Source organism: Gopherus evgoodei, chromosome 3 (genome assembly GCF_007399415.2).
Source record: "Gopherus evgoodei ecotype Sinaloan lineage chromosome 3, rGopEvg1_v1.p, whole genome shotgun sequence".
Taxonomy (NCBI): Eukaryota; Metazoa; Chordata; order Testudines; family Testudinidae; genus Gopherus; species Gopherus evgoodei.
Genome location: NC_044324.1, coordinates 197,075,890 through 198,229,322, shown reverse-complemented (window position 1 = coordinate 198,229,322; position 1,153,433 = coordinate 197,075,890). Strand labels below are relative to the sequence as shown.

Here is a 1,153,433-nt window from a genome sequence, read left to right as displayed (position 1 = left end):
CTTTTAATTAAAGAAAGAAATGGTAAAAATTATCTCTGTAAAATCAGAATGTAAATGCTTTACAGAATATTCAGATTCATATAGACTAGAGGGACCTCCCCGCCAAGCCTTAGATTCAGTTACAGGAAACAGAGGTAAAAAACCTTCTAGCAAAAGGAATAAACATTAACAAGGTGAAAGAAAATAAACAAGACTATTTCACCTTGCCTGCCTATGCTTACAATTTTGAAACATGAAAGACTGATTTAGAAAGCTTGGGAAAGTCTGGGTGTATGTCTGGTCCCTCTTAGCCCCAAGAGCTACCAAAGGAAAAAAACAAGAATACACAGCTTTCTTTTGACCAAGATTTGAAAGTATTGTTCTCCCATTGGTCCTCTGGGCAGGTTTCAGCCAGACTCACGGAGCTTCTTAACCCTTTACAAGTAAAAGAGACATTTACCCTTAACCATCTGTTTATGACACAGTCACATACCTCCGTCCCCTAGAATTTCTTTGAAAGACACCTTCACATGCCTTGTCCCCAAATGTCCTTTAACGTTCCTAAAGTCTCCCAGGGATTGCACTAATGAAAGCTTCCTCCTAAATGAGATCCATAAAGCATAAATAGTCACATTTTTTGATATAACAACCTTCAAAGATATTTACTTTAATTCAATCAGGTTTTATTTAATTCATTAAAATTTGTGCACGGTGTAACAAAACACTTTCCTATTTGTCACAGTGACAATCTTGAAATATAGTATCTCAACTTTTTACTGCACTTACTGGGCTCAGTTCTTCCTCCAGCCTTATTTCCATCTATATTCGATTGGCTGTTTCTGTCCTTCTACTCCATTCCAGTCTGTCTTGAATGCTATTTCTTGGAATCTCTGTAGCTAATCAAATCCTTTACTATGCCACTCATCCACCTTGTTCTGGATCTACCTACCTTGCGGGTCTAAATTTAACCCTTTCTCATCTGATCTTCTTTTCACGCTCTAAGTCTGGTCTCCCTCACTTGTACTATAACTGGTACTTCACACTTACCGTACTTTATTCATTCCAAACATGATCAATCCTTGTAACTGCAAGCAGGCATCTTAATATTTTTTCCCAATCTATTCAAGATCTCCTCCTGTCTCTTGCTAAGGACCCAGGATTCAGAGCCCTACCACAATGCACGCCTAATTATCGACTTGTAGAGCTCACTCTTCACTTCCGTAGGCTTTGTGATAGCTCAGATATTCATATAAATATTCTCCGCAAGGCTATTTTTATGGCTCTGTGACAAAGACAATGGCATTAAAAGAGAGTAGTGTTCTTGCGACAGAGATCTCAAAATACTTTCTGTGCATTACTTTTTTAAATACATCTGCCCATTTATTTTCCTCAATTTACAGAAGATTATTAATATCAAGTAACTGTTAAACATCAACCAACTTCTAGTCTTTGTGTTTCAGATAAAATTAAAGAAAATCCATGACCCAAAGGACTTAAATGTAACAAATAAATAACGTGGAAATACTGCTTCTTCTCTTAGTATTATTTATTTTATATTACAATTAGGAGAGATTAAGACCTTGTCCCGTTTGGTTCTATATAAATGTTAGAGAACGTCAGAAAAATAAATTTTTTGTCACTTAGTCAATTCGGTATTTCATTTGTTTTAAACCCAAAATAGGACAACGTTCAAATGTCAACATTTTTATGAATGAAAAAATAATAACATATTGGATAGCAGAAATATGTAAACATTTCATTTTGTCCTTTTTAATTGACAGAAGGAAGTCAATTTCATTCTCAATCAATGTTTTGATATAAATTACATTGAGATGAGTAATTTTGTGATTTTAAATTGAAATGTTAATGCAAATTTTTTTTATTTCCGATTGACATTTTGAGAACATTTTGAGAGGTCAAATTGAAATGAAATTTTGTTTATATTTTCCATGTGAAAAATGAAATATTTTACTTCAAAATTCAGATTTTGCAGCCTACACAATGAACACTGCATGCACTCATAGCTCCATCTCACAAAAAGATATATTAGAACTGGGAAAAGTACATTAGAGGGCAACAAAAATGATCCTGTCATGGAACAACTTCTAGATGAGGAGACACTGAAAAGACTGTGAAAGTTTGGCCTGGAAAAGAGATGACTAACGGAAATGTGATAGAGGCCTGTACAATCAAGAATGGTGTGGAAGAAGAGGCTAAGGAGGTGTCTGTTATCCCCTTCACAGAATATACAAATAACGGATCCCGCGACTAAATTAATAGTGAGCAGGTTTAAACGAAACATAAGGAAGCACTTTACACCACACACAACCAACCTGTGGAGCTCATTGCCACAGAGTGCTGTGACAGCCAAAATAATAATTGGTTTTAAAAAATAATTAATTGTGCTAATTAGTGTAATTAGCTATTAGCCAAGGTGTCCAAGGACTAATCTCCACTCTCTGAATGTACCTAAACATCTTACTGCTAGACACTGAGACAGGATAAAATGGAATGGATCATTTGATACATTGGTCTGTTTCATTCACTTCTTCTGAAGCACGTGACACCTGTCAGTGTTGAAAAACAGGATATTGGGCTACATGGACCACTATGGTCATTTTTATGTTCTTAATAAAATTAAGGTCTTCTGCAAATACTACCTTACCCCTCATTCCCTTAAAACAAACACACATTCCTTAAAACAAGCACACACACACACACACATACACACTCAGTCGCCAAAAAAGCAAACTGCAGCTAACATGCACCAAATGTACTCCATTTTCTCAGTGCTCCCTTGAGAAAGAGTAAGGGAGAGATGAATGACTGAAGCAGTAGCTATGCTCTCATCCATGTCCCCTGCGCTGCAACTCAATCTGTGTGAACGTAGAGTGGACTTGTAGCTGTCTTAGTCTCAAGATATTCAAGCGACAAGGTGGGTTAGGCAATCTATTTTATTGGACCAACTTCTGTTTTTAATCCACACAAAACTCTTCTTTCTCATCTACAGAAGCTGGTCCAATAAAAGAGATTGCCTTACCCATCTTTCCTTTGTGTGAGCAGACTCTGATCCGTTGAAATGGAAAACATGAAATAAATTTAAAAAAGAAGAAAAGGATATGAATGAACTCAGCTGATTTTTAAAGGTGGATCATAAATACGATGAGATTATTCTGACCTGTCGTTTTCTCTTTCTGTTTTCTTAGTCTATTTAGACAGACAAATCAGTAAGTAGGTAGATAGTCTATCTATCTCTAAATACACCAGGTCAGGGTATCAACTCTTCTAAACTCTAAACATTTAAATCTAACAAAGTAGGTAGAATTATTCCTGGGAGTGGAGCAAAAAGCCTTTCCTCATCTGACTCCAAGACTTAAAACTGATTTTTGAGAGCTATTTAAATGCTGTCTTATTCCCCCAGGAAAAATCCCTGCAGTTCACCTTTAAAAAACTACCTGTAACATTGAGTTGAATCACTCCTTAAGCAGCAATGTTCCATGCAAAAGAATTAGAGCATTGAGGCTTGGATTATCAAAGGAACCTAATGGATTTAGGTATCCAATCTCAGTGACAGGCTGTCAGGGTTCCCTCCTCACTCTGAACGTTAGGGGACAGATGTGGGGACTTGCATGAAGACCCCGTAAGATTATTTCTACCAGCTTAGGTTAAAAACTTCCCAAGGCACAAAATCCTTTATACCTTGGATTAAGTAATGCTGCCACCACCAAGTAATTTAAACAAACATTTAAGGAGGGTCACTTGGAGCTCTACCTTCCCCTAATATCTCCCCAAGTCCCTACCTCCCTTTCCTGGGAGGCTTGATAATATACTCTCATAACTTGGGGTAGGTACATACAGACACAAAACTTTGGATCTTAAAACAATGAAAAATCAATCAGATTCTTAAAAGAAGAATTTTAATTGAAGAAAAGGTAAAGGAATTTCGTCCATAACGTTGGGATGGTAAATACTCTACAGACTAATAAATGACTCAAGTTCACAGGGGATGGCACCTCTAGGGAAAACAATCTTATAAAAGCAGGGATAAACCTTCTTCCTTTTACAAAGGAAATCACAACCAAAATAAAAGTAAACTAATTCATTCCTTTGGTGGTACTTACTAATACTAATAGAGTTGGATTGCTTGCTTTCTTGATCTGTGTCCGGCAACAACACACAACAGCCAGAAAAAGCCCCTCCCCCTCCAGATTTGAAAGTATCTTTCCCCCTTATTGGCCCTTTTGATAAAGAGTCAGCTAGGTACCTGAGCTTCTTAAGCCTTTACAGGTGAAAGAGGAATTAACCCCTTACAGGGTAAGGAGAGATTTTTATATTAGTTTAAACTGTATTTTTATGACACAGGCTCATATTTTCACAGTGTCCTAGGAGCTAGACACCCAAACAACAAACAATTTCACCTCCTATACACTCCTTTAAAGATGAAAATGGATTAAATAAATTGCATGAGGTGGCAGGAAACAATAGGTGATGAGAGAAAGGAGGAGTTATAGTGGGTAGAACTGGAGAAAAAAATTTCAGAAGTTTTTTTTTGTGAAGCGGCTAACAGTTTTGGTTACCCTCACATTAGTGGCAAATTTGCACCTATTCAACAAATATTTTCATGGAAGGGGGGAAAAACAAAGTCTAGCTTGACAGCCGAGCATATGGACCCCTAGCACTTAACCTAATTGGTGTCTATTGGTTGGGGTATTTGGATGTAGGAGAAACTCATTCAGTTTCCACTTCTGTTTGCTGTGGAGCAGAGATTTGAAGCTAGGTCTCCCATCTCTAAGGAAAGTGCTTTATCTTTCGGCTACAATGCAGTTTAGTCCCGGGCTTTCTCAGGCTCTCCAGATTAACCTGTTCACATTGTATAAATCAACAGCAGGAGATATACATCGCGATAATGCAGCCATGGTGGCATGTAGAATGGATTACCATCCGGAGGCTTTCCATGCGAGACTGCTTGCTTTCAAAAGAGTATAGTAGGATTAGAGTTCCTAAATGTCTCAGAATTACGTCTTCCAGTCTTATTCATGGTCACATGCTACATTGTTAATTTTCAAATGCTAGCTTGATGAACTTGATGAACACCTCTAGCTAATAGTGTAGATGCACCCTTAATTAACATTGTGAGTCAAAGTGTTAAAGGCTGTAGCATGCTGCCTGGGGAACACTGGAAACCGTTTGCACAGGGTGAGTCACAGTGGGGTAACCCACTGAGAGGTATTCGGACACACAGGAGAATCTGGGCAAGTAAAGAGAATGCAAAGCAGACACCTTGTGTTCCTGTAATTTAAGAGCGAAGTCATATTAATTTACCTTTTAGGGAGTATGAGATTAGATGAGATTAAGTACGTGTGCAGGGCTCTGGTAGGAACTGTCCCTCAATCCCGACCCAGGGGTTTTCTTTTGGTTTCAAGGTCATTATATTACAGAGGAAACCAAAATAATCTCCTGACCATCTGTCTTGACTTGTCCAGTATGGCTCTTTTAAGAGACCTTGACTAGGTAATCAGACAAACAATGGGCATCATCTCAAAGTGTAGCTTAAGAATAATGGATTTTGGGTGTGTCCACCCCGAAAAATTTCCTTGAGAGTCCACTTAAGGCATATTATCCCAGAAAGTCCTTTGAAGTCCCCAATATCTCTCACCAATTACATTATTCATGTCTTCCTCTTAAAAAAGCATCGTGTATTCCTACAGAAGTCTATATACACTAGTATTTGTAATGCAATGAATTCCAAGGATTTGAACTTAATTCAATAATATTAGTTCACTGATCTTGTCATATCTGCAATATAGTGTTTTGCAGACATGCACTCTATATTGCACTCCTGTAATATAGGGTCTGAACATCTTGTTACACTTACTGAGTCCTTCCTTCCACTACACCCTCAAAATTTTCCAACCTGTTTTCCAATATCTTTATCTATTGCCTGCCGGCCTGGGCCCGATCCTACTTTTCTCACTGAACCGTCCGTTCCATAGGCACCGGCTTGTTCCACTACCAGTTTAGCTAGGAGGGTGGGCTTCTTAACTAGCCCCCATGCTTCCTTATATCTTTTTCTTTCTTCTCCTCTCTCCCGGTAAACATTCTAGTAGCAATGCTAACTATTTCGTACAAAGTTTTCCCTTGCATACCGTCTGGATGCTCTCTACATTTCTTTTCACTATCCTTTGCACATTGTGAGATGAAACCTTTTTAACAATCTCTTTTCTATGATCAGTTTAAGGATTCAATTCCCGTGCTTTCTAACTTCACAAATCAGTGGAGCAGAAAAGTCAGAAGGGTGCTTGTCTGAACGCTGAACACAAGCAGTCACCTTGCTCCAATTGGGAGTAGCCTCCCCTGCGTCTCTAATACCATTTAAAACAGCTTTCAAAAATCCATCCAACTTTGTCTTTTGAGCTGGATTATTGGGCTTCCAGTTAGGGTCAGTAATTAGCCAAGGTGCGTTCAAATGACCTGCAGATTTTTCTTTTACATTTTGTCTTTAATCTTCTGTCGTGAGAGTATCTAATAACTGATTTACATTTGACCCAGTGGAGACATGCGCGAAAAAAATTGTGCAGAACATTCTTTCCACTGCCTCAGGATTGTCTGATAAGTGAGGCATAGTGTGCTGCCAGTTAAACAAATCTGACGGTGCAAACAGTGTATGGGTAAAAACCATCTCATGTTCCCCAGCAACCAGTAGAACAAGATAAGTTCTCAATGAGGCTTGTCATATCAGGGGTGTCTCAGAAACATTCTCCGTCATGGAATTAAGTAACCTAGTAGGGGTCCACAAGGGCGAGGACAAAGTCTCCTGTAATATTGGGAGTGTCTGAGAACCAGTCCCTGGCCAAGTTTGCGAAAGGCTGGCTGGAGGCTGTACACAGTGGGTGAGGCTGCCTGATTCCTCGGAAGATGAGGGAACATCATTCTGAACGCCCCCTTGATTCTCCTCTGTCCCTAACCGCTTTTGAATCCTTGCACTCCACCAGACGGGGAAAAACAAGAACAAACGTGTCCTCCTACCGGTGCGGCTCTGGAGCAAACGGTTGGGGATTTTTTTTTAGAAGAGTTATCCATACAAACAGCTTCAAAAGCTACCCGTCCTTCCATAGGTTAATAATTATACCATATAAACAAATAATCCATTTGTCTCGACCTAAGATCAACCAAAACATCCCTTAAGGACTTCATCCTATGTGTGGAAAAAGATTCACCCTCCGGTCAGTCATTAGTCGGGGACAAATGAAAGGTAAATGATGGCCATTGGATCCAACACAGATTTCTCATCTTAAATTTAACTAGACCAGTGGTCTCAGAAATATCTTTCCAATCTCCTAAATTGCAGAGACAACGGGGCAACCCCAGGGCACTTACTACCAAAGTCCCATTTTGATGAAAGGACTTTAACCCCTCTTTCCCGGGTCAAGGTAAAGGGCCTCCAACCGCCTCCTCCCCGCGTAAAGCACTCGCTTACCTTTCTAGGGGCTCGATCACCTGGACTGGGACTCTATACCCGACAACCTGGACCCTACTCAACGGGTAGGTAGACGTTGCTGGATTTCGACGAGCTTCAGCTGGTTCACAGAACACACCTTATCGCCAACACAGAGATCAGATCACCAGGCAAGGGCTCTCTAAACCGGAGAGCAAGGTTGCGACCCTGAGTACAGGGGTTCCTGCACTCTCTGCTCTTAGCCCCTCAAGGACTGGACAATGGAGCCTAAGGAAGTGTAAAATAAGTGAGACGAAAAGCCCTATCGCCACTTCCCTGGTGGTCTAGTGGTTTGGATTTAACACTTTCACTGCAATGGCCTAGATTCAATTATCAGTCAAGGAAAAGTTACTTCACGTCAGAAAACCTTCAATTATTTGTCATTTCCAATTTAAATAAATCCGAGTATCGTCCAGGTTCCCCCTTTTTCTACATGATATTGGGAAGGGCTTTGGAGAGCATATAAAAATCAAAGATGCCCACTGGCTAGTAACAGAATATGGGCATGTTTCCCGTGTGCACCTGGAAGTCCAGGCTGCATGCCCTTTTACACAAATAGACGTGCAAATTATCCCTCCCCTTCCTAGCTAGCCTAACCAAAGTTATAATAACAATAATCGACATTCAACTTGACCGAAGATGAATATTTTTTCCAATTTTCATGCTGAAACAAAACCAAAAAGTCATTTTGGGCTAACCAAAATATTTCAGCAAATAAAATTTTTAGCCAAACACTTTCATCCCACTCTTTGGAGGTAACTGTCCAGGAGAAACTGATAATTCGCCTCTTCCATTCCTGAGGCCTAGCTGCTGAAGTGTTCTGAGCATGGACAATGGGCCTTTTACCTGTTGCCCACTGCTCAGGTAGTTAGTGATGAAAGGCACTGTGGCAGAGCTACTTCTATCCCTGTGCCCAACTAGGGATCTTTGTTTCACATTGCATGTAAAAATACAATAACTGCATTTTGTTGGTATCTAAACCTGAGGTCAAGATAAAAACATTGTGATTGTAAGTCAGGCCTAGGCCACACTACACAGATAAATCGATTTAAACGGGGTTAAATCGATATAACGCTGTACCTGTCCACATTACAAGGCACTTTAAATAGATTTTAAGGGCTCTTAAAATCGATTTTTGTACTCCTCCCCAAAGAGATGAGTAACCCTAAAATCGATTTTACTATACCGATTTAGGCTTAGTGTGGATGGAAATCGAAGTTATTCGTCTAATTCTTTTACTGTAGCTACCCAGAGTGCACCGCTCCGGAAATCGATGGTAGCCTAGAATCATGGACGCACATCACCAAATTAATGTGCCCTAGTGTGGATATATAAAATCGATTTTATAAAATTGGTTTAATAAAACCAGTTTTAGTAATTTCGATTTTTTGCTGTAGTGGAGGTCACCTACCCAGAGTTCGAGAGCTGTCCCTGCTCCCACTGGAAATGTGAGAGGAGCCTGAGGTCCAGAGAAGGAAAGGACTTACCCAAGTGCCTACAAAGCAAAGCGGTGGCAGAGCCAGAAAGAAAAGCCACCAGACCAGACTCCTGTTCTAACGGACAAACAAACCCCGTAGAGACAGGGATAGAGCCCGGGACTTCAGATGGTGGGGAAATTTCATTGAAATCATTTCTGTCAGAAAATAACATTCAGGCAAAGCTAGTTTATTTCTGGAAACCATAACAAGTGGGATGAAAGTTCTTCGCAAAAGTATTATGTTACAAAACAAAATCATCTCGTGTCTGTCACAGTTAAATTGTCTCATCGCAGACAAGGAGGAGACACTAGATCTCAAATATTAGATAAGATGCTTCAGTCTGAGCTAAGTAATTGCTGCTCTTAATAATTTCAATATAAAAACATACAAATCAACTAGACTATTTCAGCTATTCTATTATACCATAATCTGCTCTGAGTAAACGTTATAGAACACCTCATATTATGCCCTACTCCAAGTGACTAGCCAATGGATCCCTATCCTCTACCCACCGTGAGGTAGGTAGGAGCGGGTTATTATTATCGCTACTTGAAAGAGGAAGAAGCTAAGGCAGAGAAAGGATAGCCAGCCAGTATCAGAGTTGCGAATAAGACACAAGAGCCCTGATTTTCAAACTAACCATGGGAACTAGAATTTCACACATTGAATAACGTTAATAACGTTCTCTTAAATGAGCTCCAGACAAACAACAGTGCCAGTAATTATTCAGTAAGCATTTGAGGCCTTCAATGCTAGAGAGAATCATGAACTGCTCAGAGACCAATAGTGCAGAGAAGCAGCAAAATCTGTCAAACATAGAACTGGTTCTGATTTATTTCCTTGTTCTTAAAAGAGCACAACAAAGACAAGAATCTCCTCCCTGTCAATAATCCCCTGCTTAGACAATCAGGGTAGAGACTGAGGACGGGAGGGAGGCTGAGGTTTCTCATTAGAGAGCCCAAAGGATGGCCCAGGTCACCAGTGGGGATCACTGCCCGAGGACCAGTTCAGCCCCACATTGTTGGATGGCCAGCCCAGAGTGGGAGCTGCAAAGCACTTCCCCACAACACACACGCGCGCACACACACACGCACAATCACACCTCTGATGTTGAAAGGAGAGCTGGTGAAAGGACAAAAGATGCAAGAGATTAAGAGAAAAGAGGGAGGGAGTGATGGAGGGAAAGGTGAAACAAAAAGGAAAAACCTCAATGTCCCCAGTGAGTCTAAGGGACAAAACCCAGATTCAGAATAATATTCTGCCTCCTCAAGGTCGTGTTTTCCATTCCTAGAATTCAACTCTTATCACATGGTTCACACTGAAGCGGTTTCAGACCTCGAGGAGGCTCTTACCTTCTATACAGGAACGGCTGTTTTCTAGTAAAATCACTATAAGGGAATGAGAAAACTCAAAAGAGGTTCCTCCTGTTGCTCACTTCCGTGAACCCAAATACACAGTCCTCAGAGAGAGAGAGACCTGGAGAAGGAGACTTGCTGAAGCAAAGCCACAGGGGTCTCTGAGCTATCCTGGCCCCCTCGCACCCCTCCTGCCAGGCCGATCTCAGCATCTCTCTGTGAGATCACTACCTCCCCACCAGTAGTCTTTACCCGATAGTCTGAGGTCCTGCAAAAGGCCTTTGTGATGTCACTGCCACACCCTTCCCTTGCTGTGCCAATGTCCTGCTCTTGGCCAGGCACCCTGGAAGTTTGAGCTACTTCCTGTGGTCATCCCACTCAAGGAGCGTTTGTTCTGCGAAGCAAGCCTGCTAGACAGGAAAACATCAGATGCTGCTCCCAGTGCTACAAGGCCATCTAGTCTTCATTGAATGACATAAGGAGATGTAGAATACAGCACTTCTCTTGGTAGCCTGTTCCTACGGTGATTGATCCTCTCTGTTGAATATTTATGTTAGTTGTAATACGAATTTGTCTCTTTTCACCTTCCAGCCATTGGCTCTTGTCATGCCTTTCTCTTGCTGGACTAAAGAGCCATTTAATACCCACTCTTCCTTCTCCACTAAGGTACTTCAAAATTTCCATGAAGTCACCTTTCAATCGTCTTTTGAAAAGCCAAACAAGTTGAGCTCTTTCCATAGCTCACTACAAGGCATTTTTCTCCAGCCCTCAGAACATTTGGTGGCTCTTTGCTGACCCAGCTCCAATTTCACGTTATCGTTTTCAAATGAGAACAGCAAAACTGGAGTCTATTCCAATATCAGTCTCTCTGATACCGTGTAAACTCCTGTGAAATTATTGACATATTCTCTACCTGCACATATCACCGTTGTGTATTTGCAGCCAATATTGTAGGTAGCTTTTCATATACGTAAGTGGTCTAGGGAGCGGTTCTGATTGGATGATTATAATGATGCTATCTGTAGATATGTTTCATTTTTGTAGTTGATATTATGAATATTGGCTCTGTGCTGCCCATATTTCAAACTTGTGCCATACTTGGGCACGGAACAGCCACCTTGCCAGAAGCGGCTTTACCAATAGGTGGAACCTGGCATTTGAACTTCCAATGATCAGACTTTGTTTGGGATCGGTTTGAATTCCCCTCCCAAGTCTTTAACACTTTCATCTCCACCCATAGCGACTGTGATATAGGATTAAAGAAGTCAAAACATCATCTGGCAGCACAGACAATGGAGAATGCTGCATCACATGACACTTTGAGAAGTGGCTGGATAGAATGTGATGAAGATAAACTACCTGTCTCAGACAGAAGCTCACTGTTCTGCAGTGAAGGGGAAGGAGCGAATCTCTGTGTCATTAGTATTCGGTGAAGTCTTCCCAGTGCTCCCGAGCTGGACAGTGAAGATCCCCATCCGTCCCGCCGTGAGACTGAGGAACAGGAGGCCTGTCACCCTCATTCTTTCAAAGGAGAACAAAGAGAGACCGCTGGGACTTACAGACAAGCTAGCATCACTGCCATAGCTGGAGAGATCCTGCAATACATTCTTAAACAACCAATTTGTCAGCAGCACCTACAGGATAATTTGTTTCTTATGACAAGGAAGCATGAATTTGTGAAGAACAAATCATTCCAAACCAAACCTCTTGCATTCTTTTGCAGGGTTTGCAGGGTTCCGGGCCAGGTGGAGGTGGGTAAACAGTAGATGGGATTTAGCTTGCGGTTACTAAGGCTTTTGACACAGTCCTGTACGACATTCTCACAAGTGAACGAGGGAAATGCAGTCCAGTGCAATCAGTGTAGTGTGGGTGCAGAGCCCAGAGTCCAAGAGCCCTTCTTCAGGTTTGGCTGTCCAACGGAGTAGGTGTTCCTAATGTGTCTGGCAGGATCAGTCCAGGTTCCGGTAGTATTCAATATTTTCATGAATGATTTGGAAAATGGAGTGGAGAACATGCTTCTAATATGTGCAACAGACACCAAGCACAGGATTGGAATTCAAAACGCCCTTAACAAACGGAAGAATTGGTCTTCTTGAGCCAAACTCTATGGCTGGACCCTTCTCTCTATACGGGGTTGAAGTAAAACCTCAGAGCTAAACACTCCTCCTGGGCAGCGCACTCCGACCTTGAATGGTCAGATGCTGCTTAGCACTGTCAGAGCAGCTTTTGGTGGGGGAGGTTCTCCCAGAACTTTCCAATAGCGGGAACGGTTGAAATCCCCATTTAACTGCTAGGGACAGAGCCCTAGAGGAGGGGAGCAACTTCCCGAAAGTCTCCCAGGAAAAGGAAGAGATCCAGCAGTGGAACCAATAGGCAATCCAGCAATAGAACTCAGGAATCCTGGGGGATGTGCTAGGGTGAGCAGATGTCCCAATTTTATAGGGACCGTCCGATTTTCAGTTTTTTTTTCTTATGTAGGATCCTATTACCCCCCAACCTCGTCCTGATTTTTCACTCTTGCTGTCTGGTCACCCTAGAATATGCACAGTTGTGGGTCCGAGCTGTTTCTTGCCCCTCTCCTTGAAGCAAATGTGCAGGGTTATTGCCCTGGGGACTGCAGGGCACCAGTGGCTTGGGGTTGACAGGAGGTAGAGTCTGGCTGCAGATAGGACAGGAGGTGTGTCAGGGGCTGGCTGGAGGGCTGGCGGCAGGAAGGGCAGGGTGCAGTGCTGGCTGTAGGCAAGGCATGGGGCAGGGCTGGTGGAAGGATATTTCAGGCCCTAGGCGAAACTTCCACCTTGCGCCCTCCCCCTCACGTCCCCTCCGTGAGGTGCCCCACCCATGGCAGCTCCCCCCAACACGCTGAGGCGTCCCTCTTGTGGCAACTCCACCTCGCCCCAGCTCCGAGCACGAGCGTGCCGTGGCCTCTTCACTTCTCCTGCTTCCCAGGCTTGCAGCCCCTAAACCTGCCATGCAGTCAAGCACCCTCCTCTGACCTCCAGCAGCCCTGACAGTTGACAATAGAGGCACCTTAACCCTTGAATTCGTTCAATGTGTCCCGCTCCAGGGTCCAGCGCCGATCACCAGGTACTCTCAGGATATGTATATACCACCTGCCGAATCGGTGGGCAGCGATCTATCCAGCGGGGGTGGGGGGGGGTGTCGATATATTGCGTCAAGTGTAGATGCAATACATCGAGTGCGCTCCCCTCGACTGCTGTACTCCAGCTCGGTGAGAGACCCAGGCAGCGTCTTCGGGGAGCTGCAGCAGTCTCTGACATTATAAGTATAATCTAATATCTCATTGGAAGTTGACAGGGCCAGAAAGAGTTAATTGACTCACCTCATGGGTGAACCTTAAGAACTGGTAAGCAAGATATGTAAATGAACAGAGCTTTGAAATGCAAGTCTGCAATGTTAGAGGTAGAAGAGGATGTGTTTGCTCAGACCTTGTGATGTAAGCAAACAAGTCTTGTCTATTGCTATAGTTTTAATTCAAAGAGCAAAAAAGGAATATTAACATTTTTGAGGCTACTTGAGTGAAATAGTATTATTGTCTATGTGTTTCTTTGAAGGTTGCGGTAAACTGTATCTGAACTGTTTAATGAATAAATTACCCTGTACTAATTGCCAGGATGTTTGGAAGGAGCGTTAAGCCTATTGTTTTCTCACGCCGAAAGGCTGCTGGAAATGTATCAGAACCCTGGGACACGATCCTTCTTCATCTCAGTTCTGCTGTGGGTTTCAAGAGGGAGAAACCTTATGCCACAACGATTGAGATTCCCAGTCATTACTGGAGCCACCCTGAGTATGGAAATTGGACTATAACCTATGGACTATTTCTAAAAGGACTTCTGGCTACTACAAGTTCAGCTCTACTATGTATCTGGACCTCAAGAATTGCATTCAGGACTATATGTCTATTAATCTTTTAACCAACACTGTCGCTTTTGTTTTCTAATACATTTTAGCTTAGTTAATAAGAATCGGCTATAGCACGTATTTTGGGTAAGAGCTAAGCTATAACTGAACCTGGGTATGTGGCTGATCCTTTGGGATCAGGACAACCTTTTCTTTTACATGTTGAGGTAAGATTTTTCAGGCATTATCATCTCCATATCTGATAGGTGTGTCTAGACAGAGGCCTGAGGCTGGGTACTTTAAGGGAACTGCGTGGTTTAAACTTCTAAGTAACCAGAAGCTGTTTTGTGCTGTCTTGGTAAGTCTAAGTATTGAAATAACCACCAGCGTTTGGGATTTGTCTGCCCTGTTTTGTTTGCAGTTCACCCTGATTGAGTGACCTCAGCTGGCTCCCACGGGCAGCACCGTCACACTTACATTCAGGCTGTAGGGGTCTGGAAGATCTTAAGTGCCTTGGGGTGCCCAGATACCAATCTCCAGGCTCTAGGGGTCCCGGGGGCGGGCTTCGGGGGTTTCTGAGAGGCACATATACCTATGAGCAGATTGGCGTCTATATGGGGTACCTGGGGTTCCTGGGGGGCTTAGGTGTTTGGTGGGGGGCACAGATACCTACGTCCAGGCTGCAAGGGTCCCAGAGGGACTTAGGGTTTGGGGGAGTCCGGTCCTGCACCCCATCTTCCTCGTACTCACAGTAACTCTCAGCCAGCCAGTAAAACAGACAGTTTATTGGACAACAGGAGCGAAGGATACTGTAGAGCTTCGAGGCACAAACAGGACCCCTCAGTCGAGAACTTCTGGGGTTCAGAAAGCTTAATTCCCAGTTTGGGATTCCCTGAATTCCAACCACCCAGACCAAAACCGCAACTGAACTAACCCAAATCGCTCCATCCGCCCCTTCCTGTGTCCAGCTTCCCAGGCAAAGGTGCAGGCAAAGGTGCTGACCCCCTCCCCACTGCTTAGCTCAGGTTACAGGCTGAGCACGTGTCCAATCCTAAAGTCACCCCCTGCTCTCCCATTCCCCCACGCAGACAACCCGCACTCCATCGCAGTAATGCCCAGAGCATTTCCCGCATGGAGCAACAGTGACACCGTGTGGCCACTCAGGGGAATACCAAGAGAATATCTATCATGGAGCAACAGTGACACCGAGTGGCCACGCAGGGTAATGCACAGAGCATCACACCTATTTAGAGGCTGTAGAGAACCCTGGGGGGCTTAGGGGTCGTGGGGGGGCACAGATAGCCACGTCCAGGCTGGAGGCGTTCTGGTGGGGATTAGGGGCTTCATGGGGCAACCCTGGAGCTAGGGCTAGGGGCCCCAGGGATGGGGCCCCTGGTGCTAGGGTTAGGGACCCCAAGGGTAGGGCCCCTGAAGCTAGGTTTAGGGACACCAGGGATAGGGCCCCCGGAGCTAGGGTTAGGGGCCCCACGGGTAGGGCCCCTTGAGCTAGGGTTAGGGGCCCCAGGGATGGGGCCCCTGGAGCTAAGGTTAGAGGCCCCACGGGTAGGGTCTCTGGAGCTAGGGATAGGAGCCATAGGGATGGGGAAGCTGGAGCTAGGGTGAGGGGCCCTACGGGATGCGCCCCTGGAGCTAGGGTTAGGGGCCCCACGGGTAGGGCCCCTGGAGCTAGAGTTAGGAGACCCAGGGATGGGGTCCCTGGAGCTAAGGTTAGGGGCTCCACAGGTATGGCCACTAGGGTTAAGGGCTCCAGGGATTGGACCCCAGGAGCTCGGGTTAGGGGCCCTATGGATGGGGCCCCTAGAGTTAGGGTTAGAGGCACCACGGTTAGAGCCCCTGGAGCTAGGATTACAGGCCCCTAGGGGAGGACCCATGGAGCTATGGTTAGGGGCCCCAGGGATGAGGCACCTGGAGCTAGGGTTAGGGGCCCCATGGGTAGGGTCCCTGGAGCTAGGGTTAGGGGCCCCAGGGATGGGGTCCTGGAGCTAGGTTAAGGGACCCCACGGGTAGGGCCCCAGGAGCTAGGGTTAGGAGCCCAAGGGATGGGGCCTCTGGATCTAGGGTTAGGGGCCCCAACGGTATGGCCGCTAGAACTAGGGTTAGGGGCCCCAGGGGTTGAGCCGCTGGAGCTAGGGTTAGGGCCGCCAGGGGTTGGGCCCCTGGAGCTATGGTTAGGGCCCCTAGGGGTTCGGTCCCTGGAGCTAGGGTTAGTGGACCCAGGGGTTGGGCCCTAGACCTAGGGTTAGGGGACCCAGTTGTTGGGCCCCTGGAGCTAGGGTTAGGGGACCCAGGGGTTTGGCCCCCGGAGCTAGGGTTAGGGTCCCCAGGGATTGGGCCCCCGGAGCTAGGGATAGATGACCCAGGGGTTGGGCCCCCAGAGCTAAGGTTAGGTCCCCCAGGGGTTTGGCCTCTGCAGCTAGGGTTGGCGCCCCCAGGGTTTGGGCCCCTAGAGCTAGGGATAGGGGACCCAGGGGTTGGGCCCCTGAAGCTAGGGTTCGGGCCCTCAGGGGTTGGGCCCTTGGAGCTAGAATTAGGGCCTCCAGGGGTTGGGTCCCTGGAGCTAGGTTTAGGGGACCCAGAGGTTGAGCCGCTGGAGCTAGGGTTAGGGCTCCCAGGTGCTGGGCCCCTGGAGCTCAGGTTAGGGCCCCTAGGGGTTGGGCCTCTGCAGCTAGGGATGGCGCCCCCAGGGGTTGGTCCCCTACTGCTAGGTTTAGGGGACCCTGGGGTTGGGCCCCTGAAGCTAGCGTTAGGGGACCCAGAGGTTGGGCCCCTGGAGCTAGGGCTAGGGGCCCCACTGGTGGGAACTCTGGAGCTAGGGTTAGGGGCCCTAGGGATGGGGCCCCTGGAGCTAGTGTTAGGGGACCCAGGGGTTGAGCCACTGGAGCTAGGGTTAGGGCCCCCAAGGGTTGTGCCCCTGGAGCTAGGGTTAGGGGACCCAGGGGTTGAGCCACTGGAGCTAGTGTTAGGGCCCCCAGGGGTTGCGCCCCTGGAGGTATGGTCAGGGCACCCAGGGGTTGGGTCCCTTGAGCTAGGATTAGGGCCTCCAGGGGTTGGGCCCCTGGACCTAGGGTTAGGGCCCCTGGAGCTAGAGTTAGGTTTCCCACAGATAGGGCTCCTGGAGCTAGGGTTATTGGCCCCAGGTTGGGGCCCCTGGAGCAAGAGTTAGGGGCCCCACGAATAGGGACCCTGGAGCTAGGGTTAGGGGCCCCAGGGATGGGGCCCTGGAGCTAGGTTAAGGGACCCCATGGGTAGGGCCCCAGGAGCTAGGGTTAGGGGCCCAAGGGATGGGGCCTCTGGAGCTAGGGTTAGGGGCCCCACGGGTATGGCCGTTAGAACTAGGGTTAGGGGCCCCTGGAGCTAGGGTTAGGGGAGCTATGGATGGGGCCCCTAGAGTTAGGATTAGGGGCCCACGGGTAGGGCCTCTGGAGTTAGGGCTAGGGCCCCAGGGATTCGGCCCCTGGAGAGAGGGTTAGGGGCCCTATGGATGGGGTCCCTGGAGGTAGGGTAATGGGCCCCACGGGTAGGGCAACTGGAGCTAGGGTTAGGAGCTCCAGGGATCTGGCCCCTGGAGCAAAAATTAGGGGCCCCACAGGTAAGGCCCATGGAGCTCGAGTTAGGGGCCCACGGGACTGGGCCCCTGGAGCTAGGGTTAGGGATCCCGCGGGTAGGGCCCCTGGAGTTAGGGTTAGGGGCTCCAGGGATGGGGCCCCGGGAGCTAAGGTTACGGCTCCACGGATTGGGCCCCTGGAACTAGGGTTATGGGCCCCAGGGATGGCGCCCCTGGAGCTAGGGTTATGGGGCACACGGGTAGGGCCCCTGGAGCTAGGGTTAGGGGCCCCAGGGATGTGGTCCCTGGAGCTAGAGTTAGGGGCGATACGGGTAGGGCCCCTGGAGCTAGGGTTAGGGGCCCAGGAGATTGGGCCCCTAGAGCTAGTGTTAGACCCCCAAGGGGTTGGGGCCCTGGAGCTAGGGTTAGGGGACCCAGGCTTTGGGCTCCTGGAGCTAGTGTTAGGGCCCCCAGGGGTTGGGCCCCTGGAGCTAGAATTAGAGGACCCAGGGGTTGGGCTCCTGGAGCTAGAGTTAGGGCCCCCAGGGGTTGGGCCCCTGGAGCTAGGGTTAGGGCTCCCAGGGATTGGGCCCATGAAGCTAGCATTAGGGGACTCAGGGCTTTGGCCTCTGAAACTAGGGTTAGGGTCCCCAGGGATTGGGCCCCTGGAGCTAGGGTTGGGACCCAGGGGTTTGGCCCCTGGAGTTAGGGTTAGGGGACCCAGAGGTTGGGCCCCTGGAGCTAGGGTTTAGGCCCCCACGGGTTGGGCCGTTGGAGCTAGGGTTAAGGCCCCCAAGGGCTGGGCCCCTGGAGCTAGACTTAGGGCCCCCAGGGGTTGGGCCCCTGGATCTAGGGTTAGGGCCCCTGGAGCTAGGGTTAGAGTCCCCAGGGATGAGGCCCCTGGAGCTAGGGTTAGGGGCCCCACAGGTAGGGACCCTGGAGCTAGGGTTAGGGGCCCTAGGGATGGGGCCCCTGGAACTATGTTAGGGGACCCAGGGGTTGAGCCGCTGGAGCTAGGGTTAGGGCCCCCTAGGGTTGTGCCCTTGGAGCTAGGGTTAGGGGACCCAGGGTTTGAGCCACTGGAGCTAGGGTTAGGGTCCCCAGGGATGAGGCCCCTGGAGCTAGGGTTAGGGGCCCCACGGATAGGGACCCTGGAGTTAGGGTTAGTGGCCCCAGGGATGGGGACCTGGAGCTAGGTTAAGGGACCCCACGGGTAGGGCCCCAGGAGCTAGGGTTAGCAGCCCAAGGGATGGGGCCTCTGGATCTAGGGTTAGGGGCCCCAACGGTATGGCCGCTAGAACTAGGGTTAGGGGCCCCAGGGGTTGAGCCGATAAAACAAGATAAAAACATTGTGATTGTAAGTCAGGCCTAGGCCACACTACACAGATAAATCGATTTAAACGGGGTTAAATCGATATAACGCTGTACCTGTCCACATTACAAGGCACTTTAAATAGATTTTAAGGGCTCTTAAAATCGATTTTTGTACTCCTCCCCAAAGAGATGAGTAACCCTAAAATCGATTTTACTATACCGATTTAGGCTTAGTGTGGATGGAAATCGAAGTTATTCGTCTAATTCTTTTACTGTAGCTACCCAGAGTGCACCGCTCCGGAAATCGATGGTAGCCTAGAATCATGGACGCACATCACCAAATTAATGTGCCCTAGTGTGGATATATAAAATCGATTTTATAAAATTGGTTTAATAAAACCAGTTTTAGTAATTTCGATTTTTTGCTGTAGTGGAGGTCACCTACCCAGAGTTCGAGAGCTGTCCCTGCTCCCACTGGAAATGTGAGAGGAGCCTGAGGTCCAGAGAAGGAAAGGACTTACCCAAGTGCCTACAAAGCAAAGCGGTGGCAGAGCCAGAAAGAAAAGCCACCAGACCAGACTCCTGTTCTAACGGACAAACAAACCCCGTAGAGACAGGGATAGAGCCCGGGACTTCAGATGGTGGGGAAATTTCATTGAAATCATTTCTGTCAGAAAATAACATTCAGGCAAAGCTAGTTTATTTCTGGAAACCATAACAAGTGGGATGAAAGTTCTTCGCAAAAGTATTATGTTACAAAACAAAATCATCTCGTGTCTGTCACAGTTAAATTGTCTCATCGCAGACAAGGAGGAGACACTAGATCTCAAATATTAGATAAGATGCTTCAGTCTGAGCTAAGTAATTGCTGCTCTTAATAATTTCAATATAAAAACATACAAATCAACTAGACTATTTCAGCTATTCTATTATACCATAATCTGCTCTGAGTAAACGTTATAGAACACCTCATATTATGCCCTACTCCAAGTGACTAGCCAATGGATCCCTATCCTCTACCCACCGTGAGGTAGGTAGGAGCGGGTTATTATTATCGCTACTTGAAAGAGGAAGAAGCTAAGGCAGAGAAAGGATAGCCAGCCAGTATCAGAGTTGCGAATAAGACACAAGAGCCCTGATTTTCAAACTAACCATGGGAACTAGAATTTCACACATTGAATAACGTTAATAACGTTCTCTTAAATGAGCTCCAGACAAACAACAGTGCCAGTAATTATTCAGTAAGCATTTGAGGCCTTCAATGCTAGAGAGAATCATGAACTGCTCAGAGACCAATAGTGCAGAGAAGCAGCAAAATCTGTCAAACATAGAACTGGTTCTGATTTATTTCCTTGTTCTTAAAAGAGCACAACAAAGACAAGAATCTCCTCCCTGTCAATAATCCCCTGCTTAGACAATCAGGGTAGAGACTGAGGACGGGAGGGAGGCTGAGGTTTCTCATTAGAGAGCCCAAAGGATGGCCCAGGTCACCAGTGGGGATCACTGCCCGAGGACCAGTTCAGCCCCACATTGTTGGATGGCCAGCCCAGAGTGGGAGCTGCAAAGCACTTCCCCACAACACACACGCGCGCACACACACACGCACAATCACACCTCTGATGTTGAAAGGAGAGCTGGTGAAAGGACAAAAGATGCAAGAGATTAAGAGAAAAGAGGGAGGGAGTGATGGAGGGAAAGGTGAAACAAAAAGGAAAAACCTCAATGTCCCCAGTGAGTCTAAGGGACAAAACCCAGATTCAGAATAATATTCTGCCTCCTCAAGGTCGTGTTTTCCATTCCTAGAATTCAACTCTTATCACATGGTTCACACTGAAGCGGTTTCAGACCTCGAGGAGGCTCTTACCTTCTATACAGGAACGGCTGTTTTCTAGTAAAATCACTATAAGGGAATGAGAAAACTCAAAAGAGGTTCCTCCTGTTGCTCACTTCCGTGAACCCAAATACACAGTCCTCAGAGAGAGAGAGACCTGGAGAAGGAGACTTGCTGAAGCAAAGCCACAGGGGTCTCTGAGCTATCCTGGCCCCCTCGCACCCCTCCTGCCAGGCCGATCTCAGCATCTCTCTGTGAGATCACTACCTCCCCACCAGTAGTCTTTACCCGATAGTCTGAGGTCCTGCAAAAGGCCTTTGTGATGTCACTGCCACACCCTTCCCTTGCTGTGCCAATGTCCTGCTCTTGGCCAGGCACCCTGGAAGTTTGAGCTACTTCCTGTGGTCATCCCACTCAAGGAGCGTTTGTTCTGCGAAGCAAGCCTGCTAGACAGGAAAACATCAGATGCTGCTCCCAGTGCTACAAGGCCATCTAGTCTTCATTGAATGACATAAGGAGATGTAGAATACAGCACTTCTCTTGGTAGCCTGTTCCTACGGTGATTGATCCTCTCTGTTGAATATTTATGTTAGTTGTAATACGAATTTGTCTCTTTTCACCTTCCAGCCATTGGCTCTTGTCATGCCTTTCTCTTGCTGGACTAAAGAGCCATTTAATACCCACTCTTCCTTCTCCACTAAGGTACTTCAAAATTTCCATGAAGTCACCTTTCAATCGTCTTTTGAAAAGCCAAACAAGTTGAGCTCTTTCCATAGCTCACTACAAGGCATTTTTCTCCAGCCCTCAGAACATTTGGTGGCTCTTTGCTGACCCAGCTCCAATTTCACGTTATCGTTTTCAAATGAGAACAGCAAAACTGGAGTCTATTCCAATATCAGTCTCTCTGATACCGTGTAAACTCCTGTGAAATTATTGACATATTCTCTACCTGCACATATCACCGTTGTGTATTTGCAGCCAATATTGTAGGTAGCTTTTCATATACGTAAGTGGTCTAGGGAGCGGTTCTGATTGGATGATTATAATGATGCTATCTGTAGATATGTTTCATTTTTGTAGTTGATATTATGAATATTGGCTCTGTGCTGCCCATATTTCAAACTTGTGCCATACTTGGGCACGGAACAGCCACCTTGCCAGAAGCGGCTTTACCAATAGGTGGAACCTGGCATTTGAACTTCCAATGATCAGACTTTGTTTGGGATCGGTTTGAATTCCCCTCCCAAGTCTTTAACACTTTCATCTCCACCCATAGCGACTGTGATATAGGATTAAAGAAGTCAAAACATCATCTGGCAGCACAGACAATGGAGAATGCTGCATCACATGACACTTTGAGAAGTGGCTGGATAGAATGTGATGAAGATAAACTACCTGTCTCAGACAGAAGCTCACTGTTCTGCAGTGAAGGGGAAGGAGCGAATCTCTGTGTCATTAGTATTCGGTGAAGTCTTCCCAGTGCTCCCGAGCTGGACAGTGAAGATCCCCATCCGTCCCGCCGTGAGACTGAGGAACAGGAGGCCTGTCACCCTCATTCTTTCAAAGGAGAACAAAGAGAGACCGCTGGGACTTACAGACAAGCTAGCATCACTGCCATAGCTGGAGAGATCCTGCAATACATTCTTAAACAACCAATTTGTCAGCAGCACCTACAGGATAATTTGTTTCTTATGACAAGGAAGCATGAATTTGTGAAGAACAAATCATTCCAAACCAAACCTCTTGCATTCTTTTGCAGGGTTTGCAGGGTTCCGGGCCAGGTGGAGGTGGGTAAACAGTAGATGGGATTTAGCTTGCGGTTACTAAGGCTTTTGACACAGTCCTGTACGACATTCTCACAAGTGAACGAGGGAAATGCAGTCCAGTGCAATCAGTGTAGTGTGGGTGCAGAGCCCAGAGTCCAAGAGCCCTTCTTCAGGTTTGGCTGTCCAACGGAGTAGGTGTTCCTAATGTGTCTGGCAGGATCAGTCCAGGTTCCGGTAGTATTCAATATTTTCATGAATGATTTGGAAAATGGAGTGGAGAACATGCTTCTAATATGTGCAACAGACACCAAGCACAGGATTGGAATTCAAAACGCCCTTAACAAACGGAAGAATTGGTCTTCTTGAGCCAAACTCTATGGCTGGACCCTTCTCTCTATACGGGGTTGAAGTAAAACCTCAGAGCTAAACACTCCTCCTGGGCAGCGCACTCCGACCTTGAATGGTCAGATGCTGCTTAGCACTGTCAGAGCAGCTTTTGGTGGGGGAGGTTCTCCCAGAACTTTCCAATAGCGGGAACGGTTGAAATCCCCATTTAACTGCTAGGGACAGAGCCCTAGAGGAGGGGAGCAACTTCCCGAAAGTCTCCCAGGAAAAGGAAGAGATCCAGCAGTGGAACCAATAGGCAATCCAGCAATAGAACTCAGGAATCCTGGGGGATGTGCTAGGGTGAGCAGATGTCCCAATTTTATAGGGACCGTCCGATTTTCAGTTTTTTTTTCTTATGTAGGATCCTATTACCCCCCAACCTCGTCCTGATTTTTCACTCTTGCTGTCTGGTCACCCTAGAATATGCACAGTTGTGGGTCCGAGCTGTTTCTTGCCCCTCTCCTTGAAGCAAATGTGCAGGGTTATTGCCCTGGGGACTGCAGGGCACCAGTGGCTTGGGGTTGACAGGAGGTAGAGTCTGGCTGCAGATAGGACAGGAGGTGTGTCAGGGGCTGGCTGGAGGGCTGGCGGCAGGAAGGGCAGGGTGCAGTGCTGGCTGTAGGCAAGGCATGGGGCAGGGCTGGTGGAAGGATATTTCAGGCCCTAGGCGAAACTTCCACCTTGCGCCCTCCCCCTCACGTCCCCTCCGTGAGGTGCCCCACCCATGGCAGCTCCCCCCAACACGCTGAGGCGTCCCTCTTGTGGCAACTCCACCTCGCCCCAGCTCCGAGCACGAGCGTGCCGTGGCCTCTTCACTTCTCCTGCTTCCCAGGCTTGCAGCCCCTAAACCTGCCATGCAGTCAAGCACCCTCCTCTGACCTCCAGCAGCCCTGACAGTTGACAATAGAGGCACCTTAACCCTTGAATTCGTTCAATGTGTCCCGCTCCAGGGTCCAGCGCCGATCACCAGGTACTCTCAGGATATGTATATACCACCTGCCGAATCGGTGGGCAGCGATCTATCCAGCGGGGGTGGGGGGGGGTGTCGATATATTGCGTCAAGTGTAGATGCAATACATCGAGTGCGCTCCCCTCGACTGCTGTACTCCAGCTCGGTGAGAGACCCAGGCAGCGTCTTCGGGGAGCTGCAGCAGTCTCTGACATTATAAGTATAATCTAATATCTCATTGGAAGTTGACAGGGCCAGAAAGAGTTAATTGACTCACCTCATGGGTGAACCTTAAGAACTGGTAAGCAAGATATGTAAATGAACAGAGCTTTGAAATGCAAGTCTGCAATGTTAGAGGTAGAAGAGGATGTGTTTGCTCAGACCTTGTGATGTAAGCAAACAAGTCTTGTCTATTGCTATAGTTTTAATTCAAAGAGCAAAAAAGGAATATTAACATTTTTGAGGCTACTTGAGTGAAATAGTATTATTGTCTATGTGTTTCTTTGAAGGTTGCGGTAAACTGTATCTGAACTGTTTAATGAATAAATTACCCTGTACTAATTGCCAGGATGTTTGGAAGGAGCGTTAAGCCTATTGTTTTCTCACGCCGAAAGGCTGCTGGAAATGTATCAGAACCCTGGGACACGATCCTTCTTCATCTCAGTTCTGCTGTGGGTTTCAAGAGGGAGAAACCTTATGCCACAACGATTGAGATTCCCAGTCATTACTGGAGCCACCCTGAGTATGGAAATTGGACTATAACCTATGGACTATTTCTAAAAGGACTTCTGGCTACTACAAGTTCAGCTCTACTATGTATCTGGACCTCAAGAATTGCATTCAGGACTATATGTCTATTAATCTTTTAACCAACACTGTCGCTTTTGTTTTCTAATACATTTTAGCTTAGTTAATAAGAATCGGCTATAGCACGTATTTTGGGTAAGAGCTAAGCTATAACTGAACCTGGGTATGTGGCTGATCCTTTGGGATCAGGACAACCTTTTCTTTTACATGTTGAGGTAAGATTTTTCAGGCATTATCATCTCCATATCTGATAGGTGTGTCTAGACAGAGGCCTGAGGCTGGGTACTTTAAGGGAACTGCGTGGTTTAAACTTCTAAGTAACCAGAAGCTGTTTTGTGCTGTCTTGGTAAGTCTAAGTATTGAAATAACCACCAGCGTTTGGGATTTGTCTGCCCTGTTTTGTTTGCAGTTCACCCTGATTGAGTGACCTCAGCTGGCTCCCACGGGCAGCACCGTCACACTTACATTCAGGCTGTAGGGGTCTGGAAGATCTTAAGTGCCTTGGGGTGCCCAGATACCAATCTCCAGGCTCTAGGGGTCCCGGGGGCGGGCTTCGGGGGTTTCTGAGAGGCACATATACCTATGAGCAGATTGGCGTCTATATGGGGTACCTGGGGTTCCTGGGGGGCTTAGGTGTTTGGTGGGGGGCACAGATACCTACGTCCAGGCTGCAAGGGTCCCAGAGGGACTTAGGGTTTGGGGGAGTCCGGTCCTGCACCCCATCTTCCTCGTACTCACAGTAACTCTCAGCCAGCCAGTAAAACAGACAGTTTATTGGACAACAGGAGCGAAGGATACTGTAGAGCTTCGAGGCACAAACAGGACCCCTCAGTCGAGAACTTCTGGGGTTCAGAAAGCTTAATTCCCAGTTTGGGATTCCCTGAATTCCAACCACCCAGACCAAAACCGCAACTGAACTAACCCAAATCGCTCCATCCGCCCCTTCCTGTGTCCAGCTTCCCAGGCAAAGGTGCAGGCAAAGGTGCTGACCCCCTCCCCACTGCTTAGCTCAGGTTACAGGCTGAGCACGTGTCCAATCCTAAAGTCACCCCCTGCTCTCCCATTCCCCCACGCAGACAACCCGCACTCCATCGCAGTAATGCCCAGAGCATTTCCCGCATGGAGCAACAGTGACACCGTGTGGCCACTCAGGGGAATACCAAGAGAATATCTATCATGGAGCAACAGTGACACCGAGTGGCCACGCAGGGTAATGCACAGAGCATCACACCTATTTAGAGGCTGTAGAGAACCCTGGGGGGCTTAGGGGTCGTGGGGGGGCACAGATAGCTACGTCCAGGCTGGAGGCGTTCTGGTGGGGATTAGGGGCTTCATGGGGCAACCCTGGAGCTAGGGCTAGGGGCCCCAGGGATGGGGCCCCTGGTGCTAGGGTTAGGGACCCCAAGGGTAGGGCCCCTGAAGCTAGGTTTAGGGACACCAGGGATAGGGCCCCCGGAGCTAGGGTTAGGGGCCCCACGGGTAGGGCCCCTTGAGCTAGGGTTAGGGGCCCCAGGGATGGGGCCCCTGGAGCTAAGGTTAGAGGCCCCACGGGTAGGGTCTCTGGAGCTAGGGATAGGAGCCATAGGGATGGGGAAGCTGGAGCTAGGGTGAGGGGCCCTACGGGATGCGCCCCTGGAGCTAGGGTTAGGGGCCCCACGGGTAGGGCCCCTGGAGCTAGAGTTAGGAGACCCAGGGATGGGGTCCCTGGAGCTAAGGTTAGGGGCTCCACAGGTATGGCCACTAGGGTTAAGGGCTCCAGGGATTGGACCCCAGGAGCTCGGGTTAGGGGCCCTATGGATGGGGCCCCTAGAGTTAGGGTTAGAGGCACCACGGTTAGAGCCCCTGGAGCTAGGATTACAGGCCCCTAGGGGAGGACCCATGGAGCTATGGTTAGGGGCCCCAGGGATGAGGCACCTGGAGCTAGGGTTAGGGGCCCCATGGGTAGGGTCCCTGGAGCTAGGGTTAGGGGCCCCAGGGATGGGGTCCTGGAGCTAGGTTAAGGGACCCCACGGGTAGGGCCCCAGGAGCTAGGGTTAGGAGCCCAAGGGATGGGGCCTCTGGATCTAGGGTTAGGGGCCCCAACGGTATGGCCGCTAGAACTAGGGTTAGGGGCCCCAGGGGTTGAGCCGCTGGAGCTAGGGTTAGGGCCGCCAGGGGTTGGGCCCCTGGAGCTATGGTTAGGGCCCCTAGGGGTTCGGTCCCTGGAGCTAGGGTTAGTGGACCCAGGGGTTGGGCCCTAGACCTAGGGTTAGGGGACCCAGTTGTTGGGCCCCTGGAGCTAGGGTTAGGGGACCCAGGGGTTTGGCCCCCGGAGCTAGGGTTAGGGTCCCCAGGGATTGGGCCCCCGGAGCTAGGGATAGATGACCCAGGGGTTGGGCCCCCAGAGCTAAGGTTAGGTCCCCCAGGGGTTTGGCCTCTGCAGCTAGGGTTGGCGCCCCCAGGGTTTGGGCCCCTAGAGCTAGGGATAGGGGACCCAGGGGTTGGGCCCCTGAAGCTAGGGTTCGGGCCCTCAGGGGTTGGGCCCTTGGAGCTAGAATTAGGGCCTCCAGGGGTTGGGTCCCTGGAGCTAGGGTTAGGGGACCCAGAGGTTGAGCCGCTGGAGCTAGGGTTAGGGCTCCCAGGTGCTGGGCTCCTGGAGCTCAGGTTAGGGCCCCTAGGGGTTGGGCCTCTGCAGCTAGGGATGGCGCCCCCAGGGGTTGGTCCCCTACTGCTAGGTTTAGGGGACCCTGGGGTTGGGCCCCTGAAGCTAGCGTTAGGGGACCCAGAGGTTGGGCCCCTGGAGCTAGGGCTAGGGGCCCCACTGGTGGGAACTCTGGAGCTAGGGTTAGGGGCCCTAGGGATGGGGCCCCTGGAGCTAGTGTTAGGGGACCCAGGGGTTGAGCCACTGGAGCTAGGGTTAGGGCCCCCAAGGGTTGTGCCCCTGGAGCTAGGGTTAGGGGACCCAGGGGTTGAGCCACTGGAGCTAGTGTTAGGGCCCCCAGGGGTTGCGCCCCTGGAGGTATGGTCAGGGCACCCAGGGGTTGGGTCCCTTGAGCTAGGATTAGGGCCTCCAGGGGTTGGGCCCCTGGACCTAGGGTTAGGGCCCCTGGAGCTAGAGTTAGGTTTCCCACAGATAGGGCTCCTGGAGCTAGGGTTATTGGCCCCAGGTTGGGGCCCCTGGAGCAAGAGTTAGGGGCCCCACGAATAGGGACCCTGGAGCTAGGGTTAGGGGCCCCAGGGATGGGGCCCTGGAGCTAGGTTAAGGGACCCCATGGGTAGGGCCCCAGGAGCTAGGGTTAGGGGCCCAAGGGATGGGGCCTCTGGAGCTAGGGTTAGGGGCCCCACGGGTATGGCCGTTAGAACTAGGGTTAGGGGCCCCTGGAGCTAGGGTTAGGGGAGCTATGGATGGGGCCCCTAGAGTTAGGATTAGGGGCCCACGGGTAGGGCCTCTGGAGTTAGGGCTAGGGCCCCAGGGATTCGGCCCCTGGAGAGAGGGTTAGGGGCCCTATGGATGGGGTCCCTGGAGGTAGGGTAATGGGCCCCACGGGTAGGGCAACTGGAGCTAGGGTTAGGAGCTCCAGGGATCTGGCCCCTGGAGCAAAAATTAGGGGCCCCACAGGTAAGGCCCATGGAGCTCGAGTTAGGGGCCCACGGGACTGGGCCCCTGGAGCTAGGGTTAGGGACCCCGCGGGTAGGGCCCCTGGAGTTAGGGTTAGGGGCTCCAGGGATGGGGCCCCGGGAGCTAAGGTTACGGCTCCACGGATTGGGCCCCTGGAACTAGGGTTATGGGCCCCAGGGATGGCGCCCCTGGAGCTAGGGTTATGGGGCACACGGGTAGGGCCCCTGGAGCTAGGGTTAGGGGCCCCAGGGATGTGGTCCCTGGAGCTAGAGTTAGGGGCGATACGGGTAGGGCCCCTGGAGCTAGGGTTAGGGGCCCAGGAGATTGGGCCCCTAGAGCTAGTGTTAGACCCCCAAGGGGTTGGGGCCCTGGAGCTAGGGTTAGGGGACCCAGGCTTTGGGCTCCTGGAGCTAGTGTTAGGGCCCCCAGGGGTTGGGCCCCTGGAGCTAGAATTAGAGGACCCAGGGGTTGGGCTCCTGGAGCTAGAGTTAGGGCCCCCAGGGGTTGGGCCCCTGGAGCTAGGGTTAGGGCTCCCAGGGATTGGGCCCATGAAGCTAGCATTAGGGGACTCAGGGCTTTGGCCTCTGAAACTAGGGTTAGGGTCCCCAGGGATTGGGCCCCTGGAGCTAGGGTTGGGACCCAGGGGTTTGGCCCCTGGAGTTAGGGTTAGGGGACCCAGAGGTTGGGCCCCTGGAGCTAGGGTTTAGGCCCCCACGGGTTGGGCCGTTGGAGCTAGGGTTAAGGCCCCCAAGGGCTGGGCCCCTGGAGCTAGACTTAGGGCCCCCAGGGGTTGGGCCCCTGGATCTAGGGTTAGGGCCCCTGGAGCTAGGGTTAGAGTCCCCAGGGATGAGGCCCCTGGAGCTAGGGTTAGGGGCCCCACAGGTAGGGACCCTGGAGCTAGGGTTAGGGGCCCTAGGGATGGGGCCCCTGGAACTATGTTAGGGGACCCAGGGGTTGAGCCGCTGGAGCTAGGGTTAGGGCCCCCTAGGGTTGTGCCCTTGGAGCTAGGGTTAGGGGACCCAGGGTTTGAGCCACTGGAGCTAGGGTTAGGGTCCCCAGGGATGAGGCCCCTGGAGCTAGGGTTAGGGGCCCCACGGATAGGGACCCTGGAGTTAGGGTTAGTGGCCCCAGGGATGGGGACCTGGAGCTAGGTTAAGGGACCCCACGGGTAGGGCCCCAGGAGCTAGGGTTAGCAGCCCAAGGGATGGGGCCTCTGGATCTAGGGTTAGGGGCCCCAACGGTATGGCCGCTAGAACTAGGGTTAGGGGCCCCAGGGGTTGAGCCGCTGGAGCTAGGGTTAGGGCCGCCAGGGGTTGGGCCCCTGGAGCTATGGTTAGGGCCCCTAGGGGTTCGGTCCCTGGAGCTAGGGTTAGTGGACCCAGGGGTTGGGCCCTAGACCTAGGGTTAGGGGACCCAGTTGTTGGGCCCCTGGAGCTAGGGTTAGGGGACCCAGGGGTTTGGCCCCCGGAGCTAGGGTTAGGGTCCCCAGGGATTGGGCCCCTAGAGCCAGGGATAGGGGACCCAGGGGTTGGGCCCCTGAAGCTAGGGTTCGGGCCCTCAGGGGTTGGGCCCTTGGAGCTAGAATTAGGGCCTCCAGGGGTTGGGTCCCTGGAGCTAGATTTAGGGGACCCAGAGGTTGAGCCCCTGGAGCTCAGGTTAGGGCCCCTAGGGGTTGGGCCTCTGCAGCTAGGGATGGCGCCCCCAGGGGTTGGTCCCCTACTGCTAGGTTTAGGGGACCCTGGGGTTGGCCCCCTGAAGCTAGCGTTAGGGGACCCAGAGGTTGGGCCCCTGGAGCTAGGGCTAGGGGCCCCACTGGTGGGAACCCTGGAGCTAGGGTTAGGGGCCCTAAGGATGGGGCCCCTGGAGCTAGTGTTAGGGGACCAGGGGTTGAGCCGCTGGAGCTAGGGTTAGGGCCCCCAAGGGTTGTGCCCCTGGAGCTAGGGTTAGGGGACCCAGGGGTTGAGCCACTGGAGCTAGTGTTAGGGCCCCCAGGGTTTGCGCCCCTGGAGGTATGGTCAGGGCACCCAGGGGTTGGGTCCCTTGAGCTAGGATTAGGGCCTCCAGGGGTTGGGCCCCTGGACCTAGGGTTAGGGCCCCTGGAGCTAGGGTTAGGGGCCCCAGGGATGAGGCCCCTGGAGCTAGGGTTAGGGGCCCCTCGGGTAGGGACCCTGGAGCTAGGGCTAGGGGCCCCACGGGTTGGGACCCTGGAGCTATGGTTAGGGGCCAGAAGGATGGGGCCCCTGGAGCTAGAGTTAGGTTTCCCACAGATAGGGCTCCTGGAGCTAGGGTTATTGACCCCAGGTTGGGGCCCCTGGAGCAAGGGTTAGGGGCCCCACGAATAGGGACCCTGGAGCTAGGGTTAGGGGCCCCAGGGATGGGGCCCTGGAGCTAGGTTAAGGGACCCCACGGGTAGGGCCCCAGGAGCTAGGGTTAGGGGCCCAAGGGATGGGGCCTCTGGAGCTAGGGTTAGGGGCCCCACGGGTATGGCCGCTAGAACTAGGGTTAGGGGCCCCTGGAGCTAGGGTTAGGGGAGCTATGGATGGGGCCCCTAGAGTTAGGATTAGGGGCCCACGGGTAGGGCCTCTGGAGTTAGGGCTAGGGCCCCAGGGATTCGGCCCCTGGAGAGAGGGTTAGGGGCCCTATGGATGGGGTCCCTGGAGTTAGGGTAATGGGCCCCACGGGTAGGGCAACTGGAGCTAGGGTTAGGAGCTCCAGGGATCTGGCCCCTGGAGCAAAAATTAGGGGCCCCACAGGTAAGGCCCATGGAGCTCGAGTTAGGGGCCCACGGGACTGGGCCCCTGGAGCTAGGGTTAGGGACCCTGCGGGAAGGGCCCCTGGAGCTTGGGTTAGCAGTCCTAGGGATGGGGCCCCTGGAGCTAGGGTTAGGGGCCCCACGGGTAGGGACCCTGGAGCTCGGGTTCTGGACCCCACTGGTTCGAACCCTGGAGCTCGGTTAGGGATAGATACCAGGGATTGGGCCCCTGGAGCTAGTGTTAAGGACCCCACGGGTAGGGCCCCAGCAGCTAGGGTTTGGGGCCCCAGGGATGAGGCCTGTGGAACTAGGTTTAACAGGCCCCACGGGTAGGGCAGCTGGAGCTAAGGTTATGGGCCCCAGGTATGGGGCTCCTGGAGCTAGGTTTCGTTGCACCACGGGTAGAGCCCCTGGAGCTAGGGTTCCGGTCCCCACGGGTGGGGCCCCTGGAGCTAGGGTTAGGGGCCCCAGGGATGGGGTCCCTGCAGTTGGGTTACAGGCCCCATGGGTAGGGCCCAGGGAGCTAGGGTTAGGGGCGCTAGGGATGAGGCCCCTGGAGCTAGTGTTAGGGGCACCACGGGAAGAGACCTTGGAACCAGGGTTAGGGGTTCCAGGGATGGGGCCCCGGGAGCTAAGGTTACGGCTCCACGGATTGGGCCCCTGGAACTAGGGTTATGGGCCCCAGGGATGGGGCCCCTGGAGCTAGGGTTATGGGGCACACGGGTAGGGCCCCTGGAGCTAGGGTTAGGGGCCCCAGGGATGTGGTCCCTGGAGCTAGAGTTAGGGGCGATACGGGTAGGGCCCCTGGAGCTAGGGTTAGGGGCCCAGGAGATTGGGCCCCTAGAGCTAGTGTTAGACCTCCAAGGGGCTGGGGCCCTGGAGCTAGGGTTAGGGGACCCAGGCTTTAAGCTCCTGGAGCTAGTGTTAGGGCCCCCAGGGGTTGGGCCCCTGGAGCTAGAGTTAGAGGATCCAGGGGTGGGGCTCCTGGAGCTAGAGTTAGGGCCCCCAGGGGTTGGGCCCCTGGAGCTTGGGTTAGGGCCCCCAGATGTTGGGTCCCTGGAACTAGGGTTAGGGGACTTAGGGGTTGGGCCCGTGGAGGTATGGTTGGGACCCAGGGGTTGGGCCCCTGGAGCTAGGGTTAGGGCTCCCAGGGATTGGGCCCATGAAGCTAGCGTTAGGGGACTCAGGGCTTTGGCCTCTGAAACTAGGGTTAGGGTCCCCAGGGACTGGGCCCCTGGAGCTAGGGTTGGGACCCAGGGGTTGGGCCCCTGGAGCTAGGGTTAGGGCTCCCAGGGATTGGGCCCATGAAGCTAGCGTTAGGGGACTCAGGGCTTTGGCCTCTGAAACTAGGGTTAGGGTCCCCAGGGATTGGGCCCCTGGAGCTAGGGTTGGGACCCAGGGGTTTGGCCCCTGGAGCTAGGGTTAGGGCCCCTGGAGCTAGAGTTAGGTTTCCCACAGATAGGGCTCCTGGAGCTAGGGTTATTGGCCCCAGGTTGGGGCCCCTGGAGCAAGAGTTAGGGGCCCCACGAATAGGGACCCTGGAGCTAGGGTTAGGGGCCCCAGGGATGGGGCCCTGGAGCTAGGTTAAGGGACCCCATGGGTAGGGCCCCAGGAGCTAGGGTTAGGGGCCCAAGGGATGGGGCCTCTGGAGCTAGGGTTAGGGGCCCCACGGGTATGGCCGTTAGAACTAGGGTTAGGGGCCCCTGGAGCTAGGGTTAGGGGAGCTATGGATGGGGCCCCTAGAGTTAGGATTAGGGGCCCACGGGTAGGGCCTCTGGAGTTAGGGCTAGGGCCCCAGGGATTCGGCCCCTGGAGAGAGGGTTAGGGGCCCTATGGATGGGGTCCCTGGAGTTAGGGTAATGGGCCCCACGGGTAGGGCAACTGGAGCTAGGGTTAGGAGCTCCAGGGATCTGGCCCCTGGAGCAAAAATTAGGGGCCCCACAGGTAAGGCCCATGGAGCTCGAGTTAGGGGCCCACGGGACTGGGCCCCTGGAGCTAGGGTTAGGGACCCCGCGGGTAGGGCCCCTGGAGTTAGGGTTAGGGGCTCCAGGGATGGGGCCCCGGGAGCTAAGGTTACGGCTCCACGGATTGGGCCCCTGGAACTAGGGTTATGGGCCCCAGGGATGGGGCCCCTGGAGCTAGGGTTATGGGGCACACGGGTAGGGCCCCTGGAGCTAGGGTTAGGGGCCCCAGGGATGTGGTCCCTGGAGCTAGAGTTAGGGGCGATACGGGTAGGGCCCCTGGAGCTAGGGTTAGGGGCCCAGGAGATTGGGCCCCTAGAGCTAGTGTTAGACCCCCAAGGGGTTGGGGCCCTGGAGCTAGAGTTAGGGGACCCAGGCTTTGGGCTCCTGGAGCTAGTGTTAGGGCCCCCAGGGGTTGGGCCCCTGGAGCTAGAATTAGAGGACCCAGGGGTTGGGCTCCTGGAGCTAGAGTTAGGGCCCCCAGGGGTTGGGCCCCTGGAGCTAGGGTTAGGGCTCCCAGGGATTGGGCCCATGAAGCTAGCATTAGGGGACTCAGGGCTTTGGCCTCTGAAACTAGGGTTAGGGTCCCCAGGGATTGGGCCCCTGGAGCTAGGGTTGGGACCCAGGGGTTTGGCCCCTGGAGTTAGGGTTAGGGGACCCAGAGGTTGGGCCCCTGGAGCTAGGGTTTAGGCCCCCACGGGTTGGGCCGTTGGAGCTAGGGTTAAGGCCCCCAAGGGCTGGGCCCCTGGAGCTAGACTTAGGGCCCCCAGGGGTTGGGCCCCTGGATCTAGGGTTAGGGCCCCTGGAGCTAGGGTTAGAGTCCCCAGGGATGAGGCCCCTGGAGCTAGGGTTAGGGGCCCCACAGGTAGGGACCCTGGAGCTAGGGTTAGGGGCCCTAGGGATGGGGCCCCTGGAACTATGTTAGGGGACCCAGGGGTTGAGCCGCTGGAGCTAGGGTTAGGGCCCCCTAGGGTTGTGCCCTTGGAGCTAGGGTTAGGGGACCCAGGGTTTGAGCCACTGGAGCTAGGGTTAGGGTCCCCAGGGATGAGGCCCCTGGAGCTAGGGTTAGGGGCCCCACGGATAGGGACCCTGGAGTTAGGGTTAGTGGCCCCAGGGATGGGGACCTGGAGCTAGGTTAAGGGACCCCACGGGTAGGGCCCCAGGAGCTAGGGTTAGGAGCCCAAGGGATGGGGCCTCTGGATCTAGGGTTAGGGGCCCCAACGGTATGGCCGCTAGAACTAGGGTTAGGGGCCCCAGGGGTTGAGCCGCTGGAGCTAGGGTTAGGGCCGCCAGGGGTTGGGCCCCTGGAGCTATGGTTAGGGCCCCTAGGGGTTCGGTCCCTGGAGCTAGGGTTAGTGGACCCAGGGGTTGGGCCCTAGACCTAGGGTTAGGGGACCCAGTTGTTGGGCCCCTGGAGCTAGGGTTAGGGGACCCAGGGGTTTGGCCCCCGGAGCTAGGGTTAGGGTCCCCAGGGATTGGGCCCCTAGAGCTAGGGATAGGGGACCCAGGGGTTGGGCCCCTGAAGCTAGGGTTCGGGCCCTCAGGGGTTGGGCCCTTGGAGCTAGAATTAGGGCCTCCAGGGGTTGGGTCCCTGGAGCTAGGTTTAGGGGACCCAGAGGTTGAGCCCCTGGAGCTCAGGTTAGGGCCCCTAGGGGTTGGGCCTCTGCAGCTAGGGATGGCGCCCCCAGGGGTTGGTCCCCTACTGCTAGGTTTAGGGGACCCTGGGGTTGGCCCCCTGAAGCTAGCGTTAGGGGACCCAGAGGTTGGGCCCCTGGAGCTAGGGCTAGGGGCCCCACTGGTGGGAACCCTGGAGCTAGGGTTAGGGGCCCTAAGGATGGGGCCCCTGGAGCTAGTGTTAGGGGACCCAGGGGTTGAGCCGCTGGAGCTAGGGTTAGGGCCCCCAAGGGTTGTGCCCCTGGAGCTAGGGTTAGGGGACCCAGGGGTTGAGCCACTGGAGCTAGTGTTAGGGCCCCCAGGGTTTGCGCCCCTGGAGGTATGGTCAGGGCACCCAGGGGTTGGGTCCCTTGAGCTAGGATTAGGGCCTCCAGGGGTTGGGCCCCTGGACCTAGGGTTAGGGCCCCTGGAGCTAGGGTTAGGGGCCCCAGGGATGAGGCCCCTGGAGCTAGGGTTAGGGGCCCCTCGGGTAGGGACCCTGGAGCTAGGGCTAGGGGCCCCACGGGTTGGGACCCTGGAGCTATGGTTAGGGGCCAGAAGGATGGGGCCCCTGGAGCTAGAGTTAGGTTTCCCACAGATAGGGCTCCTGGAGCTAGGGTTATTGACCCCAGGTTGGGGCCCCTGGAGCAAGGGTTAGGGGCCCCACGAATAGGGACCCTGGAGCTAGGGTTAGGGGCCCCAGGGATGGGGCCCTGGAGCTAGGTTAAGGGACCCCACGGGTAGGGCCCCAGGAGCTAGGGTTAGGGGCCCAAGGGATGGGGCCTCTGGAGCTAGGGTTAGGGGCCCCACGGGTATGGCCGCTAGAACTAGGGTTAGGGGCCCCTGGAGCTAGGGTTAGGGGAGCTATGGATGGGGCCCCTAGAGTTAGGATTAGGGGCCCACGGGTAGGGCCTCTGGAGTTAGGGCTAGGGCCCCAGGGATTCGGCCCCTGGAGAGAGGGTTAGGGGCCCTATGGATGGGGTCCCTGGAGTTAGGGTAATGGGCCCCACGGGTAGGGCAACTGGAGCTAGGGTTAGGAGCTCCAGGGATCTGGCCCCTGGAGCAAAAATTAGGGGCCCCACAGGTAAGGCCCATGGAGCTCGAGTTAGGGGCCCACGGGACTGGGCCCCTGGAGCTAGGGTTAGGGACCCTGCGGGAAGGGCCCCTGGAGCTTGGGTTAGCAGTCCTAGGGATGGGGCCCCTGGAGCTAGGGTTAGGGGCCCCACGGGTAGGGACCCTGGAGCTCGGGTTCTGGACCCCACTGGTTCGAACCCTGGAGCTCGGGTTAGGGATAGATACCAGGGATTGGGCCCCTGGAGCTAGAGTTAAGGACCCCACGGGTAGGGCCCCAGCAGCTAGGGTTTGGGGCCCCAGGGATGAGGCCTGTGGAACTAGGTTTAACAGGCCCCACGGGTAGGGCAGCTGGAGCTAAGGTTATGGGCCCCAGGTATGGGGCTCCTGGAGCTAGGTTTCGTTGCACCACGGGTAGAGCCCCTGGAGCTAGGGTTCCGGTCCCCACGGGTGGGGCCCCTGGAGCTAGGGTTAGGGGCCCCAGGGATGGGGTCCCTGCAGTTGGGTTACAGGCCCCATGGGTAGGGCCCAGGGAGCTAGGGTTAGGGGCGCTAGGGATGAGGCCCCTGGAGCTAGTGTTAGGGGCACCACGGGAAGAGACCTTGGAACCAGGGTTAGGGGTTCCAGGGATGGGGCCCCGGGAGCTAAGGTTACGGCTCCACGGATTGGGCCCCTGGAACTAGGGTTATGGGCCCCAGGGATGGGGCCCCTGGAGCTAGGGTTATGGGGCACACGGGTAGGGCCCCTGGAGCTAGGGTTAGGGGCCCCAGGGATGTGGTCCCTGGAGCTAGAGTTAGGGGCGATACGGGTAGGGCCCCTGGAGCTAGGGTTAGGGGCCCAGGAGATTGGGCCCCTAGAGCTAGTGTTAGACCTCCAAGGGGCTGGGGCCCTGGAGCTAGGGTTAGGGGACCCAGGCTTTAAGCTCCTGGAGCTAGTGTTAGGGCCCCCAGGGGTTGGGCCCCTGGAGCTAGAGTTAGAGGATCCAGGGGTTGGGCTCCTGGAGCTAGAGTTAGGGCCCCCAGGGGTTGGGCCCCTGGAGCTTGGGTTAGGGCCCCCAGATGTTGGGTCCCTGGAACTAGGGTTAGGGGACTTAGGGGTTGGGCCCGTGGAGGTATGGTTGGGACCCAGGGGTTGGGCCCCTGGAGCTAGGGTTAGGGCTCCCAGGGATTGGGCCCATGAAGCTAGCGTTAGGGGACTCAGGGCTTTGGCCTCTGAAACTAGGGTTAGGGTCCCCAGGGACTGGGCCCCTGGAGCTAGGGTTGGGACCCAGGGGTTGGGCCCCTGGAGCTAGGGTTAGGGCTCCCAGGGATTGGGCCCATGAAGCTAGCGTTAGGGGACTCAGGGCTTTGGCCTCTGAAACTAGGGTTAGGGTCCCCAGGGATTGGGCCCCTGGAGCTAGGGTTGGGACCCAGGGGTTTGGCCCCTGGAGCTAGGGTTAGGGGACCCAGGAGTTGATCCCCTGGAGCTAGGGTTAGGGGACCTAGGGATTGAGCCGCTGGGGCTAGGGTTAGGGCCGCCAGGGGTTGGGCCCCTGGTGCTATGGTTAGGGCCCCTAGGGGTTCGGTCCCTGGAGCTAGGATTAGTGTACCCCGGGGGTTGGGCCCCTGGAGCTAGGATTAGGGCCCCCAGGGGTTGGGCCCTAGACCTAGGGTTAGGGGACCCAGGGGTTTGGCCCCCGGAGCTAGGGTTAGGGCCCCCAGGGGTTGGGCCCCCGGAGCTAGGGATAGGGGACCCAGGGGTTGGACCCCCGGAGCTAAGGTTACGTCCCCCAGGGGTTTGGCCTCTTTAGGTAGGGTTGGCGCTCCCAGGGTTTGGGCCCCTAGAGCTAGGGTTAGGGGATCCAGGGGTTGAGCCGCTGGAGCTAGTGTTAGGGCCCCCATGGGTTGGGCCCATGGAGCAAGGGTTTGGGGATCTAGGGTTTGAGCCACTGGAGCTAGGATTAGGGCCCCCAGGGGTTGGGCCCATGGAGCTATGGTCAGGTCCCCCAGGGATTGGGTCCCTGGAGCTAGGATTAGGGCCCCCAGGGGTTGGGCCCCTGGACCTAGGGTTAGGTGACCCAGTTGTTGTGCCCCTGGAGCTAGGGTTAGGGCCCCCAGGGGACAGGCCCCCGGAGCTAGGGTTTGGGCCCCCAGGGATTGGGCCTCTGGAGCTAGGACTGGGCCCCCAGGGGTTGGGCCCCCGGAGCTAGGGGTAAGGGACCCAGGGGTTGGGCCCCCGGAGCTAGGGGTAGGGGACCCAGGGATTGGTCCCTTGGAACTGTGGTTGACCTGTTGAGCCCGCCAGGGGTTGGGCCCCTGGAGCTTGGTTTAGGGCCCACAGGGGTAGGGCCTCTAGAGCTCGGGTTAGGGAACCCAGTGGTTGGGCCCCTGGACCTAGGGTTAGGGCCCCTGGAGCTAGGGTTAGGGGCCCCAGGGATGAGGCCCCTGGAGCTAGGGTTAGGGGCCCCTCGGGTAGGGACCCTAGAGCTAGAGCTAGGGGCCCCACGGGTTGGGACCCTGGAGCTATGGTTAGGGGCCACAAGGATGGGGCCCCTGGAGCTAGAGTTAGGTTTCCCACAGATAGGGCTCCTGGAGCTAGGGTTATTGACCCCAGGTTGGGGCCCCTGGAGCAAGGGTTAGGGGCCCCACGAATAGGGACCCTGGAGCTAGGGTTAGGGGCCCCAGGGATGGGGCCCTGGAGCTAGGTTAAGGGACCCCACGGGTAGGGCCCCAGGAGCTAGGGTTAGGGGCCCAAGGGATGGGGCCTCTGGAGCTAGGGTTAGGGGCCCCACGGGTATGGCTGCTAGAACTAGGGTTAGGGGCCCCTGGAGCTAGGGTTAGGGGAGCTATGGATGGGGCCCCTAGAGTTAGGATTAGGGGCCCACGGGTAGGGCCTCTGGAGTTAGGGCTAGGGCCCCAGGGATTCGGCCCCTGGAGAGAGGGTTAGGGGCCCTATGGATGGGGTCCCTGGAGTTAGGGTTATGGGCCCCATGGGTAGGGCAACTGGAGCTAGGGTTAGGAGCTCCAGGGATCTGGCCCCTGGAGCAAAAATTAGGGGCCCCACAGGTAAGGCCCATGGAGCTCGAGTTAGGGGCCCACGGGACTGGGCCCCTGGAGCTAGGGTTAGGGACCCTGCGGGAAGGGCCCCTGGAGCTTGGGTTAGCAGTCCTAGGGATGGGGCCCCTGGAGCTAGGGTTAGGGGCCCCACGGGTAGGGACCCTGGAGCTCGGGTTCTGGACCCCACTGGTTCGAACCCTGGAGCTCGGGTTAGGGATAGATACCAGGGATTGGGCCCCTGGAGCTAGAGTTAAGGACCCCACGGGTAGGGCCCCAGCAGCTAGGGTTTGGGGCCCCAGGGATGAGGCCTGTGGAAGTAGGTTTAACAGGCCCCACGGGTAGGGCAGCTGGAGCTAAGGTTATGGGCCCCAGGTATGGGGCTCCTGGAGCTAGGTTTCGTTGCACCACGGGTAGAGCCCCTGGAGCTAGGGTTCCGGTCCCCACGGGTGGGGCCCCTGGAGCTAGGGTTAGGGGCCCCAGGGATGGGGTCCCTGCAGTTGGGTTACAGGCCCCATGGGTAGGGCCCAGGGAGCTAGGGTTAGGGGCGCTAGGGATGAGGCCCCTGGAGCTAGTGTTAGGGGCACCACGGGAAGAGACCTTGGAACCAGGGTTAGGGGCCCCACGGGTAGGGCCCCTGGAGTTAGGGTTAGGGGCTCCAGGGATGGGGCCCCGGGAGCTAAGGTTACGGCTCCACGGATTGGGCCCCTGGAACTAGGGTTATGGGCCCCAGGGATGGGGCCCCTGGAGCTAGGGTTATGGGGCACACGGGTAGGGCCCCTGGAGCTAGGGTTAGGGGCCCCAGGGATGTGGTCCCTGGAGCTAGAGTTAGGGGCGATACGGGTAGGGCCCCTGGAGCTAGGGTTAGGGGCCCAGGAGATTGGGCCCCTAGAGCTAGTGTTAGACCTCCAAGGGGCTGGGGCCCTGGAGCTAGGGTTAGGGGACCCAGGCTTTAAGCTCCTGGAGCTAGTGTTAGGGCCCCCAGGGGTTGGGCCCCTGGAGCTAGAGTTAGAGGACCCAGGGGTTGGGCTCCTGGAGCTAGTGTTAGGGCCCCCAGGGATTGGGCCCCTGGAGCTTGGGTTAGGGCCCCCAGATGTTGGGTCCCTGGAACTAGGGTTAGGGGACTTAGGGGTTGGGCCCGTGGATGTATGGTTGGGACCCAGGGGTTGGGCCCCTGGAGCTAGGGTTAGGGCTCCCAGGGATTGGGCCCATGAAGCTAGCGTTAGGGGACTCAGGGCTTTGGCCTCTGAAACTAGGGTTAGGGTCCCCAGGGACTGGGCCCCTGGAGCTAGGGTTGGGACCCAGGGGTTGGGCCCCTGGAGCTAGGGTTAGGGCTCCCAGGGATTGGGCCCATGAAGCTAGCGTTAGGGGACTCAGGGCTTTGGCCTCTGAAACTAGGGTTAGGGTCCCCAGGGATTGGGCCCCTGGAGCTAGGGTTGGGACCCAGGGGTTTGGCCCCTGGAGCTAGGGTTAGGGGACCCAGGAGTTGATCCCCTGGAGCTAGGGTTAGGGGACCTAGGGATTGAGCCGCTGGGGCTAGGGTTAGGGCCGCCAGGGGTTGGGCCCCTGGTGCTATGGTTAGGGCCCCTAGGGGTTCGGTCCCTGGAGCTAGGATTAGTGTACCCCGGGGGTTGGGCCCCTGGAGCTAGGATTAGGGCCCCCAGGGGTTGGGCCCTAGACCTAGGGTTAGGGGACCCAGGGGTTTGGCCCCCGGAGCTAGGGTTAGGGCCCCCAGGGGTTGGGCCCCCGGAGCTAGGGATAGGGGACCCAGGGGTTGGACCCCCGGAGCTAAGGTTAGGTCCCCCAGGGGTTTGGCCTCTTTAGGTAGGGTTGGCGCTCCCAGGGTTTGGGCCCCTAGAGCTAGGGTTAGGGGATCCAGGGGTTGAGCCACTGGAGCTAGTGTTAGGGCCCCCATGGGTTGGGCCCATGGAGCAAGGGTTTGGGGACCTAGGGTTTGAGCCACTGGAGCTAGGATTAGGGCCCCCAGGGGTTGGGCCCATGGAGATAGGGTTAGGTGACCCAGTTGTTGTGCCCCTGGAGCTAGGGTTAGGGCCCCCAGGGGACAGGCCCCCGGAGCTAGGGTTTGGGCCCCCAGGGATTGGGCCTCTGGAGCTAGGACTGGGCCCCCAGGGGTTGGGCCCCTGGAGCTAGGGGTAGGGGACCCAGGGGTTGGGCCCCCGGAGCTAGGGGTAGGGGACCCAGGGATTGGTCCCTTGGAACTGTGGTTGACCTGTTCAGCCCGCCAGGGGTTGGGCCCCTGGAGCTTGGGTTAGGGCCCACAGGGGTAGGGCCTCTGGAGCTCGGGTTAGGGAACCCAGTGGTTGGGCCCCTGGAGCTAGGGTTAGGGGACCCAGTTGTTGTGCCCCTGGAGCTGGGGTTAGGGCCCCCAGGGGTTGGGCCTCTGCAGCTAAGGTTGGCGCCCCCAGGGGTTGGGCCCCTACAGCTAGGGTGAGGGGACCCAGGGTTTGGGCCCCTTTAGCTAGGGTTAGGGGACCTAGGGGTTGGGCCCCTGGAGCTAGCGGTAGGGCCCCCAGGGGTTCGGCCTATGGAGCTAGTGTTAGAGGACCCAGGGGTTGGGCCACTCGAACTATGGTTAGGACCCCCAGAGGTTGGGCCCTTGGAGCTAGGGTTAGGATCCCCAGGGTTTGGTCCCCTGGGGTTAGGGTTAGGGAACCCAGAGGTTGGGTCCCTGCAGCTAGGGTTAGACCCCCCAGGGGTTGGGCCCCTGGAGCTAGGGTTAGGAACCCCAGGGGTTGGGGCCCTGGAACTAGGGTTAGGGACCCCAGAGGTTGGGCCCCTGGAGCTAGGGTTATACCTCCCAGGGGTTCGGCCCCTGGAGCTAGGGTTAGGGAATCCAGGGGTTGGGGTCCTGGAGCTAGTGATAGGGCCCCCAGGGGTTGGGCCCCTGTTACTAGGGTTAGGGTCCCTAGGGGTTGGGCCTCTGGAGGTAGGGTTAGGGGACCCAGGGGTTGGGCCCTGGAGCTACGGTTAGGCTGCCCAGGTGTTAGGCCCCTGGAGCTAGGGTTGGGTCCCCCAGGGGTTTGGCTCCTGCATCTAGGGTTAGGGGACCCAGGGGTTGGGCCCCTCCAGCTAGGGTTAGAGCCCTCAGGGGTTAGGCCTCTGGAACTAGGGTAAGGGCCCCCAGGGGTTGGGGCTCTGGAGCTGGGGTTGGGCCCCCAGGGGTTAGGCCCCTGGAGCTAGGGTTAGGGGACTCAGGGCTTTGGCCCCTGAAACTATGGCTGGGCCCCGAGGGATTGGGCCCCTGGAGCTAGGGTTAGGGGACCCATGAGTTGAGCCGCTGGAGCTAGGGTTAGGGCCTCCATTGGTTGGGCCCCTGGAGCTAGGCTTGGGGCCCCCACGAGTTGGGCACCTGGAGCTAGGGTTAGGGGACCAAGGGTTGGGCCCCTGGAGCGAGGGTTAGGGATCCCAGGGGTTTGGCCCCTGGAGCTTGGGATAGGGCACCCAGGGGTTGGGCCACTGCAGCTAGGGTTAGGGGACCCAGGGGTTGGGCCCCTGGAGCTAGGGTTAGGGCCCCCAGGGGTTGGGCCCCTGGAGCTAGCGTTAGGGTCTCCAGGGGTTGGGCCCCTGGATCTAGGGTTAGTGCCCCAGGGGTTGGGCCCCTGGAGCTAGGCTTGGGGCCCCCAGGGGTTGGGCCCCTGGAGCTAGGGTTAGGGCCCCTGGGGTTTGGCTCCTGAAGCTGGGGTTCGGGGCCCCAGGGGTTGGGCCCCTGGAGCTGGGGTTGGGCCTGCCAGGGGTTTGGGCCCCTGGAGCTTAGGTTAGGGCCCGCAGGGAATGGGCCACTGGAGCTAGGGTTAGGGGACCCAGTGGTTGGGCCCCTGGAGCTAGTGTTAGGGCCCCCAGGGGATGAACCCCTGGAGCTAGGTTTAGAGGACCCAGGGTTTGGGCTCCTGGAGCTAGGGTTAGGGCCCCCAGGGGTTTGGCCTCTGGAGCTATTGTTAGTGCCCCCAGGAGTTGGGCCACTGCAGCTAGGGTTAGGGGACCTAGGGGTTGGGCCCCTGGATCTTGGGTTAAGCGCCCCACGGGTAGGGGCTCTGGAGCTAGGGTTAGGGGCTACAGGGATGGGGTCCCTGGATCTAGGGTTAGGGGCCCCACTGGTAAGGTCCCTGGAGCTAGAGTTAGGCACCCCATGGGTAGGGCCCCTGGAGTTAGGGTTAGGGGCTCCAGGGATGCGGTCCCTGTAGTTGGGTTACAGGCCCCATGGGTAGGGCCCAGGGAGCTAGGGTTAGGGGTCCTAGGGATGAGGCCCCTGGAGCTAGTGTTAGGGGCGCCACGGGAAGAGCCCTTGGAACCAGGGTTAGGGGCCCCTCGAATTAGGGTTAGGGTTCCACGGATTGGGCCCCTGGAACTAGGTTTATGGGCCCCAGGGATGGTGCCCCTGGAGCTAGGGTTAGGGGCCCCAGGGATGTGGCCCCTGGATCTAGGGTTAGGGGCGACACGGAGAGGGCCCCTGGAGCTCGGGTTAGTGCCCCCACGGATAGGGCCCCTGGAGCTAGGGTTTGGGGCACCAGGGATGGGGCCCCTGGAGTCAGGGTTAGAGGCCCCACGGGTAGGGTCCCTGGAGCTAAGGATAGGGGCCCCAGTGATGGGGCCCCTGGTGCTAGGGTTAGGGGCCATACGAGTAGGGCTCCTGGAGCTAGGGTTTGGGGGCCACAGGGTTGGGGATGCTTTAGCTAGCGTTAGGAGCCCCACGGGTAGCGCCCCTGGTGCTAGGGTTAGGGGCTCCATGGATGGGGCCCCTGGAGCTAGGTTTAGGGGCCGTACAGGTAGGGCCCCTGCAACTAGGGATAGTGGCCCCAGGGATGGGGACCCTGGAGCTAGGTTTAGGGGCCCCAGGGATGGATCCCCTAGAGCTAGGGTCAGGGGCCCCACGGGTAGGGCCCCTGGAGCTAGGGTTATGGCTCCCAGGGATGGGGCCCCTGGAGATAGGGTTAGGGGCTCCATGGGTAGAGCCCATTGAGCTATGATTAGGGGCCCGAAGGGTAGCACACCTGGAGCTAGGGGTAGGGGCCCCACCTTTAGGGCCCCTGGAGCAACGTTTAAGGGCTGCAGGGATGGGGCCCCTGGAGCCAGGGTTAGTGTCCCGACGGGTAGGGCAACTAGAGCTAGGGTTAGGAGACCCAGGGATGGGGCCCCTGGAGCTAGGGTTTGGGGCTCCACTTGTAGGGCCCCTGGAGCTAGGGTTAGGGGCCCCAGGGATGGGGCACCTGGAACTAGGGTTAGGGGAACCACAGGTAGGGCCACTAGAGCTAGGGTTAGGGGCCCCAGGGATGGGGCCTCTGGAGCTAGGGTTATGGGCCCCACGGGTAGGGCCCCTGGAGCTAGGGTTAGGGGCCCCACTGGTAGGAACCCTGGAGCTAGGGTTAGGGGCCCCAGGGATGGGGTCCCTGGAGCTAGGGTTAGAGGCCCCACTCTTAGGAACCCTGGAGCTAGGATTAGGGGCACTAGGGATGAGGACCCTGGAGCTAGGGTTAGGGGGCCCACGGGTAGGAACCTTGGAGCTAGCGTTAGGGGCCCCAGGGATGAGGCCTCTGGAGCTAGGGTTAGGTGCCTGACGGTTTGGGCCCTTGGAGATAGGGTTAGGGGCCCCAGGGATGGGGCCCCTGGAGCTAGGGTTAGGGGCCCCACGGGTCTGGTCAGTGGAGCTGGAGATAGGGGCCCCAGGGATGGGGAAGCTGGAGCTAGGGTTAGGGGCCCTTCCTGAGACTAGGGCTAGGGGCCCCACGGATAGGGCCACTGGAGCTAGGGTTAGGATCCCAAAGGATGGGGCTTCTGGAGCTAGGATTATGGGCCCCACGGGTAGGGTCCCTGGAGCTAGGGTTAGGGGCACCAGGGATGGGCCCCCCAGAGCTATGGTTAGGGGCCCCGGTAGGGCCCCGGTAGCTAGGGTTTGGGGCCCCCGGGATGGGGCCCCTGGAACTAGGGTTAGAGGCCCCACGGGTAAGGCCCCTGGAGTTAGGGTTAGGGGTACCAGGGATGGGGCCCCTGGAGAGAGGGTTAGGGGCCCTATGGATGGGGTCCCTGGAGTTAGGGTTATGGGCCCCATGGGTAGGGCAACTGGAGCTAGGGTTAGGAGTTCCAGGGATCTGGCCCCTGGAGCAAAAATTAGGGGCCCCACAGGTAAGGCCCATGGAGCTCGAGTTAGGGGCCCACGGGACTGGGCCCCTGGAGCTAGGGTTAGGGACCCTGCGGGAAGGGCCCCTGGAGCTTGGGTTAGCAGTCCTAGGGATGGGGCCCCTGGAGCTAGGGTTAGGGGCCCCACGGGTAGGGACCCTGGAGCTCGGGTTCTGGACCCCACTGGTTCGAACCCTGGAGCTCGGGTTAGGGATAGATACCAGGGATTGGGCCCCTGGAGCTAGAGTTAAGGACCCCACGGGTAGGGTCCCAGCAGCTAGGGTTTGGGGCCCCAGGGATGAGGCCTGTGGAACTAGGTTTAACAGGCCCCACGGGTAGGGCAGCTGGAGCTAAGGTTATGGGCCCCAGGTATGGGGCTCCTGGAGCTAGGTTTCGTTGCACCACGGGTAGAGCCCCTGGAGCTAGGGTTCCGGTCCCCACGGGTGGGGCCCCTGGAGCTAGGGTTAGGGGCCCCAGGGATGGGGTCCCTGCAGTTGGGTTACAGGCCCCATGGGTAGGGCCCAGGGAGCTAGGGTTAGGGGCGCTAGGGATGAGGCCCCTGGAGCTAGTGTTAGGGGCACCACGGGAAGAGACCTTGGAACCAGGGTTAGGGGCCCCACGGGTAGGGCCCCTGGAGTTAGGGTTAGGGGCTCCAGGGATGGGGCCCCGGGAGCTAAGGTTACGGCTCCACGGATTGGGCCCCTGGAACTAGGGTTATGGGCCCCAGGGATGGGGCCCCTGGAGCTAGGGTTATGGGGCACACGGGTAGGGCCCCTGGAGCTAGGGTTAGGGGCCCCAGGGATGTGGTCCCTGGAGCTAGAGTTAGGGGCGATACGGGTAGGGCCCCTGGAGCTAGGGTTAGGGGCCCAGGAGATTGGGCCCCTAGAGCTAGTGTTAGACCTCCAAGGGGCTGGGGCCCTGGAGCTAGGGTTAGGGGACCCAGGCTTTAAGCTCCTGGAGCTAGTGTTAGGGCCCCCAGGGGTTGGGCCCCTGGAGCTAGAGTTAGAGGACCCAGGGGTTGGGCTCCTGGAGCTAGAGTTAGGGCCCCCAGGGATTGGGCCCCTGGAGCTTGGGTTAGGGCCCCCAGATGTTGGGTCCCTGGAACTAGGGTTAGGGGACTTAGGGGTTGGGCCCGTGGATGTATGGTTGGGACCCAGGGGTTGGGCCCCTGGAGCTAGGGTTAGGGCTCCCAGGGATTGGGCCCATGAAGCTAGCGTTAGGGGACTCAGGGCTTTGGCCTCTGAAACTAGGGTTAGGGTCCCCAGGGACTGGGCCCCTGGAGCTAGGGTTGGGACCCAGGGGTTGGGCCCCTGGAGCTAGGGTTAGGGCTCCCAGGGATTGGGCCCATGAAGCTAGCGTTAGGGGACTCAGGGCTTTGGCCTCTGAAACTAGGGTTAGGGTCCCCAGGGATTGGGCCCCTGGAGCTAGGGTTGGGACCCAGGGGTTTGGCCCCTGGAGCTAGGGTTAGGGGACCCAGGAGTTGATCCCCTGGAGCTAGGGTTAGGGGACCTAGGGATTGAGCCGCTGGGGCTAGGGTTAGGGCCGCCAGGGGTTGGGCCCCTGGTGCTATGGTTAGGGCCCCTAGGGGTTCGGTCCCTGGAGCTAGGATTAGTGTACCCCGGGGGTTGGGCCCCTGGAGCTAGGATTAGGGCCCCCAGGGGTTGGGCCCTAGACCTAGGGTTAGGGGACCCAGGGGTTTGGCCCCCGGAGCTAGGGTTAGGGCCCCCAGGGGTTGGGCCCCCGGAGCTAGGGATAGGGGACCCAGGGGTTGGACCCCCGGAGCTAGGGTTAGGTCCCCCAGGGGTTTGGCCTCTTTAGGTAGGGTTGGCGCTCCCAGGGTTTGGGCCCCTAGAGCTAGGGTTAGGGGATCCAGGGGTTGAGCCACTGGAGCTAGTGTTAGGGCCCCCATGGGTTGGGCCCATGGAGCAAGGGTTTGGGGACCTAGGGTTTGAGCCACTGGAGCTAGGATTAGGGCCCCCAGGGGTTGGGCCCATGGAGATAGGGTTAGGTGACCCAGTTGTTGTGCCCCTGGAGCTAGGGTTAGGGCCCCCAGGGGACAGGTCCCCGGAGCTAGGGTTTGGGCCCCCAGGGATTGGGCCTCTGGAGCTAGGACTGGGCCCCCAGGGGTTGGGCCCCTGGAGCTAGGGGTAGGGGACCCAGGGGTTGGGCCCCCGGAGCTAGGGGTAGGGGACCCAGGGATTGGTCCCTTGGAACTGTGGTTGACCTGTTCAGCCCGCCAGGGGTTGGGCCCCTGGAGCTTGGGTTAGGGCCCACAGGGGTAGGGCCTCTGGAGCTCGGGTTAGGGAACCCAGTGGTTGGGCCCCTGGAGCTAGGGTTAGGGGACCCAGTTGTTGTGCCCCTGGAGCTGGGGTTAGGGCCCCCAGGGGTTGGGCCTCTGCAGCTAAGGTTGGCGGCCCCAGGGGTTGGGCCCCTACAGCTAGGGTGAGGGGACCCAGGGTTTGGGCCCCTTTAGCTAGGGTTAGGGGACCTAGGGTTGGGCCCCTGGAGCTAGCGGTAGGGCCCCCAGGGGTTCGGCCTATGGAGCTAGTGTTAGAGGACCCAGGGGTTGGGCCACTCGAACTATGGTTAGGACCCCCAGAGGTTGGGCCCTTGGAGCTAGGGTTAGGATCCCCAGGGTTTGGTCCCCTGGGGTTAGGGTTAGGGAACCCAGAGGTTGGGTCCCTGCAGCTAGGGTTAGACCCCCCAGGGGTTGGGCCCCTGGAGCTAGGGTTAGGAACCCCAGGGGTTGGGGCCCTGGAACTAGGGTTAGGGACCCCAGAGGTTGGGCCCCTGGAGCTAGGGTTATACCTCCCAGGGGTTCGGCCCCTGGAGCTAGGGTTAGGGAATCCAGGGGTTGGGGTCCTGGAGCTAGTGATAGGGCCCCCAGGGGTTGGGCCCCTGTTACTAGGGTTAGGGTCCCTAGGGGTTGGGCCTCTGGAGGTAGGGTTAGGGGACCCAGGGGTTGGGCCCCTGGAGCTACGGTTAGGCTGCCCAGGTGTTAGGCCCCTGGAGCTAGGGTTGGGTCCCCCAGGGGTTTGGCTCCTGCATCTAGGGTTAGGGGACCCAGGGGTTGGGCCCCTCCAGCTAGGGTTAGAGCCCTCAGGGGTTAGGCCTCTGGAACTAGGGTAAGGGCCCCCAGGGGTTGGGGCTCTGGAGCTGGGGTTGGGCCCCCAGGGGTTAGGCCCCTGGAGCTAGGGTTAGGGGACTCAGGGCTTTGGCCCCTGAAACTATGGCTGGGCCCCGAGGGATTGGGCCCCTGGAGCTAGGGTTAGGGGACCCATGAGTTGAGCCGCTGGAGCTAGGGTTAGGGCCTCCATTGGTTGGGCCCCTGGAGCTAGGCTTGGGGCCCCCACGAGTTGGGCACCTGGAGCTAGGGTTAGGGGACCAAGGGTTGGGCCCCTGGAGCTAGGGTTAGGGCCCCCAGGGGTTTGGCCTCTGGAGCTATTGTTAGTGCCCCCAGGAGTTGGGCCACTGCAGCTAGGGTTAGGGGACCTAGGGGTTGGGCCCCTGGATCTTGGGTTAAGCGCCCCACGGGTAGGGGCTCTGGAGTTAGGGTTAGGGGCTACAGGGATGGGGTCCCTGGATCTAGGGTTAGGGGCCCCACTGGTAAGGTCCCTGGAGCTAGAGTTAGGCACCCCATGGGTAGGGCCCCTGGAGTTAGGGTTAGGGGCTCCAGGGATGCGGTCCCTGTAGTTGGGTTACAGGCCCCATGGGTAGGGCCCAGGGAGCTAGGGTTAGGGGTCCTAGGGATGAGGCCCCTGGAGCTAGTGTTAGGGGCGCCACGGGAAGAGCCCTTGGAACCAGGGTTAGGGGCCCCTCGAATTAGGGTTAGGGTTCCACGGATTGGGCCCCTGGAACTAGGTTTATGGGCCCCAGGGATGGTGCCCCTGGAGCTAGGGTTAGGGGCCCCAGGGATGTGGCCCCTGGATCTAGGGTTAGGGGCGACACGGAGAGGGCCCCTGGAGCTCGGGTTAGTGCCCCCACGGATAGGGCCCCTGGAGCTAGGGTTTGGGGCACCAGGGATGGGGCCCCTGGAGTCAGGGTTAGAGGCCCCACGGGTAGGGTCCCTGGAGCTAAGGATAGGGGCCCCAGTGATGGGGCCCCTGGTGCTAGGGTTAGGGGCCATACGAGTAGGGCTCCTGGAGCTAGGGTTTGGGGGCCACAGGGTTGGGGATGCTTTAGCTAGCGTTAGGAGCCCCACGGGTAGCGCCCCTGGTGCTAGGGTTAGGGGCTCCATGGATGGGCCCCCTGGAGCTAGGTTTAGGGGCCCTACAGGTAGGGCCCCTGCAACTAGGGATAGTGGCCCCAGGGATGGGGACCCTGGAGCTAGGTTTAGGGGCCCCAGGGATGGATCCCCTAGAGCTAGGGTCAGGGGCCCCACGGGTAGGGCCCCTGGAGCTAGGGTTATGGCTCCCAGGGATGGGGCCCCTGGAGATAGGGTTAGGGGCTCCATGGGTAGAGCCCATTGAGCTATGATTAGGGGCCCGAAGGGTAGCACACCTGGAGCTAGGGGTAGGGGCCCCACCTTTAGGGCCCCTGGAGCAACGTTTAAGGGCTGCAGGGATGGGGCCCCTGGAGCCAGGGTTAGTGTCCCGACGGGTAGGGCAACTAGAGCTAGGGTTAGGAGACCCAGGGATGGGGCCCCTGGAGCTAGGGTTTGGGGCTCCACTTGTAGGGCCCCTGGAGCTAGGGTTAGGGGCCCCAGGGATGGGGCACCTGGAGCTAGGGTTAGGGGCCCCACAGGTAGGGCCACTAGAGCTACGGGTTAGGGGCCCCAGGGATGGGGCCCCTGGAGCTAGGGTTATGGGCCCCACGGGTAGGGCCCCTGGAGCTAGGGTTAGGGGCCCCACTGGTAGGAACCCTGGAGCTAGGGTTAGGGGCCCCAGGGATGGGGTCCCTGGAGCTAGGGTTAGAGGCCCCACTCTTAGGAACCCTGGAGCTAGGATTAGGGGCACTAGGGATGAGGACCCTGGAGCTAGGGTTAGGGGGCCCACGGGTAGGAACCTTGGAGCTAGCGTTAGGGGCCCCAGGGATGAGGCCTCTGGAGCTAGGGTTAGGTGCCTGACGGTTTGGGCCCTTGGAGATAGGGTTAGGGGCCCCAGGGATGGGGCCCCTGGAGCTAGGGTTAGGGGCCCCACGGGTCTGGTCAGTGGAGCTGGAGATAGGGGCCCCAGGGATGGGGAAGCTGGAGCTAGGGTTAGGGGCCCTTCCTGAGACTAGGGCTAGGGGCCCCACGGATAGGGCCACTGGAGCTAGGGTTAGGATCCCAAAGGATGGGGCTTCTGGAGCTAGGATTATGGGCCCCACGGGTAGGGTCCCTGGAGCTAGGGTTAGGGGCACCAGGGATGGGCCCCCCAGAGCTATGGTTAGGGGCCCCGGTAGGGCCCCGGTAGCTAGGGTTTGGGGCCCCCGGGATGGGGCCCCTGGAACTAGGGTTAGAGGCCCCACGGGTAAGGCCCCTGGAGTTAGGGTTAGGGGTACCAGGGATGGGGCCCCTGGTGCTAGGGGTTGGGACCCCACGGGTAGCACCCCTGGAGGTAGGTTCAGGGACACCACGGATGGGGCCCCTGGACCTAGGTTTAGGGGCCCCACGGGTAGGGTCCCTGGAGCTAGGGATAGGGGCCCCAGTGATGGGGCCCCTGGTGCTAGGGGTAGGGGCCATACGGGTAGGGCTCCTGGAGATAGGGTTAGGGGCCACAGGGATGGGGAAGCTTTAGCTAGCGTTAGGAGCCCGACGGGTAGGGACCCTGGAGCTAGGGTTAGGGGCCCCAGTGATGGGGTCCCTGGAGCTAGGTTTAAGGGCCCCACAGGTAGAGCCCCTGCAACTAGGGTTAGTTGCCCCAGGGATTGGGCCCCTGGAGCTAGGGTTAGGGGCTCCAGGGATGGGTCCCCTAGAGCTAGGGTTATGGGCCCCATGGTTAGAGGCCCTGGAGCTAGGGTTATGGCCCCCAGGGATGAGGCCCCTGGAGCTAGGCTTAGGGGTGGCCACGGGTAGAGCCCATTGAGCTATTGTTAGGAGCCCCAAGGGTAGTGCCCCTGGAGCTAGGGGTAGGGGCGTCACGGGTAGGGCCCCTGGAGCTAAGGTTAGGGGCCCCAGGGATGGGGCCCCTGGAGCTAGGGTTAGAGGCCCCGTGGGTAGGGCAACTGGAACTAGGGTTAGGGGCCCCAGGGATGGGGCCCCTGGAGCTAGGGTTAGAGGCTCCACGGGTAAGGCCCCTGGAGCTAGGGTTAGGGGCTCCAAGGGTAGGGTCCCTGGAGCTAGGGTTAGGGGTCCCAAGGATGGGGCCCCTTGCAGCTAGGGGTAGGGGACCCAAGGGTAGAGCCCCTTGAGCTGGGGTTAGGGTCCCCAGGGATGGGGCCCCTGGAGCTAGGCTTAGGGGTGGCCACGGGTAGAGCCCATTGAGCTATTGTTAAGGGCCCCAAGGGGAGTGCCCCTGGAGCTAGGGGTAGGGGTGTCACGGGTAGGGCCCCTGGAGCTAATGTTAGGGGCCCCAGGGATGGGGTCCCTGGAGCTAGGGTTAGGGGCCCCGCGGGTAGGGCAACTGGAACTAGGGTTAGGGACCCCAGGGATGGGGCCCCTTGAGCTAGGTTTAGGGGCCCCACCGGTAGGGCCCCTGGAGCTAGGATTAGGATCCCCAAGGATGGGGTCTCTGGAGCTAGGGTTAGGGGACCCAGGAATGGGGACCCTGGAGGTAGGGATAGGGGCCCCACGGGTAGAGCCCCTGGAACTATGGTTAGGGGCCCCAGGGATGGGGCCCCTGGAGCTAGGTTTAGGGGTGCCATGGTTAGAGCCCCTGGAGCTATGGATAGGGGCCCCAGGGATGGGGCACCTGGAGCTAGGTTTACGGGTCCCATAGGTAGGGTCCGTGGAGCTAGGGTTAGGGGCCCAGGTTGGGCCCCCGGAGCTGGGGTGTGGTCCCCCACGGGTTCGGCCCCTGGAGCTGGGGTCAGGGCCCGCAGGGCTTGGGCCACTGGTGCTGGGGTGAGGGCCCTCACGGGTTGGGTCTCTGGAGCTGGGGTTAGGGCCCCCACGGGCTGCCCCCCTGGAGCTTGGGTAAGGGCCCGCACGGATTGGGCTCCTGGAGCTGGGGTCAGAGGCTCCACGGGGTGGGCCCCTGTAGCTGGTGTCAGGGGATGCACGGGTTGGGCCCCTGGAGCTGGGGTCAGGGGATGCACAGGGTGGGCCCCTGCAGCTGGGGTCAGAGCCACAAAGGGTTGGGCCCGTGTAGCTGGGGTCAGGGCCCCCACGGGTTCGACCCCTGGAGCTCGGGTCAGAGGACGCACAGTTCGGGCCCCTGGAGCTGGGGTCAGGGCCCCACGGGTTGGGCACCTGGAGCTGGGGTCAGGGGATGCAAGGGTTAGGCCCCTGGGGCTGGGGTCAGGGGATGCACGGGTTGGGCTCCTGGATCTGGGGTCAGGGCCCCCACGGGTTGGGCCCTGGAGCTGGGGTCAGGGCCTCCACTGTCTGGGCTCAAGGAACTGGGGTCAGGGGACGCACGGGTTGGGTCGCCGGAGCTGGGGTCAGGGCCCCCACGGGTTGGGCCCTGGAGCTGGGGTCAGGGCCTCCACTGTCTGGGCTCAAGGAACTGGGGTCAGGGGACGCACGGGTTGGGTCGCCGGAGCTGGGGTCAGGGGACGCACGGGTTGGGTCCCTTGAGCTGGGGTCCGGGCCCCCACGGGTTGGGCGCCTGGACCTGTGGTCAGGGGACGCACGAGTTGGGCTCTGGAGATGGGGTCAGTGGACGAACGGGTTGGCCACTAGGGTTGGGGTCAGGGCCCGTAGGGGTTGGGCCCCTGGAGCTGGGGTCAGGGGATGCACAATTTGGGCCCCTGGAGCTTGGTTCAGGGCCCCCACAGGTTGGGCCCCTGGAGCTGGGGTCAGGGGACGCACGGGTTGGGCCCTTGGAGCTGGGGTTAGGGCCCCCACAGATTGGGTCCCTGGAGCTGGGGTCAAGAGACGGACGGGTTGGGCCCCTGTAGCTGGGATCACGGGACGCATGGGTTGGGCCACGAGCTGGGGTCAGGACCCCCACGGGTTGGGCCCCTGGAGCTGGGGTCAGGGGACGCACGGGTTGGGCCCTTGAAGCTGTTTTCAGGGACCCCACGGGTTGCGCCTCTGGAGCTGGGGTCAGGGGATGCATGGGTTGGGCCCCGGGATTTGAGGTCAGAGCACCTACGAGTCTGGCCCCAGGAGCTGGGGTCAGGACCCCCTCGGGTTGATCTCCTGGACCGGGGTCAAGGCCCCCACGGGTTGGGCCCCTGGAGCTGGTCTAAGGGGACGCATGGGTTGAGCCGCTGGAGCTGGGGTCAGGGCCCCCACGGGTTGGGCCCCTGGAGCTGGTCTAAGGGGACGCATGGGTTGAGCCGCTGGAGCTGGGGTCAGGGCACTCACAGGTTCGTCCCCTGGAGCTTTGATCAGGGGATGCACAGGTTGGGCCACTGGAGCTGAGGTCAGGGCCCAAACGGGTTGGGCCCCTGGAGGTGGGGTTAGGGAACCGATGGGTTCAGCCCCTGGAGCTGTGGAGAGCGGACGCACGGTTTGGGCCCCTGGAGCTGGGGTCAGGGCCCCCACGGGTTGGTCCCCTTGAACTGGAGTCAGGGGACACACGGGTTGGGCCTCTGGACCTGGGGTCAGGGCACCCACGGGTTGAGCCCCTGGAGCTGGGGTCTGGGGACACATGGGTTGGACCGCTGGAGCTGGCGTCAGGGCCTCCACGGGTCGGGCCCCTGGACCTGGGGTTAGGGGACGCACGGGTTGGGCCCCTGTACCTGGGGTCAAGGGATGCACGGGTTGGGCCCCTCGAGCTGGGGTCAGGGCCCCCACGGGTTGGTCCCCTCGACCTGGGGTCAGGGGATGCACGGGTTGGGCCCCTGGAGCTGGGGTCAGGGCCCCCATGGGTTGGGCCCCTGGAGCTGGGGTCAGGGGACGTACGGGTTGGGCCCCTGGAGCTGAGGTCAGGGGACGCAAGGGTTGGGCCCCCGAAGCTGGGGTCAGGGCCCCCATGGGTTGGGCCCCTGGAGCTGGGGTCAGGGCCCCCGCTTGTTGGGCCGCGAGAGTTGGGGTCAGGGGACGCATGGGTTGAGCCCCGGGGAGCTAGGGTCAGGGACTCCACCGGTTGGGCCGCTGGAGCTGGGGTCAGGGCCCCCACGGGTTGGGCCCTTGGAACTGGGGTCAGAGGACGCACGGGTCGGGGACAAAGATCTGGGGTCAGGGCCCCCACGGGTTTGGCACCTGGAGCTGGGGTCAGGGGACACACGGTTTGGGCCCCTGGAGCTGGGGTCATGGCCCTCACAGGTTGGGCCTCTGGAGCTGGGGTCAGGGGATGCACGGGTTGGACCTCTGGAGCTGGGGTCAGGGCTCCCACAGCTTGGGCCCCTGGAACTGGGGTCAGAGCCCCCACTGGTTGGGCCCCTGGAGCTGGGGTCAGGGGACGCATGGGTTGGGTTTCTGAAGCTGGGGTCAGGGCTCCCACGGGTTGGGCCCCTGGAGCTGGGGTCAGGACCCCCACGGGTTTGGCCCCTGGAGCTGGGGTCAGGGCCCCACGGGTTGGGCCCTTGGAGCTGGTCTAAGGGGATGCACGGGTTGGGCCTCTGGATCTGGGGTCAGGGACCTCACGGGTTGAGAACCTGGAGCTGCGGTTAGAGGACGCACGGGTTGGGCCCCTGGCACTGGGATCAGGTCCCTCACGGGTTGGGCCCCTGGAGCTGGGGTCAGGGCCTCCACGATTTGGGCACCTGGAGCTGGGGTGAGGAGACGCACGGGTTGGGCCACTTTAGCTGGGATCAGGGTACGCACGGGATGGGCCCCAAGAGCGGGGGTCAGGGCCCCAACGGGTTGGGCCTCTGGAGCTGGGGTCGGGATGCACAGGTTGGGCCCCTGGAGCTGGGGTCAGAGCCTCCACGGGTTGGGCCTTTGGAGGTGGGGTTAGAGGATGCACAGGTTGGGCCCCTGGAGCTGGGGTCAGGGCCCCAATGGGTTGGGCCCCTGGAGCTGGGGTCAGGGGATGCAAGGTTTCGTCCCCTGGAGCTTTGATCAGAGAACGCACAGGTTGGCTCCCTGGAGCTGGGGTCAGGGCCCACACGGGTTGGGCCCCTGGAGCTGGGGTCAGGGGACGCATGGGTTGGGCCTCTGGAGCTGGGGTCAGGGCCCCCGCAGTTTGGGCCGCGAGAGTTGGGGTCAGGGGACGCATGGGTTAAGCCCCGGGGAGCTAGGGTCAGGGACTCCACCGGTTGGGCCGCTGGAGCTGGGGTCAGGGCCCCCACGGGTTGGGCCCTTGGAACTGGGGTCAGAGGACGCACGGGTCGGGGACAAAGATCTGGGGTCAGGGCCCCCACGGGTTTGGCACCTGGAGCTGGGGTCAGGGGACACACGGTTTGGGCCCCTGGAGCTGGGGTCATGGCCCCCACAGGTTGGGCCTCTGGAGCTGGGGTCAGGGGATGCACGGGTTGGACCTCTGGAGCTGGGGTCAGGGCTCCCACAGCTTGGGCCCCTGGAACTGGGGTCAGAGCCCCCACTGGTTGGGCCCCTGGAGCTGGGGTCAGGGGACGCACGGGTTGGGTTTCTGAAGCTGGGGTCAGGGCTCCCACGGGTTGGGCCCCTGGAGCTGGGGTCAGGACCCCCAGGGGTTGGGCCCTTGGAACTGGGGTCAGAGGATGCACGGGTTGGGCCCCTGGAGCTGGGGTCCAGGCCCCCACGGGTTGGGCCCCTGGAGCTGGGGTCAAGGTACGCACGAGTTGGGCCGCTGGAGCTGGGATCATCGGTCGCACGGGGTGGGCCCCTGGAAGTCGGGTAAGGGAACGCACGGGTCGTGGACAAAGGTCTGGGGTCAGGGCCCCCACGGGTTTGGCACCTGGAGCTGGGGTCAGGGGACGCACGGGTTGGGCCCCTGGAGCTGGGGTCAGGGCCCCCACAGGTTGGGCCTCTGGAGCTGGGGTCAGGGGATGCACGGGTTGGGCCTCTGGAGCTGGGGTCAGGGCCCCCACAGCTTGGGCCCCTGGAACTGGGGTCTTGGCCCCCACTGGTTGGGCCCCTGGAGCTGGGGTCAGGGGACGCACGGGTTGGGTATCTGAAGCTGGCGTTAGGGCCCCCACGGGCTTGGACCCTGGAGCTGGGGTCCAAGCCCCAACAGGTTGGGCCCCTGCAGCTGCATTCAGGGCCCCCAGTGGTTGGGCCCCTGGAGCTGGAGTCACTGGACGCACGGGTTGGGCCCCAGGAGCTGGGGTCAGGGACCCCACCGGTTGGGCCCCTTGAGTTGGGGTCAAGGGTTGTACGGGTTGGGCCCCTGGAGCTGCGGTCAGGGGACGCACGGGTTGGGCCGCTGGAGCTGGGGTCAGGGCCTCCACGGGTTGGGCCCCTGCAGCTGGGGTCAGAGGACGCACGGGTTGGGCCTCTGTTGCTGGGGTTAGGGCCCCCCGCGTGTTGGGCCCCTGGAGCTGGGTTCAGGAGACGCACGTGTTAGGCCCCTGGAGCTGGGGTCAGGGGAAGCACGGTTCGGCCCCTGGAGCTGGGGTCAGGGCCCTCACGGGTTGGGCCCCGGGAGCTGGGGTCAGGGGACGCACGGGTTGTTCCTCTGGAGCTGGGGTCAGAGGATGCACGGGTGGGCCCCTGGAGCTCGGATCAGGGGACGCACGGGTTGGGCCCCTGAAGCTGGGGTCAGGGGAAGCACGGGTGGTCCCCTGGAGCTGGGGTTATGGCCCTCATGGGTTGGGCCCCGGGAGCTGGGGTCAGGGAATGCACGGGTTGGGCCTCTGGAGCTGGGGTAAGGGGACGCACCTGTTGGGCCCCTGGAGCTGGGGTCAGAGGATGCACGGGTGGGCCCCTGGAGCTCGGATCAGGGGACGCACGGGTTGGGCCCCTGGAGCTGATGTGAGGACCCCCACGGGTTGGGCCCCTGGAGCCGGGGTCAGGGGACACACGGGTGGGTTCCTCGAACTCGGGTCAGGGGACGCACGGGTTGGGCCCCTGAAACTGGGGTCTGGACCCTCACGGGTTGGGCCCCTGGAGCTGCAGTCAGGGGACGCACGGGTTGGGCCCCTGAAGCTGGGGTCAGGTCCACCACGGATTGGACCCCTGGAGCTGCGGTCAGTGGACGCACGAGTTGGGCCCCTGGAGCTGGGGTCGGGAGACGCACGGGTTCGGCCCCTGGAGCTGAGATTAGGGCCCCACGGGTTGGGTCCACGGAGCTGAGGTCAGGGGGCGCACGGGTTGGGTCCCTGGATTTGGGGTCAGGGGACGCACGGGTTGGGCCCCTGGAGCTGGGCTCAGGGTCCCCACGGGTTGGGCCCCTGGAGCTGGGGTCAGAGCCCCAACGGGTTGGGCTCCTGGAGCCTTGGTAAGGGTCCCCACGGGTTGGGGCCCTCAAACTGGGGTCAGGGGACGTACAAGCTTGGCCCCTGGAGCTGGGGTCAGGGCCGAACGGGTTGGGCCCCTGTAGCTGAGGTGAGGGACCCCACGGTTTGGGCCCCTAGAGCTGGGGTTGGTTACGCACTGGTTGGGCCCTTGGAGCTGGTGTGAGGGCCCCCACGGATTGGGCCTCTGTAGATGGAGTCAGGGGACGCACGGGTTGGGACCCAGGATCTGGTGTCAGGGCCCCTACGGGTTGGGCCCCTGGAGCGGGGGTCAGGGGACGCACGGTTTAGGCACCTGGAGCTGTGGTAAGGGGACGCATGGGTTGCGCCTCTGGAGCTGGGGTCAGGGCGCCCACGGGTTGGGACTCTGGAGCTGAGGTGAGGACCCCCATGGTTTGGGCCTCTGGAGCCGGGGTCAGGGGACGCACGGGTGGGTCCCTCGAACTCGGGTCAGGGGACGCAGGCGTTGGGCCCCTGAAACTGGGGTCAGGGAACTCACGGGTTGGGTCCCTGGAGCTGGGGTCAGGGGACGCACGGATTGGGCCCCTGGAGCTGGGGCCAGGACCCTCACGGGTTGGGCCCCTGGAGCTGGGGTCAGGGGACGCACGATTTGGGCCCCTGGAGCTGGGGTCAGGGCCCCAACGGGTTGGGCCGCCGAAGGGGGGGTCAGGCGACCTACGGTTTAGGCCCCTGGAATTGGGGTCAGGGCCCCCATGGGTTGGACCCCTGGAGCTGGGGTCAGCCCCTGGACCTTGGGTCAGGGCCCCCCTGGATGGGCTGCTGGAACTCAGGTCAGAGGATGCACAAGTTTGGCCCTGGAGCTGGGGTCAGGGCCCTGACGGGTTGGGCTCCTTTAGCTGAGGTGAGGGACCCCACGGTTTCGGCCCCTAGAGCTGGGGTTAGGGGACGCACTCGTTGGGCCCCTGGAGCTGGGGTGAGGGCCCCTACGGATTGGGCCCCTGGTGATTGAGTCAGGGGACGCTCGGGTTAGGCCCCTGAATCTGGGGTCAGGGGACGCACGAGTTGGGCCCCTGAAGGTGGGGTGAGAGCCCCCACAGGTTGGGCCCCTGCAGCTGGGGTCAGGGGACGCACAATTTGGGCCCCTGGAGCTGGGGTAAGGGGACACACGGGTTGGGCCCTTGGAGCTGGGATCAGAGCCCCCACGGGTTGGGCCCCTGGAGCTAGGGTCAGGGCCCCATGGGTGAACCCCTGGAGCTGGGGTTAGAGGATGCAGGGTTGGGCCCCTGAAGCTGGGGTCAGGGCCCCCACGGGTTGGGTCCCTGGAGTTGGGGTCAGGGCCCCCACAGGTTGGGCCCGTGGAGCTGAGGTCAGGGCCCGCACGGGTTGGGCCCCTGGAGATAGGGTCAGGGGACGCACGGGTTGGGCCCCTGAAGCTGGGGTCAGGGCCCCCACGGGTAGGGCCCCTGGAGCTGGGGTCAGGAAACACATGGGTTGGGCCCTTCAAGCTGGGGTCAGGGAACGCACGGTTTAGGTCCCTTGAGCTGGGGTCAGGGGACGCACGGGTTGGGCCCCTTGAACTGGGGTCAGGACCCCCACGGGTTGGGACCCTGGAGCCGGGGTCACGGTACGCGCGGTTTGGGACCCTGGACTTGGGGTCAGGGCCCCCACGGGTTGGGAGCCTGGAGCTGGGGTCAGGGGACGCACGGGTTGGGCCCCTGGAGCTGGGGTCAGGATATGCACGGGTTGGTCCTCTGGAGCTGGGGTCAGGATATGCACGGGTTGGTCCTCTGGAGCTGGGGTCAGGGCACGTATGGTTTGGGCCCGTGGAGCTGGGGTTAGGGCCCACATGGGTTCTGCCCCTGGATCTGGGGTCAGGTGACGCACTTTTTGGGCCTCTGGTGCGGGAAGGAACCAGACGCAGACAGCTTGTGTGTTCAGGAGAGCGCCCCGCCGTGAGGCGTGGCAACCTTTTTATTCTTTCAGTTACAGCATCATGCATAGCTTACAGCCTCGTTTACTTGTTTCGCATTGGTGGAGGACTCTCTCTTCCCCTTTTCCCCTCACCCATTGCATGTGGGCAGAGCGTGCGGTATTTTCCTAATCTTGTGATAATATGGAGTCAGCATTCTGTGGCAAAGGCAAAAGGGGGTTTTGCAGGGGGCGGTTTCTGGTGGTTTGCCAGCCAGGACCGATCCCTACACTCTGGAGCTGAGGTGAAGGCCCCCACGGGTTGGGGCCCTGGAGCTGGGGTGAGGGTCCCCCCGGGTTGGGGCCCTGGAGCTGGGGTCAGTGGACGCACGGGTTGGGCCCCTGAAGCTGGGGTCAGGACTCCCATGGGTTGAGCCCCTAGAGCTGGGGTCAGGGGACACACGGGTTGTGCCCCTGGAGCTTGGATCAGGGCCCCCACGGGTTGTGCCCCTAGAGCTGGGGTCAGGGGACGCACAGGTTGGGCTCCTGGAGCTGGGGCCAGGACCCCCACGGGTTGGGCCCCTGGACCTGGGGTCAAGGGACGCACTGGTTGGGCCCCTGGAGCTGGGGTCGGGGCCCCCACGGGTTTGGCCCCTGGATCTACCGTCAGGGGAGGCACGGGTTTGGCCCCTGGAGCTGGGGTCAGGGCCCCCACGGGTTGGGCCCCTGGAGCTGGGGTCAGCCCCTGGACCTTGGGTCAGGGCCCCCATGGGATGGGCCGCTGGAACTGGGGTCAGGGGATGCACAGGTTTCGCCCCTGGAGCTGGGGTCAGGGCCCCCACGGGTTTGGCCCCTGGATCTACCGTCAGGGGAGGCACGGGTTTGGCCCCTGGAGCTGGGGTCAGGGCCCCCACGGGTTGGGCCCCTGGAGCTGGGGTCAGCCCCTGGACCTTGGGTCAGGGCCCCCATGGGATGGGCCGCTGGAACTGGGGTCAGGGGATGCACAGGTTTCGCCCCTGGAGCTGGGGTCAGGGCCCTGACGGGTTGGGCCCCTGTAGCTGAGGTGAGGGACCCCACGGTTTCGGCCCCTAGAGCTGGGGTGAGGGGACGCACGGGTTGGGCCCCTGGAGCTGGGGTCAGGGGACGCACGAGTTGGGCCCCTGGAGCTTTGGTGGGGGCACGTACAGGTTGGGCCCCTGGAGCTGGGGTCATGGCCCCCATGGGTTAGGCCCCTGGAGCTGGGGTCAGGGGACGCACGGGTTGGGCCCTGGAGCTGAGGTGAGGACCCCCACTGGTTGGGCCCCTGGAGCCGGGGTCAGGGGACACACGGGTGGGTTCCTCGAACTTGGGTCAGGGGACGCACGGGTTGGGCCCCTGAAACTGGGGTCTGGACCCTCACGGGTTGGGCCCCTGGAGCTGCGGTCAGGGGACACACGGGTTGGGCCCCTGAAGCTGGGGTCAGGGCCACCACCGGTTGGACCCCTGGAGCTGCGGTCAGTGGACGCACGAGTTGGTCCCCTGGAGCTGGGTTCGGGAGAGGCACGGGTTCGGCCCCTGGTGCTGAGGTTAGGGTCCCCACGGGTTGGGTCCACGGAGCTGAGGTCAGGGGGCGCATGGGTTGGGCCCCTGGAGCTGGGATCAGGGCGCCCCCGGGTTGGGCTGCCGGAGGTGGGGTCAGGCGACGCACAGCTTAGGCACCTGGAGCTGCGCTCAGGGCCCCCACAGGTTGGGCCCCTGGAGCTGGGGTCAGAGCCCCCATGGGTTGGGCCCCTGGAGCTTGGGTAAGGGTCCCCACGGGTTGGGGCCCTCGAACTGGGATCAGGGGATGTACGAGTTTGGCCCTGGAGCTGAGGTCAGGGGCCGCCACGGGTTGGGGCCCCTGGAGCTGAGGTGAGGGACCCCACGGTTTGGGCCCCTAGAGCTGGGGTCAGGGGATGCACTGGTTGGGTCCTTGGACCTGGTGTGAGGGCCCCCACGGATTGGCCTCTGTAGATGGAGTCAGGGGACGCACGGGTTGGGCCCTAGGATCTGGTGTCAGGGCCCCTACGGGTTGGGCCCCTGGAGCTGGAGTCAGGGGATGCACGGGTTGGGCCCCTGGAGCTGGGGTAAGGGGACGCACGGGTTCCGCCTCTGGAGCTGGGGTCAGGGCGCCCACGGGTTGGGACCCTGGAGCTGAGGTGAGAACCCCCACGGTTTGGGCCTCTGGAGCCGGGATCAGGGGACGCACGGGTGGGTCCCTCGAACTCGGGTCAAAGGACGCAGGCGTTGGGCCCCTGAAACTGGGGTTAGGGCACTCACGGGTTGGGTCCCTGGAGCTGGGGTCAGGGGACGCACGGATTGGGCCCCTGGAGCTGGGGTCAGGACCCTCACGGGTTGGGTCCCTGGAGCTGGGGTCAGGGGACGCACGGGTTGGGCCCTTGAAGCTGGGGTCAGGGCCCCCAGAGGTTGGGCCCGTGGAGCTGAGGTCAGGGGGCGCACGTATTGGGTCCCTGGATTTGGGGTCAGGGGACGCACGGGTTGGGCCCCTGGAGCTGGGATCAGGGCACCCCCAGGTTGGGCTGCCGGAGATTGAGTCAGGGGACGCACAGCTTAGGCACCTGGAGCTGGGCTCAAGGCCCCCACGGGTTGGGCCCTGGAGCTTGGGTAAGGGTCCCCACGGGATGGGGCCCTTGAACTGGGATCAGGGGACGTGCGAGTTTGGCCCCTGGAGCTGGGGTTAGGGCCGCCATGGGTTGGGCCCCTGTAGCTGAGGTGAGGGACCCCACGGTTTGGGCCCCTAGAGCTGGGGTTAGGGGATGCACTGGTTGGGCCCTTGGAGCTGGTGTGAGGGCCCCCACGGATTGGCCTCTGTAGATGGAGTCAGGGGACGCACGGGTTGGGCCCTAGGATCTGGTGTCAGGGCCCCTACGGGTTGGGCCCCTGGAGCTGGAGTCAGGGGATGCACGGGTTGGGCCCCTGGAGCTGGGGTAAGGGGACGCACGGGTTGCGCCTCTGGAGCTGGGGTCAGGGCGCCCACAGGTTGGGACCCTGGAGCTGAGGTGAGGACCCCCACGGTTTGGGCCTCTGGAGCCGGGGTCAGGGGATGCACGGGTGGGTCCCTCGAACTCGGGTCAGGGGACGCAGGTGTTGGGCCCCTGAAACTGGGGTTAGGGCACTCACGGGTTGGGTCCCTGGAGCTGGGGTCAGGGGACGCACGGATTGGGCACCTGGAGCTGGGGTCAGGACCCTCACGGGTTGGGTCCCTGGAGCTGGGGTCAGGGGACGCACGGGTTGGGCCCTTGAAGCTGGGGTCAGGGCCCCCATGGGTTGGACCCCTGGAGCTGCGGTCAGGGGACGCACTATTTGGGCCCGAACGGGTTTGGCCGCCGGAAGTGGGGTCAGGCAACGTACGGTTTAGGCCCCTGTTGCTATGGTTAGGGCCCGCAGGAGTTGGGCCCCTGCAGATAGGGTTAGGGGACCCAGTGGTTGGGCCCCTGGAGCTAGGGTTACGGCCCCTAGGGGTTGGGCCTCTGGAGTAGGGGTTAGGGCCCCCAGGAGTTTGGCCCCTGGAGCTAGGGTTAGGGGACCCAGAGGTTCGGCCCCTGGAGATAGGGTTAGGGCCCCTAGGGGTTGGGCGCCTGGAGCTAGGATTACGGTCCCCAGGAGTTGGGCCCCTGGAGCTATGGTTAAGGCTCCCAGGGGATGGGCCCCTGGAGCTAGGGTTAGGTGACCCAGGGGTTGGACACCTGGAGCTAGGGTTAAAGTGCCCAGGGTTTGGGCCCCTGGAGCTCGGGTTATGGGACCCAGGGGTTGGGCCCCTGGAGCTAGGGTTAGGGCCCCAGGGGTTGGGCCCCTGGAGCTAGGGTAAAAAGACCCAGGGGTTGGGCCCCTGGAGCTAGGGTTAGGTCCTGCAGGGGTTCGACCAATGGAGCTAGGGCTAGGGTACCTAGGGTTTGGGCCCCTGGAGCTAGGGTTAGGGTTCCAGGGTTTGGGCCCCTGGAGCTAGAATTAGGGCCCCCAGGGGTTGGACCCCTACAGTTTGGGTTAGGGGACCTAGGGTTTCGCCCCAGGAGCTAGGTTTAGACGACCCAGAGGTTGGGGGTCTGGAGCCAGGGTTTGGGCCCCCAGGGATTGGGCCACTGGAGCTGGAGTTGATGCCCCCAGGGTTTGGGCACCTGCAGCTAGGGTTAGGGGACCCAGGGCATGGGCTCCCAGGGGCTGGGCCGCTGGAATTAGGATTAGGGCTCCCAGGGGTTGGGCCCATGGAGCTAGGGTTAGGGGACCCAGGTTTTGGGCCCCTGGAACAATTTTTTGAGCCTCCAGAGGTTGGACCCTGGAGTTAGGGTTAGGGACTCCAGGGGTTGGGCGCTTGGTGCTAGGGTTAGGGCCCCCAGGGGATGGGCCCCTAGAGCTAGGGTTAGAGAACCCAGGGGTTGGGCTCCTGGAATTAGCGTTAGGGCCCCCAGGGCTTGGGCCCCTGGAGCTAAGGTTAGGGGACCCAGATTTTAGGCCCCTGGAGCTAGGGTTAGAGTCCCCAGGGGTTGGGCCCCTGGAGCTACGGTTAGGGCCCCCAGGGGTTAAGAACCTGAAACTAGGGATAGGGGACCCAGGGGTTGGGCCCCTGGAGCTAGGGTTAGGGCCCCCAGGTGTTGAACCCCTGGATCTAGGGTAAGGGCCCCTAGGGCTTGTGCCCCTGGAGCTAGGGTTAGGGCCCCCAGGGCTTGGGCCACTGGAGTTGGGGTTAGGGGACCCAGGGGTTTGGCTCGTGGAGCTGGAATTAGGGCACCCAGGGGCTCAGGCCCTGGAGCTAGGGTTGGGTCCCCCAGAGGTTGGGCCCCTGGAGCTAGGGTTCGGGCCCCCAGGGTTTGGGCCGCTGGCGCTAGGGTTAGGGCCCCCAGGGTTTGGGCCCCTGGAGCTAGGGTTGGGGCTCCCAAGGGTTCGGCTGCTGGAGCTAGGGTTAGGGGACCCAGTGGTTTGGCCCCTGGAGCTAGGGTTAGGGCCCCCAGGGGTTGGGCCCATGGAGCATGGGTTAGGGGACCCAGGGGTTGGGCCCTTGGAACTATGGTTATGGCCAACAGAGGTTGGGCCCCTGCAGTTAGGGTTAGGGACCCCAGGGGTTGGGCCCCTGGAGCTAGGGTAAGGGCCCCCAGGGGTTGGGCCCCTGGAGCTGGGGTTAGGGGACCCCAGGGTGTGGCCTCTGGAGCTGGGGTTAGGGCCCCGAGGGGCTGAGCCCGTGGAGCTAGGTTTGGGTCCCCCAGGGGTTGGGCCCCTGGAGCTAGGGCCAAGGTCCCCAGGGGTTGGGGCTCTGGAGCTAGTGTTAGGGGACCTAGGGGTTGGGCCCCTGGAGCTAGGGTTAAGGCCCCCAGGGGTTGGGCCCCTATAGCTAGGTTTAGGGGACCCAGGGGTTGGGCCCCTGGAATTAGGTTTAGGGCTCCCAGGGATTGGGCCCATGGAGCACGGGTTAGGGGACCCAGGGCTTGGGCCCTTGGAACTATGGTTATGGCAAACAGAGGTTGGACCCCTGTAGTTAGGGTTAGGGACCCCAGGGGTTGGGCCCTTGGTGCTAGGGATAGGGCCCCCAGGGTTTGGGCCCCTGTAGCTAGGGTTAGGGGACCCAGGTGTTGGGCTCCTGGAGCTAGGGTTAGGGCCCCCAGGGGCTGGGCCCATGGAGCTAGGGTTAGAGGACCCAGATTTTCAACCCCTGGAGCTAAGGTTAGGGCCCACAGGGGTTGGGCCTTTGAAGCTAGGTTATAGACCCCAGGAATTGGGCGCTTGGTGCTAGGGTTAGGGCCCCCATGGGTTGGCCCCCTGGAGCTAGGCTTAGGGGACCCAGGGGTTCGGCTCCTGGAACTGGGGTTCGGGCCCCCAGGGGTTGAGCCCCTGGAGCTAGGGTTTGAGGACCCAGGGGTTCGGCCCCTGGAGCTAGGGTTAGTGCCCAAAGAGGTTGGTCCTCTGGAGCTAGGGATAGGGCCCCCAGGGGTTGGGGCTATGGAGCTATGGTTAGGGCCCCCAGGGGTTTATCCCCTGGAGGTAGGGTTAGGGTAGCCAGGGGTTGGGCTAGTTTAGCTAGGGTTAGGGCCCCCAGGGGTTGGGCCCTGGAGATAGGATTAGGGCCCCAAAGGGTTGGGCCTCTGGAGCTAGGTTTAGGGCATTCAGGTGTTCGGCCTCTGGCGCTAGGGTTAGGGCCACCATGAGTTGGGCCCCTAGAGCTAGGGTGAGAGACCCCAGGGGTTGGGTCCCTATAGCTGGGGGGAGGACCCCCAGCAGTTGGGCCCCTGGAGCTGGGGTTAGGGCCCCGAGGGGTTGGGTCCCTGGAGCAAGGGTTAGGGGACCCAGGGGTTGGGCCCCTGGAGCTAAGGTTAGGGTACCCAGAGGTTCGGCCCCTGGAGCTGGGGCTAGAGCCCCCAGGGGTTGGGCCCCTGGAGATAGGGTTAGGGCCTCCAGGGGTTGGGCCCCTGGAGCTAGGGTTCAGGGACCCAGAGTTTCGGCCCCTGGAGCTAGGGTTAGGGCCCCACGAGTTGGGCCCCTGGACCTGGGGTTAGGGCCCCGAGGGGTTGGGTCCCTGGAGCAAGGGTTAGGGGACCCAGGGGTTGGGCCCCTGGAGCTAAGGTTAGGGTACCCAGAGTTTCGGCCCCTGGAGCTGGGGCTAGGGCCCCCAGGGGTTGGGTCCTTGGAGCTAGGGTTCGGGCCCCCAGTGGTTGGGCCCCTGGAGCTAGGGTAAGGGTCCCCAAGGGTTCAGCCCCTGGAGCTAGGTTTAGGGCCCCCAGGGGTTGGGTCGCTAGAGCTAGGGTTTGGGCCCCTGGAGCTAGCGGTAGGGGACCCAGGGGTTGGGCCCCTGGAGCTAGCGTTAGTGGCCCCAGGGGTTCGGCCCCTGTAGCTGGGGTTATGGCCCCGAGGGGTTGAGCCCCTGGAACTAGGTTCAGGGGACCCAGGGGTTGGGCCCCTGAAGCTAGGGTTAGGGCCCCCAGGGGTTGGGCCCCTGGAGTTAGGGTTAGAGGACCCAGGGGTTGGGCCCCTGGAGCTAGGGTTAGGGCCCCCAGGGGTTAGGCCCCTGGAGCTACGGTTAGTGGACCTAATGGTTGGGACCCTGGAGGAAGGTTAGGGGACCCAGGGGTTGGGCCCCTGGAGCAAAGATTATGGACCCCAGGGGTTGGGCTTTTGAAGCTAGGGTTGGGGCTCCCAGGGGTTGGGCCCTTGGAGCCAGGGTTAGGGCCCCCAGGGGGGGGCTCCTGGAGCTAGGATGAGAGCCCCCAAGGTTTGGGGCCCTGGAGCTATGGTTAGGGACCCCAGGGATTGGACCCCTGGAGCTAGGGTTAGGGCCTCTAGGGGTTGGGCCCCTGGAGCTAGGGGAGTTGAGCCCCTCAAGCGAGGGTTAGGGCCCCCAGGGGTTGAGCCCCTGGAGCTAGGGTTGGGTGACCTAGGGGTTGGTCCCTGGAGCTGGGGTTCGGGGACCCAGGGGTTGGGCCCCTGGAGCTACAATTAGAGCCCCCAGGGTTGGGGCCCTGGAGCTAGGGTTAGAGGACCCAGGGGTTGAGCCCCTGGAGCTAGGGTTAGGGATCCCAGGCGTTGGGCCCCTGGAATTAGTGTTAAGGCTCCCAGGGGTTGGGCCCTTGGCGCTAGGGTTAGGGCCCCTATGAGTTGGTCCTCTGGAGATAGGGCTTGGCCTCCAGTGGTTGGACTCCTGGAGCTAGGGTTAGGGGACCCAGGAGTTGGGCCCCTGGAGCTAGAGTTAGGCCCCCAGGGGTTGGGCCCCTGGAGCTCGGGTTAGGGGACCCAGGGGTTCGGCTCCCGGAGCTAGGGTTAGGGCCCCCAAGGGGTTGGGTCCCTGGAGCTAGGGTTAGCGCCCCCAGGAGTTGGGCCTCTGGAGCTAAGACTGGGCCCCCAGGGGTTGGGTTCCTGGAGCTAGGTGTAGGGGACCAAGGGGTTTGGCCCCTTGGGCTGGGTTTAGTGACCCCAGGGGTTGTACCCCTGGAGTTGGGGTTAGGGCCCCGAGGGGTTGGGTTCCTGGAGCTAGGGTTCGGGGACCCAGCGATTGGGCCCCTGGAGCTAGGGTTAGGGCCCTAGGGGTTGAGCCCCTGGAGCTAGGTTTATGGGACGCAGGGGTTGGGACCCTGGAGCTAGGATCAGAGCCCCCAGGGGTTTTGCCCCTGGAGCTAGGGTTTGGGCCCCCTGGGGTTGGGCCCCTTTAGCTAGGGTTAGGGCCCCCAGGGGTTGGGTCTCTGGAGCTTGGGTTAGGGGACCCAGGGATTGGGCTCTTGGAGCTAGGGTTAGGGCTCCCAGGGGTTGGGCACCTGGAGGTAGGGTTAGGGCCTGCAGGAGTTTGGCCTCTGCAGCTAGGGTTAGGGGACCCAGGGCTTAGGCCCCTCGAGCTAGGGTAAGGGCCCCCGGGTTGTACCCCTGGAGCTACGATTAGGGGACCCAGGGGTTGGGCCCCTGGAACTAGGATTAGGGCTCCCAGAGCTTGGGCCCCTGGAGATAGGTTTAGGGTCCCCAGGGGTTGACCCCTGGAGCTAGGGTTGGTTGACCTAGGGGTTGGGTCCCTGGAGCTAGTGTTAAGGGACCCAGGGGTTGCGCCCCTGGAACTAGAATTAGAGCCCCCAGGGGTTGGGGCCCTGGAGCTAGCGTTGGGGCCCCCATGGGTTGGGTCCCTGCAGCTAGGGTTAAGGGACCAGGGGTTGAGCCCCTGGAGCTAGGGTTAGGGATCCCAGGGGTTGGGCCCCTGGAATTAGTGTTAGGGCTCCTAGGGTTTGGGCCCATGGAGCTAGGGTTAGGGGACCCAGGGGTTGGGCCCCTGGAATTATCGTTTGGGCCCTAGAGGTTGGTCCTCTGGAGCTAGGGTTCGGGACTCCAGGGGTTGGGCCTTTGTAGCTAGGGTTAGGGCCCCTATGGGTTGGGCCTCTGGAGCCAGGGTTAATGGACCCAGGGGTTGGGCCCCTGGAGCTAGTGTTAGGGAACCCAGGGGTTGGGCCCCCGGAGCTAGGGTTAGGGCCCCCAGGGGTTGGGTCTCTGGAGCTAGGGTTGAGTCCCCAGGGGTAGGTCCCCTGGATCTAGGGGTAGGGGACTCAGGGGTTGGGCCCCTGCAGCTGGGGTTAGTGACCCCAGGGGTTGGACCCCTGGAATTGGGGTGAAGACCCCCATGGGTTGGGCCCATGGAGCTGGGGTTAGGGCAACGAAGGGTTGGGCCCCTGGAGCTAGGGTTAGGGCACCGAGGGGTTGGGCCCCTGGAGCTAGGTTAAGGGCCCCCAGGGGCTGAGCTCCTGGAGCTAGGCTAATGGGACCCAGGAGTTGGGACCCTGGATCTAGGATGAGAGCCCCCAGGGGTTTGGCCGCTGGAGCTAGGGTTTGGGCCCCCTGGGGTTGGGCCCCTTTAGCTAGGGTTGATTGACCTAGGGGTTGGGTCTCTGGAGCTTGGGTTAGGGGACCCAGGGGTTGGGCTCTTGGAGCTAGGATTAGGGCTCCCAGGGGTTGGGCACCTGGAGGTAGGGTTAGGGTCTGCAGGGGGTTGGCCCCTGCAGCTAGGGATGGGGCCCCCAGGGCGTTGGCCTCTGCAGCTAGGGTCAGGAGACCCAGGGGTTAGGCTCCTTGAGCTAGGATAAGGGCCCTCGGGTTGTACCTCTGGAGCTACGATTAGGGGACCCAGGGGTTGGGCCCCTGGAACTAGGATTAGGGCTCCCAGAGCTTGGGCCCCTGGAGATAGGGTTAGGGCCCCCAGGAGTTGACCCCTGGAGCTAGGGTTGGTTGACCTAGGGGTTGGGTCCCTGGAGCTAGCGTTAAGGGACCCAGGGGTTGGGCACCTGGAACTAGAATTAGAGCCCCCAGGGGTTGGGGCCCTGGAGCTAGGGTTGGGGCCCCCATGGGTTGGGTCCCTGCAGCTAGGGTTAAGGGACCCAGGGGTTGAGCCCCTGGAGCTAGGGTTAGGGATCCCAGGGGTTGGGCAGCTGGAATTAGTGTTAGGGCTCCTAGGGTTTCGGCCCATGGAGCTAGGGTTAGAGACCCAGGGGTTGGGCCCCTGGAGCTAGGGTTAGGGCCCTAGAGGTTGGTCCTCTGGAGCTAGGGTTCGGGACTCCAGGGGTTGGGCTTTTGGAGCTAGGGTTAGGGCCCCTATGGGTTGGGCCTCTGGAGCCAGGGTTAGTGGACCAAGGGGTTGGGCCCCTGGAGCTAGGGTTAGGGAACCCAGGGGTTGGGCCCCCAGAGCTAGGGTTAGGGGACCCATCGGTTCGGCTCCCGGAGCTAGGGTTTGGGCCCCCAGGGGTTGGGTCCCTGGAGCTAGGGTTGAGTCCCCAGGGGTTGGTCCCCTGGAGCTAGGGGTAAGGGACTCAGGGGTTGGGCCCCTGCAGCTGGGGTTAGTGACCCCAGGGGTTGGACCCTGGAATTGGGGTGAAGACCCCCAGGGGTTGGGCCTGTGGAGCTGGGGTTAGGGCCCCGAAGGGTTGGGCCCCTGGAGCTAGGGTTAGGGGACCCAGGTGTTGGGCCCCTGAAGCTAGGGTTAGGGCCCCCATGGGTTGAGCCTCTGCAGCTAGGTTTATGGGACCCAGGGGTTGGCCCCTGGAGCTAGTATGTAAGCCCCCAGGGGTTGGGCCTGTGGAGCTGGGGTTAGGGCCCCGAAGGGTTGGGCCCCTGGAGCTAGGGTTAAGGCCCCCAGGGATGGGGCCCCAGAAGATAGGGTTAGGGGACCCAGGGGTTGGGCCCCTGAAGCTAGGGTTAGGGCCCCCATGGGTTGAGCCTCTGCAGCTAGGTTTATGGGACCCAGGGGTTGGCCCCTGGAGCTAGGATGTAAGCCCCCAGGAGTTGGGCCCCTGGAGCTAGGGATAGGGCCCCCAGGGGTTGGACCCCTGGAGCTAGGGTTAAGGCCCCCAGGGATGGGGCCCCAGAAGATAGGGTTAGGGGACCCAGGTGTTGGGCCCTGAAGCTAGGGTTAGGGCCCCCATGGATTGAGCCTCTGCAGCTAGGTTTATGGGACCCAGGGGTTGGCCCCTGGAGCTAGGATGTAAGCCCCCAGGAGTTGGGCCCCTGGATCTAGGGATAGGGCCCCCAGGGGTTGGACCCCTGGAGCTAGGGTTAAGGCCCCCAGGGATGGGGCCCCAGAAGATAGGGTTAGGGGACCCAGGGGTTGGGCCCCTGGAGGTAGGGTTAGAGGACCCAGAGGTTGAGCCGCTGGAGCTAGGGTGAGAGCCCCCAGAGGTTGGGCCCCTGGAGCTAGGTTTAGAGCCCCCAGGGGTTGGGCCCCTGGAGCTAGACTTATGGGACCCATGGGTTCGGCCCCTGGAACTAGTGTTAGGGCCCCCAGGGGTTGGTCCTTTGAAGCTAGGGTTAGGACCCGAGGGGTTGGGCCCCTTAACTTATGGTTTGGGAACCTAGTGGTTGGGACCTGGAGCTACGGTTTGGGGACACTGGGTTTGGGCCCCTGGAGCAAGGGTTAAGGCCCCCAGGGGTTGGGCCCCTGGAGCTAGGATTGGAGCCCTCAGCGGTTGGGCCCTTGAAGCTAGCGTTAGGGACCCCAGGGGTTGGGCCCTTGGAGCCAGGGTTAGTTGACCCAGGGTTTGGGCCCGTGTATCTAGGGTTAGGGCTCCCCCCGGTGTTGGGTCTTTGGAACTAGGGTTAGGGGACCTAGGGGTTGGGCACCTAGAGGTAGGGTTAGGCGAGCCAGGGATTGGGCTCCTTTACCTAGGGTTAGGGCCCCCAGGGTTCGGACCCCTGCAGCTGGGGTTATGGTCCCCAGGGGTTGGGTCCCTGGAGCTATGGTTAGGGGACCCAGGGGTTTAGGCCCCTGGAGGTAGGGTTAGAGCCACAAGGGGTTGGTCCCCTGGAGCTAGGGTTAGGGGTCCCAGGGGTTCCGCCCCTGGAGCTAGGGTTAGGGCCCCCAGGGGTTGGGCCCCTGGAGCTAGGAGTAAGGGACCCCGGGGTTGGGCCCCTGGAGCTAGCGTTAGTGGCCCCAGGTGTTCAGCCCCGGAGCTGGAGTTATGGCCCCGAGGGGTTGGACCCCTTGAGCTAGAGTTAGTGGACCCAGGGGTTGGGCCTCTGTAGCTAGGGTTAGGGCCCCTAGGGGTTCAGCCCCTGGAACTAGGTTCAGGGGACCCAGGGGTTGGGCCCCTGGAGCTAGGGTTAGGGCCCCCAGGGGTTGGGCCCCTGGAGCTAGGGTTAGTGGACCTAATGGTTGGGCCTCTGGAGCAAGGGTTAGGGACCCCAGGGGTTGGGCCCTTGGAGCTGGGGTTGGGGCCCCCAGGGGTTGGGCCCTTGGAGCTAGGGTTATGGCCCCCAGGGTTTGGGCTCCTGGAGCTAGGATGAGAGCCCCCAGAGGTTGGGCCCCTGGAGCTAGGGTTAGGGCCCCCAGGGGTTGGGCCCCTGGAGCTAGGGTTAAGAGACCCAGGGGCTGGGCCCCCGGAGCTAGGGTTAGGGGACCCTGGGGTTGGGCCCCTGGAGCTAGGGTTAGGGCCCCCATGAGTTGGGCTCTGGAGCTAAGGTAAGAGACCCCAGGGGTTAGGCCCCTGGAGCTAGGGTTTGGGTAGCCAGGGGTTGGGCTGCTTTAGCTAGGGTTATGGCCCCCAATGTTAGGGGTTCTGGAGCTAGTTTTTAGGGCCCCCAGGGGTTGGGCCCCTGGAGCTAGGGTGTGGTCCCCAAATGGTTGGGTCTTCGGAGCTAGAGTTAGGAGACCCAGGGGTTCGGCTCCCGGAGCTAAGATTAGGGCCCCCAGGTGTTGGGTCTCTGGAGCTAGGGTTACGGCCCCCAGGGGTTGGGCCTCTGGAGCTAGGGCTTGTCCCTCCAGGGGTTGGGCCCCTGGTGCTGGTGTTAGGGGCCCCAGGGGTTGGGTCCCTGGAGCTGGGGTGAAGACCCCCAGGGGTTGAGCCCCTGGAGCTGGGATTAGGGCCCCGAGGGGTTTGGTCCCTGGAGCTGGGGTTAGGGCCTCGAGGGGTTGGATCCCTGGAGCTAGGGTTTGGGGACCCAGGGGTTGGGCCGCTGGAGCTAAGGTTAGGGTACCCAGAAGTTCGGCCCATGGAGCTGGGGTTAGGTTGGGCACCTGGAGCTAGGGTTAAGGGACCCAGAGGTTCGGCCACTGGAGCTAGGGTTAGGGCCCCAGGGGTTGGGCCCCTGGAGCTAGGGTTAGGGCCCCCAGGGGTTGTGTCCTTGGAGCTAGGGTTCGGGCCCCAGTTGTTGGGCCCCTGGAGCTAGGGTTAGGGTCCCCAGGGGCTGGGCCCCTGGAGCTATGGTTAGCGCCCCCAGGGCTTGGGCCCCTGGAGCTAGGGTTAGGGGACCCAGGGGTTCTGTCCTTGGAGCTAGGGTTCGGGCCCCAGTTGTTGGGCCCCTGGAGCTAGGGTTAGGGTCCCCAGGGGCTGGGCCCCTGGAGCTATGGTTAGCGCCCCCAGGGCTTGGGCCCCTGGAGCTAGGGTTAGGGGACCCAGGAGTTTGGCCCTGAAGGTAGGGTTAGGGCCCCAAGGGGTTGGGCCTCTGGAGCTATGGTTAGGGCCTCCAGAGGTTGGGCCTCTGGACGTTGGGTTAGGGCCCCTAGGGTTTGGGCCCGTGGAGCTAGGGTTCGGGCCCGCTGGGGTTGGGACCCTGGAGCTAGGGTCAGGGTCCGCAGGGATTGGACCCCTGCAGCTAGGGTTGGGGACCCCAGTTGTTGGGCCCCTGCAGCTAGGGTTAGGGAACACAGGGGCTGGGCTCCTGGAGCTAGGATTAGGGCCCCCAGGGGTTGGGCCCCTGGAGCTAGGAGAAGGGCAACCAGGGGTAGGGGCTCTGGAGCTAGGGTTAGGGCCCCCAGGGCTTGGGCCTGTGGAGGTAGGGTTAGGGCCCCCGAGGGGTTGAGCCTCTGGAGCTAGGGTTAGGCCCACAGGGGTTGGGCCCCTGCAGCTAGGGGGGGAGCCCCAGGGGTTTGGCCTCTGGAGCTAGGGTTAGGGACCTCAGGGGGTTGGTCCCTGGAGCTAGGGTTAGGGCCCCCAGGGATTGGGCCTCCGGAGCTAGGGCTGGGCCCTCAGGGGTTGGGATCCTGGAGCTAGGGGTAGGGGACCATGAGGTTGGACCGCTGGAGCTAGGGTTAGGGCCCCCAGGGGTTGGGCTCCTGGAGCTGGAGTTAGGGCCCCCAGGGTTTGGGCCCCTGGAGCTGGGTTGGAGACTGCCAGGGGTTAGGCCTCTGGAGCTTGGGGTAGGTCCCCCAGGGGTTGGGCCCCTGGAGCTAGGGTTTGGGACCCAGGGGTTGAGCCCCTGGAGCTGTGGTCAGGGTCCGCACGGGTTTAGCTCCTGGAGCTGAGGTCAGGGCCCCCAAGGGTTGGGCCCCTGGAGCTGGGGTTAGGGCCCGCACGGGTTGGGCCCCTGGAGCTGGGGTCAGAGCCCCCACGGATAGGGCCCCTGGAGCTGGGGTCAGGGCCCGCACGGGTTGGGCCCCTGGAGCTGGGGTCAGGGCCCCCACGGGTTTGGCCCATGGAGCTGGGGTCAGGGCCCCCACGGGTTTGGCCCATGGAGCTGTGGTCACGGTCCGCACGGGTTTCGCTCCTGGAACTGGGGTCAGGGCCCCCAAGGGTTGGGCCCCTGTAGCTGGGGTCAGGGCCCAAACGGGTGGGGCCCCTGGAGCTGGGGTCAGGGTCCGCGTGGTTTTTGACCCTGGAGCTGGGATCAGGGCGCCCACGGGTATTGCCCCTGTAGCTGGGGTCAGGGCCCAAACGGGTGGGACCTCTGGAGCTGGGGTCAGAGCCCCCATGGGTTGGAGCCCTGGAGCTTGGGTGTGGGCACCCACGGTTTGGACCCCTGGAGCTGGGGTGTGGGTGCCCACGGGTTGGGCCCCTGGAGCTGGGGTCCGGGCGCCCACGGGTTGGGCCCGTGGAGTGGGGTCAGGCCCCTCACGTGTTGAGCGCCTGGAGCTGGGGTCAGAGCCCCCACGGGTAGGGCCCCTGGAGCTGGGGTCAGAGCCCCCACGGGTTTGGCCCATGGAGCTGGGGTCAGGGCCCCAACGGGTTTCGCCCATGGAGCTGTGGTCAGGTCCGCACGGGTTTCGCTCCTGGAGCTGGGGTCAGGGCCCCCAAGGTTTGGGCCCCTGTAGCTGGGATCAGGGCCCAAACGGGTGAGGCCCTTGGAGCTGGGGTCAGTGCCCGCGCGGTTTTTGACCCTGGAGCTGGGATCAGGGCGCCCACGGGTATTGCCCCTGTAGCTGGGGTCAGGGCCCAAACGGTTGGGGCCTCTGGAGCTGAGGTCAGGGCGCCCATGGGTGTTCCCCTGGAGCTGGGGTCAGGGCCCCCTCAGGTAGGGCCTTTGGAGCTGGGGTCAGAGCCCCCATGGGTTGGAGCCCTGGAGCTTGGGTGTGGGCACCCACGGGTTGGGCCCCTGGAGCTGGGGTCAGGGCGCCCACGGGTTGGGCCCGTGGAGCTGGGGTCAGGCCCCTCACGTGTTGGGTGCCTGGAGCTGGGGTTAAGTCCCGCACCGGTTGGGCCCCTGCAGCTGGGGTCAGGGCCTGCACGGGTTGGGCCCCTGGAGCTGGGGTCAGGGCCCCCACGGGTTTGGCCCATGGAGCTGGGGTCAGGGCCCCCACGGGTTGGGCCCCTGGAGCTGGGGTCAGGGCCCGCATGGGTTGGGCCCCTGGAGCTGGGGTCAGAGCCCCCACGGGTAGGGCCCCTGGAGCTGGGGTCAGGGCCCACACGGGTTGGGCCACTGGAGCTGGGGTCAGGGCCCACACGGGTTGGGCCACTGGAGCTGGGGTCAGGGCCCCAACGGGTTTGGCCCATGGAGCTGTGGTCAGGGTCCGCACGGGTTTCGCTCCTGGAGCTGGGGTCAGGGCCCCCAAGGGTTGTGCCCCTGTAGCTGGGGTCAGGGCCCAAACGGGTGGGGCCCCTGGAGCTGGGGTCAGGGCCTGCGCGGTTTTTGACCCTGGAGCTGGGATCAGGGCGCCCACGGGTATTGCCCCTGTAGCTGGGGTCAGGGCCCAAACGGGTGGGGCCCCTGGAGCTGAGGTCAGGGCGGCCACGGGTGTTCCCCTGGAGCTGGGGTCAGGGCGCCCATGGGTTGGAGCCCTGGAGCTTGGGTGTGGGCACCCATGGGTTGGACCCCTGGAGCTGTGGTGTGGGCACCCACGGGTTGGGCCCCTGGAGCTGGGGTCAGGGCGCCCACGGGTTGGGCGCCTGGAGCTGGGGTTAAGTCCCACACGGGTTGGGCCCCTGCAGCTGGGGTCAGGGCCTGCACCGGTTGGGCCCCTGGAGGTGGGGTCAGGGCCACCACGGGTTTGGCCCATGGATCTGGGGTCAGAGCCCCCACGAGTTTGGCCCATGGAGCTGGGGTCAGGGCCCGCACAGGTTTAGCTGCTGGAGCTGGGGTCATGGCCCCCACGGGGTGGGCCCCTGGAGCTGGGGTCAGGACCCGCACGGGTTGGGCCCTTGCAGCTGGGGTCAGGGCCCCAACGGGTTGGGCCGCTGGAGCTGGGGTAAGGGCCCACACGGGATGGGCCCCTGGAGCTGGGGTCAGGGCCCTCACGGGTTGGGCACTGGAGCTGGGGGTGACGACCCGCATGGTTTGGGCCCCTGGAGCTGTGGTCGAAGCCGCCAAGGGTTGAGCCCCTGGAGCTGGTGTCAGGGCCCTCAGGGGTTGGGCTACTGGGGTGGGATCAGGGCCCCCACGGGTGGGGCCGCTGCAGCTGGGGTCACGTTCCCCTCTGTTTGGGCCTCTGGAGCTGGGGTCAGGGCCCTCACGTGTGTGGCCCCTGGAGCTGAGGTCAGGGCCCGCACGGGTGTGGCCCCTGGAGCTGGGGTCAGGGCGCCCATGCCTGGGGCCCCAGCAGCTCGGGTCAGGGCCCGCATGGGTGGGGCCCCTGGAGCTGGGGTCAGGGCCCCCACAGGTGGGGCCTCTGGAGCTGGGGTGTGGTCACTGTTGACCAAATAGGGCCCGTTTCCCCCTGGAGCTTACCTAATTACACCAAGGAGGCACGGAGAACAAGAAGACGGGTACCACACCTTTATTTTTGTTCAGCTGAGCGGGTGTTTCTTCCCGACTAATGCCAGAGAAGAACACACCTTATATGGGCGACCTGAGCCCCTTTTATAATCAGCAACAAACAACTTAGTTTACGTTACTTTACTGACCTATAGATAACAGGTTACACAGAATACATGGATTATTTTGGGGAGGGGGATACAGGACACATCTGTTGCGGATACATTTATCATTTTGAAGGGAAGATAAGGTACATGTCTTGACTCCTGGCATCAAATATCTTTTGAGGATACATGAGAAAGCAGCTGCATACACTTTTGTGCCAAGCGGGCCAATTAGTAAATAGCTAACATGGTTAAATGTAAGATTAAATACATGCCCCGTCCTTGATTTCCTGGTCCCGTCCATCATTTAAATCCCTAGGCTCATTTTCTAGCTAGGCCCATCCTTTAGCTATAAGCAGAAAGAGCAAGAGCAAGACGCAGGCCTTTTGATTTTTAGCAGGCCTTTTGATTCTTAGGCCTTTTCTATCAGTCACCCACGGGTTGGGTCCTGGGAACTGGTGTCAGGGCCCCCCTCGGGTGGGGCCCTGGAGCTGGGGTCAGAGCCCCCATGAGTTGGACCCCCTGGAGCTTGGGTTGTGGGCACCCACGGGTTGGACCCCTGGAGCTGGGGTATGGGCACCCACGGGTTGGGCCCGTGGAGCTGTGATTAGGCCCCTCACGGGTTGGGCGCCTGGAGCTGGGGTTAAGTCCCGCATGGGTTGGGCCCCTGCAGCTGGGGTCATGGCCCGCACGGGTTGGGCGCCTGGATCTGGGGTTAAGGCCCGCACGGGTTGGTCCCCTGGAGCTGGGGTCAGGCCCCGCACGGGTTGGGTCCCTGGAGCTGGGGTCAGGGCCCGCACGGGGTGTGACGTACTGGGAATGTTCTTAATGTTTTCTCTAAATACTGTGTTGGTGCCTCAGTGTCCCCATGGCAGTTCTAAGTATCTGGCAGAGCAATGGCCAGTGCACCTAAATGCCTGACACTCTGTCTCCTAGCAACTGATGGCCTGGGCCCCTCCTCTGCAAAGGTGCCAGCTGAAGGTGTTGGAGACAAAGGGATCAGGTGACCTCCTGGCCCGGGAAAGGGGCTGAGCAGAGAGGAGGGGCTGAGGGAGGGGTTGTTAGTCTGGAGCTGGCTGGGGTCAAGGGTGGAGGGCAGACCTGGGGGTCTAGTTCACTGCGCCCCAGAATGGACCCAGCCGAGGGGTCTGTTTCGCTGTATCTACAAGCTCTGTTTTAGACCCTGTTCCTGTCATCGAATAAACCTCTGTTTTACTGGCTGACTGAGAGTCACGTCTGACTGCAAAGTGGGGGTGCAGAACCCGGTGGCTTCCCCAGGACTCCACTGGGGTGGACTCGCTGTGGGAAGCGCACGGAGGGGCAGAGGATGGTGATGCTCCAGGAGAGACCCAGGAGGTGAAGCTGTGTGAGCTTCTGCCCTGAAACAAGTCTGCTCCAAGGAAGAGGAGGCTCCCCAAGTCCTGACAGGCTTGGTGGGGAGCAGTTCCAGAGCATCGCCCGGTGACTCCGGTGACATGGGTTGGGCCCCACGGCTGCGGTCAGGGCTCCCACCGGGTTGGCCCCTTAAGCTGGGGTCAGGGCCGGCACCGGTTGGGCCCCTGGAGCTGGGGTCAGGACCCCCACGGGTTGGGCCCCTGGAGCTGGGGTCAGGGCCCCCAGTGGTAGGGCCCTGGAGCTGGGGGTAGGGCCCACACGGGTGGGCCCTGGAGCTGGGGTCAGGGCCCCCCATGGGTTGGGCCCCTGAAGCTGGGTCAGGGGCCCGCACGGATTGGGCCCTGAGGCTGGGGTCAGGAGACCCACTGGTTGGGCCCCTGGAACTGGGGTCGGGCCCCCACCGTGTGCGCCCCTGGAGCTGGGTTCAGGACCCGCACGGGTTGGGCCCCTGGAGCTGGGGTCAAGGCCCCCACGGCTTGGACCCCTGGAGCTGGGGTCAGGACCCCCAGGGTGGGGCACTGAAGCTGGGGTCAGGACCCGCATGACTTGGGCCCCTGGAGCTGGGGGTAAGGGCCCCACGGGTTGGGACCCTGGAGCTGGGGTGAGGGGCCCCCGTGGGTTCGGCCCCTGGAGCTGGGGTCAGGGCCCCGAACAGGCTGGGCCCCTGGAACTGGGGTCAGGGTCTGCACGGGTTTGCCTCTGGAGCTGGGGTCAGCATCACCCACGGGTTAAGCCCCTGGAGGTGGGGTCAGGGCCACCATGGGTTGGGGCCCTGGAGATGGGGGTCAGGGGAACACACAAGTTGGGCCCCTGGAACGGGGGTCAGGGCCCCAACGGCTTTGAGCCCCTGGAGGTGGGGTCAGGGCTCCCATGGGTTGGGCCACGGAGCTGGGGTCAGGGCCCTTATGGGTTGGGCCCCTGGGGATGGAGTCAGGGCCACAGGGTTGGGACCTGGAGCTGGAGTCAGGGGATGCATGGGTTGGGCCCCTGGACTGGGGTCAGGACTCCCCATGGGTTGGGCCCTGGAGTTGGGGTCAGGGCCCCCACGGGTTGGGTCCCTGGAGCTGGGGTCAGGCCCGCACGGGTGGACCCCTGGCGCTGGGGTCAGGGCCTGCACGGGTTGAGCCTCTGGAGGAGGGTCAGGGCTCCCAAGGGTTGGGCCCTGGAGCTGGGGTTCAGGGCCCCACGGGTTGGGCCCCTGGAGCTGGGGTCAGGGGACGCATGGATTGGGCCCTGGAGCTCGGGTGAGGGCCCCCACGGGTTGGGCCCCTGGAGCTGAGGTCAGGCCCGCACAGGATTGGCCCCTGGAGCATGAGGCTAGAGGCCCCCACGGGTTGGGCCCCTGAAGCAGGGTTCAGGGCCCGCACGGGTTTGGCCCCTGGAGCTGGGGTGAGGGCCCCCATGTGTTGGGCTCCTGCAGCTGGGGTCAGTGTCCGCACGGGCTGGGCCCCTGGAGCTGGGGTAAGGGACCCCACGGGTTGTTCCCCTGGAGTTCAGGTCATAGCCTGCACGGGTTGGGCACCTGGAGCTGAGGTCAGGGCCCTCACGGGTTGGGCGCCTGGAGTTGGGGTAAGGCCCGCACGGTTTGGGCCCCTGGAGCTGGGGTCAGGGAACACACGGGTTGGGCCCCTGGAGCTGGGGTCAGGGCCCGCAAGGATTGGGCCTCTGGAGCCGTGATCAGGGCCCCACAGGTTGGGCCCCTGGAGCTGGGGTCAGGGGACGCACGGCTTGGGCCCATGGAGCTCAGGTGAGGGCCCTGAGGGGAAGGGCCCTGGAGCTGTGGTCAGGGGCGTCCACGGGTTGGGCCCCTGAGCTGAGATCAGAGCCCGCACGGGATTGGCCCCCTGGAGCTGGAGTGAGGACCCCCACGGGTTGGGCCCCTGGAGATGGGGTGAGGGCCCGCATGGGTTGGGCCCCTGGAGCTGGGGTCAGGTCCTGCACGGATGTGGCCGCTGGAGCTGAGGTCAGTGCCCGCACGGGTTTGGCCCCTGGAGCTGGGGGTGAGGGCCCCCACGGGTTGGGGCCCCTGGGGCTGGGGTCAGGGCCCGCACGGGCTGGACCTCTGGAGCTGGGGTCAGGGCCCCACGAGTTGGGCGCCTGGAGCTGGGGTTAAGGCCCGCACGGGTTGGGCCCCTGGAGATGGGATCATGCCCCGTTCCGGTTGGGTCCTGGAGCTGGGGTCAGGGCCCGCACAGGTTGGGCCCCTCGAGTGGGGTCAGGGCTCCCACGGGCTGGGCCCCTGGAGCTGGGATCAGGGCCGGCACGGGCTCGGCCCCTGGAGCTGGGGTCAGGGCCCCACATGCATTCCTCCCCTGGAGCTGGGGTCAGGGCCTGCACGGGTTGTTGCGGACGTGGAGCTGGGGTCAGGTCCCATGGGTTCGGTCTGGAGACGGGATCAGGGCCCACACGGGTTTTGGCCCTGGAGCTGGGGTCAGGGTCCCCACGGGTTGGGCCCCTGCAGTGGGGTCAGGGCACCCCAGGGCTAGGCCTCTGGAGCTGGGGTCACGGCCCGAACGGGATGGGCACGTGGAGCTTGGGTCAGGGCCCAACGGGTTGGGTCTGGAGTTAGTGGTCATGGCCTGCACGGGTTGGGCCCTGACGCTGTGGTAAAGGTCCCCACGGGTGGGGGCCCCGGAGGATAGGGTAACGGTCCCTCCGGTTTGGGCCCCTGGAGCTGGGTCAGGCCCCGCATGGGTGTGGCCCCTGGAGCTGAGTTCAGGGCCCGCACGGGTGTGGCCCCCTGGAGCTGGGGTCAGGGCGCCCACGTCTGGGGCCCCTGCAGCTAGGGTCAGGGCCCGCACGGGTGGGGCCCAGGAGCTGGGGTCAGAGCCCCCACGGGTGGGCCCCCTGGAGCTGGGGTGTGGGCACCCAGGGTTGGGCCCTTGGAGATGGGGTCAGGTTCCCCACGGGTTGGACCCCTGGAGCTGGGGGAGGGACCACACGGGCTGAGCCTCTGGAGGAGGGCCAGGGCTCCCACGGGTGGGGCCCCCGGAGTTAGGGTCAGGACCCCCACGGGTTGGGACCCCCGAGCTGGGGTCAGGGCCAGCACGGGTTGGGCCCCTGAAGCTGGGGTCAGGGCCCCCAGGGGTTGGGCCCCTGGAACTGGGGTCAGCGCCACCACGGGGTGGGTCCTGGAGCTGGGGTCAGGGCCTCACGGGTTGGGCCCCTGGAGCTCGGGTCAGGGGACGCACGAATTGGGCCCTGGAGCTCGGGTGAGGGCCCCCACGGGTTGGGCCCTGGAGCTGGGGTCAGGGCCTCCACGAGTTGGGCCCCTGGAGCTGAGGTCAGGCCCGCACGGGATTGGCCCCTGGAGCTGGAGTGAGGACCCCCACGGATTGGGCCCCTGGAGCTGGCGTCAGGGCCCCCATCGGTTGGGCCCCTGAATCTGGGGTCAGGGCTCCCACGGGTCGGGCCCCTGGTGCACGGATCAGGACCCCGACGGGTTTGGCCCTGGAGCTGGGGTCAGGGCCCCCACGGGCTGGCCCCTGTAGCTGGGGTGAGGGCCGCAGGTTTTGTGCCCTTGGAGCTGGGGTCTGGGCCCGCTACGGGTTGGGTCCCTGGAGTTGTGGTCATGGCCTGCACGGGTTGGGACCCTGAAGCTGTGGTAAAGGTCCCCACGGGTGGGGCCCCGGAGATAGGGTCACGGTCCCCTCGGTTTGGGCCCCTGGAGCTGGGTTCAGGCCCCGCATGGGTGTGGCACCTGGAGCTGAGTTCAGGGCCCGCACGGGTGTGGCCCCTGGAGCTGGGGTCAGGGCGCCCACGGTCTGGGGCCCCTGCAGCTCGGGTCAGGGCCCGCACGGGTGGGGCCCCAGGAGCGGGGTCAGAGCCCCCACGGGTGGGGCCCCTGGAGCTGGGGTGTGGGCACCCACGGGTCGGGCCCCTGGTGCACGGATCGGACCCCGACGGGGTTTGGCCCTGGAGCTGGGGTCAGGTCCCCCACGGGCTTGGCCCTGTAGCTGGGGTGAGGGCCCGAAGGTTTGTGCCCTGGAGCTGGGTCTGGGCCCGCACAGGTTGGGCCCAGGAGCTGGGGTCAGGGCCCCCCACGGGTTGCGCCTGTGGAGCTGGGGTCAGGGGACGCATGGATTGGGCCCCTGGAGCTCGGGTGAGGGCCCCCACGGGTTGGGCCCCTGGAGCTGAGGTCAGGCCCGCACAGGATTGGCCCCTGGAGCTGGAGTGAGGACCCCCACGGGTTGGGCCCCTGAAGCAGGGTTCAGGGCCCGCACGGGATGAGCCCCTGGAGCAGAGGTCAGGGCCCGCACGGGTTTGGCCCCTGGAGCTGGGGTGAGGGCCCCCATGTGTTGGGCTCCTGCAGTTGGGGTCAGGGCCCTCACGGGCTGGGCTCCTGCAGCTGGGTCAGTGGTCCGCACGGGCTGGGCCCCTGGAGCTGGGGTACGGGACCCCACGGGTTGTTCCCTGGAGTTCGGGTCATAGCCTGCACGGGTTGGGCCCCTGGAGCTGAGGTCAGGGCCCTCACGGGTTGGGCGCCTGGAGTGGGGGTAAGGCCCGCACGGTTTGGGCCCCTGGAGCTGGGGTCAGGGCCCTACGGGTTGGGCGCCTGGAGTTGGGGTAAGGCCCGCACTGGTTTGGGCCCCTGGAGCTGGGGTCAGGGAAGCACGGGTTGGGGCCCCTGGAGCTGGGGTCAGGGCCCGCAAGGATTGGGCCTCTGGAGCCTGATCAGGACCCCCACAGGTTGGGCCCCTGGAGATGGGGGTCAGGGGACGCACGGCTTGGGCCCATGGAGCTGGGGTCAGGGGCGCAACAGGTTGGGCCCCTGGAGCTGGGGTCAGGGCCTCCACGGGTGGACCCCTGGAGCTGAGGTCAGGTCCCGCACGGGTTGGGCCCCTGGAGCTGGGGTCAGGGCCCCCACAGGTCGGGCCCCTGGAGCTGGGGTCAGGGCACGCACGGGTTGGGACCCTGAAGCTGGGGTAAGGGCCCCCACGGTTTGGGCCCCTGCAGCTGGGGTGAGGGCCGCCATGGGTTGGGCCCCTGGAACTGGGGTAAGCGTCCGCATGGGTTGGGCCCCTGGAGCTCGGGTCAGGGCCCCAAAGGGTTAAGCCCCTGGATCTGGGGTCAGGGCCCCCACAGGTTGGACCACTGGAGCTGGGGTCACGGCCCCCATGGGTTGGGCCCCTGGAGCTGGGGTCAGGGCCCGCACGGGTTGGGCCCCTGGAGCTGGGGTCAGGGCCCCCACGGGTTGGGCCCCTGGGGCTGGGGTCAGGGCCCCAACGGGTTGGGCCCCTGGAGCTGGGTTCAGGGCTGGCATGGGTTTGGCCCCTGGAACTGGATTCAAGATCTGCACGGTTTGGACCCCTTCAGGTGGGGCCAGGGCTACCATGGGTTGGGCCCCTGGAGCTGGGGTTACTGCCCGCACGGTTGGTAACCGTGGAGCTACAGTCAGGCCCGCAACGGGTGGGGACCCTGGAGCTGGGGTCAGGGACCCCTTGGTTTGGGCCCATGGAGCTGGGGTCAGGGCGCCCACGGGTGTTACCCCTGGGGCTGAGGATAGGGCCCCAATGGGTTGGGCCCCTGGAGCTGGGGTCAGGGCCCCCACGGGTGGAACCCTATAGCTGGGGTCAGGGTCCGCACAGGTGAGGTCCCTGGAGCTGGGGTCAGGGCCCTCTGGGTGGGGCCCCTGGAACTGGGGTCAGGGTCGCAAGGGTTGGGCCCCTGGAGCTGGGGTTAGGGCCCCTATGGGGTGGGCCCCTGGAGCTGGGGTCAGGGCCTGCACGGGTTGGGCCCCTGGAACTAGGGTCAAGGCCCCCACGGGTTGGGCCACTGCAGCTGGGGTCAGGGTCCCACGGTTTGGGACCCTGGAGCTGGGGTCAGGGGACGGACAGGTTGGGCCCCTTGAGCTGGGGGTGAGGGCCCCCACGAGTTGGCCCCTTGAAGCTGTGGTCAGGGGACACATGGGTTTGGCCCCTGAAGCTGGGGTCGGGGCCTCTACGGGATGGGCTCCTGGAGCTGTGGTCAGGGCCTCGACGTGTTGTGCCCCTGGAGCTGAGGTCAGGGCCTGCATGTTTTGGGCCCCTGGAGCCTGGGGTCAGGGGACCAACGGGTGGGGCCCTGGAGCTGGGCCCTGGAGCTGGGGTTACTGTCTGCAAGGTTGGGGCCCCTGGAGCTAAGGTCACGGCCGCACGGGTGGGGCCCCTGGAGCTTAGGACAGGGCGCCCCCGGGTGGGGCCCCTGTAGCTGGGGTTAGGGCCCGCATGGATGGGGTCCCCTGGAGCTGGGGTCAGGGCACCTCTGGGTGGGGCCCCTGGAGCTGAGGTCAGGGCCCCCAAGGGTTTGACCCCTGGAGCTGGGGTGTGGGCACACACGGGTTGGGCCCGAAGAGCAGGGGTCAGGGCCCACTCGGATTGGGCCCTGGTGCTGGGGTTAGGCCGGCCATGGGTTGGGCCTCTGGAGCTGGGGTCAGGGCCCCCACGGGTTGAGCACCTTGAGCTGGGGTACGGCCGCACGGGTTGGGCCCCTGGAGCTGAGGACAGGGCCCGCACGGGTTGGGTCCCTGGAAGCTGGGGGCAGGGCCCGAACGGGTTGGGCCCCTGGAGCTGGGGTCAGGGCCCGCAACGGGGTGGTCCCCTGGAGCTGGGGTCAGGACCCCCACGGGTTGGTTCCCTGGAGCTGGGGTCAGGGTCCACACGGGTGGGGCCCCTGCAGCTCGCGTGAGGGCCCCCATGGGTTGGTCCCCTGGAGCTGGGGTCAGGGCCTGCACGGGTTGGCCCCTGGACTGGAGTCAGGGTCCGCATGGGTTGGGCCCCTGGAGCTGGGGTCAGGGCCCCATGGGTTAAGCCCTGGAGGTGGGGTCAGGGCCCACACGGGTTGGGCCCCTGGAGCTGGTGGTCAGGGGATGCACGGGTTGGGGCCCCTGGAACTGGGTCAGGGTCCCCTCGGTTTGGGGCCATGGAGCTGTGGTCGGCCCCCACGGGTTCTGCCCCTGGAGCTGGGGTCAGGGGACGCACGACTTGGGTCCCTGAGCTCTGGTCAGGGACCCACGGGTTAGGTCCATAGAGCTGGGGTCAGGGCCTCCACGTTTCGGGCCCCTGGAGCTGCAGGGTCAGGCCTGCATGGGTTTGGCCCCTGGAGCGTATGGTCAGGGCCCCCACGGGTTGGGCCCCTGGAGCTGGGGTTAAGGCCCGCACGGGTTGGGCCCCTGAGATGGGTCAGGGCCCCCACGGGTTTGGCCCCTGGAGCTGGGGTCAGGGTCTGCCTGAGTTTGGGCCCTGGAGCTGGGTTCAGGGCCACCATGGGGTTCGGCCCCCAGGAGCTGGGGTCAGGGTCCGCCCGGGTTGGGCCCCTGGAACTGGGGTCAGGGTCCGCACGACTGCGGCCCTCTGGAGCTGGGGTCAGGGCCCCCATGGGTTAAGCCCTGGAGGTGGGGTCAGGGCCCGCACGGCTGGGCCCCTGGAGCTGGGGTCAGGGCCCCCACGGGTTGGCCGGAACTGGGCTCAGGTCCCGTATGGGTTGGGAGCCCTGGAGCTGGGGTCAGGGCACGCATGGGATGGGCCCCTGGAGTTAGGGTCAGGGCTCCCACGGGTTGGGCCCCCGGAGCCGGGGTCAGTGCCCCCATGGGTTGGGTCTCTGGAGCTGGGGTCAGGCCCGAATGGGTTGGGCCCCCTGGAAGCCGTGTCAAGGACCCCACCGGGTTGGGCCCCTGGAGCTGAGGTTATGGCCCGCATGGGTTGGGCCCCTGGAGTTGGGGTCAGGGCCCACACGGGCTTTGGGCCCTGGAGCTGGGGTCAGGGCCAGCACGGGTTGAACTCCTGGTGCTGGGGTCAGGGCCCCCAAGGGTTGGGCTATGGAGTTGGGTCAGGGCCCCCACGGGTTGGGCTATGGAGTTGGGGTCAGGGCCCGCATGGGTGGGCCCTGAACTGGGGTCAGGGCCCCCACGCGTTGGGCCCCTGGAGCTGGTGTCAGGGACCCCACGGGTTTGACCCCTGTAGCTGGGGTCAGGGGACGCAGGGTGGGCCCCCTGGAACTGGGGTGAGGGCACCCACAGGTTGGCCCCTGGAGCTGGGGTCAGGGCCCGCACGGGTTGGGCCATTGGAGCTGGGGTCAAGGCCCCCAACGGGTTGGGCCTCTGTAGCTGTGGGTCAGGGCGCCCACGGGTTGGGCCCCGGAGCTAGGGTCAGGGCCCCCACGGTTTGGCCCTGGAGCAGGAGTCAGGGCCCGTATGGGTTGGGCCCCTGGAGTGGGGTCAGGCTCCGCACGGGATGGGCCCATGGAGCTGGGGTAAGGGCCCGCACGGGCTGGGCCCTGGAGCTGGGTACGGACCCGCACGGGTTGGGCCCCTGGCGCTGGGGTCAGGGCCCCCACAGTTAGGCCCTGGACTGGGGTCAGGGCCCGTATGGGTTGGGCCCTGGAGCTGGGGTCAAGGTCCGCACGGGAAGGGCCCCTGGAACTGGGGTCAAGGCCCCCAAGGGTTGGGCCCCTGGAGCTGGGGTCGGGGCCCCCACGGGTTTAGCCCCCGGAGGTGGGGTCAAGGCTTCCACGGGTTGGGCCCCCGGAGCTGGGGTCAGGGCCCCAACGGGTTGGGCCCTGGAGCTGGGTCAGGGTGTTCACAGGTTCGGCCCCTGGAGCTGAGGTCAGGGCCCCCACTGGTTGGGCCCCTGGAGCTGGGGTCAGAGCCCGCACGGGTTGGGCCCTTGGAGCTGGGGACAGGGCCTGCACGGGTTTAGCTCCTGGAGCTGGGGTCTGGGCCCACACCGGGGTGGGCCCCTGGAACTGGGATCAGGGCCTGCATGGGTTGGGCCCTTGGAGCTGGGGTCAGGGCCCCAACGGGTTGGGCCCTACAGCTGTGGTCAGGGCGCCACGGGTTGGGCCCCTGGAGCTAGGGTCAGGGCCCCCATGGGTTGGGCCCTGGATCTGGGGTCAGGATCCGTATGGGATGGGCCCCTGGAGCTGGGGTCAGGCCCCAACGGTTGGGCCCCTACAGGTGTTCTCAGGGCCCCATGGGTTGGGCCCCTGGAGCTGGGGTCACGGTCCCCACGAGTTGGGCCCCTGGAGCTCGGGTCGCGGCTCCCAAGGGTTAGCCCCCGGAGGTGGGGTCAGGGATCCCACGTGTTGGGCCCCCGGAGCTGGGGTCAGGGCCCCTACGGGTTGGGTCCCTGGAGCTGGGGTCAAGGACCCCACGGGTGGGGCCCCTGGAGCTGGGGTCAGGGCCCGCATGGGTTGGGCCCCTGGAGCTGGGGTCAGGGCCCCCCCCGCGTTGGGCCCCTGGAGCTGGAGTGAGGGCCCCCACTTGTTGGGCTCCTGGAGCTGGGGTCAGGGCCCTCACGGGCCTGGGACCCTGGAGCTGGGGTCAGGGTCTGCACGGGCTGGGCCCCTGGAGCTGGAGTCAGGGACCCCACAGGTTGTTCCCCTGGAGTTCGGGTCATTGCCCACACGGGTTTGGGGCCCCTGGAGCTGCGGTTAGGGCCCCCCATGGGTTGGGCCTCTGGAGCTGGAGTCAGGGCCCGCAGGGGTTGGTCTCTGGAGCCTGGGTCAGGGCCCACACGGGTAGGGTCCCTGGACCTCGGGTCAGGGCCGTCACGGGTTGGGCCCCTGGAGCTGGGGTCAGGACCCGCACGTGTTGGGCCTCTGGAGCTGTGGTCATGACCCCCACGGATTGGGCCCCTGGAGCTGGGGTCAGGGCCCACACGGGTTGGGCCCCTGGAGCTGGGTCAAGGCCCCGCACGGGTTAGATCCTGGATCTGGGGTCAGGGCCCCTACAGGGTGGACCCCTCGAACTGGGATCAGGGCCTGCATGGGTTCGGCCCGCTGGAGCTGGGGTCAGGGCCTCAACGGGTTGGGCCCCTGCAGCTGTGGTCAGGGCGCCCACAGGGTTGGGCCCCCGGAGCCGGGGTCAGTGCCCCCATGGGTTCGGTCTCTGGAGCTGGGGTCAGGCCCCGAATGGGTTGGGCCCCTGGAGCCGTGGTCAAGGACCCCACGGGTTGGGCCCCTGGAGCTGAGGTTATGGCCCGCATGGGTTGGGCCCCTGGAGTTGGGGTCAGGGCCCCCACGGGTTGGGCACCTGGAGCCTGGGGTCAGGGCCCGCACGGGTCTTGAACTCCTGGTGCTGGGGTCAGGGCTCCACGGGTTGGGCCCCAGAGCTGGGGTCAGGGCCCCCACGGGTTGGGCTATGGAGTTGGGGTCAGGGCCGCAATGGGTTGGGCCCCTGAACCTGGGGTCAGGGCCACCACGCGTTGGCCCTGGAGCTGGTTTTCAGGGACCCCACGGGTTTGACCCCTGTAGCTGGGGTCAGGGGAACGCACGGGTGGGCCCCTGGAACTGGGGTGAGGGAACCACAGGTTGGGCCCCTGGAGCTGGGGTCAGGGACCCGCACGGGTTGGCATTGGAGCTGGGGTCAAGGCCCCAACGGGTTGGGCCTCTGTAGCTGTGGTCAGGGCGCCCACGGGTTGGGCCCCTGGAGCTAGGGTCAGGGCCCCCACGGGTTTGGCCCTGGAGCAGGAGTCAGGGCCCGTATGGGTTGGGCCCCTGGAGCTGGGGTCAGGGATCCGCACGGGATGGGCCCATGGAGCTGGGGTAAGGGCCCGCACGGGCTGGGCCCCTGGAGCTGGAGTAAGGACCCGCACGGGTTGGGCCCTGGCGCTTGGGGTCAGGGCCCCCACGGTTAGGCCCTGGACCTGGGGTCAGGGCCCGTATGGGTTGGGGCCCCTGGAGCTGGGGTCAAGGTCCGCACGGGAAGGGCCCCTTGGAACTGGGGTCAAGGCCCCAAGGGTTGGGCCACTGGAGCTGGGTCGGGGCCCCCACGGGTTTAGCCCCCGGAGGTGGGGTCAAGGCTTCCCACGGGTTGGGCCCCCGGAGCTGGGGTCAGGGCCCCAACGGGTTGGGCCCCTGGAGCTGGGTTCAGGGTGTTCACGGGTTTCGGCCCCTGGAGCTGAGGTCAGGGCCCCAACTGGTTGGGCCCCTGGAGCTGGGGTCAGAGCCCGCACGGGTTGGGCCCTTGGAGCTGGGGACAGGGCCTGCACGGGTTTAGCTCCTGGAGCTGGGGTCTGGGCCCGCACGGGGTGGGCCCCTGGAACTGGGATCAGGGCCTGCATGGGTTGGGCCCTTGGAGCTGGGGTCAGGGCCCCAACGGGTTGGGCCCCTACAGCTGTGGTCAGGGCGCCCACGGGTTGGGCCCTGGAGCTAGGGTCAGGGCCCCCATGGGTTGGGCCCTGGATCTGGGGTCGGGCCCGTATGCGTTGGGCCCCTGGAGCTGGGGTCAGGATCCGTATGGGATGGCCCCTGGAGCTGGGGTCAAGGCCCCAACGGGTTGGGCCCTACAGGTGTTCTCAGGGCCCCCATGGGTTGGGCCCTGGAGCTGGGGTCACGGTCCCACGAGTTGGGCCCCTGGAGCTGGGGTCGCGGCTCCCAAGGGTTTAGCCCCCGGAGGTGGGGTCAGGGATCCCACGTGTTGGGCCCCGGAGCTGGGGTTAGGGCCCCTACGGGTTGGGTCCCTGGAGCTGGGGTCAAGGACCCCACGGGTGGAGCCTCTGGAGCTGGGGTCAGGGCCCGCACGGGTTGGGCCCCTGGAGCTGGTGTCAGGGCCCGCACGGGTTTGGCCCCTGGAGCTGGAGTGAGGGCCCCCACGGGTTGGGCTCCTGGAGCTGGGGTCAGGGCCCTCACGGGCTGGGACCCTGGAGCTGGGGTCAGGGTCTGCCACGGGCTGTGCCCCTGGAGCTGGAGTCAGGGACCCCACAGGTTGTTCCCCTGGAGTTCGGGTCATTGCCCACACGGGTTTGGGCCCCTGGAGCTGCGGTCAGGGCCCCCATGGGTTGGGCCTCTGGAGCTGGAGTCAGGGCCTGCAGGGGTTGGTCCCTGGAGCCTGGGTCAGGGCCCACAGGGTAGGGTCCCTGGACCTCGGGTCAGGGCCGTCACGGGTTGGGCCCCTGGAGCTCGGTCAGGACCCGCACGTGTGGGCCTCTTGAGCTGTGGTCATGACCCCCACGGATTGGGCCCCTGGAGCTGGGGTCAGGGCCCACATGGGTTGGGCCCCTGGAGCTGGGGTCAAGGCCCGCACGGGTTTAGATCCTGATCTGGGGTCAGGGACCCTACAGGGTGGGCCCCTCGAACTGGGATCAGGGCCTGCATGGGTTCGGCCGCTGGAGCTGGGGTCAGGGCCTCAACGGGTTGGGCCCCTGCAGCTGTGGTCAGGGCGCCCACGGGTTGGGCCCCTGGAGCTAGGGTCAGGGACTCCCACGAGTTGGGCCCTGGAGCTGGGCTCAGGGCCCGTATGGGTTGGGCCCGTGGAGCTGGGTTAGGGCCCGCACTGGATGGGCCCCTGGAGTTGGGGTCAAGACCCCCAGAGGTTGGGCCCCTGGATATGGGTCAGGGTCCCCACGGGTTGGGCCCCTGGAGCTGGGGTCAGGGCCACCACAGTTTTAGCCCCTGGAAGTGGGGTCAGGGCTCCCACGGGTTGGGCCCCCGGAGCTGGGGTCAGGGCCCGCATGGGTTGGGTCCCTGGAGCTGGGGTCAGGGCCCGCATGGGTTGGACCCCTGGAGCTGTGGTCAAGGACACCATGGGTTGGGCCCCTGGAGCTGGGGTCATGGCCCGCATGAGTTGGGCCCCTGGAGCTGGGGTCAAGGCCCCACGGTTTGGGCCCCCGGAGCTGGGGTCAGGGCCCGCACGGGTTGAGCTCCTGGAGCTGGTGTCAGGGCCCCCACGGGGTGGGCCCCTAGAGCTGCGGTGAGCGGTCGCATGGGGTGGTCCCCTGGAGTTGGGGTCAGGGCCCCAATGGTTGGGCCCCTGGAGCTGGGGTCAGGGTGCCCACGGGTTTGGGCCCCTGGAGCTGGGGTTAGGGCCCCCACAGGTTGGGCCATGGAGCTGGGGTCAGGGCCCGCACGAGTTGGGCCCCTGAACCTGCGGTCTGGGCCCCACGGGCTGGGCCCCTAGAGCTGGGGTTAGAGTCACCACGCGTTGGGCCCCTGGAACTGGGTCAGGGACCCTACGGGTTGGACCCCTGGAGCTGGGGTTAGGGGACGCACGAGTTGGGCCCCTGGAGCTCGGGTGAGGGAACCCACAGGTTCGGCCCTGGAGCTGGGGTCAGGGCCCGCACTGGTTGGGCCCCTGGAGCTGTGGTCAAGACACCCAACGGGTTGGGCCCCTGGAGCTGGGGTCAGAGCCCGCACGGGTTGGGCCCCTGGACCTGGGGTCAGGGCCCCCACGGGTTGGGCACCTGGAGCTTGGATCAGGGCCCGCACGGGTTCAGCTCATAGACTCATAGACTCATAGGTCAGAAGGATCAATATGATCATCTAATCCGACTTCTTGCATAAGGCAGGCCACAGAACCCCACCCATCCATTTTATAACAACCCCTAACCCAGGACCGAGTTATTGAAATCCTCAAAATTGGTTGTGAAGACCTCAAGCTGCAGAGAATCACCCAAGCTATGCGACCCGTGCCCCACGCTGCAGGGAAGGCGAAAAACCTCCAGGGCCCCTGCCAATCCGCCCTGGAGGAAAATTCCTTCCAACCCAAATATGGCGATCAGCTAAACCCTGAGCATGTGGGCAAGACTCACCAGCCAGCACCCAAGAAGGAATTCTCTGCAGTAACTCAGTTCCCATCCCATCCAACATCTCTCCGCAGACCATTGAGCAGACCTTATCTGGTGGTAATCCAAGATCAATTGCCCCAAATTAACAATCCTATCATAACATCCCCTCCATATACTTATCAAGCTTTGTCTTAAAGCCAGAAAAGTCTTTTGCCCCCACTACTTCCCTCGGAAGGCTGTTCCAGAACTTCACTCCCTAATGGTTAGAAACCTTCGTCTAATTAAAGTCTAAACTTCCTAATATCCAATTTATACCCATTCGTCCTCGTGCCTACATTAGTACTAAACTTAAATAATTCCTCTCCCTCCCTAACGTTAACCCCCCTGATATATTTATATAGAGCAAGCATATCCCCCCGCAGCTCTTTTTGGCCAGGCTAAACAAGCCAAGCTCTTTGAGTCTCCTTTCATAAGGCAGTTTTTCCATTCCTCGGATCATCCTTGTAGCCCATCTCTGAACCTGTTTGAATTCATCCTTCTTGAACATGGGACACCAGAACTGCACACAGTATTCCAGATGGGGTCTCACCAACGCCTTATATAACGGTATTAACACCGCCTTATCCTTGCAGGAAATACCCCGCCTGATGCATCCCAAAATCGCATTTGCTTTTTTAACAGCCGTATCACATTGGCGACTCATAGTCATCCTGCTATCGACCAGTACCCCAAGGTCCTTCTCCTCCTCCGTCGCTTCCAACTGATGCGCCCCCAACGTATATCCAAAATTCTTATTATTAATTTCTAAGTGCATGACCTTGCACTTTTCACTATTGTATTTCATCCTATTTCTATTACTCCAGTTTACAAGGTGGTTCAGATCTTCCTGAATAGTATCCCTGTCCTTCTCCGTTAGCAATACCCCCCAGCTTTGTGTCATCCGCAAACTTTATTAGCACATTCCCGCTCTTTGTGCCAAGGTCAGTAATAAAAAGGTTAAATAAGATAGGTCCCAAAACCGATCCTTGAGGGACTCCACTAGTGACCTCCTTCCAGCCTGACAGTTCACCTTTCAATACGACCCGCTGGAGTCTCCCCTTTAACCAGTTTCTTATCCACCTTACTTTCATATTCATCCCCAGCTTTTTCCAATTTAACTAACAGTTCCCCATGCGGAACCATGTCGAAACGCCTTACTGAAATCTAGGTAATTATATCTACCCGCATTTCCTTTATCTAAGTAATCCGTCACCTTCTCAAGAAGGAGATCAGATTGGTTTGACAGATCACCTTTAGTAAAATCCATGTGTGCAATTCGTCCCAATTACCATTGACCTCTATGTCCTTAACTACTTTCTCCCTTAAAATTTTTTCCAAGACCTTACATACTACAGACGTCAAGCTAACAGGCCCTATAATTACCCGGATCACTTTATTCCCTTTCTTAAAATGGGACATACATTAGCAATCCTCCCAGTCATACGGCACAACCCCCCGAGTTTATCGATTGCTTAAAAATTCTCGCTAACCGGGCTCGCAATTTCACGCACCAGTTCCTTTAATATCCTCGGATGGAGATTGTCCGGGCCCTCCGACTTCGTCCCATTGAGCCGTTCAAGTACGGCCTCTACCTCAGTTGCAGTAATATCCACTTCCATATCCACATTCCCGTTTATCATCCCTCCATCATCGCTAGATTCCTCACTAGTCTTATTAAAAACTGAGGCAAAGTACTTGTTTAGATGTTGGGCCATGACTAGGTTATCCTTAACCTCCATTCCATCCTCAGTGTATAGCGGCCCCACTTCTTCTTTCTTTGTTTTCTTCTTATTTATGTGGCTGTAGAACCTTTTACTATTGGTTTTGATTCCCTTTGCAAGGTCCAGTTCAATGCGGCTTTTAGCCTTCCTCACTTTATCCCTACATGTTCTGACCTCACCAAGGTAGCTTTCCTTACTGATCCTGTCTTTCTTCCACCCCTGTAAACTTTCTGCTTTTGTCTAATCCCCTCTCTGAGTGCTTGCTCATCCAGTTTGGCCTACAACTCCTGCCCATGGTTTTTTTCCCTTTCTTGGGATGCAGGCTTCCGACAGTCTCCGCAGCTGCGACTTAAAGTAATTCCAGGCCTCCTCCGCATTTAAATCCACTAATTCCTCCGTCCAATCCACTTCCCTAACTAATTTCCTTAACTCTTTAAAATTAGCCCTCGAGAAGTCGAAAACCCTAATCCCAGATCTACATTTGTTTATCCTTCCATCTAGTTTGAACTGAATCAGCTTGATCACTCGAACCAAGGTTGTCCCCTACCACCATTTCTTCTACGAGGTCCTCACTGCTCACCAACACCAAATCTAAAATGGCATCCCCTCTCGTAGGTACTTCAACTACTTGATGAAGAAATCCATCCGCTATCACATCCAGGAAAATCTGACCCCTATTATTCTTGCAAGCACTCGTCCTCCAGTCTATATCCGGGAAGTTGAAGTCCCCCATAATCACACATTTCCCCTTTGTGTTTACTTCATTAAAGACATTAAGAGGTCTCTATCCATATCCCAATCAGATCCCGGCGGTCTATAGCACACCCCAAGCACTATCTCAGGGGAAGCTCTAGTTGCTTTCTTACCCAGTGTGATTTTTGCCCAGACAGACTCTGTCTTATCCATTCCATCGCTTCTTATTTCGCTACAGTTAATTTCATCATTGATGTACAAGGCTACTCCACCACCTTTGCCTTTCTTCCTGTCTTTTCTCAACAGCACATAGCCTTCAATACCCGTGCTCCAGTCATGAGTCCTATTCCACCAGGTTTCGGTTATCCCTATAATATCCGGTTCACTTCCTGCACCAGTAACTCCAGTTCTTCCATCTTGTTACCTAGGCTCCTCGCATTAGTGTACAGACCTTTTAATTTTCGGCGTTTGGCATCAGTGACATTCTTTCCCCCGTCGTGCAGAGACCTTCTACCACCAGCATCACCCGTTACTCTGGTTTCCACTCCACTATTCCTCCTTGGATCAATTCTTGGGACCGCAAGGGTATCCCCTCTCACTTTGTATACTTCCCTCTCCAGGTTATATTCCGGCGTGGAGATCTCCCGAACATCTCCCAACCATCTCCCCCAACTTCCTAATTTAGAGCTCTCTTCATGAGGTCGGCGAGCCTCCATCCTGGAGCTGAGGTCAGGGCCCCCACGGGGTGGGCCCCTGGAGCTGGGGTCAGGGCCAGCATGGGTTGGGCACCTGGAGCTGAGGTAAGGGCCTGTATGGGCTAGGTCCCTGGAGTTGGGGAGAGGGCCCCCACGGGTTGGGCCCCTGGAGCTGGAGTAAGGGCCCGCACAGGTTGGGCCCCTGGAGCTGGGGTAAGGGCCCCCACGGGTTGGACCCCTGGAGCTGGGGTCAGGGCCCCCAAGGGTTTAGCCCTGGAGGTGAGGTCAGGGCTCCCAAGGGTTGTGCCCCCGGAGCTGGGGTCAGGGCCCCCACGGGTTGGGTCCCTGGAGCTGGGGTCAGGACCCGCATGGGTTGGGCTGCTGAGAGTGGTCAAGGACCCCACAGGTTGGGACCCTGAGGCTGGGGTCAGGGCCCGCACGGGTTGGGCCCCTGGAGCTGGGTCAGGGCCCCACGGGTTGGGCCCCTAGAGCTGGGGTCAGAACCCGCACGGGTTCAGCTCCTGGAGCTGGGATTAGGGCCCCCACAGGGTGGGCCCCTGGAGCTGGGGTCAGGGCCAAAATGGGTTGGGCCCCTGGAGCTTGGGTCAGGGCTCCCAGGGTTGGGCCCCTGGAGCTGGGGTCAGGGCCTGCATGGGTTGAGCCTCTGGAGCTGGGGTCAGAGCCCGTACGAGCTGGGCCCCTGGAGCTGGGGTCAGGGCCAAAATGGGTTGGGCCCCTGGAGCTGGGGTCAGGGCCTGCATGGGTTGAGCCTCTGGAGCTGGGGTCAGGGCCCGTACGAGCTGGGCCCTGGAGCTGGGGTCAGGGCCCCCACGGGTTGGGCCCCTGGAGCTGGAGTAAGGGTCCGCACGGGTTGGGCCCCTGGAGCTGGGTCAGGGCCCCCACGGGTTGGGCCCCTGGAGCTGGGGTCAGGGCCCGCATGGGTTGGGCCCCTGGAGGTGAGGTCAGGGCTCCCAAGGGTTGTGCCCCGGAGCGGGGTCAGGGCCCACACGGGTTAGGTCCCTGGAGCTGGGGTCAGGACCGCATGGGTTGGGCCGCTGGAGCTGTGCTCAAGGACCCCACAGGTTGGGCCCTGAGGCTGGGGTCAGGGCCCACACGGGTTGGGACCCTGGAGCTGGGGTCAGGGCCCGCACGGGTTCAGCTCCTGGAGGGTTAGGGCCCCCACAGGGTGGGCCCTGGAGCTGGGGTCAGGGCCAAAATGGGTTGGGCCACTGGAGCTCGGGTCAGGGCTCCCACGGGTTGGGACCCTGGAGCTGGGGTCAGGGCCCGCATGGGTTGAGCCCCTGGAGCTGGGGTCAGGGCCCGTACGAGCTGGGCCCCTGGAGCTGGGGTCAGGGCCCGCAGGGTTGGGCCCGTGGAGCTGGAGTAAGGGCCCGCACGGGTTTAGCTCCTGGAGCTGGGGTCAGGGCTCCCACGGGGTGGGCCCTGGAACTCGGATCAGGGCCCGCACAGGGTGGGCCATTGAAGCTGGGGTCAGGGCCCCAACGGGTTGGGCCTCTGCAGCTGTGGTCAGGGCGCCCAAGGGTTGGGCCCTGGAGCTAGGGTCAGGGCCCGTATGGGTTGGGCCCTTGGAGCTGGGGTCAGGGTCCACACGGGATGGGCCCCTGGAGGGGGAAAGGGCCCGCAGGGCTGGGCCCCTGGAGTTGGGGTGAGGGACCCCACGGGTTGGGTCCCTGGAGCTGGGGTCAGGGCCCGCATGGGTAGGCCCCTGGAGCTCTGGGCAAGAACCCCACGGGTTGGGCCCTGAGGCTGGGGTCAGGGCCCGCAGGGGTTCAGCTCCTGGAGCTGGGGTCAGGGTGCCCACGGGTTGGGCCCCTGTAGCTGGGGTCAGGGCCCCTACGGGTTGCGCCCCTTGAGCTGGGGTCAAGACACCACGGGTTGGGCCCCTGGAGCTGGGGTTAAGATCCGCACGGGTTGGGCCCGTGGAGAGGGGTCAGGGCCCCCACGGGTTTGGCACCTGGAACTGGGGTCAGGACCCGCATGGGCTGTGCCCTGGAGCTGGGGTCAGGCCCCCTCGGCGGGGGCCCCTGGAGCTGGGTTCAGGGCTCGCATGGGTTGGGCCCCTGGAGCTGGGGTCAGGGACCGCACGATTTGGTCCCTTGGAGCTGGGGACAGGGTCCCCAAGGCCTGGGCCCCTGGAGCTGGGGTCAGGGCCCGCACGGGTTGGGCCCCTGGAGCTGGGGTCAGGGCCCCCACGGGTTGGGACCCTGGAGCTGGGGTCAGGGCCCGCACGGGTTGGGCCATTGCAGCTCGGGTCAGGGCCCGCAATGGTTGGGCCCTGGAGCTGGGGTCAGGGCCCTCACAGGTTGGACCCCTTCAGTTGGGGTCAGGGCCCCCACGGGTTGGGCCCCTGGAGATGGGGACAGGGCCCGCACAAGTTGGGTCCCTGGAGCTGCAGTCAGGGCCCGCATGGGTTGCGCCCCTGCAGCTGAGTCAGGGCCCCCACGGGTTGATCCGTAGAGGTGGGGTCAGGGCCCCCAGGGTTGGGCCCCTGGAACTGGGGTCAGGGTCCGAACGGGTTGGGCCCTGGAGCTGGGGTGAAGGCCCCAGGGGTTGAGCCCCTGGAGCTCGGGTCAGGGCCCGCACGGGCTGGGCCCTGGAGCTGGGGCCAGGGGAAGCACGGGTTGGGCCCCTGGAGCTGGGGTCAGGGCCTGCACGGGTTGGGCCCCTGGAGCTTGGGTCAGGGCTGCACGGGTTGGGCCCTGGAGCTTGGGTCAGGGCCTCATGGGTTAGGCCCCATCAGCTGGGGTTAGGGCCCCCACGGGTTGAGCCCCTGGAGCCCAGGTTAGGGCCCGCACGGGTTGGGACCCTGGAGCTGGGGTCAGGGCCCGCACGGGTTGGGCCCCTGGAGCTGGGGTAAGGGCCCCCACGGGTTGGGCCCCTTCATCTGGGGTCAGGGCCCCCACGTTGGTGAGTCCCTTGAGCTGGGGTTAAGGTCCGCATGGGTTGGGCCCCTCGAGCTGGGGTTAGGGCCTCCACAGGTTGGGCCCCTGTAGTGGAGTCACTGCCTGCATGGACTGGGCCCCTAGAGCTGGGGTCACGGCCCCCAAAGGCTGGGCCCCTGGAGCTGGGGTAAAGGGCCACAAGGGCTGGACCCCTAGAGCTGTTGTCAGGGCCCGCACATGTTGGGCCCCTGCAGCTGGGGTCAGGGCCCGCACGGGTTGGGCCCCTGGAGTTGGGTCAGGGCCCACACGGGCTGGGCCCTGGAACTGGGGTCAGGACCCGCACGGGCTGGGCCCCTGGAGTACGGTCAGGCCCGCATGGGCTGGGCCCCTGGAGCTGGGGTCAGAGCCCACAGGGCTGGGCCCACTGAGCTGGGGTCAGGGGCCGCACGGGTTGGGCCCCTGGAGCTGTGGTCAGGGATCGTACGGTTTGGTCCCTTGAAGCTGGGGACAGGGTCCCCAAGGCCTGGGCCCATGGAGCTGGGGTCATGGCCTGCACGGGTTGGGCCCCTGGAGCTCAGGTCAGGGCCCCAATGGTTGGGCCCCTGGAGCTGGGGTCAGGGCTTGCACGGGTTGGGCCCCTGGAGCTGGGGTCAGGGCCTGTATGGTTGGGACCCTGGAGCTGGGGTCAGGGCCCCCACAGGTTGGGCCCCTGCAGCTGGGGTTAAAGTTCAACGGGCTGGCCCCTGGAGCTGGGGTTAGGGCCCCACCGGTTGGGCCCTGTAGCTGGGGTCTGGGCCCGCACGGGCTGGGCCACTGGAGCTGGGATCAGGGCCCCTCCGGGCTGGGCCCCTGGAACTGGGGTCAGGGCCCGCACGGTTTGGGCCCCTGGAGCTTGGGTCAGGGCCCCCAAGGGCTGGGCCCCTGGAGCTGGAGTCAGGGCCCGCACGGGTTGGGGCCCCTGGAGCTGGGGTCAGGGCCCTCACGTGTTGGGCCCCTGGAGCTGGGGTTAAGGTCCGCCCGGGTTGAGACCCTGGAGCTGGGGTTAGGGCCCCCACGGGTAGGGCCCCTGGATCTGGGGTCAAAACCCCCAAGGGCTAGACCCCTGGAGCTGGGGTCAGGGCCCGCACGGGTTGGGCCCCTGCAGCTGGGGTCAGGGTCCACACGGGTTGAGCCCCAGGAACTGGGGTCATCGCACGGGTTGGGTCCCTGGAACTGGGGTCAGGGCCCCCAGGGGTTGGACTCCTGGAGCTGGGGTGAAGGCCCCAAGGGTTTGGCCCCTGGAGCTGGGGTCAGGGCCGCACCGGTTGGTATTCTGGAACTACGGTCAGGGTCCGCACGGGTTAGGCCCCTGCAGCTGGGGTCAGGGCCCCCACGGGTTGAGCCCTGGAGCGGGGTCACGGCCCACGGGTTTGTCCCATGGAGCTCGAGTCACGGTCCCACAGGTTGCGCCCTTGAGCTGGGATTAGGACACCACGGGTTGGGCCCCTGGAGCTGGGGTTAAGGTCCGCACGGGTTAGGCCCGTGGAACTGGGGTCAGGGCCCCCACGGGTTGGGCCCTGGAGCTGGGGTCAGGGTCCGCACGGGCTGGGCCCCTGGAGCTGGGGTCAGGGCCCGCACGGGTTGGGCCATGGAGCTGGGATCAGGGACCGCACGGCTTGGGCCCTTGGAGCGGGGGTCAGGGCCCCAAGGCTAGGCCCCTTGAGCTGGGATTAGGGCCCGCACGGGTTGGGCCCCTGGAGCTGGGGTCATGGCTGGACACGTGGGCCCCTGGAGCTAGGGTCAGGGTCCGCACGGGTTGGGCCCTGGAGCTCAGGTCAGGGCCCCCAATAGTTGGGCCCCTGGAGCTGGGGTCAGGGCTTGCACGGGTTGGGCCCTGGAGCTGGGGTCAGGGCCTGTATGGTTGGGACCCTGGAGCTGGGGTCAGGGCCCCACAAGTTGGGCCCCTGCAGCTGGGGTTAAAGTTCACACGGGCTGGGCCCTGGAGCTGGGGTTAGGGCCTCCACGGTTGGGCCCTGTAGCTGGGGTCTGGGCCCGCACGGGCTGGGCCACTGGAGTGGGATCAGGGCCCCAGGGTTGAGCCCCTGGAGCTGGGGTCACGGCCACACGGGTTTGTCCATGGAGCTCGAGTCACGGTCCCACAGGTTGCGCCCCTTGAGCTGGGATTAGGACACCACGGGTTCGGCCCCTGGAGCTGGGGTTAAGGTCCGCATGGGTTAGGCCCGTGGAACTGGGGTCAGGGCCCCCACGGGTTGGGCCCTGGAGCTGGGGTCAGGGCCCGCACGGGCTGGGCCCTGGAGCTGGGGTCAGAGCCCGCACGGGTTGGGCCATGGAGCTGGGATCAGGGACCGCACGGCTTGGGCCCTTGGAGCGGGGGTCAGGGCCCCCAAGGCTAGGCCCTTGAGCTGGGATTAGGGCCCGCACGGGTTGGGCCCCTGGAGCTGGGGTCATGGCCTGGACACGTTGGGCCCTGGAGCTAGGGTCAGGGTCCGCACGGGTTGGGCCCCTGGAGCTGGGGTCATGGCCGGACACGTTGGGCCTCTGGAGCTGGGGTGAGGACCCCCACGGTTTGGCCCTGGACCTGGAGTCAGGGCCCAAAACGGGTGGGCCCTGGAGCTGGGGTCAGGGTCTGCAGGGTTTGGTCCCTGGAGCTGGGGTCAGGGCCCTCACGGGTTGGGTCCCTGGAGCTGGGTCAGGGCCCTCACGGGTTGGGCCTCTGGAGCTGCGGTGAGGGCCCCTACGGGTATGCCCAGAAGCTGGGGTCAGGGCCCACACCGGTTGGGCCCTGGAACTGCGGTCAGGGTCCGCACAGGTTTGGCCCCTGCAGCTGGGGTCAGGACCCCCATGGATTAAGTCCTGGAGGTGGGGTCAGGGCCCCCACAGGTTGGGCCCTGGAACTGGGGTCAGGGCCCCCACGGGTTGGGCCCTGGAGCTGGGGTCGGGCGCCCACAGATTGGGTCCCTGGAGCTGGGGTGAGGGCCCCACAGGTCGGGCTCCTGCATCTGGGTGTGTGCATCCACGGGTTGGGCCCCTGGAGCTGGGGTCAGGGCCCCCACGGATTGTGCCCCTGGATCTGGAGTCAGGGCCCGCACAAGTTGGGTCCCTGGAGCTGTGGTCAGGGCCCGCACGGGTTGTGCCCTGGAGCTGGGGTCAGGGCCCCCACAGGTTAGGCCCCTTGAGCTTGGGTCAGGGCCCCACGGGTTGGGCCCCTTGAGCTTGGGTCAGGGCCCCACGGGTTGGGCCCTGGAGCTGGGGTTAAGGCCCGCACGGGTTGTGTCTCTTGAACGGGTCAGGCCCCACGGGTTGGGCCCTGGAAATGGGGTCAGGACCCGCACTGGTTTGGCCCCTGGAGCTGGGGTCAGGGTCCTATGTGTGGCGCCCCTTGAGCTGGGTTCAGGAACCACAGTTTGGGCCCCTGGAGCTGGGGTTAAGGTCCGCTCGGTTTGGGCCCATGGAGCTGGGGTCAGGGCCCCACCTGTTGGGCCCCTGGAGCTGTGGTCAGGACTCGAACGGGCTGGGCCCCTGGAACTAGGGTTAGGGCCGCATGGGCTAGGCCCCTGGAGCCGGGGTCAGGGCCCGCACGGTTGGGCCACTGGAGCTGGGATCAGGGACCGCACGGGTTGGGCCCTTGGAGCTGGGGTCAGGGCCCCCAAGGCCTAGGTCCGTGAGGGGGTCAGTGCCTCCATGGGTTGGGCCCTGGAGCTGGCGTCAGGGGACGCACGGGTTCGGCCCCTGAAGTTGGGGTCAGGGCTCCACGGATTGGGCTTTTGGAGCTGGGATCAGGGCCCGCACGGGTTGGGCCCCAGGAGCTGGGATGAGAGCCCCATCGGCTGGGCCCTGGAGTTGGGGTCAGGGCCTGCAAAACTTGGGTCCCTGGAGCTGCGGTCAGGGTTCGCACGGCTTGCGCCCCTACAGCTGGAGTCAGGGCCTCCACGGGTTGGGCTCCTGGAGCTGAGGTCAGGGCCCGCATAAGTTGAGTCCCTGGAACTGCGGTCAGGGTTCGCACGGGTTAGACCCCAGCAGCTGGAGTCAGGGCCCCCACGGGTTGATCCCCTGGAGGTGGGGTCAGGGCCCCCACGGTTTGGGCCCCTAGAACTGGGGTCAGGGGACGCACGGGTTGGGCCCTGGAGCTGGGGTCAGGGCCCCCATGGGGTGGGCCCTGAAGATGGGGTCAGGGTCCGCACGGGTTGCGCCCCTGGAGCTGGGGTGAAGGCCCCACGGGTTGAGCCGCTGGAGCTGGGGTCAGGGCCGCACGGGTTGTTCCCTGGAGCTGGGGTAACGCCCGGGTTGGGATCCTGGAGCTGGGGTCAGGGCCCACACGAGTTGGGCCCTTGGAGTGGGGGTCAGGGCCCGCACGGGTTGGACCGCTGTAGCTGGGCTCAGGGCCCGACAAGTTGCGCCGTGGAGCTGGGGTCAGGGCTCCCATGAGTTTGTTCCCTGGAGCCAGGGTCAGGGCATCCATGGGTTGGCCCTGGAGCTGGGGTTAGGGCCCGCATGGGTTAGGTCCATGGAACTGGGGTCTGGGCCCCATGGGTTGAGACCTGGAGATGGGGTCAGTGCTCCACGGGTTTGGGCCTCTGGAGCTGGGGTCAGGGGACACACGGGTTGGGTCCCTGGAGCTGGGTCAGGGACCCCATGGGTTGGCCCCTGGAGCTGAGGTCAGGGGTGGGGTCGCATGTGTTTGGTCCCTGGAGCTGGGGTCAGTGCCCGCAAGGGTTTTGGCCTGGAGCTGGGTCAAGGCTTCCACGGGTTGGGCCCTGGAGCTGGGGTCAGGGCCCACGAGTTTGTCCCTGGAGCCAGGGTCAGGGCATCCATGGGTTGGGCCCCTTGGGCTGGGGTCAGGGCCCCCATGGGTTGAGCCCTGGAGGTGGGTCAGCGGTCCCAACGGGTTTGGGCCCCTGGAGCTGGGGTCAGGGGACACAGGGTCGGGTCCCTGGAGCTGGGTCAGGGCCCAATGGGTTGGGACCCTGGAGCTGAGGTCAGGGGTCGCACGGGTTAGGCCCTTGAACCGGGATCAGTGTCCCCACCGTATGTCCCCTGTCGCTGGGGTCAGGTTCTGCACGGGTTGGGCCCCTGGAGCTGGGGTCAGGGCCCTCACGGGTTGGGCCCCTGGAGCTGAGGTCAGGGAACGCACGGGTTGGGCCACTGGAGCTGGGGTCAGGGCCCCCGGGTTAGGCCCCTGGTGTTTGGGTCAGGGCACCACAGGTTGGGCCTCTAGAGCTGCGGTCAGGGCACGCACAAGTTGGGTCCCTGGAGCTGCGGTCAGGGCCCGCACGGGTTGTGCCGCTGGAGCTGGGGTCAGGGCCCACTGGGTTAGGCCCCTGGAGATGGGGTCAGGGCCCGCACAGGTTCGGTCCCTGGAGCTGGGGTCAGGGCGCCCACGCGGTGCGCCCCTGGAGCTGGGGTCAGTGCCCGCAAGGGTTTTGGCCCTGGAGCTGGGGTCAGGGCTTCCACAGGTTGGGCCCTGGAACTGGGGTTAGGGCCCGCATGGATTGGGCCCCTGGAGCTGGGTCAGGGCCCGCTCGGGTTTGGCCCGTGGGTTGGGGTCAAGGGCCCCAAGGGTTCGGCCCCTGGATCTGGGGTCAGGGCCCCCACGGGTGGGGCCCCTGGAGCTGGAGTCAGGGGACGCACGGGTTAGGCTCCTTGAACCGGGATCAGTGTCCCTACCGTATGTCCCCCTGTCGCTGGGGTCAGGTTCTGCACGGGTTGGGCCCCTGGAGCTGGGGTCAGGGCCCTCACGGGTTGGGCCCCTGGAGCTGAGGTCAGGGAACGCACGGGTTGGGCCACTGGAGCTGGGGTCAGGGCCCCCACGGGTTAGGCCCCTGGTGTTTGGGTCAGGGCACCCACAGGTTGGGCCTCTAGAGCTGCGGTCAGGGCATGCACAAGTTGGGTCCCTGGAGCTGCGGTCAGGGCCCGCACGGGTTGGGCCCCTGGAGCTTGGGTCAGGGCCCCCACGGGTTGTGCCTCTGGAGCTGGGGTGTGGGCATCGACGGGTTGGGCCCCTGGACCTGGGGTTAGGGCCCGCCGGGTTGGGTCTATTGAACTAGGTTCAGGGCCCCCACGGGTTGGGCCCCTGGAACTGGGGTCAGGGCCCCCATGGGTGGTGCCCCTGGAGCTGGGGTCAGGGCCCGCACAGGCTGGGCCCCTGGAGTTGAGCTAAGGGCCCGCACGGGTTCGGCCCCTGGAGTTGGAGTCACGGCCCTCACGGGTGGGCCCATGGAGCTGGGGTCAGGGCCCGCACGGGCTGGGCCCCTGGAGCTGAGGTGAGGGCCCGCAGGGTTCGGCCCCTGGAGCTGAGGTCAGGGCCCCCACGGGTTCTTCCTTGGAGCTGGGGTAAGGGCCCGCATGGGTTGGGACCCTGGAGCTGAGGTCAGGGCCCGCATGGGTTGGGCCCTTGGAGCTGGGGTCAGGGCCTGCATGGGTTGGGCCGCTGGAGCTGGGGTCAGGGCCCCGACGAGTTGCGCCCGTGGAGCTGGGATCAGGGCCCCCACGAGTTTGTCCCCTGGAGCCGGGGTCAGGGCATCCATGGGTTGGGCCCCTGGAGCTGGGGTCAGCGCCCCCACGGGTTGAGCCCCTGGAGGTGGGGTCAGAGAACACACGGGTTGGGCCCCTGGAGCTGGGTCATGGCCCCCACGGGTTGGGCCCCTGGAGCTGGGGTCAGGGGAGGCACGGGTTCGGCCCTAGAGCTGGGGTCAGGTCCCCATGGGGGGTCCCTGAAAGGGGGTCAGGGCCCCCATGGGTTAGGCCCTTGGAGCTGGGGTCAGGGCCCGCACGGGTTGGGCCCCTGGAGCTGCAGTCAGGGCCCACACACGGTGGGACCCTGGAGCTGGGGTCAGTGCCCCATGGGTTTGGGTCCTGGAGCTGAGGTCAGGGCCCCCACGGGTTGGGCCCCTGGTGCTGGGGTCACGGCTTCCACGGGTTGGGCCCTGTAGCTGGGGTCAGGGCCCGCTCGGGATTGGCCCGTGGGTTCGGGTCAAGGCTCCAAGGGTTGGGCCCCTGGAGCTGGGGTCGGGACCCCACGGGTGGGGCCCCTGGTGCTGTTGTCAAGGGATGCCAGGTTAGGCCCCTGGAACTGGGGTCAGTGCCCCCACCGGATGTCCCCTAGAGCTGGGGTCAGGGCCCCCACGCGGTGGGCCCCTGGAGCTGGGGTCAGGGCCCCCACGGGTTGGTCCCCTGGAGCTGGGGTAAGGGAAACGCACGGGTTGGGCACTGGAACTCGGGTCAGGGGCCCCCCCGGGTGTGGCCCCTGAAGTTCGGGTCAGGGCCCCCACGGGTTGGGCCTTGGAATGGGGTCAGGGCCCGCACAAGTTGGGTCCCTGGAGCTGCAGTCAGGGTCCGCATGGGTTGCACCCCTGGAGCTGGGTTAGGGCCCCCACAGGTTGGGCCCCTTGAGCTTGAGTCAGGGCCCCACAGGTTGGGCCCCTTGAGCTTGGGTCAGGGCCCCCTACGGGTTGGGCCCCTGGAGTTGGGGGTTAAGGCCCGCACGGGTTGGGCGAACTAGGGTCAGGGACCCCACGGGTTGGCCCCCTGGAGCTGGGGTCAGGACCCACACGGGTTTGGCCCTGGAGCTGGGGTCACGGTCCCCACGGGTTGCCCCTGGAGCTGGGGTTAAGGTCCGCACGGGTTGGGCCCCTGGAGCTGGGGTCAGGACCCGCACGGGTTGAGCCCCTGGAGCTGGGATCGGGCGCCCATGGGTTGGGCCCCTGGAGCTGGGGTGAGGACCCCCACGGTTTGGGCCGTTGGAGCTGGGGTCGGGCGCCCACGGGTTTGGGCCCCTGGAGCTGGGTGTGAGGGGCCTTACGGGTTGGGCCCCTGGAGCTGGGGTCCAGCGCCTCCACGGGTTGGGCCCCCGGTGGAGCTGGGGGTCAAGGCCCGCACAAGTGTTTGGCCTCGTGGAGCTCGGTGTCGGGCTGCCCAGCGGGTTGGGTCCCCTCGAGGTTGGGTCAGGTGCCCTACGGGTTGTGCCCCCTCGGAGCTGGGGTGGGGCATCCGACGGATTGGTCCCCTGGCAGCTGGGGTACGGCCCGCACAGGGTTACGCCCTCTTGAACTTAGGGTCAGGGCCCCCCGGGTGGGCCCCTTACTGGGGTCATGGCCCGCACGGGTTTTGGCACCCTAGAACTGGGTTCAGGGTCCCCACGTGTTGCTCCCCTTGAGCGGGGTCAGGACCCACGGGCTGGGCCCCTGGAGCTGGGGTTAAGGTCCGCACGGGTTGGGCCCGTGGAGCTGGGGTCAGGGCCCTCAAGGGCTGGGCCCCTGGAACTGTGGGTCAAAGGCCCCCAAGGGCTGGACCCCTGGAGCTGGGGTCAGGGCCCGCACGGGTTAGGCCTCTGGAGCTGGGGTCAGGGCCCTAATGGGTTGGGCCCCTGCAGCTAGTGTCAGGGTCCGCACGGGTTGGGCCCCATGACTGGGTCATTGCCCGCATGGGCTGGGACACTGGAGCTGGGGTCAGGGCCCGCACCGGTTGGGCCCTTGGAACTGCGGTCAGGGCCCGCACGCGTTTGGCCTCTGCAGCAGGGGTCAGGACCCCCATGGATTGAGCCCCTAGAGGTGGGGTCAGGGCCCCCACTTGTTGGGCCCCTGGAACTGGGGTCAGGGAACGCACGGGTTGGGCACCTGGAGCTGGGGTCAGGGCCCCCACAGGTTGGGCCCCTGGAGCTGGGGTCAGGGCCCCCTCGGGCTGGACCTCTGGAGCTGGGGTCAGGGCCTCCACGGGTTGGGCCCCTGGAGCTGGGGTGAGGGCCTCCACGGGTTGGGCCCCTGGAGCTGGGGTTAGGTCCCGCACGGGTTTTGCCCCTGGAGTTGGTGTCAGGGCCCCCACGGGTTCCGCCCCTTGAGCTGGGGTCAGGACACCACAGGTTGGGCCCCTGGAGCTGGGGTCAGGGCACCCACGGGCCGGGCCCCTGTAGCTGCGGTCAGGGCCCGCACGGGTTGGGCCCCTGGAGCTGCGGTCAGGGCCCGCACGGGCTGGGCCCCTGGAGCTAGAGTCAGGGCCCCCACGGGCTGGGCCCCTGGAGCTGCGGTCAGGGCCCGCACGGGTGGGCACCTGGAGCTGGGGTCTGGGACCGCACGGTTTGGTCCCTTGGAGCTGGGGTCAGGGTCCCCAATGCATGGACCCCTGGAGCTGGGGTCATGGCCCGCACGGGTTGGGCCTCTGGACCTGGGGTCAGGGCGTCATGGGTTCGGCCCTTGGAGCTGGGGTCAGGGCCCGCACGGGTTGGGCCTCTGGAGCTGGGGTCAGGGCTCACACGGTCTGGGCCCCTGGAGCTGGGGTCAGGGCCCTCACAGGTTGGACCCCTTGATCTGGGGTCAGGGCCCCCACGGGTTGGGCCCCTTGATCTGGGATCAGGGCCCCCACGGGTTGGGCCCCTGGAGCTGGGGTTAAGGTTCGCACGGGTGGGGGCCCTGGAGCTGGGGTGTGTGCATCCACGGGTTGGGCCCCTGGAGCTGGGGTCAGTGCCCCCACGGGTTGGGCCCCTGGAGCTGGGGTCAGGGCGCGCACAAGTTGGATCCCTGGAGCTGCCGTCAGGGCCCGCACGGGTTGCGCCCCTGGAGCTGGGGTCAGGGCTCCCACGGGTTGGGCCCCTGGAGCTGGGGTCAGGGCCCCCACGGTCTGGGCCCCTGGAGCTGGGGTCAGGGCCCCCAAAGCCTGGGCCCCTGGAGCTGGGGTCAGGGCCCGCACGGGTTGGGCCCCTGGAGCTGGGGTCAGGGTCCCCACGGGTTGGGCCCCTGGAGCTCGGGTCAGGGCCCGCACGGGTTGGGCCCCTGGAGCTCGGGTCAGGGGCCGCACGTGTTGGGCCCCTGGAGCTTGGGTCAGGGGCCTCATGGGTTGGGCCCCTTCAGCTGGGGTCAGGGCCCCCACGGGTTTAGCCCCTGGAGCTGGGGTTAGGGTCCGCACGGGTTGGGCCCCTGGAGCTGGGGTAAGTCCCCCACAGGTTGGGCCCCTGGAGCTGGGGTTAAGGTCCGCACGGGTTGGGCCCGTGTAGCTGGGGTCAGTGCCCCACGGGCTGGGCCCCTGGAGCTGGGGTCAGGGCCCCCAAGGGCTGGGCCCCTGGAGCTGGGGTCAAGGCCCCCAAGGGTTGGACCCCTAGAGCTGGTGTCAGGGCCCGCATGTGTTGGGCCCCTGCAGCTGGGGTCAGGATCCGCATGGGTTGGGCCCCAGGAACTGGGGTCATGGCCCGCACGGGTTGGGTCCTCCACGGGTTCGGCTTCTGGAGCTGGGGTCAGGGTCCACAGTGTTGGGTCCTAGGAGCTGGGGTCAGGGCCCCCACGAGCTGGGCCCCTGGAGCTGGGGTCAGGGCCCCAACGGGTTGAGCCACTGGAGCTGGGGTCAGGACGCGCACGGGCTGGGCCCCTGGAGCTAGGGTCAGGGCCTGCATGGGCTGGGCCCCTGGAGCTGAAGTCAGGGCCCCAGGCCCTGGGCCCCTGAAGCTGGGGTCAGGGGCCGCACGGTTTTGTCCCTTGGAGCTGGGGTCAGGGTCCCCAAGGCCTGGGCCCCTGTAGCTGGGGTCATGGCCCGCACGGGTTGGGCCCCTGGACCTGGGTTCAGGGCCCCCACGGGTTGTGCCCCTGGAGCTGGGGGTCAGGGCCCGTACGGGTTGGGCCCCTGGAGCTCGGGTCAGGGCCCGCACGGGCTGCGCCCCTGGAGGTGGGGTCAGGGCCCTCACGTGTTGGACCCCTTCAGCTGGGGTCAGGGCCCCCACGAGTTGGGCCCCTTGATCTGGGGTCAGGGCCCCCACGGGTTGGTCCCCTGGAGCTGGGGTTAACGTTCGCACGGGTTGGGGCCCTGGAGCTGGGGTGTGGGCATCCACTGGTTCGGCCCCTGGAGCTGGGGTGAGGGCCCCCTCGGGTTGGGCCCGTGGAACTGGGGTTAGGGCCCGCACAAGTTGGGTCCCTGGAGCTGCGGTCAGGGCCCGCACGGGTTGCGCCCCTGGAGCTCGGGTCAGGGCCCGCATAGGTTGGGCCCCTGGAGCTGGGGTCAGGGCCCTCACGGGTTGGACCCCTTCAGCTGGGGTCAGGGCCCCCACGGGTTGGGCCCCTGGGGCTGGGGTTAAGGTTCGCACGGGTTGGGGCCCTGGAGCTGGGGTGTGGGCATCCACTGATTTGGCCCCTGGAGCTGGGGTCAGGGCCCCCACGGGTTGCGCCCCTCGAGCTGGGGTCTGCGCCTCCACGGGTTGGGCCCCTGGAGCTGGTGTCGGGCGCCCACGGGTTGGGCCCCTGGAGCTGGGGTCAGGGCCCGCACAAGTTGGGTCCCTGGAGCTGGGATCAGGGCCCGCACTGGTTGCGCCCCTGGAGCTGGGGTCAGGGCCTCCACGGGTTGGGCCCCTGGAGCTGAGGTGAGGGCCCCCACGGGTTGGGGCCCTGGAGCTAGGGTGTGGGCATCCACGGGTTGGGCCGCTGGAGCTGGGGTCAGGGCCCCCGGGGATTGGGCCTCTGGAGCTGGGGTCAGGGCCCACATGGGTTGTGCCCCTGGATCTGGGGTCAGGGCCCTCACATGTTGGGTCCCTAGAGCTGCGTTCAGGGCCCGCACTGGTTGCGCCCCTGGAGCTGGGGTCAGGGCCCCCACAGGTTGGGCCCCTTGAGCTTGGGTCAGGGCCCCCACAGGTTGGGCCCCTTGAGCTTGGGTCAGGGCCCCCACGGTTTGGGCCCCTGGAGCTTGGCTTAAGGCCCGCACGGGTTGGGCCTCTTGAACTAGGGTCAGGGCCCCCACGGGTTGGGCCCCTGGAGCTGGGGTCAGGGCCCGCACGGGTTTGGCCCCTGGAGCTGGGGTCAGGGTCCCCACGGGTTGCGCCCCTTGAGCTAGGGTCAGGACAGCACGGGGTGGGCCCCTGGAGCTGAGGTTAAGGTACGCACCTGTTGGGCCCTTGGAGCTGGGGTCAGGCCCCGCACGGGTTGGGTCCCTGGAGCTGGAGTCAGTGTCTCCACGGGTTGGGCCCCTGGAGCTGGCGTCAGGGGACGCACGGGTTCGGCCCCTGAAGTAGGGGTCAGGGCCCCCACGGGTTGGGCCCCAGGGGCTGGGGTCAGGCCCCGCACAGGTTGGGCCCCTGGAGCTGTGGTAAGGCCTCCCACGGATTGCTACCCTGGAGCTGGCGTCAGGGGACGCATGGGTTCGGCCCCTGAAGTTGGGGTCAGGGCCTCCACGGATTGGGCTTCTGGAGCTGGGATCAGGGCCCGCACGGGTTGGGCCCCAGGAGCTGGGGTGAGAGCCCCCATGGGCTGGGCCCCTGGAGCTGGGGTCAGGGCCCCCACGGGGTGGGCCCCTGGAGCTAGAGTCAGAGCCCGCACAAGTTGGACCCCTGGAGCTGGGGTCGGGCGCTCACGGGTTGGGCCCCTGGAGCTGGTTAAGGTGTTGGAGTTGAAATCCAATAGAGTTTCCCTATAAGTTTGAATCCTGCTCACAGTCTCTCACCTGGGCAATACCTCTGTTCTACCCCTGAAATGCTCTCAATTCTCTTCCCCACTCCAAGTAAATCCTGTTCTGCTTCTTTCATAGAGATTCCTGGGACACCACCTCACACTGTGTCCCTGAGGTGCGAAGCCTCTTCCACTCACCTAGTGCCCCATAGATCAGCCATGAAAGGAGCCAAGTCAGTGAATCTATGGGTGCTACAGAACCAATGGGGGGGGAAGGTGCTCAGCACCCACTAGGAGCCAGCTCTGCCCCTGTGACAGGCCTTGTGGACAAGCTCCTGCTCTCCCTCTTCAACACCTGCCAGCGGTCTGCTGTTCAGTGGGGTGCAGGAGAGGGAGAGGAATAGGGCAGGAAGAGAGGGGACAAGAGTGGCACTTGGGGGAAGGGGCGGGGCCTGGGGCAGAAAGGGGGGATTTGTCCTTGGCCCTGCACCCCTGAAGGGAAGCACTGACTAACACAGTGACAATAAAACTGACCACCATTGTGTGGGAAACTGAAGGAGCTCAGTACTCATCAGGTCTCTTCTCTTCACCAAGGTGAGCAAGACACTGCTCTCTCCTGGCTCTCACTCTAGCAGCTGGACACCAAGTAGCCATTTCCCCACAGGAAGTGCATTGAGTGCCCCCTGTGGTGCTGGGGGGGCTGGTGCTGCTGCTGCCTGGGGGGGCTGGTGGGGGGGCTGATGTCTTCACAGACTCTCAGCTGCCAAGCCAAAGAGGGCACTTGGGACCTTACCAGACTGGCTCAGTGAAGACGGGGGGCTGACAGAGCAATACAGATGCTCTCCAGAGCAGGGAGCAGCATCCGCCCATGCAGCCAGGCAACGAGCACTTCCCACAGCCTGGAGCCAAGGGGGAGGCGGCAGCTGTTGTTCCAGCTCCTCAGGGACAGGCCCTTTCAGCCAACAGCCACTTCTTACTTACCACAGCTAAGGGCGTCAGTTTCCTCTGGTGGGGATGTGGAGCGGCCATTCATTTTCCTGTTAGCACTCCTCTGCCATGTGAAAATCAGGGAGGGGAAGCAGAAGCCCCACTTCCCTTCCAAAATGACGCCCAGTGGGGGAAGCCAGGACAACAGGGTGGGGCGGCAAGTGGTGGCCAGACTCTCACCACCAGGGTCTAATCTACCTCATGGTCCAGCTCAATTTCCTTCCCGCACCACTGGCCCCCAGTCCCCTTCCACCACCAGGTCAACCTGCGAACTCAGACAGGAACGAGGTGATGCAGCAAGTCAAGCCGAGCAAGGCAGGCAAAAGCAAGTCTTGTCTTCATGGGCCACTCACAATGACGTCCTTTTTGTGTGCAACTGCTGCAAAAACATCTTGGACAGAGAAGCAGCAGGCCAAAGAGGTGCTATGCAGCTGCCAAAGTAACTCAGTTGGGAGAGCGTTAGACTGAGGTTCTAAAAGGCCTTTTCATTCATCTTTGTCCAGGGGTGGCTTGTTTTCTGGGAGCACAGCGGTGCCTGCACCCCAGGCAAATCCCAGGTCTTGTGCTCTGCAGTAGGAAAAGATACTGTGGGCTTCTGCCCCTAGTTGTCCCACCTGACCTTTAACAATGAGGGACAGGAGCTGTCTCTTCCACACAAGTTATTGGTCTACCCAATATGGTGGGAAGAGAGTGAGGCAGGGCGGTCCTCGGAAATGATTCCAGACGGGGCAGGGACTGGGGAGGAAAAGCTCCTCTGCAAAGCAGAGGAAGGGCAGTACTGGGGAAGGGGATTTGTAAAAGTGGCTGCATGGAATGTTGCAGGGATTCAGGGGCCAGGAGGAGGTGTTGGATGTTCAGTGCCTTGGAGCAGCTGGACTTGGAGATGGTGGGCGTTCAGGAAATGCACATAAATGACTTTAGGGTAGCTCGATGGGCAGAGGGTGACTGGAGGAAGGGCCTGTCTTTCTGGTCCTCTGGGCCAGGGAAGAACGATGGGATTGGATTATTGTTCTTCACATTCGAGGTGCAAGTACAGAAGGTGGTGGAGCTCCAACCAGGGAGTTAATAACTGTTGGACTTTGTACTCCACGGCACTGGTTACCGCTATATTAGTGTTTATGGTTCCCAGTTAAAGTGTGAAAGGAAAGATCTATAGTAGGAACTGGCTCCCTTCCTCTGGGCTACACGGTGTTTGGTGTTGAAGGGGTGGATTTTAATTGTGTCAGCCTGCCTGAGGACTGCTGGTCCCATTTTCCCGACCGTCAGAGGAAACATTTTTACAATGACCATTACCTGGTGCAGACCTGTAGCAAGGTCGGCTTAGAGAACGTATTTCTGCACAATGGAACAAGTGGAGGGCGGGCAGTAACCTCCTATTCCTTTGACCCAAGCTCACACCAGCCACAGAGGGGGTACACCTTTCTGGGGGGTCAGGCCAGGAGTCGCATTGACCGGATTTACGTGAAGGAGAGCATGTCGACAGCCCTGTGCAGGGTGGTTCCAATGGACTGTTCAGATCCCGCAGCTCTCACCGTGTGCTCAATATGGGCAATTCCCTGACCCACGGCAGAGGATATTGGAAGCTGAACATCCAGAGCTTGCAAGATAAAGGAGCAGGATGGCGTGGCCTGGTGGTGTTGGCAGAACGAAAAGCATCAGAGGGCCCTATGGCAACCAGGGGGGTTGATGGGAGTCAGTGAGGGAGGAGTTGGCTGCTTTTTTCCGGTGGCTGGGGAAACACCACAACATTAAAGAAACCAGTGGTGCCAAGTCCTGCAGCGTCACCTGTGGGATTTCCACAAGAGCATCCAGGCAGGGGAGCCAGTCAGGGTGTGACTGTACGACCTGATCAAGTGACAGTTGGCCGAGTTCCAGGAGATGAGGCTGCAGCTGGCTGATTTGAGTGGAAGCACTGAGTGAAGGGAGGAGCGGCCTCCCTTGACATTTTTTTGCAGCCTGCAGGGAATGGAGACCAAGCAAGGATATGCAGGGACTCAGAGCAGGACCGGCGGATCTGATCGTGCAGGACTATAGTCGCTGGAGGAGGAGAGAGAGTCCCGTGAGAGGAAGTCACTGGTGGGAAACAATAAGTGCAGAGTGCAAACGAGCCAAGAGTCACAGGGACCTAGAAAATGAAACAGTAGCAGGTCCCATGGTGTAATGGGCAGCACTCAGGACTCTGAATCCTGGAATCTGAGCTCAAATGTCAGTGAGACCCCCTGGAGATATGTTAGTTTGCTGCAAAGCCCTGGAGCTCAATGTGCTTGGCTGTTCTCTGTCAGGGTGAACTAGTGTGAGTTTTTTCCCTCCTGCTGGGTGACTGATGCCTGCTGGAGATAGGTCTTTGGTCCAGCTGGTTCAATGGATTAGCCGCTATAGGTTGGGGTCCTAGAACTTAACACTCTGGCTAAAGATTCCTGCAGGTTGACCATGTGGTTGTTTCTCACTGCTTCACTTTTGGTCCCTGCAGCTGCCACACTCTTCCTCTTGTCCCTTTAAAGGAAGGAGTGCCAGGGCCAGGCTTCATAGTCAGGGATGGGCAGGAGGAAGGAAGAGTCCCAGGCTGGAGCCCAACTCACCTTTCCTGCTAGAGCAGAGGTGGCTGGTGCTGACTGCTCCAAGGGAAGGCTTAAAAGCCACAGAGAAACCAAGGGCAAGGCAAGAGGAGGGCAGGACCATGCCTTTGCGTGGCCAGCAGACAGCCACAGAGACACCCGGCCAGTCTGCTCCCTGCTCCCTGGCATGCCGAACCCCCAATGAAGGGCACCCACAGACCAGCATTCGATCTGCGGCCAGCATCACAAGGTGGTTGGAAAGCAGGGCCTCTGACCGTTCCCACTCAAAGGGCTCCTTTTGGTGGTGGGACAGGAGATATTTCCCCCAAGAGGCTCTTTCCCAGCTGCTGAGAAGCACAGAAGTAGCCGGTGTTTTCTCTTGCAGTGAAAGGGGTTAAAACATTTAGGCGACCTGGCTAGCTCAGCTGGCGGCACCTCTGGCTCTTACTCTGAAGGTTGAAATTACAAGTCCCTTTTTGGGTGCTTGGGGCTCCTCTTCAACAATACAACACACAATCTGCTTAAGCCCCCACCCAGTAACCTGGGGAAACTAACCCTGGCCACTAGGTGCCTCTAAGAGGCGATACTTTCCCATTAACACAACACTATGAGCAAAATACCTACCCACAATGCGCTGGGCAGTGACCTTTTGCCTCGGGCTCTTAAATCCAGACACCAAAAGCTTTGTGGATGTGTCCCTCCCTTCACTGCACCTCCCCCACAGCTACTATCCTGGGCAGGGCCGCCCAGAGGGGGGGGCAAGAGGGGCAATTTGCCCCAGGCCCCGGGCTCCGCAGGGGCCCCCACGAGAGTTTTTAGGGGCCCCTGGAGCGGGGTCCTTCACTTGCTCGGGGGCCCCAGAAAACTCTTGCGCGGCCAGGCCCCGGAGCTTCTTCCGCTCCAGTCTTCGCTGGCGGGGGAGTCCTTCCGCTGCTCACAATAATGTCCTTTTTGTGTGCAACCGCTGCAAAAACATCCCAGACGGATGATTCTGTTCTCACTAAATTGTCACTTCAAATTGTTTGCTCAGACTAGCATCCCCAGCACACTCACGGCCCAGGCTCGGCGACCCTCACCCCTCATGGGGTCTTGGAGGCTGGACTCAAGCCCAAGTGTCTATACTGTAATTTTATTAACCTGCAGCAGAAGCCCCACAAGCCTGAATCAACTGATCCAGGGTTTGAGAATAGTGACTTGGGTGTGTTTATGACAGTGTAAACATAATGTGACGCTATGTCCAGACTGCAATGAAACACCCAAGGCTGCCCTGTGCCAGCTCAGGTTCCCGAGGCTTTGGGTGTGGGGTGGTAAATTTGCAGTGTAGATGTCTCAGCTCAGGCTCAATACTGGGCTCTGGGACCCCTGAAGGTTGGGAGGGAGTTTATCAAGCAAAAAAGGTAAAATGGCAGTGGAGTATTACCATAGACTCAATGGCATTTCTCCATTGGTCTGTCTGCTTTGAGGCAGGGAAAATAACACGTCCTGCTGCATTAGTTATTTCAAAGGGTGGTTTAGGATTTTCATTCTCACACAAGGTGCACAAAGCAGGACACAACTCTCGGCGTAAACTAAATGAGCTGCCCACAGATTCTGGCAGCCACAATGAGCCATTTGGGTGAGAGCTCAGGTCTCTCCCTGTCCCAGAGGAAGGGAGTCACCTGTGTGGGGACTGGACCACTGACCTACCAGCTCTTAACTCCCAAATTTTCAGTAACTGTGTTATCAGTGCCTGTGAGTGTAATTTAAACCATAAAAAAAACACACTGGGCTAGACCAAAGGACCAGCTAGCTCTGAATCTTGTCTTCTGACAGCAGCCAAGAGCAGGTGCCCCAAAAGCCACTCAGCAAAGCACCACTGGAAGTTATTATCCCTGCCCCAAAAGCAGACAGACCAATGGAGAACTGCCATGAGTCCAGGGTAATGCTCCACTGCCATTTTACCTTTTTTACTTGCTAAACTCCTTCCCAAGCTTCAGGGGTCTCAGAGCCCAGTATTGAGCCTGAGCTGAGACATCTAGACTGCAAATTTACCACCCCACACCATTTCCACTTGCTAAACTTCCTCCCAACCTTCTGGGCTCCTAGAGCAGGGTACTGAGCCTGAGCTGAGACATGTACACTGCAACTTTACAGCCCAAGCCGCATGACGATGATTACTCCAACACAGGCCTGCCCTGGGTGTTTCATTGCACTGTAGACCTACATTTATGTTATGTCTACACTGTGATTAAAACACTCAGGGCACCTGTCTCAAAGCCTGGGTCAGCTGACTCAGGGTTATGGGGCTTGGACTGCAAGACTATAAAATTACAGTGCAGACATATAGACTTGAACCTAACCTCTGAGGCCCCATGAGGGGTCAGGGTTTCTGAACCCAGGCTTCAGGGTGAACACAAATATCTGCACCACAGTTTTTAGCCCCACAGCTTTAGCTCCAAGTCAGATGACCCAGGCCAGCCCTGCTGCCCTCTTTATCGATGTGCTCAAAGCAGCACCTTGGAGACCCCATATTCACCACTGTCAAATAGTGATGATCTGTTTTGAACAAAGTCTGCTTGGTGAGGTATCATTTTAAAAATCTTGAATTGTTCATCTGTTGAACTTTAATGTCTTCTTGAATTCTATGTGCTCGCATTGGTTGGGAAGTTATGAAGTTTTGCTCTGTGTGCATTACAGAAATACGTTATGAGGTTAGGAAATGCCCACCAGCATCCTTTCAGGTGCAAAAATGGAGGAGCCAGACTCGTTGTTGGCCCATTAAAGGGATCTACACTCCCAAGGACTATCCCAGGAACCGTGTACAATGCAGACTTCGCCGAGATAACACAGCAACAATGGACACTGCTTGACTCACATCATAGCAAAGGAGCTTTCTAGAAAGTTGGAAGAAACTATGAAAGAGGGGTAGAGACAGCTGGGAAGGGGAGGGGAGAGAGATGAGACGTTTTCTCTCTGTTTCTTTCCTCTCCATTTTCTGCTCCTTCCTTCAATTTCAGAAGCCTCACTTGTGTTTCAGACTGTGCAGTGACGCCCTCCCCACCCCAGGCCTCTGGAGCAGAAAGATCCCAGGAGCTGAGGATGAATCCAGGAGTGAGTAGCTGGCAGGAAGGAGTCCTAGCAACTCTTCTGGGAGCACAGGGGAGGAATGACTCCCTCTTCTCTAGATTCTCCCTGTGGGGCTCTGGGGAGCAGGGAGGGTTGTATTATAAATTCCATCCAACACCCCCCTTTGATCCAATCTGAGGGACGTTTCAGCTCTGCACGATCCCCTTGGCAGCATCAAACAATGGATGTTTTCCACTGCCCAGGAGACCCCAGCCAGGCACTAAAGGGAGCCCCAGACTTTCCCTTTCTCCCTTCTGGGAAATCAAGTTCAAGTTTTATAAGCAGCCAAAGATGCCTCATCCCCACATCTAAATTAATGTCACATTTCTCACTACCTGACAGAAACAAATGTCATTTTAATTCCACGTGAGTCCACTTCAGTCATGCCTCAGCCCAATTCCTTCACCCTCCTGCCTTAGCTTAGGGCATTTCGCCACCCTGTGGGCATTTCATTTCCTACCTCAGTTTCACACAGAGACACAATTTCCTTTGCACAGATCCATGAACAGGAAAACCTCCCTGTGTCTCTAGTCTGAGCCAGGGTATTCGATTCCAGTGAACCCTTCTGTCCTGCAATGACAGACAGAGCGGACGTGGCCACCTTCACCTCTGACAGTGAGATATTCGCTCTCCTCTTTCTTCAGACTGCTGTTGTTATTCCATAAAACATGAACCATGGAATAAAAAGCTGAATTTACTCCAGAGTGAAGAAAGAAAGGAGTCTGTTGGGGTAGATAATCAACTTCCTCAAGAGGTGGCAGCTATGTCAGTGGGAGAAGCTATATCGGTGGGTGTGCAAACTGTAGTGTTTACCACATTTAAGAAGTTTAATCAAACCCCATTTTTAAAACGACCTATAGTCTGGGAATGGCAAAGGACCTCAATGAAGCAGGATCTGTCCTTCAAAGTCCTGGAAATCACAATTCCAGGCAACTGTTGTTGTGTGGGTAGAGCTCAGGGGTAGCATGCTTGACTGCAGATCAGCTGGTCGTTGGTTCAAACCCAAGTGCCCTCTTATAACCTTCCTTCTTTCTTTTTTAAGAAAAAGGAAAACATTTTCATTTCCATTCTCCATTATGTTCAGGAGCTCCACCATAGGGGGATGCTTGATATGAATGTAAACACTTAACATTTCATGTCCAAATGCATAAAAACCTAGCAAAGCTGTCCATCAGCTGAAATCAGTTCCAATCCTCTAAGTGTCTAGTTTATGTTTTCATCAATTAAACAAAGGGATCATATGAATGTACATTTGCAGATCCCTCTTCTCCAGGGCTGTGCTGTGCAGAAGAACAAGAACCACATCCAGTTGCAGTTCAGGAGTCTGATGAGCAAAGGCAGCTTGGTGCAGGATAAAGTCACAAGCACTTGGCTCCTTCACATTCAGACAGCAGCTGGGCCCTCAGGACAAGGCATGAGAAGAAGACAGTGGCTGTGAGCAGGAAAATAGCCACCAAGAAATTGCTAAACCTGTCAAGATCCCCAGTTCACCATGCCCATGTCTAGAATGTGGTTGTGGAGATTAATGGAAGGAGGGGGCACACATCAGAGCACTGGGGGGCTCCCGTCAGGGCCCTAGTGGGGCTCTGGGTGATCGCTACTTCCCACCACCCAACACAGATGGAAGAAGGTTGAGCAGTGTCTGCAAAAGAGAAACTAACAACTAATTATTCCTCCAGAAAGGTTTTTAATGACTTACGACAGACAAAATAAGAAAAACAGAATTAAAGACCAGCACTGAGTGAGGATTAATACAAATGGCAAGTTAGACTGGAGATAAGCACAAGTCCAAGTAATGTTATGCATTAATTGCTTATTCCTATAAGTGCACATATCAAAGGTAAAAAATATTGAAAATAGTCATAAGAACGTGCAATGTTACTATTACTGATTGCCCAGCAACTTTACATGTACTGTAATCACCCCCAACAAATACAATTCTATATGTAATACTACTACATTGATTCACTGTATTTTACTAACCTGAACCTACCTATAACCTTAAATAAACTACTAGCTTCACCAGTTAAGGACATAAATCCACACCGTTTAGAAGTCAAGCATAGGAGTTTATTACACACATAGCTGGCGGATTGTCACTTCGTTTATTAGGCTCAGAGACACTGTAAATCAATTGATTACAATAGAATATATAGATTTTCCATGGGCAGGCAAAAGTGATGGGGTAGGCAGTGCCACACCCTGGAATAGATTTTGCAGCAAGACAAGATAAGCACATTAGCTAGTGGTTAACAGATTACATAATGTCTCCGCTCATAGTCTTAAGTTAGCAAGTTAACATTTTATGAATACTTTGATAAAATGTTAGTAGTATAAAATATCTATGTTGAATTCTGCTTTGGGGTCCATAGGAATGGATCAATTCTTTTGATTGTCCAACAAGTACATTCCTACGGGTTAAAGCAAAGAAACAGTGAAATCATATGGCAATAGAGTGTTTTCTGTGTGTCTAAAGGCAAAGCATTAGACCCTTGAAAGGAAGATGGAAGGATGCCATATCTTATACTGACATGCGGCAACTTTTCCTAAACTTAAGGCTGGATCAGTGGGAAGAACATCTCCCTACAGAAAAGACTAACACAATAGGAACAGGGATTCTTTGTTCAATCTGCAACTCTGAATAAGATAATTTTTTAGTTCTTAGTTCCAACACCTGGCAATTTGCTGACCAGGTCTATCTTAGCAAACAAGGCTTTCTGTTTACCCCAGCTTTCTCTTAACTGATCACGATTTCCTTGGCCTCTGGTCCCTTGACCATATTCTGGACTTTGCGTCTGGAAAAGAGCTGGCACAATCTATAGACCAGATTGTTATATAAAATGCACATGGATTTGAACCCTTCACATCCAGTAATGGCAAAGTTCTTGGTTTGGCTTGTAGCAGTGATGGAATAAAGTGCAGGTTCAAATCAAGTCTCTGGAGTACATCAACAGCTGGGATGGGTCATTCAGACCTTTGTAGAGGGCTTCAGTTTGTAGCAAAGTTCCTCCAGAGGTATGAAGCAGGATTGAAGACAAGATGGAAACAAGGCATCAGCCTTTTATAGTCTCTTGCCATGTGGTCTTTGCTTTCTTTGTCCCAAGGACATTCTATCCAGCATCTGGCATAGAAAAACCTTAGAGTTCTGTCCATAGGCACGTCCCTGCATACCTTGCTGAGTCACAAGACATATCTGCCTTCTCTCAATGGGTTGATTTCATAGCTGATGGTCCTTAATGGGCATCAAGCAGGATAGGCAGAACTGGCACCAACTTGTCTGGCTGGGGTGTTCCCCAGAAGCATAGCTCAAGTTTGAAATACGGACAGCATAGAGCCAATATTCTTAACATCAACTACAAAAATGATACACATCTAGAGATAGCATCATTATAATAAGCCAATCAGAACCTCTCCATACACTCCTTACACGACAACCTTTCTACAATATTGGCTGCAAATATAGAACAGTGGTGACAACAGTGATCTATACAGTTACAGATTATGTCAATAACGTCACAGGAGGTGACACAGCATCAGTGAGACTGATACTGGAATACTGCCTCCAGTTTTGGTGTCCTCATTTGAAAAATATGTTATGAAATTGGAGCTGGGGCAGCAAAGAGCCACCAAATGTTCTGAGGGCTGGAGAAAAATGCCTTCTAGTGAGCTATTGAACGAGCTCAACCTGTTTAGCTTATCAAAAGAAGATTGAAAGGTGACTTCATTGAAGTGTTGAAGGGCCTTCATGGAAAGAAAAGATTGGGTATGAAAGGGTTCTTTAATTTAGCAAAGAAAGGCATAACAAGTCCCAGTGCCTGGACGGTGAAAAGAGACAAATTCATAATACAACTAAGGCACAAATAGTCAACAGCGAGGATGATTCACCACAGGAACAAGCTACCAAGGAAAGTGGTGGATTCTCCATCTCCTGATGTCAGTTAATGAAGACTAGATGCCTTTCTGGAATGTGTTTGCCCCAAAAGTAGCTATTGTGTCATACAGGAGTCCTGTGATATGCAGGGGGTCAGATGAGATGCTCTAATGGTCTCTTCTGGCCATAAAGTCGACTAATTTCTGAAAAACTGACTGTAGCATTGGGAGCAGCATCTGATGTTTTTCTGTCTAGCTGGCTTGCTTCCTAGAACGAACGCTCCTTGAGTGGGGTGATCCACAGGGAGTAGCTCAAAACTCCAAAGTGCCTGGCCAGGGGCAGGACATTAGCACAGCAAGGGAAGGGTGTGGCAGTGACATCACAAAGGCCTTTTGTAGGACCTCAGACTATTGGTGAAAGGTGGTGGGGAGGTAGTGACCTCACAGAGAAAAACTGACATCAGCCAGGCAGGACAGGGGCAAGGAGCCAGGGAAACCTCATAGTCCCCTGTGGCTTTGCTCAGCAAGTCTCCTGCTCGAGGTCTCTCTTTGAGGACTGAGAGAGTATTTGGGTTCAGGTACGTGAGCGCCAGGAGGAACCTCTTTCGAGTTTTCTCCTTCCTTTTTAGTGATTTTACTAGAAAACAGCCATCCCTGTTTAGAAGGTAAGAGCCTCCTCGAGGTTTGAAAAAATGTTCAGTCCGATCCATCTGGTGACAGTTGAATTCTAGGCATGGAAAACACGAGCTTAAGGAGGCAGAATTTTATTCCACACCTGGGATTTTGTCCCTTAGAATCACTGGGGACATTAGGGTTTGTCCTTTTGATTTAATCTTTTACTCCATCCATCCCTCCTTTCTCGACGTTTCTTGCTTCTTTGTCCTTTCTCCTGTTCCCCTCCCAACGGCAGGAGCGAGAGAGGTAGAGAGAGTGTGTGTGTGTGTGTGTGTGTGTGTGTGTGTTGCAGGGGAGTGCTCTGCAGCTCCCACTGTGGGATGTCCACCCAAAAATGTGGGGTTGAAATAGTGCTCGGACAGTGATCCCCACTGGTGACCTGGCCCATCCTTTGTGCTCTGTGGTGAGAACCCTCAGCCTCCCATCCTCAGTCTCTACCCTGATTGGCTGAGCAGAGGGTTATTGACAGGGAGGAGACTCAGGTCCTTGTTGTTCTCTTTTAAGACCAAGTAAATAAGTCAGAACCACTCATATGTTTGATGAATTTTGCTGCTTCTCTGCATTAGTAGTCTCTGAGCAGTTCATGATTCTCTCTAACATTGCAGTTCTCCTCAAATACTTGCTGAATAATTACTGTGCACTGTTGTTGGTCTGGAGCTCATTTGAGGTAGCTTTACTCAGTCATTCAATGTATGAAATTCAACATCCGATGGTTAGTTTCAAAATCAGGGCTCTTGAGTCCTTTTCCCAACTCTGCCACTGGCTGGCTGTGTGACCTAAGACAAGTCAATTCTCCTTTCTCAACCTTAGCTTCTCCCTCTTTCAAGTAGGGATAATAATGATTTGCTCTTGCTTACCTCACGGTGGGTGGAGGGTGGGGATCCATTGGAGAGTGTCACTAGGAGTAGTGTGTAATATGAGGTGTCCTATCACATTTACTCAGAGCAGATGATGACATAATAGAATAGCTGAAATAGTCTTTTTTATTTGTATTTTTTTATTTTGAAATTAAGAGCAGCAACTACTTAGCTCAGACTGAAGCATGTTATCCAATTTTTGAGATCTAAGTGTCTCCCCTTTGTGTGCGAAGAGACAATTTAACACACTCTAACAAACAGGAGATGCTTTTGTTTTGCAACAAAATATTTTTGCAAAGAACTTTCATCCCACTTGTTTTGATTTTGAGAAACAAACTGGTTTAGCCTGAAGAGGATTTTTTGACAGAAATGGTTTCAATGAAATTTCCCCACTATCTTGATTCCTAGGCTCTATCCCTGCCTTTTAGGGGGCGGGTTGCTATTTGTTAGAACAGGAGTCAAGACTGGTGGCTTCTCTTTCTGGCTCTGCCACCACCTTGCTGTGTAGGCCCTTGGGTAGGTCACTTCCCTTCTCTGTACTTTAGGTTTCTCCCCATCTGTCCAATGAGAACAGGAACAGTTCTCGAACTCTGGGCAGTCATTTTTGGTGGGGCCCCGGCAGTTATGACTAAAAATTTATATACATATATATGTATATATATAAAAAAAGACTTTCATTTCTTAGGAACCGGTTCCCTATAAAAAGTTCTGATTTAAGGGATGTGCCATGGTATGTATTTTTTGTACCAATAGCGTTACCATGCGTCCGTAAATTCCTCCCAGACAGTGATTTAAGAACCAAAAAGCCTGACATGTCCAGGAAAATACGGATGTATGTTAAGCCTACCTAAAGTTCTTTTTTAAGAAGATGGAACTGAAGTAGAAATGAGCTCCGTTTCACATATGTGGGTCCCCACCACTCCCTGGAAGTGTGCTAGGGTGACCAGATGTCCCAATTTTATAGGGACAGTCCCAATTTTCGGGTCTTTTTCTCATATAGGATCCTATTACTCCCCACCCCCATCCCGATTTTTCACACTTGCTGTCTGGTCACCCTAGGGTGTGCACATGTCTGGGTCCCACCTGCTCCCTGCCCCCCTCATTGAAGCAGGTGTGGGAACTGCAGGGCACCAGTGGACATGGGGCTGGCTGGAGGCAGGGCAGGGGCTGACTGGAGGTAGGGTCTGGCTGCAGGCAGGGCAAGGGGTGCAGGGCTGGCTGGAAATGGGTGTGTGGGGCTGGCTGGCTTCAGGCAGAAGGGTGCAGCAGGAGTTGGCTGGAGCTAGGGCAGAGGGTGTGGGGTTGGTTGCAGGCAGGGCAGGAGGTGCAGGGCTAGTGATGTAGGGCTGGTGCGGGCAGGGGTGTGTGGGGAGCTGGTTGGCTTCAGGCAGGGCCGCAGCGGCGTGCAGCAGGGGTTGGCAGGGCTGGAGACAGAGGAGTGTGGGACTGGCTGGCTTCAGGCAGGAGGGTGCAGCAGGAGTTGGCTGGAGCCAGGGCAGGGGGTGTGGAGTTGGTTGCAGGCAGGGCAGGAGGTGCAGAGCTAGTGGTGTAGGGCTGGTGCGGGCAGGGGTGTGTGAGGAGCTGGCTGGCTTCAGGCAGGGCCGCGGAGGGTACGACAGGTTGGCTGGAGACAGGGCAGGGGGTGCAGGGCTGGCTGCAGGGGGTGTGGGGCTGGTGCAAGCAGGGGCTGGCTGCAGGCAGGACATGCAGGGCTAGCTGGAGACAAGGGCTGGCTGTGGGCAGGGCATGGGGGTGTGGGGCTGGCTGGAGATGGGCTGGCTGTGGGCAGGAGGTGTGGGGCTAGCTGGAGATGGGATGGCTGCGGGCAGGGGGTGTGGGGCTGGCTGCAGGCAGGGGCTGGTGCAGGCAGGGCAGGGGGTGAGGGGCTGGATGCAGGGCAGGGGGTGCAGCAGGGTCTGGCTGCGGGCAGGGGGATGTGGGTACAAGGGGTACAGCCCACCCTGTACGGTAAGTGCTCCCTCCTCCTTCCCTCAGCACTAGGGCAGCACCAGCAGCCCGGGGCTTGGGGGCTATTTAAATGGGCTGGGGCTCTCCTGCTTCTACCGCCCTGGCCCTTTAAATAGCTGAGGGAGCCCTGAGTAAGCAACGGGACTCTGGGGGCTATTTAAAGATCCGGGGCGGTAGAAGCAATGGGAACTCTGGACTTTTTAAATAGTCCCCAGAGTCCCACAGCCCTACCCCAGCCCTATCCCAGCCCCTGCTGGGAGCCCCAGACCCTTTAAATTGCCCCCTGGGGAAGCCGGGCCACCCCAGTGTGGCGAACCGGCTCTTGCTGGTACACGGTACCGGGACTTGGGCACAGGGCCCTCTTAGGGGTGGGGCCCAATTCAGGGGAATCTGGAGAGTCAGCCTAAAGCTGGCCCTGTGTGGGAGTGGGGTAGGGCAGGACTTGATCCCATTCTGGGCACCACCAAAAGTTATACAAACCCACTGCCCCTGTCCAGCCCAACCTTCTGCTGATGCACCTCAGCCCACACCCGTGCAGGGTTTGAAGCTTCCATTGCTTAAATTCCAGGACACTGAGGGATTTCAGCTCCACTTTGCCCAGAGGGAACCTTCACCCCACTCCCAACCAGGTTCTTGTCCATGGGATCACTGTTAGGGGGGCTGGGTCCCTCGGTGTCTTTTCTCTCTCTACGACAGGCCAGGGTGCAATAACTGGGGCATCTGAGCACCCAGGACCTTCTGTGGGGCTGCCATTCCCCTTCCCCTTCTGTGGTCTCATCTGTCATTGACTCCAGCCTTTTTTCTATCCATCGTCAGCACCATCCCAAGCAAGCTGCACTCGCCTCAAAAAGACCGTGTCCCCTGGTGGGTGTAAATCATTGATCTCTCTGAGCACTGACTGCCTGTCTGTTTCCTTGCCTCTCAGTCTGAGCAGATGGGACCTTTCCCTCCAGTGCTGGAGGATTCGCCCTTCTCATCTACCCTTGTCCCAAGCAGCACAGCAGGTGGGAATCTTAAATGTACCAAGGTGGCTTAGGAGCAGAACCCCCCCCAGACCTTCCATGCAATTGGCACTTGCCCCTGACTCAGCAGGATTAAAACTCCCACAGGGAGACTGCTGGGCCACATCCCTTCTGGGCACAAGCAAAGCAGCAGGGGACCTGAAGATGCTGGGAACTGAACCCAGGACCTCATACATGCAAAGCATGCACTCTACCACTGAGCTACATCCCCAGATGTGCTGTGCTTATTGTGGGTTATGCCAGGGATAGGCAACCTATGGCACATGTGCTGAAGGCAGCACATGAGCTGATTTTCAGCGGCACTCACACTGCCCAGGTCCTGGCTGCCAGTCTTGGGGGCTCTGCATTTTAATTTAATTTTAAATGAAGCTTCTCAAACATTTTAAAAAACCTTATTCACTTTACATACAACAATAGTTCAGTTATATATTATAGACTTATAGAAAGAGACCTTCTAAAAACATTAGTATGTATTACTGACACGCAAAACCTTAAATTAGAGTGAATAAATGAAGACTTGGCACAGCACTTCTGAAAGGTTGCCGACCCCTGGGTTACACTCAGAGCCCTCTTGTTACCAGAGCATCCAGTGGCCTAAAAGCAGCATGGGGGACACATTCCCTGCTCTGAGGGCCAAATCTGCGGTCCTGGAGGTTGCTGGTTCTTAGGGGTCACTTTGCAGCAAGACTAGATTCTATGTGTGGGGCAGAGAGAGTGTGTGCCCTGGACTCAGGGTGCAGAGATACACTCAGCCCTCTTCCCTGCATTGAGTGGGGGGTGCTGCCACCTCCTGCTGGAAGGTAATGGGGGTGGCACTGTGAGTCACTCAACACTTGACCCTGGTGGCAGAAGTGCTGTGGGGAGCTCCAGGTGTTTCTAGGATCTGCTATTGTCACCTGCCTGTAAATTCCAGCTTTCCCCAGCACATTCACTGCGGTGCAATTGGGTCACTGTTTCCATGGCTGAACAGCAAAGAATTACTCCCAGTTTCCCTTCTATCTGCAGCAGGATTATCCTGTGTCAGTGGTTAATGAGGTGGATCTAGTTGTAGATTGTTATTCATTCCCCACCTTGACAATTCACACAGTCCCTTTCCCATGCAGATTCCCAGCACCTCAGTGATTCTTGTAGCGGGGGTTGGGTCTTGAGATTTTCAGGGTCCTTTTTACCCTCCACCTGCAGTGAACTCAGCTTTTCCCCCATCCCAGACATTCCATGAAATAACAACAGGGGCATAAAGAAAGAGAGGAGGAAACATCTCACGGCCAGGGCTGGATGTGCCCAGGGCCCCAACTCATCCATTGTTTCCATGGAATTTGGCCCCCTGCTTTGCACAAAGGGCAGAGAAAGATCTTGCTGTTACTGTGTCTGTGCAAAGAAAATTGTGCTTCTGTATGAAAGAGAGGTGGGAAATGGCCCCATGGTGGGACAATATCCTCAGGATTAAGAGCAAAGGATTCAGGCTGAGAACTGTTAGAACTCTACCCATCTGGGATTTAACAAATTGTCTTCCATGGAGACACTGGGAACTTGTGACATTGATCCAGACTCTGGGGGTTCGGGCTGCTTGAACTCTTGGTAAAAACATGAATTTGATTCCAAGAAGGGAGAAAGGAGAAGCCTGAAGCTGACTTTAGTCCCAGGCTGGGGTCTCCTGAATGATGGGAAACATCCTTTGCTGCTAACCAGGGACAGCAGGCTACTGGCAACATATCGGGGCTGGGATGAGAGGGGAATGTTGCATGGACTTTATCACACAGGCCCCATCCTGCTTCTCAGAGCCCACAGGTGAGAATCTAGAGAAGGGTGAGTCATTTCTCAGGTGTATTCTCAGGAGAAGCCGGTAGCCGTCCTTGACCAGACACCCAGGAAAGCAACCACAGCAGTTCTGCGGAGAGCTCTGGCTGCCAGGGGATCCAGCTAGGGGAGCGAGTGTTGGGGGCTCTGCAGTTTTTGCAGTGGGGAGGAGGGCCAGACCAGTGGGGCTGTCTCAGGAGTCACAGGTGGCTTTGTTGGTGGGGTGGGGAAGTAGGGACTACAGGATGTGAGGCTGGCTAAAATGAAACTGCACAAAAAACCTCCCCATTTGCTCCAGCTAAAGGCCCTACTTTGGCCTCTCCCCCTTTCATAAATATCTCCATATCTACCCCAGCTCTCAGAAACCCCCTCTCTCCCATAGGTATTTTCACAGTTTCTTCCTTTTTTCATGGAGAGAGAGAGAGAGAAAAAAAAACAAACCTATTAATCTGAGCTACCGACATAGTTCACAGCATGAAATACACAATTTTGTGTTCAATGAGTTGTGTTCATTTACATAAGTGAAAAAATATGTTTTGGGCAATGCATGAAAACCTCACTGCATTGAACAGCCCATTTGATATAGTCAATGTACTACAGAATATTTAAAGAAGTTAAGAAAGATGTGCTTATAAATTAACATGTTGTGCCATTTACACATGCACAAGACACAGAAGAAACTGAATTATTTGAGCTTCTAAAACTTCCATTTTCTCACAGCATTTTAGTTCTCAATATTGTTTTAATTTGCTTATTTTTTTGGAACTAGAAATGAGGAAAGAGTACACTGAAGTCAGTGGAATTACCGCAGTGAGAGATTAGTCTCATTATTTGTCACTAACAAAACCTCTGTTAACAGAGAGTTAACTTTCACTGTTGTGGAAGTAGACAGAACTGACAGGGATTTGTAGGGGATCTTAATGCATGACAGTCTCTGTTAGCAAGAGACAGGCTAACCTTAACCCTAACAACGCAAAATTTGTAGAAGCGAGGATTGTGTGAGGCAAGTGGAAAAGAACTGTGTGAAAAGTTGTTTTGACCTTGTGTAGATAATGTGTAGATAATAAAAAATGTAGACTGGAGTCTCTTAAGTGAGAAAAACAAGATATCAGGATGACCTATGTGTAAACAAAATGCAGCTATTGCTTATTATTGTCTGTAACAAAGGTATAAATATTTGCTGTAATTGTTTACTTGTTGAGAGACCTGTCCAGGACTGGGGTGACCCTGTGTCCTAGTGCACTCACTCCCTGCTGTAGCTGTTAAACTGAATAAAGTATCTGACTCTGCTGCACCCAAACAAAAAGTGAGAACTGAGTTTTTCTCTGACACTGTGAATATCTCTTACCTTTCAGAACATTGAGTTCAGTAAAACTCAAACTCTGGAAAAACGGAATACAGAGTGAGGGTACGTGCCCAGATAACCTTAACTCTGCACTCTAGAAGAGAATCCGTGATAGCATAGGAGAACAAAGAAAGATTTGGGGGAAAATTACATCTACTTCCCAAGAGTTTGTTTATTCTGTAATTAATTGATCCTGGCCCCATCAATTGATCCTGGCCTGGTGTCTGGCTGTGGAATTTACTATTTACTATCTTTATCCCAGCATATTTAAAGGCAAAACTGCTTTACAAAAGCTCTGTTATTTTAGGTTATACAAACAGGTCACTTCCCCAGCTATTTCAAGGAGATGGAATTTTCCTGACCCACAAGGAACTTAAACTAACATGCTCAAGATCACACATTCCTTAGGAGAAAACGAAGGGGAAAAAAACACCACCAAACCATTGCTGTTTCTACTCAAATGATCAATGAGACCAGAAAAATGAGCTGTGCAATTAACTGTCTGGTACTACACTGACTCTGGACCAGGTCATCCGCATAGGCCAAGTTGCTCACCCTCTCGCCGTGCAGGTCGAAGCCGTCAGCGCAGTCCGATATCGCCCGCAGAAGCAGCTCCATGGTGAGGTTAAAGACAATTGGGCTGAGGGGGCAGCCCTGCTTCACGCCGCTGCGGATCGGGATCTCGGCGGTGTCCCCTTCCACCGAGCGGATGGTGGTGCTGCAGTCCTTGTAGAGGTCCCGGATCAGGTGAAGGAAGGTCTCTGGCATCCCAAACTCCCATAACGTGCTGAAGATGTGGTGGTGGGGGTTGGACCCAAAGGCGTTGGACAGGTCGAGCCACGCTATCGCGCACTGCTTCCGCGCCCTCTTGGTCATCTGGAGGACGGTCTGGAGCAGGAAGTTGTGCTCGTAGCACGCTTCCGATGGCATGAAACCTTTCTGGGCCGGGCTGATGGCTCCCCCAGCCGTTGCCCACTCCATGATCCTGGCTGCCAGGCAGCTGGCATACAGTTTGTACATTGTGGAACAGAGGGAGATGGGTCTCCAGTTGCTGGGGTCGTCTCACTCGCCCTTTTTGTGGATCAAGACGGTCATGGCCTTCTTCCAGGAGGTGGGAGACCTGCCAAAGTGCTGGCACAAGTTAAAGATGCTGGAGAGCACAAGGCAGCCGGGGTCTCACTTCTTGAGCAGGCTGTAGGGGATGCTGTTCTTTCTGGGCACTGTGTTCTTTGTTCTGGACAGCCTGGCTGTCACCTCTTCAGGCGCGAAGTCGGCCTCTAGGTTGCCTGTATTGGTAACGTGGGGCAGGGAGTGGAGGCACTCCGGGTGCTGCGCGTCATTCCTGGGCACACCGCCGAACACTCCAAGGAAGTAGCTGTAGAGGTGCTCGGGCAGGATTGTGTAGTAGGACGGGGGACCATCAAGGACCTCTCTTACAGCCTTGAGGCAGTTCGTTCTGTACAGCTTCTGGATCTTGGAGGCTGCTGCTGGGTTGTAGCGATGGTTGGTGTTCCTTGTTCCAGCTCCTCTGGAGGTGGTGTCGTGATTCAGGACGGGCTGTCTGAGGGCAGGCCGGGTGGTCACTTGGTTTGGTGTCCTCTTTGAGGCAGACTCTGTAGATAGCTCGCTGGTGAGCCTGTCGATGAGTGAGTCAAAGTCCTCGAAGGAAGCTGCCGCTTGGAGCTTCTTGGTCCAGGCAGCCTGCCAAGGTGTGGCTGGCCTAGCCTTTGGCTGCTGTTCCTCGGGTGCTTCGATTGGCATGCGCAGTGGATTTGCCGCGTGATCGACGGGTTGTCTCACTTGCGGCTCAGGGGGCCTTTCGGTTGGATCCCAAAGCATAGTCACCGGTGGGGTAGCATCGTTGCTGGTTGTTGGTGGGACTTGGTTCAGGCCAGTTGGTGTGGAGGCGACGCCTGGTCTTTCGTGTGCGCTTTTCCTCTGGTGGGTTCCTGTAGGAGCACATGACCTTCTGGTGGCGGGGATCAGTCTGGTGTCTTTTGGGGCCATATCGGTTTGTCCGACGATGGGGGACTGGTGCTGCGGTCTGGTCGTGGCGGTGGATCCTGAGGCAGTAGCAGTGTGCTGAGCAGTCTGGGGGCTGGTTCCTGTACCCCCAGCGGGTGTAGCTCGTAGTGCGGGTGAGGGAGTTGCGATGGCTCCCCTTGTGGCTGGTGTTCATGGGGTTGTCCGAGGGCCAGTGGTGGTGCCTCCAGAGGCGGCCACGTGTGGCGGAGCACTGACCCTTCTTGATTTGGGGTCATGCTGGTTGGGCCTCGAGGAAGCACTGAGACGCCTCAGCTTGGAAAGCTTCCGAGTGACCTGCGAGGATGTGACAGGACCTCTGCTGGCAGGGGCTTGGTTGATGTTTCCCTCTGTGGCAGGCGTCGTCCTGATGGCGGGGCCCTGGTCCACCAGCTCAGGGACTGGGGTGGGTTTCTGGGCAGCAGCTGGCGGGGTTGTTCTGTTTCCTTGCAGTGCAGGGGCAGCAGGCTGGGGCACAGGATGGCGGGGGATCGGAGCCAGAGCTGCTGGTGTGCAGACTTTCTTGCAGCTGGCCTGGTGCACGTTGCATCTCTTCTGGGACTCAAAGGGCAGGTTGCAGAGGGCGCAGCAGAAGGCGATGGACTTCTTGTGACACCTCCTCAGATGTCTGGTGACCCCTCCGAGGAGAGGGAAGCATCAGGGCGGCCAGCAGATGGGGCAGATGAGTGCATCTGCGGCAAGGGTAGATGGTGTCTGAGGTTGAGTAGTCATCTCGTGGAGTGTCCCGCTGGAGGTCAGGGGAGCTGCCCCTCGGCGGCGGGGGCTGCTAGGGTGCAGGAGGTGTGTGCGGTGACCGCAGGAGACTGGGAGAGCCATCTCATAGCGGCTGGAGCTGTGGGAGCGCAGGGGGTGTGTCCGGTGACCGCAGGAGAATGGGAGAGCCATCTCGTAGCGGCTGGAGTACAGGAGGTGTGTCTGGTGACCGCAGGAGAATGTGAGAGCAATCTGGTAGCAGCTGGAGCGCAAGGGGGGTGACCGGTGACTGCAGGAGAACAGGAGAGCCATCTCATAGCGGCTGGAGCTGTGGGTGCGCAGCAGGTGTGACCGGTGACCGCAGGAGAACGGGAGAGCCATCTCATAGCGGCTGGAGCTTTGGGAGCGCAGAGGGTGTGCCCGGTGACTGCAGGAGAACGGGAGAGCCATCTCATAGCGGCTGGAGCTGTGGGAGCGCAGGGGGTGTTTCTGGTGACCGCAGGAGAACGGGAGAGCCATCTCGTAGCAGCTGGAGCTGCTGGAGCGCAGGGGGTTTGTCCAGTGACTGCAGGAGAACGGGAGAGCCATCTTGCAGCGGCTGGAGAGCAGAAGGTGTGTCCGGTGACCGCAGGAGAACAGGAGAGCCATGTCGTAGTGGCTGGAGTTGCAGGAGCACAGGGTGTGTGTCCGGTGACCACAGGAGAACGGGAGAGCCATCTCGTAGCGGCTGGAGCGCAGGGGGGGTGACCGGTGACTGCAGGAGAACGGGAGAGCCATCTCATAGCGGCTGGAGATGTGGGAGCGCAGGGGTGTGACCAGTGACTGCAGGAGAACGGGAGAGCCATCTCATAGCGGCTGGAGCTGCGGGAGTGCAGGGGGTGTGACCGGTGACCGCAGGAGAACAGGAGAGCCATCTCATAGTGGCTGGAGTGCAGGGGGTGTGCCCGGTAACTGCAGGAGGACAGGGGAGACATCTCTTGGCAGCTGGAGCATCTGGTGATCCGCGTGCAGGTCTCTCCGGAACTGAAGTGGCTTGTCCGTGAGGGAGCAGTCTCTCAGTGGCTGGGGTTGCTGGTGGGAGGGCCCCCCTGTGGCTGAGGTGTAGTAAGGCTCGGCGTCTGGGGCAGCTCCTGCCTGCCAAGGCTGACTCTTGGCCGCTGAGCTGCTGGTGAGCGGTGGGGGAGTCGCTCTGCAGCTGGGGTGTACCAGGGGAATTTCTCTGCCTCTGGAATGGCTGGCATGTGGAGGGGCAGTCTCCCGGTTACTGGAGCCATAGGCAAGTGGCGGTCCGGGGCTTGTCCCCTGGAATACATCAAGGAGCTCCCCAGCGCAGCGAGTGTTGGGGGCCTGGGCACAGGGCCAGCATCTCCCAGCGGCCGGAGCAGCTGGGGCTGGGGTGCCCCGCGGAGCTCCCTGGGCCGCTTGGGCAGTGGTAGCCCAGGCGTGGAGCAGGAGTCCCCCAGCAGCATGGGCAGCGGCGGCCGAGACACGCCACGGGGCTTCACGGGCAGCGGCAGCCCGGGCGCGGGGCAGGAGTCCCCCGGCGGCCCGAGCAGCGGTGGCGGAGACACGCTATGGGGTTCCCCGGGCAGCGGCAGCTTGGGGGAGGGGCAGGAGTCCTCCGGCGGCCCGAGCAGCGGCGGCGGAGACACGCCGCGGGCCCCTCCGGGCCACTCCGGGAGCAGTGGCCAGGGTGCGGGGTGAGGATCCCCCGGCGGCCCGAGCAGCGGCGGCTGGGGCACGCCATGGGGCTCGACGGGCTGCTCAGGCAGCGGCAACCGGGGCGCAGGGCAGGGATACCCCGGCGACGCCGGCAGCAACGGCCAGAGCATGTGGCGGGGCCCCCCAGGCCATGCGAACAGCTGGGCCGTGGGGCAGGAATCACCTGGTGGCTCACGCGGCACCGGCTGGAGCACGTGGCGGGGCTACCCAGGCCAGAGAAGCGTCAGCAGCGGCCAGGGTGCGGAGCAAGGATCCCCGGGGGGCTCGGACAACAGCAGCCGGAGCACGCAGCGGTGCTCTCCAGGTAGCACACGCGGCAGCAGCGCGGGACAGGGATCCCCCGGGGGTGTGATGACATACACAGGTTATTGGACAGTGGCACCATACAGATGAAGGATGTCCTGAGCACCTTCGACCCTCCACTGTTAGAACTAGAAATGCAGGGGCCTATGCCAGTATCCGAGGGGAACTCACAGGAAACCTCCCCTTCCATCACTCAAGAGGATGTCCCCCCTACCACAGCAACAGAGATTCTCAATAGGCAAGACAGGGTAATAAGACCAGTGAAACAATTAACTTACAATGCACCTGGGGCGACTAGTGAGGAGCCAATACATTTAGCACACAGGTTTGTAAAAGCTAAAGTGGGCTATCTGAGGCCCTTTGGAGGGGACCAGTGAGTTGGTATAGTAGGAAATGTGATTTGTCCGGACGACAAATTCTCGGCTGGGGGGAGGATGTAAGCAAAGTCAGGATGAGCTCTCCCCTGACATCTGGTGGTGAATTATGGGAAGTGGGGAAAGAATTTCAGGAAGTGTGAAATCTCAGATATTTGCATGGGCACGCCCAGCATAGCCCAAGGCAGCCTGGGATGGTTATTTTGACAGCTCTGGGATCCTCAATTTCTTTGTTATTGGGGCAGGATAAATAAAGTGTTGCCACCTGATTATGTGAATGAGGAACTACGAGACGGCTTTATGACAGAGATGTCTCAATATAAATTAAGTGACACTTGCTAGACAAGGGATATGGGTTCCAAAACCCAGTGAATTGATAGAGGTGGGGGACTGGTGTGTGTACCTGATGGTATGGGCCCCTTTTGAGTGCCTGGAATGCTAATTGCACATCCTTCTTTTTCCACTGTAAAAGAGTAGAGCTAATTTTGATTCCATTAGGAGTCTACCTAGAGACTGCTGAGCTGAATTCATGTTGGGCCAATGATGTACCAGCACCAGGGCTCCCCTGCTAAGAGCTGAAAGCACTGAAAGAGCTGAGCTGGCATCACTAAGTGCTGTGTTAACTAGTAGGGGAGCCTGAAGACCTATTGTTAAGTGGCTCGCAGAGCAGAGCAGTTTACAGCATGTTGGAGCAACCCATGGAACAGTGAGCAGAGTGAAGTGGTTTGCAGGGATGGCTGGAGGAATGGCACAGCTGGTGAAGTGGAGCTGGTCGTGGTGAAGGCTGCAGCAGAACTCCACGGAGAGGCGGAGCAGTTGGCCCTGGCCCACATAACGTGCCCTTTAACACCTTGTATGGACTCTCCCCCACCCCCCATTTCCACCCAGGCTAGGGGGGTAAAACTCTGCAGACAAACTTTTGAATTCTAGGGTGGTACTGACCAGAGACTTTCAGGTTGTTGGACTTTGGAGTGATTGGGCTTAAGACCCCAAGGGGGAAGGACATTGGCAAAAGTACTTGGAGGTGGGTTTTTGCGTATGGTTTGTGTTATAATCCTGTTTGTGGTGTTTCTCCAATGGGATGCCACATTGTTTCCTTTCTTTATTAAAAGGATTTTGCTACACTCAGACTCTGTGCTTGCGAGAGGGGAAGTATTGCCTCCTAGAGGCGCCAAGGCGGGTGTGGTATGTGAGTGTCCCAGGTCACTGGGTGGGGGCTCAAGCCGGTTATGCATTGTGTTATTGAAATGGAACCCCTGGATACTGAACAGGCCCTTGTTGCTGCCAACTCAGAGGGGCAAAAGGGTTATATGTGTTTATTTTAAGTACAAAATAAATATGTATAATGAACTTAAAAGTATGTAATTAGTAATTTGATATGTTGGGTGGTGCCTCTTTTTATGTGTTTGCTCCCCTGCTGTTAGAATCTGGCTATGCCGCTGCTGTAGGGGGCTCATAACCCAGCAGCTGGGGGCCACATGCTGGCTCGTCAGGGCTGCTGACCACAATGCCAATGGGTGTGGGTGGGATCTCTGGAGTCACGTCTCAGGGATCTGCCCCGCTCCCCAGCACTGCTCCAGGTCTGAGCTGTCTCCATTGCCTGGGACCTGTGGGGCCCCACCTGCCTCCCCGGGGGAAGAGCCACTTGGGACTGGTGCAGAGGCTGGGCCAGTCTCAGACAGTCACAGGGGACAGTGGGGGGGTGGGAGGGAGGCTTAGCTGGGTCCTGAGGGAGCCTGGCCAGGGTAGGCTCTGCTGCTGCTCCAGCCTGGCTGATTTCACCACTTCCAAGGGGCTGGAGTTATCCTGCCCCAGGACCAGCTCTGGCTGCACTGCTGGCTCAGCTTGACAGACAGTGTCATCTCCCATCAGGGCCAGCTATTGTGGTTGGGGGTTAGGGTGTGGGAGAGTAGGTCTCTAGTGGGTCTGGGGGGGTGCTGGGCAGCGGGGGGGTGGGGAGATGTGTGTGTGTTGGGGTGCTGGGAAGTGTGGGGAGTCGGTGGGGGGCACTGGGCAGTGAGGGGATCTGTGGGGGGGCTCTGGGCGGGGAGGTGCAGGGCACTGTGTAGTTGTGGGAGGGCTGTGGGGGGTCTTCAACTAGGAGGGCACTGGGCAGTGAGGGGATCTGTGGGGCATTCTGAGTGGGTGGGGTGAGTGGTCTGGGAGGGCACTGGGCACGGGGGTTTGTGGGGGTCTCTGGGTTGTGTGGCACTGGGTGTAGGGAGTCGGAGGGGGTGCTGGGCAGGGGGTAGCATGGTGCAGCATGGGCCCATCCTCAAGGGGGGGAAGCACGATGGCAGAGCAGGGCTGGGTTGGACAGCATGGGTCTGGCAGCTCCTGGTTTGTAAACAGTGCCCTTGTACTGGTCTGGGTGGAGCGGCATTGTCCCTGCCGTGCCATGACCCATCTCCCATTGCCCCAGGCCAGGCCGTCACTCTGAGGACTGTGCCCCCCTGCCCCACTTCCCCCATGGGGTTGCAGAGATATGTTTAGCAATGGGCCCACAAAAGGTTAATCTGGCCCTTTTTGGGGTGCAGGCTCTGGGATGGAGTTGGGTTGCAGGCTATGAGGCGTTTAAGTGAGGGGTACAGGCTGTGACCTGGGGCAGGGGATTGGGGTATAGGAGGGGGTGCAGACATGTGGGCTCTGGGAGGAAGTTAGCAACTCAGCAAGTTGTATAAGAGAAAGGAGCTGCAGTGATTTCATATAGACATAGAAACTGATAGAAAAGACTTTTACATATTCAAAATGTGAGAGGCAGAGTTTGAGGGAGGGAGGGGGCGTCTGTACAATATTTCACCGCATTCAGTCTCCGGGCTGTAGCCCTGCAACACTTGTATACGCTAGAGAGGAGCTGCGGTGTCTAAGCTGACGGTCTGCGAATTGGGAGGCCTGTGCCTTTAAGACCCAGCCCCGGGAACCCGCCCCCTGCTCCGGGGCTGACATGCACCGTTCTGTGAGCAGAAGGAAAACAGCCTCTGCCCCCACCCCTCCCAACGAGCACAGCAGGTGGCTCCTCCGACGGGGTCACTCCCCCCCCCAAACGGGGGCTTTGTCCCCGCACGGGGTCTGGCAACGTCTCCCCTCCCGGCTTAACCCCGGCTACCACCATCCCCCCGATTTTCCCCTTCAGCCCCTCTCCTGCCACTACCTCCAGCAGCTTGATCCCCGCGCCCGTAAATTTCTGGCCCCCGCTCAGACCCTGGCAACACCCCCGCTGTGATTTGCCGCTTGATCCTTTTAACCCTCCCCGCCCCCCAGGAGGCAGTAAATCGTAAGTAGAAGTGAGGGCAGAGAGAGGGCAGCGGCGACAGCGAACGTTACTCGTCATGCGCAGTGCACCCACAGTAAGGAATCGAGAGCTGGGGTTGTTTGGCTCAGGCCCTGCCCGGTGCCCAGCCTGCCGTTGTATTTCCACTGACAACTCAGCCGCGGGCAGCGAAGCCGCACCAGTCCCCTTTGCGCCCCCACTTCCGGTGCTCCGCACGCGAAGCCGACGGCCTCTAGCCTCGGCCCCGCCCTGCACGAGCCCCGGCGAACTCCGCTCCGCTTTCAATGCCCCCTTCCCGGTTGCGCCCTCTGCCCCGCCTCTCAAGGGATCACAAGTGTCCCGGCGCTTTCCGCGGCGTTTCCGGCGCGCTCGTGGCAGGTAAGGCGGCGCTTACCTGAGGGCGCGCGGTTGTTTGAGGGGCGCGGAGCCGGCCGCAGGGCTGGGCCCCTCGGGGCTGAGCAGTTCCCGTGTCGCACGCGTCCCTCCCAGTCAGCTTCGGCGCTGCTCGTTCTCAGTGACTGTGGCGCTAGGGTGTTGAGAAAGGCTTCGGTGTGCGCTCCCCGGCTGCTTCTCCTCACCCTACCCCCAACATCCTGTGCCTGCTGCCTGGCACCTCTACGAGTGCCTGGGCAAGGCGGGGCTGGGGGCACAGGTGCCCCCCTGCGGAGCCTGGGGTAGGCCGAGGGTGAGGGCCCCTTGAGGAACACGCCCTGCTCGCGGATTGCTCCCTGTTCAGCCGAAAGAGCCTGACTGTGAGCAGCGCCTCCGGCTGAGGGGAGCCGGTATCGCTCAAGGAGACCCCATTTCTCAGCCGGCTTGAGCTCTGGCTGAAAGCGAGGGTGACCAGACAGCAAGTGTGAAAAATCGATGACGGGGGTAATAGGAACCTATATAAGAAAAAGGACCCCAAAATTGGGACTGTCCCTATAAAACTGGGACAGTCTGGTCACCCTACTGAAAGATGTCAGCTTGGAGCATAGGTCTGAGGTGAGGTGGTGCTTCTTACCCTCAGCACAAGTGGGCTGCCACATTCAGTACTAGTCTCTGTTTCCCTGTGTCTGCAATCAGTGATAGGCTTGGGGTAGTGTGCCTTGTGGTGGCCTGGTTTCAGGGTGACATGGATGTGAGAAGAATAACAAGACTGACATTCAGAAAATCAGTTTGTGGTCTGATGATAGGCTCAAGATAAAAAAAAGTACTCCTGGTGGCTACAGCTGTTATCTGGCATCTAGAAGCAGCCTGTGATCTAATAAACTCACAGATTGAGGACCTGTGTTACAAAACACAACTGCACTCAGTCATCAAGGGTGCCAGTGTAACGTTCACATGCTTTCATCCAGAATTCCTAGATACTACAGTGCTATGGGGCATATAAGTACTTATGGTCTGTGTTAGGCAGGATATCAGATTAGATTACTATGGTCCCTGCCAGCCTTAAAATCTATGAACCTAGATATAGATACCACTGTATCTGTCATTGAGGTTTAGTGAGGTTAGCCCCTCTTCCAAACCATAGTGTCATGGATGTGAGCAGCTGCTATAGCAATGAGTATTGTCATCATAACAAAGACACTACGCCCATGTCCCCTCTTACTAACATAATAGGCGGGATGATGATGTAGAACCCCATGTAAGGGCACCTTTGGGGTTGAAAGATAAAAGTGAGCCATTATAAAAGCTTCATGTTTGTCAATAGTTGCAAGTGATAAAGAATTACAAAGGCAGACTATGCAAAATTAGAATGAATGTTTAACCCTTATCTATTGGCAGGGGGAGATGAGTGACCAACGCAGCCAATGCAGTTTCTGTCCAAAACTCAGATGTGAAACTTAATTGCCACGAGTAAAGAAAATCACAGGTTTCTTCATTTCTATGTATCATTAGTTTTCAATAGATGTGCCATATATCAAGGGGGCTGAGGCACATGATTTATGAGGACAGGCTGAGGGAACTGGGCTTATTTAGTCTGCAGAAGAGTGAGGTGGGATTTGCTAGCAGCCTTCAGCTACCTGAAGGGAGGTTCCAAAGAGGATGGAGCCTGGTTGTTCTCAGTGGTGGCAAATGACAAAACAAGGAGCAATGGTCTCAAGTTGCAAGTGGGGGCAGTCTAGGTTGGATATTAGGAAACATGATTTCACTAGGAGGGTGGTTGAAGCACTGGAATGGGTTATCTAGGAAGGTGGTGGAATCTCCTTCCTTAGATGTTTTAAGGTCAGGCTTGACAAAGCCCTGGCTTGGATGATTTAGTTGGTGTTGGTCCTGCTTTGAGCACAGGGGTGGACTAGATGACCTCCTGAGGTCTCTTCCAACACTACTCTATGATTTTATGATTTGTTCAATAGGAAAAAAAAAATTGTTGAACAATCACACACATTAGAATTAAGATTTTTGTTATATTTGGCAGGGTGGATTTGATTTAAATCAATTTGATTTAAATCAGTAGTCAGGAAGCCTTGATTTAATCATGGATTTCTACATGAAAGTGCATTCTTGTTGGTTATAATGACCTTAGTACATATTCTTCACAACTCAGAGAAAGGTGTAGGTTTCATTTTTAGAAGGTACACGCTATACATTTTTAAGTGATTTATTTTGAAAATTTTTCAGATTAGTTTTACAGCTATATCAGAAAATGAATGATTGCTTATTTCATTTACCAAAGGTAATTGAAACAGATATTTATGAAGTCATTGGGAGGTGAACTATTTCCAGTTCAACAGGTTAATCATTAATATTTGGAGGATTTTCTTGCCATGCTGTATTGGAAGGAGAACATCACCAGGCAGATATTTAAATTGTTTTATTTGATTAGAACAGGAACATTATGTATTCTGGATTTTTTTTCCTTCAAGAGCAAACATTTAATATTTTAACAAAACAGGCATATTATTTTTTGAATTTAGTTAGACATACAAGTATTTTAGAACATAAGAGGTCCATCCAGCCCAGTATCCTGTCTATTGACAATGGCCAATGCCAGGTGCCTCAGAGGGAGTGAACCTAACAGATAATGATCAAGTGAACTCTCTCCTGCCACCCATCACCAACCTCTGACAACAGAGGGTAGGGATACCATTCCTTACCCATCCTGGCTAATAGCCATTAATGGACTTCACCTCCATGAATTTATCCAGTTCTCTTTTAAACTCTGTTATAGTCCTAGCCTTCACAACCTCCTCAGGCAAGGAGTTCCACAAGTTGACTGTGTGCTGCGTGAAGAAGAACTTCCTTTTATTTGTTTTAAACCTGCTGCCTATTAATTTCATTTGATGACCTCTAGTTCTTGTATTATGGGAATAAGTAAATAACTTTTCCTTATTCACTTCTCCACATCATTCATGATTTTATATACCTCTATCATATCCCCCCTTAGTCTCCTCTTTTCCAAGCTGAAAAGTCTGGCATCTTTAATCTCTCATCATATGGGACCCGTTCCAAACCCCTAATCATTTTAGTTGCCCTTCTCTGAACCTTTTCTAATGCCAGTATATCTTTTTTGAGATGAGACCACATCTGTATGCAGTATTCTAAAATCAGTTTTGGTTTTTTAAAATTATTTTTAACTAAAATAGTTAAATGAAATTAAAAAAAAATTAAATTGACTGTGTCAGCCAGGTCAACATGAGAAACTTAAAATATTGGCTTCTGCAGCTAACTCATTGGTCTTCACCTTCATTTTCCTGTTTGTTCATAATCTGGAAAAGAAAAACAAGCTTTCCTGCTTTTTCAGGTCCCAAACATTTCTCAATTTGCAATGAATTAGAATATTTTCTTCCTTTGGACTATCTACACTGGCAGAAGAAGCTACTGCTGTTAAAAGTGAGATTATCACTTCAACAGGCTCAGAATCCAATGCTTAAGTGACTTCCACCAGTTCACTGGTGTGACTTTCTTTAAATCATCATCAGCAAACTTATATTTCTTGAATGGTTCACCCTTAGCTTTGAGGTTTATTATAAGAACGGCCTTACCGGGTCAGACCAAAGGTCCATCTAGCCCAGTATCTGTCTACCAACAGTGACCAATGCCAGGTGCCCCAGAGGGAGTGAACCTAACAGACAATGATCAAGTGATCTCTCTCCTGCCATCCATCTCCATCCTCTGACGAACAGAGGTTAGGGACACCATTCTTTATCCTTCCTGGCTAATAGCCATTTATGGACTTAACCACCATGACTTTATCTAGTTCTCTTTTAAACACTGTTATAGTCCTAACCTTCACAACCTCCTCAGGTAAGGAGTTCCACAAGCTGACTGTGCGCTGCGTGAAGAAGAACTTCCTTTTTTTTTGTTTTAAACCTGCTGCCTATTTCATTTGGTGACCCCTAGTTCTTGTATTATGGGAATAAGTAAATAACTTTTCCTTATCCACTTTCTCCACATCACTCATGATTTTATATACCTCTATCATATCCCCCCTTAGTCTCCTCTTTTCCAAGCTGAAGAGTCCTCGCCTCTTTAATCTTTCCTCATATGGAACCCTCTCCAAACCCCTAATCATTTTAGTTGCCCTTTTCTGAACCTTTTCTAGTGTTAGAATATCTTTTTTGAGATGAGGAGACCACATCTGTACACAGTATACAAGATGTGGGCGTACCATGGATTTATACAAGGGCAATAATATATTCTCAGTCTTATTTTCTATCCCCTTTTTAATGATTCCTAACATTCTGTTTGCTTTTTTGACCACCTCTGCACACTGCGTGGACATTTTCAGAGAACTATCCACGATGACTCCAAGATCTTTTTCCTGACTCGCTGTAGCTAAATTAGCCCCCGTCATACTGTATGGGGTTATTTTTTCCAATGTGCATTACTTTACATTTATCCACATTAAATTTCATTTGCCATTTTGTTGCCTAGTCACTTAGTTTTGTGAGATCTTTCTGAAGTTCTTCAAAATCTGCTTTGGTTTTAACTATCTTGAGTAGTTTAGTATCATCTGCAAACTTTGCCACCTCACTGTTTACCTCTTTCTCCAGATCATTTATGAATAAATTGAATAGGATTGGTCCTAGGACTGACCCTTGGGGAACACCACTAGTTCCCCTCTCCATTCAGAGAATTTACTATTAATTCCTACCCTTAGTTCTCTGTCTTTTAACCATTTCTCAGTTCATGAAAGGTCCTTCCCTTTTATCCCATGACAGCTTAATTTACATAAAAGCCTTTGGTGAGGGACCTTGTCAAAGGCTTTCTGGAAATCTAAGTACACTATGTCTACTGGATCCTCCTTGTCCACGTGTTCTTTGACCCCTTCAAAGAACTCTAATAGATTAGTAAGACATGATTTCCCTTTACAGAAACCATGTTGACTATTGCTCAACAGTTTGTTTTTCTATCTATCTGACAATTTTATTCTTAACTATTGTTTCCATTAATTTGCCCGGTACCGATGTTAGACTTACCTGTCTGTAATTGCCAGGATCACCTCTAGAGCCCTTTTTAAATATTGGCGTTACATTAGCTAACTTGCAGTCATTGGGTACCGAAGCCGATTTAAAGGACAGGTTACAAACCTTAGTTAATAGTTCCTCAACTTCACATTTGAGTTCTTTCAGAACTCTAGGGTGAATGCCATCTGGTCCCGGTGACTTGTTAATGTTGAGTTTATCAATCAATTCCAAAACCTCCTCTAGTGACACTTCAGTCTGTGACAGTTCCTCAGATTTGTCACCTATAAAAGCCAGCTCAGGTTTGGGAATCTCCTTAACATCCTCAGCCGTGAAGACTGAAGCAAAGAATCCATTTAGTTTCTCTGCAATGACTTTATCATTTTTAAGCACTCGTTTTGTATCTCGATTGTCAAGGAGCACCGCTAGTTGTTTAGCAAGCTTCCTGCTTCTGATGTACTTAAAAACATTTTGTTATTACCTTTGGAGTTTTTGACTAGCCGTTCTTCAAACTCCTCTTTGACTTTTCTTATTACACTCTTGCACTTAATTTGGCAGTGTTTATGCTCCTTTCTATTTACCTCATTAGGATTTGACTTCCACTTTTTAAAGGAAGTCTATTTATCTCTCACTGCTTCTTTTACATGGTTGTTAAGCCACGGTGGCACTTTTTTAGTTCTTTTACTGTGTTTCTTAATTTGGGGTATATATTGAAGTTGGGCCTCTATTATGGTGTCTTTAAAAAGCATCCATGCAACCTGCAGGTATTTCACTTCAGTCACTGTACCTTTTAACTTTTGTTTAACTAACCCCCTCATTTTTGTATAGTTCCCCCTTTTGAAATGAAATGCCACAGTGTTGGGCTGTTGAGATGTTCTTCCAACCACAGGGATGTTAAATGTTGTTATATTATGGTCACTATTTCTGAGCAGTCCTGCTATAGTTACCTCTTGGACCAGCTCCTGTGCTCCACTCAGGATTAAATCTAGAGTTGCCTCTCCCCTTGTGGGTTCCCGTACCAGCTGCTCCATGAAGCAATCATTTAAAGTATTGATAAATTTTATCTCTGCATTTCATCCTGAAGTGAAATGTTCCCAGTTAATATGGGGATAATTGAAATCCCCCACTATTATTGGGTTCTTAATTTTGATAGCCTCTCTAATTTCCCTTAGCATTTCATCATCTATTACTGTCCTGATCAGGTGATTGATAATAGATCCCTAATGTTATATTTTTATTAAAGCATTACATTTCTATCCATAGAGATTCTATGGAACATGTGGGTTGGTGTAAGATTTTTACTTCATTTTAATCTACATTTTCTTTCACATACAGTGCCACTCTTCCCCCTGCATGACCTGTTCTGTCCTTCCAATATATATTATATCCCGGAATGACTATGTCCCATTGATTGCTCTCAGCCCACCAGGTTTCTGTGATGCCTATTATATCAATATCCTCCTTTATCACAAGGCACTCTAGTTCACCCGTCTATTTAGACTTCTAGCATTTGTTTACAAGCACTTTAAAAACTTGTCCCTATTTATTTGTCTGCCCTTTTCTGATGTGTCAGATTCTTTTTTATGTGACTGTTTATCATCTGATCTGGCCCTTACATTTTCCTCTTCCGTCTTCTGCTCCCGACTGTAACCTGGAGATTCTCTATCATCAGAATCTCCCCTAAGAGAAGTCTGTGTCCGATCCACATGTTCCTCTGCAGCAGTCGGCTTTCCCCCATCTCTTAGTTTAAAAATTGCTCTACAACCTTTTTAATGTTTAGTGCCAGCAGTCTGGTACCACTTTGGTTTAGGTGGAGCCCATCTCTCCTATATAGGCTCCCCCCCCATCCCAAAAGTTTCCTCAGTTCCTAATGAATGTAAACCCCTCCTCTCTACACCATCATCTCATCCCATGCATTGAGACTCTGAAGCTCTGTCTGCCTACCTGGCCCTGCGCGTGGAACTGGGAGCATTTCTGAGAATGCCACCATAGAGATCCTGGATATCAATCTCTTCCCTAGCAGCCTAAATTTGGCTTCCGGGACATCTCTCCTATCCTTCCCTATGTCATTGGTACCTACATATACCACGACCACCGGCTCCTCCCCAGCACTACACATAAGTCTGTCTAGATGCCTCGAGAGATCTGCAACCTTTGCACCAGGCAGGCAAGTCACCATACGGTTCTCCTGGTCATCACAAACCCAGCTATCTGCGTTTTTAATGATCAAATCTCCCATTACTAACACCTGCCTTTTCCAAGTAACTGGAGTTCCCTGCTCCGGAGATGTAACCTAAGTGCGAGAGGCAACCCCAGCACCATCTGGAAGGAGAGTCCCAACTATGGGAAGGTTTCCCTCTGCTCCCATTGACTGCTCTGCTTCCCTGGGCCTTTCTTCCTCCTCAGCAACGCAGGGGCTGTCTGACCAGAGGTGGGACAATTCTACAGTGTCTCAGAAAACCTCATCAACATACCTCTCTGCGTCTTTTAGCTCCTCCAGTTCCTCTGCCCTGGCCTCCAAAGTCTGTACGTGGTCTCTGAGGGCCAGAAGCTCCTTGTACCAATTGCACACATACGCCACCTGCCAACAGAGAAGATAATCATACTTGCTGCACTTAGTGCAATAAACTGGATAGCCCCCACTCTGCTGCTGGGCTTCTGCCTGCATTGTCTCCTAGTTAATGAAAGGGTGGTTTAAAAGAAGAGGTTTTGAATGTAGTTTGGTTTATGGGTTTTAAGGGGACTAAAGGGGCACAGATAGAACTGACAAGGACCCCCACTCCCTTTCCAACTCCCTTGCAAAACTCCCTGTTAGCAGCCCCTGGTCGCAAAGCTCCCTGATTGCTTGTGCACGGTTTTATAAAGCCCTGGCCTGAGTGAATGCCCTGCCCACTGATTAAGGCCCAGCCAATTACCAGAGGCTTCTAGCTTTCAAACCTTCATTTGAAGCTCAGAGCCTCCAACTGCCAGCCACAGCACATGGTCCTTCAAACAACCAAACAGACAGACTGACAAACACAAGCTCAGCACACAGCAAGTAACCCCCAAACACAAACAAACACATGCTATAGACAGTCACTTACCCTACGGATGCTGTTTTTGCTCCTCCTTCACCTGGAGAACTCCCTTGCGAAACTCCCTGTTAGCAGCACCTGGTCGCAAAGCTCCCTGGTTGCTTGTGCGTGGCTTTATAAAGCCCTCTTTGGCATAGTTGGCATTATGGAGGGATGATTGCTGGGTGTCCATGTCATAGCCAACTCCTCTTCTTTAGCAGTTAAGGTCTGACCCTGGTACCTAGTATTGAGAATATTTGCAAGAAAATGAGCTGCAGATAGTGCTTGTCCCATTCTTTTTTTAATGCTTGTAATTTAATTCTGTCATTGCATGTTTCTCCTTTTAAGATCTCACTCAGATCCTTCCAAATGTCAACAGAGTCATCAATAAAACAGCTATTTCCCTGCATGTTGTTCAAGGCTACAGAAATAGGCTTCAGGGCACACAGCATGTGTTCAACATATCTCTTAAGCGCAATGTTGAGAACTTTGGCTGTGACAGTGCCCTCTGTTTTTTTTCATGATTTTGTTCACAAACTGTCATCAGATTAGGCCAATTCTTGATATAGTGCTCAAAACAGTTCATTACTGAGTTCCATCACCCATCTTCTAGGAGAGTTGCCTTGGTTCCTCCCACTTTTTTCAGAGCAGCTGCTGCAAAGTGGTTGTTACGGAAATATTTTGCAATTTCTGGAACGCTGAAGTCTTTGGCTAGGAGGTGCATCAAATGAACACTGCAACCGCTATGTTATTAGCTTAGGACTCTCTTCTAAATAATTTCTTCTCATCTTGGATACATTTACAGCATTGTCTGTGACCAACCTGTGTTCTAGACATTTGAATTTTTTTTTTACAGCTTGTTATAGCTTCTACTGCTGCTTTTTGAAAGTATTCTGCTGTGTGTGCATTTCCTGATGTATCAAATGTTTCTGTAAGGAAGACATTCCCTTCTGTTGTCATGTAAGCACAGACAACAGGATAATTGTGGACATTGCTCCACCCATCAAGCCTCAGGTTAATAATTTTACCCTCTAAATCTTTTGCACACTGCTCAATTTCTCTTTCATATACTTTATCCAGCAATTTGCCTGTGACATTGCCTCTGCTTGGTGGACTGTATCCTGGTCTTAATGACTGAACCACGTTAATGAAGTGTAGGTTCTGAATCATATGGCAAGGAGAGTTTGTTGCATAAACAAACCTGGCAATTTTTTCATCATTTGCCTCTTTTTGTAATCTGCTGGTTTTTATCACAAACTTATTTATGGTTGTTTCTGGATGATGTTTTTTTTTGACTTTTTGCTATAGGTGTTGTACTGTGGCCATGTGACATACATGATGTGACTGAAACACTATCGTTGGCAGATAACTCTGAAACTATAGAAAATGATGGCAATCTTGAAAGTGGATAGTCTTTAGAATCTTATATGTTGAGGATGGATACTCCTAAACAAAATAGGCCAATGCAGTTATTTAATTATTATTACCATACTGCTCATTTAGTATTACTCATTGCATTCACTGACACTCAGTACTGCTTTAAAGGTGAAATTGTAAAAGGATGATCTGCTTATATCAGCTATTTATTTTTTATCACAGCTGCATCTAAAATGATAGTTACTCTCTGATACTAACAGCTATTTTTTTTGCTCAAACCTGAGAATTCAAGAATAGTCCAGAAGGAAGACCGGCAGTCCTTAAGAAAGAAGTATGAAATAAAAAAGTTTACCAACCTGAAGATCCTGCATGTTCAGACATGTTCCTTTTATCATCTTCAATGCAGCTTCCTCCTGAGAAGGAACACCTCTCATGATGTTGTTTCATTCAGGCAACCAGGCCTTGCAATTCTTTGTTGCACTCTTTGCATTTTGCACGCATGCCTGTCTTACCCACAGATAGAGGAACTTCATTAAAATATTCCCAAACTGGGTCTCTTTTACGGCCTGCTGCCATTCTAGGTTTTCCCTTCTAGTGAGAGAATGGTATGATAGATCTCAAATCAATGAAGGCTACACTCGAAAAGACCTCAAGACCTAGAATCATAGAATATTAGCGTTGGAGGAGACCTCAAGAGGTCATATAATCCAATCCACTGCTCAAAGCAGGACCAACACCAACTTCTGGAATATGCTGCTCAAACAATTTCACTTCTGTTTCTACTGTCTGTCCCTCCCTTCTCACATTTATCTCCAGACTTCTTGTCCAGATCTATTCTGCCCCCAACAATCTTCTATTCTTTGAACTTTCTGAAACTTTGCATTTTTAGAGAGAGGTGAGGGATTGACTCTGTGTAAACAAATTTGCAGAGGGACAACAGGGTTGAGGTCTGTTATTTCTCACCTCTGTATATTTATTTATTTTAAAACATTTTTGCTGTTAACAAGTATGTTATCTCTGGAGACACAAATCCACAGTTTGAGAACTGCAAAACTAAGCATCTCTGATGGCATCATCTAGACTGAGCACTGAGTCCCATTGGGTAGATAGAAAGATTAATCTAAATAATCTATACAGAAGCCCCTGGAACTCCATAAAATTGGGTCCCTAATCCGTGAACTATTGGAATTTTCTTAAACATTACATGAATATATTGTCTCATACTATAGAATTAGAATTTGTAATCCCTATTCCATGATGAGATATCTGTGAACTATAATGTATCTTAATTAAAGCTATCTTTAGATATGTTTTTTCCTCAAAAGTATTTTATTAAAAAAAAAAATCCAATTTAAATTTAAAAAATCCACTTTTTTTTTTAATCATTGATTTTTACCCACCCTGTTGTTTGGGGACTTGCTGTAGATTTTTTTTTTAATCTTCAGTCTATATAATTGACATTTTTCAAACTAGTAAGTTCATTGTATAGTTCTCTAGAAGTGTGATTGGATGATAATTGATTCAGTTTGGAGTGACGTAAGACAAGTTTTATGAATTGTCGAAAAGCAGGCTTATTTTCATTTAAATCAGATTTTTTTAAATCAATTTGTTTTAAATCAAATCCACCCTGATTTCATTGTATCTTTTATATTCACAGTAAAGACATGAACCGAGGGATGATGCTGAAATTGGAAAACCTGGTCCAATTACGTTGTGCTTTCAGACAGCTGCATAGTCTTTCTTACAGGAAAATTCACAGAACACAGTGGAAGCCTGTGCAGTCATCCACATACACCATGCGGCCAGTTCAGCTGCACCCACAGCCCTGGCAAACAAATGCATTTTTTGGTGTTGCGCTCTCACAATATAGGCTTTTAGCTACAAAGGAGGTAATGAACATGTTCCAACAACTACTTTATCCCTGTCTGAAAGTACAAAGTGCAAAAAAAAAATCAATTTTTGAGCATTTTCATTATATAATTAGTTAGTTCATTATATAAATCTGTTAGTAATGAATTTACTGTGTATAAGATTGTTACTCCCCTGTATAGAGAATTTACTTTAGATTTACAAAACATATTAATATATTTGTAGATGGAGAGAGCTCCAATACTAGACATTCATTTGAAGTTTTTAAAATCCAAATGTTGCAGCACTAAAAATCTGAAAGAAAAACTGACTATAAACAAGTGGAAATTATTTTCATTGTTCAAAATGAGAGATGCAAAAAACAGTAAAAATGCCACAAAGTGGTTTTTAAAATATTCACTATTTTAACAGTTCTTTCAGTAATTTGTTTGTAATGTAAGCAAAGATATCTGTTTACAACTTACAATTTTTGTTTTCATTGGTCCTTTAAATATTGTTTATTAGTCATTCCTTAATTTATAAAAGCAGCAAAGAGTCCTGTGGCACCTTATAAACTAACAGACGTACTGGACATGAGCTTTCGTGGGTGACTACCCACTTTGTCGGATGTATGTCTTTAATTTATGCCACCCGTGTATCCTTATGCACATGTCTTGCTCCTTTGTAGGGGAAAAGACCAGGGAAACGGAAATTACCGCCAATAAAACTTAAAATAGAAAGGCAGGAGGTAAACATACAGCCAAGGATGACAGTTGAAGATCTTGCAAGAGCTATGGATAAAGACATAGGTGAGCCAATTTATTCTTTGAAAGAAGATCCAGCAGTGTTATATTTAAGACAATAATGGAGTTTTGAAGAATGTTGTAGGAAATGTCATGTTGGAATTATCTATATTATAATTTGATTACCTCATCTTTTCTCATCAGGATCCACAATAAATCCCCTGTTCACTGCCAGACAAACTTCTTATATTAGAGTTCTAACAAAATGAAAAGAAAATGTTAGTACTCATATAATCCTGATTATGAACATTTTGTGGAACATCACCGTTAGATAAGAAATATTTTTGCCTTATTTGAGTGACCTTTTCTTTAAATGCATGTCTCTGTGAACCTGCATCTTCTGTTTCTGACTTTTTTCCTCTATGTTCTTCACTTTTCCAGCCAACAGGTAAAAAATTAGAATAGCACTATCTTCTTATGGTGAAATGCTTTACATACTGTATTAGATAAATTGTGAATGAAATTGACTAGGATTATGCAACTGTTTTTATCAAATTTTCAGCACAGAAGCATAGCACCACTCTAACCCTACATCTTTAGCACAGCTTTCCAGCAGACATCAGTCAGGAAAGGCTTGGTGCGCCGAGGTCCCCAACCTGAAAACTGATGGTAAAAGACCAAACAAATCATGGTGGTGTTGCCATTTTAGTGCACATTTTGAGCCACGTATTTAGTACTTGACTTTCCACTAGCAAACAAGCAATTATAATTCCACTCTTTTAAAATATTTTGTCAGCTAGAACAACGTGGGCCTTGTCTGCATTGGAAGTTAGCTTCAATTTCAACCATTGCTGTAGCTGTACTAGTGCAAAACTCAAACATAGGCAGAGAAAGCTAGGATTTACATCAGTAGACCTTACATCTGTTTGAAACAGGAGTAACCTCCATCCATGCAAATTGCAATTTCCTTTATTTACATTAGAGGTTTGCAGTGGTGCAGCTGCAGTGATGGCTGAAATTGGGCTATTTCCCAGTGCAGACAAAGCTTTACTTACTAATATATACTAATAAAGTTTTAGAGACATAGTGCTACATTTTTACACTTTCAGCAAATATATTATACCATTGATGCCTGAAATCAATTGTTTATCAGAATCATACTAATTTTTAGGTTTTTTATGTAATTCTATGCTCATGTAAATGCCCACCTTAATAGCCTTTCTCAGCACTGTGCTGAGAATAAAGAAAATCTGTCATGTCTCTTTGTGTATGTCTGAAATGTCTGCTGACTCATTAAGTTTTCCAGTATGTCACTGATTAGCAACTCTTAATTGTTGCATTGTTTCCTGCATTTCCAGTACTACAAAAGAGGGGGAATGAACCTATTTGCCTGAGATTTTGTCATCCTCTGTGGCACTTCTCTGCCATCTAATTCAGATGAGTTGAGTTCCTTTGATCTGGTAAATGTTTGGACTGGAATAAGTAAATAAAACAATTGGACCAACCTAGACATTTTAAAAAAATGTCCCACAGGTGATAGGAGAAAGTGTTCTTTTATTTGTTGGTGCTCTAGCACACTCAGTATGAATTTTAATGGGATAGGCTGGGATAATAGAGGAGGTAAGTCTACAGAATAAACCCATTTGCTCACCTTTCTCAGAAACCTGGTAGGGGAAGGGAGTCTTAACCTTGGTTGTGCATGCATTAGAGGGCAGAATTTGGCTGTTAACTTCAGCCGGTTCCTATTTGCAATTGTACGCCCTCCCGCTGCATTCACAATTGCATAATATATCACTGGCAACTGCTGCTATAGAACTAAATGGGAAAGTGATAAAGGAAAGTGTTTTCAGCAATCCCTAATGCAGTTTAATACTTGGAAATAAGAGGAACCAGTGCCATGTGACCAGCCTATTCTCATGGACCACCAGTAAATACTTTTTTTTGCATTACCAGTTGTCCAGGTTTTGCATCACCAGATGTACTTGAAACTTCAGTTCTATTACTAGTCATTTACTCTGTGCATAGGATAAAAATATATCAAAAACCTGAAAGTTGTGTGTATTTATAAAATCATTAAGTCATTTGATTAGATGTTCTTGTTTCAGAATAGCTTATTGAAGATGATTGGTCCATATAAATATACAATATTATAGGAATGTTTTATATTAATCTGGGACAAGTAAAAATACATTCAAAATGGAGTATCTTGGGAAGATGTACATTAACTATTGTGTGTATTAATCATTTATTTGCACTACTAATTCACATCCAACATACCGAGAAAAGAAAGGAGAACTGCTACTTTTCCTTCACTGCCCTGCATTTCCTTGAGTGCAGCTGAAATATTGGATGAAAGCACATACTGCATTAATGGGTACCTCCGTCCCAGGTATCTTCTGGAGGATCAAGTGTTGTTAAGTGTTTTTACTATTTTCTTTAATCAGATCATGTGTATGAAGCCCTACTACTCACAGGTGTTGCCCTAGACTCACTAGAACCAGATTCAGTTTTGGAAGAAGTCTGGATTAAGGAAGTTGTTAAAAAATCAGGGATGAAATACAAATGGGCAAAATTAAAACAAGAAAAAGTCAGAGAAAATAAAGATGCCGTGAAGAGGTAAAATTGTGGTTGTTCTTTTGATTGTTTCCTACTACTATTAAAATAGCATATTTGGGATACACAGCTGATAATATTTAGAAAATAAATTTTAACTTCTGGTTTAATTCCTGTGCCCATGTAATTGCTACATCAGTGTTAAGACTTCTTCTGTTTTAGTTGCTTCATCTGATTGGGGTTGCTGTATTAATTGATACTGACATAAATAAGATTGTTTGCTATAAAGAGATAAAAATACTTTAGTGATTTTTTTGTTACATTTTTTTCTTTGTGAAGACTAGAGGAAGAACTTGACTGTTCTATTAAACGCTGAGCTGTATGTAATACATGGCTACTAATTATACATAGAGATACTAATGTTTTGCTGTTAATTGTAGGCCTCCTGCTGATCCAGCTTTATTAACCCCAAGGCCTCCAGTTGTTACTATATTGGGCCATGTTGACCATGGGAAAACAACTTTACTTGACAGTCTACGAAAAACTCAAGTGGCAGCAATGGAAGCAGGAGGCATCACACAGCATATTGGTGCCTTTCTTGGTATGATTTAACCATATATATATATATATATATATATATATATATATATATATATATATAAAAATGTGTGTGTGTGTGTGTGTATGCAAGGTTTTTTGCTATATAGCAGAAAAAAACATGAATATATTGCTTGGATGGAACTTAAAAGCATTATGCATACCATTTGCAATGTTGAAATAGCTGTATGTTGATGACAGTATTAAGGGTAGCATAAAATCCCTCTTTTACTTGTAAAGGGTTAAGAAGCTCAAATAACTTGGTTAGCACCTGACCAAAAAGACCAGTAAGGGGAGAAGATACTTTTATTTTGTGTTCTCTTTGTGTGTTCTCTCTGGGTCAGTGACGAACCAGGACAGGAAAAATACACCACCTAAAGCCATACCTGAACTAAGCAGCTCAGATTACAAATTGTAAGTAATAGGAAGGAAATGCGTTAGATTATCTTTTGTTTTGGCTTGTGAATTTTCCCTAGGCTAAGAGTGAGGTTTATTCCTATTTTTTTGTAACTTTAAAGTTTTGCCTAGAGGGCAAAATCCTCTGTGTTTTGAATCTGATTACGCTGTAAAATTAACTTCCATCCTGATTTTACAGAGGTGCTCCTTTTACTTTTTTTCTTTATAATAAAGTTCTGTTTTTAAGAATCTGATTGGGTTTTTAGTGTCCTAAAAATCCAAGGGTCTGGTCACGTAGGTTACCTATTTGGTTGGCATGTCTCAAGCCTCCTCAGGAAAGAGGGTGAAAAGGCTTGGGGGAATATTTTGGGGAAACAGGAACTCCAAGTGGTCCTTTTCCCAAATCTTTGTCTAACTCGGTGGTGGCAGCGATACCATCCCAGGGCAAGGAATTTGTGCTTTGGGGAAGTTTTTAACCTAAGCTGGTGGAATATAAGCTATGGGGGTCTTTCATGCAGGTCCCCACATCTGTACTTCAGAGTGGGGAGGGAACCCTGACAAATGCTATAAGGTCTTGATCATTTGGGGACATTAAAGATCCCATGGCACTTTTTGCATGCATCCTTGCAAGTGTAAGGATAGAAAAAAAAAACCCTGCATCCTGACCCAATTTTCATAACTGTAGTGTGCCTATCTGCCATTCCTCTTGTAGTTAGAATTGCATATGTTGTTCTTCCTTCCCGTCCTAGAGAGAGGTAGCATGGTCTAGTGGAGAGTCTGTTGGATTTGGATTCATCATCCTTTTGTTTTGTTCACAGCTCTGCCACTGACCTTACTGTGGGCAAGTCATTTCATATTTGTACTTCAGTTTCCCTGCCTGTAAAATAAGACACGTTTTATAAAAGTCTTAGAAATACATAGATTAAAAGTGTTGCATATAGTTTTTTATATATTAAACAGTTGGATACTGTTGCTTTTTAAAACTGAAGACTTGCTGTGCTTCACCTCAAGACTCGTTCTATATTTCAGTTGTGGGTGAGGTAATGTACGTATGTTAGGATGTTTATGGATAAAAGGCACTATGACAGATTTTCAAAGGGGACTCAGGCAGTCAGACACCCAGCTCCTTTTTAATAGGCATCCAGTTTCTATTGCAGATATGCCTTAGACCCCCTTGGAAATCCCAGTCTTTATAAATTAAACTCGTCATTATCCTTTAACTGCTGAGTTTGTCTCCAGTGTTATGCTCATTTGTAGCACTGCTTTTTTAATGTTTTTGATATCTGCTATGACAGAAACAGTATGTTAACTTTCATAGATGTTATACAAATTGTTCATGGAGGAAGGTGTATTAGTTCAAAGAAAAAATGGGAAAGATCATGCTTAAAGTATGTCGTGTTTTAAATTATGTTTTCACAGTACATTTGCCTTCTGGGGAAAAGATTACTTTTCTTGATACTCCAGGACATGCTGCCTTTTCAGCAATGAGGGCAAGGGGTACGCAGGTCACTGATATTGTCATATTGGTTGTAGCAGCAGAAGATGGAGTAATGAAACAAACTATAGAGTCCATTCAACATGCTAAAAATGCCAAAGGTACTGTATATTTGAGTTTTTAACATTTCATTTTTTAAAATTTGTGGTGTGTTAATACCCAGCACTATATACCAAGACATACCCTAGTAATAATTCCAAGAATAAACACTGGTACAAAACAAATACCAGCCTGTCCTCTCCCACAAAAGATAATCCTCAAACCAAATCCAAGACCATTCAGGTTGGGGATGTTTTTCTCCTTAAAGAATCCTATGGAATAACTGAGTCCATTTCGTAGTAATATAAATGTGTCTAATAGATTCTGAGGCCTGAAGGGACCATTGTGATCATATAATCTGACCTGTATAGCACAACCCATAAAACTTCCCCAAAATAATTTCATAGAAAACATCTTGTAGAAAAACATCCAGTCTTGATTTTTAAAATGTCAGTGATGGAGAATCCATCACGACGCTTGGTAAATTGTTCCAGTGGTTGGTTACTCTCAACTTCCGGCCGTTGGATAAGGTTATACCTTTCTCTGCTAGACCTGAAGATCCCATTATTAAAAACTTGTTCACTATCTAGATTCTTACATACTGTAATCAAGTCACCCTTAACTTTCTCCTTGTTAAACTAAATAGACTGAAAGAGCTCAATCTATCACTATAAGGCATGTTTTCTAATCTTTTAATCATTCCCATGGCTCTTCTTTGAACGCTTTCCAATTTATCAACATCCTTCTTAAATTGTGGGCACCAGAACTGGACACAGTATTACAGCAGCAGTTGTACCAGTGCCAAATACTGAGATAAAATAAACCTCTCTATTCCTACTTGTGATTGCCCTGTTTATGCATCCCGGGATCACATTAGTTTTCTTGGCCACAACATCTCATTAGGAGCTCTTGTTCAACTGATTATTGACCACAACCCCCAAATCATTTTCAAAGTCACTGCTTCCCAAAATAGAGTCCCTGATCCTGTAAGTATGGCCTCCCTTCTTTATTCCTAGATATACACATTTACATCTAACTGTATTTAAAATGCATATTCTTTGGTTGAGCCCAGTTTACCAACCAATCCAAATCTTTCTGAATCAGTGGTCTGTCCTCTTCGTTGTTTACCACTTCCCCAGCTTTTATCCATGATGATTTTATGTTTTTCTTCCAGGTTATTGATAGAAATATTAAGTAGCATATGGCCAAGAACCAACTCCTAAAGGACCACACTGGGACTTGTACCTGTTCACTGCTTTCCAGATCGTGTGTGGTCTTGGAGGAATGTATTACCTACACCTGATCCCACTGATTGCGTTTAACCCCAGTCTACAGAGTGGAGGGATTTTCATTTTACAGAGAAATCAGAATAATTCAGGTCTAGCAGTTTCATAATTCCATTTTAAAAATGTCTTTGCAGAAGTCTTTGTCAGCTTGACGTTCTATGATCTAAACTTGTTTCCAAATCACTTTAAACTTTTCAGAGTCTTATAATCCTTAGTTTTCTCACATAGAAGAGTGACATGGCCTGCACTGGGATTTTTCAGTATCTTCAGTATTTTTTGGTCTTGATTTCTATAGGCTTAATCTTAAAATTTTTATTGTAGCGTAGATAGTAACACATTAATTACAAATATATTAGCGGGTAATTCCTTAAAAAGCTTTCTGTAGTACGACTGACTCAAGGCAACTGATTTTTCTTGACATGTGAGGAAGATTTTTTTTTCTTTATCATTATCACCATAGTTAAGGTGGAACTAGTCAAGTTTTATGCATGGGAAGGTAAATGATGATTTTGCAATGTATTTTAAAAATAGATCTAAGTTGTTTTGTGGGTTAGATCTATACCAGTCAATGACAGTAAAGTCTTTGATATTAAAATATGGGCTCCTTGCTAAAGAGACCATTTTGAAATATGCTGCTGGTTCTTTTGCTATCTCAGGGTTTTCTTCTTGAGCATCTTGTAAAGTTTTAGCTCTTCGTCTTCTACCATCAAAAGAAAAGTGGATCTAAGCAGTGCTATGAAAAGACATTTACCATCTTGGGCCACTCACGTGATCTTAGCAGCCTTAGCTAGATTGCATTGTGATTAACTCTTTTACATCAAATTGACCAGAGCTTAAATTCCAGATTTTTCAAAGTGTATGTGTTAGGCAGGAGTTTGCAGAATCACTTTGAGTGGAGAGAAGGTGAAAAGTTCTAGAGTAGTTTTGGCAAATGCACCACAACAAAACTGTTCTGACTTTTGATGAAATTGAGAGCAATAGGATGATGCACAGAGAAGAGAAAAAGGTTCTTTTTTTCCTCTACAGTTCTCAGAGGGTGGACCCCCCAGCTCCCGAAGGTTCTTCGTTTTAATAGACGTCTTTGACTGAGGGCATGAGAGGGCTAGGTGGCAACCGCTTTGACACCCATTAATGCTGCATGTAGCTTGGCTATATGAATCACTGCGGAGGGGGGCATGAAGAGTTTCCCTTCCTGCTGCTTCTGCACCCACCAGGCGTGAGAATCCTTCCAGATTTCCAATTCACATCCTAAAGCATATGTTTTAAAGCCCAGAATTGGACATCTAAAAACTTATTTGTAGTGGACAGAGAGAAACTAACTTTGCACTTGGAGAATTCTACCATAGTTACACCTACATAACTACACCTCTAGCTTTTGTAAACAGAATTTATTCCTTCTTTAGTTTTGCTAGTGAATACAAATGAACAGTAGTGTTGATTCTCTTTGTAGACTGATGCATATAGTGCTGTTCCTTCATATAGATGTTGGTAACAGGCATCGTAGACATAGCTAGGATAGATAGTACTGAGTATTATAGGTTCATAGATTATAAGTAGGGCCCTACCAAATTCAAAACCATGAAAAACATGTCACGGACTGTGAAATCTGCCCCCTCGCTTACCCACCCCAATGAAATCTGGTCTTTTGTGTGCTTTTACCCTGTAATATGCAGATTTCATGGGGGAGACCGGCGTTTCTCAAATTGAGGGTCCTCATCCAAAAGGGAGTTGTTTCCAGCTGCCCAGCTCTGAAGGCAAAGCCACCACTGGCAGCAGTGCAGAAGTAGTGACAGCATGGTATGGTATTGCCACCCTTATTTCTAGCTGCCTGCTAAGCTGGGCCATCAGTCAGCACCCGCCTCTCTCTGGCTGCCCAGCTCTGGAGGCAGCAGCACAAAAGTAAGGGTGGCAATACTGCAACCTTCCCCCTCCCTAAAATAACTGTGACATCCCCCCCTGCAGCTCCGTTGGGTCAGAACCCCCAAATTGAGAAACATTGGTCTCCCCTATGAAATCTGTATAGTGTAGGGTAAAAGCACATAAAAGACCAGATTTCACGGTCTGTGATGCATTTTTCATTGGTGTGAATTTGGTAGGACCCTAATTGTAATAATCTACTCCTCCTGCATGATACACATTAGTAACATTCTATTGGGTAAGGACGCAGTAAGAAAAATATACTTGGTATGTTACTAGAGATACTTTAGCACTACAATCCATTATTTATTGGCAGGAGTTGTAGACCAAGCATTTCAGAGAGGTGATTAAGGAAAAGCCGAAAGCCTACAAGGAGTGGAAGATGGGAGGGATTAGCAAGGAAAGCTACCTTATTGAGGTCAGAACATGTAGGGATAAAGTGAAAAAGGCCAAAAGCCATGTAGAGTTGAACCTTGCAAAGGGAATTAAAACCACTAGTAAAAGGTTCTATAACCATATAAATAAGAAGAAAACAAAGAGAGACGAAGTGGGACCGCCAAACACTGAGGATGGAATGGAGGTTAAGGATAATCTGGGCATGGCCCAATATCTAAACAAATACTTTGCCTCACTCTTTAATGAGGAGCTTAGGGTTAATAGTAGGATGACAAATAGGAATGAGGATATGGAGGTAGATATTACCACATCCGAGGTAGAAGCCAAACTCGAACAGCTTAATGGGACAAAATCAGAGGGCCCAGATAATCTTCATCCAAGAATATTAAAGGAACTGGCACATGAAATTGCAAGCCATTAGCAAGAATTTTTAATGAATCTGTGAACTCAGGGGTTGTACCGTACGACTGGAGAATTGATAATATAGTTCCTATTTTTAAGAAAGGGAAAAAAAGTGATCCAAGTAACTATAGGCCTGTTAGTTTGACGTCTGTAGTATGTAAGGTCTTGGAAAAAATTTTGAAGGAGAAAGTAGTTAAGGGCATTGAGGTCAATGGTAGTTGGGACAAAATACGACATGGTTTTACAAAAGGTAGATTGTGCCAAACCAACCTGATCTCCTTCTTTGAGAAGGTAACAGATTTTTTGGAGAAAGGAAATGCAATGGATCTAATTTACCTCGATTTCAGTAAGGCTTTTGATATGGTTCCACATGGGAAATTATTAGTTAAATTGGAAAAGATGGGGATCAATATGAAAATTGAAAGGTGGATAAGGAACTGGTTAAAGGGGAGACTACGATGGGTCATACTGAAAGGTGAACTGTCAGGCTGGAAGGAGGTTCCTAGTGGATTTCCTCAGGGATCGGTTTTGGACCAATCTTATTTAATCTTTTTATTACTGCCCTTGGCACAAAAAGTGGGAATGTGCTAATAAAGCTTGAGGATGACACAAAGCTGGGAGGTATTGCTAACACAGAGAAGGACCGGGATATCCTACAGGAAGATCTGGATGACCTTGTAAACTGGAGTAATAGTAATAGGATGAAATTTAATAGTGAAAAGTGCAAGGTCATGCATTTAGGGATTAATAACAATTTTAGTTATAAATTGGGGACACATCAGTTGGAAGTAACAGAGAAGAAGGACCTCGGAGTATTGGTTGATCACAGGATGACTGTGAGCCGCCAATGTGATATAGCCGTTAAAAAAGCTAATGCGGTTTTAGGATGCATCAGGCGAGGTATTTCCAGCAAAGATAAGGAGGTGTTAGTACCGTTATACAAGGCACTTGTGAGACCTCATCTGGAATACTGTGTGCAGTTCTGGTCTCCCATGTTTAAGAAGGATGAATTCAAACTGGAACAGGTTCAGAGACGGGCTACTAGGATGATCCGAGGAATGAAAAATCTGTTTTATGAAAGGAGACTCAAAGAGCTTGGCTTGTTTAGCCTAACCAAAAAAAGGTTGAGGGGAGATACGATTGCTCTTTATAAATATATCAGAGGGATAAATATCAGGGAGGGAGAGGAATTATTTAAGCTTAGTACCAGTGTGGACACGAACAAATGGATATAAACTGGACACTAGGAAGTTTAGCCTTGAAATTAGATGAAGGTTTCTAACCATTAGAGGACTGAAGTTCTGGAACAGCCTTCCAAGGGGAGTAGTGGGGGCAAAAGACATATCTGGCTTCAAGACTAAGCTTGATAAGTTTATGGAGTGGATGGTATGATGGGATAGTCTAATTTGGGCAATTAATTTGGCAATTGATCCTTGATTATCAGCAGGCAAGTATGCCCAGTGGTCTGTGATGGGATGTTAGATGGGGTGGGATCTGAGTTATTGCAGAGAATTTTTTCCTGGGTGCTGGCTGGTGAGTCTTGCCCACATGCTCAGGGTTTAACTGATTGCCATATTTGGGGTCAGGAAGGAATTTTCCTCCAGGGCAGATTGACAGAGGCCCTGGAGGTTTTTCATGTTCCTCTGCAGCATGGGGCACGGGTTGCTGGAGGATTCTCTGCACCTTGAGGTCTTCAAACCACAATTTGAAGACTTCAGTAACTCTCAGACATAAGTTAGGGGGTTGTTACAGCAGTGGATGGGTGAGATTCTGTGGCCTGCACTGTACAGAAGGTCAGACTAGATGATCAAAATGGTCCCTTCTGACCTTAAAGTCTATGAGTCTATTTACAAAATGTCACACTGGAGCTAGTTTTTGTGGCTTTATTGCATTGTTACTAGCACCAATTTTAATAAAAACAAAATAAAAAATACTTCTTGTGTTTTCCCATGATTTTGCAACCCAAAACAGCAGTGATATCATTTTATTAATGTCATTTTCAATGTTTGGACAGTTTATGAGCATAGTTTAAAGCCTAGAGCAAACAAACGTGCTTGTTGAATGTGCAAACAGGATTCACTTGTGTTTCGTGTAGCAAACAGTAATAACTGAAGAAAAGGCTCTTTGCCTTAATTTAGAGCTTAGATAAATGTTGTGATACTGGTGTAAGAGAGAGATGCTTATTTCTTTCTCAGTTCCTATCATCCTTGCCATAAACAAATGTGACAAACCTGAAGCTGATCCTGAAAGAGTGAAGAAAGAATTGCTGGCTCATGATGTCGTTTGTGAAGAGTATGGCGGTGACGTTCAGGCTGTACATATATCTGCACTTAAGGTAAAATTTTGGTGGATGAATGGTCATGTTCGGGGGATTCTGCCTTGTGGAATACAGACCATGCTTTGATTTGGCACTAGGAAAATGAAAGTTTTGAGTTGGGGCCTACTGCTGGAGTATGCTGAGTGCCCTGAGCTCCCAATGGAGTCATTTGGAACCAAGAGCTCTCAGTTTCTTGCAGGTTCAGACCTTTAATGAACAAGAGACTAGCAGTAGAATTATAGACTTCCAGTTGGCTCTGATTTTTGTTAGTGGGTATTTGTTCCAGACTTCTGTCATTTTCTCATATTAGTGCTTTAAGTAAAAAGCATCCAGAGGAGTTAGGCAGAAAGGAATAATTCAAAACCAAGTATAAACCTTCATAATACAAGTTTGGACATTGGGGGAACAGTTGGTAGGAAAGAGCAAGTCTCATCTATTTCCTCTAGACAACTGGTAGTTAACTACTATAATCTGAAATCCTAGCTTTACTACTTGCACTTGATTCTGTGGTGACCAGTGTTATCTTGTCAGGAATTAAATCTGCAGCATGCTAATGACTTTATTGCTGTCTTTCTGAATTGATCCTATTCCCTCCTCTCCCCTCATGAATTGCCAGCAAATTCAAGCACTTCTGAAATTATGCACTCAGTTATCCACAATGTGGATACATAAAAATGGTGTCTTTACTCATTTTTGTGGCAGCCTCATTGTTGCATTATTTTTCACCTGTGGTTACAGATAAACTCTTTGTGGCATGTCCTCTTGTGACGTTCTGTACCTCGTGGGAACACCCTACACCCCCATGTTCATCCTTGTAAAATGACTGTGTGGTATACAATGCAAAGTTTATTATGTCCGATATCTTTGGAAGGCTGATGATGCACTGAGCATTGTTGTTACAGTAATATTATAATTATAGGTTATAATTTCATGTATATAGTTATGAGGTTGAAAATGTCTTCATGGCTTCAAATAAGCCCACACAGAAACTCTCCAAGAGCAGAGAGGCAGTTCGTACCTCATCAGGGCATGTATGGGACAAACCCAGCCCAGCCTCACAGGAGCAAAGGATGCTGTCCTAGGCAAGAAAAAAGGGATCTGTTGGAATCTCGAATTGGACTCCCCTTCCTTTGGTCAGTTTGGGGCAGCAATGAGGTAATGCTCACCTGACTCTGAAGGGTCGGGGTGCAAAGCCAAAGGGGAAGAAAGAACATGATAAAAGGGAGAGACATTTGCCATGCTCTTCCTCTCTCTTCCACTCCATCTACAGACATTACCCTCAAGTGACAGAACTGCTTATCAAAGGGGAGAGCCTGGCTGAAGGGCAACCAGCCAGCCTATGGTGAGAAGTGTCTAAGTTTGTAAGGGCATTGAAAGTGTTAAGAGCAGCTTAGAATGCATTTTACTTTTATTTCATTTGACCAAATCCAACTTGTTGTACTGTGACTTATAATCACTTAAAATCTATCTTTATAGTTAATAAATCTGTTTATTCATTTTACCTGAAGCAGTACGTTTGATTTGAAGCATGTCAGAGACTCGCCTTGGGATAACAAATCTGGTACATATCAATTTCTTTGTTAAATTGACAAACTCATATAAGCTTGCAGCGTCCAGTGGGCATAACTGTACACCGCAGGACAGAGGTTCTTAGGACTGTGTCTGGAACCGGAGATATTGGCTAGTGTTGTTCGATTGCACAATCTGAGGAGCAGCTTACATGCTAGAGGTTGTGTGTGAACAGTCCAGGAGTGGGGGTTCTCGCAACAGTGTAGAGTAAGGCTGGCTCCCAGCGTCAAGGATTGGAGTGACCTAGCGGATCACAGGTCCAGATAATACCAGGGGAACGTCACACCACTCTTTCTTATCCTGAAAAGAAAATTGTAAGTCTCTAGAATGATGAAGAGGAAGAACTGAGATGAACAATTACCACAATGTCTCTTTCCTATCCCTAAACCATTAATTGATCACTTTCAGTTGCTCTCCTTTTATACCCTACTTGTTGACTTGCTTCTCTGAACTTTATTTGGGAATTACGTTGTAAATATCATGTTAATGTTTCATTTTTGCCTGCCTGTGTATGAACGGATTGATACAAGCTCGCTACTGGCATCACAGTCCTAATTCACATTCTGCTTAGACTGCTACGCGACCAGCCCTGAGTGCTGCTAACTGGTTGGTCAGGAACAAAAAAAAGGTCCTCTCCATTGTACCTTTACTTCAGCCCTGACAAAGCAAGAGAGTTAATGGGAGCTGTAAGGAAGCTGGGGGCAGCTGCTCAGAATCAGGAGAGAGAGGGGCAAAATTGATTCTGAAATGGGGAAAGGGTGCACCCTAACTACCACACCAGGTTTCTCCTCCTACCCAATTTGCTCCTTGTCCCCACATCCACCTCTCTCCACTCCTCAAAACAAAACAAAAAAAGAAGAGTCAAGGGTGGAAAATATCTTTAAGAGAATAGTTTTACTAATACAAAGATTAAACTCCCTTCCTATTTCCAGCATTAACCGTGGATGCCAGGCTGCTATTGCTCATGATATGCAAGACCACCCCCTCTCCCCTTCATGCTTTCTGATCTTTGTTACTTGCATTCAGGACTGCTAGCACTGCAGTCTTAGGCCATGATCATGTATTACTTCAGTGACCCTCTGCACAGCTGCAGAGGCCTGGTCAATTGGATCGCATTGTGGAATTGGGAACTATGGATCATGTGTATTGGACTGATGTTGGTACTGAAAATTAATCTTCTGATCCTACTGTAACTGTCTGCCTCTTTAATTCTTAACTGTTGTTTGGTACAGGGTGAGAACCTGATGGCTTTAGCAGAGGCAACTGTTGCTCTAGCAGAGGTTTTGGAACTGAAGGCAGACTCCACAGGCCTAGTAGAGGGAACCATAATAGAATCTCGCACAGATCAAGGAAGAGGGTAAGTCAGCTAATCATCTGTCTTCCTTTCAACTTTAATTAATGTTTCTGTAAAGCTTATTCCAGTAGACTTGCTTAAAGAGGCCCTGTCCAGGTGGTTTCCAAAATGTAGGTTTTAATGGGGCGGGGGGGAAGAAGGGGGAGGTAAATTATAAAACGCTAATATTTTTAAATGGAACAAAAGATTGTTGTTTGGGTTTAACAATTCCTCAGCAATGTTTGCAATCCAGACATTGCAGTATTTATTGCCTTACTGCATGGGAACCAGAAAATGAATAGTTAGAAACTGACTGGGCTGTTTTATTTTTCAGTGGAACAAAGTATTGTATAAGCAGACAGTGTAAATAGTAAAACAAAAACAAAATTTATTTAAATAAAATATTAACAACACAGATTTTTTTTTAAATCCATGAATATCGATCTGACAATTTTTTAACCTATGTAGTTTACTTACTATAAAATAGAAAACTTTTTATGAACCATCCACTAAAAAGTGTCTCTTTATTCTTTAAAATGGTGATATTTAAAGGGTACCTTCAAAAGAAAGAAATCAAATTATATATATAAAGGGAGCCTGGAAGGTTTCTTTTCAACAAATTCTGCTTGATCTTTATTACTGTAGAAATATAAGCAATGTGTCTGTTACATCCTGGATTTTCTGGAGGACTGTTTGGTGTCACATATTCTGTGAGTTTTCTCAGTGCCTAATGGAAGAGGAGGAGATTGCTGAATTTTTAACATCTTTATACATCTAAAGAGACTAAAAAGGATACAACCCATTTTTTTCCTTTGCAAGTCTCCTTTAAAACTTCCTCTGCATGGTGATGAAATGTTTAACAGATGTGTTCTGAGGTCATAGCACATACTGTTCTATATTTGCTTTTTTCGTCTTTACTTAAAGGCATGTAGCTGTAAATATGATAGCAAACTTAATTTTGTCTGTCTTTCCCTTTCTCCTCTTCCTAGTCCAATAACCACGGCCATAATCCAGAGAGGAACTCTGAGAAAAGGATATATTCTGGTTGCAGGTAAAAGCTGGGCCAAAGTGCGCCTGATGTTTGATGAGAATGGCAAAACAGTAGATGAAGCCACTCCCAGCATGCCGGTGGAAATTGTGGGCTGGAAGGAAGTCCCTTCAGCAGGAGCTGAAATCCTTGAAGTAGAATCTGAGGTATAGCAAGAATAACTTAATGCATAGCTAATACGTTTGTATTGCGGTATGTAGCGTAGATAGAATTAAGTACAAAAATGGTAACAGTGCTGTCTCTTCCGCCAAGCAAGAAGACAAAACCTGGATACTAAATGTGGCCCGGAATAAGTTTCCCACAAAAAGATTGAAGAATCCAATGAAACACATAACCCTTATTCCCTCCCCTCCTCCAGCACTTCCACATTGATCTGATCCACATTTAGCCAAAGAAAGTGATCTCTCAGTGGGATGGATCTGTAACCTGTGGTCTCCTATTTCCCTATGCCTCTGCTTGACTGTAGCTGGTGTCTGGGTGGCTTCTCTTTCAGTATTGCCTTGGCTGAGTGTCCAGAAATAATTACTAATTTCTTCTCAAATGCCTCTCCAAGGACTTACGATGTCTCCTCTTCAGTAGTGTATAATAATAGTTACTTTAAAACATGACATAAAATAAACCAAAACTTAATGAGCTCATTATTCTTAATCTTAGAATTAGTGAGACTCAAAATAAAACAGAGAAATTGATGTGCATAACTTATTTTACCTTAAACTCTGCCAAAGCTAATACAGATAGGAACTGTTTGTGTCATTAGAGGGAACAAGCAGCATCATTTAAGACTCCAGCCTCTCCAAAGCTTCCTGTGTTTTTCCCCTGACCCTTTTGTAAGACCAAATGTCAGAAGCCCACCCCAATACCAGGTTTCTCATGTCAGCGTTCTCCTTGTGTCCTTGGAGTCCCTCAGATATACCTTTCCAGTGACTTTGATATCAAATAATCTGCAGAGAGGCTGCAACAATCTCATGAATTGGCATTGTATGTTTCCTAAATCCATTTAGGATTGTTTGTTGCTTTGGTTAAATGGTTCTGGTGTCAGTTTTTTGGTACTATAGAGTGAAGTGAGAGATTCCTAGGAGCAAAATAATGCAGTTTATTCCCCAATAGTTTATGGAATGGTTACCATGCCCCTGTATGTTGGCTTGAGAACTTGTCTATGTTGGGCACTTCTCTTGTTGTCTTCTGTGACATGAGATGGTTTGTTTAGCTAGACTATAAAATAATACTTAAAATTAAAAGCAAAACAAAGTTAAAATCAAGAAAGTGTTTGAATGGTGTTCATCAGATAATCATCTAGAAAAGTATTTTCAGACCAAGCTACCTAGTACTATATATTGATTAAGTAACAGTGATGTCTCTTCCGCCAAGCAAAGGGCACGTGAAGTTGTTGACTGGAGAAACTATGCTGAACAACAGGAGAAAATCAAACAGGATATGGAAGTTATTGAAGCAAAACAAAAGGAACACAAAGATGCATACAAGAAAGAGCGAGAGAGCCTATCCAATCTGACCTGGAGACAGAGAAAAGCAGCATTGTATAAAACCAACAAACATCTAATAGTTATGAGGTCTAAAGAGAGAGTGGAGAGTGACAAAAATGTGCTACCTGTAATTGTTAAAGGTGCTGTCATGTTCAGTTGACTTTGCAATTGTTTTAGTGTATATTTCCAAAGTCTAAATTTAAACCTATTGTAATTATAGGTTTTTCTTTGAGTGAGTATCAACACAGATTCCACTCCTGGTGTGTGAGATCTAATTCTTGTGAATAACACTGTTGGGGTTTGTCCTGTGCCCTTTCTTCTTGTAGCTGAGGGTATAAAGGACGGGGTGGCCACAGTGCACATTTTGTTCCATACTGTGAGATGGCACCCTATAGTGTTCACATCCCTTGCCCTGAACAAGTTAGCTGACATAGTTCTATTAGTTTATTTTTTGCTTCGATAAGTTTTCTTTGCCCTTTGACTTTTAAAAAAAAAAACAACAAAAACCCCTTAGATTTAGAGTAGTGAGAGGTTTTCTCTCCCTTTGTCCAAAAACTTAAAATGACTGACTGCAAGTCACTAGGTTTTAAGGTCTGTCCCTCCTGTGACACAGGGATACCAGTCACAGATGCTTCTGATGCTGCTGTGCCTAGGAGAGGATCTTGCTCCAGAGTGCTGCTTGATTGCCAAGTCCTTCTCCAAAAGTGAGGGAGGCAAAACAGAAACACATCCTCTAGGAAAGGTCCATGCCAGCCTTATCAAATTTTGACAGACTTTTTAAGACACTCCAGATACAGGGCCTATCCCATGCTTTGAGTGCCGCAGTGAGCTGAGATGCCACCGCAAGCTCCAGGGCAATTTGTCACTCATAAGCCCTACTTGCCAACCATATTGGTAATATTTTTGGAAAAGGCTTTTAAGGAGGTCTCCAAGATATTTATTCCCCTTTCCAAATAGGACGGAAAGTCTCCTGTAAGGCTCACTAGTCTAAAAGCCTAAAGGTGGAATCCCGTTTCAGTGCACCTACACCGAAACCCAAGCCAACATCAACAGTCTATTCTATTCCTATGTAGGTTCTTACACCACACTCATCACCATACTATCTGAGCGCCTTCAGTAGTGCATTAAGCAGTGCAACTAAAGTCTGTCCGCTGTTGTTCGTTAGAGCAGTGTTTTTCAAACAAGGGGTCGTGACCCAGTACTGGGTCGTGGCATTTAAGGCACTGGGTCGCCTTGCTCTGGTCAGCACCCCCGACAGGGATGTTAAGTGCTGCCCAGCTAAGGCAAGCTAGTGCATACCTTCCCAAACCCCTCATCTCCATCCCCACCCCAGAGCCTGCACCCCCAGCCCAGAGCCTTGACCCCCTCCTGCACCCCAACCCTCTGTCCAAGCCCTGAGCGCTCCCCCTCCCAAACCCAGAGCCCCTCATACATCCTGAACCCCTCATTCCCAGTTTCATTGAGTCATGGGCATCAACCATTTTCTTCAACTGAGTCCCCAGGAAAAAAGTTTGAAAACTACTGTGTTAGAGATCCTCTTCCCAGGAGAAGGCATATGTCTTATACTGGTAGACTTTTTTTTTTTTTAAAGAAAAAATATATATACAGATATTGCTATGTATTTGTATTTAATGCAGGTTAAGGAAATGCACCTTGCACTTGAAGCAGAAAGTGGTGAGGTTTGTGATGGTCCTTAATTTTGCGGGGGAGTTCATTCCAGTCTGGGACTGACCTCAGAAAAATTTTGTCTCCTGCACAGATGAGTTTTACCCTTATTTTAGAGAGTTCTATTGTGCCAGAGAAGCAAAGTTGTTGACCACACTCTTTATCCTGGAGGTTTAGGCCATGTTTTTGATATCCTGGTTCCAGGCCATGCAGCACCTTGAAGATAAGGACCAAAACCTTGAACTTGATGCTGTGTTCTATGGGAAGGCAATGTAGAGAGCAGAAGACAGATCTGATGTGCTCTCAGTAGCCTGTGTTGCTGAGGAGACGTGCTGCAGCATTCTGTTCTAGTTACCGTTCCTAAGTGCTGAAGGCTTCAGGGATATTAGAATCATAGAATATTAGAGTTGAAAAAGACCTCAGGAGGTCATCTAGTCCAATCCCCTGCTCAAAGCAAGACCAACACCAGCTAAATCATCCTGGGTTTTGTCAAGCTGGGCCTTAAAAACCTCTAAGGATGGAGATTCCACCACCTCCCTAGGTAACCCATTCCAGTGCTTCACCACCCTCCTAGTGAAATATTGTTTCCTAATACAGTAACTCCTTGCTGAACGTTGTAGTTATGTTCCCGAAAAATGCTACTTTAAGTGAAACGATGTTATGTGAATCCAGTTTCCCCATAAGAATTAATGTAAATGGGGGAGAGTTAGGTTCCAGGGAACATTTTTGGCCAGACAAAAGTTCGCTCTGTGTGTGTGTGTGCTGTGTGTGTATATACATACACACACTCTCACATGCACAGTTAAAGTTTTAAACAAATAATAGTGTACACAGCAATGATGATTGTGAAGCTTAGTTGAGATGGTGAAGTAAGAGGGTGAGATATTTCCCAGGGAATGCCTTATGGCTAAATGATGAGCTAGCATTCGGCTTAGCCCTCAAGGGCTAACATGTTGTTGTTAATGTAGCCTCACATTCTACAAGTTAGGGAGGGGAGACAGCATGGCAGAGACAGACAGAGACACACAGCCTGTATGTGAGGGAGAGACACGCCTGTATGTGAGGGAGAGACACGCCCTTTAAGTACGCTGACACCACTCTAAGAACATTGCCTTTTTAAGTAGATCAGCAAGTTAAGCTCCCTCTGTCCTGAGCCCTGTCATGTCTTTCCCCCCCACCACACCCCCGTTCTCTGTGGAGATAAGGTACAGGAGCTGGGGGAGGTGGACACTCTGACATTAGTACCCCTCTCCTCTGCCGTCTGCACAGCAAGCAGGAGGTTCCCAGGAGCAGCTCCAAGGCAGAGGACAGGAGCTGCACATGGCAGTGGGGGAGGGACAGCTGCACTGCCCAGCAATTGCTAGCCTGCTGGTCGGCTGCCACACGGGGAACTTACGGGAACAGGGAGCTGATGGGGGGCTGCCGGTTCACCCTGGTTCTAAGCCCCCACATCTAGCTCCAATGGGCTGCTCTTTCTGCAAGCAGTGGACAAAGCAGGCAGCAGCCAAACAACATTGAGGGAGCATTGCACAACTTTGAACGAGCATGTTCTTTAATTGATCAGCAACATAACAATGAAACAACCCTAAGCAGGACAACTTTAAGTGAGGAGTTACTATATCCAACCTAGACCTCCCCCACTGCAACTTGAGACCATTGCTTCTTGTTCTGTCATCTGCCACCACTGAGAACAGCTTAGCTCCATCCTCTTTGGAACCCCCTTCAGGTAGTTGAAGGCTGCTATCAAATCCCCCTTCGCTCTTCTCTTCTGCAGACTAAATAATCCCAGTTCTCTCAGCCTCTCCTCGTAATTCATGTGCCCCAGCCCTCTAATCATTTTTGTTGCCCTCCGCTGGACTCTAATTTGTCCACATCCCTTCTGATTTGTTCACATCCCTTCTGTAGTCGGGCGGGAGGGTGTGGGGGACCAAAACTGGACACAATACTCCAGGTGTGGCCTCACCAGTGCAAAATGGAGGGGAATAATCACTTCCCTTGATCTGCTGACAGTGCTCCTACAATGCTGTATTAGCCCAATATACCATTGGCCTTCTTGGCAACAAGGGCACACTGCTAACTTGTATCCAGCTTCTCGTTCACTGTAATCCCCAGGTCCTTTTCTGTAGAACTGCTGCTTAGCCAGTTGGTCCTCAGCCTGTAGTGGTGTATGGGATTCTTCCATTCTAAGTGCAGGACTCTCCACTTGTCCTTGTTGAACCTCATTGGATTTCTTTTGGCCCAGTCCTCCAGTTTGTCTAGGTCACCTCTGTGTCCTATCCCTACCCTCCAGCGTATCTATCTCTCCCCACATCTTAGTGTCATCTGCGAACTTGATGAGGGTGCAACTCATCCCATCATCCAGTTGATTAATAAAGATGTTGAACAAAACTGGCCCCAGGGGCACTCCGCTTGATACTGGCTGCCAAATAGACATCGAGCCGTTGATCACTACCTGTTGAGCCTGAGAATCTAGCCGGCTTTCTATCCATCTTATAGTCCATTCATCCAATCCAGACTTCTTTAACTTTCTGGCAAGAATACTGTGGGAGACCATATCAAAAGCTTTGCTAATGTCAAGCTGTATCACATTCACCGCTTTCCCCATATCCACAGAGCCAGTTATCTCATCATAGAAGGCAATCAGGTTGGTCAGGCATGATTTGCTCTTGTGAATCCATGTAGACTGTTCTTGATCACCTTCCTCTCCTCCAAGTGCTTCAAAATGGATTCCTTGAGGACCTGCTCCATGATTTTGCCTTGCGGAGAACTGATGAAGGCATAAATAACTGAGGTCAGGTTGTCATCCGACAGGATGGGACTGGGTCCCCTAGTCAACTAGAGATGATAGAAAGCATTAATCACTTTATTCTCTCTGTGTTCTTCCCTTATCTATTCCGGGTGAAATAACCCTCCATGTGTTTGACGTCATCAGGGCATTGCCTTTTTATCTGGATAGGACCGATCCATTCATATGCACACCTGTCAGCAGGGAATCCAAGAGTACTCCTAAACTACAGACCAAATTGACCAGTTGTGGATGTGTGCCTTTAACCAAAGGAGGCTGCACAGTGGGTGCAAACTCTTCAAAATGCTTTCCTCTGCCCGTTAGCATTACCTCTGTCTTGCTCAGGTTCAGCTTCAGTCAGTCAGCTGTTCTTCATGCATGAGCTGATTTTATCCAAGCAGTGGGCCAAATTAGGCCTCTTCCTTCACCATAGAATCATAGAAGATTAGGGTTGGAAGAGAGGTCATCTAGTCCATCCCCCTGCTCAATGCAGGACCAGTCCCCAACTAAATCATCCCAGCCAGGGCTTTGTCAAGTCTGACCTTAAAAACCTCTAAGGAAGAAGATTCCACCACCTCCCTAGGTAACCCATTCCAGTGCTTCACCACCCTCCTAGTGAAAAAGATTTTCCTAATATCCAACCTAAGCCTCCCTCACTACAACTTGAGACTATTACTCCTTCTGTCATCTGGTACCACTGAGAACAGTCTAGATCCATCCATCCTCTTTGGAACCCCCTTTCAGGTAGTTGAAAGCAGCTATCAAATCACCCCTCATTATACTCTTCTGCAGACTAAACAATCTCAGTTCCCTCAGCCTCTCCTCATAAGTCATGTGCTCCAGCCCCCTAATCATTTTTGTTGCCCTCCACTGGACTCTTCCCAATTTTTCCACATCCTTCTTGTAGTGTGGGGCCCAAAATTGGACACACTACTCCAGATGAGGCCTCATCAATGCCAAATAAAGATGAATGATCATGTCAGTGCTACTTTTACAGCCCCAAATGTCGTTATCCTTCTTGGCAACAAGGGCACACTGGTGACTGATGTCCAGCTTCTCGTCCACTGTAACCTCTAGGTCCTTTTCTGCAGAACTGCTGCTTAGCCACTCAGTCCCTAGTCTGTAGCAGTGCATGGGATTCTTCCGTCCTAAGTACAGGACTCTGCACTTGTCCTTGTTGAATCTCACCAGATTTCTTTTGGCCTAGTCCTCTAATTTGTCTAGGTTCCTCTGTGTCGTATGCCTACCCTCCAGCGCATCTACTATTCTTCCCAGTTTAGTGTCATCTGGAAACTTGCTGAGAGTGCAATCCACGCCATTCTCCAGATCATTAATAAAGATGTTGAACAAAACCGGCCCCAGGACCGACCCTTGGGGCACTCCGCTTGATACCGGCTGCGAACTAGACATGGTACCATTGATCACTACCCGTTGAGCCCAATGATCTAGCCAGCTTTCTGTTCACCTTATAGTCCATTCATCCAGCCCATACTTCTTTAACTTGTTGGCAAGAATACTGCAGTAGACCGTATCAAAAGCTTTGCTAAAGTCAAGGAATAACACGTCCACTACTTTCCCCTCATCCACAGAGCCAGTTATCTCATCATAGAAGGCAACAAATGTACCGCCTCTGGTACCTACAGCAAGACACCAACCACAGCACTGAAGCCCCTGGCACAAAGTACTTTGGTATGGTCTATCTTGGCACAGGGTATGCCCATATTGAGACCCACCAACATGGTATGTACTATCCACCTCCTTGGCACTGACTGAGGTATTGACTATAGTAGATGTAGGACTCTGTATCAGCTCTGATGCATGGCACGGAGACACCTTTCAGTGGGGCAGATGTAAGACTCTCCTAACAGAGAGGCTATGGGATGTCATTGCTAAATCAACCTCAGTGGTTATCTCAAGACAAGGCACAGCTGACAGAACTTCCTCTCTTCTGGAAAAGACATTTATTTTCCTCTCCAAGCTCACCCAAAGTTTCTCTCTAAGGGATTTTCCAACTTTCATATCAATCAGTTGATCCATCTTCCTGTGTTCTTCCCTTGTCTATTCCGGGTGAAATAAACCTCCATATGTTTGAAGTCATCAGAGCATTACCCTTTTATTTGGATAGGACCATTTCATTCCTGTGCACACCTGTCCTGGACTCTCTCTTTTGACATTCACTGAAAGGATTATATCATTGAGTGGGTCTCTGACTATTTCAGGACTTATGATTTGGCTAAGAAAGATCCTCCTGGATGTATTAACACTTAAGTAGTCTCTGCAGCATATTTGATTAACATCTGCATAGGAAGCAACATGGAACTCAATCCATACATCTACCACTTGCTATTCCCTGGCACAAGCGCCTAGATTGGATGCTAGCTTTGGTATGGCAGTACTGCAATCTGCATTAAAATAGAACTCCTGCTGCCTAGCTACCGGTAAATAGGCAACTATTTGTTAGTCACCAAAAGTGGAATCGGTGGACAATCACTTAAACAGTTACTTATCCTACCGTACCTGTGGTTCTTTGAGATGTGTTATCCAAAGATTCCACACACACACACACCCTTTCATCCCTGCTAATTAGAAACCTGCTCCTAGGAGATTCATGGTGAAGGAACTGAGATGTGCACCCCGCTTTTAATATACTTGGCTGCAGGGAGTAAGCGAGTGTTCAAGGCATAGGGGCAGCTGCAACAAACACTGCTCTTCAAAAGAATCCAATCTTGTGCATGTGGGCTGCATGCACCCCTAGAGTGGAATCTGTGTGAAAAATGTCTTGAATAACCACAGTTCTTACCAGAGTAAGAAAACGCTCTGTTCTAGTCCTAAAATTAAGTACTGGCTTGTAATCTTTTGAGGAAGAACTTCCTGAAGAAAATGTTTTTTTTTTTCATTAAGAAAATTAATGTATGCATAACTTAATGACTACAATAAATTTAAAGTATGGTTTTACTCTGAAAAGTTACTGTGTAAGTATGTCATATTCTTACTCCGAAGAACTGCTTCCTAGGTCTATTCAGAGACTTATCTGTTTACTTTGTTAAGAAATGTACATTTACTACTGTCAGCCCTGGCAAACCAGCAACTATGGGCTTCTCTTCTGGTTCATACCTTAGCAACAGAAATGCTAACTCAAGCACTGATCCTGCAAAGACTTAAGCAGGTGAGTAACTTTGAGCAATCCTACTGAAACTCGTGTGTAAACACATAACTCACCTGCTCAAATATTTGCAGGATCAGGCCCTAAATTCCAGTGGCAGGACTATCTGTGTAGACTCAGTCTGCAAGAATGCCATCAGTTATATTAGCTCAACCCCCTTGGCAATAGTGTTCCATTGGTAGAACTGATGCCATGCAGAATCTTTATTGATGATGATGCAAGAGCCAGGAAGAACCCAGCTTGACCTTAATATCCCAGGCTGAATGTGCAGGGCTGACGGTATTTGTAAAACTAAGCAAACTTGATCTGAAAATCATCTGAGACACAACAAACATTGACCTCCCCATCCTTCCAATGATGTTGTGTTCCGTCACTTTTCAGAATAGAACACCACACTTTCAAGTTTGTGCAGTATGTTCAGCAGTCTCTTCTGTATGCAAAAAAAAAATACACCAGATATTAAATTTTTGTTGATGATATCGTACAATCTAGAATTCCCATGTAACAGCATTTGTCTTTTGTTTGTTATAATTTTGATACTTGTTTATTCTGATTTTACAATGCCTAGTAATAGAACATTTGATCTATTTAGGTGATGTGGACGGTTCCACTGAGGCCATTCTAAACATTCTGGACAGCTATAATGCTGACAGTGAATGTGAATTGGATGTGATCCATTTTGGAGTAGGGGATGTCAGTGAAAATGACATAAATCTTGCTGAAACATTTAAGGGTAAAGTATAAATTTAGACAGTGATCTTACAATCAGTATGAAATCCTTCATTTTTTATTAAATGAACAGGGTAGCTGTGCTTTCAGTTTGTTTCCCCTGTATAATAATTTATCAATACAATCAATGTAAATGTGTATGAAACATAAAAATAGTTTTCTGTCACAGAAAATAAATACTAGTATTTGTGCAAAGAGATATCCTGCTAGAAATCTAGTGAAAATGCAAGTAATGTAGAGAAGGGTAAACTCAATACTGTGTTGTCTATAATGTGGCAGACAATACCTGCAAACTTGTGTGTTGGAGACAGTGCTCTAGATTTGAGCCCTTATTCTGGTTGCCTTGTGCTGCTTCAGCAGTGCAAAGCAGCCAGAAAAATGGCTTAACCAGATCCCAGAGGATTTTTTTGTTCAGGGGAGTCCTGGTGGGGGAGGGGGTTGGCCAGCATAGTGGTTCTTGTTATAACCTACCTCCAGCCCAGGGAGCATGGCTGCAGTTCCCCTATGCCTGTTAGATCCCCAGTTGCTGGAACTGCCCTGGGCCATAGCTGGGTGTAAATTAGAACGTCTTTCAGTCTGCTCTGATTTATGCTGGAGACCAAGATAAGGAGCTGGACTTTTCCGGACCCAAGATAAGGAGCTCCCTTTCAATCCTGCTCCTTCATGTAGCATATTGCCCAGCTAGATCACAGGATCTAACTAGCTATCTATCTGCTTTGTTGCATTTAACTCTATCTAGGAATTTAGAGAGACAAAGTGGGTGAGGTAATATCTTTAACTGGACCATCTTCTGTTGGGGAGAGAGACAAGCTTTTGAGCCACATAGAGCTCTTTTTTGAATATGGTCCAATTTAAGATATTACCTCATCCATCTTGTGTCTCTAATATCCTGGGACTGACATGGCTACAACTACACTGATCTAGGGACAGTATTTTGTGGGGGTTTCCATTGAAGCAACTCTTCTTAAAGTAAGAGAGCATTGTTGGAGGTGCTTAGTGTATATGCAGTGACCAAGTATCTGATCTCTGATTTTAAAAATAGATGGAAAAATTAAAATGGGAAAACTATAAAATTTCATTTTGCTATCAGTAATGTTGCTTTTTATTAGGGCTCAGTTTCAGGCTATCTTGACTCCTGATTCCAACAGTTGTTTTTTAAAAAAGGAAGAGAAAAGAGGATTATAATTTAAATTAGTAAATGTGAAAATCTCAACCCAAGTAAAGCAAACAATTTTCAGTTGTTAAGTACAGACTGTGCTAAGAATAAAATATTACATGAATATTCCAGGATAGCCTTTGCAAGCTCATCTCCAAACGTTTTCACTTCCTGCTTGAAAAACAAAGAAATTCCTGTACCTGGAGTGTTTGTATTTAATAATCATCGGTGGTGGTTTTATCTGTCAGGTGTCATATATGGATTCAGTGTGAATGCAAACAAATCTATTCAGCAGCTGGCTGCTAAAAAGGGAATAAAAATTAAACTTCACAATATTATCTACCATCTTATTGAGGACTTGAAAGATGAGTTGAGCAGCAAATTGCCCCCATCTGTAGTAGAACATATAATAGGTAAGTTTTCACTGGATGGTAAATACTGCCTTGAAAAACTAGACCTTTCTTGTGGGGTAGGGAAAATATTTTTCTGCTCTGGGGTGGGCCTTGATTTAAAATGGTATGTTGAGGAACTACACAAATCTCATTCCCCAGGATAGCTTTCCCACTATGCTGGATTGCATAGAATTCCTCTTCAGTTGTTATCCTCAATATACAGCAGCAGAATGTTCAGAAGACTTAAGCTTTGATAGCAATGGAAGAGCACAGCAAAGCATAGCATTCATTACTGGTGGAGTTTGTATTACATTCCCTTGCACTTAGTTCTTCCATTTCTTTCCTTAGGGGAGGCCTCTGTTCTCACTACCTTCTGTGTCACAGTAGGAAAAAGCAAGGTTCCAGTGGCTGGCTGCCGAGTACAGAAGGGGCAGTTAGACAGAAAGTTGAAGTTTAAACTAATTCGGAACAGAGATGTTATTTGGAAAGGTAAAACTGCTATCAAAACATTTATCCACACTCATATTCTACTACACATACATGCTCACCATTGGAGTTAGATTCTTAGGCCCAGACTGTATCCTCTGATCTGTACAGACAGTGGAAATCAATGAAAATGTTTTGGTGTATCTGAAGGTGGAATTTTCTTCTTAAAAAGTTGTTCAATCAACTTAATATACTATTTACAGTAGACTTCACCTAAGAAGGACATCTAGTTCCTGCAAAGCTTGTTTTCTTGCTTAAGCAATACAAGCGGAATTGGTTTTTGACAGACATTTTCTTGACTAATCATCCTGGTATTCATAGGTGCCAACTCTGTGGGTGCTTTGGGGCTGGAGCACCCATGGGGAAAAATTAGTGGGTGTTCTGCATCCATCAGCAGCCAAACTCCCCACCCTCCCTGCCTCTTCCCCTGAGCGCGCCGCATCCCAGCTCCTCTGCTTTCCTCCCAGCGCTTGTCACCGCCAAAGAGCTATAGCACGTTCCGGGGAGGAGGATAGAGGAGCGGGAACATGGCACGCTCAGGGGAGGAGGCAGAGAAGAGGCCGGGGCAGGGATTTGGGGAAGGAGTCGAATAGCAGCAGGAAGGGGGTGGAGTTGGGGCGGGGACTTTGGGGAAGGGCTTGGAATGGGGACGGAGCAGGTGTGGAGTCTGGGCGGGGCGGGGGCAAAAGGGGGGGTCTTGCATTCACCGGCACCATTAGAAGTCGGTGCCTATGCTGGTGTTCCCTCCCCATAAGAAACTTCCACAAGCTTTGAACCCCTGACAACAGTCTGTGTAGGAAGGAGATAGTCAGATCAATTAAACTTTGAAAGGAATAGCACCTGATTTTCAGAACCTGTGTAAATTATGGAGGTTCAGCATCACTAAAAATCAGAATCTTCTTGTGTTGGCCTTGCCATGTAGTTTTTTGCGGGGAGGGAGTTGTTTTTTTGAAGTCCACATTAGTCTTTATATTGGATCTATTTTTTCCATTCTCTCTCTAGGATTTTTAACCTCACTGAAGCACCATAAAGACGATGCCCAGGTAATAAAAACTGGCATGGATTGCGGCCTCAGTTTGGATAAGAACATAGAGTTCAATATTGGAGATGAAATTATCTGCTATGAAGAAAAGGAAGTTGAACGGACAATATCATGGGATCCAGGATTTTAAATAATTTTACTTCACTTGAATGTGATGGAGAAAAGGCCTTGAATTATTCCTGATCATATTTACAGAAAGTTCTTATTATTAAAGACACTTACAAAGTGGCTTATATTGTAATAATTCTTTGAGCTCTTAACAAGAGTTCCAATAGCTGATATTTCAAAAGTAAAAGGATTTGTTTCAGGGGCTATGAATGACAGGGGTGGCTTCCTCAGTTCTGCAGGATTGTGCCAGCTTTGTAGACCCATAAGCTCACAGGACACATGAAAGCATGGGAGCCAGCATGGCAGTGTTAATTCCTTGGGGACAGAAGAGATATATCTAAAACATGCTAGGAGTCATTTCTAGCATGAGTAAAAAGTACCTTTTTAGGAAGGAAAAGAGTATTTCAGGTCACTGTAATACTGTTTGTATTGGTAATATAGTTTGGTTGATAGAAATAATTCAACTGTTAAAATATTATCTGAAAAGAATAAAATGGCTAGACAAACACAGAAGAAACCATTGGTGTACTGTCACTACATCCTTTGAGAAAACAAGTGACTTTATATGAAAGGTTTGGCCTTCATTTCAGGAGGTTTCCAGCACATCATCAAGGATCTACAGCCTATTCTGAAAGACGATCCCTCACTCGCACAGATCTTGGGAGACAGGCCAGTCCTCACTTACAGACGACCCCCCAACCTGAAGCAAATACTCACCAGCAACCACACAACAAAAACACTAACCCAGGAACCGATCCTTGCAACAAATCCCGTTGCCAACTCTGTCCACATATCTATTCAGGGGACACTATCATAGGACCTAATCACATCAGCCACACTGTCAGAGGCTCATTGACCTGCACATCTACCAATGTGATATATGCCATCATGTGCCAGCAATGTCCCTCTGCCATGTACGTTGGCCAAACCGGACACTCTCTACACAAAAGAATAAATGGACACAAATCAGACGTCAAGAATTATAACATTCAAAAACCAGTCAGAGAACACATCAACTTCCCTGGTCACTTGATTACAGACCTCAACGTCGCAATACTCCAACAAAAAACTTCAAAAACAAACTCCAAGGAGAAACTGCACAATTGGAATTAATTTGTAAACTGAACAGTATTAATTTAAGCTTGAATAAAGACTGGGAGTGGATGGGTCATTACACAAAGTAAAACCTATTTCCCCATGCTCATTTTCCCCCTGCTATTACTAACACCTTCTTGTCAACTGTTGGAAATGGGCCATCCTGATTATCACTACAAAAGTTTTTTTTCTCCTGCTGATAATAGGCCACCTTACCTGATTGTTCTCGTTATAGTTAGTATGGCAACACCCATTTTTTCATATCCTCTGTATGTATGTATATATATATTCCTACTGTATTTTCCACTGAATGCATCCAATGCAATGGCTTTTAGCCCACAAAAGCTTATGCTCAAATAAATGTTAGTTTTGTGAGAGGAATGAGGAGTACTTGTGGCACCTTAGAGACTAAGTGACTGGGCAACAAAATGGCAAATGAAATTTGATGTGGATAAATGTAAAGTAGTGCACATTGGGAAAAATAACCCCAACTATACGTACAATATGATAGGGGCTAATTTAGCCACAACTAATCAGGAAAAAGATCTTGGAGTCATCGTGGACAGTTCTCTGAAGACGTCCACGCAGTGTGCAGTGCCAGTCAAAAATGGAAACAGGATGTTATGGAGAATATCTATCCCCTTTTTAATGATTCCTCTTATTCTCTTATTGCCCTCATATAAATCCATGGTACACCCACATCTTGAATACTGTGTGCAGATGTGGTCTCATCTCAAAAAAGAGATACTAGCATTAGAAAAGGTTCGGAAAAGGGCAACTAAAATTATTAGGGGTTTGAAACAGGCCCCCTATGAGGAGAGATTAAAGAGGCTCTGTGATAGATATAGTGCTTGTCCCATTTGTTTTTTTTTAATGCTTGTAATTTAACTCTGTCATTGCATGTTTCTCTTTTTAAGATTTCACTCAGTTCCTTCCAGATTTCAACAGCATCAGCAATAAAATGGCTCTTTCCCTGCATTTTGTTCAAGGCTACAGAAATAGGCTTCAGGGTACACAGCATACGTTCAACATTTCTCTTAAGCCCAATGTTGAGAACTTTGGCTGTGACAGTGCCATCTATTTTTTCACAATTTTGTTCACAAACTATCATCAGATTAGGCCAGTTCTTGATATAGTGCTCAAAATAGTCCACTACTGAGTTCCATCGCATGTCTTCTGGGAGAGTTAGCTTGGTTAGTCCCACTTTTTCAGAGCAGCTGCTGCAAAGTGGTTTGTGCAGAAGTATTTTGCAATTTCAACATTAGCTTTTATTTCTGGAATACTTAAGTCTTTGGCTAGGAGGTGCATCAGATGAGCACTGCAACCATATGTTATTAGCTTGGGACTCTTCTAAATAATTTCTTCTCATCTTGGATACATTTCAAGTGTTGTCTGTGACCAAGCTGCGTACTAGACATTTGAATTTTTTTTCACGGTTATAGCTTTTACTGCTACTTCTTGTAAGCATTCTGCTGTATGCGCATTTCCTGATGTATCAATTGTTTCTGTAAAGAAGACATTCCCTTCTATTAAAACACATACAACAGGATCATTGTGAAATTGTAAAAGGACAATCTGCCTATTTCAGCTATTTATTTTTTATCACAACTGCATCTAAAATGATAGTTACTCTCTGGTACTAACAACTATATTTTTTGCTCAAACCTGAAAATTCAAGAATAGTCCAGAAGGAAGACAGGCAGTCCTTAAGAAAGAAGTATGAAATAAAAAAGTTTACAAACCTGAAGATCCTGCATGTTCAGACACGTTCCTTTTATCATCTTCAATGCAGCTTCCTCCTGAGAAGGAACACCTCACCTCTCATGATGTTGTTTCATTCAGGCAACCAGGCCTTGCATTTCTTTGTTGCACTGTTTTGCACACATGCCTGTCTTACTCACAGGTAGAGGAACTTCATTAAAATATTCCCAAACTGGGTCTCTTTTACAGCCTGCTGCCATTATAGGTTTTCCCTTCTAGTGAGAGAATAGTATGGTAGATCTCAAATCAATGAAGGCTACATTCAGACCTCAAAACTTCTGGAATATGCTGCTCAAACCATTTAACTTTTGTATCAGAGAGGTAGCCATGTTAGTCTGGATCTGTAAAAGCAGCAGAGTCCTGTGGCACCTTATAGACTAATAGACCTATTGGATGCATCCGATGAAGTGGGTATTCACCCACGAAAACTCATGCTCCAATACGTCTGTTAGTCTATAAGGTGCCATAGGACTCTTTGGTAGTTTAACTTTTGTTTCTACTGCATGTCCCTCCCTTCTCATATTTATCCCCAGACGACTTCTTGTTCAGATGTATTCTGCCCCCAATAATCTTCTATTCCTTGAACTTTTTGAAACTTTGCACTTTTAGAGAGAGATAAGGGATTGACTCTGTGTACACAAATTTGCACAGGGATAATAGGGTTGAGGTCTGTTATTTCTCACCTCTATATATTAATTTAAAAACATTTTTGCTGTTAACAAGCATGTTATCTCTGGAGAGACAAATCCAGTTTGAGAACTGCAAAACTAAGCATCTCTGATGATATCTAGACTGATCACTGAGTCTCAGTGGGTAGATAGAAAGATTAACCTAAATAATCTATACAGAAGCCCCTGGAACACCATAAAATTGGGTCCCTAATCCATGAATGATTGGAACTCATTTACAAAACTTTTCTTAAACATTACTGAATATATTGTCTCATACTATAGTATTAGAATTTATTATCCCTATTCCATGATGAGATATTAAAACTTTCTTTAGATAGTTTTTTTCCTCAAAAAGCCTTTTATCAAAAAAAAATTGAATTAAAAAAAATCTGATTTTTTATCCATCCTGGCAATATGTGAGAGACCTAACATCTAAGTCTGTATGCAGCACTGCCTACTGCTTTTTCTACGTGCATGGAAGAAGGAAAAACAACTTTCCCTTTTCTGTATAGAAGGCTGGATAAAATGTTTCATGGGGCAATATTGTAAAAGTAGAGTTGCAGTATTGGTAACTAAGTGTGGGAGGAAATCAATTCTGAACTCTATATGGGAAGCTTCTCATTTCAGAGTAGACCAAAAATTTAGTTTTGTTCTCTAAAAATGGCAGTTTCCTCTGAATCACACTTACTGAATTAACATGTAAAATCCACTTGGGGTCCTTGCGACTGGCTTGTCACCATCAGCAAGAGTCTGCAAGCTGAACTCTCCTCAGTCACAGATGTAACCTCATGCACTGTCCCATGGGGACAAAAATTTAGCTCCAAAATGCAAAGCTGAATCCATCTTACATGTTGACACACACATCTGCCCTCCCCTTGCCATCCTGCAAGGATAGTAGTGATGGTAATGTGCATAATTAGGGAAAACCCAAACCCCTGCCCCGAGCGCTGCTTTACCACGTTATATCCAAATTCATGTTATATCGGGGTAGAGGTGTAGTTCCTTTTCTTAATCTTATCCTCAACTCCCTTAGTGGCCCTCCTTCCCCATGTGTGACTATCTCACAGGGAACGGCGAGGCCATTCAGGGCTTCCTCACTGTTGCTAGCAAAAGAGGAATTCTGGCAACCAAGCCTTTTCCATTAGATAAGTACAATCCCTGCTGAGTATTTTGTAGAAACACTCCCCTTTATATCACTTGTACAGTGCTAGGACTGAACTAAATATTCAATTCAAAAGGACATCGAACTGTAAAATGGCTTTAAAGTTAGGTTTTGGAATAAACCTGTTATGATCAATAGTAATTCTATGAAGTCTTACAGGGTTTATTTTTAGAAGTAACTTCTTCTGCAGCACTGAGAACTGCATTAAGTTAAGCAGCCGCAAAAAAGTAATCATTAAAATAGGATGTTAATTTATACATGGCCTATGAAAAGCTGAAGTCATTTTACACTCACGCAAGATAACTTCCCAGAAATAGGGCTCCAGTAAGAAGGCAACTTATATTCAGTTTACTACTTTCCTTTTTAAACACTATACAAATTAATCCTGTTCCCCAAACTTAGTTCCAGCAAAGTAGGTATTATCTCCATTTTAAAGGTGGGAAATAGAAGGGATTGCCAAAATGACAGCCTCAATACAGCTGAGATTAAAACTGAGTTTCTGGCTCTTCTCTCTACTCCTATTTTACCCCTCCTCCACCTCACCAGAGTCGGAGACCTCCTGGACTATGACCAGCGAGACTGGGTGGATCCCCTGATGCTGGCTTAACACATGGGGCTCTCTGCCCTTCATGGAGGTGAGGGCAGCGTTACTGCCCACTGCTCAGGTTTACCTCAACCAGGTCCTGCAGGAGGGTACTCCTCGCCCACCCTGCACCCCGGGCTCTCTGAACTTTTTCATTGGGCCCCTACCCAGTGAGCACCTGCCAACCACCCCAACCTGGACCATCCCACCTGTACACCGTGAGACGGCTGAACGATTTGCAGCCCGTTTGCTTCCAGACTGTGCCAAGGAAACACCTGTATATGCTCATGCTTCACATCCTCCATTTCCTCACCTTCGTGTCTCGCCCCCATATGAGTATTGCTCAGGCATGCAAGAGTGAAATTAGGAAGGCCAAATCCCACTTGGCATTGCAGCTAGCAAAGGATGTTAAGGGTAACAAGAAGGATTTCTTTAGGTATGTTGGCAACAGGTGGTGGTTAAGGAAAGTGTGGGCCCCTTACTGAATAAGGGCAGCAACCTAGTGAGAGAAGATGTAGAAAAAGCTTGCTTTTTTTTTTTGCGTCTGTTTTCATGAACAAGGTCAGCTCTCAGACTAGTGCACTGGGCAGGACAGTATGGGGAGGGGATGACCAGCCCTCTCTTGAAAAAGAAATGGTTCAGCACTATTTAGAAAAGCTGGACAAGCACAAGTCCATGGGGATGGATGTGCTGCATCCAAGGGTGCTAAAGGAGTTGGCGGCTCTGATTGCAGGGCCATTGGCCATTATCTTTGAAAACTCATGGCGAGCGGGGGAGGTCCCAGATGACTGGAAAAAGGCTAATGTTGTGCCCATCTTCTAAAAAGGGAAGGAGGGGGATCTGGGGAACTACAGGCCAGTCAGCCTCACCTCAGTCACTGGAAAAATCATGGAGCAGGTCCTCAAAGAATCAATTCTGAAGCACTTAGAGGAAAGTGACTCGACTTTAGCAAAGCTTTTGATACTGTCTCTCACAGTATTCTTGCCAGCAAGTTAAAGAAGAATGGACTGGATGAATGGACTATAAGGTGGTGTGATAAAGTTCCTCCTTTACATTGGTGGGTCCTGCGTTTATTGGCAGATTTGCTCACCTCAGTGATCTTCCCCTCTGGTGGAACCCACAGTCTGGGTCAACTCCTCTGTGTCTGATCAGGAGTTGTGAGGTTTGGGGGGAACCCAAGCCAGCCCTCTACTCCGGGTTCCAGCCCAGAGCCCCGTGAATTGCAACTGTCTATAGTGCCTCCTGTAACAGCTGCATGACAGCTACAACTCCGTGCTATTTCCCCATGGCCTCCTCCAAACACCTTCTTTATCCTCAACACAGGACCTTCCTCCTGGTGTCTGATAATGCTTGATTGTCTGATAATTCCTTAATCCTCCAGTAGCACACCCTCTTAGTCTCAGCTCCTTACATCTCTTGCTCCCAGTTCCTCACACACCCTTCCTCTCCTCTGGCTCCTCCCCACCTGACTGGAGTGAGCTCCTTTTTAAAACCAAGTGCCCTGATTAGTGTGCCTTGATTGGCTGCAGGTGCTCTAATCAATGTAGCTATCTCCACTGCCTTCTAGAAAGATCTTAATTGGCCCCAGGTGCCTTGATCAACCTGGAGCAACTGCCATTTGGTTACCATGGTACTAGGAATTTGTTTAGCCTAGGGCTAACATACCTGTTCCTCAGTACTTTACTGTAGCCAGCTGGCCTTGCCCCATCACAGTGGACAGAAAGCTGGCTAGCTCGTCAGACTCAACAGGTAGTGATCAATGGCTCCATGTCTAGTTGGCAGCTGCTATCAAGCGGAGTGCCCCAGGAGTTGGTCCGGGGGCCAGTTTTGTTCAATATCTTCATTAATGATCTGACGGATAGCATGGATTTCACCCTTAGCAAGTTTGCAGACGACACTAATTTGGGAGGAGTGGTAGATACGTTGGAGGGTAGGGAGAGGATGCCGAGGGACCTAACAAATTAGAAGATTGGGCTAAAAGAAATTTGATGAAGTTCAACAAGGATAAGCGCAGAATCCTGCACTTAGCATGGAATACTCCCATGCACTGCTACAAACTAGGGACCAGTGGCTAGGTAGCAGTTCTGCAGAAAAGGACCTAGGAGTTACAGTGGATGAGAAGCTGGATATGAGTCAACAGTGTGCCCTTGTTGCCAAGAAGGCTAACGGCATTTTGGGCTGTATAAGTAGAAGCATTGCCAACAAATTGAGGAACATGATCATTCCCTTCTATTCGACATTGGTGAGGCCTCATCTGGAGTACTGTGTCCAGTTTGGGCCCCACGCTACAAGAAGGAGGTGGAAAAACTGGAGAGAGTCCAACAGAGAGCAACAAAGATGACTGGGGGCTGGAGCACATGACTTATGAGAGGCTGAGGGAACTGGGATTATTTAGTCTGCAGAAGAAAAGAATGAGGGGGGATTTAATAGCTGTTTTCTACTACCTGAAAGGGGGTTCCAAAGAGGATGGATATAGACTGTTCTCAGTGGTACCTGATGACAGAAAAGGGACTAATGGTCTCAAGTTGCAGTGGGGGAGGTTTAGGTTGGATGTTAGGAAAAACTTTTTCACTAGGAGGGTAGTGAAGCACTGGAATGGGTTACCTAGGGAGGTGCTGGAATCTCCTTCCTTGGAGGTTTTTAAGGTCAGGGCTGACAAAACCTTGGCTGAGATGATGTAGTTGAGGTCCCTTCCAACCTCGATATTCTAGAATTCTATATCTATTGCCACCTATTGAGGGTACGTAACCCCCGTGGGCCAGCCTATATGCCACCCTAGTCCTAAGGCCTGCCGGGGATATTTGTGGACAAGCCCCCATCTGAGCCGTGAGTAGGGGCTTGAACTTGGCACAGTTCATCTCTGATGCCTGCCCCTTTTGCGGTGTGAGGGAGACCCTGGCGCATGTATACCTTGAGTGCACCAGGTTGCAGCCCATTCCCACTCCTCCTGAACATCCTTTTAAGTTTTTGGCTGCACTTTTCCCCTCACCTTTTCCTACACTCACACCCTATCCAGGGCCCCACAAAGTCGTGGGACATCCTTGTCAACCTCTTTCCGGTGAGGACCAAAGTGGCCATCTACAATACCAGGGAGAGGATGTTGGCTGGGGGGTTCTTTGCAACTGTGGGGCCTATTATCGGTCCCCCCCTCTGTTCACGCATCTGGGCAGAGTTATTCAGGTTCCCTTTGTTTGACCCACCTGACTATTCATTTTTGGTTGTTCCTCATAATTATTTGAGTTCCTGGACTTTGTGGATCCTCCCCTAAGGTTAGGGGAAGGTCCTTTAGTAAGGGGCAGGCTTGCACCCACCCGCTTCATGAAACCCAATAGGATCTCAGTACACTGATTTGAGGGAATATATTTGCTGAAATCTCCTGAAGCATGAGGTAGGTCATTGGAAGGAAAATAAATGTACAGCACTGCAAAAATCTGAGGGCTGTTTTTTTTTTTTTTAATTAACACAGATACATTTACTTGTCTTCTGGTTTGTTGAAGCAGTATGTCAGGCAGCACTTGCCACAGTAATGTCTGTCAAAGTGACTGGCCATAAAAACTCCAGCCCCACATTCTTCAGAGGGGCACTCTCGGCGCAGGCGACTGATTTTACCGTTCTCATCCACCTGTAAAAGGAAAGGCTCCATAAGTAATGTTATATCTTTCCTGATACACCTTGCCTCATAGTGCCACTAATTCCTCAATTGTAAGCAACAGAAGAACGGCTTATCAGTTAGAAAGATCACAACTCAATCTGCTGCAAACATATGATTTACCACTCCAGGCATCAGTTTTGACCAGTGCAACCAGCTTCCAGGTGAGCCTGCCCTATTAGAAGCATTTGATTACACCAGCCACTTTCTCTTCATATTTACAAAATTTATGTTTGTGAATATGAACAGGTTCACAAAGCAGCCCCAAAAAAGCTTCCAGGAAGTTTACTGCTTTTACAAGTTCTGTGGCTTCTCCTGTTACTCACCTATGCAGATGTAAAGAAAGCCACCTGGAAACTACAGCTTACGGATTCAGTAAACTTACATCAAGGGATGTACTAAATACCTACATGCTTATTACTGGAGATGCTACAGCTCAAACTCCCCCTTCTATCAAGGAGTTACTCTTACCTTGTAATATTTAAGGACAGCAAGCTTAACCTTCTTTCTCTTATGCTTGTTCTTCTTGGGGGTAGTGTAAGACTTCTTCTTTCTCTTCTTAGCGCCACCACGAAGTCTCAGCACAAGGTGAAGAGTCGATTCCTGTTAGTAAAACAAACATAATACAGTAGAATGAGACAACTTGGTTACAAAACACGCAAAATAGTAGCAGCCTTCAAGCAGAGATTTAAAAAAAAAAAAAAAAATACTACACATACAGTTATCTGTATCACCGGAACATCTCAAGTCCAACCACCAAGTACTAGCGCTTAGTACAGAGAAATTCTGAGCAGTGTCAAGTGAGCAAAGAGTTTGCAATTTAACAAGCTGTAGAAGTCTTGTGCATGCTCTCATAAGAGAATAGATGATTGCAGTGTTTTTTCACTTGTTCGGTGACTTAATTCACCCCAAAAAACAATTGTCAATACACTCAGCTGTAAATGCTGTCATAGATCTAGTTAGAATACGCCCATGCTTCTGTTTAGATCAAGTTACTAAGCTTAACTAATGTGTTCCAGCCCCTCTGGGACAGTACTATGCTCATCATTACACTCGTAAGCTTCCCCTTCCTACAGGAGAGCTGGCTCATATGAAAATATGCTTGGAGTGTGAATATAATGTAACTGGAATATGCTTTATGTAAAAGGTCTCTTGTATAAGCTTTGTAATTATACCTTAATTTACGGTTTGTGTTCCTCCTGTTTGTATGTATGTATCATTCTTGTATCTAAAACTAGAAATATAAAGGTAACTCTGAGGTCCTATGGTAATTATACAAAGTGTGGGCCATTAATAGTGGTTTATAATCTTGATGGCTCCCACTGACCCGGACAATTAGTTGTAAATGGCTGTTTACTTGTAAGCCTTCCTGTGAGTCAGGCCAGAAAGAATGGAGGCTTGGGGTCTCACAGGACATGTGCCCATGTCACCTGGTACTGGAATCCATCTTAAACCTGGTGCTTTTCCATTTAGGAGGAGGGGTGGGGACCCAGAGAGACAAAAGATTCCCGTCTTGTGCCAAAGCCATAAAAGGGGGTAGAACAGAACACAAAGGGGGCTGCAGTCATGAGAAATCCCCTAGTTACCACCTGAGCTGGAAATAACAAGAACTGAACCTGAGGAAAGGCTAAGAAGGAATCTAGTCTGTGAAAAATCTTATTGGAACGTCTCTGAGGGTGAGATTTACCTATATTCACTTTCTTAGACTTGCGTGTTTTGTTTTATTTTACTTGGTAAAATATTTTGTCCTGTTATTACGTGAAACCACTTAAATCCTACCTTTTATACTTAATGAAATCACTTTTGTTTATTAGTAAACCCAGAGTAAGTGATTAATACCTGGGGGAAGCAAACAGCTGTGCATCTCTCTCTATCAGTGTATAGAGGGCAGACAATTAAATTAGTTTACCCTATATAAGCTTTATACAGAGTAAAACGATTTATTTGGGATTTGGATCCCACTGAGAGCTGGGTGGCTGGAGACAGAAATATCTGCTGAGTGGTTTTCAGTTAAAGCCTGCAGCTTTGGGGGTGTGCTTCAGACCTGGGTCTATGTTACAGCAGACTAGTGTTGTCTGGCTCAACAAGGCAGGGTTCTGCATTGGGCCTAGAGGTAGTTTCAGCACATCAGGTGACGGTCCCAAGGGGGCCTCTGTGACCGAACCCATCACAATAGGGTTGCACACACTTGGGAGCTTCTGCAATTCTTCATTATACTTAGGGCCCTACCATATTCATGGCTGCGAAAAATGTGTCATGGAACAAGATATCTGGTCTTTTGTGCGCTTTTACACCCATACTATACCGATTTCATGGGGGAAAACTAGCATTTCTCAAATTGAGGGTCCTGACTCAAAAGGGAGGATGAAGAGCACAAGGTTATTGGGGGAGTGGTGTGTGTCGAGAGTGTTTCATGACACTGACACCCTCACTTCTGCTCTGCCTTCGGAGCTGGGCGGCTGGAAAGTGTTGGCCAGGCACCCAGTTTTGAAGGCAGCAAGGAAGAAGTAATAATATACCATGTCACTCCCCCAGCAGCAGGGCAGAAGTAATACTATACCATGCCACCCTTACTTCTGCACTGCTGACTTCAGAGCTGGGCGGTTGGAGAGTGGCGGAGGCTGACTGAGGGCCCAGCTCTGCAGGCAGCAGCTCTGACTTCAGAGCTCAGCTCCTGGCCAGGAGCTGCCGCTTTCCAGCTGCCAGCGGCAGCACAGAAGTAAGGGTGGCAATACAGCAACCTCCCCAACACCACCACATAGCCTTGTGACTCCTCACCCCCACAACTCCTTTTTGGGTCAGGACCCCTACAATTACAACATCTTGGAAATTTCAGATTCAAATAGCTGAAATCATGAAATTTACGATTTAAAAAATTCTATGACTGTGAAATTGACCAAAATGGACCATGAATTTGGTAGGGTTCTAATTACATCGTATCCGATCTCTGGAAGATACACACCTTTTGAATATTGTAGTCAGACAGCGTGCGTCCATCTTCCAACTGCTTGCCAGCAAAAATAAGTCGTTGTTGATCAGGAGGAATTCCTAATGGAAAATTAATCAAGATTAAATAGAAAAATCTACTCACATTTCCTGTAAGAGTAGAGTCAAAATCAATGCTGACTACAGAAATAAAATTTACAGAACACAGATGGCAGGATATGAAAATAAACTTACAAAACTTTTCTGTAAGTGAAATTTAATTTTGATACCAGTGACCATACTATCAGATTTCTGGGGAATGATATTTGAGGTAAGCTACTCTTTATCTAAAGGAGAATGATCAGAGTACGGAACACAGGAGTCCAAAAACCATTTAACTTACCTTCCTTATCCTGGATCTTGGCCTTCACATTTTCTATAGTATCAGAAGGCTCAACCTATTATTAAAAAAGTGGAAAACCACTGTTAAAACTCTGAAGTAGAATTATATCAGCTACATACATCTATGAAATTTTGTCAGTGAAAGCTACAGGCCATATTTTCTAAGGAGCATCAAGCAAATATTATTTCTTTGCAGTGACATGGTCATTTGCACACAATGATGTACAAAAACAGAAGCCATGTCTCAAATTGTGGACCCAAATTTTAAGTCTTTCAAGCAACAGACAAAAACAGCTTCGATATTAAGCTCAAACATAAGAAACTTAATTTGTATATTCTATTTAAAGTGATAGTAAAAGTTTTCTACATGCACTTATCAACCCCATAACTTCATTTACAAGACGCCTTCAAGGCCAAAATTATACTTTCAAGATGCCTCATGAGTCTGAAACTCTCCTTCCTACATTCATGAAACGACCTCGAGAAGAGCTCTGCATGTTGGGGAAGATTACAATGATGCCTTACAAGTTTGTAAATTAATGGGGCCTTATTATATTCTCAGTGCATTTAGTTTATACATTTGACAGCACTGTTCCTAATCAACAGTCTCCTATTTGCGTAGGTCTTTCAGATAGCAACAGGAGGGAAGCATTTGACAGAACATGAAAGTGAGATTACAGAACCACAAAAACAGGTAATCGAGGGCAGGTTTAGTATTTTAACCAGTGAACTCATTTTTATGCATTGGCTGGATCTTGAATGTTTCCATTTCAATCATAACCTTTAGATACCGCCTAGAGAGGAAACGGATTAAAACGCCCCCTCCCCTCCCCTCGAGAGATATTTATGGTCTTCCTGGTGGGCTTTCCCGTTCTATGCCTCCTTATGCAAAAGAAGCTGCCTCACACGAAGTTTCAAAAAAACAAAGCCACCCTTGCCCGAGGGCTGAGCCAAGCCCTGGCTGCAGCGGCGAGAGGCGCCAGGGCCACGCGTCGGAGTGTTCCGTGGGGAACGGCAGCCGCGTCTCCAGGAGAGCTCGGCCCCTTGCCCCCCGCCCAGCGTCCACGTGCCCTACGGACAGACACGGGCCTAGGGGCCACTATTCCCACCCAGGGCGCCTACAGATAGGGGAGTTATGGCGCATGTTCCTTCCGACCCCCGCGCAGGACACCTCTAGGTGCGGGGGAGGGTGCATATCGCCCGCCCCACGCACAGGGGCCCACTGCTAGGGGAGAGGGCACCCCCACTCCCGGGCCGGGCGGCCCCTGGCGCACTCACCTCGAGGGTGATGGTTTTCCCGGTCAGGGTCTTCACGAAGATCTGCATGGCGCGGCTGGCACCTGCGGGCAAGGGGAGCGCGGTCAGATGAGCACGCGGTGATGGGAGACGCGAACACTCCCCACCAACCTGCTCGCGGAATGGCGGATGCCGGAAAGAGAGCCCAGCTCTACCCGCACGGGGTTTCCAGCCTAGGGAGAGGAGGGGCCTCCAGGCCGGCGCACCACTGCGTGCATGCGTCACTACAACTCCCAGCATGCACCGCCAGTACAAGACACACCAGGGGCTCCCAGGGCAGTGTGGTCTCCATGTTGGCATGAAGGGGGCTACCTGAAAGGGCTGATGGGAGTTGTAGTCGGAAGTTGGGCGCGCAAGAGGACAAGAAACTACTTTTTCCACAATGCATCTGACTGAACTCCTCCCTTCCTCCTTCCGTACGCTCCTATAGAGCGTAGTTACAGCAACGGTCGTTACGGCCGAGGGGGATGTGAATGGGCTTTGTGCGGTGCTCCAAAACCCTGGTGGGCCCGACTCCTCTCCCCTCCCCCCAGCGTTGGCTACGGGCTCCCCTTTGGTTTCTACGGCGTCGGTGCGGCTAAGGCAGGAAGTTGCAGTGAGGTCGCGTTGTGGGGTGATGCGGGCAGTGCCCTGCCAGCAGAGTAGAAGCGGGGTTGCTGCTCGGGCAAACCTGGGGTTCTCAACAGGGGTAGCAGGAAAACATGGCTGGGCAAGGGCACATTCAGTTCGGCTAAGGCGGCACTTTTGGGAAACGCCATAGAGGCGTTCAGAAATAGATGCAGGGATTAGGCAGGTTGACCTAGGAGCTTTAGGGCTTGTCTACACTACCTGCTGGATCGGCAGGCAGCAATCAATCCAGCGGGGGTTGATTTATCACGTCTAGTCTAGATGCAATAAATTGACCGCCAAGCGCTTGCTGGTCAACTCCACCAAGCTGAGCGGTGCAGTTGATGGGAGAGTGTCAGTTGTCAACTTAACTGTGGTGTATTCACTGCAGTAAGCAGGTCCAAGTATGTCAACTTCAGCTATGTTATTCACATAATCACACATAGCTGAAGTTGTGTAACTTACCGTAGATCGATTTCTCTCCCCCTTTCCCTGGTGTAGACCGGGCCACAGACTACTTGGATAATGTGTTCTTTTACACTTGATTTGTTTGGTCAAGTAAAGTTAATGTATAAATTCAGAAGAAGCTTATTTTCTCTAGTACTCTCTTTTCTCCCATTGCTCCACATGTAGCCCTCAACCATGCAGACTACTCTAGCTGAGCAGACACATGTTGCCAGGTGCAATCTCGGAAGCCACTGGGGCTCCACGGGTGTGGAAAGCCACCAGTATGGAGCAACTTTCAGGCTCAGGGTCTTTTGTAGCACAACAGAGATGACTTCCACAATGGCCCTCTGATTAGTATCACCTCTGAGTGCCAGATGCAGAGAAAAATGGCTAGATTTGGAAGTGATGGTAGGGAAATGGTTATAAACCACATAGGAAAGAAACAGAGAACAGATGTTCACAAGATGTAATAGTTTATGTGGAAATAATAAGAAAAAACTGTCTCTTTTAATAATGAAATATTTGATGGTAAGCATTAATAAAGAGCCAGCGTAGATGAAGAATAGCACCACTTGACACATGAGTTGGTGTCGCATTTATACTACATTATTTTAACAGTGTCATCTTTTTGTTTAGGTTTTGACTGAAGCATTTACTTCTGTTGAAGAAAAGAGGGAATCAGGCTTAAATTTTCTATAAGAAAGGAAAGTGTTGCTTTTCAACCATGTCCACCCATAATATTGGAGTGAGCAGACATTCCATTCTCCCTCCTATTGTTCCTGACAGTGATAAGAAATTTTTAGACAGTATACAAGGATACATCATTACAGAAATTGAAAAAGTGGGTTGTACAGAACAAGGACCAGCTGAGGAGTATTATATTATATACAGTAATGTTTTTGACAAGGTAACAAGGCACTATAGGAAAATATTTTCTATGTAAACAAGCAGTTGAAAGGGCTGCCAATCTTAGATGCACTGACAAACAGGAAGTGTTGTGTGTAATTTTTTTAAAATGTGACTTTAGATCAGGGCTTGGCAACCTTTGTGCCGAGTCTTCATTTTTTCACTCTAATTTAAGGTTTCGCATGCCAGTAATACTTTTAAAGATTTTTAGAAAGTCTCTTTCTATAAGTCTATAATATATAACTAAACTATTGCTGTATGTAAAGTAAATAAGGTTTTTTAAATGTTTAAAAAGCTTCATTTAAAATTAAATTAAAATGCAGAGCCCCCCCCCCCCCCCCGACTGGTGGTTGGCACCCGGGCAGTGTGAGTGCCACTGAAAATCAGCTTGCGTGCTGCCATTGGCATGCGTGCCATAGGTTGCCTACCCCTGCTTTAGATCAAAAACCTCAAAGGTATTTGGCCTAGTCAATGAAATCAATGGAAGTTAAGATTCTAAATACCTTTGAGAAGCTGGCCTTAGTGCACACAAGAGTTTGACTTGACAACCCTGAAGACTGAATATCTGTTTTCGTCCCCAAGACAGGTTCAGCACTGGAAGCAGCAGTTTAAGCTTCCTCACCAATGTACTTAATCTCTGAGCTGGAAATACCGGGTTTAGGGTGAAAGAGTATGCCTATGGAGACAGTGCTACAAGGCCAGATTCTCCCCCCATATTAGGGCAATTTTGTGCTGCTCTGGTATTTCAGAGCTGCTTCAAAACAAGCATAGACTGCAATTATGCATGGATTACATTGTATGATCTCTCTATGTTATAGAGTTCTTATAATGGCTTCTATGCCACATCCTTCCTTGCCGTTGGCCCAAGGAATATCACTGAGGGAAGAGGATGGGAGCAGGGTGGATAAAAATCAATTATTTAAAAAAAATCAATATTTAAAGGGCCAATGAAAACAAAAATTGTAAGTTGCAAACAAACTTCATTGCCTACATTACGAACAAATTACTGAAAGAACTGTTAAAATAGTGAATATTTAAAAATCACTTAATGGCATTTTTACTGTTTTTGCATCTCTCTCATTTTGAACAATGAAAATTATTTTCACTTTTGTTTATAGTCAGTTTTTCTTTTAGATTTTTAGTGTTGCAACATTTTGATTGAAAAAAACTTCAAATGAATGTTTGAGAGAGAGCTCCAATATATCTACATATATAGTAATATATCTTGTAAATCTAAAGTAAATTCTCTATACAGTGGAGTAACAATCTTATACACTGCAAATTCATCACTAACAAAGTTTCTATTTATATAATGAAAATGCTCAAAAATGGATTTTTTTTGCACTTTGTACTTTCAGACAGGGATAAAATAGTTGTTGGAACTTGTTCATTACCTCCTTTGTAGCTAAAAGCCTATATTGAGAGAGCGCAACACCAATGAATATGTTTGTTTGCCAGAGCTGTGGGTGCAGCTGAACTGGCCACATGGTGTATGTGGATGACTGCATACCTATACCTATGCAGCTGTCTGCAAGCACAATGTAACTTGACCAGGCTTTCCAGTTTCAGCATCATCTCTCGGTTCATTTTTTCATTGTGAATAGAAAAGATACAATGAACTCAGTGGATTTGAGTTAAATCAAATTGATTTAAAAAATCCGATTTAAATAAAAACTGTCTGTTTTTTTAATGTAAAAAAAAATCATTGACATTTATCGAACCTGCTTTTTGACAATTCATAAAACTTGTCTTGTTATTCCCAATTGAATCAATTATCATCCAATCACACCTCTAGAGACCTATACAGTGAATTTACTAGTCTGAAAAATGTCAGTTATATAGACTGAAGATTAAAAAAAAATCTATGGTATGTCCCCAAATATAAGGGTGAATAAAAACCAATGATTTAATTTAAAAAAAAGGTATTTTTCCTCAAAAAGCTTCTGTATAGATTATTTAGTTTAATCTTTTATCTACTCATTTGTGCTTTGCTTTTTTCAGCTGCCAAGGAAGATCTAATGTACAGAAATCAAAACTGGGACTTCTGCATAGCTACTTTTACATGCATGTAAAATCAGTTTTTGCATCCTTTGCATGCATGAGTAAGGGCTGCAGGATCAGCCCCCCCCCCCCAAATTGTGAATTTGAGCTAATGCTTTATGCTATTTAAAAAAACATTGGCCTGGCCTGGTCCCTTCCTCTTTATCTTTCCAGAGCTGTAAGTGCTCTGAAGGCATCAGGCTTAGTACCTATTGAAGAAAGCATCTCATGTTTGCTGAAAAGTGGCTCTTCTAGCTGCATAAAGAATGTCCTGAAAATTATCGCTTAACTTTAATAATATCTGAGATTTAAAATAAAATAGGTATATCTCCATATATTCATCTCATAGAACTGGAAGGGACCCTGAAGGATCATTGAGTCCAGCCCCCTGCCTTCACTAGCAGGACCAAGTACTGATTTTGCCCCAGATCCCTAAGTGGCTGGGTTTAGCAGGCCAATGCTCAAACCACTGAGCTATCCCTCCCCCCGATTATTTAAACTGAAAGAAGTATGGAGTTCATTTGTTACCTTTTATAGTTTGTGCACTTTCATCAGCTTGGGCAATGAAAACAGACTGTCAGTTTTATGTTCTGCTTCTCATGCACTAGCATAGTGCTGCCTTTTGAAGTGTATACAGACGCTCCCTGGGTTACGCAAACTCAACTTACGCAAATCTGCACCTACGGAAAAAGTTCTGTTTATTTATTGTGTGTAATTGTTGGGTATATGTTCCCAACTTACACAAAATTTGATTTACACAAGGCATTCCAGAATGGAACGCTTGTATAAGTCGGGGAGCATCTATATTCTGTTCAATTGTTTCTATTTACTCTGACTGTTGTGCTGTTTGGAGGTTTGCGGGAAGTCTGGAGAGGTGTTCCATTAACCACGTCAGTATATCGCATTTCAGATGGAAAAACATGTCTTCACAGATAATAGAGCATGTTACTGTGTACAAGAACATTCTGACTTCAATCAAACAGGAGTATGATGCATTTATTGAAGCAATAAAAAAGGGCCAAAGGAATGCATTTTATCTTCATGGAAAATTGAAAGTTCTGGCATCAGAGGCAACAACTCTAATATATTATAGAAAAAGAGCAATCCAACTTGAAGACAAGTAAGGCCACTTCTAATATATTGTGTAAAGCAACATGTGTGATACTAACTCTGATGTCAAGTATTCGAGGGGTAGCCATGTTAGTCTGGATCTGTAAAAAGCAACAAAGAGTCTTGTGGCGCCTTATAGACTAAAATCTCAAAAAAGATATACTGGCACTAGAAAAGGTTCAGAGAAGAGCAACTAAAATGATTAGCGGTTTGGAGAGAGTCAACGTGTGGAACTCCTTACCTGAGGAGGTTGTGAAGGCTAGGACTATAACAGCATTTAAAAGGGAGCTGGATACATTCATAGTGGTTAAGTCCATAAATGGCTATTAGCCAGGATGGGTAAGGAATGGTGTCCCTAGCTTCTGTTTGTCAGAAGATGGAGATGGATGGCAGGAGAGAGATCACTTGATCATTGCCTGTTAGGTTCACTCCCTCTGGGGCAGGCATTGGCCACTGTTGGTAGACAGGATACTGGGCTAGATGGACCTTTGGTCTGACCTGATACTGATGTTCTTATGTTCTAACAGATGTATTGGAACATAAGCTTTCCTGGGTGAATACCACATGCGTCTGACAAAGTGGGTATTCACCCACGAAAGCTTATGCTTCAATACATCTGTTTGTCTATAAGGTGCCACGGGACTCTTTGTTGCTTTTAACTCTGATGTGTAAATCATTTTAAATGTAACTGGTTTATCACAGTTGTGATTTTTAAAAACTAGTTTTATTATTTTATTATCCGTTAGGTGCAAGTCCCAAAATGACTGTGTAATTTTTAAAAGAATAATTTAGATTTTTGTATTTCCAGGCTTGATTTTGCAATTCTTGTGTAGTCAAAACTCCCACTGAAGTCAATGGAGATTTGACCTGCATAAGTACTGCAGAATCAGGCACTGTTTCACCACTTGTAAAATAAAGACAGCATAACTTCAAAGTGAAGGTTCATTGTCAAAATGTATTGTATTAGGATACTTTGTTTAATTTGAGAAGTATAAAACAGTGGAAGAATTACTCACTTTCCCTCAGTCTGCTATGTGCTTTCTTTACTGTCCTATACTTTACTGGTGTCATGTAGTTGCATGTATGTGGTAAGATTATCAGAAGGTGCATGCCTCTAGCCCACGGGTTCTCAGGACAAATTTTTTGGTGGCGTTACAGTACGGCCACCAACTCTTGCTAGTGGCCTCTCTCACACTTTCCCCTAAAATACTTAATTAGCTTTAGGAAAAAACAAATACATATGCACATAGACATGTCCAAAACATAGTTATTTATTTATTGCTAGCTAGAAATCACTTTTCACAACAGACTATTAACAAACATGCCAGTATCACTTTTTCACAGCAGACTTACTAAGCACGGCCAAGCCTGGGGACAAATTAAGCCCTGGATGGAGAGCTGGGAGAGGCAGTGAGGGGCTGGAGTCTGGGGTCTACCACCTCATAGTCAGAGCCTAGGGCTGGAGCCGAAAGTCCTGCAGCCAGAACCTGCTGTCCTGCCACCCCAGGGCTGAAGCCCAAAGCCTAAGCCCCACTGCCCCTAGAATTTGGGGAATTCACTGGCTGCCTGATCCTCCAGCGTTGTGCCCCAGGTGTCTCCAGAGCGGGGCAGAGCCCAACCCCTGCTGGCAGCCCCAGCAATCAACACCAAGGTGGGGCATCCAAGAGCAACAGGGAGGGGTAGAGACTGCTATTTTGCCACTCACCCCCACCCAATCACAGCCCAGGAGGGTGTAACCACAAGAAAAGCCCCTGGTGGCCACATTTGAGAAATGCTGCCTAGCCTCAAATAGAATTAATATGGCATGTTAGGGAACACAAGTAACGAGAATGACAGAATAGTGTTGTGACAAGCTTAGTATAGCATCTGCTCGCCCTGATGATTTAGGATTCTAAAATGTAGAAAAGAAAATGGAGACTTTTCTTTGTTGCAGGATAAAAGTTATTGAGAGAAATTCTTCTAGAATTCAGAATCTGATATTGAAGATAAGAAATATAAAAAAAGTGCCATCTACAGAAGCTTTAGCTCCAAGAAAAAAGATAAACCCTGCTAAGCCTATACCAGGTAAAGACTAATATTTTGTTAGGTAATCTGAATATTTCTTTTGGATCAAAGCTTTGCCCTTAGCTAAAGAGAAGCCACATACACAGAGGGCTGTAGTGACCCTGTAAGGCACTAGCCCATGTTTGGATGGTATGGAGCCTTGCTGACCCAGTGGAAGCTCTGGAAGGATGCATGCTTCAAGGAGGCATAATGCCTTCCAGAGTTCTTTGGTAGTCATGGGGAGCATGCTGACTGTTACAGAACTTGTGCCTCCTTGATTCTGGAGTCCAATTGTGCAACCTAGGGCATCCCTGATGTCTGTTCTAACTTGTCACTGCTTCAATAGACCCTATTTGCAATTGCAGGAGTGCAGACTCACTAGAGCACAGGAAAACCTCAACCAGTCCTTCCCCCACTTCTATTCCTGTGTCTGTCTCTAGCCTACATTAGGATGTTTATTGTGGCAAGGCCTTCTGCATGGGGTTGCAGAGCCAACTCTGGGGCTGCTGCACAGACCCTCTTGCACTGGGGGGCTTTCTTTGGATGGGGAGCTTACATCTGTTCTGTGTCCCATTTGGAGTCAGCGCAGCCAGGCCAGCATGAAGGGGTTGTAGAGCAGAGATGAATCCCCCCACTGAGCACAGGGGTTGATTGTGACCAACTCGTGTGTGGCAGTGCCAGGGGAGAAGGCTCCTCCCATCTTTCTCTCACATTGCTTAGAAAATGGTCACAATCTGGCCAGTAATGTTTGGTCAATACTTAACAAATGGAATCTAAGTAGCTAGGAGTACATGTATAGTACATAACACAGCATTTGTACATTTGTTTCTAAGTCCTCACTGCTGGAACGTTACACCAAAAACTAACAGATTCAATTACGGCTCTGGAATATTGTATCACCTTCTATAGATTATTTTTTTCACTTATTAATAGAGATGGGCTCTAAAGTAAAGGGAAATTTGGATTATGTCTGAGCTGCAAAGTTCAGATCTTGTCTCTAAGACTCTGTCATCTTCCTTTTATTCAGTGTTGATTTTCAGACTAGAGAACCCTAGCAAATTACATGTCCCACAGTTTCTATATACACCTTGTGTGTTTATCACAAGAGCTCATTAAAGACATTTCCTTCTTCAACAGGTCTGACTGTAAAAGAATCTCTCAGCTTAGATGCTCTTTCTAGACACCTTGCTCAGCTAGAAGAGAGAGTGCAGGAACTGAAAGCAGACATGATATCAAAATACATTCCTCTGGAGAACAAGGCTGGCCTAGAGCAGGAACTCAAGCACTCATTGGAACTACGAGATAAGGCAGAGGCAATGAATGAGAAACTGAGACTTAGGTACAAGTGTTCCTCCTACAACATATCTTGTTTTTATGTTGGGGATATTCTCTACAATGTTCTGTCTGTCACACAGATTTAGCTTTGGTACGTTATTAATTGTTATAGAGGTATTAACAATATCAGTATTAATTGTGGTCAGTACTTTGCAAAATACATGGGAAGACATTCCTTGCCCCTAAGACCTTATAGTCAACAGACAAAGAATGCAGTGTGGTAATGTAGGGTCAGGTCCTGGCCCCTTGCTCTGTCCATTGCTCCAGCAGCACAAAGGAGATAAAGAGCTGCCTCAAGTGGGCAGCCAGGGATTTCCCTGATGTAGGGGGAATACTTGGATGGCAGGTGACAAGTGCTGAAGATCCTCTGCTGGCAAAGTGGCACTGAGGGGACCGCTCTAACTGGTATAATCTAGAGTAGCCCTTAGACTGCTTTAAATTACACTAGGGGCAGTTTTGTCCCCCACTCCCTCCATCACTTCCTAGATTGTGGGAGATAAAAGATGCCTTAGATAAATTGAGTGCAGCTTGCTGGGATCTGAACATCTGGCTCATAGTATGCGGGTGATTTGAAGATGCATTCAGTACAAATCAGTATAAGGCTTTTAATGACATAAATATGGCAGCCTTCCTATGTTTGGTGGATTAATGATGCTTGGAAGAAGTGCATTTTCAAAGGATTTCAAAGGAGACAGTACCTTTTACAATAGGAGAGACAAGGATTCCTATGTGTAATGGGCAGCAAAGAGGAAAGCACAAAGATGAAAGTAGGAGAAGCATACAAGGGAAGCAGTTGGGGAGGAAGTTTTGGGTGGAAGGGAGGGAGGGAGGTATTAGAATGAGAAGAGATGTGAGCAGAGGTTGAGCTTTATAGAACCTTGAAGTTAAGTGTTAGCTTGAACTTGATCCTTCATAGGGAACTACTGAGGAGTTACTCTGATCCTAACGAAATGTTCGATTCCCTCTTTGACTGTTCATAGTTATAATAGAATTACATTGGTTGCAAATGCTGTGTCTGCCTGGGCAAAATCTGACAAGAGCACTTCCTTACAAGAACTCCTCTCTCAAGTCATGGAAAAGAAGGAAGTTGTAAAAGGTAAAACCAATAAAAATAGAAGGACAATATTGTGAAGCATGGAAAATATGGGACCAGATTCTCAGCTGATGTAAATTAGTTTATTTCCATTGATATCAATGGGGCCATGCAATCTTATACTAGCTGAGAATCTGGCCTATACATTTGTATTTTTCTTTTTTAAATGTGTACTGAGATTTTCAAAGGGGCATGAAAGAATTAAGTGTCCAAATCCCATTTAGAGTCAGTGGAAGTTGGGCCCCTAATTCCTTTAGGTCCCTTTGAAAATCCTATCCCTAACGATCTTGGGTCATCCATTTCCCTCATGCATGGTGCTGCATGTGTCCAGCATTTAGGAAGATAAGATTTTTGCCCAGAAATCTGATAAAGGTGTAGAAAAATATTCACGAGTTATACAGAGATGACTTTGGTCAATCATGTTTTACTATAGTTAAGATGAAGGTGAGGTGTCCTGAGGTGGTTTATACAATATCCACCTCTCATGTGCTACCCAAATCCCTCACTCTTTTTTCCAGAGTCACAGAGGTCTCCTGCTGCTAGTACTTCAAATCATCCAGGTTATTTAGGCAAGTGAAGTAGAGATGGCAAAGGATCTTTAAAATGTTTTCCAGCTGATTGCCTTTGGCTTTCTGACATGTTCAACCTTTTTATGAGCATTAAGCACACTCCAAAAACTGTCAAGATCATCTCAGGTTCTGCATGAGTAGAGTGCAATGGCACGCTTGGCATCAAATTTAATCTTGTTGCTCTCAACTTGTATTAGACAGATCAGGAGAAGATATCTCTTATGTTCCTCCACTCTGCCCCTTCTAATGGGCTTTTAGACTGTGGGTCAAATTCTGCTCCCATTTACAGCCCTGTAAATCTATGCACTGAATTCAGTGGAGTTACATGGGTGTAACTGAAATCAGAATCTGTCTCTATGTCTGTTGTTCACTGCTAGTTGGAGTTTAAAGTGTGATCTCCACCTTTGTCCCAGAGCTAAGAGCCGAATTCTTCCCTGACTGACATTCTGTGCAGCTGCATTGGTTTCAGGTGGAACTGTAGAATGTTTCAGTGAGTAGAATTTGGTCCTTAGGGTGTCATCTCTCATTCCTAAGCTCTGACAGCCTTAGAGTATATGTCTGGGGACATAGACAGGGAAACTTTATCCTAGAATTTACCTGGCCTGATTGAAATTGTTTCCTAATTACATTTCCACTTATGGGAGACTTCTTTGGACTTGTCAACGCATGAAAAATGCATTAGTTTATGTAAGGTCCCTTTCCTGCTTGCTAGTGCAAAAAGAGCCTGGCTAAAACTTTAACCCATCTGTCTTGAACGACACATTTCTATTGATCAAAATCTGTTCTCTTTTTGTGCTCTTGTAATGTTAATGCTGGTTTTGTCTATTGAAATAATAACACATTTACCTCCCATTGATGTGTCTAACTTTCAGCTGCTGCTGCCTTTAGCATCTCTCATATATTTGAATGTGATCCCAGCAAGAGTAAAGAGGCTGAAGATTTGCTTGAATATATTGAAAGGTAAATAGAATGCAACTCTTATATTCTACTCTGTGTAAGAAGTTCACAGCATTACAGAGTTTGGATAACATATCATGTTTAGTGCAGTCCTCCAGGGCAAATTAGGATTGTGTAAAAAGAGCACTCTTTTCTTCTTTTTGTGAATTTCTGGTGTTTGTAAAATGTGCTTGCTAGCCTGACAGCCCTGCTGACCTACATCAGCCGGTTATCCACAGGCCGGATGCAGCAAAAGCAGCTTTTCCATACTGCTCTACTCATGTGCTTCAGCCCTGTCCTGGAAGATCACTTTTGGGGCAGAAAGGGTAGTTTGAACTTTATGGCCTATTCCATCCTTGGCCTCTTTGCTGAAACTGCTAACAAAGGTACTAGCAGCGGATGTGGGGTTTTTTTTGGTGATATGAACACCTCTGAGGAGATTACCTTGGTCTAGAGTTTTTCCTGAAGATGCCGATAGGTACCTAGTACAATTTTCAAAAGCACTAGGTGCCTGTTGAGAGTTAGGTGCTTTTAAAAATCCCACTGAACGCCTGTTTTCATCTTTAGGTGCCTAAATATCTTTAAAACTCTCGCAGTTAAGAAGTGGAATGAGATCATAAACTCATTTCACACAGTCCACTGAACAGCCATTACATGGTAACAGCTTCCAGGTACTACCAACCTAGATTGGATTTGGCCTTAGTTTGATCCGTGAGCTGAAAGGCCATATTCCATTATACAGTCCTTCCCAAATCAGCATCTTAAATATAACATTCATTGAAACCTAACTGCAACAGTTTCTTTCTGGAGATCAATATTTGTTAACCCAACAGCAGTGCAGCAAGTCAGTCTTTCAGGAGAAAATCTAATTGACACAGTCAGGAGGTGAATGGTAACAGAGGCATAGCTAGTTTTAGTAGGGACATTTCATTATTATAGTCTAGACGTGGTTTCCCTTAACGGAGTAATCTGGGACAGGATCACACCCCTACCGCCCTCAGATACACTGGGAGGGAATGCAGAGAGACCATGTGGTTGATGGAGCCCTGAGGAGGAATTCTGGCTGGGAGCACATGCCATAGCAGCAACTTGGCCACCCTTTGAGCAAGTGCAGTGTACTCTGTCCTCTGTGCCCAGCTAGTGATAAAAGCCAGTGTGGAAACCACAGCACCAGCTTTCCCTGTCCTCCCTGCCTACTAGCAGCACTGAGGGGGATCAGGGATGACACTATGCAATAGCCATTCTTAGCACAAAGGGGAAGCTTCTTGCACCTCCCTCCCCTAGGAGCCCATGCAGAGGCTGAGCAGAATATGGGCAGAATCTCACCATTGAATAGTTAATGTGGATGTAGACAACTTTCTGGGGCACCTTCTTGTGCAATTGGTGTTGTGTGCTATGCAACCTGAGGCATTTCCTCATTTAAATGCCTTGTCAAGCCTCCTTTCTTTTGGTCAGCTTTCCATTGATGATCCACTTCCTGAACACCATTGTGGACACTGTGTAAGTTGCTAGGCAGTGGTCAGCATTTTACGATCCAGTGTGTAGTGCCTATACTGATGATAAAAGCAGCAAAGAGTCCTGTGGTACCTTATAGACTTACAGATGTATTGGAGCATGAGCTTTCGTGTTGAATATCCACTTCGTCAGATGCAGTACTGATGATGTGTACCAAAATAATACTAAAAGATGAAGGTGAGGGAAAAAGGTAATTTGGGGAACTGAGAGCCACTCAGGACTGCCACTTGCTGTCACCAGATGTTTTTCATACAGAAGGACTAGATATTTTAAAATATTCTTTGTATTAAAGCTGTGGTATTGCCCATGTCTTTGACATTTGATTCTAGGCTTTCTGGAATTCCTTCCTTGGCTAGTTCACCACATCATCAACCGATCATTTCTTTTTTGTTTTTGTATCAGTGCTATATTACATTGTCTTTTCCTTCATCTGTCCTAGATTCAATGAATTATTTTCATATGGTCAGTATGAGGCTGCAGCAGTTTATGCTGCAAACTGTCCTAGAGGAATTCTCCGCAATGAAGAAACCATGATGAAATTTAAGGGTATGGAATTTAGATGGAAATACTTTTGGTCAGAATCTCAGCTCGTGTAAATTGACATCACTATTGATTCAAATAGTGCGACACTGACTTACGCCTGCTGAGAATCTGCCTCTATATTCATGTTGAAAGAAGTCTTGAGGGGACAAATGTGAATTACTTATGTGTGTTTGGATTTTACATTTAACATTTCAGAGTAAAAATAAAAACAACCTAAGGGTGTGCTGCAATAAAAAAACCATGGCACAAGGTCTCTGAGCCCAGGTCAGCTCATTTGGGTTCACGGGGCTCAGGCTGCATTGCTAATAATAGTAGTGTAGATGTTCATGTCAGGTTGGAGCCCAGGCTCTGAGACCCACTCTCTTCGCAGGTATCAGAGCCTGGGCTCCAGTCTGAGCATGAACTTCTACATTGCAATTTTATAGCCCTGCAGCATGAGCCCAAGTCAGCTGACCTGGGCCAGCCACAGCTGTGCCTCAGGTCTCTTATTGCAGGGTAGACTAAGAGGCCAGACCCTTGGTGCCGTGTCTGGTCACTTTGCACTCACGCAATGCAAAGGGGCCTGACAACTGGATTCTCCTTGCACAAAGGAATTCTTGAGTGGCATAAAGACAGCATAGCTGACTTTACTACTTGCTCTTCCTCCTGTGTGTAAGGGGTGTGGCAGGGGCAGGCTCTGGGTGAGGGGGCAGCTTGGAACACAGAGTTCTATTCAGTTCTTAGCACACTGCCCGCCGCAGATAGCAAAACGTAAATCAGCCATTAGACCTCTCTAAGTTACACTGGCGGCCATTTCAATCATTGGTCAGGCTGAGAATCTGGGGAGGCATAAAGGTTGCTTAAATCCAACTTTGCCTCCCTATGTGGTGCAGCTCAGTATTGACCTTAAGGTTTAGTTTGAAGTTGTCTACACTTGTACTTAAACTGATTATTTCCACTTATAAATTAAGTGTATGCAAATAGGTGTGCACAACCACACTCATATAACTTTGAAAATCTGTCCCTTCATGCCCCACGCATTAACTAGAAAAGTTGCTTGAATCACTTGACAGTGTTCCATTCAGCTTATAATTAAGCTCTGAAATATGAATCATTATCTGTCCAAAAAGGATCAGTAATGCTGTTAACATGCTTGAGAAAAATACAGAAATGTTCTTTGTTTGTTTTTAGTCCCCCATACTCTGTCTTCCTTTGAATTTGAGGACACAACATGCAGTGAGCCTCACTGGTGTCAGTGGTGAAGCAGTTGGAGGGTATTCTGAGAATACCATTGAACTTTTGTTTTATTATTGTTTTTTTTTTCTTCTTCCTCTTTTCACTTTACAGGGCAATTGTTAAAGACCCAAAGTAAAGAAGTACAAAAGAACTATGTTAAACTAATATTCAGAATCTGAATTACAAATTAGACAGTAAGCTTTACATTAGGCAAAAATTTACTAACTTGCTGAACATAATGTTCCATTGACTTCAGTGGCACTGAAGTGTACGCATACATGTTTGCAGGATTGGGGCCGTAGACATAAATCTTTGGGAACACAGACTGAGTCTTACTATGGGTTTTACAGTGCACAGCACAACAGGACACAAGTATGATTGAATCATAGAATATTAGGGTTGGAAGGGATCTCAGGAGGTCATCTAGTCCAAACCCTGCTCAAAGCAGGACCACTCCCCAACTAAATCATCCCAGCCAGGGCTTTGTCAAGCCTGACTTTAAAAACCTCTAAAGAAGGAGATTCCACACCTCCCTAGGTAACCCATTCCAATGCTTCACCACCCTCCTAGTGAAAAAGTTATTCCTAATATCCAACCTAAACCTCCCCCACTGCAACTTGAGACCATTACTCCCTGTTCTGTCATCAGGTACCACTGAGAACAGTCTAGATGCATCCTCTTTGGAACCTCCTTTCAGGTAATTGAAACCAGCTATCAAATCCCCCCTCATTATACTCTTCTGCAGCCTAAACAATCCCAGTTCCCCAGCATCTCCTCATAAATTATGTGCTCCAGCCCCCTAATCATTTTTCTTGCCCTCTGCTGGATTCCTTCCAGTTTTCCACATCATTCTTGTAGTGTGCAGTCCAGGGCTGGACATAGTACTCCAGATGAGGCCTCACCAATGCCGAATAGAGGGGAATGATCACGTCTCTCGATTTGTTGACAGTGCTTCTACTTATACAGCCCAAAATGTCATTAGCCTTCTTGGCAACAAGGGCATACTGGTGACTCATCCAGCTTCTCATCCACTGTAATCCCCCGGTCCTTTTCTGCAGAACTGCTGCTTAGCCAGTCAGTGTCCAGCCTGTAGCAGTGCATGGGATTCTTCCTTCCTAAGTGCAGGACTCTGCACTTGTCCTTGTTGAACCTCATAAGATTTCTTTTGGTCCAGTCCTCTAATTTGTCTAGGTCCCTCTGTATCCTATCCCTACCCTCCAGCGTATCTACCACTCCTTCTAGTTTAGTGTCATCTGCAAACTTGCTGAGTGTGCAATCCATGCCATCCTCCAGCTCATTAATGAAGATATTGAACAAAACCGGCCCCAGGACTGATCCTTGGGGCATGGCGCTTGATACTGGCTGCCAACTAGACATGGAGCCATTGATCACTACCCATTGAGCCCGACGATTTAGCCAGCTTTCTGTCCACATTCATCCAGCCCATATGTCTTTAACTTGCTGGCAAGAATACTATGGGAGACCCATATCAAAAACTTTGCTAAAGTCAAGGAATAACACGTCCACTGCTTTCCTCTCATCCACAGACCCAGTTATCTCATCATAGAAGGCAATTAGGTTAGTCAGGAATTACTTGCCCTTGGGGAATCCATACTGACTATTCCTGATGGCCTTCCTCTCCTCTAAGTGTAGCAGAATTGATTGCTTGAGGACCTGCTCCATGATTTTTCCAATGACTGAGGCGAGGCTGACTGGCCTGTAGTTCCCTGGATCCTCCTCCTCCTCTTTTTTAAAGATGGGCACTACATTAGCCTTTTTCAAGTCATCCGGGACCTCTCCCACTCGCCATGAGTTTTCAAAGATGCTGGCCAATGGCTCTGCAGTCACATCCGCTAACTCCTTTAGCATCCTCGGATGCAGCTCAGTTGGCCCCATGGACTTGTGCTCATCCAGCTTTTCTAAATAGTCCTGAACCAGTTATTTCCCCATAATGGGCTGGTCACCTCCTCCCCATACTGTGCTGCCCAGTGCAGTAGTCTGGGAGCTGACCTTGTTTGTGAAGACAGAGGCAAAAAAAGCATTGAGTACATTAGGTTTTTCTGCATCCTCTGTCACTAGGTTGCTACCCTCATTCAGTAAGGAACCCACAGTTTCCTTTACTTTCTTCTTGTTGCTAACATACCTGAAGAAACCTTTCTTGTTACTCTTAACATCTCTTGCTAGCTGTAACTCCAAGTGTGATTTGGCCTTCCTGATTTCACTTCTGCATGCCTGAGCACTTTTTTTATACTCATCCCTGGTCATTTGTCCAATCTTCCACTTCTTGCAAACTTCTCTTCTGTGTTTAAGTTCAGCAAGGATTTCACTGTTAAGCCAAGCTGGTTGCCTGCCATATTTACTATTCTTCTACACATTGGGATGGTTTTGTTCCTGCAACTTCAATAAGGATTCTCTAAAATACAGCCAGCTCTCCTGGACTCCTTTCCCCTTCAAGTTATTCTCCCAGGAGATCCTGCCCATCAGTTCCCTGAGAGAGTCAAAGTCTGCTTTTCTGAAGTTCAGGGTTCGTATTCTGCTGCTCTCCTTTCTTCATTGTGTCAGAATCCTGAACTCGACCATCTCATGGTCACTGCCTCCCAGGTTGCCATCCAGTTTTGCTGCCCCTACTAATTCTTTCCTGTTTGTGAGCAGCAGGTCAAGAAGATCTCTGTCCCTAGCTGGTTCCTCCAGCTCTTGCACCAGGAAATTGTCTCCTACATTTTCCAAAAACTTCCTGGATTGTTTGTGCACCGTTGTATTGCTTTCCTAGCAGATATTGGGGTGATTGAAGTCCCCCATGAGAACCCAGGCCTGTGATCTAGTAACTTCTGTTAGTTGACGAAAGAAAGCCTCGTCCATCTCATCCCTCTGGTCTGGTGGTCTATAGCAGACTCCCACCACAACATCACCCTTGTTGCTTACACTTCTAAACTTAATCCAGAGACTCTCAGGTTTTTCTGCAGTTTCATACTGGAGCTCTGAGCAGTCATACTGCTCTCTTACATACAATGCAACACCCCCCTCCCCCATCCTTTTTCTGCCCTGCCTGTCCTTCCTGAACAGTTTATATCCATCCATGACAGTAACCTAGTCATGTGAGTTATCCCACCAAGTCTCTGTTATTACAATCACATCATAATTCCTTGACTGTGCCAATACTTGCAGTTCTCCCTGCTTGTTTCCCAGGCTTCTTGTATTTGTGGATAGGCACTTAAGATAACTCGCTGATTGTCCTGCTTTCTCAGTATGAGGCAGGAGTCCTCCCTCTTGCTCTCTCCTGCTCGTGCTTCCTCCTGGTATCCCACTTACCTCAGGACCTTGGTCCCCTTCCCCCGGTGAAGCTAGTTTAAAGCCCTCCTCACTAGTTTAGCCAGCCTGCTTGCGAAGCTGCTCTTCCTTCTCTTCGTTAGGTGGAGCCTGTCTCTGCCTAGCAATCCTTCTTCTTGGAACACCATCTCATGGTCAAAGAATCCAAAGCCTTCTCTCTGACACCACCTGCATAGCCGTTTGTTGACTTCTACGATTTGAAGGTCTCTACCAAGACCTTTTCCTTCCACAGGGAGGATGGACGAGAACACCACTTGCGCCGCAAACTCTTTTATCCTTCTTGCCAGAGCCATGCAGTCTGACGTGATCTGCTCAAGGTCATTCTTGGCAGTATCGTTGGTGCCCACATAGAGAAGCAGGAAGGGGTCTTGATGAGTCTCGGCAGTCTCTCTGTTACATCATGAATCCTAGCTCCTGGCAAACAGCACACTTCTCGGTTTTCCTGGTTGGGACGGCAGATAGATGACTCAGTCCCCAATAGGAGGGAGTCCCCGACCACCAATACCTGCCTCCTTCTCTTGAGAGTGGTGATCTGGTGCAATTGGTGCTATTGCAAACAAACAAAAAACTTTTTGGAAAAATTAAAATGCTATTTTCCAAAATATTTTGCTCAGTGATTTTCCTTTTCCTCCTTCTAGCTCTTGGTGCTGTTAAAGGGAGGATTCTCCCTTTGCTGAGGTATTTTGAGGCCCTCATAAGCTCAAGTGCTGCAGTTAGACACCCTCTGTGTGCAGTTATGACTCTGGAAGCAATCAAATGTGCATTGTTTGAAAAACAGTTAAATCTAGTTATGCACTGGGTCACACAGCAAAGGTAAGCCGGCCTGTAGTGTACTTGGATTCATATGGGTATGTGCCCTTCCCCTGTGAAAGTTGCATTCATGCTTTTCTTAAGTGATCAGGCCTTGCCTGTTAAAAAAAAAAAATCACTCTCCTTTTCTTGTGAATTAGAACCATGCAAACACAATATCACAAAATGGCAATCTCACAGATACATTTCTTTAATGCCATTTATTAAATTCACCGTGTTATAAACCAAGACAAAGGAACAGCATGTAAAGCTATTTTTGCAGAATCCAACATTTCATTTAAGATATCAGCCTTGTTAGATCTCTGCAGACCAAAATTTTGTTTCAGGTCCCTTTTACTGTAGTAAAAAGTTATGTGAAAATCAGATTGTGAGACCGTTTTTTGTTCTGGTACCATTTTTAAAAAATCAGAAACCTGTGGCTATTGGAAAAGCTAGAAGTTTTGGTTTTACTCTTATACGTGACTGTTTCCATAATAACAGCAGTATCTATACAGTATGTAGTACAGTTACTTCAAGAGACATCTGAACTGGAAACTCAAAGCTATCCTCCACCCCCTGTATTTCATTTGTGGGGGTTGAAGTATTCAAATTTGAATCTCCAGAACTAGAAGTGCCTCTGCAATTTTGCTCTTGGATCAAATCCTAAACCGGAAGAAACCTATTTTCCAGATCCAGTTCAGATGCGTCTTAAAATAGTGGAAATCCCACAAGAACAGTTTGGGAAATTTCCACTGTTCAGCATGGCATTAATCTAATTAGAATTCTGACATATGGGGCATTTCTCTTTATGGCTTATCCTACCACATGCAGTAATCTTTCCAAAAGAGCCATTATAGCATATTTTATCACTAGAATTATAGTCATTGCTAAATCAATAGGACACTTGGAAATTATATTGTCATGTTGAAATGTCAAGCCAGGCCTTGTATGTGCAGGAGGACAGGAGATGTACATCCTTTTGCCAAAACAATAAGGTTAGTAAAGATGTCTCAGCCTGATGCACACTCTGAAGTGCTTTATTGTGACTTTAGAATGGGACTATACAAATATTTAAAAAAATCTAAAATTTCTTGAATTATAGGCAGAGCTGGTATCAACACCAAAGTTAAGGGTGCCTAACACTTTCCATCATAAGAGCCCATTTTCAGTGGCTTGTACTTTGCAAAGCTTTACCTGTTCAGGCTGAAATTTTCAATGCCAGATGTCTGCCTCAGTCCGAATTTCTTGCAAAGTTTAAACAAAACCGTTTCTGAGAATGATATTAGGGAAAAGTAGGTTGTTTTGCCAACGTTAAAAAATTTTTTCTCAACTTTTCTTTGAAGAGTTCTGGAGCCTCAATGCATTGGAGTATGAACTTGAAATTTGTCAGAGTAGCTTTGGAGTCAGGGGTGTGTTTTTTCCTGCCCCTGAGGCAGTCCATCCAAATTTGGCTAAGTTATAAGCATCTGAAATATCCAGACATTTTGTCTGCACTGAACTTGCTCTAGCCACACACAGTTCCTCCATGCCAGCTGCACTGAGTATCCTCTGAGGTTCTTATGTGTCTACCTCACAGAATGGTTCCCAACTCAACAGCAGCAGACTCTTTGCCTGACTTGCCAGGTGTCACAAAGTGGGCGTAACACACATTTCCCTTCCCCATACACAGCCCTGCACCCCAACTGGAATCACACAAATACAGGAGAGCTGCAAGGGCTGCAGTTGCCCATTCCAACTACCAATGGCTAACATGGCACCAGGCATTGGTGAAGAGCCAGTCTGTTCTGTGCTCTTAGATCTCTGCCTGCTGTGGCCCAAGCATGTGGAAAGGGAAGGAGGAAACAACCTAATTCAGAAGCAGAGTGGGGCAGAGGGGCACAAGAGCTGAAGGGGAGCAGTCAGTCTGGTATTTTCACACACAATCCAGTTCTACTATACCTGATTCTGAAGTGCTCCAGAGTTATGAAAACACACTAATAATTATCTGGTTTGTTTTATTACCTTGTTTTCTTCAGGCTGACGTTTTGTGAGGCAGTAGGGGATGTGATTTATGACTATGGGGAGGTGGAACCATTCAACAAGTCCAAGTGCTTGGCTTTGGCTCAGATTGCCTACAGTCAGTGTGGCGTGCACAAGAAAGCTGCTCTGTGCTTGTGTAAACAAGGCCAAATTTGTGGAGCAATGGATTATATACAGCAATTCAAACAGCTCACTTTAGGTAAATCACAGAGCATTTATTATATTGTCTTTCATCATTTTTCTACCAAATGTTTATTTCAGGTTTAAAAATTAAATCTTATCATGGTGACATTTTGAACTAAATTATTAAATGATACATTTTAAATTCACACAAAAAATCCAATTCTGTTCTCATTGAGTCTAATGGAAGCAGTATTTGGCTCTTAACATTCCACTGCATATGTAAATAATATAAGCAAGTAGAACTGTTACCACAAAAGCAACTAAAGTGACTAGTTCAGTTGGAAATAGGGAATTTCTTCAGAGAACCATGCTTCAGTAGCTCCCGATTGATCTGCTGTAGAGACTAATGTGAGATTGATAGAGGACTCTGTAGCCTAAAGTTTCAAAATCTAAGAGGCTAGTTTGGTATATCTGTAATTTTAGCATAGATTCATTAATCTGATAACTAGAGGCTGCAGAGAAATTCTTTAAATATGATAATAGAAACTGAGATAACTGCCTAATGTGTTCTTAGGGTCATTTGCACCTGTGAAGACTGGTTATAAAACCCTAGCAAATCATAATGGCACCATTTTACACTCTGTACACAAGCTGCACTGCAGTGTAGAATCAGGCCCTCTGAGAAGATGTCTGTAAAACAGATTCTGACAGTTAAGTATGCCCAGCTTCTGTCTTGGCAAAGCCCTTCTCTCCAAACTTGATACGGAATGTCATGAGTGAGTTCCTCTGTCTAGTTTGACATGAAAATGTCCTGAGATTTTTATCTGATGGGCTAAAATCCTTGAAATATCCATCGTTTGTTGCTTTTGACACCAGTATATTAGATCCTGTTGTCTCCAAAGGAATCATGTTTAAAAGCTGTCTGACTGCATCTGGCATTGTCATTGCATAGCAGACCTGCAACTTCAAGGTCTTTTAAAGCCTAAGGAATATTGGCCAAACTAGGAGTGTTTTAATTCACTAACCCCTTTAATTTATTTTTGGATTTCTCTACTAGTTATTATTCACATTTCTCATTAAGTATTTTATTTCTTGTGTTCTCTTGCCATTCTTCCCAGCTTTTTATGTATGTGTGTATATATGTGTCTATACATTTATACACACACATTATGTAGCATTTCAGTATCTTTTATAAATAGATAACGGTGTATATTTTTATAGCAACATCCCTGATGTCAGAGTCCCTGTGAGTAGGGGTGTCGCAGCTTGTAATTTTGGAGAAGAAAAAATAATTTAGCTGTAATAATTATTCTTTTAAGATTTAGTTAGATGTAATAGAACAACCCATAACCACTACCCATCTCAGGGGAGACTTCTAGAATTTTTTTTTAATGTTTCCAAATTATGCACATTTCCAGTTTGGAAGCTCTGCGCTGGAGCCAATATTGAGCAGTTAAACTATAGAAAACCCCCTCACCACTCTCATGCTAGGAACATGGGTATAAAATTGAAGAACTACTATAGCTCTGTATTTTAAATAACTACATTTTAGAAGTAAGTACTTTTATCTTTTGACAAACCTAATCAGATTAATTCTGCAACCAAATACATTGACTGACATCCTGATTGTGCAAGCATTTAGACATACAGAACAAGTAAAACTAAGCATATGCCTAAGTTTTAGCAGGATTAGGGCCTAAATTTGGAAATGAAGACACTTAATCAGTTATGATGGAAAGCACAGTTGAACACACAACTAGACAATCATATCCTATACAGGGGTGAAATCCTGGCCCCAGTGAAGTCAACAAGGGTTTTGCCAGTGGAGCCAGAATTCCACTCCATATGTTTCTACTCTCATTTAATCACATTTCCTTATAGCTTTGTATTGAAAGCGCATGCAGTTGCATGCCTATTTAGATGTACACTTGCTGTTTTTTACCTTTACAAAAGAGATGCATCTGTGGATTATGCAGCGCTTTATTTAATGCTTTTATTTCTAACTGATAGCTCAAGATATTTAAGTTTATACTCCAGATTCTTAGCAGGTGTAAATCAGTGTGGCTCCACTGAATAGAAATTTAATCTATGTTGATTTATACCAGCTATGGATGTGGCCTAGAGATTTTTTCAAAAATGACTTTGCCATGTGTAATCCAGATAGGGTAACCAGATGTCCCGATTTTATCAGGACTGTGCCAATATTTACTTATTTGTCCCACGTCCTGACTGATGTTCGGTCAGGACACGAATTGTCCCGGTATTTTGTCCTCTGGTGCACAGGCAGAGGGGGCTCGTGCCCTCCCACCCCAACTCCATCCTGGTCCCACCTCGACTGTGCCCCTCCCCCCCCATTGGATCACTCCCCAAATCCCCGCCCCCAGCTCCACCCGCTCACTGCCCTATTGGATCCCTCCCCAAATCCCCACTCTGACCTCGCCTCTTCCCCAAGCACACTGCATTCCTCCTCCTCACGCCACGCTCCCAGGCTTGTGCTAATCAGCTGTATGGCGGCGCAAGTGCTGGCAGGTGGGGGGAGAAGCAGGACGTGGCAACCAGCTCAGGGGAGGTGGAAGCAGAGCGAAGGCGAGCTGATGCGGGGGCGGGGTGTGGAGCTGCTGCTGGTACTCAACCCCCACCAATTTTTCCTGTGCTTCAGTGGCTCTTGGTGTGTGTGGTTTTTTTGCTTTTGTTTTTGTTTTTTCCTCCGCCGCCAGCTCTTGTGGATTTTTTTTGTTTGTTTGTTGTTGTTCCACCCGCACCCCTCCTCCCCGCATCCCGATATTTCACATCTCTCATCTGGTCACCCTAAATTCAGATATTATGTTTTTGAAAAATACATTGGATAGTCCTATAGTGTGACTTTCCAGTGTAGCTTTCACAAAAATTGTTTTTTGTCAACATGGCTATATAGTGGAACATTCATCCTCTGTGTATTGCAAATGGGTGGTGTGACAGGTTGGATCACAGAAACCCCCTTGGACATGCCAATTGATGTGCCAAGGCTACCACTGCCCCTGCTTTCCCTGCCAGCTTCGGACTCCAGCACCCTGTCTTGTTGAGCCAGACATGTCAAGTTGCTCCAACACAGATCCAAGGTCTGAACCACGTGCCCCAAAGCTGCAGACTTAACTGAAAGCAACTTAAGAAGTGTTCCTGTCTTGAACACTCAGATGCCCAACTCACAATAGGGTCTAAACTCCAAATAAATCCATTTTACCCTGTATAAGGCTTATACAGGGTAAGCTCGTAAATTGTTCATCCTCTGTAACACTGATAGAGAGATATGCACAGCTGTTTGCCACCCCAGGTATTAATACATACTCTGGGTTAAATAATAAGTAAAAAGTGATTTTATTAAATACAGAAAGTAGTATTTAAGTGGTTCCAAGTAGTAACGGACAGAACAAAGTGAATTACTAAGCAAAATAAAATAAAACACACACGTCTACGCCTAATACTGTAAGAAAACTGAATACAGATAAAACCTCACCCTCAGAGGTGTTCCAGTAAGCTTCCTTTTACAGACTAGTCTCCTAGTCTGGGTCCAGCAATCACTCACACCCCCTGTAATTACTGTCCTTTGTTCCAGTTTCTTTCAGGTATCCTTGGGGGTGGAGAAGCTATCTCTTGAGCCAGCTGAAGACAGAATGGAGGGGTTTCCCACGGGTTTAAATGTGTAGCCAAACCCCTCAAGTAGACTTCTCATGTGGATTGGAGCCTTCCAAGGTCCATTGTCCATTAAGTGCTTCTTGATTGGGCACTTAATTTGCACATTTCTTTCTCAAGAAGCTGACCAAATGCCTTACTGAGGCTATTTAAAAATCAAGCAAGTATACAGCCAGTATTCATATCCGCTTTCTCTTGTGAGTGGATACCCCTCCCTACCCCTCTGTAGAATTCCAGCTACAAAATGGAGTCTTGATGTCACATGGGGAAGTCACATGTCCATGCATGACTCAGAACTTACAGGTAGCAGCCATGGTTCACATGCTGCCTTGAACGTCCTCGGGCTTGGCTACACTTGAGAGTTACAGCGCTGGTGGTGGCTTTACAGCTCTGTAACTTACTCCCTGTCCACACTGGCAAGGCACATACAGCGCTGTATCTCCCTGGCTACAGCGCTGGCTGTACTCCACCTCGGCCTGGGGAATAACAACTATAGCGCTGCTCTTGCAGTGCTGGGGTGCCAGTGTAAACAGTGATTAATCTTACTATGCTGTAACTGACCTCCGGAACCTTCTCGTAATGCTTTTTAAGTAAAGATAACACTGTTTGTTTTGTTGTGATGCCTCTCTTTGTTTTGTGAACTTGGGGCTCCTGGAGCTGCTTATCTAAAAAACAAACACAGCTACTGTTTGCTTGAGCAGAGGCAAGGAGTGGGGATCCCCTAGTGTTTGCTTGAGGAGAGAAGTAGCCTGGAGTGCAGGAGGGGGGGGGTCCGTTTTGGAGCAGCTGCTTATCTGGTCTGAAGGCTATTTGCATTTAGTGAATGAGAGAGGGATGAGGGAAGGGGTCCAAACTTTTAAAATGATTGAAGGTTGGTGCTGTGTATCTTCAAATCCTTAGAACTTGAAAGGCAGGGAGCTGACACAGTGTCAGCTCCAAAAATCCACTCTCTCTGTCTCCCCTACACTCCCTGTCATACTCCACCCCACCCCACCCCTTTTGAAAAGCACGTTGCAGCCACTTGAATGCTGGGATAGTTGCCCATAATGCACCACTCCCAACACCGCTGCAAATGCTGGAAATGTTGCCACACTGCAGCGCTGGTAGCTGTCAGTATGGCCACACTGCAGCGCTTTCCCTACACAGCTGTACGAAGACAGCTTTAACTCCCAGCGCTGTACAGCTGCAAGTGTAGCCAAACCCCTCAAGTAGACTTCTCATGTGGATTGGAGCCTTCCAAGATCCATTGTCCATTAAGTGCTTCTTGATTGGGCACTTAACTTGCACATTTCTTTCTCAAGAAGCTGACCGAATGCCTTACTGAGGCTATTTAAAAATCAAGCAAGTATACAGCCAGTATTCATAACTTCAAATACAAAAATGATACATGAATACAAATAGGATGAATAGATTCATTAGATCATAACCTTTACAGAGATATGTTACATGACATATGTAACATAAAATATATTCCAGTTATGTCATATATACATCCATAAGCATAGATGATGAAAGAAGTGAAGATATGTTCTGAAAGATCAAAGAATGCTGCTCTGTGAATGCAAACCAATGAAAATATTGATAGATTTTAAAATATTGTTTGCACAAGTTCAAATTGCCAGTTGCCAAAAACTCAAAAAACTTGTCAATAATTTTGCCAGTGTATTACATTAAAATAGGATTTCCTTCAACATTAGGCATGCATGTATATTTGCTCCACCTCTTTTTTGTCTTGAGTAAACCCATTTATTGTGGCTAATACAGATAAAATTCAGTTCACTATTGAGTTGAGTATCATTCATGGATGTTGACAGGCTGCCAAGGTTTCTTCCCCACTCTGGACTTTAGAGTACAGATGAGGACCTGCATGTGAACCCCTAAACTGAATTACCAGCTTAGATCACTCCCAAATACTAACTCCCTTTCCTGGATAGTCTTGAGAGACTTCTTCACCAAGTTCCTGGTGAACACCGATCCAACCTCTTGGATCTTAACACAAGGAGAATTTAACTGTGCTCCCTCCTTTCCCCCACCAATTCCTGGTGAGTCCAGATCCAATCCCCTTGGATCTTAAAACAAGAAAAAATCAATCAGGTTCTAAAAAGAAGGCTTTTAATTAAAGAAAGAAAGGTAAAAATCATGTCTGTAAAATCAGGATGGAAAATAACTTTACAGGGTAATCAGATTCATAGAGCCCAGAGGAACCCCCTCTAGTCTTAGGTTCAAAGTTACAGCAAACAGAGGTAAATCCTCTTAGCAAAAAGGAACATTTACAAGTTGAGAAAACAAAGATAAAAATAACACGCCTTGCCTAGCTGTTACTTACAAGTCTGAAATATGAGAGACTGGTTCAGAAAGATTTGGAGTACATGGATTGATGTCTGGTCCCTCTTAGACCCAAGGGCGAACCATCCCAAAACAAAGAGCACACAAACAAAAGCCTTCCTCCCACCAAGATTTGAAAGTATCTTTTCCCCTTATTGGTCCTTTGGGTCAGGTGTCAGACAGATTACCTGAGCTTCTTAACCCTTTACAGGTAAAAGGATTTTGGTGTCTCTGGTCAGGAGGGATTTTAGAGTATTGTACACAGGAGGGCTGTTCCCTTCCCTTTATAGTTATGACGTGCCCCCCAAATCACAGATAGTATTGGACAGCTGGTTCCACACTGGCTGTGATTTTTTCCGGTAGCTCTAGGAGAAAACAGAGTTAATAAAACACATGCACCTTTAGACATACTACTGATTATATAAAAACTAACAATATGTCCCACATTCCAAGAACAATTTTTAACCAGTTGATTTGGGAAAACTTTTATGGGAGAGTGCATCAGCCACTTTGTTAGAAGCTCCTGAAATGTGTTGTATTTCAAAATCAAAATCTTGGAGAGCTAAACTCCACCGAAGAAGTTTTTTGTTATTTCCCTTGGCTGTGTGAAGCCATTTTAGTGCAGCATGGTCGGTTTGTAGTTGGAAACGCCTTCCTCGAACGTATGGGTGTAGCTTTTCCAGCGCGTACACAATGGCGTAGCATTCCTTTTCGTTGATTGACCAGTGGCTTTCCCTCTCAGTTAGTTTCTTGCTGAGAAACACGACAGGATGGAATTCTTGATCCGGTCCTTCCTGCATTAAAACTGCTCCCATGCCACGCTTGAATGCATTTGTGGTTACTAGGAATGGTTTGTCAAAGTCTGGGGCCCTTAGCACAGGGTCAGACATGAGTGTCGCCTTAAGCTGGGTAAAGGCCTTTTGACACTCATCAGTCCACTGAACTGCATTTGGCTGTGTCTTTCTGGTCAGGTCTGTCAGTGGGGCAGCAATTTGGCTGTAGTGTGGTACAAATTGCCTATAGTATCCGGCCAAGCCTAAGAACAATTGGACCTGTTTCTTTGACTTTGGGATAGGCCACTTTTGAATAGCAGCCACTTTGGCCTGTAGGGGGTTGATAGTTCCTTGGCAATAACATATTGTTCCATATTTATGTCCCTAAGAGAGTGTAATACTGCAAAGCACTGATCCTCAAAATATGTTCTATGGGCACATTCAGAAGAGATAGTGAATGCTGTAGGAAAAGTGAAGGAGTGGGTTATAGAAGGGGATGTGGTTCAGCAGAGGATCTCTCTTTTGTAAGTTGTTCCACAGAATGAAAAAGTTAAGCTACTGGCCTAAAATAAATTGAGGCATCTATTTATTTTCTGTATTAGTGATTACATCATTTGAAAGTTAAAATTGATTTTTCTTTATGTTGGAAGTGTGGATCATTTAGCTTCAGAGTTATTACCTTGCAAACAAGTTGCAGATGCACCCTCAAAATATCTTGTCTTGTTGATTAGTCTGATTATGTTAGTCAAAGAAGTAGGCAGCATAAAGACTACATCACATACTGGATGCATAGATCCTGATTCTCAGCTGCACCCAAGGGGTATACAACACAACTTGTGGGGGGAAAAAAGGTGCAAAGGTGGCTTCATGGCACCTTTGTACTCCCCCATTCCTAAACTGGCTGTATTGGGCTGGTTCCCTGGAGTGAGTTAGAGCAGACTACATGCTGTTCTAATTTATACTAGCTGGCAGTGGTCCCATGCTGCCATCATGGCAGTCAAGGATTGCTGAACTGGTCATGCCCCCTTTCCCCAGCTATGTCCCTTACACTGACAGTCATGAATGTGGATAGTATATGAGCAGTTAGACCAATTCTACAGCAACAAAGCATCCATTGCACTGGAGTGATCCTCTTGCAGGTGGCTATGTGGCTTTAGGATTGCTTTGGACAGTGGAGCAACAAAATAGCAGCTCTAACACAGACAAGAATCTGGGGCACATTCTGTACCTCAGTAAAGAGCAAAATTATCTATTTAAAGTCTCTTGGTTATTCTTTTCAGCTTGACCCAAGTTCTTGAATAGAGAAATGTAAAAATCCCATCTGGTCAACTCTTTTTTCTTACTTCAGAAAACATTATGTATTTGCTCAGATACCATACCATCAGCAGTTAACATTTATAGTACCTGAGACTGGTCAGTGTGAATTCTCCAAAAACAATAGATACGCACCTTAAGCAGAATCATAGATCCATCAAAATTAGGCTATTAGGCCCCACTCTAAATATTTTTTCTTTGTCCTGGAAGTTTTATCATTGACTTTAATGAGGACAGAATTTCACCCTCTGTGTTGACAGGTATCTGAGGTTGTAAACAGTATTCATATCCTGTCCATGTCAATCTGCATCTGCTGCTGTGGTGCTTATAACTGTTGCAGCATTCTCATGTAGGTGCTATCTCACCAGTGCCATATAGAGAGAGGGGTTATCACTTCACTGTTCTGGGATGTGATGCCTCTGTGTAAGCAAACTAAAATCACATAAGTTTCTCTTTGTGGCTGTATGGCAATGCAAGTTCATATCACTTTTGCACTCTACAATTCCCTAGGCCTCTTTTCAACATTGCTGCTTTCCAAGTATCTCTCTCTCATTTAATATCTTTCTTCAGATTATTATTCCTCTGTTCTGTTAGGTTGCATTTTCCAGTCTGATTTTATTTCTTGCCGATATTTCTAACAACTTCAAGGTATCTCTTATTATTTCTGTCTTCTCTGATATTTGCAACACTTCCCTAGTTAGTATCATATGTGAATTTAATTATTGTGCTGTTTATCTTTTCTTCCAGATAAATGAGACCAGGTTCTGATCTCACGTATACTAGTTTTACACGAACTTAATTGAAGTTTCACCTGATTTACAGTGGGCAGTGAGATCAGAATCAGAGTTATCATGCTTGTGTGTTTGTGTGAACACCCACAAATATATAGTGACCTGGATGTTTGTTTTCAGATGATTACTTATTCCTACTGAAAAACTGTCCTAGTATTGAGCTAATTCATTGTCTAACGCAAGAGTGGAATGAGAAACCAGCATTATTATCTATTGGGGCTACGATCCTCTCACTCATTGATACTGATCACAAAGAGCATGGTTTACAACTGTTAGAGGAAATAAACATGGGTGAGGAGAGTAAGTACAGTAAGATGTAATTAACAGACACTTATAGTTAACTTATGTAAATGTCACATTTCTCTATTTTCATTACAGTATCTGGGAAGTTCCAGAGCAATTCAATTGTAAATGACAATAAAATGAATACAAAGTTATTGAGGTCACAATCATTTAATTGTTAGGGCCGGTGCAAGGAAGTTTCGTGCCTTAGCTGAAACTTCCACCTTGCACCAACCCCAGCTAACCCCGCCCCCCACATGGCAGCTAACTCAGCCCCCTACCCAGGGAGTCCCCCCTGCAGTAGCTACCCCCCACCACGACAGCTAACCCTTCTCCCCCCTGTCCCCTCATGGCAGTTAACCCTGCCTGGGGAGACTTTCCCCCTCCCCCGGCAGCTAACCGTACCTGGGGAGACTCCCCCTCCCCGGCAGCTAACCCTGCCTGGAGAGACTTCCCCCCAGCCCCCAGCAGCTAACCCTGCCTGGGGAGACTTCCCCCCTTCCCCCACCCCCACGGCAGCTAACCCTGCCTGGGGAGACTTCCCCCCTTCCCCCACCCCCACGGCAACTAACCCTGCCTGGGGAGACTCCCCCTCCCCGGCAGCTAACCCTGCCTGGAGAGACTTCCCCCCAGCCCCCAGCAGCTAACCCTGCCTGGGGAGACTTCCCCCCTTCCCCCACCCCCACGGCAGCTAACCCTGCCTGGGGAGACTTCCCCCCTTCCCCCACCCCCACGGCAACTAACCCTGCCTGGGGAGACTTTCCCCCACCCCCACGGCAACTAACCCTGCCTGGGGAGACTTCCCCCCTTCTCCCACCCCCACGGCAGCTAACCCTGCCTGGGGAGACTTGCCCCCTTCCCCCACCCCCACGGCAACTAACCCTGCCTGGGGAGACTTCCCCTCTTCCCCCCCCCCACGGCAACTAACCCTGCCTGGGGAGACTTCCCCCCTTCCCCCACGGCAGCTAACCCTGCCTGGGGAGACTTCCCCCACCCTCCCCGGCAGCTAACCCTGCCTGGGGAGACCTCCTGTGGAAACTAACCGTGCCTGAGTAGCCCATCCCAGCTCACCTCGGCTCTGCCTCCTCCACTGAGCACGTCGGTGTTGCTCTAATTCTCCTCCCCGGCTCGTGGTGCTGATTGGAGGAGACTTAAAGCTGGGCTGTGTGCTCAGCGGAGGAGGTAGAGTGGTGGTGAGCTGGGGCAGGGAGCGGTTCTCCTGTGCACCCCCCACTCGTTATTGCGGGCAACCCTCTCTGCGTGCCCCTTCACCCAGCTCACCTCCACCTCCTCGCCTGAGGGGGCTTTTAGGTGCCCCCAACCACTAGGCGCCCTAGGCGGCTGCCTAGTTTGCCTAAATGGTTGCACCGGCCCTGTTAATTGTTTTAACAAATTTAATTCAGCTAATTTAAAAACACATAGTTAATCTTTTCCCTTTGTACCATGTGTCCATTGACACTTTCCAAAAAAACCCAAATCCATAAATTATTGTGTCATTGATGCTCCTATTTTCCCTAATCTATACAGGAGAGTGATTAAAATAACTAAGTACCTTCTGTTTACAATGGGCCCAGTTCTGCAATCTCACTACTCATAGTACTCCCTTTGAGATCAAAAAAGTTACTTTTGCCATCTGCTACAGCCCGCCTTGCTCAGTCCTGTGTTCAGATTAGCACTTTTGGAAGGGTCTGCTGCAAGTTCCTGTACTTTCTTCTAAAGTTAAGGACCTTTCTTGACCACGTAATTTGGCAACTTGACACATTTGGTTTTTCTCCTTGCAGTGATGATTACTCCCAACTGATAGCCTTATCCTACTCCCACTGAAGTCAACAGCAAAACATCTATTAACTTAAAAGAAAAAGTTAAAAAAAAAAAGGGCAGAATTGGGCCACACATTCACCAGTCTTTCTGCTGGTTGTGGGGTTTCAGACATGATTTTCAGTGCTGTGGTAGGATGTGGTTTTTAATCTTTATAAATAAAGTTAACGCTACTTTTCTGATGGATTTTTGATCAGTTATCTCTTTATTTGGTCCTTGGCCTTAGAATTTATCCAACTGGAAAAAGAATTATTGATCTATAGTCATATTATCCCCTAAGATCATGCCTCCTTCTGTTCTTTGTTTAATATAAGCAAAGCAGAAACGGATTGAAGGCAAATACTGTACCACTACATGATATTTTTTTTCTTCATCAGATGCACTGGAACAAGTTATTTTAAATGATACGGTCTGTACCTTGGAAGGTTGGAAGAAGATCGCAGATACATGTGCAGAAAATAAGCATGAAAAATTGTCTCAAGAAATCCTCTCAATCCTTACCTCACAGGAAGGAGTGGTTCAGATTTCTCCATTGGATGATGATGATGATGTAAAGATAATGGAACACATTTTCTTGTAGTTCTTCTGTAAAGCAATTGAGGGAGCTCTAACAACATTCAACCTAAGTATTGTTTTAGTTGCTTGTATGAATTATAGTAAACATTGATCACTCAGAAATAGAGCTGAGACTTCTTTTTGCCATCAAACGTAAATTAGTAGAATCATCATGAGTCCCCTTGTCAATTAAATTAATAAAATTTTGGGACCTCTGGAAGAAAGGAAGACGATAGCTTCCTTGGGGCCACATTCTGCCTTCAGAGATATGTGTACAGTTCCTATTAACTCCAGTGAGTGTTGCACATGCACATCTGACAACTGAATTACACCATCAGAGACAATCATGAGAGTCTTACTTGGTTCATATTTCTGTCTAAGAGACGGGCATTATAACCTTGGGAAAAGGAAGATATTCAAATACAACCTTTGCCAACAAATAAACCGGGTTTGCATTAGCAGAGCTTTTCAAAGGTGTGGGCATGAGAGCTGGAAACATCAAATACCAATATAAATGAGAAGAATGGAGATCTGTTTTTATTTATCCTGCCATTTAGTTTAAACTGAATTAGCTCATGATCACTCAAACAACAGTTGTCCTTTACAACCAATTCTTCTATGAGGTCCTTACTATTCATCAATACCAAATCTAAAATGGCATCACCTCTTGTTGGTTCAGCAGCTATTTGGTGAAGAAATCTGTCAGCTATCACATCCTGGAAAATCTGGGCCCTGCTATTATTAGTAGCACTTGTCCTCCAATCTGTATTTGGGAAGTTAAAGTCTCCCATAATTATACAATTCCCAGTAGAATTTATTTCATTAAAAGTATTAAAGAGGTTTCTATCCATACCCAGATTGGACGCTGGGGGTCTATAGCATACTCCAAGCACTATCCATGGGAACCTTTCTTTTCCAAAGTGATTGTGATCCAAACAGACTGTCTTATCCAGTCCACCCTTTATAATTTTTTTACAGTCTACCTCATCATTAATATACAATGCCACTCCACCATCTTTGCCTTTATTTCTGTCTTTCCTGAACATCACATACCCTTCAATATCTCTATTTCAGTTATGACTATTATTCTACTATATCTGTTATCTCTATTATAACTGGTTTCACTTCCTGCATCAGTACTATTAGTTCATCCTTTTTGTTACCCTTTTTGTTAATTGCCTAATTGCCACAGTCCTTGCCAAATTGAGTACAGTCATTCTGCCAGTATCACCTACCTGATTGTTAGCTTCATTAGTATTGGCATGATTTTTCCCCTTAATGTCCATTTTCCTACCCACTGCTGTTCCTTTCTCCATTGCTGTATCCTTTCTTACTTGATTTACCTCCTTCTCAATGTTAAAATCAGGCATGGATTACATGAGCATTTCCCGTCTCCCTGAGTTTCTAGTTTAAAGCTCTTTTAATGAGTTGTGCTAACCTCCATCCCAGAAGTCGGTTTCTTCTTTGTGTGGGTGCTCCAGTCTAGGTGTCGTTGCGTCCCGGCACCGTTGATCAGAGATTTTCAGTAGCAGTGCCTGGTCAGGACGCAGGCGCTCAGTTGGTATCTCCTGTCTCGTTGGAATCTTCCTGAGCACCCACGTCCTGCCCCCTCCCCCCCCCGTCAGTTCCTTCTCAACTGTCCTTGGCTGAAGACGGGACTCGGGGCAGTACTGTTTCTCTTCCCTGGTCTCTGTAGGAAAAATTAACAAAGAATACAGAAATACTTATTAGTTACATCCCAGTTGTTTCCCTTCCTTTAGTATAGTTACATAGTTAGTTACTTAGTTACTTAGTTTAAAAAAATACTTTTTCTCTTCAGGCTTGTCTCCTGCTGAGACACTCTCCTCTGTCATTTGTAATTCACAATGCCAAGGGCTTCAGGATTCAAAAAGTGTTTCCTCTCAGGACTCCATGCCACAGTGGGATGGGCACTCACATTATGTGAAGTGCCTCAGGGAAACCCACATCCCCGCAAAGTGCCTCCACTATATGAGCCTCAAGTCAAGGGCTCGGTGCGACAGGCACCTGTGGCTTACAATGCTTCTCATGGAAAAATCCCTACAGCCGCTTTCGGAGACAGGGAAAGTTAAACCTGCTCCCACACGCTCCCTGGCCAGATCTGAACTGGTTGGGAACGTTGCTTCACCCTCTCTGGAGCAGAGGCAAGAAGCACAGCAGTCTCATAGGAGAGACTCTGACAAGGGTAAAGGGTCTCCTGCGAGATCCTTAACCTCTGTGCTGACAGAGCCACAGCAGGTGCCTCAGCTCTTTCTACAGCCTCAACTGCGGCTCCCACAGACCGCAGAGGCAGGAACCTGACCTCCCATACAAGGAAGGTTTCTGCAGCACCGACCCCCTCCATAGGAAAAATAGCCATGATGCCAGCTGTGCACTCTGCCCTGTTGCTAGGAAAAACATGGGCACCAAGCCTGTCTCCTACCCCAGCACCAGCAGTGGACCCCATGCAGGGCCCCTCCAACAGACCCACAGCACCGCTGACACTTTCACTTTCACCTGCAGCATGCTAGAGCACAGTCCAGGCCCAGCACAGCCCAGGCAGCAGGAGCAACAGTTCCTCACTCAATGTGACCTTTCAGTGCCACCTGAGCCTAACTCTGCTCCTGGAAACACAGGGCTCACTCTTAGAACAGCCGTTCTCACCACCTGAACTGGCTACCTTCTCTGATAGCAAACCCGATGTACATTAACAGGCGGAGTTCTCCCCACCTGCGTCTCCTCCTCCACTGGAACCTCTTCCACCTCAGGCTGTGGTCCACAGCCACCAGCCTCAGTTTCCCTACTTCACCCCCCCCCGTGGGTGGCATCTGGGTTCTCCTACCCTATGCCTTGGCCTCAGTGGTACCCTTGGCCACATCTTCCTACCACTCATCCTCAGACTTCTGTGCCTTGATCTCCAGCTCCATCCACTTCTAGAGTACCTGAACCCCCTCCTGAGAACGTGAGCTACTATCATACCTTTAGTCCCAGATTTGGACCTTAGCGTCCAAAATATAGGGGTTAGCATGAAAACCTCCAAGCTTAGCTACCAGCTTGGACCTGGTACTTGCTGCCACCACCCAAAAAATTAGAGTGTTTTGGGGCACTCTGGTCCCCCTGGAAAACCTTCCCTGGGGACCCCAAGACCCAAATCCCTTGAGTCTCACAACAAAGGGAAATAATCCTTTTTCCCTTCCCCCCCCCCTCCAGGTGCTCCTGGAGAGATACACAGATACAAGCTCTGGGAATCCAAACAGAGTGACTCCCCCCCTCTCCGTTCCCAGTCCTGGAAACAAAAGCACTTTCCTCTTCACCCAGAGGGAATGTAAAATCAGGCTAGCAAATCCAACACACACAGATCTCCCCCTGATTTCTTCCTCCCACCAATTCCCTGGTGAGTGCAGACTCAATTTCCCTGAAGTAAAGAAAAACTCCACCAGGTCTTAAAAGAAAGCTTTATATAAAAAGAAAGAAATACATATAAATGGTCTCTCTGTATTAAGGTGACAAAATACAGGGTTAATTGCTTAAAAGAAATATGAATAAACAGCCTTATTCAAAAAGAATACAAATCAAAGCACTCCAGCACTTATATTCATGCAAATACCAAGGAAAAGAAACCATATAACTTACTATCTGATCTCTTTGTCCTTACACTTAGAAACAGAAGATTAGAAAGCAGAAACTACTTCTCCAAAGCTCAGAGAAAGCAGGCAGACAGAAAACAAAGACCTCAGACACAAAATTCCCTCCACCCAAAGTTGAAAAAATCCGGTTTCCTGATTAGTCCTCTGGTCAGGTGCTTCAGGTGAAAGAGACATTAACCCTTAGCTATCTGTTTATGACACGCCCCCCAAATTGCAGACAGTGGGGAAGCTCACTGGCGGCGATTTCCTTCTAGAACTTTAAAATAAACAGATTACTACAACACATGCACTTTTACATATACTACTAAGTATATAACTAACAGACTTTTACATTTTAAGAACACTTTTTAACTACTGAATTCTGGGAAACTCTCACAGGAGAGTGCATCAGCAACTTTGTTAGAAGCTCCTGTGATGTGTTGAATTTTTAAAATCAAAATCTTGGAGAGCTAAACTCCAACGAAGAAGTTTCTTGTTGTTCCCCTTGGCAGTATGAAGCCACTTTAGTGCAGCATGGTCAGTTTGTAGTTGGAACCGCCGTCCCCAAACATATGGGCGTAGCTTTTCCAGGGTGTACACAATGGCATAGCATTCCTTTTCACTGACTGACCAGTGACTTTCCCTCTCAGTTTCTTGCTGAGAAACACGACAGGATGGAAGTTGTGATCTGTTGCTTCCTGCATGAGCACTGCTCCTATACCACGCTCAGATGCATCCGTGGTTACTAGGAATGGCTTGTCAAAGTCCGGGGCCCTGAGTACAGGGTCAGACATGAGCGTTGCCTTAAGTTGGGTAAAGGCCTTTTGACACTCATCAGTCCACTTAACTGCATTTGGCTGGGTCTTTTTGGTCAGGTCGGTCAGTGGGGCAGCGATTTGGCTGTAGTGTGGTACAAATCGCCTGTAGTATCCGGCCAAGCCTAAGAAGGATTGGACCTGCTTTTTGGACCGTGGGACAGGCCACTTTTGGATAGCATCCACCTTGGCCTGTAGGGGGTTTATGGTTCCTCGACCCACCTGGTGCCCCAGGTAAGTCACTCTGTTTTGGCCTATTTGACACTTTTTGGCCTTAACAGTTAGTCCGGCCTGCCTGATGCGCTCAAAGACCTTTTCCAGGTGTAGTAGGTGTTCGGGCCAGGAGTCTGAAAAAATGGCCACATCATCGAGGTAAGCAACTGCAGATTCTCCCAGTCCAGCTAGTAGACCATCTACCAGCCTCTGGAAGGTGGCGGGTGCATTTCGAAGGCCAAAGGAAGGACATTGAATTCATACACCCCCACATGGGTGACGAATGCTGACCTCTCCTTGGCAGGTTCATCTAGCGGTACTTGCCAGTACCCCTTGGTTAAGTCTATTGTAGAGATGAACTTGGCACGTCCCAACTTCTCCAATAGCTCATCGGTGCGTGGCATTGGATAGTTGTCCGGACGAGTTACCGCATTTAGCTTACGGTAGTCCACGCAAAAGCGTATTTCCCCATCTGGTTTGGGTACCAGAACCACTGGAGATGCCCATGCACTGGTAGATGAGCGGATTATACCCATCTGTAGCATGTTCTGGATCTCCCCTTCTATAGCAGCTTGGGCATGAGGAGACACCCGGTAGGGTGGGGTTCTGATTGGGTGAGCATTACCTGTATCAATGGAGTGGTATGCCCGTTCAGTCCGTCCTGGGGTGGCTGAGAACAATGGGGCAAAGCTAGTGCACAGCTCCTTGATTTGTTGCCGCTGCAGACGTTCCAGGGTGGTTGAGAGGTTCACCTCTTCCACGCCACTGTCTTTTTTCCCGTCGTAGTAGACACCGTCAGGCCACTCAGCCTCATCTCCCTGGACTGTAAACTGACAAACCTGTAAGTCTCTGGAATAGAAAGGCTTGAGAGAATTAACATGGTACACTTTAGGCTTTAGTGAGGAATTGGGAAATGCTATGAGGTAGTTTACAGTTCCCAGGAGCTCTTGGACCGTGAATGGCCCTTCCCATGATGCTTCCATCTTATGGGCCTGTTGCGCCTTCAAGACCATAACCTGGTCTCCTACCTTGAAGGAATGTTCTCTGGCATGTCTGACATACCAGGCCTTTTGCTCTTCTTGAGCATCCTTTAGGTTCTCTCTAGCAAGGGCTAAAGAGTGTCGGAGGGTGCTTTGTAGGTTGCTTACAAAGTCTAGAATGTTAGTTCCTGGAGAAGGCGTAAACCCCTCCCATTGCTGCTTCACCAACTGTAATGGTCCCTTAACCTCGTGACCATACACAAGTTCAAATGGTGAAAACCCTAAACTGGGATGTGATACAGCCCTGTAGGCAAACAGCAACTGCTGCAACACTAGGTCCCAATTATTGGAGAATTCGTTGATGATTTTTCGTATCATGGCCCCCAAAGTTCCATTGAACCTTTCCACCAGGCCATTGGTTTGATGGTGGTATGGGGTGGCAACCAAGTGATTCACCCCATGAGTTTCCCACAGTTTTTCCATGGTCCCTGCCAGGAAATTAGACCCTGAATCTGTAAGGATGTCGGAGGGCCAACCTACCCTGGCAAAGATGTCTGTTAGGGCCAGGCACACAGTGTTAGCCCTGGTGTTGCCTAGAGCTACTGCTTCCGGCCATCGGGTAGCAAAGTCTACTAAAGTCAGTACGTACTGCTTTCCTCTGGGCGTCCTTTTTGGGAAAGGGCCCAGAATATCCACAGCTACTCGCTGAAATGGGACCTCAATTATGGGGAGTGGCTGGAGAGGGGCCTTGACCTGGTCTTGAGGCTTTCCCACTCTTTGGCATACCTCACAGGACCGGACATACTTGGCAACGTCCTGGCCCATCCCCTCCCAGTGGAAGGACTTCCCCAACCTGTCTTTGGTTCTGTTCATCCCAGCATGGCCACTGGGATGATCATGGGCTAAGCTTAAGAGCTTCCCCCGGTACTTAGTTGGAACCACCAACTGTTTTTGCGGCCGCCATTCTTGCCGGTGTCCACCAGAAAGAATTTCCTTGTATAAAAGTCCTTGGTCTATAATAAACCGGGATCGATTAGAAGAGCTGAGAGGCGGTGGGGTGCTCCGTGCCGCCGCCCAAGCTTTCTGAAGGCTGTCATCTGCTTCCTGCTCAGTCTGGAACTGTTTTCTTGAGGCTGGGGTCACCAGTTCTTCCTCAGACTGTGGACTTGGGCTTGGTCCCTCTGGAAGCAATGTAGGTGATGGGGTTGTTTCCGTTGCTGGTGAACCGCTCTCCGCTGGTGCACCTGAGGTTATTTCAGGCTCTGGCTGAGCCTTTTGGGTATGGCTGTCTGTTGCTTCTGCCAGTTTTGGCTCGCTGGCGCCCTCTGGCTTTGAGTTTGAAGATGTGGTTGCACTTGCTGGTGCTGGTTGCTGTTCCAGTTCCGGGCCTGGGACTGGAGGTGTTGTGGCTGTTTCAGTGGTTGGCATGGAATCCGGGTCCACTACCTCTGTCTGGGTCTCTGGTAACACAGACGGGGCGTCTGTGGACGGTTCAGGAACAGGAATGGGTCTGGAAGCTTGCCTGGTTTGGCTACGTGTAACCATTCCCACTCGCTTGGCCCGCTTCACCTGGTTGGCCAAGTCTTCTCCCAGTAGCATGGGGATAGGATAATTGTCATAGACTGCAAAAGTCCACATTCCTGACCAGCCTTTGTACTAGACAGGCAGTTGAGCTGTAGGCAAGTCTACAGCTTGTGACATGAAGGGGTAAATTGTCACTTTGGCCTTTGGGTTGATAAATTTGGGGTCAACGAAGGATTGGTGGATAGCTGACACTTGTGCCCCCGTGTCTCTCCACGCAGTAACCTTCTTTCCGCCCACTCTCAAATTTTCCCTTCGCTGCAAGGGTATTTGAGAGGCATTCGGGCCTGGGGATCTTTGGTGTGATGGTGGTGTAATGAATTGCACTCGCATGGTGTTCTTTGGACAGTTGGCCTTGATATGTCCCAGTTCATTACACTTAAAGCATCTTCCATCTGATGGGTCACTGGGCCGAGGTGAGTTACTGGAGACTGGTGAGGTGGAAGAGTAGGATGTCTGTGGCTTTACTTGGGTGGTATGTGGGGTCTTTGGCTTTCCTCGGTTGTAGGGTTTATGGTTGGTGTGCCCCCTGGGGTATTCGTTCCCCTTGACCATAGCTTTCTTGCTTTCTGCCACTTCCATCCATCTGGCTCCAATCTCTCCCGCCTCAGCGAGATCTTTGGGTTTTCCATCTTGTATGTACCGTGTGATGTCTTCAGGAACACCATCCAAGAACTGCTCCATTTGTATGAGGAGGTGCAGTTCTTCCAAGGTTTTAACATTGTGTCCTGATATCCAGGCCTCATAATTTTTTGCAACGTAGTAGGCGTGTTTGGGAAATGACACATCTGGTTTCCACTTTTGGGTTCTGAAGCGCCGACGGGCATGATCTGGGGTTATCCCCATTCTGTATCTGGCCTTGGTTTGAAAAAGTTTATAGTCATTCATTTGCTGCTTAGGCATTTCAGCTGCCACCTCTGCTAAAGGTCCACTGAGCTGTGACCTCAATTCTACCATGTACTGGTCTTCGGGGATGCTGTACCCAAGACAGACTCTTTCAAAATTTTCCAAGAAGGCCTCGGTGTCATCACCTGCCTTGTAGGTGGGAAATTTCCTGTGCTGTGGAGCAATAATTGGCGCCGGGTTGTTAGGGTTGGCTGGCACATGCAGCCCAGCTTTTGCCAAGTCCAGTTCCTGTTTTCTCTGTTTTTCCTTCTCCATTTTCTTTTTGTTGTTTTTCCATGTCTCAGCGGTGGGCCAACTCTTCTTCTGCTTGTTTCCTTCGGTGGGCCACTTCTTCTTCTTCTAATTTTCTTTTGTGTGCTGCCTCTTTGGCTGCCTGTTCTCTTTGGTAGGCTGCCAGTTTGATGCTTTCTTCCTTTTCTTTCAGCTCCAGTTGTCGCCTGTGTTCAGCTTCTTTGAATTGCTCTTCGGCCTCAATTTTTGCCTTAGAAGTCATGATTCCTGTTTTCTTGTGTTGGGGTGCCCTCCGGTGTTTCTCTTCTGAACTGCAGGCTCTGTTGCCTCCTGGGGTCTGCCTAGCAACAATGCTTTTAGCTAATCTTCAATGTTAAGTAAACCTGAAAAACCACTTTATTTGCATGTATATAGTGCTGGTAATGACTCTCAATGGGAGAGCTATTGTCACAAAAGATTCTTTGTCATAGCTTAATGGTCTCTTGCTTATTATGCAAGCCACAAACTGCCAGAGAGAGCAGAGAAAAAAAATTCTCTTTTAACCCCAAACTGTTTCTCTCTGCTAAAAAGCCCTTAGCAGAGAAGAGAAAAAAATAATATTCCTACTGGCTTCTGGATTTTGTCTATCCCGTAACCGCTGCCACTCATATCATACCTTTAGTCCCAGATTTGGACCTTAGCGTCCAAAATATGGGGGTTAGCATGAAAACCTCCAAGCTTAGCTACCAGCTTGGACCTGGTACTTGCTGCCACCACCCAAAAAATTAGAGTGTTTTGGGGCACTCTGGTCCCCCTGGAAAACCTTCCCTGGGGACCCCAAGACCCAAATCCCTTGAGTCTCACAACAAAGGGAAATAATCCTTTTTCCCTTCCCCCCCCCTCCAGGTGCTCCTGGAGAGATACACAGATACAAGCTCTGGGAATCCAAACAGAGTGACTCCCCCCCTCTCCGTTCCCAGTCCTGGAAACAAAAGCACTTTCCTCTTCACCCAGAGGGAATGTAAAATCAGGCTAGCAAATCCAACACACACAGATCTCCCCCTGATTTCTTCCTCCCACCAATTCCCTGGTGAGTGCAGACTCAATTTCCCTGAAGTAAAGAAAAACTCCACCAGGTCTTAAAAGAAAGCTTTATATAAAAAGAAAGAAAATACATATAAATGGTCTCTCTGTATTAAGGTGACAAAATACAGGGTTAATTGCTTAAAAGAAATATGAATAAACAGCCTTATTCAAAAAGAATACAAATCAAAGCACTCCAGCACTTATATTCATGCAAATACCAAGGAAAAGAAACCATATAACTTACTATCTGATCTCTTTGTCCTTACACTTAGAAACAGAAGATTAGAAAGCAGAAACTACTTCTCCAAAGCTCAGAGAAAGCAGGCAGACAGAAAACAAAGACCTCAGACACAAAATTCCCTCCACCCAAAGTTGAAAAAATCCGGTTTCCTGATTGGTCCTCTGGTCAGGTGCTTCAGGTGAAAGAGACATTAACCCTTAGCTATCTGTTTATGACAGCTACGAACTATATTCTGACTCACCGAACCCTAATTCTCCATCTGCTCCGGATAGAGCCCTCTCGCTCCCCCCTTCCGCCTCCACAATTTCAAGAGCTTTTCAAAAGGGTGGCACTCAGTCAAGACATCCCCCTAGAAGAGGTTCAGGAGACACAGTACAAACTCCTCAGAATCCTTCAACCCTCTGCACCCACAAAGATCACGCTCCCTATAAACGAAGCACTCCTAGAACCAGCCAATACTCTCTGGCAAACTCCAGCTTCTTTATTACCAACCTGCAAAAAGGCCAAACGTAAATACTATGTTCCTGCTAAGGACGCTGACTTCCTATTTTCTCACCCACAACCGAACTCTCTTGTCATTGATGCAGTCACACATAGGACGAAACAGCCACAATCTCGGCCTACCCTGCAAGACAAGGACCTTAAACACCTTAACGTCTTGGGTCACAAGGTTTACGCATCCTCCACTCTACAATTCAGGATTGCAAACTACTATGCACTCCTTGCCAGCTACAACTTTGATAACTACAATAAACTTTGAATTTGCCTCCTACATTCCAGAGGACAAGAAAGGGGACTTTAAATCAATTCTGAGCTAGGGCCAATTGATTTCCAGAATGGCCCTACAAGCCTCTTTAGACATGGTGGACAAAGCAGCCCGTACTGCTGCAACTGCTGTGGTTATGTACAGATCATCATGGCTTTCTGCATCTGGCATCCCTAAAGGTCTGCAGACCAAAGTGGAGGACCTCCACTTTGATAAAGACAAACTGTTTTCCAAAAAAACCAATGAACTATTTCACACCATGAAAGATTCTAGAGTGACACTGTGCACTCTGGGTAGTCACCCATCTCTTCCCAGGAGACAACAATACCAACCCTACCTACCGCGCACACAACAATATTATTGGCCTCAATCCAAACCATATGACGTAAATAGGAATCGCGCTAGATCCCCTAAGCACAGACAAAATAAATCTTAAGCAACCACCTCCCGCCCATCTGGGAATAAACAACAATTTTGAAACGTTGATCAAGGGTCTGCATGACCACCCCTTGATTCCACAGCCTACTTGCCCATTTGGCCACTGCCTCCAGAGTTTCCAACATGCCTGGCAGCAAATTACATGGGACCACTGGGTCCTTGAAATAGTTCAGTCTGGTTAATCTATCCCATTCATATCCTATCCTCCTACCCTTCCCCCTTCCATTTCCCTCGTCAGGGACCCCTCTCATGAGCACCTCCTTCGTGCAGAAGTGGCGCACCTCCTCCAGCTAGGCACAGTGGAACCTGTGCCAACGCAACATCGAGGGAAAGGATTCTATTCCCATTACTTCCTGACCCAGAAAAAAGATGGGGGATGGAGGCCTATACTAGACTTATGCCAACTGAACAAATTCATGAGGGTACAAAAATTCAAGATGGTCACACTGGGCACAATAATTCCTGCACTGGATCAAGGGGACTGGTTTACAGCCCTCGACCTACAAGATGCTTATTTTCATATATCAATTCATCCAACTCACAGATGCTTCCTACGATTCACAATCGGTCACAACCATTTTCAATACAGAGTTCTTCCTTTCGGCCTCCCCACAGCACCGAGAGTCTTTTCCAAAACTCTAGCCGTGGTCGTGGCATATTTCCACAAACATAGGATCACACTTTTCCCCTGTCTGAGGAAATGCCGATGGTGAAACACTTCAAGCTACCCATTTTGCCATCTCCCTCTTTCACAGCCTAGGCCTCCAAATAAACATCCAAAAATCCATCCTGACACCTACACAACAGATCGAGTTCATCAGAGCTCATCTCAACTCAATCCAGAGCAGGGCCTCGCTCCTATATCACAGATTCCTCACTATCACACAGCTCATACGCATGCTTTCTATTCGTCTCAGGACACAGGCAAGAATCTATCTACAGCTCCTTGGTCACATGGCAACCACCACTTTCATGGTCCAGTACGCCAGGCTACACATGAGATGTCTTGAGGGCTGGCTCAATTCCAATTTCAAACCCAACAGACACACCTTAGGGACGCTGCTAACTCCTCCTCCCAATGTTATAGCTTCCCTACATTGGTGGACAAGACCAGAAAACCTCTGCATATGGGTTTCCTTCCAGTGACAATCCCCAACACTCATGCTCACCATGGACACTTCCCTAATCGGTTGGGGAGTGCATCTAGGGGGACACAGGGCACAAGGCCGGTGGTCCACATCAGAGACGCACCTACACATAAATCTCTTATTGCTCAGAGCAGTGAGGTGAGCATGTCTTCAATTTCTTCTCCCTTAAAGAGCAAATCTATTCGGGTCTTAACAGACAACATAGCATGTATGTACTACATCAACAGACAAGGGGGAGCCCGATCACATTCCCTTTGCATGGAAGCCATCCAACTGTGGAATTGGTGCATACAAAATCAAATATAAATCATCGCTTCCTACCTATCAGGCTGCCACAACACTACTGCCGATGCACTCAGCAGACACTTCTCGACAAAGCACGAATGGGAGCTGAACCCCGCAATACTTCAACAGCTCTTCTTCCTCTGGGGCATCCCATCAATAGACCTCTTTGCCACAGCCCAGAATGAAAAATGTCCCGTTTTGCTCCAGAGCGGGACTCGGGACTGCATCCCTAGGAGACGCGTTCCTCATTCTGTGGAAGAACTCTCTCCTGTACACCTTCCCACCAATCCCTGTACTCCACAGGGTTCTTCAGAAGATTGTAGATGACAAGGCCCGGGTCATCCTTATTGCCCCGGCTTTGCCGAGACAGACGTGATATCCTAACCTCCTCCACATGTCCTCCCATCATCCATGGGCTCTTCCCAACAGGCCAGATCTCCTTTCCCAGAACAACGGACGGGTTCTTCACCCCCAGCTCCAAAAGCTCCACCTCACAACCTGGTTCCTTCATGGTTCCAAACTCATGAACTAGCCCAGGGGTCGGCAACCAATGGCACGCGTGCCAAAGATGGCACGCGAGCCAATTTTTAATGGCACGCTGGGGCCGCCAGCCCGTCTTCCCCCTTCCCCCCCTTCCCCTGGAGCCCTGCTGCCGCACACAGCGCTCTGGGAGTTGGGGCTGTGTGCTCCTACGGGGAAGCGTTTGGCTCCATGGGGAGGAAAAGACACTCCCTGCTCATCCGGAGCCCCGCTGCGACACGCAGCCCTACCCCAGCCCTCAGAGCGCTGCGCGTGTGGTGGCAGGGGTCCGAATCAGCGGGGAGCCTCATGGTAAGGGGTCCAGGGCCGGGGGGGATTGGATAAGGGGTGGTGGCAGTCAGGGGACAGGGAGCAGGGTGGGTTGGATGCGGGGGTGGGATCCAGGGTGGTGGTGGTTAGGGGCGGGGGGGTCTGTGGAGGGGGCAGTCAGGGAGCAGGGTGGGGGTTGGATGGGGCATGGGAGTCCCGGGATCTGTTAGGGAGTGGGGGGTGGATAAGGGTCAGGGAAGTCAGGGGACAGGGAGCAAGGAGGGTCCTGGGGAGACAGGGTGGTGAGGGTCTCTGGAGGGGATGGTCAGGGGACAAGGAGCTGGGGGGCTTGGATGATTCAGGAGTTTGGGGGGGCCATCAGGAGGTAGGGGTGTGGAGAGGGGTTGGTCAAGCAGGGAGCAGAGGGGCGTTGTATGGGTCCAGAGTTCTGGGGGTGCTGTCAGAGGGCGGGGAGCGGTTAGATAGGCGGAGTCCAGAGGGGTTCTGTCTGGGTGCGGGGATGTGGATAAGGGTTGAGGCAGTCAAGGGACAGGTAGGGAGTAGGGTCCTGGCAGTCAGGGGACAAGGGGCAGGAAGGCTTAGATAGGGGGTGGGGTCCCAGGAGGGGGTAGTCGGGACAAGGAGCGAGGGAGGGGTTGGCGGAGCGAGGGGGGCAGTCACCCAGCTCTCTGTCCTGAGCACTGACTCCCCCACACACACACACCCAGCCCTCGGCCCTGAGCCCTGTACCACACAGCCCTTTGACCCCTTTCCCCCCCCCAGCATGACCCCAGCCCTGACTCTGGCACCCCCACACATACCCAACCCTCCTACTCTGACACCTGAACCCCCCTCAAATGTGCCTAGTCCTCTGCCCTGACTTTTGTACCCCCCACATCCCATGCACCCCACACATCCCCATCCCCACCCAAAGCACCAGACGGGAGTTCCTGCACCCCCACTCATATTATTCCCACCTGCACTCCTCACACCAAATGGGAGCTGCCCAGGTAAGTGCCCCCACACCCAAACCTCCTGCCCCAACCGTGAGCCCCTTCCCTCATTCTAGCTCCTGGCCAGACCCTTCTCCCCCAGCCCTGTGCTCAGTGCACCCCCACCCTCAGCTCAGTGCAGAGAGAGGAAGAGAATGGGTCAGAACCAAGGAGAAGGTAGGTACCCACAGTATGTGGGCAGGGTCGGGACCCCAGACCGGCAGTGGCTTGAGCAGGTCCATCAACCGGTATCCCAGCTGGCAGGAGCCGGCGGATGGAACCCCTGAGCGGCAGTAGGCTGAGCCGCTCAGCCCACTGCCTGTCTGGGGTCCCGGCTGCTGGCCCCGCACAGCCTGCTGCCGGTCTGGGGTTCTGGCTGCCAGACCCTTCCCAGCTGGGGTCCCGGCTGCAGGCCCCACTCAGCCCACTTCCGGCCTAGATGAACAGAACCCCAGACCAGCAGCGGGCATTTTAATTTAATTTTAAATGAAGCTTCTTAAACATTTTGAAAACCTTGTTTATTTTACAATACAACACTAGTTTAGTTATGTAATATATAGACTTGTAGAGAGAGACCTTCTAAAAAACATTAAAATGTATTACCGGCACGAGAAACCTTAAATTAGAGTGAATAAATGAAGACTCGGCACACCACTTCTGAAAGGTTGCCGACCCCTGAACTAGCCTGTTCCGAGCAAGTCCGATACGTCCTCATGCACAGTAGAAAAGATTCCACTCATAAAACCTACCTGCAGACAGGGCGGATGCAAGGATGTTTCACATCCTAGGCGAAACTTCCACTTTGCCCTCCCCTCGAGTCCTATGGCAGGTCCCTGCCCCCCCCACCCTAAGGTGCCCCCCCATGGCAGTTCCCACCCTCTGCCCTGAGGTGCCCCCCCATGGCAACTCCCCCCCTCTGCCCTGAGGCACCCCCCTCGTGGCAACACCCCGCCCTAGCTCAACTCTGCTCCACATCCACCCCGAGCACGCCTTTGGTATTCCACCTCTCCCGCCTCCCAGGCTTACAGTGCCAATCAGCTGTTTGATGCCACAAGCCTGGGAGGGAGTGAAGCAGAGCAGGGCAGTGTGCTCAGGGGAGGAGACGGAGCAGAGGTGGGCTGGGGTGGGAAGCGGTTCCCCTGCATGCCGCGCCCCTTACGTCCTGCCAGTGGCCCTCCCCGCACCCCCTCCCCGCCCCAGGTCCCTCCACCTAAATGCCAATGACGACTGGGGCAGCCGAAAATCCGGCAACCACGGTCGCCACCAAATGACCCGAAATGCTGCCCCACAAATGCTAGCACCCTAGGCGACCACCTAGGTCGCTTAATGGGTTGCACCAGCCCTGCCTGCAGAAGTGGAAGCGTTTTGCCCTCTGGCTCACATAATCACTTATCGCCCAATATGGTAACCCTCCCTAAGATTCTAGACTACCTCCTAAAACTAAAACAGGATGGACTTTCACTCAGCTCCGTCAAAGTGCACCTGACGGCGCTTACCACCTTCCATGACCTCTTAGGTTATTAACTCTTTACCCACTCCACCATAAAACAATTTCTCACGGGCCTGCAAAATCTGTGCCTGAAATTTACCCAATGGGGGCTACATGGAACCTTAACTTTGTTCTTCATGCTCTCATGAAACCTCCATTTGAGACCTGGGCTACCTCCTCTCTTCTCCATATGTCCATGAAGGTAGCTTTCTTAGTTGCAATAACATCAGCAAGGAGAGTAGGTAAAATAAGTGCCCCGATGACCCATCCTCCCTACACAATCTTCTCCAAAGATAAAGTCACTCTGGCCACATCCTAAATTTCTCCTTAAGGTGGTATCCACCTTCCACCTTAACCAACCTATATACTTACCTACTTTCTATCCCAAACCTCACAAAACTCCACACGAGGCAACCCTGCATACTCTCAATGTCAGGCAAGCAATCGCTTTTTACGTAGGACTAAGCCATTTCATAAATCTCCATGACTCTTTTGTCTCCATCACCAAAAGATCGAAAGGTACAGCTATCTCTAAACAACGTCTGTCCAAGTGGATCTCTGACTGCATCAGATCCTCTTACCATATTCAAAATATTCAAATGCCTGAAGGCATTAGAACTCATTCCACTCGAGCTCTGTTGACATCCATTGCCTTCCTACATAACGTACCCATTTCTGACTTCTGTAAAGCGGCTACATGGTCCTCTGAACACACGTTTGCCAAACACTATGCTATCACGCAAGATACCAGGGCAGACACCATAGTAGGCCATACAGTACTCTCTACAGTACTCACTGCTGCATCTCCAAAGTCCCACCAACCATAGTGGGAACTGCAATACATTCACCTAGAGTGGAGCACCCACAGGGACAGCACTCAAAGAAGAAAGGAAAGTTACTCACCTTGCAGTCAGTAGCGGATTTACCATGGAGCCACTGGTGCCATGGAGCCAGGCCCACATTCCAGGGGGGCCCCGATCAGGCCCACTCTTCTCCACACACCTCCACTCTCTCCTGCAGGGGGCAGAAGCTTGGTGCTCCTGGCAGTGAGGCTCCTGCTGCAGTAGGGCAGCCAAGCTCCCCCTCCCCTGTCTCTTTTCACAACTTTCTCCCTTCCCGCCCTCCCCTTCCCTGCTGCCAATCAGCTGTTTGCCAGCAGGAGGGTGGGGGAGGAGCACAGCTGCAGCACGCTCACCTGGGGAGAGGAGGCAGAGAAGAGCCAGGGGTAGGGACTTGGGGAGGTGGGTGGAAAGAGCATACTTACTCTGACTGCAGAGCTGCACAGCCAGGATGAAAAAAGAAGGTGCTGCTCAGCTCCTGGGACTTTGCAGCTGGACACCATCTTCTGGGTCCTTGTGCTGGTTGAGCTCCATTTTGTGTGCTAGGAGCCATCCTTCATTTTGTACAACAGTGAGTGCCACTGGTGGGGCAGGCAGGGCAGGGGGACAGAGGCAGTGGGGAAGGAAGGGGGTGGGATGGGGAGGAGATGGAGTGATGGGGACGGGGCATGGGATGGGGAAGAGAAGGGGATACAGCAGGGATCGGCAACCTTTGACATGCAGCCTGCCAGGATAAGCCCCCTGGTGGGCCAGGCCAGTTTGTTTACCTGCCGCGTCTGCAGGTTCAGCCGATCGCGGCTCCAGGCAAATGTGGGGCTTCAGGATGAGGGATGTGCTGGCCGAGGCTTCTCGCAGCCCCCATTGGCTTGGAGCGGCAAACCACAGCCAGTGGGAGCCGCAATTGGCCAAACCTGTGGACGCGGCAAGTAAACAAACCGGCCTGGCCTGCCAGGGGGCTTACCCTGATAGACCACGTGCCGAAGGTTACCAATCCTTGGGATATGGGAAATGGGGGTCCTGCATGTGGATCCCCTTGGCAGCAGCTGGGGCTCCCCTGTTAAGCAGCCCATGAAACCCTCACCCTGACAAGCCCCACCTCCCCTGCATCTGTACCACCCCAGTGAGCCCCCCCAGACACCCTCCCCACTGAGCCCCAACCACCTACACCTAGACTCCCACCCAAATGAACCCTGTCGATAAAGCTCTGTATTAAGCATCTTCACTTCATATGACTTTGTATTATGCCTCTCTATATAACCTTGTATTAAGCCTATTCATATATAACCTCTAACTTTCATATGACTTTGTATTATGCCTCTTCATATAACCCTATATTAAGCTATTTTCATACAACTTTGTGTCAAGTCCTTTGATATAGGAACTTTATATCAGATCCCTATGTAGAAAAACTTATAGAAAAATTTGTGTTAAGCCTTGGTATAATGTTATAGCCCCTAATGATAGTTAAAATAGAAGAAAAATGTCTTTGCTAGGAGTAGAATAAGATTCTACAATCCCCACACTCCCTTAATCAATTGGCATGTTGAATGAATGAGGTGTGAATGAGCAAGGCATGGAAGGCAAGCACCTCCAGACACCTAGTTGGAGAGGGGATGGAAGCCAGACCCAAGGACAATCAAACTTGTCAAGTGGGCTCACTAAAGAAGAGCAGACATACCTATGGCCTTGGGGGAGGGGGGAGGAGAGGGGCGGAGTGTTAGAATCAATCACCTTCTTTGGGACACAACCTCTCTGAGCAGCACCTTCTTTTGCAAACAACCTCTTTGAACAGTATTGGGACAACACCCAGAAGGAAGCAGCACAAAGGACCAATGGACACAGACTTTAAATCTGATATAGGTTTGCATGAGAGGGAAGCTACTACAAATGTGAGGTGTCTTGCAGAGGATCCCGAGTCTCGTCAACATGGGAGCATTGATCCAGACTGGCAGAAGCCCGGCTCCACTCCTCCCCCATCTAACTCACTGGCCAGTGAAATTAAGGGGAGCAACTAGTTGGTAACAACAAGATGGAGTGTGTTTGTCTGTGTGTATGTGCGTGCATGAGTGTAATATAGATCATATGCATATGATACAGCGTTGATTGATGTATGTATTACCAATGAATGTGACATTTGCCTTATTCCCCCTGAAAAGATCCTGTGCAGTATTTTAAGTACAACAACCCCATCTCCCCTGCACCCACCCCCCACCCCCCGCTGAGCTCCAACCACTTTCATTTGGTCCCGCCTGCAGCCTCCCATTGCCCCTGCGCCTGGCACCTCCCTATGCATCCAAATCCCCCACTGAGCTGCCTGCACCCAGACTGCCCCCCACAGAACCCTCTTACCCCCATCTGGATACCCCCACACTAAGTCCCTCTGCGCTTGGATACTGCTGCCAGGCTGAACCTCCCTGCCCACATCTGGTGTGCCTGGCACAAAAGGGGCAAGGCCCCAGGGTGTTTCTGTGGCAGGCATGGCCCTTGTGCTGTGTCAGGGTCAGCTGCAGCCTCACTGCCAAGTCCCTGCCCCAGCGGGGGCAGTGGAGACTTCAGGTTATTCTCCCACCTCTATGCAGCCAGTGGCCTGTGCTCCCCACTGCCATGGTGGAGCTTCCACACATATTTATTATAAAAAAATAAGAATTTTAAAATATTATGCACAGAATTTGATGCAGAATTCCCTCAGGAATATGGGGCACTGTACAGCTGTGATGGTGGGACTGTGAAGGGGGTGCTGGACAGAAGGGGATCTGTGGGTCAGGGAGTTGGGCAAGGGGGTATGGTGTGCATAATAAGAGCATAAGAACATCTGTACCAGGTCAGACCAAAGGTCCATCTAGCCCAGTATCTGTCTACCAACAGTGGACAATGCCAGGTGCCCCAGAGGGAGTGAACCTAACAGACAATGATCAAGTGATCACTCTCCTGCCATCCATCTCTATCCTCTGACAAACAGAGGCTAGGGACACCATTCCTTACCCATCCTGGCTAATAGCCATTTATGGACTTCACCACCATGAATTTATCCAGTTCTCTTTTAAAAACTGTTATAGTCCTAGCCTTCACAACCTCCTCAGGCAAGGAGTTCCACAAGTTGACTGTGCGCTGCGTGAAGAACTTCCTTTTATTTGTTTTAAACCTGCTACCTATTAATTTCATTTAATGACCCCCTAGTTCTTGTATTATGGGAATAAGTAAATAACTTTTCCTTATCCACTTTCTCCACATCACTCATGATTTTATATACCTCTATCATATCCCCCTTAGTCTCCTGTTTTCCAAGCTGAAGAGTCCTAGCATCTTTAATCTTTCCTCATATGGGACCCTCTCCAAACCCCTAATCATTTTAGTTGCCCTTTTCTGAACCTTTTCTAATGCCAGTATATCTTTTTTGAGGTGAGAAGACCACATCTGTACACAGTATTCGAGATGTGGGCATACCATGGATTTATATAAGGGCAATAATATATTCTCAGTCTTTTTCTCTATCCCCTTTTTAATGATTCCTAACATCCTGTTTGCTTTTTTGACTGCCTCTGCACACTGTGTGGACATCTTCAGAGAACTGTCCACGATGACTCCAAGATCTTTTTCCTGTCTCGTTGTAGCTAAATTAGCCCCCATCATATTGTATGTATAGTAGGGGTTATTTTTTCCAATGTGCATTACTTTACATTTATTCACATTAAATTTCGTTTGCCATTTTGTTGCCCAATCACTTAGTTTTGTGAGATCTTTTTGAAGTTCGTCACAGTCTGTTTTGGTCTTAACTGTCTTGAGCAGTTTAGAATCATCTGCAAACTTTGCCACCTCACCGTTTAGGGTGCAGGGTGCTGTGTAGTTGTGGTGGGAGGGATCTGTGGAGGAGGTCTCTGGGTGAGGAGCGCAGGACATAGGGATCTGTGGAGGAAGTCTCTGGGTGAGAGGGTGCTGGCCGTAAGGGCAGGGCACTGGGTGGAGGGGCAGTGTGAAGGGGCACGCTGGCAGCACAGGGCTGGGTGGGCCAGTGTGCATCGAGCACTTTTGGGTTTGTAAACAGTGCCCTTGTGCTGGGCTGAGTGGGGCCACTCTTGCTGCACTGCATCTCATTGCCCCCAACTGGCCCCTCGCTCTGCGGACCACCCCCCATCACATTCCCTATTTCCACATGCCCAATGGGGGCCCACAAATATGTTTGGCGCCAGGCCCACAAAAAGTTAATCTGGCCCTGCTTGCAGTAATTGAAGTTCTTCTAGATGGGTGTCCCTGTTGGTGCTCCACTCCCCGCCCTCCTTCCGTCTACTTTGGAGTACTAGTATAATCGCTCCACAGTAGAGAAGGATCTGAGGTAGGTGTGGGACACAGGCGTTCAGGAAGTTTCCAACAACATATCAGCTGAGCACCTGACCAGGCACTGCTACCGAAAATCTCCGATTAACGGTGCCGGGACGCACTGACATCTAGAGTGGAGCACATCTCGAAGAACTTCCATTTCTGCAAAGTGAATAACTTCCCCTTCTCTCCTCAGGTGGTGTCCATCTCATGATAACAGTCCTCTGTCCATGAATGTCTCCCAGTGGTCAAACATCTCAAATCCCTCCTTAAAGCACCACTGCCTGAGCCATCTGTTTTTGATCATCATCTTGTCTTGCTTTTGTTCTCTTCCTCTAGGCACAAGGAGAATCCTACTGAAGATTACCTGAGCCTTCATTTCCTTAAGTGTCTTCCCCAGCCTGGCATAGTCTCCCTTGATATGTTCCAATGAGCATCCAGCTGTATCATTTGTTCTCACGTGAAGGATAATCAGTGGATTCTTTCCTGCTCCCATTAGGATCTTCTTCAGCCTCAGGTCCACATCCTGTATCTTAGCTCCTGGAAGACAGCACAAACACCCTTCTGTTCTCCGGACCAGCTCTGGTGACAAGCCTGTCTGTTTTTCCTAGTAGGGAGTCACCAATCACGTCGATCTGCATTTCCTGGGGATGGTGTGATTCTCTTTCCTTCCTCCTGTTTTTTCTGGCTGCGAGTCCTCTTGGCTTTTATTCTCCCTTGCAGTCTTCTGCGAGTCATCCTGTATTTTCATCGGGTTCTGAACTCTGGGTATCTCCATTGGCTCTTCTCCTCTTCTTATAAGACTAGCTGCTCTTTTCTTTTTCTTGCCCTCCCACCTTCAGTTACTGGCTGTTGTGTCCCTTCTTCATTTTCCAACTCAGCAACCTGTTCCTGAGCTCTGTTTCTCAGATGGTCTTTTCCTCTGCCTGGTTCTCATAGTCACATGCTTCCACTGGCTACTTTCCTCACCCAGCATTTTCCCCTCAGAGTTCTTCAGTCCAGCTTGCATCTGTAAGTCTTAACTTTTCCCTTCTGCTTCCTTTGGCCTTCACTCTATCATCTTCCTCAATCCTCTTAGAAACTCAGCCATCATTTCCACTTGCATCTCAAAGCCTCAGATCTTCTTATAGACTTAGGGGCCTGATTCTGCTCTCACTCCAATTTTACACTGGTGTAACCCCATTAATTTCAGTGGAGTTACTCCTTCTTTACAGCAGTGTGAGAGAAAAAACAGGCCCTTGTTTTTTTCCTCTCTTATTATATGTCATGCTGACTCTATAGCTTGACTAACATGTAGATATGGATAATACCTTAGTAATAATACCACTAAGTTACTTTCTGAGGAGCCAGCCACACTGTAAGAAGGATAAGATGGGGCTGAATTCTGAGCAATTACATGGGTGTAAATCCTGAGTAATTTAATTTAGCTCTAGAATTACTCTAGATGTACAGTAGTGTAACAGACAGTAGAATCTGGTCCTAAGAATCAAGACAAAGAACACAAATATAGCAGGCATTCCCACAGTATAAAACCTGCAGTATGCTGGAAAACAATACCAAAATAATTTTGATACTTCTCAGTGTGATTTCGTTTACTATCTGCAGCACCTGAAAGATTAAAGAGAATTCAGTTCCTTATATTATAGTGAACAAGACACTGACAGGTTAGCAACACAAGTGTTTTATTGTTTTACTCTTAACAGACCTGCCAGCTCTCAGATATTCATCACACACTACATTGTTGTCTAACCAGAACATGTGCTGAAATGGTAAGACTAGGGTACGTCTACACTACAGGATTATTCTGGTTTTGTAAAACAGATTGTATAAAGTTGAGTGCACACGGTCACATTAAGCAAATTAATTCGGTGGTGTGCATCCATGGTCCGAGGCTAGCGTCGATTTATAGAGCGTTGCACTGTGGGTAGCTATCCCGTAGCTATCCCATAGTTCCCACAGTCTCCCCACCCATTGGAATTCTGGGTTGAGACCCCAATGCATGATGGTGCAAAAACAGTGTCGCGGGTGATTCTGGGTAAATATCGTCACTCATTCCTTCCTCCGTGAAAGCAACTGCAGACAATCATTTTGCCCCCTTTTTCCCTGCATTGCACTGGCAGACGCCATAGTACGGCAACCATGGAGCCTGTTCAGCATTTTTTTACTGTCACCGTATGTCTACTGGATGTTGCTAACAGATGCGGTACTGCAGCGCTACACAGCAGCATTCATTTGCCTTTGCAAGATAGCAGAGATAGTTATCAGTTGTTCTGTACTGTTTGCCGTGCCATTGTAAATTGGTGATGATATGAAGGTTATCAGTCGTTCTGTACGGTCTGCTGCTGTCATGGGTGCTCCTGGCTGAGGTTGGCCGGGGGTGCAAAGACAAAACTGGGAATGACTCCTCGAGTCAATCCCTCCTTTATGGTATCTAAAAATAGAGTCAGTCCTGCCTAGAATATGGTGCAAGTGTACTAGAAAAACAGTGTACCAGAAAGCACAGCCTCTCCGTGTCAGATCCCACAGAAATGATGAGCTACATGTCATTCTAGGGGGTGCCCCTGCAACAACCCCACCCATTGCTTCCCTTCTCCCCCAACCTTCCTGGGCTACCATTGCAGTGTCCCCCCATTTGTGTGATGAAGTATGCAGGAATAAAAAACACTGACTTGTTAGTGAGATAAAATGAGGGGGAGGCAGCCTCCAGCTGCTATGATAGTCCAGGCAGGACATTAAATGGTGTGGGGTAGAGGAGCCCAGCATCCCGCTGCTATGATAGTCCAGGCAGTACAGAATCTTTTCTTTACACATGAAAGGGAAGGGGCTCATGGAGCTCAGCCTCCAGTTGCTATGATGAAGCTGGTTACCAGCCGTTCTGTACCATCTACTGGGAATGACCAGGAGTCATTCCTATTTTTACCCAGGCGCCCCCAGCTGACCTAACCTGAGGCCAGCCAGGAGCACTCACGGGCTGATGATGACGACGGATAGCAGTCATAGTGTGCCATCTGCCACCGGGGAGGGGAGGGGAGAGGATACTGCTGTTCACTGCCACAGCATCGCATCTATCAGCAGCATGCAGTAGACATAGGGTGACACTGAAAAAAATCAAGAAATGATTTTTTTTCCCTTTTCTTTCACGGGGCGGGAGTGGGGTAAGTTAATGAGCTATACCCTGAATCACCCTGGACAATGTGTTTGACGCTACAGGCACTGGGAGCTCAGCCAAGAAAGCAAATACTTTTTGGAGACTGTGGGGACTGTGGGATAACTGGAGTCCTCAGTACCCCGTTCCCTCCCTCCATGAGCGTCCATTTGAGTCTTTGGCTTTCCATTACGCTTGTCACGCAGTACTGTACTGTGGACTCTGTATCATAGCCTGGAGATTTTTTTCAAAATTGGAGCTTTGATAGAACAGATTTGTTTCCCCATACAGCGATCAGATTCAGTATCTCCCGTACGGTCCATGTTGGAGCTCTTTTTGGATTTGGGACTGCATTGCCACCCGTGCTGATCAGAGCTCCATGCTGGGCAAACAGGAAATGAAAATCAAAATTTTGCGGGGCTTTTCCTGTCTACCTGGCCACTGCATCTGAGCTGAGATTGCTGTCCAGCGTGGTTACAGTGGTGCACAGTGGTGCCCGGAGGCCAATACCGTCGATTTGCAGCCACACTAAGCCTAATCCGATATGGTAATACCGATTTTAGCGCTACTCCTCTCGTTGGGGAGGAGTACAGAAACCGATATAAAGAGCCCTTTATATCGATATAAAGGGCCTCGTAGTGTGGACGGGTACAGCGTTAAATCGGTTTAACGCTGCTAAAATCGGTTTAAACATAGTGTAGACCAGGCCTGAGTCTATGATACTTGACACCGTGCAAGTTCATAACAAGGAGCTTATCACACACAGCTTTTTTCAAACTGATTTGAAAAATGAGACAAGTCAGTACTACTCTAAGTGGACAATTATTGCTAATTATTGGAGCTGTTATTGTCAGGAGAAAGCTGTGGTTCTGCAGAACCTCTGACAATTCTGAAGGCTAACAGCGGTAACAGAAAAATATCTAGCTCCAGATGTGGTTTTACTTCAGAAAATGTGACTTGTCTGAAACAATGTATCCTTACAAAGCCCAGCAGAAGCTGATTAATGTCAAGTAAATGATTATAGAATAGGATGTAATGATGTATGTATTTTAGTCATGAACTTTCCTTCTTAGTCACACTTTGTAAATACTTATTTATTCAAATTTTCACCTTTTCATAAATACCAGAAAATGTAATAGAAGAGGAAGAATTACAAGAATGGGGAACAGATACCTCAAAATATTGCTCCCTTTCTCTCTACCCTTGGCATCCATAACACCAAAAGAACCAGGAAAGTAACACTGGACTGGGGGAGGGGTCCTGGCAGAAAGGAATCCAGCCAGTAAGACTGCTGAAGCCTGAGGTGAGAGAGACCTTTTGCTTTGAGAGGTTTCAGACTGGTAGCTGTGTTAGTCTCTATCAGAAAATTTGTTAGTTTCTAAGGTACCACAAGCACTCCTCGTTGCTTTTGCTTTGAATTCATTTAGCTTGCTAAGTCAGTTATTAGTTGTGTTTTACTTCTATTGTCTTGTAGCCAATGCTGACTTTTATGCCTCATTACTTATAATCACTTAACATTTTGTAGTAATAAACTTAGTAAATGTGCAGGTGAATGAGCTCCTGATGGTGTGGCTGATGTGGTTGGGTCCTCTAATGGTGTCGCTAGAGTAGATATGGGGACAGAGTAGGCAATGGGGTTTGTTACAGGGATTGGTTCCTGGGTTAGTGTTTCTGTAGTGTGATGTATAGTTGCTGGTGAGTATTTGCTTCAGGTTCGGGGCCTGTCTATACGCAAGGACTGGCCTCCCTCCCAAGGTCTGTGAGAGTGAGGGATCGTTTTCCAGGTTAGATTGTAGATCGTTGATGATGTGCTGGAGAGATTTTAGCTGTGGGCTGTACGTGATAGCCAATGGTGTTCTGTTATTTTCCTTGTTGGGCCTGTCCTGTAGTAGGGTATTAACACCTCCTCATCCATTATTGGGAGTGGACCACATCCACCCTGATTGAATTGGCCTTGTTAACACTGGTTCTCTCCTTTCTCTTCATGTGTCAGTTTATTATGCCTGCATCTGTACTTTTCACTCCATGTATCTGAAGAGGTGGGTTTTTTTGCCCAAGAATGCTTATGCCCAAATAAATCTGTTAGTCTTTAAGGTGCCACTGGTCTCCTTGTTGTCTTCCTATATGTTTGTATAGCTCCTAGCATATTCTAAGTGCTATTGAAATATAAATGAATAATAACTCTGTGCATATTTTCTGAGTGTTGATGTGGTTCAGAGGATGAGAGAACTGATTAGCCCAGCTGCTATGTATTTTGAATTGCTCTATAGGTATTTTGTACTCATACATATTTGAATTTAAAAATAGTGCAAAAGTCATGATTAATCACATTGTTAAACAATAGAATACCAATTTAAATATATTAAATATTTTTGGATGTTTTTCTACACTTTTCAAATATATTGATTTCTATTACAACACAGCTTACAAAGTTTATATTATTTTTATTACAAATATTTGCACTGTAAAAATGATAAAAGAAATTGCATTTTTCAGTTCACCTCATACAAGTACTGCAGTGCAATCTCTATTGTGAAAGTGTAACTTACAAACGTAGATTTTTTTCTTACATAACTGCATTCAAAAACAAAACAGTGTAAAACTTTAGAGCCTACATGTCCTCTCAGTCTTACTTCTTATTCAGCAAATCACTAACACAAACAAGTTTGTTTATAATTAAGGGAGATACTGCTACCTGCTTCTTATGTACAGTGTTACCTGAAAGTGAGAACAGGCGTTCGCATGGCACTTTTGTATTTACATGCCAGATATGCTAAACATTCATATGCCCCTTCATGCTTCAGCCACCATTATGGAGGACATGCTTCCATGCTGATGATGTTAGTTAAAAAAAAGTGCGTTAATTAAATTTGTGATTTAACTCCTTGGGGAGTTCTGTTTTATCTGCATTCTGCCATATATTTCCTGTTATAGCAGTCTCAGCACATGTTGTTTGATTTATGAATACTTTCACTGCAGATCTGACAAAATAAAAAGAAGGTACCAATGTGAGATTTTTAAAAATAGCTACAGCACTCAACCTAAGGTTTAAGAATCTGAAGTGCCATCCAAAGATAGAGAGAGGGACATGCTTTCAGAAGTCTTAAAAGAGCAACACTCTTATGAAGAAATTACAGAACCCAAATCACACCAAAAAAAAAGAAAAAAAAAGAAAAGAAAATAATCAGCTTTCTGCTAGTGGCATCTGACTCAGATGATGAAAATGAATATGCATCGATCCTCTCTGCTTTGGATTGTTATTGAGCAGAACCCATCGTCAGCATGGTTGCATATCCTCTGAAATGGTGGTTGAAACATGAAGGGACATATGAACCTTTATTGCATCTGGCATGTAAATATCTTGTGATGCCACTTACAACAGTACATTTGAACAACCGTTCTCATTTTCAGGTGACATTGTAAACAAGAAGCAGGCACCGTCTCCTGCAAATGTAACCAAACGTTTGTCTGAGTGATTGCCTGAAGTAGGACTGAGTGGACTTGTAGGCTCTAAAGTTTTACATCATTTTATTTTTGAATGCAGTTTTTTTGTACATAATTTGACATTTATAAGTTCAGCTTTCATGATAGATTGCACTACAGTCCTTGTATTAGATGAATTGAAATACGCTATTTCTTTTGGTTTTTACAGTGAAAATATTTATATTCAAAAATAAAAAGAAAGTGAGCACTGTACACTTTGTATTTTGTGTTTTAACTGAAATCAATATATTTGAAAATGTAGAAAACATCCAAAGATATTTAAATAAACAGTATTATATTATTAACAGTACACCTAATCATGCGATTAATCGCGATTGTTTTTAATTGCATGATTAATCGTGATTAATTTTTTTAATTTCTTGACAGCTCTAGTTTATATAAATTGAACCAAATGCCAGAAGAACCTTGTGAGTATACTATATATATATGACACACACAAAAACTATATTAATAGAACATTATTAAGGTTGCAAACTCAAATACTCAAAATTTAGGAAATGCTAGAATGTTTACTTGCACAGCCTTAATTTGGCCCCCTCGTGTGTATACATTATACTACAGTCTTTAATTACATGATCACATTCTTAGTTTTTTCCCACAGGACCCCCCTGCTTCATTCAGTACACAGGATGGACTTAACGAGCAGCTATTCATTATTTGGCTTTCTCCTTTGTTCAATGTGTAGCCCCATGCCTAGTGATTATATACTGTTCAAACCTTACTCTAAAGACAGAATTAATTTCCTCATGCGCTTTTTCTATGGTGCTCATCACTATAGTATCAGAGTGTTTCACAAACATTAATGATTTTATCTTCACAACAACCCTGAGAGACTAGAGGATATTATTATTCCAATTTCAGAGATGTGGGGCTGAGGAACAGATTACGGTTAAAAGTATCCACTAATTTTGGGTGCCCAATTTAAGACACTTAGGACCTGATCTTTCAGACTACTTAACACTATGTAGCACTTTGTATGTTCAAATTCCAGCTCCCATTGACTGCTGTTGTAGCTGTGAGCGTTCAGCTGTTCTACAAATCAGACCCAGGGTCTCATGTTGGGCACCCAGAAAATGAAGAACACACAATTAGTGACCAACTGTGAGAAGTTTGCTTTAAGTGACTTGCCCAGCAGCACACAGGAACTCTGTGCCAGAGGAAGGGATAGAATTCTCCAGGGCAGCATTCAACTGCCTTAATCAAGACCCTCCGTTCTCTTCCTGCAGTTCCCTGTTTCCTTCACTTCACACCTTCAGCTTTTGCAACAATTGAGACACAGTCTGTCTCACTGCACAATCCTGATTCATCCCCAGAGCAGGTCCATCGTGCAGTCCATTGTGTGTACTGAATGAGGCTGGGGTCCCATCATGTGGAAAAAATAGTGTGAACTCATTTAAAGACTAAATCATAATGAACCTGGGTGAGGGAGGATGGCCGAGGGGATGCAAATTAAGATTCCACAAGCAATCATGATTCTGGCATTTCTTAACTTCTGAGTGCTTGATTTGCAACCTTTTAACATAATTTTTGTGAATAATTTCATAACTTAAAAAAATTACAAACAGAAATTCCATTATGTGGTGCTATATTGACACCTAGTCCCTCCCTCATGCATCCTGTTTTTTTTTCCTTTGGTGCCCAGTCTCTACCCTCCCCTAAAAGGCACCGAGTCCCAGTCTCCCAGCCCAGTCAATCCCAGGCCTCCTCACTGCCTGGCTCCTGGTCTCCAACTCCTTCCATAACCAGTCAGTCTCCACTCCTCTAATTCCCAGTCATAGTTTATTCTGCTCTACCACAGTCCCACCTTCACCAGACTCTTTGTTCTAGTTTACTCTGTACTCTCCCCTTGGTTTGGCTTTTGTCCTCTGCATTTGAATCAGACAGTTTCTTCCTCCACACTGCCTTGGTGTCAGCAGGGGGTCATTGGCAAGGAGGAGCGAGAGGCTCCCTATTCTCATTTCTGGTATCCATCCCCACCCTGGTCTGAAGCAGCAATCACAGGTGCAAACCTGAGCCCCCATGGCCCTGGGCTGGAGCCTGCTCAGTTTCTCTATGCGGATGGTGCATGATATTCTGGTCAGCAGTACGAGTAGGTCTGAGAGACTTGACATGCTCAGTGAGGATGGATTTGTCAGAGATTTTAGTTGCTAAAATCTAAGTCTCTATTGAACATACGCAAACTGTGAGTCTTCAAAGGCTTATAACTTGGACAGATTTTCATGCAAATAGCAAAAGGCACATCCCTGACACAAAGCAAATTTCAAGTCCCTGCCCCAAAGCATGAGGCCACTGGAGCTTTTAAAAGAAAAGGCAGAATTTTTTTAACATGGACAAACAAGATATTTTTTTCTAGCCTCATTCATGAAATGGCTGAATCATTCTGGCTGAAACTAAACAAACAAAAAACCTGGGGGAGACAGTATGAAAAGTTGCAGCCCAAACACTTAAAATTTTGCAATGTTGTAACTGAAGACAGGTCTTATAATGGGTAGTGTTGAAAAACCTTAATAATAGGTGGTGCTGCCAGCCCAGCCCAGCCCAGCCCAGCCTATCTATCTATCTAATCTAAATTCATCCCTAATGTAACACCATTAAGTGAACAGAATTACACTAGGGATCATTTGACCCTATTAAAGTTACACAGAATTGCTTTTAGTACTAATTTTATCATTTCCCACTAATAATAAACACCCCTTTACATGACAAAACAAACATAGCCTGTATACTTGATTTTCATACATGTATTCTATCACTTTAATATAAAAATGAACTAGACAACAGCTCTTTGATTTCAGTGTGAAGTTCATATCTGATTAGTCTTGTCTGAACATATTCTGTTAAAAGCTAAGAACATAAAAGTGTTCAAATGATATGTCACGTTTGCTAAGTATGTTTCCTCACCAAATCTGTTGTGTAAACTGAATTACACTAAGTGCATCTACACATTCCAAATTACTTTTATTTGCATAACAAACAAATCTTACAAACTATGTGCACACTGTGTGCTCACGAATTAGGCTTTCTCTTTTTTGTCTTTTAATCCTCTTGGTTGGTCATTCGTAAAAAAAAAAGTTGTTTTTGTTGGTATTGCAAAGAAAAGCTGCTAATGAAGGAGCAATGAATAGTCTGATTGTATTACTCTTTGTATGGTTGTACCTTCATTTGCATCAGTGCCAGGCAGAGATCCCAAGACTCATTTTGGAGTCTTCAGTGTTCTTCTTCTCCTTCCCCACACTGGAACCAAACAAGCATATTTATCATTGGCTTCAAGAATAAAGAAATTCCTTTCTCTTGTCACATTACTGCAACCTACATGCATTAGAGAGTGAAAATATTCTGCTCCCTCTTCCCCTGCAGATCTCCTGTCTCAAATTTCAGGTTGATTTTGTAATCTGTTACCTCTTGGAGAACATACAACACACATTGTAGGCCACATCCATATCTTTCCTTGGGAATATCCTCTCAGAACGTGCAGCCATTTACTGCTGCAGGAAACTGAACTGGTATTTATAATATTTCTGGTGATAACCTACACTGTGCTGGGTGCTGTAAAAACAGAAGAGAAGCCACAGTCCTTGTCTCAAAGAGCTTACAAGAAGAGTCCTGAAGCCCAGAGGTCCACACTCCAGTACAGGCATTCTTCACTAGGTCAATATTTCTCCCCTTAATGCAGCAAATGAGTTTATATATTTTGTAGTTCAAAAGTGATTCCTCAGATCTGGTGTTGTCTCTGGTTCTTCAATTTTTTTTCTGTCATTTGAATTTTTTAAGATTTAAAAAATAACATTAAAAAAAAGAAAGTAGTGCTTTGTTTTCTGTATGTGGTCACAGAACAAGCCTCACTTCACTGAAGGGCAGGGAGAAGATAATACAGTCTCCCACTAGACTTGTTTGCATCTTTTTCAGGGATGACAGTTTAAGTCTGCTGGCTACAGATGGCCTTTGAAAACTGACAAAACTTGCTGTTATGCCAGTGTATGAGTTAATCTGTGTCACTCTGCATGTGACTGCAGCTTTCTTCCTCTTCTGCTAGCCAAGAATATTTCACAGTTTCCAATTTACTGGCGCAAGAATAATGGAGAATGCCTCTGCATAAAAGAATCACCAGCTTGAGACTGCTCTTTTGCTTGTACTAGGAGACTTCAGAGCCGTCAAAAGCATATTATTAAAATCTGTTTGTTTTGGGTTTTTTTTACCCAATCTGAAGTTTACTTGGATGAACCAGCATTTTATAACTAGAATACTGTCTGAAATAAACAGTTTTCCATTCTGTTGATGTCAATTAGGGTTTTCTATGGTGTCCATCACTCTAGTACCTGAGTGTTTGCCAGGTAAATGAGATCTATATAGAATGATAGGACTGGAAGGAACCTCGAGATGTCTTCTAGTCCAGTACCCTGTACTCAAGGAAGGACTAAGTATTACCTAGACCATCTCTGATAAGTGTTTGTCTAACTTTCTTTTAAAAATATCCAATGATGGAGATTCCACAACCTTCCTAGGCAATTTATTCTAGTGTTTAACCACCTTGACAGTTAGGAAGCTTTTCCTAATGTCCAACCTGTCATAAACAGGTAAGTAAGAGTTAATAGAACAGAAGTACTTCATATCTCTTTTGCCTGTAAAGGGTTAACAAGATCAGTGAGCCTGGCTGTCACCTGACCAGAGGACCAATCAGGGGACAGGATACTTTCAAACCTTGAGGGAGGGAAGGTTTTGTGTGTGTTATTAGATTCTGGTTGTTGTTCTTTCTGGGTTCTGAGAGTGACCAGATATGCAACCACCTTTCTCTCCAATTTCCTTGATACAGGTTCTTTTAGATTCAAAATAGTAAGTACTAGGTGATAAGGCGAGTTAAGCTTATGTTTGTTTTCTTTATTTGCAAATGTGTAGGAGGAGTTCAAATGTGTATTTGGCTGGGAGGAGTTCAAATTTGTATTTTGCTGAAAGGATTTTACTTTGTACTTGTATACTTAGGCTGGGAGGGTGTTCCCAGTGTCTATATCTGAAAGACCCTGTAATATATTCCATCTTAAATTTACAAAGATAATTTTTACTGTTTTTTCTTTCTTTAATTAAAAGCTTTTCTTGTTTAAGAGCCTGATTGTTTTTTTATTTTGGTGAGATCCCAGGGGACTGGGTCTGGATTCACCAGGGAATCGGTGGGGAGAAAGGAGGGAAGGGGGAGAGAAAGATTAATTGTCTCTCTGTGTTAGGATCACTTTCTCTCTCAGGAAGAGTCTGTGAGGGGGAGAGAGAAGGAGTGGGGGAGGTGAATTTTCCTCTCTGTTTTAAGATTCAAGGAAGTTGAATCACAGTTATCTTTCAGGGTAACCCAGGGAGGGAAAGTCTGGGAGAGGCAACGGTGAGGGAAAGGATTTACTTTCCTTGTGTTAAGAGCCAGAGGGACTGGGTCCTGAAGGTCCCTGGGCAAGGTTTTGGGGGGACCAGAGTGTACCAGGCACTGGGATTCCTGGTTGGTGGCAGCGCTACAAGTACTAAGCTGGTAATTGAGCTTAGAGGAATTTATGCTGGTACCCCATCTTTTAGACACTAAGGTTTAGAGTGAGGAATTATACCATGGCACAACCAAAGCAGCTTCTGCTGTAATTTAAGCCCATTGCTTCTTGTCAAAAAACAATTTTTCTCCCTCCTTCTTTTGTGAACAGGGGCTGCTAACAGGAAATTTCGCAAAGGAGTTCTCCAGGTGAAGGAGGAGCAAATACAGCATCTGTGGGAAAAGTGACTGTCTGTAGTGTGTGTTTGTTTGTGTTTGGGGGTTACTTGCTGTGTGCTGAGCTTGTGTTTGTCAATCTGTTTGTTTGGCTGTTTGAAGGACCATGTGCTGTAGCTGCAGTTGGAGGCTGTGAGCGTCAAAGGAAGGTTTGAAAGCTAGAAGCCTCTGATAATTCGCTGAGCTTTAATAAGTGGCCGGGGCATTCATGCAGGCCAGGGCTTTATAAAGCGGCACACAAGCAACCAGGGGCTGCTAAAAGGGAGTTTCGCAAGGGAGTTTGGAAAAGGAGAGAGAAGGGAGTGGGGGTCCTTTGTCGGTACTATCTGTGCCCCTTTAGTCCCCTTAAAACCTATAAACCAAACTACATTCAAAACTTCGTACTATAAACAACGCTTCCATTAACTAGGAGATAATGCAGGCAGAAGCCCAGCTGCAGAGTGGGGCCTATCCAGTTTATTGCACTGTGTAGCATGTATGATTTCCTGCCCTGTGGGAGGGTGGCGTATGTGTGCAGTTGTGCAAAGAGCTCCTGGCCCTCAGAGAGCACATACGGACTTTGGAGGCCAGGGTGACGGAACTGAAGGAACTAGGAGAGGCAGAGAGGTATGTTGATGAGGCTTTCTGGGACACTGTAGAATTGTCCCACCTCTGGTCAGATAGCCCCTGCGCTGTTGAGGAGGATGAAAGGCCCAGGGAAGCAGAGCAGTCAATGGGAGCAGAGGGAAACCTTCCCATAGTTGGGACCCTCCTTCCAGATAGTGCTGGGGTTGCCTCTCGCATTGCGGTTACCTCTCCAGAGGAGGGAACTCCAGTTGCTAGGAAAAGGCAGATGTTGGTAATGGGAGATTCGATCATTAGCAATGTAGATAACTGGGTTTGTGATGACCAGGAGATCCGTATGGTGACTTGCCTGCCTGGTGTGAAGGTTGTGGATATCTCGAGGCATCTAACCAGACTTATGTGTAGTGCTGGGGAGGAGCCGGTGGTCGTGGTACATGTAGGTACCAATGACATAGGGAAGGGTAGGAGAGATGTCCTGGAAGCCAAATTTAGGCTGCTAGGGAAGAGATTGATATCCAGGATCTCTATGGTGGCATTCTCAGAAATGCTCCCAGTTCCACGCGCAGGGCCAGGTAGGCAGACAGAGCTTCAGAGTCTCAATGCATGGGATGAGATGATGGTGTAGAGAGGAGGGGTTTACATTCATTAGGAACTGGGGAAACTTTTGGGATGGGGGGGAGCCTATATAGGAGAGATAGGCTCCACCTAAACCAAAGTGGAACCAGACTGCTGGCACTAAACATTAAAAAGGTTGTAGAGCAATTTTTAAACTAGGAGATGGGGGAAAGCCGACTGCTGCAGAGGAGCATGTGGATCGGACACAGACTTCTCTTAGGGGAGATTCTGATGATAGAGAATCTCCAGGTTATAGTCGGGAGCAGAAGACAGAAGAGGATAATGTAAGGGCCAGATCAGATGATAAAGAGTCACATAAAAAAGAATCTGGCACATCAGAAAAGGGCAGACAAATAAATAGGGACAAGTTTTTAAAGTGCTTGTAAACAAATGCTAGAAGTCTAAATAGACGGGTGAACTAGAGTGCCTTGTGATAAAGGAGGATATTGATATAATAGGCATCACAGAACGTGGTGGACTGAGCGCAATCAATGGGACACAATCATTCCAGAGTACAAAATATATTGGAAGTACAGAGCAGGTCATGCAGGGGGAAGAGTGGCACTATATGTGAAAGAAAATGTAGATTCAAATGACATAAAAACTTTAAGTGAATCCGCATGTTCCATAGAGTCTCTGTGGATAGAAATGTCATGCTCTAATAAAAATATAACATTAGGGATCTATTATTGACCACCTGACCAGGACAGTGACAGTGACAGTGATGATGAAATGCTAAGGGAAATTAGAGAGGCTATCAAAATTATCAATAATAGTGGGGGATTTCAATTATCCCCATATTGACTGGGAACATTTCACTTCAGGATGAAATGCAGAGATAAAATTTCTCGATACTTTAAATGACTGCTTCATGCAGCATCTGGTACGGGAACCCACAAGGGGAGAGGCAACTCTAGATTTAATCCTGAGTGGAATGCAGGAGCTGGTCCAAGAGATAATTATAGCAGGACCGCTTGGAAATAGTGACCATAATAAAATAGCATTCAACGTCCCTGTGGTGGGAAGAACATCTCAACAGCCCAATACTGTGGCATTTCATTTCAAAAGGGGGAACTATGCAAAAACAAGGGTGTTAGTTAAACAGAAGTTAAAGGTACAATGACTAAAGTGAAATCCCTGCAAGCTGCATGGGCGCTTTTTAAAGACACCGTAATAGAGGCCCAACATCAATGTATACCCCAAATTAAGAGACAGAGTAAAAGAACTAAAAAAGAACCACCGTGGCTTAACAACCATGTAAAAGAAGCAGTGAGAGATAAAACGACTTCCTTTAATAAGTGGAAGTCAAATCCTAATGAGGTAAATAGAAAGGAGCATAAACACCGCCAAATTAAGTGCAAGAGTATAATAAGAAAAGTCAAAGAGGAGTTTGAAGAACGGCTAGTCAAAAACTCCAAAGGTAATAACAAAATGTTTTTAAGTACATCAGAAGCAGGAAGCTTGCTAAACAACTAGCGGGGCCCCTTGACGATCGAGATACAAAAGGAGCGCTTAAAAACGATAAAGGCATTGCAAAGAAACTAAATGGATTCTTTGCTTCAGTCTTCACGGCTGAGGATGTTAGGGGGATTCCCAAACCTGAGCTGGCTTTTGTAGGTGACAAATCTGAGGAACTGTCACAGATTGAAGTGTCACTAGAGGAGGTTTTGGAATTGATTGATAAACTCATCATTAACAAGTCACCGGGACCAGATGGCATTCACCCAAGAGTTCTGAAAGAACTCAAATGTGAAGTTGTGGAACTATTAACTAAGGTTTGTAACCTGTCCTTTAAATCAGCTTCGGTACCCAATGACTGGAAGTTAGCTAATGTAGCGCCAATATTTAAAGGGCTCTAGAGGTGATCCTGGCAATTACAGACAGGTAAGTCTAACATCAGTACCGGGCAAATTAATGGAAACAATAGTTAAGAATAAAGTTGTCAGACACAGAGAGAAACATAAACTGTTGAGCAATAGTCAACATGGTTTCTGTAAAGGGAAATCATGTCTTACTAATCTATTAGAGTTCTTTGAAGGGGTCAAAAAACATGTGGACAAGGAGGATCCAGTAGGCATAGTGCACTTAGATTTTCAGAAAGCCTTTGACAAGGTCCCTCACCAAAGGCTCTTACGTAAATTAAGCTGTCATGGGATAAAAGGGAAGGTCCTTTCATGAACTGAGAAATGGTTAAAAGACAGGGAACTAAGGGTAGGAATTAATGGTAAATTCTCAGAAAGGAGAGGGGTAACTAGTGGTGTTCCCCAAGGGTTAGTCCTAGGACCAATCCTATTCAATTTATTCATAAATAATCTGGAGAAAGAGGTAAACAGTGAGGTGGCAAAGTTTGCAGATGATACTAAACTACTCAAGATAGTTAAAACCAAAGCAAATTGTGAAGAACTTCAAAAAGATCTCACAAAACTAAGTGATTGGGCAACAAAATGGCAAATGAAATTTAATGTGGATAAATGTAAAGTAATGCACATTGGAAAAAATAACCCCTACTATACGTACAATATGACGGGGGCTAATTTAGCTATAGCGAGTCGGGAAAAAGATCTTGGAGTCATCGTGGATAGTTCTCTGAAAATGTCCCCGCAGTGTGCAGAGGCGGTCAAAAAAGCAAACAGGATGTTAGGAATCATTAAAAAGGGGATAGATAATAGGACAGAGAATATATTATTGCCCTTGTATAAATCCATGGTACGCGCACATCTTGTATACTGTGTACAGATGTGGTCTCCTCATCTCATAAAAGATATTCTAACACTAGAAAAGGTTCAGAAAAGGGCAACTAAAATGATTAGGGGTTTGGAGAGGGTTCCATATGAGGAAAGATTAAAGAGGTGAGGACTCTTCAGCTTGGAAAAGAGGAGACTAAGGGGGGATATGATAGAGGCTCCATCTCTGGAGATATTTAAGAGTAGGTTAGATAAATGTCTATTAGGGATGGTCTAGACAGTATTTGGTCCTGCCATGGGTGCAGGGGACTGGACTCGATGACCTTTCGAGGTCCCTTCCAGTCCTAGAGTCTATGAGTCTATGGGTCTATGAGTCTATGAGGTATATAAAATCATGAGTGATGTGGAGAAAGTGGATAAGGAAAAGTTATTTATTTATTCCCATAATACAAGAACTAGGGGTCACCAAATAAAATTAATAGGCAGCAGGTTTAAAACAATAAAAGGAAGTTCTTCTTCACGCAGCGCACAGTCAACTTTTGGAACTCCTTACCTGAGGAGGTTGTGAAGGCTAGGACTATAACATTGTTTAAAAGAGAACTGGATAAAGTCATGGTGGTTAAGTCCATAAATGGCTATTAGCCAGGATGGGTAAGAAATGGTGTCCCTAGCCTCTGTTCGTCAGAGGATGGAGATTGATGGCAAGAGAGAGATCACTTGATCATTGTCTGTTAGGTTCACTCCCTCTGGGGCACCTGGCATTGGCCACTGTTGGTAGACAGATACTGGGCTAGATGGACCTTTGGTCTGACCCGGTATGGCCGTTCTTATATTGTAACAACCTTTTATGTACTTGAAAACTGTTCTCATGTCCGCTCTCAGTCTTCTCTTCTCCAAACTAAACAAACCCAATTTTTTTCAGTCTTTCCACATAGGTCATATTTTCTAGACCTTTAATCATATTTGTTGTTGTCCTCTGGACTTTCTCCAATTTGTCCACATCATTCCTGAAATGTGGCATGCAGGACTGGACACAATACTGCAGATAAGAACTAATCAGAGCGGGTAAAGTGGAAGAATTACATCTCATGTCTTGCTTACAACACTCCAGCTAATACATCATTCTAGGACTTGCTTTTTTTGCCACAGTGTTACACTGTTGACTCATAGTTAGCTTTTGATCCCTTTCCACAGGACTCCTTCCTGGGCAGTCATTTCCCGTTTTGTATGTGTGCAAGTGATTGTTCCTTAAGACAAGTACTTTGCATTTGTCCTTATTAAATTTTGTCCAATTAACTTTAGACCATTGCTCCAGTTTGTTCAGATCATTTCAAATTTTAGTCCTATCTTCCAAAGCACTTGTTACCCCTTCCACCTTGGTATCATATGCAAACTTTATAAGTGTACTCTCTATGCCATTATCTAAATCACTGATGAAAATATTGAACAGAACTGGACCCAAAACTGAGTCCTGTCGGACCCCACTCAATATGCCCTTCCAATATGACTGTGAACCACAGATAACTACTCTCTAGAAATGGTTTTCCAACTAGTTATTCACCCACCTTTATAGTAGCTAGGGTTGCCAACCCTCCTGGATTGGCTGGGAATCTCCTGGAATTGGAATCGATCTCCTGGTGGCTACTGAAATCAATCTGGGAGATTTTAATAGGTCACTAAGTGCCCCCCAGATTGGCCTGCTGAGAAGCGTGGGAGAGGGGCTCTGTCTTCCTGCTGCACCTGTCCACCCCACCCCACCATACTCAGCTTTGTCCCTAGCAGCCAGGCTGGGTGGGGAGCGGAAGGGGCCGAACAAGCTGTTTCTGACACCAGCCACTGTGTCAGTGCTCCATGTAGCGTAGCAGCCACCTGAGAGAGTCTGGCTTAGGTGGCAGCGGCCCACCCAGGCCAGGCTTCCAGGGACTGGGGCTAAACGAGCCAGAGCCTCCTTTCCCATGGCATGCTTGCCCTTTGTCACCAGCAGCTGAGGTCGGGCAGGAAGCAGGACACCGCTGCCTCCCCAGACAGGTTCTCTCTCAAGAAGCTGCTGTGCTGCATTGAGCAGTGACCCAGCACAGCCGGCTTCAGCCATGAGAGGTGGCTCTGTCACGCTTCCTGCCTGGGCCCATCTGCCAGGGAAAGTGGCCGAATATGCAGGGGTGGAGCAGTGGGAGAAGGACAGAGACCTTCCCCCTACAGGTAATGTGGGGTGGGGAATGTGCAGCAGCCTCAGGCTAGGTGCAGGGAGGGGGTAGTTGGGCAAAGGAGACACATGGAGTGGTCACATGTGTGACATTATTGATATGACCTGTGACCATAAAGTTCACTGTTGCAACGAGGGTCCTATGGTCGCACCAGGTCTTGTAGAGAGGAGGTCAAGGGGGGTGTCTATGGAAAGGTTGTTGTTTGCTGGTTATGATTATGCTGTCTGTACGTGTGTATCAATTTTGTATTTGAAGTTATGAATATTGGCTATGTACTTGTATCTCAATGTGTTTGATTCTAAGTAGTCTCAGTGAAGCATTTGGTCAGCTTGTTGAGAGAGGACCATTCTCAGTAAGTGCCCAATGAAGAAACACTTAACAGACAATGGACTTTGGGAGATGTCAATCCACATCTGAGCTTTCCTGGGAACGTTCAAACTAACATGTAAACAATGATGTCGGCTAACAAAAAGCTTAATAATTCATGGACATATGACTTGCCCAAGTGGCTACAAATTCCATCTTGGTGCTGCGACTTTGCACAGAAGAAAAAAGGGTTTTCTGCCTACAGGAGAGAGAATATAAAAGGCCCTGGAAGCCTCTCCATTTTGTCTTCAGCTGGCTCAAGAGATGGCCTCTCCCCCCCTCACCCCCAAGAGATGCCTGAAAGAAACTGGAACAAAGGACAGTAATTAAGGGAGTGTGAGTGATTGCTGGACCCAGACTAGGAAGCAGTCTGGTCTGTGAAACAAGCTTATTGGAACATCTCTGGGGTGAGATTTCATCTGTAATTAGTTTCTTAATGTATTAGGCTTAGACTTGCATGTTTTGTTTTATTTTACTTGGTAACTTACTTTGTTCTGTCTGTTATTACTTGGAACCACTTAAATCCTACTTTTTATACTTAATAAAATCACTTTTTGCTTATTAATTAACCAGAGTAAGTAATAAATACCTGGGAAAGCTGTGCATATCTCTCTATCAGTGTTATAGAGGGCAGACAATCTATGAGTTTACCCTGTATAAGCTTTATATACAGTAAAATGGATTTATTTGGGGTTTGGATCCCACTGGGATCTCGGTGTCTGGGTGCTAGAGACATGAGCACTTTACCTGTTTTCAGTTAAGTCTGCAGTTTTGGGGCATGTGGTTCAAACCCTGAGTCTGTGTTGCAGCAGACTGGCATGTGTGGCTCAACAAGGCAGAGTTCTGGAGGCCCAAACTGGCTGAGAAATTGTCTCAGAGGTAGCCTCAGCACATCAGGTGACAGTCCCACAGGGGTCTCCATGACCAAACCCGTCATAAGGTGTCATAATGTGTCCTCCTGGTGTGGGGAGGCACGAGTCATCTATGAAGTCAGCACTATTTCAGTGCATAGACTGCAGTAGCAAGTGCAAAACAGCTGTGTTCCATCCCTACCTAACCACTGCACAAACCTAGTTACCTTTGTACTCTAAAATTGCATGGAATTATTATAACCTATTAAAAATAATTCTATAAGCAAACATGAGGCAAAAACATCTTTATTTGTAATTGAATGGATATCGGGTACAGAACTTTTTGGTTTTAATTGTTTTTGCTTACAATAATGCAGCCTATATAGAACGTATATTTTCTACAGAGCATCATGCTAATTGGCCAGATACTTCATGTAGTCTAAAGACTGATTCTTGAACACAGATGGAGTAAGTTTTATTTAATGCATACACCAAACGTGTTTGCTGGTGTAGAGAGTGGCTCTGTTATAACCTTATTCCCAGATTCTGGACCTTAGCGTCCAAAATATGGGGGTTAGCATGAAAACCTCCAAGCTTAGTTACCAGCTTGGACCTGGTACTGCTGCCACCACCCAAAAAATTAGAGTGTTTTGGGGCACTCTGGTCCCACTGAAAAACCTTCCCTGGGGACCCAAGACCCAAATCCCTTGAGTCTCACAACACCCAAATCCCTTGAGTCTCACAACAAAGGGAAATAATCCTTTTTCCCTTCCCCCCTCCAGATGCTCCTGGAGAGATACCCAGACACAAGCTCTGTGAAACTACGCAGAGTGATTCCCCCTCTCCGTTCCCAATCCTGGAACAAAAGCACTTTCCTCTTCACCCAGAGGAAATGCCAAATCAGGCTAGCAATCCAACACACAGCTCTCCCCTTGATTTCTTCCTCCCACCAATTCCCTGGTGAGTACAGACTCAATTTCCCTGAAGTAAAGAAAAACTCCAACAGGTCTTAAAAGAAAGCTTTATATAAAAAAGAAAGAAAAAATACAAATGTTCTCTCTGTATTAAGATGATACAACACAGGGTCAATTGCTTAAAAGAATATTGAATAAACAGCCTTATTCAAAAAGAATACAAATCAAAGCATTTCCAGCACTTATATTCATGCAAATACCAAAGAAAAGAAACCATAGAACTTACTATCTGATCTCTTTGTCCTTACACTTAGAAACAGAAGACTAGAAAATAGAACTACTTCTCCAAAGCTCAGAGGAAACAGGCAGACAGACAAAAGACTCAGAGACACACTTCCCTCCACCCAAGGTTGAAAAAATCCGGTTTCCTGATTGGTTCTCTGGTCAGGTGTTTCAGGTGAAAGAGACATTAACCCTTAGCTATCTGTTTATGACACGCCCCCCAAATTGCAGACAGTGGGGAAGCTCACTGGCGGCAATTTCCTTCTAGAACTTGAAAATAAACAGATTAATACAACACATGCACCTTTACATATACTACTAAGTATATAACTAACAGACTTTTACATGTTAAGAACACTTTTTAACTACTGGATTCTGGGAAACTCTCACGGGAGAGTGCATAAGCAACTTTGTTAGAAGCTCCTGTGATGTGCTGAATTTTAAAATCAAAATGTTGGAGAGCTAAACTCCACCGAAGAAGTTTCTTGTTGTTCCCCTTGGCAGTATGAAGCCACTTTAGTGCAGCATGGTCAGTTTGTAGTTGGAACCGCCGTCCCCAAACATATGGGCGTAGCTTTTCCAGGGCGTACACAATGGCATAGCATTCCTTTTCACTGACTGACCAGTGACTTTCCCTCTCAGACAGTTTCTTGCTGAGAAACACGACAGGATGGAAGTTGTGATCTGTTGCTTCCTGCATGAGCACTGCTCCTATACCATGCTCAGATGCATCTGTGGTTACTAGGAATGGCTTGTTAAAGTCCGGGGCCCTGAGCACAGGGTCAGACATGAGCATCGCCTTAAGCTGGGTAAAGGCCTCTTGACACTCATTAGTCCACTTAACGGCATTTGGCTGGGTCTTTTTGGTTAGGTCGGTTAATGGGGCAGCGATTTGGCTGTAGTGTGGTACAAATCGCCTGTAGTATCCGGCCAAGCCTAAGAAGGATTGGACCTGTTTCTTTGACCTTGGGACAGGCCACTTTTGGATAGCATCCACCTTGGCCTGTAGGGGGTTTATGGTTCCTCGACCCACCTGGTGCCCCAGGTACGTTACTCTGTTTTGGCCTATTTGACACTTTTTGGCCTTAACAGTTAGTCCTGCCTGCCTGATGCGCTCAAAGACCTTTTCCAGGTGGAGTAGGTGTTCGGGCCAGGAGTCTGAAAAAATGGCCACATCATCGAGGTAGGCAACTGCAAATTCTCCCAGTCCAGCTAGTAGACCATCTACCAGCCTCTGGAAGGTGGCGGGTGCATTTCGAAGGCCAAAGGAAGGACATTGAATTCATACACCCCCGCATGGGTGACGAATGCTGACCTCTCCTTGGCAGGTTCATCTAGCGGTACTTGCCAGTACCCCTTGGTTAAGTCTATTGTAGAGATGAACTGGGCACGTCCCAACTTTTCCAATAACTCATCAGTACGTGGCATCGGATAGTTGTCCGGACGAGTTACAGCATTTAGCTTACGGTAGTCCACGCAAAAGCGTATTTCCCCATCTGGTTTGGGTACCAGAACCACTGGAGATGCCCATGCACTGGTAGATGGGCGGATTATACCCATCTGTAGCATGTTCTGGATCTCCCGTTCTATAGCAGCTTGGGCATGAGGAGACACCCGGTAGGGTGGGGTTCTGATTGGGTGAGCATTACCTGTATCAATGGAGTGGTATGCCCGTTCAGTCCGTCCTGGGGTGGCTGAGAACAATGGGGCGAAGCTAGTGCACAGCTCCTTGATTTGTTGCCGCTGCAGACGTTCCAGGGTGGTGGAGAGGTTTACCTCTTCCACGCCACCGTCTTTTTTTCCGTCGTAGTAGACACCGTCAGGCCACTGAGCATCATCTCCCTGGACTGTAAACTGACAAACCTGTAAGTCTCTGGAATAGAAAGGCTTGAGAGAATTAACATGGTACACTTTAGGCTTTAGTGAGGAATTGGGGAATGCTATGAGGTAGTTTACAGCTCCCAGGCGCTCTTGGACCGTGAATGGCCCTTCCCATGATGCTTCCATCTTATGGGCCTGTTGCGCCTTCAAGACCATAACCTGGTCTCCTACCTTGAAGGAACGTTCTCTGGCATGTCTGTCATACCAGGCCTTTTGCTCTTCTTGAGCATCCTTTAGGTTCTCTCTAGCAAGGGCTAAAGAGTGTCGGAGGGTGCTTTGTAGGTTGCTTACAAAGTCCAGAATGTTAGTTCCTGGAGAAGGCGTAAACCCCTCCCATTGCTGCTTCACCAACTGTAATGGCCCCTTAACCTCGTGACCATACACAAGTTCAAATGGTGAAAACCCTAAACTGGGATGTGGTACAGCCCTGTAGGCAAACAGCAACTGCTGCAGCACTAGGTCCCAATTATTGGAGAATTCGTTGATGAATTTTCTTATCATGGCCCCCAAAGTTCCATTGAACCTTTCCACCAGGCCATTGGTTTGATGGTGGTACGGGGTGGCAACCAAGTGATTCACCCCATGAGTTTCCCACAGTTTTTCCATGGTCCCTGCCAGGAAATTAGACCCTGAATCTGTAAGGATGTCGGAGGGCCAACCTACCCTGGCAAAGATGTCTGTTAGGGCCAGGCATACAGTGTTAGCCCTGGTGTTGCCTAGAGCTACTGCTTCTGGCCATCGGGTAGCAAAGTCCACTAAAGTCAGTACATACTGCTTTCCTCTGGGCGTCTTTTTTGGGAAAGGGCCCAGAATATCCACAGCTACTCGCTGAAATGGGACCTCAATTATGGGGAGTGGCTGGAGAGGGGCCTTGACCTGGTCTTGAGGCTTACCTACTCTTTGGCATACCTCACAAGACCGGACATACTTGGCAACATCCTTGCCCATCCCCTCCCAGTGGAAGGACTTCCCCAACCGGTCCTTGGTTCTGTTCACCCCAGCATGGCCACTGGGATGATCATGAGCTAAGCTTAAGAGCTTCTCCCGGTACTTAGTTGGAACCACCAACTGTTTTTGCGGCTGCCATTCTTCCCGGTGTCCACCAGAAAGAATTTCCTTGTATAAAAGTCCTTGGTCTATAACAAACCGGGATCGATTTGAAGAGCTGAGAGGCGGTGGGGTGCTCCGTGCCGCCGCCCACGCTTTCTGAAGGCTGTCATCTGCTTCCTGCTCAGCCTGGAACTGTTCCCTTGAGGCTGGGGTCACCAGTTTTTCCTCAGACTGTGGACTTGGGCTTGGTCCCTCTGGAAGCGATGTAGGTGATGGGGTTGTTTCCGTTGCTGGTGAACCGCTCTCCGCTGGTGCACCTGAGGGTATTTCAGGCTCTGGCTGAGCCTTTTGGGTATGGCTGTCTTTTGCTTCTGCCAGTTCTGGCTTGCTGGCGCCCTCTGGCGTTGAGTTTGAAGATGTGGTTGCACTTGTTGGTGCTGGTTGCTGTTCCAGTTCCGGGCCTGGGACTGGAGATGCTGTGGCTGTTTCAGTGGTAGGCATGGAATCCGGGTCCACTACCTCTGTCTGGGTCTCTGGTAACACAGACGGGGCCTCTGTGGACGGCTCAGGAACAGGAATGGGTCTGGAAGCTTGCCTGGTTTGGCTACGGGTAACCATTCCCACTCTCTTGGCCCGCCTCACCTGGTTGGCCAAGTCTTCCCCCAGTAGCATGGGGATAGGATAATTGTCATAGACTGCAAAAGTCCACATTCCTGACCAGCCTTTGTACTGGACAGGCAGTTCAGCTGTAGGCAAGTCTACAGCTTGTGACATGAAGGGGTAAATGGTAACTTTGGCCTTTGGGTTGATGAATTTGGGGTCAACGAAGGATTGGTGGATAGCTGACACTTGTGCCCCCGTGTCTCTCCACGCAGTAACCTTCTTTCCGCCCACTCTCAAATTTTCCCTTCGCTCCAAGGGTATTTGAGAGGCATCTGGGCCTGGGGATCTTTGGTGTGATGGTGGTGTAATGAATTGCACTCGCATGGTGTTCTTGGGACAGTTGGCCTTGATATGTCCCGGTTCATTACACTTAAAGCATCTTCCATCTGATGGGTCACTGGGCCGAGGTGAGTTACTGGAGACTGTTGAGGTTGAAGAGTAGGGTATCTGTGGCTTTACTTGGGTGGTATGGAGGGTCTTTGGCTGTCCTCGGTTGTAGGGTTTATGGTCTGTGTGCCCCCTGGGGTAATCGTTCCCCTTGACAGTAGCTTTTTTGCTTTCTGCCAGTTCCATCCATTTGGCTCCAATCTCCCCCGCCTCAGCGATAGTTTTGGGATTTTTATCTTGTATGTACCGTGTGATGTCTTCAGGAACACCATCCAAGAACTGCTCCATTTGTATGAGGAGGTTCACTTCTTCCAAGGTTTGAATGTTGTTTCCTGTTAACCAGGCCTCATAGTTTTTTGCAATGTAGTAGGCGTGTTTGGGAAATGACACCTCTGGTTTCCATTTTTGGGTTCTGAAGCGCCGACGGGCATGATCTGGGGTTATCCCCATCCTGTATCTGGCCTTGGTTTGAAAAAGTTTATAGTCATTCATTTGCGGCTTGGGCATTTCAGCTGCCACCTTTGCTAAAGGTCCACTGAGGTGTGGCCTTAATTCTACCATGTACTGGTCTTCGGGGATGCTGTACCCAAGACAGGCTCTTTCAAAATTTTTCAGGAAGGCCTCGGTGTCATCACCTGCCTTGTAGGTGGGAAATTTCCTGTGCTGTGGAGCAATAATTGGCGCCGGGTTGTTAGGGTTGGCTGGCACATGCAGCCCAGCTTTTGCCAAATCCAGTTCATGTTTTCTCTGTTTTTCCTTCTCTTCATTTTCTTTTTCCATTTGTTTTCGTTGTTTTTCCATGTCTCGGCGGTGGGCCGCCTCTTCTTCTTCTTGCTTCCTTCTGTGGGCCAACTCATCTTCTGCTTGTTTCCTTCGGTAGGCTACCTCTTCTTCTTCTAGTTTTCTTTTGTGTGCTGCCTCTTGGGCTGCCTGTTCTCTTTGGAAGGCTGCCAGTTTGAGGCTTTCTTCCTTTTCTTTCATCTCCATCTGTCGCCTGTGTTCAGCGTCTTTGATTTGTTCTTCGGCGTCAATCTTTGCCTTAGAAGTCATGGTTCCTGTTTTCTTGTGTTGGGGTGCCCTCCGGTGTTTATTTTCTGAACTGCAGGCTCTCTGTTGCCTCCTGAAGTCTGCCTAGCAACAGTGCTTTTTTCCTTTTCTCTCTCTAGCTAATGTTCAATGAAGGGAAACCAGAAAAACCACTTAATTTGCATGCATATAAGTGCTGGTACTTGCCACCTAATGGGAGGGCTATTGCATGACAAAAGACCCTTAACAGTCTTCTCGCTTAATATGCAAACCACAAACTGCTAGAGAGCAGAAAAAAAAAATTCTCTCTGGTTCCCTTTTAAAACCAAACTGTTTCTCTCTGCTAAAAAGCCCTTAGCAGAGAAAAGAAAAATATAATATTCCTACTGGCTTCTGGGTTCTGTCTATATCCCGCCGCTGCCACCATGTTATAACCTTATTCCCAGATTCTGGACCTTAGCGTCCAAAATATGGGGGTTAGCATGAAAACCTCCAAGCTTAGTTACCAGCTTGGACCTGGTACTGCTGCCACCACCCAAAAAATTAGAGTGTTTTGGGGCACTCTGGTCCCACTGAAAAACCTTCCCTGGGGACCCAAGACCCAAATCCCTTGAGTCTCACAACACCCAAATCCCTTGAGTCTCACAACAAAGGGAAATAATCCTTTTTCCCTTCCCCCCTCCAGATGCTCCTGGAGAGATACCCAGACACAAGCTCTGTGAAACTACGCAGAGTGATTCCCCCTCTCCGTTCCCAATCCTGGAACAAAAGCACTTTCCTCTTCACCCAGAGGAAATGCCAAATCAGGCTAGCAATCCAACACACACCTTGATTTCTTCCTCCCACCAATTCCCTGGTGAGTACAGACTCAATTTCCCTGAAGTAAAGAAAAACTCCAACAGGTCTTAAAAGAAAGCTTTATATAAAAAAGAAAGAAAAAATACAAATGTTCTCTCTGTATTAAGATGATACAACACAGGGTCAATTGCTTAAAAGAATATTGAATAAACAGCCTTATTCAAAAAGAATACAAATCAAAGCATTTCCAGCACTTATATTCATGCAAATACCAAAGAAAAGAAACCATAGAACTTACTATCTGATCTCTTTGTCCTTACACTTAGAAACAGAAGACTAGAAAATAGAACTACTTCTCCAAAGCTCAGAGGAAACAGGCAGACAGACAAAAGACTCAGAGACACACTTCCCTCCACCCAAGGTTGAAAAAATCCGGTTTCCTGATTGGTTCTCTGGTCAGGTGTTTCAGGTGAAAGAGACATTAACCCTTAGCTATCTGTTTATGACAGGCTCAGCCACAGCAAGGGTGGTGTTTGAGGAACACAGTCCCTATGGAATCTGTAGGAGGCATCATGACCATAGAGAGCAGCAGCATTCCTTGCAAGGTGGGGTGATAAACCGTGGCCCTAGTCCTCCACTTTTCCACTCCTTTTACAGCAGATATGTAGACAGTAGTGAAGCTATGTGAATCCCAAGCTAAAATGTCCATTGGGCCTAGCCATGGTACACAGAGAAGGAGGAATGTGAGAAACTTCTTGCAGGCCCAAGCAAGAATAAATAGAAGAGCTAACTATTACATTTTATATAGAGAGCCTACTAAACTCATGATTCATTTTGGTCAATTTCATGGTCATAGGATTTGAAAAATAATAAATTTCATGATTTCAGCTAATTAAATCTGAAATTTCACAGTGTTGTAATTGTAGGGGTCCTGACCCATAAAGGAGTTGTGTGGGGGGGTTTCAAGGTTATTGTAGGGGGGTTGCGGTACTGCTAACCTTACTTCTGTGCTGTTGCTGGTGGTGGTGCTGCCTTCGGAGCTGGGCGGCTGGAGAACAGTGGCTGCTGGCTGCAAGCCCAGCTCTGAAGGCAGAGTCACCTCCAGCAGCAGCACAGAAGTAAGGGTGGCTTGATATGGTATTGCCACTCTTACTTCTGTGCTGATGCTGGAGGGGCGCTGCTGCCTTCAGAGCTAGGTGTCCAGCTAACAGCCGCTGCTCTCTAGCCAGTTCAGATCTGAAGGCAGTGCAGAAGTAACGTGGGCAATATCCTTATGACACCCCTGAAACTCCCTTTTGGGTCAGGACCTAAGTTCCCGGTAAGTTGTGTGGCCACACAGCAGGCTATCAAAGGCCGCACAGGCGGGGAGAGGTGCTGCTCCCCCGGCTTGGCCCAGCCCAGCCCAGCCCCATTGGGCAGCCTGGACCCCAAACCCCTCATCCCTGGCCACACTCCAGAGCCCACACCCCCTGCACCCAACCATCTGCCCCAGCCCTGAGATCCCTCCCGCACTCCGAACCCCTTGGCCCCACCCCCACCACACATCGCCTCCATATTGGTGCACATAACAAAATTCATCTGCACATGGATGTAAAAAATTAGAGGGAACAGTGACCAGGGCCTCCTATTTGAGTGTAAGCAGACTCAGGATGAGTGCTACCCTGACATCTGGTGGTGAATTGTAGAGGGTGGAAAGAATTTCAAGAATTTGCATTGGCATCCACCCCCCCTCCTCCACTTAGCATAACCCCACAGCAGCCTGGGATGGTTATTTTAACAGCTCTGGGATCCCCAATTTCTTTGTTATTGGGGCAGGAAGAAAAAAAGTTTGTCACCCTGATTGTGTGAATGGGGAGCTGTGGGATTGCTTTGTGACAGAAGAGACTCAACCTCAGTTGGGTGGTACTTGCTAAACGTGGGATATGGGTTCCAAAACCCCATAAATGGTGAAAGGTTGGGGACTGGTGTCTGTGCCTAATGGTATGAGTCTCTTTTGATGGCCTGGAACACCAATTGTATATTCTTCTCTCTCCAATGTTAAAGAGTAGAGCTAATTTTTGATTCTATTAGGAATCCATCTAGAGACTGCTGAGCTGAGTTCATGTTGGGCTGATAGTGCACCAGCACCAGAGCTTTCCTACTGGTAGCTGAAATCACTGAAAGAGCTGAATTGAGATCACAGAGTGCTGTGTTAACTAGTAGGGGCATCTGAAGACCTATTGCTAAGCGGCTGGCAGAGCAGAGCAGTTTGCAGCGTGTTGGAACAGTGAGTGGAGTGAAGTGGTTTGCAGGGACTCCTGGAGGAGCAGCACAGCTGGTGTGGTGGAGCTGGTTGTGGTGAAGGCTGCAGCAGAACTCCACAGAGAGGTGGAGCAGTTGGCCCTGGCCCACATAAGGTGCCCCTTAACACTCCGTGTGGACTCGCACCCCCCCACTTTCCACTCAGGCTGGGAGGGGGGGAACTTTGCAGATAAACTCTTGAATTCTGGGGTGGCACTGACCAGAGACTTTGGATTGTTGGACTTTGAGGTGATTGGACTTAAGACCCTAAGGGGAAAAGGACATTGCCAATAATACCTGGGGTGGGTTTGTTTTCTTTTTGTTTATGGTTTGTGTTATAATCCTGTTTGTGGTGTTTCTCCAGTGCGATGCCGCATTGTTTCCTTCCTTTATTAAAAAGATTTTGCTACACTCAGACTCTGTGCTTGCGAGAGGGAAGTATTGCCTCCTAGAGGTGCCCGGGGAGGTGGTATGTAGGTGTCCCAGGTCACTGGGTGGGGGCTTGAGCTGGTTATGCATTGTGTTATTGACACGGAACCTCTGGATACCGAACCCGGCCCTTGTTGCTGCCAATTTAGAGGGGCAGAAGGGTTATATGAGAAACACTGGCCTCTCCTATGAAATCTGTATAGTATAGGGTAAAAGCATACAAAAGACCAGATTTCATAGTACGTGATGTGTGGTTGGAATAAAACACGGCCTTGGAATATTCATTCTGTTCCTATTCAGTACCACCAGGTTGGAAACCTTCAAGAAGTGTCATACTTCATACCCACTAGAGTAGACTTCCCCATGGCTACTATCTCCAGTCAGATGAGGATTTTTCATTTGAAATTGGGAGCTTTCTCTACAGAGATCCACTTTTGTACTTTTAATTCAAACAGGTAGTCCTCACAACAGTCATAACATTCATTCTCCAAGTACATTTAAGAAATATTCTTTCTTTGAGGCTTAACCAAAGTCTAGTCCTTAGGAGCACTGACAGTCTCAGAGCAGAGTAATCATGGCTTCTGTACGGAGAGCTCTTAGATGACCACAGAGCCATCAATACATAAATTCACCAAATTCTGCGTATTGATCATCCAGTCGCAGAAAATGAACTTTTTTTTTTTGGACATGCCTCAGTTCCCAGGCAAATATCCTCATTTAGTTGTCCCTTTTTAAAGGATGATCCTGCTTCCCACCCTGCAGGCATGCTGCTGTGATGATCCCAATTGTAACACATCTGTAGACCTTTAGCATGATGAAGAATAGGAAAACTTATCTGCTTACCTAAAAATTCCCTTCTTTGAGTAGTAAGGTCCACAGATTGTGCTTTTTCCTCAAAGTACAGTTAACACAATCTGTAAATCGGGAAAGTAGAAGTGAATTATCCTGGCTGTGGAAATTATCTCAGTTGGAGGGAACTCCAGGGAGAAAGGCAATACCCTGCTGTCAATGACTGGTTCTGCCCCACAGCTGCAATCTGGCTGAAGCATTCGTTGTAATGGATCTATGGGCTGGTCTACACTACGGGGGGAAATCGATCTTAGATACGCAACTTCAGCTACATGAATAACGTAGCTGAAGTAGAATATCTAAGATCAGATTACTCGCCTGTCCTCACCACGCGGGATCGATGTCCGCAGCTCCCCCTGTCGATTCCGCAACTCCATTGGGGTTGGTGGAGTTCCGGAATCGATATAAGCGCGCTCAGGGATCGATATATCGCGTCTAGATGAGACGCGGTATATCGATCCCCGAGCAATCGATTTTAACCCACCGATACGGTGGGTAGTCTAGACGTAGCCTATGGAGCTTATAAATAGAAGAAAGAACACTTTCAGGTAAGTATAGATACATTTTTTCTATTTCTCTCTCTTCATTGCAAAAGAACAGGTCAGATATCACAATTTCTGAAGGTGGTGCACCCAGCCCACCTGGCCAAATGACAACTTAGCAGACACCAAATTAAAAGAATGATATAGACATAAAAATTCCTATCGCAATTTCTATAGTCACATGGTTGAGATGCAGCTGAAAATTAGGATGGGTTGTGCCGTAACATAACAGTTCAGAAATGTTTCACAGTCTGTTTGAAGCTGACCACCTGATCTATCAGGCAGAATCCTTGTTGTCTGGCCAGCTTGATGTCATCTTTCTCTCTCTGGTCATGATACTAAAATTTCCTTCATCATAGACTGAGTTCAATGCTGCAAATATTATTATTCCTATGGAGTCCCCGATAAAATTTCTCTTATAGTTCTTGGATCCAAAGGGCTGGCAGCTTCCCTGGTGCAGTTGAGGCAAATTCATATTGGCAGCTTCCTGTGCCCTTGGAACTTGTAACTGCGAATGAACTTGGCTCCCTTCAGTTGGCTGGTAAATGCTGCCCTATGGAGGAAAACAGAAAGATAAAAATTTCCCTTGCATTTCTTGATCTATCTCTATTTCAGTCCGCTGATGATTGTGTAGTTGAGCCTTTGGAAAGGACAAAACACAGCAGCATTTGGTTGGCTCTGCAGAAAATTCTCTCTGCCTGCCAGTTAATGAAAGAACACAGTGTGTTGACTGGTAATTGTATAAACAATCAGGGCTGGATTGACAATATGCAGGTACCCAAGCTTACAGGAAGTAGGAAATCAATCTATGAATTACTTCCTTTTACAGAATTCCCTCTTCAAGGGGGAAAGGGATGTCTAGCATTAAATTCCTTCCCTACTCCAGGCCAACTACGAGAGGGAAAATCAGGCCTAGGAGCCAGCTGTTTCCCTCCGTACCACACTGTAGCTGTACTACTGGAGGTGGAGATAGAGTTGATCAGTAAGTTCCAGCAACCATGTACATTATGGGGGCCAGAAAATTATGAGTCTCAAGCTTTCACTTGCTTTGCCTGTGGTTAAGGCTGGCCCCGTAAACAGCGCACGATGGATAGATACTTTATCACTGTTTTGGGGCTGCTATGGATTATTGTGATGGGATCTCTGGGGTACAGCCTGGGACTGTGGGACTGCTATTCCCTCCTAACTTTCCAGCCTGGGCTGTCTCTCACAATGCTTTGCTAGCGACAAGCAGGGAACCCCTTCAGGCACTGTTATCACTCAACACAACTGCATGCGGAGCTCCACACACAGCTAGATTGCATGAATGCTCCCAGAGCCAGCCATGAAGCACACAGAGAAGAACATGAGCCAAATCCCCCCAGTTTCCAGCCTTGTACATCAGGAATATACTGTCTTCCACTGCTCAAAAGAAGCAGTGCAAATATATTAATTGGTTCACCACTTCATCAATGGAAAGTGGATCTGCACTAGCCTTTGTAAACCTGCACAGATTTACCAAACACTTCAGGCAAACTTACTGGTAAAGTGAAACAGTAAAACATGTTTATTGATTACAAAAGACAGATTTGACGTAATTACAAGTGATAGGCAGAAAGTCAGAATAGTTACAAAAAGAAAAAAATATAAAAGCACACAGTCTAAACTCTCAACTCTCTTAGACTGAGCAACAACTAGATTAAGCAGTTTTTCTTACCCCACTGGATTTGCAGTTCATAGTACACAGGTTTCACACTTGAAACCTGAGTAGTCCTCTCTTTTGGAGTCTGTGGTCTTTGTTTCCTTGCACTGTGGGAGGAGGAGAAAAGCCGAAGCATAGGGCCACTGTGTTCTATTTTATACCCTTATTCCCATGTGCTTGGAGAACACAAGTCCAGGCATGTCTGGTGGGCATTGCTGAGTCCTCAGGCAAGGTTGAGTAATTCCCCTGGTGTGGCCTGGTGCAAGTGAGTAATTGCATTGTAGCTCCCTTGCTGGACAATGGTTGTTGATCTTTGTTCGACATCCACCCAGGTGTTGGTTACTTTCCTTGCAATTGTCTCTGGAGACCTAATATATGGCCAATTCCCCAATTTACAGCATGTTGTAGTGACAACCACACAACACAATCCAATAATTTGATATGCACTAATGACATACAAATTTAGATAGAACAATGACTTTCTGCAGATCATAACCTTTCCCCTGATACCTTACATGGCATGCATTATATGCAAGATCACAATTTTATATATATTTGAGGAATAAGGGGGTTACAGGGGGCTCCTCTGAGGTATAGAGTATCACAGTAATTTATTAGGATCTCATCTGAGGATCCTTGGTCTGGGACTCGGTGTTAGGACATAATTGATCTCCAGGATGGGCAAGAAGACCTCCTGCACCATTGCTGAGCCTCCTTCCAAAGCTAAACAATACAGTGACATCATTGTTGGAGGAATTTTCAGCAGAAGCCATGTGAGTGCCTTGTCCTCTTTGCTGTGTATGGATGGGGACAACACTCCAGAATGGGCCTAATTGTTGATTATTTTAACTTGAACCAAAACCCTGGAACTGAACATTCTATCTTAGGGGAAGTTTGGCTTTAGTGTGAATTTTGCAGCTAACTCCTTTCTCTAGGTTGAGTCCAACCAAAACACAGATCGAAATGCCCTTGAATTCTGGAGAATTCTATCACATACACACTGCTTATGTTACAGTGAATCAGTGCTAACTACTCTTTGAGTTTGGTCATTCAACCAATTGAGAACCCACTTTATAGTAATTTAATCTAGAGCACATTCCCGAGTATGCTGAGTTCTTGCACAGGGACCACTCAGCAAAGTACTCCTAAAGCCTCTTTCACCCCACCTATACCTCAACAACCCTCCACCACCCCTCACTTAGCCTGACAGAACCCAGATCCATCCCAGCAGCCCTGGCATACAGCCCACTCACCTCAGCCCCACCAGCCACAACCCCCAACATCACCCAGTTGACCCCAAGCCCACTGCCCACCAACAGTTTGCCCTCAGCCCTCATTCACTGCCCCCAGGACCTTCCTGTACACTTATCACAGCCCTCCCCACTCAGTGCTTTGCTACCTTACCATCCTGGGCTATGGTGGCTCCTCCCGATCCCAGTCACCCAGCTCAGCTTGCTCCCGTCACCCGTCCTACACTTACACAGATCTGCACTGCTCAGGCTTTGCCCGGCCACTGAGCGGGGCCTCATCATGACCAGAAGGGCAGCTGTGTCAAATTTGAGTGAGTGGCACTGCAACAAGGTACATGGTGTCACAGCACTGCTTTCATCCCCCCAGTGATCAGGGGCCCCACTGAGATGGGGATCCTGTGGAAGTTCCCCAAGTGAACATTGGTTAATCTGGGCTTGGCAAAATCTGTAGAGTTCTGCCCACTAACGCTAGAACATTTCCTGACATTTTGGAAATGATCAGGTGTGCAGCACAATAATCTTTCAGGATAAAGTTTATGAGATTGTTGAGGACTAGCAGAATTGTCTGTTGCAGGCAAGTGGCAGGAGGAGACGACATGCAGTGTCCGTCCCTGAATCTGAATACCCTGTTCTCCCTGTACCAACAGGAGACAAAGAGACATGAGTCAGCTGAGGTCTTGATCCCATCCTGCTCCCTCTCTGTCCCTGACCTGCACACTACCCAGTCTTGTAACCTCCCTTTTGCCTTTTAGTCCTCTAGTTCCCATACCCTGACTGACACTGAAATTTCTGTTCTCCACTAGACTGTGCGCCCTGCCTTGGACATCTCTCCCCTTGACTCCTGTAGCTTCTTCTTCTCTGTTTTAGCCTCTCCCCTTGTTCAGCCAGAATGCTTCTGCTAAAATCACCTTTCTCCCCTGATACTCTGCTCATGTCAGATATTTCTTCAGATCTGGGCGCTGCCCTCCCCATGTTCCCCTCATCAACGTCAGACTTTTTACCTGCAAGACCTTACCCTGCTCTTCCTGCCTACATCTCCTCCTGCTCCCGCTCACTCAGACCAGGCCTCCTTCCTCACAGGCCTTTGGTAAACCTCCCCCCACCACTATTGTGCTGCCTTTCCTGCCTCCTCGTTCCGCATGAAACAGTCTCTCCCTCTTCCCATGTGTCCTGGGACTTCCCACTTCTTCTTCACATCTTTCCCCAGAGCTCGCTCCTCTCAACAGTGACTCCTCTTTGACATTCCTGCTCACGGTCTCTGATCTCCATCCCTCTGCAGGAACTGTGTGAGGAAACTCACCTGGTTCCATGGCAGAGCAAAGGTGTCTGCTAATTGTTTACTCTGCTGAGGTGAGAGTATGAACCTGCACTGTCTTGAATAATAAGCTCATACCATGCAGCTGGCAGTTCCCTGTGTTTGCTGTGATAAAACAGTAGTGCTGCAACCCTTGCTGGCATCAGCAGGGGGTCCTTGTTCTTAATGTGTCCCCAAAGACATTAGCTTTGTGGGCTGGAGGGATGGCAGAAATATTCAAGAGAAGTAAAAAATTGTAATTGATTTTGATGAATTTCTCACTGCTGCATTACGTCCCTCCTGGGAGTAGTCCTTCTGGTCTGCAGCTCCTGATATGGTCTGCCTGGGAAAGGAGTGGCTGCGGCAGATGTTTCATTTTAAAAAACAACAATATAACCTTTTATTAGTAACTTAGTTCTGATGATCTCACTTCCCTGTTTGCACTGAGTTACAGCACATGAAGTGTGAAGCTTAATGGTAGGCAGACATCTTCCCTACTACCAAGGTGGTGGAGTTGTCTGCTTGTGCTGTATGTGACCTAGTGGGGATTGTGGCCTTGCTTTTGTGGAGCAAGATTTTATCACAAAGGATGAAAAGGAATTTTCTAAGTTGGAGCAAAAGGGTTGTTACAGCAAGGAACAATGGGATGTAATGAGGAAAAGGAAAGTATAAATGGAATCTTAGGGGGAAATACCATAAAGTATCCAGCTGTGGAATGTTCTCCCAAGGAAGGAGGCCCTAGTCCCATCCATCTCTTGGGTCTTTAGAACTGGACATAAAATGCACCTGCTATACTTAAAGTACTGCACAGGATTTTTTCAGGGGGAATAAGGCAAACACCACATTTATTGGTAATATATGTATGAATCAACACTATGATATATATATTACACTCATGCAGATACACACACACAAGCACACTCCATCTTGTTGTTACCAGTTAGTTGCTCCCCTTAACTTCGCTGGCCAGGTGAGTTAGAGGGGGGAGGGGTAGAGCTGGGTTTCTGCAGATCCAGATCAACGCACTCATATTGACAAGACAAGACCCAGGGTTCTCTGCAAGACACTTCACATTTATAGCAGCTTCCCTCTCATGCAAATTTATATCAGATTCAAAATCTGTAGCCATTGGTCCTTTGTGCTGCTTTTTTTGTGTGTTGTGCCAATGCTATTCAAACAGGGGGTTTTCAAAAGAAGGTGCTCGCTTCTAACCCCCAAGGCTGTCAATATGTCTGCTCTTCTTTAGTGAGCCCACTTGACAAGTTTTATTATCCTTGAGTCTGGCTTCCATCCCCTCTCCAACTGCTGCAGATTGCCTTCCACATTCACACCTCGTTCACTTAACATGGCAATTGATTAAAAATGGGGGGACGGGAGGGCGAGATCTTATTCTACTCCTAGCAAAAAGACATTTTTAACATTGTACCAAGGCTCAATACAAAGTTTTCTGTATAAAGACTTGATACAAAGTCGTATGAAAATAGAGGCATAATACAAAGCCATATGAAAGTTATGTGAAGATGCTTAATGCGGAAATGTATCTACATGCCAAACGTGACAGTCCTTCGTAATCACAGGGCTGGAATTCTTTGCTCACTCCCACATGCAGTAACTGCATATGAGTTTTCTTGACTGACTGGGTTAAATCAGAGCCTCTGCACAGTGACTCTGACATTCCTAGGCACCACCAGTTCCCACTGAATAGTTTCTTCCCTCTTCTGCAAGTAACACTGCTGCTACAATGCTCCTGTTCCCACATCTGAGCGGATAGGGTTACTGCTTATGAGGCTGTACTTCTGGTCTATAGACAGTAGTGGGGTAGTTCCCAAAGGATGTTAAGTCTGCTCCTTGGATCTGATACTTCAGCTCCCACGGTCAACCCAGGACTGACCCAACATGTGAGAATTCATGGACTAGTATTCATTCTGTGTTAAATTCTGGTCCCAAACACAACTGCTTTTCTGTTCTCTCAGGATAGCACTGGGATAGAAGGACCATAGCTGTCTCTGGCAGAACATGTGGATATGGGGTTAGGACTTTTCTAAGAGGCAAGGTCCCAGCAGAAAACCTCACCTTGTTTCTGTTTCATTCACAAACAGTGAAGCTCAATGCAGGTTATGTCAAACAAATAGAACTTTATTCAGATCTGTGGACTGCTCTGTCCATGTGGCTGTGTCAGCCTTACTCCCAGCATTCCTATTCCTGTTTCATCAATAATAGTCCCTCCAGGGAACACAGGCCTCCAACTCCTATCCAACTGATCACGCTACAATTTCTGTTTTCACATGTGGTTCTTGGTTCTGGAGCAGTGAGACAAACAGGTAAAGAGTGGTGGAGAGAAGAGAGAAAAATGAAGAAAATTGAGGGAAAGTTTCCTTGGCTTTCTTCCTAAATTTTAATCTCAGGATAAGACTCTTTGAGGAACGCCACAATGAATCTGTTCTCTAAATCAGTGACTAAACTTGTAATATCAAATTCTTATGTGCACTGGCCTGTTGTGGTTTGCAGATGTGGAAATACCGTGCAAACCTCCTGGTCAGCCCACTGGTGAGGCCTAGTGCATATTGCACTGAAGTGCCACTTCTACGTGACTAAGGAGTGAGATTGATGGAGTGTGATTTGGAGTCCTGTGTTCTAACCCACTCTCAGGGTGAGGATTACGGATGGGACACAGTAAAACAGAAATCCTCAGAGCCCCAGAGAAAACACATAGCACACCACCTGTGGGATAGAAAACTAGGCAATTTATCCCTGAGCCAGTTACAAAAGTCACTTAAATGCCAATGCCCTATGACCTTTTGCCTGGATCTACTCATTGACCCATTGCATCCATTTTGACTCCTCCTCTCATCCAGATCTTCTTGATGGCCACACCTGTACAAACATTTAGATTACTTCATACCCTTTACAGAGAAAGAGAGATTGCAAGAGTTCATTCATGCTTAGTTTTAGCCAACTGTTTGGTTCTGCACACTTCATTCTTACAGACCTGCTGGGCTTTTTGATACACAGGTTCGAAGCATGTATATTATTAATACATTTGTATTACATGTACATAGAAGGATGTGAAAATTTGGTTTTAACTGCACCTCTGACGCTTGGCAAAGTAAGTCAAACTCATAGGAACGTCATACTGGGGTCAGGGCCCTCTGATGTCCTAATCTTTGTGCTGTCTCTCTTTTTTGTGAGGTTGTAAGGTGTTACATGGGGTGTGCCTGAGAAGTGTTCATAGGTGGCTTTTCTTTTTTGGTATCTGGTGTCCCATGTCTCATGCAAACCAACCACTAGTGATGTTGGGAGAGTTCACGGAGTTCATGGACTTCTGCTGTTCAGCCTGCTCTGTGTCTGCTGTGCCCCAGATGCTTATCTCACTGAAGTGAAAAGGCAGGTTGGGAAAACCCTAATAATATAAAGAGCTTTGGCTCCCAGGCCAGTGGTGTTAAGAAACTTGGGTTCTTTGGTTTGCCTGTGTGCATTCCCCACTCTGATACAACCCTCAGATTCTCCCAAGATCCTGCCATTATTAACCCAGTAATCCTTAGTGACTGATCCAAGGTGAGAGAAAGCAGAGTTTCATGTAATCACCATGTCACAATGCCCACAATGCTAATAGCAATTAATGGACTTAACCTCCATGAGTTTATCCAGTTCTCTTTTAAACGCTGTTATAGTCCTAACCTTCACAACTTCCTCAGGTAAGGAATTCCACAAGTTGACTGTGTGCTATGTGAAGAACTACTTCCTTTTATTTGTTTTAAACCTGCTGCCCATTAATTTCATTTGGTTGCCCATAGTTCTTGTATTATGGGAATAAGTAAATAACTTTTCCTTATCTACTTTCTCCACATCACTCATGATTTTATATACCTCAATTTTATTCCTCCTTAGTCTCCTCTTTTCCAAGCTGAAGAGTCCTAGCATCTTTAATCTTTCCTCATATGGGACCCTCTTCAAACCCCTAATCATTTTAGTTGCCCTTTTCTGAACCTTTTTGAGTGCCAGTATATATCTCTTTTGAGATGAGGAGACCACATCTGTACACAGTATTCGAGATGTAGGCATACCATGGATTTATATAAGGGCAATAATATATTCTCCGTCTTATTCTCTATCCCCTTTTTAATGATTCCTAACATCGTGTTTGCTTTTTTGACTGCCACTGCACACTGTGTGGACATCTTCAGAGAACTGTCCATGATGACTCCAAGATCTTTTTCCTGACTCGTTCTAGCTAAATTAGCCTGCATCGTATTGTATATATAGTTGGGGTTATTTTTTCCAATGTGCATTACTTTACATTTATCCACTGTGACAGACCCACACCAGTGGGGTACAGGAGTCTGGTAGAGAGCAAATATACTGGTCCCTGGATGAGTAGTTGTCTGTTCCCTGAGTGACCAGAGCACGGGCTGCACTAGAGTAATGAGGAACCTGCTAGAATCAATTAGGACAAACAGGTTGATTAGATCACCTGCAGCCAATCAAGGCAGGCTAATCAGGGCACCTGGGTTTAAAAAGGAGCTCACTTCAGTCAGGCAAGGAGGAGCCAGAGGAGAGGAAGTGTGTGTGAGGTGCTGGGAGCAAGAGGCACCAAGAGCTGAGAGTGAGAGGGAGTGCTGCTGGAGGACTAAGGAGTACAAGCGTTAACAGACACCAGGAGGAAGATCCTGTGGTGAGGATAAAGAAGGTGTTTGGAGGAGGCCAAGTGAAAGTAGCCCAAGGAGTTGTAGCTGTCATGCAGCTACAAGAGGCACTATAGATAGCTGTAATCCACAGGGCCCTTGGCTGGTACCCGGAGTAGAGAGCAGGCCTGGGTTCTCCCCAAACCTCCCAACTCTTCATCAGACACAGGATGAGTTGATCCAGACTGTGAGGAAGATCACTGAAGTGAGCAAATCTGCCAATAAGCGCAGGTGCCACCAAGGTAGAGGAGGAACTTTGTCACATCACATTAATTTTTTTTTTGCCATTTACAATCAGAAGAACAAACCAAACCCCTTTCAGGCAGAAGTGTCCACCCTTCTTACTAGGATCTCCCTGGAGTTAACCAGCAACTTTTTTTTCTTTGGTAAGAGGCCACTGTTCAGTAGTCTTACCTACTGTATCCTTCAAAGCAAGTACACCTACAATTCCCGTTTACTTGAAAGTAATTACAATCTCTACCCATGACATCATAGTGAACTAGATATGAAGTATAGATTGGATTTTGCTCTCCCCTGATAAGATCTGTTATCTAGCTCAATGACGTAGTTTACAGTCAACATTTTCAAAAATGGCCAGTGATATTGGGTGCCCAACGGGGACACTTTAAACATGATTTCCAGAAGTACTGAGCACCAGCACCTTGATTCATTTGAGGTCATGGAAGCTCAGCAATTCTTAAAATCAAGTGCTAGGTGTTTCAAATTGGGAACTCAAAAACGGAGGTATGCAAAATCACTGCCCACCCTGAAAGTTTTGCCCCAATAATACTAACTGTCCTGAACTGCAGAGTTTGAATCCAATATATATGAATTTTCACAAAGCTCAAAGATGTTTGGATCTGAAGTTTGGTTTGGATCCACTCCGATTAATAAAGCATATCAGAGAATTAATTTCAATTTTAATTTATTCTACAGTCCTCTATTTTTGTAGCTATTTTCAAAAACATATCATATTACAGCGTTTTAAGATAGATTGATGGAACTAAAAGCAGTCGCGCTTATATCCTTTTTATTGTGTAGTCACCAGAAGATCACATACTTAGAACAGATGTTACGTTTAATCCAGGAGAGGACAGGGTTAAATGAATATGCTACGTGAGTGTACTAGTTAAGGTCAGTGTCCATGCAATATAACAAAATATTCAGCTCTGTGTGTAGGTTGTGAGACTTCATCTTCTTTGGAAATATTGGGGTTTTTTTCTTTTGGTTTGTGCTCTGTCAATAAAAGAGTTTTAATTTTTAGCCCCTCAAATGGGACAATCTAGCAAAATCAATTACAAATGAAAATTGTCCCTATCTCCGTTTCCTGCTTAGGCTAATAAGTTTCCTGAAATAATGAGAGACTAAGAGTTTTGCAATGCGATAATATTGGGACTGTTCATGATCACTGCTGAGATCATGGAGCAATCTTAAAACACTGCTTATTCTGTATCTCCACAGTCCCTAAGGCTACTTCACATAAAACAGTTTGAATTCAGTATATCTCTAAGGGTCAAACTTATGATACACACATGCTACTCCACTTGACTACAGTTGTATCTGTATATCTGAGAGCAGAATTTGGCCCTTAATATTTTAATAATAGACCCATATAAAAATGAATACACTTAAACTTCCATTACTCCAATTCTCCGTCCATATTGTCTATGATAATTGTTATGAGAGTGAAACATTATACCAAAACTCATTTTATTCCATGATGGGTCAAGTTTCTCTCATAATTATACCTATGAAACCTCAGTGATTTCATTGGAACTGCACAATGTAAATATTAACAGACTTTTCCCCATACAGTATAAAATTATCACTTTACTTTCTCCATCAGCCAGTTTGCCCAGTGTTTGCTCTGAATTCCCACTTCCTCTTCCTGTGAATTTCCTTTTCATTCTCTTGGTTAAATCCCTCAATCTCTGGCAGTTTCTGGGGATATTTGTCATGCATTTCCATTTCTCTAGGATAGGCCACTCATTATCTTTCTGCTGACAGGACCTGGTTTCTCCTGACGTTCTTGAAACATCATTCTCTATTTTTTCTCCCTTGTGTTAAATCTGTATTCACTAGATATTTCTGGATTATTTTCCCATTTCAGCTGCCCTTCAAACTACGGCTGGAGCACAGAGCATCAGCACATTTCTCAGTGTTTTTTCCATTTTCTGTTCTGACCAGTTTAAACAAAAGCTGTTCATGTTCCTTCCTTTTCTAGGGGCATGGAATTTCAACTACCACACTCAATCCCATCCCTCGGGTTAAAAAATTGCTTTGCTGTAAATCAGCCAGTTCAGTCCAAAGTCAGGTTGAAGTCAACAGGGCTCCATGTAGGTAAGGTGGATCCACCCACCTCCATCCAGTTGCAGAAGTGGGGCCTTATTCTACTATGTTTCTGTTCATTGTGTGTATACAGTTCAATGCATGTTATCTGATAGCTAGCTAGTAAGTGATTGGCTAAACTTACTATAGTTTTCTAATTTATAGCTTTCCTTGGAACTATTTGCTTTGTAGAGACTTCTCTGTTTAAGTGTAAGTTTGTAAAAAAATGTAATGGGAGAAACAGTTTCTTGTTAGTGATCTTTTAGTAATATGTGTTCCTTACTCGGTTACAGTTTGGGGGGTTGCAAATTGTAGAATTATGAGTGACAGTAACATCCATTATGAAATCTGATTAAGAGGTGAGTGCTGTTAGATTGTTTGCTGCTCTGAAAAAATATGGAAATCTTTCAGATTTAAAGCAGCAGGTAAAATCAACAAGCTGACGGGGCCAGATGGATCAGGGAGCTGGAAATGGGCAAGGCCAATGGAAAATTAACTAGCCAATTTGAGAAATTTAAAGAAAATAGTGATGTTTGAGGAAAGTCAGAGCGGGTGGGGTAGGTTTCTTTGGTACGCTTTTGCAACGTATAATAACATCACCTAACTGCTAATTTGTTATTTACATAAATAAGATTGCTGTTTTGTTATTGTTTGAAAATTAAATACATAAAGTAATTTTTTAAATCCTAAATATTAGACCATAAGAAGGGCCATACTGGGTCAGACCAAAGGTCCATTAGCCCACTATCCTGTCTTCCAACAGTGGCCAGTTCTAGGTGTCCCAGAGGGAATGAACAGAACAGGTAATCATCAAGTGGTCCATCCCTGTCACACATTCCCAGCGCATCCTGGCTAACAGACATTGATGGACCTATCCTCCATGAGTTTATCTAGTTCTTTTTTGAACCCTATTATAGACTTGGCCTTCACAACATTCTCTGGCTAGGAGTTCCACGGGTCTAGTATGCACTGTGTGAAAAAATACTTCCTTTTGTTTGTTTTAAACCTGCTGCCTATTAATTTCATTTGGTGACCCCTAGTTCTTGTGTTATGAGAAGTAAATAACACTTCTTTATTTACTTTCTCCACACCAGTCATGATTTTATAGACCTCTATCATATCCCCCCTTCGTCATCATCTCTTTTCCAACCTGAAAAGTTCCAATCTTATTAATCTCTTGTCATAAAGAAGCCATTCCACACCCTTAATAATTTTTCTTGCTCTTTTCTGAATCTTTCCCAATTCCAATATATCTTTTTTGAAATGGGATGACCATATCTGCATGCAGTATTCAAGATGTGGACATACAATGGGTTTATACAGCAGCAATATGATATTTTCTGTCTTACTATCTGTCCTTTTCTTAGTAATTCCCAACATTCTGTTTGCTTTTTCTTGACTGCCACGCCACATTGAGTGGATGTTTTCAGAGAACTAGCCACAATGATTCCAAGATCTCTTTCTTGAGTGGTAACAATTAATTTAGATTCCGTTATTTTATATGTATAGTTGAGATTATGTTTTCCAATGTGCATTACATTGCATTTATCAACATTGAATTTCATCTGCCATTTTGTTGCCCACTCATCCAGTTGTGTGAGATCCTTTTGTACCTCTTCGCAGTCTGCCTGGGTCTTGAGTAGTTTTGTATCATCCTCAAATTTTGCCACCTCACGGCTTACCTCCTTTTCCAGATCATTTATGAATATATTGAATAGGGCTGGTTCCAGTACAGACCCTTGGGGTACACCACTATTTCCCTCTATCCATTCTGAGAGAACTGACCGTTTATTCCTACCCTTTGCTTCCTATCTTTTAACCAGGTTGTAATCCATGAGATGACCTTCCCTCTTATCCTATGACAGCTTACTTTGTTTAAGAGCCTTTGATGAGGGATCTTGACAAAGGTTTCCTGAAAGTCTAAGTACACTATATCCACTGGATACCCCTTGTCAACATGGTTGCTGACCCCCACCCCAAAAGAATTCTAGCAGATTGTTTTGGCATGATTTCCCTTCACAAAAACCATTTTGACTCTTCCTGTAACAAATTATGTTAACCTAACAATTTTGTTCTTTACTATAGTTTCTACCAGTTTGCCTGGTACTGAAGTCAGGCCTGTAATTGCTGGGATCACTTCTGGAGCCCTTTTAAAAAATTTGCATCACATTAGCTATCCTCCAGTCCTATAGGAGCTGATTTAAATGAGAGGTTGCAAACTACAGTTAATAGTTCTGCAATTTCACATTTGAGTTCCTTCAGAACTCTTGGGTGAATACCATCTGCTCGTGGTAAGTATTTACTGTTTAGACTATCAATTTGTTCCAAAACTTCCTCTAATAACACCTGAATCTGGAACAGTTCCTCAGATTTGTCATCAATAAAGAATGACTCCCATTTGGGAATCTCCCTCACATCCTCAGCAGTGAAGACCTATGTAAAGTATTCATTTAGTTTCTCCACAATGCTTCTATCATCCTTGAGTGCTCCTTTAGCATCTCGATCATCCAGTGGCCCCACTGGCAGATTAGCAGACTTCTTGCTTCTGCTGTACGTTAAAAAAAATGCTATTTCTTTTTGAGTCTTTGGCTAGCTGCTCTTCAAATTATTTTTTGGCCTTCCTAATTATATTTTTACAGTTTATTTGCCAGAGTTTATGCTCTTTTCTATATTCCTCACTAGGATTTAACTTCCACTTTTGAAAGGATGCCTTTTTGTCTCTCACTGCTTCTTTTACTTTGTTGTTTAGCCGAGGTGGCACTTTTTTGGTTCTCTTACTATGTTTCTTAATTTGGGGTATACATTTAAGTGGAGCCTTTATTATTTTGTCTTTAAAAGATTTCATGCAGCTTTCAGGAATTTCGCTTTAGGCACTTGTCATGGTATAATTCCCCATTCTGAACCTTAGCGTCCAAAAGATGGGGTACCAGCATGAATTCCTCTGAGCTCAATTACCAGCTTAGAACCTGTAGCGCTGCCACCAACCAGGAATTCCAGTGCCTGGTACACTCTGGTCCCCACAAAACCTTGCCCGGAGACGCCCAAGACCCAGACCCTCTGGATCTTAACACAAGGAAAGTAAACCCTTTCCCTCACTGTTGCCTCTCCCAGGTTTCCCCTCCCTGGGTTACCCTGGAAGATCACTGTGTGATTCAAACTCCTTGAATCACAAAACAGAGAGGACAATTCACCTTCCTCCCTCCTTCTCTTTCCCCCTCCCAGACTCTTCCTGAAAGAAAGTAATCCTGGCACAGAGAGAAATCAGCCTCTCTCTCCCTCTTCCCTCCTTTCTCCCCACCAATTCCCTGGTGAATCCAGACCCAGTCCCCTGGGGTTTCACCAGAATAAAAAAACAATTAGGTTCTTAAACAAGAAAAGCTTTTAATTAAAGAAAGAAAAAACAGTAAAAATTATCTTTGTAAATTTAAAAAAAAATGGAATAGGTACTGGGTCTTTCAGCTATAGACACTGGGAATACTCTCCCAGCCTAAGTATACAAGTACAAATTAAAATCTTTTCAGCAAAATACCAATTTGAACTCCTTCCAACCAAATACACATTTGAACTTCTTCCAACCAAATACACATTTGCAAATAAAGAAAACAACCATAAGCCTAACTCGCTTTATCTACCTAGTACTCACTAGTCTGAACTTATAAGAGCCTGTATTGGAGAGATTGGAGAGAAACCTGGTTGCACATCTGATCCCTCTGAGCCCCCAGAGTGAACAACAACCAAACACTAACAGCACACACAAAAACTTCCCTCCCTCAAGATTTGAAAGTATCCTGTCCTCTGATTGGTCCTCTGGTCAGGTGACAGCCAGGCTTACTGAACTTGTTAACCCTTTACAGTCAAAGAGATATAAAGTACTTCTGTGCTATTAACTTTTCTTATCTGTTTATGACAGCACTGTACTTTTAATTTCTGTTTAACTTCCTCATTTTTGTGTAGTCATCCTTTCTCAAATTAAATGCTACAGTGTTGGGCTGCTGTGGCGTTTTCCCCACCACACAGATGTTAAATTTAATTATATTATGCTCACTATTAACAGGCAGTCCAGCTATATTTTTCTCGGCCCTGTGCTCCTCTAAATCAAGAAATTTCTCTCCTTTTGTGGGCTCCAGGACTAGCTGCTCCAAGAAGCATTTAAGGTGTCAAGAAACTTTATCTGTGCATCCCATCCTGAGGTGACATGCACCCTATCAATATGGAGATAGTTAAAATCCCTCATTATTATTTTTTCATATTTATAGCCTCTCTACTCTTCCTGGTTAAGTGGTCAGTAATATTCTTATTATTGTCTTAATAATAGACTTAAACTGTCTGTGGTACAGTTTAGTTCATTTCAGATGTTTACTTCATTTGGTTCTATGCTTTCTTTCACATACAGGGTCATTCCCCCACTAGTACATCTTATATAAGAACATAAGAACGGCCGTACCGGGTCAGACCAAAGGTCCATCTTGCCCAGTATCGGTCTACCGACAGTGGCCAATGCCAGGTGCCCCAGAGGGAGTGAACCTAACAGGCAATGATCAAGTGATCACTCTCCTGCCATCCATCTCCATCCTGTGATAAACAGAGGCTAGGGACATCATTCCTTACCCATCTTGCCTAATAGCCATTAATGGACTTAGCCTCCATGAATTTATCCAGTTCTCTTTTAATCCCTGTTATAGTCCTAGCCTTCACAACCTCCTCAGGTAAGGAGTTCCACAAGTTGACTGTGCGCTGCGTGAAGAACTTCCTTTTATTTATTTTAAACCTGCTGCCCATTAATTTCATTTGGTGACCCCAGTTCTTGTATTATGGGAATAAGTAAATAACTTTTCCTTATCCATTTTCTCCACATCACTCATGATTTTATATACCTCTATCATATTCCTCCTTAGTCTCCTCTTTTCCAAGCTGAAGAGTCCTAGCCTCTTTAATCTCTCCTCATATGGAACCCTCTCCAAACCCCTTATCATTTTAGTTGCCCTTTTCTGAACCTTTTCGAGTGCCAGTATATCTTTTCTGAGATGAGGAGACCACATCTGTATGCAGTATTCGAGATGTGGGCATACCATGGATTTATATAAGGGCAATAATATATTCTCTGTCTTATTCTCTATCCCCTGTTTAATGATGCCTAACATCCTGTTTGCTTTTTTGACCGCTGATCATTTAGTTTTGTGAGATCTTTTTGAAGTTCGTCACAGTCTGCTTTGGTCTTTACTATCTTGAGCAGTTTAGTACCATCTCCAAGCTGTGCCACCTCATTGTTTACCCCTTTCTCCAGATCATTTATGAATAAGTTGAATAGGATTGGTCCTAGGCCTGACCATTGGAGAACAGCACTAGTTACCCCTCTCCATTTCGAGAATTTACCATTAATTCTTACCCTTTGTTCCCTTTCTTTTAACCAGTTCTCAATTCATGAAAGGACATTTCCTTTTATACCATGACAGCTTAATTTATGTAAGAGCCTTTGGTGATGGACCTTGTCAAAGGCTTTCTGGAAATCTAAGTACACTATGTCCACTGGATCCCCCTTGTTCACGTTTGTTTATACCTTCAAAGAATTCTAATAGAGTAGTAACACATGATTTCCCTTTACAGAAACCATGTTGACTATTACTCAACAGTTTATGCTTTTCTAGGTGTCTGACAATTTTATTCTTAACTATTGTTTCGACTAATTTGCCCGGTACCGACTTTAGACTTACCGGTCTGTAATTGCCGGGATCACCTCTAGAGCCCTTTTTAAATATCGGTGTTACGTTAGTTAACTTTGAGTTATTGAGTACAGAAGCTGATTTAATTTAAAGGCCAGGTCACTAACCTTAGTTATTAGTTCCGCAACTTAACATTTGAACTCTTTCAGAACTCTTGGGTGAATGCCATTGGGTCCCGGTGACTTGTTAATGTTGAATTTATCAATTAATTCCAAAACCTCCTCTAGTAACACGTCAATCTGTAACAATTCCTCAGATTTGTCACCTATAAAAGCCGGCTCAGGTTTGGGAATCTCCTTAAGATCCTCAGCCGTGAAGACTGAAGCAAAGAATTCCTTTAATTTCTCCGCAATGAGTTTATTGTCTTTAAGTGATCCTTTTGTATCTCGATCATCAAGGGGTCCCACTGGTTCTTTAGCAGGCTTCCTGCTTCTGATGTACTTAACGTTTTGTTATTATCTTTGGAGTTTTTGGCTAGCCGTTCTTCAAACTCATTTTTTGCTTTTCTTATTACATTCTTGCACATTCTTTGGCAGTGTTTATGCTCCTTTCTATTTGCCTCACTAGGATTTGACTTCCACTTTTTAAAGGAAGTCTTTTTATTTCTCACTGATTCTTTTACATGGTTGTTAAGCCACGGTGGCTCTTTTTTGTTTTTTTTACTGTGTTTCTTAATTTCGGGTATACATTGAAGTTAGGCCTCTATTATGGTGTCTTTAAAAAGTGCCTATGCAGCTTGCAGGGATTTCACTTTAGTCACTGTACTTTTTAACTTTTGTTTAAATAACCCCCTCATATTTGTATAGTTCCCCCTTTTGAAATTAATTGCCACAGTACTGGGCTGTTGATATGTTCTTCCCAACACAAGGAGGTTGAATGCTAATGTATTATGGTCACTATTTCCAAGCAGTCCTGTTAGTTACCTCTTGGACCAGCTCCTGTGTTCCACTCAGGACTAAATCTAGAGCTGCCTCTCCCCTTGTGGGTTCCTGTACCAGCTGGTCCAAGAAACAGACCTGAAGTGAAATGTTCCCAGTCAATATGGGGATAATTGAAATCCCTCACTATTATTGGGTTCTTAGTTTTGATAGCCTCTCTAATTTCCCTTAGCATTTCATCATCACTATCACTGTCTTAGTCAGGTGGTCAATAAAAGATCCCTAATGTTATATTCTTATTAGAGCATGACATTTCTATCCACAGAGATTCTATGGAACATGTGGATTCACTTAAGATTTTTACTTCATTTGATTCTACATTTTCTTTCACATACAGTGTCACTTCCCCTCACCCACGCACCACCTGTTCTGTCCTTCTGATATATTTTGTACCCTGGAATGATTGTGTCCCATTGATTGCTCTCAGTCCACCAGGTTTCTGTGATGCCTATTATATCAATATCCTCCTTTATTACAAGGCACTCTAGTTCACCCAACTTCTAGCATTTGTGTACAAGCACTTTAAAAACTTGTCACTGTTTATTTGTCTGCCTTTTTCTGATGCGTCAGAATGTTTTTTATGTGACTGTTTAACATCTGATCTGGCCGTTACATTATCCTCTTCCATCCTCTGCGCCTGACTATAACCTGTACATTCTCTATCGTTAGACTCTTCCCTAAGAGAAGTCTTTGTCCGATCCACATGCTCCTCTGCAGCAGTTGGCTTTCCCCCTTCTCCTAGTTTAAAAACTGCTCTACAACTTTTTTAATGTTTAGTGCCTGCAGTCTGGTTCCCCATCCTGTTCTGTCCTTTCAATATATTTTGTACTGTGGTATTACTGTGTCCCATTGATTATCCTCATTCCACCAAGTCTCAATATTCTCATGAAATACTAAGCACTCTAGGTCACCTATCTTATTATATTGACCTCTAGCATTTATATATAGCCACTTCAAAAACTTGTCACTTTTCAGCTGTCTGCCATTACATGATGTAATTGAATGGGAGTCTTTTTCATTCGACTCTTTCTCATCCGATCCTACCCATATTTTATCATCTTCCATCCCCTCCTCCTAATAGATCCTCCTTTAAAGGATGTCTCGGTCTGAACCATGTGCTCCTTCAGCCCCTAGTTTAAAAACAGCTCTATTCTCATTTTAATTTTAAGTGCTAGCAATTTGGTTCCATTTTGGTTTAGGCGGAGCCAATCTTTCTTGTATAGGCTGCCCTTTCCCCAAAAGTTACCCTAGTTCCTTATAAATCTAAACCCTTCCTCCCTACACCATCGTCTCATCCACACATTGAGACCCTGCAGTTTTCCTGTCTAACTGGCCCTGCCACGGAACTGGAAGCATTTCAGAGAATGCTACCATGGAGGTACTGGACTTCAATCTCTTACCTAGCAGCCTAAATTTGGCTTCCATGACCTCTCTCCTATCCTTCCCTATGTCATTGGTACTTACATGTACCACAGCCCCTGAGTTCTGCCCAGCACTACACATAAGTCTATCTAGATGTCTTGAAATCTGCAGCCTTTGCACTAGGCAGGCAAGTAATCATGTGGTTCTTCCAGTCATCACAAACCCTTCCTCAGAGAGGTATCCTGCGAGAGGATACCACACCATCATCTGGAAGGGGAGGTCCAACTATGAGATTGTTTCTTTGTTCTGCAGTTGGATGTTCATCTTCTCTGAGACTTTGATCCTCTTCAAGATACAGAGGCTGTCAGACTGGGGGGTGGGACCGTTCTATTGTGTTCGAGAAAGTCTCATTTATGTACCTCTATCTATGTCTCCTTTAGCTCCTACAGTTAAACCACTCTGGTTTCCAAAGCCTGTACACAATCTCTGAGGACCAGGAGAGCTTTCCACTGAATGCACATATATGCTACCTGCCCATAGGGCAGGTAACCATACATGCTGCATTGGGTACAATAAACAGGGTAGCCTCCACTTTGTTGCTGGACTTCTGCCTGCATTTTCTTTTTACTTCTTCAGCTTGTTCCTTTGTTGATGCTTTGGGTTTTTATTTCTTTTGGTCTTGCTTTGAGCAGGGGGTTGGACTAGATGAGCTCTTGAGGTCTCTTCCAACCCTAATCTTCTATGATTCTATGATCGGGGCATAGGCAGCGAGTTCCGTACCCAAGTGGTGCTCGGGAACCAGCAATATTCAGAGCCAGGGGGCCAGCTCCACGAAAATTTGGGGACGGGGTGCCCCCGCCAGCCCCCCCCGACTGTCCCATGGCCCAGACTTCTTGCTCCCACCCCTCACTCGCCTTTCTTGACCCCTGGAGCAGAGCGTCTCTGTCTTTGTCTCCTCCATGCTGTTTCCCTGCAGCAACTGCTGCCGCAAGGTCCTAGTGCCCCCTTCTCCACTTCCAGGGCAGACTGACTCTGAGCCTGCCCTTCCCCCTCACATCCTTCCTTATTCCGGCAGGACCCTCCAGGAGCACAGCCCCCACCCCCACCCAGAGTCACTGCTCATGCCCCATGCTGGGCAGGGAGGCAGCTCCAGCCCTCACCGCCAGTGAGGCTACAGTCAGGGGCAACAGCAGGGGAGGAGGCACATGCAGCACCCCACGGCACCCACCACAGGGGAGGCGAGGGAGATTCCTGGACGTTGGAGGGGCCCTAGGAACACACAGTGACAGTGTGCTGCTGAGTGGGGGCAGGAAAGGGGGTTCCTACCCCACAGCTTGCTCCTGCCAGCAGGGAAAGGGCTAGAGGGAGTCCTCCTCTCTGGTCCCTGTCCTGGAGCAGCCTGCCTGCACCCCAAAGTCATCCCCAGCCCTGCCCCACCCCAGAGCACACCCCCCACACAGAGCTTTCACCCCCCCATCACACCCTCAACCTTTATCCTAGCTCTGAGCCCCTCCAGCACCCCAAACACCTTATTGCCAGTCCCAGCCAGAGCCCTCACCCCCTACACCCCTACTCTTACCCTGAGGCCCTCCCACACTCCAAAACCCTCATCTGCAGCCACAGCCCACAGCTCTCACCCCACACCCCTCACCCCTGTACCCTATCCCTCTGCATCCCTCCCATCCCCAACCTCCATCCCAGAGCCTGCCCCCTGCCCCCCAATCCTCTGCCCCAGCCTAGGGCCTGCACCTCCCTCACCCAAACTCCATCCCAGAGCCTTGGGCAGGTGAGGGGGCAAAGTTTGGGCAGGGGCAGGTTCCGGGCAACACCAAAATTTCTACAAACATGCCACCTCCATCAGGGGTGCTTTTGGCCTTAAATTTAAAGAAGTTTAAAGAATAAGTGTGTCTAACTCCCCCTTCACAGTCCCTCTCTAAACTCCTTTGCAAAACTCTCATTAGCCACTGCTAGTTGCTAGCTCTTCTGATCGCTTAAGAGTGGTCTTTTTAGAGTCCTGGCCTTCCTTAGTAGCCCCATCCCCTGGTTAAGGGCTGATGTATGCCAAAGGGCTGAGGGATCAAAGCGTGGTTGAGAAGCTCTCAGCCTTGCCTAGCAGGCTGCCAGGCTCAGCACACAGTACCCGAAACAAACAGACCACATGGTATATTTCAATCAAGCAGCAAGCACACCACAAACACAAACATTGGAAAAAAGTATATAGCTTTTATTTAACAACTATAACTAGTTCTATGTTTTAACCAAATTTGAGACCATTACCATCTCCCACTGGACCCAATCCTACAAATATCTGAGCACCTCCTGCAAACAACTCATCTGGGGTCTGATCCAAAATCACTGAAGTCATTGGGAAGGCTTCCATTGGTTCACATGGCTTTGAATCAGCCCCAGACTGCAGGGCTATTTTACAGAGGGGAGAGAGCATAGCATAGCTCTCCTATAGCTCTTTGTTCCTTCTTCCTCACTAAACCTAACAATTGGAGAGTAAGTATATGGATCAATTGAGGAGTCAAAGAGACAGAATTTGAGAAAGAAAGCTTGGCAAAGAAATGGGAAGACAGAATTTAGACAAAGGGAAAAAAGAACTGAGGGAACAAGGGATCTGGGGAGAGAAAATTGATGAAAATGGAAAGTGGAAGGGAACTTGGTGGTAGCACAACTAGTGGCACAGGAGACAGACGAGAAAAGGAAGTTGGGTGAGGTGCTGTGGGCAAAGAACAAAGGGAAGGGAATGGAGGGAAGGGATGAAGACAAAAATGGTGGAAAATGTGGAGGGAAGAAAGGGAAAGGGGGGAAAATGGGGAAGGAAGGAGGGAAAGACTAGGGAAAGGATGAGAAAGAGTGCATTCCCATATTAAAAAAGATGAGAGAAATGCAAACTAAGAACAAAAATTGTCATAAAGAAAAAGAGAAGAGTAGAGATTGGAAAGTTCTTTGTTTTAAAAATACTTGAAAGGATGAACATTTATAGAAAATGTATTCTTCAAGTGCTTGTTCGTGTAGTAGGTGTGTGTGCGCGCCCATGTGCATAGTCATCAGAGATTTTTGCCTTAGCGGCATCCATAAGGTCGGCTGTGGTGTCACCCTTGAATGCTACACTATGCGTTGGTATATTACTTACTGCACATGACAGTTGGGTTGGAGCGCCTTGTCTTGCATTGCAAGAGCATTAGCGGTTCTTCACAGCTATTGTTGGTCTTCTTTGTATATAGCTTGTAGGTACTTAGCCATTAAGTTAAGCATTAGTTTAGTTTGGTAGTTAGAGTCCTGGCTGGGACTTTGCCCCAGAGCAGGGCATGGCCCACTCTCTCGTCTTCAAACCATGCTCATCATGCAACAGGACTATGCCTATTAGTGGCAGCTGTTTTTGCATTTAACATTTAATTTCATCTGCCATTTTGTTGCCAAGTCACCCAGTTTTGTGAGATTCCTTTTGTAATTCTTTGCAGTATGTTTTGGGTTTAACTATCTTGAGTAATTTTGTATCATCTGCAAACTTTGCCATCTCACTGTTTTCTCCTTTTGCAGATCATTTATGAATATTGAACATGTGCTGGCCCCAGACCAGCACAAACCCCTGGGGAACACCATTATTTACTTCTCTCCATTCTGAAAATGGACCATTTATTCCTGCCCTTTTTTTCCTATCTTTTAACTGGAGTACCTGGGAATGATTTCAGGATCATCTAATGCTCCTTAATTTAATTTAATGACAAGCCTTTTGTTATCTTAATCACCTTGCCTCTGGTTATAAACAAACTGTCTGCCCCAAGGGCAGAAGTTGTTAGCAGCACAGACCTCATCAGATTCCACACTCAAGCCCTGATTCCTGGGTTCTGATCACCCAATATTTTTTTTCCTGTGGGTATTTGAGCCCTGGTGCACCAACAGAGTTGGTGCTTATGCACCCCAAACTCCCTCTTCAATTCCACCTACTTCTAAAATGGCGGAAAATAAATATTATATCCCAGCGAAAGAGTTTGAATATCAGTATACAACGCTCCAGTGACCGAGCCCAGGAGTTTAGGAGAGATGTCCTGGAAGCCAAATTTAGGCTGCTAGGGAAGATACTGAAATCCAGGGCCTCTATGGTGGCATTCACAGAAACGCTCCCAGTTCCACACGCAGGGCCAGGTAGGCAGACAGAGCGTCAGAGTGTCAATGTGTGGATGAGACAATGGTGTAGAGAGGAGGGGTTTACGTTCATTACGAAGTGGGGAAACTTTTGGGATGGGGGGAAGCCTCTACAGGAGAGATGGGCTCCACCTAAACCAAAGTGGAACCAGACTGCTGGCATTAAACATTAAAAAAGTTGTAGAGCAGTTTTTAAACTAGGAGATGGGGGAAAGCCGACTGCTGCAGAGGAGCCTATGGATCGGACACAGACTTCTCTTAGGGGAGAATCTGATGACACGGAATCCCCAGGTTATGATGGAAGAGGATAATGTAAGGGCCGGATCACATGATAAAGAATCACATAAAAAAGAATCTGACATCAGAAAAGGGCAGACAAATGAACAGAGACAAGTTTTTAAAGTGTTTGTACACAAATGCTAGAAGTCTAAATAATAAGATGGGTGAACTAGAGTGCCTTGTGATAAATGAGGATATTGAGAAAATAGACATCAAGGAAACCTGGTGGACTGAGAGCAATCATTGAGACACAATCATTCCAGGCTACAAAATATATCGGAAGGACAGAACAGGTCATGCAGGGGGAGGAGTGGCACTATATGTGAAAGAAAATGTAGATTCAAACGAAGTAAAAATCTTAAGCGAATCATGTTCCATAGAATCGCTCTGGATAGAAATTTCATGCTCTAAAAAACCCACAACATTAGGGATCTATCGACCACCTGACCAGGACAGTGATAGTGATGATGAAATGCTAAGGGAAATTAGAGATGCTATCAAAATTAATGACCCAATAATAGTGGGGGATTTCAATTATCCCCATATTGACTGGGAGCATTTCACTTCAGGATGAAATGCAGAGATAAAATTTCTCTATATCTTAAATGACTGCTTCATGGAATAGCTGGTACGGGAACCCACAAGGGGAGAGGCAACTCTAGATTTAGTCCTGAGTGGAGCGCAGGAGCTGGTCCAAGAGGTAACTATAGCAGGACTGCTTGGAAATAGTGACCATAATACAATAGCATTCAACATCCCTGTGGGGGGAAGAACACCTCAACAGCCCAACACTGTGGCATTTAATTTCAAAAGAGGGAACTATACAAAGATGAGGGGGTTAACTGAACAAAATTTAAAAGTGACTAAAGTTACAGTGACTAAAGTTAAATCCCTTCAAGCTGCATGGGTGCTTTTTAAAGACAAATTAAGAAACACAGTAAAAAAACTAAAAAAGAGCCACAGTGGTTTAACAAACATGTAAAAGAAGCAGTGAGAGATAAAAAGACTTTCTTTAAAAAGTGGAAGTCAAATCCTAGTGAGGCAAATAGAAAGGAGCATAAACACTGCCAAATTAAGTGCAAGAATATAATAAGTCAAAGAGGAGTTTGAAGAACGGCCAGCCAAAAACTCCAAAAGTAATAACAAAATGTTTTTTAAGTACATCAGAATCAGGAAGCCTACTAAGCAGCCAGTGGGGCCCCTTGATGATCGAGACACAAAAGGACCGCTTAAAGATTATAAAGTCATTGCGGAGAAACCAAATGAATTCTTTCTTCAGTCCTCACGGCTGAGGATGTTAGGGTGATTCCCAATCCTCAGCCGGCTTTTATAGGTGACAAATCTGAAGAATTGCCACAGATTGAAGTGTCACTAGAGGAGGTTTTGGAATTAATTGATAAACTCAACATTAACAAGTCACTGGAACCCGATGGCATTCACCCAAGTGTTCTGAAAGAACTCAAGTGTGAAATTGCAGAACTATTAACTTTACTCCTGCATAAATGTTTTCAGCACCAGGACCGTAGATCATGAAAATTCTTCAAAGGAGCAACTGTGTCTTCTTATATAATTAATAGAATCATAGAATCTTAGGACTGGAAAGGACCTTGAGAGGTCATCTAGTCCAGTCCCCTGCACTCATGGCAGGGCTAAGTATTGTCGAGACCATCTCTGACAGGTGTTTGTCTAACTTGCTCTTAAAAATCTCCAATTTTGGAAATTCCACAACCTCCCTAGACAATTTATAGTCTAGTGTTTAACCACGCTGACAACTATGAAGTTTTTCCTAATTTCCAACCTAAACCATCCCATTGCTTCTTGTGCTATTCTCAGAGGTTAAGGAGAACAATTTTTCTCCCTCTTTCTTGTAACAACCTTTTAAACTTGAAAACTATTATCATGTCCCCTTTCAGTCTTTTCTTCTCCAGACTAAACAAACCCAGTTTTTTCAATCTTCCATCACATGTCTTCTTTTATAGATCTTTAATCACTTTTGTTGCTTTTCTCTGGACTTTCTCCAATTTGTCGACATCTTTCCTGAAATGTGGCACCAGAACTGGACACAATACTCTAGGAGACGCCATACGAGCGCAGAGCAGATTTACATATTATGTCTTAATTACCATGACTGCTAAACCATTCCAGACTGATATTTGCTTTTTTGTAATAGTGTTACACTATTGACTCATATTTAGCTTGTGATCCACTATGACCTCCAGATCCCTTTCCGTAGTCGTCTTTCCTAGTCAATTCCCATTTTGTATGTGTGCAACTGATTGTACCTTCCTAAGTGGAGTACTTTGTATTTGTCCTTCTTGAATTTCATCCTATTTACTTCACACCATTTCTCCAGTTTCTCCAAATCATTTTGAATTTTAATCGTATCTTCAATAACACTTGCAACCCCTTCCAGCTAGGTATTATCTGCAAATTGTATAAGTGCCATTATCTAAGTCATTGAGGAGGATATTGAACAGAATCAGACCCAGAACTGATCTCTCTGGGACCCCATTTGATATGCCTTTCCAACTTGACTTTGTATAATAGAATCATAGAATATCAGGGTTGGAAGGGACCTCAGGAGGTCATCTAGTCCAACCCCCTGCTCAAAGCACGACCAATTCCCAACTAAATCATCCCAGACAGGGGTTTGTCAACCCTGACCTTAAAAACCTCTAAGGAAGGAGATTCCACCACCTCCCTAGGTAACCCATTCCAGTACTTCACCACTAGTGAAAAAGTTTTTCCTAACATCCAACCTAAACCTCCCCCACTGCAACTTGAGACCATTACTCCTTGTTCTGTCATCCCGTACCACTGAGAACAGTCTAGATCCATCCTCTTTGAAACCCCCTTTCAGGTAGTTGAAAGCAGCTATCAAATCCTCCCTCATTCTTCTCTTCTGCAGACTAAATAATCCCAGTTCCCTCAGCCTCTCCTCATAAGTCATGTGCTCCAGCCCCCTAATCATTATTGTTGCCCTCCGCTGGACTCTTTCCAATTTGTCCACATCTTTCTTGTAGTGTGAGGCCCAAAACTGGACACAGTACTCCAAATGAGACCTCACCAATGTCGAATAGAGGGGAATGATCATGTCCCTCGATCTGCTGTCAATGTCCCTACTTATACAGCCCAAAATGCCATTAGCCTTCTTGGCAACAAGGGCATACTGTTGACTCATATACAGCGTCTCATCCACGGTAACCCCTACGTCCTTTTCTACAGAACTGCTTCCTAGCCATTCGGTCCCTAGTCTGTAACAGTGAATGGGATTCTTCCATCCTAAGTGCTAGACTCTGCACTGTTGAATCTCATCAGGTTTCTTTTGGCCCAGTACTCTTATCTTGTCCCTACCTTCCACCGTATCTACCACTCCTCCTAGTTTAGTGTCATGTGCAAAGTTGCTAAGAGTGCAGCCCACGCCATCCTCCAGATCATTAATGAAGATATTGAAGAAAACTGGTCCCAGGACCAACCCTTGGGGCACTCCACTTGAAACTGGCTGCCAAATAGACATGGAGCCGTTGATTACTATCCGTTGAGCCCGATGATCTAGCCAGCTTTCTATCCACCTTATAGTCCATTCATCCAGCCCATACTTCTTTAACTTGCTGGCAAGAATACTGTGGGTGACTGTATCAAAAGCTTTGCTAAAGTCAGGAATACACATCCACTGCTTTCCCCTCACCACAGACCCAGTGATCTCCTCATAGAAGGCAATTACGTTAGTCAGGCATGACTTGCTCTTGGTGAATCCATGCTGACTGTTCCTGATCACTTTCCTCTCCTCTAAGTGCTTCAGAATTGATTCCTTGAGGACCTGCTCCATGATTTTTCCAGTGACTGATGAGGCTGACTGACCTGTAATTCCCCAGATCCTCCTTCTTCCCTTTTTTAAAGATGGGCACTACAGTAGCCTTTTTCCAGTCATCCAGGACCTCCCCCGATCGCTATGAGTTTTCAAAGATAAAGGCCAATGGCTCTGCAATCACATCCACCAACTCCTTTAGCACCCTCAGATGCAGCGCATCCGGCCCCATGGACTTGTGCTGGTCCAGTTTTTCTAAATAGTCTCGAACCACTTCTTTCTCCACAGACGGCTGGTCACCTTCTCCCCATACTGTGCTGCCCAGTGCAGCAGTCTGGGTGCTGACCTTGTTGTGAAGACAGAGGCAAAAAATCATTGAGTACATTAGCTTTTTCCACATCCTCTGTGACTATGTTGCCTCCCTCATTCAGTAAGGGGCCCACACTGTCCTTGACTTTCTTCTTGTTGCTAACATACTATCGCACTTGGGATTCCCAGGCAGTCATCCATCCAAATACGCCAGGTCTGGAATGGTTTACCTTCCAAGATTGGACGGATCGGGGCTTTCGGTCCAGTATGATAACTAGTCTCTGGGAATTGTTTTCCAACCAGTTATGCACCCGCCTTATAGTAATTGCATCTAGGTTGTAGTTCCCTGGTTTGTTTCTGGGAAGGTCATGCAAGAAGCCTTAGTAAAGTCAAGATACACCACATCTACCTTCCCCACCCCATCCACAAGTCTTGTTAGCTCGTCAAAGAAGCTATTAGGTTGATTTGACACAATTTGTTCTTGACAAATCCATGCTGACTGTTACTTATCACCTTATTTTCTAGGTGCTTGCAAATTGATTGCTAAATTACTTGCTCCATTATCTTGCTGGGTAGTGAACAGGACCGGCTCCAGGTTTTCTGCTGCCCCAAGCTGGAAAAAAAAAGTGCCGCTTCACTCTTCAGCGGCAATTCGGCGGCAGGTCCTTTGCTCCGAGAGGGACTGACGGACCTGCCACTGAATTGCCTCCAAAGACCCCAATAGCAGCAGGAGGGCCGTCCCTTGGTATTGGCCGTCCCAAGCACTTACTTCTTTAGCTGGTGCCTGGAGTTGGCCCTGGTAGTGAAGTAAAGCTGACTGGTCTGTATTTCCCCAGGGTGTCCCTATTTCCCTTTTTATAGATTTGCCCTTTTCCAGGCCTCTGGAAGCTCACGTATGTTTCATGACTTTTCTAAGATAATTGCTAATGGCCCAGATATCTCCTCAGTCAGCTCCTTGATTATTCTAGGATATATTTCATCAGTCCCTGGTGACTTGAAGATGTTTAACTTGTCTAAATTACTTGTTATTTACTTTTGTTAATTACTTTTAACTTGTTCTTTCCCTATTTTAGTCTCTGATCATACCTTACTTTCACTGATATTCATTATGTTGGGCATCCAGTCACTTCCAACTTTCTTGGTCAAAACTGAAACAATGAAGTCATTAAGCACTTCTGGCATTTACACATTTTCTGTTATTGTTTCCCCCCTCCTCACTGAGTAATGGGCCTACCCTGTCCTTGGTCTTCTTCTTGCTTCTAATGTATGTGTAGAATGTTTTCTTGTTACCCTGCATGTCTCTACCTTAATCTCATTTTGTGCCTTGACCTTTCTAATTTTGTCCCTACATAATTGTTACAATGTGCAATGCACATTTTGGGTTCCAGTGTAATAAACATTATTATACATAAAGCATGCCAGTTAAAATATTTAAATAACAAATATTGTTTGAGGAACGCTTTTTGAAATTTAAACTTCTCTGTGATTGTTGTTATCAATGAGCTTTTTCTATTGATGCTGCCATTTATCTGCTAACAAGAAGGAAGAAATTAAAATTAGGGCAGGAAGTAAATCCTTTTGCACTGACATCAGTGGTAAAACCATTGGACCATTTTTACGTAAATTGCATGATATACTTTAAAATTTTCAGTTAAACATAGTTTTGTTTTTCGTTAACTTGTACTTCTTTTGCCAGGAATTTCAAAGAAAATAGATAATCTGCATCTCCTTTAATAAGAAATGCTATGAATACTCTAACTCCCTTTTTCCCACTTCCTCCTACTCTTTTTCTTGCTACTGTTGTCTGTTAGTAATCAAGAATCATTAGTATTTGTGAAGCGATAGATGAGTGGGCATAGAGTTGGGATAGTTTTTCCTTGTCTATTTTTATGCACGGTGTTGGATATAGTTGATACTATTGCTTTGTACATAGATATATAATTAACAATAAAAGCATCAACAAAGCTTACACAGATATAGCACCGCTTTTAGACCTGCAGCAAAACAGTTTGGTGTTCAAACCTCCAGCCAGACTACTTTGCAGTCACAAAACTGCTGCATCACAGAACCTGCTCCTTAATGCGGTGTGCCTTTGTACTATACTGCTTGTACTGTAATGCAGGGCTAGGCAACCTATGGCACACATGCCAAAGGTGGCACGCAAGCTGATTTTCAGTGGCACTCACACTGCCCGGGTCCTGGCCACTGATCTGAGGAGCTCTGCATTTTACTTTACATACAACAATAGTTTAGTTAAATATTAGAGACTTATAGAAAGAGACCTTCTAAAAACGTTAAAAGTATTACTGGCATGCAAAACCTTAAGACTCGGCACACCACTTCTGCAAGGTTGCCGACCCCGTTGTAAAACATTAATAGTCCTGGCTATCTTTCAGAGCCATTACCACCAGCCACCAACTAGATGTCAGTCTGTCTCAGGTTGCTTCGAGTTAGAAAAAAGACATTTTTTTTTACCAATTACATTTGAAAGGAGCTTTGTCTTAGAGACAGAGGCCAAATTCAGACCATGTGTAAGTAGATACAATTTAACTGAGGTTGGTTTAATTGTACCTGCTTACACCAAGTCTAAATTTAGCCCCGTGTATTAAGAGTTGTCTAAACTCTCTACTTAAGTGCCTTTAACACACAAGGTCAAGTTCAACCTTGGTGTTATTAGTGAAATTGCATACACTTCCACCAGGTCTAAATTTAAGCTTAAATTATTAAACCCAGTCTATTGGGCTAATGGGATAATGACAAAAGTGGTTTTAGCCTTTCCTGTGTGAAAACTTAGATATTCAAATATGCCCTAGTACATGGAGCTTATTGAGCCAGCTGTCCCACTGAAGTAGAGCTATGCCACTGTAATCTTGTTGTGGACCTGACCCAGTAGTTACAAATCTTCTTCACTTTTATATTATTTAATAATAATAATCTTATTAAGATACACTTATGCAGAATGTAGTAGCCTGCATTACTGAAGAATTTCCATCAATATATTAGTTCAAATGCACTATGATGACTTGGATTTTCTGCTAAAACTCCCCTCTCCTCCCTAGTGTTTTCTCAATTTGGACCAAAATATGTTACTAAAAATACGAAATATATTGTTTTTCTTGAAGCATTGACTTTGGTAAATAGTGATTAAGGAATAAGGCTTTAGAACAGTCCTTTCTGTCAGGGAGTTGAGTCTGTTGTACATGGCTTACATTAATAAGTGTAAAAAGAATGAGGAGTACTTGTGGCACCTTAGAGACTAACACATTTATTTGGGCATAAACTTTCTTGTTTTTGTTAGTCTCTAAGGTGCCACATGTATTCCTCATTCTTTTTGCTGATACAGACTAACACAGCTACCACACTGTAATTAATAAATGTGACTACCGTACTAGCACTAGAAATGCCTGACTGATAAGCTGATGCATTTTTTTATCTACTTTGAGCCTGACTGACGTCTTTGAACACTTTTGTATCTGAACAGCTTGAATATGTGACCTCATTCTATAAATACCATCATCACTCCAACAACTCCTGTTGCTAAAATAAAAATACCGCTGGGTTCCTTCTGTTTTAAAGAGGTCCTACAGACCCTCTGTCAAGTACATCTTTCTTTACTATGTTAAAAATGAATGCTACATTGCAGTTATATTGTACATAAAATAGCAATTACACTGCAGGTATTGCTTGCACTTATCTGACTTTAGTTTTATATAAATATCATGTATTTATTTATATAAATATCTATGTTCTCTAACCAGATCTAGTTTTTTTCTGAGAACAGATTTGATAAGGGTTTTGCAAGATATATTCTCAGAACAGGGTTTAGCATTTTTTGAGGTGGGGGAGTAGGAAGGAATTTTTCTTTTTAATTATAGCCTCTTCACGACTGGAATGATGTGAAAACAAGTTTACTGCCAAAATCCCCACTTTTTTTTTATATCACTGACCGATGTTAAGCTATCTCGTCAATTAGTTTATTGAGTGAATGCTTAAACTAGCCAAGGCTCGGATCTCAGTATTCTCTAGTGAAGTTGTAATCCCATATGTGCTTACACAATCAATTCTGGGACAAATGACAAAAGGCCAAAGGAACTAGTATGAGAGATGACAATGTTCAATTAGATCCATTCATTTAACACTGTAATTTAATACAGAGGGGTTTGCCAGGCTATAATCTAATTTCCTTGAATTATTAAGTTTTCTATAAAATCTACTCTTAGGCCCAATTCTGCATAACCCATACATGTGTGGTTAACTTTACTACCATGTGTAGTTCCATTGATTTCATGGAGCTCCTCATGGTAGTAAAAGTTAACCACATGCATATGGGTTTGCAAGACTGGGGCTTTATATAGCATGCTATATACAGGCATGTTGAATCATGTATGGTTTATTCATTTGTCTGGAAATCAGAAACATTTCAACAGTATTTAGTTTGAATCACGTACTGCATATACCAATGATTTGTTTTGAAAGTTTATCGAATCTAAATACAAATGGATTGTGTAGACTGCTTTGGATTAAGGAGATCTGACTATAGGTATCCTTTTCATCCAGTAATCAGCAAAAAGAATGTGTCTTTGGTCTTACTAAATGACATGGTATCCAGTTATTTCTATAGCTTCTCTGTGATTTTGGTAATGTTATAACAACTTTAACTTGTACACTATTTTATAAAGAAGACACACCAGGATATTTTACAGAAGAATAAAGTAATTTAATATAACCTCCACTGCCCAGCTAGCACCTGAAAATAAAAGGCAAAGAACTAAGACTACAATCTGAATTTAATCAGTGATAATTACAGCAACATGGACATCTCTCAACAGAGAGTTGTAGGGGAAAGATGCTAGATACAGCCTAAGAACTATTCACCTAGCACACCTTTGTTATAAGCACTGGTGAGGCAAATAGGAGGAAGATAAATTTATTTGGCACATAGGGATGTAAGGGGTCATTGGATCAGACAACAATATTGGATTAAGATTCCATAGGGCTTTTAATAATCTAGAGGCAGCAACCTTGAGCTACTATGAAATCTGACTTAGCAAGCAGGGTAAGTGACCCAGAAGGAGTGATGTAGTCACTCCATCTGGGAGCTAGCAAGAATCCTGCCAGCATCATTTTGTACAGATGAAGTCTGCTAGTTCTGCGTGCATAGATACAAGCAGTAAGAGTCTAGCATTACACTAAAATAAATGGAAGAAAACCTAGGCATGAAGATAGACCCCCCCCAAATCTGCTAGAGGTAAGGATGTGAACTGGCAATGCTCCCAAAGAGAAAGGAAACAGTAAAAATTAGATTAAATTGCAGGAAATTTCTCAACCTACTGCTTGCACACTGGGGGATGGGATTGATCTTAAAAATAAATAAATAAATAAAACACTCCCGAGGCGATGCTGGCAAATACAGGCAGGTAAGTCTAACTTTAGTACCAGGAAAATTGGTTGAAACTATAGTAAAGAACAGAATTATCAGACACATAATTGAACACAATATGTTGGGGAAGAGTCAAGATGCCTCACCAATCTATTAGAATTCTTTGAGGGTGTCAACAAACATGTGGACAAAGGTGATCCAGTGGATATAATGTACTTGGACTTTCAGGAAGACTTTTAAAAGGTCCCTCACCAAAGGCTCTAAAGCAAAGTAAGGAATCATGGGAAAAGAGGGAAGGTCCTCTCATGGGTCAGTAACTGGTTAAAAGATAGGTCTAAATTAGTTCTTACACTCAAGAAAGAGCTATTGGAATCATTGTACCTAGTTTTGTGAAAACATTTGCTCAGTGTGCAGTGGCAGTCAAAAAGGCTGACAATGTTAGGAATCATTAGGAAAGGATAGATAAGACAGAAAATAAAATGCCAAAATATAAATTCATAGTACACCCACACCTTGAATAATGTGTGCAGTTCTGGTTGTCCCACCTCAAAAATATTATATATATGTAAGCAGAGACAAAATGAGCTCTACTCTGACATCTGGTGGTGAATTATGGCAAGTGTGCAAAATAATTTCACAGGCTGATCATGATTGCATAGGCACACCCAGCTCGCCTAGCATAGCCCATGGCAGCCTAAAATGGTTACTTTCACAGCTATGGGATTCCCAATTTCTTTGTTATTGGGGCAGGAGGAATAAAGTGTTGTCACTCTGATTATGTAAATGAGGAACTATGAAACTGTTTTATGACAGAGAGTCTCACCATCAACTAAGTAGCACTCGCTAGACAAGGGACATGGGTTTCAACGTTCTGTGAATGGAATGAGGTTAGATGCAGCTATTTGTAGCTGGTGGTATGGGGTCCTTGTGTGAGTCAGAAGCACCAATTGAACCTTTTTCTTCCTCCACTGTTGAATAGCAGAGCTGTTTTTTGATTCCCTTAAAATCGAGTTACAGATTACTGACCTGAACTCACTTTGGGCTACTGGTGCACCAACACTGGGGCTCCCCTACTATGAGCTGGAATCACTAAAGAGCTAAAATTTCTGAGCTGAGTGCTGTGCTAACTAGTGGGGGAGCCTGAAGCTATATTGTGGAGCAGAGCAGCAAGTGAAGTGGAGCAGTTTGTGCGGACAGTTGGAATACCCATGAAGTGAGTGGAGTTGAGCAATTTGTGGGGATGGCTGGAGTGAATCACAGGACAGCTGGTGGAGCTCTGTGCTTGCAAGAGGGGATGTATTGCCTCTTCGAGGTGCCTGGGGTGTGTGTGTAAGATTTTCCCAGGTCACTGGGTGGGGTCTCGAGCTGGTTTTGCATTACGTAGTAGGGAAGGGATCCTTATGTATTGAACCTGACCCTTGCTGCTATCAATTAGGCCTGGCAGAAGGGTTACATATATGTATATACAAAAATTAGAATTGGGAAAAGTACAGAGAAAGAGAATAAAAATTATTAGGGGTATGGAACTGCTTCCTTATGAGGACAGATTGAAAAGATTGAGACTATTCACTTTGGAAGAGAGATTAATTGGGGGAGGAGATGTGATAGAGATTTATAAAATCATGAATGGTACAGAGAAAATGAATAAGGAAGTGTTATTTACTCCATCACATAACATGAACCAGTAATCACCCAATGCAATTAATAGGTAGCAGGTTTACAATAAACATAAGGAAGTATTCCTTCACAGAATGCATAGTTAAACTATAGAACTTGTTGCCAGGGGATTCTGTGAAAGTCAAACACAAACTGGGTTCAAAAAAGAATTTTGTAAGTTCATGGAGGATAGGTTCATCAATAGCTATCAGCCTATAAGGTTAGGGATGCAACCCATGCTCTAGGTGTCCCTAAACCTGTGACTGCTAGCATTTGAGACTGGACAACAGGGGATGGATCCCTTGATAAATTGCCCTGTCTCTTCACTCCCTCTAAAGCATCTGGCACTGACTGCTGTTAGAAGACAGGATACTTGGTCTAGATACACTGTTGGGCTGATGCAATACGGCTATTCTTATATTCTGGAGGAACATAATCCAAAGGCCTGAGACAACCTTTTGTTTATTTAAATCTAAGCGTTAAATTCCTGAAGAAAATAAAATTCTGCTTGGTGACCCTAGCTTCCATTATTCTTTACCTGAAGCAGGAGGACTGCTACCCTCAACTTGAAAGGAGTTTTTTAGATTAGTGGTAAAATGAATATACTACCAATCTGCAGTGCTTTCCTTTAGCCTGTCAGTAGCTCCTCATAGCTTCACCAAGTGCATGGTGGTGGTAGCAGTGCTCCTTTGGAAGTCAGGTGTCTAGGTATTCCTTTACCTGGATCACTGAGTAGTGAGAGGCCAGGCCAGGTACTGTCCAGTGTAGCCATTATCCCGTCCACGTTTGGCATGTTGGTGCTCCTAGTCAATGGGACAAATCAGTTCTGAAACCAGATCAGAGTAAAGAATTTATTGGCATGGTCCTGGACTTACGAAGGCCAAAGCTTTTCTATTGCAATAGAGGTTTGAAACACTATGGAACATAATTCTGGAACTAAAAGCACATCCATCATGGTATGCAGCTGCCTCAGGTTCCTAGGGCACTTGACAGCATGTACCTATGTAACAGTACACCAGACTGCACTTCAGAAAGCTACAAGGATGGCTAGTTTTGGGGTATTCCCTGAGCCATCATCATCTAGATATGGAGATCTGAGTACCAGTCCTAATCTTGTCCTCTCTGGCTTAGTGGACAGACCGTCTGAAAGTGTGGGGGTCCGTTTTGCCTCCCCGCAGTGCTCACTTTAGTCACAGATGCATTGATCCAGGAGTGCACACAGGATCCGTGCAGTCTTTGGTCTATCCAAGGCTTGAAGGCGCATATAAACATCAGGGAATTGTGAGTGGTCCATTAAACTTGTTTGGCCTTCCTTCCAAATAGGGGGTTTGGGGGGATGGACGGAAATCTGCTGGCATTAACAGATCACATACAATATAGTTGGTGTTAACAGACAAGGAGGATCCAGTAACTGTGCCAGGGGTGATTCTCTTTTGGGAATTCTGCAAGCCAACTCCGTTCATCTGGGAGCTGCTTAACTTCCAGGAGTGCAGAATACACTGGTAGATCATCTGAGAAGATCCTTCACCAATCACCACGAGTGGTCATTGCTTCTGGATGTGGCCTGATCCATCTTCTATCTCTTGGGGAACTCGCAAGTGGACCCATCTGCAACAAGCATCAACAGAAAGAGTTATCAGTTTTGTTCCGTGTGTGTGTGTGGTCACAACCCAGGGTGATTGACAGATGTCTTTCTGTTGCCCTGGAAGAATGGACTACTATATGCCTTCCCTCTTATTCCACTATTGCCCAAAGCTTTATCCAAGACCAAATAGGACCATGATCACCTCATACTTATAGCACCAGTATGGCCTTGGCAACACTGGTTCTCAAACCTACTAGCCTTGTTAGACCTCTGTTGTCTCCTTCTGGACCCAGATATGGTTTCCTGTAGGTCATACCACTTGGCCGCATGGATGCTTCATAGCTAACACTGTTGGGAAAAGCTTTCTTAAAGAACGTACAAGAAGTACTTTTAAAGAATAGAAAGCCTTCAAGCAGGAGTACTTACCTGGCTAAATGGAAGTGTTTTTCCATCTGGTCCCCCAGAAAGGTGTTTCTCTGGAGCAAGCTTCTATCCATCACATATTGGACTATTAGCAGTTAGCTCTATGAGGGTTCATCTGGCACCCATCTCATCTTTCTATCTGTTGGTGAATAACAGATCTCTTTTCCAATTCCATCACTATCAGGTTTTTGAAAGAGCTGGACCGATCATATCCACAAGTGCAAGAACCTGGGATCTGAAACTGGTATTAGCAAAGTTAATGAAGCCATCCTCTGAACCACCTGGAACTTGTTCTCTACTCCAGTTCTCTGTGAAGGTGGCTTTCTCGATCACAATTACCTCGGTGAGGAGAGTGAGCAAGTTGAGCACTCTGGTATCAGAGCCTTCCTATTCAGTCTATCAGGACAAGGTTTACCTTTGGCCTTACTCATACTGTTAGATCTTAAAAGTTGAACAAGATAAAACTGATGCCCTAACCACTAGTCTTTAAAGATCTCCTGGTTCTTTTTGTAAGAGTAAGGTTGGCCTGGCCAAAATCCAACTTGGTTAATTATATCTGTTTACTTAAAATTCCCCTGGAGTTTCAATTTGATACATTCTCTACATCATGTTCTCACTTACTGTGAAGTGTTGTGCACTATTAAATGATTGCTATGCTTCACTTTAGAGGCAGGTACATTTTGATAGTAGATAAAGTGTTCCTTGTTTATGATTTTAATGTCAGTTTATGTTTTCAAGTCATTGGGGTCCTTTCAAATGAAATATGCCATTAAAAGTAAGTTATTTTATAATTATGATACAATGATAAACTTTATAGTGACAGGCAGTAAGAAAAATGACCGGCTGTATTATGAGAGAGAAGATTGGTGAGGCAGTATCTTTTATTGGACCAACTTCTGTGTTCTGAAACTTCTGATATTTGCTGTATTTCTCAGTTATCAAGGACGATTGTATATGATACAGATGTTCAGATTTTTTTTCTTTAGTTTAGGGTAACTACATGCTATAACCCTCTTTCCCACATATTATCTGATGTATATATTGTTTTAACTAGCTATAACAAAGAACAAGCACCCTATCTAATAACGAAAAAAACAACCCTTTCCTTATACTTGTCATCTCCATGTTGTTACTGTGATATATGTGAAGATAATATTTCTAAGTATTTTATTTACTATATTACTTAGCTAAAAAACAGAAACATTCCAATATCCCTTTGAATAAAATGTACATGTATAAACATGTTTTCATTTAGACAAGGTGCTGCTGCTACAATAGTGAGGATATTTTTGGTCCATATTCTCCAGTGTGTTTAGGTAGCTTTGTGCTAAAGCTGATGTCACCAGCTACAAAAATCCCCCCAGTGCATATAGCAGCTCCTATTTCAGCCCCCTGCTGGGGGCTGTGGTAGAAGGAGTGGACAGGAGAAAGGAGTCCCTGTACCCAGCAATTCACAGCTGCCTTAACTTTCCTTGGAACTTGGCAGATGGTGTAATATAGAAGCCCTTAAACTGCTTTCACGTATATTGATGGATTGGCCCAATTCAAGACTGGAGAAGCACAAAATAGGTTAAGCATTTTTATTACCTTTGTGATTGATTTGGAGCTGCTTTGCAATACTGTATTACTCTAGAATACTGTATGTTGACCTGATTATTGGAATGGTTGCTGCATGACTACACTGGTTTAATAGGGGGTATCACAGGTTAACACTGGGCCTTTAAGAGGCAGTAGGGACAGTGCACCTGAGCCTCATCCACTGCTTCCAATTTGAACTTAAAAGAGGGTACCTTGGCCAGGAAGAGAGCCAGTGAGGCAGGGCTACTTGGGAGAAAGAAATGAGGGGCCAGAGATTGCATGTGAATGGTTCCTGGGAGAAAGGCTGAAAGTAGGAGAGCAGCAAGAGGAGTTTGCTGGCTGGCATCCCCAAGCTAGAGTGAGCAGAAGGCTAGAGAGCAAGTGTCATAAAGAGATAGTTAAGGGTTAATGTCTCTTTTACCTGTAAAGGGTTACAAGCAGTGAACCTGGAACACCTGACCAGAGGACCAATCAGAAGACAAGATACTTTAAAATCTCAGTGGAGGGAAGTCTTTGTTTTGTGTTGTTTGTTTGTCCGTTGTTCCCTTTGGGTTCTGAGAGTGACCAGACGTACCTACAGGCTCTCTAATTTTCTGTTCAAGTAGTAAGTACAAGTAGAAAGGCGGTTTAATCTTTTTGATTGTTTTCTTTATTTGCAAGTGTGTATTTTGCTGGAAGAATTTAATTTGTATTTGTGCTGGGGGGAAGGCTTCTCTCTAGTGTCTATAAGCTGAAAGACCTTGTAACATTTACCATCTTGATTACAGAGACAACTTACTTTTTTCTTTCTTTTATTAAAGCTTTTCTTTTTTAAGACCTGATTGATTTTCTTCCCCTTGTTGAGGCTCAAGGGAATTGAGCCTGTACTCACCAGGGAACTGGTGGGAGAAAGGGAGAGAGAAGGGAGGGGGAAGGTGGAATTCCTCTGTTTTAGATTCACGGAGCTTGGGGAGGGGAAAAAGGAGGGGGGAAGGTGCATTCCTCTCTGTTTTAAGATTCAAGGAGTTTGAATCACAGTGATCTTCCAGGGTAACCCAGGGAGGGAAAGCCTGGGAGAGGCAACGGTGGGGGAAAGGGTTTACTTTCCTTGTATTAAGATCCAGGGGTCTGGGTCTTGGGGTCCCCTGGGAAGGTTTTGGGGGACCAGAGTGTACCAGGCACTGCAAGTCCTGGCTGGTGGCAGCACTACAAGATCTAAGCTGGTAATTAAGCTTAGGGGATTCATGCTGGTACCCCATCTTTTGGACGCTAAGGTTCAGAGTGGGGCTTATACCATGACATGCGGCAGTGTGTGGGAAAGATGGAATCCAAAAGCCAGTAGGATTATTATTTTTTTTTTCTCTGCTAGCTGCTTATAAGCAGAGAGAAGGGGGTTTAAAAGCAAGTTGCAGGGTTTTTTTTTCCTTTTCCTTCTGAGTACTCTGAAGGCAAAGGCATTAAGTTCTAACGAGGGACTTTTGCTAAACAAAGCAAGCTTAAGCTGTCAGCAACAGAGACCAGCAAAACACATTTTCAAATCAAAAAGTTTCTTTTTTGTTTAACTCTATCGGGAAAGGCTAGTTAAAAAGTGTTTAAAAAGACTGTTGCTAAGCAACACTAAGAAGGCAGCAGAGAAGCAGCATTTCAGGCAGTAAACACCAGAGGGCACCCCAACACAAGAAAGCAGGAACCATGACTACCAAGGACCTGAAAGAGGAACGGGCAAGATGGGCAGAGGCACAAATCAAGACGCCGACCACAGTGAGACATGGAAAGAAACAGAAAGAAATAGAAATAGAAATAACAGAAAAAGAGGTGGAGCTAACAGAGAGAAGGAAAAATCCAAGAGGCAGCCCACAAAAGAGAACAAGACGACAAAGAGACAGCCCACAAAAGACAGATAGAACTCCAAAGGGAGGCCCACCAGAAGGCCCTGGAATTAGAACAGGCTAAGCAGAAGGACACAACTAATCCTACCAACCCTTTGCCAGTTATTGTTCCATATCCCAAGAAATTTCCCACTTACAAGGCAGGTGATGACACTGAGGCCTTCTTAGAAAAATTTTGAAAGGGCCTGCCTTGGGTACAGCATCCCTGAAGACCAGTACATGATAGAACTGAGGCCAGAGCTCAGTGGACCCTTAGTAGAGGTGGTGGCTGAAATGCCTAAGGAACATGAATGATTATAAACTTTCAAACCAAGGCCAGAATCAGAATGGGGATACACCTAGCATGCCCGTCGGAGGTTTCAGAGCCCTAAGATGGAAACCAGATGTGTCATTCCCCGACACACCTACTACATTGGAAAGATTATGAGGCCTGATATCAGGAACAAAGGTTAACACTATAAACGAGCTGCACCTCCTAATACAATGGAGCAGTTCTTAGAGGTGTCCCTGAGGAAATAGAAAGGTACATCCTAGATGGGAAACCCAAAACTGTAACCAAGGCGGGGGAGATTGGAGCCAAATGGGTGGAAGTGACAGAAAAGGAAAAGCTACTGTCAAGGGGAGCGAATATCACAGGGGTCACACCGACATAAACCCTATACCTGAGGGCAACCCAAGACCCCACCTACAACCCAGGAAGTCCCAGACTCCCTATTCTCCCACCTCACCAGTCTCCAGTAACCCACCTTGGCCCAGTGACCAGTCATTGGGCGATGCTTTAAGTGTAATGAACTGGGACATATAAAGGCCCACTGCCCCAACCGAGTGCAGTTCATTACACCACCATCACACCAACTCCCCAGGCCCAGATGACTCTCAAATACCCTTGGAGTGAAGGGAAATTTTGAGAGTGGGTGGAAAGAAGGTTATCGCGTGGAGAGACACGGGGGCACAAGTGTCAGCTATCCACCAATCCTTGGTGGACTCCAAATTCATCACCCAAAGGTCCAAGTGACAATTTACCCTTTCATGTCACAAGCTGTAGACTTGCCTACATCTGAACTGCCTGTCCAGTACAAAGGCTGGTCAGGAATGTGGACTTTTGCAGTCTATGACAATTTTCCATCCCCATGCTACTGGGGGAAGATTTGGCCAATGAGGTAAAGAGGGCCAAGAGGGTGGGAATGGTTATATGCAGCCAAACCAGGCAAGCTTCCAGACCCATCCTTGTTCCTGAGCCATCCACAGGGGCCCAGTCTGTTAGCAGAGACCCAGACAGAGGTAGTGGACCCGGACCCCTGCCAACAACTGAAACAGCCAGAGTGCCTCCACTCCCAGACCAGGAACTGGAAAAGCAACCAGCACCAGGACCGTTGCCAGCACTGATGCCAGCGCTTGCAAACCCATCTTCAACCCCAACGCCAGAGGGCGCCAGCGAGCCTAAACTGGCAGAAGCAGCAGACAACCATACCCAAGAGGCTCAGCCATAGCCTGAAATACCACCTGGTGTACCAGCGGAGAGCAGCTCACAACAACGAAAACAACCCCATCACCTACATCACTTCCAGAGGGACCAAGCCCAAGTCCACAGTCTAAGGAAGAACTGGTGTTTCCAGCCTCAAGGGAACAGTTCCAGACTGAGCAGGAAGCAGATGACAGCCTTCAAGAAGCTTGGGTGGCAGCACAAAGCACTCCACTACTCAGCTCTTCTAACTGATCCCGGTTTGTTGTAGAACAAGGACTTTGATACAAGGAGACTTTTCTGGTGGACACCAGGAAGACTGGCACCCGCAAAAACAGTTGGTGGTTCCAACTAAGTACCGGGGGAAGCTCTTAAGCTTAGCCCATGATCATCCCAGTGGCCATGCTGGGTGAACAGAACCAAAGACAGGTTGGGAAGTCCTTCCACTGGGAGGGGATGGGCAAGGACATTGCCAAGTATGTCCGGTCTTGTGAGGTGTGCCAAAGAGTGGGCAAGACCAGGTCAAGGCCCCTCTCTAGCCACTCCCCATAATTGAGGTCCCATTTCAGCGAGTAGCTGTGGCTATTCTGGTTCCTTTCCCAAAAAGACTCCCAGGAAAGCAGTACATACTGACTTCCGTGGACTTTGCTACCTGATGGCTGGAAGCAGTAGCTCTAGGCAACACCAGGGCTAAAACTGTGTGACAGGCCCTAACAAACATCTTTGCCGGTAGGTTGGCCCTCCGATATTCTTACAGATTCAGGATCTAATTTCCTGGCAGGGACCATGAAAGAACTGTGGGAACTCATGGGGTGAATCACTTGGTTGCCACCCCTTACCACCATCAAACCAATGGCCTGGTGGAGAGGTTTAATGGAACTTTGGGGGCCATGATACGTAAATTTGTGAATGAACACTCTAATGACTGGGACCTAGTGTTGCAGCAGTTGCTTTTTGCCTACAGGGCTGTACCACATCTTAGTTTAGGGTTTCATTGTTTGAGCTTGTGTATGGCCACGAGGTTAAGGAGCCATTACAGTTGGTGAAGCAGCAATGGGAGCGGTTTACGCCTTCTCCAGGAACTAACATTCTGGACTTTGTAAGCAACCTACAAAGCACCCTCCGACACTCTTTAGCCCTTGCTAAAGAAAACCTAAAGGATGCTCAAAAGAGCAAAAGGCCTGGTATGATAGACATACCAGAGAGCGTTCCTTCAAAGTAGCAGACCAGGTTATGGTCTTGAAGGCGCAACAGGCCATAAGATGGAAGCATCATGGGAAGGGCCATTCACAGTCCAAGAGCGCCTGGGAGCTGTTAACTATCTCATAGCATTTCCCAATCCTCCCTAAAGCCCAGAGTGTACCATGTTAATTCTCTCAAGCCCTTTTATTCCAGAGACTTACAGGTTTGTCAGTTTACAACCCAGGGAGGAGATAACGCTAAGTGGCCTGAAGATGTCTACTACGAAAAAAAAGTGATGGTGGCGTGGAAGAGGTGAACCTCTCCACAATCCTGGAATGTCTGCAGCGGCAACAGATCAAGGAGCTGTGCACTAGCTTCATCCCATTGTTCTCAGCCACGCCAGGATGGATTGACCGGGTATACTACTCCATTGACACAGGTAATGCTCACCCAATTAGAACCCCACCCTACCGGGTGTCTCCTCATGCCTAAGCTGCTATAAACGGGATATCCAAACATGCTACATATGGGTATAATCGCTCATCTACCAGTGCATGGGCATCTCCAGTGGTTCTGATACCCAAACCAGATGGGGAAATACGCTTTTGCGCGGACTACCGTAAGCTAAATGCAGTAACTCGTCCAGACAACTATCCAATGCCACGGACCGATGAGCTATTGGAGAAGTTGGGACGTGCCCAGTCATATCTACAGTAGACTTAACCAAGGGGTACTGGCAAGTACCACTAGATGAACCTGCCAAGGAACGGTCAGCATTCATCACCCATGCAGGGGTGTATAAATTTAAAGTGCTCCCTTTCAGGCTGCGAAATGCACCCGCCACCTTCCAAGGGCTGGTAGATGGTCTACTAGCAGGATTGGGAGAATATGCAGTTGCTTACCTTGATGATGTAGCCATTTTTTTCGGATTCATGGCCCGAACACCTAGAACATCTGGAAAAAGTCTTTGAGCGCATCAGGCAGGCAGGACTCACTGTTAAGGCCAAAAGTGTCAAATAGGCCAAAACACAGTGACCTACCTGGGACACCAGGTGGGTCGAGGAACCATAAACCCCCTACAGGCCAAGGGATGCTATCCAAAAGTGGCCTGTCCCAAAGTCCAAGAAACAGTCCAATCCTTCTTGGGCTTGTCTGGGTATTACAGGCGATTTGTACCACACTACAGCCAAATTGCTTGCCCCACTGACCAACCTGACCAAAATGCCAAATGCAGTTAAGTGGACTGATGAGTGTCAGAAGGCCTTCACCCAGCTTAAGGAGATGCTCATGTCTGACCCTGTGCTAAGGGCCCCGGACTTTGACAAGCCATTCCTAGTAACCACAGATGCATTTGAGTGTGGTGTAGAAGCAGTTCTCATGCAGGAAGGACTGGATCATAACTTCCATCCTGTCGTGTTTCTCAGCAAGAAACTATCTGAGAGGGAAAGCCACTGGTCCATCAGTGAAAAGGAATGCTATGCCATTGTGTACGCCCTGGAGAAGCACGCTCATACGTTTGGGGACAGCAGTTCCAGCTACAAACCGACCATGCTGCGCTAAAGTGGCTTCATACTGCCAAGGGAAACAACAAAAAACTGCTTCAATGGAGTTTAGCTCTCCAAGATTTTGATTTTGAAATTCAACACATTTCAGGTGCTTCTAACAAAGTAGCTGATCACTCTCTCGTGAAAGTTTCCCAGAATCCACTGGTTAAAAATTGTCCCTAAAATGTAGAAAGTCTTGTAGTTATATACTTAGTAGTATATATAAAGGTGCATGTGTTGTATTAATCTGTTTATTCTAAAGTTCTAGAAGAAGAAATCACCGCCACTGAGGTTCCCACTGTCTGCGATTTGGGGGGCATGTCATAAACAGATAGTTAAAGGTTAATGTCTCTTTACCTGTAAAGGGTTACAAGCAGTGAACCTGGAACACCTGACCAGAGACCAATCAGAAGACAAGATACTTTCAAATCTCGTGGAGGGAAGTCTTTGTTTTGTGTTTGTTTGTTCCGTTGTTCTTTGGGTTCTGAGAGTGACCAGACGTACCTACAGGCTCTCTAATTTCTTTTCAAGTAGTAAGTACAAGTAGAAAGGGTTAGTCTTTTTGATTGCTTTCTTTATTTGCAATGTGTATTTTGCTGGAAGAATTTTAATTTGTATTTGTGGGGGGAAGGCTTCTCTTAGTGTCTATAAGCTGAAAGACCTTGTAACATTTACCATCTTGATTACAGAGACAACTTTTACTTTTTTCTTTCTTTATTAAAAGCTTTTCTTTTTTAAGACCTGATTGATTTTTCCCCCTTGTTGAGGCTCAGGGAATTGAGTCTGTACTCACAGGGAATTGGTGGGAGAAAGGGAGAGAGAAGGGAGGGGGGAAGGTGGAATTCCTCTGTTTTAGATTCACGGAGCTTGGGGAGGGGAAAAAAGGAGGGGGGAAGGTGCATTCCTCTCTGTTTTAAGATTCAAGGAGTTTGAATCACAGTGATCTTCCAGGGTAACCCAGGGAGGGAAAGCCTGGGAGAGGCAATGGTGGGGGAAAGGGTTTACTTTCCTTGTATTAAGATCCAGGGGGTCTGGGTCTTGGGGTCCCCTGGGAAGGTTTTGGGGGGACCAGAGTGTACCAGGCACTGCAAGTCCTGGCTGGTGGCAGCACTACAAGATCTAAGCTGGTAATTAAGCTTAGGGGGATTCATGCTGGTACCCATCTTTTGGACGCTAAGGTTCAGAGTGGGGGTTATACCATGACAAGGATGGAGTTAACATCTTGGATGTGCCAGAACCAAGGGCTGCAGAGGGCTAAAGGCAGGAGAGGAGTGGAGGAGCTTACTTGCCGACATAGTCAAAGTTGAAGAGCTAGATACAGAAGAACAGTGAGAGGACCAGTGGGAGTGAGGGATGTTCCCAGCAGAGAATCTCTGGGGGTTTCCACAATGCACAACTGTATGGGCTGGGGTGGCTGTTCTGGGTCAGAGGGACAGAACAGGACTGACAGAGTCTGGGTGTGGTCAAAAGCACCAGTATGTGGCATTGAGGGATGCGATGTCAGGAGTTCTAATGTTGCACTGGGGTGAGACATGGACTGTATGTTTGGGACTTTTGTTATTGACTATTTTGCACGAGGTTTTTTATAACTAACCAGCCCAAGGAGGGTATTACTGAGTCAAGAGAGCCTGAAGTAAGTTATTGGATTACCAGAATGGAGGGATACTGAAGCAGGACACTGCAGAGCCACCTCATGCTGTGAGGGGGCATTCAGATGTCCCCCTTCTTATGGGGGACTATGGGGGTGGGGAAAACAAACAGGAGAGTGAAAGGATAAGTCTTCCCTCAGCAAATGCTTGAAGGTTGTTAAAAGAAAATGCCAGGACAGAAAAAGGCCCAGGAACATAAGAGATCAAAAGAACTATAGCAGGGTTTAAGGACTCTCCTTCAGGAGAGAGAAGTAATTGTTTGAGGGAACCAGAGTGATACCAGACCCGCAGGGTATGTCTGAAGAAGATAGGCCTGTGTCCATTACCATCAAGGGATGGTAAAACTTTGATAGGATAGGCATGAGTAGATTTTTTTTTAATCTTTTTCTCTAAATGCTTTGTTCCTACTGTTAAAATACACAATACTTTGTTTCAAGAAGACTATTTTGTCAGTGTAAACCACTGGTCACAAACTCCTGAAAGGAAGAACTGCAGATGTCTGAACTCAGTCACACTTGCTGGATAAGAATGGTCAATACCCAGAGCCAGGACTAAGATGGAGAGAAATGCAGAATTCCTCCTAACGAGGTAAAGGCATGAGGCTGACATGTGAGGCAGTGTGCTGAGAAAGACCAGAAAGGGACAGAGTTCCATCTAGTCTTGCAGCTGAACAGTTTGTTTTTAAATCACCACACATTTGTGTTTAAGCCATCACAGGCCAAATGCCCATCCTCTGTGATCCAGCTATAAAGTCGTAATGCTGGATTTGTAAAATTACAATTATTTTCCTAGCAGTAAAGTCTGATATTTAGTGTAGGATTGAGCAGATCACACTAGGACGTGAAGAAGAATGTCCTTATAAAACAAACACAAAAAAAAAAAAAATCTTCAAAACTACCAAAGGAAATTGAAAAATGTTAGCCAGCATATTTTTTAAATGATAAAATGCTTTATTTTTCCAAGTTTGCTCCATATGAAACTTTCCTTTCAGTTTTCAAATGATCCAGTTGAATATCTACAGTGGACTCTAACTACTACTGTAATTTTTATAAGACTAAAATGTCTTTCTAAACAATTAATAGAATTGCTGTTCTATAGCATATATTAAGTATTTAGGAGCTGCAGTTTCTACAGCCTATTGACTTGGATTGCTCAATTCATTTGGAACTTCTGCCTTACCTTCCACCAAGATATTAAGTACCTTCCTCTTTAAATAAAAATACTTTCCTTTCTCTTTAGGTGGTGACTGACCACACATACATTCATTCTGTGGTACAGCATATGAAGGACTATTTTTAAAAAATGAACTAATATATATATATTACTTCTAAAAGTCAAAATCACTGATTAGTGAAATTGCAATTCGTGCTGTCATTAGGACTTAAAGTTATTTAAATTGTTACAAATAGGTTTTCTGTAGTCTGAAAATATACATTTTAAGGAACTTCTAATCCACTATTGTGGCCACAAAAGATACAAACCATTTTAGAATTGTAGAAAATACTTGTTCAACTAAATTGCTGTTATTTGCAGTATAGAAAATAAAAAGATGTTTTCTCTTCCAGTATGCACTGAATGAATGTATGTGAATCTTGCTTTTAGTAAAATATTTAGGTCAGATTCTTTGCTGGTGAAATGATTGAAACACCACTAAAGATAACGGAATTGTGCAGAGAATGTGACCCAGTATTTTAGTATGAATAAGAGCTTTGGACCATGGGCCTACTTTTGATTAATTTCTGAAGTAACTCACTAAATTCATTTTAAGCTTCCTAAAGATGTTGTCAAAACCACTCAGCATTGTATTTGCATAACATTCAGTTTTTAATCTATTTCACATATGTTCTAGAGACTTACTACTACATGCTAGGAAAGAATAGAAAAGTATTAAGTCTTTAAGTACTTTGGAGATGCTCATGAATTATAGGTGCTAAAAAAGAAACTGGATGAAAGGATGAAGGCTGGTGAGGGTAGATCATATGTTTAAATACCAATGGCTCAAATTCACCCCTGGTGCAATTCAGTTGACTTCAGTAGACTTACATCAGGAACCTGGCCCACGCTACTCCACCTTACTGTCTCCACAACCCTTACTTGATCAGAGCTATCCTAGTTCAAGTTGAAGTTATGACACTGGACTAAATTCAACCCGGATAAAGCAGTGCAGTCCTCCTGATTTGTATATGTATGACTTGGTCCACTGGGCCCAATTTTGCCTTCACTTAACATATATATATATACACACAATCCATTAACTTCACTGGGGCTAAATAGGCGTAAGGAAGGGTAGAGTTTGACCCATTCATTCCAGAGGGGAAAGCCTGCCTGTGTTCTATTTTAGCACCACCTGTAATTTAGTCAAACTACCTGGCTGCCACTAAATCATTCTTTATTATTACTATACAAAGATTGACTAAAAGTTGCACATAGATGAATTGTTTGTCCCCAGGAAGCAAAAATGTTAGAACAAACATAAAACCCAATCCTTATACATTTTAAGTGCTTATTCACACACAGCGAAACTTTAGTTTTTTTTAATAATGATACTTATGTCACCTTCATTGTACTCTTGAAACTGACTTAAAAGTGTTTTCTTACACACATTCTAGATGGTTGTCAGGAAACAGAACAAGTGTGTGTGATCTAGGTTGAGTTTCACACAAGAGCAGCTTCACGCTTGGGTATAAAATGCAGCTGTTCAAATGAAATCAGACTTACCACACAGGAAGGCATAAAAGGGGATAAATGGGTTATGGAATTAAAAATAGTTGGCTTATGGGCCTTTTACCTCCACATCACTGGTCTGAATCCAGCCCACATCAATACTTAATTTGAAAATCAGTATAATTTCATGGCTATCATGGCCTATGTGAAATGAGGGTGTGGTCTCAGTTCAGTTTGGGTGCACTTGAAGAAAATCTGCACTAATTGTTAGTTTCAGCAGAAAACACAAGAACTGAAAGTAAGCGTGGAAACTGATCTACCTTCTCTGACATCAGGTGATTTATCTAGGTCTAGGATGAGGCACGGAAGTAGGAGCTTATACTGGTGTTGCCTGTGCCAGATCTATTGTATGGTGTGGCAGAGCTCTGACCTTGTCCCTGTGGGTCCCATGCTTCTAGGTAGTTTATGCTAGCCTCAGTGGCTCACTGCAACCCTCCACATAGCCCTTCTCTCTAGGGCTAGGGTTACAGTCTACTGAGCCCTTTTCATCATAAGCCAGCAAGGAGGTTGGAGAGAGAACTCCCACAGTCTCTGTTGTCCCTAGGGCTTATTTCCGAACAGTTTAGCCTCCTGTCCTGACAGGGGCCTGTCTTCCCTTCCCAGGAGATGTTTCTGTAGCAGCAGGTTGGGGGGGAACCCGGGCCTGCTCTCTACTCCGGGTTCTGGCCCAGGGACCCTAATGGTAGCAGCTGTTGCCAGCCAACCTTTCACTGCCAGAGTAGGTACATTTCCCTGGGCCACTTCTCCCCAGCTTCTCCCTTACCAATGGCTTGAGGATGTCTTCATTAACCAGCCACACTGCTGCTCATCTGGCTTTTCCCAGCCTCACTGGAGTGAGCTCTTTTATAGTATCAAAAGGGCCTTAATTAGAGTCAGGTGTGCACATTACCTTAATGGACTCACCTGACTCTTTGCAGGTTAATTGGAGTCCAGTGTTCTCATTAGTCTGGAGCAGCCCCTGCTCTGGTCAGTAAGGAAACAGAAAATTGCTTATTCAGTGGCCAGTATATCTGCCTTCTACTACTTTCTTGCGGACAAAGACCTCCCAAGACCTCCTCTGGACCTGGAAGCTCTTTTCAACGACCAGGTCCATGGTGGCCACCGTGGGGGCTGACCTCCTCGCGGAGCCCCTGCTACACAATCCCCAGCTTCGTATGCAGGTGGCGGAGTCCCCCGCGGTGCGCCAGAGGTTGGTCCTGGCGGGAGCTACCAGGGTCGGAGACCTCCTGGACTATGACTGGGGAGGCTGGCTGGATCCCCTGACGCTCGCTCAATGCATGGGGCTCTCCAGACCTTGCACTCCCCGGCGCGTGCTCCAGGAGGTGAAGGCCGCTTTACTGCTTGCTGCTCGGGCTTACCTTGACCAGGTCCTGAGAGAGAGCACGCCCCGCCCACCCTCCACCCCAGGCCCTGTGGACATTTTTATTGGGCCCCTGCCCCGTGGACCCAATCGGCCCCCTCACCCTTTCACTGCCAGCGGGCTGCATGATCTGCAGCCGGTCCTGTTCCAGACCGCGCCACAGAACCATCTGTATGCGCTCGTGCTCCATACCCTTCACTACCTCACCCTCACGTCCCACCCCGATACCAAATGGCGGGACCTCCTGCCACCTCTCAAGGGTGAGAAGCCTGAGTGGGCCAGCTTGTACTCTGCCCTGGTCCCGAGGCCCACTGGGGGATATCAGTTGGCGGCTCCTTCACGGGGCCATGAGCACGGGGGTGTACTTGGCGCGGTTCACCCCTGTCCCTAGCACCTGCCCTTTCTGTGGTGAGGAGACCTTGGTGCACATTTATTTGGAGTGCGCCAGGTTGCAGTCCCCGTTCCGGCTCCTCCTGAATATTTTCTTGCGTTTTTGGTTGCACTTTTCCCCTCATCTTTTTAGCTACACGCTCCCCATCCGTGGCCCCACAAAGTCGCGGGATCTCCTTCTCAACCTCCTTTTGGCCATGGCCAAACTGGCCATCTACAACACCAGGGAGAGGAGGTTGGCCGATGGGATTTCCTGCGACCGTAGGGCCTATTTCCGTTCCTCCGTCTGTTCACGCATCCGGGCAGAGTTCCTATGGGCGGTGTCCACTGGTTCCCTTGACGCCTTTGAGGAGCAGTGGGCCTTGTCCAGAGTTCTCTGCTCGGTGTCCCCATCAGGTTCCCTTCGTTTAGCCCTATGACCTCACTCCCGATCCTGTTTTTTCATTAGCTGACCTCCGTAATTACTTGGTGTCCCAGACCTGTGGGTCCTCCCCTTAGGCTGGGGGGAGGCCTTTTAGAAGTGGGCGGTTTTGCCCGCCCACCTCCTGGATACCAATAGAATCATAGATTATTAGGGTTGGAAGGGACCTCAAGAGATCATCTAGTCCAACCCCCTGCTCAAAGCAGGACCAATCCCCAAATCCTTAAATGACTCCCTCAAGGATTGAACTCACAACCCTGGGTTTAGCAGGCCAATGCTCAAACCACTGAGCAATAGGACTACTTTCTTGCAGATAAAGACCTCCCAAGACCTCCTCTGGACCTGGAAGCTCTTTTCAACTACCACATCCATGGCAGCCACTGTGGGGGCTGATCTCCTCACGAAGCCCCTGCTACATAACCCCCAGCTTCATGTGCAGGTGGCAGAGTCCCCTGCAGTGTGCCAGAGGCTGGTCTTGGTGAGAGTCACCAGGGTTGGAGACCTCCTGGACTACGACTGGGGAGACTGGCTGGATCCTCTGACGCTCGGGGATGTCAGTTGGCAGCTCCTTCACGGGGCCCCACAAAGTCGCGGGATCTCCTTATCAGCCTGCTCTTAGCCCTGTCCAAACTAGCCAGCTACACAACCAGGGAGAGGAGGTTGGCCAACGGGATTTCCTGTGACTGTGGGGCCTATTTCCGTTCCTCCGTCCGTTCAAGTCGCAGGACTGAGGACTCCCCCTCCCTCCCAGGCTTGCCACACGAAAGTGCTGGGAGGGTGGGAGAAGTGAGTTATCAGTGTGCTTGGGGGATAGCGGAGGTGACCTGGGGCCAGCGGGCGCGGGGAGTAACTTTTCGTGGGGAGCTGGGAACCGCTTCCGTCCCAGCTCACCTCTGCTCCACCGCTGTCATCTCCCGAGCGTGCCACAACTCCCCTTCTCCCCCCTCCCTCCCAGGCTTGCTGCGAGGGACCGGAGGTGAGCTGGTGCGGGGAAGTGGCAATTTTTCGTGGGCCTAGGGGCAGCAAACTTGTTAATGTGCCACTGCTTTGTTGTGGCCCACTTCCTGGCTACCAACAGTACTTTGTTGCACCCAACTGGCCTGGGTCTATCACACAGAATAAATTAAATATGTCATTGTGATATTCCCCTCTGGTGTTATCTGGTCTGGTAATCTGCTAGGTCACTACAATCCTTGACTGAGTTGCTCCTTGGATTGTGCAACCAAATGTCACTAGTCAGTATCTCCAGTCCCAGACACAACCCTAGGAACCCTTTGTTTTGCAGTGTCCAGTTATGCCCGCTGGATGCTGCAAGCTTATCTGAGTTCATCAATTTAACAAAGAAATTGATAGGTACCAGGCTTGTTATCCCCAGGGGAGTCTCTGACTCACTTCAAGTAGAATAAACATAAAGATTTATTAACTGCAAAGATAAATTTTAAGTGATTATAAGTCAAAGCATAACAAGTCAGATTTGGTCAAATGAAATGAAAGCAAAATGCATTCTAAGCTGATCTTAACGTTTTCCATGTCCTTACAAACTTAGAGGCTTCTCACCAGAAGCTGGCTGGTTGCTCTTCAGCCAGGCATTCCCCTTTCATCAGCACTTCAGTCGCTTAGTGTGGTGTCTGTAGTTGTAGTTGTAGGTGGGAGAGAGAGAGAGCATGGTGAACGTCTCTCCCTTTTATCATGTCCTTTCTTCCCTCTTGGCTTTGCCTCCCCACTTCAGAGTCAGGTGAGCATTACCTCATCACAGTCCCATACTGACCAAAGGAAGGGGGGTAACTCACTTGAACGGATGCTTTTGTTGCTGCCTAGGCGAGCATCCTTTGTTCCTGTGAGGGTTTGTCTCATACCTGCCTAGGTGTGAAATTCCTCTCTGCTCTTGGGAGAGTTTTTGCCTGGCTTATTTTAAGCCATGAGGATACATTTTCAGCCTCGTAACTATACACATAGTTATATAACCTATAACATTATTGTAACAGTTACTAGAACATCACTATAACAACAATGCTCATTGCATCACGAGCCTTCCAAAGAAACCCAACATGACACACTTTGCACTGGATAGTACACAATCATTTTACAAGGATGAACATGGGGGTGCTGGGTGTTCCCCTGAAGTACAGAGTGTCAGAGTCATTTATATTAAAAACTATTTTGAACAACAAAGGAAATTGAGAATTTTCACATATGTATTTTTCAGTTAGTAATAAGCTGACAATTGTGAACTATAGATCTACAACCCCATCAATCCCTTCTGAGTCAACTGTTGAAGAAGTAGAGCTATTTGCTTGCTAGGCAGCAGACAGAACCCAAGTGCAGGGACCTAGGCAGTTCACAACTGATGAACTTTTATCTAGGCCTTGTGCTGGCTCTTTGCAAAGGGGTAAACTTCACCATGAAGATACAATTATGCAACCTTTATTTATGTTGAGTAGTACTCACTAATGCAAGTAGTCCCATAACTCATGTAAATATATCCATTGAACTTAATGGGACAGCTCATTTGAGTAAGTAGAATGCAATCTAAGCACATATGGTAGAATTGGGCCCTGAAGTTAGAAAGTATATTTGGTGTTTTTTATTTTGCACTTAAATATGGAGAGAGAAAATTTCCCATTTGCACCCTTCCTTTTTCTGTAACTGTCACATCTGGGTGAATTTGCAGTTTGCATTTCACTTTGAATGTCTCCATAAATTGACCTCTAAACCCTATATATATGAAATCAAAGAATGTGTGTGTCCATGATCCAGAGGTATGCAGTTTGGAGAGTAGAGGATTATGCCATTAGAAAGGCAATGAAATGTGAGACTGTGCTCGCTTGTCCTAGCTGTGATGACTGTGTTGATTTAGTTAAACTGGTGCTAAGGGTTCTGTAGACACACTTATTTCTGTTTAAACCAGTCTTATTTCAGTTTAGTTTAAATTGATTAGGAATTGGTTTAAAACACAGTTTAAATTAAACCAGTACAACTTCCAAGTCTAGACAAGGCTACAGTCAGTGTGATAATAGTACTCATCAATGCTTTAAAAAGCAATTTGGGATGCTTTGCTTAAGAAAGGCAAGACAGTACCATGAAACTTATTGCATATGGGTCTTTTGAATAATAACTTAAAAACAGAAGTCTTGTCTTCTCTGCATGGACATGGAATAGTCAAGGTATTTTTTGTCACATAGGGCATTTTTTTCCTCTGGTACTTTTGGCCAAAATTTAATTCCCCTTTTGCATCCCCTTCACCAATTCTGCTATTGAGTGGCATGCTGACTGGTCACCATCTTCCATTCCAGCAGTGGCTGTATTTCAGTGATGGTGTCTGTATACAGTCTTGTGAGATGCTTGTGGGTATGTACTATATAAACATAACATTTTATATAAAAAGTCTTAAAATGTTGATATGGTATCCCATATTCTTTAATGTTGACTTCCTATTTTATGATTCTGAGAAGTATGACTGACTAAAATGACTGTTCTCTCTGTTCACCTGTTATACCAATTATATTAGACCAGTAAAAACCAGCAGGATCTTATTAAAGGGGACAAGGCAAAGATGCCACATTTATTATGGTTACAATTTATGACTAATAACTAATATCTTAATTCTTATACACACACATTATACCTAATACCTATACACACACACACACACACCCACATTCATCAGGTGTTCTGCAGCTGCTGCATAGTTACCAGTCCTGAAGATAGCTTAAGTTCATGGCTTGATTTTGCAGCTTGGGTTCGTAGCTGTGGCAGCTAACTGGCCAGGAAAGGTGGGCACAAGGCTGAGCTGGATCTCTGTTGGGCAGGCACCGATGTTCTTCCATGTTTGCAGCAGAATGTTACCCAGAGTCTCTCATCTCACCCTTCTTTTTTATAGGCTTTTAGTTTGGATTCAAAGTCTATAGGTCTTGCTGTGTCACGCTGCCTCTGGGTTTAGATTGATCACCCATCAATTGCATGCGTGACTTTCAGCCTTGGACCTGGCTTTGATCTTCCTTCTGTTGTTCTGTTGTAGTTTTCTTTTTATGGTGGATGCTTCTTACTTTGTTTAGGGTTCTTGTCTAGGTCTTCAGCTGTTGGTATTTGAACTTTATCTCATCAGGACAGGCTGGGACTGGAGGTTGATTCCGTCATTCATACATACCTGATTCACACATCTAAACTAAACTATAAGATTACAGGGTTTGCAAAAATGAAGGTTGGAGGAAGCTTTTACAAAATGGAGTGAGTGTTTTAAAATGGGGTTTGAATTACAATATGCAACAGAAGTTACACTATACGCAATTGTAGTCAATGGTGAACAGAAGTTACATTAATAAGTGAACAATTGAAAACAATTTCATTTATCAGTTCTACACACCAAAGGACTGATCCAGAAAGGTGATGATCTCTAGCTAAGATGTACTCAGCACTCTCACTTCATCTTGAAGACAAGGGAAGTTGAGGGTGCATTTGCAATAGGTGCTCAATTCACAGAATCAAGTCCTAAATTAATAAAAGGATTCCCTTCTTTTACTTAAAGTTGGCCAGGCCCCGTTAGAAATTGTTGAATCATTAAACTGAGCCCCCCGCCCCCAAAATGAAGAAATTAGCCTGGCATTATTCAAAATTCCCTTTCAGAGTTTAAGTTTTTAGCTGTGTCACTCATGGGACTGACTCATCTCACCATTTATAAAACAATGCAGGTTGGAGAGCTACTGTATATAGCCACTGTGCAGAGAGAGATGTGATTCCCTCATTACTTCATTTACAGTAGTAAGACACTGCAGTAGCCTGTCTGAATCTGACACAGAGGATTCTTCCAGCCTCTCCTTGTGCCTCCGCCCCTCGCAGAAAAAGTTTGTGTCACAAAATGTCTGGCACGCACTAGACTGTTGTCTCAAGCGCAGACTAGGAGCTACTGCTGACCCTGAAGTGGACTCATCCTTCTCCACTCCTTTTATCTCCGCTATACAGCCTGCCCTCCCCACTGTAACCACACAAAGAACCCCATCTCTCACCGCCCCATTCACAGAGCGCCCCTACCCTCTGCAGCCATACAGACCATCCTCTCCCACTCAGACACAAAGAGCTCCCATTCTTCCCTGCCCCCCTCGGCTATAGAACCCCTGTTCCTTTACAGTAAGAAAGCAACCTTCAGACGTACACGGTCCCCTGCCCGTCCCCCCACCATACACAGCTTCCCTCAGAAACACACGCACCCCCTGCCCCTCCACTGGGTCTCCCTTCCCCCATCACCAGTACAGGCTCTCCACCCTTCAGGGCTCGCCCCACCCACATTCTCTGCACCGAACTTCATCCGACTTTTCTATTCCTGTTCAGCTGCCAGCATCCATCCCCTGTTGAATATTCATAGAGTGGCGCATCAGCTGCCTCTCTCATTGGTTCCCCGCGTGCGTCCCTGCTTCCTCTCCCCCTCCCATTGGCTAGCCGGGCTATCCCTCTCTACTCTCGGGCGGGGGAGTCTGCTCTGCTTCCCCTTCCCAGTGTGACTCAACAGGGCGTGGAGGCTCGGCACCGTGGCAGCTGCGCAGCCCGAGGAGCCGGCGGAGAAGAGCCCCCTCACTCATTGTTCCTGCGGCGCCAGCACTATGGACGAGCAGGACCAGTCACCCCTGGTCTCCTCCTCCGGCCCAGCCCAGCCGCAGCAGCTCCGCTTCCAGTACCAGTTCGTGCGGGACCCGGAGGAGGAGGAGGAAGAGGAAGTGGAGGACGACGACGACGACTTCGACGAGCAGCTGGAGGTGATGGAGAGGAAGCTGCCGGCCATGGCCGCGGCCCCCGTCCCCGCCCCACTGCTGGACCTCGGGGGCTCCGAGCAGCCGCAACCGGACAGGAGGCCCCCCGTCGTGTCCTCATTCTCCAGCCCGCCCCCCTCTCAGGAGCCCGAGTCCACCACCCTCCTGCCTGCCAAACCGGAGCCCCCTGTCAGCAGCCCCTTGCCGGCACACCCCGCCGCCGCTCCCAAGAGAAGGGGATCGTCCTCCGGCTGTGCTGGTAAGTGCCGTTCCCCGCATCCCACGCTGCGGCCCGATTGCTGCTTGGGGGGGAGCAGCCGGGCTAGGGGGCGTGGCTGGCTTTGTGGCGAGGGTGAACTGGGGAGGAAGGAGCATCTCGGCTCCCAGACTCTTCTTCCGCGGCAACGCCGGCGTCCTGTCTGCCGCAGCCGTGCGGAGCAGGGACTTTCCCTTTTGGCCGCAGACTCTGCTGGCCTCCCGAGGCGTCTCGGGTCCCTTCCTCTGGGCTGGGACGTGCCCGGGCTCGGCGTGCGTGCGAGCGGGATGTTGCCAGCAGCGGCTGGGAACAAGAACCATCTCTTCGCGTCCCGCTGCTGCTGCTCATCCTGCTCTAGTTCATCTCCTTTTTCTGTCCGCTGCCTCCCACCCCCGCGCCGCCTTCCTTGCTCCCCAGCTCCCTTATTGGCTGTTCCCTCCTCCTCTGCTCCTGTCCGTCTGCGCCCGGGGACGTAGAGCTGCTGATTCAGGACAGATTCTCATGTTTGTCTTAAAAAAAAATAATTAAACGAAGGACGGGGAAAACGCTGCCTTGCGCTGACTGCTGCTTTCCACTGGGCACTGTGTGGTGCGGTGGTGCACATCTTTTGTCTGCAAGTCTCTTGTCGATGTCTGGAGACATGGGCGGTGCCGAAGCTGCTAGTTCCACCAGTCTGTTATCCCCCAGCGCCCCGCTTCTTTGACCCCGTCGCTCATGCTGGGCGGAGACTGGCTGAGTGGAGCGCCTCCCTCCCCTGGTGCCACGCCTAGGAAAAAAAAAGAGAGAGGCAGCTGCCTGCCGCGTGTTGCCGCCCATTTTCCGTAGTCCCGATGTAGTTGCTGTAATAAGCAGCTGTGGACAACCCAGGCAGATTTTGTGCTGTTGCTGGGTATTGTCGGCAGTGGAAACCCTCCCCCGTATTCCAAGCCAGAGAGGGACAGCGGGGAATCCATTTGAAAAGAATGACTAAAGCTAAGAGCTAATTCGAGTGCATTAGATATTAAAGGAGGAATGATGCTGTTAAATGGGCAACAACTGAACAGCATGGAGCTGGGGATTCTTCAAGCTTTAAGATACCTGAGACCTAATAATTGTTTCCCAGCTTTTTCCCTGTCTGTGTCATTTATTCCTCTTCTGGGATATTTTTTGTTTTGAGTTTAATAACTAAATTATGATCTATGCTGTAAAACTAATTTGTGGCATTTTCGCTAGCACATTGATAGTCCTATATCAGTGGTCCCCAAGCAGCATCATCGAGAGGCATCCCTGCCAAATTTGGGGGCGACGCCTCTCGATGACATCACTTGTTGGCGACAGGTCGTCATCAAGAGGCGTCCCCACCGAATGCCGCTGAAATTCGCTGACATGTCGGTGAGTTCTCTCCTGGGGCCAGGATGCGGGCACATTAAGATGCCCCCGCGGGCGCTGCGTTGGGGACCCCTGTCCTATATCATTAGTATTCTCAGTGACCAGTAAGGTGAACATACTGCAGTGTTAGGATCACTCTGTATCCTGCCCCCAGAATATTCGTGTGTGTGTGTACGTGTGTGTATTTTTAAAGTACTATTTGTACCTTGCCCTGGAATATGTGTGTATATATATAACATTTTTTAAAGTACTATTTGGTACTGGGTGGGGAAGAAAGAGAGGGGAAGGTGAAAAACAACTTTTCTACTGTTTTAAGTCATCTCACAGGGATGTAGTCAGGCAAGATACTCTTTGCAAAGAATGCAATAAAATTTTCTTTGTAAATAGCTTATTTATTGTAATTCTGTTTTGTTTTTGCTAAAACTATTAACACGAAAATGAAATCTTCTCTTCCCCTGCAAGGAAAACTAATGTAATACAAAAGCACATACTGGGTACTAAAGACATATATAGGTATGGAAATAGATCACAACATCCCATCCCTCACTTCCAGCATGGGACCTTTAGAGACCCAAATGGTCTTGGTCTTGGTTTTGTTTCATTGTAGAGACAGCATCTTCAACAATAGAGTGCTCCTTACATCATGGAGAGTATGGTTCAGTGCTGACACAGACTAAGAGTGTACCACTTGTTGAGCAAACACTCAGTACTACAGGTGGATGGCTACACTTGCAGCTGTACAGTGCTGGGAGTTAAACCTGGCTTCGTACAGCTGAGTAGGGAAAGTGCTGCAGTTCTGGCCACACTGACAGCTACCAGCGCACTGTTGTGACCACATTTGCAGGATCTGCAGCGGCATTGGGTGCTGTGCATTATGGGCAGCTATCCAGTGTTCAAGTGGTTTGCAACATGCTTTTCAAAAGGGGGTGGAGTGGGGTGGAGTGTGACAGGGAGTGTGGGGAAGAGAGAGAGTGGATTTTTGGATTCGACACTGTGTCAGCACCCTGCCTTACAAGTTCCGACCCCCTCCCCCACCCTTCTTTCTCTCACTCACTGAAAGCAAACGCCAATTGTTTGTTTTTTTCCTCACAGACAGGAGCTGCTCTGAAATGGACCCTCCCCCCACCCGCCGCGCTGCTTTTCTCCTCAAGCCCCTTCCTTTCCCGCTCTCTTCAAGCAAAACACTAGCTGTGAGCATTCCAAAGGGAGCTCCCTGCCTCTGCTTGTTCACAGCAAACAGGAGCTGTGTTTGTTTTTTTGATAAGCAGGTCCTGGAGCCCAGAGTTCACAACAAAACAAAGAGAGTAATCTTTACTTAAAAGCATTATGGGAAGGTTCCGGAGGTCAGTTACAGCATAGTAAGATTATTGCCTATTTACGTTGGCACCCCAGCGCTGCAGCAGCAGTGCTATACTCTTTATTTCCTCTCGTCAAGATGGAGTACAAAGCAGCGCTGTAGCCAGGGAGATACAGCACTGTATGTGCCTTGCCAATGTGGATGGGGAGTGAGTTACAGGGCTATAAAGCTACCACCCAGCACTGTAACTCTCAAGTGTAGCGAAGGCCTGAGTCTTTCTTCGAAAGTCTCCAATCCCAAGTACTGACCAGCATAGCTCTGTCTAATTTATGATAGTGGCTTGTTGCCATTGTATTTTTAATACCGGTTATGCTTAGTTTGAAACTTGAAAAGATCATAGCCAAAGAAGTGTGACTTCTTTTTAAATAATAAAAGTGAAAGAAATCATAATCATGCTATCCGTAACTCATAATGACCCATGTGCAATAATACATAAGCAAGGTAAAGATACAAAAGTGCAGTAATACCTAGGTATAGTGGTGGGAATAAAGACGCTCAGTGAGATGGACTTCTTAAACAAATGTTTCATCTGGGCTTTAGGTTAATTTGTTGTTCATCTTTTGAAAGAACTTTGTTAAGAGGATACCAATGTAAAAATTGCACTTCTGTCTAAAAATACTGTCACTTACAATTGTTACATTTAGCACCAAAGATTACTGTAGCTGAAGGAAATTTGCAATGTAAACTTTTCCTGATGTTTCAGTTTATTTAATTTATATAGTTGATAGCATTGTGTGTAGACAGATTTGCTGGTTTGTTTTTATGTAGTTAGTTTTTCTGTTTTGTATGGGTCCTTCACAAGCAAGTGGGCTGAGGTGTATGGGGAAGAGATAATAGTTGTTGGCTGAGTAGAAATTTTGCCCAGGAAAAGTGACTTTGAGTAGGAATGGGGATGCGCTTGAGCAGAGTGAGGAGTAAGGAACAGAGCAGTCCACTTGTACTCCTTTTAGCAGGAGGAAGGGAGCAGAGTTCCTGGATCTCTTTTTAGAGAAAGGGAAAGTCGGGGAGCAGAGCAGTTCCTGAGTTATTCTTTATAGAGCAGAGATGATGTATAAAACAGGATTTGGATGCAGGAGGAGGATGATGACCTGGGTGGTATTTTCAGAGAGAGACTAGATGTTAATAAGAGGGGTGCAGAATTTCACTTGGAAGGGGCAGAATTTATTGAAGACAAAATTAGTTTAAAGTAGTGGTGCATAACTGACTGATGTAGGATGGGATCTTTGGGAAAGCATGGCTTTTAGGTAGGGGGCATGGCAGCACTGTAGTTCACTCATGCTAGTAGCCTTAGTCTTTGTCTAGTAGGGAAATGTGTTGAGTACTTGTATCTGAAACTACTTTAACTCTTTGATTGCTCACTCTAGAAATATTGTTTATCAGGGGTTGGCAACCTCTGGCATGTGGCTCGCCATGGTAAGCACCCTGGCGGGCCAGGCCAGTTAGTTTACCTGCTGCTTCAGCAGGTTCGGCTGATCGCGGCTCCCACTGGCCACGGTTGCTGTCCCAGGGCCAGTGGGAGCGGTGGAAAGCGGTGTGGGCAAGGAATGTGCTGGCCGCAGCTTCCTGCCACTCCCATTGGCCTGGGACAGTGAACCACGGCCCGTGGGAGCCATGATCGGCCAAACCTGCCGAAGCAGCAGGTAAACAAAGTGGCCTGCCCTGCCAGGGTGCTTACCCTGGTGAGCCATGTGCCAGAGGTTGCTGACCCCTGGTCTATATATTAGCTTTATTTAAGGAGTAAATGAGTAACTCCAGTTTTCTTAGCTGGAAGAATATATTTCAAGCATATTGTGTGTCTTTTTAAACTTCAACTGTTTTTGGGATGGAGCAGTTAGCTTAATAGCTGATATTGGAACAGTTTATCCCTACATAAGTGTTTAGTTTGGCTCCAGTTTAGGTCACATTTTTAGTCTCTGTATAAAATTGACAGCATTAAATTAGGTGCCTGTATCTTGAGGCAGTATAGCTGACAACTAAGATGGGTGTATAATGTAACAGTTCAGCCTGCTTTTGGGGATTTTAGTTGCGTACACTTTCTGTTCTGTGTAATGTTTCAGGTATACGTTGTAATTTCATGTGTATGACTTAGAATTTAGAAAATCACTCTTTGGCAGAAGTTAGGTATATCTCCATATATTTATATTTATCTCATATAACTGGAGGGGATCTTGAAAGGCCATTGAGACCAGTCCTCTGCCTTCACTAGCAGGACTAAGTACTGTCGCTGAATTTTTTGTTGTTTTTGGGTTTTTTTGCCCCAGATCCCTAAATGACCGCCGCAAGGATTGAGCTCATAACCCTGGGTTTAGCAGGCCAATGCTCAAACCACTGAACTATCCCTCCCTCCCAAGTTGCCTACAATATGTGAGATTTGTTTGTTTTAATTCAGTTGTTTGCATTTTGAATAATTTAGAAGTTCTATTTAAAATAAACAAAGAATGGAGTAGTATTGCCTATAGTAAGAACGTGTATGATGACATTTCGGAGAAAGGAATGTGTACCTTCAGTATCAGAATTGAGTAAATGTATGAGTAAATGAATCTTAATAGGTTGTCCAATACAGAAAAAGCAGCACACCATTGGAATATGTAGAAAAGATAGATGTACAAAGTTAAAGGATAGAACGTGGCATGCAACAACTTTGAACCTATATGCCTTTCCCAAGCAACATTTCCTGTCTGCATCATCAGGTTATCAAGATGATATTTTTCTTGATTATTAATGTTTGTTTATGTTTGAGATACTTTTATTTTCACTCCTAATATAGTGAGTATGTTCTACATTACAATTTTCCTTTACGTGTATCAAACTTAGAATATGGTTTTATTTTGCTATTCAATTTCTCCTTTTTAGAGCAGTGTTCCTATGTGATATGTGTAGGAGAGGTGAGTGAGCAGTGGGTTGACTGGTTCCAGTAGTGCTATCTTCAATTTTTCCTCTTCTCCTCGTTTCCATGATCATGATTATTCAGGGAGGAACTATGCTTCGTTGTTTTGTCTGAAATCTTCTGACACTCATTGCCCATCTATGTGGTTATGAGAGGATGTTATTACTTTTTCCTTTATCATCAATAAAAGCAGCAAAGAATCCTGTGGCACCTTATAGACTAACAGACGTTTTGGAGCATGAGCTTTCGTGGGTGAATACCCACTTCCTCAGATGCATGTAGTGGAAATTTCCAGGGGCAGGTATATATATGCTAGCAAGCAAGCTAGAGATAACGAGGTCAGTTCAATCAGGGAGGATGAGGCCCTGTTCTAGCAGTTGAGGTGTGAAAACCAAGAGAGGAGAAACTGGTTCTGTAGTTGGCAAACCTGTAGGAGAGCACTTCAACCTCCCTGGCCACACTATAGCAGACCTTAAGGTGGCCATCCTGCAGCAAAAAAACTTCAGGACCAGATTTCAAAGAGAAACTGCTGAGCTTCAGTTCATCTGCAAATTTGACACCATCAGCTCAGGACTGAACAAAGACTGTGAAGGATTGTATTGTGGATACCTCCTCTACCACTGTCATTTGTCTAGACCATTTTCCTTCCTCCAGGATCACATAGCACCCATATGGAAACAACAACAATTTCTAACAATTCAGAGTAAATTTAGTTCGTTTATTTTTAATGAACTTTAATGCAGTAAGTTTCATCCTTTTTTTTTAAAAACAAAGTATACATATCCACACTCCTGTTCATTCTGTTCTGCTCTTCCTCTGCTCCCCTGAACATGGATTCTTTGCTGTGTGTCCCCCTTCACCTCTCTCCGGCACCTGCTTCTCTGTTCCCTAGACATATTTCCTAGCCATTTGGTTCTGTTCTTTCTGCTCCCCAGCTGCCCCATTCTGTTCTGCTTAGCTCTACTGGACTTTCCTCTTCTGCTGCTGATGTAACAACTTTTCCCTTTGTAGCCTGTCAACAATAGGGAAAAAACCCTGACCTCTTGTTCTTAAAAGGTGTGAGCTTCTACTGTAAGAACTAAAAGACCTATGCCTGTTAGCCTGACCAATCTCTACATGTAGTCCAGAAAAAGAATCTTGATGGACCCTCTGAATTTGTTACACTTTCAGAAACAAGGCTCAGATTTTGAATGAGAACTCAGTTTATTCTTGGAATTCTAATCTTTCTTCAGAACTTCTTGTAGGCTGAGTCCTCCCAAAGCAAGCTGTCCTCCTCAGACAGCAGCACATACACTGCTGATGGGCCTCTGAAAGAGCTCACTGTAAGGGTATTCACCCTATTCTTAAAGGGACTGCTCCTGTTTCTCTCATTCCATAATTTACAGAGCTAGTAACAACAACAACAATATAAATGCACCAATAAACAAATATTCACACATTCAAAAATTATTATTAAATACTAATGAGGGCTGTCAATCACAGTTAACTCATGCGATTAACTCAGAGGTGAATCAGGATTAAAATAATCGCAATTAATTGCAGTTTTAATCGCGCTGTTAAACAATAGAATACCAATTGAAATTGATTAAATGTTTTGGATTTTTTCTACATTTTCAAATATTTGATTTCAAATTACAACACAGAATACAAAGCGAATAGTGTTTACTTTCTATTTATTGCTAAATTTGCACTATAAAAATAATAAAAGATATAGCATTTTTCAATTCACCTCAGACAAATACTGCAATCTCTATCATGAAAGTGCAACTTACAAATGTAGGAGTTTTTTTTTTTTGATTGTTGCATAACTGCACTCAAAACCAAAATAATGTAAAATTTTAGAGCCTCTACAAGTCCACTCTGTCCTATTTTTTTCTTCAGCCAGTCACTAAGACAAACACGTTTGTTTACATTTACAAGAGATAATGCTGCCTGCTTCTTGTTTACAATGTCGCCTGAAAATGTGAACAATTGTTCGCATGGCACTGTTGTAGTTTGCATTGATAGCCATTTATGTGCCAGGTATGCTAAACATTCGTATGCTTCTTCATGCTTTGGCCACCATTCTAGAGGACGTGCTTGCATGTTGATGATGCTTGAACTCTTTAGGGGAGAATTGTATGTCTCCTGCTCTGTTTTACCTGCATTCTGCCATATATTTTGTTTTATGGCATTCTCAGATGATGACCCAGCACATGTTGTTCGATTTAAGAATACTTTCACTGCAGATTTGACAAAACGCAAAGAAGGTACCAATGTGAGATTTCTAAAGATAGCTATAGCACTCGACCCAAGATTTAAGATTCTGAAGTGCCTTCCAAAATCTGAAAGGGACGAGGTGTGGAGCGTGCTTTCAGATGTCTTAAAAGAGCAACACTTTGATGTGGAACCTACAGAACCCAACCACCAAAAAAGAAAATCAACCTTTTGTTGGTGGCATCTGACTCAGATGATAAAAATGAACTTGCGTCAGTCCGCATTGCTTTGGATTGTTGTTGAGCAGAACCCATCATCAGCATGGAAGCATGTCTTGTGGAATGGTGAGCGATGCATGAAGGGACATATGAATATTTACCACATCTGGCATGTAAATATCTTGCAATGCTGGCTACAACAGTGCCATGCAAATGCCTATTCTCACTTTCAGGTGACATTGTAAACAAGAAGCGGGCAGCATTAGCTCCTGCAAATGTAAACAAATTTGTTTGTCTGAGCAGTTGGCTGAATAAGAAGTAGGACCGAGTGGACTTGTAGGCTCTAAAGTTTTTTACATTTTTTATTTTTGAGTGCAGATATTGTACATAATTCTACATTTGTAAATTCAACTTTTATGATCAAGAGATTGCACTACAGTACTTGCATTAGGTTAATTGAAAAATACATTTTTTCTTTTTTACAGTGCAAATATTTGTAATAAAAAATACTCAGCACTGCGCACTTTGTATTCTGTGTTGTAACTGAAATCAATTCATTTGAAAATCTAGAAAACATCCAAAAATATTTAAATAAATTTATATTGTATTATTGTTTAACAGCGATTAATTTGTTAATTGCTTGACCGCTCTAATACTAACAATATGAACCTATTTCTAAAACTTTATTTTAGCATCCTCGTGCTAGCTTACAGGTCCATTTCCACTAAAATACAAAAATGTGGGCATAGCGTGAAATTGAATGGATGTCAGACCAAGACAGGTGCTATCATACTGACATTATACACCTTCAATAATTTAAAATCTCAGTCTTCTAATTTAAATAAAGAAACTTCAGAATTTTCACCATGCTACATCAAAGTGGCATAATATCTGGGGATTCTGCCACAGAATTTAGGTTTAGTTTGTTTGGAATACATGAGGTAATACTTGTAATCAATCATGATATATTTTTCCCAAACATCTGTCCTTCCTTCCACATTCTTGCATATTTGTTTCACTACACTGTGTGCTCTATTTACTTCTTCTGTTGTATTTTATCTTACCCTTTGCACTCATGCACCCCTCAAGCTGTTGTGGCGGGAAAAGTAGGATATTCAATTTTATGTCAAGAATGCTGTCCCTGGATTCTACTTGGGAATTTCATCTTTTGTAACTGCCAGCTAGCAGGTGTCTGACAAATTTGAAGGATGCTCTCCTTCCCTCCCTTCTTCCTCACCCCTCCAAAAAAACCCCATAAAATAACTAGGGTTGTCAAGTGATTAAAAAAAATTAATCGTGATTAATTGTGTGATGAAAAATATTGATCGCAATTAATTGCGTGATTAATTGCAGTGTTAAACAGTAATAGAATACCACTTGTTTGAATATTTTTGGATGTTTTCTACATTTTCAAATGTATTGATTTGAATTGCAGCACAAGGTCCAGGGTGTGCAGTGCTCGCTTTGTATTTGTTTTTTTTTTGCAGATATTTGCACTGTAAAAAAAACCCAAAAGAAATAGTATTTTTCAATTCCCCCATTGCAAGTGCTGTGGTGCGATATTTTGTCATGAAGGATGAACTTGCAGGTGTAGAATTATGTGCAGAAAAAACTGCATTGAAGGATAGGACAATGTGAAACTTTGGAGCCTACAGGTCTACTCGGTTCTGCTTCTTGTTCAGCCAGTTGCTCGAACAGACAGGTTTGTTTGTACGTGCAGGAGATGCTGCTGCCCGCTTCTTGTTTGCACTGTCACTTGGGAGTGAGAGCAGGCATTCATATGGCACTGTAGCTGGTGTCACGGGATACGTACGTGCCGGATGAGCTAGGGATTCGTGTGTCTCTTCATGCTTTGACCACCATTCGAAGGATGGGTTCTAGCTGATAACAGTCAAAGCAGTGCGGACCAACGGATGTTCATTTTCATCATCTTAGTCAGATGCCACCAGCAGAAAGTTGATTTTCTTTTCTGGTGGTTTAGGTTCTGTAGTTTCCAAATCTGAGGGTATGTCTATACTACGGGATTATTCCAATTTTACATAAACCGGTTTTGTAAAACAGATTGTATAAAGTTGAGTGCACGCGGCCACACTGAGCACATTAATTCGGCGGTGTTCATCCATGTATCGAGGCGAGTGTCGATTTCTGGAGCATTGCACTGTGGGTAGCTGTCCCATAGCTATCCCATAGTTCCCGCAGTCTCCTCCACCCACTGGAATTCTGGGTTGAGATCCCAATGCAAAAACAGCGTCGCGGGTTGTCATAAACAGATAGCTAAGGGTTAATGTCTCTTTCACCTGAAGCACCTGACCAGAGGACCAATCAGGAAACCGGATTTTTAGACCAATCAGGAAACCGGATTTTTTTCAACTTTGGGTGGAGGGAATTGGGTCTCTGAGTCTTTCGTCTGCCTGCCTGCTTTCTCTGAGCTTTGGAGAAGTACTTTCTACTTTCTAGTCTTCTGTTTCTAAGTGTAAGGACAAAGAGATCAGATAGTAAGTTCTATGGTTTCTTTTCTTTGGTATTTGCATGAATATAAGTGCTGGAGTGCTTTGATCTGTATTCTTTTTGAATAAGGCTGTTTATTCAATATTCTTTTAAGCAATTGACCCTGTGTTGTATCATCTTAATACAGAGAGCACATTTGTATGTATTTTTCTTTCTTTTTATATAAAGCTTTCTTTTAAGACCTGTTGAAGTTTTCTTTACTTCAGGGAAATTGAGTCTATACTCACCAGGGAATTGGTGGGAGGAAGAAATCGGGGAGATCTGTGTGTTGGATTGCTAGCCTGACTTTGCATTCCCTCTGGGGGAATAGGAAAGTACTTTTTGTTTTCAGGATTGGGAACAGAGAGGGGGAGCCTCTCTGTGTAGTTTCACAGAGCTTGTGTCTGTGTATCTCTCCAGGAGCACCTGGAGGGGGGAAGGGGAAAAGGATTATTTCCCTTTGTTGTGAGACTCAAGGGATTTGGGTCTTGGGGTCCCCAGGGAAGGTTTTTCAGGGGGACCAGAGTGCCCCAAAACACTCTAATTTTTTGGGTGGTGGCAGCAAGTACCAGGTCCAAGCTGGTAACTAAGCTTGGAGGTTTTCATGCTAACCCCCATATTTTGGACGCTAAGGTCCAAATCTGGGACTAAGGTTATAATACGGGTGATTCTGGGTAAATGTCGTCACTCAGTCCTTCCTCCGTGAAAGCAACGGCAGACAATCATTTCACGCCCTTTTCCCTGGATTGCCCTGGCAGATACCATAGCATGGCAAGCATGGAGCCCATTTTGCCTTTTGTCACTGTCACTGTATGTGTTCTGGATGCTGCTGACAGACGCAGTACTGCAGTGCTACACAGCAGCATTCATTTGCCTTTGCAAGGTAGCAGAGACGGTTACCATCCCTATTTTACTGTCTGCCATTGTAAATTGGCGATGAGATGATGGTTACCAGTCGTTTTGTACCGTCTGCTGCTGTCATGGGTGCTCCTGGCTGGCCTCGCTGAGGTTGGCCGGGGGTGCATTGACAAAAATGGGAATGACTCCCCGGGTCATTCCCTTCTATATGTTTTGTCTAAAAATAGAGTCAGTCCTACCTAGAATATGGGGCAAGTGTACTAGAGAACCAGAGAGTACAGCTGCTCCGTGTCAGAGCCCCAGAGATCCTGCAGAAATGATGAGCTGCATGCCATTCTAGGGGGTGCTCCTGCAACAACCCCACCCATTGCTTCCCTCCTCCCCCAACCCTCCTCGGCTACCGTGGCAGTGTCCCCCCATTTGTGTGATTTGAAGTAATAAAGAATGCAGGAATAAGAAACACTGACTTTTTAGTGAGATAAAATGAGGAGGAGGAAGCCTCCAGCTGCCATGATAGTCCAGGCAGGACAGAATCTTTTCTTTAGACATGAAAGGGGGGGCTGATAGAGCTCAGCCTCCAGTTGCTATGATGAGGACGGTTACCAGCCATTCTATACCATCTGCTGGGAATGACTGGGAGTCATTCCCATTTTTACCCAGGCCCCCCGGCCGACCTCACTGAGGCCAGCCAAGAGTACTCACTGGCTGATGATGATGATGGATAGCAGTCATATTGTGCCATCTGCCACCGGGAAGGGGATGCTGGTGTTCACTGCTGCAGCACCCTGTCTACCAGCAGCATGCAGTAGACATAGGGTGACATTGAAAAAAGGTGAGAAACATTTTTTTTCCCTTTTTCTTTCGGGGGGGGCGGGAAGGGTGTAAATTGACAACATATATCCTGAAACACCCGGGAAAATGTTTTTTGACTCTTAAGGCATTGGGAGCTCAGCCAAGAATGCAAATGCATTTCGTAGACTGTGGAGACTGTGGGATAGCTGGAGTCCTCATACCCCCTGCCTCCATGAGCGTCCATTTGATTCTTTGGCTTTCCGTTACGCTTGTCACACAGCACTGTGCTGTGGACTCTGTATCATAGCCTGGAGATTTTTTCAAATGCTTTGTCATTTTGTCTTCTGTAACAGAGCTCTGATAGAACAGATTTGTCTCCCCATACAGCGATCAGATCCAGTATTTCCCATACAGTCCATGCTGGAGCTCTTTTTGGATTTGGGACTGCATCGCCACCCGTGCTGATCAGAGCTCCACGTTGGGCAAACAGGAAATGAAATACAAAGGTTTGCCGGGCTTTTCCTGTCTACCTGGCCAGTGCACCCAAGTTCAGATCGCTTTCCAGAGCAGTCACAATGGTGCACTGTGGGATACCGCCCGGAGGCCAATACCGTCAATTTGCGGCCACACTAACCCTAATCTGACATGGCAATACCTGATTTCAGCGCTACGCCCCTCGTCGGGGAGGAGTACAGAAATCAGTTTAAAGAGCCCTTTATAGCAATATAAAGGGCTTCATTGTGTGGATGGGTGCAGGGTTAAATCAGTTTAACACTGCTAAATTCGATTTAAATGCGTAGTGTAGACCAGGCCAGAGTGTTGCTCTTTTAAGACTTCTGAAAAAATGCTCCACAACTCCTCCGTCTAAGATTTTGGAGGGCATGTCAGATTCTTAAAAAGTGCTGTAGCTATCTTTAGAAATCTCACATTGGTACCTTCTTTGTGTTTTGTCAAATCTGCAGTGAAAGTGTTCTTAAAACGAACATATACTGGGTCATCATCTGAGACTGCTATAACATGAAATATATGACAGACTGTGAGTAAAACAACAGGAGACATACAATTCTCCCCTAGGGAGTTCAGTCACAAATTTTATTAATGCATTATTTTTTTTTGACGAGTGTCATCAACATTGAAATATGTCCTCTGGAATGGTGACTGAAGCATGAAGGGGCATACAAATATTTTGCATATCTGGTGCATAGGTGCCTTGCGATGCCGGCTACAAGGGTGCCATGTGAATGCCTGTTCTCACTTTCAGGTGACATTGAGATCAAGAAGCAGGCAGCATTATCTCCCATAAATGTAGACAAGCTTATTTCTTTGAGTGATTGCCTGAACAACAAGTAGGACTGTGTGGACCTGTAGGATCTTATAGTTTTGCATTGTGTTATTTTTGAGCTTTGTTATGTAACAAAAAAATCTACATTTGTAAGTTGCACTTTCATGATGGAGAGATTGCACTGCAGTACTTGTAGGAAGTGAGTTGAAAAATACTATTTCTCTTGTTTATCATTTTTATAGTTCAAATATTTGTAATCAAGAATAATAATAATAGGGAGTGAGTGCTGTGCACTTTGTATTCTGTGTTGTTTGAAGTTAATATATTCGAAAATGTGGAAAACAGTCCAAAGTATTTGATAAATTTCAATTGATATTTAATTTTTTAACAGTGTGATTTAAAACTGCAATGAATTATAATTGATGATTTTGATCGCGATTAATTTTTTTGAGTTAATTGCGTGAGTTAACTGTGATTTATCGACAGACTTAAAAGAACCTTTTGGTGTTGAAAGGGCAGAGTACTGGGGTGCCGTGGTGGCTACACTATCAGATTGTATTCCCAAGTTTAATTTTAACAGGAGCTTTAAACTTTTATTTTGTAAAATCTCATGAAATGGGCAAAAACAAAACTTAGAATATAAACTTTGAGCATTATTCAAATTTTTCATGGTAGTATGATGGAAAATGAATTGATACAAAGAGAATAAGTGTTTAAAAATCACCTGTTGGCAGTAGTTTTCATTGGATTTTTTTTTTCTTCATGTCCTTCTGCAAGAAATCTAAAACATGCTGGGACCAGTCCTCTATTGTTGGTGTTGTTCCTCTTGCTGTTTTCTGGAATATCTATTAGACTGTAAGCTCTGTGAGGCTGGGACAGCCTTTTTGTTTTATGTTTATACAGCTCCTAATACAATTGCATACTTGTCCATACCTGAAGTTCCTAGGCACTATCATAATACAAATAAGTCTTTGTCTATAGAGTATTTTATAACATTTCAGCCATAATGAAAATATGTGCACCGTCCCTCACTTTCAGGGACAAAACATATTAGGCAGTCTCATTATGTAGTTCTAAAACCTTGGGGAAAATTGAAATTCCAGTGCAATTCACTACATTTATTATTGCCTGAGGCCATAAACCTCAATCTAGAAAACAAGGAAGAGCTGCTGGACACGCCCTTCACTCTCAGTTGTTTTATAAATTAGCAGAGAACTGATGCAAGTTCATTGGTCCAGAATGCAGTCCATAACATGACAAACCCTGATCTTATCCACTACATGATGTTATATTACAGAGTGATGACACCTGTTTTGGTTATCATATCTCCACCCACTATAAATCACATTCCTCCCACAGGCAGGGATGGTATGCAGGATTCCTCATCACCAGTATTCAATTGTTGACTAGTAAATAGTTGTGTGTCACTGGGAAAGTGTGTCAAGTCCTACTATGGCTGCACTGCTATTTATGTTCACACTAGCTCAATGAGAGCTAGCATGAGTATGCGTACATGATCAGGGAAAACACTTTGTCCTCCCCCACCATTCTAGTATAGACATAGCCTGTGAGAACTTTGATTTTGAAAGCCTTGTTCTTCAACACAAGCTTCAGAGACTCAAACTTTTGATTTGTTTCAGTACCCAGTGTTTGGCTTAGATGACAACTGTGACATTTGCAGGTGTCCAATTGGGACATGCTTGAAAGTTGAGGGATATACTTCATACTGGCAGGGAAGGGGGTGCACAATAGGCAGAGTAGCTCTGCTAAATCCTAACTCAGGCCTTGGCTACACTTGAGAGTTACAGCGCTGGTGGTGGCTTTATAGCGCTGTAACTCACTCCCCGTCCACACTGGCAAGGCACATACAGCACTGTATCTCCTTGGCTACAGCGCTGCTTGTACTCCACCTCAACGAGAAGAATAAAGAGTATAGCGCTGCTGCTGCAGCGCTGGGGTGCCAGTGTAAACAGTAATAATCTTACTATGCTGTAACTGACCTCCGGAACCTTCCCATAATCCTTTTAAGTAAAGATTTACTCTTCATTTTGTTGTGAACTCTGGGCTCCGGGACCTGCTTATCAAAAAAACAACCACAGCTCCTGTTTGCTGCGAACGAGCAGAGGCAGGGAGCTCCCTTTGGAATGCCCACAGCTAGTGTTTGCTTGAAGAGAGCGGGAAGGAAGGGGCTTGAGGAGAGAAGCAGCATGGGAAGGGGGGTCCGTTTTGGAGCAGCTGCTTATCTGGTCTGTGAAGAAAAAACAAACAATTGGTGTTTGCTTTCAGTGAGTGTGAGAGAGGGGGTGGGGGAGGGAGTTGGAACTTGTAAGGCAGGGTGCTGACACAGTGTCGGCTTCAAAAATCCACTCTCTCTCTTCCCCACTCTCCCTGTCACGCTCCACCTCCCGCCCTTTTGAAAAGCACATTGCAGCCACTTGAATGCTGGGATAGCTGCCCTGTAATGCACCGCTCCCAATGCCGATGCAAATGTGGCCACGACAGTGCGCTGGTAGCTGTCAGTGTGGCCAGACTACAGCGCTTTCCCTACTCAGCTATACGAAGACAGGTTTAACTCCCAGCACTGTACAGCTGCAAGTGTAGCCGTACCCTTAGTGCCTTAGCACTATCTTAAATTTCTCTTTATCTTAAACTTAATTTAAGGAGTGTGAAGAGCATTGACATCCTCAGTTGAAAGTGCATAGCTAGATTTAGCATTTTTGAGTGACTTGCAAAACAATTTTTCAGGTTTCCCTGCCCTTGGAAATGTGACCATCTCCTCTGTCTAGTGTGGTGACTCCACTCTACATAGGGCCAACAATAGGATTTAGGGGAAGGTCAGTGAGAACATTTACTGTAATTGCTACAAAGATACAGTACTTAACTGATTAGCTCTTTGTGATCTCCTCTTTTATCACCCTTCCCCTGTCCTTGTGCAGGAGAAATGTAACCCAACTGTGTCTTATGATGGTCCATCCACAGTGTTGCAGTTGAGGGCAACTGTGACTGTGTTGCCCATCATGGACCAGCAAGGGTACCTCCTCTCAGGCTTCCAGCTTCCCAGTCTCATCACCTCTCTTGAGTGGAGACATACATCTCTCTCCTTCCTAACTGGGATATTTCCAGGTGGCACAGTTCCCTGCCTACTTTGTGAATCCCTCAGCAATAAAGTAGGCCTTCAAACCCCCTCAAAGGGTTCTCTGTGGTCACAGGTTCATAACAGCTGTTAGCTCAGAACAAGCATCACCATGAATCTGAGAATCCCTCTTTTATCCATGTTGGGTCTACGATCTGTTCTTAGGTAACTGGTGATCAGCAGATAAAAGGTCCTATCCTCTGGGTGAAATTTCAGAAGGTCAAGTCTGGAAGTGGGAAATATGCATTCCCTTCCACAGGTATCTGCTATGAAATCCATTTAACTTTAAAAGCTTTTTTTTTTTTTTTTTTTTACTGCTAACTCTAAAAGTAAAAATAAATTTTTAACATAAAGGGTACTTTAAAAGACTTTTAAAATGGTTTCTGTGCCCCTTTTCTTTCTTTCTGATGTATAAGGAAGGATTTGAAGCTTTTTTGGGGAGGAGGTGCTGTTTGTTTTCTGTAGTAGTTTAAATATATTCATCTACATTTGGGTTATTTCTAATTATGCACTGTATGTATCTTATGACTTTTAAGATAAACTTTGTATTTGTGAATAATCTAAGCACTATACCCAGATGTACAGATATTCTTTTCTTAGCTTTTTATTATGTAATTTTTTAATATTAGCTTTAATAAAATTTTTAAATCTGTTAAAGTTAGGAATCTTGTCTGTCTTCCCTGGTTTTGTTGAAGAACTTGTTTGGGGTCTCTGATGTGTATTGTAGCTTGGACACATTAATTGATAAAGCCAGGATGTTCACTTTTGAACGCCAAGGGTATGTCTTCACTAGCTATGTTAAAGCGCTGCCGTGCTCTCCCAGTGCTGTACACCCTCCCCCCACCCCCACACATGAGGGGACTATCTGCTAGCGATGGTGCACTGTCTACACTGCCACTTTACAATGCTGGAACTTGCAGTGCTCAGTGAGGTGCTTTTTCACACCCCGAGCGAGAAAAGTGGCAGTGTAGACAAGGCCTAAGGGGAGAATTGGTTAATTAGTAGTTAAATAGACACTAGAATTAAATCGGTGTTAACAAATACAAACAAACAACTTTTAAAAGTCTGACTTAATCTTTACCCCTGTCAACAGATTACACTGGTTTACAATTTTTGAGAAGTCATCTGCTTCAGAGATAAAATGTGATATTTATTATGTATTTTGATATGCTGAGTTCAGATATGACCATTAAAACAACTGATTGGCTACTGTTTCTAAGATATTTAAGTTTTTACATTTTATGTCTATGTATATTGTGTAGATAGTAGAGTTTTAATCATAAATTGTAAACCTAGGTCTTTTCATGTGTTTATGGTTGCTTTACATGATAATAATTCACCTGTCCTGTTTATGTAATACTTTAAAAATCAGCAAAAGGGTTCTATAAATAAAATTTATTATGAAACAAAGGGCAAAAAACTATTACATACATAGTTTAGTTCTATTCAGTGTCTACTCGGTGCTTCTTGGCTTGTCTCTTGTATTCATGAAATGGAGCATCTCTTGTCACTGTCCAGCAATAGTCTGCAAGCATTGATGGGCTCCATTTGACCTGATAGCCTGCCAGGAGATTCCACTGCTGTAGTCTGGAGCCCAACAGCTCTGCCTTACTCTTGGGTAGTTCCAAATCCCTGACAAGGTCATTCAGTTCACCTTGTGTTATGAGGTGTGCTTCAGAGGAGGAGGATGGGAGAAAATGTGGGTCCTGTGACATTAATGGTTCAGGACCAGAAGTTTCATCCTCTTCTTCTTCCTCGTCTGATTCAAGTGAGAATGATTCTGGTACATCAGGAACCGGCAGTCCTTCTCCGTGGGGTACTGGGCGTATAACTGATGGAATGTTTGGAAAATGCACAGTCCACTTTTTCTTCTTTGACACACCTTTCCTAACTTGAGGCACCGTGCAGAAGTAACAATTGCTGGTATGATCTGTTGGCTCTCTCCAAATCATTGGCACTGCAAAAGGCATAGATTTCCTTTTCCTGTTCAACCACTGGCGAAGATCTGTTGCACAAGTGTTGCAGCATATGTGTGGGGCCCACCTCTTGTCCTGATCTCCAATTTGGCAGCCAAAATAAAGGTGAGAGGCTTTCTTAACCATAGTGGTTATACTGCGCTTTTGTGATGCAAAAGTCACTTCACCACAAACATAGCAGAAGTTATCTGCACTGTTCACACAAGTACGAGGCATCTCTGCTCACTTTGGCTAAACAGAAATGTGTCCCTTTGCAAAATCAAACACTGACAAATAACAGAGCAGGACACTGTCTGATTTCTAGAGTTGATATAGGGCAATTTGTTCAGCAGAGTGATGTAAGCTTCGTTATGATTGCACCATCCATGACTTCTAGGAATAACATGATGCAATTCATATCATATACGATGCAATACCAGCTTCAGATTGCATCATTCATTGTTTTGCCTAAAAAGCAAGTACTGTCCAAACCCAGTCATAGATTTATTCATAGATCCAGGCAAAGATGTATTTTAGTCATTTCTGGTTTAAATTGAGATCCCTTCCCTTATCCTCCGCCATTCCCAAGTCAAGGGTCGTATATACTGATGCAATAGCATATCTTGAAAACTAGAGTCAATCAACAATTTTAAGCATCATTTTCGTTCTCAGTGACCCAGAATTAATAAAGTTGGACTACATTTATTTCAGAAGCATTTTGGCTGTAGAGTAGTGTTATTGGTGTAATGTCTGACTAGTTTACCAGTCATTAGAGTCCTTTAGGGAGACAAGATATGAATTTCCAGTGTTCCAAACAAATAATCTCCCCATCCCTAACCAAGAGCTTTAGCCTATACTTTTTTCAGGTCTTCATACATCATAAAGAAGCAGAGGAAGTCTGTTTTTCCATCTACACGGGTCATTTTGAAACAACAGGAAAAAAAACTGTAGTAAATATTTAAGATCTGCACTGTTGATAAAATGTTGTACCTAAATAACACAGCACTTACAAAATGTATAGTAAGCCTTTCTTCTGAAACTTCTTAACATCTGCGATGAAGGAATTAAAATCAGGACAGAGAAGGAACACTTATATAATCAGGTCTATTTGACCTTTCCTCTGAATATTTTCTGTAAAAGAAAAAAAATATACATATATATAGTCCCCATTATTGCCTATAACAAACACTAACAACTTGCATATTTTTGTCTTCTTTTGAGATGAATAAGTCTGTGATGCATCCATTTTTTAAATTATTTTTTATTTTGGTTCTACAGGCTATAATTTCTTAAGTAAGAAGTACACAAGGTAATGTGTTGCAAATAGATGTTAGTATAGATGCTACTGATTTCTTCTAAATCCTGTTAACATAAGAATGGCCATACTGTGTCAGACCAAAAGTCCATCCAGCGCAGTATCCTGTCTACTGACAGTGGCCAATGCCAGGTGCCCCAGAGGGAGTGAACCTAACAGATAATGATCAAGTGAACTCTCTCCTGCCATCCATCTCCATCCTCTGACAGACGCTAGAGACACCATTAATAGCCATTAATGGACTTAACTTCCATGAATTTATCCAGTTCTCTTTTAAAACATGTTATAGTCCTAACCTTTACAACCTCCCCAGTCAAAGTTGACAGTGCGCTGTATGAAGAACTTCCTTTTATTTGTTTTAAACCTGCTGCCCATTAATTTCATTTGGTGGTCCCTAGTTCTTATATTATGGGAACAAGTAAATAATTTTTCCTTATTCACTTTCTCCACACCACTCATGATTTTATATACCACTGTCATATCCTCCCCTTAGTCTCCTCTTTTTCCAGGCTGAAAAGTCCTAGCCTCTTTAATCTGTCCTCATATGGGATTCGTTCCAAACCCCTAATCATTTTAGTTGCCCTTCTCTGAACCTTTTCTAATGCCAGTATATCTTTTTTGAGAACGAGGAGACCACATCTGTAGGCAGTATTCAAGTCTTGGGCATCCCATGGATTTATATAAGGGCAATAAGATATTCTCCATCTTATTCTCTATCCCCTTTTTAATGATCCCTAACATCTTGTTTGCTTTTTTGACTGCTGCTGCACACTGCGTGGGTGTCTTTAGAGAACTGTCCATGATGACTCCAAGAGCTCTTTCCTCATTAGTTGCAGCTAAATTAGTCCCGATCGTATTGTGTGTGTGTGTGTGTATATATATAGTTGGGGTTATTTTTTCCAATGTGCATTACTTTACGTTATCCACATTAAATTTCATTTGATATTTTGTTGCCCAATCACTTTGTTTTGTGAGATCTTTTTGAAGTTTATCACAGTCTGCTTTGGTCTTAACTATCTTGAGCAGTTTAGTATCACCTGCAAACTTTGCCACCTCACTGTTTACCCCTTTCTCCAGATCATTTATGAATAAGTTGAACGGGATTGGTCCTAGGCCTGACCCTAGTTACCCCTCTCCATTCTGAAAATTTACCATTTATTCTTACCCTTTATTCCGTCTTTTATTTAACAAGTTCTCAGTCCATGAAAGGATCTTTCCTCTTATCCCATGACAACTTAATTTACGGAAGAGCCTTCAGTGAGGGACCTTGTCAAAGGCTTTCTGGAAATCCAAGTACACTATGTCCACTGGATTCCCCCTTGTCCACATGTTTGTTTGACCCCTTCAAAGAACTCTAATAGATTAGTAAGACATGATTTCCCTTTACAAAAACCATGTTGACTTTTGCCCAGCAATTTATGTTCTTCTAAGTGTCTGACAATTTTATTATTTACTATTGTTTCAACTAATTTGCCTGGTTCTGATGTTAGACTTACCAGTCTGTAATTGCCAGGATCACCTCTAGAGCCCTTTTTAAATATTGGCATTACATTAGCTATCTTTCAGTCACTTGGTACAAAAGCTGATTTAAAGGACAGGTTACAAACCATAGGTAGTAGTTCCGCAATTTCACATTTGAGTTCTTTCAGAACACTTGGGTGAATACCATCTGGTCCCGGTGACTTGTTACTGTTAAGTTTATCAATTAATTCCAAAACCTCCTCTAGTGACACCTCAATCTGTGACAGTTCCTCAGATTTGTCACCTACAATAGCCGGCTCAGGTTTGAGAATCTCCTTAACATCCTCAGCCATGAAGACTGAAGCAAAGAATTCATTTAGTTTCTCTGCAATGACTTTACTGTCTTTAAGTGATCCTTTTGTATCTCAATCGTCCAGGGGCCGCACTGATCGTATAGCAGGCTTCCTGCTTCTGATGTACTTAATGTTTTGTTATTACCTTTGGAGTTTTTGGCTAGCTGTTCTTCAAACTGCTTTTTGGCTTTTCTTATTACATTTTTACACTTAATTTGGCAGTGTTTATGCTCCTTTCAATTTACCTCACTAGGATTTGACTTCCACTTTTTAAAAGATGCCTTTTTATCTCTCACTGCTTCTTTTATGTGGTTGTTAAGCCACGGTGTCTCTCTCTTAGATTTTTTACTGTGTGTTTTTTTAATTTGGGGTATACATTTAAGTTGGGCCTCTATTATGGTGTCTTTGAATAGTGTCCATGCAGCTTGCAGGGATTTCACTCTAGTCACTATATCTTTTAATTTCTGTTTAACTAACCTCTTATTTTTTGCATATTTCCCATTTCTGAAATTAAATGCCACAGTGTTGGGTTGTAGAGGTGTTCTTCCCGCCACAGGAATGCTAAGTATTATTATATTATGGTCACTATTTCCAAGCGATCCTGTTATAGTTACCTCTTGGACAAGATCCCGTGCTCTACTCAAGACTAAACTGAGAATTGCCTCTCCCTTTGTGGGTTCCTGTACCAGCTGCTCCAAGAAGGAGTCATTTAAAGTATTGGGAAATTTTGTCCCTGCGTTTTGCCCTGAGGTGACTTGTTACCCAGTCGATATGGGGATAATTGAAATCTCCCACTTTTATTGAGTTCTTTATTTTGATAGCCTCTCTAATCTCCCTTAGCATTTCATCGTCACTATCACTGTCCTGGTCAGGTGGTCAATAATAGATCTCTACTGTTGTATTCTTATTAGAGCATGAAATTACTATCTATAGAGATTCTATGGAACATGTGGATTCCTTTAAGATTTTTTACTTCATTTGAGTCTACATTTTTTTCACATATCGTGCCACTCCCCCCCCCGTACAACCTGTTCTGTCCTCCCAGTTGATTTTGTACCCCAGAATGATTGTGTCCCATTGATTGTCCCGCCTCCGCCAAGTTTCTGTGATGCCTATTATATCAATATCCTCCTTTAACACGAGACACTCTAGTTAACCCATCGTATTATTTAGATTGTTGAGCTTGATTTAGCTACCAAGTGTAACTTTTTTCAATCCTAATACAATGCATCTAAATAACATTATTTCATTTACAATCCAGGAAATGGGAGGAAAATCTGTAGCTGTAAAACTAATCAGTCACAGTAGACTTCGTGATTTAGTGGTCTCCATATATTAATAATGGATATTTCCTTTAGGGAATGGTGTAGGGGTAGTGTCAGACCGCAGATCTCTGTTGTTGATCTCTTAATTGTTGTAACATATGGTTTAAGAGTTAAAGATCTTAGAAAATGGGTCTGTTTGTAGTATAGGCCTTATGTTTTTGGTAGAGACTAGGACCAAGCAAGTGAATGCTTGGCTTTCAGATCTCTTATCTCCTGTTCCTAATGTTAATGAGATTCAATACTAGTTTTGGATATCTGTTGTGGATCATCATAAACATTGTTTTATGAACTTAGTTATTATTGTTTCACAGTGAGTGGCAACTTTCTGTCCCCACAGTCTGGCTGATACAATGCTATCTGCTTGTGAGATGACTGAGTTGTGTATATTTTTGAAGATTGTATTCTCTACTTTTTTTAACACTGCTTTTGTGTTGCTCTACTTGGGTATTATAGTCAGTGTCATTTGTAGCATCTAGAAACTATCTTAAGAAGAAATAGCAAAATGATCGAGTGGGTCTTATTCTCCTCTGAATTGTATTAATTTTTTCCTAGACTTTTTAAAAATACAGTCCATAGGTTTGCTTAATGAATTGCATTAGGACACTAGGTTTTCTAATCTCTTCTTAGCTGCTTCATTCATATATCTAATTCCGTTCTCCAGTTTCAACCTGTGTGCCTCAATTTCAGTATCTTTTTAAAATTGTGACAGCATAGTACAGTCCAGATAAATAGCAAAAAGTACATCTGCAGATTACAAATAGTTCAAATTTTTGATAGTACATCTAGCTTTTCATAAATAATGAATATGAACTCCAGTGTCTTCTGTCACACAAATTAGGTACCAAGTCTGTAATCCTATATCTGATTCCCTTACATGGGAGAGATTTATCCGCAATTTAATATTAATTCAGATAATAATTCTCATGTCTTTTAATGAATCTCCCATCTGTTTACTATGTCAAGTGTTGTGCCAAAATTCAAGTAGCCTTTTCACCACAATTTATTTCATTTCATTTATCCATCCAGTTTAGAATTGGTCAGGTTGCTTGGCATGACATATGTATCACAAGCCAATGCTAGCTGTTTTATGGTATTCTCGTTTCACACTGTCATAAACAGATAGTTAAGGGTTAATGCCTCTTTTACCTGTGAAGGGTTAAGAAACTCAGTAAACCTGGCTGACACCTGACTAGAGGACCTGTAAGGGGACAGAATATTTCCAAATCTTGGTGGAGGGAAGTTTTTTGTTTGTGCTCTTTGTTTTTGGTTGTTGTTTATTCTTGGGACTAAGAGGGACCAGACATCAATCCAGGCTCTCCAAATCTTTCTGAATCAGTCTCTCTCTCATGTTTCAAACTTGTAAGTAACAGCCAGGCAAGGCGTGTTAGTCTTATTTTTTGTTTTCTCAACTTGTAAATGTTCCTTTTTGCTGAGAGGATTTTACCTCTGTTTGCTGTAACTTTGAACCTAAGGCTAGAGGGGGTTCCTCTGGGCTCTATGAATCTGATTACCCTGTAAAGTATTTTCCATCCTGATTTTACAGAGATGATTTTTACCTTTCTTTCTTTAATTAAAAGCTTTCTTTTTAAGAACCGGATTGATTTTTCCTTGTTTTAAGATCCAAGGAGATTGGATCTGGACTCACCAGGAATTGGTGGGGGAAAGGAAGGGGAGGATGGTTAAATTCTCCTTGTGTTAAGATCCAAGGGACTTGGTGAAAAAACGTCTCAAGGCTGCCCAGGGAGGGGAAGGTTTTGGGGGGACAGAAAGTGTTTCAGACACTGAAATATCTGGATGGTGGCAGTGTTACCAGATCTAAGCTAGTAATTAAGCTTAGAAGTGTCTATGCAGGGCCCCACATCTGTGCCTTAAAGTTCGGAGTGGATGAGGAACCTTGACACAAACAGATTGCCTTGTTTTCAAAAATTTTACTTAAAATGAGAATTAAGGTATTCGATTTTCTTTGGGGTCGATTAATCTATATTACCCTACATTATCTGCTCTACGAACAAAATTCGGTGGATCAACTTCCATTATTAAGAAAATAGAGGCGTTGCATAGTTTAGGGGATTGGTAATTTAAAAATAGCAAATGGAGCCTTTCTCTGAATTACTGGTTTGGATCTTGCCTGGTGACAAAGTTATATTTGGTCTTTATAAACAAATTAGTGGTCAGAGTCCAGTTCCTAATGTATCTCCTCAGTAATGAGGAGTGACTAGGCAAAAGGACTGAACTAACTTATCTTTAGTCACTGTTCTGATTTATCAGTATGGCAGGATGGTGTAGAGAATCTCGCAGTTGTGCAGTCTGTGTTGCTTTTACTTTGTGGCTAAATAAAATAAAGTGGCGCTACATCCCTAGTGCCGTCAGTTTAGACGGTTGGATCTTTATAAACTACTTTTGAGTAATCCATCTCAGTAGTCTTCCTTTCCAAGGGAAGAATTGTTGCTTCAGAAATAACTACCAGTTTCTCTGGGAGTTGTGCAAGCCTGATGGTGAAGAGCTTGGACTCATTCAGTAGGAAATCGTTATTTAGCCATAAATGATATATTCATTGGTGCTGAGACAGGGACAAAACTGTGAGCAGGTGTGAAGATTTTTTGTAATCATCTTGGAAATGGGGGAAGTAGGTTGCAGAACTTGAAGGAAAATACTTGTTTTGAGTCCATTTTTGTCATTGGTCTGAGATGACAAATTCTGTATGGGAGACTACTAGATTAATGTACCAATCTTCAGATTAAATTGCATGACTCTAGTTTGCACTAATTGCATGAAGATGTGAGAGGACCTAAAGTATTGTAGATGGAGGCTTGCATCTTCTGTCTTTATAGTTCATGGATCCTTTTAACACATCTGATTACGCCTGGCTTTAACTAATATCCTCAATATGTCAAAACTATAGTTCCTTTTTACATATAAAACTTTATTGATCTTCACTGTTATAGCAACTTGCATTTCTTTTCATCCAAGGATCTGAAAGCACTTCACGAGGTGGATCTGAGTTTTATTTTACAGGTGGGAAAACTGGAAACCTTTAGTAACTTGTCCAAAGTTCAGTTATTGAAAGAACCTGAGTTTTTTATTCTGCCAGGTGTTTTTATTAGATGGTTTAAGGGCTTTGAAATACTTCTTTTGTAGCCTTCAACAAATGGAAAGTGAAGATATCTGCTTCTTGAAGAAATGTTACTTAGTTCCCGATAGGTTTGCAGAGATTTTGTTTTTTCCATTAGCTGTCTTACTAGCTTTCTTGACTTATGTGATCAACTTGTATCTGTTGTTTTAAAATTGATAAAGACTCTTCCTAATTACTTATCAGCAAGTAAATTGGTAGCTGGGTGTTTTAAACTATAGCTTGACTAAGGCATTGTCTATATTAGCAATTTTGTCGGTCAGGGGCTGAAAAAAATACCCTCCTGACTGACAGAAGTTTTGCTGACAAAAGCGCGATGTGGACAGTACTTTGGCAGGAAAGCTCTCTCCCATATACATAGCTACCACCGGTCTTTCAGAGTGGTGTAATTATGCCAGCGGGAGAGCTCTTACAGTGTAGTGTTGTGTAGACATGACCTAAATATGGCTTAAGTTAATGGAAAAAATCCAATTACTGATTGCAGAGTTGCAGTCATTCCTAATGTTATGAAATGATACTTCTGGTATCTAATTGTGTTCCTTATTTTGTATTCCTTTTACACTTTTTGGTACAATGTGGCAGTTGTAGTAGTTGTATCACAATGGGAAATCATTTAAATTGAATATAGGCTTTGTCTACCCATGAAAGTAAATCCAGAATAAATTAAGTATTCCTGGTTAACACCTTTGTGTGGATGTGCTTATTACAGAATAAATAAGAATAAGAACATCCACACACGGAATTAATCAGGAATAGCTATTCCAAGAATGACTCCGTTTGCAGACAAGGCTTTGATTTGGGCAGCTTTCAGATTAGGGTCTTGTTTTTTTCCATGAGATTCTTGCATAGTGAAATATTCATTTTAATGTCCATGTATACTAATGAGAAGTTTAATATATGAAGGATACAATTTTCAAAAGTGATTTCTCCCTCCTGGTTAGGGTCCATCAATTTTGCTTTTCAGATCCAAAGCTGAGGATGGGGGATTTTACCCATGTGGGTTCTCTTCTGTTGAAGGGAATGGTAGTATTCTCTTCTTTCCTTTCTCTGCTCGCTAGGAACCTATGGAAAAACTAATGTAATAAGAAAAGCCAAAAAGTAGTTTGAAGAACAGCTAGCTAAAAACTCAAAAGGTAATAACAAAATGCTTTTTAAGTACATCAGAAGCAGGAAGCCTGCTAAACAACTAGTGGGACCCCTGGACAATCGAGATACAAAAAGGAGCACTTAAAGAAAATAGTCATTGTGGAGAAACTAAATGAATTCTTTGCTTCAGACTTCATGGCTGAGGATGTTAGGGAGATTCTCAAACCTGAGCTGTCCTTTGTAGATGATAAATCTGAGGAATTGTCACACATTAAAGTGTCACAAGAAGAGGTTTTGGAATTAATAAAATTAACTGTAACAAGTCACGGGGACCAGATAGCATTCACTCAAGAGTTGCCTGTGGTTTGTAACCTGTCCTTTAAATCAGCTTCAGTAGCCAATGATTGGAAGATAGCTAATGTAACGCCAATATTTAAAAAGGACTCTAGAGGTGATCCTGGTAATTATAGACCAGTAAATCTAACGTCAGTACCGAACAAATTAGTTGAAACAATCATAAAGACTAAAATTGTCAGACATATAGAAGAAAATAAATTGTTGAGCAAAAGTTAACATGGTCCCTCACCAAAGGCTCTTCCGTAAATTAAGTTATCATGGCATACGAGGGAAGATCCTTTCATGGATTGAGAACTGGTTAAAAGACAGGTAACAAGGGGTAGGAATAAAAGGTAAATTTTCAGAATGGAGAGGAGTAACTAGTGGTGTTCCCGAAGGGTCAGTCCTAGGACCAATCCTATTCAACTTATTCATAAGTGATCTGGAGAAAGGGGTAAACAGTGAGGTGGCAAAGTTTGCAGGTGATACTAAACTGCTCAAGATAGTTAAGACCAAAGCAGACTGTAAAGAACTTCAAAAAGATCTCACAAAACTAAGTGACTGGGCAACAAAATGGCAAATGAAATTTAATGTGGATAAATGTAAAGTAATGCACATTGGAAAAAGTAACCCTAACTATACATACAGAATGTTGGGGGCTAATTTAGCTACAACTAATCAGGAAAGAGATCTTTGAGTCACTGTGAATAGTTCTCTGAAGACATCCACTCAGTGTGCAGCAGCAGTCAAAAAAGCAAACAGGATGTTATGAATCATTAAAAAAGGGAGGGAGAATAAGATGGAGAATATCTTATTGCCCTTATTGCCCACATCTTGAATATTGTGTACAGATGTGGTCTCGTCATCTCAAAAAAGATATACTGGCATTAGAAAAGGTTCAGAGAAGGGCAACTAAAATGATTAGGGGTTTGGAACAGGTCCCATAAGAGGAGAGATTGAAGAGGCCAGGACTTTTCAGCTTGGAAAGAGGAGACTAAGGGGGGATATGATAAAGGTATATAAAATCATGAGTGGTGTGGAGAAAGTGAATAAGGAAAAGTTACTTACTTGTTCCCATAATATAAGAACTAGGGTCCATCAAATGAAATTAATGGGCAGCAGGTTTAAAACAAATAAAAGGAAGTTCTTTTTCACACAGCACACAGTCAACTTGTGGAATTCCTTGCCTGAGGAGGTTGTAAAGGCTAGGACTGTAACAGGGTTTAAAAGAGAACTGGACAAATTCATGGAGGTTAAGTCCATTAATGGCTATTAGCCAGTATGAGTAAGGAATGGTGTCCCTAGCCTCTGTTTGTCAGAGAGTGGTGATGGACGGCAGGAGAGAGAACATTTGATCATTACCTGTTAGGTTCACTCCCTCTGGGGCACCTAGCATTGGCCACTGTCGGTAGACAGGATACTGGGCTGGATGGACCTTTGGTCTGACCCAATATGGCTGTTCTCATGTAAAGATTTTGTCAAAATATTTTTTGTTCTATTTTGGTTATTCAAATCCTTTTTCTCTTGAAGATGTCAGTGGGCGGGGCTACTCAGGCAGACCAGGACTTTAAAAAGCGTGCTTCTAAGCGACCAGAGGAACTAGTGACAAGGAGCTGCTAATAGGAGTTTTGCAAGGTAGTTTACCGGGGGAGTGTGAGCAGGGGCTAGAACTCAACATTCTTTAAATTTTAAAAGCCAAAACCCTTCATATAACAACAACAAAGGATACCAACTGCAGGAGTAAAAAGTGAGTGCACGCAGAATTCCAGCAAGAGAATGGGGGCTACCCAGTTTATTGCACCCAATGCAGTGTGTATGATTACCTGCCCTATGGCAGGTGGCATACGTATGCATTCAGTGAAAGGAGCTCCTGGTCCTCAGAGACCGTGTACGGGCTTTGGAGACCAGAGTGGTTGAACTGGAGGAGCTAAGGGAGACCGAGAGGTACACAGATACATAGATGAGGCTTTCTGGGACGAAGTATAACGGTCCCACCCCAGGTCTGACAGCCTCTGTGCTGTTGAGGAGGATGAAAGTCAGAGGGAAGGAGAGCATCTAACTGGAGCAGAGGGAAACAATCTCATAGTTGGGACCTCCTTCCAGATGATGATGTGGTATCCTCTTGCACTGAGGATACCTCTCCAGGGGAGGGAACTCCAGCTATTAGAGACAGGTGTATTAGTAATGTGCGATTTGATCATTAGAAACATAGATAGCTGAGTTTGTGAGTACTGGGAGAACTGCATGGTAACTTGCCTGTGTGGTTGCGGATCTCTTGAGACATCTAGGTAGACTTACATGTAATGCTGGGGAGGAGCCAGTGGCTATGGTACATGTAGGTACCAATGACATAGGGAAGGATAGGAGAGAGGTCCTGAAGGCCAAATTTAGGCTGCTAGATTGAAGTCCAGTACTTCCGTGGTAGCATTTTTGGAGATGCTTCCAGTTCCATGTGCAGGGCCAGTTAGACAGGCAGAACTGGAGAGTCTCAGTGCATGGATGAGATAATGGTGTAGGGAGAAGGGGTTTAGATTTATTAGGAACTGGGGAAACTTTTGGGAAAGGAGGAGTCTATACAGGAAGGATGGGCTCCATATAAACCAAAATGGAACCGAATTTCTGGCACTTAACATTAAGAAGGTCATAGAGCAGTTTAAAAACTGATGGGCTGGGGGAAAGCCAACAGGTGCAGAGGAGCACGTGGTTCGGACATCCCTTAGGGGAGGATCTATTAATAGAGAATCTCTATGTCCTACAAAGGATGAGAGGATGGAAAATGATAACATACAGGCAGAGTCTGATCAGAAACAGTCAAATAAGAGTTCCATTCAGTTACATCGTGTAATGGCAGACAGCCAAAAGGAGACAAGTTTTTAAAGTGCTTATATACCAATGCTAGAAGTCTAAATAATAAAATGGAAGAACTAGTGTACCTCATATTAAATGAGGATATTGGTATAATAGGCACTTGGTGAAATGAGGATAATCAATGGGATACAGTAATACCAGGGCACAAAATATATCTGAAGGACAGAACGTGTCATGCTAGTGGGGGAGTGGCATTATACGTGAAAGAAAGCGTAGAATCAAATGAAGTAAAAATCATAAATGAATCAAAGTGTACCACAGAATCTCTATGGATAGAAATTCCATGGTCTAATAAGAAGAATATAGCAGTAGGGACATATTACCGACCACCTGACCAGGATGGTGATAGTGACTGTGGAATGCACAGGGAGATTAGAGAGGCTATTAAAATAAAAAAACTCAATAATAATAATAATGGGGGATTTCAGTTATCCCCATATTGAGTGGGTACATGTCACCTCAGGACAGGATGCAGAGATAAAGTTTCTTGACATCTTAAATGACTGCTTCTTGGAGCCATTGGTCCTGGAACCCACCAGAGGAGAGGCAATTCTTGATCTAGTCCTAAGTGGAGCAGAGGATCTGGTTCAAGAGGTGAATATAACTGGACTGTTTGGTAATAGTGACCATAATATAATTAAATTTAATATCCCTGTGGCAGGAAAAACACCACAGCAGCCCAACACTGTAGCATTTAATTTCAGAAAGGGGAACTACACAAAAATGAGCAGATTACTTAAACAGAAATTAAAGGGTATAGTGCCAAAATTGAAATGTCTGCAAGCTGCGTGGAAACTTTTTAAAGACACTATAATGGAGGATCAATTTAAAAGTATACTCCAAATTAAAAAACATAGTTAGAGAAGCAAAAAAGATCCACCATAGCTAAACAACAAAGTGAACGAAGCAGTGAGAGGCAAAAAGGCATCCTTTAAAAAGTAGCGGTTAAATCCTAGTGAGGAAAATAGAAAGGAGCATAAACATGGCAAATGAAGTGTAAAAATACAATTAGGAAGGCCAAAAAAGAATTTGAGGAACAGTTAGCCAAAGACTCAAAAAGTAATATCAATAAATGTTTTTAAGTACATCAGAAGCAGGAAGCCTAAACAACCAGTGGGGCCACTGGATGATCAGGGTGCTAAAGGAGCACTCAAGGACGATAAGGCCATTGCAGAGAAACTGAATGAATTCTTTGCATCAGTCTTCATGGCCGACACGTGAGGGAGATTCCCAACCCTGAGCCATTCTTTTTAGGTGACAGATCTGAGGAACTGTCCCACGCTGAGGTATCATTAGAGGAGGTTGTGACGGGTTGGATCACTTGGGAGCTGCCATCCGATGTGCCAGGACTACTACTACCCCTGCCTTCTCTGCCAGCTCGAGGCCCCAGCACCCTGTTTTGCTGAGCCAGAGACTCTCGTCTGCTCCAACAAAGACCCAGGGACTGAATTACTTGCCCCAAAGCTGCAGGTTTACCTGAAAGCAGCTAACAGAAGTGTTCCTGTCTTTAACGTTCAGATGCCCAACTTCCAATGGAGTCTAAACCCAAATAAATCCGTTTTAACCTGTTCGCCCTCTATAACAGTGATAGAGAGAGATGCACAGTTGTTTGCTCCCCCAGGTATTAATTAATAATAAGTAAAAAGTGATTTTATTAGATACAGAAAGTAGAATTTAAGTGGTACCAAGTAGTAACAGACAGAACAAAGTAAGTCACCAAGCAAAATAAAATAAAATACACAAATCTATGTCTAATCAAACTGAATACAGATAATCTCACCCTCAGAGATGCTTCAGTAAATTTCCCCACCCCACCCCCAGACTGGACACCTTCCAGGCCTGGGCACAATTCTTTCCCCTGCTACAGCTCTTGTTCCAGCTCAGGTGGTAGCTAGGAGATTCTTCATGATCGCTCCTCTCCCTCTTTATATATCTCTTGCATAAGGCGGGAATCCTTTGTCCCTCTCTGGGTTCCCACCCCTCCCTCTCAATGGAAAGACACCAGATTAAAGATGGATTCCAGTTCAGGTGGCATGATCACATGTCACTGCAAGACTTCATTGCCCATTTGCCAGCACACAGGTATACAGGAAGAATTACAGGTAAAACACAGCCATCTGCAAACAATGGTCCTGGTTAATGGGAGTCATCAAGATTCCAAACCACCATTAATGGCCCACACTTTACACGATTACAGTAGGCCCTCAGAGTTGTATTTCATATTTCTAGTTTCAGATACAAGAGTTGTACATTTATACAAACAGGATGATCACACTCAGTAGATTACAAGCTTTGTAATGATACCTTACAAGAGACCTCTTGTATGAAGCATATTCCAGTTACATTATATTCACTCATTAGCATATTTTTATAAAACCATATAGACTGCAATGTCACACCCTCCTTCTGAATTTACTGCCAGAGACTTGGACACTGACCATGGAGGAGGCAGTATACCTAAAATTCGTTTTTGGGCTCCCCTCTGGGGCAGACACGCCTGTGTCCCCCAAAAGGGAAAAATACCCTGATCCAGCTGTAGGCTCACAGCCACCAGCTATGACAGCCCTTTCACTGGCCAGCAAACCACTCCCCTCCCCTCCTTCACTCAGGTTGGGTTTGCTTCCAGCTAGAGTCCTTGGTGTTTGTTCCCACTGCAGCAGTCACCAGGACCCCGACTTCCAGCCCCAGGATACATGTCTCCGTGCACCTCTTCCACGCCATTACAGCCAGTTCATGCTTCTGGGTCTTAATTGCTTTGTCTTTTAAGTCCAGGGTTTGCTGGTGGGCAGCCTTTTCCTGCACAAATTGCACATCAATTTCCATTTGTCTTCCCTTGAGACCATCACTCGATGAGCTGGGATATCACAGAGAACCCCCTCCTGCCAGAACAGGCACCCCTCCACTCCTGTCTTGCTAAGTTAACCACTCCAGTCAGCTTCAGCACAGACAGAGGTTGGGCCACACCTGTCTGCAGTTCACTGAAACTGAGATGCACTCAGCTCAGGGGCTTCTTTAGCCTGGTCTACACTGAGGGTGGTGGTGGGTGGGATTGATCTAAGATATGAGAATAGCATAGCTGAAGTTGACGTATCTTAAATCGACTTACCTCCCATCCTCACAGCACAGGATTGACGGCCATGGCTCCCCCGTTGACTCCGCTTCTGCCTCTCGCCCTGGTGGAGTTCCAGAGTCGACGGGAGCACGTTCGGGGATCGATTTATTGCGTCTAGATGAGACCCGATAAATCTATCCCCAGTAGATTGATTGCTACCCACTGATCCGGCAGGTAGTGTGGACATACTGTTAGTTAACAGAGACTTCCCAGTGCCCGGTGTTCAGCCTTTCTGGGCAATTTGCAGCTTGTATAGTTCTAGCGTCTTCTGATCTTCAATCTTAACGTATTTTGCTTCCTTTTCTGTCCCTACTTCCATTACCGAAAATAACAAACCAGTAACCACTTTCTGTTCTCCAGCCACCACACTTAAAACTCACTTAAAATCACTACCAGTACCTCAGAGCAATCAGCTGTGCACAGATCCTGCTCAACTATGCCACTGTGACAGGTTCTGTCATTGAGGTTTTGGAACAAATTGATAAATTAAACAGCAATAAGTCACCAGGACAGGATGGTATTCATGCAAGAGCTCTGAAGAAACTCAAATGTGAAATTGCAGAACTAGTAACTGTAATCTATCATTTAAATCAGCTTCTGTAGCAGATGACTCGAGGATAGCTAATGTGACGCTGTGACATTATTGACATGAACTTTGACCGTATAGGTCATTGTTGCAACCAAGGTCCTATAATTGCACCAAATCTTGTACAAAGGAGGTCCAGTAAGGTGTCTATGGAAAGTTTATGATTTGCTGGTCATGATTATGCTATCTGTATGTGTGTATCATTTTTGTAGTTGAAGTTATGAATATTGGCTATGTACTTAGAATCAAAACACATTGAGATACAAGTAGCCTCAGTGAAGCATTTGGTCAGCTTCTTGAGAGAGAACTATTCTCAGGCCTGGTCCACACTACAGCGTTAAATCGATTTAAACAGTGTTAAATCGATTTAATGCTGTACCCGTCCACACTACAAGGCACTTAAAATCGATTTTAAGGGGTCTTAAAATCGATTTCTATACTCCAGCTGAACGAAAGGAGTAACCCTAAAATCGATATTACTAAATCGATTTAGGGTTAGTGTGGATGGAAATCGAAGTTAATGGCCTCTGGGAGGTATCCAACAGTGCACCAGTGGCCGCTCTGGACAGGTAAAGGAACTCTACTGCACTGGCCAGGTATACAGGAAAAGCCCCGGGAACTTTTGAATTGCATTTCCTGTTTGGCCAGCGTGGAGCTCTCAGCAGCACAGGTAACAATGCAGTCTCCTGAGAATAGGAAAAGAGCTCCAGCGTGGAACACACAGGAGTTATTGGATCTGATCGCAGTATGGGGAGAAGATTCTGTGCTATCAGAACTGTGTTCCAGTAGACGAAATGAAAAAACTTTTGAAAAAATTTCTAATGCCATGAGGCAGAGAGGCCATACCAGGGACTCGGTGCAGTGCAGAGTTAAAGTGAAAGAGCTCAGACAAGCGTACCAGAAAACCAAAGCAGCAAATGGCCGATCTGGATCTGGGCCAAAAACATGCCGCTTCTACGCGGAGCTGCATGCAATTTTAGGTGGCTGCGCCACGACAAGCCGCCCCTTGTCTGTGGATTCCGAGGTGGGGGTAATAATCTCGGCCATTGCTGAGGATTCTGCGGAGGGGGAAGATGAGGAGGAGGAAGAGGGAGGACGAGCTTGCAGAGAGCACACAGCACTCCATTCTCCCCAATAGCCAGGAGCTTTTTCTCACCCAGACAGAATTACCCTCCCAGCCCTCCCAAGCTACTAGCCCAGACAATGAAGCCATGGAAGCGACCTCTGGTGAGTGTACCTTTGTAAATATAAAACATAGTTTAAAAGCAAGCGTTTTTTAATGATTGATTTGCCATGAGGGCTTGCATGCATTAGCTGGCATTAAAGTTACTGGAAAAGTCTGTTAACATGTCTGGGGATGGAGCGGAAATCCTCCAGGGACATCTCTATGAAGCACTCCTGTAGGTACCCCAAAAGCCTTTTCAGAAGGTTTCTGGGCAGGGCAGCCTTATTCCGTCCACCATGGTACGAAACTTTACCACGCCATGCCTGGAGCACGTAATCGGGTATCATTGCATGACAAAGCCTAGCTGCGTATGGTCCCGGGGATTGCTGGCATTCAAGAAGCATAATTTCTTTTTCTCTGTCTGTAATCCTCAGGAGAGTGATATCGTTCATGGTCACCTGGTAAAAATTAATGTATTTTATTAAGGGGACAGAGATGACCATTCCTACGGTGATGCTTTCCTGCGGCTTAAAAGAAATCCTTCCCTTGCAGTTAGCCATGCGGGGGGAAGGGAAAAAGCTGCCCATTCCTACGGGGAGGTGTCTCTAATGGCGCAGACCTTTTTAGCATTTGGGCAGCAGGAATTTTCGCTGCTAATTGTCAAGGGAGGGGGGGAAGGGGGAGGGGGTAAGGTTTCAGTGACCTGCCATTACAGCAGACATGCAGAGTGGGGGGGAAAACAATTCACAATTTCCTCTAGTGCTTAACCTTTCTGATGGCATAAGAAAAAAAGCAAAAGATGTGCTTTTTAGCAGTTTGGCTGCCCAGCATGAATTTTACCTGCTAATAGCCAGAGGTGGGGGGAAAGGTGGAGGTTGTATGGTTAACTGCCATTAGATGTATGCCTTACCATGTCCGCCTGCAAGCTGATTTGTAATCCCCGGACCTGCGTCTGTGTTGATCTGTGACACCACAGCCGCAAGCACTAAATACTAAAAGAATCCAAAGGCGACCTTCTAGTGAAGTGACGTGCTACGTACGGTGAATAGTGTAGTTCACTGTGAAAGAGTATAACCATTGTTCTGTGAAATGTATCTCTTATGATCCTTCTATCACTCTTTTTCCCCCACTCATGAAGCTGCACATTTTTCAAGCCTCCCTAGTCCAGTCCGAAGGATAGCTCAGATAAGGAGGATGAGGAAGAAGAGGACACGGGATGAGATGTTCACAGAAATCATGGCAGTAACCCGCAGTGAAAGAGCTCATCTGGGGGAGTGGAAAGACGTGGTAGCAAAGTACAGGAAAGATGCCAGTGAACGTGAAGACAGGAGGGACGCTTGAGATGAGATGTGGCAGCAGGAAGATCAGAGGTGTAGGCAGGAAGATCAGCGGTGGCGGGAGGCAACACTGGAGCTGCTGCGCGATCAAACTGACATCCTCCGAAGTCTGGTGGAAGAGCTGCGGGGTCACAGAGTGCCACTCCAGCCCATGTTTAACCTCCCTCAGTACTCACCGTGTTCCATATCTTCCACACCCAGATGTGTAAGAACGCGTGGGGGAAGGCTTTCTGCATCTGCCCACTCCACCCCCGTGGACAGTCCAACCAAAAGGTTGTCATTACATTGAAATGTCCTTAATGGCCTTTTTCTTCCCTCCTATACTCCTCCCAAACCACTCCCGGGGTACCTTTTTATTTCTCTTACTCTTCTTATAATTACATGCTATTCAAAGCAAGTGGGAGGGTGGGTTGGTTACAGGGAATGACTTTATTTCCATAAGCAAGCTGTTATGGAAGGGTGGAGGGTAGGTTGCTTGCAGCAGGAGTCAATACAGGGGGGGAGGTTCATGAAGGGGAAAGAAACACAGCTGTCACACCGTACCCTGGCCCATGATGAAACTCGTTTTCAAGGCTTCCTTAATGGCCTTTTTCTTCCCTCCCATCCTCCTCCAAAACCACTACCGGTGTACCTTGTTATTTCTCTGTAATCTATTTTTAATTATATGCTTTTTAAAGCAAGAGGGAGGGTGGGTTGCTTACAGGGACTGACTTTTAATAAAGAGTACAAGGTTTTTAAAAGATAGTAACTTTATTTCCATAAGCAAGCTGTTATGGAAGGGTGGAGGGTAGGTTGCTTGCAGCAGGAGTCAATACAAGGGGGGAGGTTCATGAAGGGGAAAGAAACACAGCAGTCACACCATACCCTGGCCCATGATGAAACTCGTTTTCAAGGCTTCTCTGATGCGCACCGCTTCCTGGTGTGATCTTCTAATCGCCCTGGTGTCTGGCTGCGCGTAATCAGCGGCCAGGTGATTTGCCTCAGCCTCCCACCCCACCATAAAGGTCTCCCCCTTACTCTCACAGAGATTGTGGAGCACACAGCAAGCAGCAATAACAAAGGGGACATTGGTTTGGCTGAGGTCTGAGCGAGTAAGTAAAGTTCTCCAGCGACCTTTTAGACGGCCAAATGCACATTCTACCACCATTCTGCACTTGCTCAGCCTGTAGTTAAAAACTCCTGACCACTGTCCAGGCTGCCTGTGTATGGCTTCATGAGCCATGGCATCAAGGGGTAGGCTGGGTCCCCCAGGATAACTACAGGCATTTCAACATCCCCAACTGTAATTTTCTGGTCTGGGAAGTAAGTCCCTTGCTGCAGCCGTTTAAACAGAGTAGTGCTTCTGAAGACACGAGCGTCATGAACCCTTCCTGGCCATCCCACGTGGATGTTGGTGAAACGTCCCTTGTGATCCACCAGTGCTCGCAGCACCATTGAAAAGTACCCCTTGCGGTTTATGTATTGGATGCCCTGGTGCTCCGGTGCCAAGATAGGGATATGGGTTCCATGTATGGCCCCCCCACAGTTAGGGAATCCCATTGCAGCAAAGCCATCCACTATGACCTGCACGTTTCCCAGAGTCACAACCTTTTGTAGCAGCAGCTTAATGATTGCTTTGGCTACTTGCAACACAGCAGCCCCCACAGTAGATTTTCCCACTCCAAATTGATTCCTGACTGACCGGTAGCTGTCTGGCGTTGCAAGCTTCCAGAGGGCTCTTGCCACTCGCTTCTCCACTGTGAGGGCTGCTCTCATCCTGGTATTATGGCGTTTCAGGACAGGGGAAAGCAAGTCACAAAGTTCAAAAAAAGTGCTCTTACGCATGCGAAAGTTCCGCAGCCACTGCGAATCGTCCCACACCTGCAAAACTATGCGGTCCCACCAGTCTGTGCTTGTTTCCCAGGCCCAAAATCAGCGAGCAATGGGTAGAACCTCCCCCATTACCATCAGGAGCTCTAAAGCGCGGGGGCCCGCGGTTTCGGAGAAATCAGTCTCCAGGTCCTCATCACTCTCGTCGCCGCGCTGCCGTAGCTGCCGCCTCCTCTCCTGCGTTTGCAATTCATGGTTCAGCATAGACAGCACGAGAATGCGTGAACTGTTTACAACGTCCACGATCGCGGTACTGATCAGACCAGGGTCCGTGCTAGCTGTGCTATGGCGTTTGCTCACTTCACCCAGTAAAAAACGCGCAAAATGGCTGTCTGCCGCTTTCAGGAAGGGAGGGGGTGAGGCTGTACCCAGAACCACCCACGACAGTGATTTTTGCCCCATCAGGCACTGGGGTAGTAACCCATAATTCCAAGGGTCAGGGAACCTATGGGATAGGTACCCACAGTGCAACGCTCCGGAAATCGATGGACGCCTGGGACCATGGACGCACACCACCGATGTAATGTGCCCTAGTGTGGATGCGTAAAATCGATTTTATAAACCCTGTTTTATAAAATCTATTTTATTAATTTCGATTTTAGTCTGTAGTGTGGACGTGGCCTCAGTAAGTGCCCAATCAAGAAGCACTTAATTGACAATGAACTTTGGGAGATGCCAATCCACATCTGAGCTTTCCTGGGAACATTCAAACTAACTTACATGTAAACAATGGTGTTGGCCTGTAAAGAACTGAGTCATTCATGGATATGTGACTTGCCCATGTGACTCCAAACTCCATTTTGTTGCTGTGATTTTACACAGGAGAACCAAGGGGTTTCCGCCCACGAGAGAGAATATAAAAGGTCCCGGAAACCCCTCTGTTTTGTCTTCAATCTTGCTTCTGGAGGAACTTGGGTACAAACTGAAGCTCTGAACAAAGGACTGAATGACCCATCCCAGCTATGGATGTACTCCAGAAACTTGATTTGAACCTGCAGTTTATTCCATTACTGCTACAAGCCTGAACCAAGAACTTTGCCATTACTGTATGTAATTGATTCCATTTAACCAATCTTAGCTCTCATCTATATTTCTTTCTTTTTCTAAATAAACCTTTAGATTTTAGATTCTAAAGGATTGGCAACAGTGTGATTTGTGGGTAAGATCTGACCTATGTATTGACCTGGGTCTTGGGCTTTGGGATCAGGAGAACCTTTTTCACTTTTACTGGGGTATTGGTTTTCATAACCATTCGTCCCCATAACGAGTGGCACTGGTGGTGATATTGGGAAACTGGTATGTCTAAGGGAATTTCTTGTATGGACTTATAGTTAGCTAGTAGGGTGAAACAGAAGTCGTCTTTGTTTTGGCTGGTTTGGTGTGCCTTAGATGTGGAGAACCACCAGCCTGGGGCTGTAAGAGCCTTGCTCTAAGCAATTTGTCCTGAATTGATACTCTCAGTTGTGTCCCACCAAAGCCAGCATCATTACAGATACCAGTTTTTAAAAAGGGCTCCAGAGGCAATCCCGGCAATTACTGGCCTTTAAGTCTGACTTCAGTACCGGGCAAACTGGTTGAAACTATAATAAAGAACAATATTTTCAGACATATAGATGAACATAATATACTGAGGAAGAGTCAAGATGGTTTTAGTAAAGGAAAATCATGCCTCACCAATTTACTAGAATTCTTTGAGGGGGTCAATGAGCATGTGGACGAAGGGGATCCAGTGGATATAGTGTACTTAGATTTTCAGAAAGCCTTTTACAAGGTCCCTCACCAAAGGCTCTTATGCAAAGTAAGCTGCCACAGGATAAGAGGGAAGGTGCTTTCATGGATTGGTAACTGGTTAAAAGATAGGAAACAAAAGGTAGGTATAAATGGTCAATTTTCACAATAGAGAGAGGTAAATAGTGGTGTCCCCCCAGGTGTCCTGGGACCAGTCCTGTTCAACATATTCATAAATGATCTGGAAAAAGGAGTAAACAGTGAGGTGGCAAAATTTGCAGATGATACAAAATTACTAAAGATAGTTAAGACTGAGGCAGACTGCAAAAAGATGTAAAATGGTCTCTCAAATACATGTAAACTGATGGGGTCTAAATTAGCTGTTACCATTCAAGAAAGAGATCTTGGAGTCACGGTGTATAGTTCTCTGGAAACATCCACTCAATATGCAGCAGCAGTCAAGAAAAACAAACAGAATGGCGGGAATAATTAAGAAAGGGATAGATAATAGGACAGAAAATATCATTTTGCCTGTGTATAAATCCATGGTACGCCCACATCTTGAATACTGTGTGCAGATGTGGTCGCCCCATCTCAAAAAAATGTATTAGAATTGGAAAAGGTTCAGAAAAGGGCAACAAAAATGATTAGGGGTATGGATGGCTTCCGTATGAGGAGAGATTAATAAGACTGGGACTTTTCAGAGATGGCTGAGGGGAGATATGATTGAGTTCTATAAAATCATGACTGGTGTAGGGAAAGTAGATAAGGAAGTGTTTACTACTTCTCATAACACAAGGACTAGGGGTTACCAAATGAAATTAATAGGCAGCAGGTTTAAAACAAATAAAAGGAAGTATTTCTTCACACAACACATGGTCAACCTGTGGAACTCCTTGCCAGAGCATGTTGTGAAGTCCAAGTCCATAATAAGGTTCAAAAAAGAACTAGATAAATTCATGGAGGATAGGTCGGTCTGTCAATGGCTATTAACCAGGATGGGCAGAAATGGTGCTTGGGAATAAGCAACAAGGGATGGATCACTTGATGATTACCTGTTCATTCCCTCTGGGGCACCTGGCACTGACCATTGTCGGAAGACAGGATATTAGGCTTGATAGACCTTTGGTTTGACCCAGTAGGGCCACTATTTTCTCATGTTCACTTTTCTCTGAAGGCTTTTGTTGCTGCCTTGCTTGTGCTCTCCTGTTTTCAGTTGCCATGGAACCTTTGCTGTTCTCTGATTATTATTTTGTCTGTTTTCTTTGTTACTTAGAGCTTTTATACTAAATGTATACATAGCATGTATGTGAGTACTGATGGTTGTAATCAGAACATGATTACTTTGTTTTCAGACGGTTGCTAACAGGTAACAGTAAAATTTAGCAGTAGAAGTGGGGATTTAAAGCAATATATACATGCCATATTGTCATTTCTGTAAAAACAAAAGGCCTATTTGTGTTCTTGAGACTTAAAAAGTGATCATCAGATTTTAAATGAAATCACAATGTAGTTTAAAGGCATAATTATGAGAATTCACATTATTTAAGTATATTGGGAGAGTCTTCAGGTTTCTTCAGTGGTACCAGTTATCCGAAATAAATCCAGGTAAATCTGAATTGTTGTTAAATTGTCTAATGGGAGAAATACTATTGAAATTAGTCACTTTTTTTTGTATGGGACTGTTCTGACATCTGAAGTATTTTCCTTATACTTTATCTAGGTATAAGTTCAGGTATGTGGTTGAGACAGTTCAAAAGATTACCCCAGTGAACAAAAGGTGAAGAGCTACCAGTAACTTGCAGTTGTGTGACATGGTCTCTTATTTATTGCTACTATATCCATACTTTCCTTGGAGTGGGGAATGGAGGTGTGAAGGGAAACCTTTTAAATATGTTTCTAGTCTGAAACGTTAATTTGAGAGAGAGAGAGAGAGAGAGAGAGAGAGAGAGAGAGAAAATGTGTGTTTGTCTTGAACCCCTTCCACGTCCACTTCTCCTCTCTGGTCCTCATTCCTTTTCCTCACAAAACTTCCTTTTTATTTCTGATAAGAGTCCAGGCTACAGCAAGTTGAGCTGCTGCCTCTGATATGTAGAGTTAGCAGCATAGCACCACAAAGAGATTCCTCTAGGCAGCCTGCATCTGTTTTTCTGTGAACTGGGTTTTTCTGGGGTGTTCTGGTTTGTGCCAAAATCAATAGGCTTGTGATCACTGATGCCTAAAACAACCTGAAAATTTGAAGTTAATGGCATGCAGCTTTCCAAAATTGTTGTTACTGACAGAGAAATGCAGTTGAACTGGGTGTTATACCTTCCTTTGCTTGGCTGGTGATTGTCTTGTTTGACCTCTTGCATAACACACACCATAAAATCTCAGCCAGTAATACGCTTGTTCTTTTGTGACCTGCAGTACTGTATGTTGACTAGTATCCAGTGAGAGTATCTAGTCTGTATAAGAATAGTCACTTTAAAAATTCAATTTGAATATTGCTTTCACATATTCTGAATTAGGGTTGAAATTTTCTAATCATGGCTGCTAAAATGAACTTTAGGATAAAGAGTTTGAGCAAATCCTTACAGCCATTTTAGTTCTAGAAATTAAAAAAAACCCAAACTCTTTTTTTTTTCATTTAAAAAGAATAGACATTTATTTCATAAAACTAAATTGGCTGAACTTTGAAATTTGGCATCTGAACAGTGTTCATCTTAAGCTACTTGCACAACCAGGTTTGGCAAAAATTGTCTGAATGATAGAAGTGATTTTTTTTCAATTGTTTGCTACCCATTGAACATGTTTTGCACCTTTTTACATGCCACATTGTACACTGAATCTGCCTTATGTGTTGTGCTCAGATTCTTAGTTGGACAGCCAGTGTGAGAGAGATTGTCAGTGTTATACAGAAACTCCTAGGAAAGTTCTTCCAAATAAATGCATGCTAATATATTATCAGGAACAGTACAACTCTGTAGTACTTCCTAGTTCACTGAAGATATCTTGTAATGCATTGTTGTGTGACATCAGAGATGCTATACCTTACAACAAGACTTCTGATATTTTGTGATGTTGCCAGGAAGCACCATGAAGATCTCTGGGAATAACCCAGATTAAAAACAAAGCAACAAAAGACAGTATACATTATCTTGCAGCCTGCTTTTTAGGAGCATTTATTATGTGTTTCTGTAAACTTAGCCATGCAGAAAAGTTGTTTTCAAACAAATAATAGCAACCCTTCTACCCTGTTCATCTCAATGAGATGAGAAATTGAGAATCTAACTGAACTTAATTTTAGTATTTAAATTATCCAACTACCATATATACTCGTTCATAAACTGAATTTTTTTTTAGTAAAAAAGGGAAGCACCAGAGAAGGGGGTCAGCTTATGAACGGGTATAGAGAGGGAGAGGTGGAATGCAGCCCCTCCTTCCAACAGAGGGAGCAAGGAGAGGCAGCACAACCAGAAGGGAAGAAGCGGGGCCAGAGGCTGTCTGCTTCTGGTCATGCTGCGCTTCCCCCAGCCTCCAAAGCAGCTGCAGCTCTGAGGCTGGCAGGCTGCAGCCATGCTGCTCAATCCTGTCCCCCAGAGCAGGTTGTGGCTGCGCTGCCTGGCCCGCCGGAGCACACTGTGACTGTGCTGCCTGGCTCAGCCTGCTGGAACATGCTGCGGCCCCGCTGCCTGGTCTGACCCACCGGAGCAGCCTGTGGCTGTGCTGCCCAGACTGCCGGAGCAGCTCCAGCCAGGCCAGGGACATCCTCCCCTGGCCCTCCCCCAGATAAGGTGAGAAGGGATGGGATGGGGAAAGTGTGGGGGTCCCGGGCTAAGAGTGGGGTCATGTGGGGGGTGGTCACAGGGGTTACTCCCCTGACCCCCAGCTTCTCCCCTCTCTCCAAAATAATTTCTCCACCAGTTACTGTCCCAGCCCGTCAGGGTAAGCAGCTGGTGTGCGGTGACACTTTGTTTACTTAGGTTTATCTCCGTGCCTGTGGACACTCGAGGTAAACAAACCATCTCAGCCCACCAGCGGCTTATCATAATGGCCCGGGAGCCAAAGTTTGCTGACCCCTGAAGTATAAGGTCAGCTTATGAATGGGTCATAAAATTTTTCCGTTTTTACTTATTCCTCTTGGGAGGGGGGGTCGACTTATAAAGGAATCAGCTTATGATCGAGTGTATACGGTACATTAAATTTTTTGCATTTCCTAACTTTAATGTCCTAGAACAGCTTTAACTTGAAGGCTTTAACTTCCTGTCTTGTACTTGAATGTTGCAAGATTAGTCATCTTTCTGTGACGTGGCTACGGTGGTTAAACAAAGGACAGCATGGCAGCATCAACTCTGGATAATTTATTTGTTTATATTGTTAGGAGTCTAATACAGTGGTTCTCAAACTTTAGCAAACCAAGGACCCTCAGTTTGATTTAAAAATGTTTGCATACCCCCAAGCTGGCTTCTAATTTTCCCTGGGGGTGCTGAACCCCTGCTCAGCCCCAGACCCCGCCCTCACTCCATCTCTTTCTCTCAAGACCCACCCCCTGCTCCATCTCTTCCCGCCCCTGCTCAAGCCCTGCCCCTCCCCTTCCCTGCCTCTTTCTGGCCCCTTCCCAGAGTGCACCCTGTCCCTGCTCCTTCCCCTCCCTCCCAGCTCCTCCTGCACACTGCGGAACAGCTGTTCCGCAGTGTGCAAAAGGCACTGGGAGGACGGGGGAGGAGTCGTCCAGGGCCACAGGCCCCACTGATCGTGACCCCTGGAGCCAGAAATGACTCACGGATCCCGTGGTGTGCCCTTACAGACCCTCAGGGTCCATGGACCCCAGTTGGAGAACCTCTGCTTTAGTATACTCCTGGGGGACTTCTGCACCAAAAACCAAAACATTCTGCACACACTTATTTTAAAATTCTAAATATTTTATTTGTCAGAGCCCAGCAGGAGGGCCAGATGCCTGCATCCCCTCCCCCCCGCCCCCCAGAGCCCAGCTGTGGGGCAGCTCCCCAGGCCAGACACCCACACTCACTACCCTCCCAGCCCAGAGACTCATACCCTCTTCATCCTCCAGATCCCAGCTGCAGAGCCCCCCGCCCCGACACTTACATGCCCCCTCTACCCCCAGAGTTCAGCTGTGGGCCCCACCAGCCCAGACACCTTCACCCCACACCCCCAGAGCCCAGGGATCCAGAGGAAGAAACAGCCTGATGCTGCATCCTGGCCTTGTTTGGAGTTTCCCGCATGCTGCCTCCTTCTTTCAGGATGTACTGAGAACTGCAGCTGCCAGGAACCCTCCAGCTCATCCTCCTTCCCTCCTCCTCCTCCCCCGGCAGTGTCTTTTATGTGCTGGGTTCAGTGGATCTGTAGCCCATTTCTGTGGAAATTCTGCGTGCACAACATTAATTTCTGTGCAAATTGTGCATGGACACTGGTGCAGAATTCCCCCAGGAATAATAGCATAGAAGCTTGGACAATTAAGAATGAAGACTAATTGCTGTAGTTTACTGCTCTGTCTTAGAAGGAGCTCCTGGCTTGGGATATGGGGAAGCATATGTAGCCTTAGTAACACCCACATGATAAAATGGAGAATTCTGATTTTAGAGACACCATACTTTGTGGTTTGTGTATAGTCCTGTGGTTTCTAATGTGGATGTAAATACTAGTTACACATTGTTACTGATTGTGAATTGAATACTTGCTTGCTTACTCTTCTTTTCAAACTACCTAGCCTTTATTTATTTCTGCTGAGGTTTTATGTGTTTGTTTTTCAGATGAGACCCTTTTTGCTCTTCCTGCTGCATCTGAGCCTCTGATGCACTCCTCTGCAGGCAAGTTCTTTCTGCTAGCCTTTTGTCTTAGAGTACATTCTGCACTTCGACTGTCATCTCATTAACTCCTTCCAACTAGTTTGCATTTACTAAAAGTTAGCATGGGTCCAAGAATAGTATTTATCTGCTCAAGATTCAAATATGCCTTTATTTCTATAGATGGCAAATAGTTCCTATTATAAACAAGCTACTGCTCTGTAGATTCTTGGACTCTTGATACAGGAAATCATGTGATACAATTAACAGATTAAAATTTTAAAGCATAGTTGCTCTTACTGACTAGTGAAAGCTTTAATCAGTAATAACTTTCTGCAATATTTCATGTGTAAATGAACTCCATGGTATAGCATTTACTCAGTGGCTGTTCTTCTAATATGCTATCCATTGAATCACTTTTTTGTAAAAGGGAAAATAAGACCAATTCCCCTTCCACCTCCCCGCCAACACACACACTTGGTTAGAGTTGCCTAACATTCTTATTGGTGCTACTTGGATTGGATACTATTCTCCTCTGATCTTTTGATCTTAACTAATCTTTGCACTGCATAAAGTTGCTACTTCTCTAACCTTTTGCATACTTCCCTGCTTGCTAAAAGGGGTGAAATAGAATAACATTATATTCTAACCCACACTTTTTTTTAATGGCTAGTAATATTTATGATAGTTTTAGAGGAATATTTTAATAACTAATATTATTTTGAACTTGTCATACAATTTGCATTAACTTTAAGAACACTTGCATTCTCTAACTTTCCTTTCTGTCCATGGTCACAGAAAAAGTTATGGACTTGCAGGAGCAGCCAGGTAGCACTATGTCGTCTGGCCAAGAGGATTTCACTGCAGTCCTGCTTGACACTGCTGCTTCTCTTCCTTCTCTCTCTCCTCTCTCAGCCGATCCCTTTAAAGAGCACGCAACCTTTGATATGCTATCAGATGGATTACCTGCAAGAAGCATTTACAACAAAAATGAAAGTGAGGCTGATAAAGAAACTAAAGAAATTGCGAGGAATCCATTTCTTGTAGAGAAAAATGCCAGAGATGTTCCAGAGATGGAATATTCAGAAATGGAATTCCCATTTGCTAAAGCAGACACGGCCATTATATCACAGACGATAGAAGAAAAGCTGCTAGAGAACAGTAAAGAAAGGTTTAATCTAGAAAAAATCCCTGCACATCAGCACCATACATCTCCAGAAGTTTCTGTTGATTTGTTTGGAAAGCATGATGAAGAGGCATCTACCGAGAAAGTGAAATATGATAGCAGTGATCATAGTGAAAAAGTGGCTTTCGAAGAAAACACTCCTATAAGGGAAGAATATGTAGACTTCAAACCATTTCAGCCAATATGGGAGGTAAAAGATACTTGCCATGGACTTAGCAGCTTGAAAATGGTTGTTGGAAGTCAGGTAGATAGCAAATTAGAAAACAGTTTAGATGAAAAATATGATGCAGATAAACTTCAGATACTAACAATACAAAAAGATCTTGAAAACAAAAGTGAAAGCAGTAATGAAGATCTTTCTTTCCCAAGCACCCCAGAAGCTATAAAAGAATTGTCACAAGCTTATATTACTTGTGCTAAATTTGAATCTACTGTAACAGTTGAGGACAATATAGCTAAAACTCTTTCTCCATTAGAGGAGGAGATGTCAGAAAATAAAACGGATGAGAAAAAAATAGCAGAAATGAATGCCCAGATTGGCACGGAACAGAATACCAGCATTGAAGTAGTAGGCAGGCAGAGCCAGGAAGCTGACTATGCTAAAACAGATAGTTTATCAGAGATGTCTGCTGATACTGCAACAAATATGCCTGAAGGTCTTACTCCAGATTTAGTACAAGAAGCATATGAAAGTGAAATGCATGATGCAGCATGTACAAAACTTGCTTATGAAACACAGATAGATTTAGTCCAAACATCTGAGTCATCACAAGAGCCTTTGAAACCTGTGATACAGCTCTGTCTCTCATTTGAAGGAGCTGAAGCTGCCCCATCGCCAGTGTTGCCTGATATTGTTATGGAAGCCCCACTAAACACTGGAGTTGCTGGTGCAGATGCTACTTCTGGGCAGCTTGAAGCCTCCCCACCAGAAGCCTTTACTTCTGTCGTTGATTGTGAGAATGTAAAACAAGAGTCTGGGAAATCTCCACCATATCAAGCGGCAGTGAATGTATCATTAACACAGGCACAAGAAGCAAAGGAGGAAGCTGTATTAAAAGAACCTGATCATAAGAGTAGTGCAGTTGCTGAAGAAATAGAGACTCCTTATATATCTATTGCTTGTGACTTAATTAAAGAAACAAAGGTCTCCAGTGAATCTGCTTCCCCAGTCTTTATAGATTATTCAAAGACACTAATAACAGAATGTGTTTCACAGCATGTGCCTGAACATATCGAGTCCTTTGAAAAAATGTCACCCCAGTCTGGAAAAACTGCCTTGTTTAGTGGTCAGCCAACACCTGAGCTTCCTCAGAAAGAACAAGTAGTTGCATCCCTCACTGTGGAAGATAAATCAGTTGAAAATACTGACAAGATTGATGATGGTAAGGAGGGATTTACAGATTTGTTACATTCTTCTGGCAAACCCTATTTGGAGTCTTTCCAACCTGAATTGGAATCTTCCATAACTACTACTACTTTGCCCTCTGAGTCAGCTTTTATAGAAATAGCCAAGGAAAAAATTCCTCTTCAAATGGAGGAGTTGAGTACTGTGGCCTATTCAGGTGATATGTCTGTTTTTAAGGAATCAAAAATAGTAGACAAAGTTCTTTTACTCACAAAGTCATCTCCAGTCACACTGACAGAAGACTTGATGACATTAGTCAGTCCTAAAACTGCTCCTGAATTGGTAACAAAAAACACTGAGAAAGAAATATCCCACAAAGATGAAAGTAAACAGATTACTAATGTGATCAAAGCTGAGACAAGTCACTTGCCTTGTCCAGAACTATCCCATGATCTGTCTTTAAAGAATGTGCAAGTGAAAGCTGAAGAAAATATTCTTGCCTTGGAAAAGTCCTCAGAGGTTTTGGTCAGAGAAATGCCTGAAGTATCCAAGGTGGTGTTACTGCCTACTGATGTTTCACCTTTTACCACTGAGAAAGAGGTAGTCAGTATAGGAAAACCCGAAGCTCTTGAGAAAGAAGCTGAGAGAGAAGTTGCTTCTGTTAAAGACAAGGAAAAATCTACTGCTATATTTACAGCAAAGATGAGTAAATCCTCAGGTAATCTGCATACACTGTCTTGCACTTCACTAATCAACATATTTCTTTAGCTAAACGTAAGCATTAATGACAATTTTTGTTTTAATGGATCACTATTTGTACATTTTATTGTCTAACATATTTCTGGTGCCCTCAGCTTAACATGTGAGTACTGTATTAACATTTACCCCATCCTGACTACGCCAGTATTTTTTTGTGTTCAGTCTTGCCTACCAGCCACTGAAGGTGGATTTCCCTTCCCCAGTCTTCTCCTCTCCTCTTTTTACTGGTCGTCTATTGGCACAGAGCTTTACTCTGACCAAGAGAACAGCTTACTGCTTACTTCAAAATTTTTTGGTGCTCCTCAATAAACTGGGCATCAAAAGCCCTGGAAACCAGTTTTTATTGCTTGAAGCCACGCATGTTATCTCCATGTGGCTAGCCTCAAGTTTTGAGACCAAATTATCTGTCAAAGGCAGGTTACCATACTAACTGAAGTGGTGAGTCTCTTAATTTACATTGTATGAGTTTATCTCAAATGCTTTGTTTCTTCACCTACAGAATTTAATCATAAATCAGATCTTAAAACTTTCTGGTTAGTTTTTCTGCAGCTGCATGTACAACTTGTAGCCATCAAAGGCACACTGATATAGCCTAAGCAATAACTTATGTCTTGCTTTTCATTGTTGTAATCAGTGGGCCTACATGTACATTAGGGATCTTAATATTCACATTATTGAAAATGCTGAGCAGTAAGAAGTCCAATATTCTCTGAACATTAAAATCACTTTGTACACATACAGTTATATTAGAGATGCCCATTTCTTATTTTTAAAATGAGATCTTAGTGATTTGTACCCTAGCACAGTATTTCGCTACGTTCACATTGATTTAAAGTAGCAGAAAGGTAGAGGGTAGGACTCTCAGCATTTCATGTCTCATTCAAATCCAGATCAACTGTGGGATAAAATAAAATTGCTTGCCTTTTTGGTGCAGAACATGTGCTCCTTCTTGAAAAATTCTTGTAAATTATACATAAGCCTGTGATTTACTGGAAATCTGCTTCTGGCACAAGTAGTGGTCATTCTTTATAGACTTCAGTTTAGTATAAATGTGGATACACTGGAATCAGCAGTCATTTCGGTGCATATATCCCTATTAATCTGAATTCTGTGAACTCTTGTTTTACTACATGCATGATGTGCAGTTTAATTTTTATGCTTTGTATTGGTATTCCATGTTACCTGCACGCAGCAGACTTTAAATTCCATAAGGGTTCTGTTTTGTGTACGTGTGTGTATACCTACTGGTACTATTACCTTATTTATCCAATCCCTACTTAAGAGCTTACAACTTAAAATTACACAACATTCTAGAATTAAATGCAGACTTCTTCCTTCCTAAAAGTTGCTGCTGTTTCTTTTAAATAAACAAAAAGACCTTTTCTTTTCCTTTCTGGATCCTATTGCCACTTAGTGGTATTTATATTATTACAAGGTATTCCTTTGCTGTTTTATGAAGACTTCACATCCAACACCAGTTGACCTCTCTGGCATTTTTCTTGAAACTAGTTTCTCATCATTTGAACTCAGGGACGCTATCCTCTGTTTACAGAAAAGTTATTATTTGGAACAAGAACTTTTTAAGGCACATTGCCAATAGACTCAGACTTTAATGCCAGAAGGGACCATTTATGACCATCTAGTCTGACCTGCACATTGCAGGCCACAGAACCTTACTTACACTCTCCTGTAATAGATCCATAGCTAAGGCTACATTTTAGTCACGAGTATTTTTAGTAAAAGTCTTGGACAGGTCACAGGCAATTAACAAAAATTCACAGCCTGTGACCTGTCCATGACTTACTATATACCCCTGACTGACTTGTGGGGAGGGACGGCCGTAGGTGCTGGGGTCGGAGGGGTACTGTGGGTGCTCAGGGGATGCAGCACAGGGAGGAGCTGCGGGTACTGGGGAGTGGGGGTCGGGGAGGAAGCTGGAGCAGGCTCCCTACCTGGCTCCTGGACAGAGGCGACCCTAGCTCCACATGCTGCCTCTGCTCCGGTCCACGCCCTGGTCCTGCAGCTCCCATTGGCTGGGAACTGTGGTCAATAGGAGCTGCAGGGGGCAGTGCCTGCATGCAGGCAGAGGCAGCACATGGAGTAGGTGCTGAGGGAGGGGAATTGCTGTCGCCCTTTCAATGAGCCCCTTCCCCCCCTCGGTAAGCACTGCACCCCAACCCTGAGCCCCCCGGCACCCAAATACCTGCTGCTGCGGTGTGGGGATGGGGGCCTGAGATTTCCCTAGTAGTGTCCGGTGAGCCTGGCCTGGGGTTGCCCAAGCTGCTCAGGTGCACTGGCTGCTGCAGAAGTTACGGAAAGTCATGGAATCCATGACCTCTGTGACCAACACAGAACCTTACCCATAACCTCTGGCTGAATTACTGAAGTCCTCAAATCATACTTTAAAGACTTCAAGTCACAGAGAATCCACCATTTACACTAGTTTAAACCTGCACGTGACCCTGGCCCCATGCTGCAGAGAAAGGTGAAAAACCCCTTAAGGCCTCCACCAATCTGACTCGGGGGAAATTCCTTCATAACTCCAAATACGGCAGTCAGACCCTGAGCATGTGGGCAAGACCCACCAGTCAGACACCTGGGAAAGAATTCTGTGTAGTAACTCAGAGCCCTTCCAATCTAGTATCTTATCATTGGCCGCTGGAAATGTTTGCTGCTAGCAGTTGCAGATTGGCTGTATGCTATTGTGGGCAGTCTCATCATACTCCATCAACTTATCAAGCTCAGTCCTGAAGCCAGTTGTTTTACTTTTTTGTCTCCACTGTTCCCTTTGGAAGGCTGTTCCAGAACTTCTCTCCTCTGGTGGTGACAAACTTTCATCTAATTTTGAGTCTAAACTTGTTAATAGCTGGTTTTATAGCCATTTGTTCTTGTGGCGCTTAATTTAAATAACTCCTCTTCCTCCCTCTGATATATTTATAGAGAGCAATCATATCTCCCCTTAGCCTTCTTTTGGTTAGGCTAAACAAGCCAAGCTCTTTGAGTCTCCTCTCACAAGGTAGGTTTTCCATTCCTTGGATCATCCTAGTAGCCCTTCTCTGCACCTGTTCAGTTTTCATTCATCTTAAACATGGGAGACCAGAATTGCACACAGTGTTCCAGATGAGGTCCCACCGGTGCCTTGCCTGATGCATCCTAGGATTGTAGTAGCCTTTTTCACGGTCACATCACATTGGCAGCTCATAGTCGTCTTGTGATAAACCAATACACCCAGGTGTTTCTCCTCCACTGTCACTTCCAACTGATATATCCCCTGTTTATAGCAAAAATTCTTGTTTTTAGTTCCTGTCACAGGGTCCACACAGGTCTCCGCCCTCTCGACCCTGTGCCCTGCGTTGGCTGGCTCAATAAAGAGTCCCTGCACCTTCTTGGTGCTTCATCCATGTGTCTTTATTTACAGCGCAACTGTGTAGTCCCCCTTTTCCCCCAACAGCTATCCCCATTCAGACCCTTCCCAGGGTCTAACCACCATGAGGCTCCCTGCCTTTGGTGAGGAGACAGAGATGTAAGCCTCATATCCCCTCTGTGGTGGAAAAATTAACTACATGTTGTGTTTGGATCAGAACAGCCTCAGGCCCACTTTATTACAAGCATGCAGGGAGACACAGCCAGCCCTAGCTGGTCTCTCTAACAGAGGAACACAGAAGCTTATATAGCTTAAAACCACATTTATTCAAACACACTTTTAATTCATAATATCCTTTTAAACAGAAAAACAGCTCCTTATTAAGACTACAAAAGCAACAAGCATTCCTGTTTATTATCAGGTTGTACTTTTATGGTTAAGGCTTCTAGCGATTAGTTACATTTTGCAAGACTGGCATTTTTCATTCTCTGTTTTCTCCTGCCCCTTGTACACAGTTACTTTAATTAAAGTTATCTTGGTCAAAGTTTGGGCCTACTCAGTTTTCCCTTACACCTCCCAGGCTAGCCTCTGGACTGAGCTTTCTGCAGGGCTTTTATGGCCCTCCCCTTCCTCGTCCCAGCTTTCTCTGCTTAACTCAAGTCATTACTGTGAGTTGGCCCTTGTTAGGGCCTGCAGCTGGGCTCTCTGCTGGCTGCCTGGGCCCTTGCATCTGGCTTCCCTACCAGAAAGCAGGGCTTAGCCAGTATTTGCACTATTAAATTTCATCCCACTTCTATTACTTTAGTTTTCAAGGTTGGCCAAATCTTCATCTGATATTCTTGTCCTCCTCTGTATTGGCAATATCTCCCAACTTTGTGTCATCTGCAAATTTTATTAGCACACTTCTACTTTTTGTGCCATTGTCATTAATAAAAATGAACATGCTACATTATTTTAGAGGAGGAAAAACCTCTTTCCTCCAAGATCAGGTACTGAGGTAAAAAGGCTGTAGCAGCAATTTGTATTTGTTTCCACTAGTCTTAAAGCTAATGTTATATTTTCTTGAGACCTGTCAGTTTATAGGGAAGATAGTTATAGATTGTTGGAAACTGGATGCAATTTGTTGACAAAATTACTCTTTTTACTGTTTCATGGTTTCCATGCTGTTCCATCCTCCCATCACTGTCCTGGGGGAGACTTCTCTTTTCTAGTCATTGTCTTGAATGGAGTTACTCCATGCGATTCCATGGACCCCCTGATAGCCATCAGGATGAATGGCAGTCTTTGGTCCCAATCCTTCCCTTGCTTGTTTTATTACTTTTCTGAGAGCTGTTTTTAGATTCGGGTAGTTCGCTCCACTTGTCCTGAACTTTGGGGGTGTTCAGCTATATGTAGCATTTGTTTAATTCCAAACACTTGGCAGATTCCTTTTTGTGATTTTTCCCCAATAAAGTGGGGCCCTTGGTCTGAATCAGTTTCCCTCGGGATGCCCCATCTGGTTGTTACTTGTTCAGTGAGCACCCAAGCTGTAGTTTGAGCTATGTTGTTTTGCATAGGGATAGCCTCAGCCCATTTAGTAAAGGGATCAGCAATCACCACACAATATTGATTACCCCTTGTTGTCCTGGGAAGGGGCCCAATAAAATCAATTTGCATTTGGGCCCATGGTCCCTCTATTCTCTGATGTCTAAGAGGTCCTTTGATTATTTTGGGATCAGCATTATTGGCTTATTGGGTGCACATGATAGACAATTATTTACAAACTGCTCCACATTGCTGCTCATGTGTGGCCACCAGTCGGCAGCCTGCAATCAGGTTAAGATTTTCTCTACTCCTAGGTGCCCCCCATCGTGAGCTAGGGAAATCATTTCTTTTCTTAATGCTGCAGGAACCAACCAGACTGCTTCTGGTTCCCCTTCTTTAGTTGTTAGAATTAATTCTGATTCATTCTGCCACACCTACCACTCCCGTTGCTTTCTCTTTTTTACTAATTCTGTCAGGCTGGGATACTGGCTTTGGAGGGTTATTGAATCTGTTTGAACTGAGTCTCTTTTTCTGGCTGCTGCTATAGGAGCTATACCTTCCCCATTTCTTGGCTGCCACAATTTTCCTTCTTTGGTCCCCCCTCCTTGCTTCCTCATCTGCCTGATTGTTCCATTTTGACTCCTCATTCCCCTTCTTGTGTGCTCTGACTTTTCCCAAGTATACCACAGTGTTCCGGGCCTTCGTCAATGCCCACACATATGTCATTTTGTTGGCATGAGTTAGGGTTTCCAGTCTGCAGATCTCATCCCTCTCTTTTTCCATTCCGGAACTCAATTCACTAGGGACCCAAGGACCCAGTCTGAGTCTGTGAAAATGACTACCGCCTGAGTAGTGGGGGTATTTTCGAGGGCTACTACTATAGCCACAATTTCGGCCTCTTAGACAGAATATGGTGTACACTGTGCCCTCAGCATCTCGCCCGTAGGCACTTTTAGAGCAGCGAAGCCCACATGCAGATGGCTGTTTTTGTAAAAACAAGAGCCATCCACAAATCAAACTATATCTGCTATTTCCAGCATCTAACTCAGCACGGTGGCTCCCGAGGCAGTGGCTCAGGTAATGGGCATTTGTGCTCTTCTCCCTCTACCAGGAGGTTGTAAGGTATTGGGGACAGTACTGTTTTTTTTCCATATCTACATTTTTGTTTAACAAAGCCATGGTCCATTTTGCCAATCGAGGGCTAGATACATGGCCGTTGTTGATTTTGGCAGTGAGTACATGCTTCACTGGGGAGTGGGTTTTTTTTAGTAACACGGGACAAACCCACCAGGTATTCCCAATGCTATAGTGCCCAAACGAGTGCCAAGACCTCCTTTTTACATGGGGTGAATCCGTTCTCTATCTCACTCAGGGTCTTGGAGGCATAAGCTACAGATCTGAGACGGGTTCCATGGTTCTGGCTTAGCACAGCTCCCATTCCCTTGTCTGTAGTTGCCAGTTGTAATACAAAAGGTTCTCCTACCTGGGGACATGATAGGGCTGGGGCTTGGGCCAAGGCTTGTTTTAAGTGGGCCATGATTTCCAGCTGCTGTTGACCCCAGTTCCATTCTGCCCCTTTCTTTAACAAGTCATACAGCGGTGCTGCTTTTTCTGAAAACCCTTCTAGAATATCTTTGGAAAAGTTAACCATGCTCAGGAAGGATCTCAGAGCGGTTATGTCTGTGGGGGATGGGCGACTGAGAAATAATTCAACCCTCTGTTGGTCAGGGGAGTGCCCTTCTTGTCCCAGGGTTACCCCAAGATAGTGCACCTGCTGGGAGCACAACTGGGCCTTCTTTGGGCTTACTTTAAACTCTGTTTCCTGAATCTTTTGCAGCACTCTGTCCAACACCTTTAAATTTTCCTCCTGGGTCTGTGTGCAGACCAGGATATCATCCACATAAGAAATCACACTATCCCTTTCAGGCATTCCCTCCCCCATTTTTGCTGCATGGGCATAGTGTGTGTTATTTCAGCCCGTGGGGACCTGGGCAAAACAATTGTTTTTCCTGAAAAGTGAAAGCAAATTTTGTAGTAGCTGTCCTCGTGTAAGGGGATAGCAAAAAAAAAAAAAGCATTAGCCAAATCTAAAACTGAAAACCACTGGGCGCCTCCTACAATGGAAGCCATTACCTCCTGATATTTAGGCACTATGGGAGCCATAGGTGGAGTCACCTGATGGAGGTGGCAAAAATCCACAAGAAGTCTCCAAGTTTTGCCATCACTCTTAAGGACGGGCCATAGGGCAGCATTGTTGGTGCTGGGCTGTTCCACTAAAACTCCTTGGCTCAAAAGCCCATCAATTGTTCCCTTTAGACTAGCTTCCGCCTCCTTTGGGTATCGATACTGCTTCTGGCGTGGAGGATCAGGGCCCATGACTAGGAATTCTGCATCAATTTTACAACATTCTATTTTATTGTTGTTCCACATCTCCCGGTATTTCTCTGCAATTGCTAAAACTTCAAGCAGCCCATTCCAATTCCTCAGATGCCTTAAGGGCTGTTATGCGATAGGTGACCGAAATCTCCACAGGCTCCCATGGGGTGCAAGGAGGCATTTCCCGCAAAACCCTGTTAGCACAATCAACCAGCACTCTTAATTCCCTCAGACCATCTATTCCTAGAATACCTTCTCCCCCGAAATCCATCAAGCCAAATTGCCCTTGACTCTTCTTCGTTCCCACACTATATGGGATTTTTTTTACAGAAGAAGACAATGCTTTGTGCCTCATTAAATCTCTGTAAGGTTTTGACTCCAGCCAGAGGTCCAAACAGGTGCTTATTTTGGGTACTAATTAGGGAGTAGGTGGCACCTGAGTCTATGGGTAAATTTTGTCCAAATGCCCCTCCTGCAAACTTCACATAAACCGTGAACCTCCCCCACTGCCACCAGTGTTTAATTGTGCCACAATTGGGGGATCCTGGAGCTCCCGTCCTCCCTATAGGGCAGCAGTTGGTGCTGCACTGGCACTTTTTCCTCGATGCTCGGCCAGTTCATGTTCTGCTAATTTTGCTAGGAGTTCAGCAGTAGGCAGCCAGTCTATCATTACCTTTTGCTCATATTTTAAAAGCTACTTCCAGATTTTCCCACACCATGGGTCGGGGGTTCTGCCTCGTCCCTTATGAGGTCTGTCTTCTCTTTCCTTTTACTGCGTGCTACTTGGAGAGGCTATAGCAGCCACCGTATCAGGTTTTCTTTTAGGAGAGCGGATATCCTTTTGGACCTCATAGACCTGCTTTGCTCTATTCTCAATATCTCTTGTTAGAACTGCTGCCAGATCCATACCCAATAAGGCCATACAAATTAAAGGGAGGAATCCTTGGATTAAAGCTTGTTTGAAAGGAAGGGCTGCAAAGTCTGTGTTAATGACATTTGTCAACCCAGAATGTCTCCATACCAGTTTTTTTCTGCCTATATAACTTTCTTCTCTCTCTCCGGACCATTGCTTCTCTTGGTGAAATGTAACCGTGGGGCTTTCTTCCAGGAAGAGGATATGTATTACTTCTCTCTGTGCATTTATGTGCTTCACTGGAGGAGCAGGTTTTTGTAGTGTGTAGTTTGTGGATTGTATTGTGTAGTTTGTTTCCCAGAGGTTTTTTTTTCTTTTACCTTTCTTTTCTTTAATTAAAAGCAGCACAGGATCCAGCAAACAGAGCTGTAAACAAGGGAGTTTCAGTGGGAGTTTCCAGGGGGAGGTTGCAGGGGAGACTAAGACAGAGGAACCGACAAGCAAGTCAAGGGATAGGGTGGTGGTCTGGTGCCTGCTGGGGGCTTGTGTTGTGTTGATTACCAGGCGTCAGGTGGGAAGGCCATGACTGATACAGAGGCAGCAGTGAAAGACACAATGAGGATGACTGGATGTGGAAGCTGTGGCATGTACATGATCCTGGAAGAGGTGCCTGAAAAGAGCTTTGTCTGCATGAAGTGCCGCCTGATAGAGCTGATGGAAGAGAAGATCCGAGGACTGGAGATGCAGGTGCAAACTCTGGTTGAGTTCAGAAGGGGGTTTGAGCAGACGATGGAGCACAGACACGAGGGGGCTGAAGGGATAAGCTCAGATGTGCAGATGGAAGCAGGACCAAAGAATTCAGAGGAGAGACTGCTGGGGGAGGAAAGTGGATGGTGGAAGCATGTGACTAAGAGAATCAGGCAGAGGAAAAGACGGGCCAGTGAAGGAGAAATAGAACTCAGGAACAGGTTTGCAGAGTTGGAAAATGAAGAAGGGGCACAGCAGGTGGTCGCTGAAGGAGAGAGGGCAAGGAAAAAGAGAAGAGCTGATAGTCCTGCAAGAGGAGGGGAGGAGTCAATGGAGGCAACACCAAATATGAGCTCCAGGAGGATTGCAAGGGAGAATAGGAATCGAGAGGACTTGCAGTTGGTGGGTGCGGGAGATAGACCGGAGAAGCGCACTGTCACCAGGAAAAGGCAGGTCTACGTGATTGGAGACTCCTTACTGAGAAGAATAGACAGGCCTGTGACTAGAGCTGATCGGGAGAACAGAAGGGTGTGCTGTATGCCAGGTGCTAAGATACAGGATGTGGACCTGAGGCTGAAAAGGATCCTAGCGGGAGCGGGGAAGAATCCGTTGATTGTCCTTCATGTGGGAATGAATGATACGGCTAGATACTCTCTGGAATGTATCAAGGGAGACTATGCCAGACTGGGGAAGACGCTTAAGGAAATCGAGGCTCAGGTGATCTTTAGTGGGATTCTGCCAGTTCCTAGAGAAGGGCGACAAAGGTGTGACAAGATTATGGCGATCAACAGATGGCTCAGGCAGTGGTGCTATAAGGAGGGCTTTGGGATGTACGGCCATTGGGAAGCATTTACGGACAGAAGACTGTTCTCTTGGGATGGACTTCACCTGAGCAAGGAGGGAAACAGACTTCTAGGATGGAGGCTCGCCGACTTGATTAAGAGAGCTTTAAAATAGAAATTTGGGGGAGATGGTTGGGAGATGTTCGAGAGATCTCCACGCCGGAATTTAACCTTGAGAGGGAAGTAAACAAAGTAAGAGGGGATACAGCTGTGGACAGAAGAATTGGCATAAGGAGGAAGGGTAGTGTAGATAGCAGACTAACAGGTGATGTTGGTGGTAGAATGTCTGTGCCTAACAGGGTACAGAATGTGAGTGAAGCCAAACGGCAAAAATTAAGATGTCTGTACACTAATGCGAGGAGCCTAGGGAACAAAATGGAGGAACTAGAGCTACTGGTGCAGGAAGTGAAACCAGATATTATAGGGATAACGGAAACGTGGTGGAATAGTAGTCATGACTGGAGTACAGGTATTGAAGGCTATGTGCTGTTTAGGAAAGATAGAAATAAAGGCAAAGGTGGTGGAGTAGCATTGTACATCAATGAGGAGATTAACTGTAAAGAAATAAGAAATGATGGAATGGACAAGACAGAGTCTGTCTGGGCAAAAATCACACTGGGAAAGAAAGCTACTAGAGCCTCCCCTGAGATACTGCCTGGGATGTGCTACAGACCGCCGGGATCTGATTTGGATATGGATAGACTCCTCTTTAATGTTTTTAAGGAAGTAAACACTAATGGGAAATGTGTGATCATGGGAGACTTTAACTTCCCAGATATAGACTGGAGAACAAGTGCTAGCAAGAATAGGAGGGCTCAGATTTTTCTGGATGTGATAGCTGATGGATTCCTTCACCAAGTAGTTGAAGAACTGACAAGGGGATGCCATTTTAGATTTGGTTTTGGTGAGCAGTGAGGACCTCATAGAAGAAGTGGTTGTAGGGGACAACCTTGGTTCGAGTGATCATGAGCTAATTCAGTTCAAACTAGACGGAAGGATAAACAAAAATAGATCTGGGACTAGGGTTTTTGATTTCAAAAGGGCTAACTTTAAAGAATTAAGGAAATTAGTTAGGGAAGTGGATTGGACTGAAGAACTTGTGGATCTAAATGCGGAAGAGGCCTGGAATTACTTTAAGTCACAGCTGCAGAAACTATCAGAAGCCTGCATCCCAAGAAAGGGGAAAAAAACCATAGGCAGGAGTTGTAGACCAAGCTGGATGAGCAAGCGTCTCAGAGAGATGATTAAGAAAAAGCAGAAAGCCTAAAAGGAGTGGAAGAAGGGTGGGATTAGCAAGGAAAGCTATCTTAGTGAGGTCAGAACATGTAGGGATAAAGTGAGAGAGGCTAAAAGCTAAGTAAAGTTGAACCTTGCAAAGGGAATTAAAACCAATAGTAAAAGGTTCTATAGCCATATAAATAAGAAGAAAACTAAGAAAGAAGAAGTGGGACCGCTACACACTGAGGATGGAAAGGAGGTTAAGGATAACCTAGGCATGGCCCAATATCTAAATAAGTACTTTGCCTCAGTCTTTAATAAGGCTAATGGGGAGCTTAGGGGTAATGGAAGGATGACAAACAGGAATGAGGATATGGAGGTGGATATTACCACATCTGAGGTAGAAGCCATACTTGAACAGCTTAATGGGACAAAATCAGAGGGCCCGGACAATCTTCATCCGACAATATTAAAGGAACTGGCGCATGAAATTGCAAGCCCGTTAGCGAGAATTTTTAATGAATCGGTAAACTCGGGTTGTACCGTACGACTGGAGAATTGCTAACGTAGTTCATATCTTTAAGAAAGGGAGAAAGAGCCATGCGAGTAACTATAGGCCTGTTAGTTTGACATCTGTAGTATGTAAGGTCTTGGAAAAAATTTTGAAGGAGAAAGTAGTTAAGGACACTGAGGTCAATGGTAATTGGGACAAAGTATAACATGGTTTTACTAAAGGTAGATCGTGCCAAACCAACCTGATCTCCTTCTTTGAGAAGGTGACAGACTATTTAGACAAAGGAAATGCAGTAGACCTAATTTACCTCGATTTCAGTAAGGCATTTGACACGGTTCCACATGCGGAATTATTAGTCAAATTGGAAAAGATGGGGATCAATATGAGAATTGAAAGGTGCATAAGGAACTGGTTAAAGGGGAGACTACAGCGGGTCATACTGAAGGGTGAACTGTCAGGCTGGAAGGAGGTTACTAGTGGAGTTCCTCAAGGATCGGTTCTAGGACCAATCTTATTTAACCTTTTTATTACTGACCTTGGCACAAAAAGCGGAAATGTGCTAATAAAGTTCGCGGATGACACAAAGCTGGGGGGTATTGCTAACACGGAGACGGACCGGGATATCATACAGGAAGATCTGGACGACCTTGTAAACTGGAGTAATAGTAATAGGATGAAATTTAATAGTGAAAAGTGCAAGGTCATGCACTTAGGGATTAATAATAAGAACTTTAGATATAGATTGGGGACAAATCAGTTGGAAGCAACAGAGGAGGAGAAGGACCTTGGGGTATTGGTAGATCGCAGGATGACTGTGAGCCGCCAATGTGATATGGCCGTTAAAAAAGCTAATGCGGTTTTAGGATGCATCAGGCTAGGTATTTCCAGCAAAGATAAGGAGGTGTTAGTACCGTTATATAAGGCGCTGGTGAGACCCCACCTGGAATACTGTGTGCAGTTCTGGTCTCCCATGTTTAAGAAGAATGAATTCAAACTGGAACAGGTTCAGAGACAGGCTACTAGGATGATCCGAAGAATGGAAAATCTGTCATATGAAAGGAGACTCAAAGAGCTTGGCTTGTTTAGTCTAGCCAAAAGAAGGCTGAGGGGGGATATGCTTGCTCTTTATAAATATATTAGAGGGATTAATATTAGGGAGGGAGAGGAATTATTTAAGTTTAGTACCAATGTAGATACAAGAACGAATGGGTATAAACTGGACACTAGGAAATTTAGACTTGAAATTAGACGAAGGTTTCTAACCATTAGAGGAGTGAAGTTCTGGAAGAGCCTTCCAAGGGGAGTAGTGGGGGCAAAAGGCATATCTGGCTTTAAGATTAAGCTTGATAAGTTTATGGAAGGGATGGTATGATGGGAGAGCCTAATTTTGGCAATTGATCTTTGATTATCGCCAGATAGGTATGCCCAGTGGTTGGTGATGGGATGTTGGATGGGACGGGATCTGAGTTACTGCAGAGAATTCTTTTCTGAGTGCTGGCTGGTGAGTCTTGCCCACATGCTCAGGGTTTAACTGATCACCATATTTGGGGTCGGGAGGGAATTTTCCTCCAGGGCAGATTGGCAGAGGCCCTGGAGGTTTTTTGCCTTCCCCTGCAGCGTGGGGCATGGGTCACTTGCTGGTGGATTCTCTGCAGCTTGAGCTCTTCAAACCACAATTTGAAGACTTCAATAACTCAGGCATGGGTTAGGGGTTTGTTATAGAAGTGGATGGGTAGGGTTCTGTGGCCTGCTTTGTGCAGGGGGTCGGACTAGATTATCACATTGGTCCCTTCTGACCCTAGAATCTATGAATCTGCTCCGGGGGGTGGCGCATCTGGATATCATAAGGGGGCCCTGCAAAATCCTTGGGGGACATACACTCCCTGAATGTAGCTGACCACATCAGCTGGAGTGAATACAGCCATGCCAGATACTCTTACCATCCACCCCAAGGCTGTGCTCCTATTCAGTGGGCCAACTGATTTATCTACTGCCCTAACCTGGTGAGGGGTAAAGGGTCTAGTCTCCAGCCACTCCTCCGTTCCTCCCTGACCTCCCAGAGGTCCCCTTTATGTGACAGAGGTATTGACTATGGGGGCCATTGGAGGAGGTCTTTGCAACTCTTCAAGTGATTCCTGTAGGAGACTACATGGAGACTGCCCGATGGGATCTAGGATGAACTCACCAGGATCCTTCAGCTCATAATTGCAGTAAGGGAGTTATGCACTGGGATCCTCCTCTGATTCTGTCTCTTCCTCCCAACTACAGTTCCCTCAGATCCCTGCCATGATCCCCCTCTGCCCTCCCAACTGAGCCTTAACAGCACAAATCAATCTCAGGCATTCCCCGTGGTCTGTCTGGCTTCTGCTTTGTGAAACCTGATAAAATACAGGCAGGGTCTGATCAGAAACAGTCAAATAAAAAAAGAGTCCCATTCAATTACATCATGTAATGGCAGACAACTAAAAGGAGACAAATTCTTAAAGTGCTTATATACCAATGCTAGAAGTCTAAATAATAAAATGGAAGAACTAGTGTGCCTCATATTAAATGAGGATATTGGTATAAGAGGCACTTGGTGAAATGAGGATAATCAATGGGATACAGTAATACCAGGACACAAAATATATCTGAAGGACAGAACGTGTCATGCTGGTGGGGGAGTGGCATTATACGTGAAAGAAAGCGTAGAATCAAATGAAGTAAAAATCAATAAATGAATCAAAGTGTACCATAGAATCTCTATGGATAGAAATTCCATGGTCTAATAAGAAGAATATAGCAGTAGGGACATATTACCGACCACCTGGATGGTGATAGTGACTGTGGAATGCACAGGGAGATTAGAGAGGCTATTAAAATAAAAAACTCAATAATAATAATAATAATAATGGGGGATTTCAGTTATCCCCATATTGAGTGGGCACATGTAACATCAGGACGGGATGCAGAGATAAAGTTTCTTGACATCTTAAATGACTGCTTCTTGGAGCCATTGGTCCTGGAACCCACCAGAGGAGAGGCAATTCTTGATCTAGTCCTAAGTGGAGCAGAGGATCTGGTCCAAGAGGTGAATATAACTGGACTGCTTGGTAATAGTGACCATAATATAATTAAATTTAACATCCCTGTGGCAGGAAAAATACTGCAGCGGCCCAACACTGTAGCATTTAATTTTAGAAAGGGGAACTACACAAAAATGAGGAGGTTAGTTAAACAGAAATTAAAGGGTGTTGTGCGAAAAGTAAAATCTCTGCAAGCTCCATGAAAACTTTTTAAAGACACTGTAACAGAGGCTCCACTTAAGTGTACTCCAAATTAAAAAACATAGTAAGAGAAGCAAAAAAGATCCACCATAGCTAAACAACAAAGTGAAAGAAGCAGTGAGAGGCAAAAGGGCATACTTTAAAAAGTGGAAGTTAAATCCTAGTGAGGAAAATAGAAAGGAGCATAAACACTGGCAAATGAAGTGTAAAAATACAATTCGGAAGGCCAAAAAAGAATTTGAGGAACAGTTAGCCAAAGACTCAAAAAGTAATATCAATTTTATTTTTTTTAACTACATCAAAAGCAGGAAGCCTGCTAAACAACCAGTGGGGGCCACTGAACGATCGAGGTGCTAAAGGAGCACTCTAGGACGATAAGCCACTGCGGAGAAACTAAATTTATTCTTTGCATCGGTCTTCATGGCTGAGGATGTGAGAGAGCTGAGCCATTCTGTTTAGGTGACAGATCTGAGGAACTGTCTCAGATTGAGGTATCATTAGAGGAGGTTTTGGAACAAATTGATAAATTAAGCAGCAATAAGTCACCAGGACCAGCTGTCAGAGGGGTAGCCATGTTAGTCTGGATCTGTAAAAAGTAACACAGAGTCCTGTGGCACCTTATACACTAACAGAAGTATTGGAGCATGAGCTTTCGTAGGTGAATACCCACTTCGTCAGATGCAAGCTTTCATGGGTGAATACCCACTTCTGCGTCTGACGAAGTGGGTATTCACCCACGAAAGCTTATGCTGCAATACGTCTGTTAGTGTATAAGGTGCCACAGGACTCTGTCACTTTTTACAGGACCAGATGTTATTCACCCAAGAGTTCTGAAGGAACTCAAATGTAAAATTACAGAACTACTAACTCTAGTCTGTAACCTATCATTTAAATCAGCTTCTGTATACCAGATGATTGGAGGACTGCTAATGTGACACCAATTTTTAAAAAGGGCTCTAGAGGTGATCCTGGCAATTACAGGCCTATAAGCCTGACTTCAGTACTGGGCAAACTGTTTGAAACTATAATAAAGAACAATATTGTCAGACATTTAGATGAACATAATTTGTTGAGGAAGATGGTTTTAGTAAAGGGAAATCATGCCTCACCAATCTACTAGAATTTTTTGAGGGGATCAACAAGCATCTGGACCAAGGGGATACAGTGTATATAGTGTACTTAGATTTTTCAGATAGCCTTTGACAAGGTCCCTCACCAAAGACTCTTACGCAAAGTAAGCTGCCACCGGATAAGAGAGAAGGTGCTCTCATGGATTGGTAACTGGTTAAAAGGAAACAAAGGGTAGAAATAAATGGTCAGTTTTCAGAAAGAGAGAGAGGTAAATAGTGGTGTCCCCAAGGTGTCCATTCTGGGACCAGTACTCTTCAACATATTCATAAATGATCTGGAAAAAGGGGTAAACAGTGAGGTGGCAGAATTTGCAGATGATACAAAATTACTAAAGATAGTTAAGACCGAGGCAGTCTGCAAAGAGCTATAAAAGGCTCTCTCAAAACTGGGTGACTGGGCAGCAAAATGGCAGATGACATTTCATGTTGATAAATGCAAAGTAATGCACGTTGGAAAGTATAATCCCAACTATACATATAAAATGATGGGGTCTAAATTAGCTGTTACCACTCATGAAAGAGACCTTGGAATCATTGTGTATAGTTCTCTGAAAACATTCACTCGATGTGCAGCGGTAATCAGAAAAGCAAACGGTGGGAATAATTAAGAAAAGGATAGGTAATAAGACAGAAAATACCATGTTGTCTCTATATAAATCCATGGTATGCCCACATCTTGAATACTGTGTGCAGATGTGATTGCCCCATCTCAAGATATATTGGAATTGGAAAAGTTTCAGAAAATGGCAAAAAAAAGGATTAGGGGCATGGAACTGCTTCCCTGTGAGGAGAGATTCCGTGTGGGACTTTTCAGCTTGGAAAAGAAACAGCTAAGGGGAGATATGATTGAGGTCTAAAATCATGACTGTTGTAGAGAAAGTAGATAAGGAAGTGTTGTTTACTGCTTCTCATAACACAAGAACTAGGGGTCACCAAATGAAATTAATAGGCAGAAGGTTTAAAACAAATAAAAGGAAGTATTTCTTCACACAACACACGGTCAACCTGTGGAATTCCTTGCCAGAGGATGTTGTGAAGTCCAGGTCCATAACAAGGTTCAGAAAAGAACTAGATAAATTCCTGGAGGATAGATCCATCAATGGCTGTTAGCCAGGAAGGGTGACCCTAGCCTCTGTTTGCCAGAAGCTGGGAATGAGCGACACCGGATGGATCACTTGATGATTACATGTTCTGCTCATTCCCTCTCGGGCACCTGGCACTGGCCACTATCGGAAGGCAGGATACTGGGCTGGATGGTCCCTTGGTCTGACCTAGTAGGGCCATTCTATGGCCTTTAAAAGGGCTCTGACTGCAACTTTGCTCTCTGTGGTCTGCTGTGTCAACTCAGAAACTTCCTCCTGCAGCTTGCCACTGACCCTCTTACTGTCACACACCCGCTTCTGCATTCCTACAATCTGTGCTGCTTGTATCAGACGTAGCTCTGAGAGCTTCAGATTCTGCCTTCAGATTAATCACTTCGCTTTCCTTTTCAGCTCTGATTCTTTCCAATTTCTGCACCTGGTCTTTTAGCCAATCTATCTCCTGATCCAGTGTTGTCACAACTATCCACAACTCCTGCAAAACAGCCTTTTTCTTTGCTCTAACATTCAGAACTCTCTACCTTCCTGCACTAACCCAGATAACCCATTGCTTGTGGAGCTGCAGGAAGTGTTGGGGGCCAGTGAAGGCATCGGGCTTTCAGAGTCCATTACCCCCATACTCTTGTACAAAATCTGTCAATCTGTTTCCCAACCTCATTTTCAACTGTTCTTCCTTTCCAGTTGTTTCCCTGTCTCTGGACATAACTTCCTCCACTGGAGCAGGCGATCAGCCTGAGTTCAGAGTCCCAGTAGTGGAATGTATCCGTAAATTAATTCATGAACTGCGACATGGAAACTTGTAGGGAGCGACCCCACCCCCGCTGTCTTTTACCTCCTATTGCAATGGGCAAACCACAAACTATTTGTACCATCCGTCTCCTTCCTCTCTACTGTCCTCGCTGGGGCCTTCAAATTCTGTTACCTGGGGTTCTTTCAACCCAAAGCTCTTGGTAACTTTTACTCTTTGCAAGGTGGTGTCAGGAAATAAATCAGGGGAAACAAGGCCATCTGACAGAGAGATGGCTGCCACAAACAGGACAACACAAGAGAGCTTACACTTAAAGCTAAACTTTACTTAGTCTCAAGCACTTATGTCTGCAACAGGTTAGTAAAACACCCCCAGCCCTCAATAATTACCAAAGGTGAGCGTGGCTCTCGAGTGGCACAGTGGCAGCTTTCCGGTGGCCATATCTGCCGGTGGGGACCACAGGAAGCGTCCAGAGGGAGAATTCCTGAAGAAACCCTCCCAAAGAGTCCAGCTAACTCAAACTTTTCCCCCTAATTTATACATTAGTAATACAATGACATGTCACTTAAAGAAAACTTGTTAAGCAGTTTCAAAGGTCAAGCGACAGGTTTCCTTCTGGTCATTGATTAACCAGAAACCAGGTGTGGTGTTTTCCAGAATTTGCACGCCTTGAGGCCCTGTCCGACACATTGCTGAGGGCACATGGACAAACTTCCTGTTCTTCTAAAATTCATGTATCAGCAATTTCAACACAATTCTTATCAGGAAGGGTGCGGAGTCAAGCTGACCTTCCTGTGGCACCCGAAACTCCCACCCCTTCTGTCTTGGTTATGCTAAGGCTGCTGCATGGCCATTTTACAGCCTGCTGACTTGGCTGCTTTTAGCAATAAGCAATAGCGGGTTCAGGTAGTTTATTGGTTTGCCAAAATCTCCCTGTACAGTTCTCACTTTCAGAAACTCAAGTATGTAACACTTACATTGAGAGGAATATCTGTAGATGAGGAGTTTGGTGCCACCTAGTGTTCATAAATGAAAATGGTAATTTAGCATATATTTTTCACCCAAGACAGTACTGCACAAAGGCGTGACAGACTCCTAAACAGAGCAGTTCAATAGGATATTGTCAAATAGCTTTGTTTTTCTTTCTTTATCTGAAATGCTCTTAGAAGTTAGGAAATGAAAAGCCCATTACATTTCTTGATCCTCTTCCATTTCCCAAACTTCATTCACCCTCCGTGTGTTTGAATAATGCCTGCTCTTACTTGCATAGTTTTATGAAAAATACTTGTACGCCAGTAGTGTTTCCCTTAAGTGATGTTATTGTTTTTAATTTTTTTAATCTTTCTGTGCTCCTGTCCCACAAACACACAACGTACAAAGGCATTGAATATCATAAATGTCAGTTGAAAGTCAGTGGGAGATGTGGGTTTTTTGCACTTCTGGAAATCAGACCACTTATTTAGGTTCCTAACTTAAGCACGAGTTTCTGAAAATGTTTGGGTTTAATTTCCAGCTAAGAATTGTAGAGCTTTTGTAGGTTTGTGGGAGTGTCTTGTTTGTGAACTTAAACCTGGCCAGGTGCATGTGGATGTAGTTCAGAGTAAATGCTGCCAGCATACCGGTACTTCAGTCTCCATTATATTGGTCCATACGAAGTAAAACTTAATTTGCAGACCAAATCAAAGTACTAAACAGCAATCCAAAAAGGCTGTTGAACTGTTCCAAATGCACTCTGATACTGTGTTAAAAATCATGAAATATCTGTTTTTACATAATGAGAGCACTAGTATGGTACTTGGCTTCGTACAAGTCTATAACTAAAAACCAGATCATTTTATGTAAAGCTCAAAGCAAGACAAACAACTAAATGTTACCTTGTATCAACATTATCCAGTTACTCATCTCCAGTGATTTCAAATACTCAAGTCTGTAGCACAGTCAAACATAAAGAGCAGACCTGCACCTAAGTGCATCACAGAAAGAAAGCTAACCCTGAAGAGGCTTCAAAATTGCTTTGAGAAATACATTTTTACATTGTCTATCGTGATAAAAAAATTTCTGCTCCAAGTGCTGTTCAGTTTATTATTATCTTGCCTCTACTCTGGCTGAAAGGTGAAAGGACACTTTTCAGTTAAGATGAAGAAGCAGAAGAAGCGTTTTCCATTGAAACTCTTCTGAGTGTACAAATCTTCAGAATTTCCTTATGGATGGAAAACTTTGTGAATTTTAATTATGAAATGAGACCAATAGTAGTGCCTATTACTTAGCATTATACAGTCATTCTGTGGTAGTCCACTTCAATCTGCATCACCTCTGCTATTCTACTCTTTGGTCTCTTCTGAGCAGCAGCTTCCCCTTATGCTGGCTTTTGTGACAAATAGTCTTGTAATTTTAGACAGTTTAATTAAGGACTTAATTTAGATAACCAAACACATTTTCGATCACAGTTGTTCAGAGGCAAGACCACTGCCTGGTCTTGAAGTCTCTTTATTAATAAACATTCTATAGTTGCAGGATTATTGAGAAGCTGTGGAGTTTTTGCTTTTCATAAGCAGAGTGTTGGTCTAACTCTGTTTCCAGAGAAGTCAGTGGGCATTTTACATTTAACTACAGTGGGAGCAGAGTTAGACCAATGCAGAATGCTTTGTAAAAATCCTACCCTAAGTTATGGCAAAAGAAACCCATAAGAACTGTAGAACTGTTCTAGTATAGAATTGTCACTTTAATTCTAGCAGCTGTAGGTGAGCTAGTCAGTAGCTTATGACTCAGAAGCTTCATGGCAGCTTGGGAGCAATTTTCAAAGAATGCAGCTATGTGTAATAGGAGAACCTGTTGTGAATCTCAAAGTTGCATCTGTTTTAGATGTGTAGTACTTGAGGCCATTACTTTATAATTTGCTTGTTGACTGAGTGTCTTTGTTTTATTTAATTCTTGATGCTGAAATATACTTTAACATTAATATTTAATAGCCATCTATCATTCCATAATAAATATTCAAGTGTTAAGATCCATTTTGCTGTATATGGGAAGTATGTGTGTGGAGGAGGGGGGAGACAGTAATTTCTGAAATTAGTAATTACTGTCTGAAATTAGTAATTACTGAGGGGCATAGATTTAACGGTACAGAGTATTTAGACTGACTAACTGCAAAGAGAAGGAGGAATAAATATTGTACATGTCGAGAATAAAGGAAAAGATCTGTGTATACGGGTAAGGAGGTGAGAAGGGTCTATCCAGGATGCTAATGAAGCAATAGTGACTTCTAGTGCACCTAGTATACTCTTTGTATCGTGTGTGTATTAAAACACAAGGAACAAGAGAGAAAAGGGGACAGATTTTAATTGAACACTTACAAGAATTTTACCACTGTCTACAGGAGATACCTACAGCATCAGGATTGTTTATTAATTTTAAATGACTAATAAAGTTTATATCTGTTCTAAATTACTGTAGGTGAGAAGAGTAAGTGTCAGCAGCAGAAAATAAATAATTGTATGGACATTAAAGTGAGTACAGCTTTAGCATGCTTAAAGAGTTAAACCATTTAAATAATAATAATAGTACCTAGCTCTTACATAGCAGTAACAACAAAAAATTATATCTAGCTTCAGAAAGCAAGAATTTAGGAATTACCTTCTTTCAGGCTAAAAAGATAGTTGGTTTAGAGCTCTGATAACAGCAAAATCTGGGTGCTGGTTGATGACAAATGTTCCTGAGTGCTGAAGAGAAGCTGTTGCACAACCATCCGTGTCAGGCTTAGCAAGGGGTCAGTTTTGGGTGGTTTTTAATGGAGTTCATCTTAAGTGAGAGGAAAACAGGAAAAGATGGTGAAGCTTATTTTGGTAGTAACCAGCCTACCTTCAGTTACAGTTTGAGTTACTGTATTTATAGTCAAATTAGTCTTATTTTAGAAAGTTTTAAGTGCCATAAAATCTAGAGATAAGATCTGAGAAAATGTATGTAGCTGTGAATATAAAGATTATGGTAATTTTAAAGTGAATAAAATTTAGATGTCTGTTACGCCTATTAAGTCTAAAACTACAGATGCAAACCTAAAGTTGAGAGGCATTTTATTCGTAGTAACTGAGTGCAAATCAGTGTAAAGTCATGTCTAGGACTACTTTGAGTAGCTTTCTGATAAGCTTGGACTGTGCAAGATAACATTTTACAATATGAGAGATTTACACATTCTGCAGAGGAAGCTGAATATTAAGATGCAAATCACTAATTTAGCACCAGCCGCAAGAGCACACTTTGATACAATTTTATGAACTTCTTTTTCTGGTTTGTTTTTATAATATGACACATCAAGTCTTGGCTGTGTTTCTAGACAGCATTGGGGAACTTTTTGTCATGCTCAGTATTGATACACCAAGTACTCAGAAATCATGACTCAGGTGCAAAAAACCATGAAATTTAAAAAAATATTTGGGATTCTTCTGGATGCTGAGCCTTCAGGTTTTATTTGTCATGTTTTCAAGCTTTTCTAACCCTAATGGATGTGGAGAAACTTACTCATTTTGAAAATTCAGATTTGTGATTCCTGGATTGGGGGCTTTAAGAATAACTTAAAATATGCTAAAATCTTGAGCATCTCTGCATGCTGGTAAAATAACTGGCCGCAAGATTGTTTATATGTGGTCAGAAATAACTTTTTACACGAATACTTCTACATTAAGTATTCCTGGGGAATTCTGCACCACAGAATTCATGTGCCCCGCAGAATTTTTTTTCTCCACAGAAAAGTGCTGCAGTTACATTTTTTTGCCCACCATGGGCTGCTGTGGTGCCATAAGAGAAAGCAGCTGCTTCTGCCCAGCAGCAGCCCCAGCTGTGGATAGGGAAGAGAAGAGGCCAGGTTAGGAGGCACAGGATATGGGGGAACAGACAGTGTGGGGCACATGGGGCTGCTGGAGGGTCACAGGCTAGGTTCAGAAGGGCTGGGGGTGGGACAGACTGGGGAAGGGGCTGAATGAGAGATGGAGTGCAGGAACACATCGGGGGGGGCTGAGTGCGGGTGCAGCACCGTATGGGGACGGGGGAGGGACACATGCTAGAGGGGGTGGCTGAGCAGGGGTGCAGGGACACATGGGGGGAGGGCAGATGTGCCTGACTGAATAAAAGAGGCTAGGTGTCGGCCAGGGTCTGCATGGGGGAGGCTTCCTAACAATCCTAACCTTAGTCACAACCCTAACCCTCTTCCTCCTCCCTCCCCGGCCCCCCAAAAAACTCTGTTCCATATTTCTCCCACCCACACCCAACAATCCTCCTAGTTCACACCCAGGCTCGTTCCCGGCAATTATTTCTCTCCCCCTCAGCTCCTCCATTACCTCTGACTCTCCCAAGCCTTTGCACTGCTTCTGAGAGGGGTGGGAAATATAGTTCTTTATTGTAGTTTAAATGAATTATTAGTCAAAGTTCTGTATTAATATGCCTCGCAAGGAATCTATTTGTCAAAAAATATTTCCTATATCTTTTATGTTATCTGTATTGTTATAGACATACTTGCTGACAGGTATTTTGAAATGAATCACCAAAATAATGGAAACTGGTATTGGTTTTTTTGACAAATAAAATATGCAGAATTTTGCAGAATATTTATTTTGGGGGGAGGGGCAGAATTCCCCCAGGAGTAAATAAGGTGTGAATAAAGAATGAGTTAAGGATTAAGGCTATTGGAAGGTATTTCTGGTATTGAGATTTCCTTCAGTGTAGACAGAATGATAAAACACTTTGTATTTCCCACTTTCCCAAAGAAAATGAAATTTATAGTTGACAAAAATATTAAGGTTATAAATATAACAAGATGACTGCAGTTTTTATACAAGTTGTGTCAGAAATCTGCATAGGTGTGGGAAAGGGAAAGACAGATTTTGTAGAAACTTTCACCTTTCCATTTTTTCATAAAAGCAAACCATTTTGAGTTTGTCTGGTGAAGTCTTGCTCTGAGCATGAATTTTATAACCTCTAGCAATGTGACAGAAAAGCAAGATTGAGGTAATTTAGCTTTGTTGCAGAAGCGTCTGTGTAATGTTGTAGTAAGTTTAGCCTAGCTGCTTTGAGGAAAAATTGATTTCCTTTGTACTGGAGATTCCTTTCCCTACCTCCCCCACTCTCTTTGTTTTGTGTGGTACTAGCAGCAAGAAAATAGTTGCAACACTAAGGAGATTTAACTGAAGAATTAGTGCTGGAGTATTAGTAGCTTAGTTACAGATTGCATTGCGTCAGTCTGCCTCACACCCAGAAGACAGTCATGTGACTTAAGTCCTGCTGCAGTTGTGCAGCAGACAAGACTGCAGACCTCTGTGGAAACTGATGTTTCATATTTCAGACTGTAGATTTCTCCAATTGCAGCTATTCTATTGGTATGCATAATTGATAATCATAGCTGGAGGGTAGATCGTGAGGAGAGATGGACAGTCAGCTGAGCAGCTGGAAAGATAAGGGTATTTGCTGTTTAATATTTTTATTAAGCTAAACATGCTGTGGGGTTTTTTTTTTCCGTAAATGAGACTTGTAGCATACATATTTTTAAAGTTGTAAGACATGGTGAAGTATGTAAAAATGCTAAATATCTAGAGTAAAAAGAATAAATGATGACCAATACAAAGTAACAAAAATTATTTAAAAAAGAAAAATAGCTTCTATAACATAGCTGGTTAGATTTTTGCAGTCCTACATAGCATAGCACAGAATAGCTTGGTTCAGTGTGTACTGCACAAATGTCAATGCAGCCCTGATTTAGCCAATATGTTGCTTTCAGAGTTTTTAAGTCCTGTTAATTGTTAATGCAATCAATTTGTTAATCTAATGAGGTTAAGTGTATCTGTGTGAAGTGTAATCTATGCTGTGTTGGTCTCAGGATATTAGAGAGACAAGATGGGTGAGGTAATACCTTTTATTCACAAGCGTTCAGGCTTACACAGAATTCTTCAGGTCTGGAAAATGTACTCAAAGTGTTGTAACTAAAGGCAGGATAGAACATATTGTTTAGCCTAAGTAATTAACTCACATTTCAATGGACTGTGACAGGTTCGGTCACAGAGACCCCCTTTGGACTGTCACCTGATGTGCTGGAATTACCTCTGAGCCTGTTTTCCACTGCCAGCTTGGGACTCCAGAAGAACCCTGCCTTGTTGAGCCAGACATGCTAGTCTGCTGCAACACAGACCCAGGTCTGGTCCATGCCCCCAAAGCTGCAGACTTTAACCAAAAACTGCTCAGCAAATCACCTATCTCCAGCATACAGATGCCCAGCTCCCAGTGGGATCCAAACCCCAAATAAATCTGTTTTACTCTATATAAAGCTTATTCAGGTTAAACTCATAAATTGTCCACCCCCTATAACTGATATAGAGAGATGCACAGCTGTTTGCTCTCCCAGATATTAATCACTTACTCTGGGTTAATTAAGAAACAAAAGTGATTTTATTAAGTATAAAAAGTAGGATTTAAGTGGTTTCAGGTAATAGACAGAGCAAAGTACAGTAACTCCTCACTTAACGTTGTAGTTATGTTCCTGAACAATGCGACTTTAAGCGAAAGATGTTAGGTGAATCCAATTTCCCCATAAGAATTAATGTAAATGAAGAGGTTAGGTTCCAGGGAAATTTTTTTCAACAGACAAAAGACTCTCTCTCTCTCTCTCTCTCTCTCTCTCCACACACACACATGTATAAGTTTTAAATTGTTTCTTTAATACTGGTACACAGCAATGATGATTGAGAAGCTTGGTTGAGGTGGAGGAGTAAGAGGGTGGGATTTTTCCCTCACTGATAAATGATGAACTAGCAATTGGCTGAACCCTCAGGGGTTAACTCTCTCTCTACACAAGGCAGCAGGAATGGAGGGAGATATGCGCATTTCCCTTAAGTACACTGCTTTGTTAATTAGATCAGCTTGCTGAGAGGCAGCTGCTGCAAGCTCCCTCATTCCTGAATCCTGGTCTGTCCCCCCTGCTCTATGGAAGATGGTGTAAGCGGGATGCAGGAGCAAGGGAGAGGGGGACACCCTGACATTAGCCCTCCTCTTCCTTCCCTCCACCCCACACAGCAAGCAGGAATCTTGGGGAGCAGCTCCAAGGCAGAGGGCAGGAGCAGCACATGGCAGTGGGGGGAGGGACACAACTGAACTGCAGGCAGCTGCTGCACAGGGAACTTAGGGGAATGGGGAGCTGTAATTCTTCATATTTCTAGCTTCAGATACAAGAATGATACATTAATACAAATAGGATGAACACACTCAGTAGATTATAAGCTTTGTAATGATACCTTACAAGAGATTTTTTGCATCAAGCATATTCCAGTTACATTATATTCACATTCATAAGCATATTTCCATGAACATATGGAATGCAATGTCACAGGGACCATTCAAGGTGACATGGCCTATTAACATCTGTCCAGTCATATAGGTAAAAGGGGAAAAAAAACTAGAGAAGGGGGGAGTTAAATGTGTTATAGACCATTGTAATAAGCCATAAATCCAATATCTGTCCAGTCCATGTTTTTAGTGTCTAGCAAAGTTAAGAATTTAAGTTCTCAGGCTTGTCTTTTGAGGATGACGTGCAGGTTTCCTTTGAGGATGAAGACTGAGAGGTTAGATAAAGAGTGATATGGTGTTTTTGTTTTTTATCATTTTTCTGTGTGAGGTCATGCAAGAGCATAGTGATTGTCTAGTTTCACCCACAGAGTTTTTATTTGGGCATTTAGTGCACTGGATGAGGTGCACCACATGCGATAGGCATGTGTAGGACCTGTGGATCTTGAGAATTGTGTTGTGGAGGATGTTGATGATCATAGAAATTTCACAGTGTTGTAATTGTAGGGGTCCTGACCCAAAAAGGAGTTGTGTGTGGGGTCACAAGATTATTGGGGGCGGGGGATGGGGTTGCGTTAGTGCTGCCCGTAGCACCGCTTCTAGCAGCAGCACAGAAGTAAGAATAGCATAGTATGGTATTGCCACCCTTACTTCTGTGCTGCTGTCTGCAGACCTAGGCCCTCAGTCAGCAGTCACCATTCCTCAGCCACCAGTTCTGAAGGCAGCGCAGAAGTGAGGATGGCAATACTTGGACCCCTGCCCTAAAATAACCTTGTGACACCTCCCCCCACCCACAATTTGAGAAACACTGGTCTCCTCTGTGAAATATGTATAGTATAGGGTAAAAGCACGCAAAAGACGAGATTTCACAGGGGAAGACTAGATTTTATGGTCCGTGATGTGTTTTTCATGGCTGTTAATTTGTTAGGGCCCTATGCATAGTTGTCTGTAGGGTTCCATCATTGGAGCAGATCGTAGTGTCCAGGACGTTGGTACTAGTGTGGAAGTATTCTAGAGAGAGTTTAATGGATGGATGTTGATGGTTGTTGAAGTTGTGATGGAAATCTGTTTAGGTCGTCTGTCCAGAGGATGAAAATATCATTGATGTATCTCAGATATATAATTGGTTTCATGGTGCATTTGTCCAGCAATTCTTCTTCAAGATGGCCCATGAAGAGGTTTGACATATTGGGAAGCCATCCTAGCATCCATGTAATTTAGTCATTTAATGAGTACTAGGGGGAAGCACAGTACCGCAGACTTTCTCTTTTTATAGTCTATTTATATTGTATGCTTAAAAACATTGATCATTTACAATCTCTCTTATTGGATCACAAATAATTGTTTTTGTGACTAAATTTCAGAATTTGCCAACATAATCTACAATAGTTTTAGATAAATAAGTAGTGAGGCTTAAAATAGTGTGACCTTTGTCAGTAACCACCAATCTGTGATCACCCTCTGAATCTCTCTGAATCATTTAGAAGAATTTAAGTCCTATTTGTATGTGTGAGCTTCAGATTTTATCCTGTTGATAAGCTTTTTAGATCTACAAACTCAAAGAAATAACTTCTTAAGGTTGATACTGGTAAGTCCAAATTTGACTATTTTTATAACTGGCTTTCCAAGTTCACATGGGTTTTGGATTGTTCCCCCTCCCTCCCAATATATGCCAGCTGCCTCACACCCATGCAATAACCACCTATGCATACATATGTAGATAAGGGAGGAAAAAACCTTCAGTCAGGTCATAGCTTCCTGTTTTTAAGCCTTTTATTAGAGGTTCAAAATGTTTAAAGCATGGAAAATCCTTACTAGTATCATTTGCAATGTTTAGGTTATATAGTAAACAGTATTACCAACCTCTTGGGGTGCATGGAGTGCCACTGACCACGACTTCCCATGCACCATCTGCAGCAAAATGTGCACGTCTAGAATTGGCTGGTATAGTCATCAGAGGGCACACCATGAAACCAACAGTAGATGATCTGCAGAGATTTGTCATCATCGGATTGATGGACTACCAAGTTTGCCAACCTCAAGCATTCAAAACTCCATGTGTCAGGCCAAAAAAAAAAAAGACTTACTTAAAAAATTGTTTTGTTTTTTCATTTGCCTTCAAATTTTTGAGTCTTTAGGGTACTCCCAGGCCATGTTTTCAAGTTTTTCCCCTGGTTGCAGAGAACTTACCTTTTCCCCTCCCCTGATCCCTTTTTCTAAATGAATGCTGAGACTCGCATGTAATCATTCCAGAATAAGGGGCTCTAAGAAAAACACTAAATATCACAAGACTTGCAGTGTGACCTTTTCCCTTCCTCACCCCCTAAATAGTCATACTGGTGCAATCCACTACTACAGTAGTGTGGACACCGTTATAGCAGTATGTCTTATTTCCCTTCCTGTAAGCACAAGCTACATCAGTATAAGCACTCTTATGTAACTGCATCCACACTGGGGAAGTTGTACTGCTTTAATTATACTGGTATAGTAATTTTTGTGTAAAACAAAACAAAAAATCCATACTCACAAATTTGTGTTTTTTCTTTTAGATGTCATTTATTTACATAACATTTCAAACTGTACATTTTCAGCACAGTCTCCTTACATGGGCTTGAGGGGAGGGCTCAGGTCTGAACTTGGGCAGAGGGGCATGGTCCTTTCAGGCCTCCCAGGAACAATTCTTCAACTCCATGCTATGGATGGCACAGCTGACGCAGTAGTTCAGCTTCAGCTTCAGATAGAGCATGGCCAGCATGTCCAAATCAAATTAGGGAGACAAAGTGAGCTGGGAAAAGCAGGTTGAGAAATCACTTCCATTTTACTCTGCTTTTTCAACTATACGTCCTGTGTCATTGCATTTAAGTCTCCACCCAAGGACTGGGTAAGTTCTTGAAACCTCTTAGTGCTGTTCATGATAAGGTTTGTTACAGGAGATGGAGATACCTGTCTTTAAAGGGGACATATGTTTCTATCCTGCTTTTCTCTAGTATTCAGGCTCTGCTAATCTGCAAAATATGCAATGCAGTCCAAAAACTGGTTAGACCAGTAGTCTGGTCCCAAAATAAATATATCTTTTGACATACCCACCTGCGTTTTTTTTTGGGGGGGGGTGTGTTTGAGTGGGGAGTTTTTAAGCTTATTTGATCTTTCAAGGCAGACTTAAAACTAGAGAACATTTAGAGGCTTCATTGTACCATTAAACCAGAACATGCTAGCAAAACTCTTCTGAATTTAGGGCAGGTCTGGACAGTTTGTGTACTGCAATAATCCTGTGGGTTTACAAGGCAACATAGGTATAGCAGTGATTTAGTTACATCTGCATAGTTTATTTAGATAAATTTGCCTACCTGCATCCACACTAGTGGGTTGTACTGTTATAATATCTCACTTTCTAAACAGGTGGGATTATCCTGGTACAAAAACTGAGGGCATACCAGTCCTTAAAGTTGTCTGAGGACTAAGTAATTGTTATTGAAATATTGGGTTTGCTTAGCTGAGAGCCAATAATAGCCTGATAGAGATAAGAAAAAAATGTTTTATTTTGTAGAAGAAAGAAGAGCCTGTATTTTGGTACAAAAGATTGTTTTATACAAATTTTATAAATTTGTTATATATATTTAGATAAAGATTTTTGCTTGTTAACATTTGATTGGTAGTTGTTAAATTTTACACTTTGTTATTTGTTTAGTAAAAACTGATTTGAAGCAAGTTTTTTTTTTGCTTTGAGGCAGAAGAAAAGAGATAGTTTAAAAGTTTAGGCTACTGTGTCCGTGAGGCTTCTGCCCCCACCTACTGGCCGTTTGTAAGCTATTAAGGGGGGCCAGCAGTAGCTTTTACATAATGAATATTCATATGCTGAAAACTTTTTTTAATCATTTCCCATAATCAGTCTTCTCTCTTTTATAAAACTCTCTAAAAGCATTGCTAGGATGAGCAAAAGAGGTGGAAAAACACCTTTCTGCCCTCTGTCTCTATACCACATGAAAATTGATTTTTTGGCTTAACATTTTACTGAAAACCAGAGTCCTTATTATAACAAGCTGCATGATGGAAAATAAAAAGTGAATCTTAAAATGTTAATTTTTGAATGACTTGCTCAGGATGCTTAAGGCTTTGGGATGCTTAAGGCTTTGTTTGTACATAGAATGGTTGGATTGGGAGGAACCTCGAGCGGTCATCTAGTCCAGTCCCCTGCACTCATGGCAAGATTAAGTATTATCTAGAACAGAGATGGTCAAACTTACTGACCTTTTGAACCGCATACGACAATCTTCAGAAGTTTGAGAGCTGGTGTGCCCCTGCCAGGGTTCAGGGCTTCAGCACTTTGGGGAGGGGATTGTTGGGACTTCAGCCCTGCAGGAGGTGCCTGCCGGGGCTCAGAGCCTCATCCCTGCTTCTCCTGAAGCCATGAGCCCTGGCAGATGTGCCCCGCAGGGCTGAAGCCCCAAGACCCCCACCCTGCTGGGCAGATGCCAGAGGCGATGTGTGGAGGGACATGTAGGGTCATGTGCTCCACCAGATTTTTGCCAGGGCTTGCTGTCCCTGCTTGGTCACATGGTACCGCCCTGCATAGTAACTGCAGGAGCTGGCAAGCTGGGAGCTGTGGCCATGGGGCAAGGCAGTAGCAAGCTGCAGGGAGAGCTGCTGCTTTTGCTGCTGCCTCTCCCTGTGGAGTTAACACCTGGGAGCTGGAGGGAAGTGCTGCTGAGGGTAAGAGGGGGAGCATGCCTAGGAGGGCCTGACTTAAGCTGTTGGAGGGGAGCAAAGCTTTAAATTGTGCTTCCCCACTCTCAGCAGGCACCAGTCGTCTCTGGCAGAAGCCCTAAGCCCCACTGCACAGCTCCCTCCCTGCCAGTCTGGCAGTCGGAGAATTGGGTGGCAGGGGGGGACAAGGGGGCTCTACAAGCCTAACTTTAATTATAAAAGAGTTGCATGCAGCTCACGAGGTGCAGTTTGGCTGCCTAGATCTAGACCGTCTCTGACAGGTGTTTGTCTAGCCTGCTCTAAAAAATCTCCAATGATGGAGATTCCACATCCACCATAGGCAATTTATTCAAATGCTTAACCACTCTGACAGGAAGTATTTCCTAATGTCCATCCTAAACCGCCCTTGCTGCAACTTAAGCCCATTGCTTCTTGTCCTATTCTCAGAGCTTAAAGAAAACAGTTTTTCTCCCTCCTCCTTGTAACATGCTTTCATGTATTTGAAAACTATCATCATGTCCTCTCTTGGTTTATCCTTCTCCAGAATAAACAAACCCAATTTTTTCAATCTTCCCTTATAGGTCATGTTTTCTAGACCTTTAATCATTTTTGTTGCTTTTTTCTGGACTTTCTCCAATTTGTCCACATCTTTCCTGAAATGTGCCCAGAACTGGACACAGTACTCCAATAGAGGCCATATCAGTGCAGAGTAGAGCAGAAGAATTATTTCTTGGATCTTGCTTACAACACTCTTGCTAAGACATCCCAGAATGATGTGTGTTTATTTTTTTCCAAGTGTTACACTCTTTCCTCATATTCAGTTTGTGATCCACTATGACTCCCTGATCCATTTTTGCAGTACTCCTTCTAAGGTAGTCATTTCTCAGTTTGTATGTGTGCAGCTGATCTTCCTAAGTGGAGTACTTCGCATTTCACCACATTGAATTTCATCGTGTTTACTTCAGACTGTTTATCCAGATCATTTTTGAATTTTAATCTTATCATCCAAAGCACTTGCAACCCCTCTCAGCTTTGTATTGTTCACAAACTTTAAGTGTACTCTCTATGCCATTATCTAAGCCCACCTCCAGACTAACCCGCGGCATCGGCGGGTTAAAATCGATTGCTCGGGGATCGATATATCACGTCTAGTCTGGACGCGATGTATCGATCCCCGAGCGCGCTTACATCGATTCCGGAACTCCATCAACCCGAACGGAGTTCCGGAATCGACACTGAGAGCCGCGGACATCGATGCCGTGCCGTCCAGACGGGTGAGTACCTCGATTTTAGAAATTCGACTTCAGCTACGTTATTCACGTTATTCGTGAATAACGTAGCTGAAGTTGCGTATCTAAAATCAATTTTAATACCCTAGTCTGGACGTGGCCTAAATAATGGATGAAGATTTTGAACAGAACTGGACCCAGAACTGATCCCTGTGGGACCCCACTCGTTATACTCTTCCAGCTTGATTGTGAATCACTGATAACTACTTCCTGGGAATGGTTTTCCAACCAGTTATGCCCCCATCTTATAGTAGCTCCACCTAGCTTGTTTATGAGAAGGTCATGTGAGACAGTAGCTTGTTTATGAGAAGGTCATGTGAGACAGTATCAAAAGGCTTGGCTACACTTGCAAGTTAGGGTGCCCGGGGCTACTTTAATGTGCTGTTACTCCTGAGGTGTCTACACTGGCAAGGCATGTAGAGCGCCTGGACTCTGCAGCTGGAGCGCTCCTGGTAATCCATGAGAAAGCATAAAGCTTACTGCACCCTGGCTGAAACACCCAGGCGTCAGGGTGGGTGAAGTGTTGCATTACTGTGCTGTGATTGGCCTCTGGAAACGTCCCATAATCCCCTGAAGTCAAGTGGCCACTCTTGTTTTGAATTCAGCTGTAAGCATGTGGATCCCTTTCAAAGCTCCGTTTCTGACAGCTGGTATGCTTTTCTGCTCTGAGACAAAACAACTTTTACTGTGGGATGCTGCTGTTGTGAGTCTGTGTGTGAGAGAGAGGCAGGCGGGAGGGGAGGTCTGCTGCTGTCTGAACTTACAAGACAGCATGCTGACACACTCTCTGCCCCCAAAACACACTGTCTCTCCCTCCACATACACACAACACACTCCCTGTCACACTCCAGCCCTCTCTCGCAGTTGAAAAGCACGTTGCAGCCACTTGCACACAATGCACTGCTCTTTGTGGCATTGCAAGAGCTGCTAATGTGGCCACGCCAGTGTGCTTGCAGCTGACAGTGTAAACACAGGGCAGCGTTTTCCCTGCTGCAGTCTCTGGAGGCTGGTTTAACTCACAGCGCTCTACATCTGCAAGCGTAGCCAAGCCCTTAGTTAAGTCAAGATATACCACATCTACCGCTTCCCCTCTATCTACCAAGCTTAGTTACCCTGTAAAAGAAAGCTATTAGGTTGGTTTGACATGATTAGTTCTTAACAAATCCATGCTGACTGTTAGCAAACGCCTAGAAGATGACAAGGTTATAAGTAATTGATTGCTTAAATGTTTTCTTCATTATCTTTCTGGATACTGAAGTTAAGCTGACTGATCTGTAATTCCCCGGGTTGTCCTTATTTCCCTTTCTAGAGATTGGCACTATATTTGCCCTTTTCTTGTCCTCTGGAATCTCTCCGGTCTTCCATGACTTGTCGAAGATAATCACTAATGGATCAGTTATCTCCTCAGTCAGCTCCTTGAGTATTCTAGGATGTATTTCATCTGTCCCTAGTGACCTGAAGACATCTAACCTGTCTTAAGTAATTTTTAACCTGTTCTTTCCCTGTTTTAGCCTCTGATCCTACCTCGTTTTTACTGGCATTCACTATGTTAGATGTCCAATCACTACTAACCTTTAAATGAGGGAAAGAGGTGATACATTGGCTCATGAATACATGCATTTTTCAGGTAGTATTTACCTTCCAGTTTTGGAATAGTCCAGTAATTATGGTGGGTTTCCAGTGTTCTTTGCGCAATATATTATTACAGAATTGCCCCAGGAGCAAGGTAAGGGAGAGAAGGAGGCATGGCCAGAGTATTCTTATGTCCTGAATATATTATGGCTTGCAGTGGCCCCATGGGCTAGCAGTGTGGTGCATTTTAGGGCATCATATTTGTTCTCTAGTCTCTAGCCCCTGGTTTAAATGAAAACAGCTTTATTTTTTACATCTGTTTCTTTTCCTAAGGGTCTTTTAAGTAGAAAACGTAACGTTTTGGAGACCTGGCAGCCCCTGAGCAGGGCAAATTGCCTCCTTTTGATCCCTGCAGTGAGCTCTGGGAGAAATATGGCTCTTTGACTTTACAGTTCTCTCAGAGCAAATGTGCATGAGTTTAGTGCTGCTTCTTCGGGCTTGTCTACATGGGAACAGGCAGGAAAATTAATCTGAATTAACTAAAGGTGTTTGCTTGAAGATGATTCATTGAACCACATTAAATCCTCACGTGGATGCTGCTGTTCAGAATTAAAGTGGTGTTAATTCACTTGAATTCTGAATGAGGGTATTCACCAGGGATTTGCTGCAGTTTAATGTATCCACTTCAAATTCACACCATTACTTAATTTGGATTAACTTTCCTGGATGTTACTGAATAGTGTGACAGAGTTCCTCCTCTACCTTGGTGGGTCCTGCGCTTATTGGCAGATTTGCACACCTCAGTGATCTTCCCCTCTGGTGGAACCCACAGTCTGGGTCAACTCCTCCTGTGTCTGATCAGGCATTGAGAGGTTTGGGGGGAACCCGGGCCCACCCTCTACTCCAAGTTCCAGCTCAGGGCCCTGTGGATTGCAGCTGTCTGTAGTGCCTCCTGTAACAGCTGCATGACAGCCACAACTCCCTGGGCTGCTTCCCCATGGCCTCCTCCAAACACCTTCTTTATCCTCACCACAGGACCTTCCTCCTGGTGTCTGATAACGCTTGTACTCCTTAGTCCTCCAGCAGCACACCCTCTCACTCTCAGTTCCTTGCACCTCTTGCTCCCAGCTCCTCACATGCCCACCACAAACTGAAGTGAGCTCCTTTTTAAACCCAAGTGCCCTGATTAGCCTGCCTTGATTGGCTGCAGGTGTTGTAATCAGCCTGTCTGCCTTAATTGGTTCTAGCAGGTTCCTGATTACTCTAGTGCAGCCCCTGCTCTGGTCACTCAGGGAACAGAAAACTACTCATCCAGTGAGCAGTATATTTGCTCTCTACCAGACTCCTGTACCCCACTGGTCTGGGTCTGTCACAGTAGATAAGCCCATAATAGAAGGGCCAGTATACACTACAAAATTTTGAGTTCTCCTATGGTGTCATTCCACATACAGCAAGCTTATCAATCAATCACGGGACATGAGACAAGGTCAGAGGTAAACAGGGTGGAGTTTTGTAGCTAATTGGCCAAAGCCATACGTTACCATATTATTGAATCATTGTGGGGCCTGTCTACATTATAATTACATTTGAGCGGGGATCTGGTTACAACACTGTTGCAGCTTGCAGTATAGACAGGACTTGAACTGTATTCTGCAACATTGATTGCTTTATTCCCATTATGGAAGATTAATAAGATCTCATCTGGAGTACAGATGGAATTGTGTTGTAGCTAGATCCTCCGATTTCCTAGTAATTGTAACACAGACAGATCCTTGCAGAACAGTAAAGATCAGAAGTGTCCCGTGATTTTGTTATATGATTGAAAGTTATCTTTGTCCCATTCGGAGCCAGGAGCAAATCAGGTTATAGCATGATTCAGTGTGAGTGCTCTTATAACTTATCAATGCACACATTTTGCTAATGTATGTATCCATCCCTTAATTTAAATATGAACAACACTAGACCGAAAGCTTTCATTTCAGTGGAAGAGGCAATGAGATCAGTTTCTTTTCTGGTACAGTCACAAAACTCACTACCATCTTGCAGTCACTGTTGTCTTGGCTTAATTTTTTGTGAATGTTTTTACTGGTAAATATTGGTAAGCTTTAGTCCTCAGTAACCTGCAAAATCCTGTGAAGTAGCCCATAGAGGAAGTGGCACTGTCCTGCATCTTCATTCTTGTCTGTCTCTCTTTTCCAGCTACTTAGATCTCTCGCTGGTAGCTCTTTCTTGGCTTTGACCGTCTAATGCTTTTCACAGAAGATGCTGCAATTTATGGAGACCTGTGTGGTACTTCTTCAGAAGCAGAATGAGGCAGCCAAGCCCAGAAGGCACGATGGCCAAGCTTCTAGGCCACAAATGGCCTGATCATATTTGTTCTCTAGCCTGTTTGGATACCCCTGTGTAGAGGAGCAGACTCACCCCTGTGGCGCCTCCTGCTGGTGACTCCTGGGAATTAGCTCAATTCCAGCTCGAGAGCACCCTATGCAGGCCAGTGAACCTCCTGTCCTCTGGCCCCTGTGTCGCTCCCTGGACCCGGTGCCCTTTTACCTGGGGTACTGCCCCCTGGCAGTAACTCCTTTCTCTCAGTCTTAGGGTCTCCCCTCCTCGGGGAACCCCCACCCACTATCCCCACCTTGCCTCAGTATATGGCTACTGCTAGTCATCGTCTAGCCCCACACCCTGGGGCAGACTGCAGTATCAGCCTACTCATTACTGGCAAGGTTGAGTCTGGACCTGCTGCCTTGGCCTACCACTGGGCCTACCCTGCAACACCCAGTACCTGTTGGCCTTATGCTAGGCCACAGCCTGGGGCTTTCCAGGCAGGAGCTCCCCAGCTCCTCTGCCTTTCCCCAGCCCTGCTTCACTCAGATACCTTGTGTCTAGCTCCCTGCAGCCAGGCCCTTCTCCCTCTACAGACAGAGGAAGACTCCTGTCTGCTCCTGGCTTCTCTGCCTTTATAGGGCCAGCTGAGTCTGTTTGGGGTGTGGCCCCAGCTGCAGCCACTTTCCCCAATCAACCCAGCCTAAAAGCTGCTTTCTCCAGCCACAGCCCCCTCCTAGGGCTGTTTTTACCCCTTCAGGGCAGGAGCAGGGGACCACCCTACTTACACCATGGTTTAAATAAAAACAGCAGCTTTATTTTTTACATCCGTTTTTTTTCTAATGATCTTTTAAGCAGAAAACATAACAGGTATAGTCAGGTATATATTTGTTTTAATTTGCCTTATTGGAAAATGATGCTATAGTAAGGGGTAAGATAAGACCATCATAAGAATGTGCCCATAAAAGGTACTATTATAATATGTATTGTAGATGGTTGATTTGACAAAAATATTGCATCCTATATCTGTTAAAGCTGCAGATGTTCAACGCTTCTTAATAGATTCCCATGTTAGTACACCAGAAATTGTAAAATCAGGCCAAAAAATGGCAGTTGTCTGCAGCTGTAAATTTTTTTTTTAACTGCTATTTGAATGAAACAGTCATCAAGAATTTCAACTTAACAGTTAGACTATAGAAGGTTATTTGAGAAATGTTTCCTGATTCATGCAGTCTCTTAAATGAGATGTGATTTTTGTCCTTTCTTTGTTCATTCCTTTTTTCTGAAGAGAATCTTTATTTAGCCCTGAAATCTTTTTTATGCTAGATGTAAAATGTTTACTTGTCCGATTCAGCTGCAAATCTTTTTTTTTTTTTTTTAAATACTTTTAACTGCATTCCACGGACTTACTGGAGAAACAGCTCTTGGCTGAATGCTTAAAGCATTCGGTGTTAGTCTGTGAAGCTTCTAACTGTAGTAGTGAGATAGCAGGCAGTTGCGTATATCAGTTGACCTTTGAATACCCTAGCCGGAAGTGAAAAGGTTCTGGCTTGTCAGCTGTACAAGATCTGGGTGCATGCAGGCAATCTCAAGATGGATGCCAAAATTGGTTAGTTCTTTTTTGTTTTAATATATATACATGAATTTAAAACTCTCTTATGAATCCTGAGGCTTTTAATTTGTTCAGAAGACAAAAGTAGTTTCTTGTGGCTCATTTATGTTTTGAGAGAGGATTTTCAGGTCAAATATATAAGCGCTTGTTTTTGTCACAAAAACAACTATTGAAACTGTTCAGCCTTAAAAATAAGAACCTATGGTAGAAAAGACTTCAGAGAATTCAGCAATCAGCCTTTAATCACGGCATTTGCACTAAAGGCAAAATGTAATTGGATGCGTTCTGCATGTGAGGCATGGATGCTAGCAGTACTATTTTTAGATGTGCCAGATGACAATTCATGCTTACCATATGTAGACAGATGCACTTGCTTTAGATTAGGCCTGGAATACTTACATTGAAGGGCTGTAACTGTAGTTTACACAAGTGTAAATTTAAGCAAACACAATTAGCATAAGGAAGGATACTGCTTGGAGTATCCCTGAGTATATTTATCTTTTGTGGGTATTCTGTGTTAAAGCCAGCAGGCTGTTTTCACTAATATACAGTTTGGATTTTCTAAATTACCTTCTTTTGGAGGTGTGGAGGAATTTAAAGCAGCTTTTACCTTTTATCAGTTACATGGACTAAAAGTAACAGTTCAATTTTGTAACTGTTTTTACAAAATTGAATTTTTTTAGAATGTTTACACTATTGCAAAATTAAACCGTATACATGTGAGACTAGCATTGGGGCTTATATGGTACTTCTCATTTTGAATGGGACAGGGCAGAGTGTATGTGGGGGAAATGTAAAATGGAAATACATTTCCAGGTCCAAATGAAGGAAGGGAGTAGATTGAGGTCACCAATCTTCAGTCATTAATGAAAAAAGTATTTAAAGTTAGGGCTCTAGTTTTTTGGAAGCCACTATACAAATGAACCCTCACGGACTATCCCAATTTTAGAATATCTCCCTTTCCAGTGAATGTTACTGGGAATTTTCATGATTGCTGAATTATTGCTATTACACTTGTTATAATTTTTAACAGTGCAGATGTAGTCCTTTATCACTGTTACAAACTGGCCCTATAAAGAGACAATGACACACTATTAATGCAGATCTTAAAATTAAAAAAAATCATGATAATGAAGCTATTGTACATATATATGAAAATTGTCAATATTTTTAGAAGTTTCAAAGCATAGAGTTCTTGTCTTTCCAACACCAGCTGATTAGTTCAAATCTTGTATTGAAATGATTTCATAATGTTGAAAGGAAGGCTTCAGTTCTAAAAAAGCTTATGCATGTGCACTTTTATGAATAATTCTATTGGCTTTAATGGGACTATGTATGGTAGTAAAGTTATGTCTACACAGGTATTAGCGGAATCTGGCCCTAAGGTAGCACATAATTATTTAAAGCTAGTGCATACACATTTCCTTCAGATTATACATACCACCCCATGTTATTTCAACTGCTTATTGTGTTCTGAATTAATATAGGGATTTGTTTTGGATTGTGGTTGTTTTGTAGTTAGAGGAAAATTCTTAAGGTAGACAAGATGCTGTTGTAGTGCTAAGCTCACATAAAGCTTAAAACAACCAAATTCAGACAGATAGATGTCCCAGTGGTTTTAGAACAGATAATAAACATAGTAGTGCTTCACGTTTTGAAAAGACTAGATAACTAACTAACATTATTTATAATGCTAATAAAGCTTTTTTCTTTTACCCTCTTTTATATTGAGCTCTATATCTAATAAATTTTATATAATCACTATTGATGGAGAGGGAAATGAGCTGTGAAGTTAGGCAACTCAAAATTCTCCCATGACCGTTTCCCATTACATAGCATTGAGAAGTGTATGAAACCCAGTTAGATCAAATACTCCCTCATGCTACAATGGAGGTTCTCACTAAATCTGTGATACTTCACTTAAAAATGCAGCAGACTCAAACCCGGAAAGAGGAAACTTGATATTTTAATCCAGTGACCAAAGATTTACCCAAAGAGCAATTAGTCTGAACAGTAATACTAAAAATGGCATCATGTGTTTCCATGGTTATATAGAAAATATATGTTCAGTTTACAAATAAACATTTTGCCCATCATTGGCCTGCAAATTTAGCTTTGATTGGAAATCAAACTGGGTTCTCTCAAGGTCCCTTCCAGCCCTACATTTCCGTGATTGTTCCTAACTTTGCATCAAGATCATCACCAGTAGAAAAGGTTATGCAAGCCCAATTAGGCCTTCAGTTATATTTGTGTAACCAGCCCCATTGTCTTAAAATGCTGCCCTCAGTGATATATGTGCACTTGCCATCATTGGGTTTACACAGGTATAGTGGTTTTGGATTCAGTAAACAATTCTTTTGATTGGCCTCCAGAAAAACAGAATCTCTCTCTTAGCTGTTGGGTGCACAAAGGTACAGGAATAAAAGCAGTAAAAACTTGTCACTGATGTGAGCAAGGATGGCTTGGAATGCTCACGAAGAGCAGATTCATTAGGATTTCATTTTGATGTAGTCTCTCTTCGGGGCAGAACTGCACTTGAATTTTAGCAAATGCATTTTGGGTAATTCCAACAATCCAGAGTTTAGTGTAAAACCAGTTCTAACTCTTCCCAGAATGCTTATTGTTTAACTAGAAACTTCTAATAATGTAGAAATATGAGATAGTGGGTTCAATTTTTTAAGATGTCATATTCAGATAAAACAAATACACACTTGTCATGTGGATGTAAGAGGCCTTGTATTCTAATTTCAGTCCTTTTAACTTTTAGTTGTTGACCTCCTTTACTGGCGAGACATTAAGAAGACAGGAGTGGTGTTTGGTGCCAGCTTGTTCCTGCTCCTTTCGTTAACAGTGTTCAGCATTGTGAGTGTGACAGCTTACATTGCCTTGGCCCTTCTCTCTGTGACGATCAGCTTCAGGATATACAAGGGAGTTATCCAGGCAATCCAAAAGTCTGATGAAGGCCACCCATTTAGGTGAGATTTTTCTTTAATACCAAGTACATGTTTGTTGGAATAGCACTACAGATTCAGCTAACTGCGTTTGAATATATATACGATACCAGTGCATGGCAATGTAAAACAACCTCAGTGCTGTACAATCTATCTCTCTCAACTGTAGCTACTCTCAAACATGATTGGGATTTTCACAAAATAATTTCATAGAATGGACACAATAAATGGTAAGGAAAATGAATTAAAGCTGCCCGGCATAGTGTATTTCTTCAAAAAGGCAAGACAGACTCCAGTATCACTGTAAAACTTTATATACCATACTCGTTCATTAGCCTGTTTGTTTACAAGCTGACCCCCTAAGATGGTTACTTAAAATAGCAAAACCCGTATGACTCTTTCATAAGCCGACCATATATTTCAGGGGTTGGCAAACTTTGGCTCCCGGCCCGTTAGGGTAAGCCTCATTTGGCTGGGAACAGGGAGCTGAGGGATCCATGCCTGGAGACACTCCAGGTAAACAAAACAACATTGTATTAGATATTCAATTCAGTGATTCCATAGAGTTTTTAAAATCATCTAATTTTGGTATAGATCTGTTTATAAGCCGATCCCCGCTCTTTGATGCTTCACTTTTTTACCAAAAATATTCGGCTTATGAACGAGTATATGTGGTATTTATTTCAGTTTGGTTCATTGAACTTACTTACACATTAATACTTGATTCAGCACTTCAAGTATGCCGTGACATCAGGTACTAAACCACTGAAAATGTCATACTTGGATACCTGTAAAGCAATTTGTGGTTTGGTAAAGATTAGTAAATACAGCAGAAGGAATGTTCTGTTGCTAATTATTCACATTTTGTTATATACCTCTTTTTCTAAAATCGTTTCTTAATAGCATGCTTAACTCTTACTATGCTAGCATGAATGTGCAATAGTGCAGCAACATTCTAAGGGTACGTCCAGACTACCTACCGGATCGGAGGGTAGTGATCGATCTATCGGGGATCAATATATCGCGTCTCGTCTAGACGCGATATGTCAATCCCCAAACAAGCTCCCATCGACTCTGGAACTCCACCAGGGCGAGAGGCAGAAGCGGAGTCGACAGGGGAGCGGCGGCCATTGATCCCTCACCATGAGGACGAGAGGTAAGTCGAAATAAGATACGTTGACTTCAGCTATGCTCTTCCCGTAGCTGAAGTTGCATATCTTACATCAACCCCCTGCTAGTGCAGACCAGGCCTTAATGAGTCCATTTGGTTGGATTATAAGCAATTGATTAGATGCAATATCCGGGTTCATTGTGACCTGATCAGTGGATAAATCTGAAAACTTGGATTCTAATGAGGAAAACTGTAAACAATTAGGGTCAGTTTTGAAAACATGGATGACTGAGTTCATCGAAATCCCCAAGAGAACCAGTGATTAGCTTGTTAAATAATAACTGTGCCCACTCCCAAGAATGTGGCGGGGTCATGTGGTGTAGAAAGTCAGGGAGCTTCACTATTACTATTGGGTTCATATAGGCCATAGTAGTGCACCTACTGTAGAATTATGTCTTTAGAGATGTAAATTTCACATTAATGCATTAAAATAATAATTAAGAGTGCATGTTTCTTAATCTCACGACCAGCCACACCATCCAGCAACTGCTTTCCTCCTCTCCATTCCAAAATATGGTTCAGTCTCCTTTTCTCCTCCTTCATTTTCCCAGTTTACTTTTCTTCAGCTGCTTTTTTTGTAGTATTGCCAATTCTCTTTTCCAAATAACATTGATATGTGGTAGTTTTTAAAACCTCTCCTCCATGAGGACAGATGTAGCCTTCCAATGGAAGAGACTTTCAGGGTCAGTTCTCCCTTCCCTCCCTCCTTTCCATTCCTTCAAAACCAAAGCAAGAGAGGTTTGCTGAGGCAGCTGATCTGTCCTCCCCTTTGGAATCTCCTCATCTGCACTCTGTAAACGCTTACAGAGGTCGCCAGTCCACACCACCCCCTAGAAGCCAACAGCTGCCTGCAATAAGCTTGTCCTTTAAATTAAGGTGGGTGAAATGTTATGTAATGTTACAGTGCAGACAGATCAAGAAAAATGCATCTGTTGCTAAAGACATTAAAACCATGGACACAGAGCTGTGATAGCATTCAGCAGTGCAATGCAAAATAGGATGCTGGCCAGCCTTAAAGAAGCTGGTTTAAAAGGGAAAGCCTTTAAATTAAAGGAACAGTCTGCTGGCAGTTGGAGTAGTCTGAATGTAGTTTCTCTGTTACTGGTTTTCAATAAGTACAAACTGGTTTACAAGAAGTACATAGTAAAATCCACAATATTTCTAAGATCTGACCTTTTCTTTCTGCTATACAGTGGATATTCTCATTCAGGCCCTTTCTTATTCACTACAAACTGTTCCTCCCTGGCTTCTCCTCTCCCTGACAGTCCATACAAAATGCAGCTGCTGGGACCATGTTTCTGACCTATTGCTCAAATCATGTCATACACCTCACCATCAAGGCCCTGCATGACTCTGCCCCTCCTTCCTTATCCAAGGTTGTCTCTTGCTAGGCTCAGCTCTGCCAATATTAGCAGCCTTGATGCCCCATTTGTCCAGTTCTCCTGTTTCCCCCATCTCCCAGCACTGCTCGCTTACCTTGGAATACCTTTTTTGAGTTGGTCCTTATGGCCGTTACCATCTCCTCTTTTAAGATCCACTTCTTCTAGAATGCCTACCAGCAATGAATAACATAAACATCTTTGTTGTTCTAACATGCTGTGTGCTAGCTTCATTTACGACATCCCCTTTTTCCATCCTCAATCCATTCAGCCTGGTTGACCCGCTATATTGCAGTTCGCTGAACTTAGATTTCAAACTCCTCAGGGCAGGGAATCTGTCCTCTTTTGGTTGTAGTTTTGTGGGACACCTAGCAGGTTTTTTGAGAATTGTAAAACAATAATTCTTCTTCGAGTGATTGCTCATATCCATTCCAGTTAGGTGTACGCGCCGCGCGTGCACATTCGTCGGAAAACTTTTACCCTAGCAACTCAGTGGGCCGGCAGGTCGCCCCCTAGAGTGGCGCCACCATGGCGCTCCATATATACTCCTGCCGGCCCACCCGCTCCTCAGTTCCTTCTTACCGCCCGTGTCGGTCGTTGGAACAGTGGAGCGCGGCTTAGCTGACCTCCACTTCCCTAGCTACTCGTTTTCTCGTATATAATTATGCAGTTATAACCCTTTTATATATATATTTGTATGGTTATACGTGTTTTCTTTGCTAACATGGTTAGTTTAGTTAGCGGGGTTCAGGAAGTAGCCCCTTCCATGAGCCCAGTGCCGGAGCCATGCATGGCTCACCGGGTTTTAAAAGGGGCCCGGCCTGCCAGAAGCCGCGGCCGAAGAGAGATCTACATGACTCCTGTTTGAAGTGCCTCAGGGAATCACACTTGACAGATAAGTGCCCCATTTGCAAGGCTTTTAAGCCGAGAACAAAAAGGTGCGGGACTTTCACTTACCCCTCCACCTTGGGCGCCGAGCGATGTTCAAGCGGCGGGCAGAAGCGCCTCCTCGGCACCGGACCCCGCCGTTACTACCAAGGCCTTTCGGCACCGACCGTCGCCGGCACCGATGTCGACTCGGCACCGCTCCCTTCTTCTGAGGTCGAGAGAGCCTACGATTCCTGCTGGTGCCTGGCGGCTCCCCGGCACGCGCCGTGGTTGAGCCCCCTGCTCCCGCTGCTTCCGTGCCACCTGCATCGCAGCCAGAGAGCTCGCCTAAGTTGCGTTACCCGGCACCGACACCTGCAGAGGCACCGATGACTTCGGCTCCGTCGATTCCAGTCCCCCAGGACCACGGAATCCGGTGCCTGGCAGCTCCCCGGCTCGCGCCGTGGTAGAGCTTACTGCTCCTGCTGCTTTTGTGCCAACTGCACCACAGCTAGAGAGCTCGTCTAAGATGGCTCGCCCGGCACCGACGACGTCGGCACCGTCGATCCCGGTCCCACGAGGGCCGTAGAATCCGGTGCCTGACGGCTCCCCGGCGCGCGCCGTGGTTGAGCTACTGCTCCTGCTGCTTCCGTGCCAGCGGCACCGCAGCCAGAGAGCTCGTCTAAGTCGGATCGCCCGGCGCCGACACCTGCTACGGCACCGATGACGTCGTCACCGTCGATCCCGGTCCCACAAGGGCCGTAGAATCCGGTGCCTGACGGCTCCCCGGCACGCGCCGTGGTTGAGCGTATTGCTCCTGCTGCTTCCGTGCCAGCGGCACCGCAGCCAGAGGGCTCGTCTAAGTCGGATCGCCCGGCACCGGCACCTGCTGCGGCACCGATGACGTCGGCACTGTCGATCCCGGTCCCACAAGGGCCGTAGAATCCGGTGCCTGACGGCTCCCCGGCACGCGCCGTGGTTGAGCTACTGCTCCTGCTGCTTCCGTGCCAACGGCACCGCAGCCAGAGAGCTCGTCTACGTCGGATCGCCCGGCGCCGACACCTGCTGCGGCACCGATGACGTCGGCACCGTCGATCCCCGGTCCCGCAAGGGCCGTAGAATCCGGTGCCTGACGGCTCCCCGGCACGCGCCGTGGTCGAGCTAATGCTCCAGCTGCTTCCGTGCCAACGGCACCGCAGCCAGAGGGCTAGTCTAAGTCGGATCGCCCGGCACCGACACCTGCTGCGGCACCGATGACGTCGGCACCGTCGATCCCGGTCCCGCAAGGGCCGTAGAATCCGGTGCCTGACGGCTCCCCGGCACGCGCCGTGGTTGAGCTCCTGCTCCGGCTGCTTCCATGCCAACGGCACCGCAGCCAGAGGGCTAGTCTAAGTCGGATTGCCCGGCACCGACGCCTCTGAGGCACCGACAGCATCGGCACCGTCGATTCCAGTCCCACAAGGGCTATCGAATCCGGTGCCCGACGGCTCCCCGGCACGCGCCGTGGTTGAGCGTATTACTCCCGCTGCTTCAGTGCTGACGGCACCGCAGCCAGACAGCTTATCTAACTCAGTTCGCCCGGCACCGACACCTACCGAAGCTCTGATGACCTCGGTACCGTGGATCCCGGTCCCACGAGGGCCGTCGAATCCGGTGCCTGACAGCTCCCCAGTACGCACTGTGGTTGAGCCTGCTGTTCCCTTCACGCCGGAGATGTTACCAACGGCGAGGGCTCTCAGTGCCATGACAGAGTCAGTGCTGCCTGTCCCGGGCACCGCCGGTACGGGTAATACAGTCTCTTCAGGGGACTGTCCCCTGTCAGCACAGCAGAGCGGCACCGTTCATGATCACGGTCCCGCAGACACTCCAAGTCCTGTCGGCACGCCGGACACCACTGGCAGTCCCGGTGCTGTTTTCCTCGGTACTGGTCACACTCGCTGCACCGGTCGGTATCCCGTTCGCCGACCCGCTATTGGCACCGTTCCGACCTCTGGCACCGGGGCAGGTACCTTGACTCCTGTAGCCCTTCTCCGAGCCTCGAGATCTCGGTCGACCTCCCGACACCGTTCTGGTTGCGGGTCTGGATCTCGTTCCAGGTACCGATACGCCTCCCGATGCCGGTCCCCGGTGCCGAGTTGGGCAAGGTCCGAGTGAGTCAGAGACTCTGCCTGTGCCTTCTTTTAGTACCTCCATGGCCGTCCGGACACGCATCCGTGTCATCCCATATGTGCAGATTTTATGCTCAGGACCACGATCCTGATATGATGGCCAGCGGGCGCCAGCCCCGAAGCAGAAAGAGGCTTGGCGAATGAACAGGCTTGGCCGCCAGGTGTACTCTGCAGGGGCCCTGCAGCTCGGGGTAGCAAAGCAACAAGCCTTGCTTAGCTGCGATAATTATAGCACCTGAGTGAAGGAGTTTCTCCCTCAAAACTTCCACCTGGAGTTCGCTGCCGTCTTGGAGGACGGGGGGAAAGAAGGTTCCCAGAGCGTCCCTCCAGGCCTCGTTGGACGCAGCAGACTCTGCGGCCGGCACTCTGGCCTTGAGTGTCGCCGTGAGGTGCATTTCATGGCTTCAGGTTTTAAACCTCCGGCCGGAGCTGCGGTATGCCATTCAGGATTTACCCTTTGTTGGTAAAGGCATCTTCGCGGCAGAGACAGCCCCAGACTGCGAAGTCTGGTGGGCAATAGGGTCCTAATGCGTCTCAGCATGTATACGCCAGCGACAAAACGCAGGCCTTTCTGGCCCCAGCCGCCATACTCTGTGCCTAGCCAGAGGCAGAACTCTGGCAAACGGCAGGGCCAAGGTGGTCGCAGACGAACGTCAGGACCCCTAAAGAGCCAAAGTCAAGGTCCCTCGCAATTACCACTGGGACCAAAGACGGACCTTCCAAGGTTCACCTGAGGGCGGTGTACCAGTCGCAGGACGGGATCCCAATCCCGCTTTCTCCTGGCATGGCCCCAGTTACTTTCAGATCGCTGGGTCCTGCGCACGATGGAGCATAGGTACCACCTTTAATTTTGCTCCAGCCCTGTCCCACTTCAGCGGACGAAAGGGGTAAGGGGTTTTACCCCCGTTATGCCCTAGTCCCCCACTCGAACACAGGTCTCAGACCTTCTTGGTCCTGCACGGACTCAACCGGGTTAGGATAAGGTTGGAGTTCTGCATGGTATCCCTGGGAATCATTATTCCATCCTTGCCTCCTGGGGGCTACTGTGCCGCCCTGGATATGAAGCACGCGTACTTTCGCAATGCCATCTTCCCTCCGCACGGGAGATGCCTCCGCTCTATAGCCGACTGTCAATACTCCCGGTTTACGGGCATAGTCGCCGCCTACCGTCGCTGATGTCGGATATGCGTTTTTCCGTATCTGGACGATTCGCTTATCCACGGAGACTCTGAGACACAAACCACTCAGCGCGTGGGCATCGCCACGGTCTTATTCACAGGTCAAGGCCTGCTGTTTATTATAGAGCAATCCACTCTGGTCCCCACGCAGAGGTTGGGCTCCCTAGGGGCTATCCTGGTCTCCTACCTAGCCGGAGCCTGCTATCGCAACTGAGATTTTAGGCGATGGCAACAATCATCTGAGGTCTGAAGGCTTTCCCAACGACCTCAGCTCGTTCTTGTCTCAGTCTCCTGGGTCCATGGTTGCCCGCAAGTTTGTAACCAAACACGCCAAGCTCCGCCTCCGTCCTCTCCAAATCCGGCTCACTGCCCCTGACGGCGGACGCCTCATCTCTCTGCTCGAGTGTTCATAGTCACCTCTGAGCTTAAGGCCTTTGGTCTTCTAGGGAGCTGGCATTCCTCCTCAATGCCCCAAAAATTGAGAGTAGTCCGCCTGGCATGCCAGGGGTTCCAGCGGCAGCTGCGAGGCCGTTGTATCTCGGTGTTTACAGCCAACACAACGACCAGGTGCTTCATAAGTATTCAGGGGAGACATAGTCCTCCCCCCCCCCCCTTTTTTGTCAGGAGGCCATCCATTTCCGGGTCTTTGGCATGGCCCACTCGATGGAGCTGGCGACGTCCTTTCTCCCAGGCGTTTGGAACGTCCTAACTCTTTGCCTCAGCAGGTCTTTCCTGCCTTACGAGTGATCACTCTGCCCCATGTGAGGCGTCCCGCTTTCCGGAAGTGGAGATGTTTCCTCACACAGACCTGTTCGCTCACCGCGAGAGCAGGAAATGCCAGGTGTTCTGCTCCTTCCAAGATCTCTCCTCGGAATCGATCTTGGACGCATTCCTGATGCCGTGGAAAGGCCAACTGCATTATGCCTTCCCACTGTTCCCACTGGTTCATTAGGTCCTGCTCAAACTCCGCAGGGGCAGAGCGTGCATCATCATGATCACTCCAGAATGGTCCAGGCAGCGCTGACATACCACGTTACTCGGCCTGTCAGCCCAGACCTCATCACTCAGGGCAACGACAGGCTTCGTCACTCGGACCTGCAGCCTCTTCGCCTCACGGTGGCTGCTGCGTACCTGAGTCGGGGTGACAGGCAGCCTTCCACCTGGTCAACGTACCGGGCCAGGTGGAAGCGTTTCTTTTACAGCTGCAATACGCTCGATCTTGCTCCTGCTGAGGTCTCGATCCCCTCTGTTTGGCCTGCCTCTGGCCTTCAGCGGCAGGACCTGGCGGTATCAGCGCTGAGGATACACTCAGCAGCCATCTCTACCTTCCAGCAGGCTGAGATGGACGTTCAGTGTTCTCACGCTCTTGGGTTCGAGGTCCCTCAAGGGCTTGGAGCGCTTGCACCCTCGGGTGCGCCGCCCAGCCCCGACCTGGGACCTCAACCTAGTCTTGGCCAGACGGGTCTCTGAGATCAGAGCTCTTACGGGGGTTCCGCCGTACACTAGGTTTCACAATGACAAGGTGCAGTTATGACCGCACCCGGCTTTCCTCCCTAAGGTGGTTTTGGCTTTTCATGTTACCCACAGTTCAACGCAATGGGCACAACCGTTGCACTCCTTGGACATCTGTGGAGGGCTCGCATTATATTGTGCTGACAGAACCATTTCCTAAGGTGCCCCAGCTCTATCCCGGTAGCGGGCCAAAGGGAGGGCTTGCTTGTTCTCCTCTCAGAGGATCTCATCTGGGGTGATGGCGGACATCCCCACTTGTTATGATTTGGCTCATATTTCCCCAAGCCACATCACCGTGCATTCTACCAGGGCTCAGGCTTCATCTGCCGCCTTGCTGGCTCGTGTTTCTACCCACGAGATCTGTCGCGAAGCTCCATTGGTCCTCGGTCCATACCTTTGCTTCGCAGTATGCCCTGGTTCAGCAGTCAAGAGAGGCTGTAGCCTCTGGCTCAGCAGTTTTATTCTGCCACATTTCACTCCGACCCCACCGCCTTTGTAAGGCTTGGGATTCACCTAACTGGAATGGATATGAGCAATCACTCGAAGAAGAAAAGACGGTTACTCACCTTTGTAACTGTTGTTCTTCGAGATGTGTTGCTCATATCCATTCCGCACCCGCCCTCCTTCCCCACTGTCGGAGTAGCCGGCAAGAAGGAACTGAGGAGCGGGTGGGCCGGCAGGAGTATATATGGAGCGCCATGGTGGCGCCACTCTAGGGGGCGACCTGCCGGCCCACTGAGTTGCTAGGGTAAAAGTTTTCCGACGAATGTGCACGCGCGGCGCGTACACCTAACTGGAATGGATATGAGCAACACATGTCGAAGAACAACAGTTACAAAGGTGAGTAACCGTCTTATACTTTTTACAGGTAAATAATACTTAACACAACTGTATAAATACTGTAAAATGTCTCTCATAATTCTAATTACCTGTTAAATAAAATAGGTGTCTTAATGTGTAGAACAGAGCTAATTTACCAGTCATGGGGCAGGGTAGAATTTGATGCCATATTCCAGATAAGCAACATCTCCCTTCTGAGCCCTTACTGGATATGAAACTAGATTTTTAAAATGATAATTTTCTGTTTAAAGAATCTAATACTGACCTAGCAACTCTGCTTATTAGTAGATGGAAAAGGTGGGATATGGAGTGGGGGATGGGTGTGTGTGAGAATACCTTAACAGGATTACAGGATTTTTATCTTTCTGATTGGAAAATTCCTAGAACTTTCAGCTAAATCTTCAGACATTAAGCAAAGAGAAGGAGATGGTAGGCGGAGTGGAGGAAGTCTGACCTGTCTCAAATTGCAGACCTTAACCTTTCACTTCCAAAAAGTGAGGTACTAAATCCTTTTGGACCAAACTCCTTCTCTAGAACATTAACAATCATTTGCTTAAAGAAATTCCATTTAGAAGACTTAGTAAAATGAAGAGTAACTTTATCCATGTCGTCGTGTTGATTATTGCTTAAAGGTGAGCTGCAAAGAATTTTTTTAATACTGCCTATTCACATTTTTGCTGTATTAAAACAGGTCCTGACCCACAGTTTGAGAACCGCTGCTATAGAGTCTTCCAGAGCAGAGAAGACCTGATTTAGTAACGTAAAAACAAGCAGGTAAAGCTTGTGTGTCATGAATTATTCTTTCATTTTTCAGGGCTTACCTGGAGACTGATGTTGCTGTGTCTGAGGAGCTTGTCCAGAAGTACAGCAATGCTGCACTTGGCCACATTAATGGTACAGTAAAGGAGCTCAGACGTCTTTTCCTAGTCGATGACTTAGTTGATTCTTTGAAGGTAAATGATAAATCATTCAACATACAGCTGTAGATTTGACTTTCCTCAACAGGGCTTAAAAAGAGAGGTTTAAATTGAACCAGTGGTCAGATGTTAAAGGTATTTGGAATATGTCTATTTCTTTAAAAATCTCAATTTGGGGGTAGCTGGGCAGAGTCTTAACTCCTTTCTATTTTTGTTTTTGGCTCACATGTCAGCCCAGTAAGTGGCCAGCATCTGGCCAATTGAATTTCTTGGTACAGTTTCTCATTCTGCTAATCTTAAATACTCAAAAGAACATTTATAGCTGTTCAGCTTGAGATTACCTAAAGCATTGATGAACATTACATTTCAAATGGCATTTGACATGAATTTTCTAATGTTGTACAAGGCTCCAGCAATAATAGACTTGTAAATAGTTCCCTCAACCAACTGTTGTATCCTTTCCCTCTGTGTCTGGGTCTACCTGTTGCAGTGCAGACTCCTGCAGTCCCAGGGAGAGGCTACATAATAACACTGTCATATAATTTAAATCCTTAGCAGCAGGTAGGTTTGACTCATGCCAGTATTTTTATAAAGATCCTGTGGTGGTTCTTCGAGTGCTGTCCCAGGGGGTGCTCCACTCTAGGTGGAGATGCATCCTGGCGCCATTGATTGATGATCTTCGGTAGCGGTGTCTGGTCGGGACGCATGTGCTCAGCTGCTGTCTCGTGGTGTCGTTAGGGTGTGCCGGAGCGCATGTGTCCTGCACCTCCCTCCGTTCCTTCTCAGCCATCCTCTGCTGAAGATGGGACTCGGGGCAATGCTGATCCTCTTCCCTGGCTTCTGAAGGAAACAATTACAAAGAACATAGAAATAGTTAGTAACATCCTAGTTGTTTCCCTTCCTTTACTATAGTTACTTAGTTGAAAAAAAACCAAAACTTTTCTCTTCAAGTTTATCTCCCACTGAGACACTCTCCCCTGGCATTCCTAGCACAATAATGCCAGGGGCTTCAGGATTCAATAAATGTGCACCCTCTCAGGCGAAGAGGCAAGAAGCTCTGCAGCTGCCTATGGAGCAGGGCAGTAAACCCTCTCCCTCAGGGTCCCCTGCCAAGGCAGAACCAACGGGGAGCCCAGTTTCACCCTCTCACACGAAGAGACAGGAAGCCCTAATGTCTCATCTCAGAGTCACTCAAAAGGGTAAAGGATCTCCTGAAGAGTCTTTACCCTTGGTGCTGTCAGTGCCGAGAGCAGGCAACTCTGACTGCCCCTGCACTTCACAAGCAACTCACATGAGGCTCAAAAGCAGGGGCCCGACTTCCTGCAGCGGAAAGCTCTCCTCGGCACCAGTCCCTCCGGCACCAGCAATGGACCTATTGCCGGCAATGCGTTCCACCCCAGAGCAGATTCAGACCCCCTGCAAAGCTCTCACAAACAGCTCTTGGGCTCCTGCAAATGTGAAACTAAAATCACACTTCATGCTCTGCAGCACACCGGCCTAGGGAGCAGCAAAAATTCCTGCATCAGCAGGATATCTCTGTGGTCCCTGAGCCTGACTCTCCTCTCCTAGACATGGAGCACTCTCTATTTGAACAGCAGCTCTCACCACCTGACCTGGATACTTTCACTGATAGTGAGAACGGCACACCGCAGCAGGCAGAGTTCTCCTTGCCTGAGTCTTCCCCTCCACCAGAGCCATACATACCCCAAGACAGGGAGCAGCATAAGAATCAGCCTCAGTTTCCCTACTTTGTCCGCCCAGTGGTTGGGACCCAACTTTTCCTACCCGGTGCCCTGGCCTCAGTGGTACCCGTGTTTGGTTCCTGCCACCGCTCCTCCTTGTGCCCCTTCTTCCGGACCTACGCCTATATCCCCAGCTCCATCAACATCTAGAGCTCCTGAACCTCCTACTGAAGAGGGAGCGTTACCAGCTCCTGCCTCGCCATCAGTCACAGACGATGCCCTCATGCCTCCACCTCCACAAAATGTGGACGACTTTAAGCAATCCCAGGAACTTTTCAAGAGAATGGCACTCAGCCAGGACATCCCTTTGGAGGAAGTCCAGAAGACATAACATAGACTTCTCAAAATCCTCCAACCCTCTGCACCCTCCAAGATAGCACTGCCCATAAACAAAGCTCTCCTAGAACCAGCTGACACTCTCTGGTAGACCCCTGCCTCCATTCCACCAACATGCAAGAAAACGGAACATAAATGCTACATGCCCGCGAGGGACGTCAATTTCTTATTTTCCCACCCACAACCTAATTCTGTTGTGGTGGATGCAGCGACACAGAACAAAGCAGCCACGCTACCAGCCCACTCTGCAGGACACGGACCTCAAACGCCTTGATCTCCTGGACTGCAAGGTTTATATCTCTTCTACTCTACAATTTAGAATTGCAAATTATTCCACCCTTCTTGCAAGCTATGGCCATGACAACTACAACAAGCTCTTTGATTTGCCTCCCATATACCAGAGGACAGGAGAGTGGACTTCAAGTTAGTCCTCGTCAAAGGTCAGTTGTTGTCTAGGATGGCACTACAAGCATCCATGAACATGGCTAATCCAGCAGCCCGCACCACTGCCAGTGCAGTGGTGATGCACCGGTCTTCCTGGCTCTCGGCATCGGGTATCCTCAAAGATTTGCAATCATAGGCTTTTAAGGTCAGAAGGGACCATTATGATCATCTAGTCTCACCTCCTGCCCAATGCAGGCCACAGAATCTCACCTACCCACTCCTGTATCAAACCTGTGTCTGAGCCATTGAAGTCCTCAAATCATGGTTTAAAGACTTCAAGGGATAGAGAATCTTCCAGCAAGTGACCTGTGCCCCATGTTGCAGAGGAAGGCGAAACCCCTCCCCACCCCAGGGCCTCTGCCAATCTGCCCTGGAAGAAAGTTCCTTCCTGACCCCAAATATGGCGATCAGCTAAACCTGAACATGTGGGCAAGACTCACCAGCCAGACATCCAGGAAAGAATTCTCTGTAGTAACTCAGATCCCACCCCATCTAACATCCCATCACAAGCCATTGGGCATATTTACCGCTAGTAGTAAAAGATGAATTAATTGCCAAAATTAGGTTATCCCATTATAGGATCCCCTCCATAAACTTATCATGCTTAGTCTTGAAGACAGATATGTCTTTTGCCCCCACTACTCCCTTGGAAGGCTGCTCCAGAACTTCTCTTCTCCAATGGTTAGAAACCTTCATCTAATTTCAAGTCTGAACTTCCTGATAGCCAGTTTATATCCATTTGTTCTTGTGTCCACAGTGGTACTAAGCTTAAATAATTCCTCTCCCTTCCTGGTATTTATTCCTCTGATATATTTATAGAGAGCAATCATATCTCCCCTCAACCTTCTTTTGGTTAGGCTAAACAGGCCAAGCTCTTTGAGTCTCCTTTCATAAGACAGGTTTTCCATTCCTCGGATCATCCTAGTAGCCTTTCTCTGAACCTGTTCCAGTTTGAATTCATCCTTCTTAAATATGGGAGACCAGAACTGCACACAGTATTCCAGGTGAGGTCTCACCAGTGCCTTGTATAACAGTAATAACACCTCATCTCTACTGGAAATACCTCACCTAATGCATCCCAATACCGCATTAGCTTTTTTCACAGCCATATCACATTGGCGGCAGTCCAGAGTGGAGGATCTCCCCTTTGACAAAGATAAACTCTTTTCCAGAAAAAACGATGAAGTCCTTCACACTATGAAAGACTCTAGAGCCACTGTGCGCACATTGTGGATATACCCATTCATCCCCAGGAGACCACGGTATCAACCTTATCAGAGGCCCAGCGCACAACAATATCATTGATCCCAGTCCAGACCGTATGACACTGGGAGAAACCGCAACAGATCTCCTAGGCGCAGGCAAAACCAGGCACAACCAACTACTTCCCGCCATCCGGTAACAACAATTTTGAAGTGCTGGTTGGGGGTCTGCGCAACCACCCCTTGACTCCGCCACCTATTTGCCCATTTGGCTACTGCCTCCAGGCTTTCATCATGTGTGGCAACAGATCACACAGGACCTCTGGGTCCTGGAAATAGCTCAGTCAGGTTACTCCATCCCTTTCCTATCTTCTCCGCCCACCCTTTTCCCTTCCCCGTCCCTCTTCAGGGACCCCTCTCACAAGCACCATCTCTGCTTAGAGGTCGCTCATCTTCTCCACCTAGGTGCAGTTGAACATGTACCGACGCAACATTGGGAAAAAGGATTCTACTCCCACTACTTTCTAACCTAAAAGAAAGGCAGGGAGGTGGGGTAGAGACCTATATTGGACCTACGCTGACTGAGCAAGTTTGTACATGTACAAAAATTCAAGATGGTCACATTGGGCACAATAATACCCACGCTAGAACAAGGGGACTGGTTCACAGCCATGCCCTACAAGATACCTGTTTCCACATATCCATTCATCCAGCACACAGACGCTTCCTGCGATTCCTCACTATTACACATCTCATAAGCACGATCTCTGTTCGCCCCAGAATACAGGCATGGACCTGCCTTCAGCTTCTTGGTCACAGGGCAGCCACCACTTTCGTGGCCAAATATTCCACATTGCACATTCTTCACCTTTTTGGTCATCCAATGATGTGGGGTAATATTTGGAAAGGATTTACTCAGAACATCAAGTGAGTGGGTCCTTACCCCATAGTGAGTTGCCTCTCCCTGGTAGTGGACCAGCTTCAGCTACCTGGCAAATTGAAATGGGTGCATGCCAATCAGCTCAAAACATATGTTTCTCCCTATGTTTCTGGTCATGGCGTTGTGGGCCTTGGTTGTGGACCAGCCACCTGCCTGGACCATCGGGTTTTCAGCTGGCCATGGGATTATCCAAATAATCATCATTATGAGGAAGAGAGAGACCTCCAAAGGCTCTCCCTGAATCCAGCTGCTGATGGGGCCCGAACCATAGTGTGGCCGAAGGCTGGAGGGGAGGTGCCTTGGAGACAATGCATAGTCCGGATAGACACAGCAGAGCCACAGCAAAATGCTTGGTGGATGGCCCCGAGCCTCCCATTGGGACAAACCCCGTTCCTCCTGTGGGGGCCTGGAGTGGAATGGGAAGTCCTTTGGCAAGCAGTAGCAATTACTAATCTTGCGGCGTAATGTTGTTGTAACCTCCTAAACCAGGCAAACAACATCCATGATGAAAGCCAGGGAGGGCTGTAATGGGACAACTGATAATTTAGGGAGTGTTCATCTGTGCCTCAGTTTCCCCATAGGCGCATGTGTGGTGTTCTTTTTCTTTCCCTCTTGCTTTGTTAAGAGGACAAAGCAGTAATAACGAGAGCCCAGGAACACCCCAAACAGGAATGGTGGGACCGCTCTTGCTGCTTCAGGCCTGCAAAATTTGTCAAGGCAAAACAATGTATATATAATGACACATCTCTATGGGAATCCTTGAGTCTCCACTTTTTTTGGCCTCCTTTGTTAATTTTACCAGTGTCCAAAATTGCCCTGGTAAAAGAAAAGGCCAGTTATCCATTGGGGAGGGGGGCATTTGTGGCGTAGCATCCTAGGAGAGTGGCATCACGTATTATCTGGGATTGGGTGGTCCATCGCGACGTGTGGGAGGTGGCTCTCTTCAATGACATGGCTAAGCGGTGTGTGCTGACTACATCTTCTGTCAGCACATATGGATTGCAGAGGGAAACACTTGGCAGCTGTGACCTATGGAGCCCCCTCAAATGGTGTGTAAAGAGAAGGCAGTGCCTGGCCGCTTTTATGAGGTGAGTCAACACATCTGTTGGTTGGGGAGGTATTGGAATATGCCCTCAATGCAGCACATGTGTTTACCAATACCTCTGCTTGTGCTTGGAGAACCACCAACCCCAGAATGCCTTTCAATTTGCTGTTAAAAAAATTGTGTTTGTGATCTTCAGTGCATTGGCACCGTGCAGTGCATTCTGCAACAGACTGTTAACGTTTCTAACTATGTTGTGTTTAATTTTTCATGGATAACACCCAATGTGTTTCTCCCGTTGGTGCACACCCGATAGCAACTTTCTGTATTCCAGATAGATACCTCCTCCGTCATGGTTTTAAAACACACCTTTAACTTGGAGAAAGCTGCCTTTGCCACAGCCATCTGGATGGGGCATCTGTGTCAACAGGGGAATGTGTTATGCTGTGTTATTAATGAAGCCAGAAGTGTATTGGCTAGTGTATGCAATAGTTGCTATTTTAACAGTCTTGTGTATGCTGTATTGTTGTTTAGGTAGAAGACCAAGAGTAACCTTTGCTACCGTATCGGGGGGAGGGTGGAAACCTAAGTGGTGACCCCTCCCAACAAAATGTTGATTCAGGGTCAAGGGGAGGATTGTCACACCTCAAGCCTCCCTCCCTCAGGGAGTCCCCTGGGAAGGCAGATCAGCATTGTATATTGCTAACGCTGTTGCTAGCATCACAAATAATTTTGGGAAGGGTCAAAGGTGTGTGAGTGGGAAGTGGAAGATTCCTTTGCAGGTCATGAGAGGCCAAGAGAGGGAAAGAGGAAGAGAGCAGAGAACAGGTTAACTCGGCACCTCAGCTTGTTCTGTGTGAGAATAAGAGGCTGGCCCCAACCCAAGGTCATGGGCTCGAGAAATCAGCAGCTGCCCAGCCATGAGAAGAGAAAAACTAAGTTGAGCAGAGCTGCAGAGATAACAGTGAAAACAATGACAGCGAATGAAATAGCAACAGCAAAGGCCAACAGAAAGGAAAACAGTCTCTGGAGCCGGGATGTTTTGGGAAACCAGGGAGGCCACAGCAAGCCTGTTTGGACTGGTACAAAGAGCACCAGGAACAGAGGGCCCTGAACGAAAACACACCCACACCCCACCCAAAGGAGCCCAGGATTTAAAAACCCTCCTGAGAGCTGAAGCAACTCAGAGAGCACAGCAGATCCCTGGACGGCCTGGGCCCAGGACAGCACTCCCATCCACCTTCTCCCCTCCTTCCCCCTTCTTCTGACATTACACCCAGACTTGGCCAGTCTGGGTTGTGCGTGTGTGAGTATGAAAGTGGGTTAGGGCTTGGAGCATTAACGCTTTCTTTCTTCCCCGAGTGAGGTGGGAGCATTTCCAGCACACTCTGCTGTTGTTTCATTATTTTATCAATAAAGACTTAAAATGTAGATTTTTGGTGTGCCTCGTCATCCCCTCCCCAAAAAGATCCTGTGGCCCCAGCCTGATCAACTTTGGCCCTAGGCAATTTGTTAATGAAAATCTGTCACAATATGCCTTCAGGGTTGACTCAACACCAACTACAAACCCAGCAGGCACAGTTTCTGCATAACACTGACTCTGCCACCAAACGTATTGGCCTCCCTACATTGGCAAAACCAGAGAACCTGTGCAGGGGTGTTCCTTTCCATCCACATTCCCCAGTACTCATGCTGAGCACGGATACTTCCCAGATAGATTACGGAGCACACTTAGGTAAACACAAGGCACAGAGCTGCTGGTCCCTATCAGAGATGCCTCTGCACATCAATCTCCTAGAACTCAGAGACGTCAGGCAGGGAGGAGCACGATCTCACTCTCTGTGCACAGAAGCCATTAAACTATAGAATTGGTGCATACAACATCACATAAAAGTCACCACTTCCTTCCTCCCTGCATGTCACAACACTACCATTTACACACTCAGACACTTCTCCGAGGAACACGAATGGGAATTACATCCCACGATATTCTGACAGCTCTCCTCCCACTGGGGCACTCTCAGTAGACCTGCTTGCCATTCCTCAAAACCACAAATGCCATCTATTTTGCTCCAGAGCAGGACTCAGAAATGCATGCCTAGGGGATGCATTCCTTGGAACAACTCCCTCAAGCATTCCTTGGAACAACTCCCTCATGTATGCTTTTCCACCGATTCCACTGATACACAGGGTTCTATGCAACATCACAGAGGACAAGGCCTGGGTCATACTTATTGCCCCAGCTTGGCCCAAGCAGACATGGTATCCTTACCTGCTACGCATGTCCATCTATCCTCCCTAGACTCTTCCCAACAGACCAGATCTCCTCTCCCAGAACTGCGGTCTGCTTCTTCATCCACACCTCCGGAAACTCCATCTGATGGCATGGTTCCTTCATGGTTTCAATCCCACGAATTATCCTGCTCGGAACAGGTCCAACACATCCTGCACAGTAGAAGGGACTCCACTCCTAAGACTTACCTGCAAAAGTGGAAACGCTTCTCCGTCTGCTGCTTCCACAGATGCCTAATACCGCAGACTGCATCCGTCCCTGACATCTTATGCTATCTTTTCAAACTAAAACAGGATGGGCTTTCACTCAGTTCTGTCAGAGTACACCTCGCGGCCCTTACCACCTTCCATGACACTCTAGATGGCTATTCACTTTTCGCCAACCCCACCATGAAACGCTTTCTCACGGGCTTGCAAAATCTCTACCTTGAGATTCATTCACCAGTAGCCTCCTGGAGTCTCAACCTAGTTCTCCGCGCTCTTATGAAACCCCCCTTTGAGCCCCTGGCCACCTCCTCCATGCTCCATATGTCCATGAAAGTGACTTTCTTGGTTGCCGTAACGTCAACAAGAAGAGTTGGTGAAATAAGTGCCCTGATGGTCTACCCTCCCTACACCATTTTCTCTAAGACAAGGTTATTATACCTGCCCCAAATTCCTCCCCAAGGTGGTGTCTACCTTCCACCTTAACTAGTCAATACACTTACCTGTATTCCATCCCAAGCCTCACACGACTGCTGCGTTACATACCCTTGACATCCAATGGGCTCTTGCATTCTTTCTTGACAGAACTAAACCATTTCATGAATCCCCTAGGCTATTTGTTTCTACTACCGAGAGATCAAAGGGTGACGCTTTCTCTAAGCAAAGACTCCCCAAGTGGATCTCAGCCTGCATCAGATCGTGCTATCAGACCAGAATGTTCAACTACGAAAGGGTGTTAGGACTCCTTTTACTAGAGCAATGTCAACATCCATTGCCTTCCTCCAAACGTACCTGTTACAGATATATGCAAGGCAGCCACGTGGACATCTGACCACGCATTTGCCAAACATTATGCTATCACACGGGATACCATGGCAGACACCATAGTCGGCTTTACGGTACTGTCTACCGTTGTCCCTCACACAACTCCAAAATCTCACCAACCATAGTGGGTACTGCTTCACATTCACCTAGAATGGAGCACCCACAGGGACAGTACTCAAAGAAGAAGAGAAAGTTATTCACTTTGCAGTAACTGAGGTTCTTTGAGATATGTGTCCCTGTGGGTGCTCCACTACCCACCCTCCTCCCCTCTACTTCGGAATACTAATAAGACAACTCTATGGTAGAGAAGGAACTGAGGGGGGTGCGGGACACGCGCACTCAGGCAGACCCTAAAGATGCCATGAAATAGCAGCTTAACGTGTGTGTCCTGACCAGGCACTGCTACCGAAGATCACCGATCAATGGTGCTGGGATGCACCATCACCTAGCATGGAGCACCCACAGGGGGACACATCTCGAAGAACCTCAGTTACTGCAAGGTGAGTGACTTTCTCGTTCTCATTTCTTGCACTTCCCATTTCTATTTACCTGGTTTCTGTTACAGTAGTCCTCTGGTGAGGTGGTCTAAACAGATCTGTTTCTCCTTCTGCATGAGTTTCTGCAGTAACTATTTTCTGACTGCTACCCCTCCATCTCAATCCTCACACTTAGTGATCCTCTGGGGGAAAGAGTATACCACTTCCACAATCAATAAGAGGGAACTGAACTATAGACCACAGGTTGAAAACTACCCCTTACACGTAGTCTGCAGACCAAGGGGTCTGCGGACTACAGGTTGAAAACCACTGTTCTAGCCAATTGAACATCTGTGAAATGACCAACGTTACATTTTGATATATAATCAATTACCTTTTAAATTGCCCTTTTAAAAAAAGCAAATTCTCTCCATATATTGTATGCTCTTATAGTTAGCTATTTGTGAGGCATGTTTTAGCCTTAGATTTATGAGGTAGATTTAAAGCCTCTTTTGGCCAGGACTAAAATCTTGTGGATTTGTCTAAGGAATTAAATACATCATGGAAAAACTTAATCACAAAGGGCTTTTGTCTAGCAAAAAGGTTTTAATAATTAAGGTGCTCTTTAAGGTGCAAGCCCTCATTTATGATATGAGAATTTACACACCAGCTGCTTGTGATGTCATAAACAAAGAATTAGGCCATTGGTTAAGGGAAAAGAATGGACAGCCAAACTGTTCTTGAAGATCTGCCTTTCATTCAGTCATTATTATTGAATGCAAGAAAAGAGAAAGTTCCTTCCAAATAAATATTCCAGTTGCTCTTTAAATAGCTTGGTTTGTGAGCTTCAGGAAAGCTGCTGTTTATCCTCCTAAACTATTATTTCTTTTTCTTCAATTTCTTTTGACATCTAAATAATATTGAAAGAGGCTTATTTGTCTTGGAGGAAAGCTTTAATCTACTTAAACATAATGCACTTTTTTATTGTATGCAGGCTTTGTATGAAATCAATAAACTGGAAAGTCAGCTTACAAAATTTCATGGCTCTGAAGTAGTTTCTGTTGTAGGAAAACTTTAAGATATTGAGGTTTTATGTCTAATAAGGGCCCTGGTGAACAAATGATATTGGCATATCTATTTAAATAAACATCTTGGGTGTAGAAAATTACATTTATGCTTTTACATAATATTCCATATTATTGAATTTGAAAGTAGAACAGGAGAATAGTCTAGTTTATCATATGTACTTATGCTAACAGTGAAATTTAGGTGTAATCATTTCGGAGATGTTTTGATTTAAACAGTGATGGTTTAAAATGGCATCTAAAATATTTGTACTGTATATGGTCAAGTTCAAAGGAATTCTTTCAGTTATAACTTCAAAGAATAGCTTTGTACAGTACTTGCCAGGAAAAGCCAAGGAAGGGAACTTTATTGTATTTATTGTATGGTTATATAGTGATTCATCCAAAACTCATGCGATAAAGAACATTTCTGTTAGGACATGAATACTGTGGAGCCATGTTGTTACTTGAGTGATGGAGCCCATTACTTTAATTGAACTAGCTCATAGTAGAACAACTTGGAGAAACTGACCAATTTTTTTTAATTTGCCATTAAATTAGATTACAAATTACTTGTATTGTGTAATCAGTTACTAATAATTGGAATAAAGTGGGTAAAGAATTACTTATGGCGCTTGGCTCACCCATCAGGATTACAGTAGAAGACAAGAATATCACTGAAACTCATGTAGACAGTGAACTTTAGATCTTATGCATTCATTCTTTCCTGTGTGGAACCATGCAGGAAGAACAGTACTATCTTTGTGATAGACTTTGGACTGCTTATGCTTCGCTCTGGCTTGGAGCCATAGAAATAAAGGGCTTTAAAAAATCTTACTAAGAAAAAACAGCAGCAGTTACTCGATCATAAACCAGTTCATTTATAAGCCAACTCCCCAAGATGGATAAGTAAAAATGGACATTTTTTTATAACCCGTTCATAAGCCGATCCTATACTTCAGGGGTCAGCAAACTTAGGCTCCCGGACCATCAGGATAAGCCGCTGGTGGGCTGAGATGGTTTGTTTACCTTGAGTATCCACAGGCATGGAGGTAGCCCTAAGTAAACAAAGTGTCCCGGAACGCCAGCTGCTTACCCTGACGGGCAGGAACAGCAGCTAGTGGGGAAATTTTTGGGGGAGAAGAAGCTGGGAGTCAGGGGAGTAACCCCTGTGACCACCCTCCACACGACCCCACCCCAAGCCCAGGATCCCCACACTCTCCCCATCCCGTCCCTTCCCACCTTATCTGGGGAGGGCCAGGGGAGAATGTCCCTGGTCTGGCTGGAGCTGCTCTGGCAGTCTGGGCAGCGCAGCCGCAGCCTGCTCTGGCTGGCCAGACCAGGTGGCGCAGTCGCAGCGTGTTCCAGCGGGCTGGGCCGTGCGGCACAGCTGCAGTGTGCCGGGTGGTGCAGTCACAGCCTGCTCTGGGGGGCAGGACCGAGCAGCACGGTTGCAGCCTGTCAGCCCCAGAGCTGCAACTGCTTTGGAGGCTGGGGGAGAGCAGCGAGGCCAGAAGCGGAGAGACTCTGGCCTCGCCTCTTCCCTTCTGGCTCTGCTGGCTGTGCTGCCTCTCCTTGCTTCCTCTGTTGGGGGGAGGGGATATGTCCCACCTCTCCCTCTCTGTACCCGTTCATAAGATGACCCTTTTCTCTGGTGCTTCCCTGTTTTACTAAAAAAAATTTGACTTATGAACAAGTAGATACGGTACTTTTTGGGATCAGTAAACTTCCTTATTCTATCTAGTACCTCAGCATAAAGGAGACAAATATATGGATGTGAGGCTAAGCTGGGCTCTTGTGTCTTTGGTATATGCTATTTAATTTTAGAAAGTGCTTGTTCCTGCAATAGCGGGTTTTTCACTTTACATTACTATGATTTTGTGCCACGTCCTTCAGGGTAAGGACTGTCCTTTACTATAAACGTTTGTATCACCCCTAGCACAATAGAGTCCTGAGGTTGCCACTTCTGCAGTATAAATAGTGAAGTTGACAAAAGTTTAAAAAATTGTAGATTCAGAGCTTACATAATTTTGGGCTTGCTCTGTGTAGAGCAGGGAGGCAAACCTTTCTATCAGCAGTACTGCTCCAAGTCCAAACAAAGTCCTGCCTTCCTGATGCACTCTACTGTGCAGAGAGTATGGCTGGGCACAAGCAGAGGATTTGGTCCAGACTCTGTGAGTGAGAGAGAGATTAATTCTGCAGTGTGGTTTATGGATATTATGCCCATAACTCAGAAATTACCGCAATACATGGGTTTCAAGAGTCTTTTTCCTACCAGAATAGACTTATTTTCTAAATTTTTGTTAGTCCAGATTTTTAAAGCTTTTTTGTAACCTTAAAATTCCATCAGTACTTTTAATTCTTAAGGCTTTATGCTTTAAATATTCTGTGCCATAAAATGGAAGATGATCTTTGACCCCTTCCTACTATGAATATTTAATAAGTGAATCCACACTTGTAAAAGTATCTGTACTGTTCATTTAAAATGAAAAAAGAAGGAAAATAAACTTGCCATTTCTTCCACGCTGCATTTCAAACAGGCCTGTGCCCTGACACATTACCAACTCTAACAGTTCAGTCTACAGATCATTCAATTCTTGGCCTCCGTACTGAGTCAAGCCAGCAAAAATGTGGTTGTAATGGTGCTTTTTGTGATGTAGACTCTTTTCAGGGGTAACCAGCTTAATTTCACCAACTCACCTTTTGTTGGACTTTATACATGCCTTCAGAGCAGGGCTAGAGAAGGGTAATTTTGTTAAAGGCACCTCCCATAGCGTTCTAATTAACACATCTTGATTAGCCTGTTTATGGCCTAACAGACCTTTGTTCTTTCAGTTTGCAGTGTTGATGTGGGTATTCACATATGTTGGTGCTTTGTTTAATGGTCTGACATTACTGATACTGGGTAAGTGCTTTAAATTGTGTTAAATACTTTGACTTGCAAAATAATCCTGGAAAAGTATTGAAGCCTCTTAAATGCTGTGTGCATCTACTTGCAGTACAACAAAATGTAGGGTGTTGCATGATCTTTTATTTTATTTTTTTAGATTGTGGAATTATAAAAATAGTATTTTTGAATTTCATTGTTTGTCCTTAGGTTGCCGACTTTCAGGACAAAACAACATCATTTAAAAAGTTATATTCAGTTTTGCTCATTGCTTTCCAGGCTGTCTGTAGTTTTTGCTTTCAAATTGCAGTGCCTTGTATAAATTATATGATGATGCAAAACTGGTTACTGTCATGTTCTGCCGGGATGACAAGGACCTGAATTGTAACTAATACAGTATTGCTACACAGCAGCTTTTTCTTATAAGATCCATTTAAATTACAATAACCTAACCATTTTTGCATTTTGATTTAGTTCTTTCTTTGTCTTTTCTAAAAAATGTCAGACCGTGAATTTAAATTTTAAATTTTGGTTGAGTGGCGTCTGTATCTTGTTTGTATTTAAACTCTCTCTGTTCCTTTCCAGCTCTGATTTCACTCTTCAGTGTTCCTGTTATTTATGAGAGACATCAGGTGAGTGCTTAATGTCTGATTAAAAATTACTCCTGTTGAGTCAGAAACACTTAAGAATGAATAACTAGAAATCTGATTTTAGTCTCCTAAACCTTTAACGTCAACACCTGATATTGTTTCTGAAGATTGCCAGTGCAGGGTCCTGACAGTGTTCCAATGAGTAGTACAATTAAAGCCCATAGTGCATTGTGCATCTCCCCTCTCATTTAGGAAATATGTGAAGGTTTTCCCAGCAAACAGTAATTATAAGAGGGGTTTGCTTAGTATGATTTCACCTTCTCTCCCTCAGATCCTGATTTGTTCAGTACTAAAGTAGCAATATCTGAGTTATGTAAAATCTCAGTAAGTACTTTATATAGTTTTTTGAGAAGCCACCTTGGAGCTGGCATTCCAGATATTTATCCCTGAGCCCATATGATCTGTAGAACTGGGCTAACACATGTAGGGGGAGCTTGGCACAGTCTAATGCTCCTCTGGTAAGTCTGTTGAAGACAGTAATTGCCTGGAAGGACAGGAGATTTTAGCAGTACTAGGCAGGAATTGGATCCATCAGGGCATAGAGTAGTTGACCAGGGTGAGCACTGACACAGGGTTTCCTTCTCTTCTGAAAAACACCTGTACAATAAAGACCAGTGTAAAGGGGCAATGCAGTGAAGAAGGCAGCAGGGACCAAATACATTGAGGCATACAGGGCAGTTTCGGGATGCTCCCTTCATCTGCTCTCAAACCCACCTGCACAGCAAAGATCACTCAGCACTAGAAAAGAAGGAAGTACCCACAAGATGAAGGGAAGTCACATGTCAGTCGTCCTCCTCCAGGGCCAACTTACCGTGGCTGCAGGCTTCCTAGTCCCACTGATTTAAATCACCAGCTGCTTGTTGCTTTCTGAAAGTATAAAAATAATCCCTTTAAAATGCCCAACCTCACTTCAATCTCTGAGGGCAAAGGGACGCAAAGGAACTGAATGAATCCCAGTCCATCCTGGCTACCAGTGAGACATACTGAAGACAAACAAGGCTCTGCTTGTGCACTCTGCATCAGACTGTTCTTCTTCGAGTGATTGCTCATATCCATTCCAGTTAGGTATGTGCGCTGCGCGTGCACGTTCGTCGGAAGATTTTTACCCTAGGAACTCCAGTGGGCTGGCAGGTCGCCCCCTAGAGTGGTGCCAGCATGGCACCTGATATATACCCCTGCCGGCCCGCCCGCTCCTCAGTTCCTTCTTACCGCCGTGTCGGTCGTTGGAACTGTGGAGCGCGGCATAGCTGTCCTCCACGTCCCTAGCTCTCCATTGTCTTGTTGTTCTAATAGTTAGTTTTTAGTATTAGTTGTTAGTTGTAGTACTTGTTGTATATAGTTAGCGGGCTTGGGCTTTAGCCCTCCCCGGCGCCGGGCCCATGCCCGGTTTGCCAGGGTTTAAACAGTGCTCAACCTGCAAGAAGCCGATGCCAACGAGTGATCCCCACGATGCCTGCCTGAAGTGCCTTGGGGAATCGCACATCTCTGAAAAGTGCCGCATTTGTAAGGTATTTAAGCCAAGAACAAAAAAGGAGAGGGATCAGCGCTTAAAGACCCTCCTAATGGAAGCAGCGCTTAACCCTCCAGCCTCGACGCCGAGTGCCGGCTCCGCTCCGGCACCGGCAAAACGCCGCGGCACCAGCCTTCCCCGGCACCGGGCCCCGAAGCAAGGCCTTTGACGTCTGCCACTCCAGCCAAGCATACACGGATGGACTGTCCGGCACCATCTACTGCCGCGGCACCAATGCCAGGGATTCCGTCGACTCCGGGCCCGGGAGGTCCGTCGAGTCCGGTCCCTCACAGCTCCCCCATAAGATCCGGGGTCAAGCTAGTGGTTCCCTCGACGCCGGAGACATTTGCTTCGGCTCGGGACCTGATTGCTTTGACTGAGCCTACGCTACCTCAACCTCCGGTGCGGGTTCTGCAGTCAAAGGGCAAGCCTACGGCCATGCGAGCTCCATCTCTGGGTTCACCGAGCCGGCACCGATCCCCATCAAGATCCCGGCACCGTGGGCGATCTCGGTCGGGATGCCGCTCGCAGTCCCGGCACCGCTCTCCGTGGCGATACCGGTCGTACTCGCGGCGCCGGTCCTCTTCACGGTGGTCCTGATACTCCCGGCACCGCTCTGGCTCGAGCCACTGCTACCAGCACCGAGATTCCAGAAGCCGCTCCCATCGTCGGCGTTCAACATCCCGGTCGACCTCCCGGCACTGCGCTGGTGGTTGGTCCCGGTCTCACTCCCGGCACCGGTATGACTCCCGGCACCGAGGAGGTCGCCGTTGTCTAGACTGAGCGACCCATGTCAGTCCCGTTTGGCTCTACCTTGGCCATCCTGACAGCCGTCTATCTCCTCTCAAACAGACAGCGCGTACGCTATGGACGCTGACAGGCCTGCTGCTCTCTTCCAGGATCCCCCTCCTCAGGAGCATGGACCACAGCAGTGGGGCTTCTGGACCCCCTGGGCATATCATCAAGCCCAAGGGCCACAGCAGGTTCCCCCGCGTCCAACATCAGAGCACAGGGCTCCAGAGGCCACATTGTCTCGTCCTCCCCCGTCCCCTGCAGAGGAGGGATTGTCTCACCAGCGGGATGCTGACCTCCCTCCAGAGACGGAAGCATTGCTCCAGACGGAGCATCCTGCAGATCCACTCCTGCCGGGGGTCTCCTTGTCATCCTCCCCGGATGAGGCAGTGGCTGGAACAACATCCACCAGCCCTGCTCCGCTCGATCTCAGAGCGCATCAAGACCTCCTCCGGCGCATGGCGCAAAACATGAATTTACAGGCCGAGGAGGTCTCAGAAATTGAGGATCCGGTGGTGAGCATATTGTCTGCAGATGCTCCCACTTGTGTCTCCCTTCCCTTTATACGGACCATTCAGGCCAATGCCACTACCATCTGGCAGTCGCCGGCATCAGTTCCGCACACGGAGTGGAACGCAAATACATAGTGCCCTCGAAAGGGTACGAGTATCTCTATGTCCACCCACCCCCATGCTCCCTCGTCATACAATCTGTGAACGAGAGGGAGCATCACGGCCAACAGGCCCTGGCACCGAAGTCTAAAGAAGCGAGGCGCATGGACCTGCTTGGCCGAAAGGTCTATTCTGCGGGCGCTCTCCAACTTCGGGTGTCCAATCAACAAGCTCTCCTTAGCCGCTACACTTACAACACCAGGGCGGCAGTGGACAAATTTAAGGAGTTGCTTCCACAAGATGCACGTCAGGAATTTGCGGCGATCCTTGACTAGGGCAAGAAGGTGGCACGAACTTCCCTGCAAGCATCTCTCGACGCCGCAGATTCAGCCGCCAGGACCCTGGCTTCTGGCGTGACCATGCACCGGATTTCCTGGCTACAGGTCTCTGGTTTTTCTCCGGAGCTACAATATACCATACAGGACCTCCCGTTTGAAGGCCAGGGCCTGTTTTCGGACAAGACTGACCCCAGGCTGCAAAGCCTTAAAGACAGTAGGGTCATTATGCGTTCCTTGGGGATGAATACGCCAGTCACCCAGCGCAGACCCTTCCGGCCTCAACAGCAGCGCCGGCCCTACCCTCAGCCTCGCCAGAGGCAGGACTTCGCCAGACGCCGAAGTAGGAATGGCCAGCGTAGACAATCGGGCAACCAAGGGGGGCAAAACCAGAACTCCTCCAAGGCTCCCTCTGGCCCAAAGCCTTCATTTTGAAGGTGCGTCCGAGGGCGCTGCACCAGTTTCCCTCCCGGATCCGTTCCCACCCTTCTCCAACCATCTTTCGTTTTTTCTCCCGGCATGGTCCCGACTGACATCAGACCGTTGGGTCTTACGCACATTACAAGCTGGATACCATCTGCAGTTTGTTTCGCACCCTCCCTCCTGCCCCCCTCCTTCGTCCCTCTTCAGGGACTCCTCTCACGAGCATCTCCTCCTTCAGGAGGTGCAGACGCTCCTCAACAAAGGAGCCGTAGAGGAGGTTCCAAAAGCCGAGCGGGGCAAGGGGTTTTACTCCCGTTACTTTCCGATCCCCAAAGCCAAGGGAGGCCTCAGGCCTATCCTCAACCTGCGCGAACTCAACAGATACGTCGTGAAGTTGAAGTTCCGTATGGTATCCTTGGGGACCATTATCCCATCCTTGGATCCTGGAGACTGGTACATCGCCCTCGACATGCAAGACGCATACTTTCATATAGCCATCTTCCCGCCGCACAGACGGTTCCTTCAGTTCATGATCAACCGCTGCCACTATCAGTTCGCGGTCCTCCCGTTCGGCCTCTCCACGGCCCCAAGGGTGTTCACCAAATGTATGGCTGTAGTCGTCGCCCACCTCCGTCGCAGCCGCATACATGTATTTCCATACCTCGACGACTGGCTGATTCGGGGGTCATCAGAGGCACAAGTCCTCAGCCATGTCTGCATGGTCAGCAGTCTCTTCGAAAACTTGGGTCTCATCCTCAATATAGAAAAGTCAACGCTAATCCCCACTCAGAGGATAGAGTTTATTGGAGCCCTTCTGGACTCGACTCTGGCCAGAACCGTTCTTCCTCTATCAAGGTTCCAGACCTTGACGGCCATTATACGACGACTGCAGACAGCACCCTTGACCTCTATACGCACGTGCCTAACTCTATTGGGCCACATGGCGGCTTGCACATTTGTCACGTGGTATGCGCGGCTTCGCATGAGGCCTCTCCAGTCCTGGCTCATCAGTCAGTACCGTCCGGCCCGGCACCTTATGGACGCGGTTGTTACCGTTCCCCAGGACATATTAGGTTCCCTGAGGTTGTGGCTGGACCAGTCCGTGGTATGTGCGGGGCTGCCGTTCCATGCGCCCCAGCCTTCGGTGTCCCTGACAACAGACGCCTCAGATCTAGGTTGGGGGGCCCATCTCGGAACCCTACGGACACAAGGTCGGTGGTCACCTCATGAATTAGCCCTCCACATCAACGTACGGGAACTGAGGGCAGTCCGCCTTGCTTGCCAAACATTCCATCTTCAACTTCAAGGTCGCTGTGTCTCGGTATTCACCGACAACATGACAACCATGTATTACATCAACAAGCAGGGCGGCACGAGGTCTTCTGCCCTGTGTCAGGAGACCGTGAGGCTCTGGGACTTCTGCATAGCCCACTCAATTCACCTCATCGCATCCTACCTTCCCAGGGTTCGGAACACGCTGGCGGATCATCTGAGCAGATCCTTCCTTTCCCACGAGTGGTCTCTTCGCCCGGACGTTGCCCTTTCGCTCTTCCAGAGGTGGGGATGTCCCCGGATGGACCTCTTCGCGTCCCGAGGGAACAGGAAATGCCAGATGTTCTGCTCCTTTCAGGGCCGGGAACCAGGTTTGGTAGCAGATGCCTTCCTTATCCCCTGGACGACGCATCTGTTCTACGCATACCCTCCGTTCCCGCTCGTCCACAAGGTCCTTCTGAAAGTGCGCAGGGACAGGGCCCGCTTGATCATGATAGCTCCAGCGTGGCCCAGGCAACATTGGTACTCCATGTTGCTGGACCTGTCTCTAGCCGACCCTGTCCCCCTGCCCCTTCACCTGGACCTGATCACCCAGGAGCACGGCAGGCTACGTCACCCAGACCTACAATCCCTGCACCTCACGGCGTGGCTCCTGAGTGGCTGACCCGGTCCGAGCTCTGTTGCTCTACCTCAGTGCGGCAGGTGCTCCTGGGCGGCAGGTGCTCCTGGGCAGCAGGAAGCCTTCCACCAGAGCGACTTATTCAGCGAAATGGAAGCGCTTCACCTGCTGGTGTGCGGAACACAGTTTCCTTCCCGCTGAGGTCTCTATTGCCATTATCTTAGACTACATCTGGTCCCTTAAGGCGCAGGGCCTGGCGATATCATCTCTTTGGGTTCATATGGCGGCCATCTCCACCTTTCACCCAGGGGAGGATGGCCGCTCGGTGTTCTCTCACCCTATGGTGACGAGATTCCTTAAAGGCTTGGAGCGTCTCTACCCCCAGGTTCGACGCCCTACCCCTACCTGGGACCTGAACCTAGTTCTCACCCGGCTCATGTCCCCTCCGTTTGAGCCATTAGCGACTTGCTCCCTGCTCTATCTCTCCTGGAAGACTGCCTTCCTGGTGGCCATCACCTCAGCCAGACGGGTGTCGGAGCTCCGGGCTCTCACCGTAGATCCCCCCTATATGGTGTTCCACAGGGACAAGGTCCAGCTGAGACCGCACCCAGCCTTTCTCCCCAAAGTGGTCTCAGCCTTTCATGTCAACCAGGACATCTTTCTCCCTGTCTTTTTCCCAAAACCCCACTCGTCTCGCAGGGAGCAGCAGCTTCACTCGCTGGACGTCTGTCGAGCGCTTGCTTTTTATATAGAGAGAACCAAGCCGTTCCGCAAAACCCCTCAACTCTTTGTGGTGGTAGCGGAATGGGCCAAGGGGTTACCTGTTTCCTCTCAAAGAATCTCCTCGCGGGTAACGTCCTGTATCCGAGCCTGTTGTGACTTGGATCGTACTCCTCCGGGTCACGTGACTGCGCACTCTACCTGGGCTCAAGCATCATCGACAGCTTTCCTTGCCCACGTGCCCATCCAGGAGATCTGTAGGGCAGCGACCTGGTCCTCCATTCATACCTTCGCTTCCCATTATGCCCTGGTCCAGCAGTCCAGAGATGACGCGGCCTTCGGCTCCGCAGTGCTACACGCCGCGACCTCTCGCTCCGACCCCACCGCCTAGGTAAGGCTTGGGATACACCTAACTGGAATGGATATGAGCAATCACTCGAAGAAGAAAAGACGGTTACTCACCTTTGTAACTGTTGTTCTTCGAGATGTGTTGCTCATTTCCATTCCACACCCGCCCTCCTTCCCCACTGTCAGAGTAGCCGGCAAGAAGGAACTGAGGAGCGGACGGGCCGGCAGGAGTATATATCAGGTGCCATGCCGGTGCCACTCTAGGGGGCGACCTGCCGGCCCACTGGAGTTGCTAGGGTAAAAATCTTCCGACGAACGTGCACGCGCGGCACGCACACCTAACTGTAATGGATATGAGCAACACATCTCGAAGAACAAGAGTTACAAAGGTGAGTAACCGTCTTATCCTGATAGTCATGATGGTATTCCTTGTGCTAAGCCTACAGGTCAAATGATTGTCAGGTGTTTGAGGTTGTTTTGACGTTGGAGGGAAGTCCAAATGTTTGAGGTAAATTAATCAAAAGCTTGCAGTTCTTGAAAGTTGGCAGCTCATAGGTTCTGCTGTCCAAATAGTCAGAGGGGAATAGACCTTGTTTTCATTACAAAGGAATTATTTCTTATAAAAGACAGAGCTCACGGGGCTCTGCAGTGGAGTGATCAAGTGTACCAAAATAATGAGCTTTCAAGAGAGACTCTGCCTTAGCAGAAGCTGAGAGATTTAGCAGTTTTACTGTCAATTTCCAGGGAAGTTTCTGAACCAATGGTGAGAAACTCCTACTGGTGATAATGTGTAACTAGTAATATACATTTTTATGGTGGGCTCCATCCCATCCTTATGCAATCCTGCTTGGCTGTTCTATTTCAGTGGTAATAAACTACTTTTTGTAACATCCTCATGGCATAGTGACTAGGAGCAAAGCCAGTTGCCATTCAGAGCACATAATTGCATGTGCAGACTGAACTGTTTGGAACCTGTTAAACTCCAATGTGCCAGCCAGCATTCAGCATTCAGTTATCACCCCCTTCAAAGTGCCATGTGAGCTCTAGTAACTGTCCAGGTATATGTGGAGAATAGCAGAAGGGAACTGCGATATCTCACTTGTTCAGAGCATTGTGCTCCTAACAGTATACGTATACAGAGACCCAATACTGCACTGTCAGGAAGAGCCAAAGAACGGTTGTAACTCTTAATGTATAAATTACCACCTGTTTTGGAGCTGTCAGTGTAAGTAGTTCCTCAAAATAAAGCAAACCAGAAGCGTGAACAGTACATTTGTTTTTGTGCATACAAGAGTCTTGGTTGTGCACTCTGTGTGGGAGGAGTCTGAAGAAAAGGGCAGTTTGAGCTGCTAAGAATTAGACTACTTATATGGAAGAAACATATGCAACACTAGGATATACTGATCATGGTATTTGCAGGTGTACATATATATTAATCCCTACTGCATCACATACATTTCAAAAGCAAATAGTGATGGTGACTTACTGCACGAGCTGGTTAGAATCTAGGAACCTATAGTAGCAGGCCTTTCTGTGTTCAGAACAAGGGTTTCACCATCCTGTCACTTTCTGTTGCCTGTGGCTGGGAGGGGCAAAGACAAGTGAGATTTTCCTGCAGGTGGATGTATTGATTCAGCTTCCTTTTCACAGTGAGTCTCAGTATCTGTCCATCTGCTATTATTCTGGGAAAGTCTCTTCCTTCACCACACAGCACTGTTTATACTAGAAGCTGGGCTGTTTCATTTACTGGCTGATAGGGATGCAAGCAGAATAGTTTTATGCCTCTGATTTGCAAAAAATCATATGAACCCCCAGAATAAACCAAAAAAATGGGCTCTTTGCTTGTCTTAGAATATTTCAGGGCAGTTAATGGAGCATAAACAAATTAGACAAGGAACAGTGATGACTTGCAAGTAGTAAAGCAGCCTTTAGCAGCAGTAAAGCTAAACAGCTAACTTTTCTGTTTTCTCTCTTAAATTTCAGGCTCAAATTGACCATTATTTGGGATTTGTGAACAAGACTGCCAGAGATGCAGTGACTAAGTGAGTTTATGTTGGCTGTTTCAAACTAGCTTGTATAGCCTTTTTGATGTACATGCAACACCTTGGGTATGTTAAAGAAGCTATATATAGTCATCAAGAGGAAAAAACTTACTTAAAAACTGTGGGAGATTTACAGAATCAACTGATTCCTTGCAGGTCAGTTAAAAATATTTGATGGAAAATGTTTGAATCGTGCAATTCTAATAGAAGTCCAGATAAGTGGATTTATATGCAGAGGACTTTAGGCGCTCAGCAGAGCAGGACTGAGTGAAGAGGGTTGTAGCAACTTTACTGCCAATTTTCTTATTGTTGCAAATTAATATATCTATGATAATTATCTGTAAACATTGACATTTTCAAGGCTACATTTATGCTATAAATACTGCTTTATTTCCACATTTAAATACCTTTTTAATTTTCTCTCACTCTTTCAGGATCCAAGCTAAAATACCTGGATTGAAACGCAAAACTGAGTAAAAAGCCTGAAGCTCAATAGGAGTTCATCTTTCAGGGGTCAAATATTCATTTGAATTACATGGGGAGGGTCAGGGAATAGCAAAACCTTGACATTGCAGTGCAATTTCACAGATCTTTATATTGTAGCAGCACAGTGTTTGAGGAAAAATACCTGTTTTGACTGCTATGTATTTCATCATCTTAAGTATTGTAAGCTGCTATGTATGGATTTAAAACTAATCATCTTTGTTTTTTCTGTGTGCAGCACCAGCTAATGCAAAAAATTTGAGAAAGCTGTACATTGTGCTTCATCAGAGGTAGTCTTTCTGCATTCAAGGTAGAGCGGAGAATAATATTTCCCATTTTGTGCACTGTGTATGTTCTGGGTAGGTCAAGGCAGATTTTCTAAAATGAGATGTTTAGAAGAATATACCATTAAGCAAGTTTGAAAAACTGTGGCTTTTTGGTATGAGTGTAGCTGTATTGTGATTTTATTGTTTTATCAATTGCGTGTGTGTGTGTGTATATATGGTATATATATACAAACACACACACACACACACATATATATATATATAGTATTTCACAAAGCTTAGATCTTTAAGCTGCTCCACAGTGCTTGATATTTCAGAAAATGGACTGATTTTAGGACTAGCCATAGCGCACAAATTTGAAAAATAAAATATTTCTAGAAACACTACCATCTATTTAAAAAACAAATGAACTTGCACACACATAAAACTTAAAGCATACACCGTGTTGCACAAACATAATCTGTGGAGCAAATATCTAATTCCTCATATGTTTGAAAATGTTGAGCATTGTTATGCAAGTAATTACAAATGAAAATGTATACACTTGTGGTTTAAGCTGTATTGAACTAAGTCTGTGGAATGCATTGTGAAATGTAAAAACAAAAAAACCAAGTATCAATAAAGCTTATAGACTTAAAGAATTTTGGCGTTTTGTCTTGAAAAGACTACCAGATTATAATACATATATTTATTACACAAGTCAGTCGAGCATCTGTCTTATGTAGTTCAGCACTTTGGAAAATTGAGAGAGATACGGAGTTGGTCCAGCAATTTTTCAGAATAATTTGTTGATTCTACTAACTTGACTGTAAAAATAAGATCAATGAAAATAGATAACCAAATTTATTTGACACATGGGTTTTCAAACAATTATTTGACTGTTGAAAAATAAATTCATGCATTAATATTGTCATATACAATATAATAATACAGCATTACTTCTGAGTATATTATATATAAAAACCAAACCACATAAACATATACAAATCATATTTATTTAAATGTTTTCCTGATAGACACTATTGCTCTTAAATATTTTTCACAAATCACCATTTAGCAATTCATTCCCTCACACAATTATTTTTATTCAGGATACAATCGACGTGAAAGGCCAACATTACAACACAGGCAAAGAAAATCCTCACCCAACATGGTTACATTATCTTAATACAGAAAAGATTTTTAAATTTTTTTTTTTTTTAAGACTATATGGGGTCCCTATTATGTGTCTGACAAACTGATCTTTTGCAGAGTATTGTAAGGCAATAGTTCCATTTATTTAAAAAAAAAATCACTAAGCTTCCTCAAGCACTTTTGTGTTAAATATATATTCATTACATTTTCATAATGCTTGCCTTCTCTCTTTTCTATGATATTTTATAGCCAATAGCTACCTTCTTTTTAGAGATGGGCAGGAACCAGAATTTCCATTTTTCAGGAAATTCTGTTTTGCTTTGGAACAAAACCAAGATTTCCTGTTAAAAAAAAAACAAAACAAAAACAAAAACAAAAACAAAAAAAACAAACAAACAAAAAAAAAACCACACACACAGGTTTGGGTCAATCAAACATTTCACTTTTTACATTTGTTTATAGTATGAAATATATACCAAAATGAAAAGTTGTTTTGGAATGAAAACTCAAAATGGAGCATTTTCAAAATGGAGCATTTCCACTCCATGTGGTAGTTTGTCGTAGTTTAGACTTTTTTAAAACTAAATTTCACTGAAATAGACAATTTCTGTCGAAAGATTTGGTTTTGAAAAAATGGCATTTTCTGACAAATGTTCCATTTGAATTTTCATTCAGTTCTATTTATTTCTGTTAATGTCATATACATGTTTCTAAACAGCATATGAATGGTTGCCAGATTAACCTAATCTCTTCTTACTGCTTTATCTGTCATTCATTATGTACAATTAGCACATATCCGAGGAACTCTTCCTGAGTAAAAGATGGGAAATGGTGCTTCTTGGTCTTGGACTCTTGTCCAAAGTAATTTACTAAACTTTTACTGTATACATAGTCAAATATAAAGCACAGACTCAAAGAGAGGGAGGAACACAAGAAGATAGCAGTATTTTTTAATGAATCCACCTTCTCCTTCCCCCCTCCCCTCCCCCCCGAAAAAAGTCCTTTGTACCCATATCATCCCTCAGAGCTGAGCTTAAATCCTGGCCTTGACCTGCTACCTCCATGAGCCAGATACATTCCGCCCGTTAATAGATGGTTCATGTCAGTGACAAACAGGAGGTTCAGATAATTGCTTGTATAACAGTATGTATGTTCTTTCTGAAGGAAACATTTTGGAATATGTGACAGTATTAAGAGTAGTACCAGGAGAAAATGGGTGACCGGTTCAGATCTGGAAAAAGTGTTTGTGTTAAGCCCTCCTCAGGATGGAAGTTTATAGCACCATATGCAGAAAGCTGACAGTGGTGGGAGGCCTATTTGCAAATTCTTTCAAAGGCACTTCATGGATAGAAAACTTTGCAAATTAAATGTGTTCTTTTAAAAAATAGTGAACTTTAAAAATGTGTTACTTGGTTCATTTGGTTATTCAATGTGAATGTGAAACCTCCTGTGGTCATTTAAAAAAAATACAAAGCCTTACTCAGAATGCATAAAATTCCAAACAAGAGTTTTAACAGTTGTGTTAAAATGGGAACATTCCTGAAGGAAGGTGTAAAGAAATGATTTTACAGATTCACAAATTAAATGCTGTTACATTTTAGGATTACTGACTCTCTCAAAAGTTTTTGTTTGTTTGTTTGTTTTTAATAGTTATAGCTGCTTGGAATTATTAAAAAATATTTAGCAAAAGCAGTTTAATGATTGAACTGTTCATTGCTGAGACCTCGGAACAACCTTTAAAACTTCAGCTTCCATCACAAAGGCATCACAAGTCTTTCAAATACGAGATTGTAGTAGCACTCAATATTACTACACTCAGATTCCGAAAGTGTGTAATCCATGCAGCATTTTTGTTATGAAATTAGAGCAGCCAAAGCATTGTGGACTGGTGTGACTCTTCACTCCTCTGCAGCCATATGGTAATTGCAGCACCAGAAGCAAGGGAATTCCTCTTTCAAAGACATCTCCACACAAATACACTAAAAAAAGTTAATTGGTGATAAAGTTGTCTTTAAAAATTAGCACTAGAATAATACTGTACAGATTGAAGGTTGTGTTCGCAGCTTCACCACTTGTGGGGAAAAAAAAACCTATCCTTTTACTCCCAAACTGACCAGATTTAGTATGGATATCAGTAAGAGAAAATGACTAAGGAGCCCTATGATACATTTTTGCTCAGTCACTTTTCAAAGAACAACACCGCTCCCTTATTCATACAACAACTGTAAACATCCAGTATGTGGGTTATTTTTTTTACTTTCAGCATTTGCTCACAAATTATCCAGCTTGCTTCAGAGAAAAGTCAGGCTGGTACAATGACTAAATTTTAATCTTGGCTGTACCCCAACTCATTGTGTGCCTTTGGGCAAAGTCACTGGTGTGTTGACGATCACTTAATAGCACATTGAAACTGCTCAACAGTTACACTTGAACCAGTATTTGGTTTTCTGAGTATTGAAAATATGCATATTTCCATAGACCCAATAGCAATTCCTATGTGGATCAGATCAATTTGTCAGATGCATGCGACGCTCATTCAGAGGAAAATTTCACAGACAGGACAAAGTGGGTATTCACCCACGAAAGCTCATGCTCCAATACGTTTGTTAGTCTACAAGGTGCCACAGAACTCTGTGCCGCTTTTATGGATCCAGACTAACACGGCTGCCCCTCTGAATGAGGTTCATACAGGATATGCAGACTAAGCATTTGTGAATAACTGACAGGAAAGATTTGCCTAATCGCCAATCTGCTAGGGTTGTCGTATCTCTGGGAGTCAGTTTCTGCCAGCACTTTCATTTTTGACATTTCAAACATTGCCTCATCTTTCGTATGTAAAAAATGTAGGTATATCACTATCATGGTCTAGGACAACTGATACTTAGGGTATGGCTACACTCGAAACATCAAAGCGCTGCTGCGGGAGCGCTGCTGCACTTTGAAGTGTGAGTGTAGTCGCAGCACCAGCGCTGGGAGAGAGCTCTCCCAGCGCTGCATGTACTCCACATCCTCATGGGGTTTAGCTTGCAGCGCTGGGAGCCGCGCTCCCAGCGCTGCGGCACTGTTTACACTGGTGCTTTACAGCACTGTATCTTGCAGCGCTCAGGGGTGTGTTTTTTTCACACCCCTGAGCAAGAAAGTTGCAGCGCTGTAAAGCGCCAGTGTAGCCATGACCAAAGCAATACCAGCTGCCTCACAATGGCCTTTTACTTACTCCTTTTGCCTGTGCTAGGTCAATAGCTACTTCCTCTTGCAGCCTTCCTGCTTCTCATCTACACGAACTTCATTGTGTTATGGGTATGGTTAGTTGTTCATCCATCAAAACACTCTAGGTACACCTTACATTTCACTGACATTGCTTACTTTTCTGTTCGAGCTGCACTGCTGTTTTCTGGATCTCTGTATGGCTCAACTAAGCTCTTGCAATTTGCCATTTAGCCATACTTGGAATTTTCTTGCATTTCTGCTTACCTGTTTTTTGAGGATTATTACTAATAACAGCATTATACTTAATAGGAGCCCCACTCATAGACCAGTGCTTTCCTGCCTCTGGGCTATATAACCTCCAATCCATCCTCTGCCTGATTCAGAGCAGAGACTTCAACCCGTCTCCCACCTGAGTGCCCAACATCCTATACATTGATTGGGGTGGATTAGGCAGCTGAGAATGGGCCTAAGCCAACAAGATGAGTGGGAAGACACCAAAGCTAATGAGGAGGGTGTAACCTAAGCCTAAGGGCTTGTCTACATGGTGCATTAATGTACACAAGCCAGGTGTAAATACTACGGCTGACCAGTGGGTCACATACTAACTGGCCCTGTGGAACCTGCTGGCTTGCTCTAAAAGTTCCTGAGTGTATCCTCGCATTGTATTGGGCCGAAGGGAGACCCTTTGGGAGACTCTGCCCAGGATTCACAACTGGGGCCCCTATCCTGGAGTTAGGTACTGAAAGTGTTTATTTTGGAAGAAATGCTGCTGCTGCATTATGCCCCCACCCTCTTTTACACTTTAGTCCAGAGGCTAGGACACTGATGTGGGAGATGTGTGTTCAGTTCCTCTCCTGCTAACGTGGAGAAGGATTTTGGGTCTCCCACCTCTCAGGAGTATGTCTTAGACCCTGAGCTATAGGATATGCTGGGGTGGGTCACTCTCAATTTCTCCTGTTGGAGCTGTTCCACTGTGGATAAATTATTAAATGAATAATCATATAGGCATTGGGCCAGCAGAGTGGCTCTATAGTCTAGAGTAGGGCACTCCCCTCCAGGTGAGAAACCTAAATTCAACTCCCTTCTTACCCTCAGGCAGAGGGGAGAATTGAATCTTGGTCTCCCACACCTAGGTGACCAGATAGCAAGGGTGAAAAATGAGGATGGGGTGGGTGGGGGGTAACAGGTACCTACATAAGACAAAGTCCCAAATCTTGGACCTGTCCCTATAAAAGTGGGACATCTGGTCACCTACCCACACCCCACATGAGTGCTCTAACCATGGACTAAAGATTATAAGGAAGAGTGCCTCCTTGCCAGTTTATGGGGGCTTAGAATGTGCTTTAAGCATGACTCCTGCTGGGATTTAGGTTCCAAGCTGCTGGGTGGTGTCTGGACTTAACTGCTGAATTTTGGGTGGGTGCTTTGGGGTCTTTTCCATCAGAGATGTATGCCTCTAGGGACTTCAGGTGCCTCTAGGGCAGTGGTCCCCAAGATTTTCATGGGTGTAGCTCCCAGGGGCAGAAGGGCAAGGGGGCCAAGGCTAGGGGTGGGGGCGTCGCAGCTGGGTGTGGGTGTGGGGCCGGGAATGGAGCCACAGCTGGGAATGGAGCTGGGAGCGGGCCCGGGAGCAGAAACTATGGCTGGGCCACAGTCGGGGGGCCAAAGCAGGAGTTGGGAGTGGAGCCACGGCCAGGGGCTGAAACTAGGAGCAGGGCTGAGAGTGGAAGCTGTGGCTGGGCCATGCTTAGGGGTCAAGGCTGGGGCCGGGAGTGGTGCTACAGCTGAGAGCCGGGGCCGCAGCCGGGTCTCTGGTAAAGCCGGGGTCAGAGCGGGAATGGGTGGTTCTCCCTCCTGGACCCCCCTGTGGGGGCTGGCCTAGGCCTTGCTGTGTCCCTCCCCAGTGTTCCTCTGCACTCCTCTAGGGTGGGTGTGCCCCACAGTTTGGAGCCCACTGCTCTAGGGTAAGGGGCAGCTGAGCAGGGATTTTGGGAATGACAGTGCCTTTGGGACTCTACCCCGTCATGGTTAGTTTAAAGCCAAAGCATGAGGTTTGCTGTTCCTTATAACTTTTTATCCTGGTTTGTGATCTCTGAGGTTGTCATTCATATTATTTTTCTTTAAAATGTGTTAAATTTTCTGACCTATGTTTGTTGAGCGTGACAGCCTTGATAGCCAAGTACTGAGAGTGTTTTAACCTAGTCTTTGTGTTCCTACATAAATGGATTTTGGATGCTGTGAGAAGATGCTAAACACAGTGTTACAATGGGGGTGGACCATACCTGGTTACAAAATTCTTGATTAGTAAAATAAGGAATTACCTGCAGTCATCTCCTCCTGTACTTATAACATACTTGTCATCATGAGAAAAGCATATGTTGGTAACATGAGCAGAGTGACCAAAATAACGCTTGTGTTTTGCCTATTAGAAAGAAGACAGAATATTGCAGACAATAAACAAACTATTACAGCTGTTAAAACCAAACAAACCCTATGTTCTTTTGCAAGTATATGAAAATACACATTTCATTTAGTGTAATACACTTCTAACTTACTGGCACTTCTTTGCCTTCAGGCTGTTGTAAAACTGGTTAAACACAAAACTTAGCATCTTAGAGTAAAATAAAAGCTAAAATGTACACTTACAAATTTTTCTGTACATGGAAAGTCATAAAGTTTCACTAGACCAAAATCATCTCCTGTCACTATATTTAAAGCAGCATGGGTCACACACGCACAGTTGACATCTGCTTTATCAGCATTTCTTGGCCAAATCCCAATGACTTCATCTCCAAGAATGCTGCTCCAAAACATAAAAAAAGAATATAGTTATGAAGACGCATGGGCCACTGGCTCTTCTGGACCAGTGTTATGGGCATAATGGTTGGCTTTACAGTAGGACAATGGTGGGTGCTTTCTCTAGGGATTCACCTTGTCCTTGTGCATTATTGCACCCAAATGCATCTTCATGGGATAGAGAGAGCACCCCATGTGCTCATTTTCCCTCATGCCCTAGACCATAACACAAGTCCCCTCAAGATGCACAAACTCACCCCTCATGAGGCACCAGCCCCCCTCATGTGAGATATAAATACATCTTGCCTCAGTGAGACACTCTTCCTTTCCCCCACATGTATGCTCCCACTCACACTGAAATTTTATAGCAGTGATGCCTCCTAGTAGTACTCCTTTCCTGGGCCCTAACTACTCAAGTGAGGGGATTATTGTTTGTATCTAGAGTGTTGCTTAAAATAGCTGTTTTTCCCTCACTTAGAATGTTTGCCTACGTATCAGCTGTCAAATGCACCCTCTCCTACATTCTCTGACAGAATAGGCCATAATAATTACATTGCAGTCTTGTGTTTGCTTGATAACAAAGCTGTAAGAGAGCATGTGTTATTCAATCCTACACTTGTTCCCTAAGAGCTAAAGCTTGTGTTTATTGTCATCTCACTGGATACTGGCAGATCTGATTAATGCCTGGACCAATGCATTAGTATAGTTCATTATTCATTACAGTTTTAAACTACACTGTAATTAAAAAGCCATAGAGGGTAAACTGGCCGCGCTGTTCACCAGACATTACAGCTCTGTCTACATTAAGCATACAGCCATGTATTTTTAATCATGTTGTAACTCAGTTATAATAACCACATTTAAGTAGCGGCCATGCAACAGCTTTTTCATAATATGACCATGTCAGCCCTGCTGTCTTTCTAGCCACATCTACCATGCTGCCTAACTGTGTATGTATTGGTGCATTCTGGTAAAATGTGGGAAGTGACTGCAGAGTGCCTCAGCAAGGGAAAGAGTGACTGAAGGGCTACACACAAAGTAGCACCAGCAATGCATAAAGCAATGCATTCTGGCATATCAGGCAGCTCAGCTGGCTGGGAGTAAAGGGACTGGTCAAGAGTGATTACACAGATGTGGGTAGGGGATAATCCTGAGTACCAGCCACATTGGGTGTGTGAGTACAAACCATGTACGGAGGCAACTGTGACACCACCTAGTTATAAATTAATTCTAAAAGTATAGTGCAGACAGGGCCTCAGAAAAGCAAAAGAGCTAGTGTTCTTCATATAATAGTTTTGCAAATCTAAAAGAGGCCAAAACTCTGTGAATCCCAGCACTAGCTGCACTTTCATAACAGTACCTTCACTTATCCTATTTCTGTAGTACAGAGTCATGCACAATCAGTTGCTTGTAAAAACAAGTTCTTTGGTTTTTAGACATTTCATCACCTTGTCCATGTGGCCCATGTGATCTTTTCTATTAGTGTGGCATCTACCACTTGCTTTCCCAGTGGTACCTCATGAACCTGACGTTTATAGGCACCGGTTGATACCTGAATGTAGAAAGAGTATATTAACTTTTCTATAAATGTATTTTGATGTTATTTCAATATTTAAAAATTTATTTCTTAACAGTAATGGTTTCCAGAGGGACAATATAGTTTATTGTTTAGTCTAAGTTTATAGCTTTCCTTGGGCTTTTGTAATTGAGTTATATACAATATAAGCTAATCACAACAAATTTACAATATGAACTAACGATTTGGCTGTTGAATGATCAGCTCATACTAATAATCCATTGCTGATGAATAATCTCTCAATCAGATTATTAGCTGTACTATCTCACATCTTCCTGTCAAAGTTGGCAGCATCAAAGACACCTTGGAAGGAAAACATGAACCATTTGGGTTCATGTACTTTAGTACTGTTGACTTGGACAAAAATATGTGAGATACTGTATATTATCTGCACTAATCTGATTGTGAGATTATTCACCAGCAGTGGATTATCAGTATGATCTGATCATTCAACAGCTCTGAGAACACAAGGGAAACTGCTATGGTACTAAAACTGTGAAACTAACTTTGCTTCTAACTAATAGAGAGCTTTTGCATAGCTACTTGTTGCTAGCAGATCCTCTTGCTATGTAATGATATTGCACTAGGCTCAGTCTTAGAGAGATGGCATTTTTCATACAGTATCTGAGAGTAAAGAGAAGGCTTTATACTCTCAGCTTCCATCACAAAATTTATAGGTCAGAACATTGCTGGCCCCTTGAAGCAGTGCAAGGTAAAACAAAATCCCCATTCCCTGAGTCCCCTTGCAAGAACTAGCCACTCTTGCAGTCCTTGTGCAAGGACTACTACTCCTTTTGTGATTCCAACGGGGCAATGACATTTATGAAAGACAAGGATCTGCCCCCACTCCCCTTACCTTGGATAGCATCACTGCCCAGCTGTGGAGAAGAGCACATGCTGTACCTCCCCCTTAAAAGGAGTAGCAACAGGTATGCTCCCCACACACATTTGGGAGCTTCAAAAGATGTCATGCACACTACCTCATGCAGCTCATTGTTGCACAACATCTTTGATGATGATCAGTGCTCTAAAGGCATATTTGAGCCCTAAGGGTACAGAGTACTTGTGTGTGTGACCAGCCTTTTTCTGTAAACTTTTCAGAACACAATAGTGAAAGAATGTTGTGACAGGTTGGACACACACACCCCGGGATGTCACCTTGTGTGCTGAGATACCCCTGAGTCTACCTGTTCTGCCAGCATGGGACCTCTTTAACCTGACTTGCTGAGCCAGGCTCTTAAAACATCCTCTAACACACACAGAGGCAGGGTCACACCCAGCTGCAGATCAGCTCTGGGAAGACTCAGCTTAAGGGACTTGCTCCAGCACTCAGATGTCCACCTCCCTTCGAGTACAGACCCAAAGATATATTATGAAATTCGCCCCCTCCCTCAATGTGGAAGAGGGGGTACACAACTACAGCCAGGCAGCGCTGATGGCCCAGCAGCAAGAGACAATGGACTGTAAAAGAGCTTTTGTCTTCCTGTGAACGTGTGGGTCAGCCTGTGAAGAATGGCTACAGGGGCTCTACAGAGTCAGGTGGTATTGTTACCTGATATTAAAACATTACATGGGACTTCTTGTAACTTTCCACTGTAAGGGAAGGTGGGGGGGGGCCAAGCTAGGAAACAACAGACGCCCGCCTTATGCTAATCCTATTTAAGGGTGGGGAGTGAGGTAATCCTGGTTGTGAGAGCTGCCCTGCTTCCCCACCCAAGATGACCGCTGGAAACTACTAAGACTGAACCGGGGGAAAGAAATGAACCCAGGCTGTAAGGGTGTCTGGCCTGTGAAGATTATTAGAACCACATTTAGGATGAGAACTTACATGTAACCAGTTTCTTTAGTGTATTAAGCTTAGTTTGCATGCTGTTTTATTTTTTTTAGTAATCTGCTTTGTTCTGTCAGCTATCTCCTTAACTACTTAAAATACACCTGTTATAGTTACATTTATTTCTGGTTTATAATATAACTCAGTTTATGTGATTTCTAACTAAAGGGAAGGAGCAGGAAGTTGTGTACACCCTCCTCCACATTAACGGAAGAGGTGAATTTCATATCATTTTGGGTTTGTACTCCAAGTGGGGGGGGTGAACATCTGGGTGCTGTGGCAAGCCCCTTAAGCTGAGCCTTCCCAGAGCAGATCTCTGTCTCTCTGTGCAGGTAGGTGTGGCCCTGCCTGTGTGCTTGGCTGTAAAAGGCTGGGGATCCTAACCCAGCAAGGCCAGGTAAAGGGGATTCAGACTGGCAGAACAGTCTGACTCTGGCATTCCAGCACACCAGGGTGACATCCCAGGGGGGCCAATCTGTCACAAATGTACCCATGTTTACTGTTCTACCATTACTGTGTGTGCCTGTACTCTAGAGCTAGCTTTTACCTTCATGAGGCCAGGTAATTCTACTATACTGATAAGTCCTAATAGGGTAATATATAACTGTAGTTACAAATTCCTAGATTAATTAATCCTTAACTCCAGCCCAAAAGCTATTTGTTATTGCAGTTTTGAATACAGGCATTTTGATGAAAATTGGGATGCTGGTTATACTCACTTGCATGCCAGTACCCCAAAATGCTCTTTGAACTCACAGATCATTTCATAGCAAGGCTTGTACTTGTTTCTTGGGACAACTGATAAATTTAGGGGATGTTTGTGGATGAACAGAGCTCTTTAGATCACAGAATATCAGGGTTGGAAGGGACCTCGGGAGGTCATATAGTTCAACCCCCTGCTCAAAGCAGGACCAATCCCCAGACAGATTTTTACCCCAGTCCCCTGAATGCTCCCCCCAGATTGAACTCATAAGCATGGGTTTAGCAGGCCAATGCTCAAACCACTGAGCTATCCCTCCCCACTTTAATCCTATGCTTAAGGCCAGACTTTTGGAAGGCTTTTTACATGCTTAATTTTGTTCCTTTAAGTGTTTGATGATCAGTTGATGAGAGGAACTCTAAACAACTGCATGACTACCTAAAACATACCTGAATATATCTGCTGTCTGCTGAAAAATCCATCTGAATGACAAAACTTGGAATGTCTTTGCAGTAGCCTATCCGGTTTAAGGTTGTGCCTTGGGTGAGGTCATAAAAATCGACAGTATGTTCTTGTGAGCCAACAGCTAAAAATCTGTTATCAGGGCTGATTCTAGACAACAAATCATGAAGCAGGGATATAATTTGCTGTATTGATGCATTTGTTAAGATTTTCGTTTGCTTTGAGCCACTGTTCTTATGGTACAAAAGTTCAATCTTTTCTAAGAAAAGACTGACAAACAATAACAAGTTCTGATCCAGACCAAACCTCACCACTTATGTTGAATCAGAAAGAAACACTGATGCTTGAAGCATATGTAGTTAAGAATTGTTAATATTTCATTATTATAAAGTGCCTAACAATATGGGCAAAGTATCATTTATCATTTATCCTTTGAGGCTGAGATACGGGATTTCCCAGTGCTATGTGGTGATATTGTAATGTAACTCATCTTATTAAAAGTCTAATATGCAAAGATTACTAGCTGTATTCAGGTGGAGATTAGACTCCTAGACTTTAAGTCTGAAAGGGCCATCATGATCACCTAGTCTGACCTTCTGTAGAGCACTGGCCACACAACTTCAGCCACCCATTCCTATAGTAGGTCCATAACCTTTATCTGAGTTATGGAAGTCCTCTAATCTTGATTTAAAAAGACTTCATTTAAAGAGAATCCATCCTAGTTCAATCAGGAAATGACCCTAAATAAGGACTGCGGGTTTAGGGCCATATTGTCCTATTTCAACTGAATTTCTGATGTACCTGATATCCTGAATAGCTGATTTCCGGTCTCGTTTTTTGCCCCAAACTTTAAGACTGTTTACAAGTAAGATGACAAATTCTCCATTCTTCATTCCAATAGCTACCATCTCACCATCAGGACTATATGCAGCACATCTTGCAGCATGGCCTAAATTCACTTTATTCAGCAGTTTCTGTATCAACAAAAACAATGATTTCTTACTAGTTTTTTCTCTGCAGAAAACTATAAAAAGTCTCTTTTAAGCAAAGCTATCTATAAGAGAACAAAAAGACACTTACTTAAAAGAAAATTGTATAGTTTCCTCAAAATGACAGTCTGAAATTTCACATAGTAAGTCACTTCTCACCAGAGAGACATTGTAAAATAAATTTGAAAGTAAGGCTTTGATTAAAATGGACATTTCAGTGCTTCCAGTCTTCTTGCACTGAACTCATTACATGGAGGTAGCCCAGCAAAAAAGGCTGTAAAATCAATTTCTATATGGGTTTAAACACTAATTTGAATAATTTATTTAACTATTAAATATGAAGTTCTTTTGATTTGTTAAACCAAGTAATGCCACCAATGTTCCTACTTCTTCACTTACCTTACTGTGTTTATATTAAATGTAGTTGATATTAAAAAATGGTCCATACTATTTTTGAGCCACTGTCAGGTAGTTTGGATGCAAATTATTCCAATAAAGGAGTGCTTTTATTATTTTATTCCACATAGATACCCAAGCAAAACAAGCTATAATGGTAAAAGTGTGAGCTTTGCTGGTATAACTGAATCTACACTAGGAACTTCTGCCAGCACAGCTTTGTTGTTCGGGGATCGCATCTCTTCACATACCTGACAGATGTAACTATGCTAGCAGAAGTCTGCAGTGAAGACATAACGCAGGTCCAACCAGATAATTAATGCAAATTTAAGACTAAGATACAGCTCTGGGGGCTACAGAACTTAAGTGGTGGTGGAAGAAGGTATTATGTTTGCAGACAGGGAGTTTTGGAGCACTTTCAACACAATTTTTGAAGGCACAGTGTATTTTCCCCACTGCTGACTCTGTGCACCCTAGCTGTTTGCATTCAATTAGAACATTGACCCAAGCCATTCTATATCTTCTAAATTTTGTTTTTAAATACATTTTACAGTGCATACATGACAGAAAGCACTTCTTAAGCCTGGGAAGTTTCGAATAGCTGCACATCTCAGCAAAATGCAGATGGATTTCTTTTAGAAACAGCAATGAACCATACCACCAAAGACTCACCTTTTCACACTACAGATTAATATGGGAACAACATGGAAATATAGGGACAAACGTGCTCTGTATATGTGCATGCTTCAAAGAGAGTTGCATACATGAACAGAGGGCAACACATAGCTCACAGTTGGAAAAAATCTTGATTACATAATGATACTGCTACTGATGACATGCTTCTTAGTTTAAATGGTACTCACTTTGTCACAGAGGTCCCAGATTCTTGCTGTTCCATCATTACTTGCAGTGATAAATATGTCTTTTGTGGGGTGAGCTGCTAAACCCCAAATCTCTCCTTCCATGTGATTGTCAATCAGCAGGTTTGAAGCAGCATTTTTTTCTCCTACTTCAAGTATTTCCCCATCTTTGGTTCCCACTAAAATTTTACCCTGTTGTAGTCAAAACATGGTGAGAACCAGATTATCAAAATACTGCACATAGTATCAACACATTAAAATATAAGATATGTAACAGAAAACTTATTATAACTAGTCTTGATTTATGCTTCATTCAGCATCTTGAAACAATATATTAAGTGAACTAGTCTTTCATTTTCAGAGGCCAATTTTCAAATCCTGGTTTAGATCCCTAGGGTTTTTTTTTGCCCAGATTATAGAGTTTACATACAATTTGGCATGACTGGCAGACTCTGCTCATGAGAGACACAGAAGTGGAGTAGCAGTGATGTTGGAAGGATTCGGATGCAGTGGCAGACTTCACGATAAATTGTAGCACCCGCATATGTTATCAGTCCTTGACTGCCATGAACACAACATTCGTCCACAATTAGGAAAAAATGTCACCGTTTCCCACATGCTTTATCTTTCATTATTTTTATCTTATATTCTTTTACCACTGAATCTCTGTATCTCCTCCACAGTCAACTATACTCATCCACTGTCAGATAATGACATTAACTGAAAACAGTTGGTTATAATACTTAGGTCAAATTCAGAAATGATACGTAAGGGGGTGTAATTTAGACCTCTTTGGGCTAATTTAGACTTGCTTGAGCCTGATTCTCATTTATGATCATTTACACTGTCAGAAATGTGCAAAGGAATCAATGTAAATGATCATTAGGGAATCTTATGCTCAGTTAGATTTTCTTAGACCTGCTCTACCTATACTTAATGTACTCTAAATTGTCTAACTTACACTGCAAGGAGTTGGAAGAAAAGTGTAAGAAGAGGTAAATTAAAGTAGAGTGAGACCTACTTATTAATGATTTAGAGCTAAGTAATATTGTTATTATTATTGCCACTGAATTTGAACCTCTGACTGTAGTTCACTAACACAATATGTTTAGAAGATCAAGGATATTCTGAATTCCAAGGGTCCAATAATGCAAAGTTAAATTGAGCCAATGTCATTATGTATCAGCATGTGCCAATAGCTGTTAGACATGTACTGTTTGTGCCTAAAAATGTAGATGTGCAATTGTTTGCTCATTACCATAAAACTCGGACCATAATGTCTACATTTTACTGGTGCACAAAAAAATCAACTATTCAGGCTGAGTTACAAAACTTTTAACTTTTTTTTTATATTAAATATAAAACTATTTATAATTAACATGTTTAGGATTATAGTGTATTCTATTACTGATTTCAGGATTATACAGTTTAAATCAAATGTTGCAATTCACCTTTTAAAATAGTATTCTTTGTCTATCATTTACATCTAAATATTCTGCCATGTAGTACACAAATACAAAAACAAAAATATTTGTTTTTAAGAGCTGATGCACATGAATCAATATTATATTAAATCTCCAAGGTCTAAATTTAGCAAGCTACTTAAAAGCATTGCTTAATTTTAAGCATATGAATGGTTCCACTGACTGCACTTGAGGACCAAATAAGGGTCTAAAGCTAATTCTGCCCTCAGATGCATGTGCGACTCCCATGAAGCCGGAGGGATAACTCAGTGGTTTGAACATTGACCTGCTAAACCCAGAGTTGTGAGTTCACTCCTTGAGGAGGCGATTTGGGGCAAAAATCTGTCTGGGGATTGGTTCTGCTTTAAGCAAGGCATTGGACTAGATGACCTCCTGAGGTCCCTTCCAACCCTAATATTCTAAAAGGAATCTCTCTGAAGTTCCACATGCATTGATCTAAGCACAGAATTTGGCTCAGAGAGGCACAGTTTTAGCCAGACTTCTAAAAACGTTCATATATCCCTTTGGAATTTATACCCCATATTTAGATGTGCAAATAGGCATGTAAAATCAGGTAGATTAGTGCATGCAAACTGAGCTAGGTGCATATGCAAAATTTTTGCACATAAACTTAGAGGGGCTTCAGTGATTATCATCTCTTTGCTCTATTCCTGTTCCTCCATGCAACAAGAACAACATCAAGAATAACATAGGGACTTATGATGATGAGAGTAATAGGCAGTAAATTAAAAAACTTTTCATGTTGACTCACTCACTTTTCCTCTACAAACTGAGCGCACACACTCAATGAGCTGTCCTGTCTCAAGCTGAAATGCTCGGCAGCGCTTCATCTCCTGGTCCCACAATTTTATGGCACCGCCTTCTTTTGTCCTGAAAAAGAGCAAGTTGTCAAATATTATATGGAATTCTCCTTTCCCACTGACTGGAATTTATCAAATATGCAGATTTTAGTGCTAAAGTAGTACTTTTTAGAAATTATTGTTTAAATACCAAAACATATGCATAATCTCCTTGTCTTGTATTTAAAGAAGGTGCATTACAGTATTATGGCAAGGAAATAATAAAAATGAGTATCAAACTATCATTTTGCATATTTTCCAAAGCAGTGCTGCTACTACTGTTACTACTACTACCACCACTACCATGATGTAAATGGAAAATAGGTTTTGTGATAAAATCAGGACAAATGGCTGCAAGGAAAGAAGAAAAAACAGACCCAGAAGGTTAAAAGGCCCTCTTCCCTATCAGCTGGGGAGGGGTGACTACAGGTCAGTCAGGTTCAGCTGAGAAGTGGTTACCAAAGCTCAGTTAGGATCAGCTGAGAGGGAGTTACATGAGATCAGTTAGGATCAGCTGAGTCCAACTAAGGGCTGCCTGAGACCTTTTTAAACTTATCCCTTCCTGTGGGGAGAAGTGGGGTGAGAGAGAGAAGGGAGTCAAGCTACCAGTAGGCAAGTAGCAGCAAGTAAGCAAGCCTCTCCAGGAGGAGAGGCTGCATTCCCTCCCAGGAGGGAGAAAAACAAGCCCAAAACACTGGCTAAGAGAAGCCCCTGTGCAGCCAAGAGGGACTGTTTTACTCCAAGCCCATCTCACCAAGGCTAAAAACAGCTGAGGCTGGTCAGATCAAGAAGGTGCCTTGCCACAATCTCTCTGTTAATTAATCTCAAACCACTATAGCATTGGCTGTAAAAGTGGTCAGTTCTGAAAAAAGTGTATTTGACTTCTGGAAAATAGAATATCTTGGAAATCAAAGATAAAGAAATGGTCAGAAGAGAGAGTCTGGGATTTGAGTAAACCTAACAATTATGACAAAAATGCTGCTGTCAGCCTCTACTATGCAGGAGGTCAGAAACCCCACAAAAAGAGAAGGGAGAGTGCACAGAAGTTATGTCTGCTGCCATACTACAGCTCCTCTTGCTCCCCATTCCACTGTTGTGACCCACATCCTCTCTCCGTATTGTGACATTTAGATTATTAGCTCAGTGGGACAGGTACCTCTGCTTTTTATATATAGACGCTCCCCAAGTTACGTAAACACAATGTACGCAAATCTGAGTTTACGGAAAAAGTTCCATAAGCTAGAAATAGGAGGATTTTTTTGGGGGGGGAGGGGGGGATGCGTAATGGTCAGAGATACATTTCCAACTTACGCAAAATTTGAGTTACGTAAGGCGTTCCGAAATGGAACGCTTGCGTAAATCAGGAAGTGTCTGTATCCATGAAGCACTGTGTACATCTAGGGCTTTGTATAAATAATAATAATCATCTAATAATCTGACACAAACATAAACAATGTATTTCCGGAAGATGTGTATCTTACGGTCTTTCCTTCCCTCCAGTTACAATTAGTCCATCTCGAAGAGTTGTGTACATTGTAAACACTGGACCTGTATGAGCTTTTGCCACCAGTCTAACCAGAAAGTGATCCTTCCACACATAGACATCTCCATTTATGGCACCAGTAAACGTAAGGTTATTCTGTAACAAATAGAAACAATCTTCACTGTAGAAATCATTAGTAACATTTTTATTGTTTCTTTAGGAAACTGAATTAAAACTTTCTTCCTGTCACTGTATTTCTCACAGAAAAGTCAGCTATGATACAACCATAGTATGTTAGTAAAATCACATACTTTGGAAAAGAACAATTGCTTACTCTATAGTATCTGTGGTTCTTCAAGATGTTGTAGTCAATGTGGATTTCTCTGTAGGTGTGCACGTGCCTTGTGTGTACAAGACAGAAATTTTCAGTGTCCACTGGGGCCACATATTCACTCTCTGTCTGGTGTCTTCTTGTGTTCTCACATGAGGGCATAAAGGGTGAAGTGGCCACAACTCTCCTTCAATTGCTTTGCAGTTCAAAGCCCATGTTAGATGAGGACTAAAAAGTGGGGGTGGATGTCAGGTTGTGAGACCCATATCTACAACATCTCAAAAAACATAGTTACTGCCAGGTAAGTAGCCATTCTTTCTTCATCAACTGTGTGTCAGTGTGGGCCCTGCTGTAGATGACTACAGGATGGTGGAAGGGAGGAGTATCAGTTGAATAAGTCAGAGAATAATTGAAGTACTACTGTCTCAAATGTCACATCTGCGCTGTTCACCACATCAAAGGCACAATGTTTCACAAGAGTTAGTGTACTTCATGCTGTAACCTTGCAGAGCTCAGAGACTGGAACATTTCTGAAGCAGGCAATGCATATAGCTTGTGCTCTGGTGGACTGTGCCTGGAAGAAGTGTAAATGCATTGTGTGATCCACTAGGAGATTCTCTGCAATGAGATATCTTGGTCTTTGGATGAGCCAAAGAGCTGGGGGGAGACTGCCAAAATGGCTTGGCCCATTAAGGTACTTACCTTAATACAGCAAGCTCTGGAAACATCTAGGATGTGTAATTTCTCCTCTCCCAGCATTGAGTGCAGCTGGGGATGGAGACTTGCACAGTAATTCATTGGTTTAGGTGAAAGTCTGAGAGTATCTTAAGGATGAACTTAGGGGTGTGGTCTCATCACCACTATGTCTTTACAGAAGGATGTGTAAGGTGGTCTGGTAAGAGAACTTGGAGCTCACTGACTCTCTGAGCTTATGGACACCAGGAAGACCATCTGAATGGTAAGGTAGTACATGCAGCCTTCTGACAGTGGTTCGGAGGATCCACGAGCTTCATGAGAATGATACTGAGGTCCCACCAAAGAACCAGGGGGTCAAACCACAGGGTCTGAAGAATGCCTTTAAAGAACTTTGATACCATTGGATGGGAAAAGATTGTGTGCTTATGTATTAGAGTGTGATAGGCCAGTATTGTTGCTAGGTGGACTTGGAGAGAATTGAATGCCAGTGCCACCTTTTTTCAGGAGCAGCGTAGAGTCCAGGTGTGATGAAGTGGGGGGTTTTCTGGGGGGTTTCTGTGTTTTCTAGTGGTTTGCATGCACAGGGGGTGGGACTTAGTGTCCCTGGGTGTTACTGGTTTAATGAGGTGTCATAAACAGATGGTTAAGGGTTAAAGCCTCTTTTACCTGTAAAGGGTTAAAAAGTTCATCTAGCCTAGTTAACACCTGACCAGAGGAACCAATGGGGGAATAAGACGTTTTCAAAAGAAAGGAGGGAAGTTTTTCCTTTGTTCGAGAGTTTCAGTTTCAGCCGGAGTGAAAAAGATCAAGGAACCAACCTCTGATCAGAGTAGTAAGTTTTAGAAAGGAATAAATGGGTTTATATTTGTTTCTTTGTAGCCTGTCTTATGCAAATTGAGGTAGAATCAAATTGGGTATTTGAGTATTTTTTTTGTGTAACTAAATTTGTGCCCAGGGGAACATCCTCTGTGTTTTGAATCTGTTGTCTGTGAGAGTAGCTGGTATGCTAATCTTTCCCAGAGGGTTTTCTTTTACCTTTCTTTTCTTTAATTAAAAGCCTTTTTTCTTAATACTTGATTGATTATTCCTTGTTTTTTAGATCCAAAGGGATTGGATCTGGACTCACCAGGGATTGGTGGGGGGAAAGAAGGGGGATGGTTAATTTCTCCTTGTTTTAAGATCCAAGGGGTTTGGATCTGTGGTCACCAGGGAATTGGTGAAGTCCCTCAGGACTACGCAGGGAAAAAGGGAGTACTTGGGGGTGGTGGCAGTGATACCAGATCTAAGCTAGTAATTAAGCTTAGAAGTGTCCATGCAGGTCCCCACATCCGTACCCTAAAGTTCAGAGTGGGGAAGGAACCTTGACACAATGTGAAGTGAGAGGGAGTTTGTTGTTACAGAGGACCAGAGAGGGACTTGGGACCCTAGCTGATGGCCTGGAGGATGGAGACCTGAGCGACTGGTGACCTGGTGACCCAGAGACCCAGCTCAGGAGTCACAGCCGGTTCTGGCCAGTGGGACAATGGGCTGCAGAGAGAGGACCCCGGTGACCTGACCAGCTGGTTCCAGCCAGAGGAGGGCTGAGAGGAGAGGAGACCCAGGTCTTCCTGTTTGTCTCCCCTGTTCACCTGGAGAGAAGACAATGGACAAAGGGGGCTTGGGGCCGGGGATATCAGAGGCCCAGCTGGGAAGCAGGGGAGCTCGGGGGCTGGCGAGTGGAAGCAGGCAGAGCCCACCTGGATGCAGGAGGACTGGGATATGCTGTGCTGAGGGAGGCCAGGCCTGAGGCCCTGAGAGTTTCATGTGCTGTGTTCAACTCTCACTAACCCTCCTCTTTTATGCTGGCTGAGAGTCACTCTGGTCTAGAGAACAGGGTTGCATCAACCCCTTTGGGGGTGAGGAGGCCTGGGGGGTCCAGAGAGCGTGGACTCCCTGAGGGGGCCCATGGTGAGAGACAGACGTGCTAAGGCCAGAGGTGCAGCTCCTGGAGGTGGAGGGGCCTGACCCCGAGAGAGAGTGGACCCCCGAGAAGGGCTGTCGCACTGAAAGGGGCACCCCACACGAACTGCATGGGGCCAAGAGTGGGCACGATCTGTGAGTCCATGACATCAGGATCTTTGGTATCAGTGCCTCCACTGGGTTCAAACTGATTGCCCTGTCCCAATTTAGGAAGTCATACTCAGCCAATTAGACATGGCTGTGAGCCAGATGAAGAGAAGCAGAAGAATATGATTTTCTCCCAAATAGGCTGAGTTGTCTTTGGGCACTCTTGCTCCACTTCGACGTCTCCTGTCCACAACTAAGGACCCTGGAATTGGAGTGTGTGTAGAAGTCTTCAAATCACATTGAAGGTACTTGGTACCTCAGTCCTTCATTTATGGGGAAGGCAATCCTGGCTTGACCAGAAGCTAACAGGATGTCAGATAGCTTGTGGGGGTTCTCTGATATGCACAAGTTGCCACTGAAATGATTTAAAGTCATCAGACACTGGTACTTGTGTCACAAGATGAAGATGAGAGGTCTTAGGTGGTGATAGGGGGTGTTGGAGTTACTCTGGCCCTGATTTAGTTCTTCCTGATTCTCTGGCGGCAGCAGTCTGCCCAGCAATGCTGAAGGGTAGAGTGACTTCTTCCTCTTGTCAAGTGTGGTAAAGACTGAGACAGTGGACCCCAGTAACCCAGATAGGGCCACAGTGGCCTGCTATGTTAGTACAGTTGGCTTTCTAGGTAGTGGCCAATCTTATGCCAGTCCTGAAGAGCTGGTGGTGGCTGAATCCTGTAGGGGAATCAGGCAGGTGTCTCCATGGTGTTGACCACTGACCTGAGGGGATAGGGTTCTGTACTTGAGGTTCAGTGCTCCCAGTAAACAATGCCCCTTTACAGGAAGTGGGTCTCAGTTTATAGAAGATATAATTTCTGTTGGAATCTCTCCATGAGAAATACAAATGAAAAGGTTGAACTGAGTTAACAGTACATTATTGCTTCTTTTTGTTGATTATTGTGCTCTACTGAATAAATAGTGATTAATAATTCTCAGTTTTGACTTGTCTGCAGGTGGACCTTCATGTATGAAAATAACTTTGTGATGACAAGTAATGGGGTTACACCTTGGAACTTATGTAATGAGAAATAATTAATAGTATAGTCTACAACAGCTGTGGTTTTGGGCCTTATTCTCCACTGCATTATTCCAATTTTACAACACTGTAATTCCATGAAATCAAAGGGAGCAGCTGGGTGCTAGGCATGTTTGACAATAAGGACGCTTATTGGGCACCTAACTGAGGATTTAGGAGCCTACCTTTATGCATCTGTATTTAAAACCTTGGCCCTGTTGTTTAGCATGGAAGTTTAAGGGTAGGTTTAGTGTTACCATTGGTGTCTTGTATAGATTATGCCTGTCCCTGGCAAGAATAATCTGCATGGGGTTTCTGCAGGAGGCAGAGACTGAATAAGATCTTGATCTCACATTAACACTCCATTTTCAGTGCTAAGGCCAATCTGTGCGTGCCCTTAAAATCAAATTCAGCCATTAAATTGTTCCCTAATGAACACCCAGGAAGGACTATACAGTGTCATCACAAGCTAGATCACTACAGTATGTCACATATAACATCATGGGAAATTTTTTTTTATAAAATCTCATCACAAAATTAAAATATTTAATTTTTCTAAATTAACTGCTCATCTGTTAAATAATTTAGGTATTGGAAATAAAAAACACATCAAAAGATGTCCCAGGTAAGCACTAATATTCCAAAGGACATTTATTATGGGACAAATCGTAGTTCAAGAAAACCCCCGCAATGTTCTGAGCACCATTTAAAAGTCCCAAGTTAAGGGTTTAAGTGTGGAGTAAGGGTTCATAGAGCCTTGCATGGGTCACCCACATTGGAGTGAATTTCATCCAAACTGGCATTGATACTTTTGGGTTTTAATAAAAAAAATATTGAAATTTCATAACAAGCAATTTGAACTCACAGCTCCGAAGGCAACAGAAAGCATGGTTTGCATTTTAGCATCTTCCCTGGAACCAACAACTCCTTTTTTATAAAGTAAAGCACTGCCAGCTAGTGTCCAGAACTTCATGTGTTTTACCCCAACAGACACAAACTGAGTATCTGAATCCGGGCGGAATTCTACAACAAATATTCTCTCCAGATGTCCTCCTCTGCTAGCCACTTTAGCCCCTGTTTTAAATAAAGAAAACATTAAAAATAAAGCTAAAGTTGCTTGCAAAATTACTCTTCCATGTACTTTTATAAAAATAAGTTGACTAGTACTACTGGATGGCTTAGGGCACTACTTCCCAGATACCAAAAGATGAGTCTCTGTTCAGGAAAAGAAATAAACGCGCCCACCTTGGACCATTGCTTAGTTTATTTTAATGTACACATCTTGCAAGCCCCCTGTCCCTGGCTAACCCTTTACAACACCCACACTTAAGAAATGTTGTTGTGCAGACAAATGGATCCTACTTTCAAAAATCTTTGGCTCTGGGCACATGCAGCACATGCATAGGGACCAGTACGCAAAGAAGAACACTAGTTAAAGGGTCACTCTACCTCTGATAGTAAGAGCCATGCTATGAACTGCTAACTGCAGGCATGCCAGGTCAAAACACTAAAAAATAAAATCAGAACCATTTGAGACATGGCCCCTTTAAAGACTGCAGTGCCTATAAGTCAAATGCAATTATACTTTGTGATTTACGGGTTTTAATTTATACCAAATACAAAGAAAAGACTTTTTAATATCAGGCTTGTGGAGAAGAACCTCATAGGGATGGATATGCAGGAGTGGGGAAAATAGTGGCAGATTGAGTGAAGTGCCCTGGCTGTGAGTGATTACAGACAGACTCTCAGCTTGATGGGAATTATCACTGATCTACTTACTGCAGGGTTGAAAACTAAACCTTATGGAGCCATTAAGATCACTGACCATTGTCAGTCTGACAGCTACAGCAATTTCCTGCAATGTCATTGTGAGATCTTATTGAATTAAGTTTAAATAGCTTTGGAGTCTATTGGATTATAAATACAAAGTTTATGTATTATTGTGGGATTGTGTGTAACTTCTCCAGGGAGGAGAACTGGCCAATATAAACCCTAAAAAGTGTTATAAGCTTCAAAGAACTACAGTAGTTTCCACTTAAAAGCAACCAACTATTGACAACTTATTATTTAGTTGACAAGTTGTCAAGATATTGACAACTTCCAGTTCATAGCAACATTTTGCTGGAAACCAATCTTGTCCTATTGACTTTAATGGTAATGGGATTTGGATATTGGCAATGGCATGCCTCTTGTTAACAACATTTTTTGGAAGATAGGTGCAGGCTTCCTTCTGGGGCTGCAGCTCCACAAACCTGCCTATGCACAGAGACTGGACAGGAAATAAAGGGCTGTAGGCTGGGAGAGGAGGCTGTGGGCAGGGCAGTAGCATGGAGGGGACAGCAGCCCAGATGCTGGAGCTGCACAGTATCTCTCCAAGCTGTGTCCTGCCAGGAAGGGAGGGAAGGGGAGGCTGCTCCAAAGAAAAGATGTGCTGAGCCCCAACCCCCAGAGAGTATAGGGAGAAGTATGGAGCCCCCAGCTCCCCTGCTTCCTGTAGAAAACCCCAGCAACTCGATTGCAGGTCCCCCTCACTGCTGCTGCCCTGACTGCAGGCAGGCTTGCAGGGCTACCGCCAGAGAAGGCATATCCCAGAACTTCCTTTCCTGGCTAAAGCCCCACAAATCTTCTGTCTGCTTATTAGCAACTGCTGGATAATTGCAATTTTTTGCTGGCAACTGAGGGGTTGCTGAGGGGAGAAGAATAATTTTTTTAAACAATACGCCAGACAAGGAACTTTTGGGACAATGTTAAATGGGTGTTCTAGGAAATACCTGGAGGGAGGAGCATGCAAATTCCCGCTTTGGGACCCAACCTTGTTTGAAGCTATGCCCTGAGGAGAGAACCATTGTCTGACTGATTCAATCTCTGAAGAGCAAAGACCCAAGCAGTCTAAAGGCCAGCTTATGCATAGGTGTTCTTGTTCTGAGCAAAATGTTGTTATGAACTTGTAAACACAGAAAACCCCTGTGTGGGGTTTGAAGAACTGATCACCTACCAGAGCCCTTGCTGGAGCAGGGGGTGATCTCTGGTAAGCTTATTAGCATGTATGCAGGCTTGTTTATTGTTTTTAGTTTTACAGTTAAAGTTTATCTGTAAAACTTTCATTTTAAGAATAAATGTGCTTGTTTAACTGTGAGGTAACTTACAGCTGTGACAATTATTCTGTTTTTAGCCTCTGGAGAGAAAGCAAAGTGCAGTCACAGGCCTTTTTAGGTAGTCTGGCTTGCTAGGGAACTCATAGCGTAGGCAGGGAACTATGCAACTTAGAAAACCCCTGCTCAGGAGGGAGAGAGACATGGATCTCTGCCCAAGAAAGCTGAGGCCCTGGGAGCCTAAATTGGTTGCCCTTGCTAGACCATGTAAAAAAATACAGGTGCAGTTGCCTTGAACTGTGACATTCTGGAGCACCATTAATCAAGGGTACAGGTGGAAACCAAACAGGAGCCTCCCTCCATAACAAATGAAGGAAGCAATAATTCCTAGTGTGTGGTCTTCTCCTAGAGTTAAGATCAGAGGCCAGTAGTTTCTTGTGCAGTAAGTGTCAAAGAGATCCATTTCCCACATCTCGCACTGGAAGATCTGATGAAAACTTCCCTGATTTAAGGACCGCTAATGAGGTTCTATTAATTACTGACAGAGTCTGCAGTCACATTCTTCTCTGCTAGATAAGCTGAAACCAGGAATTGTATTACAGAACAGAGCCCTCTCCCACATCTATTAGATTTCTTGACATACGATGTATACCCTTGTGTAATCCCTGTATACTAGGCTGAATTTCACCTTGATGATAGTTATATGAATTTATTGAAGATAGAGTGGACCACTTAGTACAGAAGAGTTGTCGTCTGATTTATCTGTGTCACACATGGGGCTAATCACAAAGTCTTGACCGACGAAGTAAATAATTGCAAATAATAAAGAGCTAAGGGCTCTAGATTTACCTTCTTGCCACCTCCACACAATGATAGTATGTTCTGGATCGACTCCTACTGACACCAGAAGTTTGCCAGTAGCACTGAAGTTAATATAGTTGACTCCTTTGGCATGGAAGCATCGCAGCATAGAAAGAGTCTGCTTATTCATAGCATCCCATACATGAATAGATGGAGTTGTACCTTAATGCAAAGATATGCATTAAAATGGAATTAATTCAATTTGTGAAGGCTTCAATGTAAAATAAGAATGTTCAAGAACAGGGCATTAAAACATTTTTTAAAAGATTAAGAACCACACAACTTAAAAAAAAGCTTGTAATAACTTATGAAACATAGGGAAAAATTACTGTAGTTCTTGAAACATGACAAATTCTAAATGATCAACAAAACACTCATGGAAAACCTCATGCAAAATAAACTGTCTGTAAATGTTTTTACTTGTATCCGCAATTCACACAGATACAACCAGTTAACATGAAACTTTTACATAATTGTGTTGACTAGACCTCACAAAACAGCCTTACCTGGAAATTCTGTTATATCACCTGCATTGTGAGAGCAACAGCAAATGAGGAAGAACCAAGGGAAAACGATAGCTGAAATAAGTCATGTTTCTAATGCTGAACTCAGCATCAGCACCAGAAGGAAGCATAAAATTAAAAATTTGAAAATGGATATGGATTAAATAAATAAAATAAAAAAGCAAGAATACTGTTGATGGTCTTTAGGAACACTGTCTTTTATACACAAATATAAAACAACAATATTGATTGCTTTCTCTGTTTTAAATAAGGCATTTAATGCCAGAGTTATGCAGGCCTTTTTACATTAAGTGATTTTTGCACTAAAATGTGTCAATAATTATGTAGATCAAAAGTCAGAAACGCTGATTTTATGGATTCTTTATTAAACAATGACAGAAAAGAAGAAAGGAGCTGTTCTGCAAATTTTTTGTTTTTCACTCCATCCCATCACAGGAATCTAGTTGAGAAAAATGTACATATATTTTATTATAAGGAATGTGTGAGTATAACAGGTCCTAAAAATATTTTTGAAAGGGCTCAGAAAAAAATATGCAATTTGGGTTCTATTTCAAAATTTAGGACATGATAGTAAAAGCTATCTCCAAGATACTATGAGTGAATGTTGAAATATGGTGAATTGTTTTCCAAATATAAGAAATTGAAACTTAGATCCCAATGAAGTCATGGGTAAGTGTTACTCTGATGAGAGTTACATGAAAATGCCCTTGTGACCTCAAATATCAGGAGAGAAATATAGGGTGAGATTCTCCTTTCACTTAAATTGGTGACTTCAGTTGGACTATTCACATGAATAAAATTACACACAAGCGTAAGTCTTTGTAGGACTGAGCTCTTTGTTAGCATTGTTGCATGAACTGCGGAGTCAACTATTCTGTCAGATGAGATCTGAAGTTAAACACATACTGCTTTCTGTGGGCATTAAAGATTCCACAGCACTTTTTGTAAATGTTCTCATATTTCTCTTCTCCTTAGTGTTGTGCAGCAGGTTGTGCTATGGTTCACTCCAGAAGTGAATGCATTTCAGAGAGCTCATATATAGCTAGTGTATAATGCACTTTGGGTCCCTTCAGGATAAAAAGTGTTATACACATGTAAATTATTATTATAGAATATTATTAATGTATTTAACTAGACACTGTGGATTCACCTGAATGAGATAGAGGCAAAGTGAGACCAGTAGGGAAAAGGCATTTTTTCTTTTTAAATGTTATAAAAACTCTGAGAATCAAAAGACAACAGCAAATAGAATGTGTCTGTGTTTTGCTGAACTGTTTTCCCCAATGTATAAAATAAGATTTGCTCCTGGCCTGAAACCTTTTTATTCTGAGTTTTAGCTCAGGATGCATTTACAGGTAAGTTCTAGTCTTCTGTTAACAGAGATTTCTAATGGAAAGGCTGACGGCGGCTGAACATTAGCAGGAATAGCATGTGAATTTTAATAACAAAACAATGAATAAAGAAACTGCAAAATCTTCCTTTGCAATAGCACACTAGGTACTCTTTTGACAGAAGTAAAAGAATACCGTGTAGTAGTTTTTTTGAATATTTTTCCTAATAGTAATAGTTTGAACTTGTATTTCAAATAAGGCTAATAGATAGCTAAATATATTTTCCCTACCTTTGAGGCCACTAAATAACCAAATTTGTATTAATTTCAATGAGAACCAATCATGCTCAGAACCTCACAACTGGCAAGGACTATTTGTCAAGGTGTTGCTATATTGATATTTCCCTGTCTCACTGTTAAGGTTCATTAGTATAAAAGTTATGGGTTTGAGTCTTCTCTCACTTACTGTGGTGTAAAATCAGGAGTAACTATGCAAACTTCAGTGGAGTTACTTACAGCAGTGTTAAATTAGTTTAAGGGAAATCAGACCCTATTTTTCTATCTTGAAGCTTGCATCTGAGGGGGCTTGATCATGCAGCTCTTAGTCCTGTGAGTAACCCACTGAGACCAGGGCCATCCTAAGCCATAGGCAGAACAGGCAGCCGCCTAGGGCACCACTAGGTCTGGGGGCACCGCTCTGCTGGAAGCCTGGACAGACAGGAAGCAGTGGAGCATGTAAGAGCAGGGCTGCTGGGTCCTAGAGAGAAATGAATGCAGCACAGTCTGAGGGAAGGGATTGGCTGCTGGGGTCTCTGGGAAGGGGTGAGGGAAGGAATATACCTGTAGGGTGACCAGATGTCCCGATTTTATAGGGATAGTCCCGATTTTGGGGTCTTTTTTTATATAGGCTCCTATTCCCCCACACTCCCGTCCCGGTTTTTCACACTTGCTGTCTGGTCACCCTAGCTGGTGGCAATTGGTACCTATATAAGTCAAAGCCCCAAATATCGGGACTGGCCCTATAAAATCAGGACATCTGGATCTGGACACCCTAGCTGGAAAGCGCATCTCTCCCCTGGGCTGGCAGTGATCCATCTCATCTGGGGGGAGCTGTGGCTTCATGGGTGCCCTGTCCCTGAGATCAGATGCTGTGCTAATTTCACCATGGTCAGTTGGACTGGCGGTGGTGCACATTGGCATGTAATCGGACCTGAGGGTTTGCTGCTGCTGTTGCCACTCTGCATCCCAAGAGGTGGATTTTGGGGTCCTGCAGTTTTCCACCTATCTCCTCCTCTACTGCAGCTGTTGGACCAGCAGGCTGCGGGCTGAGTCAAGCATGAAAGCAGTACTGTGTTTCCATTTAGATTGTCTTTTAGCAAATTTGGTCCCCAAAAATGCTTGCTAACAATCCTGAATTCAATTTCAATATATATTTTTTAAAAAATCAATATCTTAGCCAAAAACAGAAAATTAAGTTGACAATTATTTGTGACAAGTTTGGTATGGGGAAGGGAGTGGGCCAGTTTTCATCAGAGAAACAAAAAATGTTGACTGACTTTCCTATAGCCCTGTTACTGCTAAATAGAGCTCTCCAATAACTGTAATATGCTCATCTCCTTACTAATGTATAGAGAAGGGATCGGCAACCTACAGCACACGTGCCAAAGGTGGCACACGAGCTGATTTTTGATGGCACACAGCAGCAGGCTGCGAGACTGAGCCTACCACTGCTCTGGGGTTCCGGCGGCTGCCCCATTGCCACCTGGGGTCCTGGTCGCTGGCCCCACTCAGCACCCACTGCTGGCTTGGGGACCCCCAAGAAACCCCAGGCTGGCAGCAGTCTGAGAAGGCCGGTGGCTGAGACCCTGGCTGAGCCACTCAACCCGCTGTCGGCCTGGGGTTCCATTCACTCAGCTGGTAGTGGGCTGAGCAGGACTAAATTCAACAAAATAGGACAACAAGGGCAACTAATGACAAAGTGCAAGAACCTAGAGCAGTGGTCCCCAACCTTTTTCGTCTGGCGCCCGCCAGACAAAGGACCGTGGCAGTGGATGAGCATCCACCAAAATGCCGCCGAAATTCGGCGGCATTTCAGCGGCGATGCCTCTGGATGACGCTGCTTATTGGCAGCAAGAGATGCCTCATCCAGAGGCATTGCTGCCGAATTTCGCTGGCATTTCAGCAGATGCTTGTCTGCTGGCCAGTACACTGAGAGCCCTGCGGGCACCATGGCACCCACGGGCACCGTGCTGGGGACCCCTGACCCAGAAAGCCTCCTGAAGCACGGCTATTGTTTTGATTTAAATGGACTTGATCTGTATGAAGAATTGAGTATAGTGTCATCCGTGTTGCCACATGCAAAATCGATGATGGACATTGTACAGTTTACTCATACCAGCAAACTTGTTGACATATATCCTAATGTGTACATTGCCACTTGTATTCTGCTGACAATTCCTGTAACAGTAGCATCAGGAGAATGGAGTTTCTCAAAACTAAAACTCATTAAAAACTATCTCCACTTTACAAGGAGTCAGGAACACTTGACTGGTCTTGCTACTCTTGCCATCGAAAAAGACATCACTTTGTTTTTGTCATACGATGACATTATTCCTGATTTTGCAGCCAAAAAAGCCAGAAAGATTGCTTTTAATTAAAAACAAATCCTTGTTTCAATACTTCTTCATATAACTTTCCAATAAAATGTTGACAAATTAAAAAAATTATATTATTTGCATCATTCTGTAAAATCAGAATTTTTTCTATAGTGCTACTTCTTTAGTGCTAGTCCATCAGCATTACAGTGTGCTTAACTACGTTAAACTGGTTTTAATAACATGCATGTGGCAAGTTTTCCAATAGTGTAAGCTTATGTTTGTGTTGCTAAGAGCAAGACAGGCACAGGGGCACCAGTTTAATAATCCTGCCTAGGGCACCATAAATCCTAAGGACGGCCCTGACTGAGACCACTCATGTGAGTAAAGATTACTCACATAAATAAGATTTCAGAATTGGGGCTCAAACTGTTTTTTACTGCTAAAGGGAGTTCTTTGCGGTTTTCTCTTATTCTGCGTCACTTTCTGAGGTTTTATGAAGGTGGTTATAATGCTTTCATTGTTCAGGAATGTCTTTGTAATACTGTCAAGTATCAGAGGGGTAGCCGTGTTAGTCTGGATCTGTAAAAAGCAACAAAGAGTCCTGTGGCACCTTATAGACCAAAAGACGTTTTGGAGCATAAGCTTTCGTGGGTGAATACCGACTTCATCAGACACATGTGACACATCTGTTAGTCTATAAGGTGCCACAGGACTCTTTGTTGTTTATTATACTGCTGAACAGTGGCTTGGTGGGACCAAGAAAGTGGGCTCTTTATAAATGAGAGGATTACCAGCAATACTAGCAGTCCTATTAAATTTTTTTGTTTTTCACACTATTATAAGACATGATATCCCATGATCTAAAATTCAGTGCTCACAATTAGAGATGACAGACATTTAAATAATAAGAAAATGCTGAAAGTTGGTGATCTCATTAAGGGTGAAAGGATAATCTGGGGAAAGTAACTCTGATAATTCTCAGATTCCTAAATATGAATGCATCCAGCCCCAATTAATCAGTCCCCCGGACAAATTTTAAGTAATAATTTGTTAATATGAAGAATCACTTACCAATCTGGCTGGTAGCCACAACATTTTTATATTTCGGGTGCTGGTTCACAGTGAGGCAGAGAATATCATCGGTATGCTCCAGATAGAAACTCTGACTTCCTAAGAAAATTCAAATAAGGTTTTATTAAAAATAGTTTTTCAGCAATGGCAGCAGTCCATTGCTATGGGCCACACTAAACAATCAAGGGGAAGGATGGGAGGCAGGGCAATCGTTACTTAAAATACAGCACAAACTTGCTGTAAAAAGAGTTTTAAAACTGTTCACAAAAAGACTGCTCTTTTTCAAATAGTCACAATCAGGGATAACTAGGGAGCAGCCCAAGGGCCAGAGCCTGTAGCCACTATCTCCCTATAACTTCAGGGCAAGAACAAAGATGATCAATGGATAGCTCAGATCTCTTTCTTAAGTGGAGAAACCTGTGAAAGGGGCCCAAGGAACACTAAAGCTTTGTGAAGTTCATTTAGCAAATAATCCCCTCAAGGATGACTTTGGATGGAGAGGGGAAAATAGTGTAGATGGGATAATGCCTCCCAACCCCACAGATACTGGGGATGCACAGGGAAGGACATTCCCAAAGCAATGGAGACACGATGGCTCAGATAGCTCTCCTTTCTTCCTGGCAGGAAGAGCCTTAAGATGTACTGCTGACATTATCTTTGTTCCCTCTGGCTACTCAGTAGCAATTACAGACTGGGGCCTTGTCTTCACTACCGTTTTGTTAACAAAACAGTAGAAGTATATACACTACAATGCTCTTTCCACTGACAAAACTCTCCTGCTTTGCCAACAAAACAAAACCTCAACAAAAGGCGTAGAACTTTTTGTGGCAAAGTTACAATGACAAAGTGTCAGTGTAGACACTGCGCTTGGCTATGTTGCTGTAAATAGCCTTCAGGAGGTGGGGTCCCACAATGCCTACACTGACTGTTCTGGTCAGCAGTTTGAACTCCTCTGCCCGGCATTCAGGTACACAGGCATCTGCCCCTTCCCCTTTAAATTTTTGAAATTCCACTACCTGTTTGGCGTGGACAGCTCACATTGCAACTTCCCCGATGACCATGGTGGCTCCACACACAAAACATTGTCCTGTTTGGAGCATACCTGAGTTGTTGGATCTGCTGGTACTGTGGGGAGAGGAGGCTGTGCAGTCCCAGCTCTGCTCCAGCCATAGAAACTTTGATACCTATGTCAGATTTCTCATGGCTGTTGAGTAAGGGCTACAAATAGGAAACACATCAGTGCTGTGTGAAGATAAAGGAGCTGGGGCAGGCGTACCAGAAGGCAAGGGAGTCAAACTCTTGCTCTGGTACTGTGCTGAAGACCTGCCAATTCTATAAGGAGTTGGACGCTATCTTTGGCAGCAATGTTATACCAATAGAATAAAAACCAGCAGGATCTTAGTAAGAGGGATAAGGCAAAGATGCCACATTTACTGTAAATATAGTAATAAAGCAAAAGATAAAAGCAAACAATGTTGTTTAACTACTTATTCCTATCACTACTTATTCCTTACACACACACACACACACACACACACACACACACACACACACACACACACACACACACACACACACACACACACACACACAGAGATATTCATCCACACAGTCATTCATTCAAGTTATAGTTATAGAGTTATAGTTACCAGCCTAGAAGTTGCTCATGCCAAGTTACTGGCCAGGTACCTTAGTCATGAGGACGGAGCCGAGTCTGTGTCAGATGCACCTGATGCTCCTGGAGGTTGGCAGCAGAACCAGAGACTCAAAGTCCTCAGTCTTTAGAGCTCATTCATATAGGAATTAATTCCTATGTTAGTCTATGGGAGCTGTTTTATCCTGCTGTTGCTGACTCAATCAGCAGATGGCACATTCCTGGTGGCTCAACATTGTCTAAAGTGGCACATTCCTGATAGCTTCACACTGTTCAAAGTTTGTGTTTCTCATCCTTCTAGGTGTTGGGGTGGATCCCAGTTTACCCTCTGGGGGTTGTCTGGTGGTCCACTTGACACATTCTTCAGCCGATGGATACTCCCTTTCTAGGCTGGCACCTCCCTAACCGTTCATGCACATCAAGCATTCATCAACATACATTCCATATCTTAACCATATTTTAATTTACTGTCTCCACCACTCTCAGGATGTGTGTTAATTCATAGAAGACTCCCGGCCCTGTAATTACAAAGGGTGGGGATCTGTTTGTTTACTTTGTATCAATTACAGCTTAAGGCTAGCATAGTGTTTACTTCAAGAACAAAGTCAATTAACTTGTTTGTAAATTTTACATAGTAATAGAGTATCTTTCACAGAACAGATACGATCAATGGTTTCTACAGACATGAGCTTACAAGTTTTAACAGTAGAACTAAAAGATTTTTGTACTTGGTGAAACTGGGAGGTCACTGTTAGTACCTTCTTTAATATCCCTACAGCAACCCCACCTCCACAGCCACTTGGTGAAACTGGGGGAATCACTGTTAGTACCTTCTTTAATATCCCTATAGCAACCCCACCTCCACTGCCAAGAGACCCAGGATACTTTGTGGGGATGGGGCTGGAAACAGTGGACAGTGGGCTCAATCCTGAGGATGAAATGCTGGATGAGAAGGTCAAGTTGGAGGACAAGATGGGACAGGTGACAGGCTTGTCTGGTACTGTGGTGAGCCAGGACCTCTTCTCAGTCCAGGAGGGTTTGAGCCAGTTCCAGCACTCCATCTATGGTGTACATGATGCAGAAGATGGGAGCTGTGGTAACTAGTCTTTTGAGTTAATGCTGCTCCTTGAGGTAGAGCTGTCCTTTGCTTTGCTATATGATAGAAGTGGGTTAAGGGATAGAAATGTACAAGACTAGCTGCGCTGGCATGGGCTTCACATTCCCCTGTGCAGCTATGCAGTAGGATGGAACATGTGTTAATGCACACTGAGATTTCACAGGAATCCTCCAGAGAGATCTCTAGGAAACTTTTCTGGAGGTACTTGCCAATCCTCTGCTGAAGGTTCCTTGGCAGAGCTGCTTTGTTCCTTCCCCCATTGTGGGAAACTTTCGTGCCCCAACTGGCAACCATCTGTGCAGGGACCAAAGTGGCACACAATGAGCAGTGTATGGACCCAGTCTGAAGCCGCATGCATACAGGAGATGCACCCTTGCTTACCCTCATGATATTGGCTTCAATGACCCCTGCCTGTTGAAAATGGTGGCAGAATTTGTAATTTTATCCCTACTCCCTTGCAGTGATCCTTAAAAAAACACCTAGACCCTTTGCCCCATTTTAAGTGCCTCCCGCCTTCTTCCAGGCAAACTCACCATGTTTATGGTGTTCGCCAAGCTGTGTGCTTGCCAAGGCACAGTGAAAAACTGATTCATATTTTAAAAGAGGTGTATTTTATTGTAATGATTCAGTGCTGCAATAACCATCATGCTTCTGTTTCTTGTGCTTATGCAGATGTGGCCTTCAAAGAACCCCCTACACACCGGTGGGAATGCCTCTGCCGGATAAGGAGGACATGTTTTGAGAGGTGCACCAATTCTCAGATGCCAAAAAACAAGAACACAAGGCATAGAGAAAGACTTTAAATGAAAATTAGAAAGCAGGGTGGTAAGGAGAGCCAGGAGAGCGCCCGCACAGATGATAAATGTGATAGAGGAGCAAACAGAAATGTCGAAGTCCGTAATCGTACTGTATGCATGCTCACCCCCACAGCTGATATGGCACTGCTTGCCACATCCTCCCCAAACTGCTCCCACTCATTCCTTTCATCTTCCTGGCCCGTCTCAGTACGCCATTCACCCCGCTTCTTCAGACAGCTTCAAAAATGATAGCTGGAGTTATACACAGCTATTAGAGCCTATATCAGGATACTGCCCTTCACTGTTATCTCTCTTTCCACCAAGCATTTTCTGTGTATTGTTAATTGGCTTTTAATAAAAACATACTCTCTGAAAGATAATCTTTATTTGTATCCTACAAATGGTGGTTGCTGCTGGAATTAATATACAACAGCAACTGGAACATCTGCAGACTACAAATTATGGTCAGGAATCATCAAAATTTTCATGCAAGGCAGCAAGTTAACAAAGCATGTCAGAGTGCTATATAAAAAGACTTACACTACTGGTGCTCATTGTCAAAATGGTGCCTCGAAGTCTCCTTGATTCAAATAGCCTCCCGTTGCGCCCCTCTAATAGCCTTGGTATCCAGCTGCTCAGAATCAGCTGCCAGGTGATCTGCCTCTGTGTTCCATCCATTCCTGCGAGATACTTTTTACTCTTAGTCTCACAATATTATGGAGCACAAAGCAGGCTGCTATGATCATTTAGGTCAAACCTGCCATAAAGGCAGCCCCAGCGTGCTTTTAATCTGTCAAATGCACATTCAATGGTCATTCTGCACCTGCTTAACCTATTGTTGAAGTGCTCCTTGCTTCTGTCCAGGTTTCCAGTGTAAGGCTTCATGAGCCATGGGAGCAAGGAGTATGCTGGGTCTCCCAAGATCACTATGGGCATTTCAACATCCCCCATTGAAATCTTCTGGTCTGGAAATAAAGTCTCTGCTTGCAGCTTTCTGTATAGGCCAGTGTTCCTGAAGATGTACGAGTCATGCATCTTTCCTGACCACCCCGTGTTGATGTCAGTGAAACGACCATGGTGATCCATAAGCATCTGCACTACCATAGAGAAGTACCCCTTTCTATAGATGTACTCTGTCGCAAGATGGTCCAGGGCCAAGATTGGGATATGCTAGTCATCTATCACCCCACCGCAGTTAGGGAATCCCATTGCTGTAAAGCAATCCACTATTTCACACACATTGCCAAGAGTCACAGTTCTTTGTTGCAGGATGTGATTAATGGCCCTGCACACTTGTGTTAACGCAATCCCAACAGTAGACTTCCTAACTCCAGACCGAAACATTACTGACTGGTAGCAGTCTGGAGTTGCCAGTTTCCACACAGTGATTGCCACGCACTTCTCCACCAAGAGGGCTGCTCTCATTTTGTTGTCCTTGTGCTGCAGTGTTGGGGCGAGCTCCACACACAGTTCCAGGAAGGTGGCTTTCTGCATCTGAAAGTTCTGCAGCCACCTCTCATCATCCCAGACCTGCATAATGATGCAATCCCATCACTCTATGCTTATTTCTCAAGCCCAAAAGCGACGGTCCACCGTGTGCAGTTGCTCCATCAATGCCAAAAGTGGTGTTTCTTTCCATGGCAAACAGCAGATGAGGCACCTTGGATGCCTGTTCGGATTGGGTGCTCATGATATACTGAATGAGCAGCCACTATGTATTCATAACAGTGACCACAACAATAGAGAGCAGTGCAAGATCCATCCTTTCAGGCAGAGATGGCGGGTGCACAGTAATCAGGGACCATTAAAAATGGCATGAAATGCAGTCAGAAGACCATGGAATGAAGGGATAGAAAAAATATTGAGCCTACGCCCATGATGCACTGTGATCCACTCCACCTTCCCACAACTCCTTTCTGCAGAAGGTGGTGAGTAGCACAGTGGAATAGCTATCCACAGTGCACTGTTCTCATTGTCAATGCTAGCGCACCAAATGCAGACACGCTCCGCCAACAGAAGGAACAGTGTGTGAACATGCACAAGTGATATAATTATATCGGTTTTTGATTGTTGGAGTAACTTGTGTCGACAAAACTCTAGTGTAGACAAGGCCTGGAACTGAGAGGGAGTAAATACAGTTAAAAGCAGCATTAACTCCCAAGTGTATTTCTCCATGGAAATCTGGGTCATCTGAAAGGGTTGGGGCTAGTGCTTAATTTGTGCCAGCGCTTGCCAAGGCTGAGCCCCGGCACCTCTAGGCTTGGCAGTTCATAGCCCCAGCACCTCTGAGCTTGCTGCGTCAGTTATGAAAGTAAAAAAACTGCTTGAGCCTCAGCAACTCTTTCATTACAAATTAAACACTGGTTAGGGCTGTGGAGCATGGCCAGACTTCTTGCGCCTCCTCCTGTTTGTTATATGAAGGAAGGTTGTTTTCTTATCCTCTCCAAAACACAACATACCCACATTATGCAAATGAGTAAAAACTACTCTTTTCCTGGGATTTGATTATATTAAAAAAGTAACTCAAAATGAAACAGGTTGGGCTCCTCCTGGGGTTCATTCTTGAGGACTGTTCAGCCCTAGGGTTACCATATGTCTTGGTTTTCCCAGACATTGCCTCTTTTTTGAGCTTCCTTTATCTCTCTGGGTGGATTTTTCAAACAACAGGAAATATCCAGGATTTCTGCAGATAGACAAGCTGCAGCTCAGAAAGTGCCCCAGTAGGTCCTCTCCTTTGTTGTTTCCTCCCCTGCATCCACAGCTGATTGGTCCATTCCCCTGAAAGCCATAGCTCCTGTATCCCACCCACCCAGGCCCCATTTCCCATCCCTGGGGTGGGGGGTCTTGCAGGAATGTGGTGATTGATGGCTGGCGCTGTGTCCTGAGCTTGTGCTAGCCGCCTTGCCACCATGACAGGGCATGACATTGAGCCCCATCTCCAGTGAGTACCCATGCCACAGGTACCCCCTCTAGCTCTCCCAACTATACTCCCACAGGCTACCTCTTTTTGAGAACCTGAAATATGGTAACCTTATTCAACTCAACCCTAGGCCCTCTTTCCTAGAGCACCACTACCATCTCTCTTATATTCAGGGTGTATTTTAACAAGGGACAGTCACAAAAGCCTGCAAGGATTTGCATAGCATCTCTCACAGGAGCTACATATGCTCACAGGAACAGGGTGGCTTCACAAAAAACAGTGGAATCCTATTACATTCATACTACAGTACAGTAACCAACAATGATAGGCTAATTTACATGAATTCCCTACCAGGATACAAAAAGAAAAAAGATATGTAGAAAGTGACAAAATTATGATTGTTGAATGAAATGGTTGTCTTGGCCATAGATTTTTTTGTTTGTGTTTTTGGGGGTTTGTTTTTGTTTTTTTAATTTCACAGTACTGTTTCATTGTGAATTACCCGTGGAAATATTTTGAACTATGCCTGCTGCAGCTGTGTGGAAAATAATATCAGCACCATCATTGAGGTAATGAAGGTTGTTGCGACAATCAAATCCTCTGTATCCAAAAACATGGTCTAAAGCCAGCTCCTAGTTAAGTAAAGAAAAAAGATTAGATAGTGGAATAAAAACAAACAAGGGAGTTAAAAACCATGCTTGGATCAGATAAAGTGGGGTGCTAAACCAATTAGACAAGCAAATATTTTGGGAGGCAAAGAAATAATTAAACAATAATTAGTAAAATTTCCCTATTCTACTATTTTGAGGATGATATTTTCATTGACTATCTACAATACTACTGGCTGACTAGACCACTGAATTCATATTCTGATTCTTAAATAAATCAGTCAGCTATAAACTGGTTGTTTCTTTAAGGTCTATTCAAGGTAAATTTAAGGTCAACAAACATCTACATTTATTTTTCACCCAAATTAATACAGGGAAATTACAGTGCAAAAGTTATGTGTAAAAAACAGTTATCTACCTTTCATAACTGTTATTCTTCGAGATGTGTTGCTCATGTCCATTCCACGTTAGGTGTGTGCGCGCTCACGTGCATGGCTGTTGGAAATTTTCCCCCTAGTGGTATCTGTAGGGCTGGCTTTGGATGCTTTCTGGAGTGCCCCACCTATACGCCAAAATATGAGGCGCCACCATATGAAGTTCCTTCTTGCCATCGAATCCGACAGTGGTCATGGACGGGTCATGGAATGGACATCAACAACACATCTCAAAGAACAACAGTTATGAAAGGTAGGCGACTGTTTTTTCTACTTTGAGTGCTTGCTCATGTCGATTCCATGTTAGGTGACTCACAAGCAGTATCCCTGGAGGTGGGCTAAGAGTTCACGGACATGCAGCCTGCAACAGTGCTCTACTGGGACTGGCATTGTCCCAGGCCTGTTGGATGATGGCATAATGGGACACAAAGGTATGGACAGTCAACCAGGTAGTGGCTCTACAGATGTCTTGAATCAGTACCTGGGCCAGGAAAACTGCTGAGGCCTGCGCTCTCGTGGAATGGGTGGTTACAACTGCCGGTGGTGGGTACCTTTATCTATTCATAACAAAACTTGATGCAGGCTGTAATCCATGAAGAGATTCTCTGCAAAGAGATGGGCAGACCTTTCATCCTATCTGCCACTGCGACAAAGAGCTGAGTCGATTTTCAGAAGGGTCAGATCCTCTTGATGTAAAAGGCTAAGGCCCATCTAACATCCAGGGTGTGTAATCTAGTTCTTCACTGAATTTATGAGGTTTTGGAAAGAACACCAGGAGGAAAATGTTCTGATTATTGTGAAATTGTGATACCACATTCAGTAAGAAGGCTGGGTGGGGCTGAAGCTGGACCTTATTCTTGTAGAACACAGTATAGGGTGGTTCCCACATGAGCGCTCTAATTATGGACATTCTTCAGGCCAAAGTGATTACAATATAGAAGGAGACCTTCCATGAGAGGAGCAGCAGTGAGCACGAGGCTAATGGCTCAAAGGGAGGCCCTGTGAGCCTTGACGGTACCAGGTTCAGGTCCCAAGCCGGGATAGGGTCACGAACTTGAGGATAAAGGTGCTCCAAGCCTCTGAGAAATCTAGTTCTCATAGCATGGTAGAAAACAGATTTGCTCTGAACCAGAGGGTGGAAGGCCAATATGGCTGCCAAGTGGACTTTGATAGATGAGAGCACTAGGTCTTGGTGCTTGAGGTGCAGCAGGTAGTCTAGGATGGACTGTAGTGAGGTCAGGTCAGGAGACAGATTCTGATCTGAGGCCCAACATGAAAAGCATTTCCATTTGGCTGGGTACGTTGCCCTTGTGGAGGGCTTTCTGCTACCCATCAGGACTTGCTGGACTTGAGTTGAGCATGCTTGTTCCTTCTCATTCAGCCATGCAGCAGCCATATTGTCAGATGCAGGGATGCTAGGTTTGGGTGCAGCATATGACCATGATTCTGGGACAGTAAGTCCAGCCAGAGCGGGAGCTCTAGCAGCGCTGCTGTTGAGAGCTGAAACAGCATGCCAAACCAGGGTTGGGTGTGGCCACATAGGAGTTATCAGGATAATCTTTGCTCTGTCCCACTTGATCTTTAAGAAGGTCCTGGGCATCAGTGGAATCAGGAGGAAGGCCCCTGACCATGGGAACAAAAAGACATCAGATAGGGAACTGCTGTTGAGCCCTCAGATCAAACAGAATCGATAGCATTTTCTGTTCTTCCTGGAGACAAACAGGTCCACCTGGGGAGTCCCCCACCTGTGGAAGATCAAATTGACCACCTCTGGATGGAGTGACCTCTCATGGTGAGATGAGAAGAACCTGCTGAGGAGATCTGCTACTGCATTCCTGGCCCCTGCGAAGTGCGGTGCTACAAGATGAATGGTATGTTGGATGGAGAAGTCCCACAGCCTGACACAGGGCTGAGGAGCAGGCTCCACCCTGCTTGTTGATATAAAACATAGCAATGGTATTGTCTATTAGAACTTGGACTACCCAGCCTCTCAGATAGAGAAGGAACGCCTGGCAAGCCAGGCAAATCACTCAGAGTTCCCTGATATTTATGTGTAGGGAGTGTTCCTCCTGCAACCAGAGACCTTGAGTGCTGACATCAGTTCTCCACCCTAAGTCTGAAGCGTCAGAAACCAGTGTCACTGATGGGGAGTGGGTTATGAAGGGGACTCCCTCCAATATCACGTGCAGGTCCGTCCACCACACCAGGGATGACAGAATGTGTGGTGGAACTGTGACCATTAGGTCCAGATTCTGTCTGGCAGGGGCATACACTGAGGCCAACCATGCCTGCAGTGGTCTGAGGTGTAGGTGAGCATGTCGGAGCACATAAGTACATGCTGCCATGTGGCTCTGTAGTTTGAAGCACACCTGGGCAGTTATGAGCGGATGAGCTCTCATATGGGTGATGAAGTCTGTCGTAGCCTTGAACTGTGACTCTGGTAGGGAGGCCTTGGCATAGGTAGAATCTAGCACTGCCCCGATAAACTGTATCCACTGAACAGGGATAAGAGTTGATTTTTGCTCATTTATAAGCAGGCTGAGATCCTGACAAATGGCTTGCACCAACACAAGGCTATGTTGGACCTGGACCCACGATCTGCCTCTGATTGGCCAGTCATCTAGGTACAGATAAATCTGTATGCCTTTCCACCTCAGGTAGGCAGCCTCTACCACCATACATTTCATGAAGACCCTTGGAGCGGAGGCCAGACTGAAGGTCAGTGCCGTAAACTGGTAATGACTCTGGCCCACCACAAAACAGAGGAATCTCCTGTGCCAGTGGAAAATAGAAATGTGGAAATATGCATCCTTCAAATCGAGGGCGGCGAACAAGTCTCCTGGATCCAGAGAGGGGATGATGGAAGTCAGAGAGACCATGCAAAATGTCAACTTTTTGAGATATTTGCTGAGGTAGCGCAGGTCTAGAAAGGGTCTGAGGCCCCCTTTAGCCTTCGGGATTAGGAAATACTGTGAACATGTTCTGAGGGATGTCCTCCATGGCCCCTATCTGCAAGAGGGTCTCCACCTCCTGGGTGAGGAGTTACTTGTGAGAACGGTCTCTGAAGAGGGACAGGGAAGGGGGGCCAGAGGGAGGGATGGAGGAAAACTGTAGGATGTAACCAGATTTTATGGTGTTGAGCACCCAATGGTCCAAGGTGATTCTGGACCAAGCAGTAAGGAATGGGAAAAGCTGATTCAGGAATAGAGGAGGGGCTGGATCCAGGTGCAAGTCTGGTGCAACACCCTCAGCTGGGTACATCTTTAAAATGACTGCCCCGAGCCACCTTGGTGGTGAGCAGGGCCCAGTTGGGAGGCTGAGGAAGACAGGGCCAATTGCTGCCTCATATAGCCTCTACCCCTCTTTCTATAGGAGGGCTGGTGAAGTGAACCCGGATATCTGGGTGGCAGTGGAGGTGGCTGGAACTGTCTCCTAGTGGCCTAAGCTTTATACAACTGGAGGAAGTGGAGGCTGGCCTTCAAGTTCTTTAGCCTGTGCAGCCTAGTGTCCATTTGCTGCGAAAAGAGAGCTGGTCCTTGTTTGAAAGCCCAGAAGACTTCAGCCATGGATTATGCCTTATGGTCACAGCTGAAGACATAGATTGTGAGGCACCGTCAGCTGCATCCAGTGCCGCCTGAAGAGAGGCCTTGGCCACCGCCTTAACCTCCTCCAAGATGGCCGAGAACTCCTGTCTTGCCTCTTCAGGCAGGGAGTTTGTGAAAACGTGACCATCTAGCTCCAAGTGTTATTATTGTATCGCCCCAGTAGAGCTTGCTGGTTGGCAATACGTAAGACTACAATTATGTCACGGAGGTCATGGAAGTTACAGAATCCATGACTTCGACAGACCTCCATGACATTTTCTGCCTTGGGGCTGGAGCTCCTAGCCGGCTCCCCTGCAGCTCCCAGCCCTTACTCTTATGGGGGGACATTACACCTCCCAGCCATGGTGGGTTGGGGGGGATCCCCACGCAGCTGCCCAGCCATGGCGGGTGGACCCTGCAGCTGCCCAGCTGTAGTGGGAGGCAGAGGGATCCCATGCAGCTGCCTACCTGTGGCAGGTATTTGGGGGACCCCCTACAGTTGCCCACCCATGGTGGGGGGACCCAGCAGCTCCCAGATGCTGTAGGAGAATCCTGCAGCTGTCCAGCTCCAGCAGGCGAACCCCCTGAAACCCCTAGTCACCATAGGGGGTGAGGGTACCCTGCAGCAGGCCAGTCCCCAAGGGTGGTGGGAGACCCTGGAGCTCCCGCTTGCCACACATGGCCGGGAACCCGCTGAGCAACCTGTTGCCGTGGGCAGTGGGCCCCACCCAGAGCTGATCAGCCATTGCATGGGGGGGACCCCAGAGCTCCCACTCACCGCAGTGGTGGAGGACCCGGGACTCCAGGCAGCAATGGGTGCTGAACCCGCCTCCCCATTTTTTCAGGAACATATTTAGCGAAAGTCAGGTTCAGGTCATACGCTTCCAGGAATTTTTGTTTATTGCCCATGATCTATCCATGACTTTTTCTAAAAATATCCATGACAAAATCTTAGCCTTAGCGATACATAACTGGAAACTGGCTGTCGAATAAACTTCCAAAAAGATCTAGTTTGTTAGCGTTTATCTCTTTCATGGGCTGTTGAGACCACCGTGACCCGTGGGAGGATGGGAATACTTGTACTCAAACTCCTGGGCCAGGACATAGTACTTTTTCTCTGCCCTCTTTGAAGTGGGGCGCAGAGAAGACAGCGTTTGCCACAATGCTTTTACTAGTTTTAGCACCTCTGTCGTGCACCTTAGAAAGAACTACTGTAGCCAAGATGTCAAATAGGTTCTCAGCCAGTTCCTTGAGAACGTTGATTTGCAGTCCCAAGTTGGAGGCCGCTCTTTTGAGCAGCTCTTGACGGGCACGGAAGTCGTCAGGTGCCAAAGGGTTGGCAGGCCCGGTCACTGCCTCATCCAGGGAAGAGGAGGAGGAGGCAGCTATAGATGGTGTGGCTGGTTCCTCCTCTGCCACAGGTGCCAATTGTGTAGGGGCCGCCAGAATCTTGGTGCCAAGGGATAGCTCTGAGTCCGATGCCTGTACATTGCCTGTAGCACTGGTGCCTGTAATGCTGAAGCTAAGCTCTGGCCCTTAGAAACCACAGAGGGGTTTGAATATGAACCCATCATGGGCGGAAACCCCCAGGGGGCCCAATATTGCCATTGGGGTGACTATTGGGTGGACTGCCAGGGGCCCCACGGTGGGCCTGTCACAGTTCCGGCCCATGGGATCAGTGCCGACGATGCCTCAGGGGTCAGGAGGGCTCACACTCGCACCCAGACTTCTCCCTGGGATACCAGGGTGGGGTTGAAGCTGCCAGATGCTAGCTGGTACCTGGCTGATTGGAGACAGACGTCATGATGGGGAGAGATGCCTTGGAGACAACAACTGGCATCTTGGTGCCAGAGATGCACTTTGTGGTGCCAGGGATGGGTGCCAGGCAGGCAGAGATCGGCCGGCTGGAGAGTGACGACGTGGTGATGGGGAGCAATGGGCTAGGGATCGGTGCTGTGAAGGAGATCAGTGCCACGAAGGAGATTGGTGCCATGTTGGAGGCCCAGATGGGAGGGTCTCATCGTGGGCTTCCCTGTAGAGGGAACCCGCATTTGAGGGGTCCGCTGAAGATGGGCACAGATCCCGAGGCATGAGTGGCACCAGGAGAGACATCAAGTCTTTTGCCGCTCGGAACGCCTCCGGTGTTGAAGCCACCAAGAAATGTTGCAGGCCCCGACCACTCGTGGGAGTCAGTGGTGAATCCTGATTTGGGCTCGGTGTCCTGGGTGGAATAGCCACTGCCCAAAGTGGCTCCAGGGAAGATGAGTAGCCCGGCAGGGGTCTCAATTCATGTGGGGATTCCAGTTTCCCGGGTAGTTGTACATGGTGCCGAGGAACAACCTCAGTTAGACTGCGACTTCTTATGCTTCCTCTTAGACATGGAAGAGGGGGAGCAGTGCCAGGAAGATCCCAGTTCTGGGGAGCACTCCACACCAATACCGAGGTGCTCAGTGCTGAGTTGGAGTGGCATGGTTCTGACGCGGAGCACAGGGCAGCCTCCATTAATAGGGCTTTTAATCTGATGTCCCTGTCTTTGAGAGTGAAAGGTCTGAAGTTTTTGCAGATCATGCACTTCTCTTTAATATGTACCTTCCCGAGGCACTGAAGGCAACTAGTGTGTGGATCACTGATGGGCATAGTACAGATTATTTTTAAAACCAATGTGATATTGACAGACCAGGTAACTGCTGCAAATGGTATCCATAGATAGCTATAGCATTTGGCTTGCTCAGTGCGTATAGTGAACATATATTTTTAAAATTAGGGACTACATTTTCAGAAAAATGTGCACTCTATAATACGCAAAAAAAAGTATAATTTGGGGGCACCATTTTGATTTCGTATGCCGTCATGATAACTGCATGTGCAAATAACCAATGTGTAACTAGTTATTTACATGTTTAATATAGCAAATGTCTGTGTAAATTAGGGATGTACAGAGAGTCACAACCAGGCCTATATATGACTTTAGTCTGCACTCAAAGTATGGGTGAAATTCACCCAATAAGCATTAAAACTACAAAAAAAAAAAAAAAAAAAAAAAAAGAAGAAGAAGAAGAAGAAGAAGAAGAAGAAGAAAAAAAGTGCTAAGCCTGACCTCAACCACTTTCTTGTTTTTGTTGATATCATTCTTTTGCAGTTTCTCAGGCTGAGGAGCAGCTCTGCTAACTGGTGGCCTGAAACAAACACAGGGAAAACAAAAAACAAATATAATTAATACATCTGAAATGCCTGCTGTACTTGCATTGTAATCCTTGTATAATTAATCCTTACTTGGCAAAAAAATCACTTCAGATGCAAACAGTAAATGATAACTTATTCCTTTTTATTTAATCTGAGCTACTTTTTCTGTGGTGATATAATCTTTGGGGTATTTCAAGGGCGACATTTCACAAAGCATAGAGCTGGTGTATTTATTGCAACATTATATAGCACAGAAAGTTGGACTCTAGAAGAGCAAAACAAAATCGAAAGTAAACAAATCGAAAGTAAACAAACAAACCCCCCACAACTCAACCAGGCAAATAAAAGCTCAAAATATACATTAACAAAATAAATCAACAGGTGATCTTGTGACAATAAAAGAGGAAAGAGTTACCTTGATCCCCTTGTAAGCGGCAAATAAAACCAAGTAAGAAACTTAGTATAGTTTACACAAATATTTTGGTCATTTTAAACATGCACAAGCATTTTCAGAGTTGATAACTCATTCCTGTGTGGCACAAACCATGCTATTCAAGCATGCCAGCAAGAACTAAAACAGAAATTAAAGAGTGCACCAGTCTACAAATTCAGAAAGGTCATACCCTGGCATCACCGGGCAAACTCTGCACTAAAGCTCCTACAGGACAGGGAGAAAAAAGGAAGCTATATTAATGCTTCCCACACACTTTATACTGACCTGAGAGTATACTTTTGTGTATTTTAGTTATTTCAGAGTGCCTTATAGAAACTGTAGCTGTCAGAAACATAACAGTCTCATGAGTGCTAAGAGTTTCACACAATGGATGTTTGTTTGTATTCTAGTTCATCTCATAATTTAGCCTAATTCCTGTTGACTCGTGGTAGGTCAACTTGTGTACTGAGACAGTTTCTATTTTTTTGCTCTCAGGGAAACAAGGTTCCTTTATTTTCTCTGAAATTGTTCAGTCAAAACACATTATGTAATCATCAATGATAACTGGACCAAACCATGGTATAATCACCACCAGACACTAGATGGGAAGCAAATGATGATAAAATTTCATTCCATATAAAACATTAAGCTAAGCTAGAACATTTTGCAAAGGCCAATTTGAACCCAGAACTAGCATGAGGTCTTTAAACAAGCAATTCAGAAAAGCGTCAATTGTTTTCTTGCATGTTTCCTGCTCTTTTTTCTGTTTTAGTGTAATTTTAAAATGAATTGATTTTATGTTTCTTCACCTAAGAATGTCTGTTAAAGTTTATGACAAAAGCAAGCCAGGATTTGTGATGAAAGTAAGAGGATACTGTCACTATGGCACAATCAGTAAATAATTAAGTGGCCAACACAAAATTTATTTTGAAAATATAAACACATACATCTATATATATATCTATATCTATACACAGTACTTAAACACACAAATATTGTGTGTATTTATATATACATACACATGTATATATATACACATATGCATTCTGTGCTTTATTTTCACTTTGTGATCCATAAAAGAAATGTAAAAGAAAAGCAGCATCAAGTTCATTTTCACTTTTAAAAGTCTATGGTCATCGCTAATTTGTTTGAAACTTAAGATGGCAGTGCTGAGGGTGAGAAATTTGTATTGTAATAAATTAAGCACATTTACCCTTTGTGACCTATGCATTCTGTACTGCACATTCATAGAAACCTGTGCTTTTCCTGTGTGTTAATACTTACTTGACAATTCCCTGCCTCCAAAGGAAAGCAAGTTAAAACATAATACAAGTATTAACGGTTTCTTTCCAGTAATTTAAAGAAAATGTGTGCACATTAAGAGATAGGAGGAATGAATTCTAGAAAAATTTAGACACTCAAATGTTATGGGCTTTAATATTTGCAGGCACTCTGAATCACTACAGACTTCATTTCTGTTAGTAATAATGGGCCTGATTCTGTTTTTACACCAGTTTTACACAGCTGTAATTCATCTTCCATGGAACTAATCCAGATTTATACCTGTGTGAGTCAGAACAGAATTAACCCTGCTGTTTCTATGGATGGTTAGGTGGGAGTGGAAAAAGATATGAGTGACAGTTCTCTTCCTCCCTTCAGCTAACCAGTAAGTCGGTAGTGAAATATTTAGATGTAGCAGCAGAAAGAGGAGGATAAAACATGGATGAGCAGAGGTTGCAGCATTAGGAAGGTATACAAATTAAGTGGCTAGGTGAAAAGTTGGGAGTGGAAGATTTGGAAGAGAGAGGAAAGGGTACAAGTTGCTGAAGGGAGAGAAAAAGAAGCCTGACTGCAGAAAAAAACAGACAGAGCTATTTAGGAAGGAGACTAAAGAAGTAGAAAGGGCAGGTCAGAAAGAATTAGGATAAACTCTCTGGGGCAGGGATTGTCTCTTGGTCTGTGCATGTACAGCACATAGTACAATCTGACTCTGATTAGTATAAGCATAATAAAAATGATAATAATAATGAGAATCCTATTCCTAGTGAAGTCATTGGAAACAGGATTGGGCCATCAGAGAGGATCTTACATGAAAAAGACAAATAAAGCTGCTGTCACCTGAGAGAGGCCAAGGAAAAAGTCCTGGCAACTGAGATTGAGAGTGAACCCAAAAGCAAGGAGATGAGCAGAGAGGAGGACCTGGGTGCCAAGTGGGACATAAAAGTGGGCAAAGTGGCTAGCTGGAGAGTGCATGTTCTAATAACAGAAAAAGAAAACAAGTAAGCCTGAGCGAGAGCATACTCCCAAGAAGAGAAAGGCATGAGAGAGAATAAGGGGATCCAAACCTGGGAAATCTGTTTGGGCAATGAAGTTATAATCTGAGATTTAATAAAATGTTGTTCATATCATAAAAGATGTAAGCGAGACCTTAAAAAGTAATTTCTATTGTGTGCTGAGAAGGAATGCACATGTTTTTCTCATCATTCTATAATATGTTACAAAACATCGAGAACTTTTCAAAAAAGTTGTAAAGACTTTGTGAAACCTAAAACTTCTTCAGGTTCTCCCATCCTCATGTATGTATGGGAGTGTATTATAATAACATCATAATATTCAAGTAATATGAAATCTATGCAATCAATATGCAATCTCTCTTGTCATTACTTTTTCTTAACATTTCATGGACAGGGGAGTAAAAATAATGTTATTTGACACTGGAAATAGCCTGCTTTGGAATATAATGGATCAAAGCAAAATTTAATCAAGGTTAGAAGAAAACATCATTTAAAAACATCATATCAGCACAACAAAGTCACTAACATTTTTACAGTATCCTGCATGATTTTACATGTATGCTGATGCACTCTTTAAAACAAAAGTAAGATATTGCAGAATGCATGGTGGTCATAGCCATTTTCATATATTTTAAGAAAGGAAGCTATTCGTTGCATTCACGTCATTCTAATTCAGTCCCCAAACATGAACAAGCAGAAAAGCAGATCAATAGGAACTATAGTCAGTTCTGAACAGGAACTAGAGACCTTTATTTTTCAATTAGCTGATTGTTGTAAATATCCTGCAAAGCTATTTAGCTGTTTGGCTACTGCAGGATCTTGGTATAGGTCTCCTGCACCTATCTATGATTCCTTCCTATATAATACAAGTAGGGCAACTTGGAAGATATTGTTTGGTGATGCTAGCTGCAGACAGCATATTGCATGAGTTTCTTGCTTCACTGACTTCCAGGAAAAATTTAAGTTGTTAACTCTGAGCTAAAAAGCTTTGTATAACTTGTTTATTGGCTATGTGAGAGATCACTTTCTCCCCACATACTACCAGAGTAGTTATGATCAGCTGAGGCACTCAAGCTAACAGTCCCCAAATTTAAATGGTTACTTGATCTTAGTGGAAATTCCTCAACTCTGGTATTTATTTACCTTAGTAGTCTGACAGAATCCAAGTTTGCTGACATTTAGCATACCCTGAAAATATATCTCTTTTTACATGCTTCTCTCAGGTGCTGGGGCTGGATTTGTATTTGGTGTGTTGGGGGATATCCGCTGGGGACATTTGATAAATAAAAATATTGACTCAATAATATATGGAGAACTTTTGGAATGAAGGAGGTGGTATAGTGGGTGAATACATTAGTCTCTCACCTCTGGATGATTGGATTCAAGCCAGGTCATAAATAACATGCCTTTGAAGATTTCCCTATGGTCCCTAGTGGACTCCAGTCCACATGATAAAAAAACCTCAAAGCAGTTGACAGTTCCTGAACAATGCTGGAGCAGAAAGCAATTTTCAAGTTAGAATGGAGAAATGTTGATGGCACTCTGTGTGGATAGATGCACTGTACTGGAATGACATCATTTTCAAGCACACAAAGCTTCACACAAACAAAAAAACAGTCTGGGGCCAGCCCTCTGATCTGGCAACAGCACAATGGCTGCCTTGTAGAGGATATGGGATTGATCCCAAGTTCATTACGCTACCAGGAGCTGAGAGTACAGCAGTCACAATATGTTCAGGTTCTGGGGGAGAACCACAGTGGAAGCAGTGTCCTGTCAATTACAGCTTGAATAGGTCATTTTGACATCGAGCTGTAGAGAAGGTAAAAAAGTGGGATCCCAGAAGACTTCACTCCACCCCAATGACCACTCTTCTGTTAAAAGACTCATTGTGTTATTTCCTACATCCCAAATATATTTTTCTCCAATACATTCTGAATCATCTCCACAAATGTATATATACAAATAGGAATTCATTTCCAAGCTAGCTTCTGAAATTGCACCCACAAAATTATACACGTAAAATCTATATTTGCATGAGCAAATTGTGTAACTATGCATCTAACTATTCAATTTATAGTGCAAAAATGTGTATGCAATTTTGGAGGCTTGTTTGAAAACTGAGCCCCTGTGTTATAAGAAATAAATCATCAACAAAAGAATAACCAATATTTGAAGATAGGAAAATCCTCTTTTTGCACCCTACTACAGTGTAGGATTACAAATGATACACAGTAGATAATCTGAAAAATAGCCTATGACAGATAATTTATAGTAAATGGAACAAACTAGTGTGATACAAAACAGGACTAGACATGCTAATGCTGCTTTTGGGTTTCCACATATTCAAGCTGCATTGAAGGATTTCCATCACCATAGTTATTAAATTGTTAGTTCATGTAGACATGCAAGTCAAACAAATGAATGCTGCAAACACAGGATATGAATTAGTTTTAGCAGAATACAAAATGAAAAAATTATTATGCCTCCCATATTAGTGGCATGAAACATAATGTTAGGCAATAGGCTCATTGTACTTCTTGTCATTTAAATTCTAGCTTTGGTCAGTTAAAATGATCCCAATTCAATCATTAAACTGTTTCTCATATAAGACATAATTCCTATGTATTTTCCTAAGCAATATATAACGGCTTACAATTGTCCTGGATTGTCTGGGACAGTCTTGCCACTGACCAAGCTGTCCCGTGGTGTGGGAGCACTGCTCTTTGGGCTCCCACACAGTGAGACTATTCCTGAAGCAACTCTGATTGACACCCTGTTCCTAAATTACACAGGCAGAGCAGGGAGCAGAATGCCAATCAGAGGAGCAAGAAAAGAAAAGAGAAATAAGGGGTGAGAGGAAGACAGATAATGGAGGGAGGGGGGAGAAGAAAAACAAGGTGGGGGAGAGGAGAGAGAAACAACAATGAATTAATTATCTTAATTGAATGCACAAACTAATACATCTGCAAAGACATTTTAAAATTGCACCCCCAGCCTCACCTCCCTGGAGCTCCACCTCTGCTAGGGGGAGGGTCCCAGAGCCCAGGCTCTAGCCTGAGCCCAAACATTTATACTGCAATTTTACAGCCCTGCAGCCTGAGCCCCATAAGCCAAGTCAACTGACACAGGCCAATTATGGGTGTTTAATTGCAATGTAGATATATACCCACTGTTACATGCTAAAACTGCAACTGCTGAAGAGGCTTCACTCAGACTCCCTGACCAGTACATTGCCACTGGACTCTGCTAAACCTCAGCAGCTCCCAACCCTGGCCATGACTAATCTCACATTTTGTAAGGCAGATATACTATATGATTTCTATAATCCTCACAGGTACTTACACAATGATTATTTTTTATTAAGCAACTAAAGCAATAAATGAAAAGGCATATGCTACAAGGGGGTTTAACTCCTTTCTGAAGGCATTGACTTAGGTTAGGTTAGACTTGTCCAGATGGGCTTACAAAGTTGTTGTCTTCCCCTGTACAAGGATAAAAATCCTGCTGCTTAGAGGCTTGACATTGTGGAGTGTCCTGTCAGTCTGCCCCTGAGTTGGAAGTCCAATGCAGTACAGGACTTTAATCTGTACTCCACTGGCTTTACCTGTGCTGTCTCTACATAGAGCTTGGATGTGTGGTGAAAGCAGGGCACATTGCAACAGCAGGATGGAGTTCAAAGTCCCTGCTCACTCTGCTAGTGGCAATTCAGCTATCATAATCAACCCTCTTCTTATAGCCTCTTTCCCATGGAGAGACAAGAACAGTTGGGCCCCTCGCCTTCTACATAGGGAAGGAAACAGTGGAATAATCCTGCTTCCCCACAACCCTGCCTGAAAAGAGAGGTGGGATCTGATGGCTCCCTTCGGAGACAGAAACATCCACCTGGCTCCTTTCCTCTTGTCTGTGGGGATGGGGAGGGAGGAACTTTTCTGTCTTGGGGGCCGGGGAGCTGAGGAGAGGCACTCGAAGGCTGGAAACCTTCTGCTCCTCTGACGATACCATGGAAGGTACTCTTGCCTGTCTACCACTAGTGTTAGTGCACGTCCTGGTGTGTGACTAGTTGTGTGGATGTTGGCATATATCTGGTATGCATGGGTGTGGGTGAAGACTGTTTATGCTTGGGTAATAACATGCATACAGGTGCATGGCTTAGAGGGTAGAAAGGAAGTGAAGACTGATGCAAGAGTTTGTGGAAAGACTATCTGAGGAAAGGAAGAAAAACTGTGTGATGGAGAATGAGGAGGTGGTCACTTCACATTTTATTTGAGGACCTATTAAAAAATGGTTAAGCTCATGGTCCATCAAACTGGATCATCATTTCACCGCTGAAATCTCAGCCCTTCTTCCCTTTTGCTTTTCCAAACGCTGAATGCACAGGAGTAAACCAAAGCCACAAAGTCTACCCTCCTTCCTCAGACATGGAGAAAGTCACCTTTTCAACACTTTCAGTTTTCATTGGCAAGCGGTAGGTTGAAACCAGGCCTCCATTGTGATCAAACATTTTGTTGTTAGCCTGCTGAACTGGTTCAGCTCAATGTCTTGTCAGCTTTCTCAAAGAGTAATCTTTTCTAAACTATGGAGCTTCAGAATCTTCATTTGTAGTAGATGTAAAGAATTTTTGTGACTGGCTCCATCAGCGCTCAGTGCTATCCTCATTAATCAATGCCGGGGATGCCAAGCCTGGAAGCTCCTGCTATGTCAAAGAATTGAGGCCTTCCTAGCCATTGGCAAGAGAAAACTTGTAGGTTTTTTATTTTGTATAGTTTGTTCTATCTCCAACTCTTTGTATTCTTGCAGCCCAGCATCTTTAGGAAGCATGCAGAGTATGGTTGGACATGTCCCTCACAGACTGGCATAAATGTTGAATCTTGAACTCGGGAAAAGAGTATGACTGGCATAGCTATGAGACTTGCTTCCAAACGTCTTTGCAAGTTGTTAGCTCCCATCTAGCCTCTCTGGACCTCCTCTGATGTTTCCCAGACATCTAATATAAAGTCAGCCTAGCAGATCTGGAAGTTCTACATCAGTGTTGCATGTATCAGCCAGATCGGTCCCAAAGACAGACCTCAAAACCCCCCTTTCGGCCATCAACAGACAATTCATCAATTTAATCTTAATGTATAAAGGCTCTAGAATTTTTGATGACTTAATGCACTACTCTGGCCATCAATACCAAATCCATGTCAAGTGAAGCTTTGCCTGCTCTGCACTAATGGAACTCCACTTTATACTTGACTCTGCCTTTTATTCCTGACATAAGATGGTCCATGACGCTGCTGAGGCAATTGAAGATGGGGTAGCAACAGATGTATCAGATCTTTGACTGAAGAACACAGCAAGAAATAATGAACAGCCTGATGTGTTCACTTAATTTGTACTGAAAAGTTTTGCACTGATGTACTGAAATCTAGTCTCAGTTCCAACAATACTGTCAGCCCTTAATATCATGGGAGCATAAAATGTAATGGAACTGAGGCTTGCATCCCTGTGTCTCAACTTCAACACACTTTGTATAGTGGTGAGCTCTAATGCCATCAGCAGATCCTGTACCACTGGCCTCAGAGAAGCAAGTGTCTATGAATGCTTCAAATACCTTGACATATTTGGCCATTGATCTTGTAAATTGTGAACTATGTCCTTGAGCTCGGTTAATACATTCCTAAGTTGCATATATGAACATAGTGATGAGTAGTGATTAGTATTTTGGGAGAATTCATAATTATTTTTATTGCAATTGTATTGTTTGATGGGCTTATATAAAACCAAACTACTTAATTCAGACTGAAGAAACTTTTTATCATAAAATGTATGGGTCATATTTATTTGTCACTTGTACATATAACTCAGATGAACTAAATATGTATTAAATATGATTTGCATATGTTTAACACATATTTTTATCCAGTAAGCTACATATGAAATGTGTGTGATTCGCAATAAGGTAGTAAATACAGATCTGCAAACTCCATGTATATAATATGTGATTAAAGTAACCCAAACCATCTTTCATATATAAAAATATGAACATCAGCCTCTGAATCTTCTGTGAAACACATGGAAAAATGCAGCTCTTAATTTGCATGATAAGGGATTTTTGAAAAATTTCAGGTAGCTGTTAAAATGTAATATGCTAGTTGTGATTATTAGACAGAAACAATAGCTGAAGAACACACAGAGCACAACAGGTGGGGGATTTTGTAAGGTAAGATTGCACTGTCTCAATCTCAGGCTGGCTGTGGGGTGGATTGTCCTCTGCAATAGTTTACAGCAGCTTGAGTGGTGTTCAAATTTATACTGATTGCCAAGAAATTATTATAACAGTTGGGGACTACTGGAACAAAGCACCTCCCTTCCCTAGGCCGTGTTCCCTATCACAGCCACAGGCAGGGGGAGCGGTGCAGGAACAGGTCTACTGGCTCTGCTTCACCAGAGAATCCCTCTGCTCTGATCTGATTCTCCCACAGCTAACTGCAGCAGTTGTAATGTTGTTTTGTATGGATGAATAGCACAAAGCAATCCAAATGTGGGGGGAAATCTGGGCCAATATAATAAGGAAACATGTATCTCCTATGCCACCAATCATTAATGTAATGATGAAGCTTTAGTAGTCTTGTAAATACGGTGGGTCAGATTCATGGGTATGCCATGGCTGCTTTTGATGTGTCAACAATGCAAAACAGGTGTAAACCAGACTTTTAGTCAGTTAAACTGAATATACAGCTATTTTGTATCACCCAAGCAGCATAAGCAGCCAGAACATATGAGGGAATGTGGCCCAGTGTATTTTGGCATTGTGTTTTCTGGATCCAGTGTGGTATTCCATGCATACTACTGGCTTAGGTCTATTCTCCCACAATTAAAACTTAACATTTCTAAATGAACCTCAAAATGTTGATGTGCAGTAGGTATCATTATACACATTTTACAGAAAGATAAAATGAAGTACAAGGATTTTGTTACTAAGAAAGAAAGTGGCGAAGATGTACATATAGTGAAAGCGGGGGGGGGGGGGGAGGGGGGAATGATGCCCAAATGTAAATTTTTAAAAACACATGAACTCTGGGACTTCATGTCTTTGTTCCAAAAATTGTGGGTCCCAAAATATATGGGCCAAAATTTTGAAATTCAGGTTCTTTGGATTAGGTACCTATATTTTCATTTAGGCACTTAAATAAATGGCCAGGTTTCTGAGATACTGGGCATCCAGAGCTCCCATTATAATCAATGGGAAATGCAGGGGATTTTAAGTGCTTACATGTAGATATAGGTGTCCAATTTTAAGCATGCTGGGATGAAAATTTGGGCTGTGTATTTTGCAGTGAATTATTGTGTTCATTCTGTGCAGCAAGAGGTCTTGACTCAGGAAAACATCTCTAATCAGGAAGGGCACATAAGCATTTGTTTAAATATGTGCTTAAGTCTCATTGATTTCAACAGAACTCAAGCAAATGCTTAAGTGCTTTCCTGAATAGAGGTGGATTTAAAAACAGGTTTAGAGGCTTTCCAAAATCAGAGACTAATATAAGAATCTAATTTTTTTTAAAGTAGTATTGTCATAAACAGATAGCTAAGGGTTAACGTCTCTTTCACCTGGAAAGAAGTATCTGAAGCACCTGACCAGAGGACCAAACAGGAAACAGGATTTTTTTCAACTCTGGGTGGAGGGAAGTTTGTGTGTGAGTCCTTTGTTCTTGGGTCTTCTGTCTGCCTGTATGCTCTCTCGGCTATGAGGAGTGATTTCTATTTCCTGCTTTCTAATCTTCTGTTTCCAAGTTGTGAGTACAAAGATCAGATAGTGATTTCTATATTTTCTTTTGTATTTACATAGGTATAGTTGCTGGAGTGCTTTGAATTGTATTCTTTTTGAATAAGGCTGTTTATTCAATATTCTTTTAAGCAAATGTGTCACCTTAATACAGAGAGACCATTTTAATGTATTTTTCTTTCTTTTTATATAAAGCTTTCTTTTTAAGACCTGTTGGAGTTTTTCTTTAGTGGGGAATTCCAGGGAATTGAGTCTGTACTCACCAGGGAATTGGTGGGAGGAAGAAGTCAGGGGGAAGTCCGTGTGTGTTAGATTTACTAGCCTGACTTTGCATTCCCTCTGGGTGAAGAGGGAAGTAATTCTGTTTTCCAGGACTGGGAACGGGGAGGGTGGAGTCCCTCTGTTTAGACTCACGGAGTTTGCTTCTGTGTATCTCTCCAGGAACACCTGGAGGGGGGGAAGGGAAAAGGTTTATTTCCCTTTGTTGTGAGACTCAAGGGATTTGGGTCTTGGGGTCCCCAGGGAAGGTTTTTGTGGGCACCAGAGTGCCCCAAAACACTCTAATGTTTTGGGTGGTGGCAGCTTTACCAGGTCCAAGCTGGTAACTAAGCTTGGAGGTTTTCATGCTAACCCCCATATTTTGGACGCTAACGTCCAAATCTGGGACTAGGTTTTGACAAGTATACTAAATAGGTCCACCATATAACTCATCACATCCTTAAAAACAACAATAAAAGCAGCTGAACTACATGCAAGAAAATTAAGCTGAGAACAGAATCCAGAGTTCTGACTGAGTCCTGTGCTCTAACTAGTAAATCACAAAAATACATATCACTAATCCATTTTAATTTCCAGTGTATCCGAGTTTTATTTCCAGGTTTGATGTCCAATTTGAAGTCCCACATAGCACACACTGCATTGCACTGCAAATGCCACATAATGTATAGAATATTTGGGCTCCTTTAAATATGGAGTCACCTGATAATTACCAAGTAGTTATTAACCTACTCTTTTTTCTATTTACTTGCAAGAACTACAGTAAATAACAAAACTATGCCCCCCAGTTTTTTATTGGTAGGTGGTACTAATTACAAAATAAAAATAAATTGTGACACTTCCCTGAGGCCCTATCCCTGCCCTGTCCCTTCTCCAAGGCCCTCACTTCCCTTCATCGCTTGCTCTCCACCATCCTCACTCAGTTTCACTGGGCTGGGGCAGGGGGTTGGGGTAAAGGAGAGAGTGAGTGCTCTGGCTGGGGATGTGGGCTCCAGCATGGGGCCAGAAATTAGAGGTTCAGAGTGTGTGGGGGAGAGGGTTGGAGTACAGGAGGGTGTGAGGGCTCTGGCTGGGGTGGAATTTCTGTTTTTTTAGAGTTTTTTTCTTAATTAGAGAATTACATAAAAAAAAAAAGATGATGAAGGTTGCAAAGTCAAGCACTCAAAAGTTAGCAAGGGCTGAGAGAGTAAAGCCCAGAACTGCTGGGTTCAGTGTCCTTGGACTGGGACCCGGAATACTGGGCAGGCCAGAGTTCCCCTACCAGCCACTGGGGAAGAGGCACCATCAGGACAGTGCTGGAGAAGGCAGCCTGAGATGGTTTGCGTGGAAGGACTTTGGGTAAATCTCTATGTGAGAGACTGTCCTGGGAAGTTCTCATTGCTAGTGGTGCCTCCCCTTGGCTGTCCTGGGGATTAGCTCTGCCAAGCATCACACCCCTATTTGATGATGTCTTCACACATCCTATCTCACTCCACAGCCCCTCTCACTCCAAGAACTGCAGCCTCCTCTTCATGATGATCTTCCAGCCAGGTCACTACATGGTTTCCTCTTCTGAGTCATCAGTAGGGTTTACACCTTTAGATCCACAGCACAGACTTTTACCACTTTAGCTAACATAGTAACTGGTAGCAATACTAGAGTGTTATCCTCCATGTGGATTAGCCACATACTTTGCCAGTGCTTTCACAGCAGAGTAATGCCAGTGATTTGCTCAAAGCAGAATAATATAAAAAGTCAGGACTCCGAGATTCAATACCTGGTTCTGTAGGGAAGCATGCTGTAGTGGTTACAGAACAAACTCTTCTGTCCCTGGCCTGTCTCTGTTTCCCTCTGCTTCACCATGATTCCTTTCCCACATCCCTTTTGCTACTGCTCATCCTCTGGCTTCTGGAACACCCCTCTCTCCTTATCTTCCTCCCAATTTTTCACCGCTCTGCATTCCTATAGGACTACTTCCTCCTTCTTACTGTCTTATTATGGAAATGGTCAGGCAACCTAAACTATAGGTGATGCTACCAGTTCCATCTTTTAAAACAAACACACGCTAATTAAGAGAGCACACAGCAGCCAGGGGAATAGGGGAATTCAAAAATGCTCACAAGGAATTTATAGGATATAAGGCTGGTACTGCAACTAAATGCACAGATGAGTGGGAATATTTTTAAAGAATAAATATTTTTTAAACATGAGCATCTTCACCAAGGAGCACAGTATAGTTCAGATCTGACCAGTAATGCCCTTTTTATTCACATCCTAAACCACTCTTGAAGGCAGACTGCTGAATTCTATGGTTTAATGATAAGGACAAACATCCTCTAGAGATCAAGATGAATCAAGTCAACTCATTTAATTTGAGATTTGATTAGATTTCACCCTGTAATTTTGAATATGTAAGTTCACAAAGACTAGCAGGTATTACTTCCTACTTGGGGGTGCCTTAAAGTTTACTGTTTTACTTCATATCTAAAAGTAAGAATACGTAAGACTGTACAAATGAATTTGGAAAAAAAAAAAAGACTGACACCACTGTGGTTAACAAATAACTCTTCTCCACTGCCTAAGGCACACAAACATATCCCCAATTTAACCCACGATGCACTGGGACATAAGAATTTTAAAATGCTGTCTGGTCAATATTTATAACAGACTTTTTTTAGTTCAATAAAAGGAAAGTCAGAAGAATTTATTAAATATATGGAAATGAATGCCTTTGCATGCCATACCTTTCCTCAACTGAAACCTCCTTCAGCTGCTGGTGTGGCTTTGTGCCTTCCATTTCTCGGATGCTTACTGCATAGATCTTTGTTGTATAATCAATAGCCTTTTCTCTTGCAACATCACTGTCATAACCTTTAATAATGTGAAAAATAAAATGACACCCATGTAGTTTGTTTTCAATTTTGTATTGGAGAAATAAGAAATAGAAAGATCTGCAACAACAGAAGCAGTCTAAGGCTCGGTCTACACTATGGAGGGAGGGGGGGAAGGGCGTGTCGACCTAAGATCCAACTTCAGCTATGAGAAGAGCATAGCTGAAGTTGACGTTTCTTAGGTCGACTTATATCGCGTCTTCATGGCATGGGGTCGACTGCCGCCACTCCCCTGTCGACTCTGCTTCTGCCTCTCACCACGGTTGAGTACAGGAGTCGACGGTAGAGCAATTGGGGATTTATTTATCATGTCTACTGTAGACACGATAAATCGATCCCTGATAGATCGATCACTACCCGCCGATCCGGCGGGTAGTATAGACATACCCTTAGGTCCTGATCCTACAAAGACTTACACATAGTTAACTTTAAGCACTTACTTAACTTTAAGCACATGAGGAGTGCCATTGAACTCAATGGTATTCCTCACATGCTTAAAGTTAAGAACATATGTGAGTCTTTGTGAGATTAGGACTAAATTTAATATGTATTTTGCATATTCTTCTTTTACCTCCATCCTCTTCCGCATCTGTATCTGACTCCTCACTGTCAACCAGTTTACTCTCTTGGATGCCCACAAACTCTCTAGTCCAGATCATCAAAGCAGTATCAGCACCACCTACAGTCAGTAGCACAGAATCATTATGTAACCATCGAACATTGGTTACATGAGCACTATGACCCACATACTTCTTGAACTTTGCATGTTGCCCCTGCAATATAAAGAATACACGTTATCACTTAAACTATTAATTTTTCACATTTTCCTACAGAAATTTTCCCCACTTCCCTTTCCAACGTGATTTCTAATCTGATGAGTAAATACTATTTATTACCTTCACAGGATATGAAAAAAGCTTCACAAAACCAAAGTCATCTCCTGTAGCTAACAGTGAACCATCTTTTGTAAGAGTAGCTGCATTTACAACAGTGACATCACTATGCATGGGCCAGATTCCTTCACAAGTAGGACCAAGAACACATGTCCAGGTATCCCATTCAATCTTCTCTATCTGGAAACAAAAATTCCCAAAACAAAGTAATCTTGACAAATGTCCAATACACTGCTTGAGTTGTTACATTTTTCTCTTGAACTATGATACTAACAAATAAGTTTTGACAGATCAAGTTGCATATGGGCTTAGCCAAAATGATTTTTTGTTTTTGTTACCTTACAGTGTGTTTTATTTCCTGATGATTAAAGCTAAATATCATTTATGTCCTTTATTAAAATTGCTATACTACAAGGTAGAGTTCCTGGAATTTTACTTTTTTGCTATACATTTTTTATTCTCCAGGGAGAGATCACTGGTCATTATCATTTGGATTTAAACTGTTTAGAGATTTTCGGAGGTGATGAATATTGGCAGCGCTCATTAAAGTTATTGAGAGTTGCAGGTGTTCAGCATCCCTTAAAAATGAGACCACATGCTTTTAAAAGTAGCTTCCTAAATTGCACTTAAATTGCCTGCACACAGATTAAATACAAAATACATTCATGCAACGAGATTATGTGGAATTACTTGTCTGGAATGCAGAAATATATATTTGCACATAAATCCTTCTTCTAAAAGAACAAATGGATGTACCTGCAGATATTGCAGGTAATGGAAAATTTGGTGTTGTTGCACTCATGTAATTTCATTCTGAGATTTATTGTCAGAATTTTAGTAAATCTGCACTTTTTAATCTACTTTTCAACTTATTTCAATGGGAGAGAAAAGTTAGTTCAATGCCAAGTCCTTTTGAAAATCTCACCCACAATATTTACAATATTTGATCAGATCTGAATTAAAGCACTTATCTGAAATGGTTCTAATTCTGAAATACTAATGTTTGTTAAGTGCTTAGAGTAACATAGCAGCTATAAAAGGTATGATACTGAGAGATTAAGCAGTTCTAATTATATCCATTATAACGATTAACTTTTGTATATGTAACATCTGTATGTTATAATACTTACAAAGGCCTACTTCACAAGGCTGTTGTGAAAATTCACTAATGTCTGTGAAACACTTTGTAAACTTAAAAGTGCGGTAGCATAGGGGAAGGAATATGAAGAAGACATACCATTTAAATAAGTAATACACTAATTTTCAGCAGTATCATATAACAACATTCACAATATAAAACCTTCAAGTTAGTACTGAGTGAAGTAATCAGAAAATGTAATTAGTATGATCCATACCTCAGCAGCTCTTATAATATGTCTTTTTCCTCTTGGTGCTTCAAAAAACAGTTGTTCTTTGGCACCAGAATTTACTTGCAATAACTTTCCTGTATGTGAAATATAAGTTTATTATTTATTTCATACATGATTGGAATATTATGAAGTGCCCTTTTTATTGAGTGATGAGGTGTTATGAAAAATTTGAATGCATATCCTGCATAGGTATTTGTGACAAAACGATAAGCATGACCTACAGAGCATTAATATAAATACAGTTTATATTAATGCTCTGTAGGTCATGCTTATCATTTTGTCACAAATACGTATGCATTATCATTTATTAATATAAATTCAGTTTCTAAAAATGGTTATTTAGATACTACTCACAAACTGTAGAGTACGGGCCAAGTTATGCCTGGTGCTGACTAGCCTCAGAGGTGCTTAGCACTTTGGTGGATCAAGTCCCAAATGTGAGACTTCATATAATCATATATATGATTATTTTACAAGACGGCTGTACAGTGATTTAAAAAAAGTTATAAATCTCTCTCTCGCTATTCAAGCCCTGCCTTATACAAACATATAACAAACAATCCTTGAATACAAACATTACAAATGGGATCCAGATTGTATGCTAACAATTAGGCAGGCTTATGTGAAACTGAATGTACATTATTTCAGAGTGGTAACTGTGTTAGTCTGCAAACTGTGTTAGTCAGCAAAAACAATGAGGAGTCCTTGTGGCACCTTAGAGACTAACAAATGTATTTGGGCATAAGTTTTCATGGGTTAAAACCCACTTCATCAGGTGCATGGAGTGAAAAATACCATAAGCAGTATATATATTACAGTTCATGAAAAGATGGGAGTTGCCTTACCAAGTAGGGGGTCAGTGCTAACAAGGCCAATTCAATTAAGGCGGAAGTGGCCTATTCCCAACAGTTGACAAGAAGGAGTGAATATCAACAGAGAGAAAACTACTTTTGTAGTGCTAACGAGGCCAATACAATGAAGGTGGACATTGCCCATTTCCAACAGTTGACAAGAAGGTGTGAGTATCAGCAGAGGGAAAATTACTTTTTGTCCACTCCCAGTTTTTATTCAGGCCTAATTTCATGGTGTCCAGTTTGCAAATTAATTCCAGTTCTGCAGTCTCTTGCTGAAGTCTGTTTTTGAAGTTTTTTTGTTGAAGAATTGCCACTTTTAAATCTGTTATTGAGTGTCCAGGGAGACAGAAGTGTTCTCCTACTGGTTTTTGAATGTTACAATTCTTGATGTCTGATTTGTGTCCATTTATTCTTTTGCATAGAGACTGTCTGGTTTGGCCACTGTACATAGCAGAGGGGTATTGCTGCCACATGATGGCATATATCACATTGGTAGATGTGAAGGTGAATGAGCCCCTGATGGTGTGGCTGATGTAGTTAGGTCCTATGATGGTGTCCCTTGAATAGACATGCAGACAGAGTTGGCAACCGGGTTGTTGCAGGCAGGGCCGGCTTTAGGCCGATTCAGACGATTCCCCGGAATCGGCCCCGGGCCTTAAGCGCCTTTTAAATTTTTTTTACTTATCCCGGCTGTGGTCTGCTCCGGGGTCTTCCATGGCCCCGCTCCCCTGACCAAAGCACCGGCGGGATCGCAGCTGCCCCACAGCCCGGCTCTCCCAGTTGGAGCCCCGGCGGGAGCGCGGCAAGCCCCGCAGCCCCGCTCTCCCGGAGGGAGCCTCGGACGGAGCGGGGCAAGCCGTCCCGTGGTCCCTGCTGGAGCCCTGGCCAGAGCACAGCAAGCTGCCCCACGGCCCCGACTGGAGCCCCGACTGGAGCGCGGCAAGTTGCCCCGCAACCCTGCTTTCCCGGCTGGAGCCTCGCCAGAGCGCTGCAAGCTGTCCCGCAACCCCGCTCTCCCAGCTGGAGCCCCGGCCGGAGCGCGGCAAGCTGCTCCGCAACCCCGCTCTCCCGGCTGGAGTCCCGGCCGGAGCGGGGCAAGCCGCCCCGCAACCCCCCTCTCCCGGCTGGAGCCCCGGCTGGAGCGCGGCAAGCGGTCCTGCTCTCCCGGCTGGAGCCCCGGCCGGAGCGCGGCAAGCTGCCCTGCAACCCCGCTCTCCCGGCTGGAGCCGCGGCCGGAGCGCGGCAAGCGGCCCCGCTCTCCCGGCTGGAGCTCTGGGCCCTTTAAATAGCCCCCAAAGCCCTGGAACAGCGGGGGCTCCGGGGGCTATTTAAAGGGCCGGGGCTCCAGCTGCCTCTGCCACCCCGTCCTTTAACCAGCCACCAGAACCCCCCCGCCCCCATGTATTCTCCAGGGCTCCCGCGGCTATTTAAAAGGTCCAGGGAGGTAGAAGCAGGGGAGCCCCAGGCCCTTTAAATAACCCCCAGAGCCCTGGGATAGCAGGAGCTGCACCCCCTGCCCTGCCCGCACCAGCCCTGCCCCTCCGCCTGCAGCCAGCTCTGCACCTGGTGCTCACAGCCAGCCCCTGCCAAACCCCCTGCCCTGTCTCCAGCCAACCCCTGCCACACACCTCTGTGGCCCTGCTCAAAGCCAGCCAGCCCCCCACACAGCCCTGCCCGCACCAGCCCTGCACAACCTGCCCACCCTGCCCACACCCATCCCCGCACCCCCTGCCCTGTCTCCAGCCAATCCCTGCTGCACCCCCCTGCCTGAAGCCAGCCAGTTCCACACTCCTTTGTCTCCAGCCCTCTCAACCCCGCTGCATCCCCCTGCAGCCCTGCCTGAAGCCAGCCCACCCCACATCCCCCTGTCTCCAGCCAGCCCTGCACCCCTTGCCCTGCCTGCAGCTAGACCCTACCTCCAGTCAGCCCCTGCCCTGCCTCCAACCAGCCTCATGACCACTGCTGCCCTGCAGTTCCCAGGGCAGTAACCCTGCACACCTGCTTCACTGAGGGGGGCAGGGAGCAGCTGGGACCCACACATGTGCACACCCACAGGGAGTGGCAGGGACCCACACATGTGAAATGGCAGTCATTAATAAGCAATCAGCAGCATATATGATGCAATGTACATAATATATAATTGTATTATTTATATAGTTATGGAAAGTAAATAATACATGGAAGCAATAAAAGGCTTTTTTTTTACATTTTTTTTTGTAGTCATTCCTGCCAGGGCCCCGCTGAAAATGTTTGAATTGGGCCCTGCACTTCGTAAAGCCGGCCCTGGTTGCAGAGATTGGTTCATTAGTAAGCCATTGGGCAGGAAGGGGAGAAACATAAAAAAATAAACAGGCTGCCTTAAATTTGAGTTTTATGATATAACTGAAGCAGCAAGAAAGACAGATTTCTAAAATAAATCTATTGCTGAAAAGTTACAGGGGTCCTGTAGGCCACTATAAAATGACTCTGGAGCATCCTTTGATTGATAAAGAGCTGGGATGCTCACGGTCTGAAAGGCTTCTTCATCCCTTCACACTGATGGAAGAAAAACAACATAAGATATCTGACCTCTGGCAGCACTAGAAATCTGCCACCCTCTCCTATTTCCTGTGCTAGAGCCTTCAAGCAGGAGCAAAACATTTTCTTACTCCTAGGCAGAGACTGGGAATATATTTATCAGCTGCATGTGTGCTGCTTGGATAGTCTGCCCACATGTCATCAGGAACAACACCCTCCTGTATAAGTTTCAACCAGAAATTGAAGGCAGCACCCACAAATTTAAAATTTGGTCAAAAACTAAGTTATTTTTTAAAAATCTACTTGGGAATTTGTTATAAAAGAGGCTTTCCAGTATCTAAATAGTGTGGTTTGATAAGGGAAGCAGTTATTAACTAAGAAACACTGGATCAGATCCTCGGACACTGTAAACAGTGTAGCTCTAATGGAGTCATAGAATCATAGAAAGTTAGGGGTAGAAGAGACCTCAGGAGGTCATATAGTCCAATCCTCTGCTCAAAGCAGGACCAACACCAACTAAATCATCCCATCCAGGGCTTTGTCAAGCCAGACCTTAAAAACCTCTAAGGATGGAGATTCCACCACCCTCCCTACGTAACCCACTGCCAAACCAGACAGTCTCTATGCAAAAGAATAAATGGGTTACCTAGGGAGGTGGTGGAATGGGTGCTTCACCACCCTTGTAGTGAAATAGTGTTTCCTAATATCCAGTCTTGACCTCCCTCACTGCAGCTGGAGACCATTGCTTCTTGTTCTGTCATCTGCCACCACTTAGAACAGTCAAGCTCCATCCTCTTTGGAACCCCCTTTTGGGTAGTTGAAGGTTGCTATCAGATCCCTCCTCACTCTTCTCTTCTGCAGACTAAATACGCCCAGTTCCCTGAGCCTCTCCTTGTAAGTCATGTGCCCCAGACCCCTAATCATTTTAATTGCCCTCCGCTGGACTCTCTTCAATTTGTCCACATCTCTTCTGTAGTGGGAGAACCAAAACTGGACACAATATTCCAAATGTGGCCTCACCAGCACCAAATAGAGGAGAATAATCACTTCTCTCGATCTGCTGGCAATGCTCCTACTAATACAGCTCAATATGCAGTTGGCCTTCTTGGCAACAAGGGCAAACTGCTGACTCACATCCAGCTTCTCGTCCACTGTAATCCCCAGGTCCTTTTCTGCAGAGTCATGTTGATTTACATCATCTGAGGATGTGGCCCATTATTCCAAGAGCCATGTTCAGTTCTGCAGGAGTCACTGATGATGGCAGGACCCAAACAAGGAAGAACACAGTACAAGGCTATAGATTTTAAGGCCACAGGAGGTCATCTAGTTTGATCTCTTGCATAACTCGGGTCATAGAATTTCACTCATTATTTTTTGCCATGTAGGGATTATTCTATCTACTGGGGCGGAGGGGAGTTATATTGCTGCCCATCACTGTAGTATCTGCGCATCTATTTTATTCTTTTCTACTATGTTGACCAAATCACTTGTGGATGAAGTAGACAACATCTTTTGGGAAGCCATGTTGCTTTCAAGACCATTACAAACACAGAGGGGAAGAGGGTAAATCAGCAGGAGCTTCAGGGAAAAGGCAAAAGATGTAATGGAAAGGAATGCTAGCCTACATCTTCTAAGCAGTAGTAGAAATAATGGGGAGTAAAATCAACAACAAAAAAGGAGCTAGTGGTGTTATTTCATATGTGTTCCTTCAAAATCTCAACAGATAGATCATCTCCAAATAATTGTAAAGATACTTAAAGAGATTTCAGTGTCCCTATTCTTAAGACAGGCATTATCCACTATACATGTTGTGACATGTGGCTCTCTGGTGCCCACTGGCAAAGGGTTCACTGTTCTTTACAAGCAACTCCTGTCTCAAACCTGAGAAACTCACTACACCAAATACACCACTTTCATTGTATTTATCCATAAAGGGTAACATATGAGGTCTCTGTTGAAAGCTCGCAACTTATCAATACTCATAATCATTGTGAGATGGGTGCATGGTAATATTTAAAGAATAATGAAACTATATTGAAAATTATGCCCTTACAGTTTTGGGGTAAAAGTGAGTCACCAGGGAATCATATGTCTCAGTGATGGCCCATTCAAGCAGGAGGGAATTGCCACCCCTCCCTGGCTAACTAATTATGTAATGTATTGTTTGATTGCCCACCTTTGCACCAACCCATAAAAGTCAACGGAAAAACCTCAAAGATAAACTATAAAAACATCAAAACCACTTGGAAGTGAAAAGGAATAATATAAGAGCAGGGGGGTTGTCCTGTCTGTGAATAAAGACAAAAGGCTGATTCAGTAGATAACAAGGTGGAAAAAGACACTCTGGGTCCATTCACTGAGGAGGTACCTTGATGAGCAGGGGTGCTTCATGAAAGACTGAGTTCTAGCTCCTTGGGGCTAGCAAGTGCTGTCAAAGATTGAACCTTTGGAGTAAAAATTTGCTTTATTAGGCCTTGTCTACACTACAGAGTTTTGTCAACAAAAGTCAGCTTTCATCGACAAAAGAGTGGAGCTGTACACACTACAGTACTTCTTCTGCTGACAAAACTCTTCTGCTTCACCGACAAAATAAAACCACCTCGATGAAAGGTGTAGAGCTTTTTGCAGCAAAGTTATATAGACAAAATGTCAGTGTAGACACAGCAGCAACCACTGTATGGAGTAGACAAATAAAGATTGATTATCTTTCAGCGAGTATATTTTTTATTAAAAACCAATTAACAACATACAGAAAACACCTGGTGGAAAGTCAGATAACAGTGAAGGGCAGTGTCCTGAAATAGGCTTCCATAGCTGTGTGTCACTCCAGCTATGCTTTTGGAAGCTGTCTGAAGGGGTGGATAGCCAGAGGAACTGAGACAGCCAGAAAGATGCAAGGAATGGGTGGGAGGAGTTTGGGGAGGGCATGGCAAGCAGTTCTGTATCAGCTGCACGGGGGCTGAGCACAGATGTATTCTGCTTACAGTGTGGTTAGGGACTTCAACATAGAATCATAGAATATCAGGGTTGGAAGGGACCTCAGGAGGTCATCTAGTCCAACCCCCTGCTCAAAGCAGGACCAATCTTCAACTAAATCATCCCAGCCAGGGCTTTGTCAAAAACATCTAAGGAAGGAGATTTCACCACCTCCCTAGGTAACCCATTCCAGTGCTTCACCACCCTCCTAGTGAAAAAGTTTTTTCTAATATCCAACCTAAATCTCCCCCACTGCAACTTGAGACCATTACTCTTTGTTCTGCCATCTGGTACCACTGAGAACAGTATAGATCCATCCTCTTTGGAACCCCCTTTCAGGTAGTTGAAAGCAGCTATCAAATCCCCCCTTGTTCTTTTCTTCTGAAGACTAAATAATCCCAGTTCCCTCAGCATCTCTTCAAAAATCATAGGCTCCAGCCCCTTAATCATTTTTGTTGCCCTCCGCTAGACTCTTTCCAATTTTTCCACATCCTTCTTCTAGCGTGGGGCCCAAAACTGGACACAGCACTAAAGATGAGGCCTCACCAATGCCGAATAGAGGGGAATGATCACATCCCTCGATCTGCTGGCAATGCTCCTACATATACAACCGAAAATGCTGTTAGCCTTCTTGGCAACAAGGGCACACTGTTGTCTTATAAGCATCTCTTCCATCACTTTTATCATCACACCTAGCTAAAATTTGCTCCTGGCTCTTCTTACTGGTCTGCCTTCGGGTTTATAATTTTCATTCACAGTCTCTCTCCATGCCCTGTGTTCTTGGTTTTTGGGACTGAGGATAGGACCACCTCTTGAAACATGTCCTTCTTGCTCCTCCTTGGTCACTTCCTTATCAGGTGGAGGCGCTGCACTTGTGTGTAGGGGGTTCCCCAGAAGCCCACATCTTCAGAAACACAAGAAACAATAAACAAAGCATGATTGTTAATGCACATACAACATCGAATCATAGCAGTAAAATGCACTCCTTTTCAAATTTTAATTAGTTTCTCAGTGTCCCTGGCAAGCACACAGCTCAGTGAATGCCCTAAACATGGTGAGTTCACCCAGGAAAGGGGCACTCAAGATGGGGCAAAAGGTCTAGGTCAGTGGTCCCCAAACTGTTGGGCGCGCTCCCCTAGGGCGGTGCAGGGGGCCTGGGCCAGCAACCCTGGGAGACAGGGAGAGAGTGCCACTTTGCCCTTAGTTCTGCTTCAGCCTCAGTCCCCACTGCCCAGACACTAGAAGTCTGATTACCCGCAGTAACCAACCTTTGCCACTGTGGGGGTGGGAAGAGCAGCAACCGCTGCTGGAGCCTGGAGGAGCACTCAGGGATGGCTTAAGTGTGGCTCCACCTCCCCTGTCCTGCCCCATTCATCCCCTCACCTCCCCACCCCGGCTCCTGGGTGGGATGCGGACCAGGTAAGGGGGGGGTAAGTGTAAAAGTTTGGGGACCGCCGTTCTAGGTGGTTTTTTAAGGGGATCACTGCAGGCGACTAGGGGCAATATTGTAAATTCTTCCACCATTTTCCACAGGTCATTGAAGCCAATATCTTACTCCTGAGGGTAAGCAATGATGCAACGGTGCATCTCCTGTATGCGTGCAGCTTCAGACCAAGTCCCTGTGCTGCTCGCTGTATGCCACTTTGGTCCCTGCACAAATGATTGCCGATTGGTGCCAGAAAGTTTCCTACAGTGGAGGAAAGAACAAAGCAGCTCTGCCAAGGAACTTTCAGCAGAGAGCTTGACAAGTATCTCCAAGAAAGTTTCCTAGAGATCTCTCTGAGGATTCCAGTGAACTATTAACTGTGCATTAACACATTGTTCCGTCTTACTGTGTAGCTGCACAGAGGAATGTCCAGCACACACAAACACAGCTAGTCTTGTACATTTCTATCCCTTAACCCACTTCTAACGTATAACAAAGCAAAGGACAGCTCTACGTCATATAACTGAGCAACATCAACTCAAAAAGATCACTTACCAGAGTTCTCCTCTCCTGCATCATGTGCACCAGAGACAGAGTGCTGGGACTGGCTCATATCCTCCTGGGTCAAGAAGAGGTCCTGGCTTCCCACAGTACTGGATGACCCAGTCATCTCTCCCATCTTGTCCTCCAACTTGACCTCCTCTTCCACCACTTTGTCCTCAGGGTTGAATCCACTGTCTACTGTCTCCAGCTCCCACATCCCCAAAGTATCCCCGGGTCTCCTGGCAATAGAGGTGGGGTTGCCGCCAAGGATGGCATCCAACTCCTTATAGAAGCAACAGGACTTCACCACAGCACCAGAGTGACAGTTTGACTCCCTGGGCTTCTAGTATGCCTGCCTCAGCCCCTTTATCTTCACACGGCATTGATGTGTCTCCCATTTGTAACCCTCATCCAACATATGGATAATCTTCTGGTCTGGAAAGAAAGTCCTTGCTTGCAGCTTTCTGTACAGTCCAGTTTCCTGAAGATGTGTGTGTTATGCACCTTTCCCTGACCACCCTGCGTTGATGTCAATGAAATGACCATAGGGATCCACACACACCTGCAATACCATAGAGCAGTACCCCTTTCTATAGATGTACTCCGTTCCAAGATGGTATCCAAATTTGGGATATGCTAGCCTACCTACTCTACCGCAGTTACGGATTCCCATTGTTGTAAAGCTATCCAGTATTTCACACACACTGCCAAGAGTCACAGTCCTTCATAGCAGAATAAGATTAATGGCCCTGTACACTTACATTAATGCAACCCAAACACTGGACTTCCTGACTCCAAACTGATTTGCAATGGACTGGTAGCAGTCTGGAGTTGCCAGCTTCCACAAAGCAATTGCCACACACTTCTCCATCAAGAGAGCTGCTCTCAATTTGGGGTCATTGCACCACAGTGCTGGGGCAAGCTCCATACACAGTTCCAGGAAGTTCTGCAGTTACTGCTTGTCATCCCAGACCTGTATAATAATGTGATCCCACCACTCAGTGCTTATTTCTCGAGCCCAAAAATGACGGTCCTCCATGTGCAGCTATTCCATGAATGCCCAAAGTAATCTGGTGGTGTTTCTTTCCATGGCACACAGCAGGTCAGATACCTCGGACTCCTGTTCAGATTAGGTGCTCACGATATACTGCATAGCAGCCGTGATATGTTTATAACAGTGACCACAACAGTAGAGAGCAGTGTAGGATCCATCTTTTTAGACAGAGATGGTGGGCACACAGTAAACAGGGACTGATGGAAAATGCCATGAAACGCAGTCGGAAGCCCATGGAATGATGTGGCAGAAAACTGCATCATGGATGTTGAGCCCGCATCCATGATAGACTGCAATCCATTCTACCTTCCCACAACTCCTAGTTGCAGAAGATGGCGAGTAGCACAGTTGGATAGCCACCCACAGTGCACTGCTCTCTCTCTTGATGCTAGAGCACCAACTGTGAATGTGCTCTGCTGACAGAAGGAGCATTATGTGAACATGCACAAATGATGAAATTATACTGGTTTTTGATCATTAGCATAACATGCATCAACAAAACTCTGTAGTGTAGACAAAGCCTTAAATAGGAAAAGTAATTATTGATAAGCATAGGCCCTAATTCACGTTTTATGACTTTGTTTTGTATGTAACCATTTGTTTCCATCATTCACACTTGTTTCTATATCAATCTCTAGTCTTACTTAAATAAATTTCCTTTTGTTTTACTATAATTGAACCCAAGTGCTGTGTGTGATACATGAGCGTGGGCCAAGGTAAAACTGGGGTACACTGTTTGTTTGGAAACAGAGAACCTGGCATTTCTGTGGGCTGGACACCACAGAAGGACACTTGGAAGAGACTTGGAAGCTGGGGTATATCTGTTGTGAACCTGCAGGGCAAAGGCAAGCTGATATAGCCCAGAGGAGAGTGCTTGAGTGGCTGACAGGCTGGATGGGTGGAGCTAACACCAGCTAGCACAGACAAGGTTCTCTTGCGATGGAGGCAGGTGGCAAGAAGAAGGACTCACTGCCCCGGGTGCCCCGAGAAGTGTCATATATGTATCATATCCCACAACTTGATGTACAGGTATTGTAAAACAAGTTGTTGTTGTTGTTTGTATCACCATAGTGCCAAGGAGCCCTAGTCATTGACCAGGACCCCATTTTTCTAGATGCAATACAACTAGAGAAAAAAAAATGGTCCCTGCTCCAAAGAGCTTAACTAGTTAAGAGTGACATTTTCTTGGCCCAGGTTCTAATCAAAATGCACAGAGCCTGACCCGCAGTAGAGTCTGATGAAGAGAAATTAAAATATATATGCTGCATATCACTTCTATTTCTCTGCTGACTACACCCTCCCTTCCACATTGCAAAGTGGGATTTTGGTGTAAGTACAACATTCCACTTCTTCACTAGAATTGTACCTATGAAAAGGATTCACTCACTGTCTTTTTTCACTTCCTCTTATGTCAGTCATAACCCTCAAAGTGGGAAAATGTTCAGTAGTTGTTGTTCCAGAGAATTGATGTGACACAACTGGTATGCTGGATAATTTGCAAACTTGTACATGTTCTTTAATATTAAAGTAAGATCAAAGAGAAGCTGATTTTAATGCTTTTGTTTTATTCTCATCCCTGAGCCTCAAGTACTGAGGTGGGTATCTGGTACTGTACAAAGCACATGTATAAAAGAGTCAGAAAGTGAAATATTTTAAAGTAAATTGATCCAGCTAGTGGAGTGGAGAAGTTAGAAAGAGGAGGAGGTAGCTCAAGAACTAATAACTGTTTGGAATTGGCTTAATTGAAGGGATTCTAGTATTTAAGGATTGAAGAGCTGATTTAAAACTGGAGAGTATATTGGCATCTACCACGCTTATATGATAGGGTCATAATTCAGAACCTGAATGCTTATATGATAAGATCAGAAGTCCCTCGCTTTCAAGCTGCATCAGCCTCATCCAACCAAATCAGAAGTAACAATAGCAGGCTTCTAAAAGAGGTATCCAGCCCTCCTTGATCAGGAGCACAGGTCAGTTTGATGCCAGGTAAGAGAGAGGGAGAAAAGGGCAAAAAAGTCCTAAAAAATTAGAGGACTAAATAAACAATAATCATATTTAAGTCTTTTTAAACTGGTAGGTCAGCACATTGCCCTGGATGTCCACGTGACTGTGATCAAAATTATTTAATGTACTACTCCTTTTGTTGGAAAGTTCCCACAGTCACAAATCCCCATAGACAGGAATGCATACCAGTCTTTGCTTCCTTATTCAAAACTTTAAAAAAAAAAAACCTTTCAGAAAGTTAGAGCTGTACAGTATTATGAAACATGATGCTCAATTACCAGAAGACTGTTCAACAGATAGAGTTGAAAAAGATTATGTTTAACCAGTTTTGGACTGTGCAACTGCATGTAGAAAAACACAGCTAAAATTCATAAAATTTGCCATTGTGAAATATTAAAATATTTCAGTATAATAGGCAAATATATTTGTAATTACTTGTTAAATACAGCAAATCCTCATTATAATTTCACACAGGAAGATGGAACTAAAAGTGGCATATCCATGGAAAGTTATATCTGCGTTTGGAAAAGATTAAGAAAATGAGGCTACTTGTATCACAGTATGGTATGATTTCGGTAATGCTCTCTGACTGGCTTCATCACAATAAATGCCACGTAGTGCTCAGTGAACAGAAGAAGGAGGAAATCAGTCATGAGAGGTGGAATAGATGTTCGGCATGTGTTGCTAGCATGCAACTACAGAGCATCAGGTAAAGAAAAACAGCAACATTACATTCATGTGTGACATTTTAGATGTTCTAAGTGAGTACCACAATCTTCAGCACAGATGTTATGTAAGTATGCATTCCATCAATAAAAATGAATTGCAGTTGGAAAGTGAGATATATAAGAGCATTTTTTCTGGAACAAAGGGATATTATGAGGCAGTTTTTCTATATCATAACTGGAACAGGCACACATTTGACATTTACTTTTACTGTAATTATAGGGATTTCAATTCACATATTTGGTCAACAATATTACCTCTTGAGTCCCAGTCAATGTGCGTGATATAGCTAGATGCACCTTTGCAGATGCCAACTCTTTTGCTGGTAAGCACATTGTAAATGTCTACAAAATTATCATGGGAAGCCACTGCCAGATATTTTCCTGTATCTGTAAAAGAAAGAAATCCAAGTTAACTAAAGTATATGTGAGTATTCTTGATATTAATTATTATTATTATTATTACTTATTTCTAACGCAGTAGTAATTCAGTCAGAATTAGGGGCCCATTGTGATGGACTCTGTACAAACACATCAGAATGAAAAATACCTAACAGCCATAGTTCACAAGTAAAACAAATTTGCTCTCTTAACATTTCATTTTAAGTCTATCATTGAAAACAAAATAAAAAAACAACTTATTTTATCCTTTGACTGCACCTCGTGAAAATTTGATATCAGAGATCATTTCCTTTCTGTGGTGGAAAGAGACCATATCTTCAACAGTATCAACATTCACTACCAGAAAACTCCCATCGTTCAACCCTACAGCCAAGGCTTTCCCATCAGGAGAAAAAGCACAGCATCTTCCACCTGGAAAAGAAATTCAAAAGAAACACCTTATTGTTTATAATGTTGGACTGAGGAAACCAGCAATAATCTGCTGCTAGAAGGTTTCCCCACAGAAAAGGTCTATAAATTAATCATTTCTTAGGGGATGTATACACTGGAATCAGAGGTGTGATTCCAGATCATGTTGGTATAGCGACACTACCTTTAATCTAACCAGTACAGCTAAAAATAGCTGTGAAGATGTGGTGGCATGGACCATGGCACAGGCTGTACACTCATATACACTCATGTTACTAGCCTATGCTGGAATCCATGCTGCTACATCTTCACTACTATTTGTAGTTGTGCTAGGTAGATTAAAGTTACCACGGGTATGTCTAGCTCAGTGGTTCCCAAACTTTAACAACCTGTGCACCCCTTTCACTAAAATGTCAAGTCTCGCGAACCCCCTAGTAAAAATGAATATTTCCAGGGATTTTCTCCTTTACCTAAATATCAATTATAAAAGCAGTGATCCTAGAAATATAAATTTTGTTTTTATGACATGCTTATTACACACTATTATTAATTATTATTTATCATTACAGTATTTATATTACATTATGAAAATGGCAACACTCTTCCAAAATCTCACTTTCATAGCTTGTATCACTTTGAATAAGCCTGTTATAAAACAAGGCTCCTATGTTTCACCAAGGAGCATCAGATGTGAAACAAAATGAAGGTATTTAAGAAGACAGCTCATAGAGTTCTTCCTACACAAGCATTCAGGTCTTGAGTAGACCAGGCCAACAACGCTCGTTACAACAAACCTTAAACTTGTTCTTCATAATAATTTTAAAAACAATAGTAGCTGCCTATTTAATTTTAAAAACAGCAAAAAATATCCACCTCCCTTTCCATTTCTTACAAGGAGTCTTGAAGTTTAACTCTCCTCAATGTAATAGATATGCGTGCTTTGATCTTCTTAATTCTTGGAAGTCCAGCGGCTCTGGGCTCCTGGCCCTGTGCTGCCCACAGTCTCTAGGGACAGCTCCGTCCACCATTAGGGAATCTGTTCCTGAGACCCCCCTGTAACATTTCGTGAACCCCCAGGAGTTCACGAACTCCAGTTTGGGAACCACTGGTCTAGCTAAACTGCAATCACACCTCTGACTGGAGCATAGTCATTCTCTTCTAACCTTAATGAGACTGTCTAACTGCATAATTATTATTTGTTGGAATTTTCAGGAGGCACCATTTCAACAGTTACTCTCTGCTTTATGTAGAGGAGGAAGGATGTATATCTACAATCGACCAGCTGCCCAGAAGTTGAAGTGGGGGAATAAAATATAAAGTTCACATTGCCACTGGATCCTGATCCTGACTACTTTTTATCACATGGAAAATTATCTTGTCTGTAACTTGGTAAGAAAACTTTTTAAAGCAGAACAATAAACAATTTGTGGGCCTCAAAATATTCTTAGGGAGAGAGAATGATTTTGTGGTTAAAACATAGGACTTGTAGAGTCAGGGGAAATGGGTTATTTTCCCTCTTTTGCCACAGAACTGCTTTATGTCAGGGACATCACCCCTTCTGTGTCCCGGATTCTCTATATGCTCCTATTCCCTATCAACCTACTAGGGATATTAAAGACTTAATTCATTTATGTCTGTAAAGTGCATTAAGAGACACAGATGGAAGGCACTATAGAAATGCAGTGCAGTATTATTACTCTTGCAGTATATACAGTCAAAGGAGAAAGTTACCTTTTTTGAGTTTCCTCACTGCTAACATGCGGTGTTGTGAGGAAAGTTCCCAGATTCTCAGTGTTTTATCATCACTCACTGTTGCACAGATAGGCAAGAGAGGGTGAGCTGCCAAGCCCCACACTTCTCCTTCCATATGCCCCTAAGGAAAGTCATAGAAGTTAAGAATGGATAACACCTTTTAATGTCTGTAGGCCATCCCCCTGCTAGTGCATTTTCTAGTGCTCTATCTAATCTTTTAAATGTCTCAGATAATAAGGCTTCCACCACCTCCTTCAGAAGATATTTCTCATTCTAAGGAAGGGTATGTCTGCACTTCCAAGATGGAGATATAAATTCCCAGAACAAGGAGACATACATACACACTAGCTCTGATCAAATTAGTGGGCTAAAAATGCAGCCATGTCAACGTGAGGGACGAGATGCCCCAAATACGTTATTAGTGTCTCTGATGGGCATGCATTCTGGGTAGCTAAACCCTCTTGCTGCTGAAGCTGCTGTGACTACACTATTTTTAGTGCATTAACTCAATCAGAACTAGTTCAAATATGTGCCCTCGAGCAGGGAGTCATCCCCCCTTCCCCAACTCCAGCCCAAGTATAGACAAACCCTAAGAGAACTTACTGTCAGGTCCTGCCCCTGATAATCAGCCTAAATGTACTCTTCCTTCATTTTAGCCCATCACTACTAGGTGTAAACCTTGTACAATCCTAAACAAATTATCTTTCTTCCACCCTTCAATACTTGTACAGGAGACAGTTATGAGATCCTAACATAGGCAACATTCTCAATGACGTTTATGGAAGATAAGCATTCTGCAGGATTCTGATCTGGTATTAGTCATTGTTTAGTTCTTTTAATTTTTTCTTATAAGTCAATCTTTATATTCCTTTAATCATTTTTGTTGCTTTTCTCTGGATTTTCTCCAGTTTGGATACAGCTTTCCAGGACTAGATGCTGCCCAAGTTACAGGCCTGAATGACAGGCAGGATGGTGGAGGTGTCAAATGTCGAAAGAGAAACCAAGATTTTAATTTGGCTAAAAGGAGACAGGTCTGTAGTAAAGAGCACTCCATGCTACCTACCTCTTCCTCATACCTTTTCAGTGGTTTTTCTCACATGCATAAACAGAGGAATCTTGAGTATGAGTTGACAGATTATTTTACCTGTGGTGTGGTGTGACCACTGCTAGTATACTGTGCCCACAATTCAACAAGGATGTTGATAAATTGGAGAGGGTTCAGAGAAGAGCCACAAGAATGATTCAATGATTAGACAACATGTCTTACAGTTATAGACCCAAAGAGCTCAATCTATTTAGCTTAACAAAGAGAAGATTAAGGGGTAACTTGATTATAAGTTGTAAATATAAATATGGAGATCAAATCTTTATTATTTTCTCCTCACTCTAATAGAGAAAGGTATAACATGATCCAGTGGCTGGAAATTGAAGCTAGGCAAATTTAGATTGGAAATAAGGTGTACATTTTTAACAGTGAGGGTAATTAACCATTTGGAACTACTTACCAAGGGTCGTAGTGGATTCTCCATCACTGACCATTTTAAAATCAAGATTGGATGTATTTCTAAAAGATATTCTTTAAGAATTATTTTGGGGAAGTCCTATGGCCTGTGTTATGCAGGAGGTCAAACTAGATGATCACCATGGTCCCTTCAAATCTGTGAGTCTACTGAAGGACAAGGTCAGCTCATTTCCTATTACTGCGAATGATGGACTCCAGTTTAGCAATTTGCATTTTGTAGACATGGAAAAACTCCACTAAAACAACAAATGTTTACTGGTTCATCAGGACATCTTGATCACATCTTACATATTTTCTATTTGTGCTTGAGTTGATATATGTATAACAGTAATTTTGTCTGGATGACTAATTATAACAATTATTTCTGTATAACTCTATTATGCTAGATGCAGTCACCACATATATATTTTTTTATCAGCAGAACACACCACAGAACTCAGGTTATTTTCATATAATTTCAGTATCAGACCTCATTAGCATTTGTTAAAGCAGAAATATATGAGAAGATTATCATTTCAAATGTTCTCGTTAAAACTCAAGTACAAAATACATCTGCTCATACCCCATGTTGTTATGGCTATCACACAAGTAGCAGAAACTGCAAGGTTGCTTTACTTGCCTGGAACTAATCCCATACAACAGTATTACAGATAAGAAATAATGTTTTGTAAAAACACTAGACATTTTAGATATATCTATGATTTAATAAAATAGAATGCAAATAAAACAAAAGAAACATTTTGATTACTTTAACTGAAGTCTTATTTTTAAAAAGTGGCTCAAACTCCCAAAAAGTGGATCAAATTACAATAAACTCCATACTTGAATTAAAAAAAAACCAACCCAAACATACAAAAGGAGAGCTTAAACAATTTTCAGTATAAAAGGAGTGCTATCCTGCAAAGTTGGCACAGTTATTAAAACAAAACAACATCAGAGATCTCAAGGGGCACATATACTAGAAATTTGTTAAATTTTTTGCTAAATCCATAGATGTTATAAATCACACAAATAGTTGCCTCTCCACTTCTCAGGAAAGATGTAATAGTAGATTGCTGTAGTGAGCTGTCAGTTTACTAAAACTTAACATGTATTACAAAATAAAATATAGAATATTTACTAGTATGCTATATGATTTCAGCATAAATAAACCGTCAAAATAATATGAACAAATTACGTTTTGTGTTGCAAAAGCCCTGCTTTTTAGTTTTTATTGTTATATATATATTTCCATAGGTCCTAATCCAGCTTCCACTAAAGGAAATGAAAAGACTCAATAGTACTCAAAGTTAGTGGGGTCTTCAGCTTTTTTGCACCTCAAAATTCAGTAATTCACAACAGGTCTCCAACTTCTCAGTATGAATCATCAAGGTCCTACTGTACATCAGTTTCTGAATGAACAGTAACAGGTACGGATGGCAAATAACTGACCAACAGTATTAAAGAAAACAAAAAGAGAGCAATTGGGGAAATCTTACGAATTCTTGCATTCTTATGACCTATTTGATGAAGAATACTAGTATTGTACCTGAACAAGCAGAGTCATAGGGCCACTTTTATCAATTTCGAGTATCTCTCCATTTCTGGTCCCCACTAGTATATGCCCATGTCCTAAGGTGATGGCACGAATGGAGGGATTATCTTCCAAAAGTAAACCTGAAAGATAAAAAAAATGTGCATTTAAACTTCTTATTTGCAAAATCAAAGAAAACTCTCAGTTAGTATTGTACCTTATGTTATCTATGATCAAAATCTATTTAAGATAGTCACACCATAATATGTAAGATGTACTTTTCTGGTGAAGCAGTTAACTGACCTGTGGATTTATGCAATAGTTGGGACTGGGGGCGGAGCTGTGCTCTCCTACACTGTACAGGGAATCCTCTTGATAATTTAAAGGCAGATACTTTATTATGTGTTTAATTGTATAAGGTGCTCAGGTGCTATAGCAATAAAGGTGTTAGATTTGTAAATATCTGTACATATTATTTTGAAGACTTTGTCCGGTATGATACGATCCAAACTAGCACCTGAAAATAATCCATTACAGAAGAGCATACTGTGCATGATACACCATAATTCACAGGGTTCTTTAAATTTACAGAGAATCTGCTTCTACTCAGAAATCTGGCCATGCAGACGGGGCACTTGAAGAGCTAGTTACTTAACATGGAGCATGCATTTTGAAATGGTTGGAAAAATAAGTTGGTGACACTTTTTTTTTAAACTTATCCAAAACCAATGCAAAATGTCAGAATGAGGGAAGAATTTAATTGGTCAACTGGTTGTTTCAGTAAGATTTTGACACTTTTTCACACCATTTTACCAACTCTCATGCATATATCCTTTATCAGTTGTAACGGACTCAGGCCAGAAGGATATAAGAGGATGGTGGAAGGCAGGTATATCAGCCTCAGAATGAGCAGGTCCCTGTTCCCTGGATAGCCAAACAAGGGCTACTCCAGGCCAATCAAGACACCTGAGGCCAATTTAACCAGTTAAGGTCATTAGGTTAATATTGGCACCTGACCTCAATTAACTGACAAAGGGTCAGTTAAGGCTGTTAGGCTAATGGAGACAGCTGGAACCAATTAAGGTCCCACTTATACTACTTTAAAAGCTCTCCTTGCCAGTTCTCTTGAGAGGAGCCCAGGTGAAAGGAGCTGGAGAAGAGGAAGCATTACTGAGCCCTGAGATAAGGGTGAAGCTTGGGAAAGGGGAGCACTGGGAAGTGGTCCAGGGAATCAAAGCAGCGTTGGAGGAGGGAAGCCGCTTTCATTAGGGTCCCTGGGCTGGAACTCGGAGTAGAGGGTGGGCCCGGGTTCCCCCCTTCCTCCCCGCATGATCTACAGAGATCGCTTTGAGAGAGGAAACAGACTTTGGTTCAGGCAGGAGATCAAACGGTGCCTATGGATCTCTAAGAAGCAACAGAGACTGTGGGTATTTCACCTTCCCACCTTGCATACCGGCCTGTGATGAAAATAGCTCAATAAGCTGTAACCTTTGCCGCCATACTGGAAAAGGGAGGTAATATTGAGGGCCTTAGTGAGCTTCTGAGGCCATTGAATCCGCCAGGAAGCGCGGGTCCCGCCAATACAGACTTGGAGCTTTGTCACACAATGTATTCTGAAAAATAATACCTTTAGAGCTAGGGGATAGTGCTGATCTTTTAATAGCATATGTCTTCAGGCACCTCTCAAACATATCATCCCAGAGTGCCACAACTCCATCTTTTCCACCTGTTACGAAACCCTGCACACAGTTTGAAAAATATATTTAAATTCCAATCTTCTACATTAAAATGTTAATTCATAAAATCAGATATGTCCATATTGATCAAGTTACAGTACAACTTTTTCTTTGTCTGTTTTGCATAGGTGTCTCACCCAAAATTTGTGGTCAGATTATAGATGTCCTGCACACAGGTATTAAAGGCCTGGTCTACACTACGCGTTTAAACCAAATTTAGCAGCATTAAACCGATTTAACCCTGCACCTGTCCACACAACGAGGCCCTTTATATCGATATAAAGGGCTCTTTAAACCGGTTTCTGTACTCCTCCCTGACGAGAGAAGTAGCGCTGAAATCAGTATTGCCATGTCGGATTAGGGTTAGTGTGGCCGCAAATCGACAGTATTAGCCTCCGGAAGGTATCTCATCGTGCACCATTGTGACCGCTCTGGAAAGCAATCTGAACTCGGATGCACTGGCCAGGTAGACAGGAAAAGCCCCGCAAACTTTTGAATTTCATTTCCTGTTTGCCCAGCGTGGAGCTCTGATCAGCATGGGTGGCAATGCAGTCCCAAATCCAAAAAGAGCTCCAGCATGGACCGTACGGGAGATACTGGATCTGATCGCTGAATGGGGAGACAAATCTGTTCTATCAGAGCTCCGTTACAGAAGACAAAATGACAAAGCATTTGAAAAAATCTCCAGGCTATGATAGACAGAGGCCACACCACAGTGCTGTGTGACAAGCGTAACGGAAAGCCAAAGAATCAAATGGATGCTCATGGAGGGAGGGAGGGGGTATTGAGGACTCCAGTTATCCCACAGTCCCCGCAGTCTCCGAAAAGCATTTGCATTCTTGGCTGAGCTCCCAATGCCTGAAGGGTCAAAAACATTTTCCCGGGTGTTTCAGGATAAATGTCAATTTACACCCTTCCCCCCCCCCGAAAGAAAAGGGAAAAAAAAGTTTCTCGCCTTTTTTCAATGTCACCCTATGTCTACTGCATGCTGCTGGTAGATGAGGTGCTGCAGCGCTGAACACCAGCATCCCCTTCCCGATGGCAGACGGTACATTATGACTGCTATCCATCATCATCATCAGCCCGTGAGTGCTCCTGGCTGGCCTCGGTGAGGTTGGCCGGGGGCGCCTGGGTAAAAATGGGAATGACTCCCAGTCATCCCCGGCAGATGGTACAGAACGGCTGGTAACCGTCTTCATTATAGCAACTGGAGGCTGAGCTCTATCAGTCCCCCCCTTTCATGTCTAAAGAAAAGATTCTGTACTGCCTGGACTATCATAGCAGTGGGAGGCTGGGCTCCTCTCCCTCGCCACCCTTTAATGTCCTGCCTGGACTATCATAGCAGCTGGAGGCTTCCTCCCCCTCATTTTATCTCACTAAAAAGTCTGTGTTTCTTATTCCTGCATTCTTTATTACTTCATCACACAAATGGGGGGACACTGCCACGGTAGCCCAGCAAGGTTGAGGGGAAGAGGGAAGCAATGGGTAGGGTTGTTGCAGGGGCATCCCCTAGAATGGCATGCAGCTCATCATTTCTGTGGAATCTCTGGGCCTCTGACACAGACTCTGGAGCGGCTGTGCTCTCTGGTTCTCTAGTACACTTGCCCCATATTCTAGGCAGGACTGACTCTATTTTTAGACAAAACATAAAGAAGGGAATGACCAGGGGATTCATTCCCATTTTTGTCCATGAGCCCCTGGCCAACGTCAGTGAGGCCAGCCAGGAGCACCCATGACAGCAGCAGATGGTACAGAATGACTGATAATGGTCATTTCATCACCAATTTACAATGGTATGGCAGATGGTGCAATAGGGATGGTAACCGTCTCTGCTACCTTGCAAAGGCAAATGAATGCTGCTCTGTAGCACTGCAGTACCACGTCTGTCAGCAGCATCCAGTACACATACGGTGACAGTGACAAAAGGCAAAATGGGCTCCATGGTTGCCATGCTATGGCATCTGCCAGGGCAATCCAGGGAAAAAGGACGCAAAATGATTGTCTGCCATTGCTTTCACAGAGGAAGGATTGAGTGATGACATTTACCCAGAATCACCCGCTACACTGTTTTTGCATTGGGATCTCAACCCAGAATTCCAATGGGCAGGGGAGACTGCGGGAACTATAGGATAGCTACAGGATAGCTATCCACAGTGCAATGCTCCGGAAATCGACGGTAGCCTCAGTACATGGACGCACACCGCCGAATTAATGTGCTTAGTGTGGCCGCGTGCACTCGACCTTATACAATCTGTTTTACAAAACCGATTTATGTAAAATCGGAATAATCCTGTAGTATAGACATACCCAAAGGAGCAGAGAGTTCCTTCCCTAGAGCCCAACCCTACAAACCTTTACAACTATAATTCCTGGGACCAAACTGTTTACTCAGATAAGCATATACAACCCCCACAGACTTCAAGTTGTCAGTTAATATCTGGGGACACAATTTAGCACCTGTCTTGAACTATAATTTTAAAAAATATGTTTATGTGGTAGAAGTTAAAATATAATTTGCTACATTTTTGTGTAAGGATTTACGAATGACACTACAAGAAAAGAAGAAATAGTTTTGCCAGTTATTCAAAGTATCTTGAAAACAATATCTTCCTTGGATGTTGGAAGTTTTTCTTGTCTGTGTGATATTCTAATGAAAAAGGCATTAGTGCTATCCCAATGCATGAACAGCTTCATCATAAAAATAGGTTTTGTGGCAGTGACGGGGTATTAAAAATATTCTTTGTTACGCTGCTGTGATTAATGTGCATAAGCCTTGTCAAATAGTGTTAGTCTAAGTACTGTAAGGCCTCAAACTTCCAGAAGTTGTAAGAAGCGAGTACAGTAAAATCCTGCAAGCATAAGCATAATCTATCTAGGAAGCTTTATAGACTAAGAAGGAAACTCTGTAAAGGTTGATACAGGCTTGTGGTTACTATGCTCTGCAACCAAATACCTCTTTAAGCTGATTCGAGCATTTTTGAGTCTAGCAAATTGACCACTATTAACTGCATAGCGAAGAGATGAGCTGGGCACAGGTGCACAGTTCATAAGTTCAAAACAACCGCAAATGCCACCCTGGAATATTTGGCCACCTTGACTGGTTGACTTGTTTTGAAGCATGGCCAGAAAATACTGTATAAATAAGATGCAGAGGCGTATGTGTGTGTGTGTGTGTGTTTTGACCTAAAAGAAATCGCTCTTTGTTAGGCTCACATACAGCCCCTGAACCAAAAGGACTTGTGCTTCACTGACTATCTGTGCCTGGCCAGCGCAGGAAATAGTCAACTGAAGGTAATGTATCATCTTTGGACGAAGGCAGGGTAAGATTTGAATAAGGTCTGGTTATGCTCAAACTGGTTAATCTTAAATCTGTATTAATACTATAGGTTAAGTTTATTAGTAAATTGTTTAAGTTGTTTAAAAATAGTAGTAGTCAATAGTTAACAATATATGTTATGTGATACAGCATGGCCAGAGGGCAGCAGGAGAGTGTTATCAGGGAGCCTTATTCCCTGCAAGGGGAGGAAGGTTTGTTATAGATTAACTAGAGCACCTGACGCCAATTAGAGCACCTGACGCCAATTAGAGCACCTGAAGCCAATTAGAGCACCAGCAGTCAGTCATGTGATAAAAACCCCTGCTTCAGTCAGACAGTGTGGGAGTTGGAGCAGGAAGGTTTGGCTGGAGCAGAGAGCAGTTTGAAGGAGTTGGAGAAGAGAACAGTATTGAAGAGAGACAAAAGGAAAGTTTGGAGGAGTGCTGCAGTGGGCTGAGAAATCCAAAAGAAACCCTAGATAAGGGGCACCTGGCTTGTGTAAAAGGAGGGCAAGAAGCCCCTTCCCAAGCTGAAGGGCAGGAGAGGGAAGTAGCCCAGGGGAAGGAACCGCTAGTTCAAGTGGTTCACCACAAACCTCAGGGCCCCTGGGTTGGGACCTGGAGAAGAGGGCGGGCCCAGGTCCCTCCCTCTCCACTCCCCTCCTCAAGGACACTAGTGGGGTAATTAAAATACCGGTTCAGAGGCAAGCAATGGTGCCCTGAAACCTTCCCCAAAGAAGAGAAAGCGCGAGACCCAGCATAACAGTACCGGCAATTTGCCACAGTTAATAGTAACAGTATATGTTTTGTGCCTTGCTGGAAGCAGGTACAGTACTGGTGAAGTTAGTAGTTTATAAATGATAGTGGCTTTACAAGTCACTGTCCTTGTCTTCAGTATAAGTTACCATCAAGTTTATCATAAAAATCAGTAAAAGTTTATAAGTTGTTAAATAAGTTAATAGGTAGGTTAAAATTAGTAAACTATAGTTGATTAATGTATCAGTATTCCATATGAACTTGTGTTGGTTGGAGATGGTTATGGTACACATAAAGTCATTAGGCATGTTCTGTCTGTGTTGCCTTTATAGTCATAAGTCATTAAAAACCTTTCTTGAGGAATAATTAGTTGTCTAGTTTCTCTTTTGCGGACACTACTCAACATCTGTGTTGTGTGGTGGGAAGTAGCAATCACCCAGAGTCCCACTAGGCCCCTAATGTGAGCCCCCATAGGGCTCTGACGTGTGCTTCCTCCTTCCATTAATCTCCACAGCTGCATGCCTTCAAAGACACGGAAATGAAAGATACGTGTACACAGTGAATGTACATTTTAGAGTTACAGTATTTTGGCTCATCTTAGAAAGTTATTGACCATAGGTTAATACATTAAGTGTTGGCAAAGGAGCACATCACCACAAAACATTGCAGCTCATTATTGTCAACTACATTTTGTGTTTTTAGCCACATTCCATTTTACTTACTGAAATCTGTTCCGGTGATACAGAAGCCATGTTTTTAAAGCTCATCCATTGTTTTCACTAACAAAACACAATGTACTGATGTACTTCTGTACAAAACCACAAGTGTCTTTTTTTAGTATATATCATCCCAGTCTATGCACTTTCAAAATCCTCAATTGTTATGAAAATAATGAACAGAAAACAGACATATAAGAAGATGAATACCTTATCCAATGCATGCATATCAAATACTGGTCCATCATGGGCTTTCACTGTCTTAAGCAACAAAATATGTTTCCAGATGTAAATGTCTCCAGTAGCAGCTCCAGAGAAAACCAGATCTTCTATTCGCCCATAAGAAATACTCATCATAGTTTCCAGTTTCCCAATATTTCCAAAGGTCCCTCGTTTGGATGTAAAACCTCCTCCTGTAATGTGAACAACATTAAGTCCCACTACATTTTCATTTTGTATCCTCAGTGCTCTGAAGGACAAAAACTTGCTGTGAATGTGGAATACCAAGCTGGTAATAGTAATGTTGGGATTTCAATGCACAGCAAGACAGTAGAATGTGGGTAATTCATGTAGGGCTACTATACACCCCCCCCCCGCCCCACACAATGCTGTGCAGAATTTTCTTCTACCGGTGATTATTTCAAGCTGCTGCTGAATTTTGGGGACAGATCAGGCAGAGAAAGTAGGAGCCTGGTTGATGAATCAATTGCTTCACAAATCCACCTGCCAAATCTCCTTTTCCTCTGTGGAGGTGGGCACGGTAATGCAGAAGCTATGTATAGTATGAAGGTTGTAGAAGTGGGCATGGAGCAGTTCTGCAGACTGAGTAGGAGGATTCTGTCCTCACTTGACTGCCAGAGAACCACATTGTGCCATATTGCACTAAAACCATTTGCTTGGTACAGAGATCACAGCTTGGGCCTAACAGCACAAAGAATGAAAGATCCTAGATAAAAATATAAGTACAAAATAATATAGAATATGATTAATTTGCTTCAGTTTACACATATAGGCTCAGATTCAGATACTCTTACCATGAGGAGTGGTTTATTCCACAATAAGTCTAATTAATTCCAATGAGTCTATCCATGGAAAAAGGTGCTATTCAATGTGAATATATATACCAGACTTTGTCCAGTAATACAGCATGTGCTTTTATTTTATTACAGTAATACAAAACATAATAAAATCTTGTCATCTTTAATCTGTTGGTATCTGAGCCATTTTGGCGTTATAAACCAGCATGGCCTCTTGTAAACTATGTCATTCTGAGTTAGCTTCAGTTCTAGTTTTAGCTATCCCTGTACTGCCTGTCTTTATTGATCTTAACATAGCCAAGGTTTAATCCAAAATTACTTTACACAGTACTTCATGAATATGAGAGTAATAGTCCTGGAGAGCAGGTCAGCCAAAATCCTTACTCAAAAATCAAGTCTATGTGTTTGCTCTCTCTCTTATCTTTGCTAGGACAGTCAAGAAGTTACCATTGTAACTCCCAGTCTGCAAGACTTGCTTAATAGTTTGCAGAGTGTAACAAATGTTCTTAACTGAATATAAGCTGGTAAAAATCCTCTGTGCGTGTCATACGTAGTCATGATACTGTATTACTATGAAACAATATCATGACATGGCGATAGAAATATTTTTGCCCATAGGATAAATGTAAATCATCACAACTTAGGCTAAATAATTGGTCTCCATTTTTTTCCAGGCAGTAGGTGTTTTGAGGCCACTCACAAACCAGCTGTTCAGTCTGACAACTTGAGTCAAGGCTGCTATGTCTTTCTGATGACTAAAGCAAATTCTGTCTGGAACACATGAGGATTACAGAAGTATTACAACGGTAGCTGCAATTCAAACACTACCATTTTTAGCAGTCCAGCTTGAGATCATTAAGTCTCATAACTACCAGCTGGCTTCCCAATGGGAACTGTCACACCTCTTGTCTCTGCATCTGGCCAAATGACTCAGCCAAGTCATAGGAATGCATCTTTTCTGAGAGCCAAAGAGGCATGCTCACTGGACTCTCTTTAGCATTATGATTAGAGTTAATACAGCTATTAGTTGGAAATGGCTTCCAAAGAGAAGGGCAGGAACATGGTGTCATTTGCAGATCCAGAAGTAGATTTTGCAGTTCTACTGTATTTTGATTACTAGAAACTTCAGATAGACTAAGACTCCTGATATACAAATGCATTAAACTATTAACCCAGTACAGTACCTGCTTGTTGCCAAAATTTGATATGTTTCATCCCAACTGTGACTAGTTTGTCTACATGATGTGGGTTACACTTCACTACAAATATTTTATCTTTATGGCCCCTGCAATAAACAAAGAGATTATAAAAAATGACTCAACATATTTAAATAAATAATTTTATACATTTTTGAATGTTTTTTACAATTTTCTACAAACCAACTGCAAACAATTAACATTTTGGATAAAGAGATTACTTACCCATACAGTACCTCATGTTCTTCAGGATGCATAGTTTGTATATATATTCCACAGCTGGTGAATGCACATTTAGTGTGCATGCATCAGAGAATCTTCTAGTCAGAAGTATCCACTGTGATGGCACATGCAACCTTTCTCTCCTCCTGCATTCCAGCAAAGTTGTAATCACTTCACCACACCTAGTTCCTTTGCTACTGGGAGAGCCCATGACATCATACTGGTGAGACATCCATAAGATGCCTTTTAGTAACCTCTTTGTCATAGGTGGGAAAAGACTAAGGATTGGTCAGTTGGTGGGTGGATAATTGAAACAGCTGCCAGATGAACCTGTAGCAAGCTTTGCAAGAACCCAGAGTGCTTCAGATGCAACCGATACTGTTGCAGGGTGGTCTATCCAATCAGCAGGCCTCATAATCAGGCCCTGCTGCTTTAGTGTCTCTTTCAGTTCGGTGTATTAGGGACCCCCTCAACAGGATTCAGCTTGGTCAGTTTTCTTAAGAACATAAGAACAGCCAGACTGGGTCAGACCAATGGTCCATTTAGCCCAGTAACCTGTTTTCTGAGAGTGGCGAATGCCAGGTGCTTCAGAGGGAGTGAACAAAACAGTTAATAATCAAGTGATCCATCTCCTGTTGACCATTCCCAGCATCTGGCTAACAGAGGATAGGGATACTTCAGAGCATGATTTTTCTCCCTGCACATCCTAGCTAATAGCCACTGATGAACCTATCTTCCATGAACTTATCTAGTTCTTTTTTGAACCGTTATAGTCTTGGCCTTCAGAATATCCTCTGGCAAAGAGTTCCACAGGTTGACTGTGTGCTGTGTGAATAAATACTTTCTTTTGCTTGTTTTAAACCTGCTGCCTATTAATTTCATTTGATGACCCCTAGTTCTTGTGTTATGAAAAGGAGTAAATAATACCTCCTTATTTACTTTCTCCATATCAGTCATGATTTTATAGACTTCTATCATATCTCCCCTTAGTTATCTCTTTTGCAAGCTGAAAAGTCTCCTCATATGGAAGCTGTTCCGTAGCCCTAATCATTTTTGTTGCCCTTTTCTGTACCCTTTCCAATTTCAATATATTCTTTTTTGAGATGGGATAACCAGACCTGCACGCAGTATTCAAGATATGGGCATACCATGGATTTATATATATTTTCTCTTTCTTATTGGTAGCTCCCTAGACCTTCCCATCCTAGGGCTAGATGTAGGGGAATCTGAGCTGGATAAGAAATCCTGGGCGCTGGTCCTGGCCCATGGACCTGAACGTGTAACAGTGAGGGCTAGTCTACCCTTCTGTTCACCTTCCCCATGGCCACTTCCTAATCCACCCAATGTCTCAGTTTGTGGTGTAGCTGCTGTTTGATTATAGTCCTTTGTTACAAACTTCCAGAGTCTCAGGACTGATGTATGCAACCCTCTGCTGCCCTGCACATGGTCTTGCTATGTCTGGGTGATGTGGATGAGAGGTAGACCCCCCCACCAATTAGCTTTCTTTTCAAAGACCTCTGCCTGAGTCTCGAGGGCACAGGTTGCCTATACTAGAGAACAGTGGCTGCTGCTGATAAAGTTGGGGCCTGAATTGCTTTCTCTAAGGTAGCCCTAAAATCCTTGAGGGATCTCTGCCAAATGATCTTCTCAAAGAAGACTGAGCAGACCCTGAATAGCAGGTCCTTAGGTGGTGCATCATAGTCATTGTTGCCATTGTTCTGAAAGCCATGTCTGCTGCATCCAAGGCTGCCTGCAGTGTGCTTCTGGTCACCATATGTCCTTCCACAAGCAGCAAAGAATCCTGTGGCACCTTATAGACTAACAGACGTTTTGGAGCATGAGCTTTCGTGGGTGAATACCCACTTCCTCAGATATATGTAGTGGAAATTTCCAGGGGCAGGTAAATATATGCAAGCAAGCAAGCTAGAGATAACGAGGTCAGTTCAATCAGGGAGGATGAGGCCCTGTTCTAGCAGTTGAGGTGTGAAAACCAAGAGAGGAGAAACTGGTTCTGTAGTTGGCAAGCCATTCACAGTCTATAAGGTGCCACAGGATTCTTTGCTGCTTTTACAGATCCAGACTAACACAGCTACCCCTCCGATACCTTCCACAAGGATACTCTGGAAATCATCCCTGTAATCTTGTGGCAGCCTGTCAATAAACCTCTGTAAAATGCACCTGTTGATGTAGTTGTAGTCTGCCAAGATCACCTGGTAGTTTGAGATCCTCATTTGGAGGCTCAAAATAGAGTAGGATTTTCAGCCCAGCAGGTCAAGGTACTTTGTGCTTTGCCTTTAGGATTCTATTTCTGGTGTCCCTGATGGGTTTTCTCATTGGCCGCCATTACCACCAGGGAGCCTGGTTACAGGCAGAAATAGAACTGTTTATATCCGGTTGCTGGGACTTGGTATTATCTATCTGCTCATTTTGATATTGGTGCCAATGAAGCTGGTGTCTGCCAATGGCCCCACACTGATTGGAATTGCTATGCATCCTGGTCCCAACGAGTGTAGGATATCAAGGAGCTTGTGTGGCAAGTCCCATACCTCCTCAGTAGCTATCTCCAAGACTACTACTATCCATCTCATGAGGTCTTGGAACATCTTGTAGTCCTGGGGAATAGCCAGTGCTAGGGCATCATCTAGCGATGATGAGGTCATGGCTAGTATCATCTGCCCTTCACCCTAGATATGTTGTACTGGAGCCACTCATGCCTGGCTCTGGTCCTGGGGAAACACAGGGAATGAAGACAGCCTCTGGTGCATGGGGACAGTTTGAGCCTTGAATGTGCCATAGAGGCTGGGACCAGGTACTACGCTGGTCCCAAAGGGGCCTACATGTGCCACATGTCACAATCACATAGGGTAGGCACAGTGTTTAGTACCAGCGGTCCTGATACTGTGGTAGATTGGTACTGTGAGCCACCCTCTGCCATAAGTATATTCCTCTCAGCACTCTGGGCAACACTGAAACTGTCAACTGGCCAGGATGGCTGTTGGCTCTCCAGCAAGTTAGAAGACAAAAGAGCATAGTCCTCCAGGAAGGGTGGTGCTCACCTGGTGACAGAGAGAGAACCTGACTAGAAGGTGGAAACCTTAAAGTCACTGGGTCCAGAAATCTGGACTGTGGGGCTGTCAGCCCTAACGATGCAGCCTGAAGTGGTGGAGCACTTACAGATCAGTGCAACAGTGATGACACAGGTACTTGTGCCTAAAACAAGAGCATGGTCCTTACTGGAGACAGGCTCTACCACACTAGCCAATGATCATTCCGACTGTCTTGGTACCAAGGAGGCTAGACAGTATTTGGTCCTGCCATGAAGGCAGGGGACTGGACTTGATGACTCTCGAGGTCCCTTCCAGTCCTAGGGTCTATGAATCTATGAATCTATGTATGGCTGTCTGTCATAGCCAATGATAATGTCACAGAATCTCATGTGTTCTCTTGTAACTGTATAGTTTCATCTGCAAGGAGCAAGGTCGTGAACGGATGTCACATAGGAATGTGTAGGCTCCCATTGAAGACTTGACATTATGCTTGGCCCTTTTTTCAATCAGTTTTTCATGGCTGTCTTTCTCAAAGTGTTTAAAATCTGTATTGATAGTTGCTCTTCATTCTGGTCTGTCCTTGCCTGTGTCTTAAAAGGTATCAATATTTATGCTGCATGAGTTGAGCTTCTGCTTAGGGGTGTCTTTGAAGCATTTATGTTGACCACCTTTCATGCATTCTCCAAGTTTCAGCTCACCATAGGGGACTTTTTGGGGAGTCTATCATCAAGCATTCTGGTACCATAACCTATCTATTTAAGCTGTGTTTTGATAATCATTACCTCAATGCTGGTTATTTTTGCTCTTTCAAGTATGGATTTCTTGTCAGCAGACCTTCAAGATAGAGCAAAGATCACGCATATGACATATTTCAAGTTGCCTGATATGTCTGCAGTAAGCTTTCCACATTTCACAACTTTATAAAAGAGATGCTATCACTGCTGCATTGTATATCACCAGTTTTGTTGACAGTTTGATGGTATGCTAGTTGAGTATCCTATAGTGAAGTCTTCTGAAAGCCTGGCTTGCTTTTTGTATTGTGTGTGATATTTCTTGATCCAGGGAACCATCACTTGAGATGGTACTGCCAAGGTATATAAAGTAATTTACTTTCTTCAGATTTGTACGATTAATGGTGGTGTTTGACTCAGTGGTAATGGTTGACGGAGCTAGTTAAAGAGGACTTCAGAGTTTTCCAACGTGATGATGAGTTGAAACTGTTTAGTTGCCTCTGAGAACCTGCAGGTTAATACAGACATGACTGTTGGGTAGGGCCTCTATTGCAGCCAAGTGTATTTGGTGGGTACCTGCTCCAGTGCTCAGGGAACTTTTCCTAAATTGTGAGGCACCCTTAATATTCAACAGCTTGGTAGCCTTATACAGCCTTGAAGACAGATCAGGGGAGGTGACTTTTGCCTCTTCTCATTTGAAAACCTGAACTCCAAGTCTGATCAGTCTCTGTGCTTCCCAGATAAGGAAGTCACAGGCCTGACTGACCCCGCAGCTAGTTTAGAAGTCAATGCTAGGGCACTTTTTGATGACCTCCAGTCCCTCAAAGACACAGATGCCTAGAACCCATGGTCAGAGTCCAGCCTCATCACCTGCTGAATGATGAAAGCCCTTAGATGTGCTTCTCTCAAGCAGTGGGTCAGCTTTGAGAAGAACTTGCAGATTTCACAGTGTTCCAGGGCATGACTCTTAATGAAGCAGAACAGGCACCTTGTGTGTCCATCATTCAGAGGCATAATTGCTTCACAGAATGGAAAGTTCTTAAAGCTTAGGGATTTGCTGTGGTCAGCCATGGTGGCCAGTACCCACAGGGTCCCATAGGCCTCCCTAACTAAACCGACACTCCTCACTAACTACAACGCTGAAGTGGAGGTAAAATCCAAAGAGTTGCTTTGACATGTACCACAGGTGGTAGAAGGAACTTGCATGTGATGAGGCAGCTCTGGAAGAAAGGAGGTGATGCCTGCACTGCCCTATTGGATACTGTTGATTGAAAAGTTCTCTGATGGATACACACTGGACGTGCACTCATCAACTGTGGAATATGTATACAAGCTAGCGCTTGAGGAACTAATAACATTAGCTCTGAGAAACTAAACAGATACTAGTGGTGGATTCATATGTATTTTGGGGACCTGTACCAGCCCAAGGTCTAGAAAAGGCTATGGAACTGTTGTGTGCCCTACTACAGGTTGGGGCTGGTTTCTGTGATCGCTGACCCAAGCATAATTCTCCCACTGTATTTTCTCAGGCTTTGTGTGTGTGCCAATGTTACAGAAAAGAGTGAGGGAAGAGGGGTTGAGAAAGTGAGCACATGCAAAAGGAGGATTAATTTTGCCCTCTATGTGTATATTTTTCAAAATAATTGCTTCCATGCGCTTTTAAAAAAATGCAAATTTATAAAACAGACCATCTCTTACAGGAAGCTGTATAATCACAAACTAGTGTATGCTCTTGATGGAGAAAAACTATCAATAAGGATACGGAATAATTTTTTTTTAAACCACCTAAATCATTTACACATTTTTTAAAATTATTAAAAATACTTGCTAGTTAAAAGAATTGAATTGCAACTGTAGTGCAGTGGACAGAACACTCAACTGGGAGTTAGGAGGCCAAAATTCTATTCCTAGCTCTGACACTGACTAGCTCCATGACTTTGGGCAAATCACTTCACTTCTCTATTCCTCTGTTTTCCCTCCCATGCTTAGTCTGTCTTGTCTAGCTAGAAGAGATCATTATGATAATCTAGTCTGACCTCCTCCATAATACAAGCAAAAGAATGTCACCCAATAATTTCTGCATCAAATCCACAACATGTTTGGACTACATACAGCTTGTCTTTCAGAAAGATATCCAGCCTTGACTTAAAATCTGTAAGTGACTGAGAATCCTCCACATCCCTGAATAAGTTGTGCCAATGGTTAATTAACCTTGCTTTAAAAAGTTGGCACCTCAGTAATCTGAATTTGGCTAGCTTTAACTTCCCATCATTGGATCTCATTATGCATTTTTCTGCCAGAATGAGGATTGGCAGAATGAAGCTGTAACAGGGTGGCTTGCCTTTGGGCTGAGGAGCTGGAGCCAAGCCAACCCTGATTACAGAATGAGCTCCACCTCTAGAGAATGAGACAGTTTCTGATAAAGAAAAGAAGGCGGCTGCAGCAGGGGAGGAAGATTAGGAGACTGTGTGAGACTGAGAAAGGCTCCTACATAGAAGACCCTGAGACCAGAGGAATTGCTCCAACTAGGAAGGGCTGAGTACAGCCTTCTAAGGCAAGAAGGACTCTGACCAGAGTGGGGGAGTTTGGGCTGTATTAGATTGGAGGAAAGACTTTGTTTTTAACTTTGAACTTTAAGTTAATAAATCAGACCATAAGGAGAGCTGTAATGACTGGACTGGGAAAACCCTGCATGGAGTTTATTTGGGGATGCAAAAAGAGAGGTGAGGTGCTGTGTGAAGGGCTGTCCTAGGGCCACGAGGAAGTGCTGTGAGGCAGTAACTCCTCTACAGTATCCTATAATATAGGAAACAGGCTATAGCAAAGTGGTAAATAATTCAGACAGTGTAGGTGGAACAATTGACTTTGAGTCTAGTTAAGGCTTAGAGCAAGGAAATAGGCAACAAAAGTCAATTCAATTAAGCAAAGATGTAAAGGATGTATAAACAGACAGATACGTAGGCATTTTAAAATATTTAAACAAATCCGGCAAGGAGGACTAGGAAATGTGAAATAGGATGACACAAAATAAAAGAATAATTAGAAGGATAAAAACTAAAATTATATTTCAGAGGATAGTTTAACTACCAGCAAATTAAGTCTTCAAGCCCATTCCCAGGTAATTACAGTTACAGTTGTTTGAGTTCTGGGATTTTCTATGTTCAGTTTTGGACCTGTGCAAAAAAAGCAATGCTAGATGGGCACTAATGATAATTTCTAAATTCAATATGTTGTCAATCATCAAGGGTAGAAACTGATACTTTATACCAGGGGTTCTCAAACTAGGGGTTGGGACCCTTCAGGAGGTCGCAAGGTTATGACACGGGGGGTCGTGAGCTGTCAACCTCCACTCCAAATTCTGCTGTGCCTCCAGCATTTATAATGGTGTTAAATATATAAAAAAGTGTTTTTAATTTATAAGAGGGTCACACTCACAGGCTTGCTATGTGAAAGGGGTCACCAGTAAAAAGAGTTTGAGAGCCACTGCTTTATACTATTAGTACTTTAACACAGGGATTCTCAGCTTTCTAGAATGACCAGGTAATTTATTCTAGATAGGTCCAAAATATCAGACCTTAAAAAAATCATATAATTCTGATGACCGTCTTGATTTTAACAACGATTCTATGGTGAACCATTAGAGACAGAAACCAATTCTTTATACCCCAATGAGTAACTTGGCATCCCAGCTTTCATATGGTATGGAACAGTATTTCTCAAACCTTTTCAGGTGGGATGCCCCTTATTCAAAGTTAAAAAATTTCATGAACCCTTAACATTTACTATATAAGGAAGAGTAAAAGATTACCAAAGAAATAATTTGTGTATTATGAGAAGCTGACAGAGAATACTTCCTTGAAGAGTGTGGGGAGAGAGGGAGCAAGATTTTGTCTCTTTCTTTAGTTTGCTATAAATTTTTAAAACTTTTGTCTGAATCTTGCTACGAACAAAACTATTTTAATAAAAAGAAGCAACTGGTATTCAATATTTTAAAATTTAAAAAAATCTATCAGACATGTGACCTGCAGACCAATTCTATTCATACTATCTGTTTCAAGCAGTTACAAAAGTTTCTTAACCACCACTGAGTTAGCAGCTAAGCTTCCTGATAGTGATGCAAAGGGACAAATACTGCAGAAACTGCTGATTCAGCAGGGAGACAGGTGACCTGGCAGTACCAATAGGCCTGGAAAAATCTGTTTATATTACAGGAACCACCTCCCCTCATTTGAAATAAAGCAGCATATGTACATTGAGAGAGAATCTTCAATCCAGAATACCATCCATCATATAAGGGAAAATATAATATTTTTTGACTTAAATGATTTTGACAATTCTGGGTCAAGGGATGAAAGAATGAAAATAAAATAAAATAAAATGTTACATGAGCCCTATAAAAGGTTATTCTTTTTTTAATTAAGATTCCAATGCAGCAATCTTCACAGAAAGGATAGGGAGTTCCCGGTTAGAAACAGTTTACAGAATTTAACAATTTTAAACTATATATCCTAATGTTTTTTACCTAGATATGTTCTTCTGAAACATTACTCTTTTTTCAGTGAGATGTGATTTTTTTTATTGTAAACAGTATCTTAATTTTTTTAGTTAATATTATACAGAGCAATGTAAAATGGTGATCAGAAATAGGCAGTGATCATCACAGTGCATGTTTGCACTTGGAAATATTCTTACCTTGTTGTGGCGATCTTTTCTCCTTTTTTCCAATCCCAAAATACAATGGTGTGATTATCATCTAACCCAATAGATGCCAAAAACTTCCCATCAGCTGTACAAAAATAATATACAATATCAAAGGTGATACTTCATTAACAATTTGTACAACACAACAAATATACTGCAAATTGAATTTCAAAGCAGTGATAACATTACAGACGGAATGTTTTACAGTGGGCAACAAATACATAGTCAAGTACTTTTATAATTCCTGATCCTCTGACATGGCACAAAAAGCCTTGAACGCAGCAGAAGGATACAGTTGTATTGTGCTGGGTTGACGTTAGGATTTGAGAAAATGTGCAAGGATTTATACAGCTATATGGAGAAACCATTCATTCTACCATGGAGAGCAGGTTTAAGAGCACATCAGCTGCAAGTCTTGTGTAACTATTTGATCCATTGGCCGATTAACCACCATGGAAAGGGATATAGGAGGAAAGAATGGTTACTTACCCTATAGTAACTGTGGTCATAGGTGCTAACTTCTCTGCCCAGTGGGTGCTTGACACCCCTCCCCCATCCCCGCCCCTAGCCCAGCCCCTGCCCCACCCTGCCTTTTCTCACCCAGTCCCACCCCTTTCCTGCCCCCATTCCACCCCCTTCCCCCAAGTTCCTGCACCTGCCCCGCTGCATCCCTGCTCCTCCCCTGCCATCCCGGAAAGTCCTAAGCGCTGCCAAGAAGCTGTTAGGTGGCAAGGGGTTGGGAAGCACTGGGAGGGAGGGGAAGGAGCAGGGACATGGTGTGCTCAGAGGGGGGAGAAGGAGGAAAGGATCGCGGAGCTTGGCTGCCAGTTGGTGCGGAGCACCTGCTAATTTTTCCCTGTGGGTGCTCCAGCCCCAGAGCACCCACAGAGTTGGCACTTATGACTGTGGTTCTTCAAGATGTGTTGACCATACAGATTCCATTCTAGGTATGCATGCATCTCATTCATGTGAGATCAGATTATTTTTGAATAGCAATTCCACTGGGGCCATGTGTGCACTTGCATAACCTCACAACCACCATAGCTGAGGGTATAAAGGAGCCTCAACTGCAATTCACTTCTTTACCAGTAAGAATCCCATATGGATAAGACTCTGAATTAGTCCTTAGGGAAGAAAAGTAGGCCATGGAATTTTTATGGGTCAACATATCTCGAAGAACCACAGTTATTGTAACGTAACCATTCTTTCTTTGAGTGATTGCCCATACAGCTTCCACTCTTGGTGACTAGCAAACAGTTATCTCAAGCCTGGAAGTGGAAAGAGACGTCCTACTTAAAGAGTGACTGCAGGACTGCGCTATCAGAGTTGGCTATTCAATCTGGAAGTCTGTACCAGGGAATAATGGGAAGTAAATGTATTAACAGAGTTACAGGTTTCACCTGCATATTTCAGATATTAGTATATTACCCAAGCAAGCAGCAGAGACTGCTTGAGCCTTAGTGGAATGGGTTCTAACGTAACTTGGATAATACTTCTTAGCTATCTGACAGCAATTCTTAATACAATCTGAAACCCATTTAGATAACTTCTGGGTGGAAATAGGTTGCCCTGTAACCTTTTTTGTGAAAGCCACAAACAGTCTGGGAGAGGATCTAAATGACTTCCAAATGAAAGGATAAAGCCTCATCAAGTCTAGGGTATGAAGTTTTGTTTTGCCTGGGGTGGAATGAGGTTTTGGGGAAAAACTAGTAGATAGATAGATATGACTGAGATGAAAATCCAAGCCTACGTTAAGAAGGAACTTGGGGTATGGCCTAAGTTTGACCTTGTCTTTATGAAATATGGTGTAAAGTGGGACTGACATAAGGGCCTGAATTTCTGCCACTCTCCTAACTGAAGTAGTAGCCATCAGAAAGGCCATTTTTATTGACAGGTAGTAAAGAAAGCAGGTTGTCATGAGTACAAAGGGAGTTGGGTCCTATTAACTGAATGACAACTAAGTTGAATTCACAGGAAGAGGAAAGCTAACCAATAGATGGGAAGACATGGGTGAAACCCTTAAAAAAATCTCCCCATCAGGGGATGTGTAAATATAGTGTAACTCTGAACTGGAGGGTTATTTGCTGATATCATTGTTAAATGTACCCTGATTGAACTGACGAAGTCTAGATTGCTTCAGGGTAAGCAAAGAGTTCAAAACAGTCAGGATTGAGGTTGCCAATGGCAAAAGCTGCTGCTGAACCCCCACGATAGAAAATCTCCTGACTGAAGATTTTTCTGCTTTGTAACAAGATGTTTTTGAATTCAGATGAGCAGCTTCTCTCTAATGAAGTCATCCAGCCACCACCTGGGTGGTCCTGCTGGAGCTGGTTGAAGGATCTGGCCTTAGTTGTGGGAAGAGAAGGTGTAAGGCAATTGACAAACAGGCTGATAGATATACCAGGATGGAGAACCAAAACTGCCAGGTCCATGCTGGGGCTACCATGATCACGTGGCCTGCATTCTGTTGTAGTTTTCTAAAAACTCTGGGTAACAGAAAAATCCGTGGGAAGGCACAGAATAGTCCTGGTGCCCACGGGAGAAGAAAAGCTTCTGTTAGCGAACCCAGGCTTGTGCCCCCTCTGGAGAAAAACGTCTGACATTTGTTTTCGAGGTGTATAGCAAATAGAGAAACCCGCCTGAAGATGATGTCATGGAGGACTGAGTCACTGAGGGACCATTTGTGATTCACTGAAAAATCCTTGCTGAGTTGATCCACTAGGTGGTTTTGTTGCCCAAGCAGACAGCGGGCTACTGGTGTAAAATGGTGAAGTATGCACCAGTTCCAAAGTTGTGTTGTCTCTTGACACACTGTGTGTTGGGAGAGAAAGGGAGAAATGTGTCCCCTCCCTGACCACGTTTGTTGCAGTGATGTTATCTGTCGGCATTTGAATGGTGAGGCCTTGGAAAAGGAGTAGAAAGGTTTTGCATGCCAATCATATGGCTTTGAGCTCCAGGACATTTATACGTAGCATGGCTTTCCATGGAGATCATAATAATTGAATCCTGAGCTGGTCAAGACGAGCTTCCCATGCTTCTGTGTAGACATCCATCAACAAAATTCAGGTAGGAAGAGGCACCAAGAAAGGAATTCCATTGCACAGCTGAAGTGGTTCTGTCTTGCAATTTAATGAGAATAGGACTTCTAGAGCAACTGTGACCAACAGGTTTATGCTGTGTCTGTTTGGTAGATATGCTGATCTCAACTACCCTTGCAGAGGCTAAAGGCAAAGTATAGCATGCTGTGTAACAAAGCACATGCTGCCATGTGTCACATGACTTTGAGGCACATCTCATTAATGTTCTGGGAAATGTCCAAAATGCTCTGACCTATCATCATTTGGAATTTAATATGGCCCCAATGAACTCCCTGGTCTCAGTCAAGGCCAAAGTGAATTTTTCCTTGTTGACATTTAGCCCCAGTGAGGTAAACAGATGGAGGATATAATCCATTGGTTGGCAGTGGTATCAAGCGGAGTGCCCGAAGGGTTGGTCCTAGGGCCAGTTTTGTTTAACATCTTCATTAATGATCTGGATAACAGGATGGATTGCACCCTCAGCAAGTTTCCAGATGACACTAAGCTAAGGGGAGAGGTAGATAAGCTGGAGGGTATGAATAGGGTCCAGAGTGACCTAGACAAATTGGAGGATTGGGCCAAAAGAAATCTGATGAGGTTCAACACGGACAAGTGCAAAGTCCTGCACTTAGGATGGAAGAATCCCATGCACTGCTACAGGTTGGGGACTGACTGGCTAAGTGGCAGTTCTGCAGAAAAGGACCTGGGGATTACAGTGGATGAGAAGCTAGATATGAGTCAACAGTATGCCCTTGTTGCCAAGAAGGCTAACGGCATTTTGGGCTGCATTGGTAGTAGCACTGCCAGCAGATCAAGGGAAGTGATTATTCCCCTCTATTCCGCACTAGTGAGGCCACATCTGGAGTACTGCATCCAGTTTTGGGTGCCCCACTACAGAAAGGATATGGACAAATTGGAGAGAGTCCAGCGGAGAGCAACAAAAATGATTATGGGGTGTCGCACATGACTTATGAGGCTGAGGGAACTGGGCTTGTTTAGTCTGAAGAAGAGAAGAGTAGGGGGGATTTGATAGCTGCCGTCAACTGTCTGAAGGCGGGTTCCAAAGAAGATGGAGCTCGGTTGTTCTCAGTGGTAGCAGATGACAGAACACGGAGCAATGGTCTCCAGTTGCAATGGGGGAGGTTTAGGTTGGATACTAGGAAAAACTATTTCACTAGTAGGGTGGAGAAGCACTGGAATGAGTTACCTAGGAAGCAGCAAAGAATCCTGTGGCACCTTATAGACTAACAGACGTTTTGGAGCATGAGCTTTCGTGGGTGAATATCCACTTCGTCAGATGCATTTTCTGGAAGTGGTGATGCCTGCCTTGAAAAGTTTGTTGATGGACAAACAGCAAAGTAAACATACTTCAAAGAAGGGCAACTATAAAATGGATTTTCTATACAAATCAATGAGATTAATTTTGGGTAACAACAGAAATAGGTGTTTAAGACGGATTTATATGTGAACAGGTTGAGGCTTGGAGGATGAGCTCAGGAAGGCTCGACCATGCATAGTGGACCATGTGGAAGAAGGCATATAGGTGATTGTTAGAGCAACTAACTAATAAGTCGATGAATGTGAGAATGGGGGCAGAGTAGAGGGCACTACAGAGCTTGACAATGGGGAACCAATTGTCAAGGATCTCACACCTGTGTGGTTGTCAGCCATAACCTTAAGCCTCTCCCCTGCAAGCTGTATCTAACATGTACAGTCCATGTCTAGACTAGAAAAACAGGTTGTGTTTCAATATGTTAGCTATTATGTTTTCTGTCTAAAGTAGTTATGTGACCTCATTACAATAGCATCTGAGGACTTCACAATCTTTTAAAATGTATTTTTACCTCACAGCATCCCTGTGAGATAGGGCAGTACTATTCTTCCATTTGATAGCTGGGGACCTGAGGGACAGAGCGTGAGATTCACAAAGGCATTTAGGCACTGTGATGCTGTACACAACTATACCTCACTTTTAAGCACCTAGAAATTCACTGGGATTCACAAAACCTGTATTGGTGCTCAGGTTTCTTATTCTGTGAATAAAGAGCTATAGGATATTCTGATGTGGGTCTCCCTCAGTCTCTCCTGTTGAAGTTGCTGCACTTTGGATTAAATAATTCAAGCCACTGGAGTAGGAAGACTGGACTATAAGTCTCCCGCAGCCTAGGGGAGTAATCTAACAACCAGTCATTCTTCTCTTCTGCAGACTAAACAATCCCAGTTCCCTCAGCCTCTCCTCATAAGTCATGTACTCTAGCCCCCTAATCATTTTTGTTGCCCTCTGCTGGACTCTTTCCAATTTTTCCACATCCTTCTTGTAGTGTGGGGCCCAAAACTGGACATAGTACTCCAGATGAGGCCTCACCCATGTCGAATAGAGGGGAATGATCACACCCCTTGATCTGCTAGCAATGCCCCTACTTATATAGCCCAGAATGCCGTTAGCCTTCTGGGCAACAAGGGCACACTGTTGACTCATATCCAGCTTCTCATCCACTGTAACCTCTACGTCCTTTTCTGCAGAACTGCTGCCTAGCCATTTGGTCTCTAGTCTGTAGGAGTGCATAGGATTCTTCTGTCCTAAGTGCAGGACTCTGCACCTGTCCTTGTTGAACCTCATCAGATTTCATTTGGCCCAATCCTCCAATTTTTACACATCGGGATGGTTTTTTTCCTGCAACCTCAATAAGGATTCTTTAAAATACAGCCAGCTCTCCTGGACTCCTTTCCCTCTCATGTTGTTCTCCCAGGGGATCCTGCCCATCAGTTCCCTGAGGGAGTCAAAGTTTGCTTTTCTGAAGTCCAGGGTCCGTATTCTGCTGCTCTCCTTTCTTCCTTGTGTCAGGATCCTGAATTCGACCATCTCATGGTCACTGTTCTCATCCACTTTTGCTTCCCCTACTAATTCTTCCCTGTTTGTGAGCAGCAGGTCAAGAAGAGCTCTGTCCCTAGTTGGTTTCTCCAGCACTTGTACCAGGAAATTGTCCCCTCCACTTTCCAAAAACTTCCTGGATTGTCTGTGTACCGCTGTATTGCTCTCCCAGTAGATATCAGGGTGATTGAAGTCTCCCAAGAGAACCAGGGCCTGCGATCTAGTAACTTCTGCTAGTTGCCAGAAGAAAGCCTCTTCCACCTCACCCCCCTGGTCTGTTGGTTTACAGCAGACCCCTACCATGACATCACCCTTGTTGCTCACACTTCTAAATTTAATCCAGAGATTCTCAGGTTTTTCTGCAGTTTCATACCGGAGCTCTGAGCAGTCATATTGCTCTCTTACATACAATGCAACTCCTCCACGTTTTCTGCCCTGCCTGTCCTTTCTGAACAGTTTATATCCATCCATGACAGTACTTCAGTCATGTGAGTTATCCCACCAAGTCTCTGTTATTCCAATCACATCATAATTCCTTGACTGTGCCAGGACTTCCAGTTCTCCCTGCTTGTGTCCCAGGCTTCTTGCATTTGTGTATTGCCAGACAACTCTGACAGAGAGGAAGGAGGGAGGGATGTGGAATGAACATGAGCAACACATCTCGAAGAACACTAGTTACGGAAAAGCTAACCGTCTTTTCTTCTTTGAGTGATTGCTCATGTGCATTCCACAATAGGTGATTCCAACCTATATCTGTTGGAGGTGGGTAGGAGTTCAGAGACTCTCCGGACGGAGTACAGCCCTGCCGAACCCGGCATCCTCCCTGGTTTGGGAGACGATCGCATAATGCGAACGTGTGAACTGAAGACCATGTGGCAGCCCTACAAATGTCCTGAATGGGAACATGGGATAAAAAGGCAGCCGACGAGGCTTGCACTCTAGTCTAGAGTGCCCTCACAATTGGCCATGGGGAGGACTTCCTCCAGGTCGTAACAGGTACAAATACATGAAGTGATCCAGTTGGAGAGCTGCTGGGTGAAGTGAAAATCGGCCAACCTCTCATGCGCTCAGCCGAGGCAATGAACAGCTGCAAGGACTTGCAAGCCAGAGCCCATCTCACTTCCAGTATGTGGAGGTGGCGCTCCAAACTGGACGCATGGGGCTTGGGACAGAGCACCAGCAGGAAGATGTCCTGACCCATGTGGTAGGTGGAGACCACCTTGGGGAGGAACGAAGGATGCGGTTGGAGCTGGACCTTATCCTTGTGGAACACCATGTATAGGGGCTCAGAGGTCAGGGTCCTAAGCTCCAAGACCCGTCTAGCTAATGTGATCGCCACCAGGAAGGCTACCTTCCACAAGAGGTGCAACCAGGAACATGTGGTTAGCGACTCAAACGGGGGACCCATCAACCAGGCCAGCACCAAGTTCAGGTCCCACTGCGGGACTGGGGGCCTAACATACAGGAAAAGACGATCCAATCCCTGGAGGAATCGGCCAGTCATAGCACGGGAGAATACTGTGTGGCCCTGCACAGCTGGGTGGAAGGCCGATATGGCCGCCAAGTGCACCTTGACACTAGGCCCTGGGCTCTAAGCTGAAGGAGGTAGTCTAAAATGACCTGTATCAGAGAAGCCATAGGTGACACGCCCCGATCAGCTGCCCACTGGGAAAACCGAGACCACTTTGCCAGGTAGGCCTGATGTGTGGAGGGCTGTCTGCTTTCCAGGAGAACCCCTTCCGAGCACGTTCTTTCCTCCCAGCCTAACAATTGAGCAGCCACGCCATGTGGTGGAGTGCCGCTAGGTTGGGGTGGAGGAGGTGGCCCTGGTCCTGGGAGAGCAGATCCAGGCAGGATGGGGCTACAGCCAGGCTCATGAGAGTCCTGTACAAATGTCTGTCTTTATCTTCTCCAAGACTTTGACCATCAGCGGGATTTGGGGGAAGGCATAGAGAAGCTGGCCCAACCAGGACAGGAGGAAGGCATCGGAGATGGTGCCCATGCCCAAACCTCCCAGAGCAGAAGGGGGGACTCCAGCAGTTCTGCCATGTCATGAACAGGTCCACCTGGGGAGTGCCCCACTTTTGGAAAATCCTGTGCACCACCTCTGGGTGTAGTGATCACTTGTACAGAGAGGAGAAGTATCAGCTCAGGTGATCCGCCCGCGAGTTCCAGGTGCCCGGTAAGTGGTGGGCTTGTAGCCAAATATTGTGGGCTATACACAGTCAGAAGGCTTCCTGAAAGAGGGCAGAGGAGCGGGCCATGCCTTGCCTGTTGATGTAAAACATCACGGCCATGTTGTTCATGAAAACCCTGAACACTCTGCCCTCCAGGTGCGAGCGGAAGGCCACGCATGCCAGACGGACCGTCCTGAGCTCCTTGATGTTTATATGCAGGGCAAGGTACTGTGGGGACCACAGGCCTTGGCTCTGAATGTTCCCCACATGGGCTCCCTATCCCAGGTCCGACACATCAGACACCAGCTCCACTGATGGGAGCCTGCCCCTGAACGGGACCCTGTGGAGCACGCTCCCCAGGGAGGATCACCATTGTAGAGAGGTATCACCAGTTCAGGCACAGTGAGGACTTTGTCCATACTGTCTCTGGACTGGGAGAAGACCGAGGCCAACCAGAGCTGGAGGGGCCTCATCCTGAGTCTGGCATGGCGAACCACATATGTGCATGTCAACATGTGACCCAGGAGCTGGAGGCACGCTCTGGCTGTGGTCACAGGGAACCTTGTGACTGTGTCGATGAGCCCTTTTAGGGTCTCGAATCTGTCCAGTGGGAGGGAGGTCCTGTCTGATGTCGCATCCAGGACTGCCCCAATAAACACTATGCACTGCACCAGGACTAATGTGGACTTGGTGTCATTTACCAACAGGCCCAGAGTGGCGCACATGGACAGGAGGAGCACCACGTGATCCCGCACCTGCGACCTGGAGCCGCCCTTGATCAGCCAATCGTCAAGACAGGGGAAGATCTGAACCCCACAACATCTGAGGTAGGCTGCCCACCACAGACATGCACTTTGTGAATACACTGGGAGCAGTGGACAGGCCAAACGGGAGGACCGTAGATTGGTAGTGTTCGTGCCCAATCGTGAAACGGAGGAAACGTCTGTGCCCTTGAATATATGAATGTGGAAGTACACGTCCTGCAGATCGAGGGCAGCGTACCAGTCCCCAGGATCCAGGGAGGGGATGATGGAGGCCAGAGAGACCATACAAAACTTGAGCTTTACCGTTTACTGGTTCAGGCCTCGCAGGTCCAGGATGGGTCAGAACCCCACTTTGGCCTTCGGGATAAGGAAATGTGTCTGAACTCCACTGGCACCACTTCCACTGCTCCTAGGCCAAGGAGCCGCCCCACCTCCTGCTTGAGCAGGGCCTCGAGAGAGGGGTTCCCCAGGAGGGACGGGGGCAGGGTAGAGGTAAACTGGAGGGTGTAGCCCCAGGAGATAGTGTTGAGGACCCATCAGTCTGAGGTCAGCGGTGACCACTCCGGGAGAAAAGCACAGAACCAGTTAGCGAAGGAAAGCTTTATTGCGGGTGGATCTCTGGTATGGACTGGTAAGTTGCCTCCAGGCGTCCCATCAAAACTGATGTTTTCCCGCCTGTTTGCCCTTGGAAGGCCCAGACTGGGGGGAAGATCATGACTGCCTCTGCGGGCCTTTCTTATAGTCCTTTGACTTTTTATAAGGGGACTCATATTTATAGTGGCCTGGGTGGGAGCCTGCTGTGCCTTAAACTTGGTTGTGGCCAGAGCTGGGAGATAGAGGCCAAGGGTCTTAAGCATTGTGCGGGAATCTTTCAGGCCATGCAATTTTACATCCGTTGTTCAGCAAACAGGGCCTTGCCAACGAACAGAAGATCCTATCAGGAGTTCTGTGCCTCATTGGACTGCCCAGACAGCAGGAGCCACAATGCCCTCCTCAAGGACACCACGGAGGCCATAGACCTTGCAGCCGTATTCACGGCATCCGACAGTGCCTGAAGGGTTGCCCTGGCAGCCGCTGTACCCTCCTCCACCAGATCCTTGAACTCCTTCTTGTCACGCTCTTGGAGGGAGTCCTCAAATTTGGGCAGAGAGCCCCACAAATTGAACTTGTACCTCCCCAGGAGGGCTTGGTGGTTTGCCACCCTTAACTGGAAACTTGAGGACAAATAAACCTCTCTCCCAAACAGGTCCAGACCCCTTGAGTCTTTATTTTTTGGAGTAGGGGATGGTTGGCCCTGCCTCTCCCTGTAGTTGACCGACTTGACCACTAAGGAGTTGGGGGCAGGGTGGATGTACAGGTATTCATGCTCTTTGGCGGCCACAAAGTATTTCTGTTCTGCCCTCTTAGAGATGGGGGGCAAGGAAACCAGGGTTTGCCACAAGGCATTCAAAATCTTTGCCACCCCTTCATGGAGTGGGAGGGCCACCCTGCCCGGTGCCGAGGCCAAGAGGATATCGAAGACGGAGTCTGAGGGTTCCTCCACCTGGTCGGCTTGAAGGTTGAGTCTTGATGCCACCCTTTTCAACAGTTCCTGGTGGGCCTTAGAGTCCTCCTGAGGAACAGGTAGAGGAGGGGCCATAGTTGCCTCATCAGGGGAGGATGAGGATGGGGGTGTGGTACTCTGTGTACCCACTGGTGCCGGAGGTTCCACCACTTGGTCGCTCTCCGGGCGCAGAACTGGAGATGAACACCCCACTGACTCCTTCCTGGGACGCTGAGATAGGGAGGCCGATGGTCTCTTTGAGGCTCCGGCCACTGAGCGCTTTACCACCGGGGGCTGCATCAGGGGCCAGGGGGCCAATTGGTACCACAGTGCTGGCCAAGGACCCTGGTGCCACTGCACCTGCTGTGGTGTCGGTGGAGTAGGCTGTTCAGCCTGACTAGCCTGTCCCATCAACTGACAACTACAAAGGAAGGCCAGGCTGGCATATGACCTGCCGTTGTCCCAGGACCATGAGGAGCGGATGCATCAGGAACGGTGCAGACCACGAGACCGTGATCCCAATGTGGAGGAGCAGGAGTACTGCTGGTAGCAGCTGCTCCGCGATGGGCTCTCATGGGCAGATCCATGACAACAAGGTGCCGGCAATCGACACCTGGGACTGCAGAAGTGGTGTCTGGCCCAGTCCTGATGGAGTACGCTCTCGACACGAGGTCTATGGTCCCTTGAGATGGAGTGGTGCCTGGAACCCATGCCAGTCGGTACCCAGCCAGACAACTGGTGGGGTCGATGGGGACCAGCATGGCCTGTGCACGGAGCAGTCGCTGAGCCGTGAACGGCATCGGGAACATTCCCTAGACCGAGAACGGTACTGACCAGGTGGCAACTGCAGAGATCCAAGCAGTGGCTTGCCTCTGGACCAGGAAACCAATAGTGGTGGTGCCCCTGGTACCGGCAGAAACATAACGACCCAGGCCACTTGCAGGGCCTCTGGCATGGAGGGTATCTGGACTTCCGGGGAGGTCAGCACAGAGTGGGTCAGGCAACTCAGCTCAACCTGAGTTGAAGGCCTGGAGGCTGACGGGGATTGAGAACTGCCCAACATGGGTCTAGTCTCTCCCCTGGTCTTGCTCCAGTGTCTCAGCAGAGAATACCTCTTCTTAGCCTTTTTGCAGTGTCCTGCAGATTGGGGAGTGGTGCTGGCTGGTGGAAGGCACTGAAGGGTCGCCACGCACCAACACTGCAGTGCTCGGTGCCAACTTGGAGTGGCGCACTGGAGTCGGGGTCAACGCTGACTCCATCAGAATGGCTCGGAGCCAAATGTCCTTTTCCTTCTTCATCTGAGGCTTGAATGATCTGCAAATCTTGCAGCAATCACTGAGATGGGTTTCCCCCAAACAGTGTAAACAGTTTGCGTGTGGATCACTCACTGGCATCAGCCGCCTGCAAGTTTCGCATGACTTAAAGCCCAGGACATGGGGCATGCCCCAACCCGGGCGCACTAAATGAACACTAAACTAAACTACTTTAACTACAGGTACTAATAACTATGAACGAACAAGAATTCAAGAGGGAAGCTGTGGCCAAGCTGAAGCAGAGCAGTTCCAATGCACCTTCACTGGCGGCAAGAAGGAACTGAGGGTGGGGGGAGCACACAGCGTCCTTTATACCATGCCATAGAGGCACCACTCCAGGGATCGCTGGGGCGCTCCCCTACAGGTTCTGCTAGGGGAAAAACTTCCAGCACCAGTGCACATGGCAAGCACGCACACTTATTGTGGAATGCACATGAACAATCACTTGAAGAAGAATTGGAATTGCTCGTTTATGAGCACAAATTCCATCTAGTGGGTATTACTGAAAACTAGTGAGATTATTCACACCACTGAAATGTTTATTACCTATTTAGACAAGATTGAGTGGGCAGAATGGAAGGTGGAGTGGCACTTTGTCAAAAATCGCATTACCTGTTTCTGAGTCACTGATAACTCAGAAGAAAATGATCTTGAATGCTTGTGGATGAATGTTCTAACAAATAAAGCTGGGGTATTACTTGATGTCTGCTACAGCTCACCAAATCACAGTAGGGAACAGGATGACAGCCTCCTTAAGCACCTATCTATTATGTATAGGTAAAAAAGCTACATGATTATGGAGGTCCTAAGTTTGAGTGACATATGCTGAAGGTCTCATTCTGTCAGTACCAAAACATCCTTGGAATTTCTAAACATTAGAGATGAAAATTTCCCCAATCAAAAAGTATTGCAATCACCATGGGGGAGTTCTTTATTAGACCTTGTCCTAACATATAAAGAGGAACTGATCACAAAACTAAAAATTAATGGTAGCTTTGTCCCCTGTCAAAGTGGGCAAGCACAGTAAAGTCCAGGACAGTAGTATATATATTTGGTGCTTTAATAGGATCAATTTCACAAAGCTGAAATAATTCTAGCCAAATCAGCTGGCAGAAAACATTTAAATCAGAAAAATGTGAATGATAATTGAGAATCATTTAAGAACACCTTACCAGATGCCTGGAAAGCCATAATTCTACAACTAAGGAAGAAGGCTTTGCTGATTTAGTGGGAAAGTGAAGGCAGCTAAACATTTTTTTAAAATTGCCAAATGGAAGAAAGGAGAAGTTGATAGTAATTAATATAAATCAAAAGTTATGAATTGTAGAAAATTGATAAGGGAAGCCAAGGGACACAAGGAGCCCTCTAAGGCCAGCAGAGTTAAGGACAACAAGGAGTTTTTAAAATATATTAAGAACAAAAGGAATCCTGACAATGTTATTGGTCCATTACTAGATAGAAATTGTAGAATTATCAATAATAATGCAGAAAAGGCAGACGTGCTCAATAAATATTTTAGTTCTGCATTTGGGGAAAATACAGATGATATAGTCTCATCATATGGTGATAACACGCTTCCCAGTCCACTTGTATTCTTGGAGGATGTTAAACAGAAGTTACTAGACATTTTTAAATCAACAGGTTCAGATAATTTTCGTGTAAGAATTTTAACAAAGCTGGCTGAGGAGCTTGCTGGCCCATTAATGTTGATTTTCAGTAAGTATTGGAGATATGTGAAAGTTCCTGAAAACAGGAAAAAAGTTAATGTGCCAATTTTTTAAAAGGATAAATGGGGTGACCCAGATAATTATAAGCCTGTCAGTCTGACATTGATCTCAGAAAAGATAAGAACTCAATAAATAAATAGTCAGCGGAGGGTCATGTAATTAATGGAAATCAACATGGGTTTATGGAAAATAGATCCTGTCAAACTAATTTGCTATCTTTTTTTGATGAGATTACAAGTTTGGTTGATAAAGATATCAGTGTTGATATGATGGCTTCTGTGATTGAACTAACCTCATTATCTCCAGACTGATTCTTGCCTACATATTTATACCTGCTTCTGGAAATTTCTATTACATGTGTCTGATGAAGTGGGTATTCACCCATGAAAGCTTATGCTCCAATACATCAGTTAGGCTTTAAGGTGCCACAGGACTCTTTGTTGATCATTAATATAGTGTGTTTCCAGTGGGGTCCTACGGGGATTAGTTCTTGTCCCTACACTATTTAATATCATCACTGATAAAGTTTGCAGATGACTCAAAAATTGGGGAATTAGTAAATAATGATGATGACAAGTCACTGATTCAGAGTGATCTGGATCACTTGGTAAACTGGGTGTGAGCAAACACTATGTGTTTTAATAGTCTAAATGTAAACATCTACAAACAAAGAATATAGGCCATACTTACAGAATGAGGGACTCTATCCTGGGAAGCAGTGACTCTGAAAAAGATTGGACGGTTGTGGTGGATAATCAGCTGAACATGAGCTCTTAACATGTGACTCTGTGGCCAAAAGAACTAACGTGATCCTGGGATGCATAAATGGGAATCTTTAGTAGGAGTAGAAAAGTTATTTTACCTTGTTGATAAATTATATAGTCAATTGCTCGACCATACTTTGGTTTATTATGAAATATACTCAAGAGACCAAACTACCAACATCAGTCAGGTTTTATTAGTATGGTACAAGAAAAGATTCTATACGATACCAGTCTCTGAGGAGCCGTCCAGTGTAGCGATGTTATATTCACTTTACACAGAAGGTGTGCTCCTCAAACTTACATCCCTAAAGCCATCTTTTTATATCTTATTTCTTTACCAGTAAAAGGTACCATATAAGTCATCTGAAACTAGATTTAACCAATCAGCTTTTTACCTTGTTTTTCTGGTACCATTGTGTATCCTTTACCTTTGTTTTGAAAACATACATTCCAGGTACGGATCTGTGAAGGTACGTTCCTAGATTGTACTAAGACTTAGAATGAATGTAGCTTGACTTTGATTTCCTATCTGCTTGTGCCAAATGCTTACACCATAAATGCAAAGAGTTATGAGATATTTAGCATAAGTGAACAGGATTATAGTTTAGGGTCGTTTAGGCTATATCATTGTTATAATATTTGTGTTTAATGTTATTGGTGTTTAATGCACATATATATATATATGGTGTTGCTAATACATATTATTAATATGATTTTATATATGTTAACCTGCATATATTAGTCAAACACCACTATGATTTGACATGGGGGAGACCGCTACTAGAGTACTGTGTCCACTTCTGATGCCAACAATTCAAGAAAAATGTTGCTAAATTGGAGAGGGTTCAGAGAAGAGCCGTGAGCATGATTAAAGGATTAGAAAACATGCTTTATAGAGGGAGATGATAAAGAGAATATTAAGGAGCAGCTTGACTACCACTTACCATTCAAGTATCTACTTGGGGAACAAATATTTAATAATAGGCTCTTTACTCTAGCTGGCAGAGAAAGGTATAACATCGTCCAATGCCTGGAAGTTGAAACTAGAAAAATTCAGACAGGAAATAAGGAATACATTTTTGACAGTGAGGGTAATTAACCTTTTGAACAACTTACCAAGGGCTGTGGTGGATTCTCCCATCACTGACCATTTTTAAATTAAGATTGGATGTTTTTCTAAAAGATATGCTGTAGGAATTATTTGGGGGAAGCTCTACGGCCTGTGTTAGACAGGAGGACAGACTAGATGATTGCAATTATAGTTTCTGGCTTTGGAGTCTATATCTCATAGCTCAATAGCTAAGGCACTCATCTTAGAGGAGGCTGTGACAGTCTGTACCCCCGTATTCACTCCTTACATGCTATTGTGATAATCTTGGTAAAAGTATGCCTTGTGTGGTATCATTTGAAAACTCATAACTGCTGGTCAATATTGTTCTGATAAAATGTGTGGCAATGCTGTATGTGAATTATAAGTTGCACTGTATGGTGTTACTAAGACATAATCCAAGTCTTGGGAGCAACCAAAACAGTTCTTCAGGGACAAAAGAAAAGCTGACACCTCAGCCAGGTATAAACAGACCAAATGTGCTATCACTTGTTTAAGTGACTATTCATTGTCAGAAAAAGGGACATGGGTGAAAAATCTATAAGTTAAAAGAAACAGCTTGGAGTTCCCAGCCACAGAGACTTTGTGTCTCCTGAACCTCAGCTGGAAATGCTTCTCAAAGAAGGGAAAGAATATAAAAAGGGAGGGCAGACGCCCCAAATCATTCCTCCCTTTCTCTCTGCCCATGGAATCCACGACACCAGTCGATTCAAAAATCAACCTACCAACCCCATTACGTTGACCTAAAGAGCCCTTAAAATCAACTTCTGTACTCCTCCCTGGTGAGGGGAGTAGCGCTAAAATCGACTTTGCTGGCTTGAATTTAGGGTGGTGCAGACACAAATTGACGGTTTTGGCCTCCAGGAGCTATCCCAGAGTGCTCCATTGTGACCGTTCTGGACAGCACTTTGAACTCCAATGCACTAGCCAGGTACACAGGAAAAGCCCCAGGAACTTTTGAATTTCATTTCCTATTTGGTCAGCATGGCGAACTCAGCAGCACAGGTGACCATGTAGTCTCCCCAGAATCATAGATGGTTTGTTTGTTTCTTCCCTCCCCCTATCATCTCCATCCCTGAGGTTATCACAGATTAGAAGGCGAAAAAAATGTACTCGCAATGACATGATTTCTGAGCTTATGCAGTCCTCCCACCCTGATAGGGCACAGCTTAATGCATGGAGGCATTCAGTGGCAGAGGCCAGGAAAGAATTAAGTGACCACGAAGAGTGGAGGCAGGATGCAATGCTGAGGCTAATGAGGGAGCAAATGGACATGATGAAGAGTCTGTTGGGGGAGCAAACAGACATGATGAAGCATCTGTTGGAGCTGCAGGAAAGCCAATAAGAGCACAGACCCTCACTGCATCCACTGTATAACTGCCTACTCTCCTCCCCATGTTCCATAGCCTCCTCATCCAGATGCCCAAGAATGTGGGCAGGGAGGCTCCGGGCACCCAGCCACTCCACTCCAGAGGATGGCCCAAGAAACAGAAGGCTGGCATTCAAACAGTTTGATTTTTAGTGTGACTACAATAAGCAATGTGGCCTTGTCCTTCCCTCCTCCCCCACCCCACCTGGGCTACCTTGTCCGTTATCTCATTTTTAAAAAATTAATAAAGAAAGAATGCATGGCTTCAAAACAATAGTTATTTATTTCAAAGGAGGGAGGGTGGTTGGCTTACAGGGAATTAAAATCAACAAAGGGGGTGGGTTTGCATCAAGGAGAAACACACACAACTGTCACACCAAAGCCTGGCCAGTCATGAAACTGGTTTTCAAAGCCTCTCTGATGTGCAAGCACACCTTGCTGTGCTCTTCTAATCGCCCGGGTGTCTGGCTGCTCAAAATCGGACGCCAGGCGATTTGCCTCAACCTCTCACCCTGCTATAAACGTCTCCACCTTACTCTCACAGATATTATGGAACACAGCACACAGCAATAACAATGGGAATGCTGGTTACGCTGAGGTCTGACCAACAGGGCCAGCGAGCTTTTAAATGTCCAAAGGCACATTCTACCACCATTCTGCACATGCTCACCCTATAGTTGAACTGCTCCTTACTACTGTCCAGGCTTCATGAATGGATCCCCCAAGCTCGTCACTGGGAAGCAGGAGAGCGGAGTTGCAGGGGAAGTGATGGAGCCGTACACCATGCCCTGGAGGTTGCTAGGAGCCAGGCAGGAAAGATGTTCCCAGAACCCCCAGCCAAGCTACATGTCTGACGAGGATGGTTACCAGTCCTACTGCACCGTCTGCTGCCAGCAGCACCTAGAAGGACCAGTACAGATCGCCTGAGCTCGTCGCTGGGGAGCAGGAGATCAGGAGAGCAGAGTTGCAGCAGAAGTGGCGGATGATGACAGTTAGCAGTCCTACTGCACCTTCTGCTGCCAGCAGCACCCAGGAGGACCATTACAGATCCCCCAAACTCATTGCTGGGGAGCAGGAGAGCAGAGTTGCAGTGGAAGTGGTGAATGATGACGGTTAGCAGTCCTACTGCACCGTCTGCTGCAAAGGCAATAAGGTGCTGCTGTGTAACAATGCCAGCTGCTGCAGGTGCTTTTGTGTCAAATGCTTGGAGGTCTGGGTAGGACAAGGTACCTCAGCCAAGGCAAAAGAGCAAGAGCCCTGGGGCTGTTACATGTGTCAACCACAGAAGTGCTATGGGGTGTTACAGCGCTGACAGGACTGGAATGTACAGCTGCAAGACTTCTTCACCAGCGACAAAGGACAGGAATACGATGCACCTAAAATCTAAAAAGGCCCGCACATTTCCCGGAGTCACTACCCTTGATAACAGAACGTCAATGATTGCATTGGCTACTTGGATCACAGCAGCCCCCACAGTAGACTTGCCCACAACAGCAGCGGTGACAGTGAGCTGAGCGGGTTCCATGCTTGCCGTGGTATGGCGTCTGCATGGGTAACCCGGGAAAAAAGGCACAAAATGATTGCCATTGCTTTCATGGAGGGAGGGGCAACTGATGACATGCACCCAAAACCCCACACAACAATGTTTTTGCCTCATCAGGCATTGGTAGCTTAACCCAGAATTCCAATGGGAAGCAGAGACTGCAGGAACTGTGGGATAGCGACCTACAGTGCACCACTCCATAAGTCGATGCTAGCCATGGTAGTGAGGATGCACTTCACTGACTTAATGCGAGTAGTGTGGACATACACAATCGACTGTATAAAATAAATTTCTAAAAATCAACTTCTATAAAATCAATCTAATTTCATAGTGTAGACATACTCATGTAGTGAGAGAGACCTTGCTCTGAATTCATTCTAGTTAAGTTAGACATTAGTTACATTTTACTTTTATTTTTCTTTTAACCAATTCTGACTTTGATGCCTCATTACTTAAATTCACTTAAAATCTTTCTTTGTAGTTAATAAACTTGTAGCATTGTTTTATCTAAACCACTGTGTTTGGAAGTGTTTTGGAGACTCCATTTGGGATAACAGGTTTGATGCATATCATTTTCTATTAATAAAAGGACAGACTTTATAAGAGCTTGTATTGTCCAGGAGAGAGCTGTGCAGTACAAGATGTATATTTCTGGGGAAAGTCTGGAACTGGTAGTTTGTTGGTGCTGTTCTGCAGTGTAATTCAAGAGTGACTGGAAGCACTCATACAATATAACTGGGAGTAACTTACGTGCTGGTGGCTGTGTATGAGCAGACCAGGAGTGGTAGCTCTCACAGTGAAGCAATATAGAAGGTAACCCAGGTTAGAAAGTTGAGGTAACACAGCTGTTCATCAGTCCAGATTGTACCCTGAGTATGTCAGAGTGGCAAATCCCTGTTAATATCCCTTCACATATTGTAGAGGGGTTACTTGAACTGGAGGTCTCCCACATTCCAGGTAAGTATCCTAACCATTGGGCTCCCCCTGCAGCTATTTTATGTAGCATGAGGCATACTCAGAGCATGCCTATCAGACTGGACCCCACTGGTAAAAGTCAGATGGAGGAATGCCTTTCTCCCCCGAGTTCATGCATTGCTCTGGGGCTTAGGCGGTTCAAGATGCCTGGAACAAAGCAGCAGTGCACTTGCCCAGAGGCGGAAACATAGATGCCTAGAGAACTTTTACTGAAAAAGCTTAGGTGCTGTGTGACGGAAGGTGCCTACAGGGTTTGGTCGCCGTTGAGGGGGTGTAGGTGTGTGAATACCAGTGGCACCTAAATTCCTTTGTGAATCTAGCCCAGAGAGACTATGTGTCTTGGCCAAGGTCACACAAGAAGTCCGTGGTAGAGCAAGGAAACTAAGCCCAGGCTTTCTAAAACCCAGGATAGTGCACCAACACTGTCTCATCCTTCCTCTTCTTAACTAATATGACTTTACATAGGATTTTGCATCTAACGTTGACCGGGCAAGTTGTATTTAAGATCATGGTAGTTGGTCATGGTAAACTTGAGAGTGACCATATACTTTTAGCACAACTTGCCTTATCCACACTAGGTGAAAACTCTTGTTTAAAATCAAGTCAGCTAATGTGATTTAAAACACTACCTATTTTTCTAGTCTAAACATGTCCAATGGTAGCAAACTGTCAGGATTACGGAGACCATAAATGATACTTAAAATATTAAACTCATGAAAAGGTTTAAATGTAATTTCATAAGCTTACATTTAACTAATTATTATGGTGGGGAAATTAAGAACAAATTACGATCTAAGTAATCTGGAGTAACTACACTGACTTCAGTGAAATTACTCCAGATGTAAACACTGTAATTCAGATTAGAATTTCCATTTTGGATAGATAGCACTTTCATCTTCAAGGCACTTTATAAACAGTCAGTAACTAAACAGCTGACCTTCACAATACTACTCTGAGATACAGAACTCCCATTGTTACCAAAACGGTAGTTCTGAAAACAGATCAAAGAGAGGATACTAGACCAAATGAGTAAGATTTTGTGAAAGGTTATGAACTGTAAAAATGAAAAGCATTTTCAAGGACTTTTTGTGTACAGTTGTTACTTCACTTCATCTCTTTCAGCAGGTACCTGAACTTGTGCTTACCTTTAAGCATTTGAGTAGTCCCATCAACAATGGGGACTATTCACATGCTAAATAACTTGCTGAATCAGCACCTTAATTTCCCCAAAATAATGCCATTAATTTGCATATACATATATTGTATACAACTGCTCAGAACTGTAAGCCACTGTGTTATCCCTCTGCCTCAGAAAGAGTGAGCACCACTGGAGATTAGACTGTGTCAGCTCCTTGCCACACCAGACTGTTCACCTCACTAGTAAACTCAAGGCTCTGCCAGTCTTAACCTTGCCTTGCAGGTTACAATCAGTGAATCCCAGTTCCCGAGCTCCTGCAGTGTCCAATCCTTCTGACAGGACTCACTCACAGAAATTAAGTTCGCTGCCTCCAAAGAAACAATGAGGAATCTGTTGACACCTTAAAGATGAACAGATTTATTTGGGCATAAGCTTTCGTGGGTAAAAAACCCACTTCTTCAGATGCATGGAGTGAAAATTATAGATACAGACATAAATATACATTGGCACATGAAGAGAAGGGATTTACATGTGAAGAACCAATGTTGAAGGCCAATTTAGGCAAGGTGGATGTTGTCCACTCCCAATAATTGATGAGGAGGTGTCAATATCAAGAGAGAGAAAACTGCTTTTGTAGTGAACCAGCCACTCCCAGCCATGCCCAGAACAGGTCAGATTATGAACAGAAGGCTGCCAGACAGCTCTCCAACACCACATTCTACAGGCCACTATCCTCCAATCCCACTGAGGAGTACCAAAAGAAACTACATCATCTGCTCAAGAAACTCCCTGCTACAGCACGGCAACAAATACACACAGACACACCCCTAGAGCCCTGACCAGGGATATTCTATCTGCTACACAAGATTCATAAACCTGGAAATCCTGGACACCCCATCATCTCAAGCATTGGCACTCTTACAGCAGGATTATTTGGCTATCTGGACTCTCTCCTCAGCACTCCTAGCTATCTTGGAGACACCATTGAGAAAACTACAATGCATTGGTGATCTTCCTGAAAATACCATCCTGGCCACTATGGATATAGAAGCTCTTTACACCAATATTCCACACAAGGATAGACTACAAGCTGTCAGGAACAGTATCCCTGATGAAGCCATAGCACACTTGGTGGCTGAGGTTTGTGACTTTGTCTTCACCCACAACCATTTCAGATTTGGGGACAACTTATACCTTCAAGTCAGCGGCACTGCTATGGGTACCCAGATGGCCCCACAGTATGCCAACATTTTTATGGCTGACTTAGAACAACGCTTCCTCAGCTCTCGTCCTAGTGCCCCTCCTCTGCTTACACTACAATGATGACATTGTCATCATATGGACCCAGGGGAAGGAGGCCCTTGAAGAATTCCACCTGGATTTCAACAATTTCTACCCACCATCAACCTCAGCCTGGACCAGTCCACACAAGATTTCCACTTCTGGACACTACAGTGCAAATAAGTGATGGTCACATAAACATCACCCTATACCGGAAACCTACTAACCACTATACTTACCTACATGCCTCCAGCTTCCATCCAGGACACATCACATGATCCATTGTCTACAGCCAAACCCTAAGATACAATTGCATTTGCTACAATCCCTCAACAGAGTCAAGCACCTACAAGATCTCTATCAAGCATTCTTAAAACTACAATACCCACCTGGGGAAGTGAGGAAACAGTCTGACAGAGCGAGACAGGTACCCAGAAGTCACCTACTACAGGACAGGCCCTACAAGGAAAATAACAGAACAGCACTGGCCATCACGTACAGCCCCCCAGCTAAAACATCTCCAGCGCATCAACAATGATCTACAACCTATCCTGGAAAATGATCCCCAACTCTCACAGGCCTTGGTAGGCAGGATAACTAGACTGACTTTTTGCTTCCCCTTATATTTTACAAACCCACTATCTTTGTCTCAAGAGCCAGAAAGACTTCCTAGGGGTGCAGACTCATACCATTAGTGAGCTCACTAGCTCTTTCCTCCGCTGTTTGTTAGCTTGATTGCTTTGTTTACCTTATATGTAAATGTACTTTCATTGTCCTCTGCCTGTAATCAAGCTGGTCACAGGTAAATCCACGTTCCTTTTGTCTAGGGCAGGCCTGGTTTATGTACTGCCTCCCAAACACATTTTAAGACTATACTTCCAGTATACATATATCATGCAATGATTTTCAGGATCAGCATGTCACCAGTTTACATATGATGCCTCACATGACACCTTTTCAATATATACATGACAACAGTGTGTTGGGAGTAGTGAGTGTGTTAGGCCTGATATGAGTTACAGTACAGTGGGTCCTCTGCCAGTTAGCATTGAGGGGTTTTTAGGGTCACACAGCTCTACAGAGTGCTTTCTCCCCACTATTTTCCCACTAATTAAAAGTCAATTCTGTACCTGCAGTCAAGCTAGTTTGAAACCTTCATTGTTATAATTTAAAGTAAAATGCAGATCCATACAAGCCATATTCCTACAGTACTACAGAGTATAAAAATAATCAAAGACGACATTTCACATGAACAAAAAATCCAAGTTAGAAAAAGAATAGTTCACTTAGATGTCAAGCTAGTAGAATTAACTTGAGGACTGATCCCACTCCTAGTGAAATCAACGGGAACTTTGCCACTAATTTCAGTGGGAAAAATATCAGACTTCTAACACATTTACCAAAGTTCATAAGTCCATATGTGAATTCTCAATTTTGCTCATGTGAGCCTTAATAATGTTTTGTTTAAATTTATATGGCAAGGCTGTTTTTTCTAGACATCACATTCCTTACTGTTTTTATGATGATTTTTTGTATGTGAAATATTTATATTTTATTTTATATTCATTAACTGTTGGCAAAAGCACAAAACAGTTTACAGTTTCTGAGGGCAAACTTGACATATTCCTATACTGTAGTTACTATATTCAAGTAAATAAGATAACAGAAATCAATTTCCACAACTCAAAGTAATCCGGAATTAGGATCCATTTTATGTGAAATGTTTTTGATCAGAAACCATTTATTCTTTTCTTTTGCTTTAGAAAAGTGTCAAGAATGAATTATTCCATAATCATATGGACGAATACAATTTAATGAAACCACAGCAGCAATAAAATGATGAAAAACTGATCACCCACCAAAAACTATTGCATTTGATGAATGTAATGGAAACATTTATAATGAAAAAGAAAAAGAAAAAGGATTTAATACAGAATTCAAACATACATATATACAGTATGTGGGAAGAGCATGCACAGAATGCTCTGTTTAAAAAAAAAATTCAGACAAACTACTGCCATGCAAAATTTCAAGAAAAACAGACTTGATCAGTGCACTACATAATAAATTAATTAACTCTTCCAAGATTATAAGCAGGAGCTGACTTGGCCCATCTCTTGCTGTTCTTTCTGGAAAATAGATTCAGGAAGAGGAAGTATAGAGAACCTGGGGAGAAGGCCATAGCAGTCAGCGAAGTCATTGGGAGTTGACAGTGCCCAACCTCATTGGCTGACTACTAGTGTCTTGATTTCGAAAGGTGCAGAGCACTTTGGCCTGATCCAGCAAAGCACTCAAGCATCTGCTTAACTTTATGAATGCAAATAATGACACAGACTCTTTTCGCCCTCAAATTGGAAAGAGTCCAGCGGAGGGCAACAAAAATGATTAGGGGGCTGGAGCACATGACTTATGAGAAGGGGCTGAGGGAACTGGGATTGTTTAGTCTGCAGAAGAGAAGAACGAGGGGGGATTTGATAGCTGCTTTCAACTACCTGAAAGGGGATTCCAAAGAGGATGGATCTAGACTGTTCTCAGTGGTACCTGATGTCAGAACAAGGAGTAATGGTCTTAAGTTGCAGTGGGGGAGGTTTAAGTTGGATATTAGGAAAAACTTTTTCACTAGGAGGGTGTTGAAGCACTGGAATGGGTTACCTAGGGAGGTTTTTAAGGTCAGGCTTGACAAAGCCCTGGCTGGGATGATTTAGTTGGGAATTGGTCCTCCTTTGGGTTGGACTGGATGGACTGGATGACCTACTGAGGTCCCTGGTTGGGGGTTGGACTGGTTCTATGATTCTGCAGGCTGAAAGTGTGATGCTATATGGAAGACCATTATTAATATTAATTATACCAATAGTGTAAAATTACAAGGAATCTGACCAGATATGCCATGTGAGGTATTTGTAAAAATGTTATAATTTGCAAAGTATGATAATATTGTTTATATGTTTGTATCTCCTTTGTATCATGAGTTATAGATATGTAGGGTATATCTGTATTTCTAAACTTGTGCTGTGTTTCTGGGTGACACTCCCAGAGAGAATGGCATCATAGAATCATAAAAGATTAGGGTTGAAAGAGACCTCAGGAGGTCATCTAGTCCAACCCTCTGCTCAAATCAGGACAAACACCAACTAAATCATCCCATCCAGGGCTTTGTCAAGCCGGGCCTTAAAAACCTCAAAGGATGGAGATTCCACCACCTCCCTAGGTAACTCATTCCAGTGCTTCACCACCCTCCTAGTGAAATAATGTTTCCTAATACCTAACCTAGACCTCCCCCACTGCAACTTGAGACCATTGCTCCTTGTTCTGTCATCTGCCACCACTGAGAACAACCGAGCTCCATCCTCTTTGGAACCCTCCTTCAGGTAGTTGAAAGCTGCTATCAAATCCCCCCTCACTCTTCTCTTCTGCAGACTAAACAAGCCCAGTTCCCTCAGCCTCTCCACGTAAGTCATGTGCCCCAACCCCAGCTCCCTGCTTCATGTGCCCTAGCCCCCTACTTGATGCCCATTAAGGGACATCAGCTGTACAACAAATCAATTGAAAGAGTCAGGGACTACACCTTTTCACTCAGCCTGTGGAGTGGGCATGCCTGTGCATGCCTGTGGAGAGAACTCTAAGCCCTTTCAATGCCATGTCCTATGAGTATGTGTTTGGAACAAAGGAAGTACCAGACACATGGCAAAAGGACTATAAAGGGCAGCTGCATCATCTCCATTTTGTCTTCAGTCCTGCTTCTTGTATTCATTCCTGCTTCTTTCCTCTGGAGGAACTTAGCTACAACTGAAGCTCTGAACAAGCCAGAAAACTCACCAATACTGCTAACAACCTGATATATACACATATTCAAAGTCCATGTATGTGACTGCTTTACCATTTAACAGCTTTCTTCTTATTCTTTCTCTTTTCTTTATAATAAACCTTTAGTTTTAGACACTAAAGGATTGGCTGGTGGCATGTTATTTTGGGTAAGATCCAACCTAATATTGACCTGATAAAGTGGCTGGCCCTCTGGGGTCAGAAGAACATTCTGTACAGTGAGAAGAGTTTTAAAATAACTTTTCACTGTACTGGATTTAGGTGCTGACTAGAAGCCAGAGAACTGGAGTGCAATAATAGGGCTGTTTGTTTTCTTTTGCTTCTTGATAACCAGTCTGGGGTTCAGAAGAACAGTTTGGGACTTCAGTGTTACCCACCATTCTTGGGAGTATCTGCTCTCCTTTTTGCAGCCTGCCCTGACCTTGGCATTTCCAGTTTGTGCCACCCCAGGCACCCCAGGTTACAGAATGAACCACTATGGTCACCTAATCTGACTCCTGAATACACAGGCCATAGAACGTAAATGACTTCCATGGGGCTACTCAAATATTTAAAGTTAAATAGGTGCTTAAATGCTTTTCTGGACTGTGGTCAGAGTGCTCAGCATCTAGCAGGATTGAGCCATAGGAGAAGCAAGGTGAAAAAGGAAATGCAATGGAGACTTAAAAGAAGTAGAGAGAGGAACTGTATTGGGAGTGGAATGGAACTAAAAGTGAGGAGGAAGAGTAATTAAGAGTCAGGAAGTAAAGAAGTGGGAAAAGGAAGACAAGAGAACATTAATTGGATTGCAAAGAAAGAAAGGGGAAAGAAACACACAGAAGGAAACAAGAAATAAAAGGAGATAAAAAGAAAAAAGACAGTAAAAATATATTTTGCTTTGGTACTGGTAGTGATAAAGAGAGCTAACAATGGAAGGTCATATAAAGGGTTAATATGTTTTGCTTCTTTAAGAAAAGGATCTGTTTACATATTTCTTAGAAAAATTCAATGTTCTAGGATAAAAAGGGCCAAAAAGCAATAAATTTGACATAGAAAAAAATATGAATACTTTTCATTAAGAAAACAATCTCACCTAGATTTAAACTCTATACATTTGAAATATAAGGGAGCACTTTATTCACTAAATTATATATAATCTGGTTAATATCTATGGGTAAGTACAGGTGTTAAATTTGCCACCCAGGGCACACATAATGTTGCATGAATGCAATAACACCAAGTGTCATACTAATGCAACCTGAAACTAATTTGGGTGTGTGGGGGAACAAAACAAAAGCTACTACTACTGGTACCACCATTCCCCGCCACCTACACAGGTCCACACTAGGGCCCCAACTCTGCAATGAGATGCATGTAGGTACACCTCTGTGTTCATGCAGAACCCCAATGACATCAACTGAAGTCAGTGGGATTAGTCATATGCTTAAATTTAAGCATGTGTGTTTGCAGGATCAGGGCCTAAGGTACTGTCTTGACAATACTAAAGATTGTATTTTTTTGTATTTTTGTACAGACCTATCACTAACAGACAGGTGCCCTGTACAAAAATACAAAAAAATACAATCTTTGCTGTGTGTGTGTGTGTATATATATATATATATATATATTCTTACATAAAAAGTAAACTAAAACTAAAATGCAGGTGAAATATTTAGATTATGTTGAAGAAGTAAAAAACATTTCAATTCTGTTTGTATATTCATTAACATTTGTAATAATGTAGATATTGATATAAGCTAGGTAACACAATCACTGAAAGTTATGGCCTTTATATTAATTTTAAAATGAGTCAATTTTTCCTTTCATCTAGTTCTCATTAGATTTCTGTTGCATTCATGAAATAGTATGATTAGACTCTCTAAAGTTGATAAGAAAGCACCTTCAAATTCTCATTATGGGTAAATTCCCATTCGCATTAACAAAAATTGTTTAGTGGATAGTGAATTTCTATTATATTTCAAGGGTACTGAGAGTACAAATCCTGTATTTTTTTTAAAACCCTTTTATTTTTTTTCTCTTGGGTCATGTATAAACTAGAAAAATAGGTTGTATTTAAGAATATGTTTCTAAACACTAAAATAGATGGGGGATCCTCAGGTTGACCAGGACCAGCTAACACATTTTTAAAGGTGTTCAGCTCTGTCTATAATATGCCTTAAAACACACTGTTTAAGGTGCTAACCAATCCATTTTTAAACTCAACCTATTTTCCTAGTCTAGGTATGACCTTAGTGCCAAACAGATTGATAAAGATCATTAAATGCTAAAAATGTAGCAATCAAAATGTTTAAGCACTTTATGCTGAAGAAGCTAACACATATAAGATTAAGTCTATTTTCAAGAAATTTTGTCTCAGAGAAGGTTGGTAAACTTTTAGGTATAAGGATTCTAGGCATGCTTGTCACATGAAAATTAAGGGCCCAAACTGGCAGTTCATGTAGAATATAAGAATGACCATACTGGGTAGACCAACAGTCCATCTAGCCCAGTATCCTCTCTTCCAACAGTGGCTGGTGCCAGATGCTTCAGTGAGAGTGAACAGAACAGAGCAATTTATTGAGTTATCCATCCCCTGTTGCCCAGTCCCAGATTTTAGCAATCAGAAGTTTAGGGACACACAGAGCATAGGGTTGCATCCCTGACCATCTTGGCTAATTGCCATTGATGGACTTACTTCATGAACTTATCTAATTCTTTGTTGAATTGAGTTATACTTTTGGCCTTTACAGCATCCCCTGGCAATGAGTTCCAGAGGTTGATGGTGCATCGTGTGAAGTAGTACTTCCTTTTGTTTACTGCCTATGAATTTCATTGGATGACCCCTGGTTTGTGTGTTAGGTGAAGGGGTAGATAACACTTCCCTATTCACTTTCTCCAAGTTATTTGTGATTTTATAGACCTCTATCATATTTCTCTTTAGTCATTTCTCTTCTAAAATAAGAAATCTTTTTAATCTCTCCTCACATAGAAGCTGTTTCATATTCCTAATAATTTTTGTTACCCATCTCTGTGTCTTTTCCAATTCTAATGTATGTTTTTGAGATGGGGTGACCAGAACTACATGCACTATTCCTGGTGTGAGCATATCATGGGTTTATATAGTGGCATTATGATATTTTCCATCTTATTATCTATCCCTTTCCTAATGGCTCCTAGCATTGCTAGCTGTTTTGACTGCCACTGCACATTAAGCAGACGTTTTCAGACAACTATCCACGATGACTCTAAGATCTCTTTCCTGACGGATAACAGCTAATTTAGATCCCTTAGTGACAAATTATTCAAGACCCAAAGGGCTGCTCCTGGTCTTTCACTAATGTCACTAGGTTGTGCTATCTAGAACAACAATGGTAGAAAGGAAGAGTCATTTAAAGGGTGAAGTTTAATAAAGATGATCAGGATGCACTTTTCAATTAAGATGTCAACATGTATATTTGGAAAGAGGAGGCTCAAACTGGTCCTTAATTTATTCTTGTTCATCTTGACTATTTAAATAGCAAACCCTTTTCTAACATAGCTAGAATTGTATGTGTCTTCTTGTTTACATACTAGAACATGGAGAACGAATAGCTCAGTGGTTTGAACATGTGCTTACTAAACCCAGGGTTGTGAGTTCAATCCCTAAGGAGGCCACTTAGGGATCTGGGGCAATGTCAGTGCTTATTCCTGCTGGTGAAGACAGGGGGCTGGACTTGGTGACCTTTTCAAGGTCCCTTCCAGTTCTATGAGATAAGTATATCTCCATTATTAACTTTTTTCTTTTTTAAAATAATAGTGAATTCTTTGTGGTCAGATATATTATGATCTTACACTATGTAGACATCAGCCAGAAGTGGAACCTTGATTTTGAAACTCTTCAAATTTTGATGGAGGGAGGAGTAAAATCACTAGATTTTAACCAAACCCTACAATTCTGGTTCCAGATAAAGATCCAAAACTTGAAGAATAGGTGTTTGTACCCCAGTTGGAATCCAGACGCATCCCAAATCACCACCAGAAAAGCCAAAGTTTGCAGAAAATTTGCAAGGACATATGATCAGCTGATCTTGCAAGATTTCCTTAATTTTGGAGTAGTGTACAAGTTTCTAATGCTACTGAATGCAAACCTGAACCCAGAAGAACTTTTACCTAGGACTAGCTCTGAACACCAAAACCTCTATCCATTCCTATTTTTAAGAGTGTTATAATTAGACAACGTTTCATATTAATATTTAATTAGGGCTGAAAATTTGTGAATATTCAGTGCAACATTTTATTTAGTTTTCTTTTTCTGCTTTTTAGTCAGAATGAGGCAAAAAACTGTTGTTTTTCCAGAATTTTGTAATTTTTGAGGCACCGTTCTGCTATTTAGGGATAAGCTTCAAGAGGAGGTTTAGAGTTGCCACATACCATCCAATATACTATACACCATAACTGTTGTTGATTATTGCACACACAAAGACAGGACAAACCCAGTTGCAGACACTGAGTCAGAGAATGCAGCCACACAAAATTACAACAGCACCAATACTGTGTTCACTTAGCTTACTTTGTGAGCGAAATAACTTATTCAAAAACCTGCCTCAATCAACAGTGAAATATCACAACTTTAAGAGAAAGGATTTCATATTAAAAATGAATAAATTTTTAAACACTTTTACTTATGGCTCATATCTTATGGTATTATTATATATTAAACCCTCCATAATTTTAAAAACAGACACGTTATTAACGTTTAAAAATTCCAACCAGTGCATGAACAAGTGTTTACAATTTTCTAATACATTGGTGGTTAACATAAAGTAGCATCACAAAGTCAATCTTATATGTTGACATGATATAGTACAACTAGAGATGGGCCCAAGCTGAAAAATGAGATCCAGTTCTAAATTTTTCCTAACCTTGTTGGGCATTTGAAACCATAATTTTGGTGGAAGGTCTGGCTACTTACCTTGTACAGTAACTGGAGTTCTTTGAGATGTATAGTTCCTATGTATATTCGATTTGAGATGTGCATGCATTCCATGTGCCTCCGAGATCAGAAGATTTTTCATTAGCAGCATCCATTGGTCTGTACCACAGATTTTCTCTTCCTCATGTTCCAAACTGAGGGCATAGGAGGTAACATGGACCTCTCCAGTTCCTTTTCTATTGTGAATAACCTTAGAATAAGGATCAGAAGCAGGGGAGAAGGAGGGTAGGTAATGGAATACACATTAGGGACCATACATATCAAAGAACTCCAGTTACTGTACCAGGGAAGTAGCCAGACTTTGTCAAGTGATGGTCCCTATGTGTATTCCACATGAGGTGACTCACAAGTAGTATTCATTGAGGAGGAGGGTGTGAGGAACCTCGCTGTACCAGATAGTAGGAGTGCTCTGCAAAGGCATACACCTGCCATAGAACCTTGTATCAGGGTGCAATGTCCCACAAATGTATGCACAGAACTTCAAATTGCCACTCTATAGCTCTCCAGAAGAGGGGCACCACTAAATGAAGCTGCCAATCTAGCCTGAGCTCTGGTCAAGTGGGTTCTCACACCCTGTAGGGCAGGGATCAATATCAACACAGAGCAAAGCAGGATGCAGCCTGATATTCATTTGGAAAGCCTCTGTGCAGAGATAGCTGGAAGTATGAGAGGGGAAGCAAAGGAGAAAAGCAATTTAGGATATTTCCTGATGGGTTTCGTCCTGTGCAGGTAGAATGCCAAGATTTGACAGACATTCGGAGAGCAGAGCCTCCTGTCTTCTCTAGTGGCATGGGGCTTTGGATAGAAGATAGGAAAGTAGATGACCTCATTCAGATAGAATTCTGAGATTGCTTTAGCAATACATTTAGGATATAACCACAAGAAAACCTTATTCCTATGGAAGACCATAGAAGGAAGATCCCTGATAAAGGCCCCTAGCTCACTCATGCTTTTTTCTGGCTGAGGTGATCGGAACCAGAAAGGCAACCTTCATAGATAGATGAGCAAAGGGGCACAAGGCCAAAGGGTCGAATGGACAATCCATTAATTCTGAAAGGGCTAGACTGAGGTCCCATATCGGGGTAGTCTTCAGCACTGAAGGAAGAGTTCTGACTAGTTCCTTCAGAAACCATACTGTGGTAGTATAGGTGAAGAGTGAATGTCTGTCAATCAGAGGGTGAAAGGTGCTAATAGCTGCCAAGTGGATTCACAAAGAGCTGATAGTCTAGATGTTTTTAGAAAGAGGAGGTAGTACAGAATAGTAGGGATCTCAACAACCTCTGGGGGTATCTGATAACACTGGCACCAGGTAGAAAAACCTTTTCCATTTTGTTGTATAGCATTTTCTTGTAGAGTCTTTTCTGCTATTGTATTGGTTGTACTTCCACCATGGATTATATTGCTGCCGAACATGATTGTTCTAGGTTCATCACCCATCCAAATACCAAGCTGTTAGACAGAGATATGCTGGGTTGGAGTGGAGGAGCTTGCCCTTGTCCTGGGTCAACAGGCCTGAGAAGAGCTGAATGTGGATGCATGTACACAAGGCCATCTGGAGAATGCTTGTAAACTAGAACTGCCTCAGCTACTGGGAAGCAAACTAGAATCATTGATGCTTTTTCTTGTTTAATTTTCCTCTGAACTTGAGGTAAAAAAGGGATGGGCCAAAATGCAAACATTGTGGTTCTGACCATTGCATTAGAAATGCATCTTCTCTGGAGCAGAAGCCCCAAACTGCTCTGGAGCAGTAGATCAGGTATTTCTTTAATCTTGGGACACTAAGAAATCTCACAATGGGAATCTCCACTGCTGAAAATGCTCTGTACTACCAAATTGCATAGCTCCCACTTGTGGTCTCTGGATAAATGTAGACTAAGGCTGTCCACCAGAGCATTCTGCACTCCCAGAAGGTGTACTGCCGAAAGGATGATTTGGTGGTGAATGCACCAGTTCCAGAGATTGACAGCTTCTATGAAAAGAGGGGTGGAGCTTGCTCCTCTTTGTTCATGGATAAAATAAGCTATCATCTTCCCAGGCATGACTTGTACATGCAAAGTTCAAATAAACAGCAGGAACTGTTTGCAGGCCTCAAGGTCGACAGTCCATGAGGGTCCAAGTACCCTGTTGTTGGGTCCAAGTACCCTGTACTATATGTTTGATGAGATATGCTTCCCTCCTAGGCAGGAGAGCCTCTGATTAATCTTTTTGTGGGTGACAGAGGGGCAAAGGAAATCCTCTCACACACTGCCTCCGTTTTCCCACCAACAAGTGAAGTCAGAACTCTGTGGGGCAACAAGACTGTGATTGCTGGTGCATAGATTGTCCACAACCAAATCTGTAGACTTCTTAGACAAAATCTCACAAAGGATGTCATAAATATGAGGCCATCTGACCTAGGAAGACAAGATAGGATCTTACTGTCATCTGAGGGCTTAGTTGAAGCTAACTCATGAGGTTCTTCATAGATCGGAACCTGTCCTGAAGTTGACATGCTTTGGCTCTGATTAAATACAGGGCTGTTCCAATAAAGTCTATAACCTTTGTGGGAGTTAAAATGGACTTTTCCACTTTTACCATGAGCCTTAATGAATGTACGAGTTGGAGTAAGAATAGGGATTACCATCTGCACTTCTTGGTAGGATTTCCCTGTAAGCAAGTGCTTGTCAAGGTAGGGGATTAGATGTGCCCTGATGATGCAAGTGTGCTGCCACTATGACAACACCTTTGTGAAGCCAAAGAGGAGCACTCCATATTGGTAATGGTGTGGGCCAACAGTGAACTGCAGGAACCTCCTGTAGGCAGAGTGGACGTCTATATGATGTGACCCTATGCAATCCTGTATTCACACCCTACACGGCACTGCAATAATATTTGTCCAAAATATGCCTTCTGAGGTATCATATGAAAGCTAACACTACACTGGTTATTAATATCATTGTAAAATGCACGTGTTAACATTATATGTTATATGCTGTATGATACTAAAATGGGTTTGAACCAGACAGGTCTGGGGAGTGGGTGAACAGGTTTTTTCCCTATACAAAGGAAAGGCCAATGCTTTTGTGAAATCACAAACAAGTGGCCATTCATTGGCATATCGGAGACTGCATGGACAGATCGATTTGCATTTTAGAAAGCACCAGCAAGGAAGAAACCAGCATGGAACCTTCTCAATCGGACTTCATGGCTCTTTCCTCACAGCAGGGGCACTGAACATTGAGAAGGATACATTTCTATAAAAGAGAGGGGCAAAGAAGCTGAAGTTATCCTTCACCTATGACTACAAAGGAACCAAGCACTTTGTATTTTGTGGGAAATCTGACCAAGGGGGTGGACAGCAATCTTGCTGGAAGGAAGTGTGGTAAGAAACACATCTTGAACCAAGGCTGCAGTTTGGTTAAGTTTTGATTACTAGAAAGCATTTTTCACTTTTATTTACCTGTAACCATTTCTGATTTTATCCCTTATACTTCAACTCACTGTAAACCTCTCTCTTTCATTAAATAAACTTTTACTTCTATTGTGAATCAACCCAGGACTGTGTTCCACTTGAAATCATATTAACTGCAGTTAAAGCAACAAGATGCTGTGCTTTTATCTTTTTAAAGGAGCAACAGAACTTATTACTCCTTTGAATGTTCCAGGAGGGGCTGGAAATTTCAGGGCACTTGGTTTTGTGGAAATTCAGGTGTGTGTGTGTTGGGATCACTTGGATAGTAGTAACCAAAGCTGGTGGAGACCAGAGTGTGACTGTGGTGAAAAAAAGGAGGCTGCTAGAGTTGCGGAACTTGGGCTACTCAACACAACTCAGTGCATGGTGGCTGGGAACAACCAGACAGGGAGCTACAGCAGCAGAGCATTTAAGGCAGTTAAGGCTACAGAAAGAGTAGTGACACAACCTCTCACTAGTCTGAATTGCACCCCAGAATGTGACATGTGGAAATAAGCATCTTTACATCAAGAACTGTAAACAGAATGATCACCCTGACCTCTGTAAGTCCCTCAGTAAGCATTTAGTGAGGGAACTATAAAGGTCAGGGTGATCATTCTGAACTTCAGCCAGTCTCAAATCTACTATGTGCCTTCAGCCTCCTTTCTTCTTGGGGACAAGGAAATATCTTGAGTATAATCCTTTTCCCTTGTGCTGAAGTGGTACTGTTTCTATAGCTGTCAGAGGAAGCAGGAGTCTACTTCCTGTCTGAGCATCCTTGCATGAGAGCAGAGCTTGAAGAATCTCAATCCACTCAGGAACACTCTGATGAAAAGCAGCAACCTGACCAGCCAAACCACTCACCCCTGCAGGATTACCTGCCTCAGGCTGTCTCAGTTACAGATCCCAGGGACCCAAATAAGTCCAGAGCCAGGGATCATAGGGGTAACAAGGAAGGGAGGGTACCATTGATCCTGATAGTCCTTCCTGTGAGAGTGGGAAGGTGCTCATGAGTTCTTGGACCATCTGTTGGGGCTGACTTCCCACTTTGAAAAGGGTGGTGATGCTCTCCTGTTGATTCAGGATTTGTTGGGAGGACTTTGTATTAATGGGTACTCCCATCTGTACTGGTGGTCTTATTATACCTCTTTTTAATAATGGAGATACACCCATCTCCTAGAACTGGAAGGGACCTTGAAAGGTCATCAAGTCCAGCCCCCTGCCTTCACTAGCAGGACCAAGTACTGATTCTGCCTCAGATCCCGAAGTGGCCCCCTTAAGGATTGAGCTCACAACCCTGTGTTTAGCAGGCCAATGCTCAAACCACTGAGCTATCCCTCCCACCTCAGCTAGTCATTGGTACTAGTGAGTGTTGAACAGATGGCGTGGGGACCTCCCTGGTTAGGACTGGATTAGATAGTATTGGCAGTTCCAGACCTGCACAGATAGTAAGGTCCTCCAGGATAGCATACATGGCCCCTGTTGCTCAAGAGTGGACAGGGCTTCTGTTCCTTGGTGGCTCAGAATAAGTTCAGTCTCAGACCATGGGTGGTAGAATGGAACTGAAGAGATGGTTGATGTGCATTGCCCCTTATATCCTTGGTTCAGAACATGACGAGAAGGGGGCAGGCATAGACCAATGGACACTGCTAGTGAAAAAAATCTTCCAGTTTCAGGCATGTGGAGCACATGTGTACCTCCAGTGAAATAAATATAGGGACCATCACTCAAACAAGTACCTATTTTAGAAACAGAGCAGCCACAAAATTTAGATTCAGAGCCAAACTCTTTTGAAGTTCAGAGATGTTTAAATCAGATAATCACAATAGTTCACAAGAAGCAATTAAACCGATATCTGAATATCAAACTGCTAGTAGCTCTGCATCATGCATTGACAAAATACTGTTGAGAACGAAGGCTAAAAGGAAAACTGGATCCACTAAAACTTCAGGGCCCTTGGGTAATCTTTTATCAACCTACCACCTCTTCCTCCTAGTCCAATACTCCTGAATGGACCTTTTCTCCCACTCCTGTCACCTTCCTGTTTATGGACACCAGTGTAGCTAAGTCTTGCAATTTCATCACTAGGCTCACAATATTTGATGGTTTTCTTAAAGCCCTATCTCCCAAAGTTATGCAAATACTTGAGGATCTGAGCTTTCATTAAAAAAAGGAAAAGAGTGAAATTTCTAGCCCTCATGGTTGCAGAGAAAAGTTTGAAAATGTGACCCGAGAGCACCTTAAAGGTAAACCAGTAGTCAGGAGTTTTCTTTTAAAATGTTATGATTTTTATGCCTATTTGATGATTTTGGGGGATTTTTAAGCCTCTCTCATGATTTCTGAACATGTAGGGGTTTGCAATACCGAGACACTGTCTTTCTCCCACTCTTGAATCTTGCCTCTCAAAAACTGAGGCAACCCAGACAGTACAAGCCCATCTCAGAAGGATATTATAACAGCAACAGACTGCCATGCTTTGTACTGCCCTCTGCCTCAGATTCATTCCTGTATTTGAGCATCTCTAATCAGAATTAAGGAATTGCACCAGCATGCAAATTACACTTCGATCTTGCTTACATGTTCCAGGAGATTCTTTTGTCTACTTCAGAATAATTGCACCATCCTGTAAACATCCCATAAATGGAGTCTAATAGCTGTACTCTTGATATATGTAGGAACTCACAGAAGCACATGATTTCATTGGGACTATATGCATGAGTAAGGGCATCTAGTCTACCGTCTCCTTGAATAGGCAGGCTTGCTATGGCAAGTGCATTCCAGGAGGCCACTGCTATTTTGGCTGACTAGGATCCAGAGAGATGAGGTTACTTACTGTAACTGAAGGTTCTTTGAGATGTGTGGTTCCTATCTGGATTCCAAATGTGGGTGTGCATGCATACCATGTGCCAGAAAAGGAACTGTTCATAGCAGTATCCGTTGACCCACACATGCATTGACCGCATGGCATGCCTGAGGCTTTAAGAGGCTGTACAAGTCGATGCCACTCTAGTTCCCTCATACCCATAAAGAATGGAGCCTGGAGCAGAGGAGAAGGAGGGAGGGATTAGAATCCAGATAGGGACAACACATCTCAAAGAACTTTCAGTTACAGTAAGTAACCTTCTCTTTTTCTTCGAGTGCTGGTCCCTATGTGGATTCCAAAGGCAGGAGAGTAGCGAACAGTGGTCAGCATGGAAGCTGATGTGAGGGCTCTCGAAAAGACCAAGTCTGTAGGACAGCATGACCAACTGCTGCATCCGCAGTTGTGGAGGAAGCAATGGCATAGTGAGTGGAGAAGGTGTGGATGGAGAACATAAGAATGGCCATCCTGGGTCAGACCAAAGGTCATCCAGCCCAGTATCCTGTCTACTGACAGTGCCCAATGCCAGGTGCCCCAGAGGTAGTGAACTTAACAGGTAATGATCAAGTGATCTCTCTCCTGCCATCCATCTCCATCCTCTGACAAACAGACGCTAGGGACACCATTCTTTACCCACCCTGGCTAATAGCCATTAATGGACTTAATCTCCATGAATTTACCTAGTTCTCTTTTAAACCCTGTTATAGTCCTAGTCTTCACAACCTCCCCAGGCAAGGAGTTCTACAGGTTGACTGTGCACTGTGTGAAAAATTTCCTTTTATTTGTTTTAAACCTGTTGCCCATTAATTTCATTTGGTGGCCCCTAGTTCTTATATTATGGAAACAAGTAAATAACTTTTCCTTACTCACTTTCTCCACACCACTCATGATTTTATATAACTCTATCATATCCCCTCTTAGTCCCCTCTCTTCCAAGCTGAAAAATCCTGGCCTATTTAATCTCTCCTCATATGGGACCTGTTCCAAATCCCTAATCATTTTCGTTGCCCTTCTCTGAACTTTTCTAGTGCCAGTATATCTTTTTTGAGATGAGGAGACCACATCTGTAGGCAGTATTCAAGATGTGGGCGTACCATGGCTTTATATATTCTCCATCTTATTCTCTATCCCCTTTTTAATGATTCTTACCATCCTGTTTGCTTTTTTGACTGCCGCCGCACACTGCATGGATATCTTCAGAGAACTATCCATGATGACTCCAAGATCTCTTTACTGATTAATTATGGCCCCCATCATATTATATGTATAGTTGGGGTTATTTTTTCCAGTGTGCATTACTTTACTTTTATCACATTAAATTTCATTTGCCATTTTGTGGCCCAATCACTTAGTTTTGTGAGATCTTTTTGAAGTTCTTCACAATCTACTTTGGTTTTAACTATCTTGAGCAGTTTAGTATCGTCTGCAAACTTTGCCACCTCACTGTTAACCTCTTTCTCCAGATCATTTATGAATAAGTTGAATAGGATTGGTACTAGGACTGACCCATGGGGAACATCACTAGTTAACCCTCTCCATTCTGAAAATTTACCATTTATTCCTACTCTTTGTTCCCCGTCTTTTAACCAGTTCTCAATTCATGAAAGGATCTTCCCGCCTATCCCATGACAACTTAATTTACATAAGAGCCTTTGGTGAGAGACCTTGTCAAAGGCTTTCTGGAAATCTAAGTACACTATGTTCACTGAATTCCCCTTGTCCACATGTTTGTTGATCCCTTCAAAGGGCTCTAACAGATTAGTAAGGCATGATTTCCCTTTACAGAAACTATGTTGACTTTTGCCCAAAAAGTAATGTTTTTCTATGTGTGTGACAATTTTATTCTTTACTATTGTTTCAACTAACTTGCCTGGTACTGACATTAAACTTACTGGTCTGTAATTGCTGGGATCACCTCTAGAGCACTTTTTAAATATTGGCGTTACATTAGGTATCTTCCAAGGAGGACCAAGTAGCAGCTTGACATATCTCCTGCCAGGTAGGCTGATGTGGCAGTGTATGCCCATGTGGAGTGGACCATGACTCCCAGGAGAAGAGGAGTGCCAGAGAGCTCATAGCAGGTCTCAATGCAGTGGGAGATCCACTTGGAGAGTCATTGTGAGGATGCACGGAAAGCACAAGTGCAGTAGAGGTAAAAGGCTAGGGCCCTGCAGACATCAAGGGAGTGGAAGGCATGTTCCATGGGTAAGGTATGGAGTTTGGGGTAGAAGACTGGAAGGTATATACTTTGGTTGAGGTGGAAAGAGGAGGCCACCTTGGGTACAAACTTGGGGTGTAGACGCAAGGAGACTTTATCCTTGTGGAAGACCGTGACTGGTGGGTCCACCATCATGGCCACTAGTTCACTGACATGGTGTGCAGAGGGGATGGCTACCAAGAAGATTACCTTCATGGAGAGACAGCTGAGGGAGCAGGTAGTAAAAAGTTTGAAAGGTGGCTTGGTGAGAGCAGAGAGGACCAAATTGAGATAACAAGACAGTGCAGCCTTCTGCACAGGATGAAAGGTGTTGAGGAGGTCCCAGAGGAACTGGGAGGTTTTCAGGTGAGTAAAGATGGAGAAGCCATCCACAGGAGGAAGGAAGGCACTGAGCGCTGCTACATGAACATGAATGGAGGAGTGAATGAGGCCTGATTAGTGGAGATGAAGAAGATAGTCTGGAAGGACAAGAATGGAAAGGGAGTCCAGAGAGATGTGATGGTGGCATGTCCATGCAGTTAAGCAGCACCACTTAGCTGCATAACAGGTCTGAGTGGATTGGCGCCTGCTGTTAGTGAGGATGTCATGGATGGGCATGGAGCAGGCTCAATCTATATGTAAGGTCAAACCAAATACCAGGCCATGAGATGGAGAGGGGGCAGGTTGGGGGTGCTGCAGTTGTCTGTGGCCCCACATCAGGAGATCTGGGAGGGTTGGAAAGGGAATGGGGGGCAAGCGAAGGGTTGGAGAAGATCGGGGTACCAGTGTTGGTGAGACCAGGAGGGAGCCACGAGGATAACCATTGTGCAGTCCCTGAACACTTTGCGTAGGACATGGGGGAGAAGGGGAATGGGTTGGAAAGTGTAGAGGAGATCTGAAATCCAGGAAATGAAAAGGACACCACCCTGTGAGCCCGGGCCCAGGCTCTCTCAGGAACAGAAGAAGGGAAGTTTGTGGTTTGTGGACATTGCGAAGAAGGCCCAACACGACGTGCCCCACTGATAAAAGATGGACTGGAGGGAGGGGAGGTTGTGGAGTTCCCACTCGTAGTTGGCATGGAAGGAGTGGATGAGTCTATCTGCCAGAGTGTTTCTGGTGCCCAGGAGGTGCACTGCATGTAGGATGATCTTGTGTTGGAGACACCAAAGATTGACAGCTTCCGGACAGAGAGAAGGGTACCTAGCATCACCCTGTTTTTCGATGTATATGACATTCATCATGTTGTTTGACAGTATTTGGACATTGTGGGAGCGGAGAAAGGACAGAAAAAATTGACAGGCAAGGCGATTGCCCATAGCTTCAGGACGTTGATGTGCTTTTCTGCATCTCTGTCCAAAGGCCCTGTGCCATGCAGTCGTCTAGATGGGTGCCCCAGCCTACCAGCGAAACATCGGTGCTGAGAGTGGTAGTAGGCGTCAGAGATGTAAACAGGATGCCCATAGAACTGCAGATGGGTTGCACCACCAAGAGAGGGAAGTCAAAACAGGAGGAGGGAGGATTAGTGGTCTGTTTAGTCATTCCAACTGTGGGTCATAGACAGTATGGAGCCAGAAATGAAGACAATGTATATGAAGGTGGGCATACAGTGTAACAGCAGTGCAGGTCACCATATGGCTCAGGAGGGAAGCACTGACAGATGTGTGTCTGCAAACGGTGCCGGAGTTGTAATAAGGGAAATAAGGTTGGCAAAGCAATCCTTTGAAAGAAAAGTGAGGGCCGAGTCAGAGTCCAGGCATGCCCCTACGAAAGTGAGCCTGCAAGTAGAGACAAGGATTGACTTATCAGCGTTGATGCAGACACTGAAGCTGCTGAGGAGGGTGTGGAGAGTCCGTACAGTGGCGAGGAGATGGGAGCAAGAGGGTGCCACAAGAAGCCAGTTGTCCAGGTAAGGGAAAACGGAATGGCCCAGTCAGCACATGTGGGCTGCCACGACTGTGAAGACCTTTGTGAAGACATTGGCAGAAGTGATTCCGAAGGAGAGGATGCAGACGGTGGGTGTCTATGTGAAACTATGCATCTTTCATATCGAGAGCCATGAACCAACCTCCCTGGGGAAGATGGTGATAATGAGAAGGAAGGTGACCTTACCAAAATGAAACTTGTGAATAAACTTGTTTAGGTAGCAGAGGTCCAGGATGGGGCGAAGACCACCTCCTTTCTTCGGAATGAGGAAATAGGAAGAATAGAAGCTATGGCTGTGGTACCATCATGGGACAGGTTCTATGGCACCCTTTCGAAGGAGGGTGGTGGCATCTTTGTGGAGACCATCTTTGGAAGGGTCTGGAGGATGGTCACCAGGCAGGTGGCAAGGAGGGAAGGAAAGGAATTCGATAATGAAAGCCCTGGTGGATGATGTCCAGCACCCATCTATTGGCGGTGATCCTGCCCCAGTTGCAGGCAAAGAGAGCAAGATGACCCCTGAAGATGACTTGCAGTGTGGCTGGAAAGACTAAGGAGGGTTCGCAGACCTTGAGGGAAGAGTCAAAAAGATTGCTTAGATGGCCAGTGAGAGGTGGAGGCGGCGGAGGCAGCGGAAAAAAATGTCAAGAACATTGGGAGCGAAGGTGGCGGCAAGGTTGGTCAAGTGGTGTGGCTGGTAAGTGGCCCAGGAGTGAGGACGGAAGGACAAGCATTGTTGTCAACAGGTAGGGGCTGGAGTATAGATGCCCAGGGAATGGAGGGTAGCTTGGGAGTATTTAAGGGAGTGAAGGGACTCATCCATTTTATCACTGAATAATTTGTGATTGTCGAAGAGGAGGTCCTCGAGGGTTGTCTGCACCTCTTTGGGAAAGCTGCTAGATTGGAGCCAAGAGTCATGGTGGAGTACTATGTCAGATACCAAGGAGCGAGATGCAGTGTTCATGGCATTAATAGTGGCCCAAAGAGTAACTGCCACCAGTTTGCTCTTGTCTAGCAGGCATTGGAAATCTTGCTCTTTGTCCAGTGAATGGAAGTCTTGAAAGTCCACCAGTGTGGAGTAGGACAGGGAGTCATATTTAGCAAGAATATCCTGGTAACTGGCAATGTGGAACTGTAACCCCACAGAGGAATACACTTTGCAGCCTCGCAAGTTCAGTTTTATAGCAGTGCAGTCTGGAGGAGTAGACTTGAAGTGTTGCTGACAGCTGCATTCAGAGGCAGTGTGGACAACCAGAGAGTTAGGTGAGTAAAAAGGAAGTCAGTGCCCTTATAGGAGACGAAGTATCAGCATTCCACCTGATTTGGTGTGGGGGTGCAGGACACTGACACGTGCCATAAAGCTTGGACTGGCTGTAAGATGGTGCCATGTATTGGTATGGTGGTACGAGAGTCTGGGAGGTTGAAAGATGTCCAGGAATTGATCCTGGGAGTCTTGAACATCCTCTACTGTGAGACTGAGTGCAGCAGCAATCAATTGTGTATGGTCATCTGGTGGTGAGAGGGAAGGTGGAATAAGGGTATCGTCCAGTGATGACAAAGTGCCTGTAGGGATTGGTGGTTCCGATGGTGCAGCTGAGGCCAGCAGTGCTGACGGAGTGGGAGCACCCAGGAGTTCCTCCTGGAAGGTGGCAGTATGGGCAGAAGACAGGCCGTATGGGCAATGCATACTGAAATGGTGATAGGGGTTCCGTGAGTGCCAGTAAGACCAGGAGTAGGGATCTCCATGCACTGGCAGTGCCCAAAGGTAATGGAACCATAGGTTGACCACAAGATCATATCCCGGAGGGTAGGACTGGTGTCATGGTTCCAGGCTGTAGGATCGGGCCAGGGAAAGGGCCACGTCTGTGTCAGAAGATCGGCTGAATTCTGAATGGTCCAGAAGAGGAGGAGCCATTGGTACCAGCAGAACCAACAGTGTTAGGCATGATCCGGGAGGACGGTCAACGAGGAAGAGCGGAGAAGGGTGGAGCACAAGAGGTTCATTGCCCAAGGGTCCCAGTGGAGTCAACAGTGCTGGGAATGAAGTAGGGGGCCTGGTGCTGAAATGGAAGAATGAGATGGTGGTGTTTGGAGTGGTGCTCCATGAGCACTCTCTTTGGAGCTAGAGCAGGAGCCGAATCTTCCGCAATAATGCACGACTTCTCGCCCGACCTATCATGGCTTGGGGAGGCAATGCTGCTGTCAAGGTTCCTTCCCCACTTTGAACTCTAGGGTACAGATGTGGGGACCTGTATGAGAACCTCTAAGATTAACTACCAGCTTAGATCTGGTTTTGCTGCCACCACCCAAATTATTTATGAGTTATTTGGGAAACTCTGTCTACCTCCCCTCCAGAATATTTTCCTCCCAAGTACTATAACCCTTCCCTGAGTAGCCTTGAGAGACTTCTTCACCAAGTTCCTGGTGAACACCAATCCAAACCCTTGGATCTTAAAACAAGGAGAAATTAACCATTCTTCCTCCTTTCCCCCACACCAATTCCTGGTGAGCCCAGATCCAACCTCCTTGGATCTTAAAACAAAGAAAAATCAATCAGGTCCTTAAAAAGATGGCTAAAGAAAAGTAAAAATCATCTCCGTAAAATCAGAATGGAAAATAACTTTACAGGGTAATCAGATTCAAAGAGCCCAGAGGAACCCCTTCTAGCCTTAGGTTCAAAGTTACAGCAAACAGAGGTAAACCCTTTAGCAAAAGGAACATTTACAAGTTGAGAAAACAAAGATAAAACTAACACACCTTGCCTGGCTGTTACTTATAAGTTTGAAATATGAGAGACTGGTTCAGAAAGATTTGGAGAGCATGGATTGATGTCTGGTCCCTCTTATTCCCAAGAGCGAACAACCCCCAAACAAAAAGCACACAAACAAAAAGTCTTCCCCTAACCAAGATTTGAGAGTATCTTGTCCCCTTATTGGTCCTTTGGGTCAGGTGTCAGCCAGGTTACCTGAGCTTCTTAACCTTTTACAGTTAAAAGGATTTTGGTCTCTCTGGCCAGGAGGGATTTTATAGTATTGTACACAGGAGGGCTGTTACCCTTCCCTTTATGGTTATGACAGCTGCATTTTAAAGGTGGGGAGCTGCCCATGTGTCCATGCTTCTTGTGCACGCAGTAGGGCTTCGGTGGGTGGGGTTTTGGTGAGTGCCGGGGTGGCAAGTTGTATGGGCCCGTCGTGCCCGGGCTCCAGCAAATTCAGGGCCCCGGGGGTCTGGCTCCACCAAAATTCAGGGGTGGGTCTATCCTTCGGCCCTGCTTGCCGCCCCAGCGTACCTCCTCCACCAAGCGTCTCCTCCCCTAAGTGTCCCTGCCTGCCCCAGGCAGTGGGTGGATACCCCCTGCAGCTCCATGCTGTGCTCCCTTGCTGGCCACTGATGACTACAAGGGAGTGGCACCAGGGGGCAGGCTGAGGCAGCTGCCAGGGCCAGCCTTTGACCAGGGCAATAATGGCAGTTTCCCAGGGCGATGTGCTGATGGAAGCACATTTGATATGTCCCATGTGACCTTACCTGCGGCCAGCCAGCTGGGTTTTAGGAAGGGAAGCGCTACTGCCAGCCCAGCCAGGGTCAGGGAGGGAGAGAAAAAAAAACACACATCCAAGTTGCAGCTTGAGGCACTCACTCTCAGGTAACTCCTCTGGTGGGAGCAACAGCAGGGGTGGGTGTCCAGGGCAGGTGGAGGATGGGCTCCCCACTCTTCCAGGACAGAGGTCCTCCTGTAGAAACCATGGGGAGTGGGTGGGGCAGGCTGTGCTGGGTCCCGACATGATACCTGGGATGGACAGCTGTGGTTGATGCAGGTGTTCAAGGAGTGTGTCTGCAGCTTTCTGTGTTCCGGCTGACTGGATGCTTGGAGTAGCCCTGCTATCTGGTTGGGTGTTAGTGTAGAGCAGATCCAGGTCCATCCCTCTTTTCTTCCCCAAGTATGACAAGAGCCATACTTGTCCAGGAAAGGGCTTGCTCTTTCCCTGGGCACTGTCAGCAGGACTGGAGGGCACATTTAGCTCTGCACATTTAGCTAACCATGCAAACCAAGGGCGCTGCTGCAGCCTGCCTGCTCCCATCCTATCTATTCCATCCTATCCGATCTCTGCAGAGAGGTGACACATGGAGGGAAGGAGCATTCACTGGGTCACATTGCCCCTCCTCCCCAGTTTTCTGCCAGGGTTTGCCTGCCAAACTCTCTCCCTTCTTCCCCCACTTGCTGGAGGCAGCCTGGGACCCCAATGGGAGAGATAAACAAACAGCATGTGCACCAAATAGGTGAGAGATTGAGAGCAGTAGAGAGGAAGGTCTGCTGCTCTGCAGGGAGAAGTTAGGTAGGGGAAGAAGGAAGGAACAGTTTCTTTCCCATAGGGGAACTGAGGGCAAGTGGGAGGGCTAGGCTGCCTGGAGAGGGAGGGGTATGACGACACTGGAACTATTGGAGGGGAACCTTTAAATTGTGCCTCCCACCCACCAGCAGCTGACAGTCCTGTCCTCCCTGCTCCCCTGGCTCACTTGGGCTGCTGCCTCCCCAGAGTCAGGCAGGCGAGTGCATCAGAGACAAATGAGTGTGACTGAGGGCTGGTCCAGACTAGGGGGGGAGAAATCGATCTTAGATACGCAACTTCAGCTACGTGAATAATGTAGCTGAAGTCGAATATCTAAGATCGGATTACTCACCCGTCCAGACGGCGCGGGATCGATGTTCGCGGCTCTCCGTGTCGATTCCGGAACTCCGTTGGGGTTGATGGAGTTCCGGAATCGATATAAGCGCACTCGGGGATCGATATATCGCGTCTAGATTAGATGCGATATATCGATCCCCGAGCAATTGATTTTAACCCGCCGATACGGCAGGTAGTCTGGACATGGCCAGAGATCAGCTCCCCCATGTGCCTCCTTCCCTCTCCCCCGATCTGAACAGGAGTGGGAATGGGAGTCACAATGGGTGGTGTCTGCCTGCCTGTTGTACAGGGGCGGCTCTAGCTTTTTTGCTGCTTCAAGCACGGCAGTCAGGTAGCCTTCGGCGGCGCGCCTGCAGGAGGTCCCCGGTCCCGCGGCTTCAGCATACCCGCCACCGAATTGTCGCCGAATCCATGGGACCAGCGGACCTCCTGCAGGCACGCCGCCGAAGGCTGCCTGACTGCCGCTCTCACAGGGACCAGCAGTGCACCCCCCATGACTGGCTGCTCCAGGCATGCGCTTAGAGTGCTGGTGCCTGGAGCCGCCGCCGCTGCTGTGACCTCCTTGAAACCCATTTACCTTTCATTCAATCCCTGACAGCCTGAGGGTGTGGGTAAAAGCATTCTTTTTTTTAAACCTTTTCAGTTTCCACTACAAGTTGTACTTAACAATATACTGAAATTCCTTGGGGCAGGGCCTTGTCTAAGCTGTTGGGCACAATGTTTCTATACCGCATCAAGATTAAGAATAAGGAAACTCCTTTCTTTTCTCTCAACTTAATCTCATATCCTGCAAACCTCATTCATCCTCTGGAAGTCACTGGGGTTCCTGTTCTTAGTGTGAGGATGGAACTGAGGAAAATGTGTGATTGTTGTGACTTACAGTTTCAATCAGGCCCTTAAACTGAGAGATAACTCTCGTGGGGACCTCTCCTCCGCCCACGTCATCTCTGGCTGCTCTTGGTAGTATGCACTTTTTATTTTTTTATAACTTTGATGTGTAATATACATTGTGTGATGGGGCAAGGCCAGATGGCTACAGTGAAGTAGTGAGGAACAGGTATGTTAGCCTCAGGCTAAACAAATCCCTGGTACCATGGTAACCAAATGGCAGTAGCTCCAGGTTAATCAAGACACCTAGAGGCCAATTAAGATCTTTCTAGAAGGCAGTGGAGATAGCTACATTGATTGGGACACCTGAAGTCAATCAATGTAGTTGAAACTAGTTAAAAGCCTCCCAGTTAGTCAGTGAGGTGTGCATGTGAGGAGCTGGGAGCAAAAGGTGCAAGGAGGTGAGAGTGAGAGTGAGCTGCTGGAGGATTGTCAGCATTATCAGACACCAGGAGGAAGGTCCTGTGGTGAGGATAAAGAAGGTGTTTGGAAGAGGCCATGGGGAAGTAGCCCAGGGAATTGTAGCTGTCATGCAGCTGTTACAGGAGGCACTATAGACAGCTGCTATGCACAGGGCCCTGGGCTGGTACCTGGAGTAGAAGGTGGGCCCGGGTTCCCCCCAAACCTCCCAACTCCTGATCAGACACAGGAGGAGTTGACCCAGACTCTGTGTTCCACCAGAGGGGAAGATCACTGAGGTGAGCAAATCCGCCAATAAGCGCAGGACCCACCAAGGTAGAGGAGGAATTTTGTCACAACTGGTGTTAAGCGTGGGATTTTGGTGTGCACAGTGCAGCGGAAGAAGGAGGGTGATTTAAAAAAAAAAAAAAAAAGGAGAGGGTTTATTTTTTTCACCACAATGGAAGATGTAGTGCAGACACTGGTACAAGCCACAGCGGCCCAGCAGGAGGCTACCCATGTCCAGGCAGCTGCCCAACAAGAAGCAGTGCGGCTGCAGCAAGAGATTAATCACCTGCTGATGGATCAGGCTGCTCAAGACCGAGCTATGTTGAGGGAACTGGTAAACTAGGTAAAGACCCTTACAGAGCTGAACCCGCAGCCATGATGGGACGCAGCTCATATGGGCCAGACATTGGCTGCAGAAAATGATGCAGGAGGATGATGTAGAGGCATACCTTCTGGTCTTTGAGAGGACAGCCGTACAGGAGGCCTGGCCTCGAGACCAGTGGTCTGGCATCCTTGCCCCATTATAGAAGGCCTACCATGATCTGCCTGAAGAGGCTGCAGCAGACTACCCCAGCTGAAAGCAGAGATCCTGGCCAGATCTGGGGTAACGACCGCAGTGGGGGCCCAGGGGTATCACGAGTGGAGGTACCAAGACGACAAAATCCCACAGTCCCAATTGTATGACCTCATCCATCTCACATGAAAGTGGTTGCAAACAGAGTCCCGGAGTTCAAAAGAGATACTAGAGGTTCTGTCATTGACCGATACATGAGGGTACTGCCACCAGATCTCCGCAAAGGGGTAGGCCAGAACGATCCGTCCACCTATGATGAGATGATCACGCTGGTAGAAAGACGCATGACAGCCAGGGAAGTGACCCAACTACCCAAGGAAAGCCCATTTCATAGCAAATACCCAATCCCAACCCTGGAAGGTGGGACAGCCAAACCCCTGGGGAATCCTAGGTGGAGGAAGACGGGGGCTAAAAACCAGCGGAGACCCCAGAAGGAAGGGATTGGCCTGAGTGGGGGGAACCCTGGGACTAAACCCCCTAATCCACATGATAGGGGAATGATTAGGAACAATTATAGATGTTATGCATGTGGGCAGTGGGGGGACATAGCAGCACAGTGTCCCAGCACCGAAGAGCCTATGCAATGCAACTTGGGGGATTGGGAGGTCCTGTGCTCCCTTATCCACCTTGCGGGCATCGCATTAGCCCCGCATAACTACACCAGGTCGGTGAAGATAAATGGAGCACAGACTACAGCGCTTGTGGACTCGGGGAGTGCAATCACCCTTATATCGGGTAAGCAGGTAAAAAGTAGTCAGCTGCTACAAGGCAAACGTGTAGCAGTGACATGTGTGCATGGGGTCGTGAGCCATACCCCACCATCCCAGTGGAAACAGAGGTTCAGGAGAACCCCATTGAGGTGACAGTGGGCATACTTCCTAAACTCCTATATCCTGTAGTTATTGGGAGGGACTACCCAGGGTTTGATAATATACTCCCCTCGGAGAGGCTGGAGGGAGGTGGGGACCCTGTTGGCAGCGAATCATCATTGGGGGAATGTCATCCCCCAATGTTTTCAGAGTTTTCTCAGGATCTATTCTCAGCCCCCCAAAAGGCCCGGAAGACAAAAAAAGAAAGGAAGGCCGCGAAGGCCTTGGGAACCCGGATCCTGACCCAGGGCCAGAAGACCGCGCTAGTAGGCAGATGGACACAAGCAGCCATCAGAGAAATTACCAACATGGAAGGTGAGCCGGAGGCTGGCCTCAGCCATGATGGTGATGAGCCGTTGAAAGAAGCAGAAGCCGGCCTCTGGGAGCTCAGGCAGGTTAATCCTGGGAGAGAGACTTTCAGGCGGGACCAGACAGAGGACCCTAGATATGATAATGTCAGGAAAGTGGTGGCTGAGATAGATGGAATACCAGTGGAGGGGAAGGTCCAGGGTCCAGGACCCTACTTATAGTGAAGAAAGATCTACTGTACCATGTGGTGCAAATCCAGGTGTAGCAGATACATCAACTTCTTGTGCCATGAAAACATCAAAAGGCATATTGAGCCTCACCCACAGTCACCTGTTTGGAGGACACCTAGGGGTAGAGAAAACCCAGGCCCGGATCCCGCGGAGGTTCTTCTGGCCAGGAGTACATGAAGATGTCAGGCGAGACTGCACCTCTTGTCCAGAGTGTCAGCTACATAGCCTTTGCTCACACTTGCGGGCCTCTTTGATACCTCTTCCAATAATAGAGGTACCATTTGAACGCATAGCCATGGATCTGATTGGGCCCCTAGAGAAGACAGCTTGGGACCACCAACATGTGCTGGTCGTACTAGACTATGCAACCCGATACCTGGAAGTCGACCCCCTATGCAACACAACTTCCAAGACAATAGCTAAGGAGCTAGTACAGATTTTTTCCTGTGTTGGGCTACCCAAGGAGATACTGACTGACCAAGGGACACCTTTCATGTCCAAGTTGATGAAAGATCTCTGTCCATTGCTCAATGTACAAGCCCTATGGACCTCTGTATACCATCCGCAAACAGATGGCCTTGTGGAAAGGTTCAACAGGACCCTCAAGGCCATGATCAGGAAAGTGGTGAGCCAGGATAGGAAAGACTGAGATACCCTATTGCCATACCTCATGTTCGCCATCCAGGAGGTCCCGCAAGCCTCCACAGGTTTCTCTCCGTTTGAACTACTATATGGGCACCATCCCCAGGGCATATTGGATACAGCCAGAGAAGCCTGGAAAGAGGAGCCAAATCCCAGAAGGAACATAGTCGAGCATGTACTACAGATGAGGGATCAGATAGCCCGAGTTACACCCATTGTACAGGAACACTTGGAGAAAGCACAGGAGACCCAGCGAACCCATTATAACCACCAAGCAAAGCTTTGATGGTTCCAACCAGGGGATCGAGTAATGGTCCTGGTGCCCACAGCAGAAAGCAAGCTGGTGGCCAGTGGCAGGGACCCTATGAAGTGACTGAAGCTGTGGGAGAGGTAAACTATAAGGTGCGGCAGCCAGGCTGCAGGAAACTGGAGCAAATTTACCACATCAATTTTCTAAAACCTTGGCATGATCGAGAGGCATGCTTAGTCACTCAGGAGATCCTTTCCCAGGAGGATAACTTACACGAGCAAGTGAGGATATCACCCAACTTAACGCCAATCCAAAAGATCAAGGCAGCTGACATGATTAATCGCAACCGAGATATGTTCTCTACAAAACCGGGGCAGACGACTGAGACCTATCACCATATCCGCACGATCCCCAGAGCCAAAGTAACACTGAGACCCTAGAAAATCCCAGCAGCCAAAAGAGAAGAAATCAAGGCCGAAGTAAAGAAAATGTTAGAATTAGGTGTTATTGAAGAATCCTACAGTCAGTGGTGCAGTCCAATCGTTCTAGTGCCTAAAGCTGACGGTACCATGAGATTCTGTAATGACTTTTGCCAACTGAATGAAGTATTCCAATTCGATACATACCCCATACCACGCATCGATGAACTGGTTGACTGACTGGGTAGTGCCTGATTCTTGACTACACTGGATCTGACAAAAGGGTATTGGCAGATTCCCCTGACCAAAGAAGCTAAAGAAAAGACAGCATTCTCCACCCTGGACGGGCTATTCCAGTACACCATCCTCTCTTTTGGGTTACATGGGGCCCAGCCACATTCCAGCACCTCATGGATAAGCTGCTGTGCCCCCATACTAGTTAGGCAGCTGCGTACCTAGATGATGTCATCATCCATATGCCAGACTGGGGAACACACTTGGAGAAAGTTGAGGCAGTATGCACCTTAAGGTGGGCTGGCCTCACTGCTAATCCCGCTAAATGCGCCATAGGACTAGCAGAGGCTAGGTACCTGGGATATGTTGTAGGAAGGGAATAGTGAAGCCCCAAACTAATAAGCTAGAGGCGATTCAAAACTGGCCCTGGCCGACCCAAAAGGAGCAGGTCCGTGCATTCCTAGGCATGGTAAGATACTACCGACGTTTTATTCCCCACTTCGCCAGTAGGGCAAGTCCTCTAATGGACCTGGTGAAGGCCCGAGGTCCAGACATGGTGAAGTGGACCGACGCAGCAGAGGGGGCATTCACAGACCTTTGGACGGCCCTCTGTAATGACCCCATACTCATAGCCCCAGACTTTACCAAGGAATTTATTTTACAAACAAATGCTTCCGAGGTGGGGTTGGGGTAGGTTCTGTCACAAATGATTGGAGAAGAACACCCAATTCTCTACCTAAGCAGAAAGCTGCTCCCAAGAGAACAGAAGTATGCAGTAGTTGAGAGAGAATGCCTTGCTGTCAAATGGGCCATGGAGATACTGTCTTATTACCTCTTAGGCCAGCAATTTACTCTTGTGACGGACCATGCACCCCTCTAGTGGATGCAGAGAAATAAGGAAAAGAATGCAAGGGTCACCAGGTGGTTCTTATTCCTCCAACCATTCCAGTTCCGCAATACAGCACAGGGTTGGATGCCACCACGGCAACGTTGATTGTCTATCACGAGCACAGTGCCTGGTGTCCCAAGTTGCCCAACCCTATGGTGCTGAGCAGAGGCCGGGGGGGGGGGGCGATATGTGATAGGGCAAGGCCAGATGGCTACAGTAAAGAAGTGAGGAACAGGTATGTTAGCCTCAGGCTAAACAAATCCCTGGTACCATGGTAACCAAATGGCAGTTGCTCCAGGTTAATCAAGACACCTGGGGCCAGTTAAGATCTTTGCAGAAGGCAGTGGAGATAGCTACATTGATTGGGACACCTGAAGCCAATCAAGGACTGGCTGGAACTAGTTAAAAACCTCCCAGTTAGTCAGTGAGGTGCACATGTGAGGAACTGGGAGCAAGAGGTGCAAGGAGCTGAGAGTGAGAGGGTGCGCTGCTGGAGGATTGAGGAGTACAAGCATTATCAGACACCAGGAAGAAGGTCCTGTGGTGAGAATAAAGAAGGTGTTTGGAGGAGGCCATGGGGAAGTAGCCCAGGGAGTTGTAGCTGTCATGCAGCTGTTACAGGAGGCACTATAGACAGCTGCTATGCACAGGGCCCTGGGCTGGAACCTGGAGTAGAGGGCAGGTCCAGGTTCCCTGCAAACCTCCCAACTCCTGATCAGACACAGGAGGAGTTGACCTAGACTGTGGGTTCCACCAGAGGGGAAGATCACTGAGGTGAGCAAATCCACCATTAAGTGCAGGACCCACCAAGATAGAGGAGGAACTTTGTCACAACTGTTTATTTTAAAAATTGTTTTATTTTTAAGCACCCCAAGCCCCCTCCCTCACCCCTTCCTGAACCCCAACCCCTTGACCCAGCCAGGAGCCAGCAGCCAGCACTCAAATTTACTACCAGCGTCCGCACCCAAACTCTCTCCCAGAACTTGCACCCCAAACCCCCACCTGCAATCCAACCCCCATCCCATCCCGGAGCCTGCACCCAGCATCCAAACTCCATCCCAGAGTCCACACCTCTCCCATACCCAAACTTCCTCCAAGAGCCTGCACCCCAAACCCTCTCCGGCACCCAAACTCCCTTCCAGAGCCTTAGGCATGTGAGTGGGGAGGCAAGACTTGGACCCATTCTGGGCACCACCAAATATTATACAAACCCCCTGCCCCTGGCCGGTGCCACACGTGAGGGACCCAGTGAGGCACTATCCATCGGTGATGGGTACCGGTCTGGTGGTTCCATCAGAGCTGGGTTCAGTCGGTTGCGCACATTGCCTCCTCAATTAGAAAATTATGGAGGTGAAGTTCACAAGCTGCTCAGGTCCAAGATGGAAATGAGCAGCAGATGGAGCAGCGGGAAACTATATCGGTTTCACCCAGGCAGTACAGGCAATGAGTGTGTTAGTCACCCACTGAAAAGGAGTGAGGGCACGAAGCACAGTTCTTGAAACTGGCTTGTTGGGGCATAGTCAGGGACGGCGAGTTGTATGGGCCTGTGGTGCCCAGGCTCCAGAAATATTCAGGGCTGGGGGCCCTGCTCCATCAACGTTTGGAGCTGGATCTCTCCCCCGACCCTGCCTGAAGTGGGCCCTGGCCCCCGCCTGCCCCTCCCGTGCACCTTCCTCCGGCTCCGGAGCGTCCCCCCTGAGTATCCCTGCCTGAATAAAAGCGATGCCTCTCCCTTGCCTGCCTGTGCTGCCAGCTGCTGCTGCTGCACCTCAGGAGGGGGAGGAGGGGAGCAGGCGCACATATGTTTGGCAGCCCCCCACAGTACCCACTGGGAGGAGATGCTGAGGGGGCTTCTGGTGGGAGACCTCACCCATCTCAGCTGCTGGGGCTTTGGTGAGTGTTTGACCCTGTGATCCACCCCCTGCCCCAGCAGCTACCACTCCTGCCCCACGCTGGGCAAGGAGCAGCCCCATCCCCACCCCCAGTTAGGCTATGGTGAGGGGCAGCAGGCTGCAGCAGGGGAGAAAGGAAGCCACATGTGATGGCAATCCTCTCCCACCCAGCAACCTTTCAGAGCTGGCACCCTCACCTCTTTCCCACACACTCCTCCAGCCCGCAAACTCCCTCTCAGAGCCTGCACCCCCAGCCAAGATCCTGCACCTAAACTCCATACCAGAGCCTGTACCCCCACCCCCATCCCACACACCCCCTCCTGCACCCAAAGCCTCCCAGAGCCTGTACCCAAACTCTCTCTTACACCCCCACTCCAGCCCAGAGCCTACACCCAAACTCCATTCCATAGCCAGCATCTCCTCCCACACCCAAACTCCCTCCCAGAGCCTGCAACCCCATCTCCTTCCCACACACTCTCTCCTGCCCCCAAACTCCCTCCCAGAGCCTACACCCCTCAACCCTTGCCCTAGCCCAGAGCCTACACCCAAACTCCATCCCAGAGCCTGCACCCCAGACTCCATCCCAGAGCCCAATCTCTCAATCATCCTACATCCCAATCCCCTGCCCCAGCCCAGGGCCTGCACCCCAGACCTCCTCCAGCCACCCAAATTCCCTCGCAGAACCTTAGGCAGGTGGGGGGTGGAGTTCGGGGCAGAGGAAGGCTCTGGGCATTCTGGGCACCAACAAAATTTCTACAAACCTGCTGCCCCTGGGCATAATCCCGGGGCTGGGAAGGAGGAGAAGTTCCCAATAGGGGGAAAAAGCTCAAGGAAGAACCTAACTAACTCCTACGAACGAATGGACAATTATCTAACTAGAAAGAACTATGTACAACAAAAGGCAAATGCAGTACTCTTAGCTGGCTAAGAGCACAGAGGAACAGAGGGTTCCGACTCTGGAGTGGGGTCAATGCACACAGCCTCTTAAAACCTCAGAGTGTCATGTGATCAATGCACGATGCACATGTGAGTCAACGGAAACTACTATGAACAGTTCTGGCTCCAGTGCATGGTGCGCATAGGCACCCGCATTTGGAATCCACGTAGAGAGCAGCATGTGAAGAATAATAATCCATTTTCAGGGCAAAAAAAAAGTCCGTGTATTTGATTTCCACACACAATCCTGCTCTCTTCAAACAGCCTATGTGAAATTGATCTTAATTATAAAAATGTCATTTCATCTAAAAGAGAAAATTTTTAGACTAAATGACTAATTTTAATAATTTATTCTGATGTGTGTGGGTTGTTGCTTACCTGAAAAATCCAGTGCACATACTCCTCTTTGGTGCTGGCCTTTCAGCAATGATAAACATTTTAGTGTCTGTGTGTCCCACACATGAATAGCAGCATCTCTTCCAACCTAAATTAGAATGCTAATCTTAATAGCTGTTCATAAACTACTCTAACAATATTTAACAATTTTGCATCTTCAAAACACTTTAGAAGCATTAACCTTTGCACTCATTAGATCTTATCTTCACCAAGAACTGTTCTCTCTCCAATTTCTCCATCTCTGACTTCCACATCCCTGGTCACCACTAGATCTCCCTTACTACCACCTACCTGCCCCCTCAGCCTTGCCCAGAAACCCCATCCTTCTGTGATTTCCTACCCATCAACATTCAGAACTTCTCTTTCACTCTCAGTGCCCTCTTCCTCACCTTCTCTTATGGTGGATATCCCACAATCATACAGACTTCTTCCACTAATTCACTTTTCTGTTTTGCCATCCTTTTAGCCACACAACTCTATTTCTCCACCTTCACTCAGTCCCACACCCACAACCCCAGCTGTCTTTTTTTTTTAAACCACCTTTGAATCTTTACTTAACCCTCCCTTTTCTGCCCCTTCCCTGCCACCCCATCTCTGCACAGCCTTCAAAGGAAATGTTGAAAACAATCTGGCACAACCTCTTCCTTCTCATCTCTCCTTTTCCACTGCATACTCCCCTGCTTCCCTCCTCCTCTGGCTCCTTCCAGTCTCCTGACCTCCCTCACCCCCTACTCTATTTTTTCCTTCCCCTTCCTGTACAAGCATGCTTTGGTCTCCACCATCTTAAAAAACAAACAAAAACCACCTCACTCATGGTAGCTTCCTTTCAAAATATTTCCCAATCTCTCTTCTCTTGTTCATTTCCAAATTCCTTGAATGCACCTTCTAGAACCACTGTCTGAAGTTCCTTTCCTCCCATTCCAGCCTAGATCCTCTCCAGTTTGACTTCTAGCTTTACACTCCACAGAAGCAACACTTAACAAAGGGTCTATTGAGCACTTTGCAACCAAACAACATGGCTACATCCTTGTCCTCCTTGACCTACTGGTTAACTTTGATGCTGCTGGCCATGGTCTTTTAAAATTTCACCTTCTCTCAGCTTTTGAGACTATTCTGCCATAGTTCTCTTCCTACCTCTTTAATCATTTCTTCAATGTTTTGTTTGGTGGGTCCTCCTCATATGCCCTGTAACTAACGTTGAGGGTTCAAGAAAGCTCCAGCCTTTACACTCTTCTTCCTCTGCATTCTGTCTCTGGATGATCTTATCCATAAACAAAACTTTGACTTTATATCCACTCCAGACTTGCTTTCATCTGCACAATCTTAAATCTCAGCCTGTCCTTCTGACATCTCTTTGTGGATGTCCAGCCATCAATTTAAATGCAACATTCCCAAATCAGAGGTCTTATAAATTGCCCCAAAGCCTCTCCTCTCTCTCTCTTTTTCCCTCTGGGCATCATCTCTAATTCAGCCCCTCTTTTAAATCCACACGTCTAGGCAGAGTCTAAATTTGTAAAGAATGTTTCTAAAATTTGACCTTCTCTCTCTCTCTCTCTCTCCATCAAATTCTCATCTAGGCCATTATCTTGCACTTTCTCTGCAGCAACTTCCTCCTCCCTGGCCTTAACTGCTGCACCTTTGTTCCCCTCAAGTCCATTCAAAATGCTGCTTCTAGGATTATCTTCCTGGCTCTGAGCACATCGGTCTTTTCTTTGAGTTTCTCCAGTGCTTTCACTTATCTGCACATCCAACATATGCTTCTTGTTTCTATCTTTAAGCCTTTTCATGACTTGGTCCCAGGCTACATAGTTGACCTAGTAATTTATATCATGATGATGATCCCTGCTTTTGGTTCTCCAACATTCTGAGTCTTTACTGCCCACCAGTCAGCTTCTCCCTAAACACCTTTGAGCTTTCCCCCATCACCACTCTTTATGCATAGGTAAAACTCAATTTCATCTTTCTTCAAATCCCCCAACACTCACCCCTGCCATGATGAGTACAAATCCCTGCCTGATGAGAATGGATAGGGAAATAGTAAGGCTACAGGTTTGTCATGGTGGGTGGAAAAAAAAGTCACCTTTAGTGTGATTTTCCCATTTGCCCATGATTTTTTCAGTCAGTCACTCATTTACAGCAGCAGTAGCTCTGACCGTACAGGGCTGGGCCCAGCTCCCTGCTCTGGGCATTATGACCTAGTACACAGGTTGCAGTGCCACTCAGGTTTGGCCCACTCAACCTCTGTCATAGTGTGTGTGGATGGGTTGGGGGGGGTGGTACTAGCCAAACCAGAGCAAACATGCCAAGTCACAATGCCCAGAACAGGGTACCAGGTGCAGGCCCACAGGACCTGCTGCTGCAGGATGAGTGTGGGCAGGCTCTCACTTTTCAGAGAATCCTCCTCCTCCTGAGGGAGCCCTCCCTCCATACCAAGTCAGGATTAGGGTTGCAGTTCTGAGGTTGAAGGTGCTGCTGTTGATGGTCCATGTCTCCTCCGCAGGGTAAGGAGGACAATATTTTTTTTAAATCAAAAGGCAGAGAGAAGTCAAGGTAAATTTGGTAACCCATGACTTTTACTATATCTGCCATAACTGCTTCCTGATTTTTGTTTAAAAAATGCTATGACAAATCTGCAGCCCTAACAATCAGGAATCTAATGTTACTGTTCTTGTTCATTTTATTACACCTTAGCAATATTCACAATCTTTATCTTTACACAAATTAGATTACTATCATTAGCTCATCCTCTCTGGCCGCTGTCTATATGTCTTGCCATCCTGTTGTATTTTAGCATTAAGAACTAAACATCAGAAGACTCATGGGAGGTAGGGAAATGTATTATTTTCTACATTTTACAATGAGGAACAAAGATTCAGAGTGAATAAGCAACTTTCCAAATGCCACAACAGGAGACTCTAATTTCTGTTTTTTAGGAATACTGTAAGAGTGTCACAATCATTGTTTCCACTACTGCTTTCCCTAGCAGTTAGGCAATGACATGGGTGGCAAAACATTTAATCTGTGATTTTCAAAGCAGGAAAATGCCTCTCTTTATGACAAAGGTACACAACTGTTTTGCATTTCTCAAATATAGTTTGTGATAGAGAATCCCTTAATTTGTTTTGTCATGACCAACACTCCTAGATACACACCTGTCCAGTAGCAACATAGTCTTTCATTGGATGGATGGTTAGGCTGAGGATGTCATCATCATGACCAAGATACAGTCTTTGGGTGTGTTGTTGCCTACTGTATACAATGGCAACAGCAGCAATATGGTAAACAACCTCTCCAGTTTGTGTGTAGAACAAATTATTTCGACAGTCATAACCTCGGTAACTGAAATAAATAAAAAGCAAAGGAAGTTTAATATGCCACCAAAAATATCCAGGTACTTTGGGGGAAAATAATCTAACTGCAAATGACTTACCTGAGCTAGACCCAAAATATCATAATATACAGGCTGACTACAACCACTTAAATGTCTTATATTACATTCATAATTGTTAACAATTAGAGCTATGTAAAACACCATGGTTTTCTTTGCACTAGTTAAGTATACATTTTTTCTGCATTCAAAGAGTTACCTCTCAAGTTTCATTTTGATTTTGGGGATTAATTGAACCAAAAACTCATCCAAAAGTGTCAAGGTTCACCTGATTTTTGCATCAAAATCATGAGAAAACCATGACTGGTTCTGCTTTGAGCAGGGGGTTGGACTAGATGACCTTGTGAGGTCCCTTCCAACCCTGATATTCTATGATTCTAAAAAAACAGAGTTCCTATGGTCTAGATGAGACGTCATAAATTAGCTGAAGTTCATACAAAATTATGCCCAGGGAAGTTTTGCATGCTTTTGTGCTGCAAATGTATCACACATTTCTACTAATTACAACAACCATAGCCAATGGACCTAATGACATCTCCAGGAAATACCAGGGAAAATCAACTGTGAGTTGAAAAGGTGATTTAAAAAAAAAAAAAGGTAATGCTTGGTCATTACTTAGGTACATCTTTATATCCTCCTCCCTAACAATCACAATTGAAAGAAATAGAAATGTATAGGTGATATTCCCATTTTTACCACAATACTGGTAAGCACAGTAATTTATCTGTGGGTAAGCAGTGGAAGATGTTACATCAAATACTTTACCTCAAATTAATCAAAATGTGTTTAAGAGTATTTATTTAAGCACTGTGCTATTCAATGGAACCTGTGGCTTACAAAAGAGAAGTCCAAGAACCTTTACTTAGGAGTTACAATACCCATGTACGAACTGCAGTTTTAAGCTGTCCTCAGGAGCTCTCTCTCTTTTAAGGAAGGGCACTGAATGATTTTTCTCTTTACTTTGTTGTTTCAGCTGAGGTAGATCTTCTTTGTAAACCTAAAGAATAAGTCACACTTAATTATACATCTCAAGTGTATTGAATATAAATACACACTGACCAGTTCCTTAAATAATAATAATGAAAAATATTAGTTATACGTCAGTGTGCTCAACAATATACAAGACATAGAAGAAGTCATGATCCCCACCCTAAAGAGAGGAAGAGGATCTCCACTTGTGGTATATGATATTAATGGAAGATCAGAAAAAAGTCATTGCTATTCAGGAAGTTTCATGTATCACATACTACTTTGTGAACAGGATTTTTAATACCGATACTCTAAATTCTTTTTCCAAATTAATACATGTACTCAAACCTGTACATAATAATGAAATAATTCCATCAAGAAATTCTGGCGACATACACAATAAGCACACTACTTAAGTGATTTGCAAATGTCACCAGAATCCTGAGATGGAATTACAGTCTTAATATATATACCAGAGATACAAAATATTATACATATAAATCAGTTAGAGATGCTGAAACATTGTGGAACTGCTAGAGATGTTTGAAGCCACTTAGAGGTTGTGACATCAATTAAATCCATTACGAGGCTGAAATATAGCTTTAAATTTTTTTTTTTGTACATCTCTTCATTTCTTGGTTTTAGCTGGCAGTGGAGGTACCAAAATCTCTTGCAACAAAAGTTATTTCCACACTAATTCTGACCTAATTGCAACCCAGGGGCGCTGAAAACCTTATAAGAATGTCTGATCTGGAAATGTTACCACACAGAGGTTCAGATAAGCATCTGAAATTTCAGATGCCTACACAAACACAACCTCTAGGCATTTTGCCTGTCACTAGCATACACTGTACTGTTCACACACTCTTTTCATCTGGTTTCAAACACCATCTTCAAAAACTTTTGAAGGATGCAACCTGTAAATAAGTCCACTCACTAGGGCCCCCCTCCTAGCCAGGCATGACATAGCAATTCTCTTGCTACTCTAGTACTGCCCTGCCAACGGTTGCTCCGGCACTGTGGTGGCTTCTCTTCCAGTAACTTGCCCCTTCTTAAGTCCATCCCTTTCAGAGTCACGACTGTCCAAACGAAAAGTCCCAAAATGTCTTTAACATAACCAAAATTCTTCCACCTTCTCTGGGGCTAATCATCTGCCTATCTTCAGGGCACAAATTAGCTACTCTGTATCTCCCCATCCTGGGCTCAATAATCCTTGTGAAAGGTTCATAGGTGAACTCAGCTCCACCTCTGGATTTTGACTTAAGGTCATGTACTCATAGACTTTAAGGTCAGAAGGAACCATTATGATCTTCTAGTTTGACCTCCTGCACAACACGGGCCACAGAATCTCACCCACCCACTCCTGTACAAACCCCTGACCTATGTCTGAGCTACTGAAGTCCTCAACTTGTGGTTTAAAGACTTCAAGGTGCACAGAATCTTCCAGCAAGTGACCCGTGCCCCATGTTGCAGAAGAAGGCAAAAAAACCTCAGGGCCTCTGCCAATCTGCCCTGGAGGAAAATCTCTTCCTGACCCCAAATACGGTGATCAGCTAAACCCTGAGCATGTGGGCAAGACTCACCAGCCAGACACCCAGTAAAGAATTATCTGTAGTAACTCAGCTGTACTGAACAACTAGGTCTGCTCCTTTACCTGTGCTGCAGTTCTGTCTGCCCTGCTTCCTATCCAGCCTTTTCAGTTCCCCTCTGGGTCTCTGTCTCCTCCCTGCTTTAGTCAGGGTCTCTCCCAGAGCTCCCTGCCTAGAGAGCTTTCCTTCTTAGTCTGGCTCTTCTGCCATCTCTTTCCCCAGCCAAGCTTTATCACCACTTAAGCCCAACTCTCCTTCTTTACTGCAGCTACTTTCTGCCTGATATGGGGAATTGCCTGATTCCCCTCAGGTGGGGCTCGTTTTGTAATCAGTTTGGTTTAGCCCCAAGCTCTCCAGTGCATGGGGCAAGCCAGCCTGTTACACTAACAATGAAACATAAAATATTATAGGTAGCATTTTCAAAAGTGCCCAAGTAATTTAGGAGCCTAAGTTCCATTTTCAGAAGTGAAAAGTAAGATAAGTCACTTCTGTAAATGGGACTAGGCACTTTTGAAAATTCTAGCCTATCTCTAATCTCAGCCAAAACTGTTCAGTTGTTTCCACTAATGAGGCTTGTGAAAAATGCACTCTTTTACTTATAATAAAGTAATACTGGCAACCTTTTCTTTAAATATCTTTACCATCCATGATTTGGAGCAAGGATTTGAAATCAGGCATTTGTTGCCGGGATGTGCCCTTTACCATCTATCTGAATACCTGCCAATATTTGTCCAAGCCATAACTCTTTGAAAAATCACTGTTCACACATACTCAATAGAGACTTTTTCAGTTTTAGCAGCTAGAGCTAAAGATGGAGCTGGAGGGTGGTGGTGGTGGAACTAGGTCTGGACAGGCATAAAGATTGGGACAAGGAGCCACAGAGTGAGGAGACTGGGGCAAACGGCAGGGTGAGGAGTAAGAGGGGAGGACTAAAATTGAATGAAGATCCTAGGGAGGGAGACAGGGAGCCAGTGTTGGGGGGTGGGCAGGGAGTAATGGGACAGACAGAGTGGACAAGGAGCCAGGAGTGGGGAAGGGGTTTGGTAAGGAGGCTGGGAGTATGAGGAGGCTAGGAGACTAAGCCTGGAAGAGGAAACTGGGTAGGTGAAAAGAATGGGACTGAGATGAAAAGCCTTAAGAGTGGAAAAGAGACAACTGGGACAGAGACATGTTGGAAAGGACAGGACAGAGTGGGTTAAGCTGGAGAGGAATGGGCAGAAGAGTTTGTGCCCACTAGAGCACACTCCCCTCTAAAGCCTTGAATAGAACCCAAGATTACTGAGTCTCATCATTCCTCTGCTGTTAGCAAACACCTGTGAAACTCACAGGCAAGGTGTGTGTTTAATCACCCTCTAGTGATGATTGACATAGAGGACAGTAACCTACTGTTGCTATCAGTTATTCCACTAGTTCAGAGGTCAATGCAGTGGATCTAAAGTTTCCAATCCTCCTGATGACCCATGTGACCCATATGATGCCACATGATGGAATTTCTATTCCTTCAGTTTGCTTTTTAAAAACCTAGACAATTACACACAAAAAACTATATTAAATGACCATTATTAAGGTTGTAAACTCAAGCTCTCAAAAGTTAGGAATTGCCAGAATTGATGTTCATAGATTCATAGCTTAAAGGCCGGAAGGGATCACTGCGCTCATCTAGTCTGACCTCCTGTATTACACAGACCATTGAACTTTCCCAAAATTATTCCTATAATATATTTGTTAGAAAAATGTTCAATCCTGATTAAAAAATTGTCAGTGATGGAGACACCACCATGACTATTGATAAATTGTTCCAATGGTTATTTACTCTCACTGTCAAAAATTTACATCTTATTTCCAGTCTAAATTTGTCTAGCTTTAACTTCCAGCCATTGGATTGTATCAGACCTTTCTCTGCTAGACTAAACAGCCCATTATTAAATATTTGTTCCCTGATGATCAAATCACCTCTTACCGTCTCTTTGTTAAATTAAATAGATTGAGTTCTTTGCATCTATCACTTATAAGGCATGTTTTCTAATCCTTTATTTGTGGCTCTTCTCTGAACCCTCTCCAATTTATCAACATCCTTCTTGAATTGTCAGCACCAGAACTGGACTCAGTATTCCTGCAGCGGTCACACCAGTCCAAATACTGAGGTAAAATAACCTCCCTACTCCTACTTGAGATTTCCCTGTTTATAATCTCATAGACTTTAAGGTCAGAAGGGACTATTATGATCATCTAATCTGACCTTCTGCAAAATGCAGGCCACAGAATCTCAGCTATCCACTTCAATAACAAACCCGTAACCTATGTCTGAGTTATTGAAGTCAGTTAGGGCACAGGATGGACATTACTCACTTAATAAACAGCTATCCAATATTTTGTTTTCTTCAGTGTGTGACTAAGCCTCATTTACTTAGCTCTGAACACAGAATTATTAATTTCCTCATGTGACTTTCTATGTGCTTGTCTCAATAGTATCTGAGTGCTTCACAAACATTCATTAATTTATGTTCACGACACCTCTGTGAGATGAGGAGGTGGCATTATCCCATTTTACTGTAGGAGCTGAGGCACAGAGAGTAAGTTCAAAGTATCCACTAATTTGGATGACCAACATGAGACAGGAACAGGGCTGCCTGGGGGAGAGCAAGTAGGGAAACTTGCCCCAGGCCCCGGGCTCCACAGGGGCCTCCATGAGAATGGCCAAGGCTTGCCCCCGCCATCCCCCCGGCACCTCAGTGCATCCTGGACAGCGCTGCAGCTGCGTCGCTCCGGGGAGGGCTGAGCTCCTCCCCGCTCAGAGCCGCGTGGTAAGGGGGCAGGGCTGCAAGCGGCTCCTCCCCTTACCATGCTGCTCTGAGCGGGAAGGAGCTCAGATCCCCCCCTCAAGCCACGGGGCTGCAGCGCTGTTCAGGACTGCTTCTCGACCCGTGCACTGAGGTACTGGGAGGTGGGGGTAAGCGGCCGGGGGTGGGGGATGGGGTTGGATAAGGGGCAGGGAGTCCCAGGGACAGTCAGGGGACAGGGAGGGGGGGTTGGATGGGGCAGAGGTTCTGGGGGGGCGGTCAGGGGACAAGGAAGGGGGGGTTGGATTGGGAGGGCCTCGGGGGCGTGGTCAGGGGACAAGGAGCAGGATGGGTCAGGGATTCTAAAAAATTCTCATTTCATTTGAAATGTTTAGCAGGGTTTTTATTTGTTTGTTTTTGTTTTTCTGCTTCTTGGTGAAACAAGAACCAAAAAAGCCTCCAAGGTTTTCAGTGTTGTTACCTTCTATCCCACTTCCTTTCTCTCTCTACCTTTTTCTCTCCCTGCCCCGAGAGGGAAAAGGAAGAGAGGAGAAGGAAAGCCCAAGAGAGGAAAAGCTCAATGAAAACCATTTTTAAAGACTAATTTAAGTGGAAAACAAAAGTTGAATGAAGCAACATTTTTCTAGACATTTTTTCTTAAATATTGTTTTGATTGAACAAAAAAATCACACAGCTTTAGTCATAACCGCACAGGTTTCTACATGCTCCTTATGCCTAGCCTGAATGGCTCACTGGCCTGAATTCAGTTTCATAGGGGGCACCTGCTAAATATGGCTTGCTTACCTTAACTCTCAGCTTCTCACCCAGCCTCTGTCTCAGTGCCTAGATATCTGGCTGAAACAGTTACTTTTGCTGGATGGCATGAGCACATTCCTCCTTCTGACCTATAACTGAGTCACTCCTTGGACAAAGAAGAAAAATAGTGTATTTCTGCTCTTCAGTTTAACCTCCAGATATTTCTACATTATTTTAGCCAACTATGTGCTTGGCCTGCCTCCTATGGCTCAGTCATGTGCAGGTAAGTGAAATAGTGGGTGAAAAACTGGTTGAAGGACAGTAATCAAGGAATGGTTATCAATGATACATTTTCAAACTGGGGAAATGTGTCCAGCAGGTCCCGCAGGGGTCCAGTTCTATTCAATATTTTCATAAATCAATTGGATAATGGAGTCGAAAGTTCACTTATGCAATTTGCAGATGACACCAGGCTGGGAGGGGCTGAAAGCACTTTGGAGGACAGGATTAGAATTTGAAATGCCCTTGATAAATTGGAGGATTGATCTGAAATCAGCAGATGAAATTCAATAAAAACAAGTGCAAAGTACTACACTTAGGAATGAAAAATCAAATGCATAACTACAAAATTGGGAATAACTAGCTAGGCAATAGTACTGCTGGAAAGGATCTGGGGATTATAGTGAATCACAAAGTGAATGTGTCAACACTATGATGCAGCTACAAAAGAGACTAATATCATACTAGGTTGTTACAACATACGTTGCAACCTTGTGCTGTATCTCTGGGGATACATATTGTATTAAGCTTATAAATGGTTTATGTATCACTGTGGGCCAGGGACTGTATGCAGCTTGGGGCAGTGGAGGAGAGTGAGGGGGAATGATACCACAGCTCCTCCAGGAACTAAAAGCAGTGGATGATGATTTAAGGTGAATCACTCAGGTTGTAAAGACCTCCAGAGAGGTACCATGCCTGGGAACGCTTGCATAAACTGGTTCAAACTAGGTTTTCCAGAGACCAACTGACTAAGAAAGGATGTTTGGAATAAAAAGTCTACATTTAAACTGACTCAGGGCCTTCTTTTGATTCAGTAAGCAAACAAGTCCTTCTGACCGAAGACACAACCCTTCCAGAAGGGCTGGAAGAACTTTGGCCTACTAGGGCCCCGTCAGATTGAGTAGTGACATCTGATAAGCTTTTAGAGTATGTCATAAACATACAGTTAAGGGTTAATTCCTCTTTTGCCTGTAAATGGTTAAGAAGATCACATAACCTAGCTGACACCTGACCAACAGGACCAATAAGGAGACGAGGGAAGTCTTTGTCTGTCTGTTGTTGTGTGTGCTTTTGCCGGAGAAGATCAAGGAGGCAAGCCACCTAACTCCATTAAAATTCAAAAGTTTTGGATTTTTTTAAGCAGAATTTTTTTATTGTTTCTTTAAACAATCAAACACAGCAAGCAGCAAATACTTGGCCACACACTTCTGAAACTCCAAATCATGTTCAGGTTTTGGCAGACTTATTTCAGCTTTTCAGTTAAAAAAAAGAACAACAAATTTTGAAGGAAAGCAGACATTGTCCGTGATTTTTTCTGCTTTTTAAAAACCCTTAGTTTTCAATCCAAAAAACATTTTGATGAAAAATATTTGTCCAACCTTTTTAATGAGCTTTAGTGCCTTTTAGCACTAACTGGTGCTGAGAACAAGTGATGCTTTGTAAAGGTGACTTGAAAAGAAATTTTCTCAAAACTGGGTTTTGAGAAAATTCTCAAAACTGGGTTTGTGCTGAGATGTGGAAGGTTTTTAAATGTTTATTTTTCCCGGGGGAGGGGGCAAGTGGGTCAATTTTCCCCGGGCCCCACAGGGGCCCATGAGAATATAGTATTCTATAGTATTGCAACTTTTTTTTTTGGAAGGGGCCCCCAACATTGCTTTGCCCCAGGCCCCTTGAATCCTCTGGGTGGTCCTGGACAGGAAGGATGTGATTTTTCAGAATAACTACCATTATTAGTTAGCATTTTTTATGTTCAAAGCGGAGCTCATCATTGACTTCAGTTGCAGCTGTGAGTTCTCAGTACTTCCACAAATCAGACCCCAGGGTATCAAGTCAAACTCCCAGAAAATGAGGAACACACAATTAATGACTACTTCTAAAAACCCTGATTTAAATGACTTGCTCAGCATCACATAGAATTCTGTGGCAAAGTCAGGGATAAAATCCAGTTCTCCAGGACAGCAGCATTTAACTGCCTTGACCATCAGAACTTTCTTTTTCTTCTGCTAATCCCCTACCTCATTCAACACACACCTTCCAATTTTTGCAGCAAATGAGGCAAGGTCCTACATACAACAGCCTCCTTTATTATACCACCCTAATTCATCCCAAGAGCAGGTCCATCCTATAAACTGAATGACGCATTGGCTCTGTAGAAAAAATAGTATGCGAACATGTAATTAAAATCTATCATAATGTACACACACAAGGAGAAAGAATTAAGGTTGCATAGCATCCTTAATTCTGTCATTTCCATACTTCTGAGTTCTTGATTTTGAAATTTTAATAGTGTTCTTTTGAAGTAGTTTTTATGTGTGATATATTATAATACAGGTTAGGTGAAACCTCATTGAAGTTGGTGGGCATGGTAATAGAAGGGCATATCTACCATACTAGTATATGGCTTTTTCTTAAACTTTTTTCAAATACTCATCTGTAGCTAAAGTACACACTACTTTTATTTTGTATATTGGTTGCATAAGCAGCTTAAATATTGCCAAAATATTTTTTCTCGAAGTAGACTGATGAATTTGCTGCAACTTTATTTTAACTGGCTTTACTGAAAAGTTATTGTGAATTATTAGGCAGCTGAGTTTACATCTGTAAATTCATTTTTACTCACTTGGCGATCATAGTTGATTTGAGCTTCCTGCTCAATATCTGAATCTAGCTCTGGCACATCAGATAAATCAGAATCTGTTTCTTCACTGTATGAATCAATACCACCCTCTGCATAAAAATTAATCCACATGTAACAGTTATTATCCAGTCAGAACATAATATTATGTCACATTTTCACAAATTGTTAGACTACCAGGAATTAATGCAAAACCTTCAGAAGCTTAAAAGTGTTTGCAAACATTCTATGGACTTGGCGAACATTTCTGGTTTTGTATCACAAAGGTAAATACAAATAATTCTCACACTTCAATGCCAAGGTCTCTATTGTAAAAACCTGAATAATGATTAGAGCTGTCGATTAATCACAGTTAACTCACATGATTAACTCAAAAAAATTACTCGTGATTTAAAAAAGTAATCATGATTAATCACAGTTTTAATTGCACGGTTCAACAATAGAATACCAATTGAAATATATTAAATATTTTGGATATTTTTCTACATTTTGATATATATTGTATTGTATCTTATAACTGAAATCAAAGTGTACATTATTTTTATTACAAATATTTGCACTGTAAAAATGATAAAAGAAACTGTACTTTTCAATTCACCTTATACAAGTACTGTAGTGCAATTTCTTGGTCGTGAAAGTGCAACTTACAAATGTAGATTTTTTTTGCTTCATAACTGCACTCAAAAACAAAACAATGTAAAGCTTCAGAGCCTACAAGTCCACTCAGTCCAGTCAATCGCTAAGACAAACAAGTATGTTTACAATTACAGAAGTTAATGCTGCCCACTTCTTATTTACAATATCACCTGAAAGTGAGAACAGGCATGGCATTTTTGTAGCCTGCATAATGAGTGATCCCTTTACTTTTTTGAAATAATGTGTTATATCACATGAAAAAAACCAGTTAATTTCTGTAGGGCCTGAGACAATGTGAAAGATTTCCTGCAGGGAAATCCAATATTAGCAGTTGACATTATGTAATGTATATGCTTCTGTTGAATATTACAGGCACAATGCACATTACAGGTGCAATTTTCAAATATGACTATTTAAATTGTACACACAAATCTCACATATTCATATGCATATTTGCACATAGACACATAAAATGGCATTTACACAGCTAAGTGCCTTTTCATGCACAATTAGGATTTGTGTACACAATTCAGATGTCCAATTTTGAAAACTGACTCTGACCTAGTACAACTCTCCCTCTTATAAGTTTCTTATATCTGATCTGTGTTGAAAATATCTCTGCTTTCTTCCCAGATATATTCCCTGAATCCTGCTAAAGGATTATTTAAGTGGACTTTGCCTGGGACATACACTAGTCTATTAACTAATTAATCTACATGAAAGTAAAAGGCCCTGTGCATGCTGGATGTATGACATTCCAGAGATTAATATGAAAAATAATATTTTTCTCTTCATCCAACACAACCTTCTGCATCAGTGCTACATATTTCTTTTATTTTTATGAAATAAAAATAACAAAGTAAATATCATAAACAAACTTTCAGAAATGGTCATTTTTACCTTGGGATGCTGTTTCAATTATTCCATTTGTTACACTTTCTGGAATAAATCTCCACTGAAAAACAGAGTGATCAGCACCTCCTGTACTTAACACCCACTGAAAATCATGTGACCAACATACATTGGTTACATGTGCTGAGTGGCCAGCATATTTTCTAAATTTAGCTCCTAAAATATATAAAAATAAAATTGTTAAAAGTGAAAATAGCCACTGAATGAACAAATTATATAGTTAATTTTTAAAAAGGGTGACAGGACAGTACATATAAATCAGGTTTTTTTAATGGGACAATAAATTAAAAATCTGCCTTGTGGCTTGTACGCTCTTGCAAATTTCCAACATTTCAAATCAAGCTTCCACCATCCTAACTGTTTCATTATATGGCCCAAAAGATAGAAGGTTATTTTTTAAAATTTCATGCTGAAATAAAATACAATAAAAAGCCAAATGGTCAGCAAAGCAACAGCATAGTGTGGTACAATTATTAAAAAGCACGAGGTTCAGCAGTACTATTGAAATTCTTGGTTCCTCAGGACAACTGTATGACAGAGTTGAAATGGTGAAATGATTAGACTGCAAAAGAGAAATATGAGCAAGTAGGCAGCAACATGGCAGTGCTGGAGCTGGTCTTGAGGGATACTATTTACATATCTTCTAAGGGTCTGTCTAGATTAAGAAAGGAAGTTAGGGTTAGGTAACAAAATTTACCTAACCCCAACCTTTACTGTACACACAAGATCAACAACTTTTAGCTTAATATAGCTGATCAAGGTCAGGTGACCTCAGCTGATCGTTTCCTAATCAGGATGAAATTTCAGACAGAGTATAACAACAATAGAAGTCCTTTACCAGAACAAAGTAGTTTTGCAATTATAAGACATTCTCCAGTCCCCTCTGTATAATTCTGAAAGCCTGACCAGAAAATGGAGTAGAAACTATTCTTAAAACTAGAATGAAGAGGGTTCCTAACACCACCAATCTAATAAATAACTACTGATGAGCTACCTAAGAAACATGAGAACAATAGCTCAGTATGTTCAGTATTTCCTAAAATAAAATAATCTTCTGAAGTTGGATTTTGCATGCCATCAGTGCAGATGTGTGACAGAGAGAGACACACGCTGCCCTTTAAAGTAGATTGGCACTCAGCAGTCTGAAGCCTGCTTGTTCACACATAGCAACAGCTGCCAGCAAGCTCCCTCCATCCTGAGCCCTGTCCTGAGCCCTGTTATGTCCTGCCCCTGCTCTGTGGAGATGGGGTACAGGGGAAGGGGGAGGGGGACACCCTGACATCAGTGCCCCCTCCCTTCCCTGCTCTGCACAGCAAGCAGGAGGTTCCCGGCAGCAGCTGGCCAGGGGCTCCAAGGCAGAGGGCTGGAGCAGCACAGCAGTGGGGGGAGGGACACCTGAAGAGCACAGCATCTGATAACCTACTGGGTGGCCACTTGGCTGTGCAGCTTAGAGGGAATTTAGATTCTGACCTATTTATTTATGAGCTTGTGGGGCTAGAATAAAGGTTGGTGCCCTAAGGAAGCATTTAAAGTTGGGATTTGTACAAAACTTCCTTTTCTTGAACATGCTGAGGATATTATACTACAAAGGTTTAACTTCTTTGCCTATTAAGGCCACATTAACACCTCCTGGAGGATGTCAAGGCTATACTTAACATATTAGTTAAACTATGGACTTTGCACCAGTCAGTAGAATAAGTTCTATTAATTGACTTCTTTTGAAAATTATTTCACTTCCATTTTGAACCTGTCTAGACCAGGATAAGGATTGTTTTTTACACTATGGAGGATTGACTTTTGCAATAGCAGACCTCCTCTGTGAGACAGAGACATCCAAAGCTCCAATGCTGAGTTAATCATGCCTGAGAGTCCAAACCTCTTCAGTCAGAAAGGCATGGATCTTTTGTATAGTCCTGGAAAGCAGTGGAAAAGGCAGGGAGGCATATGGAAGAAACATTGCCCAACTTTGTGAGAAGTCATTCCTCACATCACATCTTGACCTTTCCTGAAGAGGCTACAGGTCACTTTATTGTTGTTTCCAGATACAAAGAGGTCAATCACTAGCCTCCTAACTTGATGAGTGAGGATTTTTCTGGTGCTAATTCCACAATTCTGCCATGCAAGTCTTATTCATCTTTCCCTTAATGATCAGTGCACACAGAGATAGGAAATTTTGCTTTGCCAGGACAGGAGAAGTTGATTTTTCTTTCTGGGATAGGGCTGATTGTGTTCTTTGTAGTTTATTTATGAAAACCACATCAGATACATTAACTGTGAACGCTACGTCACTGATGTTTATCTTCAAGAACTAGGGATCACAAAATGAAATTAACAGGCAGCAGGTTGGAGGGCTTAGAATTGCACTTTGTCTTCCTGAAGGAACCTGTCTCTGAATTCCGAAAACTTGCAGTAGTTGATGAAATCATACTTCACAAGTAGTGCCTGATAACTGGCTATTCGAAATTGCAGACTGGAAGATGTAAACACTGTTTTTCCTTAGGCGGTCCAAGCGTTTAGCCTCCTTATCTGAAGGAGTGTCTTGTTGCCTACTCCTTTCTGAAGCAGCTTGAACAACCAGGAAATTCAGGGCAAGATGTGTGAATAAAAATACTGCTCCCTCACTTGGAACAAAGTACCTCTTTTTTGCCCTCTGAGGAATAGCTGCGCATGTTGCTGGAATATGTCACTACTTTGGCCGCTATAGGATATGATGGAGAGCACCACCTTATGACACACTGCATTCTGTAAAATGTCCAGGAGTTTGTGGGATGTCTCTTGGACTTCCATCAAAGGAATCTGGAGTATATCAGCAACCCTCCTTAACAGCTCCAGGATCTGCTTGTGATCATCCAGCAGAGACGGTGAGACGAGGGCAACTGCTTTGTTAGGAGATGAAGATGATATTCTTGGCAGAACCAGCAGAACTGCTGAATCTGGCTCTTCTTCCTCCACAGGCTCCTGGAGCAGGCCAGGTTGGTCTCTTGGAAGAGAAAGGATGGTATGATTCTTGATAGGACTGTACCACTTCTGAATACTGCATGTATGGGTCCCACATCCCCAGTAAGGCCAGTGAGAAGAATCCAACACGGGTTGTGGCAGTCCCCATAGCATAGGTCGTGGGGGAGACCAGGAGATTATCAATCCTCTATCTGGGCTCACCTTCTGTTGTGGAGATGATGTCAGTCCCTCCCCAAAGTTGAACTGTCTTGAAGAGGAGAATGTAGGGTTCAGTTCTAATGGTGGTGCCAGCAGTATGGTAGGTGCTGCAATGCCCCTATTGGTAGACAGACTGGAGACCAGCTTCTCCCTTTATAGTGCTCCTGGACTGATGATGTCAGAACCTCCCTAGACAGGACCAGATCCAATAAGATGAGAGACTGCAGATCTGGGAGGATATTCTGTTGTCATATACCTCTCCTCAGTTAGTTTCTCCCCATATTGACAGAGCCAGTGTATGAAATCTCTTGGAAGCCAAAACTTCATTATGTGAGCATGAAGGTACCATCAGTTCAAGAGACTCTCTGTGCTTTGCTGGTACTGGCAGTCTAGGCTCACAATGTCAGTGCTTGTTCATTACTGATGACAAACTAGCTGTTGCAAACAGCACTGGAGCTGAAGCACCCTTAGTTTTTGGAGCCTGCAAATTGGTGCAGTGACTCTTCAGAGTTTCTGAACTTCCTGGGACAGGATGCAAAGAGTTATGCAATACAGAAAGTGTTGGGGAAGAAACACTCCTTTTAGCAGTGGACATCAAGGGGCACGTCTTTCTAGACTTTTGAGAATGCCTTCCCTGAGAAAAAGGTCCTTGGTTCTATTCTTACTCATCCCTATGTCCAAAGTAATGGTGCTAGGAGGCATGTTTTTTGAAGCTTCTGACGAGCATAAGGGAGGGTGGTCTCCCAACCTGGATATGACTGAGCCCTCATTACACACTGTATCAGATGTCTCTTCAGTTTGAACTCCTGTACCTGGTAAGTTTGGCTGGAGAATGTGCAGCATATACTGCACTTGGCAGAGATGTGCACTTCTCTGAGGCAGTACAGGCACCTCTGACCGTCGTCACTGACCAAGGCAGCTTGAGGGCAGAAGATGCAATTTTTGAAGCACAAAATCCAAGGCATATTCCAAACCCGAAATCAGGAGCAGGGAGGCAAACTCCTAAGTCCTAACTATATTGAGTAAATTAATAACTATCTAACATAACTTCATATATATAATATTTACAGAATCAAGTAGAAGGATCAAATCTATGGACATTGTAGATTCTGTCTCAGACTATGTGGTGGCAGAGAGGAACTGGAGAAACAGTCAGTCCACACTGCCCCTTATACTTTTGATTTGGTGTAAGAGGACAGGAATAGCGCAAACAGAGACCAATGAACACTACTAGCATGAATCTTCCAGTCTCAGGCACATGAAGTACATGTGTACTCCCATAGTGGAACACACATAGGAACGGGCATTTGAACGAAAACTGCTTGTTTCACCTGTTGCAATCTGGTCACTACACCTGAACTAAGCCTGTCAGCAGTGCCATCACAGTATTTTCCATGACAGTTGTTGATCCTCAGGATTAGATGCAATAATATATCTTTAATTACTGATACGATTACCTATACTGGTGAACCAACTGCATTGTACAATCAGAGAATCATAGAATATTAGGGTTGGAAGGAACCTCAGGAGGTCATCTAGTCCAAACCCCTGCTCAAAGCAGGACCAATCCCCAACTAAATCATCCCAGACAGGGCTTTGTCAAGCCTGACCTTAAAAACCTCTAAGGAAGGAGATTCCACCACTTCCCTAGGTAACCCATTCCAGTGCTTCACCACCCTCCTAGCAAAAAAGTTTTTCCTAATATCCAACCTAAACCTCCCTCGCTGCAACTTGAGGCCATTACTCCTTGTTCTGTCATCTGCTACCACTGACAACGGTCTAGATCCATCCTCTTTGGAACCCCCTTTCAGGTAGCTGAAAGCAGCTATCAAATCCCCCCTCATTCTTCTCTTCTGCAGACTAAACAATCCCTGTTCCTTCAGCCTCTCCTCATAAATCATGTGCTCCAGCCCCCTAATCATTTTTGTTGCCCTCTGCTGGACTCTTTCCAATTTGTCCACATCCTTCTTGTAGTGTGGGGCCCAAAACTGGACACAGTACTCCAGATGAGGCCTCACCAATGTTGAATAGAAGAGAATGATCACATCTCTCGATCTGCTGGCAATACTCCTAGCTAACAGCATTTTGGGCTGTATAAATTTCTTGGCCAACACTGGTGACTCATATCCAGCTTCTCATCCACTGCAACCCCTAAGTCCTTTTCTGCAGAACTGCTGCTTAACCATTCGGTCCCTAGTCTGTAGCAGTGCATAGGATTCTTCCATCCTAAGTGCAGGACTCTGCACTTGTCCTTGTTGAACCTCATCAGATTTCTTTTGGCCCAATCCTCTAACTTGTTTAGGTCACTCTGTATCCTATTCTTACCCTCCAGCATATCTACCACTCCTCCCAGTTTAGCGTCATAGCATATCAGGGTTGGAAGGGACCTCAGGAGGTCATCTAATCCAACCCCCAAACAAATTTACACCCCAGATCCCTAAATGGCCCCCTCAGGATTGAACTCACAACCCTGGGTTTAAGCAGGCCAATGCTCAAACCACTAAGCTATCCCTGCCCCTCAAATCTGCAAACTTGTTCAGGGTGCAGTCCACGCCATCCTCTAAATCATTAATGAAGCTATTGAACAAAACCAGCCCCAGGACTGACCCTTGGGGCACTCCACTTGATACTGGCTGCCTGCTAGACATGGAGCCATTGAGAACTACCCGTTAAGCCCAATGATCTAGCCAGCTTTCTATCCACCTTATAGTCCATTTATCCAGCCCATACTTCTTTAACTTCCCGACAAATTAAAGAATCCAATGAACACTTCATAAACATCCATGTCATAATCTACATATCACACAAAACTCCTTGCTCTTTGTTGGAGAAGACTGTTTCATCTATCATTATCATATACCACTTCCCAAAAATGTTCTCAGAAATATTCCTTACAATTTTAAATTGCCATGATTATCTCAGTTTCAATAACTGGACTTCTGAATTTGTCTTGACTCTTTTTCAGCCACTTTGAAACATAAAGTGCATATTTTTCCTGCAAACAAAGAAATTTAATAAAGTTGTAGTTCACCTCTCCACTGAAGGGAGTGTTTCAAATGAAAATCTTTGTCTTGCAAGATAACATATTCTAAGTATTTTCAATATTTCAGAGTTCTCATCTTTTTTCTAAGAGTACATAAAACTTAATATGTCACCAACATTCTCTGTGGTCTTTGAAGAATATCAACTATTTTCTAGTAACACTTGTCTCAATACTTTTTCCAATTAGAGAATCGAGACTGTTTGAAAGCTTGAGTACCAGCTCAAGCCCAAACATCTACCCAGGAATTTTACAGCCCCATAGCCTGAGCCCCTCAAACTTGAGTCAGCTGACCCGGGCCAGCTGCAGCCATGCCATAGGTCTTTTATTCCAGTGTCAACGTACCCACTATCACTAGAGTCAGAATAAGGGAGCCACTGAAAGTCACCAAACCACGGTTAGCTGAAAGAATGGCTTTGTCTTCCAGAAAGTTACACAGGGAAAGATATAAGTCATGATTGCTTAGGTGTCTCAGAAATGTTAACACTATCAGGCAACTGGCATTTGATTCCAGTTGCAGGCGATGGCGGAGATAGCTCAATACTACAACCATCAGACGCTGATTAACTTGTTGAAAGTGTAGCTTCCTTCTTTTTAATGAGCCATGTTTTAAGTGATTTCACTTTATCCCCTTTAAAATAGACTTTTATTTTGTACTTCAACGAACAGAGGATAGGCAAACAGAGGGAGTTTGCCTGGGAGTTCACCTGCGGGGAGTTTGCACAGAGTGTTTTTGCCTTTCAGGCTCCTGTCAGCAGTACATTCAACATCTGCGGGACCTCTTAGAAGGAAGAAATGGATAGTGAGCGATCAGTTGTTGTGACCTGCTCAGAATGTGCCATGTTTTCTTTCTCCCAGAGGACAGAAGTGCCTTCGTCTGTATGAAGTGCAAGCTGGTCTGCATATTGGAAGAGAAGGTTAGAGGACTAGAGAGCCAAGTATCAACCCTGCGTTGCATCAGAAAAAATGAAGATTTTCTGGATAGAAGTCAGGGTTTGGTTCTGGAAGCAAAACATGCCGAAGATTCAGCGAGTGCAGTGCAGAGCAGGGAAGAATATTGGCAGCATGTGGCTGCCAGAGGAAGAAAGAAAGAACCTATGTACCCTCAATGCAGAAGGAGGTGTGAAACCATTTTCAGACTCTCTGCACAGGTATTACTGTGGGGAAGGATTTGGAAGAGCCCTCTGAGGGAAGGTATCAGAAGGAGACCTCATCAGCTGGAAGGCATGGGATGCATTGTCCTAGGGATGGGGGTTCCATGACCACCACTCCCAAGAGGAGGAGATGGGTGGTGGTGATCAGGGACTCCCTCCTAAGGGGGGCGGAGTCATCCATCTGCCAACCAGACTGGGAGACTCGAGAAGTGTGCTGCTTGTCTGGAGCTAGAATTCAGGATGTGACAGAGTGTTTGCCGAGACTGACCAACACCTTGGACTGCTCCCCTTCCTACTTCTCCACGTGGGCACCAATGATACTGCCAAGAATGACCTTGAGTGGATCACTGCTAACTATATGGCTCTGGGAAGAAGGATAAAGGAGTTTGAGGTGCAAGTTGTGTTTTTGTCCATCCTCTCTGTTGAAGGAAAAGGCTCAGGTAGGGACTGTCAAATTGTGGTGGTTACGCAGGTGGTGTCGGAGAGAGGGCTTTGGATTCTTCGACCATGGGATGCTGTTCCGGGAAGAAGGATTGCTAGGAAGAGATGGGATCCACCTAACAAAGAGAGGAAAGAGCATCTTCGCAGGCAGGCTTGCTAACCTAGTGAGGAGGGCTTTAAACGATGTTCACCAGGGGATGGTGACCTAAGCCCAGTGGTAAGTGGTGGAGTGGGATACCGGAAGGAAACACAAGAAGAAGGGTACAAGACGGGGAGCCTCCTGATTCATACTGAGAAAGGAGGGCAATCGGCTAGTTATCTTAAGTGCATGGACACGAATGCAAGAAGCAGGGGAATAAGCAGGAAGAATTGGAAGTCCTGGCACAATCAAGGAACTATGACGTGATTGGAACAACAGAAACTTGGTGGGGCAGTTCACATGACGGGAGCACTGTCATGGATGGGTATAAACTGTTCAGGAAGGACAGGTATGGGAGGAAAGGTGGAAGAGTTGCATTGTATGTAAAAGAGCAGTATGATTGCTCACAGCTCCAGTTTGAAACTGGAGAAAAGCCCATTGAGAGTCTTTGGGTTAAATTTAGAGGCGAGAGCAACAAGGGTGATGTCATGGTGGGCATGTGCTATAGATCACTGGATCAGAAGGATGAGGTAGATGAGGCTTTCTTCGGACAACTAACTGAAGTTTCCAGATGAGAGGCCCTGATTCTAATGGGGGACTTCAATCACCCTGACATTTGCTGGGAGAGCAATACAGCAATGCACAGACAATCCAGGAAGTTTTTGGAGAGTGTTGGGAACAACTTCCTGGTAGAAGTGCTGGAGGAACCAACTAGGGGTCATGCTTCTCTTGACCTGCTGCTTACAAACAGGGAAGAATTGGTAGGAGAAGTAGAAGTGGGTGGCAACCTAGGCAGCAGTGACCATGAGGTGGTTGAGTTCAGGATCCTAACAAAAGGAAGAAAGAAGAGTAGCAAAACATGGACCCTGGACTTCAGAAAAGCAGACTTTGACTCCCTTAGGGAACTGATGGGCAGGATCCCCTGGGAAGCTAATATAAGGAAGCAAGGAGTCCAGGAGGGCTGGTTGTATTTTAAAGAAGCCTTATTAAGGGCACAGGAACAAACCATCCCAAAGTGCAGAAAGAAGAGCAAATACGGCAGTTGAGCAGCTTGGCTTAACAGTGAAATCTTCAGTGAGCATAAATTCAAAAAGGAAGCTTACAAGAAGTGGAAATTTGGACAGATTACTAGGGAAGAGTATAAAAGTATCGCTAGAGCATGCAGGGCTGTAATCAGGAAGGCCAAGGCACAACTGGAGTTGCAGCTAGCAAGGGATGTGAAGAGTAACAAGAAGGGTTTCTACAGGTATGTTAGCAACAAGAAGGTCAGGGAAAGTGTGGGACCCTTACTGAATGAGGGAGGCAACCTAGTCACAGAGGATGTGGAAAAAGCTGAAGTACTTTATGCTTTTTTCACCTTGATCTTCACAAACAAGGTCAGCTCCCAGACTGCTGCACTGGGCAACACAGTATGGGGAGGAAGTGAGAAGCCCTCTGTAGTGAAGGAACTGGTTAAGGACTATTTAGAAAAGCTGGACATGCACAAATTCTTGGGTCCAGATATAATGCATCCAAGGGTGCTGAAGGAACTAGCTCATGTAATTGCAGAGCCATTGGCCATTATCTTTGAAAATTCGTGGCAATTGGGGGAAGTCCCGGACAATTGGAAAGAGGTAAATATAGTGCCCATCTTTTTAAAAGGGAAGAAAGAGAACCCGGGGAACTACAGACCGATCAGCCTCACTTCAGTCCTCGGCAGAATCATGGAGCAGATCCTCAAGGAATCCGTTTTGAAGTACTTGGAGGAGAGGAAGGTGATCAGGAACAGTCAACATGGATTCACCAAGGGCAAGTCATGCCTGACCAACATGATTGCCTTATGATGAGATAACTGGCTCTGTGGATATGGGGAAAGCAGTGGACATGATGTACCTTGGCTTTAGCAAAGCTTTTGATATGGTTTCTCACAGTATTCTTGTCAGCAAGTTCATAGACTCATAGACTTTAAGGTCAGAAGGGACCATTATGATCATCTAGTCTGACCCCCTGCACAATGTAGGCCACAGAATCTCACCCATCCACTTCTATAACAAACCCCTAACCTATGTCTGAGTTATTGAAGTCCTCAAATTGTGGTTTGAAGACCTCAAGCTGCAGAGAATCCTCCAGCAAGTGACCCGTGCCCCATGTTGCAAAGGAAGGCAAAAAACCTCCAGGGCCTCTGCCAATCTGCCCTGGAGGAAAATTCCTTCCCGACCCCAAATATGGCAATCAGTTAAACTCTGAGCATGTGGGCCAGACTCACCAGCCAGCACCCATGAAAGAATTCTCTATAGTAACTCAGATCCCAACCCATCTAACATCCCATCACAGGCCACTGGGCATACTTACCTGCTGATAATCAAAGATCAGTTGCTAAATTAATTGCCAAAATTAGGCTATCCCATCATACCATTCCCTCCATAAACTTATCAAGCTTAGTCTTGAAGCCAGATATGTCTTTTGCCCCCACTACTCCCCTTGGTAGGCTGTTCCAGAACTTCACTCCTCTAATGGTTAGAAACCTTCGTGTAATTTCAAGTCTAAACTTCCTAGTGTCCATTTTATATCCATTTGTTCTTGTGTCCACATTGGTACTAAGCTTAAATAATTCCTCTCCCTCCCTGATATTAATCCTTCTAATATATTTATAAAGAGCAATCATATCCCCCCTCAACCTTCTTTCGGTTAGGCTAAACAAGCCAAGCTCTTTGAGTCTCCTTCCATAAGACATGTTTTCCATTCCTCGGATCATCCTAGTAGCCCATCTCTGAACCTGTTCCAGTTTGAATTCATCCTTCTTAAACATGGGAGACCAGAACTGCACACAGTATTCCAGATGAGGTCTCACCAGTGCCTTGTACAACGGTACTAACACCTCCTTATCTTTGCTGGAAATATCTCGCCTGATGCATCCTAAAACTGCATTAGCTTTTTTAACGGCCATATCACATTGGCGGCTCATAGTCATCCTGTGATCAACCAATACTCCGAGGTCCTTCTCCTCTGTTACTTCCAACTGATGTGTCCCCAATTTATAACTAAAATTCTTGTTATTAATCTCTTAATGCATGACCTTGCACTTTTCACTATTAAATTTCATCCTATTACTGTTACTCCAGTTTACAAGGTCATCCAGATCTTCCTGTTTGATATCCCAGTCCTTCTCTGTGTCAGCAATACCTCCCAGCTTTGTGTCATCCATAAACTTTATTAGCACATTCCTTCTTTTTGTGCCAAGGTCAGTAATAAAAAGGTTAAATAAGATTGATCCCAAAACTGATCCCTGAGGAACTTCATTAGTTACCTCCTTCCAGCCTGACAGTTCACCTTTCAGTACAACCCGTTGTAGTCTCCCCTTTAACCAGTTCCTTATCCACCTTTCAATTTTCATACTGATGCCCATCTTTTCCAATTTAACTATAATTCCCCATGTGGAGCCATGTCAAATGCCTTACTGAAATCGAGGTAAATTAGATCCACTGCGTTTCCTTTGTCTAAAAAATCTGTTACCTTCTCAAAGAAGGAGATCAGGTGGGTTTGGCACGATCCACCTTTTGTAAAACCATGTTGTATTTTGTCCCAATTACCATTGACCTCAATGTCCTTAACTACTTTCTCCTTCAAAATTTTTTCCAAGACCTTACATACTACAGATGTCAAACTAACAGACCTATAGTTACTTGGATCACCTCTTTTCCCTTTCTTAAAAACAGGGACTATGTTAGCAATTCTCCAGTCGTACGGTACAACCCCTGAGTTTACTAATTCATTAAAAATTCTTGCTAATGGGCTTGCAATTTCATGTGCCAGTTCCTTTAATATTCTTGGATGAAGATTATCTGGGCCCTCTGATTTTGTCCCATCAAGCTGTTCGAGTTTGGCTTCTACCTCGGATGTGGTACTATCTACCTCCATATCCTCATTGCCATTTGTCATCCTACCATTATCCCTAAGCTCCTCATTAGCCTCATTAAAGACTGAGGCAAAGTATTTGTTTAGATATTGGGCCATGCCTAGATTATCCTTAACCTCCATTCCATCCTCAGTGTTTAGCAGTCCCACTTCTTCTTTCTTTGTTTTCTTCTTATTTATATGGCTATAGAACCTTTTACTATTGGTTTTAATTCCCTTTGCAAGGTCCAACTCTACATGGCTTTTGGCTTTTCTCACTTTATCCCTACATGATCTGACTTCAATAAGGTAGCTTTCCTTGCTAACCCTTCCCATCTTCCACTCCTTGTAGGCTTTCTGCTTTTTCCTAATCACCTCTCTGAGATGCTTGCTCATCCAGCTTGGCCTACAACTCCTGCCTATGATTTTTTCCCCCTTTCTTGGGATGCAGGCTTCTGATAGTTTCTGCAACTTTGACGTGAAGTAATTCCAGGCCTCCTCCGTCTTTAGATCCACAAGTTCTTCAATCCAATCCACTTCTCTAACTAATTTCCTTAATTCTTTAAAGTTAGCCCTTTTGAAATAAAAAACCCTAGTCTCAGATCTATTTTTGTTTATCCTTCCATCTAGTTTGAACTGAATTAGCTCATGATCACTCGAACCAAGGTTGTCCCCTACAATCATTTCTTCTGTAAGGTCCTCACTACTCACCAAAACCAAATCTAAAATGGCATCCCCTCTTGTTGGTTCTTCAGCTATTGGTGAAGAAATCCATCAGCTATCACATCTAGAAAAATCTGAGCCCTATTATTTCTACTAGCACTTGTCCTCCAAAATATGGATTGGATGAATGGGCTATAAGGTGAATAGAAAGCTGGCTAGATTGTTGGGCTCAATGGAGAGTGATCAACAGCTGGATGTTTAATGGGCAGCTGGTATCAAGCGGAGTGACCCCGGGGTTGGTCCTGGGGCCGGTTTTCTTCAACATCTTTATTAATGATCTGGATGATGGGATTAATTGCACCCTCAGCAAGTTCGCAGATGACATTAAACTGGGGTAGAGGTAGATAGCTGGAGGATACGGATAGGATCCAGAGTGACCTAGACAAATTGGAGAATTAGGCCAAAAGAAAACTGATGAGGTTAAACAAGGACAAGTGCAGAGTCCTGCATTTAGGACGGAAGAATCCCATGCACCACTATAGGCTGGGGATCAACTGGCTAAGCATCAGTTCTGCAAAAAAGGACCTGGAGATTACAGTGGACAAGAAGCTGGATATATGTCAGCACTGTGCCCTCATTGTCAAGAAGGCCAACAGCATATTGGGTTGTATTAGTAGGAGCATTGCCAGCAGATTGAGGGAAGTGATTATTCCCCTCTATTAGACACTGGTGAGGCCACACCTGGAGTACTGTGTCCAGTTTTGGTCCTCAAACTACAGAAAGAATGTGGACAAATTGGAGAGAGTCCAGCGGAGGGCAACAAAAATGATTAGGGGGCTGGGGCACATGACTTACAAGGAGAGGCTGAGGGAACTGGGGTTTAATCTGCAGAAGAGAAGAGTGAGGGGGGATTTGATAGCAGCCTTCAACTACCTGAAGGGGGGTTCCAAAGAGAATGGAGCTCAGCTGATCTCAGTGGTGGCAGATGACAGAACAAGAAGCAATGGTCTCAAATTGCAGTGGAGGAGGTCTAGGTTGGATATTAGGAAACACTATTTCACTAGGAGGGTGGTGAAGCACTGGAATGGGTTACCTAGGGAGGTGGTGGAATCTCCATCCTTAGAGGTTTTTAAGGCCTGGCTTGACAAAGCCTTAGCTGGGATGATTTAGTTGGTGTTGGTCCTGCTTTGAACAGGAGATTGGACTAGATGACCTCATGAGGTCTCTTCCAACCCTAATATTCTATGATTCTATGGTTCAATCACTATTCACTTGGCAAGAATGGCGCAAGATTACAGAATAAAACTAAAACTAAAACAATACCTTCCCTGTAGTACTCTGAAATATTTAGCTGGTCTCTTGGTACTATATAGTCACTGTGCTCTCTGTAGAACAGTCTACAATGTGGCAGAAAGAAGAACGGGAACAGCCTACTCCTGATCTGCTAATTACTATAGAAAACAGTGACTTTTCTGTTTTGCTTATGTAACTACCTTGATTCCTCTCTCATCCAGAAACAATGACAAAGAAAACACTACAAATAAGATGGCAGATTGAGGTCATTTGACCTCCAGGCCTGATGGGACTTGAGTCACAGGCTACAAAAGAACAGCTAAAGAACCACAGTCTCCATAATGTCTAGCCTCTCCACTTTTTTGTGAAAAGAGCCAGGGCCATGTCCAGGCACCAGCCCAGCAAGCAGCTGCTTGTGGTGGCCAACGGTGAGGGGCGGCACGTCCGGGTCTTCGGTGGTGGCGGGTCCCTCACTCCCTCTTGGAGTGAAGGACCAGCCGCCGAATTGCCGCCAAAGACTGAAGCGGCGGTGGTAGAGCTGCAGAACGCAATCACAGCTTTTTTTTTCCTCTCCTTTTTGCTGCTTGGGGCGGCAAAAACCCTGGAGCCAGCCCTGAAAAGAGCATACTGACAGCTGTGGACAAAGACGTGAAAAGCCAAACAGGAGGCTCTAGGAGTCAGCCCCAGAGGAGAGTCAGCTGGCTGGACCTATCTCTGGTTTCCTTGGAGAGAGAATCAGAAGTCCTCAGGCACAGAGACAGAAAGAATATCAGTAATTTTGTGAGACGAGGGAAACAGTCAGCCTAGCTGAAAAAGAGTGGGAGAAGCACAGATGGTGAGCCCCACTCAGATGCACAGATCTCACCTCCCAAGAAGAGGTGACCCTGCTTGCTGAGCTATCTGCCAGCCAGGGAAGAAAGGAGCCAGAGCCTGCTGCAGGAAAGAACTTCAACCCAGGCCCAGCTATGAAGAATCAGCTGGTACCCTGGGGGAAAAGATAGAGACTTCAAGCAGCTGAGGCCATCACAGGCTGTTCCCTGATAGGCTGACAAGAACAAACTCAGTTATCCATGGACTGTCCCTGCTACAACAATTAGGTAATGTGAAAATAATAGTCAACAGCTATTATTTTTAACTGTAGTCCTTCCCAAATAAAAAAAAGTTGCCTATCTCCCTGCCTGATTAAAGGATTTGGGAGAGTGCCTGTTCTCAAGGTACCCAAAACTAAGAATCCCCTTGTTACCCTCTGCCTCCAGTGAGAGGAAGTCTTTCTTGGGCTGGCTGGGTATTAGCTCCCCGACACTGCCACTGCCACTGCCATTTCAGCCACTCAAGGTGGGCTTACGCCAGCCCTTCCTTTGCCTTGCAGGTTAACAACAGGTACACCCCAATCTTTGAATCCCTTTGAGTCATTTCCCTGTGACATCCAGCCAAATACTGGCTACTCTCAGAAATTCCAGATCCTCTATACCCCAAGATGTAGTGTAGCTTACCAGTTTTACCTTAAACCACTGTTCCTGTAAACCACACAGAACTTGTGAGCACTTACAATAAAACAGAAAATAATTTATTTAAGTAAGAATTAAGATTTAACTAGAAACAAAGTAGAGTGGTGGAAACAAGTGGTTACAATACTAAACAAAATCATAAAATGCAAACATGAGTCTACACTTATCAATAGTTACCTTTCCTAGCTAGTAAAGTAGATTTCTCCCCAAAAGTTCAGAGCACATCTACTCTTAAAACACTGCATTGGCACAGCTGCACCACTGTAGCACTTTAACAAAGACACTCCAAGCTGACAGGTGAGAGCATTCCCATTGGCATAGTTAATCCATGTCCCTGAGAGGCGGTAGCTATGTCAGTAGGAGAAACTCCCCATTGACATTGAGCTATTTACATGAGCGGTTATGTCGATATAATTACATTGCTCAGGCATGTGGATTTTTCACACCCCACGCAACATAGTTATACTAGTATAGGTATGTCATTTAGACCAGACATAAGTCTGTTGCAGAGCTGACTGGTTTCTCAATAACCAGGATCCAAACATTTAAGAAAGCCCCCTCCCCAGTCTGTGTCATCAATACATGAACATATTATGCAAGTAAGGAGATGATTTTTATAGGACAGAGTTATAAAGATGCTATGATAATAACAATAGCTCAGTTGCAACAAGTGGATCTTTTCCAGAATGGTGAGATAGGAATATTTTACTAAAAGGCAAGGGTCTAAAATATGCAGGTGAAAAAAATACACTCTTCTGGAAAGTGATTAGAATAGTCTTATTTGACATCTGCTTATATTAAGTGTTACATAAGGCAATACCCACTCCACTGAAACATCGCAAGAGTTGACTGAATGATCATTTTAGAATCAATGGAACATATTCTCTCCTATGTGCACATGATTCTCATTAATATTAATTGCAGTTTTGAATGGGCATCAAGGGGAGAGTAAATGCCCAATAATTATATTAGTATAATATCAGTGTAATATGGCATACATTCCGTGGCAGTTTAATTACTTAATTTCTGAGATGAAAACTGTGTCTTACCTTTCTTTAGGCAAGGAAATTTGAATAATTTTACAAATCCAAAATCATCTCCAGTCACTAGCACTGAGCTGCTGTAATTTCCATCCACGGAGTTGACATCTGTAATATTGGTATATTTTGGCCAAATTCCATTCACTTCAGGCCCTATCACACAGGTCCATGAGGCCCAATGAATTCCTTTGATCTCATCTTTGCTTGTTAAATGCTTCCCAGCTGAAAATAGTCAAATTAATATGCTGTTTAAACAACTTTCTCCATTATAGTTAGTTGTGTGTTCTTTCTGAGCTCAGTGTATTGATGTCAAGAAAGAAAGAAAGATTATTTTATTTTAAATAAATATGATCTATCTCAGTGGTCCCCAACCTTTTTGGCTGGTGGGCGCCAGTTGAAGGACCACTGCAGCGGTGGAGAACCTGCCGAAGTCGATGACGCCGCTTGCCGTCAACAAGAGAAGTCATTGAGAGGCATCCCTGCCGAAATTCAGGAGCAACGCCTCTCGATGATGTCACTTGTCGACGGCAAGCGGCATCAGCGAGAGGCGTCGCCCCCAAATTTTGACATCACTTGGCGACAAGTGGCGCCAGCGAGAGGTGTCCCTGCCGAAATGCCAGCGGGTGCTCTACTGGGGGCGAGGACGCGGGTGCATTAAGATGCCCCCATGGGCGCCATGGCGCCTGCAGGCACAGCGTTGGGGATCACTGATCTATCTAGTTATGATTTTTCCTAGATCATCACTGTAGAATCTGAGCACTTTACATAGATTATCTAGATCCTGATTTTACACCATTTTGACTCAGAAATTCACATCTATAGCAGTTCCATAAAAGAAATGCGTCTAACTGTACAGTTACATATACACATAAATAAAGAGAACACTTTTAGGTGCTATAAAATTAATAAAATAATATATACTAATTCAAATTTTGAAATGGGGACTAAAATTCTAAAATATACTATCCTAAATCTACCTCAATTTATTAACTTCACTTTTACAACTGGTACAGAAGTTTGCTTTATTGGATTATATAATAACAATTAAATGAGAATATTTGGTTAAATTATCACTATATAATAACTCTTTACATTAACAAAGACTTTTCTATAGGTAATAGCTTTCCCCTAAGTTAATTAGGCTTGTTATTACTTCATGATAATCTTTAATGCTCCCTATGTAAATAGCATTTCTGAATATCTTGTATGTACTAGGAGAACAAACATAATTGGGGAAAGAATATTAGCTGACAAATGTATTTATTCATGTTCCATTTGCAATGATTGCACATAATCCTATTGTATTAAGATTGTATCAGCAACACAACATGAGCTGATCAGCAGAGTAATGTTTGAAGTCACATTTCATTGAAGAATAATTTCAAGAATTGTTATGAAGAACTTTGGACTTGTCCCAAGAAGACTATAACAATTCTGTAGGGGAAACACAGTTAAACTTACCATATGTGATAGAATGCATTAGCTACATTTTAAACATACAAGATGTCAGCTGAAAAGAACGCAATCTAATTTGAAAACTTTACTAAATTAGAGATGGGTCTAATTTTTGGGGGTGTCAAATCCAGGGTTTTGGGTTCAAGCTCATATCTACAGTAGACATTAAAAATTATATATAATCAATTAATTGTAACATTTCTTTTTTCTTCAAAATTGTTAAATATGGACTAAATCTTTAGCTTTCATTCTAAAATTATTATAAAGCTATCAGGGATGTACAGTTCACTGGATTTCTTGGCTAGAAGAATATTCCAAACATTTAAATCTAAATGTAAATCTATCAACAATTCTAAAGTGCCTATCACTATATTATCTATGTGCTGGATATGCTTAATTTAGCCTTTAATGTGCCATAATTTATTGAAGTAAACATTTTTTTCCTCTGTGCTACTCATTATATAATATTAACAAAAAAAACCTTCAAATTGTTATTCCCCAGGATATATGTACATTATATGCAGATATGGAAACCTCAAGTGATGCAAACTTTGAGAAACAGAGTGCTGATCATAAACTGATTTTTTTGTTTTTAAGATTTGTTCATTTTAAAGTTAACACAGTGATGACAAGTAAATAAAGTTTAACATGACAGATTTAGGTAATCATTTTTAAACTAGTTTTTACAGTCATTTTGATGAAGACATGTTTTAAACCAAAACAAAATCTTTTCTTGTTATTTGTCATATTTTTCTAAATCTGAAAGGCAGTTTTAATCTAGATACTTAATTATTAAGCTTTAAACAAAATTAATGATTTTTACTATGGTAGCACTCAGAAGGTCCATGCAGGATTGTGATCCTGTTGTGCTAGGTGCTGTACAAACACAGATGATCAAGCCCCAAAAAACTTATTAAGTGCTTGTCCTTTCAAATGTATAAATAATATAAAGAACCTTTACAATTCTAAATTTTGATGCAGGCTAATATATTAGCTTTTCACTTTTGGTGATCTGGATTCAAATCCTGGCCAAGGTCACAAGTGAAAATGAGTTTAGTAGTCTCATCATAATCTTTATGTTGTCAATGTCACAAAACCATTACATAGTTTGTCATGATTAGTAGATCTGGCCAAAACTCGGGATCTGCAGTTTGAGAGAAACAAGCAGCAATGAAAGAGACAAGAATGTCAATTTTAGTCAGCAGCTGCCTGGGCTACCAGGGTATGTGTATCCAGGGCAGCCAGATCATGCAGACTGCCCCAGAGCCAGGTCTCCCAGCTCCACAGCAGAAAGCCCATAAATCCTGAAAGCCCTAGCTTGAGCCAGGATTATCATGGCTTCCAGGGTTCCTGCTGTGGGGTTCTCCCTGGTGGTGTGGAGTTCCATCCAAGAACCTGCAGGTTCCCAACACTACCCCCTGGAGCCGGGATATCTTGAGAGCTCTGTCTCAAGACTGAGTTCTCATGACTTCCAGGCTCTGTGATTCACAGCTAGGATCCTAGACCATGGAAGCCTGGGCATGGAGGGGCTTGGGACTCCATTTTCTAACCAGCTTCTATGATAGGGATAGCTCAGTGGTCTGCACATTGTCCTGCTAAACCCAGGGTTGTGAGCTCAATCCTTGAGGGGGCCACTTAGGAACCTGGGGCAAAAATCTGTCTGGGGATTGGTCCTGCTTTGAGTAGGGGGTTGGACTAGATGACCTCCTGAGGTCCCTTCCAACTTTGATATTCTATGATTCTACATAAGATCAATATTGGAAGAGTGGACATGTTTAGGTTTAAAGTGAATTAGTGACTCTCTTGGGTAGAATGAACTCTCCTCTCAGTCCCTCTTTCTAATACTAAACTTGTTACTACACTTTAGGCTGTACTGCTCTTCAAAAAAAGCAGACTTTGACTCCCTCAGGGAGCTGATGGGCAGGATCCCCTGGGAAAATAACATGAGGGGGAAAGGAGAGCTGGCTGTATTTTAAAAGAATCCTTATTGAAGTTGCAGGAAAAAACCATCCCGATGTATAGGAATAGTAGTAAATACAGCAGGGGACCAGCTTGGCTTAACAGTGAAATCCTTGCTGATCTTAAACGCAAAAAAGAAGTTTACAAGAGGTGGAAGATTGGACAAATGACCAGGGAGGAGTATAAAAATATTGCTCAGGCATTCAGGAGTGAAATCAGAAAGGCCAAATCACACTTGCAGTTGCAGCTAGCAAGAGATGTTAAAAATAACAAGAAGGGTTTCTTCAGGTATGTTAGCAACAAGAAGAAAGTCAAGGAAAGTGTGGGCCCCTTACTGAATGAGGGAGGCAGCCTAGTCACAGAGGATGTGAAAAAAGCTAATGCACTCAATGCTTTTTTTGACTCTGTCTTCACAAACAAGGTCAGCTCCCAGACTGCTGCACTGGCCAGCACAGTATGGGGAGAAGGTGACCAGCCCTCTGTGGAGAAAGAAGTGGTTTGAGACTATTTAGAAAAACTGGATGAGCACAAGTCCATGGGGCCGGATGCGCTGCATCCGAGGGTGCTAAAGGAGTTGGCGGATGTGATTGCAGAGCCATTGGCCTTTATCTTTGAAAACTCATGGCGAATGGGGGAGGTCTCGGATGACTGGAAAAAGGCTACTGTAGTGCCCATCTTTAAAAAAGGGAAGGAGGAGGATCTGGGGAATTACAGGCTAGTTAGTCTCACCTCAGTCCCTGGAAAAATCATGGAGCAGGTCTTCAAGGAATCAATTCTGAAGCACTTAGAGGAGAGGAAAGTGATCAGGAACAGTCAGCATGGATTCACCAAGGGCAAGTCATGCCTGACTAACCTAATTGCCTTCTACGAGGAGATCACTGGGTCTGTGGATGAGGGGAAAGCAGTGGATGTGTTATTCCTTGACTTTATTAAAGCTTTTGATACGGTCTCCCACAGTATTCTTGCCGGCAAGTTAAAGAAGTATGGGCTGGATGATTGGACTATAAAGTGGATAGAAAGCTGGCTAGATCATTGGGCTCAACGGTTAGTGATCAATGGCTCCATGTCCAGTTGGCAGCCGGTTTCAAATGGAGTGCCCCAAGGGTCAGTCCTGGGACCAGTTTTGTTCAATATCTTCATTAATGATCTGGAGGATGGCGTGGACTGCTCTCTCAGCAAGTTTGCAGATGACACTAAACTTGGAGGAGTGGTAGATACGCTGGAGGGTAGGGATAGGATACAGAGGGACCTAGACAAATTAGAGGATGGGGCCAAAAGAAACCTGATGAGGTTCAACAAGGACAAGTGCAGAGTCCTGCACTTAGGACGGAAGAATCCCATTCATTGTTACAGACTAGGGACCGAATGGCTAGGAAGCAGTTCTGCAGAAAAGGACCTAGGGGTTACAGTGGACAAGAAGCTGGATATGAGTCAACAGTGTGCCCTTGTTGCCAAGAAGGCTAACGGCATTTCGGGCTGTATAAGTAGAGGCATTGATGTGATCATTCCCCTCTATTCGACATTGGTGAGGCCTCATCTCGAGTACTGTGTCCAGTTTTGGGCCCCACACTACAAGAAGGATGTGGACAAATTGGAAAGAGTCCAGCGGAGGGCAACAAAAATGATTAGGGGGCTGGAGCACATGACTTATGAGGAGAAGCTGAGGGAACTGGGCTTGTTTAGTCTGCAGAAGAGAAGAATGAGGGGGGATTTGAGGGGAGATTTCAACTACTTGAAAGGGGGTTCCAAAGAGGATGGATTTAGACTGTTCTCAGTGGAACCTGATGACAGAACAAGGAGTAATGGTCTCAAGTTGCAGTGGGAGAGGTTTAGATTGGATATTAAGAAAATCTTTTTTACTCAAAGAGTGGTGAAGCACTGGAATGGGTTACCTAGGGAGGTGGTGGAATCTCCTTCCTTAGAGGTTTTTAAGGTCAGACTTGACAAAGGCCTGGCTGGGATGATTTAGTTGGGAATTGGTCCTGCTTTGAGCAGGGGGTTGGACTAGATGACCTCCTGAGGTTCCCTTCCAAACCTGATATTCTATGATTCTATGATTCTATGAAACTGCTGTTACCCATACATTTCCAGTCTTCTGCTAAGGACTTTCCGGCATGATCTGTGTTCATGATTTCCACTGGCTCTTTCAAAGCTTAATAGGTGTCATTTTGGAGTGCCAATAATTATTGTGGAATTTTGAAAACGTTCATATTTCAAGGATACATTTGGCATTTACCCAAACAAGTTTCTCCCATCTTCTAGTAATTACATTTTTAATAATTAGTTTTACCACCAATTCCAGAAATATGCATTATACGAAAGGAATGAAACCAGTGTATAACAAAGGGTGGCTTTTTCAGACATTAATGATGATCTAGAATTTATTTCTTTAGTGGGTCAGTATAGAATATAACTAATACTACGGGAAATGTGCAATTAGATGAATACAGATGTGGAGAGATATTTCTTCTTACTAAAGATTAATCTGAATGGTAAATATATCTGATTTTATAAGTAAACAATAGATATTTAGGTAAATAATAAACAAGTATTTCTGCTTTGAGATGTAAAATTAGAATACACATATTGTACTGTCCTCTTAGAAACCATAAAACTAGCTTATTTGTTCATAAATCTAACTTCTCTGAACTTACATGGCATTTTGTAGAACAGTCTCTCTCCTGCACCATCATTGGTTTGCAAGAATTTACTATCCATAGACCAGTCAATATGAGTAATAAAACTAGAGGACTTGCTGCATTCTCCTATCTTCTTGTATCGTTGAGCAACTGCATAGATATCCACGAGGCCATCATTAGAACCCACAGCAAGATAAGAGCCATCTGGTGAAAATTTCATTTCATGAATTACTTCCTTTCGGTCTTTAATATGAACTACCTCTGTCATATCTCTGCAAGAACCAAGAGCAAGAATATAAATTATGGACTTGTAAATATGAAACCCAAAAAATTTAAATTAAGACAGACATACTAAACACTTGCCTAAGGCAAAGTCGGACTTCAGAAGTCAGAATCCTCCATTCTGAAAGTCTCTGTTGCTCTTACATTCTATACTCACAAATTTTAAAGCAAAACAAACAGGTTTCTGTCTAGCAAAGTGACTTTACCATTTTGACTTGACATTGATAAACATTTATGATTCTCTTTGTTATACTCCTCATGGCCAATTAACTGCTTTCATCTTGTTTTTTTCTAGTTTAGAAAGAGAAATGATTGTACATCTTTGTAAATGTTTTTCTTTAGAAAGAAAATTATTAACTCAAAATATGAACTGCTACTCTAAGTTATGTAAAGTATATTTGGGGACTCAGTTGCCCACTGTTTGCCATTATAGTAGGATAAGTTAATTTTTTTCTGTACTTAGTATCAAATCCAGTCAGCATTATATTGATTATATTATAGACTGGGGCTCTAAGGAAGATTTTTGGAGATGAAGCTACTTGTGTTATCTCATGGAACTTTTAACATTTTTAAAATAACCTAGTTTTTAGTTTGCTTCATTATTGTTATGTGGCCTCAAAGTTTATAAATTTGCATAAACTTTAATGAGACTTTTCTTGTTGCAGATCTATCACAGAATTCAGAGAGGACAATAAACAACATTAAGAGCTGGAACAGACTGTGGGATTTGTTGGTATTAGTGCTGAAGCTGTTCAAGGAATGATCTTTTTCCTCCACAAGAAAACAATTTCTTTTCATTGAAATGTTTCATCAAAATGTTTTGGGTATTACCTGAAAACGCCAAATCTGAAAAAATGTTGGGTTTTGGTTTTTCAAACAAAAACTCCATAATTGTCAAAGAAAACACATTATTTTTCTGAATATTTCCATTTTGTCATAAAGAAATTGGTTATGAACCTGTCCTGTAACTGTTGTTCTTTGAGATGTGCTGCACCTTTTCATTCCACTTCAGGTGTGTGCATACCCAGTGCAGAGTTGTTGGGGATTTTTCTCTTGGTGATAACCATCAGAGCAGCATGACCGCTTTCTGCTGCCTCATGCCACCATTTGAAGCTACCAAGGCAGAGCTTCCCCCAACCCTCCTCAGTTCCTTCTTTCTAGAAGATTCAGACAGAGAGAGGAAGGAGGATGGGTCATGGAATGGACAAGTGCAACACATCTCAAAGGACATCAGTTACAGGACATGTTAGGAACTGCTTTCTTTTCCAAGTGATTGCACATGTCCATTCCACTTCAGGAGACTCACAAGTAGTTTGATTAGGAGGTAGAATCAGAATCTGTCTGAATAATGATTGAAGGACCACATGTCCAAATCTGGCATCATTTCTAGACTGCTGAGAGATGGCATAAAGTGAAGCAAAGGTATGCACTGATGACCAAGTTGCTGCATTGCAAATGTCCAGAATAGGCAGCTGGCCCAGAAAAGCTGCATGACATCTGGTTGAACATGCTAGCATTCTATTCAGTGGCAGAACATCATCCAAGTCACAGCACAAATGAATACAAGAAGGCCCTTCATTCTGTCTGCAATTGCCAGGAACAATTGAGACAATGGCCTAAATGGTTTAGTCCTCTCCAGGTAAAATATTAACACTCCTCTAATGTCTAATGTGTGGACTCTCTCCTCATCCCTATGATTATGAGGCTTATGGGGAAAAAGTTGGTAAATATATTTCATGACTGATGTGGAAGTGAGGTCCACCTTGGTGAGAAACTTCAAATGAGGGTGTAGGAATACCTTTGTTTTTGTAGAAGATTGTATACGGAGGTCCAGAAACTAGTATTCGTAATTCACTTGCTCTCCTGGCTGAGGTGATTGCATCAAAAGTCTATCTTCATAGAGAGATGGAGCAATGAACAGCTAGCCAATGGTTCAAAAGTAGGACCCATTAGCTTTTCTAATGCCAGGTTTAAGTCTTAAGGGGGAATAGGATTCTGTACTTGAGGATATAAACCCTGTGTGAATCTAACTGTCAAAGGATTGGAGAAAAATGAACAATTATCAATAGGTGACAGGTGCCACAAGGAGTCCTCGTTGTTTTAGCTGCTAGATAGACCTTGATGGAACTAATGGCAAGACCTTGTTGTTTCAAGTGTAACAAATAGTCCAACACATTATGGAGCAGAGCCTAGACAGAATGAATGCCTTTTTGCTGGGAGCAAATGGAGAATCTCTTACACTTTGCCAGGTAAATAAACCAAGGAGAAGGCTTTTTACTATTTACAAGTACATCTTGAATCGCCTTTGAGCAAACCTCCTCCTGTTAGCCATGGAGCAGCTAGACTATCAGATGGATAGCCTGCAGCTTAGGGTGGAGGAGGTGACCATGGTCCTGAAAGATCAGATCTGAGTCTAGTTGGTAGTGGCAATAGAGCTCTGTATGAAAGGGTCAGCTTAGTAGAAAACCAGTGTTGCTGGGATCATACTGGATCTATGAGTATGACCCAAGTATGGTGCTGCCTGATTTTCAACAACATTCTGGATAGAAGAGAAACTGGGGGAAATGCATATGGGAGCTTGTCTGTCTAAGGCAACAGGAAAGCATCCATCAGAGACTGTGGGCTGTGACCTGCTCAAGAACAAAACTGATGACACTTCCTGTTGACTTTTGTTAAAACAGGTCTATATGGGGAGTCTCCCACAGTTGGAAAATGTATTTGGCTGTGTCTGGTAGGAGAGACCATGGTTACTGGTAAAAGATCTGTTTAATCCATCTGTAAGATTGTTTTGAACACCTGAAAGGGCGAGAGGCTTTGAAATGGATTGAGTTAGCAATACAAAAGTACCACAGCCACATTGCATCCTGGCATAGCCAAGTTGACCATGCCCCTCTTTGCTTGTTCTTATGGAATACGGCAGCTGTATTGTCTGCGAGTATGAGAAGATTTCTTTCCTTGATATGGGGAAGGAAGGCTTGACATGCTAGCCAGATAGTCCTTAGTTCACTGACATTTTATATGTAGAGTTAAATCCTGAGCAGACCATAAACTTTGAGTTTCAGGGACCACAAGTGAGCCCCTCAACCTAGGGCAGACGTATCCATAGCTGTGGTCAAAGATGGTTAAGGAGGAACAAATAGAACCCCTCTATACACACACACCTTGAAGGGTCTCTCCACCAGTCTAGAGAGGCCAAGATTTGAGTGAGCTCCTGAACCACCATGTCTAGGGGAAGACAAATTGTAAATTACACTGATGCCAGCTACCTTTGCAGCTTCCAGAGACAGAGACTGGCAAGTTAAACTACATAAGTGTGTGAGGCCAATTGACCCAGAAGTTTGAGGCAAGTGCATACTGTCATTGGCCTTCAGGTCTAACACAATGGCCAGCATAGTCTGGAATCTTACCTGTGAAAGGAAGGCCTTGGGTTCCATAAAGTCCAAGACTGCTCCTATAAATTCTACAGTTTCTACAGGTGATAGGATTCACTTTTGTGTGTTATTGAGCAACCCTAGCAAACTGAAGGTGGACTGGATGACAGGCACACTGGACAGTACCTGAGCCTTGGACCAGTGTCTCACCAACCAGTTGTCCAGGTAGGGAAAAACTTGAACTCCTGACTTCTTCAGGAATACTGCCACCACTTAATGTAGTACTTTGTGAACACCCATGGAGCTGTGGAGAGGCGAACCAGTAATACTGTGAACTGGTAGTGGGATTGATTTACCAAAACCTGAGGAATTTTCTGTGGCTTTGATATATTGCCACGTGAAAATACAAGTGTTTTAAGACAAGGGAAGCATACCAGTCTCCAGGGTCAAGGGAGGAGATAATGGAAGCCAGTGTGACCACATGAAAGTTTATTTTCTTCAGATGTTTGTTGAGCTGCCACAGGACTAGTATGGGTCTGAGTCTTCCCTTTGCTTTTGGGATCAGAAAATAGTGGGAATAAAACTCCTTCCCTCTGCATAACTGAGGAACTTCCTCCACAACTCCCAGCTGGAGGAGAGATTACACCTCCTGAAGGAGGACCGCCTTGTGAGAGTGGTCCTGAAAAGGGATGGAAAAGAAGGGTAGAAGTGGGGATAGAAAGAAATTGAAGGGTGTATTCTAATTCTTCCATGCTTAAGACTTACTGGTCAGTAGTGGTGCAGGATCAAGCACCCACATAGTTGGAGACCTTGCTGGCAAACAGTGCTCTAAGAGAGGCTGGCATTCTGGAAACTGGTAGGGTGTTCTCGACAAACACATGCAAATATTTACTTTGAATTCCCAGGCTGTGCGGGCTAACAAGGAGCTGAGGCAAAAGGAGTGGCTGGTCTTCATTATTACTTCTGCCCTTTTTTCTAGCTAAGTCTTGGTGACATTGTGTGAAAGCAGGATAATGGTGAGGCTGCTCAGGACAGAACAGCTTCCTCTTTGGTGTAGGTGTATAAATGCCCAAAGATTTGAGCATCAGCCTGGAGGCTATGCAGCTTGTCATCTGTCTTTTCAGAGGACAGTGGCGACCCCTCAAAGGACAGGTCCTATATGGTTTGTTGGACCTCTTGAGGAAGACCCAATGACTGGAGCCACCAGTATCTGCACATCATTAATGGCCAATGCCATGGCTCTAGCTGCAGTCAACAGTGTCCAAATCCACCTAAAAGGAGATTTTGGCCACTAATTTATGCTAATCTACCTTAGTGAAAAATTCCTGCCTTGCATCCTCTGGTAATTTGTCTTTACATTATAATATATTGTCCCAGAAGCTACAGTCAAAGCTTGCTGGTTACCAGTCCTGAGCTGCAGATCTGGTGTCAAATAAAGTTTTCTGCCAAAGAATCATAAAATCATAGAATATTAGGGTTGGAAGACACCTCAGGAGGCCATCTAGTCCAACCCCCTGCTCAAAGCAGGCCCAACACCAACTAAATCATCCCAGCCAGGATTCTGTCAAGTCGAGCCTTAAAAATCTCTAAGGATGGAGATTCCACCATCTCCCTAGGTAACCCATTTCAGTGCTTCATCACCCTCCTAGTGAAATAGTGTTTCCTAATATCCAACCTAGACCTCCCTGTAACAGTGCTGACTCATTGGTGCAGTGCCTCCTGCTGGTCAGTCTGGGACTTAGCTCATCCATCTCAGGAGCACCCTCCTCTGGCCAGTTTCTCCCCTGTCCTTACCTGCCCCTCTGCAGTCTCTTTATCTCCACCAGTTCAGGCACCGCGTTCCGCCTGAACCATGGTGCCCCTTACCTTGAGGTGCTGCCTCTCGGCAGTGTCCCCACACCCTGGGTCTCCCTTCTCAGGGGAACCCCAACCCCCCTATACCCAACTGGCTTCAGCGACTACTGCCAGTCATCATCTAGCCCCATCTCTCAGGGGCAAACTGCAGTCTAAAAAGGCCATTCATCAATAGCAAGGTGGTTGGGCATGTTGCCTTTTTTTGCCCTGGCTGCCTCCCTGCAGGCCTAGTACCTCCTCAGGCATTTGCTGCAAGGCCTCAGCCTGGTAGGTTGCCAGGCCAGAGCTCCCCAGCTCAGCCTGTCCTTTCCCAGTATTGCTCTGTCCAAGGTACCCGTGTCTCTACCAGGCAGCTAGGTCCTTCTTGCTCCACTCCTTCTCCCCAGGAGCTCTTCTTATACTGGCCCAGCTGGGCCCTTACTGGCTGCCTCAAGCCCGCTAATGATTGACTCCCCAGGGCAGCCCATTCCCAGGGCTGTTTTTAACCCCTTCCAAACTGGAGCGGGGCCCTGCTACACTCCCCCTCTGCAACTTGAGACCATTGCTACTTGTTCTGTCATCTGTGACCACTGAGAATAGCCAAATTCCATCCTCTTTGGAACCCCCCTTCAGGTAGTTGAAGGCTGCTATCAAATCCCCCCTCATTCTTCTCTTCTGCAGACTAAACAAGCCCAGTTCCCTCAGCCTCTCCTCGTAAGTCATGTGCTCCAGCCCCCTAATCATTTTCGTTGCCCTCCACTGGACTCTCTCCAATTTGTCCACATTCTTTCTGTAGTGGGGGGCCCAAAACTGGATGCAATACTCCACATGTAGCCTCACCAGTGCCGAATAGAGGGGAATAATCATTTCCCTCGATCTGCTGGCAATGCTCCTACTTATGCAGCCCAATAAGCCGTTAGCCTTCTTGGCAACAAGGGCACACTGCTGACTCATATCCAGCTTCTCATCCAGGTCCTTTTCTGAAGAACTGCTACTTAGCCAATCGGTCCCTAGCCTGTAGCAGTGCATGGGATTCTTCTGTCTTAAGTGCAGGATTCTGCACTTGTCCTTGTTGAATCTCAAATTTCTTTTGGCCCAATCCTCCAATTTGTTTAGGTCACTCTGGACCCTAGCCCTATCCTCCAGCATATCTCCCCCCAGCTTAGTGTCACCCACGAACTTGCTGAGGGTGCAATCTATCCCACCATCCAGATCATTAATAAAGATGTTGAACAAAACCAGCACCAGGACCAACTCATGGAGCACTCTGCTTGATATCAGCTGCCAAACAGACATCGAGCCATTGATCACTACCCATTGAGCCCAACTATCTAGCCAGCTTTCTATCCACCTTATAGTCTATTCATTCAATCCATACTTTTTTAACTAACTGGCAAGAATACTGTGGGAGACCATATCAAGTGCTTTACTAAAGTCTTTGCTAAAGAGATCTAACTTTTTTGCATCCTTTCCTTTGGGGGTAGATGCCTGCTGCCACTGGATTCTCTCTCATTGAGAGCTCAGACTACCACCAATCCCAGAGTGGGGTGGTGTACAAATGTTTAAATCCCTCTGAGAGGACAGTATATCTGTGCTTGGCCCTTTCTGCTAGGTGGGAGAAGCGAAGATGGAGTTTGTCACAACACATTGGTGGGCTCAGGATAGCTTACTTAATTGGAAGCACTACTCTCAATGGCTCCACAGAAGCTAAGACCAGGAGTACTTGTGGCACCTTAGAGACTAACAAATTTATTTGAGCATAAGCTTTCATGGGCTACAGCCCACTTGATTGGATGCATAGACTGGAACATACAGCAAGAAGATATTTATACATACAGAGAACACGAAAAGGTGGAAATAGCCATACCAACTGTAAGAGGCCAATCAATTGAGATGAGCTATCATCAGCAGGACAAAAAAAACTAAGAATCTAAGATGTTAACCAGCCTGTGAGACCTTTCTCCAACCTCTTCCACCTGGAAATCCAGAGAGGAAGTCGCCCACTTGAACAAGTCACCCTCTTGAACAAGTCCTGATGAGCCTATAATCCTCAGGAACTTTCTGATACCACTGCCTCATCAGGTGATGAAAAGGAGAAAGCCAAAACTGGCTGTAGTGGAGCCGTCTTCAATTCCTCTAAAGGGAGAATTTCCTCCTACTCGATACTGAGGCTGTTACTGGGATTGGTCTCCCTCTGCACCTGGTGTGGTAAATCTTGGGGCCTACTTGATGAAGCAGAGTAGGGAGGGTGTGGAGACAACCTCAAGGCAGGAAAAAAACACCCAAGGGGTTCAAAATGCCTATTGGTAAGGTCTCAGAGCCCAACTACTTCCCAGTCAATGGTCTCTGGTTGATGGCTAAGATGGAACCTCGAAGGAATACCAAGGATGGTAGGCTGTGGAAGGGGAATGGTTCATGGTCCGGCTGCGACACACAGGAGCCAAACTCAGAGTCTGAAGATGAACCAGCCTTCTCTAACCAAGTAGGGGCTGTTCCAGTCATTGCCCAGGATCAATGTTGAGAGCCTGGAGATGGTGCTATCAGTGAGATCATGGCTGGCTTCCATTTTGAAAGTACCACATGAAGACATACACAAAGGACTAGAGGCACCCACAGTACCGCCATGCTGGGACAAAGTCAAGAACGTTACAGTGGGCACTGGTACTGGGCAAGAAGATTATTGGATTGCTGGCAAAGCCAGCATATTGAGAATCACCAGATCCCATGCTGTCACATAAGCCAGAGTTGTTGGTACCGGAACAGTACTATTAAACTAAATGGAGCCACTTCGAGAACCAATCTCAACAGTGCTGTGCCAGAGCTGACAGTCCCTGCTGAGCAGATGACTGCCTTGGAAAGTGCCTTGGCCTTGAGTGCACTCTGTTGTGCTTGTCCATGTGCTTGCTAGACTTAGGTGCTGGGGACCTCAATCTCCCAGAGACTGGATCCTTAAATGCCTTCTTCTGGTGTCTCTCCCACACTACTAGGGAGGGCAATAGGCCCCAAAGCTCAATCAAAACAGAGGGAACACTTCTGATGGATGCAGATGCACTGAGTACCCACTCCGAAGGCTCTACGGGTTGATGCAGGGCTGCCTCCATCAGAAGAAACTCGAGTCTGGCCTCTCTGTTTTTCTTGGTTATTAGGTTAAAGTCCCTGCAAATTTGACACCAATCCTGACGTAAGTCTCCTCATGACACTTCAGATATCTGAATGCAGGTCACTCACTGACATTGGTTTCTTGCAGGGAGGGCAGGGCTTGAAACCTGTGGACCATGCCATGCCCTACCACTGGAACTCAGCAGTGGAAATTGAAGCTTTAAAAAAACACTTTAAAAAACAATATTTTTATATCTACCAAACAGTCTAAACTACAAAAACTACTAAAACAAGTACCAACTACATACAAATATGAGGGGAAATTTTGCAATAGCAAGACCACACAGTGACATTCCTACAACTATCACGGATGGTAAGAAGGAACTGGTGGGGGGAGGAGGTCAGAGGCGGCTTTGCTGTTTATACATTTGCATGGTACCACCAAGGGAAAAATCTCTGACAAGTGGGCTTGCACACACCTGCAGTGGAATGGATATGTGCAACACATTTCAAAGAAACACTTTTTCTTGAAAAATATTTCTACCAACTCTATGCAATAGTTTAGTAGTGAATACAGCTGATATAACCACTCCACAACAGGAATGTCACCCTCTAGATTTCCTGTTTATGGCCACAGGGTCCAAATCACTGACATTCTGAGAGCTCCATGTCACAGGGTCCATTTGGATCAGAATTTGACCCTAAAAAAAGAACCCATAGTTTCCTGTGTTCAGGGTTTGCAGAATTGCTCATCTTCCGAGAAATCTTGGAACAGGAATAGATGGAGAAACACTTACACTTAGGGTTTCACACACAAACATTGTCATTTTTTCAAGGCTAGAATAATGGATCCAGCATTTGTTATTACCAGTATCTAACATCAGAATAATGAATAATGTTAAATGCCAGCCAAATCATCAAAAACAAGATTACTGTGAGCCAGAGATGAGATTAATTGCCAGAGGAGAATGAAACTGATCTTTTAAAAGGAGTTTTAATGTAATATTACTACATTATTTAAAAATTAAGCTTTGTAAAAGTCTGTGCTAGTACTATTATGTGACAGTACTTTTAATGACTTTAAATAAAAATTGTATGACTATACAGCTGAACAAATTTAGAAGTTTAAAAGTCATTTTTGGGTTAGAGAATAGCTGACAGATCTCCCTGGGTTTTCTTCACTGTTTATGCTTTCCCAGACACAAGATTATTACTTCTCTCTTAGTGCATACCTTTTGCAAATCTTCACTGGGTGAGGAATACCTTTATACTTACTTATTTGGGATGTGTACTTCAAGTATCCAAAGAAGTGTTCCTTTCCTCCTATTAACAAGCCTTGACTGCATAACAATATCATGCATTTTACTTCTATTATGTACTCATTTTTAATTCTTTTATCCACCAACCTCAATAATAAATGATTTATTAGGACCCTATTCAGAATCTTTTACTCATGCAAAACCTTTGTTGAAATAAATAAAAGTCTTCCTGGAGTAAAGAGTGCTCAGTAAAATGCACATGTTATATTGCTTTGGCATTCCATAGAAATGAATGGGTAATTTTTTCTATTTCACATAACGTGAAGCAGAAAAATGCATCTGACGAAGTGGGTATTCACCCACGAAAGCTCATGCTCCAAAATGTCTGTTAGTCTATAAGGTGCCACAGGATTCTTTGCTGCTTTTACAGAAAAATGGAGGTTCTGATTGTGGATTGCTTCTGCACCTTGTATAGTGTGACAAAGTTCCTCCTCTGCCTTGATGGGACCTATGCTTATAGGCGGATTTGCTTGCCTCAGAGATTCACAGCAGCCCTCAGCTTGGCCACGTTTGTCAGTGACTCAAACCTGCTGTCCACTCAGCTAACCTCATCACAGGCCAGCATGGGGGAAATGGAGAACAATTCCCACAGTCTCTGTGTCCCACCTAGTGGGTTGGGGACAGGCCAGACCCCTTTGCAATTTAAACCTTCCCTCCTGGGGTTTCTCACAGACCAGGTCAACTCCTCCTGTGTCCAATCAGGAGTTAGACAGATAAGGGGAACCCAGGCCCGCCCTCTACACTGGGTTCCAGCCCAGGGCCCTGTGGATAGCAGCTGTCTACAAGGTTCCCTGTATCAGCTGCATACTCCCTGGGCTACTTCCCCATGGCCTTCACCAGCACTTTCTTTATTCTCACTGTAGGATCTTCCTCCTGAAGCCTGATCACGCTTAAAGTCTTTGCTCCTCCACCAGCACCACCTTCTCACTCCCTGCACACACCCCTACTAACTGATAGTCATAGAATATCAGGGTTGGAAGGGACCTCAAGAGGTCATCTAGTCCAGCCCCCTGCTCAAAGCAGGACCAATCCCCAGACAGATTGTTACACCAGTTCCGTAAATGGCCCTCTCAAGGATTGAACTCACAACCCTGGGTTTAGCAGGCCAATGCTCAAACCACTGAGCTATCCCTCCCCACTCCTCTAAAAAGGATGGGAGGTCCTTTTTAAACCAGGCATCCTGATTGCTCTAGGGCAGCCCCTGCTCTGGTCACTTAGGGAACATCAAATTGTTCAGCCGGTGGCCAGTATATTTGCCTTCTACCAGACTCCTGTACCCTACTGGGTTGGGTTTGTCACAATAGCCATTTGCATCTCTGCAATTAAGGGTAAAACACTATCAAAAGAGAATAATAGCATTTTACTCTCACTTAGCACAGTGGTTCACAACTTTACACAAGCTGCAAGGCAGTGGAGAATCAAGTCTGGAAACTTTAGATCCCATTTGGGTAATGAGTTATATAAAATATGGGATTATTTTATGGGAAAAAATAATAGGCCAATTTTTCATATACATATGCCTTCATTGAAGCCACAAAATATGTATGCACACCTATGGAACTTACAAAGCAGCATGTGCATGTGCAGTGGTTACATATTTAGTTATCTGTGTTCATGCACACAGTCACTTGAGTTTTGCTCACAAATGAGAACTTTATTTATGTATCTGTTCTGCTGGTGAAATGTGGGTATACATTTTAAAATCTGTCCCAGTATAATAAAAGTGCACTACAGCAACTTCACAGATCTACCACTGCCTATAGGTTTTTCTTCCTACCTGAATATTTCACTTGCTGTTGCACTTCTTCCATTCCATTATTCCAACAAAAAATACCTTGTGCTATGGTTTTTGAAACAGCAAAAAAAAAAATCATTCTAAAGAGTTAAAAGGGGCTGTCCTATTACATGGGACATTTGATTTTCACTTAACACGCAAATGTTTGCAAACTTTCCTAAAGCAATTATTACAGATAGCAGTCTTTCCTATATTAGTGCAGGAAACTGACTTGGTGATTGAAGAGGTTCTTCTCAAACCTAGCATCTATTAGTATGTCATTAACATGGTTTCTGTTCCCCAAAAGATGTCTTTAAATTCAGAGCTACTAAGCCACAAGACAGATGCTTTTCACTTGAAAATGCTAAGTCTGAAAGCTTAACCTTAGACAATATTATTAGTGATGTCATAAGAGACATTTTATGTTAAATTTAAATTTAAATAAAATTACACATTAAAGCTTGGATGTAATATACATTATTTAAAAGTAGTCACCTCTAAAGCCAACTAAGGAAAAATACCTAGAGGCTTTGACAATTTTTTATTCTTTTTTTTTCCAAAAAATATACCCACTGATTTAAAAAATATTAATAAAGGACTTTAGGATTTGGCCTTGAGTTACTCGAAGAGTCTTCAGTGCTGAAATACAATTCACTATCCTACCTTACTCTGAGAACAATGAAGGAGCCATCTTTCATTCCAAGAGCTAGCTGAGATCCATCAGGACTGAAAGATACACTGCGCACAGCTTCTTCCATATTACAGCGAGCAATCAAGGCATGATCAGCAAGGCTCCATAATCTACACAAAAAAATTGAGAACCAAAGCACAATACTTATGATTACAGACTTTCAATAGTATCAACTGCAGAAATGAAATGTCAGCTTCTACAAATTGATCCACGGTAAGTATGCTTACATTCACTGCACACATGAAGTAATTTTTGTGGCTAAAATGTGTAACTGGGCTTTCATAGAATGCTCCCGTATTCCAGTTAGATCTGTACCCCTCCAATGTTATAGTTAATAAATTCATGAAGTAGTCATAGTTTGGTACAAGGTGGTGTTTTTACGATAATGCAACATTACATTAAGTTGAATTTTATGGTTACCACACATGCTCATGTTAAATGAAGGCCTGTTGAGATAGAAATTTTATTTTGATAATTAGGTCATTAAAAATCTCCTCCAATGTGAAACTAGTAGGCTCTTGGCTAGATGCATATTTTTTCCCCAAATACTGATATCTGTTAATGTAAAGAACCAGTACCTACACTGTCACTCAGTAACTGTTTTATGTTCATAGGAACATAGAAACTGCCATACCGGAATAGTAGTCAGTCTACTCCAGTATCCTGTCACTAACAGTGGCCAGTACCAAATGCCACAGAGGAGGTGGAAGAAATCCTGCAGGCTATGGGGGATAACCTGCCTCTGGGAAAATTTCCTCCTAAACTTCAATGAAATTAATTGAGTTAAAACTGACATATGACTGAAATATTGCATTGGTGATTCAGAACTGTTATGGAGATTTGGGACACTCTTAGAATGATGTTGGTTTCCTAGAAAAAATGATGGTAGCTGGTGACAAATTTATTTAGAGAGCCACTGTATCCAGTTTCCTCAGATTCTAAAATTACTAGACAAAACACCTAAGAGGAAAAAAACCAAACCCTGAAATATATATATATATGAATAAATTGGCATATGTTTATGGAAATGGAGAAATGAAGGAGAAATGAAAGTTACTTATTTGTAGATGGACTCTGCATATTCACACTCATGGGATGTGCCAGCCAGTGCAGCTCAGACAGGGGAACCTTCTTATAGCAGTGTCTGTTGGAGCACTCAACCCTTCTCCTCCCCCTAACACCCATTGCTGAACATTCTGAGGATGAGGGCATCAAAGGGCACTTGGCACCCTCGGACAACAAGTTCTATCATGATTTCCTCAGACTCAAGATTCCATTAGGATTCTGAGGAGAAGGGCAAAGTGGGCAGGGAGAGTGAATAGGCAGAATCCATTTAAAAGAACTCTGTTATAGATAAATAACCTTCATTTTGTCTTTTGAAGTCTGTATATTCCCTTGGAAAGTTGAAGAAGATCCACAAACTACTCTTGTTTTTGGTGGTGGGGGGACGACTAGAATTATCCTGTTATTACCTTGCCTTATCTTCTTTATCATTCTCTGAAGGAGAGGAAAGTGGGGGGAAACGTAGAACTGATCCTTCCCCCAGTTTAGGAGAAAGCATCTGATACAGACAGACTCTCTCCTTGCTTTTGAGCAAAAGTGGTGACACTTCAAATTCTTTCTAGTAGCAAAAAGATCTATGTCCTGGAACCCTCGCAGGTTGAAGATGTCATCTATCACCAATTTCTTTAACAATGATCATGCAATCCTGTTACATCTCTGCTCAGTTAGGCTGCTGCTAGATACACAGCTGTGAGATAAACTACTGTGCTGGAAACACCAATTTGACTGCTTCTTGGCTAGGTTAAGAACAATGAGCCCCTCTCTGTTTGTTCATGTAATATACTGCTGGCATATAGTCTGTGACAACTTCCACTACATTTTTCCGGATGTGAGGTAGAAAAGATTTGAGAGCCAAACAGATCACTCAATTCTAGGATGTTTATAGCTAGTCTCTTTTCTTAAGAGCTCCAATGACCTCAAACTGCTAATCTGTTGAGGTGTGCTCTCCATCCTTTGTTGGAGGCATCCAAGATGTTTGTTACCAGTGGAGCTGCTGAGCTGAATAATAGCCCTGTCAGAACATTTGCAAATAGACACTATTGGTGAAACTACAGGAACTGATATGTGGAAAATGGTGAAGGGTGAAAAAACTTTACAGAAGGAGCCCAAAAATGGGGGTAGTAAGGAAGGGTCCATGGAAAACTGAGACAACTCATCTAACTGCTTCCGTTTCTCACATGGAGGGTTCTGAGAAGTGTGACTTGCAGGAATATTCTTTTTATCCCCTTTAGGCAATGTCTTTTCACATCTGGTAAATGACCCAATTGTGGATCTATGTAATGCATTCATAATATCACAACAACAGCGGAAACTGAGAATTGGCAATGGAGACATCACTGCTAGTTCCAGAACTCTCTTTGGATCTGATGCAATCCTTGGAACTGGAGGATGAACTTTAGGGAAGGATTCACCCTGATCCAAACTCCTCATCTTTGGTTTAGAATTCAGTGTTCTTAGATCCAGGTCTGAGGAGTCTTCTGAATGTAACTTGGCTCTGCTAACAGGAAACTATTTGTCTTGTGCAGTCTTTTTAGGAATCAGTTTAGATGGTTCTGATGGTTTTTACTGCAGTTTGGTTGTTATCTCAGAGGCTGGCACTGACAGTGTCTCTGAATGTTTTAAGGTTGAATCCAGTTACTTAGGAACCAACTGTACAACAGTCTTGGAACTTGCATCTTGTGTTCAGATCTCTTTGAGGTATCAGATCTGACAGGCTTCACAGCCAGAGCTTTTTGGAGCATTAGGGCTTTCTGCCTGTTATGGCCCTCCTTAGGTGCTCTCTGGTAAAGGAGCTGCAAATAGAGTACCTCAAAGGAGAATGGCCACCACTGAGACACTCCAAGCATCAAATATGGCCCTGCCTTGACCAGAGAGACCACAGAAAAAAAGGCACACATTTTAAATTCAGGTGTCTTCACCTTTGGATCCATCACGGAACCAGTAGTCAAAGCTGAAGAACTAACTACTGTTAACTATGCTATGAATAAAACTTTTCCTTAACAAACTAACACTATAAATTGCACTAGGCTGGGACACTAATAACTACATGAAAGAAGGATCTGGAAAGGCTCAAGTCCATCTGCTGCTGCAGTTGGAACAAACTGAGAGAGGATGCATCAGAGCATCAGAGACTGCAACACTTCGTCTTATAGCGTCACTCTCAGAATGTCCAGGAAAGCAGAAGAGAAGGGCAGGAGGGGTCTCAGTGCTCCAACTGCAACGAGAAGGTTCCATGGTCTGAGTTGCACGCACTGGCACAAAGGACACTGTAAGAAATAGTCTAGGATAAGCTTAAATGATCTAAAAATAAAAAAAGAGTCCCACAAAAAGTGGAAACTAGCTCCAATTACAAAGAATGAATATAGACAAATGGCACAAGTATGTAGGGACAAATTAGAAAGGCCAAGGCACAAAACAAGATCAAACTAGCTAGAGACATAAAGGGTAACAAGAAAACATTCTACAAATACATTAGAAGCAAGAGGAAGACCAAGGACAGGGTAGGACCATTACTCAATGAGGGGAGAAAAACAATAACAGAAAATGTGTAAATGGCAGAGGTGCCTAATGACTTCTTTGTTTCAGTTTTCACTAAGAAGGTTGATAGTGATTGTATGTCCAACATAGTGAATACCAGTGAAAATGAGGTAGGATCAGAGGCTAAAATAGGGAAAGAACAAGTTAAAAATTACTTAGACAAATTAGATGTCTTCAAGTCACCAGGACCTGATGAAAAGCATCCTAGAATACTCAAGGAGCTGACTGAGGAGATATCTGAGCCATTAGTGATTATCTTTGAAAACTCATGGAAGACGGGAGAGATTCCCAAAGACTGGTAAAGGGCAAATATATTGCCAATCTATAAAAAGGGAAATAAGGACAACCTGAGGAATTACAGTGTATCACCATTGCAAAAAAAGCAAACATCATTCTGGGATGTATTAGCAGGAGTATTGTAAGCAAGACACAAGAAGTAATTCTTCTGTTCTACTCCACGCTGATTAGGCCTCAAGTGGAGTATTGTGTCCAGTTCTAGGCATCATATTTCAGGAAAGGTATGGACAAATTGGAGAAGGTCCAGAGAACAGCAACACAAATGATTAAAGGTCTAGAAAACATGACCTATGAGGGAAGATGGAAAAAAATAGATTTGTTCTGTCTGGAAAAAAGAAGACTGAGAGGGAACGTGATAACAGTTTTCAAGTACATAAAAGGTTGTTACAAGGAGGAGGGAGAAAAAAATTTCTTCTTAATCTCTGATGACAGGACAAGAAGCAATGGGCTTAAATTGCAGCAAGGAAGGTTTAGATTGGACATCAGGAAAAACTTCCTAATTGTCAGAGTGGTTAAGCACTGGAATAAATTGCCCAGGGAGGTTGTGAAATCTCCATCACTGGATATTTTTAAGAGCAGGTTGGACAAACACCTGTCAGGGATGGCCTAGATAATACTTAGTCTTGCCATGTGTGCAAGGGACTGAACTAGATGGCCTCTCAACATCCCTTCCAGTCCTATGATTCTATAAAGATTTACATACACTAAAGAAATTTAAAGTTTGGTTAAATGTGAATGGACCAGCCATTAATCAAATTAAAGTGACTCAAGTAGATGGGAACAGATTCATTTTTCCATACAGGAGAAAGTAAACATTACTCAGTGAGTACAGTGTATGTGAATTTTCTTGTTGTTTTGTGATTTATAATTATACCTGTAATCAGGGCTTAAATTCAGTCAGAGCTCACTGGATTGGAGCTCTGGAAAATGTTTCAAACCTGTGGGAGCCCTGGCACCTCCCCACCCACCCTCCTGCCCGTGGGGCTGAAGCCTCGAGCCTTAGCCAGCACCTCCCCTGCCCCCAGGGTTGAAGATCCGAGTCCCAAATGGGGGTGTGTGAGGAGCTCCAGGAAATAATCTCTGAGAATTTAAACTCTGTCTGTAATAACTTTAAATCTTATGTTGCTTTAATTTAAAAGCTACATCCCTTTTTTGTTCCCAGATTGTGCTTGCAACTTTAAAGTGTACTGCAAAAAATGCAACCTCACCCCTAAACAAATCTGTATGAATACGTACAGAAATTAAGATCAGGGCAAGATGCTCATCCCTGCTCAGCCCCGTTATGCAGAATAAAATGGCTAACACTGAATAAAGAGGCCCTGGTACAGGCAATGTGGAAGAAACTGTAAGGCTGCTTCCCGCAGATCCCCTCACAAGCCATTGTGTAGGAGGTGTGCTGAGAGGTGAGAGAGGCATGTCCACAGTGAGGCCATGGACAGCACTATGACTCATAGAATAGCCCAAGGAGGCTGCTGTACTTTAGACAGATAACTCTGGAAGATGGAGGCTTAAATTACACTGGTGGCCTCTCCAATACAAGAAGCAGATTAGGATTAGGAAGATGTTAAAGCAGTTTAAAGCCACCTTTGGCTCCCTAACCCTGGGCAGCAAGTTATGTGCTGTGTCTTTAAGAGGCACAGTAGAGAATCTCAACCATATTTTCAATAAGGTTACAAAATGTTTGTTTCTAGTTACATATTTTTACTGAAATACAGAACAGAAAATATTTTAATACCTTGAGATCATTCAAGCATTTTATATGCAGGATTCTTGCTCTCATTTGCTTTGCCTAGCCTTATGGTGACTTTCTACAGATAGCAGGACCAATTATAGGGAAAGTCTTTCTCGGCCCTTGTAGCCCCTGTACAAAGCATACTCTATCACTCTGTGGGGAAAGAACCATAAAAGCTGTGAGGAGATGGAGCATGCTTAATACAGATGGATTATTTGGTGACTTCAGCTGCCAAACGCTAACAAGTCTCTACTGAGATTGTGAGAGTTGCAACTTTTCAAATGCATCTAACTTGGCCAAATTTTCACAAATTCTTACAGGCATGGCAACAAATACATTCTTGAGAGTATGGTGACTGCCCTCCTACCAAATTTTAAACATGGAGACACAGGAAATTTTAAATAAATTGATTATAAATTTTTTTTGTTAACAGACAAAACAGTGTATTTTTTCCTCATCTTGTTCTCTGGTATGGCTGCCTTGGATTAACTAACATTTTTGGAAAATTTCAGCCTCAGGCAGACACCTGGCATGAAAAATTTCAGCCTGAATTAAGTTTAGCAAAGTTGGAAATAACTAATATATAATGATCTTATACCTGCACCACCTACACACAATGATTTATGCAGATTTTAGCTTTTTTATTTCATGTCCTCCAATGTCTGGTAATTTTATATGTGGTTATAAACTTGATGTACCTGTACACTGGATATAGGTGGAGGAGTTGCACTGTATGTAAGAGAGCAGTATAGGTGCTCAGAAATCCAGTATGAAACTGCAGTAAAGCCTGTTGAGACTCCTTAGGTTAAGTTTAGAAGCAAGAGCAACAAGGATGATGTTGTGGTGGGCATGTGCTATAGACCACCAGAACAGGAGGATGAGGTAGACAAGGCTTTCTTTGGACAATTAACTGAAGTTTCCAGAACACAGGCCCTGGTTCTAATGGGGAACTTAAATCACCCTGACATTTTCTGGGAGAGCAATACAGCAGTGCACAGACAATCCAGGAAGTTTTTTAGAGTGTTGGGGACAACTTCCTGCTACAACTGCTGGAGGAACCAATCAGGGGCCATTCTCCTCTTGACCTACTGCTTACGAACAGGGAAGAATTGCTAGGGGAAGTACAAGTGGGTGGCAATCTGCGCAGCAGTGACCATGAGATGGTTGAGTTCAGGATCCTGACAAAAGGAAGAAAGGAGAGTAACAAAATACGGACCCTGGACTTCAGAAAAGCAGACTTTGACTCCCTTAGGGAACTGATGGGCAGGATCCCCTGGGACGCTAATATGTGGGGGAAAGGAGTCCAGGAAATCTGGCTGTATTTTAAAGAAGCCTTATTGAGGGCACAGGAACAAACTATCCCAAAGTGCAGAAAGAACAGCAAATATGGCAGGCAACCAGCTTGGCTTAACAGAGAAATTTTCTGTGAGTTTTAAACACAAAAAGGAAGCTTACAAGACGTGGAAACTTGGTCAGATGACATGAGAGTATAAAAATTGCTCAAGCATGCAGAGGTGTAATCAGGAAGGCCAAGGCACAACTGGAGCTGCAGCTAGCAAGGGATGTGAAGGGTAACAAGAAGGGTTTCTATGGGTATGTTAGCAACAAGAAAAAGATCAGGGAAAGTGTGGGACCTTTAATGAATGGGGGAGGCAACCTAGTGACAGATGATGTGGAAAAAGCTGAAGTACTCAATGCTTTTTTTGCCTCAGTCTTCACAGACAGGGTCAGCTCTCAGACTGCTGTCTTGGGCAATACAGTATGGGAGGAGGTGAGCAGCCCTCAGTGGTGAAAGAACAGATTAATGCAGGTGCTGGCAAACCTATTGGCCCGAGGGCCATATCTGGGTATGGAAATTGTATGGTGGGCCATGAATACTCACAAAATTGGGGTTGGGGTGCAGGAGGGGGTGAGGGCTCTTGCTGGGGGTGCGGGCTCTGTGGTGGGGCCAGAAATGAGGAGTTCAGGGTGTGGGAGGGGGCTCTGGGTTGGGGTTGGGGGTTGGGTGTGGGAGAGGGATCAGGGCTGGGGCAGCGGGTTGGGGTATGGAAGGGGGCAGGGATGCAGGCTCCAGGTGTGCTTAACTATAGAAGGACCTGGAAGCAGCGGCATGTCCTGTCTCTGTGCACTGCCCTGTCAGCTTGCACCATCCCTTCAGCTCCCATTTGCTGCAGCTCCTGACCAATGGGAGCTGCGGGGGTGGCCCTTGGGGCAGGGGCAGCTTGCAGAGCCCCCTGGCTGCTCCTAAATGTAGGAGCCAGAGGGGGAACATGCTGCTGCTTCCAGGAGCCTCACCATGTGCACATGGAGCGGCCTCCAACCCTGCTCCCCGGCTGGAGCATGGGAACAGGGCAAGCCACAGACCCCACTCCCCAGCAGGAGCTTGAGAGCCAGATGAAACTGGCTCGAGGGCTGGAGGTGGCCCGTGGGCCATTGTTTGCCCACCCCTGGCAGGGCTGGCTTTAGGCCGATTCGCCCGATTCCCAGGAATTGGGCCCCGCGCCTTAGACACTTTTTTTTTTTTAAACTTACCCCGGGTCCCTGGCTGCGATCTGCTCAGGGGTCTTCCGTGGTCCTGCTCCCTTGAGCGAAGCGCAGGCGGGATCACGGCAAGCCCCATGGCCCCAGCTGGAGCCCCGGCAAGCCCCGTGGCCCCGCTCTCCCGGCTGGAGCCCCGGCCAGAGCACGGCAAGCCCCACGGCCCCGCTCTCCCGGCTGGAGCTCGGGCCGGAGCGCAGCAAGCCCCACGGCCCCGCTCTCCCGGCTGGAGCTCTGAACCTTTAAATAGCCTCCAGAGCCCTGGGGCAGTCACGGGCTCCGGGGACTATTTAAAGGGTCAGGGCTCCAGCTGCCTGCCTCTGCCACCCCGGTCCTTTAAATAGCCGCCAGAGCCCGGCCACCCCCATGCATTCCCCAGGGCTCCGGCGGCTATTTAAAAGGTCCAGGGCGGGGTAGAAGCTGGGGAGCCCCGAGCCCTTTAAATAGCCCCAAAGCCCTGGGATAGCAGGGAGCTTGGGGGCTATTTAAAGGGCTGGGGCTCCAGCTGCCTCTGCCGCACCCCCTACCCTGCCCACACCAGCCCCGCTCCCCCTGCCTGCAGCCAGCTCTGCACCCCGTGCCCACAGCCAGTCCCTGTCAACCCCCCTGCCGTGTCTCCAGTCAACCCCTGCCACACACCCCTGTGACCCTGCCCAAAGCCAGCCAGCCCCACACACACTGCTGCCCGCACCAGCCCTGCACACCCTGCCCTGTCTCCAGCCAACCCCTGCTGCACCCCCCTGCCTGAAGCCAGCCAGTCTCACACTCCTCTGTCTCCAGCCCTGCCAACCCCTGCTGCATCCCCCCGCGGCCCTGCCTGAAGCCAGCTCGCCCCACACACCCCCTATCTCCAACCAGCCCCGCACCCCTTGCCCTGCCTGCAGCCAGACCCTACTTCCAGTCAGCCCCTGCCCTGCCTCCAGCCAGCCCCATGTCCACTTGTGCCCTGCAGTTCCCAGGGCAGTAACCCTGCACACCTGCTTCAATGAGGGGGGCAGGGAGCAGCTGGGACCCACACATGTGAAATGGCAGTCATTAATAACCAATCAACAGCATATATGATGCAATATACATAATATATAATTTTATTATTTATATAGTTATGGAAAGTACATAATACATGAAAGAAATGAAAGGCTTTTTTTTCCACTTTTTTTTTTAAGTCATCCCTGCCAGGGCCCCCTCCGAAAATGTTCAAATTGGGCCCCGCACTTCCTAAAGCCGGCCCTGACCCCTGGGTTAAGGACTATTTAGAAAAGCTGGACATGCCCAAGTCCATGGGTCCAGATCTAATGCATCCAAGGGTGCTGAGGGAACTGGTTGATGTGATTGCAGATCCACTGGCCATTATCTTTGAAAACTTGTGGTGATCGGGGAAGGTCCCACACGATTGGAAAAAGGCAAATATAGTGCCCATCTTTTAAAAAGGGAAGAAGGAGAACCCAGGGAATTACAGACTGGTAAGCCTTACCTCAGTCCCTGGAAAAATCATGGAACAGGTCCTCAAGGAAACCATTTTGAAGCACTTCAAGGAGAGGAAGGTGATCAGGAACAGTCAACATGGATTCACCAAGGGCAAGTCATGCCTGACCAACCTGATTGCCTTCTATGATGAGATAACGGGCTCTGTGGATATGGGGAAAGCTGTGGACATGATATATCTTGACGTTAGCAAAGCTTTTGATACAGTCTGAGCTGCCAATGAGAGAGAATCCAGTGGCAGCAGGCATCTACCCCCAAAGGAAAGGATGCAAAAGAGTTAGATCTCTTTAGCAAAGTGCTTGATATGGTCTCCCACAGTATTCTTGCCAGCAAGTTAAAAAAGTATGGATTGGATGAATGGACTATAAGGTGGACAGAAAGCTGGCTGTATCGTTGGGCTCAACGGGTAGTGATCAATGGCTCGATGTCTAGCTGGCAGCCAGTATCAAGCAGAATGCCCCAGGGGTCAGTCCTGGGGCCAGTTTTGTTCAACATCTTTATTAATGATCTGGATGATGGGATAGACTGCACCCTCAGCAAGTTTGCAGATGACACAAAGCTTGGGGTAGAGGTAGATATGCTGGAGGGTGGGGAAAGGGTCCAGAGTGACCTAGACAAATTAGAGGACTGGGCCAAAAGAAATCTGATGAGGTTCAACAAGGACAAGTGCAGAGTCCTGCTCTTAGGATAGAAGAATCCCATGCACCACTACAGACTGGGGACCGACTGGCTTAGCAGCAGTTCTGCAGAAAAGGACCTAGGGGTTACAGTGGACGAGAAACTGGATATGAGTCAACAGTCTGCCCTTGTTGCCAAGAAGGCTAACGGCATTTTGGACTGTATAAGAAGGGGCATTGCCAGCAGATCGAGGGACTATTCGGCACTGGCGAGGCCACATCTGGAGTATTCTGTCCAGGTTTGGGCTCCCCACTACAGAAAGAATGTGGACGAATTGGAGGGAGTCCAGCGGAGGGCAACGAAAATGATTAGGGGGCTGGGGCACATGATTTACGAGGAGAGGCTGAGGGAATGGCTTGTTTAGCCTGCAGAAGAGAAGAGTGAGGGGGGATTTGAAAGCAGCTTTCAACTACCTGTAGGAGGTTCCAAAGTGGATGGCGCTCAGCTGTTCTTAGTGGTGGCAGATGACAGAACAAGGAGCAATGTCTCAAGCTGCAAGGTGGGAGGTCTAGGTTGGACATTAGGAAAAACTATTTCACTAGGAGGGTGGTGAAGCACTGGAATGGATTACCTAGAGAGGCAATGGAATCTCCATCTTTAGAGGTTTTTAAGGCCCAGCTTGGCAAAGCCCTGGCTGGGATGATTTAGTCAGTGTTGGTCCTACTTTGCGCTTGGACTAGATGATCTCCTGAGGTCTCTTCCGGCCCTAATCTTCTACGATTCTATGATTGAACTCCTTGGGGGGAGGATCATATGTCCCCTGCTCTGTTTTACTCGCATTCTGCCGTATATTTTATGTTATACAGGGCTCGGATGATGACCCAGCAAATGTTGTCCATTTTAAGAACAGATTTCACAAAATGCAAAGAAGGTAGCAATCTGAGATTTCTAAAGGTAGCTCCAGCACTCGACCCAAGTTTAAGAATCTGAAGTGCCTTCCAAAATCTGAAAGGGACAAGGTGTAGAGCATGCTTTCAGAAGTCTTAAAAGAGCAACACTCCAGTGTGGAAACCACAGAACCTGAATCACCGAAAAAGAAAATCAACCTTGTGCTTGTGGCATCAGACTCAGATAATGAAAATGAACATGTTTCAGTCCATACTACTTTGGATTCTTATCGACCAAAACCCGTCATCAGCATGGCTAGATGTCCCCTGGAATGGTGGTTGAAGCATGGAGGGACATATGACTCTTTAGTGAACCTGGCACATAAATATCTTGTGATTCCGGCTACAATAGTGCCATGAGAACACCTGTTCTGACTGTCAGGTGACACTATAAACAAGAACCGGGCAGTATTAGGTCCTGTAAATGTAAACAAACTTGTTTGTCTGAGCAATTGGCTTAACAAGAAGTAGGACTGAGTGGACTTCTAGGCTCTAAAATTTTACATTGTTTTATTTATGAATGCATTTTTTTACATAATTCTGCATTTGTAAGTTCAACTTTCATGATAAAGAGATTGCACTACAGTACTTGTATTAGGTGAATTGAAAAATGCTATTTCTTTTCTTTTTTTACAGTGCAAATACTTGCAATCAAAATTAAATATATAGTGAGCACTGTACACTTTGTATTCTGTGTTGTAATTGAAATCAATATATTTGAAAATGTAGAAAACATCCCCAAAATATTTAAATAACTGGTATTCTGTTATTGTTTAACAGTGCAATTAATTTTTTTAATCATGTGATTAATCGCAATTCAGTTTTTTTTAATCACTTGACAGCCCTAATAATTTCCAGTTGTGGTGTATAACAAAGAGAAATTGGACCTCATCAATTTTTTTGGGGAATAGGAGCCAAGTTGTTTAATACGCTCATAAATACAAGAAGAAAATGTGACAATATCACTGACTAAATATGTTAGGGTAATGTCTTCCATTTTAGCCACAGAAAGAAATGAAATTCAGCATGCTTTAAGCCTAAATTTTTATAGGCAATATCTGATGGGTTTTACATGTTTTACGGAATTTGTGCATGAGGGCTGATTCAAAGGTATGGCTGCAAGGAAATAAATAGAAAAAAAATTATCTTAATTAAGCTGAAGATTTTACAATTTCTTGGGAAATTGTTGCAACTCTTTACTTACCACTAAACCTATTTTTAAAGAAATGACAAAAGTTTCAAAAAGAAATTGGTTAAAAATGTTCTTGTTAAAAGTACATGACTAATTGAATATATAGCAGTAAATGAGCTCCAGCCTTACCGTACGGATCGATCATCACTGCCTGTGACAGCTAAAGGCTTCTTTGGATGGACTGCCAGGGCCCAGAGCTCCCCTTCACAATGACCCTGCATTATCAGCATTGGTTTATCTCTTTCTCTCACTATCACCTCAAATATTTCACTGTCCTGTGTCCCCGCTAAAAGTCTGTCTCCTTTCCAACAAACACTTCGAATGGACAAACCTGACAAGGAACAGAGTAGTTTTAGATAAGCAGTAATAACAAGACAAAGTTATATTCAACATAATAAAGAATAGGAATTTTAAAAATTCCTTTATAACAACCATATTTTGAACTTACATAGTATCTTCAGTCTGAAGACTGAAGGCACTTCATAGCTTATCTAGCTACAAAGCTAAACTGAAAGCTATAATTGCACTTCTATGAGGTAAGGCAAATATGTTATTCCCATTTACAAATAAGGAAGTTGAGGCACTGGGAGATGCAGGGGCAATCCTGGAAGTGCTGAATGCCCAGAACTCCTACTGCCTATAGTGGGAGTTGAGTGTGCTCATCATGTCACAGAATCAGTCTCCTAGACTTTGTCTATAATGAGGAAATTTACCAAAAAAAAAAAATTCAACTTTATTGAACACAGGTTCCCCTGTGTTAAAACTTGTGGAAAATTTAGATTAGGAAGGCTCCTGTGGCTGGAACTGTTTTTACTATCATTTTCATTAGACTTGCTTTTTAAGCAGGCTTAACTAAAACATTGATAAAAATGGTTCCTGTAACCACAGACTTATCGACACCATGACTCTCAGTGGTTCTATTTTTAAATTTCAGTAAATTTCTCCAGAGGAGAACTGGCCTAAGTGACTTACTCTAGTGTGTGCAGGAAATCTGTGGCAAAAGTGGAAGTGACATGCAGATTTTCCATTTATCAGTCCTGTGCTTTAACCATAAGGGTATATTTGCCTCACAAATCCTCCTCCTTCCTGCCCTTTTTATAAGGAAAAGGGTTATTTTTAAACCACATCTGTCCTTCATTAGAAGAAATAACCCTCACTTTAAAACCAAATATACGTCTATATCACAGACAGGCTGAGATTTCACTTTTATTGTAAATTATTTACACTAATAAAAGTGAATCATGAATCAGGCAATAGAATTCATTATAAAAATTAAATAACTGATTCCACATAATTTTAAGTCTCTGTACTTTTGGGTCTGACTTTCCATTCCCCCAGTGTAAATTGGGAATAACTGCAGTCAAAAGAGTTACACTGCTGTAAAACTAGTACAAGGAAAAGGATAATCAGATCATATCTAGATTTTGGGAGGTAGAGAGACATACATACCTTTTTTATAGTTACTTTTTCATTTTCCACAGTTTTAATCTAGTGAATAAGTTTATCTTTTATTTTGATATTTTCAAGTTACATTTACAAGGTATCACTGGTTCTCAGCATCAGCTAGTGCTAAAAGGCCCAAAGCTCATTAAAAGGGTTGGACAAAGAGTTTCCGTCAAAACTTTTTTTGGATCAAAAATTAGGGGTTTTTAAAAAGCAGAAAAAAATCACAGACAATGCTTTCCTTCAAAATCTGTTGTGTTTTTTTTAATTGAAAAGCTGAAATTAGTCTGCCAAAACCTGAACATGGTTTGGGATTTCAGAAGTATGTGGCCAAATATTTGCTGCTTGCTGTGTTTGTTTAAAGAGCAATAAAAAAATTCTGCTTAAAAAAAATCCAAAACTTTTGAACCACCTCAGCTTGTGACCAAACACCTGAGTCCATCCAGTCAGAGATTTTTCCAGGTTTCTGATACTCTGCTGGCTTCCTTGACTCATATCTGTCTCCATAACTTTGGGTTTATTTAGCTTAGAACATAAGAACATAAGAATGGCCATACTGGGTCAGACCAAAGGTCCATCCAGCCTAGTATCCTGTCTACCAACAGTGGCCAATGCCAAGTGTCCCAGAGGGAGTGAACCTAACAGGTAATGATCAAGTGATCTCTCTCCTGCCATCGTCTCCACCCTCTGACAAACAGAGACTAGGGACGCCATTCCTTATCCATCTTGGCTAATAGCTATTAATGGACTTAACCTCCATGAATGTATCTGTTTCCTAGAGACTGGCTCCACGGGGTCCCTCACAAACTGGAGATGGTTACTGTGGGTTTGTCTTTAGTATAGCTTATGTACATACTCCATGAACTGAGCATTTGAGCTTGTTCCAGAATCTGGGATGAGCCTATGTTGTGAAAACTGAAATGCTCAAAATAGCATATGCATGTGAATGGACACCTAGTGATAAAATTAAATTAACCCAGGGTTTCTCAAACTGGGGGGTGGAATCCCTCAGGGGGTCACAAGGTTATTACTGGGGGTCGCAAGCTGTCAGCCTCCACCTCAAACCCCGCTTTGCCTCCAGCATTTATAATAGTGTTAAATATATAAAAAAGTGTTTTTAATTTATAAGGGAGGGTCACACTCAGAGGTTTCCTATATGAAAGGGGTCACCAGTATAAAAGTTTGAGAACCACTGAATTAACGCCTCTGGAGCCTCGGGGAATGCAGGGGAGGGGGGTCTCCCGTAGGGTTGGGAAGGAGGTAGGCGGTGTAGGATATTGCTCTTCTCATGTGATCTCTCCCCCATGGCTCTCTTGGCTCTATCACTGTTAATCTAAAGTAGCTAATTTTAAATGAAGCTACCTCCCCTGACATGACTCTCCCTATGGCACTGAAATTAAATGTAGACTATAATTTGGCATTTGAGAAGTGAAAGGGATGGTAGCCCTAAGGGAAAAGATAACAGCTTGGCTCTTTGTGTTAAATAGCTGTCTGCAAGCCTCAAACTGCTGAATGAGCTTTAGGGTAGGGAAGGCTGTGCCTCCCCAAACAGCCTGACCATGCCCCCTATCTGACCCCCATCCACTTCCTGCCCCCCCGACTGCCCCCCTTCAGAATCCCTGAACCATCCTGCTCCTTGTCCCCTCACTGCCCCCCCAAACCACCCCCCCAACCACCACCCCACCCCACACTGACCGCCCCTTTCCCTGTCCCCAGACTGCCCCAATCCCTATCCACCCCCACCAAATCCTGACAGATCCCCAGAACGCCCATGATCCAACTCCCTCGTTCCCTGTCCCCTGACTGCCCCCCAGAACCTCTGCCCCCTCCCTGTCCCCTGACTATCCGTTATCCAACCCCCTGCCATGCTACTTACCCCCACCTCCTCCCTCTCCCGGAGCCTCAGCATGCCGCATCCAGGAGCGGCCCTGGACAGCACTGCAGCAGCCTGGCTTCAGCGGGGCCTGAGCTCCTGCTGCTCAGCCGTAGCTCTCAGCCCTGTCCCCTCACCATGTGGCTCCAAGCAGGGAGGAACTCAGGCCTCGCTGGAGCCACGCCGCTTTAACTCTGTCCAGGTTACCTCCTGGGTTACCCTCGCCTCTCCCCTCTCTTGGAGCCTCAGCGTGCCATGTCCAGGAGCTGCCCTGGCCCCTGGACAGTGCTGCAGCGGCCTGGCTCTGGTGGGACCAGAGCTCACAGCCCCACCCCCTTACCATGCGGCTTTGAGCAGGGAGGAGCTCAGGCCCTGCTGGAGCCACGCCACTCTAACTCTGTCCAGGGTCGCTCCTGGACGCGGCGTGCTGAGGCACTGGGGGATGGGGGAAGGCAGAGGCGGGGCTAGGGCTGGAGCATTTTCGTGGGGGCCCCTGTGGGGTCCAGGGCCTGGGACAAATTGCCCCACTTGCCCGCCTCCCGGGCAGCCCTGACTATGGGCAAAATTTTCAGACATGCCCAACTGATTTAGGAGTCTAAGTGCCATTTTCAAAAGTGACAGTCACTTGGCAACCCAAGTCCCATTGACTCCTAAGTGTCTAAGTACCTTTTGAAAATGGCATGTAGGCTCCCTAAGACAGGTGGTTTTGAAAAAAATTACATTATAATTCCAGGTTGATAGTGTCGTTACCCAGCAAGTTTTAATCCTGATTATTGATCCAGGCACAGAAGTGAATGAGGATGGATTTGAAGTGGCAGGCCACAACTTTATTAAATTTAAGATCACAGACGAATGCTATCTACCCACATTTTGCCATTGCAAGCATTTAAGTCTATTGGGTCTATTGTAGGGTTTATAGGGCTCCTGCCATATACCCTATAATTCAGGCTAGACGCTCCACTGCCTACTCCTAGGATTCAGCTCATTTGCTGAATTATCTTACTCTCCACAGTGAAGGAGACAAAGGTACCAAAGAAGGAGTTTATTCTGCAAAGACTTTGGATCTCTCCCTTTCCCATAGGCCCAAGATCCATCGGCAAAATCCCATCTTTATTTCTGGATGCTGGCCCTTTTCTATCCAGAGTGGACACCCACCACAAATTGTGACAAACTAAGCATTCATATAATTCTTAATAGTAAATTTCTAAATCATAGAATCATAGAATATCAGGGTTAGAAGGGACGTCAAGAGGTTATCTAGTCCAACTCCCTGCTCACGGCAAAACCAATCCCGAATTAAATTATCCCAGCCAAGGCTTTGTCAAGTCTGACCTTAAAAACCTCTAAGGAAGGAGATTCCACCACCTCCCTAGGTAACCCATTCCAGTGCTTCACCACCCTCCTAGTGAAAAAGTTTTTCCTAACATCCAACCTAAACTTCCCCCGCTGCAACTTGAGACTCCTTGTTCTGTCATCTGGTACCAATGAGAACAATCTAGATGCATCCTCTTTGGAACCCCCTTTCAGGTAGTTGAAAGCAGCTATCAAATCCTCCTTCATTCTTTTCTTCTGCAGACTAAACAATCCCAGTTCCCTCATAAGTCATGTGTCCAGCCTCCTAATCATTTTTGTTGCTCTCTTTCCAATTTTTCCACATCCTTCTTGTAGTGCGGGGCCCAAAACTGGACACAGTACTCCAAATGAGGCCTCACCAATGTTGAATAGAAGGGAATGTTCACGTCCCTTGATCTGCTCACAATGCCCTTACTTATACAGCCCAAAATGCCATTAGCTTTCTTGGCAACAAGGAAACACTGTTGACTTATATCCAGCTTCTCATCCACTGTAACCCCTAGGTCTTTTTCTGCAGAACTGCTGCCTAGCCATTCTGTCCCTAGTCTGTGGCGGTGCATGGGATTCTTCCATCCTAAGTGCAGGACTCTGCACTAGTCCTTGTTGAACCTCATCAGATTTGTTTTAGCCCAATCCTCTAATTTGTCTAAGTCCCTCTGTATCCTATACCTACCCTCCAGCGTATCTACCACTCCTCCCAGTTTAGTGTCCAGTTTAGTGTTCTATTTAACTACTATTTAGCCTCTGTCTCTATGAGACTGTGAGTTTTTCTATTTTTTGACTTCCTATCAGGCTTCAGCAAATATGGCTCCTTTGGGAAAAATTCTTTTCTGACCCCTAAGATCAGATGATTGGTCAGACCCACAGCATCTTAACATCACAGTTCCAATACTATATAATTGCAGGGATGAAGGGTGTTTTCAGCTAAAATGGAGCAAGAGGCTCAAGAAACCCTGGGCAAGGCTTTAAATTAATGAATTATGGGAAGCAAGGAGCCAATCGGCACTTCTCTATCTGGCTGGCTAACTGGCAGAGAAGCATGCAGGGGGAAGAGAGGCCTGTCCCTGCATACATTCTCCCTTTCATTCTATCTAAAGCTATCATGTACCAGGCAGATGCAACCAAGTCTCCCACACATTAAACCAGGTGGGTAGCATTGAATATACTTTAATGTTTACTGAACTTTCAGTCTGGATTTTTCTCATGTTGCCCAGTCCAAAAAGCCCTGAAATCAACCTCTTGACCCTGCCTTACATACAATGTAGAGACTCTAGGCTCAGTTTTGCAAAGTTAAGCTCTTCATTTAGATGACCCAATTCTGCATTTGAACATTCAAATAGCCATTAAGGCATGTCCATTTTTTAACACAGTAAGAACCAATTTTAAGGACCAAATATGGGATTGACTATCAATTTAGGTAGCTAAATGTGAAGATTAGGGCTCTCTATCTCAATATCTCCTACAAGAGAAGAAAGCCTGCTGAGGCTGAACATTTTAAAAGAAGACAGTAACAACTTGATAGCATTTTCTGTTTGGTTGCCTTGTCAAGGTTTTTTCCCCCACTTTGAACTTTAGAGTACAAATGTAGGGGACCTGCATGGACCCTTCTAAGCTTAATTCCTAGCTTAGATCTGGTAACGCTGCCACCAGCCAGAATATAGTGTCTGGCACACTTTCTGTTCCCCCAAAACCTTCCCTGGGGAACCCAAGACCCAAACCCCTTGGGTCTTAAAACAAGGAGAAATTAACCATCCCCCCTCTTTCCACCCCCTCAGATTCTCCCCTCCCTGGGTTGCCTTGAGAGGCTTACACAGATCCAAACTCCTTGGATCTTAAAACAAAGAGGAATTAACCATTCCCCATCCTTCCCCCCCACCAATCCCTGGTGAGTTCAGACTCAATCCCTTGGATTTTAAAACAAGGAAAAATCAATCAAGTTCTTAAAAAGAAAGCTTTTAATTAAAGAAAGAAAAGGTAAAAATTATCTCTGTAAAATCTGAATGGAAAATTCTTTACAGGGTACTCAGATTCATATAGACTAGAGGGACCCACCCCCCTAGCCTTAGATACAAAGTTACAGCAAACAGAGGTAAAAAATCCTTCCAGCAAAAGCACCATTTACAAGTTAAGAAAACAAACATAAGACTAATCCACCTTGCCTGGCTATTACTTACAATTTTGAAACATGAAAGACTGATTCAGAAAGATTGGGAAAGCCTGGGTGTACGCCTGGTCCCTCTTAGCCCCAAGAGCGAACAATGAACAAAACAAAAAGCACAAACAAAGACTTCCCTCCACCAAGATTTGAAAGTATCTAGTCCCCTTATTGGTCCTTTGGTCAGGTGTCAGCCAGGTTACTGAGCTTCTTAACCCTTTACAGGTAAAAGAGACATTAACCCTTAACTATCTGTCTATGACACACAACCCAAATCTCAGATAGTGTGGAACCACACTGGCGGTGATTTCTTCCTAGAACTTTAGAATAAACAGATTAATAAAACACATTCACCTTTACATATACTACTAATTATGTAAACTACAAGACTTTTCACATTTTAAAGACAATTTTTAACCAGCTGATTCTGGGAAACTTTCACAGGAGAGTGCATCAGCTACTTTGTTAGAAGCTCCTGAAATATGTTAAATTTCGAAATCAAAATCTTGGAGTGCTAAACTCCATCGAAGAAGTTTTTTGTTGTTTCCCTTGGCAGTATGAAGCCACTTTAGCACAGCATGGTCGGTTTGTAGCTGAAAACGCCATCTCCAAACATATGGGCGTAGCTTTTCCAGGGCATACACAATGACATTGCATTCTTTTTCACTGATCGACCAGTGGCTTTCCCTCTCAGACAGTTTCTTGCTGAGAAACACGACAGGAAGGAAGTTTTGATCCGGTTCTTCCTGCATTAAAACTGCTCCTACACCACGCTCAGATGCATCTGTGGTTACTAGGAATGGTTTGTCAAAGTCTGGGGCCCTTAGCACAGGGTCAGACATGAGTGTCGCCTTAAGCTGGGTAAAGGCCTTCTGACACTCATCAGTCCATTTAACTGCATTTGACTGGGTCTTTTTGGTCAGGTCTGTGAGTGGGGCAGCGATTTGGCTGTAGTGTGGTACAAATCGCCTGTAATACCCGGCCAAGCCTGAGAAGGATTGGACCTGTTTCTTTGACTTTGGGACAGGCCACTTTTGGATAGCATCCACCTTGGCCTGTAGGGGATTTATTGTTCTTTGACCCACCTGGTGTCCAAGGTAAGTCACTCTGTTTTGGCCTATTTGACACTTTTTAGCCTTAACAGTTAGTCCTGCCTGCCTGATGGCGCTCAAAGACTTTTTCCAGGTGTTCTAGGTGTTCTGCCCATGAATCAGAAAAAATGGCCAAATCATCGAGGTAGGCAACTGCAGATTCTCCCAATACTGCTAGGAGACTATTTACAAGTCTTTCGAAGGTGGTGGGTGCATTTTGCAGCCCGAAAGGAAGCACATTAAATTCATACACACCTGCACGGATGATGAAGGCTGACCTTTCTTTGGCAGGTTCATCTAGAGGTACTTGCCAGTACCCCTTGGTTAAGTCTATTGTAGAGATGAACTGGGCACATCCCAATTTCTCCAATAGCTCATTGGTGCGTGACATTGGATAGTTGTCGGGAGAAGTTACAGCATTTAGCTTACGGTAGTCCACGCAAAAGCATATTTCCCCATCTGGTTTGGGTACTAGAACCACTGGAGATGCCCATGCACTGGTAGAGGGGTGTATTATACCCATCTGCAGCATGTTTTGGATCTCCCGTTCTATAGCAGCTTGGGCATGAGGAGACACCCGGTATGGTGGGGTTCTAATTGGGTGAGCATTACCTGTGTCAATGGAGTGGTATGCCCGTTCAGTCCGCCCTGGAGTGGCTGAGAACAATGGGGTGAAGCTAGGGCACAGCTTCTTGATCTGTTGCCGCTGCAGACGTTCCAAGGTTGTGGAGAGGCTCACCTCTTCCACGCCACCATCACTTTTTCCTTCGTAGTAGACACCTTCAGGCCACTCAGCGTCATCTTCTCCCTGGGCTGTAAACTGACAAACCTTTAAGTCTCTGGAATAAAAGGGCTTGAGAGAATTAACATGGTACACTTTAGGCTTTAGGGTTGAGGTGGGAAATCCTATGAGATAGTTAACAGATCCCAGGTGCTCTTGGACCGTGAATGGCCCTTCCCATGACGCTTCCATCTTATGGGCCTGCTGCGCCTTCAAGACCATAACCTGGTCTCCTACTTTGAAGGAACACTCCCTGGTATGTTTATCATACCAGGCCTTTTGCTCTTCCTGAGCATCCTTTAGGTTTTCTTTAGCAAGGGTTAAAGAGTGTTGTAGGTTGCTTACAAAGTCTAGAATGTTAGTTCCTGGAGAAGGCGTAAACTCCATTGCTGCTTCACCAACTGTAATGGTCCCTTAACCTTGTGGCCATACACAAGTTCGAATGGTGAAAACCCTAAACTGGGATGTGGTACAGCCCAGTAGGCAAAAAGCAACGGCTGCAACACTAGGTCCCAGTCATTGGAGTGTTCATTTATGAATTTACGTATCATAGCCCCCAAAGTTCCATTAAACCTCTCCACCAGCCCATTGGTTTGATGGTGGTAAGGGGTGGCAACCAAGTGATTCACTCTATGAGCTTCCCACAGATTTTTCATGGTCCCTGCCAGGAAATTAGTTCCTGCATCTGTAAGGATGTCGGAGGGCCAACCGACCCTAGCAAAAATGTCTGTTAAGGCCTGGCACATAGTCTTAGCCCTGGTGTTGCTTAGAGCTCCTGCTTCCGGCCATCGGGTAGCAAAGTCCACGAAAGTCAGTATGTACTGCTTTCCTCTGGGGTCTTTTTTGGGAAAGGACCCAGAATATCCACAGCTACTCGCTGAAATGGGACATTTATTATGAGGAGTGGCTGGAGAGGGGCCTTGACCTGGTCTTGAGGCTTTCCCACTCTTTGGCATACCTCACAAGACCGGACATACTTGGCAACATCCTTGCCCATCCCCTCTCAGTGGAAGGACTTCCCCAATCGGTCCTTGGTTCTGTTCACCCCAGCATGGCCACTGGGATGATCATGGGCTAAGCTTAAGAGCTTCCCCGGTACTTAGTTGGAACCACCAACTGTTTTTGTATATGCCAGTCTTCCCGGTGTCCACCAGAAAGAGTCTCCTTATATAAAAGGCCTTGTTCTATAACAAACCGGGATCGGGTAGAAGAGCTGAGAGGCGGTGGAGTGTTCCGTGCCGCCGCCCAAGCTTTCTGAAGGCTGTCATCTGCTTTCTGCTCAGTCTGGAACTGTTTCCTGGAGGCTGGAGACACCAGTTCTCCCTTAGACTGTGGACTTGGGCTTGGTCCCTCAGGAAGCGATGTAGGTGATGGGATTGTTTTCGTGGCTGGTGAACCGCTCTCCGCTGGTGCACCAGGTGGTATTTCAGGCTCTGGCTGAGCCTCTTGGGTATGGTGATCTGCTGTTTCTGCCAGTTCAGGCTCACTGGCGCCCTCTGGCGTTGGTGTTGAAGATGCGTTAGCAAGCACTGGCGTCAGTGCTGGCAACGGTTCTGGTGCTGGTTGCTTTTCCAGTTCCGGTTCTGGGACTGGATGCACTGTGGCTGTTGCAGTCGTTGGCAGGGGATCCGGTTCCACCACCTCTGTCTGGGTCTCTGGTAACACAGAAGGGGCTCTTGTGGATGGCTCAGGAACAGGGATGGGTGTGGAAGCTTGCCTGGCTTGGCTGCGTGTAACCATTCCCACCCTCTTGGCCCGCTTTACCTGGTTGGCCAAGTCTTCCCCCAGTAGCATGGAGATGGGATAATTGTCATAGACTGCAAAAGTCCACATTCCTGACCAGCCTTTGTACTGGACAGGCAGTTCAGCTGTAGGCATGTCTACAGCTTGTGACATGAAGGGGTAAATTGTCACTTGGGCCTCTGGGTTGATGAATTTGGGGTCCACTAAGGACACTTGTGCCCCCATGTCTCTCCATGCAATAACCTTCTTTCTGCCCACTTTCTAAGTTTCCCTTCGCTCCGAGGGTATTTGAGAGGCATCTGGGCCTGGGAATCTTTGGTGTGATGGTGGTGTAATGAACTACACTTGGTTGGGGTTCTTGGGGCAGTTGGCTTTTATACGTCCCAGTTCATTACATTTAAAACATCATCCAGCTGACTGGTCACTGCGCAGAGGTGGGTTGCTGGAGACTGGTGAGGTGGGATAATAGGGTGTCTGGGGCTTTCTTTGGTTTGTAGGTGGGGTCTTGGGTTGCCCTCAGTGATAGGGTTTATTCTGGGTTTGCCCCCTGTGATATTCGCTCCCCTTGCTAGTAGCTTTATTCTTTTCTGGCGCCAATCTCCCCCGCCTTGGTTACAGTTTTGGGTTTCCCATCTAGGATTTACCTTTCTATTTCCTCAGGAACACCCTCTAAGAACTGCTCCATTTGTATTAGGAGGGATAGCTCTGCCAGAGATTTAACATTTGCGCCTGATATCCAGGCATTCCAATTCTTTCCAATGTGGTAGGCGTGTTGGGTAAATGACACATCTGGTTTCCACCGTAGGGCTCTGAACCGCCGACAGGCATGCTCAGGTGTTAGCCCCATTCTGATTCCGGCCTTGGTTTGAAAAAGTTCATAATCATGCATGTGTTCCTTAGGCATTTCAGTTGCCACCTCTGCTAAGGGTCCACTGAGCTGTGGCCTCAGCTCTATCATGTACTGGTCTGTAGAGATGTTGTACCCATGGCAGGTCCTTTCAAAATTTTCCAAGAAGGCCTCAGTATCATCACCTGCCTTGTAGGTGGGGAATTTTCTGGGATGGGAAACAGTACCTGGAGAAGGGTTGTTAGGGTTGGCTGGTACATCCGGTTTAACCTTTGCTAATTCCAGGGCCTGCTGGTGGGCCTCCCTCTGGAGCTCCAAAGCCCTCCAGTGGGCAGCCTCTTTGGCTTGTTCTTCTATTTCTTTCATCTCCAGCTTTCTCCTGTCATCAGCATCTTTGGCTTTTTCTTCTGCATCCAGCCTAGCCATTTCCTGTTTAACTGCTTTCTTGGAACTCATTTTTCTGCTTTCTTGTGCTGGCCACACTACCTCTGCAGCCTACTTACTGGGATGCTTCAACTCAGGCTGCTTGGTTAACAGAGATTTTCTAACTAGCTATACCCGAGAGGTAGAAAGAAAAAAAAACAATTCAGCTTGTAAATGCCTTTTGCTGGCTGCCTGTTGGCTCACAGCTTGAAGCCTCCTCTTACAAAGACCCTTGTTAAAAAAACTTAACACCTCTGCCCTCAGGCTGCTTTCCAAGCAGCTAGAAGGAGAAAAAAAATCCTACTGGCTTTTGGTTTCTAGAAATCCCAACCGCTGCTCACCATGTCAAGGTTTTTCCCTCCACTTTGAACTTTAGAGTACAAATGTGGGGGACCTGCATGGACCCTTCTAAGCTTAATTCCTAGCTTAGATCTGGCAACGCTGCCAGCAGCCAGAATATAGTGTCTGGCACACTTTCTGTTCCCCCAAAACCTTCCCTGGGGAACCCAAGACCCAAACCCCTTGGGTCTTAAAACAAGGAGAAATTAACCATCCCCCTTCTTCCCCCCCCCAGACTCTCCCCTCCCTGGGTTGCCTTGAGAGGCTTACACAGATCCAGACTCCTTGGATCTTAAAACAAAGAGGAATTAACCATCTCCCCTCCTTTCCCCCCACCAATCCCTGGTGAGTTCAGACTCAATCCCTTGGATTTTAAAACAAGGAAAAATCAATCAGGTTCTTAAAAAGAAAGCTTTTAATTAAAGAAAGAAAAGGTAAAAATTATCTCTGTAAAATCTGGATGGAAAATTCTTTACAGGCTACTCAGATTCATATAGACTAGAGGGACCCACCCCCCTAGCCTTAGATACAAAGTTACAGCAAACAGAGGTAAAAAATCCTTCCAGCAAAAACACCATTTACAAGTTAAGAAAACAAACATGAGACTAATCCGCCTTGCCTGGCTATTACTTACAATTTTGAAACATGAAAGACTGATTCAGAAAGATTGGGAAAGCCTGGGTGTACGTCTGGTCCCTCTTAGCCCCAAGAGCAAACAACGAACAAAATAAAAAGCACAAACAAAGACTTCCCAGCACCAAGATTTGAAAGTATCTTGTCCCCTTATTGGTCCTCTGGTCAGGTGTAAGCCAGGTTACTGAGCTTCTTAACCCTTTACAGGTAAAAGAGACATTAACCCTTAACTATCTGTTTATGACATGGCCCAATTCTGCATTTGGACATTCAAATAGCCATTAAGGCATGTCCATTTTTAAACACAGTAAGAACCAATTTTAAGGACCAAATATGAGATTGACTATCAATTTAGGTAGCTAAATGTGAAGATTAGGGCTCTCTATCTGAATATCTCCTACAAGAGAAGAAAGCCTGCTGAGGTTGAACACTTTAAAAGAAGACAGTAACAACTTGATAGCATTTTCTGTTTGGTTGCCTGCTTTAGTAAATTATCAAAAAATCAGTAACTTCTGTAGTGGGATGAAGTTTAGGGGGATAAAATGAATGAATGAAAAATCAAATTGTCATGTTAAAATCCATGACAAAGTCAAGTCCAGCTACAGATTTTATAATAAAAGAATATTTGAATAAAATATTGGTGGAAAATTGCTTGTCAATAAAATTCCCACTATGAATAAAATATATGTATCAGAATTTTGTTGTTCCCTTGCAAGGGATAAAAGAATGTTCACGCCTTCTGTCTTGCCAACAACAACAAAAAAATTAGAAGATGACTTAGTTTGCACCTTTCTGCAAGTTATCTAGGAAATGGTTCAAGCTCAGGTCTTACAACACCCTCCTCCTGCAGGGCAGCAAATTCAGCACAGGGAATGGAGTTCTGATATTCCTTACAAATCCTCAGGAATTGCAGTAAAGCATGGGTGTGTAGACAATCTTATGACATCTACACCAAATCTGTTTTAAATTTCTTGAGAGCAATCATTCCTAGTATATATTTGAAGGAAACTGTATTCTTCATCAGATGTTCTATTACAGGGGAGGGCAAACTTTTTGGGCCCAGGGCCACATCTGGGTGTGCAGGGGGTTGGGGTGCCGGAGGGAATGCAGGGTGTGGGAGGGGACACGGTGTGCAGGGTCGGGCTCAGGGTAAGGGATTAGGGCAGAGGAGGGGTACGGGGTGTTTGAGGGGACTGAGGGAAGGGGGTTGGGGTGCAGGAGGGGTGTGAAGTGCAGGACGGGGCTCAAGGAAGGGGTGCAGGGGGGTGCAGACTGCAGCAGGGGGCTCAAGACAGGAGGTTGGGGTGCAGGATTGGTGCGGGGTGCCACAGGGGGCTCAAGGCAGGAGGTTGGGGTGCAGGAGGGGTGCAAGGTGAAGGAAGGGGGCTTAGGACAGGAAGTTGGGGGGCAGGGTGCAGAAGGGATTCAAGCTCTGGCCCAGCGCCGCTTACCTAAAGCAGCTCAAGGGTGGCAGCAGCACACACCAGGGCCAGAGCAGGCTCCCTGCATGCCTGCCCTGGCCCCACACCACAATGCTCTGGGAAGCAGCTGGAACCATGTCCTTGCACGGCCCCTGGGGGAGGGAGGCACAGGGCTCCATGCGCTACCCTTGCCATGCCTCGAGGTACCTGCCCCGAAACTCCCATTGACCGTGGTTCCCCATTCCCAGCCAATGGGAGCTGCGGGGGGCAGTGCCTGGAGGCAAAGGCAATGCACGCAGCCCTCTGCTGCCCCCTGCCTGGGCTGCAGGAACTTGGTGCCAGCCGCTTCTGAGAGTGGTGCGGGGCCTGCAGCACCACAGGGGGCAATCCTGCGGGCCGGATCCAAAGCCCTGATGGGCTGGATCTGGCCCATGGGCTGTAGTTTGCCCACCCCTGTTCTATTAACACTCTGGTAGATTTAGATTTAAGTGTAAATGCTATGCTAGTGATCAGATTGTGTATAGTGGCTGTGAAAGACTGACAATTTCCTGCAATACGCTGAATGAATTTTATTGAATTAAGTTTAACCTTACTGAATTAAGGTTATTACCTTGGGGGTGCATTGTATTAAAAATGCAATTGTGTAAGTGTTATTGTGGCATTGTATGTACCTTATCTAGTAGGGAGGGGGGAATGTCACTGTACTTCCTCCCTTATCAACCATTTGGAGCCATGGCCCTGGAGAGGTATGCATATACTAGTTCAAACTAGATTCTCCAGGGACCAAAAGACAAACTGGTTTTAAACTGTTTCATGACTTTCTTCCTGATCAAGCAAACAGATAGGACTCCTGGTCCCCAGAGGGCCCGAATCCTTAGGAAGGGCTGGAAGGACTGAGCCTACTGAGGTTTCAGAATACTGGTTGCTTTTTCTAAGCTGAAAAGTGTGATGAACTGGTAACCACAAAGGTATCTCCTTGGAAGAAGCACTGAAGGATAGAAAGCTGGCTAGATTGTCGGGCTCAATGGATAGTGATCAATGGCTCAATGTCTAGTTGGCAGCCGGTATCAAGCGGAGTGCCCCAAGGGTCGGTCCTGGGGCCAGTTTTGTTCAACATCTTTATTAATGATCTGGGTGATGGGATGAATTGCACCCTCAGCAAGTTTGCAGATGACACTAAGCTGGAATAGAGGTAGATACGCTGGAGGGTAGGGATAGGATAGAGAGGGACCTAGACAAATTAGAAGATTGGGCCAAAAGAAATCTGATGAGGTTTAACAAGGAAAAGTGCAGAGTCCTGCACTTCGGAAGGAAGACTCCCATGCACTGCTACAGGCTGGGGACCAACTGGCTAAACAGCAGTTCTGCAGAAAAGGACCTGGGGATTACAGTGGATGAGAATCTGGATATGTCAGCAATGTGCTCTTGTTGCCAAGAAGGCCAACGGCATATTGGGCTGTATTACTAGGAACACTGTCAGCAGATTGAAGGAATCTATTCCCCTCTATTAAGCACAGATGAGGCCACACCTGGAGTATTGTGTCCAGGGCCGGCTCTACTGTTTTTGCCGCCCCAAGCAGCGTGCCGAATTGCCGCTGCGGATGGCAGGGGGCAGTCCATGTACTGTTAGGGTGGCATGTGTGTTTCCGCTGCAGCGGCAATTCGCGGCTTCTGTCTTCCGGCTGAAGACAGAAGCTGCCACCGAATTGCCACCGCCGCGGAAATGCGCGTGCCACCCTAAGGGCACACACTGCCCCCGCCATTCGCAGCAGCAATTCGGCGTGTTGCTTGGGGCAGCAAAAAACACACAGACTGCTGCCCCTTGCAGATTGCCACCCCAACCACCTGCTTGGAATGCTGGTGCCTGGAGCCAGCCCTGATTGTGTCTAGCTTTGGTCCCCCCACTACGAAAGGGATGTGGACAAATTGGAAAGAGTCCAGCGGAGGGCAACGAAAATAATTAGGGGGCTGGGGCACATGACTTACGAGGAGAAGCTGAGGTAACTGGGGTTATTTAATCTGCAGAAGAGAAGAGTGAGGGGGGATTTGAAAGCAGCTTTCAACTACCTGAAGGGGGGTTCCAAAGAGGATGGAGCTCGGCTGTTCTCAGTGGTGGCAGATGACAGAACAAGAAGCAATGATCTCAAGTTGTAGTGGGGGAGGTCTAGGTTGGATATTAGGAAACACTATTTTACTAGGAGGGTGGTGAAGCACTGGAATGGGTAACCTAGGGAGATGGTGGAATCTCCATCCTTAGAGGTTTTTAAGGCCTGGTGTCATAAACAGATAAGTAAGAGTTAATAGAACAGAAGTACTTCATCTCTCTTTTGCCTGTAAAGGGTTAACAAGAGCAGTGAGCCAGGCTGTCACTTGACCAGAGGACCAATCGTGACAGGATACTTTCAAATCTTGAGGGAGGGAAGTTTGTGTGCTGTGCTGTTAGAATTTGGTTGTTGTTCACTCTAGGGGCTCAGAGGGACCAGACGTGCAACCAGGTTTCTCTCCAATCTCTCTGATACAGGCTCTTATAAGTTCAGAATAGTGAGACTAGGTAGATAAAGCGAGTTAGGCTTATGGTTTTTTCTTTATTTGCAAATGTGTATTTGGTTGGAAGGAGTTCAAATTGGTATTTTGCTGAAAAGATTTTAATTTGTACTTGTATACTTAGGCTGGGAGGGTATTCCCAGTGTCTATAGCTGAAAGACCCTGTACCTATTCCATTTTAAATTTACAAAGATAATTTTTACTGTTTTTTCTTTCTTTAATTAAAAGCATTTCTTGTTTAGGAACCTGATTGTTTTTTTTATTCTGGTGAGACCCCAGGGGACTTGGTCTGGAATCCACCAGGGAATTGGTGGGGAGAAAGGAGGGAAGGGGGAGAAGAAGGTTAATTTTCTCTCTGTGTTAGGATTACTTTCTCTCTCAGGGAGAGTCTGGGGGGGGGAAGAGAAGGAGGGGGGAAGGTAAATTTTCCTCTCTGTTTCAAGATTCAAGGAGTTTGAATCACAATGATCTTCCAGGGTAACCCAGGGAGGGGAAGCCTGGGAGAGGCAACGGTGGGGGAAAGGGTTTACTTTCCTTGTGGTAAGATCCAGAGTGTCTGAGTCTTGGGGTTCCCCAGGCAAGATTTTGGGGGGACCAGAGTGTACCAGGCACTTGAATTCCTGGTTGGTGGCAGTGCTACAAGTACTAAGCTGGTAATTGAGCTTAGAGGCATTCATGCTGGTATCCCATCTTTTGGACGCTAAGGTTCAGAGTGGGGAATTATACCATGACGTGGTGTGCAGCGTATGGGATAGATAGATAGATAAGATAGAATCCAAAAGCCAGTGAGGTTTTTATTTCTCTCCCTGCTAGCTATCTGCAGGCAGACTGAGGTTTGGGTTTAGAAGCAAAAGCCAGTAGGATTTTTTCTTTCTCTTTCCCTGCTAGCTGCGTGTAAAGCAGGCTAGAGGAGATTGTTTTTAAAAGCAAAGGTCTGCAAGTTTTTTTGGTCTCTCCCTTCTGAGTACTCTGAAGGCAAAAGCATTAGGGTTTAACAAGGGTCTTTTATTAAACAAAGGGACTCCAGTTGTGAGTCAGCGAACACCAACAAAACACATTTGCAAATGAATGTTTTTTTTTCTTTCTAACTCTGTCGGGAATAGCTAGGTAGAAGGAGTTAAAAAAAACCTCTGTTGCTAAGCAACCCTCAGGAGGCAACAGAGAAGCAGCATTTCAGGCAGTAAACACCAGAGGGCACCCCAACACAAGAAAGCAGAAACTATGACTGCCAAGGACACCCTGAAACAGGAATGAGCAAGACTCGAGGCAGAGGGACAAATCAAAGAGGCAGACCACAGGCGAGACATGGAAAAGAACTAAAACAAAAAGAGAAAGAACTGAGAGAAAAAGAGATGGATCTGAGAGAAAGAGAAAGAGAGGCTGCCCACAGGAGAGAGCTGGAGATAAAAGAAAGAGAGAGAAAGCATGAACTGGAATTAGCGCAGGCTAGGCAGCATGCTCCAGCCAACTCTAACAACCCTTCTCCAGTTATTGTTCCATATCCCAAGAAATTTCCCACCTACAAGGCAGGTGATGATACTGAGGCCTTCTTGGAAAATTTTGAAAGGATCTGCCATGGGTACAGCATCACTGAAGACCAGTACATGATAGAGCTGAGGCCACTGCTCAGTGGACCCCTATCAGAGGTGGCGGCTGAAATGCCTAAGGAGAACATGAACAGTTATGAACTTCTTCAAACCAAGGCCAGAATCAGAATGGGACTAACACCTGAGCATGCCCGTCGGAGGTTCAGAGCCCTAAGGTGGAAACCAGATGTGTCATTCACCCGACACGCCTACCACATTGGAAACAATTATAATGCCTGGATATCAGGAGCCAATGTTAAATCTCTGGATGACATGCACCTCCTAATGCAAATGGAGCAGTTCTTAGAAGGTGTTCCTGAGGAAATAGAAAGGTACATCCTAGATGGGAAGCCCAAAATGGTAACTGAGGCAGGGGAGATTGGAGCCAGATGGGTGGAAGTGGCAGAAAAGAAAAAAGCTACTATCAAGGGGAGTGAATCTCACAGGGGTCACACCGACAATAAACCCTATACCTGAGGGCAACCCAAGGCCCCACCTAAAACCCAAGGAAAGGCGCCGAGGCCCTATTCTCTCACCTCACCAATCTCCAGTAACCCACCTCAGCACAGTGACCAGTCAGCTGGGCAATGCTTTAAGTGTAATGAACTGGGACATATAAAGGCCAACTGTCCCAAGAACCCCAACTCAGTGCAGTTCATTATACCACCATCACACCAAAGATCCCCAGGCCCAGATGCCTCTCAAATACCCTCGGAGCGAAGGGAAATTTTGAGAGCAGGCGGAAAGAAGATTATCGCGTGGAGAGACATGGGGGCACAAGTGTCAGCTATCCAACAATCCTTAGTGGACCCCAAATTCATCAACCCAAAGGTCCATGTGACAATTTACCCCTTCATGTCACAAGCTGTAGACTTGCCTACAGTTGAACTGCCTGTCCAGTACAAAGGCTGGTCAGGAATGTGGACTTTTGCAGTCTATGACAAATATTCCATCCCCAATGCTAGTGGGGGAAGACTTGGCCAACCAGGTAAAGCGGGCCAAGAGGATGGGAATGGTTACACGCAGCCAAGCCAGGCAAGCTTCCAGACCCATCCCTGTTCCTGAACCGTCCACAGAGGCCCCGTCTGTGTTTGCAGAGACCCAGACAGAGGTAGTGGACCAGGATCCCCTGCCTACAACTGCAAAAGCCACAGTACCTCCAGTCCCAGACCCGGGCCTGGAAACGCAACCAGCACCAGAACCATTGCCAGCACTGACGCCAGCGCTTGCTAGCACATCTTCAACACCAACGCCAGAGGGCACCAGCGAGCCTGAACTGGCAGAAACAGCAGACCACCATACCCAAGAGGCTCAGCCAGAGCCTGAAATACCACCTGGTGCACCAGCGAAGAGCGGTTCACCAGCCACGAAAACAATCCCATCACCTACATCGCTTCTCGAGGGACCAAGCCCAAGTCCACAGTCTAAGGGAGAACTGGTGTCTCCAGCCTCCAGGAAACAGTTCCAGACTGAGCAGAAAGCAGATGACAGCCTTCAGAAAGCTTGGGCGGCGGCACGGAGCACCCTACCGCCTCTCAGCTCTTCTACCTGATCCCGGTTTGTTATAGAACAAGGCCTTTTATATAAGGAGACCCTTTCTGGTGGACACCGGGAAGACTGGCATCCACAAAAACAGTTGGTGGTTCCAACTAAGTACCGGGGGAAGCTCTTAAGCTTAGCCCATGATCATCCCAGTGGCCATGCTGGGGTGAACAGAACCAAAAGACAGGTTGGGGAAGTCCCTCCACTGGGAGGGGATGGGCAAGGATCTGGCCAAGTATGTCCGGTCTTGTAAGGTGTGCCAAAGAGTGGGTAAGCCCCAAGACCAGGTCAAGGCCCCTCTCTCAGCCACTCCCCATAACAGAGGTCCCATTTCAGTGAGTAGCTGTGGATATTCTGGGTCCTTTCCCAAAAAAGACCCCCAGAGGAAAGCAGTACATACTGACTTTCGTGGACTTTGCTACCTAATGGCCGGAAGCAGTAGCTTTAGGCAACACCAGGACTAAAACTGTGTGCCAGGCCCTAATAGACATTTTTGCCAGGGTTGGTTGGTCCTCTGACATCCTTACGGATTCAGCGACCAATTTCCTGGCCAGGACCATGAAAGAACTGTGGGAAACTCATGAGGTGAACCACTTGGTTGCCACCCCGTACCACCATCAAACCAATGGCCTGGTGGAAAGGTTTAATGGAACTTTGGGGGCCACAATACCTAAATTCGTAAATGAACACTCCAATGACTGGAACCTAGTGTTGCAGCAGTTGCTCTTTGCCTACAGGGCTGTACCACATCCCAGTTTAGGGTTTTCACCGTTTGAGCTTGTGTATGGTCACGAGGTTAAAGGGCCATTACAGTTGGTGAAGCAGTAATGGGAGGGGTTTACACCCTCTCCAGGAACTAACATTCTGGACTTTGTAAGCAACCTACAAAACACCCTCCGACACTCTTTAGCACTCGCTAAAGAAAACCTAAAGGATGCTCAAAAAGAGCAAAAGGCCTGGTATAACAGACATATCAGGGAGCGTTCCTTCAAGGTAGGAGACTAGGTTATGGTCTTGAAGGCACAACAGGCCCATAAAATGGAAGCATCATGGTAAGGGCCATTCACAGTCCAAGAGAGCCTGGGAGCTGTTAACTACCTCATAGCATTTCCCAATTCCCCCCTAAAGCCCAGAGTGTATCATGTTAATTCTCTCAAGCCCTTTTATTCCAGAGACTTACAGGTTTGTCAGTTTACAGTCCAGGGAGGAGATGATGCTGAGTGGCCTGACGGTGTCTACAATGAAGGGAAAAGTGACGGTGGCGTGGAAGAGGTGAACCTCTCCACAACCCGGGAACGTCTGCAGCGGCAACAGATCAAGAAGTTGATGCACTCTCCCATGACAGTTTCCCAAAATCAACTGGTTAAAAATTGTCCTTACAATGTGAAGAATCTTGTAGTTGTACATAATTAGTAGCATATGTAAAGGTACATGTGTTTATTGATCTGTTTATTCTAGAGTTGTAGGGAGAAATCACTGCCAGTGTGGTTCCACACTGTCAGCGATTTGGGGAGCGTGTCATAAACAGATAAGTAAGAGTTAGTAGAACAGAAGTACTTCATCTCTCTTTTGCCTGTAAAGGGTTAACAAGAGCAGTGAGCCAGGCTGTCACCTGACCAGAGGACCAATCGGGACAGAATACTTTCAAATCTTGAGGGAGGGAGGTTTGTGTGCTGTGCTGTTAGAAAATGGTTGTTGTTCACTCTGGGGGCTCAGAGTGACCAGACGTGCAACCAGGTTTCTCTCCAATCTCTCTGATACAGGCTCTTATAAATTCAGAATAGTGAGACTAGGCAGATAAAGCGAGTTAGGCTTATGGTTGTTTTCTTTATTTGCAAATGTGTATTTGGTTGGAAGGAGTTCAAATTAGTATTTTGCTGAAAAGATTTTAATTTGTACTTGTATACTTAGGCTGGGAGGGTATTCCCAGTGTCTATAGCTGAAAGACCCTGTACCTATTCCATTTTAAATTTACAAAGATAATTTTTACTGTTTTTTCTTTCTTTCATTAAAAGCTTTTCTTGTTTAAGAACCTGATTGTTTTTTTATTCTGGTGAGACCCCAGGGGACTTGGTCTGGAATCCATCAGGGAATTGGTGGGGAGAAAGGAGGGAAGGGGGAGAAGAAGGTTAATTTTCTCTCTGTGTTAGGATTACTTTCTCTCTCAGGGAGAGTCTGGGAGGGGGAAAGAGAAGGAGGGGGGAAGGTAAATTTTCCTCTCTGTTTCAAGATTCAAGGAGTTTGAATCACAGTGATCTTCCAGGGTAACTCAGGGAGGGGAAGCCTGAGAGAGGCAACGGTGGGGGAAAGGGTTTACTTTCCTTGTGGTAAGATCCAGAGGGTCTGAGTCTTGGGGTTCCCCAGGCAAGGTTTTGGAGGGACCAGAGTGTACCAGGCACTTGAATTCCTGGTTGGTGGCAGCGCTACAAGTACTAAGCTGGTAATTGAGCTTAGAGGAATTCATGCTGGTATCCCATCTTTTGGACATTAAGGTTCAGAGTGCAGAATTATAGCATGACACCTGGCTTGACAAAGCCCTGGCTGGGATGATTTAGTTGGGAATTGGCCTTGCTTTGAGCAGGGGATTGGACTAGATGACCTCCTGAGGTCTCTTCCAACCCTAATATTCTATGATTAAGTAGTGCTCCTATCAGAATCCATGTTCGGGTTTGAGTCAACTCTGGTAAGTTTATTAGTATGCATGTAGGTTCTTTTATAGCTATTTATATGCTTTCTCTGTAATGCTTTTTACCTTAAGAATAAAGTAGGTTTGCATAGGAAGTGCTATTTGGTAACATATCTGTAACAATTACACCTGTTAACAGCACGTGTCCTTAGTCAACCTGTCTGTGATTGGAAACACACAGTGACACCAGGGAACTATGTGATCTGAAAATACTATGGTCAGAAGGGAGAGAGACTTGTGTCTCCACCCAAGAGAGACAACAGCTGAAGAGCTGGATGCCTGAGATTGGGTGCCTTGGGAAAACAGGTGCAATTGCCCTGAACTGTGACAGTGGCATTTCTATCACTGAAAAGTTTTGGTATACTGAAGAAAGGGGATAGCTGGTAAATTAGTATGTGCAAGAAAATGTACAAATTCTTGATAGCACTCTAATACTAAAACAACTGTAAATCCAGCAGTGGGCTGCCTCTGCAAACTGCTTAGGAAAGAAACAAAGCGGGGTGGGGAGGGGAAGAAACTGGGACTACTCATATACAGGCAAGTCTTATCATAAGCAGGAGTTCCGTTCTGCGGTTATGGCGTAACACGAAAACTGCGTATATTGAAAATTATATCCCCAAGCCCTTTAAATCCTGCCCGCAGCTCCGGCAGCAGGGCCAGGGCAGGGCCGTGGGGAGCCCAGAGAAGCCCTTTAAATGCTGCCCCGGCCCGGCCGCCAGAGGTGCGGGCGGGATTTAAAGGGCTCCACCGAGCTTCCCGCCGCCATGGGGAGCCCAGAGGAACCCTTTAAATCCCGCCCACAGCTTTGGCAGCCGGGCTGGGGCTGGCATTTAATGGGCCCGGAGCTCCACGGTGGCTAGAGCCTCGGGCCCTTTCGTTTGCCCTAGGGGCTACCAGCTACCTCTGCAGCTGGAGCCCCCTGGATGATTTAAAGGCCCTGGGACTCCAAGCCACAGCTGGTGCCCCAGGACCTTTAAATCTTGAGGCCACACCTCTTCCACTTGAGGCCACACCTCTTCCACTTGAGGCCACACCCCCCGGACTCTAGCCCTTCAGCGTAAAGCTGAAATCGCGCATGTTAAATGCGCGTAAGTTGCGACAGACCTGTACTTAGTGTTAAGCACATACTTAAATGAACCAGAGCCACACAGAAGATAGCTGAAGCCATCACGGAATTTCTAGAGTTCTGAAGAATCCCAAGATCTTGACAGGGATATAGACTATCAGTTGACTTGTATGGGGCTGTTCAACCACTTAAAGTTACGCATGTGTTTTACTGGATCAGAGTCTATGTGCACTATCAACAAAGTGAAACAGACAAGAATCCTGATGTCTAAAGTGCTCTCTGGCAAAGCTCCAGTGATCAGAATTCTAGTCAAATTAAATCTGTAGCTAGCAAACAGAATGGATCAGCAGTGGGTCACAATACAGGAACCAAAGAAAGGGCTAGAGATGGAAGAAGGGGCAAAGGAGGCAGGTGAGAGAAGCATCACATTGAAAGGACACAGTGGAGAGAGAAAACAGAAAAGAGGACATGAGAAGATAGACAACAAAGGGTATGGACAGGGAGAGGTAAGACCACAGGTTGCTTGGATTTTATGATCTGTAACCTTTTTCATGCCCTAAATTGATATTTTAGTAGTCTGTCTATTGTTAGAAAGCAGTTTTCACAGATAAATTTCTTCTTACTTAATCTAAATGATTATGCATGTGGACAGAACTCCTCTAAATTTTCAACACAAAGCACTTTCTTCCAATAGAATAGCTGTAGCATAATTCAGTATTTACTGGTTTGCTTAAGTAAGATTTCCAGTCTTTGTCACTGCCATCTCAGTACAGAGTGACAAAATTTCTTCTGGATTTGGAAAAACAAATTTAAAACATGAGTGGTTCAAATGCTATTTTATCTGAACCCCAAAATCTCAGGAGAGAAAGAGTTAGATAAATGTTTCTAGTTTTAGCTTATTGCTACTTGGAAGTCACTTAATTTGTTATTAATTTGTTATTTACTAATAAAAAGAATTATGTTAACATTCACATTTATCTTTAAGTGGAAACTGGGCTAATTATTTGCTCTGAAAATGGAATTTTGTACTCATTTTATAAGGAGATAGTAAGAATTAGCATTGATAGTTTACATCCCTGTCATTTTGCTGTTGGTATGTAATTTTCTTCTGAACTTGGTTGCTCTCCTCTAAGTGTTCTGTATCCTTTAACATTTAACAGATGGTAGAGGTAATGGCATCAAATAAGTATATTTTAATAGCAACTCTAATACGAGTTTTCTTCCTTTAAGCAAAGGAAGCTAAATAACTTAACTTACTCCAAAATCAAAATGCATTCTTTAGACCACCTGCAGAAGAACAGTAAGATGGTCTTTGCAGATAGCACAGTAGGAATAGATGACCTTTATAAATAAATTATGGCTTCTTAATGTTGTTTATTATTTTGAAACAATAATTTTCTGCAGAAAATTCTCTTAACTCAGTAAATTCAGAAACACAACAGACACCTGCCAGAAAGTTCATGGGCAGCAAGCAGAGCACAGGATAGATATGTATTATTCCTATACTGGACTTTCCAGAATATGAAGTGTGCTTCACAGGGCCACTACAAGGGGAACCAAGGAGGCTGAATGTTTATGTGTGTGCATTGTAATAGCCAGCAATGGCTTCTATGTACAGTTCTACATATAGGTCATTCTTACTTTTATTAGAAACAGACTGCATGAGGGGCTGTTCTCAGGCAGAATATAGCAATGCTTTACCATAGTTTTAGCATTTGGTGGTTATTCTGTTTTGTTTTCTTTTTTCTTCATGTCAGAGTTTGGCCTTATTGAATTCTCAGGACCAGATCTGTCAAAAGGCTCACGACTTGCCCATTCATCTTTTTTTTCCTCCACAGTTTTTTAGAAAGTTTCTTGGAATTTGAGCGCTTCAGAAATTGATCATAAACTGATATAAATACTAATAGTTTCTACAGATTATTTCTGTAGAAATGGACATTAGTCATTAAAATACGGCTGCCAAAAGTGCATGAAACCAGAATTGTGTCAGCAAACATACTTTGCTGTCAGGGTCCATTTGAGAGCTTTGAAGACTAAAAAGTATGCAAACAGAGCTCTGACTAGATGGGAACTTGGAGAACATGCTAAGGGGACTTGCTGGAGCAACGATATAGCAGTGACTGCAGGCATTTTGCTTGTCAGAAGCATGTCTAGATATACATTTTACGTATAGATATACATTTTATAAGTGTCAGGATGAATGACATACCTGGCTGAAGTAAAATAAAGAAAAAACAAACAAACATACTGACCAGTTATTACAAGATAAAATTTCAGAAAATAGAAAGGATATTGACATTGATGACAATTATATGGTTTCTAAGAAAAAAAGTTGTTATCCTTCTTACTGACCTGCTGATGATTCCAATAATAATGTTAATATAGAAGGTGATTCTGAAAATGTAAATTAAGACCTGGAGGGGTATGTGACAGTTGCTTGTCCCAACAAACACCCTTAATCAAAATGGAATTGTATACCTTCCAGAAGACAAAATGGCTTCACTTTCAGAGATATTGTGTAACTATAATGACCATTGGCCTCAACAGAAACTATGGGTGCTCAGCATCTATGCAAATCAAGGCATAAATCTATGGTTTAAAAATTAAAGGAGAGGAGTATGGCATATGGAGCTTTAATAATTGTGGCGACACTCTGTGGTTACAGCACCTTCCAGGTGTGAAACTTTCTGTGGTGTAAAGTTTAAAAGAGTGTCAATTGGTAACAGTTGCAGTTAGAGTTGGTTGAAGACTGAATCTAAGAATGAAGTTGGTCTGAATGCAGTTTGCAAGGATCATTTCACTGTGCTGAATTAGTTTATTCTTTATTTTTTGTTCTGCACCAATTCAATTATTGTAATCAAAGTTTTAAAGGTATAATTGGTTTCCAGAGTGATAAGATATTGGGTGGAGGCGCCTCCATCAGGCAGAATGTCTCCAATAAAATTGTGGGAAACATATTTAGACGCAAGAAATACTATGGTCAAAATTTTCAAAAGCAGCCTCTAATTTGTAGTGGGCCTCAATTTTTGTGTGCGTCCTCATCGTGCTGAGAATCCACAACTCCGTATCAGTCTAATAGGGTTTTCAGGTGCTCAACCCCTGTGAATATCAGACTCCAGTTGTCTCAAATTGAGAACCCGAAATTAAAGTTCACTTTTTAAAATGTAGATCTTAAAAAAATATGTAGTGTGTTCCCTCTATCACCAGCCTTAAACGCTCCCAGATACACTGCAAAGACTGTGCTATAATCCAGCTCCTCATATCTCCTCTCAGAGAAAACAGTTGCTAACCTTTCCAAATCTTGTTCTTCGAGATGTGTTGCTCATATCCATTCCATGTTAGGTGTGCGTGCACGCAGTGTGCACCGTCACTGGAGATTTTTCCCTTAGTGGTATCCATTGGGCCACCCTCTGGAGCCATGTGCTCATGGACACTGCTGGCCATGCATCTTCTCAGTTCCTTCTTGCTATTAATTCTGACAGAGGGGTAAGAGAGTGGATTGTGGAATGGACATGAGCAACACATCTCAAAGAACAGCAGCTATGGAAAGGTTAGTAACTGCTTTTTCTTCATCAAGTGCCTGCTCATCTTCATTCTATGTTAGGTGACTCACAAGCAGTAGGGCCCATGAGGTGGGCTTGGAGTTCATGGACATATTGACAGCAACACCACTCTTCTGAAACTGACATCATCCCAGGCCTGTTGGTTAATGGCGTAGTGAGATGTGAAGGTATGTACAGATGACCAGGTTGTGGGCCCTGTAGATATCCTGGACCTGTGTGAGGAACACTGCTGACGAAGCCGAGGCTCTTGTGGAGTGAGCAGTTAAGATGGCCAGAGGTGGGGCATTTGCCTACTCATAGCAAGCCCGAATACAGGCAGTTATCCAGGACGAGATCCTCTGGGCTGACACATGTAGCCCTCTTATTTTTTGTACTACTGCTACAAAGAGTTGCGTGAATTTGTGGAAGGGTTTAGTCCTCTCAATATAAAAGGCATGGGCATACCTAATGTTCAATGAGTGAAGCTGCCATTCCTCAGAGTTCTTGTGAGGCTTCGGGAAGAATACTGGCAGGAAAATGGCCTGATTGTTATGGAATTGTGACACCACCTTTGGCAGGCAGGCTGGATGGGGGTGTAGTTGTACCTTGTTCTGAAAGAACACCATGTAAGGCAGTTCTGATGTAAGGGCCTTGATTTCAGAGACCCTTCTGGCTGAGATGATCACCACCAAGAAGGCAATCTTCCAAGAGAGAAGCAAGCAGGGGACACGATGCTAGTGACTTGAAAGGGGGACTCTTGTGTCTCAACAGAACCAGGTTTAAGTCCCATGGGAGGACAGGCTTGCAGACCATCACCTGAGGATAGAACCGCTCCAGCCCCTTGAGAAACTGTACCCTCATCTTGTGGGAGAACACTGACCTGCTGTTCACCAGTGGGTGGAAGGCTGAGATAACTGCTAAGTGCACAGTGATAGACACAAGGGCCAGGCTCTACTGCTTTAAGTGGAGCAAGTAGTCCAAGATAGACTGAAGGGAAGACTGAGACAGAAAGGGAGCTCATTAAGATGCCTATGTCAAGAAGCATTTCTACTTGGCTGGGGGGGGGAAGGATAGCTCAGTGGTTTGAGTATTAGCCTGCTAAACTCAGCATTGTGAGTTCAATCCCTAAAGGGGACATCTAGGGCAAAATAAGTACTTGGTCCTGCTAGTGAAGGTAGGGGACTGGACTTGATGACCTTTCACAGTCCCTTCCAGTTCTATGAGATAGGTATATCTCCATATATTTATTTAGGTAGGTAGCCCTGGTGGATAGCTTTCTGCTACCTAGTAAGACCTGCTGGACCTGCTCCAAGCAAGCCTGTTCCTCTGGGTTCAGCTGTGGAGTATCCATTAAATTAGGTGCAACAAGATGAGGTTTGAAGCAACCAACTGTGGTTTTGTGAAATTAGGTCTGGATGTAGTAGGAGCAAGACTTGAGATGCTACTGACAGATCTAGGGGCATATCAGACCAGTGTTGGCATGGCTATGCCAGGGCTATAAGAATAACTTTCACCTTATCCTGTTTAACTTTTAGGAAGAACTTGTGAGTCAGAGGAATTGGGGAAAGGTGTAGAATAGGAGATCTGACTGTAGAATAAGAGATCTGACCATGGGAAAAAGAAAGTTGGAGAAGGAGCCTGGGCTGTGCCCATGCAGTGAGCAAAACTGATGGCATTTCCTGTTCTGTGTAGTAGTGATCAGGTCCACTTGGGGAAGCCCCCACCTTTGTAGTATGAACCTGGCAACCTCTTGGTGAAGGGACCACTCATGGTGAGAGGAAAAGGATCTGCTGAAGTGATCCACCATTACATTTCAGGCTCCCAGGAGATGTGACACCTCTAGATAAATGGAGTGCTTTGTGCAGAAGTTCCACAGATGGATGGCCTCCTGACACAGGGCCAAAGATAGAGCCCCCTCCCTGCTTGTTGATATAGAACATGGCCACAGTATTCTGTCAGGACTTGCACCACCTGACCTGAGAGCTGGAGAAGTAACACTTGGCAAGCTAAGCGTACTGCCCTGAGCTCCCTGACATTTATGTTCAGGGACTTCTTCTTGGGCCCTGAGGCCCCAAGTCCTGAAATTGTTGAGGCTCCCCACCCCAGTTCTAATGCATCCAAGATTAAAGCTACTGATGGTTGAGGGATAACAAAGGGCACCCCCATCATTACCGATCTTGGGTCTTTCCACCATTCCAGGGAGGTGAAGACTAGGGGAGAAACCACAGAATCTAAATGTTGCCTGCTCAAGGAGTATACTGATGTTAACCACATCTGGAGGGGCCAGAAGTGCAGTCTTGCGTGTTGAACCACATTAGTACATGCCACTATGTGCCCCAGTAGCTTGAGGCAAACCCGAGCTGTCATAATTGGGTGGACCATGACATTGGATATCAGATCCAACATGGTTTGGAATCAGACCTCTGGCAGGAAGGCTCTGTCGTGGGTCGAGCTGAGCACTGCCCCAGTAAATTCTATTCCCTGAGCCAGGCTAAGAGTTGATTTCCATTCGTTTATCAGCAGGCCTAGCACTTGGAAGGTGGCTTGGACTGTGCTAATGCTGTTTTGAACTTGAGCCTGTGACCGACCTTTGATCAGCCATCATCAAGGTATGGGTAGATGCCTGACCATCTGAGGAAGCCTGCTAGTATCACCATACACTTCATGATAACCCAGGGGGCCGCTGATAGGCCAAAGGGAAGAGCGGTGAATTAATAGTGGTGCTGACCCACAACAAACTTGAGAAATCTTCTGCGGCCACAGAAGATAGAAATGTGAAAGTATCCATCCTTTAAGTCAAGGGCAGCATACCAGTCTCTGGGATCCAGGGAGGTATCTGCTGAGGCCATGCCAGTCCAGAATGGGCTGAAGGACACCTTTGGCCTTTGGGATTAGGAAATATCGGGTGTAAAACCCCTTTCCTCTCAAGTCTTGTGGAACCTCCTCCACAGCCCCCATTTGTAGGAGGTATTGCACCTCCTGGACAAGGAGTTGCTCATGAGAAGGGTCCCTGAAGAGGCATGGGAAGGGGCTTGTGGGAGGGAGGGGATAAAAACTGAAGGGCATAGCCAATTGTCACTGTACTTAGATCCCTATGGTCCAATGTATGACTATGCTGGGTTGAAGTGGGACAGACAGTCCAAAAATAAAAGGGGAGATGGATCTGAAGTGGTGATGACATAGCGCCCTCTGGTATACCTTTAAAAGGCTTGCTTGAACCCCCCAGAGTACCTCTGAGATCCTGATAGGGAGGTTGAGATAGACAGGAGTGGTTGGTGCTGATTATAACCTCTCCCTTTTCTTCTGTGGGCTTTTGTCTTGGAGACACCTAGAAACAAGGAGGTTGCTGGGGCCCAAAGTGCTTCCTGGAAACTGATGGAGCATAAAGGCCTAAGAATCATAGGGTGGCCCTTCAGTCCTTCAGACTGTGAAGTCTCATGACTGTCTGCTCTGAGAATAGAGAGGAGCCCTTGAAGGAGAGGTCCTGGATGGACTGGTGGACCTCATGAGGAAGCCTCAAGGACTGGAGCCAAGAATGCCTCATGGTGACAATAGAGGCCACTATCCAGCTGCCAAGTCAGCTGCATCCAGAGCGGCCTGGAGAGAGGTCCTGGCCATATTCTTTCCCTCTTCCAAGAGGGCAGTGAACTCCTGCCTTGAATCTTGGGGCAGAGAGTCTTTAAATTTAGCCAGGAAGTCCCACAGATTATAATCTTATCTCGCCAGCAAAGCTTGCTGGTTAGAGATACATAGTTGAAGGCTACCTGTCAAATAAACCTTTCTTCCGAAAAGGTCCAGTTTCTTCACCTCTTTTTGTTTAGGGGTAGCGCTCAATTGGCCCTGCCTGTCCCTCTCGTTTATTGCAGACACAACGGGGGACACTGGTGGAGGAGTGGGGGGGGGCAAGTACAAGTATTCACACCCACTCGCTGGCACATAATACTTCTTCTCTGCCCAATTTTAGGTGAGGAGCAAAGAAGGAGGAGTTTGCCACAGGGCCTTGACCAGCCCCATCACAGTCTCATTGATGGGTAAGGCCACCTTGGATGGAGCTGCTGCAGCTAGGATATTACTAAGGCCATGTGATGTCTCTTTAAGATCCTCAATTTCCAGACCCAGATTTGCAGCAGTCCACTTCAAAAGGTCCCATTGGGCCCTGAAATCATTCTGTGGAAGAGGACACCTGGTCCCACGACAGCCTCATCTGGAGAGGGTAAGCAGGAGGCTTGCACCAGAGGATGGGCTCCCTCTTCTTCCTCAGCCCCAATGACATCCGCTGGAGCCAGCTCCTGAACATCGGTACTGGGGTCAGGTCCAGTGCTGACTAAGAAGGAGTGAATGCCTGTCTCTTGGAAACCACTGAGTAGGAGCAATGGGAGGGAGGACCTGGTGCCGGGGGAAAACCCAAGGGGTTCCAGTAAGACCACTGCATTGGCCAGTGATCCGCTTGGTGCCGGAGGAGCACTTCACACTACACCAAAGTGCTCAGCACCAAATTGTAGTGGCTCTGCTCTGGTCTGAGGGCAGCTTCCATGAGGATAGCCTTCAGCCTAATGTCTGTCCTTTTTAGTGTGGGATTTGAAGTCCCGACAGATCTGGCAGTTGTCCATCAGATGAGTTTCCCCCAAGCACTTCAAGCAGCTGGAGTGTGGGTCACTCACAAGCATAGGTTTGCCACAGGATGCACAAGGTTTGAAGCCTGGGGATTGAGGCATGCCTGGCCCATGGTGTACAGGAGTCTCTCAATGACAGGAGCTAATTATATACATTAATCTAATTTCAAAAACTATATATACTAAACTACGATAACTAAGAATGAAGTGTTAGAGTCCAAAAAACACTGGGAAGAAAATCTTGCTGAAGCAAGAAGGGTCATTCCAGCAACATTCATGAGTGATAAGAAGGAACCGAGAAGGTGCATAGCCAGTAGTGCCCCTTATACCAGCACACAAGCGCACAGCTCCAGCAGGCACTAGAGCTGGCCCAACAGATACCACTAAGGGAAAAATCTCCAGTAACGGTATGCAGGGTGGGCATGGAATGGAAATGAACAAGTACTCACAGAAAAATATTGAATATTAAGAGTCATAATGATTGGTTTCCCCTCTCTTCCCCCCTCTTGTGCTCAGAAAGCATGAGTAACCTCATTCTCACACTTTTATGATGAGTGTACCTTTGTAGATCATGTTCTGAACTTCCACAGCATGGAAAAAAGATGACAAAACATCCTTCTATTTTTACTATGGAATATGAGAACTGCTCAAAGATATTAAAAAACATTGTCAAACAAAATAATTGTTTAAAAATCTGTATATATCCGGTCTGGTAAAATTCATAAGGCATTATGCACAGGCATTAAAACTTTATATTGTATTAAAATGTAACATCCATTATCCAAATATATCAAAATCCACTGACAAATAATCGTATTACCTTTGTATCCTTGTTCCGTCTCCCTGAGATCAATTTTAGTTATTGGCTTGAAATCGGTGTCCCATAACCGAATACAACCGTCTCTCCCACCAGTGGCAAAACCTTCCTCACAAGCATACATACTAAAAATTCCAGCCTGTTAATCAATAGTATAATAGTTTTGAAAGTTGATAACAATTTAAACATAAAAACAAATCCAAGTGTGTTTGAGTATGGTCTTGTTAAAGGCCAAACTGTTAAGAACTGTTAGATAATACTGTTTAAAAGACAAGATGCTCTCCACTCAGAAAACAAACCAAACACACAGGTGACAGTTTATTTCAAGTGCCCTCTTACCAATCCATTGATTGTGAATTATAAAGGAACTTTTGTATAAATGTCATACACATAGCATACATATGTGACTATAAATTAAATTTAATGAATGTTGTTTCTAAAGAGTATTAAGTAAACGATGGGATGCTTACAATAAATTGTCACACAGAATAAACAAAAACAAGCAAACAATTGACACAAATATTCTTACAGGTGAAGAGATGGCTCAGACAATGTTTCATGAATTCAGTTCAGACATCATTTGGAATCTGATATAAACTGAAAGAGTGTGAATTTCATTTTTTGTTGGCACAAAAAGTATCTACTGTAGTTTGAATTGTTTTTTCATTTTTAAAAAAGGCAAAATTTATGGATTACCATGTTGTTCTACAGTGAAATATTTTTACAGTACTTGTTAGAATGCTTACTAATGTATCATCACCATGTCTCTAGTGTAATATCTTTTACTGGACCAACTTCTGTTGGTGAGACAGACAAGCTTTCAAACTTACATAGAGGTCTTCATGAGGTTTGGGAAACTTAAATCAGAGTGTCACAACTAAGTACAAGATGGAACAGGTTGTTTTGCATAAGTAGTTAACACATATTTCAAGGGATCATTCAAGATGAAGTGGCCATTAGTAGATTATAGATTATTGTAATAAGCCATAAATCCAGTGTCTCTATTTAGTCCATGATTTTTAGTGTCTAGCGAAGTTATGAATTTAAGCTTCCAGACTCATCTTTTGAAAGTGTTATGCAGGTTTCCTTTGAGGATGAGGACTGATAGGTCAAATATAAAGCGATTGCTTTATGAAAAGTGTTCACCCACAAGTGAAATGATGTTTTTGTCTTTTATCATTTTTCTGTGCAAGTTCACCCACATAGTTGTTATTGGAGTATTTAGTGCACTAAATGAGGTACACCACATGTTGTAATAGGCATGTGTAGAGCCCATGAATCTTGAAAGGTGTGTTGTGGGATTTTTTTTTTTTAATCATTGTAGTAGTGGAAGATATATCTGCAAGTTTTGCATCTGTTGTTCTGGCAGGGTCTGGTGCCACTCTGAGTTGTTATGTCCTGGTCTGTGGGGAGCTTGTGTATGATGAGAAGGTTGGAAAGGCTGGGAGGTTATTTGAAGGCCAGAAGAGTGGGTTCAGGAAAGATTTATTTCTGGGTGAGGTTCCCATCAAATATGGGTTGTAGGTGTTTGATAATATGAGTTCCAGTGATGGGTGGTAGGTGACAACTAGGGGTGTGTGGTCACGGGGAGGAATATTTCTGTATTGATGCAGGTTCCCCTGGGGTATTTGGATAGCCCATTCCATGATGGAATTCTATTTTTGAATATTACTGTGATTCTTCATACGATGTCAGCAAAGCAGTGTTTTTCTTAGGCTCATAACTACTGAGGCTCAGCAACAACTGTATCACAAAATTGTTGTTTCTACCCAGGTTCTAGAAATATGCCATAAGAGCTACCCAGGGGATTTATAACACTGCACTAAGGAAAGAATCCCTATCCACATGTTACAAAAGGTAACACAAACATATGTAACCTAATTCAGGCACTAAAGCTGAATGTTTAGGAATATGAAATAAACATTTACAGTACTAAAATATGCCTCTGCTATTTTTTAGCTTTAATGTTCATCTACACTGAATAGAATAAGATTTTTGTTTGCGTCAAATTACATTTTTAGTATTTAATGAGAGTTTTTAAAATAATTTCCATGTTATGTGAGCAAGCCAAAGAGGAACTCCACTGTAAAGCAGATTTGCTCATGTTCTTATTGCCTTGGTTAATGTAAGATGCTTGTTATGCTTAAGATCTCATTTTTATGAAAAACCTTGGTACGGAATATTGGGAATCCTATTTTAAATAAGACTAGCACATAAGAATATATGTTTATACAATTAGTCTATTCAGAACTGAAGCCACTTTAAAATCTGTCAAATGATACCTTACATTTAAGTCTGTTCAGTGAAATCAGTGTCAAAACTACACACAAACAAACAAACAAACAACAGCAGCAGTTCTGTCAGTAGAACAAAATACTGTAGCTAATACCTAAATACCTACCTAATCAGAGTATAAAGTGAACAATTCATAAAGTCTTACTGAACACTATACATTCTGTTATGAATTGACACAGGTTATAATCTATTGAAATAGCAAAGAACCATTACAGTTCTTCAATTCAGTGAACAAGGTTAATTTTCATAAATTAGAATTAAAAACACAACTTACACTATGAGCTCCTTGAATTGTGCGGACTAAGTTCAGCCCTTTCCAAACATAGACGTCTCCATTTAAAGCACCAGAGTACGTGACATCTTCTTTTGCACATGCTAAGCAAAGGATAGTTTGGAGATCTCCTGTTTTGCCAAATATTCCTCTTTTTGCTGTCAGTGCATTTCCACACAACGTCCAAAACTATTAAATGTAAATGATACATGAAGAGAAGTTTCTGTAGCATTTTTGGTTTTGAAATCAGTCTGCAAATCGTACAGACATATCTCCGTATTGTTCAGTAACTGAGCTAGACACTCTTGTCTCTTAACTGACTGTTCCATCATGCTACAAATAATGTATAAAGAATGGAAAACTACCACAGTAGATCTGAAGATCACATATACAATGTGATAGTTCAATTTTTTGTGTATGAATGTATGAAACTGAAGAATAACTCATGGTGTTTTATTATTGTTACCCTCATTCTAATAACCTCACCCTCACTTTGTCGCCTTTTCATGCATGATATGTAATAGAATGGAATCTTCTTAAACAAGGGACCTGTCTTATTTGTTTGCAGAGCTCCATACATACCTATGGGCTGTAGAAATAAAAAATAAATAAAACTAAAGACCGAGTCCTGAGATCTTATTACTTATTCATGTAAAATTCTCATCCAGTTTGCCTGATTAAGGATCAAGTAAGACTCTAAGAATTTGGCCCAACAATAGTATGTGCTGATAGGAAATCATGAAATACAAGATGATGAGCCATTTATAACCATTAGATTGTAATCTGAGACAAATTAAGAACATGCTTTGGGCATTTATAACAAAATTCAGATCTTAACATGAACTTCCTTAGAGTTGAAATTGTTTGGATCAAGGATTTTGGTTTGGGGCCCACCTCCAATTTCATATCTTTTTAACATAGGCCTAATTACAGGTGTGGAAGGGGAACATTTTCCACACAGCTTTCAAACTTGGGGACACTATACTCCCCACCGTAATTTTTGGTTTGCTGTAGAGGGAAAAAAGGGAGGCAGAAAATTATACCTAGCTTAAGACTTATTAGAACTCATAACTGCTGCCCCACTAACAACAGTTTAGCAAAATAATTCAGCAGGAGGTGGCATATCCAGTGCAGCCTCCACCCCAGCAGGGGATATTAATGTGGACACAACAGCAAAATGAAGACAAAAACATGCATGGAATAAAGCAGCAGGCTGCAACTTTTATTAAACTTTAACAAAAGGATGGGGCCCTACTTGTCCATCACCAATATTCTCCTATACCAGGCATTTAATTGGCTCCAATGAGGGGGTTATAGCGCTCCTTACCATATAACCCATAACTCAGGGTGACTCTCCTCAGCCTACCCCCGTGACTCAGCTCTCTTTGAGTCCGGCACCCTCCCCCATGAGGGGGATTGAGGATGCAGCAGGCTGGGGACCTCAGCCTAAGAGGGCCACAAGGTCTGCCTCTATCACATGAGCCCAAGGCCCGTCACCAAAATCCCAGTCTTTTACCTCTTGGAGCCATTCATTTTATTCTCTTAACCACACTAGAAACAGCCTGCAAGTTGTGACAAATAAACACCATCACTCCAGTACCTCAGTCAGACAGTAAGAGTATTCCTATTTAATCCACTGTGGCTTGAAGATGCCGCAAGAATGCCAAAAGACTCTCTGGTCTTCTGCCAATTGTCCCATGGAAGAAAAAAATCCTTCCTGACTCCCTAAAAAGGCGATCCGCTAGACCTGCAGCTTCTGTCTGGCCAGGTTCCCGTTCCTAGTTCGGATAGGTAGGGTGGGCTACTGGAATGGAGCTGGAAGAGGCTCCACATTGTCCCTGAAACAGTTAAATCTTGGTAGCTGGGGAATGTTGGCCAATCTGCACCCCTCTCCCCTAGCTGGCCAATGGGTGCCTCCCAGGGGGAGGAGCTGAGTGTCTCGCTTCCTTGCAACTGGGACTGTCCCCCTTTCAGCACTGACCCCAACTTCCCCACCCATTGAAGTGGATGGCCAGTATTTCTGACTAGGCAGGAGGTAGCAGCTGTGATTCCTGCCTTCAGCAAGCTCAGCAACAGACTCAACTCCATTCCAGCCTGGGGCACTCTGGCCAACTATCTATGGGATACAGATTGCCAGGACTGAGTCTCTACAGAAGAGAGAACTCAGACTCTGCTCCTCCTGCTGCACCACTAGGGGATAACTTTACATGTGGCAAGTCACTCTTGCCTAGATTTTTGCTAAACTTAAGCACCTAACTACATATTCAGGAAGCTAAATTAACCTGATCCTGCAAAGTAATTAATAAGAAAAATAAGAATAACACCTACCTCTGAAATATGTTTTCATCTGTAGACCTCAAAGCTCTTCACAATCTTTTAAATATATTTAAAAGTCAGTGGTACTTATTCATCTGAAATTGCACACAGGCTTTGAGAAATGTGGAAGGTTGCAGGTCTGGCTTTGATACCCAGCCTAGCCATTCAGCAAAAAGCTCAGCTGCAGTACACTTTAGAAATAGTTTGGGTTGCTTGAATAGAGAGAAGCTCAGAGAAAAGACTACACTCTCCCCATTTCTCCCTCCCCAAATATTAATCTTGACTTTACAACGCAGAGTAATTACCCTATAGTATAGAGCTGGAGAAGCTATTTATTTTATCTGCCTCTAAGTGCAAGCAGTGATTCCATCCCTCTTACCTTAAGATGCAGAAATAGTATGGACTATTGTTTGTTCATCTTTTGATGGAAATCCAATACCTCAAACATTTTAACACACAGTTTTCTGGCATGCCTTAATCTATATCTGTTTGTTTGAATGGTTAACTGTGACCATTTTAATAGAGCACGGGTGCTAACTAAAAATAGGTTTTGAGAAGCAGCTAGCTGAACACAGCAAATGGCATAACTACTGTCAAAACCACCCCATAGTTTTGAAAACAGTGCAAGTTTAGGGGTTCAAATTTCTCAGTCACCAGAGCTAGAGAGATTAGCAAGTTTTCTAAAACTTCTGTTTAAAGTTTTTCCCACTCCTAATCATGGGAAATAATTGCTATCTGGTAGAGATGCGTCTCAAAGACGTGGGAAAACAGAGAACTTGGTCAAAGTGAGAGACTTCCCTCCAAGCTTTGCATAAGCCCAAGGAGGTTTTATCCAAAACCTGAACCTCTTGGGGGGGGGATTTTCATTTTGCTTTCAATTTTACTTAAATTTTGGTCCTATTTAAATTTTAATACTAGACAACAAAGTAAGGCAGCAGGAAGGCAATTTACAAATATGTACTTAGGTCCACAAGTGCCTCCTGTGCAAAATTGTGTGGAAGGAACAAATACTGGAGCTGTGGAGTACTCAAGTTCTCTTCCCAGTTCCATGAGATCACAGGTACAGAAAAGGCAGGGAGCTGGGCCAAAAAATGGACTGGAAAACCAAGGATCTCTAAGAAATCTGACTCCCAAAGCTTCATAGGATGTCCAGCAGCATGGAGTGACTCCTCTCATACCTCCTTTGTAGTCCCTGTCCAGACTGTGATTGAGCAGTTAGGATCCCTATCTCATTCATAAGAACAGCCATACTGTGTCAGACCAATGGTCCATATAGCTCAGTATCCTGTCTTCCAACAATGGCCAATGTCAGGTACTTCAGAGGGCATGAACAGAACAGGTAATCATCAAGTGATCCATGGGTTCTGCAATTTTCTTAGCTTCAGTAAGTGAAGCAGGGCTCCATCAATCCTTTCAGACCTTTTCAGTGATGCCTTATTGAGACTTAACTAGGAAGAGATAACTGAAGACCTTGATGAGCAGTTTGGTGGAATAGAGAGGGCAGAAGCCAAAAATGGGAATGAGTAATGGTAAATATTAGGACATTAAATGTTTATATTTTGCTTGTTAAGCTGTCCTGCACTGCAGTCACTTCATATTACTGAAAATCTGCCTCATCATCTTGAATTGGCTGCAAACCTAGAAATCTACATAGTGTTCATGGGCTTTGGGAGTGGCAGGAAGCCACCTATGAAAGAAAAGATGGCAAGCAGTTCAAAACATCAGATGACTTTACAAACTTCAATAAATGAAAATACAAATGCAACAAAACCAATTTACCTTTATATGTTTCACTCCACAGCTAACCATTCTGTTTGGCTGATATGGATCCCAGGAAATATCAAAAATCTGTTAAAAATATTTAAAGATGCTACTTTGAATTATAAACTAGTTGAATCTGCCATATATTTAATTTGCTTTTGCACATTTTTAAATGCAGGTCTGTCACTCAGCATTTGATTAAATTAATAGCATAATCTTTAGGTGAATGTAATGCTGTTTGACATGAATGACAAGTATAACTATAGCTAGACTGAGAGATAATGCAGACATGTGCTTGCAGGCTTCCACACACAGCTCAGCCAGCAGACTTTGTTCATAACTTGCAACAACCCAACTATTCTAGTTTCAAGAAACTCTTGAACACAGAACATTTACTGTGCCAAACTGGGGAAAATAAAGTGCAAGTTGTGTGATGTGAGCTAATGTCCCCAAAAGTTAAGAGGAGAGACCATTACTCATCTTCACTCATTACCTATGGGAAAAGGTGTACCCAGGTCAGGTTAGGCAATATTAACCCAATATGCCACCTTTTGTAATGCAGCTAAAGTGGTAATATACACAGAAATAAATTTACATAACAAAATTACATTTGTCATTTTGGCAAGCAATATTTATTTTTGTCTATAATACAAAGTAAGCATATTTCAAAATTAAAGACTAGATCCCACATTTTTTACTCAGAACAAACGCCTGATGAGGTCAATGAGAACTTAGTCTAAGTAATGACTGCACAATCAGGCCTTCAGGGAAATACTGTATAAAGCTTGAAAATGAAGAGTTTATACCATGGTCCAAACTTTCAAGAGTGCTGCAGTTTTTGGGTCTCCATCTTCAGACACTTTACAGGGGCCTGATTTTCAGAAAATACTGAGCAGCCAACCTCTGAAATTTAAGGTGTCTCAATTTGAGTACCCAAAAATTGAGGCACCCAAATCACTAGTTTCTTTTTAAAATGCAGACTAGAGATATTCAGACCTCAGAGGTTCAGGAGCCAAATTAGCAATCAGAGGTTCAGGAGCCAAATTAGCAATCAACATTACCCAAAAGAGCCACAGTACTGTGAATTCATTGTTTCATTTATTTTATATATATATATATACACACACACACACACACACACACACACACACACACACACACACACACACACACACCCCTTGCCTAATTTCTCATTTTGATTTAAAGCACAGTAGCTACTCCAGTCAGCTAACAAGTATTTTATCATCTAAAATATGCAACCAGTCATTTAGTATACTAATCAACACTGTCTTTCAAAATACAAAGTGTAAATCTTCTTTATAGAAAGTTGTGATTTTGAAGTATTTTCTAAGTACTATAGTTCTTAAAATATGTAAATGACAGACTTCAGCAATGCCTTATGACCCCCTCACACCAGAAAAGACAGTTATCTTTTTCATAACTGGTGTTCTTCGGGATGTGTTGCTCATATCCATTCAACTTAGGTGCGTGTGCTCACCACGTGCACTGGTGCCAGAAGTTTTTCCCTCAGCACTATCTGCAGGGGACTCGGTCCGGCACCCCCTGCAGTGGCTCGAACATGCTGTGGTATATAGGGCACTGCCGGTTCCCCCTACCCTCAGTTCCTTCTTGCCAGAAACTCTGACAGTGAGGAAGGAGGGTGCGTTGTGGAATGGACATGAGCAACAAATCTTAAAGAACACTAGTTATGGAAAAGGTAACTGTCTTTTCTTCTTTGAGTGCTTGCTCATGTCCATTCAACTTAGATGACTTCCAAGCAGTACCCCTCAGAGGTGAGTAGGAGTTCATGGACATGTAGATTGCAACACCGCTCTGCCAAACCCAGCATCATCTCTGGCATGCTGAGTGATGGTGTAGTGGGCTGTGAACGTGTGCACCAAGGACCACATTGCTGCTCGAAATGTGCCAGGAAGGCCATTGAAGATGCCTGCGTTCTGGTCAAGTGGGCTCTGACAATCGGCAGCGGAAGGACTCCCACCAACTCATAGCATGTCCGAATGCAAGAGGTGATCCAGTTAGAAATCTTCTGCATGGACACCGGGAGGCCCTTCATCCTATCAGCTGTAGAGATGAAAAGCTGAACCATCTTACGGAAAGCCTTTGTCCAATCTAGGTGGAAAGCCAGGGCCCTTCTTGCATCCAAAGCATCAAGGCACCTCTCTTCACTAGTCTCATGGGGCTTAGGGCAGAAGACCTGGACAGAACCAAGTTGAGATCCCACTGAGGGACTGGGGACTGAACTTGAGAAAAAGTCTTTTGAGACTTCAGAGGAACCTGACCATCAAGTCATGGGAGAACACCGTCTGCCCCAGATGGGCGGATGAAAGGTGAAAATGGCTGCCAGATGCACCCTGACAGAGCAGTGTGCCAGGCCCTGGTTCCTCAAATGAAGCAGGTAGTCTAAGATTGACTGCACTGAAGAATGCAAAAGGGGAGATGCCCCATTTGCCCCTCCTGTGGGAGACCCTCGTTCACTTTGCCAGGTAAGTCTGTCTAGTTGAGAGCTTCCTGCTCTCAAGGAGGATCTTTTGGATCCCTTTCAAACAGGTATGTTCCTCAGGTTTGAGCCACGCAACATCCAAGCCATGAGGTGGAGGGACGAGAGGTTGGGGTGCAAAAGTCGACCATGATCCTGTGACAGCAGGTCTGGTTGGTTCAGCAGGGGGCATGAGGAATCTCCAACAGGCTCGATAGCATCCCAAATCAGTGCTGGCGAGGCCATGCCGGGGCAATCATGATAACCTGTGCATTGTCTCTATTGACTTTCACTAGGACTTTGCTGATGAGCGGAATCAGAGGGAACATGTACATGAGGCTTTCTGCCCACAGCAGGAGGAAGGCATCGTAGAGGGAGTCCTTTCCCAGACCGCTTCTGGAGCAAAACCTGTTGCACCTCCTGTTCTGCCTAGTGGCAAACAAATCCACTTGGGGAGTTCCCCACCTCTGGAAGATTGTGTCGGCTACCTCTGGGTGGAGCACCCACTTGTGGTGAGAGGAGAAGTCCCTGCTTAGATGATCTGCTAGCATGTTCTTGGCACCCGGAAGGTGACACATTTCAAGGTGGATTCCATGGTTGATGCAGATGTCCCAAAGACAGAATGCTTCTTGGCAGAGTGCTGAGGATCACACTTCCCCTGGTCTGTTTATGCAGAACATTGAGGCTGTGTTGTCCATCAGGATCTGACCACTTTACCCAACAGATGAGGTAGGAAGACCATGCATGCACTGTGCACCGCCCTGAGCTGTTTGACGTTTATATGTAGCATTGTTTCCTCTGGGGACCACATACTTTGGGTCTGGAGGGTGCCGAGATGCACCTCCCAGCCAAGGTCTGAGGCGTCCAAAACCAACTCGCTGCCATGTGACCTAGTAGGTGCAGGCAAACCCTGGCTGTGGTTAGGGGAAATGAGGAGACTTCCACGATGAGGTCTGTCAGTGCCCTGAATCTCTCCAGTGGCAGGAATGCCCTGGTGCAGGTCCAGTCGAACACCACTCCAATTAATTCTATACTGTGTACCAGAACTAATATGGATTTTTTTGTCATTTACTAATAGGACGAGGCAATAGCAGATGCCTTTAGACCTGGGACCTGGAGCTGCCCTTGATCAGGCAGTCGTCAAGGTGTAGGTAGATCAGGATACCCCAACGTCTGAGGTAAGCAGCCAACACCAACATGCACTTGGTAAATACCCATAGGCTGTCACTAGGTCAAATGGGAGGACCATAAACTGATAGTTGTTGGAACCTACCATAAACTGGAGGAAGCGTCTGTGTCCCTCGAAGATGGCAATGTGAAAGTATGCATCTTTCAGATCGAGGGTGGTGTACCAGTCTCCTGGATCCAGGGAGAGGATGACGGAAGCCAGGGAGACCATGCAGAACTTCAGCTTCACTAGGAAACGGTTCAAGTCTCACAGGTCCAGGATAGGTCATAGATCACCCTTGGCCTTTGGGATTAAAAAGTAGTGGGAATAGAACCCTTGTTCCTGTACCCTGGAGGAATAACCTCCACTGCTCCTAGCTGCAGTAATCCCTCTATCTCCTGTGTGAGGAGACTCTAGTGAGAAGGGTCCCTGAAGACGGATGGGGAGCGGAGGTGGGAAGCAGAGGTAGAAAGTAACTGAAGGGTGTAACCCCGCGCCACCGTACTGAGGATCCATCAATCTGATGTTATAGATGGTCACGCATGGAGGAAAGGAGAAAGGTGGTTGGAAAAAATAGGGGAGGGAGGATCCTGGGAATAGACAGTAGGTCTCCCTTGGGCGTACCCTCAAAATGAGCACTTGCCAACGTACTTATTGTGGGTCTAGCTCGACTGAGAGGCCTGCAAAGGCTGTTGGCTAGGACGACTCTTGCAGCCTCTTGATTTCTTATGGGGAGACTCCTGGTCAGGGTGGCTCCCCTGGCCCTGAGGTTGCTGCAGCTTAAACCACTTGTGGGCAGGGCTGGGAACATACAGACCCAGCATTTTAAGAGTCATGCCGGAGTCCTTTAGGCCATGGAGCTTATTGTTCATCTGTTCCACAAACAGGGCTTGCCCATCAAAGAGAATGTCTTGCATCAACTGCTGAGCCTCCGTGGACAAGCCAGAGAGGAGTAGCCAGGATGCCTAGTGCACGGCGACGGCCAAGGCCATGGTTTGGGTGACAGTGTCCGCTGCATCTGACGCCGCTTGGAACATTGTCATGGCTGCCGTCATGCCCTCCTCCATAATAGCCTGGAACTCCTTACTAGAAGCCTCAGGAAGAGAGCCCTTGAACTTGGCCATGGTTTGCCACATGTTAAAAGCATAGTGTCCCAGGAGGGCTTGATGGTTGGCCACCCTCAACTGGAGACTAGAGGATGAATAAACTTTATGCCCAAACAAGTCTAGTTTCTTGGAGTCTTTGTTCTTAGGGGTAGCCCTGAGATGACCTTCTTTCTCCCTGTGGTTAACAGCTTCTATCACTAGGAAGTTGGAAGCAGGGTGAGTGTACAGGTACTCGTGGCCTTTGGATGTCACAAAGTACTTGTGCTCAGCCCACTTGGAGATGGGTAGCAGTGAGGAGGGAGTTTGCCACAGGACATTAGTGATCTTAGAGACCCCATCATGAATGGGCAGAGCCACCCTGGCTGGTGCTGTGGAGCAGAGGACATTGAAGAGAGATTCTGAAGGCTCCTCTAGCTCCTCTGCCTGAAGACCCAGGTTGGCAGCGAACCTCTTAAGTAGTTCCTGGTGCATTTTAGCATCATCTGAAGGAACCGGGGGAGGGGGCCCAATTACAGCCTTGTCTGGCAGCGACAAGGAAGGTGCCAGTGCTGTAGGGTCCTCCACAAACATTGGTGGCCCAGTGGCTTCTTCCCCTGCTCCCTCTTGGACCTGCGGGGTCCTCGCACCTGAGGTTTCGTGCACCAGAGGAGGGTGGTAGAGAGAGGCAGCTGGTCTCTTCAAGGCTCTGGACACTGAGCAGGCAGCCTGGGAGGGCTGGGTGAACCCCCACAGGTTCCATGGGTACCACGGTGCCGGCCACTATGCCTGAGGCCCCAGGACTGGTTTCAGTGCTGACAATGTAGCCAGTACTGCTGGTACCAGAGCTTGTTCCACTGTCAGGGAACCTTGCTCTGAACCAGGGCTAGATCCTGAGTGGTTGCTCCCAGATGACCAGTACAGAGTGGAATGGTGGCTCTGTCGCGACCAGTGCCAGTCATTCCGCCTGGAGTCTGATGTGGAGTGGAATCTTAGGGATCGATGGTGCTCGACGGATCCGCAAAGGCTTGGAGTCAGCGATCTACATCCTGCACTTGACGAGCGGTACCGGTATGAGAAGCAGGACCGGGAGTCAGAACAGGCCCGGTGCTGGGAAGCACCCATACATGGTGATGCCCTCCTAGAGGACTGGCGACGGTCCGAGGAATTGTAACATTGATCCCTTGATGGGTCTCTGGAGCAGTACCGCAGTCTCAGAGATACCGATGCCGAGACCGGTACCCCTGCCAGCAGGGCACATGCCTCCAAGGGTCTGCGCCCAGTGGCCAGAAAGCTGTGCCTCGAGCCTCTCTGCCTGTGGCCAAGGTTCGGGGATCGAATGGGGCTGTGCTGTATCTGCCTTTCTCAGCCAGATGCGTGGCAGCTGCAGGAGGGTGAGCACTGGCAGGACATTCCCTATGACGGGGAACGGTGCTGCTGAGGTAGAGACCATAGCAATCTGAACATGGGTTTACTCCATGAATGGGGAACCACAGGAGCCGGTGTGGGTAGCACCGAGAGGGGCATGATCTCCTGCGCTACCTGCAGGGCCTCTGGCGTGGACAGCACCTGGAGCTCACAGAGGCCTCTGCCACTATCCGGGGTAGCTCACAAGGAGCCAGTTGGGCTACATCATTCCACCGGAGCTTGGGCCTGAGATCCCAACATAGGTGAAGAGTTGCCCAGCCTGGGACCTTGTTCACACCCAGTCTTATCCTTTCCCTTGCGGGAGGTTGGAGACCAGCTTCAACCCACTTTCTTGGGCTTCTTGGTTGGAGCCATGGATGGGGACCGGTGCTGGCCAGTGGACCGAGGTCATGGTACTCGGCACCGAGTTGGAGCAATGCTCCGATGCTGGGTTGACTCAATAAGGCCGACTCAATAAGGAGCGCTCTTAAACAAATATTGTGCTCCTTCTTAGTCCTTGGCTTGAAGGACTTGCAAATTTTGCACTTCTCACTAATGTGTCCTTCACCCAAGCAACGCAGACAACTGCTGTGTGGTTCACTAGTGGGCATAGGCCTCTTGCAGCGATCAAAGGGCTTAAAGCCTGGGGACCGGGGCATGCTCCCGGGACCTATGAAGTCTCTACTATAGCTAAGGGATTTACAAACACTAACAGAAAACTATGATACACTATAATACAAGAGATAACTAGTTTGTATGAATGAACAGCAACAGCATTAGCTGAAGCAGCAACAGTTCCAGCACCGTCACTGGCAGTAAGAAGGAACTGAGGTTGCGAGGAACTGGTGGCACCCTATATATCATGGTATGCATGCGACACTCAAGAGGGCGTCAGAGCTGGTCCCCTACAGATACTGCTGAGGGAAAAGCTTCTGGCATCAGTGCATGTGATAAGCACACACACCTAAGCTGAATGAACATGAGCAACACATCTCGAAGAAGAACAAAAACATTCAACCACTAAAATTTAGGATCAGATTAGACAATCCCCTGCTCAACACCCTTTTACTTTCGCTGTGGGGAGGGCTTGAAGGGCTAAGCCTTGAAACACTTCAGTCATGGCTTAGAGCAGGAGTGAGCAAACTACATCCCGCGGGCGACATCCAGCCCGTGGGACTGTCCTGCCTAGCCCCTGAGCTCATGGCCCGGGAGGCTCAGCCCCGGCCCCTCACCCACTGTTCCCCCTCACCTGCAGCCTGAACTCGCTCACTCCACCACCGGCGCAATGCTCTGGGTGGCGGGGCTGTGAACTCCTGGGGCAGTGCAGTTGCAGAGCCTGGCCTGATCTGGTGCTTCGTGCTGCGTGGTAGTGGCGGCAGTATGGCCCGGCTCCAGCCAGGTGGTGCAGCTGTAGCACTGCCAGCCACTGGTGCTCCAGGCAGTGTGATAAGGTGGCAGGGAGCAGGGGGGTTGGATAGAGGGCAGGGGAGTTTGGGGTGGTGGTCAGTTGGAAAGGGTGTGGATGGTGGTCAGGGGGAACAGGGGGTTGAATGGGGCAGGGGTTCTAGGGGGAAATCAGGAAGAAGGGGGGTGTTGGATGGGGCAACAGGGGGCAGTCAGGGGCAGGGGTTCCAGGGGCAGTCAGGGGACAGAGAGAAGGGGTGATTGGATGGGGCAAGGGTCCCGGGGGGGCCTTCAGGAATGAGAGGAGGGGTTGGATGGGTCAGGGGTTCCGGGGGGAGGCATCAGGAATGAGAAGAGGGGTTGGATTGGGCGGTGGGGGCCCAGGGGCACTCAGGGGACAGGGAGTGGGGATGTGTGGATGGGGCAGGGATCCCAGAGGGGCTGTCAGGGAACGGGGGGCGGGGTTGGATGGGGCAGGAGTCCCGAGGGGGGCAGATAGGAGATGGGGGTTGGGCCACAACCCCCTCCCCTAACCAGCCCTCCATACAATTTACAAAACCCGATGCAGCCCTCAGGCCAAAAAGTTTGCCTGCCCCTGGCTTAGAGAAACAGAGCCTAGGGTGACCAGACAGCTGGTGTGAAAAATCAGGACAGTGCATGGGGGTAATAGGAGCCTATATAAGAAAAAGACCCAAAAATCAGGACTCTCCCTATAAAATCGGGACATCTGGTCACCCTAACAAAGCCTGAAACAGCTCCCATTGAAGTCAGTAGCAAAACTTCCACGGACATCAGTGAGAGTTGCATCAGACCCTAAAAGAGTAATTTTGAAAAGCGAATAAAAATATTAATCTTGATGTGTTAGAAATATAATACACAACAGTGAAGCACTGAATTCACCCAACTCACAAATACAGTATTGTTTTGTTCTGCTGCCACTATGTATATTCTATCATGTGAAATATTCACAGATATACCATGCATAGTAAAATATATATGCACAATGAAACGATTGATTTATCTTCATATATGTGTATGTTTATGTGTGTGTTTTTTTGACTGGTGGTGAAATTGCTCTGACATTTCCTAACTTTGGGCAATATTCTCCACTCAGATCCACTTGATGGACCTTTCTGTGCACTAACCTAATGAAAAAATAATACAATATAGAAACAAAAATGTTACATGTTATCGGGAAATGCTCCAGACAAAATTCAGATAATTCCTTCTATATGATTACCCTATCTGAATGGCCAGTAGCTGTTGCTAGTAGTTTTCCTTTCTTCCAGTCCCAAATACATACTGTATTTTTGGCATCCAGTCCCACTGAGGCTAAACACTAAGGAAAAAAAATAATCTAGTTAATTAAAGACCAGCCCAAAATAAGTCTTTCAATTAAGCATAGTATGTGCAGAGAAGGATTTCTCCAAATATCACTCAAATTAAAACTAAATTACTAAAGATATCATCAAGATATCCATGTTAAATATTTGTTTAATATTAGGACATGTCAAAAATTCTAGTCTTTGCTAGAAGCTTGACATTAATTACTTGACTTTTAAGTGTACCAAACATAGGTTAAATTCATCAAAAGAGCTGAAGAACTTGCTTCAGTAACACAACAATCTGGCATTCACATCTTACTGAACTGTTATTAAAAGTAAATGGGGAATTAAAACACTCCTCTCCCACCACCCACACCACCACAGTTCATTACATTTATGGTGCTCATTTTTGTGGACTTTTCTAGTAGCATTTTATAACTGTAATTTATCCTTAAATTTTCAATTTTGTTTTTGAAAGAATGCATAACTAATTATTTTAAAAGCTTAATACAAATAAATGAACTGCACTCTCCTAAGAAACAAGAATCCCTTTTTGTCCAGGCTATGGCTATAAACAAACAGGATGAAGAAATGTTTAAGATATAAATTAGCATCCAAGTCTCTCCAAAGTTTGCCTAATTTCACAGGTCCTTATGAGAATGCAGGAACGTAGAATTTGTCCTGTTGTATAACACCAGTGGTTCATCTGGTTCAGTATTCTGTTTCTGTCTCTATTAGTGGCAAGTACCTTGTCTGCAAAAGGTTATTTTCTTCACATTTGCCACTGTTGATATCACCGGTACTGCTATACCAGGCAAAAGAGCAAAAAAAGGCACCAACTCATGGGGATTTGCAGGAATACAAAGACATATGCCTCCATGCTTGGCTATCCTCTCCACACCTAGACAATCAGGGAACACTGAGCCATGAATTATCCTCTATGCCTCCATCAGAGGGCATTTCATGGCATGGAGGGAAATGAGGCTATATATATATATCTATCTCCTCATATTGCTATAACTTAATGCTAGATTTCTCACAGGCCTTGTGGGAGGTGACCATGTGCATCCCCCTCAAACCCTCCCTGTCCTGTTTTCTCTCCAACTATAGATCCCAGAAAATGAAATTCCTGGATTCAGAAAAGTAAACAAAAATGCACCTAAGTGCTTTATAGTCACCATTCCTTTATTTAACAACACTGAAATACATCTCTACCTTTGGTTTCTTGGGATGTGACACACCACATGCCATCTCTTAGTATCACTGGTACTAGCTGAACTCTATCTAGGGAATAGTGCATGCCCAAAGCAATAGGGAATAGTTCTGGTGAACAACTAAAATTATTTTCCTCTGCTGGCTGCCAAATGCATCTATATTTTTCCTGGTTTGTGCAGAGTAATGAACTTGCAAATAAGTAAATCTGACTTTACTGTAATTTCTGTGTGTGTGTGTGTTGAGAGAGTAACAATGTGTGATGATGCTGAATCACTACTCAATTATAGCAACAGGTGGATTCAATTAAATCCCAGGGGCCAATCCCAGTCAGTACCTAGCCCAAGCTAGGGATACTAATGATGCAACCAGTGGTCAAATTCACTGATGAATCCTAGTCACGTGCAACCTGAGGCACATTGCACATACGCTAAGAAGAATTAAATCCCAACCAAGATAAAAGGAATTGAAGCTTCTCTTCAATGAAGAGGGTATGAAACTCTGGGATAAGGCAGTTCTTCAGGAAAAGCCTAGGAACATGCAATTTGGGGATAAAGAATAGTTTGAGATTTATGTTAGCATTATCTGAATTACCAGAAAGGGGGTAAATTTGGACTATGCATACACTATATGTTTTATTAGCAACAGGGTCAGAACTCCAGCTGCTTATATAAAATTGTGGCACAAAGGCTGAACTCAGTTTTAACATCTTTATACTCTTAGTATAAAAAAAAACTAATTTATTTTGGAATTAAGTGTAAAGAAAGAAAAAAATGTCTAAAATAACATTTAGGCAGCCCTATTATTTGAAACACAAAAATGGTCAATTGTAGTGCACATTTAGGGTTGCCAACTTTCTAATTACTGGGAGTTGAACCTCTGAGTCCTCCCCGCTGGCCCTTCCCCACAGCCATGCCCCCATCCTGCCCCTTCTTCCAGGCTTTGCCCCTACCTTTCCCTCACAGCTTCATCCTCACCCCTTTCCCGCAGGCCCTGCCCCTGCTCAAAAGCCCCGCCCCAGTCACTTTCTCCTTTCCCCCACCCCATCACTTTCTGGATTGTCTCCACCTCCTTTTCAGCTTCCCCCCACTGGGCTCCCTCTGCTCAAGGGCTGGGATGGGAGCTGTTGCAGCCTGACAAGAAGCCTACCTGCAGGTAGGAGGCAACACTGGATAAGCAAGGGCTGGTGTCTGGTTACTACATCTGATCAGACATTGTCAAGTCCCCTTTTCTACCAGACTTTCCAATTGCAAACCAGGCACCTGGCAACCCTAAATGGCACCCAGACACAGAAGCCAAAAACTGGTCTGTCTGGGTAAAACCCAGACAGGTGGCAACCCTATGCATATTTGAACTATGTTTAATATGTAAAAATATCAGCTCTGAACCTGCAGGCTGTTCCATAAGGAGTAGAACCCAGCACTTTTGAGAAGCCTACTGTCTTCAGCGCAGAACAGCTTGCAATATGGGTCATAGTTAGTTCCTGATTCAAGTAAATTGTTTCCTCATTAATTTTATGGTAGCTATGAAAAAATTCTGAAGATGCAAAATATAAAAAATGTAGCTATCAACAAAACATATCTTCAGCTATATGCAAATTATAGGTCTTTTCTTTAAAAATTTGTAAACTACCTAGGCCATAGAATCTGATAAAGAAAGTAACATTTTCTCAATCAAACAGGAAAAAATTCTTAAGTGGCAGCAGCTCAGACTGGTGTGCTGGATATTCAGGCTGTATTGCACTTTAGTATTTAATTATAAAAAATTTGAATAGCAAGTTTATACTAAATACAGGCTGGGAAGGATTTTATTTTTATCTGTAAATGTCTATAAATATTGATTTCACTGTTCACTCCCCAAAAACTGATGAAAAATGTATTTACCAATAATAATTGGAATTTTCAGATATGAAAAATAAGAAAAACAGTACTTGAGAACCTATTAGAGTGTGATCCAAGGATACTTTCTTTGTATATTTTAACATGATGATGACAAGTTGTATTTTAATGGTTATAACACTAACTGTTTGAATCTCAATAATTATTGTAATTAAATAATTATCTGTCTTTCCCCATTATTTCTCACAACTGTGAAAATATATATCCATAAAAATAAAAAAAATTACTTAAAACTCATAATTTTGTGCAACTGTGAAAATAAATAAAAGTATAAAAATACTTAAAACAAACATATTATTCATCAAAATTATAAAAAACCCAAACTCTCCCAAGCCTAACTAAATACATTTGTCTCTGAAACTCAGCATCTTATTAAATAAAAATGTGTACATAAAATATTTCCTGATTTAAACTGCAGATTGATCTTTTGTATGTTTTACTGATGACAAAGTATAGTGATACCAAATTACTGTGAACAAATTGGAGAGAGTCCAGTGGAGGGCAACAAAAATTATTAGGGGGGTGGGACACATGATTTACAAGGAGAGGCTGAGGGAACTGGGCTTATTTAGTCTGTAGAAGAGAAGAGTGAGGGGGAATTTGATAGCAGCATTCAGCTACCTGAAGGGGGATTCCAAAGAGGATGGAGCTAGGCTGTTCTCAGTGGTGGCAGAAGACAGAATAAGAAGCAATGGTCTCAAGTTGCAGTGGGGGAGGTTGTCATAAACAGATAGCTAAGGGTTAATGTCTCTTACACCTGGAAAGAAGTAATCTGAAACACCTGACCAGCGGACCAATCAGGAAACAAGACTTTTTCAAATCTGGGTGGAGGGTTTTTTGTGTGTGAGTCCTTTGTTCTTGGTCTTCTGCCTGTCCCTCTCAGCTATGGGAAGGATTTTTCTATTTCCTGTTTTCTAATCTTCTGTTTCCAAGTTGTGAGTACAAAGATGGTTTGTTGTTTTGTATTTACATGTCTATAGTTGCTGGAGTGCTTTAAATTGTATTCTTTTTGAATAAGGCTGTTTATTCAATATTCTTTTAAACAAATGACCCTGTATTTGTCACCTTAATACAGAGAGACCATTTTTATGTATTTTTCTTTCTTTTTATATTAAGCTTTCTTTTAAGACCTGTTGGAGTTTTTCTTTAGTGGGGAACTCCAGGGAATTGAGTCTGCAGCTCACCAGGGAACTGGTGAGAGGAAGAAGTCAAGGGGAAATCTGTGTGTGTTAGATTTACTAGCCTGACTTTGCATTCCCTCTGGGTGAAGAGGGAAGTGCTTGTGTTTCCAGGACTGGAAATAGAGAGGGTGGACTCCCTCTGTTTAGATTCACGAAGTTTGCTTCTGTGTATCTCTCCAGGAACACCTGGAGGGGGGAAGGGAAAAGGTTTATTTCCCTTTGTTGTGAGACTCAAGGGATTTGTGTCTTGGGGTCCCCAGGGAAGGTTTTTGGGGGGACCAGAGTGCCCCAAAACACTCTAATTTTTTGGGTGGTGGCAGCTTTACCAGGTCCAAGCTGGTAACTAAGCTTGGAGGTTTTCATGCTAACCCCCATATTTTGGACACTAAGGTCCAAATCTGGGACTAGGTTATGATAGAGGTCTAGGTTGGATATTCGGAAACACTATTTCACTGGGGACTGGGGGCTGAAGTACTGTAAAGGGTTACCTAGGGAGGTGTGGAATCTCCATCCTTAGAGGTTTTTAAGGCCTGGCTTGACAAAGTCTTGGCTGGGATGATTTAATTGGTGTTGGTCCTGCTTTGAGCAGGGGATTGGACTAGATGACCTCCTGAGGTCTCTTCCAACCCTAATATTCTATGATTCTACAAACACATAGACAACCTTATTCTCCCTTTTCAGCCCAAGATATTTATTGGTTTTCCAATTTTAAAATGCATTCAGTGTAAAAGGATGAGGGGTTCATTTGAAGGAAGTGAGTAATACATATGTAGGTGGAATCTCTCTAGTCCCAGAACAGGATACAAATTTCCCACAATGATGTTCAGAACCTAAAAGTGTCTTGGCCAAAATGGAACTGTTGACAGCTATAAGCTCCAGGTACCTGGTTTCCATGAGTCCATGTCCCTCCTGGTCTCCTCACCCTCAAATCCATGCCCTCCAATTCTGGCTCAGCCCTGCAGCTAAAGCTGCAAAGCTTATACTCAGCATCTGGTCAGTTTATATCATGTTCATAAAAATAGTTCTTTATATCTTTGGAATTCCCACACTAAAACCCAACCTCAACCCCAACCCCTATTCCCACTCCATCTCTAGAACACTCTTTTGCAAGGTCAACAAATTTGGAACCTGTAGGGTAAGGGGCCAACATTTGAATGGTATTTAGATGCCTAAAGATTCAGATAGGCACATAGTAGGATTTTCAAAAGCACTTAGTGGTCTTAGGCACTTTTGAAATTCCAACTAAATGGCTATCTGCACCTTTAAGCACTAAACTACCTTTAACAATCTGTCTCCCAGTCATTTTGGAGATAGGAGGACACAAGAAAGTTAGGAGATTTTGGGACACAATAACATTAAAACTCCCTTCCCATTTTTCCCAGTCTTCCCAGAAAGACTGCACACTGGGGATGAGATATGGTGTATGAAATTTCAGAGGGACTGGTTTCCTTTTTTAGGAAGTTGGGGGAACAGAGTTGAAAATTGGCCTTGAAATAGAAAGCAAGCTTAAATCAGGAGCAGCAACCTATAATAATGTTAATTAGTTAATGCTGTGCAATGTAAAGCACTATGTGATAATTATTATTATTATTACAATCCTATATATGTACTGAGTGTTATTACCTTTATAGAGAAGGAAGGAAAAAAATTAGCCATTGAATTGGTTTAACATCCATGACCCTTGAAATGTCCTAAAATCCCTCATTCCTCTCATGTCTATTAACCATTTCACAGATCTTTCTATGTTACTAGGTAGCAAAATTAACACTCACATTTATTAATTTGAGACTAAAGTAATGTAAGATATGTTAAAGGGAGGTTGTTTCTAGCACTGTCCTTCCTTTCAGATTAAATTTTAAATTGAGTGAAAGGATGTTAATTTACATTAAAAATTAAAGGTAGTTTTATTCCATATGAGACTATTCTTTTAAAACATCATGGTCCAATTCTGTCCTCAGACACAGACAATCCAACTCTCAGTGACGTCAGTGGGAGCATACCTGTGTATCTGATTGTGCAACCCAAAATCAATATAGCTATTATTTTTTTAAAGATGCAAATTCAATTCTCTTTCTGATGGGATTAAACTTTGAGTTACATGGGGAAGACAGCACAAGGTGAAATGTACCCTAGTGCAGATGGCCTCTAGAAGGATTTAGGCGCCCATAAGGGTCCTTAAAACTAACATAGAGTAGGAATTTTAAGGTGTGACAAAAATTTACACAGTGGAATACTCCAGACATTGATAGTACAATATTACACAGGTAATCTTTCTGTAGGGATGAACTGTTTGGAATAATTTGCTCAGTTCTCTGTGTGAAGCACAAATATGCATTCCTTTGACGCTACTTATGTTAAAGTCCTTGCGGTTTACCATTACTTTTTCTTCTAGAAATTTACTTATTGTGACTAATAATGAAAAATCCAATTCTCCATTTATATTTGACTTCCATCTTTCTTTAAATATCTAGTTAATCATATGGTCAAAACACTGATCCTCAGAGATTTTGGGGAGTGATCTTCTGTTTGTCTGTTTTTTGCGGGATTCCAATGCTAAGCTCCAAAGCTACACAGTTTTTCTATTTCAAACACTTTATTAAATTAAATTTACTATGCATTACAGCTGGTGAGAATCCCTTAACAGTGAGACCAATGCAGTTCTGCTGCCCAAGGAGGGACAGGATTGCGGGGACACAGCGTATATCAATATACTGTAGAAGTTCTCTGAACAGCAGGCGCAGGTGAACATTGCCTGGTTCTGAGGACCAAACAATCTTCTCACTGTGCAGTTCCTCCAGTACTAACTCTTCAGGAGATAAGACTGCATTTGGGCCATGGAGGGCTATGTCTACCATTGGTATCTGCCCAGTGCCCCACACAACTAGCTGGAGTGCTAGGCTGAGGTTTTGGTCCCAAAAGCATTTCTTTTTGAAAAAGAGATATATTTGCAGTATTTTGGATCCTGTATTAGCATTAACATTTTAAATTACAGTATTCAGTTCTGATGTAATGCTATAATTCTATATGAAGGCTACATATATAAAAATTTACTTTTATGTACACTTAAATAGAAGAAAAAGAGAAACTGAAAATATACAAACCTGGCCATCTGAATCAAAAGCCAAGCAGGCAACTCCATGTGTATGCGCATCCTTAAGAACAGAAAGAGTCAGTACACTGTAGGAATCCCAGATGCAAATGTAAGGGTCCTTCCCAACCTGTCCTGTAGCAACTAAGGTTTTATCTGGGTGTACAGCCAGGCTAGAAGAGAATATAGTTCAAATCACACTTCATTCTCTAGTTCAGCACAACATTGTAGAGTAATCAAAGATGAGAACCAATATTGATTTTTTTTCAATTTTCAAAAATCCCAACTCCTTTAACATATCAGAACCTTGATAGCAACATTCTCTAGAGAAAAGTATTTCAAATTGTTTCCATCATAATTTAGCTTGCTAAATGTAAACAGTATGTTCAGCTGAGACAGATTAAGACAATCAATACAGAGTACACATTCAGCACACAGTCAGATTTTAGCTAGTGTATTGTCAACAAAAAAAAACTATTGTATTTTAAATAGTTTCATTTATCTGATAGGACTGTTTCTTTCATGGGCCTCCCTTTGTCTTTCCATGGTTTTAGAAATTAGTACGCAAATTTCAGTTCAAATTGAAAAAAAAAGTAGGCCAGCAGCTGAGTAAAATATACTTTTCACAATTAATTTAAACTATAGGAAGGCCTTCATCATCATCATTATATATTTTTTAAAGAATCAAAACCTCAGAGGAGATGGGGAGTCAAACTATTGCTTCTACTTCTGAGGCAAGGCATTGCATGTGTTTATAGATATATATTTTAGTTACTACATCCTCTGGAAAGCTGAAATTTCCTGTACCTATATATTTTACCTTATTTTCTCTGATATTCAAGAAAAATTAGCAGCAGCCATATCAAACAGTACTTGAACTACCTCTTTTTTGTATATAGATAGAAATGTTTAAAAAATATTATTCTGGGTTTTTAGTTATGTAACTCCCATTGGGGTTACAGAGAAATTGGTTTTGAACATTGCCCTTATGCATCTCTTTAAAAGTAAATATATTATAAAGTATGTCAAGCAACATCCTTACACTCTTTGTTATTTGGATATGCTTGTTACTGCAAAATAGTATAGCCCAGACCCCGCATGATCTACTGCAAGGTAGACCTAAATTCACTGACCAAGCCTCCCCCACCACCCCTAAAAAAACCAACAAAAAAACCCCTTTGTTATTGCAGAGTTAAGGTTGCCTGGTTATATCAGTCTCTTCCAGAATATCAAATTCAAACCAACAAAACTCAAACTTAGTAAAAACCAGGAAATGAAGAGTAAGTTTCATATCAAACTTTTGAAAACTAGGAAATACAGAATTGGGAGGAGGGATGTCAGACCCCCCCACCCCAGAAGGGCAGGCAGTCCTCTCCCCAGTCTCTCCCCACTCTTTTGCCCAGATCTCAGCTGGCTCTCACAGAGAGTCCCTGGAATGGCAAACTGCAAATTCAGAGGCGGCGTCAAATAAATATAAAAACAGAGTTTACGAAATGAGACCCAAAAAATAATACAATCACTACAGTAGCCCCTGTTTTGTTTATATTGTTAAGTTAAATTTTACAATAATCTAGTATTTTAAATTTTTGTATTGGCAATGAATATTTATGTTGGAGTAGTCAGAGGAAACTAGAGATTTGAGAGCTAAGCCTGGCCATGGTTGGGGAGACGGAAGCATTGACCCCCCCACCCTCACCCCAAACTGCCAGCCTCTGGCAGGCACAAATTTCCCACACACACATACACACACGAAGCCCCATTGGCCTGACTGGAGCTGCCCCCCTAAATATAGAAGTCAAACTATGCCTATGGAGCTAAATAGGAAATATCTGGAGCTTTTGGCACCGAGGAAGGGCTGAGGTGGTTTAAGATTGTGGAATAAGCACATTAACTGGATGTCCACTAAAATGATCAGCAGTGAAATAGGAAACTATTTGAACAGTTTCATCATTTGTTTTTAGAAATTACCCATTCAGATGAATGGGACACTTACAGTGTTCTCAGAAGTATCATTTCAGGCTGACTGTAGATTCAGGAGACAACAGTGAATCAGTTTACACTGTGTTCATGTTTATTTTGCACCCATAAAAGTCACACATGGGGAAAAACACTTAGATTCTGTGGTAGGAGGTGAATTAGAAGGCTAATTATCTAGCTGGATCACATGGGCCCAAACTAGAACATCTTTCACTATGATTATTTTGTAACTAAATACATTGTTTGGAAGAGAATTACACAAATTATTTGTTGCTGTCCATTAAAAAAATCAAAAGAATAGAGAACACTTTTGAGGAATAAGAGTATTGGAGAGCGTGCTAGTTAGAGTGTTGCAGTATTCCTTTATGTGTCACCATTTTGTTTCTGTTCCAGGATACAATAAAGAAGTAGCCAGAGCCGTAATCAGGGTGGGGCAAGTGGAGTAGCTGCCCAGGGTGCAAAGCCATAGGGACAGAAAGATGGGGCCAGAGGTACCCCCAACACATACAGGCTGGGTGACCTGTTGAGGTGAGTAAGGGGTGGAGGTGGTGTTCGCTCTCTGAGCCCCGCCTGGCGTCGCCAGACCAAGCCACCTAGCATCGCCACTCTCCCCACAGAATGTTCCTCCACAACCCCTGGGGTATGCGCCTCACAGTTTGAAAACCTCTATGGGGTGGTCACCTACCCCACGCCTTATTATGAATAGTTACATGCTACCTCTGAATGGGGTGGAAAAATAACCCCCCAAAATGGTATGGGGTGCAAATATGCTTGTTCACCTTGGGCACTAAAATAGATCTGGGGGTAGCCACATTAGGACCTAACCCAGCTGAAATGAGCCTCCCCATTGCTGCTTGCTCAAAGGTTTCATAGACTGCTCTGTCTGAGGGGAAAGTAGTCCCTGTCTAGAACATATTGAATGCAACATCATTTTCCCATAGCCAGTCTCTCCCCAGGAATGCAGTGTATGTCTGAATAGTAGTTATGTGAGGCCTGGTCCACACTACGCTGTTAAACCGATTTTAACAGCATTAAATTGATTTAATGCTGCACCTGTCCACACTACACTGCTCTTTACATCGATTTAAAGGGCTCTTTAAATCGATTTCTGTACTCCTACAAAACGAAAGGAGTAACGCTAAAATCGATATTACTATATTGATTTAGGGTTAGTGTGGACGCAAATCAACATTATTGGCCTCATTTTTTTACAGTAGCTACCCACAGTGCACCGCTCCAGAAATCAACGCTAGCCTCGGGCCATGGACGCACGCCACCGAATTAATGTGCCTAGTGTGGACGCACACAATCGACTTTATAATATCTGTTTTATAAAATCAGTTTAAGCTAATTCGAATTTATCCTGTAGTGTAGACGTATCCTGATTGTAAGTAACTTTTAAAGATGTTGGCATTGAATTGCATTTATGTCAGACTGAAAGAAAAGGGAAATCTGGCAGTTAAAGGGTATGTCTACACTTTGAACTGGGGATGCAATTCTCAGTTCAAAGAAACGTACTTGCACTAAAACAGAGTGTAGCTGTGGTGGCACTAGCAGTGGGAGGAGCTAGTCATTTGGAGTATGTGTCTAGGGCAGTGGTTTTCAACCTTTTTTTATTTGCAGACACCTAAAAATTTCAAATGGAGATGTGGACCCTTTTGGAAATCTTAGACATAGTCTATGGATCAGTAGGGGTACACAGACCACAGGTTGAAAACCATTGGTCTAGGGTCTCAGGCAGGATCATATTCAGAGCATCTAGCCGCTCCCACAGCCATGGCTACACTGTTTCTAGTTCACTAGCTCAATCAGCACTAATTCAGGTATGTCTCCTTGAGCTGGAAATTATATTCCCAGCTCAAAGTGTAGACATACCCTAAAGATTCACACATGCTCCTCTAAAATATAGCAACTATAACTTGAATAAACACTCACCCAGATTCCAGGATTCACCTACACACTAACTGGGTAGCTGGGCTAGAAGTTCTCTGCTCATCTGTGTCTACCTTCACTACATCCCCTCCTAGTCATCTTTTTTCCTAAAGCATGTGTGTGTACAGACACTCCGCGACTTACGCTTGCGTTCCATTCTGGAATGCCTTGCGTAAGTTGAATTTTGCATAAGTTGGGGACGTATACCCAACAATTCAGTAAAAAAAAAAAAGCTTACAGAACTTACGGAACTTTTTCTGTAAGTGCAGATTTGTGTAAGTAGGGTTTTCATAGGGTCAGAAGGGACAATGTGATCATCTAGTCTGACCTCCTGCACAAAGCAGGCCACAGAACCCTACCCATCCACTTCTATAACAAACCCCTAACCTATGTCCGAGTTATTGAAGTCTTCAAATTGTGGTTTGAAGACCTCAAGCTGCAGAGAATCCACCAGCAAGTGACCCATGCCCCATGCTGCAGAGGAAGGCGAAAAACCTCCAGGGCCTCTGCCAATCTGCCCCAGAGGAATAGTCCTTCCCAACCCCAAATATGGCAATCAGCTAAACCCTGAGCACGTGGGCAAGACTCACCAGCCAGCACTCAGGAAAGAATTCTCTGCAGTAACTCAGATCCCATCCCATCCAACATCCCATCACCGACCAATGGGCATACTTATCTGCTGGTAATCAAAGATCAATTGCCAAAATTAAGCTATCCCATCATACCATCCCTTCCATAAACTTATCAAGTTTAGCCCTCGTCCAGACTAACCCGCGGCATCGGCGGGTTAAAATCGATTGCTCGGGGATCGATATATCGCGTCTAGTCTGGACGCGATGTATCGATCCCCGAGCGCGCTTACATCGATTCCGGAACTCCATCAACCCGAACGGAGTTCCGGAATCGACACGGAGACCCGCGGACATCGATGCAGCGCCGTCCAGACGGGTGAGTACCTCGATTTTAGAAATTCGACTTCAGCTACGTTATTCCCGTAGCTGAAGTTGCGTATCTAAAATCGATTTTAATATCTAGTCTGGACGTGGCCTTAGTTTTAAAGCCAGATATGTCTTTTGCCCCCACTACTCCCCTTGGAAGGCTGTTCCAAAACTTCACTCCTCTAATGGTTAGAAACCTTCGTCTAATTACAAGTCTAAACTTCCTAGTGTCCAGTTTATACCCATTCGTTCTTGTGTCTACATTGGTACTAAGCTTAAATAATTCCTCTCCCCCCCTAATATTAATCCCTCTGATATATTTATAAAGAATAAGCATATCCCCCCTCAGCCTTCTTTTGGCTAGACTAAACAAGCCAAGCTCTTTGAGTCTCCTTTCATATGACAAGTTTTCCATTCCTCGGATCATCCTAGTAGCCCGTCTCTGAACCTGTTCCAGTTTGAATTCATCCTTCTTAAACATGGGAGACTAGAACTGCACACAGTATTCCAGGTGAGGTCTCACCAGTGCCTTATATAACGGTACTAACACCTCCTTATCTTTGATGGAAATACCTCGCCTGATGCATCCTAAAACCGCATTAGCTTTTTTAACGGTCATATCACTTTGGCGGCTCATAGTCATCTTGTGATCAACCAATGTGTAACCTGGGGAGCGTCTGTATTATATTACAAACAGGTTAAATTCAAATGTTCATGGTTTAAGTATTAACCTTTCTTTCTAGTGATCCAAAGGATTTCTAGTATAAGAACATAAGAACAGCCATACTGGGTCAGACCAAAGCTCCATCTAGCCCCGTATCCTGTCCTCTGACAGTAGCCAATGCCAGGTGCCCCAGAGGGAATGAACAGGGAATCATCAAGTGATCTATTCCCTGTTGTTCATTCCCAGCTTCTGGCAAACAGAGGTTAGGGACACCATCCCTGCCCATCCTGGCTAATAACCATTGATGGACCTATCCTTCATGAATGTATCCAGTTCTTTTTGAACCCTGTTATAGTCCTGGCCTTCACAACATCCTCTGACAAAGAGTTCCAGGTTGACTGTATGTGGTGTGAAGAAATACTTCCTTTTGTTTGTTTTAAACCTACTGCCTATTAATTTCATTTGGTGACCCCTAGTTCTTGTGTTATGAGAAGGAGAAAAAACACTTCCTTATTTACATTCTCCACACCAGTCATGATTTTATAGACCTCAGTTATATCCCTTAGTCCTCTCTTTTCCAAGATGAAAAGTCCCAGTCTTATTAATCTCTCTTCATCCGGAAGCCGTTCCATACCCCTAATTATTTTTTTACCCTTTCTGAACCTTTTCCAGTTCCAATATATCTTTTTTTAGATGAGGCAACCACATCTGCATGCAGTATTCAAGATGTGGGTGTACCATGGATTTATATAGAGGCAATATGACATTTTCTGTCTTATTATCTATCCCTTTTTTAATTATTCCCAACAGTCTGTTCACCTTTTTGACTGCCACTGCACATCGAGTGGATGTTTTCAGAGAACTATCCACAATGACTCCAAGATCTCTTCCTTGAGTGGTAACACCTAATTTAGACCCCATCATTTTATATGTACAGTTGGCATTATGTTTTCCAACGTGCATTACTTTGCATTTATCAACATTGAATTTCATCTGCAATTTTGTTGCCCAGTCACCCAGTTTTGAGAGATGCTTTTTCCAGATCCTATATGTTGAATAGGACTGGTCCCAGTACAGATCCCTGGGGGACACCACTATTTACCTCTCTCCATTCTGAAAACTGACCATTTATTCCTATCCCTGTTTCCTATCTTTTAACCAGTTACTAATCCATGAGAGGACCTTCCCTCTTTTCCCTTGACAGCTTACTTTGTTTAAGAGCCTTTGGTGAGGGATCTTGTCAATGTCTTTCTGAAAATCTAAGTACACTATATCCACTGGTTCCCCTTTGTCCACATGCTTGTTGACCCCCTAAAAGAATTCTAGCAGATTGGTGAGGCATGATTTCCCTTTACAAAAACTATGTTGACTTTTCCCCACAAATTATGTTCATCTATGTGTCTGACAATTTAGTTTTTTACTATAGTTTCAACCAGTTTGCCCGGTACTGAAGTCAGGCTTACTGACCTGTAATTGCCGGGAACACCTCTGAGCCCTTTTTAAAAATTGGCATTACATTAGCTATCCTCCAGTCATTTGGTACAGAAGCTGATTTTAAATGATATGTTACAGACTACAGTTAATAGTTCTGCACTTTTGCATTTGAGTTTCTTCAGAACTCTTGGGTGAATCAATCTAGTCCTGGTGACTTATTACTGTATAGTTTATCAATTTGTTCCAAAACCACCTCTAATGGCATCTCAATCTGGCATAGTTCCTCAGATTTGTCACCTAAAAAGAATGGCTCAGTTTTGGGAATCTCCCTCACATCCTCAGCCATGAAGACCACTGTAAAGAATTCATTTAGTTTCTCTGCAATGGCCTTATCATCCTTGAGTTCTCCTTTAGCATCTCAGCCGTCCAGTGGCCCCACTGGTTGTTTAGCAGACTTCCTGCTTCTGATGTACTTTAAAAAATTGCTATTACTTTTTGAGTCTTTCTCTAGCTATTCTTCAAATTCTTTTTTGCCTTCCTAATTATATTTTTATACTTCATTTGCCAGAGTTCATGCTCCTTTCTATTTTTCTCACTAGAATTTAACTTCCACTTTTTAAAGGATGCCGTTTTGCTTCTTCCTGCTTCTTTTACTTTATTGTTTAGCCACAGTGGCACTTTTTTGAATGTGCACAAGTCCATGGGTCCAGATCTAATGCATCCAACGGTGCTGAGGGAGTTGGCTGATGTGATTGCAGAGCCATTGGTCATTATCTTTGAAAACTGATGACGATCGGGGAAGGTCCCGGATGATTGGAAAAAGGCAAATATAGTGCTCATCTTCAAAAAAGGGAAGAAAGAGAACCTGGGGAACTACAGACTGGTCAGCCTCACTTCAGTCCCTGGCAAAGTCATGGAGCGGGTCCTCAAGGAATCCATTTTGAAGCACTTGGAGGAGAGGAAGGTGATCAGGAACAGTCAACATGGATTCACCAAGGACAAGTCATGCCTGACCAACCTGATGAGATAACTGTCTCTTTGGATATGGGGAAAGCAGTGGATGTGATATATCTTGACTTTAGCAAAGCTTTTGATATGGTCTCCCACAGTATTCTTGCCAGCAAGTTACAAAAGTATGGATTGGATGAATGGACTATAAGGTGGACAGAAAGCTGGCTAGATCGTCAGACTCAACGCGTAGTGATCAATAGCTCCATGTCTAGTTGGCAGCCGGATCAAGCAGAGTGCCCCAAGAGTTGGTCCGGGGGCCAGTTTTGTTCAATATTTTCATTAATGATCTGGATGATGAGACGGATTGCACCCTCAGCAAGTTTGCAGATGACACTAAGCTGGAGGGAGAGGTAGATATGCTGGAGGTTAGGGATAAGGTCCAGAGTGACCTAGACAAATTGGAGGATTGGGCCAAAAGAAATTTGCTGAGGTTCAACAAAGACAAGTGCAGAGTCCTGCACTTAGGATGGAAGAATCCCATGCACTGCGACAGGTTGGGGACCAATTGGCTAAGCAGCAGTTCTCCAGAAAAGGACCTGGGGATTACAATGGATGAGAAGCTGGATATGAGTCAATAGTGTGCCCTTGTTGCCAAGAAGGCCAACAGCATATTGGGCTGCACTAACAGGAGCACTGTCCGCAGATCGAGGGAAGTGATTATTCCCTCTATTCGGCACTGGTGAGGCCACATCTGCAGCACTACATCCAGTTTTGGTCCCCCCACTGCAGAAAGGATGTGGACAAATTGGAGAGAATCCAGCAGAGGACAATGGAAATGATTAGGGGCCTGTGGCCAGGGGCGGCTCCAGGCCCCAGCACGCCAAGCACGTGCTTGGGGCAGCAAGCCACGGGGGGCGCTCTGCCGGCGCCGTGAGGGCGGCAGGCAGGCTGCCCTCAGCGGCTTGCCAGACACACCTGCGGGAGGTCCGCTGAAGCCGTGGGACCAGCAGACCCTCCGCAGGCAAGCCACAGAAGGCAGCCTGCCTGCCGTGCTTGGGGCGGCAAAATTCCTAAAGCCGCCCCTGGCTGCAGCACATAGCTTACGAAGAGAGGCTGAGGGAACTGGGCTTATTTAGTCTGTAGAAGAGAAGAGTGAGGGGGGATTTGATAGCAGCGTTCAACTATCTGAAGGGGGGTTCCAAAGAGGATGGAGTTAGGCTGATCTCAGTGGTGGCAGATGACAGAACAAGAAGCAATGGTCTCAAGTTGCAGTGGGGGAGGTCTAGATTGGATATTAGGAAACACTATTTTACTAGGAGGGTGGTGAAGCACTGGAATGGGTTACCTAGGGAGGTGGTGGAATCTCCATCCGTAGAGGTTTTTAAGGCCCGGCTTGACAAACCCTGGCTGGGATGATTTAGTTGGTGTTGGTCCTGCTTTGAGCAGGGAATTGGACTAGATGACCTCCTGAGGTCTCTTCCAACCTTAATCCTCTATGATTCTATGTCTAAGTTACTGCTCTAGGCTATGGATGTTGAAAGTGCTCCGGTAAAGTTTGTGCAGGCTCCCATTGGGGCTCATAATTGATGTTTTTGATAACAAAAGTGGATTCACTCCAATATCCATTTGGATAGTCTCTGTTTTGAGACTACCCTTTTCATCATTCTGTTATCAAGACCAATGGTTTTGGCGATTTCTAAACGTTTTTTTTCTTTCAGTGTAGAAGGCTAATGCTCTTTGCACGTCCAGGACGTGGAGTCATGCCTCTCTTTTGTCTGCAAACAGCTTTGGAAAAAATGCAGGTAAGTAAATGGGTTGGTTTAAATGAAAAGAGGAGGCCACTTTGGGAAGGAATTTGGGGTGTGGTCTTATGCTAACTTTATTTTTAAAGAAAGTTGTGTAGGGAGAGTGTGCCATTAAGGCACCTACTTCTCCAGCACATCTAGCCACCATACTGGCTATGAGGAAAGCCACCTTCATAGGTAGAGGGAGTAATGAACACATGGCCAGTGGTTCAAATGGAGTTTCCATAAGTCCACATAAGATCAGGTTGAGGTCCCACATAAGAGTTGTGGTCCTTATTTCAGGGTAAGTGTTCTTAATGCCCTTGAGGAAGCGTTTAGTTGTTGGGTGGGTGAATATGATGACCCCATCCACCTTATCATGGAAAGCCATGAGAGCTACAAGGTGTATCTTGATGGAGCTTGTAGAGAGTCTCAATTTTTTCAGTTCTAATATGTAATCTATGGCTGTCAAGCAATTAAAAAATGTATCATGATTAATTGTGCAATTAAGTCACTGTTAAACAATAATAGAATATCATTTATTTAAATACTTTTGCATATTTTCTACATTTTCAAATAGATTAATTTCAATTACAACACAGAATTCAAAGTGTACAGTGCTCACTTTATATTATTATTTTTATTACAAATATTTGTAAAAAACAAAAGAAATAGTATTTTTCAATTCACCTAATACAAGTACTGTAGTGCAATATCAACTTCATGAAAGTTGAACTTACAAATGTAGAATTATGTACAAAAAATAACTGCACTAAAAAATAAAACAATGTAAAACTTTATATTCTACAAGTCCACTCAGTCCTACTTCTTGTTCAGCCAAGTGCTCAGAGAAGTTTGTTTACATTTGCAGGCAATGATGCTGCCCACTTCTTGTTTACAATGTCATGTGAAAATAAGAACATGCGTTCACATGATACTGGTGTAGCTGGCATCACAAGATATCTATGTGCCAGATGCACTAATGATTCATATGTCCCTTCATGCTTCAACCACCATTCCAGAGGATATGTGTCCATGCCAATGATGGGTTCTGCTCAATAACGATCCAAAGTGGTGTGGACTGAAGCATGTTAATTTTCCTCATCTGAGTCAGATGCTACTGCAGAAGGTTGATTTTCTTTTCTGGTGGTTCGGGTTCTGAAGATGAGTGGTATCCTGTTTGGTGGAATGGTCCTGGTTTGGGTAAGGAGTGATGGGGTACATATATCTCCCCTTCATCCTCATCCTCATGATCACTGGAGAGAGGGGGAGCCGATCTAAATGGAGTGGTCAAGCAACTCAGTACTGATCAAGTTGGAGTGCCTTCGGTACCGAGGAGTGGAGATTCTAGTGTTGAAGAGACCAGTAGCTCTGCATGCCTAAAGAACTGGTGCAGTACTGGGAATGACAGTACCAATGTTGGCGTTGCTGCCAGTACCGAAATGTGAGTTGTAGCTGCCGGTGCCGACGGTCTTGTGCTATGTAGCATGGGTGCTGCTTGTGTAACACCGCTGGAAAAAAAGCAAACATAATTCTGGGATGTATTGGTAGGAGTGTTGTAAGCAAGATATGGGAAGTAATTCTTCCGCTCTACTCTGCTCTGATTAGGCCTCAACTGGAGTATCGTGTCCAGTTGTGTGTGCCACATTTCAGAAAGGATATGGACAAATGGGAGAGAGTCCAGAGAAGAGCAACAAAAATAATTAAAGGTCTAGAAAATATGACCTATGAGGGAAGATTGAAAAAATTGGGTTTGCTTAGTCTGGAAAAGAGAAGACTGAGCGGGAACATGATAACAGTTTTCAATATGTAAAGGTTGTTACAAGGAAGAGGAAGAAAATTTGTTTTTCTTAAACTCTGAGGATAGGACAAAAAGCAATGGGCTAAAATTGCAGCAAGGGAGGTTTAGGTTGGACATTAAGAAAAACTTCCTGTCAGGGTGGTTATGCACTGGAATAAATTGCCTAGGGAGGTTGTAGAATCTCCATCACTGGAGATTTTTAAGAGCAAGTTAGGCAAACACCTAACAGGAATGGTCTAGATAATTAGTCCTGCCATGAGTGCAGGAGACTGGACTAGATGACCTCTCAAGGTCCCTTCCAGTTCTATGATTCTATGAGTGCTGAGTGTCCCTTCTGCTTCATGGGTACAGAGGCAGAGGATTTCACATTGCCCTTTGAGCCTTCGGCAGAGCTAGCCTGCTTAGGGTCTTTTGCTCTCTGGATACGTGCAGTACGAGACAGTCCCAGTGTCTCAGAGTACAACGTACCAGGTGCCAATGATACTAGTGTGGTCTTGGCAGCAGGGGAGCGCTTCTTCTTAGCTGCTTCCTGCAGAGGTGAAATCTCAGCCCATTTTTTGTAGCCTTCTTGGGCAAAGGCCCTTTAGTGGGAGCTATTGCGACAGAACCTTTGTGAGGGTATGTCTACACTACAGGATTATTCCGATTTTACATAAACCGGTTTTGTAAAACAGATTGTATAAAGTCGAGTGCACGCGGCCACACAAAGCACAATAATTCGGTGGTGTTCGTCCATGTACCGAGGCTAGCATCGATTTCTGGAGCATTGCACTGTGGGTAGCTATCCTGTAGCTATCCCATAGTTCCTGCAGTCACCCCCGCCCATTGGAATTCTGGGTTGAGATCCCAATGCATGATGGTGCAAAAACAGTGTCGCAGGTGATTCTGGGTAAATGTCGTCACTCATTCCTTCTTCCATGAAAGCAATGGCAGACAATTGTTTTGCGCCCTTTTTCCCTGGATTGCCCTGGCAGACGCCATAGCATGGCAAACATGGAGCCCGTTTTGCCTTTTGTCACTGTCACCGTATGTGTACTGGATGCCGTTGACAGAGGCAGTACTGCAGCGCTACACAGCAGCATTCATTTGCCTTTGCAAGGTAGAAAAGACGGTTACCAGTCATTCTGTACCGTCTGCTGTGCCCTTGTAAATTGGCGATGAGATGACGGTTATCAGTCGTTCTGTACTGTCTGCTGCTGTCATGGGTGCTCCTGGCTGACCTTCACTGAGGTCGGCCAGGGGCACAAGGACAAAAATGGGAATGGCCCCCCAGGTCATTCCCTCCTTTATGTTGTATCTAAAAATAGAGTCAGTCCTGCCTAGAATATGGGGCAAGTGTACTAGAGAACCAGTGTATCAGAGAACCAGAGAGCACAACCGCTCTGTGTCAGATCCCACAGAAATGATGAGCTGCATGCCATTCTAGGGGGTGCCTCTGCAACAACCCCACCTGTTGCTTCCCTCCTCCCCCAATACTTCTGGGCTACCGTTGCAGGGTCCCCCCATTTGTGTGATGAAGTAATAAAGTATGCAGGAATAAGAAACACTGACTTTTTAGTGAGATAAAATGAGGGAGAGGCAGCCTCCAGCTGCTACGATAGTCCAGGCAGGACATTAAATGGTGGGAGTGAGAGGAGCCCAGCATCCCGCTGCTATGATAGTCCAGGTAGTACAGAATCTTTCCTTTAGACATGAAAGGGGGGGGGCTGATGGAGTTCAGCTCCCAGTTGCTATGATGAGGACGGTTATCAGCCGTTCTGTACCATCTGCCGGGAATAACCGGGAGTCATTCCTATTTTTACCCTGAGGCCAGCACTCACGGGATGATGACAAGGACGGCTACCAGTCCTACTGCACTGTACCGTCTGCCACCAGGGAAGGGAGGGGAGAGGATGCTGCTGTTCAGTGCCCCAGCACCATGTCTACCAGCAGCATGCAGTAGACATACGGTGACATTGAAAAAAGTCAAGAAACGATTTTTTTCCTTTTATTTCACGGGGGGGGGAAGGGGGAGTAAATTGATGAGATATACCCTGAACCACTCTGGACAATGTGTTTGACCCTACAGGCACTGGGAGCTCAGCCAAGAATGCAAATGCTTTTCGGAGACTGCGGGGACTGTGGGATAGCTGGAGTCCTCAGTTCCCCCTCCCTTCCTCCATGAGCATCCATTTGACTCTTTGGCTTTCCGTTACACTTGTCACACAGCACTGTGCTGTGGACTCTGTATCATAGCCTGGAGATTTTTTTCAAATGCTTTGGCATTTCGTCTTCTGTAACGGAGCTCTGATAGAACAGATTTGTCTCCCCATACAGCGATCAGATCCAGAATCTCCCATACAGTCCATGCTGGAGCTCTTTTTGGATTTGGGACTGCATCACCACCTGTGCTGATCAGAGCTCCACGCTGGGCAAACAGGAAATGCAATTCAAAAGTTTGCGGGGCTTTTCCTGTCTCCCTGGCCAGTGCATCCGAGTTCAGATTGCTTTCCAGAGCGGTCACAGTGGTGCATTGTGGGATACCGCCCGGAGGCCAATACTGTCGATTTGCGGCCACACTAATCCTAATCCGATATGGTAATACCAATTTCAGCACTACTCCTCTCATCAGGGAGGAGTACAGAAACCAGTTTAAAGAGCCCTTTATATCGATATAAAGGGCCTCATTGTGTGGACGGGTGCAGCCTTAAATCGGTTTAACACTGCAAAAATTGGTATAAACGCGTAGTGTAGACCAGGCCTCAGAGGTGACTGTTGGCCAGGACGGGTCCTTGACTTGGGGTCTGAGGCTGGTCACAGAGATTTTTCCATCATAGAAGCTTAAATTGGAGATCCCTCGCTTTCCTTGTTCTGGCCTTTAGATTATGGCAATGCGAGCACTTCTGTGGGATATCTGTCTCGCCAAGACAGCAGACACAGTGTGTGCATCCATCAGAAACAGGGATTGACAGCCTGCATGTCAGGCACCATTTGAATTCAGAAAGCTGGGCATACCGGATAGTTTTCTGTCCCAAAATGAGAGGTGGGGTGGACAGTAAAACTCTAGACAAACTGAAACTTATTTTTCTAATAAGGGATATAAAGATAGAAAAAAAATTATGTGGTTTTTTTTTTAAACAAAATAAGATAAGATAAGTAGGAAGGGTAAGAATAACTACTCATATAAATACCACCTTATACCGGAAACCTACTGACGGCCATATTTATCTATATGCCTCCAGCTTCCATCCACGACGCACCACACGATCCATTGTCTACAGCCAAGCTCTGCTCCAATCCCTCAGACAGAGACAAGAACCTACAAGATCTCTATCAAGCATTCTTAAAACTACAATACCCACCTGCTGAAGTGAAAAAACAGATTGACAGAGCCAGACAAATACCCACAAGTCACCTCCTACAAGACAGGCCCAACAAAGAAAATAACAGAACACCACTAGCTGTCATCTTCAGCCCCCAACTAAAACCTCTCCAGCGCATCATCAAAGATCTACAACCTATCCTGAAAGATGATCCCTCAACTCTCACAGATCTTGGGAGACAGACCTGTCCTCGCTTACAGACAATCCCCCAACCTGAAGCAAATACTCACCAGCAACCACACACCACTGAACAAAAACACTGACCCAGGAAGCTATCCTTGCAACAAAGCCCGATGCCAACTCTGTCCACATATCTATTCAAATGACATCATCATAGGTCCTAATCACATCAGCCATGCCATCAGGGGCTCATTCACCTGCACATCTACCAATGTGATATATGCCATCATGTGTCAGCAATGCCCCGCTGCCATGTACATTGGCCAAACCAGACAGTCTCTACTTAAAAGAATAAATGGACACAAGTCTGACATCAGGAATCATAACATTCAAAAACCAGTAGAGAACATTTTAACCTGTCTGGTCACTCAATAACAGACCTGAGGGTGGCAATTTTGCAACAGAAAAGCTTCAAAAACAGACTCCAACGAGAAACTGCTGAACTTGAATTGATATGTAAATTAGATACAATCAGCTTAGGCTTGAATAGAGACTGAGAATGGCTCAGCCATTACAAACATTGAATCTATCTCTTCATGTAAGTATTCTCACACTTCTTATCAAACTGTCTGTACTGGGCTATCTTGATTATCACTTCAAAAGTTTTTTCTCTTACTTAATTGGCTTCTTAGAGTTGGTAAGACAACTCCCACCTTTTCATGCTCTCTGTATGTGTGTATATATCTCCTCACTATATGTTCCATTCTATGCATCCGAAGAAGTGGGCTGTAGCCCACGAAAGCTTATGCTCAAATAAATTTGTTAGCCTCTAAGGTGCCACAAATAAGAATCTTATACTAAATGTAGATAAGAGGAGCTGCTAAGTGCTCTGACTCAAACCAAAGGCAGTAGAGAAGGAACTGAGGGATGGTTGGTTGCACAGTGCTATGTAAACCACCTGGAGGCAGCGCGAGACAGCGACAGTGAATGTGTGACCCAACCAGGCACTACTACTAAAAATCTTCAAATACAAGCACAGGGCACATGGACACCTAAAGTGGAGCACCCACAGGGATGCTCCTCGAAGAAGAATTTTTTCTTATGATTTTAGACACAATATCTAGCTACAGCCTATAACTGGAATTTAAATTCTATGTATTTCAAATATTGTTGATCTTATTTTAAAATCTTGAGCAAACATTTTCAAAAATAACCTAAAGTTTTAGACTCTTAAATAAGTAGCCTGATATTTCCAATGTTCTGATAATCCAACATCTCCCATTGGGAACTGGTAGGTGATGTACAACTTGAAAATCTAGACAGAAATATTATTTAAGTACTTTGGGCCCTGGTGCTACATAAAGTTACGAACATGCTTAACTTTAAGCACATAAGCAGTGTTACTGACATCAATGGTATTACTTTCATGATTAAAGTTAACTTGTGTTTAAGACTTTGCAGAATCAGTGTGACAGATTTATGTTACCAATCTGCCTGGGGCGTCAGGCCTTCGCCATCTCATCAGGACCTAAATATGGATTTAGAACCCTAAAGTTAAAGCTCCAATTGAAAAAAAAAGTTATTTTTTCTGAGGACAAAGATCTCTACAAGTTCAGTTCAACTTCCCATATTTGGCTGGGGGCAGGAAACAAGAGTTGTCCATGTTGTCCCTATTTTATCTGAGAAAAATAAAATTAAGTTAGAATATTTGTTCAAGACTAGGAGAGTAAAGAGAGGCCATAGTAAAGATTTACCAAACAAGATAATCAGTCTTGTTGCTAGTGGTAGTGCAATTTGGTCATAACTTTATAAGGGCCTGAAGTGGATCACCAAGTCAAACACCTCCTTAGAGAAGTTTGGGTTCAAAATCTAAACATTTTCACTCAAGCTCTTGCTCGTTCCGGTCTTGACAGTGACATTTTAAAATGTGTACGAATTACTACACAAAACCAGAAAAACTACTTTAGAGACAGGAAATGATTATTTGCCTTCCCTTAAACTGCAAGAATTATTTTAGAAAGAAAAGATATTTTTGGAGATGGATATTGCTGCAAAAGAAATTGTGTTGGGAGAGTACGTGGCAAGGCCACCAGACCAAATGGATTCACTAATGAGTTTTATAAAAATATTTCATTGGGCTCTACTGGAACACATGATTGGCACATATAATTATTCTACTTTAACAGGGATCCTGCTGTGGATGCTAAAATAATGAGCATTGCTATTTTAAAAAAAGAAAAAGGCATAGTCCCAAAAGTCTGTGCTTCATTATATATCATTTTAATTAATAAATTTTTGGTCAAGGCCTTGCCTGTGCATCAGTTACCATATAAATCATATCCCCCACAACCAGACTGTAAAGAACTGTAACTGGGTGGAAAAGGTATACAGCAACAGGTTAATAACTGTACAGAATGCATTTATTCTTATTGTCTGAAACAATTCTATCAGTACCAATGGATGTTTAGTGCAGCACAATATTTATCATTAGCACAACATTTGTAGCATTCCCAGGGCTTCAGATAGGAAATACTGTAAACCCCCCCCATAAATGTAATATCAGTATTAAATATCCAACTTTTAAATGGAGCAACTGTATCTGTTTCTAAGTACAGAACTAGTGAACAACTCTCAGTTTTAGAAACATTAATTAAAAACAACAGAATCTAAATAATTTAATATTTTATATATTTGAGAGAAAGTCAATAAGTTTGCCTTATGAATTCCACAAATAAGGAAGAAACAATAATCCTTAGGCAAAATTATAGTGCATTAAAGTTATCTTTTAATTATCTTTCTCTATCTAGTCCCACTGTAATTTTTTACACTAACAAAAATTGCCACATGCCTACAATTGAATTTTGTTTAAAAAGACATCCAAAGAAAACAGAAAAAGAAATTATCTTACGGAGTTATGAGATATCTCTCACTCTAAATTAGACATAGGTCAGTAACAGACCCTTTTATCCCACTCTCACTCCTAACAAAAACTACTTCCACACCAGCACTCCTTCAATCCATACGCATTTAAATTCACTGATCAATTAAAAAAAAAACTTTGACAGGCAGATTGAAAATTAAATGTGGTCATGTTGCTACAGATTTCTGCAAAGGTGCACTATTCATAACTAATACAATGAAAGAAACTCATCCAACATTGCCAGAAAACAACACAGCCTGGGATTCTTCTGATGTATTATGTTAATAGATATTAAAACCACACAATTCTTTTTATTTGTTATACACAAACAGGATTTTGGCTAAACTAAAGTATGATGTATCTATACAATGTAATCCTCTGAACCTATCAAAATCATGTGCTTTGTTTTGTATTGAACTAGTGTGTGATCAAATGAAGTAATGTGTATAATCTTTTAATTCCATTAATCTAATCCAGAGGTCCAGGGTTGGACTCCTGGACAGGGCCGCCCAGAGGATTCAGGGGGCCTGGGGCAAAGCAATTTCAGGGGCCCCTTCCATAAAAAAAAGTTGCAATACTATAGAATACTATATTCTCGTGGGGGCCTCTGCGGGGCCTGAGGCAAATTGCCCCACTTGCCCCCCCAGGGCAACTCTGGGAAAAATAAACATTTAAAAACCTTCCACATCTCAGCACAAACTCAGTTTTGAGAAAACTTCTTTTCAAGTTACCTTTACAAGGTATCATTGGTTCTCAGCATCAGGTAGTGCTAAAAGGCACTAAAGCTCATTAAAAGAGTTGGACAAATATTTTGTCAAAACTTTTTTTGGATCAAAAACTAGGGGTTTTTAAAAAGCAGAAAAAAGTCATGGACAGTGTCTGCTTTTCTTCAAAATTTGTTGTGGTTTTTTTAATTGAAAAGATGAAATTAGTCTGCCAAAACCTGAACATGGTTTGCCGTTTCAGAAGTGTGTGGCCAAATATTTGCTGCTTGCTGTGTTTGTTTAAAGAAACAATAAAAAAATTCTGCTTAAAAAAAAATCCAAAACTTTTGAACCACCTCAGCTTGTGACCAAACACCTGAGCCCATCTGCTCAGAGATTTTTCCAGGTTTCTGACACTCTGCTTGACTCCTATCTGTCTCCATAACTTTGGGTTCATTTAGCTTAGAACATAAGAACATAAGAATAGCCATACTGGGTCAGACCAAAGTTCCATCCAGCCCAGCATCCTGTCTACCGACAATGGCCAATGCCAAGTGCCCCAGAGGGAGTGAACCTAACAGGTAATGATCAAGTGATCTCTCTCCTGCCATCCATCTCCACCCTCTGACAAACAGAGGCTAGGGACACCATTCCTTACCCATCCTGACTAATAGCCATTAATGGACTTAACTTCCATGAATGTATCTGTTTTCTAGAGACTGGTTCCATGTGGTCCCTCACAAACTGGAGACGGTTACTGTGGGTTTGTCTTTAGTATAGCTTATGTACAATTTGGCAGTGGGTATGCCGAAGGCGCGTTACTGGCGGACCTCCTGCAGGCATGCCGCCAAAAGCCACCTGACTGCTGTGCTTGGGGCGGCAAAATACATAGAGCAGCCCCTGCTCCCCATGATGTGTTGGCCTGCGCAGCAGTCTGGAAGCTGACCTTGTCTGTAAAGACCAAGGCAAAAAAAGCATTGAGTACTTCGGCTTTTTCCACATCATCTGTCACTATGTTGCCTACACTATACTATGTTGCCTACATTACAAACACTGTATGTAAATCAACATACATTTGATCAGTGGCAGAGCCAGGAACAGTGCTGGCTACAAGCAGGGGTGCTGGAACAATTTTTATAGTGGGGGTGATGGAAACCATGCATTTAATATTTGATGTACATGCATACGACGAAGTGGGTATTCACCCACGAAAGCTCATGCTCCGAAATGTCTGTTAGTCTATAAGGTGCCACAGGACTCTTTGCTGCTTTTATTTGATATTTGTTATTACTACTACTAGCCAGGGGGTGCAGAAGCACCCACAGGACCACTGGCTACAAGTCACTCACTCAAATCATTAGTCAAATTTCTCCACAGGATACTGTGCAAGAAATACACACACCCACAACTATTAGAAATTTCCACTCCCCACAAGTATTAGCAATTCCTATAATTATTATTTCAGTGCAACCAGGAAAGAACAGCCAACAGCAGCTACAGCAAACAAAAACACTAACAACTGGAATAGTTACTCATTATAAGCCATTCATTTCTTTTTAATAATTGCAGAAATGGATCAAAAGGAAAGAAATTGAATGGACAATACTGTAGTGCAATTTAGTGGGGTTAATAAATATTTAGTTACATATTATATATTTCTAGACTGCAATGAAAAATGCTCTTTATCTTTTTAGGGCTTACGAACAATATTTCCAAACCTATGCTGCTGCTGCTGCTACTGCTGCTGCTGCTGTTGAAAAATTACAAATTAGATTTCAAAACACACTTCATATGGAAAATATGTTCAACAGAAGCGAAGTAAAGGTCTTTGTATGCCAAAAGCACTATTTATGAATATAATGCTGGAAGGACATTGATTTTCATCTTGTTTTTATATTTCCAACACAATAGCTCCACATCATAGCATACATCTTCATTACAAGAACTGTATTTCATTCATTGACTTCACAGAATAACGGTTACCTCCTAAGAGCAGCACAGATATCTTGGCCTTGTAACATCAGTTACAGAGATGACTATTGAGACCTACCATATATAATTTCTTACTTAAAAATGTCTCCCTTCAGAATCACTACAATCTACTTATATGGGATTAATACCCTGGCCTATAGAGACTGGCTTTTATAATAGACAATCACATTTTAAAGTTATCATCATACACTGCCGAACATCTTACCTAATGGAAAAATTTCATAGTCAAAGAAATAAAAATCGAAATAAGTAATAAGGAAAACAGGAAATCCCTTCCCAACCTGAATTTTGTAATGCACATTGGAAAATACAATTCCAACTATACATATAAAATGATGGGGTCTAAATTAGCTGTTACCCCTCAAGAAAGAGATCTTGGAGTCATGTTGGATAGTTCTCTGAAAACATCCACTCAATATGCAGAGGCAGTCAAAAAAGCTAACAGAATGTTGGGAATCATTACGAAAGGCATAGCTAATAAGACAGAAAATATCATATTGCCTCTATATAAATTCATGGTATGCCCACATCTATAGTCACCAACTCCATGGGTGCTCCAGGGCTGGAGCACCCACGGGGAAAAATTGGTGGGTGCACAGCACTCACTGGCAGCTCCCCGCCCCACCCCCTCACCCCAGCTCACCTCTGCCTCTGCTCCGCCTCCTCCCCTGAGTGGGCCGCCGCTTCCTGCTTCTCCCCTCTCCCTCCCAGTGCTTGCACCACGAAACAGCTGTTTCATGCTTTAAGCCTGGGAGGGAAGGGGGAGGAGGGAGGAGGAAGAATGCAGCGGGCTTGGGGAAGCGGCGGGGCCAGAGCAGGGATTTGGGGAGGGATCCAATAGAGGCAGGGAGGGGGTGGAGTCAGGGCACGGCCAGGGGCAGGGCCGAGGGCAGGGGGGCGCGAGCACCCACTGGCGCCAACAAAAGTTGGAGCCTGTGCCCACATCTTGAATACTGCATGAAGATCTGGTCGCCCCATCTCAAAAAAGATAGATTGGAATTGGAAAAGGTACAGAAAAGAGCAACAAAAATAATTAGGGGTATGGAACAGTTTCCATATGAGGAGAGATTAATAAGAGTGGGACTCTTCAGCTTGGAAAAGAGATGACTAAGGGGGGATATGATAGAGGTCTATAAAATCATGACTGGTATGAAGAAAGTAAATAGGAAAGTATTATATACTTCTTTTCATAACAAAAGAACTAGGGGTCCTCAAATGAAATTAATAGGCAGCAGCTTTAAAACAAATAAAACCAAGTATTTTTTCACACAATGCACAGTCAACCTGTGGAAGTCTTTGTCAGAGGATTTTGTGAAGGCCAAGACTATAAATAGATAAATTCATGGATGATAGGTCCACCAATGGATATTAGCAAGGATGTGCACAAATGGTGTCCCTAGCCTTCATTTGCAAGAGGCTGGGAATCAACAATAAGAGATGGATCACTTGATGATTACCTGTTCTGTTCATTCCCTCTGAAGTACCTAGCATTGGCCACTGTCGGAAGACAGGATAATGGGCTAGATGGACCTTTACTCTGACCAAGTATGGCCATTCTTATGTTCTTATGAGAGTCATAAAGTATTGGATGAGAACAGTGAGCTGGGTGAAAAATTTTCCAATGGAAAAAATTTCCATCGAAAAATACAGATTAGAAAAAATTAAAATATGTCACAAGAACATATCAATTTCATTGAAATTTTTTAAGGTCCAAGTGCTTAATTTCAATGTTATCATTTTTCCTAGTATATATTAATTATACATGATAGTTGAACAAAGCACTTGGACCTTATCAAAACAGAGCAGTTTGATACTTCTAAATGCATTTTTTTCACAAATTTCATTTGATGAGAAATTCCAACACTTTAAAATTTCCAGGTTCCAACCAACTGTAGAACAGAACTTCTGAATCTTTACAGGCAACTGTAACTATTTACCAGACTCAGGGCTTAAGGATTCTTCAAGGAACATTGATTTTCCTCCAGAAGCTCCACTCCCTACTGAGAATTTTCTTTGTCATCAGCAGAGGCATGACCAGTAGAAGAACTAGGGAAGGTTCCTTGGAAGCAGCACCTGCTCCTTTCTGCATCTTGAGCTCCCACCAGTGAGCTCCCCTTCTGTTATTTTCCCTTTATTCTCAACTCCCTTCTGGCAGCAGATCAAACAGTGACCTCTGTATTCCTCCCCTCTCTCCTGGCACTATTTACAGAGAGATACTATACCCCTTTACCACAGGGAAATAGTAAATATAGCAAAGAGGGAGAAGGGTGAAAAGGGCCCATTTTACTCCTACTACCAGCAGATCAAAAAGAAGCCATGAGGAGAGATGCTCATTGGTGGTTCCCAAGGCTTGCTGTCTCATTTCTGAGAGTGCAGGATTTTCCTCCCGCATTACCAGATCACTCGTTTTGCCTTTGTCTTTTATGACCAGTTTCTTCCTCCTCGCCACATATTTTTCCTATTTCTGGGGTAATGGAGGGAATAGGTGCTTCTCCCTATTGCCTCTCCCCTGAAGTTGCTCTTCTGCGTTGTATTTGCTGGCAGGTGTGTCTGCTGAGCCCTTCAGCCCTTGTTGATTATATTAATAGCAAGTTTCCATGAAAGAGCAAATGGAGGGAAAAGGAGGTGGGGCCTCAAAACAAAAATAAAAATGACTTTGTTTTACTTTAAAGATCAAGATTTGTCATTTATTTACTTTGACCATCATTTTTAAAAGTGTGAGGAACAGCCAAAATAACACACTCACTCCTGACAAACTGAGAATGTACTGTGCTCAATTGCTCAACAATCCCTTGCAGAGGACATCCAGTCACGTAACAGTGGCAAAAACTTGACATGTAGAACCCATATTGGTATACTAATCCATTTGATTAGAGAATATGCTATCACAATATAAAAGCTAAATAGAAGATAAGGAAATAGATGGGACTATGAGTTCATACTCATAACTAGAGAGATGGGGAAGGAGAACATGCAAGATATTGTAACAAATCTGTGGCCATCACACACACCATGACCACTGAAATTCACAGTCACAGTGGGGACAGAATTCCAATCCTTTATTCTGCAAAAGCACATACCTCTGTCACAAGAGCTAAAGGAGAATTTTTGTGGTCTGTTACTGTAGCAGTATATGATCTATGACATATAATTTTTTTTATTTAAACATGTCTATTTTGCCTAAAGGCCAATCAAGAGTGCACACAGAGACTAGTAGATGGCCCCTGCCCTGAAGAGCATACAATCTAAATAGACAAGACAGACACAGGGTGGAAAAAGGGGTATAAATACAAGCAGAGTGAACAATGGGATGGTGGCAAACACCATATTAATTTCATGATTTTTTGGGGAGGAGGGAGGAGTAGGTTTAGTTAGGAGTAGATAAACTAAATGGAAAGAAAAGGGAAGGGAAGGGGTAACAGGGACAGGGCAAGGGACACAAGGGTAAGAGGAACAGACATGGAGAGAAACTGAGATGAAAAAAACGAAGGAGAGGGAATATTGGAGAAAACAGCCAACCAGCACAAGGCAGAGTCCAGTCAAAACTGTAGAAAGTTCTCCAAATGTCAGAAGGATCAAAGGTTCTGTATTTGGCTGCTTCTACTGCTGGAGGTGATTCCATCATGCAGTGGTCAATGATACACAGACATTTTGTTAAGTCTTTAGAGATTTTCCAAGTGAGTAGATCACATCCAGGGGCGGCTCTAGCCATTTCGCCGCCCCAAGCATGGCGGCACGCCGCGGGGCGCACTCTGCTGGTTGCCGGTCCTGCGGCTCCAGTGGATCTCCCGCAGGCGTGCCTGCGGATGCTCCACCGCAGCCGCGGGACCAGCGGACCCTCCGTAGGCATGCCTGCGGGAGGTCCACCGGAGCTGCCTGCCACCCTCCCGGCGACCGGCAGAGCACCCCCTGCGGCATGCCACCCCAAGCACGCGCTTGGCGTGCTGGGGCCTGGAGCCGCCCCTGATCATATCTATAAGCCACAGTGCACATTATTTGATCATGGTGACCAACAGCAGAAAGGAAAACACCGGTTTATGAAATAACACATTCATTTACTTGGAGCCAAATCCTTTTTTCCTCACTTACAATAGCCCCACTGACTTCAATAAAAGGTGAAAAAAGAAGGGACTTCAATGGGACTACTTGGTGTGAGTAAGATGAACAAGAATCAGCTCTTGGTAAATAACTGTGTGCTACTATTGTCTGAAGCCCTCTTCAATGCCCTCTTATGAAGGAACAAATCCACTGAAGCTAGAAAATAAACATAAAGATCTATTTTACAATATAAACTAATTCTGAGTTTACTAACATTTTTATACAAAGTGGTGTGTGAAAACCAATACTGAGTTCCTATAGAGATGAAAATACTGTTTGAGGGCAGGAAAATTATTTGTTCTGAGTGTTGCTCATGTCTTTGGAGAATTTGAATGATGTCCCCACTATGGATATGTCTGATGCCAGCTGTTCCAGAAGCTCTACTGGTGAATCATAGAAGCATTCGAGAAGCTATAAGGGATACAAACTGTTGCCTTATTTTCTTATCACAATACACTAAAAATGAAAATCAGTAATAAATAGAACACATTCGTATTTTTAAAATATCTTTACATTAGTGTTAGTATAAATTATTACTATAGAAAACTCACTATTAGCTATTTAAAATGCCTTTTTGCATCTTTCATAACAATAATTACAACTTTATAAAAGAGCTCCAAAAATTCAACATCATAGAAAGGAATATTGAAATATTCCTTTAATTATTTTAGACAATTTTAGGATAACATTTAGCCCAAAATTTTCGGTACAATTCAATCTTTATTAAGAATCTTGACAGAACAGACCCATAGGGATGCATTACAATCTACCAAAGAGGGGAATTGGCAGTAACAGTGCAGGGTTACATGAGAGGAAACAAAAACTAGACCAGAATTGAAGGGCTAAATAGATATTGATCACATAATTCAAATTACTCAACCAAGTAGAACGGGGCAAGTAACAAGAAAAAAGAAAAGAATACTTCAGAATTTAAGTATCGGGGGTAGCAATGTTAGTCTGTATCCACAATAACAACTCCTTGGTTTTTTAGAATTTAATGTTTTGAGAAAAAGGTTCTACAATTTTCATTTCTGCCAGTTGTGAGTTACACTCACGAGTGCTGTATATAGAACGGTTTTGGCACATTTAAACAGTGATACTGAACAATCTGATTCCTGATCGCACATGAATTTCAGTAGCACAAAGATCACAATTCTGATGAGAGAGATTTTTAGCATCTCTTTCTGAAACTCTGAGCTTCAGCATGTGAAATGTAGTCTCAAAAAACTGTAACCCAGCTGCACTTACAAATATTCTATATGACCACATAAAGTCAGGCAAAACAGATTAACCATGTTCTCATGAAAGGTCCTGATGAGTATGAAGTGGTCAGCCGAAGCTATGCAGTACTTCTTTTCCAGCTTGGAGTGCAGCTGCAGATCAAGGAAATCTATTGCACACCAATAGCCGAAGTGTACCATTCTCTACTGCATAATTCTCAGTGTGAAACCAACATACATCAGCTTCTCCTTTCAACTTTCACCTGCAAACATAGACCCCGCGTTTCTATCCTAATATGATTCTTGTTGCGTTAACAGCAAAGCTCCCCAGCCTCCTGTGAACATTCAAAAATAATCACAGGAACCACATTAAGATGAAAATGCTAGTTCTGTATAAATAAGACAGCAGAAGAATGAAGTACGGAGAGGTGAGTAGCAGAGATGGATGGTATGTTAAATGTTAGGAGTCCCTTTCATGAAAGAGACAAAGATGGAATGGAAAGGGGGAAGTCCATGAGCACATCTGAGGGAAGACAGATGAAGAGACATTACTAGCTGGAAGATACATTGGATTATTTTAGAGTTGTGCACAGGTGTGTAGACAGTCTGTAACAATCCAGAGGGAAGTTCCAGAATTTTTTTCAACAGTGAACCATAAAACTTAAATAGCTCCTTATGTAGACAAAGAGTAGCAAGCTGCCAAAATTATAACTTGGAAGAGGGAGGGATGAGGTACTTCTCTGGTGCTTCAAGGCTTCACAGAAGGGAGAAGGGAGCAGAAGGAGACTCCACCGATTGGAAGGCATGAGATGCACTGTCCTAGGGATCCGGGTTCCACGACCACTGCTCCCAAGAGAAGGAGGAGGGTGGTGGTGGTTGGGGACTCCCTCCTCAGGGGGACTGAGTCATCTATCTGCCGCCCTGACTGAGAAAACAGAGAGGTCTGCTGCTTGCCAGGAGCTAGGATTCACGAAGTGACAGAGAGACTGCTGAGACTCATCAAGCTCTCGGATCGCTACTCCTTCCTGCTTCTCCATGTGGGCATCAATGATACTGCGAAGAATGACCTTGAGCGGATCACTGCAGACTATGTGGCTTTGGGAAGAAAGATAAAGGAGTTTGAGGTGCAAGTGGTGTTCTCGTCCATCCTCCCTGTGCAGGGAAAAGGCCTGGGTAGGGATCGTCAAATTGTGGAAGTCAACAAATGGCTACGCAGGTGGTGTCGGAGAGAAGGCTTGGGATTCTTCGACCATGGGATGGTGTTCCAAGAAGGAGTGCTAGGCAGAGACGGGTTCCACCTAACGAAGAGAGGGACGAGCATCTTTGCAAGCAGGTGGCTAACCTAGTGAGGAGGGCTTTAAACTAGGTTCACCGGGGGAAGGAGACCAAAACCCTGAGGTAAGTGGGGAAATGGGATACCGGGAGGAAGCACAAGCAGGAGGGTGCAAGAAGTGAGGACTCTTGTCTCAGACTGAGAAAGCGGGACAATCAGCGAGTTATCTTAAGTGCCTATACACAAATGCAAGGAGCATGAGAAACAAGCAGGGAGAACTGGAAGTCCTGGCACAGTCAAGGAACTCTGATGTGATTGGAATAACAGAGACTTGGTGGGATAACTCACATGACTGGAGTACTGTCATGGATGGATATAATATGTCTAGGAAGGACAGGCAGGGCAGAAAATGTGGGGAGTTGCATTGTATGTAAGAGAGCAGTATGACTGCTCAGAGCTCCGGTATGAAACTGCAGAAAAACCTGAGAGTCTCTGGATTAAATGTAGAAGTGTGAGCAACAAGGGTGATGTCGTGGTGGGAGTCTGCTATAGACCACCAGACCAGGGGGATAAGGTGAACAAGGATTTCTTCTGGCAACTAGCAGAAGTTACTAGATCGCAGGCCCTGGTTCTCATAGGAGACTTTAATCACCCTGATATCTACTGGGAGAGCAATACAGCGGTGCATAGACAATCCAGGAAGTTTTTGGAAAGTGTAGGGGACAATTTCCTGGTGCAAGTGCTGGAGGAACCAACTAGGGGCAGAGCTCTTCTTGACCTGCTGCTCACAAACAGAGAAGAGTTAGTAGTGGAAGCAAAAGTGGATGGGAACCTGGGAGACAGTGACCATGAGATGGTCGAGTTCAGGATCCTGACAGAAGAAAGAAAGAAGAGCAGCAGAATATGGACCCTGGACTTCAGAAAAGCAGACTTTGACTTCCTAAGGGAACTGATGGGCAGAATCCCCTGGGAAAATAACATGAGAGGGAAAGAAGTCCAGGAGAGCTGGCTGCATTATAAAGAATCCTTATTGAGGTTGAAGGTAGAAAACATCCCGATGTGTAAAAAGAATAGTAAATATGGCAGGCGACCAGCTTGGTTTAACAGTGAAATCCTTGCTGATCTTAAATGCAAAAAAGAAGCCTACAAGAACTGGAAATTGGACAAATTGCCAGGGAGGAGTATAAAAATATTGCTCAGGCATGCAGCAGTGAAATCAGGAAGGCCAAATCACACTTGGAGTTGCAGCTAGCAAGAGATGTTAAGAGTAACAAGAAGGGTTTCTTCAGATATGTTAGCAACAAGAAGAAAGTCAAGGAAAGTGTGGGCCCCTTACTGAATGAGGGAGGCAACCTAGTCACAGAGGATGTGGAAAAAGCTAATGTACTCAATGCTTTTTTTGCTCGTCTTCACGAACAAGGTCAGCTCCCAGACTGCTGCACTGGCCAGCACAGTATGGGGAGAAGGTGACCAGCCCTCTGTGGAGAAAGAAGTGGTTCAAGACTATTTAGAAAAACTGGATGAGCACAAGTCCATGGGGCCGGACACGCTGCATCCGAGGGTGCTAAAGGAGTTGGCGGATGTGATTGCAGAGCCATTGGCCATTATCTTTGAAAGCTCATGGCGAACGGGGGAGGTCCCGGATGACTGGAAAAAGGCTACTATAGTGCCCATCTTTAAAAAAGGGAAGGAGGAGGATCTGGGGAACTACAGGCCAGTCAGCCTCACCTAAGTCCCTGGAAAAATCATGAAGCAGGTCTTCAAGGAATCAATTCTGAAGCACTTAGAGGAGAGGAAAGTGATCAGGAACAGTCAGCATGGATTCACCAAGGGCAAGTCATGTCTGACCATATTGCCTTCTATGATGAGATAACTCGCTCTGCGGATATGGGGAAAGCGATGGACATGATATATCTTGACTTTAGCAAAGCTTTTGATACGGTATCCCACAGTATTCTTGCCAGCAAGTTAAAGAAGCATGGGCTGGATGAATGGACTATAAGGTGAACAGAAAGCTGGCTAGATCGTCGGGCTCAACGGGTAGTGATCAATGGCTCCATGTCTAGTTGGCAGTTGGTTTCAAGCGGAGTGCCCCAAGGGTCGGTTTTGTTTAATATCTTCATTAATGATCTGGAAGATGGCATGGACTGCGCTCTCAGCAAGTTTGCAGATGACACTAAACTTGGAGGAGTGGTAGATACGCTGGAGGGTAGGGAGAGGATATACAGGGACCTAGACAAATTAGAGGACCGGGCCAAAAGAAACCTGATGAGGTTCAACAAGGACAAGTGCAGAGTCCTGCACTTAGGACGGAAGAATCTGATTCACTGTTATAGACTAGGGACCGAATGGCTAGGAAGCAGTTCTGCAGAAAAGGACCTAGGGGTTACAGTGGACGAGAAGCTGGATATGAGTCAACAGTGTGCCCTTGTTGCCAAGAAGGCTAACGGCATTTCGGGCTGTATAAGTAGAGGCATTGTGAGCAGATCAAGGGACATGATCATTCCCCTCTATTCGACATGGGTGAGGCCTCATCTGGAGTACTATGTCCAGTTTTGGGCCCCACACTACAAGAAGGATGTGAAGAAATTGGAAAGAGTCCAGCAGAGGGCAAAAAGATTGATTAGGGGGCTGGAGCACATGACTTATGAGGAGAGGCTGAGGGAACTGGGATTGATTAGTCTGCAGGAGAGAAGAATGAGGGGGGATTTGATAGCTGCTTTCAACTACCTGAAAGGGGGTTCCAAAGAGGATGGCTCTAGACTGTTCTCAGTGGTACCTGATGACAGAACAAGGAGTAATGGTCTCAGGTTGCAGTGGGGGAGGTTTAGGTTGGATGTTATTAAAAACTTTTTCACTCAGAGAGTGGTGAAGCACTGGAATGGGTTACCTAGGGAGGTGGTGGAATCTCCTTCCTTAGAGGTTTTTAAGGTCAGGCTTGACAAAGCCCTGTCTGGGATGATTTAGTTGGGAATTGGTCCTGCTTTGAGCAGGGAGTTGGACTAGATGACCTCTTGAGGTCCCTTCCAACCCTGATATTCTATGATTCTATGATTCTCATCTCCTGCTGTGCTATATCCATTCTTTGTTCTGCTATTAGAGTGCTGGATGCATCACTATCTGCAAATTATAGCAGCTAAACAAAAAGGCATGGATAATAAGCAAGCATACACAGTTGATCCCAGCAGCCCCACCTCCATGAGTGTGATTGCTTTGACTATAGAGCAAGGAAAGGGGAGGCAGACATACAGATCTAAGCATTGTTAATGGGCAAAACCAATAAGAAAAGAATGAATCAACTAACTGACACAAGAATAAGAAATAAAAGTTGAACATTAAAAACAAAAGGAAATGAGAGGGACTGGTGCCTTTTCTTTGGCATTACTATTCTTCCAGAGTATATGTATTTAAAAAAAAAACCCTAAAGACAACCATTCACACCCCTCCAGATTTAGGATTTAAAATCTCACACACCTTTATTTCTTTACTTAGAATCTCTTTCTTTGCTTTTCCTCCTCCCCAATAAACTTTGAATCTGCTGCTGTTCCAGTTCCTATCTGCCAAACATTTGCCTCCAAAGCCAAGTGAAAGCTTCAGTAGCCCTCAGCAACACAGAATACAAAGTGCACAGTGCTCACTTTATATTTATTTTTTATTACAAGTATTTTCACTGTAAAAAAAAAAGAAATATTTTTCAATTCACCTAATATAAGTACTGTAGTGCAATCTCTTTATCATGAAAGTTGAACTTACAAATGCAGAATTATGTACCAAAAATTGCATTCAAAATAAAACTGCAAATTTGTAGAGCCTGCAAGTCCACTCAGTCCTACTTCTTGTTAAGTGAATTGCTCAGATAAACAAGTTTGTTTATATTTGCAGGAGATAATACTGCCCGGTTCTTGTTTACAATGTCACCTGATAGTCAGAACAGGCGTTCTCATGGTACTGATGTAGCCAGAATTGCAAGATATTTATGAGCCAGATGCACTAAAGATTCACATGTCCCTTCATGCTTCAACCACCATTCCAGGGACATGCGTCCAAGCTGATGATGGGTTCTGTTCAATAAGAATCCAAATCTCATTATCTGAGTCAGATGCCACCAGCATAAGGTTGATTTTCTTTTTTGGTTATTCGGGTTCTGTAGCTTCCACATTGGAGTATTGTTCTTTTAAGACTTCTGAAAGCATGCTCTGCTCCTCGTCCCTTTCAGGTTTTGGAAGACACTTCAGACTCTTAAACCTTGGGTCAAGTGCTGTAGCTATCTTTAGAAATATCACATTGATACCTTCCTTGCGTTTTGTGAAATCTGCAGTGAAAATGTTCTTAAAATGAACAACATGTGCAACATCATAAATCACATCTGCAAAGCCTGCGCAAGCTGGAGGCAGGACTTTAAAAAGGAGGAGCAGAGCAATTCAGAGGTGGGCAGTGGAAGGGAGTAGAAGGCTGCTCTGAAAGGAAAGTACTGTCCAGGAGCTCATCATTTGGCAACATGACCTGTGCAAACCCATAAAGGACGGGCGGGTGACAGAGCAGGTCACAAATTTGATTGGAGTGATTTACTCTGGGAAGATAAAGGGAACTGGGATAGGAAGTGGCCTGGGGACCAGTGGCTTAGCACCCCAAGGTGTCAGGTGTAGCTGCCCACCATTAGGCCCTGCACTGGAGCCCAGTGGAGAGGGCAGGCCTTTGCTTGTCCACCTACTCCGAGAGGATGTTACCACACCAGAAGTCTTCACCCAGGTCAGAGCCAGCTGGAAAAGACTTTGACTGTTCAAGAGCCCAGCCCCCGATAAAGTCTCTGTGCTAAAGGAGAGGACTGAAAACTCTTGGGGTGGGGATGCTGTAGGACCAGACTGTGTTTTCAATGGGGAGACACCCTGCCTAACCACTAGGCAGCACTGTTAGTCATTCTGCCTCTTATACAATACTGCAGAGTACTTGAGGAGAAAGCAGTCTGCAAGCCTATCCACTTTTCAGAAAGGGTAATCTAGAGCAGTGGCTTTCAAACCTTTTTTCTGGGGACACAGTTGAAAAAAACTGTTGATGCCCATGACCCAACAGAGATGGGGATGAGGGGTGTGGGAGCGGCTCAGAGCTGGGGCAGAGGGTTGTGGTGCAGGGATGAGGACTGCAGGATGGGGCCAAGGATGAGGGATTTGGGGTGCAGGAAGGGTATCCGGGTTTGGGGGGGCTCAGGGCTGGGGCACGGGATTGGGGCATGGGGTAGTGGTACGGACTTATCTCCGGCGTCTCCCGGTCAGCAGCGCAGCCAGGGTGCAGAGGCAGGTTTCCCACCTGTCCTGGCACCGCGGACCACACTTCGCCTGAAGCAGCCAGCAGCAGGTCTGGCTCCTAGGTGGAGGCACACAAGCAGCTTCGCCCAGCTCTCACCTGAAGGTACTGCCCGCCTCCCAGCTCTGACTGGCCAGTTCCCAGTCAATGGGAATGTGGAGCTGGTGCTTGGGGCAGAGGCAATGCGTGGAGCCCCATTGCCCCCCTGCCTAGAAGCTGGACCCACTGCTGGCCGCTTCCGGGGCGGAGTGCAGTGTCAGAACAGGTAGGCATTAGCCTGCCTTAGCTGGGCAGCACCGCTGATGAACTTTTAACATCCCAGTTGGCAGTGCTGATCAGAGCGACCCAGTGCCTTACATGCCACGACCCAGTACTGGGTTGCGACCTGAACTTTGAAAAACACTGATCTAGACTAACCAGAAAGCTTCTGAAACAAAGCATTTTCAGATATTCCTAAAGTAAAACAGCCAAATCACCTCTGTCATACAGCTTCAAAATGCTGAGTAAAGCACTTATCATGACTCCATGTTTTTTCTTCCATCTTCTTCTTTTCTTATCCTACACTTAAATTTGTCTATATTTTGCTGCATAATACCTCCACTCCTCAAAGGGGTTTCTTTCCTCCCACCTTACAGATAAAACATCTTCAAGAACATCAGAAAACCAAAACTGTCTTGCAGAAAGAGAGGGTTTCAGACAAATAATGACAAAGTTTAAAAATTGAGGAAATTATAGTACTTCGAGTGATTATATAGTTCCACTCTTGGTGATTCACATGCCCCTGTGCTGGAGATCAGAACTGTTTTGACCTTCAGTGTCCATTGCCCCGTGCCAATTCCAGTCTTTGGTGCTGGGAGCACATAAACAACTGATAGTGGAATACCTATAATGAATTGAAGAACTATAGGCAAGTTAAGAAATGCCAGAATTAAGATTGTCTTTGCTACTTCCACCTTTTCATGTTCTCTGTATGTACAAATATCTTCTTGCTGTATGTTCCAGTCTATACATCTGATGAAGTGGGCTGTAGCCCACGAAAGCTTATGCTCAAATAAATGTGTTAGTCTCTAAGGTGCCATAGGTATTCCTGTTCTTTTTGATACAATATGTGTCTGATACTGATTATATCAATTGTGCACTATTACTAATAATCGGACTCTCCATTTTCTGAATTCAGCACATTTTGGAGCTGCAACAACTAAAACAGACTTCATTTTAAACCATGTCTTTGCTTCCAAATGAGCAGATCTAATAATAACTCAAACAAACAGTATGCCAATTAGCCTTGAAACTGGTGGTGGCAATGGATAGCAAATATCTCAACTAGATGCACTAATTAAAACACATACAGCATGATGATGTCACTCAAATCACCCTACAATTGTTGAAGATTTGTTCTATGAGTTGACAGCTTAGCTGAGGGGCTTTTCCCCCTTGGGCTGAATCAACAATTATCTGCTTTGGGATTCCTTGGACCTACTGTACTGTTCATACAATTAACAGTGAACATCAAAATCAGTGAGTACAGTCTATATTTCTGGAGCTCACTAAGACAATGCAAGGCACAACATTGTTGTCTATAGTGTTTGTGTTTGTGGTATGCTTGCTGCTTGACTGAAATATACCCTGTGGTCTGTTTGTTTGGGGGACCATGTGCTGATCGTGTGTGTGTTGAGCCTAGCAGCCTGCTAGGCAAGGCTGAGAGCTAGGAGCTTCTTGACGAGGCATCCAATCAACCCTTAACCAGGAGGCGGGGCTACTCAGGCAGAGCAGGGCTTTAAAAAGCCCGCTCCTAAGTGACCAGAGGAGCTAGCGACCAGGAGCAGCTAACAGGGGAGCTTGGCGAGGGAGTTTACAGGGGGAGTGTGAGCAGGGGCTAGATATACCTAACATTCTTTGCACTTAAAGGTCAAAACACCACTTGATAAAAACAAAGCACCAACAAGGGAACAAGCTTTGGGAGTAAAAAGAGAATGCAGGCAGAAGTCCAGCAACAGAGTGGGAGCTACCCAGTTTATTGCACCCAATGCAGCATGTATGATTACCTGCCCTATAGGCTGGTGGCTTATGTATGCATTCGATGCAAGGACCTCCTGGCACTCAGAGACCATATATGGACTTTGGCGACCAGGGTGGCTGAGCTGGAGAAGCTAAGAGAGACAGAGAGGTACATAGATGAGACTTTCTGGGACACAGTAGAAAGGTCCCATCCCCGGTTTTACAGCCTCTGTGCTGTTGAGGAGGATGAAAGCCTCAGGGAAGGAGAACATCCAATTGGAGCAGAGGGAAATGATCCCATAGTTGGGACCCTCATCCCAGATGACACTGTGGTATCCTCTCATACTGAGGATACTTCTCCAGGGGAAGGAACTCCAGTTATTAGGAAGAGACAGGTATTAGTAATGGGCGATTCGATCATTAGAAACATAAATAGCTGGGTTTGCAATGATCGGAAGAACCGCATGGTGACTTGCCTGCCTGGTGCGAAGGCTGTGGATATCTCGAGACATCTAGATAGACTTATGTGTAGTGCTGGGGAGGAGCCAGTGGTCATGGTACATGTAGGTACCAACGACATGGGGAAGGATAGGAGAGAGGTCCTGGAGGCCAAATTTAGTCTGCTAGGTAAGAGATTGAAGTCCAGAACCTCCATGGTAGCATTCTCTGAAATGCTTCCAGTTCCACACGCAGGGCCAGTTAGACAGGCAGAAGTGCAGGGTCTCAATGCATGGATGAGACGATGGTGTAGGGAGGAGGGGTTTAGATTTATTAGGAACTGGAGAAGCTTTTGGGAAAGGGGGAGCCTATACAGGAAGGATGGGCTTCACCTAAACCAAAATGGAACCAGATTGCTGGTGCTTAAAATTTAAAAGGTTGTAGAACAGTTTTCAAACCTAAGGGCTGGGGGAAAGCCAACCGTTGTGGAGTAGCTTGCGGTTCAGACATCCCTTTCGGGAGGATCTATAAATGGAGATTCCCTATGTCCTAATAAGGAGAAGAGGATGGAAAATGATAAAATACAAGGAGGATTTGATGAGAAACAGTCAAATGAAAAAAGTCCCATTCAATTATGTCATGCAATAGGGGACAGCCAAAAAAATCACAAATTTTGTAAATGTTTATATACCAGTGCTAGAAATCTAAATAATAAGATGGGTGAACTAAAGCGCCTAGTATTAAATGAGGATATTGATATAATAGGCATCACAGAAACCTGGTAGAATGAGGATAATCAATGGGACACAGTAACACCAGGGTACAAATTATATTGGAAGGACAGAACAGGTCATGCTGATTGGAGAGTGGCACTACATGCGAAAGAAAGCATAGAATCAAATGAAGTAAAAATCTTAAATAAACTACATTGTACTATAGAATCTCTACGGATAGTAATTCCATGCTTGAAAAATAAGAATATAGCAGTAGGGCTATATTACAGACCATCTGATCAGGATGGTGTTAGTGACTCTAAAATGCTCAGGGAGATTAGAGAGGCTATTAAAATAAAAAACTCAATAATACTAATGGGGGATTGCAACTATCCCCATATTGACTGGGTACATATCACCTCAGGAAGGGATGCTGAGATAAAGTTTCTTGACACCTTAAATGACTGCTTCTTGGAGCAGCTAGTCCTGGAACCCACAAGAGGAGAGGCAATTATTGATTTAGTCCTAAGTGGAGCACAGGATCAGGTCCAAGAGGTGAATATAGCTGCACCTCTTGCTAATAGTGACCATAATATAATTACATTTAACAGCCCTATGGTGGAGAAAACTCCACAGTGACCCAACACTGTAGCATTTAATTTCAGAAAGGGGAACTACACAAAAATGAAGAGGTTAGTGAAACAGAAATTAAAAGGTACAAGTACCAAAAGTAAAATCTCTGCAAGCTGCTTAGAAACTTTTTAAACACACCATAATAGAGGCTCAACTTAAATATATACCCCAATTTAAAAAACATAGTGAGAGAACCAAAAAAAGAGCCACTGTGGTTAAACAACAAAGTAAAAGAAGCAGTGAGAGGCAAAAAGGCATCCTTTAAAAAGTGGTTGATACATCCTAATGAGGAAAATAGAAAAGAGCATTAACTCTGGCAAATGAAGTGTAAAAATATAATCAGAAAAACCAAAAAAGAATTTGAAGAACAGCTGGCCAAAGACTCCAAAAGTAATAGCCAGAAAATTTTAAATGCATCAGAAGCAGAAAGCCTGTACGAGAGAAATGCTAAAGGAGCACTCAAAGACGATAAGGCCATTGTGGAGAAACTACATGAATTCTTTTCATTGGTCTTCACTGTTGAGGATGTGAGGGAGATTCCCAAACCTGAGCCATTCTTTTTGGTGACAGATCTGAGAAACTGTCCCAAATTGAGGTGTCATTAGAGGAGGTTTTGGAACAAATTGATAAATTAAACAGTAATAAGTCTCCAGGACCTGATGGTATTCATCCAAGAGTTCTGGAGGAACTCAAATGTGAAATTGTAGGACTACTAACTGTCATCTGTAACCTACCATTTAAATCAGCTTCCGTACTAGGGTGACCAGATCGCAAGAGTGAAATACCAGGTCACATTGGGAGAGCGGGGGTGAAGGGACACGACGATGACACAGGTGCACAGAGCCGTGAGAGGGGGCCCTAGGAAGCTGCGAGAGGGGTTGTACGGCCCCTGCTGCAGCCTGCACCACAAGCCACAGGGCAAGGACTCATGGCTCCAGCTCCAGCCCCCAGGAGAAGCCACAGGGCCAGGGGCACAGGGCTCTGGCTTCAGCCCCCCGGCTGAAGCTACAGGACAGGGGCGCAGGAATCTGGCTGCAAAGTCAGATCCAGTTGCAGGGCAGGGGAGTGAAGGGTCCCGGTTCTAGCTCTGGCTCCAGCCGCAGTCACAGAGGGGAGGCCCCCAGTCCTGCCTTCAGCCCCAGCTTCAGCCACTGACAGCTGAAGCAAACTACATCACAGAGGTCTGGAATCAGTGAGTCTAAATTATAGACTTAGTCATAATATATATTTAAACATACAGATTTATTTGTACACTAAACAAACAACGGGGTAAAGGGCTGGGTTTTTTATTCAGTCAATAAATCAACTTCCCAATTTGCATATCTCTCAGATATGCCAGAACTCTGTACTTTTTGGCTGACTTTGCCATAGCCATAACTTGCTACTGGGCAATCACAAAACTGTAGAAGTCCTTGAAACTCATCCGGAAATTCATTTTGAGAAGGGTTTCACTCCGCACCAAGTCTATGCTGCTTCTATTCCAGACATCAGTCCATGCACCTTTCATGATTGAAAATACACGTTCTGAGTATGCATTGCTTACGGGAATACTGAGTACATATGACACCAGCTTTGCCATGTTCAGAAATTCAGTGCTACTATCCTTGTTTCTCAGCACTTGAGACCAGAATTCCCCAACTGAATAGTTTCCAGGCTCCAACTTGGAGTTGATGTCTTTGATGATATAGTACTCATCACAGAGCTGATCAAGATCCACTGTTTTCCAAAGGTTTACAGCTGTCACGGCTGCAGACAGATCCTTGAATTCAAATGCCCTATTAACTTTGATGTTCAGGTACTAGATATTGAACAAGTATCCAGCTGTTGAAAAATCAAACCATTTCTCCAAATATAGGATCGACACATCGTAAAATGTCATGAAGTCTTTCTGGAGTCATGCAGCAGTGACAGGCAGCATCTCAGTTAATGCACTTTCAACCTTGGCGCCAAAGAATAGGTCATTTTTTCCATTGCTGAAGTTTAATTCTCAAAGTATTCATTATGGCATACACTTCACATGCTGTCATACTCTCATTTTCCAAACAGAGCACAGTATCATTGAAGATTTTCAGGACATTCTGGAGGAAAAACAGATGAACCTCAACTTTGCTAGGCCTCTCACCTTGTTCACCGTTTTCCCTGTCCGAGAACAGCATCCATAGAAATGTTGGACACTTCTCACTGCCCAGAGAAATAAAGTAGAACTTCACAGCCTGCCACATATTTACAAGCCTGTTTATAGCTGGGAAAAGACTCAACCAGCGTGTCAGAACATGGTGCAGTAAAGTGGCATACTCCATATCCACAAAGTCAAACATATCCTTCAGCGCCTCTACTCTCTTAGCAGAACTGCTGCAATGATTGAACATCATTGAACATCATGAACATTGAACATCTTAATCAGCAGAGTCTCAGTGTCAACATGGGCAGGGAAGTTTGCTGGCAAAATATTTTTATTTTGTTTTTTTAAATTCTGGTACACTGATTGTCCTTTCCATAATTCACATTTGCATTATCAGCTCAGTAGGAAGACACTTTGTTTAGGTTTAGTTTGTGTGTTGCAAGTTTTTCAAGCAATGTGTTGCTTATTGCTGCTGTGGTCTCTTCGCTTTGCTCATAGAAGTTTAACAGTTTATCTTGGACCCCATGTTCAGGTGTCCAGTATCTCAGTGATAAGGGGAAAGTTTTCACATTGCCCTTGTTAGATGCATCTGCGGCAACTGAGAAATAGGGACCATCTGGCCTGCTGAGGTCTTTTAAAAATTCTGTTGAGAGTGGTGACAGCACATTTTTGATCAATGCCTCTGCTTTAGTCTGGCCACAGCTGACGTGCTTTGCAATCATTGAATCTGGATACAAGGTAGGTGCCAGTTTAAGGAGTTTAACTATGCTCCAGCTTTATTCCATTAAGGCATTTGTCTCTTGATGATTCGGTCATTCAATATTTTGAGTTTAAGCACTTTTGAAGAAGGGGGCTGAGATGGGTTATAGCTTGAATCAATAATGTATCTTGTCAACAGATTCCAAACTCTGCATTAAACCCATCAGAAGCAGATGCTGACACTTCTTTTAATGCAGAAAGGAGTCTCAAACAGATGTCTACAGAAATGATAAGTGTGGTAACTTTACATAGGAGTGGGGGGGGGAACATTCTTAGTGTGCAAGAATCTATTCAAAAAGTTTCAGTGCTGCTGGGAATGCATCCATCATGTTGTCTAGAATGGTTCACTATCATGAGTGCCAACCAAAGGGCAGACGGTCAAAAAACAGGGCAGACACCTCCAACTGGCTGTATGCTCTGTAATTTAATTTCATCAATCCAGTAACAAATGTAAACTCTTGAAGCACACTTACCGTGGAGTCACAGACAGTTCCCTAGGGCATTCCTGTCTATCGTACTACCCAGGAAAGCTGGAATTAGTGATACTTGTTTGCTATACATCAAAGATCACATAAGATTCAGGTTGCTTCCAGTCCCAAGAGACCAGTCACTCACCCCAGGTCAATTTATACCTCAGGTCTCAAACCAAAGATGAACACTTGCAGCCAATACTGTAGTAAATTAACTAAGGATGTATTAACTAAGAAAAAAAGAGTTATTACAAGGTTAAAGCATTAAAACTTATTTACACAAATGAGTTACAGTTTATGGTTTTTAAAAGTGACAGTTGTAGTAATGTATCAGAGGGGTAGCCATGTTAGTCTGGATCTGTAAAACGCAACAAAGAGTCTTGTGGCATCTTATAGACTAACAGACGTATTGGAGCATAAGCTTTCGTGGGTGAATACCCACTTCATCAGATGCATGGCATGGGCAGACGTGGGTATTCACCCATTGAAAGCTTATGCTCCAATACATCTGTTAGTCTATAACAGTGGTCCCCAACCTTTTCGTCTGGCGGGCACCAGACAAAGGACCGTGGCAGCGGCAGAGCATCCGCCGAAATGCTGCCAAATTTCTGTGGCATTTCAGCGGCGACACCTCTCAATGATGTCACTTGTCAGCGGCAAGCGGCGTCATTAAGAGGCGTCGCCGCTGAAATGCCACAGAAATTCAGGGGTAACACCTCTTGATGACGCTGCTTGTCAGTGGCAAGCAGCGTCCTGGAGAGGCATCGCCCCCAAAATGCTGCAGAAATTCGGCAGCATTTTGGCGGATGCTCCACTGCTGGCCAGGACACAGGCGCATTTAGATGCCTCCGTGGGCGCCATGGTGCCCGCAGGCACCGCATTGGGGACCCCTGATCTATAAGGTGCCACAGGTCTTTTTGTTGCTAGTTGTAGTAATCTGTTAGATCTGAATGTCTTCTAGGGCTAATCCAGGTTGACCCTGGTGATCTCTACTTCTATTTTATAGCTCTGGCCTTGTCAGAGTCCAAACAGCAAAAGAGATGACAGATTTTCTTGTTCATTATTTTTATTTCCTTCTTCCAGAAATCAAGATGATGGGACGAGCCCTTTTGTATATAGCCCTTTCATGGGTGTGAAGGGGCAATTAAAGTCTTTGTGTTATGATGTCCCACAATAGCCCATTTAGTTTTGATAGTCCTTCCTGATGGGCAAGAGATAATATCTTTCATAGGGATTTAGCATTTTGCATTAGGTAAAGTTCTTTTGCTTGGTGAGTTATATAATTTAGAACAAACATTTTACCGCTATATAGCAAACAATTAAGTATTACCTAATAGCATGGAATAAAGCCTGAACACTGTCTGCACTTCAGTTCCCCATCTGTAAAATGGAGACGATAAAACTATTTCATAGGGGCTTTGCAAAAACATATTCATTAATGTTTGTGAAGCATTCAGATACTATAGTGACAAAAACTATAGAAAAATCCATAAAGAAAACTAATAATTCTGCATTCAGAACAGGATTTTGATGGGGAGTAAATAAGGCATGGGAACACACACTTAGTAACGATGATTAAGGCTAATATTTTGTAACAGATATTTTTAGTAAAAGTCAGGGACAGATCACGGGCAATAAAGAACAATTCACGGAAGCCTGTGACCCGTCCCTGACTTTTACTACAAATATCCATGATAAAAATGAAGGGCCGCTGTGGGGGCCCAGCTGGGAGATCCAGGGGCCCCGACCATACAACCACAGCCTTCTCACCATGGTCAGGATCTGCCACTCCCAACCCATGGCAGCTTGGATCCCGCTCAGGAGCTGCGGGGACCCCCACTGTCTGCAGTGGCTAGGTGCTCTGGCCCTTTCTGCTGTCCACAGCAGTGGGGAGCTCCGGGGTTCACCACCACCCACGGCGGCCGGGAGCTGCACGGGGCCCCCACTACCTGCAGTGGCTGGGAGCTCCAAGGTCTCCCACTGCCCACAGCGGCTGGGAGCTGTGGGGGCCCAACCAGGAGCTGTGGGGTCACCTCCCACCGACTCGGAGCCTCCCGGCACCCCCAGCGACCAGCAGTGACTCGGAACTCCACGGACCCCCATCACTTCAGGTGGTGGGGGTACTCCACAGCTCTCTGCCGTTGTGGGCAGCAGTGGGACCCTGCAGTGGGACCCAGCTGCCTGCGGGCTGAACTCATGGAGGTCTTTGGAAGTCACAGAATCTGTGACTTCCATGACCTCTGTGACAAAATCATAGTCTTAACGATGATTCAATATTTTGTGTTATATCTTCTCATTTAGCTAGCACTATCCCTCATGTTCACCAAATGAGACAGAATCACGTAGTAAAAAATAGTATGTGATCATATAATTAGAGACTAATCAATACATATGTGCAAGGGGGTCAGATTAAGGCTGTACATGCTACTTTAATACTGATGATGCGCTGGAGAGGTTTAAGCTGAGGATAGTAGGTGATGGCAAGTGGAGTTCTGTTGGTTCTCCAATGCATCATCAGTGATCTACAACCCATCCTGGACAATGATCCCTCACTTTCACAGACCTTGGGAGGCAGGCCAGTTCTCACCCACAGACAACCCGCCAGTCTTAAGCATATTCTCACCAGCAACCACACATCGCACCTTAGTAACTCTAACCCAGGAACCAATCCATGCAACCAATCCATGCAACAAACCTCAATGCCCACATATTTACACCAGTGACACCAACACAGGACCTAACCAGGCCAGCTACAACCTAACCAGACCAGCTACAACCTAACCAGACCAGCTACAACATTACCAGTTCATTCACCTGCACGTCCACCAATGTTATATACACCATCATGTGCCAGCAATGCCCCTCTGCTATGTACATCGGCCAAACTGTACAGTCCCTACGTAAAAGGGATATCTTCATTAATGATCTGGAGGATGGCATGGACTGCACTCTCAGTAAGTTTGCAGATGACACTACACTGGGAGGAGTGGTAGATACGCTGGAGAGTAGGGATAGGATACAGAGGGACTTAGACAAATTAGAGGACTGGGCCAAAGGAAACCTGATGAGGTTCAACAAGGACAAGTGCAGAGTCCTGCACTTAGGACGGAAGAATCCCATTCACTGTTACAGACTAGGGACCGAATGGCTAGGCAGCAGTTCTGCAGAAAAGGACCTAGGGGTTACAGTGGACAAGAAGCTGGATATGAGTCAACAGTGTGCCCTTGTTGATAAGAAGGCTAATGACATTTTGGGCTGTATAAGTAGGGGCATTGTGAGCAGATCGAGGGATGTGATCATTCCCCTCTATTCGACATTGGTGAGGCCTCATCTCGAGTACTGTGTCCAGTTTTGGGCCCCACATTACAAGAAGGATGAGGAAAAACTGGAAAGAGTCCAGCGGAGGGCAACAAAAATGATTAGGGGGCTGGAGCACATGACTTATGAGGAGAGGCTGAGGGAACTGGGATTATTTAGTCTGCAGGAGAGAAGAATGAGGGGGGATTTGATAGCTGCTTTCAACTACCTGAAAGGGGGTTCCAAAGAGGATGGCTCTAGACTGTTCTCAGTGGTACCTGATGACAGAACAAGGAGTAATGGTCTCAAGTTGCAGTGGGGGAGGTTTAGGTTGGATATTAGGAAAAACTTTTTCACTCAGAGAGTGGTGAAGCACTGGAATGGGTTACCTAGGGAGGTGGTGGAATCTCCTTCCTTAGAGGTTTTTAAGGTCAGGTTTGACAAAGCCCTGTCTGGGATGATTTAGTGGGGAATTGGTCCTGCTTTGAGCAGGGGGTATGTCAAGGTTTTTCCTCCCACTTTGAACTTTAGAGTACAAATGTGGGGACCTGCATGAACACTTCTAAGCTTAATTACTAGCTTAGATCTGGTAACACTGCCACCACCCAGAAATTTCAGTGTCTGGGGCACTACCTGTACCCCTAAAACTTTCCCCTCCCTGGGCTGCCTTGAGGGACTTCACCAATTCCCTGGGGAACACAGATCCAAACCCCTTGGATCTTAAAACAAGGAGAAATCAATCAGGTTCTTAAAAAAGAAAGCTTTTAATTAAAGAAAGAAAGGTAAAAATTATCTCTTTAAAATCAGGATGGAGAATGCTTTACAGGGTACTCAGATTCATATAGCCCAGAGGAAACCCCCTCTAGCCTTAGGTTCAAAGTTACAGCAAACAGAGGTAAAATCCTTCCAGCAAAAAGAAACATTTACAAGTTGAGAAAACAAACATAAGACTAACACACCTTGCCTGGCTAAATTACTTACAAGTTTGAAACATGAGAGACTGATTCAGAAAGATTTGGAGAGCCTGGATTGATGTCCCGTCCCTCTCAGTCCTGAGAGCGAACAACAACCAAAACAAAAAGCACAAAGAAAGACTTTCCTCCACCAAGATTTGAAATATCTTGTCCCCCTATTGGTCCTCTGGTCAGGTGTCAGCCAGGTTTACTGAGCTTCTCAACCCTTTACAGGTAAAAGAGACATTAACCCTTAACTATTTGTTTATGACAGCGTTGGACTAGATGATGTCCTGAGGTCCCTTCCAGCCTTGATATTCTATGATTCTATGAAAAGGATAAATGGACACACGTCAGATATCAGGAATGGCAATATACAAAAAGGAGAACACTTCAACCTCCCTGGACACACAATAGCAGATTTAAAGGTAGCCATCCTACAGCAAAAAACCTTCAGTACCAGACTTCAAAGAGAAACTGCTGAGCTTCAGTTCATTTGCAAATTTGACACCATCAATTTAGGATTAAACAAAGACTGTGAATGGCTAGCCAACTACAAAAGCAGTTTCTCCTCCCTTGGTGTTCACTCCTCAACTGCTAGAGGAGGGCCTCATCCTCCCTGATTGAACTAACCTCGTTATCTCTAGATTGATTCTTGCCTGCATATTTATACCTGCCTCTGGAAATTTCCATTACATGCATCTGACAAAGTGGGTATTCCCCCACGAAAGCTTATGCTCCAATACATTTGTTAGTCTATAAGGTGCCACAGGACTCTTTTTTGCTTTTTTCATGGTGATCAAGGCATTATAAAAACCTAAACAGGTGAGAACAAAATATAAAGCTATTCCTCACAGTGCCTCTCCAGCTCCTGACAATACAGGGGCTGTCATCTCTCCTGAGGGCAGGCTGACTTTACTACCAATGGGAGGTGGTGGACATATTTTCTCTGAACGACCTAAACTTCCTCCTGCACAGACTGTAGGGAAATGGTGACCATTTCAAGTGGGGGCAACCTGTGGACTCAGTCCTTTTGAGAACAATAATACATGGCAGAAGGGCCGTCCTTAGGCATAGGCAGAATAGGCAACGGCGTAGGGCCTCACACTGCCTGGGGGCACCACTCTGCAGGCAGCCCAGACAGTGTAGAAGCAGGGCTGCTGGGTCCTAGAGAGAGCCGAATGCAGCACAGTCTGAGGGATGGGATTGGCTGCTGGGGTCTCTGGGAAGGGGAGGGGGTGGGGATTGGGAAAGGAGCTCACCTGTGAGTGTGACTCTTCCCCCCCGGCTGAGGTCAGGTGAGGCTGTGGCTCTGGAACCAGTATCCTTTGTTGTCTCCCATAACATCCATTCTTCTCCCCCCTGCCTCACGGAGCACCCCCTCCTTTCTCCCTCCTCCCCAGGAGCACCCCTCTCTCTCTCCTCCCTCCCCTCCGTCAGGGCTGGGTTGGGTGAGGTGCTGGGGGTAGGTGGGGGGAGGAGGCTGGCTGCCTGCCTGCTGAGGAATGAAAGTGAAAGTAACTCACTTCTTGGGCAGGCAGCCAGAATTGGAATGTCACACAGGGTTTGGATGGGGTTAGCCAGATGTGTGACAAATCGGGATTGGGGTAGGGTGAGCAGATATCCCTATTTTATAGGGACAGTCCCAATTTTGGGGTCTTTTTCTTATATAGGCTTCTTTTACCCCCCCCCACCTCCCCCCCCATCCCTGTCCTGATTTTACACACTTTCTGTCTGGTCACTCTAGGTGGGGGTAATTGGTGCCTATATAAGACAAAGCCCCAAATATCGGGACTGGCCCTATAAAATCAGGACATCTGGATCTGGCCACCCTAGCTGGGGAGCGCCTCTCCCCCGGGCTGGCAGCTGCCAGCTATCCATCTCATCCGGGGGAGCTGCATAGGGCAGGATGAGCTGCTGTGGCTCCATGGGTGCCCTGTCCCTGAGATCAGATGCTGTGCTAACTTCACCATGGTCCATAAGGCTGGTGGTGGTGCTCATTGGCGTGTGATTGGACCTGAGGGTTTGCTGCTGCTGTTGCCACTCTGCACCCCAAGAGGTGGATTTTGGGGTCCTGCAGTTTTCCACCTATCTCCTCCTCTACTGCAGCTGTTGGACCAGTGGGCTGGAGGGTGAGCCAAGCATGAAAGCAGTACTGTGTTGCCATTTAGATTGTCATTTAACAACTTTGTTTGCCAAAAATTCTTGCTAACAATCCTGAATCCAATTTCAATATTATTTTTAAAAAAAAATCAATATCTTAGCCAAAAACAGAAAATTAAGTTGTTGACAATTATTAGTGACAGGTTTGGTTTGAGGCAGGGAGTGGGCCAGTTTTCATCAGAGAAACAAAAAATATTGACTGACTTTCCTATAGCCTGTTACTCCTGATAAGAGCCCTCCAACAACTGTAATATGCTCATCTCCTTACTAGTGTATAAAGCAGGGGTCGGCAACCTACGGCACACGTGTCAAAGGAGGCAGGTGAGCTGATTTTTGATGGTATGCAGCAGCAGGCTGAGCGGCTCAGCCCATCACTGCTCTGGGGTTCCGGCTGCTGCCCTATTGCCAGCTGGAATACCAGCCATCGGCCCCACTCAGCACCTGCTGCTGGCCTGGGGACCCCCAAGGAACCCGAGGCTGGCAGTGGGCTGAGCAGGCCAGCTGAACCACTCAACCTGCTGTCAGCCTGGGGTTCCATTCACTCAGCTGGCAGCAGGTTGAGTGGGCTGGTGGCGGGCTGAGCAGGGCCGATGGGGGGTTGAGTGGCTCAGTCTGCTGCCAGTCTGGGGTGCCAGCAGCACTCAGCCTACTGCTACTCCAGGGTTCCGGCTGCCGGCCCCTTGCCAGTCAGGAGCTCAGCCGCCAGCCCCACTCTGCCTCCTGCCAGCCTGGGTGAGCAGAATCCCAGGCTCGTAGCGGGCTGAGGGGGGATTGGCGGCCGGGATGCTGGCTGGCAGGAGTTGCTGGTCAGAACCCAGACCAGCAGCGGGCTGAGCAGGGTCTGGGATCCTTGTCTAGGGTTCCAGCCACCAGCCCGCTGCCGGTTTGGGGTTTCATTTACTCAGCTGGCAGTGGCCTGAGCAGGACCGGTGGCCAAGACCTCAGATAATAACAATAGTTTATTTATATAATATAGACATAGAGAGAAACCTTCTACAAACATTAAAATGTATTACTGGCACGAGAAACCTTAATTTACAGTGAACTTGGCACACCACTTCTGAAAGGTTGCCGACCCGACCCCTGGTATAGAGTGACCATATGTTATACTAAAATTCTCCTGCTTTTTTTTTTCCCGGTTAGTCAGTATAACTTTTGCCAGCCCAGAAGTTGGGCAGCCAATGTTTTACGTTTTCACAATGTTTTCTCCAACTTTCATAAAGTAAATACATAGTTAATATGAGTTAAAAAGGCCAGGGACACTTTTTTGTGAAGAATCTGTACAGCAGATCATGCCCATAGACGATCCAGAAAAGAAATTTGAGGTTGAATTTTTTAATGTTGTGATGGATAAAGCAGTATCTGCTGTTGATGAAAGGTTTAATACCTTGCAAGTACACCATGAACAGTTTGGATTTTTGTATGACATAACTAAATTCAACGAAATAGGAAAACAAGAGCAACTAATGACAAAGTGCAAGAACCTAGAGAGCCTCCTGAAGCATGGTGATAGTTTTGATTTAAATGGACTTGAACTGTACGAAGAATTGAGTACACTGTCATCATTGTTGCCACATGCAAAATCGGTGATGGACATTGTACAGTTTATACCTACCCGCAAACTTGTTGACATATATCCTAATGTGTACATTGCCACTCGTATTCTACTGATAATTCCTTTAACAGTAGCATCAGGAGAACGGAGTTTCTCAAAACTAAAGCTCATTAAAAACTATCTCTGCTCTACAATGAGTCAGGAAAGCTTAACAGGTCTTGCTATTCTTGCAATCGAACAAGACACGACTTTGTCTTTGTCATACGATGACATTATTACTGATTTTGTAGCCAAAAAAGCCAGAAAGATTGCTTTTAATTAAAAACAAATCTTTGTTTCAATACCTCTTCATATAAATTTCCAATAAAATTTTGATAAATTAAAAAAAAATTTGCATCATTCTGTCATCAGAATTTTTTCTACAGTGCTGCTTCTTTAGTGCTAGTCCATCAGCATTACAGTGTGCTTAATTAAGTTAAACTGGTTTTAATAACGTGAATGTGGCAAGTTTTCCAATAGTGTAAGCTTATGTTTGTGTTGCTAAGAGCAGATCAGGCACAGGGGCACCAGTTTAATAATCTCGCCTAGGGCACCATAAAGCCTAAGGCCAGCCCTGCATAGCAGCCATTTTAAAAGTATTTATCCTCTGATAATGGATAAATGTTCAGTTATGAAGAGTAACATAAAAAAATTGTCCTTAACTCCACAGCCGTCTGTGTACCAGAATTAGCAAGAAGCAAATATTTCTTTTTCAATCAACTTCCCATTTTTCCTGACCTATCTGATATTCACTTCTTTGCAAAATTGATACACACTGTTATATTACATGTTGACAATAAAACTTTTATGAAACTTAATAAGAACTACAGAGAAAATTTTGACAGCATAAACACTAAAATTATGTGAAGTTTCATTATGAATGGCCACCTACATACAGAGAAAAAACAGGAATTCATATAGCCTATTTCAGAATGCAAACTTAGCTATGTAGTTTTGATCAAGCACAGAGTTTCTACAAATCTGGGCATTAAAAATTGTTATAATTTGTTTATTTTTATTATTTTGTTTATTAGTTAGTTGATAGTTTTCATCTATTAAAATAATTGTGTGCCATTTAATATCAAATCAATGTTTTTATATGCTCATTTTACAAAATGACGTAATTATTCCAATTTGTAATAAGTTTTTAAGCCTTTAATCTTTCACCTTTGGTAATAATGAGCATTTTCTCCAAATCAATTGCTGTAATATTATATAAGTAGTTTCCATACTTGGCGGAATTAAATGAACAAAGAAAAGAAAACATATTCAATAGCTTTATCAGCTACTCACTACAACAGGCTCATCCTAGTGCACTAGTCCATACAGTGGCAGATTGCCTAGGCAGTTCTCCATTGGAAAGTCAATTATTTTACTATCAACCCATCAGCAGTCTAATCAAACAACAGTAGGAAACAGCTTCAAAGATGTAAATGTTAATGCTGATCATTCAAACTAAAGTGAAATCTGACTTTTGCACTCTTGAAGCCCACACAAAAAAATGTATAAGCCCAGAAATACATTATGCAGAATAGCATAGGCTTCAGCAGTATGTTCAAGCTTGAAGTTTTTAATTAATCTAGTTCAGGAAATCAAATTAGGTGCTAACACTTCTGTGACTTGAAATCTTACTTCTGTGATTGCTATTCCAAAGATCAAGCAGCAAATGGCAACTTATCATTTTAGTTAGACTGCACACTTAAGAATAAGATAAAGGCCCCATTCTAGCCTATGTGAGAACAAGTTATGTATAAGGGTAATACAGATATAACAAACATAAACTCTAATAAGAATATGACCAATTTCCGGTCCTAGAAAATTTCCAAGGCATTCCATGGATGTTCCCAGATGTGTATCCTGAAGGATCTGTAAAAGGGAAGAGGCATCTGCACAGATGCCCCTTACCTCTGCTCTCCTTCCCAGAATCCTCAGCCAGCTCCTCTGCCACAGATGACCGCGGAACACACCCTTCCCAAAAGGTGGTCCCTAGCACACAAGGGGAAACAGCAGAAGTTAATACATTTGTAAGTAAACAGATGGCTGGTGGGTGAAAGGTGAATCCAGGTAAGTCCAAACTGGCTATCACATACAGAGCTAAAATCCTGCAAAGCCTTGGGATTTCCTGGGGTAAGAGGCCAATATTACAGAAATGGAATTACTCCCCTTCCCCAGATACAGAGGGGAGCCTGAAGCATTGAAAAGCAAACTTCTTTCTTTTAAATCCTTTCACTTCCCACTTCCACAGCAATCTGTGTACCAGAATTAGGAAGAAGCAGAATTAAATTGATGATTGTACAACCTTCTGATTGCCAGCCATGCCAAGGGACAAGTGCTGTGTGTAAAAGCAAAGTCAAGGTGGGGTGGGGGTCTTTTAAACAACCAGATGGGGCAAGGAACAAGCTGAATTGATCTATTAATGTACACCTCTACCCCGATATAACTCGACCCAATACAACACGAATTCAGATATAACATGGTAAAGCAGTGTTCCCGGGGGGGGGGAGGGGCTGCGCAGTCCGGCGGATCAAAGAAAGTTCGATATAATGTGATTTCACCTATAACGCAGTAAGATTTTTTGGCTCCTGAGGACAGTGTTATATAGGGATAGACGTGTACTTACAAGTTCATAACACTTCACAAATATTGTTTTGAAGATAAACTCAATAAACAATCCCTATGAGGTAAGGAATTATTTTTACCCTCATTATATAGATGGTGAGCTGAGGCAGAGACAGATGTCCAAGATAACAGAAAATTTGTGGTAGAAGCAAGTACTGAACCCAGACATCAGGAGTTACAGTCCAAGTCCTTACTCATGAGACTATAATTCCTCCCAGGAACCATACAAGTCCATCTCACTTTTAAAGCAGCAATAAAGTAGGACAGAAAATATATTGCCATCTTTGCTGGGATCACAAATGGTGGTTCTAAAATATCAGTTTTAAGTGAATGTTTGCTTTTAAAGTGGATTTAATACTTTATACACAATGAAAGCTACATTTCAATATATACAATATCTTACTGAAGTTTTCAGTAGAATGTACAGTTTCTTTTTGAAGAAAAATACCACACACAGTTAAGAAAATGGACAGTACACATCTCACATAACAATGTTATTTGTCATGCAAAAAGTGTCAGCGCAAGCTAAAACTATGAGGGATGAAAGATTATTCAGAGAATGTCAAGAGAAACCCCCTTTCCCCTCTCCCCCCTGTCATAAACAGATAGTTAAGGGTTAATGTCTCTTTCACCTGAAGCACCTGACCAGAGGACCAATCAGGAAACCGGATTTTTTCAACTTTGGGTGGAGGGAAGTTTGTGTAAGAGGTCTTTTGTTTCTGTCTGCCTGCTGTCTCTGAGCTTTGGAGAAGTAGCTCTGTTTTCTAATCTTCTGTTTCTAAGTGTAAGGACAAAGAGATCAGATAGTAAGTTATATGGTTTCTTTTCTTTGGTATTTGCATGAATATAAGTGCTGGAGTGCTTTGATTTGTATTCTTTTTGAATAAGGCTGTTTATTCATATTTCTTTTAAGCAATTGCCCTGTGTTGTGTCATCTTAATACAGAGAGACCATTTGTATTTTTTCTTTCTTTTTTTATATAAAGCTTTCTTTTAAGACCTGTTGGAGTTTTTCTTTACTTCAGGGAAATTGAGTCTGTACTCACCAGGGAATTGGTGGGAGGAAGAAATCAGGGGGGAGATCTGTGTGTGTGTTGAATTGGCTAGCCTCATTTTGCATTCCCTCTGGGTGAAGAGGAAAGTACTTTTTGTTCCAGGACTGGGAACAGAGAGGGGAAGCCACTCTGTGTAGTTTCACAGAGCTTGTGTCTGGGTATCTCTCCAGGAGTACCTGGAGGGGGGAAGGGAAAAAAGGATTATTTCCCTTTGTTGTGAGACTCAAGGGATTTGGGTCTTGGGGTCCCCAGGGAAGGTTCTTCAGGGGGACCAGAGTGCCCCAAAACACTCTAAATTTTTGGGTGGTGGCAGCAAGTACCAGGTCCAAGCTGGTAACTAAGCTTGGAGGTTTTCATGCTAACCCCCATATTTTGGACGCTAAGGTCCAGATTTGGGAATAAGGTTATAACATGAGTGGCAGCTGGTGGGAGATAGACAGAATCCAGAAGCCAGTAGGAATATTATATTTTTCTTTTCTCTGCTAAGGGCTTTTTAGCAGAGAGAAACAGTTTGGTTTTAAAAGGGAACCAGAGAGAATTTTTTTTTCTGCTCTCTCTGGCAGTTTGTGGCTTGCATGTTAAGGGTCTTTTGTCATGCAATAGCCCTCCCATTAGGAGGCAAGTACCAGCACTTATATGCATGCAAATAAAGTGGTTTTTCTGGTTTCCCTTCATTGAACATTAGCTAGAGAGAGAAAAGGAAAAAAGCACTGCTGCTAGGCAGACTTCAGGAGGCAACAGAGAGCCTGCAGTTCAGAAGATAAACACCGGAGGGCACCCCAACACAAGAAAACAGGAACCATGTCTACCAGGACAAAAATGGAGGCCGAAGACCAATTCAAAGAAGCTGAACACAGGCGAGAGATGGAAAAACACAAACAGGAACTAGAAATAAAACAAAAAGAGATGGAGATAAAAGAAAAGGAAGAAAACATGAAACTGGCAGCCTTCCAAAGAGAACAGGCAGCCCAAGAGGCAGCACACAAAAGAAAACTAGAAGAAGAAGAGGTGGCCTACCGAAGGAAACAAGCAGAAGATGAGTTGGCCCACCGCCGAGAAATGGAAAAACAACAAAAAGAGAATGAAGAGAAGGAAAAACAGAGAAAACATGAACTGGACTTGGCAAAAGCTGGGCTGCATGTGCCAGCCAACCCTAACAACCCGGCGCCAATTATTGCTCCACAGCACAGGAAATTTCCCACCTACAAGGCAGGTGATGACACCGAGGCCTTCTTGGAAAATTTTGAAAGAGCCTGTGTTGGGTACAGCATCCCCGAAGACCAGTACATGGTAGAATTAAGGCCACACCTCAGTGGACCTTTAGCAGAGGTGGCAGCTGAAATGCCTAAGCTGCAAATGAATGACTATAAACTTTTTCAAACCAAGGCCAGATACAGGATGGGGATAACCCCAGATCATGCCCGTCGGCGTTTCAGAACCCAAAAGTGGAAACCAGAGGTGTCATTTCCCAAACACGCCTACTACATTGCAAAAAACTATGAGGCCTGGTTAACAGGAAACAACATTCAAACCTTGGAAGAACTGAACCTCCTCATACAAATGGAGCAGTTCTTGGATGGTGTTCCTGAAGACATCACACGGTACATACAAGATAGAAATCCCAAAGATATCGCTGAGGCGGGGGAGATTGGAGCCAAATGGATGGAACTGGCAGAAAGCAAGAAAACTACTGTCAAGGGGAACGATTACCCCAGGGGGCACACAGACCATAAACCCTACAACCGAGGACAGCCAAAGACCCCACATACCACCCAAGTAAAGCCACAGATACCCTACCCTTCAACCTCACCAGTCTCCAGTAACTCACCTCGGCCCAGTGACCCATCAGATGGAAGATGCTTTAAGTGTAATGAACTGGGACATATCAAGGCCAACTGTCCAAAGAACACCATGCGAGTGCAATTCATTACACCACCATCACACCAAAGATCTCCAGGCCCGGATGCCTCTCAAATACCCGTGGAGCGAAGGGAAAATTTGAGAGTAGGCGGAAAGAAGGTTACAGCGTGGAGAGACACGGGGGCACAAGTGTCAGCTATCCACCAATCCTTCGTTGACCCCAAATTCATCAACCCAAAGGCCAAAGTTACAATTTACCCCTTCATGTCACAAGCTGTAGACTTGCCTACTGCTCAACTGCCTGTCCAGTACAAAGGCTGGTCAGGAATGTGGACTTTTGCCGTATATGACAATTATCCTATCCCCATGCTACTGGGGGAAGACTTGGCCAACCAGGTGAGGCGGGCCAAGAGAGTGGGAATGGTTACCCGTAGCCAAACCAGGCAAGCTTCCAGACCCATTCCTGTTCCTGAGCCGTCCACAGACGCCCCGTCTGTGTTACCAGAGACCCAGACAGAGGTAGTGGACCCGGATTCCATGCCTACCACTGAAACAGCCACAGCATCTCCAGTCCCAGGCCCGGAACTGGAACAGCAACCAGCACCAGCAAGTGCAACCACATCTTCAAACTCAACGCCAGAGGGCGCCAGCGAGCCAGAACTGGCAGAAGCAAAACACAGCCATACCCAAAAGGCTCAGCCAGAGCCTGAAATACCCTCAGGTGCACCAGCGGAGAGCGGTTCACCAGCAACGGAAACAACCCCATCACCTACATCGCTTCCAGAGGAACCAAGCCCAAGTCCACAGTCTGAGGAAGAACTGGTGACCCCAGCCTCAAGGGAACAGTTCCAGGCTGAGCAGGAAGCGGATGACAGCCTTCAGAAAGCTTGGGCGGCGGCACGGAGCACCCCACCGCCTCTCAGCTCTTCTAATCGATCCCGGTTTGTTATAGACCAAGGACTTTTATACAAGGAAATTATTTCTGGTGGACACCGGGAAGAATGGCAGCCGCAAAAACAGTTGGTGGTTCCAACTAAGTACCGGGGGAAGCTCTTAAGCTTAGCCCATGATCATCCCAGTGGGCATGCTGGGGTAAACAGAACCAAGGACCGGTTGGGGAAGTCCTTCCACTGGGAGGGGATGGGCAAGGACGTTGCCAAGTATGTCCGGTCTTGTGAGGTATGCCAAAGAGTGGGAAAGCCTCAAGACCAGGTCAAGGCCCCTCTCCAGCCACTCCCCATAATTGAGGTCCCATTTCAGCGAGTAGCTGTGGATATTCTGGGCCCTTTTCCAAAAAAGACGCCCAGAGGAAAGCAGTACGTACTGACTTTAGTGGACTTTGCTACCCGATGGCCAGAAGCAGTAGCTCTAGGCAACACCAGGGCTAACACTGTGTGCCTGGCCCTAACAGACATCTTTGCCAGGGTAGGTTGGCCCTCCGACATCCTTACAGATTCAGGGTCTAATTTCCTGGCAGGGACCATGGAAAAACTGTGGGAAACTCATGGGGTGAATCACTTGGTTGCCACCCCGTACCACCATCAAACCAATGGCCTGGTGGAAAGGTTCAATGGAACTTTGGGGGCCATGATACGAAAATTCATCAACGAATTCTCCAATAATTGGGACCTAGTGTTGCAGCAGTTGCTGTTTGCCTACAGGGCTGTACCACATCCCAGTTTAGGGTTTTCACCGTTTGAACTTGTGTATGGTCACGAGGTTAAGGGGCCATTATAGTTGGTGAAGCAGCAATGGGAGGGGTTTACGCCTTCTCCAGGAACTAACATTCTGGACTTTGTAAGCAACCTAGAGTAGGTTGCTTACAAAGAGAATCTAAAGGATTCTCAGGAAGAGCAAAAGGATTCTCCCTTGCTAGAGAGAATCTAAAGGATGCTCAGGAAGAGCAAAAGGCCTGGTATGACAGACATGCCAGAGAACGTTCCTTCAAGGTAGGAGACCAGGTTATGGTCTTGAAGGCGCAACAGGCCCATAAGATGGAAGCATCATGGGAAGGGCCATTCACGGTCCAAGAGCGCCTGGGAGCTGTAAACTACCTCATAGCATTTCCCAATTCCTCACTAAAGCCTAAAGTGTACCATGTTAATTCTCTCAAGCCTTTCTATTCCAGAGACTTACAGGTTTGTCAGTTTACAGTCCAGGGAGATGATGCTGAGTGGCCTGACGGTGTCTACTACGACGGAAAAAAAAGACGGTGGCGTGGAAGAGGTGAACCTCTCAACCACCCTGGAACGTCTGCAGCAGCAACAAATCAAGGAGCTGTGCACTAGATTCGCCGCATTGTTCTCAGCCACCCCAGGACGGACTGAACGGGCATACCACTCCATTGATACAGGTAATGCTCACCCAATCAGAACCCCACCCTACCGAGTGTCTCCTCATGCCCAAGCTGCTATAGAACGGGAGATCCAGAACATGCTACAGATGGGTATAATCCGCTCATCTACCAGTGCATGGGCATCTCCAGTGGTTCTGGTACCCAAACCAGATGGGGAAATACGCTTTTGCGTGGACTACCGTAAGCTAAATGCGGTAACTCGTCCGGACAACTATCCAATGCCACGCACTGATGAGCTATTGGAGAAGTTGGGACGTGCCCAGTTCATCTCTACAATAGACTTAACCAAAGGGTACTGGCAAGTACCGCTAGATGAACCTGCCAAGGAGAGGTCAGCATTCGTCACCCATGCGGGGGTGTATGAATTCAATGTCCTTGCTTTCGGCCTTCGAAATGCACCCGCCACCTTCCAGAGGCTGGTAGACGGTCTACTAGCTGGACTGGGAGAATTTGCAGTTGCCTACCTCGATGATGTGGCCATTTTTTCAGACTCCTGGCCCGAACACCTACTCCACCTGGAAAAGGTCTTTGAGCGCATCAGGCAGGCAGGACTAACTGTTAAGGCCAAAAAGTGTCAAATAGGCCAAAACAGAGTGACTTACCTGGGGCACCAGGTGGGTCGAGGAACCATAAACCCCCTACAGGCCAAGGTGGATGCTATCCAAAAGTGGCCTGTCCCAAGGTCAAAGAAACAGGTCCAATCCTTCTTAGGCTTGGCCGGATACTACAGGCGATTTGTACCACACTACAGCCAAATCGCTGCCCCATTGACCGACCTGACCAAAAAGACCCAGCCAAATGCCGTTAAGTGGACTGATGAGTGTCAAAAAGCCTTTACCCAACTTAAGGCAACACTCATGTCTGACCCTGTATTCAGGGCCCCGGATTTTGACAAGCCATTCCTAGTAACCACAGATGCATCTGAGCGTGGTATAGGAGCAGTGCTCATGCAGGAAGCAACAGATCACAACTTCCATCCTGTCGTGTTCCTCAGCAAGAAACTGTCTGAGAGGGAAAGTCACTGGTCAGTCAGTGAAAAGGAATGCTATGCCATTGTGTACGCCCTGGAAAAGCTACGCCCATATGTTTGGGGACGGCGGTTCCAACTACAAACTGACCATGCTGCACTAAAGTGGCTTCATACTGCCAAGGGGAACAACAAAAAACTTCTTCGTTGGAGTTTAGCTCTCCAAGATTTTGATTTTGAAATTCAACACATCACAGGAGCTTCTAACAAAGTTGCTGATGCACTCTCCCGTGAGAGTTTCCCAGAATTCAGTAGTTAAAAAGTGTTCTTAAAATGTAGAAGTCTGTTAGTTATATACTTAGTAGTATATGTAAAGGTGCATGTGTTGTATTAATCTGTTTATTTTCAAGTTCTAGAAGAAAATTGCCGCCAGTGAGCTTCCCCACTGTCTGCAATTTGGGGGGCGTGTCATAAACAGATAGTTAAGGGTTAATGTCTCTTTCACCTGAAGCACCTGACCAGAGGACCAATCAGGAAACCGGATTTTTTCAACTTTGGGTGGAGGGAAGTTTGTGTAAGAGGTCTTTTGTTTCTGTCTGCCTGCTGTCTCTGAGCTTTGGAGAAGTAGCTCTGTTTTCTAATCTTCTGTTTCTAAGTGTAAGGACAAAGAGATCAGATAGTAAGTTATATGGTTTCTTTTCTTTGGTATTTGCATGAATATAAGTGCTGGAGTGCTTTGATTTGTATTCTTTTTGAATAAGGCTGTTTATTCAATTTTCTTTTAAGCAATTGCCCTGTGTTGTGTCGAAGTTTTCAGTAGAATGTACAGTTTCTTTTTGAAGAAAAATACCACACACAGTTAAGAAAATGTACAGTACACATCTCACATAACAATGTTATTTGTCATGCAAAAAGTGTCAGCGCAAGCTAAAACTATGAGGGATGAAAGATTATTCAGAGAATGTCAAGAGAAACCCCCTTTCCCCTCTCCCCCCCCAATGTGGATAAAGAAGAAAATGTATCAAATTGTGTTTATGAAAACCTCAATATGTTAGTGATGTTAAACATACACTTGATTTTGGTACATACTGTGACCCAAGGAACCTAGGGTAGCCCATACTGAAAATGCCAAGGTCAGGGCAGGCTGCAAAAAGGAGAACAGATTCCACCAAAACTGATGGTTAACACAGTAGTTAGATTCACCAACCAGTTACAAACTATGCTCCTGATCCCCTACATTGGTTATCAAGAAGTTGAAAAAAAGAATCACACAGCCCTCTTTATTGCATTCCAGTCACTGGCTCCCAATCAGAAAATAGGTCCAGTAAACTGAGAAATTTTTGTTTTGGCAGCTGACCAGAGGCAGTTGGGGATGTGTGGGAGGCCTTAGGAATTATGAGATAAGCACAATAGCTGAATGTTTTTGCTGAAATAATCAGCAGTCAATAAATTAATTCTGACAGTTAACTTGTCCTACTTAGGTTTCAGATTTAACAATCCTTTGAGATGAACGAGGAAGCTCACACCTCAAAATTATTCCAAGCTGCCTCCAGACCCAGGAAGACAACACTGAATTAGACTACATTTGGTTGATGTTTTCAAGATGTTCTTTGCAATATAAAAGCTACATTTTTTTTAATGTAAGCTTGGTTTCTGGGCGCAATTCTGTAGCAGAAGGCAGATTCTGCAGCAGTGAAACTGCAAATATACAGTGTTTATTACAGGTTTTACTTCAATATCATTTAATAAACTACAATCAAGACATTTTACATGTTAATCATAAAGAAATCTGTATTTAAATTAACAGTTACCTCCTATCCCACTTCTGTCAAAATCACAAAAAGAAATTCTTAGAACGTAGAAACAGTTTTTCAAAGCATTGATTCTGGGAAATATCAAAAGAAATAATACCTCACTCAATGTTTAACAACATTGTTTCTCAGCAACATAAGGTGTGGCTATCCTTGCATTGCTGAGTGTGGCACTGCAGGCATTCCCTGCCTCAGTTTCCCATCACCTGGGTTTTTTATCACTTCTGAGGATTCACATAACTCAGTCCTCCAGCTGGGTCACCCTCAGAGCCCAGTCCTTTTTCTTGGTAACAAATGCCCAAAATAAGTCCATACAAACAAAAGTTAATCCAACTGGCTTGGGCTACTCTTCAGCCTTCCTTCTGGGTTTAGTTCCCAGTGCCTTTTGGGGTATTTTTGAGTCTCTCTGCTCTAGAATAAAGCTGCAGAACCACTCAGCCAAATTGCGCATTGTATCTGGCCTGTTGAATAATGGTATAGTGCATAGAAAAAGTGTGTACCAAGGACCAGATTTCTGCCCTGCAGATAGCTTGAATAGGGACTTGAGCCAGAAAGGCTACCAACAAGGCTTAGGACCTTGTAAAATGAGCAGTAAGATTTGGCAGAGGGGAAACACCCGCAGAGTCATAACATGCTTTGATATAGGACGTTATCCACGATGAGATTCTCTGAGTCAAGAGGGGGAACCTTTCATCCTTTCGGCATCGCTATGAAGAAACGTAGAGATTTATGGAATAGTTCAGTCCTTTCAATATATAAAACACCAGCGTTCATCTAACATCCAAGGAGCGCAGGTGTTGTTACTTCCCATTTCCATACAGTTTAGGGTAAAACATTGGTGGAAAAATAGGTTGGTTGTAGTGAAACTGGGACACCACCCTGGGAAGGAAACTTAGGTATGGGCCTAACTGCACCTTATCCTTAAAAAAGATTGTATAAGGAGGCTCCACTGTGAGAGCTCAGATTGCCGATACTCTCCTGGTCGAGGTGACTGCCACTAGAAAAGCTACCTTCCCAGACATGTGCAGCTGTGAACATGTTGCTAGTGGCTTGAAGGGCAGCCCCACTGATCTTGAAAGGATGAGATTCAGATCCCATGAGGGGGACTGGATTATTTATCTGCAGGAATATCCTCTCTAGACCTTTAAGGAAGCGGATTACCATCTCAGGTGAGAAAACTGACCTACTGTTTATTTTCAGGCAGAATGCCAAGATGGCTGCCAGGTGAACCATGATCGAGGAGTGGGCCAGGCCCTGCTCCTTCAGAGATAGGAGGTAGTCCAAGATGAGCTCTAGTGAAGCCTCCAGAGGTGGCACTCCAGTACGTTGGGAAGATCAAAGGGAGAAACCTCATCTGTTAATGGCTAACGTATTGTCCATGAGAACCAAAACTGTTTTGTTTGTAATATGGGGCCGAAATGCCTGACAAGCTAGGTAGACTGTTCTGAGTTCCCTCATATTGATGTGGAGCAAGAACTCCTCCCGGGACCACAGAACATGTCTCCTGAGATGTCCTAGATGGGGTCCCCAACCTAGTGCCAAGGCATCAGAGACTAGATGTGTGGACGGTTAGGGCCTTGTGAAGGGCGCACCCTCCCCCCACATACCACCTGCGGACCAACCACCACTCCAGCAGTTGAGGACTTGAGGCAGCACCATGAGGACCCTGTCCAGATGATGTCTGGAAGGGGAGTACACCGTGCCCAGCCAGGCCTGGAGAGGTCTGAGCCTCAGCCTCACATGTCATACTACGTATGTACAGGAAGCCATATCAGCAAGTAGACTTAAACACATTCTGATGGTCACGGTTGTTTGTGCTTGAAGGGAGCATATTAACAATGAGATTGACTGGAAATGGTCCTCTGGGAGAAGGACCCTTATCAATATCGAGTCAAGAACTGCCCCTATGAACTCTATCCTTTGAACAGGCATTAGGATTGACTTCTGTACATTTATCAGAAGATCCAGCTTTGGGAAAGTTGACTGTATGAGGGCAATGTCAGACTCCACTTGCTCTGGGGACCAGCCTTTGATGAGCCAGTTGTCCAATATGGAAACACATGGACTCCTCTTTTCATCGGACACACCGCTACCACCGCCATACACTTGGTGAAGACTCATGGAGCGGCTGAAAGACCAAATGACAGGGCCACTAATTACTTGTTTTCTTTTAACCTTTCCCATTTTTTCCTTATTTTTTTAAATTAGTTGCTGCTTAATAAGTTGTATTTGCTTTGAACTATATGTAAGATCAGTGGATCAGGGAAGCATCCAGTGCAGAGAGAGTACCTGGGAGTGGTACTCCCCACCCTAAGTGATCACGACAAGATTGGGGAGTCAAGTGCACCAGGATTCCTGGGCCCAGCCTTGTTGGAGTTACAAGGACTTTGACATACAGGAGAGCGAAAGGGGAGACCTCGAGGTCAGGCAGGCCTCTGGATAAAGGGAATTGGAGCAAGGACTCAGATCCTTCTGCTTGTCAATTCCACCAAAGTAATGTATAAGCCAGGAAAGTTCCCTACAATAGTGGGACCATTCCTCTGCTTACAATTAGAAGGGGACATTTTCCCTACCTATCAACTTTTTCTTTTCAAGACAGTCCAGCCACTTGGGTTAAAGTTCCTTCTAAACAGCAGATGGAGACAATTTTCTAAGTATTTTGATGATATCCTCTCTTAGGCTTCAGTTGAATATTCTGAAAACAATTTGGTAGAAACTAGACTGACACCATTCTTTAGTAAACCTACAGCTTGAATTATAAGCTTTCACTAAATTTTGATGCAGAATTGATTATAAAGAATATACACCAGTCTAAATAGCAGTAGAATCTGGACTGATATATATCTCAAAATGAAAATATTAACAAGTAGGGGACATTTCCCTTTCTCTCTCCCTTCCCTTTCTCTCATTAATCTTCTATACCAGCCTAAATCCTTGAAACTCCCCAATGCAATTCAACCATTTGAGTACGGGAGAGATTAATGCTTGATAACCACCCGCAATACCTTTCTCCCAATGCCTGCTTTCCTAGAATCCTCTACATCAATTCTGTAATGATTTGAAGATACAGAGGTAGCCACCTTACATATCGCTAGCAAAGTTTCCCTTCCCCGATCTCAATCCAAAGTGATCCCATTGATCAATCCTGTCTAGATAGATTTCCTAACATTGCAATTCTCTTTTCTTCTGTAGAAAGGGTCAAGCAGAAGTTGGCAATCTTTTGATTGAGATGGAAAACCAGTGGTGTCTTGCATCTGAACTCTAGAAACATTCTAAGTATAACATTATCTCGAGTGTCCCCCCACCCCCACTTGCTGCCACCTGCACCTCCCCCGGGTCCCAGGGTGACCTGCCTCTCCCCTGCAACTCCACGCTGACTCCACTCTGCTGTCTCCCGGCATCAACCACCAGCACAGGGTTCTAGTGCCCCCCAAGCACTAGTGGCAGGGCAGGCTGCCCTTACCATGCCTTTCCACCTCGGACCCTTCCCTTTTCCGGCAGGATCCTCCACCAGCAGAGCCCCCCCCCCGCACAGTCACTGCTCCTGCCCCACACTGGGCAAGGGGTAGCCCCATCCCTCAACCCAAGTGAGGGTATAGTGAGGGGCAGAAGCAGGAGAGGAGGTGCACATGTGATGGCAGCCCCTGTCCAGTACCCACCACCCTGATGGGGAGGGAGAGAAGAGCCCCTCCCCCAGAGCCCACTGCTGTCAGCAGGGAGAGGGCTGGGGGGATCCCTCCTCTCTGGCCCCAGCCCCAGGGAAGCCTGCCTACCCCCCAAACTCTTCTCCAGCACTGCCCCACCCCAGAGCCTGCACCCCCAGCCAGATCCCTCACCCCCCTGCACCCCTACCCTCTGCACTAGCCCTGAGCCCCTCTCACACCCCAAACCCCTCAGCCCCAGCCAGATCCCTCATCTCCCTGCATCCTAACCCTCTGCCCCAGTTCTGAGCCTCCTCCTGCATTATGAACCCCTCATCCCCAGCCCCAACCCACAGCCCTCACCCCACAACCCCACCCTCTGACCTAGCCCTGAGCCCCCTCCCGCACCCCAAATCCCTCATCCCCAGCCTCACCCCACAGCCCTCACTCCACACCCCAACCCTCTGCCCTAGCCCTAAGCCCCCTCCCACCCCCAAACTCCCTCCCAGAGCCTGCACCCCCTCTTACCCCCAAACTCACTCACTCCCCGCAGTGTGCTAGACAACCCGGACCCAACCTTCTCAGGTCCACTATAATGGTGAGTCTGGAACATTAATTGGAATAGGTGTGGTATGCCCATACACGAGAAGGTGAAGGGCACTGTACTACATAAGGGGCAGTGGAACAAATGGAATATTGACACCTTCCACCTTTATGCCTGGCGCTATCAGGAAATGTGTCGCCGTATGTCCTATGCTTTTCCAGGGATACCTGGGCAGGACAATCCCAAAAGAAAAAAAAAAGGGGGCTGGAGTGTTAGGATATAGATATTCAGGCCTGTCTGCAAAGGCCTATACTTTAAGAATTTAGGTGTATTCTTCTCACTAGAGGTATAAAAGAAAGAATCAAAATCACTGTCTGCTGGTGTAAGGGCCTTCTCTTACTGTGACAGTCTGAGGCCCCGTTCTTAGGCTAACACCTTTGGCTAAGCAGCAGAGGCAGCCATAACCTGGGAAGTGAACAGTCATATCCTCACATTCCAAACTAGTCACATTAAAATAAGGCAATGTGGGGCTGTTAGAAAGGTGATCCAATCTATCACCTCCAGAGAAAGGGAAGAGCATAAAAGATTTAAAGAAAACTTAGTTTGATAGCATCCTGTCTGGCAAGAACTCACTTATCAATAGCTGGGTGTAAAATCCTCATTTCTGTATTGTTCTATCACTGTAGTCTCCACTTCCCTATTGTTTGACTGTATAATCTTGGTCTGGTTCTGTGATTGTTTCTGTCTGCTGTATAATTAATTTTGTTGAATATAAATTAAGATGGTGAGATATAATTGGTTAAATAATCATATAACAATATGTTGGGATTGATTAGTTAAATTTCAGTAAAATGATTGGTTAAGATATAGCTAAGCAGAACTCAAGTTTTACTATATAGTCTGCAATCAATCAGGAAGTAAAGGGGGGGTAAATGGGAACAGGGACACAGGCAAGGCTCTGTGGTGTCAGAGCTGGGAAGGGGGACACTGAGGAAGGAAACTGGAATCATGCTTGCTGGAAGTTCACCCCAATAAACATTGAATTGTTTGCACTTTCAGACTTTGAGTATTGTTGGTCTCTGTTCATGTGAGAAGGACCAGGGAAGTGAGTGGGTGAAGGAATAAGCCCCCTCCTACTCCCAAACTCCCTCCCAGAGCCTGGACTCCCTCCCTCTGCACCCCCTTCTACACCCAAACTCCCTCCCAGAGTCTGCACACCCCCACCCTTCCCACACAACCCCTCCTTCACTCCTGGGCATCAGTCAGCGGAATAAGCCCCCTTCCCCACAGAAGGGGCATGACTTGAAGCCAGGAAATCTAGGCTCGGTCATAGCTTGCAACACTTCTCTTCTCTTCTTTATTTTTTTTTAACTGCCAATATTTTACACTGAAACCAACAATATTAATAACTAGAAACAAAACAACAACCAAAATACAATTACTACTTGAACTGCTACGTAGGAACAACAGTAAGGACACAGTGTTGTTCCGACTCTGCCAAAGCAGGTTGAAAGGAACTGAGTGGCAGGATTGCTGCATCCTTTGTGCCAGCAAGGGGGTTAGAAAACATGGAGGGTGCATACACAATCCCTACTGGACACTAATAGCAAAAACATTCCAAATTCCTGTGCTGCGACACACAGACACTATGAGTAGAGCCCTACCAAATTAATGGCCATGAAAAATGCATCATGGACCATGAAATCTGGTCTTCAGTGTGAAATCTGGTCTGTTGTGTCCTTTTACCCTATACTATACAGATTTCATGGGAGAGACCAACATTTCTCAAACTGGGGGTCCTGACAGAAAAGGGAGTTGCGGGGGGTGGGTCACACATTATTTTCCAGGGACCGTGGTATTGCCACCATTAATTCTGCGTAGCCTTCAGAATTGGGTGGCCAGAAAGTGAAGGCTGGTGGCCGGGTGCTAGGGTCACCAGATGTCTGACCGTTAAAAGTCTAATCAGCAGCGCAGCAGGGCTAAGGCAGATGCCCTGCATGCCCTGGCTCTGCACGGCTCCCAGAAGCAGCAGCATGTCCTCACTCCGGCTTCTAGATGTAGGGGCAGCCAGGGGGCTCTGTGCGCTGCCTCTGCCCCAAGGGCCAGCTCTGCAGCTCCCACTGTCCAGGAACCATGGCCAATGGGAGCTGCAGGGGCAGCACCTGCAGATGGGGCAGCACCCAGAGCCACCTGGCTGCGCCTCCACGTAGGAGCCAGAGAGGGTACATACTGTTGATTCTGGGAGCCACCTGAGGTAAGTGCTGCCCAGAGCCTGTACCTTTCACCCCCTCCCACACCCCAATCCCCTGCACCAGCCCTGATCCCCCTCCTTCTGATCCCCTAGATCCCAGACCAGAGCACCCTCCTGCACCCAAAATACCTCATCCCCCGCCCCACCCCAGAGCCTGCATCCCCAGCCACAGCCCTCACCACACCCCACCACACCCCAACTCCCTGCCCGAGCCCTGATCCCCTACCTTCTGAACCCCTCATTTCTGGCCCCACACCAAAACCTACACTCCCAGCCAAGAGCTCGTAGAACCCCTCCTACATCCAACCCCCTGCCTCAGCATGGAGTTCCCTCCCATACTTGGAACCCTTCGGCTCCCCCCCCAACCCAGAGCCCCCTCCTGCACCCCAAACCTCTCATCCCCATCCGCACCCCAGAGCCAACACTGCCAGTCGGAGCCCTCACCTGCTCCCATACTCCAATCCCTCGGAGCCAGCCCAGTGAAAATGAGGACGTGAGTGAGGGTGGGGAAAGTAAGCAAAGGAGGGGAGGGTGGAGTGAGCAGGAGGCAAGGCCTCAGAGATGAGGCAGGGCCTCAGAAGAGGGCTGGAGTAGAGGTGGGGCAAGTACGTTTGGTTTTGTGCAAGTAGAAAGTTGGCAACCCTACTAGGCACCCAGCTCTGAAGGCAGCACACTGCCAGCAGCAGCACAGGAGTAAGGGTGGCAATACCATAACATGCCACCCTTACTTCTGTACTGATGCCTTCAGAGCTGGGTGGCCAGAGAGCGGCAGATGCTGACTGAGGAGTCAGCTCTGGAGGCAGCAGCGTGGACATAAGGGTGACAGTACCATACCATGCCACTTTACTTCTGCACTACTGCTGATGGCAGCTCTGCCTTCAGAGCTGGGCTCCTGGTCAGCAGTTACCGCTCTCCAACTGCCCAGCTCTGAAGGCAGCACCGCCACCACCAGCAGTGCGGAAGTAGGGATAGCAATACTGCAACCCCCGCTATAAAAACCTTGCACCCCCCACAACTCCTTTTTGTGTCAGAACCCCTACAATTACAACACCGTGAAATTTAAGCTTTAAAGAGCTGAAATCATGACATTTACTATTTATAGAATCCTATGACCATGAAACTGATCAAAATGGACTGTGAATTTGGTAGGGCCATAACCATGAGTGGGCTCCACATGTGAAATACTTGAAAACGAACTCTAAAATAATTAAGAGAAAGATCTTTTGGCCATCAAGCAGAGCAGACTGCTAGAGTTGTACAAGAATTTGATGGATAACTATAAAGTCATTTTACTTACAAGTTAGCCAGAAGGGGCTCATTTGCAACCATTTATTTTTGGCAAAATAAATAAATGCTAGCAATCAAGCCAAGCAGTTTATTTCTTAGTGTGTGAAAAGTTATGTAAATAAGGAAAAATGATTAAATACTTAACTAAATGCTATAAAAACATATGAGCTGCTGCCAATTTATCCAGAAATGGAGTGCTCGAAGATTTCTCTGAGCCCTTACACTGTTCTGTGAAGTAACTGAAAATAAGACATTGGCAAAAATTTTCAAAAGTGATTTAGACCTTTGAAAGTCAATGGGATTTAGGCTTATAAATATGTTTTAAAAGTGGGATTTAGATGCTTCTGAAAAATTTTACCCAGTAGCCTTATGTTCATTTCAGTCTCTGCTTCATTGAAAATAAAGAATTAGATTAAGTAACATTTAAATCTTTATTATAGAGCAGCAGCATGAGCACTATCTGGAAACTGAATTTTAATTTACTGATGTAACTTCAAGACTGATGTAAAAATAAAATCTACATGTTTATTACCGTTTCTGGAGAATAGGGAGATCATGGACAACTTATGGTTGACCTTGCATTTCGCACTATTACTTATCATCCCATTTCTATTACTCCAGTTTACAAGGTCATCCAGATCTTCTTGTATGATATTCTGGTCCTCCTCCATATTGGCAATACCTCCTGACTTTGTGTCATCTGCAAATTTAATTAGCACACTCCCACTTTTTGTGCCAAGTTCAGTAATAAAAATGTTAAATGAGATTGGTCCCAAGACTGATCCCTGGGTAACTCCACTAGTAACCTCCCTCTAGCCTAGTGGTTCTCAACCTATTTACCATTGTGGGCCACATCCACACAATAGGTACACTACCTGTGTTGTGCTGAGGATGTCACATGGACCACTGCTCCAGGCTGACAGTTCACCTTTCAGTACGACCCATATTGACTCCCCTTCAATCAGTTCCTTATCCACCTTTCAGTTCTCATATTAATCCTCATCTTCTCCAAATTTAATAATTTCTCATGTGGAACTGTATCAAATGCCTTACTGAGATCCAGGTAGATTAGATCTACTGCATTTCCTTTCTCTAAAAAAACAGTTATCTTCTCAAAGAAAGATATTAGTAACTTTGTTACTACTGCTTGAATCCAACAACTGAAACAACTGTAGAAAAATCTATCCTTACTTACTTTTTGCAGTTCACCAAGCTTGGAACAGAGCGTAATTTTAGGAAACATCCAGAAAACTTAATAAGTGAGGGCCCTTTCTTATGTTAATCACCTGTTAATCACTCTGTTTATAAACAAAATTCTGACTCCCTTCCTCAGGGGCCTAAGCTGGGAGAAGTCTCCTGTCTCCTAAGCAGAACTCATTACATTGCACATTCAGGCTGCAATGCCCCCCCGCCACCTCCAGCCCTCCCACGAACTCCACGGATGGGCAAAATATCCTATCGTGTTTGGGTTATATAAGAGACTTGCTGGGCATTTAGTAGTAGTCAATGTAGTTTAAAATAACAGCTTTGACACATTTTTGGAGGGAACATCTTGGACATTGGACACAACAGTAACAACTCTTGTAACAATGGCTGCACTTCATTTTCACACTTAATACTCATATCAACATTGGTGAAAATGGAACATAGAGTGAATCAGTAGTAAAGTGGATGAACACAACGTGGGCCAATAAAGTCAGATAAGAGGCAACACATGGGAGTGGGCATGCGGAGGTCACATTCTCTCCCCCTTCCCCAATTTCTGCCAGCATTTGCCAGCCCTGATTGGTCATACGGAGTCAACGAGCTGCACCCTGCAGGAAAAGGCAGGAGCAACAGCTGAGAGCTGCAGGAAGGGAGCCATAGTTCCTTGGCAAGCTCCCTGCCTGGAGAGTCGGCCCTGGAGCAGGAAAGAAACTACATTTCCCAACATTCCCTTGGCCACTATCAACAGGAAAGGGAGGAGGAGGGGGAGGGAGTAGGGAAACTGCCAGGGCTGGTGAGACCCAATGTGCCAGGCTCGCTGTGAATGGGGAGCTGGCTGCTAGAAGAGGGTGGTACTGTGAATGGGGAACATGTATGCACAAGGAGTAGAAGGCTTTGGCCCAGATATCACCCTCAGAAGACTTCCCTAGACTGGATTAGGGATGCTGGTGGCCTCAGCTGGCAGCCCCCAAAGAAGGAATTGGGTGGAATGAATAGACAATGCACCTCTATCTGAAGCCTAGCAAGGCAGGTATGTGGACCCCACCAGGAGAAGTTAAAATGATAAGTAAGGGAGGGAAGGCTCTACTAAAGGACCTGGGCAGCTTTAGGCAGGGCTGGCTTTAGGCCAATTCCCCTGAATCGGGCCCCATGCCTAAGAGGGCCCCATGTCCTAAGGAACAGCGCCTAACTTTTTAATTTTTATTCACCCGGCAGCGGTCCGGGTCTTCGGCGGCATCTCAGCGGCAGGTCCTTCACTCGCTCCAGGTCTTCGGCAGCATTTCGGCGGCGGGTCCTTCAGTGCCATGGAAGATCTCATGGAGTGAGTTGGAGCCACCACCAAAGTGCCGCTGAAGACTCGGACCGCTGCTGAATTGGGCCCCACAGTTCCTAAAGCTGGCCCTGGCTTTAGGTATAGTACTAGGCACACAAGAGGATGTGACTCAATTTCCACTTCTGAGACATGGAAGCAGAAATTAGCTTTTCCTTTCCAGATTTATCTAATATTCAGAAACGGAATCTAGCTCCTCCCTTCCAGATTTGATCACCCTCAAAGTTCGGGAGCACTCAAGTACAATTTGGGCTGCTCTCTGTTACGTCATTTCTCCCAAATCAAATACTGATCCACTGTAATTTGCTGTAGAAAAAGTAGGATAAAATTGAGCAGCAAATACTGGCATCTTCCCAGTGCTAACTAGGACCAGAATTGCTATTTTCAACAACCATTAGCGTTTGTTTTGTGTGTATGTATGTGTGTGTGCGTGTATATGTGCGCATGTGTGTTTGTTTAAAAAGAAGATGACAGTAATATTGCATTGGCAAGTTCCCCACAGAAACTAAGTGTGGAACAAAAGAACAGCAAAGGCACCTCAACTTTTCCTCATTATGTGAGACAATCTTACAATATGGATCCAGATATCCTCTAATCACACAAACTGAAAATTGTTCCACTTTACTGCAGTTCTGTAACCATGCAGGAACCAGTCCTGTGTTCTGTGCACATCCAAATTCCTACTGAATTCAGAAGTGCCTTGCTTTTGTAACCATACCACCTGATATTTTCAGACCTTGTAAGCTAAGCAGGTTTACATTTAGTAATTGGGTGGGAGGCCTCTCAGAAAAAGTTAAGTGCTGCAGGAGATGTTGATTATTCACTGTGTAATGTGAGTCATTCCTGTTTACAATAGTAAACCAGTGCAGCAGAGTTTTAGAATGCATTGTACTCCTAGAGCCTAGAATGAATTCCTTTGCTTCTATACACAGCCCACTAAAGACAATGAAAGCTATTGCTTGGTCAAAGGAGGCAGAGTTAAGGTTGCATGGCAGTATACCTTAACTCTCCATTTCCTGGTTTTCAGACGTTTGAGGTTTGCTGAACTCATTCCAGAAGGACATGAGATACCACCAGGCTATCCTTAACTCTGTGTTAATAGAGCTTTTTGTCAGTGCATTTAATACGTTTCTCACTAAATACCTTACTATTACACAGTCCAGTTTCTTGAGCTACATGCTTTAGGGCCCCTCAGTCATACAGCTAACTGAATCCATGTCTAAAATATTCCTTTTGTTCCGCCTAGCTCTCAGCTTTAGCACGCAGACCACTGATCATGGAACATACCACATATTGTTAAATATGGAAGGCAGTATAAGCAGTATAGCCCTGATTTAGCCAAAGCTCATGCCTAACTTTAAGCACACAATTAGTCCAATTCACATCAACAGGATATGCTTTTCACATGCTTAAAGTTAGGCATGTGCTTAAGTACATTACTGAACTGGAGCATCTGACAAGTGATATGAACCCCAAGACCTGCTCCCTGTTTCACATAAGGGCAAGAAAAGTGGTCCCTCCTCCATTTCCTCCAGAAATAGAAAGGGAAGAAAAGGAGGCAGAGAGAGAGGAAAAATAAATGTGTTCTTCACAGAAACTGGGTAATTAGGGCATGAGAAGAAGCCTGTTATTTCCACTCTCCCATGAGGTAGTAAGGCAGAGAGACTAAACAATCCCCATTCCCAGCCAGGACGGCAGAGAAGAGATATTATCCCAAAGTGAAATAAGATAAACACAACAAAACTCCTTTGGTTTACATTACAGTATTTGTGCCACAATGCAGTGTCAATAAATGAAGCTGTTGCATAGGCATCAGTGTAACGTGTGCAAAGTCATAAAGATGGCAAAGCAATTTCAAAATCTCAAGCTGAGGTTATTTGTCTGCTCTCTGCAATTCCATTAAAAAGTAAAGTGGTCTGTTCTAGACTCAGAATCAATGCCTCAAATCATTAACTAAGAAAATCAAGAAAAGACATAGGGAAATAATAGGCAAGAAAAAGGGAGTCAGTTGGAATTGCTCACATAGAAATCAGTATATTTATAAACAGTCATAATTCTGATGAGTTCTGATATCACTCGGGTACCCACATGAAGGTTGGAGAAACAATGCCCAGGCAATTATCACATTTTTTCAGTACAAAATCTCATTGTAACTGCTTGCTCTTTGACGTTTATGTCTACAACATACTTTCTGGCCTGTCCGATAAAATACATACAAGTAAAATTTATAATTCATCTGAATACTTAGTGATCTTATAATTATGCTTTTTTGTTATATTTATGAGTTATGCTGCTTGTAAAGGGCTTATGCTTTTGCAGAGTAAGGAAGTTCTATAGTCAGGGTGGTGTTTACTGTTGTTAGCTCTAGCAAAGAAAAAATTAACTACAACAATTTGTGAGGAACTGTCCAATAAATATGCTCGTAAATATTCGCCACAAACATGAAAACTAAAGATCATTAAGAATGTCTTACAGAGATTAAAGCACAGGAAGTGAGGTAGGAAAGAAATATGGAGTAGTTGAAACTGGTATTCAAAATGTAAATTACCCATCCTGCTCTATTTTATGGGGAGAGCAGATAATATAACAGTACTTTTCAGATACCTACAAAGGTATCTGAAAGGTACTATACACAGTTATAACGTCTTTTGACTCTTCTTCTCTGCTTTATTTCCATCAACACCTAGGATACAATTTTCAAAAGCACCTAAGTGATTTAGTAGGCTTGAGTTTCATTAACTTTCAATGGGACTTACGCTCCTCAGTGACTTATGACATTAATGAATATTTTATCACAGTAATTTATTTATTTTCCAAAAAAGCTACGTTTATATAATATATGTCATCTTAGAGGGTGCTCGCTGTTGGCCAGGGAAAGAATAGCAATCACAGTTACATCAAACAGGTAATTACTTGGCACTACAAACTCCAACAAAAGGGTATAACACTAATCAAAATGGAGCAATGCTTTTCTAAAAGAAGAAACCTTAAATAAATTCAAAAACAGAAGAATCTGAAAAGACAAAGAGTGGAGTAGAAAGCATGACATGACAACAAAACAAGAATAGGTATATATAGGACAAATCTTACTCCTCTCTTGTGCACAAGCACTAAAGGAGGGGAAAGAGAAGACAGAATAGAAATCCCACCAAATGGTCTACCATACCTGCAGAGGAACATCACAGGATTCCATCATACAGCTTGTTGATGTTGTTTGAGTACAGTATTCCAAGAGCCCAAGAATGTGGTATATCAAATTGGCCTAGGCCCAGTCCCATGCACCTATATTGCCATCTGAAGCAGATTTAGGAAAGAGCACACACTTATCCTTTTTCAAGAAGTAAGATTTGCTTCATGGCATGATTCCTCATGCTTTCCTTGAGCCATGCTGTCCTCCACCAGGAAGACACTCATATCTCCATTCTTTCTCATAGATGGACTAGAAAGAGCAACAAGGCTAATTAACCAATTAGCCCAGGAAGTAGAAAAGATACAGGAAGGAACACTCAGGGGCGAATATAGAGACTGGCAGGCTTTTCAGAGTCAGAGCCAGGAAAGATCTCTCAGAGGGAAGATACCTTTTAGTTTTCCCTCTCCATGGCAGAGCGAGCTAAGGAGCGTATGCTATTGTAAATATACAGCTGCACAAATTTGTAAAGATGGTAGAGAGAACGCTGTAAATAAATTGCACAAGATGTTTGACCAAAAGGAGATCTCTGAGCGGTGTGTGGCTAGAAATGAGACAGGAGCAGGATGACGCCCTGTCACAGTGACCAGTATGTTCAGTTCTCCACTCTCCTAGTGAAGGTGATGGCCACAAAGAAAGCTACCTTTGCCAACTGATGTAGAAGCAAGCACAACGCTAAAGGCTTGAAAGGAGAGTCCATGGTCCCTAGCAGGTGAAAACAACCTATCCAGACCTTTCAGGAATCTGGTTGTATAGAATGAGTGAAAACAGTCTTACCATCTATGTGAGAGTGGATGCTGAAATGGCTGCCAGAACTATCCTAATGGGGCTGATGGCTAGATCTATCTCCTTAAAGTGCAAGAGATACTCCAGAATTGTTTGAATCTTATAGTCTGACAATTTTATGGGAAGCTGTCCAGATGAAGAAACACTTCCACTTACTCAGGTAAGTAGCTTTTGTGGAAGGTATTCTGCTATTAAGAAGAATATTCTGGATTGCCACTGAGCAACGTGCCTCCTCTGCATTCAAGCACTGATGAACCATGCCATGTGGTACAGCACTTGATGAGTCGGGTACAGCACCTGACCATGGTTCTATGAGGTCTATTGTTATGGGTAATGGCAAGAGTTCCTGAGTGGACAGTTTGCAGAGGGTGAATAATAAGTATGTCTTGGCCAAGGTGGAGCTATAAGGACCATTCTGCCATGATCTTGCTTGAGCTTGAGAATCACTCTAGAAATCAGAGGTACTGGCAGGTATGTGTGGACCAGATCTCTGTCCTGTGGAAACAGGGGCTGTGATCCACCCTGGGACACTTCTTGTTCTGCTGATTCGCAAACAGATCCACCAATGGAAAAACCCTCACATGGAACATCTAAGCTAGAATGATCACACTGAGAAACCATTCATGATCTAAACTCAATAATCTGCTCAGATGATTCGCCAGGCCTTTCTGGACCCCTGGAAAGTGAAAAGCCCTGAGTGACAGTGCCCTGGACACATAAATTGTTCCAGATAGAGATTGTCCAACCTGGTGCCCCTCCTTTTGTTCAAACAAAATAACACAGTGTTGTGGTCAGTGAGTACGTGGACAGTTTTGTCCTGAATGTGAGGCAGGAACTGCTGACATGCATGGAATACTGCATGCAACTTGAGTATGTTTATGCATAACCTGACCTCGTGGCAGTCCACAAACCTTGAGCCTGAAGGACACTCAGATGCACTCCCTACCACATGGCTGAGGCATTCATTACCAAAATCATGGAAGGGGAGAGGAGGAGAGAAGGGGACTCCTACGCATACTGTCTTGGCACATCCACCAGCTCAGAGATTACAATACCCTGTCTGGAATGCATACCAGCTCTAACGGCCTCCCTGATGAATTCTATCCTTTGCAAAGCCAATAACATCAAACTTACTCTGTTTAATTTTAGGCCAAAGACATTTAACAGACAGAGTTTGATGGACAGTGACCTGTGTCAGGTGTCTGAAGGGACCCTGAAATAACCAATCATCATGGCAAGAATATACATTGATATTTCTTTCACAAAGTTTGGCTGTCACCAATGGCATGCACTTGCTAAAGGCCCTTGGTATTGATGACAGGCCTAAGGGCAAAATGGTGAATTGGTAACATTCGTCTCCTATGACAAACCTCAGAAACTTCCTGTGGCCAAGATGGATCATCACATGGAAGTAGGGTTTCTGTAAGTCAAGGGCAGAATACCAGTCTCTCAAATCCATGCAGCGGCTAATCAGTCAGGAATACCATACATAACCTTGTCTTCTTAATGCATTTGTTGAGGTTCTGAAGGTCAAGGGTGAGTCTGAAATCTCCCTCGACTTTGGGTATTAGAGAGACTGGACAGAGGAATGGAAGGAGGGGATAGAAAGAAAATGCAGGGGATATCCTGATTCCACTGTGCTTAGTGACATTTATCTGAGGTGACATAGGAATGTAGGAAATGTAGGTGATGCCAGCATCTAGGAAATAGAATCACCTGTAAGGTGGAGAAGGACGAGTGAGATCCAGGTCACATACTATGCAATTCTTGAAATACGGGTCAAACCTGCTGCTTCAAGGCACAGGGATACCGAGATGAAGAAACAGAGGAAATAGAAAGCATCAGTCTCCACCTCTGGGACTTGTGCCTTCTCTTAGATTGGTCTGCCTGACAGAAGGGGTAATACTGCTGCCTAGGCTGGTCTTAGGCAACGCATGACTCTTGCGTTTGGGGAGGCTGGGCGTGAGTGCCAGAAGCTCCCTAGAAGCGGGGGGCCCCACTAGACCTAGACCATGGCCCGGCTCCCTGCTCTACCCCAAAGACTTGCCCTCCTCAGCCTCCTCCCCCTGAGGCCCCACCTATACTCCATCCCCACTTTGCCCCAGTGCCTTGGTCTCGCTTGGCCTCTTCCTCTGAGGCCCTGCCCCCACCCCACCTCTTCCTGCCCCTGCTCCACCTCTTCCCCCAAGGGCACCCCCACCTGCCGCTCGCTCCTCTCCATCCCCTCCTCTGAGGGTCCCCTCACCCTCTGCTTGCTCTGCTCCTTCCCTGAGGCGATTCCGCCTGCTCCTCTCTGCCCACTCCCCAGAGGCCCCCCCATCCACTGCTTGCTTCTCTCTGCCCCCTCCCCCAAGGTGGAGAGGAGTGCGCGGTGGGTGGGCGAGGCCTCAGGGGAAGAGGCAGAGTGGAGGTGGGAAGAGACAAAGCGACGGTGGGGTTTCAGGAGAAAGAGCAGGGGTGGGAAGATGTGCAGTGCAGGCGGGGCCACAGGGGACGAAGCCAAGTGGAACAAGGGCCTCAGGGCAGAGCAGGGATAGAGCACGTGCGAGGCCATGATTCGGGTGCTGGTGACCCCACATTTCTCGGGAGCTTCTGGAGGTGGTGCTCCAAAGATGGCACATCTGGCATTTCTCGCCCTGTTTGAGGAAGCTCAGCCTCTTATACCTGCTGCCCATGAGACTGGTATTCAGGAAGATATTTTGTCCTCTTTACAGCTGGAGAGTAGGAGCCAAAGGATTTCAAAACCACTCACAAGTCCTTTGGCGTGTGCAATGCCTTACCTGTTTTAGATGAAAATAATCCACATCTTTCAAAGAGGAGGTTCTCAATTGTGGGCTGCACCTCCACAGTAATCCCCAAGGACTGCATCCAGAAGGAATAGCACATACTCACTGCTGTCACCATAGCTCTGACTGAGGAATCTGCTGCATCCAAAGAAGCTTACAGAGCTGATTGGCAGACAAAGTCACCTTCTCTGATGAGTGACTGAAATTGGTCTCTGGAACCTTCCAACAGGTTGCTCACATACTGGGATACCGCGTTCCAGTTAGAGAAGTCATACCTTGACAACAGAGTGTAAGGATGGGAAATTGCGAACTTGCTATGCATAATTTTTTCTACCAAAAAGGTCAAGTTTGTTGACATCTTTGTCTTTTGGAGTAACCTCAGCCCAGCTCTACTGACTCTTCTCATTCATCATGGCCTCTAATAAAGAGACAGGTGCTGAATGTAAATAAAGCTGTTCAAACCCCTAGGATGGAACCTGGTATTTATTTTCTGTTTATTTGGTCATAGGTGGAATGGAAGAAGGTGTATGCCAGAGTTTTTTGGCCAGCTGCATAATGGCCTTGTTGAGGCAAGGCTACCTTTTTTGCAGGAGTGAATGTCATAGAATCATAGATTATTAGGGTTGGAAGGGACCTTAGGAGATCATCTAGGTCCAACCCTCTGCTCAAAGCAGGACCAATCCCCAAATGGTCCCCTCAAAGATTGAACTCACAACCCTGAGTTTAGCAAGCCAATAGCTCAAACCACTGAGCTATCCCTTCCCACAATCAGCTCATGGGCATTTTCCTCCACTAGCTCCATTTGAATGACCAGACAAGTTGTCATTCTCCTGAAGAGCTCCTGATATGTCTCAAAGTCATCTGGTGCCAGGGATGATGACTCTGGTACCACAGCCTTTCAGATGATGAGAAGAATGCCTGAAGAAGAAACAAAGGAAACAAACCTGGACCCGACTGAGGTAAATCCTGAGCTTGAGAGTCCAAAGGTTGATTGGTAATGACTGTCATATGTCTCTCAGTATCAAAAGGAGATCTATTGGGGGATCTATTTGTATGAGGTATAGGCAATCTAGATCTGGATGATGGCGGCATCCTCCAGGGCATCCAAGAGGACCATTGAGAGGCCTGGTATGGTGCTTGACTCAAGTGTCCCAATCCCTGACTAAAGTCTTCCCCAAACCACACTGGTGAAAGAGGCAACAGGAGTGGGAGAAAGCTCTGGACACTCAATATTGAGATACCTGAGAGGCTACCTCACAGTCTGATGAAGAATCAGAGTATTCAAAGACCCAGGGTGGCATGGTCTTGGGTGGAGTCTTCCATAACCAAGATCTAGAGCTGCCTTTGAGACATGGTACAGAAGGAAGCATGGACAGCCTCCAAGCCACCAGTAATGTGTGGCGTGTTGGATCTGTTACCAAACCAGAAGAAGTGGAAGGAGGCGGTACCAAGCCCAAAGCTGGTGGCTCCAAAATAGAGCATACTGGTGCCCACTATCTTGTTGTTCTGATGCCAGACGAGGCATTTCACCGTGAAACAATAGTGACAATGTCACCAACAGGTATTACATGTCCCAGGCTCTGGCATGCACCTTTGGCATGGTCTGCGCAGACATGGACTGCTGACCTGCAGTGAGTGGGGATGACCAGGGCTGCCCAGATGGAGGGGGAGGGCAAGTCCGGCAATTTGCCTCAGGCCTGCAGGAGCCCCCATGAGAATGGCCGAGGCTCCCGCCCCGGCCCGACCCCGCCTCCACCCCTCTCCCGGAACCTCAGCGCATCTAGGAGCGTCCCTCAACAGTTGTGCACTGTGGCTCCGGTGGGGCTCCTGAGCTCCTGCCCACTCAGAGCCGCGTGGTAATGGGGTGTGGCTGCGAGCTCCATGCCAAGTGGAGGGAGCTCAGGCCCCGCTGAAGCCATGCTGCACCGCTGTTCAGGGACACTCCTGGATACGGTGCACTGAGGCGCTGGGTGAGGGGGGAACTGAGGGGGTTGGATAAGGGGCAGGGAATCCTGGGAACAGGGAGGGGGCAGAGGTTGCGGAGGGCGGTCAGGGGACAGGGAAAAGGGGGGGTTGGATTGTGGGCATTCTGGGGATCTGTCAGGACTCGGGGGGGTGGATAGGGGACAGGGAGCAGGGGTGGGGTCCCGGGGTGGTGGTTGGGGGGGTCTCTGGGGGACGGTGAGGGGACAAGGAGCAGGATGGGTCAGGGATTCTGAGGGGGGCAGGCAGTCGGGGCAGGAAGTGGGTAGGGGTCGGATAGGGGGCAGGGCCAGGCTGTTTGGGAGGCACAGCCTTCCCCACCCTAAAGCTCATTCAGCAGTTTGAGACTTGCAGAAGAGCCAAGCTGTTAGCTTTTCCATTAGATAAATGCATGGAGGTTAAGTCCATTAATGACTGTTAGCCAGGATGGGTAAGGAATGGTGTCCCTAGCCTCTGTTTGTCAGAGGGTGGAGATGGATGGCAGGAGAGAGATAACTTGATCATTACCTCTTAGGTTCACTCCTTCTGGGGCACTTGGCATTGGCCATTGTCGGTAGACAGGATACTGGGCTGGATGGACCTTTGGTTTGACCCAGTATGGCTATTCTTATGTTCTAAGCTAAATGAACCCAAAGTTATGGAGACAGATATGAGCCAAGGAAGCCAGCAGAGTATCAAAAACCTGGAAAAATTTCTGACTGGATGGGCTCAGGTGTTTGGTCACAAGCTGAGGGGGTTCAAAAGTTTTGGATATTTTTTAGCAAAAATTTTTTATTATTTCTTTAAACAATCAAACACAGCAAGCAGCAAATATTTGGCCACACACTTCTGAAACCCCAAACCATATTTGGCAGACTAATTTCAACTTTTCAATTAAAAAAAACCACAACAAATTTTGAAGGAAAGCAGACACTGTCCGTGATTTTTTTCTGCTTTTTAAAAACCCCTAGTTTTCGATCCAAAAAAATTTTTGATGGAAAATATTTGTCCATCCCTTTTAATGAGCTTTAGTGCCTTTTAGCACTAGCTGATGCTGAGAACCAGAGATGCCTTGTAAAGAAGTTTTCTCAAAACTAGGTTTGTGCCGAGATGCAGAAGGTTTATTTTTCCCAGGGCCACCCATGGTGGGAGAACAATGGGGCAATTTGACCCGGGCCCCACAGTGACCCCCATGAGAACATAGTATTGCAATTTTTTTATGGAAGGGGCCCCCAAAATTGCTTTGCCCCAGGCCTCCTGAATCCTCTGGGCGGCCCTGGGGATGACTACTCCATTGCAGCCAGAGAGATAGCCAATCTTGATGGTCCCTGGAAGGGCACTGGAGTTGACAGCTCAGATCTCTCTGTATGAGCCAGTATTGGGGAGCAGTAAGCCAAAAGAATGCTCTACCATCAGTACTGGAACAACCTTCTGCAGAGGAGTCTCATGCTCAAAGTCCAGTGCTGACTTCTTGTGTTTCAAGTCTGGGACTGCTCTGAAGTGTTGGGTCCTGGAGATGGGAATCTTCTGGGGCACTTGGTTGGGGGCAAAGCTGGGGGAGCACATCGGAAGGAGTCAAAGAACTACCCTTGATGATGCTGGGGGTTCTCGCCCTGATGTAAGAGCAGTCTCCACAAGGATGTAATGGAAATGCTCCTCCCTCAGTGTTTTCATCCTGGCCTTGAAACCACAGATCTCTAATGTGACCCTCACCTAAGAACTTGAGACAGTTTGAATGAGGGTCAGTGCACAGGCTTTCCACAGCCCAAGCAAGGTTTAAAACCTGGGGACCTTGGCATAGGCTCCCCAGAAGCCCAGCTGACTGGGAAAAACAATCAAGAACTAAAAATATTTGAAATAAAATATTTTAAAGGAGTCAAGTGACAAAAAGGAGTACGGCTAGGTATACCAGAGTAGAAGAAAAGTTTTGTTCACAGGAAACATAAAAATTCTGACCACCAACGACAGATGGTATGAAGGAACTGAAAGAGGGGTGGGGAGGTCCACCCTTTATACTCTTGCTTTGGAACATGAGGAGTTTGGCTGTTGGTGAGGCCACCCATATGCTTAATGGTAGGGAAAACTCTCAGGGATTTGCACACACAGTGTTATGGCCACATGCAAGCTGCTAATAATAATAATAAACCTATCTCATAGAACTGGAAGGGACCTTGAAGGTCATTGAGTCCAGTCCCCTGCCTTCACTAGCAGAACCAAGTACTGATTTTGCCCCAGACGCCTAAATGGCCCCCTCAAGGATTGAACTCACAACACTGGGTTTTGTAGGCCAATGCTCAAACCACTGAACTATCCCTCCCTCTTTTGAAGGCAAACTGGTACTTAGGCACCTTAGTACCTTTGTGGTTCTGGGCCAATGTGCTTTCAATGAGTTGCTATATAAAACTAAATGAGAGACTACACAATCCATCTTTCTTTGCATTTATCCCTCAATATCTTTTTCTGCCATAAAATGTATTATAAAGAAAGGTTTTACCTAGATCCAAAGTGACCCATTCCACCTGCACCAAATTATTGCTCCCCCACACAACACACTCCTAAGAATAGTGTCACATAATATTTATTTTTAGAAGCTGCAAATAGGGTTGAACCTGACATTTTCCCCACGTCTAGTGCTAGAAGGGGTCTGTCCGTTCATGTATATTGACTTTTGTTGTGGCTGTTACTTCCATTTCTCAAGTAATTTCTTTACTCCCTTGATGTCACGACTGCACTAAACACAAAACCAAGAAGACAAAAGAAGTAAGCCAACAGTAGGAAAACCAAAGCTACAAATAGCACATCCACACACATATAACATGAACTGCTGAAGAACAGAAAAACAAATGGTTTGCATATAGGTCTTCTCTTTAAAGAAAGTACTTAGGAACAACACAGTTGCCTCTTAGAAAACCAGCAGTAATTCTTTTAGACCATTAATGGTGCCCCTGGAATGTGTTTTGTTATAGGATGGATTAAGCAATTTTTATAGAGGGCAAAACAATAGTTGTTTAACACTGCATAATTCACAAAAATATAAGGTGCCAAAGATAGAGTATTTTTTAGACTGCAACAAAGTCCACAGAGTATTAGAAGCCAGGCTAGGTCTCTCCACTGCAATCTCTTGCTTCTTTTCACTCCATCCCTCAAAATATTTTTTTTAGTATATTCTAGGTAATGATGATCAGGAATATGCAGAATTGAAGCCGTATTTGTTTACTCTAATTTGGTACCTATGGGCCGATTGCTAGTGGCATGCAGGAGAAGGGGCACAAAAGGGACACGCAGTAGTGTCATACTAAAATCAAGAAACTGAGGCAAGCATTCCATAAGGCAAGGGAGGCCAACCGTTGCTCTGGTGTGGCACCGAACATATGCTACTTCTATAAGGAGCTGCACACCATCCTTGGTGGCGACCCCACCTTCACTGCCAAGAGTCCCATGGATACTTTGGGGGGACTGGAGGCAGTTGCCAGCAGACTCAACCCCGATAATGAAGTGGTGGACAAGGAGAAGGAGATGGAGATGGAAGATGAGGTAGACCACACAGTAGGGTTATCCAGTGGTGTGACGAGTCAGGATCTCTTTTCCACTCCGGAGGGGTTTAGCCAGTCCCAGTGCTCTGGCTTTGGCATGCAGGATACAAAAGAGTGAACACTTACTGGAGCTCCCTTTTGGTTTGATACTGCATGGTGAGAGGAGATTGAGCTCTCATGTACTTTGTTATATGGTAGAGGAGGGATAAGGGACAGAAATTAACAACAGATCCTATCCATCTACACAGAAGGGACCACAGCAGAAAAGTGTTACTGTACATGGGTATATCTCTAGAATCCTCCATAGTGATCTCAAGGAAACTTTCCGATAGGTATTCTGCAATCCTCTGCCACCAGTTCTTTGGGATAGCCCCTCACTGTAGGAAACTTTGCCATGCCACTTGGCAATTATTTCTGCAGGAACCAGAGCAGCACATAGATGCGTGGCATATTGAGCCAGACTGAAGCCATGTGCATGCAGGAGATGCTCTCTTGCATCCTGGGTTACCCTTAGGAGTGAGATATCAAGTTTGATTACTTTAGCCTGTGGAAAAGGGTACCAATATTCAGCATAGACTCCCTGGCTGTTTATAGTAACCCCCTTTGAAAATCACCCTTCCTACCCTTTTCCTTTTGCCCACCATCACCTTCCCCACAAACTCACCATAATTGGAAATCATGGCGACCTGTGTTCTAGCCAAGGGCAGGGGGAGAAAGAGTTGTGTGTAACTTTTGTGATTCACAGCTGTGAGCATTCACAGCTGTGAGCATGTCTCTATTGTTTTTTTGTCTTCTGCAGATGTGACCTTGAGAACACACTCCTCCACACCATCAGAGTACCTCCATCAGATAAGACGGTGACCCAGGAGGAGTAAGAAGGATATGTTTTGCGAGGTGTTGCAATCAACAGATGCAGCACATATCAAAACAAGAGCATGGAGGGAGACAATTAATGAAAGACTGAGGCTGGACAGCCAGTAAAGGACACAGGGGAAGGAGCAGATGATAAAGCTCTTCGAGGACAAGACAAATGTTGAAGTCTCATTAGACTGCAATCACAGAAAATCCATCAGCAAAAGGCACATTCAATGGTAATTCAGTACTGGCTGAGCCTGTTGTTGAAGCATTCCTTGCTGATGTCCAGGTTCCCAGTGTAAGGTTTCGTGAGCCACGGGAGCAAGGGGTATGCAGGGTCTCCAAGGATCACTATCGAGATTTGCACGTCCCCCACTGGAATCTTCTGGCCTCAAAAGAAAGTCCCAGCATGCAGCTTTCCAGTGTTCTGAAAGACACATACATCATGTACCTTCTTTGACCACCCTGCATTGATGTCAGTAAAGCAGCCCCAGTGATCTACCAGCTCCTGCAAGACCTTGGAGAAGTAGCCCTTTCAGTTGATGTACTCCGCCGCAATGGTCAGCAGCTCAGGATCCATGCTGTCAGGCAAAGATGGTGGGCAAATAGTTTACAAGGAGTGTTGAAAAACAGCATGAAATGAAGTAGGAAGCCCAGATAGTTTAGCATCTCTTCAACCTTGTATTTAGCAGTGTGATATATGAAAGGGGGGGGAAGCCCCCGTTTATGAATACCCAGCCAGCCAGCTGTAAAATGCCTCTTGGTGTCTGTTCTCTGCTTGCTTTACCTGTAAAGGGTTAACAAGCCCACAGGTAAAAGAAAAGGAGTGGGCACCTGACCAAAAGAGCCAATGGAAAGGCTTGAACTTTTAAATTTGGGAAAGACACTTTACCTTTGTCTGTTGTTCTCTGGGCTGCAGGGATATGGAGAAGCAATGCTATAAGCAGAAATGCTGTGTAAGGCTTGAACCAGGTATGAAAATTCATCTTCCATGCCTAGAAGAAATTATTTGGACAGGGAGTATTTAGTTAGATACCATCAGGTTTATTTTTTTGTTTTGGCTTGTGGATCTCCTCTGTGCTAACCCCAGATGTTTTTGTTTGCTTGTAACCTTTAAGCTGAACCCCCAAGAAAGCTATTTTGCGTGCTTGATTTTTGGAATTGCTCTTTTAAAATCTAGCAAAAGCCTAAATTCCAGATGTATTTTCTTTCTTTTTGTTTTTAATAAAATGCATTAAAAACTGGATTGGATTTTTGGTGTCTTATGAGGTTTGTGCATGTTGTTTAATTAGCTGGTGGCCACAGCTGATTTCCTTTGTTTTCTTTCTCAGCTCTTCCCTGGAGTGGGGGTGAAAGGGCTTGAGGGTATCCCACAGGGAGGAATTCCGAAGTTTGCTCCTTCCTGGGTTCAAAGGGATTTTTTTGCATTTGGGTGACTGCAGCGTTTACCAAGCCAAGGTCAGAGAAAAGTTGTAACCTTGGGAGTTTAATACAAGCCTGGAGTGGCAAGTATTAATTTTTAGAATCCTTGTGGGCTTTTTGTGGGCTTTCTGCTCTCAGAGTGACAGAGTGGGGATTCAGCCTTGATAAGCTGTGATACTCTAAGTACCTTCCTAGAGCTGAGGAAGAGTTCCATGTAGCCCGGAAGCTTGTCTCTCTCACCAACAGAAGTTGGTCCAATAAAAGATATTACCTCATCCATCTTGTCTTTCTAATACCGACACAGCTACATTAACCCTGCATGCAAAAAAGTAGCATGACATTCTCATAAGCTAACCAGGGAAATGTGCTCTAGATGAAATTACTATGGCCTGGTCTACACTATGATTTTAGGTCGAATTTAGCAGCGTTACCTCGATTTAAGCCTGGACCGTCCACATGACGAAGCCCTTTTTTTCTACTTAAAGGGCTCTTTAAATTGAATTATTTATTCCATCTCTAACGAGGGGATTAGTGCTGAAATCGGCCTTGCCAGGTTGAATTTGGGGTAGTATGGATGCAATTCGACGGTATTGGCCTCCGGGAGCTATCCCAGAGTGCTCCATTGTGACCGCTCTGGACAGCGCTCTCAACTCAGATGCACTGGCCAAGTAGACAGGAAAAGGCCCGCAAACTTTTGAATTTCATTTCCTGTTTGGCCAGAATGGTGAGCTGATCAGCACAGGTGACCAGGCAGAGTTCATGCAGAGCTCATCAGCATGATGTGCACATTGCCAGGACACATTGCCCGGCCCGTACTTTGTGAGAAGTCTATGTCCTCATCACTCTCGTCACTGCGCTGCCATCGTCTCCTCGCCTGGTTTTGCTTTTGCAGGTTCTGGTTCTATGCTGAAAAAAGGGGCGAAACAATTGTCTGCCGTTGCTCTGACGGAGGGAGGGAGGGACAACTGACAACATGGCTTACAAAGAATTAAAATCAACAAAAGGGGTGGTTTTGCATCAAGGAGAAACACAAACAACTATCACACAGAATGGCCCCCTCAAAGACTGAACTCAAAACCCTGGGTTTAGCAGGCCATTGATTTTACAAAACAAATTGGGTCAATTTCTTGTTTTGATCCACTCCATCTATCTTTTACATCTTAGGCTGGCAGCAGATGGTGCAGTACAACTGCTAGCCATTGTCGTCTCCTGGGTGCTTGGCAGAAGATGCTGCATTACGATTGCTAGCCATCATCATCTGCTGGCTGTTCACCAGAAGACAATGCAGTATGACTGCTAGCCATCGTCATCTCCTCCGTGCTCGGCAGAAAATGAGAATAACCTGGCTGAGTCACTCTCATGTCTGCCCAGGCACCCCTGACCGACCTCACTGAGGTCGGCTAAAAGAGCACCCAGGAGTATGACAACGATGGCTACCAATTGTAATGCACCGTCTGCTGCCAAAAGGCAATGAGCTGCGGCTGTGTGGCAATGCAGTCCCATGTCTGCAAGCACCCAGGAGACATACAGTGACGGTGAGCTGAGCAGGCTCCATGCTTGCCATGGTGTGGCGTTTGCTCAAGTAACCCAGGAAAAAAGGCGCGAAACCATTGTCTGCCATTGCTTTCATGGAGGGAGGGAGGGAGAGGGGAGCCTGATGACATGTACCCAGAACCACCCACAACACTGTTTTTGTCCCATCAGGCACTGGGATCTCAACCCAGAATTCCAATGGGCAGCGGAGACTGCGGGAACTGTGGAATAGCTACACACAGCTACCCACAGTTCAACGCTCCAGAAGTCGACACTAGCCTAGGTACTGTGGATGCAGTCCGCCGACTTAATGCATTTTGTGTGGGAACACGCACAATCAACTGATAACAATAAAAATGATTTCTAAAAAAAGACTTCTATAAATTCAACTTAATTTTGTAGTGTATAAGACAGGTGCAAAACTGGTTGAAGGACAATATTAAAAGAGTAATTTACTGTCAAACTGGAAGGACATACCCAGTGTGGTCTCACAGAAGTCAGCCGTGGGTCCACTACTATCAATATTTTCATGAATGAACTTAGGTAACAGAGTGGAGAGAATTCTTATAAAATTTGCAGATGACATCAAGCTGGGAGGGGCTGAAAATAATTTGGAGGACAGGATTAAATTCCAAACAACCTTGATAAATTAGAGAATTGATCTGAATTCAACAAGATGAAAAACAATAAAGACAAGTGCAAAGTACTACACTTAGGAAGGAAAAATCAAATGCTCAGCTACAAAATGGGGAAAAGGCTAGGTGGTAATATTGCTGAAAAGGATCTGGGGGTTATAACTGATCACAAACTGAATATGATTTAATGTGATGCAGTTGCAAAAAAGGAGGCTAATATCATTCTGAGGTGCAAAAACGAGTGCCATATGTAAGACACAGGAAGTAAATTGTCCTGTTCTACTCAGCGCTGGTGAGGCCTCAGCTGAAGCAGTGTGTCCAGTTCTGGGTGCCACACTTTAGGAAAGATGTGAACAAATTGGAGAGAATCTAGAGGAAAGCAACAAAAATGATAAAAGTTTAGAAAATCTGACATATGAAAAAATTTAAAAAAACCTGGGCATTGTTAGTCTTGAGAAAAGAAGACTGACGGGGACTTGATAACAGTTTTCCCAACATGTAAGGATCTGATTTTGTCATAGAGGTCACAAATTCTGTGACTTTAATGGACCTCCATGACTTCTTTGGCTTCAGCTCTTGCGAGAGCAGTGGGGCTGGAGCAGCTTCTGGCCCTGCTGCTGGAGCAGCTGCCGGTGGTCAGCCCCCGGGGCTGGAGTAGTGACTGTTGCTGAAGCAGCCACCTGGGCTGGGGTAGAGCAGCGGCCGCCCAGCTGGAGCAGCGGCCAGGGCTGGGTCAGCCACTTGGGCTGGAGCAGTCACCGTTGGCTGGGGTGGAGCAACTGCTGGCGGCTGCTGCGGCTGCTGAGGCTGGGTTAGCTCACAGGGGCTGGAGTAGTGGCCAAGGGCTGGAGCAGTTGCCAGGCTGGAGAAGGGCTTGGGGCTAGGTCAGCCACCCAGATTGGAGCAGTCACCATGGGCTGGGGTGGAGCAACAGCTGGGGGCTGGAGCAGGAGCTGGGGCTAGGCTAGAGCAGCAGCTAGGGCTGGAGCAGCAGTGGTCAGCTCCCACTGCAGGAGCAGTGGCAGCACTGGAGCAGCAGCTTGCACACCCCATTGTTAGTCCCCCCTACACCTCTATATTTTTAGTAAAAGTCAGGATCAAGTTGCAGGCTTCCATGAATTTTTGTTTATTGTCCACGACCTGGTTGTGACTTTTACTAAAAATACCCAAAACAAAATCTTAATCTTACCAATATGTGAAATCCAGTGATCAATTGTTCTCCATGTCTACTGAAGTTATAACAAGAATAATGGGCTTAATCTCCAGCAAGGGAGATTTAGGATAAACATTAGCAAAAGCTTTCTAACAATAAGGGTAGTTAAGTTCTCACACAGGCTTCCAAGGGAGGTTGTGGAATCACCACCATTGGAGCTTTTAAGAATAGGTTGAAAAAATACCTGTCAGGGATGGTCTAGGTTTACTTGTTCCTGCTTCAACACAAGGGGCTGGACTTGATGACTTGTCAAGGTCCCTTTCAGCTTGACATTTCTATGATTCTATATCAGCACAAGAGACAGAACTGTCCACTTGCAAAGTAAACACATTTACATCAGAAAGATCTAGGTCCTGAGACTGGGCAAAATCATGTTCATGAATATATATTTTGTGTCAAGCAATATTAAAACTGATTAGATGAAATATGGTTTTCCTTAAATCACAATGATAGCACAAGAACTATATAAAAATAAAATACTGAAAAAGCAGATTCTGAAATCACAGAGATATTTTAAAATGACAAGGCACTACAGTTGTTTAACTTTAAAAAAAACAAACAGATGTTTTATAAATATACCTGCTGGGCTTTTTTCCTCTCATGATAATTACTATTGTCCCAGCTTTCCCTATAGAAGTGTATTCCTTTTTTTTAATGTTGTCAGTAATATTGTGTCATTCACAGAATCATAGAAGATTAGAGGTGGAAGAGACCTCAGGAGGTCATCTAGTCCAACCCCTTGCTCAAAGCAGGACCGACACCAACTAAATCATCCCAGCCAGGGCTTTGTCAAGCCGGGCCTTAAAAGCCTCTAAGGATGGAGATTCCACCACCTCCCTAGGTAACCCATTCCAGTGCTTCACCACTCTCCTAGTGAAATAGTGTTCCCTAATATCCAACCTAGACCTCCTCCACTGCAACTTGAGACCATTACTCCTTGTTCTGTCATCTGCAACTACTGAGAACAGCCAAGCTCCATCCTCTTTGGAACCCCCCTTACAGGTAGTTGAAGGCTGCTTTCAAATCCCAGCTCCCGCTTCTCTTTTGTGGACTAAACAAGCCCATTTCCCTCAGCCTCTGTAAGTCATATGCCCCAGAGCCATGATTATTTTCGTTGCCCTCCGCTGGACTCTCTCCAATTTGTCCACATCCTTTCTGTAGTGGGGGGCCCAAAACTGGACACAATACTCCAGATGTGGCCTCACCAGTGCTGAATAGAGGGGAATAATCACCTCCCTCAATCTGCTGGCAATGTTACTACTAATATAGTCCAATAACCCCGATAGCGTTCTTGGCAACAAGGGCACACTGCTGTCATATCCAGCTTCTCATCCACTGTAATCCCCAGGTCTTTTTCTGCAGAACTGCTGCTTAGCCAGTCGGTCCCTAGCCTGTAGCAGTGCATGGGATTCTTCTGTGCTAAGTGCAGGACTCTGCACTTGTCCTTGTTGAACCTGATCAGATTTCTTTTGGCCAATCCTCCAGTTTTCTAGGTCACCCTGGATCCTATCCCTACCTTCCAGCATATCTACCTCTTCCCCCCAGTTAAGTGGTATCTGCGAACTTGGTAAGGATGCAATCCATCCCATCATCCAGATCATTAATTAAGATGTTGAACAAAACATTTGAACATGTTGAACATTGTAACTCTTAAGCCTGTAACAACATTCATATGTTTACGGTTGACATTTCAAACATTATCTTTTTAAAATTCTAAAAGAGGTCATACAAAAAAGGTTGCAACTTAGCAAACTTTTATCCAAATTATTCAGCAAATAATTTCCCACATTAATTTCATACCTCAAAGTGATTTAGTATGTTTTAAATAGGGGTCCATTGAAACTATTTGAAATTAGAAAAATTCTGTCATATGGTGATTTTTTAAATGGTTGCAACTAGCCTCCTATTGGGATTATATCCCCCTTCAAAATGCCTTAGAAAATATAAGCAAAGTCACAAACTACAACAAGCCATTGAAATTGATCCTCAATATCAAAACACAGAGGTATGAACACTGGCCTGGCTAGCGAATAGATTAAATGGCAATAAGGTTACCACTTTAAAAGCTGTGCTGGTTAATAACATCATAGTAGTAGTGCAGAATGGGAAACAAGTTCTTCAAGAGCCAGTATGTTCCTCCCCTGCATGGGAGGGCGCAATAAGGGGAGCTTTTACTCTCCAACATGCCTACTGATAGTGCAGCTACAGTGGTGCCTCAGGGAGCATATGCTGCACCAGGTATCAACCTGGTATAGCTTACTTCCTCCTCGGGGCAGCCGGGAGACCTAGAGGAAGATTGTGACTAATTTAACAAAGAAAGATGGTTTAACAAAACCAATTTTAATTTCATTCAGCTACACGATGCTTGACACATTAGAGCACTTTTAATATCAAAAATGGGGTGGGGGAAGCTCTTATCTCCTGCACTGTTCTTGGGGTAACTTAGAAGACATTTCTTTTTATTGGCTACATTCAGTGAAATACTAATGACACTGCTCTGAGCTACTTAGCTGTGAAAACATTTAGTATGTTACAATGAGGGTGATTTTCCTCGAGTATATGACTTTTTCCAACGGAGTTCAAAATTAGTATAGTTAGTGATGAAGGTTATGTAAGTTTACAGATACTGTAAATTTTTCCTTTTGGAACTATGAAGCACATCTGCTTTCCTTAGCATATCTCAGGAGTATGTTAAACAGCAGTTACTAAAGTTAGACCTATTTAAATAAGCAGATCTGGATAACTTGCACCCAAGAGTTTTCAAAGAGCTGGATGAGAAGCTGGCTGAACTGTTAGTGTTGATTTTCAATAAGTCTTGAAACACCAGGGAAGTTCCAAAACACAATATGTTGTGCCAATATTTAAAAAAGGCAAATGGGAACAGCCAGGTAATTATAGACCTGTAAGCCTGACATCGACCCTAGGCAAGATGATGGAGCAGCTGATATAGGACTCATTTAATAAATAATTGAAGGAAGGTAATATAATTAATGCCAATCAATTTGCATTTCCAGAAAATAGATCCTGTCAAAATAATCTGATTTTTTTAATGAGATCACAAGTTTGATAAAAGGATTTGGTACTGCATGACATTTTGATATAAAAAACTAGAAAGATATAAAATTAACATGACATACATAAAATGGATTAAAAGTGGTCTAAATACTAAAATCTCAAAATGTAACAGCAAACAGAGAATCATCATTTAAAAGGTGTGTATCTAGTGTGTTCCCACAGTGATCAGTTCTTGGCCCTATATTACTTAATATTTTTATTAATGACTTGGAAGAAAATGTAAAATTTTGCATAAAGTTTGGAGATGTCACACAAATTGGGCAAGTGGTAAATAATAAAGAAGACAAGTCACTGATACAGGGCAATTTGGATCACTAGGTAAGATGGGCAAAAGCAAACAATATGTGTTTTAATATGGCTAAATGTAAATGCATACATCTAGGAATCAAGAATGTAGGCCATACTTACAGAGTGGGGGACTCTATCCTGGGAACCAGTGACTATGAAAAAGATCTGGGGGTCACAATGGATAATCATCTGAACACAAGCTCCCAGTGTGATGCTCTGGACAAAAGGCTAATGTGATGCTTGGATGCATAAAAGGGGAATCTTGAGAAAGAACAGAGAGGTTATTTTATCTTTGTAGTTGGCACTGGTGCAATCATTGCTGGAATTCTGTGTCAAGGTCTGGTGCTCACAATGCAAGAAGAATGTAGATAAATGGGAGGGGGTTCAGAGAAGAGCCATGATAATGATTAAAGAATTAGAAAACATGCCTATAGTGATAGACTCAAGGAACTAAATCTATTTAGCTTAACAAAAAGAAGGTACAGGGTGATTTGATTACACTCTGTAAGTACGTACATGGGGAATAAATAATAATGGGCTTTTAGACTAGCAAAGAAAGATACAATATGATCCAATGGCTGGAAGACGAAGCTAGACAAACTTAGACTGGAAGTAAGGCATAAAGTTTTAATTGTGAGAGTAATTACCATTGGAACAGTTGTGGTGGATTCTCCATCACTGACTATTTTTAAACCAAGATTCGATGTTCTTCTAAAATATATGCTTTAAGGATTATTTTGGTGAAGTTCTACACCCTACATTATATAGGTGGATAGACTAGATAATCACAATGGTCTCTTCTGGCCTTGGAATCTATTAACCCTTTCCCGGATGTTTCTCTCCTGATCACATCAATGAAAAATCTCCACATGTAGGAGAGCAGAATGCCAGATTGCTCTGAGGGGAGAGTTCTTTATTATGTGTTTAACACTGCCAAACAGTTGCAGGGAGAGGTGAGTGTGTGACAGTAAATATCTTGGTGCAGTGTCAATAATGTCCCCTTTCTGCCATCCAAACAGAGCAGATATGTTCTCAGTGATGTAGCAAAGCCTCATGCAGAATTTCAAAAGAATTTCAAAGAGGCATAATTTTTTTAGTAGTGGTGGTTTTATAACACCAGAGAAGGTAATGTAGTTATTATTTTTCTATTTTTTTATTACTATTCGCTTCTGATCAATTCCCTCAAGACTTAGGAGCAACAACATTATTTAGTTCAGGGCCAGGAAATGTTCCAACTTCTGTCTATAACAAGGTTTATTCTATATATAAAAATTTTAAACAACTTTAAAGTGGATGTTGTTTAAATGCAAGAAGTTCTAATTGAGACTCTGTCGAACAAGGACTTGATCATGCAAAGTACTGATATCACTTTAGCTCCCACTGAAGTAAATGAAGAATCAAGGCCCCATGTTTTCAAAGCAGGATGCCAAAGGTGGATCAACTTTGAAATCTGCACGTAAATAGGGATTAAACCTCCTTTTATGTATGTTTAACACTGTATCCACCTCACACGTAATTGAACAGTTATAAACATTTTAACTGTGCCTTTCAGACATCTTGTGAGTCTGACTTCTGATTTTTTTTTTAATCTTTCGAACAAAAAATTCCTGATTTTTGAGATTTGAAAACATTCATTTCTAGACTGTCTAGAAAATTTCTAGATTTCTAAATCTATTATATTGGTGATGTTTACAGTGTATTAATCATGTTAATTTTGATAATGAACGTTGTTAGATATAATCATTTCTATTTACACTGATGTCTGTTTTATAATTTTGTCAGATTAATATGTTGTTTGTATTATATATTTCACATTATGATGTGTAACTGATTTGCATGACTTTCAAAAAGATGGTTTGTACAACATATTTTGCAAGACAAGTTTATAGAGCTAGCATTCATCAAAAGGACTGTCATATAGTTTGGACAGTTACACAATTCCACACTTCACTGCCTAAGCTTTAAGCAAGCATCTACTCCTAAAGTTTGTCTCCTGAACCTTGAGAAGTCCACAGGAAGGGAGATGCTCTCCTAGGTCTACAGCAAAATAATATCTTCTGGCATTGCCAAAATTGTGTAACATGGGAGCTCTTCTACTGGTCCTCCTGCAGACCTTAACAAACCCCTTTGATCACAGATCCCCTGACTCCTGAATAGTATCCCATCTGTAAAATATAAGCACATAAGTTTTATATGCACACATTTTATACACAAATTTATACACGCAACATTATAGACTACTAAAACTTAAGTCAAAGATATTTTTTAAAATTGATGCTTAAAATAGGGCTCCTAAATCTATAATTAGGCATCCAAGTGGACTGATTTTCAAAAAATGTTAAGCACCCAGCAGCGTCCAATTTAGTCTTGGGGATGGGACAGAAGGTGTTTGCCTAAGACCTAAAAATGGGGACAGAGACGGGCTGAGGGTTTCAAGCGTGGAGCTTGTTACAGAACAGGGAAACTGGGAAGCCCCTGAAGCAATTATGTCTGCTCTGTTTAAAACTTAACACTTCCAGGAGAGTGGAAGTGGCATTCATGCTTTAGCTTTTCAAGATGCCAGGGTCCTACAGTTTCATACTGAAAGCTCTGAGTAGCAGATGGAGCTCTTGCACAATTGAGAATCAGACCTATCTCCTCAATGTCGTGCTATTATCATCACTTGTGAACACTGCTCACTGGCAACTGACCAATCCACAGTGATATCCAACAACTGGCAACATTTATTATTGCAGCAACTAACTTAAGTTGTGAAGGAAGACTTGCTTTCTTTGAATAACACAACCGAGCACAAAAATATTTTTGATTTTTTAGAGTTATTTTGATCACTATCACAGATTCCTCTGAGGAAATTATCCTCTATGACAACTGAAGGAGCCATGTAATTGATGGGGAAAGATACTGGACACTGTATTCTTGCGACAAATGATGAGTTCCAGATGTGCAATTTTTTCATTGAGTCATCCATCAGCAGGCTTTGTGAACAAATAAATTGAAATGTTATGAGGTCATGACTACAGCACTTAAAACTGTCCACTACGTTTAAACAAAAGCACTGAACCATCAGCAGTTTGTGTTTCTTAGAAGACATCAAGAATGAATATACCGATCTTACTTTGAATATGTCTGTTGGCACAATAAAGGATACATTTAGGTCTCTAAAAGCATATGAAACATTAAATGGTCAAAATATACATATTATGGGGAGGAAGAGAAAAACCTTGGAAGCAGTAGTGTCAACAAAGACCAAGTAGATGATAGTGGACAAAAATTTGAAAGGGATTTGCAATGCCATCTGGCTTTCCTAAATAAAATAAAATAAGCCGATGTGATTTGGATACATATATAAAGGCATAATGTCATAATGCAACTAGGATAGTTCAGGCAGTTCTGTATACCACATTACCAGACAGACATTCACCAACTGAAATATCAGGAAAACACAGTAATAAAATTAGGAGGATGGAGGGATTGTTTTATGAGAAAGAGTAAAGAGGCTAATATATTTAACTTAACTAAGCAACAAATAAGGGACAATGTGATAACAGTCTACAAATATTTGAAGGGGGCAAAGATCCAAGAGAAAAAGAAATTATGTACAGTAATACAAGTGATAACTTGATAATGGGATAAAATGAAGAAAGGAAAAACTTAGGCCTAATATTAGAAAATATTTCCTAACTGTGAGATGTATTAGGCTGAGTCTTAGGGTGACAGTGGAAGCTTTATCTGTTGAGGCTTAAAACTAGATGGGACAAATCAACAGAAATATACTTTGGATAATAGTCTTATAGCAGAGTATGGACTGTGTGATGGAGGTAGATAAAAGCCCTACACTGGAACAGAGTAAGGAGCTAAAGCCAGCCTGCCTGCCTTCAGAAAACAGAAAAATGAATAATACAGTTTAGTTTTCTAATATACTAATAATGACAAAAGCACAACTAATTTTCTTCTGACTTTACTACCCTAGAAAGACAACCCTCTTCTTCAGGACTGATATAGCTGAAAGAGAATGCTGAAGAAATAGTCTTTCAACAGCTTAAAAATTTCCTTTCAACCTAACATTTCATTGCAAACTAAATACTTTGTGTAACAACATTAATAATAAAGAAAATGTTACAAGTTTTTAAAAAGTAGTGACAGCCAAAGTGCAAACACCCAAATAAATCACTGAAACTTATATATAAACAGAATTCGGTCCAGTCCGTTTTTTAGTTTAAAGGTCATGTTTTCAAAAAACAAAAACTTCATAACCAAAAACAACACTCAATTGATCCAGCCAAAGATGAAAAATGTAGTTTTGAACACTATCACTTCTTTTGTCTAGTATTGATACTGCCTCATTTGATATGTATTTTACTAAAACATAGGTAGGATCTTTATCCTGGTTCTGTCTGCTTTAAAGGTGGGCAATGGACCAGAGCTGCTTAAAGGGACTCTAAAGTCCAGGTTGTAGCTGGCAGAGTCTCTGGGCACAGACACTGAGGAAGAAAGCCATACATTTGTCTTCTGAGAAGGGCCTCATCGCAAGCTCCAGTGTAAAGGTAAATAGGAGCTGAAAGGGTGTGTGCATGGCACGGGCTGTGGAGATTCAGGCAGAGCCGGTGCAAGGAAGTTTCGCGCCCTAGGCGAAACTTCCACCTTGCACCCCCACAGCTAACCCTGCCTCCCATGGCAGCTAACTCAGCTCCTCATCCAGGGAGCACCTCCCCGCAGCAGCTACCCCCCCCACCGCGACGGCTAACCCCTCTCCCCCCCGTCCCCCCATGGCAACTAACCCTGCCTGGGGAGACTTCCCCCCGCCCCCGGCAGCTAACCTTGCCTGGGGAGACTTCCCCCCGCCCCCGGCAGCTAACCCTGCCTGGGGAGACTTCCCCCCTCCCGCCTCCCTCGCCCAGCAGCTAACCCTACCTGGGGAGACTTCCCCTGCCCCCGGAAGCTAAACCCTGCCTGGGGAGACTTCCCCCCTTCCCCCTTCCCGGCAGCTAACTCTGCCTGGGGAGACTCCCCCGCTTCCTCCAGCAGCTAACCCTGCCTGGGGAGACTTCCCCCCTTCTCCAGCAGCTAACTCTGCCTGGGAAGACCTCCTGTGTGTAAGCAGAGTCAGGATAAGCTCTACCCTGACATCTGATGGAAAGAATTTCAGAGAGTGTATTTGCATAGGCACGCCTACTCTATCCCAGACTGCCGAGCTGTGGGACTGCTTGGTGACAAATGACTCACCCTCAGTTGGGTGGTACTTGCTAGACAAGGGACATGGGTTCCAAAACCCAGTGAATTGAGAGAGGCTGGGGACAGGTATCTGTGCCTGGTGGTGCAGTTGCTTTGTGGAGCCAAAAGCACCAGTTCCACCCTCTCCTCTGTCCAGTGTGGAATGTCAGAGTTGATTTTTTTTATTCCCTCAAGAATCTAAATACAGGTTACTGAGCTGAACTCACTTTGGGCTAATGGTGCACTAGCACTGGGGCTCTCCCACTAAGAGCTGAGATCACTAAGAGTTGAAATCACTAAAGAGCTGAAATTACTGAGCTGAGAGCACTGAGTACTGTGCTAACTAGTGGGGGAGCCAGAAGCTATACTGTGGAACAGAGCAGCTGGTGGAGTGGAGCAGTTGTGGGGACGGTTGGAGCGGATCACGGGACAGCTGGTGGCAGCGGAGTGGTTGGCAGAGCGGAGTAGCTGTGGGATGGGTGGAGCAGCCCACAGAGCGAGCGGAGCCGAGCAGTTTGCAGAGAGGACTGGAGCAGCTCATTGAGCAGAGCAGCTGGTGGAGTGGAGCAGTTTCTGAGGACGGCTGGAGGAGCAGCGTGGAGCGGCTGGTAAAGCGGAGCAGTTCGTGGAGAAGGCAGAAGCAGAACCCACCGAGAGGCAGGGCAGTTGGCCCCAGACCACGTAAGGTGCCCCTTTCTACCCAGGCTGGGGGGAGGGACCTCTACAGATAAACTCTCGAACTCTGGGGTGTCATTGACCAGAGACTTTTGGGTTGTTGGACTTTGGGGTGATTGGACTTAAAACCCTAAGGGGAAAAAGGACAGGGCCAAACGTACTTGGAGGTGGGTTTTTGTTTATGGTTTGTGTTATAACCCTGTTTGTGGTGTTTCTCCAATGGGATGCCGCATTGATTCCTTCCTTTATTAAAAAGATTTTGCTACACTCAGACTCCGTGCTTGTGAGAGGGGAAGTATTGCCTCCTAGAGGCGCCCAGGGGGGTGTGATATGTGAGTGTCCCAGGTCACTGGGTGGGGGCTCGAGCCGGTTATGCATTGTGTTACTGAAACGGAACCCCTGGATACTGAACCCGGCCCTTGTTGCTGCCAACTCAGAGGGGCAGAAGGTTTACATTTTGGGGGGCTCGTCCGGGATATCCCTGGGTCAGTACCCGTCGCAAGCACCTGTTGAGTGTTCCACTGTATTGGGAAATAATTGTGTTTATATTTTGAGGAAACTACTGTTTGTATAATAGCTAATATGTCGGGTTTGTTGGGCTACAGTCCTGCAGCCTCTAGCTCAGGGGCGGCAGACTCAGCCTATGATTGGACAAAAGCACTGGAGCATATATTGGAAAAGATTGTGTTGGCCTATGCTACGTCGAACTCTTGTCGTAAGTTAAGGTTATTTGATGGGGAAGAGGAGTTTGAACTCTGGTCGGAGCATACTACTGAAATGCTGTGGGAGTGGGCCCTACCCGATGCAGAAAAGCGACAATGTCTAATAGAGAGCCTTAGTGGCCCAGCATTAGATGTAATTCGCACCCTGAAGCTCACTGACCCTGAGGTCAGTGTGAAGGACTGCCTAGAGGCCCTTGATAATACCTTTGGGAGCGTAGAGGGCCCTGAGGACAGTTACTGTAAATTCATTAATTCCCAACAGCAAAGGGGTGAGAAAATTTCAGCCTATATACAGAGGCTGGAGAGACTACTTCAGAGAGCTTTTATGAGGGGAGCAGTGACTGCTGAGCAGATGGATCAGACCAGACTGGCTCAAGTTGTAAGAGGGACTCAGTATCAGAACCCAATCCTACTTCATCTCCGACTAAGAGAACGGCAGGAACATCCCCCAAGTTACTCCCAGCTGATAAAGGAGGTCAGGGAAGAAGAAGAAAGGCAGGCAGCCAGCGAGTGTTGGGAAGCCCAAACATTGGAACCAGCCAGCACAACGCCACCGCCAATGGCCAGTGTACTGATGGTGAGCACCACAGAGGAACTTGCCCAACAAATGCAGGTCTTGATAGAATGGATAGCTGAGCTGCAAAGCATCATTGACCGAGCTAAGATTGCCAGGAATAAGGAGCCTCAGACTGTAACGATAGAGAAGTCAGTATCTAGAGTCACCATCCCACCTCGCCGAATGGGGAAAGGACAATTCTTTTCCTACCGGTGTGGTCAGGATGGGCACAGTGCTGCTAACTGCCATAAGGAAGAGAACCCCTCCTTAGTGTATGAAAAGCTGAGGATTAATTGGAAGAGATCCAGTAGCTGCCAGAAGGTCTGGGGACAGAGACCACCTAGGCCTACAGGACTTGAAGATTCCTCCAGAAGAGACCATCCAGCTGGGATCCCTGCAGGACTGATAGGGCCTCGAGCAGAGGTCATGGTGAGGATTGAAGGGGCGGAGTGTAAAGCCGTGCTTGACACTAGATCTCAAGTGACTATTATATTTCAGTCATTCTACCAACAGATGCTTAGGCACCTGCCCATACAGCCACTGACTGGCATTGGTCTGTGTGGCCTCAGCATGGATGAATACCCCTATCAAGGGTATGTCATAGTGCACCTGGAATTCCCAGAGGAGGTCGCTGGGGTAAAGCAAGAGGTAGACACTGCTGCCTTAATATGCCCTGACCCGAAAGGGACCTCTGATGTGTCTGTGCTGATAGGGACCAACTCCAGCCTCTTCAAGGTGCTCGCGGATTACTGCAGACAACGGACTGGGGACCAGTACCTGAGTACCCTGATGATCCATACGCTTTGTGCTGAAGCCTATAGGAAAATTGAGAGAGCTAAAAAGGACACATCTGAGCTACCGACTGGGGCACTGAAGTACATGGGTACAACCTCCTTAGTAGTGCCTGCAAGGACGGAGCAAGAAGTACTAGTCATGAGTACCAGGCTGAAAGGCAGTAAAGGGGCATTAGCAATGATAGAGCAGCCGGCTGAAGGAGAGCTCCCGGAAGGAGTGCTGGTCCCCAGTGGAGTCATAACCCTACCTGCTGAAGCCCAGGAAAAGGTGACTATACTGATTACTAATGAAACAAGTAGAGATGTTGTTGTGAGGCAAGGACAAAAGATAGCAGACCTCTTTGAGCCTGAATCAATTGTAAAACCCCAGTGTCAGACTCAAGTGCCAACAATAGACCCAGCAAAGTTTGACTTTGGAGATTCACCATTGTCCGAGGAGTGGAAAGATCGCCTAAGAAGGAAACTTTGTGAAAGATCCAAGGTGTTCTCATTGCATGAGTGGGATGTGGGATGTGCACAGGAGCCAGCCAACAGAGCTGCTAACAGGGGAGTTTCAGTGGGAGTTCTGTTGGAGGAGCAGGTTTTTGTAGTTTGTGGATTGTATTGTGGAGTTTGTGTGTGAGTGAGTGTGTGTGCAGGCTGCTAGGGGCCGTGTGCTGGGAGCGAGGCTGAGCCCTGAATTGGGGGTGGGGCTTACCTGATATGGGGTCCTATATAAGGAGCCAGGCACTCAGGCAGCGGCACAGACAGTTGCAGCGGCACAGGAGCCAGCCAACAGAGCTGCTAACAGGGGAGTTTCAGGGGGAGGTTACAGGGGAGACCAAGGCAGAGAAACCAGGAAGTCAGACAAGGGAAGGGGAAGGGATCTGCCAGCAGCCCAGTGCTTGTTGGTGGCCTGTGGTGCGGTGTGAGGCGTGGATTGCCAGGCACAGAGTTGGAAGGGTATGACTGAGGCAGAGGCAGCAGGTAGAGACACACTGAGGATGACTGGATGCGGTAGCTGTGGCATGTACATGGTCCTGGAGGGGGCACCTGAAAGGAGTTTCATCTGCATGAAGTGCCGCCTGATAGAGCTGCTGGAAGAAAAGATAAGAGGACTGGAGATGCAGGTGGAAACTCTGGCTGAGTTTAGAAGGGGGTTTGAGCAGATGATGGAACACAGACATGATGAGGCACAGGGGATAAGCTCAGACGAGCGGATAGAAGCAGGACCAAAGAACTCTGAAGAGGGGCTGCTGGGTGAGGAAAGTGGACGGTGGAAGCATGTGACAAGGAGAACCAGGCAGAGGAAAAGATGGGCCAGCGATGGAGAAATAGAACTCAGGAACAGGTTTGCTGAGTTGGAAAATGAAGATGGAGCACAGCAGGCTGCTGAAGGAGAGAGGGCAAGGAAAAAGAGACGAGCAGCTAGTCCTGCAGAAGGAGGGGAGGAGTCAATGGAGGCGACACCAAGTATGAGCCCTAGGAGGATTGTAAGGGCGAATACAAATCGAGAGGACTTGCGGCCAGCTGGTGTGGGGGATAGACCGGAGAATCACACTGTTGCCAGGAAAAGGCTAGTCTACGTGATTGGAGACTCTTTACTGAGGAGAATAGACAGGCCTGTAACTAGACCTGATCGGGAGAACAGAAGGGTGTGCTGTCTGCCAGGGGCTAAGATACAGGATGTGGACCTGAGGCTGAATAGGATCCTAGGGGGAGCTGGAAAGAATCCGTTGATTGTCCTTCATGTGGGAACGAATGATACTGCTAGTTACTCGCTGGACTGTATCAAGGAGGACTATGCCAGACTGGGGAAGACGCTCAAAGAAATCGAGGCTCAGGTGATCTTCAGTGGGATTCTGCCGGTTCCTAGAGCAGGGCGACGAAGGAGTGACAAGATTATGGCGATCAACAGATGGCTCAGGCATTGGTGTTATAAGGAGGGCTTTGGGATGTACGGTCATTGGGAAGCGTTTACGGATAGACAACTGTTCGCTCAGGATGGACTTCATCTAAGTAAGGAGGGAAATAGAATTCTAGGATGGAGGCTCACCGACCTCATCAAGAGAGCTTTAAACTAGGAAGTTGGGGAAGATGGTTGGGAGATGTTCAGGAGATCTCCACGCCGGAATATAACCTGGAGAGGGAAGTAAACAAAGTGAGAGGGGATACCCTTGTGGACCAAAGAATTGATCCAAGGAGGAATAGTGGAGTAGAAACCAGATTAATGGGTGATGCTGGTGGTAGAAGGTCTGTGCACGACGGGGGAAAGAATGTCACTGACGCCAAACGCCAAAAATTAAAATGTCTGTACACTAATGCGAGGAGCCTAGGTAACAAGATGGAGGAACTGGAGCTACTGGTGCAGGAAGTGAAACCGGATATTATAGGGATAACAGAAACCTGGTGGAATAGTAGTCATGACTGGAGTACAGGTATTGAAGGCTATGTGCTGTTTAGGAAAGACAGGAAGAAAGGCAAAGGTGGTGGAGTAGCCTTGTACATCAATGATGAGATTAACTATAATGAAATAAGAAGCGATGGAATGGATAAGACAGAGTCTGTCTGGGCAAAAATCACACTGGGTAAAAAAGCAACTAGAGCTTCCCCTGAGATAGTGCTTGGGGTGTGCTATAAACCACCGGGATCTGATTTGGATATTGATAGAGACCTCTTTAATGTCTTTAATGAAGTAAACACAAAGGGGAAATGTGTGATTATGGGAGACTTCAACTTCCCGGATATAGACTGGAGGACGAGTGCTTGCAAGAATAATAGAGGTCAGATTTTTCTGGATGTGATAGCGGATGGATTTCTTCATCAAGTAGTTGAAGTACCTACGAGAGGGGATGCCATTTTAGATTTGGTTTTGGTGAGCAGTGAGGACCTCGTAGAAGAAATGGTGGTAGGGGACAACCTTGGTTCGAGTGATCATGAGCTGATTCAGTTCAAACTAGATGGAAGGATAAACGAATGTAGATCTGGGATTAGGGTTTTTGACTTCTCGAGGGCTAACTTTAAAGAGTTAAGGAAATTAGTTAGGGAAGTGGATTGGACGGAGGAACTTGTGGATTTAAATGCGGAGGAGGCCTGGAATTACTTTAAGTCGCAGCTGCGGAAATTGTCGGAAGCCTGCATCCCAAGAAAGGGGAAAAAAATCATGGGCAGGAGTTGTAGGCCAAGCTGGATGAGCAAGCAACTCAGAGAGGGGATTAGGAAAAAGCAGAAAGCTTACAGGGAGTGGAAGAAAGGCGGGATTAGCAAGGGAAGCTACCTTGGTGAGGTCAGAACATGTAGGGATAAAGTGAGGAAGGCTAAAAGCCGCATTGAACTGGACCTTGCAAAGGGAATCAAAACCAATAGTAAAAGGTTCTACAGCCACATAAATAAGAAGAAAACAAAGAAAGAAGAAGTGGGGCCGCTATACACTGAGGATGGAATGGAGGTTAAGGATAACCTAGGCATGGCCCAATATCTAAATAAGTACTTTGCCTCAGTTTTTAATAAGACTAGTGAGGAGTTTAGCGATGATGGAGGGATGATAAACGGGAATGTGGATATGGAGGTGGATATTACCGCAACTGAGGTAGAGGCCAAACTTGAACAGCTTAATGGGACAAAATCGGAGGGCCCGGAAAATCTCCATCCGAGGATATTAAAGGAACTGGCACGTGAAATTGCGAGCCCGTTAGCGAGAATTTTTAAGCAATCGATAAACTTAAGGGTTGTGCCGTACGACTGGAGAATTGCTAACGTAGTTCCTATTTTTAAGAAAGGGAATAAAAGTGATCCGGGTAATTATAGGCCTGTTAGCTTGACGTCTGTAGTATGTAAGGTCTTGGAAAAAATTTTAAGGGAGAAAGTAGTTAAGGACATAGAGGTCAATGGTAATTTGGACGAATTGCAACATGGATTTACTAAAGGTAGATCGTGCCAAACCAATCTGATCTCCTTCTTTGAGAAGGTGACGGATTACTTAGATAAAGGAAATGCGGTAGATCTAATTTACATCGATTTCAGTAAGGCGTTTGACACGGTTCCACATGGGGAACTGTTAGTTAAATTGGAAAAGATGGGGATGAATATGAAAGTTGTAAGGTGGATAAGGAACTGGTTAAAGGGGAGACTCCAGTGGGTCGTATTGAAGGGTGAACTGTCAGGCTGGAAGGAGGTTACTAGTGGAGTCCCTCAAGGATCGGTTTTGGGACCGATCTTATTTAACCTTTTTATTACTGACCTTGGCACAAAGAGCGGGAATGTGCTAATAAAGTCTGCGGATGACACAAAGCTGGGGGGTATTGCTAACACGGAGAAGGACAGGGATACTATTCAGGAAGATCTGGACCACCTTGTAAACTGGAGTAATAGTAATAGGATGAAATACAATAGTGAAAAGTGCAAGGTCATGCACTTAGGGATTAATAATAAGAATTTTAGATATACGTTGCGGACGCATCAGTTGGAAGCGACAGAGGAGGAGAAGGACCTTGGGATATTGGTTGATAGCAGGATGACTATGAGCCGCCAATGTGATATGGCTGTTAAAAAAGCAAATGTGATTTTAGGATGCATCAGGCGAGGTATTTCCAGCAAGGATAAGGAGGTGTTAGTACCGTTATATAAGGCGCTGGTGAGACCCCATCTGGAATATTGTGTGCAGTTCTGGTGTCCCATGTTCAAGAAGGATGAATTCAAACTGGAACAGGTCCAGAGACGGGCTACTAGGATGATCCGAGGAATGGAAAACCTGCCTTATGAAAGGAGACTCAAAGAGCTTGGATTGTTTAGCCTGGCCAAAAGAAGGCTGCGGGGGGATATGCTTGCTCTATATAAATATATCAGGGGGGTTAACGTTAGGGAGGGAGAGGAATTATTTAAGTTTAGTACTAATGTAGGCACGAGGACGAATGGGTACAAACTGGATATTAGGAAGTTTAGACTTGAAATTAGACGAAGGTTTCTAACCATTAGGGGAGTGAAGTTCTGGAACAGCCTTCCGAGGGAAGTAGTGGGGGCAAAAGACTTATCTGGCTTTAAGACTAAGCTTGATAAGTATATGGAGGGGATGTTATGATAGGATAGTTTAATTTGGGCAGTTGATCTTGGATTATCACCAGATAAGTCTGCTCAATGGTCTGCGGGGAGATGTTGGATGGGATGGGAACTGAGTTACTGCAGAGAATTCCTTCTTGGGTGCTGGCTGGTGAGTCTTGCCCACATGCTCAGGGTTTAGCTGATCGCCATATTTGGGGTCGGGAAGGAATTTTCCTCCGGGTCGGATTGGCAGGGGCCCTGGAGGTTTTTCGCCTTCCCCTGCAGCGTGGGGTATGGGTCGCTTGCTGGTGGATTCTCTGCAGCTTGAGGTCTTCAAACCAATTTTGAGGATTTCAATAACTCAGTCCTGGGTTAGGGGTTGTTATAAAAGTGGATGGGTAGGGTTCTGTGGCCTGCCTTGTGCAGGAGGTCAGACTAGATGATCATATTGGTCCTTTCTGGTCTATGAATCTATGAGTCTAAAAGGAGTAGAGCATAACATCAGACTACATGACTCTCGACCTTTCAGAGAAAGATCTAGGAGGCTTGCTCTCTCCGAGATGGAAGATGTGCGATAACATCTTCAAGAGCTGGCTGCAAATGGCATCATTACAGAGTCCCGCAGCTCATACGCCTCACCCATTGTGGTGGTCCGTAAAAAGAATGGGAAAATCCGGATGTGTATTGACTACCGCACCCTAAACCGCCGTACTGTGGTTGACCAGTACACAATGCCTCGAGTTCAAGATGCCTTAGACTGTTTGCTGGGAAGCCAGTGGTTCTCTGTGTTGGATCTTCGGAGTGGATACTACCAGATCCCTCTGGGTGAAGAAGATAAGGAGAAGACAGCCTTCATCTGCCCATTAGGGTTTTATCAGTTCGAACGCATGCCCCAAGGGATTTCTGGAGCACCTGCCACATTTCAACGTCTTATGGAGAAAGTTGTGGGAGACATGAATTTACTGCAAGTGTTAGTTTATTTGGATGACCTGATTGTGTTTGGAAGAACTTTGGAGGAGCATGAAGAAAGACTTCTTAAAGTGCTTGATAGGCTGGAGGATTATGGTTTGAAGCTTTCAATTGACAAATGCCAGTTCTGCAGGACCTCGGTGAAGTATGTGGGGCACATCGTGTCCCAAGAGGGTGTGAGTACTGATCCTGATAAAATAGAAGCACTCACTACATGGCCACGTCCAAGTAACTACAGAGAACTCAAGACCTTCCTTGGGTTTAGTGGTTATTACCGCAGATTTGTGAAAAACTATGCTACAATTGTAAAACCCCTCAATGATCTTACCAGGGGATATCAGTCCAGCAAGGACAAATCTAAGACCAAGAATAAAGGGCCTTCCGTGCAGAGACACTATGGCCCCTTCGAACCCTTTGGGCCACGGTAGGATGAGAGATGTGAAAGGGCTTTTCGAGAAAGCATTACTTGCCTAACTCATGCCCCAGTCCTAGTATTTGCTGACCCAAGCAAGCCATTTATCCTGCATACTGATGCCAGTTTGGAGGGTCTGGGGCCAGTACTGTACCAGGAGGTGGAAGGCAAGCATACACCTGTAGCCTTTGCCAGCCGAGGACTGTCTGATAGTGAAACCCGCTATCCCGCCAACAAGCTGGAGTTCTTGGCCTTGAAATGGGCCATCACTGAGAAATTTTGAGACTACTTGTATGGGGCTCAGTTCCAGGTGTGGATAGACAACAACCCACTGACTTATGTGTTAACAAGTGCTAAACTGGATGCTACAGGGCAAAGATGGGTGGCCGCTTTGGCTAGCTATGACTTCAGCATTCAATACCGATCAGGGAGAAGCAATGTAGATGCAGATGCATTGTCCAGGCGTCCACAGGCACCACGACTTGCTGTGATACCCACGGAGAGCTATTTGCAGTGTGAGTCGCCGAGAGCCGGAGGCCCATGAGAGCCTTCATGGATGTGTTGCTGAAACTTTGGGCCTATCCCCTGAATGCGTGCCTTCTGCCTCAGTAAACTATATTGCTTTGGATCAATCTCCCTTGCCCATGCTCAATATGGCTGACTGGCAGGAGGCCCAGCTGCAAGATATTGACATTCGTGATACACTACTTGCCAAAAGAGCAGGGCGAGGCCCAGCTGAGGTTGTCCCACCTACCCCACAGGGCAAACTACTATTGAGAGAATGGACCAAACTAAAACTGATTCAGGGAGTGCTACACCGCATGACCACAGACCCTCTACAAAAGCAACGGAATCAACTAGTGCTGCCAAAAGATTACAGAGCCCTGGCCATGAGGGCCCTGCATGATGACTTTGGACATTTAGGGATGGAGAGGACTCTGGAACTTATCCGCAGTAGATTCTATTGGCCACGGATGGCTGAAGATGTTTGCAGGAAATGTGAGACCTGCGCGCGATGTGTTCAAAGGAAAACTCTGTCCACGAGGGCTGCATATCTGAAGAACATCACCAGCAACAAACCTCTGGAGCTGGTTTGCATTGATTTCTTGTCTTTAGAAGTGGACAAGAGGAATATTGGGAACATCCTAGTACTGACCGGCCATTACACGCAATATGCGCAGGCATATCCCACACGTGATCAGAGGGCCACCACTGTCGCTCGAGTACTGTGGGAAAAATATTTCTCAGTTTATGGATTCCCAGCCCGGATACACTCGGATCAGGGACAAGACTTTGAAAGTCACCTTCTGAAGGAGGTGCTGAGGATAGCAGGAATTAAAAAGTCAAGGACAACGCCTTATCACCCACAAGGTGATCCTCAGCCAGAGAGGTTCAACCGAACCCTGTTAGATATGTTAGGGACTTTGCGGCCAGAGCAAAAGGCAACCTGGAGCCAACATGTCGCATTTCTAGTGCACGCCTACAACGCCACAAAGAACGACGCTACGGGAGTCACTCCATATCTCTTAATGTTTGGGCGAGAACCAAGATTACCCATAGACCTGTGCTTTGGTGTATCCGAGGATGGAGATAGCTATGAAACTCACCAGCAATATCTATCCCGACTACGAGAAAAGCTGCGGGATGCTTATCACTTAGCTACATCTGCAGCTCAGAAGAATGCAGGCCGCAACAAACATCGATATGATGCTAGGGTACATCTGCAAGAGCTCCAGCCAGGGGACAGAGTCCTGCTGCGAAATTTGGGTATTGCTGGCAAACACAAGATAGCTGACAGGTGGAAGGCAATACCTTACCTAGTGATGGAAAAGCTAGGAGACCTGCCGGTTTATAAGATCAAACCTGAAGAGGGTACAGGGCAGACAAAGACCGTGCACAGAAACCTTTTGCTCCCTGTGGGGGAATTGGTAGGCAGCCCTTATGAGATTGGCCACAACCGGGCAACTGGGCAGAACGAAGGTGCTGTGCCAAAGCCGCTTTCCAACGTGGACAGCCGGCTCCCTGCAGCTAACCTACCCCTACTCAGCACATCTGAGAGTGAGTCTGAGGAGGAAGACACAACCATGGTGTATCCTGGGATGAAGACAAGATTTCAGTCTCAATCCGCTGAATCAGAAGAGAGCACGTCTTCCGCCCTAAACCCTATGGCAGAAGTATTTAGGCCCATTCCTGACATCCCTGAGCCACTGGTGGGACCCCCGTGTAATGACTTACACAGGATATTGGACAGTGGTGACATACAGATGGAGGATGTCCAGAGCACCTGCGACCCTCCACTGTTAGAACTAGAAATGCAGGGGCCTATGCCAGTATCTGACGGGAACTCACAGGAAACCTCCCCATCCGTCACTCAAGAGGATGTCCCCCCTACCATAGCAACAGAGATTCTCAATAGGCGAGACAGGGTAATAAGACCAGTGAAACGGTAAACTTACGATGCACCTGGGGTGATTAGTGAGGAGCATATACATTTAGCACACAGGTTTGTGAAAGCTAAAGTGGGCTATCTAATGCCTTTTGGAGGGGACCAATAAGTTGGTATAGTAGGGAACGTGATTTGTCGGGATGACAAATTCTTGGCTGGGGGGAGGATGTAAGCAGAGTCAGGATAAGCTCTACCCTGACATCTGGTGGAAAGAATTTCAGAGAGTGTATTTGCATAGGCACGCCTACCCTATCCCAGACTGCCGAGCTGTGGGACTGCTTGGTGACAAATGACTCACCCTCAGTTGGGTGGTACTTGCTAGACAAGGGACATGAGTTCCAAAACCCAGTGAATTGAGAGAGAGAGAGAAAGAGGGGGGCAGGGGCAGGGGCAGGGGCAGGGGCAGGCAGGCAGGCAGGCAGGCAGGCAGGCAGGCAGGCAGGCAGGCAGGCAGGCAGGCAGGCAGGCAGGCATCTGTGCCTGGTGATGCAGTCTCTTTGTGGAGCAAGAAGCACCAGTTCCACCCCCTCCTCTCTCCAGTGTGAAATGTCAGAGTTGATTTTTTTTATTCCCTCAAGAATCTAAATACAGGATACTGAGCTGAACTCACTTTGGGCTAATGGTGCACTAGCACTGGGGCTCCCCCACTAAGAGCTGAGATCACTAAGAGTTGAAATCACTAAAGAGCTGAAATTACTGAGCTGAGAGCACTGAGTACTGTGCTAACTAGTGGGGGAGCCTGAAGCTATACTGTGGAACAGAGCAGCTGGCGGAGTGGAGCAATTGTGGAGATGGCTGGAGCGGATCACAGGACAGCTGGTGGCAGCGGAGCGGCTGGCAGAGCGGAGTAGCTGTGGGACGGGTGGAGCAGCCCACAGAGTGAGTGGAGCCGAGCAGTTTGCAGAGAGAACTGGAGCAGCTCATGGAGCAGAGCAGCTGGTGGAGCGGAGCAGTTTCTGAAGACGGCTGGAGGAGCAGCGTGGAGAGGCTGGTAAAGCGGAGCAGTTCATGGAGAAGGCAGAAGCAGAACCCACGGAGAGGCAGGGCAGTTGGCCCCGGACTACGTAAGGTGCCCCTTTCTACCCAGGCTGGGGGGAGGGACCTCTACAGATAAACTCTTGAACTCTGGGGTGGCATTGACCAGAGACTTTTGGGTTGTTGGACTTTGGGGTGATTGGACTTAAAACTCTAAGGGGAAAAAGGACAGGGCCAAACGTACTTGGAGGTGGGTTTTTGTTTATGGTTTGTGTTATAACCCTGTTTGTGGTGTTTCTCCAATGGGATGCCGCATTGATTCCTTCCTTTACTAAAAAGATTTTGCTACACTCAGACTCCGTGCTTGTGAGAGGGGAAGTATTGCCTCCTAGAGGCGCCCAGGGGGGTGTGGTATGTGAGTGTCCCAGGTCACTGGGTGGGGGCTCGAGCCGGTTATGCATTGTGTTACTGAAACGGAACCCCTTGATACTGAACCCGGCCCTTGTTGCTGCCAACTCAGAGGGGCAGAAGGGTTACATGTGGAAACTAAGCCTGCCTGAGTAGCGCGCCCCAGCTCACCTCGGCTCCGCCTCCTCCACTGAGCACATCAGCACTGCTCTAATTCTCCTCCCAGCCCAGGCTTGCGGCGCTGATTGGAGGAGACTTAGAGCTGGGCAGTGTGCTCAGCGGAGGAGGCAGAGCGGAGGTAAGCTGGGTCGGGGAGCGGTTCCCGTGCGCCCCCCCGTTATTGTGGGCAACCCTCTCCACGCGCCCCCCTACCCAGCTCACCTCCACCTCCTCACCTGAGGGGGCTTTTAGGTGCCCCCAACCACTAGGCGCCCTAGATGGCCACCTAGTTTGCCTAAATGGCTGCACCAGCCCTGGATTCAGGGCAGCGATGCAGCCTGTATGGCAGCCTGGGGAGGCTGATATACCTTAGACAGGGATTCCTGGTAAAATTATGCTGGGGACCTCTCCAGGCCACAGAGTGGCTCAGGACTGGGATGGAACAAAGGTCACCTGAGCTACTTTGACCCCCTTTCTTCGAGCTGAGAGTTGTGTTGAGAGCTCTTAGCAGAGAATTTCATCCCTAGTCCACAACACAGGTTTATGGAATTGTTTGAAATCATTACACCTCCTGCTGGGGTGGTCAAACATTTTGGCCTGAGGACCACATGGAAAATGTATGGTGGGCCATGAATGCTCATGAAATTGTGAGTGGGGTGTGGGAGGGGATGAGGACTCTATCTGGGGGTGTGGGCTCTGGGGTAGGGCCAGAAATGAGGAGATGAGGGTGTGGGAAGGGGTGTGTGTGAGGGCTCTGGGGGGAGCTGGGGATGAGGGCTTTGGGGTACAAGAAGAGGCTCTGGGCTGAGACTGAGGGGTTCGGAGGGCAGGAGAAGGATCAGGGATGGGGCAGGCTGTTGGGGCCGGGGGTGGAGGGCTCTGGCTGGGGGTGAAGGCTCTGGGGTGAGGCTACAAATGAGGTGCTTGGGGTACAAGAGGGGGCTCTGGGCTGAGATTGAGGGGTTACAAGGGTGGAAAGGGGATCAGGGCTGTGGCAGTGGATTGGGGCACAGGGTGGGCTCAGGGGTGCAGGTTTTGGGTGGTACTTACCACAAGCAGTTCCTGGAAGCATGTCCCCCTCCCTCCCCAGCTCCGAGGCACAGCCAAGTGGCTCTGCATGCTGTCCTGTCCACAGGCGCCGCCCCTGCAGCTCCCGTTGGCCATGGTTCCTGCCCAATAGGAGCTGCAGGGGTGGCGCCTGTGGACGGGGCAGCACGCAGAGCTGCCTGGCCACTCCTCCATGTAGGAGCCGGAGAAGGGTCATGCCAGCTGCTTCCTGGGAGTCATGCTGAAGCCCTGGAGCGGGGTAAACCCCCAACCCCACTCCCCAGCGGGAACTGAGGGCCAGATTAAATGGTCTCACAGGCCGGATGTGGCCTGTGGACCATAGCTTGCCCACCCCTGACCCAGTGTATACAGTAGCCAGGCAAATTGTTTCAGCCTTGCCTGAAGATTGTTTTAAAATAATTCTTTCAGCACAGTGCTCATGTAGACTGCCTTATTAAAGGCCAAACATAATGCCCTTTTACATAATTGAAAGAGATATAATTATATCCCCAATTAAGACCCTACCCATAATGAGATCAGCATAGGGCTAGATTAAGCCAGGGACATTATAGGCCCACATCTAGGATCCCATCTGCTGGACTCATGTGATTACATTAGAAACAAAAAAAAAGGTTTTAAGTTTCTAGCCCTCATGGTAAAAAAAAAACTTGGGGAAAAAATGAATCAAGAATATCCCATTCAGAGCAATCAGCCTGAGTGTGCAGAGAGCTTGAAACAATAGCTTTGAGAAGTATGAATTGCCCTGTTCATTTCAATGGGTTATTAATTGCAACACCAGCTACTCTTGGAGACCCACCAGTACCACTCCTCCTCAACAGAAGATTCTGTGCATGGCAGAGGAAGAATGCAGCAGCGGGACCTGCTGTGCTAATTGGGCCTACAAATGTATCTTACCTGTGAGAAATTTTATGAAGTGTCACAATAACCTATAACAATAAATGTTGATGATAGAAGGTGCAAATAAAAGACAGAAAGACTGAATTAATCTAAATAAAAATGCCTACTGGTATAATCCAAGAACTAGTCATGCCTGGTAAACAAGAGAGGTGTTGCACCAGAAATCTATGGATGAAAATTGGTGCATCAGAAATTAGGCCTAATTGGTGGACAAAATGAGGGAATGGGCTTCACTCTCTTTTGGAATCCTTAAATAAAATGTGAGATTTTGGAGGGAAAATCTGGCTACCGTGACACTGGCTGACTGAAAGAAGGGGAAGGAGCAAGCTTCATCATAATGACTGCCAGCCTCACCATCTTCTGGGACCAGATACCTTCTTCGTCTTAATCATGAGGGACACCCTGACCAGACAAGACCAAAGAAAGGGAGCCGGATGATACTGATACCTCCACCAGCTCTAGCTAAATCCCAAACACCACCTGGAATGTGAGACTTTGTCTCCCTCTTCTACCCCATATGTGTCCTTTTCCTTCCCTGCTTATTTCTTCTGTTTCCTAACTCTCCTTTTTTCTTCTATCTAATAAGAATTTGACTTAGCCATCCAAAAATATCTTTTTTTGCAACACTCCTGTAACCCTGTGACTAGAAAGGCAGCTAAAAGCAATGTTCTAAACAGCCCAATGCTAGTATACATTTGCCAGATCTTGGAGTGTCTGACAAGACAGTATGCTGTACCTGTGTTTTTACAGCAGTCAGTGGTTAGAAGATGCATTCTCTATCTTTGCAGTTCTTTTCTGCCCCCTTATTGTGTGTGTTCATCTTGTTTTGTCTTAAAGGAAGCAGAATTGAACTATAACAACAGCAACAAGACCACCAGCCCATCTCAACTAACTTCTTCTCTTTTCCTCAAAAGGATGGTTATCCTCATATTTAATGCCATCTAAGAGATTGTCAAACAAGGGGATTTTTCCTTCTAAACTCTCTCCAGCTAAAGGGAAAGGGCACAAGGGACATTGTTAAAATTAAAGCTTTATTAATACCATACATTTCAAATGCTTTAACTCGTTTTCCTTTTTCTGTATCTTTAATAAAAGGTTAAAGGGGTTCTTAATGGTGTGTTTGCCATGGTATAACCAGGCTGAAGTCGCTATACACCAAACTCCTAACCATATTTAATATTGGACAGTGACAATATATCTCTAATCCCCAAATAAAACTTTTCATTTGAATAAACAGCTTACTGTTGTAAATATTTATAGGCTAATAGTCCTAAGTCTACATTTAATAATTAGGCCACCCCAGTGCAGCACATACACTCAACTTCATCTTTTTCTCCTGTTTTTGTTTCTGTTTTTAAACTTCTGAATACTTCGTGTTCTGAAACATATTCTGATACAGATTTTCATTTTCTTCCCATTTTAGTATGTTAAATCTTTAAACCATGATCCGCTAACAGCTCAGGGCTGGCCTTACCATGAGGTGAACTGAGACAGCCGCCTCAGGTGCCAGATTGTGGGGGGCACCACTAGGACCCAGAATGTAGAAAATTGTGTCTTCTGCTGGTGCATATGTATTCTCTCTGCTCTAGATGCACAGAGATGGAGGAGTGCTGTGCTGGAAGGAGGAGGGCACAAGAGCCATAACAGGCAAGCAGGAGAAAAGGTGACAGGGAATAACAGAAAGCAGCAGAAGCTGCAGACAGAGAGAGGAGGAGGAGCCTCTTATGTACCTCTCTAGCACCCCCAGGAGCCTGGACTGATTAACACCAGCTTCTCAGGGAACTTCCTGTTTCCTGCCGCTTCCCTGAAACCACTGGAGGAGAACAGGCAGTCAGCTGAAGTAGTAGGAGCCAATTAGGCCCTTAAGACGCTAATATCTTCCCTCACTCAGGTCCTGCTACCAGCCTGCTTATTTGTCTCCTTCAACTGACTGTTGAGAGCCACTATAGCTGGCACAAAATAGCAGTCATGAGTGAAGGAAGAAAATGCCCCTCTAGGGCAGCATTCAGAAAAAGAAAGAAAGCAAAGGAAGCTTTTCTATCTAAGCAGGAAGAATCTCTCCTGAGATACATAGACACAAATGTTCACGGTGAGCCTTCTGGCCCCAGTGAGGATGTGAGTGGTGAGAAGAGCCTGATCTTCCAGTTAGTCAGAATGCAGGTGACCTGGCAGCTACTGCAGCATCCATATCTCCATCTCAAATGGATGTAACCATGCACATTCCTGAAGAAAAGTGTAGATCAGAGAAGAGTGTGGAGGCACAAGAAACAGCTGCTGCTGCATTTAGTTCAGTAAGTCTAGATGATCCAGGACTGTGGACCCATTTGAGCAGTAGCCTGAGGGACTTTCTTGTACTGCATGGGCCATAACAAGTGAAAAACTTCATGTTCCCCAAAGACAATGAAAATAGAAGTTTCCATCCAACACATTACTGGTGTGAAATCCCCAATGGTGACAAAGTGGAGAAGCCATGGCTTATATACTCAAAAACCCAGAATGCTGCGTACTGTTTTTGTTGCAAACTCTTCCAATCTAATATTCCAGCCACATTGGGTTCTACAGGAACAAAGGACTGGAAAAATCTGGCTAGAAATCTGGCATGCCATGAGAAGGCAGCAAGTCACCAGAAAGCATTCCATAAGTGGAAAGAGCTTGAGATGAGTGTAAGGTTAAAGGACAAAATAGATGATCAGCATCAAGAGAAGATTGCATCAGAGTTTCTTTACTTGCAAAATGTTCTGAAAAGGCTCATTGCCATTGTGAGAACACTTGCTACCCAAAACCTAGCACTGCATAGCATTTCAGAGCAGCTGTGTGCGCCAAACAATCGAAACTTCCTTAAAATTGTGGAGCTGATGGCTGAGTTTGATGCTGTACTCCAGGAGCATCTAAGAAGAGTCACCACCCAAGAAATGTACACACACCACTACCTTGGAAAAACAATTCAAAATGAGATCATGCAGTTACTGGCAACAAAAGTCAAACAGAAGATTGCAGCAGATCTGAAGTCAGCAAGATATTACTCTGTTATTCTGGACAGCACACCTGACATACAGAACAAATTACTTTAATGGTGCGTTTTATAACAACAACAGAACCTAGTGAAGATGTCCCCGCAATGGTGACTATCAGAGAGCATTTTCTAGAATTTATTGACATTGATGATACTACAGGAGTTGGTATGACAAATGTGCTTCTTAAAAAGCTGGAAGATACAGGAATTGAGATAGCTCACATTAGATGTCAGGGCTATGATAATGGTGCCAACATGAGAGGAAAAAACCGAAGAGTGCAGACACAGATCCGAGAGTTAAACCCTCGAGCTTTTTTAGTCCCATACAGTTCACATTCATTGAACTTGGTGGTCAGTGATGCAGCATCAGCTTCTAGTGAGGCTGCTGAATTTTTTAATGTAATTCAAAGCATCTATGTATTTTTCTCTGCATCAACTCATTGATGGCAAATTTGAAGCAACATTTGGGAACATCATCTCTGACACTGTCAAGTGGAGGCGATAAAGCCTATCAAACACCAAATTGGGAAGATAGATGATGCCATAGTTGCCATTATGGGGGATAATGCTATGACAGGAACTCTTCATGGGAGAACAGTGGCAGAGGGAAATGAAATCACCAGAAACATACACAACTTCAAATTTCTGTGTGGTTAGTGTTGTGGCATGACATACTGTTTGAAATAAATGTTGTAAGCAAGAGACTCCAAAAAGTGTTGACCTTGATATATCTGGAGCAATAGAACAACTGGACAAAACAAAGTCATAGCTACAGTCTTACTGGTCAGATGAGGGATTTCAAAATATTCTGAAGACTGCACAGAAGTTGGCAGAGGAACTTCACACTGAAGCTATTTTCCCACTCATTCAAGAATACAAGAGTCACTGAAGAAGAAGACATTTTGATTACGAATCACGAGATAATCCCATAAGAGACCCTAAAGAACAATTCAAAGTTGAATTCTTTAACCAGGTGCTAGATTGTGCAATACAATCAGTTAAAGAACGTTTCATGTAACTCAAGAAACACAGCAGTATACTTGGGATATTGTATGATATTCCAAAATTCCTCACTATACCTGAAGAAGACCTACACCAGCAATGCAGGGCACTAGAAACAGTGTTGACACATGATGATATGAACGATACTGATGCAAGTGATTTAGGTGATGAACTGAAAGTCCTTTCAAGATACATTTCAGCAGGATCAACTCCAAAGGTTCTTCTGGAATATATGTGCATAAATAAGATCGCCACCATCTTTCCAAATGCTTTTGTTGCTCTGCATATACTTCTAAAACTTCCTGTAACAGTTGCCAGTGAAGAACGCAGCTTCTCCAAGCTGAAGTTAATAAAGACACATCTATGCTCCACAGGGACACAGGAGAGGCTGATGGGCCTTGCAACTATCTCAGTAGAGCATGAACTGGCCCTGACTGTGGACCTTCAGGAAGCAGTTCAAATCTTTGCAACCAAGAAGGCACGGAAAGCACTACTTTGATTATTCAAACAAATAAAAATGCCAGTGTTTACTATGGAGACAAGAAAAGTTACATTTGCTGTTCAGGCATTTGAAAGTTAAGTGTTACTTAAAATTTTTGAATAAGGCATTTGAAGTTGTTAGTTCGCCTTTATTGGGGTAGGTAGCAGAGCAGTACCATGAGAGGAATAGAACAGGAAGAAGGCAGAATTGAGACCTTACAAAGTTTTGGCCAAAGAGAGGGGGCATGCGCTCCCTGCCTCAGGTAACAGTTTTTCCACATCTTTCTTGTAGTGTGGGGCCCAAAACTGGACACGGTACTCCAGATGAGGCCTCACCAATGTCGAATAGAGGGGAATGATCTGCTGGCAATTCCTCTACTTATACAGCCCAAAATGCTGCTAGCCTTCTTGGCAACAAGGGCACACTGTAGACTTACATCCAGCTTCTTGTCCACTGTAACCCCTAGGTCCTTTTCTGCAGAACTGCTGCCTAGCCATTCGGTCCCTAGTCTGTAGCAGTGCATGGGATTTTTCCATTCTAAGTGCAGGACTCTGCACTTGTCCTTGTTGAACCTCATCAGATTTCTTTTGGCCCCATCCTCTAATTTGTCTAGGTCCCGCTGTATCCTATCCCTACTTTCCAGCGTATCTACCACTCCTCCAAGTTTAGTGTCATCTGCAAACTTGCTGAGGGTGCAGTCAACGCCATCCTCCAGATCATTAATGAAGATACTGAACAAAACTAGCCCCAGGACCGACCCTTGGGGCACTCCACTTGATACCAACTGCCAACTAGACATGGAGCCATTGATCACTACCCATTGAGCTTGACGATATAGCCAGCTTTCTAGTCCATTCATCCAGCCCATACTTCTTTAACTTGCTGGCAAGAATACTGTGGGAGACCATATCAAAAGCATTGATAAAGTCAAGGAATAACATGTCCACTGCTTTCCCCTCATTCACAGAGCCAGTTATCTCCTCATAGAAGGCAATTAGATTAGTCAGGCATGACTTGCCCTTCGTGAATCCATGCTGACTGTTCCTGATCACTTTTCTCTCCTTGAAGTGCTTCAAAACTGATTCCTTGAGGACCTGCTCCATGATTTTTCCAGGGACTGAGGTGAGGCTGACTGGCCTGTAGCTCCCCAGATCCTCCTCCTTCCTTTTTTTTAAAGACGGGCACTACATTAGCCTTTTTCCAGTCATCCGGGACCTCCCCCGATCACCATGAGTTTTCAAAGATAATGGCCAATGGCTCTGCAATCACATCCGCCAACTCCTTTAGCACCCTCGGATGCAGAGCATCTGGCTTCATGGACTTGTGCTCGTCCAGCTTTTCTAAATAGTCCCAAACCACTTCTTTCTCCACAGAGAGCTAGTCACCTCCTCCCCATGCTGTGCTGCCCAATGCAGATGTCTGGGAGCTGACTTTGTTCATGAAGACAGAGGCAAAAAAAGCATTGAGTACATTAGCTTTTTCCACATCCTCTGTCACTAGGTTGTCTCCCTCATTCAATAAGGGGCCCACACTTTCCTTGACCTTCTTCTTGTTGCTAACATACCTGAAGAAACCCTTCTTGTTACTCTTAACATCTCTTCAGAGGGGTAGCCATGTTAGTCTGGATCTGTAAAAGCAGCAAAGAATCCTGTGGCAACTTATAGACTAACAGACGTTTTGGAGCATGAGCTTTCGTGGGTGAATACCCACTTCGTCAGATGCATGTAGTGGAAATTTCCAGGGGCAGGTATATATATGCAGGCAAGCTAGAGATCATGAGGTAGTTCAGTCAGGGAGGATGAGGCCCTGTTCTAGCAGTTGAGGTGTGAAAACCAAGGGAGGAGAAACTGGTTTTGTAATTGGCAAGCCATTCACAGTCTTTGTTTAATCCTGAGCGGATGGTGTCAAATTTGCAGATGAACTGATGCTCAGCAGTTTCTCTTTGAAGTCTGGTCCTGAAGTTTTTTTGCTGCAGGATGGTCACCTTAAGGTCTGCTATAGTGTGGACAGGGAGGTTGAAGTGTTCTCCTACAGGTTTTTGTATATTGCCATTCCTAATATCTGATTTGTGTCCATTTATCCTTTTCTGTAGCGACTGTCCAGTTTGGCCAATGAACATAGCAGAGGGGCATTGCTGGCATATAATGGCGTATATTACATTGGTGGACGTGCAGGTGAATGAACCAGTGATGTTATGGCTGATCTGGTTAGGTCCTGTGATGGTGTCGCTGGTGTAGATATGTGGGCAGAGTTGGCATCGAGGTTTGTTGCATGGATTGGTTCCTGAGCTAGAGTTACTATGGTACAGTGTGCGGTTACTGGTGAGAATATGTTTCAGGTTGGCAGGTTGCCTGTGGGCGAGGACTGGCCTGCCACCCAAGGCCTGTGAAAGTGTGGGATCATTGTCCAGGATGAATTGTAGACCCCGGTTAAGCGTTGGAGAGGTTTTAGCTGAGGACTGTATGTGATGGCCAGTGGAGTCCTGTTGGTTTCTTTCTTGGGTTTGTCTTGCAGTAGGAGGCTTCCGGGTACATGTCTGGCTCTGTTGATCTGTTTCCTTATTTCCTCGTGCGGGTATTGTAGTTTTGAGAATGCTTGGTGGAGATTTTGTAGGTGTTGGTCTCTGTCTGAGGGGTTAGAGCAGATGCGGTTGTACCTCAGTGCTTGACTGTAGACAATGGATCGTGTGATGTGCCCGGGATGGAAGCTGGAGGCATGAAGGTAGGCACAGCGGTCGGTAGGTTTTCGGTATAGGGTGGTGTTAATGTGACCATCACTTATTTGCACCGTGGTGTCTAGGAAGTGGACCCCCCATGTAGACTGGTCCAGGCTGAGGTTGATGGTGGGGTGGAAGCTGTTGAAATCGTGGTGGAATTTTTCCAGAGACTTCTTCCCATGGGTTCAGATGATGAAGATGTCATCAACGTAGCGTAGGTAGAGAAGGGGCGTGAGAGGACAAGAGCTGAGGAAGCGTTGTTCCAGGTCGGCCATAAAATTATTGACATATTGTGGGGCCATGCGGGTGCCCATAGCAGTGCCACTGATCTGGAGATATATAATGTCCTTAAATTTGAAATAGTTGTGTGTGAGGATAAAGGCACGGAGCTCAGCAGCCAGTTGTGCTGTGGCATCATCAGGGATACTGTTCCTGACAGCTTGTATTCCATCTGTGTGGGGGATGTTCATGTAGAGAGCCTCTACATCCATGGTGGCTAGGATGGTGTTTTCTGGAAGGTCACCAATGCATTGTAGTTTCCTCAGGAAATCAGTGGTGTCACGGAGACAGCTGGGAGTGCTGGTGGCATAGGGTTTGAGTAGAGAGTCCACATATCCAGAGAGTCCTTCAGTGAGAGTGCCAATGCCTGAGATGATAGGGCGTCCAGGATTTCCGGGTTTGTGGATCTTGGGTAGTAGATAGAATAACCCTGGTCGGGGCTCTAAGGGCATGTTGATTTGTTCCGTGTAGGGAGTGTCCTGAGTAGATGTTGCAGTTTCTTAGTATATTCCTCAGTGGGATCTGAGGGAAGTGGCCTGTAGAATTTGGTGTTGGAGAGTAATCTGGCAGCCTCCTTTTGGTAGTCAGACCTGTTCATGATGACAACAGCACCTCCTTTATCAGCCTCTTTGATGATAATGTCTGGGTGCTTTCTGAGGCTGTGGATGGCATGGCGTTCTGCACAACTTAGGTTATGAGGCAAGCGATGTTGTTTTTCCACAATTTCTGCCTGTGCACGTCGGCGGAAGCATCCAATGTAGCGGTCCAGACTGTCATTTCGACCCTCAGGAGGAGTCCATGTGGAGTTCTTCTTCTTGTGCTGTTGGTGGGAGGGTACCTGTGTATCAGTGCGCTGTTCAGTGTTGTCCTGAAAGTATTCTTTGAGTCAGAGACATGAGTCATGCATCTGATGAAGTGGGTATTCACCCACGAAAGCTCATGCTCCAAAACGTCTGTTAGTCTATAAAGTGCCACAGGATTCTTTGCTGCTTTAACATCTCTTGCTAGCTGCAACTGCAAGTGTGATTTGGCCTTCCTGCAGGGCCGGCGCTACCATTTAGGCAGTCTAGGCAATCGCCTAGGGCGCCAGAATAAATGTTGGGTGCCGTTTTGCCAGAGGGGGCAGCAGGCGGCTCCGGTGGAGCTGCCGCAGTGGTGCCTGCGGAGGGTCTGGTGCTCCGCGGCTCCGGTGGAACTGCCACAGTCGTGCCTGCGGATGGTCGGCTGCTCGTGCGGCTCCGGTGGACCTCCCGCAGGCGTGACTGTGGCAGCTCCACCGGAGCCACGGAGCACCGGACCGTCCGCAGGCACCACTCCGGCAGCTCCAGTGGAGCCGCGGAACAGCGAAATTACCATCCGCCTAGGGTGCTCAAACCCCTAGAGCCGGTCCTGCCTTCCTGATTTCACTCCTGCATGCCTGAGCAATATTGTTATACTCCTCCCTGTTCATTTGTCCAATCTTTCACTTCTTGTAAGCTTCTTTTTTGTGTTTAAGATCAGCAAGGATTTCACAGTTAAGCCAAGCTGGTCGCCTGTCATATTTACTATTCTTTCTACATATCGGGATGGTTTGTTCCTGCAACCTCAATAAGGATTCTTTAAAATAGAATCATAGAATACCAGGGTTGGAAGGGACCTCAGGAGGTCATCTAGTCCAACCCCCTGCTCAGAGCAGGACCAATCACCAATACAGCCAGCTCTCCTGGACTGCTTTCCCCTTCATATTATTCTCCTAGGGGATCCTGCCCATCATAGAATTACAGATTAGGGTTGGAAGGGACCTCAGAAGGTCATCTAGTTCAACCCCCTGCTCAAAGCAAGACCAATCCCCAGTTCCCTGAGGGAGTCAAAGTCTGCTTTTCTGAAGCCCAGGGTCCATATTCTGCTGCTCTCCTTTCTTCCTTGTGTCAAGATCCTGAACTCGACCATCTCATCGTCACTGCCTCCCAGGTTCTCATCCACTTTTGCTTCCCATACCAATTATTCCAGCAGATCAAGAAGAGCTCTGCCCCTAGTTGGTTCCTCCAGCACATGCACCAGGAAATTGTCCCCTACACTTTCCAAAAACTTCCTGGATTGTCAGGGTGATTGAAGTCTCCCATGAGAACCAGGGCCTGTGATCTAATAACTTCTGATAGTTGCCAGAAGAAAGCCTCATCCACTTCATCCCCCTGGTCTGGTGGTCTATAGCAGACTCCCACCAGGACATCACCCTTGTTGCTCACACTTCTAAACTTAATCCAGAGATTCTCAGGTTTTTCTGCAGTCATACTGCTCTCTTACATACAATACTCCCCCACCTTTTCTGCCCTATTATATTATTATATACTATTATAAATACACTTCTTGTTCAGTAACTCTTTGCAGAAGCTCACATATTAATAATTGTAAGGGTATATACTCACTGCAATCAGTATCTAACAGTGAATGAAACTTGCATTATATATCTGTGCAGGCCCAGGACAGAGAGTTTCTGAAGACTGGGAAGTAAGTGTTGTGAATACATATGCGCGTACTCTTGAAGCAGACATACCAATGATTTGTTTGACTGTACGTATGCTATATTATTGATAATTAATCACTTTACAATAGTTACTGAGGGCTTTCCAACTGCCAAATTTTAAAGGTCTGCTGCAAACAATGGAGACAGAGTTTCTCAAAAAAAGATCACAAGAATTTTTTAAAAGGAAAAATTCTTAGGCTATCTAAATTTAGGAGTTGCTACCAGCTCTCCTTAAAATATTGTCTCACAATTTTAGTAATCTTTTAACCCCAATCTTTAGACTACAATCTATTACTTAATACATTTATTGAAGCAGTTCTATTATTCTCCACTCTCAAATATAGATGATTCACCTGTTTTTTCAGCTGTGTGATCTCTATCAGATATGGAAGAACAGATTTCAAGAGTAGTGTCAAGAGCAATTACATGAAAAAAGACAATTTGCTAAATGATTAATTGCAGAACTACAACAAACTTCCTGTTAAATAATTGTACTGTGTCCAAAACACCTCAAACATACCTATGAAGTTTAAACTTATAAACACATAAGATCCAATGCACTTTTATTATTAGGGCTGTTGATTAATCACAGTTAATTCACATGATTAACTCAAAATAATTAATCGTGATTCAAAATAATAATCATGATTAATCGCTGTTTTAATTGCACAGTTAAACAATAGAATACCAGTTGAAATTTATTAAATATTTTGGATGTTTTTCTACATTTTCATATATATAGTATTCTATGTTGTAACTGAAATCAAAGTGTATGCAATTTTTTTTACAAATATTTGCACTGTAAAAAATGATAAAAGAAATAGATCAATTCACTTCATTCAAAGTACTGTAGTACAATCTGTTTGTCATGAAAGTGCAACTTAAAATGTAGATTTTTTTTGTTACGTAACTGCACTCAAAAACAAAACAGTGTAAAACTTCAGAGCCTACAAGTCCACTCAGTCCTACTTCTTGTTCAGCCAATCACTGACAAGCAAGTTTGTTTACATTTACAGGCGATAATGCTGCCTTCTTCTTATCTACAATGTCACCAGAAAGTGAGAACAGGTATTTGCATGGCACTTTGTAGCTAGCATTACAAGGCTTTTATGTGCTAGATATGCTAAACATTCATATGCCCTTTCATGCTTAAGTCATCATTCCACGGGACATGATTCCATGCTGATGAGACTCATTAAAAAAATAATGCGTTAATTAAATTTGTGACTGAACTCCTTGGGGGAAAATTGTATGCCCCCTCCTCTGTTTTACCCGCATTCTGACATATATTTCATGTTATAGCAGGCTCAGATGATGACTCGGCACATCTTGTTCATTTTAGGAACACTTTCACTGTCGATTTGACAAAACGCAAACAAGGTACCAATGTAAGATTTCTAAAGATAGCTACAGCTCTGGACCCAAACCTGAGAGGGATGAGGTGTGGAGCATGCTTTCAGAAGTCTTAAAAGAGCAACACTCCAATGTGGAAACTACAGAACTTGAACCAATAAAAAAAAAAATCAACCTTGTGCTGGTAGTATCTGACTCAGATAATGAAAATGAACCTGTGTTGATCTGCACTTCTTTGGATTCTTATCGAGCAGAACCCGTCATCAGCATGGATGCTTGTCCCCTGGAATGGTGGTTGACGCATGAAGGGAATATGAATCTTTAGGGCATCTGGCACGTAAATACCTTGCAATTCTGGCTGCAACAGTGCCATGCGAACACCTGTTCTGACTGTCAGGTGACACTGTAAACAAGAACCGGGCAGTATTATCTCCTGCAAATGCAAACAAACTTGTTTATTTGAGTGATTGGCTTAACAAAAAGTAGGACTAAGTGGACTTGCAGGCTCTAAAATTTTACATTGTTTTATTTTTGAATGCAGTTTTTTTGTACATAATTCTACATTTGTAAGGTCAACTTTCATGATAAAGATTGCACTACAGTACTTATATTAGGTGAATTGAAAAATACCATTTCTGTTGTTTTTTTTACAGTGCAAATACTTGTAATAAAAAATAAATACAAAGTGAGCACGGTACACTTTGTATTCTGTGTTGTAATTGAAATCACTATGTTTGACAATGTAGAAAAGGTCCAAAAATATTTAAATAAATGATATTCTATTATTGTTCTTCCTGAGTCTTTTCTTTTGAATGGAAACAGTTTGGGGGTTACCATTAAAACTGTAACAGGGAATTATTTCTATTATTCAATGAGCTGTACTGACTGGTACCACTTGCCTACCCCAAAGCAAGTTGCATTTCAGTGGTGCTCTGTGTGCATTGGTTGCTATTTAAAGTCACCATAAACTATGGGTCACTTTTTCCTAAAGGTAGCATAGGAAATAACCGTAGTAGCTTGGTTATTATTGTGTGATGAACATTCACCAGCAAGGTACCATTATAGAAAACAATAACTGTATGTAAAGTTTGTTAAGTACTTTAGAATCTTTGGGCATAAGAGACACCATGTAAACATAACATATTATTACAATATGCAATTTTTAAAAGACTGTACTTTATCCAATGAAACAAAAATGGTTTAATTCCAGGTGGTTGATGACCATGATTTTGTCTTAATTTTTTTTCTCTAAAATAATATATAATATCCCCAGGAACAAGTGGCATTGCTTCAAGCATCACAATTCTTTTTCACAACCCTATCAACCCAGCAAAAATGTGAAGTCATTCTCTGATATGTTTTCTATCTTCTGAAATGATCACTGTAAGAAATAAACCAAATCTCCATCTACTCACTCAAGCCACTAAATCCCATCACCGATGGCATGTGAATATTTTGTAATCTGTCTTAACCTCCTAGCCTGTCAGCACAGTGGAACACATATACCGGAGTACTTTCAGAGTTGTTCTGACAAATCCCACATTATTATTAAGTTGCAGTCTCTCTCACATAAAGAACATGGTTTGTTACCAAAGGTTAGCAGGTTGGCTTTCTAGTTAATATCCGGAGGCACAGACTACTATAATAAAACTATAGTAAATGTGGTATGATTTGTGGTTCCTTGCCTCACAGCCAATTTATTTTTTCCCCAGATAGAATACAAATGTAGTCTTGTAGATGTATAACATTATATTATTTAGGTATTCAACAGATCAGTCAAGGCAAGCACAGTTACGATTCATACTGTGTTTTAAGAACAGCAGAAACAACAAAAACAATGTGATTTATAAAAATCTCTCATAACTTCAAAGCTGTTAGGAAACTGTTAAATCCTATAGAAATTCTTGGAAATGTCATTTAGATTTAGAAATCCAAAAATTCTGACTATGTTGCTGCCAAAGTTTCAGAAGATTGTATTTTGTTGTGGAACATAAACTATGAGATGAGAGACAATGGAGTTACTCTAGAGATGAATTTGAACCCAATTAGAACCCAAAATGTTAAGTATCTGTGTTTACAGACTAACTATGCTAACATATGTTAGTCTTTAAGGTGCCACAGAACTTTTTGTTGCTTTCTACAGATCCAAACTAACATGGCTACCCCTCTGATACTATGCAATTTCAGACACTGCACCAATTTTAAAAATAATCAAATTATCAATTGCATTTGAAAAAGTATACAGAAAAAAATCTAAACTGATTAAATTTATATTTTAACTATTTCCCATGGTACACTTCTTTTTGGTATGCACAGGTTGCAGAAAGATTGCAGAAATTTACTATTCTGGCCATCCTCAGACTGAAGTAGGAGATACACTTTGGCCTAAAGGTACAGCACTAAATTGGGACTCCGGACACTTGGGTTCTATTCCTGGGTCTACCACTGGCCTACTAAGTAACAATTCAATTAAAAGTAGAATGCCAGCAATGCCTCTCTACCATGTACATTGGCCAAACCGCACAGTCTCTATGCAAAAGAATAAATAGACACAAATCTGACATCAGGAATTATAACATTCAAAAATCAGTAGGAGAACACTTCAATCTCCCTGGTCATTCACTAACAGACTTAAAAGTGGCAATTCTTCAACGTAAAAAAATTGAAAAAAAGACTCCAACGTGAAACTGCAGAACTGGAATTAATTTACAAACTGGACACCATCAAATTAGGCCTGAATAAAGACTGGGAGTGGATGAGTCACTACAAAACCTAATTTCCCCCTACTGTTACTCACACCTTCTTGTCAACTGTTTGATATGGGCCACCCTCATTACTACTACAAAAGTGATTTTTCCTCCATTGGTATTCTACTGTTAATTGAATTGTCTCATTAGACTAACCCCCCACTTGGTAAGGCAACTCACATCTTTTCATGTACTATATGATATATACCTGCTACTGTATTTTCCACTTCATGCATCTGACGAAGTGGGTTCTAGCCCATGAAAGCTTATGCCCAAATAAATCTGTTAGTTTCTAAGGTGCCACAAGGACTCCTCGTTCTTTTTATAATTAAAGAGGCTCTTGTTTAACTTAGCCCAGTGTTTCCCAAACTTGGGACGCCACTTATGTAGGGAAAGCCCCTAGCGGGCTGGCCCGGGATGGTTTGTTTACCTGCCATGTCTGCAAGTCCAGCTGATTGTAGCTCCCACTGGCCACGGTTCGCCACTTCAGGCCAATGGGAGCTGCTGGAAGCGGCGGCCAGTATGTCCCTTGGCCCACGCCGCTTCCAGTAGCCCCCATTGGCCTGGAGCAGCAAACCGTGGGCAGTGGGAGCCGCGATCCATCGGACCTGCGGATGTGGCAGGTAAACAAACTGGCCCGCCCACTAGGGCCTTTCCCTACACAAGCGGCATCCCAAGTTTGGGAAACACTGACTTAGCCAAAAATGAACTGTATCCACCTCATGATGTTGGCACAAAGCCAGAAAAAGACAGGGTAATCTGTGTACTAGTGAAAATACAATGAATTTAATTTTTTTTAACATGTGACCTTTTCACTATGGAAAAATATTCATGCCCATGACTTAGGTAAACACTGCAAAGTGGGATGGTAACTCTCACTCTCTATGAATGTTTTTATAGGGTTCATCAGCTCTCATAAAAACAGTACATCCCTGAAAGCTTTCGCTACAAATGGAGCAACTATGAACCTATGGAAGCAGAAAAAACCACACATTCCAAGGCCTTCATACTGATTTTGCAGTATTTTCCAAAGTATAAAGTTTCATTTAAAAAAAAATGTTACAAATCCCTTTAGTTACAATGAACTTTCATACTGCAAATTTTTGCACTGTTGTCATGAGTCTGGACATACAAAAAGTAAAACAATTGCACTAGTGGAAATACTGGAGAACTATTCCCCATTCATCTCAATAAGATGTTGGCTCTGACGCCTAACTGTGACAATTTAAATGTTAGCATTTATTACGCACTTCACTGCTTATCATACCCGTAAGCATTCAGCTCAAAAGTGGTTATATTGGATGCTGTGCCTGAATTCTCTATTAATGAGAATCACACAAGTACCAAAGGAATAAAGGTATCAAGTATTACAAATGCAAAAAGAAAAATATTCTATCATAATATATGTGGGGAGGGGTTCTCAGCAGAAGACTTGTCTTTTCCTAAGCCCCACATCACAGCAACCTTCCTTAGCCATGAGGAGATACATAGAACTCTTGTTTGGACCCCAATGATGCTGCTATTTACTTGGCAACAGAGCACTCATTTTGAGCAATGCACAATACTCCTGCCACCTCCAGGAGTGGAACATGCCGACTCAGCAGAATTCTCAGTCCTAACAGCTCAGGAATTGAACTGTAGTTTCAAATCCCAGCATATTACGCTAACCATAGAGCTAGTCCTCAAACAGCTTTTTTATTTAAATAACTGATTTGCATACTACTATCCTTTAAAATTAGAATCAAACTGAACGGCTACATAGCCTTCCCCTGTTTTATCATCAAAATTTAGTACTTATGTGGTGCGCTGGAAACAATCCTTCCAAATGTTCCATAAATGACCAGACACACAATTTGTACAATAGTAATCACCAAGACACTATTTCCTTAGCAGATGGAAATGCAACAAAATCAAAGCTTTGAATGAGTATTAAAATAAAACTCATATATACATTGCTAAATATGGACCTTGATGTATTATACTTTCTAGCTTCTAAGGAATAAAATAAATCAGCAGTCATATAAAAGGGAGGTACCAGGCATTTAATGAAGTACCATGGGTGCATTTAAAAAGTTCCTTCTGGTTTTAGAGGTAGTAGAATTTCAAGAAATGAAATTTAAATAAAGAATGCAGCATGGATTGGTAATACCTATAAAACCAAAATTAACTTTGTAAATGCACCCAATGAAAGGAGGGAGGTAAATGAGCCAACTAACATGTGTGATAGTGAAAGACATCATGTTGTATAAGGTAGATGGATTTCTGTAAGCTATGACTCCAGTATGGTTATCTGATAATTGTAGTATTTGTATATTCAGTGGCAAAACCCAGATGGACGCTCACACATTCAATTGCTGGATATGTGTTTTCTGCAGCACTGTTGCACCATGATTCATCAGGTACTATTCTGAATTCCAGATTATTCTGCTTGAGTAGAAGTTTCATCTACACTAAATTTAGCTGGTAAAAAAGTGGTAGGTAGCCAACAGTTAGCTGGTTTCAGTAGTTCATGCAGCTTTTTTTATACTGAGGTCCAGATTTCTCTGGTGGAATAGTAGAAACAAAACTTGTTCTCTGTTTTGTTGATAAAATTTCTGTGTTTGTGAACAAAATTTGGCAGGATCCAGCTGAACACAGAAACTGAATCCAATTTTTTGCAATGCTAGGGCACATCTTAAAGTACAGCAGGGGTGGCGAAACACATTCTCTATATAGATAGTAGAATTTGAGAGACTGGGGTGAAAATTTGTCTTAATTCAGGATTCAGCTGTTGAATCTGGATTTTTGTGATTCTGTTGCAACAGAATGCACTGGCACACAATTTTTTTTTCCTGGGGCATGAGCTGCATCTTGTTCTTTGTTTAAGTGGAACTGGCAGTGTGGGAACCAAAAATTGGTTGGATTCAGGTGCCAGATTGGGGCATTTGTGATATTGTTCAACTGGGATGTCTGGAGTCCAGATTTTATTGCTGTAAGAATAGCATCTACACCATATTCTCTATTTAGACATTATAATTAAGGGACTGTGGACCAAAAATTGGCAGGGGTTTTGAAGTAAAGTTGTTGCACTAAAATTTTTTTGATTTGGTGTTTTTTTTCATTTATTTGTTTGTGGTGCAGTAGGAAAGACTAAACTCGTTTTCTATTCTGAGTTAAAATTTGGGGGCTTCCATATAAAAAAAAATCAGCAGGATCCAGACAGATCCAAATTTCACCCAAACCTTTGATGAGAACCTGTGCTTCTCCCTAAAATTATAGAAACATGCTCTGAGGTGAGTAGAGGAGGAGGTACTTACTAGTTCTCCTCTCCCCACCCCTCCCTATTAATCCCACCACACCAATTGTGTCCTCTCCCTTACCTGATAATATCATCGTTGTGTCCCAAGAAGAATTTCTGGGTGTGCTCTCTGGTGTTATAAATCACCCCGACTCCAGCCACGAAGTAAACCACCTCCTTGCCTGCCGTGTAGTACAGATTATTGCGGCACTGGTGACCCCTGTACCCGTAAACCCATTCCAGACGGAGCTGGCATCTAGGAGCTGTCCGATCCGCCATGATAACCAACCCCCACTCCCACAGGCACACACAAAACCTAGTGCCGCCCTCCCTTTTCCCCCCTTAAAATGTTTCCCTCTTTTATCAATTCCTGCCTAGCTGCTGAATCTTCAGGTGCACTTTCCAATGCTGATTTTAATCAGAAAACACATTCACGGACCAACTCTGCTGCTGCTGCTGCTGCTGCTGCTGCCGCGGCTGCTTCTGTTGTGCTGCCACCATAATCTTCTGTTGCCCGAGATAAGCAGCCGCTGCCTCCCCGCTGCTTTGCAGCCCAGACAACTTCTAGGTGGAGGAAGGGGGATAATGCACATACACGTAAATTAATACTACACGGGTCTTTTCTTTCCAAAGGCAAAGTAACTTCTGTATGTCACCTCCACCTGCAGAAGAGTCCTGGCTGTGTCTTCGCTAATGCACTTTCTTGTCTTCCTGCTAAAAGGCTTTCTGGATTTTTTCCTTTTAAAAGTTATGTCAGTAGATTTAAACTGAAAAGGAAAAAGGAAAAATAAATATATTTAAAATGTAAAATAAACGTGTACTTAAAATGCAAAGTGCAAAGAGTTTTCCAGCAATAAATCTGAATTTAATCTGTCAGTTCTAAGCGCGTTATACAGAAGTCTTCTAAGCTTTTCCACCATGATCCATTTGCAATTGTCAATCTGCATACAGGATAATGTTGAAGAGAAACAGAATGAATATAATACACCCAAACAGGATGACCTCTTCCTCGCTCCGTCCCAAAAATAGCTCTCTCGGAGTCCAAAACAACAATTTAATTCAAACACTGTCCATTTTGCAGCCACCAAAACATTTCAATTTACCTTCACAAGACAGCATTTTTTAAAAATGTTTACTAACATGTATTGGAATAACATTTTCTTCCCTGCGCCAACACACACTTTCATGACTTCCTTTTCCTTATCCTAAAGTCGGAATTAATTTTTAGTTCTTATCTGTTCTGCGTGGTTTCTCCACATCCTTTGTAACATTCACCTCAAACCACTCATTCACCAAAAAAACAGCACAAACGTCAGAGATTTCTGAATCAGAGAAGAAGAAAAGCAAAGACTCATGCAGACACTGTTCAGTACTAGATGGAAGGAAGGGTAGGAATAAGTTTAATCAGCAAAAGGTTAAACCATGCTCTAACCATATTCATTATCCTCCATTTAACCTTACATTAACAAACTAAACCAGAGTGTATTGATATCGGGTAATATAAACTGTACCTCACAACCACAGTAGCGCTCCCCAGTGGTACCGCCCCACGACACATAAGCAATATTCCCCAAATAATAATAACCTACTATCTTTGAAATCACACTGAAAGCAATACGACCCTTAGGGTAAAATCTGGCATCACGCACAAAGATATACTCCACACAAGAAATATAATCCGGCAGCACACTCAAAACAATAGTCCATGGTGGTGATATAACCCGGCGCTGTTCCCCAGAGCAACACTCCACAGAGGGGACTGGACTGGGGAGCTTTAAACTTCATGTCACAAGCTGAGCAATATTCCCCATAGGAGAAGTAAAATGGGGCATCATCCTGCACAGGAGGTAATCTGATACGAATACCCCCAGCCAGGGAATTTTTCCCACAGCCAGAGCAATGATCTTCTGGGGGGGGGGGTATAACGCAGGGCACCGTGCCCGATATGGGCAAGCGGATACTAACCCCACAGCCAGAGCAATGATCCTCTCTGTCTGTGTGTGGGGGCACCGTGCCCCAACCAGGGGAGCGAGCGGATATTAACCCCATAGCCAAAGCAATACTCCTCTGTGTGTGGGGAGGAGGTATAACACAGGGGACGGTGCCCCACTAGGAGGTGGTAACAGAAGGATGTGACCTGACACCAAAGCCCATAGTCAAAGCAGCGTGCCCCATCAGTCGCTATCTGTCACCTGGCAGCAGCGCTCTTCCCTGCAGCCTGGTCCGTGTGCTCCGGAGCCCGGAGGCGAGTGGCAGCGGAGGCGAGTGCAGCTCGCCCAGGCAGCGCGGGGAGGAGAATGGCACTCCCTTGGCTGGCTGGCAGGCGTCCCCTCCTTCCCCCGCCCGGGACTCAGTTTCCAGCACACACGGCCAGACTTGTTTCCTAGGCAGCCCTGGCGCCTCATTCAACGTGGGCGGGAAGGTTAGTGAGTTGTCGTAACCGGCTTTGGAGAATCGGGGGGGTTCGGTTGGAAACCCCGACGCCCACAGCTAAAACTACTGCTCGCGGAACCGGCTTGGCAGCTTCCCAAAGTGGATCGTGGGGATTGGAGTTTTACCCGCGCCTTTGAGTCGCCTTGTCCGGCAAGGGAGAGGCCATGAGCGCCTACAAGTCCCAAGATGCAACGCGGCAGGGACCTCGCCTTGTACCCCCGGCTGTTGCTGTGGCGGTGGCTATGGGCTTGGTGGTTTTGGGTTGTGGCTGCATCTGACAGAAACTGCGGATGAGGGAAACAAATGAGCTGCGGAGCAACGGCGAAGGTGTGGGAGTGTCCTGACGTGATGGACACCCTGTCTGTGCTATTGCTCACGCACAGTCTCCTCATCCTCGCTCCCGTCCTGTCAAGCTCCCCGCCTTCTATTGCCTCAGTCTTTGGGTGCGCCATTCCCCTCCCCATATCCCCTCACTCCTACCTTTCTTCCCCCTCCACCACAGTGGGAACAGTCTCTGCTTACACCAGGGCTGGATTTCACCCTCCCCTTTCGCTATTTCTAACTAAATTTTCCTTGGCTGCCTTCCACCCCTGTTCCATTATGTTTAAAGACCTGCCTTTTGAGCTATTTCCAGTGGAAATATTACTAGGTTTGCCAACCTCAAGCCTTCAAACATAGCTACGCAGGCTGCCAGGCACCCTGAAAGCATGAGATTGGCTGGCAAATCATGACAAATAAAAACTTGGGGCCCTTTTCTTTGCCTTCTGGGGTTTGTCCCTTTAGTGTCCATGTTTCTAGCTTTTCTCTGCAACAAGGGCTAGAAACATCCATTTTTAAAATTAAAGCTGAGAATCTCACAAATTTAAAGGACTCCAGGAGCAGGGGCTATACGTAAAACACCAGATATGAGACTCTCCCGATGCAGTGTGCTATACTATGCTGCATCCCTAGAGAGAAGGAGGTAATAGCACAAAAGTACTTACCTTCATATGCAGAGTGCCTAGATCCCTAAAGTGTTCATCCAAGGTTTTTAATTTGATTTTTGTATTATAAAGGTTGTTACTATTTGACCCTTTGGTGGTGCTTTTGGGAATTGTGCTTTAGCAGAATTTTGAAAGTCAACACAGGGTCCAGATAATAGGCCAGATTTAATTCAGTGATTATGAGGAAATATAATTTGTGCTTCACTACACTCACTGGTGAAGCTACACTAGGGAGGGATTCACTGTCAAAGAAAAGCGCTTTAAATTCTGGCTAGTGTGTTATATGAATCCATCTGGTAAATAATCCCCAGAAGATGTATGCTGAGCAAGAGTTGGTTTGGTTTGTATTACTGCTTTGTGTTCCAGAATGACTTTTTACCACCAGAGGCCTGCAAGCTAGGTTACTAGGTTACCTGGTGCCAAATATCAGAGGGGTAGCCATGTTAGTCTGTATCCACAAAAACAACGAGGAGTCCCATGGCACAAACAGATTTATTTGGGCATAAGCTTTCATGGGTAAAAAAAACCCACTTCTTCAGATGCATGGAGTGAAAATTACAGATACAGGCATAAATACACTGGCACATGAAGAGAAGGGAGTTACCTTACAAGTGGAGAACCAGTGCTGACAAGGCCAATTCAGTCAGAGTGCATGTGGTCCACTCCCAATAATTGATGAGGAGGTGTCAATACCAAGAGAGGGAAAATTGCTTTTGTCGTGAGCCAGATATTCCCAGTCCCTATTCAAGCCCAAATTAATGGTGGTGTTTGCAAATGAATTGTAGTTCTGCAGTTTCTCTTTGAAGTCTGTTTTTGAAGTTCTTTCGTTGAAGGATGGCTACTTTTCAATCTGTTATTGAATGTCCTGGGAGAATGAAGTGTGCTCCTACTGACTTTTGTATGTTACCATTCCCGATGTCTGATTTGTGTCTATTTATTCTTTTACAAAGAGACTGTCCAGTCTGGCCAATGTGCATGACAGAAGGGCATTGCTGGCACATGATGGCATATATCACATTAGTAGATATGCAGGTGACTGAGCCCCTGATGGTGTGGCTGATGTGATTGGGTCCTCTGATGGTGTCTGTAGAGTAGGTATAGGGACAGAGTAGGCAATGGGTTGTTTCAGGGATTGGTTCCTGGGTTAGTGTTTCTGTGGTGTGGTGTCTAATTGCTGGTGAATATTTGCTTCAGGTTGGGTGGCTGTCTGTAAGCGAGGAGTAGCCTGCCTCCCAAGGTCTGTGAGAATGAGGGATCATTTTCCAGGATAGGTTATAGATCGTTGAGGATCTGCTGGCTCACTACAAAGCAATTTTCCCTCTCTTTTGTTTTTTACCCATGAAAGCTTATGCCCTAAATAATCTGTTAGTCTTTAAAGTGCCACTGGACTGCTTGTTGTTCAACTAACAACAGAGACCACTTGTGATGGGTTCAGTCACAGAGACCCCCTTGGGACTGTCACCTGACGTGCTGGAATTACCTCTGAGCCTGTTTTCCGTGCCAGATTGGGACTCCAGAACCCTGCCTTGTTGAGCCAGACACGCTAGCCTGCTGCAACACAGACCCAGGTCTGGTCCATGCCCCAAATCTGCAGACTTTAACCAAAAACTGCTCAGCAGATTACCTATCTCCAGTACCCAGACACCCAGTTCCCAATGGGATCCAAACCCCAAATAAATCAGTTTTACTCTGTATAAAGCTTATACAGGTTAAACTCAGAGATGCACAGCTGTTTGCTCCCCCAGGTATTGATCACTTACTCTGGGTTAATTAATAAACAAAAGTGATTTTATTAAGTATATAAAGTAGTATTTAAGTGCTTTCAAGTAATGACAGACAAAACAAAGTAAGTCACCAAGCAAAATAAAACAAAAACACGCAGGTCTAAGCCTAGTACATTAGGAAACTGTTTACAGGTAAAATCTCACCCTCAGAGATGTTCCAATAAGCTTCTTTCACAGACTAGACTCCTTCCTAGTCTGGGCCCAATCGTTTCCTTGTTAGTTCCAGCTGAGGTGGTAACTAAGGGATTTCTCATGACTGGCAGCCCCCTTTTATCTGTTCCACCCCCTTTTATAGCTTTGGCCTAAGGCGGGAATTTTTTGTCTCTCTGGGTCCCACCCCTCCTTCTAACTAGAAAAGTACTAGATTTAAGATGGATTTCAGCATCATGTGACATGGTCACATGTCTTGTGAGACCCCCCCACCACCCAGCCTCCATTCTTCCTGAGCTGGCTTACATGAACACAGGAAGGCTTATAAGTAAACAGAACCATTTACAACCAATTGTCCTAGTCAGTGGGAGCCATAAAGATTCTAAACCACCATCAATGGCCCACACTTTGCATAATTACAGTAGGACCCCAGAGTTATACTTTATATTTCTAGCTTCAGATACAAGAATGATACATACATACAAATAGGAGAAGGATATTGAGTAGGTTATAACCTTTGTTATGATACCTTACAAGAGACCTTTTGCATAAAACATATTCCAGTTACATCATATTTACACTCATAAGCATATTTCCATAAAACATATGGAGTTGAACATCACACCACTATTACATGATTTAGCTCAATTTGGAACATTTTTATTAGAGAGGAGGTGGAAACCACCTTTCAGAGACGTGGGAGCCATATTTTCTTTAATATGAGAAATAGAAAATATAAAAGCCTCAAGAGACCAAAAACTTACACAAGCTTTGGTTTATTAATAAAATATCTGCAATTTTCTCATTCTTCACTGGTTTGTGGTGTATTGTGGATGGTGTCTTCAATCTTTTCTCATGACTCAATTGTGTAGTATCTTTTTTGGGTACTTCCATGTGAATTCTGCAAAATCAAAGTTAAATGTTTCATAAAAACTCACTCAACACAAAGTCAGATCTGGTCTCTTCCTCCACGTTTGTATTGCAGTTCTGGCACAAGGTATGTAGGATGTTTACGTCCTGCATATCATTATGGTGTTCTTCATATCTGCTTGACACAGAGCCCAACTCTGCCGGGGCTTTCTTGACAGATGTAGAAGGGGACTGCAACTCTGTATATCTACAGGCTAACCACCTCTGTGTTGTGGGCACACTGTACTGCAATAGTGGTTGCAAAGTGGCTCTGCTGGGACTCCAACATTGAGAGTAGGTGTGCAGATGGGGAAATCTTGGTTGGCTTCTTGGGATTTGTTCAGCGGTGGGGAGCATTTCCCCACCCAAGTTTCTTTACTTAATACTAATAAAGCTTCCTTCCTACTTTTCCCAGATCCGTACCATCCTCTCTATTTTCATTAAAAAAATGTTAAAATGCATAAAAGACCAAGCTTAACTGATTCTTTCTTCACAGCCATCATTTGCACTGAATTCAGTTGTCTTTTTCAGCAGTTACATGCCAAGTCTATATGTCAGAATTTGCTTCCTGCTTTGTCCAAAATTATATAGATAGATATTGAAGTTGTTGCTTATAGTTATTACCATACACTCAGATAGATTGCTAGTATAGTATATGGGCCTTTTTTCTAAACGAATAGCTATAAAAAATAAGAAATGTTTCTGCTTGCAGAATAAAATCTATAGAAATGCAAAAAAAAAAAAAAAAAGAAGATGAAGAAGAAGAAGAAAAAGTCAAAACCAAATGTAACTTTGTAACTGTGTGGATAAGGTGTTGGATACATATTAAAAGTCCTGATTGGCCAGGAAGCCAGTTACTGGAGAAACTGCCTTTCTCCTTATACCCCTCCCTGCATTTAAGGTCTGTTGGGACGCTTATGCTGCTCGTTGCTAAGACTGAACTTTCTAGAAGTGTCAATAGAGCTTTCACGGTGGAAGTCCTTTGTGTTTGGAATTCACTCCCCTCTGGTAGTATGCCAGAGAGTTGATTTGGCAGTCTTCAGGCCATGATGTAAGGTACCCTTACATGAGTGTCTCCCATCCAGACACTATGAGAGCAATATGACTGCACAGATTTAAACTATGCCTTGTGGAGTCAAGTCTGTGTTTAATTTTGTATGCTCTTAGGGCCAGATTTGTAAAATTATTCAGGTTCCTAAAGATACAGATAGGCATCTAATGGGATTTTTCAAAAGCTTGAAAATCCCACCTGATACCTATCTACATTTTTAGACATCTAAGTATCTGTAAATACCCCCATAACTTTTTCCTAGTGGTTACAACATTACAACATTCAACCAGGATGTGAATGGCTCTGGTTCAAGTCCCTCCCCTCTTCTCTGATGTGGAGCAGGGAGTTGTACTTGGTCTCCCACCTTCCAGGTGAGTGCTCTGAGCATACTTACTAGATTGTGCCCCAAAGGCAAGATAAGTGGGGGAATGTCTCTAAGCTGTGATCCCACTGGAGCTTGAATCAGGTGCCAAGCATCTGGGTGCTGTTAGGATTTAGGCGGCTGTATCCACACCCAGCTGCTGGGTGTAGGTGCCAAGTGGACTTCAGTGGTAGAAATATAGGCAATTAGGGACTTCAGGTGCCAACAGCATTATGCATCAGCTAAGCAGGAATTTTGTGCATGTCAGTAGTGCCTAAATCAGGGCTTCTTAAACTGAAGGTAGAGACCCTTCAAGGGGTCGTGAGGTTATTACATAGGGGGTCATGAGCTGTCAACCTCCACCCCAACCCCACTTTGCCTCCAGCATTTATAATGGTGCTAAATATATTAAAAAGTGTTTTTAATTTATAATTATAATTTATAATTATAAATTATAATTTATAATTATAAATTAAAAACCCCTTTCACAGAGGCTTGCTATGTGAAAGGGGTCAGCAGTAAAAAAGTTTGAGAACCACTGGCCTAAATGTTGAACAATAGGCACCTAAAGTGGCAGCTATAAACTTAAGTCCTCTTTGTGGATCCCACCTGTAGAAGCTAAGTAGTATGTGCTTAAAACATTTAAATATATATTTAACTTTACTTTACAGAAGTGTACTTTTTAAAGATTGAAGATACTTCACACTCTTTTACATTTTGATATTATAAAACTTCTGTGTTGAAGTGTATTGTGCTGATTATGAATAGGTAAGTTATATTGGTAATTTTAAGAAAGAGTAGATTTAACAATTATTGTGAGGCATAAATCCCTGTTCAATAAAGCTGGTACTGAGTCCCAAAGGACCACTAAACTGAGAGGAGTGGTAGATACGCTGGAGAGTAGGGATAGGATACAGAGCGACTTAGACAAATTAGAGGACTGGGCCAAAAGAAACCTGATGAGGTTCAACAAGGACAAGTGCAGAGTTCTGCACTTAGGACGGAAGAATCCCATTCACTGTTACAGACTAGGGACCGAATGGCTAGGCAGCAGTTCTGCAGAAAAGGACTTAGAGGTTACAGTGGATGAGAAGCTAGATATGAGTCAACAGTGTGCCTTTGTTGCCAAGAAGGCTAACGGCATTTTGGGCTGTATAAGTAGGGGCATTGTCACCAGATCGAGGCATGTGATCATTCCTCTCTATTCAACATTGGTGAGGCCTCATCTGGAGTACTGTGTCCAGTTTTGGGCCCCACACTACAAGAAGGATGTGGAAAAATTGGAAGGAGTCCAGCGGAGGGCAACAAAAATGATTAGGGGGCTGGAGCACATGACTTATGAGGAGAGGCTGAGAGAACTGGGATTGTTTAGTCTGCAGAAGAGAAGAATGAGGGGGGATTTGATAGCTGCTTTCAACTACCTGAAAGGCGGTTCCAAAGAGGATGGCTCTAGACTGTTCTCAGTGGTACCTGATGACAGAACAAGGAGTAATGGTCTCAAGTTGCAGTGGGGGAGGTTTAGGTTGGATATTAGGAAAAACTTTTTCACTCAGAGAGTGGTGAAGTACTGGAATGGGTTGCCTAGGGAGGTGGTGGAATCCCCTTCCTTAGAGGTTTTTAAGGTCAGGCTAGACAAAGCCCTTGCTGGGATGATTTAGTTGGGAATTGATCCTGCTTTGAGCAAGAGGTTGTACTAGATGACCTCTTGAGGTCCCTTCCAACCCTGCTATTCTATGATTCTATGACTGAAAGGAAGCAGCCCAGCTCAGTCTGGCCTAACCACTGAGGAAGGAGGATGCAGATTGCAGGCTCCCTCCTGGGAGCTACTGAAGCCCCAGACCTTGGAGACCAAGCGTGCCAAAACCCAGGCAGATACTCAGCTGCGCACGGAAGTCCAAGAAGAGAGCACTGTTGGGATTTTCACCAGCTGACAACCCTGGAGGTCCAGGAGACTTGTGGATGGCAGCACTGGAAAACAGGGTAGGAGGTAGTCATGGGGAACTTTACATTGATCCAGTTGTGGAATCGGGACAAAGGCAGTGTGTTTCAGGAGGATTCCTGCTGACCTAGTGGCTAATCCATTTGCAGCTGACAGAGCCCTAGGTTGTGATCCAGTGGAGTAGGATGGGCCTGGGTCCCTCCATCCCAGACACCACCCATCCCTGTATAGAAACCTACGCCCCCTCCCAGCCACTAGGGAACACAGCCCTGCAGAGGAGGGCGGTCATTTGGACTCACCCATGAGGCTATAATGCCCCCTCCACCTCTCCAAAGGGTGACAGGGTATACTATTCCTGGGGGAATTCTGCCTCAAAAATTTAAAAATTCTGTGCACAATATTTGAAAATTCTGCACACTTTATTTATCAAAATAACACAATATAATCATGCCAGTTTCAATTATTTTGGTAATTTATTTAAAAATATGTGCCAGCAAGTATGTCTGTAACAATGCAAACCAAAAAAAAGAAAAGATTCTGGTAATTTTTCATATAAATATATTCCTTACTAGGCATATTAATACAAAACTTTGAGTAATTCATTTAAATTACAATACAGAATGGTATTTCATGCACCCATCAGAAGCAATGCAAAGCCTTGGGAGTGTCAGGGATAATGGAGGAACTGAGGGAGAGGGAAGGAGCGGAGTGAACCTGGAGGATTCTTGGGTGTGGGTGGGAGAAGTGTGGAACAGGGTTTTTTTGTGGGGGGGGGGGTCAGGATTGTTAGGGAGTTGGGGAGCCTCCCCCATGCAGACGCTGGCTGACCCCAAGCCTCTTCCATTCAGTCATGCACATCTCCCCCTGTCTCCACACACAGCCCTATCCTGATGAGTTTCTGCAGCCTCCTTCCCATGTGGCCATGCACCCCCACTCCCATTTAGCCCCTGGCTCAGGGCTGTCACACTAGCTGCTGAGCCCATGCCCTAGTCTGTCTCCTCCACTAGCCCTTCTGAACCCCAGTCTGTAACACCCCACCCCCACAGAAGCCATATGTGCCTCACTCTGTCCTAACCTGACTCTGTCGACCAGGTTCTGTGATGAACTCCTACACCTAGGGAAATTCTGTGCCACTGCACTCACACAGAATTTTTTTTCCCTACAGAAAATATTGTGCCCCAGAAGTGATGTAATTCCAGCTTTTTCCCACCAGAGGCCACTATGGCACTAGACCAGCCTGCTGAATTCATGCTGTTGGCTGTTCTGGCACCACAGTCGCCTCTGGTGGGAAAAAGGAAAAACTGCAGCACTTCTGGGTCAGAATGTGTTTTCTGCGGGGGGGGGGGGGAATAAAATTCTGCGGGATACATGAATTCTTCACACATGCAGTGGCACAGAATTCTCCCAGGCATAGTATACCTGCCCTGTGACAATTGGTGGAGAATGCAAACAATGACCGGGATCTGCTGAAAGGCCCGAGCAGGACACCCCCTCTTCTTCTGTTTGTCGGTCACTCCAAGCTAGGATGAAGATGTACAAGATTCTGAAGTGGCAGGTGGAGAGTCAGCAACATCAGGCAACCCAGCAGCACCTGCACCAGAAACAGCTGCTACAGCCCAGTAACAACAAATGATGCCAGAGCTGTCTGCCTAACATCAGATTCAACAAGAATGCTTGATCCAGCAAATGGCAGCACTAATATAACAGAGAGGATCACCTTCCTCCACCCAGTTGGCTTGGGTGCAGGGACCTCCAAGTTGGTCTCCCTGTATGGCTCACAAAGATGGGGCCCAGCAATGATCCTGAGGTGTTCCTAGTGACTTTTGAGTAGGTTACCACTGCAGCCCAGTGGCCCCCAGAGCCCTGGGCTACCCTCCTCTCCCCATATCTGGTGGGACCAGCTCAGTCAGCCTATCAAAACCTAGACTCCCCAGGACACCCTGAAATATGGGAAGGTGAAGGCAGCCATCTTAAATCAGATTGGCATCAGCCCCGAGACTTACTACCAATGCTTTTGCCGAGAATGGTACCCACCTGGGGACAAGATGAGAGCAGTAGCCAATATCTCCAGGACTATATTTGGCGATGGCTGGAGCCAGAGAAATAGTCTGCGGCCCAAGTGACTTTAGAACGTTTAACCCAAATCCTCCCTAGTGGGGGGAAGGATGAGTACAGCAGCAGTGACCTGCAACTGTCACCAAGGCCATCGAGCTGATGGAGAATTACTTGGTGGCCCAGGGGTCAGATCCACAACTCTGTAAACCAGAAAGCCCAGACGGCAAAGACAGACCAGGTGGAGGAAGCCCCGGCCAAGCTATGTGGACAGCCGTCACTCCAAACCCTGATCAGAGGTGACCAGCCAGCCGGGCCTTTACTCAGAGAGAGGAAGACCCATCAGGAGGACCACCACCAATAAGAGCAGACCAACCAGCAGAAGGAATGTGGATTGGAGGGGTACTTTCAGCAGGACTGCCCATACATAGACTGCTACTATATCCAGGTGTGTGTGGCCAGCCCTCGGGCCAGGAAGAGGGGCCCAGAGAAACTCTGAGCCCCACACAGGTTGAACAGCACCCCAGCAATGGCCTTGGTGAACTCCAGGTGTAGTCATGTAGTCATGCGTCTGACCAAGTGGGTATTCACGCATGAAAGCTTATGCTCCAATACTTCTGTTAGTCTATAAGGTGCCACAGGACTCTTTTTTACTTTTTACAGATACAGACTAACACGGCTACCCCTCTGATACTTGACATCAGGTGTAGTCAGAAGTTTGTCCAAGTTGGGGCCTAATGCCAAACTGCAAACCGGCAGGGACTGAGATACACCTACAGTGCAGCCACAGGGATCTACAGCCTGGGTAAGATGGAGACCACCTACCATAACAGTGTCCACCAGGTCAACCAGGCCTCCAAATTCACTTACCCCAGGATCCTGGGACATGACTGGCCTTGGTTCCTTGAGCTCCTATGAGAATGTGGCCGCCCACGCCAAGACAGGAAGAAGAAAGGGCCAGCAAAGAGACATCCCAGAGCCACCTGCAGAGCCACCTTTGCCACTGCCTTGCCCTCCTTGAATCCTAATGGCTATAAGGCGAAGATAACATGAGCAATTTGTCACAAGCACCAATTAGTAATAATTCTCTATTTGTTTCTCATTTTCACTAACCAATCTTCCCCAAATGCTCAGAAGAGACATATAGCTGTTTTATAATGGAAAGTCTCCAAGAATTTTCTCACGGGCCATAATCAGTAATGAGTCTTACTTTGTTGGTAATCTTCAAGAAGCAAGCTAACCCCTAATTCTCTGGAGAGAATTCTAACTGCTTTAAAATGAAGAGTTTCCGAGACATTTTCACCCAACAATTTTTAACAACTGAGCTCTGCCAAATTATCAGGACAATTTCGTAACTTCTTTACAAGGAAGATACTCTGATTAATTTCACAAAACCACCAATCAGTAATGAGTCTTGCTTTGTTGGTAATCTTCAGGAAGGGAGCTACCCCCTAATTCTCTGGAGAGACTCCTAAGTGCTTAAAAATGTAGAATCTCCGAGACATTTGTCACCCGCCATGATCAGTCATGAGTTTTGCTTGCTTTCTAATTTTCACTAATCGAGCACTTGCCAATGATGAGGAGAGAAGCCAAATGGCTTTGTGATGAAGAGCCCTGAGAAACGTGTTACAAATGACAATTCCGTGAGAATTTCTCACAAGGATTGATCAGGAATGAGTTTTACTTTGTTTTAATTTTCATGCTCCGATCTCTTCCAAATCATCTCGATAGAATTCTAGTGGCTCTTAGAGAAAGAGTTCATGAGAAATTTCACAAAGCACTGATAAGGAATGAAGTTTGCTTTCTTTGTCGGGCTCACGAACCGATCTCTTCTAAATGATAAAGACACACGCCTAGGATGAAGATTCTATGAGGAATTGTTCCCAAGACAGGATCAGTAGCGACTATCTCTTTGTTTCTAATTGTCACCAACAGCTCTGCCCCAAATGCTCAAAAAAGAAATCAAACTCCTGTAGAAATGAAGCTTCTCTGAGAAATTTGTCGGTAATGAATTTTGCTGTGTCGGTCATGTTCAGGAACCAATTGCTTCCAAACGCTTAGAAGAGAGTTCCAAATGCTTTAACACGATGATTCGGTGAATAATGTTTTTAAAACCTGATCAGTAATGACATTCTTCTTGTCGTTTTCACGAAGCGACCTAGCCCTATTGCTCAGGACAGAATCTGAAGTGATTTAAAATAGGTTTCCATGAGACTTTTTCAACTGTAATGAGTTTTGCTCTGTTTCCAATTTTCACGAACCGCTGTCTTCCAAATGACCAGGTGTAGCGAGGCAATGGGATACCCCACAGCCCCGCTGAGGGACGAACCTCCCCTAACACCAACATGGGCGGAGCCACTGGGTCCTGCGCCCACTCCTCAGAGGTCACAGCGCAGACCCGGAAGTATAAATGCTCACCTGCAGAGCTCAGTGGAGAACCAGCCACCACAGAGACCAGACGTCTGCAACCAAGCTCCCTCTTGGGAGACAGCAGCAGCCCACAGCCGGCCTGAGCTCACACCCGGTCAACCGATCCTACCCCTTGCTCGCTACCCCAAAGAGGACTGACTGAGCCTACCCTTTGCTCGCTACCCCGAGGAGGACTGGCTGAGCCTACCCTTCGCTCGCTACCCCGAGGAGGGCTGGCCTAGCCTGCCCCTTCCTAGCTACCCCGAGGAGGAGCCGAGCCTGCCCTTCGCTGTGTACCCCGAGGAACTGATGGTGTTCGAGACAGCCAAGGACGCTAGCACAACCCAGGTACCCTACGAGGGGGAGTGTGGAAGTAGCTCGGGGGCAGCCGACCCCAGTCTGGCTGCAGCACTGCCTGAACTTATGTCCGTGTGTTGCAGCCAGGATCTCCCCTGACAGCAGCACGTCTTTGCCGCTGCTAGGGCCTCGGGCTGGAACGCAGTGGAGAGGGAGGGCCTGCGTCCCCCCCCCGTCACCCACTCCTGGGTGACAGACTCCCCCTTGTCCTTTTCCTGGCCTGGAGAGGCTAGGACAATTTGGCTATTGACCTATTGACTCAGCCCCTGCTTAAGGGCCTGAGTCCCTGACTGTTTGCTTGCTGCCCCGCCCTGATCTAGGGTCTGGGCTGCTATAGAACTATTGAACCCTGTGAGAAAGGGTCTGGAGGAGAGCGATCCCCCACAGAAGACATGGATTTGGCCAACCTCTTCACATTCCTGACGGAGAGCCAGGAGTGACAGCAGGCTGCCCAGCTGCAGCAGCAGCACGCCGCCCAGCTCCAACAGCAACAACAGCTTGTCGAGCAGCTGGGAGCCCAGCAGCAGCAGCTGATCCAGGACCTGACGGCGCAGAACCAAGAGTTCCAGCAACAACGTTTGCAGCGGCTGGCGATGGCGCTCCCCCGCCCCACAGAGCCCCAGTCGGGGGGCACAGATGGGGCTCCCTGGCTCACCCCGCCCGTAAGGCTGACCAAGATGAGATCACTGGATGATGCCAAGGCCTTTTTGGTGACTTTCGAGAGGGTGGCACATGTTGCTGGGTGGGCGCCAGACCAGTGGGCCACCCTCCTGGCCCCATACTTGATGGGGACAGCCCAAACTGTGTACTTGGGGTTATCCACGGAGGATGCCAGGGACTATACCCAGGTGAAGGTGGCGATCTTATACGCCTTAGACGTCAGTCCGGAAGCCTTCCAGCAGCAGTTCTGGGGGCTGTCCTACAACGGGGGCACCTGACCCCGGTTGGTGGCCCAGGAACTGAGAGACCTGTGTAAGCGGTGACTACAACCCGACAGGCTGAACCCCGAAGAGTTCACTGAGCAAATCATCTTGGAGCAGTTCCTCCACATCCTCCTGTTGCAGGGAAGGGCTTGGGTCCTCCGTCACCGGCCCCCAACGGTAGCGGCTGCCGTCACCCTCATAGAGAACTTCCTTGTGGCAGAGACCCCGGTCGGACCGGTTACACAGGGCCGCCCTCCAAGGCTTGAGCGTCCCAACCCCGAAAGATGAATGAGCACCTGGGTCGAACCACGGAATCCCTTGCGGAGTCTGGAGCCCCAGTATAGATGTCCTGAGGGTCCCCCTTGGCAAACCTCTACAGGCCCCGAGACCAGGACTGGCCGTGCCCCGCGGAGTCCCCCTATGAGCCAGAGGGGAGGTTCGGCCCAGCCCAGACGACCCGAAATTGGGCTCTGTTTCTCCTGTGGGAAGCATGGGCACCTCCAACGGGACTGCACTGAGATGGACTGCAGCTTTGGGCACGTTTGTGCCAGAGAAAACCGTGCCCGACCGCCACAGGCCGCCAAAGTCACCGTGCCTGTAGTTGTCGGGGACTGCCAGACGCGGGCCCTGGTTGACTCTGGCTGTGGTCAGACTCTAGTCTGTCAAAGCCTAGGCTTCCCGGAAGACCCTCGGCTGGGAACCATCCAGTTGCAGTGCATACATGGTGACATTCGACCTTACGCCAGTGCCCGAGTCCCACTTACCGTAGATGGAGTCACCCGAATCATGGTGGTCGGCCTGGCCCCGCGACTCACCCACAACGTCCCAGCGGCCGGGCACTTGGGCCAGGAAAAGACCCTCGCCCGAATTCTGTCTCGGTTTTTCTGGCCCGGGGTGCACCAGGAGGTGCGGAACTATTGTAGCTCCTGTCCGGAGTGCCAGCTGGCCGCTCCCTCACGGACAGCCCTGGCCCCTCTAATCCCCATGCCCATTATGGAAACACCGTTTGAGCGGGTGACAATAGATTTGTTGGGACCCCTCCCGAGAAGCCGGGCTGGGTTTCTATACATCCTGGTCATTGTGGACTACGCTACCTGCTTCCCCGAAGCTGTCCCACTCCGGAGCATCACCGCCAAGACCATTGTGGATGAGCTCGTCAAGGTCTTTGCCCGCTTGGGCCTGCCCCGGGAGATCCTCACCGACCAGGGCACCAACTTTACCTCCTGGTTGCTGTGGCAGATATGTAGACGCCTCGGGGTTAAGCAGCTGCGCACCTCCATGTACCACCTGCAAACCAATGGCCTGGTGGAGTGGTTCAACCGCACCCTGAAAGACATGCTGTGCAAGTTCTCCTCAGAAGACCTGAGTTGATGGGACCAGTTGATCCCACTGTTGCTCCTAGCTGTCCGTGAAGTACCCCAAGCCTCCACCAAATTCTCCCCCTATGAGCTATTGTATGGCCGTCGCCTGAGGGGACTCCTGGACCTCACGAGGGAGACCTGGAAGCAGGCCCCGTCACCAACTCAGGGCCTTCTTTAGTATGTCCCCAAGCTTCAGGGGCATCTCGCACAAGCCGGAATTCTAGCTTGAGATAATTTGAAGGCAGCGCAGGAAGCGCAGGCCCACACTTATAACCGGGAGGCCCGAGTTCGCGAGTTCCAACCCAGCAACCGGGTTCTGCTTCTCTTGCCCTCCAGTGAGTCAAAACTATTGGCCCGGTGGCAGGGGCCATATGAGGGGATTCGGAAGGTCAGGCCGGTCACCTATGAGATTAACCAGCCAGACTGACGGAAGCAGACCCAGTGGTATCATATTAACCTCCTGAAGCCCTGGCGAGAACGGGAAGGCTTCCTAATAAATCCCTGTCCACCAGAACCTGAGTTAGGGCCCGGGTCACCCTGACTGACGACGTCACAATGCTTCAGCTCGGAGAGTCACTAACCGAGGAACAATGAAAACAGACCGGGTGCCTCCTGCAGGCACTTCGGGGGACATTCACCGCCCAGCCGGGCTATACGACCCTTGTATACCATACCATCAGGTGGAGCCGGGGGTGGTAATCCGAGAGGCAATTAGGCCCTTACCCTATCGTATGCAGCAGGTCATCGAAGAGGAAGTCCAGGCAATGCTAGAGCTGGGCATTATTGAACCATTGCAAAGTGAGTGACGCAACCCAGTAGTCCTGGTTCCCAAACTGGACGGCACCCAGCACTTTTGCATTGATTTCCGCCATGTCAATTCCATCTCGAAGTTTGATGCATACCCAATGCTTCAGGTAGATGAGCTGCTGGACCGTTTAGGCAAGGCCCACTTTCTCACAACCCTCGATCTAAGCAAAGGGTACTGTCAGATTCCCCTCAACCCCGCTTCGCAGGAGAAGACCGCATTTGCCACTGCCACAGGCCTATACCAGTTCACCCGGATACCCTTCGGTCTCCATGGTGCCCCCGCAACGTTCCAGCAGCTCATGGATCGCCTCCTTCATCCTCATCAAGAGTCCGTGGCCACGTACCTGGACAATGTTGTCATTTATAGTGACCGTTGGGAGAACCACTTGGAGCAGGTAGCGGTGGTCTTGAGGTCCCTACGAGCCGCAGGATTAACCACCAATCCAAAGAAGTGTCGTATTGGGTGGCAGGAGACCACCTACCTGGGGTACACTATTGGAAGGGGACAAGTGAGACCACTTGTGGGAAAGGTTCAAGCCCTAGCCGCATGCCCAACCCCCAATACGAAGTGTCACATACGCCAATTCCTCAGACTTGCAGGCTACTACCAGAGATTCATCCCCGATTTTGCCTCCATCACGGACCCTTTAATGGGACTCTTGACCAAAACCAGTCCCAGATGGGTGGGGTGAACCCCGGAGTGTGACGGTGCCTCCCAGGCCCTCAAAGACTGTCTCTGCAGCGAACCCATCCTGTACAGCCCTGACTTTTCCCAAGGGTTCATCCTCCAAACGGACACCTTGGTGGTAGGACTAGGGGCGGTCCTATCTCAGGAGGTGAATGGAGAGGAACACCCAGTTATATACCTCAGTCGGAAATTATTTCCGCGAGAACAGCACTACGCTGTAATAGAGAAAGAGGCCTTGGCAGTAAAGTGGGCCTGTGATGCCATGCGGTATTACATCCTGGGGGCCCCCTTCATGCTAGTCATCGACCACGCCGCACTTTGGTGGTTGGTTCGAATGAAAAATAATAATATGAGGCTCACACGATGATATCTGGCACTACAGCCCTATGCTTTTACCATACGCCATAGGGCCGGTAAGGACCACGCCAACACGGAATTCTTGTCCCGCCTGGGAGAATTGGATGGGGCTGACCCCGATGGACGGGAGCCAACCTTGAGGCGGGGAGTGTAGGGAGGCAGTGGGATACCCCACAGCCCCGCTGAGGGACGAACCTCCCCTAACACCAACGTGGACGGAGCCACTGGGTCCTGTGCCCGTCCCTCAGAGGTCACGGCGCAGACCCGGAAGTATAAAAGCTCACCTGCAAAGCTCAGTGGAGAACCAGCCGCTGCAGAGACCAAATGTCTGTGACTGAGCTCCCTCTTGAGAGACAGTAGCAGCCCGCAGCCGGCCTGAACTCGCACCCGGCCAGCCGAGCCTACCCCTTGCTTGCTACCTCGAGGAGGACTGGCCGAGCCTACCCCTCGCTCACTACCCCGAGGAGGGCTGGCCGAGCCTGCCCCCTGCCAGCTACCCCGAGGAGGAGCCAAGCCTGCCCTTCGCTGAGTACCCCGAGGAACTGACTGTGTTCGAGACAGCCGAGGACGCTAGCACGACCCAGGTAACCTACGAGGGGGAGTGCGGAAGTAGCCCAGAGGCAGCCGACCTCAGTCTGGTTGCAGCACTGCCTGAATCTATGTCAGTGTGTTGCTGCCAGGATCCCCACTGACAGCAGCGCGTCTTTGCCACTGCTAGGACCCCGGGCTGGGAAGCAGTGGAGAGGGAGGGCCTGCGTCCCCCCCGTCACCCACTCCTGGGTGACAGACTTCCCAGGCCTGGAGAGGCTAGGACAATTTGGCTATTGACCTATTGACTTAGCTCCTGCTTAAGGGCCTGAGTCCTTGACTGTTTGCTTGCTGCCCCGCCCTGATCTAGGGCTGGGACTGCTGTTGCCCTGTTGACTCAGCCCCTGCTTAAAGGTCTGAGCCCCTGACCGTGTGCTTGCCGTCCCACACTGCTGCAGAGCCCAGACTGTCGGCGAACTAGAACGAGGCCCCGCTGAGGGACGAACCGCGGCAAAGCCGCACTACACCAGGACCGAATCCAAATGGCTTTAAGAGGAAAATTGGAGGAGAATTTTTGTCACAAGCAATGACTAGCTTTCCCTTTGACTGCCAGTTTCACAAACCAATCCATCTACCCCATAATGTTCAACATAGGACTGTAACTGTTTTAAAATGAAGATCCAGTTAGACTCTCAGAATTGGTGCTTGGAAACATTTCCCAGGTCAGCGTCAGCTAAAAGCCATTGGGATTCTCTATTGATCCTTTGGAAGCAATCTGTTCCTGAAAATTATAAACAAGGAGAATGTTCTTCCTGAGCAGTGCTTGCGACAAACTTATTGTGGAAACTTCACATTAAAGACATTAGGATACTGCCTTCATCATTTGGAAGAAATCGGTTTGTGAACATTGCAACTCGAGAGAAGAAATTGCTGATCACTGTGTGTGAGAAATTTCTCATTGAATCTCCATCTTATTGGCATTAGGATGTTGTGCCGATCACTTAGAAAAGCTCAGTTCGGGCAAATTCGTGGGGCTCATGTGTGTAGGGAACGACATCCTAGGCTTACAGTTCCAGTGGTTAGGGCTCCTCGCTCTATGTTTAGGATTCCTATGAGTAGGGCTTCCCACCCTAGAGTTAGGGTCCTTATGGGAAGGCCACATGAAGGTGATGTTAGGATACCTATCTGTAGCACTCCCCATCCTAAGGTTAGGGCATCTCTGGAGTGGGCACCACGCCCAAGGTATAGGCTTTCTACAGGCAAGCCACTTCTTGCTGGGGTTAGGAGTCCAGTATTTAGGCCACTTGCAGAGAAGGTTTTGATTTCTATGGGTAGGACACTAGGAGCTTGGGTTAAGATTTCTATGGATCTCACTCCCGGCCCTAGGTTTAAGGTTCCGATGGGTAGGGTTCCCGCCATTGTAATTCTTCTTGTACATTGGCCAATTGTTTTTAGGATAGGGTTATGCTAGGTGCACAGAAGTCCACCTCCAGCCCTCCGGAAGTTCACTCAAGCCATGCACTCAAAACACTGGGGTCACAGAGTCAATTCCCATGGCCACCAGGATAGTTGTCTCGCATTCCAAATCCCCTCCCTGCGGGTGGGGGAGGAGGAGAAGGGGGCAGCTCAGGTTCCTTCTTCAAGGTTCACCTCCCCCTCCTTTAGCCAGAGAGCTCCAAGGCCTGCTTCCAGCCATCCGGGATTAATGCAAGCCGCCATCTCACAGCGCCTGCCCACATCAATCCTAACCCGAACACCAAGGGGCCTACCCATAGGAACCTTACTCCCTAGGGCCTGGAGCCCTAACAGTAAGGCGGGGAGGGGGGGCTTCACTTAGGAACCCTAAATCTAGGGTGAGAAGCTTGACCATAGGAACCCTAACACTAGGCTGGGGATCCCTACCCATAGGAACTCTTACTCTAGGGTACATGAGACTTTATGAGTGATATCGAAGCATTCCACAAAGTTGGAAATCATGGCCTTCTGAACAGACAGAAAACAAAGTGGGGGATTCTTTCTCCCTCCTGCCATGACAATACAATGAACATAACCTCTGTTTCATTCCACTGGAAGACACTTCCACGCCTGCTGGGTCAAGCCTGCTGCCTGGGACTGCAGGTGCTACAAGTGGCCAGCAGTGGGCCAGGAGGAGGAAGACCATGCAAGAGCTTTTGGAGAGAGGGCCAAGGAGGAACAAGGATCACGTTGCTTTCAAAAGCGCCAAGGATGAAAGGGACCCTGTCCATGAAGAGAAACTGCTCCTGGAGGAAGAGAGGACGAGCAGGGAGCAGGACCGATTGTTCAGAGAGAGACTGCAGGATATGGGGGCCAGCAGGGTGGTTCATCCAGCTCATGTCACAGCGCCAGCACCAGTGCATGTGCCAGCTACTATGTCTGCAGGTGCACAGGTACATGTAACTGTGACAGTGGAATGGTGTTCCTGGTCCTGGCTCACAATGGTTAGAGGGTGGAGTTTGTGGCAGAGCCAGTGAGCAAAATTACAGATGTGCATACTGGTGTATGCCATATACTACACATTTTCTGGGCAGACTTAAACTCTCTAATTCCATGATGACTTTTCTTCTGACATTTAATAGCTTTTATATTTTTGCTCTAGTGTTTATTCAGACTCTCAGCCCAATCGGCCAGATCCTGCTTCCACATGGTGCCTCACTTTCCCCTTCTCTGAAGTGGGGATAATCCTAACCAACAGTTAGACAGTGTTTGATCCTCAGATCTTGCTTCCCAAATCCTGGCCCTCCTTGCCCAACGCCGGCCCCTTCCCCATTTCCCCAAGTTTCATGCCTATGTTAGTGCCTGTCTCATTCCGCAACTGTAAGGACTCTTACACAGTCTCCTTCCAGCAAGCTGAAGCTGTGCCTGGCTCTGGAGCTGGAATCACATGTCCTGAGAGCTTCCCTTGCATGGTGTATTCACTGTGGGCATGTGAAAGGACAATGCCCATATGCACATAGAAGATCAACCTTCACCTCTGTCCCAGCAGCAGGATGGCCTCTGCTCCCTGCTGCCTTGCACAGCTGGAGCTACGGAGAGGTGGGGTTGGAAGAGCATGAGCATGGAACAGCCCGTGAGGTTAAGAAATGGCGAGGAGAGCCTTTTCCCTCCATGGGACATTACGTTGTCTCTCCGTGAGCAGTCCTTTCTTTCCGCAGGTTGTACTTTAGTTCCTGGATTCTGCCCAGAAGCCCAGCTCCCATCCCTAGCAGCTTGGCTGTTCCCTACCCTGCTGTGCACCAGGCCCTCTGCAGAGAGCTGCTCTGGGCAAGGACTGCAGAGCCAGCTGTCATCCTGGCAGGTGTAGCCCTAGATTCCATAATCCTGACCCAGGGTCTCCCTGCGCTGGCAGGCTCTGAGCAAGACCTACCCAAAGAACATGGATGACGACTTCTAGATCCTGCTGATAGCACCCCTCCACCCCAGCACAGACAAACTCCAGCACATCTTGATGGTGAGCAGAACGGGGAGGGGCAGGTGGGGTGTTACCTTGGCCCTGGGGACTCCTAGAAAGAAGAGACTGGAAGATCCACATTTCTCTTGGATCCTTCCGAGGATGCATTCGTGAAATAAACTCCCTGGGTGACCTTGGGTTAACTCACTTCCCCATTATGGCATCAGTCTTCTCCACAGTCTTCCTGGGGAAGAAGGACAGAAGCCCCGACAATCAACTTCACCTGTGGGTGTCTCGTCCTGGGAGCCTAAGCCAACGGACTATCTGCCCCATCACCTCAACTGCCCTGTCTTTCCCTCCTAGGGCCTTGTCCGAAGTGCTCAGCCTGGCCCCTTCCTGACTTGTCCCTCACCTTTAAAGGACTATCAAAGCCCCTCCCATGCCTGCTCCCCTTGGGGTCTCTCTCCTGACAGAGCACAGGCTGCCCTCATATCTCTCAGCAGACCTGGGTCCCAGTCACATGCTGCTTCTTGTCACGTGACCCCCCTCACTTGTTCCCTTCACCCTAGGGAGCTGCATAACCTGGGCTAGGTGCAGCTAGGTGCAGTTGAGCTCCAACCCCTTTCCTGGCCATCTCACCCTGCGGCAGGTTGAAACTGGAAACCTGTGGGCTAACAGTAATTGTTTGTTCTCAAAGGTGCTGAAGACGCAATGGAAAAGGAAATCCTTTGGCCTGAATTTAAATTTTTCCAAGTGAAAGTGAATGAGAGAAAATAGATCCGGAGTTATCTTCCTAGCAGCAGAAAATGTGGAGATTGATAGATGTTAAGGTCAGAAAGAACCATTATGTGAATCTAGTGGCACCTCCTGTATAACTCAGGCCCTAGAGTGTCAGCAAGTGGGTCCTTCAGCCAACGATAACGTGAGACTGAGCCAAAGCATGTCTTTTGAAACGACAATCACATGCATTAAAGCAAGGTGGCTTACAGAAAATCTTTCTTCTGCAGTGATGTGTGGTTAAGGGACATGGAGGAAAAGATATGGAGGCTGTGATTAAAGTTAGGGCAACGAGGCCAGGGTAACCGGGACTAGGTCCCAGGACTGACTATCAGAAGACTTGCCGTTTTTCATTTCTGTATTTGGGACCATGAGCAAGTCTCTTCACCCCTGGGTGCCTCGGTTTCCCCAACTATCGAATAGAGCTAATCAAGGTTTTGCTTGTTTTCCCCATTTTACAGAGTGGGAAACCAAGACAGAGTTGGGACCTGTCTATACTACAGGTCTTTAGTGCATTTGTAAGCTGCTGACTCCCACATGTTGTTCAGACCCTATAGCCATCACAGATGTCTTTGTTCTGTGCTTATCCCCTATGTACCAGCAGGGCTGGGCGGCCTTTTCTCACTGTCCTGTGGGGAGCAGGTCCTGGGTACTAAGGGTCTGAAGAAGCTCTCAAGGACGAATTTTTTAAAATAATTTTTATCAATGACTTGGGAGAAAACATACAATCACTGCTGCTAAGATTGGTGGGTGACAAAATGCTGGCAGAGTGGTAATTACTGATGAGGAGAGGGCAGTGATACAGAACGATCTGTCTCATTCGGCAAGTTGGACCCATTCAAAGAAAACAAGTTTGACCAGAGCCAAATGCAAGGTCCTATACCTAGCAACAAGGCATGCCGGCCACACCTACAGAATGGGGCAGTTTATCCAGGAAAGCAGTGACTCTCAAAAGGATTTAGGGGCCATAGTGGAGAAGCCACTCAACATGAGCCCCCATGAACAGGGCTGAAGCCATCATTAGATGTACGAGCAGAGCCGTGAGGAGGATAGGGAGGTGACACAGCATCAGTGAGAGTGATATTGGAATATGGCATCCGGTTTTGGAGTCCTCATTTGAAAAAGATGTTGAGAAATAGGAGCTGGGGCAGCAGAGCCACCAAATGTTCTAAGGGCTGGAGAAAAATGCCTTCTAGTGAGCTACTGAAAGATCTCAAGCTGTTTAGCTTATCAAAAGACGATTGAAAGGTGACTTCATTGAAATGTTGAAGTGCCTTAATGGAGAGAAAATATTGGGTATTAAAGGGTGCTTTAATCTAGCAGAGAAAGGTATAATAAGACCCAATGGCAGGTGAAAAGAGACAAATTCATATTACAGATGAGGCAGAACTATTCAATAGTAAGGCTGATTCACCACAGGAACAAGCTACCAAGAGAAGTGGTGGATTCTCCATCTCTTAATGTCATTTAATGAAGACTAGATGCCTTTGTGGAATGCATTTGCCCCAAAAGTAGCTATTGTGGTATGCAGGAGGCCTGTGATATGCAGGGGGTTAGGACTCTTCTGGCCATAAAGTCTACTAATTTTGGGAAAACTGAGTGTAGCATTGGAAGCAGCCTCTGATGTTTTACTGTCTAGTCGGCTTGCTTCCTAGAGTGAACACTCATTGAATGGGGTGATCCACAGGGAGTAGCTCAAACCTTGAAAGTGTCTGGCCAGTGTCAGGACATTAGCACTTCAGGGGAGAGGTGTGTGTGCCAGTGACCTCACAAAGGCCTTTTGCAGGACCTCAGGCTATTGGTCAAATGTGGTGGGGAGGTAGTGACCTCACAGAGAGATGCTGACATCAGCCAGGCAGGACAGGGGCGCAGGGCCAGGGAAACTTTGGAGACGCCTGTGGCTTTGCTTCAGCAAGTCTTCTTCTTGAGGTCTCTTTGAGGATTTGAAGAGTATTAGGGTTCACGTATGTGAGTGCAAGAAGGAACCTCTTTCACGTTTACTCCTTTCCTTTTACTGATTTTGCTAGAAACCAGACTTCCCTATTTAGAAGGTAAGAGCCTCCGAGACGTTTGGAACCTGTTCAGTCTGATCCATCTGGTGCCAGCTAAATTCTAGGCATGGAAAACACTAGTTTAAGGTGGCAGAATTCAATTCCCTACCTAGGATTTTGTCCCTAAGAATGACTGGGGACATTAGGGTTTTTGATTTTTTTTTTTAAATCTTTTTGTTTTACCTTTTCCTCCATCCCTCCTAGCTTTCTCTTCATCTCTTACTTCTTTTGTCTTTTCCCCTGTTCCCCTCCCGCCACCAGAAGGTGTGTGTGTCTGTGTGCTGCAGGGGGTGCTCTGCATCTCGCATTGTGAGAGGTCCACCCAAAAATGTGGAGCTGAAATAGTGCTCGGACAGTGATCCTCACTGGTGACCTGGGCCATCCTTTGGGCTCTCTGGTGAGAACTCTCAGCCTCTCGCCCCTGAGTCTTTACCCTGATTTGCTGAGCAGGGGGTTATTGACAGGGAGGAGACTCAAGTCCTTGTTGTTCTCTTTTAAGACCAATCAGTCATAACCAGTCATATGGTTGATGAATTTTGCTGCTTCTCTGCATTAATTGTCTCTGAGCAGTTCATGAACTGTTGTTGGTCTGTTTGAGAGCACTTTATTCAGGTCATTCAGTGCATGAAATTCAAGACCTGATGGTCAGTCTGAAAGTCAGGGCTCTTGGGGCTTATTCCCAACTCTGCCACTGACTGGCTGTGTGACAACCTAAGACAAGTCAATTCTCTTTTCTTAGCCTTATCTTCTCCCCCTTTCAAGTAGGGATAACAAGCCGCTCCTACCTATCTCATGGTGGGTGGAGGATGGGGATCCATTGGAGAGTGTCACTAGGAGCAGTGTATAATATGAGGTGTCCTATCCCGTTTACTCAGATCAGATTATGACATAATAGAATAGCTGAAATATTCTCTTTTATCTGTATTTTATTTGTAATTGTTTAGTGCAGCAGGCTCCAGGAAGGTGTGTAAAGTGCCGGGATGTCAGGAGCTAGGAGCCATTGTCACCCTCGCACTAGAGCAGTGTTGTGCACCCCCTGCTGCTGGCTGAGTTTCTCCATCCCTTGGCAATAAGACGGACGCTTGTTTTCACAGCCAGTCGATCGCCCGCTGTCATCACCCTGCCTGCTGGCTGTGCAGGGTAATTCCTCAGGTCACCACCCTCTTCAGCCTGCCCTGGGCTTGGAGAGTGAGGAGAAGGGCAAGGGACAGGTGGCGACCCTGAACATTTGCCATCCATTGCTCCATCACGTAAAGCAAGTGAGTGGCCTCAGGGTTCCTCTGTGGCATCCCCTGTCTGTCGGGGGAGAGGCAGAAAAAGGGAGAGAGTATCTCTCCGAAAGGAGTTTGAATTTGTAATCAATGGGAGCAGATCATGCAATGAACTCCTGCCAGTGTGTGCTGACTGCACTCCCTGCACCCCTGTGTGGGGAGAAGGAGCTGCTCTGGCTGGGGCAGGGATGGGGAGGGATGAAAAAGGCTGGTTAGTGAGAGGCTGCCTTAACCCCAGACTCATGCCTGCTCCCCGCTTGGTTGCAGGATGTCTAGACTCCTGAGGATGTTCAGGAAGAAGGCTCTGCAGGTGGTTGCAGAGCCTGAGAGAAGTAGCTCCCGTCTTCCCCAGGAGCAGAGCGGCCCTTCCATCCCCACTAGTGAGGAAGGAGCTCCCAGCCGGGCCAGGAGGTGGAAGTGCCCAGCCTTCTGGCAGAAGAAACCTCCTCACAGCGCAGGTACCTCAGTGAGAGAGGCACCGGCCAGGCTGAAATGGAGCTGGCCCAGGATGCGGCTGGGCAGGCAGGGCCCAGCCCAGAAGAGGAGCTGGGCAGGGTGGCTCTGGGGCTTGTTATGTGGGAAGCATCAGCCCCAAGAGCCCAACCCTGATTCCCAGCAGGAGGCATTGCCCTGCCCAGTCACTGGGGATCTTCCAGCCTCCCCAGGGCAGGAGGTGGAGGATCCCTGTCCCAGCACCAGCAGCTTGGCCTGCTCCCCAGGGGACAGCAGCAGCTCCTGGGACTCAGGCAGCAGCAAGGCTGATGGATGCTGCTGCTTTGTTCCAGGTGAGGGACCAGACTGGGCTCAGGGAGGGGTAATGAGTGGGCTGTGAACACCCTGGGCCCAGGCACTCGACCAGTGCTATGGGGGCGGGTCCCCAGCCCAGGTGTCTGGCCTGAGCCACGTGAACCCCACTGACAGTAGATGCTGCCACTTTGGTCCTTGATGCTCCAATTGGATGGGGGGAGGGGAAGGCACCTCCTAGGAAGTCCAGGACAGTGTGTGGGGCTCTTTTTGCTATGGGCTCCTGAAGAAGTTGGGGGCCGAAGGCATCCCTGGGAGGGGGAAGTGTGGGCCCCAATCTGCTCTGAGTCCTGAAGGTGGGAAGGGGGCATATTGCCCCACCATGCCCCTGTTCTTCCCCTGAGTGGCAGCAGGCATCGCCCTGTCTCCTTCTTTCACTGGTGCAGAGACCCCCAGGGACTCAGAGGACTAGGAGGAGGAATGTGTGGACGTGGCCACAGAGAATGCTGCTCTCAAAAACATCCGAGAGCAGCTCCAGGGCCGAGAAAAGGTACAAACGTTCCCCAGCTGTGCTGGAACCGAGATTGTCCTACCCTTCCCAGCACCCAGCGGGTCTTGTCTCTGATGATCCACCAGCCCTAATGGGGGCCTTTCTCCACCTTGATCTGGGACCCCCAAGATGGGGGTATTTGTCACACACCAGCCGGGGTCTCCTCCCCCCAGAGGCACAGTCCCAGTTCCTGACCTTTTGTAGGAGTTGGCGGGTGATTTGGACAATGTTGTGGGTCCCCACTAGCCCCCATTCAGGCCTGAGTCCTGCAGCTCATGTGGGTGGGGCAGGGAGGTCCCTGGCTAACTGGTTCTCTCTCCCCTAACCCCAGTCCTGGTGGGTGCAGGATGAAGCCCAGCAGCTCATGTTCCTGCACGCCATCCACCCCGCTTGTCTCACTGCACAGCAGAGAGGGCAGGACACATTGGAGCCACACTGCTGCAAGGCAGCTGTGGTGGAGAGGACTGTGGTGAGCGAGACACAGGGTGCCCAGCAGCTGGAGGGAGGACAGAGACCTAGGAGGGGCAGGGGTCTCCCGGGGCCAATGGATAGGGGATGGCTGGTGCTGGAGGGGCAGCTGAGGGCAGGGATTCCTGGGGCTGAGGATTGGGGAGAAGAGACAGGGAAATTCTGAGATTGGTCACTAGTGGGCAGGAATCGGGGGAGCGGGAGGCAGGTGGGGGGATCCTGCTGGCTCTGCGGGGTGCTGGCTGTGTAGTCTCCTCACTGGCAAGTGTCAGTGAGGCCCAAATCTCACACGCTCCTTTGTCTCTTTTGGGTCTCAGAGGAGCTGATTGAGGAGCTGCCTGATAACTCTCCAAACAGCAGCAGCTCGCTAACTCCCTGATTGCTGTGGGCAATCTCAGGTACTGAGACCCTCCCACCCGGTTCCCCTAACCTCGGTGCTGCTCAGGACAAGGGCTGGGAGTCACTGCCCCTCCCGCTCCCAGGTCACCTCCCAAGGGTGGCTCCTGTGGCAGAGGTGGTGGGAAGGTTCACTCTGTCCTGGCAGGGTGGTTCTTTTCACTCCAGTAACATTGCAATGGCTTTGGGGAGAGGCTCACTTCCAGGATCGGATACAGGAGGGGCAGCAGGGTCCAGGGAACAGGCGCTATTCCTGCTCTGCCACTCTCTGTCTGGGAAACCTTGGCCTTGTCATTCCCTAGCTCGGTGACTCAGTTTCCATTCTCGCTAGCCTCTGCCTAGTTCCCTGCAGTTTCGTGGCCGTGTTGGTGCCAGTCCCACCCCCACACTGCACTGTCCTATACTGGCTCCTCTCTCTTGCTAGCACCATGACACTTGCCCTTGAGCCAGAGCTTCTTCGAGCTTGAGCTTGAGCCAACTTCTTCGAGCTGCCCTGCATGCCGTCTTCACCCTGGGCATGCAGAAGGACACTGCCCAAGTCCAGGTAGATCATGCTAAAGTCATGGATTGAAGAGCCAGCTGTCATCGTGCCATGAATCCTGGCTCATTGCCTGTAGTGGGATGTGAATGAGAGAGGCCGGGATATGTGTTTGGGGAGGGCTCACCAGTGCTTCCCAGAGACCCCTCTTCCTGTGGCAGGTGTAGACCCACTTTCTCTAACTCTGACCTATGGCTCTCCCTTGCTTTGCAGGATCTGCACAGGGTGGTATCCGTCCATGTACCGAGGCTAGCTTCGATTTCTGGAGCATTGCACTGTGGGTAGCTATCCCATAGCTATCCCATAGTTCCCGCATCTCCCTCGCCCATTGGAATTCTGGGTTGAGATCCTAGTGACTGATGGGGCAAAAAACATTGTCGCTGGTGGTTCTGGGTACAGCCTCACTTCTCCCTCTGTGAAAGCAGTGGCAGGCAACCGTTTCACGCCTTTTTTCCTGGGTGAACTGTGCAGACGCCATACCAAGGCAGGCATGGACCCTGCTCAGCTCAAGACAGCAATCATGGACGTTTTAAACACCTCGCGCATTCTTGTGCAGTCTATGCTGAACCAGGACCTGCAAAACCAGGTGAGGAGGAGGCAGCTATGGCACAGCAGTGACAAGAGTGATGAGGACATGGACACAGAATTCTCTCAAACCGTGGGCCTTGGCGCGTTGGAGTTCATGCTGGTAATGGGGCAGATTCTAGCCATTGAAAGCCAATTTTGGGCCCAGGAAACAAGCACAGACTGGTGGGACTGCATAGTGTTGTGGATGTGGCCAAATCACCTGGCCGCTTATTACGCGCAGCCAGACACCAGGGCGATTAGAAGAGCACACCAGGAAGCGGTGCGCATCAAAGAAGCTTTGAAAACTAGTTTCATCACTGACCAGGGTACGGTTTGACTGTTGTGTTTGTTTCTCCTTGATGAACGCCCCCCCTTGGTTGACTCATTCCCTGTAAGCAACCCACCCTCCCCCTTCGATTACAACTTGCTTTCTAAGGAAATAAAGTCACTCTCATTTAAAAATCATGTATTCTTTATTAATTAATTATAAAAAGAGGGAGAGAACTGACAAGGTAGCCCGGGTGGGGTTTGGGAGGAGGATGGGAGGGAAGGAAAAGACCACTACAAAAATTTCAAAATAATGACAGCCTTTTGGTTGGACTGTCCACTGGGGTGGAGTGGGCGGGTGCACAGAGCCTCCCGCCACGTGTTCTTACATGTCTGGTGGGTGAAGAGGCTATGGAACATGGTGAGGGGGGAGGGTGGTTATACAGGGGCTGCAGCGGCACTCTGTGATCCTGCTGCCGTTCCTGAAGCTCCACCAGACGCCGGAGCATGTCAGTTTGATCACGCAGCAGCCCGAGAGTTGCATCCCGCCACTGCTGATCTTCCTGCCGACACCTCTCATCTTGAGTGTCCCTCCTTTCCTCACGTTCGTCCCTCCTCTCCTCATGGTCACTGGCATCTTTCCTGTACTTTGATACCACGTCCTTCCACTCATTCAGATGAGCGCTTTCATTGTGGGTCACTTCCATGATTTCCGAGAACATTTCATCTCGTGTCTTTTTTTTTCCGCCGCCTTATCTGAGATAGCCTTTGGGACAGAGGAGGGAGGCTTGAAAAATTTGCAGCTGCAGGAGGGAAGGAAAAAAGGGAGAGAAGTATTTAAAAAGATACATTTTACAGAAAATGGTTATACTCTTTCATGATGAACCACACTATTCACCTTACGTAGCACATGTGATTTCATTACAAGGTCGCATTTTGCATCTTAATATTGAGTGCCTGTGGCTTTGGTGTTAGAGATCACAGACGCAGGTCCAGGCAGCAGAATTCGGCTTGCATGCGGCCATGGTAAGCCATTGTCTTTTGGCTTCTGCAGCCTTCATATATCCAGCGCCCTCCTTTCCCAAATAGCAAGCAAAGCCCGTTGAGTGCTGCTTCTTTCCTGTTAACGTGCAGCATCAGAACCCCCCCCCCATCCAATTATCTGGGATGATCGCTTTACCCCTCCCCCCACCGTGTGGCTGGTATCATGGAAGATCTCTGCTAGCCACGCCCTCCCCACTGTGTGGTTGGTAGCGGGGAAGATCCCTGCTAGCCAAATGCAAAAAAGCTCAGCGCCAGTCACCCTCCACCTCTGCTTGGTTAACTGCAGGGAAGGATTTCTTTTCAGCCACAGGCAAACAGCTCAGTAGGAATGGCCATCTCTGTCCCCTCAATTAAATTCCCGTATTTCAAGGATATCACTCTCCTGAGGATAACACAGTGAGATAAAGAACGGATGTTGCTTGAATGCCAGCAAACACCGGGACCATACGCAGCTAGGCTTTGTCATGCAATGATACCAGATTACTTGCTACATGCATGGCGTGGTCAAGTGCCTTACCATGGAGGACGGAATAAGGCTGCTCTGCCCAGAAACCTTCTGCAAAGGCTTTTGGAGTACCTCCAGGAGAGCTTCATGGAGATGTCCCTGGAGGATTTCCGCTCCATCCCCAGACATGTTAACAGACTTTTCCAGTAACTGTACTGGCTGCGAAGGCATCCCAAATCCTCAGGGCAAATTAATCATTAAAAAACGCTTGCTTTTAAACCACGTTTTATATTTACAAAGGTACCTCACCAGAGGTCCCTTCTATGGCTTCATTGTCTGGGACAGTGGCTTGGGAGGGCTGGGAGGGTAATTCCTTCAGGCTGAGAAAAAGCTCCTGGCTGTTGGGGAGAACGGAGTGCTGTGTGCAATCTGCATGCTCATCCTCCTCTTCCTCCTCCTCATCTTCCCCATCCGCAGAATCCTCAGGCATGGCTAAGATTACCCCCACCTCGGAATCCATGGCCAGAGGTGGGGTAGTGGTGGCGGATCCCCCTAGAATTGCATGCAGCTCAGCGTAGAAGCGGCATGTTTGCGGCCCGGCACCAGACCTTCCATTTGCTTCCTTGGTTTTCTGGTAGGCTTGTCTGAGCTCCTTAACTTTCACGCGGCACTGTACTGAGTCCCTGGTGTGACATCTCTCCATCATGGCCTTGGAAATTTTTTCAAATGTTTTTTTCATTTGGTCTTTTGGAACGGAGTTCTGTTAGCACGGAATCCTCTCCCCATATAGCGATCAGATCCAGTACCTCCCGTGCAGTCCATGCTGGAGCTCTTTTTCGATTCTCAAACTTCATAGTTACCTGTGCTGATGAGCATTCAGCATGCCCTTCCACACTATGTGCTTTCCGCAGTGAGTGTGCCCAGGCAGGTCCTGGGGCAACCTGAGGTCCCTGCACCCCAAGTCTGCAGTCAGACGTGACTCTCAGCCAGCTGGTAAAACAGAAGGTTTATTAGATGACAGGATCATGGTCTAAAACAGAGCTTGTAGGTACAGAAAACAGGACCCCTCAGTCAGGTCCATCTTGGAGGGTGGGGAGCCTAGACCCAAGTTCTGGGCCTCTCCCCATTTCCCCAGCAAGCTCCAAACTGACACACCCTCCTCTAGCCTTTGTGTCTCTTCTGGACAAGGAGGCCACCTGATCTCTTTGTCCCCAGCACCTTCAGTTGGCACCTTGCAGGGGAAACTGAGGCACCCACACAATATTCAGAGAAAACATTAAGAACATTCCCACTTTGTCACAACAAGTGCAACAAAATAGAATACTGTATAATGAAGCATGCAAGTGCTGCTTCTGACTTTCCTCTTTTAATTGACCCTTGTAATCTTGTGGTGCTGACGCGTTGTAGCTTCATTTTATATCAGCTTGCAGGGCGGGAGCGGGATGGGGCAGGGGACACCACCAAAAATTATACAAACCTGCCGCATATGGTCCTGGTAGGGGATCCAGTAGTGCTGCAGCCACTGACTGACTCCTTCCCTATCTGACAATGAACTGTATAGCACGGGAAAAAGGTTATACTGGTCCATGTTTAATGGCTAGTTAAATTGTTTAAATGTATGCTTTAATAGACAATACGTACAACGTGGACAAATTAATGTTATGGCAGTCTTAATGTTAACGTTTCCTGACACTTTATGTTTTAATATATAACCTTAATATTGCATTGATGTTATTTTATGAATTCATTGTAGCTCTTTAATGTTAAGAAGGTGACACAGCATAGAATGTAATTCATATGGCAGAAACTGATCCCTCCCTATTTTACCATCCTGCTAATCAATAGATTTTCTAGTGTTCTTCTTTTCAAGTTTTTTCATATGTACTATGTCCCAGATTTGTCCCAAAGCAGGTTGAGAGGAAATATGTTAGAATGGCCCCACAGCATGATCATCTGTCCTTTGTTTGGTGCCCAATGTTCCACATTACACATCAAATCAATAAATATTGTCTTGTATACACCAATAATCATGCAGAGGATTGTACACTGTAATACAATGTGTTATCTGTATATGAGTGTGTGTCATAAAACATTGGGGAGGTGCCCTTAAAAATAAACTTTCTCCTATAATTTCTAAATTGTCCTTTATTTGAAACATAAAGGGTCTGTTTATGGGCATGAGGGAGATCACCCATAGCCAGGGATTAGCCCTTCTGTTTCAGGAACATCAGTCCTAGTGAAGTTATGCATTCCCTGTTGCCAGGCCCCTTCTGTGCTGCCCATGGTGTTGGCACTATGAGAACATATGACTACGGTGACCATATTTTCCCCAAAAGGGGAAACAGGACACTCCATGGGAATGGCCCAAGGTCCCTCCTCTGCCTCCCTCCCTACCTCCCACCTATGTGGGGCCAGCCTGAGACCCCCCTGCCACTTGCCCGTTCAGAGCTGGCCCAGTCTGAGCTGCTCTCCTGAGCCCTCCCTCCCAGGTGAGGCAGGCATTGCCACTTGCCCCCCTGATGTTCCCTGTTGTTATCTAGACCTGTGATCTGCTAGATCACTCCACTCCTCAACTCTGGGAGCCACCCTTACCCTGCTTCACTGTGAGAACCCTCCACTCCCGGGCTGTTCACGCACAGCCTCTAGCATGTAAGCTGCTCCCAGCATGTGAGTGAGCACTTTTGGCTAGCTGCTGCTTGGACTGTGCAACTGAATGATACTAGCCAATATCTCCGGGCCTAGACACAACCCTAGGAACCTCCATCTTGCAGCATCCAGTTATGCCCGCTGGATGCTGCAAGCTCATATGAGTTCATCAGTTTAACAAAGTAATTGATATGTACCAGGCTTGTTATTCCCAAGGGGAGTCTTTGACACGCTTCAAACCAAACCGCACTGCTTCAGGTAAAATAAACAAACAAATTTATTAACTACTAAAGATAGATTTTAAGTGATTATAAGTCAAAGCACAAGTCAGATTTGGTCAAATGAAATAAAAGCAGTCACTTGGTGGTGGTGTCTGTAGATGGAAGTGGAAGAGAGAGGAAGAACATGGCAAACATCTCTCCCTTTTATCATGTTCTTTATTCCCTCTTGGCTTTGCCTCCCACCCCATTTCAGAGTCAGGTGAGCATTACCTCACTGTAGTCCCAAACTGACTAAGGGAAGGGGGTGGGGTTCCTCACTGGAGAGTCCAACAGATCCTTTGTTGCTGCCTAGGCCAGTGTCCTTTGTTCCTGTGAGGCTGGGCTGGGTTTGTCCCATAGATACCCTGATGAGGTGTGAACTGCCTCTCTGCTCTTGGAGAGTTTTGTATGGCCTTGTTTTAAGCCATGAGGACACATTTTCAGCCTCATAACTATATACATGAAATTACAACCTATAACATAGCATCACTATAACAACAATGCTCAGTGCATCATGAGCCTTCTGAAGACACACAACATGACAAACTTCATATTGGATACCACACAATCGTATCACAAGGATGAACAGGGAGGTGGAGGGTGTTAGCCTGAGATACAGTGTCACATCCCCAACCCCCACATGTTCCTCCCCACCATGATCAGTTGGCAAGAGCAAATGGAAAATGCCCAGTTTTGCCAAAAAGGTCAGGATGGCCAGCACAGGGCTCAAAACAGGATGTATGGTCACCCTACATATGACCCACTTACTTTTTGCAGACTCTGGCGGGCACCCACCAGTGAGAAATGCCAGGCTTTGCACACAGCAATGACAGGCTGCTGGCGTGGCTCCTGATGTGCCCGGCTTATTGGGTGGGTTGCAGTGACCGTTCCAGTGCCAGAGAGCAGCCCAGCCCCAGTGTACTGCCCCTGGATGCACTCATAGAGACACACCTAAAACCACACTAACCTACATGCACCTCGTACAGGGACCGACTGGCCTGTACAACTACCTACACTAGCAGCTGCTGTGTCCCCTTACTGGGAGGATGTGTGTGTATCTATATAGAAATTAAAACTGGCTACCCTCTGTCTGCTGATTGGGGCTCTTTGTAGAACTGTGTTTGTGCTAGCTGAACCTCAAACTCTGAGCCCCCCAAGGTCGGAGGGACTCAGAGAGCCCAGATGTTCACACAGTAATGTTACAGCTCTAGTTCACTGAGCCAGGCCAGCAGGGCATTTAATTGCAGTGTAAACATACCCCCTGGAGCTCAGAGGGGCTGAAATGGAGCTGAAGGGAAGGGAGCTGCAAATTCAGAGCATCTCCACCTAACCCCTCCTCCCAAAGCAGCTGCTGGCTGCTTGTGGGGAGCAGGGCCACCTAGCTGAGGCAGCTGCTAGGAAAAGCTGTAGGGTGCTTGGGCTGGGGCTCTGGGAGGAGATTAGGTGTGTGGGAATGGGGTGCAGGCTGTGGGACAGGGGGTTTAGGTGCAGGATGGGGTACAGGCTCCAGGTGCGGGCTCTGGGGTGGGGCCAGAAATGAGGAGTTGAGGGTGTGTGGGGGGGACTCCGGGCTGGGGTGTGGGAGGGAATGAGGGCTCTGGGCTACAGGAGGGGCTCTGGGCTGGGGTACAGGAGGGGGTGTGAGCACTGAGCTCCAGGAGGGAATTTGGGTTTGGAAGGGGGTTCCAAGCTGGGGCACAGGGTTGGGGCATAGGAAGGAGTTCAGGGTGCAGGCTCTGGCAGCTCTGGTTGGTGCAGTTCATGGGGGCTCTGAGAGGTGCTGACCTCAGGTGGCCTCTTATATAGCAGCTGCATCAGTGCTTCCCTAGTATTATCCAGGGATGGAGGAAGCTGGATGCGGCTATGGCTCCCCAGATTCACGTCCGCCATAGATTCCCAGCCAAGGAGAGCTGCGAAGCCAGCACTGGAGATGGCACCTGTAGGCAGGGGCAGTGTGTGGATCCCTCTTGGCTGTCCCTCTGCCTAGGAGCCAGACATGCCATCACTTCCCGTGAGCTGTGTGGAATCAGGGATGGAGCCTGCTTTAGCCCTGCTGCCCCCAACACAGCCTGGCCCCAGTCTAATGTGGCCAACTAGACTTTTGGCATCCTAGTCAGCTATGTTAGGGTCCCTTTTCAACATTCTGATTGAAAACTGGATGTGATGGGTTGCCCCCCCCCGGGTGACACCTGATGTACTGAGGTACCACTGAACGCACCTGTTCCACCAACCTGGGCTCTCTTACACTGTCCTACTGACCCAGGCCCTCAAGCCTCCTCCAGAACACACTCAGGAAGGGACACACGTAGTTTCAGGAAGACACAGATACTGAAATCAGCTCTGCATGGGAAGACTCAGCTACAAACCCCTCTGATGTGTAAACCAAAAATTGTATTGTCTTGCACTGCACAGAGAACTGTCCAGCATAAGCTCATGAAATTTGCTCCCTCCCTCAATGTGAAGGAAGATATGCACAGCCTTTTGCCGCCCCCCCCCAGTTATGAATTCCACAAACTGGTTTTAGAGAAAACAAAACCAAGTTTATTAACTACAAAAGATAGATTTAAGTGATTATAAGGGATAGCAAACAGATCAAAGCAGGTTATTGAGCAAACAAAACAAACACGCAAACTAAGCTTAAAGAAACTGGTTACAAATAGTAATTTCTCACCCTAAATTTTCTTTTAGGCAGATTGCAAAGGTAATTGAAGGCAAGCTGCTCTTTCTTGCAGCTTAAAACTCCAGGTATTTCTCTCAAAGGCCAGACACCTTTTCCAGCCTGGGTTCTGTTGTTTCCCCCTCTGTCTTTTATATGTTTTCAGCAGTCATCCTGGGTGGGGATCCAGTGAAGATTGAACCCTGATTAACTCACTTCCCTGCCTTAAATAGAATTTACATATGGTGGCAATCCTTTGTTTTCCACTTTGCTCCCCACCCCAGATTAGTGGAAAAGTACTAGTAGTCCAAGATGTCACCTGGTACTAGACTCCATGATTGTATGACCCTGTAGTGTCAAAGCAGCCATGAGTCAAAGGCTGTTTGAAGCACTGGAGGAAGCTTCTCAGGAAGATGGGAGATTAGCATCTTCCAAGACCTATTGTTCTTCCTAATGGTTCACTGACTTGTCCCTAGCTAACCAGCCAGACTGATTGCATTCTTTTCCTGGTGGGTGTTCCCCATGTAACTCCACCAGAGAGGTCCTTTGGGGCCATCTGCCTGTCCCAAGTCAGGATAAAGGAGGAGAGTTGGGCGTTGGGCTAGCAACTCCACCCCGTAAAAATCAACCTGCTACAGAAACGCCAACAATAGAGACAACAGAGACTTTTACCCTGGAAAAAGAAGGGTCTTCAATTCGAAGATGCATGACGCTGGGTGGTAAAAGCCGTGAGGATGCCACTAAGCTGATTACCCTTCTTGCAACCAGGAGGATTACCATAGGCACATGGAACGTGAGGACCATGTACGAGTCAGGAAAGATGGCGCAGGTTGCAGCAGAGATGAGGAGTAAAAACCTGACCCTATTAGGCATTAGCGAGACAAGATGGACGCAAGCGGGACAGAAACGACTGTTGACAGGAGAGCTGTTGCTGTATTCAGGACATGAAGAGAGCGATGCACCCCACACACAGGGAGTAGGCTTCATGTTGTCCAAGCAGGCACACAGAGCACTGATTGGTTGGGAGGCACATGGTCCCAGGATCATCACAGCATCCTTCAGAACTAAAATGAAGAGGATTAAGATGAATGTTGTTCAGTGCTATGCTCCAACTAATGACAGCAAAGAGGAGGACAAAGATTATTTTACAACAGACTCCAGAAAATATTAGAGATTCTCCCAGACAAAGACATCATCATCCTTATGGGAGACTTTAATGCCAAAATTGGACCTGACAACACAGGATACGAACAATTCATGGGGACCCACGCTCTGGGAGAGATGAGTGAGAATGGAGAGAGATTTGTGGATTTGTGTGCACTTAACAACCTGGTCATAGGAGGTAGCATCTTTCCTCACAAGCAGATCCACAAGAGTACCTGGGTATCACCAGCAGGCACGACAGAAAATCAGATCGATCATGTCTGCATTAGCAAGAAGTTTAGAAGATCCTTGCAGGACATTAGAGTTAGAAGAGGAGCAGACGCGGCGTCCGACCATCACTTAGTAGTGGCCAGATTGAAGCTGAAGCTGAAAAAGAACTGGATAGACACGTCAGACAGAAGAGTGAAGTATAACGTCAGCCTTCTGAAGGACCATAAGACCAAGGAAGATTTTGGACTGAGGCTGAAGAATAAGTTTTCAGTATTACAGGATCGGTCTGAGGAAGAGGAAGACAGTGTGCTAAACAAATGGCAGAAAGTGAGAGAGACACGGAGGTCAGTATGCCAGGAAGTGCTTGGAGTTAAGAAATACCAGCAGAAAGAGTGGATCACAGCAGAGACCTTGATCAAGACAGAAGACAGAAAGAAGAAGGCAGCAGTCAACAACAGCAGGACTAGAGCAGCAAAGGCCAAAGCTCAAAAAGAGTATGCTGAAGCCCACAGAGCAGTGAAGAGGAATATCAGGAAGGACAAGAGAGAGTATGTGGATGAACTGGCAGCAGAAGCGGAGCAGGCAGCATACAGTGGTAATATGAAACAGCTGTATGATACTACCAAGCGACTGTCTGGAAAGTTCAGCAAGCCAGAACGTCCCGTTAAAGACAAGCAGGGAAAGTCTATAACAGGAATAGAATAACAGATGAACAGATGGGTGGCGCACTTTGAGGAACTCCTGAACAGACCAGCACCACTAAATCCACCAGATATCAACTCAGCTAACGAGGACCACCCAATTAATTGCGATAAACCAACCAGAGACGAGATCAGAAAAGCCATCACCATGATGAAGAATAAGAAGGCGGCTGGACCTGATGACATCCCAGCAGAGGCCCTGAAAGCAGACCTGGATGCTTCAGTGGAAATGCTGTACCCCCTCTTTGAGAAGATATGGGAAGAAGTAATTCCAGTAGACTGGAAAGAGGGATATCTCATCAAAATCCCCAAGAAAGGAGACCTTAGCAACTGTGCCAATTATAGAGGAATCACACTCCTGTCGGTGCTAGGGAAGGTCTTTAACTGAGTCCTCTTAGAGAGAATGAAGGATGCCGTTGATCCACAGCTACGAGATGAACAGGCAGGTTTCCGGCAGAACAGATCATGCACGGACCAGACAGCAATGCTTCGCATCATAGTCGAGCAGTCTATAGAGTGGAACTCCTCGTTGTACATCAATTTTGTTGACTATGAGAAAGTGTTTGATAGCATGGATCGAGAGACCCTTTGGAAGCTCCTTTGGTACTACGACATCCCAGCAAAGGTGGTCAACCTGATTAAGAACTCATATGATGGTATACACTGTAGAGTGATCCATGGAGGGCAGCTTACTAACAGCTTCCAGGTGCAAACTGGAGTCAGACAAGGATGCTTGTTGTCACCATTGCTCTTTCTCCTCGTCAACGATTGGATTATGAAGACATCCACCTACGAGCATAGGAACGGAATCCAGTGGACGTTGTGGACCCAGCTTGATGACCTGGACTTTGCTGATGACCTTGCACTCCTTTCGCACAGTAAACAGCAGATGCAAGAGAAGATCAACGTAGTGGCAGCCACGTCATCACAGGTTGGCCTCAACATTCACAAGGACAAGACCAAGATCCTTAGGATTAACTCCACCAGCAATGACCCAGTCACACTGAATGGAAGCCCCCTGGAAGAAGTGCAGTCCTTCACCTACCTAGGTAGCACCATCGATCAGCAGGGTAGCACAGACGCAGACATCAAAGTAAGGATTGGTAAGGCAAGAGCAGCCTTCTTACAGCTCAAGAACATCTGGAGCTCTAGAGAGCTGTCTTTGGCAATAAAAATTCGACTGTTCAACTCCAATGTGAAATCAGTCCTACTGTATGGAGCTGAAATCTGGAGGACAACCAAAACAACCATCAGGAAGATCCAGACCTTCATAAATAGCTGCCTCAGAAGGATTCTCCAGATCCGCTGGCCAGACACCATCAGTAACATCCACCTCTTGGAGAGGACCTGTCAACTCCCAGCAGAGGAAGAAATCAGAAGGAGAAGATGGGGTTGGATAGGACATACACTACGCAAGCAGCCAACTAACATCACCAGACAGGCACTGCGGTGGAACCCCCAAGGCAAGAGGAAAAGAGGCTGTCCAAGAAACACCTGGCAACATGACCTTCAAGCTGATAGCAAAAAAATGGGCTATACCTGGAACCAGTTAGAATGAATGGCCCAGGATAGAGGACTCTGGAGATCTGTTGCTGGTGGCCCATACCCTGATTGGGGTGATGGGCATGAGTGAGTGTTCCCCATGTGCAAACACTTTTGTAGTACAGATATATATGGCAATATATCTATATCATAGAACTAGAATGGTACCTTGAAAGGTCATCAAGTCCAGTCCCCTGCCTTCACTAGCAGGATGAAGTACTATTCCTGACAGGTTGTTTTTTTTTGGGGGGGTGGGGGTGTGTGAGTACTCTAGATCCCTAAAGGGCTCCCTCAAGGATTGAACTCACAACCCTAGGTTTAGCAGGCCCATGCTCAACCCACTAGAGCTATCCCTCCCCCCATTGATGAATAGTCAATATGTCTAACTTTAGATACAAAAATGATATATGCATACAAATAGGATAATCATATTCACTAAATCATAACCTTTCCAATGATCTCTCACATAACCCCTCTTGCATAAAATACATCTTAAATATGCTATAATCATATTATAACAATATTTCTACAAAGAATATGGGACATAGTGTCCCACCAGACACCTGGCAACCCTACATGCAATTCCTCTGGCATGGGAGGGAAGGTGGGAATGGGGACACAATTCCTAATGGGGTGGAAGGTGGAGAAGGAAGTCACACTGCCTCTGCCATGGTGGAGTATAGAATAGCAGACTCACTTCCAGCTTGTGGCTGGGCACAGCGTAGCAGCTTTCATCTTTAGCACCCTCTGCCAATGATTGCTCTGGTCCTGTGATGATCTTGTCTCACAGCTAAGCTATCCAGGTCAAATTTCAGCTACACTCCTTCCAGGTAGCAAGAAGTCCAAGAAATAATTCCAAGATCTTGTGTCAGGCCTCTGGTCCCTGCCTCTGAGCCCAGTGATCCTTATACCCACAGCCAGTTCTAGGGTTCTGCTGACAGGCCAGCCTTTTTGCTCTCTGCCACTCAGGGAGAGAGAGGTACTCCGAAAACATTTTTCACTCTGGTCAAATGGCTAGGACTGCTCCTCTTACACCCTTCTCTCAGGGTTTTAAGTAGTCCTTATCTCCTTATGTCAGGGGGCTTCACACTGCCTTCTTAGTGGCAGTAGGGGAACCCAGGCCCACCCTCCACTGGGTTTGGTCCAGGGAACAAAGGACAAGCAGCCAAGGTCTGCTCTGTTAGATGCCTTGCTGCTGTCTCTCTGAAATCCTTTTTACTATTAGCATTTACTTCAGGCTTTTTCCTCAGGTCCTTCCTGGACTCTTATCAGCAACTCAGAGGTCTGGTTCCTAGCCTTATGTCAAGCACAGGCCCTTGTGCCAATCCTTTGTCTTACAGGTATCTCACAGATAGGCTTCCTCCTCACCCAGCAGTGCCTTCCTGTTCCACACAGGTGGCTCTACTACCAAATGAGTGACTGCAGAAGTCATCCCTCTCTCTGAAGCCCCTCATACTTCAGTCCAACCACCTCTTATGCTGTACTGTCACTGACTCAGGCTTTACTGCCTCCAGCTTCTTCCTAGCTCAGGATAACATTTCTCTGATGCCAGTCTTCGCTGGACCCATCCTGGCTTCAAACCCCTCAGGTTTTGATTCCAGGACTTACAAACTTCTCTCTGTGTTTAACCAACAGAGGAAACTCCCAGCTACCTCTCAGCTGGGTCTCCTCACTGGTTTTCTTTTTTTCGATTACCCTGTACTCCCTCCTCTATGAAGATCCAGCTCCTCCCCAGCTGTGTCTGATCATCAATTATGCCTAACACCCCTCAAGGTGCCACTCAGTGGCCTAATTGGGCTCAGTTTCCTGATAATTCATGGTTAACCTGCGTGAGGTTTTATACACTCACCACAGCGGAAACTGGGGGCATACAGAGCCCTGCTATAAAGGAAGAATGGGGGACCAAAGTATAGGGGAAGAGGAATAGAGGACAGAGTGCTCTCTGGCATCAGAGAGGAGTTGGGAAATGCAAGGAATCCCTGCAAGAGAAGGGAAAAGAAGGGTGGCACGCAGAGAGCTTGTGGAGAGGATGGAGGAATTTAAGGAGACCCTGGTATATTCAACCTATAGAAGCAAAGTATGTGACCCTCTAGTATATAAAAATACTGGTTACGCTGATCCCATTTCCCAATTACATAAAGCCTGACCAAAATACAGTATACCTAACTATAAATGAAGCAGAAGGAGAGAGTGTAAAGCAAAACAGACTATTTCAAATTGCCGTGTAAACTAATGTAAAATTAAAATGCGCTCATTCAGAGAAAGAAAGTGCTCAAATATACATAGTGAACCTGATACCATGTGCTCATGTGCCCAGTGTTGTACACTGGCACCAGCTACAGATTGTCAAGCACTGTGGTAGTTATGACACTAGAAAGACAATGGGAATAAGCCTATACGAACTCTGACACGAATGGAGTTAGAAAAATAAATACATATTGTAAAGCCCCCACACAATGGGCATTTAAAAGCCAGTTCCATTATGAAATACTTACAGCCTTCTGATGCTGTTTTCATAACAAATTGATCTCTAAAGGGCAAAATATGAACCATTTCACTTGGTCTTTTGAACAAAGACCAGATTCAGGAAAGCATCCCTAAGCTTATGAATAGGCATGGACTTAAGGATATGCATATGTGCTTTCCTAAAACTAGGGCCCAAATTACTAAAGTCACAATCATGATTCTAGACAGATTGACTACCTGCTATATAAAACTCTGTTAAGGCCCAATCTACCTTTCTTGTGATTCCATTTTCATTACTCCCCAAGAGTTGCACCAGATATCTTCTCTTCATCCTATCCCTTCTTCAGCCCCAGTGGCTGGAGACCTGGGGCTTCATCATCTTGTGTTTGTAGGGGCATTGGCACTGTACCAAATATCAGTCACCCCAACTTCCCTTGTAGTCAGAAAACTACCTATAATATTGCACCTATATAGCCTCTAGAAGGGATAATAATAGTACTATGCACTTCTATGTCACCTTTCACCAAAGGTCTCAAAGACTTTAACAAATATTGGTGATTGAAGCCTCACAGCACCCCTGTAAGGCACAGAAGTATGGTTGCCAATTTTGGTTGGACTTATTCCTGGAGGTTTCATCACATGACATAATCTTTAATGAAAGATTAATTTTTAATTCCTGGAGGCTCCAGGGCAATCCTGGAGGGTTGGCAACCAAACACAGACATAATTATCCCAATTTTACAGATGAGGAAACTGAGGCACAGAGAGGTTATGCTTTGCCCAAGGTTACACAGAATGTCTTTAGCAGAGCCAGGAAGAAAACTCATCTCTTAGCTTTCAGTCCAGTTCCTCAACCACTAGACCACCTTTCCTGCCTCAGAATGTCTCTTCACACTGCAAAACAGTAGAAAATCTTAGAATTTATCTTCAGTCCTTGGGATTTCAAATTCAAATTCCATAATCTGAACCCATGGTTTTGGTTCCAGATCAGGTCCCATCACTAGCAGGGGCCTATTTTCCATTTCCAATTCAACTGTGGCCAGAATCTCTCAAGAAGAGCAATTTTTCTGATATTTCAGCCCAACATGGCAAAAGCCTTGTAAAATCAGTTGATCCCACAAGATTTCCTTCATTAGTTAAATTGTAATCTCTGCCAGCGATTGTTCTTTTGCTGTATGTGCCTAATACAGTGGGGTTGGGTTTCTAAGTGCTACCATAATGCAAATACTTAGAATTTATGTAGTGCTTTTCATCTGTAGATCTCAGAGGGTCATTCCCAACTAATCAGGTCATGCCATCAGTGGCAGAGCAATGTCAGTCACTAATGGCAAACCACAGCATATATTCCTGAGCACAAGAACATCTTGTAAAATTTTGGTGCCATTTAATGGGAACCAAACATGCTCTAGCTATGAAATGGACTCAACCCTTAAACTTATTTTAAGTCTATATTAATAGCACCTCCCTGGCAGCCTTCAGTACAAATACACCACAATCTTATTGATATCACAAATCCCAATAAGTGAAATGAGAACAGGATCAGGCTCACAAAAGAGAAACAACTAAAAAAAAGTAGTGAAGATGGAATGCTTATGACAACAGAAACAAGAAAATGCAGACCAGATCCAGTCCCTCATTATGTATTTTTTTGCATAAAGAGGCTGTAAAATTGTCCTAACCAGACAGCCAAGGATTCTCCTGGTATGAGGAAATCCCCGAGTACTGTAGAACAATGGACATTCTTCACCCATCAGCACCAACCCATCCATCTCAAATGGAGCATGTCTCCACACCTCCAGTGTAGGGTGCATCCTGGAGATAGGACTAGAGGAATGGGACATTGCTTTGGTAATCCCTAATGGCATACTAGTCCCTAAATATGCATGTACACAACATTATGGAACTAGCAGGAATGAGCCACCCACCCCAGGTTGGCAGACTCAGGCTACTGAGGTTCATGCTACCACTCTAAAAATAGGTATATAGACAGCCGTTTGAAGTTGTGGCTCAGACTCTATATAGCTATTTTTAGAGCACTAGCACAAGCCCTGCTAGCCCCAGGCTGGAAAGCTCACTCCAAAATGCTATACAAACGTACATTAAGAGCCAATCATCAGCAAGAGTAGCGCTGAAGCTTTCTAAGCTGAACTAGGGGTTGAACTAGTTCGTGGCTGGCTCCAGAACTGGAGCAGCACAAAAGTAATCTTTGCCCCCAGTCTTTGTAATCTTGTAATCTTTGTATCTTGTATTAAGTAGAACTCTGCTGAATCTGAAGTTCAGGGCCATTTGGCCATAATTTTTATTGTTTCTTTCCCACAGTTCTTTAATATATTTTCCCATTAGGGAAACAAAAAAGAAAAAAGAAAAATAAAGATTTGTGAATAACTCTTACTGGCAGTTTGCAGAAAGGTCTTATTACAAGAGCTTCCCAAGAACTGTAAATGAGTTGATCATTGAGTGATTTAAGTACAACAGCAGCAATCAAACCAGAGTTGATGTTATGATTTAAAGCAACTGTGTGTGAATCAATTAATTATAATCTGAAAAACTTTATTTAGGTTGGTAGGTACAGAATCACAAAAATGGGAACTTTTCACTATGTTGTCATCACTTTTTTTAGTTTGCTCCTGGCCTTGAAGTCATAAAAATATATGTGCAATTGCTCTAAAAGTCATGACATTGAATATCTCTGCTATTACCACTATGTAGTTTTGCTCCCATTTCTTCCCACTAGTTTCAAATGGAGGACATTTGAAAAAAAAATAAACAGACATTCAAATGATTCTCTATTAATTCAATGCTATAATTCTCTGTGACTTGGAAGAGAAGGGGCACTGTAACAGGAGCGGCTACCTCCTGAGCTCTCCCTGGTAGCCAGAGGTCACTCTGCAGCATCCTGCCTCTGGTTCCCTCTCTTCAGAGACCCTTAAGAATTGTGCAGTCCACAGTATTCCAGACAAAGTTATCCTTCTGGGTGCCACAGAGAGAGTCTTGTTTATTTAATCTTCTTAACAGCTAGCCAAAAACTCAAAAAGTAATAACAAAATGTTTTTTAAGTACATCAGACCGGGAAGCCTGCTGAACAATCAGTGGGGCCCCTGTATGATCGAGATACAAAAGGAGCACTTAAAGACAATAAAGTAATTGGGGAGAAACTAAATGAATTATTTGCTTCAGCCTTCATAGCTGATGATGGTAGGGAGATTCTCAGACCTGAGCCAGCTTTTGTAGGTGACAAATCTGAGGAATTGTCACAGATTAAAGTGTCACTAGAGGAGGTTTTGGAATTAATTGATAAACTTAACAGTAACATAGTGGAACTACTAACTATGGTTTGTAACCTGTCCTTTAAATCAGCTTCTGTACCCAATGACTGGAAGATAGCTAATGTAACGCCAATATTTAAAAAGGGCTCTAGAGGTGATCCCGGCAATTACAGACGGGTAAGTCTAATGTCAGTACCAGTAAAATTAGTTGAAACAATCATAAAGAATAAAATTGTCAGACACATAGAAGAACATAAATTGTTGGGCAAAATTCAACATGGTTTCTGTAAAGGGAAATCATGTTTTACTAATCTATTAGAGTTCTTTGATGGAGTCAACAAACATGTGGACAAGGGGGATCCAGTGGACATAGTGTACTTAAATTTCCAGAAAGCCTTTGACAAGGTCTCTCACCAAAGGCTCTTATGTAAATTAAGCTGTCATGGGATAAGAGGGAAGATCCTTTCATGGATTGAGAACTGGTTAAAAGACTGGGAACAAAAAGTAGGAATAAATGGTAAATTTTCAGAATGGAGAGGGGTAACTAGTGGTGTTCCCCAATGGTCAGTCCTAGGACCAATCCTATTCAACTTATTCATGAATTATCTGGAGAAAGGGGTAAAAAATGAGGTGGCAAAGTTTGCAGATGATACTAAACTGCTCAAGATCGTTAAGACCAAAGCAGACAGTGAAGAACTTCAAAAAGATCTCAGAAAACGAAGTGATTGAGCAACAAAATGGCAAATGAAATTTAATGTGGATAAATGTAAAGTAATGCATATTGGAAAATATAACCCCAATTATACATACAATGTGATGGGGGCTAATTTAGCTACAAGAAGTCAGGAAAAAGATCTTGCAGTCATCGTGGATAGTTCTCTGAAGATGTCTACACAGTGTGCAGAGGCGGTCAAAAAAACAAACAGGATGTTAGGAATCATTAAAAAGGGGATAGAGAATAAGACGCAGAATATCTTATTGGCCTTATATAAATCCATGGTATGCCACATCTGAAATACTGCATACAGATGTGGTCTCCTCATCTCAAAAAAAGATATACTGGCATTAGAAAAGGTTCAGAGAAGGGCAACTAAAATTATTAGGGGTTTGGAACGGGTCCCATATGAGAAGAGGTTAAAGAGGCTAGGACTTTTCAGCTTGGAAAAGAGGAGACTAAGGGGGATATGACAGAGGTATATAAAATCATGAATGATGTGGAGAAAGTGAATAAGGAAAAGTTATTTACTTGTTTCCATAATATAAGAACTAGGGGCCACCAAATGAAATTAATGGGCAGCAGGTTTAAAACAAATAAAAGGAAGTTCTTCACACAGCACATAGTCAACTTGTGGAACTCCTTGCCTGAAGAAGTTGTGAAAGCTAGGACTATAACAGGGATTAAAAGAGAACTGGATAAATTCATGGAGGTTAAGTCCATTAATGGCTATTAGCCAGGATGGATAAGGAATGGTGTCCAGAGCCTCTGTTTGTCAAAGGGTAGTGATGGACGGCAGGAGAGAGATCACTTGAACATTACCTGTTAGGTTCACTCCCTCTGGGGCATCTGGCATTAGGCACTGTCGGTAGACAGGATACTGGGCTAGATGGACCTTTGGTCTGACCCAGTACGGCCATTCTTATGTTCTTCACAGTCCCCAGTGGCCTTTTAGACTCCAAACCCACCTCTCTTCTCAGGCTTGAGCTGTTTTTCTTCCTCAATCCTTTGATTCATCCTTCACCAGTTCCATGCAGGGTGCCAACAAAGTCTGACAGAAACAGAATTCAGTGGTCTTTCTCCTCTGATAGTCCCAAACGCACATTTTTTATGCCACTTTTAAACTGAGCCCAGCCCAGTTCCTCCTTCCCAAAGGGTCTGCTTTCCCCTTTCTAGTTCAGTTGTTACTCCCTAGTTTTACCTAGCTGGAACTCAGCCTTCTGAGTCTAGCTTCCAAACTCCCCTAGTATCAGGCTCTTTCCTACAGGAGGCTTTTTTTACTCTCCACAGCTTCCTACGCTCCCAGGCGTATTCCCCTATGGCTCTTCACTAGCCCCATGAAGGCTGTTAACAAGGCACAGATGGGCTGGAGCAGTTCCCTCTTAAAGGACCTAGTCCACCCTGTGACAAGCATTAGCCTACTAGTAACTTGAAGCAAACTATCCTGATTAGTAATTCTAGAATTAGAAAGTGCCATTAGGTTGCACATGCATACCTAGTTAATGCCATTTTGCACCACAAATCTAAAAATGTGTTTTTATATAAACAAGTTGAACCAGATTTTGTTCTGCTATAGCCTCTTTGGACTGCTTCACCAGTGAACAGAGGCAGGAAACCCAGCCAGTCTATCCAGGAAAGATATTCCTCTTGTGTAGCACCTCTATATCAACTTTCTGTACAGTTCTTGCTTTAAGAGGCATGATGAGGGAAGAGGGACATGGCAAAAGTGTCAATATAGTCTGACTATTCCAGTCAACTAGGGCAGCCTCCTGAGGCCATAGGCAACTGAGTTTAAGTTAGAGCCAGAAATGGTTGATGAAAGTGTAGAAAGGCATAGAAAGATTTTCATATGAGGAAAGACTGAAAAAACTGAGATTTAGTTTAAACAGGAAACAAGTAAGAGGAGACATGATAAAGGTGTACAAAATAAGTGGGATACAAAAGGCAAATCAGATTCTGTTATTCTCTCATAATACAACAAGGGGACAGTCATTGATAACGGAAAGGCAACAAATGTAAAGCTGATAAAAGAAAATATTTTATACATAATGCATAACCAATCACTGTGGCCAAAAACCTTAGTAAGATTCAAAAATAGATTGGACACATATAAAAAATAAAATAGTTACATTAAGCATGATGCAAATTTAAATACATTAGGGATATAAAACCCTCAAGTTTCAGGACAGAAACCCAGCCACTAATTGGTAAGGTTTAGGAAGAAACTACCCCTAAATAGCAGGGTTTAATAATAAATAATAATAATAATAATAATAATAATTTGGAGATATAGCAATCTCCTAGAAGCCCCCTACCTTCACTAGCAGGACCAAATACTGATTTTTGCCCCAGATCCCTAAGTGGCCCCCTCAAGGATTAAACTCTCAACTCTGGGTTTAGCAGGCCAATGCTCAAACCACTGAGCTATCCCCAGTCCTTTCTACAAACAACAGGGGGCACTAGAGAACAAAGTCCTACTTCAGGAAAAAAAGCCTGGTAATCTATTTAAAGAGGCGCAGCACAAATATGTCTTTTCAGAAAGACCACAGATCCTCAAGCTGCTTATTCAAAAAAGAGTTCACAACACAAAGCAAGCACAGAAAAGCACCTACCACACATAGAATACTCCTTCATAATTTGTGTTTGTGCATTCACATACCACAACTGCATACATAAATCACTGTAACTGTGCTCACAAGTGATCAGTTAAATATAACTAACTGGCCATCTGCCTGCACTGTGGCAACAGCACATATATATGTTCATTTGTTGTAACTGTCCACACAAATTAGGCACAAATCATACAAGGCTGAGATGATCTGCTTGTTGGAATAAGTAGGCACGTGTTGCTTTTAGGTCAAAATAGCCACCATTTGTGATGCTGTAACTAACTTTTTGGCTTCAGCTAAAGTGAGACATTTTTTGTTCAGCAAACAGACTTTACAACACTATGATCACATCTAAAGTTTTGTTGCCAGAATCTATGCAGAAACTGAAAGCCACTGACATTGACTGTCAGCCTTGAGGGGTATGTTGCAAAACTATCAAAGAGAATTAATGTTTGAACATCTGCTTGGGGTTGGCAACTTTCTAATTGCAGAAAACTGAACACCCTTGCCCTGACTCCTGCCCCACCCCTTCCCTGAGGTCTCCTGTCCCCCACTCACTCCATCCGCCCTCTTCTGTTGCTTGCTCTCCCCCACCCTCACTCATTCACTCATTTTCACCAAACTGGGGCAACGAGCTGGGGTGTGGGATGAGGTGAGGGCTCCAACTGGGGGTGTGGGCTCTGGGTTGGGGCTGGGGATGAGGGCTGTGGGGTGCAAGAGAGGGCTCAGAACTGGGACAGGGGTTTAGGGTGCGGGGTGCAGACTCCTGGAGTTTGGGTGCAGAAGGGGGCTCAGGGCTGGGGTGTGGGCTTGAGGTAGCACTGACCTCAGGTGGCTCCTGAGAAGCAGCAACATGTCCTTCTGGCTTCTAGGAGGAGAGGTGGCCAGGTGGCTCTGTGTGCTGTCTCCATGCACAGGCACTTCCCCCGCAGCTCCCATTGGCCATGGTTCCTGAAGAACGGGAGCTGCAAAGCTGGTGCTTGGGGTTGCACCTCTGGGTGGGGGCAGTGAATTAAGCCCCCCCCTTCACCCAGGAACTAAACATGCTAGCTGCTTCTCAGGAGCCATGTGGAGCCAGTCAGTGAGCCTGACAGCCCCACTGTGCTACTAACTGGACTTTTAATGGCCTGACTGGAGCCTCCAGGGTCCCTTTTCGACCAGGTGTTCTGGTAGAAAACCGGACACCTGGCAACCCTACATCTGCTATAAAGTCAACATTTGAATAATGTAGTTTGAAGTCAAATGTCAATGTACTGAAATATTTGGTTAAAAAAAGGTCTATTTTTAGTAGTAAATTTAATGTTATTTTCCCCTTTATTATAACAAGAGGGTAGTTGCATTATTACAAGTCACCAGGTGCTGCTACTTTAGATAATAATGTTGGGCAGGGACCAACTTTTTGTTCTATGTTTGTACAGCACCCAGCACAATGGATTCCTGGCCTATAACTAGGGCTCACTGGTGCTTCAGTCATACAAATAAATAAATAAAATAATAATACATGTTTTGATTAACAGAATGCATACAAGCTAGATGTGGATTAAATGCTGTTTCTTGGCTTGATGCAATTTGTTTTACATGCTCAGCATATCATCAATAAATTCTGTTGTTTCAACATCAGTCTCTCTCTGAATGATTTCCTACATGTAACTGACCAATTGTAGCTGGCAATGCTATTACAATCCAATGAACAAAACAGTATAAAGTGGGATCTGCTGGTGTCTCCCTGTGTATAGTGCATAAGAGATTGTGAGAGCCTGTATGTAACTTTGGGTCTGACTTTAAATGCTAATGGCTATGTGAAAGCGAAGCCTGAAGGGGCTGCTTGTTACTAGCAGAACAGTGTGAGAGATATCCTGATCCAGAGAGTAAAAGGGGACACAGTGGTTCCACAGTCCAGGTTATACCCTGAGGGGTGTTAAAATGATTGCCACAAAAATTACAATACTGAGACCCTAATTCAGCATGTGCTTAAATGTCTAGCTGAACAAGGATGGATTTAAGCACCTGAAATGCTCTGCCAAACTGGAGTCTGACTATCTCTTGGAAGATGCTGAGTACCCTCACTATCCACTATCTTCAATAGGTTTGAGGCAGCATAGTCTCACAGAATTGTAGAATCATGGAAATAAGGAGCTGGAAGGGACTTCAAGAGGTCATCTATTTCAGCCCCCTGATGAGGCATGATCAAATACAGCCAGATCATCCGTGACAAGTGCCTAAACCATTCTTAAAAACTGCCAGTGTCGGGGAGTTCATTGCCTCTCTTAGAAGCCTATTCCAGTGCTTCACTATCCACATAGTTAGAAAGTTTTCCCTAAATCTCCCTTGCCACAGATTAAGCCATTTACTTCTTGTCCTACCATCAGTGGACATGGACATCAATTGATCATCATCTTCTTTATAATGGCCCTTAACGTAATTGAAGACTGTTATCAGGCCTCTCACAGTTTTCTTCTCTCAAGACTAAACATATCCAACTTTTTGAATCTTTCCTCATAGGCCAGGTTTTCTAAAATTTGTGTTGCTCTCCACTTGACTGTATCCAATTTGTCCATATCTTTCTTAAAGTGTAGTGCCCAGAACTGAACACAGTACTCCAGCTGAGGCCTCACCAGTGCTGAGTACAGTAGGACAATTATCTGCTGTGTCTCTACAGACATCTACATTGCACACTCCTTCTGGTAGCATATACATATACTACATGCTCCCCAGATGAGGTATAAATAGCAGCATAGATGATGAGGCACTGCTTAGGCAAGTAAAGACAAACCTGAATCCTGTGGGTATGAAGCTTTTTATTCACCCAAGCTCCCCCTATCTACACTGCTATTTTTAGCAGTGTACTGTCCCGCTGCCTTTCTGCTGCTGGAGCCGTTCCCTGACCCCACCACAGGGGAAGGCTCCAGAAGTGGGGAAAGGCTCTGGCTGGAGGGAAGCAGCAGCTCCCCTCACCAATTCTTTCCCTGCTGCCTCCTCTTGACAGAACTTCTCATTTTTCATTTTACACTAACCTTACAAATCAGAGGGGTAGCCGTGTTAGTCTGGATCTGTAAAAGCAACAAAGAGTCCTGTGGCACCTTCTAGACTAACAGACGTTTTGGAGCATGAGCTTTTGTGGGTGAATACCCACTTCGGTGGATGCATGCAGTGGAAATTTCCAGGGGCAGGTATATATATGCAAGCAAGAAGCAGGCTAGAGATAATGAGGTTAGTTCAATCAGGGAGGATGAGGCCCTCTTCTAGCAGCTGAGGTGTGAAAACCAAGGGAGAGAAACTGGTTTTGCAGTTGGCAAGCCATTCACAGTCTTTGTTTAATCCTGAGCTGATGGCGTCAAATTTGCAGATGAACTGAAGCTCAGCAGTTTCTCTTTGAGGTCTGGTCCTGAAGTTTTTTTGCTGCAGGATGGCCACCTCAAGATCTGCTATTGCGTGGCCAGGGAGGTTGAAGTGTTCCCCTATAGGTTTTTGTATATTGCCATTCCTAATATCTGATTTGTGTCCATTTATCCTTTTCCGTAGAGACTGTCCAGTTTGGCCGATGAACATAGCAGAGGGGCACTGCTGGCATATGATGGCGTATATTACATTGGTGGATGTGCAGGTGAATGAACCGGTGATGGTGTGGCTGATCTGGCTAGCTCCTGTGATGGTGTCGCTAGTGTAGATATGTGGGCGGAGTTGGCATCGAGGTTTGTCGCATGGGTTAGAGTTACTATGGTGCAGTGTGCGGTTACTGGTGAGAATATGCTTCAGGTTGGCAGGCTGTCTGTGGGCGAGGACTGGCCTGCCATCCAAGGCCTGTGAAAGTGTGGGATCATTGTCTAGGATGGTTGTAGATCCCTGATGATGCGTTGGAGGAGTTTTAGCTGGGGACTGTATGTGATGGCCAGTGTAGTCCTGTTGGTTTCTTTCTTGGGTTTGTCTTTCAATAGGAGGCTTCTGGGTACACGTCTGGCTCTGTTGATCTGTTTCCTTATTTCCTCGTGCGGGTATTGTAGTTTTGAGAATGCTTGGTGGAGATTTTGTAGGTGTTGGTCTCTGTGTGAGGGGTTAGAGCAGATGTGGTTGTACCTCAGTGCTTGGTTGTAGACAATGGATCGTGTGGTGTGCCCGGGATGGAAGCTGGAGGCATGAAGGTAGGCATAGCGGTCAGTAGGTTTTCGGTATAGGGTGGTGTTAATGTGACCATCAGTTATTTGCACCATGGTGTCTAGGAAATGGACCTCCCGTGTGGATTAGTCCAGGCTGAGATTGATGGTGGGGTGGAAGCTGTTGAAATCGTGGTTGAATTTTTCCAGAGTCTCCTTCCCATGGGTCCAGAGATGAAGATGCCATCAATGTAGCGTAGGTAGAGAAGGGGTGTGAGTTGACGAGAGCTGAGGAAGCGTTGTTCCAGGTCAGCCATAAAAATATTGGCATATTGTGGGGCCATGCGGGTGCCCATAGCGGTGCCACTGATCTGGAGATATATATTGTCATCAAATTTGAAATAGTTATGTGTGAGGATAAAGGCACAGAGCTCAGTAACCAGTTGTACTGTGGCATCATCAGGGATACTGTTCCTGACAGCTTGTATTCCATTTGTGTGTGGCACAGGAGGCGGCGAACAGAGCGGCTAACAGGGGAGTTTCAGTGGGAGTGCTGTTGGAGGAGCAGGTTTTTGTGGTTTGTGGTGTTTGTGTGTGAGTGAGTGTGTGTGCAGGCTGCTAGGGGCTGTGTGCTGGGAGCGAGGCTGAGCCCTGAGTTGGGGGCGGGGCTTACCTGATTAGGGGTCCTATATAAGGAGCCAGGCACTCAGGCAGCGGCACAGGAGGCGGCGAACAGAGCAGCTAACAGGGGAGTTTCAGTGGGAGTGCTGTTGGAGGAGCAGGTTTTTGTGGTTTGTGGTGTTTGTGTGTGAGTGAGTGTGTGTGCAGGCTGCTAGGGGCTGTGTGCTGGGAGCGAGGCTGAGCCCTGAGTTGGGGGCGGGGCTTACCTGATTAGGGGTCCTATATAAGGAGCCAGGCACTCAGGCAGCGGCACAGGAGGCGGCGAACAGAGCGGCTAACAGGGGAGTTTCAGTGGGAGTTTCCAGGGGGAGGTTACAGGGGAGACCCAGGCAGAGGAACCAGGAAGGCAGACTAGGGAAGAGGCACGGGTCTGCGAGCAGCCCAACCCTTGTTGGTGGCCTGCGGTGTGGTGTGAGGCGTGGATTGCCAGGCACAGAGTTGGAGCGCTACGATGGAGGCAGAGGTAGCAGGTGCAGACACACTGAGGATGACTGGATGCGGTAGCTGCGGCATGTACATGGTCCTAGAGGGAGCACCTGAAAGGAGTTTCACCTGCATGAAGTGCCGCCTGATAGAGCTGCTGGAGGAAAAGGTCAGAGGACTGGAGATGCAAGTGGAAACTCTGGCTGAGTTTAGAAGGGGATTTGAGCAGTTGATGGAACACAGACATGATGAGGCACAGGGGACAAGCTCAGACAAGCGGATAGAAGCAAGACCAAAGGACTCTGAGGAGGGGCTGCTGGGTGAGGAAAGTGGACGGTGGAAGCATGTGACTAGGAGAACCAGGCAGAGGAAAAGACGGGCCAGCGATGGAGAAATAGAACTCAGGAACAGGTTTGCTGAGTTGGGAAATGAAGATGGAGCACAGCAGGCTGCTGAAGGACAAAGGGCGAGGAAGAAGAGGCGAGCAGCTAGTCCTGCAGAAAGAGGGGAGGAGTCGATGGAGGCGACACCAAGTGTGAGCCCTAGGAGGACTGTAAGGGCGAATACAAATCGAAAGGAATTCCGACCACCTGCTGTGGGGGATAGACCACAGAATCGCACTGTCGCCAGGAAAAGGCAAGTTTACGTGATTGGAGACTCTTTACTGAGAAGAGTGGATAGGCCTGTAACTAGACCTGATCGGGAGAACAGAAGGGTGTGCTGTCTGCCAGGGGCTAAGATACAGGATGTGGACCTGAGGCTGAATACGATCTTAGCGGGAGCGGGAAAGAATCCGTTGATTATCCTTCATGTGGGAACAAATGATACGGCTAATTACTCGCTGGACTGTATCAAGGAGGACTATGCCAGACTGGGGAAGAGGCTCAAAGACATTGAGGCTCAGGTGATCTTCAGTGGGATTCTGCCAGTTCCTAGAGCGGGGCAACGAAGGAGTGACAAGATTATGGCGATCAACAGATGGCTTAGGGAGTGGTGTTATAAGGAGGGCTTTGGGATGTACGGTCACTGGGAAGCGTTTACGGATAGACGACTGTTCGCTCAGGATGGACTACATCTAAGCAAGGAGGGAAATAGAATTCTAGGATGGAGGCTTGCCGACCTCATCAAGAGAGCTTTAAACTAGGAAGTTGGGGGAGATGGTTGGGAGATGTTCGGGAGATCTCCACGCCGGAATGTAACCTGGAGAGGAAAGTAAACAAAGTGAGAGGGGATACCCTTGTGGTCCCAAGATTTGATCCAAGGAGGAATAGTGGAGAAACCAGAGTAGCAGGTGATGCTGGTGGTAAAAGGTCTCTGCACGACGGGGGAAAGAATGTCACTGATGCCAAACGCCAAAAATTAAAAGGCCTGTACACTAATGCGAGGAGTCTAGGTAACAAGATGGAGGAACTGGAGTTACTAGTGCAGGAAGTGAAACCGGATATTATAGGGATAACTGAAACCTGGTGGAATAGTACTCATGACTGGAGCACGGGTATTGAAGGCTATGTGCTGTTTAGGAAAGACAGAAAGAAAGGCAAAGGTGGTGGAGTAGCCTTGTACATCAATGATGACATTAACTGTAGCGAAATAAGAAGCGATGGAATGGATAAGACAGAGTCTGTCTGGGCGAAAATCACATTGGGTAAAAAAGCAACTAGAGCTTCCCCTGAGATAGTGCTTGGCGTGTGCTACAGACCGCCGGGATCTGATTGGGATATGGATAGAGACCTCTTTAATGTCTTTAATGAAGTAAACACAAAGGGGAAACGTGTGATTATGGGGGACTTCAACTTCCCGGATATAGACTGGAGGACGAGTACTTGCAAGAATAATAGGGGTCAGATTTTTCTGGATGTGATAGCAGATGGATTTCTTCATCAAGTAGTTGAAGTACCTACGAGAGGAGATGCCATTTTAGATTTGGTGTTGGTGAGCAGTGAGGACCTCGTAGAAGAAATGGTGGTAGGGGACAACCTTGGTTCGAGTGATCATGAGCTGATTCAGTTCGAACTAGATGGAAGGATAAACAAATGTAGATCTGGGATTAGGGTTTTTGACTTCTCGAGGGCTAATTTTAAAGAGTTAAGGAAATTAGTTAGGGAAGTGGATTGGACGGAGGAATTAGTGGATTTGAATGCGGAGGAGGCCTGGAATTACTTTAAGTCGAAGCTGCGGAGACTGTCGGAAGCCTGCATCCCGAAAAAGGGGAAAAAAACCATGGGCAGGAGTCGTAGGCCAAACTGGATGAGCAAACAACTCAGAGAGGGGATTAGACAAAAGCAGACCGCTTACAGGGAGTGGAAGAAAGGCAGGATCAGTAAGGAAAGCTACCTTGGTGAGGTCAGAACATGTAGGGATAAAGTGAGGAAGGCTAAAAGCCGCATTGAACTGGACCTTGCAAAGGGAATCAAAACCAATAGTAAAAGGTTCTACAGCCACATAAATAAGAAGAAAACAAAGAAAGAAGAAGTGGGGCCGCTATACACTGAGGATGGAATGGAGATCAAGGATAACCTAGGCATGGCCCAACATCTAAACAAGTACTTTGCTTCAGTTTTTAATAAGACTAGTGAACCTTGGGATGATGGAGGGATGATAAACGGGAATGTGGATATGGAAGTGGATATTACCGCAACTGAGGTAGAGGCCGTACTTGAACAGCTCGATGGGACGAAGTCGGAGGGCCCAGACAATCTCCATCCGAGGATATTAAAGGAACTGGCGCGTGAAATTGCGAGCCCGTTAGCGAAAATTTTTAAGCAATCGGTAAACTCGGGGGTTGTGCCGTATGATTGGAGGATTGCTAATGTAGTTCCTATTTTTAAGAAAGAGAATAAAAGTGATCCAGGTAATTATAGGCCGGTTAGCTTGACGTCTGTAGTATGCAAGGTCTTGGAAAAAATTTTAAGGGAGAAAGTAGTCAAGGACATAGAGGTCAATGGTAATTGGGACGAATTGCAACACGGATTTACTAAAGGTAGATCGTGCCAAACCAATCTGATCTCCTTCTTCGAGAAGGTGACGGATTACTTAGATAAAGGAAATGCGGTAGATATAATTTACCTAGATTTCAGTAAGGCGTTCGACACGGTTCCGCACGGGGAACTGTTAGTCAAATTGGAAAAGATGGGAATGAATATGAAAGTAAGTTGGATAAGGAACTGGTTAAAGGGGAGACTCCAGAGGGTCGTATTGAAAGATGAATTGTCAGACTGGAAGGAGGTCACTAGTGGAGTCCCTCAAGGATCGGTTTTGGGACCGATCTTATTTAACCTTTTTATTACTGACCTTGGCACAAAGAGCGGGAATGTGCTAATAAAGTTTGCGGATGACACGAAGCTGGGGGGTATTGCTAACACGGAGAAGGACAGGGATACTATTCAGGAAGATCTGAACCACCTTGTAAACTGGAGTAATAGAAACAGGATGAAATACAATAGTGAAAAGTGCAAGGTTATGCATTTAGGAACTAATAATAAGAATTTTGGATATATGTTGGGGGCGCATCAGTTGGAAGCGACGGAGGAGGAGAAGGACCTTGGGGTGCTGGTTGATAGCAGGATGACTATGAGTCGCCAATGTGATACGGCTGTTAAAAAAGCAAATGCGATTTTGGGATGCATCAGGCGGGGTATTTCCTGCAAGGATAAGGAGGTGTTAGTACCGTTATACAAGGCGTTGGTGAGACCCCATCTGGAATACTGTGTGCAGTTCTGGTGTCCCATGTTCAAGAAGGATGAATTCAAACTGGAACAGGTTCAGAGACGGGCTACAAGGATGATCCGAGGAATGGAAAAACTGCCTTATGAAAGGAGACTCAAAGAGCTTGGCTTGTTTAGCCTGGCCAAAAGAAGGCTGCGGGGGGATATGCTTGCTCTATATAAATATATCAGGGGGGTTAACGTTAGGGAGGGAGAGGAATTATTTAAGTTTAGTACTAATGTAGGCACGAGGACGAATGGGTATAAACTGGATATTAGGAAGTTTAGACTTGAAATTAGACGAAGGTTTCTAACCATTAGGGGAGTGAAGTTCTGGAACAGCCTTCCGAGGGAAGTAGTGGGGGCAAAAGACTTTCCTGGCTTTAAGACAAAGCTTGATAAGTATATGGAGGGGATGTTATGATAGGATTGTTAATTTGGGCAATTGATCTTGGATTACCACCAGATAGGTCTGCTCAGTGATCTGCGGGGAGATGTTGGATGGCATGGGAACTGAGTTACTGCAGAGAATTCCTTCTTGGGTGCTGGCTGGTGAGTCTTGCCCACATGCTCAGGGTTTAGCTGATCGCCATATTTGGGGTCGGGAAGGAATTTTCCTCCAGGGCGGATTGGCAGGGGCCCTGGAGGTTTTTCGCCTTCCCCTGCAGCGTGGGGCACGGGTCGCTTGCTGGTGGTTTCTCTGCAGCTTGAGGTCTTCAAACCAGTTTTGAAGATTTCAATAACTCGATCCTGGGATAGGGGTTGTTATAAAATTGGATGGGTGGGGTTCTGTGGCCTGCCTTGTGCAGGAGGTCAGACTAGATGATCAGATTGGTCACTTCTGACCTATGAGTCTATGAGTCTATGTTTGTGTAGAGAGCCTCTACATCCATGGTGGTTAGGATGGTGTTTTCTGGAAGGTCACCAATGCATTGTAGTTTCCTCAAGAAATCAGTGGTGTCACGGAGATAGCTGGGAGCGCTGGTGGCATAGGGTCTGAGTAGAGAATCCACATATCCAGACAGTCCTTCAGTGAGAGTGCCAATGCCTGAGATGATGGGGCGTCCAGGATTTCTGGGTTTGTGGATCTTGGGTAGTAGACAGAATAACCTTGGTTGAGGCTCTAAGGGTATGTTGATTTGTTCCGGTGTTAGTGTAGGTAGTGTCCTGAGTAGATGGTGCAGTTTCTTAGTGTATTCCTCAGTGGGACCTGAGAGAAGTGGCTTGTAGAATCAGGTATTGGAGAGTTGTCTGGTGGCCTCCTTTTGGTAGTCAGACCTGTTCATGATGACAACAACACCTCCTTTATCAGCCTCTTTGATTATAATGTCAGAGTGGTTTCTGAGGCTGTGGATGGCATTGCGTTCTGCACGACTTAGGTTATGAGGCAAGCGATGTTGTTTTTCCACAATTTCTGCCTGTGCATGTAGGCGGAAGCATTCCATGTATAGGTCCAGACTGTCATTTCGACCCTCAAGGGGAGTCCACGTGGAGTTTTTTTTCTTGTGCTATTGGTGGGAGTGTAACTGTGTATCAGTGGGCTGTTCAGTGTTATCCTGAAAGTATTCTTTGAGTCAGAGACGGCGAAAGTAAGCTTCCAGATCGCCACAGATCTGTATCATGTTAGTGGGGATGGCAGGGCAGAAAGAGAGTCCCCAAAAAAGGACAGACTTTTCTTCTGGGCTGAGTGTGTGGTTGGATAGATTGACGATATTGCTGGGAGGGTTAGGGATACCATGGTTGTGGCCCCATGTGGCAGGTACGAGTTTAGACAGCTTACAGTCCTTTTTCCTTTGTAGAGAGGTGAAGTGAGTAATGTAGATCTCCTGTCTTATTTTAGTGAAGTCCGTTTGTATGGAAGTTTGGTGATTTATGAGAGTCTCCAGGTTGGAGAGCTCTTTTTTTATGTTTTCCTGTTTGCTGTATAGGATGCTGATCAGGTGGTTCCTCAGTTTCTTTGATAGAGTATGGCATAATCTCTCACTGTGGTCTGTGTAGTATGTAAATAGCAGTGGATTTTTTACCTTTAGTCCATTTGGTATGATGTCCATCCGTTTGCATTTGGAAAGGAAGACGATATCTGCCTGTATTTGTGCAAGTTTCTTCATGAGGTTGATGGATTTCCACTCCATACGGCTAAATGCAATGCCTTGCATGGTGTCAAGTATCAGAAGGATAGCTGCGTTAGTCTGGATCTGTAAAAGCAGCAAAAAGTCCTGTGGCACCTTATAGACTAACAGACGTTTTGGAGCATGAGCTTTCGTGGGTGAATACCCACTTCGTTGGATGCATGTAGTGGAAATTTCCAGGGGCATATGACCTTACATATGACACTTCTGTTAATACACTCCAGAATGATCTTAGCCTTCTGTTAATACAATCCAGCATGATCTTAGCCTTTTTACAACTGCATCACATTGTTGACTCATATTCAATTTGTACTCCACTATAACCCCCAGATCCTTTTTAGCAGTACTATGCTAACTAGTTATTTCCCATGTTGTAGTTGTGCATTTGATTTTTACTTCCCAAGTGAAGTACTTTGCATTTATCTTTATTGTATTTCACCATTTTGATTTCAGACCAATTAGTCAAGGTTGTTTTGAATTCTAATTCTGTCCTTTAAATGCTATCAACTCCTCCCAGCTTGGTATCATCCACGAAGTTTATCAGGATACTCTCCACTCTATTCTACAAGTCATTCATGAAAACACTGAATAGTATCAGACCCAGGACAGACCCCTGTGGGATCCCACTAGATATGTCCTCCAAACTGGGCAGTGTACCATTGATAAACTATTCTTTGAGTACTGTCTTTCAACCAGTTTTGCATCTACCTTATTGTAATTTTGTCTAGACCACATTTCACTAGTTTATTTATAAGAATGTCAAGTAGAACTGCACCAAAAGCCTTAGTAAATTCTAGATACATCACATCTACAGCTTTCCCTCTAACCACCAGGCCAGTAACCTATCAAAAAAGGAAATTAGGTTGGTTTGGCGTGAGTTGTTCTTGACAAATCCATGTTGGCTATTACTTATCACTCCGTTGTCCTCTAGGTGCTTACAAATTGTTTAATGATTTCTCCCAGTATCTCACTGAATACTGCCCAAAATCAATAGCCAAAATCTATAACATACATATATATGGCTTCTTTTTGTGGAGCTACAGGAGCTACTATTATTCTGTGGCAGGCTAACATTTCCTGACATACAATGATCAAGTCAGCATTGTCAGCTTTAAGATAATGAATATTCTTTACCTCAGGGCACTACCGACGACAACAACAACAAAAAAAGCGAATTAAGAAATATAAAAAAATATATTCAGTCTTCAGTCTCTTTTTATTAATTGGCAACTTTCCATACCGATGCTTTGTCTTTTTAGTACATCATTTGTCTTTCAGAAAGTTTATCTCACTTACTTTAGTAGCTATTGCTATCTAATGACTCTTGAGCACTTAAAATCAAACAGCTTCTCTCTTGGGAAGACACTATTTAAATTAAACTATTTTCTTTAAAATCAATGCTATTTCTGAAGTCATGTTTTAGAGTAGATTCCTATTTCAAAATCCCAGCTTCTCAAGCTCAGCAACTACCTGAAAACAAATCCTGGGTGTCAAGACTGGACATTTGCACAAATCACATTGTCACTGCCGTCTAGGTTTATGCAAAGATAGCATAAAATAAACTGAATTTACTAAAAAATTAAATAGCACAGGGAACACTGTAGTATCCACTATCATATTTAAAGCAATAGAAACATTCATTTTTTAAATTTATGCAAAACTGCTGCAGAAACTCCGCTCTACTGCACCCAGTCTACTCCAATCCACTGTGCTGCAGAAATCTAGAGACCTTGTTAGAACCATAATTTAGACCCACCTTCCAGCACCGGTTGTGCAATTGATTAGCAGATAATGGAGCTACAGGGAAGTGGGTGGCATGTGAAGGGTGCAGGGTGCCGCATTGCATTGAAGCTGGTGCGTGTTGATAGGGTGCAAGTCAAGATGCCACAGTGCAACCGGTATAAGGCTGTACAACGGGGGGGGAGGGAGGCTACGCAGTGAAGAATTAGCCAGATTATTAAAGTGGCGTATAACAATACCAGTTTAAATGTTAGGGGCGGGCCTGGGCCGGCACTGGATGGCGGTTAGTGACAGCTCTGGGCAGGCGCTGCTTGCGGCCCAGCCCCTCCGGGTCACTCCACCCCCAGCAGAGGCGGGGCCGACGGTGGTGGGGTTCGCGCTCTGCCTGGATTGGGCGGCAGGTCGTTGATTCCCGCCGCAGCCATGTCTCGGCAAAGCACTCTGCTCCGTTTCTTCCCCAAGGCCCGGGCGCCAGGCGTCGGTCCGACCCAGGCCCCTTCCCCTGCGGCCGCAGCGAGGCGGAGGGGCTGGGCCTCCAGCGAGGCAGCCGGGGATGAGGCAGCCCTGGCTCCCGGCGGCGGCGCGGAGGAGATGGGACGATCCGGCGGAGTCGAGGCCCAGGGGGCGAGGAAGGGGAGAACCAAGGCCGCCCGGGCCCCCAGGTAACCGCGCAGGCGGGTGTGTGTGGGTGCCGAGGCCTGTTGGTGGCTGGGGGCACGAGGTGCCGGGGACAGTGGCAGGCAGGGATGCGAGGGGCCGGGGACGCTGGGCCGGTTGGCGTTGGGAGGATGGCGCGAAAGGGGCTCGGTTTCTGTGCTTTCTCTCAGCACTCCCACCAGATGGAGCCCGTCCTGTGGCCTCTCCCGAGTGCTGGGTTGAGGCAGGCTCCCGGAGGGACTGGCCGGCTTTAAAGTCTTACACACATTCACATTCTGTGGCTTCCCCTTCCCTCCCCTCCATCTGTAAAAACCGCCTCATCTCACAGCGGGATTGTGAAGATGAATACCGCAGTGATAAGCGCCATAGATAGGATGACCAGAAAGCAATTGTGAAAAAACGGGCTGGGGGTGGGGGCTTAATAAGCGCCTATATAAGAAAAAGTCCCCCAAAACGGGACTGTCTCTTTAAAAATGGGACATCTGGTCACCCTAGCCATAGAAAAACCTATGGAAAAGTTAATAATGTGGTGTTCAGAGCAGAGTTTGAATAGTGTGCAGTAACTAAGGGCTTATCTACACCAGTGGTTCTCAAACAGGGGTCTGGGGTCCCTTAGGGGCCTCAAGCAGGTTTCAGAGTGGCCTTCAAGCAAGGACAGCATTAGACTCACCGAGCCCTGAAACCTGAGCAATGTAGCTTTGCGTGGGCTTCAGGCAGTTGCCCTGCCTGCTACCTCTTAACGCTGGCCCTGGCTTTTATATGCAGAAAACCAGTTATTGTGGCACAGGTGGGCCGTGGAGTTCTTATAGCATGGTGTGTGCGTGTGGGGGGGGGGGGGGAGGGAGCTGAAAAAGAAGAAGATTGAGAACCTCTGATCTACATACACTACAGTGCTGCAGCACTTTAGTGAAGACCCTGTTAAGTGGACAGGAGAGTTTCTGTCAGCTGTAGTTAATCCATCTCCTTGAGAGACAATAATCATGTTGGCAGGAGAAGCTCTCCTGTTGACATAGCACTGTCTACACTGGGGGCTAGGTGGATTTTTCACAGCGCCAAGCAATGTAATTTCACCAATGTAAGTTTGTAGTGTAGACCTGTCCTATACACACACTGAATAAGAAGAAAACAAAATACTGAATAGCTGCTTATTTAGGGTGACCAGGTGTCCTGTTTTTAAAGGGACCGTCCTGTTTTGGGGGACTTTTTCTGTTACACCCCATCCCCTGTCCTGTTTTTTCAGAGTTGCTATCTGGTCTCCTATTCAGTGAGCACCATCCATCCTGTATGCTGAATAGGATGAGGGTGCTGTCGAAATAAAATGTGATCATTTTAATTACTATATCATAATACATGCATACAAGGGGCTGATTTGAAATTGCAACCGTAATACTCGCATTTCCTAACTTTTGAGTGCTTAACGTTGCGATCTTAGTGTGTTAAACAATTTTTTATGTATAATTATTAAAATGTTGTTAAAGATAATTCTCTAGATTCTAATTCTGTCCTCTAAATGCTAGTAACTCCTCACTTAAAGTTGTCCCAGTTAACGTTGTTACCTTGCTGATCAATTAGGGAACATGCTAAGTCTGCTGCTTGCAGGAAGAGCAGCCCTGTGTTAACCCTTGAAGGCTCAGGGAGTTCATCATTTAGCAGCAAGGCATTCCCTGTGAAATATCCCTCCCTCTTCTACTCTCTAACTTCACCATCTCAACCAACCTTCACAATCATCATAGTTGTGAACAGTATTAAATTGTTTGTTTTAAAATGTATACTGTGTGTATATCTATATAATATATAGCTTTTTGTCTGGTGAAAAAAATTTCCCTCGAACCTAACCCCCACCATTTACATTAATTCTTATGAAGAAATTGGATTCGCTTAATATTGTTTTGCTTAAAGTTGCATTTTTTTCAGGAGCATAACTAAGCGAGAAGTTACTGTAATGTACAAATTTACAGTGGGGTACACAAACCTTTTATGTAATCTCACCACTTTCAGATAAAGTATGTGTCTCTTTTTTAATACAGAAAGTCAATTTTCACTGAAACCGGCTTGTTGCTAGTAATTATACAGTACTGGAAATAAACTGCTACTGTAGATGGAATAAAACTGTCTTTTGGGGGAAGGACTTAAAACGGCTTTGAAATAATTTCTTACAGCACTTTGCAAATCATGTTCAAAGAAACAGTGAATAGCCATTTGTGAAGAAACAATTTTTCTTCTAGGATAAAGAAACGATGGTGAATCAGTCAGTATTTAGTTAATCTTGAATATTGTTGCTTGTTTGACTGATGTCTTAATATGTGCTATAAAATCTGTGCTAATCACTGGATTCAAGCTTTTGCTGATTTGAAAAGCAGGCCATTATTTTCCAATTTTTTTTTCAAGTCCTCAGCATCCAACAGTCCTATTTCTGTTAGCTGCTGAGGTTTTTTTGAAAGTTCTAGTCACTTCCCTTAGGTATCTTAGTGAGAACTGAGTTCTGTTAAAAATCTGTTCTTAATTGCGTCTGTTAATTGCTCTTGAAAATCTGTATCTGAAGATTTTTCTCTGTTAGCTAAATTATGTCCTGTATTTTTACACCCCATATATAATCTACTGGATTTTTAGAGAGATTTGGGAGTGTAAGAACCAGGGTTTGTTCAGTAGAAGTGTTTGCATGTAAAATATAATGTTAACCCAAGAGCAACTAAGAGACCAACCCAGTCTCTCTAGTAGCTTCTGATAAATAGTTTGACTTAGAAGTAGTGCTATAACTTTTATGAAGGGACTGACTTAAAGACTGGGCGCTTTTTCCTGTTAATCAAGTTCTGTTTCTTTGTGTTTGCAGTGTCTCCTGTGATTATTCACCTGGTGATTTGGTTTGGGCCAAGATGGAAGGGTACCCCTGGTGGCCATGTCTTGTATACAACCACCCAACTGAAGGAACACTAATCAGAGCGAAAGGAAAATCCTCTCGTGTACATGTACAGTTTTTTGATGACAGCCCAACAAGGGGCTGGGTTAGCATTAAATACTTAAAGCCATATAAAGGTAAGAGGTGTAACTTAAATATTTGAAAAGGGATCTGGAGAGAGGCAGTTTGGTCTAAAGGAATAAACACTTGTGCTGATGTTCCTGTGTGGGGAAAATTCTGTTTCCCATTGAACGCTTTGCTTTAAAGGGTTTTAAACAAAAAAATGGGTTTGTCCTTTTTTGTTTATTCTGGATATACAAAGTATATATTTTGTAAAGATTTTCTGTTTGTTTTTATTACCCTAGAAATATCAGGAATGTCAAGCCTGGTCTTTCCTGATTTTGCTGGGGGACCTTGGGAGGTCTCAAGGATTGCTATTTGTCTGAGAACAATAGACTAGATGTAGGATTAGACACACATTGATTAAATAATTTAAGTTAACGATATCAGTTCTGGTGATCCTTAAGATTTTGGCTGGTTTAGCTAAGTACAGCTTTGATTTCTTCTAAGTTCATACATTGTATTATTAAAGTTTTATGGTAATATTAGAAATTACAGAACAGATTTAAATTATAGTGTTTATATTGTTTCAAAGAATGAATATAACTAAGGCTGTCAATTAATTGCAGTTAACTCAAAAATTAATCTTGATTAATCGCAGGTTTAATCGAACTGTTAATAGAATACCAATTTTTAAATGTATTAAATATTTTGGATTTTTGTCTACATTTTCATGTATACTGTATTCTGTATTGTAATCAAAGTGTATATTTTTATTACAAATTATTTGCACTGTAAAAATAAAAAAATAAAAAAACCTTTTCAATGCACCTCATACAAGTACAGGCAGTCCTCGACTTTACAATGTTCGATTTAGGATGAACAGCACTTACAACGGTTCTGAATTGACATCCTGACTTGACTTCTGACCACTGGTTTTCACTTTGACATTGTGTCCCGCAATGGAGTGGATTGCGGTTCCTATTACAACGTTTCGACTTATGACGCAATTTTCAGGAACCAATTGTGTTGTAAGTCTGAGGATTTCCTGTACTATATTGCAATCTCTTTGTTGTGAAAGTGCAACTTACAAATGCAGTGTTTTTGTTACATAACTGCATTCAAAACCAAAACCATGTAAAACTTCAGTGCCTACAAGTCCACTAAGTCCTCCTTCTTGTGCACCCAATTGCTAAGACAAATAAGTTTGTTTACATTTACAGGAGATGCAGCAATAGCAGCGGGCAGCATTTTTACAATGTCACCAGAAAGTGAAAACAGGCATTTGCATGGCATTTTTGTAGCTAGCATTGCAAGGTATTAGAGTGACCAGATAGAAAGTGTGAAAAATTGGGATGGGGGTTGGTGGTAATAGGCACCTATATAAGAAAAAAACCTGAATATTGGGACTGTCCCTATAAAATCGGGAGATCTGGTCACCCTACAAGGTATCTACATGCCAGATATGCTAAACATTTGTATGCCCCTTCATGCTTTGGCCACCACTCTAGAGGACATGCTTCCATGCTGATGACACTCATTTAAAAAAATGCATTAATTTAAATTGTGACTGAACTCTGTGGGAGAATTGTATGTCCCCTGCTCTGTTTTACCCACATCTGGCATGTACATATATTGCAACGCCGGCTACAACAGTGCCATGAGAACACCTGTTCTCACTTTCAGATGACACTGTGAACAAGAAGCAGGCAGCATTATCTATAGCCAATTGCTCAAACAAGTTTGTTTACATTTTGCAGAACAAGAAATACAACTGAGTGGAGTTGTAGGCTCTAAAGTTGCATTCAAAAATAAAACCAAATTAGTTATTTTTTGTATATAGTTCTACATTTGTAAGATCAACTTTCATGATAGAGAGTGCACAACAATACTTGTATTAGGTGAATTGAAAAATACTATTTTTGCAGTGCAAATACTTGTAATAAAAAATAGTGAGCACTGTACACTTTGTATTGTGTTGTAATTGAAGTCAGTATATTTGAAAATGTAGAAAACATCCAAAAATATTTAAATACATGATATTCTATTGTTTAATTGCATGATTAACTTGTTTATAATTTTTTTATAATTTTATTTTAAAAGCTGTTAACGACTTACTTATTTTACTCCCATATGCATGTAAATTGAAAAATGCTACTATATTTTCTAACTCTGTATTTGACTCTTGAATTTATTTTCTATGGGGAAGATATAGTAAAAAAATTACATACCGAAGATGTAGATGCATTTCACACCAACAATTATATGTTAAATAATTGGGCAATTTTCATTTTTTTTTTTTATGGGTGTATAAACTTCAGGGAGGTGCAATGTATTTGAGTGTGCATGAATGGAAAGGCATAACTACTGATATCTGTACCTGAGAGGTAAATTTAAGTTCCTGCTTTGAATAATGAAGCAACTGTCCAAGTTCTGAATTGTTTCACTGATTTAGCACAACCAATTCCCATAGTCTGTAACTCGCATATTAACCTTGACTGGCAAACTGATAAAGGACTTATACCAAGGACTGTTTAGTTTTATAATGATATCAAAATTACATAGTCAAAATAGGTTAGAGTAAATCACTGCTGTCATAAGGTTTATTGTGACAAGATATAGATTTGTTGATTCTTGATAAAGTGTACGTTATATTTAGGACTGTCAAGCGATTAAAAAATTAACTGTGATTAATTGCAGTGTTAATAATAGAACACCATTAATTTAAATATTTTTGGATGTTGTCTACATTTTCAAATGTATTGATTTCGATTACAACACAGAATACAAAGTGTATGGTGCCTAGTAGAACTATGTACCCAAAAAACTGCATTCAAAAATAAAGCAAAGTAAAATTTTAGAGCCTGCAAGTCCACTCAGTCCTACTTTTTGTTCAGCCAATTGCTCAGACAAACAAGTTTGTTTATATTTTCAGAAGATAATGCTGCCCGCTTATTATTTACAATGTCACCTGAAAGTGAGAACAAGTGTTCTCATGGCACTGTTGTAGCCGGCGTTGCAAGATATTTACATGCCAGATGTGCTAAAGATTCATATGTTCCTTCATGCTTCAATCACCATTCCAGAGGACATGCATCCATGCTGATTACAGGTTCTGCTTGATGATAATCCAGAGCAGTGCGGACCGACGCATAGTCATTTTCATCATCGTAGTCAGATGCCACCAGCAGGTTGATTTTCTTTTTTAGTGGTTCGGGTTTTGTAGTTTCCGCATGGGAATATTTCTCTTTTTAGACTTTTGAAAGCATGCTCCACACCTCATCCCTCTCAGATTTTGGAAGGCCCTTCAGATTCTTAAACCTTGGGTCGAGAGCTGTAGCATCTTTAGAAATCTTTGCATTTTGTCAAACATCTGCAGAGAAAGTGTTCTTAAAATGAACAACATGTGTTGAGTTATCATCCAAGACTACTATAACATGAAATATATATGGGAGAATGCGGGTAAAATAGAGCCAGAGACATACAATTATCCCCCAAGGAGTTCAGTCACAAACTTAATTAATGCATTATTTTTTTTAATAAGTGTCATCTGCATGGAAGCATGTCATCTGGAATGATGGCCGAAGCATGAAGGGGCATACGAAAGTTTAGCATATCTGGCATGTAGATACAATTTGGCAATGCTGGCTACAACAGTCCCATGAGAATGCCTGGTCTTGCTTTCTGGTGACATTGTAAATAACAGGTGGGCAGCATTATCTCTCATAAATGTAAACAAACTTGTTTGTCTTAGCGGTTGGGTGAACGAGAAGTCGGAGTGAGTGGACTTGTAGGCTCTGAAGTTTTACATTATTTTGTTTTTTGATTGCTCCCCCGAATGTTCTTCTATGCCTCTCTAGGGGTGTGTGCCCCACAGTTTGGGAACCACTGTTCTAATTGAAAAGCCAGTGGGTAGAAGCTGATTACTAACTTCAACCCAAGTTCTTTAAAGTAATCCACAGAGAGGGCATAATTCTATTTGAGTAGGTCCCGTTCCCAGATCATGGTCTCAATTTGAGCTCTCATGTTGCCAGTGTAAAATGTTGTCATTTTTCAACCATGATGGGTACTGTCAGATATAGAATTTAATTGCAAATGCTAAATCCAGAAAATAGTTTTCTTATAATTGGATAAATGTTTAGTCTTGGTCTGATCAGTTGTAGAAATGTGAGACTCATCCAAAGTTCTTGCACTGGGTACACATTTTACTGGACAGATATACAAACTAATTCTCTTAGGCAAGCTTTGCCCCCACTTCTTCATGCTGAATAAATAAGTTTACATGTTTAAAATAAGTCAGATGGAATAATCTCACATTGGATTTGTGATTCAAAAATGCTGGATAATACTAGAGATAATGCGGAGAGTGAGTATCTAGAGTGATGACTGGCCTCAGGCTAGACTTTGCTTCAGGTTCTGACATATTATTTGCATGTTTTGTAGGCTCAGCGGTTAGGGAAACGCAGAGGGGAGGTATGTTTTATAGTTCAAAGCCTGAAATTAAGAGAGCAATGGAAATGGCAGATGATGCTATGCGCAAAGATAAAACTAAGCGGCTTGAGCTTGCAGTGTGCAATGAACCTTCAGATACTGAAGATGAGGAAGAGATGGAGGTAACTTTTCTTTTTCCTCCCGTTTTCTGTGATCTCATTGCAGAGGCGGTGTTAAAAGTGGGGGAAAAAGAGCCCACATTTGTGTTATTGCCATCTTATCGTTTCCTTTCTCAATAACCCCTTTTGTTGTCTATTTATGGATTACTCCTGATTCAATTTGGGTTCTAATGAAACCTGTTAATAGCCAAATAATAGTATTCCTGCATATTGTTACTGTTGAAGAATGAATATAGAAGCATAGGAAAGAGATGAATTGTCATATTGTATCAGACCAGTGTCTCAGCTTACTCTTCAGAGTAATGTACAAGAAACAGCATAGTGAGTGAGCAGTTATGGAACAAACTATCCCTATGAAACATTGGTCTTAATTGTAGAAATGTGGGGCACCCTCACTGATAAACTTGTCATGTGGAAAATTGGGTGTTTGTTCATACTCATGTCTCTTGGCCAGTTTGTAATCCATGAAAATACTCTACATCTCATCCCATGTTCACTCTGGTTTCCTTAACAGATTTCGAAGATTTTTCTTTTACATTCAGTCACACTTTCATTTTTCTTCAAGAAAAACACCAAACACAAAGCCTCCTAGGTGTGTTCTTCACAAAAATAAACTTGAAAAAACAGGAACAATCAGCTGGGCTCCACTTCAGCAGGAATTTGGGGGATCTAGCCCCCTTCTGTTGGAGATGGGTGGAGACACACTCATTTATATAAAATGAGTTAGGGATGTGTTCTTTTAAAAAAACAAACAAACAAAAAACACCAAAACCAAAAAACTTTTAATTTTCCCAGTCCTGTGAATAATAATGCTGGGGTTATGGTGGATGGTTGTGGTGAGGAGACAGCAAAAAGGTGGTCGTGCAGGCCTTCCCATATTTAATAATACCTAGTTTTATATGGAATCTTTCATTAGTTGATTTCAGTACTTTACAAAGGAGGTCATTATGCATATTTTACAGATGGGGAAACTGGGCAAGTTACTTCACCTCTCTCTTCCTCTCTCAAACTCACTCAGTAGGCCAGTGACTGAGCAAGGACTAGAATCCACAGGCTCCTGAGCCCTACTCGTGTGCTCTATCCACTATACCACACTGCTAAGGCTGGCTGTCTTGAGAGCAAGTTGCAGTGGATAGGGCATTAGACTGGAAGTCTTAAGACTTGGGTTTGTTTTCTGTTCTGCCATTGTCTTCCTGTGTAACTTGTTGTCTCACTTACTCAGTCTGTGCTTCCATATCCCTATCTGTAAAATAAGGGTACTATTTACCTACCTTTGAAGCTTTCTGCGAATGATAGCTCTTATATAACATTTCATCTGGCCATGATAAATTTGTTACACTTTTGAAGTGTGAAGGTGGTTATGTCGGAGAAATTAGTGGGATCTAAGATCTTTAAGTTGAAGAGATCTACAGTCATGGACCATGGGCTAGATCCCTTTTCAGAGTTCGCAAACTGTGGTCTGCGAGCTCCATTCAGGTGGTCCACTGATAGTTCCCTCTAAGATGCATGCCTGGGCAGCTGCACAGGAGAAAATGAAGGGCCACTCTCCTGATTAATGTAGGTGTGGCTCCACTAATTAGGTGCCTGGACCCTGGAGAATAGGCTCATTTAAGGTGAGGTCGTAGCCTTGGGGGGAATTTAGGCTGTACAAGGCTGCAGCAGCCAGAGAAAAAGGCGACTTTCCCCAGCTCCAGGGCTGTGGCTGCTGGGGAGAGACCTGCCCCGCCCCCCTTCCCTGCCCCAGCTCGGGGGCTGCTGCGGCAGGGGAGAGAGGGCACATCCATTGCATTAGGAAGGTCAGACTACTGATATTAAAATAAGTTGTGTGCTTTTATTTGTAGAACAACAAAAGTTGTTTTTTTTTATATAGCGCTTTTATCCAGAGCACTTTACAATAGATAGCTAATGGTACAAACAACATTTGGAAAGATCATTAAGTGGTCCGCAGAAAAAAAAGTTTGAGAACCACTGATCTAACCTATAATTATTCCTGGCTATTTTAGCTGTTGAAATGTGCTACAAGTGGACTGCACTAATAAATTACATCAGGAGGCATTAATAGTAAATACAAATTAGCAGTCGGAGGTAAATCAAAATTCCACTATGTGCATCTTGTAAGGGATAGTTACTTATAACATGTTCTAGTGGTTTTGATTAAGCTCTGAATTTTCAGTAACTGAAAACTTGGCGAGAAGAAAATTGAGTTTAATGTTCAGTGTTTCTGTGGTAGAAGGCAGACAGAAGTACATCTGACAACAAACTAGGGCCAAGATTTAAAAAAGGAAGGGAGTGTTTAAAATCAGGCACTTAAACATGAATTTCAGAAGCTAACTACAAACATGCATTTTTTTTGCAAATTTTGGCTTTGACTTCTAATCAGAGTCAATACAGTAGCTACATACTCAGCACAAGAAATAGACATGCATCACTGGATTGTTAAAGCGACAGCATCAACATAGTTTCCAGTTAACTGCAATGTAAGTGACAGAATAAAGGAAATAGGTTACCTAGGGAGGTTGTGGGATCCCTGACACTGGAGGCTTTTAAGAACAAGTTAGATAAACAGATGTCAAGGAGGGTCCAAGTATACTTATACCCTGCCATGTTGAGGCAGGATTATTTACAATGCAGTGGAGAAGTGTAATTTCCAGTCTGAGTAGACAGACCTGTGATAGCTCAGCTTGAGCTAGTATGCTAACAGTAGCAATGTTGGATGTTGCTTGTGCCACCATCAGTGCTGCTAGCTGCCTGAGGAGAGGTGGGTTTGGAATGTGGTGGCTAGCCCAGGCTGCCATCAGTGCTGCAACATCCACACTATCTTTAGCACACTAACTCAACCTGAGCTAGCGTGACCCTGTCTACTTGTGCTGGAAATCACACCTCCTAGCTGTAGTGTAGACATAAATTTGAGGTTCCTTTCAGCTCTGTTTTTGTGATTCTAAAAAGTAGTCTTACTTTAGTTTTTGTTTCGGGTGTTTTGACAGCACTTTGATCTGTTCCACATTTCTCTTGCTATGTGTGATTCAGACAGTAACAGGGAAGAAAAAGTCTTAAAATGTAGTGAAAATCAAAATTGGCAAGGGAACTATTGAGCAGGTGGTGTTCCTGAAACTACTTCTATTTCAATGTTTTGAAATTGACTAGGTTTTTAAGAGGGTGTCTGTCCACTTAATGTTAATTTTGCAGAGGCTTCTAGGAAATGGGACTAAACTTGTCATAGCTATTATTAATTGATGTGTGACCTTGTCTAAAGTTGCTGATTCACTAAGATCCAGTGTGTTTGGTTTGACTGGTCAGTTTTATAGTCTTAAACTGCAATTGGATTGCACAACTTCAAGCAGCCTCCATGTGTGGGAAGATCCCACCTTGCAGCTGGACTGCTAACATGAAATCCAAGCAGGAAGTCTCAATTTTGTCCCTGCCCAGCCCCCTGGACAGTTGGGGCTGGGGGGGGGGGGGGGGAGGAACTGGTTCAGATCTTTACTCCTCCATCACTGTTTCTGTGCAACTGCTAAGCAGTAGCTGTATGTGCTAAGCAGGGTTATGTTTCTCTTCTGAGTGGCTTCAGACCAAATAATGTAATTGTAGCCATTGAAAGTAGGTCCCGTTTGATGACTCAGCGATGCCCTTTTCCCTCAGTTAATACATTTTAAGCTTGTTCTATCTTTTCAGTGTCATAAGTCTACCAGTTGTGTCTGTCTTATGTATTTTGTATAGCCCCCATCATAGGATTTGATCGTCTCACAGTCCTTTAGGTATTTATCCTTACACCACCTCTGTGAGGTAGGGAAGTGCCATAACCCCAATTTTACAGATGGGGAAACAGAGGCAGAGAGATTGTGACTTGTCCAAGATCACAAGTCTGTAGCGGAGCAGGGAATCGAACCAGAGACCTGGACTGGTATCCTAACAACTGAATTGGATCATTCTTCTCATTTTCTCCATAGCTGTTGTTGAAAAATGGAATAAACAAGAACTAGATTTTTAATTGTGATTGAGCCTTAAATATATAGGCAGCAGGAAGGCAAGGTGTTGGAGAGATCAAATTCATCAGTGTTTTTTGGTTCTGCCTGTATTTATGCAGGGGTTTGCGTAAGTCCCTACAGAGATCATTTGTATAATTTTGACTATATAATCTGTGATTGAAGGCCTTTTAAGCATGGAAAAATTTGTTGTTGATGCAAAAGTACAAGAGTCCAGTATATGCCATAGAAAATCAGATTGTATCAATTTAGTTAGGCATCTCTTAACACTATAAAAAGGTTCATTTAAAGAAATTACTTAATTCCATCTTCTCCTATTAATACCAAAAAAATGGTCAAAATGGAAAATTAGTTTTGTCAAACGAGGACCAAAAAATGCTGCCATGGCTAAAAGACGGAGTAAAAAAGTGGTTAGAGGCAAAAAGGCATCCTTTAAAAACTGGACGTTCTATTCTATTGAGGAGAATTGAAAGACATGAACTCTGGTATATCAAGCATAAAAGTTTAATTAGGCAGGCCAAAAAAGAATTTGAAGAGGAACTAGCAAAAGACTTCAACTTTTTTTTTTTTTTTTTTAAGTACATCAGAATCAGGAAGCTTGCCGAACAGTTCAGCCACTGGCTGATCAAGATATGAAAGAAGCACTCACGGAAGACGAGGCCATTGTAGAGAAGTTAATTCACTGCAGAGGATAAAGGGGAGATCCCCCACACCCAAGGCTTCTTTTAGGTGACAAATCTGAGGAATGGTCCCTGATTGTCACTAGAGGTGGTTTGGAACATGTCTGATAAAGTAAACAGTAATAAGTCATCAGGATCATATGGTATTCACCCAAGAGTTCTAAAGGGACTCACATATGAAACTGCAGACGTAATAACTGTGGTATGTAACCTACCACTTAAATCCGACTCTGTACCAGATGACTGGATGATAGCTAGTATAACACCCATTTTAAAAAATGTCTCCAGAAGTGATTCTGGCAATTACAAGCCTGTAAGCCCAACTTCAGTACCAAGCAAATTGGTTGAAAGTATAGTAAAGAACAGAATTATCAGAGACCCATATAAACCCTGATATGTGGGGAAAGAGTCAACAATGCTTTTGTAAAGGGAAATCATGCCTCGCCTGTCTATTAATATTCTTTGAGGGTGTCAACAAGCATATGGACAAACGTGATCCAGTCGATACAGGGTGTTTTGATTTTCAGAAAGCCTTTGAGAAGGTCCCATATCAGAGGCTCTTAAGCAAAGTAAGCAGCCATGGGATAAGAGGGAATGTTCTCTTGTGATTCAGTAACTGGTCTGAAGACAGGAAACAAAGGTAGGAATAAATGGTCAGTTTTCAGAATGGAGAGAGGTAAAAAGCGGCTGTCCCCCAAAGATCTGTCCTGGGACCAGTGCTGCACACCATATTCATAAATGATCTGGAAATGGGAGTAAACAGGAAAGTGATGAAATTTGCATACTATACAAAATTACTTAGGGTAGTTAAGTCCAAAGCTGACTGCTCAGAGTTACAAAGGGCTCTCACAAAACTGAGTGAACAAAATGGCAGCTGAAATTCAGTGTTGATAAATGCAAAGCAATGCACGTTGGAAAATATAATCCCAACTATACATACAAAATAATGGGGAGACTAAATTAGCTGTTATCACTCAATAAAAATCTTAGTCATCATGGATAGTTCTCTGAGCACATCTACTCAGTGTGCAGAACCATTAGGAAAACGATAAATAATAAAACAGACAAATATAATGCTGCTATGTACATCCATGATCCACCTGCACCTTGAATAGTGCATGTGGTGCTGGTTGCCCATCTCAAAAAAGATGTATTAGAATTGGAAAAAATAGAGGGGCAACAAAAATGATAAATGGTATGGAACAGCTTCCATATGAGGAAAAATTAAAAAGACTGGCATTGTTCAGCTTGGCAATGAAATGACCAAGGGGTGATAAGACAGAGGTTTATAAAATCATGAATGGTGTGGATGAAGAAAGTGACTAGGGAGGTGTGTGTGTGGTTTTTTTTGTTTGTTTGTTTTGTTTTTTGACCCCTTCACATAACACAAGAAGCAAGAGTCACCTAGTGAAATTAACAGGCAGCAGGTTTAAAACAAAAGTAGTACTTCACACAACGCATAATCAATCCGTTGAACTCCCTGCCAGGGGGTGTTGTGAAGGTCAAAAGCATAAGTTAGTTAAGCAAATTCATGGTGGATTGGTCTATCAATGGCTATTAGCTAAGAATGTCAGGAATGCCACCTTATGCTGTAGTTGATCAAGCAATTTGCCTTTTGCTTTCCAACAGGTTAGTGAAAGTGCTTCGGGCAACAGTGAAGATTATGATAGTGAGGAGGAGGAGAAAAAAAAAAAAGCTGCTGGCAAGCAGGTGGAGAAGTAGTGGGAAAGCCAAAAAACGAAGAGTGGTGGACTCTGACAGTGACAATGAAGGTTCAGATGAAGAGTTTAAGCCAGACGCCAAAGATGAAGCAAGTAGTGATGAAGCAAGCAGTGGAATGGGCGAAGGTGAATCTGCCAGTTCCGAGACGGACACAAAGATGGATGTAGATAGTCCTGTGAAAGTCTCTTCTAAACGAAAGAGAGAAACTGACCACAAACCTGCTAAAAGGAATAGCTTGGAAAATGACCTTTCTGAAACACCGAAAAGAGCAGTACCTATTTCATTAGAAACCAAATCAAGGCTGACGTCTTTTGCAGCGCCTGAAAACTTTGAGTCTCAGCCAAATGTTAGCAGTTCGTCTATATGGGAACATGATAAACTTGAATGGCTTCAGGAAGGGAAAAAGAGAGATGGATGTAGAAGACGACAAAGTGATCCTCATTATGACCCATGTACCCTCCATGTGCCAGAGGACTACCTTAACAAGTGTACCCCAGGAATGCGGAAGTGGTGGCAGCTAAAGTCTCAGAATTTTGATGCTGTAATCTTCTACAAAGTTGGGAAGTTCTATGAGTTGTATCATATGGATGCAGTCACTGGTGTAAATGAGCTGGGACTGATATTTATGAAAGGTATTTGGGCTCATTCAGGTTTTCCAGAAATTGCATTTGGCAGATTCTCTGATGTTCTGGTACAGAAGGGTTACAAAGTAGTTCGGGTCGAGCAGACAGAGACTCCTGAGATGATGGAGGCACGCTGCAGATCCCTGTCCCACCCAACAAAGTTTGATAGGGTTGTACGCAGAGAAATATGCAGGATAATTACCAAAGGGACACAGACCTACAGTGTTCTGGATGGAGACCCTTCTGAAAACCTTAATAAATACCTTCTCAGTATAAAAGAAAAAGTTGAAGACTCTTCTGGGCACTACCGTGCATATGGTGTCTGTTTTGTTGACACATCAGTAGGAAAATTTTATGTGGGCCAGTTCCCAGATGACCGCCACTGCTCAAGGTTTAGAACTTTGGTGGCACACTACACTCCTGTGCAGATCCTTTTTGAGAAGGGAAATCTGTCTGCAGACACACACAAGATATTAAAAGGCTCACTCTCTTCTTCCATGCAAGAAGGCTTGATCTCTGGCTCCCAGTTCTGGAATGCATCTAAAACACTGAAAACTCTAATTGAAGAAGAATACTTTGAGGATAGGAAAAATGTTGATAATAGGTTTATTCTGCCTCCTGTGATCAAATCCATGACCTCAGAAAGTGACTCTCTGGGTCTTACTCCTGGAGAAAACTGTGAGTTAGCTTTGTCAGCTCTTGGTGGATGTATCTTCTACCTCAAGAAATGCCTTATTGACCAGGAGCTCTTATCTCTGGCAAACTTTGAAGAGTATGTTCCTGTGGATGTTGATGTTGCAAAAGCTAAGGGATCAAGCAGTTTCTTCACTGAAACTAATCAGCGAATGGTGCTGGATGGGGTGACGCTAGCGAACTTGGAAATCCTGCAGAATGGAACTACTGGCACCACAGAAGGCACGTTATTGGAAAGGATTGACGTTTGTTGTACCCCTTTTGGAAAGCGACTCCTGAAACAGTGGGTATGTGCGCCCCTCTGTAATCCCCATTCTATCAATGATCGTTTAGACGCAGTTGAAGATCTTCTGGCAATTCCTGATAAAATGTTTGAAGTTAGTGAACTTCTGAAGAAACTTCCAGACCTTGAAGGCTCCTAAGCAAAATTCACAGTATTGGATTGCCACTTAAAAGTGAGACTCATCCAGACAACAGGGCTATCTTTTATGAAGAAACAAGATACAGCAAAAAAAAAATCACTGACTTCTTGTCTGCACTGGAAGGATTTAAAGTAATGCTTGAGACCATAGGGATTATGGAAGAAATTTCTGCTGATTTCAAATCTAAAATACTTAAGCAGTTAGTCACCCTGAAGTCTAAAAATCCAGAGGGCTGTTTCCCAGACTTGAGTACAGAACTTAAAAGATGGGATACTGCTTTTGACCATAATGAGGCTCGAAAGACTGGAGTGATTACTCCGAAGGCTGGGTTTGACCCCGATTATGATAAAGCACTAAAGGATATTATAGACATTGAAGAGAATCTTCGGGAGTATTTGGATAAACAACGCAAACGGCTTGGATTCAAAGCCATGCTGTATTGGGGAGCAGGCAGAAATCGCTACCAAATGGAAATCCCAGAAAATGCAATATCTCACAATTTGCCTGAGGAATATGAATTGAAGTCCACCAGAAAGGGTTATAAACGTTACTGGACCAAGGAGATAGAGAAGATGCTGGCAGAGATGGTCAGTGCTGAAGAACGGAGAGATGTAGCGCTGAAAGACTGTATGAGGAGACTGTTCCACAATTTTGATAAAAATAGCAAAGACTGGCAAACAGCAGTGGAGTGCTTTGCTGTATTAGGTAGCTGTGTATTTTTTTAATTGCTTATCACACGAATTAAAACATCCTGTTATCTGATAATACTGAAAACCCAGAAATCTGGTGTGGATAAGCTAAAACTGCTGAGGGGCAGCTGCTGACCTGCTCTTAAAAATTCTGAATGCAGTGTTAGACCAGTGTATTTCACCTCGGCATGAAAATGAGAAGTAGCCACCTGACTCTTTCTCAGTTGCAACTAAACAGCAGCAATGAATCACCAGGCCCTGCTGTCTTACAAGTTCCTTCTTCCCATATTGCTCTTGGAGGTGTGCATTGCCAGTTAAGTCCAAGTTCAATATAAATGGTCAGTCAGAAAAGTTAGGAATCTTAAGTGCAGATCACCTGCTTGTATGTTTTAATCACTCCTTGAGAACAAACATTACTATGGAAAAAATTCCTAATGAAAGTACATAAAATCTGAAGCCATTAAAAAGTGTATCGTGGAAGTAAAACTCGAGCCAGGAAAGGCCCAACAATCTTCCTCCTCCTTCCCCTTTCACTGTTTTATTGTAGCAAGCCTTTTACTCCTGAATGACTTAACCATCTACCTTCCTTACTTCCTTTCCTCTCTTGAAGAGGAGGGTCGGGGGTTGGAAGATAGGCCAGTAATCCTCAAACCTGCTGTTAACTCTTCTCCCAGAAATTATCTGCTGTGTTCACCTTCCACATCTGCAGAACTAGAAGTATTGCTGTGCCTGTTGGAAGTGCTCTGTTAGCATGGAACACTGTGGGATATCTTTGCTCTGGAGAGAAATAAAGCATAGTGGGACTGCTGTGGGAAAGGGAGGGCAGGCAGGCCAGTATTATTATCTGGGACTGGGTGGTTTGGAAGAAGGGTCCAACCAGCCACAGCCTGAACATGAAACAATTGGTCTCTTCCCAGAAGATGCTGAGGCGGATAAAGCTGCAAGGCAGTTGGGTCTAAATATTTAAAATGTGGGTACCTAGTCACCAAACCCATTTTTAGAACACCTAAAATATGTGGCTTGATGCATACTGATACTAGGGACCAATAATTGTTCTTGGGATGTGGTCCCGGCTCAGCTGCCCCATGCCAAAAAGTAGGATTCTCTCCTATGGGTCAATGGAAAGCTTAGGATAGGTTTTACGCTTAAGAAGTACGCAGTTGTTGTGACCATGCATTGAAGCTAGAGCTGTGGCAACTCCAGCTGTGAGATGCATTAGACTGAAATAACATTGATTTGATTATGTCCATCTCTGATAGGACAACAGACTTAATATTTTAAAACTTTATTCTAATAAATTTCAAGCAATAACAATTTTCTGGCGAGTCCCTTTTTGCCATGAAGTAATTCATTATTGTAGAAGCCATTTTTCTTAGTTTTCTGTCAGAACCCAGGGGAAAGCTATGTAAGATGCACTAAATACAAATATATATTGCTTATGTACTTGAAGGCTTCTATTTAAAGTGATGTCCAGTGGAGGAAATTACTTATGACCAAATAAAATCCAATAAAATCAATTGGGTGAGAAATATAAAATCTCTACGTATAGTCTCCACTTCTGAAAGCATGAGTGCTACTAATGTAATAAAGGTTCAGCAAGGTAATCTCCTCAGGAGAAGGAAGGATCATCTTGTTCTTCAAGTGATTGTTCATATCTATTCCAATGAGGTGTGTGCGCCCCATGTGCACAGTCGTCAAAGTTTTTCCCCTAGCAGCATTCCTTGGGTCAGCTGTAGAGCCCCGGGCAGTGGTGCCACCATGGCGCTGAATATATAATCCTCCTGACCCGGCACTTCCTCAGTTCCTTACCGCCAGTGACAGTTGTTGGAATTGTGGGGGCTTGCTCTTACAAGTGCTCCTGTAGTTCTTCTAGCATAGTGTCAGAGTTGTAATAGTTTTATAGTTTGTTAGTAGGGTAGGAGTGGGGGTACTCCTTTTTCTGTTTCACCTGGGGATTCGGGGCATGTCCTGCCTCAGTCCCAAGGATTCAAACCCTGCAGATCCTGCCATGAGCCCATGCCAATGGGCAACCCCAAAGACTCTTGTCTTAAGACACCAAACGGACCGCTGCATGATCTACAAGGGGCTTTGTCCCAGGATGAAGAAGGCGCAGAACTTTCGCCTAAAACAGCTCCTGATGGAGGTGGCTCTTCATCTCCAGCCAGCCTCAGGCAGGCGGGATCCAGTGCTGAGCTTCTCTGTGTGCAGAGTGCTCTGGCCTCTGTACATGAAGTGGTACCATGGAAGGACTCTGGGCATAGAGACCCTCTGCACCGGTGCTCCCCAAAACTGCAGCCGTCAGAGGTGACGTGGCACTGCTCTCACTCCTCGATGTTATAGAAATGGCACTGAAAGTTGCATGGGAGTGCTTGCCTGTGCCGAGGATGGCCACCTTGGAAAGAGCCATTGCTGTGTGTCCCAGAGAGGAGTACTCAGTGCTGGTGACCCAGGAGATGGCACCATTGACTTTGGCCTCACAAGGGGGCTGTCAAGTCCAAGAGAGTCCATGAGCACCGGCCAGGAGTGTGAGGTGGAGGACATAAGAGTTGCGATCCATCCCGGACACCACTGAGACTGCGAGGGACTTAATCACCAGAGTCCCCAGCTGGTTCAGATAAGCTTCCGGTACTGCAGTGCTCAGCACTGTCTAGAGGCAAGCCCATGATGCTGATGCAGAGATTGCCTCGATTGGCTTCTGACTACGTCTGCAGCACCGTTCCCTGGCACCAACCAGACGGCATCATGGTGCTGCTCCTGGCACAATTCGACGTCGCGGCACTGCTCCCCAGCCTCCCAGCATTGCCCAGGTCCTCATCATCTGATTTGGAGGTGGGAGTCCCATTACTCTAGGCACAGCTGACATAAACTGCACAATTGACGGCAGCATGTGGGTTCAGGGCCGTGGCACACACAGTGGCAAAGGCCTGTGCAATGGCCATTATGGACACTGGGCCCAGGACACCCATTCCAAGGGCTCCCACTCGGTGGTGTCGGAGCCATGGGTACCCGAAGCATCGGCAAGTCATTCTACCCCTAGGGGTTCCAAAGTGATGCCAGTACAGACCTCACAACCGCCCCCGAATCCTGCTCCCACCACCGATGCTGACTCTGGGGCAGTCAGAATGAAATATCCTGCATAGCCTCATGTTCCCAGGGACCTGGAGGGCCAAGAGGATCCGGTACCCTCACTAGCATCATCTTCCCTGGATGAGGCGGTTGTGGGGACCTCCAACTTGGGGCCACTCAATAGACAGCTGATCACACCAGGACCTTCCGCACAGGGTATCGCGCAACATGGCGTTGTAAGCTGAGGGGGTGGTTGACCCAGAGGACCCCATGGTGGACATCCTAGCCCCGAAAAGACCATCAAGAGTGGCATTACCCCTCATTAAGACCATGCAGGCTAACATGAAGACCCTGTGGCAGACCCCTGCCTCTATTCCTCTGCCCTCAAAGGGAGTTGAAGGAAGTATTTTGCCCTCTCAGAGGGATACAAGTACTTATACATGCACTCCCAGCCCTGCTCAGTGGTGGTGGTGGCAGTGAACGAGCATGAGAGGCAGGGGCACCTGCGCCCTACCCCAAGTCCAAGGACTCCAGATGGTTAGACCTTTTCACCTGAAAGGTATACTCGACCGGGGAGCTCCAGCTCAGGATTGCCTGTTAGTTGGCAGATAAACTTTAACTTATAACATGGAGTTCCAGGAGTTAAAGGAACTAGTGCCCATGAAGTCCAGGGAGGGGTTTGGGGCAATTTTTGATGAGAGCAGGGCAGTGGCATGGACCTCCTTACAGGCCTCACTGGACACTGCAGATTTGGCTGTGTGGAGGTTGTCCTCCCCTTTCAGTCTGTCCTTGACCCCTGGAGTGTTCAAGTGCCTATCGTTTGTGGCCGCCTTCCTGCGTTGGAGCCAGGTGCAGATATACCCTTACTTTGACGACTAGCTGCTCAGGGGCAGTCCAGGGACCAAGTGGAAGCTTGGGTCCGCTTCGTGAGAGACACCTTCGACAGGTTGGGTTTCCTCAACAAGAACAAGTGGACTCTGTTACCAACTCAAAGGATAGAGTTCATAGGTGCTGTGTTGGACTCTGGCCAGACCAGGGCGTTCCTGTTGGAGGCTTGTTTCCAAGCCATGACGGACATCATACAAGGCCTCGGATGGTACCCTACTACCACAACAAGGGGTTGTCTGAGGCTACTTGGCCACATGGTGGCATGCACATACACCAGGCCAGGCTGCAGCTCAGATCTCTTGAAGCTTGGCTAGCATCTACCTACTGTCAGCCTGGCGTGACAGCCTGGACTCAGTGGTTACCCTTCCGGTGCAAGCCCTAGAGTCCCTTGGCTGATGGCTCAACCCGCAGGAGGTGTGCGAGGGAATTCCCTTCCCACAGCCCTCTGTCTCTAGTATTGGATGCGTCAGCGCTGGGTTGGGGCACACACCTGGGGGCCTTCAAACACAGGCCCTCTGGTCTCAAGATAAGCTCTCACTCCATATCAACATCGAGGAGTGAGGGCGGTCTGATGAACATGCCAAACCTTCCAAGCTCTTCTGCAAGGGCAGCGCATGAGAGTCATGACGGACAACACAACTGCAATGTTTTACATAAATAAGCAGGGGTGGAGCCAGTTCCAATCTCCTATGTCTGGAAGTCCTCAGCTGTGGGAGTTCTGCATAGCACCTCCATTCACCTGGAAGCATCCTACCTCCCAGGTTCCCAGAACGAGCTGGCAGACTACCTCAGCAGATCTTCCACAACCACGAGTGGTTCCATCTGTCTGGAATGTGATAGTTTTTTTTTTTCCAGAGGTGAGAAGTTTCCCAGATCGACCTCTTTGCCATGCAAGGCAACTGAAATGTCCGCGAATCTGCTCCTTCTGGAGTCAGTCTAAGCTCTCTTGCGGATGCTTTTCTCTCCCCTGGATGGAACATCTGCTGTACATGTTCCCACTCCTCCACAAGGTCCTGCTCAAGAGCTGCAGAGATAAGGCAGTCAGACTGGTGGCGCCAGCGTGGCCTCGCGAACACTGGTACCACACTACTGGAGCTGTTGGGTGGATACCCTTATTGCATTGCCCCTGAATCCTAGACCTGATTACCCAGGACCACAGTTGCCTGCACCAGCCCAACCTCCATGGCTTGGAAGCTTTCATGGCTAAAACCCATGGAACTTCATGTGCTCCAAGCAGGTTAGGGAGAGTCTAGCTTGGTAGCAGGAAACCCTCTCCCCCAGGGCTGTCTACGTGGCCAAGTGGAAAAGATTCACAATCTGGTGCACTCAGAGCTGCACACCCACACTGCAGGCGCCCATATTGCTTATCCTGGAATACCTACTGCAACTTAGAATCATAGAATATCAGGGTTGGAGGGGACCTCAGGAGATCACCTAGTCCAATCCCCGATTTTTGCCTCAAATCCCTAAATGGCCCCCTCAAGGATTTAACTCACAACCGTGGGTTAGCAGACCAATGCTCAAGCCATTGAGCTATCCCTCTCCTATCTGTCTTTGGGGTGCCACTGCACATTTCTCCCAAATAACTGGGCACGCACACCTGATAGGAATCGATATGAGCCAACACATCTCAAAGAACAACAGTTATGAGAAGATGAGTAACTTTTTGTGTGTGTGTGTGTTTGTGAGAACAATGAGAAATCCAGGAATGGGGGATAATTATAATTAATTAGAATCTTTCTAACTTTTGTAGATGTCTTGATGTGCCTCGCTAACTATAGTCAAGGTGGTGATGGACCATTCTGCCGACCTGTAATTCTCCTGCCAGAACAGAATACTCCACCTTTCTTAGAGCTTAAAGGTTCACGCCATCCCATGCATTACAAAAACTTTTTTTGGGATGATTTATTCTAATGATATTGTGATAGGTTCCAAGAATGAAGATGAAGACAGCAATAGTGAAGCCTACTGTGTTTTAGTAACTGGCCCAAAACTGGGTGGCAAATCTACATTAATGAGACAGGTGACTATGAAATATGGTTACTTAAAACATGTTTGTTCAGGGCACTAAAAGAACATTACATCAAGGAGTTATTAAATGCACTATTGAAATCTCAAGGTTGGAGTGTAGTCACAGCTTGACAGCCCCAGTATAACACGTCAGCAGTTTGGGCTGTAAAGTGAAAAATTACTCTGTGGTTTGAAAATACAGCAAGTATTTACATAAGAAGGATGTTTACCTACCAATAAGAATTTAGTCAGAGAACAAGACACTCTTGTTCTCAGGAAGTGGCAGAGGTTCTTTAATAAATGCAGGTGGGCTCAGGACTTTATTTAATTGGATAGAGGTACTTTTCATAATACACTACCTCTGTTGGCATAATGGGATATTGATTCAATATGAACTTTGGAGTTGTGTGGGAGGGAGTACTGAATTGCCAACACCAATTCCTGCAGTCTTTAGTTTTTTCAAAGATATCTGTCCAATTACTAGCTAGGTTCAGTCCTACTTAACTTGTAGTCCTAGCTGGTATGGGCCCAAGAGTGGGGGACGATGTACTTTGATTCCTTTGTTCTTGCTGTGGAACTAAATCACAAAGTGAAGCATGTGGAAGGAGAAAAGTTGGACAGTAGTATGCTTTTTCTTTTTGTTCTGCAGGCTGGCCTTTTGGCAATAATGGCTCAGTTGGGATGCTATGTACCTGCTGAAGCTTGCAGGCTTACTCCTATTGACAGAGTATTTACAAGACTAGGTGCCTCAGACAAAATTATGTCAGGTGAGTTCCTAAAATTGTACAAATGTAGAACTGAGTAGGTGGGTAAAAGTACTTGAGTAGATTCAAATAATTCACTGGGTGATTTTCTAGACATTTGAGTACAATTCTGATCCCTTGCCAGTGGACCAAGTCTGAGGCTGAAGCTGTGTATGTCATCCTGTATTAAAGGGGGTAACCAGCTGCAGTTCTTCACTTACCTGTCTCGTGGGGGAAAGTGAACCCTGAGGTATGGCTTTCAGGGCAGAAACAGGACCTCAGTTGTGTCTGGGTATTCCGCATGCTTGTCTATTATGTCTGATGGGAGACCAGGCTAACTCTCTTGATTACCTTTGAAACTGGATTCCCCATTGGGGACAAATTTTGAGGTAGCTTTATGGAAGTTAAACAGCTGATGGCAGGTCTCCTTAGAATACCCTTTTCCAAGTACTTTGGAACAGAGAAAGTCAGGTACTACTTAGATTTTTGTGGTGTAAGGCTCTGTTATAAGAACATCATCTGTCTCGCAAATATCCAAAACAGTGTGGCTGATGTCAAAATGCATCAAGAACCCTGAGTCCACATCACTCAGAGAATGTAGAAAAGTAGAGCTCATAAATTTCTTGGAATATTTTATCTTAGCCATCTATTTAGGGAAAAAGAAGGAAGCCAGCATGGAAGAGGTTGACTGCATGGTAACTGACTGTAGGGCAGAAGTGTAAGTGTCAGGGAGGTGGAGACATGAGGACTTACGGATTCATAAGCATATACAGTAACTCCTCACTTAATGATCTAGTTATGTTCTTGAAAAATGCAACTTTAAGCAAAACTATTAAGCAAATTCAATTTCCCCATAAGAATTAATGTCAATAGGGGGGCTTAGGTTCCATGGAATTTTTTTTACCAGACAAAAGACATACACAATATAAGTTTTAAATAATTTTAAACACTTTTTTTAATACTGGACTCACCAATAATGATTGTGAAGCTTGGTTGAGGCAGGATGCTCTGCTCCACCTGCTAGGGGTCGGGGGCTTGCTATATTTTACACTCGCTCACTCTCTTGGGCTGGATTTTTAGCTCTAGAATGTTCCATATTTATTTCTGTTAATTAAAGGTTCTTGCAAAAATGTCTTCCATCTGTATAAAGATGTGGTCTAGAGAAATCATGGCATTTAATACTGGTCCCTCAATCTGCCACACATCTTAGAATACCACATACACAGATGGAATTAATGCATACGGTAGTCATCTGAGAAGCAATATTGAATACTGCATGAGAGCTTGTTTTGGAAATATGACTGTCAACATCAGCATCATTTAAACATTTCAGTGGCAGGAGAGAGAACAGCTTTATGGCAGTCAGTGGAAGGAAAATTGATAGGACTGAAGAGTTACTTGAAAGAAGCAGCAAGTGTTCAAAAGTCCTCAGGATTCCTCAGGATAATTCTGCTCTGTCTCGAAAAACTTCCTCCTTCTCAAAGTTTTACTGAAACCTGAGAAAAGTTACTGATTAAGTTAAATACATTTTGGGATTTCTCTCTAGCTGGGGAAAGTTAAGTTCATATCTGGTTTAATTTGATCATTTAAAAATAACTGCTGCGAAGTCTGTTGTCTTGCATGTATGGAACTTTGTTTTGTCAGTTCAGAATTCTACTCAGGTGTGAGTCCCATTGAGAAAAGGGCCTTGCATTTTGTGATATGTAAAGATCTGAAATATGTTATTTCTGCTTGTATTGTGTTTGTAGAAATAGCAGAAATTTCAAGCCTAGTTTTCTCTTACTTGAGAATCTTTGGGACGTTTGAATTTTATCGTCTTAAATTGAAATCTGTAACAAAGGCTTTATTTTCCAAAAATGTTAGTAAATGGACTTAAATAGGTGTTTGTAACAACATTTAACAGTCTAATAGCCCCTTCCCCATCATTTTTCTCAACTTATTGGTTCGTGTCACTATTTCACTAGTTATTCTTCTACCAGAGAGAGAACTTTGGTTTTTTCCTGCTTGCTTTTTTACATTAGGACTAGTGTACAAACAGGGTTGAAAACTAGTAATACTAAAAAATACTCAGTTATGCTTGTTCCCCTACCTGTTAGTTTGAATGTCTTTTTTTAAGCTCCGCTTTTTCCTAGGGAGATTTTCTTGCTAAAGCTCTGGTCACAGACTAAACTGAAACTTCCAGCAAGCTAATAAATGTTCTATTGTTGAACTGTATGCTGTACATGCCTGCCTTTGCAAAACTTCTATACGCTTTGAATGAAACTTTGTTTTTGTCCTTTTTAGGAGAGAGTACCTTTTTTGTTGAGCTGAGTGAGACTTCCAGCATACTCCAGCATGCAACAGAGCATTCCCTTGTGCTTGTGGATGAACTAGGTATTCAGGCTCTTTTAATAAGCATGGGGAACAAACAGGGAAAACTGGAAGTATTAGTAAATAAGTTAAATTAGTTGACATCAGACTTTGTGGATAAATCTCATGACTGGAATATTGGTATAAAGGGGCATAAGCTTGTTCAGGAATCCAGATGGGAAAAAATAGGTGGTGTTGCATCAAGAATACATATCACTTGTTTTGAGATCCAGAAGGGGGTGAGAATAGACCAGTTAAGTCTGATGGGGGGTTAAAAAAAATGGATGGGGTCTACTCTAGACCACCAAATCAAGACTAGGAGGAAGAGGCATTGCTAGAACAAATATCCAAAACACAAGACTTGGTATTTATGGGGGACTTTAACTACATCTGTTGCAAAATTAATATAGCAGCACACACATTTCAAGAACTTATTGGAAATTATTGAGGACATTTTGTTCCAGAAAGTGGAGGAAATAATGGAGGGGATAGCCATTTTAGACTTGATTCTGACCAGCAAGGGAAGAATTGGTTGAATAAATGTGATGGTAATAAATACATCAGGAATTAGAGAAAGATGAAGGAAAACTTAGGTCCTCTCCTTAGGGGGGAAGAGCTAATAACTTGACATAAAGATTGATTTTGTTTAATAAGTCTATTTTGTTTGCCTTCATGAAAAAGGTTAATGGTGACCACATACTCAACACAATTAGTATTAACAGTGGGGAAGAAACATAAGCCAAAATATATAAAGAACAGGTTAGTGTATTTAGATGAATTAGATGTATTCAATTCAGGAGAGCCTGGTGATATTCATTATAGGTTGTACTTTGAGGAACTAGCTGAAGCAATCTTGGAACCCTTAGCACTTTTCTTTAAGAATGCCTGGAGGACAAGTGAGGTCCCAGAGACTGGAAAAGGGCAAAGATCTTTATAAAAGGGAACAAAGAGAACCTGGGAAATTATAGAGCAGTCAGACTGACTTTGATATCTAAAAAGCTACTGGAACTAATTATAAAATAATTTCTAAGCACCTAGAGGATAATAGTTATAAGGAATAGCCAGCATGGATTTGTCAAGAACAAAGCATGCCAAACCAATCTAATTTCCTTTGACAGCATTACAGGTGGGGAAGCTGTAGACATGATATATCTTGATTGTAGTAAGAACTCTAGGGAAATGTGACTAGATTGAATTATCATAGAGGGTACACTTTTTTGGTTGAAAGGCTGTACTCAGTGTTGTTAATGGTTTGCTGTCAAACTGGGAGGATGTATCTAGTGAAGACCCACAGGGGTCAGTCCTGGGTTGAGTATTTAATTCAGTATTTTCATTAATTACTTTTGAGAGAAGAGTATGCTTATGAAATGTGCAGATGACACCAACTTGGGAAGGGTTGCTAGCACTTTGGAGGACAGAGTTAATTGACTGTGACAATTTAGAGATTTGGTATGAAATCAGCAAGGTAAAATTCCTTAAAGACACATGCAAAGCACTATAATTAGGAAGGAAAACTCAAATGTCCAATTACAAAATGGGAAATAACTGGCTATGTGACAGTACAGCTGAAAAGGATTTTGGGGTTATAATGGATCACAAACTGAATGAGTCAACAGTGGGGAGAAAAGAAGGCTAATATTCTGGAGTTCATTAATAGGAGTATTTATATTGAAGATGTGAGGTAATTCTCCCTCTGTACTCCATACTAGTCAGGCTTCAGCTGGAGTCTAGAAGAGAGAAACAAATGATGAAAAGTTTAGAAAACTTGGCGTATGAGAGGAGGTTTAAGAAACTCAGCTTGCTTAGTCTTGAGAAAAGATGACTGAGGGACCTGATAAGTCTTCAGCTATGTTAAGAGGACAGTGATCAATTGTTCTACATGTCCACTGAAGGTAGAACAAGTAGCAGTGGGCTTATTCTGTAACGAGAGAGATTTAGAAGGGTTTTTCTGAATATCTAACTTAAGGATAAGGATAGATAAATTCTAGAATAAGCTTCCAAGACTTTGTGCTATAAATTCCACCATAGTTGTTTTGCACAAATTTCCCTGAGTAGACAAGCTGTTAGTAAAATTTAGGGGACTCTTTCAATAACATCTACAGTAACTTGAATCTGGTTTAAATTATCTCTTTAAATGCGGGGTTGAACTCCTGTTTTGCTAACACAAGTTAGTTCCACTTTGGATGTGTGAAAGATTATCTTCTTCTCTTGCAGGTAGAGGCACAGCTACTTTTGATGGTACAGCTATAGCAAGTGCAGTTGTTAAAGAACTTGCAGAAAATATAAAGTGTCGCACACTTTTTTCCACACACTATTATTCATTAGTAGAAGACTATTCACACAGTGCTGCTGTGCGACTGGGCCATATGGTATGTACAAACTGTTGAACTTCAAGGAAAGGTATTTGCATCACTTTGGGAAGTGGGGGTTTTTATTAGTAGGTTGTGTTCCACAGGGTGCATAGAGCCTCCGTTTTCTACCTGTAATCAAAAAGGGTGTCCTGAAAGAAAGAAATGTTCTATGTACACTAATCTAAAAGTATTGGATAAACTGCTTTTATAATTTCTTTTAGGCATGTATGGTTGAAAATGAAAGCGAAGATCCAAGCCAGGAAACTATTACATTCCTCTATAAATTCATTAGAGGAGCTTGTCCTAAAAGCTATGGTTTCAATGCAGCAAGGCTTGCTAATATTCCAGAGGAAGTTATTCAGAAAGGTCACAGAAAAGCACGGGACTTTGAGAAAGTTACAGTTTCACTGAGACTCTTCAGGTAAGTTATTTCCTGAATTTATTTAAAAAAAAAAAAAACACCCAAAAACTCAGGTGCTGTGCCATGTAGAGAGGGTTGTTTAAGTGGCTATGCTAGAGCACAACAGAAAGGGGGGGGGGGAAAATAACTTTTCCTCTTGGCTCATAGGGGGAGCTAGACATTTTCTCACGGTTCACTTGTAATGCCTTGGCAATTCTTAGGTGCTACATGACTTCAGAGAAACAGTAATATGTTTAAAATCATAAGACTATCCTTTATAAATTCATATGAAACCCATCAAGGGTCTGAATAAAACAGTCTAATAAAATATATCCTTAGACATTAAAAAACCATTCTTCAAATATAGACTAAGTTAAGTGGTAAAACTGAAGGCAAAGGAGGGTTAGCCCCTTATTTTGACTAACTGCCTGCCAGAAAAAACTCCTGATCCATCCTTAAAGGTGGAGACTGATTTACCTAGAAAACATATTACTTAGTGAAAAACTTACTAGACCTCTTTTACTAAACATAAATGTTACTTAGCAATGTGGACTTTTTTTTCCCCCCCTTTAGGCACCTTTGCCTGGTGGCAGAGAATGCAGCAGGAGATAAAGCTGTTCCTAAACTGATGACTGTAATCAATAATCTGTAAGATACAGTAACAAGTGTTAGAGTGGTGGTTTTCTCACAAAGATGGTATGCAGACAACATTATGATCTAATAAACTTTATTTTTTAAAAATGACCATTTTTTCCATTTTCTTTCCTAGGAAATTAAACCCTTTTAATTCTTACCTACCCTCTACATAATGGTTATTGAATACTCCACAATATATTAAGTCTAGATGTTATGGTACATGCATACACTTTCAGGCTGTTGATTACCCACTGTCACCAATACACATAAATGGAAAGAGCTATGAAACTGTATTGAGCTGTATATATACTTGTCTCAGCTTCATTATAGCAGGAAATTGTTGATATAGGTAATGTCCAGACTGTTCAAAAAAAAACTATGAACAGAGTAAAATACAAGCTTGTTTTGAGGAGACTTTCTAATGTGTACTTTAAAACATAGTAAAACTTTCATTCACAAAACTTAGTTACATGGGTACTTTGTTTTATAGTGCATTATTTATGCTAGGAAGTCTCATTAAAACACTTGCTTTGTTAGGGTGATTTGACGACAGACTATTGCTGGGGCAGGGAAGGAGATTTTAACTTTTTCAAAGTATACCAGAAAAATTGCTGGATATAATTTAAGATTAGTGTTTTCTCTTTCACAGAAAGAACGTACATACTGGGACATGAGTACAGTTACAGCAAGTCTAGGTGTGCTAACAAAACAGGACACATTCAAGTACAATAAGAATTTTTTGCTTGAAATTAAAAACAAACTACATGAGTAAAGCATTTAAAATCATATTTTTCAATCTGAGTAAATGTTAAAAAAAATCAAAAGAAATGCAGAAGTGCTAGCTCACATTTTACCATGTTACAAAAGCAATTGGTACCCATGTCCATAACAGCAGCAACAAGGAATGCTGCTTGTCTACAGAATAGTACTACTGCAAATTGGACTGCATTTCAATGCTACTTGTAAAAACACCAGCTTTTCAGAAGTTGGTATCTGTACAAAATTGCAGCTTATTTTCTTCACTTCTGTCCCTTCAAGAGTCTTTGTTTACACAGTAATGCTAAAACGCCCAGTTCTGTTATCCTGAGTCAACATATTGCCACTTTCTTTTTGGTAGGTTGAGCTCCATAGTGTCAACACCTTACACATCCATTTTTAATACAGTCTCTTTCTGCAGAAATGGGCAAGTATAATTTCCTCCAAAAAAAAAGTTTAACAGTTATGATATTAGAATGGCAGGACTTTTTTTTTCCTGAAAGGAATTTAGTTGTGCTGCAATGTATTAGATTCTATAGGTGGAGCAGAGTCATATAGTGTATCTGTATCATGTGTAGGCTCCCCAGCTAGCGTACAGGGATTAGACAGTGTTCCAGCACCACAGTCACAGAAAAACCTAGAAGAAAAAAATTATCTTCAGTAGGAGAATTAAACTTGCTTTAAGTTTGAATGGTAAAACTACTCAGCCAAAGTATTCATTCTTGTTAACATACCTATCGTGTCTAATAAATTCTACATCATGTCCTTGATGGCACTTCTTAATGCAGTTCACACATATGGCGTTACGATCTGTGGTGTTACAAGTGTGACATCTAAAGTAAAATGTAGCACATTAGGCATGATTTGGAAATGGACAGGTGGTTACAGGCACATTTGTAATTGGCAGTGTTACGCACATAAAAATACCAACCTCCTTGTAGAAGTAATGTTCATAATCAAAAAAACAATCATTTTTATATTACATCTGAGTACTTAACTTGCAGACTCTAGAAAATAGATCTAAGTTGGTTCATCATTTACACTAGACAGTTTTCTATTTAATCACTTATATGCTAGAGGGATGCTTACCTTTCATGACCTACAACTGTTTATAAATTTGTTACCTGTAGAAGTCATGCATTGGGTAGCTGGTGTAACTTGATATCTTATACAGACATTGGCCTCTACTGACAGCCTTTTCTATGGCATCTTGATTGTTCATTATTTTGTTATCTGTAATAAAAGGGTAAACTATCAGATAATTAAAACATTCCTTTTAGGTCTCACCACTCCGCTCCCACGCATGGAATACTCCTGGGGGAATTCTTCTGCACACAATATTTTCAAATTCTGCACATTTTGTTTGGTGTGATTATATTGTGTTATTTTGACAGTTTCAATTAATTACATTTCAGAATACCTGTCAGCAAGTATGTCTAACAACACAGACAAAAATGATTAAGGAAATGTTTTTTGACAAATAGATTCCTTACTAGACATATTAATACAGAACTGAGTAATAATTCATTTAAATTACAATACAGAACTGTATTTCCTGCATCCCTCAAAAGCAGTGCAAAGGTTTGGGGGAGTTGGGGTAACAGAGGAGCTGAGGGAGAGGCAAGTAATTGCTGGGAAGGAGCCAGGGTGAGAACTTGTTGGGTATGAGGGGGGGAAAGTACAGAACAAGGTTTTTTGGGGGGAGCAGAGAGGGATTGTTAGGGAGCTTCCCCCATGCAGACCCTGGCTGACCCCAGCCTCTCCCCTTCAGACAGGTACATCTGCCCCTGACTCCAGGTGTCCCTGCACCCCTATGTATTCTTTTAGCCCTCCTGTCCCTATGTGTATCTGTGGCCCTGCACCTCCACTCCCATTCAGCCCCTACCCTAGTCTGTGCCCCACTAGCCCTTATGAGCCCCCGTCTGAGGCCCACTCCCAGCAGCCCAACGCTGTCTGTCTCCCCGTCTCCTGACCTGGCCTGACAGGCACTGTGAAGAAGGCAGGCTCTTCCTCTTTCCTAGGTGGCCAGAAGCTGCTGCTCTGTTCTAGTGCCATAGCACCCTCTGATGAGCAAAAGGCAGAACTGCAGCAATTTACTGGCAGAAGCTTTTTTCTGCGCAAAAAATTAAAAATATGCACAGCTCATTAGTTATGTGCAGAATTCCCCTAGGAGTAATGGAACTACAGGAACAGGTTGAGTTCTCTGTCAGAATTTTAGGCTATAGTTCTAGAGTTTAAGTACTACTGATAGGTAAACAACTGAGCCATCCCTTCTAGATTTCAGGTCAGGGTTGCTGTCAGATTAGTAGGCCAATTGATAGGGCTGCTTCTGCATCCCTCAGGAATGCACAGCAGAACTGAAATCCTCATTGAAAGTGAGACAGAGAAAAACACCAAGCAGCTCTGTTCTTATTTCTTTCAGTGGGTGTACCCATAACCCTTATTGACCAAGGTTTCACACCTATGTTCTAGGAAGCACGACAGTATTATTTCCCCTAATTTTTCAAATAAGGTAACGTTGTAAAAGGTTACTTCCAGCAGAACTGGGAATAGAACACAGGTCTCATCTACTCAGTCGATCTATACCCATTGTTCTTAGCACTAGGCTATACTTGCCTCCTAGAACCAAGCACAGACCCTAAGAAACTTGGTACCCAAGTCTGTTGTCTCATAACTAGCTTTATAATAAACTTGCAAAATGGTGCCTCACTAGTGTTTGGTTCATAGCAACTTACTTTAACAGACTTGTAAAGTAAGTTTCTGAACCGTACTGGCTACTTGTTTTCACTCATGTAGCAAAGAGTTCTGATTACAGGAATTTTGTATGGTCTTTCAAATTCCCAACCAGAAAGAATTAACCACTATCAAAACAGTCTGAAGGAGGATTAACTCAAGAGTGGCCAAACCTGTGGCTCTGGAGCCACATGTGGCTCTTCAGAAGTTAATATGTGGCTCCTTGTATAGGCACTGACTCCGGGGCGGAAGCTACTGGCACCGACTTTCCAATGTGCCTGGGTGGGGGTGGGGGTGAGGGTGCTCACTGCTTAACCCGTGGCCCTACCCTTCCCCCCTTGAGCCTGCTGTGTCCTCACTTCTCCCCCTCCCCCCAGAGCCCCCTGCATGCCACAAAACAGCTGACCAGAAGTGCAGGCAGGGAAGGAGAGGTGCTGATCAGCAGGGCTGCCACTGGGTGGGAGGTGCTGGGAGCTGGGGGAGTGGATAGGGGGCTGCTGACATATTACTGTGGCTCTTTGGCAATATACATTGGTAAATTTGGGCTCCTTCTCAGGCTCAGGTTGGCCAACCCTGGATTAACTGATGAAGTGGTCAGTGGAAAAGGCTATATTCTGCCAGGGAAAATTTAGATACAAACAAGAGTTTTCACTTTATTCTCTTGGAATCTGCAGTGCTTTAAAGGTGTTCCAGCTATTGGCTTAACTCTGAACAAACCTCAACCTTTTTTTTAGGTTCAGGGCAATTTAAAGTGTAATACTGCCAAAAGTGAGACACTGGGATATGACAAATTCTACAATACTGAAGTCTCCAGCACGCCACTCATCTTGAAGAAATGTCATACATAAACAAATATGCAATGTAAAATCTACACACCTTTCATTGTTACATTGACACCAGATGCTAGAAATAAGCCTCCAAAACGGTTGTTGAAAATCTGATTGCCTTCTAATGTTGCAGTTGCATGATTTGTTATTTCAATACCTGTATTTGGTGGAGGTGAGGCAGAGAATCAAAGCCTTAATGTGCATTTTATACTTTTTTCAGCAGCGAGATTTACAGTTAAAGCACTTAGTATTTCCTACTATCTGTCAGTCATTGGCAAAATGACTAATATCTAGAAATTGTGCTGTGACTGACTGAGCTGAAGTCCAAACATTCCCACTGCATCTCTTCATAGAGGTAAAGCCAATTTCATGTTTTCCAATTAGCAACTAATAATCAAACCACTAGTTTCTCAGATAACAGAGCAGTACAACTGGCCAAGATTTTCAAAAGTGATCTGATGTTTTCAGGTGCCCATCTTGACCTGGTTTTCAGGAACTGTACACTATCTGAAAATATACGCTCTTTTAAAGGTGTCAAGTTGGGCACCCAAAAAGTCTGTCAATTATACCCATGATTTTCAGAAATCAAACTCTTTCAGGTCACTTGGCCAGAACTCATTTTGGCAGCTCCCCAGCGCTACACAGAAGCAAGACCTTTTAAAGGTCTTCACAGAAGCTTGCTTTTTCTGAAAGACAAATGGAGAAAACTCAAGCATGCAATTTCAATTGATTAGGATTAAAGAACTATTATAGCACAATTTCTAACAAGCAGCAGTATATGAAAGTCACCATTATTACAGTAAGACTTAGAATTCCTATTCAACTGATTCCATAAAAAAATACAGATTTCAATACTTTTGATGCCTTCCACGCAAAGTGATTCCAGAATCTTAGAAGTACGTTGCTAAAATTTTCCTTGCTCTAAAACAGGATTAGTGATAGAAAATTCAAGTCAACTCTCACCAAGTCAGTAACATTTACATCCTGATTGACTTTCAAAAGAAAATTGTGAACAGTTACTAGCAAATCTGCTATGTGATGAGATAGAAACTGCATTATTTCCTGACAAGTTCAGAGAATGTTGCAAAACTGGCATTTTGGCAATTCTAAAATCCCAAATGATTTCTAGAATATAACTAGAATATCTCAGACTGTTCAAATGAATAATAATCCTAGCTGTAGAAAAGGGACTCTTGCCTGTCATAATACTGAACTGAAATCTGTAAGCTCTAACCCAGGGGTCTCAAACTTAAATGACAACGAGGGCCACATGAGGACTAGTACATTGGCCCGAGGGCCACATTTACTGACACCCCCCCCGCCACTGCCCTTGGCCCCGCCCCCACTCCACCCCTTCAATGAGGCCCCGCTCCTGCCCCCATTCCAACCCCTTCGAAATCCCCACCCCAACTCAACTCCCTCACTGTTCCCAGGGGGCGCAGGAGGGGTGTGGGATGTGACGGGCTCAGGGCAGGGAGTGGGGGTGTGTGGTGCAACAGGGGTTTCAGGGTAAGGGGTGTGGGGTGCAGCAGGGGGTTCGGCTGCAGGAGTGGTTCGGGGGGTGGGCTCCAGCTCGATGCACACCAGGGGCAGGGAAGGCTCCATGCCTGCCTGCCCTACCCTCGTGCTGCTCTGGGAAGTGGCTGGAGTCTGGGGAAGGAGGGGTGCAGGGGTGTGTGTGGCTGTTGCTTCAGGCACCGCACCCAGCAGCTCCCATTGGCTGCAAGGCAGACAGGGAGCCTGCCTGGCCCCCGGTGCGGGTCGGGCCAGAGCCACTGTAAGTCAACGCTGGGGGAGGGTAGGGGGCCCGCGAGGAGCTCGTGGGCTGCATATTTGAGACCCCTGCTCTAACCCCTCAAAATATGATTTAAAGAATACAAACCTGCAGCAAAGCCATCAAATATTCGATTTTTCCTTAACACAGGGTGACTGTTGGTGCTGATGAGAACACCAGCTTGAGCATTTCTAAAAATATCATTCTCTTCAAGGAGACCTACAACAGAACCAACAACAAGCACCAGATTTAAGGCTAAGCATCACTGTGTTTCTCTTTATAAGAAATCTGTATATTTTATTCATAATATCAATGGTTTCAATGTCAGTGATGGGTATTCCCAGGATGAAAGGATTAGCAGGATGTTGGAGATAATATACATCATCCTTTGAAAGTTATTCTCAATTTATATGCATCTAAGGATATTTAATAAAACAAGGATTTTCAGTACAGATGGGGAAAACATGGGACCTATGACCCACAATAAGCTCGTAAGTAATACACCTAGACTAGTGGTTCTCAACCAGGTGTACACGTACCCCTGGGGATACACAGAGGTCTTCCAGGAGGTGCATCAACTCATCTAGATTTTTGTGTAGCTTTACAACAAGCTACATAAAAAGCAGTAGCCAAGTCAGTACAAAACAAAATTTCATATGACTTGTTTATACGGCTCTATATACTAATACTCTGAAATGTAAGTACAATATTTATATTCCAATTTATTTATTTAATAATTATATGGTAAAAATAAGAAAGCAAGCAGTTTTTCAGTAATAGTGTCCTATGACACTTGTATTTTTTATGTCTGATTTTGTAAGCAAGTAGCTTTTTAAATGAAGTGAAACTTTGGGGTACGCAAGACAAAGACTCCTGAAAGGGGTACAGTAGTCTGGAAAGGTTGAGAGCCACTGGTCTAGAGGCTACTTTATATTTAAGAAAACCAAATCCGTCAGACTTTGTGCTCTGCTCTTTCTTCTCCAGCAGCATTTGGTAGTCTCAAAGGAGAGCATAATTTTTTGACTGGTACTTTGCCACTGCAGTGCAGCTCAACTTAAAACTACATAACCTAAAATTAAAGTTTATAATCCACAATGAAAGACTACCCACCTAATTTCTTAATAAGATATTTTCCTTTTAATGGATAGGATGGGAAAAAGTCTGGCTCTTTCCAGATCTTTGGTATTGACAAAAACCATACATTTAAAAACAAAAACAAAGCCCCCACAAATCCAAGATCTGGGATCTTCAATTTGATGGTTACATCGGACCTTTTGTCCTTCAGTTAAATGGCAAAAAAGTTACAAATGTAGATCACAGGTAATAAGGAAGAAGTCTAGCCTTATAGAAGCAGTCTGGAATAGGCTTCCTGGATGAGGTGAATTACTCCTTTGCCTATTACAGTATAGTATTACAGATGTAACTGATGACACTAAAAAGCATTAGTACGTTTTAAATAAATATTTTACTACTTCATAAAGAAAAATAATCAAATTTCTAAAGAGCAATTTAAAAGAACAATATCTTAATCTGAAATTAGGTTATAATCCAATATATTTAGTGTATTCTAATGAGGAAAGAATGCTACCTCTGCCACCATTAAATATACAGATGCCCCCATCTCTTCCATCATGGATTTTATTTCTTCTTAGCGTAGGATTACTGTCTGTCTTAATCCATACTCCAGCCATTGCATTATCAAAAATTTCATTGTCTTCTATAAATCCAAGCCCTATAAAAAAAATATTCAACATAACTGTCTTTCTAATAACCATGTTGCAAAGCATCTTAATGTCTGAAAAAATGAAATAGACCTACCAGAATTATAAACAAGAATACCACCATTCTGACCTCCCCAGATTTTGTTGCGCCTAATTTTGGGGTTGCTTCCAGTTCTACAGATAACCACAAGCAAATGAATTATTAAAAAAGGTTTCCTAAAACTGAACATTTAAAATACATCTGAAGATAGGGGGAAAATAGTACATCAATCACATCAGCATTCTGTACGTTTACACATCAGACTCCATGTATAAATATAAAAGACATTGCTTGCAAGCCTTTAGAAATCATCGATTGCTTACTTGGAAACAAATAGATTTAAGACTTCACACCATTATGAACAGAGAAAGAAACTGGAGATAAAAGTTAGTATCTAGGTTCTCCTGACAAGAATTCCTCCCCTTGAACTGAAACTAAGAACACTAGATTTAAAAGGACACCCCAGGGTAAATTTTAGGAACCGAATGAGGAGGAGGAGTAAAGAGAAAAATAAGGCTAATACAATAAAATCTCTTTTTAGATGTAAAATGAAAACACGTATTACCTTATTTGAACCCCTGAGTACATGTGATTATAGATGTCATTGTCCTCCAACACTCCATGTCCGTTGTCATAAAAATAAACACCAACCTGACATTAAAAATAAAATAAATTAAATTAGAAGAAAGAAAGAAGTGTGAAAATAGTATTTCTATCATGCAAAACAAAACCCACCTGTTTCCCACTATGTATTCTATTTCTCCTCAGTACTGGAGTACTTCCTGTTGTCACCCAGACTCCGGCCAAAGTATTACTGTAAACTTCATTTTCTTCAATAACTCCTTGTCCTTTTTCATGCTAAATACAAGCAAGATAAGTCAAAGGTTAAGTCAAGTTGTCTCTTGCAAATATTGGCTTTATGGCTTTTTTCTTTTTGGAGGGAAGAAAAAAATTGCTTTGTCCAGTTGTGATGGCCATTCTTATGGTAGAAGTCTCCTGAGTTCTCAAGTTACTACCATTTTTAAAATTGTTTTGTACTATTTGTGAGACTTTATATTTCTGAACATTTTAAGTGTAAAAAACAGCTTAAAATTTCTCGTTTTACATCTGATTTTATACTGGAGATTTCAAGGGTTTGTACTGAAGTTTAGAAATCTCTGCTGGGCTTTGCTAGTGGAGCTCTGCACTCAACTGTGTGCGCTAGGTAACCAGGTTCTAATCTTACATCCAGCATTATCTATTAAAAATAAAATAAGTTACATAAATTGTCATGTTTCTTACTTAAAGCATATAACAATCTTTACTGGTGCATTTGTGTTTAAAATTAAAGCAACATTAGACTCTGAGGGTCAGATAGTAAGGCAAATAATTATACAATTCTAATCTGAGAGCTTCAGTTCATGTTACTTAACCCTTGGTTTCACATGCTAAAGACTCAGATTCTAGTCTTGACTTCTAACTGCTCTGCGTACTTTTAGTGACACCTGCCAACTTGTGGGTGGGGAGATCTGAATTTTGTCAGTCTAGTGATAACCGTGAAATGCTCCATGTTTCTAGATTTTAAGTGTACATGATGTCAAATTATTACCAAAAACTGATGTAAGGTGAAAACTTTTTTTTTTTTTTAATTTGATATTTTGCTACCTACACTGCAGGGCAATGTCTTGAATTTAAAAGAAATATTCTAGCTGTATTTGTCAAAATTAAAACAAGATTATTTGTAATTAGGTGAATCTATCTGTAGAACGTAAGAAACTACTTCAGAATTTAACAAAACAAAAGGAAACTTTAAATGTTTACTTAAACTTTAAAGTGTGTATACAAGGCATTACACTTCCGTAACTCACAGAAAATACTACCTAGCAGAATCTGCACGCCTAGACCTTCTATATGTAGTTAGTACTCACCACATAAATTCCACCATGTTGGCCATCATGAATCTTGTTGTGTCGAACAATGGGACAACTATTTGTCGAATCTGAATTCCTGCTAATGCATTACCTGTTGAAAGGGGTCATACTTTAGGAAAATTTGGCACACAAAATATAAAAAGTCCAAGATACAATAGGATAAATGTATAATTTACCATAAATGTCATTTCCTTCAATAAGGCCTCTCCCATCACCAAAGATGTAAACTCCACCTTGATTCCCATTAAAAATTGCATTGCCCCTAAGGAACAAAACCACACATTACAAAACTATGAAAGTAAGTTACACTGTACCATATAATCTAAACATATAAAGAAAATGTACAAATATATGTAAAACTCATCAGGTTTTGAAATCTAGAATAGTGTCAGGATTGCAGATTTTTAAGAAACTATATACTTCTAAAAATATATCGTATGCATGCAAGTTAAAAATCTAATTCCATTGCACCCTGACACATCCATGTCATTTTTATATATGTAGGAATGTTAATGTTATTAAAAAACGGAAGTAATATGGCATACATTTTCCTTTCACCCTAAAACATTCCTACAAACAAGCACCAACTAAATACCCAACCACTAAAGAAACAAACTAACCTTATTGTTGGGTCACTGTTTGAGGTAATCCAAACACCTGCAAAATTGTTTGCATAGATTTTATTCTCTATGAATTGTCCTCTTCCTTTTTCATGAACATAGATTCCTCCAGTCTGACCATGAATGGATTTTCACAAACACAAATGAAGCATGGTGAGACAAACCACATCACCCAACTGTAGTTGGCATAAGCTTTGACCTCAAAGCCAGCTATCCTGTTTCTATGTATGTTGCAGCTTTCAAAATAACCCTACAAAAACAACACACAAAGTTTTCTGTAAGAAAATCTTGAAAAGATTATAGTTTTAAAATGCTCTTCCTAAAACTTGGGAATCTAAAAAGGAAAAAAAAAGATAGCCATGTCTACAAAAAGTACCATTATTGCTATAGATCTAGGTAATTACATAGCCATCATTACTGTAGCATAAGCATCTTCCAAGTAAGTAAAATGAAACAAATACAGAAAACCTTATTAACTGAGAAAAGATTTCTTTGTATTTCTATCTATTAAGGAATTTGTGTGTTTACTTTCAGTATTCTAGTGCTGCTTATTTGAAATTGTCTTACACTAATATTGCTGAGAGTCAAGTTTAAAAAAAAACATACCAAAATTGCTATTTTAAGAAATTGCTCTATTGAATCTGTATTTTCTTAGTTTATCAAATTGAACAACATAAAAAATTACTTAAGACTTTACTTATGTTTCCCAAATACACTGCAATCAAAACCAAAATAAGAACTAGTTTAGGTGCTGATTCTGAAAAGTGATTAATTTTATTAGACTTCACTGTGACTGTTCAAAATAAAGTTACTGCTTATAAGTCTTCTCAAAATTGCACCTGAAAGGCCTAATCCAGGAAAGTACCAAAGGGAGTTAATTAAAGGGAACTGGGTTCTTAACCAAAAAAAAAAAATCAATCAATCTAAAAGAGCAAATTATTCCACATGGAAAATTGGGTGAGGGGAGAGGAGAAGAGGAGCATTCAAGCACGATTCCGTTTCCAAAACAAAAGTTTATATGTCTTCTTTTCAGGCCTTTTTCTTGGTCCTTATTTATTATTAGTGATCTGTGAAAAAACAGGATCTGCTCCTACCGCTGAATCCCTAAAGTCATATTCTTATTTATGGTTTCAATCATTTCCAGAGCAAATAACTGTGATGTTAAATTGACACATTATTAGTTCATGTGAGAAAAATTCAACAAACATCTTTTAAAGAAAAGGATTTTTTTTCATGAAAACATTCCCGGTAGTAATAATAAAAGATTTAACACATCTTAAGTATTTTTCAAATGATTCCCCATGAGATGTCTGCAAAATCTTAAAATGAAGTTGAGTACTAATGAGAAAACAATTTAAGAGTAGGCTACCTCAAGTTAGTGAGAAAAATCTTTAGAATCTAGCTATATGCATGGCTGCAATTATAAAAAACAAACCAACCAACTCACTAAAATGGCATAAGCAAAGGAAAGAATATTTGTACTATTTGCCCTACTGTCACCTTCCAATTACTAGTATTTTCTTACTGCATTTTAGTGGAGAAAAGAGTATTTGAATTACTCATTTACTTCACTTCCTTTTTAGACTGGCTTTCAGAATTCCCCCCCCACAGTTCATAAACTGCCTTGATTCAATGTTTTCAATATAACTGAAAAAAAAAACACATGGTTTAATCTTCTTTCACAATTTCGGGTAATCAAGGTAAAGTTTGAAGACCTAAATGACACCCTTTCCCAAGAAAAAAGCCAACATTTCCAAGAGTGGACTAATGACTTGGGATGTCCAACTCAGACACCCTAAAAAGGGCTGCCTTTCAATGGCAGGTACTGACTGAAACACAGTCGCTTTATGGGTGGTGACGTTTTGGGGCTCACCCAGGCCAATAGGTAGGAGTTCTCAACCTTTTCCTTTCTGAGGCCCCCCTCAACATGCAATAAAAACTTCAGGGCCCAGCAGGGGAATGGGTGAGTGGGTGGGTAGGGACACAGGGCTCCAGGCTGGGGTAGGGGGCTTTGGGCATAGCATAGTTTGACTTCTATTTTGGGGGGGCAGGGACCAGTAGGGGTTGGGCCAGCTCTGCACAGCATGGTCCAGGAAGGCAGCACCACCTCCACCCCCTGGATCACCTTAGCAGGCCACCCAGCCTGTCTGGATTGTGTGTGTGGGGGTTCAGCTCATAAAGTTTGAAAACTGCTCAAGGTACAAGGAGGGGATAGCTAGAGGCTGTGTGCAGGCAGGAAGGTAGCTCAGGATGCAGGGAGGGACAAGTAGGGGCTGTGTGCCACGAAGGCTCCCCTGTGGTCACTGCTCCCCAAGAGCAGTGCCAACCACAAAGCGGGGTCCTCCCTGCCTGGGCAGCTCTTACCGACTGCGTGAGCTAAGGAGCAGCCGCAATCCCGGGCTGCAGGTAGGGGGAATGCCATGGCTGCCTGCTCCATGACACTAGCCAGAGCAGCAGCTGTCCACACTGTCTCACTCTGGCTTCCTGCCTCCGACCTGGCCAGGGGTGTCGCTTCAGGGGCTGGGAGGGGAAGGGCGTGGAGCTGCCCCCAGGACTGCCCCATTCTGGCACTGCAACTATGCAGCTAGTGCTCAGGGTTTCAGCCCTGCGGCGAGGGGCACAAGAACAAATAGTTACAGAAAGGTAGGTAACCGTTTTTTCTTCGAGTACTTGCACGTGTCCATTCTAATTTGGGTGACTAGCAAGCAGTAGACTTGGTGGTGGGCTCAGAGTTCAAGGACAAGCCAACTGTAGTACTGCTCGGCCAAAGTGGGGGTTGTCTCTGGCCTCCTGTGTGATAGCAAAGTGCATTGAGAACCAAGTCGCTGCTCTACGTATCTCCTGCATCGGGACCTGTGCTAGGAAGGCCGCTGAAGAGGCTGGAGACCTCATGGAGTAGACAGTCAAATTCAACAGAGGCGGAACGCCCAGGAGATCGTAGCATGTTTGCATGCAAGATGTTTTCCAAGATGAGATCCTTTGGGCAGAGTTGGGAAGCCCTTTAATTCTGTCAGCTACTGCTATGAAGAGCTGTGGTGACCTACAGAATGGTTTGGTCTGTGCAATATAAAATGCCATAGCACATCTGATGTCCAAGTAATGCAGGTGTTGTTCTTCCCTACTTGCATGAGGTTCCAGGGAAAAAGATTAGCAGAAAAATTGGTTAGTTGTAGTGAAATTGGGACACGAACTTTGGTAGGAATTTCGGGTATGGCAAATGCTGTACCTTGTCCTTAAAGACGACTAAATAGGGGAGCTCTGCCATGAGGGCTCAAATCTTTGACACTCTCCTGGCCAATGCAATTGACACCAGAAAGGTTTCCTTCTACGAAAGATGTAGCAGAGAACATGTCGCCAGTGGCTTAAAAGGTGGCCCCATGAGTTTCTAGAGGAAACTCACATGTCACATGAGGGAAGAGGTTCCCTCATCTGAGGGAAGGTCCCCTTCAGACCTTTGAGGAAGCGAAGTACCATTTCATGAGACAATACTGACCTACTGTTGACTGTCAGGTGGAATAATGAAATGGCCACCAGGTGGACCTTTATAGAGGAAAGGGCCAGGCCCTGCTGTTTCAAAGATAAGTGGTAATCCAAGATGAGATGGAGCGAAGACTGCATTGGCAGGACTCCATGTTCGGATGACCAGAGGGAGAACCGCTTTCACTTTACATGATAAGCTGTCCTCATGGAAGGCTTCCTGCTGCCCAGGAGAATTTTGTGGACTTGCTCCAAACAAGCCTGTTCATTGAGGTTTAGCCATACAGATTCCAGCCCATCAGGTGTAGAGTGCTGAGGTTCAGGTGGAGCAGCCGACCATGGTCTTGAGAGATCAGGTCTGGATACAGAAGGAGCTCAATTGAGGTCTTGAGAGAGAGAGATGAACGAGTTAGGTGTACAAGTGTTGCCTGGGCCAAGCTGGAGCTATTAGTATGACCCGAGCCCGGTTCTGCTTAATCTTTGTCAGCACCTTGTGGATCAGCAGGATGGGTGGAAAGGCATAGAAAAGGTAATGAGATCACTTCATCAGAAAGGCATCCATCATGGAGCCTGGGCTTGACCCCTCAGGGAGCAGAACTACTGGCTCTTCCTGTTGGAACATGTAGCGAACAGATCTATGTGGGGTAAACACCACTTGTGGAAATGCTCATTGTAACATCTGGGCGTAGGGACCACTTGTGATCAGTGGAGAAGGACCTGCTGAGGCCGTCTGCAAACTGGTTCTGCACCCCTGGCAGGTATGAAGCCTCGATCTCGATTGAGTGCTGTGGCAAATTGCCGGCACTACTATGATGGGTCCTGTGCTTTCTCTTCTTGTGGGGGTGTTCAGGGTGCCATTTCTTGCCACTTATCTGGAGTATTAACTGTCTCACTAGTATCCCAGAGAAGTGGGGTGGAGAGGGAGGGACCTGGGCCCGCCCTCTGCTCTGGGTCCCAACCCAAGGGCCCTAGGGATAGCAGCAAACTACTTGAACTAATGATTCCTTCCCCTGGGCTACTTCCCTCTCCAGCCCTTCAGCTTGTGGGGTGTCCTGTCCTCTCTCTGCTTGGGCAAGGTTTCTCCCAACCCTTCGTGTCTGTGGAGTCCCTCTACTCGGTACAAGCTGGGTTTCCTTTTACCTAGGGTCTTGGTCTTCTGGCCCACCACAGCACTTTTCCAAACTCTCCTCGGCTTCCCTCCAACACCACAACTACTCTGTGCTTCAACTCCTCCAAACTGTTCTCTGCTCCAACTCCTCCAAATTGCTCTCTGCTCAAACACCAAACCACTCTGCTTCAACTCCTCCAACTGTCTGATTCAAGCAGGGGAGTTTTATCAGGTGACTGGCTTCAGGTGCTCTAATTGCCTTAATGGGCTTCTGGTGCTCTAATTAAACTGTAGCAGCCTCTCATCAGCCTGAGGCTTATGTATCTCCCATATATCACTCTCCTGCTGCCCTCTAGCCATGCTATATCACAGTGCGTAATGCAAAACTCCCACAGACGGACTGCCTCCTGACATGGGGGGGAAGAACGGGATCTGCCCGGTCTGTTGATGTAATACATGGTTGATGTATCGCCCAGGAGAATCGAGACTGTCATGTTCCCAATGTGGGGCAAAAACGCCTGGCATGCTAATCGGACGGCCCTGAGTTCTCTGATATTGATGTAGAGCGATAGATCCTCTGCGGACCAGCAACCTTGGGTCCTGAACATCTCCAGGGGGGCTCCCCAGTCCCGTGCTGAGGTGTCAGAGACCCCAGGTATGCCGATGGCTGGGGTTTGTGAAGTGAATCCCTTTGCAAAGTACTCGGCGATCCAACCACCATGACAGGGAGCCGAGGATATGAACAGGCACTGTGATAACCCTATCCAGGTGGTGCCTGGAGGGGGAATACACTGTGGTGAGCCAGGCTTGGAGAGCTTTGAGTCTCAGCCTCGTATGATGAACCACATACATGCACGAAGCCATGTGGCTAAGAAGGCTCAATCAGAGTCTGATCATTGTGATTGGGTGAGCCTGTATGTAGTGTACTAACTCCGATATTGCCTGAAAGCGATCTTCCAGAAGAAGAGCATTTGCCAGATGGGAGTTAAGGACCGCCTCAATGAATGCTTTTCTCTGAATCGGTATTAGGGTCAACTTTTGTACATTGATTAGAAGGCCCAATGCCTGGAAAGTTGATTGGATGACGGCAATGTCCAACTCCTAGGCAACCAGAGGAGCTAGTGAATGGGAACGGCTCACTGAGGAGTTTTGCGAAGGAGTTCTCCAGGTGAAGGAGGAACGATTATGTGACCCTGGGGGTAAGTTTGTTGCCTGTACTGTGTGTGTGTGTGGTGCGCTTGCTGCTTGACTTAGAAATACCATATGGTCTGTTTGGGGTCTGCATGCTGACAGTGTGTGTGCTGAGCCTAGCGGCCTGCTAGGCAAGGCTGAGAGCTTCTTAATGAAGCGTTGCTCCCTAAGCCCTTTAGCACCCATCAACTTTTAACCAGGGGGCAGGGCAGGAACACCAGTTAAGTCCAAAGCAAACTGGAAAGAGCTACAGAAGGATCGCTCAAAACTAGGTGACTGGGCAACAAAATAGCAGGTGAAATTCAATGTTGATAAATGCAGAATAATGCACATTGGAAAATGTAATCCCAAGTATACATATAAAATGATGGGGTCTAAATTAGTCATTCCCACTCAAGAAAGAGATCTTGGAGTCATTGTGGATAGTTCTCTGAAAACATCCATTCAATGTGCAGCGGCAGACAAAAAAGCAAACAAAATGTTGGAAATCACTGAGAAAGGGATAGATAAAGACGACAGAAAATATCATAGTGCCTCTATCTAATCCATGGTATGCCCTCATCTTGAACACTGCATGCAGATGTGGTTGCTCCACATCAAAAAAGATATATTGGACTTGGAAAATTTCAGAAAAGGACAACAAAAATTGTTAGGGGTATGGAACAACTTCCGTATGAGAGAGATTAATACGACTGACTTTCAGCTTGGAAAAGAGATGACTAAGGGAGAGATGATTGAGATCTATAAATTATGACTGGGTGCAGAGTAATAGTAAGGGTTATGTACTCCTCATAATACAAGAACTAGGGAATCACCAAATGAAATCCAATAGGCAGCAGATTTAAAACAACAAAACATCCTCTTTGCCAGAGGGTGTTGTGAAGGCCAAGACTAATAACAGGGGGAAAATAAAGAACTAGATAAATGCATTGGAGGATAGGTTCATCAATTGGCTATTAGCCAGGATGGGCAGGGATAGTGTCCCTAGCCTCTGTTTGCTGGATCTAGGAATGAGCACCAGGGAATGGATCACTTGATGATTACCTGTTCTGTTCATTCTCCTCTAGGGCACCTGGCATTGGCCACTGTCGGAAGACAGGATATTGGGTTAGATGGACCTTTGGTCTAACCCAATATGGCCCTTCTTATATTCTTATAACTCCACTTGAACTTGAGACCTGCCCTTGATGAAGTCAGTCATTGAGGTATGGGAATACATGGACTCCTCTTGAGAAAAGCTGCTACCACTGGAATGCATTTGGTGAAGATCCTCTAGGAATCCACCAGATGGCTCCTTGACAACGTCAGCTTGCAGACCTAGGTTAGAGACCACTTGCTTCAATAAGTGCTTGTGGGCTCTTAGGTCATCTTGTGGAGAAGACCCCTTGAGCATCAGCTCATTCTCTGGTGAAGACGAGGAGGAGGCATGCGCTGCCATAGCATCCAATATAACCTCCTCCTGAGGACCTCAGGTCCTGGTAGCTGGTACTGGTCTCAGTGGTGGCTTTGGTACTGGGGTGTAGCTGAGAGTCAGTGCCGGGCCTGTGCTGAGACCAGCTCCAGCAATGGGTTGTGGAGTCTCTCAGTGCGCCACCAGTGCTGCTGAGTCCCCGAACGCATGGGGAAAAGCGCCTCACACTAGTGGCTTGACCTAGGGGAAACCCCCATGGGTTCCAAAAGGGCCACTGTAAGGGTGTCAGTCCCCATGGGCCAGGTATTCCCGGAGCATCATTGCTCCTGGTGCTCCCGAAGTCAAAGATGGGTGCAGGGATTGGTGCGTAGCCCCCAGATGGTGTCGGTGTCTTGAAAAGTCAGATTGGGAATTTGACCTTGAAGATAAGGCGCCAGTGAATACCACTAGGGGAAAAAATTCCTGACAGCTGTGCTCACGGCACACACACACCTATATTGGAATGGACATGTGCAAGCACTCGAAGAACTGGTCTCTTGCAAAATGGCTGCCATCTCTCATTGTTCTCAGCCGAACTGAAGCAACAAGATGCCCCGAGTGAGCAAAAAGGGCCACTGTCTTTATTCCTCTATTCTCCACAGAGCTCCACTCTGCTTAACATAACACGGAGCCACCATGTTTCCTAAAAGTAGCTTGACCTCACTTCTATTCGAAACAATGGGTGCAGAGCAACGGAAGCTGACTTTTTTTCAGGTGAGGTAAGGAGACAGGGAGTAGAGCTGAAGGTGCTGCCTACTCATTTTCAGGAGACGCCCAAGAGCTATGGTAGGGCAGAATTTACTTAGGAAAGAGGAAGACCCCCAAATTGTTTACTTCACTGACTAATTCTGTTTGGGAGATCAGAATAAAAGAGAGAGAAGTAATTTCTCTCAGGGTGTGGTATCCAGCCTTTCCACCTATTCTGGGCACCAGCCATCACTGAATAAAGTTATTTTCTTATAATACAAGTTGAGAGCTAAATAATACACTACTAGGAGGCCCATGCTTTGAAAACAGATGTTTATTTCAATGTAAAGGAAATTCACAAATAATATTCTGACTGCTCCTTTCAACAGCACCAAGAATTTCTGGCATGTAATAAATTCAGCTTTGTCCTTTGAAGCCAGTTTTAATGTGGTTGATTGTTCTTCTCTTTATCCATGTAAGAAATTGTGAAGCAAAGCTTAATGCAAGAAAGGGGATACATCTTTTAGAAACTTCAAGGACTGCTTACTGAAAATCAATCAAATCAATAAATCAATCTCCACTTGCTGGTTTCATTACAGAGTTTTGTGGCATTTGCTGACGGTTCAGAAAGTTGCTGCAAGATTTACAAGTACTATGTTTTCAGCATTCAGCACTCACATTTTACAGTTTTATTTGTTCCATGTTAAGCAACATATTGACTAAGTATTCCTCTTCTGTTTAACGACTATACCTTCCCCATCAAAGCACCACCTAACATCTTTCTTAAGAACAACAAAAATACTGCTCTTAACTACCAAACTGAAGTCTCAGTTACTGGGTTTTTACTTCTTCTAGAGTGCCTTTCAAAGAAAAATGAAACGAGTAAGACTTTTCAAAAGCTCAGTTTTTATTCAATATGGTTTTAGGTACTAAGTTATCTTGGATGCTTTCATGCAGGGTTTTTACAGAAATGTAAGATTGTACAGTCTCTGAAAAAATAATCAATTTTTGTTATTCCTTTGAAAGGTTGCTAGCCTGAAAAAGGAGTATGCAACAACCAAGTATATGAATATAGGAAGGGATTCATCCAAGCAGGTCAATCCTCATACTCTGTTGTGGCAGAAGAAAGAGCCTAGAAAAGTGCCATAGCTATCTGATGGAGAATCCCCACAGCACAGACACAGCAAAAGGATGCCATACTGGCCTTATGCTGAAATCCTCACATGCCCCAACTGTAGGGAATATGCTAGGGGAGACAGGCCAGCTGGGAGGGATTTGCTGGGGCTGGGCTACTGCGCACAGTACTATGAAGATTCTCTTATTGATGCTGCTGCTAGACTCCACCATCCCTCAACAGCCCAGCACCAAACACAAATCGTGGCTTGAAGCTACTTTAATCCCACCACCTCCTTGGCTGTGCCTGAATATAATGTCCAAGAAGTCCAACACACAACAGTACCTATAATCTGTATAACGTGACCTAATCTCAGCAGCTAATCACTAACTAATTACCAGTGAATCTTTACAATATGCAGCCCCTCCTAGCTGCCAAGGCTGGAATACGGTCATTCATGTACATTTATTTTGCTAAATGGGCATCCCTAACCATGTCGCTATGCCTAAAAAAAGCTATTCCTCCCTCCCCGTTCTCTGTGGAGTTAGATATCCCACAGTGCACATGTACATATAATCATGGAACCATTACTTTGTATGCCCGAATCTCTGATGATTCTATCCTTGATAAGTTAGCTCTCCTGTACTTGGAAATATCTAGATGAGGTCTGGTTTTAAAGTCTAAGTGCTTTTTCTTTTTTTTGAGGGGGGGAAGGGGGCGGCGAAAGAAGGGCGCGTTAGGTACAGAACATCATTGTCCTGATACCTGAATGCTGTGAGCAATAGAAAAACTGCATATACTAGTTCTCTAGTATAGAAAACCATACCCAACATGCAAAGTCCAAGGAAGAAATCAAGACACAGTGCATTACCTGAAGATATAACTGTTCTTCAAAATGTGTTGCTCATGTCCATTCCATTTTAGGTGTGTGCGCGCCCACGTGCACAGTTGTCGATTTCTGCCTCAGGGCTAGCTGTGGCACCCTTTGGAGTGGCGCTCCCATGCGGCGGTACATCAGGCGCCGCCAGCCCTGTGCCCTCTCAGTTCCTTCTTGCTGGCAACTTCGCCAGAGGGGGAAGAGGGCAGGAAATGGAATGGACCTGAGCAACATACCTCAAAGAACAACAATTACAAAAAAGTAACCGTTTTTTCTTCGAGTGCTTGCTCATGTCAATTCCATTTTAGGTGACTCACAAGCATTATCCATAGAGGTGGGCTTGGAGTTCACAGCTTATCTTCCAGTACTGCCCTATCAAAGCCAGCTTCGTCCGAGGCCTGCTGGGTCAGTGCATTGTGGAATGTAAAGGTGCATACAGATGACCAGGTGGCTGCTCTACAGTTGTCCTGGATAGACACATGGGCCAGAAAGGCTGCCGAAGAGGCCTACGCCCTAGCAGAGTAGGAGGTGAAAATCGCCAGAGGTGGCGCCTTTGCTTGGTCATAGAAGCAGCAAATACAGGCAGTGATCCAAGAAGAAATTCTTTGAGCTGATACAGAGCGACCTTTCATCTTGTCGGCCACAGTGATGAATAATTGCATTGAATTATGGAATGGCTTGGTCCTGTTAATGTAGAAGGCTAGGGCCCTCCTGACATCCAGGACATGTAGCCTGCGCTCCTCCTCTGATTTATGCGGCTTCAGAAAGAAGACCGGTAAGTAAATGTCCTGGCTCAAATGGAACTGAGAGATGACCTTAAGAAGAAAAGCCAGGTATGGCCTTAGCTGGACCTTTTCCTTGTAGAAGACCGTGTACGACAGCTCTGAGGTGAGTGCCCGAATCTTGGATACCCAGCAGGCAGACGTTACCACGACCAGGAACATGACCGTTCAGGAGAGGAGAAGGGAGAGAGCAGGAAGCCAAAGGCTCGAAGGGAGAACCTGTGAGCTGCGATAGAGCCAGATTCAAGTTCCACAGAGGGACAGGGTCCCTAATATGTGGGTAAAGGCTTTAGGCCCTTAAAGAAGGGGGGTAGCCCAAAGAAACTGTGTCGAGCACCCAGCTGTCTGAGGTGACACGGGACAAGGCCGACCAGAAAGGACAGAGGAGGTTGAGGAAAGGGAGGGATGTATCCAGTACTGTGGCTAGGGCGCCACCCTCAAGTGCACCCTCAAAATGGCTGCTTATGGCCTCCCTGACTTCAGCCGAGTGAGAGGAGGACAGATAGCATCTCTTAGGCCCTTTACCCTTGTCCTTTCTCCTGTAGGAGCCAGATTTGGGAGCCCCCCAGGACTTAGACTGTTGGAGGACGAAGAGGTGGAGGTCAGAACAGCTTCCTGGACTGCTGAGGAGCGTGTAAGCCCTAGGAGTGGAGGATGGCTCGGTAGTCCTTGAGCCCATGGAGCCTAGAGTCAATCAGCTCAGAAAAGAGCCTCAAACTCTCAAATGGGGGGTCCTGGATCGTGGCCTGCATCTCCAGGGACAGCCCAGAAGCCTGCAATCAGGAGCTGCATCTCATTGCCACTGCCAATGTGATCACACTGGCAGACAAGTCCGTCGCATCTCAGGCCATCTGGAAGACTCCCCAGGCCTTCGCTCACCAACGTGGCAAACCCTTGGGCATGATCCTGCGGGCGGGCCTCAGTTAACTTATAAAGTGCGTCCCACAGGTTAAAGTTATAACGTCCCAACAAGGCCTGGTGGTTAAGGACCCTAAACTGTAAGCTTGTCGTTGAATAAACTTTCCTGCCAAAAGGGTCCAGTCTTTTGGCCTTTTTATTCTTTGGTGTTCCACTGGGGTGGCCCTGAACCACCCTGTCTTTTGTGTGTGTGTGTGTGTGTGTGTGTGTGTGTGTGTGTGTGAGATGAGTATATAGATACTCGAAGCCCTTTGCAGGGACATAGTATTTCTTTTCTGCTGAATTCGACGTCAGCGGAATAGAGGAGGGGATTTGCCACACTGATTTGGCTATTTTGAGCACCCCTGGGTGGACGGCCAATGCAATCTTTGCAGTATGGTGGTCGAGATGACATTGAAGAGGTTGTCTGCCTCCTCAGCGACCTCCTCAATAAACAGGCCAAGGTTTTCAGTCACCCGTTTAGTGAGGGCCTGGTGCTCCTTAAAATTGTCTGGGGAACTGCTGGTATGGGAGGGTCCAGCCACTGCCTCGTCCAGGGATGATGAGAATGATTGTATCACCTTAGGGATGGTGTCCTCCCTTCCCTTGTCAGAGGAGAGCTCCCTCGGTGCTGGGGTACGGTGCACGGGCTCAGCCTCTGCCTTGTGCCATGTTCCAATTGCGGTACCGGTAGTACCTTGGCCGGTTTGTTTGATGCAGCCAGGGAGAGCAGGGAGTACTGAACAGGCATCACCGGCACTACCCATGGGTTCCAATATGGCCACGAGGGGGGAGGAGGGGGAGGGAGCCAAAGGCCCTGCTGCATTGGCACCGTATCTGGTGTCACCTCAGTCTCCCGCATTGGTGGGGAATTGCCCATTCTCGGTGATGGCCTGAAATCGTGGTCCAACCCTGACCACTGTCCCTTCGGTGACCATGGCGGGGCCGTTGGGGCCTGGGTTTGCCTACTGACCCCGGTAAGTGATCAGTGGGGGGGACAAGGAGTAGTACTGCCTGCTGGAGGAATGGTACTGGGTGACCATGAATGACACCGAGATCCTGAATGAGCCCTCTGGGACGGAGACTGACGACAAAGAGACCTTCTGGGAGAGGGTCATTGGTGTCTAGGTGACCTATGGCCAGATGGTCATCAATACCGAGGAGTGGCACCACAAGTCTAGAGTCCTTGCTTAGTAGGAGGGGATCTCAATGGAGATCTAGGCTTTCTGTCCGGCGAGCTAGGCTGCAGTGCTGGGTCCTGAGGTCGCAGTGATGGGGACTTGCATCTGCAGTTCGGCGACCTGGGGTGTTCTGCAAGTCTATACTGCAGCACTCTGGTGGCTTTCCCCTTTGATGGCATGAGGAGAGCCTTGTTGGTCACCTGGCGTGGCACTTGTGGAATTGGTCAGCTGTGCTCCGTAGCCACTGAGACTGCTTCAGGCACTGAAGTTCCCATCACCGGCTGGGAACTCCTGCCGCTGCCTGGGGTGGGTGGGTCCCTGGCCAGGCTGGGGGGTCCGACCTCTGCGGTACTCCTGTGAAGCCCCAGAGCGGGCGCATGGCCTAACACAGGTCCTTTGCCCAAGGCCCCTCTGTCCTTCGGGGCTTCTTTTCTTTTGCCTCTTCTTTGGCAGTGTGCTGCATGCTGAAGCCAAAGTACTGGGTGTGGGTGCTGTGATGGAGTGTTCTGACACCAGATGAAGAGCGGCCTCCATCAATAACACCCTCCTTCTGAGTCCACGGGCCAAAGTTTTTACAGATGCAGCATCTGTCTTTCCTGTGGCTTTCTCCCACACACTTAAGACAGGTGTCATGCAGATTGTTAATCGGCAGAGCCTGCTGCATGATGCACACAGCTTGAAGCTGCCCGCTCAGGGCAAACTCACAACTGGGACTCCCCTGACTAACACTATTAACTATGAAACTATGTACAACAACTAAATAAGTCAATGGATAAACCACTGCTGCTCTTGCAAAACAAGACAAGGTGCTCCAACTAACTGTCATGGGCGGTAAGAAGGAACTGAGAGGGCACAGGGCTGGTGGTGCCTGATATACTGCCACATGGAAATGCCACTCCAGAGGGCACTACAGCTGGCCCTATTGATACTGCTAAGGCAGAAATCTCTAACAACTGCACATGAGCATGTACACACCTAAAATAAAATCAACATGAGCAAGCACTGGAAGAAGAATATCTATACCTATCTGAACTGGGCAAAACACAATCAGGTGTATCAGCATCCGTCTTGCAGAGTTTGTCTGATCCAGTGGACTACTATGCACTTGCAAGAGAAAAATAAAGTTCAAGAAGTGTTAATAAAATACGGTGAAAAATCTGAAACAAGGTCTTTGGTAAGCAAGCCATCGGTATTACGTGGCTTGCAAACAGCCAGGTCATCAAGCTCATTAAACCTTCAAAAAAGATGCTCCAGGCATGGGCAGTGTGGTCTCAGTCTTCTTTGATCCCAAGCCTAGTGATAAAATCATAAATTGAAAAGACTGCCTCTTGTAAACATAGTGAATCAAGGAAACTCCCTGTGTGCACCATCTTTTTATTTTATTTTATTTTCAGCAGGACCTTTGATAGTAGGGGAAAAGAAGGAAAGGCGTAAAAAGAGGTTCCTGTCCGTGGAGCGGCGGGGGGGAGAGGAAAGCATCACTCAAGAAGTTTTGTCCTATTCCTGCTCTGGAGCAGTAGTGTGGACATTTCTTGTTCAGGTAAGGGGCGAACGAGTCTGTGGTTGGTGTCCCTCACTGCCTGAATAGATTATGAATTGCTACTGGGTCTAGGGCCCATTCATGTTTGTGTGGGAATGTTTGATTGAGACTGTCCACTATGTAGTTTTGTATGCCTGGGAGGTAGGCTACTGGCAATGTGACGTCATAGGAGATACACCAGTTCCATAGTCTCATCGCTTACATACAAAGGGAGGGTGTCCTAGCTCCCTCTTGTTGATTTATGTAGTATATGCAGGCTACATTGTCTGTTAGAATTTTCATGTATGATCTTTTGAACAATGGTAGGAAGCAGGTGCAGGCATTCCTGACTCCTCTGAGTTTGAGGAGATTGATTGACAAGACATCTCTGCGGGTGACTGCTTGCCTTGCCTGGTGAGATCATTTAGATGTGCACCACACTTTGAGTGATGCGTCAGCGGTGAGAAGCAATGATGGATGAGGTTGCGAGAAGGGAATTCCTCTGCAAATATTGGTCTGGGTAAGGAGTTTTTGATCCTGGATAGTAGTGACTGGGGTTTCTCTAACCTGTCCATTTTGGGGCTGTAAACTGAGCTGAACCACATCTGAAGGAATTGAATAGGAAACCTGGCATGTGCTATTACTGCTGTGCTTGCTGCCATCTGACCCAAGAGCTGGAGACAGTGTCTGGCTGATATCTGCGGTCTCTTCGAGTGTGACCAGTGAGAGAAGTCTGTGTTGGGGTAGAACAGCTCTGGCCTATAGCGAGTTGAGGTCTGCGCCTATGAATTCCAGGTGCTATACTGGAACAAGGGTTGAATTCTGGGCATTGATCTGTAGGCCCAATTCTGTAAACAGGTGTACTGTAGCTTTGGTGAGATGGTGAGCCTCTAGGAGAGATGGGGCTCTGAGAAGGTAATTGTCCAGGTAAAGTAAATCATGACACCTTGAGAGCATAAGTGCATAACTGCTACTGAGAAAACTTTGGAAAATACTCTAAAGGCAGATGATACTCCGAACTGGAGCACTGTGTGTTGGTAAAATTGCCTGTGAGACAATAGGATTGAGATATGAAAGTAGGTGTCCTAATGGTCGAGGGCTGAAAACCAGTCTCCCTGTTCCAACACTGGAATGATTGTTGCTAGAGTGGCCATCTTGAATTTTTGAGCTTTGACAAACTTGTTGAGAGCTCTGAGGTATAGTATGGGTCTCCAGCCTCCCTTCCTCATGGGTATTAGAAACACCAAGAGTAGAACTGTTTGCCTCATAGATGTTGAGGTATCAGGTAAGGCGCTTAACTGGAGGAGGTGATCTCTCTCTTGTCATACTAGTAAACTCTTGTGAAAAGAGTCCCTGAAGACGAACGGGGAAGAGTGTTGTGGAGAGAGTAAGGAGATAAAATGCATGGAGTACCTAGTGTGAACAATCTTGAGGACCTGCTGGTCCAATGTTATGCATTCCCAGGAACTGCGGAATGCTGCCAATCAGTGGCCAAATGGATGTATAGTGTTGGTCAGCTGTAGTGGTTGGGTGGAGTGGTCTATAAATGCCTCGACCAGTCCATGTTTGGACATATATGGCTGGGACACGAAAGATTGTGGGCCAGATAATTTATGCCTAGAAAAATCTACTTTTCTTTCTCCGCTACTCGTAGTGGCATTGAGTGGGATACTGGGATGTATGTGGTCTTTGCTAGGATTGGGTATTGAATCTCCTTTTCTGTCCTGGTGTGTTGATGGAGAGTGGCCCTAGAGTCTTCAGGGTGTGAAGGGAGGCATCAGTCTTTTCCACAAAGAGCTTTGTGCCCTCAAAAGGAATGTCTTCAACAGTCTACTGTACCTCCTTTGGGAAGCTCAATAGACAGCGCCATGATGCTTGATGCATCACTACCACCATGGAGATGGACCTAACTGCTACGTTGGCTGCTTTGAGGGCAGACTGTAGCATTGTCTTTGCCATTAAATGGACCTCCTGCATAATGGCCTTAAATTGGTCATTATTGAACAGCTGCTGGGGTCACATCAAGTCATTCAGTTTTGAATAATTTATATAATTGTATTTCATCATGAAGCCTTAAAAAATAAAATAACTGGAGATATACCTATCTCCTAGAACTGGAAGGGACCTTGAAAGATCATTGAGTACAGCCCCCTGCCTTCACTAGCAGGACCAAGTATTGATTTTTGTCCTAGATCCCTAAGTGGCCTCCTCAAGGACTGAACTCACAACTCTGGGTTTAACAGGCTAATGCTCAAACCACTGAGCTATCCCTCCCCCCTCAGCAGTTGGTGATGCAGAACTGAAGAGTGGCAGAGTATGCTTTTCTTCCAAAAAGGCAGGGTGGATAAAAATCAATGATTTTTTTTTAAAAATAAACTTTAAAAAAAACAGATTTTTTTGATAAAATGCTTTTTGAGGAAGAAACCTATCTAAAGATAGTTTTAATTAAGATACATTATAGCTCAAAGATAGCTCCCCATGGAATAGGGATCATACATTCTAATTCTATAGTATGAGACAATATATTCATGTAATGTTTAAGAAAAGTTTCCTAAATGAGTTCCAACAGTTCATAGATTAGGGACTCAATCTTATGGGGTTCCAGGGGCCTCTGTACAGATTGTTTAGGTTAATCTTTCTATCTACCCAGTGGGACTCATTGCTCAGTCTAGAAGATACCATCAAAGATGCTTAGTTTTGTAGTTCTCAAACTGTAGATTTGAGTCTCCAGAGACAATATGCTTGTTAACAGCAAAAATGTAAATAAATAAATAAATATATAGAGATGAGAAACAACAGACCTCAACCCTATTGTCCCTCTGCAAATTTGTGTACACAGAGTCAATCCCTTACCTTTCTCTAAAAGTGCAAAGTTTCAAAAAGTTCAGTGAATAGAAGATTGTTGGGGGCGGAATAGATCTGGACAAGGAGAAAGTCTGGAGATAAATGTGAAGAGAGGGACAGGCAGCAGAAACAAAAGTGAAACTGTTTGAGCAGCATATTCCAGAAGTCTTGAGGTCTTTCTGAGTGTAGCCTTCACTGATTTGAGATCTATCATACTGTTCTCTCACTAGAAGGGAAAACCTATAACGGCAGCAGGCCATAAAAGAGACCCATTTTCGATGCAGTCGTGATAAAAGATATATCACTGAAATAGGCATATCTTACTTTTACAATTTCAGCTTTAAAGTAGTACTGAGTGTCAGTGAATGCAATGAGTAATACTAAATGAGCAGTACGGTAATAATAATTAAATAACTGCATTGACTTATTTTATTTAGGAGAATCCATCCTCAACATACAGGATTCTGAAGACCTTCAAGATCATCATCATTTTCTATAGTTTCAGAGTCATCTGCCAATTATAGTGTTTCTGTCACATCATGTATGTCACATAGCCACAGTACATCATCACCTGTAGCAAAAAACAAAACAAAACTCCATTATCCAGAAACAACCACAGATAAGTTTGTGATAATAACCAGTAGGTTACAAAAAGAGGTAACTGATGAAAAAATTGCCCCGTTTGTGCAACAAACTCTGCTTTCCGTATGACTGAGAATCCACACTTCATTAATATGGTTCAGTCATTAAGACCAGGATACAGTCCGCCTAACAGAGCAGATGTTGCAGGCAAATTGCTGGATAAAGTGTATGAAAGAGAAATTGAGCAGTGTGCCAAAAGTCTAGAGGGTAAAACTGTTAACCTGAGTCTTGATGGGTGGAGCAATGTCCACAATGATCCTGTTATACGTGCTTGTGTGACAAGAGAAGAAGGGAATGTCTTCCTTACAGAAACAACTGATACATCAGGAAATGCGCACACAGCAGAATACTTACAAGAAGTATCAGTAAGAGCTATAACAAACTGTGAAAAAAAATTCAAATGTCTAGTACCACAGCTTGGTCACAGACAATGCTGCAAATGTATCCAATATGAGAAGGAATCATTTAGAAGAGAGTGAAGAGACTAGCAAGCTAATAACATACAGTTGCAGTGCTCATTTGATGCACCTCCTAGCCAAAGACTTCAGTGTTCCAGAAATAAAGGCTAATGTTGTTGAAACTGCAAAATGCTTCTATAACCACTTTGCGGTAGCTGCTCTGAAAAAAGTAGGAGGAACCAAGCTAACTCTCCCAGAAGACGTGAGATGAAACTTAGTAGTGGACTATTTTGAGCACTATATCAAGAACTGCCTAATCTGATAACAGTTTGTGAACAAAATTGTGAAAAAATAGGTGGCACTGTCTGTCACAGCCAAAGTTCTCAACATTGGGCTTAAGAGAAATGTTGAACACATGCTGAGTAACCTGAAGCCTTTTTCAGTAGCCCTGAACAAAATGCAGGGAAATAGCTGTTTTATTGCTGACACTGTTGAAATTTGGAAGGATCTGAGTGAGACCTTAAAATGAAAAACATGCAATGACAGACTTAAATCACAAGCTTAAAAAAAACGAATGGAACAAGCACTCTCTCCAGCTAATTTTCTTGCAAATATTCTCAATACTCAGTACCAGGTTCAAACCTTAACTGCTGAAGAAGAGGAGTTGGCTATGACATGGACATCCAGCAACCATCCCTCCATAATGCCAACTATAATAAACTTCAGAGCTATGGGTGAATCATTCAATAAATATATATTTGCTGATGATGTTTTAAAGAAAGTCACACTTGTGAGAAAGGTCAGCAGTTTGTTTCTTCAACCCACAGCCTTTAGATGTAGAGGGCTATGGGGAAGACTCACATCTGCCATGTGACTGGGTCCTGAGAGCCGCCTCCATGAAGATAATCATCTGTCGGAGTTCTGTCCTTACATGAATGTGGCCTGAGTTGCTGGAAGAGACCACACTTCTGCTGGATGTGGCCTTCCCCAAGGCAGTGAATGCATCGGGAGTACCTGTCTGCAACCAGAATTGCCTCCTTGCAAGTGAAGCACTTCTTGAAGTCCAGTGAACTGAGCACTCTTTGTAGGGGAAAGACTCCCCAATGAGGAAGAAAAAGCGGGAGAGAAAGGAGGATAAAGTTTTTATTTATTTTAAGAGAAAAACACAGGGTAAAGAAAAAAATACAACTATACTAACAGACTAACTATAGAAACGCAAATAGAAAGTAATGATCCTAACGGACTATGAATAGCTCTGTTTCTAGCAAGGGGTGGTAGAGAAGGAGCGGGGCAGGGAGAGGAGAGGCGGATTAGCCTGTGCATACTGACTAGACTAGACTCATCACAAGGAGAGACAGCGTGTGGCGGGCCTAACGGGCACTGCTACTGAAGTTCTCCTATCAGCAGCGCAGGGACACAATCATACCTACAGTGGAGCACCCACAAGGACACCACTCGAGGAACTTTAATTTGTAGGTATTTATATAACAGGGAGATAAATTTCCAAAAATTGAACAGTAGATTATGTAATAACTTCTAAAAAGAGACAAGTAAATTCAGAAAGATTAGATTAAATTAGAAACTGGTAATTCTGCATTTTAATCTAAGAGTTATGAGAACTGAAGTTCAAAACAGGATGCTCACATCCCTACCCCACCTGCATTTCTCAAGTTACCCAAATAAGCATGCAGCAATTCTCCAAAAAAAGTATATTTTTGTAGTTGAATTTACTCATCCTACACACACTCATATCACATATCATTTGAAATCTTATTTTACGTACACTTAAATGAGTGTGACAGACCCAGGCCAGTGGGGTACAGGAGTCTGGTAGAGGGCAAATATACTGGTCGCTGGATGAGTAGTTTTCTGTTCCCTGAGTGACCAGAGCAGGGGCTGCACCAGAGTCATCAGGAACCTGCTAGAACCAATTAAGGCAGACAGACTGATTAGAACACCTGCAGCCAATCAAGGCAGGCTAATCAAAGCACCTGGGTTTAAAAAGGAGCTCACTTCAGTTTGTAGGGGGTGTATGAGGAGCTGGGAGCAAGAGGCACAAGGAGCTGAGAGTGAGAGGGTGTGCTGCTGGAGGACTAAGGAGTACAAGCGTGATCAAACGCAGGAGGAGTTGACCCAGACTGTGGGTTCCATCAGAGCGGAAGATCACTAAGGTATGCAAATCTGCCAATAAGCACAGGACCCACCAAGGTAGAGGAGGAACTTTGTCATAACTGGTGTCAGGAGTGGAATCTGGTGTGCACAGCGTGGCAGAAGAAGGAGGGTGATTTAAAAAAAAAAAAAGGGGAGAGGGTTTCTTTTTTTTCCCACCACAATGGATGACTTAGTGCGGGCATTGATACAAGCTATGGCAGCCCAGCAGGAGGCTATCCATGTCCAGGCAGCCGCCCAACAGGAGGCAGTGCGGCTGCAGCAAGAGCCTAATCGCCTGCTGATGGACCAGGCTTCTCAAGACTGAGCTATGTTGCAGGAACTGATAAACCAGGTAAAGACCCTTACAGAGTGGAACCATGGCCATGATGGGATGCAGATCATATGGGCCAGACATTGGCTGCAGAAAATAACGTGGGAGGATGATATAGAGGCATACTTTCTGGCCTTTGAGAGGACAGCCCTATGGGAGGCCTGACCTCGAGATCAGTGGTCTGGTATCCTTACCCCATTCCTGTGTGGGGAGGCCCAGAAGGCCTACTATGATCTGCCTGAAGAGGCTGAAGCAGACTACCCCCACCTGAAAGCAGAGATCCTGGCCAGATCTGGGGTAACAACTGCAGTGCGGGCCCAGCAGTATCATGAGTGGAGGTACCAGGAAAACAAAACCCCGTGGTTCCAATTGTATGATCTCATGCATCTCACACGAAAGTGGTTGTGAATGGAATCCCGGAGTTCGGAAGAGATACTAGAGGTTCTGGTCATCAAATGATACATGAGGGGGCTACCGCCAGACCTTTGCGCTTGGGTAAGCCAGATCGAACCCTCCACCTACAATGAGGTTGTCGCACTGGTAGAGAGGCCAAGGACGGCGAGGGAGCTTACCCGACCAGTTAAGGAAGAGGCACCCCAGGTTAAACTAGCAGCACCAAGCCCTCGAGCTCGGGTGACTGGGCAACCAGGAGATCACAGGTGGAAAAAGAGAGGGTCTGAAGGCCCACCAGAAGCCACAATGATTCGGAGCACTGAGGGAGAAAAGGATCGTGATGTTAGACTGCCCAAAACAAGAGACCAGGGAATGCCTAAGGTCCCATACAGATGTTATGCCTCCGGGGAGTGGGGAGATATAGCTGCACAGTGTCCCAGTGCTGAGGAGCATATGCAGTGTAACCTGGGGAACTGGGCAGACCCATGCTCCCTAATCCACCTTGTGGGGGTCTCACTAACCCCCCATATGTACACCAGACCAGTAAAGCTAAATGGGGTGGAGACCACAGCACTGGTTGATTCAGGGAGTGCTATCACGCTTGTCTCGGGGAAGCTCGTGAAGTGTAGTCAGCTGCTGCGGGCTAAGTGCACGGGGATAACATGCGTCCATGGGACAGTTGGTTATTATCCCACTATCCCAGTAAAAATCAAGATTCAGGGGAACACTACTGAGGTAGCAGCAGGTGTAGTCCCTAAACTCCCATACCCGGTGCTCACAGGCAGGGACTTCCCAAGGTTTGAAGCCTTACTCCGAGTAGGAGGATTGAAGAAAGAGAGGAACCCTGAAGTTAGTGAGGCATCCACAATAGACTGTCAACCCCCAATCTTCTCTGAAATATCCCCAGATTTATTTTCCATTCCCAGACAGGGGTAGAAAGTCGAAAAGGGAAAAGAGGGCAGTTAAGGCCTTGGGAACCCAAATACTGACTCAAAAGCCAGAGGGCCGCTCTCGTACGTAGGCAGACCCAAGCAGCTGAAAAGGAGGCCACCTAGGAGGAAGAAGCACCCAAATCTAACCCCCACCCTAACGCTTCTGAACCAGTAGAGGCAACAGAGACTGGGCCCCTAGATCTTGGGCAGATTAGCCCTGGGAGCGGAAATTTTGGACGGGAACAGGCTGAAGACCCAAGATATGACAACATTAGAAAGGAGGTGACTGAAATAGATGCGGTCCGCATGGAAGGGAAAACCCAGGGACCAGGACCCTACTTCATAATGAAGAAAAATCTCTTATTGCACCAGTACAAGGGGCAGAAGGTACAGCAGCTCCTCGTACCTCAAACACATCAGAACGCTGTATTAAGTCTTGCTCATAGTCATCTTTTTGGGGGGCATTTGGGGTTAGAGAAGATCCTGGCATGAGTCCTACTGGTTCTTCTGGCCCGAAGTACATGAAGTGAGGAGATACTGTGTGTCCTGCCCGGAGTGTCAGCTGCACAGTCCCCGTCCCCACCTGAGGGCACCTTTAGAACCCCTTCCCATCATAGATGTCCCCTTTGAGCGAATAGCCATAGACCTAGTGGGACCCCTGGGGAGGACGGCTCGGGGCCACCAATATATACTTGTTTTTGGACTATGCTACTCGCTGCCCAGAAGCCGTCCCCCTGCAAAACACAGACTCTAAAACGATAGCCAAAGAGCTGGTGGCGATCTTTGCCCGAGTGGGGCTACCAAAGGAGATATTAACAGATCAAGGAACCCCATTTATGTCAAAGCTAATGAAGGACCTCTGTACGCTGCTCCATATACATACCCTGAGAACTTCAGTCTACCATCGCCAGATTGATGGGTTGGTAGAAAGTTTTAACCGAACCCTCAGGGCTATGATAAGGAAGGTGGTAAGTCGGGAAGGGAAGTATGGGGACACTCTACTGCCCTACCTTATGTTCGCTATCCAGGAGGTACCTCAGGCCTCAACTGGGTTTTCCCCCTTCGAGTTATTATACAGGCATCACCCCTGTGGCATACTAGATATTGCCAAAGAGATTTGGGAAGAGGAACCCAATGAGAGGAGAAATATAATAGAACATGTAATACAGATGCGAGACCGGACAGCCCGGGTCACCCCTATTGCACGGGAACATTTGGAAAAGGCACAGGAGGCCCAGAGAACCCATTACAATCGCCAGGCAAAAGTCCGAGAGTTCCAACCAGGGAATCGGGTGATGGTATTGGTACCCACAGCAGAAAGCAAGCTTCTGGCCCAAGGGCAGGCGCCCTATAAGGTGGTTGAACCCATGGGGGAAGTAACCTACAAGGTGTGGGAGCCAGAACGCCGAAAACAAGAACAGATTTATCACATCAACCTTCTGAAACCCTGGCATGCACAAGAGGCATGCATAACTGTTCAAAAAGACCTAACCCAGGAAAACGAGCCATCCAACCAGGTGAGAGTGTCTCCCTATTTAACACCAGACCAGAAGAATGAGGTGTCTGAGATGATCTTCCGGAACTAAGATGTGTTCTCGACAAAACAGGGTCGAACAACCGAGACATATCACCACATTGTCACAAACCCTGGGGTCAGAATAACAATGAGGCCCTATCAGGTGCCAGCAGCCAAAAGGGAGGAAATAAAAGCAGAAGTAAAAAAAATGCTGGAGTTGGGGATCATCGAAGAATCTCACAGTCAGTGGTCCAGCCCAGTCGTGCTAGTGCCCAAACCTGATGGCACTACAAGGTTTTGCAAAGACTTCCGGCAACTAAATGAAGTATCCCAGTTCGACGCGTATCCCAGCTCGCATAGATGAGCTAGTGGACCTTCTGGGTAATGGCTGGTACTTGACTACCCTAGACTTGACAAAGGGCTACTGGCAGATTCCCCTTGCGGAAGACGCAAAGGAAAAGACTGCGTTCTCTACACCAGAGGATCTTTTTCAATATATTGTTCTCCCTTTTGGACTACATGAGGCCCCAGCTACTTTCCAGAGCCTCATGCACAAGCTATTACGCCGACATAACAGTTATGCTGCTGCTTATGTGGACAATGTGGTCATTCATACCTCAGACTGGGAAACCCACCTAGAGAAGGTGGAGGCAGTCCTTGATACCTTCAGGCGTGATGGCTTTACAGCAAACCCTGCCAAGTGCACTGTAGGGTTTACGGAGGCCAAATATCTTGGCTACATTGTGGGAAAAGGTCTGGTAAAACCCCAAGTGAACAAGTTGGAGGCCATCCAAAATTGGCCCCGACCACGTCGCAAGAAACAAGTCCGGGCATTCCTAGGTGTAGTGGGATATTACCGATGATTTATCCCCCACTTTGCCACAAGGGCAAGCCCCCTGAAAGACTTAGTGAAAGCCCATGGACCTGATCAGGTGAGATGCTCTGATACAGCAGAGGAAGCATTCAAAGAGCTACTGACTCCCCTCTGCAGTAACCCCGTACTGACAACCCTTGATTTCACCAAGGAATTTATCCTGCAGACAGATGCATCGGAAGTAGGGTTGGGGGCCATTCTATCACAGATGGTCGGGGAGGAGGAACACCCAATTCTCTACCTCAGTAGGAAACTCCTTCCGAGGGAACAAAAATATGCAGTGGTGGAGGGAGAGTGCCTCGTCAAAATGGGCCATGGAAGCATTGCGCTACTACTTGCTCGGGCGCAGATTTGTCCTCGTGACCGACCATGCCCCTCTTCAATGGATGCAGAGGAACAAGGAGAAGAATACAAGGGTGACCAGGTGGTTCTTATCCCTCCAACCTTTCCAGTTCCATGTGCAACACAGAGCAGGGAGCTGTCACGGCAATGCCGATGGCTTGTCACGTGTGCAATGTCTGGCATCCCAAGCTGCCCAACCTCTTGGTTTTGAGCAGGGAGAGGGATATGTGACAGACCCAGGCCAGTGGATACAGGAGTCTGGTAGAGGGCAAATATACTGGTCGCTGGATGAGTAGTTTTCTGTTCCCTGAGTGACCAGAGCAGGGGCTGCACCAGAGTCATCAGGAACCTGCTAGAACCAATTAAGGCAGACAGACTGATTAGAACACCTGCAGCCAATCAAGGCAGGCTAATCAGGGCACCTAGGTTTAAAAAGGAGCTCACTTCAGTTTGTGGGGGGGGGGTGTGAGGAGCTGGGAGCAAGAGGCACAAGGAGCTGAGAGTGAGAGGGTGTGCTGCTGGAGGACTAAGGAGTACAAGCGTGATCAGACACAGGAGGAGTTGGCCCAGACTGTGGGTTCCACCAGAGCGGAAGATCACTAAGGTGTGCAAATCTGCCAATGAGTGCAGGACCCACCAAGGTAGAGGAGGAACTTTGTCACATGAGATATAATATGGAACCATCAAGTGGTGCTGTAAGCCTGTATGCGAGGTGAAACAATGGTACACAAAATAAGAAAAAGTTTCTTGAAGAGGAGTATACCTCTTTAAGGACAGGGGCACGAACATTGCTGCAGACACAGGACAGGTCAGCAATGCCACATTGACAAAAAGAGAGTGGAAAGTACATAGGTGCAAGTCAGGCAAGAGAAGAGGAGATTACTCACCTGTGCAGTAACTGATGTTCTTTGAGATGAGTGTCCCTGTGGGTGCTCCACTCCAGGCGTTGGTGAATCACTGCGCCTTCGCTCGGAGATTTCGACAGCAGTACTTGTACCGATTGCGCACGCATAGAGCCTGACCCCATGCCTTGAGTGTGCTTTAATAATACATATGCGCGACCAGTCTCCTCAGTTCCTTCTCTACAATGGAGGCTATCCCATCTCTGAAGTAGAGGGGAGGAGGGTGGGTAGTGGAGCTCCCACAGGGACATTCAACTCAAAGAATGTCAGTTATTGCACAGGTGAGTAACCTCCTCTTCTTATTTGAGAGATGTCCCTGTGGGTGCTCTACTCCAGGTGACTTAAAAGCAGTTTATCTCAAGGAGGTAGGAACTTTGGATCTGGTAGAAATACGGTGGATAATACAGTGCTGCCCAATTGTGTATCAGTGAGAGGGCCTTGAGTAAGTAATGCTTAACAAATGTATGTTCAGAAGTCCAAGTAGCCGCTTTACAAATGTCAGCCAGAAGAACTTTGCATAGAAAAGCCACGGAGATAGCTACACATCTAGTGGAGTGAGTTCTGATGAAGGCTGGAGAAGTTGCATTCTGTATTTGATAGCACAGTATGATACAATTGGAGATTCAATTGGAAAATGTCTGAGTGGAAATAGGTGTTCCTTTGGATCGCTCTGCAATGGAGACAAAGAGTCTGGAAGAGTTCCTAAAGGGCTTGGTTCTCTCCAAATAAGACAGAGGCCTGCATACGCATCGTGTTTCCAAAGGAGTTTGCATGCGGTCTGGGAAAGAAGGTTGGTAGGGGTTCATTGATCTGAAAAGATAAATGCACTTTTGGAAGAAAATTGGGGTGTAGTTGGGGGATAACTTTGTCCTTAAAAAATATTTTGTAGGGCGGGTCCGCCATGAGAGCTGCTATTTCTCCTGCATGTCTGGCGGAGGTGATTGTCACTAAGAATGCTATTTTCATGGAGAGGTGTAAGAAAGAGCATGTGGCTAGTGGCTTGAAAGGTAATTGAGTCAAGCAGGTTAATACTAAGTGAAGGTTCCATGGATGGGTAGGGGGTTTAATGTCCAGGTATAGGGATTGTAGCCTTTTGAGAAAATGCTTGGGGACTGGATGGGCTAAAACAGAGGTATCGTCAATCTTGTGGTGAAAAGCTGTAATAGCAGCTAAATGGACTTTGATGGAGCTAAAAGAAAGGCCAGATTGCTTAAGGTTGAATAGGTAGTCAAGTATTAACGGAAGAGGTGTGAAAGTGGGAGGAATTTGTTTGGTCGAGCACCATTGTGTGAATCGCTTCCACTTTCAGAGATAGGTGGTGCGAGTAGATTGTGTTCTGCTGTCTAAGAGTACTCTCTGAACCTCTTCAGACCATGCTAGTTCATTTTGTGAGAACCATGTAGGAATCAAGCTTTGATGTGAAGCATGGATAGGTTGGGGTGGAGAAATTGGCCGTGTTGCTGTGATAGGAGATTCGGAGTGCAGGGCAATGGAATTGGTGGACGAACTGACATTCTGGTGAGGAACAGATACCATGGTTGTCTGGCCAAAACAGGGCAATCAGAATTACCGTGGCACAATCTGTTTGACTCTTTGTCAGAACCCTGTGGAGAAGTAGTGTTGGGGGAAATGCATACAGTAAATCTTAATGCCATGAGATCATGAGCATACCTCCTAGGGAATGTTTGCCCAGTCCTGCTCTGGAGCAAAATTCAGGACATTTCTTGTTCTTCACAGTTGCGAAGAGGTCCAGCGTTGGGTAGCCCCATATGCGGAATATGTTGCATATGACTGTCTTGTTTATCTCCTATTTGTGATCTCAAGGAAATCGTCTGCTTAGTTTGTCCGCAGTGGTATTCTAGGCCCCGGGTAGATAGGTGGCTGATATCTGGATGTTGTGCGCAAGGCACCAGTTCCAGAGGTTCATAGCTTCTGTGCAGTGAGTGAGATCGAGCTCCTCACATAGAACATGCAGGCAATGTTGTCTGTCGTTACTCAAACATGGTGGTTCTGAATGAATGGGAGGAAGTGACATCATGCATTGTGTATGGCTCGAAGTTCTAGAACATTTATGTGTAGGGAGGGTTCGGTGGAAGACCATAGTCCCTGAACTGTATGGTGGAACGTGTGCTCCCCATCCTGCGAGGGATGCATCGGTAGTCATTAAAATGGATGGAGCATCCTGGAGAAAAGGGACTCCTGAGCCGAGGTTGGAGGAAACCTAGACTCTGAAGGGTATGGATAGAGGCTTGTTTAAAGCGCGTACGTTCAGTCTGTAAACCATGGCCAACCAAGCTTGGAAGCACTTCATGTATAGTCATGCATTCCTGACCACAAAAATACATGAGCCCATGTGACCTAAAAGTTGTAGGCAGTCCCAAGCAGTGACCTGAGGACTGCTGTGAAGTTTTGTGACCAGGAGTGTTGAAATGGTCGAGCTGGAGAAATGCTATTCCCTTCTGGGAATCGAGGTGTGCTCCTATGAGCTCCAGTTGTTGGGGAGGAGATGAGGTGGATTTGTTTATTTGTAGGCTGAGGGACAGGAAGCAGGTGACGGTCAGCTGTGTGTATCAAAGTTTCGTCAAGCATTGAGGCTTTGAGGAGACAGTCATCAAGGTAAGGAATTATAATAACCCACTGGGAGGTCACTCGACAATTCTTCTGAGTGGGGAGCTCCCCAGGTAGATCTCTCTACTATTTCCTGCCATTTTTTTTGAAGATTTCTTCTCCTTTTTAGAGGTGGGGGAGGGCGAAGATGAGGAGCTGCGATGTGCAGCGGAGTCAGCGCCCGGGTCTGAGGCTGGTCTCAAGGACTTCTGCATGTGGGCACATTTTTTGGGGGGGAGTGGGATACCTCCAAACATTTTATACATTTTGAGTGGCTATCTGAGAGAGGAATGGCATCATGGCAGGTAGAGCAGCGCTTAAAGCCCGGGGAGCCAGACATGTCGGAAGTGGATGCCGCTGATAAGAACAAGGAAGATTTTTTTGTTTTGTTTAGTTTTAGTTTTGTTTAGTTTTTGGTGTTTGTATTTTTGAGAAAAAGATAGGGGAAGTGGTATTTAACTAATGCTGGGAAACTAAAGTAACAAGGAAATTATTTTAAACAAAGGGAGAGAAAATTCTCTAACGAGTCTGCTGAGCTCCATCTCAGGCCGGGGACAGTAGAGAAGGAACTGAGGAGACCAGTCGCGCATGCGTATTATTAAAACAACGCTCAACGCATGAGGGCAGGCTCTGCCCATGCATGACCGGTACAAGTACTGCTGTCAAAATCTGAGTGAAGGCGCAGGGGTGCACCAATACTGGGAGTGCAGCACTCACAGGGGCAACTCTCTCTCTCTCTCAGTTTTCTTTCAGCCAGACTAGGCAGAGCACCACTCACCCTCCCCACCTTGAAAGTGGTGAAATAACAGGTTTGGTAAGGTTCTGCTGTGGGCGCACTGCACTAGCTGCTCCTTTCTTGGGAGGCTGGGAAGGAATTTTTCCCTAACAGCCAGATTGGCCAAGGCAGAATGGCCTTCCCCACAGTGGGTTGGTGGGAGGATAAGGGGGGCTTGGTTAGGTTATGATATCACAACTCATTCTGTAAGTGTGGAGTGGATGTCCAGTGCAGGTACTCTGACACTCCATAGAGAAGGGATTCAGTGATCAGATAATTGGTTTTATAAAGGATTTAAAGGAGATGCTGGTTAAAAGAGTGGAAATGGGGAGGGAAAGGGTTTCGGGGCTCCTATGACTGGCAGGGGAGGGAGCCCCCCCACTTCACAGCCCACCTTAACCCTCATTTGACAGGGGGGAATGGTAAAGTCCAGCAGTGGGTTGGCCAGGGACCAGGATGAAGGGGTTGACAGAAGCCCTTTGGGTAAATACTGAAATGATCATAGAGTTACTTGTACTGTATACTTTTATCTGGAGTACTTCCAAACACTCAATAATAAAGTTGTGGCCTAATTAAACCACATTCAGAGTTTCCTGTCCTTCTTCCGGTATAGCCAGGCAACATGACTGTGGCTATAGTTTTTACTGTTTACATTAATTTCAACACCTTAATGTGGTGTTTACTAGTCAAAGCTACCAAACAACAATTAAAAGATTTTTATTGGATTTGCATAGGCAAATATCCCCCCCCCCCCCCGAGATGATGAAGCTGTTGAGTATGTGGTGAATATCCAGATTTTGTAATATACTAACATGAAATGTTTTCAACTGGCATATTCTTAATTGTCAAAGTATCTCACAAGTTTTCTATATTTTCCAAGTGAAATTTGCTGACTAGATCAGTCTCTCACTGAAGGTTATGCAGCAGTACCAGAAGATTGCATGCCCATAATTTGTACTGCATCGTGGGTAGACATAAATGTATATGAATTCCTAATGTAATGCTTCTCAATCGGTAATTGTTTGTACATACAGTGCAGCAGCTTGTCTGCCTGGTAGAAAGTTTTAATTTGTAATTGTCTATTGCTAGCTGTAATCGTCAGTGCTAACTTTTGATATATTCTAGAAGGTAGCTTTCTGATTCAGTGACACTTATGCACAAGTCAATATTACATGTTGGATATTACACAGTTTCATGTTATGAATAAGCAAAAGCTATGACCGAAAGAAGCCCTTGCCTCTGCACTGAAGAGGGATGAAGAGCACGTTAAAGGATCTTACAAATTATGTCAACAATATAACAAACCCATCTGACCTGTAATCACATCCAGAGGCGCTTATCAACATGTCCACTGGATTGCATGTAACATCAGATGTACAGGAGTCTCAACTGAAAACAGCAGATGTTGGTGAAGAACAAATGAAGAGATTTGTGAGAGGTGCACTTGATTCTGATGGGACACAAAACTTCTTCAGATATCTGGCATCAAAACACTTGCTGAGGTAGAATAGATTGCCCCCTCAGCAAGTTCGCAGATGACACTAAACTGGGGGGACAGGTAAATATGCTAGAGAGTTGGAATAGGGTCCAGAGTGATCTAGACAAATTGGAGGATTGGGCCAAAAGAAATCTGATGAGGTTCAACAAGGACAAATGCAGAGTCCTGCACCTAAGACAGAAGAATCCCATGCACTGCTACAGGCTGTGGACCCACTGACTAAGCGGCAGTTCTGCAGAGGGGTATAACAGTGGACAAGAAGCTGGATGAGAGTCAGAAGTGAGCCCTTGTTGTCAAGACGACTAATGGCATATTGGACTGCATTAGTAAGAGCACTGTCAGCAGATGGAGGGAAGTGATTATTCCCCTCTGTTCGGCACTGGTGAGGCCAAATGTGGAGTACTGCGTCCAGTTTTGGGCCCCCCCATTACAGAAAGGATGTGGACGAACTGGAGAGAGTCCAGTGGAGGGCAACAAAAATGATTAGGGGGCTGGGGCACATGACTTATGAGGAGAGGCTCAGGGAACTGAGCTTTAATATTTAGTCTGCAGAAAAAAAAAAAGAGTGGGGGGATTTGTTAGTAGCCTTCAACTACCTGAAGGGGGATCCCAGAGAAGATGGACCTAGGCTGTTCTCAGTGGTGGCAGATGACAGAACAAGGAGCAATGGTCTCAAGTTGCAGTGGGGGAGGTCTAGTTTGGATATTAGGAAAAACTATTTCACTAGGAGGAGGATAAAGCACTGGAATGGTTTACCTAGGGAGGTGGTGGAATCTCCATCCTTAGAGGATTTTAAGGCCCAGCTTGATAAAGCCCTGGCTGGGATGATTTAGTTGGTGTTGGTCCTGCTTTGAGCAGGGGTTGGACTAGATGACCTCCTGAGGTCTCTTCCAACACTAATCTTTTATGACTCTGTGGTCAAGACCACCAAATTTAAGTCTGGCAAGGAAGGGAGAATCACAGCAGCTATCAGCCCAGATATTGTTTTCTGTCCTTAGCAAGATACAGAGATGATATTTCAGAGGTGATGGCTGTTAGTTACCCAATAGGATCTGTGCCTATTTCCCTCTTCCAAGCTGATGGAACAATGGAAAGAACAGACAAAGCTGATTTTGGACATGAGCTGGAAGCTCAAGCTGAATGAATCCATGAGCTTAGAGCATGCAACAAAGAAACCACAGTGTACATGAGAGATATCACAGGTTTCACACAAATGATGGCTGGAGACAAATTCCCCACACTTTCGATAAAACTGGCTGCTGAGTACCTGAGGCAGGCCCTAAGGGATTTGACAAAGCTAATTCTGTAATCTTTCGTCTTCGACAGATGACAACACTAACTCTGTGAAAACTGCAGAAAGACAGCACCAGACAGGATCTAGGTTGGGTATAAGAAATACCAGCGGGTCGTGGATGCCCTGTACCTCCTGTGACAAAGTTCTTCCTCTACCTTGGTGGGTCCTGCGCTTATTGGCAGATTTGCTCATCTCAGTGATCTTCCCCACAGTCTGGATCAGCTCCTCCTGTATCTGATCAGGAGTTGCGAGGTTTGTGGGGAACCCGGGCCCGCCCTCTACTCCGGTTTCCAGCCCAGGGCCCTGTGGATTGCAGCTGTCTATAGTACCTCCTGTAACAGTTGCATGACAGCTACACCTCCCTGGGTTACGTCCCCATGGCCTCCTCCAAACACTTTCTTTATCCTCATCACAGGATCTTCCTCCTGGTGTCTGATAACGCTTGTACTCCTTACTCCTCCAGCAGCACACCCTCTCACTCTCAGCTCCTTGTGCCTCTTGCTCCCAGCTCCTCACATACACTTCCTCTTCTCTGGCTCCCCCTTCCCTGACTGGAGTGAGCTCCTTTTTAAACCCAGGTGCCCTGATTAGCCTGCCTTGATTGGCTGCAGGTGTTCTAATCAGCCTGTCTGCCTGAATTGGTTCTAGCAGGTTCCTGATTACTCTAGTGCAGCCCCTGCTCTGGTCACTCAGGGAACAGAAAACTACTCATCCAGTGACCAGTATATTTGCCCTCTACCAGACTCCTGTACCCCACTGGCCTGAGTCTGTCACACTCCATAGAAAAAGTTTCTAAATGTGGCATCCAACAATCACTTATAAAAGTCTTCTGTGAATACATGGGTCAAAATGCACCTGAGATTGTAAGAGCACATCCAGCACAAACACTCCTCCTTGCTGGAGGCTTTTCCAACAGTGAAGTAGCAAAGTCTGTCACTAGTAGACGTGCTGAAGAAGCCCAAAACTTGTAGAGTACCCAAGAGAAAGCAGACGTGAGATTGCTTCTGCACGCGCTAATATGAATTTTTGGGTCTCTTCATGTCAAAGAAACCATAATGATTAGCTCATTTGATACAGCTGTTTTTGTCCTTGCTGGTCATTTTCCAAAAAACTGAGCACATGGCTAATGCATGGCTTGAAATTAGCACCATTACCAGCACAACTGACAAGTGCTGCTTCATATCTGTACATACAATTTGTTATGCCCTCACTCCTGACTTCTGAAACATATTTTCTGCTGTACACGCATTAATAGAATGTGACTGTGTTATGCCTATTTGAAATTGGGGAAAAACTATGTTTAATGTTGTCAAAACAAAAGAGAGCTTACCATTTCAGAGATCTTGCCAAATCAGAAGAAAGTGTAGTGCTGCCACCAACCAGGACTTGCAGTGCCTGGTACACTCTGGTCCCCCCAAAACCTTCTCAGAGGACCCCAAGACCCAGACCCCCTGGATTTACACAAGGAAAGTAAACCCTTTCCCCCATCATTGCCTCTCCCAGGCTTTCCCTCCCTGGGTTAGCCTGGAAGATCACTGTGATTCAAACTCCTTGAATTTTAAAACAGAGAGGAATGCACCTTTCCCCCTCCTCTTTTCGCCTCCCCAAGAGGTAATATAGATTCAAGCTCTGTGAATCTAAAACAGAGGGATTCCACCTTCCCCACCCCCACCCTTCTCTTTCCCTGTCTCCCACCAATTCCCTGGTGAGTACAGACTCAATTCCCTTGAGCCTCAACAAGAGGAAAAAATCAATCAGGTCTTTAAAAAAAAACTTTTAATAAAAGAAAGAAAAAAAGTAAAAGTTGTCACTGTAATTTAGATGGTAAATGTTACAGGGTCTTTCAGCTTATAGACACTAGAGAGGAGCCTTCCCCCTATCACAAATATACATTAAAATCATTCCAGCAAAATACACATTCGTAAATAAAGAAAACAATCAAAAAGACTAAACCGCCTTTGTACTTATACTCACTATTTGAACAGAAAATTAGAGCGCCTGTAGGTACGTTTCGTTACTCTCAGAACCCAGAGAGAACAACAGACAAACAAACAAACACAAAACAAAGACTTCCCTCCACTGAGATTTGAAAGTACCTTGTCTTCTGATTGGTCCTCTAGTCAGGTGGTCCAGGTTCACTGCTTGTAAACCTTTACAGGTAAAAGAGACATTAACCCTTAACAATCTGTTTATGACACGCCCCCCAAATCACAGACAGTGGGGAACCCCACTGGCGGTGATTTCTTCCTAGAACTTTAGAATAAACAGATTAATACAACACATGCACCTTTATATATACTACTAAGTATGTAAACTACAAGACTTTCTACATTTTAAGGACAATTTTTAACCAGTAGATTCTGGGAAACTTTCATGAGAGAGGGCATCAGCTACTTTGTTAGAAGCTCCTGAAATATGTTGAATTTCAAAATCAAAATCTTGGAGAGCTAAACTCCATCGAAGCAGTTTTTTGTTGTTTCCCTTAGCAGTATGAAGCCACTTTAGCGCAGCATGGTCGGTTTGTAGCTGGAACCGCCGTCCCCAAACGCATGGGCGTAGCTTTTCCAGGGCGTACACAATGGCGTAGCATTCCTTTTCACTGACTGACCAGTGGCTTTCCCTCTCAGACAGTTTCTTGCTGAGAAATACGACAGGATGGAAGTTGTGATCTGGTCCTTTCTGCATGAGAACTGCTCCTACACCATGCTCAGATGCATCTGTGGTTACTAGGAATGGTTTGTCGAAGGCCCTTAGCACAGGGTCAGACATGAGCATCGCCTTAAGCTGGGTAAAGGCCTTCTGACACTCATCAGTCCACTTAACTGCATTCAGCTGGGTCTTTTTGGTCAGGTTGGTTAGTGGGGCAGCAATTTGGCTGTAGTGTGGTACAAATCACCTGTAATACCCAGCCAAGCCTAAGAAGGATTGGACCTGTTTCTTTGACTTTGGGACCGGCCACTTTCGGCCACACACTCACCTTGGCCTGTAAGGGGTTTATGGTTCCTCGACCCACCTGGTGTCCAAGGTAAGTCACTCTGTTTTGGCCTATTTGACACTTTTTGGCCTTAACAGTTAGACCTGCCTGCCTGATGCGCTCAAAGACTTTTTCCAGGTGTTCGGGCCATGAATCTGAAAAAATGGCCACATCATTGAGGTAGGCAACTGCATATTCTCCCAATCCTGCTAGCAGACCATCTACCAGCCTTTGGAAGGTGGCGGATGCATTTCACAGCCCGAAAGGAAGCACATTAAATTCATACACTCCGGCCTGGGTGATGAATGCTGACCTCTCTTTGGCAGGTTCATCTAGCGGTACTTGCCAGTACCCCCTGGTTAAGTCTATTGTAAAGATGAATTGGGCATGTCCCAACTTCTCCAATAGCTCATCGGTGCGTGGCATTGGGTAGTTGTCAGGACGAGTTACCGCATTTAGCTTACGGTAGTCCACGCAAAAGCGTATTTCTCCATCTGGTTTGGGTACCAGAACCACTGGAGATGCCCATGCACTGGTAGAGGAGTGGATTATACCCATCTGTAGCATGTTTTGGACCTCCCGTTCTATAGCAGCTTGAGTATGAGGAGACACCCAGCAGGGTGGGGTTCTAATTGGGTGAGCATTACCTGTGTCAATGGAGTGGTATGCCCGTTCAGTCCGTCTTGGGGGGGCTGAGAACAATGAAGCGAAGCTAGTGCACAGCTCCTTGATCTGTTGTCGCTCCAGACGTTCCAGGGCTGTGGAGAGGTTCACCTCTTCCACACCCCTGTCACTTCCTCCTTCGTAGTAGACACCTTCAGGCCACTCAGTGTCATCTCCTCCCTGGGCTGTAAACTGACAAACCTGTAAGTCTCTGAAATAAAAGGGCTTGAGAGAATTAACATGGTACACTCTGGGCTTCAGGGAGGAATTGGGAAATGCTATGAGGTAGTTAACAGCTCCCAGGCACTCCTGGACCGTGAATGGCCCTTCCCATGATGCTTCCATCTTATGGGCCTGTTGTGCATTTAAGACCATAACCTGGTCTCCTACCTTGAAGGAACGTTCTCTGGTATGTTTGTCATACCAGGCCTTTTGCTCTTTCTGATCATACTTTAGGTTCTCTTTAGCAAGGGTTAAAGAGTGTCGGAGGGTGCTTTGTAGGTTGCTTACAAAGTCCAGAATGTTAGTTCCTGGAGAAGGTGTAAACCCCTCCCATTGCTGCTTTACCAACTGTAATGGCCCCTTAACCTCGTGGCCATACACAAGTTCAAACGGTGAAAACCCTAAACTGGGATGTGGCACAGCCCTGTAGGCAAAAAGCAACTGCTGCAACACTAGGTCCCAATCATTGGAGCGTTCATTTACGAATTTATGTATCATGGCCCCCAAAGTTCCATTAAACCTCTCCACCAGGCCATTGGTTTATGGTGGTAAAGAGTGGCAACCAAGTGATTCACCCCATGAGTTTACCACAGTTCTTTTACGGTCCCTGCCAGGAAATTAGATCCTGAATCTGTAAGGATGTCGGAGGGCCAACCTACCCTGGCAAAAACATGTTAGGGCCTGGCACACAGCTTTAGCCCTGGTGTTGCCTAGAGCTACTGCTTCCGGCCATTGGGTAGCAAAGTCCACGAAAGTCAGTATGTACTGCTTTCCTCTGGGGTCTTTTTTGGGAAAGGACCCAGAATATCCACAGCTACTCGCTGAAATGGGACCTCAATTATGGGGAGTGGCTGGAGAGGGGCCTTGACCTGATCTTGGGGCTTTCCCTCTCTTTGGCACACCTCACAAGATGGGACATACTTGGCAACGTCTTTGCCCATCCCCTCCCAGTGGAAGAACTTCCCCAACCGGTCTTTGGTTCTGTTCACCCCAGCATGGCCACTGGGATGATCATGGGCTAAGCTTAAGAGCTTTTCCCAGTACATAGTTGGAACCACCAACTGTTTTTGCAGATGCCAGTCTTCCTGGTGTCCACCAGAAAGAGTCTCCTTGTATAAAAGTCCTTGTTCTATAACAAACCGGGATCGGTTAGAAGAGCTGAGAGGCGGTGGGATGTTCCGTGCTGCCGCCCAAGCTTTCTGAAGGCTGTCAGTTGCTTCCTGCTCAGTCTGGAACTGTTCCCCTGAGGCTGGAGACACCAGTTCTTCCTTAGACTGTGGACTTGGGCTTGGTCCTTCGGGAAGCGATGTAGGTGATGGGGTTGTTTTCGTTGCTGGTGAGCCGCTCTCCGCTGGTACACCAGGTGGTATTTCAGGCTCTGGCTGAGCCTCTTGGGTATGATTGTTTGCTGCTTCTGCCAGTTCAGGCTCGCTGGCGCCCTCTGGCGTTGGGGTCGAAGATGGGTTTGCAAGCGCTGGCGTCAGTCCTGACAATAGTTCTGGTGCTGGTTGCTTTTCCAGTTCCTGGTTTGGGACTGAAGGCACTGTGGCTGTTTCAGTCGTTGGTAGGGGATCCGGGTCCACTACCTCTGTCTGGGTCTCTGGCAATACAGACGGGGCCCCTGTGGACGGCTCAGGAACAGGGATGGGTCTGGAAGCTTGCCTGGCTTGGCTGCGGGTAACCATTCCCACCCTCTTGGCCTGCTTTACCTGGTTGGTCAAATCTTCCCCCAGTAGCATGGGGATGGAATAACTGTCATAGACTGCAAAAGTCCACACTCCTGACCAGCCTTTGTACTGGACAGGCAGTTCAGCTGTAGGCAAGTCTACAGCTTGTGACATGAAGGGGTAAATTGTCACTTTGGCCTTTGGGTTGATGAATTTGGGGTCCACCAAGGATTGGTGGATAGCTGACACTTGTGCCCCCGTGTCTCTCCAAGCGATAACCTTCTTTCCACCCACTCTCAAAATTTCCCTTCGCTCTAAGGGTATTTGAGAGGCATCTGGGCCTGCGAATCGTTGGTGTGATGGTGGTGTAATGAACTACACTTGGTTGGGGTTCTTGGGGCAGTTGGCCTTTATATGTTCCAGTTCATTACACTTAAAGCATCGCCCAGCTGACTGGTCACTGGGCTGAGGTGGGTTACTGGAGACTAGTGAGGTGGGAGAATAGGGAGTCTGCGGCTTTCCTTGGGTTGTAGGTGGGGTCTTGGGTTGTCCTCGGCTGTAGGGTTTATTGTCGGTGTGCCCCCTGTGGTATTCGCTCCCCTTGACAGTAGCTTTTTTCTTTTCTGTTACTTCCACCCATTTGGCTCCAATCTCCCCCGCCTCGGTTACAGTTTTGGGTTTCCCATCTAGGACGTATCTTTCTATTTCCTTAGGGACACCGTCTAAGAACTGCTCCATTTGTATTAGGAGGTGCAGCTCGTCCATATTGTTAACCTTGGTTCCCGATATCCAGGCCTCATAATTCTTTCCAATGTGGTAGGCATGTCAGGGGAATGACACATCTGGTTTCCACCTTAGGGTTCTGAACCGCCGACGGGTATGCTCAAGTGTTATCCCAATTTTGAGTCTGGCCTTGGTTTGAAAAAGTTTATAATTGTTCATGTTTTCCTTAGGCATTTCAGCCGCCACCTCTGCTAAGGGTCCACTGAGCTGTGGCCTCAGTTCTATCATGTACTGGTCTTCAGGGATGCTGTATCCATGGCAGGTCCTTTCAAAATTTTCTAGGAAGGCCTCAGTGTCATCACTTGCCTTGTAGGTGGGAAATTTCTTGGGATGTGGAACAATAACTGGCAAAGGGTTGCTAGAATCGGCTGTGTTTTTCTGCTTAGCCTGTTCTAATTCCAGGGTCTGCTGGTGGGCCTCCTGGAGTTCTGTCTGTCTTCTGTGGGCTGGCTCTTTGTCTTTTTCTCTCTCTTCCCTCTCTTTCTTTTATCTCCAGCTCTCTCCTGTGAGCAGCCTCTCTTTCTCTTTCTCTCAGTTCCATCTCTTTTGTTTCATTTCTAGTTTTTGTAGTTTCTTTTCCATGTCTCGCTTGTGGTTTGCGTCTTTGATTTGTGCCTCTGCATCCAGTTTTGCCCATTCCTGTTTCAGTGTATCCTTGGTAGTCATGGTTCCTGCTTTCTTGTATTGGGGCGCCCTCTGGTGTTTACTGCCTGAAATGCTGCTGCTTTGTTGCCTTCTTAGGGTTGCTTAGCAACAGTGTCTTTCTGAACATTTTTGAACTAGCCTTTCTTGATAGAGTAAAAAAATAAAGAAAACCCCTTTGATTTGCAAATATGTTTTGCTGGTCTCTGATGTTCACAGCTTAAGCCTGCTTTGTTTAACAAAAGACCCTCGTTAAACTTAATGTCTGCCTTCAGAGTACTGAGAAAAAAAACCCTCTGCAGACTTGCTTTTTTAAAAACCCCTCTTCTCTTGCTTATAAACAGCTAGCAGAGAGAAAAGAAAAAAAATCCTACTGGCTTTTAGATTCTATCTAACCCACACGCTGCTGCCACCACGTCATGGTATAACCTCCACTCTGAAACTTAGCGTCCAAAAGATGGGGTACCAGCATGAATCCCCCTAGGCTTAATTACCAGCTTTGATCTTGTAGTGCTGCCACCAACCAGGACTTGCAGTGCCTGGTACACTCTGGTCCCCCCAAAACCTTCTCAGAGGACCCCAAGACCCAGACCCCCTGGATCTTACACAAGGAAAGTAAACCCTTTCCCCCACCATTGCCTCTCCCAGGCTTTCCCTCCCTGGGTTACCCTGGAAGATCACTGTGATTCAAACTCCTTGAATTTTAAAACAGAGAGGAATGCACCTTTCCCCCTCCTCTTTTCTCCTCCCCAAGAGGTAATACAGATTCAAGCTCCGTGAATCTAAAACAGAGGGATTCCACCTTCCCCACCCCCACCCTTCTCTCTCCCTGTCTCCCACCAATTTCCTGGTGAGTACAGACTCAATTCCCTTGAGCCTCAACAAGGGGAAAAAAATCAATCAGGTCTTAAAAAAAACCTTTTAATAAAAGAAAGAAAAAAAGTAAAAGTTGTCACTGTAATTTAGATGGTAAATGTTACAGGGTCTTATAGACACTAGAGAGGAGCCTTCCCCCCAGCACAAATACACATTAACATCATTCCAGCAAAATACACATTTGCAAATAAAGAAAACAATCAAAAAACTAAACTGCCTTTGTACTTATACTCACTATTTGAACAGAAAATTAGAGCCCCTGTAGGTACGTTTGGTTACTCTCAGAACCCAGAGAGAACAACAGACAAACAACACAAAACAAAGACTTCCCTCCACCGAGATTTGAAAGTATCTTGTCTTCTGATTGGTCCTCTAGTCAGGTGGTCCAGGTTCACTGCTTTTAACCCTTTACAGGTAAAAGAAACATTAACCCTTAACTACCTGTTTATGACAGACACACACCCTGCAACTTCTGCAACAAGGAAGTTGGTAGCACTGCTGCTGCATGACCAGAGTGAGGACAAAAAAGGACTAAAGAGACCTGGATCGCTTGTGCCTCAATCTAGGCTAGTCTAGAAAGGACAAGTCACTGCCCAAACTTTCACAAGGTGGGACAGTTTGGAAGAATGTATCAAAAGAACATCTTGGCAAACAAAGATTTGGATGTCTTTTCTCATATGTAAACCATATATTGGATCACCATTGCAACATGGATGGAAAAATGTGGATGATGAACCACCTCCTGTATTCTTCAGGGGCCCAATGGCATCTGAGATTCTTCAAGACCTTATTTGTGCCTGTACCAGTAGGATCACTGCATAATCAACTGTGTCTGTAGTCAGAACAATCCTCCTTGCACATAACTGGGTACATGACAAGGCAATGAAAACTGGGCTACAGAATAACACGGCTACCCCCTGATATGTGATAACCCAGAAACTCGACAGACATCATAATAAAGATAAGATGATAATGATGTCGACTAGAAATGTCACCGAAACTATTACATTTCAGTGATACCGATACAAATTTATTAGTAGATTTTGTTTTACTTTTTAGATTGTTCTTGCAATGCTTTGTCACAAACAAATTCAGTTTTTTGTCTTGAAATAATACATGTTGTTCAACTAACAAAAATGAATCAAAATATTTCAGTGGTCGTCATTTTAACATGTTGATGCCATTGTTTATCTGCATTTCTATGGTAACAGTACCATTTGTCAGCTCCACACCATACCTCATCATAGAGTAGACATAATTAACTTTTAAATGATTTATGATGTGCAAGTCAACCAAATTGCTTGTGTCTGCTACTCTCCTAAAAGGAACACACCAAGTGCACCAGGTGCTCACAACATTTACTCAGCAAATCAGAATGAACATGAACCTAATCAGTTTTACTCCTCTGACTCACCCAAATAGCTGCATGCAGAAACCCCCAACAATCTGCTAATTTCTGTTGGGAGTATATGATGAGAACAGAGAAACAGGAATGACTTCTTCAGTTTATCAAGAGCCAGCTTCACTCTGTTGCTGCAGAAAGTGCTACAGGCAGCAGTAGAAGCACCAGCATGAAGGGAACAGAATGAGTGCAACAAACCAAATAGAACCACAATGTGGGAAGTACTATAAAGAAAGGACTAGAAGACAAGAATGGATAAGAAACAAAATATCAGGGGAACAAGAAGGAAAAAAAGTGAACTGGTTACAAACTGGTTAAATGGGATGAAGATTATCTGAATTCCTGATATCAATTCAATTAACAACCATAGTTAATCTGATTGGTAGCTTAAAAAGAAATGCAAGTATAAAATCTGCCTCACAAAATTTTGGAATCCTTTCCACTTTAGTACAAGTGTCGTTTTATTTTATATCATAATTTGAAGTCAATGGGACTAAGCTCAATTGTGAGGGTTTACAAGATCAGACCTTTGATTTGACAGCCAAGATGAATTTTGATTACACTATCGAATTTTGACCATGTGCAACATAACAAAAAGGTTTTTATAGCTATTTTTTAATTTAAATAAGCTTTCTATTTTATTTTTTATTTTAAAAATGAGCGGCAAAATTCCTGATATCACCCGGTAAGTCCCAGGCTATACACTGTTTCTCAATGTGGACACAGACACAGAACACTCATCAGGGTAGGAAGTATTATTATATATTGACGGGGGGGGGCGCGCGGGGGAAAGACACAAACTGACTGCCTGTTGCCAAAGCTTTTAAATTAGAGAATTATGAAAACTTATTCTCTTGGTAAATGAAAGTTTCTTTTCATGCACTGAGTAAATATATGGTTTATGGTAGATGGCTGCAGCAATTCATGTCAGGCACCTAGTAACAGTGTCCAATGCACAACATCTAAGACTGTCAACAACATATCGAATTTTTAAATGCTTCTTGTTAAAAGTTTGGCACTGGCAGATCTGAATCAGTGCCAGAGCACTTATACAAAGGTTGGAAAATTGCCACACCAGTGACAAGAAATTAAAGAGCCCATGATTGCTGAAACACAAAGAATGGCCTGAGAACAAGACATCTGACAAAGAAAGCACTGTAGAATCTTATGCAGCCAGCACTCAAGAGCAGAAATTTGGAAAAACTCAAAAGGAACAGAGTACATATAGGGTAGGAATTCAGTACTGGAACATACTATCTCTGGATTTTTAAAACGTAAATGTGTCAGAAAGGGTGAAAAAATATATCAAAGAATGACAGAGGTTGAAGACGAAGGGTACATAGAAAATTTATTTTAGGTTTTGTTTGTGTTTGTGCTTAGACATGCTTAGTAGTTACATATAAAAAGTGTTACCATAAAGAGATTTTGTCCAGAGATGTTACCCAGTTACCAGAACAAAAAACCCCAAAGAGAATACTGTTAGCCAAAAAGGGCCCGTAATATGCGGGAAGTGCTCTTTCAAAGGATTTTATGATTAAGAACATTACAATACTAAAACTGGGACATTATGATTCATCGGTCTCAATTTGACCTATTTCTAACTCCCACTTAGAGAGGATAGTTATATATGTCTTACTGCATTATAAGCAAACAACAGAGACAGGACTGGGGCACTTTTTTTTTCAGTGTAAGAAATCAAAACAGTGCATCATCATGAACATCTTTATAAAACCTCTAAACCTTGCAGCAACACCATGAGCACATTAAATAGATAAGAAAACTGCTATGGATTATCTGTTTTTTATATATTTATTTTCAGATAAATACTCAGCACCCTAAATAAAAAACGTAGGTAAGGAGCCATTATATCATTTTTAAAGGCTTGAAGAGCAGTCCCTATGTGACATCCAATGATACTCTCTGCTCATGATATCACACACCCATCACTGAACAGCATTCCAGCATTGAAGTATGAAACTGCCTTTCAGAAAAGATGGCATGTCCACTTTCTGTTCCAAATTATACAGGTTAGTACACTTTTATTTATATTAAATATTAAAATTGAATAATATAATTAGTGATGTAGCCCTCGTGTTTAGTTTCATAATACACTAAATTCACCTTATTCTCTCTCCACAATTTCAGTCAATGTACTGCACACATTTATATACATAACTGCGTGAGAGAAGTGGTTGGAGGAAAAGGACAGTTACTTCTTCCGTAACTGGTATTCTTCGAGATGTGTTGCTCAGGTGTATTCCACAGTAGGTGTGCATGCTCGCCACGTGCACCAGTGCTGGAAGTTTTTCTCTTAGCAGTACCTGTAGTGGGGGAGCACCGCTGTGACCCCTAAAGTGGCGCCTCTATATCGCGCTATAAGGGGAGCTGCTCACTCCCCCCACCTTCAGTTCCTTATTGCCAGACAACTCCGAGATGTGTTGCTCAGCTACATTCCGCATCCTGCCCTCCTTCCCCTCTATTGAAGAACCCCAGTTATGGAACAGGTAACTGCCCTTTCTTCTTAGAATGATTGATCATGTGTATTCCACTGTAGGTGACTGCAAGCTATATCTGGTGGAGGTGGGTAGGAGTTTAAGGGTTTCCAGGATGGAGTACCACACTACCAAACCTGGAGTCATTGTGTGTTTGGGAGATGATCGCATAGTGCGATGAAAAGATGTGGACAGAGGACCACGTGGCAGCTCTACAAATGTCCTGAATAGGGATGTGAGCTACGTAGGTGGCTGATGAGGGCTGAGCTCTCGTAGAATGCGCCTTCATGATAGGTACCAGGACAATCCCTGCCAGGTTGTAACACGTGTGTATACACGAGGTGATCCAGCAGGAAAGTCGCTGGGTAGAAACTGGTTGCCCCGTCATGCGGTTCGGCTGATGCAGAGAAAAGTTGCAGGAATTTCCGGAATGGCTTGGTTCGGTTTAGGTAAAAGGCCAGCGTCCTATGCACATCCAGCATGCGTAGGTGTCGTTCTTCATTGGAGAAATGGAGTTTGGGACAGAGTATTGGAAGGAAAATGTCCTGATCCATATGAAAACTTGAGACCACCTTCGGCAGAAAAGCAGAGTGTGGGCAAAGCTGGACCTTACCCCTGTGGAAGACTCTATACAGGGGTTCCAAGGTTAGGGCTCTAAGCTCTGGGACATGGCAGGCTGAGGTGATCGCCATCAGGAACACTACCTTCCATGCTAGGTGGGACCAGGAACACGTGGCCAAGGGTTCAAAAAGGGGATCCTTGAGGCGGGAGAGCACTAGGTTCAGGTCTCATAGGGAGACTGGGGGCCTGGTGTAAGGGAATGCCCGATCCAGTCCTTTCAGAAACCGGGATGTCATGTGATGGGAAAATACTGAGTGACCATGCACTGGAGGGTGGAAAGCCGAAATGGCCGCTAAGTGTACCCTGACCGAGGTGGGAGCTAGCCTCCGAGTCCTAAGGAACAGGAGGAAACCGAGTATGAGTTGAAGCGATGCGGATGATGGAGAAGTACCCCCTTCTCTCGCCCACCTAGAGAACCTAGACCATTTGGCCAGGTAGGTTGTGGTGTGGACGGCTTTCTGCTTTCCAGCAGAACTTGCCTGACATCCTCCGAATACCTCCCTTCCTCCTCGTCTAACCATGGAGCAGCCACGCTATCAAATGAAGTGCGGCCAGGTTGGGATGGAGGAGGCATCCCCCGTCCTGGGAGAGGAGATGGGGTCGCTAGGAGCTGCAGGAGGGTTCCGTACCAGTATTGTTGGGCCCAATCCGGGGCTATGAGGATAACCCTCGACTTGTCTGCCTTCACTTTCTGTAAGACCTTGCCTATCAGGGGAAATGGCGGAAAGGCATAGAATAAGTGGCCCGATCACCGAATCAGGAATGCATCAGAGATTGCCCCCCTGCCCTGGAGCAGAACTGGAGGCAGAGAATTATGGGCGGTAGCAAAGAGATCTACCTGGGGAGCTCCCCACTCAGAAGAATTGTCGAGTGACCTCCCAGTGGAGTGACCACTGGTGTTGGTGGGAGAAAACCCTGCTAGGTGATTGCCTCGCGTACTGCGAGTGCCGGGTAGGTGAAAAGCCCTCAGAGAGATATCATGGGTTATGCAGAATTCCTATAGGTCCAGGGCTTCCTGGCACAAAGCCGAAAAGCGCGTGTCCCCTTGCCTGTTGATGTAATACACTGCGGCTGTATTGTCTGTGAGGACTCTGACCATCTTTCCCCGTAGGTGCGGGCTGAAAGCTATGAACGCCAGGTGTACTGCCCTGAGTTCCCTGATGTTTATGTGCAGGGACAATTCCGAGGTCGACCTTCTGCCCTGGCTTTTGAAGCTCCCCGTATGGGCTTCCCAACTCAGGTCCGAGGCATCCAACACCAGATCTAGCAAGGGAGGAGTCTCTCGGAGGGGAATCCCTTGTAACATGTTGCTTGGGAGGGACCACCACTGCAGGTCGGCCACTATGTTGGGAGGTAATGTGACCACCGTGTCCAGGTCATCTTTGGCCTGGGAATATTGGGAGGCCAGCCAGAATTGGAGGGGCCTCATTCTGAGCCCGGCTTGGGTAGGGCGGGACCACTACCAATTTACGGTCCTGGTAGCGGTCCCGCCCTACCTGGAAGTGGAGGAAGCGCCTATGACCCTCGAAAATATGGATGTGGAAATATGCATCCTGGAGGTCCAGGGCTGCGAACCAATCCCTCGGGTCTAGGGATGGAATAATACAGGTCAGGGAAACTATATAGAACTTGTAATGGACCATAAATTGGTTGAGGTTCCACAGGTCAAGGATGGACCTGAGCTTGCCTTTTGCCTTCGGAATCAGGAAATACCAGGAGTAAAACCCTCTGCCCTGGAATTCCTGAGGTACCTTCTCCATCGCGCCCAGCGTGAGGAGGTGCGTCACCTCCTGGTCTAAAAGGAGGGTGTGGTCTGGGTCCCCGGGGACGGGGATGAGGAGGGGAGCAAAGTGAACTGCAAGATGTAGCCCTTGGAAATATTGCTGAGGACCCACTGGTCCGACATTATATGGGACCATTGCACTCGGAAGGCAGATAAATGGTTGCAGAACACAACTTTATTAACTGGGGGGCTTCCCTGGGAACAGGCCTGGAGGCCTCCCGCAAAGAGTCAAAAACGCCTCTTCCCTGCCTCTTGCCCTTTGAGGGGCCAGATCGCAGGGTCGAGCGGGACTGGCACTAGGACCTGCGTCTCTGCTCCCTCGGCCTCTTAGGTAGGGGCTCATATCTGCCTCTAGCTGGAGCGGCAGAGGTCTGTGGCCTGGGTTTGTCCTTTGCTGGGGGGACATATAGGCCCAGAGTTTGCAGGGTGGTGCGGGAGTCTTTCATCCCATGCAGATGGATGTCTGTTTGATCCGCAAACAGGGCCTTCCCGTCAAAGGGCAGGTCCTGCATGATGGACTGGAATTCCGCAGACAGCCCAGACAGTGAGAGCCACGACGCCCTGCACATGGAAATGGTTGAGGCCATTGAACGGGCCACTGTATCTGCTGCGTCCAAAGCCGCTTGAAGAACCGCTTTCGCCGCCGCCGCTCCTTTGTCGACCAAAGCTTTCAAGTCCCTCTTGTCCCTTTCCTGGAGAAGAGGTTCAAACTTTGGCAGTGACCCCCATAAGTTAAAATCATACTGGCTCAGCAGGACTTGGTGATTTGCCACCCTAAGCTGTAAGCTCGCAGATGAATAAACCTTCCTGCCAAAGTTATCCAGTCTCCTGGTGTCTTTATCCTTGGTGGGTGGGCGCGGGTTGACCATGCCTCTCTCGGTGGTTTAGAGACTCCACCACCAGAAAGCTGGGTGCTGGATGAGAGTACAAGTATTGGTGCCCCTTTGTTGGCAAGAAATACCTTCTCTCTGCCTTTTTAGAAATAGGTGTCAAGGAGGCCGGGGTTCGCCAAAGCGAAGTCAATATGTTGGCCACCCCCTGGTGGAGAGGTAAGGCCACATGGCCCGGTGCTGAGGAGGATAACACGTTGAACAGGGAGTCCAACGGCTCCTCTATCTCCTCAGCCTGAAGCTGATGATTCAAGGCCACTCGATTAAGGAGCTCTTGGTGAGCCTTAAAAATCTTCCTGTAGGGCGGGTGGTGGCGCCACTATGGATTCCTCTGGTGCCGGTGAGGGGACCGGTTCTGCCCCCAGGGCGTCGGGCGGTTCCAGTGGTTCTACCCCTAAGTATGAGCCCGGGTGTGGTGCCACTGGTTCGGTATCAGTTGACTTTTCCCGGTGCCAAGGTGGGGTCTTAGAGTGTACCTGTGATGCCCTAGCCACTGAATGGGGTCTCGCTGGTGCAAGTAATTGGGGCCATTGACACCACTGCCCTTGCGAAGGCACCGCTTGCCACTGATCCACTTGGGGAATGAGCCAACCTGCTTGATCATGGGGGACGGCATGGCCCGGGGGTGGGTGTCCAGGTGCCGAAGTCGCTGAGGAACGCACAGTGCCGTACGAGTGTGGGGAGCATTCATGGCCGTGTCGGTGCCGACCTTGAGATTTAGACCTCGATGATGAAGACATGTACCCTTTGGAGGTGCTGCTTCTAGATTCCCTCCGGCCACCATAGTTACAACGCCTGGTGCTGATGATGGTCGAAGGGCATTCCGAGCATGACGGATCACGGAGCGAACACTCGAATCTGAAAAAGCGGCAATGAGTTTCTGTGGCACCTTATAGACTAACTAACATATTGGAGCATGAGCTTTCGTGGGTGAATACTCAGGTCGTCGGATGAATGTAGTGGAAATTTCCAGAGGCAGGATCTGAGCGTTGGTGCCGATGGTGTCGAGACCTGCTCCTATAGCTTCGGTGGGAAGAGGAGCGTTGACGCCTCTTGTCTCGGTGCCTGCGACCTCTATGGCAAATCAGCCCTCTCAGGCAAATCAGCTAACGGAGTGGAAGTCTGGTGCGGGCTCCGGGATGGCCCCTCGGAACAGGTAGGTATCTTGTCCTTGGAGCAGGGGGCTATGCCGGACTGGAGAGGGTTGAGGAGCTCTGATCGGGGGCCCGTCTCAGGTGGCGCACCTGGCACAGAAGGGCGAAGATGTCACGCGCTGCCTGTGTTGCTTCCGGTGTTGACAGCATTCTCACCACAGGAGAGGCATGCACGGACGGGACTGGACTACTCCGCTCAGCATGAGTCAGAGGTCTGGTAACCGAGGGAGATCGTGGGCTGCCCAGCACGGGTCTGGCCTCACCCCTGTCCCTCTCTCGGCGCCGCTGAGTCTCCCCTTGCTTCTTGATGGGGGAGTAGTGCCGAATGGTGGATGGAGCCTCACTCCGCACCGATGATGCGGTGCCCGGCGCCGAGTCGGGTAGGCGTTCCAGTGCCAGGGCCAATGCCAACTCCATTAGCAGGGCCCGGAGTTGGATATCTCTTTCACACTTCGTTTGAGGCTTCAACGATCTGCAGATTTTACAACGCTCACTTACGTGAGTCTCACTCAGACAGCGAAGACACAGAGTGTGGGTCGCTCCTGGGCATAGAACTGTGAAAGGAGTCGCACAACTTGAAGCCTGGGGCACAGGGCATGTCCCGAGCCAGGCAACTAACTAGAGAAGCAATCTACAAAGAAGAGTTGTACTCCTAAGGCTAGAAGCGCTATAGCAGAGCTGGAGCACCAAGTTCTGACTGCCTTCACTGGTGGCAAGAAAGAACTGAGGGTGGGGGGACTGCGCAGCTCCCCTTATAGCGCGATATTGAGGAGCCACTCTAAGGGTCACAGCTGTCCTCCCTCACTAGGGGTACTGCTAAGGGAAAAACTTCCGGCATTGGTGCATGTGGCAAGCACACACACATACTGTGGAATACACATGAGCAATCACTCGAAGAAGAATTGCTGGTTTTGGCAACTGGGTGAAGTTGAGACTTTTGGCACTCAAGCATGCATGGGTTATGCTTTGGGAATGTTGCACTCCAACAGGATATTTCTGCTAATATGATCAGCAATAAAACAATTAACAGTGTAGACGTGTATAATGTAATCTCTGTATTTCAGAGATAATAACCCATTGGGATTATTCAGGATAGTTTACACTCCAGTTAGTGTTTCAAGGTCTGTGCAGAATCAAGACAAAACCATTGCATCGGTTTTCATTCAGTTTGTATTTTTAAGGTTTTCTTTGCAATACCTATGTGTAAGAAGCTTTTTCTTCTAAAGGAAAGCTTCAATTCTGAAGCACAATTCTGTGATAATAGGTAGATTACCAATAATAGGTGGAGTACCACCAATTCCACAACAAAAGAGCCAGCATCCTGCATATTACTCAAGACCCTCTACTAAAAAAGATTTGGTATATTCTGTTGTAGAGATGCACCATTAAATCCTTTTGTTTTCATGCTACATTTTACTACACTCCTAAATCTTTCAGGTACTTTCATAAGATACAGAATTAACGTAAAAAAACCCTTATTTTATTTATTTAAGAGCCAATAGTGTAAGTGCGCACCTAAATATTTACAATATTTTGTTACAGCAGTGATTTTTCATTATTTTGAATCCTGAATCTAATCCATTTGTGTTGCCAACCTACTGTGAAGTGGTCCTTCGCTATGCTTTGTTCTGATTGTTTTTCACTTTTTAGCTACATTTGTTTTTAAAACTAAGGTAAACAATTTTGTACTATGAGGAGAGTTGGGGGAAGGAACATCAGAGATTTTAAAAATAACTGGTCACAAATAAAAAACATTTCTTCAAAACTATTGTGCAGTGATATTTGAGAGCTACAGATGTACAGTAATCTCTCTTCAAAACAAAAATGTACATTACCATGCCATGGTCAAACGTGAAAACACCAACATCACGTCCATGATGAATGTGATTCCGTCTGATAATGGGGTTTCCATGGTTTTTAACCCAAATTCCTGCTAATGCATTATTGGAGATCTCGTTGTCCTCATATATTCCCTGGCAAAAAGTAAGTAAAAATCAAAAATCAACAGTAATAAATAGTTCAACAAAAGTTAGGGGGGAAATCAGAAATAGAAAATACCTGTGCATGATCTGTAATATAAAGTCCAACATTTTCACAGTCGCTGATATTACAGTGTTTGATAGTGGGACAAGCTCCCTGGCCACTAACACATACTGCAGAGCCCACTGGAAGAAAAGTGTACAGTTATCAAAGATTCCAAGTGTAGTTTATTTATAGACAGTTTGGCCCTATTCTTACGAGAAAACATACAGTATGCAATGGCATGTAAAATGGATATTTTAAAAATGTAGCATTCATTTAATGCCTTTTATTAAAGCAATGAAAAGTACTTTGCCCAGATAGGAAACTATTACCATCCCCATTTTGCAGATATGGAAGCTGAGACAGAGAGAGTTTAAGTCAAATGTCAAAAGTTACACAAACAGCATGTCACTGGCAGAATGGGCAATATTTTGTATATTTATTTAAGTTAATAAAAAAATAGTTCATCCAACTTTTCACACCCTCATTGAACAATATGCAGAAGAAAAACAAAAAGATACAACAAAGCTCTCTACACCCTTTCAAGGCTGCTAACTACTCCCCCACTTGAGTGTATTTACACCCTCAGTAATCTACCATCTTCAAGGGCCTGGAGCAATCAAATATTTTGTATCATGCCAAGATCATCAACAGAGTATTGCATTGTCTAAACAATGGGGAAGAAGAGCAGGTTCCAGAGTAAGGGGACCCTCTCCAGAGATACCCTTCCACTAATCTTCAGTAGGGCCAGGATCTCATCCATGATGTCTGGTAAGCAGACATCAATAACAACTGTTATGCACTCCCAACACGAAATATCATCATCCAAACAGACCAGGGCACTCTGTACCAGCTGTAGTTTCTAAATGATCTTCAGGCATAGCTTTACATAGAATGCATGGCAATAATTTCAATTTCAAAGTGACTAAAGTATAGATAAACTACAGCAAGGTCTGCATCGAAAAGGACAAGTTCTAGCCAAATATAATGAGAGGGAAAAATGTTCATGACTAAGTTTTGTGCTGCAAATGGACGAAAAAAATTCTGTTCACTGCAATTATCCTATTTCAGTAACAGTATTTAGAATTAATTTAACAGTGAAGGGGACACTAACCTGTACAGGTACTTCGAATGATACAATGATCTATTATTGGGCTGCAGTTCACGGTAATCTCTAAGCAGTGGTGTGCATTGTGGTGTTGAGCAGATTTGTCATCAGGATTGAACTAAAAGAATAAAATTTAATGTTTTGATATTTTTTAATAAAGCATAATTTTGGAAATTATTGGAAGTTCTAGTAAGGTTGCTTACCCTGATTGTCATATACCCAACGTATGCATCTTCAGACCCCTCCATAAAAACGAAGGTGGAATCCCTAGTGTTTTCTATTATGACTTTATCTGCTACTTTTCCAGGTGCTGTAAACAAGAAGTTATTTTAAAAGCTTACTCTTTTCCTATGAAAACTGAAAACAAACACGATGCAATTTCAAGTTCTACAAGTGAAAAAAAAGATGCGGATTCTCAGGCACATTTACATTAGGAGCACTTTACCATCTAGGAATATTAGTATACTATACTTGAAAAGAGCTCCTAATGTGGACACAGCAATACCAGCAAAGCTGTGCTTTGCACTGGCATAATGAAACCACTCCCCATTAGCGAAACAAGCTATTCTAGTAACAATGCAGTTTTGCCAGTATAGTTGTTTACCACCTTCTGCCAGTACAACTGCCTCAGTCATAGGTGCAAAGAGGATCCATGACCTAGCTACACCAGCAGAAATCTGCTACACCAGCAGAAATCTGTAGGATAGACGTGACCTTAGTTTAGATGCAGTTATACTGGCATAAAAGTGCCTTTGCTAGTATAGCTTATGTTGTTCAGGGAAGCACTTTTTTACTGGTGTAAAAGCCACACCTAATACTAGTATTAAATATATACCAGCAAACCTTCTCTAGTGCAGACTTGGCCAGGTGTTCTGACTTCCAATTCCCTAACTACTAGGAAATTGTTCCCCATTAAAACAAACCAGAAATAGATAATTCAATATAGTGCGTAGAAAAACAGAACTGATTACAAAATACCATTTAAGTTTTCTAATAAAAATTAGAGAGACTGTAACATATTTGGGCTCAAACTTGTACTACTGTAAAACAGTTAAAACCTGGTGCTGTATATGGTCTGGATTCTAAATCTTTCTATTAAGATTAAATACATAAATTCAGTACACCATCACATAGCTGATCCTTGCTAATTCATGCATGTTCTTTACAACTTTCACAACATCAAAAAAGTGGTAACTCCTCATTTCTCACCACTTACATACAGAGTGCTGTAGGAAAGTCTATTTTTTATACTTAATGTACTAAAAGTTTATTACAGTTTAAAACTGAACTACAGTTCAGAATAAATAAGTGTTAAGCTTTTCAAAATAACTGTTAAAAGAATGTTTTTAAATTGGTAATCTACAAGATGCAGTAACTCGAAATCTGATGAATAGCAAGGTTCTTCAGTAATCTTTATACTGAGACTAGACCAGGGGAAGGCAACCTATGGCACGGGTGCCAAGGGCGGCACGCAAGCTGATTTTCAGCGGCACTCACACTGCCCAGGTCCTGGCCACCAGTTAGGGGAGGTCTGCATTTTAATTTAATTTTCAAAAGAAGCTTCTTAAACATTTTAAAAACCTTATTTACTTTACATATAACAATAGTTTAGTTATATATTATAGACTTAGAGAAAGAGACCTTCTAAAAATGTTAAAATGCATTCCTGGCACACGAAACCTTAAATTAGAGTGAATAAATGAAGACTCGGAACAGCACTTCTGAAAGGTTGCTGAACTCTAGTCTAGACAAAAAAAAGTGTTTGCATGCTATTGCTGAAGAGCCAGCAGAGGGAGCACAAGTTTTAAAAAAATATTCTTAAAGCTGTGTTGACCTCAGTGATATTGGTGCTCAAGAAACAGTAGTAAACAAAAAAGCCAATTTTATGTCACCACAAACTGGAACTGAAATAACTAAACCAGTTATAATTCATTCACACTTTTAGTTATTTTGGTACAAGTCTGTATGGAACACTCTTATTCAGAAATAAGGGCTCGCCTACACCATTTTTATATTGCTATAACTATATCAGTTTAGAAATTTTTATGAGACTAAACCATACTGATAAGCACCTTTATAGCAGTAAAACTACATTCACTCCAGAGGGTTGTACCACTAACTATATCAATCCAATATACTTATAGCAGTACAAAAATATGTTTAGACTAACCCTAAGAATATCCACCCAGATTTGCATCAAAACAACTAACCTGAGGGAATATTGCAAAGAAAGAAATGAAGGACTTTGGTATTCTTTGTAGTTCTACAATACAATGGCATTGCTAAGTAAATAGGAGAGAGCTACTTCTTAATCTTTTCCGCGAATCATGCCCATACAGCTGTGCTTGGTACATCAGCAGGGGAAGGAATCCTCCCGCTGTCCATGGAGAGGCAAGGACCACTACCCTTGAACCACTATTACAGTAGCCGTACTTCAGCTGCAGTAGTTCCTGTTGCTGTGCTACTCTAAATAGAGTTGGTGAAGCAGATCAGGAACAGTCAACATGGATTCACCAAGGGCAAGTCATGCCTGACCAACCTGATTGCCTTCTATGATGAGATAACTTGCTCTGTGGATACGGGCGAAGTGGTGGATGTGAGATATCTTGACTTTAGCAAAGCTTTTGATACGGTCTCCCACAGTATTCTTGCCAGCAAGTTAAAGAAGTATGGATTGGATGAATGGACTATAAGGCGGACAGAAAGCTAGCTAGATTGTTGGGCTCGATCAATGGCTTTGATAAACAGCTCAATGTGTAGTTGGCAGCCAGTATCAAGCAGAGTGCCCCAGGGGTCAGTCCTGGGACCGGTTTTGTTCAACATCTTTATTAATGACCTGGATAATGGGATGAATTGCACCTTCTGCAAGTTCGCAGATGACACTAAGATGAGGGGAGAGGTAGATATGCTAGAGGGTAGGGACAGGGTCCAGAATGAACTAGACAAACTGGAGGACTGGGCCAAAAGAAATCTGATGAAGTTCAACAAGGACAAGTGCAAAGTCCTGCACTTAGGAAGGAAAAACCTCATGCACCGCTTCAGGTCAGGGGCTGACTGGCTAAGCAGCAGTTCTGCAGAAAAGGACCTGGGGATTACAGTGGACGAGAAGCTGGATATGAGTCAGCAGTGTGCCCCTGTTACCAAGAAGGCCAAAGGCATTCTGGCTGCATTAGTAGGACCATTGCCAACAGATCGAGGAAAGTGATTATTGCTTTCTATTCGGCACCGGTGAGGCCACACCTGTAGTATTGGGTCCAGGTTTGGTCCCCCCACTACAGAAGGATGTAGACAAATTGGACAGAGTCCAGTGGAGGGCAACAAAAATGATTAGGGGACTGGGGCACATGACTTTTGAGGAGAGGCTGAGGGAACTGGGGTTATTTAGTCTGCGGAAAAGAAGACGAGGGGGGATTTGATAGCAGACTTCAATTACTTGAAGGGGAGCTCCAAAGAGGGAGCTAGGCTGTTCTCAGTGGTGGCAGATGACAGAACAAGAAGCAATGGTCTCAAGTTGCAGTGGGGGAGGTCTAGGTTGGATATTAGGAAACCCTATTTCACTAGGAGGGTGGTGAAGCACTGGAATGGGTTACCTAGGGAGTTGGTAGAATCTCCATATTTAAAGGTTTTTAAGGCCTGGCTTGACAAAGCCCTGGCTGGGATGATTTAGTTGGGGTTGGTCCTGAGGTATTTTCCAACCCTAATCTTCTATGATCTATCTATCTGATCTGTTTCCCTCCTTTAAGGTTGTCAAGGTGTCACACCTACTCTGAATTTTAGGGTACAATTGTGGGGACCTGCATGAGATAACCCCTAAGCTTATTTATCAGCTTAGATCTAGTAACTGCCACCTTGGGGACATGCTCCATGACTTTTCCAGGGACTGAGGTGAGGCTGACCAGTCTGTAGTTCCCCGGACTCTCCTTCTTCCCTTTTTCAAATATGGAAACTATATTTGCCTTTTTCCAATCATCCAAGATTCCCCCAGTCTCCAAGAGTTTTCAAAGATAATGGCCAATAATGGCTAATGGCTCTGCAATCACATCAGCCAACTCCCTCAGGGGCATCCGGCCAAATGGACTTGTGCATGTCCAACTTTTCTAAATAGTCCTTAACTTGTTCTTTCACTGAGAGATGCGCACCTCCTCCCCATACTGTGCAGCCCAATGCAACAGTCTTGGAAGCTGACCTTGTCCATGAAGACCAAGGCAAAATAAGCATTGAGGAGAGACTGAGGAACCTGGGCTTATTTAGTCTGCGGAAAAGAAGACGAGGGGGGATTTGATAGCAGCCTTCAACTGCCTGAAGTGGGGATCCAAAGAGGATGGAGCTCAGCAGTTCTCAGTGGTGGCAGATGACAGAACAAGGAGCAATGGTCCCAAGTTGCAGTGGGGGTGGTCTAGGTTGGATATTAGGAAAAACTATTTCACTAGGAGGGTGGTGAAGCACTGGAATGGGTTACCTAGGGAAGTGGTGGAATCTCCATCCTTAGAAGTTTTTAAGGTCTGGCAGGGAGTTGGACTAGATGACCTCCTGAGGTCTCTTCCAACCCTAATCTTCTATGATTCTATGACTTCTGCTTTTTCCACATCATCTGTCACTAAGTTGTCTCCTCAATTCAGCTGCCTTTCCCTGACCACCTTCTTGTTGCTAACATACTTGTAGCAACCCTTTTTGTTACCCTTCACATCCATTGCTAGCTGCAACTCCAATTGTGCTTTGGCTTTTCTGATTAGATCCCTGCATGCTCAAGCAATATTTTTGTACTCTTTAGTCATCAGTTCAAGTTTCAACTTCTTGTAAGTTTGCTTTTTGTGTTTAAGTTCACCAAAGATTTCACTGTTAAGCCAAGCTGGTCTGCTTCCATATTTGCAATTCTTTCTGCACAAAGGGATGATTTGTTCCTGCGCCCTCAATAAGGCTTCTTTAAAATACAACCAGCTCTCCTGGACTCCTTGCCCCCCTCCCCCATATTAGCCTCCCAGGGGATCCTGCCCATCAGTTCCCTGTGGAAGTCAGAGTCTGCTTTTCTGACCAGAGTCCGTATTCTGCTGCTCTCCTTTCTTCCTTTTTTCAGGATCCTGAACTCTACCACCTCATGGCCCAGGTTGCCACCCACTTCTACTTCCCCTACCAATTCCTCCCTGTTTGTGATCAGCAGGTCAAGAGGAGCATGGCCCTAGTTGGTTCCTCCAGCACTTGCACCAGGGAGTTGTCCCCAACACTCCAAAAAACTTCCTGGATTGTCTGTGCGCTGCTGTATTGCTCTCCCAGAAGATGTCAAGGTGATTGAAGTCCCCCATGAGAACCAGGGCCTGTGATCTGGAAACTTCTGTCTGAAGAAAGCCTTGTCTACTTCATCCTCCTGGTCTGATGCTCTATAGCAGAAGCCCATCAAGATGCCACCCATGTTGCTCTTGCCTCTAAACTTAACCCAAAGAGTCTCAACAGACTTTTCTCCAGTTTCATACCGGAGCTCTGAGCAATCATACTGCTCTCTTATATACAGTGCAACTCCTCCACCTTTTCTCCCCCGCCTGTCCTTCCTCAACAGTTTATACCCATACATGACAGTACTCCAGTCATGTGAGTTACTCCAGCAAGTCTCTGTTATTCCAATCACATCATAGTTCCTTGACTGTGCCATGACTTCCAATTCTTCCTGCTTGTTTCCCAGGCTTCTTGTGTTCGAGTACAGGTACCTTCTCTAGGATGAATCTATGGTCTGGCAGAAGAGATGACTCTAGGAGGGCCCTAATGTGTTGCACAAATTGTTTGGGCTTCTTCCATTATGGTCAATAGCTGATCGCAAAAAAACTGACGGCGTCTGCTCTACAGACACAGTGAAGCTCTGCATATAAACAGGTCCCATGAAAGAGGACTGAGCATCTCAGCTGCAGTGTAGAGCAGGCAATATTTCAAAAGTAATTTTTTTTTAAGTCTCTCGTTTCTTCTCCATTATAAAGAAAATCAGATACAGCAATAACTAACAAACAGAGACAGCACCTCTGTCAGAACCATCAGCTGCTTTCTGAAGTGAGGCAAGAAGAAAACTGCACAGCCTACTTGCAGAAAGTAGAAAAAGACAGTGTGCCAAGAGTGTAAATTGCTTCATTCTGATCTGTGGCTTCTTGTCTGGTTGAAAGAGAACAAGACATACTCCAGTTGTCTCTATTAGTGACACACACTCTTGCCACAGAAGATACATATGATGACTGGATGATACAGAAAAATCTTTATGCATGCTACTTTATATTCTAAGATTTTTGTAACACAGCTATTAAGAGACAAGAAAGGTTACACATTGAGATAAAGATTTCAAATTAAATACCTGCACCAATCATAGTGATTGGAGATTCGATATATATCCATTCGTCAGTATATATACCAGAGTGAACAAAGATAAGTCCATCAAAATGAGCTTCCTGAACCCCACCGAGGGCATCCTCAATGGTGTCATAGTACTAAAAAACAAAATACAAACATGAGTTTAGCAAAAAAAAAAAAAAAAAATGGATGAGAAAGATATACAAATATTCATATAAAGTGATTCAGAAACATACCAACATGTTTTCTCTTCCTTTATATCTTGCAGGGTTACTATAGAAGTGTTCAGCAAAGCCTGGCTTTACATGTGCTCCTTTGTACTGAAACAGAGAAAATATTTCAAGATAAACCTATAACTAAGCAAGCTTGTTGTATACGTGTATATATACACACGTATATATAAACATTTTAGAAAGTAAATCATCAAAAGGGTATAGTTGTAATAGTTTGATAGGTTCTGTAACATAATTTATATTTTGAAAATGTGTTCATTATACATCTGGACTCCATGAGTTGGAATTTCCACCAAGTATTTTTAAAATGTTAATTAGGACCAAGGAAGAAGTTGTAATGTTAATACTGATATCAACCATTAAGCAAGCAATAAAAGATTCAGAATTTTTAAGATGAGAAAGGACCATCACAACTATGTTATCTGACCTCCTGCACAGGGCATAGAATTAAGTCATTCCTGCATCAAACTCATAACTTCTGATTGAGCTGGAGTATATCTTTTACAAAACATTAAATCTTGATTTAAAGACTTCATGTGATGGAGAATCCGTAGGTAAGTTGTTTCAATAGTTAATCTCCCTCTCTGAAACATGTGTGCCTTATTTTAGGTGTGAATTTGTCTAGGTTCAGTTTCCAGCCAACGGATGTTATTACTTTGTTTGCTAGATTAAAGAGCCTTCTGATATCAGAAATATTTTCCCCCATGCAGGTACTTGCACATTGCGATCAAGTAACTTCTTACTAACCTTCCCTAGGATAAACAAAAGATACTGAGCTTCTTTAGTCCCTCAATCTACGGCACATTTTCTCAGACCTCAGATTATTCTCGTAACTCTTTTTCAAGCCCTTTCCAATTTTTCAACATCCTATTTAAAGTGTAGACATCAGAACTGGACATAGCATTTCAGTAATGATCTGACCAGTCCTGTATACGATGGCAATATCACCTCCTCACTTTTACATGGTATTCCTCTACTTAAACATCAAGGATTGGATTTAAAAAAAAAAAAAAAAGGTATAAAAAAAACACACGATCCTTTCTTTTAAAAAGCGCTTGATTGCGTAAGGCGACAGTCAGAAAAAGGGAGCAGAATTCTCATCTTATCAAAATGGTAGCTTTTCCTATCCCCCATTTTCATTCTGTGGCCACCTGTCACATTACCAAAGTGGGGTGGAGATTTTATTTTAACAAATCTTTCAATTTCCTTGTAGCTTTGCACCTGATTTTTCTAGGCTAACCATTAGCCCCATACTTATAGCCAAACCAAATGCCCTTATTCAACAATCTTAGAATGTGAATACTATTATAAATATTAATAAACTGAACTCAGTATCTTACTTTATTACTCCTTTACACACATTTTGGAAAGTGTGGTGCCCACCCATTCTTATATTTTGGATTAGAATTCCCATCATTGGCCTTAAAAGATGATTTGCTGCTAAACTCCCGGTACATAAGCTAGAATGTCCTCTCGTTCAAGACCAAATGCTACTGTCAATGTATTCTGAGCTTACTAAGGAAAGTGCACCAAATATTAATGAGTCAGTTCCATTATGACAACAAGAATACATAGCCAAGGGCTATGACAAAGCTCCATAGAATCAATGACAAACATGCTAACAAGAACCTCAATTCACGCCCAGAAACATTGAGCTGGTAAGCTCACCAGAAGCTCCATCACAGGAAGTCAAATTTCTGCCAAGAGTGGTCAAAGAAAGTTACTCAGATACAGGCACCTTTTTCAGACAGGTACAATGATTTTTTAAATCATGATTTATTATAATATTGCACCATAAAGCTGCAAACCTTCTACACCACCATCAAAGCTTGACAGGAATACCGTGTTTTAAAAGGTGACTTGCAAATGTAAAATTCTCTCAATATTTCAGTAACTTTGCCCGTGTATTGACTGCCCAGCATAAACAAGCTAAAAGGAGCAATACAAAAAAGGGAGTCCTCCTCTCCCCCCCCAAAAAAACCCCAAACAAACAAAAAAAACAACAACAACGCACAACTTTTTTTTCTTTCAAGATTTTAAGAAAAACAGCATGCAACTAGTCTCTCTCTGGCTGTTGAGGGAATCCTGCACATATTGGTTTAGTTACTGAAATCTGGTACTTCACCTATACAAATTGTCTTTAAATTACAATATGTAATCTTTCTGGAGATGTGAAAAGACAACATTCATACCAGCTGCTGAAAGCTTTCTTTCCAGGGGTTTGAGTGTTCATATTCTTCTGGATTAATCTGATAGAATTTACCAGGTTCTGGATGCATCATTGGACGTGTATATTCAAATACTTCCATATACAGTCGTTTCCTAAACAAAAAAATGTTTTCACAAAAAATAATCAGAACAGAAAATTAAGAATGTATTTAAATGGTACAAAGTTATAAGTCAGGTGTATCACAACTACAACAAACCTATTTAAAACCTTAAGGGAGGAATTTTCAAAAGCATTCACTGTTTATTTTACTTTAATTGAAGTCAATGGCAAAACTCCATAGATTTCAGAGTTTGGCCAATATTGAGTATTTTCAAAGATCTCAACCCAAAGTTTTAAAACCAAAAATATTTTACTGGGGCTTATAAAATTAACGAGTAAAAGTGGCTTTAAGTTAAAACAATTCTGGTTGAAGACTGAAGAGAAGAGACACTGCTGCATTTTGTAATATGCATTTGGTGCACATTTAAAGGCTCAAGTCAGCAAAAGACTTAGGTACATGCATAATATTAAGCACATTACATACTTTTCTAAATAGAGAGATTAAAGGATGTGGTTACGTGCTCTGCTGACTCAGAGCTGAAGTGTGTGCCTACATAAGGACAGAAAGGACAGAGCAGCATAACCTCTCTTAAAATGTTGCTATTCTTTTTATTGATGTTCACCACCACACCCCAAAAACAGCTGCCAAATATCCTAGTGCATGAGTACATGACACGCTGCATTTGGTAGTGCAAAGAGAAAGATACTCACCTTGTGCAGCAACATATCTTCGAGATGTGTGTCCCTGTGGATGCTCCACTTTAGGTGCTTGTGTGCCCCTGTGCTTGTAATCGGAGACTTGTAGTAGCAGTGCCCGGTTTGGTCACACATGCGTCATTCCCGTCTTGTGCCACTTTAAGCAGTGATCTGGCGCTGTGTGACCAGCCTGCCCTCTGTTCCTTCTCTACTACAGAGTATTTAGTATGCAACTCCAAAGTAAAGGGGAGGACAGAGGGTAGTGGAGCACCCACAGGTACACACATCTTGAAGAACCTATGTTACTGCACAAGGTGAGTAACTCTCTCTTCTTTTTCCAGTGCTGTCCCTGTGGGTGCTCCACTTTAGGTGACTTCAGAGCAGTGCCCTCCAGTGGAAGGAAGGGTCTTTGGAGTTGAAGTCATGGCAGATGACAGTACAGTGAGCCCAAACATTACATTAGATGTTATATGTTGTTCTAATGCATAATGTTGCATAAATGCATAGGCTGATGCCCAGGTTGAAGCTCTACAGATGTCAGTAATGGGAACACTGTTTACAAAAGCTATCCAGGTTGATATTTCCCTGGTAGAGTATGTGCAAATCCCCGTTGTGGGCTGCAGGTTATATTGACAGTAACAGTTTGAGAAAAACAGTTTCAGAGTCCTGAGGAATGACCTTATTATGTCTGTGTAAAAGGCAGGGCTGGCTCCAAGCTGCCCCAAGCTCCAAGAGTGCAACTGCCCAAATAAAAAACAAACAAACTTACAAAAATAGAATGGCTGGAGTGCTGCCCCTGGAATTGTGCTGCCCCAAGCATGTGCTTGCTTTGCTGGTGCCTAGAGCTGGTCCTGGTAAAAGGCCAGGGCCCTGCGTAAATCAAGAGTATACAGTATGGCTTCCCATCTGTCCCTATGTAGTTTCAGGTAGAATGTTCGCAGGTGAATGGGTTGGTTGAGGTGAAATGATGACCTTGGGTAAGAACTTAGGATGCGGCCTGAGGGTAATTTTATCTCTGGAGAATATTGTGTAGGGTGGATCAGTCATGAGGGCCCCAAGTATTATTATCCACCTTGCGGAAGTAATGGCAACATGGAAGACCACCTTCATTGAAAGGTGAAGGAGAGAACATGTAGATAACAGCTTGAAGTGGTGTCTGGTGATTCCCCAGAACACTAAATTGAGGTCCAATGGCAGGGTAGATGATGTTGAGGCCCTTGAGAAAGCACTGGCTGATGGGATGCGCGAAAATGGATATTCTGTCCATTCTGTGGTGGAATGCTGTGATGGTAGAGAGGTGTACCTTGACTGAACTCACTGAAAGTCCTGATTCCTTGAGTTGAGTAGATAGTCCAGAATAATAGGTAAGTGAGACGAGATCGATATGATCTGCCTCTTTTGATACCATGAATTTGTGTAGATGTGTGTGACAGATAGTTGCTCTGCGACTATTCAGTAAAAGGTTCTGCACTTCTTTGGAGCAGGTCATCTCTGAGTGTCTGTTGCGGGGACAGTTTGTCAGTTTGTCAATTTGTGTGCTTGTTTGTTTGAAAAGTGTGAATTGGGAGTGCTTTGTTTCAGGTGGGCCTTGAGTGGGCCTGACTGTTATAAAAAGGCAAATCAGCTACAAACCAGCTGAGTGGCAAACAGCGGAGAGGCTAACAGAGGGAGTTTGACTAGGAGTTCACCAGGGGAAAGCCCACTGAGGTGTTCAACTTGCAGGCTCCTCTGAGCAGTTGCCACAACAGCTGAGGAAGCCCTTAGAAGAAAGGTGATATGGATGGTGAGCAATCGGCCGTTGTGACCTGCATAGGATACGCCATGTTTGTCTTTCTTCCACAGGACAGAAACAACTTCGTCTGTACAAAGTGCAAGGTAGTCTCCATATTGGAACAGAAGGTTCAAGGTCTGGAGAAACAAGTTATTAACTCTGCGTTGCATAAGAGAAAATGAAGATTTCCTGGACAGATGTCAGGGATACTTCTACGAGCACAACATTCTGAAGAATCAGAGCAGACTGCGCAGCGGGGACAGAAGGATGGTGAGGGAAATTGGCAGCATGTGACCTCCAGAAAAAGAAACAGGAGCGTCCATGTACCAGCAATGCAGATACAAATGAGCAACCGTTTTTATGTTCTCTCCACAGGTACTAATGCGAAGAGTGGACTAGATGATGCATCTGAGGGAAGGGAGCAGAAGGAGACTCCATGATTGGAAGGCATAAGATGCATTGTCCTAGGGATGGGGGTTCCACGACCACCACTCCCAAGAGAAGGAGGCGAGTGGTGGTGGTTGGGGACTCCCTCCTCAGGGGGACTGAATCATTTATTTGCCGTCCCAACTGGGAAAATTGAGAAGCATGCTGCTTGCCAGGAGTTGGGATTCATGATGTGATGGAGAGACTGCTGAGACTCATCAAGCCCTTGGATCGCTACCCCTTCCTGCTTCGCCACGTAGGCACCAATGATACTGCCAAGAATGACCCCGAGCAGATCACTGCAGGCTATGTGGCTCTGGGAAGAAGGATAAAGGAGTTTGAGGAGTAAGTCCATCGTCCATCCTCCCTGTGGAAGGAAAAGGCCTAGGTACAGACCATCGAATCATGGAAATCAACAAATAGCTACACAAGTGGTGTTGGAGAGAAGGCTTTGGATTCTTTGACTATGGTACAGTGTTCCAAGAAGGAGGAGTGCTAGGGAGAGATGGGGTCCACCTAACTAAGAGAGGGAAGAGCATCTTTGCAAGCAGGCTGGCTAACCTAATGAGGAGGGCTTTAAACTAGGTTCACCGGGGTAAGGAGACCAAAGGTCTGAGGTAAGTGGGGAAATGGGATACCGGAAGGAAGCACGAGCAGGAGAGTGCAAGAGGGGAGGACTCCTGTCTCAGACCAAGAAAGCGGGACAAGCAGTGCGTTATCTTAAGTGCCTATACACAAATGCAAGAAGCCTGGGAAACAAGCAGGGAAAACTGCAAGTCCTGGCACAGTCAAGGAACTCTGATGTGACTGGAATAACAGAGACTTGGTGGGATAACTCACATGACTGGAGTACTATCATAGATGGATATAAACTATTCAGGAAGGACAGGTAGAGCAGAAAAGGTGGAGGAGTTGCACTGTATGTAAGAGAGCAGTATGACTGCTCAGAGCTTCGGTATAAAACTGCAGGAAAACCTGAGTGTCTCTGGATTAGATTTAGAAGTGTGAGCAACAACGGTGATATCATGGTAGGAGTCTGCTATAGGCCACCAGACCTGGGGGATGAGGCTTTCTTCCAGCAATTAACAGAAGTTACTAGATAACAGGCCCTGGTTCTCATGGGGGACTTCAATCACCCTAATATCTGCTAGGAGAGCATTGCAGCGGTGCACAGACAATCCAGAAAATTTTTGGAAAAAGTGTAGGGGACAATTTCCTGGTGCAAGTGCTGGAGAAACCAACTAGAGACAGAGCTCTTCTTGACCTGCTGCACACAAAAAAGGAAGAATTAGTAGGGGAAGCAAAAGTGGATGGGAACCTGGGAGGCAGTGACCATGAGATGGTTGAGTTCAGGATCCTGACACAAGGAAGAAAGGAGAGCAGCAAAATATGGACCCTGGACTTCAGAAAAGCAGACTCTGACTCCCTCAGGGAACTGATGGGCAGCATCCCCTGGGAGAATAACATGAGGGGGAAAGGAGTCCAGGACAGCTGGCTGTATTTTAAAGAATTATTATTGAGGTTGCAGGAACAAACCATCCCATGTATAAAAAAAATAGTAAATATGGCAGGCAACCAGCTTGGCTTAACAGTGAAATCCTTGCTGATTTTAAAAACAAAAAAGAAGCTTACAAGAAGTGGAAGATTGGACAAATGACCATGGAGGAGTATAAAAACATTGCTCAGGCATGCATGAGTGAAATCAGGAAAGCCAAATCACTCTTGGAGTTGCAGCTAGCAAGAGATGTTAAGAGTAACAAGAAGGGTTTCTTCAGGTATGTTAGCAACAAGAAGGTGGTCAAGGAAAGTGTAGGTCCCTTACTGAATGAGGGAGGCAACCTAGTGACAGAGGATGTGGAAAAAGCTAATGCACTCAATGCTTTTTTTTGCTTCTGTCTTCACGAACAAGGTCAGCTCCCAGACTTCTGCATTGGGCAGCATAGCATGGGGAAGAAGTCCTCACCAGCCCTCTGTGGAGAAAGAAGTGGCTGAGGACTATTTAGAAAAGCTGGACGAGCACCACGGGGCTGGATGCGCTGCATCCGAGGTGCTAAAGCAGCTGGCGAATGTGACTGCAAAGCCATTGTCCATTATCTTTGAAAACTCATGGCAATCGGGGGAGGACCCGGATGACTGGATAAAGGCTAATGTAGTGTCCATCTTTATAAAAGGGAAGGATGACGACCCGGGGAACTACAGGCCAGTCAGCCTCACCTAAGTCCCTGGAAAAATCACGGAGCAGGTCCTCAAGGAATCAATTCTGAAGCACTTATGGGAGAGAAAAGTGATCAGGAACAATCAGCATGTATTCACCAAGGACAAGTCATGCCTGACTAACCTAACTGCCTTCTATGACAAGATAACTGACTCTGTGGATGAGGAGAAAGTGCTGGTTGTGTTATTCCTTGACTTTAGCAAAGCTTTTGATACGGTCTTCCCACAGTATTCTTGTTGGCAAGTTAAAGAAGTATGCGCTGGATGAATGGACTATAAAGTGGATAGAAAGCTGACTAGATTGTTGGGCTCAACGGGGAGTGATCATTGGCTCTATGTCTAGTTGGTAGCCAGTATCAAGCGGAGTGCCCCAAGGGCTGGTCCTGGGGCCAGTTTTGTTCAATATCTTGATTAATGATCTGGAGGAAGGTTTTCTGCTTGATCATGGGTAAAAACTGGACGCACACGTTGTGAACGGCTTGTAATTCCAGGAGATTTATGTGTAGCAGGGCTTCGGTTGGGGACTAGCGGCCCTGGGCAAAATGAGAATTCAGATGTGCTCCCTGGCCTCGGAGAGTGAGTCTTTCACTGCGCTTGGCATTGTGAGGCTTCTGTTTATGCTGCGCCTTGTTAGGGAGTCCTGTGTACAGAGCCATGCCTCCAAGGTCCGCATGTGGACTCTTGCGTGCTGGACAACGAAAGCCGTTGCAGCCATGTGGCCTTGTAACTGTAGACAAGTCCCGGCTTTTGTCTGAGGACTTTTTAGTATTGTGGAAGATAGCTTTGTTAGAGTTAGAACTGTTGCCTTGGTAGAGAGGCCGTTGCCTCAGGTGAACTGAGGTAGGCTCCAATGTACTGGTGTGAGGGTTGATTGTTGAGTGTTTAACTGGAGACCTAATTGTGTAAAGAGAGCTACCATTTGTTTGGTGGCCTCTATTGTTGCTGATTGATTTGGCACTTTCAGTAGGTAATCGTCCAGATATGGAAATATGATTCTTCTCCTGCACAGGTACGATGTGAATACTGCGATTACCTTTGAGAAAACTTGGGAAGCAGTGGACAGTCTGAAGGGTAGAATCTTGTATTCGAAGTTATCTGGTCCTAGAGCGAATTGAAGAAACCTTCAATGTGATGGGTGAATTGTTACATGGAAGTTTACATCCAGAAGGTCGAGGGCCGAGAATCAGTTCCCCCTTTCTAGTGCTGGAATTATGGTGGCCACTGTGACCATATTGAAATGTTGGTGTCTGACAAATTTGTTGAGCCATCAGAGATCGAGAATGGTCTCCACCCTCTTGGTTTTTTTTTTTGAGAGAGGAAGTAATTTGAATAGAAACTCTTCCCTCTGTGTTTTGTTGGTACTGGTTCTACTGCTCCTAGAGGGATGAAGGTGGGTTACCTCTTGTCACAGTCTCATCTATTAGTCTATAAGATGCCACAGGACTCTGTTGCTCTTGTCACAGTAGGTCTTCGTGAGAGGAGTTCCTGAAGATGGAGGGAGAGGGAGGGTGGAAGTAAATGGGACGGAGTATCCAATATCAATTATCTCCAACAGCCATCTGTCTGTAGTGATGGATTGCCAAACTGAGTAGTATGGAGTCAGATGATCTCTGAATGGCTGAGAGACAGAAGAAAGTTCCAGCACTGACAGATGCAGAGGGTCTTGGACTCTCAACCAACATCTCAAACTTGCTGTCTGGAATAAGGTTGGTGAGAAGTGGTAGATTGAGGTGGAGGTTGTCATCTCTTTGTGGGCCGCTGTTTTTGGCCTTGTGGCTTGTATTGCCTGTGTGTTTGTGAATATGGTGTGGGCCGTAATACTTTCCTTGTCATCTCTTTGTCCTAGGAGTATAGATGACCAGGGACATCGGTGTTGCCCTCGAGTCCTTAAGCCTGTGCAGATACCCATCTATCTCAGTCGCAAAGAGCTTAGGCCCATCAAAAGGCAGATCTTCCATAACTGATTGCATCTCCCTTGGGAGACTACAGAGAGACAACCAAGAAACTTGTCTCATGACTACTGCAGTATTTGTAGATTGCGCAGCAGTATCTGCTGAGTCCAAAGCAGCCTGTAATGCCATCCTGGAGATCAGCTGTCCCTAGGAGACTCTGAACTGTTCTTTTTTCTCCTCCAGCAGGAATTCAATACATTTGGATAACTTCTCATAGTTTGTGTGGTCATATTTTGCCAGCTTTGCTTCATAATTGCCAATCCGAAGGTGGTGTGTCGCCAAGGAGTAGGCCTTTCAGCCAAAGAGGCAGGGCCTCTTCCAATTGTTGTTGTATGGGATGTTTTGGTGGTAAGATTGTCTGCCCCTCTTATTAACAGCATCCACCACCAAAGAATTGGGCATAGGGATAACAGAGAAATTCTGTTGTCTGTGCATATAATATTTTCTGTCAGATCTATTGCAGGAGGGAGGGATCGTTGCTGGAGTCTACCAAATGAACATAAGGGGTTCCATGATTGCATCATTCATGGGCAAAGCTATTTTGGAAGATGTCGATGTATGGACGATGTCGAGGAACTTATGTTGTTATTCATAGATTCAGACTTTAAGGTCAGGTGGGACCATTATGATCATCTAGTCTGACCTCCTGCACAATGCAGGCCACAGAATATCACCCACCACTTCTATAACAAACCCGTAACCTACGCCTAAGTTATTGAAGTCCTCAAATTGTGGTTTGAAGACCTCAAGCTGCAGAGAATCCTCCAGCAAGTGACCCGTACCCCATGCTGCAGAGGAAGGCAAAACACCTTCAGGGCCTCTGCCAATCTGCCCTGGAGGAAAATTCCTTCTCAACCCCAAATATGGCAGTCAGTTAAACCCTGAGCATGTGGGCAAGACTCACCAGCCAGCACCCAGGAAAGAATATATAGATATAGATATAGATATAGATAGTAACTCAGATCCCAACCCAGCATACTTACCTGCTGATAACCAATGATCAATTGCTAAAATTAGGCTATCCCATCATACCATCCTCTCCATAAACTTATCAAGCTTAGTCTTAAAGCCAGATATATCTTTTGCCCCCACTACTCCCCTTGGAAGGCTGTTCCAGAACCTCACTCCTCTAATGGTTAGAAACTTTCATCTAATTTCAAGTCTAAACTTCCTAGTGTTCAGTTTATATCCATCTGTTCTTGTGTCCACATTGGTACTAAGCTTAAATAATTCCTCTCCCTCCTTGATATTAATCCTTCTGATATATTTATAAAGAGCAATCATATCTCCCCTCAACCTTCTCTTGGTTAGGCTAAACAAGCCAAGCTCTTTCAGTCTCCTTTCATAAGACAGGTTTTCCATTCCTCGGATCATCCTAGTAGCCCGTCTCCGAACCTGTTACAGTTTGAATTCATCCTTCTTAAACATGGGAGACCAGAACTGCACACAGTATTCCAGATAAGGTCTCACCAGTGCCTTGTACAACGGTACTAACATCTCCTTATCTTTGCTGGAAAAACCTCGCCTGATGCATCCTAAAACTGCATTAGCTTTTTTAACGGACATATCACATTGGCAGCTCACAGTCATCCATAGATCAACCAATACTCCGAGGTCCTTCTCCTCCTCCGTTACTTCCAACTGATGTGTCCTCAATTTATAACTAAAATTCTTGTTATTAATCCCTAAATGCATGACCTTGCACTTTTCACTATTAAATTTCATCCTATTACTATTACTCCAGTTTACAAGGTCATCCAGATCTTTCTGTATGATATCCCGGTCCTTCTCTGTGTTAGCAATACCTCCCAGCTTTGTGTCATTCGCAAACTTTATTAGCACATTTCCACTTTTTGTGCCATGGTCAGTAGTAAAAAGGTTAAATAAGATAGGTCCCAAAATTGATCCCTGAGGAACTCCACTAGTAACCTCCTTCCAACCTAACAGTTCACCTTGTAGTCTCCCCTTTAACCAGTTCCTTATCCACCTTTCAATTTTCATACTGATGCCCATCTTTTCCAATTTAACTAATAATTCCCCAGGGATACGATGTCCAGGGATTCTGTGACCCTCCTGTAGAGGTCCTGAAAATGTTTAAAATCATTGGCTGCCCACATTGGGCGGGGGGATGGGGTAACAATGATGATGGTGTCATCAAGGAATGATGAGGATAGGTGAGTTGTTGGTTTCATCTCTAAGTCAGAGGTCTCCTCTGGTTGTCTAGGTATCTCCTCCGGAGTTTCAGATGGTCCTGATACCGATGGTATGGAAGACTGTCATGTGCTCTCACTGGGTGGGCTGGGAAGCTTGCAATAGTGTGGAGGATATGCCATCCAAGGGTTCCCATAAAGCCAGTGTGGTGAGGTAGACATGAGTGTCATCCCAGGGTGTCCAAACCAGTGGTGCTCTTTAGCTCCAGTATAATATCCCCTTTGTGATGGGGGATCCAGTTTGGTCAGTTCATGGATGGGTGGAAAATAGTGTGGAAAATACATTTCCCCTTCATCCTCTCTTCTTCATCGATTGAGAATGGAGGAGAGGAGCAGCAAGGTGAGTAGGTACTGACTATGTTGGAGTGACGCTGGTGTAGAGAATGGGGGATTCTGGTATCGAGGAGACCAGGAGTAGTGCAGTAACTGCTGTAGTACCGAAAGGGTCGATGCTGATGTCTGTGTGGTCATTGTCAGTATGGGTGGCTGCATCGATTGTGTTGTGCCAATGGTAAGTGACAGCATAGTCATTAGCTGTCTCGATGTACTCGGTGCTGGGTATCTAGTCTGCTCCGATGGTGCCACGGCATGGATTTTCAGTTTCTCCTCATTGTCTATGTCAGAGCTAGCTCTCTTGGAGTCTTTAGCTCTCGTGGTACCAAGGTACTGGATGGTCTAGGAACCTCAACTGCAAAGACTGCCAGTGCAGTCGGTACCGACGGTGTCTCTCTGTTTGGGGACTGCCATTTCTTGGTTGGTCCTCAATCTGGTGAGGATGGAGCACACTTTTTAGCCATCTTTTTAGATCTGTAATGTGAGCCACAGAGGAAGAAGAGCCTCTGTCAGAGGCTGCTGTTGGTGACCTCTGTCCAGGAGGGGTCCGAGCTTCTGGCTCAGATGCCAGACGGAGAGACTTCTCCATCAGGAGCAGTTCGAGCAGCAAGTCTCTGGCCTTTCTGATCCAGGCTTTTAACTTTTGACAGTGTAAGCACTTTTGGGGTATGTGTGTCTTGCCTAAGCCAAACACACTGCAAGTGCCTGTCTGACATAGGTACTGAGAGCCTGCAGGTTAGGCCGCTTTTGAAACTCAGTGAACCGAGCATGCCCCTGATGGGAATATTTCCCCTCCTTATCAGGGGTCCTACATTAACGGTTAACGGAAACCTGAAATTCTAAGTAAGGGAAGAGTAACACATTATTTCCCTCCCTGTTTGTTTCTTCCAAAAAGAAACGGGGAAAGAAAGTAAAGGATAAGGGCTATGCTAGGAAGACTAAGCTCTGGAGCGCAGCTAAATGCTCCGACTTAAGCCAAAGGCGGTAGAGAAGGAACTGGGGGCGGAGGGGTGTGTGCGTGTGTTGGTCGCACACAGGGGCGGCTCCAGATCCCAGCACGCCAAACACATGCTTGGGGTGGCATGCAGTGGGGGCGCTCTGCTGGTCGCCGGGAGGGTGGTAGGCAGGGTGCCTTTGGAGGCATGCCTGTGGAGGGTCCTCTGGTCCGGACCAGCGGACCCTCCACAGGCACGCCTGCAGGAGGTCCACCGGAGCCGCGGGACCGGCGAGCGGCAGAGCGCCCCCCGCAGCATGATGCCGTGCTTGGGGCAACGAAACGTCTAGAGCCGCCCCTGGTCGCACAGCACCTGAAGTGGCATGAGATGGGGATTGCACATGTGCAACCCAACCAGGCACTGGTACCACAAGTCTCTGATTACAAGCACAGGGACGCACAAGCACCTAAAGTGGAGCACTCATAGGGACATTATTTGAAGAATTAAAATTGCATCTGTCAAGGCTGATTCCCCACTCTGGGTGCAGAAGGTGGCGGCTTGCAAGGATTTTAAAAATTAATACTGGCCACTCCAGGCTTGTATTAAACTCCCAAGGTTACTGCTTCTCCCTGACCTTGGATGCATAGATGCTCCCGCCACCCAAGTGCAAAAACCCCCTTCAGAACCCAGGAAGGTGCATTTAGGAATTCCTTCCTGTGGGGTACCCTCAAGCCCCTTCATGCCCCCTCCGGGGAAGAGCTGAGAAAGGAAATCAAAGGAAATCAGCTGTTGCCATCAGCTAAGTAACCATCATGTGCACAAACCTCTTAGGACAAAATCCAATCCTGTTCTTAAAAAAAGGTAAATTTTATTAAAAACAAAAAGAAAGGAAATACATTTGAAAACTCAGGCTATTGCTAGATTTTAAAAACCCATTTACAAAACCTAAGTATCAAGAATAACCACCTTGAGGTCCAGCTAAAGGTTACAAGCAAAACAAAAGCATTTGGGGTTAACACAGAGGAGTCTACAAGCCATAAAGAAACAAACAGAGATAAACCTAATCGTGTCTTCCTAGATATTCAAGTTCAATTTTTTTCTAATCTGGAATACTGGTTCTCAATTAAATAAGATGTTTTCAGGATCCCAATAACCCTAGAAAGAGAAAAAGTCCGCATACGCAACACCTATATTCTTTTTGAAAATCCAAACAAATAAAAAGCATAGTGCGGTTGTAGGCAGGATCTTCCTTGACACTTAAGGAAGAGTTTGCTATCTTGGATCAAGGTATACAATTCCCACACCAACTTTAAGAGGGAGGAAGGTACTAAAAGATAAGTAATTGAACTTTCAGATAACATTACTAAAGAGGCATAATTCTAGGCGGAAAAGTTTTACTATTTTTAACTACATATAACTGATATGCTTGTGCATATCTGCTTGTAACAGATAAAACTGATATAAGGTAAGCATATTAAAACACATTTGTTTTAATTTAAACTAATTATAATTCCTAACCAGCATTTTAATTTTTCTATTGTACTTGGCATTTTGTGCAGCATATACAATATATCTCAAGATAATGAGGAATAACTTTTCACTTACCACAAAATTGGATCATTAGCCAACTCACTGAAGCGTTTACACACACAAGCTGCTCTACAAAGATCTTGCTCCAGCAAGTAGGAAAAGATCTTTAGAACCACTTCATCTGGCAGTTTCTCCTGAAGATATTGTTCTGCAGGTGCTGCTATTAAAATATTAATGTACATCAAATTATTGATACATTTAACCTACCCAGTTTCTGATTTAAAGCAATCATTGACTTTTCCTACTATTCTAATGATTAGAGTGTTATTTACACATGATTAGTACTACAAATTGAAGGAGAAAAGCTGTTTAAGCTCACACAATACTAATCATCACATCCTCTGCAGCCTGAATCTGGTAGTTTATTTAAACAGTAAATTTCATTGAGTAAATTTAATCTACATGCAGAGGTAAGCATGAATAATCGGCATAATATGGGGCACCATCTGTAACTCTATAATTAAGATTAACTTAGACCAGGGGTTCTCAAACTGGGGGTCGTGACGTCTCAGGGGGTCACAAGGTTATTACATGGGGAGTCACAAGCTGTCAGCCTCCATCATTTATAATAGTGTTAATCACAAAGGAAAGGTTTAAATAGGGACTGGGAATGGCTGAGCCATTACAAACATTGAATCTTTCTCACACTTCTTATGAAACTGTCTGTACTGGGCTATCTTGATTATCACTTCAAAAGTTCTTTTTTTTTTTTCTTTCCTTACTTTATTGGCCTCTTAGAGTTGGTAGAGCAAATCCCACCTTTTCATGCTCTCTGTATGTGTATATATATCTCCTCAACACATGTTCCATTCCATGAATCCGAAGAAGTGGGCTGTAGCCCATGAAAGCTTACGCACAAATAAATTTGTTAGTCTCTAAAGTGGCACAAGTACTCCTGTTATTTTTACAAAAAAAAGTGTTTTTAATTGGGGGCGGGGTCGCACTCATAGGTTTGCTATGTGAAAGGGGTCATCAATACAAAAGTTTGAGAAACACTGATTTAGACATCCTTCAAATCCTAATTTTAAACTTATTCCCTCAACCTTTTGATTAGAGCAACCAATTTATTTGCATATTATTATACTTAAATTATTATACATGCGTTATATAGAAAAATTCAATAAAACTCTTAAATGCTGTTTTAAATTTATTCTGACATTAAATTTTTGGCGCATAACTTAGCATAGAAAGCAATCAAGAACTCCAAATCCCAGAGACAAAATACCATCAAACTCCCAAGCACAGGACAATTTTCTCAGAAGGGTTAATTGCCAGAAAACGCCATTAATAAAAAGTCTTTGTTTTTCCACACTGACACTAGAAAAGATATGTGAATGGTGCTGGGGACATGGGAGATTGCTATCAAGCAATGACCCCAATGTGCTCTGCCCCCTTTTCCCCTCAATGTCCTTGCCCTGATCTCTATTTTAATGTGGGGAAAAGGTAACTAAGAATTAAAGTTGATCATTCCAAATGTTACCTTTAAAAAATATACTAGGGATTAAGCTAGGACATCAAGGTGGAGAAAAGGGGACTATAGCTAGTACTGTACTCCACCTCTCATACTTTGCACTCTCTTTCTCCATACATTTTAGAATGGAAACATTTTCCATTAGTGCATTTTCCTTGACACTCTTCACAGTGAGGATATTCCCCATCTCCTTAGTCACTGAAGTCAGACCAGTTCTTTGGCTCAGATTGTGTTCAGGATTACTCCTCAGGAAGAACTGTACAGAACAACAGCTTCCAAAAGTTTCAATAAATAAACCTATACACATATTATTCAACTCAAATCATTTGCTGCAGAGCCTCCACAACAAATTTAAGGATTGAGAAATTTAGAAAGGTTCTTAGAGGAACACGTCCCTTTAAAATTATTTAACAAGCCAGCAAAAGCCAGAAAGATTCTGGACATAACTCAGTCCTCTCAGAGAGGGTCAGGCTGGCTGACATGCACAAGTCTAGAAAGAAAATTAATGGTGAGACAGAATTTTTTCTTCTCTGTCCTTGCCATATCAGGCAGTCTTTGTTGTTGATTTACAAAGCTGATATCACCTCTATGGAGACAGGGAGGAGTCAATACAGTAACTTCTCGCTTATGGTTGAGGTGGTGGTCAGAGAATGGAAGAGAGTGGGATATTTCCCAGGGAATGCCCTGCTGCTAAATGATGAACTAACACAGGGGTTCTCAAACTGGGGGTTGGGACCCTCAGGGGATTGCGAGGTTATTACATGGGGGGTTGCGAGCTGTCAGCATCCACCCCAAATCTGCTTTGTATCCAGCATTTATAATGGTATTAAATATATTTAAAAGGGGTTTTAATGTATAAGGGGGGGGTGTCGCACTCAGAGGCTTGCTGTGTGAAAGGGGTCACCAGTACAAAAATCTGAGAACCTCTGAACTAACACGTTGTTAACGTAGCCTCACACTCTACAAGGCAGCATGAATGGAGGGAAGAGACAGAATAGATGCATGGCAGTGTCTGCAAATATTCCCTGCGGAAACTGAACATGATGATGACCCCACGCTATCCCATTGGAGTGCACCACTCCCTCCACTTTCCAAAGTGCCGGGGATGTGTGTGTGTGCATGTGTGTGTGCGACTGACAGAGAGTGTGTGTGTGTGTTCGTGAGAGAGAGAGAGAGAGAGAGAGAGAGAGTGTGCAAGAGAGACACATGCATTGCCCTTTTAAGTATGCTGAACCAATTCTAAGTATACTGCCTTTTTAAGTATATTAGCAAGTTGAGACAGCAGCTGCTGCCAGCAACCTCCCTTCTTCCAGAGCCCCATCATGTGTCTCTCCCACACCCCCACTGCCACTCAGTGGAGATGAGGTACACGAGTGGGGGGCAAGAGCGAGGGAGGAGACACCCTGACATCAGCACCCCTCTTCCCCCTCCAACCCCTGCACAGCAAGCAGGAGGCTCCTGAGAGCAGCTCCAAGGCAGAGGGCAGGAGTAGCACACAGCAGTGGGGATAGGGATACCTGAACTTCCCGGCACTTGATAGCCTGCTGGGCAGCTACCGCACAGGAAACTTAGGGGAGCGGATGTGGGGCTGCGAGCCCACCTTGGTTCCAAGCCCCCACCAGGTAGCTCCAATGGGCTGCTCTTCCTGCAGGCTGTGGACTAAGCAGGTTGCTGCCAATCAGTGTTATAAGGGAGCACTGTGCAACTTTAAACAAGCATGTTCTCTAATAAATCATCGACGTAACAATGAAACAACAACGTTAAGTGAGGAATTACTGTATCTCCAGAGGAGGTGATCAATCCCATGGTGTTTTGAGAAGCCATAGGTGGAACATGACAAAGTGACCTTTCATTTCTCACTGCAAAATGTGTGTGATGTCTCCACTCACAATGACCATCACTCCTTTAAAAAACTGAGCAGTAATACACTTGGCAAAAGCTGTACTTAAGACTTTGAATGTCTTTGCTATATACACATCCTTTTGATGTTCCTATTCACATAAACTTATGATATTATACTTCAGTATGATGTTTGGTCTTAGCCAGAATGACAACAGTACCACTTTCTCTCATAGCAGGAAGATTATGGTGACAGTGAGAAAAAAGGCCAGGTCAGTTTGAAGAATTACCATACTTTGATAACTATACAACTGAGGTTTCACAGAGAGCATGCCAAGCTCCAAAATCCCTCTGGTTACAGATGTAGTAAGCAGGTAAGTTACTTTCAGTGAGAAGAGGCACAGACCGGAGTGGATTGATTTAAATCAAAATGATATAAATCACTGATTTTTATCATGATTAAATCCGCAAGCAGGAAGCGTTGATTTAAATAATCAATTTTAATCTTGTTTCACATTTGTACTTTTTAATTATTTTCTTTAAAAAAGCTGATTCTCATAGGTTGGTAACCATTAAACCATGTTGATTTGCAACTAAATAAAGCATTAACATTAAATTTGGTTCTTTTTGCTATTTGTTTGAGAATGGTGGACGATACGCTTCTTATTTACTGGAGGATTCATTTTTATTTGTGATTTGTGTGATGTTCTACTTTGATGGAAACTAATTTGACTGAATTCAATAAAAATGCATAAAAACACTATTTGCATATTTTTATTTTATTAAAAAAATTACCTAAAATGTGCTAGATTCATTAGAAAAAAAATGTTTGATAAACATTTCGCATTCAAAATTGATTTATTTTGATTTACTGAAAATTGATTTATTAAAAAAAGGAAGCATTATCTGCAGTTAGTGAATTAAAGTGATTGTTTCTGATTTCACCCTCTCACATTTCATTTTTGTTCAGAGATTGGAAGAGGAAAACAAGCTTTCCTGCTTTTTCAACTTCCTATCAATTTCTTTACTTTTAATGAACTAGTCACTGAACTGACCTGACTGAATAAAAGAAATTTCAAGTATTCTCTCTACACCTGCAGAAGAGACAACTGTTGTTAAAAATCCGATTTAGCACTTCTACAAACAGGTGCTTTACCCAGTTACTTCCACCTGTTCAGTGGTTTAACTTTTTAAAAACCTTTGGAAAACAAATAAATATTGCTTAACATTAATTTTATTTAAATTAAATAATTGTAATAGATTTCTAGATTGTAAGTATAAAAGATGTTAAGTTTAGGCCTTAACATTAGTCATAATTTCAAATTTAATTTTAAATAATTAAAAAACAATTTAAATAAACTCCAATTTTTTTTAATAATTCATTTTTATCCCACAAGACAAGATCTCAACAAAAACCTGTGTGTTACTGAGGGACTGAATGAGAAAGGTGGTCTGGGGGAACCTTACTGGGGCAGTGATTAGAGATGTACCTTGATTTCTTACAACTGCAGATTTGTCTTTACTAAGTATTAGCCTTGAGTAGAAACACTAGAATGTGCTTTACTTTGGCTGATTTTGTCCTGATGCACCCCTTTTAACAACAATATGTTAACCTCATTCAAGCGAGTCCCAGACATCAACAAGTCTCTACTGAGATGCTAGGAGGATGTTTATCACCTACTCATTAAAAATGAATGACAAGTTCTTTCTTAGTAGCCTAGCCGACCATTTTAACAGCATGTGATCTTGATGTAGAATATGCCCATTACTTTATGTTCTTTCATGCTGGTATCTTGAGACAAAGATCCAGTTACGTCTGAATCAGGTCTAAGTACCAAGATTAAGGTCAAGCAGAAGGTAACCAGGATCATTCTGGCCTGTTCCTTTGAAATCTTCTTTACTAATCTCACCTTCATTGGCTTAGGGGGAGAAATGGGCATATAGGAGTCCACTTCTGAGATAAGATGACCCAATCTGCCACTTCTAGGTGCATCTTCCTCTTGTAGTAAGAGAAGGTTACTTACCGTAACTGGAGTTTCTTCAATTGGGTAGTCCCTATTCGGATTCCAATTGGGGGTGTGCATGTGTGTCATACACCAGGTGTGTTCATAGTAGTATCTGTGCGTTCACCACATGGTGCATCCGAGGCTTTAAGAAGCTGTGCAGATCGCTGCTGCTCCAGTTCCCTCTTACAAAGGAGCACACCGTGGAGGTAATTGAGGACGGGTGTTGAAATCCAGATAGGGACAACACATCCCGAAGAACCTTCAATTAGAGTAAGTAACATTCTCTTCTTCAAGAGATGGGCCTCACGTGGATGCCAATCGTGGGAGAGTAGCAAGCAGTGTTCAGAGTGGAGATAGGTGCAAGGGCTCGACAGCAGTCGAGCCCTGCTGTAAAACAGCTTGTCCGATGACAGTGCCTGCCTTTCAGCAGGGGCGATGGCATAATGTGTGACAAAGGTATGGACAGAGGATCAAGTGACCACATGACAAATGTCCTGCCATGGAACGTCAGCAAGGAAGGCTGACGTGGTGGCATGAGACCGCGGGGAACAAGCCGTGACCCTTGTTGGCGGAGGAACATGAGAGGAAGTAAAGCAGTCAGTAATACAGTGGCAGATCCAGCGGGAAATATGTTGTGAGAAGAGCACACGGCCTCGACAGCAGTCAGCAATGACGACGAAGAGGCAAGAGAAGGTGCGAAAGGGGCGGATGTGCTGAAGGTAAAATGCAAGTGTCCTACATATGTCCAGGGAGTGGAGTTCGCAGTGCCTTGTGGAGGTGTGTAGCTTGGGGTAAAAGGTGGATGGAACAAGGATGCCACCTTGGGGAGAAATTTGGGGCTGAAGCAGAAGGAGACCTTACTTTTGTGAAAGACAGTAATGGGAGGCTCTGCCATCATGGCCACCAGTTCGCTGACGCAACATACAGAGGTAATGGCCACAAAGAAGATGACATTCATGGAAAAGTAAGCGACGGAGCTTGTGGCAAGAGGTTCAAAGAGCAGCAGAGAGCAAGGGCAGAAAGGACCAAGTTAAGGTACCAGAAAGGGGATGGGCTTGTGGACTCTGGGAAAGACATTTAGAAGGCCACAGAGGAAACACGCAGCAGTTGGGTGAGGGAAAACAGAGAAGCCATCCACTGGAAAGAGGAAGACACTGAGTGCCACCAGGTGGACATGAATTGAGGAGTGTGTGAGGCCATATTGTCTCACAATAGATGTCATCCAGGGAGGAGCCGTGGTCACGTGACCAAAGGGTGAAGTGGCGTCATTTGGCTTCAAAGGAAACTCTAGTGGATGGGCGCCGGCTGTGTGCCAGGATGTCGTGGACAGGAGCGGAGCATACTGTATCTACCATCAGGCCTATCCAAATACTAGGCCATGAGGTGAAGAGGGCCAAGGCTGGGGTGTCGGATACGGCTATGGTCCTGCGTCAGGGGATTAGGAAGGTTGGAAAGCCAGATTGGAGGCAGACTCAGAGAAGAAGGTCCATAAACCAGTACTGGCGAAGCCAAGTAGGGGTCACATGGAGGACAGTCACCTGATCCTGGTGTATTTTACATAGGACTTGCAGAAGCAGGGGAATGGGTGGGAAGGCATAGGGGAGTTCGGTGGTCCAAGGGAGAAGGGCATCCTTGCATGCTTGGGCCTAGGGCTCCCCATGAGCAGAAAAGAGGTAGTTTGTGATTGTTCGCAGTGGCGAAGAGATCCCAGCAAGGTGTGCCTCACTGACAAAAGATGGAACGGAACATGGGGTTGTGGAGTTCCCACTTGTGGTTGGCATGGAAGGAGTATCTGCAAGAGAGTTGCTTGCACTAGGAAGGTGCACGGTGTGGAGGTTTCTCATGTTTGAGGCACCAATGCCAAAGGAGGATGGCCTCCGCACACACTACTAGTTGACATATACAATGATCACCATGGTGTCGGAGGGCAGCTGGACATGGCAAGAGTGCTTGGCAGGCCAGGCAAACAGCGTTGAGTTCAAGGACACTGATGTGCATTCTCGCTTCCCAGGGCAACTAGAGGCCATAGGCCGTGTGGCCTCCCACATGTGCTCACCAGCCCACCATGGAGGCATCAGTAGTGTGTGGCACTGGAGGCATCAAAGGGATACCCACTAGGACAGAGAATGGGTTGCGCCACCAAGTGAGGGAGGTGAGGATGGAAAGGGCAAGAAGGACCGGTTTGGTGAGAGGGTCCGTCTGCTGATTGCAAGTTAAGCAGAGCCATTGTTGCAGGCAGTGCATATGAAGGTGGGTGAAGGGTGTAACTGAGGTGCAGGCTGCCATATGGCCAAGGAGCGAGAGGCACTGTCAGACGGGCATGCATGGTCGACACTGAAGCCTCACAATGAGAGCAATGAGGGCAGAAAAATGCTCTCATGGTAGGAAGGCATGAGCCATGACAGAGTCAAGGTGCGCCCCTATAATGATGAGGTTGCAAGTAGAGGTAAGTACTGATTTTTCTTTGTTGATGCAAATGCCAAGTTCGCCAAGCAAGGCACACAGGGTTGGCGAATCGCCCATAAGCTGGTGGACAGGTCTGCTGTCCGGACTGTAAGAATGGGCTGGAGAAAAGGCAGGATCCGCATCAGGGCACTAGTTCAAGTCTAAGGATGGGCCTAGCAGAGGCGGAGCTGTCAGAAGCAATGGGACCATCTGAGGATGGGAGCTGTACCTATCGGTTTCTGGGAACTGGGCAGGCAGAAGCCCGCCCATTGCTAACAGATCCCTCCCCCAGCCTAAGGGGAGGATCTACAGGATCTCAGAACTCCACTGATTTCGAGGGACAACTAATAAAAGAACAGGGACAGGAGTGCGGTCAGAGGGTCATAAGAAGGGAGCCTGACGGGGACATCGAGCAGAGAATCCCAGACAGTGCCCACTGCTCCTCGAAGGCGTCAAGGGAGAAGGGAGCCAGTGGACACCGCCCAGAGGAACTCCGCCCGGATACATAAACGGACTAAGGATCGGAAACAAGCCCCCCAGTCACAGGAGTCTCCATTGGCCAACCTCCTCTCCCTGGTTGCGTAGATGGTCATTTTTGCCAGGGCGAGGAGATTGACCAGGAGGTCCCGCGACTTTGTGGGGCCATGCATAGGGAGTGCATAAAGAACGAGGTGAGGGGAAAAGTGCAGCCAGAAACGTAACAGGATATTGGTGAGGAGCCGGTATAGGGGCTGCAACCTGGCGCACTCTAAGTAAACGTGTGCCAGGGTCTCCTGCACGCCGCAGAAGGGGCAGATGTCTGGGACAGGGGTAAACTGCGCCAAGTACACGGCCGTGCTCACGGCCCCATGAAGGAGCTGCCAACTGATATCCCCGGCGGTCCTCGGGACCAGGGTAGAATATAGGCTGGCCCACCAGGGCTCCTCACCCTCCAGAGGTAGCAGGAGGTCCTGCCACTCTGTGTCGGGGCAAGACACAAGGGTAAGGAAGAGAAGAGTATGGAGCACGAGCGTGTAGAGATGTGTCCTTGGCGCGGTTTGGAAGCGGACCGGCTGCAGATCATGCAGCCGGCTTGCGGAGAAGGGGCAAGGGGGCCGGTCGGGTCCACGGGGCAGAGGCCCGATGAAAAGGTCCGGAGGGCCCGGAGTGGTGGGTGGGCAGGCGTGCCCTCTCGCAGGACCCGGTCGAGGTAGGCCCGAGCAGCGGGCAGCAAAGCAGCCTCCACCTACTGTAGTATGTGCCGGGGAGTACAAGGTCTGGAGAGCCCCATACGCTGAGCGAGCATCAGGGAATCCAGTCAGCCTCCCCAGTCGTAGTCCAGGAGGTCTCCAACCCTGGTAGCTTCTGCCAGGACCAACCTCTAGCGCATCGTGGGAGACTCCGCCACCTGCACATGGAGCTGGGGGTTGTGTAGCAAGGGCTACGTCAGGAGATCTGCCCCCTCGGTGGCCGACACAGACCTGGTCGCAGACACAGCTTCCATGTCCGGAGGAGACCGGTAGCCCGGAGAGGTCTCGCGGAAGACCCCTCGGATCAAGACAAAGGAGCTGCCGGTCGTATCCAAGCACTTGGAAGCGGCGCAGGAAGGCGTGCGCTAGTACTCTCCACGCCAGACTGCCTGCACCATAAAGAAGCCTCTGCAGGGCCTGGAGGTGGAAGACGTGGACCTGAGTGCGTAGGCACTTCAAGCCCTGCCCTCCCTCCTCCAGGGGCAGGTGGAGGATCCCTGCAGGGACCCAGTGCAGTCCTGGCCAGAGGAACTCCAGAACCACTTTCCAGAGGTCGGCCAGGAAAATCGGGGCCAGGACAAGGGTGTTGAGCCGGTACCAGAGCATGGACAGGACCAATTGATTGAGCACCAGTGCCCTCCCTCGAAGGGAAAGGCACCGGAGGAGTCCCGACCATTTCCGGAGCCGCTCCGTCACCCTGCCCTGCAAACCCTGCCAGTTCTCCGGTGGAGATGGATGCGTGGCAGAAAGGTAAACGCCGAGATAGAGCAGCGGACCTGCGCTCCACCAGATGGCCTGAAGCGCGGGTGGGAGGGAGCTCGCCTGCCACCCGTCCCCAACCACCAGGCCAGAGCTCTTGACCCAGTTGACCCGAGCGGAGGAGGCCACCGAGTACACTGCCTGGCAAGCGTCCATCCGCGCCAAGTCGCCCGGGTCCTGGACCACGAGGAGCACATCGTCGGTGTACACCGACAGGACCAGCTGTAGCCCCGGCTCCCGAAGCACCAACCCCATCAACCTCCTGCGGATGAGACAGAGGAAGGGCTCGATCGCCAGAGCGTACAGCTGGCCCGAGAAGGGGCACCCCTGTCGTACTCCCCGCCCGAAGCTGACTGGCTCAGTCAGGGTCCAGTTGAGCCTGATCAGACACTCTTTGGAAGCGTACAGCACCTGGAGAAAACCCACAAACTGGGATCTGAAGCCTAACGCTCGCAGAGCGCCCAGGAGATACCCGTGGTCCACCCTGTCGAACGCCTTCTCCTGATCCAGGGCCAGGAGGGCGAATGACAGACCATCCCTGCATCCAAGCTCCAAGAGATCCTGGACCAGATACAGGTTATGAAAGATGCTATGGCCCGGGACAGTGTAGGTCTGGTCTAGGTGGATCACGTCCTCCAGCACGGCCCCCAGCCGCAGCAAGATGGCCTTGGCTACGATTTTGTAGTCCGTGCTGAGGAGCAAGATGGGACGCCAATTATGTAAGTCGCAGAGGTCCCCCTTCTTCAGCAATAAGGCGAGCACGGCTCGCTTGCACGAGAGAGGGAGGACCCCGCTCTGCAAGGACTCGGCCCAGACGGCGACTAGGTCCAGGCCGAGGACGTCCCAGAACAAGCGGTAGAACTCCATGGTCAACCCATCCATGCCTGGAGATTTGTTGGTGGGCATGCAACAGAGGAAGCCCATCATAGAGCACTCTGCAAGTGGCAGGATCAGTCAGATCTGGGGAGTAAATGTCCTGGCCCGCTCGCACATCTCCGCTGGATCCGTGAGGAGGGTGCCGTCCTCTGCCAGAATGCAGGTGACGTGCTTCTTGGCCCCCCTCTTTTTCTCCAGGGCGCAGAAGAAGCGGGAGCCGCGATCCATCTCCCAAAGGAGGCAGATGTGGGGTCGAACAAAGGCGCCCCGGGCCCAATGGTCTTCCAGGACCCGGAGCTCCTCCCGCTTCTCCCGGCACGCTCTGCAAAGGGATGGATCCTTGGGGCTGGCAGCCAGATGCCTCTCCAGTTCCAGCTGCTCTATCGCTACATCCCTCTGTTGCTTGGCGCCCAGGGTGTAGTCTCAGCAGAAGAGCCGGACGCGCATCTTTCCCACATGCCACCACCGCCGCGCCGAGGGAAAGGTAAGCCGCTGCCCTCACCAGGCCAGCCAGAACTCCCGGAAGGATGCCACGAAGCCCGCATCCTCCAGCAAGCTGTTAAAATGCCAATAGGCTGGCCGCGACCTCTTTGCACAAAGAGAGGCCATCATAGTGACGAAGTGGTGATCCGAAAAAGGGGCCGGTCAGATGCCGGAGGACTGGGCCCGTGAAAGATGGAAGCGTGACAAATAGATGCAGTCCAACTGGGAGTGGCACGACCGATGGGCTCCCACCCGGACATAAATAAATGTGGAGACATTGTCCGGGTGGTGGTCGTGCCAGATGTCCACCAGGGAGTGACGGCTGACAATCTGCTGGAGGACGTCCGAGGCGGCCGGGCTCTGCTCGGTCCCCCAGCTGTCCCACTCCTCGAGTGTGGTGTTAAAGTCCCCACTCAGGACCAGGCATTTGTGAGGATCCAAGGAGCCGAGGAAGGCGGACGCCTGCTGATAGAACCGCAGCCGCTCCGGGCCCAATGTCGGGGCATAGACGTTCACGAGCCTGACCACGAGCCCCTCCATGCGGACCAGGAGGTGCAGCAGGCGGCCCGGCACAGCCTCGGCGACCCCCAGCACCTCGGGCCGTAGGTTGGGGGAGAACAGGGTAGCCACTCCAGCCGTACAGGCTGTGAGATGGCTAAAGTAGACCCAGTCCCCCTACTCCAGCTGCCAGCTGGCTTCGGCAGCTGGATCCGTGTGGATCTCCTGCAGGAAAACCACAGAGTACCTCCCCCTCCCCCGAAGGAAGGAGAGCACCTGGCTCCTGCGGAAACCCACCCTACAGCCCCGGGTGTTCAATGTGGCAACGGTGGGGCCCCCACCTGGGAAGGAACCCGGTCGCCCCACACCAACGAGGGATACCCCTGGTAGCTCGGGTCCCAGCCCTGAGGCACCGGTCGTCGCCTCAACAGGCTCGGTGGCCATCAGCAGGGTGCCACCCGCAGCCGGGTAGGTCGAGGAGTCCAGGGGACCCTCGGAGGCAGGAGCGGATGCAGCAGTAGGGGCGATGGAACACGGGGAAGGGGAAGCTGAGGTGAGGCTGGCCAGGTCGAGGCCCACTGGCAGAGGGTCGTCCTCCCCCTGGGTGACCAGGGTCAGACCCAGAGCCTCGATCTCCGCAAAGATGGAGGAGAGCTCACCTCCCCTTACCCTAGGGTCCTTCCCACTAGTGCCCGAGGCGACGCTCACCTCGGGTGTTGCAGGGGGCGCAGGTGGCAAGGGAACAGGAGGGGCCTCATCCGGGGCCTCTGCAGCGAGGGACTGCAGAGGAGGGATGGTGGTACCCTCCAGTGCTGCCACGTCTTCCCTAGCCGGCACCGGCAGATGGACTGACCCCGTGGGCAATGTGGAAGGCTTGGTGTCTGCGGCCCCCTTTCTCGTCTTACGGGGGGCTTCCGCATCAGGTGGCACGAGTGGAGCTCAAGCCTTCTGCTTGCCCCGCTTACCCTGTACTCGGGTCCAGCCCTCCATGGCGTCGCCTGAGGGCTGGTCGACAGTGGTTGGGCCGGGGGGCAGGGATGACAGCTCAGGGACTCAGGGAGATACTGGTGGAACAACAGGAGGGAGGGAAGATTCCCCTTCGGGAGAGCCCTCTCCCACGCCCGGCAGTACCCCTGCCGCACCCTCCTCCACGGGCTCCGCCGGAGTGCAGGCAGCAGAGGCAGAGCTCTCCCACTCATCTGGGCGCACTGGAGGAGGTACCCGAGGCCCGAGCGGGAGCAGTGATGGGCTGGGAGGGAGGAGGGGTGGCTCTGGACACCGGGCAGCCAGGGGCGCCGGCGATGACGGGGCTGGCACCCTGCCAGGGATTGGGGGTCCCAAGCGGTCCTCCGTGCCGGGCCAAGGGGCAGTCCCTCCGAACGTGCCCCGTCGCCTGGCAGAGGTAACACCAGGCCTCCCCTGTGGAGTAGCGCATCCGGTAATGGGCCCTCTGATAGGGAAACAGGAAAGACCCCTCGAGCCCCTCTCTGCCACGTGCCACTGGTGGCAGTTGAAGCTGCACCTGCCAGCGGAACAAGACGACGTGACGGAGGGCAGGGTCTTTGCAGCCCAATGGGAGAGGGCTCACAATGGAAGTGGGCTTCCCCAGGGTAGACAGGACGGGTAACAGGGTGGCATTGGGAAGGAAGAGAGGGACAGAGGTCAGGACCACGCGGACACCCAGGTCCTCCAGTGGCTCCAGGGGGACTAACGCCCCCCATCGCCAGGCCCTTCTCCACCGCCTCCTGGGCAGCGGCCTCCAAGGCAAGGAAGAAGACAACCTTGCCATACATTTTGGAGGCCGCCACGATGGCCGTGGGCCCCACCACCTTCGCCAACGCCCACACGTAGGTCTCCACGTGGGCTGAGGCGGGCACCAGGAGGCAACGGACGCTGTGCTTCCTGGTTAAGGTGGGGAAGGGGCCCCGGCCACTGTAGATGGTAGCAGAAGTGACGGTCGGGGGATATGACGTAGTGGCAGGTGGGGGGGGCCACCGCCACCTGGGCATACGCCCTGGGGGCCAGGGGAGGGGCACTCGCAGAGCTGGTGAAGGGAACAGTGGGGAGGGGCGCCACGGCCGGTGGCGAGGCCGTGGCAGTGGTGGCAGTCTCCGCCATGGAAGGCCTAGTCTTTTTAGTGGGGCCCTTTACTTTCTTTTTGCCATAGCCCTTTCTGTCGGCTGGGAGGGCTCCCCCACAATCGGAGGGGGCAAGGGATGTGGCAGCAGAAGAGGGCACCCCGTCACCCGCCGCTGCCGGCGCCTCAGCGGGAGCGGTAGCAGGTGGTCCGGCAGCGGCGGCTGAGGTGGAGACTAGAGGGGTTGTCGGGGGAGCAGGCAGAACAGGGGGGATGGACCTTGCCCCAGGGGTCCCACCCGCCACACCTCCCGCCATGGTGAGTAGGGAGGGAGGGGAGACACCAGAGAAAGGAATGGGGGAGGGGATGCAGGTCAACCACTTCTCCCTGCTAGGCTGCAGGCAGGGAAGGAAGGTGCCAAAATGGGGGAGGGCGCAGATAGGGGGACTATCAAGGACTGGGGGGGGGGTGTCAGTCACCGACACAGGATCAAACCCGGCTCCTCTAGCTGCACTAGGGGAGGAGAGCGGTACAACAGCAATGGGGGGGTGCAGTGCAATATGGGCAAACTCAAACAGGGGAGAAGCACAAGCGCACTATAGGGGCATGGGCGCACGAGGGGAGGGGCTAATCAAGGTGAGGGGGTCACAGAGGAGGGGAGCAACCAGGCTGGGAGTGGGTCAGAGGGACCAAGGGGCTAGCTTCAGAGCTGGGGCAGGACAAACAAAGCTGTAAAGGGAGACGGGCGGGGCAGGCAAACAAACTGAAGCTGGGGGCGGGGGAAGGCTACGAGGGGCAAACGGGGCAGGCAACAAGGGGAAAGCTAGGGGACCTGTTGCAGAGGGGAAGGGATCAGTCCGGGGGAGGGCGGGGGTGTGTGCACCCACGAGCGCTTGTGCGAAGTCAGTGTTTGGCTGGCTGCTGCTGCAGGCCCAAATGGTGTCAATAGGGCATGGCAGGCCAGGCGAGCAGCTGAGTCCCAGAGGTAGGAACCGAGGAAGACGGTAAGTGGCCTGTGGGGGTGGTGGAAGGGGCAGCGGTGGTGGTGAGGGTTGGGGGGGGGACACAGATGGACCAGGGGGCAGGCTCCAAGCCACATCCCGTGTCCCCACAAACACAGTCTAAATCCCCACCACTAGAGCACAGTTAAAGAGCTACTCAGTCTTTGATGGCCCCCTCCACAGTAGTCTCCAGAGTCCTGTGTGCTCCCCCAGCAGCTGGTGGTCTTCTCAGTTCTCTTCCTCCTCCAGGCTCCAGCAGCTCCCCAGGACAAACACAGCTCGAGCAGCAGCTCCTCCTCCAGCAACCCTGGTGGCCAGGCAGGAAGGACCCCTCACAGGTGGTAGCAGTGGTGGGGTCCTGGCTTCTCCCTCTGGAGGTGGGGGAGTGGGGGCGGCAGCAGCAGTCCAGGGAAAGAGCACTCCAGCCAGCAGCAGCAGCTCAGTAAGGGAGAAGGAGCTCCAGCCAGCAAGGCAGCCAGGGAAGGGGGATAGTGCTCCAGCCAGCAGGGCAGCCCAAGAATATAGAGCGCTCCCGGTAGCGGGCCGGTCCCCTGCTCCTGCCCTGAATGCTGAAAACAGCCCTGAGGGAAGGTTGTGGCTGGGAGCTGCTAAACTGGGCCGATTGAGAAGTGGTGCAGCTGGGCCACACCCCAATCAGGCCCAGCTGTCCCCTATAAGAGGCAGTGATCCAGAGGCCCAGGCAGTCTCCCTCTGCCTGTAGAGGGAGATGGGCCTGGCTGCAGGGAGCTAGAGACAGGGTACCTGAGTGGAGCAGGGCTGGGGAAAGGCAGAGGAGCTGGGGAGCTCCAGCCTGGAAAGCCCCAGGCTGCGGCCAAGCACAAGGCCAAGAGGTACTGGGGGTTACAGAGTGCAGTTCACGGGTATGCAAAGGCAGCAGGTTCAAATCCAACCTTGCCAGTGAGGCGTAGGCTGATACTGCAGTCTGCCCCAGGGCATGGGAGCTAGATGATGACTGGCAGTAGCCATACACTGAGGCGAGGTGGGGATAGTGGGTTGGGGTTCCCCTGGGAGGGGGAGACCTTAAGACACAGGGGCTACTGCCAGGGGGCGGCAGCCCAGATAAAAGGGCACTGGGTCCAGGGAGGGACACGGAGGCCAGAGGACAGGCGGATCACTGGCCTATAGAGGGCACTCCAGAGCTGTGAGCTAATTTTTTTAACAGACCAGCACGAGGCACTGCAGGGGTGAGTCCGCACGTCTACAAGAGCCAATGGAAGATAGTCCATCAATAGGAGAGGCTCCTCAAGCAGGAACGGAGGACCAACGGTAACTGGCAGGGAGCCAGCTAATGGCAACATCAGTTCAGCCGTGGGAGTGAAGGGGGACAGGCATCCTAACATGCACAGAACCAAGCAGGAGGGACCAGACAGTCTTAGCATAATGGATGGTGGCAGAGGCAAAGACTGCGGAGTGGTCACTGGAGCCAAGGTCAACGCTGCTGGAGCACGGTACCTGGACTTATGCTCTGAAACGTCTTCACATTGTCGGTGTGCAACTTCTCACCCAAACTGGCATGGCTTAGAGAGGAAACGTGCTTGGGGGCGGCCCCCATTGGCGAGCCACCCTTGTCCCCGTGTGTGCTTCGTATGCACATAATGCTGCTTGGGTGGATTTGGTGGTGTCACCGGTGCCAGGTGGGATGGACCAGGAGTGGGGCTGGACACCGGTGCAGATCCCGTGGCGCATGAGGGTGCATTGTTGCATCCATCAGGAATTTATGGAGACAAAGCTCATGAGCCTCTCGGGTTTGGGGCAAGAAGTAGTGGCAGATTGTTGCTGCATACAGTGACAGAGAACTAGTGAGGGCAAGAAGCACAGTACTTAAACCTGGCTTGCCTGGGCATAGTGCCCTAGCCAGGGAAGAGTCCCACCAAGGGGAAAGTCTTTGATTCCCATTCCTAATCTAGCTAACAGATTACTAACAAACTAATAGATGGGGGAAAAACAAGGATGGACAACTATACTACAAAGAACTACATACAGCAATAACAGGAGAAATACAGTACTCAATGCAAGCTAAGAGCACAGAGGAACGGGGGTTTGGACTCTGGCCATATGGCAGTAAGAGGGAACTGGAGAGGGGTTGACCTGCATGGCTTTTTAAAACCTTGGATATGCCACGTGGTCAACGCACGATGCATGTGCAGGTCAACAGACACTCCTGTAAACAATTCTGACTCTGGTGCGTGTCTACCTATGAACTTTTGGTTTTCCAACTAGACCTGGACTCAAATAGGTTCCTCGGTGGGCATTCTACTTAAAATGCAATGATCTGGAGGTTGATTGGGTCTCCAAAAAAGGATATACTCCTCCATGATGCCTCCTCTTTGGGCCACATCCCATGAGTCACATGAGTCCAGATGTGCTCCATTTACATAAAATCTGGTGTCTGTATTGATGGCCAGTCTCTCTGAACCCAAGATCAGGTAGCTGCTGCTAAATCCTTAAGAGCAACTTCTCAAGAGATGGAAGTCCCGGCTCAAGACCAAGATCTTTATATATCAATTTGCTGCAATTACAGGCTGGATGTCCAGCAGAAATTGTGCCGAGTATCTGTGCAGGAGACTATAAGCTCGGGAGCAGAGTCAATAATTCAATAACTGGGAAAGATGTTCAAATGCTTGACAAATCAGAAATACTATATTCTGAAATACTTTATTCTGGAATGGCAACCAGAACCCATAGATGCTGGCATTTTGTGAGGACTACAAAACTGGCTCTTCCACTCATTCACTTAAAGCTGAAGGCAGATGACACTGGCTACTACATCCTGCGTAGCACTGACTGTGAAATGGTCCTGATGAACTCATCAGGACAAGAGTAGACATCTCTTTCTTTGAAAGGGGAAGGATGTTTAGAGTCTTTATGAATACCCATGTGAAAGTTATGGGTCAAAAGGCTTACCTACACAGGAAACTTCTTCTAGTTATTACAATATAATTAAACAGATAAACCCCTCTGTGGACATACTTATTCCACCATACAAATGGCTTTTGGGGATTTTATTTAAATGCCTTCCCAATAAATAAGCTAAATCAAATAAAGAGGCCTTCTCATATTGCAGTAAGAGTGTTCACGAAGGAGATTATACCAGTATAAACATAGTCGTATAAATCACATCTTAGCTTAATTTGAATCTTGCACCAGTATAACCTTCCTATGTAGAGAAGCCCAAACGAGGGGAGTACTGAAAGTTTCCTGTTGTATCAGAAACTAAGGTATCTTCAATAACTCTTCCTGATCAAAATGTCAAGAGAAACCTCTTGGCCATCTATTAAAGATATGCAGTCTTGAGAGGATAATGCCATAATGATAGATTTCAGTATTTCCATTCAGAATCTGTTTGACTATGATATTTCCTCAATGCCCTTTATTAAGGACTAGTAAGCAGGTGCAATCTTAGGCAGGGTTTTGAAGTCTTTGTAGTATTTTGGGTGCATATAAAATTTCATTTGTCTGTTGGGGAATTCTTACTCCTCCTTAATCATGTCCCCACAAAGCAGTTGAGGAGTAATTACAGATCTTCAAATTAGCAAGAATGTTATTTTTTCCTCCCATTGCTTGCTTGTTTTTCTATAAACACAGGAGCCTGTAGAGTTCTCCTTTTGTGCTTAATTCTAGAAAACCTAGCTGAAAGTCTGAGATCTTGTTCCAAACTGCAGATTCAGAAATTTCCCTTAACTTTCTGAGGGGAGAATATTTCCACAGATTTTTAAGGCTTCAACAGAAGTTTTGAGACCAACAGGACAGCCTATTTTAGGGGATGAGTAAAAAAGTTGCTGCCCCTTTAAGAGCTCACTGTGAGCAACATCATCTTTTGCTGTGCCCTGGATCAAACTCCTGAGTGAAGGGGGAACCCCTGTGAGAGAAAGGGAACATTACCAGGGTGACTATAAGGACAGAGGCTGGAGATGTGTGTTCCCAACATGTGTCTCAAAAAAAGAGTAGCCTCCTGTGGGACTCATGGAGGTGAGGAGAAGAAAGAGGACCATCCCTAATGGAAGGGGATTTGAACTGTGCAACTTCCTGCTTTCTACTACTTACTCTTAGCTGAGTGTGAACCAACCACAGAGAACAAGTGAACCAGAGCAACTGAAGACAGATGAGTGACCAATATCTATGGGGCTGCCAGACGCACTGAAGTACCTTAGCTATCAAAAAGTATAAAAGCTTCCATGGTATAGGGTCACCACTGCAGACCTCTCCACCACCTCAGCATGAACCTCACCTATGTGGTGGCTGGGAGTAGGGCTTTCTTCCCTCTTTGATACTATGGAGTCAGGGAGCTCCACTGAAGCTTTCTTGGCTGGGTGTGCAAACTGTGGAAATGGGACTCCCATGCTTGAGGGGAGACAGGCAGCCTTTTCAGGGGACATGCAAACAAATGAAACCTAATCCTTGAATCCATACTACTACTTCTTGACCTGGTCTCAGATAAGAGAGCTTCCCTGCAGCCTGCTCAATCATAGTAACATGGACCTTTGCCTATACACTGGCCAAGACCTGAGTTTCCTTACAGCTTCATTCAAACACCTCACTGTGGATAATGCCAATGTGCTGGCTGGGAGCATCACCTCTGCCTCCAGGAACCTACCAACTAAGAGCAGGGGAAGCTGCTTACCCAAGCTATCTGTCTGACATTTTGGATGTGGGGAGGGAAGTTACTGACCTTCTCAGAAAACCAACTGAAAGTTTTAAGAAAAACCTAGAAGCCAATGAAGAAACAGATATTTAGTTAACACTCTTTTTGAAATCTTGTGAAAAGCTGCTAAAAAGGAAGACCTGAAATCTGCCATCTGTCCAGATCTGGAGGCAGAGACATTTGGGATATTCTTCCTGAGAGCCAGTCCTAAACCCATTTTCAGAGCCAAAGATACACTCTGTCTTCAGTTGCTATGGAAACTGGAAAGGCCTCACTATGGAGACTGACAATGAGCAAGGTTACCAACTGTCACACATCTTGTGACACTCATGTATTAGGGAGTCCAGTCTGCACTCCCACAACTCAACCTAAATGTCACATATTTGGCTGAGCTGCAGGCAGGATCTACAATTCCACCAGAGGCCACTACAGGCAGCTGTGGAAACTGGATTCAGGCAAACAGGCCACATGTCTGTCTGCCTTTTAGTTGCTGCTCCTGCAGGATTCAAGTGGAAAAGGCGCAGCAGCAATACAGGCAGAGAGGTGGCAGCAGCAGGTAGGTGACTGGAGAACACAGAAGATAAGGGGGGCTCAATACTAGCCCTCAGCTCACTCTGCCCCTGAACCAGACCCCAGACTCCCAGCATCCCAGACAGATCTCATACTCCCAGAGAGACCCTGGTTCCCTGCCAAAGCCTAAACCATCAGCCAGAACCCCAAAGAGAATTCAGAGCCTGCCCCCCAAAGAGACCCCACTGTGATCACCAGATAACATCCACCCACCTACCTGAGCACTCCCAAACATACCAGCACCCTACCTACCCTCAGAGCATCCCACGGCCAGGCCCCATCCATCCATCCACCCACTCAAACAGCACTCATGAACCTACCCCCAACAATCCAACAACCCCAGACACCAAAATACCACCCAGTTTCCCAACTACATCCAGACACTCTCCAGGACCCACCGATCCAAGCGTCACACACCCTAGCAACCACCTATTTAGTTTAGCAATCCCAATCACACACAAGCACTCTTCACTGCTACCACTGAACCCTTAGATACCCTCCAACCCAGCTGCCAAGTTTTTGTGCAATTCCATGTCCTACCCTCACTGCTGCTCAGGAAAGGGTGTATGGACCATATAAAAAAGTTTAGTCATATGCTATTTTTTGAACATAGATAAATCAGCTCATTAAATAATTTATATAAAATGTTACATGGAGCCATACAAACATGGCAACTATGAGAGAGAATGGTCAGTCTGTCTGTCTGTCTGTCTATGGGGGGAGGGGAGATTGAGGAACATGCATACTATTCTCTACTCTTATATCTCTCTACCAGTTTACTAACTCCTCACTATCTTCTGTCCTCACCCTGCCCACTGCTGACACACTCTTACTTTCATTTACAAAGGAAAGAATGTATATATTTTATATACAATAAAAAAAATAAAATTGACAGCTTTTCAAGTAATTAGTATACCCACAAGGGACAGTAGACTAGTGGATGCGGGGAGAGGGAAAAAAATGTGGGAGACTGGAGAAGGAGAAAACCACTCTGCTATCCCCACACCTTCATTCTCCTTCTTCTCTTTATTTAACACAGTAAATGGTAAAATTTGTAATATTTAAAAAGTAAACATTTTCTTAAATGTTTCTTAATATGACTAATTGACTGGATCACAGCAGACATGAAGACTTAACCAATGGTAAAGTCTTTACTGTGTTTTAAAGCTCTCTCTCTCCCCCCCTGTGTATTATGTGTACAGAGTTGATTCATATTTATTGTTAGTTTAACAATTGATTGAGAACAGGAATTAGTATGACCAAAAATGAGGAATGAGGGATTGAAAGGATTTACAGCCCTCATACATATAGCTCAAAAGTGTAATGGTCTCTCAATCCTGATGTGCAGCACTATGTCTTGTATGGAAGCCTTTTTGTAGGGGAAAGCTGGAGACTACACAACTGAGGAAAGCAAAAGATCAGTATATACCCAAGTGGAAATTATTAAAATTAATTGGGAGGAGAGGGTTAGATGCAGATATGACAAACATATTTTTTAAACCCCTCACTCTACTATAAAAAAGTCAACAAATATAGGAGGCTGAAAACACAGAGTTTTGGAAGAGAAAGAAAGGCAAGTTACTGTGTGAATTATTTTTTGAGTCTGCATATTCATCTGAGTACATATACATTCAACTAATGGAACAGTAGTAACCAATACTATGTGATACAGTACTCTGTAGCATATTTGAGCATCTACAGCAGCTCCAGAGCCTTTTGAGCAGGAAAAGTTGGCTGAGGAAGCACAAGATTAAAAGGCAGTCATCTAATGTTCCAAAAGCAGTTAAAATGGGGTAGGAGGGTACATCACAGGAGAGCTACAAACATTTACAGCTAAAGTGGAAGATGAAAAAGGTGACATGGCAAGCAAGGAGAGAAGTGGAAGTTAGATGACTTAAGCAGCGGATTTAAGGTGACAAGGAGGAGCAGGTGACAGAAGAGAGCAACAGATCATGGTAGAAGTGGTGTGTATTTTCCTACAGATTGTTCCAGGTTAAGTAAGTAAATATTCAGAATATAGTGAAAGGAAATCTTTCTATTTTTATTTGGAAATTAAATGCCATTTGAGTATTTCAAACAAGCACTATACAAGACTGTCATTTTGTAAACTGAATTATTTTATGTGGGTGTTTCATAAACATTGAATTTTTATTTTAGTAAAGCAATTAGGACATTCATTTGGAATATTAACATGAACATTACACTTGTCATCAAGGTTTTCATATGTTAATAATATACTTTCTTTCACAGAGTGGAAATAGTGTTGTCCAGATAAAGACAACTAAATGAGAGGGTTTCAGAGATTAGAAAACTAACTCAAATTGTCAAAATAAGATTGACACACAATTAGATACTGTACAGAGATAGATGTTAAAATTTTGAAATGGTAAACTCGTTTTACACATGAGTAACAAGTCTGGGATAGATCTTAAAATTAAGAACCAGTTCCTAGGCTATGTGTTTTTTTCAGATACTGTATGTGGTTGCCATTAATTTGGAAGACACTATAATCAGTGCTATATTTTCGCTGTCTTTCTATCCAGAAAATCCATGTAGTGACAGTGACGATCTTCTGAGATACATTCTCAAGGTCCCCTATGGTCTTCACCCCCATGCCTTTACCCTCACCACCACCATCTGCACCAGTGGTCCTGAGATCTCACTCCATCTCTTGGTTCCCTATGATAATTGGTCCTCAGTGACACCACACTGTCTCCCACACTGGCACCCTAGAAACACCTTACTCCCCATCACTAATATCTTCCATTATTTTTACTCTGTTAGAACAACACACACAAAGACACACACCACTATTACAAAATTAGAATATGGAACAAAAAATTGAACAAGGAAGAGAATGAGAGCATCTTGGCTGGCAGACCGAGTGGGTTCAGGGACAGGCCTTTTTAGTCATAGTTTGAAAAGTCTGATCTGTAGTTGGCGTGTACTTGTCTACTAAGAATACTGTTATGAAACAGTCTAGGGGCCCATAAACCATGGTTTGCAATTCTTACAGCGAGCATCTGTGAAGCAATTCCATGCTGGAGCTATCTGCATAATCTCAATTCTTTTTCCGAAGATGCAAGCACTGTGACAGCAGTGGTAAAAAAAAAATGGGACACAGAATCAAGCTTGGGGATTAAAGAGATAGACATGGTGTAGAGTACTACAGAGGAAATCAGTTGAAAAAATATAAACAGAAGTAAAGCTTACGGCATGGAACAAGGAGCTGTCTAAGAGCAGTACAGAGGTCAGAAAGGTTAGTGCAATGAATATCACAAAAGCTGTGTGGAAGAGCAAACAAGGTTGAAGAATAACTAGGAGTTGGTGAGAGATAGTGACATACAGAGACAGACACAAAAACCAAGTCAAAAGAGAGTAGAGGAATTGGTACAAAAGTTAGATATCAAATAAAGTTAACAAAAGAAACTGCATAAGTAGAACCACACTGGTAGTTGTGGAAGTTATTCTAGACAACCTCAAGGGCAGAAGATGGAGGTGGAAAAATTTATTATTAATAATAATTATTATTATTATTATTTTTATTATTATTATAAAGCTACTCATCAATGTCAGAACTGGGGGTCGGCAGACAAAACTCAGAGACACAAACCAAATAGAATGGCCTTCCAGCAAAAAAAGGGCGAGCTATAAGTTACAGAATGGGTGAAGGAGCTGCCTAGTGCAAACTCCATGACCTTCAGATTTGGAGAGTGAGGATAAGAGAACCATAGGGGAGAAAGGCAACAGATGCTGAGTCAGTGAAAAAGAACCAAGTTTTGATAAGAAGTGGAAGGAATCAGAGATAAAATGGTCAGATCTTGCTGACAAAACAGGAGAATGGGAATTTAATGAGAGACAGCAAGTAGGTAAGAAGATGGTGGTAAGAGTAATAGGAAAGGGAAGATGCTGAGAAAGAATGAAGAGAAACACAGATGACAGACTACATGCATGGAAGTGTGGAAATGGATGGGGTAAGAGAGATACACAAGCATTGTTGTGGTTCCTCTGTTTTGAGGCACTGCCCACAAAGGAGAAACGGCAGCCTTCAAATTCTTAATGCAAAATGAGCACCACAAAGAGCTGAGACATGATGGGTGGATACAATAGTATGAAAAGCAGGCCATATAGTCACACTGAAGTGCAGGGAAGATCCACTAAAAGAGAATGATGTTACAGAATCCAGTATTTGGAGAAGCTGCGAAAGATGGGGAGAGAGGCCATGGTAGGTGTGTGGAAGGATATGGCTCCAGCTGCGAGAAAGAAAATCCACTTGGCAGTTGATTCTTCTCCTGTCTTTGTCAAAATCCTGTTTCTTTCAAAAATCCTTGACCCTGTTCCGAACCAGGAGAGCCACCATTTAACATCAATTGAGTGAGGAGTATGGAGAGACATCTTTGTCACTGTGATGCGGTGTATAAACTCAACCCTAGGACAGATGGGGTTAAGGAGGAGTTCTGGGCGCAGGTGATTCGGTTCTGCTGTACCTGCAGAGCCTGCTCCACCTGGAGGAGGAGCTTAAAAGGGAGCAAGGCATCTCAGGGGTTCGGGAAACAGGGCATGACAATAAAGGAGCAGAGACTTATATTGGGGGCTCCTGAATAAGAGTACAGCCGAGGTCCTGGCCGCAAGGAACAGGCCTACAATGGCAGCTACCCCAGCCTTCAGAGAAGAGGCTAGAGAAAAGACCCAGGAGAGAGAGAGCTGGAAACTTCTTTCTTTGCCTGAGGGAAGCCTGACTGGAGATGGAGGCCGATCAAGGACTGTGACCTGCCTGAAACCCTAGGCAGACAGAGAGTACAATGGCATCAGGCAGTGAGAGTGAAATGCAGGAACTTAGGCCAGTTTGAAGCTGGGGCTACACTGTAAAGAAGGTGGCTACCAGCTGAGCCCAGGTGTGCTGTAAATTCCATTGTTTTTGTTATTTTCTGTTGGATTTTAAGTGAAGAATTTTAAGGCCTTCTGGGGAAGCAAGTATTAAGATGTGGCACAGGAAGGCAGCCCCAAAGCACTCCAGGGTGTTTGCTATCACTGCCTCTTGGTTGGAGCCAGGTGGAGATGGAGGTCCAGGCTACCCTAACAACTGTTAAGGGTATACCAATCCATAGAGGTCTGGAGGTGAGATGAAGATCCTTTCTGTTGTGGAGTTATTGAATTTTTTAGTTTGGAAGGGGGAAAGATAGTGATATGGCCAGAAGGCCAAGTTGCTATCTAGAGGAAGATAAACCACCACAGCGTTGGAGTGATGCCTGGCAAGGGATGCCGGTAATTGAGAAGAACTGGGACCCAATGATCTAACCACTAGGTAGCACCACCAGTAAAGCCCAGCCCTTGCCACAGGCACTTGTTCTCAGGCAGCAAGGTTTTAATCAGTGAGAGTCTTTATACCTTTAAAAGTCAGATCTGAACACCTATAAGCTTCCAAAATTTAAGTTCAAACAATTAGAAACTTGTTTTTTCCTCTCACTTCATTTTCTTCTATTTATCTATCAGGGGCGATGGGGGGTGGAGCATAACTCTTTTGCAACACTGTACACTGTAGTCCAGTGGTTCTCAAAGTATGAGTTGGGACCCCAAAGTGGGTTGTGACCCTGTTTTATTGGGGTCACTAGAGCTGCTGTTAGACTTGGTGGGGCCTGGGGCCAAAGCCCAAGCCCCACCGCCCATGGCCGAAGCCCAAGGGCTTCAACCCTGGGTGGCAGGGCTCAGGTTACAGGGCTCAGGTTACAGGCCCCCTGCCTAGGGCTGAAGTCCTTGGGCTTCGGCTTCAGATCCCCTCGCCTGCAGCAGTGGGGCTCAGGCTTTGGCCCCCTACTCCTAGGATAGTGTAGTAATTTTTGTTGTCCAAAGGGGGTCACAGTGCAATGAAATTTGAGAACCTCTGCTGTAGTCAAAACGTTTTTCCTCCAATCTTCCCCTTCCCCAGAAAATATTACCTGATAAATCCTGGCATTTTCCAGATACTCTAGCACGTTTAGCTCGATGACCAAAGTTCTCGGTAGCTGAAGTGGAGGCACCCTTTAACCACATAAATAAGAATTAGTTAAGACATTATAGCACTTGCAAAAGTGTTCACGTTAGCCACCTATTCCTGAAAACAAAATATACTTTATAAAAAAAAATTACCTCCATACTGCTCTTTGTAGGGCAAGCTGTTCTTTTAGGTAGAAGAGTTTTTCTACGAAGTTGGTATGGACTATTTTGTGCACCAGGACCCGATTCTTCTGCAACCATATCTGCAGGTACATCATCATCTATCGAAAGGTCAAAAGGAAATTCAGTAATTTGAATTATATAGCTTCAAAAAAAAACTCAGTAAAAAAGCGTGCAGGAAGCTTGGGTATTCTCCTGGTACAAAAGAAGCATTAATGACTTGCTTTTCTAAGCACGTGCAGCCAGAAAGATGCCACAATAATCCACTTGCTAGAAGTGCATGCACAAGTTCATCTTCATGTATGATCTATATATTTTTATTTTCAATTGTTTTCTACACATTAACCCATTTCTTTCTTTGTATTTACACAATATTTATGCTGCAAATTCTATGTTGTGTCCTTTATACTAGGGATTACTTTAACAACAAATAAATTATTAACTGTGCTAATGAAGAGTCAACTTTTAAATGTCAGTGCTTTTTACTTCTGCTTACCACTACCTTTACAGTGAATGATACAAAAGTTTTAAGTTAACCATAAGCTATCGAGAAGGCATCTACTTTGTCATCATATTTACCACAAAATTTACGGCTAGGTTCCCTAAGCATTTCAGGGATGGTGCATCTCAATGTGCTAGCTCTTTACTACAGAGGGGGAAAACTAGCATAGCATTACGCATTACTAAAGAGGAAAAAAAGTTGCTTTGTTTTTTGTTTATTTGGCGAAAGACACAAAGAAGATGATGGTAATAAGTGTGTGCTCCCTACAACCCCTTAATAAAACCAAGAACAATGGTATGATAAATTTCATTTGTAGGGCTTTTGTTTAATTGCTATGCTTTATTTCAAGCTATTACCTCATGAAAATGTTCTGACAGGAATACACAATGCAATGAGAAAGGAATAATCTGTTTTAATACTTCAGCAATTAAATCATTTATTCACAACATTGTACCACACACATTAAACAAAACTACAAGAACAAATACATGTGGAAGTCAAAGTATAAACTTGATGCTTCTTTCTTAATTAATAAAGAAACCTGTATCTCTTACATAGGCCTCTTCAGAAAACACACTTTTTGCTTAACTGAGGAAAGATTTTTGGACTCACCTTTGTATATCCGTTCTCTCTCATTCTAAACCATTTTAAACTTGAAATATGGAATAAAAGTGAGTGATGGAGGTTGTGCAGGAAGAGATCTACTGAGGAAACCCCAATTTTTTTGTTCAATATGCTAAATAGTCTGTGGTCAATGCACTTAATCTAAGAATAAAAATAATACAAAACAAAAGCCATCCTTCACAGTTCAAGATTTTAATATTATTTCAAAAACATTAAAAAAATTATAAAATATATGAATAATATAGAGAGGGTAATACATACTTTTGTAAGCAAAGCTACTTCAAACAGCAGCAGCTAATGTGAAAGAAAATTCTAAAAAAATCCCATATACTTCTGACGTTCTCACTCCATTATTATTTCTCTATCCATTATGTAAACCATCACTTCTCAACCTACAAGCCTTACTGAAAAACTGTCAGGTCACAGAGATGCTGGAGGAGATGTGAAATGGACTGAGCTCTATAAGAAAACAGGATTTAAAAAATAAAAAAAAACCAGCAAGCTTCTCGGCTACTTATATGGCACTCATTACCATAGTATCTGAGCACCTCACAATCTCCAACGTATTTATCTTCACAACACCTCCATGAGGTAAGAAAGTGCTAATATCCCAATTTTACAAATGGGGAACTCAGGTGCAAAGACTAAGGATTAGATTCACGATGAAGTTGAGCACTGCCAAACTTAACTTTTAGGTGTCTAGAATATCACTGCAATTCACAAAGACCAGGTAAGACATTCAGGCTTCCTGTACAATGAACGGTGCGTCAAAGTGGGATCACAAAATCCAGCACACCAGTCAGGTCTCCACCTAAGCTAGCCAATGGGAGAGTCCAAGGTGAGGAGTGTGTGCTAAGCCCTGCCCCTCTCATAAAGATAGGTGCCTGAATCCAGGCTTGCAGCGCTGTGGCCAGCAAGTTCCCTCAGCTTGTCCAAGGAGGGATCCCTCTGCAGCTCAGTCTGGGATTCAGCGGCTGGGGAAGGGAGTGGGACCTGCTCCCTCTCGCTGGCTGGGCCTGGGATCACAGCCCCCCTGAGCCCTGTCCCTGGTAGCTCCATCCCTGCTGTGTAATCACTTTCCAGCAGCACATCTGGACCAGGCAAACTGGCTGGCATCCGACCTGCCCTGCCTGGGTTTCCCCCTACTCAGCTGGGGTCTCAGCTCTCCCCATGCTAAGGCTGCAAGGGAGGCACCTCACTCTGCCTGGGATTCTCAGCTGCAAACTCAATCTTGGCAATAGGAGCTTATGCTGTTTTTGCAAGAAGCCAAGGCATGGGGAGCTCCCTCATAATATTTAGCCCATTGACAAGAGTTCCCACCTGGGATGTGGGAGACCCCCAGTCCCTCCTCCATGTGAGTGGGAGAAGGCATTTAAACAGGGATCTGCCACCTTTCAGGTAACGCTTGCACTCCTTAGTCCTCCAGCAGCACACCCTCTCACTCAGCTCCTTGTACTTCTTGCTCCTCACACACACTTCCTCTCCTCTGGCTCTGGCCTGACTGGAGTGAGCTCCTTTTTAAACCCAAGCGCCTTGATTAGCCTGCCTTGATTGGCTGCAGGTGTTCTAATCAGCCTGTCTGCCTTAATTGGTTCTAGCAGGTTCCTGATTACTCTAGTGCAGCCCCTGCTCTGGTCACTCAGGGAACAGAAAACTACTCAGCCAGTGACCAGTATATTTGCACTCTACCAGACTCCTGTACCCTACTGGTTTGGGTCTGTCATACCATATCCACTTGTTTCAACAGAATATCATTTATGCTCTGAAGGACACCTCTTGAAGCATATGCCATTTGTAATCATCAGTTTTATCCTGTGAACACAAGAGCAGATTTCTGAAAATTATAAATATTTAGCATTTCTCTGCCTCAGATTATTTGTACAAGATGCCTTTGTATTTCTTACACTAAGTATATTATGTAATAAGAAAAAAAAATCTGACAAAAACAAATTGCTATTGTTTTGTTATTAAAAAGAAAGAAAAAGTTAAAAACATATTGATCTTTGAGAGTCTAACATTATTTTATTACTACCGCTAATAATGGCAGCTCTTATCAGACATCTCAAAAGTGGTTACAAAAAGTAAGCCATAAGACTGTATTGGTACAATTCCAACGTAAGTCAAGAGGTGTTTAACATCCCTGAAAGAAAAAAAAATAGGCCACTAGTCTGATTACTAGTCCTGTACTCCAACCACAAGACCAGGAAATATCACACTCAACTGTGAATACTTATAGAAACTTGTTCAGGTAATAGCTCACTATGTACCTCAGTTTTCCTGCAAAAAACGGTAAAGTCTAGGGAAAAGGCCTAGACAAATGTTGAACTGATTCAAGAGGCATCTGGGGACCTTAGTGAAAAATCTGGAAAGTAGGATCAGTGAAAGGAGGATCAACCATAAGCCTTTGGTTCTCAACTTCATCCTGAATCCAGGCTCCCTCTCCACAAGTCTTGTTAAATACTAATAATTTTCATTATAGAGATGGGCGAGTCAAAGCTATTCATTCAAAATATGATTGCTCTCTATAAATATATCAGAGGAATAAATATCAGGGAGGGAGAGGAATTATTTAAGCTCAATACATAAGAACATAAGAACACAAGAATGGCCGTACTGGGTCAGACTAAAGGTCCATCCAGACCAGTATCCTGTCTACTGACATTGGCCAATGCCAAGTGCCCCAGAGAGAGTGAACTTAACTGGTAATAATCAAGTGATCTCTCTCCTGCTATCCATGGTGGTAGGGACACCATTCCTTACCCATCCTGGCTAACAGCCATTAATGGACTTAACTTCCATGAATTTATCCAGTTCTCTTTTAAACCCTGTTATAGTCCTAGCTTTCACAACCTCCTCAGGCAAGGAGTTCCACAAGTTGACTGTGCACTGTGTGAAGAACCACCAATGTGGACACAAGAACAAATGGATATAAACTGGCCAACAGGAAGTTTAGACTTGAAATTGGACAAAGGTTTCTAACCATTAGACGAGTGAAATTCTGGAACAGTCTTCCAAGGGGAGCAGTGGGAGGAAAAACATATCTGGCTTCAAGACTAAGCTTGATAAGTTTATGGAGGGGATAGTATGATGGGATAGCCTAATTTTGGAAATTAATTGATCTTTGACCATTAGTGGTAAATATGCCCAATGGCCTGTAATAGGATGTTAGATGGGGTACGATCTGAGTTACTACAGACAATTCTTTCCTGGGAGTCTGGCTGATGAGTCTTGCCCATATGCTCAGGGTTTAGCTGATCGCCATATCTGAGGTCAGGAAGGAATTTTCCTCCAGGGTACATTGGAGGAGGCCCTGGAGGTTTTTCGCCGCCTTCTGCAGAGTGGGGCATGGGTCATTTGCTGGAGGATTCTCTGCCCCTTGAAGAAGTCTTTAAACCACGATTTGAGGATTTCAATAGCTCAGACGTAGGTTAGGGGTTTGATACAGGAGTGGGTGGGTGAGATTCTGTGACCTGCCTTGTGCACGAGGTCAGACCATCTGCTCTGAAACAGGACCTTTTCTTTTCTTTTCTTGCAGCCACAGCCTCCTGAGCTGTGATTGCGGGGGGGCTGGCAGCCTCTCTGACTGCCTGTTGCTCCCGGATGCACTGCCTTGGTGTTGATTGCTGGGGCTGCCTGCAGCAGTTGAGCCCTGCCCCCCTCTAGAGACACCTGGTACAATGCTAAAGGAGAACGCAGACAGTGAATTCCCCACCTTCCCAGGGGCAGTGGGGCTCAGGCTTTGGGCTTCAGTCCTGCTGCCTCCACCTTAGGGAAATCAGTTCCCAGTAGTCACTGACAAACTATATATATAGGGAGTCCTTCTCACCAGGAGTAAAGCTTACATTAAAAAGTGACTGTCAAAAAGGAATTGACAAATATGAGCAAAGAAATCTCATAGGAGAGATACTAGGAAGAAATATACCACTTTTCATGACCCAAAAGTGTACACTGGAAATTTCTGATATTCAGAAGAGGTATCAAATTCCAAAAGTGACCAATCCAGCTTTATAAGCAGGAGAAAAGGGATGAAACAGAGCTTTAGGAAAGTGTGCAAGTATAACTATGATTTCACACACATACAAAACACTTGCTAAGATACTCCAACAAGTCCTCATCCCCATCAAATTCTGCACACTTAATGTCTGACTATTCACAGATGTAATTGGAAAAAAACATCTTGTTAATTTTAGTCTGCCCACAGTTACACAGTTCTTACAGTACTAACCCTTAGATACCAAAGAGACAGATGAAAGAGGTGATTTACTTTATCTATACAATGGTTTTCTGTTAAATCAGCTGCAATAATCCATACTAATGGGTCTTCACTTTCAACAGGTGATTTTCAGGCAAACAGACAAATCCAAGCCTTCATCACAGAAAGTCATTGCTACTAGTGCACACAGTACCCAAGAAAACTTAATTCTATTGAAATGCTGACAGAACCACTTTACATGAAGAATACAAAATAACTGTGTGGGTATACGAATACTGGAGCTACTCTCAAACCCATTTTATAGACAGGGAAAAATTCCCTTTTTTAAAGCATGCAGCTCCAATAATCCATACTAGTAGGCTTTACACAACAATGCCAATGAGCTAAAACAGTGAGAGGAAAAAATATCCCCCTTAATAATTTTTTTAAAAAATGGATTCCTGAATTAAAGTCCTCAGAAATATTAGGCTAATATTTGGACTAGCTGAGACACTGAAGTACACCCTATAGTGCTTAGTAAATGAGTGGATTAACTTCCTGGTGGCTGCTTTGCAAATCTCTTCTGTTGAGAGCACTTCAACTTCCCTGACCCCCTTCTGCTGGACTTTTACTGACTAGAGACCAGCAAGTCCTGAGAGAGGCAGTCCTGTCATAGATCTCATATTACACATGCCCTTACACAGATCTCATACTAATCTCTAATAGTTAAGACCTGAAACATAAGGTTTACTATCTCTTCTAAAATTGTAAATGTCATTAATTAGAATTAGAATAAAAAATTAATTGTGATTAAAAAATTTTATTATGATTAATTGTACTGTTAAACAATAGAATACCAATTGAAATTTATTAAATATTTTGGATGTTTTTCTACATTTTCAAATATCTTGATTTCTATTACAACATAGAATACAAAGTGTACAGTGCGCACTTAATATTTTTATTACAAATATTTGCACTGTAAAATAATAAAAGAAATAGTATTTTTCAATTCACCTCATATAGATACTGTACAGATGCCCCCTGACTTACACAAGTGTTCCATTCCAGAAAGCCTTGCATAACTTGAATGTTGCATAAGTCGGAAACGTATACCCATATGTTACACAAAAATTTCCTTAATTCGAAAATCCTATTTCTGGTTTATAGAACTTTTTCTGTAAGTGCGAATTTGCCTCAGTTGGGTCTTGCGTAACCCGGGGAGCGTCTGTAGTGCAGTCGCTATCATGAAAATGTAACTTACAAATATATATTTTGTTGTTGTTGTTACATAACTGCACTCAAAAACAAAACAATGTAAAACTTTAGAGCCTACAAGTCCACTCAGTCCAACTTCTTGTTCAGCCAATTGCTAAGACAAACAAGTTTGTTTACATTTATATGAGATAATGCTGCCCGCTTCTTATTTACTATGTCACCTGAGATGTTCACATGGCACTTTTGTGACCAGCGTTGCAAGGTATTTACATACCATATATGCTAAATATTTGTATGCCTCTTCATACTTCAGCCATCATTCCAGAGGACATGCTTCCATGCTGATGATATTTGTTAAAAATAAAATTGTGCGTTAATTAAATTTGTGACTGAACTCCTTGGTGGAGAATTGTATGTCCCCTGCTCTTGTTTTACCCGTATTCTGCCATATTTTTCATGTTATAGCAGTCTCGGATGATGACCTAGTACATGTTGTTTGATTTAAGAACACCGTCATTGCATGCTTGACGAAATGCAAAGAAGGTACCAATGTGAGATTTCTAAAGATAGCTACAGTACTAGACCCAAGGTTTAAGAATCTGAAGTAATGTCCAAAATCTGAGAGGGACAAGGTGTAGAGCATGCTTTCAGAAGTCTTAAAAGAGCAACACTCAGATGCAGAAACTACAGAACCTAAGCCATTAAAAAAGAAAATCAACCTTCTGCTGGTGGCATCTGACTCAGATGATGAAAATGAACATGCATCTCCTTTAGATCGTTATCAAGCAGAACCTGTCATCAGCATGGATGCATATCCTATGGAATGGTTGTTGAAGCATGAAGGGACATATGAATCTTCAGTGCATCTGGCACATAAATTCTCACGATGCTGGTTACAACAGTGCCATGCGAATGCCTGTTCTCACTTTCAGGTGACATGATAAACAAGAAACAGGTAGCATTATCTCCTGCAAATGTAACCAAACATGTTTGTCTGAGCAGTTGGCTGAAGTAGGACTGAGTGGACTTGTAGGCTCTGAAGTTTTACATTGTTTTGTTTTTGAGTGCATTTTTTTTTGTACATAATTCTACATTTATAAGTTCACCTTTCTTGATAAAGAGATTTAAATTACAATACTTATATTAGGTGAACTGAAAATACTATCTCTTTTGTTTTTTACAGTCCAAACATTTGTAATAAAAAATAAATAGAAAATGAGCACTGCGCACTTTCTATTCTGTGTTGTAACTGAAATCAATATATTTGAATATGTAGAAAACATCCAAAAATATTTAAATAAATGTATTCTATTAATGTTTAGCAGTTTGATTAATCGCAATTAATTTTTTTAATCACGTGATCAATCACGAACAGCCCTAATTAGAATAACTTAGTACAGTCTTGAATTACATGTAAATAACCTAACCCTTTTTTAATCTTGTTAAATTCTTCATCTCACCTTCCTGTGGCAACAATTTCCATGGTTTAATCATATATAGTGTGTAAAAGTTTCTCACCAACCAAGCTTCACGTTCACTTTTCAGCTATGAGAAACAGTTTATTATATCATAAGAATGGCCATACTGGATCAGATCAATGGTCCATCTAGCCAAGTATCCTGTCTTCCAACAGTGACCAATGCCAGATGCTTCAAAGGAAATGAACAGAACAGGGCGATCAAGTGATCCATCCGCTGTTGTCCAGTCACAGCATGAGGCAATCAGAGGCTTAGGCCTGGTCTACACTACGCGTTTAAACCGATTTAACCCTCCACCAGTCCACACGAGGCCTTTTATATCGATATAAAGGGCTCTTAAAACCAGTTTCTGTTCTCCTCCCTGACAAGAGGAGTAGCACTGAAATCGGTATTACCATATCGGATTAGGGTTAGTGTGGCCGCAAATCGACGGTATTGGCCTCCGGGCAGTATCCCACAGTGCACCATTGTGACCGCTCTGGAAAGCAATCTGAACTCGGATGCACTGGCCAGGTAGACAGGAAAAGCCCCGCAAACTTTTGAAGTTCATTTCCTGTTTGCCCAATGTGGAGCTCTGATCAGCACGGGTGGCGATGCAGTCCCAAATCCAAAAAGAGCTCCAGCATGGACCGTACGGGAGATACTGGATCTGATCGCTGTATGGAGAGACATCTGTTCTATCACAGCTCCATTACAGAAGATGAAATGCCAAAGCATTTGAAAAAAATCTCCAAGCTATGATACACAGTCCACAGCACAGTGCTGTGTGACAAGCATAACAGAAAGCCAAAGAGTCAAATGAATGCTCATGGAGGAAGGGAAGGGGGACTGAGGACTCCAGCTATTCCACAGTCCCCGCAGTCTCCGAAAAGCATTTGCATTCTTGGCTGAGCTCCCAATGCCTGTAGGGTCAAACACGTTGTCCGGGGTGGTTCAGGGTTTTTCTTGTCAATTTACCTCTCGTCCCTCCCGTGAAAGAAAAGGGAAAAAAATTGTTTCTTGACTTTTTTCAATGTCACCATATGTCTACTGCATGCTGCTGGTAGACGCGGTGGTGCGGCACTGAACAGCAGCACCCTCTCCCCTCCCTCCCCTGGTGGCAGACGGTACAGTGCAGAAGGACTAGTAGCCGTCCTTATCATCCCGTGAGTGCTCCTGGCTGGCCTTAGGTGAGGTCGGCCGGGGGAGCCTGGGTAAAAATAGGAATGACTCCCGGTTATTCCCGGCAGATAGTACAGAACGGCTGGTAACTGTCCTCATCATAGCAACTGGGGGCTGAGCTCCATCAGCCCCACCCCTTTCATGTCTAAAGAAAAGATTCTGTACTGCCTGGACTATCATAGCAGCTGGAGGCTGCCTCCCTCTCATTTTATCTCACTAAAAAGTCAGTGTTTCTTATTCCTGCATTCTTTATTACTTCATCACACAAATGGGGGGACCCTGCAATGGTAGCCCAGGAAGGTTGGTGGAGGAGGGAAGCAACAGGTGGGGTTGTTGCAGGGGCACCCCCTAGAATGGCATGCAGCTCATCATTTCTGTGGAATCTGACACAGAGCGGCTGTACTCTCTGGTACACTGGTTCTCTAGTACACTTGCCCCATATTCTAGGCAGGACTGACTATTTTTAGATACAACATAAAGGAGGGAATGACTCGGGGGGGGTCATTCCCATTTTTCTCTTTGCGCCCCCGGCCGACCTCAGCAAGTCAGGCAGGAGCACCCATGACAGCAGCCGACGGTACAGAACGACTGATAACCATTATCTCATCGCCAATTTACAATGGCATGGCAGATGGTGCAATAGGGATGGTAACCGTCTCTGCTACCTTGCAAAGGCAAATGAATGCTGCTGTGTAGCACTGCAGTACCACCTCTGTCAGCGGCATCCAGTACACATACGGTGACAGTAACAAAAGGCAAAACGGGCTCCACGGTTGCCACGCTATGGCGTCTGCAGGGCAATCCAGGGAAAAAGGGAGCAAAATGATTGTCTGCCTTTGCTTTCATGGAGGAAGGAATGAGTGACGACATCTACCCAGAATCACCCGCGACACTGTTTTTGCACCATCATGCATTGGGATCTCAACCCAGAATTCCAATGGGCGGGAGAGACTGCGGGAACTATGGGATAGCTACGGGATAGCTACTGTCAAAAACAGATAGTCAAGAAGTAAAGAAGAAAGTAAAGAAGAAAAGAAGAAAGTAAAGTAAAGTAAAGAAGTAAAGTAAAGTAAAAGTAAAGAAGAAAGATAGTCAATAGAACAGAAGTACTTCATGTCTCTTTTGCCTATAAACGGTTAAGTTCAGTGAGCCTGGCTGTCACCTGATCAGAGGACCAATCAGGGGACAGGATACTTTCAAATCTTGAGGGAGGGAAGTTTGTGTGTGTGCTGTTAGTGTTTGGTTGTTGTTCACTCTGGGGGCTCAGAGGGATCAGACGTGCAACCAGGTTTCTCTCCAATCTCTCCGATACAGGCTCTTATAAATTCAGAATAGTGAGTACTAGGTAGATAAAGCGAGTTAGGCTTATGGTTGTTTTCTTTATTTGAAAATGTGTATTTGGTTGGAAGGAGTTCAAATGTGTATTTGGCTGAAAGGAATTCAAATTGGTATTTTGCTGAAAAGATTTTAATTTGTCCTTGTATACTTAGGCTGGGAGGGTATTCCCAGTGTCTATAGCTGAAAGACCCTGTACCTATTCCATTTTTTAAATTTATGAAGATAATTTTTACTGTTTTTCTCTCTTTTAATTAAAAGTTTCTTGTTTAAGAACGTGATTTTTTTTTATTCTGGTGTGAGACCCCAGGGGACGGGGTCTGGATTCACCAGAGAATTGGTGGGGAGAAAGGAGGGAAGGGGGAGAGAGGGGCTAATTTCTCTGTGTTGGGATTACTGTCTCTCTCAGGGAGAATCTGGGAGGGGAAGAGAGAAGGAGGGGGGGAAGGTGCATTTTCCTCTCTGTTTTAAGATTCAAGGAGTTTGAATCACAGTGATCTTCCAGGGTAACCCAGGGAGGGGAAGCCTGGGAGAGGCAATGGTGGGGGAAAGGGTTTACTTTCCCTGTGGTAAGATCCAGAGGGTCTGGGTCTTTGGTCCCCCCAAAACCTTGCCTGGGGACCCCTGAGTGTACCAGGCACTGAAATCCTGGTTGGTGGCAGCGCTACAAGTACTAAGCTGGTAATTGAGCTCAGAGGAATTCATTTTGGTACCCCATCTCTTGGACGCTAAGGTTCAGAGTGGGGAATTACACCATGACAGCTACCCACAGTGCAATGCTCCAGAAATCGACGCTAGCCTCGGTACATGGACGCACACCACCGAATTATTGTGCTCTGCATGCACTCTACTTTATACAATCTGTTTTACAAAACCGGTTTATGTAAAAATCGGAATAATCCTGTAGACGTGCCCTTAGAGACACGCACAACCAATGATGAATAGCCAATGATGAATCTAGCCTCCATAAGCTTATCTAACTCTTTTTTGAACCCAGATACTGTTTTTGGCCTTCACAACATCCCCTGGCAATGAGTTCGACAGGCTGACTGCACTGTGTGAAGAAGTACTTCCTTTTGTTGTTTTAAACCTGCTACCTATTAATTTCATTGGGTGATTCCTGGTTCCTGTGTTACGTGAAGGGGTAAATAATACTTCTTTATTCACATTCTCCACACCATTCAAGATTTTACAGACCTCTATCATAACCTCTCTTAATCGTCTCTTTTCCAAGCTGAAAAGTCTCAGTCTTTTTAAATCTCTCCTTTTGTACATTCCTAAGATACAAGACGATACAGACATTGAGAAATACCTTCACATCTACAGACTAGAAATGAAAACAATTCACCTGCTATTCTTCCACTTCAAGCCTCAAATTTTACAGAATGCAGCCCTCATATGTTTGCAGCAGTGGTGGCTTATCTCAACAATCAAGGGGAAACATGTAACCTCACTCAGGGAGGCATCACTTACTCTGATATGGACAGAAAAGAATCCAGCTATCAGAGCAATCTATATAGTTGGGAATCTCTTCATTACTAAAGACTTTCAGCGCTGTCCCAGCGTACCTCCCATGAAAGGGTGTCTCAGTTCACAAATATTTCACCAAATTTGCAGGAAATGGAGAACTCCAGCAACAGACTTCTTTGCTACAAGCCACAACTGCAAAGTGCCTCTAATTTTATGGTAGATACAAGAACTTACTAAAACTAGGGGACACTGGAATTCTATGTCTCTTGGAACCACAACCATCTCATCACTTGCCATGCAGAGACATCTGCTTCATATTGGCTCTAGGTCAGATGTGACTGACATCTGTAATTACGGTGACCAAATTGGGATCTAACTGTGGAACTGCATGGTTTGAGTCCAGCTTTTCTGAGGTCCTCCAGAATGGTGAGTTTCTTCTCCAAGAGGTGAATTTTTTGATGCCTGTAGTGAGGAAATCACAGATCTAATGGGTAGTGGGAAAAAGTTAGTATGTCAAAGCATGACAGCCTTAATCCAAAGTTTTGATACTTGTTTGGCAAACAGATGGAGCTGAGAAAACAAACTAACTATTTGCAAGTGAAACAGCTTTCCAAAAATCTTCCCACTAAAACTTCTTAGTGACTGTCCTACACGTGGGTAGGTAACTCATTAGATGATAAAGAAATTGCTGCTTCTTCCTTAGAAGCCTCTAGGAAGATATGCTTTTTCTTGTTAGCATTTTTAGGCCTCTCATTATAGGCTTCTTAGCATACGGTGGCTTTGGCTTCTCTAGAGAACTTTTTGAGGTAATCTATCAACTCCAGATCCACAAAGGGAAAAGAGGCAGCAAGAACAGGCAGATTCTGAACAGGGACAAGAAGCACTGGGAGGCAATGTCTAATGGTGCGAATGTGCCTAGATGATCTTATGGTGGTGCAGGCAGAACAACAAGCAGCCAATATGATGTGTTGTATCTTTTTTCTGTGTGTCTATCCAGTTCATAGACAGTATGCCTTTCTTCGAAAAGGGGAGGATTAACCACATCAAATGCAAAAACACAAAACGTGGAATAATTGGCTAAGCAGTAGTACAGCAGAAAAGGGCCTGAGATTTAAAGCAGATCACAAATTGAATGCGAGACAAAATTGTGATGCACTTGCAAAAAGGCTAATATTGTTCTGGGATACATTAACGTGAGTGTAGCACGTGAGACACGGGAGGTAACTGTCCCATTCTACTCAGCATTGGTGAAGTCTCAGATGAAATACTGTGTCCAGTTTTGGGCATTATATTTTACTTAAGATATGGACAATCTGGACTGTTCAGAGAAGAGCAACAAAAAATGATGAAAGGTTTAGAAAACCTAACCTATAAAGGTTAAAAAAACTGGGCACATTTACTCTTGAGAAAAGATAACTGTGAGGATACTTGATAACAGTCAACCAATCCATACAAGTAGTCCATTTCCTGGACATTACTGTACTAATAAGCGATGGTCACATAAACACCATGCTATACTTACCTACATGCCTCCAGCTTCCATCCAGGACACACCACACCATCCATTGTCTATAGCCAAGCTCTAAGAAACAACCGCATTTGCTCCAATCCCTCAGACAGAGACAAACACCTACAAGGTCTCTATCATGCATTCTGAAAACCACAATACCCACCTGCTAAAGTGAAAAAACAGATTGATAGAGCCAGAACAGTACCCAGAAGTCACCTACTACAGGACAGGCCTAACAAAGAAAACAACAGAATACCACTAGCCGTCACCTTCAGCCCCCAACTAAAACCTCTCCAGCGCATCACCAAAGATCTACAACCTATCCTGAAAGATGATCCCTCACTCTCACAGATCTTGAGAGACACACCAGTTCTTGCTCACAGACAGCCCCCCAACCTGAAGCAAATACTCACACCACACAACAAAAACACTAACCCAGGAACCTATCCTTGCAACGAAGCCTGATGCCAACTCTGTCCACATATTTATTCAAATGACACCATCATAGGACCTAATCACATAAACCACGCCATCGGGAGCTCGTTCACCTGCACATCTACTAATGTGATATATGCCACCATGTGCCAGCAATGCCCCTCTATCATGTACATTGGCCAAACGGGACAGTCTCTACACAAAAGAATAAATGGACACAAATCTGACATCAGGAATCATAACACTTCAACCTCTCTGGTCACTCAGTAACAGACTTAAAGGTGGCAATTTTGCAACAGAAAAGCTTCAAAAACAGACTCCAACGAGAAACTGCTGAGCTTGAATTAATATGCAAACTAGATACCATTAAGCTGGGTTTGAATAGAGACTGGGAGAGCTGGGTCATTACATATGTTGAATCTATTTACCCATGTTAAGTATCCTCACATCTTCTTGTCAACTGTCTAAAATGTTTTTTTCTCCTCCTGCTGATAATAGCTCATCTTAATTAATTAGCCTCCAACAGTTGGTATGGCTACTTCCACCTTTTCATGTTCTCTGTATGTATATATTTCTTACAGTATGTTCCATTCTATGCCTTTGATGAGTGGGCTGTAGCCCATGAAAGCTTATACTCAAATAAATTTGTTAGTCTCTAAGGTGCTACAAGTACTCTTGTTCTTTTTACTTTTATATTTGTCATTACAAATATTTGAACTGCAAAAAAGAAACAAAAAAAATTGTATTTCAATTCACCTAATACAAGTACTGTAGTGCAATCTCTTTATGATGAAAGTTGAACTTACAAAAGTAGAATTATGTACAAAAAAATAACTGGATTCAAAAATAAAACAATGAAAAACTTTAGAGCCTACAAGTCCACTCAGTCCTACTTCCGGTTCAACCAATCACTCAGATAGACAAGTTTTTTACAATTGCAGGAGATAATGCTGCACGATGCCTGTCTACATCACCTGAAAGAGATAACAGACATGGCACTGTTGTAGCTGGCACCACAAGATATTTATGTGCGAGATGCGCTAAAAATTCATGCTTCAACCACCATTCCAGAAGACATGCATCCATGCTGATGATGGGTTCTGCTCGATGGCAATCCAAAGCAGTGAAGACCAATGCAGGCTCATTTTCATCATCTGAGTAAGGTATCACCAGCAGAAGTTTGATTTTCATTTTTAGTGGTTTGGGTTCTGTAGTTTCCACATCAGAGTGCTACTCTTTTAAGACTTCTGAAAGCACGCTCCACATCTCATTGCTCTGAGATTTTGGAAGGCACTTCAGATTCTTAAACCTTGGGTCAAGTGCTGCAGCTATCTTTAGAAATCTCCCATTGGTACCTTCTTTGCCTTTCGTCAAATCTGCACTGCAGTGAAAGTGTTCTTAAAATGAACAACATGTGCTGGGTCACCGTCCGAGACTGCTATAACAATATATGACAGAATGTGGGTAAAACAGAGCAGGAGACATTGAATTCTCCCCCAAGCAGTTCAGTCCAAATTTAATTAAAGTATTATTTTTTTAATAAGCGTCATCAGCATGAAAGCATGTCCTCTGGAATGGAGGCTGAAGCATGAAGGGGCATAAGAATGTTTGGCATATCCGGCACATAAATACCTTGCAATACCGGCTACAAAAGTGCCATGTGAATGCCTGTTCTCACTTTCGGGTGTCACTGTAAATAACAAGTGGGCAGCATTATCTCCTGTAAATGTAAACAAACTTGTTTGTTTTCATGACTTGCTGAAAAAGAAGTTGGACTGAGTGCACTTGCAGGCTCTAAAGTTTTACATTGTTTTTGAGTTCAGTTATGTAAAAAAAAAAAAAATTACATTTGTAAGTTGCACTTTCATGACAAAGAAAGGGCCTGGACCATTTTGGTCATTTTCAGTCATAGGATTTTAAAAATCGTTAATTTCACGATTTCATATAATTAAATCTGAAATTTCGTAGCATTGTAATTATAGGGGTCCTCACCCAAAAAGGAGTTGTGGGGAGAAGGGGTCAAAAGGTTATTGTAGAGAGGGTTGCGGCACTGGTACCCTTACTTCTACGCTGTCTTCCAAGCTAGACAGCTGGAGAGTGGCCCCTGCTGGCCGGGAGCCCAGCTCTGAAGGCAGAGCCAGCACCAGCAGCAGCACAGAAGTAAGAATGGCATGGTATGGTATTGCCACCCTTACTTCTGCACTGCTGCTGATGGGGCACTGCCTTCAAAGCTGGGCACCCAGCCACCAGCTGCCACTCTCGAGCCACCCAGCTCTGAAAGCAGCACAGAAGGGCGACAATACCGCGGTCACTCTACAATAACCTTGTGACCCTCCTCCAACTCCCCTTTGGGTGAAAACCCCCAATTTAAGGAACACTAGTCTCCCCCATAAAATCTGGTCTCTTGTGTTCTTTTACTCTATATTATGCAGATTTCATGGTCCGTAATGCATTTTTCATGACCATGAATTTGGTATGGCCGTAACTATAGCACTTATATGAGGTGAACTGAAAAATATTTCTTATCATTTTTACAGTGCAAATATTTGTAATAAAAATAATAATATAAAGTGAGCACTGTATACTTTTAATCTTGAGGGCATTCTGAGCCAAAAAAATTATGTCTGCAAAATTCTAAACTTTTATTTGTCAATAAATAAATGTAGAGGTTCCAGCGTGGCAGTGGGGCACACAGGCCACTGGCTGCACAAAGGTGGGAGATCACCCTACAGAACATGGACTCAGCAGTGAGGCTGCACCCAACCCTGACACACAAAGTCTGGGCCTGCCCCAGAAACACCCAGCTCAGCTGGGCAGCATGGAGGGGCTTAGTATGGGGGGATACAGGTATGGCGTGAGAGGATTCTCTGTGGGACAATCTGGGAGCAGGCAGTTCAGTAGAGGATCTAGGTATGGAGGGATCTGGATGCACAGAGGCTCACTGAGGGGGGTTCCAGGTGCAGGGGCAATGGTACTCTACAAAGGCTTCCAGATGAAGGTGGTTGGGGCTCAGCGGAGGGGTCTGGGTGTGGAGGCCTCAGTGGGGGTGTCTGGGTGTTGGGGAAATGGGGATTGGTGCAGTGGGTGTCTGGGTGTAGCTAGTTGAGGGTTAATGATGTGGGGGCTCAAGGTGGGGCATCACGGTGGGGGTTTGAGTGGAAGGAGCTCAATAGAGGGTGGTCTGGGTGCAGCGGTGAGGGTCCAGCAGCAGGGAGTCTGGGTGCAGGGGGACGCTAGATGCAGCGGTTGAGGGTGAATGGGGTGAGGTTCAGGTATGGAGGGCTAGGGGAGTTCTGGATGTACCCAGTAAGGCTTGGCAAGGGTGTCTGGGTATGGAAGGTCTGGACGCACGGGGGGTTGGATCGATGGGGGAGCAGCTCTCCCTATAGTGATTTCCTCCCACACACACAGCTGAGAGCCATGGTGGACAGAAAGCAGGGGAGGATGCTGAGCTTCCTGCAGCTGGGGGAGGTTCCTGGGGGTGAGTCTGAAACAGCCCCAACAACTCCCTGCAGAGGAAAAGGAAGCCCCATCCTCTCCTGCCTCCAGCCCAGCCAGGACTAGCAGCTGATTCCGGCTCAGGGTAGCAGCCACTATCTGGGCTGTCCCCCACCCCGCAGTGATTCACCTCTCTTCTGGCTGTCTGAAATGACATACCTGCACTGCTAGGGAGTGGTGTGTGACTGTTTTTGCAGCTTCTCTTTTCTTCCCTGTCAGAAAGTCATTTTTCTACAGGGAAGAAAAAAAAATCTGCAGGCGATATGAATTCTGTGCATGCGCAGTGGTGCAAAATTCCCCCAGGAGTAACACTTCATATTCTGTGTTGTAATTAAAATCTGTAGGCCTGAGATTTAACTCACCACATACTAAACCAGTCTTGAGTGAAACTCAGGGATTTCACCATTAAAATTAAGAGGGAAAAAATGCTCCACTGCTGCTAAGGTGGCTCCACCTCAGGAATGCCCCTAACACGAGTCATAACACCAAGAGTTTTAAAGTAGAGATACCCAGGTGCTGGGAAGTTTAGGGAAGAAACAGAAAGACCCCAAGAACGGGTAAAATAGATAAGATAAGCTCTGACCAGTGAATTTATGCTGACCATCTGCACAAAAAAAGGTCATAAGTAACAATTTGGGCATGAGAGATAAAATATAAAAAGAGTTGAGCAGGGACGAGAAAACATAGGTGCCAGTGTGTGATTGGTTAAAGTTTGTTACCTAGGAGTACTGAACAATGTGATAGGTTTAGTGAAGTTAAAGGAGGTAGCTAATTTTACCTATATAATGTAACCAAAAAACAATGCTCTTTGGGAATCATCTCTAGACTGCAATTTAATATCAAGTTGCTAGAACTCTGAACCTTCTGCATGACTGTGATGTGCAGAGGCACTGCTGGAACCCCCAGACAAGCGGATCCTGACTGGCCACTGGGTGAATTTTGTCTGTATATTGGGAGTGGTGAGTATAAGAGATTTGTTCAGCATATGTATTCTGTGTGTGTTGCTAATAAATAGATGTTTAGAGCACAGCTGTGTAAGGCTCTTTCACTGGGAAGTGATTCCACAGTCCTCTAGAACCCTGAGTCCCGAGGGAAAGGGCGGGTATGTACGTTGACCAGGTTTCTTCCTGAGTCCTGTAGGTAAGGATAGGTGTCTTATACCTTGAACCCTTGGAAGGGAAAGGGTGAGGATGCCTGAAATAGACCAGGTCGTGCCTTGAGCCCTCGGTAGGGTATAAGCAGAGTGCCCTGGATTTTTTGCGGGTAACAAATCAACATATTTGAAAATGTAGAAAAACATCCAAAAATATTTAATACATTTCAATTGGCATTCTATTGTTTAACAGTGCGATTAGAACTGTGATTAATTGCAATCAGGGTGGATAAAAATCAAGGATTAAAAAAAATTAAAAATTGGATTTTTTTTTGTTTAAATAGGATTTTTTTCATAAAATGCTTTTTGAGGAAAAAACCTAGCTAAAGTTTCAATTAAGATATCTTTGAGCTATAATGTATCTCCCCATGGAATAGGGATTATACATTCTAATTCTATAGTATGAGACAATATAGTCATGTAATGTTTAAGAAAAGTTTTCTAAATGAGTTCCAATAGTTCATGGATTAGGGACCTGATCTTAAGGGGTTCCAGGGGCTTCTGTATAGATTATTTAAATTATTCTATCTACCCAATGGGACTCGGTGCTCAGTCTAGAAGATACCATCAGAGATGCTCAGTTTTGCAGTTCTCAAACTGTGGATTTGTGTCTACAGAGATAACATGCTTGATAACAGCAAGAGTGGAGGGGATAGCGCAGTGGTTTAAGCATTTGGCCTGCAAAACCCAGGGTTGTGAGCTCAATCCTTGAGGGGGCCACTTAGGGATCTGGGGCAAAATCAGTACTTGGTCCTGCTAGTGAAGGCAGGCGGCTGGACTCGATGACCTTCCAAGGTCCTTTCCAGTTCAAGGAGATAGGATATCTCCACTAATTTATTTATATAGAGGTGAGAAATAAGATCTCAACCCTATTGTCCCTCTGCAAATTTGTGTCCCTTACCTCTCTCTAAAAGTGCAAAGTTTCAAAAAGTTCAATGAACAGAAGATGGTTGAGGGTGGAATAGATCTGGACCAAGAGAAGAAGATTGGAGATGAATGTGAGAAGGGAGAGACAGGCAGTAGAAACAAAAGTAAAACTATTTGAGCAGCATAATCCTAAAGTCTTGAGGTCTTTCTGAGTGTAGCCTTCATTGATTTGAGACCTACCATACCATTCTCTCACTAGAAAGGAAAACCAACAATGGCACCAGGCCATAAAAGAGACACAGTTTGGGAATATTTTAATGATGTTCCTCTACCTGTGGGTAAGACAGGTATGCGTGCAAAATGCAAACAGTGCAACAAAGCAATGCAAGGCCTGGTTGCCTCAATGAAACAACATCATGAGAAATGTTCCTTCTCAGGAGGAAGCTGTGTTGAAGATGAGAGGAGAAACATGTCTGAACATGCAGGATCTTCAGGTTGGTCAACTTTTTTCTTTCACATTTCTTTCTTAAGGACTGCCTGTCTTCCTTCTGGACTATTCTTGAATTCTCATATTTGAGCAAAAAATATAGTTGTTACTCTATGGTACTATCATTTTAGATGCAGTTGAGATAAAATATAAATAGCTGAAATAGGCAGATCTTCCTTTTACAGTTTCACCTTTAAAGCAGTACTGAGTGTCAGTGAATGCAATGAGTAATACTAAATGAGTAGCATGGTAATAATAATTAAAATAAATGCATTGACATATTTTGTTTAGCAGAATCCATCCTCAACATACAGGATTCTGAAGACTCATTATCTTCAAGATAACTCTGAAACTATAGAAAATGATAATGATCTGCCAAAGATAGTGTTTCAGTCACATCATGTATGTCACACAGCCATAGTACATCACCACCTGTAGCAAAAAGAAAAAAAAAATATTGCCATCATCCAGAAACAACCATAGATAAAACAACGAGGAGCCCTTGTGGCACCTTAGAGACTAACAATTTTATTTTATTTTATGTTATTAATAAACGTTAGTCTCTAAGGTGCCACAAGGACTCCTTGTTGTTTCTGCTGATACAGACTAACATGGCTACCCCTCTGAAACCTACAACTACAGGTAAAGTTTGTGATAAGGACCAGCAGATTACAAAAAAAAAGAGGTAATTGAGGAAAAACTTGTCCGTTTGTTTATGCAACAAACTCTCCTTTCCATATGATTGAGAATCCACACTTCATTAACATGATTCAGTCATTAAGACCAGGATACAGTCCATCCAACAGAGCAGATGTCGCAGGCCAATTGCTGGATAAAGTGTATGAAAGAGAAATTGAGCAGTGTGCAAAGGTCTAGAGGGTAAAATTGTTAACCTGAGTCTTGATGGGTGGAGCAATGTCCACAATGATCCTATTGTATGTGCCTGTGTGACAACAGAAGAAGGGAGTGTCTTCCTTACAGAAACAATTGATACATCAGGAAATGTGCACACGGCAGAATACTTACAAGTATCAGTAAGAGCTATAACAAACTGTGAAAAAAAAATTCAAATGTCCAGTATGCAGCTTGGTCACAGACAATGCTGCAAATATATCCAATATGAGAAGGAATTATTTAGAAGGGAGTGAAGAGACTAGCAAGCTAATAACATACAGTTGCAGTGCTCATTTGATGCACTTCCTAGCCAAAGACTTCAGTGTTCCAGAAATAAAGCCTAATGTTGTTGAAACTGCAAAATGCTTTCGTAAGAACCACTTTGCAGCAGCTGCTCTGAAAAAAGTGGGAGGAAGCAAGCTAACTCTCTCAGAAGACATGCAATGGAACTCAGTAGTGGATTGTTTTGAGCATTATCTCAAGAACTGGCCTAATCTAATGATAGTTTGTGAACAAAACTGTGAAAAAATAGATGGCACTGTCACAGCCAAAGTTCTCAACATTGGGCTTAAGAGAAATGTTGAACACATCCTGAGTACCCTGAAGCCTATTTCTGTAGCCTTGAACAAAATGCAGGGAAATAGCTGTTTTAATGCTGATGCTCTTGAAATTCTTTAAAAAAAAAAAAAAGAGTTCTTAAAAAGAGAAATATGCAATGACAGACAAATTACAAGCATTGAAAAAACCAAATGGGACAAGCACTATCTCCAGCTCATTTTCTTGCAAATATTTTCAATACTCAGTACCAGGGTCAAACCTTAACTGCCGAAGAAGAGGAGTTGGCTATGACAGGGACATCCAGCAATCATCCCTCCATAACGCTAACTATAATAAACGTCAGAGCTAAGGGTGAACCATTCAAGAAATATATGTTTGCTGATGTTTTAAAGAAAGGCACACCAGTGAACAGATGGAAGTCACTTAAGCACTTGGATTCAGAGACTGTTGAAGTGCTAATCTCACTTTTAACAGCAGTAAGCTTCTTCTGCCGGTATAGAAAGAATATTTTCTTCCTTTGGACTAATTCATTCCAAATTGAGAAATCGTTTGGGACCTGAAAAAGCAGGCTTGTTTTTCCTTTTCCAGATTATGAACGAACAGGAAAATGAAGGTGAAGACGACTGAGTTAGCTGCAGAAGCCAATATTTTAAGTTTCTCATGTTGCCCTGGCAGACATAGTGGATTAATTATTTTTTTAAAATATTTCATTTAGATATTTTAGTTAAAAACAATTTTAACAAAAACAAACCTGATTTTAAAAAACTTAACTAAATTCAAAAATTCATATGCTTGTTTTGTTAAAATATTGTATGTTTGCTGTTGAAGAAAAAAATTCAGAATACATAACATTGTTTTAGTTTAAAAAAACAATTTAAATGTCTGTCTGGTAATGTTCTCCTCCTAATACAGCATGGCAAGAAAATCCTTCAAATATTAATGATTAACCTGTTGAATTGGAGATAGTTCACCTCCCAATGACTTCATAAATATCTGCTTCAATTACCTTTGGTAAATGAAATAACCAAACATTCATTTTCTGATATAGCTGTAAAATTAATCTAAAAAGTTTTCAAAATAAATCACTTTAAAAATGTATAACGTGTAACTTTTAAAAATGAAACCTACATCTATCTCCAAGTTGTGAAGAATATGTATTAAGGTAATTAAAACCAACAAGAATGCACAGGGTTGGTTGTGTGGATACAGTCATTTTTAAATCGACCTAAGGCGGCTAAATTTGACCTAACCCCGTAGTGTAGACCAGGGCGAGGATCCTTTTTAAATGTGAACATAAATCTTTAAAGAGTGTAGCTCATGCTTTCTCTTCTGTTGTGTGTTAGACCTAGTAGAACAAGTCTGTTATCAAATTTAAATTTGAATACAAGTTACACAAATATCACCGTCCAATTCCATCAATACACATTTCCAGAATGGAAGACATTTAAGCTGGGAAGAAGCTTTTATGTCATGTGACTGAAGACATAATTTATAAGTACTAATCAATATTTTTCCATATTCTGGAATAGACATCCTTCCTAATCCCATACATTCCATGCAGCAGCTACGGTGTTTGGATACAAGAAATCATATTGGGAAAATATCCACCACATGCAAATAACTATCTACTATGATGGAAACAAGTTCAGTTGTTTAGTTATATTCCCCCAATTTTGCCTCCATGTGGTTTACTTCCTCTCTCTTAGCATAGGATTTTGCATCGATCACAAAGAAAAAGAAACTTCGTTAAAAAGGGTTATGGTTGAAAAACAATATTATGTTTCCCATACTAAATATTCCATACTTTTTTAAAAACCTAAACATCAGAATGTTGGAAGTGAACAGTCAGGCAACTCATCCAATACCCCGTCTGCCATATAACTCTGCTCTACAGCCAAAATACTTCTGAAATAAATGTAGTCCAACTTTACTAATTCTGGGTCACTGAGAACGAAAATGATGCTTAAAATTGTTGATTGGCTCTAGTTTTCAAGATATGCTATTGGGTCAGTATATACGATCCTTGACTTGGGAACAGCGGAGGATAAGTGAGTTATAAAGGGAAGGGATCTAAATTTAAACCAGAAATGACTACAGTACATCTTTGACCGGATCTATGAATAAATCTATGACTGGGTTTGGACAGTACATGCTTTTTAGGCAAAACAATGAATGATGCAATCTGAAGCTGGTATTGCATCGTATATGATATGAATTGCATCATGTTATTCCTAGAAGTCATGGATGATGCAATCATAACGAAGCTTACATCACTCTGCTGAACAAATTGCCCTATATCAGCTCTAGAAATCATACAGTGTCGTGCTCTCTTATTTGTCAGTGTTTGATTTTGCAAAGGGACACATTTCTGTTTAGCCAAAGTGAACAGAAATGCCTCGTACTTGTGTGAACAGTGCAGATAACTTCTGCTATGTTTGTGGTGAAGTGACTTTTGCATCACAAAAGTGCAGTATAACCACTATGGTTAAGAAACCCTCTCACCTTTATTTTGGCTGCCAAATTGGAGAACAGGACAAGAGGTGGGCCCCACACATATGCTGCAACATTTGTGCAACAAATCTTCACCAGTGGTTGAACAGGAAAAGGAAATCTATGCCTTTTGCAGTGCCAATGATTTGGAGAGAGCCAACAGATCATACCAATTGTTACTTCTGCATGGTGCCTCCAGCTGGGAAGGGTGTGTCAAAGAAGAAAAAGTGGACTGTGCATTATCCAAACATTCCATCAGCTATACGCCCAGTACCCCACGGAGAAGGACTGCCGGTTCCTGATGCACCAAAATCATTCTCACTTGAGTCAGACGAGGAAGAGGATAAGGATGAAACTTCTGGTCCTGAACCATCAATGTCACAGGACCCACATTTTCTCCCATCCTCCTCCTCTGAACCACACCTCATAACACAAGGTGAACTGAATAATCTTATCAAAGATTTGGAACTACCCAAGAGTAAGGCAGAGCTGTTGGGCTCCAGACTACAGCAGTGGAATCTCCTCGCAGGCTGTCAGGGCAAATGGAGCCCATCAATGCTTGCAGACTATTGCTGGACAGTGACAAGAGATGCTCCATTTAATGAATACAAGAGACAAGCCAAGAAGCGCCGAGTAGACACTGAATAAGACTAAACTATGTACATAATAGTTTTTTGCCTTTTGTTTCATAATACATTTTATTTATATAACCCTTTTGCTGATTTTTAAAGTGTTACATAAACAGGACAGGTGAAATATTATCATGTAAAGCAACCATAAACACATGAAAAGACCTAGGTTTACAATTTATGATTAAAACTCTACTATCTACATAATATACATAGATATAAAATGTAAAAACTTAAATATCTTAGAAACAGTAGCCAATCAGTTGTTTTAATTGTCATATTTGAATTCAGCACATCAAAATACATAGTAAATATCACATTTTATCTCTGAAGCAGACGACTTCTCAAAAATTGTAGACCAGTGTAATCTAACCCTATCTAATTTACAATGTCCACCCAACTTTAAAATTTTCCTCATTTGGTTTCTTCTCTTATAGAAATGTGATGTTGAGTGTAAACTATTGATTTTGTATAGTCTTTAATAAATGTGCATAAATATTTTGAAAGAAACACATGATACATGATGTTCTGAAAGAGTTTTACAAATTTCCATATTTTAAATGTATTGGGGTAGAAGAATATTTCATTATTATTTTCATCTATTTAGATCATGAATTGATATGTTTATATGTTGTAGATGTAAGTGTATGTAGACCTCAGAAATTTACAATTTTAAAATCACATTCAGGACTCCAGGAAGCCTACAATTCTACGACTTTTCCACACAAGTCACAGCTTGCTCCAGAATTGTGCTGCAGAATCTTGCATGATGTCAAAAGCAGCTGCTGAGTGCTTAACACTTTTGAAAATATATGACCACTTATTTACATGCCTAAATATGGCCTTGGGCTCCTACTTTCAGGCATACATTTCTGAAGAGTCCTGGAATAAAACGATTACCTACCTTTCATAACTGTTGTTCTTTGAGATGTGTTGCTCATGTCCATTCCATTCTAGGTGTGTGCGCACCCATGTGCAAAGTTGTTGGTAGACTTTTGCCTTAGCAGTATCTGTAGACTTGGCTGTGGCACTCCCTTGAGTGCTGCGCTCATGTATATCAGGTGCCGCCAGCCCCATGCCCTCTCAGTTCCTTCTTGCTGGCAACTTCAACAGAGGGGCAGGAGAGCAGGTAATGGAATGGACATGAGCAACACATCTCAAAGAACAACAGTTACAAAAGGTAGGTGTGACATTCTGATATAACCTCTGACCGTATAGATCATTGTTGCAACCACTGTTATATATTTGTAGCAAATATTGTACAAAGGTTGTTGTGTTAGGTGTCTATGGAAAGGTTATGATTTGCTGATTATGATATCTATATGGGTGCATCATTTTTGTAGCTGAAGTTATGAATATTGGCTATGTACTTGCATATCAATGTGTTTTGATTCTAAGTGACCTCAGTGAAGCATTTGGTCAGCTTCTTGAGAAGGGACTATTCTTAGTAAGTGCCCAATCAAGAATCACTTAACTGACAATGGACTTTGGGAGACGCCAATCCACATCTGAGCTTTCTTGGGAACTTTCAAACTAACATGTAAACAATGGCGTCAGCCTGTAAAAAACTGAGTCATGCATGGACATATGACTTGCCCATGTGGCTCCAAACTCCATCTTGCTGTGATCTTGCACAGGAGAACCAAGGGGTTTCCAGCCACAAGAGAAAATATATTAAAAGGCAGGTGCATCTCCTCCATCTTGTCTTCAGTCCTGCTTCTTACTTCTGGAGGGACTTTGCTACAAACTGAAGCTCTGAACAAAGGACTGAATGACCCATCCAAACCTGTGGATGTATTCCAGACACTTGATCTGAATCTGCAGTTTATTCTAAAAGCCTGCTACAAGCCTGAACCAAGAACTTTGCCATTACTATATGTAATTGATTCCATTTAACCAATTCTAGCTCTCATCTATATCTTTTTCCTTTTATGAATAAACCTTTAGATTCTAAAGGATTGGCAACAGTATGATTTGTGGATAAGATCTGACCTGTATATTGACCTGGGTCTGGGCTTGGTCCTTTGGGATCGTGAGAACCTTCTTCTTTTACTGGGATATTTGTTTTCACAACCATTCATCCCCATAACGAGTGGCACTGGTGGGGATACTGGGAAACAGGAGCGTCTAAGGGAATTGCTTGTGTGACTTATTAGCCAGTGAGGTAAAACCAAAGTTCTCTCTTTCTGGTTGGTTTGGTTTGCCTTCGTGTGCAAAGGAATCCCAGCTTTGAGCTGTAACTGTCCTGCTCTCAGCAATCTGTCCTGAATTGGTACTCTCAGAAGTGTCCCAGTAGGTAACTGTTTTTTCTTCTTCGAGTGCTTGCTCATATTGATTCCATTCTAAGTGACTCACAAGCAGGATCTCTGGAAGTGGGCTCAGAGTTCACAGATGCACAGCTTGTAACACCGTTCTACCAAAGTCAGCATCATCTTGGGCTTGCTGGGTAACCGCATAGTGAGACATGAACGTATGGATGGACGACCAGGTGGCAGCCCTACAGAGATCAGAAATTGGCACATGGGCCAGGAAGGCCGGCACTGAGGCTTGTGCTCTAGTTCAGTGGGCGGTTACAATAGCCAGTGGAGGCACCTTTGCCTGATCATAGCAGGATGCAGGTGATGATCCTGCCATGGGAGACTGATGCCTCGAATAGTCAGACTGGTGTCAGGAGTAGAGGAAGCAGTGCCATGTTGGAGAGAATCCCCGAGGTCTCTGTGACAGTGACCATTGGTGCGAAGATGACTGGTGCTGATTGTATGGCAACCAAAACTTCCCTCTGGCCAAGACTGGGTGAGGGCGGAGACCAGGAACATGGTGCCAGTGAGAACATGGTGCCAGTAGTGGAGAACGGGTGATCTGGGCTGATGCAGAGACCAGGGGCATGGCAACAAAGGGCTCTGCCTCAGCTGCTGAGACTGGTGGCGCTTACTCACCTTCTGGGAGGCTTTCTTGGCTAGCTTGCCGGTTCATTGCTGCACGAAGTGCTGGCTGTGGTGGGAAAGTCCTTTGCTCTCTGGGTGCCGGGAGCCGAGAAGGCATTGATTGCACCATCAGTTTGGGTCCCCTACCCAGAGTCGGTGGCAGATCCCATAGGGGGGTAGGAGGTCCCCTCGGGGATGTGACCCCTTGTGGCTCCAATGTCAGCGGGCAGCCCGAGCACGGTCCTTTGCCCGATGCCCCTTGGTCTGACTTGCTCAGTGCCAGATCCCTCTTCTTCATCTTCATCTTCAGCGCCGATGATGGGATTAGTGTCGAGTAGAGCCTGGTGCTGGGGAGCGCTATGCACTGAGGCCAAAGTGCTGGCAGTTGAGTCTGGCTGGACCAGCTCAGAGGCTGGGTGAAGAGCGGCTTCCATGAGAAAGGCCCTGAAGTGAATGCTGCATTCTTTCTGTGTCCTTGGACAAAAGTTCTTACAGATTCAACACTTTTCTTTAACGTGGGATTCCCCCAAGCATTTCAGACAGCTACCATGCAGGTCACTAACAGGCATAGGCCTGTTGCAGTCAGAGCAGGGCTTAAAACCTGGAGACCTGCGCATGCTCTGCCTGGGGCAAAGTCCCTGCCAGGACCCTAACTGACTAACTACAGTACTTAACAGCTACTTACTAACTAATCTACAATAAAACAAACTATTTACAGCTGGAACATGAGGTTCTAAGAGTAAGGGTATGGCTACACTTGAACTTTGAAGTGTGACTGTGGTCGGAGCACCAGCGCTGGGAGAGAGCTCTCCCAGCGCTGCACGTAAACCACATCCTCTACGGGTGTAGCTTGCAGCACTGGGAGCCGCGCTCCCAGCGCTGCGGCACTGATTACACTGAGGCTTTATAGCACTGTATATTGCAGCGCTCAAGGGGGTGTTTTTTCACAGCCCTGAGCACGAAAGCTGCAGCGCTGTAAAGCGCCAGTGTAGCCAAGCCCTAAGAAAACTGCTGACCACTTGCAAAGCAATGGAGGTACTCTGACCAACCACCACAGGCAATAAGAAGGAACTGAGAAGGCATAGGGCCGGCGGTGCCTGATATACTAACACATGAGCGCGGCACTCCAGGGGGCACCATAGCCAACCCTACGGATACCACTAAGACAAAAGTCTCCAACAACTGTGCACGCACCTAGAATGGAATAGACATGACAAGCACTCAAAAACACACCTTGTATTGTTAATATCCTGGGACTAGCATGGCTACAACAACACTACATACAACAATGCTAAATATTTTAAGTATTAATTGAAGTTATTGATATGCTGTCAGAAAAAAAAAAAACCACAAACAAGTTTGGCACCTTGCCTCCTATTCGCAAGACCCAATTCCCACAGCAACACCATTCTAGTCTAAAAGGCTGGACAGAGCCTTTTGTGCAGAATCCCTGCTGTCTGCCACTCCCAGATGCTGCTGGCCAGGGGAGCAAGGCGTTACAAAGCCAAGAACATGCTGCTTAGAAGTGCAACACTCTACTTCCACTTCTAGGCTTACAGGCAATAAGCCTTTTATAACAAGGAAGAATTCAGTGTAAGTAGCATTAAGACTTTCCTTAAAACTGAATACTGAGGGATAAATTAATAATCATTCATTTTTAGCTGAGGTCAGAATGGACTCTTCACTTTTTCTTAATTATATCTTAAAAAAATTAAAGTCTATGTTAAAGGAGACCTGCAAAGTGATTTAAAAAAAAAAAGTCCACATTTTAACTTATGATGAATAAAGGCATTCTGAAAGTCTTTTCCAAAGAGGAGAAGAGGACTGTTCTACTTGGTTTTTTACATTAAAAATTAGGTATGCAAACAGTATGGACTACTGTAGGCTTGGAAGGATTAGATTTTCATAATTAAATGCTGGTTTCACTGTACACACACAAACCAACAAAAATATTTCCATTGATAACAACTGAAATTTACAGATAGATAATGAAAGAAAAATGTTGCTTGATAACTTTGAGTTTGATTTAAGGAGATTTACTTTGTATGTTTTGACATTTTATATTGACTGACAGTTTGTGTTTTAATGGTTATAAAGCTTTAACTTTTTGAATCTCAACATCTACTGTCAAATAATTGTTTGATTCCCCCATAATATCCTGCAACTGTGAAAACTTAAATCGATACAAATTGAAAAAAATTAAAAATAGACCAATATTATCAGTCATAATTATAAAAATAATAAAAATGAAATTCCACCAAGCCTACTTAAGATTGTTCTCACAGCTAATTAATCTACATACTGCACTACAATAGTTTTTAAATGATACATGTGCTTCTTTAATCTTCGCCCTGCTGAAACACCTGTCTTTTTTCCTCATTAGCCTTTGTAGCCATCATCTCTGTTTATGATCACCTCCACTGAGTAATCTTGTCATAATTTAATCTGCTTTTAGTTTTCTAAACTCCCAAGCATATCTGGGACTGCTTAATCATTCCAGTACTTTTTATAATATAGTAACATCTATTAAGAGACTCAATTGTGCTAATCACAGTTCAAACATGTAGAAAAAGAGATGATCCTCGCATTAAAGAGCTTATAGTCATGACTTATGACAAGACACAATAGTGTAATGGAATTGAGGTTGGGGGTGGAAGAAATAATGCAAACTAACAGTAATACAAAGTGCACATAATATGTGTTGTGTGCTCTGGCTAGGTTAAGAGTCTACATTTCTCTGCCCATACTATCCTATCAAAAGCTGATTTTCCTTGGTCATATACTTTCTTTTAGTTTATTTAGATTTAGGATGGAGACTGCATTGTCCAACTATATCCTCAAATCAGGCATTTTTTAATTTGTGGTGGAAGCATAGAATGATTGATGGCTATAATCTTCCTTTTTGATAAGTGACTGGGATCCTTGGAGAGGATTCCAAAGGATGGTGAGCCATTGGAAGGAAGATCATAGAATCACAGAATATCAGGGTTGGAAGGGACCTCAGGAGGTCATCTAGTCCAACCACCCGCTCAAAGCAGGACCAATCCCCAACTCAATCTCCAAACGGCCCCCTCAAGGATTACACTCACAAACCTGGGTTTAGCAGGCCAATGCTCAAACCACTGAGCTATCCCTCCCCCCATGTTCCAGTATGCTTCCTTTTAAATTGGTTATGTTTCAACAACCACCTCAGAGAAAGTACAACAGACTGGGCCAGGACTAGCTGTTTCTTCAAGTGCCTGGAATTCATCTTCCACTGAGGAGGGGTACCTGATGACAACACAGAATGATATATTATTATACTTTTAGGTTATCTGTCCTGAACTGGAACTACTCTGCCCAGTTTGGTGCTGAATTTGGTTCCCAGATATACAGAAGTTCTTCCTCGTGGTTAGTGTGCTTTTCTTGGTTGAACATTCAGCTAAGCTATTCCAGTAACAAGCACATTTTAGAGATGGCTGTCCATGCCAATAGTTAACTCTAACTACCAGTACCCAAAATTAGTGGCTATTTTTAAAAAATACTCTGTTCTCTCTCTCTCTCTCTCTCTCTCTAAAATAGGGTTAAGATTTCCCTATCTTATTAATTAATCCATCCTCTGGGCTAATTTGTAACCGTGAAGCACTCAGATACAATGATGAGTACCACAGAAAAGCCTCTGAAGAAATAAAGGGCTCATTCAGAGCAGGATTAAGATGAAGTGCAGTAAATAAGGCATAGAGCCATATGATGAACGATACAAATAAAAAGAAATACTTAACACTGTCCATTTGGTACACTGAATAAGGCAACGATTCAGAACACATAGTATGCAGTAATGTAATTAATGATTTCTCATCACATGCATATTTACATTGGAGCTGAATTAGGATTGCATGGGTAGCTTTTATTCTGGCATTTCCTAACTCTTCAGAGCTTGACTTTGCAACCTTAATGATTTTTAATGTAGTTATTTTGCATGGAATATGCACAGACACAGAATGGGAGATAATAAATTCACTCTCTCCCACTCACCCCCTCTTACTCATCAACATCCCCATTAATTTGGAAATGTAAGCAGATACCTGCCAGTCTCTAAACCTACTAGCTGTAGACTGACAGTAAAGGGACTTGCCTCTGCCTTGGGACCATGAACATGTGAGAAGCCAACTATGCCCCAAAAGCAGTTGGAAAAAGGGAGAATGCTGCCTCTAAATCCCATGTCACAGCTAAACACACTCTTAGTACCTTTTTCAGACCTGAAGAATAGCTCTGTGCAGCTCAAAAGCTTGTCTCTCTCACCAGACACAAGTTAGTCTAATAAAAGGTATTACCTAACCTACCTTCTCTCTCTAATATCAGACTCTTGCTAATAGTTACCCAATATTTGATGCTCCACACATACCCCTCTACCAGAAAATCAAGCCCTTCTCTGGCTCCTTGATGAAAGTAGTAACATTCTCTCTCTCTTCCTCTCACCCACCTCTCTCATTCCAGATTCTCCCAGCCCCTATGGCTGCTTTATGGCTGCTGAACAGAGGCTGTAACAGGGTGGCTTGCTCCACAGACTGGAGAAGCTGGGGCTAGCCAACCCTGATTACATAATGAGCCATACCTGACAGGAATCAAGTGATTCACCAATGAAGAGCAGCTGGAAGCTGCACTGAGTGGGGAGATGCTCAGGGAAATAAAAAGCTGCTAGGAGTGAGCAGGATCCAGCAGAGAGGGCAGGAAAGGCCAGGAAATTACCCCAAAACAGAATAAAACGGATGGATTTTGTTCAAGACTGAGTTTTACTTTTAAGTTTATCTGAATAAACCCAGACCTGAAGAAGGAGTGTGGTGACTGGATGAGCAAAAGGATATGGAGTCTGTGTAAAAAGACCTGGAAGACGGAGAAAGAGTAGGACTGCACAGAGGCACCCCTGGCCATGACAGAATCCGTGAGAGGCAATAAATGGACACATCACTATAACGGAACACCCTACAATCACCTCAATGAGTCCTCTTCCCTAGTGCAAAGCTCCAACACATGCCTCCAGTGCCGCTCAAAGCTCTGCCAAGAGGCAGCAGAGTGAAATGTTTCAATTCTTCTCAGTTTCATTGCTGCCAATAAAGTTCTTAATAATAGTGAAGCTGACCAGAATCTTGTCAATTTCACTCTGCTATAATTTGGCAAAGTTATAGGCAGAAGCAGTAACACCACGGTTGTCAGTCTGCAGACTTACTTTTTCCAAAGGCATGTCTACACTACAAAATTAAGTCAACTTAAGTCGACATCCAGCTGCCACAGTAATTAAGTCAGTCGTGCATGTCCACACCATGCTCACTGTGTCAGTGGACTGCCTCTTCACTAGCAGCTCTTGCATCGATGCAGAGAGCAGTGCACTGTTGGTAGATATCCCACAGTGTACTAACTGCACAGGTTTTTGGGAAGGACTTGCAATGCCTCATGGAACCAAAACATTGTTGAATTGGGAAATGGGAACATGGCTTTGACTTCCCATGATGCAGTTTCTTCCCTCCCTACCTACCCTGATTTCAGCAGCAAACACTCCATACTTTTTCACACCTTTTTTCAAAAAGCTGGCTTAGCCAGGCATACGCCATAGTCCAAGAAGTACAGATCCCGCTCAGCTGTGCAATACTGTTGTGAGCATTAGAAACACCTTGCATCTTATCTTGCAGCATTTCCAGAGATGAGACAGAAGCTGCCGTGTGGAACATTGCAATATCATTCAAACAGCTGGTGTTGCAAGCACTGGTGGATCATAGGGGGCATTTCACTGACATCAACGTGGGATGGTCAGGAAAGGTGCATGATGTGCACATCTTTAGGAACACGGATCTGTTCAGAAGGCTGCAAGAAGGGACTTTCTTTCCAGATCACAAAATAACCACACTGAAATGCCAATTGTGATCCAAGGAGATCCAGCCTACCCCTTGCTCCCATGGCTCATGAAGCTGTACACTGGACACCTGGATAGCAGTAAGGTGCCATTCAACAACAGGCTCAGCAAGTGCAGAACTGTGGTGGAATGTGCCTTTGGATGTTTAAAGGGTCGCTGGCACAGTTTGCTTACTAGGTTAGACCTCAGTGAAAGCAATATCACCACTGTTATTGCTATGTGATGCATGCTCCAAAACATCTGTGAGGCAAAGGGAGAGAAGTTTCCACAGGAGTGGTATGTGGAGGCAGAGAGGCTGTCTGCTAATTTTGAGCAGCAATAAGAAGAGCCCAGTGAGGAGCTCTGCAACTGCGGGATGCTTTGAAAACCCATTTCAGTAATGACCCTTTTGCTTGGAATAAATAAAAGACTATTTCAATCTCAAAACATTTACTTTTATTGCACAAACACAAAGAAACTGAAAAACCAGGAAAAGAATTTAACCTTAGACAAACAGTGTAATAAAATTGGGAAGGGAGACACCAAGTCAGCTTGTCTGTAAAAGCACAGCAGTCTGGCCCATCAAAGGTCATCGAATTGCTGGGTTTTGTTCTTCGTACCCGACCCTCGTGTTGTGGAAGGGATATTGCTCTTTTCCCCACCCCGCCTCATGGAACATTTGGGGGAGGAGGAGTGGGAATATAGCGATGTTTGCAGGCTGTTCTGCTGTCTCTTCTGAAGTTCAGCTGGATGCCTCAACATGTATGACAGCTCCTTCACAATCCGCAGCATCTCATCCTGCATGGCACACTCATGCTCCTGGGATGCTCTCCTGTTCTCATGTCCATGTCCAATTTTTCAGAGAATGAAATCCCCCAGGCTCTTACCTCCATTCCCTCTGTCCAAGAGGCATTCATTATCTCATTGAACATGTCATGTTTTCAAAATCTGGGGAAGTCTCTCCACTGGTGTGAAGGATTCGCTGAAGGCCAAGCTTTTCACAGTAAAGCATGCAAAGCACAAGGCAACCACTGTCAGTGCATACCCTAGGTCTAGCATACACTTAGTATTTAAAAATCACTTCCCTGATTCCACTGAAGTGAAATTCAGAACATAATCAGTATTCCCAGCTATTCAATGAACCAGTTTGCTGTTCCAGCCATGGTGAGTATGGCGCAGGGATATGGGCGACAGGTATTGTAATGCAACATGCAGGCAACCCGTATTGGAAGTACAGGTGTGCAATGCCCCCTCCACTTAGCAACACTGACAGTGCACAGAGACCGGGGACCAGTGTTGAGCCTCCCAAAGTGTGATCTTTGTCCAAGGAGGCTCTGAGGGAGAATAGGGAGGAGGGAGGATGCGGCTGCGAGAGAAGACAGGACACGCCCCTCCTTCCCTTAACGCTGCTGGTAGCAGCTGTCCAGGGCTTGCAGATTCCTAGGTCAACGCCGATCCCTGCCACTCAAACCACTGGCATGATAGGGAAATTGTGTTTGAGAGGGACCCAGAAATCATGATGGGTGGAGGATCACATGCTCTACTGTTTGCGGTATGAGCACTTGTAATGAAAACAACCACCATCTCCCTAGGTGACCCTATGTGATATCAGTCTCCGGAGGGTAACAGAGGAAGCAAGGGAGCAGATGCTGAAAGCATCTGGGTATGACCTTGTCCTTATCCTGCTACACTGTGTACCACAATGATGCCAGCAGAAATAATACTGGAGTGGTGCGGGAAAGTGTCCTACTGTGGTAGAAGAAATAAGGCAGCCCTCCCCAGAAACCTTCTGAAAAGGATTGCAGAGTACACCTCTACCCTGATATAATGCAACCAGATATAACACGAATTCGGATATAATGTGATAAAGCAGTGCTCTGGGGGGCAGGGCTGCGCACTCTGGTGGATCAAAGCAAGTTCAATATCACGTGGTTTCACCTATAACGCGGTAAGATTTTTTGGCTCCTGAAGACAACGTTATATTGGGGTAGAGGTGTACCTCCATGAAAGTTTCCTGGAGATCTCCATGGAGGATATCCGGGTCATCTCTGTGCACATAAATAGTCTGCATAGCTGGAGCGACCACTGGGAGGCAGATACTCACTGTATCTCACTTTTTCTTCAGCTATTCATAAGAGCATATAATCCCTACAGTTTGATTGGAATTGCATGCTCACCAGAGGTGCCTTCCCCGGCATCACACTCGGCCACGATGCTGTCGTGCGACTGGTTGGACTGCTCAGAGGTTAAAAACAGCTCCTGGCTCTCAGGGAGAATGGATCCCCCACTCGCCAGTCTCCCCATTCTCCCCCTACTCTTCCTTGTCCAAAACTTTCTCCTTGTTGACTGAGGCAGCCCGATACTCAGACTCCTCTGAGATATCCACGCTGCTTTTGGGGGTAGTGGTGGGGTCCCAGCTTAGAATCGCATGCAGCTCACTGTAGAAGCATCATGTCTGCAATGCAGAATGCAGTACAACTGCCTCCCTTGTCTTCTAGTATGCCTGCCAAAGTTCATTGATTTTCACATGGCACTACTGTATGTCTCTGCTGTAGCCCTTTTCCTCAATGTCCTACGTGATCTTCTTGTAGATATTAACATTTCTCTGGCTGATGCACAGGCCTGCACAGACTCTACTTCTCTCAGACCAATAAGATCCACCACCTCCTGTGTACTCCAGGCTAGAGCATGTTTTGGGCACTGAGTCACCATGATTAGCTAGGCTGGTGAGCTCTCCAGGCTGATCAAACAGGAAATGAGAATTCACAAGTTCCTTTAACAGGAGGGACTGTTTCCTGTGTAACTGGTTGCTGTGTAACAGAGTTGAAAACGATCACCAGAGCAGTCAGAGCAAAGCATTGTGGGATACTTCCTGGAGGCTAATTCAGTCAATTTAAACAACTCTGCATCTATTCTCCCTTTATGTCGACCCACTAACATCAAATTACACCCTATACCTCTCGTGGAGGTGGAGTAATTAAGTAGATACAGCAGGCAAATTAGGTCAGCAGAAGGGACCTGGAGGTATAGACACATACATTATTAGATAGATGTAAGGCAGCTTCTGTCAACCTAAGTTTACAGTGTAGACCAGGCCTAAGTAAAACTGAGTCTGCAGAAGTTAATGGCACTTACCAGGAACAGCAGGGTTTTCAAGATCTGGTATAATAGCAGGTCTACCTTGAGAGACTCGTATACTTGAGCTGGAAGCAACAAGTCAGCTAGTGCAGGAGGGTCATGTGCATTATGTGGAGAAATCTGAATTCCATTTTCAATTATTGTCCATGAGTCAGTGTATGAATGTCATATTATATATTTTCCGCCAACCAAAATGGAACTCTCATTGATGTCAATGGGATTTCTGAATGAAGATCAAGAGAATGTGGCCTTTATGCAGTAAGTAAACAATCACTGAAAAGTCTGGTACCTTACTGCTACATTCAACATCTCTTAGTAGGGAAATACTCTCACTTTTAGGACAATTACTATTTCCTTTTTCTTTCTAGCTTCTCCGTCCTCCTTTCTCTATGTCTCTTCTTTACTTTCCTGCAGCAACCCCCCAATTCAATCCCACAGCCTGTTAGCTTTCTTCCCTCTTCCATCCACTGAAATGATCAGCAACTAACTATTTAATGCTAACTCAAAACTAGTGCCTAATGATGACTAACACCACAATAAAATGAATAAAGGGAAAGAGAGAAAGAGTTCACAGCCATTGTTATGATTTTTTCTGAGTCTGGAGAAAGTGTAAACTTTCTCTACAGTAACTGTAGTTCTATGAGATGTTGTAGTCAGTGTGGCTCTAACTATAGGCACGCATGCATGCACCTCTTGTGTGTGAGATCAGAGTCTTTTGAAAAGCAGGATCCTGAGTCTGCATTTACTGTGCCTCCTCCTGCTCTCCTATGCAAGCATAATGGGAGAAGCAGCTGTGACCCTCTCTCAGTTCTCTCAATTCAAAACCTGTGATAGCTGAGAACTCCAAAAAGCAGCAGTGGATTGGTAGATCTACACCAGGGGATCTCAAATTCAAATGACTACTAGGGCCATATGAGGACTAGTGCATTGGCCCAAGGACCACATCACTGACACACATGCCCCCCCCCCCACACTGCCCCTGGCCCCGGCCCCACTCCACCCCTTCCATCAGGCCCTGCCCCTGTCCCATCTCTTCTCCACCTCCTCCCCTGAGTGCGCGGCTCCCCACTCCTCTCCTCTCCCTCCTGGAAAGTGCTAAGCGCCACCAACAGCTATTTGGTGGCTTGGTGGTGGGAAGTGCCTGCAGGTAGGCAGAAAAAAAGAGAAGAGTAATATAGTAGTATAGTATTAAAATACAGCATGCTATTAAAAGTCAATTTATTAACTTTTTTTTTTTTAACAACTTCTTTAACTGTAATGTGAAAAGTCAGTGCTATTTTTGACAGTCATTTCATTTTTGGCCACTTAGCTGGCAGCATTTTGCATCAACCAGAGCATTAATATTAGGTTTGATACCCTGAGATGAAACGAGTATCAGTGTTGCTTTCAAATGTTCATCAGTAAGCCTTGACCTTAACACAGATTTGTTAATCTTCATGGAAGAGAAAAACTGTTCACATTAATATGTACTTCCAAACATTGCCATTATCCTTGCAGAAGCAGAGAGTAACATGGGAAATCTTTCTTATGAAAGAAATCTGAAGAATTCTGGAATTCCAACATCTGTATACTTCTGCTTTAAAATGGTGTCATACTGAAGCTCCACTAACTCCATCCGCATTTCCTCTGCAACATAGTCAATTTCAACAGCAAATGGTGTGGAAAAATTTGAAAAATGTGGTTCAAGTGCCTTGAAATCTTTAAACCGCACATCAAACTGTTTGTGTAAGTTAGGAATGATCTCTGAATATGCTTTCAAGGATTTGGATTCAACTTTTCCTAAGGAATCCAGAGTCGAGAAATGAACCACATTGTCAGCTGTTTCCCCCACAAAGTAAGTTTGACTTTGAATGACTTAACAGTGTCATACCTCTGTGTTATCACATGTTTTCTACCCTGAAGTTTCAAGTTCCGTGCATTCAGGAGATCAGTTACATCTGTTAGAAAAGCAAGACTGCAGATAAAAGTGGAATTAGCAAGCTGTGGAACCTCCTTTGATTCCTTCATGAAAATGAAAAACATCTCCTCTTTAAGTACAAAAAAACGCTTCCACAACTCAGCCATCTAACTTGAGTGTGATACAGAAGTTCCCCATATTCGCTGTCCATACTTGCTAGAAAAGAAGTGAACTGTCTGTGATTCAGCCCTCGGGCATGTATAAAATTAACAGTTTTAACAACTACATCCATGACTTCCTTCATTTGTAGACTTTTACTACACAGGGCTTCTTCGTGCAAAATACAATGTATACTGGTGAAGCTAATTCCTGGTATATTGAGGCTTTTCAGTTTGGTCTTCAGTAATCCAACCACACCAACGTTTTCAGAGCACATTGATGGTGCACCATCCGTAGCCAAAGATACAAGTTTGTTCCATGGCAGCGCAGCTTTTTCTATGCACTCTTCCAGTCCTTGAAATATGTCACGTCCCGTTGTGGTAATCTTCAGTGGCATTAAGTCTAGCAATTCTTCAATTATATTCAAACTGCCACACCTCTAATGAACACTGCACACTGTGCAATATCTGATACATCTGTACTCTCATCAAGAGCAACTGAAAATGGTTCAAAGTCTTTTGCCATTTGAATCAATTGTTTTTTGCAAATTATCAGCTAAATCTGTTATAATGCAGGCAACTGTATTGGCAGACAAGCGTATGTCTTCAAAAACTTTCTTCCTATCAGGACATAAAATTTCGCTGGTCTTCATAAGACATTCTTTTACGAATAAGGCTTCTGTAAAAGGTTGCTATGATTTAGCTATCATTTCGCTTATGACAAAATTTACTCTTACTGAATCTTCGCTAGACTTGTTAATCTCCGAAAAGAAATTTCTTTGCTTCGCAAATGCTGCTTTAAGTTGCTGAACTTCTTCTTCTCGGATTATTCCAGTGAATGCATCATATGTTTCACGGTGCATTGTGTCACAGTGCCGACACACATTATACTCCTTGGGAACAGCAATCGTTTGCTGACAAATAAGGCACTGAATTTTATATTTTACTTCTGAAAAAAACTCTTTTCTTCCATGAGTGGTCTTTTTTTCAATGAAGTCATTTCCAAGCGGTTTTAATAAAATATATACACTCAGTAAAGCTCCCCCTACCCCGCACTGGGCTGCACCACCACTCCACTCTTGCTCTGCCTCTTCCAAGGGTGGCAGGTTTGTAGAACTTTTGGTGGTGCCCAGAACCTACCCTCCCCCAAACTCTGCCCCCACCTGCCTAAGGCTCTGGGAGGGAGTTTGGGTAGGGGAGGGGGTCTGGGGTGCAGACTCTGGGATAGAGTTTGAGTACTGGGTGCAGGCTCCAGGCTGAGGCAGGAGGTGGGGGTGCAGGCTCTGGGATGGAGTTTGGGGATAGGAGGGAGTGCAGGGGTGAGGGCTGTGGGGCTGGGAATGAAGGGTTTGGGGCATTGGAGAGGCTCAGGACTAGAGCAGGGGAAGGGCAGGCTGTCCTGGCCCTAGTGGTGGTGGGGAGGCACTAGGACCCTGTGGCAGCAGGTGATGTCAGAAGCTGGCAGAGCCAGGCAGAGTCCCCATGAGCTGCAGGCTCCAGGGCAGTGAGGGGGCAGCAAGTGAGGCCAGGGGACACTCGGGGGAGGCGCGTGGGGGTGGCAGGTGAGGCCAGGGGAGAGACCTGGCCCCAAACATTGGGGAGCAGCATGCGGGGAGCTTAGCTGTTATATAAAATAACTTGGGGTGGGGGTGAGGGGAGTTTGGTGGCAACAGGAATTAACTGGGGGGGTGGTGGTACGCAGGGAGCTTGGCAGGCCGCAGAGAAGAGCTCTGTGGGCCGCAGCGTATTTGAGACCCCTGATCTACACTGACATCTTGAAGAACCACAGTTACTACAAAGTAATTGTTCTTAAGAGTATGTGTCAGTGTGGATTCCAGTGTAGGTGACTGGCAAGCAGCATCTCTTCAGAATAGTGGGAATGAGTGTCAGCTACAACAATCAAAACAGCAGTTGAAGAACTGCTCTTCTGAACTTGGCATTAAATATGGCTGCTAAGTCCAAAAAGCAATGCTTAACAAAGGTTAGTGGGTTACTTCATGTCACTGCTTTGCAGTTTTCTGATATCTGCAAAGGCCTGAAGCAGGCAGAGCATGCCACTTGAGGTCTGGTGGACTGAGCTTAACATTCTGTGGGAAAGGTACATCAACCAGCTGATAACAGAGCAAGATACATCCTGTTATCCATTTTGATAATTCTCTGTGAAGAGATGGTCTGAACTTAAGAGTAGCCAGAAATAGATGGAGAAACAGTTTGAGTTCATCGACAGGACTGAACCAAAGTCCCAGACACATCTAGCATATGCAATTTCTTTTCCCCTGGTGCAGAGTGTTGCTCGTATTGGTTTGGATGAAAATCTAGAGGATGAGCTCTGGGTGAGATTTAGCCATAAGTAAATATATTTGATTGTCCTAATCTCAAATGACTGGTTTTTTTTTAATATTAGAAAAACACCCATCAACTGTAGGCTGAGAAAAAGCATGACAAAATTCTACCACAGAATTGTTTTAGAAAGTTGTGCTAAACCTATTTTTCCATTGGGTGCATCTTAACCATGAACTCAATTAAAAATAGCCCAGGATTCCATGCATTCAAGCAAGACTGAATTTTAAAAATTCCAAAGCCTAGTGTAGGCACATTTTATTATGAAATACTAATCTGAATAAACTACTGCCATTTCCCTACCTACTCTACCTCCAAACACACTCTCTTTTTTAAATTTTGCCATTTTAGAATAAGAAAATACAAAAAGCACTTGAAATATCAACCTGGACTACGCACTAACCTTGTAGAAATTAGGAAATCCAATATTAAGGTTTTCACAGCAAACTTAACTCTTCCTTCCTGTGAATTACAATAGAGTCTTACTACCTACTATTGTGTAAGAGATGAAAGATTAGACAGCAACTTCAATATACAGTAATACAACACACTTTTTCTATATTACTCCAATGAGATTAAATATGCTGAATTGTATATTCTTTCATAATAAACAATTGTATTTATTGTGCGTTGCATGACCATGTAATAAAAGATCTTGCTGTAATACACACACACACACACACAAAATGGGGCAAAGTTAAGATTCCCCCTGAGCTAAACTTTGAATTTCTGGACTTTTGTGCAATTAAAATCCTAAAATGTGATTTAAAAAAGGCATTGCAAAGCCAATATGCAAATCTATTAGCTCAAGCACAGAAATTTGCTCTCTTACCCATGATGCTATAGAAAAAACCCAATATTTTACTCAGCCCAAACAAGTGATAGTATTTGGAATGACTGCAGTAAAATCATTTTAATTATATTAAAATTATATTTATTATTTTAAAGTAGTTTAAATCTTCAGTATGATGAATAAAAATTTATCTTAAAGATAGGATGTAAAGAATATTAAACAAATCTAATCTTGTGCTTTTCTGTTTAGTTGTTTCTTTATGATGTATAAACAAGACCTGAAGAGTTAAAAAAACTTCTGTTTGTTTTTTAAATTATACATTTAGCCTGGAAGTCTCTGAGCACTAGAACTAATGAAATGGTCAAGACAATGAAAGATGAACTATTCAGAGGGGAAAGGATTTAGAGGCCAAGTCTTGATTACAAGTTGGACAATCTTATTTTAGATTGATTTAAGTAAGCCAGTGCAAACCCCTGTGTGGACATTTAAGTTGATTTAAACCTTCTATATAAGTCAGTTTTACATCACTTTAAAGAAGGCCATGTAGGGGGTTGAAACAGCTCACCCAAACAGATTTTAGTTAAACCAGTGCAACTTGTAATATAGCCAATGAAGCCTCAGTCAGACTACACATAAAAAAAATTCCAGGGTTAACTTCAATGGCTAACCAATATTTTGGAGAAAGGAAGTCTGTGTTATAAGCCCTCCTGCTTCAATTAATGTGTGAGAGCTAACTATACACATCTTGTGAGAGCCCCTGCTACCTCCAGGCAAGGTTGGATTTGGCATTCCTAAGATTAAAAATAAACATAACAAACCTCCCTAATTTTCAGTTTCTCCTTATACATTATAATTAGGGCTGTCAAGCCATCAAAAAAATTAATCATGATTAAACGCACTGTTAAACAATAATAGAATACCATTCATTTAAATATTTTTGGATGTTTTCTACATGTTCAAATATATTGATTTCAATTACAACACAGAATACAAAGTATACAATGCTCACTTTATTTTTATTACAAAAATATTTGTACTGTTAAAAAGAAACAGTATTTTTCAGTTCACCTAAAACAAATACTGTAGTGCAATCTCTTTATCATGAAAGTTGAACTTAGAAATGTAGAATTCTGTACAAAAAATTAACTGCATTCAAAAATAAAATTTCACCAGCCAAAAAAGGTTGGGGACCACTGCTTTAGAGCCAATAAGTCCACTCAGTCCTACTTCGGTCAATTGCTCAAACAAACAAGTTTGGTTACATTTGCAGGAGATAATGCTGCCCGCTTGTTTACAGTGTCACCTGAAAGTGAGAACAGGCCTTCACATGGTATTGTTGTAGCTGGCATTGCAAGGTATTTATGTGCCAGATGCGCTAAAGATTTGTATGTCCCTTCATGCTTCAACCACCATTCCAGAGGTAACACGTCTATGCTGATGACAGATTCTGCTCGATAATGATCCAAAGCAGCGCGGACTGACGCATATTCATTTTCATTATCTGAGTCAGCTGATCACATTATCTGAGTGAACTGTAGTTTCTGTATCAGAATGTTGCTCTTTTCAGACTTCTGAAAGCATGCTCCGCATCTCATCCCTCTCAGACTTTGGAAGTGTACTTCAGATTCTTAAACCTTGGGTCAAGTGCTATAACTATCTTTAGAAATCTAATATTGGAACCTTCTTTGCATTTTGTCAGATCTGCAGTGAAAGTGTTCTTAAATTAAACAACATATGCTGGGTCATCATCCGAGACTCCCACAACACAAAATATATGACAGAAAGTGGGTAAAACCATGGAACAGGAGACATACAATTCTCCTCCAGGAGGTCAGTCACAAATGTAATTAATGCATTTTTTTTTTTAAATGAGCATCATCAGCACGTCCTCTGGAATGGTGATCGAAGCATGAAGAGGCATATGAATGTTTAGCATATCTGGCATGTAAATATCTTGCAATGCCAGCTACAAAAGTACCATGTGAACGCCTGTTCTCAGTTTCAGGGGATGTTATAAATAAGAAGCGGGCAGTATTATCTCCCATAAATGTAAACAAATTTGTTTCTCTTAGCAACTGGCTGAACAAGAAGTAGGACTGAGTGGATTTGTAGGCTCTAAAGCGGGGTCAGCAACCTTTCAGAAGTGATGTGGCACGTCTTCATTTATTCATGGTAATTGATGGTTTCACGTGCCAGTAATACATTTTACATTTACAGGAGCCGGTGGAAGGAACCCCAGACTGGCAGCAGGCTGAGCGGACCAGCAGGTGGGACCCCAGGCCAGCAGTCGGCTGGACCCCAGGCCGGCAGCGTGCTGAGCCTCTCAGCCCGCTACCGGTCTGCGTTTCTCTTAGCCGGCCCCTGCCAACCACGGTCCCGGCGGCTGGCCCCACTCAGCTCGCTGCCAGCCCGGGGTTCCATCCATTCAGGCCATGATCCCAGGCAGCAGCATGCCACAATAAATCAGGTCGCGTGCCGCCTTTGGCGGTTAGCCATAGGTTGCCGAATCCTGCTCTAAAGTTTTACACTGTTTTGTTCTTGAGTACAGTTATGCACTGGAAAGAAAAAATCTACGTTTGTAAGTTGTATTTTCACGATAAAGAGATTGCACTACAGTATTTGTATGATGTGAACTGAAAAATACTATTTAGTCATTTTTACAGTGCAAATATTTATAAACAAAAGTAATATAAAGTGAGCACTGTACGCTTTGTATTCTGTGCTGCAATTGAAATCAATATACTTGAAAATTTAGAAAAACATCCAAAAATATTTAATAAATTTCAATTGGCATTCTACTGTTTAACAGTGTGATTAAAACGGTAATTAAACGTGATTAATTTTTGAGTTAACTGCGATTAATCAACAGCCCTAATTGTAATGAAGAAAGAGACTTCTGATTTTTAAAGATTTTTATTTTCAGATCTTTTTAAAATGACTCATTTACTAGTATAAATTTATAGTAATTAAATACAAAGAAGAGTTCAGGTATTCCTTATAATTTAAGTAAGGCTCCTAAGATGTCATGAACTTCTTCCGCCCACAGAAGTATGTAGAAGGCAGCAAAACAGGTTTCCAGAACCTGCTAACCTAGCCACATGAAACTGACATGGCCAGAGAGGTTGCTTTTTCAGTCATTTCAAGGGATCTTCAAAGAGTCTTCACACACAAAGAAGTGGAAATTTCCTTGCATGTTCCTCCAATCTCCACAGCATACTACATGATTTTAAAGGTAATAAAAGTTCGCTTTCTACAGCTAAAGCATTTGGGAGGGAAGAAGGTGGGGAGTGGAAGCTGAATTTTTAAAGTTTACTCTGTTTTACCCTAGCTAGATTATAGATGACACTGAGATTATCCACTGAAATTAAATCATAGGATAAACAGAGTTTTCTGTATTTTCCAGTTAAGTACATATATAAACACACACACACACACGCACGCACCCTCTCTCTCTCTCCTGGAAGCCTCACCCTGTGACCATCAGAATGGCATATTATCTACTCCAATTTGCTCAAACTCTTGTCCAAAGACCATGCAATAATAGAGTTTAAGGCCTAGGCTACACTAGTGGGGGGGTTCGAACTAAGATACGCAACTTCAGCTACGCTACTCGAGTAGCTGAAGTCTAAGTATCTTAGTTTGACATACCTGGCCGTCCTCACAGCGGTGAGTCGACTGCCGCAGCTCCCCCGTCGACTCTGCTTACTCCTCCTGCCAAGGTGGAGTATGGGTGTCAATTAGATCGATATATCGCGTCCAGACGAGACACAATAAATCAATCCCTGATACATTTAACACTACCTGCTGATCCTAAACTTAGGCCTGGTCTACACTAGTCTGTTATTTCAGAATTAGCAGAGTTAATTCGGAAAAAAAAAAAAATCCGTCCACATGACCAAACTGGCTTTTTCGATTTAAAGGGCTCTTTAATCCGATTTCTGTACTCCACCTCGGCAAGTGGAGTAGTGCTTAAATAGAGATCGCAATCCCAGGTTAAAAGGTACTGTGGACACAATTCAACGTTACTGGTCTCTGGGAGCTATCCCAGAATGCTCCCTTGTGACCGCTCTGGACAACACTCTCAACTCCGATGCACTAGCCAGGTGGGGCAGGAAAAGCCCCGGGGAACTTTTGAATTTCATTTCCTGTTTGATCACCATCAGCACCGGTGACCATCAGCACAGTCCACCATCACAGGCAACCACGCAGAGCCCACCATCACAAGAGATCATGCAGTCCCGGATTCACAGACGAGCTCCAGCATGGTCCGAACGGGAGATACTGGATCTCATTGCATGTTGGGGAGACGAGTCTTATGGCAGAACTATGTTCCAAAAAAGGAATGCAAATACGTACGATGAACTCTCCAGGGCCATGACAGAAAGAGGCTACTCCAGAGACACAGAGCAGTGTCGTACAAAAATCAAGAAGCTCAGGCAAGCATACCAAAAAGCCAGGGAGGCAAACTGACACTCTGAGTCACAGCTCCATACCTTCTGCTTCTACCGTGAGCTCCATGCAATTATGGGGCGTGATGCCACCACTACCCCACCACTGTCCGTGGACACCTGCAGGGGGAGAGTTGCACGGAGCAAGGGTCATTGGAGGACAAAGAGGAGGAGGAGCACAGTGCACAGGCAGGAAGTGAGGGATCCGTTATCCCAGGAACTATGCTTAACACTGGAGCCAGTAGCCTCCCCCCTACTCCCAGTGTGGGCTCCCTGACCCTGATCCTGGAGAAGGTACTTCTGCTGAGTGAGAGCCTGATCGGAGCCATGCGGGAGGGGTAGGGGGGAAGAACCCAGCCACACTGGGCTGTTCGTGTATAGTTTAAAGGGCTCCTGCTCAGAACCTCATCGAAGCCATGCGGTGGGTGCAGGGGGTGGTTGGGTGTTGTGTGAAGTCATCATCCCAGGGAGCCTGCAGGCCCCTCCTTCATGGCAAACCCACCAGGCATTGCTTGCTATGGGAAAGGGGTCCCGGCAGTTTGAAAACACTGAAATGAATGAATTCCGTTGCCCGACAATGTGTGATGGCTTACTCACACCAAAGTGTCCCCTTTGTTCTCTGAAATGTATATTTTACAATACTACCCTCCCTTTTTCTTCTCCCGCAGGTGCAAATGTTTCAACGCGGCGCCTATCTACTCTGTCCCACAGGATGGTTCAGATTAGAAGGCAGAAAAAACAAACTTGGGAAGACATGTTCGCTGAGCTCATGCAGTCCTCCAGCACTGATAGGGCCCAGCTGAATGCATGGAGGCAAACAATTGCAGAGTCCTGTAAAGCATTACAGGAACACAAAGAGAGGAGGGACACGTGCAATGAGAGCAGGCACAACGCTATGGTCAAGCTCATGGGGGAGTAAACTGACATGCCCCGCTATATGGTGGATCTAATGCAGGAAAGGGAGCAAGACCACAGACTGCCGCTGCAGCCTCTGTATAACCACACTCCCTCCTCCCCAACTTCCATAGCCTCCTCACCCAGACACCCAAGAACACAAGGGGGGAGGCTACAGGGATCCACACACTCAACCCCAGAGGATCGTCCAAGCAGCAGAAAGCTAGAATATCAGAACTTTTGATTTGGTTACTCAACTTTTCCTTCCCTCCTCCTCCACACCCCTAATCCTCCTCCCCAAGTCTGCCTTCTGATTTCTCTCTCTGTGTTGTGCAACAAATAATAAAGAACAGTTTTTAAACAATTTAGACTTTATTTCCTTTCATATATGTAGGGGGCGGGTAACTTCAAGAGAAACAAACACAATTGTCACACCGTACAATTGGCCAGTCATGAAACTGGCTTTCAAAGCTTCTCTGATGCACAGCACACACTGCTGTGCTCTTCTAACTGCCCTGGTGTCAGGCTGCATGTAATCAGCAGCCAGGTGATTTGCCTCAACCTCCCACCCCACCATAAATGTCTCCCCCTTACTCTCACACATATTGTGGAGCACACAAGAAGCAGCAATTACAACTGGAATACTGATTGTGTTGAGATTTAACCGAGTCAGTAAACTGCACCAGCGCGCTTTCAACCGTCTAAAAGCACATTCTACCACCATTCTGCACTTGCTCAGCCTATAGTTGAATTGCTCCTTACTAATGTCCAGAGTGCCTGTGTACGGCTTCATGAGCCATTGCATTAAGGTGTAGGCGGGGTCCCCAAGGATAACTGTAGACATTTCAACATCCTCAACAGTTATTTTCTGATCTGGGAAGTAAGTCCCTTCCTGCAGCTGTTCAAACAGACTAGAGTTCCCGAAGATGCGAGCGTAATAAACCTTTCCTAGCCATCCCACATTGATGTCAGTGAAATGTCCCTTGTGATCCATCAGTGCTTGCAGCACCATTGAAAAATGCCTACCCCTTGCGGTTTATGTACTGGTCACCCTGGTGTGCCAGGGCCAAGATAGGGATGTGTGTTCCATTTATCACTCCGCTACAGTTAGGGAACCCCTGCACATTAAAGCCATCCACTATGGTCTGCACATTTCCCAGAGACACTACCCTTGATAGCGGCTAGTCAATGATTGTGTTGACTACTTGCAGCACTGCAGCCCCCACAGTAGATTTGCCCACTCCAAACTGATTCCTGACTGATCAGTAGCTGTCAGGCGTTGCAAGCTTCCACAATGCTATGGCCACTTGCTTCTCAACTGTGAGGGCTGCTCTCATTTTGGTGTCTTTTCACTTCAGGCAGGGCAGGGGACAGCAAGTCACAAAGTTCCATGAAAGTGGTCCTATGCATACGGAAGTTTCACAGTCACTGGGAATCATCCCAGACCTATAACACTATGTGGTCCCACCAGTCTGCGCTTGTTTCCCGGGCTCAGAATCGGCATTCCACGGCATGAACCAGGCCCACTGCCAGCATGATCTCCCAATTGCCACATGCCGTGCTTCTAGGAATGTCTGTGTCCATGTCCTCATCAGTATAGTAATTGCGCTGTCGTCACTTCCTTACCCGGTTTTGCAGGCACTGCACATACTGCTGGATAATAAGCGAGGTATTTACAATGGTCAAAACTGAAGTCGAGATCTGAGCGGGCACCATGCTTGCTGCGCTATGGTGCCTGCATGGTTAATCCTGGAAAAGGGCATGAAACAAGCTGTTCGGTTCAAGATGGCCGATAAAAGGCGGTAAATGGTGTAGCTTTCATGGAGTCAGGAAGCTCGTTAAAGCTGCAAGAGTGGGAGAGCAGAATTTGCGGTGGAAACGTGAGCAGAGTTTGAGGCAGAAGCTGTGTGGCTCTGCTCACGATGGCTGAAAAACGGCGGGGAATTGTTGCCTTCTGTAGCTTCCACAGGAGCCCAGGACCGACAACATGGAAAAAGCGGCAGAAACTATGAGGCTCAGTTCACGGTAGCCGAAAAAAGGCGGGAAATGGTTAGATGAAACAGTAGATAGAAAGACGAGAAGACATGCGAGGTGGATTCATAGTACCAGGAGAAAGGTGGTGCACAGTGCTGCACTGTCTGCTGGTAGTATGGAGTCTGCCATAGCTTTCACAGAGGAGAGGAGCGAGTGACGGCACACATCCAGAAACACCTTCGAGAATGTTTTTGCCCCATCATGCACTGGGAGCTTAACCCACAATTCCAATGGGTGGCAGAGACTGCGGGAACTGTGGGATAACTTCCCACAGTGCATCGCTCTGACATTCAATGCTAGCCTTGGTACTGTGGATGCACTCTGCCAAATTCACGTGCTTTAGTGGGGACATACAACACTGAATGTAAAATCGCTTCTGAAAATTAGAATAAAATAAGTTTGAATTAATTTTGTACTGTAGATGTACCCTTAATGTACTAGCAATGGAACATTAATAAGTTCTACTTTATACTTGATCACAGCTGTTGGCACTTATGTGCCAAAAAGAACACACAACAGAGGGAAGGGAAGGATCACAGGTATTCCTGGGTTCCAAAGGGAGGTATGTATTGCCACCAGGACACACACAAAAAAAAAACACTTAAGGCCACTCTGTATCTCAAATATTATGCAAACTCACAAGCATTCTGTAAAGGGACATCAATGCTATACAAAACATCAAAGGACATTACAGTAGAGTGAATCAAATACAACTGAAAACACAAGCTGCAGTAAAAGCTGTATTATCCGGCACTTTACCTACTGGAAAGCTCTATAAACTGGCATTTCTGATCTTCATTGAAAGTCTGGTGTATAGTCCGGTTGGTGTGGAGCTGGCAGGCTCCCTACTAGGCTCCATGTGGCTCACCAGAAGTGGCAACGTGCCCTTGCTGCTCATAGGCGAAGGAACAGCCAGGAGGAGTTTGGAGTGTGGGAATGGGTGTGGAGTCTGGGAGGGAGTTTGGGTGCAGGAGGGGGCTCAGTGCAGGGGCGCAGGAGTGCAGGGTATGGGCTCTGGAGGCAGGAGGTGCATGGTACCGGATCCAGGCAGCGCTCACCTTGGACAGCTCCCTGTGATGACCTATCCCTGCTGCTCCGAGGCAGAGCCAGCACTCAGGGTGGTTGGGGGCAGGGCACAGAGCCACCTAACCACACCTCTGCTTAAGAGCAGCAGGGACATGTTACAGCTTGCAAGGAGCCGCTCGAGATGAGTGTCGCCTAGATCCAGCACCCTGCATCCCCTCCTGCGCTCTAAGCCCCCTTCTGCACCTAAACTCCCTTCCAGAGCCTGTACCCCTCCTTCGCCCCAACCCCCAGTCCTGGGTCCCCTCCCACACCCAAACTCCCTTCCTCGTAGTTAACTGGAATTTTTACTTACAGGCACCCCAATTCTCCCAACATGCCAGATGATAAAGTTTGTACTGTATATGGTAAGTCAAACTGATCAGCCCTGTACGCTTTCCTTTCACAAAGGAAAAAAGACTTCTCCACACTGTGAGAGGTGTTTTATTAAGCAAGACTACTTTATCAAAGTTGCACTGGTTTAAAAGTTTATTTCAAATCAGTCTAGTTAAACCAATGTAAACCTCCAATACAGTCATAATTTTAAGCCAGGATAAAACTGTTTTAAGTGTGCCAACTTTGGAGGTTTACACCAATTTGACTAGACTTATTTTTAAATAAAACGTATTTAAACCAGTTTGTTAATGTAGATCAATTGGCTTATAAGTTTGTAAGGGTATTTTTATTTTTTTAAGTTAAGTTACAGGCCTATACTAACCCATCAACTCCTGAATCCCAGACCTTCAATTCTTACTCATGGAAGTTGATACTGTCATATTCACACCTACCTCCAATGCCTTACATCCACCCACTGCATGGGACATAACAGACAAATGGCCAAATATTCACTGCCACTTTCTGCTCATCCATAAGTTTCCTTTAGATCTCTGCTCTCTGCTTTAACAGCACCTCTGGGAGAAACCAGCACTGCATCTAGTTCCTGAGCTACCTCCACTTATTGCCCAGAGTGAAAATCTCTTAGGGTATGGCTACACTTGCACTTCGAAGTGCTGCCACTGCAGCGCTCTGAAATTTCGAGTGTAGTTCCAGCACTGCACGTACTCCACATTCTCTATGGGTGTAGCTTGTAGCACAGTTTACACTGAGGCTTTACAGCGCTGTATCTTGCAGCACTCAGGGGGGTGTTTTTTTCACACCCGAGCGCGAAAGTTGCAGCGCTATAAAGCGCCAATGTAGCCATGGCCTCAGAGACAGGTAAGTGGGAATGCCATCTGCAGACATCTTTAGACACGGAGATGGAGGCTCCAGAACACCTACCCTCAGTCAGGATATTCAGTGAGCTTCATTTAATTCTCCTCTACTTCTGTCTCTTTGCATTTGAGACAGCAAGCTGCCTCCTTCCAGTAGCAGGTAGTCTGGATATGTCGCTTCCCTCAGAGGCTGCAGGAAATACATGCTACACATCTTTTCCAGCAGCATAATATTCAACTGCAGGGGAAACATGCGGTAATAGATTATTCAACTCTTAAGTGGCCAGGCAGAATGATCTCCTGCATCTCCTCTTCCACGCAGCAGCCGTGGCACTTCTTTGACACCATATATGGTAAAGATAAAAAGCAGAGGGGCAAACCAGGAACGACAAAAGGCTACAAGTTTGTAGGGAGGAGAGGGAGAAGAGAGAAATTATTATTAAAGGAATCCTGAAAACACCACTGTATAACATAACAAGCCTTTAAAAATTAATTAATGGAATCTGACATAGAAGGATATCTCAAGGGTTTTTTTTTTGTTTCCCCATTCTCCCCCCCCCCTTTTTTTTTTTTTTTTTTTTTTTTTTTTAAAGTTTAGCAAAAAAATTTACTATTCTGTCTGAGCTTTTCAAAGCTGCCAGAGGGACTTGGATACCTAATTCCTATAAGACACAATTTTCATTAGCATTCATGTGAATTGGCTAGACAGTTTTCAAAATCTCAGTCTGTATCTTCACAGAAACAGAAAGGAAGGAGATACAAGTTTAGTGCTAACTTTCTGAATTGGGTGGCTGACATTTAAAAATTTTGACCCTGATGCTTAAGATGTCATGGTTACATAGATCAGCTTAATTTTATTTTTGTTTGATTAAAGTTTTTCATGAGTCTGAGGATAAGACCGCTCGGTATTGGTATGAAAACAGCAAAAACAGTTACGCTAAATACAAGTTTCTATGCAAAAGTAGCAATTTATTTCACCAAGGAGAATGCAGTATGGTTACTCAAAAACAGGCTCTCTGGTTACTCAAAAACGTATTATTTAAGCTATCATGACTGATCAGCAATATGCCCATTTAATCCATAAAATAAAGTACACAGTAGGCTTTAAAATTGCCACCCCTGCATACTGATCTGACATTCCCTTCCAATGTTTATACCCCTGTATCTGGTTATCAAAAGAAAAAAAACCCACCCAAACACATATATAAATCTAGGGCTAAAACGTATATAGCACTAAACAGTTTAGTTCAAAATCGTAACTCTACCACCATCTAAACATTACTGTATATAGTTTTCTAGAGAGACCACAAGAAATTAAGATATTACTATTCTCCCCCATCCCTCTGCACCAGCAAAGATATCAGGAACTTCTGCATTAATACCCAATTTTAGAACAGATACAGACAATCAGATTAATTGAAGATGATTACCGGACCAGCCTGCAAACAGTAGCATCCACCAATCTACCACTTCAAAAAGACAAGAAAAAGTATATGAGGATGCTCAAGTGACTGCCTTGTTCAGTTCAAGAAGGGAAGCATTCCCCTCTCTCATCCTAAGAAAGGGACCCTTCTCACTGAATAATTCTTGTTTATCTAGGACACTGGCCTCCTTAATCCAGTTGTGACCTCAACAAGAAAAAAAAACCTCTAGGAACTATTAAGCTTTTCTTCCTAGAACTCACACACATCAAAAGAAAATTTAAAAAACCAAACAACCCAAAACAAAACAGGCACACTTCACAAACGAAAAAAACGCTTCATTTTCTAACATTCAAAGTTCTCTTCAGATGTATAGAATCATAGAAATATAGGACTCACAGGCACCTTCACAGATCACCTATTCCAGACCCATCCACGAGGCAGGACTAAGGATTATCTAAATCAGGGTAATTCGGTGGCAGGCCGCCAGACAGTTTGTTTACATTTGCACGGCTGCCCGCAGCTCCCAATGGCCATGGTTCACCATTCCTGGCCAATGGGAGCTGCGGGAAGTGGCAGCCAGCACATCCCCGCACCACTTTCCACAGCTCCCATTGGCTGGGAACAGCAAACCACAGCCACTGGGAGCTGCGGGCAGCCATGCAAATATAAAACTGTCTGGCGGCCCGCCAGCAGATTACCCTGATGGGCCGCAGGTTGCCCACCACTGATCTAAGACCATCCCAGACAGGTATTTGTCTAACAAGTTCCTAAAAACCTCCTATGATGGAGATTCCATAATCTCCCTAGGTAATTTGTTCCAGTGCTTAACTACCCTTATTGTTAGGAATTTCCCTAATGTAACCTAAATCTCCCATGCTGCAGTGTAAGCCCTTTAGTTCTTCTCTTTATCCACTTAGGATAGGACAACAATTTATCGTGCTCCTGTTTATAACAACTTGAAGACTTATGTCCCTTCTTCAGATCAAACCCAATTTTTTCCCACTCTTTTCTTGTAGGTCATCTTTTCTAGACCTTTAATCATTTTTGTTGCTCTCCTCTGGACTTTCTCCAATTTTCTCCACAGCTTTCCCGAACTGGACACAATATTCCAGTTGAGACCTTATCAGTGCTGAGTAGAGTGGAAGAATTACTTCTTTTGTCTTTCTTACAACACTCCTGCTAATATGTCCCAGAATATTTACTTTTTTTGCAACAGTATTACATTGTTGACTCATATTTAGTTTGTGATCCACCAAAATCCCCAGATACTTTTCTGCAGTAGTCCTTCTTAGGCAGGCAGTTCTCATTCTGTATTTGTGCAACTGATTATTCCTTCCTAAATGAAGTACTTTGCATTTGCCCTTATACAATATCATCCTATTTATTTTAGACCATTTCTCCAGTTTGTCAAGATAATTTTTAATTTTAATCCTGTCCTCCAGTACTTGTAACACCTCAATGCTTGGTACCATCTGCAAACTTTTATAAATGTACTCTCTATGCCATTATCCATATGCAAAGTTTCCTTTGTGCACAAAGGAGAATGAGACAAACCTTATGATCAAGTGGAAACAGAAAACCATTTTGACAGGAACAAGCTTATTCACTATTTAACCTTTGGTGGGGTGGGGTGGGGGGGTGGAGGGAGAAAACCAACATAACTATGCCGGTGTAAGTTTTAAGTGAAGACCAAGATAAAATGGCGGCAATTAGAAAGACAGTTTTATGGGGAGGCACCTCTCAAGACGCTCTCTTTTCTTCAGAAAGAAGCATTTGTTAACAGCATTTAACACCCAGTTGTATCCCAATGAGTTAAGAGTTTTGTGTACACCCAAAAGTTCTCTGTTTTAGCTTCTCAGCTGCTCTGAGGTCACTGTCTCCAGATGGGAACCCATGGAGCAACATTTGTTGTTGTTTCTCAAGGCCCCCAATAGCTGACACTTAGTCATTCAAGTCTTTATATATTTTACCCTGAAAAGTGGCAAAAATGCTAGAACATTGCATTTTAAAGATTTGAATTCTCCTCCTCCCATGCATCATTTAAGAGGGTGGTGAAGCACTGGAATGGGTTACCTAGGGAGATGGTGGAATTTCCATCCTTAGAGGTTTTTAAGGTCTGACTTCACAAAGCCCTGGCTGGGATAATTTAGTTGGGGTTGCTCCAGCTTTGAGCAGGGGTTTGGACTAGATGATGACCTGAGGTCTCTTCCAAACCTAAATCTTCTATGATTCTATGATCTGAAGTTACCTCAGATTACCAAATCATGCAGATATCACAGGTACACCAGTGTGGAAGGCATCCATTCTGAAAACTGCTGCTACTTCACACACAACTACCTAAAAATATGTCATCAGGTTGCCAAACAGATGATCAGGTTTCCCCATGGTGAACTGTCAATCAAAGCCTTGTTTGGGGGAAATGCAGAGAGATTGATCAAGGAAGAAGTTAGGCAGCTCCCCAAACTAAGGATTCCTGAGCCACTCCACAACTAACAAGCTGACCTGGATTTTACAATCTTGTGAAGGATTGTGCCCGTCACGGACAAGGGAGGAAAGATGGACACTAGATCAAACTCTCAAGGACATGAGCCATCTACTCCCACTGTTATCAGGAACCAGAACCTGGAGAAGCTTTCTGCTAAAGCATTTGGAGTCGCATTTTTCAGCTCAGGCTACACGGTGTCAAAGTGACGAAATTCAACCTAAATGAAAGGAAGAAAAAGAAAACGTAAAAAACTCTTCTACTGTGGGAGACGAGAGTTCCTCACCCTCAAAGAAGCGGAGCAGACTCAGTACAGGCAGGGGCTGAACAACCACAGAAAGAGAGAGCATGAAAAAGATCCAGCCCAAAGAAGAGACAAGGGGGAAAAAAGCAAGCACAGCACAGAAGAATAAACTCCATTAAAAGCTGCAGTAAGGAGCCTTACAAACAGAAAGCGAGAGGCCATCTCCACAGGGACACAGAGAGCATGGGACAAAAGCACAAAAAAAAGGGGGAGAGAAGGAACAAGGAGGATGGACCTGATAATTATCCTAATATCTCCAATGATGGAGGCAGGATTCCACTCATACAGTTCCTACCCTTCAGTTACCAGAATGCATCAGGACATGTTGCAAGAGGAACTCACTAAAAGTGAAGCATTTTCCAGGGAAGTCATTCTTGAGTTCTCCTGTAAAGCATTCTAAGCCTAGTATGAGCTGAGAGATTGTAGTGTGAGCAGAGAGGCACTAATAGGGGAAGAGGCTGGCTCTGCTGAGCAGGTGGGAAGTGACTGCCCAGGACAGGAGTGGCCAACTTGAGCCGAAGAAGGAGCCAGAATTTACCAACGTACATTGCCAAAGAGCCAGAGTAATACATCAGCAGCCCCCCATCAGCTCCCCCACCCTGCTCGCAGTGCCTCCCACCCACCAGCACCTCCGCCTCCCCCTCCCTCCTGATCATCTGTTTCATGGCATGCAGGAGGCTCTGGGGGAAGGGGGGAGGAAGGAGGGAATGGCAAACTCTGGGGAGGGAGCGGGAAGGGGTGGAGTGGGGACAGGGCCTGTGGCAGAGCCATGGGTTGAGCAGTGAGCACCCCTAGGCACACTGGAAAGTTGGCACCTGTAGCTCCAGCCCTGGAGTCAGTGCCTACGCAAGGAACCACATATTAACTTCTGAAGAGCCGCATGTGGCTCCGGAGCCATAGGTTGGCCACCCCTGGTCTAAGGCTACACTGTGCTCTCTGTTCTGAGCTAGGAATAGCACAGAGGAAAGTCTGAGGCAGGAATGAGGAAGGGAGGTAGCGCTCTCACCAGCTAGCCTCACACCCACTCAGCACTGCTGTTCTTAGATGCAGGAGGCCAGTATTACCTTTTTTAAAAAAGCTGCTGCCAGCATCCCAGGAAATTGGCTGTGACCAAATTTTTGTAAAAACTGGGCCAGTTACAACCAAAACAGGACTGTTGCCAGCAATCAGTCATTGCTAACTGATCCAGAGGAAGCGGGTCTCATGGTCAAAACATGCAGTCTGAAGTCAGGAGATCCAAGTTTTACTTCTGAGTGCCCCAAATTTCATGTACGATCTTGGGAAAATGCTGTAACCAAAGTAACTGAACAGAAGGAGATTATGAAAAGTGAAATCTTAAATTTCTAGACTGCTTGCCAATACACTTGGAGGCAATCATTTATCAAAGATGTTTCTATCGCATATTGTAGATTTTTAAAATATGCTTTTTAAAGCACTTTATCTGTTCAAATTGTATTTGTTACGGTCAAAAAATTGATAAACAAATAAATGCCAAAAAGAAAGGTTCACATTCAGGCTGAAATAATATTTTCCTCTGTCGAAGAGCTACTTGCAGCAGGCAAGTGACAAAATGGAATTTTGCACAGTAACTTCACGCCAAGTTTTAATTCCAGTTATTTTCTAAATTATGTGGGATGGAGAGTGATGGTGGGTTGATTAAAAATGCCATATTGTAGGGTCAGGGGGTCCAATCTTTTCAGCCTCAGGACCAAACTCTCTAATTCACAAAGGCCACAATCAATACTTTGTGATACATTCTTAGGCACGCCAGAGGAAGGAAAAACCATCCACACCCTGTTGAGAATTCCCCCAGCAGACATGGAGTCAGCATACTCATCTTCTACCCACCCCACCGCCTCTTGTGCAAGGGATACGTCAGGATGAGAAGAGAAAATAGATAGATTTTGCTGTACTCCAGCTATCCTCAAATGGCCTAAAGTCCCTAGGCGACCATTACCAGTGGGTACAAGCTAGAGCGTCATCCAAACTGTTCTAACCTGGCTGCAGCAGGGAGCCCATTGCTTTACATATTTGTTTGCTGGACAGCAGCCGCATATTGGAGATCAGAAATCGACTTCTATCCCTGGCTCTAATAAAAGAGTATACTGGACAGAGAAAGAATGTGCTTAGTTTATCCTATCTGAGAAGCCTATGGGTGAATAGCTATGATTTAAGCCTACCATGGCTTAAATCTTGGAATCTACTCCTGACATTGCTTGCAATGACCTTGCGTCACCTTTAATTGGAACATTTCTTTTCACTTATGAAGAAAGTGAAAACCACAACACTGACAAATACCATTCATTTATAACCAATTCTGTATTAATCACCTTAAGATACGAAAAGCACAGATCATAGAGCATTTTAGATTTCTTAAAGTTGTCTGAAACAAGGTGAGACAATACAGTAAAAAGATGTAAAGGGGTCATTTATTAACACTTACTGTTTTTTCTGAATCTAACCCAACTTCTATCAAATGACCAACAAAAATCCTAGTATTCAAAGTATACCTTCTATATTTAGGTTTCTTTAAAAAAAAAAAAAAAAAAGGTTTAAAGCTCCTGTTAAAGTGAAAACTTCTTACGCAACCTTAACTATGGAATAGACATAAGCAGCTCCATAATAAGGCATGAAATGTAGAAAAGTTAGATCGCCCACTGCACTATTAACTTAGGCAGCATACATAAACTTCCTATTAAATGTTCAATATATTTTCACTGGTCATTGTATATTTTGTGATAGCCATTAATATAATGGTGAACATTGGTATAGTATGACCAAGCTCACTTCACCGTAGAAAACTTGAGTGAAATTCTCAATTTGTTTTGTTTTTTGGTTTAAAAAAAATAACAATTTAAGCGTGCAGAAGGTGCTTCAAGGTAAAAAAAAAATACTTGTAGTTAATAATTTACTTCTGGCAGAATTCTGTGCCGATCCAGGGGTACAAAATTCATATGGCCTGCATATTTGTGTGTCCCCCCCGCACAGAAAAACGCTAAAGAAATCTACGGGGGGGAACATGCGTCTCTTCCCCAGCAGCACATCTGTTCCAGAGTGCCTGGAGCAGCTTCAGAGATGCGAATCACTGCAGGGAAAGGGGGGCTCAGCATGCATGCCTGCAGGGGAGACGCTGATCACCATCAGGGTGCAGGCCAACAAGCCTCTTGATACTGCGGCTCAAAGGGCGTGGAGGAGGGTAGGTCTTTTTGTTATGCAGAAGTGCAGCAGCCTGCTTGCCTACTAAAATGTAACTTCTTGTGAATTGAAAAAATATATATATATTAGTATCATGTTACTGAAAAAAAACTGTAATGAAAGCAATTTTTTTTTTTTTTACAAAAACTAACACCCACATTTTGTTTATGTTGCTCTCTCATTCTCATAGGCAGAAATGTAGCAACCTATCTGCATAGTAACATTATTAATTATTCCATTGTTAGTTAACTATTCCCATTCTCAGCCAATTCCCCCAGGAGCATAAAAACCTGTAGAAGCTTTAAGGCCCCTATATTGCCAGAGAGTGATGTAAAGCCTTAAAAATGACAGTAAGGGAATCAGCTAGGAAGATCTATGCACCTTCTCACTTTTCTCCTGTGCCAAAGTGGTACAGTGGGGGTAGATTTTTACTTACCCATTTAAAAAAAAAAAAAAAAAAAAAAAAAAAAGACCTTTGACGGCAAATAAAACTTTTACCAAGCAGTCAATAAAATGTCAGGACAATCAGAAACAAGTACTTCCCAAAGTACTCAGCTAGTCTGAGCAATTTAAAATGACATTCTACTTTTTTTTTTCCTGTTTGGTGTTCTGCAATGTAATTTAAATGAAAATCCAGGATAATAACTTGAAGCAGGGTATCAGTTACAAATTATTTGTAAGTTAACTTCATGTGTTTAGGAAATTCTGAATAGTTATTGTGACTTTTTTCTGTATTGTAGTTTAAATAATTTACCAAAACAATTGAAACTGGTGTGATTACATTGCATTATTTTTACAAACAAAATTTGCATAATTTTTAGGCACAGAATTCCCCCAGGAGTAATAATGATGTTAATACTGTATTTAATTCCAATTAAGCTTAGATACTCAAACTTCGTTTAGGAGACTGACTTGGACGGGGTGAGTTCTCAACCATTGCTGCTGCTACTAAATGGATAGATTAAACAGCATTTCTCAAATGAGCCACCAGGGGCTTTTCTTGCAGCCACAGCCTCATCCGCTGTGGGTGAGGATGGAAGTAGCGGCCCCTCCCGCTCTCTGTTGCTCCAGGATGCACTGCCTTGGTGTTGTGTTGCTGGGGCTGGCAGCAGAGTTTGGGCTCTGCCCCACTCTGGAGACACCTAAGGCGTAACACTGGAGGTCTACATTCCTCAGCAGACTACAGTAAGAAAGTGCGAAGTCTGAAGTTTTAGTATGATGCTTAAATTGCAGACACAAAAACAATACTCACAATCACTTGCCCATGCTCAGATAACTGGATAACACTGAATTATAACAAGTTTTCCAAAGAAAGTTACTGTTGAACTCAGAATAAACATGAAAAATTTGAGCAGAAGGTAAGCTTTCCTTAAACAATAAAAATAAATAAATAAAATAAAGAGACTGGAAAAAGTGCCTCTTCAGCCATAACTACAGGACCACTATTCAACCAACCAGCTGTACTCACAGGGCTAGTGTGATAAGAAAAAAAAATTAACATGGGAAGTTTCTTCCCCTAAGACTCTCACTGTTCAATCACTGATGTGTGGAAATTTGGCTACATGAAGAGACATTTTCCATTATTTAGCTATTTAAGTAATACATGCTTTGTCATTTAAAAACCTGACCTGTTAGGATAGTTTGTTTCATCAACAGTTACTGAGAGCTTTACTTTATAAAATTCAGATTTTACTTTAAAAAAAGCTTTAGCTAAATGCACAGTAAATGGATAAGCAATTGAAGAAATCGGAAATCGGCTGTTTTGACCATGTGCGTCATTTAAGGGCCGATCCAAATATCACTGTAATCATTGGGACTCTTTCACCTGACTTGAATGGACTTTTGATTAGGCCATAACTGCATTATTTCCATTTTCATGACAACTATCTAAGTTTTCATACTTTGCTCATCACCCTTGAAAATGAGAGCATACATATATTACATGTTGTCTTAGTCACAGCATTTTTTTTAAATACACACAAAACTGCTGACTTTTTATACTTTATTAGAAAGCACATTCTAAAAGAAACTGATGTGAAAACAGTTTGTTTATATAGGTAAAAAGTCTTTCAAGACAACATGAAATAACCAACAATAACTAATGTATAGGATTCTAAAAATTTACTGATAAGCCCTCTCTAAGCACAAGAATTTATTAATGGAAAACAAAAAGAGTTGAAACATCATTCCCATAGGATGACACTCAATGAGAAGCCTGACCAAAAACCAACCAACCAACCAAACAAAAAAAAGGCAGGTTTTATTCCAGGTACTTTAAAACATATTATGGTTCTTTTGGGTGAAGAGGGGAAGTGAATTACTAACTCAAGGACTATCCACTAAGAATGTGCTAGTTCCAGTTTCCAGCCACTCAAAGCTCCAGACCAGGGGTCGGCAACCTTTGGTATGCAGCCCAACACAGCAATTCACTGGCGGGCCTCAAGACGTTTTGTTTATATTGACTGCCTGCAGACATGGCCCCCTGCAGCTCCCAGCACATCCCTGAGACCTGCGCTGCTTCCCGCAGCTCCTGTTGGCTGGGAACGGTGAACCTCGGTCACTGGTAGCTGCGGGGGGCTGTGCCCACAGATGGTCAACGTAAAGGAAACATCTTGCGGCCCACCAGCAGATACTGTGATGAGCCATGTGACAAAGGTTGCTGACCCCTGCTACAGACTATAGGTAAACCAACTCAGCAGTCATGGAAGTACATACAAAGGTAGTTTCCGAAGCAAAGACCAAACCATTTATGACTTTATAGGTCAATAAACACCTGAGTTTCTTCCAGAAGCAAGCCTGAAATTAATAGACTTCAGCAATAGACGGAATACGCTCCCTATGACTGGCACCTCTGAGGAAGTTTGCAGATGCATATTGCACTAGTTATGGCTTTTGAGCTGTTATCAAGAGTAGTCCCACGTAGCATTCACTGCCCATATCCAATCTGGAGACAATTACGACATGGGAAACTGTGGAGTGGTCCACATCTTTGAGAAAAGATCATAAGCGCACAAACAGATCATTTAGGGTGAGAAGCATCTTCACCACCATGATCTGAAAATCCAGGGCAATCCCAAATTGTGAATTGTCTGATCTTCACACAGAAGAGAAAACACCCCTAGCAACCCGTTCCAGATGCTTTCCTCCACAAACCAGAATCACTCCCATTTTGTCTGGATAGAGCTTCTGTCAGGATGTTCTGTTCTAGAACTTATCTCAACTAGACACTGGGAGAATACGACGTCTGAGTCAGATGCACAGTCACACATCACGCATATACTGAATGCTACATAATCAAGATTGTCCAACTATATCCGTTTGCTACCACATATACATGATATAAAGGGGTGATAGAATAGAATTCACAAAACAGAGCCCTTGGGACAAATGAGTCATTATTTAATGTTACGAAGTGGGATCATCCCATGGGGAACAGACACTGAAATGTGACCCTGCCTATGCTAAACATGGTCAGCAAGCAAGTCAACAAAGCCTAATAGTCAATGGTATCAAAGAATACTGATAAGTGTAAAACAAAAACAAGGGACCTCACTTGCACAGTTTCCATACAGTATTTAGTTAAAAGCTGATTTCCCTCACCTATCAGCTTGAAGACTTCAAATGAGGCCAAAGTTTCCTCCCAACAATCTTCTCAATAAACCTATCCAGAAAGAGAAAGGTTAGAGATGAGGCGCTGGTTGGCAAGAACACCAATGTCAAGAGACAGTTTCTTGGGCAAAAGTCTAGTCACTACACAAGAGAAGCTGGCACCTGGCTCTCTAGGATAGAAGTGCTAATAATCTCAAATAACAGTGAACCCAATCCCTCACTCTAGCTAGATTTTAATCAGTCAGAAACAGAGAAGTCCAGTTTATGCATTATAGGCAAAACCTAATTTTTTTTTTGTTTTGTTTCTTTTAAAAAAGAGTATAGACAGTACATTTAGCATTACAGGTATCTAAACTTGCTAAACTCACAGAAGACAAATTGTCTTCTCCAGGTTCCACACTCGGAAGCAGCTCAAAATCAGCAAGATTTGCTCACCTGAAAATAAATTCCACGGTTTGTGTCTTCACCAACAGTAAAAGTGAAAGGAGAAAGATGTTCCTTTCCATTATCCACTAGAACTATCATCATAAAAATTAGCTTTTGCTACTTTAGGTACAACTGCCACCTTTCATCTGATGCAGGGCATGCACGAAGCACAGTGACACATGAGGATTACATATTAAGAAGAAATTGAAGAGATTGTTTGAATGGCCAACGACAAAATACAATCATGATAACCAACAGAAAGGAACATAAGTTGTATATAGTCTCCCACAGAGAGCACTGAAATGCACGTAGGCCCATTAATTCTGTAGACAAGCCAATTAAATGCATTCTCCACCCCAAGAATAGTAAAAGTGGCCACAAACTTCAAACTGCAAGTGAATGAAAGATGACAAAAGTGTAATCGTCGTCCCTACCCCGCATATGCACCCCAAGCTGAGAACCAGAAAACGTGCACTCTAGAGAGCAGAGTACACGCTTCCCTGCAAATGAAACCAGCCACTTGGATTACACATACAATAGACATGATGACCATGAAATCCCTCTTCTTTTCTTGCCCTAGATGTTGAAGTCACCCAAGACATCAAGCTCTGCTGACTCCAATATCAGAGATGAGACCTCGGTCAATCTGGGCAGGAAATTTAAAATGGTAGTTTGTATACTCCACCTACTCAAAATGTATTTCCATCCTGGGACTCTCACACAGTAGACATACAAAAGTGAGCCAGTTTTTGGAGCAAGGCACCTCTTGTGCAAGGAGCAAATACTGCCTCCCGTCTCATCTATATTTCCACCGATAAAGCAGATGCATGGATCAGATAAATGAAGTTGGGAGCCTCTTTGATATCATCCCTAGATGATAACAGCCTTATTAACTATCAACTTTGCAGTCAGTAATATGAATCAAAGCATAGATCATATGAGCTAATACCTCATAAGGCAACAGCTAGACTTGATGGATAATAAATCTATGCCTGGAAAAGTGTGTCTTCCATCCTAGTCTCCCCATTAGGGATATAAAAGGTTAAACAGTAAGCATTAGGCTTACCATTAACTGATGTTAACCATCCAGAGGGACTCCAGCCCAGGAGCACCATGCTACAGAAAGAAGTAAGATTTAGCAACCACTGGTTCCTATATCACAAGTTTAAAATACTTACTGCACACTTAATGTTTGTTAGCTTGCTCTAATAAAACAAAATTTTAAAAGTCTCCTTTTAAAAACTTTGTAAAAAATGCTACATTTTAAAACTATAGAAAGCAATGTTTCAGAGGTTATTTAACTTACTGTTTTCTCTGATATTCATAGGAGACTAATTTCACTGATCAGTAAAGAACTAAAACAAAGATGTCTGAGCTATGTACCGATCATATATGCAAGTAATAAACTCACCAGGCATATTTACACCACTACATACACCACTCAAAACTACCAATGGAGATTTTAGGCTAAAAACTAGCCAAAGTATAACAATTATGAGACAAGTGTAACAAACAATGTCAAAAGATTAAGTAATGACAATATCAAACAGGTAATAAACATTACTTTTTCTTGATCACTTTTACTCTACAATACCTATTCCAAAACAAAATATTTTTCCTATTAACATGTATATCTTATTCTTTGTCCTTACTGTGGATATGTAGTCTACATACATCACATGTTATTGAATTATTTTTCCTACATCAAATATATTTGGCTTTGTTTCTTATTAAAAAAAGTAAAATAAAAAACAATCACATAACAAAATTTAGCAATGTTACAGAAATGTATTTGCTTGTCTCTGTATATATAAACATAGATTCATAGACTCTAGGACTGGAAGTGACCTCGAGAGGTCATCGAATCCAGTCCCCTGCCCTCATGGCAGGACCAAATACTGTCCAGACCATCCCTGATAGACATTTATCTAATCTACTCTTAAATATCTCCGAAGATGGAGATTCCACAACCTCCCTAGGCAGTTTATTCCAATGTTTAACCACTCTGACAGTTAGGAACTTTTTCCTAATGTCCAACCTAAACCTCCCTTGCTGCAGTTTAAGCCCATTGCTTCTTGTTCTATCCTTATGACACCCTTTTAGATACATAGATTTCTCTCTTTTAATCTATAAAAAAGGAAATTTAAGCAACTATGAAAAATAAAAGCTTTTGTAAGCCAGAACCAAAATAAGTAAGGTTTAGGATTACACACACACACACACAAAATAAAAATAAAACCAAGCGTACACACAAAATGAGGGAGAGTGGGAACCCTGTGTGTTGGCATATGAGGCCCAACTATTCTCAAATCAATGTCTTTGTGGCCACTAGATGAGGGATAATGTCTTGATAAGGACAATGAACAAACTTGCCTTTGATTTTTCAACAACAGCGTGACAGTATTTTTACTAACTTAGGCATCAAAACCTGCATCCCACAATTCACAACACAGAATTTGGGCCCAAAGCAGTACTGGAGAACCGAGTGTATAACTTTCACTAATTTTATTTAAGATACTTTTTCAAAATTTCCCTTTAGAGGAATAAGGAATACAGATCCCTGTATAAACAAATCACCTTTTCTTAGCCACATATGATTTTTAAGGAACACGAAAAATTGACATTAAATTTCTTTCTACCTCTAGTATCTCTCTCTGATTTCTTGACATCTTGGAGCTGATCTATACACAAACTGAAATTGATTCAGTTATTTTGGTGCAAGTTTGTGTGTAGACACTCTTATTTCACAATAAAAGTGACTGAACTGATTTTAGCCACTTTTATTCCAAAATAAGAGTGTTCACACAAACACACCAAAATAAAATCAATTTTAACACACACCTTTTGTTATGCCAATGTTATTGGCTCTACACCATTTAATTTTTTATTATTATCGTCAGTTAACTGGAAGAAAATATGAAATCATCACTGGTAAAGATACAGGCAGAATAAAAAAATCAAACAAACTTGCAAGGTATACTTTCAGTTTACAATATAGGATCCTCAATTCCATTAAAAACTTGGTTCTGGACATAACCCCTGGGCTTCAATGGGATTACACCCAGTAGCATATGCAGGACTAAGACACAAAGAATGAATGAATGAATGAATATATATATATATATATATATATATGTGTATATAAACAGCTGCTTTTTGCAAACAAGGGGAAAAAACACATATCTTCTGTGCCACTTCTCACGCTAACAGTTTTAAGCTATGTACTGAGCAAGAATTTTTAAATATGGCCTAACTTTGTTTTCTTTCACAAATTATAACAATTATTACTATTAGTGAACAATGGTACTACACAGGAAATGTGGTAATATTTAACATGGAACAAAAAGTCCATCTAGTCCAGTATCCTGTCTCTGAAAGAAGTCTGTCCCACATGTTTCAGAGGAAGATGAAAGGACTCAACTACACCATAGCCTTAACCACATCACAGCTAAATGACACAGTTATATATGCTGGAACAGGTTTATTTTATTTGATTTGCATTTGCTTATGATTATGTTCTTTTCACATTGCAAACAAAAGAACCCACTGGTTATCAGCTTCTGTGATCTAATAGTTTATAATGTGGAGATACCATGACGATACTACACTGCAGGGCCGCCCGGGGGGGGGGGGGGGGGAAGGCAGGCAAGAGGGGCAATTTGCCCCAGGCCCTGGGCTCCGCAGAGGCCCCCACGAGAGTTTTTAGGGGCCCCTGGAGTGGGGTCCTTCACTCGCTCGGGGGCCCCAGAAAACTCTTGCGGGGCCGGGTCCCGGAGCTTCTTCCACTCCCGGTCTTCGCTGGCGGGGGAGTCCTTCCGCTCTGGGGCAGAAGAACCCTCCGCCATCGCATTACCACCGAAGCAGGACCTGCCACCGAAGTGCAACCCGGTCTTCGGCAGTAATTCGGCGGCGGGGGGGCCTTCCGTTCATGGACCCGCTGCCGAAGTGCTCCCAAGACCCGCGGCAGGGCCCCCCGCCACCGAATTACCGCCGAAGAGCGGGCTGCACTTCGGCGGCAGGTCCCGCTTCGGCGGTAATTCGCCAGCGGGGGGCCCCCACCACGGGTCTTCGGGGCACTTCAGCGGCGGGTCCCAGAACGGAAGGGCCTCCTGCCGCCGAACAAGGCTGGCTCTAGACATTTCGCCGCGCGGGGGGCCCCCTGCCGCTTGCCGGTCCCACGGCTCCGGTGGACCTCCCACAGGCATGGCTGCGGAGGGTCCGCTGGTCCCGCAGCTCCGGTGGACCTCCTGCAGGCGTGCCTGCGGATGCTCCACTGGAGCTGCGGGACCAGCGGACCCTCCGCAGGCATGCCTGCGGGAGGTCCACTGGAGCCGCCTGCCGCCGATGGCCCCAGGCCCCCGGAATCCTCTAGGTGGCCCTGCTACACTGCAGATATGAAATACCAGAATACAAATGCCCATGACTGGGTTGTGTCAAGTCACACAGCAAAGCGTTGGCAAACCCCTTGTAGTTCAAACCTCTATAATGTACCATGGGTGAAAGACTGCTTTTTGATTCCACCTAGTAATCCATTCATTTCCTGTAGCAGGAGGTATAACCTTTAGTTATTACTCAAGTTTGTTTAAAATGTTGTTGCTGTTGTGGCTGTAAAGCACCAATATATAAAAGGTCTGATCTCTATATAAACAACACCATTTGTCTCAAGCAATAAGGAGTTGTACAGATAAACAGTACAAGGCATTAAAAACTTTATTTTTTATTTACATCCCTAAAAGTTGGTTCTATATTAAGGCATGAGACAAATAAATACCATTCATTATTTTATACATCATCACATTTGCTCCTCTTATTTCTAAACCAGATCCCAGTATTATATATCTTTCTTTTCAGATGCAAGCCTTTTACTAATAATTTTACATTGCTCATTTCTCTATTACTTTTATTCAGATGATGACCAAAACTGAAGGTAGTAATAAAAATGAAAATACACCATTGATTTATATAATGACATTTCTCTAATCCCTTAATATTTTATTTACTTTATTGACTATCCTCAATATTGTCCAGTCCTACTCCCTTGAAAGCCATTGGAAAAGCTCCTGTTAACTTCCATGAATATTGGTTCAGGTTCTTACACCTCTACGAAAAAAACAAGCATGGCAGAGATGCTCTAAATGTTAGTATAAAACTGACATAACATCCAACAATTTATAATCAGATTGGGATCAAGCCAAACTTACAAAGTGGAAGAGGGGAAAAAAAGTTCAAACAAACAGTGAAACTTGATGTTGTTACACACCACTACCTCGATATAACGCCACCCAATACAACACGAATTTGGATATAAAGCAGTGTAAAACGGGGGGGGGGGCTGCGCACTCCAGTGGATCAAAGCAAGTTCAATATAACCTATTGATTAAACCAAGTTCACCTATAATGTGGTAAGATTTTTTGGCTCCCAAGGACAGCATTATATCGAGGTAGAGGTGTAGTTCCTTCATCATCAGTAGGTGGTAAACAACATTAAATAAGTAGTCCAAGAATTTTAGGGTACACAGACCTCCTCAAATATGTAACGTGACTAATTAATTTACAGCCTGGCATTCTAACTGAAAAAGTTTCTGCTCATATAATTAACAAATTAGTAGAATTTGAGATGATTAGCAGAACACTAAGGTTGAATAGTCATAGCCATTTACCTATAACTATGTAATTTTTCTCTTTTACAAAATTATTCTGTTTTTAAAAACAATCAACCCAGGAGAATTAAAAAAAAAAAATCAAACCTTACATTATGCATAACATAGGAGATGAAAGTGTCATACAAAAGAAGGAAATAAAAATGTTTTAAATATCAGTTTATCAGAAAAGTCATTTTAATTATATAATTACTGAGGAAGATTTGTAAAGGTTTACACAAACTCCATAATTGGGCATAAGACATCACATCCTCTAGTTACATATACAATGATCTGCTCTGAGTAACATTCCTTGCTCTGACCAGTGTGTGGTGGTGGTGGTGGTGGGGACATAGAGAAGGAGGAAGGAAAAGAAGAGAAGAGAAGGGAGAAATAGAGAATTTAAAATATTTCATCTTAAATGCTTTACTTCATTTTTATACAGTTTAGTGTTTTTATGCAAACATAATGTATCTCTGTTGTGAATATATTTTGCTTCTAATGTAACATCCCAGATACTCAGAAACAAAAGACATTCAGCTCACAATGAAACCTTTTATTTTAAAAAGACATTTGTACATCTTAACAGCATCACAGATCAGTTCCCTTTATCAGGCGAGAGGTGTGACAGCCAATGTGTAAAAAAAATAAAATCCAATCAACCAGAGAAGACGTGCAAAATGTCTCCTTCAATCCCACCACCATCTCTCCTTTAAAATATACCCCCAGAAAATACTGTACACACATACCAGCTAATTAATATGGCAACAGTTACAGAGCTAAGTGATCAAGGAATCATTCTCCTTCCAAACAAAAAACAAAAAATAAAACCTGGGCTCCAGCGTTTCCGCTACCATCTCCATTAGAGGCGGAATCCCACCTCGGTGAATTCTCAGCCCTTTTAGACAATGGTGCTGCCCTGATTAGGTTCAAATTGACATTTCTGCACTAGGCCCTGGACCGACATACACACACAAAACAATCAGGGTTCAGATGCATTTGGTCAGCACCTACCGTTTCCCACCCCGGATCCTGACACTAGCTTTTCTCAGCAGGAACAAACGTGGTGAGGGGATATCGGGTGAAGGGAGAAAAGAGTTGCGAGGTGGAGGTAAATAAATGGCCGATGTGTTACACTGAAATGGTTCGCTGTAATAGGTCCCCCTCCCCCTTCGGGGCTGTGTAACCAAAGCACTGAATCCAAACTGCGCAGCAAACATTGTGCGGCTCAGGAGACTGGGAAGAGGCAGAGAGAGGAGCCGCGGCGGCTGCCGCTGTCTCTCTGAGACACCATTTAAACGATGGGGGTGGAGAAGAGGAGACGGTGTCAACACAAGTTACTCGGTTACCCCAGCCGCCTGGTTACTATCTCCTCATGTCCCCAGGCATAGCGGATCCCCCTCAGCCCAGGGGGCTAGTCCCTCACCCCGCATCACGGGGGTCGCTGTGCCCTTCTCCTCCTAGCTCTAGCAGATCGCCCACAGACCTCAATGAGGGGCTCCCCGGGGAGAAAGGGGAGCAGCTGCGGCCCCCGCATGCGGGGGGGGACCCTCCCCGGAACTGGGGAAGAGCCGAGCCTCGTCCCTGCCGCCGCCGCCCGGCTGTAGGGCCCAGCAGCCCTAGCCGGGGCAGAGCCCAAGCCAAACAAAGCGCGGCCTGAGCAGGAGCCAAGGGTGAAGCAGCCTGGGCTTTTCCTGGCGGTCCATGGCCGGGCGACGCGGGGAGGGAGCTTTACCACCCCGGCCTCCCGCTTCCCCTCGGGCAGGGCCCCTCCGCGCCGCAGCCAGGCTCGCTTACCCCGTTCCCCGGCGGCGGCTGCGTTGTTTCTCTCCTGCTGCTGCAGCACCGGGCGCGGCCTGGACACTCGCCTGGGTCTCCTGTTGGCGGCTCGGACCGAGTTCATTTGCCGGCTCGTGTGGGTGGCGGAAGGGGAGGGGGGGGTTGATCCTCCGACAAACGGTGCCTCTTCGGGGGGGGATAGGGGGGCCCCGGGGGTGGCCGCTTCACGGCGGCGGCGTGGGGGGTGTCTCCAGTTGCGGGTCCCGCCGCTGCTGCCGTCTCCTCCCCGGCTCGCTATGGAGGAACAGGGGCCGCCTGGGTCTCCCGGGCGCTCGCTATGGGGGATGTTCGCTCCGCTTCCCCCCTCCCCAGCCCCCCCAAAACCCTCTCTTAAAGGAGCCCCGCAATCCTCAAGACTGTAGCTGCTCCGTGGCAGGAGGAGCCATTGACACTGCCTGAGACACTCAGTGAGAGGCAACCACTCGCGGCCGCTCTCCACCAATCAGCACCTCCCACACAGAGAGAAGGCAGTCTCGCAGCCAATCACTTAGCAGCTTTCATCATAGCCAAAGTGGGGAGGGGGTTCTGGGGTGAGCGGGGTGGGGTGGCTGGAGGCAGAAGCAGCATATAAACCAAGGGTTTGGGACACACACACCCCATAGGGGAGATACGAGGTGTTGTGGGAGATAGAAGAGGGGGCTGGGTGGTAGCTGTTGGGGCTTAGTGTTTATGAGGGGAGTTCTGTACAGACACTGTGAGAGAAGAGGCCTAGACGTGTTTGGCGGAAGCGGGATATAAGGGTTTGGATTACAAAGGATGATGCTTTGGGGGAGAGGAGGAGGAGGGGAAAGGGGGCTTTTTTTAGGGGAGTTGAAAGCAGTAATGGTTTGTTCACAAGGCTTACAAATGCCTTTCTTAGTGGAAGCAGAACGAGTTCTTGAATGACTGGTGGTAACAGCAGCAATATCTATGAAAGGATCATAGATGTGTGTGCCTCTGGAAGAAGAAGTTGGAAGAGAGGGGTGAAGGTTTGGCATTTAAGAAGGGAGGCTAGATACATTTCTTTGTGGGAGGAGGAAAAATGTAGGGTGGAAATAATAATAGCGTAGATATAGTTGGTGATCTCATGGAGAGAAGTGATTAATCGGTTCCTGGAGCAACAAAGTGAAGAGAGCAGCTATTTAAGCAGATTGGGTTTATGTGAATCTTCAGAGAGCAGGTTACGATTCCAGTTGCGTCTCTACAGAGCCTGCTATTTTTGGTAGCAGTGTGGAGCAGCAACAAAAGAGGAAGTGTGGTGGGAGAGTAAGCGTTCAGAACCTTCAGCTAATGTAATGTATAAAATGGTAGGCAGGGAGACATGAAATGATTGACTAAAATGCCTTGTTGTGTGTATTGTGTGCCCTGGTAACTGTTAGATGTGTACTTGGCCTCAGTGGCTTGGGGTGGGGGTTTCCTTGGTTTCCACTCAATGCCTACCTATTGCTGGATTCTGTTCAGCAACTCTTCCATCCCAGGAATGTATATCTTCCTCTTACAAATTCTCACTTGTATTATTTTTCACTAAATATAACAATATATTATTGGTCTTGTTCCAGTGTTTCAGACTTACACTTTTTAAAATAATCACTGCTTATCATGGCTGGTAGTCAACAGGGGTCTTCAGACCAGAAACCAATGAAATGAGTTACATTTATTTTTCTTTTGTATAAAGAATACATATCCTGTGGAAATGGTAGCAATATGAGGAAAATCATTTGCTGTCTCCAAAGTTACTCCCTTAAGACTATCGCCTCAATCCTGCAAGCAGGCATGCTTAAGTATAAACACTTGAGTTCTTTTTGTTTACCCAGGCCCTGATCCTTGCAAAGCCTTCCACTATTTTATGTCAGAGCTTCACAACAAACACTTGTTAGCTATGCTAAGTGTAAGCAAATAGTTACTGAAGACTCAAAAGAATTCCAGGCTGAAGGTAAATTTGTTCCAGGTGAACAAGTGAAAGTCGCATAGGCTCTAGGAAACAACAGTTATTCTAAAAAAAATCAAATCTGAATTCAAAGACTTTTTCTCTTGGTGTGTTTCAGGTTTAGCCTAATATAATGGTAAAATTTATTTTAACAACTTTGTGTGACAACAAGATGCCATCTATTGAGCAGTATATACTGTGGCCTGTACCATTTTGTTGCCTTGAGAAGTGGTCAACAAATCAGTATAGTTTTTCCTCTTGCCTGAAAAAAGAATGCTAACTCTGCCTCTTTCATTGAAAGCAGAGAGATGAGAAATAAATTACATTATTTTATCTGTAGAAAGATAACTTTATTTGTAGGAAGAGAAAAGAACTTTCACTCAGAATTATTGCCAATTTCTTATTTGGGTCTAGTCCACTTTGTCCATTCCAAAAAGGCTCTGCGTGCCAGCATGATTATAATTCCACTGTTCTCAGAAGAAAAAAATTTGTAACAAAACTGTGCTTTTGTCTGGAGCTTGATCTAGTCTGCAGAATTTTACCAAATTTAAATCTTGGTTGTAAGGCTTCTGAGAAATTTTTATATTGCTCTCCTTTAAATAATCATTTGAATACTCCTGCTTTCATAATCACTTGATTTTAAAACTCAGATGACAATATAAGGTACAAACATAACTTCTGAAAACTTGCAAATCTTTAAATACAATATTGTAATTTTATAGATGTCCTATCTCGCTCACGGGTCTCAAACACACGGCCCGTGGGCCGTACGTTATTTTCTGTGGCCTGCAAGCTTCTTGCGGCCCCCACACCCTCCACCAGTGTTTACCTAGAGCAGCTCTGGCCTGTTCCTGGCCAATGGGAGATGCTGGGGGTGGTACCTGAAGCAACAGCAACACACACCCCTGCACCTCTCTTCCCCCACATTCCAACCCAGCCGCTTCCCGGAGCAGCGCAGGGGCAGGGTAGACAGGCAGGGAGCCTGCCCTGCCCCCGGGAGAGGGGTGGGTCAGAGTCTGCCCCCTGAGCCACTCCTGCAGTCGAACCCCCCTTCCTGAGACGCTTGCCACACCCTGACCCCCTGCCACACCCCAACCCACTACCCTGACCCCCTGCCGTACCCTGCACCCTGCTGCACCCTGCACCCAACCCCCTTCCCTGAACTCCCTGCCGCACCCTTCACCCCTCCTGCACCTCACACCCCAACTCCCTGCCCTGAGTCCCCTGCCACACCCCTCCTGCACCCCAAACCCTGACCCCCTGCCCTGACCCCCCCTGCACCCCTCTTCTCTCCTGCACCCCACACCCCAACTCCCTGCCCTGAGCCCCTGCCACATCCCTCCTGCACCCTCTGGGGGCAGGGAGGGGGCGGAGTTGGGGTTGGGATTTTGGGGAAGGGGTTGGAATGGGGGCAGTGAAGGGGTGGGAAGAGGCGGGGCAGGGGTATGGCCTCATGGAAGGGGTTGAGTGGGGCCGGGGATCAGGGCAGTCGGGGGGGTGTCAGTAATGTGGCCCTCGGGCCAATGTACTAATCTTCATGTGGTCCTCATGGTCATCTTGAGTTTGAGATCCCTGATATAAATTCCTTTTTCCTTTAAACCTAGCTCTAAGCTGTGAAATCTTGGTGTCCCAGCTCATTATTTAAAATTCTTCACTACCAGTATACTCCTTTACTTTTAGTGCTTTGGTTTTAAGTAGGCCCTACCAAATTCATGGTCATAAAAAATGCTTTATGACTGTGAAAGCTGGTCTCTCCCCATTAAATCTGATCTTGTGTGCTTTTACCATATACTATGCAGATTTCACAGGAGAGACCAGCGTTTCTCAAATTGGGGTCCCGACCCAAAAGGGAGTTGCAGCAGAGTCAAGGTTATTTTAAGGGGTCACAGTATAGCCAATCTTACTTTTGTGCTGCATTCAGAGCTAGGCAGCCAGAGAGTGGCAGCTGCTGACCAAGGACCCAGCTCTGAAGGCAGCAGTGCAGAAGTAAGAGTGGCAATATCATTCCATGCCATCCTTCTGCGCTTCTGCTGGTGGCAGCGCTGGCCACCCAGCTCTGCTGGCAGTTCTGCCGCCAGCAGCAGTGCAGAAGTAAGGGTAACAGTACTGCAAACCCCCCTACAATAACCTTGCATCCTCCCCACAACTCCTTTTTTGGGTCAGGACCCCTACAATTACAACACCATGAAATTTCAGATTTAAATATCTGAAATCAACGATATTTACAATTTTAAAAATCCTATGACTGAAATTGACCCAAAATGGACCATGAATTTGGTTGGGCCCTACTTTTAAGATTTGGACATGAGTTGCTGAAAGGCAGCCTCCAGATCTATGATCTAATTTTGCCAGAACGAAATCAATCTGTCTGAAGGTTCAAATTGATAGGTTAGCATAGAGCTTTACTGAAAAAGCTTAAAGCCAAATCAGGGTGGACACTTAGGATACTTTTTTCAAATGAGGATCTCAAATATTGATAATATGTTGGTCATGCTGAGAACTGGAGCCTTTGACCAGTGTTGGGGTACTTGACAAAACTTAGTTATAAGCCATTTCAGGATACATTACAGCCTCTGTGGATTTTTCTTATAAACTGTTTCAGTGTGTGTGTATGTTGTATGGGGTGTGTGTGTATATCTATATGTATGTATAGTTTATGGAACCAAGTGGTTTGGGTTGGTGGTGAGGAGAATGAGAACTGATTGTGGGAGTGAACTGTGCTAGAGAGTCACATTCTGGGAGGGGGATAAAACAAGCTTGTACAGAAACTCATGTTGCTAAGCAATTTTTACACTTTATAAGGTAAATAAATTCCTGGCAAAAAAACCCTAAATGTTAAATTAAAATAGTAAACATTCATCAGTGACTTAAAGAAAAAAAAATAAGAATACTATAGTTTCTCCAGCATAACAGTAAAGCTTAGGCTGAATTTTTTTGTTTAAAGATCACATTTTTAACACACCCAAACATTAGAAAGCTTGGAGATGTACAGTTAATTTAACCAAAACAACCTTAACTTTAGCTGTATCTCTTCTAATAACAAAACGTGGAATCTACTCTATCCTCCAGCAATGACCATCTTTATTCATCTGTGGCTCTGAAATCTGAGATGTGATCTTAGAGTATCATAGATTATTAGTGTTGGAAGGGACCTCAGGAGATCATCTAGTCCAACCCCCTGCTCAAAGCAGGGCCAATCCCCAAATGGCCCGCTCAGGGATTGAACTCACAACCCTGGGTTTAGCAGGCCAATGCTCAAACCAAACAAGTTTTGTTCAGAGATCGATCATACCCTATTGTAGCATTAAACCAAAGTGAACCTGTCTTTGCATGGGTTTAGTTACATCTCCCTGCTTTCTTGCAATCACTGGAAAAATACTTCTATTATTGTATTACAATAACATCTAGGACCCCCAACTGACTATACTAACTGCTGTAAAAACAGATAGGCCATATCTATACTAGAAGCGCTTTGCTAGTATATTAATATATTTTATGGGCAAAGCGTTTCTAGGCATGTCTAAGCTACAGAGTTTGTGCTGGCATAGCTATGCCAGCATAGCTCCCTAGTGTGGCCACTGACCCAAAGAGTTTTTCTGCTGGTATAGGAGCACCACCTCCACAAATGATAATAGAACTTTTCTATCAGCATTACTGCATGTACACTGGTGTTTTTATCAGAATAGCTGTCAGTCAGGGGTGTGGCGTTTTCCCCCATGCCTTTAACCAATGAAACTTGTATATCAGCATAGCTATAAGTGTACATGTAGCTATACCAGCAAACATATGCTTTTGATTGTATAGCTTGTTCCAGCCCTCCTGCTCTCATGTGAAATTAGGTATACTGGCAAAAGCATACTTTGTTAGCATAACCGTGTCTATGCTAGGAGATTGTGACTGGCATAGCTGTATCAGCAAAAATTCTAACTCCTTGCACCCCCACCTGACATAGCTATGCTGGCGAATGTTTGTAATGATGACCTGCCTATAGTAAGATGGTCCTTGCCCCCAAACTGCTTAGTCCAAATAGGCAAGGCAGAAAAAGGGTGGGAAAGGAAATGTCCACCAAAGTGACCACCATCAGGGCAGTCATTTCAGACAACCTCTCCCAAAACACACAGGATTTCAAATGGAAATGCATATTTTTAAACTTGTGATAGTGCTTGTACTGTGCTCTAACAGCAGACACATTAGACTCTACCCCTCATATTATACTGAGGTATACAAGCCAGTCTTGAGAGGTTTTGCGGAAAAAAAAGTCAAAAATCCACATAATTCCTAGCTATAGGAAAGCCTGTGGAAGGGGGTCTGGGGAGATAGCGTTCCCCTTACAGATTTTTGCTAGCATTTTCTGGTGAGGGAGTGTGGAGTTTGCCCCCTCCTGACAAAAGCAGGGGGGTAGACCCCTCAAATCTCCTGAACAAAAAAAGATTCACTAATGCTACTGTAGTTTTGATGTAGCTTTGCAGGGTTGTCTACACAGTGATTGCTGTCTCCCTACTGTCTTGCAGCCTAAGCCTTTTGGCAGCATAGCTCCAGTGCAAAATTTCTTCTGAGTTAAACAGAACCAGCAGCAGAAATATAAGTAATTGAAAGTGGTTCCAAACACTGTGTTCTTCCCCATGCAACCTGTTATATTTTGTACCTCTCTGTTACACTTGTTTTCAAGTGTTATTTTGATTCTTTATGCAAGAAAGATGGAATGTTGGAACTGGAAGGCTCTGTGACAGTTGTGAGAGTGGCAAGATAAAGAAAAAATGTCTTGCTAGTTATTAAATCTATTCTATGTCTGATGGAAGAGCCTTCACAGTGTCCTACCTCGTGTCCCTGTCCCCTTCCCCCTCTTACGGATTCTCAAGAGACAGCACTCTCTCCCAAAATAGCTTTGAATCCCAGTGATGTTATTGGGATTGTAAAAAATTATTAGAAGTGTAGTTTTGATTACAAGTTAAGTTCAGCAATCATTTCCACCAAGATTTGTTGCTTTTTTGCAGTTGGTCTAGGAAGTCATTATAAATATTTAGAAAAAAATACAGTATGCTTTAGGCTTCTACTAACCTTTTCTTAGGGCAGAACCTAAGAAGAGAAACCAGATTTGTTATATGATTTTCATATGAACACATACCATTTGTTAACAATGTGTTTGAGGTTTTTTTCTCTCTCCTTTTTTCTTATTTCAGAAGCCAAGAGTATGTAGTTACAGCAGAAGACTCCCCTAAAGACTATACTCCAATGGCGGGTAAAAATTGACTTGCAAAGTTTTAGGAAAATAGATAGGTTTTCAGGTAAGTTACAGGAATAATAAATTGTTAAAATTTTGTTCAGCAGGAGTGGAAGTGTTTACATATACTGCCTGAGATCAAAAGTTCTTTTCATTTCATGAATGTAAGAGGCAACTGGGGAAAGGAGTTGACAAAACAAAGACAAACCAACCCAACGACATATAAAGAGTGAAGAACTACTTTTCCAGAGGCACAGGATTCAGCTAATTCTAGATATGACTAACAATATAAAGGAAAGGATGATCTTAGCTGCACCTGGAAGATGCACTTTGAGGATGAAAAAATAATTCAGTAGCCCATGTTCACTCAGCCCAAAGATCCTCTTGATAGGAGATTTCTAGTCAAGATGACTGAATGGCTCAGAACAATGTTGGAAATGACAATCTTTCATACTAGGCAGTATGGCTTCATGGATAAAGAACTTGATTGGGACTCAAGAGACCTGGATTCTATTCCTGGCTCTGAAACAGGCTTATTGGGAAAGTCATTTCACCTTTCTGGATATCACTTGTAACATGACAGGTTTCAGAGTAGCAGCCATGTTAGTCTGTAGCTGCAAAAAGAATAGTAGTGCTTGTGGCACCTTAGAAACTAACAAATTTATTTGAGCATAAGCTTTCGTGCACTACAGCCCACATCATCGGATGCATGGAGATGATGATGCTGACCTCCTTTGTAAAGCAGTTTGAGAGCTACTGATCATAGGAGCTGACTCCATGAATGTTCCCAAACTGGTGCATCCACAGGGGAAAAAAATAGTGGGTGCCTACCACCCACCGGCAGCCCCTCCCCCCAACACCTCCCTCCGCTGGCAGCCTCCGCATCAGCTCTTCCCCCTTCCTCCCAGCACCTCCCGCCCGCTGCAGATCAGCTGTTCAGTGGTGTGCAGGAGGTGCCAGGGGGAGGAGCAGGGGCAGGGCATGCTTGGGGAGGGGGTGGAGTGGGGGCAGGGTCTGGGGCAGTGGTCAAGCACCCCTGGCAACTTAGAAAGACAGCCCCTCTGCTACTGAGGGAAAAACGCTGCACAAGGTTTGGGTATTGATACATCACTGGTTCAAATTCAGCTAATGTCAATAGTAGTAGCAAAACAGCCACTATTTGAAGGCTGTTTGGTGGTTTTTGTGGAACAAGCCACCTAAGTACCCTATAATTAAATGTTTATAATATAAACAAAAGGAAAAAAAAGACAGACATTGAATTAACAAGCATTTCAGCCATCGGCCATCATACTCTGCTGGTCTACTGTATCCCTTTCTGCATAAAGAGATTTGCAACACCTGCTACCACTTACTATGTTTTAGACAGCACAAAGGACATTCTGAGCACTATCACAAATTTAAAAAATATGCATTTCCATTTGAAATCCTTTGTGTTTTGGGGGAAGTTGTCTCAGATGACTGTCTTGATTGTGGTCACTTGTGAGTGCAAGGACACATGGGGACAGGGGCAGATGTGCCTGACTGAATGGGAGAGGCAGGGCAGGGGTTGGCAAACTTTCAGAAGTGGTGTGCCGAATCTTCATTTATTCACCCTAATTTAAGGTTTTGCGTGCCAGTAATACATGTTAATGTTTTTAGAAGGTCTCTTTCTATAAATCTATAATATATAACTAATCTATTGTTGTATGTAAAGTAAATAAGGTTTTTAAAATGTTTAAGAAGCTTCATTTAAAATTAAATTAAAATGCAGAGCCCCCTGGACCGGTGGCCAGGACCCAGGCAGTGTGAGTGCCACTGAAACTCAGCTTGCATGCTGCCTTCGGCACCCATGCCATAGGTTACCTATCCCTGGGCTAGGGGTTAGCCAGAGTCTGCATGGGGGAAGCTCCCTAACAATCCCTCCCTGCCGCCCAAAAAACCCTGTTCTGTACTTTTTCCCCACCATACCCAACAACCCTCCAAGTTCACATCTAGGCTCCTTCCCAGCCATTATTTCCCTCTCCCTCAGCTCCTCTGTGACCCCTGACTCCCCTAGGCCTTTGCCCTGCTTCTGGAGGGTGCAGGAAATAAAGTTCTGTGTTGTAGTTTAAACAAATTATTACTCAGTTCTGTATTAATATGCCTAGTAAGGAGTCTATTTGTCAAAAAAAAATTGTTGCCTATATTGTTACAAGCATACTTGCTGGCAGGTATTTTTAAATAAATGACCAAAAATAACTGGAAACTGGTGTGATTATATTGTAATTTTGACAAATAAAATATGCAGAATTTTGCAAAATTTTAAAATATTATGTGCAGAATTTTTAATTTTTTGGTGCAGAATTCCCCCAGGAGTAATATTCTCAGATAATCTCAACTGAGAAGGCAGTCCATTCCTTTGAGCTAAAAAAGTAAAATATCTTATTGCGAAAGAACGGGGAGGAAATAAAAAAAAGTGACTTATCAAGAATCCTCAGGTTACTGTCTTATTTGTATTCCAATCTCATTGCTCTGGTGTAAGTCAACTTGTGACTTTTACATTAGAAGATAATTCCTTATACTTGCACTCAGGAATTTGAGCTTTTCTCATTTTACAAAAGGAAATTATAAGGAAAGAAAAGACTACTAGTATAAGGTGGTCTGAATGAAGATTTTAATGCTATCAAGGGTGCAAACATTCTCTATTAGAGAAGATTCTTTTAATGTTCTGAGGTGAGAGAGAATGCACTATCCATAATATACTTTGCTTGTCTGCAGAGAATTTATTAAAGCCATGTGAAGACACCAGATAGCATTCTGTCATGAATCACCATTTTACTTAATTTATTTAATCCAAACTGTAAATTTGGGGCACAAAAAATTTGAAATCTAGGCTGAATGGTGCAAGAGCTAGAAAATGTCATATAATTTCATGCAACTGTAGACACCTGTGTTATGAAACCAGACTTCTTCTATCTTCTCAGGAAAAACAATTGATATTGTGGATCAAAAATAAGAATTCAAAGCTAAAACTGTAATTGTAAGCTAAAAAATGAAAAAGTGGTGTTGTTTTTCTTGTTTGTGTGTGGTTGGTTTGTTTTTTAATGCACCACAATTAGTACTGTGAAGACTTTTCCTGGGTGTTTCAATCCACTTATTTTGATGGGATATGATCCAATTCCCAATATGTCAAGGGTAGTCTTTTGGTTGATGTTAGTGAGAGTTGGATTAGACCTGTCAGGGTTCCCTACCCACTCTGAACTTTATGGTACAGATATGAGGACCCGCATGAATATCCCCTAAGCTTATTTCTACCATCTTAGGTTAAAAACTCCCCTATTCCTTGGATTAAGTAATGCTGCCACCACCAAGTGATTTAAACAAACATTTAGGGAGGGCCACTTGGAGCCCTACCTTCCCCAAATATCCCCCCAAACCTCTACACCCCTTTTTCTGGGCAGGCTTGAGAATATATCCTCACCAATTGGTACAGGTGAACACAGACCCAAACCCTTGGATCTTAAAACAATGAAAAATCAATCAGATTCTTAAAAGAAGAATTTTTTAATTAAAAGGTAAAGGAATACCTCTATAAAATCGGGCTGGTAAGTACTTTACAGAATAACGAAACACTCAAGAACATACAGGATCTCCCCTCTAGGCAAAACCTTAAAATTACAAAACCTGAGATAAACCTCCCTCCTCCTCCTACAAAGGAAATCACAAGCCAAAATAAAAGTAAGCTAACACATTTCCTTATTATTACTTACTAATTCTAATTGAGTTGGATTGCTTGCTGTCTTGATCTGTCTCCAGCAAGCACACAGAACAGACAAACAAAGAACAGACAAAACAAAACCTTTTCCCCCTCCCCAGATTTGAAAGTATCTTGTCCCCTTATTGGTCCTTTTGGTCAGGAGCCAGCTAGGTTGCCTGAGATTCTTTACAGGTAAAAGGATTTTGTGGCTCTGGCCAGGAGGGATTTTACAGTAATGTATACAGAAAGGTGGTTACCCTTCCCTTTATATTTATGACAAGGCCTATGGCCTCTGAAATCAATTTAAAATTCTCCTGTTAACTTGAAAGGGAGTTGGATCAGCCCTATGTTAATTGCTAGTTTAAAAGGATTCAACTTCCTGGCCGTGCATGTAGTCACAGATGCTGAAAAAAAAACAAAAACCTTATATATTCAATGGTAAAAAACCTACATTACTGCAGAGTTAAGGTGGGGGGGTGGTACGTTGTCCCTTTTGCAGAATGTTGAGTTGAGCAAGACTCAAACTTCTGAAGACTTAAGAAATGCAAAGTTATGATTGCCCGTGCAATCTTACTTCTCTCCTCTTTTGGCTATGCCCCCTTATCACCTTTACTCTGCCAGCCCCACAGCTTCTGAAATATACAAACTCTTCCCCTCCTTTTACAACCCATTCACTCTAATCCACAGCACTATTTATCTAACAGGCCCGTCTTGACAAAGCCTTGGCTGGGATGATTTAGCTGGTGTTGGTCCTGCTTTGAGCAGAGAATTGGACTAGATGACCTCCTGAGGTCTCTTCCAACCCTAATGTTCTATGATTCTATCAGAGATGGTGGCTTGGTAACATGGGCAGCCCCTACTGTGAGGCAGGAGATGATCTCCTCATGTTACCTCCTCCATCTCTTCCTTTCCAGAATGGGCAGCAAGAGTTGTGGGGAAGTCTGGACTCAGCTCAGCTTCCATCTTTCCTTCCACTCACATCAGATCCTTCTCCCCCAGACATTGCACTCCTCGCACTGGGATCTGCACCTCCAAGTACAGGTGATTGTTTGGTAGCAACGGGTAGATATTTAGGCAGTTGTACATATCACATCCTATGCTTTGCATACAGAGCCAGCCAGTATGCAAACCAATTAGAAGGGTCCCACCAGCCTTAATTCAGCATACCTACCACTGACCTCTTCACTGCATTCCCCACTCCAACAAGCCCTGCTCCAACTCAGGTCCCTGATGTCTTCACTCCTTGCTATACAAACATTTCTGTTGCCTTACTTCCCCCTTTCCTCTAACCCTGCTCATGTTCAGTTTCTGGAGTCAGGTTTCAGAGTAGTAGCTGTGTTAGTTTGTATCAGCAAAAACAATGAGGAGTCCTTGTGGCTCCTCAGAGACTAACAAATTTATTTGGGCATAAGCTTTTGTGGGCTAAGACCCAGTTCACAGATGCATGGAGTGGAAAATACAGGAGCAGGTATAAATACATGAGAAGATAGGAGTTGCCTTACCAAGTGTGAGGTCAGTCTAACAAGACAATTCAATTAACAGTAGGATACCAAGGGAGGAAAAATAAAACTTTTGTAGTGGTAATGAGAGTGGCCCATTTCAAACAGTTGACAAGAAGGTGTGAGTAACAGTAGGGGGAAATTAGTATGGGGGATTTTTTTTATTTTTTTTGTTTGTTTCTGGAGTGTATTTCAGAAGGGAGGAGTTTTTAGACGGGCTGGTGAGAGAAATCACAGACAGTGTTTCTTGTTCCAAAATACTGATGGTTTTATAACTGAGAGAAAGATCCTCTGTCCAATAGATAACCCCTTACTCTGCCCATTTCTGAGGTGTCAGCGTGGGGGTGTCAAACCTTTATAGATGGGTAGGGGTCCCGAAGTACTGGTGCATATATCTGGGTAGGGTTCAGATACTACTGGGAAGCAGGGAGCCCCTCTCAGCTCATTTGGCTCAGACCTTCCTCACAACTTGGCTCATGTGAGGGGGACAGGGAGGAGAGGTCAGATCATCTCAGATGACCAGAGAGCCCCTGGAGGTTGGTACACATGTGGGGGCAGGGAATGGCCTCAGGGACCCCCAGATCCCAGCTCACATAGGGGAAATAGGAAGAAGGGCTCAGACCCCCCCCCAGACACCAATAGGCAAGCCCCCTCCAGAAACTGGGTTACATGCGAGGTAGGGATGGGGGTCACAACTCTGTAGATGAGCTGGAGCGGTGGCAGATCTTGACACAAATGGAAGTGGAATGTGGGCCTGACAAGCACCCCTGCCTCTATTCTCCCCCGGGCCTCCATCACTGAGGCCCACATCCCTCTTTCCAGTGTCCCACTGCTGTAATCCCCGTTTCCCATGCCTCCCTCATATGATCCCTCAGCCTCTTTCTCCTCTCCATGACTCCACTCCTCTCATTGCAGCCCCAAACCCCTCTCTTCCTATTCCCCTACTTCTCTGCCCCCTAAGTCCTCTCCCAGGAAGCATTCATGTATGTAAATTCCCCCCAAAATAAAATTGCCACTCAGAGCTCAGGAATTGAAGCAATATCCAGCCACTCAGTCCAAAACTCCTTTTGTCTTAGGTGGGAGCCTGTGATTAGCTTATCCTTAGTTATGTTAGTCCTAATGAAGTCTGTGATTCAGCTGATCCTTAGTACCTCTCATCTTAATAGTGAAATACAGTAGAAGAAAATTGGTTGGGGGGAGGCTATAACTCATGAACCCTTGGTCAAGTGACCCCAAATCTGGATCACTAACACCACTCGATCCTCCCCAATGAGGCACATCAGATTTCAAAGCAATCTGAGTAACTATTCAGATTTTAGATCACTTATAAGAGTCAAAATGTAAAGCCTATAAAATAGTGGAAATGGCATTTTTCTGTATTGGTGTATGTAGAGTGGAAAATATATATATTTCTTAAATACTGTTCTCAATTTGGGTCCCGAAAAGATTTAGTGGGTGCCATGCACTACCATAAGTAAAATTTGACAGGTTGAAACCATTTTGACCTACATCACAGCAATAATTTGGTCTCTAGCTCCATGCAAAAAAACAAACCAACCACCGACAAACTTTTTGAAAAATGGCTATGTTGGTAGGATTATATCTCCAGAACCTCTAATTCAAATAACCCCAAATTTGGATCACTAATCCAATATTGCACGCAGTTGAGGCACAGCAAATTTCAGAGGAATCCAACTGAGAATGTCCATTTTAGAAGACTTAGAAGAGTCAATCTGCCTGAGTAATGAATGCAGTCCAAGGCATGTTATTTATGGTTGTTCAAGGGGCTTCCATAAAATTCTTGTGTTAAAGAACCTAAGACTTAAAACAGAAGTTGTGACGCAAGCTTAATTTTAGTGCTGTCGTGCCACTACCAAATTGTTTTTCCCACGTGTTCCTAAATGGTTGACATCTTATTGTAAGCATTGGAGCCACCTCACAATCACAGCAAAATCTTGAATAAAACTTGAGCTTGAATACTAAAATGTGAAAAAGGCAGGAAATTCTCAGCAAAGGTGACCACACCAGTCTGAACTCCTTGCATGAGCATCATAACATGGGGTTTTGTTATAAAACCACCCATTTTTCTCCTTTGCTGCACCTTGTTTCAGGATGACAGATATAGTTTACTAGCAAATTGGCATCTCCAGGCCACATCCTGAGGGTAGGCATCAGTAAGGAGTTGGGTAGACATAGAGGGTGGTAATTAGACTGTATTGGGAAGGTGGCTAGATGTTGAAGAGTTCATCAGTCAGTAGAAATAGAGGAACAACTGAAACCCACATTGTGATAGATATAAAGGTTGTCTCTGGTCTGCATTTGGGAGGGGAGTTGATACCAGTATGGGATCCAGCCCATATATGATGGATAAGTGGAAGTATACAGGGCTGAATAAGATTGGTGAGAACTTTCTGACACATTTTTTCTCTTGGATCGTACCTTTTTTTGCTTTGGTGAATGTTCTTGTTTGGTTTTCTAGAAACAGATGGAAGTATTTTTTTAAATACTTAATATGGTAGCTGAATATAAAAAGCAAAAAACTTCATTGTATAGCAGGATGCTGGTGCAAAGGCACCTAATTAGCCCCTGCTCAGCCAGCCCCAATCAGGGGAAATAGATTGGGGCTGGGGAGAAGCCTGGTGCCTGGCCTTTAGAATTGGCTGCACCTGTGGGCCTGAGGATTCAAGGGCTATAAAGGCTGACTGGCAGCCAGAAGAAGGGGGAATGGTCAGGGGAAGGTCAGTCTCCAGGCTGAGGGCAGACTCTGTTGAGGAGCGGAGCAGGCCTGCAAGCTCTGTATATAGCATAACACTGGTGGTGGGAGAACATTGTGTAAATAAAGCTACGGGTGCTGCAGAACTAGAAGCCTCTCTGAACTTTACTGGGGAAGCCAGTGGGCAAAGGACTTGTCATACATTGTACAGTTTGCCTAGCGGTTAGAACTGAAATGAAATAACTTCTGGCATTACGTTCACAGGTTGATAACTATGTCTTAAATACTAACTTTCTTTTTACATATAGATATGTTATGTGTGTTGAACTAGCTTCAAGTATATTATGCTAAACAGCGAAAACAGACTTCTACCAGGGGATGGTGGAAATGCTGCACAGTGATAAACTTAACCTTCTTGATAACATGTTTTGTAAATGCAATTTATATATATGCATTATTTATATGTTTAATATTTATTTATACATGTTTAATTCAACTGTAGCTTTATCACCACCAAAAATAATCCTGTTCAATGGTTAGAGCTATTTACTAATTTATTAAAAATATACAACTTTAACTGTAACTACTACCATCTATTAAATTGCTTTTGTTTCACATTATTCATATTAACAATCTGCATTTCAGATGTGAAAAAACACTGTGTAATGCTTTCAATTTTTTCTCTTCAAATAGCTATTAAGTGGAAGATGGTTAAAAATCCTGCTGTATTTATATAAATGTGGTGTTCTCAATTAATTTGCATCAAAAAGTGTGAGATGGGGAGAAGGAGATAGTTTTATCTGACCAGGATGGGGATGCATCTCAAATAAATGGATGTGGGGACAGATGAAATGGTACATAATAGTAGGTTTATACTCCTCACTTAATCATAGTGGGTGAATCCAGGCACTGTGGAAATCAATGGCAAAATTCTTATTGATGTCAGTGGAACCATGATTTCACCCAGTATTTAAAGATGACAGGACTGCAGACTGTGTATCAAGGTGCTATGGGGAAAAAAAAACCCTATTAAAATGCTATTAAACTAATGCCTTGCCTGGTAATTTGTCCCCTAAATAAGATATAGGAGAGAAATGAGATGGATGAGATAATATCACCGTGATGATCTTGCTCTCTGCCTCAAATGTCTATAAGATCATGTCCATCCCAAACACATCACCGAATTCATTCTTTTTCACCCTAACGCATAACAACTTTACATTTAACTTTGTCCAAAACATGGGCACAGCTATGGGATGTCGTGAAGGCCAAGATTATAACAGGGTTTAAAAAGAACTAGATAAATTCATGGAGGATAGGTCCATCAATTAGCCAGGGTGGGCAGGATTAGTGTCTCTAGCCTGTGTTTGCCAGAAGCTGGGAATGGGCAACAGGGGATGACTCACTTGATGATTACCTGCTCTGTTCATTCCCTCTGGGGCACCTGGCAGTGGCCACTTTTGGAAGACAGGATATTGGGCTAGATGGACCTTTGGTCTGACCCAATATGTCAACCTCTTCAGAAGCTGACTTGAGAAAGAATTGCTGGAAAAATGCATCACACAATGGATGACATACCTGCAATACATGAATAATATTTTCATCCTCTGGACAGATTACCTTCACTGCCTCACAGATTTCCACCACAACTTCAACAACCACTGCACATCCATCAAACTCTAGAACACTCCCACCCTAGCATCAACTTACTGGATGCCACAAATCTGCTTCAGCAATGGAACCCTACAGCCAGCTGTGTACAAGAAACCCACAGATCACCCCACTTAGTTCCACAGATCCAGTAACCACCCCAGATACACAGAGAACTCTGTAATCTACAGCCAGGCACTCAGACACCACAAAAATTGCTCTGAGGAGAAAGTTCAGGATACACAACTTAACACACTTAAAACTGCCTTCACCAAACGTGGACACTCTACCAGAGAAGTAGATTACATCACGGAACAGGCCTCTCAAATACCCCAAAAGAACATGCTTCTATTTAAAAAAGAAACCCAAATCCTTAAGTGATAACTGGAGGTGTGCAGTCACTATCACCCCACTCAGAAACCCATACAGCACATCATCAAGCAATTACAACTTATATTTGATGGGGACTGCATCCTGAAATAAATCTTTCCCGAGCTCCCTCTCCTGGCATTCAAACAATCCCCCAACCTCACCAAGCTCATCATCAGAAGTAAGCCTCCCCACAGACCAGGACACATCAAATCAAAGTGGCACCAGACCCTGCCATAACAACCGATTCAAACCTGCAGACATGTCTTCACTGCTACAATGATTATTACCCTCCATGATACTCTTTGTGACATCCATGTGTCCTATACATGCCTATCACAATATGGTGAACCTAATCCTGTGTATCAAATGCACCAATAACAACTACATGGGTGAAACCAGACAAATACTACCCTCTTGAGTGAATTCACAGAAAAGTTATAAAAGACACCTACCACCCAGTGGCAAACACTACCCTACCACCCAGTGGCAAACACTTTTCACAAAGGGGATCACTCCATCGCTGACTTCTCAGTCCTCATCCTCAGAGGAAACCTGCACAACACTTTCAAAAGATGAGTCTGGGAACTTAAATTCATAATGCTGCTATACAATAAAAATCATAGACTTAATAAAGACCTTGGTTTTATTGTTCCATTACAATTTGTAACCTATTAACTTTCCTTTGTCTTATGACTGAAGATGTTAATTACCCACTTCATTTTAAGAGGTAGCCCGCAACATATCTTAACCCCTTATGCTTAACAATCAGTCCCACCTTGTTTTTAACCATGACAGTCTGGTTATCTTTTCCCGTCTTTCTAGACTTGAAGAAGAGATCTGTGAAGCTCGAAACTTCTCTTTTATTCCAACAGCCTTGGGTCCAATTACTGTACCCATCTTGTCCCTCATATCCTGGGACCAACAGGCTACAATAACACTGCAAGCAAATAAGAAAAATGTGGGTTACCTATTAGATCTATTACAAATTAATTTGTTCTCTGTAACATCACTCAAGTAGGGTCTTCCATACCCTACAGTTACTATTCATGCAACTGGAATTTTGCCTGAGTAGAGAATGCAGTGCAAGTCTATTATTTGTGGTTGTTGAAGGGGCTTCCATAAGATTCTTGTCTGTAAATGAACCCAGGATTAAACAAAACTATTGTCCATAATAGGATTGTGCCTCTAGTACAAGGGTGGGCAAACTACAGCCTGAGAGATGGATCCGGCCCACCAGCCATTTTAAGCTGGCCCTTGAGCTATTGCTGGGGAGTGGAGTCTGGGGCTTGTCCCCCTCCACCATTCCAGTCAGGGGCTGCTCAATGCGGCTCCCGGAAGCTGTGGTATGGCCCCTCCTCCAGCTCCTACGTGCTCCAATGGCCCCCTCCGGCACTCCAATGGAAAAGGGACATGCCACTGCTTCCGGGACCTGCTTGAGATAAGCACCGCCCAGAGCCTGCACCCCTGAGGCTCTCCTCACATCCCAATCCCCTGCCCCCGCCCTGATCCCTCTCCTGCCCTCTGAACCCCTCAATCTCAGCCTGGAGCACCCTCCTGCACCCAAAACCCCTCTTTCCCACCCCAGATCCTGCATCCCCAGCAAGAGCCTGCACCCTAACTCCCTGCCCCAGCCCTGATCTCCCTCCCGCCCTCCGAACCCCTTGGTTCTAGCTGAAATCCCCTCCTATACTCCAAACTCCTCATCCCCAGCCCTGCCCCCCTGCCCCCTACTCCCCTGCCCCAGCCTGCACCCTATACTCCTGCACCCTGAACTCCTCATTTCTGGCCCCACCCCAGAGCCTGCACCCCCACCAGACCCCTCACCCCCTCCCACACCCCAACCCCAATTTTGTGAGCATTCATGGCCCACCATACAATTTCTATTCCCAGATGTGGCCCTCGGGCCAAAAAGTTTGCTTACCCCTGCTCTAGTAGCTACAACCATGATACAGATTACCCTCGTCTCCAAGGAGTTGCTTGCACAGAACTCTGACAAAAATTCTCTGCTCACACTGATCCTTGAAACCTTGTTAAAACTGGCACACTAGAAATTCCGAAGACAGAAATTCTAGTCAAAAGACTAAATATTAGTTCTCATTATGTACTATAGTCTTTTTTCCTTTGGTAAAAGGAAACCTTTTCAAATGCATTTACACTGTGCAATCCATATCAGTTACCAGGAATCATACAGTTAAAACTCAGAACAATGTTTTGATGACATAACTCCTACACTTTGTACATCTTTAAATCTGTAGATACGTGCAAAGTGGTAGGTAAGAACAAATCTTAAATAAGGCACAGTGGTTTGGGGTTATTGTTAATTACAGTGACTCATAGTAATAACCTGATTCCTCAAAATGACCTCTCTAGATAATCTCACACTTACACTGAAAGCCCTAAAAAAAGTACTTCCTACTTAAAGGAGTATACATATGTTTTTATCAACTTGGCCTCAAAATCCAAAATACAAGTGGTGTTTTAAAAGTGTCTGATTTAAAAGACAACAAAGATGAGAAAGATGTCTAGCAAGATGTGTTATGCAATAGATCTCAATAGCAGGAATTGACCTGTTTTGACTGCAGTAACAAAAGAATACTATATATAACTTGTACTAATCTTTACTAATCACCTATGTCTTAGTATCTCAAGTCCTCAATATTTTGTTGTAGAGGGACAGAGGGAGGGAGGGAGAAGACAGTTCAGAGGCATATGCATGAAATGTGAATCAACAGTAGTGAACATTCATGTGATCTAATCATTGAAGTAATGTATGAAATATAAGCAAACGTGTGTTGCTTCTACAGGTCTTTAATGAAATAAAACAACATGAAATACTTATTAAAATTACTCCAGATTAAATAGTGTACTGTTAGAACCACTCATCCAACTCCTATCAACTTCTAGTGTTCAAAATTAGTCAACCAAAAAAATCAAGATTGGTTTAAAACTCATAATATAATATTAATAAATAATAAATTTGGGGTTCTTTATATTTAGCTTTTGGTTCCTTTGGGATACACTCAGCTCATGTTTTCAGGCTTTTCACCACAGCCACAGGACTTAAAATCTTCCTTTTTTTTTTTTAAATGAAAACTGAGATTTTCTTGTACTGACATGGCTCCAGGAACTGGGACTTTAGAAAAAACATTAAATAGCACAAGACTTGCCACCAACTCTTCTGTGAATTCAGAATTTGCCTTTCTAGTTGGAATCGGTGTCAAAAAGAAAATCAGCATGCCAGTACATGGTATTCTTGTTTGGGCAGACAGGTTACTGACAGTCACTCTGAAGAGTAGAGGGGCTAGCTATCTTTTTAGATACTTACTTATAAATGTTAATTTAACCTCTTTATACTCTTATTAGTATTCTTTAACTTTCCAAAATCTTATCTTTGTATCACTTGTTTTTCCATCCAAATTATGGTTCCATGTGATTCAATGGATGATGCTGCCTTATAATGCCACCTATCTAGTCTGTGCTATTAACTACATATGAGTTACATTCAGTCTTTCAATTCTTTTCCAGGTAAATAACATTAATCTCTGTAATCCACTTCCAATACTTGTTAATGGGATATTTGTCCAGTACAAAACTAAGGAGTGTGCAAGTGAAAAATTGAGTGTAAAAATCTCCTTCTTGAATGTTACATGCCCACAGAACAAGTCAGAGAAGAAAATCAACAGAAATATGTTCACTATAAAAATTGTCTTGCAAAGATGATGAATGCTGTATCTTAAATCAGTATTGTACAGTGATGGAATGTGTTATTTTTTTTCACTCTATGTTGCTTTATGATTCATGACACAGTGTGGTGTTTTTGGTTTTGTAAGTGATGCATCCTAACTGGATCTGCATTACTACTATAATTGTTATAGTGCTGACAACTTTAATTTGTTATTGTTACTCAACAATAGGTCTGATTCTTTTACTTATGTGTGTGCAAGACCTCTGAATTCAGTGGACCTGCTCCTGATTTACACTGATGGGAGAAGAGAATTAGGTCCATTAGATTTTTCTTACATCAAGTGAGCTGTTTCAGTATGCTAATTATTTTTAAATAAAACATTTTTAAAAATAAAGTGTTGGGATACCTGGAGTTTTTCTAAAACCTCAGTTCCTGATTCATGTGGAATCTCAGCTTTCATTTCAACAAAATAGGTTTCTAGCCCTCATGGTTATTGAGAAAAGTTGGAAAGCATGAAGGGAATGCTCAAAAACCAGAAGGGAAACAAAAAGAACCTCAATTTTAAGACTAATTTTAAGTCAGTCATGATTTTTGGGGCCTGACTCATTTTTCATATTTAAGGTTAGTGATATTCAGTTTATATTCAATTAATTTTAAATCTAAAGCTGTATTTGCTTAATCATCTACACTTAATTTGCAACCAAATCTATTAATTGTTTGGAAAAATGAAACACTTGGAGAAATACAGGTGCAAAATGACTATGAAATCTCTAGTAAGGGTTTTAATAAAAGACAATACTTTCATACTCTAAAAAAAATAGAAATAATAGAAAACTTTACTCAAATCTCCCTATACAAGAATATTGGGTATTCTGGAATGTTTCAAAGGGGAGGAGCTATTTAAAATTGACCTGCTTTGAAAAATTCCCTTATCAAGTTGTCCCCTCCCTTTTCTCTCCCCTCAACCTCTGCCATTTTCTAAGGAGATTATATTATACATAATCTCTCAAGTCTTCCCCTATTTAAATCACTGTCTGTATCAGGATGATTATAGTGACTTTGGCATTACTGTGGGGCCAAGAAAATGTTAGGATTAAGTATGGAGAAGGAAGAATATACAGCATCAGACCAAAAAGACTCCAGATGTTTTTATGATGAGCTGAACACCATGTTCAGTCCACAACCTAATGGTGCCACCCAATTTGGAATGCAGATGAGTCACTGCTGCTAACCGATCATGGACAAATTCTGAAAATGTTATATGAACACTTTAATAAGGTTCTGAATTGGCTGTCCACCTCATGAGCAGCAGCACTTCATAATCCTGAATAACTTCCAATTCAAGACCAACTTTCAATTCCACTGAACATATCTGATGTATGGCAAGCTGCATGCAGTATTATTGTAGCCCTGTTGGTCCCAGGATATTAGAAAGACAAGGTAGGTGAGGTAGTATCTTTTATTGGACCAACTTCTGTTGGTGAGAGAAACAAGACCTGAATAAGAGCTCTGTGTAAACTCCGCAGTTTGTCTCTTTCACCCATAGTAGTGCATAAAGCAGTCAAGCAAATGACAAATAGCAAAGCAGCGGGTTCAGATGGTATTCCTGTTGAGATCTTCAAATGCTCCAACATTTAGTATATTTGCAGTAGTTCTAATAGGTGCATTCAGCGTCATTGATTGTGGCATTTATATGCAGTACTGTATGAATGGAAGTGTCTTAAATCTGCATCACCTGTGTGCAAAGACAAAAGTTATGGAGACAATTATTCACTGATAGTTTCAGGGACATGCAGTTGCTCACTGACTGTTTTGCATGTGCAGCAAAATGTTTTTTGTCTTAACAATCAGCCTAAAGAAGACAGAAGTCATGGTTTAGTCACAATCAGGAAGTACTCCAACTATTTCAGTTGTAATTGTCGACAATGTACTATTCAAGGTCAATAACAAATTTTGCTGCTTAGGCAGTGTCATTTCATGAGATGCAATGATTGATGATGACATTACAAAGCACATTGAGGAAACCAGTGATGCCTTTAGAAAATTTCAGTGTCATCTCCAGAATGAACACAGTATCAGACTGCAAAAAAAAAAATTGATGTTTACCACAACACTATCACCACACTCCTCTACCGCTGCAATATGTGGACTGCGTATCAACACCACATAAAATACTTAGACCAGTTCCAACTACAACGTCTAAGGTGGATACTTGGCATTAAATAGCAAGATTTTGTTCCAAACGCAGAGGTCTTTGATTTCTGCAACATCACAGGCATTGAAGATTTATATCTCAGATTGTGTGGTCATGTGGTCTGTATGTCTGACAGTAGAATATCAAAGGCTTTTCTACAGAGAATTGCAGGCTGGAACTTGTTTTATAGGTAGACCAAGAAAATGTTACAAAAACACTCTCAAGGCCAACCTCCAATCATGCAGTGTTAACCTCAACACCTGGGAGCTCTTAGCCCATGATAAAATTTAATGACAACAGCTCTGCCATCTCAGATTGAAAAACTTTGAGAGCTCTTGCAGATTGCTACTATCAAGTGGAAATGTGCAAGGCATAAAGCTAAAAGCAATGTATCTTCTGCTACAATTTACCTGTCTGAAATTGGTCTTTGGTCTCATCTCAGGACCAACAATAAGTGACTGTAGCTCATCTATCAAATTCAACAGGAGATGCCATCACCATCAGTATGTGTGTATATTATAGGTGGGACTTGTAGCACTTCCCATTATAAGGCCCTTAACTTTAACCATGTAGGCTGAAATTTTCCATATTGCTTCAGCCGGAATTTATTTTGGAAACTTTCAGTCAAAATGATTCCTCCTTTTCTGAGACTAAAGCTCAGAAAAAATATATTACTTTGCCCATTGTAAAAATTTCTGTTGGTCTTTTTGAGAAGCTGTCATCGTGCCCAAAGCCTTGAAGACGGGACTTGAAATTCGAAGTTTGTATCAGGGATGTGCTTTTTTTTGCCATCCCCAGGAAAATCCAACGAAATGTGACCAAGTTAATAGCTTTTGAAAAAATGCAGTTTGCACATGCTTAATAGAGCTGCCTCAGATTTTAGTAGCTAAATTCCCAAGATTCTGTCCATACTGGGCATGTTCCAACCTGAGGCTGAGCAGGTCTCCTCCTGTAACTGCATCTCCATCTTGCTTTAGGCTGGGCTGGGGATCAGGCCCTGTGCCTGCACCTAAGAGGGCCCCGCGCCTTAGGCACCTTTAAATTTTTTTACTCACCTGGCGGCAGTCTGGATCTTTAGTGGCACTTCGGCGGCGTGGGGTCCTTCACTTGCTCCAGGTGTTCGACATTTTGGCGGTGGGGGGTCCTTCAGTGCTGCGAAGACCTGGAGCAAGTGAAGGATCGCCCCTGCTGCCAAAGTGCTGCCGAAGACCCAGACCAGGTATTTGAATCGGGCCCCACAGTTCTTAAAGCCGGCCCTGCCTGTGGGTGCTCCACTTTAGGTGTTTGTGCACGCTTGCACTCGTAGTCGGAGACTTTTGGTAGCAGTGCCCAGTTGGGTCACACATGCATGTGTGAGCAGAGTCAGGATGAGCCCTACCCTGACATCTGGTGGTGAATTATGGGGAGTGTGGAAAGGAATTCCAAGTATTTGCATTGGCACACCCACCCCATCTAGCCTGCGGCTGCCTGGGATGGTTATTTTGACAGCTGGGATTCCCAATTTCTTTGTTATTGGGGCAAGAGGGAAAAAAGGTGCTGTCATCTTAATTATGTGAATGAGGAACTATGAGACTGCTTTATGACAGAAATGACTCAACCTAAATTAAATTACACTTGCTAGACAAGGGACATGGGTTCCAAAACCCAGTGAATTGAGAGAAGTTGGGGACTGGTGTGTGTACCTGATCGTATGGGCCCCTTTTGAGGGCCTGGAACACCAATTGCACATCCTCCTCTCTCCACTGGTAAAGAGTAGAGCTAATTTTGACCATTAGGACTCCATCTAGAGACTGCTGAGCTGAATTCATGTTGAGCCAATGGTGCACCAGCACCAGGGCTCCCCTATTAAGAGCTGAAATCACTAAAAGAGCTGATCTGAGATCACTGAGTGCTGTGTTAGCTAGTGGGGGTGCCTGAAGACCTATCGCTAAGTGGCTGGCAGAGTGGAGCAGTTTGCAGCATGTTGGAGCAGCCCATGGAACAGTGAGTGGAGTGGTTTGCAGGGACAGCTGGAGTGACTCATGGGTTGGCTGGAGGAGTGGCACAGCTGGTGAAGTGGAGCTGGTCGTGGTGAAGGCTGCAGCAGAACTCCACAGAGAGGCAGAGCAGTTGGCCCTGGCCCACGTAAGACGCCCCACACCCTGTGTGGGCTTCCCCTCCACCCAAGCTGGCGGGGGGTTAAACTCTGCAGATAAACTTTTGAACTCTGGGATGGCACTGACCAGAGACTTCTGGGTTGTTGGACTTTGGGGTGACTGGACTTAAGACTCTAAGGGGGAAAGGACATTGCCAGACGTACTTGGAGGTGGGTTTTTTTTTGCTTATGGTTTGTGTTATAATCCTGTTTGTTTCCATCCTTTATTAAAAGGATTTTGCTACACTCAGACTCCGTGCTTGTGAGTGGGGAAGTATTGCCTCCTAGAGGCGAGTGGGGGGGTGGATGTAAGTGTCTCAGGTCACTGGGTGGGGGCTCGAGTCGGTTTGCATTGTGTTATTGAAATGGAACTCCTGGATACTGAACCCGGCCCTTGTTGCTGCCAACTCAGAGGGGCAGAAGGGTTACATGTGGTCCCTGCCTCTCCTGCTGCAGGCAGTTAACCGACGCTGTGTGACCAACCCCCACTCAGTTCCTTCTCTACCGCCCTTGGCTAGGAGTTGGAGCAATCAGCAGCACCTTGCTACTTCGTAATTAATTAGTTGCAGTCAGTTACTTACTTTTCTTATTATTAGCTACTTACTGTTTCCCTTTTCTTTTCTCCTTGGTTTAAAAAAATTCTTCACAGCCAGGAACTTTAGAAAAACATCTGTTTTGGGGGCGAAAGCCCCCCTCCCCATGGGAATGGTTGGTTTCCCAGGCTTTCAGCGCCTTTCCTCCAGGCTCACAGTGCCTGTCCCTGACAGCCACAGTCGGTGTTTGCTGCTTGGGCGAAGCAGGCATGCCACAAAGTGTTGCATTGCCTCAGGCTCATGGCCAGAACGGCACAGAATGGAAAGATCTCTGCCCACACACACTTCGCCAACTGCGGCTTCGGACAGGAGTCCTGTTTCCAACCCCACGTCGGAGTGCCCTGCTGGGCATGCTCGAGGAAGCACCTGGGTCCCCACCACAAGAGTCGGCAAAAAAAAAAAAAAAGCGCCTTCCTGTGGATAATAGCACTGGCTGCGCTGTCAGCAGCCAGGAGCAGGGGTAGCTGAGAGCTCCAGTACCGCTACAGAAAGAGACTTTGCAGAGGACAGCTCCAGCGCAGGCACTGAGGGGAGGTTGGAGCCCCGTGCCTCCACGCCACAATCTACAGCCTCTTCGTGGGCAGGCATTCAGCGCTGGGAGCTGAGGTGGTGGAAATCGCTGGCACCACTAGAGTCTCTACAAGAGCAGACTCCGTTGCAGACACAAGGAAATCAAAACCCCGTGCCTCTGCACTGTGACGTATGTTCATTCTGCCGGCAGGCATCCAATACCAGCTGTGCTGTCAGCACCGGGAGCTGAAGTAGCGTAAAATCCCAGCATCACCGGCATCACCAGAGCCAGAGACTCTACAAGAGCTGGCTCTGACACAGGCAATAAGGAGAAATCAAAATCCATGCCTCCGCACCGCAATCTACAAATGGTGGAACAGCACTGCTACAAAAGCTGGCTTCTTCAAAGGCATGCCTGACATGCACAGCGGCGCAGCCAACAGCACCACCTTCTCCTCCGCCCTGGCACTGACAAGGAGGCAGCCACAGGGGCCAATCAAACCAGCACAGCAGCAGTTCCTCAGACAGAGGGTTCTGGTATTCGGCTCTGCCCCGACCCCGCTATCCATGGTACCGATATGAGAATGATACCCTCAGCACCAAGTCTCTCTGCGTCCCCAACACCACTCCCTCATCATCCTCCTTCAAATACGGAGTGAGATAGTAAGAACAGAGAGCTATTCCCTCACCGGCTCCTATCTATCAGGAGTCAGTCAACCCAGAAGTCTCTCCTGGGACATATTATGCTGTCCCCAGGTACTTACAGTGATATTGGTACCCTCTATGCTGCTCCCATCTCAATGGGCATACTGGAATCCGTGAGTCATATGCCCCACACAAGGGGCATCACCTACCCACTTGCCATCATTGTCCACAGAGGACACCTTTATGCCTTCTCCCCCTAATATAGGGGATGATTTCAAACTCTTCCATGGCTTATTTGAGAGGGTGGCTCTCTGGACTTCTCCCTCAAGGAGGTTCCCATGATATAGCATAGGGTAGGGGACTTTTTGCATACATCCACTTTGTTTTAAAAAAGTTGCCCTTCACATGAATGAGGCACTGATGGACCCTGTAAGGGTCATTCTGCAGACCCCGGTGGCTGCCCCTCCAGCTGGCAGGAGGTCCAACAGGAGGTGTGTACCAACAAAGGGCGCAGAGTTCACACCCAGCACCTAATTTCTTAGTGATAAATGCAGTCCAGTGACGTGGCATACAACAACCACCCAGAAACACAACTCATGATAAGGACTGGAAAAGACTTTGATCAGTTTTGGCAATAAGGCTTACTCCTTGGCTACACCTCACCTTCACCTAGCCATCTATGCAACACTGCTAACAAAATACAACAATACAGACTACCCAAAAATATCCAAATTGATTAATTTCATTGCCAAGGACAGAAAATTCACAGCACTTGATTCTGAGGACAGGGCTGCAACATGTGTCAACAGTGGTTGTACTGAGAAGGGCCTCATGGCTCTATCTTTCTGGCTTCCCCGAAGAGGTGCAATCCATGGTGGAACATTTGCCACCCCAAATTATTTGCGAAAAAGACAGACGACTCACTTCACTCACTCATGGACTCATGAGCGACTCTGATCCTTGGAAACCTACAACTCTCAACCAAGAGGAAATAGAGGAATTACTTTACATCCCAACAATACCACTGTATTCACAACAAAAGTGGTGATTTGATTCACAGGGTTGCAGACACAGGCGCTGAGGGGACAACAATCTACTTCTCAAGTTGCTGCATCCCAACCATCAACCTCCTCAAACAAGAACTCTGGTGGATGGAGACTAGTACTCGACCTCTGATAATTCAACAAGTTAGTCAAAAACACAACGATTCAAGATGGTCACTCCATACACTATAAGTGAATGCCTGCTAAAAGCGTCAACCCAGGAGGCAGCACTGCAAGTCACCGAACAGGTGGTAACCCTCTTCATGAATCTGGGCTTCCTAATAAATACCGACCAGCCTACTCTAACAACTGTGCAAGAGCTGGACTTCATTGGGACCCATCTCAACTCTATTGAGGCCATAGCCTTACTACTGAGACAATGTTCTCTCACTCTCACCAGCCTCATACTCACTGCGCAAAACAGCCCAGAGGTATCTGCCAAGACTTGCCCCCAACTCCTTGACCACATGGCAGCCACAATATTTGCTGTCAGACACACCAGATTAAACATCCATTGCCTACAAAGAAGGCTACCTATCAGCTTTGTTCCACACAGGCACAGCATAAACAAGCATCCCATGATATCGGGCAAAATAAAGGACCCCCTTCTCTGATGGGCAAAACCGACCAACGTATGAACAAGGGCACCCTTCATTCAGACTACAAATGCCTCACTCCTGGGATGTGGAGCACACCTGCACCCACATTCTGTATAGGGCCACTGGTTCCTTGCAGATTCCCTTCAACATATAAACCTATTGGAACTTCAAGCTGTCCACAATGCTTCCTCCCAATTCCTGCCACTCAAAGACAAGGCTATTTGAAGCCTTAGCTTCTATGTATTATATATACAGACAAGGGGGAGCACACTCACAGTACCTCTGTATGCAAAGCATAAAACCCTGATGATGGTCTATCGACACAATATCTACTCCACCACAGCAGATACCTCAGCAGTCAAACTTCTCAGGATCGTGAAGGGAGCTCAACAACACAGTACTCCTGCATGTATTTCAGCACTGGGGGTCCCCCACAGTAGACCTTTTTACAACTGCACAAAATACCAAACACCCTCGTTTTCATTCTGGTGCAGATCTCGGTGTGCAGTCATTAGGCGATGCATTCCTCCTCAAGTGGAACGCTCCCCTTCTCTATGCCTTCCCTCCTATTCCTCTCTTGAACTGAGTGATCCACAGGATCAGGCTGGATGGGCCATAGTAATTCTACTAGCATGGCCATGCCAAACCATGCTATCCTTACCCTCTCAGCATAACCGTATGTCCATGAATCACACTCCCACTTCTGTCTCACCCGCTGTCCCAGGACTCAGGCCATGTCCTGCGTCCACAGAAACTCATCTCAGAGCATGGCTTCTGTATGGCTTACGGAACCTGAGCTGATCTGTTCAGAGGACATAAAAATATACTGTTACAGAGATGAACAGAAATGAACTGTCACCCATACACCCTGAAGGGGAGACGAGTTAAGGCCTGGTGTCAACTAAAACAGATGACTTTCATCCCAGGGACATTACCCTCTATACTGTATTACCTATTAGAACTCAAACGGACAGACCTATCCAGGAGCTCAGTAAAAGTCCATCTATCTACCATCACAACATTCAACTCCAAGGTGGATTGCCGTCCCGTTTTCACCCATCTACTGACCCAGTGTTTCCTCAGAGGAATCAGTAATGCCTACCCTGAACTACATGAGCCTACTACACCATGGGACCTGAACCTGGTCCTTGGTATCATCACCTCTTCCCTGTTTGAACTCATGATGACATAATTGCTGCTACATCGTTCTATGAGAGTAGTATTTCTTGTGGCAATGACATCTGTCAGATGTGTGGGAGAACTGTGGGCTTTCATGCCAGAACCCCCATACGTAGTGTTCTTTGAGGATAAAGCCTCCCTCAGACCACACCCCTAAACCCAGGGGTGAGCTGGAGCCAGTTCACACCAGTTCGCAGGAACTGGTTGTTAAATTTAGAAGCGTTGGAACCGCTTGTTAACTGGCTTCCCTGCGAGGGAAGCTTTGATGGGCTCCAGCCGGGAAGCGTGTAATTCCTCCTCCCGGCCGCCGGGGGGTGCTGCGCTGCACTGCGGGAGCCATGTGGGCTGCCTCCTGGCCCTGTTGCTGCTCCCCCGACCTGGGGCTGGGGCTCCTGCTGCAACGTTGTGTGTTCCCGGCTGCTCTGCTGGGCCTAGGCTGCTCCCAGCCACTCTCCCCACCCTCTGCTCACAGCCAGCACCTGTTTGCATACCGTGCCCGCAGCCAGCCCCTGTCGCACCCCCTGGCTGCAGCCAGCCCCTGCCCCTGTCTGCACCCTCTGCCCACAGCCAGCCCCTGTCTGCACCCCTGCCCGCTGCCAGCCCATCACACCCCCTGCCCCTGTCTGCACCCCTGCCCGCTGCCAGCCCCTGCCCACTGCCAGCCCGTCTGCACCCCCTACCCCTGCCCGCAGCCAGCCCCTGCCCGCAGCCAGCCCATCTGCACCCCCTACCCCTGCCCGCAGCCAGCCCCTGCCCGCAGCCAGCCCGTCTGCACCCCCTGCCCCTGCCCGCAGCCAGCCTCTGCCCGCAGCCAGCCCGTCTGCACCCCCTGCCCGCAGCCAGCCCCAGCCCGCAGCCAGCCCGTCTGCACCCCATGCCCCTGCCCGCAGCCAGCCCGTCTGCACCCCCTGCCCCTGCCCGCAGCCAGCCCCTGCCCGCAGCCAGCCCATCTGCACCCCCTGCCCGCAGCCAGCCCCAGCCCGCAGCCAGCCCCAGCCCCTGCCCGCAGCCAGCCCGTCTGCACCCCCTGCCCGCACCCTCTGCCCACGGCCAGCCCATCTGCACCCCTGCCGCAGCCAGCCCCTGCCTGCTGCCAGCCCGTTGCACCCCCTGCCTGCACCCCCTGCCCACAGCCAGCCCGTCTGCACCCCCTGCCTGCAACCCCTGCCCTCAGCCAGCCCTTGTCTGCAACCCCTGCCCACAGCCAGCCCCTGCCCACAGCCAATCCCTGTCGCACCCCTGCTCGCAGCCAGCCCCTGTCCACAGCCAGTCCCTGTCTGCACCCCCTGCCTGCAGCCCCTGCCCGCAGCCAGCCTGTGTCACACTCCCTGCCTCCAGCTAGCCCTCTCCCATACCCCTGTCTTCAGCCAGCCCCATGTCCACTGGTGCCCTGCAGTTCTCAGGGCAGTAACCCTGCACACCTGCTTCAATGAGGAGGGGCAGGGAGCAGCTGGGATGCGCACATGTGCACACCCTAGGGTGATGAGACAGCAAGTGTGAAAAACTGGGACGGGGTGGGGGGGTAATAGGAGCCTATATAAGAAGATGACCCAAAAATTGAGACTGCCCCTATAAAATTGGGACATCTGGTCACCCTAGCACACCCCAAGGGAGTGGCGGGGACCCACACATGTGAAATAGAGCTCATTTCTAGTTCAGGCCCATCTTTTTAAAAAAGAACTTTCGGTAGGGTTAACATATCTCCAGTAAAATATGGATGTGTCAGGCTTTTTGGTTCTTAAATCGCTGTCCGGGCGGAATTCCTCCAGGGAAAATTCCTCCTGGGAAAATACGAACATATGGTAACCCTATTGGTACAAAAAATACATACTGTGCCACATCCCTTAAATCAGAACTTTTTATAGGGAACCGGTTGTTAAGATTTTAGCAGCTCATCACTGCCTAAACCAGATAGAACACATTACATACTTCATAATCTTGGTGTTCAGAGGGCATTGGCTTCTTACATAGACAGGACTAAACCATCCCATAAATCACCCAGACTGTTTCTATCCATCACTGAATGCTCCCAAAGGAGCACCATCTATAAACAAAGACTTTCCGAGTAGATCCATAATTGCTACCATCAGTGCAACTGCCAATCCCTTATGTGGGATGTGAGCAAATCCCCTAGAACCTTATCAGCCTCCATGGCTTCCCTGCACAATGTACCTATCATGGACATTTGTAGAGTTGCTACCTGGGCCTCAGCTCCTACCTTTAGACAATACAATTATGCCTTAAAGGAACAGGCAACACCTGATACCTTCTTCAGATGCTCTGTACTATTGGAGGTCACGACTTCAAGTCCAAAGCCCCTCCTTTCATCGGAGGGCACTGCTCTGAAGTCACATAAAGTGGAGCACCCACAGGGACAGCACTTGAAGAAGAAGAAGAGAAGGTTACTCATCTTGTGCAGTAACTTAGGTTCTTCGAGATGTGTGTCCCTGTGGGTGCTCCAATACTCTCCTTCCTCCTCTCTACTTTGGAGTTTCCTTATTAGTCTCTGCAGTAGAGAAGGAACTGAGTGGCGGTTAGTCGCACGGCATCAGTTAACTGCCTGCAGCAGTGCGAGGCAGGGACCACACGTGTGCCAACCAGGCACTGCTACCAAAAGTCTTCGATTACTAGCATAGGGGCGCACAAACACCTAAGTGGAGCACCCACAGGGACACACATCTCAAAAAACCTCAGCTACTGTACAAGGTGAGTAAGCTTCTCTTTCTCCCTCTGGATCCCTGGGCTCTGCGGGGGAGAGAAGTGGCTGTCTGGGCTGGGTCGAGTGACCAGATGTCCCGATTTTATAGGGGCAGTCCTGATATTTGATGCTTTGTCTTATATAGGTGCCTAGTTTTTTCAGACTTGCTGTCTGGTCACCCTAGGGTTGTGGTGGCAGCTGGGCTCAGGGCATAGAGGGTGCAGGTGTCTTGGCCAGGGGGGCCCCATGGCTGGTGGGCTCTGGGGGAGAGGCGGTATCTGGGCCAGGGCCCCCTGAAACTAGGCTATGTGGGAGTTGGGTTTGTTGGTTGGGGGTACACCATGGCTGGGCTCTAGGGGGTAGGGAAGGGAACAATGAAATAGGAACTAGGTTGTCATAAGGGTTTCTTTAACTCTCTGCTCCTGCGTGTCTGTATCGTTACAGACATACTTGCTGGCAGGTATTTTGAAATAAATTACCAAAATAATTGAAACTGGTGTGATTATGTAGTGTTATTTAAAAAAATAAAATTTGCAGAATTTTTCAGAATTTTA

At 46.0% G+C, this 1,153,433-nt stretch overlaps 7 protein-coding genes and 1 non-coding gene across 25 annotated transcripts; 4 read left to right on the top strand and 4 right to left on the bottom strand.

The window, feature by feature from the left end:
• Window positions 1-124,646: 124,646 nt before the first annotated feature.
• TRNAA-UGC lies at window positions 124,647-124,718 on the bottom strand. Its single transcript has one exon. It is a non-coding gene; the product is annotated as a tRNA-Ala (tRNA).
• An 11,039-nt stretch (window positions 124,719-135,757) lies between these two features.
• Window positions 135,758-177,497, top strand: MTIF2 (mitochondrial translational initiation factor 2). Of its 4 annotated transcripts, XM_030557780.1 has the most exons (15): window positions 136,346-136,433; window positions 137,826-137,913; window positions 147,536-147,767; window positions 148,415-148,535; window positions 150,914-151,085; window positions 151,463-151,623; window positions 153,435-153,611; window positions 159,746-159,885; window positions 162,669-162,793; window positions 163,759-163,963; window positions 165,186-165,438; window positions 173,504-173,644; window positions 175,045-175,209; window positions 175,537-175,677; window positions 176,677-177,497. In XM_030557780.1, exons 3-15 carry the CDS (start codon window positions 147,543-147,545, stop codon window positions 176,844-176,846), a joined length of 2,196 nt encoding a protein of 731 aa, XP_030413640.1. In that variant the 5' UTR covers window positions 136,346-136,433; window positions 137,826-137,913; window positions 147,536-147,542; the 3' UTR covers window positions 176,847-177,497. The 4 variants fall into 4 exon arrangements, with proteins under 4 accessions (XP_030413639.1, XP_030413640.1, XP_030413641.1 ...); XM_030557779.1 differs by lacking the exon at window positions 137,826-137,913 and having other exon boundaries at window positions 135,758-136,433; XM_030557781.1 differs by lacking the exons at window positions 137,826-137,913; window positions 147,536-147,767 and having other exon boundaries at window positions 136,356-136,433.
• Window positions 177,498-185,526: 8,029 nt separating this feature from the next.
• RPS27A (ribosomal protein S27a) lies at window positions 185,527-190,518 on the bottom strand. Its single transcript, XM_030557778.1, has 5 exons — window positions 190,351-190,518; window positions 189,074-189,128; window positions 188,708-188,793; window positions 186,217-186,348; window positions 185,527-185,718 (listed from the first exon to the last, which is right to left on the bottom strand). Exons 1-5 carry the CDS (start codon window positions 190,396-190,398, stop codon window positions 185,569-185,571), a joined length of 471 nt encoding a protein of 156 aa, XP_030413638.1. The 5' UTR covers window positions 190,399-190,518; the 3' UTR covers window positions 185,527-185,568.
• Window positions 190,519-190,787: 269 nt separating this feature from the next.
• On the top strand, window positions 190,788-222,628 carry CLHC1 (clathrin heavy chain linker domain containing 1). Of its 7 annotated transcripts, none has more exons than XM_030557771.1 (12): window positions 190,788-190,871; window positions 192,058-192,328; window positions 195,300-195,487; window positions 197,411-197,541; window positions 198,658-198,859; window positions 199,836-199,951; window positions 201,390-201,477; window positions 203,408-203,514; window positions 208,692-208,866; window positions 210,858-211,060; window positions 219,977-220,156; window positions 222,334-222,628. In XM_030557771.1, the coding sequence occupies exons 2-12, from the start codon at window positions 192,146-192,148 to the stop codon at window positions 222,534-222,536; spliced, it is 1,776 nt and encodes a 591-aa protein (XP_030413631.1). In that variant the 5' UTR covers window positions 190,788-190,871; window positions 192,058-192,145; the 3' UTR covers window positions 222,537-222,628. The 7 variants fall into 7 exon arrangements, with proteins under 7 accessions (XP_030413631.1, XP_030413633.1, XP_030413630.1 ...); XM_030557770.1 differs by having other exon boundaries at window positions 190,798-190,968; XM_030557773.1 differs by lacking the exon at window positions 192,058-192,328 and having other exon boundaries at window positions 190,795-190,871.
• A 107,639-nt stretch (window positions 222,629-330,267) lies between these two features.
• RTN4 (reticulon 4) lies at window positions 330,268-454,966 on the top strand. Of its 5 annotated transcripts, XM_030557765.1 has the most exons (9): window positions 330,268-331,019; window positions 376,974-377,030; window positions 377,805-380,255; window positions 420,564-420,771; window positions 430,677-430,815; window positions 444,182-444,251; window positions 444,819-444,865; window positions 453,497-453,555; window positions 453,990-454,966. In XM_030557765.1, exons 1-9 carry the CDS (start codon window positions 330,614-330,616, stop codon window positions 454,030-454,032), a joined length of 3,480 nt encoding a protein of 1,159 aa, XP_030413625.1. In that variant the 5' UTR covers window positions 330,268-330,613; the 3' UTR covers window positions 454,033-454,966. The 5 variants fall into 5 exon arrangements, with proteins under 5 accessions (XP_030413625.1, XP_030413626.1, XP_030413627.1 ...); XM_030557766.1 differs by lacking the exon at window positions 377,805-380,255 and having other exon boundaries at window positions 330,462-331,019; XM_030557767.1 differs by lacking the exons at window positions 376,974-377,030; window positions 377,805-380,255 and having other exon boundaries at window positions 330,466-331,019.
• Window positions 454,967-455,027: 61 nt separating this feature from the next.
• Window positions 455,028-852,050, bottom strand: EML6 (EMAP like 6). Of its 5 annotated transcripts, XM_030557760.1 has the most exons (44): window positions 851,947-852,050; window positions 850,411-850,521; window positions 849,837-850,318; window positions 722,277-722,436; window positions 714,800-714,898; window positions 706,020-706,088; window positions 701,928-702,113; window positions 699,362-699,497; window positions 666,990-667,191; window positions 654,427-654,564; window positions 642,101-642,357; window positions 636,042-636,254; window positions 619,714-619,881; window positions 618,163-618,269; window positions 610,048-610,166; window positions 608,934-609,120; window positions 605,764-605,869; window positions 551,042-551,135; window positions 542,338-542,438; window positions 540,327-540,529; window positions 535,221-535,332; window positions 533,609-533,736; window positions 530,538-530,679; window positions 528,657-528,809; window positions 528,255-528,386; window positions 515,883-515,971; window positions 514,531-514,707; window positions 514,206-514,407; window positions 513,488-513,614; window positions 500,412-500,420; window positions 499,911-499,989; window positions 492,690-492,819; window positions 485,700-485,798; window positions 480,166-480,339; window positions 477,090-477,298; window positions 472,081-472,238; window positions 470,516-470,630; window positions 468,280-468,468; window positions 466,833-467,005; window positions 466,019-466,181; window positions 462,911-463,014; window positions 461,313-461,466; window positions 460,988-461,088; window positions 455,028-457,438 (listed from the first exon to the last, which is right to left on the bottom strand). In XM_030557760.1, the coding sequence occupies exons 3-44, from the start codon at window positions 850,031-850,033 to the stop codon at window positions 457,414-457,416; spliced, it is 5,886 nt and encodes a 1,961-aa protein (XP_030413620.1). In that variant the 5' UTR covers window positions 850,034-850,318; window positions 850,411-850,521; window positions 851,947-852,050; the 3' UTR covers window positions 455,028-457,413. The 5 variants fall into 5 exon arrangements, with proteins under 5 accessions (XP_030413620.1, XP_030413619.1, XP_030413622.1 ...); XM_030557759.1 differs by having other exon boundaries at window positions 849,837-850,521; XM_030557762.1 differs by having other exon boundaries at window positions 610,060-610,166; window positions 849,837-850,521.
• Window positions 852,051-912,766: 60,716 nt separating this feature from the next.
• On the top strand, window positions 912,767-941,962 carry MSH6 (mutS homolog 6). Its single transcript, XM_030557757.1, is given in 13 exon segments — window positions 912,767-913,038; window positions 915,864-916,066; window positions 920,433-920,602; window positions 926,892-926,975; window positions 926,977-928,708; window positions 928,711-929,427; window positions 935,119-935,237; window positions 935,239-935,388; window positions 936,025-936,142; window positions 938,402-938,491; window positions 940,682-940,836; window positions 941,040-941,239; window positions 941,792-941,962. Coding segments are annotated over 13 exon segments (4,056 nt in total). The 5' UTR covers window positions 912,767-912,799; the 3' UTR covers window positions 941,871-941,962.
• A 975-nt stretch (window positions 941,963-942,937) lies between these two features.
• FBXO11 (F-box protein 11) lies at window positions 942,938-1,120,921 on the bottom strand. Its single transcript, XM_030557758.1, is given in 25 exon segments — window positions 942,938-943,247; window positions 943,345-943,443; window positions 943,735-943,843; window positions 946,220-946,327; window positions 948,053-948,163; window positions 949,533-949,676; window positions 949,763-949,839; window positions 950,271-950,356; window positions 950,441-950,563; window positions 951,613-951,680; window positions 951,683-951,706; window positions 951,792-951,877; window positions 952,236-952,359; window positions 952,392-952,485; window positions 1,002,022-1,002,159; window positions 1,002,245-1,002,351; window positions 1,003,323-1,003,434; window positions 1,003,520-1,003,626; window positions 1,009,645-1,009,777; window positions 1,009,877-1,009,960; window positions 1,012,066-1,012,195; window positions 1,024,285-1,024,429; window positions 1,050,123-1,050,204; window positions 1,050,313-1,050,440; window positions 1,120,482-1,120,921. Coding segments are annotated over 25 exon segments (2,655 nt in total). The 5' UTR covers window positions 1,120,588-1,120,921; the 3' UTR covers window positions 942,938-943,117.
• Between the last annotated feature and the right edge of the window lie 32,512 nt (window positions 1,120,922-1,153,433).

Excerpts from the sequence above, each read along its gene's own strand:
- CLHC1 (XM_030557771.1), top strand. The coding sequence starts at position 192,146 with ATGTCCACCCATAATATTGGAGTGAGCAGACATTCCATTCTCCCTCCT. Across the intron at positions 201,478-203,407 it reads TTGCTTGAATATATTGAAAG|ATTCAATGAATTATTTTCAT; the intron begins GTAAATAGAATG and ends CATCTGTCCTAG. Across the intron at positions 208,867-210,857 it reads CACTGGGTCACACAGCAAAG|GCTGACGTTTTGTGAGGCAG; the intron begins GTAAGCCGGCCT and ends TGTTTTCTTCAG.
- MTIF2 (XM_030557779.1), top strand. The coding sequence starts at position 136,114 with ATGCGCAGTGCACCCACAGTAAGGAATCGAGAGCTGGGGTTGTTTGGC. Across the intron at positions 151,624-153,434 it reads GCATATTGGTGCCTTTCTTG|TACATTTGCCTTCTGGGGAA; the intron begins GTATGATTTAAC and ends ATGTTTTCACAG. Across the intron at positions 175,678-176,676 it reads CAGAGATGTTATTTGGAAAG|GATTTTTAACCTCACTGAAG; the intron begins GTAAAACTGCTA and ends TTCTCTCTCTAG.
- RPS27A (XM_030557778.1), bottom strand. The coding sequence starts at position 190,398 with ATGCAGATCTTCGTGAAGACCCTGACCGGGAAAACCATCACCCTCGAG. Across the intron at positions 186,349-188,707 it reads CTGACTACAATATTCAAAAG|GAATCGACTCTTCACCTTGT; the intron begins GTGTGTATCTTC and ends TTTTACTAACAG. Across the intron at positions 185,719-186,216 it reads CTGTCCTTAAATATTACAAG|GTGGATGAGAACGGTAAAAT; the intron begins GTAAGAGTAACT and ends TTCCTTTTACAG.
- RTN4 (XM_030557765.1), top strand. The coding sequence starts at position 330,614 with ATGGACGAGCAGGACCAGTCACCCCTGGTCTCCTCCTCCGGCCCAGCC. Across the intron at positions 444,252-444,818 it reads TCTGACATTACTGATACTGG|CTCTGATTTCACTCTTCAGT; the intron begins GTAAGTGCTTTA and ends GTTCCTTTCCAG. Across the intron at positions 453,556-453,989 it reads GCCAGAGATGCAGTGACTAA|GATCCAAGCTAAAATACCTG; the intron begins GTGAGTTTATGT and ends TCACTCTTTCAG.
- EML6 (XM_030557759.1), bottom strand. The coding sequence starts at position 850,033 with ATGGCGGATCGGACAGCTCCTAGATGCCAGCTCCGTCTGGAATGGGTT. Across the intron at positions 468,469-470,515 it reads GCTCAGTTTGTAGAGGAAAA|GGTAAAATTTTAGTGGGAAC; the intron begins GTGAGTGAGTCA and ends TGACTACAACAG. Across the intron at positions 461,467-462,910 it reads ACATGGGCCACATGGACAAG|CATTCTTGGAGATGAAGTCA; the intron begins GTGATGAAATGT and ends GTTTTGGAGCAG.